The 888,341-nt window shown below is 48.6% G+C and overlaps 28 protein-coding genes and 1 long non-coding RNA gene across 74 annotated transcripts; 15 read left to right on the forward strand and 14 right to left on the reverse strand.

Annotated features, from left to right (window-relative positions):
- Positions 1-95,318: 95,318 nt before the first annotated feature.
- On the forward strand, positions 95,319-96,464 carry LBX1 (ladybird homeobox 1). Its single transcript, XM_030488405.1, has 2 exons — positions 95,319-95,643; positions 95,962-96,464. The coding sequence occupies exons 1-2, from the start codon at positions 95,319-95,321 to the stop codon at positions 96,462-96,464; spliced, it is 828 nt and encodes a 275-aa protein (XP_030344265.1).
- A 32,481-nt stretch (positions 96,465-128,945) lies between these two features.
- On the reverse strand, positions 128,946-135,104 carry TLX1 (T cell leukemia homeobox 1). The gene is made up of 3 exons (XM_030487820.1): positions 134,636-135,104; positions 132,814-133,015; positions 128,946-129,168 (listed from the first exon to the last, which is right to left on the reverse strand). The coding sequence occupies exons 1-3, from the start codon at positions 135,102-135,104 to the stop codon at positions 128,946-128,948; spliced, it is 894 nt and encodes a 297-aa protein (XP_030343680.1).
- A 36,042-nt stretch (positions 135,105-171,146) lies between these two features.
- KAZALD1 (Kazal type serine peptidase inhibitor domain 1) lies at positions 171,147-177,793 on the reverse strand. Its single transcript, XM_030486812.2, has 5 exons — positions 177,690-177,793; positions 175,644-176,244; positions 174,267-174,427; positions 172,978-173,125; positions 171,147-172,775 (listed from the first exon to the last, which is right to left on the reverse strand). The coding sequence occupies exons 2-5, from the start codon at positions 176,143-176,145 to the stop codon at positions 172,690-172,692; spliced, it is 897 nt and encodes a 298-aa protein (XP_030342672.1). The 5' UTR covers positions 176,146-176,244; positions 177,690-177,793; the 3' UTR covers positions 171,147-172,689.
- A 5,737-nt stretch (positions 177,794-183,530) lies between these two features.
- SFXN3 (sideroflexin 3) lies at positions 183,531-188,633 on the reverse strand. Of its 3 annotated transcripts, none has more exons than XM_030486019.1 (11): positions 188,615-188,633; positions 187,604-187,770; positions 187,182-187,352; positions 186,909-187,007; positions 186,576-186,651; positions 186,031-186,116; positions 185,502-185,629; positions 185,328-185,377; positions 185,149-185,198; positions 184,767-184,814; positions 183,531-184,489 (listed from the first exon to the last, which is right to left on the reverse strand). In XM_030486019.1, exons 2-11 carry the CDS (start codon positions 187,765-187,767, stop codon positions 184,393-184,395), a joined length of 969 nt encoding a protein of 322 aa, XP_030341879.1. In that variant the 5' UTR covers positions 187,768-187,770; positions 188,615-188,633; the 3' UTR covers positions 183,531-184,392. The 3 variants fall into 3 exon arrangements, with proteins under 3 accessions (XP_030341879.1, XP_030341878.1, XP_030341880.1); XM_030486018.1 differs by lacking the exon at positions 188,615-188,633 and adding an exon at positions 188,290-188,345; XM_030486020.1 differs by lacking the exon at positions 188,615-188,633 and adding an exon at positions 188,227-188,244.
- Positions 188,214-196,870, forward strand: PDZD7 (PDZ domain containing 7). Of its 2 annotated transcripts, XM_030486016.1 has the most exons (17): positions 188,214-189,134; positions 189,600-190,006; positions 190,190-190,330; positions 190,723-190,897; positions 191,228-191,404; positions 191,630-191,777; positions 192,011-192,071; positions 192,550-192,975; positions 193,408-193,605; positions 193,802-193,843; positions 194,022-194,179; positions 194,355-194,446; positions 194,588-194,679; positions 194,772-194,843; positions 195,367-195,855; positions 196,135-196,235; positions 196,354-196,870. In XM_030486016.1, exons 2-17 carry the CDS (start codon positions 189,814-189,816, stop codon positions 196,501-196,503), a joined length of 2,715 nt encoding a protein of 904 aa, XP_030341876.1. In that variant the 5' UTR covers positions 188,214-189,134; positions 189,600-189,813; the 3' UTR covers positions 196,504-196,870. The 2 variants fall into 2 exon arrangements, with proteins under 2 accessions (XP_030341876.1, XP_030341877.1); XM_030486017.2 differs by lacking the exon at positions 193,802-193,843 and having other exon boundaries at positions 196,354-196,867.
- LZTS2 (leucine zipper tumor suppressor 2) lies at positions 196,736-204,146 on the reverse strand. The gene is made up of 7 exons (XM_030488105.1): positions 204,134-204,146; positions 203,314-203,384; positions 201,538-201,606; positions 200,044-200,511; positions 199,191-199,706; positions 198,444-198,713; positions 196,736-198,352 (listed from the first exon to the last, which is right to left on the reverse strand). Exons 1-7 carry the CDS (start codon positions 204,144-204,146, stop codon positions 197,672-197,674), a joined length of 2,088 nt encoding a protein of 695 aa, XP_030343965.1. The 3' UTR covers positions 196,736-197,671.
- Positions 204,147-204,429: 283 nt separating this feature from the next.
- TWNK (twinkle mtDNA helicase) lies at positions 204,430-209,521 on the reverse strand. Its single transcript, XM_030486031.1, has 5 exons — positions 208,109-209,521; positions 207,405-207,645; positions 206,687-206,794; positions 206,200-206,341; positions 204,430-205,567 (listed from the first exon to the last, which is right to left on the reverse strand). The coding sequence occupies exons 1-5, from the start codon at positions 209,358-209,360 to the stop codon at positions 205,298-205,300; spliced, it is 2,013 nt and encodes a 670-aa protein (XP_030341891.1). The 5' UTR covers positions 209,361-209,521; the 3' UTR covers positions 204,430-205,297.
- A 3-nt stretch (positions 209,522-209,524) lies between these two features.
- MRPL43 (mitochondrial ribosomal protein L43) lies at positions 209,525-211,387 on the forward strand. Of its 2 annotated transcripts, XM_030486033.1 has the most exons (4): positions 209,546-209,711; positions 210,164-210,287; positions 210,414-210,520; positions 211,157-211,387. In XM_030486033.1, the coding sequence occupies exons 2-4, from the start codon at positions 210,223-210,225 to the stop codon at positions 211,369-211,371; spliced, it is 387 nt and encodes a 128-aa protein (XP_030341893.1). In that variant the 5' UTR covers positions 209,546-209,711; positions 210,164-210,222; the 3' UTR covers positions 211,372-211,387. The 2 variants fall into 2 exon arrangements, with proteins under 2 accessions (XP_030341892.1, XP_030341893.1); XM_030486032.1 differs by lacking the exon at positions 210,164-210,287 and having other exon boundaries at positions 209,525-209,711.
- Positions 211,388-211,434: 47 nt separating this feature from the next.
- Positions 211,435-223,343, reverse strand: SEMA4G (semaphorin 4G). 4 transcript variants are annotated; one of them, XM_030486029.1, is made up of 17 exons: positions 222,756-223,343; positions 219,656-219,896; positions 218,387-218,535; positions 217,859-217,921; positions 217,683-217,781; positions 216,430-216,523; positions 216,083-216,196; positions 215,734-215,900; positions 215,438-215,607; positions 215,146-215,290; positions 214,846-215,068; positions 214,645-214,760; positions 214,180-214,331; positions 213,914-213,975; positions 212,578-213,816; positions 212,306-212,409; positions 211,435-212,223 (listed from the first exon to the last, which is right to left on the reverse strand). In XM_030486029.1, exons 2-15 carry the CDS (start codon positions 219,780-219,782, stop codon positions 212,969-212,971), a joined length of 2,529 nt encoding a protein of 842 aa, XP_030341889.1. In that variant the 5' UTR covers positions 219,783-219,896; positions 222,756-223,343; the 3' UTR covers positions 211,435-212,223; positions 212,306-212,409; positions 212,578-212,968. The 4 variants fall into 4 exon arrangements, with proteins under 4 accessions (XP_030341889.1, XP_030341888.1, XP_030341887.1 ...); XM_030486028.1 differs by having other exon boundaries at positions 212,578-213,831; XM_030486027.1 differs by having other exon boundaries at positions 212,306-213,831.
- Positions 223,344-243,035: 19,692 nt separating this feature from the next.
- On the reverse strand, positions 243,036-274,228 carry SLF2 (SMC5-SMC6 complex localization factor 2). Of its 6 annotated transcripts, none has more exons than XM_030486022.1 (20): positions 273,941-274,228; positions 269,392-269,435; positions 268,286-268,938; positions 267,135-267,192; positions 264,800-265,935; positions 261,695-261,777; positions 260,591-260,707; positions 260,157-260,324; positions 258,499-258,601; positions 256,785-256,860; positions 255,190-255,331; positions 254,627-254,735; positions 253,303-253,479; positions 252,640-252,737; positions 251,868-251,952; positions 251,259-251,381; positions 250,319-250,396; positions 248,492-248,578; positions 247,042-247,110; positions 243,036-245,914 (listed from the first exon to the last, which is right to left on the reverse strand). In XM_030486022.1, exons 1-20 carry the CDS (start codon positions 274,033-274,035, stop codon positions 245,879-245,881), a joined length of 3,537 nt encoding a protein of 1,178 aa, XP_030341882.1. In that variant the 5' UTR covers positions 274,036-274,228; the 3' UTR covers positions 243,036-245,878. The 6 variants fall into 6 exon arrangements, with proteins under 6 accessions (XP_030341882.1, XP_030341881.1, XP_030341886.1 ...); XM_030486021.1 differs by having other exon boundaries at positions 267,093-267,192; XM_030486026.1 differs by lacking the exon at positions 273,941-274,228 and adding an exon at positions 272,316-272,378.
- A 31,090-nt stretch (positions 274,229-305,318) lies between these two features.
- On the reverse strand, positions 305,319-316,922 carry C5H10orf95 (chromosome 5 C10orf95 homolog). Its single transcript, XM_030487149.1, has 2 exons — positions 316,842-316,922; positions 305,319-306,927 (listed from the first exon to the last, which is right to left on the reverse strand). The coding sequence occupies exon 2, from the start codon at positions 306,862-306,864 to the stop codon at positions 306,190-306,192; it is 675 nt and encodes a 224-aa protein (XP_030343009.1). The 5' UTR covers positions 306,865-306,927; positions 316,842-316,922; the 3' UTR covers positions 305,319-306,189.
- A 1,866-nt stretch (positions 316,923-318,788) lies between these two features.
- MFSD13A (major facilitator superfamily domain containing 13A) lies at positions 318,789-332,146 on the forward strand. The gene is made up of 9 exons (XM_030488570.1): positions 318,789-318,856; positions 324,938-325,206; positions 325,658-325,737; positions 326,523-326,972; positions 327,879-327,996; positions 328,916-329,012; positions 329,734-329,905; positions 330,046-330,239; positions 330,427-332,146. Exons 2-9 carry the CDS (start codon positions 325,042-325,044, stop codon positions 330,678-330,680), a joined length of 1,530 nt encoding a protein of 509 aa, XP_030344430.1. The 5' UTR covers positions 318,789-318,856; positions 324,938-325,041; the 3' UTR covers positions 330,681-332,146.
- A 330-nt stretch (positions 332,147-332,476) lies between these two features.
- On the reverse strand, positions 332,477-346,889 carry ACTR1A (actin related protein 1A). Of its 2 annotated transcripts, XR_003991704.1 has the most exons (12): positions 346,753-346,889; positions 341,225-341,289; positions 340,277-340,352; positions 339,396-339,521; positions 338,497-338,621; positions 337,960-338,176; positions 337,242-337,334; positions 336,340-336,514; positions 335,429-335,490; positions 335,060-335,100; positions 332,970-334,681; positions 332,479-332,831 (listed from the first exon to the last, which is right to left on the reverse strand). XR_003991704.1 is itself a non-coding variant. In XM_030488571.1 (11 exons), the coding sequence occupies exons 1-11, from the start codon at positions 346,798-346,800 to the stop codon at positions 334,579-334,581; spliced, it is 1,131 nt and encodes a 376-aa protein (XP_030344431.1). In that variant the 5' UTR covers positions 346,801-346,889; the 3' UTR covers positions 332,477-334,578. The 2 variants fall into 2 exon arrangements, 1 of the variants encoding a protein (XP_030344431.1); XM_030488571.1 differs by having other exon boundaries at positions 332,477-334,681.
- Positions 346,890-349,028: 2,139 nt separating this feature from the next.
- SUFU (SUFU negative regulator of hedgehog signaling) lies at positions 349,029-440,654 on the forward strand. Of its 2 annotated transcripts, none has more exons than XM_030488574.1 (12): positions 349,029-349,374; positions 354,760-354,894; positions 376,445-376,581; positions 398,659-398,801; positions 401,317-401,402; positions 403,497-403,569; positions 407,863-408,016; positions 409,570-409,681; positions 420,290-420,424; positions 421,910-422,048; positions 435,044-435,112; positions 438,249-440,654. In XM_030488574.1, the coding sequence occupies exons 1-12, from the start codon at positions 349,187-349,189 to the stop codon at positions 438,336-438,338; spliced, it is 1,461 nt and encodes a 486-aa protein (XP_030344434.1). In that variant the 5' UTR covers positions 349,029-349,186; the 3' UTR covers positions 438,339-440,654. The 2 variants fall into 2 exon arrangements, with proteins under 2 accessions (XP_030344434.1, XP_030344433.1); XM_030488573.1 differs by having other exon boundaries at positions 349,053-349,374; positions 407,860-408,016.
- LOC115608985 lies at positions 379,059-384,917 on the forward strand. The gene is made up of 3 exons (XR_003991705.1): positions 379,059-379,136; positions 379,461-379,467; positions 384,906-384,917. It is a non-coding gene; the product is annotated as an uncharacterized LOC115608985 (long non-coding RNA).
- Positions 440,655-455,892: 15,238 nt separating the features above from the next.
- TRIM8 (tripartite motif containing 8) lies at positions 455,893-485,418 on the forward strand. Of its 2 annotated transcripts, XM_030487446.1 has the most exons (8): positions 455,893-456,535; positions 456,774-457,032; positions 457,325-457,990; positions 480,791-480,886; positions 481,740-481,973; positions 482,349-482,380; positions 482,970-483,085; positions 483,805-485,418. In XM_030487446.1, exons 3-8 carry the CDS (start codon positions 457,421-457,423, stop codon positions 484,410-484,412), a joined length of 1,656 nt encoding a protein of 551 aa, XP_030343306.1. In that variant the 5' UTR covers positions 455,893-456,535; positions 456,774-457,032; positions 457,325-457,420; the 3' UTR covers positions 484,413-485,418. The 2 variants fall into 2 exon arrangements, with proteins under 2 accessions (XP_030343306.1, XP_030343307.1); XM_030487447.1 differs by lacking the exons at positions 455,893-456,535; positions 456,774-457,032 and having other exon boundaries at positions 457,047-457,990.
- A 6,594-nt stretch (positions 485,419-492,012) lies between these two features.
- ARL3 (ADP ribosylation factor like GTPase 3) lies at positions 492,013-522,139 on the reverse strand. Its single transcript, XM_030487007.1, has 6 exons — positions 521,916-522,139; positions 512,643-512,786; positions 511,403-511,519; positions 506,789-506,839; positions 504,640-504,825; positions 492,013-496,069 (listed from the first exon to the last, which is right to left on the reverse strand). Exons 1-6 carry the CDS (start codon positions 521,916-521,918, stop codon positions 496,022-496,024), a joined length of 549 nt encoding a protein of 182 aa, XP_030342867.1. The 5' UTR covers positions 521,919-522,139; the 3' UTR covers positions 492,013-496,021.
- Position 522,140: 1 nt separating this feature from the next.
- SFXN2 (sideroflexin 2) lies at positions 522,141-530,556 on the forward strand. 4 transcript variants are annotated; one of them, XM_030487004.1, is made up of 12 exons: positions 522,141-522,236; positions 523,162-523,334; positions 523,628-523,798; positions 524,896-524,994; positions 525,151-525,226; positions 525,304-525,389; positions 525,998-526,058; positions 526,130-526,196; positions 526,515-526,564; positions 526,855-526,904; positions 527,138-527,185; positions 527,578-527,710. In XM_030487004.1, exons 2-12 carry the CDS (start codon positions 523,174-523,176, stop codon positions 527,675-527,677), a joined length of 969 nt encoding a protein of 322 aa, XP_030342864.1. In that variant the 5' UTR covers positions 522,141-522,236; positions 523,162-523,173; the 3' UTR covers positions 527,678-527,710. The 4 variants fall into 4 exon arrangements, with proteins under 4 accessions (XP_030342864.1, XP_030342865.1, XP_030342863.1 ...); XM_030487005.1 differs by lacking the exon at positions 522,141-522,236 and adding an exon at positions 522,364-522,431; XM_030487003.1 differs by lacking the exon at positions 522,141-522,236 and having other exon boundaries at positions 523,074-523,334; positions 527,578-530,556.
- Positions 530,557-531,601: 1,045 nt separating this feature from the next.
- WBP1L (WW domain binding protein 1 like) lies at positions 531,602-591,239 on the forward strand. 8 transcript variants are annotated; one of them, XM_030488526.1, is made up of 7 exons: positions 531,616-531,686; positions 566,393-566,689; positions 567,942-568,054; positions 576,348-576,450; positions 586,060-586,123; positions 587,325-587,486; positions 588,929-591,239. In XM_030488526.1, exons 2-7 carry the CDS (start codon positions 566,663-566,665, stop codon positions 589,663-589,665), a joined length of 1,206 nt encoding a protein of 401 aa, XP_030344386.1. In that variant the 5' UTR covers positions 531,616-531,686; positions 566,393-566,662; the 3' UTR covers positions 589,666-591,239. The 8 variants fall into 8 exon arrangements, with proteins under 8 accessions (XP_030344388.1, XP_030344390.1, XP_030344386.1 ...); XM_030488529.1 differs by lacking the exons at positions 567,942-568,054; positions 586,060-586,123; XM_030488528.1 differs by lacking the exons at positions 566,393-566,689; positions 567,942-568,054; positions 586,060-586,123 and having other exon boundaries at positions 531,602-531,686.
- Positions 591,240-596,650: 5,411 nt separating this feature from the next.
- On the reverse strand, positions 596,651-600,199 carry LOC115608953 (steroid 17-alpha-hydroxylase/17,20 lyase). Its single transcript, XM_030488525.1, has 8 exons — positions 599,886-600,199; positions 599,257-599,395; positions 598,487-598,716; positions 598,170-598,256; positions 597,857-598,066; positions 597,447-597,616; positions 597,260-597,363; positions 596,651-597,035 (listed from the first exon to the last, which is right to left on the reverse strand). The coding sequence occupies exons 1-8, from the start codon at positions 600,195-600,197 to the stop codon at positions 596,767-596,769; spliced, it is 1,521 nt and encodes a 506-aa protein (XP_030344385.1). The 5' UTR covers positions 600,198-600,199; the 3' UTR covers positions 596,651-596,766.
- A 705-nt stretch (positions 600,200-600,904) lies between these two features.
- On the forward strand, positions 600,905-603,503 carry BORCS7 (BLOC-1 related complex subunit 7). The gene is made up of 5 exons (XM_030488536.1): positions 600,905-601,073; positions 601,465-601,527; positions 602,153-602,196; positions 602,609-602,629; positions 603,063-603,503. The coding sequence occupies exons 1-5, from the start codon at positions 600,933-600,935 to the stop codon at positions 603,112-603,114; spliced, it is 321 nt and encodes a 106-aa protein (XP_030344396.1). The 5' UTR covers positions 600,905-600,932; the 3' UTR covers positions 603,115-603,503.
- A 1,295-nt stretch (positions 603,504-604,798) lies between these two features.
- On the forward strand, positions 604,799-608,980 carry AS3MT (arsenite methyltransferase). Its single transcript, XM_030488535.1, has 11 exons — positions 604,799-604,847; positions 605,194-605,234; positions 605,715-605,842; positions 605,945-606,095; positions 606,168-606,304; positions 606,578-606,647; positions 606,885-606,966; positions 607,052-607,183; positions 607,281-607,423; positions 607,812-607,934; positions 608,784-608,980. Coding segments are annotated over exons 1-11 (1,101 nt in total). The 5' UTR covers positions 604,799-604,846; the 3' UTR covers positions 608,877-608,980.
- Positions 608,981-613,139: 4,159 nt separating this feature from the next.
- Positions 613,140-733,919, forward strand: CNNM2 (cyclin and CBS domain divalent metal cation transport mediator 2). Its single transcript, XM_030488537.1, has 8 exons — positions 613,140-614,759; positions 703,861-704,004; positions 710,382-710,519; positions 712,638-712,807; positions 716,159-716,252; positions 718,664-718,729; positions 722,557-722,741; positions 724,907-733,919. The coding sequence occupies exons 1-8, from the start codon at positions 613,175-613,177 to the stop codon at positions 725,114-725,116; spliced, it is 2,592 nt and encodes an 863-aa protein (XP_030344397.1). The 5' UTR covers positions 613,140-613,174; the 3' UTR covers positions 725,117-733,919.
- A 2,947-nt stretch (positions 733,920-736,866) lies between these two features.
- NT5C2 (5'-nucleotidase, cytosolic II) lies at positions 736,867-804,695 on the reverse strand. Of its 4 annotated transcripts, none has more exons than XM_030487942.1 (18): positions 804,319-804,695; positions 778,454-778,574; positions 767,241-767,314; positions 750,723-750,840; positions 749,297-749,392; positions 747,893-747,984; positions 747,693-747,750; positions 746,304-746,397; positions 745,264-745,317; positions 744,015-744,098; positions 743,044-743,085; positions 741,841-741,948; positions 741,427-741,493; positions 740,605-740,775; positions 739,842-739,893; positions 739,532-739,592; positions 738,801-738,977; positions 736,867-738,565 (listed from the first exon to the last, which is right to left on the reverse strand). In XM_030487942.1, exons 1-18 carry the CDS (start codon positions 804,356-804,358, stop codon positions 738,308-738,310), a joined length of 1,767 nt encoding a protein of 588 aa, XP_030343802.1. In that variant the 5' UTR covers positions 804,359-804,695; the 3' UTR covers positions 736,867-738,307. The 4 variants fall into 4 exon arrangements, with proteins under 4 accessions (XP_030343802.1, XP_030343803.1, XP_030343804.1 ...); XM_030487943.1 differs by lacking the exon at positions 804,319-804,695 and adding an exon at positions 798,701-798,781; XM_030487944.1 differs by lacking the exons at positions 750,723-750,840; positions 778,454-778,574; positions 804,319-804,695.
- INA (internexin neuronal intermediate filament protein alpha) lies at positions 804,336-810,967 on the forward strand. Its single transcript, XM_030487946.1, has 3 exons — positions 804,336-805,298; positions 808,817-808,941; positions 809,534-810,967. Exons 1-3 carry the CDS (start codon positions 804,357-804,359, stop codon positions 809,805-809,807), a joined length of 1,341 nt encoding a protein of 446 aa, XP_030343806.1. The 5' UTR covers positions 804,336-804,356; the 3' UTR covers positions 809,808-810,967.
- Positions 810,968-814,773: 3,806 nt separating this feature from the next.
- Positions 814,774-845,520, reverse strand: PCGF6 (polycomb group ring finger 6). Of its 13 annotated transcripts, XR_003991641.1 has the most exons (12): positions 845,041-845,520; positions 843,423-843,522; positions 842,155-842,251; positions 841,504-841,559; positions 840,640-840,699; positions 839,913-840,021; positions 836,082-836,109; positions 833,933-834,031; positions 827,680-827,766; positions 820,585-820,815; positions 815,980-816,077; positions 814,774-814,929 (listed from the first exon to the last, which is right to left on the reverse strand). XR_003991641.1 is itself a non-coding variant. In XM_030487948.1 (10 exons), exons 1-10 carry the CDS (start codon positions 845,515-845,517, stop codon positions 820,759-820,761), a joined length of 1,170 nt encoding a protein of 389 aa, XP_030343808.1. In that variant the 5' UTR covers positions 845,518-845,520; the 3' UTR covers positions 818,027-820,758. The 13 variants fall into 13 exon arrangements, 8 of the variants coding, with proteins under 8 accessions (XP_030343808.1, XP_030343810.1, XP_030343811.1 ...); XR_003991640.1 differs by lacking the exon at positions 814,774-814,929 and having other exon boundaries at positions 815,551-816,077; XR_003991639.1 differs by lacking the exons at positions 814,774-814,929; positions 815,980-816,077 and adding an exon at positions 816,894-817,647.
- Positions 845,521-846,149: 629 nt separating this feature from the next.
- Positions 846,150-858,656, forward strand: TAF5 (TATA-box binding protein associated factor 5). Its single transcript, XM_030487941.1, has 11 exons — positions 846,150-846,682; positions 847,956-848,196; positions 849,209-849,524; positions 850,185-850,348; positions 850,796-850,931; positions 851,445-851,565; positions 852,505-852,634; positions 853,713-853,877; positions 854,774-854,951; positions 855,103-855,280; positions 855,839-858,656. The coding sequence occupies exons 1-11, from the start codon at positions 846,169-846,171 to the stop codon at positions 856,054-856,056; spliced, it is 2,361 nt and encodes a 786-aa protein (XP_030343801.1). The 5' UTR covers positions 846,150-846,168; the 3' UTR covers positions 856,057-858,656.
- On the reverse strand, positions 857,939-862,144 carry ATP5MD (ATP synthase membrane subunit DAPIT). 4 transcript variants are annotated; one of them, XM_030487957.1, is made up of 5 exons: positions 862,022-862,093; positions 860,252-860,355; positions 860,082-860,179; positions 859,894-859,989; positions 857,939-859,039 (listed from the first exon to the last, which is right to left on the reverse strand). In XM_030487957.1, the coding sequence occupies exons 3-4, from the start codon at positions 860,166-860,168 to the stop codon at positions 859,897-859,899; spliced, it is 180 nt and encodes a 59-aa protein (XP_030343817.1). In that variant the 5' UTR covers positions 860,169-860,179; positions 860,252-860,355; positions 862,022-862,093; the 3' UTR covers positions 857,939-859,039; positions 859,894-859,896. The 4 variants fall into 4 exon arrangements, with proteins under 4 accessions (XP_030343817.1, XP_030343816.1, XP_030343818.1 ...); XM_030487956.2 differs by lacking the exon at positions 860,252-860,355 and having other exon boundaries at positions 862,022-862,144; XM_030487958.1 differs by lacking the exon at positions 860,252-860,355 and having other exon boundaries at positions 861,832-862,022.
- A 53-nt stretch (positions 862,145-862,197) lies between these two features.
- PDCD11 (programmed cell death 11) lies at positions 862,198-887,567 on the forward strand. 3 transcript variants are annotated; one of them, XM_030487960.1, is made up of 36 exons: positions 862,198-862,347; positions 863,366-863,477; positions 864,055-864,186; positions 864,322-864,489; positions 865,287-865,448; positions 866,074-866,197; positions 866,552-866,733; positions 867,270-867,377; positions 867,856-868,062; positions 868,383-868,507; positions 869,023-869,083; positions 869,763-869,909; positions 870,033-870,284; positions 871,161-871,304; positions 872,016-872,216; positions 872,778-872,948; positions 873,348-873,567; positions 874,568-874,720; positions 875,756-875,871; positions 876,035-876,552; positions 877,036-877,098; positions 877,551-877,659; positions 878,162-878,251; positions 878,578-878,680; positions 879,205-879,382; positions 880,023-880,079; positions 880,873-880,995; positions 881,292-881,414; positions 881,595-881,796; positions 882,202-882,324; positions 882,657-882,800; positions 883,816-884,066; positions 884,723-884,891; positions 885,157-885,310; positions 885,895-886,060; positions 886,719-887,567. In XM_030487960.1, the coding sequence occupies exons 2-36, from the start codon at positions 863,376-863,378 to the stop codon at positions 886,888-886,890; spliced, it is 5,520 nt and encodes a 1,839-aa protein (XP_030343820.1). In that variant the 5' UTR covers positions 862,198-862,347; positions 863,366-863,375; the 3' UTR covers positions 886,891-887,567. The 3 variants fall into 3 exon arrangements, with proteins under 3 accessions (XP_030343820.1, XP_030343821.1, XP_030343822.1); XM_030487961.1 differs by having other exon boundaries at positions 862,217-862,461; XM_030487962.1 differs by having other exon boundaries at positions 862,228-862,352.
- Positions 887,568-888,341: the final 774 nt, after the last annotated feature.

Consider the following 888,341-nt stretch of genomic DNA (forward strand, 5'->3'; position numbering starts at 1 on the left):
GTCAATAATATCTGATGCTGGCCTAATTGTAGGAAAATTGAAAAGTGTAATGCTTCTGCACTAGACACCACTGCCCCAAAGCCCTCCAGGCTGATTGATCTGTCTGGACTGTAACTTATAGGGGATTAATGTCTCTGGGTCAGAAAAAGCATGAATGAAGTGGAGCCAAAAGTAATGAGTGTTTAGGTGCTGGACTTAACCTTGGCGGGAGAATAGAGTGGCTCAGTTATTCTGCTGTACTGCCACCAGGATCCCACGATGCAGGACAACTGCAGAGGGACAGGGCAAGATCCTCCAGCACAGCAAAGAGAGACTAAGGAAGGACTCGGAGAGACAGGGCTTGGCCCAGCAGTGCTAAGCATGGAGATAATGTCTTGCCATGTGAACCTCACCTGGATTCCTGCATCTGCAGCACCTCGGGATGCTCTCTGTACCCACCAACTTGCTGTGTCCACTGCGGCCCAGAGAAGGAGAATGGACAGCACTCTGAGCTGTGACACCCACCAGATCCCTGCTACGGCCCTGTGCCATCAGAGTGTCACATCGCACAGCAGGAGGAGAGGCACTGGAGACGTCTGTGGTGTATAAGGTAGAGGGAAGGCACACTTCAAGTTCAGCAGATTTACAACCAATTAAATAATGATTTGTTTGGATTGCAGGAACCAGGAGCCAGACATGTGGCCAGCGCTGTCTCTGCCACAGTAAAGCTGCCCTGACTAGTTCCTCTTTACTTTCCCCATGAAACAGCACTCAAACCCCCCTTCCTTCCCTCCACACCCTCACTGCAGAGCATGTTGCATGAAGCAAGCTGTATAGCGCACAGGGAGCTCACCACCCTTCCAGATGAAGGATGTTACCTAACGGTAAAGATATTACTGTGATTATTTTTGCACTAGCATATTGCTCTGTGCATTCTGGACTCTGCGGACCACATCCACGCCTGGTGTAACGCCATGTTAATTTGCTGTGGCAATCATTAATTGGATAAGGAACAGCTGGTGCTTTGCTTTAAGTGAAGCTGATTGGGTCAGTAAGTAACTGTTTGGTTTAAGCGATCTGCAGCAGGTACAGCCCTACCTCTCCCTGCACTCCAGAAGGGTTTCACTTCTTATCTCAGTGACCCTTGGTGGAAGCAGCAAGATTTGGCCATGAAACATTAGGGAGCTTTAATCAGTGCGGTTCCTTTGGGCATTATTGCCTGAATTTTAATATTTTGAATAATAAAGGATGATTTCAAATTAAATTTGTGGGCTTGCCATCTGTGTGCGCTTGGCCTTGTTTTCCTCTGCATTGGCAGTGCCTTGACTTCATTCTTTCCAAGTTGCAGCAAAAAGGAAGGGGAAAGAGAAGAGACCACTGGTGGAGCAAAATTTTCTTACTCCCTTTGTCCTACAAGATCTTGGCAGCAGCAGCCTTTATTGCGGGTGTGTTTCACAGTGCTGAGCACACAGATTACGTTCGAGAGCGTAAGAGCTCATGAAAAGGAAGACAGGGACCCCTGCACCCAGAAATGTCCCAGTGGCTTAGCTCAGCCTCTCCGTCTGGCTCATCTGTGATGGCAGTGTGCTTCACACAGGGTACAGGCACCTCAGTTAAAGGGGCTTGGTGTGCAGTGGCCTGGGGAATCTGGGAGCAGGAGGGCTCCCTACAGCATCCGGGCAAAGGGGCTTTTTTAGGACAAAGACATTGCCACTCAGTCATGCAAAAGGGAAAAAAAGAAGAGTTTAAGACCACATAGTATGAATTAATTTCCCTGTACGGCTGGAGCAGGACATTATATGGTACTAAGGAGATGTGCAAAGCTGCACACGTGGAGAGGACAACCAGAGAGAGAGGCTTGTCTGCAGAGAAACCAGAACAGTCAGGGTATGGATTGACATTACAGGTTGAGCTGAATTTATCCCTTGTGCTGCTGACGAGGGAAGCTGCATCCCCCCTCCTGTCTCTGCCAGCCACATGCTTCCTCCTCTCACCTTGTGCCAGCTCCGATATTTGTTTGCTAGCACAGTGAACTGTTTTAATTCGTTGTAGTAGCAGAAAAATGATAATCAGGAAATACAAACTAAACACTTTGTTGGGGAGTCAAACTGGCTTTTCTTGTGATGACACAAATGGCAGAGCTACTGTGAGAGTGGGTGGGAACTGCCCTCCAGGGCAGGGGAGGGAAGGATGAGTCTGGTTCCTCTCAGTGATGGAGAGCTGCTAATTCAGAAGATACCAGATGAAAAACCTCTTGTCTTCACACTGTCAGGTTGTCTTGAACCTCCTGGGTGTTGAGTGCCTTCCCTGCTCTCACAGCATCATTGCTGCCACTGGAGGCTCTGGATAGCCAAGGCAGAGAGTGGGGGAATGTCTCATGAAGGCCAGATCCTAGGAGTTTGAGATTCTCACAGGGGTCCTGAGCAGGTAATCCTGAGCTCACTTCCCTGTTTCCCATCTTATCACTGGGGCTGCATGGCACTGGTCTCCCCCGGATTCTCTCGGCCACTGGAGAGCTGATGACTGCCTTGGTCTCAGCACTCCCCATAGACTCTGTAGGTACTTTGTTTAAAATATAGATTAAAAGAAATCAGGGTGACAGCAATGTTCTCGAACAGGAGCTATAGCCATTGACAGCAGCTTTCCCATAATCTTGCTGGAGGCCTCAGTGTCGAGCACTGGGCTGCCCTGCAAGGCTGTGCACATAGAGAAACACACACCCCAACTCACAGCCAGCCGGGTGCCCCCAGCACAGATCTGGAAGCCCTTCTTTACCTCCAAAAGCATCTCCTTTGCTCTCTGAGGCCTGGCCACCGCTCCACATCCCCCACGCTTCCAGGATGTGTGCGCCTGGTGTTTGCAGCACCTTCCATCAGCCCGTCCTTGAGACTGCAGCGATGACAAATCCGTCGGTCCTTCAGCAAACACAAGAGCCCAGAGGATCATCGCCGGGAGCTCAGCATTGCTGCCTGGAGGGTGGCAAAGGGGGAAGAAAGATTTCTTCTGATGAGGATGAAAAACAAACCCAAACCACCAAACCTGACCCGACAGAACAAAAACAACCCCAACAAGTACCTCGTAGTCAGAACAGCCTTTTAAAGCCTCATGAATATTTAGCTTGTCCTCATGTAAAATATATGACTTTGCGTAAGGATCAGGCAAAGGGGGTGCATGATTTTTTTCTGATTTATGGGCCCAGCAACGGATTATTCATAGCAGAGCAGCTGTGTGGAAAGATTCATCCACTGCAAAATGTGATTGTACATCAGGCAGTGTGAGGGAACAGAGGTATGACTAATGGCTACTTTACATATAAATGAGAAGGTTTGCGCTAGGAACTGTAAAAAAAATACAATCGTTCAGCTGACGGCCCAGCCTCTTTATCGCAAGCACTGCACAGGGGCCAGGGAAAGATGGGAACAAGCCTGCCTGAAGGCGCTGCTTTCCCTCACATCCTCCAACATGCAATAAATAAGGCAACAGCAGTCAAGGCTTCCAAGGGCCATATTTGTTGCTGGTGTCAATCTGCAGGCTGCAGTGGGGGAAGGCAGATCTGGCTCCTCCTGGCTCAGATACCCCTGGAAGTCCCTCCCAGCCGGATTGGGGTGGGCCCTGCTTTGAGCATCACGCTCAAAAGCAGAGGGGCAGCACGAGCCAGGGTGCTGGGCACAGCCCCAGCATAAGCCCATCACTTCCCCTCCCCACTGCGATCACAGCTTCCCCCCCATTCGCTCTCCTAGCCGAGACGGGTTGTCTAGACATTGCAGATGTGGGCAGATGTTGGGTCTGTAATTTATAACAATGGCCTCCAGAAGGCAATTCCAATTTGTTTCGCTAAAGCTTTAAGTTACAGGCAGCAAGATCTCCTGTAAATACTCTTGACTTACATAGTAAGTACATAAGAGAGTTTGCCTGGTGAAAGCCCGCTTGCTGCAGCAATTATAGCTTTCCCCATGTCTCAGAAGGACATTATGATTCATAGGTCTAAAAGCAATTGCCCTCTGCCATGGACCTAATGAGTCCAGGAGTGACCTGAGTTCCAGGTGCTGACACAAACGCAGCTCAGAGGTTACTTCTCCAGCATCACTCACCTGCTCAGGGGAGGAGGCTGGGATCCTGCCTGCAGAGCCAAGCTCCACACCCTGTGTGCTGTCTTCCTCATGGTGCCATGTCCCTGCCATTCAAGGACAACTCAGAAAGGAAATTTTTCCAGCCCTTTAAAAGGTTCCCTGAGGAAAACCTCTCCTGAAAGCAAAGAGACACTCACAGGAGAGGTTTCCCTCTAGAGAAACCTTTTAAACACAAAGGGAAATGGAGCACACAGAGCCTTGCCTCTGCCAAGGCTCCCACCAGCCTGTTTCAGAGCAGCCCACAATAGGCATCACAAGGCCTTCTCCCTCCATCGGACACCACCCAATGTCCCCAAACCTCCTCCTGCTGCTCTAACCCTCCTGTGAAAGACAACTGTGGTGCCAGCTTTGCAAACTTGGTTATACTAAGAGTGGTGAGCCTGCAGCCACAGGAGGAGAGGGCACCAGGAAGGGTGCAGTCATGAGCAACTAATGTGTGCACTTCTGCCATTCAGTGCCTGCAGCCAGGGGTGCTTCCAACAAAGGAGAGAGTATTTCTCCAGCGCTGTTTTATACAACCTACAGTTCTTCTGCTTGTCCTCAACCAAGAGCTTGGGTTTTCTTGCAGAGTCCAGGAGGAAAGAATCAGACCCCTCAGCAATTATTTGCTCCTGCAGATGTGCCTGTGCAGGTTGTTCCTAAACTGAGCAGCACAGACTCTTTCACTGCTTCTAAGGGATACAGGTCGCTAAGGTGCTCTGCAGTGACTATATTGGTGCATGAGTACCTAGGGAAGCGACTCCAGCCGTCCCCAGTACATTATGAAAGCTCGTATTAACATGCAGCAGCCAGACAGGCCCCAGAGATCCCACCCTGTAGCAGATTCAATCATGCTAGGTGCCACGCTGCCCACAGAACTAGCAAGCTCGTTCATTTCAGTCTACACAGATTTCCACCTGTGTAACACTGGCTGTTCCATTCACCCCTGTGGCTTGGCCATCATACTAGTAAGAGCCTGTAGAAAAGCTCCACATAGATACGACCACAAGAAAAGAGACATGAGGTTACATCTCATGTTCATCAGAGGTGAATGTCACTTCTGGAAACTAGGATATAGCATATGGCTGAAATCCCACCTTAGAGCCCTAGCATAGGGCATCCACCAAGAGGAAGTTAAATATATATAAAAACCAAAGAGCATACAGTGCTATACACAAGATAGGACAAAGCTGGGAAGAGTTGTGCCTTGGAAATTCCCAATTTTCATCTCTGAGGTGAAAATCACTATGGCAATTTCACCCATCAAGTGAGGTTGTGGAGAAACAGGACTTTGCAAAGCCTAACCACAAAGTGCTTTGATTAAAGCACATTCCTGTGAGGTTTGACTGGGGTTAGAGATGTGCTCCCTTTGGATTTGCAGCTGAGGTCTGCAGCCGTGTGCCACCATGGGAGAGTCAGAAAGAGAAACCCACTGGTCTGCCAGAGGAGTGCGAGCAGAGGCCAAACCAGCACAACTGAGCTTTCTAAGATTTCTGTCACTTTTGTTCCAGAGTTTGTAATTAAAGCAATGGGAAATGACAGTTTTCAGGGTTTCAGCCAAATTAAAAAGTCTTCTTTTCCCCAGCCCCCAAAAGTTTAATCTCAGATTTAATGAAACATTTAATTTGAAGCAATGTATCTTAATTTGTGGGGAAGCAGTTCTTTGAATTAAAGTAAATAAAGTAATAAATTATTTATTGTTCTTTAATTTTGAATTCTTCAGCAGAGCAATCAGCTGAATTCAAGGTGAAACAAGTATCTGAGCCCCATTTACCTTCATCAGCAAAGAGAGTATTTGATGCCTCTTTCAACTCAACGTGGTACAGGAGAAGCTTTGCTAGGAGAGGATCAGGCTTTTGGCACTCAGCTCATTTTGCAGCCACAAAGGCACATTTCCATATTGCTTTGCATGCCTGGGAGTGTCAGTGCTATAGAGGCATGAAGGTGCTGCAGCTTATTCTGCAGGCAGCATCCAAGCCCAAGGCCAAGTGCCCAGCCCAAGGCAGGCAGATGGCTTCATCCATGACTTGGAGACTTTTCCTTGCCTGAAAGGACAGTGTGGAAATTGGGATCCAAAAGTGGATATACTCATATTTGCTTTAAAATGGGAAAGCAGAGCAGGCCTCTCAAGTTAAGATTACTCTCCCAAAACATATCCCAGTTGCAAATTACATAGGTGATACCTACACCCCATCCAGCCCGTGTTGTGCACCAGCCCGGAGCTGTGCTGTCCCTGCCCAGGGAGAAAACCCAGATTTTCATGGGAAGGGACTGAGTCAGCACAGGAGGGGCAGGACCCATGTCTTACTTGCACACTTGGGTGCCCTGAACCAGCTTCCAAAGTAAAATGCAGACCAAAATACTGCCTTTTCCCAGCCACTTCAGAGCTGCATCCCTCCTGACCCAGCATTTCCAGAGCCCACGTGAGATCCTACTTACTGATGGAGCAGGAAGCCAAGGCTGAAGTGCAGGGATGACCCCAAGGAAGCAAACATGCCAGACTCTGAAGCTTCCCCAGCAGACAAGAGGATGAGGCAGCCTTGGGACCAACCAGCCCCATGGGCATGGAGCCTGGGAACAGCGCTGCTGTTTCCAGGGGGCTGGACCGGACAGCTCCCTCCCCTGTTTGCTCAAGCACTTCCAATTAAACCCAGTGGAATTCAATCTCTTACACTTAATAAACTTTCCTGTTTCCTTGCCAACTCCCCTCCGGACACCATGACACTATTACTTCAAACACAACAGGAAAGGGCTATTTTTTTCTGCAAACTTTCTGACTGAAGAGGCAAGCACAAGCCCCCCTAGCAAGATCCAAGCCATTTAGGATCCATGAAAATTAACAGCAAATAAACATTTGGGGAGGGGAGAGGGGGAGGAATGGAGCTGCAGAAGGGTTATGCACCCATGCATGTGCTTCCCAAGACAGGCAAATACCCGCAGTTGCTGACCAGTGCATAACTGCACATGAGACCAAACATGGAAATTCGGAACTTGTGTTCCCAATTTGGGGATGGTGAGCACATGGATCTCCAGGGATGCTGCCCCTTATTTTCACACCACCGTCCCTTCTCATGTATCCCAAACATACAATTCTGGGAGTGAGGAAGATCTAACAGCCCCTTCCCTGTGGCTGGCACCACTCAGTACAGCATGCACACACAAGGAAGCTGTACAGCCCCCCCTTCTCCAGCCTGGAGTCCTCATCCCCATGCACCGCATCTCCATTGCGCAGACCCAGAAGACTAATGCAGCTATCTCCCCTTTCCCAAAGCCCTGGTCGCAGCTTTGCAAGGCAGGAGCCTCCTTCTCCACTCTCCTCTCCCTGACAGATGCCTCAGAGCCCGGGGCCGCAGTTAAGGTGACAAGATTCAGCAATTCTTTATGAACATTTCATTCCCGCTCGCTACACGACGTAAATTAGATGGTGTGTTACATTCGGGCAAGAAGCACGATATGTCACTGTGGCGCCGGCCCATTGGATGGAGAGGCTAATCCTGCCGTGAATTTCATTACTGCTTTTATGCCATCGGAATTAGCTCGGTGACAGCGAGCCTGATTGTCTTTCGCTAGGGGTTTGCCGGGGTGCGGGAAGGCTTCCTCCCTGATGGGAGCACTATGGAGTGACCCTGCTCCATGGCCACACATCGTGCCTTCACCGAGGCAGGGAGGGAGCAGTGTCCAGCTCATGGGGAGCTCTGATATTCCTCCTCCCCAGTGATGGGATAAATAAGATTGAAGCAGCCCCTTACATGGGTGGGTGGCCAGGATGGTGGTAACCCCTTTCCCTGTAACAGAAGGGTGTTGTATCCCCCCATCTTGACTTTACATGCACATAGGCAGTTATCTGGGGGATGCTCCTCTTGCTGTGGTGGATTCTGCCCTTCTCCCAGCACACACCGCAGGGGGTACCAGCACTCAAAAGCCTGGGAGCCTGAGAGCCTGGGACACAGGCTTCGATCCATTCTGCAGCTGGGCCAAATTCAGTCCTTGTATCAGTGTCTGCGCTTGGGGGTTTCATGCTCTTGGCCAGTTTAAGGAGGTGAATGAGATGCCCAGAGCCATGTTTCCATTACTGCCCATGGGCTCCTCAGACACTGATGATGTTCAGGCTCGGTTTTGCTGAGCTGCCTCCTGAAGAATCCTCATGGAGATACCAGGAGTTTGGGTGACTCAGAGCAGGGGTTTACTTTAAGGAGTGAGGCTGGACAAGTTGAACCCATCCTGTGTCTATCCTTACATCTCTCCTGTTATAGAGCTACTGCTAATCAGGGAGCAAAGCCAGGAACACACAAAATAAACTTCCCAAACAACCAGCACTTACCTAAGATGAGATTGCTGAGAGGTGGCTGCAAGCAAGGAGCAGAGAGAAATCTGGGAAGACCTGGAGAGCTCAAATAAAACACAAATGTGGGGCTGGCTGCACACACTTAGCAAGTTGCTCTTTCCCTGGCAAAATAAGGAGTCTCAGAAACATGCCATTAGCTGTCCTCTGATGCCACCTCCAGACCCAGCCATCAGGAGTCCCCTGAACCTGGCCACCAGGTTTCATAGACACCGTGACTTTGCTTCTCCAAACATAGCTTTTGGAAAGCCTTTCTCCCTCGGGCTGCACACTGTGGCCATGACAGACCTAGTTCACTCCTCTCCATGTTTATGTCCTCTCCCATCCCCTGTGCCCACCCCTGGTTTGTAGCCCCACAGAGCTCCCTTTGCTACCGCTCTCTAAGTTTAGGTGTCCCCATCCACTTAACCAGCAAACACTCACGTGCAAACCCACATCTGCCCATGTCTTACTGAAGCACTTGACTTTTCTCCTGGCGTCTCCAAGCACTGCTGCCATTTACAGGGTTTAAAATGTCAGAGTGGTGCCCTGCAGGGGTCCAGAGGACTGAGCAGCAAAACACTTGAAGGTTGCAGATGACGTGGGTGATGGCTGCCAGGCTGATCCAATCAGTTCTGCACCCTAGCACAGGTTCAGGAACAGAACTGCAGATAGAACTCTAGCGGGGATAGAAACACGAATTGATCATCACTGCTTACCATCCTAGTGCATTCCCAAAGCTCAGGCTGTGTGGTTCTGCATGGATCCAGCCTCCAACCCTCCAGTGCTGAGTGCAGACCCTGGAAAATGCACAGGAAGCTTTAAAGCCGAAGCACCAGCAGGAAAAAACTCCTGGAGGAAGGTGTAGGTATACTGTAGCTCCTGAAGTACTCTGCACCAACACAGACCCTCCGCTCTCCTTCAGGCTGTTCCAGTGTCTTATCCCAGAGCAGCATTGGGTGATCCAATACCCAAAGCACCAGTGCAGAATATCCCCCAGGGGACTAAAGGAGCCCTCCTGCACTAGGTGCCATACAAACACAGCATGGGAGGGAAAGCCCTCCTTCCCCCAAGCAGGAAAGCTCTCATATCTAGTCGCACATACTGTGAATCAAATCCATCTGGATGGGGTGTTACCACAGGGCAAGTTAGATCTGAAACCCATCCCTAAGGGTGCATCTGAGAGCAGTAATGGTTCAACTACACAGCACAGTGTGGAAATCAGGAGAGAGACAGTGACACCAATAGCTGGAGCTCTGCTCCAGGCTCTTGGCCACCTCCTCCTGCTCTCAGGACAAGGATACACAGCCTTAATGTACATCTATTAGTCAGTGCTCTCCCCTTAGGTAAGCACTTTGGGAAGCTTGCCTAGTCCCTTGCAGTAATACTCCATTAGTCCTTCACTCTAAGTCTAATTAGGGGGAGGAGGAGAAGGAGGGAATGGGGAAGAGGGGGAGGAAGTTAACAAACCCATTTGGGATGATGAACTACGTAAGAGGTTTGCCAAAGACAGGAAAAAGAATAAAAGCAGTCAAATCTCGGATGTTTGCAGGGCAAGTGCCTGAAAGGTACATGGGAACAACATGTAGGAGAAAAGGGCTCCTGAGCTCTACCCCAAGATGAGGACAAGATGCAGCCTTTCCCCTGGCCTTTGGGGTGGGGATGGCAGCCCACTGCCAGCAGTTCTGGGGGTCTGCATTGCTGGTTTAAACTGGGATGAAAAGAAAGCAAAATAAATTAAAATGAGGATTAAAACTGATAATTGTGTCCATGGCCTTCTTGCCAGATATTTTGTCTTCACCACCACTGAGTCAGATACAAACATGCCCATAAAGAATGGATCATGAGAGGTGACACTTGAACCCCTGAGGGCAGAGAGGGCCCTTTTTCTGGGGCTCAGTGGGGTCCAGGTATCACTGCCAGAGAGATGTCAGTCTGCATTTTTCCCAGCTTGGGAGTCCTCCCCATACCTGGAGGTACCCAAACCTATAAGGGACTCACGTGTGATAGGGGACAGGCTCTACGTGGGTCCAGCAGGAATGAGTCATTGGAGAAAGCAACTGTTTGGGCACCCACAGCACGTGAGCCTCCCTCAGCTCAGCTCTGTCACCCCCCTCCCAAAGTGCTCCAGTAGCAGCAGCAAGGCCAGGAGAGCCAGGTCAAGACCTGGGCCAGCCCCACCAGCGCTCCAAGCATCACTTCCCTGCCCTCCAAACCTCTCCTCTTTCACCATGCCAGTCACCCGGGCTGTTTCACAGAGGCAGGTCTCCTGCAACCAAGAACAGCCTCGGCTGGCTTTGCTCCCAGACGCAAGGAAGCCCTGGACAGCCCATCCATCGTGCAGCCCAACACCGCCGAGACACGGCCAGGAGCTGTGCAGAGCAAAAATAAAAGAGTCACCGGGACTCCCCATATCATATATATATCAGCCAGCAACGGCTCCATCGGGAACAAAGGTATTCAAGCATTGGAAAGAGAGTGCTTAGCAGTAAAATAGGTCCTGGAAGCCCTCAGGCACTATTTACTGGGGAATGAATCTACCTTGGTGACTGATTGCAGCCTTTTAACCTGGATAAATCAGATGACAGATAAGAGCGTCTCCCGGGTAGCCCTGCCGGCAGGTACCTCCATTACAGCCCCATCCATTTCAGCCAGCTCTGTCACCCACCAGGGGACATGTCCCCTGCTCTGTGGGGTGAGCCTTTTGAGGGGAGGCATCAGTGGGCAGAGGTGCCTGCCAGTTTTTGGTGCACCTCTGCTCTTCTCTTTACAGCAGGGAACCATTTCCAGCTGGAGAAGCAACCAAAGCAGCTGCAATGTTAAGGACCCATCCCTGCCTGGCTATGAAGCCCCAAAGCATTCCACATCCCAGACCAGACTGCTGAGGATGAGGTAAAGGACAAGTGATGGACCCCAGCATGGGTTTATGGGGTGCACCACCCCAGCACACTTCTTTCATCAGCAGAGAGCACTTTCCAGGTTTCTTGCAGCAGGACACATTGCAGTTTTGGGATCAGCCCTTCTCACACCAGAGAGACAGTGGAGCCAGAGCCATCCCTAATGCCACCCAGACTGCAGGGACAGCCACCAGCTGGGAAAGAAGGTTGATTTATATAGGGACACTTGCAAGCTGTGAGTGCTCTCAGGCAGAAGTGAACAGGCAGCCTGTCCCAGCCCTTCATTTTGAGAGATGCCCTGCCTGCCACCCTGCAGTACATCCTAAACAGGAGAGCTCAGCACCACCTTTTGCTGTAAGTGTTTGTAATATGCAGCTTCCCTGCTCATCCTGTCCCAGAGACAGGCTGCAGTGACCATCTTCCAACTCCCTGTGCAGCACTCCAGCAAAGCAATGGGGAGCAGTAGCAGTAATGCACAGCAGCTCTGTGCATGTCGCAACCCCCTGGCTTTCAGGCTGAGGATGCTCAGGGCTGGCTTTGCATGCACCCACCCTGCCAGGTCAGCCATGGCCCAGCCCACAGCAGGAAAGCATTGGCACAGGTTAGGAGCAGCAAAGTCTGCCCTATGCAGCCTGTCACCCCTCGTGCACAGCAAGAGACCTGGAGCACAAACTAGGATGTCACCACTTTGTTTTCCTGACTGTTTTTCCCCTTTCAGCACACAAAACTTGCGCACTCACAAGACAACCCACTTGATATCCGTAGTTTCAGCCACAATATCCACACCTGCTCTAGGAACCATCCTGCCTCATTTCTTGTCCTAATTCTATTTATTGTTGCTTCAGACACCCTTTGGAGGGCCCTAGTAACTCAACACTCACCCTGCAGCTCTCTTGACGCAGCAAGGAGCACTGGTCAGGAACACAGGCATTTCACCAGCTACTTGAAAAATCAGTGCTTAATGCATACCTTTATCTTGCAGAAAGGAGAGCCAGCACCTTCCATGCTGCAGCTTGCCCACAGACACTTTCCGGAGCAGAGCAAACAGGGAACTTACCCCCCTCCCTCTCCCACTTTATAGATTTTAGGGAGAACACAAGAAGCACAAACAGGTGTCCTTGCATCTTATAACCCAATCCTGTGCTCTGATGCTCTCCCCAGCACAGCTCCCACCCAGGGCCAGCTGCTGATATTAAAGAGAATTAATTACTCACCTTGAGATAACAACCCTGATCAAGGCACTGGGTGGAGAGGTGTTAAAGGAGTAGTGCTTGCTTCTGATGTGGAGGCTGTGGTTCAAGAACCTCATAGTACTCCAACCCACCACTGTCCCAGACAAGAGACTTCTACTGAAAACTTTGGTAGCAGAGAACAAATTGGGAGTGAATTGAGCTTTGGCTTTGCACATTGGATCTCCAATGCCTGGAAAGGGCAAAACAGCTCCTGGTTTTCCATGCCTTGGCATGGCAGTTTCTGGAGGGAGAATGGGAAACAAAATCAAACTGACACATTTAAGTTCCTCTGCATGGGAGTACTCCCCTCCATGCCATCCCCATACCAGCTGGGTGCCAGCTAAGCCAGAGGCATGCAAAGCAGGCACGGGACATCTGCTGGGGCTGGATGCAGAGCAGGGCTTGCAGTACTGGGTACAGCGGTGCCCCAGTTGCACCAGAACATGCCAAGTGATGCTCAGTCTGCTGGAAATCACCAAAATTAGTCACAAACCTTTTCTGGCTGGTTTAAACTCATCAGACTGCAGCTCTGAGGGTATCAAAATGAGCAGGAACCCTCTGGTCAGGGTAATTCCTAAAGCCTGCAAAAGGGGTTTCTTCTCTGCAGTAACTCTTAACGACGTTGGCAGCGCTGGGACCCAGAAGAGGACATTTCTGATCCAGCAAGTTGCTTTTCAGAGGGAAAATCCACGCAATTCCCTGGGACAGCCCTTCTCCATGTAGTGGGTTGGATCAAGGACCTGATCCCCATGGGAGCTACTCTTCTTTTTGTGGTAGGGTTGTTTCCAGCCGGATTGCTTCCCTGCACTGGCCTCCATCCTCAGGGACACCAGACCTGAACAGGGTTAGACAAACAGCTTGGCTGAGCAGCAGGGGTGAGCTGCCGAAGGTGCCCTGGGGCAGGATCAATCCCAGCTTGACACATTTCCCATACACCAGAGCCTCCAAGCAGAAATGGGGATGCTCCAGGAAGCCAGGCAGGTGCTGGGGGGCTTTGGGGACAAAGACCCCCCTTAACCTGGCCACACAAGGTGCATCATGTCCTGCCTGTCCTGTCCTGTCTGTCCAGCCAGGTCTGTCTGTCCAGTTGGGTTCCATGCATCCAGGAGGGTAAAAGAGAGATGAGGGCATGCGTGTGAGGACTGGATAGCACTGGGGATCCACCCAGAGCCTGACCTCCCCCTTCCATCAGAGATCGCACCCTGGAAGCCATATTCAGCCATCATTAGTATGCAAAGACTGTGATCCGAGAGAGGGGGAGAGAGAAAGAGGGAGGGAGGGAGGGGGGAGAGAGGGAAAGGAGAGAGAAAGAGAGAAAAAGCCAGTTGTTTTATTCATGGCTGGTGATATTATAGACTGAGTGAAAATCACATTATCGTAATGGGAAAGTTAGAGTTGCCGTGATGATGCCCTGAAGCTTGTGTGCTGATTGGGGTGTGATTGCTATCTGTATTTATATGTAGAAAGCAAAGTTCACTGCCAGTTCAAGATGGTGGAGCCTGCTTCTTCATGCTACATAATTCTTCAGTAGGGAGAAACTAAGAGCAGCCGGGCTGGCTGAGCCAGCGTGGGGGCTCCTGGAGCGCGGGGCCGCGGGCACGGATGGTGTGTGCCAGGCGCGGGGCACAGCCTGGGCTGCTGCCCTGCTGCGAGCGGGGTGGGGGGCACTGGTGCAAGCACCCGGGTGTGTTGGTGTGTGAGAGGGTCTCACAGCCCTGGTAGTTGGTGATGCCTGGGGGAAACTAAGCCACGGTGCCAGTTTTGGGGGTACAGTGCGGAGCAGCGAGAAGAGGGGAGCAGTGTGAATGTTGTGGTGCTGTTTGCAGGCTGTGGTGGGCTGCACATGGCTCTGGCGACATGAGTTAATGATGCCTGCTGGTATTTTCCGTGAGATGGAGAGTCAGTGTGACAACCTGCGGACCCAGCATGTCCCATCCGTCATCCAACTTTCTCCTTTGGCCCCAAAGACTTCTTGGGAGGAAGAACTGCCTTGGACCTTCCTGCTCCACACTCCATCCTCTGCTGCTGCACCTGGGATGGTGCTGGGTTTCTGTGCAGCAGAAGGTAGTGGGGATGCAGGTAAATCCTATGGCATAAATCCACCCACAGAAAAGGATGATCATTAAGGAGCTCTTAAACAGTCAAGAACAATCCTTCTCTGACAGCCCTGGCATTCATGTCTGGCTGCTGCAAGTCTTGTCCCAGGCACCCCGGAGAGCCTACAGGCACAAAAGCCCAAGAGCACATTCCAGGAGCTGCTATCCCTCACACAGCAGCACTTGGGAAACATACTCCTGTAGGACAAGGACATGGAATGGCCTCCTGCTCCCCCAGACACTCACACGGGAGATCAAGGGTGGAAAGTCGCTGCTTTGCTTGGGACTCAAGCAAGTGCCCTGATGCTGCAGCACAAGGGGACTTCCACTCACCAGTTTGGGTTTTAGATCACAAAGTGACACACATTAAAAAGGCAGACCATTAACCGTGCATCTGTCAGCAGTAATGCTGAGGTTATACCAGCATCCAGGCATCCCTGACGCTTCCTCCCAAGGACGCACCTTCCAGCAGGCTCCTGCATCTGCAGAGGTGTGATAGTGTCCAAGGGGTGCATTTATCTTCTGTTTCTGGGGTCCGTTTGAGAGAATAACAAAAATCCAGGTTTGAGGGAAACAGAGGGCTAGTTGTTAAACCACAGAAGAGGGAAATAAAAATACCCAGTGTTGCAGAGGGAAAGTGAGGCAGATACGGGAGACGTGGGAAGAGCAGATTCTTCTTTCTTTGCTGAGTTTCAGTAGGGTTTACAGTAAGCCACTAAATGTGCTCCCACTGGAGAGCCTTCTCCTTAGTCAGCTAGGCCACATGCCTCCCATGTTGCTGTTGCATTTCCCTTTCACCCCATCATGATGGCCTGCAGCACTGTAGTGGGCATTTCTTGTGCATCTCCAGACTCCTCACCCTCCGGTGTGAAGTGCAGTTATTTGCAAACACACCTTGCATGTATGAAATGCTCTCCCAAGGTGATGCTGTCACATGCATATTTTGCACTGATGCAAGTAATGATACACGGTGCACGGCCTAGAGCAGCGTCCACCAGATCTACTCTCACAGTCGCAGGCAAGACACAGCCTGGGAAGAGACAGGCAGAGGGTGAGCTGTGTGTGGAGAGCTGCCGCAGAGCAGAGGGACTGGGGGATGTGGTGTGCTCCACGGGGATGGCTCAGCCCCAAGGTCAGAGGGAAGGACAAGCTTCTCTTTCCAGGCAGAGCTCAGCCATGGCCCTTCCAAGGACACATGGTGGCAGAGCCAGCTCCTAGGTGCCAAACCCCCCGTGCCCTCAGCGCACCAGATGGATGCTCATGTTCCCAAAAGAGCAGCCATTACCTCGCCCGCCTCCCTCCCGCTGAGGAAGTCAAATGTGGCTCCAAACTGTGCCATGCTGCAGAACAGAGACTGCCTCCGACCCCACCTGTCCCCTCCACCAGCCGGCACAGCGCGGCTGCCAGCCAGGACGCCCTGTGTAGCAGGCACTGGGTAGGCTGGGACTGAAGGACAACGAGCTGGGATGGGCAGAAGGCAGCAAGGGGCCCCCTGGATACACTCAGAAATGGGAGAGTGTGGAAGCTGCTGGCTGGGCTTGAAGGTGGGAGAAGAGGTGGCAGCAGGACACCGTGGAGCTGGGGACAGGGACAGCAGATGCAGAGTGAAGGTCAGGCCACGGGCACAGGCAGCTGGGGAGCATTCGCATGGGAAAACACAACCTGGGGGACCTCGTGACTGCCCATCTGATCGCTAAATAGCTGTCATGAGCTGCTCATGAACTGCATCTTCAGGCCTTCGTGCCCTGGCTCTCCATCCTTAGGCATGACAATCCTGCTGGCCGTGAGAGCAGCTGTGCCAGCGGCTGGCTCTGGGCTGACCCCTCTTCCTCTCCCCAGCTGCAGGGGAGGCTGTGCCAGGGGCACAAGGGGAGAAGGGCTGCGCTGAGCTGCCTTAGTGCCACACAGGCTCTGCCATGGCCAACAGCCGGAGACTACAGACCATGCACCTCCTTCCTCAGGAGCCTGAGTGCAGGCATTTGGCTGACTAAGTGTATGGATGTGGGACATACATATGCTCCCTGCACACATGTGCCTCTCAGCAGCGTGAACAAGCAGGCACACGTGCATGAAAGAGGAAGGCTCCCAAGCTCCAAAAACCTCGTTTCCTGGCCCTGACTTACCCTGGTGCGTAAGACATGGCATCCTTGCACATCTCTGTTGCTGGTGCATGCAAACAAGTAAAGAAAAGAACATCTCGCAGACACAGACCTCAGCATACACCTACACAAAATTCAAGGTTTCCTGCTGCCAAACACCCGCACAGAACTCTGCCTCACACAGGAACACACTGTTGTCCCAACACACCCACATGAGATCATTGCAGCCTGCACCAACTGCTACACAAACATCTCAGCCCAAACCTACGCAGGGTTTGCTCGGTGTACTCTGTCACCCACATGCCCAGGTGCTGCCAACTCATGTGTGAATCAGGTAGTGGGAGCATGGAATACCCAACCTGCACATCTTACGGTGATCAAGGAGGTCTAAACCTCTGGATATTCCCATATGCACATAGGGGTATGCACATACACACACAGATGTTGTGTTACCGCAGACGCCCGGATGAGGATGCCCATGGCTCCGCTCCTCCCATGACACTGCCTTTCTCTTCTTCCTAACTTATCCGTTTTTCACAGTTTAACCAGAATCAGCAACTTCTGTCACCTGCTGCTACCTGGTGTGTCCCTTCCCGCGCTGGCTAAATCTGTTTGAACCCACAGATGTGTGATTAAACACGGCAAGTGTTAGTGGCGAAGCACCGCTGCGCGCTCCCCGTATGGCTGATGAGTGTGCAGCTGGAGCAGAGCTCCCTGGGGTACCCTGCTGCTTGCTCAACACGCGCCAGGTTGGGGGGAGGAAGGTGTCGACATGGTAGGGAGGGTATTTAAGCATTAAGCCATTTCTTTTCCCTACAAGAATCCTGAAACTGCAGCTTTTCCTGCCTGGATGTGTCTGGCTGAGCCTTTAATGGGGAGACTGGAAAAACTATCCATTGTAGGAGAGCAGGAGAGGATAGGGAAGGAGAGAATGTGAAAAGAGAAAACTGTGTGTAAAATAGCAGAGGGAGCTGCCATGTCTTCTCCCGGCCTTGCAACACAATATACAAGGGGCTTCCAGGGCAACTGAACAGCAGAGCACATGGGGGTCACACAAGGAGTTTCACTTTGTACCTCACGACCACATGATGATGCTTATACCAGACAAGAACACACCAGCCTATACGTTTCCAAAGAGGGTGAAAGCTTTGCAGGCTCCAGCATGTAGACCACCCTTTAGCTCCTCTCAGCATCCGTTGCCTGGATCCTGGAGGGTTTCGGATCCAGAGGACTCCCTTGGCTTATGTAGCCTATTGCCCAGGAGCCGCCAGGCTGGCTCCAATGTGACCTGTGCTGCAGGGGAAAAAGGGAGGTGAAGGGGAGGGTGCCTCGAGCCAAAGCACTAGGAAAAATCTGTTGGTGACTTGCCCAAATAGAGCAAATCATGAGCTCAAAGCAGGACATGTCGGTCCCTTTCCAGGCTCATCAGCGTGAAACATTTTGGGTCAGGTTTAAGAAGCACCAAGAGGCATCTGAGGACAGATCCCAGCAAAGGGGCAGAGATATTTCAGATTTGCCTTGAATAAATAACAACTCTCAGGTTTCTCGCGGGGTGCTGCGAAGTATAGAAACACAGGGACACACTGGGGTAATGCAATAAAAACCTCTCGCAGCATAGGACTGGTCTGCTGTCTTCTTTCTAGCCCCAGCCACGGTTTCTACTACCAGACCCTACTCAGCTTCTCCACTGCCCTCCCAAACTGAACATGGCATTGAGGCAGCCTCCCAGTGCTGCAGGGACAGGATAACTACCTGTCTGCCTCATTCCTGGTGGGAGTGACATATGGCTCACCTTCAGCATGTCGCCTGCAGCAGCTCCAGGGGTGTGTTGGGGAATTACTATGGACACACCACTTTGGAGAGTGCTCTCCTGCTGTTTTCCTTGTGAAACCCCAGGATTTGCCCTGGAGAGGGGAGACAGCTGGAAGAACACTGACGGGGCTGAGAGGCAGTGTGGGACAGAGCAGGCTGCCAGGCTGGGGAGCCAGCAGTGCCGCTCACCTCCAAGGGACACAGAGGCTGCTGCCTCTTGTTACCTCTCCCAGCTCCTTCTTTCCCTTTCAAGACACCCATGCACAGCATGAGCCCATCTGCTCCCAGCACTGCAGCTGCCAACTCTTTGCTCTTCTCCCTCTTGCCCATTTCCCTGCAAAAATCCCTTATTTTTCATGTCCTCACCTCTCCACACCAGGTATCTCCTGTCAGCCTGCATCCAGCTCCTGCCTCTCTGCTTCCCTCTCTGCTCTGTTTGCTCCAGGTCTTCTTCAATTCACCACCAGCCCCTTTGCTTTCCTGAGTCCTGATTTAATGGGGAGCAGATCGGGTGCAATGCTCCTCTTCAGGCAGGTCCCACACCGTGGAAATACTGAGGTGGTTGTTCTCCTACATCCAAACGGTGGACAGGGCAACTAGGAAGCCTGTAAGACCACGAAGCATCACTCACGGGGAATTAGTACTGACACAAATTGACACTGCGCTTTGCAGCTGGTTTCCTCTGTGCAGTGCCTTGTGCCAACAATTACTGCAGGCAGGAAGAGGAAGATAAGCGGATGAATGGGTGGTTCACGGAAGATCCATCGATGTAGGATGGATGAAGGGCAGCCCAGATGGATGGTGGGTCCAGTCAAGGTTCCGCTGTAAATTCCCAAATTCCTCATATTAATTTACTTTCCCATCTGCTGCAGTGAAACCAAACACCCCAAATTTTCCTTATTCCACAGTTTTCCCACTTTCTGACAACAATTTGATGCCATTCTGTTGGTGCCTTAATTGCTGATCCCTTGTTGCATGGCATGAAATGCTGTAGAGTGGCAGCCAGGTTTAACAGCCTTCCCACAAGTGTATTGTCCCCTTAGGATACAGGATACTCTACAGGATAGTTTGTATTTTCCCCTGTCCCATCTGCGACACCCTGTAGTCTGATCAGCTACCAAAAATTTTGCACTGATCTTGTGCACCCTGAATCGGGCATGAACATATAAGGACTTGGGGAAACAGAGAAGGCTGCTCGTCCCTGTCTCCCCCAAACACTGTGTGATTCTCACACCATCAATAAAGTCTGTACACCTCTGGGCTGTGAAGATAATTCTTCTTGGCTGATTTGCAGCGTAGCTGGAGTTACCCAGGGACACAGATCACAGGCACAAGGCAGCAGCAATCCCACGCTTCACTTTACTAGATTTCAACCCCTTGCTTCTCCATGTCTCACATCTGCTGCCCGCTGCAGGAGCCAAGCTGGTCAGAGGGCACGCAGAGATCCTGGAAGGGCAGTGCTTTGCATACCACGAATGGTTTTGGAGCAAGCAACAAGGTGTTATTTGGATGGAGTCCGTGGAGTCATAGCCTTATTTTCTTCAGGATATGAGAGGTAACAGAGCTGGTGACGCTAATGACTTAGCAGTGAAGGGCAAAGGATAACCCTGCTCATGAGCTCTGCACGTCTGCAGCAAATGCTGATGGAGCTGGGTGACATTTTGGACAAAACATTTCTTAAAGCAAACCAAGCCCTTTGCAGAACTTTCCACTTCAATAGAAACCCCCTTGTTATTTATCTATAATTCTGCAAAGCCCTCCTGTTCAACTTGGGTCTCAGCAGGGCAAAATGAACAAAAAAAATGACAAGCAGGGGTTCGTTCTGATTTTTGGAGCTCAGCACATTTAAGAAAATCAGGCTCTGAAAGCTGATTTTGGGAGGGAGGGAGGACGGGTTGCTTCTAGCCACTCATCTGTAGGAAAAAAGGGAGAAAAAGTGAAGCCATTGGCAGTTGCACACAAACTCAGAAAGGCAGAAGGAAAATGTCAATGCCATGTCACAGCTCTAGCTGGTACAAGACAGCTCTTAGACAGAGATGTGAAAGGGCTGTTCAGGATCATGTACCCTCTGTTCCATAAATTACAAGTGAGTTGAGGGGGGTAGAGCAAATCTGGGCTGGTCGGCGGGTTTGGGAGAAGGTCCCAGCCGGTTCCTATTTCATCCAAAGTGGGTCACCTGCCCCAGCTCCTGTTCCCTCTCACTTTCAAACTTGGCTTCCTCTAGCACAATGCTTTGGGTGGTGGTGGGTGCCTCGCCACAGTGCTTTGGTTCTGCTCAAAACCAATTGTGATCTTGCCTCCGTGCCTTTCTGAGCCCTTCCTTCCCAGGAGCCATCACTGGGGCAGGCAGAGTCGGGGGGTGGAACAGACACCCCCCTTGCCTCACACTGCTCAGGGTCCCATGGGTGCTGAGTCCTCATGAGTCAAACAGGGACTGGCACAGTGCAGCTGGGCAGGCCGCCCTGCGGGCTGTAAATCATGCTGCACATTCCTCCTGTGGCATCTCTCTCAGGACACATTTCTCCCCAAAAAAAGTACAGCAAACCTACACCCCTCCACTGCCTCCCCACTCCTGCCCAGCCAAGCTCCAGCAGCCCCCACCCCAGGGACCAACACTCACCCCCTTCTTGTAATGTTTGAGCATGAAGAAGTATTAAATTGTAATCCACCTCCTTGGCACTCTTTCTCCTTCCCTCCTTCTTCTCCTCCATCCCCAGTCTCCTCATCCTTCTGGGCCCATAAATCTTAATTGTGTCTGTGACTTGGGGTTTCGTTTCCTCTCTCTCTCTCTCTCTGTCTTGCTCTTTCTTTTTTTACAATGTTAATTAATCATGTTTAGGCCTGGTCCCAGCTGTTACCACAAGGAGAGTCCCTTGCCAGCCCCTTCTCCCCACCCCCAGCTCAGATGCACGTCACTTTTGGATAAATCTAACCAGTTGGAGGAATTCTTTGATTGTCCAGCAGCTGAGACACAGAGTGATTCACCACACTCCCCCTGCCACCTCTGACATGCCGCTTGCAGCGCTGCTCCCCTGTGCTGTGCCCACCCCATCCCCACCTCCGAGACTGTCATTGCCCTGTTACAGGACTGGAAGGATCTCTCTGTTTGGAAAGATGCTGAGGGGCCTTTTGCAAGGAGGACCTGATAGCCCAGCCATACGTGGATGTGACTGAGGGGCTCCTGACTCTTGTCTCCCTCCCTGCCTGGGAGAGATACAGAAGGGAGAGTCAGCCTCCCTACTTGGGAAATCATATGGTCGGCAACCTTGGCACAACTTCTGGGAGGTCCAGATGTAAGATCAGGCCCTGCAATCAGCCTTTCCCTGTTCTCCCATCCCGTCTCTTCTCTGTGCCTGGCACTGCTCCCTGGGACCAGCAACAGTGTTTGCATCAGCTGACAGGGCTGGCACATCTCTGTGCCACGTGGCACCCCATCACCAGAGGTGACCTTCTGTCTGGCACTGCTGGGATGCATGGGAACATGCGGGGAGGCAGCCAGAGGGTGCTCACTCTCCCCAGAGCCTGCTGCCAGTGGATATTCAGTATCACAAAAAATGGAAAGATCCCTCTGTGTGCTACTAAGGATGGTTGGGAATCCTTGTCTTGGAAAGACAAGATGACTGGAATAGCCGAGGTGGGAAAGGTCAGGCCTGCCATGGGTGTGCAGAGCTCGCCTAGCAGGGGCTGGGAAGAAAGTGTACAGAGAGAGCCCAGTGGTATGGTGAGAGTAAAGGGTGCCTGAGCCTTAGCAGTGATGGCAGAGCTGGCACTGAGGAGCTCTGGGAGAGATGCAGAAGACATGGAGAGCAAATTGTTGGACGTCAAAGGCCTGGACTGTGCGCTCCAACTGATATGAGATTGGGGCTAAGGCACGGATTTACTCAGCCATGCCCAACTGGTGCAGGCTCCCAGCACTCCCACAAATGCTCACCTTTGTACCCAGTGTTCTATTGCTCCCCAGCAATGTGCCAGCCCGTCACACTAGGGATTGCATGGGCCAGCAATGTGCAAAGCCCATGAGCTAACCCAGCTCTCGCCCCTTACACCATGTGTGCTCCTCACCACACATCCCAGCTCCTTGGTCAGGCTCTTCATGGGTTCCAGGCTGCATCCCTGGATGAATACATCCCATTTCCTAATGCTTCTGGTTCTCTAGAAGCTTTCTTGTAGCTCCTCTATTTTGCCTCCCTTCGCTGCCGCCTGTCCCTCTAAATTATACCCTTTCATCCCCCCAGGACTGGCTCCTAGTGCTAATACCCCTCAGATATTTGCAAGCTATCAACGTGTCCTCAGTGAGTCATCATTAGGCTAAGCTCTTGCACTTAGCTCCTTTAATCTTTCCTTGTAAATCTTTCCCTTTGCGCCTCTGCTTGTTTTCATAGCTTTTCCTGAACGTCTTCCAATCATGCCAGTGGCTTTCAGGTCATAGGCCTGGAAATGACGCTTGTAACTCTACTTGGACCATAGGCAGAGTTGCTCAGGGTGTACCCAGGCTGATTTCTCCCTCTGTACATCTATGTTCAGTCCCAAATCATACTGGCATCTTTCCTATGGCAATCTCCTTTCTACTGGCTACTCATGGCTGTGCCCAAGCATGATGTTCCCCCACTCCAACACCATCTGAATCAATGTGCAGTGGAAAAAAACCACGATAAAATTTCATTCTGTTTATTCCCTTTGAAAAAAGCCAGCCTGTTTTCCTTTAAGCTCACAAGGGAAGAGGTGGCGACTCACATGAAAAGTGAAGCAGGTGAAAACAGATCAGGATTCTTTCTCCCCATGACAAGCCAAGCTGCGCTGGGTATTTTGGGTTGGGAGCTGGAATGAAGCTGATGGGGCCCATCTGTTACTTTCCCCTTTGCAGATCAGCTGTGTTTTCCCAAGCTGACCTTCGTCTGCTATTTCAAACCCTAGGTCAGCTTTCTCATGGGCTCTGTCCAGCTCCCACTGGGAATGAAACTGGGTGCTAAATATTTTGGTGTCATTTCACTATCTGTTCCTGCCTTTACTACCACCTACAGGATTCAGGAATGAAACAGCCTCTTCCCATATCATTAACAGGGAGCTTAATTAAAAGCTGTCATAACACCAGGCATCATTGCTGGAAAATGGTAGTCCACTTTGCAGCTGGGTGGCAGGGTCATGCTGTTCTCATTTCCCTGTGAGAACACGCTTGCTTTATCGCTGACTCCAGGACTCAGAGCAGCTCCAAGTCTTTTTTTAACAGCTTGTCCCTCCTGCATCATTTTCTGCCCTTCTTAAAATTCTAGCCAATTCTTAAATGGAAATGAAATGAAGAGTGCAAGACTGGCAAAACAAATTGTTTCAGGTTGTTTCTGTCCCATCCCTATCTCCTCTAGACAATTTACCATGGTGAGATATTTTGGGGTTTTAAAGCAATAGTCCCATTAGAGGGTATGGGGAAGGGATGGTTTCGCAATATCCACAAAAAAACTTCCTCGGAATTAGATGGCAAGCAGCCAGCAATGCCAGGTGCAGCCAGGTCAGAAAGCTGTGTATGTTTTGTAAAAAAACAAAGGCTCAAAGCATGCTTTTCTATGTTATTTGGGTACCAAAACCCCCATCTCACAGCAACCCCACATCCAGAAAACTGCCCACCTAGAAGGGAGGTGAGAATAATAAATGGGCACTCTTGGGTTGGCTTCACTTTCACTCATTAGGAATAAAACCTGTTGACAGGACCCTGTGCGAGATGCGTTGGGTTTTACCTGGTTTCTGTACCTTCCCTGCACTGTGCTAGCCTCCCTTCTATGGGTTTTCATATCCCATTTCTCTGCAGTTTTGTTGTTTCTGAATGCAGCCATGACCCTGCTCCACGCTAGTACAAAGAGATGAACCCCTTTCCGAGTGTACCCTAATCCTGCCCAACTCTCTGCACCCTGCGAGTGGGTAGAAGCCTTCGCCGAGATCAGGTTCTGTCCTGCCTCTTGCTGGTTTCAAAACTGAGCCCCACTGGGCCCCCTGTTCATGCAAACATTGAAGCACACAATTGAACCGTGAGCGCATGAGCTCTGCCACTGCTCCAGAGGACTTCAAAGGGCCAGGCCCACGTGCTTAGGACTGAACAGGTGTTAAATAAGCTGCGGGATCAGGGCATCAGTCATCCGCAAGGCAGGGGGCACTGGATATATCTTGCGATAATAGACCACTTTGCTACATTCGCACAGGCCTTTGCAACAGCCAATAAATCAGGCAAAACAGCTGCTGCTGAACTATGCAGAGACTTTGCCCTTTCTGAAGAGATCAGCCGTGATCTGGGCTGGAGGAATCGAAGCTGGGCTCCTGCACACCCCGCTGTCAGGCTGGGGGTGGTCAGGGGATGGCGGTGCCCACCACACTGATGTAGAAGCACAGGCTAAAGAGCAGCTGGTGAGCAGGACCTGTGGACCCATGCTGAACTGAGCACTGTGCCACTCGCAGCGGGGGATGCCCAGTCCAACCATTGCCCTCAGAGCATCAAGCCATCCAGCAGCTGAAGTGCTTGTGTAACTGGGGAGGTTATACCCCCAACTGCTATCAGGGATCCTCTGATTTGCCTGGCTTTGTTAAACCAGGCCTCACCACCAGCATTGGCTCTAAAGCATTTTGAGATCTGCTGAGCAAGGGGAAACAGCAAGAACTTGGGGCATGGGTCCTCATTCTGGCTCCATCAGCTGCTCCTCAACAGCACTGTGATTTGAGCCACTCACTTCCCTGCTTTGTTAAATTATCCTCTCCAGTTCAACCAGCAATTTACTGGGCATGGTGCCCCAGGATATGTTCTGTCTTGGCTTTATCAGCTGCTGCTATGAAGCAAAAGAGAAAGAAATCCCCATCAGCCAGTAAGACCCCAGGGACATGCTGTTGGAGAGACAGCAAGAGGGAGCTGCTGGTGCAGGTAGCAACAGGTGAAGAAGGCAGAGAGAGGAATGCCTGAGTACAACTTGAACACAAAGAGAGGAGAAAGACCCTACTTGAGGTGAAGCCCCAAATGTTGCAAATCTACAAGCTCCTTGGAGCCCACCACGGGGAGAAGAGCTAATGTTGCTCTCCATCAGCATTTTGCTCCTGATCCCAGAGGCTCATTTCTGCTAATGGAAAGCAATTTGCATTGGCTTGGATCCCTAAGGTGACGCCAGCTCCCATCTTGCTCCTACACACACCAGACATTTCAAGCCATTGCAAGCCTGCAATCCATACGCTGGGGCTCAGCTGTCACCAAGGCGCTGGTGGGGATGACAGAGCACAGCTGCTGGACCAAGAATGTCCCATGGTGGTTGGTGCTAGCATGCTATGTTTCACAGAAAATCTCTGCTGGCTTTTCCAGAGCTGGCTACTGCTTCAAAGCTGCCAAAAAACTTGTTTGCAAGAGGAACAGGAAAAGGGAATTTCTCTGCAGGACGGGAAGTATCACTTCCCTGCATAGCTCCTGGGGGACACTCAACCAAGGGCCCTCAGGTTTGAAGTACAATGCTTACTCTGTAAAAGACCCAGCAGCCGATGTGTGAGATAAAGCCACCAGCAGTGAGAGATCATGCTGCATTATATCAACCTGTCAGGCAACAAGTTTACACTGTGCTGGACTCGCAGCTTTCAACCTGGGCAAGTACATCCAAGCAGAATTACTCCTGGAAAGCGCCTTCTGATCTTTGTCTTCTTCCCTGCTGCTTTTCTGCCTCCATCCTCCCCCCGAAAAAAAAGAAAACCAACAATCTCCAAATCACTCCTCCAGCAGCCGCAATAGCAGTACAGCAGGGGATTTTGCTCCTCTGCTCACCCATTTTTTCACAACCATGGGTTAGTGCAAGGCATTGCTCATGGAGGTGAAAGTTTTGGTGCTATGGTTGGATCTGGATGAGAATAGAGTGCTGTAGGTTTGGTGCTGTTTGCTGAAGGGCATAACTGGGCAAGCTACAAGTTGTTATCATCTCACTGTGCATGACTCTACAGGACATGGACAAACATCAGCACTTGTCAATAGTCCAGGTAAAGTTGTAGGAGCACCACTATACCTGAGGCCAATGTTTCCCATTTGTCTGCACTGAACTCAAAGTTTACACAGCACGAAGCCCAACCTGGGCCAAAGAGACTAGATGATGGGCTGCCAAGAGGAGGGAAGGTGGCTGATTTGCCACACTGTATATTAAAGGGCTTGTTTGTCTAACATGTACAGCTGATCACATCCAACATACTCATTTCAGTGTGAGATCCTAGAAGACTATTCAGGAACTCAGCATCTACCTGTATTTTGGGTAAACTCTGACCCTTATTTTTCTCACATAGTCTGATACATCTGTCCTCCATTTTTAGACGTGTTCCTGCCAAAACACCTAGTCCCATTTCTTCTTCTTTCTAGTCATCCATGTGTGAGTAACCAAGTGTCACCCCTTTACCTATTCATTCCCACACAGTATCTCTCTCTCACAGGTGCATCCTTATCTACCTGTTTGTCTGCCAAGGGAACAAAGCACAATGTGTTTTGCTAGGACGGCATCAGCTGGCAAAATCCAATGGCACCCTGTCCAGCTGCCCATCCTTATTGAAGGAGTAACATAGGATTAGCAGGAGGCAGGAAGCCCCATGAGACAGTTTGGAAAGAAAACCAAGCAGGATCAAAATTTGGGGAAGATAAAAGGTGATAAATGGCTGTCTCTTCACCAAACTTTTCCTCTTAGCCTCTTGCTGAACCCAATTACCCTAACTAAAATGAATGTGCTGTAATATGACAGACTTTTCTCTTTGATTAAGGACTTCCAGGCCTCTTGCAGGTGATGCGCTCTATAACTCATTGTAAAGATGGCTGCACTTTATAACCAATGAGTTGTGTGGAGTTTAGGGCTTTTTTTTTCCCTTTCTCCCCCCTCTTCCCTGTTTCCTTGCTCTCCAGTTCAGACCGAACTGGGTTTAACTAGGCCTGAATAATTTAATAGAGTCATTATGCTCCTGTGTTTTTCCCTTACTGTCAACTGTAAAATCCATACAGTAGCTTCGGGAAATGGGGCTAATTTGAATTGATAATAGGAGACTCTGGAAAAAGTCATCTATTGCCGTGCAATGGTGGAGCAGATGCATGCTAAATCTTGTATAATGAAAGAATATGCTGGTGTCAATTATGTAAGAAAACGACTTTACAGTGGTTTGAGGCAATGGGTTAGCATTCTGCTTGATATTATCACATAAAGAAACACCCATCAAAACTTCTCATAAATATGGAACGGCAAGTAAGATTACATTATAAATTTGAATGTTATGAATGTGTATGAGAGAGACAGATCGAAGCAGGATATCCACCTCATAACTGGAAGTAAAAAAGAGCCATATTTCAATATTTACACAACACCATCATCAGGAGAGCGGACTAGGAGAGGGGCCAGGGCTGTGTCCCTCCCCTGCCTGCCCCAGAGCCACCGTCATGGTGTTTGCTGGGGAAAGCACCACCTCCAGGCACCGGTCTCTTAGTTGTGAGCCTGAATGAAACAGCAATTTGTCATCGGGCAAGGTGGCTGGGAAAATGATGATGCTGCTGCAGGTGTAGGGGTTGGCTTTCACTTCAAGTGATGCTTGCACAAGGATCTAAACCTCATGGCAGGCACCGAGCTCAGGGGAAGCGCCACTCTCAGCTTGCATGGTTTGCAGCTGCCTGGGAACTTGGTTTTTGGAGAGGGTTGTTATGGATGCCAATTACGGTTCCAGTTGCCATCAGCCAAAACCAGTACCAGTGGCTGGTTAGCAGAGGACAGCACATTGCTGAGCCTGTGTTTGACTGCAGAAGGCTGCAGCAGCTCCTGTTGTGCAGGTCGCTGGGGAAAGGTCTGTTCCCCTGAGGGGAGAGCAGTATCAGCTCAGGGCACAGTGGGGTGGAGTGAGACAGAAAGGATTAGCAGATATCAGAGGGGATTTGCTTCAGAGTAGATTCCCAGCACGTGCTGGAGGGAGGAGGTGCTTGGGGTGAGGGAATTCCAGGGCACAGAGTCAATGAACCACGTAACTAAATTCAGTTCCTCATAAAACATGAGCTGCATCAGGCATAGAGGAGAAAAGGGACGACTGGCCCAAGCTGATAGAGGGGACCGGGTGAGCTACATGGCCAGCCACACAGCTCATACCTAGCCTGGGGCAAAACAGGTAACCCAGAGCAAACCTGCTGAGCTTGCACTGACCACAGCAAATCCCCATGAGACCCAGACATCACTTGAGCAGCTCACATCACAGGCCTCCAGCATAGCTGTTGGTTAGCCCAGCTCCAGGGCTGGACAGAAACTGGACCAGATCCAGGCTTCTTGTGCCCAGCTGATGGCTGAAACCTGATGGCTCTCCCTGGGCTCCAGCTGGCTGGCTGCAGCCTGAACCCATCAGGCTCTGTCAGCATGGTGCACTTGAGCTCCTGACACAAATGGGAGGCATGTGTGATACATTGGTTCGCAGCCATTCCCTCATGCTCTCCCAGATGTTGCTGCCCTCTGCATCCAGGATGGCTGAACACATCACACATTCAGCCCAGAGCTACCCTGACTTGCCACAGCCTTTTAGCCACCAGTGCATCAGCACAGAGTGAAATCAGCAGACAGTGTTGATGCTGGGTTTTAAGCTGTGACACTTTGGGAGCAAATATACAGCCATCCAGCTGCTGTGGTGCAAAGGGCTTTGGGTCTGGGGCCAGTCAGATGGTCAGGGGTACGGCATGTCTGCCATCCGACCTTGGCCTGCAGCATATTTGGGTTGTCCCTTGCTCTCCCTTGCTGGCTGTGCTGCCTTCCACTGCACATTGCTACTCTTATAGCAGAAAGGTCAGAAGTGAATGTGGCCTCCACCGCTGCCACCCCAATCATCAGTCTGCAAGTTCATCTTCAGCGCTGGGTTATGCTGTTAGTGCCTTCTGCTGACTGCTGCAGGGCTGGTCCCTCCAGCAGAGGCAGGGTGGGTGGCAAGGATAACATTGCTGCAGCTCAATTCACCCAAGCTTGACTGTACCAAATGATACCTCAGCATGCTCCTGCTAGCGTGGAGAATGGGCACTGCTTAAGTCATGTCTTGGATGGGTTGGATCTGGTGTGGAAAGCTGAACATCCAGCTGCCCTTTGGGGCCTGGGAGCTGGAGCACATCCTGGCAGAGAAGTTAGGCCTCCTGCTTGAGAAAGGGGAGTTCCCAGTGCCATCACCTCCACTGAGGGAAAGACAGAAGTCAAGGAAAGGTGCCTTTCACCAGCAGTGCCTGACTGGCGTAGAAAACATTGCTGGAGCTGGAGAGTATTGCTTTGAACACATCCAGCACAGCAGCACATTCATGGGCTGAGCAGCCCCTGTCTTACACAAGCATTGATTTTGGCCCACTCTGACCCTGTGGGGTGCCTGTTCCAGTCTCTCTTTGCTCTGATGGTCACAAATCTGCCACTAATTTCCAGCCTAACATTTCTTTCCTTCTGCTTTAGCCCTGTTTGCTCCAGTGCCAGTGTCCTCTTTTAGCTTCAGCGGCTCTTCCCTGCTGTTAGCCCTATTGACGTATTTATGGACAGCAATCAGATCCCCTCTCAGCGGGTGTCGTGCTGGGCTAAACAAGCCGAGCTCGTTCAGCCTCCTCTCTCCAGAAGTGATAAGGACATCCCACACTGAGGCAGTTCAGCTGCTTTGCTTCTGCAGCCAGGTGGGAGCACATCTGGGCCAGATTCATACCACCACAGCCCCTGTGCCTCACTTGCTGCCATGACCTTGCTAGGAGTGGGGGTAGATGCTGTGCCTCACCCATCCCCTCCAGGACAAAGATGTATGTTCAGGAGTCACTCTAAGGAAGACAGGCACTTCCAGGATCTTCTCTAGGAACAGCCTAAAGCATTGCTTGCTCCTGGAGAAGCTTAGTAGGGAAAAAGGGAACATTCGGACAAGTTAGTGTCTGTCTACCTGATAGGTGTGACAGCTTTGAGAGATACCAATAAAACACCGATATAGGTGTTTCTCTAGCTTTGTGGAGGGTCTTTTTGTGGTGCTTCCCTTTCATACCTTCCCTGCTCCTCACCTTGGCTTTTCAAAGAAACCCAGGCAACATCCTGGGCTAGGACAAGGGCAGAGTGGTGGGGCTTCTATCTCCCTGCAGCAGCAGGCAAGGAAAGCACCATCTGAAGATGAGGCTGGAGGAGGATGTATTCCCAAACCAATCTGCGGGAAGACTGGAGCAGCTGGTCATGCCACCTGATGGAGTGCAACAATGTCAGCAGGTAAGGAGGAATGTTCCCTCTCCAGTTGCTTCACCCCGCTGTTCCCCTCTGATCTAACAAAGATTCTGGCTTTTAAATGTAGCTAACTTAAGAGAATGACAGCGTATCTGTCATGCTAACATAGAGCCCTCTGTGCTGGCTCTTACCAGCAGTACAATATCAGATAATTTAATATTCTAATAGGATTCGAGCGGCCCTTTAAACTAATAGGGTAACAACTCTATTAACTGGTACACAGGAAGGGCAAATGAGGTGCTGGAAAAACAGAGGATGCATCAAACTTAGACTTTGATGGAGGGGTTCGAATCACCCCAACAATCACTTTGCTCCCCAGCACCTGCAGTTTATTGCCTGAGAGAGAAAGCATGTTTGTAGGATTAGCCACGAGCTGCATGTGAAGGCGGGGTGAGGAAAGTGGTACATTAATCCAGCCACCAAGGTCTAATCTCTAGTAAGGATCTATCCTTTGTGATCTGCAAAGATGCCCAACTCGAGCTGGTTGGACCCACAGCTAGCGTAACCTGCCCAAAAGCCTACTGGCTGCTCTACTGACCTGGGCTGTTGTCCTCAGGGGAGTAACCTTGAGTTTAGCTGCAGTGGGGCCAGGGTCTGGCCAACCAAAGCCAAGCTTGGTACAGATAATAAAGACACTGTGAATGGAGGTTAGGTCCAGCTCTGTAGAGCCAACTAGTAACCCACATCTGGATCCCAAAACAGCTGCTTAATCTGTGTCAAAAGTAATCCACTGGCTGATGGTGGTTCTCTTCTCTAGCACTCATCTTTTGGATTCATAACAGAAAGACCTCATTCCCTGCCAGTCCTTTGGCCACACTCCACAGACTCCCAGTCACAGCATTGTTCCCTGTGGGTTCTCTTGGGCCTGGGTATTGGCTCTCTTGGGCAGAGATACTGGCCTGGTCAAAGTCCTCTCCTGTTCATTATATCCATTTCTGGACTCCTGTCTTCAGACAACAATAGTCTGTCAGTTTTAGAAGTCATGAAGTCTGTTCTACCATCATTCCCATCGGGACATTCATCGTATTTTCTTTTTCACATGGACACTTCTATATGGACACATACTCTGACCAATACTGCTTTTCTCTCACTGGCTTTTGTGCAGTATTTTGCATCTCATTTCCCCTTTGGACTTCTGACGTCCTCTTATCCTGCCCATCTCCTCTTTTTCCACCCAGTAGAGACCACAGTGTTTATTATCTATTTTGAATTCTATCAAAACCATTTACACTCTTCCCTACTTCCAGGACCTCATTTTCACCCATATTCACCTGGCTTGTGGTGGCCACGGCCTCTGGGAGCAATCCAGCTTCTCTCAACTTCAGTGGCAATGCAGCAACCTGATGCTTTTGCTTATGAGTCATCAGTGTGCCAGGGTGTCTCCGGTCATATTTGTTCATACGAAACACACCGTCAGCTTCCATCTTCCCCTGTGACATAGCTCAGAAGGGCCTAAAAAATCAGCCCTAGAGCAAGATGGCTAAAAATATTTCTGCTGGACAACATTGGATAGGAATGGACCATTCTTCCATTGTTGAAAAGATTTGCCTCATTTTACCAGGATCTCAGTTTAGAAGAAAATCCTGATGAAACATTTGGTGCCTCATTTTGCCAGGATTTCAGTTTGGAAGAAAATCTTGATGAAACATTTGGTCAATGTTTAATGACTTCACTTCAGTATTTTCAAAAATTACTATGCTTGGTGTTCAGACATGACTTTTTTGTTTTAACATTTTAAAAGTATGATGCTTGTAAACCTTGACATTAAAGGGAAATTAATTAATCTGATCTGAAATGAATGTTCCTTGAGGACTTTCCTTTGCAGGTAGTTTTGAAATCAGTGAACGGAGAAAGGGAACAAGATGGACATTTCTAATTAAGTGCTGCACATCTGGAACTCTCAGCCTTCCTTCTCCCCTCTGGATTTTGCAGACTTCTGCACTTTGCAGAGCTCTGGCCGGCTCTTTATTGTGCTTGACGCTATATAAGCATTTAAAAACAGGAGTCTCAATGCCAGTCCAAATCCCAGAGCTTCAGTTCTTATATAGCCAAACGTTTTTCATTTATAAGCGTGGGTTTTCTTCTAGAAAGCTGTTTCTTGCTACATCTTTGTGCAGCATCCATTGCACTTTAGCTTGCCACGTCCCAGTTTCCTCTAAACATCCTCTTGCTCTGCCACAGACCTCTTGCATAACCCACCAATTCCTTGACTGTAAAAGAGACACCTTGCCTAAGCACAATAGTGGTTTTATATTTTTATCTCTTGATTCGCTGAAGTTAAAACATTCAATGGGCTGGTTTAGTCATATTTCCTATTTCCTGAAAGAGTATTCACATTTTGAAACAATTTACGTGCTCTACAATGAAAAAGTAGTTGTTTTCTGCTTAAAATGAGCTTTTTCTTTCAAATTGTAAAATAGTTTGATGAAAGGTTGAAAACTGAAACCCAGCGGTTCAAAGCAGCACATATACAAAAATATTCATCCAAGTTTCTGACCACAGAGTTCTGGGGATGGGCTGGGGACTGATGTGACTTTTGGTGGATTTTGTGTTGATTTGGGATGGGAGAATTATGCAATTCTCAAAAAAAAAAAAAAGAAAAAAAAGCAAGACTTCCTATTCTTAATTCCAACCACGTTTCAAGGCCTCAAAAACTCACTAAGATATAGATCTTTACCCCAACTTTGTCCCTGCTGCAGCTGGACAGGCCAAAGCTAAAACCCTGGAGTGAGAACACCCGGCCAGCTGGTTTCCTTGTAGTCTTTTGCCTCTTTTCACTTGGCTTTTAAGCTATGAATGCTGAAACAACCTCCCCAGCCGGCTGGAAAGCTCTCCAAGGGGTTTGACGGCAGGGCCCAGTGTGAGCACACGATGGACCCTGCGCTGCCTGCCGTCCCTGGGAGCATTGCCCACATGCTGTTCTCATCTACAGGGGGTTATTTATAGCCACCGATGCCAGGAATTCGGCAGGGATGCTGCCGGGGAGGATAACAAGTTTCTCTTTAGGAGGAATGTTCCACCCTGACCGGAGGAGCAAAGAACAATAAAAGATGATTGATTTCCTTGCTGTACCCATGCCAAGCGTCCCAGTGTGCCGGGCTCCCTTCCCCTAGCTGATGTGTGCCGTGTCCGGATGCACGATAACACCAGCAGCCAGGCAGGGACCGCAGCCTGGTATCCACGTTCTCTCCCCTGGCCAGGCACCTTGCACCGCCTTTGCCTGAGATGAGTGAGAAGAGGAGGAAGGGGAGGGAGGGCTTATAAGACCTCCCTCTCTCTGGGCCTTCAGGCACTTTCTATTTACATTCTTTGGAGTAAATTACCAAGCTTTAGAAATTTACAGGGAAATCGCTTTGATTCTTAAACTATATGAATGAAGCTGCAGATGGAGAAAGTAATGGCTTAAATTTATTAGTGTGCATAAAATTGTTGATGCTAATTTTCAGCTGTACACTAAGCAAACAGTGGATGGGATTAAACTGGATCCCTTATTTAAACAAACTCACAAAATGTAATTTACATCTCGTTATTGTTTCCCACTCTTTCCAGACCCCTTCCCAAAGCTCCCTCTAATGTTGCCATGTCTGTATTGCACCCTCCCTCTCCTGCTCCTCCATCACCTCTGCCAGGACAGCGATGCGACCGCTGTGGGACCTTCATGGAGATATATATATATTTAGACAGAGCAGCACTCTCTGAGCTTTCTTCTCCAGACGAACTGGCCTGCATTTTTTCCACTAGAGATGCCACTTAAAGATGCTTTTTTTCCCACTACTGATGCCAGTCATGAGTCTTTTCACCCTCTTTGGTTTAAGACTTCACCAGTGGGCTCTCATAATGAAAGGAAACCTCTGTCACAGGGCAGTGCCAAGCTGCCAATCCTCAAGGATTAAGTATACAGCCTCGTCTCCTGCCCTGCAGTCAGTCAGGATATCACTTGTTCACAGCACCAAGCATCTTCCCTGCTACTTGACCCCTGTCAATGCAGCCATGACTGGCACACAGCATCCTGGATCAGGAAGGAGACTAGAGGGATATAGCAGCAAACAAAGCTCATGGGGACTATGGGAGATGGTCTCCATGCAGCAGCAGCCTCGTGGCTTGCTCCTTGCTCCACCATCTGACCTGACATCACCTGCATCTTGATGTTTGCTGTCTTCTGCCCTAGGAAGGGAAAAGCTCAGCTCCTGAGCCAGCAGAGAAGACTGGACAATCAAAAGTGTTTCGAATGCCTGTAAAATTCTGCAGGTCGAGTGAAGATTCGCTCATTATATGCAGAGTTCCTGACCTCAGTGGGGTCCAAAGTGCTGCAGGGATGTGAACTAATTAGACGGAAAAAATCTGGCCAGCCTCAGCCCTGACCAGTCACATGAACTAACCTCATAAATTTATTCCCTGCCCTCTGGTGCCTCCCTATGAGAGGAATCTGTGTTATGGAAAGTCTGGGTGTCACTGGAGAGTGGGAAGGCTGCAGGGGAATAACAGGGCTGGCAGAGCATGTGAAAATACAAGGATATCAAGGAGCTGCTAATCCTGCTCCCTATGGTTATTAGGATCTTGCTGGCAAGGTCCATGTGCTGCCATCCTATGTCTGCCAGCAGCAGTGGGGGGTATAAGCGCTGGTCCAGTGCAGAGCACAAGAGTCATCCAGAAATGCCTGCCGAGGGGGCTTTGTAGGAGCAGGAGGAAGGACAGGGCAGTGCGGCCGCAGGAGGGATTGCAGGGAGATGCTGGAGTCACTTGTGCTCACAGAAAAAGCTCTCCATGTGGCACAGCTCTTTCCTTGGTGTCCCTAGAAGGTGATGGAGTCCCACCATGTTTCTGTGTGCCATGTGGGGGAAAAATGACCATGGTAGAAGTGACCTGAGGTAAGAAAGAGGTGATCAAAATCAGTGATGCTCACACCTTCAGCACAGGGATTCAGAGATTCCCCTCCCTAACAGCCAGGCAACAGCTATCCCCAAGGCCCTGGGAAGCTCTGTCCCCTGTGCTGTGCTGTGCAATGGTTAATCTGCTTGTGTGAGCTGAACTGATCGGGATAAGTCTGGCTCCTGTGTCCCTGCAGTGAGGCAGACACAGGGGGATGATAGCAGGAGCAGTTTTGTGCTGCAGATAATTCCTCTTCTGAGCAATGCTGAAGCCTTGCCACAGGGCTCTGAGGACAGGAAAGAGATGGGGGTGTGCAGAGGGACTTCAGTCCTCCCTCATCAAATGGATACATCTGTGCTTGAATGGCATCTATTGCCTTCATACATCCTCTGCACCTTCAGCTCGTGGAGGCACTCCACTAGGAGTTTTGCTGCTTCGGACACAGAAGAGGCAGAGAGACAAATCCTGCCCTCCTTGAGGGAAAAGGACATAGAAGTAAGGCCTGAAAGGTGAGTAGCAGGTATAGGAGCTGCTGTTCCTCCAGCTCCAGTGAGCACAGACTTCTGAGCTTGGGTAACGACTGGACTAGACTAAGGGCAGAGATGGAAAGCCTCTTCAGCATCTCCCCTCCCACAACACCACTGAGAGCTGATCAACCCCGTGTCACCTTACAAGCCACTTAATCCCTTCCGTCATGCTTCTCAAGGAAGGAGGTGTGTGGGCCAAGGTTTAGCTGCCACCAGCTGCCCCAAAGTCATATGCCGAGCGTCTGCAGGAGCATGTGCAGGGGGGTATGTCTGACTCCTCACCGGTCCCCCGCACCTAGGAATCGCCCAGCACTGCAACCCCACACCCAGCTGGCCCTTTGATCTCTGCAGGGGCTGAAGCCGGTTCCCCTCTGCTCCAGCTTTGGAGAGGATCATTCTGATTTTGTCTGGACATCTCATATCCTGGCAGGTGTCAGTCTTGGCTTCCAAAGCGCCTTGGAGAGGGAGGTGGGAAAAAGGAGGATCGTAAAAATAAATAGTGTTGGAAACCCACATCTGCACCCACACTTCCTCTCAGTCCATGTGTTGGGGCCTTGTTCAATCTAAGGAATGTCCCTCTCCTCTCTACCAATGCCTTTAGCCTCTGTAAGAGCAGCTACACACTTTCTCCCACAGAAAACGTCACCCTCAATGTTTTTGAGCACCCTAGAAGTGGAGATGTAGGTAAGTGATTGACCTGGAGACAGCCTGTGCCCTGGCTCAGCACTAGGCAAAGTTGTCCATAATCTCTACTGTGGAAGGAACCAGAGATACCACTGGGCACACACAGGGCTGGACGGCAGTGCAAATAACTCAATGTTCTTCTCAGCTGCCCTGCTCTGACTCCCCCCAGCTGCTGCTCACGCCAGCTAAGAGGTGTGATGGGTCAGTCTGTGCTGTTCCCTGGAAGGAGCTGCTGTAAAAGTAAACCATTTACAAAACAGGGCCCTCTAAAACTTTGAGTGTCCTCCACTGACATCTTCCAATCAATGCCAGGAGAACTATAATACCAGGAGTCGTCTCCTGTTCTTGAGTACTCCAGCCCCAGACTTGGTAGCAGTGAGAAAGGATGGGAATTTTCTCACAAAGTTAGGCTCTTTCTGTCTGTTCAGGCTTAAATTGCAGACACAAAAGCCATGGTTGCCAACAGCTTCAGCCCCATTCAGATGGGCCAAGACACCACTTTGCTTTGGACCTCACCCTTCCAGGATGATTGCCCTTTGCTCCAGACAGTAAGTTGATCTCACGCCTGGCTGAGATGGGATGTGTAAAATCTTACTGTAAATTGCCTTAAGGCCAGGGGCAGAGTCATAAAGAAAGCTGTGGACACACAAGGCTGCAAGGCAGGTCACTCCAGTGTCCAACATGAGCCCAGCATGTGCTTTTAGCTGAGCAATGATTTTAAGATCATAGTTTATTATGCTGGAGAACAACACCCTAAATAGGACCAAGTGTGGCCTGTCCTCATGTGAGTTTCTACAAGCTGCAGTGATGCCTTCTTTCACTCTCTTTCTTCATGTTTTTCAGGTGGCCTTTTTAGCTATTGAGACCTTAGATAACTGAGTCAGCCTAAGTACCTTTCTGATAGCAAGTACTGAACCCATTTTTTAGCAGGCCTGCTGTTCACTAAAGCAAATGGCATTCTGGGATGCTCAACAGAAGTGCAGTGTGAGCTAGAACAGGAGAAGGCCCAATGAAATCAGGTCTAAGGTCCACGCAGTGCTGGACTGTGTCTGAGAGGATGCCTAATGTGTAAGAAGAGAGCCAACGTGCTGTGATGTTTCTCCAGAACAGTTTCCTGGTCTGCAGCAATCTTTGATGGGGGACTTCCTCAGCTTTGTATTTAGCAGCAGCTCTTGTGGATTTTTGCTCATGTGTTTTTTTGAATTCCTTTTTGAACCCCCTTAAACAGCTAGCTTCCATGTATCCCAAAGCAAGGAGTCTCTCAGGTTAGCTGTACACAGCACAAAGAATTTATCTTTACAGTTTTCTCCTGCTGCTTTCACTTGGCAGCCCTCGTTCTTGTACTGAAAGAAACAGTGTACAGTCATTCCTTCAACAACATTCACCTCCACCACTTATAGCCTGCCTCTAGTCTATCACCAACTGAAGGTTCTCAGCTCATGCTTGGCAGTGTCAACCCTCTGACCATCCTTGTAGCCCTTCTCCATGTCTTGTGAAGTCCTGATAGATGCACTTTGAGGGGGGAGACCTCAAGTCTCCCCCTCCAGAAAAGTGCACTCTGGAGCTGACTATTCCTCTTTGCTCACAGCACATGGGACATCCAGAGGGCTGCAGGCTGTTCTTGGCATCACACTGTAACAAAGATAAACACTTTGGAAAATCTGACCTTGGAAGGAAAATTGAAGGATCTGGATTTATTTTGTCCAAAAAGGAAAGGACCAGAAGGCAGCAAGTAAAAAATATTTCTGTATATAAGGTTTTTATGCAAGGACAAGGATGGATTGCTTTCCATATTCAGTGTGGGGACAAGACAAGGAGAGCAAGGCTCCATTTGTAACAGATTATTTAGATCAGATATTAAGAAACTCTTTCAGCTCTGAGCACACAGAAACCCTGGAACGAGCTGTGAGGAAGGGATGAAACCTCTTTCACTGGCAGTGTTTACAAGCAGGTTGGACACCCATCTGTTGGGAGGGTTTGGGGAGAGCTGTCTTGCAAGGCTGTCAGGGCCCCTCCAGCCTCACATTTCTCCCTTCATGTTCCCTTTGTCGAACCATTGGGCTAGGACAGACCCTGCCATCCGGGGGCTGGAGACACTCTGCCAAAGGCCCTGAAGAGATGAACAGCACTAAGAAGAAATCTGTGCAAATCTATTATCTGTACTGTCTGTCGAAGACAGGGAGGGTCTCAGTATCAGGCACACCCCCAGTGGGAACTGCCTTCTCACCTCCCTCTGCTGCCCCAGAATGTCACTGCTCTAATTACAGAGGAAGTCACAAAGGAAAACCTGACAGGGCATTGTGGATTTTTGGTCATTTGCAGCCCCACTGACTTTTCTTTCTTACTTTTTAGGGACATTTTGGGAACCCTTGGACCACAGGCTGAAAGTCACTGGTGATAATTGCATGTCATGGGCTCATGTCCGGGGTCACAGGGTCACAGCATCTGTGGCCAACCTGAGAGACCCTATCCTTCTCAGCTGCATGGAGGTAGAGGTACCTGCTCTCCAGCTCTGAGCCACATGAAGATACCTCCAGCTTTGCCGCTTCCAGAGCAGTGCTGCTAAGGCACCAGTTCCTCAGGTGCCCAGAGAAGATGGGGTGGACAAGCAGTGAACCTCCAGCTGCCCAATGGCTCTCACCAAGGACATTATTTGAAATGAGGCACATATTTTTAAGAGTTTACACCAAAGGAGACTGCTGATGGTTGCTTCTTTCTCTGAGAGCAGAGTGAGTTCCCTACCCATGTGTGCTGTGGTGCAGGTGAAAAGGTGGATTAGCTAGGCCAGATGTGCATGGGCCAACCAAGATTATGGTATCCCAGGCAGTCACTTTTACTCTGTGTCCCTGAGGAGAGTCACATTCTGGCTGAAGGCACCACTGAGCTGCTCTGTCAGCATTGCATTCATTATGGGAACTTTCGTAAGTGAATGGACTTAATGTGTCCCCCATGTGCTGTCAGGTCATGTGTTGACAGTGGAGGATCATTCAGGTTGTAGTAGTGATCCAGAGATGATGCTCAGCTCCATCAGCTGCTGATGCCCAGCTTCCTCTCCATACTTGTCTGTGTGGCCAGTGCTGCACGATCACTATTGTGTGCTCTCCCTTCCCTCTCTTCTAGCTCATGCAAGGCATGGCCACAAAGCAACCCATCTTTTTGTACTTGTAAACGCATTTTACAGAGTTGTAAATGCTCTTATTGATTCCTCAGCCATATTATCCTTGCTGCTCAGTCAAGAATTAACTTCCATTTGAGGATAAATTATTAATCAGCCTTCTCCAGGTCTATTTCATAATCATTTCCACCATCCTGGCTGTCACATAAGAAGGATTTGCATATTTATTCTGCCACTTTTCCCCAGAACAGTACGTGACGGCCCACGTTTACCTGCAGTCTCTTAAATCACTTTCCCTACCTTATAAAAAGCATTGCTTTTAGACAGAGCAGGCCCTGCACAGCGCAGTCCATGTCCTTCTGACTCATTTACTTTGTGGCATATTTTTGCCAGCAAATACTTTTCCTTTTCACTTCTCTGCTTTTTCATTGCTTCTTTATGACACCCTGTAGGGTAAAACTGTGTGGTTTGTTCAACAGCCCATAACAAAAATACACAAGCTTCCAGCCTAGTACCGACTGTCTTTGGTCCCCGGCCCAGCTTGCACAGGAGAGCGTGTTGAGCTGGTATTTTGGCTTTTGGCACTGTTTTTTTCCCCTCAGACGGTCAGAGATGAGCAGCCTGCATGTCCTACCCAAGGCATGGCTGTGTTTCCGTGGCAGGGGAGCACTGCTGGATGGGGAGTGTTTTGGGAACAGTGGGGAGGAGCAGGAATGGGAGCATGGTGAAGCACCAGTCTAGGAAGGGGCAATATTTACAGTCACATGGAGGGGACTGAGCAACACTAAGGGATGGTGTTTTAAGTAGCAGCAGAGAAACTGAGGTACAAACCAAACTAATGCCTTATGCAGGCTGTGAAGCAGGGCTGTGTCAGAGACAAGAAAGGCCTCAGGAATTCCAGCCTTTAAACAACATGCAGGAAGCAACACACTAGGAAAGAGACCTGAGATTCCCAGTCCCCCGAGCAGTGAGCCGTCAGGTTCACCCCAGTGCTGCCCTAGTCCTTGTGCTGCTCCCGTTATGGCTCCCAACAGGGTTTCCGTGTGGCGGGCGAGCGCACAGGCTGATTCCTTCCAGCAGATGGTAGCAGGAGTATACGAGGGGACGGGCATCCAGGCGGGACCCCCGGCTGGACACCGCGATGCTGCTCCTCATGGCAATGGCTGCTGAGCAAGCAGCGCCCGGAGCCAAGGCACCCTGGGGTGCTACTGCCCTTCTTTGGCACCCAGACCATGTGCAGCATGAGTTTAATGAAGGACTCGCCATGCTACAGTGAATTCGGACATGAAATGTCAGGGGGATGTGCTTATAGACTCAGTGGCCAGTTGAGGATGGTCAGCCAAGATGGCTGCCATGGCGCAGGCCAAGATGGCGGCCATAGCACAGGTCAAGGTGGTTGCCATGGCATCGGGCAAGATGGCAACCATGGCACAGGCCAAGACAGCTGCCACAGGACTAGGCAGGAACTGATTTACAGCCCCATTGTTCCCAGGTTGCATTTGGAGTGGTTCTTCCACCTCAGACCTCACACTCCTGTTCCTTCAGGAGGTGACACATTAGCAGGACTCGTCCCTCCCTGCAGCTCCTCAGATTTACTCCGGTTCCTCTCCGCGTTCCTTCCTTCGTTCTTCTTCCTCCCCCATGTATATCCCCAGCTCTACTGGTTTATCACCAGCATTGGTGACTTCATGTCTTCAAGTCCTGAATTCTTAGCAGGGAAATTTCCATATATATATATATATTTTTTTTTTTTTCGGTAGAGAATGCTTGAAAATACGGTGTCAGTGCAACAGGAAGAACAGAGACCAATCAATATAAATCGAAAGGAGACATTAAACAAGCAGCTCAACAGAAGGACCTGGATGGTTGAGGTGTACGTGGTATATGGATCTGTTTCTCAAGGGGGGATAAAAAAGATCCTTTAAACGACCTAAGCTGAGAGCAAAGTGGGGAGACCCACTGGGAAGGTGGGCAGGAAGACATGCAGGGAGCTACCAATGCTAAAGGACATGGTTGGCAGCTGAGCAGAGTGAAGACCAGCAATACCCAGCTGCATGTGTTAGTCAGGAGGGTTGGATTGGGTGTGATTGCCCAGCAAGCCTCTTAGCACCCGGGTTAGCATGCCATGGCACCCACAACTCCATCACGTCATGGTGGGGCAAGCAGGAGCGAGGTGTGGCAAGGAGCATAGATCAACAGCAACAGCATCCACTGCATCTGATTTTCGGAGGGAAGCTTTTCTTTTGCTGCATGGTAAGAGGGCTATGTTACCATTTTGGCAAGCATATTGAGGCAGTTCCTTCAAGAAGCCTTGCAGGGAAGAGCTGGGTATATGGGCATATATACAGTACATATAAAGAGGTGTAGCTGTCTGCCAGAGGGTTAGATAGCAGGTCTGTCCCACTGGCTAGCAATACATCTTATTCCTCCAAGCCCAATGCCTTTATCCCCAGCTCTGGTGTCTGTGATTTATGGTTGCTGCCCAAAAGGCTGCAGTTTTGGGATTTAGCTTGGGGTTTCCTATGGAAGCAAGCTTTAGTCCCCATGTTTGCGTCTATGGCTGACTGTCTACTCCTCAACACCTTTTGAAACTGTCCAACAGTTTCAAGTAATTTTGACAGAAGGGATGAGGCCTCAAAATGTGAAGTTATGGTACCCTTTAGGAATGTAGCTGCTTAGGAATAGAGACCCAAATTAACACGATCACTGAGAGAAAGAGCTCAAGCCATGAAAGAAGACCATTATCCCCTTGCTGTCTTTCTTTGCACTGTTCAGTGTAGCTAGTCATCCCTGGAGCAGACAGTTTGGCACCTCTGCTGCAGTGTTAAGCCCTGGTTTATCTGGAGGAGGACGCGGTGCAATGAAGACATGGCACATCTAGCAGTGAAGCCAAGAGATGTTTTCTCCAACAACCAGTGTCCCTCAGCTCCTGGAGAGCTTGTGTGCTTGTTCACAAAGCCATGTTGCTGCCTCCTGGCTGCTGCAGCTTCTCACCTCCAGAAGGTCCGGCTCCCGTTACTCTGCCCGCTTTCCCAAGACCCCAGCATGGGGGTGCTCCTCTCATGAATATGTGGGGATCACACGTGTTGAATGCTGGAGGATGGGGAGTTCAGGGCACTGTGCTGAGAAGGGGAGAGCCCGTCCTGCTGTGGAGGGAGCCATGGAGCAAGTGTCACTACGTGTGACATTTGACAGGTCTGCAACATATGCTGCGTCCCAGTGCAGGCTGGGGCTGCCCTCCAAATCGGCTTCCAGCCTGTCTCAATGTGAGGTTAAATCCTCACTCAGGAGTAGGAAAGCAGAGAAGCAGCAGATGGAACCAATCAATTTGCAATCCAAAAACCAATCAATTTGTGGGGACCCCTCGCTACCAAAAGGCAGGGTGGGAACAGGGTCTGACCACTGCATGCATGCAGGAAAGATCAGTGGGCAGCCCATAATAAACCCTAAATGTATTTCCAGCCATAAAATGCTTGACATGCCTTCAGAGAGGCTGTTGAAATCCCTGATTTGCAGCTGGCACTCATTTTCCATCGCAGGTAATAAAAAGACTCGGCCAGAGTGCTCAGATATTTTACCGTCGGGGTCCATTGCCAACCCCCAGCCCCACAACCAGATCGCAGGGACTCACACACCTCCTCCTCTTCCTTCTCAGGGCTCTCCTTTCCCTTCAAAAGCAGATCCGGACTGGTGCAGGTGATGGGAGGGCGAGATAATGAGCAGCAGTGGTGATTTCAGGAAGTGGTTGGGACTTGTAATTCCTCACAGGGGCTTCCTCTGTCAGAGGAGCCATCCGGGGAGCAGGGCATGTGCGGGCTGAAGTCATGCCTGTTAGCGAGCTATTTGTTCTTCTGGCCTCCGTGGCCCAGGCGGGTTGTCGTAACATCCCTCGAGCCGGGATCTGGTTGCAGCAATAAAGTTGGGCGGGTTGGGTTCCTGGCTGGGCAGCAAAGAGTTATTGATCAATGCCATGAATCCTTCCCACCTTCCTCCCGCCCCCAGGGTGCATACCAAGAAAGGTGGGAAGGAAAGGAAAGCAAAGCTTGAAAGATGCTCTGGTCAGGAGCCAGGGTAAGGACATGGGAAGGGGTTAAACACAAACTGAATGAAGTACAGGTTCCTTTAAATGGCTCCAAATCAGGGCTGCAGGTGGATGTGGTTCACTCTGTGGCTGAGCAAATGCATCTGCAACCATAGGAAGGAGTGGGGGGGTTAGTGTTTCTCCATCCATTCGCTCAGAGGACATGCCGAGGCCCTGGTCTCTCCTTCACACCCCATGGGTACACAGGCTGCAGCAGCTCCATGCCTCATACAGGCCCCAGTGGTCAGTGCTGTAGACAGTTGCTCATGGGAGTGCTCAGCCTTTCCCTGCCTGCTGAACATGTGCACACAAACTCACCAGCACTGTGTCTCTAAGCGTGGTTAGCTGAGAGCAATTTGGAGGCAGTTCTTTTATGCTCTGGGGCTGGAGAGACAGCAGGGACCCTGATCCAGGGTGGAGGTTTCACCACAGTAAGATAATACCAAAGGAAACTAATGCTAAAGGAACAACATGCTTGTGTCTTGCATTGTACAGGGTCTCCAGAGCTTATTTCCTCTCTTACAGAGGGGCTGGTGCTGTTGCTGGACTATTGCTATGTGCCCGACAGGGAAACCTTTGGCATGTGTCCCAAGACTCAGCATTTTGGGCAGCTACGTAAGCTTCATAATTTTTGATCCTGACCAGATATTATCACTATAATAAGATTGATATTAGTAATACCACTAACAATTGTGGTAATGCTAATAAAATAATATTGTAGGTCTTCATCCAAGGAGCTCCAAGCTTTTAAAGGAGATTAAGTCTCATGGCATCCATCCCACTTCAGGAAAGCTTATTTAGACAGCACAAAGCCTCCTCACCACCTTTGTGGAGTGCAGTCTCCTCCAAGGTGGAACACAGCAGCTATTTATGAGTATGCAATAACAGCCTTCAGCAATCTAGGCCAAGCAATGAAAGCAAATACTATATTCAGGGCAATTACAGAGGTTATATAGAAGACAATGTACAAGGACACTCGGCTCAACTGTTAGGCTTTTAGATGTATTAGGGGACTTCTTGTGGTGTTCAGAACCTACTCCAGTCCATCGCAAAGACCTTTGGCTGTGGCAGCAGCGTGGCCTCTCACCCCAGCCTGGGCACCCATCCACCCCTGATTTGGAAAGCAGGGAAGGCAGGAGGAGCCTTGCTGTATCCTCTCTGTTACTCAGCATACCCTAACTCTTGCCCTGGCACTCTGCAGGAGGCATTTCTTCATGTGCCAACTTGGGGTTGTCCACTGAGACCAGCAGCTTGGAGATGGAAAGCTTGCTGTCTTTTGAAAATTGTGTTCTTCTTCCAGAGCTGTGTCGGTACAAGCCTGTCAGGAGCATGCAATCCCCACATGTAAATCGCATCCACAAGAGGCAGGTCTTGATGACTAAAGCTTCCTCAAGCCACAGCTTTTTCTTCTGTGGCCTTGAAGTCACAGGCACCACTAGCCCAGCCTGAACATCCCCAGGGGAAGCTGTTCTGGGACTTAGACCTACAAGGTGCTGGCAGAGAAAGAGCCAACGCATCTCTGCTCATCAGCACCCGGTGCGCTGCCCCTCCGCTCTTGCAGGCTTTGATGAACGCAGAACTAGTTAGCAGCACTGGTGTGAGTGGGTCCGAGAGGTCATGCTGAAAAATGGCACTTTGTCAAAAATGTCATTTCAGCAGCATTTCATTGCCTTTTTTGTTAAATGAAAAATTTCAGAAGGAAATCAGGCCAATGTGTTGTTTCACTGTGATTTGAAATATTCTGCTGTTTGGGGTGTTTTATAAAAACATCTTCCTCCTGGCTGGACTCTTCATCCTCTTTCAGTCTATCATTTGCAGCTCAAAAAGCAGATTTTTGTCATTCTTCAGAGAATGCAGGTTTTGGTCACAGCACAGAAACTCAGTATTTCCTTTACTTGAAAAAGACGTGTGAAAGCAAGGTGAAAATTTTACCTGCACAGGCCTGGTCCAGTGCATGCTCTCTTTTCTCGCTCTCAGAGAGCTTGGCCACCTTTTTCTACTGAACCTTGATGACTGTGTTTTGGGGTCCCAGTGCAGGACGCCAGGCCTTTTCTCATGGCCACCAGTGAAAGCCGAGGGCAAGCACAAAGCCTTACTTGTGCTGGACCCCTCTCCCCCTCCCAGCCTCATGCTGCCTATTGCTGGGAGATTTCAGCTAAAGCTCAGCCACATCAACTGTGTTTGGCTTCCCAGAAAACATCCCACCCAGATTCAGGGATCTCCAGGAATGTAATATCCTCAAACCTTGTCTTAGGTTTGAGCTCCAGCAGCTCACCTCCTGTTTTGCTTGAAAATGTGGGCTTTGTTGCTCATTTGAAGCTGCCTGGCTTCCTCTCCAGCCCTGCATTCACTGCCAGAATAGGCAATAGGGTGGGGAGGTTGGGGGGGTGGTTCTGGCTTTCAGTATCACAGGAACAAGAGGTGTGAGGGGTGGGGGGCCCCATCCTGTCCCTCCTCACCACCCTCCCCCATCTCTGCTTGCTCACTGCCTGGGGAAGAGAGAGCAGGACCTCACCTAGGACCCTGGAGACAGACTATCAGCAAGGAAGAGGCTGCTGCTGTGCACGTCAGGAGTGATTTGATCAGCAAGAGAGATGAGCACCTCTAGCACTGACATCAGGGGACAGGCAGAGGAGAGTGCGAAAAAGCTAGTGATGGACAGCAGGACTGCAGTGCATGGCAGGGTGCAGACGCCCAGGGCTGGGGAGGAGCACCCATGGGCTGGGCATGGTCTCTGCTGGGGACAGTGAAGGGGCTGATGAGACTGAGTGATGCTGTGCTGAATTTCTTCTGCAAAACCAGCCCCACTGCTTCCGTCTAGGATAGCAGTTTAAGAGCTGTTAGTGCAAAGCTGTGTCCCTGTGCATCCTACATTGGCTGGGAGTAAAACCAATTGGATGGTGCAAGGCACTTTTCTCTTACCCACACGCATGAGTATTTACCCACATGTGCAAACACACCACTTGTTATATATGACCTATGAAAAGATGGGTGAGTTCACCAACTGGGAAATGGGCTTTGCCCAAACTCTTCCTGGCAGACCCTACTTTAGCCTGCATTTCTCTGGAAGCTGGTCTGTAATCAGGCACGTTTGCTGAGCCTGATTACGTGGCTCACCCCACAGCCTTCCTCTGTGCTCACTGAGCAGCAGTAGGAAGAGGCTACATGACCCAGACTTCTCCAGACAAAACCGTTTCAGCCACCAGGCTTGCCAAGCCACTGAGAGAACCCCCTTCCAATTTTGTCTCTGTAAGATTTAATTTAAAAGTGAATTCAGTGCCGATGAAAGGTGCTGTACTTTCAGCCCTGGTCAGCAACATACAAAACAGATTTTTAAGGGTCCTTGCAGCAGTAACAATAATGTCCTTGTTGTTTGCAAGACCATATTTCCAGCAAGAGAATTCCTATGAGGGTTTCCAAAGAAACGCCAGGAGGGATGCACACCACGCTTACGTGCATTTACACACGTGCTCCAAACCACGTGGTGCTTGTCGCCTCCACACCAGGCTGTCAAGGCTGCCAAGATCCTCAAGGTCCTTCTCTGGCCTCCCTGGTTCAGCAGTTTCTGAGGCTGAGGATACCAGCTGCAAATTGCTTTCAAGGGCTGGATTCCCACCAAGCACAGCCCAAAGCCTGGCATTACAGCGTGTCCTAAAGGACCGTGGGTATATTTTTGCCTCTCATTTAGCCAGACACTTCAAGATCTAACCTCCTCAAGGATGCTCATGGGGACTAAGCCTTTGGGTAATATCCACTCCCCAGAAGCAATTCTCCTCCTTTAAGAGTCGGACACTTTCCAGAGCTCTTTTAATACATCTTGGTCTCTTCTGCCCTCTTTTCTTCAGAGCATTTTGCCATTTGTTTGCCTTTATTTCCTCTGGGAACAACTCCCTTTTATTTTTAGATTCCAGGGGCAAAATTAGCCAGGTGGCCATGGGTGGGGGTAGCCTCTTTTAACCTCCACCTTAAAAAAACCCAAAACAACAACAACAAAAAACCCTCAACACACGTTAAAAAACACAACAGCAACATCAAAAGAAATTGAGATCAGAAATTCTGCAGAGGCCCACAGCATGGTATTACGGCCATGTCTACAGCCAAGCCTCCCCGTCAAAACCCCACTGTACCCCTCTGTGATTCTCAGCCATACAGTCTGCTGGTGTCTCCTTGCCTCTATTTATACTAAAGCCCTTGCAGAATAAAACATCCATGTAAAATCCAATTTCCTTTGAATCTCTCTCGGAGAAGAGGCCTCGAGATTGAGTAGATAACCTCTGCAGTAATTGCCTGAACCACTCCTGTTTGCTGGAAAGGTGAGATCCATTTTTCAATTATCTATCTGCAGTGACAGCAGCGAGCAACGGAGCTAAGAGGAAGGAGAGAGAGAGAGGGAGAGAGAGAGAGAGGAAATCCAGCCAACAAGAGCCGTCTGTGTCAATCCTGGCAAACGGGAGGTACGATAGATGTGGTCACAGTTCCTGCCATCAATATCCTCTAATATAAATGTCAGCAATGCCATTTTACCCACAGTCATTTCCCACAATGCTGATTACATTATCGTATAATAGAGGGGCGCCAGCCGCACCGCTTTCTCTCCTAACCCTCCTTGCGGTAATGTGTCAATAGCCTGCCTCCATGAAACAAGTCAATTTTCTGCAGGCTTGGCAGCGGAATAAATCTGCCGACTATCTAGAGAGCTGGAGATATTTATACACACCGCGTCCTCTCTCTCGCGCTCTCTTTCTTTCGCCCTCCCCCCTCCCACCTTCCCTCCCTGTGTGTGCAAGCATAGATGTGTGTCCTCAGCAGAATTGAGTGATTTTCAGCCCAGACTCAATAAGAAGAGAATTTAGGGCAGTCCTACAGCTTGGCTTCCAGTAACAGCCCTACACGTTTATTTTCTTTAGCTTAACAGGAAAGAGAGAATTATGTTTAGATTTATATGACAAGGGCAGTTCTACCAAAACGCTTGCGATAAGCACTGTGGAAAGGGGAGGAAGGTGTGTGCATGTGTGGCAAAAAAACAGGCAGGCCGGTGGCAGAGAGGGATTGCAACACCTTGCAGGTCACATCATGGGGGTCCTCTGGGAGCTGGAAAAGCAGCTCTTATTTTAACCGACAGCTCCTTCCTTAGTGTATGTCTGCATCGAATGCCGGTGGAAGAAGAAGGAGGGAGGCCCTGGGCTCCCCCATCCCTGCTGACGGATGAGGTTGGAGGTGTTTGGCTCTGCTTTCTTGACTGTTGCAGGCAAAGAGCTTGCCAAGGACAGGATAGTCTGGCCACCTCAGGGATGCTTGTTCTCCTGGGATGTCCCAGGATACCCTGTGGTTCACCACCCCACACACCCCTGCTGTGATTTCTGCCTTTCCTCAGCTTCAGAGGGGACTCAGCCTCCCCAAAAGCCCCAGTGGCTCCCTCTGCCAGCCAGCATGGGCTTCTCAGGCCATCCTGAGCTCCCAGAGCACAGGCTAAAATGGCAGATGCTGCTCATGCTCACAAAAGCAAGGCTTTGCCATCTTCCTGAGACACAGTGGCAACTCAGAGTGTTCTGGAGGGCCACTGCTCCCTCTGGGTGCTGGCCAAAGAGAGACTGGGTCTTAGCAAGTAATCTCCCACCCCTCTTGGTCTGAGCCAAGGGAATGGGAAGGGTTTCTCCTTCCTTTTAGCTCTGCCCAACACAGAAGACTACATATTTAACCCTCGGTGGGGTAATTTTTTGGTGGTGGAACATATCATCTACTGGTTTTTTGCCAAGAGGGGAAAAAAAGCCTGAAAAGAGCAATAGCAAATACAAAATTGCCTTCAAATTTCTGGGCTTTGGGATTTTTTAATAAAAACTTGTAAATGTTCCATCTGTTTTCATCAAAATTTTGTGCAAGAGGCAAATAATTCTTGGATCATTGCTTTTGGCTTGATTGCTCCAACCTACTGCTCCAGAACATGTTTCTGGGCAGGGAGCGAGCAGCCCTGGGGGGAACGAGTCCACCACCTCCCACAATGATGGGGAAGCTCCACCCTACCAGACACCAAAGATGATGCACAGTTTGCAGTAAAAGGTTGTCCTGCCAGCTCCATACAAACACTTCTGACAACTTTCAGAAGGAACATCTGGTAGAGGATGGTGACCTGCTACCATGCTACGAAGACCGTAGAGACCTCGTTCAATCCCTTGCCCTGAAAAAAGCTCTACCCACGTACCCCCAGCCTAGGTGAACATCATGCTCCTCCTTGCCCAGGTCCACTGTGGCTTTGCAAATGGTCATTTGTAACCCACACTGACACCGCAAAGTCCATTTCAAACACAAATCCCCTCTGGGCACAAACAGGCCCAGAGGACCCAAAGCATCCTCAGCACAGTGGGGTGGCTTGGCATGGAGGGAATGCCAGGCAGCAACAGGCTTGGGCTCTGGTTCCTCTCTGCAGAGGGAAGACATCCAACTCCCCACCTACTGCCCTGCTTCTGTACACACCTTCACAATGATGCTGGCAGGGTTTTTTGCCCTGGCAGCTGTGTCAGAGATTGACAAGAGCGTTACAAAATTGGGAGGGAAGTGAGGCTCTGTGTCTTTTCTTTATTTAGAAATCAATGAAACCCACAGCTCCATCACACAAAATCCAGCCCTCCTATCCTTTTTAACCCTGTCTGCCTGGGCTGCAAGTCATCAGCACCTGTCAGAGAGGCCCACACTGGAGGTACCTAAGAAAAAACAGGCACCATGCAATCTCATACCTGGAGGAACTTTAAATTCCTTCCATGCTATCTAGAGAAGACACTTTGGGAGAAGGTTTGTATTGGGTCCTTGCTGGGAAAGGATCTCCGCACATCTGGAAGGGATGAATCTGACCTCAATGGAAAAGAATCAAAGTTGGGAGATAGTTGGGGCTGCCTGGTCCAAGAGCTGTCAGAGCCAGCAGGAGCTTTCCTGTTGTCACCATCAGCCTTCAGAGGAGTCCAAAATTTGGAGGCATGCCCTGGATCACAGCCTTTGGGGATAGCGGGGCTGGTTCATTGCCAAGCCCCAAGAGAAAGTGCAAAGGAAAGGTACTGCATTAAGATATGTTTCTCCAAAGTGAGGAAGTGGGGACTGACTCCAGAGCTCTGATTCAGATACTTGTCTGCATATGTGGTATGTCATTAAGGGATAAAAGCTGGCAGCAAGCTCCAGTCGCTTACTACTGCACTGGCAGGAAAGACAAATGCAGAGCATAAGATAAATGAGGCACTTCCAAGTGCGAGAAAGTCAATACTATAGAGACCTTCAAACTGGAGTCTGGGGAATAGCTTGCAATTCAGCTCGCTGGTACAGACAGGAAGACATCTCTGTGTGCTGAGAGTTTATCACTGCTTTGGACTGGTACATCCCTATAGGGTGACAAGACAGGTGGCCACATGGGACTGGACTTGGGCACAAGTCCTTGCAGAGGCCCACCGGGGGGGATTGCTCATGCACCATCTGTGTTATGGGAGCTCTTGAAGGAAATCAGAGCCTTGCTGTGCATCATAATGTTCCACTAAAAAAAGACCAAGTCCTGGTGCAAGACAATCTCCAGTGTGACCAGGCAAAGAGCAAGAGGGAACAGAAAAATGACTTCCCAAAATCTCATTAAAAAGCCAGACTGATCTCCCTGAATCTGCTCTTCAAGATGCCTGAAGTCATCCAGAAACACTGGGCATCCCAAAGGCTCTGCTACATGTCAGAACCCATCCTGTATCATTCTCCCTTCCCTGCTGTGATGCATAGAGAGGATGCACCTTCTCCATGGCCCTGCAAGAGCCACCAGCCATGCTGGGAGCCAGCTTGCTCTGCTGCGCAGCATCACGGCACGGCTGTGTGCGAGACTGGATTAAATATGGCCGTGAGTGCATGCGCACGTGCTGCGCCCGACAGCTAGAGGAAATGCAAACTGATCCACCAGAGGAAAGAAAGGAAGACGCTGTCCTCCTTTTTTCAATTATATCCAGGTCCAAGGTCAGCGACCTCATCCCTCCTGCACTGCAGTATCTTGTCACACAAAACCCAGAGAGAAAGGGAATGTGATAAAGATGAAAGTGATGTGGCAGGCTCGTATGTGAAAACAATCACCCTTCAATTAAGTGTGATTGATTTCCCAAATCAGAGATGCATTCAGCTTCCAACAGATAGATATGAGCGAAGGCCAGATGCTAGGGAATTCAGCGCACGTGCTTGGGCTAGGACATCGCAAGGAAACAAAATGGAGACGCCATAAAGTACCAGGTGCTTTGAGATGAGTCTGAGATGGGCATGAAGTCGAGACAGGAAAATTTTCCACCCTCAAAGCAAAGCTCAGGGCTGAGAAGCAAGATGCAGAGAAAGGTGGTGTTTTTCCATGCAGTGAAACTACAGCTTTGTAGAAGATTTGTCCTATGAAAGCAGCAGCCAGAGACAGCCCAAAAGAGAGTGGGGACTTAGCAGACATACAGAAGACACCCACTGACATAAAGCTTTTTCTGTACAGGACAGACAAGGGGCACATCCCGTCTCACGGGGGAGCCGGAGGCGGTGGGCAAGGCACCTTAGTGACATCTCACAGCCTTGCTCTAAAGCCTTTGACAAACGACTATGAGGTCCAGAAACTCCATTTGGTTCTTGCAACATCAGCTGTGTCCCCTTTCACATTCAGATGCACAGGGGGCCCTTCCAGCTGTTTTACAGACCCCTGATGTTTTGTGAACCAAACCTGCCCAGCCACCTGCCCACCCACTGCCAGGGCAAAGCACCTCGGGGTGTTTCACAGAAGGCAGCCACTGGACTAGAGGAGGACATTGGAGAAGCCACCTCACCCAAAGAGGAGGGAGCTCTGCTGTAAATGCTTGCAGCAAGCCCTGCTCTTCCCTGAAGCACTGCAGTGTGGCAGAGGAGCAGCATCCACATAACCAGCCTTCATTGACTTTAAGTGACTTGAGCCCTGAGCAGCTCAGCGCACAGAGTTCATGCACATCAGGGCTGGCCAAAATACAATGCTGTACTTTTGGGGAAGATTGGTTACTTCCATGCTGGTGGCCAAAACTGCTCTAACTAGCACCTTTGCTCAGAACTGCTTTAACAATGAAAGGGGAGCTTGCCACCCTCTCAGAAATTTGCCCCCTCCAGCCCTTATATGTGGCATCTGATCACACCATTCTTCTGAGTCCCACATGCTCCTCCTGCATTTTACAGCAATAGGCAAGGGCAAAACTGGCAGCACCAGGGAGGTGTTTGGACTGGGAGAAGGGAAAGCAGCACTGCAGATTTAGCACAGTTCATGGCAGGAGAGCAGCTCCTATAGGTTAGTCTCGGCTGTTGTCCCGTTTTCCCTATCACGATCAGCCTCATCCATCTCCCCCTCTCTCCCCCTTGTCCCTTCCAGGGATTTCAAATAAAAGGACTGCACTTGACCCCCCTCCTCCCTGCAGGGAGAGGGGAAGGCAGTGAATAGAGAGACGCTCATGTTTGCAGAAGTGATTTTCACATTAATGGCAGCATATGTCCGCATTGACTCCAACTGGCGGGGCTCCGTGCGGGCGCGTGTGTGTGCTGTGTGCCTGCGTGCACTGCAGGCGGGGGGCTCCGTGTGTGGGGGCACCAGGTGCTCGCTGTCAGCCCGAACAAAAAGAAGTGTCAGCACTCTGTGCCGGGAGGCTGCGCTGGCAGCTCCCCCCTGCCTCCAGCCCTGTGCTCAGAGCATCCTGCCTCTGACTCACAGCACCGTCCTCTTGCGTCACCTCCCAGAGCTCTGCTCCCGTTCTCCTCTCCCAAAATCGCATGGCACAGCACGCCTTGATCCCCGGCTGCCTGCTATCACCCATCCCCGCTCCCCACATTTCAGATGGTGCCTTTGGATGGATGGTGGTTGTGCAGCTTCCTACTGCTAGAATGTCCTCTGGAGAGGGCTCTGATCTTCTGCCAGACTGATGCATCTCACAGCCCATGTAAAGTCTTGCTGCACCCAAAAACAGACCACCAAGGCCACTTGCTGAATTCACATCTCCAGCTCATGGCTGGCTGCAGCCTGCTGCTTCCTTTCAAGCCTTTTCTCAGTGCTGAGACATCATGGGGCTGGCACCCCAAGGACTCCAGGCTGTCCTGGCTGGCATCCACAGGAGGAGAGCTGCCCTGTCCTCAGTGTGAGTGGCACCCACGCTGCCTGCACAGGGCTGGACACCCTCCACCCAGCATCAGCAAACCCCCAGCTCTGCCCACCCCAAGGCAGCAGGGAAGCCAAAATTGCAGATTAAGAACAGCAGGGACCAAAAGCAGTTAGCACATCTCAGTGCCCTCCCAGGATGTACTGAACCCAGATATTTCCCCATGATGATGAAGCCAGACGTTGCAGAGAGGAAGGTCTGACCCTGCTGCCTGGTTCTCTCACACCCAGGGAATTTGCCAGTTCATGGATACGCTCAAACTTTCATCAGCAAAACTTTCTAGAGGAGACCAGGCCTTAATCTTTTTTTCTGCTCCATTTCTCCTGCCTCTGAAATGGGAGTCACTGTGTTTCTTTTTGTTGCACTGTACATCCATCTTGTCTGCTTAGATCCTGACCTGTCTGGTGCCCTGGAGATATGCAACAGCTCCAGCAGTAGGACTAGCGTCTCCCTGGGGGTCTCCAGGCAGTGCTGCAATCACAGTAAACTTATGAAGAATAAGAATTAGGTGTGATCCTGTGTGGGCTACGAGGACCCTCAGAGGCACAGCTGGAGTGAGTGGAAAGAGCAAGCATATAGGCGGTGCTGCTGCTCAGGGCACAGTGGTAAGAAGTCCCTTCTCTTCCCAGGTGACCTCAGGCCTATGTCCTGTGGGAGAGCTAACCTGTGCCCCTAGGTGAGCTCAGCTGCTGAAGGATACCATATTTTACCCCTTGATGAACAGGACATTTTTTCCTCCCATGGTTTTATCTCCATCACACGTGAGGATTGGTATGAATGGTGACAACTGCAATCTGGAAATTGTTTATCTCCTACAGGACAGCATTGCACCATTGCAATGAGCCGTTCTGCAGGCAGAGCTCCCAGGGAGAGCTTCCATGCACTCGCAGAGCTTGCTTGGGATGGGCTCAGGGCTCCCCAGACACCTAGAATTCAACAGTCCCCAAACCAGGACATCTGGCCTGGCGCTTGGAGCTCCTTCTCTTTACCCTCTGGCTCTTCCTGGCTGGGCAAGAAAAGGAATGGAAACTTTGACTTGCCAGAAATCTTGGTATTTCCAAGTCATTCTGTGGGGAACCAGAAATCTGAGAAAGCAAAAGAAAACACTCTCCAAACTGCAGATTGCAGCTAAACCATGAATCTGGAAAGTGAAAACACCAGCAAAAATAATCTCTGCTTTGCCACTGGAAGTGCAACTTGGGAAGGAGAATGTTCTTGCCATATTTTAAAATGAAGACTGCTGCTCAGCCTGGGAACGTCAAGCTGAAATGATTTGTATTGTTGCTTTGATTCTCCTGATCAGAAAATAAAAGAACTGTACCAAAGTATTTTCCTTAGAAGAATCTTGATATTGGAATAACCATATTTTTCTCCATGATTCTTTTTTTTAGCAAAATAAATCAACTCCTATTTAGATAGACCCAGACTCTAATCTTAATTTTTTGTTTTCACCATCTGAGCTATTAACAGATTTGTTTTTCTCAGAAAAAAAAAATCAGAGCTGCTCATGTAATCACAGAATCCAGGAGCCAGGGCTTTAATGAAAACACCAGATACTGCACAGGAACCAACTCTATACATAGCCCAGACACTACACAGCTATAGACCGGAACACAGGGAAGAATTTGGTGGGTGCAAGAGCTTGATGCCTTATTTATAGCATGGAGCAGTGGTGGGCTGAGCTCCGGTTGCCATTTCCCTTCCTGTGCTTGCACCCAGCAAAACAAAAACATGTGCAACAGGCTAAGCTGGTGTCACCCGCTCTCAGAAGGACACCTCCAAAGCAGGCTATTTTAATCCACCTGGACATACTCTATCACTGCTGTAACCACCCTCCTCTTTTTATCCCGTGCTTTACACAGAGACATGGTGCAGATTTATGATCTGTTGTATGTGCAGGCCCATATGAGGTTTATTCTTTATTTTCTCTCTTACTCTGATGTGAAGGGTTGCAATACTTTTCTTGTTGTAAAAGAGATCTGCCCAAAAGAGCTCCATAGAACTGCAATGGAAGTGCCCAGGCCAGGTCTTGTTAATGAACGAAGGCTGATGCACTCTTCCAGACACTGGATCCGTTGACTCTGAGAGGAGTGTGGGATGCAGACAGTTTAAGCATAAGGAGCACTGAGCACAGAAGTGTTTCAAGTCTTGAAGACTTTACTAGTACCCAGCAAGCAGATGATCCACCAGATCTACCAGTGGTACATTTGGTGGATAGACATCTACCAAGCCAGGATGTGGGAATCGGGCAGGTGGCCTCATGACATGGAGAGGTTCTCTTAGGTGGTTTTGAGGGTTGGGAATGATGGGAGAAAAAGCTAAAAACATTATGCTTTTTTTTTACCCATGCAGCAAGATTTGCCATTCATGGAAATGAAGGGTCCCACCTAATTTTGAACATTAAAAAATCAGATGGGGCTAGAGGTCCATGCAAAATGCCCCCACAGCTACTCTTCTCTGAGATCATGCTGTAACACCCACCTCTCCCTTCCTGCAGGATAAGCAGGAGGTGAGAATCACGGGCTGCTGAGCAGAGCAGGGCTGCTGTCAAGTTCACAACAGGGCACAGCAAAGGGAAGCCCCATGCCCACAGGGGATAGAAATCCCTTTGGCTTTTGAAAACCATGTTTTACTTTAAGATCTCAAATGTCTTTACTTTAAGATCTCATCAAAGCAGCCAGCAGCCCCAATGTGCAGCCACTCCAAGCAGAACAGAGGTGCAAGGGTGTCTCAAACAAGGTCTGCAGGGCACAGCCGACTTTAACTGCACAACCCCAAATGTGTATGTAGAATTCCCTTGCTGAGCACCTTCCCTCCAGCATTCCCGCATCGGCTGACAGGATCACACATTCCCAGTACAGCCCTCCTGCAATAGCAGGGCTGCAGGGATGGAGGCTGATGTGAGGGCTTAATTAATCAGTTAATTAATCCCAAACATTTTAACCCTCCAAATCCCTGCTGCGCTCTGCTTTGGCAATTTGTTCATTAGCTGAAGTTTTTTGTTTGTGTTTGAACCTGGATCATTTGATTTTTCCCCCAAGACAGAAGCAAAATATAATCATGTCATTAGGAGAGTGTGTCTGTGTGTGTGTACCACTGTTTCCTGTGTTAGGAGCAAGCTCTACTCAGGACTTTTCTGTGCTCTCTATAACCTCTCCTTTGATCCTCCTTTGCACTGGGCATTGCAAGGCTAAAGTCAGGCTGTGCAGGGTTGGTAAAGCTCCCTTACGCCCTCTGCACTGGTCAAGCCACCCCAAATTCTCAGGCTGTGTTGATGCAGGCACCTTTGGTCTTTCTTGGGAAATGGTCTCGGTGGGGCTCATGCCAACATCCAGCAGGAGCAGAGCACTGACTTTCCTCCTTGGTAGCGTCAGGGCTGCCCCACACAGCAGAGGTGTGAAACACAACCCTCAGCTTTCTGGAGGAGCAGCAGTTAAATGTGTGGTGTCTGGCTATCACATGAGATTGAAACCTGCCCTGCTGGGATCTTACACGGCTTATTTTGAAGTAATGTTATGTCTAAAGTGCCAAGACACCCTGTCCTGTCTCCTGGCAGGTTGAGACACCTGGATTTATTTTACAGAGCTCCAAACTCTTCTTCTGTCCTTTGCCCTGCTTCCATCCCTGTCCCTGGCTGAGCTGCAGAACTGCCCACCTTACCCAGGCTGTTACCCACACCTTTTACAGCTGCTGTTTTCAGACCTTCATTTCTTTCCCGTCCTCTGCCCCCCAGGGTAGACACACTCGCTACCCCTTGCTGAATCTGCAGCCTCCCACATTGAGGCAGATACTAAACACTGCATCAGTGCTGCTACGCTGCCGGTGCACATCCCTATTCCCTGGGTTTTTACAGCACATCTTTGTGCCACTTGGCTACAGTAATGAGACCCCACCTAATTGCCACTCAATAAACTCCAGTTAAATTAACAGCTCCATCCAATGATCACCAACATCTGCTGTTCATCAGGCAGCTTTCTCTCCCCTCCTGCTCCCTGTATCTCCTAAAATCCCAATGCCCCAAAAATTCAGCCTGTTGGGTCCCTCCTGAAGGGGTTGCAAAAGCTGGCCTGAAAGCCTTGCTATGGCCGGGGGATTTTTGTGGAGTGTGTGGAGGGGTTTGTCTGAGTGAGAGCAAGGGGGAAGGTTATGGGTGTGCAAGTAGAGAGAGGATATGAGAACAAAAGCGTATGTTCAAGAGGGGAAAGACCTTTGTGGTGCCCCAGGGCACCCAAGAAGGGTGTCAATATGTGCATGTGTGTGAGATGATAGACAACAGACAGTAGGCGAAGGAGGGCAGTGTGATGAAGAGTAGTTGGAGAGCCCAAGTGCCCAGTTGAGCCTCAGGAAAGAGGGTATGTCAGGCAGGGCAGGTGGAGGGGATGGATGGATGGATGGATGGATGGATGGATGGATGGATGGATGGATGGATGGATGGATGGATGCACACACACGCATGCTTGCAGCACATGGGAAGAGGTATCCCTTTGTGTCCATGGGGTGCATTCACACAACTGTGGCTGTGCGTGTAGGTGTCTGACTGATTGTGGTGCTGTCACCTTATCTTTGTGTTCACATACAGCATGTTTGTGACGGGTATGAGCTAGTGGTAGCTCAAACACTCTGTGTCTGCTCTTAGCTGTGTTTGGCTAGTGTACAAACCCACTCACATGTGTGGGAGCACATGCTTAGCTGCAATGATGGGAGTAGAAGAGCTGAACCAAGATGTAACCACAAAAGTGCATGAGCATCCCTTTGCCTCACAAACACCCACTATCCTGATCTCTGGGCCCTTTGTCACATTGGCAATTCATTTTCCCCACATTACATATGGAAGAACTGGTGAATAGGGGACGCAACTTGCTCAGCTGACGCTAGCAGGGACACTGACTTCGCAGGAGCTTCACACTCCTTTGGCTCACCATTTCTGCCTGAGGATTTAGTTCTGCATCAGCTCAGCTCTAACTGCAAATCGGATCCTGAATCTGACTTGTGTAGGTAGGTTCAATCTGTTTGTATACAGATGTGTAAAGCCTGTGTGCGCACTGCCATCTCCAACAGCTCCACAGTATAGCTGGGGAGAGGGAAGGTCACCTCTGATTCAGAGGTTAACAGGGTCATGCTTCACTTGTGGAAAAAACTCTTGCCTAAAATTAAGCCTCAGTCTTGCAGAAAGGCAGGCCAGACAAGCCATTAAAAAAGGTCAAAGATATTATCAGCTCCTAATCCAATTAGATACTGATTATCTGTGAATTCAGCACAGCCTCACTGTTAGAGCTATGCTTAGGAAAATGAGCATCTCCAAAAAAACAGCTGGAGACTGAGGGGGCTTTGAGAGCCGAGGCAGCCTTGTGAGAGATTATGCCACTGCCTGGGGAGCGCTGGCTGTAGCAAAAGCCACGTCAGGTTTTCATTGCTATCTTTCTTTGCACATGTCACCTGGTGGGTGACATTACATTGTTGGTGAAGGAGGCACACAGATCTGTAACCATCCCTCCTCCCGAATATAAGTTTAAGAACAAAGGGAAACAAGAATTTCTGTATTCAATTAAAATCAGTGATGCAGCAGTCTGACTTGTTGGGAATTCTCCAGCAAAACATTTTTAATGGAAAGTATCATTCTGGCAAAACCAAGAGTTTCCATGGGGAAGTAACAGTTTTACCGTTTACATGTTGTGGGCTTTTTCTTTATATTTTTGGTCAGTCCAGCAAAAAGCAGCACATTTTAAGGAGGCTTTCTACTAGTGATTTTCTGGAAAAAAACCCCTTTCAGCGGGGTAGAAATCTAACTGTTTTTAATCTGGAACTTGATTGCTTTATTAAGGGGATTATGTGATACAGTCCTGAGATACCAAGGGAATGGATTTGCTCCCCTGGCAGGCGGTCTGACTTTGAGAAAAGAGTTTGTGTGTCGAGTGCTGGCTGAAAGAGTTATGGAAATTACCCCCCGTGGTTTCATCCCCCTTGTCTGTGGACAAGAAGGTCTTTGATTATTTTTTCCCTTTTTCTTTTCTCCTTGCTGAGAGGACTGAACCATGGCTGGTTTCTCTCTCTAAATGGAGAACCTTGCGCATCTTGCAGTGGCAAACTTCCACGTAGGTGTGAATGACTTTGGGTGGTTTCTTCTGTGAAAACAGGGAGAGGTGCTGTGGCCAGGGAAAATCCCTCTGTGCCAAGGCCTGGATTTCTTTTTAAGTGCTGGCTGATGGAAAGGATGGGTTTGGAGAATGCCTCCCTTTGCCTTTTGCAGCCCTCTCTTCTTGAAGGCAGCATCAGTTTGATTTCTTATTTGTAAAATGCAACTGATTTAAATCCTTCCCCTGTTTTACAATCTCCCCTGCCCGGCTGGGCAGAGCCAGACAGCTTTGCAATAGCTAGCTGAGCAGCAGTATGGATTTCCAGTGTTGCTGTTTGGTTGCAATGACACCTTTGGTTGTAGCTTTTGCCTTAGGAAAGCGACACTTTCTTAAAAGCAAACGTGTCCATCAGCAGAGCCACCCAGGGGTGGGGGTTTGCAGATGTTGCCAGGTGGGGATCAGACCTGGAGGGCAGCCCTCCTGATGGAGCCAGGACTCAGGTACCGCTTCCTAACCTACAGGAAGAAAAACCTTCTGACCACACAAAAACCTGCCGAGGGTGTTCAGTGCTGCAGGAGTTGAACCAGTCTGGAGCTGAGTGCCAACAGCAGTTCTAGCTTCTGACACAGATTTGCTGCTCAGCCTTGGGAAGATGGAGTTTCCCCTTCATATTTTGGCTGTGAGAGCAGCTCTTTGGCCAGGCAATAGCACTTGGAGTCTGTGCTTTGGGTTTACATCTGCTGAACATCTGGGCTTGAGGATTTAGCCATGCAGGAATGGTCACCAGCATGCACTTGTAAAGGGCATCTATTACGCTGCATTAACCCCACGTGGACACGTGCGGGTAGGATTAAGAGGCCGTAATCACATTCAGCTTGGTGGGCTTTTGAAAGAGAAATCAAATGAAGGCTGTGAACAAGGACATCCCTGCAGGGGCTTAACACAATTTGGCTAATCGACTTGGCGTGTAAATGGTTTGTTCAACCTCATCCTTCCTGCCAGTGTGTGTATAGACAAGGTGGGAGTGAGTTCGTGTGTACTTGAGACCCTCAGGTAAGTTGAATCAGGTTTGTTGGGGGGGGGGGGTCTGGCTCTGGGATTCTCCTCCTGTTCCTCTCAGAGCAGAGCCCTTCCTTGGGAGTCGGAAACAAATGTGGGGGGAAGCAGAATGGGCAGAGTTCAGGGTAGGAAGCAGTTTCCTTGGCTAAGTGAAAGACAGAGGAGGAGATGTCGGTAAATAGGCGATTAACACCCAGTGTCAGTCCATTAATTCCATGGAATAAATCTGTCCTCTTTTCTTCCTCCCATCTCCCATGGCCTGAGCTGGAAGCTGTTTGCTGGGCTGGAAGGGAGGACATGGCATGAAACCAGGGCTGTTCTTGTCTCAGTCCCACTCCTGGAAGCTCAGCCAGCTCCAGCAACCAGCACTGTCCCTTTGATTTGACAAAGGTGATAAGCAAGGGCAAATGCTCCTTCCATGCCAAGAAAGTGGGAATTTGATGGTATTATCTTCTTCCCTCCCCTAGAAAAGCAAGGAGATACCCTTCAGACAGCACCTTTACAGCTGTGCCCACCTTGCCAAGACGGTACCTCTCCCTCCACATCTTCATCTCCTCAGCAAGGACAAAACCCACAGAGGATGAGAAGAGCTGCTGGTCCTGTCTCTGGGCCAGGGTCTTTGCTGATAGAGAGCCAAGGCTCAAGGCAGAAGAGTACAAAGGGTCACTGGGCTGAGCTGCAAGGCCGTGGCCAGAGGAAGACCTGCAGCCAGTCTCCAAGTGGAACAGCTTGCCTTGGACCCAGTGCCTGCATCACTGAAGCCCAAGGTGCTGCCACCTGGTTGAAGAAGCAGGTCCACTAGGACATCAAATCAACATCAACATCAACTAGGGGATTTTGTCCTCTCTGTGTCGCTCTCGGAGCCACAGTGTGAGCTATACTGCAAGACTGTTATCCATGCAGGAGACGCTGGTGAGGTACCCACAGCTCATGGATATTCACATCTCATCCACCCACTGCCACTGCAATAGTTCCTGCTATCAGTAGCTAGAAATGCTATCAGAACCTGGGCTGTTACTGCCAGGCATTTCTCCAGCAATCAGTACAACCAAGGCAAAGGGAGTGAGCACAAGGGGGAGGAGGGAGGAGAGGCAAGAGGTTAAGCTGGTGCTGGGAGCACAGCTGCCCTGCAGGAATGGTCAAGCTTAAGGACATCGAGCATTTCCCTTTTGCAAAAGTGGCAATGGATATGTCCTGTCTCTAGCTTATTAGTTTGCCTGAGTTGTGGCTGTAATTAATTCATACCTGCAAAGCACTGCTTAAAAATCCTCACAAGCTGGCATCACAGACATGGAACAGAGTGTGACTGACCTACATAACTTCACAGCAATCCCAGACCCTGTCTCAGGCCTTCCCAGACCATGTGCAATCGCATCCAGCCCTTACTGCCATGGATCAGTGGAGGTTTTGGTTGCCAGGTAGAGATTTCATTGATTTTTCTTTATTTTTGAATTGATGTTACTGTGGCACAAAAGAGTTTTGTCCTATCAGAGACCACACGGCTGCAAGGTACAGACTGCTACTGTTTGTGGGAGGCTTAATTAGAGAAGATAATTTGAGCGACCTGCCTCAGCAGGAAATAAGTCCTTTTAGGACCAGCCTCGCCATGGGAAGATGGGGCAGTTTGGCAAGTGCTATCAGGAGTGCACTCCCCATCTCTAATCAGCCCTGCTAACACCTTCCCCTCCAGTGTAAGAAGGCTCACGACTCAGTTTTTAAAAGCCTGCTGTGATAAATTGCTTTCCCCATCCCTTTGCCAATGCAGCCAGCACAGTCCCATGTGCTTGGTGGCACTGCTGCCCTTGCATACCACAGGCACCCCATGGGCCCTACTGAGGGGGAAATGGGATGGATGGAGACGACTGAGATGGAGGAGAGAGGCAACAGGAGGTGCTTTGGTTTCAGTTGTGCCTGGTCCCGTGGGAAGTCAGGGAGAAGGTGAGAAGAGACCCTGCTCTGGCATGCATCCCTCATATCCCCCTTCCCGCCGACTCTTGGGCAGCTGCAAAATTCACCACTTTCCCAGCGCTCACCCAGGAGGGAATAATGATAATAAAACCAAAATTAGAATGACTCCCTTCCCCAGACTGGGGGGGTGGGAAGAGAACGAGCTCTTGGGAACGGCTTGGATTTCACGGCCTCTCCTGGCAAACGTGACTTTTCAGAGAGAAAGTCGCCGCCACCGGCTTGTCCTTTGTGTCTGCAGAAATAGGGTCCTCTCTCAGCCTTTCCCTTGTCATTGGATCTGGTCGGAGGGGCTGTGGTCCTGCCACTTCCCCTGTGCAAAAGCAGCAGATTTGTCATCCCTGCTGTGGGCTCTGCGTTCCCAGCCTCTCTTGCCTCATTTAAAGAAAACCCCCAATCCACCAACAATGTAGAGCTTGAAATCTTTTCTTCCTACTTGATACTTCATTATTGTGATTGCTTTTTATTGATTGACAAAGCTGGCTTTGCAAACACCCAGGACCCTCAGAGAATTGCAAGCAGCCGATACAGTCCAGCTCTCACACACGTGCACACACCATCTCCCACTGAGCACAGTGGAGCTGCATCATCCCCTGCTTCCAAAATGCAGCTATCTTGGAGGGGTGGTGGGAAGACTGAGAGCTGGTTGAGTTCTGGAAACTCAAGGATGGATGCATGGATGGATGGATGACCCTAACTGCAGGGAAGATGCTGTCCTTGCTTCTGCTCTGGGACCCTTGCATAGGTGCACTTTCAGGATCTAGACTGAGAGAGGGGACATAGATTCTGGCTGCAAAATGTGTGAGCTCCCAGCCTGTCTGTGGGGCTGGAAGAACTTGCCTTTGTATGACCCAGCTTGCTGAGGCACCCCACAGTGGCCCAGACACCTCAGCTCTGCTTGTGCTTACGGGACTTGAACCTCAGGGATATGGTTGGAGGGGTCAGAGCAGTCTAAGGACTTTCCAAAAGTAAAGCCTTTTTCCCACTCTGAACTTCCTGCTAAACATGCAAACTCCATTAAGCACAGTGCAATGGTCAGGGCTTGTTAATATTAGGGCTTGGCTGGTTTCATTCCTGGCTGACAGCAGGCAGGAACCAGGGTGGAAGACCGGGAGAGGCAGCGAAACCACACAGCATAGCAAAGCTCTGGCAGCGTTCCTGCTATCTCTTGATAGGATTTAGGAGGACAACAACTCCCAGCAGCCGGATCTCCCGAGGTGGTCTGGAGGATGCATCTGCCTGCCCTGGGTCTTCAATCAAACCCGAGGATACTTTCGTCTCCTGACTTTCTGAGGGCACATTGCTTGGAAAGTAGGAAACAAAATGCAACTGTCAGAATACAGAACTCAGCCGTGATGTATGGGGCAGCGAGATGGGCTGCTGCTTGTTATCCCCTGCCCTGTCGCAGCGACAGACAAGGGGACGAGGCAGAGAGTCGCTGGCAGCCGGCAGGCAGATCACAGGGAGCCCAGCCATAAGGAAAAATGGCCTGAAAGGATCACTTGTAAAGGTGAGGAGAGCAGTAGCTATTAACCTGCTGCAGACACTGATTAAAGAGACACTATCCTATAGATTACATTCAGGGTTTTTTAGCCACGCTAGGAATAGCAATAACTCCTTACCTGGGGGCTTCTAGTGCTGTTTCCAAGTGGTTTAAATTTAAAAGCAGACCTTTTTTTCTCCTTCCTGCAGGTGGGAAGCTGTTGGGCTGCCCAACAGTGCTAACCCAGCCCTCAATTCCATTAGTCCAGCTCTTCAGCACCACTCACCAAAATGACTTTGCACAAGTACAGGCTGAAGTTGTCTTGCCCTGCCTAAGCAAAGCACTTAACCGAACCAGCAGCATAAAAGCCAGGGATGCAAGCTGAGCTGGCTCACAAGGCAGCCTGTCCTCACCCACCCCAGCATTTTAGGGATGCTTTTTCTTCCTGCCAGCTCCATGGCACTGAGCAGCGGGTGGGATCTCTTCCCAATAGCAAACACTAGCATCAGGATGGCTCCCTACATGGGATGCTGCGTTTCCCAGTGCTCACATCACCACTGCTCTGGCAGCTGTATGCCTCCTTTCCCACCCCATCCTCTCTGCAGCAGTTTCCAGTTCAGGGCCATAGAGCCACCTCAGAAACCCCTGAGAAGGACTTTAAAGCAGCTGCCAGGTGACTTTCCTGGGGCCATACACCATGGCTGGACATTTGGGGGCATCTCTAGCAGAAAAATGTGATGCTCTGTGGCAATGTGTAAGGAGGAGGCCTGGTACTCATCTGCTTCCTGTATAGTGGCACTTTAGGGTCTTCACACCTCCCTGGGGCCCAGGAGGACAAAGATCAGAAGCAGGGCATCCCCAAGATGCCTTTGCTTGCCTGAGTGGGTGGCAGCACCCACAGGCAAGGGGGCTACATCCATTTTTCCCTGTGTCCTTGGCAGTGACCTGGTGACAGCCCAGACAGAAAAGTCTCCAGCTCTCTCCTCGCAGGCCCAGGGTGTCTGCTGGCAGGGAAGGCCCAGGGCAGCTCTGCAAGCCACTTCTCCCTGCCTCCCCTGGTCCCTTGCCCGGATCACCAGCTTAGACCTTCCCAGACAACTAATCCGGGGTATTTGCATCTCAAAACAGACTATCCCAAGAGCTGACCCACCTGCCTCCATGGGATCATGGTGCCTCCAAGGGTCAGCCCTGAGCCCAGCAGCTGTGAGGAAGAAAAGGAGCAAACAGAGCCCCATCCTCTTGTGATCACAGTTTTACAACTGCTCTGAGCCTGCAAAGACATTGAAAAAGCAGGCTGGATAGTGCAGCCTGCTCCACCCTTTATGATGTTTCTGCAGCAAGTTATCTGTTTTCTTAGGATCATTTTTGGACACAACCAGCAAGTTTTTCCAAAGGCAAAACAGCTGCAGTGTGGGTGCTTGGTGCCAGCATACACCCCTCCATCCGCAGGTCTGCTCTGCCATGGGACCCCTCTGAACCTGGTATCTCCCAGAAGAGGGAAGCACCGGCGCAAGGATACGACCAGGTTACAGCAATACTTTCTGTGATGCTACCGAGGGACATTAGCACCCCGCTTCCCTCCTGGGAGCCAGGGCACTCCTTGGCCCTGAGTGCACAGGGGAGCCTCAGGCACAGAGTGCCCATGCAAGAGGATGGAGCAGGTGTCGGGCTTTCATGTGTGGGATGCCCATCAGCTTTGCATCCAGGAAGCTCTTCCCTATGGTGAAGGCAGCTTTAAGCAGTGCCCCAAAGCCCTGGCATCTTGGAAGGGTTATTCCCTTTGTCTCATTTTCTTTTCTTCCAGATCTGACTTAAAAAAAGAGCTCAGGAAGAGTCTCAGTGAGCAAAGATCCCATGACTGTTTCCCCAAGAGCCAGGATATTAGTCCTTGTATCCTGGCCATATTCCAGCTCGGGAAATTACCTTCTGCCTCCCTAAATCCCCCCTGCGGTTTCAATTGGATACAGGCTTCTTCGCTCTCTTGCTGAAACTGCTGCGCAGGGTTGCTGTGCGCGGTTAAGCAGCTGCTGTGGGAGGTGGGTGACAGGATTAATCTCGAGGGTGCTGGGGTCGGAGCTGAGCGAGGGCAGGGAGCGCCGCCTGCTGAAACGCCGCCGCAGCCGCCTCTCCCCGGGGTCACACCCAGCCCCAAACAGGGCTTCTCTCCTAGAGCTGCTCCTACGGGCTCTTTTCCCAAGCTTAGCCCCCTCTTTTACCCTCGTCACGCTGCAGAACCACAACCAGCACACACCGAGATGGATTTTGCTTCGTTTTCCAGCACGTCAGCTGCCTGGCTGGACACCAGCTGCTGGAGCATCGATTTGCTGACGCACTTGGAGAACATGTGCTCTTCTCACAAGCATGCGTAGGCCCAGGATCCATCTCCCCTTGGATAGCCCTCATGTCTTTGCAGAATAACTATGGGCTTTTGGCCATTCATGTACTTGTCCCTCCAGGAGCAGCTCTGGAGGCCCCAAGTGGGTTGCTACACCTGAGTAGAAAGGGGCCATGGCACAGTGCAGGAACCTCCCCGGAGGAAGGGTCCTTCTCTGCTCTAAGCCCCAGGCACATCCTCCAGTAGGGCCCCTTTTGCAAGCCCTCGTGTTGGGGAAGGCACCAGCACAGTCCCATCTACGGTCGCCCAACACTGGAGCAAATCCCAGAAGCCAATAACCCTGGAACAGGAATCCCAGAGGTCTCAAGACTGTAGTCGTTCAACCTCAAGTTCAAAATGCAACACTGTCAAGCAGCCAGATTTTGCATTGTTCTTGTTGCCAGAATCTATACAAGCAAATTACTTTGCTGTCAGGAATACAACAGGAGACAGAGAAAGAGAAATCCCCTGCATGGGCACTCTGGAGACATACCCGCAATATTCTGAGTAGTGCAGCCATCGCGCTGACATCCCCTGACATCTGGGGAATACAAAAAAAAAATCAGAAAACCTTTAAAGTCATTTAGTAGATGTGATTTGTGGGTGAAATATAATATACAGTGAAAGGTGGGGACAACAATGGCCTTTAATGAAGTGTCTTGAAGGAAATCTATGTTTGTGCATGTGTGTAAAGGGGAGGTGTTTATATATAAATGTATACACACATTTACACGTGTAAACATTCTTTCTATGTGTTCTATGTGTGCATATATAAATATATGCATCTGTGCATGTGCCCGTGCTGTGGGTAAGAGAGCTGCCAAGACCAGTAAAATTTCAATCCAACGTGCAGAAAGCAGTGGGGCCCATGGATGGGAGCTCAGCCCTCCCTTCTCCCCATGAATCACAGCCCATGGATGAGGATCAATGCAGATGTCAACTCTGGTGCCAGCTCTTCTTCCCTGGCTCCTCTGGGCCAGATTCCCTCCCTGTCCCCCCATCCCTCTTATTCCCTACCCCGCCTTCCCTTCCCAGCAGGATGACATTCATCTATCATCAGCATTTTAAGTGCTGGCATGTCATTGAGGCTGTCAGCTGTCCTCTTTGCTCAGCGCAAGGTGCTCCGCTTGGCGGCTTGGGGCGACCGTTTCCATTTGGAGCCCGTAATCCTCCTATTCGGGTTAGTTCCACTCGGTTTCACGGAGTGCAGAGCGAGGGGAACCCTACGGGATAGCAGTAAATTATATCAAATAATAAAGAGAGTGCTTGCTCTAATAACTGCGACCACAAGATACACGGGCACAGATGTGCTGCCAGGGATCGAGCGCTGCAACCTGGATAAATCCCCTATAGCCTCCTTTTACCCCCTTCACCCCCAAAGCCAGAGAGATGCTGGGTCCCACCTCAATGCCACCAGGTGTAAATCTGGAATTAACTCTCCTGACTTCAGTGGAACTACTCCAGATTTATGGCTGTGTAACTGAGCTTGGGATCTGGCCCCAGCTCAGATCCAGTGGGTGTAAACTGAGCTCCAGCAACCTGGCCCCATGGCTGAAAAATGGTTCGACATAACGGGGCTGGAAATAGGGTTACTTAGGGAAGCCAGCACAAGGTGCCAGGGACAAGTCACTTTGCTATCACTCGCCCAGAGGGCTGGCATTCCTCGGAGGTCTGCCTGTATTTCATCTCATCAAATGAACATGTCCTGATGTCAAACATGCTCTCCAAGAAGACAGGCTGTCCAGCTTTGGGTACCAGTGGAGGGACACCCACCCCATGCCCCACCACCCCACTTCTCTCCCAGCAGATCCCTGGTCCCCTTTGAAGCCTATGCAGCCCTAACCCATGTGTGCCTTTGCTCTGGCTGCTCCAGGTGCCATTGCGGCAAAAGGTGGCCAGAGAGATGGCACAGCTGCCACCCCAACCCTGCTATGTCATGCTCAGCTACTCAGGTTTAAACTGGGAGTTAGAGGAGATGCTTATTTTAGAAGCAAGTTGTTTTTGCAGCATGCTTGGTCAAAGCAAAAGTAGGAGGGGAGGCAGGGGGATTATTTAAAGGGAAACCCCCTGAGCATGGACCCAAGCACTGGGCTAATTTTAGAAGCCAAAATATCCTGGAGTTGTGAGAAGGGACTCAACAGGACTTTAAGAAGTGGGCAGCACACCAGAAGAAAGCAGGGTCCAGGGCTGGCAGTGTATGGACTGGTGCTGAGAGCCCAGGTGGATGCACTGAATCAGCTGCTTTAGCTGCAGCAAGCAGCTTATTGCTCTGTGCCTCGGCTTCCCCTCCTTAAGTGTGGACGCTTCTTTCACATGAGGTCACTAAAAGGGTCACAAGCCAGGGTCTTCAGATGGTAACTTGAAAAAAGCAGTTTATTTCAACCTCTGAAAAAAGGTAAAAGGGAACCTGTGAGGACTGATCTGTGTTTGGGGTTTTTTACACACTTTTTGGCAAAGCTGTTTGGATAAAGGTCCACAGCAGCTCCCTGGCAGAGGTATGAACATTCGCAAGAAGGATGAAAGCCACAGGGCTGTATGGAGCCAGCTGACAGGTTTTCATTCCCCATCTGCAGACTCATGATTGGGGTGTAGCATCATCTCTGCTACTCGCGAAACCTTGCCCTACTACTCCGTGTACTGCAAAACCCAGGAGTAAGCGTTCACCTGCCCATGATGCCTGCACATGGCAGCGCTCTGCAGGGCAGCAGCCCCAGGTTGCAGAGCCCCAGCTCTCCCTCCTTTTCTTGCTGGGCATCAGCAGAGCAGCGCGCCGGGGGATGTGTGTGCGTGCATGTCTGCCTGCGCTCCTTCCCTGCAACCTGCCAGCCTGCTGATCTATAAGCTAATCCTACCCCAAGCTGATCTATAACTAATTCACTTACAACACAATTGCAATATCGATTCCCAAACTGCTTTGCAGACAGTGCTAAAATGTGTGTGTACAGCAGGGACAAGGGAGCCGGCTTGACAAAAAGCCAGAGCGCGGGGAGGGCTCCTCTCTTGGCGGGGAGATGGGAGCGTGCTGCAGAGGCAGCTTTGTGTGCACCCTTCGAGTCCTTCCCTTTGTCTCCGCTGCCACCAAGGGCTGTGGCTGGCTGCGGAGAGATCTGAGCATGCCTTTCTGTCCAAGCATCCTGTGGATCCTGTGCATCCACCATTCTTGTGCCTGCTGAGCAAGACCTGTGTGTCACCATGGGAAGGATGGGATGCTTTTTGTCCATTCTCACCATCTCAGGAGAGCAAGACCAGACCCACACTCTCCCTTCGCTATGGCAGTCCTAGCTGAACGGGCAGATGTGAGCAATGGACATTGATATCTGAAGGAGAAGCACATGAGCAAAGAACAGCTCCTCCAGGGTCACACCTAATGGGGGAGGTGAGAAAGGGGACGTCTTTCCAGCCTGCTCCAGCCCCCTCTGGGATGGGTTGGAAGAAGAATTGTGCTTATCTGGGGAGATAGCCACCTCCACAGCTCCTGGTCCATCTGCAGAGGACAGGGTAACTCATCCTAGCTCAGCAATTGCCCTTTCCCCACCATGCCAGATGCCCCTGCCCTGTATGCACAGACAGCACTTGAAGCTGGCATGAGCCCAATGTCTTTGCACCTGACCAAGCTGGTTTGGGATCAGCCTAAGGCTACAAAACCCAGCACACCCCAGGACCAGTGGTCTTGGTACCTTCCCAACCCCTGGGACAATCGTAAGCTATTCCAGCATGTTACCTCCATGGAGTAGTGCAATGTGAATGTTAAACCTCTCCTAACATCTGCAAGAAGCACCTAATTTCCCCAAATTTACACCATTTATGCCAGCAGAGCATGAGAACACTTTAAGCTACCAAAAACATCCCTTGTTTTGGTCAATGGCCTCTGAGAGTGACTCTTTATTCCGGGAGCCACATTTGAAAGGTTGATTTATGCAGCGCAAAGTAAAGAAGACATATTTAATGATGAATGGAAATGTCATATTGATCCTATGGACAGGCTATGAAATACTGTTGTACACAGGCTGTCACTGAATCCACTGGGCGGGTAGAGGCATTCAACAGCAGGGCAGTCAATTTGGGGAGCACACTGCCCCCTGCGCATCTGCCTACCCTATGAGCATCACTAAACCAGGCTGGAAACTAGGAGAAAGCTCCTAAGCTGCAATGAAGAGAGGGTGTTGAAGGACTTTCCCATCCACCCTACAGTACCATTAGTATTTCGAGGGCGTTTGCAGCACGTGCAGGGTGGCAGGGCTGCCATTGCACTGCACACAGCACAGCAGAGCACTGACCGAGGCCATGGCAGTTCCCAGCATTAAGTTTCATTAAATTAATGCAGGATTGTTTATGCCAGCAGAGCATGGCATAAGAGGCATGGATAAGAGGCAGGATTGTGCGTGGTGGAAGGACAAAGGTATGTGTCACCAAATACAGCTTGGTGATGGGCCTCCCATGCAGTCTGCAGCAGGAGCAGCTCTACCCATGTACATCCTATGCCTGCAATTCTCTTCCCCATGGAAACGGCAGTGTACCCAGGTTTGTCAGTGCTCGGGCAAAATGCCTCAGATTGGAAAATTGAGGGGCAAAGGTGATGCTGAGTCTAAGGAAGGTCTGTGGCATCTTTGGAATAGGGATCCCACAACCACAATGTCGTGTGGGGTGACCCCAAAGGGACTTTGGTGGCTACCTTCATACCCTTGCCCTGCTCACGCTGAAGCCATGAGGATCTGTCGCATCGCTGTAACAAAGACTCAGCTCAGCTGGAGGGAAGTTCCACTTGGACAGAGCACAGCAGAGGGCAAAAGTGATCTTAAACTGGCAAAAATAGAGCATCGGCCTCATATAATTTCTCTGAAAACAAGATTTATTGAAGTTCTGTCTGTGGAAATCACTGTAGTGTGGAACACTCAACGTATAGGTTCGATCACTGACTCATACCCTACTACATTTTTCATTAGGAAAAATATTGGCTGGGAAAGTTTGACCTCATAATCTCTGCATTTTAAACAATAACCAAGGAAAACAAAAGTGACGGGCTAAGGAAATCTCTTCCACTTCAGCACTCCCCTAGGCAGAAGCCAGGAGCTGAAAATCACTACTCTGGACCAGAGCTTTCTGCTATAACCCATTGCATCCAGACCCCTCTAGACCTGATGGTCTTTGGCCACATCTACCCAAGAGGGGCACAATGCACATCAGTACCTGCTGGAGGACCAAGCCATGCTGGCAGTGTGCTTGGAGGACAACATTTCAGAAAACTGGGCTCTGTTCTCATCACAATTCAGGGGGCTGATGTGCCCAAGAAGGGACAGTCTCCACTGCAGGGCGAATCAAAGAGATCATCTGAGACTCAACTTCTCACCTTTCTGTAGTGAGATCTCTGCAGCCTGCAGTCAGCGCAAGGCTGAGAGGGGACAGTCAGACAGAGAGATCCCCAGTCAGTAGAGCCATGGTCTCCATCTTCAGTTTGTCCAACATGTCCCTGTTGCCCAGCCAGCACCACGCAAGGGATGGTTGGAGTCTCAGCTGCTGCTTCACCATAGCCCCTTTCAAATTAATTCCTGTTTTACGGTCTAAATAAATTAACCTCCATCGATTAGAGGCTCCTGGTGCTTTTAATGTCAGTGTCATAATCAGATACCAGAATGGATTTGCCTTTCTAAATCATAGCTCCAAAAGGCTTTCAATGTGAAGCTCTATTTTATGAGTCACCCAATTAGAGACCACAAGGCTTTGGGCCCCAGTCGCTCACCAGTAGCCTGATTTACACATGCTGCTTGTTGGTGGCCTTCATGACTGAAAGGATACCTCACCCTGGATCCCATTCCTCCATGCTTCCCACAACCTACGCTCCTCAGTTCTCACTTTCTAACAGCCAGATACCCCCCCCAACCTGCAGCAGAAACCAAACCCAAGAAAGCCAGAGACAGTCAGTGTTGCTCTCCTTGATTCATGCACCAGATCTGCATGGGAACAGGGATACCAAGCCATTTGTGAAAATGAAGTCATCTTGGGAGACAGCACCAGAAGGTTCATCAAAACCCTCCCGTTCCTGCTGGGAGGGTCTCAGAAGTCCAAGGCCAAAACTCAGAGGATCTGGTTATCTATGAGTGTTGGTCTCTTCTCCCAAGCAGCAGGTGATAGTTCAAGAGGAAACGGCCTCAAACCGCGCCAGGGAGGTTTAGATTGGATATTAGGAAAAAAATCTTCACTGAAAGGGTTATCAAGCACTGGAACAGGCTGCCCAGGGAAGTGGTTGAGCCACCATCCCTGGAGGTAACATGTAGATGTGGCAATTAAGTACATGGTTTACTGGTGGACTTGGCAGTGTTAGGTTTACAGTTGGACTTGATCTTAAGGGTCTTTTCCAACCTAAGTGATTCTGTGATCTTAAGCAACGCATGGGCCAAAGAGCTGAAGTGGAGATCTGGGAGGAATTTGGTCCCAAGCATGACTGAACAAAACCTTTTGCCGGTGAGGAGACGAAGTAGTACATCACAGGCAGCCTAATCGGCTTGGAGCAGCAAGAATAGCCAAAGGGAGGTTTTCTGTCTTTCCCTTTACCACTACACATCTCTGGGCCCTTTCTGAGCATCCATCTGATACCAGGAAGGGAATTCCTCTCCACCCCCTATCCTCTGCTCAGCATCTCCCTTGCAACTTCTTCCAAGACCTTTCAGTTTGATTTCCACGTTCTGACATAGCCATTAGTTACAAAGAACGATTAGTTTGGTTGTTGTCATTAAGTCATTTTTTAAATGGCTCCAGGCTCCATCAGAGAACAAAGAAACAAAATACCCGTGAAAAGAGTTAATCACAAATTAGTAATTATTCCCCCCCCTCCCTTTGCACTCTTTCCTCCCCAAATCATGAAATATTATCCCCATGAAGAAAGGAAAAGGTCTGTCCGTTCGTGAGCCCTTCACGGATTTTATACACCTAATTCATCAAACGAGAAACACTTCCTGATCATCCGGGATTATTTTGAGAAGTGAGCTCATGACCCTCGACCCTGCTGCCGAGAGCCGCGGCGAAGGGCAAAGGCTCTGATTTACGTGTCCCCGAGCTATGAGGTGGGGAACGGTGGAGCCTTGCTGGCTCAAGGAGCGAGCCCTGATACCCTGGTGAGGGGCAGCCGCTGAGCTGGGCCCTTCATATGGAGAGATCCCATGACTCCAAGGGTTTCTGAACCCATCCGGATTTTATGGGGCTGCTGATTTCAAACAGGCCGAACACTTTGAACAAGGCGCTGTGCATGCCATTTGGGGGTTTGTATTTATTTACGGTGAGGTCTTTTATTCCTCTTTTCAGCTGGAACGTACGTGCCACTGGACAGGTCTTTAGCTCAAAAGAACGCAACCAGAGGGACAATCTGGAAGGCATGGGAGCCTGGGCTCCCACAGATTTTATTCAAAAATGAAAATTTAGGGGCAATGAGAGCTGAGCAGCCCAAGCCACAGAGACACCCACTGCTCACAGGTCTAGATCCACTGAGACCTGCTTGTTAAATGTCCCCACTTTGCTCAGAGTAGCGGTGGCCAGTCTGAGGAAAGTACTGTTGAAAATAATGACTTGCAAATACCCAATTCCCTGCTTGCCCTGTGCTTGCCCTGTTCTCCCAGTCTCATAGTACTGGGCATCTGCAGTTCCACCAGAGACAGGTCTTTGGCTGTGCCAGAGGAAAAACTAATGTTGGGGAATGTGAATGCACAAAACCTCCATTTCAGATGCCCATGCCCCTCTGCCACCCTTCCTCTTTGACCATTAGTAAAACAAAAGTGTTCATATGCCCAAACCCATCCCAGAGCATCTCTCTGAGGCTTGGAGATGCTCACCATTCAGCTGCGGATCCATCTAAATACCAAAGATGTCCTTATAAGCAGGCAAAAGTAAAATCCAAGAGTTTTGACTTCCAAATCTGTACGAGCAGCCAACACAAAACAGAAGGCATCAGTAACGCTGGGATCCCTCTGCAGTGGAAGGCTTGAACATACCTGCTGGCTGGCAGGTACGTAAATCTCCACCTCCCAGTATTTTTGCAGCCTTTAGAGATGGCTCCAATAGCAGAGACATCCTGAACTGCACCAACATCACTTCAACAGGCTCAGATTTTGCCCTTTGAATGGTTAAAACCCTTTGACCTTTTTTGTATGCATGCAGAAGCACATCCTATTTTGCGTGAAAATGAAGCTATTTGTCTAACTAAGATAAATAAATAAACCCCAGCCTCCTAGACCTGGGAGGAGAGTTTGGGAGAGGCATGCTCCTGGGCTAGCCATTGTTTTTCCTAGGACAGAGCGAGTCTGTCCTGTTTGCCTAAAAGCTGAAAGCAATGCAAAAGGGGACCATAAGGGAGTATGAAAATGCATTTGAATCAATAGGATAAAGTTAACAGGATCAGGAATAAATAGAATGAAAGAAATAGGATAAAAATGCCAGAGGAGATGATAGACTGAACATCGCCTCAGGGATCACTGGAGAAGGAGCAGCAGGGCCAAGTTCATCTTGGGCCAAGTTCATCTTGGGTGTAATTCCCTTGGCTGTTTCCTCACGGCATTATAAAGCTTGGTGGATTTAGGAGCTTTGGGTGGGATTTTTTTTGTTCCTGTCAATGATGTCTCAATTCAAATAATGTGTGAGATACTTGGGTTTGCTCCACGCCTGCCTGGCATGGCTTAGGATCTGGCTTCTATAAATGGCAACTTCCCATGACCCAGCAGTGCTGCTCTGGCTATCGGGATATCCGGTAAGGTGCCTACATGTGAATTTGAGTGATGAATTTAAAGCAGCCATGTTTGCAAAACAGTTTTTATGTTTATGTAACAGACTCCATCCCTGTTCAATAAACATGCTGACAACCAGGCTTCACTCCAAACATGTGTTTAAATCTCTTTGGCTTTCAAGGAGTTTGTGCTTATGCTCTGAGTAAAGCAGATGTTGTGTGGATTGAGTCCTGCATCCTTTCTAGCACATGCACCATCTTCCCATGGTCCCTTGAAGAAAACAGCGAGAGATTCTAGAAGAGATACTCCAGTATTTGCTGGTGTTTTTCCCACCAGCTCCCTCCTGTGCAGCACAGCAGGGCACTCCAGCAGCTCCCGAAGTGCCTGGCTCCCACACAGCCCTTGCTGCACCACGAAAAATATACAAAGAAAGAAAACTAAAATGTGATGTAAAGCACCTTTTCTCCGTACTAGTTCCCAAGGCATCGCATGAGCAGGTGTGAGTTTCGCAACTCAGCCAAACCACAGACCTGATTCATTTTCTGTTTTCTGGAAGGAGAAAGGTGCCTCTTCAGAAACCAGCAGCCCCACATAAGCCTCATGGAGGGTCCCCGCACACCCTAGCTCCTGGAGCATCCCCATGTGTGCCTGCTGGGATCCCGACACTGCAGCTCACGTTCCTGTCCTTGAAAAACCGGAGAAGTCTCCAGCAACAAAGCTGCACCAAACACCTTGTTTGAAAGGTGACCCACTCGGAGGGGCAGTGTCCCATAGCCCCACATCTGGGCACCCTGCTAGCCCACGGTGCTGCTCAGGAACCAGCACTTCATCCCACCACCTTGGCTTTCTGACCCAACTCCCAATCCAAGGCCAAATTTTGCTCAGTTTAGGAGACTTGACGAGTGCACTGCCCCAGTCAAGATGGCTGCAGGCCATCAGCTAAAATAGCTGCTTGTCATCATCTCCTTTGTCCGGGCTTTGGGCTGGCATGACCTGCCTCCAGTCCTTTTGAGATTCTTTTACACATGGCCTTTGAAGGGCTGACTGATAGCAGGACCTTGATCTTTCCTTTCGTCCTCTTCCCCCTGCTTCCCTCCCTTTCCATTGCCATCTGCTCTGGTTATTTCACTCCCTTCCTTATTGTCCCCTTTCCTCCTCCACGGATCCTCTCCCTACCATCCTAGATGACCTGTAGATTCCCAGAGCAGCCCTGCTGTGAGTTAGGTTGCTCATCCACACCACCACTGTGTTCACCCACTCTGGCACGGTGGGGCGTGCTGGTCAGTGTGGGTCTCAGCATAGGGGACCAAGCTAGGACCACATCATATTTTGGAAGAAGCCAGCCCTGGGTGAGGTGCTCTGATCCAACATCCTCCCCCAGAAGTGCCCATCTTCTCATGCCATGGGGGAGGGGAAACATGTGGACCTCACAAGTGTTGTGTGGCCTCGCCAGAGACAGATGGTCAAAGGAGCCCCTCCAGCCTGGCACCGGGCTGTGCCATGGGCTCCCTCTGCAGCAGGTTGCCCCAGAGCTGGCTGTCTGGTGCAGCTCAGAGTGCTCTGCCAGCACAGGCAATTCCTCCCAGGTCAAGGACCTGGCACAGTGGGAGGTGTCACTTACACCCAGACATGGATGGCACAAGCTGGTGGGGTTTAACTCATCTCAGCAGGCTGGACCTCTTCCCATGGAGCACAGAGCTCCTAAACTCAACCAGCTGCTGGGAGCAGGGCCAGGGGAGCACAACAGGATAATAACCAGCCCCAGTGTTGGCTGTGCCCTGATTCCTGATGCCCCAGGCTGTGGCAGAGGCAAAGCCAGAGTGCCAGCACTGTCCTCTACCACAGCATTTAGAGGACTGTCTTCCTGCCAGGGAGGTGTTAAGCTTGTAGGAGTGTTTCTCCTGAGACAGTTACTTTGATGCTGCTACATCTGTCAGATCAAGACTCCATCCCTGCAGTGGTGCCTGTTGGAAGTCCTCTGGCCTTAAGGAGTTTCTTTCCCCAAAGAAGCAGAGCTCAGACATCCATGCTTTTACACATGAAAGACCTGGGGCTGGAGGCCAGGCTGGGATCCAGCCATCACCGTGGCAGGGTCCTGCCTCAGCCCTTTCCATCTGGGCTCTGACCCCAGACACAGGGCCTGAGCCCATCCAGTGTCATAGTTTGAAACAGAAAGATGCCACTTCCTAGAGCTCTTAAAGAGGTGGATGCCAAAAACATGCCCACCCATCTGCATTGCATTGCTGAGCCCTAGATGTTCAGTGTGTCCTCCTGTGCAGGTCAGGGTGTGATGCGTCTGGCACACCGGGGGCTCTGGAAGGGAATCCAAGCACAGTGATGGGTCATCACATGTCAAGCACAAACAAAACCCAAGGCTTGTGCTGTTGTCGTCTCCCACAATAGGGAGATGGACATCAGCAGGCACTATCAGTGTCATCAGGTCACTCTCTTTCCAGTTAGAACTGAGTTGTTACACTGAAAATAATTGACTCTTAATGCCAGCTGCAGGGACCAGAGCATGCATTGCCATGAGGTTATGCTCCTTCCAATCCATCTGCTGTCCCTGTGCCGAGCTCAGATGACTCTCCTTCTTCCCCAGCCCCCAGCTCTCCTCTCAGCTTTCAGAGCCACCCTGGCTCCCAGGATGTGCATTTAGCCTTTCTCTTCTCCCACCACTTCCACTGCTCCACAAAGATGAACGAGGTCAGGGATGTGTGATACATCACCGCCACCCCCTCTGTAATCCAGGAGGAACCTGGGACAAGGCTTAGTTACCCAACATCCATCAGGTCCTGGGATATCACTCACGCTAACATTGCAAAGGTGACGTTCTTCTTGCTTCATCTGAGCTATGACTCCAGTGAAAGCACCAAGAGACCAGTGTTTCCAGAGACAGTTACTGACAGTGATGAGGAGGTGCTGCTGCACTTTGAGGGTCCTTATCACATGCCCCTGACTTTTGAGCTTCAGCAGGCTGGGAAATTTGGGTTCTCTCTGTCCTAAGTCTTTCCAAAAGAAGCTGCCCCATTCAAACAATTCAGCCATGTGGTTTGATGAGGGTAAACAAACAAGCAAATGGTGCATTTATACAGCGGTATAAATGGGCTGGAGGAAAGTAATTCCTTTCCTTGTCTCTGATCTGCTTGCTGGCTCTGGTGGGGACGCTTCCCACCCCTGTGCCCCTGTTTCTCCTCTGCCCCTCTGCCCTGTGCATGCAGCCTGCAGCCTTCTTAGAGAGAAGGAAGAATAACAAGGGCTGTTTGGGGCTGGGATATCTGGTGCCTTGGGAAGAGCAATAAACGTGGCTGTTGCTGCACACTCCGGCTTGCCCCCAGCCTGCAGTCATTGAACTCCTCCCTGTCCACCCATGTCCATCCAAAGGTTCCCATTCAGAGCCTCTGTAGGCCTCAACAGGAGGCTGCTGGAGGTTTTGTGAGCATGGACCTAGTTGTGGGCATGGAAAGTCACAGCAAAGAGGTGGAGACAGGATGGGCAGATGAAAAGCAGATGCTGGTGGGGTGCAGCTTGGCAAACCACCGTTTCCCCTAGCAGTATCTGTCTGAAGCTATCAAAGAAGAGAAGCCACAAAGCTGGGAAAGGGAGGGAACTGAGAAACAATACTGGAGAAGCCAGAAATTGCCCACGGAAAGTTCCTTATATCCATGGCGGGGTCTTGCTACGCATAGTGCTTTCAGGGATGGAGCACTGGCTCAGCCGAATTCCCACCCTGCTCCCCTGCCTTTCTCTCACAGCACTATCACACAAGGACATTTAGACAGGGAACGTGGAGCGTGAGGCCAGGCTGGCATCACAGGGCGGTGAGTGGGACAGGTATGCCATCCAAGTCTTTGCAGGTGCAGGGCTATGGAAGTGATACATTTGCCATGCTCACCTCCACACTCACAGCCTCCAGTCTATGCTGGACTCATTCTCCTACATCTCTGCTGCCTTTTTATCCTCAGTGCCTTTACTCAGTGGGAACATCCAACCGAGACGCAGTGATGTGCTGCCATTTCTACCTGCACCAGTGGGCACAAGGCAACCCTGGGAGGGCTTCAGCCCAGGGAGGAGAGGACAGCAGGACCAGCCCTGGCCAGGGGTAAGGCTGGGCAATAGCACAATGCAGAATTGACAGTGGCCGGCTGCAGTGAAGAAGGCAATGCTGATTTATGCCCCCAGCATCTCCACACTGCTTGGTTCCAGCAGAGCTAAAGTGCCGGTTTTGCCTGTACTGGGCCCATCGCGGTGCAAGATCCTGCCAAAGCATGAGAGGGATGTGCGGTGGAAAGCGTATCAGGGGTGGAATTGTCTACACGCAAATGCTCAACTTTATGTACTTTTAACTAGAGGTGTAACAGATGGTTGCATTTCGGTCCAAGCAGCGGAGAGCCATGCCCATTCCGGCTGGAGCCAATCAATCCCGCCACTCTGGGGAAAACGGCAAGCTGGGTTTGGAAGCGTGGCTGCCAGCAATCCAGAGGAAGGCTTTGCACAGGCAAACGTGGGCTGCTGCCATGTGAAACCAGGGAAACGGGATTAAAAAGCCATCGAGGCAGACAGCAGAGCACAGCACCGTGGGCCATTCCCAGAGCAAATGGTGGGAGAGATGGCGAGCAGCCGGAATTCAGTGAACGGCATCAGCCTGACCGGCTGCTCCCACATGTTGGCACAGGGAGGGGAAGGGGTTTGTTGGGGAGGGGAGAGAAGTTTTGCAGGGATGGGGAGGAGGCCGTTCCCATGCGCTGGTTCTGCAGGAAGGGGCTGCCTGCAATGCTCTGCCTGCTCATGATGCTATACCTCATCCCCTTACCTGTCTCCGCACCCCACAGTGTTGTTTATGCATGGGATGGGGATTGTCCTCTATTGCTATGACTCTTGCTCTTCATGTCTCCACAGCCAGGACAACATCCCTCCTCTGAGCTCCAGTACTAGTGGGGATTGGGCATGTGGGTCTGCAACCCACCCCCAGCTCTGCTCCATGGAGTGGGGGCCAGGACACCACAGCTGGAGGTCCAGGGGAAGGAAGAGCCCTGAAGTGGGGAGTGGCCTCCCCCAGTATAACCCACACCAAGAGACCAGTATGGTCAAGGCTGAGGCAGGTCCCACCCCAGACTTCACAAAGGAGATTTGACACTGTTTTCTGGGCAGCTTTTGTGCTGATGGAAGGGAATACGGTAGTGTAGAGGTGTCTGAGTTGGGCTAATTCAGGGATGAAGTTTAAGGTCTGGGGTATAAGGAGGTGGGTGATGGAGAAAGATTATCCAGTGCTGGTTAAGGGAAACTAAGCTGGGAGATTACACTCAGGAGTTCTTAACATAACATCCTTCAAGATAACTGAGAGCAGGGGAAAGAGCATGAGAGGGAAACAACCACCATCGCCTCTCTGTCTCTCAGGGTCCTCACCACCTGAACCAGTGGCATATCATTGCTCACTTGCTGGGTAAGACGCAAATCCAAATAGGACTTATTTATCCTTACGGGCAGAAGGGCTGGACACGCACAAGGGTTCTGCTAGCTCTTCCAGGCCCATTGTGGGGTGAAACATCTGCACCACACATTCTCCAAGCATCTCCCCAAACCACATGGTCATTTCTACCTCCAGAGCACCTACATTTGCTCCCTGCATAGCTCACTATTCAGCGACAAGGAGCACTTGAAATACAGCTTTGTCCTTTTGTCTCAAATATAGGTGTCTATTGCAAGAGAAGGACAAACAGACCAACAGAGGTGAAATTTCCCTGTGCCCCTCTCCTCCTGCCAGTGAACCTGCAAGGCTGAAGCACCATGGGAGCAGATAGAGCTGGAGGCAGGCGGCAGCAGAGCCCACGGTTCGTTTGCGAGGTGCTCAGCAGACACCCGGGGTTTGGGAGGCACCCCTTGGGATGCAGCCTCTGGAGCTGCGCATTACAGCAGTGCAGATCATCAGATCAGGAACTGCAATGGGAGGTCGCAGGGAAGAAAGTGATTTTGTTTAATGGCTTCTGGAGGGATTTTGGAAAATCACTAGAACTGTGGATCCTGGCAGGAAACCTGTGCTCCGTTTCAGTGCTGTCAACACCAAGCAGCCAAAAAAACTGGGAAGCAGGTTCAAAATCATGAGGATGCTTAAACCAAGGAAAAAAAGTGTGGTTTATCCTTGTCCCTTCCCCTGGGTGGTTTGTCCATAACATCTGCTCAGCTTCCAGGGTACCTCTGTCATCATAAAACTCAGGTGAGAAAACCCACATATGCAAGCTGAATTGCCCCCAAGGTTTTGAGCAAAACATTAAAAACTGGCAAAAATCCAGTAAAGCAGTGAGGCTGGGTGACCCGCGAGTCTGCCTTGCAGGGCAACGGGCAGCCCTAGGGCTTAAGGATGCATCAAGGGCATTTTGGTCCCTGCCTGTCAGTGGTACCATTCACCAGTCCAAAAGTTGCATGCTTTTGACTGAGACAGAAAAGCATCACAGCAAGGCGTCGGGGAGACGGCAGGCAGCCTTCTGCAATTAAAATGAAGTATTTCAAGCAAATCTGGCTCTTTCCTCACTCCTCTCGCATTGCAAAAGCCTCAGGAAGTCTCTCTAGGGGCTTCCTCCCCAGCCTGGCAGGGTTGGTGCTCCCCACGGTGCCAGCAAGCCTTTCACATCACCCCCACAGGGCTGGGGGGTTTAACCTGTTTCCAAGACCTGTCCTCCCTCCCCCCTGCACCTCCTCATTCTCTCTCATAGTCACGTTCCCAGGTACCTCTCAGCAGATGTTTATGGTGCTTTTGTGAAACATTTCCACTTTCTGGAGCTTACCAAGCACTCTCTGTCTCGCAGGTGCTCTTGTCTGGAGAATACAATGTCAAGAAATGACTGGTCTGACAGCAGGCATGTCCTCCCCCAGCTCCTCTCCCTAACTGACAGACAGGGTGCCATGTCTAGAGAGACCAAGAAGAACCATGTGGAGGCCGAAGACACTTGTCCTTACACTTCTGCTATAACTGTTATAATTCCCAAGGCATCATCATTTCATAGCAGGGCAATAAAGTCCCTCGAATGTTTCATTTTACATCTGCAAAGCCCTCCCAGCCCCGGGAATGTGGGGAACACAAAGACACCAAAACATGGGTGGGCAAAGTAACAAACCAAGAGCAGCACACGATGGGCTGAGGACAACCTCTCATCATGGCAGCGCTGCCTTGGGTGCCGGTAGATGCTCTCCACTTTTATTCAATGCACTGATACCCAGCTTAGGTCCATCCTAAGAGAGTATGTGTGAGCCTCAAGCCCTTGGTCTGCTTTGCCATGACTCTTCAGAAGACTCTGGAGATTTTGAGTGACTGGCATGAGCTCCTGGCCCCACTGTTTCTGTTTCACTGATGCAGCCCTGGTAGTCAACCCTTCGTGTTCACAGCTGTCTTCAGTCATACATCAGGCAACTGCAAACATCAGCCAGGCACCTTCCTCCAATTCATCCTGGTGACCCCACATCTCCCCCGTTGGGTGTTTGCCCAACCAGGAACACCACAGACCTCCCCGCTGCCCCCACACCATCAATATCATTCTCTCTCTGAGGTGCAGCTTGGTTCTTCTCCATTGGCTGCTCAGTCCTGAACAATAGAAGGTTCACCTCTCCCACAGTCAGCTCTGTGTTCCCAGGCCGACAGTCCTTTACCAAGGACTATGGATGGATGTCTATGCTGTCAGACAGGCTGAGGAGTGGGTGAGCAGGGATTAACTGTGCATCGCCTCTTCCTGAACAAGTGTGAGCAGATGAGCGGACATGAAGTTATCACATGGCAGATTCATAACAAATGGAAGGAAGATCTTATCTGCATAGCTTGTAGATCAGCCGTGAAACTCATGGCCCCGGGATATCATGGATGCCAAAAGATTATATGGCTTGAACAAGTGGTTAGACACGTTCATGGAAGAACAGTTTATCTGGAGCTGTAAAACACAAAGGTATCACTTCTGGCTCAAGACTCTCTGAACTACAAACTGCCAGGGGCTGGGAAAGTATCCCAGGGAAGCATGCCATATACTTGCTAATGATTGTATTACAATAATATAACATAATACTATAGTGATAATAATATACTTCATAGTTGAGTCTTTGCTTTCTTGGGACATCCATCACCAGCCAGTGGTGGGTCCAGGATATGGGGGTAGGCAGACCTTCATTGGACCCTATGTGGCCTTCCTCAGCCTCTGGTATATGGTGACAGCATAGATCAGTGCCCATATGACTGCCATTAGCACTCTTACAGACACGTAGTTTCCACATCACGGAATTGCCTCCTTGCTCTTCAAAGGAGACAGGAAGGGATAAAGCCTCTGATTCTGAGAGGGTTCATGAGCCTAGATCTGCATGTCAATCCCCTGCCTGTGCCAGGGAGAAGTGTGGTGGTAAGCTGTGTGTTTGGCTGAGCTCTGGCTGTAAAACCGAATGTGTTGATCTCTGAGCCAGTGTTGTCCTGGCTGTGGATGTCTGCAGCTTTCCTGGAAAGTTATCAGTTAGGGAAAGACCTTCATCTGAAAACAGCTTTTCATTTCTCAGGAGTGAGTTCTTCTCCATCACTCATGTCCTCTGACCCAATTCAGTATCATGGAATTTTCACTGGTGTTTTGCATGATCCTCTCAGCACCCCAGAAGCAGCACCATCTCCTGTGCTCCAGGTCCATGGAGAGCCATCGCCATCCCTGGCACAGTCAGGTGCTGTGACACCTGGGTCTCAGGCGCTGCCCTGCTCCATTTCTGTGGGTAAATACAGACCCTCTGCCCCCACCCATCAGCTTGTAAAGCAGAATGAGCCCAGCTTACCTCATGCAGGCATTCTGAGGACTGCATTAGCAGCTTTGGGGCAGGCGAGTATCATGGGCTTGGCGCAAGCTTGTCCTTGTTCGGACAGCAACTGATGCTGAATGATGATGGATTCCCATCAGTGACCTGTCGCCATCGTTCACCTACCTCTGCCAAAACTCCTGCCTGGGAAAGAGACCTGGGGCCAGATTTGACCCCTCCAATAACAGGGTGAAGTTTAGGGTAGGAAAAAAACCCCAAAACTTATTTTCCATGCAAATAAAACTAATGAAACGAGAGAAGAACAATGCTGGAAATATGCTAAGTAAGCAGAAATCTGGCTAAACAGAAGTTTTCCACAAGGCATCGGGAAATCTCTGAATTGCCATGAGTGCCTTATTTACTGGCGTGTGTGCTTTTTGTCCACACAAGTTCCAGTCACTGCAGCCATCAAACATTTTTTAATAGGAGCATTAACTTAAGAATAGCTAACAGTAATATTCCTAGCTGTGTGGAAACAGCATTTTATTAAATGCTTCACACAGATTTTGTATAATAAAGATGAATATATTATATCCTCTGCCTCCCCCAGAGTGAAACAATAATAGGAAAATAAAAAAAAAAAAAAAAGCCAATAAAGTGAAACATAAATAGAACATAATGGGACTAGTAGCGAACTGAACTGACTATATAACATCTGCTATTGTTTGCCTGGCAAACGCAAACAAGGGGAGAAACCGAGAAATATTGGAACAGCCTTAACCTCTTTCCCCTCTGCTGCAAGAAAGCAACACTGAGATCCCAAGCAGAGCTGATGAAACAGGCAAGGCACGACTTGCAAATTTGCCCTAAAACGAATGTGTCAGATTCCCTTTGCTCCTATGCATTGAACAATTTTCACGAGTCTTCTGATTCCATCCAGTTTATGGGTGAAAATATTCCCGAGTGTGGCAAGTTCTCGATGCAAACATTCATTCAATTCACAGCTCAGATTTTGGCATGTGTTTGCCCCTCGCTATGCTCTGGTTTCTGAAGTCCAGTCACCCCATTAGCTAAGCCGAAACAAAGCCAACAAGTCCTGCCAACCAAAGAGGTACAAAAAGAGCCCACATCTACAGGCAAGGCCTCAGCTGGCTCCTGTAGATCATAACTGGGGAGCGCTTGCCTTATCCAGGACCTTTGGAGAAACCAGGATAACTAAGGGATCACATTGTGAGCTGAGAGGAGTAAAAAAGAAGGAGGGATTTTTGCCAGACAGCTCCTTTGCTGGTAGGGATCTGGCCAGAACGCAGGTGCTGTGAACCCAGGGCTCCATATCTGCAAAATCCAGTCTGGGTTTGTAACCAAACATAAATCACAGCCATCCTGACTGATAACAGAACTGGGTGGAAGCTAGGGGAAGGAAGGAAGAGCTAAATGCCTATAAAAGTCATTTTCTCTTTTATTTGTTATCCTGCTTGTAATGATCACACCATGTTTCCTATCTATTTTTACAGTAAGTTGTACGCTGGTCTCAAGAGGCCCCTGGATGACTTATTATTAACGATGTCTTCTTATTATGGATGGTGATTTATTATCAGAATTATTCTATTTGTACTGGGTATGTTGTTCAGCTGCCAGCACAAAGCTCTTGCCATCTTCAGAGCAAAAGGTCATGTTCTTGCAGCACTACGTGCCCAGCTCCGTAATGCTGAGCCAGTGCGTCCGCAGATTACACACATGCACAGGGCAAAAGGGCAAAGACCAAAGAGAAGAGCAGTCCCAGTGTACCCACAGCATTGCAACTGCTCATAGCCATAGGGTGAATGGGTGCTCCTTCTCCCACTGCTGGACTTCACTCCTTCTTTCCCTCTGCCTACATACATACCCTGGGCATAATGAGATCAGCATTTAAGGATCTGTATACATCTCCAAAATACCATATGTTCTGTAACTTTTACCTTTTATTACCAGTCAACAAGTGTTTAACCTTGAAATTGCTTTTCTACCCTGCCCTAGAGTCCATGTACTCCAAGGCTCACGGACACTCACTAGCTATCATGAGACCATCTGGAGTTTGGCAATAGGTTTGCAGGGCACAGGAGACTTTTTAACACCCGTTTCTCTGAGGAGTCTAAAAGAAGCAGCAGGAGCAGGCACACAGCTTTCCAAGCGGAAAATGACGGGATTTAACGGAGAGGGGCTGCTCCCGGGAAGCTATCCCGTGGTCTGGGATGGACCGAACTAGCTATTCCACGGCTGTTTTCCACCTTCGAAGCAGCAGCGAGCCCCGGGGTCCCCTCCGCACCCTCCGCGTTCGGCGTCCCCCCTCTAGCGGCAGCTGCCCCGGAGAGGGCCCGGCCAGCTCCAGACTTGGTCTCCCGCCGCTGGCGTCGCTACACTTATAGCCCAACCCGCCACAGGCCCTTCAAACCAGCCGCAGCCTTGCTCCGGAGTGGGGGATGCCCTCTCCAGCCGGCCCCTTCGCACACCCCCGGCTGTGACTTCTGCTATTTATTGGTTTAATACCTCCCTTTCTGGGTCTCACTCACACCCCCCTTAGCTCTTACTGAGGAACACTGGTAGATCCTTATTAAGTTGTAGCACTTACAATGGCAGAAGCAGAGAACCTGACTGGTTTTGCCGTGTGCAAGCAGAATCCAGACCCTCATGTTGCTGCACATTTGGCGTTAGGGAAGACCCACTTCCCACACCCGTAAATAGCAGCACAACTAAACAGACCTCGAGGAGATTTCAAGCAAAAAAAAATGGGAGAAATGTTGAGGCTGTTCACTACACATGCTTTACTCAGCACCCAGAAAAAAGCCCAGGCAGTAAAGTTCCACTGTCGCAAGCAGTCATACATCAGCTGGAAAAGAACCCTGGGTGCCAGGCAGGAGGACATGGGAATTTGGTGCCACAAGATATGACAAACTGAACAAGACTAAGAAGAGAGATGGACTGGACCCTAGGATACTCAGAGGTGGAATTGCTCATGATGAGGCCTTTTTATAGTCATATTAAACCTCAGAGTTCAGAGTATGAGTCATTTCCCAAAGAGTTAGAGAATTAGAGAAATGCCTAACAGGAGAGGTGTTTTCACCCCAGCCTGCTGCAGAAAGCTCTTCTCTCTCCCTCCATTGTACCTCCACGCAGCACTGGAGACAGAGAGACAGACTGATCCAACAGCGATCAGCACAGAAATGCTGTAAGCTAACAGCAACTGTTATGCAGGATGGGAAATACCAGCCACCATTACAGGATGCTAACAGTACCCACAGCAAGAGCCATGCCTGATTCAAGACCATCTGAGGAATGCGTCTAAGGTTCTTGGGGCAGAAAGCAGAATAAAATAAACAGCAGTGTAAAGCGTCCCATCAGAGGAGTCTGCTGGCTGTGGCCAAGCTGTTGGGGAAAGGTCATTCTTCAAGGCAGAGACTGGCCCCGAACAGGATGCTGAGATCAGCTTGGCACTGGAGAGTGGTGCAGTGGAGCCCTGTGTCCAGCAGCAGGGGCTAGGAGAGGCTTGAGAATCACCTTGTGAACCCCTGCCATGGATGAAGACCGCAAGAATGCAGGAGTATAAGCCTGGCCTTTGATGAAATAGGGGAATAGAGAAGAGGAAAGCTGCAAACCCCTAGCTGTGCCTGGGGTGGTTGTCTCTGCTGCTAAATCTGAGGCTTTGCAAACCCACCTCACGTTTGAGTTGAAAGACAAGTGAAATGCTGTTTGACCCTACCTCTAGCTGCTACCCCTTCATAACAGGACCAGAGAGGGACAAGGGAAACAAAACCAGCAAGCCTAATATCAAGGGATGGATTTGAGGGACATTTTCCTTTCCAGCAGCACTTGCCTGAGCTTGGAGAGGTCCTGCAAGGTCAGACTGGATGGGATGGTAAAAAGAAGGGATGGAAAAACAGAAGCACTGAAAGAAATAAGTGAAATAGGGAGGAGCAGCCTCACAGCACTCAAAGTTGGAAGAGATCACAGCCAAACTCTGGCTTCTCATCTTGGTGCTGCTTTTGCGAAGGGTGGAAATATTAGTTTTTAATTAATTTTCTTACTGCAGTTGTTGGAAGGGGGTATCACCTTCAAAAAATAAATACAAATAACTGCTTTAACAGGAAACTTTTGCTGCTGTAATTTATTGGAAGGCAAAATGAGCTCCGATTACATTATCCACCCGCATTGTGCCGGCAATGCGTACTTCGGATATTGCGCTATAATCCAATGACTGCTCCTGAATTATTAACACCAAGTTGTTATTAGAAGAAGTTGCCTGGCTTATTTCCGCCATTCTCCCCCCCACTCCCTTTATTAAGTTTCAATTGATTCCCCACACCTCCTCCTGCCCCCCAAAAATGAGCCCTCGCCTCCCCGGCTCCTTCATAGCTGCCACAAACGTTACTTGTATTTGGCAGCCTGGTGAATTATTCACGCGTGCCGGGAGCGGCAGAGATATTACAGGTCTCGGAGGAGCCAGCGCGGCTCTGCTGTCACAGCCCTGGGTGGCAGTGTCGTCGTGTCCCCGTCCTCCCCCTTCCCGCCCCGTCCAACAAAGTTTTGTCGAGCCCCGAGTGCGGAGGGAGGTTGCGGGGCAGGGGGACATCCTGCTGGCGGCCTCTCCGCTCTCCTCCTGGGCGAAGCGGGGGAGGCCCTGGGCCCAGGCATCACCCCGGGGCTCGACACCCTCAGCCCAGACCCACGGGGCCCAAAGGTGACTGTGAAACCCAGCGCTGCGCTCTATTTCTAGCCACCTCAGGGCGCAGCTGCCTGCCTCCGTCTCCCCTGCGCCCATCCCCGCAGTCTCAGGGAGAGCTTCTTGACACGGCGCACCAGTTCCACACACACACCACCCTCCCCCGCTGGAGCTTGGGGGGGGGGGAGAGAACGCTTTGGTTGAGCCCCGTCCCAAAACGTGAGTGACCCGAGAGACGGCCAGGGTCTGAACAGAGGGTTGGGACTGCGCTGATCCCCTCCACCGGATCTTCCCCGCTTGCCCCACGGCCCGGCCTTGCCTCTGCCGGGGCTGGGACTAGGCAGGGAGGGCCCGAGAGCTGCTAAATCTCTGCCCCCCATAGACTCTAGCAAGGCCGGGAGGCCTGATCTGCCCCCGGCCGGCTCCGTCCCACCTCTCTGCCTTCCAGGGGGGTCCTGAAGACCGTATTTATCGAAATCTTGTTTTGTTTTTAATTAAAAAAAAAAAAAAAGAATACCCAAATTCTCGCCTTGCCTGGAGCTCGGACGGGCACGTCCCGGCTGTTCTTCCCGGGAATCCTGAGTCCAACTGGGTTTCTTGGGCTAGAAATTAAAACACTGGAGTTTAAAAGAATCAAAGTACGATCGAATGCTCTCATTGGCCTTTCCCTCGCGGATTCCCTGCGGCGATTCAGGAGGACCCTGTCCACGGGGGAAACCGGGGGCTGGCTGAGGAGCAAGCAACGCAGACCGGCTCTCCAGCCCCCCAGATCCCGGGGGAACCCCAAAAACCCGCCAGGAGTGGTGGCTCGGGAGGATTCCCGGACATGCTAAGAGGAGAGGGGATGTGCCAGCGGCCATGTGGGATGGGGGTACCCACGCCATTCTCCCCCGCTGTGGGAAACGGTCCTGCGGTCCCACGCAAGGTGATGAGGCCCTGGGAAGAGTCGATCCATCCCGACAGTTAATTTCTGCTTTAAGACAGCTTGTGGGGGACGTGGGCTCCCCTATTTTCCTTGTACCCCGCCCGGGACCATCCCTGCTTAACCCCGGCCCGGGGGCTCGCTCAGTTTTAGGCTCATGCCCCTCTCCTGGCCCTGAGGCAGGGCTGCGGGAGGGTTTGAGGGAGAAATAAATAGCCCCTGGGGATGGGCAGGGGGTGCCCGGACCCTGCAGCTCCGCCGGGCCCCGGGAGTTCGTTTGCAAAAGCCCCTGGGAAAGGCAGGGAGCCGCGCACGGCGCTACCTGCCCGGCGGGGAGGGCTGCTCCCCGCTCCCCCGCTCCTGGCACGCTGTCTGGGGCAGCGGATTTCGTCCCTGTCCGGCCCCCAGCAAATCCCATCACCGCTGCTGGATCCCCCCGAGGGAACGGCCGCTTCTTCGCGTTCCTCTGCCGGGAAAAGGCTGGGGCCGGTGCTTTCCATCCGAGACGAGACGGGCCGGGCCGGGCCGGGCCGGGCGCGCTGCCCCTGGCCCCGGCTTCCCCGCCGGGTGTGGGCGCTTGGGTCAGATTTATTTTTGGTGCAGGGAAGTTTTTTCCCCCCCAGGGAGCTGATTGCGAAGGGAAGAAGGAACGGGCGATGGCTGTAAAACGACCTCCAGAGATGGGCTCGGAGGGGGAGTTCCTCTCCAGCTCCCCAGAGCCCCCCGGCCCCCGCCACCCGCTCCCCAACAGAGCTGGGAGCCCAGCTCCAGGCCGTTGCTTTCTAAGGGGAGCGACGGCGAGCAGCGCCTGGCGCTTGGGACAGAGGACACCTGTGGGTAGTTACCAGTAGTTTTGCAAGGGAGGGCTGGGACACGGACCTCGGACCCGCGGCTCACCCTCCTCCGGACTCCGCAGCGAGTCCCACCGGGCTCTCTCCGCCTCTCTCCGCAGCCCCAAACTTGGGGGGTGCTTAAAGACAAAAATAACAGTTATTTCCCAGGTTCCCGGCTCGCCACCCCGGCCCCGTGCGGGATGCGGTGCCAGGGCCCGGCGCTTTCTGTCAGCTGGAGGGCACAGAGTTCTGCTCCTCTCCGTGCTGCTAACAGGGAGCGGTAACGTGTTTAGACCACTTAAACTAGGCAGACATAACTGGGAGCCATGCACGGCTCAGCTATGCCGGGAAAGGAGGTGTCATTTGTACGCAGTTACTTTGGTGATCAACACTTGAGTGATTTATGCCGCCTGCTTTAATTATTTTCCTGTGACATTTTCCTGGACAAAAGCGGGCCGCGCACAGCCAAAGCTGGGCAGCCCCGGCCGCTGCCCGCCATGTCCTGGGCGGCTCCTGGAGTGGGGGGGACCCCGCCGATACCCCGAAACACTGCTCGGGGGGCGGCAAGGGGAGGCCCCTCCAAAGATGCTACTCGTATCCGAAGGGGTTTTTTGGTTCCCCAACTCTGAGTAGTTTCAGCTGCAGCGGTAGTTTTCTGCTCCGCGGAGGAGGAAAGGCCGCGTCTTTACTCGCTTTTCTTCCCCGGTGAAGGGCAGGGACCCGGAGCGATACTTCCCCGACGGCTCCGGGGGACCCCCCCCAACCATCCCCGAGTACAGCGAGGGGCCACCATTCTCTCCAGCCCTGCTCCCACCCCTGCCTCTCAGACGGGAATCAGACCCAAACTTTCCTGCCTGCACCGGGAGGGGCTCAGTGCCATGTCCCCCCTCATTTGGGCTGGAGCTGGCAGAAATGGGGGGTAGGGGTGTTGGAGCGTTTCGGGTGTGGGTGGTTTTCCCAAACGACCCCAAATCTGGGATATACGACCCCCAGCTTCCTCTCGGCAGGACGGGAAAGGAGAAGAGCCCATGAGATGCGAAGTTACGTGGTGGGGACCAGAGCAGGCCTCCAGTGCCCCCAGTGCCCCCGATGCCCTTTGAGGACGGGGAGGTGCGATGGGACCTGCCGCTGGGCACCGAGGGTCCCTAATTCGGGGCTGGGAGCAAGTGGGCTGACAAAAAAGGAATTAAAATAATTAAATTTCGAAGGATGCAGAGACGGATGCTGAGCTCTTCTCTCAAACCCGGGAGGGGGTAACCCAGCCTGCCCCTCCTCTGATTTTTGGCCATGCCCGGAGCGCAGAGAAGGAGTCGTTTGCGGGGAGTGAGTTGCAGCAAAGGCAAAGTGAGCACAGGGAAAACAAAACCAAACCCACCAAAGGCGCTACCGAGCGGCCGAGAGCACAGCGGAGAGGGGTCGGTGGGACCCCGCCGGGGCACCCATAGAGCCCCAGGGGGTGGGGGAAAACGAGGGGTGCCGGGACCTACCCTCTTCCCTCTCAACTACCCCTCTCCTCAATGAGGTGCTGCATGGGCGACACGTTGGGCACAAGGGCAGGCGGCAGGCCTGGAGCTACCGGGCTGAGCTACTCAGGCAAGGCATGAGCCCGGCTGTCCCCTGCCAGCCAGCGGCCGAGGCAAACGAAGAAGGGTCCCCCAGTGCCGGGGAGCCTGTCCTGGGGCTCTTGCCAGCCCCGCCGGGCTCTGTCCCTGCCAGGGAGCCAAAATAAAGCGGGTGCGTTTAAAGCCCCGTCCCCCCATTCAGGCAGAGAAGATGACATGCTGGCTGGGGTGACAAAAGGGGATCGGAACGGTTTGCGGGGCTTTGCTGTGCCCAGCGCGGGTTTGTCCCTGCCCCGAGCGGAGCGGGGACGGCGGCCGGGCTGGAGCCCGGGACGGCGGAGCCTCGGCGCGTCCCAAACGCCCCCCCGAACTCTCGCCCAGGAATGAGACTATTTTTTTCCCCCCTCTCCCTTCTTTTTTTCCCCCTCCTTTTTCTTTTCTTCTTTTTTTTTTCCCCTTCTTTTTTTTTCTTCTTTTTTTTTTTCCCGCTTTTTTTTTTTTTAAATCTTATTTCTGTAATTATAACACCAGCATCCCCGGCTGAGTTCTCAATAAAACCTGGATCCTGACATAAAACGCCACGCTGGAAAATAATCCGAGGGGACACCCGGGAGAGGAGGAAAGTCTCTAATTGGTTAAAATATGTTTAAATCACTTCATAAAACCCAAGCAAAGCGAAGCAAATAATCCACCTAGCAAAGCAAAGAAGCCGGGCGATTTAGAATCAGTGTAATTCGCTCCCCCCCGACCGGCTCCCCCCCAGCTCCTCGCAGTATTTGATATGATGAATAACCCAATATAGGCCTTTAAAAATAGGTCACTGCATAAAGAGACTCCCAGAGAGCTATAAAAAATGGGAAGAGGGCGCTTTAAGGAGAGGAGCCATTTGCTTCTTTTGTGCTTGTTTGGTACCTAGCGGCCTGGGAGCTGCCAGCCGCCCTCCTCCTGGCTGTCAAGGTGAGGAGGGAAAGTTAGGGCCGAAGCCGGCCCCGGCCGTTCCTCCAGCCCCACCGCCCCGTCGTGCGCCCGCTGCCGCCGCCCGCCCCGTCCAGCCCCGGCCCGGGCCGCGGGGAGCGAGGGGTACCCCCGCGCAGGTGGGGGCCAGGCCCATCAGCCCCCTGCTCTGGGCTTTGTCCCCGGCCCGGCGGAGCGGCGACACAGAAGCGGGCTGGTGGCCCGGGTAAAAAAAATAAGGAGCCGTTCTGGCCCCACGGACAGCCGCGCTGGGCCGGACTCGCTTCCCCCGAGGGTGGGGGGCTCAGCAAGCCCCACCGCCGCGGACCTCTTCCCGCAGGCTCGCAGCAAAAGGCCTCGGGCTGGAAACCAGCCCGACACCGCGGCGGAGCCCGGCCGCTGCCTGCCCCTTCTGCCGCGCTACCCCGGTTGGGACCGCCCGCCAGCCCCGGCGTTAACGAAGCCGAAGAAGCCGCCGATACCCCGTGAGCGACCCCGCGAGCAACCCCGCGCCCCGCCGCGCAGCCCCTCCGCTGGCACCCGCGGCTCCGGAACCCTCCGGTGGGGGCCCTGCCCCGCCGCCGAGCTGCCCCCTGCCCGGCCCTGCAGCCCGCCCCGGCACAGGGCGCTGGGAAAGAGGAGCACGACAAATTCGGCGTAAACCTTCGGATTTTATTGGAAAGGAAAGGTCTGCCTTACCTGGAACCAGGCTCTCCCCTTCTTCCCCTCATTAAAAGAAAATCAAACGGCTCTGGGTCAAGCCGAACAGAGAAATTTTAAATAACGGAGTAGCCGAAATTAACAGGAGGGAGAAATAGAAGAAAAAAAAAAATCTTGGGGGCAAGGAAAAACAAAAAAAGAAACCGCCGGATATTTTTCGTTTTGTTTTGTTTTCTCTTATTCTTATTTTTCACTATACTGTATTATCCTGATGCAATAAAGGCTGCTTTGTAATGTAATTTAAAAATATATATGTCCAAACAAATAGCAGGGCCAGAATATGACAAGTGCATTCAGCATTATAATTCAAGTGGGCTCCACCTCCATACCGCCTCCTAATTAATGGGTCTCCGAACTTGCAAAAGCCTGCATTGGACAGAGAGGGAGAGAGAGAGGGAGAGAGAGAGAGAGGGCGAAAAGTGTCATTGAAGATAATTGATTACCTCCCAATCAACAATAACTTGTTAGCAATAGTCAATTACCCCGTCTCTTCTCGCCTCTTTCCCCCTGGTCCGAGGGCTCGGTGCGAGGGCTGCTCTCCCCCTCTCCGAAGTCTGCTTTTGAATTTTTTCTTTTTTTCCTTCTTTTTTTCTTTTTTTAATTATTTTGGGGGGGTATTCGCCTGGGGGGGGTGGCAGGGAAAGTGCTGTGATTTGGGGTGTTTCTTAAAATAGCAGCTGGGAAGAGGAAGAGAGACGAGAGAGCGAGCGAGAGGAGAGAGGGAGGGAAAAAAAGATCCCCGACCCAAAACCCTGGGACAGGAGGTGCGGCAGGACCACCTCCCGGCGAGGGACCGACGGCAGCTCCACTCCCGGCCGCAGCCCGCCGCCCTGCCCGCCCTGTCCACCGCCCGACGTGGCTCTCCCCGGGAGGACCCGGGGCTCTTCCGCCGGAGTTGGAGGTGGGCTTCAACTTTTGCTCGCTGTCTCCGCCGCCGTCACCCCGCGGTCCCGCCGGGGGCTTCTCCCCGCGGCAGCGCATCCCCGTCGCAGGTGGGGAAGGCAGCCCCGTGCGGCCCGGCCCCACCATGACTTCCAAAGAAGAACCCAAGCCCTCCTCGGGGGAAGAACGGCGGCGGAGCCCCTTGGATCACCTCCCGCCGCCGGCCAATTCCAACAAGCCCCTCACCCCCTTCAGCATCGAGGACATCCTCAACAAGCCCTCGGTGCGGAGGAGTTACACGCTCTGCGGAACGGCCCACCTCCTCTCCGCCGCCGAGAAGCACGCCCCGGCAGGGCTGCCGCTCTCCGGCCGGGCGCTGCTCTCCCAAACCTCGCCCCTCTGCGCTCTGGAAGAGCTGGCCAGCAAGACCTTCAAGGGGCTGGAAGTCAGCGTGCTGCAGGCGGCCGAAGGTAAGACCCTCTCGGGGCGGGGGGGGTGTCCTCCCGCGGGTGGGTACCCCGCTCATCAACACGGCCTGGTGTTCCTTGCCCCTTTCCCAATCTCACGGGGTGTTGCACGGGGTGGGACGGGGGGTACCCCCGGGCGGCCGGTACCCGGCAGCATCCTTCCCCCGCGGGCCTCGGGCTGCGAGAGCGGTGGCTCTGCCCCGCTCCTCCGCGCCCCCCCCCCCCCACCCCGGTACAGACGGAGCAGGGGCTTGGGGTCTGGGGGGCTCGGGGTTGGAGAGACGTGGGGAAAGCGGCGACAATCTGGCGGCTCGTCGGCAGGCAGGGACGGGATGACGATCTTCGGGCAGAGACAAACGCCGAAGAAGCGTCGAAAGTCGCGGACGGCCTTCACCAACCACCAGATCTACGAGCTGGAGAAGCGGTTCCTCTACCAAAAATACCTGTCGCCGGCGGACCGGGACCAGATCGCCCAGCAGCTGGGGCTCACCAACGCCCAGGTCATCACCTGGTTCCAAAACCGCCGCGCCAAGCTCAAGCGAGACCTGGAGGAGATGAAGGCCGACGTGGAATCGGCCAAAAAGCTGGGCCCCAACCCCGCCGTGGACATCGTGGCCTTGGCCGAGCTGGAGCCCAGCGCCGAGGGAAGGGGCAAGGCGCGGGCCGGTTCCCCGCCGCCGCCCCCCGCCGCCGCTCGGGAGCCCGGCGCCCCGCCACCGCCCCGCCCCGCCTCGCCCCCCACGGAGCGGCCCCGCAGCCGCCGGGACAGCGAGGAGGAGGAGGACGAGGAGGAGGAGGACGTGGAGATCGACGTGGATGACTGAGGGGCGGCCGGCGGGGTTCCCCCCTACCCCACTACCAACCCCCCCTCCCGCCCCGTCTTGTCCACCCCCCCCGCCAGCCCCAAATTGGCACCCCCGGCCCCCCAGCCCGGCCCCGGCAGCGCGGTGAGGCGGCTGCTCCCCTCGGTCGGAGCAATAAGCAATAGAAACCCACCATACACACACACACACACACAACCACGAATTAATTTAGGGTAGAGTCGATATCCCTCCGCCTGTCACATCTTCGGAATGGTGCAATTACGGACGGCTTCTGTATAAATATTTAAACGTATATATTGGAATTTTTTTTTCCTTCCCCCCCCCTTCTTTTTGAGGTTTTGATTATTTTTTTTTTTTAATAGCTACCAATGACGATTATTTTGTCTATAAGGGAGATACGTAACCTTGGAATAAACTCGGCTTCCAACAGATGTTTGGGTAGGCAGTTGCTTTCAAAGACTTCCGAAACGAACCACTTTAGAGAAGATTTAAGTTAGACTCAAAACGGCAACAGCAAAAATTAGCCACTTGCCTTTCCTTGCATGTTTCAGATGTGCACGAAGTAATTATTGTTATTTTTTCCTTTTAAAAATATTTCTTTTCTTTCGCAATCTTGGGAACTTGGGGATGGGTTATAATGCAAGTTGAAAAAATATATACTTTCTTTTTTTCCTAGAGCATAGAGATTTGTCTCCAATGCAATTTCTGCCTCATTTTACCAATTAAAAGCTATTTTTACCATTTTCTGCTATTGTTGTGCTTTTATTAAAAAGCTGCCTTTCGTATTTTTGATATGAAGGTGGTAACAAAAAAAAAAATTAGAAAGAAAATGAAAAAAAAAATCCTAGAATTATTTTTTACTCTTTTTAGAATTTTTGCATGCTACGGAAATAAAAAGGACAAATGCCAAGATCAATACATTTAAATATTACACTATAAATTAAAGATATGTACAGATTTAAGACCTGTTTTTGTTTGAATTGTACAAATTTTAAAAGGCCTGCTATTTAAGTTCCGATAGGGGCAATGTCGCTTTATTTACTGTCTCTTAGAATTGTACAGATAGGTCTTTTTTCCGATACAATAAAATCTTTACCATTTTAATAGACTTTTAACGTCCTTCTTTGTGAACGGCCAACCGCTCCGCCGGCCCGAGGTTCCGCCGGACTCTGTTCCCCCCCAGGAATCTCCCATCCCGTTTGCCTTTAAAGTTACTTTAACGGCGGGACCTGGGAGAAAATGACGGGGGAGGAGCACGGGAGCGAGAACTTTAGGAGGTTTTTTGTGGTTGTTGGTCAGGTTGGTGCCAGGGAGCGGTTTGGCAGAGGCGGAACCCGGCGGAGCGGGAGGGCAGGAGGTGCGGGAAGCGCTTCCCGGGGAGGGAAATGCGCGGCGACGGCTGCGGTACCTCGGCGGGGCCACCGGGGCTACCGGGGCCACCGGCCCTCCCCGCCGCTCCCGCCTCTAGCGGGGTATTTCCAGCCCGGAATTAGAGAGGAAAAAATGGTGTGGGGATAAATAAAGAAAACCCAAATCCGAGCGAGGGGAAGGAGTTACCACCGCTTTGAACAAAAGGAGCGGTGAGGGGCACGGGGGGCCGGACCTCCCGTTCTGGCCAAAGCCCCTGCTCCGGGGACAGAAGGATGGAAAATGCTTCATTTCCTCCCGTTCCTTTTATATTTTTCCCCCGTTTTCCCCCCTATCTCCATTTTTTTTTTCTTTTTTTTTTCCTTTTCTCCATAATCACGGCTCTGGTGAATGTGTTTTCCCCCGGCAGCGTGACCTGCCTTTGGAGCCGAGCAACGTGTGTTTCTCCCCATTCTTTGCAAAAAATTTATGTGAGAAAGACAAATCTGGTGTACAGTGGCGGAGCTCGGTGGAGAAGTGTCCAGATAAGACAGGCTTGGTTTGTGGGTTGGATTTTTTTTTTTTTTTTTTTTTTGGTCCAGTTTCTCCGAGGCTAAATAAATCTTTCTCCTCTTTGAGAATGGATGGGGTTGTAATTTTTAGCGTAAAGCATGAAAACTGGGGACAAATGAGCCCTCTTCTCTGAAGTGACAAGCGACAATGGAGCATATACAGCCTCCTGCGGTTCGCCATGCTGAAACAAGCGTGCCCCTCCGCAGCAGAGAGAAGGCGAGCGCTTGGAGACCATATGGTTTTTGAATTTTCTTCACAATTTCCAGACAATTTGATGGATTAGGTTAACCCTCCCTTCCACTGTTTAACTCCACAACAATGGGAGCAGAGCTGTTCTCCCTTCGTCGGGGCATCTGTGCGCTTCTATTCTTCTCTCTTTCTCTCTTGGTATTTGGAACAAGCCTATGAATTACAATGAAATTCACTTTTCTTTAGTATTATTTGGAAGAGCACTTGTTTTCCGCCACCTCCCGCCCCCACCCCTCCATCCCCTCTTTGTTTTGTTTGTTTTTTTAGGGGTTGGGTTTTTTCTTACCTCCGAGTGATAGCTTTGACTTCTGTCCAGATCTCTCGGAAAGCCTTCAATCTTGCACTTAAGTGTTTTTATGCTAAACAGGCAAATCGTAAATGCTGAGAAACTGTGACATTTATGTGAAGATCTAGTTAAAGGGCTTTATTTGTTTTCTTTATCTGTTCTTTTTTTCTTTCCCCCCCATTCCCTCTCCTCTTCCCCCTCCTCTCCTGTCCCCTCCCTCCCCCCAGTCTTTTCTTCTTTTGTCTTGGAATGGATTTAATGAGGCTGCAAACACTACAATTCAATATAACCACGAAATAAAAAAAAAAGGAGAAAAGGGGTGGCTGGGTGTATGGAAAACAGGCTGGGAGTTAATTTGGATTTCTGATCTATTGACTTCTGCGTGCACAGCGAAGAGATGCCGGGCCGCCGTGCACCCGCAGAACTTTATCACACGTGGCTGGGGCGGGTTAGTAAATAAAGCCTCCTCTCGAAGATTTGCAGCGTGTTCATTTTGGCTCCCCCCCATTTCCAAATAGCTGGGGTTTGGGTTATTTAATTTGCATATTGAAAAACAAAAAACGCTTTTTCCCTTTTTTTTTCCCCTTCCCCCCCCTCCCCCCCCCCCAGCTTAAAAAGGAAGCGCCGGCTTGCGCTCCTCATTTGTCATGAGTTTTGAAATGCGCCGTTTCCTGGATTACCTGGCTGGGTAGATCTATCGCTTTCCCTCGATTTTAGGTACAATCCGGAATTGGCTTTTTTTCACCTTGCTTTTTAATTTATTTCCTCTCTCTCTGTGTTCCGCCCCTCCCCGCCCCGCAGCAGCGGGGACCGCGCTGCATCGTGCCCTTTGGGGCTGACCCAACCGCAGCCCTTCCAGCCGGCTCCGAGCGCTGCTGCAGCGGCCGCACCCCGGGCGCCGGGCAGAGACCGCACGGACAGCCCCCCCAGCCCGTCCCAGACCTCCAAATTATCCTGTTCGCCTAAACCAGCCGGCCCTGAGGCCGCGGGACCCGACTAGTCTGCCGCCTGCCGCTCCGCTCTGGGGCCAGCGCTGCCCCGGAGAAGGGGAAGGCTGGGCCGAGACCCCCGAGACTTGCTGGCTGGGGGCACCTGGAGCAGCGGCCCCCTTGCCCGGCCTTCTCCCTGCCTCCCTGTCCCCCGTGTGTGGATTCACAGCGGGGGACAGAGCTGGTCCCGTTTTCCGACCCTCGGGCACCAACAGGAGAATTTCGGAGCTCCTCACCCCCGGCCCGCTGCTCCATACCCCAGGGACCGGCTCTTCTCCATACCCACCGTGGGGAGGTGGGCATGGGGCAGGGGGAGACAACGGCCTTTCCCAAACAGATCAGACAGAAAAGGATTCAGATTCAAGCGGCGAACGCGGGATTCCGGACGGGAAAAATAAAGGCACAAACCCGGGCAAGGAGGGCTGCGAAATCCCCCCGGCTCTTGGCCTGGGGAGGTGAAAACCCGCAGTTTGGCAGAAGGGCGTGCGGGAGAGGGGGGGAAGGGGTAGCTGGTTGGAAGGCCGGTGGACCCCCTCTACCCGCTCCGTCGGGGGCTGCGATGCCCCGGGACCCTCCGTCGAGGCGGGCCTGGGCGTTGGGCGCAGTGGCTGCTCTCCAACCTCGGGCATGGCGACCCCGGGGAGGCTCGGCCCGGCCCGCACCCCGGCCCAGGCTGCTCCATCTGGACAGAAACCCCATTTCTCAAACGCAGGGGCCGGTGCCCCCCACTCCCAATCCCCATCCTTCATCCCCAAACCTGACACTGCCTTGGATTTCGTTTAGAGATGTGAGGGAAGCGGGGGGGGGGGGGGGGGGGGGGCAGTGGGGGGTGTTGTCTGCTTGGAAATGCTGCCCTTTGGGGATTAGGCGGGTATTTTTTAATGCTTCCATATTTTATTTCTTTTTCTGAGGGGGGTGAAAGAGATCCATATTTGATCTTGTTCACTTCACACAGGGCTCCCAGACGGAGAATAAAGCCCCCTCCTGAATTATCCAACAGGGCTAAAGCAGGTTGAGTCAGTGAAATTCAGTTCCTTATTTTATGAGGTGTCAGGGCTGATGTCGAATATGGCAACGATAACTAATACTACAGTCTGAGGGACCAGAACGTGGTAATTAATCCCAAAGACTTAAGTGTATTTTAGTTCAGGAGAAAAAAAATCACTAATTCAATCGTCCGGAAAATTGAAGTTTGATGCATGAGTCTCTGCTGAAAGGAAAAGCTTTTTCTTCCCGATTCTGGGGTAGGGGCAGGAATCTCAGCCTCTCTCCTCCGCTCCCCCGAAAGGCCCCGGTCTAGGGCCGCTGCCCGCCCGCCCCCTGCCCCGGCACACTAGGGACAGGCACACCAGGGACAGGCACACCAAGGACCAGCACGCCGAGGGACCGGGGGGACACACAGGGTGCTCCCCCTGTCCTTCTGTACCCCCCACTGCCTTTCCCGCCCTCCCCCCGCAGCAAGCATGACACATTCGCAGCCTTATAGCGACCGTCCCCTCAGATCGCGACATGCGGAAAGGCTGTCGAGCCCCGGACACGCTGGAGGTCGCCCTTCCAGCCTCGCTGGGCCGCGAGGGCTACGCTCCCGGCCCCAGGTCTCCTGCGGTGGGGCCGAAGGGGGGGTCAGGATTTTGCCTGCCGCTCCCCCGGCCCCGAGGCAGAGCCCGTGTTTGCTCTCACGACCCTGCGGCACCAGGGAGAGCACCGGTAGGACCGGACCCCCAGCCCGTGCACCGGGCAAGAGGTCGGGCAGCCCGGGCAGGAGCCGGGGGGGCCGGGGAAAGGAAGGCTCCCGGCGCCGCTTTATTGATGGGGCCGCGCTAGCTACAGTCAGCCGCATCGGCGTTAGCATCCGTCTCCGCGCCGCTCGGCCCAGACATCCTTCAGCCTTTTTAAGCTCCGGCTTCATGTCTGAGACGAAGCGAGGACGCCCCGTCGGGCCGCTCCTGCCCCCAGCTCCTGCTGGTATCCCCGCTATACCCCCCGAGAGGCCTGGCAGGTCCATCCGTCCCCATGGGACGTGCTTGCACTCCCGGGGTGTCTGTGGGGTCTGGATGTCCCTTCTGCAACGAGGGGCAGCACTTTCTCCAGGGTGGGTGGCGAGCAGGGGGCTAGCAGAGGTCATCACCCGACCTGCCTGGCAGGGCTAAGCCTCCCCCAATGGGGCTTGTCCCCTTACCTGTCCCCACCCCAGGCCCGCTCCCCCCACCTCCAAGGACGTCCCATTGCCAAGGGATGGGGGCCCAGGCACCCAGGGGAATCGCCCGTAGTCCTGTTGTATATGTCATACACAGAAGCAGCAGCAGAATGCATCACGTCATCAGCGCTCACGGTGACATCATCACCCATCCCAGTAAAGGCAAGTGACCGTCTGCGCAGAGCCCCCGAGGGGGCTGCCAAGCGGGTCGGAGGGGTGTAGCGGGGTGGTCCCGTGCCTCCCGCCCTTCGGTAGCTCAAGGTGAAGCCGTAACACCGGGGGGCGACGGACGTGGGGAAGCGGCAGGGCTGCCCGGGGCTGCCTGCTGCCGAGTGTCAGAGCTCTGTCAGCAACGATCCAGCCCTGCCCGGTCCCTGCCCGTCCCTCTTTCCCCGCTGCTTTCGCGGCCCCTCCGCGGGTCTGCTCGCTACGCGCATCGCTACGCGGAGCCGGACCAGGGCCAGGGGGCTGCTGCGAGGGGGTGTAAACACGTGTACAGGCCGTACCAGTAACACGTGTAAGGCTGTACCCACACCACCACCCGCACAGCTACAAACTGCATACATTCACTGCACTTGTATTTTTTCCCCTTGCTAGTCAGCGTATTTCTGCAGGGACAGAGCTCGGCAGAGCTGCCCGCTCCGTGCGGGGAGGGCGGCAGCACCGGCTCAGCCCTTAGCGCCCCGGGGATACCGGCTCAGCCGCCCGCTCCATACCGCCCGGGGGAGGGACCCCGCGGGGCCGCGCAGCGGCGGGCTCGGCCGGCGCTAAATCCGGCTGAAGGAGGAGAGAGGAGAGAAAATAATTGCATCTTTAATGAGGTGCTGGTCGATCGGCGCTTTGCCCGGGATGGCACCGGCGGCGGGCTGGGTGACGGGGCCGCCGTTGTGCCTCACACCCACCCGCAGCCGCCGGCTCACACGCAGGAACCGCCGTATGCCGGAGTCGTTATCATTTTTGTTAACTTTTTATCGACTGTTTGCTAGATGGCATGTCACTAAAGTGTATGATTTGAGATGAAAAATTAGACAGATTAACCCGAGGGGAGAGCCTGATTGATTACTAAATAGGATCAATTTGAAAGTTTTAGTCATAACGTTTCTGTAGAGCCCCTTAATACTTCAAACTTCAATTTTACGGGCTATTGAACTAAGCATGTTCCTGACAAAATTGATATATGTATTAATTTGCTTTAACTGTTGATTAATTACTCTCCACTGAAAGAATTATATGGAGCTGTTTGCCTCAGATTTGCATATTAATCAAATTCTAGTTGATAATTCAGTTGGTGCGATGGATTTGAAGATGGGAGGGGGCCGTGCCGGGGCAGGGCTTGCAGGAGAGAGAGAGAGAGATATATATATATATCTCGCTAACCTCTGCTTCCTCCCCAGGTTTTCCATCTCGAGTCCCCTCTCTCCCCACCCCTGTGCTCCCCTCACTGCTTAGCTGCCAGTTAGTGCATTAAAATCAAAGATGCAGAACGCGTTACCCTGGCTATTTGGTGAAAACAGAAATTGCCTGTCCGGTTTTTATGATGTTCTCAGCCTGAGAAGGCTGCACTTTAATGTGTCCTGTCAACATGTCTGGGATTTAAAGGGAAAACGGCACAATTTAGCGCTGGGTAATTAATGACAAAGTGCCCCAGCCGGTAGGATGGCACCGACGCCCTCAGTCCCCCCCTGGGAAATGCCCGGCCGGGGGGAGCAGCTCAGGCTGCCGGTGCCCAGCCTCGGCGGGGGGAAGAGACGCTGTGTTTCTTGCTCGGTGGAAGGGAGAGGTCTACAGAGCCTCTGTTCCGAAATGGCGAGCAAATTAACAGGAAAATAAAACTAATTGGAGATGCTCCGGCTAGCCATGCGCTGAGGAAGGATAACGGTGTGGGAATTAGGGAGGTGTCGGGAGAGTTACCACGCACGGCGGGGGATGCGCCCTGAGCCGGCCCGACTCCGCGCCCCGGTTCCCCCCCGCCGCATTCCCCCCTCCGGTACTGGTTCGGGCAGCGACCGGCTGCCGAGAGGTGGCTGCAGACGGACACTGGGAAATAAGTATTTCCTGGTGTGAGTGCTTATGTCCGCCCGGAGACCCCGCTTCCTTCCACCGCCCGTTTCCTCCCCACCCCTGTGTCCATTTGTCCATCCATCCGTCCATCCTTCCAGCCGGAGCACCCCAGCACCCCCATTCTGCGTCCCTGTCTCTTCCTCAGACTTAAAGCCCGACACACCCTAGCTGTAGATTGTGAGGGTCTAACTACATAAACTTTTCCGCCCCCCCAAATATATGGATTCAAAGGGTAACAGTGTAATTAAAACCAGATAATTAATGAGACAATATTCCTACAGCTTACATCTTTAATGAACAAAACCCTTCAGGGCCAACGTGCTTTTCCAGGCTCATTAAAGAGAATAAAGTTGTGGGGCTTATGTACTTCCCAGTGTGTTAATAATAAACCAGCAGTGTATGCTTTAAAAAAGCAGAATAGCTGATGCTTTCCACACCGTCAAAGAGCCTCACAGAGCCTTCTGCGGCGCCTTAAATATTTTAAATGCAAAGTAAGGTGCAAGGGATGCTACGAATCCCCCCGCCCGTTATATTTGAGGGGCTGCACAGCAAAGCGTTCTGCTGATTCCGCGCCTTTTAAACGGACCTAAAATGTGGAGAAGGAAGGAAAGAAAAGAAAAAACCCAAATCCAAAACCAAACCCTGCGACTGTTCCCTGCAACAGCATTTCGCAAACTTTCCGGAACTCTTCTTCGTTTGCTCTCTCTTTCTCTCCCTCTCTCCCTGTTCTCCTCGGTGCTGTTTGGCTTCGGGAACGCGCAGCCACCTCGGCACGTACGAAATCCCTTTGTTTATTTCCAAATATATTTAAGAAAATAACAGCCCTGGGTTTAATGCTGAGAATATACAGCCTGTATCTGCCGCGCGCTTCTATACATTTAAGCTTCTTGTTTTCTCCCCGATCCTTCCTGTGGAAGCTCCCGAGGTAATATTTCCTTTTTAGTACTTTGCAAGCTTCTAACTCAAATTGTTATTGCTTCACATTTTTAAAGTTTACTTAGCAAAAGGCCCGGCTAACGTGAGCTGCTTGCAAGCTCGGAGAGAGACGGAAGGGCCTTGCCTTCAGCTACACTCCGCAAATGCGAAGGGATAGGGGCTTTTAGGGATGAGTTATACTGCAATCAGCTTAGTAAATCTGCATGCAGAAAGGATGCTAATTAGTCTTAATAGTCTACCAATATGCCCCAAGACTAGAGACACAACAACGTAAATCTGCTACCGATAAATATTTTTAATTGTTAAATTTACTGGAAAGAAAAGTGTATTTTCCATGGCAAAGGCGGAGGATGCGGAGAGGCCGGGCTCCGCTCCTCGGAGGGGCCGGGGGGGAGGCAGAGCCCCCCGCTCCCCCCGCCGGGGACACTCCGACCCCCGGTGCCCCCCCAGCCTCGCCCGTCGGGAGTAGGGGAAGGAAGGAGAGTGGGAGGGGGAGCGCCTGCTTACATTGGGCTTGGTGAAATTAGTGATGTATCACGTTAATTACCAGTGTGATCTTAAGATGGTTGCAGGCCCAAGGAAAATTAATGGAAATCCAAATTCTAATTATGTGGCTGGTGTTAAAGAGTTGAACTAAATACCCAGGAAGGGAAATTGGATGATAATGTGGAAATATGCTACATTTTCTGGCTGCTTCTGGTTATTGCATCATGAAGCCTAATAAATGCATTAGCAGAGATACCGCTGGAGGAGGATCTTTGGGGAGACAAAGGGGGGTGGGGGTGCCTCGCATAACTGCGAAAACCAGGGAAGAAATCCCGGGATCTGCTAATTTTGCTCCATCCTTGCCCCCGTCCCCCTCCGAAGGTTTGCCCTTGCCCGACGGATGTGGGCCCAGCCCTGTGTGCTGGGATTGTGCAGGAAGAGAACCAGAAGGGGCACAGGGGAATATCCCGCCTGCCCCGACACGGCGGGCTGCTGCCCCGCTTGCGGGTGGGGAAACTGAGGCACGGGCACATTTCCCTCCAGGATCCCCCTCCCCCCGCCCTCCAGCCACCCAGCAACCCGACGTGGAGGACTAATTAATTATCACAATTAAGCTTTCGGGACCTGGGGCTGAAACCCGGGGGGGGGTGGGGGGTGGGTGTGCAGAGAAAAGCGCGGGGGACACGACACCGAGTGCGGTAATGTGTGTCGCGTCCGACCCACGCGTGTCCCGGGGGACGGGAGGCAAAACCACCTTCCCACAGGCTTAACCCTTCCCTCGCCGGCGGTCTCGGGGTTCCGGGCTTCAGCTCTTAAGATCTCAGCCTCATCCATCACCGAGTTAAAAAAAAAAAAAATCAAGAAGGAAACCAATCCAGACAAACACATCAAGACTCAAGAGTGGCGACCCTTGGAAAAGGCAGGGTCCAACCAGATATGAATCATTTTTCTTTGCATACTTTAAAGGAATTACTAGTGATATGCACGGCTGTCACTGCAAACTACATTTATGGATTTGCAAGTCATTTCCATAAATCAGCTGCATTGGATCCATCAGAAGAGCAGAGCCCGGCGTCGGTGCGAAGATGATGGAGCTCTCTTTGAACGTATAATGAAGTGTTCCAAGGGCTGCAGTTATTTTTCTGCTTGTTAAGGATTTTTTTTGGAAGGGGGAGGGGGGCCTTTTCGAATTTGATTTTAAATTAAAACGTCGCCAAGAGATGTTTTATTGGTGATCACCCTTATGATAAATTTATGCTTCAATAATTACTTTTCACGGGATATCGATTTCCTCTGGCAAAAGCCTTTCTCCCTCCTTCCCAACCCCTGTCTCCCATTTCCCGAACAAGACAGCTCCCCCCCCCCGCCCCGGGGACGGCTCCGCGGGCAGAAAGACGCGGTAGGGGGGCTGCGGGAACCGAGCGGTCTCGGCGGGGAAGGGAGCGAGGGGCCGGCCCAAGTTCACGCGTGAACCCCACGGCCGGGGCAGCCCCTGCTGGGCTCGTCTCTGCCTCTCAGCGCCCCCAGACCTTCCCCGGGGTCAGCGGGGCTGTAGACGGGGGGAGGAGTAGTTTTCCCCGACTTGGTGGGGGTCCCTCAGAGGGATGCAGGCAACCTCCGATGCTGCAGCGAACACATATACCCCCCCTTTCTTTGAGGTGTCCTGACTGCTAGGAAGATGGGCTGCACCTCCATAGCCCCCCCCCGTCCTCCACCCCCCCCTAAATCCAGAACTAACCTCTGTGACAGGGTGCAGGCGGTCCCAGCAGCCTGCAAAACAGAGGAGTCGCTGTGCCCCCCTGCCCTGGGAGGCAGTCGGTGAGTGACTGCCTGTCCCACTGTGCCCCGTGGGAGCCCCCCTGTACCCCTCCCGGTGCCTTGCCTGGACAAGGGAGCAGGCAGGGCAGCACAGGGCAAAGGGAAGGTGTCACTGCACCAGGGCTGTAACCCCCAGGATTATAGATGCTCTGAACAGTGTCCCAATCTGCAAATGCACCAGCTCTCAGGGACCCAGAGGTCGTCCCCCCCCACCCGCAGCAAGCCCACCCTCCCCAACACCAGTCCCACTTCTCTTTTCTTACAGACCCACTAACCCGCTGTTGGAAACACATCCAGGGCACTCAAGCAGCTGCAGAGGGTCCATGATGGGTTCATAGCCCAAAGCAACGCCAAGGCCACGCAGAACCAGGACCAGTTGTTGCACAAATGTTCCTTATCCTCAAAAACATTATTATTACAACCAGACTGGAGTTTTCCAAGATGTCGAATTCATCCAGATCAATTCTGATCTGTCCTTTCCTGACAAAGTCAATATTCCTCTTGGCTCCCATCCCTCCTACTCCCTACCCCCCATTTATTGTGGAAATAACTTTCCCTTTAGAAGGGACTCACAACGTGCTCAGAGGACAGAGCAGTGAGAACAGGACAGCTCAGGGCAAGTCACAGCAGAAACTTTGAGTCTGTGATGATTCCCCCAGAGGACCCCATCACAGAGTTTTCCTCTCCTTACACTATTAGCTGGCTGCTATTCTCCTTTCCCTCAAAAAAAAACCCCCAACCCAAAACCCAACTTGGTCGTTTCTTTGGGAGCAGGATCATGATATTTGGTGGAAAAGTGATGCGACTGAACAGGAGGCTTGCTGGCTGCAGAGAGGGCACTTGTTCCTAAACACCAGCCCATGCTCAGGAGGAGTTTGCTGGTGCTGGCAGCTCATGTCTTAGCTCCCATGGGAAAAATCCCAGATACTGACATGTGGATGGATGGATGGATCATTTTGTCCCCTATTTGGTTTTTATTTTAAAGCAGGGATTTAAAAGAGGGCACAGCATTGTCCTCATGCCCAAAACCTGAACAGCAAACCCAAGTGCTCTGGCTGCCGGTGAGGGCAGGGTGACCATCGCCCATGCACTGAGAGCAAGGTGAGGCCTGTGAGCACAAACAGGCAAGCTATGGTGGGGACCCAGGGCATGAGTGAAGCCCACGGCACACTGCACATCCTGCACAGCCCTGCCTTTCCCGGACTGGCCTTGCAGCGAAGCTGGAAGAAGCAGCGTGCACCCTGCAGGGGTACAGCATTTGACGGGCATGGGGGGAACCTTCCAGCTGCTTGTGGTACCGCTGCTTTAAGCTGCCTGGGGGCACAGGAAGGATTACAACTTTTTTCTTCTTTGGAGGGTCCCCGGTAGGTACTACCTTTTAATGCAACTGGGGACAGTCGTTGCTTCCCCAATTCCCGTACCCTGCCAAAGATGGAGCCGCCACAGTACTGACATGGGCTCCAAATCCACCACAGAGATCGGAGCAAAGACTGGGCCTGTGAGCAGTCGTGAAAGAGGAGTGGCCTGTCCTGTCCTGTTCCCTGTCCCCTCAGCTTCTGTCAAGCCTTGCCTTCCGCTCTTGGCATGATCCAAAGCGACACTGTCGCCCACCAGCCCTTGGCCACCTCCTGCTCCAGGAGGCTCCTCGGCAGGGCAGGCCGAGCCGCCATGACCTGCCCCCCTCCTTACAGTGCTGATTAGCCCAGTTGCTAATTTTCCTGCCTTCCCGCTACCCCACTTCAAGGCCACCGGTTCCCCAGCCTCACCTCTCTGCATCCCTCCAACCCATGGGCATCCCAGCGCCGCTTTGCTACGGGTAGTGGAGGCGGGACGGGAGATACAAGTGGGGCCCCTGCCCCACCGGTGCTTCCCCTCGCCAGTGCCGCCCCTCTGTCGGTGCTTCCCCGCCCGCTGCCCGCCCGGCGGTGCCGGCTCGGCGCTGACGCCCTGCGCGGCTTTCAAAGCTTAGGCGAGGGGGACCTCTGCAGGCTGCGCCGACGCTGCTTCCCAGGTCCCCCTAAACACGGCTGCTCACCCCACCTTGTGGGACAGAGCAGGGCGTGCTGCCTAACGACAGGCGTTTGTAATAAGGGACAACCCCCTTCTGAAGGTAAAAAGCTAAATAGCGGAAGGGTTTTGTGAGCGGAATCTCCCGTAGCATCCCTTCTGCTAGATAAGGAGCCGCTTCGTGTCCCACAGAAAACAAAAGTATTTTAACAGAGCTAGTGATGCTACTAATGGCATACACTGTGTGAAGAAACATATTGCCCCCCCGATCCATACCAGCAGCTGAGGAAGCAGGATGCTACCCCAGAAACGCAGGCTGAAGGGTGAAACCCATCCCCTGGCTCACGGTGATTTCAGAGAGGCTGCTAAAACCAGTGACATCAGTGCCACATATCTCGGCGACAGGAGGGAAGGTCAAAGCCAGGAACAGGGTTAAGCGCCACCTGACCACTCTGAGAAACAGTGGGTCAGCAGGGAAGCAACAGGCAGCTCCTCCCAGGTGGTCCTGTGTACACACAATGCATATCCCTCAGTCCCTGTCCCCCCACATTTAAATGTCTTTTTGAATTTCAAATAAAATGTGACTAGAGACATGACAACTACAGGAAATTCAGTCCCTGTTTCAAATCCTGCTGGCTTGGGAAACTGAACTTTGGAGCACTTGGTGCACTCTTTTGCATCCAGAGTCACCTCCAGCCTTCCTTTGGTATTGCTAGTCTGCATTTCCACGTGCAGCAAGGCCTTCTTAGGGCACGTGGAGCAGCTTTGAACATCACTGCATGAAGGCACTGATCTGTGCGCTCCTTGCTCTCCCAGCAGTAGTAGGGCGTGTTGGTTGGGTAGCAGCACTGCTCTCAGTTATTGACGCCAGTGATGCCATTGCATGACTGTCAGAGCCAAGGCACAAGCACATCCCAGACTTTAACCTGCTTCTCTGTAATCCAGTTCTAAAATGCAGCAAAGCTCCCAAACCGTCAGTGTTTGGCATCAAACAAATCGTCAGTGTCCTCCCTTCACTGGTCAGGGGATCATGTGCACCCTGCTCTGAGGGTGGCAAAGCTGCCAGCATGAAGTGCTGCAGATGTGCTGACCATACAGCTGATGGACAGACACTGTCCCCAGGTTATTTTCTGCTCTTGGTTACATAGGCACCAGCTACACCCCCAGGTATTGGCCCTGCTACTGAATCATACAAATGATGATTACAGCCACTTTACTTCCAGTGAGGGAGTTCCAGAAAAATATCAATTTGCAGGAAAATATCATTATCTGCAGCATTTTGGGGTTTTTTTTTCCTGTGGAAGTATTTAAGCCTTGAGCATAGGGGGTATCACAAATCACATTTCTTTATGCTCACACTGGCAGCTCCTCCAGGCATCACAGTGTGCTCGCACATCTCTTGCACAGGCATCTACACCCATGCCAGGGATGCTTGGTGGGGTGTTAGAGGCGATGGAGACAGACTCTTCTTGGAGTACAAGGAAAGTCTAAGGGACAGTGGACACCAGGAGCAATGGACACAGTTGCATCAAGGAAAACTCTGATTAGACATTAAGGAAAGAGACTTTCCACATGAAGGGTAGTCAAATACTGGACTCAGACTTTGGACTCACCAACCTTGGAGACATTTGGAACCGAGCATCCTGACCCAGCAGCAGTGAGTCCTCCTCAGATTGAGGTCTGTATCACAGACTTCCTGAGGTCACTTCCAGCCTGAATTATGCTGTGATTCAATGATGATCCAAACAAACCCCTAGCTGCTGCTCCTGTATCCCCCTCATCCATCAGCATTTTCCAGCATAGCAAAATAAACCGGAGCAGCCAAGCAACTTCCAAGCCCATCAGCACAAGCCACAATATAAAGCTGGTGTTGCACAGCCTGTCATCAGCTGCTATATCTCATTTCTTAAAATCACATTATTTCATGATCCACTAATGCTTTTCCCAAATAGTCCCATTTGTTCTTCACCTAATTCAACCATAGCCCTTAATTATTTGATACTAATAGCTTTCATTTCTCCTACTTCCTTCTCTCCTCCTTTGCCCTGCAGGGGGAATCAGCCGTGACATCCATGAGCAAGGTTGCAAATCAGCTTGTGCCTTCATTCCTTGTGCCCTACCCATCTCAGGGTTCAGAAACCATGGCGAAGGGGGGAGGGAATTTGCCGTATTTGATTCATGAAAATATCAGGGGAAAGTAAAAGGATAGTTAGCGCTGCCAGATGTAAATCACCCCAAAGTGAGAAGAAATAACAATTAACTGGTAACTTAGAGCTGCCACCAGGACCACCCGCTCCAGTAACCAATAGTTGAAGTGAGATGGCCAGGGCTTGGCTCTGAAGCACCTCGCTTTGGAGTGGTGACAAGTCTCTCCACTAAAACCCTTTTGCAATGGCTCTGATGATAAAAAAGTCGAAGGAGTGGTGAAGAAGGACTTCCCGAGGAAAGCTTCCCAGACTCCCCTGCCCTCCATTCTGCTTGTCACAGCCCTTGATTTCAGTGCCTTTCTAGCTTCGCCTTTACAGCAGGGAGGATGAGGATTATTTTCCAGACAAGAAAAGGGTTGGACAGGAAAACTTCAGGTGAGGAAAATGGGGCAGATACTCTGCTACTTGCAAACATGTCAGGAGCCTTTGTGCACAGCATAGGCTATGGCTTGCTCCTGTCTCATCTGGCATCTCCAAAGCAAGGCATGAGAGCTCAGCAATGCTCCCTGAAAGGTGCTTGATGTTCTGGCAGAGGCTATTTGCAAGGTCATCTCAATGGCCTTGGCTTGTCTTGAGAGCCCCCAGGACTCAGTCAAGAGGGAGCCTTGCTGCTGCACAACACTTAAGGTAAGCTTAGTGCTGCCTCACAGCACCTCAGGTGCTCATCTCCCAAGCACGGGGCAGGGGGGAGGTCCAGTTTCCTACTTGGGTGTGGGTCTGGCACCTGCTGAGTGAGGAAGTCCATCCATAGGCTCTGGCAAATGACTACCTAGGGCTCTCACCCAAGGCAGGAATCTCCCTTCAAAGCAATAATGCCTAAGAAAATGCATTTCTTAGAAGGTGAATAGCTCATGGCAGCTCAGAGGTGGTGGAGTTCACTACCTACAGCTCATATTATTCTCCATCTGCAATGAATTTAAAACAAAAAACAACAAACCCTCTGATGGACTGATTTTGATGGAGTACTCCACAGGTCTGCTAATTGTTTTCCCATTAATCCTTGCTTTTGAAAGTAGAGTTGGGTTTTACTTGGAATAGTTCTGAAAGTCTATCAGAGTCAAGACATGTGGCTTGCCAGCAGCAGAAAAGTGCAAAGGAATAGACAGATGTGCTAATTCTTCACATTATGGGAAAGTGTCCCAGTCATTTCTCACCTGCCTCTTGTTCCTGCTGCAGACACAGGCTCTAAATATCACTTCTCCTTGCCTGGCAGCAAGAAAGAGAGGCAGCAGCACTGCTTGGTAGCAGAGGGGCTGCAACTAGGAAGGATGGATGCTTGCTGTCTCAGGGACCTTCTCATTTGGTTTTGACAGAATAACCCTATAATTAAACAGTTCTAATTGATGGGAAGAGCAGAGAGTTTTGGAAAGCTGTGTTTTAGTAAGAGTGTTTCTTCTCCTTTCGCTTAAAGCTAAGAAGCTGCTGCCCTAACCAGGGCAGGTGGAGAAAGGTTTCTATGAGCAAGAGAGACAGAACGGTCTGTCAGGAGAGGATTAGCTAGAGCAGAGCCTGCCTCCAAGCAAGACAGAGGGCGAGGCGACCTTGCAAAGCCTGTCTGGGCTATTTTCTAGAGCTCTGGGAGGAAGACTGCAGAGCCAGCAGCGGCTGAGGAGAGCTGCATTAAAAGAGGAAATTAATTTTGCTCTAATGCCTGCTGTTGCTGTTGCTTATGCAGCAATGAACAGCGGCTGCCTCTAGCCCTCAAATCCTGAAATCCCCCAGCTGTCCCCATCCCCATCAAGCATGAGCAAGCCAAATGGAGGCTTTTTAATACCAGGAGGGCCCTTGCTCTGTGGCCTACTGGGAAGTGTAGTTTAGTGCCTGCATGGCCATTTCGGAGCAGCCTTTGCTCCTTCTGGTTTGTAAAGCCTGAGGCTCAGAGCAGGAAATTTTGGGGGACAGGGTTGGGATGGCTCCTTGGGTCCATCTGCTGCTTGCACTGGTTGACCATTCCCCTGTGGAGTGTGGGACCATGAGGTATTCCCCCTTCGCTGGGGAGTCTGAGAGGAAGAGCTGCGGGATGCCCTTTCTGACACACTGATCTGCAGCCCCAACAGACGAAGAAAATCTTGGTAGTCAGGGGCTTGCCGAATTCCATCCCCAGCAGAAATGAGCGTGGGTGCAAGCATACAGGAGACATGAACGAAAATAAGGCATGTGGTTGGAGGCTGGTGCAGGTGGGGATGAGTGTCCAGGGCTGCCATGGTGCAGGGCCACCCTGAACTTGTGCTTGCATGTCCCACTGAGTCAGGGCTGGCAGTGGGGGGTTAGCTCAGCTTTCCAGAGGGAAGGGCTCACAGTGACGAATCATCCATGGAAACAATAGGGAGCACAGTGCTTCAAACTCTGCACACTGGGCTGGTGATGGGGAAAGCAAATATCTGGGGTTCAAGTGCCTCAGAGATGCACAAAAAGCTGCAGGAGAAGAGGAGGGTAGGAAGAGTTTGGCCTGACATCCAGAGATGCTGGATGTGACCAAGTGTCTAACCCTGAGAAACCCAGCAAGTCCACAGCACTTAGCAAAAAAGAGATGGTTTTGCACCACTCTGGAGTCTGGGGGACATCTTGAAGAACATGAAACTGTCTGGGTTTGAGGGTGTTTCATCCCACATGGAAAATCTGAACTGTCTACATTTCTTCCCATGGCTTTTTTTATTTCCACCAAAGTTTCTTTCAGTAAGGAGATGTGAGTTGCATCCAGACTGCACCTCCCCATTTTCCTCCTCAAAATAATAATAGATTCATTTGCTAAAGGCACTATTAGGGTATTAAGTGAAAATGAATTAAGTTTAATTCAATTGTTATTTTAGGGGCTTTGCCTCGTCAGGGTTTTGCAAAGCTTCATTCTTCCACTCGCTGGAGACCAGCTTTAACACGCCCCTGCTGAGATGTTGCTGCAAGCCACAAACCCATCACGCTGGGAGTTTTACTTAATGCTAAGGGTTGGATTTTATTTTGCTTAATGTCAGAGTCTGCCTGCCACGCTGCTGGGGGAGAAGGGAGAGCCAAAGACTGGTTAGCTCAAGTCCATCATACTCAGCTCAGAAATACAAGTGGCTGGCTGGTGATTTCTTAGGCAGAAAAGAACCATGTCACTGCTCCCCTTCTTCAGAGCGGCTTCACCTGCTTATTACATCAGGTCTCATCTCCTGGATCTTCTTCATCTGCTGCAGACCACCAGCACATGAGGGTGGGGGCTGCCAGGGGTGGGAAGAGCATCAGGGTTTGCTCTCGTCAGGAACTGTCCCCCATCCCCACAGAATCATCAGCTCCACCTAAGCCAAGGAGAAACTTTGGAAAGGGGGAAATGATAAGTAGGAGAGAAAGCAGTGACAGAGGGACCTGTCTTGGGGCTGATGCCCATGTCTTTTTTATGTGCCTTTAGGCAGGCTACTGGGTGCCCTTAATCATATGGGGTTTGACACAGGATTTGGAGAAAATTCACATCCTGGCACGGGGGGGACACACAGGAGAATGTCACCCAGAGGGGTGAGAAGAAGTGGGGCTCAGACTCCCCCAAAGCCCAGTGGAAGGACATTTCAGATGACCTGTCAGCTCCCATAGCTTGTACAGTTGTGCTGTGAGATCCATCACATCCCTCCTCCCTTTCCCCTCTGGTTTCTATAGAAGAGAGAGGGACAAGGGAGAAAAGACCCCTGGCATTGAGGTGCCAGGACACCTCAGTGTCAGCGGCAGCAAGCAAGAGGAAGGAGCATTCAGAGCAGGGCTCTCTCATCCCTAACCTTGCTGAGAGCCAGTGCCCAGGATTTATGGAAGAAAAGCTTGGCAGTGACCTCTGATCCACTCCAGCACCGAGCACAGACTCGGATGGCATTACAGCGTGATGTACGGCCAGCGGGTCTGCCGGGCAGTCTCTTGTGAGCAATGGCTTGTGATATTTCTGGAGTTTATACCTAGCTCTCCAGCTCGACGGGCTTTCGGGATATGATTTGTGCCATATGTAGTTCCATAAATATTGAGCTCAGAGCATTATATATGGTGACAGTCCTACAGCACTCCCGGTGATATATCCCTGCATTTGTGGTTGTAGGCAAATAATTTTAGTTTGAGTGGTGTGGCAATGAGAACAAGGAGGAAGTAAAATAAAAGGGTAATTCAAGCCCAAGTGACTGGCAGGGAGCATGCGTGAGGCTTGGCTGATCATTCAAACCTCTCCCACCAAATCACTCAGGGAATTGATGGCTGGAGTTGTTTCTGGAATTAGTTACCTTATCCCTGTGTGCTGCTGTCTGCGGAATAAAGAGATGTCACCAGGCCCCTCCTGCTCGGGTTCTGCTGAGAGGAGGTGCTGCAGCAGGACAGGGAAGGAGCAGGAGGTGAGGCTGGCACTCTGAGGACAGGGTTAGACCCTCACTGCCAGGAGGGCATTCCTCAGGCTGGAGCATGGGGAGAACGCAGGCTGTTATCACCAGCCTCTCACTAATTCCATGGAAGCTGCATTGCCCTGGGAAACCACCATGACAAGCAGCTTGCAGGCCACCATGTAGGTGTAGGGACAAGGGCTTTTTTCTGCTATAAATGGGGAGATGGCTTAACCCACTCGGGAGTGCTGCAGCCCAGGTATGGCTTCCACACCTGTAAATCGCACAGTATTCCCTTCCTCCAGCCAGGAGATGGGAAAAGGGGGCTCAGAACCATGCAGACACATTTCCTGTTCAGGCAGATGTCATGAGGCCCTTGGGACAAACTCCTGAGAGGGATGCTGGAATGGCCGAATGTCCATCTCCAGGGGAAAACTGAGGCCAGATTTCATGCCATTTCCCATCCTCTGCGATGCTTCAGGATGTCCAGGTGCCTGTGTCCACACAGGGCTGGCCTGTGTGGACATCATTTCCATCCTGGCATCAGACCTCAGCACTCCCACTGGAGAGACCCATCCTTTAGCCCTGCATCCTGCTGCTGCGGGTGACAGGGGAATGCCTGTGTGGCTCAGCACTGTGTCCCTTGGTGAGAAGTCTGAGGCAGAGCCTGTAATTAATTTTTAATTGTGAAATAGGTGACCGACCAACCACCTGAGGAATGGGATTACAAGGGAGGGAAAAGGACTGGATGGACCCAGGTTGTGGGTGCTAACACACTTTCCAACAGCAACCAGTCTGCACCGATGTGTTTCAGGGGTACCTCACTCCAGTATAAATGCCATAATGGGCCCATTACACTTACATTTCCATCACTGCACTACAGACCTAAACCCATGATTCCCAAAAATCCTCCACACTGTCCCCAGTTTCAGCACTGGTGTAGTGGAAGGAATTCAGCTCAGTTTGTTAGACTGCTGTCAGTAAACAACCCCAGCAGTAGACTACAGTGAAGGAGCTGAGGCGCTTTCTCCCTGGGAAACCCACACTTTCCAGCTTCCTCACAACCACCTAGGGGCACTGGGCAAGAACATGGTCCTGCTAGAGACTGGGTGAGCAGGAGAGACCATCTATAAGGAGCTGGAGTGGTTTGCTCTGATTTTGTAAAGAGATAGAAGGTCAACAGAGAGCAATAGCACTTCTCGATGGCTTTATGTCAGAACAGGAACTGCAGCTGTTGGCAATCACAGCTTTTGCAAATACAAAGGATGTGAGAATTGATCTGATTTCTTTTACATGAAAAGATTTAAGCTACATGGGAACAAAACCTACTTCCACTGGAATCTGCTGCTTTAATCTTGAAGAGACACAAAAGGCTTAATGAGTTCAGGATGTGACACAAAGCATTTTGGGGTTAAAGTTGCAACTTTTAAAGTGCTAGAAGCTTTGTAGAGCTGGGATAGATAGGTAAGTTCTCCATCACAGGGCGCCTCTAGTCAAACACTGACATCCGTCTAGGAGATTTGCTACAAGTCAAGAGGAAGGAGCAGTGTGAAGCACAAAGTAATGGGCAAAGATATTGTGCCTGGGAGATCCTGTAGGTCAGATCAATTGTAAGAAGGATCTCTTGTGGTCACGAAATACAACAATCTTTCACCCAAGTCACTGAAATATTTCATGTTCCTACCTCCATTTCTGGATTACTCTACCCTCCTGAAAGACCCAGCAATGCCAGGCTCCAAGCCATGTAGCTGTGGGAGAGGAGACCTGCAAACGAAAGCCAGTGCCCTGGCGCAGCTAAATAGCCCAGACTTTCTTCACTGCAGCCCTGGATGTTTCTTTACAATGTTGGTGCCTACTTTGGTGAAGTGACTTCATCCTGCTGCTGGGGTAGTGTTCCCTGGGTTCCTTTTGCAGCCACATGAGGAGTCTCCCATAGGCTGCAGCAGTGACCGGAGCACCAGAGAGCCAGTGGCCTTTGCACCAGCATCCCATGGAAGAGGTTGTCCTGCCACTGCTGCTGGAGCCAGCTCAGCTCCATGACTCCATGGCCAGATGAGGGCTGTGTCTAGACAAAGGCACTCTGCAGACAGCACCATGTCAGTCATCCTTCTGGTTCCCCATTTGGTGGTACCCATCTCTTTCCTTGTACCAGCGGCTGAGATTGGAGACATCCTGCTGAGACCATCTCTTTAACCTGTTAACACAAGATTTATGCCATGAACAGCCTGATTCTTTAACTGTGAGCCCTCTCTCGTGCACCTTTTGTTGTCAGTGCTGGTGATATTTTTGTCCAAGAAATACAGATCAGTTGTGACTGAGCTGTCACTGCCTGCCTTGGTCCCAAGACTGCTCTGATTACTTGCATGTGAGACTTCTCTTTACCCTTCCCTCAATCAGCCAAATACCTGTGAGGAGAAATTAGCTGCTTCAGTGACAGAGCTCAGTTGCTTGGGAGGTTCCCAGTGCCTCTAGCACAACCGGTAAATGAAGCAGCTCACCCAGTGAGTGTTTTCCCAGAGGACCACAGCTCAGGGCAGATATGCCCATAGCTCAGTGTTTGGCCTCCCCAGCCATCCCACCACAGCTAAGGACTGTCCCAAGCAGGACTCACCTGGACTTTATCCTACAGTGCTAATGCTTTCTCCTCACTGCAGGAAACAATGCATCCCAGCAGGTCTGTGGTACATTCCCTGGCCCTCTTGCCCACTAAACACAAACAGTTTGACTCTTCCCAGATTTCTTCCCCTTTTGTACATTAGCAAGCAGTCTCAGCATCACCATGACTGTCTGGGGAAACCACTCCTCGACTGGCCCAGCTATGGCTGGGGAGGGTGGAAATGCAGCCTGGATCCTGCATGCTCACCCAGCCCCCAAAACATCCCTTTTCTCCCCAACACTGGCAGGTCTTTGTAGGACAAGGACAGCAGGACCACCTGTGAGGTGATGCCACCGAGGGCATCTGCCACTCGTGTGGTGGCAGGAGGCAAATCCGCCTTCTGGTCCCCATCGCAGGCTGGCAGGGGCTGCTGCCAGCTCTCCTCTGCTCCAGGGAAGTCACGTTTTGGGCAGGGCAATGAGGAGGACCCAGGCAGGGAGGGCAGAGTTAGCGTGAGCTTGAGAAGGGCCAAGGGAGCAGACAAAATTTGTCCAAAATTGGGCTAAAGAAGACAAAAATTATTAATCAAAGATTAGACAATCCATCTGAATGCACTCACATATGCAAACACACTCAAAAGTCTTGCTCTTTTTTTTGGAAACAAGGCTAAAAAGAGGAAAAAAAGAAGAGAAAGTTCACAGCTGGTAGACCACCCAGAGGAGCTTTATCCCGAATTTCAGCATATCATTTAGACCACATCGCAGCCTCTGCCCTCTGGGCACCGCTTCACTACTAAATGCACCATGGAATAAATGCCAAGTGATGGTGGAACACAAATAATCCCTTCTCAGAGAGAATTACTTTTCTGGTGAATACTGGGGAATAAATGCAGCTTTAAAAAGCAATAGCTTGTTAAACAGACGCACACAGACACACACACACATAGACCCCATTAAAGTCATTTGATGTGAGCCAGGGAAAAGTGTCTCTAAATCACATAATTATTTTAAGAGACGAAGACACATTTGCTTAAACTGGTTCAAATCACCTTTGGGGAAGGAGGAGAGAGGGTTTGTGCCTGCACCATTAAGTGCTTTGATTGCCTGCAGCTCACCCCAGACTCTTGTTTTAATAGCATTAAACATATGAATATGTGATAATAAAATACAGGTGGTTTCCTTGAGCTTTATTGACTTCCTATGCCACAAAGAGAAAATCATTGTTTCCTTGTTTATCTGGTTTAGCATTTCTTGTGTTTACTTTTTTTCTCTTTGGATTAATGCAAGGAGCTTTTTGGCTGTCCTAAGGAGATGCTGCAGCCACCTGCTTTGACCAAAAATCATCCCTCTGTGCCTAAAAAATCCCAGCTGCTTGACCAATACTTATTGCACCCCATGAGCCAGGAGGAGAGGGATGGAGCCAGTCCCCTTTCTCCGTGCCTTGCTGGAGCTCAGGGAGTCAGGGGCTCACAGGGGTCTCTGCTTTGTGTCCTCGGGGTGACTGCAATTCCTGAGCAATGGTTCTGCACACATTCACACACACCATCCTGACACTGCCCAGCCCACCCAAACATAGAATCACAGAATCAGCTAGGTTGGAAAAGATCTTTGAGATCATCAAGTCCAATTGTTACCCCAGGACTGCTGAGACCACCACTAAACCATGTCACTGAGGGCCTCATCTACATGGTTTTTGAACACTTCCAAGAATGGTGATTCCACCACTTTCCCGGGCAGCCTGTTCCAATGCCTGAGCACCCTTTCGGTGAAGAAATTGTTCCTAATCTCCAGTCTAAACCTTCCCTGGTGCTGCTTGAGTCTGTTACCTCTTGTCCTATCACTTGTTACTTGGGAGATCAGCCACCTCTTCTCTCCGGCCTCCTTTCAGGTAGTTGTAGGGAGCAATAAGGTCCCCCCTGAGCCTTCTCTTCTCCAGACTAAGACCCCCCAGGTCCCTCAGCCATTCCTCACATCACACTTGTGCTCCAGGCCCTTCACCGCGGCTTTGTTGCCCTTCTCTGGACCCGCTCCAGCACCTCAATGTCTCTCTTGTAGTGAGGGGCCCAGAACTGAACACAGCATTCAAGCTGCAGCCTCAGCAGTGCTGAGTACAAGGGGATGATCACTGCCCTGGCCCTGCTGGCCACACTATTTCTGATAGAGACCAGCATGCTGTTGGCTTTCTTGACTGCTAGGCACAAGCTGGCTCTTGTTCAACGGGCTGTCAATCAGCACCCCCAGTTCCTTTCCTGGCAGGCAACTTTTCAGCCACTCTTCCCTGCAGCCCTACCCATCACATGAAGAGAGGACATCCGTGGAAAGTAGCACTTCTAAATCCTGCTGGGGAGTTCTGAATTCGAGGGAATCCATCCCCCGAATTTCTCAGTTCTGGCTTTACCTGAAGCCTGGGTTTGCTTCTTGCCCGCTGGGTAGCCTGGGACTGGGATGCCTGGGAGCATCACACACCTCGCAAAGACGAGGCGGGCGCGGCGCGGTGCCGGGAGGGTCTGGGGGGCAGCGGCAGGCGCGCTCCGGCCCCTAGATGGAGCTCGGTACCCGCCGTTCGCTCCTGCGCAGCCCCAGAGCCGGCAGCGGCCGGGGCGGGCGGAATGCTCGACGGCAGCTTCCCCCCGCCACCAGCACAGGAGCTAGTAGAGGGGTAGCCTGTGCCCCACCCCAATCCTGCTTGTCTAACTCACCCATGGGTGCCCACATCTGGCCGGAGAGGTGGCCACCATCCTGCAGCTCTGGCCAGGGTCACTGTGCAGCAGGTTAATCTGTTGAAGGGGTGGTGCCATGGGAGGAACACCAAAAGCTTTGACTCCTGTTTATCTCAAGGCACTTGTGTAAGGGGTTATCTTACCCTGGACCTCACCTTTTGGGGGATGGCCAGCCAAGCACCCCTTTCTCCATCCGCTGCAGAGAGGCCTGAAGTCCCATGGCTCCTATATAGAAAATATCCATTGTTCCATAAAATAAAGGTAAATAGCAGGGAAGGGTGGGGTGGGAGGGGTGGGAGGAGGAAGGGGAAGAAGTATTCTGAGAGTGAAAGAAGTGAGGGCACACACAAAGAAGGAAATAAAGACTTTGGGGCGAGAGTCACACGAGGCAGCATCTGTAGCACTGCCAAGCAATACTCACGCAGTCCCACCACCCCATCTCTTGTATGAGGGTTCTCCGCTCCCTCCATCCCACTGGGGCCAGTTTGGGCTGAGCTATCAGCCACAGCTGGGGTTTCCTCCAGGAAGGGGAGCAGGGATGGAATCAGGACCTACCTCCTCCAATCCCTCTTGTCGCAGGCAAGAGAAAGAAACTGGCTCCTGAGGCACAGGAGATGTTCAGCAGCAGGACACGGTCCTCACTCCCCACCTCTTTGGCAGTGTCTGCAGCCACAAGGTCTCTCAGGAAACCCTTTCCACTGGATAATGTTACAGGTATGTCTCTGCCTGTCCCTGGGCTTTCTCTGCCGCTGCTGTGGTGTGTTTCCCCAGGGCTGGCACACACAATGCGCCCAGGGTCCCAGCATGGGCTATGTGCTCCCTTCCTTAACTGCTACGAGTCTTGCTTCTGCCTGTTGTTGTGTGTCACAGCTCACTGAAGTGTACATGTACCACCAGATCCTCAAAGGACCATGTCTGGAGGGAGACTGCATGGGAACTGTTGTGGGTCCACCAACAGATCCCTCAAGCCTTCTCTCTGGGGAGCACACTCTGCTCTGCATCCCACCTCTGCCCCTGGATGCAGTGGTATTAGCCACGGCTAAAACAGGTTTCAGACCTGTCATAACAACCGATAAGGTTTCAACATTTGTTTTCACTCCATCCCAAAATGAAAGGCAGATCTCTTCAAGCATTTCCACGAGGATGGGGGGTGGCGGGTAATGCCTCCTCGGCAGATCCCTCACTTGCCTCTGCATGTGGCCATGTCAGTGGGCAGGACACGTTCCTCTGCAGTCACAAGGGTCTCTCCAGCGGTGGGAGAGCACAGCCTGGCAGTGGCAGAAACCCAACAGTCTTGTAGATATGTATAAAACTTCCCGCAGCTTAATCCTGGAAGGAAGGCAAAGCCCTGGATATGGCCCAGCAGCTGCTGCTGTGCTCCATGCCTGTGTCACCAGGGGATGCCATAGCCAGGACATGAATTTCAGCAGCAGCTTCATGATGTGACATCTCTACACCCTGAGAGCCCCTCCAGCACATCACCTGTGGCAGGAAGAGATAGGTGGGTATATTCCCTATGGGAATCAGGACCCCAGGTCCCAGGCGCCTCCCACCACCTCCCCCTGTATCCCATGAGCCTGCAGAGACTTGGTGGTTTTTTTCTGTAGCTTTCAAACAAGCATCTTTCTGGTACATCATGGCTGGTGTTTGTCCTCTTTTCTCCCAGCCTGGCTGCAGTGGACCCCCTCTTCTCCCCCAGGCTCTCGGGGCTCTCCTATGAAAACAGCCAGATCAGCTGGGGAAGCTCTTACCCCTGTAGAGGGAGGGCTGTGTAGAGGCCTGGCCACAACTCAGTGCACTTGTGCTCTCTTCCCTGCCTATACCTCTTTTTTTCCCCTCTGCCACTTTACATGGGGAGATCTTGGGGTCAAGCCCTGCCCCTCAGCACATTTATGTCCAACATACTTGATAGCCCAGGCTCTGTCTTGCTCCTGCCAAGCATCAGCATCGCAAACCAAATACCAGCTCTGACACTTGCCCAAAAGCCAAGCATTGGCAACAGCAGGTACAATCGTGAAACAACATGACTTCCCAAAAAATTCCTCTTGCTGAGACAGGAGAGTCCCTGGGAAATGGAGCTTTTCTCCATGTTTTCATCTATCCCTTTCTTTGTACCACTCCCCAACCATAGTTTAAAAAAGTATGTATTGATTGATATTTTTTAATCACTGCTTTGTTATTTTTAGGCGGCTGGAGTCTAGGAGAGACAGACAGTTAACCGCAGCGCTCAGACCAGCGGGTTTACATTCTTTGCAGGCAATGAGCAAACAAGTTTTCTCAAGCCTTGCTCCTTCCTGCTCAAAAATCGGAGCAGGGAATCCCCATCTATTTCTGCTCATTTTATTTTTGCTCCAGAAGCAGAAAGGCAAACAGCGGCTGAGCTGAGGGTAAGTACTGAATTTCCAGCCCCAAGGAAGTGCAGGGCAGGGGGTTGCAGCTCTCTTTAGCAGGGGATTCGCACACCTTCAGTGCACGAAGTTTCGGCTGGAGGTTGGGGCGTGATTAGGAGTTCCACAGCTAAGAGCTGCCGGAGCCAGCCCCATGCTTCCCACAGCTTGCTGCAAAAACAAGAAAAAAGAAGGAAGCCAAAAATTAATTTATAGACTTGGAAAATCAAGATTTTTTTTTTTTGGTGCCTTTGGGGGGAAAAATAAAATCTCTTTGCATGCAATTTTGACTTGGGTAAATGTATAGAATCTGTTTCAAACTACCAAAATAAGAAGGAGTTTCTGGTCAATGGAAAGCAATAGGGGGAAAGAACCTCTGTCCTAATCTTGGGCAAGCACTGACACATCAAACAGAAATTTCTTACCCTAACAAAGGTAAAAAAAATTATAACAATAATAAAAAAAAAATGAAAAAAAATATCAAAGTCCCAGCTAGGTTGACAAAAGATCTGCAAAAACAAACAATTTGGTTTGACTTCAGCAGAAGCTTGTTGTGATAATCTGTAAGCTTTGTGTGCTTTTCTTCTTAATATTTGGAACTAGATGATCTTTAAGGTCCCTTCCAACCTAAACCATTTTGTGATTCTGTGAGGTCTAATTTTTCTTCACAAATTAAGACTTTTTCAGTTAGAAAAATTTCCACCCAGGATATTTTGATAATTCAATGTTTTATTTCACAAACGCTTTTCAAACAAGTGGCTGCCAAAACTCAGTGTTGCACAAAGAAATCAGTGTCACTCAGCCAGTCTGTTTCTGGCAGGGGGAAAAAAAAAGATTAATTCAAAAAGTTCCAGCTGTCCCAGGACCCCAGACAGGGCTGGCTTTTTACTGTAACCCAAACAGTTTTCAGCAAAGCCATTTTCAGTTTGGTCAGTAAATCCATTTGTGTTTTCTACCCCATCTAGCCCAGGACTGCGTGTAAGCTGTCCTCAGCAGCAAAGAGGGGGCTGGGTGGTTTTAGGGTGGGTTGGTTAATTAGGAGCACACCTAAAAATACTGATCTACAGTAATGGTTAGGTAATGAAAGTGGTCCTATATATGGAGTCAGAGCCTCCTTTTGTTATCAGTTGTACAAACTGTATAGAGGACAGGTACACTTGCCTGAGTCTTTCTCCAGCAAATGCCACATACAGGTGACTCTCACAGATGCTGCTGCATGAAAAGTAGCACTAAATATACAACAAATGTCCCACAGATGGGATAATGCAGCCCAAGAAAAGATGCATGTGGTCTTTACAAGTTACTCGCACAGAAATTGGGGCATGCGCGTACTGCAAGGGGCCACACGTGCTGGCCCATGCCCAGGAAAAAGCACAACTGCAGGCTCCATTCAAGGCAGGAGGATCCAGCAAAGACCCTTCAGCCTTTCCCTGGGCCCATCACTCCACAGAGATAGACCAACTGATCCTGGATGACTCATGTGCTTAACTAATTTGCTAAATGGGGGCCAGACCTCTGGTCCCTCTTGCCCACATAGTTTGCTGAGCTGGGACCAAACCCAGACAACCGCAGCCCATCCAGCTGGGCTTTGTCTCTTCCAACTCCACACAGATGTTTAATGCTCTGCTTGCTTTTTCTCCCCCCACCCCACAGATTTTGCCTATAAAAGCTCAGCACATCCACAGCCAACCCAACATGATTGATAGCTTTTGATCCCTGGCAGTGCTATGAATGACAGAGGTGTGGGCGACCACTCTCCTGCGATGCCCATGTACCCTCAGCTGCACGTATCACACAGGCTTTCCCCCTCCAGCCCAAATTCATTCTGCTTTAATCTGTATTTCCTAGATGCAGGCAAACAGTGGAAAAAACATTTCCTCCTTACTCCCATTTCACATTTGGAATTCGCTATATTTCGAGAGAGAGGGAAGGGGGAAATGACTTTCAAGGCATCTTAATGCAATTTTATTCCTTTTCCCAAATAGGTATAATATGAAAAATTAAATCAGCCTTCAACATGGTATGGATGGCCTCAGGATATGGCTGAGGTGATGTCAGTCTACGAAACATATCATTATGTGTCATTGTTTCGTGTCATTGCTTATTGATTTAATTCCATCATATTTCAGGCAACTTTTATTGTCTAGGTACAGATCATCATATTAATAACTGGAAGCACATATGCAGATATCAAAAACACCTCCTGCCACTAAACCAATTTTTAAAATGAATCCAGAGATATATTTTTAAGAGAAACCCCTTCCAGAAGCAATTGTTCCAGGGACAAGAAAGACCAGATGATGACTATTTTTCTAGTTCTGATGTTACATATATTGTCATCTCCATATCAAGACTTCTTTTTGTTTCTTTGTGTCTTTTTTTTTTTAACAGGAAAGATTGATAAGAAAAGGAGGAAGTCAACAATTTTGAGAACAAGATGTAGCTAAATATTGTATCTAAACACATGCCCTTGAATGTGCATTATCATACATTCAACTTTGCTGGGGAACATTTTGGAATATGAACTGAATAATGTGGATATTATAAAATGGCTGTCTTGGAATTAAATTTTATGATATTGATGTGTCATAATAATAAAATAGAAAACACTTTTAATATCAACAGTGAGCTCTATCATCCTTTTTTTTTATTATTATTATTTTGTGGTTGGTGCTTTTTCCTACACAGAAACCTTGAAAACAAAAATATACACTGCAACAAACTGTAAACCATTGAAGAAGATGTGCACACAGTGATGCCTCCTGAAGGAGTAAGCCCTAACTCCAGCATTACCTTTGCAGCAGAAGGTGGGCACATATTAAATAATTTCCATAATCAGCACCTAAAAATTTGTCTGTAGTACAAAACAGAATTCAAACAAAAGACTTCTGTGAAATTTATCTGGGGAAAAAATACAAGGTATTTTATTTTAGTAGTTTTTGATAAAGGATCTTTTAAAGATACCTCAAAAATGTGTGTTGTCTATATTTATTTATTTTCCTGTGTTTTTTCTTTCCTCTTTCTTTCTTTTTTCTCTTTTTTGGCTTCTTGTCCCTCCATCACTGGAGATGTTTCTCTGTGTTCACTCATGCACTGGATGAGCGAATGAGCCATAAATTTCCAGCCCAATCCGGCAATAACAGATTTTGGGTAAAGCAGGCTATTCATACATGCCCATAACAAGCTCCCCAGCAATGCTGCACCCAGAGGACCCAGCTATCAACCGCCGGATATCAAAGACTCTGGGTATCTTGTCATGCACATCCCACAGGCAGCCTGGACCCAGGGCCAGGTCAGGGGGTCCCTGCCAGTGGCTTGCAGCTTGCTGCCCTTTTCAGCCCTCTCCTCCAACATGCTTTACCCACTCATTCCCAGTGCTGGAAGGAAATGCAAGGCTGAAGTCAACGCAGCTTCCCCGGCCGTGAGGCTGGGAGACTCCCCAAGGAAGCCGACAGGAGTTTTCCCACCAGTTTGATTTTCACTGAGAAAGGCTTGCCTAGCTGGGAATGATGTCCTTGAGTAAGGCTGAGTGTGAACAGAAAACAGGGTCCCTATAATAATTTCCTGCAAGTTTGTCTGTAAAATATACTCTTGCACATTTCTTTATATTCAAATTCCACTTTCCATATAAAGTTTCAGACACAAATATCTCAGCCCAGGCAAGACCTCACTCCAAGGTCTTCCTCAAGAAATTATTCAGCATGAGTTTAAGGCCAATTCCTGCACAATTCCTGCCACCCCAGCAAGCCCCTCAGAAGGGCTTTGATTGATTAAAGCACTGCTGGGTTGAAGCCTGAAAATGTTTAGAGAATTAGGGGTTAAAATACAGCAAATTACCTCTGGAGCTTCCAAAGCCAAGTGGACCTGAGCAAAGTCAAATGGAAAAGCTAACTCTATTTTCATTTAAAAAAAATAGCAGGGGCTTCAGCAGTAGTTGTGATACGCTGTCTCCTCGCAGGGAACTAATAGACAGGGAAGAGCAAGGCTTTAAATGATTTATTCAGTACCCTGGAGATTTTTCTTTTTATTTTCTTTTTTGTTTCCACATAAATTACACAAGCACTTTATAAAATGAATACACATAAAACACCTTATAAGTGCATAACTTAAAAAAACCCCAAACAAACGAATGCCTTTAAAAATCTCACTGAAAATAGGTTTTCTGATTGCTTGTTTGTACTAGCTGCTTAAATTGGCAGTGCTGTTTTAGATTATAAGTAACTGAAAAATATATACTGTATATATATATCTATATATATTCCTGGTATTTGCTATAAGAAGTGCTTTGCTTAATTGTGTCTCATTCCCTCGGTACAATTAAAGAAACAACTAAGTTAAACAGTTGAGAGTGAAATCGATTTTTGCCATCAGGAACTGCCTTCTAAAGGGAAACAGGTAAAATAAAACATTGGACAACATTTTGCAAATGATATGGAAATAATCCATAGAAAGAAACTGCATTACCCCCATAAAACTGCCACCCAGGTCTTCTCGTTATTAAAATAATACACGCTGATGGGCACAGAGTCCGTGGCTGCCGGGGACAGTTTGGGCTCTTCATACAATTGAGATATCATATTTACCGTCCTCAGGAGTCTATCATCAGATCCTTCTCTTATTCCCCCCTCGCAAGAAAAAATTAATGAAAAAGGGGAGGAGAGACAGCGAGGTGAGATCCAAAGGGTTCCCATCTGGAGCAAGCAGAAATTGCTGCTGTTTCCTCCATTTGTTGCATCCCCGAACGTCTCCGGTGCGGACAACCCAAGGAGGCTCATGAAAGAGATGCACTTTCTAGGGACCCTCCTCCTTTTGTTTCAAGCCATCAGTCCAAAGTATACATATATATATATACACTTTATATATATATACGGATATATAAGGGTAACCCCAGGCTGTGCACTGCCGCCAACAGAATCCAAAGGAAGTTTTCTCTCCCAGCTGGGTGAACGCCGGCGGCTGTGTGTCAGGGCTGGGCTTTTGTCTGGCAGCAGTCAGCAAGTTCACGGTCGGCACTGAAGACTCTCAGGAAAACAAAAGGGTTGGGAGGAGGCAAGACACCACCACTGCTCCAGCAACCCCATGGGCAAGGAGAGGTTTTGGGGTGGTTTCCCTTCCTTTCGGTCCCTGTGGAGGGTTTCCCCAGCTGGACACACGGGATGCACATGTGGCCGGACAACCACGGGGTGCCAGGCTTCCCCAGGGAGAAACAGGGATGCCACATGTCCCACCAGTGATGCCATGTGTCCCCCCGGGGACAGCCCCACCAGCAGAAGGTGCACATGCCACTGGCAGGTGCCAGCCTTATTCGCAAGCAGAGGCGACAGTGGTGACACTGGTGATCTTGGTGGAGTCGTCAGACCAAGGCTGAAGGTTCTGGAGGGCGAAGAGAGAGGAGTTGTGGACACAGATGGGGTCAGCTTGGATGGGCTGGTTGATGGTTTTTTGGAAGGCCTCCTGCTGCAGCTGCATGAGGATGCGGTTTGCTTGCTGCCGCTCAGCCTCCCGCTCCTCCGCTGTCTGCCTCCTAGGAGAGAGTGAGCAGTTAGAGTGACTGGGGGAGCAAAGGAGGGTTATCTCCAGAGAGAATGGATTTTGCTGGGTGCTTAGGACTGGGGGGTAGCAAAAGAGGTTGCCTAGCCACAGTGTGGGCCCACAACCCCTGCCCAATCTGCCAATAAATCCCTTAAACTGGGGATTGGGGCTGTATCTTACTAGCCCCAGCAATTTTTGTTCCAATCACAGAAGGCCAGGAGCAGCCCACAGCTTTGGTTTATTTTCCACCCATGGGAAAAACCCAAGCAGAGCCAAAACACCCACAGGAACACACAACGGGGTTGCAAAGGGTGGGATTCCCTGCAAACGTGCCCTGGCCCAGCAGTGAGAGCCAAGCGCACAACGTCCCAGCGAGGTGAGACATCACTGACTGGCAGTGCCACACAACTGGGAGACAGGCAACATCACTCTGGATATCCCCATCCCATCTCCTCCGCTGGGCTGTGGAGACCAGCTGCCAGGAGTCTGGATGAAGGCAACAACACACCCAAGGCAGGCAGGACAAAAATCAGCAAAATGTTGGCTAAACACTAGAAACATATTTTTAGCAGTAAGAAGAATCAAAGCCCAGAATAAACTGCCTGGGCAGGGTGAAGGAGGTATTTTTAAGAGCAGGTTGGACATGCATCTGCCTAGGATGACACCAGCAGAGCTGATGCTGCTGAGGGGGGAATTAAGGGGCCTGCTTGGGTCCTTTCCAGTGCTAGTAAGGTTCCAGCTCTGGGCAATCTTGGAGGAGGGGATGGGATAGGTAGAAAAGGCCTGAACACACTTAAATCCACAATGAAAATCCCCACCCCTCCCTTGCTTGGGTGGCAGTAAGAGCAGTATGGAGGCTGCACCCTGTGGTCACCTCTGCTTCTAGTGGTGAACATCTCCCGACACCTCCAGTGGTGCCATTGGGAAAAGCTGGGGGCAGCTCACAGTGCTGGTCCCATGATGACCCCCAAAGCACCCCCGCTCTCTCTCTCACACCCCCAGACTCAGCTGATGCTCTCCCGACAGCTTCCATGGATCAGTGACAGGGGAAACTGCAGCTTTTTAATTTAGCAACTCAGGAGGATGTGAGATGTCTCATCTTTTTTGGCTGTGGGGATTTAAAGTGGCAGCCCTGAGCTGCACGGTGCCATCTCAGAGAGCAGGTCAGCAGGCCCCTGGCTCCCCAGCAGGCAAATGGGTGAAGGCTGGATGAGGGTGGTGGGACACAAGCCTCTAGGCATGCAGCCAGGGCTCCCACCCTGGAGCATGTAGCTCAAGGCTCACTCCCTGCTCTAATCACTGTGTCAACATCTCACATCAGACATCCCAGGGAGAGGGGGCTCAGAGCAGCACCAGCCCTCCCTCCACAGCATCTCTGCCTTGATGAATATTTAATGACTCCCTGCACAATGAAGAGATGCTCCAGGAGGAGGGCGGGAGCCCCACAACCAGAGCAGTCAGGAACAGGGTGGCTGTGAGCACCCGGCTCCCAAATATCTCCCTGCCCTAAGCAACTGGTAAATCTGTGCGTTATGTCAGGCTATGATCTACAAGTTCAGATCTGCCTGGAAGGATCTAAATCTCAATGCCCATGTCTCAGTCAAGAGCCCAAATCTAAGGAGGGGATCACACAGCCCACTCACTCCAGCAGAGACACCCGGGCAAGGGGCAGAGGCGAGACTCTTCCTCTCAGCCTGCATTTATTTAAGCAGTTAAATCCCTCAGAGGCCTTAGAGCAACTCTCTTTTCTTAGATATTCTCTCCTGCATAGCTCAGACTGTGCCTGCAAGTGGCTCCTGCCAGCACCCATCACTCCAGGCTCTGCTCAGAGCCCACCGCCTTGCACAGGGGCCTGGGACAGTGAGCCAGGCGTCCTGTCAGGCAGGAGCACCTACATCTCCATCGCAACACCCAACGAACATGGATGCAAACAAGCAGAGCTTACAAGCGTGCACCCCTCAGGCTCAGGCCAGTGAGGATTATGCCATGTCTAGTACAGCTGAGGTCAGGCTGCAGCCTTTCCCTTAGGCAGAACCAGGACTTTGTTTCTCTTTACCCAGCTATTTTTTGTGAAACAGATGAATAGGTTTGTATCCTCTGCTCCTCTGCCAAAGGGGGCTGAACTTAACCAACAAATGCAACGAGTATTGACAGATGGATTTGCCTCACTTCCTTAGGAAACCAGGTTAGAAGACATAGCTGACCCTGCTTCAGAGGCCATGGCAGTTCCTCCTCCAGGACTCTGCTCCTGGCCGACAGAGATCGCTCCAGCTAGAGACTTCCTGGCACCTGGGGAGCTGCTCTTCCATGCTCTTTAGGGGAAGAAACCCCTGTGGGGGAAATTTACTCACACTCTTGCCTTCAGGTTCTTCAAACCCCATTTCTTATCCAACCTCAGCATTCTCGGGTATTCCCTGCCCCATTCACCCTCGGGGAGGCCCTTGGGAAGTCCTTTTCCCTGCGTTGAAGAAGCTACTGCCTGTCTGCACCCAGCACCCATCAGCATCCCCCTTCCCTGAACTGCCAGGGAGCTGCCCCTTGCCCAGCCCCCTGGCAGGGTGTCTGTCCTCAGCCCGGGGCAGGGGATGTTCCCAGGACAAGGGGTGATTCCCCTTGGGGACACCCCGGGAAGCTGCAGCCTGGGAGGGTCAGGGTCACGGCGACAGAGCCCGGCGTCCTTTTCCTCTCCTGCCCGGCTTTACCGGCACGCCCGGCACGGGAACAAAAAGAAAACGTTTTGGCAAGAAGGTGCCCTAAAGCCTGCGGGGGTGAAAAACCTTCGCGTGATGCACAGCCCGGTATCCCGGCAGCCCCGGCTGCAGGATCCGGCCCACGCCGGGTGCGGCCCTGTCCCGGCGCCGGGGGTCCCGCTGCCGCCACTCCAGCGGCTCCCGGTCCCGCCCGTCCCCTGGACGGCGCTGCTCGGCCGCCGCTTCCCGCCCCTGCCCCCGCCGGGCCGGGGCCGAGGCTCCCGCATGCTGCGGCCGAGGAAAGAGGCGCCGGGTGCCCCCCGGTGCCACTGACTGCACCCCCCGCGCAGCACCCTGCGCACATAAACCCTGCACACTTGTGTATGCACACATGCATTCAGCCATGTCACATGCATGCACATCTGCTTGCACACAGACCCCGTGTGCTCACACGGCGTACACACGGAATGTACACAGCCTGCACGTGCATCGCACATGCATCCCCATGCATTGCACATGCATCCGCACGCAGGTGTCCAGTTTGCACGCACACCTCCAGGCACGCTCACACACATGCATCCACATGTGGTATGTGGGCACATGGCCTTCACACAAAAGCATCCACACACACACTGTGCAGTGACACATGCATACCCTGCTTGGATACAACCCCGCAGGAGTGCACACGCTCACACATGCTACATGCACGCACGTGCACAGGCATGTGCACACATGGCCTACACACTCATACACATTCATACCCACAGGCACACACGTGGCTGTGCATGTACACATGCATTCGCATGCATGTGTATGCTCAAATTCACATTCACACACGTGTGACACCCCCCCACACCCATGCACTCACAGGACTCGTACCCCCATGTGCTACCAAAGCCACTGGCAGCAGGGCCTGCTCCACCAGGGCTGCCCCCCCAGCCCCTCACCTCCACTTGGTGCGTCGGTTCTGAAACCACGTCTTCACCTGGGCATCAGTCATCTTGAGGGCCTTGGCCAGGGCAGCGCGCTCGGCTGACGCCAGGTACTTCTGCCGGTGGAAGCGCTTCTCCAGCTCGCAGATCTGCAGGCGGGTGAAGGAGGTGCGCGGCTTCTTCTTCTTGGGGGGCGTGCGGTTCTGGTAGGGGTGACCTATACGGCGTGTTACAGTGAAGGGTGAGAGGGCCACTGGGGGGGACACGGGAGGAGGGGGGATGAGAGGCAAAGAAGCAAGCAGCGACATATCAGCAGAGGGGCTCCGGCTCCCGGGCGCTGGGCTGGGCACCCCCCCACTGCGAAGCCGCCGCTTCCCCGCCAACACCGCGCACGGGCTGTAAAACGGCGGCGGCACCGGCGACTTCCCCGGGTGCTGCGGGCACCCGCCGGGCACCGCTCGGGTTTGGCGGCGGGGAAGGCGGCCGCTTGCCCGGTGAAGTGCCCTGCGGGGTGGGCGGGGGGGGGCGGTTAGAGGCGGTAGCCGGTCCTGGCGCCGGGCCGGGGCTCTGCGCTTCGTGCGAACGGGACTTGGTTTAATTTCGTTTGGGCAACCTCACCGTGCTCGGCCCCAGCGTTTCGTGCGCGGGAAATAACTTCCCGGGCTAGAAACGGGAGTTGCGAATCGTTGTTTTGTTTAGGGTTTAAATATAATTTTTCTTTTTTCTTCCTTTTTTTTCCCCTCTTTTTTTTTTTTTTTTTCTTTTTCCCTACGAGAAAAATAATTGGCGGAAAAACTCTCGTCCAGGCCAGGTCGGGAAGAGACTCCGTGAAATCCAGCCCAGTGCCTGCCAAGGGAACGGCCCGTCGGTTCGCCCGTGGCCGTGCCTGAGCCAAGCACCATCGGTTCGAAATTAAACGTGAACTTCCAAAAATCGGGCCTCGCTTTCAGCCCCGGGAAGAGGGGCCGGTGCGGGCGCCGCAGGAGCGCAGGGCGATTCTTTTCCCTGTTGCAATTAAGTTGCTTTTTTTGTTTGTTTTCTTATTTTCGTTGTTTTGAGTTTTTGCTTTGTTAGCGCCGAAGGACGAACCCAGGTACCCCTGGAAACGGCGGCGGGTCCGGAAAGCGGCTTCGGCCCGAGCCCTGCTCTGCTCGGGGCTGAAAAAAGTCCTTTTGGCGGAGGAAAAGCTGACCCGAAAACCGCAGCCGGGATTAACCAGCTAGGTTACAGTATGCAGGGGAATAACAGCCGTAGGGCTGCCGACAACGGGCCGGTCTTCCCAGGCAGGCAAGGGCCGGGGCCGTCGGGTTTCCCTTCCCGCCGGGCCGGGCTCTGTCTCCGAAATAACTCGCTGTTTGAAAAAAAACTTTCCCTGGCGTTGGGTCGGGCGCCGGGGAGCGGGCAGCCGTGCCCGGGGCTGTGGAGGCGTGCGGAGTTTGCCATCCCATTTCCTCCCTGCTCACCCTCACCAAGCAGCATCCAGGGGAAAAAAAGAAAAAAAAAAAACCAAAACAAAACGAAAACAAAACAAAACCCGCCACTAAACCGCGAACAACAAAAATAAAATAAAAACAAAAATTAGAAAAATTTAAAATAATTTTAAAATTATAATAAAAAGCACTTAGGAGGGACTGGATGTGCCTGATTGTCCACCCCTTCTCAGTCCTGGCCTCCTCCGGGATAGACTTCCCAGGGCGATCCAGGCCGCTCTTTCCACCCGGGGCCGGATCCTGCCTCTCCGGTGGGCACCGGCTGCTGCGCCGAGGCCGGGCGGCGCAGAAGGGAGCGGGGCGGCGGGAGCAGGAAAGAAAGGGGGGGTCCCGGTGTCCCGACTCACCTGTGAACCTGTCTTTTGTGTACCGCCTGTTGCTCTCCATCCAAGGAAAGGTGAGCCCCGTGATACTGTTCATGCCGTTCACTGCTGGCACGGCGGCGGAGAGGGGCTGGTGCACGCCGCCGGCCACCGGGCGATGGGCCGGGACGCGGATCACCCCCCCGGCCGAGCTCAAAGTGTTGCCGTTCATGCTCACCGCCATGTTCACGTTGTAGGAGCCGGGCAGGCCGCCCATGCTGCAGGAGGTGCCGGTGTAGGCGCCGGCAGCACCGCCGCTCGCCCCGTAGCCACCCGTGACCGTGTTGTAAGCGCTGCCCACGATGCAGCCCAACCCGTAGTCCGCCGAGTCCTGCAGCCGCGGGTGCGATACCATGCAGCTGCCCGGCTCCGACGTGTTGAGGATCTGGTCGATGCCGAAGCTGATGGGCTCGGCTTGGCCTTGGTGCAGGTGGTGAGCCCCGAGGTGCTCCATGCCGCCGGCCGGGAGCCGCTGCCGCCGGCCGGCCCCTGCAGCGGAGCCGCGTACAACGCCCCGGGGCACCGGGGCCGGACCTCCGCCCCGGGCCGGGCAGCACAGCCCCGCACCGACCCGAAACACGGCAGCGGAGCCGCGCACAGCCCGGACACGCCGGCTACGCGCTCAGTCCCATAGCACAGCGTTCGCGCACCCCGAGACCCAGCAGCAAAACCACACACGGCCGGGACACGGCAGCCACACGCTCAGCCCACAAAGCCAACAGCAGAGCCATGCGCAACTGGGGCACGGGAGCTGCACAACCCCGCAGCCCAGGACACGACAGCCGTGCCCCGCCGGGGCGCGGGAGCTGCACACTCGAGACACAACCGCCACGTTCCCCACGTCCCACGGGACCAACAGCCTCCGGGAGCAGGAACGCGACACCCCACCCGCTCCAATGAGTACCAGCACCCCAACGCCACCAAGATACCGCCACCCCAAGCCACGATCCGCTCACCCAAGCCACACACACACAAACCCACACCCCCACGAAGGTGCCCCGGGGACCCCTCGCCGCCGCGGGCGGTGGGGAACCGGGACCCCCGCGGAGATGCGCAGAGCGGAGCGCTGCAGCGGCGGAGTGCGAGTGCGAGCGCCCCGCTTGCCCATCAATCACGCTACCCAAGGCCTACTGCTCCCGGGCCCTCACTCTCCATTGGCTGGATGCTGAAAGGAGCCGAGTGAATGACAGCAGAGGAGAGCACACGAGAAAAGGAGTTTCTTCTTCCCCAGCTCCCCCCCCTCCCCGAAAAAGAAAAAGATCACCACCGGCTCGGCCTTATAAAGTCAGCGCAGGGCACTGGGGTGGGTACGAGAGCAGCAGGTACTCGGCCGTGGAGGAGGGGGACATTTTGTCCCGGAGTTTGTGGTTGTGGGCAAGGGGATCCTGGCTGTCAGCCCCCCTGGGGGGGTGGGGGATCGGGCCCGGGCCGTGATCACCGTGAGCTGCCAACTGATCCCATGCGAGGGGCTGAAGCCAGGGGATCCCTTCCTGGAGGTGTCCAAGACCCGACGGGCCCGTATTCTCCGGAGGGTTGTTCTCAATCTGAAATCAGCACCGCTCAAAAAGCCGCGGAGGAAGGGGGTGGGGGTCTCCCCCATCTCCAATCGCCCGAACGGGGACTTGGGAGCAGCCAGGAAAGCCCACACGAGTTCCAGGCCCGTGGAGGGGGTACCATGGAAAGAGGTGATGGGCGCCTGGGGCACACCTCCCACCGCAGGACTGAGGGACTCATTTCCCTGGGCCGGACGCCGGCCCCAGCTGCTCCCCCCGTGGCAGCGGCGGACGAGGGCTGAGCGGGGCACCCGCTGCTGCCGGGACCGCGGCCGGGACCGCAGCCGAGCCTGCTCGCGGGGCGATGAGTGTTTTCGTTACAAATAGAAAAGTCTGAACAAATAAATAAATACATACATACATTAAAAAATCGAAAGCCACTGCTGTAATTTGCTGTAAAATTTATTTTGGCCCTGCCCGGCAGTGCTCCCGCTCCGCGCAGCCCGGGATGGGGGGTCGAGGGCAGAGCCGCCGGTGGGGCGGGGGCATGGCCGGTTCCTGCCCCCTGGTGCTGTCTCCCGGCTCTGCCCAGCGCGGACCGACGGTCCCGGCCGCCGAGTCGAGAGTTTCCCCGCTGCTTTGTGCTCTGCCCGCAATGGGCGGCCCGCTCCGTCCTCCCCGCTCCTCCGAGGCCCCCTCCTCCCCTGCGGGACAACCGCTGCCCTCTGTGCCTTCAACGTGCCGGTGGGTCAGTGCCGACGGGGTCCGTGGAGGTCCCCATGCAATATAAATGCACTGGCATAGAAAGCCGTGCCGTGCACTCCCGTACACCTCCTCATTCACCGCCATACACATACCATCCCATGTGCATCCTCATGCACGTACCCACTCACACAGCCTTGCAAACGCCTTCCCTAAGATGCACACAAACACCCTTATGAGCTCACAGGCTGCCACGCAGTCCCACACATTCACTTGCACACACACCTACACTTGTGCACATTTATTTCCATGCCCCTCTCCTTCTCACAGACACTTAGAATCCTCCCTGCACCCAGACAAGTTCACACACACATGCGTTCTATCTCACACCTTCACGACTGTGCATTCGCACACGCACATTTGCTCCCACAACATGTAATGACACACACATTGACACACCAGTGCTTGTAGGTTCCTGCCTCTCTCACCGCACCACTATCACCACACCCACGACCACGGCCCCACACCGAGGAGGCTGCAGAGGTGCAGTGGGCAGCAGCAGCTCATGGCCGCCCCTCAACCCCATGCCCAGCTGGTGCCCGGTGCCCAGCCAGCCTGCTCCCCGCCACCGCCCAGCCCTGCCTGCCCGCCGGGGTCGGGTTTCCCCCCCTCCCCATACCTGCCTCAGTTCTTGACTTCTGAACTCTTCAGGGAACTCGCTGGCGCCAGCTCCATCAACCAAAGTCCTTGTGGTTAGGAGGAGCTGGGAGTAGAGGGAGGGAGCGAGGGCTGGGGCCAGCGGGGCCAGGAGGCTGCCCTCGGGCAGGGGCCTTCTCAGGCCCCAGAGCTGCAGCTGCCTTTGCACTCCTCCAGGACCAGCCTGGGGTTCTCCAACCCCTTCCCTATGGGGGACGTGGGGCAGAGCCTGCTCACCATCCCTGAGCATATCAGCTTGTCTTCACAGGGAAGTGGCAAAGCACACCATGCCATCCCTGTGCAGTGCCAGAGCCCCCTGCCAGCGAGCTCTGAGATCCAGAGGGACCCAGCTCTGCTGCAGAGACCTGGGAGTTGCCCTCTCTCCAGTAAGTAGCACAGCTGTCTGATGCTGCTTGCACATCCCAAAGGCCCAGGTCGATGCTGGGCAAAGACTTCGGCCTTCCCTGTGCTAGAGATACCCCAAGCTGAGCAGATGCTGAGGGCCCCAGAGGGACTGGCCCCAAGAAATCACAAGGTCACCACCAGTGAGCCAGACTGCCTAATGAGGGTCACAGCCCCCAGCTGCTGAGCCCAAAGAGGGGATTTTGGACATTAAAACCTGCCAGGAGACAGACTACAGGTAAGTTGGATCTTTCTCTGCCCAGCGCCCAGCAAGGACAAAAGAAAAGGGCAGGCAGGGCACAACTGGGATTCAAGACTTCTGGAAGTCAATGGGAATTATGGATGGTTTTTTTTGGATAATGCACAGCCCCAGGATTTAATCTCTGCACGAGCCACAGACCTCACATGCAGCCTTGGGAAAGCCACACAGCTCCTGGCATTGGAAGTTTGGACACTGCACATCTAAGCTCCAGGACAACACCTAGTCTGGATGCTCCAGTTCAAATTGCTCCTGGTTTCAGTTTCCTTTCGGGATCTCCAGGGCTGGAGCTTGAGCAGTGCTCTCTTGTGAGAGCTGGTAATTAATTTATATCCTATACATCCAGATCCCAAATTCTGGGGCTAAAGAGGACTTTAGTCCTCTAAGAGGATGTGCAGTGCTGCACCAGGACACGTCAGAGCCAGTGTTGGTGCTTTCAGGTTCCCATCCCAATGGGAAAGCTTACAAGGGTCAGCACCCCCTTCGAAGTGCATCCAATGATCCTACGAATGGATCCCTGGGCCGGGGGGCAGAGGCACCCCAGTCTAGCCCACTGTGCCTGGCTGCTGCTTGGAGGCAGATCCCAGCCAGCATCCTCCCACCTGCCGAGGGCTGGATTTGTACATCTTTGCTAGGGCTCCAAATGTCAGGCCCTGCAGAAAAATAATTCAGGGATCATATTCTACACAGGGCCCAGGGAGACAGGCATTCTCAGATGTTTGCTATTTAGGGTAGTGGGGTTTCTTTTCTGGCCAGACAGAAAGAAATCCCTTTCTAAGGAAACATCAGCAAGCTGGATCAGCCCCCTTTGGAGGTGGAAGGAAGCCTCCAATGCAGGAGCTGACGCATGCACAAAGTTGCTGCAAAATCAGTACATTGAGGAGCCCAATGCCCTTGGTCTCTACTTCCCCAGGGCATCTGACCCCCTTCAAGCACCTACGGCCATTGACATATTCCTGCCAGTTTTGAAACTTTTGTCCCGTCCCCCCTGCCCTGCTGGGACAGGCTCATTTCCAAAGTGATGGCTCAATCCTGCCCCAGTTGAGGGCTGAGGGCTTGGTATTCCATGCTAGGAGATGGAAATAGAGACGAGGGTCCTCCCCCTGCTGCAGAAGGCTCTCCTATCCTTCCTGATGAGGGCCTGGGGATCCTTTCTCAGGTTCTCTCATTGATCGGGTGCATCTGCCTCCTGCCAGCAGAGAGGGGCAGCTCAGCCAGGGCCTGACCTCCACCCTCCACTCTCCTTTTCTCCTGCCTTTCTGTCTTCCCAGGGCTTCCCTTAGCCACTGAGCTGAGCTCCTCTGCAGTTGGGGGGCTCCTGGGAGCTCGGCATAGCAAGCTGCCTCTCTGCCTCGCAGCTGCCGGCCGGGAGCTGCTGCGAAATACAAGCCTTCCTGCAGGGACCGGGGACAAAAGTGGCGTGTCTGGGACCTTGGCAAGGTCTCGCTGGGCTCGCACTGGGAACGCACTGGGCTCGCTCCGAAACCTGCGATTCGAGCAGTGCTTTCTGGAACCTGCAAAATCCACCCGTTTTCCTAAAATGAGAGTGAGCGGCAGGCAGGTGCATGGTGACAAATCCACCCTCACCGCACCAGCAGAAGGGTGCACCGCGGCTCCTTCCCTTCCTTGCTTTTTAATTCGTTGGGCTGGGGATACCCTTTCGGACGTCCATCACCTCCTGCAGCTCTTTCTCTCCCGTTCCGACCAGCGTGGAATCAATCACGGTGAAGGAGCTGGTGCCCGTGCGGGGCCCGTCCCCGCCGCCGTCGTGGCTCTGCCTCTCAGCGCTGCCGCCCTCACCGAGTTATGTCGCAAATGTCGCGACAGCCAAGCAGGGCGACCCCCGCATCAAGCCGCCACTCTCACGCAGCAGTGAGGGCTTCCCAACGTGAAATCTCGTTTCCCACCGGTTCCATCGAGAGCCACCCGTTAGGGATGGTCCCCAAAAGCCCCCGCCCCGCCAGCGGCAGCTTTTCCCCTGCTCCGTGTCCGCGGGAAGGGCGGGCCGCGCTTCCTGCGCATTAAAAGCGATTAACACCATTTGGGGAATTTTTAATTGCTCTATAAAGCACGCCGTAAATAATTACTCCCAGCTCTGTTGATCCCTCGAATACGCACTGACAGTTGTAATTTATGGCTTTGGAAACGTGGCCCCTTGTATTCAGCATAACTCCTTATTACAGTAATGACTTAGCGCCGCTGCACTTAATGAGTATAAAGTGCCGGCGCAGCGGGAGCCGCAGCATCGCACGAACTTCGCCCGCAACAATATTTCTCCCCTTTATGGTTACAAACGACCGAGGGGCTACGAATTAATACCGCGAGGAAGGAGCGGCGGTGCCCGGGGAGCGGAGCAGGGCCCGGGCGGGGACCGCGGCCCGCTCCGCGCTCGGTCAACGACATCTCCGCGGGGGTAGTTGTTATCCACCGAAAATAAGTATTTAGAGCGGTCTGAAAACTCCCTCTTCACCTCCTTGTAGCCGCTGGTGGCCTGGAGAAAATGGGTTCAGGTAATGGAATAGAACGGTCAGAACTCATCTCACCTACGGGCACTCGCACGCGGGTGTCGGTCGACCGGCGCCCCCCAATCTCCCGGTTTTCTCCCTATCTCCCGCTGCCCAGTGACTGACCGGCTCCGTGCAACAGGCCGGGGGCTCTCTCTCCTCCCGGGCCCCCAGCCAGGGCTACAGGAGGGAGCGGGGTGGTGGCCGATGGGGGCTGAAGTGCCCGGCGGCACTCCATGAATATTCAGTGCTGTCGGTTGCCGGAGGAGCATCTGCCGATAAATTATTGGTCTTGCGGCACCGGCCCCTCTCTCCACCGTACAGAAATGCGTGTAATCCCATTAGCCCCGTCCCCTTGGCCACCCGCCCCGCACCAGCCCCGCTAATGAACGGCGTCTGGCCGCCACCCCGGGGACACCGGCGGCAGCGGGGGACACCTCGGGCTCTGCCCCGTTATTAACTCGCAGCTTAATTACGCTCCCTGTGCCAGGTAATACTGCCGTGTGGTGCGGGACCAAACGCAGGAGGGACACCCGCCCCCCTCCTCCGCTTCCCCCCGGGTCTCCCCCACTCCGAGAAGCGCTGATTCCTGCGACAGCCAGTCCTGTCGCGATACAGAGGATGGCAATAGTGACATCGGGTCCCCCGCGCCCATGGAGGCTGCCCCCCGGCTGCCGGCAGCTGCCTTGTTTGTTCGCTCGCCGCGGAGCGGCGGCCGCTTTTGTCTCCTGTCCGCCCCGAGCCCCAAGCCTTTTCCCCCGCAGACAAAGTCCTGTTTTGCTAACAGATCTGTGTCTCCCTCCGCCCCGTCCCGTCCCCCACCTTAAAAGTAGCCCTCGGGGCCAGGGGCGCAGTCAGCTCCGCCGAGGCCGAGCAGGCAGGGAGCCGACTCGCCCCGCTGTCTCACTAACAAAGTGGCTTTCACTAATGAACAAGAAGATCCAATAATAACGGTCTTAATTATTACAAACATTGTTACGGGCTTAGCTATGAAAACCTCAAACCCCTCCTCGGTAAATCCTCGCGTTGATTTATTTATTTTATTTCCCCCTTCCCCTCCCCGAGGTTAATTAGCAAGCAAAAAGCAAATACAAACTGTGGCAGAACCAATGGGTAAACTTAAATCTAATTTGCTGCTGTTTGCATTAGCCTTTGGAGAGGAGGGGGGCAGCCCCCCTCCCCGTACCGCAGGCAGCTGCAGTACAGGTGGGCAGGTGCGGGGACAAGTCCCTGTCCTGCCCGGGGGTCCTTTGGGGACCCCCCGAAACGAGGGGACTCCACCGGGTTCAGACGCTTTTCCTTCACAGCTAAAAATACATCCGAGTTCTGCCAGGGCGCTTATGAAACTCGCCGCACGTCGTTTGCGGCGCAGAAGGTGCGGAGGAGCGGAGCGTGTTTGGGATGAACCGCGACAAAAAAAAGAAGAAATAAAAATAGGGAAATGATCTAGAAATAGAAATTCATCGCCGTTTCCAAACCCCAATACTCCCCGGCCGCCCCACCGCACCCCGCTCCGTACAACACTGAGCCTCGGGACTGATACCCCGGGGATGGGGAGCGCAAGGAATTATCTGGGTTTAAACAGGCTCGGCCATTATACAAATAGAATTCTCCACACTTTAAGTTGAATTAATTAGTTGCATTTTCCACCTGTAATTAGTTGCCGTTTCCAGTGCTGCAGCACTGGGGGAAAGCAGAGCCGCCTCCAACCCAGAGGTTTTGCCGATGTTGTTCCTAACCGCCCAGGGGGGATCCCAAAAACCAGCTTAGAGAGAGCACGACAGAAAACAAACAAATCAAACAGGGTGTGTAAACAAAAGTCGGGGACAAGAGTAGGTAACACCGTCCCCTGCACATCAGGGGTGGGTTTGAATTCGCAGCCCCGGTACCGAGAGGGTCGGGGGTTTATGGAAAGCCGCTGTCTCATGTCACTGCTCCCTACACGACCTTCCGGAGCTGGACTTTGTGGGATCCCAGCAGAGCCCCCAGAGGCCGGTCAAGATCACCCGTGGGCACTGCGGGCACAAAGGGACCTGGGTGGTGGCAATAAGGAAACGAGTTTTAGTTTCTGGGGACAAATACTTGAATACTCCAAAGAATAGAACTGTTCGAGGCACTAAATAATCTGCCAAGATGGCTCGCTCTGTATCACTGCTATAGCTGAGCTCAGAACAGCGTGCCTGAGAAACAGGGACAACTTCCAGCAGCTCATACCCTGTTGCGAGATTCCCCCACAACTGGAATTGGCAGCAGCCGGAGCTTCAGAGTTTGGGGGAAAGGTACAGATCCAGATCTGAGCTGCCAGGGTCGGGGATGCTGTATCCAGGATAAAACTCTGCTCTTCAGACCCCGGTACCTGTCTGTGAGATGCTACCCAGCAGTGAGGGGCTGGTTGTGCAGATTTCAGTCCTAGGAGAAATCCTCATCAATCACTATCCTTAGTGGGCAGCATCCTCGGAGCTGAGCCCCGAGTGCAGCCTCACTGGAGAGCCTCGCAGGTGCTGTTAGGAGTAAGAGTTAACACAAGGCAGCGAGTGAGCTTGCAGCAATACCTGCAGAGAGATGCCAGGAGAGCGCTGGAGTCCGACACAGCCTAGGGCAGGAAGAAGAGCAAAACCCATGCCCCAGCCTCACTCAGTTCCAGGAGCAGCCAGTGGCAAAGATCAAGCTTAGACAGAGTCCCATCAAACACTGCACTCACTGCAAGGAAAGCAGCAGGTCTGACATTCCCTGCTCAGACTCACACAATTCCCCCTGCATTTTTTTTTTTCCCAGGACTTTTACTGCTCAGAGGAGATGAGTCGAGACATTTCCTTCTCCCCTTTCATAAATATTGCATCTCCCAAATGCAATTACCAAGGGCGAAGCGACACAAGTGTTTGCTAAATAAGATTATGTGATAATGTATTTTATGCCTGTGCTGTGACACCAGACAATCCCCCCTATTAATAACAGCTCAATGAGATGTAGAAGTTCTTAACAGGGTGCTTTGGGGGATTGGGGATTTTTTTGCACCAAGGGGAAGGCAAGCACAGTATCGTGGCTTGGGTTGCAGGGGTGGAAGAGCCATTCCCGGAGATCAACTGAAATGGTAAGTGGAGCCATGAGTAGCCCAGAGGGTCCGGTTGTGCTGTAAGTAACACACAGCTCTGTACAGGGTGTAAATCACTCACAGCACTTTATAATGCAACAGGCCTAGGGAGGTTTGTGCATGTTATCATGATCCTGTGACTGAATGGCTATCATTCTATATGTCTATCTGTAACGCCTTGCTATGCGCCATGAATTACCCAGCCTTTGGGAGCCCTGTGGGCTCATCAGGGAGCCCAGTGCATGCATCCCCAGCTATTAAAAACAGGCAGAGCCCCACCTCTCTCCCTAGCCAACGCAAGACCAAGAAAAGCAACAAAAGCCATCCCTCAGCCCAACTTCCCTCTATTAGAACAAAATACTCCCATCAAATCTTAGCTCTTCTCTGCTGATCTCTAGCTCTCACCTTTATCTGTTTGTCTTTCCCTCTCTCCAGTGGCCGTGTCCATCTGCCTCCTCCTATTGACCCATCCATCCCCTGTGGTCTTCTGCCTCTATCGTATGACTGACAGCCATGTGCCCATTTGCGCAGTGTCAGAAGTAACTGGGGATGTTGGCTGTCCAGCCTGAGGCCTTTAGATGTGGCCCCTTTTTATAAAGTCCTTTGAAAACTCTGTATTGCAAGCCCAAGCTGTTCCAGTGGTCCCTGTTCTCAGCACCCATAGATAAACATAAAAGCACCAGCTCCCAGGTCTGTCCCTTCACAGGGCACACAGCAGCCCCGCGATGACTTTGCAAGACACTGTGGGAGACACAGCAACCTGCTTGTGCTGAGCTGCCCACAAGGCCCCACGCTGAAAGCACGAGTGAGCAGCCCCAGCCTCCAAGTCAAGGATTTCCCTGCAGCTCTTGAGCCAACACAGTGTCCCTTGCAGAGCCGCTGGCCAGAGCTTGGTCCTCTGGGTGGCAGGGCCATCATCCCCGTGTTGATGCAAACAGGGTGATACACGAGTCCTTTGCCTTCTTTGATGCTTCCAGGGCAAATTCCTCCAGAGCTTGCAAAGTTTGGCTCTCTATTTCACATTAGCACTAGTTTGTAGCTGCCCTCTGGCCCCTGGGGTGGAAGGTCAATCCTTTATTTACTTAGTCGCTCGCTTAGTTCATCTGCAGCCCTTTCAGTGCTTTGGATAACAGACACAAAGTGGGCTGCTAACCTGCTCCTTGGCTCGGAGCCTGTGGTCCCCCACTCCTGTACCAGGGAGAAGAGCACTGTTCTCTCTGGGAGATACCAGTACAGCACAGCAAAGAAGGTTGGGTGGGCAGTAGCTCTTTCCTACCCAGGGGCAAGCTCTGATTCAACATTGAATGAAATGATGCTTCCAAGAACTGACATGCTCAGGTTAAAATCCTGAATGGCAAAGATTTTATCCCTGACATCACCTCTGGCCTGGCAGGTCCTGCTTGCTAGTACCTCTGGAGATGGTTGTGCCAAGTCCTTCACTGCTCAGCAGCACCCCTGGGCATTGCAGCATCCTTGTGCCACTGCCCTTCTGGAGTGACCCAGGGCCTGTCCTGGGCCCATCGGATGCTGCTGCACCTGTGACAGCCTCAGCAGGCAAAGCCAGAGCCCTGTGCTGAGCTGGGGAATGTGCCAGCTCCAGGCTCTGTACCCAGCACAAGCAGCCAGCTCCCCCCTGTCCAGTGCCCTCTCTGCTGTTAGAGCATCCCCAGGATGTGAGAGCCTGGTGGGTCCCAGCTGAGCCTGGAACCCCCTGGAGTGGCTGATGAGTGTGCTCAGAGACAGAAAGTCTTCCAAAAGCAGAGAGGTGCAGCTCCACAGGGCAGCCATAGCCCCCCAGCTGGGGCTGACCACAAAACCAGCAGGTTTCAAACCTTGCCCAGGGAGTAGCATTTTCCCAGTCCTATTCTACTTGGGGACCATCATTGCTGAGCACCTCTCCCCAGTTTGGGATGCTGCAGCTTGCTGTGGGGTGGCTGAGCCTGCCCTAAGCTCCCCCTTGTCTGCAAGTAACATCAAATCAAAGCAATCAGTAGTAGAAAACAAGCAGTATTAATAACTAAATAGTTATCAAATCATTTCTATTGAATATTAATTTTAAAAGGGTAATTGAATATTAATTTTAAAAGGGTAATTGAAGTATTTCTCAAGCACACCCACACTTGCACAGGGTTTAGGTTCTGAGAAAACAGATGAGGGATATTGACTGTCTCAGAGAAGGCCATTTACCAGATGTCTGTGCAGGAGCTGGAGGACAGTCCCATCCCATCCGCTGGCTGCAAGGAACAGAGGAGGTTTCTGAGTGCCAGCTGAAGGCAGACACAAAAGGGGTTTCTTTGAAGGCTCTGGGCACTGGGAGGGAAACGTGCTCTTTGCCTGGGTGCCCTGAGATGGGTGTTTATTCAGGCCCTGCAGAACAACATTGCTACCGGAAAAACTGTCCCCTGCCCTCCACAGGCCTGGCCAGAGGGGCTGTGTGTGTCCCTGAGATTGTCCCCAGGGTGGGTGAGCAGTGCCTTGGCTCACAGGCATGCTGCTCGTGTTTGTCACCACAGGGGCTTTTGTTTTGTTTCTTTTTCCTTTTAAAACATTTTTGTTTCCGTGCTCTCCCGTTCCTTCAGAGGACAGGAAGCAGCAGCTTCTTCTTCTTGGAGAGGAGGTTGGGGATTTGGGGAGTTTCAGGCCAGGAGAGAGCTTGAGCTCATCCATCCTGACCCCCACAGCAGCCCTGTCCCACAGCATCCTCCAGCTACAACAGTGCTGGCTGTAGCCCAGCACATGCTCCTGGGAACCCAGCATACATCTGGATCAGGAGGATCACCTCTGCTGAACAACCAAGCCCCCACTCTAGCGATCCTGCCAAGCCCCAGAGCTGGCTGCAGCTAAAACCAGGGGAGGGAAAGGTGACCATAGCATGTGCTGGGTTCTGTGGTCCAGCCCATCCAGATCTACAGAGGATGGAGTATGTTAGTGGTGGGGACATTCTATCAGCTGGAGGATGTTGTAAGGCAGTGCTCTCCTTCCTGATTGAACACTCCTTGTGTTCCCCGTTTGATTGCATTATAGGGTGTGACAAGTGGATCCCTGCCAGGAAATTAATGAGCCCCAAACACCTTGCGTATCCTTCACCACCCTCATCAGCTACCTAACGCACTACCCACCCTGGCCACACACCCAACACTGCTGGCGTTGGAGGTCACCGAGATCCTGGAAATTTCACTTTCCAAGGACTTAATGCCAGATCAGCAAGGGACCCAGATCACCACTAGGCCAGCACATCCCAGCCCTGCCCCCACCATAGCAATGACTATTTCTCCTGCTGATGCCTCCCTCCAAACTGCTGTGTCTGACCAGTGCCTGTTTTCCCTGCCTGTTGCTCCTGAAGCCATAATGGTCTCAAGTGCTGCGGCCATAGGGAAATACCATATGACTACCAGCAAACTCAAACCTTATGTTCAGCAATGACTGGGACAGGTTAACAGAGCTGAAAATGAAAGCAGAAAACCTGGGAAGCTGTAGAAGTGTCTTCTCACTGAAACAGACCAGGAATTTGTGGAAGAAAAGAAAAAGAAAGAAAAAGAATGAAAGTGCTTCAAGGATACATCAGTGGGGAGAGCATCATCCCTGGGCTGCATTTCCCAGGCCAAAGGAAAAAGGGGTACTTGCAGAACACCAGCAAGTGGTAGCAGTTTTCAGATATCATGTTAAAAGGAGCTGGAAAGTCAAATGGGCAAAGGGACTTCCAGCTCCTAAGGGCTGGCTGTGCTCCCCAGCACCTGGTCCCCGCATGCTGCTGGACCAGAACTGGTACTTAGTGTGCTCACAGCCTTGCAGAAGTTTTTATAAGACAGTGGTGCACCATGACACAGCTTCTCATGCTTGCAGCTTGCAAGGTGGACCCCCTGAAGCTCCTGATGGGTCTTGGGGCACTGATGCTGAACGCCTCGTGCTTAGCAGCACAGCAGCAGCAAGACGACAGCTCCCTGGGCTTGTGCCAGGTGAGCAGTCATCCTGCCTGGCACCGCAGCATCCTGCTCATGTGCCCCACTGTGTGCACATCTGGAGCTGGCAAGGGACAGGGGCATGCTGGAAGGTGGGGAGATGGGGGTCCCCACTTCCCCAGGAGGAGATGCCCTGAAGGGGAGGGCCCTGCTGGGAGTCCCGGTGCCTGGATGTGGCCCTGGGGAAGAGGATCGGGTAGCCACTTCTCTCCTTCAGCAATGGGTATGGGCAGCTGGGGGGTTTCAGTACTGGTGACAACAAACACAGGAAGTGAAGCAGTTTGCACAGCAGGTGAGGCCAAGCAAAGCCCTCCATGGGTCTTCATGGGGTGAGAGCATTCACAGTATCATTTTGTACCTCCTCAGCCCATGCAGAGCCCAGGTGAGAGGCAGAGGGTCAGCTCCCAAGGATGGAGTCAGGTCCCAGGGATGCGGATGTCTGCAAATGCTTTCTGACGAGCTGCTTCTTTCCCTGAAAAATGGAATTTCATTAAATCAGCTTTGAAGTAGCAGGGGAAATTCCCATGTTGTGCTTGCACTTCGCTTTATCTCCATTGGATAATTATGAAAAATACAGCTTTCCAAGCGTGTTACTTGTTCTTTTTTTCAACTTAAAAATTTCTCTTCCACCTCCTTCTCCAGGCAGTTCATCTCAACTGTGGGGGGGGGGGGGGGGGGGGGAAGTATTAAAATCTTCTATTTCTGGTACCAAAGAAAACAGAAGCAAAAACTTCCCAGTTTAAAACTTTCTCAACAACAAAATAAGGACCAAGTGAAACTTCTTTTTTCCCCAACCATCTTTGTTCCTTTTGAAAAATTTTAAAAGGAAAAAAGCCACCAAAACACAAAAATTCAATAGTTTCCTCCCCGAGCTGATGGAGATCTCTCTAGAGGAAATGTGTCTGATAAGCTAAAGTAAAGCCGCCTCCCCTGCTTTATCTCAAGCAGTGTCAGATGGGTATGTCTAGCAGGATCTCTTCTGGACACTCAGAGCATCGAATTACTTTCCCATCCCCTACTCCTCCTCTGAACTGTTTCTGAGTTTCCAGATGAGCGCTCACCGGAGATGCCGGGCTGTGCAGTGGGATGTGGTCCGTGGTCGGGAAGGGCACTTGCTGGTGGTAGGCAAATGTGCATCTCTGTCCTCCTACCTGGCTGCTTCCTTGGAGAGGGCTGGGGATGCCCCAGGAGCTGCCCCCCATGCCACACAGTGTGGCTGGGAAGGCCCCATTTCATCAGGGGGTTTTCAGTCTTAGGAAAACTGCTCCAGTGCAGTTTCCCCACTAAGTGTTGCAAGCAGCTGCCTCACTGCTGCCTTTGCTAAAGCAAGTGTGGACCAGAAATATTTGCATTTCGCAGCATTAGAGGCATCTCAGTTCACCCCCAAGTCCAAAGCCAGCAGCTCTTGCTTCTGCCCCACCATGGGGCCACACAGGGAACCGAACCACTGAAAGCATCCAAGTCCCAAATCTCCCCATGGCTTGAAATATGTGCTGCCAGCCTGGCAGTGGTGAGCACAGGGCTGGTCACGTCCTCACCCCAACTGCTTCAATTTTTCCCATCTCAGGGTTTGCTGCTGATATTCCCATTCGCTCAGAGAAATAACCCCCTGTGCTGCCACCACTGGGGAATCAACCCTCACCTCCATCCACCATCTTCTTCAGGGCTTTGTGTTGGGGATGCCCATCCTTGCAGCAGAGAGAGGGCCAAAAGGAGCCCAGCCCGGAAACCCTGACCTAAACCAAGGCCAATTACCCATTAATTGATGCCGCTTGCTCCCCAGTGATTAATTGTCAAGAGAAACCATGTCACATTTTGCAAGCCCAGACTCCAGCACAGCGACACTGCGAGTCCTTTATCAGCCCCGGGGCCAGCCATGGCACCAGCCTGTCTGAGCCAGGCAGGTACCTCCAGGTCCCAGGGCTTGTTTGTTTTGGTGTAAGCCTGAGCGTAATTGGGACTAAAGAAAAATACTCACAGCAAAACAAATGCGGCGCCAATGATGGACACAGCCCTGCAGCCAGCATGAAGACAGATGGGAGGAGAGCCTGTCCTAAGAAGCCCAGGTGGAGATGCCCAGAGAGTTCAACACGTGGCTGTTGACCGTGCAATTAACTTCCAGCAGCCCTTGTGAGAGGGAAGACCCCAGCCCAGCACCTCCTGCAGCCTGGATGTGCCCAGGGCTAGAGAGAGAACCCTGCTGTGTCCCACTCTGCCCTCCCAGCTGTGGGACTGGGGCTGCCTGAACCAGCCACAGGACTTTCTCATGGCTTTCCTTGCCCCATGTTCCCCCAGCACCACCCTGAATAATTCATGTACGAGACAGAGAAGAGGATAAATCACAAGCAGTGATTAACATGAGTTATTTTACATGCTGGGAAGATCTATTGGCCTGGCTCTGCCAGGTTGCAGTGATTAACGCAGTGCCACTCCCATGGACAGGAGCCCTTACATTCAATTACAGATGCTGGGGGGCTCCCAGGCAGCAAGAAATCAAACAGAGAGGAGACTGACTGGGGAGACCCCAGGCCACTGCAAAGGATTTTGAGTGGATCCGCCCCATATTAGCCTTAATCAGGTTTAATGAGGTTCAGGCAGGTTAAGAAACCACACACACACACAAATCAGGTACACTCTGACAACCCCGTGCATTTGTGATTTAGTGCAAAGCCATCAAAGCCGGTTCTTAGGCCATGTCCATCACACGAGTCTGCAGGTCTATCAGGCCAGCCCTCTGATGCCCTGCGAGCAGACTAGCCTGGGGTGCAGAGGCTATTTGAAAAAACAAAGTTAAAAAATGCAACATCTGGCTTGATTAACATTAATTAATTAACAAGCTGAATGTTATTTTAATTCCTTGCTAAGGGCTGACTCCGAATGCTCTTTTTCACCCTGTCCAGGGCTGCCTCTTGTGATGCATTGGTTTCCAGGCTAACATTCATGGGACCTTTGGTCTTTTGGGGCACAATCCCTCCTCTGCCCTGTGGGTAGATCTGTTTCTGATGGCCAGCAGCCTTACAGAGATGCTTCTGCATCTGCTGGAGGACCCAAAGAGGAAGCTCTGGGGATTTGTAGCAAAGCCCTTACCAAGCTCACAGGTGTCAGATGTGATGTGATGCAGTTTGGATCCACCTCCTGGGCTGGCTCTGCACAGTGGCTATGTTTTGCTGTATGATCTCTCTGCTGTAGTTATACCGACTCCTTCCTCTCGCACCATTGGCCTCAATAACAAAATGCCTGTTTATTCAGATCTAGATTTTGCTAATCAATGCAACACCAAATTTAGGACCAGGAAAGCCACTGCCGAGACATCTTTGTGCAGTTAGACTATAACTATGTATTTTAGAGCCTTGCTTGCATAACACACACAGCACCCATTGAAAAGAAGGGGAAAGGCTGTTGTCACAGACCTCTCAGTGGGAAAGCCCCTTGCCTTGCTCACTGGTGTGCACAGCTCCAGTTCCCTCTGCAGCCTGGCCAGGCTCTCGTTCCTCACCACATGGCACAACGATCTGCCAGAGAGGAGTTATATTAGCCCAAGCTATTAACATAGAAAGTTATTAGCAGGCTCTTGGGCAGAGTCTATTTTCATATTCATTTGGCTGATTAAATGTAAATCATTGCTTGGGATTACTACGAAGCATCCCAAGCCCCATTAGTTAGCCTGTATTCACAGGGGAGAAAGGGTATCACCCTTATGCAGAGGTGATCCACAGTCACAGAGGACGTGGCCAGTCTGCTGTGGTTTTGTCACCCATGGGCAACGATAGACACAGAGCGTGATCTGAGTTATTTGGGCTCCAAGGAGCAGGCACCACTTCTTTCTACCCGCAGGGTGTTTAAAGTGGTGACATCTGGCTGCAGATCTCCATGATGGCAGGGCTTGGAAGATGTTCCATGAACATCCTGGCCATGATCAATACTTGGAGCCTGCTGGCCATGGCTGCCCTCCCCAGGGCCTGGCAGAGCATATGGGTGTTTCCAAGCCACTGGATAGTGTTGCAGGAGCTTTTAAGATGTCACTGATCTCCTCACAGGGGCCTTCTGCCAGTCATGTAAGCTGAAGCAGTGAGAGAGTTCAGAGATCTCTGCATGGTCACACCACCAGCCTGGTCCCCATGCTTGCGCTGGTACCCGGCACATCGCATGGCAATGCTGTGAAATCACCAGCAAATGGGATTTTCTGCTCCAGACAGGATACTGAAAAGCTGCAGGTGGGATTAGGAGGGACAGAGGTGAATACCCTGAGAAGCATCGTGGAGACACTTCTCTGTGGCCAAGGCATTCACAGGAGGGACATGGTCTCTGTGGTGAGTGCTGGCCTCCCACCTCTGTTTACCGTGTCCCCTGTGTTTGGGTTGGGGCCTCGCCACAAACAGCAGCATGGCTGGATCTGGTTTCACTTGTTTTCTCAAAGCAAAGAAACAAGCACTGCCCACTGCGTCAGCCAGGGGGGCACCAGGGCAGGTGGGCAGAATTCATCCTCCCATGGGATGCTGCATGCAGTCAGCCCCGGGCTGCGTTGGGTGCTCCAGGCTGCACACATTATGTCCTCCCTCTCAGCCGAGTTACCAACTTCTCTTTGCATCCTGCTGCTGGGAGAAGCCAGCCCATCTCTCCCCATGGCAGGGGGTCTTAGGACTGCTGTGCCACTCACACAAGGATGAAGCCACCCTTTGTGCGGTACAAGCAGGACAGAAGACAATGCCACGTGTGGCAAGCCTGCTTGGAGACTCACAGGCACAGCACTGCATCTGCAGGGTACTCAAGGGATGGGCAGAGAGGGCCAGAGCGGAGATACACAGCCAAGTGCAGGGGGATGTGGAGGAGTCCAGGCTGGGGGATAGTGCTTGCAGAGTTGATGTGCAGCGGTGACGGGCAAGCCGGTCTGGTGTCTGCATTTTGGTGCCCACGGTAAAATCCACCTGCCACTCAAAGCAACCCTGCATCCGCCTGCCCTGCAGCCGTGCTCTGGTGGCATGTCTGGGCTGGTTGCAGACGGAAGGCTGGGAACAGGCCAGGAGCAGGCAGAGGAGCTGGGAGCCGGGGGGAGCTTCATCCCTCTTTGAGGCTGCTCACAGGCAGAGTGAGCCCAGACTGCCTGCATGCCATTGCAGGGGCAGAGCTGCAGGAGAAGGCAGGTCCCTACTTTCTGCCTCCAGCCTCATCTCAAGACTGGGCTGCAGGTGGGGCCAGCACTGCTGAGGATTCCTAGGTGCTCTCAGCATCCAGTGGCTGGGCAACGGCTGTTTGCTGCATCATGCTCATCCTCTGAATTCGTTGTTTATTTGGCATATGCCACCCATCTTCCTGGAATCCAGCTCAGTGCTGGTAGTTGGCAGCATTGACCAAGCTGGGCACACATCTACAATGAGCCTTGTGAGGAGGAGAAAGTAGAGGGTAGTGTCTCCAGGAGTTTGGGGAGGACATGCCATGGGCAGCCTGTGCCCCGTTACCTGGAGTCCCATGGGCAGGGAAGGAACAGGGGACTTACTCTCCATTGTCCCCAGGTACCAGCAGCCCTTTTCCCCACAGTCAGGCGGGTCCTGCCTCTGCTGGCTCACAGCCCCACCACATGCCTGTCCTGGCTGCCTCCTGTTATCAGCCACCAAAATCCCACCTGTTTTCCCTGACATTTGTAGTAGTAGCCCTGTCCATATTAACCCCTGACCCCACTGAGCTTCTCTTTTCTTCTTTTGACAATTGTGTTTACCAAGTGCTTGGAGGTTGGCTTTTTCCTCCAAGCCAGAGCTCAGCCATCCTGTCTCCAGCTCGGGCTACTTCCTGGCCCTTCCCAGCTTGGAGGCTCCAGAGCAGCCACAGCCCAGTGCAGGGATGCTGCTCCTGCCAAGGCAGCCGGTGAGCCAGAGCAGTCCTGGCATCCCTGAAAAACCTGGCAAAAGCTACTGCTCTTTTGCTGCAAGATCTTTGGAAGAAGTCCCCATCCTCTCTGGTCACTGTCCCCAGCAATTTCCCCCAGGACCCCGGCCATGCCTGGGTGCAGATAGGAAGGGTCCCGGCCTCACCCCTCCCAAGTCTGGGTGATCTGTGCTCATGGCTGCCTGAGTCCCAGCAGGAGAAGCTGGACCGGCCTGGGACCTCGGGAGCAGGGACAGGAGAGGATTTGAAGGTCAAGGGCAGAGGGTGTGGGGTGGAAGATCCTCTGCAAACCCTCACCAAGCAAACCCGCCTCAGCCTCTGCGGGCTTCCCTTCACCCTCCTCCCCTCACTCACCCTTCCTTAATTATTCTTAATGGGCAAGCTCATAAGAGCTTCTATTAACTATATTACCAGATCAATTAGTGCTTTCTTTCCCCTCCTCCCCCTGTGCTAATAATCCCATCAAATATGAAGACAGCGTCCGCACCAGTACCCAGCAACCTGGAGAAGGTGCTGGGCAATGCAGCTTAGCCTGAGCTCCAGATGCTTTGTTGGGCACTTCCGAGATCGATGGATCCTCCCAAAGATGTGGCCCAGAGAGGAGGGGAGGGAGCCAGAGAGGGGGAAGATTAATTGGAGCAGAGTTTGGCAGTGAACAACTCCAAAACCTGCCGGCGTTAGCTGAGCAGGAGCGGCTTGGCAGCAGGATGCAACCCTCTTGCCTGCAGCCCTGCGAGTTGGCGGGGTCGGCATAGCCAGCAGAGGATACAGGTGTTTGTCAGCAGGTCCGGGGGAAGGAGCTGTGGCATCAATCAGAGCTCCGCAGGATGGCCTGGGGACAGGAGATGGGGAAATGGCTGTGGCCATGTGCTCTGAGCAGAGAGGAGAGGACGCCTGCCCTCCATGAGGGCAAGAGCACTCCCAGCACCTGTGCTGCGCTTTATGGGGAACATGAGAGAAGATGGGGACACCCCTGGGGCACACATCAGCCATCACAAGAAGGCTGTGGAGAGCGCCATTTCTCCTTCAGAAAGGGAGGCACATAGAGGATGAGTGCTGGTGTTGAGCACATCATCCAGAAATCCTTCCCCCCCAACCTCTGCCCCCTTTGGGGCCCACCCCAAGCACCCCAAAGGTGAGTGCCCCCCTCAGTCCTTGGCACAGCTCTCACACACAGGCATGTTCTCTCTACAATTACTTGAAAGGAGGATTAAGAAAGGAGGTGGCTGGTCTCTATTCCCAAGTGACAAGCAATAGGACAAGAGGTAATGGCCTCGAGCTGTGCCAGGGGAGGTTTAGACTGGATATTAGGAAAAATTTCTTCACCAAAAGGGCAGTCAGGCATTGCAACAGGCTGCCCAGGGAAGTGGTAGAATCTTTGTCCCTGGAAGTGTTCAAAAAACATGTAGACAAGGCTCTTAGTGACATGGTTTAGTGGTGGATTTGGCACCAATAAATGAGCTAATGGTTGGACTTGATGATTTTAAAGGTCTTTTCCAACCTAGTTGATTCTATGATTCTATGTGCTGGATGCAGAGATATGGGAGCTGGCTGCGAGCTGCAGCCATGCTGGATGTCCTGGCTCACCGTGGGGCCATTTCAGCCTGAATGACAGCCCCTGAAAGGAATGCGCAGGGAAACTGTGGGAGCAAAAGGATTTTGAAATGTTTGACCAGGGGACTTGGAAAGCATCTCCTCTGGCGGGGATGCTGGCTCCCACCCCAGAGCATTTCTCAGAGACCCCTTGGCTGCCCCCGCAGTTTGTCCCAGCCTCAGAGGACCACTTGAGCATCCCAGAAAGGCCACAACATTCCCAGCAGCCCCAGCCACGTGTCCTGCTTGTGTCATGCTGATGGCTTGCGGCTTTGGCACTTGGAAAGGACTTCAGGGCCACTGCAAAACTCCAGCCTGCCTGGGCATGGGGCAGCACAGCTCTGAGACCAAGGACCACAAGCCCAGGCTCTAGCCCCCTTGGCCAGCCGGGACAACCAGAAGGGCTACAGTACAGGAATGACTTGTGCCAGAGCCTTTTCGTTAAACAAGCACTCACGCTCAGATGGGGTCCACATGACCACCAGCCATCAGAAGCAGGACCCAGGGGAGCCAGCTCCCAGCCCCCATGCATTTGAACTTGGTTTCAACCTAGGACCAGTACGAACTGATTCACCTAGCCAGGTCCCCTCCCAGCTCCTAAAGGATGCCAGATGGGTCACTCTCTGTTTGGGTTGGATAAAAATCCAAACAAACCCAACAAAACAACAGCTTTGGTGGCAGTCACTTCTGCATGGAGACATTGCTCCTTGAAAATCCTTGCATCCCCCAAAAAGATGTTCTCAGCCAGAGAAGAGTTAGCAGGGGATGGTATTCTCCTTTCCTCATGTAAGGAGGTCCCACTGCCTCCTGATTGTCACGAGTGGTTTGCTATGAACACCCAGCCACTGGGTCCACATTTATAACCAATGATCCCGTGGGACACTGGGCATCTCCCAGACACACTACAGTGCTGGCTGAGCACCCAAAACTCCAGCCTTTTCTGTTTTCTTTCCAACTGGCCCAAGATTAGCTCCCTTCTGAAACAGCCCGTTTGTGGGTTCCTAGCTGGATTTGCCCCTACTCTTGCCTGCAAGCCTCCTTCTCTCTGTAGAGCAGATGCAAGACTCTTTAGACTTCCAACCTTTGAGCTTATATGACGTGTCTCCTCTTCCTCCGAGGCTGGACCAGATAAGGTCTCCACAGCACCTGGCCAGCACACAGTTCCCCAGCCCATACAAGGGGCTGCCTGCCAGGTTGTCACTTGCAAGGCTCAGAGTAAAAAGGTAGCTGCCCAGCTCACATCACTTCTAATCTGCTTTGTTTGCACTTTGTTCCTGACCAAAGAGAGCTCCTGGCCTTCATCCATTACAGGTTCTGCAGATTGAGCTCCAAGAAGCTCCACATTGCAGCTGACCTGGAGCATCTTAGTAATTCTGTGACACGTGGGGACTGTGCCTGCCTGGCAGTGTCTAGAGCATCACAAGCCTGGGGACAGCCGCAGCCTGGGGGCTGGCAGGGAAGAGTAACACCACTGCCACAGGGCTGGGAAGAGCAGGAAACCCAGCCTGAGTCTTCTCAGTATCAGGCAGAAAATCCAGTGTTGTCTCTTGGAAAACTGACCCTAGAGGCTTCTAACTTCATCGCCAAGGGCTTCTTCTTTGCACGTGGAGGTGGCGGGCACACGAAGGGGAGAATGATGCTCTGCTTGGATGGGGCTATCGCTGCCGGGGATGGAGGAGGAGAGAGCAAAGCGCTGCTACTCCTCACCTCCCCCCAGCCTTTCCAAAATAAACAGGCCTGGGAAATAATAGTCAATGTGAAAGGAATTAAAAAGGCTTCTGTGTTTGTGTGTGTGTATGTGTGTGCGAGTCCTGCCAGGTTAATACTGCTGCCTATTCGCCTGACAGCTCCAAGATTGATTACCCGCCTCAGCGCTCTTTATAACTTGATCAGTCGAATTAATCTCTGGCTGCGGGCCCATCTGATGCCAGGCATCACAAATTTAATTTGGAGGTGTACGGGATCTTTTATTCCTCCCCCTGCCCCCCCCCTTCTCATCCCTGTCCCTTTCTTCTGGGCTCACCAGCATTCATGATGCTCCTACCGTTGTAGGGATGACCTGAGTTGTCAGGCCTTGGAGCTACAGGGAATAACATCATCAGGTAAACCCTTGCTGCCCACAGCAAAAACAGGAAAAGAAGAAAAAACCCAAACAAAAAACCCCACCAAACCAAAGAGAGGCCAAAGCAGACACTAAGTAAGACATATTAATGTACTAAAGACTTAATGAAGTTTGGGGGGGGGTGATGGGGACGGAGGGGAAAGTGCTTACTTTATTAGTTTATGGCCGATTAATGGGAACGGTCATTACAATGATGGAGATGGATTGCTCCCATCAAACACAACCACCAGCCCCTTTTGGAAGGTAGAGGGGTGCTGGTGTTAGTGCCTTGCTGATCGGCTGGGGTTTGGGAAGTGTGGTGCTGAGGAGGGAGGGGAGAGGGGCTGAGGGTGGGCAGGGGGCTGCGAGGATGCTGGAGTGGGGGGGGTTGGAAGATGCTATGAGCTGGAGGCTGGTTGAATGAGGGGTCAGTCTTTTGGACGAGGAATCCTGAAGACGAGAGGAAAGAAAAGGGGGAAGGTGAGGAGGCAAAGGAGACCCCATGCCAGCAGGCAGCCTGGAGGCTATTTCAGGGTCCAGAAAGTGTGTTCAGCTTCCAGGTCCAGATGGACAGCACCTCAGATGCGCTAGTACCCACCTCCCAGCCAAAAAGGGCACAGGACAGGCAGATGGACTGGCCAGGAACTGGGGACCTCAGCTCCATGGGTGGTAGTAAGCAGCTCTCACCCCCTGCCCCTCCTGGGCTCTGTGCTGGGACCCCAATTGGGGTCTGCCAGGCCCAGGCCCTGGACAGGGTGTGAAAGTCACACTGGTTCACTCCAGAACATGGTTAAATACCTGCTCACAGCCCAGGCGCCCTGTGGTGACGACCTGGAGCTCCCCAGACACCTCATGATAATGAGAATTATCCAATAATTCTCCAGCCACTAATTGGTAGTTACCCTTTAGCTCCCTGGGGCAGGGCAGTAATTCCCATCCCCATGAGATACACCACAAGAGCCTTTTACTGGGGCCAGGGGAATAAATGCAGCAGGGAAAGTCTCATACTTGCATCCGCTCAACAGTCTTTGATTCTTCCTGCACAGAGTTTGCAGCCCCTTTTAGTCACCACACACAAAAATTTACACCAACCATAGAGGGTAATTTATGGTTTTTACCTTTAATGGCCAGAATATTTGCACTGAAGACAGGAACTGAGAGATGGGAGGGAAAATCTTAGATGTTTGTGCAAACTTTGTTGTTTCCCCATAGCTCTGCTCTCACAGACCGTGGTCTATCTCTGCAGGGTTGGGACCAGCTTGTTGAACACAGTGGTTTTTTGGCTCACAGAACAGTGGAAGATTGGCTTTGGCCTGCAAAGTTACCATACAATTAACCCCAGGAGCAATGTAAGGGTCTGATGGAGCAGAGTGGGGCCACAGATTTCCATCCCTTCAGGTCCCCTCCTAACCCAGCACCTCTCTGTATGCATTGCCTGGTGCTTTGGCTAGTTTCCCACCTGATTGCTGGATGAGCCCAAGATGACTAGATCTCCAGAGCTTGGTGGAGCAAGCCTAGCTTGCAATTTGGTGTTGTGAAGGGATTGGGATCATCCAGCAGCTCCCTTGTCATCCCAACCGGCCGTCAGGTTCAGCAGCAAGGGAAGGGCTCACGGCTGCACACCAGCGTTGAGCAGTGCTGCTGCTCTCCAGCATCCACACGGACTCGCAGCCTTTCATCATTCCTGAGTGATGAATAACCACCCTAATGAATGGAGGGAAATTGGATTAGTGCTGAACACCCATGTGCTTAAACTGTGCCTGATTAAACCCCCATCTGTGCAGGGAAAGGCCGAGCCTTGCCGCTGCTCAGAAGCCGGGGAGCTGGCAGCACTTGTGCACGGCCTCATCTGCAGCCTCTTCAGACATTTCAGGTGTTCAGGAGCATTTCCCCCCCTACTCTAAACTACCCCTTAAAGGCTGAGCTGGAAAGTCTGGGGCTGGTTTTCTTCATTCTGCTGACCTGTTCCCAGTGGATGCTTTTGCAGCTAGAAGAGGAAAAGCTGTAAGAGACTTTGAATCATCTCTGGGCTTGCTATGAGGTCCCTGGGAAAAAGATCAGCATTTTCCTCTTGTCTCAGTTTGCCCATTTCCAGCTGATGTAAGCAACAAGTTCTTACATGCATGGATCATCTCCCACTAGGAATTTCCCCCAAATTCTGGCCTGTGCAGAAGCCATGTCTGCATTTCTTGCTGGCTTTTCATAGACCCCTTAGAAACCACCTGGGTACACCAATGGGTCTGACAGTTTATAAGACATGGGTGCCAGGACATGGAATAAGAAACCTGTCAGGACCGAGGCTGCAACTAGAGAATTCTAGGCTAGGAGAGATGCCAGGGTCCTCTGCAGTTGCCTTGGAAATTACCCAGACCAGGTCATATCAGCCTGCCTCCAAAGACCAACAGCTGTAACTTGGGTTTGCTTAAAGCATCTCTATGTCAAAAGAACACTGAAACGGATCCCAGCTTGCCCTGCAGACAAGAGCAGGCTAAGCCAAGTCCTCTGATCTTCGTGGATGGGCTTATTTGACAGCCCTTCTCACTGCTGAAACAACTGGAAAACAAAGAGGATCTTGGTTTTAAGTGTTTTTGTCTTGATTTGAATTCAGGTCCAAATTAATGTTTCCTTTACTCAGTCTATGAGCCAGTCTTTCAGCACTTGGTAATTCCTCCTCACTGAGCAACCGTGCTCATTCTAGTAAGCTCAGTCCATCAGACACTACAAGGCATTTCCTCTGGAACTGACATCCCACTGTGGTTCTTCCCTCTGCCAGCTCCATTGGCACTTCCATTCTCCCATGCAGGAGATGGCACTTAGCCACCGACCCTCCACCCTGGAAGCTCACAGCCGTTGGATGGCCACCCCTTGCTGCAGACCCTGGGAACAGCAATGGGATGTGATGCCAGGCTCTTGCCCACTCACAGTCTTGGTTGCTTGGGACCATTTCTGAGGAGGAACAGCCGCTGCAATCCATCCCATGGCCAAATACATCATGCCAGTGCTATCCTAAAGATACATCCCAAGAAGTCCTTTCTGCTCCCCTCCCCAGACGCAGGACCTTCCATGTCCAAAGCACTGCAAGACACTGCACAATAGCACATCTTACACCAGGATCTGGCCCTACGCCCAGTCCCCAGCTCTAGGCAGTGCTGTCTCATCCTTCTCCAGCCTCCACACACCCACATGGAGGACCAGGAGTTTGATACATCACCAGCCTCACCACGAGACACTTTGGATTGGCATGACCCAGGGTTTAGCTGCCAAGTGCTTTTGGCACTGGTTTCTCTCACACTTGTATGAGATGAGGCTGCAACATCTGCTGAATGGGCAGCAGCATGTAATGAAACACAGTCGTTGCTCCAACTGACAGCCCAGCAATCCTGCTGAAGAACCAAGGAGTAGACAACCAAGCCACATGCTAATCCTGGATGACATTTCCCAATTTCCAGGCAGGGTGAGGCTGTGTTTGTCCCTGTCCTCCACTGGGTTCACAAGAACAACTGTTGTCCTTGCATCTTGTGATTCTTGACCACTAGTGCTGCTTTAATTGCTGATTTCCCTTGTTACCAGGTCCTGAGCAGGAAGGTGTGTAGCTGGCTTTGTTAGCTGTCCAGTGACACTGCTGTCCCCACCTTGCTGGTAGGTGGCTGTAGGGTCACATCATCCCAAGGGTGCCAGTACAGGGACCCACAGGCACCCAGGGAAGGAGCTGCATCCTGAAGGATGTTGAGCACTGTCCCTTGCCAAGATGGCATTACAGTCCAGCACAGCATCACAAGTGGTACCAAAAAGCCCCAGTCTCTCTCCCTGCTTCATGTACCCATTAAGGAAACTTCCCAGTCCAGGACAAGGTTGTCACTAAGGATCTGTTACAGGTAATGGGAGCTCAGGCTCCATAACACCCAGACTCCTGCCCTAGACCTCAGGCACATCCTGGCAGCTTACTCTGGGTCTGGGACTCTCCATCCCAGATGACCCCACCGGCTCTACTCCTGCATGCCTGTATTCCACCCACACTAGAGACAACTTCAACCCCTAAATATAACCCTTCCCCTTAAGGACTATGCCATGAAAACCCCAACCCAGCCTGCCTGCTAACACCCTGAACAAGCTTTTTTCCCCAGCTCCACAAGCAAGGGTGCGGGAGCCCTCGCTAATGCACCCAGCAGGGAAGGACTGCAGATGCCAGTGGCTCTTCAACCATAATGAAAGTCTAAGGTATCCCAGCCAAATCACCTCCTACATTCGCAGCACAGCGCTGGAGTAGCAATAAAAGTGTCAGGGATGTCTCTTCGTGCATCACCAGACTGCAGCATTTCGGGAGCGGCCTGCACAGAGGTTAATTATTGCTTCCTTCTCTTCCCCTCTCGCTCCCAGTTTAAGATGGATCTGACTGTCAGGAGGGGTGACAGATGAAGACAAAGCACAGGTACGGCTCCCATGAACTCTGCGCCTGCCTGTATCATCCTAGAGCAGCTGGGAGCGTGTGGAGAGGAGCTGGGGGGAGGCAGAGGAAGGGGGAGAGTTGAGAAAGTAGCAGCCCTACCAGTGCTGGAATGGATCTGCTGGGGGGGGCATAGGGTTGCTGGACTGGGACAAGAGAAATTATAGCTCCTTACACCCCACTCTTATGGGAGGAGGATTTTTTTCCACTCCATGCCTTTTCATGCAGCTTCAGGACTTCACATAATATCCGCAGGAACTTTTCCCCAAATATTAAGGAGAGCATGAGAAGGAGCACATGGTCAAATGTCTTCTGCTCCATGGAGCTCCCATCACTGCAAGCACAAACATGTATTCGAGCATCTCTCCCTTGAGATTTTATGTAAGAAAATCTGGGATCAGGGTCCAAGCTCTGATACCGTCACAGGTCTGTGAAGCCCCATTCCATAAAGCAGCCTCTGGCTGGAAAAATACTGAATTCTTTTGGGTGGAAGAAGGTTTGGAGGTGCTGTTATGAGCAGTACCCAGCAGACAGACAGCTCTGAGCATCTCTTCTCCATGTGCAGTGACAGGTGACTTGCCCTTTACTTTCTTTTCTGGACAGCATAATCATTGCCATTAAAACCTTGCTTCCACCACTGGAGGTGGAAGAGATGACCACAACCTTTCATTCCAGTTCCCAGGTCACATCCCTCTCTCCAGAGAAGCTTTCAGATTTGCTGCCTGTTTTGACCACCTTTGTCCTCCAAGTGACCAGACCTACCGCCCAGGAGGCACCCGGCCCCCTGTGCCCAGCAGGGACAGGACACAGCTGCCTTCAGAGTAGCTTCTCTCCATATTCCAGCCAGATGGGGAAAATCAGTTCCTATGAGCAGAGAGGAGCGCATTGGGCTCTCCCAGGAAAAGCCAGCTGCTTTGCCTCCCAGGCAGTTTTTTAGTAGCTAAGAGATGCTGTGACAGGGGAGCACGTGCCCTGCTGTTGCTGGTTTTCCCCGCTGCCCCCAAGCAGGAATTCCCCAGGCGCCGGGAGGAGAGGCTGGCCTCTTCCGCTCCAGGACAGTTTGGAGGGGTTCATCAGGAAGATGGATTCATGCCCCTTCCCCTGGTGCTCCCTGCAATCTGGTTTAGCTCTCACCCGTGCGGAGGGGCTGCCCAAGCAGAGCTCAGCATCTGGCTTCGGTGGGGGCTGAAGGCTGGGAACCACAAGCCTGGGAGATGTGCTGGTTCCTTGGGGCAGAGCAGAACCCAGGTCTCCATCTCCTGCCTTCTCTCTGCTCATGAGCACAGACACTGCAGCCAGTTCAGAGGAGTAGAGCTGCGCCCAGGCACCCAGGGTGGGGAAATTACCCACATTCCCATTCCTAAAAGGGTATGGATTTTTATCCCATGCCATGAGCTGAGGGATGAGAAATGCCAGCATTGGCAGTTTTCATCCCCATGGAATGGCTTTCATGATGACCCCAATGGGAAGTTCTGCCTTGAGCCGTTCCCAAATGGTGCTTTTCCAGGCTTTCCGGCTGCTTCAGCCTCGTTTGATGCCATTTAGCTGCAGTTGCTGAAGGAAACATCACTTTAAATTAAACCAAAGGGGAGCACTTCAGCTGGACAACTTTGAAGTAGGAGGTTTTGATAAAAGCCTGTATTTCCTCCCCCTCTTGATCTTTTTTTTCTTGCCCCTCTCCAAATGGTGAGCTTCAGCATGGCTGCTCCTGCACAGCCAAGGGAAAGGCTGGGACTCCCCCAAGGGGCATCTCCCTTCACTCAGGCAAACAGCCTCTCCCCCAGGATAATGGGCTTGGTACCAGCATCTGAACCCAAGCTCAGTCTCTCCATATCATCCAGCAGATTTAAAGCAAAGTCACCCAGAGGTCCTTTCTCTCTCCATGTGCACCCTGAACAGGCTGGGTCTCTGCTGCTGGAATGGTGCAGAGCTCACAAGATATTTCCAAGGCCTTAAGTTCCTAGAGAAGAGCAGCATAATTATCCTAACCCACTGTCAGTCTACCCCATGGCTTATACACTGAGGTTGCCCCATTGCAACCAGGGTAGGATAGCCTCTTCAGAGCCAGAAGTGTTCTGCTTCATTTATACCATGGGAATAAATGAGAAGATACTTTAAAGCTGCCATTTAGTTACCCCCTGCCTTCCAGACGGCTCCCATGACCCCCGGAGACTCCTACCTCCCCAGCTGCTTTTCCAAGCCCTTTCAAACCCTAGTGCTCAGCCCCAGGCAGGCTGGGTCATCAGTGCACTGAGCTACCCAGGGCTCTGCTGACTCCCTGGCAAGCTCCCAGTGCTGTTCTTGGATGGAGGCTTATCTTCCACTGCCTCCTCCCCAGCCTTTCTGGGGGGCAGTGAGAGCACCCGGGATGCAGGCAGCACATATGCCTGCCTGGGAGGATGCATAGGGAAGGCTGAAGAGCTCAGAGCGTGTCCCTCCCTGTGCGACAGCTAAACGAGCCGAGACAATTAAATGTGCCATTTGATGGCTGCCTGGCAGAGCTGGAGCCTCTCTCTCTTTTAATAAAGGCCTCTTTCCCAAAGTCGCTCAGGCTGTGGTGAGGGCCGCAGCTTGTGAAGTGCAAGAGCCCTTCACATTTAATTAAACAGCCCATCCAAGCCTGCCTCATGTCGGCAGAGCTCACCATGCTGCCAGAGATGCCCTGGCACCTTGCTCGCACCGCAGCCCTCACTGGGTGAAACACCCTTATCTGGGCTGCTTGGACACCCCCTTCCATCCACACCCCCAGCACGGTCAGAGCCAAGCCCCTGGACTGCACAATGTCACCCCAAACCAGGCTGCTATGCCTTCAGATATCAGTGCCCAGAGGACACTTAGACGTTGCAGAGCCTCCATCCCCCGTGATGTGAGCCCTGCTCCCCAGAGGAGCTGAGACCCAGCAGCTCATTACATGCATACTACACAAATGAGGTTCCTCTGGAGGTCACCAAGGTATGAAACAGCCAGGGACAGGGGACCCCTTCAGTGGGTCCAGCCCCATAGTGGACAATACCACCCCTTCACATGTCTCAGCTGCAGCTACAGGGGGCACCCCGCAGCCAGGACGCCACGGCCATGGCCTCCCCCGAGCCCTGTGCACAGCCAGTGCCGGCTTCCGCCTGTCCCAGCTCTGGTCCTTGTCAGCCTGAGGAGGGGAAATGCCCCGCTCTTGCCCAGGGCAGATAAGAGAGATGGATAAGGGCGGGGGCAGAGGGGAGGCCAGCATTTGGGTAGCTTGCTTGGCTTTTTTGGAGAGCACTTGCTTTGCTGAGACCTGCAGCTTAACCCTTCCTTTCCCAAGGCCAAGGCAAGCTGGCAAGGGGAGGGAGCTGGAGTTCGGGGTGACGCCTGAGGATACCATCCTCATGTGCTTGGTGCTTTTGGTTCTCTCCCCATTGTTTAAAGTGAGCTCTGTTAAGCTGGAATCAACAGCACTTTCTGGCCCCTCCATCCTTGGGTTGGACAGGCAGCATCCTCCCCCCAAAAGGGGGAACTGCCACTTCCATCCTGCAGCAGAAGCAGCCCAGTGGCTGATGGTTTGTTACCTACAGACAGGGGGACTTCAATCCACTGGCTGCAGTTGTACCTCCAGGACACACCAGACCAGGGATTCCAAGGCCTTCTTGATCCCACCAAACCTTGCCAAGATGCAATAATAGAGTAGGGTTTTTTCGTTTTTCCCTGTTTTTCCTCCTTACCTGAGATCTCCTGGCAGGGAAGGACTGGCTCTAGCAGATGTCCTGGAGAGATGCTGAACCACTGCCCCAGCCCTGCACCACATGCAGCAACATGCAGCTGCAAAGTGGGAAGAGTGGATGGGAATGGAAGATGCGAGTCCCCCACTACTTCTGCCTCTCCCCCCAGCCACAGCTGGGAAAGGGAGGTTATTAAAGGGGAAGGCTCAGGCTGTGCTTTGAATGTGGACATCCAGCCAGGAGAATTTTTGGGGTTCTCACTATTAGTCCAAAACTACTGTTCCCAAACCACTGAACCCAAGCATCTGGGGAGGCTGCTGATGGGTCTGAGCACTTCCCAACCCACCGGGGCTCAGGGGCTGCTCCACAGAGACCCCATCACTCACACTTTTAGGCCTGCCAAGCCAAAGACACAGTAATTGCAAGCCAGATACGCCGCCACTTCCGAAACAGTGTGCTCCGGCAGGGTCCAGGCACAGGGGCTCCCATTTCCGCCTGCCTCCGGCTGTTACAGAGCAGAGAAGTGACAGAGAGCAGCCCTAGGGCAGAAAGGGCTGCGAGGAGAGACAGCAACCAGTGCTCCGATAAGGCAGGTCCCTGCTGAGCACCTCCTTGCTTCCGAGATAACGCACCCCAGGTGCTCTCCAAAGGGTACCTGTGCTCTCTGCAGGTTGTGCCCTGACACAGGTTTTTTGTCTGCTCCAGCTCATCCACCTCTCCCCATGGGGTCAAATCCTAGTCCCACACTCCAGCCCTATGCAGAGGGGAAAGCCCAGCCCAAGGGGAGCAGTGCTGGGCATGGGGAGCAGACCCAGGACATCAGATGCACACAAGAGTTGAGAAGTCACCAGGACCGTACCCACACCATCTCTGTATGCCACCAAGGGCAGGTCTTTTCCTCCAGCTGTCCATGGGTGAAGGCCAAAAAGCCACCTGCACTGCAAGGAGACTCCATTCCATGTGGAGAGCTGTGGGGGCCCTCCAGCCCTCCTTGGGCTGGTGCCTGACACATCCTGACGGCCCTGCCCAGGGATCATCACCTCAAGGGTATAGGCAAGATATCATGTCCCTTCACTGGGCCCAGCTTCAACATCCCACTTGCAGCCTCAGTAGTGGGCACACAGAAAGTCACATCAGCAGCCTTGGGCTTTTAAAGGCAGAGGTAGTGGAGCTTTCAGCAAACACAGCTGAGAAAAAGAGCAATATCAGGTTAGAGCGTTTTACTGACCACCAAGCACCAGCGATGGCAGAAGCCAGAGTGTGTTATCCCAGCATCAATCCCAGCAGGAACTCTCTGCTGTCAACACCAGCTAAAGAGCCCACAAAAGCTGCCCCCACACAGCCCTGCTAGCACTTCAGCCAGGCTGGAGGATGGAGGCTGCCTGTTGTGGCTTTATCTGGCTAGAAAGCCCTCCTTAAGATAGGAGGTTGCTCTCTCTGCTGGAAAGAGCTGCAGGTGCCTTGGAGCCCCTGGCTCAGCCCCAAGCTGTCATTTGGCTGGACTGGGATGAACCCCCCATCTCCCATAGCCTTGGTGCAGAAGGGACTCTCTGTTGTCTGATATAGCATGAGCAAAGCTTGCATGCAGGGAACTGCCTCTCCTTGAGGCCATTTCTCCAAGCCAAAGCACAGAGCAGTCATACAAACCCAGTTTCCACTGGGAACCCATATGGGCAGTCCCTACACTGCTTCTCACCTCCCTTACAGCTGCTGTGCTGGTCTCTGCACGAGTGGGTACTGGGGTTTTCCAGGACCCATTCCAAACAGAAAAGATGCTGCTAGGATGCAAGACCAAGGAAAGGAGGCCTAGCGAAAATGTCAGCATTCAAGTGCCCAGGGAAGCCCACAGCAGGGACAGTTAGAAAGCAGTGCCCAGCTCCTGCTAGGTGATGAATGTGGGATGCTGCCACCTCCTTCTTCCAGCATCTGTGCACAGAAGTGCCTCCAGAGGTAGCTGGACCAGGTACCTCACACCCAGCTCCATCCCTCAGCTGAGCCACTTACCCACATCCTGCTTTACACCAGGCACTAAGCAGATCCATATCTTGAAGGACAGCCATGCAGCCCAGTGGGCAGCATGCACACTTGCTCAGCAACAGCCACCAGCTCCTTACACCTTACAGCACCTCACATTACGCAGCCACAGCATCGCCAGAAGGCTCAGCTGCCCCCTCTGCCTGCTTTCAAAGGCAGGCCCAGGGGCAGCAAGGGTGGAGCAGGGCAGGGCTGCCCAGATGGAGCCGAGTTAGGGTGTGGGTGAGAATGTCTTGAGGAAGAGGGACTAAAATAAAGGCTTTAATCTATGCTTGAATGCATGCTGTGATGCTAGGGCTGAGCTCTGCCAAAGCTGCCCTGGGTGGCTGGGCAGCTGTAGGATGTGTAGCAGGCAGGGAGCAGGCAGCATTTCATGCCTTACCCCTGTCCATCTGATAATCCCCATATCCCCCTGGTCTAGATCACATCTCCATGCCCTGCCTGAGGTCCCTGTGGTCCCAGCTTCGGGGGCACATGGCAAAGCAAACCCAGCTCTGTGTGCCTCTTCAGCCAGCTTGGCCAGCCTCCTCCAGTAGCTAGCACCCTGCCACTTGCTGTGACTGATATGGGGAACCTGGTGCTTTTATTAAACTGTTTGCTTCCTGTTTTAAGCTTAATAATAAATTGCATGTCACATTATGGCTGTGTTTATTAAAACCCATTGGCGCGGGCTCTGCTCTGCAACGGCATTTGAATTATTGAAAGCAACCCCCCACGGAGACCTATTTGCTGCAAATGCAGGAGGATTTATTTCCATTTTGTTTATCAGATGGCATAAGTGCTGGGTGGAGGAAGGGAAGCAGTCTTGCTCTTTTTATTTTCTCCCTGAGCCAGCACAGCAGGGTGAAGATGTGCTGTGCAAAGGGTACAAGGAAAATATCCCCCCTGCCTCGGGATGGGGTCAGGTTGGGGGCAAAGTCCTGGGTGTAGCTGGCAGCTCTGTCCTGCTTGTCTCTCTGGCTCTGCTTGAGTTCTCCATGCTGGGTTGTTCTGTGCCTCAGTTTACCCATTAGCAGAGTGAGGTTGCAAAGCTGCAAGTTTCCACCCGGGCATGATCAGCATTCAGCTCAGGTTGGCCCAGACCCCTGCCAAAAGCCATCAAACTTCCATGGGAGATAACCACAGCACCAGCAGGGTGGCCACGAGGGGTTCTGGCCCTTTTGCAGCCCCGGTTTAAAGCACACCCCCAAGGACAGTGCCTGAACATCTCCAAGCTCTGCACCAGCCCAGTTGTTCCTGCCGCAGCCGCCCAAAGCTGGTGTCGAGAGGATACTCTGGCTGCTGCGACCATCCGGAGGGACAGTTTAGCACCCACGTCCTTTGCGATGGCATCGTCCTTCCCGCAAGGCAGAATACTATGCCACGAGAGGGCATAGAGCAGGCAGGGCTGGATGCGGGGGGGTCGGGATGCTCCAGGGGTGCCCTAGGCCGCATGTACGCAGCACGGTGGGAGGGCTCGGCGTGGCCGGCGGCTTTGCCAGGAGATGGCACTGTTTAGCGGCTAATCACGCCGGTGTCCCAAATCTGGACGCGGGGATGGACGCGCAGATGCGGCCCGAGGGCAGGGAAGGACAGGGGACATCGTGGTTTTATTGCTGGGTCGTATTTACCTGCCAGACCTGGTGGGGTTTCCCTGCAGACCATAAAACCCTATGGCTTGGCGGCTGCTCGGGGTGCCGGCTGCTCTGGGCAGCTCTGGGGGGTGCAAGCATGAGAGAGGGAGGCACCGGGGGTGTCAGATCGGCTGTTCGGGGAGCAGGGCACCCTCGTGTCATCTCTGGGTCATCCACTGACCATCTTGGTTGCCTCCTGGCTCACGGTGGTCCCTGGAGTGGTCTGGAGACCTGAATGGTGTACCCGCGCTGAAGGGCAGTGGGAAGCGCCGAGATCCCTCCAGCAGGTTTGGGGCAGAAAGCAGCTGGTTTGGGCAGGGGGGCTGTGTTACTTGAATTCCTCCTTTAGCACCCAGAGCTGTGAGTACACAATAGGGGTGGCCAAAGCGCTTGATGGCAGCAGGGCAGTGCCAGCCCTGTGCGTGTGCCCCTGGGGACTGGGGTCTGGTGGGTTTTTAAACTGCGTTTTGGCTCCATTAGCATGTCTTCTGGGTTTTTCGGGTGCTGGCAGGACAATCCGCACTTTCTTTCTCCCCAGCGCCATGGTGACATTCAGTGCCTGGGGAGTTACCTGCATCCTGCTCACCCCAGGCAGCCAGGAGGTGCTAAGGCTGGTGTGTGCCCATGGCTGGTGGTCAAGTTCGTGCTCCACAGTCCAGCTGACCCCATCCCTGATGTCAGCCCAACATCTGGGCTAAGGGGCAACCACCCCAAAAACTGGCTGGCAAAGGGATTTGGTGCTGCATGCCATCAGGGCACACTCTGTCCCCACACTGGCACCAGGCTTGGCTGGGACTTGGGACCCTCCATTTGGCTGGAGCTGAGAAGAGCATCCACAGAGCCTGGGGGGATGCCTTCCTCAGGGCAGGGGCTGTGGGAAGGATCAGAGCAGCCGGCAGCAGAGCTGACCAATCGTTTTTAGAGCCAACAAATAACCTCAATTAAGCTCTGTGGCAGTGACCGATTCCAGCTGTGCAGCAATATTGGCCCCTTTAATTTTTAAGTGGCTGGAAATGGCAAGACTGGGAACTGGGGTAGGGGGACACCAGCCCCCACCATGCCCCTGGGGCCATTATGCTGCTCCTTGTTTTGGGAGGAATAAAGCCCCAATACTGGCTGAGCTGCAAGCCTGCAACTCAGACAGCCCTCTCATGCACCAGGATCTGAGGAAACTGGGTGACATAACCTCCAGTTTGATTAATTTTGGCCAAAGGCTCTTGCTCAAGCTCCCCATTCTCTCAACCACCATGTCCCCACTGCCCTCCCTACAGGGCAGGAGCGGGAGCCAACAGCATCCCTTGCCAGGTACCTGTGGGGTACCACAGGGACCATGTGTGGAGCTTAAGGAGGGGCAAGGACTGAGACCAAAATGCAGATGCCCACACATACCCAGGTAGGGCATCGCCCTGCAGAGCACATGGAGAGCCAGGGTTGGGGGTCCAACACCCCCCAGCCAGCCCAGCACTGCACCCACATCCGTCATGACCTGGCTTTGTGCCGATGCAGGCAGGGCGAGCCTGGCGCTGGGGAGGGTTGGCATGGCAGCCCTGGCCGGGGGCCAGCCCTGGGCACCGGAGGGGAGCCCAGTGAGTAGCTCTTGCCTCATGAAGCTCCCGGACGCTCTCAGGTTTCCCCACCGCAGCCTCAGCATGGCCCAGTTCCACGAGCCCATTTGTGTAAGAAACAGGGAGGGGAATCAGGATGGGTGAAAACGCCCTGCCTCCTTTGAAAGCAGGTTTTGCACCCAAAGAAAGCACATTAAAAGCCAACCGCACGTTTCTGTCCCTGGTCCCTCCTGGACACCCTCTGATGTAGCATCCCCAGGAGGACGCTATTAGGCTGTTAGATGGAAAGAGAAACTGAGGCACTGGTGGCTTTTGTATTTCCGCAGCCAAGAAGGGGTTTGCTCCCAGAGGGGGCAGGCAGGCAGGCGGGCAGTAGTGCTGCTGGCTGTGCCCCATCAGGCTGCAACACAGGAGCTCAGGCTGGCCCAGCCTCACTGGCTGCAGGAATTCCACTCTGCTGCCAACTCCAGACAAATCCCTTTTATTTGCTTGTTCAGGTTTTGATGCTGTAATTGCATCGTCCGAGCCAGCTCTTGAGAGAAAGAGGAAGAAAAGAACAGAAAAAACAAGGGAAGGAGGACAGCCCAGCACCCAAGACGCCAGCCTCGTTGCATCCTGCCTGCTTCTGTCTGGGGGCTGGCCAGCTCCTTCCTCCCAGGGTCTGGCTCCCCGCTGCTGCTCTGGACCTCCCTGGAGCTGGGACTGAGTAACCAGGAGCAGTCTGGTCCTCAGGGAAATTTTGAGTCCCAAAAGTCCTCTAAGTACTGCTGGTTTGGGGGGGCAAAACACCTCTTGACTGTGAGCTCGGCCCTGGGATGCCCATGGGAAGGGGTCCTGCCAGCCCCCTCCAGCATGGAGCATCTCTGGGCTTCATTCCCACGCTCCCCCCAAAATGACAGAGCAGCTCTGTGCCCCAAGCCAGGCACAGAGCTGCTCTGTCCCCTCCATGCTGTGGTCACGTGGGTGGAGGCCTGGTGTCATAGGACACAGGACTCCAAGATGGAGATGGGCAGAGGTGAGATGGGATCCAAACTGATGGGGATGCAATGAGCCAGCTTGATGCATCCCCATGGCACAGGGGATGGACTGCTGGGGACCCCCATCCCTGTGTGAGGTGAGAGGGGCAGGACATATACTTGGACCAGTTGTGAGCACCAGGATGGGCAGGAGGGCTCCTCAATCCGTGCACCCCCACAATGGACAAGGTAGCATCCACAGTATTTGCACCATGCCTCATCTCCAGAATAATCCTTATGGATGCAGGGGGCTGTTGACTGTCCTGTGTTGGCTTTGACTTACATGTATATTTAACTAACATTAACTGAAATGGCAAAATAGAGAGCTATATGGAAGGGAAAGCACAAACTGAGTTGAAAAAGGCCAGCGTGTTTCTGACCACACAGGCAGCTGGGCTGGAAAAAAGACAGCACTGAAAACCACAAGTGTCTGGTTTCCTCAAATCACTATTTTTCTGGCTAAAAACAAAATGAAAGAGCAGGATGTTTTGACAGCAGGTTCCCTGGGTCCAGGGGAGAAGCCTGGCTGTCCCTGTGCTTAGGGGACATGGAACAGCCCTGGGGGTGATGTACTGGGTGTTCCAGCCAGGTCCCATCCCTCCACTCTTACTTTACCAAAATGCTTCACACAGCGCAAAGATGTCCTTGCCCTGGCTTCCCTCTCCCATGGGTGCTGCCTCCAGCCCCAGCACCAAGTCCTCATCACACACAGCATGGCTGTCCCCACAGCATCCCACCTGCCACCCTGTCCCCACTTAGTGCTGGAGGACAGACCCACCCCTGGTCCCAGCCCTGCGCCACCAACCAGCCAGTGTCCCCTCCCTGAGCACCCCAGCAAAGGGATGTGTCACCCCCAAAAAAGAGGCTGCTGTGCCAGGACTGTTCAGAGAAGGGGTTTTAGGCTGAGGGGTGCTTGCTCTAGAGATGTCTCTGCCCCTGGGAATGGCCACTGTGGGTAAGGTGATCTCTGCAGCCGGACATCCACCTCTGGGCTAGTAATAGTCCTCCTCACTCTCCCCGTAGTCCTCGGGTGTTGCATGGGACTTTGGCAGGGAAAAGCCTGTCAGGTTGAGCTGGTCTGAAACGGCAACATAGGGACAATGTGACATTGACCCATGCCGTGCCTGTCCCCATCCCCACCAGAACCAAACCCAAACCATGCACAGCAGCCTGCATGCAAAGCCCTGTGCTCCAGCAGCTCCCACCACACCAGTGCACCCTGCCCAAACATCTCCTCCCTCATCCCCGTGAGAGTATGGGGACAGGGACGTCATGCTCACCTGGTGTGAGGACGGTCAGGCTGGCTAATGCCATCGCCTCCCCGATCCTGTTCCTGGCAAAGCAGCGGTAGGTGCCTTCATCTGTCTCCCGCACTCCCTGGATCTGGAGCCAGCCTGTCACTTCGTATTTTTGGGGGCCACCTCTGAACTGCAAAAGTGGGTATTTTGTTTTAGTGCTGGGGCCAGGAAAACCCCGCATGAGGCTGCGATGGATGGGAAGGGGAACACAAACCCAGGGAGACTCCTTGCACGACCCTTAAAGTACCACTCTAGTGGCAGGCACAGATTCCCTGGATACAGGTCCTCCCTTTTCTCACTACCAAGGGGAGGTGGGGGGAACAGGCACCTTCTTGCTCTCAGAAAGGCCTAGGGGCCCTGCATTGGGCATGACTCTGCAGATGTGACTGGACTCCAGTGCCACCGTGGTCCCAACAGAGCAGGAGGATGATGGTATTGGTGCTCTGCAGGGTGGCAGAAGTGAGGGGGTATCTGCGCCAAAGGCAAAGCTGGCTGGAGATGGCTCAGAGGAGCCCCAGGTCCCCTGTTCTGGCAGGCAGTGTGGTCCCAGGATTGCTCTGGCACCAACCATGCTATTTTTTATGTCTCCAGCAAGAAATAACCTTCTCCTGACCCAGCTGCTGCGCTTGCAGGCTGCTATTATGGTGCGGTGGCCAGGGGTGGAGGAGAGCTGAGTCTCCTCCAGCCATGCAGGGTAGTCCTGCTTGGGGTGAAGGTCTTTGGCCAGACCCTGTAACAGCATGAAGGGCAGAAAGGTGGAAGGGGACCAGCACATCACCAGCCACAGTGCCAGGTCCCACCTGCTCCCCTGGCTGGCCACATCCATCCCACCACAGTTTCCTCCCTAGTGATGCCTGGCTTCCATGCACAGCCCCTGTGCCTTCTGCCTACACCCTCTAATAGCTGGGTACACTGGCTGGGCACTATATTTGGATGCTGACCTCTGGTGAGTGAAGCCAGCAGGCAGAGCAAACTGAAGGCAGGGAGGTGGGAAACTCCCTGCTGCAGGACTTACAGGTTCTAAAAGCTATTCATAAGTTCAAAAACTACTACAGAAAATTGCAGACAAGATCTATGCTGATGGCTCCTACCACCAAGACACCTGCAGCCAGTCCTCATGCTGTGTAGGCTTCAATCAGCCCTTCTCATGCCCAGGCAGCCAGGCTTGGCCACCCCAGAGGATGATCACCCTCAGGTCCGGTTGCCCACAAGCTCTGGGAAAGGCTGGGTCACCCGGGGACCATGTCTGGCACTCTAGGCACACTACTCACCTGGACAGAGATGTGGGGGTCATCTCCAGGTAGCAGCATCTCCGTGCCATCCTTCCTCCACTCAATGGATGCCATGGGGTAGGCAAAGACCTCACAGCCAAAGATGATGTCCTGCCCAGTGATGTTCCATGTGTCATAGGGAGGAGAAGTGATCTGGGGTTCTGGGAAGCAGGGACAGGAGAGCAGGGCAGGCTCAGAAGAGGTCCCACCGTCAGCAAGTCCCACGGGCTCTCCCGTGCGGGTCCCCTCGGAGATGGTAGCATTTGGTTCATGCAGAGATGCTGGGACCTTTCCCATGCCCCTCTCCTCTCCCACCCTTGGCAGACCCTCACCTTGGGTCTGGGACACCGTCCCTCCTTGCAGCCAGGACTAGGGGCTCCGTCCCCAGCCCCCTCAGTCCATAGGGGCTTGCCATCCCTCCTGGCCTCACTTTCCCTGCCTGTGCACTGATGCTCAGAGCTACATAGCAATGCTACAAAGCAAAGCTCTCCTGCACATTCAGAGCATGCTCGTCCTGGGGAGAAAAGGCAGAAGAACATTTATGCAGCCAAAGGCTGGTGGGGATGGATGAGGTGGATGACCTTCCAGCCAAATGAGGTCTCTGTTCTGGCAAAGGACTCGTGCCAGTCATTAAGGGAGCCAAAAGATCCCTGGTTATTGTTTGGAGCCAATACTTCCAGGTCCCACATTCCTTCCCTGGAGGCATGGAATGAGGACTACCCTTCCTACCCACACCTCTCCAGGATCTCGCCCATAGCATGAGCTGGAGGTCAAGAGAAGGCCTCCACCTCCAAATACACCTGGGGCAAAAACTCAAGGATGTGATGATCTACAGAAAATAAAGTCAAACTTGATATCCCTTGGGCTGTGGTGACAGCCTTGGGTGACCTGTGCTGGACTGGGCAGGCTGGGACATGGCCTCTCCACCAGTGCCTGCCCGCCCAGCTGGGTTTCAAACAGGAGATGTAAATCATGTAGAGAAGTCAAACCGACCCAGGTTTCCATTTGCAGGAGGCAGACGCATTTCTTGGGAGCACTGGGCCAGCATGAACCCAGCACTGCCGCCAAGAATTTGCTAACAGTTCCCTGGAACCTCCCCATATGCTCCACCAGGATCTGCTGCTTCCCATAAACCCCACTCCCACTTGGCAAGGCTGCTCCCAGACTTCTCCAGGAGCTGAATCTGCAGGGGCTGCCCCAGAGTAGCAGTGTGGGGGATCAGGGGGCAACCTGCCACTGTAAGGAACAGCCCCCAGTGCTGCTGTGTCCCTGTGGACACCATGGGGTTGCTGCCAGGTGAAATAGTTAAACCAGACCCCCTTGCTTGCCCCTTCCTGAGAGGCACTGCTGCTCACACAGCTGCTCCTGGAGCACTACCTGACTCGCAGGGACCCTCATGGGCCACGGTGAGGTTGGCATCAGGGTGGGCTCGGGCGACCTCCAGGAACCTGCAGATCTGGGCATAGGTTTTGCCATCGGAACCACAGAGGGCCATGTGGGAGAGGCAGGCGCACTGGGGCTCGGGCACCTCTCCATGCTGCAGGTCCCCAGTATCCAGCCGGCACTCCAGGTGCTCTCCACACTTGCCGTAGAAGTGGTTGGTGTTGTCCAGGTCGCAGATCTGCCCCTCCAGGTTGGCGCACTCCCAGCAGCAGTCACAGGCATCCCGCACCGTGCCAGCCAGGCACCCGCGTGGTGCCGGGCACTCCTCTGGCTGGCACTCGGCGCAGCCCTCCCCTTCCTCCAGCAGCCGCTGCCAGCCCCGCTGGAGGTAGTCGGAGGTGCTGGGAAAAGCCTGGCCCAGCTGGAGCAAAGCCCAGTGCAAGGAGAGCAAGGAAAGCACGAGGCAAGAGGAGCTCAGGGTCTTGGCTTCAGACATCCTCGCAGCAGCTCCTCTATCCCAGTCCCACTGTCACTTGGACAGGGATCTCCGGCACCGCTCTGGCCTCCCTGGCTAGATCCGAGGAGCCATCTTGGCCTGTGAGGAGGCAAGGCGTGTTACCAGTGCAGGACGCATATCCCACCTCTCAGGCTGCCATTTGGCTTGCCCTGAGCAGCAGCACTGCATGATGTGCAGGGGAGGGTTGATCCCAGCCCCTCTCACCCCCAGCCCTGCAGCCACATCCCTCCCACTCTGGGGAAGGATGCCCCGAGACACTGAGTATCCTCTGCTGGGACAGGGCTGCTGACCCCAGACCCGCCAGGTTTCATCTTTCTTCCCTGGCAGCCTGATGGTTAGAGCCCAGCCTGATCTGACCCCACCATGACCTGGGGGGCCACAGGGCTGGCAGGGGGGTAGAGAGGCTGCTCTACATCGTCATGGCTCAACCGGTTTGTACCCTGCTTGTTGCCTCTTCTCAGGAAGCTGCTCTCAAGCCAGGCGCTCCCATTCCTCTCCCCATCACTTTGCAAGAGTCACGAGCCCTTTTTTCCTCCCTCTTCATCCAAACAAGCGCAGTGGAGTGGCTCATCCTGCAGACAAGAGGCTCTTTCCATGCTGAGGGCAGCCAGCCGAGAGGAGTTGAGCCAGGAAGATGCTCCTGCTCTCGCCTGGCTTTTGTCCTCCTCTCCTCCCTGCGCCATAACCCCTCTTTTAAGGCACCACCTGCATAACCAGGTTAAAAAACACCCCCATGAGAAAGCTCTGGGACCCCCTCAGTTGTCACACAGGCAACAGAGGCTGAGCACAGTGGAACCCAGCACACAAGTGGGCAATCAGTGGACTGGCAGCAGGCCCACCGTTGTCAGCATGTCCCAGCACAGCATGGTCCCGGTACCCAAAGCCTGTCCCCAAATACCCAACCCTGGGTAAGCAGGAAGGCTGATCCACATCAGGCTTTCTCTGCTGGGGGGACACATGGGGTCCCGGAGCCTGTCCCTAGAGGGGGTGACAATGAACCAAGCCCCTTTTGTGAACCCCCTGGCCTCTGGTTACACCCTGGCTGCCTTCCCTGAGACGAAGTGAAATTATGGTCCCCTGCCCCAAGGCCACCCAGCACGAGTGAGCGGGGCTGGGAAGGGTGCCCAGGCTGCCCCCTCCCCTCCTGCTGGGAACAGCACCGAAGGGCACCCCACAGCCCCCCACTCTGCGGGGCCAACGCAGCTCAGAGCTGGGGCGGGCGCTGGGGACGGCCGGGTCAGCGGGTTACACACACATCCACCCCCCGACAGCAAACTGCGAAGCTTTGACCCGTTTACCGGAGGCCACCGAGCCCCCAGGGCTGGAAAGGGGCATTGGGTGCCGGAGCCCCCACCCCGGGATGTGCGGAGCAAGGCTCCAGCCCGCGATGGATATGGGGGGACGCAGGGTAAGTGCAAAGTTGTTCTGTGGCTCTCCAAGTCCCGGGTGCAGGCTCAGGGAGTCCTGGCTGAGCCCTGGGGAGGGGTCCCCCGGGAGCCACCCCGCCGTAAGGCGCCACTTACCGGAGATGCCGGTGCCGAGGAGCGGCGGTTTCGGGGTGCGCAGCGGAGGTGGCAGCGGGGCTGCTGGTCCCCGGCGGCTCCGGCACCCGCCGTGATGTCAGCGAAACGTGAATCCCCCCGCCCCTCCCCTCCCCGGGCCCGCGGCCCAGCCCTGGACCGGGACCCGAGCTGGCCGGCACCCCTTCCCTGCCGGGGCTCTGCCACTCCGGCCTCCCAACACGGGGGTCACCCCAAGCCGTGTGTCGGGACCTGGGCTGATGCTCAGCTCCATCCATGGGCAGGAGGGGCCCGGGCTGAGGGGCAGAGACCAGCTTTGCGAGGGTCCGCGGGGACAAGTGAATGGGAGGGAAAAAACCAGGGATGGGCATGGCTGGGGAAGTGGTCAAAAAAGTCTCTCAGCCTGTAATTTGGGTGGGAAACACAAGCTGAAGCGGTGCGCATCCCACCCCAGGAGCCAGCTACAAAGAGGGTATTGGGTGCAAGAAATGGCATTACCTTGGCTGGAGCAGAGTTGTCAGGAGCAGCGGTGGGGCTGCTCCAGGCCACAGCAGTGGAAAACCTGCGTGCACAGGGCTGGGGCTCCAGAGCTGCCTCGCTGATCCCTGCCTCAGTTTCCCTGGCTCCAAGGAGCAGGGACCCGGTATGCATGTGCATCTTGCTCCTGCTGCTGTGCTAGGGGGATCCCACAGCCCACTCCCTTCCTCCAGGCAAGGAATTTTTGAGATTTGCTTCCCCGGTGAAGCCCAGGCAAAGCCAAACCATTGCAGGACCCCTCGGAGGATCTGGTTTCCTTCAGTGCACTGCAAAAGTCTGCTTTTGCTTTCCAACACCCTCCTGCAAATTCGTTCCGGGCTCTGGGGCATTTGCATGGTCACATTGTGAATCTAGCCGTGGTTCAGAAAACGCTCCAGGCTTCGGCCTCCCTAAACCCGCCTTTGCTGGCTAAACGCCCCCCTCAAGCCCCTCACTGCAGAGGGGGGTTTCCTGCTGGCTCTGTCTTCAGCCTCGCATCCAGCTCCCCCTCCGTGGCCCCCGGCCCCTTGGCTCAGGGCTGCCTCCCTCCCCAGTTCCCCTCGCCCAGCCTATTGAGTGCGGTCCCAGTGTGCCACAGGTTTTTGGGCCTCACACTCGTGAGCAGCTGGGGCTGCAGCTGCTTTGGGAGCAGGGAAAAAGTCAGGAGGGGCTGAGGTTTTCCTGCATGCACCCCCAGAGCTGGTTCAGAGCCTGAGCAGAGAGGAGACAAGCTGTAGGTGACCCAGCCAGGGATGCTGAGCCTCCCGGGCTGCCCACACCATGCCCCACTTCCCCACCTCGGGACAAAGCATTGCCTGCATGTTCAGGCATCCCTGCACCAAGCATACCGTCGCCTGCCCCTGCTCCACACGGGGGCCAAGGCAGTGTGGCAAACCTAGCCCTACATGCCACCTTCAGTCCACACAACTCCTGGCCGTCACAGAAATAGAGCCAGCACTTAAATCCCAGGCACTGCTGAAAAGTGGAGCCAGTGATTGTCCCTGGTTATTCGCTTCTCTTGTCCTTGACAGGGGGACAAAGGGAGACAGGTCCAGATGCTGCTGTCTTCCCCACACAGGAGGACCCAGACCTGGCTCCTTCTCCCAAGCACCATGGCCCAGGCACCTGGTGTGTCCCCATGGAATTAACATGGGCTCTGGGTGGCTGGATCCATCCAAGCATCACTGCAGTGCCTGCCACTTGCAAGGTGGGGAGAGACTACATCTCCACATGGAGATCCCTAGCCAGAGCTGAAATCCAACCACAGATCTGATCAGGGAAAGATCCAGCCATGGCACAACACAACTCAGCACCTGGAACCCATGGGCAGCTCAGCCCAAGAAGACTGAGCTCAAACCTGGTAGGTAATTAAACCTCCCACTTAATGAGACTGTTAAATGTGCTAATAAATAGTAGCAGCTATGACTGAGGGGTGGAAGACCTAATCTGTGCTTAATAAGGAGCTGTGCTCAATCACACCTTCAGTCAATCAGTGTGGCCCACCAGCTGCACCCAGGGCTTGCACCTCCAGTTGCTGGGAGCAGATTTAGGGGGAAAAGAGTGATCACAGCCCTGCATGGCCTGGCACTGGGGTAAATCACATTCTCTGCCTGTGCTGGCCAGTTATTCCTCTTTTCTCTTACTTAATTCACCTTGAGCCCAGTGAAGCTCTTGAAATTGGGCTTTGAAGGTGCAGCAAGCCCTAAGCACCAAAGCCCTCTCTTCCCTCCCTGGTGGGCTGCTCTCCACCACCATTTCCTCCCTTCCTTGATGGTCCCATTGAAGCCAGAAGTCTGTGGATGCTCTGGGCAAACCCACAGCCATGGCATCCCTCCAGGGCTCTGTCATCACAATGTGTTCCTGATGGCAGAGCCATGACAGCTGGTTTGGGGTGCCCCCCTGCTCCTGGCCCCACTGACCCAACCCTGGGCCCCGGGCTGATCTCATGGATCACCCCAGGGAGATGTGGGGCTTATGGCAGAGGAGGCCAAGGGAAAAACCCACCCTGGAAAAAAAGCTCTGGGCCAAGTGACTTAATGCACTTCATATCAGGGAGGGCTGGTGCAGACAGGAATGCAGGTTATGTCATAGCAGAAGCAAATATCACTGAGAGACGCTGGGATAGGGGTGCTTCCAGCACACTACCTGGGGCCATGGGGGTCTCATTCTGATAATAAACTAAGTCACCCTCATTTCACCTCAAACATACTGCTACTCCTTTGCCTTGCTGTTCAGAGCAGCCTGACACAGCTAAGATCCACCAGCCCACTCCAAGCCTGTGCAGCTCTTGGGGGGTCCCAGCCACATCCCAGGGGTCTGCTGAGGGGACAAGGTCCCTCCCATCTTCGTGCCAGGCAGGACCCGCGCTGGGAAACAGCCAGGCTCAGGTTTCTCCAGGCTTTTACAGAGCAAATTCCTCCCAAGAACAAACCCGTCAGCAAATTCTTAGGGAAACGGTTGCAGCTGCGTGCAGGAGGGATGGGGAGCTCTCAGCCGTCCCCGAGGAGCAGTGGTTGGGTGGCAAGGGATGCTCCAGTCCCTAGGCTGCCATGATGTCCCTGACCACAGCCTGCCGGGCCCCTTCTCCTTCAGGAGCCAGGGTCTGGCAGGACTGGATGCTTCCCGGCTCCTTCCCCGCTGGGGTTTTTCCAGCAGCCTCATCCAAGAGCAGCTCGTACAACCTGGGACCAGGAACCAAACAGGCAGCAGGGTCTGCACTCCCAGGGATGACCCCGCTCCGCCCGTCCCCCTGCTCACATGGCTGTGCTAACTTTGACACCTCTGTCCCCACCGCGCTGCGACATGCCGGGCTCCCCCTCACCCCTGACCCGCAGCAAACGGGAACACCCCCTAAACGTCCCTGCCTGTCCCCCGCACTGCCAGCGGGGCTGACCCAGCAGAGAGATGCGGGCAGGCGGTGAAGGCAGCAGGCTGCGGGGTCTCTGCTGCCACCTCCAGGGCACTGCTGGCCTCGTCGCTGTCCCCTTGCCGTGACACTGACCCTAGAGGCCTGCGGACCCTGAGCAATGCACGGCCACCTCAGCCCCCTCTTCCTTCTATCTCCCTGCACCCCAAAACAAGCCTCCTCCGTCATGAACCCACCCTGGGGGCCCTCACCGCAGTGTAGTGTCCTGAAGGGCTTGGGGACCCTCTGCTCAGCCTGCCCTGGGTGCATAGCCCCCCAGCTGGGGTATATGCTTCAGACAGTGCTGCCAGCTCAGTGGCACCATGCTTCGTGCCCACTGTCCCCTTCGACACATCCCTTTTCCTATCCTCTTCCAGCGCCAGTGGGGCTGGAACACAGCCAGGGAAGGTGACCCACCACCAGCGTCCTGGCACCCGCTGCCACCGGGGATGGGAGCTGGGGAGGGGGAGCCTGTCTGCCCCCCCTGCAAGAGGCTGCCCATTTCCAGGCGTCATTAAAGAGCAATTAGCTGGAAATTAAGCTGAGAACAAGTATTGATTAGCTCATTAAGGCTGGGGGAGCCGGCTGTGGTGGTAGGAATTGCTGCCGCTCACCCTCATTATGGGCAAGGTTAAAGCTTGCGGTCAGGCAGCTCATTAAAAATGCCAGGGACCAATCGATGTCCCCGGCCCAGCACTGCCCAGCACCTCCGGGGACACCCAACTGCTGCCTTCTGGGGACTGGCCCGTGACCTCAGGGATGAGCCAGTTTGGGAAGGGCCTGAGCATCCTTGCTCCCTGCCTCCAATGCTGCATCCTGGGCTCCCCCACAGAGGCAGCCGTGTTGTCTTTGGGCTTGTCAGCCCCCCGAAAGTCGCTGGTCAAGGGGTCAGGGGGTCATCTTTCTCTCCCCACCAGAGCTGAGCTTGCCAGGTCTCAGCTCAGCTCAGTTTAGCCAGCTTGTGTGGGTTGGGGGCAGACCAAAGGAGATCTCAGGGATGGGATGAAGCAGCTGGGGACATGGAGACAGGCAAAAGACAGTGGCTCTGTGTGGCTGAGTGCTGCCATGCCACCCTGCTGTGCACCCCAGTCCCACAGCTCTGGTGGTTATTGGGGTGAGCCCAGGCCCTGCCACCCTGAGCCACTGTGTCTCCAGTCCCCCATCCCCTCCAGTGTCCTTCCCATCCCATTGCCTCTTGCAGCACCAGGAGCCAGGGCCAGAAGGTGCATGTGTGGAGGGTGAGCCTGCAGAGGCTGGTGGCGCGGGGGGAGGCAGGTGTCATCATTATTTTTATTTTCTTTGCACTGCCCTGAAAATATATTGTATTCTCAGCTAATCCCGTTCAATTACACCACAATAAAACACATAATAAAAACGTAATTCATTTTTCCCAAGCGCTCCATCTCCCTGTGTCTTGGCAAGCTATTAAAAATTTGTCTTCATTTTTCTGGCAAGAGCCTTGTACCTTTTCATCTTTAATTTATGAGAGCAGAATAGCTACTGACAAGCCCTTATTGCGCGGCGAGGGGCTGCATTATTTATAAGCCGCCAATGGCTGGCTCAGGGGAGATATTTGCAATATGCCGGGGCTGGCAGAAGGAAGGGGGACAGATCCCTGATGTGCTTGTCCCAGTCTGCTCCACACCTGGGTGGGTGCTGGGTGCAGATGTCCTCCTGGGGGGAGCACCCCAAGCCCCTGCCCACTGGGGAAGCTGTGGCACAGGGTGGCTACGGGCTGCTGGTCCCTTATGTCACCAGCTGCTGCATCTGCCCATCTTGGGCTTTGCAGTGACTTTTGCTCCTCCATCCTTCGGCACAGGGGTCATCGGAGCATGGTTCCCTCCGTCCCTCCTCTTCCTGCATGGATAGCCATTGCTCCTGACTACCCTGGCCAGGATAGCCAGGACCCTGGCAAGCCAGGGTGGACCCTGGCAAGCCTGACCCAGGTTTGCCAGGGTGCCGCAACAGCAGCGATGTGCTCTCTGACAGCCATGCATAGAAAGCTGGATAAAAATAGCCCCGCTGGAGAGACAGGCACAGGCCCGAGGCCAGGGTTGAAGCTGGGTGTCCTGTGATCAGGCTGAGAGAAGGGGCGGGAGCACGGGCAGAGCCAGGGGGATGCTCTGGCCTCTCCAAATCAGCAGCATCCAGGGCAGCAGCTTAGCAAAGCCCTCTGCGCGGCAGTGAGGTACAAAGCTGACTGTGCTAAAAAAAGCCCTCCTGACAGCTGGGTAAGCTTAAGCACGCACCAAGCCTGCCCGAGCCACTGCAAAGGCAGCAGGGTGGAAAACAGGGAGCAGAGCCCAGCCTCGGGGAGCACATGGGCACCCTGGAAGCCTTCCTCCCCCTTCCTCCCACTCCCATGCTCATCCCGATGGCAGCCCCTTCCCACTGTATACAAACTGGCAAGCAACATGCTTCTCTTTGCTTTTGGTTTTGTATGAACAACCTGCTTTTATTATATAGGTATATGATATGTATATAAAAAATAACTAGAGGAAACCACGGTGCACTTAAAGCTATTTGAGAAGGTCCACCTGAAAGCAAAGCACTCCAGAAGGGGGTAGAGTTACCCCTCACGGGCAGCCCAGCCCTGGACAGAGATGACATTAAAATGAGAATAAAAAGGGGGACTTTCTGCTGGGATTAAAATGTGCTGTTTGCTCTGGGGATGGAAGGAGCAGAAATCCAGATTAAATCCCTGGAGCAGCCCAGAGGTGAGCAGAGGGTGAGCCAAGAGCACAAACCAGGGCAGGGAGAGCCCCCCCGCCCTGGGTTTGAGCCACTGCGTGCACTTGAAATCACTCACTCATGGCTATTTTGGGAATGGGGAGCTTTCCTCTCCAAACACTGCTCTGCCATCCCCAGGCACCAGCTGCTGAACCGCTGGGGAACGTGGGGTGCCTGCAGAAGGGTGAACCCTCGACGGCTGTGATTGTCTGCTGCCTCCTAAAGCTGAGGAGCACCTTTTTCTTCCCCACTCCACATCCCTGCTTTCAAGGTCCCTAGTGCAGCTGCCCATGTTCCTCCATGCACCACACACAGCTATGGCCACACACAGGGTGAGCATGGGAGAAACACACCAGGGTGACAACCAAGAGGTCGCCAAAGCAGCGCTAAGCCCAGGCATAGGAACGGGGTTCGGTCCGGGAAGCAGGGACCTATAGACACGCGATGGCCAAGGGAAAGCAGCATTGGCCTCAAAGGGGTCTGAAGGGTGAAGCTCAGCAGTGCGCTGGCCCGGCAGCTCCATGGCACGCATCTCGGACAGCCTGGGACCCCGCTTCAGAGCCCTTTGTTGAAGTAGACAGTCTCCATCTGTGGGTCTTTCTCCCGGATCCGAGCTTGGACTTCAGGCTCCAGGCGGCTCACAGGCATTGAGCTGCCGAGGTGAGAAGGATACAGAGGATTGAGGATTCAAGCTGGGAAACTGCTGCACCCCATGGGGACATCCCCATGGCTCAGCATGGACCTTTGGGTCTGCACCACTGTGTGTGCACAGGGACATGTGTTTGCACATATGTTCAGGCCTCTGACTGCTCAAAGGAGCAAAAGCATCTCTTGGGAGTCAGAGAGCACAAGGAGACCATGCACCCCCTGCTTGCACCCTATGCCCTGCCCCATGGGAGCCACACATGCAGGCAAGGTGCTGTCCTTACCTTTTCTGAGGGAAGAGTGCGCAGCACAGTGGGGTAGCGAACACCAAACTGCAAGGGAAACACATCAAGAGGAGAAGTTGTGCTGTGCAAATCACCTGCAAAGCCTGCCCCCATCAGCGTGGAGGAACAGCATTGCTGAGCAGAAGCCCATGGCAGGCTTGACAGACATTGAGATGGAGCAAAACAGCTCTCAGCCCCAGGACCTCATATCCCATCCCATCTGCCTCAGGGGGCACCAGCTTGGCTGAGCTCTGGCATCTCCCTGAGGAGCTCCAGGGTGGCTCTCACCTCCCTGCCAAGCAGACCCCCAGCAGCACTGCCCCCAAAACCAGGCTCAGTCTACGCCCAGGGCAATAATGCCCATCGGCAGAGGATGACTTACCAGAATCCCACCAGGCCGACCTGCAGCGGAGCGTTCAGGTATGGGTACCGCTGTCAGGGACAGGGAGAGGCTGTGTGTCAGTGGGGTGGACAGGGTGCCAGTCCCGAGGGTGCCAGCTCTGTGACAAGCTAGGGGGGGTGTCCCCCTGCCCAGCCTCCCATGCCAGGACCACTAGGTACCTTCAGGAAAGCTCTCTTCTCCAGCGCATTCATGATCACTGGGGGGATGGCTGGGGCAGAGAGGAAGAGGATGAGCTCCCAGTGCTCACAGCCCCCTGCCAGCCGTGGGACCACATCCCACGCTGCCAGGGACTGGCTACAGCCCCCAGACACAGGTAGAGAGAGGACACTCACCCATGGCCGGTGCTGCCATGCCGATGCGGGACACCACCACCTGGAAAATGGCCTTCTGGGCTGCGGCCGTGGACTCGCCCAGGCGATTCCCATTCTCATCCGTGACAGGGATCCCCAGCTTGAGCTCTCTGCAGGGAAAGCGGGCGTGAGGGCACCCCAGGGTCCACGGGTGGGGGGATCAAAGGACAGGGCAGGGACACAGCACAGAGGCACATCTCCAAGGGAGGTTGACATCCTCCTGTATTCTCCATTCACTGCCTGCATAGTAAGTTGGGGAGGCCTCAGGTGGGCCCACATTCACACTTGAGGGGTCCTCAACAGGTCTGGATGGGGAGTTCACAGCCAGCTCAGCCAATAACCCCTTGGCATGCAACTTGCACCCTCAAACCAATGCCCCAAGGTAAGGGATGCCAGCAGGGCCAGGAAGAAAGTCCCCTGCAACCCCAGGGCACTGCTTCCCACATCCCCCACCAGTGCCTGGTGAACCCCAACATGAACCCAAGCACCCCATCCCAGCCCAGGGGCTCACCTCTGCCTCATCAGCGGGATGTTGATGCAGTTGGCAGCAGCCACAGCTGCAAAAGGCACGTACCGGCCGATGATGGCTGGCAAGTGCTGGGGGGGCAAGCAGGGAGCACGTCACGCAGAGGGTCTGGGGGCAGAACTGGCTGTCCCCAGGTCTGCCACCATCCCCCTGCAAGGCCCTGGGGTGTCCCAGCTCCACTAAAGAAAACCTTTCCCTCCTCCCCTGCAAGTCCCAGATGGCAAAAGCTGCATAGCTCAGTGGGTCCAGGGTGTCCCATGTCCCCTCCCAGCCCTGGAGGGAAGACAAGGGGTGAAAGTAGCCTGGAGAGACCCAGCTGGGGATGGAGCGGGTATGGAGGGACAGGCCACCTCTGGAGCCATTGCTGGGGAGAGGGGCTGCCTTGTGTGGATGCCCGCAGGAAACCCCTTTCCTCCATATTATCCCCTGCCCCAGATGCTGAGGTGAATCCCTGCTCAGCTCAGAGCTCAGGGAGACCCCACGGGGAGGGTCCCAGTGCCCCGGTCAGGGATGGCCAAGGGCCACCTTACCTTGGTGAGAGATTTGAGCCCCAGTGCTGTCACAACTGCCCCCGTGGTTGCACTCACATAGGCTGTCCCCAGCTGGCTGCAAAAGCAGAAGGTGACACCAATAAGTGAGGGTCCCCCCATCCCACCTACAAGCCCCAACAGAGGAGGGGACAGCATGCCTTTCAACAGCATCAGGACACCACTAACCCTGGCAGCCCCACTGGTGTCCATCTCTGGCTGTGCCAGGTCCCCATTGTCCCATCTCACAACCTTCCTATATTCAAAAAGCTATTCAAGGCACACCCCCCCGGGCATTTTGGGGTGCCCTGAGCCTCTTCTCAGAGGGATGCTTACCTGGGGGTGATGGGTGCATCCCCGCTGCGGTTGGTGTAGTTGACAACAGCGTTGAAGGACTGGTTGACCCACTGCCAGAACAGCACGGCCGGCGTGGTCCTACCAGAGAGAGGAAGGTGCTGGTGGCACTGGGGGATGCCACCCTTGTGCCTACAGCATGGATGTGCTGTGGGATATGGGACATGTGTCCCTGCCTCACCCCAGAGCCAGGAGGTTGCCCCCAGAGGGGTTTTCCCCACCCCACATCTTCTGGGGTGAGGAATGGACAGGTACCTGTAAAAGGTCAACATGCAGCCAGTAATGGTCATGTTCATGGGGACCTGAGCAGACATGCGTCCCACGAGGAGCATCTTCTCGCCTGTGTCTGGGTGGAAAGCTGAGTCGTAGATGTACTTTGCCTTCCAAAGCTGGTCCTCTGTCAGCCCTGGGGGTATCCTGCCCGCCCTGCCAAGTAAGGGTAGTGCCTGTTGTGACACCTTCTGCCACCACCCATGTCCTGCCTGCTCCCCCACCCCATTTGGGGCAGCTGGAAGATGCCTTAGGGACCAGCCAGGCAATCTGGGGGGCTGGCTTTGGGCAGGGTGTGCCGGCACCACTCCCATTCCCACCCCGACAATGGCCCCAAGGCTGTATTCCGCCAGGAAGCCTGGGAGCGGTGTGGGGGGTACGTGTGGGTCATACCCCCCCACCGGTACCTGTAGTCCTCCACCACCCGGCGGGCCTCCTCCAGCGTGGCCCCGGAGAGCAGCAGGTTTCGGGGGTCGGTCACCATGAAGAAGTGCTTGGCCCGGCCCTGGAAGGTGCTCTGGTCCCAGCGGGGCTCACGGATGTTGATGGTGGCAGGCAGGGACGGTGGCATCTTCTGGGGTGGGAGGGGCAGCGCTTATGTGGGACACGGTGCCCACGTGTTCCCCCCACTGCATTCCTGCCGGGGCAGCTCTGGAGCTCCCCCAGCCCGGGGGGACACGGGGCAGGGAATGGGGGACCCCCTTTGCAGCGGAGCTGAGTGGGAACCGCCCCCAGCACTCGGAGCAGTTCGTTGGCGCGGTGACCCCACCATGCACCGCCCTCACCCTGCACCCGTCAGTGGAGACCCCCCCAGCTCCGCTCACACTGGGACCCCCCCACCCCACCAGGGTACCCGGGCCACGGGTGGGGGACGGGGACCCGCTGCTGCCAATTGCAGGGGGGCTCGGAAGGGTTCGGGAACGAGAAGCACCCCCCGGAAGACACCGGAACACCGCTCGGCCCCATTTCCACGCCCTTCCCCGTGGGAAGCGCGGCTCTGCTCCCGCCCCCCCGGCCAAGCATCCCTCACCCCATGCGTGACCCCAACCCCCAGCAGAGCGACCCGGGCCAGGGACACCCCCCAACCACTCACGGCTTCCCGGGAGGTGCCCGCCGTGCCCGCGCCGCCGCCCCGCTCCCGCCCGGCGCGCTGACGTCCGCACCCGTCACGGGATGGGGGGGGCGGCCCCGCGGCGGGGATCGGCGGGGGCTACGCGGGACCGGGACTGCCGCGGGAGGGGGGGGGGAACCGATACGTGCCCAGGCGCACGCGGCATCTGCTCCCCCGCACCCCCCGGTGCCGGTGTACCCCGTAGGGGGGGGCTGCCGTGGGGCGGGACCTGCCCCGGTAGGTGGGAAGGGGAGGGCTCCCCCTGCCCCGGTCCCCGCCGCTGTCTCCTCCCGCCGCCGCGCATCACCTGAAACCGCCGCGGTGTCGGGTTCGCGCTGACGGCGCCGGGCCCGGGCGGGGGTTCAGGGGCAGCCCAGGGTGGGGGCGATGCCCCCCGGGGAGGGGAACACAGGGCGACACCGGCTCGCGTCGCCGGGGTGAGCAGGAGGGGCGACCCGTCGTGTATGATTGTCCCTCCCCGGCCGTGCCTCAGTTTCTCCCGTGCGCCCCCGGGATGCTCTGCCCTAAGAGGGGTCTCGAGGGAGCACCGCGTCCCGCGCCCCACAGCAGCATAGCGGGGGGACGCACCCCCGATCCCCCACCTTGTCCCCGCTGGGGGGGACACGCACGGGGCTCCCCCGCCCCGCTGCGAGGCAAGCCCCGGCCGCTTTTGATTGACAGCTCCCGCGCCCGATGGCCGCACCGGTCCCGCAGGGACAGCCAATCCCCGCGGGCGGGGGGCGGGAAGTGGCGCTGTCGTCCCCCCCCGGCCTCTCCGTCCCCCCCGCTGGCAGGTGTCTCTTTCGCTGGTGGCACCATGGGGACAGGTGAGGAGGGCACGGGGCGGGGGGACGGGCGGCCGTGGCGGGGTCTCCAGCGCCCCTCCGGGGACGGTCAGCGCCGGATGGTGCGGGGGAAGGGGGACAGCGGGGGGGTCGCCGTCGGGGGCTGGCAGGCGGCGGGGACACCGGCCTGTCCCCCTGGCCGGGCCATCACTTTTTTATTGAGGTCAGGCTAAGGCGAGCCGGGGACGGAGCGGGGAGGAGGGTGGAGGGGCCGTCGTGGCGTTTCATCCACCTCGCGCGTGGAAAATCCCCGCGGGAACTGCATCCCCTTCCCCACGGCAGCTCCGGGCTGCGTTTGCCCCTCTCCAGCTTCTGCTGCAACCCCTCCGCAGGGAGGGCCGGGGACCTTGCCCCATCGGTGGTGGTACCCAGGAGCCCTGCAGCAGCGCCCTAGGGCGGGGGGGGACAGGGCTGGAGAGGGGATCACAAAGCTCTTTGTCCCCACAGGCTGTGCCGCTGCTCCCGGGACCGGTCCTGCCAGCGCCGAGCACCCACGCCAGCTGTCCCTGCCATCGCGCTGCTAGGAGAGAGCAGTCCCGAGCCCGGGCATGTGCTGCTGGACTATGCCATGTCCCCCCCCGGCCGGCGGGCAGCCCCAGCCCCGTGAGGACACAGCCAGCCCCGAGCCGGACACCGGGACACCGGGGTGCCCAGCGCCGCCATGGCCCAGGGCTGGGATGCGGAGCTATCGGGGATGACGGCGGGCAGCCGGTCATGGAGCTCCAGCAGCGAGGCCAGCCTAGCGCCCCGCTGCCTCCTCAGCAAGCAGAGCCGCCTGCTCAACGGGGCCACCCGGAGCAGCCGTGCCTCCTCCCCCATGGGCCGAGTCATCCTCATCAACACCCCCATCGAAGGTGCGGGGGGGCGTCCGGGTGTTCCAGCTCTCTGCCCACCATATGGCCAGGGGGCCTGGACGCGTGGGGCTCCTGGGTCTGTGGGCAGAGAGAGGTGCCCTGGGACTGGGGACATCCCCAGAAAGAGAGACCTCCCCTGCTGTTGCTTACACCCACCCTGGGTGACACATCCTGTCTCCACAGCCAGCAGCAATGAGAGCGACATCATCAACGCTATCACGGTGGAGAAGAGTGTGGATGGCAAGCTGGGCTTCAGCGTCCGTGGTGGCTCCGAGCATGGGCTGGGCATCTTTGTCAGCAAAGTGGAGGAGGGCAGCGCTGCTGGTAAGCGGGACAGGGAGAGGGACACCAGTGGGGACAGGCATGTGCCAGCAAGACCCTCTTGGGGAGCTCCCAGGGACATGGTGTCACTGTGGCAATGCTACCCTTCATGGAACAAGCCACTGTTTGCCCCCTGTCGCCCCTGGCCATGGGGTTTTCAGGCTTCCCCTGGGGAAGGGCAGGGGACAGGAGTGAGCTGCTCATGCTGATGGCTTTGAGCTCCATCCCCAAGCCACAGCGAGGTGATAGTCCCCCGTTGCCTGCCATGGCCTCAGTGCAATTCCCAGGCCCCACCTGGGGTCTTGATCAGGTTGGGGGCACATTTAGGGAGGGAACACCAAATGAGGGCATTAGTGTGGGGTCAGGTGCCCAGCCGAGCTGTGTGCCCCTCACAGAGCAGGCTGGGCTGTGCGTTGGTGACAAGATCACGGAGGTGAACAGTGTGAGCCTAGAGAACATCACCATGAGCAGTGCCGTCAAGGTCCTCACCGGCAACAACCGTCTCCGTATGGTGGTCCGGCGGATGGGCCGCGTGCCGGGCATCAAGTTCTCCAAGGAGAAGACGGCATGGTGAGCCCCATTGCCAGCAATCCAAAGCCCAACCCCATGGAGGGCATCGTGGGGAGGCTTGGTGAGGGATGCTGGGGGACACGGAGGATCTCAGAGCTGGGGGACCCTCAGGGTGGGGAGGCATTGAAGGTCTCACAAAGGTGGGGAGTGCCTAGGGTGAGGAACAGGACAGGATAGGAAGGTCTGGAGCTGGCAGGGTGGGTGCAAGCCGCATCCTCAACATCCCCCATCCCCATCACTTTCCTCCACTGGCTGATACCAATGATCCCATCCTGCTGGAGGATAAGCGCCTGACCCCTTAGCCCCCACAACGCTGTGCCCATGCTCCAGGGTGGACGTGGTGAACAGGCGCCTGGTGGTGGAGAAAAGTGGTTCAACGCCATCAGAGAGCGGCTCCGAGGATGGGCTGCGGCGCATCGTCCACCTCTACACCACCTCTGACGACTACTGCCTGGGCTTCAACATCCGTGGCGGCAGGGAGTTCGGCCTCGGCATCTACGTCTCCAAGTACGGCCACCCCAGGGGGCACAAGGGAGATATGGTGCTCTGTTCCCCCCTGTACCCATGCTGGGGGTCTGCCCCCCTCCCTGACTGACATACCCACCCTCGTAAGACTGTGGGTATCACCACCGTGGGTGCTGGGGCATAGAGCCACCCGGGTAGAGGTGTGGGGCAGGAGCAGGGCTCCAAGTGAGGGCTCGGCCCCATCCTGGCCCCCCTTCACTGCCCTAGGGTGGACCCCGGGGGGCTGGCAGAGCAGAACGGCATTCGGGTGGGAGACCAAGTCCTTGCAGCCAACGGAGTCAAGTTTGAAGACATAAGCCATAGCAAGGCAGTGGAGGTGCTCAAGGGGCAGACCCACATCATGCTAACCATCAAGGTACCTGTTTCTGGCCCCATGGGACTCCCGGGTGAGGCAGGGGGTTGGTGTGTCCCCACGCTGGCACTGCCCCAGCTCAGCCAGGCGCCTGCGGGGCTGGTGTGGCTGCCAGCTGGTTGGGTTTCAGGCAGGTGGGAAGCCAGGGGGATGCATTATTCATGGCTGGCACCGGATCGGGTTTGCCCGGGATGGCTGGTGTGTGCTGACCCCTCATCCTTTCCCCTTGTGCCTAGGAGACAGGCCGGTTCCCTGCCTACAAGGAGCTGGTGGCCGAGTACTGCTGGCTCAGTCGCTGTAAGGGCAATGCTGTGCGGGTACTGGCAGGGATACTGGGCTGGAGTCCCCGTACAAGTGGCAACTGGCCACCATGGGGAGGGAGAAGGTGCACATGCCATGGGGACCCACAGCATTGGGAGGGGGCATGAAGCTCCCTGTGGTACAGTTAGCATTCCACAGTCCCCATGGGCTTGTAGGGTCCCACCTGTCCCCTGTCCACGTGAAGAACTCCATGACATGGACAGCAACCCTGTGGTCCCTGTGATCCTTCAGGGTCCTACATGTCCTCTGTGCAATAGCCAGGAGCCTGCTGGTCCCCATAACTGTGGGATTCCACATGTCCTTTGTAGGGGCCACAGAACTCTCTCTGTGACCACCAGCAGCCCTGCAATCCCTGTGGCCCTACAGCTTCCCATGTCCCCTGTCCTCACTTGGGATGCATAGCTCCTTGTGACCCCACAGCGTGTCACCCCATGTCCCCACTGTGCCTTTGCAGTGACCAACGGGCAGCTACAGCAGCTCTCTCAGACTTCGGAAACCAGCTCCTCCATCTCCTCCTACTCCTCGGGACCGGTGCCAGGGGTGGTGAACGGGCTGGGGACGGCCGCCCCAGGGCCTCCTGCCCGCACTGTGGACGTGGCCATCTCCACGGAGGACGGCCCGCGGCGCAGCTGGGTGCGGGGGCGTGCCGAGCGGGCCATGCAGACCGAGCCGGCCGCCGAGGCACTGCCAGAGATGCGGCGCACAGTGCGGCCCCCCGAGCTGCTGCGGGACACGGCCATCCGGGGCCAGGGTGCCCGTGAGCCCCCCGGCACCCATCCACGACGGACCTTTGCCCACTCGCCCAAGACAGCCCTGCTGCTGGCGCTGAGCCGGCCCCGGCAGCCCATCACACGCTCACAGAGTGATCTCACCGTCGCTGGTAGGCACCAGGGCATGTCCCCATGTGTGGGACTCGCCTCTAGCTGGGGTCCCCCTCCAACCCTGCACCCCCAATCCTGGGAGTCCCACAGCTCAGCCTGTACCCCTGCTTGAGCATCCTGTAGCCCCTGATGCACAGGCACCTGGCTACCACTCCTGGGCATGCACCCCATAGCCCCCCAGCCCATATTGATCCCTGGCCACCAGCCCTGGGCATCCTATAGCCTTGAGTATCCGCAGCCCTGTCCCTGGGGCTTGGCAGGCACCTCAAAGTTCAGCCCCAATTCCCCTAAAGCCCCCCCTGAAGCACCCCACAGCAGGACTCTTCCAGCCAGTGGCTGCCAGTAGCCCCTCCAAACCTCTCCTCCATGTTACCATTAGGGGTGGCATCCCCTGGCCTCTCCACTCCAACCCTTTCCTTCTCTGTCCCCAGAGGAGAAGCGGAAAAAGGAGAAGCCGGAGGGACAAGGGGCACAGGCCCCAGGGCTGCACCGCTCCAAAACCCTTGTCAACCTCTTCTTCAAGGGGGGCCGTGCCACCAGCCAGAGCTGGGCCCCCCCCAGCCAGGAGCCCCCCGCCTCCGAACGCAGGGCACGCATCAAGTCCCTGGGGCGCTCTGACGGAGACAGAGGTACCAGACTGGGGGACAGGGCGGAAAGGGACCCAACCTGGGACTGGTCCCCCGTTCTGTGGTCACCGTGGCATTGTTGTGGCATCCCCAGCATGAAGGGGGGCACAGGGAGGGTGTCCCCAGAGATGCAGCTTTGGCGATGGGCAGCGATATGCTGCTCCCCCCAGGCACTCACCCTTCTCCATCTCCCTTGCAGTAGGCGCTGTGCAAAAGTTTGTCATCCGGAGCCTGAAGCGGGGTAACGGGGGTGCCCGTGTGCCCAGGGGGGCTGTGGGGCAGGCTCTGCATGCGCCTGGCCCCGTGCTGCATGTGCTTGTCTGGCTGGTGTGGAGCAAGCCATTGGGGTGGGGGACTCTGGGGGGTGACCAGGGTGCTCCCTGCCCCGCTGGCCACCCCTCTTTGCTGTGCCCCCCTAGAGAAAAGCCGGCGTGCCACCATCCTGGGCCCCACGGGCATCGCCGCCCTGCAGCCCAATGGCAGCGACCCTGAGGCACGACTCACACACATCCAGGACACTGCCACACGCCTCCTGAGCCCCGACGAGGTGACAGCCGTGCTCCGCCACTGCTCCCGGGTATGGCACCACAGGCAGAGTGCAGGCAGGGCAGTGCCAGCACCATGGGATCATCCACAGGCAGCTCCTGCATCCCAGGGGCACTGCCATCAGCGCTCTGTGCCCATGTTAAGCTGTGGGAGGTAAACTGAGGCATGGGGGGAACTGTCTGCTGACACCCCTCCTGCACCCACAGTACTTGCATGAGGGCAGCGTGGAGGATTTGGTGCGGCCACTGCTGGCCATCCTGGACCGGCCTGAGAAGGTCCTGCTGCTGCGGGATGTGAGGTGGGTGTGCTGCAGGGGTACCCGGCATACCCCAATTCACCCAGCTGGGTGGATTGACCCAGAGCTTCACGTATACTCCAGCCTTGATCACACTCCATCCCAGAGGCTGCCACAACCTATCTCTTCTCTTTACCCCCACAGGAGTGTGGTGGCTCCCACAGATCTGGGCCGGTTTGACAGCATGGTGATGCCCCTGGAGCTGGAAGCCTTCGATGCCTTGAAGAGCCGCTCAGGTACAGCCCGGCCCCTGAGGGACCTTGGCTGGGGGTAGCAGGCAGAGGTGGGTGCCACTCGGAGGGTGACTGGTGGCTCTCCCTGAGTGCAGTGCGCTCGCCTGCCCTGCGCCCGGCCCATCATGATGTCCCCCCCAAAAGACACCTCATTACACCAGTGCCTGGTGAGTGCTACCCTGTGGGGTCTGCCTGGCCACAGGGCTGTCCTGTGGTGGGCTTTGTGGGGTGGAGGGGGTACAGGGGCAGTCTGGGACAGGAGAAAGGGATCTGGGATGCCTGGGTGCAGGGAGTTGCAGGGGAGAGGGCATGTGGTGTCCCTGGATGCTGGGAGGTCCTGGAGTAGCAGGTTCGCTGGATCCTGGGTACCAGGGGGAGGGGGACATGGAGGAGTCCCTAGAGTCCCAGGTGTCAGAGGTCCTAGGGAGGGGAGCTGGAGTGTCTGAATGTCCCTGGAGAAGGAAGATCTGGGGCTCTTGGCACTGAGGGGGTCCCTAGGTGTCAGAGATCCGAGGGCTTTGGGGAAGGCAGGGGCAGAAGCAGAGCTGTGGGGTTCTGGATGGGATCCTGGAGCGGTAGGGGTCCCAAGGAGCAGGGCTGTGGGGCCCCCAGGGGATCCCTGGGTGTCAGGGGTCACAGGGAGCAGTTCTATGGGGTCTGGGGGGGATGCCTGAGCCCCTCTCGTTGCAGACTATCGGGGCGGGTTCCTGCTGAAGCCAGTGGGGGCCCCAGATCTGGAGGAAGCTGGGGGGCTACAGGCGAGCCTGGGCCGGCCACGGGCCTCTGCCAGCCCCCGCCGGCTTCACCCGCGCACCTACACCCCGCTCCCCGACGTGCCAGTGGATGCCTACGCCTGCACCAGCCGTCCCCCAGCCCCTGCTGCCCCCCGGCCCCCCAACTGGCTGCTGGCCGAGGCCCCCCCGGGCGAGGGACACGGGCACTCACGCAGTCCCCGGCACAAGGAGCCCCCCGGGATAGTGCCCGATGGGGGGCCCGAGGTGCTGGGGAAGCCCCGGAGGGCACGGCCCCCCCTCGCACCTCTCTTTGGGGGGCCAGGGGGTGAGGTGGGAGCTGGGGCAGCGACCAATGGCCCTGGGGATGCCGGCAGAGAGGAAGAGGAGGAAGAGGAGGAGTATCATCTGCTCACTGTCACCCTCTCCAAGCTGAAGCACTCGCTGGGTAGGTGGCACATGAGTGGGGACACTCCTTCTGGCACCAGCATCACTGGGTTGTAGGGCACCCCATTGGCATCGGGCACCCCATTTAGGGGGCAAATCCCCAAGCACCCCTCCAAAATAGAAGGCGAGAAGAGGGGCTGCCCCTGCCCCAGCCCCTCATCCATGTAGGACCTGCCAATACAGGGCAGGATGGAGGCACAGCTGCCCAGGGTGGGGGGGTCCCGTGCCCAGGAGCTGGTCTCAGCCTACCTGGCGTAAGGGTCTCTTGGCTCCTTCACAGGGATCAGCATCTCTGGAGGCATCGAGTCAAGGGCGCAGCCAGTAGTGAAGATCGAGAAGATCTTCCCTGGGGGAGCTGCCTTCCTCAGCGGCATCCTTAAGGTACAGGTGGGACCTTGGGAGCACCCAAACTCCCCATCCCATGGCACTGCTGGGTGCTGGCAGTGCTCTGGCACCCCAAAAGCGGCTGCACTTCACTGCCTTCCCTTATGGCGTCCAGGCTGGGCAGGAGCTGGTGTCAGTGGACGGAGAGAGCCTGCAGAACGTCACCCACCAGCGGGCTGTGGACATCATCCGCCAGGCCTACCGCAACAAAGCCAAGGAGCCCATGGAGCTCGTGGTGCGGGTGCCCGGAGGTGCCCCGGAGTGATACTGCACCCCCCAATCCTTTAAGGAACCATCCTGCACTCTAAAGGAGCTGGATGGATCATTCCTGCACTGAGCTGTGGCCGGTCTCAGTGCAGCCAGAGGGTGCAAAAGCCAGACCTGCCCCATGGGCATGGGGGAGCTGCTTGCAGCAGGACCCAAGGTGGGGCACAACTGGCGACATGGGAGGAGGACAGACAGCCCCTGACCCTGCTCTGGACACACAGACACAGCCCTGAAAAAAACACAGCCAGGGGCTTGTTTTTAATCAGCGTTTCCGGGTGGTACACGGGTGAGCCGGGCTCTGGGAACAGCACACCACTGAAATAAAGTACAAAATCCCCCCCCTTGGAGCTAGGGGCGACCAAGCCAGAGCTGGGCACAGCCAGGCTTTTCCTTTGGTTTGACCCCCGCTGGGTGCCCAGCTGGGACCCCCACCTCTGCCCACCCTGGCACTGTGCCCCTCTCCCTGGCAGGCTGGGCATCACAGGGGCATGGGCCCAGCTTATTCTGAGGGGGGAAGAACAGGGGGATGCTGGGGGTGAGGGCATGGGAAAGGCACTGAGGGCAAGGTGCCCCGTGACAGGGGTGAGGGGGGCACAGACAGGCGGGATGTGAGCTAGGAGAGGGTGATATGTTTTGGTAGGGCCTATAAAAATAGAGTTATTTAAAATGGCACAGAAATGAATTCCCTGACACACACACACACACACACACGGAAGGTGGGGGGGAGGCTGGCATGGGCAGGGATGGGGCACACACCATCTCTTCTGAAAAGTGGCTGGGTGTCAGTGCCAGGAGGGATGAGAGGGAGGGGACAAGCCAGCCCTCCCTCTGCCCAAGGTGACCCTGGCTGAAGCCAGCGCTGCTAATCCCTGCGCACTAAGAGGATCAGCAGAAACCAGCTCCGGGTGGCCCCGAGGCCAGGACTTGGCACCCACCTGGTCCTACATCTCATGGGCACCCCCTCACTGCAGTGGGTGCCAACCCACCCTCACCCCAACACCTCCATGCTGGGAAGGGGGCAGCTCCTTCGGTCCCCTCTGCTCCCTCCCAGTACCAGCAGTCTCTGCAGAGCCAGAGGGAGAGCAGGGATCCCCCACAGCTCCCAAAATCCCAGGGGCTGGAGCCCCCTCACCCGCTCCAAGCAAGGGGTGAGGGCAGGCAGTGTCTCAGATCTCGGTGGCCGTGATCTCCTCAAAGGGCGGGTCAAGGCCAGGGGGGTCGCAGTGCTCAGGTGGGGGTTCCTCGCCCTGGAGCCGGAGATGCTGGAGCCGCTGCTCGAGCCGTCGGTTGCGGCGGTACATCTGGATGTAGCTGTACTGCAGCTGCTTCTGGTAGCGGATGACCCGCTCCTTCTCACTCTGCCACGTGCCGCGCTCCTGCTCGAAGGCATCTCGCTGCTCCTGCCCGCGCCGCCGCTCCAGGGCCACCTCTGCACGCAGCCGCTCCAGCTGCCGCCGCAGCCCCGCATTGCCCCGGGGCTCCTCGCCAGGTTGGGTACACCCTTCACCAGGTTGTGGGCACCCCTCGCTGGGTGGGGGGCACCTCGCGCGGGCAGCTTCCCGCAGCCCCACCAGCTCCTGCTCGAGCCGCCCGGCTTTGGCGCGGAGGAGGTCGGCCTCGCTCTTGCGGCGCTGCAGTTCGTTGGCGCAGACCTCCAGCTCCAGCGCCTTGAGGCAGGCGGCCTCCTGCAGCCCCTGCGCCCGCCGCTCGCCCGCCTGCAGCTGAGCCCGCGCCTCCCGCAGCTGCGCCCGCAGCCCCAGCAGCTCCGTGCCGCGCTGCGCCAGCTCCCCCTGTGCCTCCTTCAGCTGCTGCTTCAGCAGAGAGATCTCACCCGACTTCTGGCACACCTGCGGGCACACAACAGGGTTCAGGTGCCAGCCGGGACCCCCAAGCCAGACCCTGCACCCCCAACTCGCCCTGTGCTGTCGGGCAGCTCACCTCCCACTTGGTCTCCTCCAGCCGGGGTGCCAGCTCAGTGCGCTCGCGCTGGAAGGAGGCGCAGCGGCGCTCCAGCAGCTCCCGCTCCTGCAGCAGCTGGGCAAAGTCCTCCTGCAGCTGCTTCTTCTCCTGCTGCAGCTGCAGCACCTGGAGCTGCAGGACCTGCTGTCCCCGCTGCGCTGCCTGGGCTGCCTGCCGCGCCTGGGCTGCACAGCGCTGCCGCAGACCCTCCAGCTCCTGCTCACAGCGCCGCTGCTTCTCCTCATACACCTAGGGGGGGGACACGGGACACACACACACAGACACATTCAACCACTGCCCGCTGCAGGATGGGCACCCCCTGCCCACAGCACATCCCCCCAAATGGAGGAAGGGTGCAATGTGATGTCCCCTTTCTGTGCCTTCCCACATCCCTCTGCATGCTGGCTCCCACATGTCAGCACCCCCAGAGCCTGTAAGGCTCCCCCAGCCCCACCACCAGCAGGGAGAAGTCACAGGTGCCAGGCACATTCGAAAAGGGCACCCCAAGATAAGGCATCCCAGTCTGGGATACAACCATACAAGGTTGACCTAGGGACTATATAGGACCACCCACCGGTGGGGAAAACCCACAGACACACTGAAAAAAGCATCCTCATACAAGGGTCTGGAGAAGGTTCCCAAAGGGTGTCCCTGCCCTCCAACCATGGGGGATGTCGACCCAATGGAGGGGAACAGGGAGACAAGAGCGGGACACCAGAGGCATACCTGGCAGATGGCCACCTCATTCTCGTCCAGGCTGTCACGCAGGAGCCGCAGCTCAGCCTCCCTCTCCCGCAGTTTGTCCTCCAGCTCCCGCACCAGCATGGCCTCCTCGCCGGGCAGGGGCGAGCGCCCGCAGGAGCCACTCTCCGAGGAGGGCCGGCCCCGGCCACTCAGCGAGCCCGTGCTCTTGCTGGAGGACGAGCGCCCGCTGTCTGAGTTGGAGGGGCGGCAGCCCCCCGGCGGGTCGGAGGGACCATGGGGGGTGGCCAGCAGGGCACCCACCTCGGGGTGCTGGCTGCAGCCCGTGCTGTAGGTGGGCAGGCTGGAGAGGGAGTTGCGCCCCGAGTCTGAGAGGGTGCTGGCGCGGCAGCTCAGGGAGCCGGGCTTCTCGGCACCCAGCAAGTGGGTGAGGCTCACTTGGCTCTCTGACAGCCCAGGGCGCACCGCTGTCTGGGTGCTCCGGAGCTTGGGCATCACAGGCTTGAAGGCCATGGGCCGGATCAGGGTCTTCTCCACGTTCTGCCAAGGAAGAGCGGAAGAGTGGAGGGGCTGGGGAGGACCCACCACCCTCCCAAGAGGCTGCCTGGGGCAGTGCCCCCAGCCCCGATACCTTCGCACCCCAGACGAGGGACAGATGCTGTCTGCTCCATCCCCCCTTCATGGGGTACCCAGGTGGGCTCCCACACACACAATCTTTACATGAATGAGGGGACATCATGGGCATGGGGACCACCACCTCCCCAGGGACACCAAATATGTAGCAACATGGCCCCAGTTAGCTGTCAGCCCCAGCATGGCACATGGAGCAAAGCCAAGACCCCAGCACCCACCCACCCCACTGCTCCCCCCTCCCTACCTCCTCCAGCTTGCCAGAGACAGGGACAAGCTTGGGGGGCGGCCCCCGCAGGTGATCACTTGGGGCTTGGTCATCGCGGGGCTCATCTGAGTCACTGCAGGGGCTGGTGGGAGATGGGACTTCAAGCCAGTCGCCGCAGAAGCCCCCATTGGCGTAGGCATGGGCAACACCAGGCATGGCCGTGTGGGGCTCCTCGGGAGATGGGGGGTCCCGGGGGGTGGCCCGGAGCAGTCCCTCCTGCTTGCGGAAGGAGGCGGTGGGAGGCTCCCCGTCACAGGGCTGGCTGGCGCGGTCGTGGCGGGGCCGGCCGGGCAGGAGGCTGCCGACGCTGCCCATGGTGGTGGGGGGCGAGCGGGCAGCAGTGCGGAGCTGTGCAGCCCCCTCAGCGACGGCCTCGAGCGGCACCGGCAGCGTCTGCACGATGGCCATGACGGGGGGTGCCCCGGCGGGCAGGAGCACACGGGCAGCCTGTGGGCAAGGGAGAGAGAGGGCATCAGAGCTGTGGGCACCACTGGATATGCCCCACCAGCTGCTACCATCCCCAGTGCCATGGCTGCAGGCTGACCCAAGGGGAGGCTGGCAGAAGGAGATGCCAAAGGAACCAGAAAAAAAACAGGATTAGCCTGGGGGGTAGCAGCAGCACCCCCCAAGCTGGGCTCAGCACCCTGGTGGAGCATCCTCCACTCAGCACCCTGGTGGAGCACCCTGGGGCTGTGGGGTGCTGGTGGTACCGTGGGGCAGTGGCATGTGGTCCTGCCCCCGCTATGACCTGGCATGACCCTGCCGCAGGAAGCGTGCCAGGGCTGGAGGCGAATCCCAAGAGGCCCACGGAGAGCCGGCTCCTGGGCAGGCTGCCCGCTTGCCCCACGGCACTGCCTGCCCCACAGCACCCGCCAACACAGCCTCCACAGAGAGTGGGGGCCAGCCTCATACACTGTGGACAGCCGCTTCCCTGCCCCACAGCCCCCACCTCTCCGCAGTGACCCCACCGAGGGTGTCCCCCCCCACCCAACCATCCACGGCGGGGTGCAAGGTCCCCCACAGAGGGCCACCAAGAGGGCAGCTGCCAGGCAGGTGGATGCTCCAGGATGCAGACACAAGGCTCTTTCCCAGCCCTAACACATGGGTGTCCCCTGTTCCCACCCCACACAGCCCCTCCGGCTGGGGGGGCTCTGCCAGTGCCCCTCTGCCCCAACCCAGGCCATACGCCTGCGTGACAGGAGCCAGCCGACAGGCCGGATCCGTCCCCCGCTGCCTCATCGCATCTCGCACATGGCTGCGGCTGGCACGGGGTGCAGGCGGGGGGGCACTGCCCGCAGAGCTGTCACCTGAAATCAATCCGCCTGCCAGCGCCCAGGGTGGGGGCAAGCACGGGACAGATGCTGGTGAGCCAGAGCCCCCCTTGCCACCCCTACCAGAGCACCGCAGCCTCACACCGTGCCCGTGACACCCCAGTGTGGGAAGGTGGGTGACCCCCAGCCCGGCTCTGCTCACCTCGCCAGTCGCTGCCCATCCGTCCGGTCCACTCAGGCCCCCACACCACGAACACAGCTCTACCGACCACTGAAGCGGCAAGGAGAAAGAGGAGGGGGTCAGGGTGCCGAACAACAGCGGGGGTCCCCGAGCCCCACGCAGCCCCCCAACCGGCAGGAACAGGGGGAGCAGTGCCAGCGTGGCACGGAGGGTGGCAGGGGAGCCCGGCAGTGGGTGCGCTGCTCCCAGCACCCAGGGATTGCTGTGGCCACCCCGGGAGGGGCTGTGGGGACAACATCCCCCCGTACGGACCTGCCACTGCCGGAAGGACAGGAGCAGGGATCAGGGACCAGGCAGAGACACAGAACCCCCAAAGGGACATCTCGGGGCGCCGGGGCCGCAGCCAGCGATAGGCGCAACACCCCATCCCAGCGAAACTCCCCCGGGACGTGCAGGTCAGGAGGACACCCCTGGGGACAGCCGGGTTCCCGTATGTCCATACGGGGCGGGGGGGGGGACACCGACACCGCCGGGGCCCCGCGTCGGGCGGCGGGGGGAAGGGATGCCGCTTTCTCCCTCCCGCAAGCCCCCCGGCCCGCCGAGAGATCGCACCGCGGCCCGAGGGGGGGACAAGCGGCCGGGAGGGGGGTGTCCAGCTCGGCCGGCAGCGCCCTGCGAAACATCCCTCCAGCCACCCAGTAAAACCAGTCAGCAACTGGGGCGGCGTCACAGCCAGCTGCTCCGGCCGGAGCGCAGCGGAGCCGCATCCCACCGTTCCGACCCCCGAAGGGCAAAGCAAGGCTCGGTCCCTGCTCGGCCAGACCCCAACCCTGAGCTGATGGGTGTTCCGGGGGCTCCCGTGCCTTGGTGGCACCTCGGCCCCAACGCCCTCCTCCGGGTAATGGGAATCGGCCCCTCATCCCTCCCCACACGCACCCGGCATATGTGGGGTGGACTCCCCGCTATGCCTAGCTGTGCCCCCCACCGTCCCGACGTACCCTGGGTGGTGCTGCCCCCCCTTGCCCGCCCCATGCCCCCACCTTGCCCTCCCACCCAGCCCACATTGCCCCTCATAGCCCCACAGCACCCAGCCTGCCCCATGGTGCTTCCACCCTGTCCGACCCAACAGCACCTCTAAGTGCCCCCTGGCATCCCAAGGCCCCCACTGCCCCATAGCTCCCCACAAGTGTCCTACAGCACGCCTAAAGTTCCCTAATGACACCCCAAAGTGGCCCACGGAGCCCGGGGGCCTGTACAGCCCCACAACACCCCGAAGTGCCCCACAACACCCCCAAAGTGCCTCACAGAGAGCCTGGGCTTCTGCTGCCCCATAGCTCCCCCAAAGTCACCCTAAAACATCCTCAAAGTGTCCCGCAGAGCCCCTGGGCCTCTGCTGCCTCACAGTTCCCCTAAAGTGCCCCTAAAGCACCCCAAAGTGCTCCAAAACAACTCCAAAGTGCCCTACGGCACCCCTGGGCCTGCACTGCCCCACAGCTCCCCCAGAGTGCCCCTGAAGCACCCCAAAAGTGCCCCGCGATCCCCTAAACTGCCCCACAGAGCCCTTGAGCCTCTGTATCTCCAGGGCACTCCCAAAATGCCCCTAAAACACCCCCAAAGCGCCCCACAGCCGCCGCTGCGCCGCTGCCCCCCGGACCCCCCTCAAAGCGGCCCCCCCAAACCTCCAAGCGCCGGCAGCACCCCCAAAGCGCCCCCCAACCCTCTCCCCCGAGGTGCCCCCCGGGGTCCCCGCGCCCCGGCCGCCCCCCGGCCCGGCCCGGCCCCGGTCCCCGCTCTCACCGCGGCACCGCTGCCGCCCTCCCGCGCCGCGCCGCGCCCCGCCGCCCCGCCCCCGGCACAAGCCCCGCCCCCTAGACGTGGCCCCGCCCCTCGTTAGGCCCCGCCCCCTCCCGCGATGCCACGCCCCCCGAGCGGGAAGAGGGTGTCCGTGGGGGGGCATGTGTGGGTCACCCCCATCCAGCCCCATCCATTCTGGGTGATTCCCGAGCTGCGGGGACACACACACGCGGCTTGCTCCCTTCTTTGCACCAGCCAAGCCCCCCACCTGGGGGCTCTCCACCCCCCCAAAGTGGCCCCAAACCCACAAGGTGAAGGTTGCCCCCGATACGGCCTCCCCAAATGACTTGGGGAGCCCAGCAGCCTGCCAAGGGGCAGGGGGGTTCTGCCTCTTTTGACCTCACCCCACAATCCCTCCCTCGGTGAGATGTGGCACTTATTGTCACCCCCCCGCATTCACAGAGCCCCAGACTGGTGGAAAAGGGAGCAAAAAATAACCCCACCTCAGCCCACCTGCAGCCCGGGGAGTGGTGGGTACCCCCTGCCCCCTCCCCAGGGTCTGGGAGCACACAGGGTGCCCCCCGAGGCTCGGCTCCATCACCCCCTCTCAGCCCCAGGGAGGGAGTGATAGGTGGCAGATTGGGGTCCCAGGTTTTCCCACTGCCCCACTTCCACTCCACAGCCCCATGACAGCAAGACTGGGGGGAAATAGGGGCCAGGGAGCCAGAGGGAGCTGAGGGGGCTACAGGACACCCAGCCCCAGCTGTGCTGGGGGCCTCTCTCCCACTGCCACCCCCCCACCTTACCTCTGCTTCCCTGGTACCTTCCTCTGCCATCACCCTCAGCCTGCCCTGGGGGAAGAATGGGGCTCACACCTGCAACCACAGCACCCATGTGTACTCTCGGGAGAGCTGGTGCACCCCAGAAACCCGGGGCTGGGTGTGTACTGCCTGCACGCCCCGGCCCCTCATTATGGCTCAGGTTAAAACTATGCCCAGCGCGGAGGCTGGTAATAACTGTGCCAGGTCCAGGAAGGGATGCTCTGCACAGCAGGGACAACCTCTAGGGTGGCCCCACCCAGCCCCAGGGTCCCCTGGTCACAGGGACAGCAGCACGGGAACATCAATCACCTTTATGCTTTATTAAAACTAGAAAGGGCAAAAAGCCCAAAGGGATTAGACCAAGATCCGGCCGTGGACTTGTTCTACCACAGCGAGGACTGGCCAGGTCACAGTATTTGCTGCACAGAGCCCCGAAGGCACAGGGATGTTCACCCCCCAGCTCAGCAGAGCGGGGCAGGGCTGCTCGCCCTGAGGTTTTACTGCTGGTGATACCCCTGGAGAGAAGGGCTGGCAGAGACCCTGAGCAAAGGGAGCTGGGCTGTGGGCAGAGCCCTCAGCGATGCCTGCCAGCCACCACGAGTGATACCCCGGGGGCCCAGCTCCCACCACATCCCATGGAGAGCACAACCATCCACAACCTCCCACACTTCCATCCATCATCTTCCCCTCACTGGCTCCATCCCAGCCAGGATCCATCCCACAGACCCCAACCTGTGACAGGGGATCCAGCCATGTGTCCCCCTGCACATTCCTCCCCAGTCAGTGGCAGTCCATGATTTCAGCTCCATTATAGCCACAATTTAACGACCTGTTCCACATCTGGAGGTCCCCCCTCCACCCAGCCCGTGCTGCCTCCACTCCCCACCATGCTCCCAACACTCAGCACCAGTACAGCACAGCCAGTGTTTGCCAAAGCACCTTTGTCTGGCTGCTCTTCTCTGGGATGAGCCCAATCTTCCTTTCACGGTGGCCCCATGTCTCACAGACACCACGGTGGTGGCCAAGAGGCTTGTTCTTGCAGCAGAAAGGGCCACAGCAGTACATGGCTGCTGCGCCCTGGGGAGAGGGGCTGGTGTACCCCAACCCTCTGCTCCTAGCACCAGTCCTCATTCTTTCTGACAGGCTGAGGAAGAGACCTGATGGGCTCATGGCTTCTTAGAGGCTCCTGAGCTTCCCTCTGGAGCTTTCTTGGCTAAAGGCGCCTTTGCAGCTACTGGCGCCTTCTCCTCCTTCACCTTCTTCAGCTTGGCCTTGCTTTTGCTAGAGAAGGTGAGCGAGGCCTTGCTGAACTCCAGGGGGAAGACACCCACGTCCCCATCAAAGCGGTTCTTGGACACCTGCAGGTAGCGCTTCCCTGGCCCCGTCACCAGCTTACGGTCCTGCAGGATGAGGATGTTGTCGGCCTCCTGGCTGGCCTGTGGGAAGGAAAACATCTCCAGGAGGGTGCTGGGGATGCAGCCACAGTCACGGGGCTCCTTCAAGCCCTGCTATGGGGCATCCCCAGCCACAGCAACTCCAGCACGTCCCCAACACCAACCCCTTGTCTTCCCCAGGGACACCTCAGTGACCTGCTGGGCAGACAGGCTTGAGCAGCACACCCTGGGAAACAAGGGAGCACGGGAAGACTGTGCACACTCACAGAGCACCTCCTGCCCACAGCTGCAGCGTCATCCAGCATCCCAGCAGAGACGGGAACACTCAGAAAGCCAATCCCTGCACCCTCCCTGGCTCCTTCTTTAATTGTGTCCTACCACATCCCACTCACAGTCAATGAGCATTAATTAACTGCATCTAAAGCCCCAACAGAGCTTTAGCTGCCAAAGGATTTGCCCTCTGCCTGCATTTCCCTGGCCAAATTAGGACTCCACACATCTGCAGCAGGTGACAGGAATCCTGGGGACATCCTGCCCCTCACAGCACCTTTTGGTTCCCTAGCGATGACCCATGGTGCTGGTGGAGCAGGGGACAGCTGCCCAATGTACCCCAGCCCCTTCCTAGGAATGCACTGTGCCTGAGGGACAGGAAGGGCCACCCCAGCCCAGCTCACCTTGGCAGAGCCAAAGATGGAAGCTGTCTGCAGCTCCTTCTCATCATCCTCCTTGCGGGGATGGATGACCAGCGTGATGTGACAGTTATTGTCCGTGGCAAACTTGCGGAAGGCACCAACGATATAGTCCTGTGCAGCGAGCCTGCCACAGCAGCGAGAACAGGGTCAGGGGCTGGCACTGCTCGGTGCCAGGGGACAGTGAGGTGTTGTCAGGTTCAGTTCCCAGCAGGAAGCATCCAGAGGTCTGGGCTCACTCTCTGTGAGGCACCTGGGCCCATGTGGGAAAAGGGATGGGGCACAGCAGGGATTGCAGGTAACTGGCTCCCCCTTTCCCATCTTCTCCTCCCCAGGGCAGTGATTGCCCTTCAAGAAAAGGACTACAGGGGACACCCCCTGTGGGTCCCCAGCCCTGTCCTGGCATACAGCAGGGCCAGCTCCAGCAACGACAGTGGCAGAGGAAGGAGGGGGCAGCTTGGAGAAGGGCTACCTGTCCACAGAGATGTGCTCATGTCCCATCATGAACTGGAGGTTGTCAACGACCACGTGGGTGATATCGTACATGTAGACAGCATGTTGCATGGTGTCAATCACAGCCCTGGCAGAGGGAGACTGGGATCAGCCCTGGGGATCAGGGAAAGCAGGGATGGGGATGCTGAGCCAGGCATGGGAATGGAGAGAGGCAGAGCTGACTCCTGGCGCATCCCACCTCCACATGTCCTCCCACCTCAGGACAGGCATAGCCCCATCCCTCACCCCCCACAGGTGAGGGCAGCAGGATCAGGAGGACAAAGCTGCTGCCCACCCAGCCCCTACCCACCACCTTGTGATCCCCCCAACCTGCAGGGACCCTCAGGGTGCAGGGGATGTGTGCAGGTGCCACAGCACCTGGTGAATAAAAGCAGTCGGAGGTGCCTGTCCTCCCTCCTCAGCAAACAGAAGCAGTGCCAGTGAGCAGAGTGTGTGGGGCACACATCCTGCCAGGGACAGAGGCTGATTTAGAGCAGCCACCTAGCAAACGACAGGTCCTCTCCCTTCACCCCCACCCCAGAGGAAGGCTGTGAGAGTCCCCACATGCCAGCCCTGGAGCTTGAACAGCTGCAACATGCCTCCTGCCAGCCCCAAACCTGCAGAGGAAGAGCCCCAACTCCCCACAGCATGTGCTGTGAGGGGTAAATGCTACTGGGAATGAAGGTGTGGGACCATACTTGATGTTCTGCTGGCCACGGAAAGTCATGAAGTAGAGCGGGAGGTCCTCAAAGCGATCGGCCCACTCATCATACAGCTCCAGCTTGTCATCCAGGCGCTGGGTGGCAAACTGCGTCAGCATGATCTTGGCCAGGCGGACGTTGCTGATCTCAAAGCTGCCCCACAGCGTGCACACCCCCTGCATGCACAGGTCCAGCGCGTACTCACTGATAAAGGTCGTCTTCCCACTGCCTGTAGGGCCTGGTGCAAGGACAACAGGAGGAATTAGCTGGGGGAGATGATGTGACCCATCCTGAATGCATTGGGGGGTTGTTCAGAGGTGGAAGTGCCAGGGAGCAGGATAAGAGCAGCCCATCCGCAGCACTCCCACCATATACAAGCAGCATCTCGTTCTTGGCTGCATCTCTGGACACACACACGTTGTCTCCAGCAGCCAGCGGGTCCCTGTGAGGTGTGGGTAAGGGCTGGCACAGAGGAGGTAGCAGGTGGGAGCAGGGGTGAGGGACACTCCAGGATTTCCAGCGCTGCCTCAGGCAGGGAGCCCATCACCACACTGGTACATCCAGCCCCACTGCACCCAGGACGGACTCAGCCAAAGCCACGAGCAGAAAGGGACCTGGAAGACTAGCAAGGCATCACCCCCAAGAGGTGAAGCACCGAAGAGCCCTCTGCTCTCCCCATCCACCAGCAGTTTGCCCATCACCTGTGAAGACAGTGAGCTCCCCTCTGCGGTGCCCTTTGAGGAGCTTATTGAGCTCGGGGAAGCGCGCCCACTTGACACCAGCCACCTGCTCGCTGTTGACCAGCTCCCCAAACACCTCCTCACGCAGCTGCCGGAAGGACACGATGGATTTGTGGCTGGCTGGCAGGGCGGCACGCAGGATCTTGGTGAGGTTCAGGCCCTGGTTCAGAACCTCCAAGGGCCGGGGCTGCAGGTTGCTGGGGTGCACCAGGGAGCAGCGCTTGAGGCTCAGCTTGCGGGCAAAGAGCTTGGCGGCTTCCCAGGAGCGCAGGTCCTCACCCAGCCACAGAGTGATGCGCTTGAACTGCTCCAGGTAGGGGAGGAGGGCAGGGGGCAGGGAGGTGGACCCCCGTGGCAGGGCCAGGCTGGCCACCCCTGTGGCTTGGTGCAGGGCCAGGGCATCCAGCTCCCACCCAGTTAAGACCAGCTCTGTGTCTCGGCGGCCGATCAGGGGCAGACCAAAGAGATTGCGATAGGAATCGAAGCGGGGTAAAGTCTCTTCCACGTAAGCTATCGTATCCCCCTTCTTCTCCACCCTCAAGAGCTTCAGGCCCTTCAGGGTGGCATCACGGGGGCTGAACCAGGGGAAGACAAGGGACTTGGCAGCCCTCAGATAACGCACCCCAAAGCGTTTCAGGGTGGCATTCGTCACCCGCTTGATACCGAACATGGCCTTGGTTTCGTTGCTCTCCTCCTCATCCAGCAGATCCCAGATTGGCAGCGCCCGCTCCCAGATGCAGCGGGCATCCTCGCGAGCCCTCCGCATGTCCTCCTCCACCTCCTCCGAGCTGTCGGGGGGAACGCCGCGGTGCTGCAGCTCCACGTGGGCCTGGAAGTCCTGCCAGGTGCCCTCGGCCAGGGTGGCCGTGCACAGGAAGCTGCCCGTGGTCTTGTCAATGAAAAGCGTGTACGGGGCGCTGGCGGCCGGCGGCTGGTCCTCCCGGCCGGCGGTGAAGAGGCTGGGGGTGTGCAGGCAGCTGTACCCGTCATGGAATGGGATGCCCTGGGCGCGCAGGTACTGCCGGATCTCGGTGATGGTGACGGAGGGCACGGGCCCCTCGGGGGAAGGCAGCACATCCTTCTTGTAGCGCCGCTGGGTGAGGCGGCCCGGCACGCCGGGGCTCAGGGAGGCTCCTTTGCTCCTCGTCCCGCCGCACAGCAGCGGCAGGAGGCGGCCGGCGGCTCTGCAGGGTCGCAGGGGCACCACCGCCATCCTGCCCGCCGCGGGCTGCTGCCGACCCGCATCGGCCGCTGCCCCACGGTGTCCCCCCGCTTCCCCCGTTCCCGACGCCGCTCAGGTCGTCCGCCCCACGTGGGGCTCCCCGGCCGCAGCCATTGCCCGCGCCCGCCGCGCTCAGCGCGTCACTTCCAGCGGGACTGCGGATGCGGATGTCCTCCGCTCCCGGCGCGGTTCCGCTTCCCGGTGAAGCGCCATGACGAGCCGCGGGTCGACCAGCCGGTTCCTCACGTCCGTCCTGCACAACGGCGTGGGCCGCTACGTGCGGCAGCTCCAGCGCCTCCAGCTCCTCTTCAGCCCCACCGCGGCCGATGCCCGCGGCGCCAGGTACCGCCCCGGGGGCTCCGCACCGCTGCCCCTCACCGCCGGGGATGGAGGGGTGAGAGGAAGAGGGAGGCTTGGTGACCCCTGACTTCTGACATGGTGGGGAGCGGCTGGTGAGGCGAGGTGGTGACAGCTGCATGGGTGTGTATAGAACAGAACTGATAAAGATAATGATAAGAGGAATAACAAGGGGAGAGGATGCAATTGCTCACCACCCGCCGACCGATACCCAGCCCGACCCGAGCAGCGATCTCAGCCTTCCGGGTAACTCCCCCAGTTTATATACTGGGCATCATGTGCTGTGGTATGGAATACCCCTTTGGCCAGTTTGGGTCAGGGGTCCTGTCTCTGCTTCCTGCCGGCTTCCCCTCCTCCCCGGCAGAGCATGAGACTGAGAAAGTCCTTGATCGGGGTAAACATTACTTAGCAACAACTAAAACCATCGGTGTTATCAGCCTTGTTCTCAGGCTAAAGCCAAACCACAGCGCTGCACCAGCTACTAAGAAGGAGAAAAATGACTGCTACAGCTGAACCCAGGACGAAGGGGAAGAGGAGGGTGCTGCTGAGCTCTGACCCACGGTGGGGGGGCACTGCACTGACTCTCAGCACATGGGCAGGCTGGGTGGTGATCTCTGCCCCTCACTGTTGGGGGGGGGGGCTGCAGTGACCTCTGACCCCATTGGCCCCCGTCTCCCCCCCTTGCAGGCAGTTCGTGGAGGAGGTGGCGCTGGACTTCGCGCGGCAGCACCCTGATGTCGTCCTCTACGTCAGGCCCTGCTCCAACCCGGCCCCGGTGCTGGTGGCTGAGTACTGTGAGTGTGGGGGGAAACTGGGGGATGTGGGGCAGGATGGGGATGGGGTCCCCCCAGTGCTAGTGCTCCCCCACCTCTGCCCTGCAGCGGACAGCACTGGGGATGGCTGCTCTGTGGGGCAGGGGAACAGCAGCTGCCCCCCAGGGGGAGTGTTGGGGGAGAAGGAAGGGGATGGGCCTTGGCCTGATCCAGTGGAGGGCCACAAGGATGGTCAGGGGTCCGGAGCATCTCTCTTACGAGACTGCAGGAGCTGGGCCTGTTTAGCCTTAGAGAGGGCTGAGAAGGGATCTCATTAATGCATATAAATATCTCAAAGGCGGGTGCCAGGAGGATGGTGCCAGACTCTTTCCAGTGGTGCCCAGCAACAGGATGAGGAGCAATGGCCATAAACTAAAACACAAGAAGTTTCACCTTAACATGAAGAAGACCTTCTTTCTGTTGAGGGTGGCAGAGCACTGAACAGGCTGTCCAGGGGGGTTGTGGAGTCTCCCTTTCTGGAGACATTCAAAACCCGCCTGGGTGTTCCTGTGTAACCTGCTCTAGGTGGCCCTGCCTTGACAGGGGGGTTGGACTGGATGATCTCCAGAGGTCCCTTCCAGCCCTAACGATTCTTGCTCCCTCCCTGCTCTGCCGCAGTGAACGGGACAGTGCGGGAGGAGCTCATCACCAGCAAGACAAGCGAGGAGATCCTGCAGCTGGCCACCAGGCTGGCCGGCCAGTCCGGCCTGGACGTCATCCGCATTCGCAAGCCCTTCCACAGTGACAACCCCAGCATCCAGGGCCAGTGGCACCCCCTCACCAACAAACCCTCCATCCTCACTGTGCAGGGTCCACGGCTCCAGCCCCAATAAAGCTTCAGCCCCCCACCCCGTGCCTCCTCATCCACCTCTCCTGCCCACAGAGACACCACCACGTCCAGACAGAGCCGCGTTTATTGCCGGGGGGCACTGGGTGTATGAGGGGTACCAGACATGGAGGGTGCAGGGGGTGGGTGCTTGAGGGTGGCTTGGTCCCACCTTGCAGCAAAACCAAGGGTCGGGGCAGGATGGGAGAGTGCAGGCATCCGGCTCTTGCCTTTTCCCACTGCGCCTCACTCTGCTGGGGCAGGGGGGCCTGGGCTCCAGCCTGCTGGGAATCCCAAGGGCTGCCACCCCCTTCCTGCCCCCCTGCAGGGCTGAGCTCCAGGTGATGTCCTGATCCTGGAAGTGCCAGCAAGGAGCACAGAAGGGAGGTCATGCACCTCAACAAGTCTGTCCCTCCCTGGCTTCTCCAATGTCACCAACCTGTCCCCACAGCAGGACATGCTTTCGTTACTCCAGTTCCTCAGGTTTCCCCCAGGAGGCGGAAGGAGAGAGGTAGCTGCGGGGGGATTTAGGGACAGTGGCTGCCCCTTGAAAGTGCCATGAAGGGCAGGAGGCCCCAGTGGGAGACGGGCCTTGTCCAGGACTCCTCCTCTCCTCGCTCTGTGAGGATGTTTCCCTTCCCACATGTCTCACGGTGGACAGGGCTGTGCCTGAACCCCAGTTCTCCAGCAGCACCGTGCAGGATGGCAGAAACATGGGGCAGAAACAGGGGCACTGCAGACACTGTGGCAGATGTTGGTGCTGCGCTAGTCCCATGCCACACCGCAGGGCTCAGCCATGGCTGCCAGTCCTGCTGCCAGTGTGTCCTGCTGCTGCATCCTGCTCTGCCTCTGCAGTGCCCTGGGGAGAGAAGGCAAAGGCCTGTCAGGGTCAGAGGCCCCAGAGGTGCCACCTCCTCCGGTCACCCCGCCCTGTGTTTTACCTGTATGCTCCTCAGAGCAGGCACACACCGCTCCACCAGCTGCTCCGGGACATCCTGGACATCAGTTCCAACACTCACTGAACTGTCCTCTCCTGCAGCCATCCCTGGGGGCAGATGTGGGACAGTGGGCAGGAGCTGGCAGCCACCCCCCCAACGTGACGTGTCCAAAGCCCCTCTCCTGCGAGCAGAAAGCTGAGGAACCCATCCCTGTCCTGCAAGAGGTGCAGGCATCGTGTGGCAGCCCCCAGCCCCGCTCCCTGCTCCTCACCCACCTCTCAGCAGCCAAGGGACACCCAGCAGGGCAGGCCAAGTCCACGCGTCCACAACAGCATGTCCCTCTCACACCTGGACGGACAGACAGGCAGAAACTCTCCCTCCCCCCAGGGTCCATCTTCAGCCAAGTGCCAGCTCCTGCCTCCAGCTCGTGGCCACCGTCAGTGGGTTTTTATACATAAATAGAGCTCCAAATTTAAATAGATGCTTTTTTTTCTGTATAGCAAGTCTCAAAAGTCAGAGAAAAGCCAAAGGAATGGCCGAGCCCAGGCCTGGCCCGGCTGTGCCATCCAGGAGGTAGTTTTGCCTGAGTCTTGTAATACTGCTGGCAGGGGGTGGGAGAAGGGGCCGGAGGGGAGGAGGGTCCCGCTGGCAGGACCCCCCCGGCCCCTACACGGAGCTCTCGTCCAGCTTCTCCACCAGCTGCGTGTGTTTCCGCTTCTCCAGGATCTTGCTGAGCTCCTCGGTGAAGGACGCGCTGTAGAGCGGCGATGCCAGCGGCTCCTCCTGCTGCTGCAGCAGCATGTAGCTGTTGCCGTTCATCTTGCGGAGCACGTTGGGCAGAGTCCCCACGCCGTTGGTGAGCTCGGCCGGCAGCGGCGGCGGCAGCGGGGGCACGGCAGCCGGCAGCTCCTTCACCGGGGACGTGGCAGCCGTGGGTGCCTCGCCAGGGATGATCCGCAGGCAGCCATCGGGGTAGGCGAGCTCTTCCTCCTCCTCCTCCTGTTCCCGGTGGCTCTTGCGCAGGCAGTTCGCCGAGACGGTCTGCAGCTCCACACTGGCTGGCCGCGGCTCCCCCAGCACGTACTTGCCCTTGCGCTTCTCCAGGCAGGACACGTAGAGGAGGACGGTGCTGAGCACAGCGCACAGCACCACCAAGGCGACGATGGCAGAGACATAAGCCACCTTCACGTCGCTGGCTGCCTGGCTGGCAGCGTGGGGCTGTGAGGTGGTTGTGGGGCTGCGGGGCAGCTCGGGCAGCACGGTGAGGCTGTAGGCAGCCAGCAGCGTCCGGAGACCCCGCTCCTCGCCGTAGCAGCGGTACTCGCCGCTGTGCTGGGGCAGCGTGTCTGTCACCAGCAGCCCGTCCACTCCAACACGCAGCCGGTCCTGCCCCGTGCCCAGCGCCTCGCTGCCGTTCAGCAGCCAGATGGCTCGTGCCAGGTTGGAGCGCTGGTCGCAGGGCAGCAGCACGTCGTCCCCCTGCAGCACTGTCCGGTTCTTCCACGGCAGAGAGCCTGTGGGGACACGCACTGCCTTGCACCCTTCCCAGTCACCCCAAGGGACGCTGGACACCAGCATCCCCTGTGGTCCCAAGGGGCAGCACAGACTCACCCCGCCCAGAGCTGCTCCGGCATCCCTCGTTGCCACTCTGAACGTCCTGCACCAGCCCTGCGCTGCAAGACACCGGGGCTTCAGCCATACAGCCCTGGTTGAGCCCACCCTTATGGGGTCACAGCCACTGGGAGACCCACTGAGGGATGCCAGACCCTTGAGGCGGCACTGGGGCAACTGTGCCATGGGGTGATGTGCAACAGCATGGGATGGGGTAGGTGGAAGGCTCACAGAGACCTTGCTGGGGATGGGCAGCCTCTCCCTACCTGTCTGTAGTGGCGGTGGCGCAGCAGGACCTGCCATCCCAGGCGCAGTAGGGGTCCCGGGCGAGGATGCAGTCATAGCAGGAGGTGTACCTGGCGCAGGAGGCCAGGGGCACCTGCAGGATCCCGCTGGCTCCCCCCACGTACAGGCTCCTCTGGGGGAAAAGGGCTGGCTCAGCATTGACCTGGCATAGTGCGACTGGGCTGTGGGGTGCCCCATGGTGCCCAGAGATCCAGCCCCACAGCACAGCTGTCCCTTGGTGGGGTTCATGAGGAAGGGCCCACAGCTCCAGCCAGTGCTGACGGCTGCAGCTGGAGGCCAGGCTGCTCCCTTTCCTTAGGCTCTGGCATGTATCCTGAGCTGGGGTGACCCAGGAGTCATGTTCCCCCCATTCCACAAACAGCCCAAAGGCCGCACCACAAACGTGCCCTATGTGTGGTGTCCCCCCCACTTCTTCCACCCCTCACCTGGGCATGGGAGATCACCAGGCTCTCCACGGGCTGCGGGTCCCTAAACACCTGCACCTCCTCCACAATGTGGATGCCGGAGCCCACCACCACAGCCTTGTGGATCCAGCCGTCCCCTGGAGAGCAGAGCAGGGCGTCAGGAAGGAGTGTGGGGTTTGCTCCCTGCCCTGCAGAGACCTGGCAAACTCATCCTGCGCTCACCCGTCCCCATGAACAGCACATCGTAGGAGCGGCCGTCGAGGGCCCGCACCCTGTCCACGGCCAGCTGGCTGTACACCACGCTCTTCTTCACCAGCAGTGGCTCCCCGCCAGCCGGCTTCACCTCCTCGAACATCAGTGGGTGCAGCTTCACAAAGTCAAGGACGCTGTTGGGCAGGTCCTGTGAGGAGTTGTAGCCCTTCCTGCGGGAGTGGTCCGTGATGCACTGCCCAGGGGAGACCGGGGTCAGGGGGGGATGCAGCTGCCCCATGTCCCCCCAGCTCCACGCCCCCAGGCACTCACGGAGCCAGGCCGGGGCTCAGGCACTGCACCGTCATAGCGGGACCACTTGCGAGCTGAGTCCTGGTACTCCATGTAGGGGCCCTCGAAGACACGCTGCACCGCCGAGATGCTGTAGCGGCACACGGCTGAGGCCTCCATGGTCCTCCTGGGGGGCAAAACCCCACCTGAGCCCGGGCAGACAGATGGGTGCTCCCCACTGCTGCACCCCCAGGTGCTCAGTGCCTGCCCTCGACCATCTCCGGCCTCCCCCATGACTTTTACCCCCAGCCGTTTTGGCCGCTGCCCTGCTCACCACTGTGCTGAGAGCGTGAAGGCGGCATAGAAGACAGTGCTGACCCAGCTGCCTCCATCCAGGCTGCAGACGCTGCGCAGCACCTCGTAGTAGGGGATGTAGCAGACCAGGCGTGCCTTCATGAAGGATGTCCACTTGCGCTGCAGGATCTTCTTCCCCCCCACGTCGCTCTGGGAGGGTGCAGGGAGCATTTCTGCATAAGCTGGTGGGGGGGTGCGTGTCCCTCTGCCTATGCCTCACTTCCCCTGAAGCCTCTGTCCCAGTGCTTGGCTCCCCGTGGCTGGGGACATGCCTACCTTACAGACACGGGCCACCCGGGCCACTCGGGCCACCTGGCTCTTGTCGAAGAAGGATGTGGTCTCCTCGCCTGCCCACTCCGTGAAGAAGTAGTAGATTTTGTCATCATCACCCACAGGGCTGTCCTTGCTCTCCCGGACCAGCACTGAGGCCACGAACTCAGCATCTGGGGATCACAGAGTGAGGTAGACATTGGGGACCCACCAGAGGATGGAGGATCACTCTCTGCCTCAGTTTCTTCATGGCAAACCACACAGGACCCCAGGGGCACCCCCTACCCCTGCTCCACGCTCCCCAAGGCAATGCACAGTGTCCCACAGGCCGTGACACTGTCCCCAGGGGTCTCACCATTCAGCCAGTGCAGTGGGGACTCCTCTGTCTTCAGTGGCCGCTGGTGCAGGTTCCTCCGGATGTCAGGGAGGCTCCGAAACTCGTAGCGTGTGGCCGTGTACAACCCACCATCTGGGCAGGGCAGGCACCATCAGCATTGCCCTGCACTCCAGGACAGCCCCAGAAGCCAACAGCATCCCCATTCCCCAAGTGGAAAAGGAGGAGCAGGACCAAGCCCTGCCTTGCTAAGGTCCCTGCAGGCAGAGCCCACCCAGCTGGGGACACCCCGTGGGGGCACTGGGGATGGGGCCAGGATTGGTGGCATCCCACATGTCTCCACCAGCCCTGGGAAAGGTGCTCCTTACCTACAATGAGACCGGTGTAGCCACGGGCAGGGTCGTATGGGCACTTCTCCTTGCCCTCCTCAAAGTGTGATGGCAACGTAAATCTGTTGGCATCCTTGAGGGGGACAGGGCACCGGGTTATACAGGAGGGGACAGACCTGCCTCCCCTGCCAGCCCCAAGCTCTCTGCAGAGGCTGCTAGTGGGGACAAAGCCATGCCCACGGCCGTGTCCTTGTCCAGGCAAGACAAACCCCCCATGGCACCCTCTAGCTGGTCAGAAACGACATGGACGGCCAGAACCCCCATCCAAGAGCAGGACAGAGGGCTCAGAAGGGAAGGGGAACCCCAGCACCCGACTTTGGCATCGTGTGGGCACCAGGCAGGATAATGTTCCCAGGCTGTGCCTGGCCAGCAGACGCTGTCCAGCCGGGCTGCGTCCCCCCGGGGGATGTCCCCGTCACGGCAGGAGTTATGTTCTTTGGGGTTTGTAGTTCAAAGCACGTCAAATAATGACCGGGCCCTTCCAGCTCAGCGGCTGCTCCGCCTGACTCCCAGGGCGTGCGACAGCCAAACCGGACCGGCGACACGGTTGTGGGAATAGGCACGGCTCCCCCGGGATTCCCTGGCCATGCTGGGGACATGGTCCCAGGAGACCTCTTTGCCCCCCAGCTCAGGAAGGGAGGTGGGCAAAGGGCAGCCAAGTCACCAAGGAGCCACCACACAGGGGTGAAAGTCCTGCTGCTGGGGGATGTGGCTGCCCCCGGCCTCTGCTGTGAGTCATGGCCACACAAGGACCCCTGTCCTGGCCTGGGAAATCCCTAGGGATGGGCTGCTGAGTCAGCCCTGCCACCGTCACCCATCCTGCCACTGTCACACTCCCTGAGCATGCTTGCCACTGGCCACCAGCCAGACTGCAGCCCCTGATTTGGGAAGGGACCTGCAACAGGGGCTGGGGACCAGCTCCAGTGCTGGTACATCCCACCCCATCAGTCTCACTGAGCCCACACGGCACCAATCCACCCCCAGCCATGCTGCTATGGGGTTTGAGTCCAACCCCAGCGCTGGGGGGTGCAATTTGGGTGCCTGCATCACAGAGCTGCATCCCCAAATCTACCCACCCCAGCCTGGGGGTCACTTGCCTCCCCCATGAGCTGGTAGGACAGGGGCAGAAAGGGAGTTGGGCTGCAGGTGGAGATGGTGGGAGAGGACAGGGGCTGCACCACGCTGGGGTGACATGGTGGCAGAGGACAGCCATGGGGCTGAGCGGTACTCACGATGGCAGCGCAGAGCGGGTGGAAGGCGTAGGTCCCGCAGGCATAGAGGTGGGTGCTGTTCAGCCTCTGCAGAAACCGCACGTGGTTGAAGCACTCGGTCTGCAGAGGGGGAGGGCAGGCGTTACAGGCTGGGGGAGGCAGCAGCAGCCCCCCCAGCACCCACCCACCGGCTCTACCTTGTTGTTTTTGCCCTTCTGCAGGCAGTCCATCTGCTTCTCCGGGGAGGCTTCCCACTGGATCTGCAAGGGGAAGAGCAACTTCCCCCATCACCACATGGTCCCCCATCACTGCAGGCTCCAGCCCCTGCCAAAGCCTTCAGAGATGCTAAAATCCTCTGCACAAGATGGCATCCCCACCCACATCCCCAGCCCAGAGTGAGAGTGGTTCCAGACCCCAACCCACAGGCACCTGGAGGAATTTTGGGGTATCCTTCCCAGTGGGAGCAAAGGTGTAACACTTCCCCCCCGTCCCTCGTCCTGACGGGGTATCCCTGAAGCAGGCAGCTCTGAGCTTGGGGGCATCTCCCACCACTGTCCCCACACTGCCTGGCTGGGGAGAAGGACCAGATGTCCCCTGGGGACAGCGCCTCCAAGCAAGACCTGAGACGGTGAGCAGGAGGATGAGCAGGGATAGGATGGCCACAATTCGGGCAGGGACTGGGTGCAGTGGGACAGGACAACCAGCTAGCAGCGGGCAGGGCTCACCGTGCGGTGGGAGCCGTCGGCCACGTCGCTGGAGTTGAGGGCGAAGATGGCTCCCCTGGCACCCACGTAGAGGATGCCCCGGTCGTCCTCCAGCAGCAGGGTGCTGTAGTTGAGGGTGCGCGCTCTGAAGCGCCGGACGCCCAACAGCTCTGCAAAGGGAACAGGGGGCTAAGGGGGACCCCGGGGCAGGTACGGCGCGAGGCACCAGAAGAACACAGAGGATGGAGCTGGCAGCGGGTGGGAAAGCACCAACCAAGGTTATTGGGCTGATGGTGCTGGGTGCCAGCGGTTACAGCAGGAGGAAAGGAAGAGGGGAGGTTTGGTGGGAGGCACTAGTTGGGCTCAGGCTCACAGAGGACATTTCTCCCCATGAATTAAAATGGCAGTTCAGGGGTGGGAGCTGCAATATCCATTTCCAGCATGGACCTGCCACGCTGTTTGGGGAGCAATCAGAGGAAGGGAAAACACACCGGCAGTGACCCCAGCTCTGAACCGAACCCAGCCAGCCCAAAAGGATGCAAAAAACCTGAACCAAAACTACTGTGCAAGGGGAGGGCTTCTGCAGCGAGGCTGGGTGCTCCCTGCCCACTGAGCCGGAGAAACCATTCCACTTGGGGTGCTGAGAAGTGCCCTGGTCAGAGGGACCCCAAGCCAGGCTCAGACCCTCCTGCTGCAGGAGGGGAAAGTCCCATGGGACTTGGGACCCTGGAGGCAGGTGGGGACGGAATGACCCCAAAAGGAGGCACTGCCTAAAGGACGAAAGGGCACCCCAGCTGCAAATGAACCACTGTCAACTGCTGAGCTGGGCTTCGCTAAAGAGGTCAGTGAAGTCATGTGGATGCCCAGGGCACACTGACACTATGGGGCTGGCTGACACCACAGAGGCTGGAGACCAAGAGCCTAATGGCAATTAGAGAAAACCATGGAAGAAAGCTCCCTGCTGACTATTTGGGTGTGATGCCCAGCTCAGGACACTCTTCAAGAGCAGCTGGGCAGGGCCAGGGCCTGGACAAGGCTAGCTCCCTGTACACCCTTGTCCTCCCTGCACTGGCTACTGCTCCATCCCTCAGAACACATCAACTCCAGGCACCCAACACCAAACAGCCATGCGAGCTCTGATTGCTGGAGCCGAGGGGACCCCCTGTAGCCACCCACCATGCTGAGACCCCCTCTCCAGGGGCCTGGGAAGTCTGGACGCAGTCACGATGCACCAAATCCAGTGCCGCAAGACCCTCACCGCCACCACCACCAAGACCCACACCCCCTTACCCTCAAAGGTGACTGTTGTCCTGGGGGTGGCATCCAGGTCGGTGGCAGAGCGCCGTGACGGGTAGCCGATCACCGCCGTCACCGCCATGAAGAGAGCCATCAGGAGATGGGCCGTGCCTCTGCTCATCTTCCCACTGCCCCACTGAGAGCAGCTGCCCAGCCCGCGGCTGCTGGGCCAGCACAGCCGATCCTTGGGACACGCTCCCCAGCTCCCTGGGATGGGGACGGCTGCCAAACCCTCCTGAAACACAGAGCACCGGGTCAGACGTTCCTGCTGCCCCCAGCACCCCACCAGCAAGTGGGCTCGGGAAGGAGCTGGCTGCACACACGCATGGGTGCTTGACTGGGCATGGCCTCAGCCCAGGGACAGCTTCAGGGAAAAGCAAACCCTTGTTTGCCAAAGGGGAAACTGAAGCATGGTGCAAGGCATTGAGCCTGCAGCCAGCACAGGGCAGGGAGGGGAGTTTGAGCAGAGCCCCTGGCTCAGTGTCCGCTCCATGGCAGCCACTTGCTGAGTTCTTGACTGGGTTGCTTGGAGGCTCATTTTCCTCCAAGTCTGCTCCAGGCTCTTCCCTCCTTTGCTCCCAGCCATCCTCCCCTTGACCGAAGGATATGCTTCAGCAGAGAGAGCTGATCCCCCACTGCATTTTCACACACAGAAAGCGGGCACATTAACCCCCAAAAGCAGAGAGGAGGGCTTAGGGCCAGGCCCCTCTGAAAGTCTCTTGGCACACTGGGGTACCCCAAGCACTGTTACCCAGCTGTGGCAGGATGGGTGGCAGGGGGGCTCCTGGGGAGCCCAAAGGCTCCTCCCTGGAAGCACAGCTGATGGTGACCAGGAGGATGAGCAGGGATAGGATGGCCACAATTCATGGCTCCTGCCATGAAAGATACTTGTTCCCCCAGTTTTGCCCCTCCTGAAATGAGACTCCTGAGGACAGAGGCAGGGAGAAGGATGCTTCAGGCATGCAGCAACGCAGGGTGAAGGAAAACCCACACAGGAACCACTTGGCATCATCATCAAGGAACATCTCACCTGATGTTCCAGGTGAGAACAGTTTTTTCTGCCCAGTGTTTATCCATGAGATTTCAGTTCCTCTTTCACTCCAAGCTGCCTCAAAGCTCAGCATCTACCACAGCTCTCGCTTGCATGCATCCAATCCCTCCCAAATAACCCTCCGCCTCTCCTGGCTGCATTGAGCAGAGCCAGTGGTTCATTTTACAGGCACTAAGGAGGAAGGAGATGACTGGCTATCTAGAGCAGGAGAGCTCCCCATAAGCAACCAGCACCTGTATAGTTGTTGGGGATTTTTTATCTGTGTAAAGCAAATACCTGGCCCTGTACAGAAGCTGTCCAAACACACTTGCTACAGACGGTTTCCCTGAAGCAAATACCTCACCGGGTCTCAGGCAAAGGGGAGGTAGAACCAAAGTGAAACGGAAGTGAAAAGGGCTTTGGGGCTCAAAAGGAGAAGCGAGCAGCTGGATGTGGGATCCAGCTGCAGTCCTGGATCCTGCATTAAACCGCTGTTTCCTTTGTGGTATTCAGACCCAGACCTCGCACTTGTACTGGCTGCTGCCCTGGAGCATCCCAGGAATGGGGCAGAGGGCAGATGTGCCCTCCGCTGCTCCTTCCTGCCTTGTTGCCCCCAAGACGCTGGCCCAGAACAGAGCACCCATAGAGCACCCAACCCCGGGTACAGGCAGGGTGCTGAGCTCCCTGGCAAACAGAGGATGACGATCCGGAGCATCTTCCCACCAAGTAACTCCTGCTCCCAGGACAAGCCCTGTCTAGACCAAGGGTCTGTTAGCAAATGATGGGTCTGGCAAGGTGACGCAAGGTGGGTGAGTGGCGATGGAGGTCAATGAGAAAGCAGTTACTTTGGTGGCACTATGTCTAACACGACCCAAACCCACCAAGCTTTTTGGGCAAAGCAAATGGTGGGGCCACATCTGGAGCACCAAAGCACCCGAAAGCACTTGAGCCAGCCCTGTGCTGACACCTCTCCATACCATCAGTGGGACTAGGGCCACCCACCTGCAGGGACCTTCCCCAGGCCTCTGCGTGGGGACATGAGCCCAGAACCATGCACAAGCCACAAAAGCTGCCATACACCTTTGCTGGGAAAGCAGAGGGGAGGAGAAACCACCTTACAACAAGGCAAACAACGATCTCTAATAAATGAGTAACAGCCCTGCAAGCTGCCTGCATGCTGCCATGCATCCTCACCTTATCTCCCCTGAACAAGCACTGAACTTTGCCTGCTGCCTGGCTCCAGACGCGACAGGGATTGGAGCTGGGAGTATGGCTGGGCAGGGAGGCAGGGATGGTGCTTATCACAGGGCAAGCACCTCGATGCCAGCCAACCCCGGCTAATGTTTAACCAGAGTCAGCACCGAGCCAGCATGGCAGGGGAAATAAAAATAATGAATTAAGGTGTGGGGCTGTGCAGGGTCCCCAGGCAGGCAGGGGCGGGGGGGGCAGCCTCCCCTGCTGCCAGGGCTGGGATCCTCTCTTTTTCCCAGGAGAGAAGCTACACTCATTTCCAAAGGCTCCTTTGCTTGAGATCAGATGTAACTTTGTCCTACAGGACGTTTAATCAGCTAGCTGTAAGAGCCAGTTAATCTTTTACTCGAAGGGAAGGGCTGCTCTGAGCTTCTCTATTTTTTGTACTTTTTATATCTAGGATGGGGGAGAAAGAGCAAGAAGGAACTGAAACCATCCTTGACCCCGCTCAGATCGTCACGCCAGGCTGCTGCTGCACCAAACACCCCCAAACCCATCATTCCCCCTTGGAAGGGTGCAAGTTCAAAGCTCTGGGTGAAGGTGAGGGCCGGGGAGGGAGGCAGAGGAGGTCTTGGTCCGTGGTTCCCACTGGTAGGGCTGGGGGCAGCTGGATTGCTCAAGCCCAGCACTTCCATGGGAACAGGAAAAAGCCAGGAGGAGAAACACCACAGAGAGTTTTCTCTGTGGGAGGAACATAAAAGGGTGGAGAAAAGAGGCTGAAAAGCAGCAGCAGCTCCAATGGAAAGAGAAAAATTGCCCAGAAAGGCCCTTCCCACCCCCAGGAGTGAGCTCCCGAGCCCCTCGGCACCTCACCTACTTCCCAGCACGGGGGGGGCCGACATAGGACCTGCAATCCAGCCCCAGCTCCCACCCTGGCCGGCAGCGCTGAAGGAGAAGGGTGGAAGAGGCAGGATCCGGCTGCGGGGCTGACGGCCGCCACGAGGAACCAGCCACTCTGATCTCAACGTGCAACATCCACGGGGGCCAAAGCCCCTCTCCTACCACCGGCGATCAGTGCTCCTGCGGGATGCAGCCACGGCTCCCGGCGCTGTCTCCCGCCGGCAGAACGGGTTTGCTGGTCTCCGTGGAACACGAGGAAAGCGGTGGGGCAGCAGAGGCACGCAGGCGTGCGTGAGCGCGCAGGGGAGCGTGCGAGCCCCGGTCAGGTCTGACTGGGTTTACTGGGTCACGACGGAAGCATGTGTGTGAGCATGACTGTGCCGGCCTCAGCCTCCCACCAGCAGCCAGCCGGCACGGCACAGCACAGCACAGCACAGCACACCCAAACGAGCCGGCCCAGGCGGCACCTCCTTAAAATCCCCACGACCAGTGTCTCTGGAGGCGCAAAACGCTTTTGATGAGCGAACTTCCCGGCGGCAGGTCTCGCCAACCTGGATCCGGCCAAAGACACCAGGCAAAGCTGCCGCACCCCTCAGCAGTCGCTGCGCCGGGAGCTTCTGCTGGGCATGGTGGCCCCTTCCCGCTGCCCCATGGTCCTCAAAGCCATGAGGCAGTGAAACCGGGGAGCAAGAGCCGGCTGCATGCTGCAGTGCAGGGAAGCTGCGTTGTCAGTGGGGCTGGCAAACACGGAGAGACCTCAGCCAGGATCTTACGGGCCTCCCATGGCTGTTTCCTTGGCAGCACAGCCAAAAATGATGCTGGCTTTATAATTTAAAGGAACCCAGGAGAAAAAATGGAAATGCTGGGTGGGAGCAGCCCTTCTCTGGCTCACCCCCAGCATCCACTCTGCATGGCAGAACAGAGATTTGCAGAGTGGGATGGGACATTTCCCCATCCTGCTACTCCATGGACAGCTTGTGGTTGCTCCACCAAGCTCTAGTAAAGCCCAAGCAAGCTCCTGGCACAACTGCTGGACCCTTCTCCCCTCCTCAGTGGGCTGCCCTCTTTGGCATCATGCACTCCTACCAGCAAGCACTGCTGGCTTCCCAGCAGGTCTCCTCCAGGTTATGGGGTTGCAAAACAGCCTTAACAGAACTCCTGGCAGGACTGCACCAGGAGACACAGTTTACACCTTGCTTTATCACAGCAGCCCAGGCCAGGCACTCCAAACCCCGTGCAGCCAATTCAGCTTTACTCATCAGGACCAAGCCTGGCAGGTGACCCCCACCAAGCCCCCTCAGCTCCCCCACTGGCCCAGCACCATTTACACCTCCAAGGACCCGTGTGAGTTGCCCTTGGGTTTAGATGAGGCAGCCTGACCCGTTCCTCGTGCAGGGAGAGGGGGAAAGGCGCCTGCCCTGGGGGATGAGGTGGGGAGAGCTCCGGCTCCCAGGCGTGGGAATGAGCCAAGGAATTACAGGAAGCGAGATATCCAGTGAGAGGCAAGCCTGGCCCCTGCACGGCTGCGAGCAAAGTGTGCTTCAGGCTCCCCTTCCCCGCAGCCAACAGACCTTGAGTGGGAAATCCTGCGAGATGTGGGAAGAGGAGCAGGGATGGAGGTTGCCAGGCAACTTTAATTCAGTCCTTGATGAACTTCCAGCACTTTGCTTTTGCCGCAGAACCCAACCAGCAAATGATAAAACTCCGGGTCCCCCTGGAGCCTATGATGTCCACCCATCCATCCATCCATCCATCCATCCATGAATCTGTCTATCCCAAGGGCTTGCTCATGGCCTCAGGCCCAGGTTGCCCTGCAAGGCAATGGGTGCCCCCTCCCTTATCCCCTAGCAGCATCCCCAAAGGCCAGCCCAGGACAAGCTGCCCTTCCCAGCAGAGGTCTGCAGGGGCAGGATCTGACCCGTGGGACTGGGCTGGCGCTGCCGCACGGATATTTCCCAACCAGCCGGGACTTTTGTCAACAACAGCAAGAAAAAAACGCTCACTTGCTGAAAGCCCTCCAGGCAGAGGGGACCCGCGCTGGGTTTGGGGGCCAGGGAGGGAAGGAGCACAGTGACCTCCTGGGAGCCCCTCGCTGAGTTTATTTTAGTTGCTCTCTTTAAACAAAACCATGCTTGACCCTGGGGCGCTTCAGCAGACACGCACAAGAGCTTCAGCGATTCGGGAAGCAGATATATCCCTCTTTTATCCAAATTTGGGATTCAGGCACAAAGGAGGAGAGGGAGAGCAGCAACATCGGATCCTCCCAAGGAGCATCCTGCCCTGTTCCCGCCGCAAAGCCCTTGCACACAGCACAGCCACTGTGGAGCCAGGCGGGCCATGGGAACGGGCTCTTAATCTCCCCGGCACGACATGGCCCCCATCCACCACCAGTGGAGCCCAGCACATCCAGCACAAGAGAGCACCCAGCTGTGATCACACCAAGGTCACAGCAGAGAGAAGATGTATGGATGGAGCAAAGTGATGGATGGGAGAGTAATAGGAGCCAGTTGGGGATGTGGGCCGATTTAAGAGGCACCAGTGCAGCCGGAGCCAGACATCTAAACATCCCAAAAAGACAAGCTGATCCGTTAACAATAAAACTAACAACAGCCCAATTTCCGACAGATTCACCCTGCTGACCCCCAGTACCATGCCTTTATCTCCATCCCCCTGCAGCATCCCTCTGCGGAATGTCGCCTGCCCAGCAAGGGGTAGGGACCAGCCAGGGTGTCCCCCTGCATAGCTGCAGGGATCGGGGTGTTTTAGCCTCTCCCCAGCTTCCTGTTTTCACTGATCTTACAAGAACTCGTTCCTCTCCTCCATCTGGTCAGGTCTGATGTGGAGCAGGAGGTTCAAAGGGGCTGTCAGGCAGCAAAGGAGCTCACTGCCAAATCCTTTTGAGAGCTCTCCTGCCATTCCCATCCAAACCCACCCAAAAACCCAACTGAGAAAATAAGGAAAGCTGCTCTGGCCTGTGCCATGGGCAGCCATCACCTGCCTGCAGCTGCCTGCCAGGCACAGGGATGGCTCTGCTCCAGCAGCTCCCGGCATGTCACAAGCAGACGGCAAGAGCACGGTGCCCAGGATGGCAGGACAGAGCGCTCCTCCACTCCCTGTCTGTATGGAAACCTCACCAATGCCAGCTGACAGCTGAAACAGTTCCTCGCCTGGCTCCATCGCCCCAAAAGCCTTGCACAGAGCTGGCTCAGGAGGGAAGGGTGCAAGGCGGGCAGGCTGAAAGCGTCCCATGGTGGGACCAAGAGCACTAAGGGACGTCCCAGCCAGACCTGGCACCCCCAGGCAACGCATCAGATCTCCCCTTCCAGGAGCAATTCCCTGTGTGCCAGAGGCCGTTTGGCTCTTGCAAGCTGTCAGTGCAGACACGGTCCCTCCGGCTTTTCCCTCCCATACAGCACATCTACCCCTGCAGAAACCCCACCGGAGCAGCCCCGGGCTGACCCTGCAGCCTGGGAGCACCAGAGAGCCCAGCCAGGAGCCACGCAGGAACTGGGAAGTGGAACTGGATGATGCTGAGACTCTGTGACCTGACTCTGACTTCATCTACCACGAGCTCCAGGCCACCAGGGAGGCAGAGTGCAGCCACCAAGCCCCAGGATGTGGGGTGCAGACCCCAGGGCTCCCACCTCCTCCATCACATGGAAGAAGCACGCTCAGTGCTAGCACCATCACCCTCAAACCCCAACATTACCCATCCTTTCCTGCCTCACTTGCAGCATGCCAAGCTTTGCCGCTTGCCAGCAGCCCCTTGGGGGCCTGGATGGACAGACAGAGAGCTGGACAGACAGCCCTCCACATCACAACAAGTTTTCCCAGCAAAGGGGGTGTTCACATCCAAGTAGCTCAGCGCTGGATGGGCTCTGCAATTCAGCCTTCAAAGGCTTTGTGGCTGAAGCACATTGTCTTCTCAGCAGAAGCAGGAAAATACTTGTAGAATTAAATTCTCAGGAACAATTAGAAGGAAAATGAGAGAAAAAGTCCCAACCCTACATGTAAAGGGATACTTCAGAGCCAGCAGATTTCGGGACTTTTTGACGCATTTGAATCCATTTGGTCGTCCTCGTGGTTGCACCGTGTTTCATTTCACTGGGCTCATACAATGCAAGACAAGGAATTAACTCGGGTGTTTGTTTAGAGCCGGTTTGTCTTCCAGTTCTTTTTCCAAAGCCAGGTTTGAGTTTCAAAAGACATTTCCTGGCAATGCCTGGAGTTCCCACCGTCAGCATGGCGCGGGACTTCCCTGAGGGGAAACTGAGCCTCAGAAATCACGCATGACCTGGGGTCCTCTTGGAAGCAGGGGCAAGAGCTGCAGCATAACCCAGCTTGCCTGGTGCGAACATGGGGCTTCCTGCCGCAAGCCTTTCCCTCTCCCTTTTATTTATTCCAAAGATAAACTGTTTTCTTTTCAAAAGTCCAGCAAAACCAGATGATGGGAGCGGCTTTTATGGCTTCCAGCTTTAACAACCTCTTGTTTCCTTCATTTTCCCTCTGACAAAGCTTCAAAGTTGGGGTCAAACCCAATTCGATGTTCAACTTCGCGTTCAAACCTGCACAGCGCCAGAAGCAGCACCTGCCCTTTCCCACAGTCGTTTGCATACCACCAGCTTTGCTGCCCCAAAATCAGCTCCCCGCCTTATTTGCATGGGCTGGGCTTTGCAACAGGCAAACGAGAGCCCTCCATCAGGTAACGGGAGGTGGGGTTGTTCCTCGGGGGAGCTTTTAAGCAACAAGAAAAGCAGAACCCAGAGCACACCCTGAATGGCCAAGCTGCCTCCCGGCACTTGGTCGGTAACACGGTGCCTGGAATCCTCGTCTTCCTTCATCTCTGAACGTCGAAGCTTGGGCCCAAAGAGGAAGGAGGTGTGGGTTTGGTGATGACCTTGATACAGCAAAGCCCTCGTGATTTACTCTTGTAAAACACCAGGAGCTGGGCAAGGAGGGACATGACAGCGTTTCCTCCTGAAGCGCCAGCAGGGCAGGGAGCTCTCACCTTTGATCAGGAACACTCACCAGCCCAGCAGCCAACCACTGCCTTTCACAGGGGAACATCAGAAACTGCGGGGGCATCATTCCCTCACTCGCTGAGAGCCAGTGAATCCCCTGGGACCGGTTTCCCCCCACCAAACCACCCATCACATGAGCCGCTTCCCAACAAGTCCCATCAAGATGCCAAGCGGAGCCGGCAGGAAAGCACAGGGAGGGAAATTCCCCACACACGGCCAGGCGAGGCTGGCACCACGTCTCCGTCGCACCCACTGCTGCCCAATGCACAGAGTGCCCACAGACCCCCCTCACCGGCCCTGCCGAGCACACCTGGATGCTTTATCCCAGCACACAATCTGCCAGATTTGCTGAATAAACCTCCCGGCTCCGGCAAACCCACTGCATTCCTGGCAGGGAAAGTGGTGAAAGGTTCAAATGGATGTTGGAAAAGGCAGGGGGGAGAAACAAGGCTACGACACAAAGCCCTCATCTGCAGGAACCGAAAGGGTTGTTGGGGTTTTGGTTTTTCTTTCCCCTCCGGTTGCAACACAAAAACAAAGTCAAGATAGGGATCTCAGCGTGCTGGGGGGCAGCTCCCTGCCCTTGTCCCTCCAGGCACAGTGAGCCTGGCCAAACCCCAACAAAGCAGAGACGTGTCCTGCGGGACACGCACACAGCATCACCACAGCTGTCCCACATGGGTTTGGGGTTCAGATGGGGGGTCCCAGCCTGTGCCCACCACAGAGGGAGGCAAAGCAGCCAGAGCCCGCGGTGGTAGGCCAGCTAGCACAAAAATGCCATCGCTGTTATTAATAATTTCCCTGCCTCTGGGGGAATCTGCACTCCTCATCCATTTTGGGCAGTCTCTTTGTCTTTGGAGATTGTTTTTCTTGGCACCTTAAGAGCCCTTTCATGGTTCCCCCCCACACGTCATGCTCTTGGTTTTAAAGGCCAGGCACAAGCCACTGGCTCACCTGGATACTGATGGGGAGGGCAAAGAGACCCCCAAATCCCAGTGCCGCCTGGCTGCACGGCAGGTCCCTTCTACCCTTGGATCAGCAGGGAGGTGCAGCTTGACCCCAACGCAGACAAGCCCCCAGCACAAGCCGGTCCCCTCTGCCCAGGGGCATCCACAGCCTCCACAGCAATGCATCCCAAGGAATGAACCCAATGAACCCCAAGGGCTCAGACAAGCCACATCCCGCGTGCCCCTGCCTCCCGAGGGGATGGGGGGAGGCAGGGATTGCTCTGCACCACCTGCATCGGTTTAGTGTCTCGTCCCAGCCAGGTCAAACACCAGCTGCCCCCAGGTAACACTCAGCCTCCCCAAACACCCCCAGCAGTCCTCATCCCCACAGCCCCCAGAACTCCCCGACCCACAGGGGAAGGGAGGGGCTGGATGTAGCCCTCCCCCCAGGAGCTGCTGCCCTGTCTGGCTGCAGTTCCCACCATCATCTTTCCTCATACCCTCTGCATGTCCCCGCATCACTCCTGCCCAGCTCCCCCAGCCCCATCTCACCACACACCCCAAAGAAAGCGACTTGCACTGCTTCCAGATCCTGCATATCCCCACCTCCCCTCCAGCTTGTCACCCCCAAATCCTTGTCTGGATCACACCTCCCCTGGACTCCTTTCCATCCTGTCCCCAAGGCTCTGCCCCCCTGTTTTCCCCAAGGCACCATTCCCTGGACTTCCACCCCAGTTCAGACCCGTGCTCCTCCTCCGGTGGACCCTGCCCGTGCGCCCACCACCCCAGATCCTGCCTGGGGACCCAGCACCCAGATCCAGCACCCCAAACCCTGCCTGCAGACTCAGACCCGGACCCAGACCCAGCACCCCAGGCCTTACCAAGAGACTCAACACCCAGACCCAGCACCTCAGATCCTGCCTGGGGACTCGGCATCCAGACCCAACACCCCCAATCCTGCCTATGGACGCGGACCGAGACCCAGCACCCCAAACCCACCCCCCCCGACCTTGCCTACGAATTCAGCCTTCAGACTCAGCACCCAGCCCCTGCATCCAGCACCCGGACCCCGCAACCAGATCCAGATCCTGCCTGGAGACACGGCGCCAAGACCCAGCCCTCCAGGACCCGCACCCCGGACCCAGCCGGCGGCTGTCCCCACTCGCGTGTCGCCGGCACTTGCCTGGTGCGGTGCGGTGCGGTGCGGTGCGGTGCTGCTCGGCTCGGCGGCGCAGCAGGTGCGGGCGGCGCGGCGCGGCTCGGCGTGGCGCAGCCCCGGCGCTCGCAGCCCGGCCGTGCGTGGCCCCGCTGTACCGAACCGTACCGAGCCGCGCCGCCCGCACCGCGCCGCAACACATCGCACCGCCCCCTGGCGGCCGCCGCCGTGCGCGGAGGCGGAGGCCGCGGTGCCCAGCCCCGGCCTTGGAGCCCGCCGGCCGCCCGCAGTGGGGCCCGCGGAGGGCAGGAGCCGCGGCTGGGCTGCCCCTGCCTGCAGCACGTCGGGGGGGCAGGAGGCAGCACTGCCCTCTGCAGAGCGACCCCCTCGTCTCACCGCATGTTTGGGTTATACAGCCCCAAAAGGGCCTCTGGTAGAGAGGTCTGTGTTCAAGCCCTTTGTAAGGCCAGGGAGGTGAAGTGCTGCTAACTTGGGCTTGTAGTGATAAAAAAGCATTACTGAGCACAACAGGCATCATCCCGCTCTGCCAGCATGGCACACGCGGTGCCACCACACCACAGCTGGTGCCACGGTGCCCACCGAGGCTCCTCAACTCCCCATACCCATCCCGGCTCGCATGTTGCAGGGCATCATGCCCCATCTTCTCCCTCTGTTAGCACATGCCTCCCCACTGAGCCTGCGTTTACCCGTGGCGGAAGGTTGTTTGGAAACACGGCAGGTAGTGGTTTCTCTAGGGCCCTGTGTGTGGAGCCTTTTTGTCCTGGGTGGCTTCTGCGGCTCCTCCCCACGGGCAGCAACTGCCAGGTTCAGGGCTGTGTTTGCTTTCCTTTCACAAGCTTCCAGCACCTGGCCAACCCTCCCTGCTCACCCGTCACAGCGGCAGGCCTCCCAGAGCAAAACCCCGAGTGCTGTGTGTAATCAGCAGGTTGGATCTAGGGCAACTGGAAATCAGCTGGAGCGGGAGGTGGGGTGATGCTGTACTTGCACATGCCGGATTACAGCTCCTGAAGCTGGGTGCTGCCAGCCTGTGGTTATAAAACCATGTGGTGCCCAGCACCCTCAGGCACTGGCTCGTCCCCTCCACTCCACACCGACCCCCATGAGGGGTGAGGTCTCCAGGAAGGGGACAAAGGGCCACCCTGACCCCACACTGTGCAGACCTGGAGCCAGACCCATGGCAGGGCTCAGTGTTGAGCAGGTTGTTGCTGCACATCACCTGGGGATGAAGGTCAGCCCCGGTTGAGCTGTCATCACCGCCTGGACCTTTTAGGGTCAGTAAGAGTAGAAGGGGCAGGGTGCTCCCATGAGGAGCCTGGCTAATATGCCACCCTCTAGGCCTCTGACTGCCGGGGTCCTGCCTCCTAAAAGCACCATGGGTGGGAAGGAGAGCAGCAGAGGCTTGAATCCCCCCAGTCCTCACACACTGATGGGTCTCAGCCAAGGAGGGACCCATCTGGGTGCTCCTGCAGACAGGATGGCTCCTGTCACCCTCACACATGCCAAGCAGCCACCATCCCTTTGCATGAAATGCTGGGACCCATTCCCTATCCCCACTCCCAGGGACCCCAAGAGAGCAGAGCAGAGACGCTACCCACCTCCTCCAGCGCTCCCCGTCCTCCTGCCCTCTCCTACTGTACGCTCCAGCGCCTGATTATCATTTCCTCCTGTCCTTGGGCAAAACCGCAGTGTCTCCTCCACGCCTCACCACGCCTCTCCACCCACCCTGCGGAAGTGGGATGCCCACACACCGGGAGCCAGGCTCACCCCGCAGCAGCAGGCGAAGCAGCAGGCACTGCCTGCGAGGCAGAGATGCTTTTGGCCAGCCTGTCTTATCCAGAGATGGAAGGTTCGGGTGCTGTGAGGTGGATGGTCCCCCTCATCCACTCCAAACCCCATCCCCTACCTCGCTGGAGGGGTTGGTTATGGGGAGAACTGGCCCATGAGCACTGGGGAAGGGGGCGTGAGGCTGAGACAGGGCTGCCCAAGGCTCCCTCCCTCCATCTCCAGGGCACTGTGCACGTCCAGTCCTGCAGCAATGCTCCCTGCCCATGCGGGCAGCGCAGGCAGGCGTCCTGCCGCGTGGCTGCCGGCTGAACCAGCACACATTGGAGCTGTGTTAGCTCCTGGCCTCGCGGTGGGGTAATTAGTGCATGAGCAACGAGTGAGCGGAGCCTGGCACAGCGTATTTACAGGCCCGAGCTTGCGAGGCTTTAATTAATTAACACGAGTCATCGGCAGCTGGAAACAGATCTATTTTCAGAGCCTTCACCTGCTCTGCTGCCCCCGTGAGATTAAACTGAAGGAATTTAGGGCCCCGCGAGGTTGAAGGCCAGGGCCTTGCTCTTATTTGCTCTGCTTTCCCAACAGCCGGAGCAGGATGCAGGCAAGCAGCAGGCAGGAGCCAAAGCAGACCTATCCCACTCCCGCATCTCTCTGCCCCGCAGAGTGGTGCTATGGAATGGGGAGGGCTGGCTTGTGCTCCAGCCTCAGCCCAGAGCCTGCAAGGTGCTGGAAGGAGAATTTCCCACTGGAGCAGCCCTGCAGCCCCCATCCCAGCCCAGGGGGCAGCCTCGGGAAACCACCCTCCCCAAGGCCACCTAAGGAGATTTTACCCCTAATGCTCTTTCCCCATTAGTCCAAATAGCCTTTAGGAAAAGGAGATGCTTTAGTGCCCTGATCACCAGCCCAGAGGCTGGTTACTGTTTAATTTCTTCTTCTTGTCACTTAAACACCATGTCCCATGGAGAGAGGACTGGGCAGAGCAGGTTTGTCCCACGTCACACAGGGCCAGCTGCCCTTTGCCTGTGCTGGCAGCTGCCCATCGCAGCACAGCCCCACCACTCAGCACACGGCAAAGCCAAGCGGATGCCCATGCTCAGCCGGCACATTTGGGTTCACCGGTCTCTGCCAGATACACCTACCCATGGCAGTGGGTAGAAATGCCCACAGCCAGCCCCTTTCACCCCTCCGACACCCAAGAAGCCAGGGCGAAGCTGGCATCTTTCACTTGGCACCGCACCACCATCCCAGCTGGCATACCAGATGATGTGAGGAATTATAACAGGGCCACAGCGCCGTGAAATATTGATGGGATTAGCGCGGATCAGCTCTCCCAGCACACGTGCTGTGCTCGCCCTGAGCCCGTGAGCCCGAGACCTGCGTGCACTCATGTTGCAGCTCCATGCCTGAGGCAGCAGCGCTGCCGGATACTCCCTGACAGAGACATGTCTCCAGCCGCCACCAGCCTGCTGCCTTCTGGAGGACATGTGGGACCCTGTCACAGCACGAGACGTGCATCAAGCTGCTTAATGCACAACATGGCTCTGCTGGGGTGAAGAGTTGTCTCGTTTGTTGTAGCTCAGCACCCACTGCCACCCTGGGCCCCACTGTGTCTGCAGCCCAGACACATGCCAGCCCCCAGGCTCCAGCCCCCTCTCAAGTTCATCCAGGACCATAGGGGATGCCCCATGCACAGGGGTATCCTGGGTGACTGGCAGAAGACCCTCACCCTCCTGGCCATTGCATGTCCCTGCTCCCACTGTGGGAACAAGGATTGGCCAGGAAGAGGGCTTCATTATGGATCACAGCAACATAAATACAAGCAACTTAGCAGGATCAAATAACAGCCAGCATTAAATTGGAAATACACTGGCAGGAGCACACACCAGCATGCCACAAAGTGCCCAGTTTTAAGGTTGTGGTGCTGATGGTGCGTTGGTGCCTATCAAATCCATGGGGCTGACCAGGATCTGCAGCCTTTGGTAGGAAACTGCTTCCTGGGGCAGGCCTGGCTCCTCCCCAGCAGTGCCTGCAGCCTGCCTTTTCCTTGTCCAGAGCAACAGAAGCGAGGTAAAACCCCAGCATGTGGGATTTGGTTTGCCAGCCTCTGCGGTCGAAGGGGCAGCAGGCAGTGACCATTTCAAGCTGCTCTCCAGACTGGCCACCTTGGAGTTACAAAATCCCAGCACTCCAGCAGCTGGGGATTTATGAAACCCACAGAAGAGTTGTGAAACTCATGCTAAAGCCGTGCCAAGGGGCATGTTATAATGTCAGAACCACCCGCCAGAAAAACGGGTACCTTTCCCTTTAGACATGAGAAAGCAACGACGAGAAAACCAGCCTTTCCCTGGGCATCTCCATCCCTCAGTGACGCTGTGAGACTGGCATTGCTGCTTTGCCTGCCTCCGTGGAAGAAAAGCCCAGCAGGGAGCACACCAGCCCCACACCGTGGGGTCAGTCTCTACTCCAGCATCCATGTGGTCCCCTCTGCCCGCTGCAGGACCAGCCCCAGCCCTGGCCCAGCAGCACTGCATGAAGCAGAGAAGCAGAAAGGACCCATGGGTGATGCCTGGAGCCCAGCAATGGCACTCAGGGCTTCCCAGCAGCTAAGTGCATGCTCGCCTGGCTTGGCTTTGTTTCTTGAGAGCATCATGGGCTCATCAAATCAAGCATGATGCTCTGCAGATTAGCCCCAGGAAAAAAAATCTTCCAGTGGGCACAGAGCATGAAAGGCTGGGGAGCCTCTTCCCTTGGAGTCATTGAGCAAACTTTCCAAACCACTGTTTCTTTGGGCTGAGAGCCAGCAGGGAAAATTACAATTGCAGAAGAATTTGTCTGAGAAAGTTTGTAAGGAGCTGGAAAAAGGCAGGGGCAGGCCCGAAGGCAGCTGAACAGCCAACCCATGCTGCAGCCACTCTACCCCAGGGGTTAGTTTTGGGTAGGGACAGGATTTTACCCCCAGCTCAGTACAGCAGCGGAGTTGCTGCCCTGACTTCCCACAAGATCAGATGCTGGTTGCTCCCCTGTAAGTGTTTGGCAGTGGAAATTGGGGTGTTTTGCCCAAGGCCGTTTGTCAGTGAAGGCTGCCAGCCCCAGCCGCAGAGCCAAGCGTGGTGCCAGCGTGGATTTTCTCAGGGGAGAAGCCGCTGAGTCAGAGCAGCCTCCGATGTGTTCCCACAAGCCTGGCTGCAAGATGCGCGGGAGTTCACGGAGGACAGGAGCTTGCACGGGGAGCCGCCGGGGTTTGGGCTTCTTGTCTGCAAACCAATCCGAGCCAGTGGAAAGCACATCCCTGGCCCGGGATCTGTCAGCACTGCACCTGCGGGGAAGGGCTTGCAGACTGCAGGAGGGCAGGCTCCTGACCTGCCTTTCAAGCAGGCAGGGCTGCTTCGGGATGCTGCCGTGGCATGGGGGGCAAACAGCAGCAGCCATTGGGAATCCTGTGGGAGAGGCAAGAGTGGCATTTCTGGGCTTGACACAGGGTCTTGAACTGGCTCCGAGACAGGAGCAGGACCAAGGTGGCTGCAGGCAGAGAAGGGGCAGACTCATAGAATACCAGGTTGGAAGAGACCTCAAGGATCAGCTGGTCCAACGTTTCCAAGCAAAGCATGACCTAGACTAGATGTCCCAACACCCTGTCCAGCCAAATCTTAACAATGTCCAGTGTTGGGGAATCCGCCACTTCCATGGGGAGATTATTCCGATAGCTGATTGCTCTCATGGTGAGAATTTTTCCTCTTGTGTCCACTTGGAATGCCCCAGGAGTAACTTGTGCCCATTACCCTTTGTCTTTTCCCTGTGACTCCTTGTGAAAAGGGAGTCTCCGTCTTCTTTGTAGCCACCCTTTAAATACTGGAACATGATGCTGAGGTCTCCCCTGAGCCTTCTTTTCTCTAGGCTGAACAACCCCAGTTCTCTCAGCCTTTCCTTCTGTGATCAGGTCCCTGCCGCACACTGCAGAGAGCAGAAACACACGTCCCTGTGGTTGCACAGAGGCTGGAGCGACATCAGTGGCTTTTAAGAGCTTCTCTTTTGTGTGACCTAACCCGCACACACCAGAGCTAAAGCCAGGAGGGTGCAACAGCCCCCAGCATCCACCCTCTGAGCCAAGCCTCCAGCCAGGATCCACATCCCATGGCTTCACCTTTTGGCCACCTGAGCCCTGGTGCCCAAGTGACTTCTCCCCGGCCCTGCCTGCTCCAGCCCAAAGCTGAGCTGACCCATGGGCAGCCTGCCTCTGCTTCCCAGGCTCTGAACCCCAACGCTGCCATCGCTGCCACCGAAGAAGAAACAACCGGAGCAGCGCAGTAAATAACCTCCTGCGCACAGGCAGAGCACTGGCAGAGCAGAGCCAGGCGCATCCATCACTCTCACAGTTTTTCTTCAGCTCTGACACTTTGATAGGGACGAGGGGGTGGGGGAAGGAGAGGAGCTTCCAAAATTTATGAGCTTGGATTTAAAAATACATCTCCTGGAAGCGCTGCAAAACCTGGAGATGGCGAAGGCGAATGACTTAAAAGCTGCCTTTGGGAATGAATGTGAAAGCTGTGCCTGCCTCGGGAAGAGGGATCTAGGAGACCTGCGTGGATGATGTCGCAAACCGTGTCCCCACTGGGATCGTTTGGCAAGCCACAGCTCTCCGTGCTGTGCATTACAAGTGAAATGAAAGGTAAAGGTAACAAATGACAGGTTAAAATCCCTCCAGCCCTATGGTAATGTCAACCTTAGCATACATAGGATTTGGACTGTCGCCTTCAATCTCCCAGAGTTTCTCCTCTGCATCCATGACCTCCCACTGCTCCATGCACAGCCAACCTCACATTTAGAAACAGATCTCCTTATGCAAAGAAAAGAGCTTGTATCTGTGAATTTAGCTGAAAACATCTCTACCACAGGGAATCACATATCAAATAATAAAGCCAAATGAGTGTCAGGAAGAATAACCATGATATCAGAGTCCTGGGTCTTTACAGATGGACTGTCCCCCAGCAGGGTACCACAGAATGAACAGCTGAAAAATGTTACCCGGTCATTAAAAACAGCTAAAAGCAATTTAGCCTGAGTGACAATGATGCTCAAAGCAAGTTATTTGTCTGCTGAGATAAGATGAGCTATTTCAAGCTTGCCTTTTGTTGTAGTTTTCTTTTAAAGTCGGAAAGGACTGAAAAACGCTGAGCCAACAGGCTGGCTGGCAGAGCCCTGGTTCTGCTGCAGCAGCATGGTGCAGGGAGCATCCCTGCGAGCTGATCCCTTCTGCCATCATGCTCCAACCTCCCCTAGAAGGATGCTCGGAATGGACCAGGAAGATGGGCCTCAGGGCCACCGCCGCATCTCTGCTGAGTTACAGTGCCATTTAGGATCATGGTTTTGCCATGGAAACATCTCCTTCCTAACAACAGATCTAGCAGCACATGTCCTAAAAGCAGCCTGGTATTCATTACATGGTAATTTTTGCTTCCCTGTGACAGAGGCCAGGCTCTGATCCTTCCCATGCTTTGCTTAATTAAAAAAAACCCAAACCCAAACTTCTGGGTTAACCCGTCGAAAGCATGACACGACCCCAAGGTTCCTCAACAATCGCCTCCGAAGCAGACTTTTGGTGGGCTCTTTAGATACACAGAGCATTTCAAATGCCCAGTGTTAAATATTTCAGGTGAAACATAACTCTTCTAAGTGCAGCCAACCTTGCTTTGAAGCTCTAAGTGCAATTTCTCTGCAGCCTTCAGGAATGGATTTGCTTCTTGCTGGTACCTTCTCCCTGTACAGTTCAACTGAGTAAATATATTCCAAAACTGGATTTTATTTTTTTCTCCCCCTACCTAATGAGATTTTGGGAAGCTGCAGTGAGATGCCTTAGAAGCGGTTTTTGTCCTTAAGTGCTTTCCGAGCAGGCTGCATCCATCACGACCTGGTGCTTTAGCACATCTCTGTACAAGTACATTCGAGAGCCAGCTGAATTCCTCTGATTCATGTTCCTGCATATCCATACAGGTAATTTACCTTTATTAAGAATAAAAAAGAAGAGGGAGCTATTAAGAAGGACAGTGTCAAGGCCAGCAGAGCAAGTGCTGGAGGGCCAGGTTAATGAGCTGCGCTGCTGCCCAAGCACCCAGGCTGGCTGGAGCCAGGAGCTGCTGCCCCAGCAGCGCTGACTCAGTCCTTCATCAGGCAGGAACAACATCCCACACCCCTCTCTTGGGTAGTCCCTACTCCCTGGGGTCTGTAGTTAATCCCACGCACTCCAGCCTCCTCCACCACTGTTTTCCCTGGGGTTTCCTGTGTGCATTGGGCTTGGTCCAACCCCAGTACCCATCCAGCCCCAGCTGCATCCCTGTGCTTCAGGGAGAAGGTGAACAAGGAATACGGACACATCGATCTGCCCTCGCATCTCACACTGGATAAACCCATTGCTTCCTCCTCTTCCTGTACCAGCAATATCACCGAGCTGCTCCCTGGCAAGGACACTTCCAAGGCGAGGGAGCGGGGATTTGTAAGACACCCGTCATGATCGTTTATTCTTGTCATTTCTGACCCTCGGGGTAAGAAGAACATCAGAGCACTGCAGGCACGAAACAACCAGCTTTGTAGGTCATATCAGTGTGTAAAGTACCATTAGGAACCACAGCACGAAGCATGAATAATACCTCCTTTATTCCACTGTATACCTCAACGCCCTTTAAATAAATGCAAATGGTTATTTATGGACAGGGTTTGTATGAGACACCTGCTCAGGAACACGGGGCTAAAACGGAGCTCTCCCTTATGTACAAGTCAGAGCAACCACAGCACTGACTGATAGGCTTAGTGACAGGCCAAGGGATCCCGGGCAAAAGAATCATAGAATGGTTTGGGTTGGAAGAGACCTTAAAGATCATCTCGTTCCAACTCCCTGCCATGGGCAGGGACACCTTCCACTAGACCAGGTTGCTCAAAGCCCCATCCAACCTGGCCCAAGAGCAGGGACATCACTGTAAATCTCCCTCCAACAGGTTTATGCTCTATCTATTAAAACAGAGCTGCAAAGCACATGTCCTTCCATGCCACCCACCTCTCTGTGAAGGACAGCAGGGCAGGAAAAGCCTTGAAGGACCCGGAGCCTGGAGAGGGACCTTCAAGAACCAATCACATCATTTCTGAAAAGCCTTGAACAGTCAACCTCGAGGGCCTTCCTTAAATCCTTTCAGCAAATAATGACCTCGATTGCCAAAAGGGATCTGATAATGCAAAGGCAGGGGGAGATGTGCAGTGAGTCATCCACCCCAAGCATGTTGAACTCTCTTTTAGCAGTGGCAGGAGCCATGCTCCCAGCTGGAGTGGGGTGAGGTTGCCCCCAAGAGGCAAATCTGACAAACTAGAGAGGGACAATGCTGAATTCTGTTCTGAAGGAACCACATAGGAAGGATTTTTATTTTGAAATCTCCTCATATGCTCTTATTTTTAGTTCTCCCTAGTTAAAAACATCTATGGATGGGGTGGGAGAAGAGAGTAAGAGCTTTGGTGTGTGGTTGGTTGGGTGTTCCTGTGTTCTGCTGGTGCTCCTGAACCACATGACTTGTTTTCCTAGTGTTGCTTGCAATGTCATTAGAAAGATTAAAAAGAAGTCACTGGGTTTTCTTCAGCCACATGAGACATTTCATAGAATCACAGAATGGTTTGGGTTGGAAAGGACCTTAAAGATCATCTAGTTCCAACCCCACTGCCATGGGCAGGGACACCTTCCACTAGACCAGGTTGCTGATTTGATGCCATACACTTCACTTGGCTCCTTCAGAGCAAGGCCTGGGCAGCACCTCCAACAGCACCTCCTGTCTCAGAAGCGGAAGGAGGGATGCAGTCATGGACACGACAGACAGTTTGGAAACCGGTTGATGACAGGCCATGAAACCCCTCAGCCATTCACATCAAGCACACAGGCAGCCCACCCCACTGGACCAAAATCCTAGCATCTCGCCAGGGGAACAGGAGCAGGATGGACACTGGGGCTACCTCCCCAGCACACACTCTACAGATCAGCAGATGGAGCTTTCTCAGACAGCGATGGTTTCACAGACCCTGATGCATTTTTCTGCTGCAAAATGCTCTTTGAACCTCTAAGCTTTTAGCATCCACAACATCCTGAGGCAAGCAGGTCCCCAGCTCCTGTCTGCTTTTGTTTGCTTTGAGCCTTCCTGCTAATAAAAGAACTAGAGAGTCTGAAGCAGAATTACAGAGCACCATTGAATAACTTCTCTCTATTTACCCCTTTTTAGGCCGTTTGATTGTCAAGCTCACCATCTTACTTTCCAACACTACAACTATTTCCGAGCTGGAGAGACGCAGCCGGCTCAGGGCCACTGCAATTTATTCCTGTCCTGTACGCACACATGCAGATTCCCTCCCAGAGGGCTAAACCTGTGATGTAACCTAAAGTTTCACATGCCTGGAGCTGCTTTTCAAGAGGACACAGCTTAAACACCCAGCTGAGATGCACCCAGGGTACTCACTGCTCCTGCGCCGGGCTCCTTGTGGGTCCCCCTGCCCCGTTCAGCCGGAGAGCATCCCCGCATCCCCAGCACCGAGCCCCTGCCGCAGCACCCCGGCTCACTGTCAGCTCCAAACTGGAGGCGTCATCTCCAAAATGACTGTTGCGTTGGCTCCTGCCAGACTCTTAATTACGAGGAAGGCTGACACAGATTCTCAGCAAACGGCGTTCGCGTACTGCAGGGAAAAACAGAATGAGGGCAAGAGGAAAAATGGGCTAATAAGAGAAAATCAACCGGAGGGAAAAAAAAAACAAAACCACTGTGCAAACCTTACAGTAACCATGCTGGAGCCCAAAATACTGGGAAAAAAAAATAGGTTAGTGCACAGGGGAAGCAGGCAGCGCTCCACAAACGCGGAGGAGAGATGATACGCAGCACAGCATCTCAGCACCCTCACCTGGAGGCCTCTCTCCCCAGCTTGGGTTGGGGCAAAGGGGACAGGTTCAGATTCAGAACCATTCTATGATTCTAGCACACAGACCAGTGTCTGAGAGCCCGAACGACACTGTCTGAAGAGCCCACAACTACCCTACATGATTTACACTGCCTTTATAAAAGCCTGCAGTGTGAATAAAGCATGAAACTTAATGTCCAGCCATCCTCTCCCCGCTGCCGAGCATGGCAGCTTTAAGCTATTACTTCTATTCCCACTGCAGCCTGGTGGTCAGCCCGGAAAGGAAGGGGACCCCTTGCTCCTGCCTGTGCTGTGACAGCCAGGGCTTTCACCTCCAAACAGGCTTTGGGAGAATAGAGCCTCAGACCCAGAGGTAAAGCCATGGAGCCCACAAGTGCAGCTCACAGCACTCACTGCTCTGGTGAAGGACATGCCTGGTGGCACAAAAGTAGCAAAAAATAATCTATTTACCTTTTCTGCCTTTCTCTGCGAGAGGGAAGGAGCATCACTCGCCTGGCTTCAGGCAGCTGCAGCAGTGAGTGCAAACCCAAAGGGAAGTGCTGGAAGAAGGGCCAGGAGCCCTCCCCTACACACCACACAGGCCAAACCTGCCTTGAAAAGCTCTGGGTCTACCCCCAGGCAGATGGCAAAGACGCCTTGATGACAATAAGGGGAACAATTCCGGAGTTTCCATCCCCTCCCCTGTGACCTCCCTACAGGGAACAAGGGAGGCAACCTGAAGATGAAACAGCAGCAGCAGCAGCTCACCAACGCAGCAACAGGGGAGGCATTCAAAGAAGTTCAACATATCCAAATGCCAGTTGAAAGTCACCTGAAAATACATCTTAACCAGCAGCCTCAAGTGTGGGGACCAGCTTTCAGCATCCACACCAAAATATCAAGACAGGAAGATGAGAATGTTTTTCTTCTCTCACCACTCAGCCCTACTTTGGATACCAGATAAAATATTCCCTTTCAAATTCCTTACAGCGAAGGCAAGGAAGTGCTGGCTGAAAAAAGCCGCAGCCAGGCAAAACTAAAAGCACCTCCGCAAGAAGCCCTCTGAGGAATTTACTTTCTCTCGCATCCTCCCCACCAGCAGCCCACACCACAGTTCCCCAGCACTGAAAGCCCTTTTCAACACTAGATAAGAAGGGGCCCCACCAGTAAAGCTGGCAAAACATCCACAAGGCAAAACATCAAGGTATTTCAGAGCCCGGGGGGAAGATGGGAAAACGGCAATTTGAGTATCGTTAAGAACGTTCTGATAACTCAAACCACAAGGAATGAGCTAAATCCACTAATGATTGTCTGCCCTCTCCGGGCAGCAACTTTGGGGCTCCAAGGGAGGATGCCACAGCAGCTGCCTTGGCTCCTACAAGCTCACTGAGCCTCTTCCCTGCCCCACATCAGCCAGTCCCGGCAGCCTTATCCCTTTTTCAGGATACAGAAACAAGCACTAATATGTCAGTGCCAACAGCTGCCCCCCCGGCACCATGGGGTGTTTCCTATGGGGGAAACTTGGGCAAGAAGTTTCTCAAGAGCTCGTAAGCCCAAGGACTGAGCCCCCAGAAGAATTAGGAGGCTCAACTCCAGCAGCACCCTTTCTCATTTGCTCCTTCCAGTGGAACAGAAAGTCACACAATCAGTAGAAGAAAACCAGAGATACAAACCCAAGCCAGGGATACTGTGCTTGCTGTACATAGGGTTGTCCTGGGAAAGAAGAAAACCAAAAATACAAGACCAGCGTTAATATACTGTGGCTTGAAGTACTCCTGCTAGTGACAAGGTCAGCAGAATCCTCTTTGTAACCCAACCACCCACAAGTACTCGCTTGAATCCCCCCTATACAGCATTCTCCTGCTGTCCTCCAGGCCACCTCCCAGACGATGCTACCCAGGCACAGGCACCTTGGATGCAGACAGACCTGCCTTGTCTGCGCTCCGGACATTAACACTGCAGTATCCATCCCTCATCATTAAAAAAGGCATTTTTCCACACTGAAATGCTACCTCTAAAAATCTCATCACACAGTAATCTCACCAGCTGGTCCACCAGCAATAACGGTGCAGTTCACATGTTTGTTCCAGTCATCTAGTTTTCCCAATGATATCCTCAACTTAACTATCAACTCTGGGGACTTCAGAGAGTTCCTGCAGCCACTGCATCAATGGAGCGTACACGTCCTACTGACCTTCAGCCAGACCTACCTGCAAGTCATTAATCATTTCTGAAATCCCTATCCATTACCGAGTTCCACAACAGAAACAGTGAGAATAGGAGATGTGCAAACAGTTTTGCTGGCAGGTTTCTTCAATTTAAAGCCAGACGCTGTTGTGTGTGTTTGGGGTTTTTTTAAGCCACACAGAGGCTTGTCAGAAAAATAGGAAAAAAGGCAAAAGAGCCACAAATGTACATTTTATAGTCAGCCTTTAATTTTTTGCCTGTGATGACTGCAATAAAGTGCACCTAATTTCACATGAAATGAGATAACATGGCTCTTAATACAGCCAACATAACATCAAAAGATAAACCTCAGTGCAAAATGCTTATCTGAAGACAACCAAAGCAGTTAAGACATTTACTGTGCAAACAGCCTTTTCCAACACATGTAACTTCTGGCTGGGGGCCAGTAAATGAGTCGGCAAAGCACAACGGGTAGCAGGTTTGCCATTTCGCCTCCCGGAGTCCTGAAGCAGGTTTCAGCTCAGCAGTCCCTTGTAAAGGCTCTGCAGCAATGCTTTGGGATCATCTCTGCAAGGCTACCATGAGCTCCAATTTAACCCACGTCTAGACTTAAGCAACTGGGGAATTACTACAGCTACAAAACAGATGGAAGAAAAGTCCCGATAAAGCAGGAGGGAGAGACAGGGAAAATGCCAGAATGTATACACAGGCATTAAGCATGAAAACACAGGACTGGCTGAGCCAAAACCGATTTCAAGACTTTCTCCATTTACAGTAAGCTGATCAGCTGTGAACTTAAGAATTACAACGTGTGCCGTAACACCAAAACAGGCCCTGCAGCCATCTCTTGTGAAACAGAGCTGAGGCGTGCCCACTGTATCCAGGGACACTTAACTAGAAAAGCATGTCTGGTTTTTAATGTTGTTGTATTAAATAAAAGTAAAATATCAAAGTGGTTAATTTATCTGGAAAAAAACCTCAGCAGTTTCAATGTGCTTTGAACTGCAATACAAAAGCTGTTAATCTAAACCCCTCCCCTTTCCTTCTCCAAAATATACAAGACAGCAACTTCAACTTTACAGGGTAAGAAAATATATACACACTACATACAGTAAACTTATTCTGCAATTTATACAACATTAGTGAGAAAAAAAATATAAACATTAAGAAAATTACATACAAGATATTAAACGGAGTAAACAACTGCTATCAGAGGGAAGGCTGACACGTATCAAAGACAGGCGGAGCAAAGGAAAATGTTGCTATTCCTATACAACACCAAGTAATTCTGTTTAGCCTAAAGCAGTTCTATTGCTAAACAAAGATACCCTTTGAGGTAGATTCTTCCAATTCTTAAATAACATGTTGAGATTTTTAAAAAAGGGATTTTCTTTCCCTCCACCCCCCAACAATGCCACGAGCATAACTTCCGTTTGAACAAAGCTAAGCTGATTATCCTGTGAAGGGCACAGAGAAGCTGCAGTCTTAGGCTAACTCTCTAACACTTGAAATGAAAGACAAAACATTTAGTATAAACTTGCAACTAAAATACCTTCCCATGTGTCCATTCTATAGCAGTTCCTTTACAGGTAATATACATAAATTTGAAGGTTGGTGGTGTTTTGGGGAGGTTTTTTTAGCCTTATTATACATTCTCATCTTGGAAATGTTGTAGGGGATTTATGATACAAGACAGAGTAATCTACAAAAATTAAAAGGAAACAGTATTATAAAACGCATATGTTGTTACTATTAAAAAATCTCACTTGAGGGAATTTCAGTTGGTGCTTCTACTCAATACCTTAACTTTCTCTTCACACATACACACATCCTACAGACAAACCACAGGGCAAGATGGAAGCGATGGCATTTGCACCCAGAGCACAGAAGGAGATCACCATCTGACTACTTCACAAACAGCTCTTGGAGCTTTGCGCACACACTGGGTGTGCAGCAGGACTCCAAACAAAGGAATTCAGACCTCCTGCGGCTTGCACAGTTTTCACATAGGTGGACCAAATGCTCATCTCCCCAAATCTCCACTGAGCTGAGATTGTAGGATTAGTATTTTCGCCGTTTAGGGAAGTGCTGAAGCCAGACAACAAATATGTATGTTTGTATGTATAAAAGAGTATGTTTGTTTCTTAAAGAGCAGTACAATACTACTGGTGTAATAAGACTCCATCTATAACTTGGTCTTATAGAAACACTTCCCTTGCAGTCACATTCACTGCATAAATAGATTAACGCTTGCAGATGAGAAAGTTAAGTGTAAATGAATGCATCACTGACGTAACAAACTCCATTTTGTTATGTGATAAAGCACAACCACAGAGCAAAGAAGCATCCACTTGACCTGTTATAGCACAACCACTCTTAAGGTCTGCTTCCACCCTCAAGTGAACATGAGAGCAGTCACTTGCTCATATGTAACTGCTGCATTTTGTAGTTTTTTTTAGAAACACTGGATGCTCACACCAGTTCTGCTTTGCAGATTAACGTACGCAGGCAATGCTGTTTATCCAGCCCAGTTCTGAACCACTTCCTCACCTGCTCACAACAGGCAAGGTCTAACACTGTTTCTGAACTCACATTCCATATCATGGGGCAGTTCTTTCCCAGCCATCCTAAACAGATGTTTGATGGTGCGTGCTGGCAAGAAAACTAATCCATACAACTTGCAAACATGTCTTGTGATTAACAACAGAAATGAGAAAACTTTCCTCAGCTTTAAATAGGATAAAAATCTATCAGCTAATTCAGACAGGGCTATAGAAATAGCTGGTTGGGTTTGTTGTTTGGGGTTGGGTGGGGGTTTTATTTATTAAAAAAACCCCTAATTTTTTCTTTCAGTTTACCCACTTCGCTTTTTTAGAAATAGTGTATTTATAGGAAAAGCAATGTTAATCCAATTAGATCCTTGTGTTTCTAATATTTGCCTGTATCAAGCTCAAGTTCCAACTCAGGTGACGGATTTCTTCTGTTCTGACCAAGGTGAAGCTCCATTCATTCTGTATCTTCCTTGTTTTCAGAGTTTTTCTGTTATTTTTCCCTGAACTAGGCAAGATTTCATGAATCTGGCTCCCAGAAATCATGCAGTTTTCCCTAAAGAGCAAAAGCAAAATAGTAAACAAGTCAAAAAAACAATAGTAGAAGTGTAAAGTAGGCAAGTGTTTAGCTGGAGATCACCACACTGTGTTCCAAGTGCCTAGAATGTTATTCAGAAACACTTGCCAGTTTTCACATATGTGAATCAACCCTACATATCTCTGAAAGAGCTGCATCATTATCAACTTACATCAGTTAGTAAGTAAGCTGCAAGTTGCTTCTGCAGCCATGTGTTACTAATTCTCTTCCCCCTCTAGAAGAAGAAATGTCACACAACTACAGACAATGTATTTTTTGCACATTGCTGGGAGTTATTAGTAGTTTTTACAGACAAATGGTCAATGACACAATTTTTAACTGAAATCAATACTAAGCATATATGTGTAATTTTACTTTTATCTAGGTGCATCACTACATTATTAGAAAGCTAAGTTTTTCCAAGACAGGACTCAATCAGCTGGCCTGAGCACATTAGAAAAGAAATCTTACAACCCTAGAGTGGAAGAAACAGCTCTGAACTCTGGGCATCAGTAGAAATTCCCATCTATTCCACCAATGCCAGCTAGGTATCATGAAGGCAAATATTAATGAGACACTAATCAGGACATTTACTACTGCTACTTTCACAGAGCATCAAAGGCTTTTCCTAATCATTGTATGAAATTCAACACATTTGAAGGGGAAGGAGTTATCAGGGGCTGTTAAAAATACGTTGATAGAGCCCTGGACTTAAGTAGCCTCCAAGTCACACGCTGCCAGACCGCAGCAGGAAGCGCATCACTGCATTCCTGCCCCAACGTCCTTCTCGAAGTGTCTGCTAATAACTATAATCAGACACGGGCCCTGTGACTTGACTCAGTACTAACATTTCAGTGTATTATACAAGCCCTTTACAAAAGCAGCGCTTTTAAGCATAAAGATGAAATCTTGGTTTTATTGAAGCTAACAAAGTAATAATTTTCATTAAACTCTATTCTAATACATTTAATTGCATGCCACAGCCATGCCATTTATGAAGAAAAAGAGAAAAATCTCTTTAAAAGAATACACTCTTTTCAAATGCTAAAAGAGTGAGTTAAGTGCACCCTGCGATATGAAAAGAGAGGAAAGTTTCATTATAGTACCTGAGTAGGCCGAGTGGTTTGTATCACATCTTGCCATTTGCCATATATCCTGGCAACCAAGTCTTTCACCTGCAAGTTCAGATTGATTAGTTTAGCCATTCATATTAAAAAAGCCAAAATCATACCACTTGTCTCACCCCAAACCCCTAAACCCCAGATAACCCAACACCCAAGGTCTGCTGGGAAAGAACAGTTTTACAGTCAGCCCAAAGAATCACCACCTCAACTCCAACCAGATCCCTGTAATTTGGGACTCTGAATTCAAAGTCGTACTCCACACAAACACATTACAGGCACATGACTCCCCACGTTAAGTGTTTGGAATCAGCATGCAAGCCTCTGGCTTCCAAACACCCACCTCATCCTTTGGGTGAGCTCAGTTTGTTACACAAGGCTGACTGCATCTAGAAAAGGTGCCTGCAACTGCAATCACAAAAGCAATTCAAGCACTGCCTGCTTCCAAAATTAACTCCTTATACATAAAACTGTGCTTTTTCATAACCAGCCATAAGCAGGTGTTTAATCCAAGCCATTCAGAACTGAAATTTGCTTCATATGCTGTGTTAAAACCCAGACCAGTGGAGTCCTCCTGAAGTTACTGTATGATTACACAGTGAAGTGATGGGGGAAAAAAAAGAGAGGAAGATTTTCCCTTCTCAGTGCAAGGGCAACAGAAACAAAAGTGAATGTGACCCAAGATACAAAAATCAAGGCAAGAATAATTAACTTGGTAAAAGGATCCATGCTCTACTCATCTGGCTGAATAAACCAGAACAATCTTGAGAGTTAAGATGCACGCAACTGCAAGTGTTTGATTTAAAGCTGAAGAAGCCAAGGCTTCTCAAAAGTTGAGGTTGGTCACTTATTGCTGCTCTGATTTGGCTTGCTACAACAGCATGCAAAGCATGGAAGTCATGAAATTATGGTATCATCAGTAAACTCCACACCACAAAGCAAATGAAAGGCAATTATCCAAGCTTGATGCTACATCACATACACCTTTGGCTTAAATCAACAACAGTTTTACCTAACTCATTAATTTGAAAATAAACCAGAGACATATGCAAGATAGGCTACTTTTCCAGTCTTCTGTATCCTGCCTTGCATGTAGCCTCTGCTCTCAGAAGCCAACTACCAATGACTGCCAGGAAAAGAAACAGAGCAACTCTGTGGGTCTGCAAGTCAAGATGCCTGGTTAAAAGGAAGACCAGCTCATGTTTTACAGTTGTTAAGAGTCCTGTTGTTAGGAAAAAGAGTACTTTCAGTGCATTAAAATGGGCATATATTTATGTTCATGCAAAGACATGATGCAGACAGAGAAAACAGGAAATAAAAAGACACCCGTGAGGAACTCTTGGAATTTCCAGGGCTGGGATAAGGGAACACCATATATCAAGAACACTAAAAAACATCCCAAAGCAAGCAACCCCCCCCAACTTTCTTGTCTTACCTTAGTTCGATAAAACAGCCTTGCGTCTTCCCTAATATCACATTTTATGTGCTTATCTAAGGCACCACAAAGCTTCAGTAAGTGTTGCTAAATAAAGACAAAAGTGTACAGCTGTTTAAATCCTCCATGTCAAAATTAAAAGCTTTCTTCAGATATTACTGCAATTTAAAAACTATATGCTTCAATTTGATTTTTTTTCTCAGAAATATACAGTAAGGAAGGGAGAAAAAGAAAACAAACAAGACCATATGATCCTCTATCAGTTGCTGGCATGCACCTGGTAAAGCAGGTCTAGGAGCTTTAAAAGATAGTTTCAAAGTATAAAATCTGTGATGTGTAGCTCTGCTAAAGTTTCTATTAGCTAATTTGTAAGGCCTGTCTGTCCCCAAAGTAGCAAATGCAGTGCCATTTATCAGCAAAAAAAGTTCAGAAGTTACAATAGCTAAAAATAACCTTTTCAGTAATGACTCAGGTCATTCTCTTTTGTAGGAATTAGCTGAGCAGGTAAAACACAGCCAAGGTTTCTGCACTGATCCTTTATTTCTCTCAAAATTTCTGATTAGTTTAATAAAGTAGTTTTGCAACTTCATAATCTCTTGATAATGGGCTCCCAAAATCCTTCCCATTCTGTGAATTCCTTTATAGAATTCCTGTTTTCAGGGTCTCAGTGAACAGCTGCTAATAGGCTCTGCTCTGCAGAGCAGGTGAGACATCCTGAAATTCTAAATACAAACAGTTGCTGGTGTCTCAAGACATGACAATTTACCTCATCTCACTGGAAGAGGACCAGAAATGAAATAGTTACATTGATTTTATACAAAGCCCAGCATGCACAGCATTCAGCCATACCCCTCTTGCCACTTGATGGTTAACAGGTCAGGGAATAATAGACTCTTCATTAAGAAATAGAGAGACATTAAAAATTACATTAAAAAAAGATCAAGTTCTCCACAAATCTTCAGGAAGGCAATGTAAAAAAACCAAACAAAAACCTCAAACAAAAATAACCAACCCAACCCCAAATCTCAAAACACCATCACAATTCTTTTCTTTACCAAATATGATTTTGTTTCAGATTACACTCTGTGATTATCTTTTTTTTGCTTTGAGTAGGATATTGAGACACTTAAGCCCCAAAAGTTAACCAAAAATTACTGCTTTACCTCTCTCAAACAGTTCATATGACAGATTCCTTAAAAGCCAAGAGTGATTCCATGGGGCAGAAGGTGTATACAGACACCCTGCAGCAAGCAGCTCAGAGCAAATGATCACAGAAGTCTGAATAGGATTACTGAAAGTCTTAACAGAAGGTATAACTTAACAGATGCTTACATCACCTCACATGGCACAGAGGAACTATCACCACAGAGAACAGAAGAGATACAGTCCTAGTTTTCACTTGCTGCATGGCTGCGCTCCAACATGAAAACCATGAGGTGTTTGAACATATTTTACTGGATACTTTCAAAGTGGTTTTCTTCTAGACTGAAACATTTCAACCGTACTGCAAGAGTTCACAGGATCGTTGGACTTCTTAGAATTTCTGTTTGAGTTAATCTTAGAATTTCTGTTTGAGTTCCTTTCCAAGAAAGATTAACAAATTAAACAGCTGCTGATCCGCAGCTTTATGTTTTGAGGTTGTTCCATTCGCAGAAATGCAGAAGAGGTTTCTTTCTCTGCAGAAAGTGCAGAGAAAGCTCTTCTGCGTTTACTTTGCCCCAGAACAAGTTGCCCCCAGTGCTGTTTTCCACTGGTGATCTATCACATGACAGCTATCGATAAACAGTCTTCTAAAAATCTAAAGATCCAGCCACTGAAGTTACTTACCCTTTGATTAGGATTTACACGATCAAAGAAACTAGCTTCACTGACTAGATGAAGGAGGATGTAGATTAGGTAGTATGCCTGGAGAGAAATCAAAAGAGCTTTAGCAGTCAAAGCACAATCATAACTCTTCACATCTAGATACAACACAATCTTTGCTTTTTGGAGTAACTCCTCCAATAGCCAGATCAATGGACAAGTATGTCTACACACTTGCCTAACTAATGAGTTTGGAACAGCACATTCATGTATCAGAAACATTTTAAAACAGTATTACACTGGTTTAAGATACTTAAGGAACCTACAAAACTTTCTGTAGTTTTAATTACCAAAAATTAAATTCAGACATTTGCTGTATTTTCCCCATCATCTACATCTAGATCAAAATACTTGCTAAGAGATTCCATAAGAGACTGAAATAACCAAACCAATATTCAATTTTTGGATGGATGGAAATACTAAATCTTTCTAATACCTGTTTATGAGAAAAGAATCATAAAAGATTCATAAATCTCTTTCTGAAGTCTGCAGATGAAGGTCTGGTTCAGCATCAAACAGTTCCCACCGATTACATCAAAAGGGAGGAAGGATGGTCCTCTGATTACAGAAGACAGGACTCAAGACATCCATGTGACTGAGCCATTCAGAAAAGCTGACCATTTCCCTGTTTGTTAAACAGCCTAATACAGCTTCCTCCGTCACACGCTACGTCTTTCCTTCCTCCATGACTATAATCAAAATAGAATATAAGTTTTAATTATGCAGATGAACACAGCAACAAAATAGCGTTTGTACACAGTTCCATGTACAGAACTGTCCTCAGTTAACAGAAATTAAAAGAAACATTCTCAAAATTGTAGAAGATGCAATTATATATAATAATTATATATATATAAAAAAATATAGAAAAGACAAACGCAAAACCTCACTATCAGCTCTGTACCTCCTGTTCTAGTTCTGCATGAAGGTCCTCTCCATCGACATCCTGCTGCTCCAGTCTTTTCCTCATCTTCTTTACTAGATTAGAAGGTTTCATGTACACCAAAAATTGGTGCAGAAGACACATCTACAGATACAAATGTTAACAAATTGGACTGGTTTACTGGCAATTGGTTTGGAAACGGAATGCTACTACAATATATTTGTCCCCCAAGAACAAGACATAAAAGGGATTTTTAATTGAAATGGAAGTTTTCATGCTTTGGGTAGTTTTTGACTGTTCACAAACTAAAGTGTTCGCATGTTGCCTCAATAAAAGATCAACCCTACAAAAACAAAGAGCAACTCTACATGAACACAAAAGGAAGACTGAAAGTATAGACCTCTTTCCAATGTCCAAGATGAATGTTTAGGCACATAAACAATACTGTACTTAAAACTGCAGAACATGCAGGTTACACATATGTGCAAATATACTTCTAATACTAAACTAAAAGTTAGTAATGGTAACTTTGCAAGGTTCTTGAAAATAGGCTGACAGTATTAAAACATAGAACAATAATATTCACGTTTTCTAAACTTTCAACTTACACACACCACATACATGCAGTACCTGCTTGTCACTGTCATCAGGTATTTCTACATCCTTTTTGAGAAGCTTTGAAATTATCACCAGGCTAAGACGTCTTCTTACTTCCCTGAAACACAATTCAAAACCTTTCTTTCCCAGAGAATTTCTTAAATCCAAACTGTTTCTACAAAGTATATGAGGCTATGCATGGCATCCCTAGACATAAACTTGCCTACAACTATTAAACTGGATTTTCTGAATATAAGTGCTATTAAGACTAGCAGAGAGGCTAGTGAAATATAAGTACCTTTATCTCATGGGAGCTTTTCTTCTGCACAAGGAAACACTGCTAGATGCTTGCCTCCAAGCCTAAAACTGAGGGCCCAATTCATTCTCCTTGCTCGGATACATTATAATGTATTCATTTCAAAGATACAGAACTCATAACAGATTGACACTTCAATGCAGATATGAATCACCCAAAGAAAATTTAATTTTCGGTCATTCAGGTAAGAACTAGAGCAGGTGATGGATGTCAGAACCTGAATTAAGTCTATCTTTGCTGCAGGGTACCAGGAAGTTTGCAGCCCAGAAAACTACACATAAAATGTAAAATAACTTTCACAGCAGAAGTGATCAAAAAGCTACATATACACACCCTACTGACTGCATATACATTTGTAACACATGACAAAACCCAAGTACATTTTTTAAAGCAGCAGGTAATACCTATTGCATTTACCAGACTTTGAGCTTACATAGATAAATCAGCTGTTAACAATACTACACATTTGTGCTGTTACAGTGTCATTACCGTCCACGTGTTACCCAGCTAGGCACCAGCTGAACCAGCCACAGGAGATTATGGTGATGACTGGAGAGTTCACTCAGAGCTAGGCAGAGCTCAGGCATCTTTAAAAGAACAACAAAAATCCCCATACTGAAGAATGGATATGATGGGCATTTGTTTTATTTGTAAAGAAGCACACATCTACTCCCTAGAAACATACACAGCATCAATGTTAACAGGAATTCATCTAACAAGAGATGATGCGCATAAAGATATTTCTGCGTTGCACCTGTAGATACGTCTGTTCAATACTATTTTACAGCACGGTAGTTGAGATCAGCTTTTCATTATGTTTTATTAGCCTAGTGCAATCATTTCTTCATTCTTTCAGGGAGACATTTTAAACATACTGCTATTTTAGCAAATATAAGATTACATTCAATACAAACAGTCCCCTTGCAGAAGAGGACAGGCAAACAATGTCAGGCAACAAAATCCACTCAGTATACCCACCTGCCGCCTAAACCTCACACAAATATAAAGCTCCCAATTTGTTCATCTTAGATTTTCAAGCAGGAGTAAAAAAAAAAAAAAAAAAAAAAAAAAAGAAAACTTCAAAGCAAAGTTTCTTGAAAATTAAATTGCAGTTTCATGAATCTAGTAGAAGAAAATTATTTATGAAGTTACCTTTGCATCCCAGTCTTCTATTCTTATCAGAAGCTTTAGGAAAAGGCACTGAAAATCTACCAAAGGAATTTGCTTTAACTGTTTCTCCAAGCTTATTTTAAATAGCAACAGAAGCAGCAGCATTATTTCTTGATCAGTATATCCACCTTGAATGACTGTTGTACAGAAACCTAGAAACTTTAAAGGAAATAAAAAGCATTAAAATCTGAAATCAGTTTAGTTTATTTTGAAGTATAAGGACAACTGAAGTTTTCCACCCTCACATTAAAACGTACCTCAAATGATGCTGTTCCTGCAACACCTGTGTACTAACATCTCCCCATCTCCCAGTAACTGCACTCTGATACTTTTTCTATACCTGCTGGAGGCCCATCTTTTGAACAATGTCAATATTCCCTGGATATTACAGGAGTAGGAAAGATTTTTCTCCACTGCAGATAATTCTTGTCTAACTGAATGAAAGACTGACATATTAGTATATTGCATATACTAAATATGCAACACTGAAAACAGAAATCAAGAGATTTTTTCCCCCACCAAGTATTATCACATAGGTTACTTACAATCTGGGAAATGTGCATAAATGAGAACATAAATTACTCAAGAGATGTGTATTCTGTCTCTAGTGGAGATGCTTCAAGTGCCTCCTCTTGAACTAAGTGATTTTATAGTTGAAAATCTCTAGAAGAAGTGATTTTAGGATGGTTCAAAGACTTCCACAAGGAACTGAAATCAGTTATAAAGTCAGTATTTTTACCATACAACCTTTATCACAGAGAACTAGCCTGTGAAATGTGACCAGCACTCATTCAGCCTATGGTCCCGCAGGACATAGTGCATGGATCCAGCAGCTCACTTCCACAGAAGAGTAAGTCAGAGCTCCACCTGCCCTACGGGAGCTCCCACTTCATTCACACTGTGCAGCACACAGACTGATCGTGTGCCTCCATGAGCTGCACTAACACAATGAGGTAGCATAAATCATACCACAAACATCAACTCCCCTTCCCATTTGCACTGGAACATAGAAATGGACTTTCTTCTACGTGAGGGAGCAAAGACCTCTGATAAAGGTGCCACAGCTGGAAAAGGGAGGCAGCAGAACTGTGCAGTTGTGAGTGAAGCCAGTGGAAGTCAGGAAGCTCTGAAGTCTGCAAAAAGCCTGCAATAATCTCTGCTGAATGTGAATCTGAAACCCCAGGATAGCATTTACTCACCAAACATGCCCAGAACTAGATTAAGACACCAGGGGTTTTGCTAAAAAACAAAGCAAAGCCATCCTCCAAAAGCCAAACCTCTCCCACATTAACTGGAGTTCTCTCACCTTAATCACATTAATTAAATTGTTCTCTGGTAGACTGGAGAAGGCTGGACTGGCAGAGGTTAGCTCTCCTCCTGGCTGGTGTTTACTCATTGTTTCTTGCATCTGACTTCTAAGAAAAGAGACACTAATTGAGCAGTAAATCAACAATTTAAAAGTCCACAAAGGCTTATTTGCATCAAACTGAAGGGAAAAAAACCAACCCCTACATGTTTCAAAATGCCTTCAAATCAAACCACTCCTCAGTTACAGAGCACACACATCTATCCCAACTTGTAACCAATTAATTATAATTCTGCTCAGCTATTTGGGCAACAATTCTTGTAAACCTCCATTAGGAAGACACAGGACAAAGGACGATGCTGTGGTTTGCTAAACGCTTACCTAGCAGGCATTGTTTGAAGTTCTGGCTTATTTACTCTTAATAAAACCTGAGCTGAGAATTTAAAGAGTATGGCTTGGTGGAAGGGAGGGGAAATAAAGAAGAACCTTCTGATTCTACATTCCAAGCACACGGCTTGCTTTCACAGGATCTAAGCAATAAATATCAAAAGGAAAGCACTTACAAAATATCATGCTCGTTAAAGTTGGGCTGAAGCTGCTGCAATGGAAAGAGAGATCTAAACGCAACACCCATATTGACAAAAACAGCTGACACATCTGCTAGTGAAGGAATCCATGGTTTAGACTGTTCATCACTGATGGAAGCTACAAGTAAAAGACATGGAATGGATTAGTTTTAAACTTAGGTCTTAGCATAAGTTCCTCTCAAGGGAAACAAATAAGCTCAGCAGACTGCACCAATTCTACCAGCTCCCATCTCAGAGGAGTTGGTACACTGAACACTATGCTCATTTTCAGAATGATGAGGGGGAAAAAAACCCTATAGAAACAATGCTCATTGAAAAAAAAGGGCTGATGTGTATGACTTGTATCTGAAAGTCTGCAAACTGTACAGAGGATTCTCTATAGGACACTAAACTAGCAAGTAACAGCAAACTAGATGCAGTGTCTTCCAAACAATTACAGAATTCTGAAGTGGATCAATTTTGTGTCTTAGAGATAAGTTTGTAAGAAAACAACAACTATAATGGAACATAACACTCAAGACACTGCATGTTCACATCTCAATGTTTAATTCAGTAAAAACAACGAAGATGCTTCCTTAGTTAAGCACTGGAACAGAATGTCTCAGAAAGGTTAAAAGACTACACAGCTGGCAATTTTAAAGTGGTTAGACAAATTTCCAGGAGCAACTGTAGCCTATTTGATCCTGCTCCGAGGTCAGAGATCCACTGGGAGCTATCCCAGCCCTAATTCTTTGAATGCACATTCATCAGTTTGAACTGTCCATTCAGAACCAAGCTTAATGCCAGTAAAGCACAAAATAAAGGAGGTTACATTCCCTCCCCTATCAGCTCGTGGGCTGATTTCAAGCAAAATTCAAAATATGGGGTACAATTTGGATAGACCTGAGCAAGTACTTCAAGAGAACCCATTACTTTACCAATGTTAACTGGCAGGCTTAAATGAACTGGTGACTTTTGATGGATCTGAATAAAGTGAAGACATAAGGAACATACAACGGAACTTGTATTGAGAAGTATTTAAGAGTACAGATGAAGGAAGGCAAAACGCACGAGACATGAGCAGCAGTGTGGGCTGAAGCAGATCCTTGAAAGTGGTTTTTGTGCAAGTGTATGATTCTTTTCACTTTTGCCATTTATCTGGGCAGTAAACTATGCAGTGCTTTATACTGGGTTTGACTATGTGAAAAACACCCTGTAGTCCTTAAGCTATGAAATTAACGTCCGGATTTTCCAAAGTCAAAGATGGAAAGGGGAGTAAACTTCTGAGCAGACTGGGCTCCTTTTCAAGTCACCTCTATTTGTGAAAGAACAGAATTGAGTTGAAAAGGCTCTGTACCAGATGCACTGCTTTGCAAATACATGCCAGGACCACATGCTGCGGTACAGCTTGCACACGCTCAGTGAAAACCAACTTCTAGCATTTGTGCATAACATACAGAAGAGCCTAAATTCATGCCAGAATCACAGAACAGAGCCAGAGCCTTTTACTTCCTCCCCAATACCCTTCTATACTTAACAAAAGGGAAATGCCTTCATTCAGGTGGTCAGTTTTCTATTCTTCAAGCACTCACCATTTTTTAGTGTTATCTCCATCAATCTGTCTAAAATCTGGGTGGAAACACAATAGTCAGGATGAATAGACATCACCTGTGGAGAGAAAAAAAAAAAAAGCTATATGTCAAACATCAAGCTGCACAATGGCATCAGTTTTCTTTTAATTAAAACAAAAGAAAACCCCCAAACCAAGCAAACAAAAAGGAAAAAAAAACAACCCACCCACAAACCAAACAACTATTTGGTAAAATAAGAGATAGTAACAGAAGGGAGGGAAAAAACCCCCAACAAAACAACAAACCCCCCAACCCAAAAAAACCCCAACAACCAAAACCAAAAACCCAACCCACAGTGCACAGATGCTCTGAATACATTAAAATTGATTATTTGCAGTATGGGAATGCTGTAACCCCAGGTTGAGCCTGTTGGTTCCTAAGAAGATACTGAGGGTTAAGAGAAGGGAAAGTATCATATATCCCTTTGCAACTCATTTGCATCTATGATCGAACTGAACTCCTCAATCAGACGTGGGGGCAACGGAGCAAACTACAACCTTTTCCAGTCATGAGCAAGTTGAATATACAGAACACTAAACCCAAACAATGAATTCTCAGTTTTTCACAGAACTCTTAACTACAAAAACATAACTATGACACACAGCTCAGGTTTCCTGGAACACTTCACTAGCCCAGCAAAACACTCTTCTTTTTCTCCCCCAGGTGCTGGACCATTTCCTGCTCTGTAAGTGAGCTGAATTGGCTCACACTTCCTCCTCATGAGAGGAACACCAGGGCTCACAGAAGGGGTGGAAGGCAATCTTTCACTGGCTGGAGGGAAGGACACGGAGGAGCAAAACATTTCCTTTTTGGCAAAAGCAGAAAGCCAGCCAGACCCAGGCTGCAGTTTCACAGGTGGTCCAACTTTATTTTTTTGTTTCAGGCACAGTTAGAATGTAGTAAATAATCTTAGAACGGTTTGGGTTGAAAAGGACCTTAAGATCATTTAGTTCCAACCCCCCCTGCCATGGGCAGGGACGCCTCACATTAGACCATGTCACCCAAGACTCTGTCCAACCTGGCCTTGAACACATAATAGTAGAATGGAGATTGGAGAGGGACATTTTTGAGAAAAATAGAACATTTTAAGTTCCTGGGGATTTAGACACCTAGAAAGACATCTAGAAAGCTGACAGACACTTCCTTTGGCAATAGCTCTAGTCTTTCTCCTGCGCTACTTTTTCCAAATGAAAATTACCTGATAATGCAGTTATCTCTGACAATTTAGAAGGTGAGAGGTATCAAAATGGTACATCTGCACTTTTGTATACTGCAGCATGTACCAGGTTTTTTTTTTTTTTGAAAGGTGGAAGGAAGCAAGATTAACATTTGCTTATGATTTGTCCAACACTATTATAGTCTGAAGTCCCTTCTCACCTAGCATGTACTATGCCCTTTTCAAATGCAATAAACCAGATGAAGATGGACTGGGATGTACAGCTTTGCAGTCACTTGGAAGCATGGAGAAAAAGCTATCCCTAGTGTTTTACCTCTATTGACAATCAAAGTATTTCAGAGTGGAGAACAAATCAGAACCTGGAAAGAGAGACTTTTTTTATATAAGAGTTGTTAATATAATGCCACAGATTCACAAATTTGTTCTGATTATTCCTGCTACTACTGCTTCCAGGAAGACTATAAACAGAGTGTAACTGCACAAATAGTACAGTCTTACCTGGAAAAGCCACTTCAGAATTGGTATGGGACACAAGATACAACTGTAAGCAGAACTTAGAAAACCATTAATAGTTAAAGAAAGTTGCTGTGTTACACTGGAACTGTAAGACAAAGATGAGGGTGGGGAAAGAGAAGAAAAATCAGTTAGTGGTTGACTCAGCACTTCCCCACCCCTCAGATCGTCATCAACAGCAAACAAAGATCTGAACATCTAAACCAGATGTTATTCTTATGCTCTTACCTTTATGAAATACTTACAAACATTGATTTACACTATTGTACTATGAACTTTTAAGCCTGTCTACACAGATTGGCTGCTATGCTCCATAAGACCAGTAAGATTTTTAACTCCAATGACCTTTAACAACACTTTTAGAAGAGAAAAAACTCTGTTTGAAGTTTTTAAAATAACCTTTCAAATAAAAAGTCTGAAGGCAAACTAAAGTAAAATGGTCTAAACTCACTGTGCAAGTCTGTGAGGTGAAAAAGTAGCTGTTGGAAGAATAGAAAATATGTCACTTTTGTTACTGAATTATTTTAGCTTTAGCCTTCTTTAGAAAGTCAGATATGCAGCTGAATTAATGATATCCAGTTTCCCATATACCCTTTAGTTTCCCCTGTTCTCAGTATCTACTAAAACAGGTAGCTCTGTTGAGAGATCTGTGTCCTAATTTCCCCCATCTCCTTGACCTGTCTGTCTGAACAAGTGGCTAGGAAGACACCCATGTGCCAACTGGGCAGAATGCACAAGCAATTAAATCATAATTGCCTTCTGCAAGGGATGATTTGTTTAATTCTCATTCCTCCAGTCACAAGATGCTTTTGAAGCTTATACCTTTGTGATCTTCAAGACATGTTACTAGAGAAGCCTGAAGCCAAAGGAGTATATCACAAACATCACTTCCTCAAGAGATCAGAAGCCACCCTTCCTCCTCTTCACAACCACATGTGTACATAAAATCTTTTAAGAGTAAATGAATTCTCTCTGTTCCACTGATGCAAGTTTGGAATAAAATGCCAAGCAAAATAACTGGATTTTTTCAGGATTTGCACTTGTGGTATTAGGCAACAATTTGTCCAGCTATTTGTAGCCTGACAGCCTTGTAAATATAGAATACAAATCCCTGTGAGTTATAGAACAGTTGTTTCTGTAGACACAGACACACTGCTAGCTCAGTGACTACATCTTAACAGATGTCAGAAACCATGACTTCCTGCAACCCCATTAGGTGGAGAAGGAGGTCTTAAGTCCTAAGCCCATTCAGAAGGAAAACACCTGAGTTTTTCAGTAGATATAATGCAACATTAGTAAGTCACAGATCAGTTTACCACCAATTGTCTTGCGACAGTTAAGCTTTTGTTCATTTAATGTTTCACTTCCACAGGTTATCAATGACAGCCCAACAGAGTAGAAATATGAAAGAGAGAACACCAATTTTTTTTTCCTTATGTCTCATTTAAAGATGTTTCTCAAGAATTCCAGAGGAGGAAAGAAGGAAGCTTCAAGTAACAATTCACTGTTCTGTGAAGCTAACCTGGAAAGGAGACTTCCAGGAAAAGGGAGTCAATCTTGCCTACTTAATCAGACAGAGCTTATTTTCATTCAACACTGAAAAAAAGGTGCAAGTAAACACAACAGAGTGAAGATATTCTTACTTAACCAGTAGCTTTTCTATAGGATTTTGAGGGATGAAGTGAAAATTCCTGAAGTCCAGGTCATGTTGACTGAAGATTTTCCCAGAGGTTGATAAATCAAATATATCTTCTCCAGGGTGGTAGTCAGGTATAGCATGAGCTACTACTGAAAACCTCTTTATAAATGCCCTGTAAAATTCAAAATTGCTATTATGAATTTAAACATGCAGAGGCTATTTGCAAGTTGAGACAGTTATTTTCAGGTGATGAACAGGTCAGCCTGATGTGAAAGCTGAATTGTTAGAATACAGCACTGTCCAAGAAAACCCACTCAAACCCAAAAGACAATAAAAATGATTCACATTAAACATATTAACAACTAATGGAGGGGGATTAGAAAAAAAAAAAAAGGCTAGAGAAGAACTAGATTTTATTAGTTTGGGAGTTGGAAGGACCTGTGTTCTTCTGAGAGATCTTCATCTCCACTGGCATTCTCCTCATCTTCTCCATCTGAGGAATCAGTTTCCTTTCCTTGTAGGTCTTCCTGCAACCGCTTTTCTAGTTCATCTATCCTGAAATAACCGTAGCAGCAGAACATATCATCACCATTTAGTATTTGCAACAGAAACCAACAAAATTGAAGCCCTGAACGTGAACCCAGGACTCAGTAGCCCATTAGGCACAGCAAAAGCATGCGAGACATTACATTTGTCTAAAAAACAAGCATCCTGCTATTCCAAGATACAAACTGGATGTTTCCCAAACCCTCACCAATTTGCAACAGCACAATCAATCACTAGTTTGTCAAAGGCAAACACACTCAACTAACATCTGATAGAGTTTGCTGTAATTGCACAAAACTTTCAAACTTCTCTTTGTAGTTTTCTTAAATTTTGGGTGGGTTTTTTTTTTTTTTTTTTTGCTTAAAACATCATACTAGTATTTTATTCGTTAAATAGTATTTGTTGGAGGAGTATTCACTACTTCCTAGACAGGCAGCCCATAGTTATTAGGGTCAGATTCTTTAACGAAAACAGTTAATCACACACTTACATACCCATCACCACCACTTGCCATTAGCACATATACCACATTACACTTTCTACCCAAAAGGTCTCTTGCAAGAACACTCATTAGTTCTGTTCACTGAACTGTGTAACTACTCAAGATACCAAGAGTCTACACAACTTTGGAAAACAAAACTGAGTTACAAATGCCTTTGAAGAAATGAGTACAGTCAGTCTACATAAATCCTTCTATTTCATGCCTGTCCAGCAGCTGTCTCAGTGACCTACAAGGAAGGCATCAGTAAATTTAATCTGGCTCTTGAGGGGTAGGCAGATGTATCACAAATCACTCTTTATTGCTTAGAAGGAGCCTGTCATTCAGTTTTTACAGTTAAGCCACACTTGTAGGTCCCATCAGATGTACATTGGTGGCATCAGCAGGCAAAGCTTAGCTTGCTGCTACACAAACTCCATCAGTTTCAGGAAGGTGAGGCAATTCTGACCTTCTATAACTTCATCCCAGATTTTTCAAAGCAGCTTTAAGAAACAAACCTTTTCGAGTCTTCTTTCTCCTTCAAGAGATGTTCTAAGCTGTTCACATACGACACCTGGCTAATGACAGGAGACTTAGACAACTGTAAATGAAATAGGAAGAAATTTAGAAAGTACCACAAGGTATCAATTCATTTAGTATTAGACAACAAACATGATTGAAATAGAAACCTCCAATTTTAATGGCATTTTACCTGAGGATTAAAACTCAAAAGAGTTTTTCAGGAGACCCTGAAAACAGCACAATTAACAGGGACTGAGGTCCCTTGACAATTATATAAAATTGTCAAGTCTCAGTGATTAAATTGTGCTTCACAACGGAACAGCAAAGCTTCTCTCCCTGCGACTGACCTCTCCCTGCTCTTTGCTTCACAAAGAGCAGCAGCATCAGAAGCCTTCCACCTCACTGCTTTATTATTAGCATCCACCAAGACCCTGAGAATCCCCATTTTCGTGCATGAGACAAGAAACTCCAAAAGTGATTCAGTACCTCTCTGTTACTTTCAGAAGTCCCTAGAGGGTAAAGCACCAGTCTTTGCTAAATCATCTCCAAAATCATCGGACAAAACAAAGCTTCCTAAATCCTAATACAAACCCAAATTAAGCAGTTAATAAATAGAATTAAAAAACAAAACAACACACAAAGAAAGTCTTAACCACTACCAAAATTAGTATGGTTTTCAGTAGCCTGTGCTTTATTCAGTAACAGACAATACAGACTTTAAGTCTTTTATGGCCATGATTTGCTTCTTTGGACAACCCTTCTCACAACACCTTAAATTGCAAGCCTCTTAGTAGGGACAAAGCTTCTTCCTATGAGCTCATTCACTTTAGGAGAACACAATTCAATAACAGCATATCCTCCCAATTGCAGATTTTCTATTACCCAAAGGCAACAACAGTTAGTGTCACCTGCTAATAAAAAAAGCCACTTAATACAGCACGCACTTTGGTATTCAGAAATAGCTTTCATATATAATAAGCAGCATGTCTTTGCTTGGGAAATCTTGTGGGAAAGCTGAAGTCCTCTAATCTTACTTTCTCTCTGGTTAGTATGTCTAAAACAACTGTTGAACAACTGAGAAATCAAGATTTTATGCCAATGTGCATACGTGCCCCTTCTTACAAGGCAAGAAAGGAATGCTAGTATATGCAAACCCCATGGTCATGGAAATTTTGGGACAGTTCATAACTGTGCTATCTTACTTGGCCATTAATTACACAGAAACAGGATATGCCAACTGCTGTGGTCACATATATGTTTCACAAGCATTTGATCTAGTCTACATCTGTTTATCAGTTTTAACCATTAATTATGTGGACATGTTGGTTGAGATTGTGGAACATGCATGTAGCCACAGAAGTCTGATCTATGACATGCTTGCTTAGTGAAACATGAGGACGGTTAGAATAATTATGGCTGTTCAACATCTGCCCACAGAAACAGTAACTAGTAAACAAATAATATAACCAGAGAATGGTTTGGGTTGGAAAGGACCTTTAGATCACCTAGTTCCAACCCCCCTGCCACGGGCAGGGACACCTCCCACTGGACAAGATTGCTCAAGGCTCTGTCCAGCCTGGCCTTGAACACTGCCAGGGATGGAGCATTCACAACTTCCTTGGGCAACCTGAGCCAGGCCCTCACCACCCTCACAGGGAAGAATTTTTTCCTTACACCCAATCTAAATCGCCCCCCATTTAAGTTTTAAATAAACTATTTCAGAGTTTTCAAAACAGGAGGAGAAGACGACAGTATTTCTACAGGTATTCTGCTGTTTGTTTTCTACTCTAGAAAATAGTGGTGAGCTGACCCCAGCCAGGAGCTCAGCACCACACAGCTCATTCCTTTCTCCACCCAGTGGTGCAGGGAAGTGAGTAAGAGCAAAAGCAAGAAAACTCCTGGGTTGAGATAAAGTTTAATAAGTGAAAGAAGAGAGGATAAGTGGGGAAAGAAAAACAATGCAAAGGCAATCACTCAGCACCTCCCACAAGCAGAAGCATGCCCAGCTCTGAGTAATGGCTACGTGCCAGACCAGCTCCTCCTGGTTTGTTTGACTGCTGAGCATGACACTGTGTGGCATGGAATACATACACCCCTTTGCTCGGCTGTCCAGGCTCTGTCCCCTCCCAACTCTTTGACCACTCCAGCCTACTTGCTGCAGAGGCAGAGTGGGAAGAAGAAAAAGCCTTTATGCTATGCAAGTACTGCTCCACAACAGTCAGAACACTGGTTTCTTACCAACACCGTTTTTGTCCAAAACACACAGCGCTATACAGCTGTTCCAAGGAAAATTAACTCCATCCCTGCCACATTCAGTACTAAATCTTTTTATTTAAACACAGCCATTTTCCACCTGTACCAACTTGGACGGGAATGCCACACTAAGCCCTACTGCAGGACCTTCCTAATTAAAACATCATTTTACAATAAAACTTCACAACCACTATTGGACAAGGTATTACTAAACAAATAGGCTAAGTCTTAAAAACACAGAGCAATTCATCAGCATAATATCCTGTAAGCTGCAAATCACTGTCCCTTGTGAGCAGAAGTCGTCACTCAGCTTTTTGAAATGCTAAAGTAATTCCAATTCCCATGACATTCAACCTCAAAGAAAACATCAAACTAGCAGATCAAGAACTTGCACACAGAGCTCTGACAATCACAGATTGTGTCAAGGATATAGGACTGGAGTCTAGCACACAGATCAACATCTAAATCAATTTCCTTTAGTTAACTTCAACTCAAAACCCCACACATCTAAACGTAGCCTCCTGCCTTTTTCTTTAGGGGGGAAAAAGCAAAACCAGAACTCCTGAAAACCGCTGGAAAGCATATAGGTAATGTAATCTGGCTACACAAACCATCTTTCAGCCACTCCAACGACAAGCATAGCAACGAGCTCTCCCTTCCTCTGACTACATTGCACTGTGCAGCATAGGACCCTTCAGCTGAGTAACCAGTTTTACAGGCAAGTAACTCCAAGTTTCCAAGCATTATGAATAAAGGAGAAAAAAACCCAACTATTAAAAAATACAATAGAACAAATCTGATGCAATGCTTTTTTGGGGATTTGTATGGGGTTTTTTTTAGCCACTTACATGAAGCTTCAGCAATGGACTCATATTGACTGGAGGAAAACTGTCAGAAGATTCTTCCGGGATTCCTGCCTGTGGCTTGGAACTTGAAAAGAGGATTTCTTGCAGTGGCACAAGCACTTCATCATCATCGTCGTCATCTAGATTGCATTCCAAACTCTCATCTTCACTATCAAAGCTGCTTTTTGATTTTCCATTCAGCTTGGACTTGGACGTACAGGTGCTTTCAACTTTCAACTCCCCCGAGAGTTGTGAAGACCCACAGCTGCTGTCCATGCGCCCTTCTTTAGAAGGCAGTGAGTGGGAAACACTCTTACCAGTACCTTTGGAGAGTGCCAGTTTCCCAGACTCTTCCACTGAACCAGAAGCACTTTCTAAAGTCTCATCTTTTGTTTGTGAGAAACTGTTGCTGGATTGAATACTGTAAGCACATCTTTCTGTTCTTTTCCCATCTTGCTCTTTCTTAGCATTCAATACCTGAGATAAGCCAGCATTCTGGGGATGAGACTTCACCCCTTTTGTATGTGTTAAGTGGTGGAGAGAAGGCAACACAGTACTTTTTTCCTGAGAAAAAGGAAGGGACTTTTCCAAGAAAAAGCATGAGTTAGCCACCCGTAATTGATTCTCTTTGGTATCCACAACTGAAATGTGGTTATTCTTACCAGGACTGTGTGCAGAATATGAAGATGACAAACCAACAGAGGAGCAATTGTTTTTCTCATTTTCATGGCTTGAGTTGAGGTATTCCTCTGGGAGAGGAGAATCATGTCTAGGTAGAGCAGCAGCCTCCATCAGTTGCAGAACACCACCACAAGTAGACTTTAATAAGATATTTTTTACAAAGGGAGACTTCCTATTTTTGCATTTTGCAGATGATCTACTAAAAGCAGGTTCATTCAAACTGGATACTTCAGACCGGTTTGAACTGTCTGCATCCACACTCATGGCAGCACGTTTTCTTTTCCCAGGAAAGTCCATTTGTTTGGATCGCCCAGAAGACCTCTTAGTTCTAAGGCAGCTTGAAGGAACAGACTGGGTCTTCTGCACACCTGCAGTCATCTCAGATGATGTTCTCAGTGCACTTGGAGAAGACACCTCATGTTTTGAAACCCGCTTTGGCTTTGGTTGAGATGGGTCATCTAGGAAGTGTTTTAAGAAGAAGGTAAACCACTGTTGTCATGTTTAAAAAAGTAATTAAAACCTCCCAAACAACATCTTACCCTTTAAAAAAATAACTGCTGTTTTTAAATCAACTATGACTGCAATTTTTTATCAGAAGCAATACTTCCATTCTACTTGAACACAGTGGACCACCAACTAAGATTTAGTTGATATTGTGCTGTTATCACTGTAACTAACTTGGAAATGAAATTAAATCTTTTTATTTTAAAGCAGATGAGTAGCCACTGTACAACACTTTTCCTGTACACTAGAATCAATCAGTGTTTGGAAACAGACAATAGCACAGTTGAGGTATGGAACTGGAAGAAAATGTCTGTAATTATGTATAATGGTTATAAGGAATGAACAGTATGAAAAGTATTTTGGGATAATTTTAACAGCAGTCATAAAAAAAGCATTCAGAATATGAAGAAATCTGTTTTGAGGCTATTGTTCTATGGCACCGGAGCCCACCACCTTCACCATGCTTTTCTGCTTTCTGTCTTAAGCTGGCATCAGCCCCTGGCCACTTCATGCCAAGCTACTTCATGGAGGTGATGTGGCTGAGAACTTCCCAACTCAGTTTTCAGCCAGATCACCTCCTCACACCGCTGGCCAAGTCCCAGTGGCAGCACAGGTGGAAACTGAAGCAGAGCAGCATTGCTCCCCTCCACCTTTTTAAAATCCTCCTACTGACCAAGCCCAAGTTTCTATTCATGTGAGCTTTTTATATTCAGTTCTAACTACTTTAGAACAAAATTATGTGGTTAAAAACAGACACCAAGCAACAAGAATACCAGCTAAATTTTAGCATTTGGTTCAACAAGAATGTTCTTCCCGGATTAAGCTAAAATTTCTTAATCACCACATGGAATTTCTTAATCACCACACCCATTCCAAAATGTAGAGAAACCATAAAAATAACCAGGTATTAAGGGCTTAAGACAAAGAAATATCATGACTTCTAATTAAGTTAGAATCTGTTTTCACTAAAACCCCAAATTACTTTAACACCTTTTCAGCTTGCCATGTATTAGAAATAACCTTGACTATACAGCAGCATTCTATATTTTTTTTTTAGGAGAGAGCAAACAGAAAAACATAACTCCAAGAAAAAAATAGCGAAGTGATGAACCTGACTGTTTCATTAATTCCACATTATTAACACTGCTTCTACCTGAGGCAGTCCTCCTTGAACCAGAATGGGGTATTTTTCTTAAAGGAAATCCATTTCCCTAGAAATAAAGATGGAGAAAATAAAAAAGTTCATTGCATACTTTTAAAAACCAGGATGTTGACATCTTGAGCCAAGTGTTAAATCACAGCCTTAGTCTCACACACTCCCAGAAACATGGCAACGTACTTCCTTTCAAAACCAACTTAAAACACAGTGCAAAGATCTCAACACAAGGACTCTCCACAACCCAAATTTTCTATCTTTTCCTTCAGATTGGCCTGTGCTTCTATCTCTCTCCACTTTTAGGGCCATTAGCAAGCCTGGGCTACATGGCAACATATCCTAGTTGGCTTTCCTCACACAAGTCATTAGGAACTTAAAAACCAAACTGACAGAAAGCACAGACAAATACAGAGGAAGAGGTACTAAGGAGAAAATGAAATGCAAACTTAATCTTTCTTTCTGTTCCATTCACAGCACATTATAGAATCATAGATCATAGAATGATTGGGGTTGGAAGGATCACCTAGTTCCAACCCCTCTGCCACAGGCAGGGACACCTCACACTAAACCATGTTGCCCAAGGCTCTGTTGATCCTGGCCTTGAACACCGCCAGGGATGGAGCATTCACAACTTCTTTGGGCAACCCATTCCAGTGCTTCGCCACCCTCACAGTAAAGAACTTCTTCCTTATATCTAACCTGAACTTCCTCTGTTTAAGTTTAAACCCATTACCCCTTGTCCTATCGCGACAGTCCCTGATGAAGAGTCCCTCCCCAGCATCCTTGTAGGCCCCCTTCAAACACTGGAAGGCTGCCATGAGGTCTGCAAATGTGTTCTCTACGCTACGTTGTTAGAAAACATAAGGTTGTAAGACATTTGAGATAAAGACATTTTTTCTACAAAATACAATTTAAAGTTACAATTTCCACCGCATTTCCATGCTTGCATCTAATCCAGAATATATCCCCTGCTTTTAAACCAGGATTTTATTGTAGAATTGTTAAGAATCAGCTTACCCAAGCATGACCTAAAATTCACAAAGGAAGAGCAATAAACTTTTTTACAGCTGAGAAAGGCAGCACCAGGAATCTTATCCTGATATGATAAAAATCACTGATTTCCACTTTAACAACCTTTTTAAACACACCTGATGTGATATGCTTGTTCCTGAGAATGACTTCCTTTCTCTGCAGAGAGCTCCCAGTGACAATGTGAATTCAGAGTCAGTTGGTGTGCGGGGCAGTTTCCTGGGAAGCCCTGGGGCTTGGCACAGAGCTGTGTTGTTCACAGCGCCATTATTTCTATCACAGGCTTTTCGAGTATTAGCTTCTGGTGATGAAACCCGTTTGTCAGAGTCTGAACTTGTGTCTTCTAGATCCATACAGTCAGTTTTCTGTTCCCAACTACTTCCGCAAGACAATGGTGCTCTTATTACTCCCAGACACTTCTCATTTCTTCCCTGATCCGACTTGACAGTTTTATCCTTTTTGGCCAAGAAACGGCTGGTTTGAGACCCTGGATTAACAAGTTTTTTAATCACTACTTTTGGGTACAATGAACCCAGTGCCTTGCATGCTCTGCCATTCTCTAAAACGTTTGAACTGTCTTTTTTCTCCTTAATTCTTCTCCGAAAGGCATCTAACACAGGACTTGTGTTTCGTGTTCGGTCTGGCATCTTTTTTCTTCTGACCTTCTTTGGAGAAGACACTTTCTTTTCAAAACGCTCAGCACACAAAGCTGCATCTTTTACATTTCCTCTGTCTGGTGAGCACAACACAGTTCTGTCTTTATGGCCAAGGTCTAAGAGAGACAAGACAAGACAAACTATTCACAGTCGCAATATTGGGGGGGGGGGAGGAATCTTACTGGACTGTATTACTTGCTATTTTCTCTCTCTCTCACACGCAATCCAAAATGAATTTACTTAATTGTTTAGTTTTGCTAGTGCCATGCAATTTATTTCGTATCAACTGCATGATCTATGCCACAGCTTCAGTTGTTAGAAACAGTCTAGCTCAAGCCTGAGACAATAACTTGAATAATTACATCATTAAATAAATTCATTTTATTAGGCAATTAATGGGTTTAACATACATTATTAGAAAAAAATTTCAAAGTGCACGTATTGACATAGCTGGTAAGATACACTCCTTATATTGCTGCTCCAATGTGGAATGAGATTAAACTATACTTCTGCACACTTATATAATCAAACCTCATATAATATCTTCCAGTTTTAAAAAACATATTTACCTTGGTTTAAAACTGGTTTGAAGAACTCTGTAATGGTCTGGTTTCTGAAGAGAAAACATAACTTTATCTTTTTAAAAGAACAAAATCTAAATGCCCATACAGTGAATATTGACAACATTAAAATGCTGCAATTTATTTCTACAGATTTGCTTTTAATGCCAGCAGCTCCTATTCTGATAGATCAGAGAAAGCATCAGCATCCTCATCGCTTTCTAGCCTTCCTCTGCTTGGCTAATGAAGTCAACCTGTCAGTTTCCCATTCAAACCATTTCCTTTATCATCCTAGTAAGTCTTACCCACCCTTCCAGCTTAAATTAAGCTTTCTTAAACGGGACTGACCTCCCTTATATCCAGTATTCTAGATGAGACCTCACCAGTACCTTGTGTGATAATGTTAACAGCCTCCCCATCTCCACTGTCAACACTTTGAGCTGGGAACTCCTACTGGTTGTTTCTCAAGGTGTTACAGTAGTAAGCAGCCTTACCAATACCATCAGTGACCAAACCCTCTTTAATACACTATTAGTAGCCATCAAGTCTAACCACAAAGTTCTATCTGCAAGTTGTAACTTTCTTCTTGTTGTCCAAAAGACTTTGTTTGTTGTTTTTTTTCCACACATCTGGTGCCAGGCAGCAAATTCCTACCTGCGCTATTACCAGACTCCTCAGCAAGAACTTGTACCAGCACTGCCTCTTAACAAAATACATGTTAGTGGCCTCCTTCTCAGCACACGCATTAAGGGCACCTTCTGACTTCCAACAGAAACAACAGTCTACGACCATCTTACTTTTACACATACACAAGTAATAGCTTTAAATCAGAGGTATTTTCTCTGGCAAGAGGTAAGCGGGATGTGAGAACACCAAGGCATTTTTCTGTGAGAGAACAGCACTTCTAAAGATGGGCAGACTGTACATTACTCGGACAATCTGACCATTAAAACGCAGCAAGAACTCTAAATTTGCTAACTTTAGCTTCTCTCACATAGCAAGGAAGTTTATTAACAACTTCAAGGTTACACTTAAGCCTGTTTTGGAAGTGTCTGTTCAAGCTTCAACAAGATAAAGGTGTGATAAACCAAGAATAATACAGATTTAAGACCTTTTTCCATCTTTTGTAATCTTCCTGTGCCTTCCAAAACAAAGCTCAATCGTTACTGTTTGTATAACAATGATTACAAAGGCAAAACTTATTTATGCCAGATTCTAAGCACCCCTACGTGACTGCTTTCACAGAATCAATAACCATTTTTGAAGTTCAGGCCAGAAGAACCCACTGCTCAATTGTTCAAACTAAACTTGGATTTCATTTTCAATCTTTCCCTAAGCTTGTTACTTTCACTTTCACATTTCCTAACATGGCTCCTGCATTTTTAGCACCTGCACAAATACAAAAAGCTGTTCGTGATGCATTGATACTTCTTTAATCAGGCTACTGGCAAGCAGTGATGTTGAGAATACTGTAACTCAAGGGAAAAACAACTGGAACTGGAATATGTGTCTGTCTTACCAAAGAGAGCAGAAAAACTACTTGTCAAAGACTACTTGCCTCCAACCTGTCCCAGCTCAATCTGATGCCTGTTCTTTCCACATGCTGAAGCAACGGAGTCCCCAAATTTCAGTTCAACAGAAGAATCAAAAGGCTGAAGTGCAGGTTTATTCGCTGTCACTGCTGTTGCCGACTGATCAGTTTCCCTGTCACAGGCCACCTCCCACTCTCACACCCTGACCTCACCTTCTCACAACAATGCTCTCTCAGCCTTGCATTCCTCAGGACACTCCTGATGCTGCCTTGTGACTGCTCTCACATCCCATGCCACAGCTTTCTACACTGCACATCTTTCCAAAACTCTTTGGTTTTCCTAATTAAGCAACTGCACTTCTCCCTTCCAGGTTAAAGCCCCATCTGCAATACCAAACACTGTTGGCAGTCCAAATCTCATCTTCAGTTACCTCTCAGATTTCTCTCCGCACTCGAAGACAAACCAAAACCACAGCTTTCTGCTACCTTCTTCCTTCTTTGCACAGCCACTGATTTTGAAGGACTGCTTATCTCCCTCCGACATCCACTACCTCATTGTTGACTCTTTTTGTTGTCCAGCATTCTAAATGCAAGAGCTTTTTAACAAAATTAATGTTTGTTCCATAAATATACAAAGCCTTGTATAACATAACTGAGAGGATGGAGGCACTGGTGCTAAAAGGGCTTTTTTCTGTACCCTCCCTAGGATAAGTTTAACTTAACTGGAGAGTGATTTGTCTTAGACTAGTTGTTTTAAAGTGCTTATCCACTGACGTTTTCTACTTTGCATTTGTAATTCTGCTTCTGGGAAGTGCAAGGGATAGGAACTATCCAGCTAAAGCAAAATAATAATTTCTCGAGTGCTGTATTGAATCTCAGACAAGGAAGTGGACTAGAAAAATCAAACAAAGGCAAAGAAAAAAAGCAAGCAAGCATGTAATACAATACAAGGAAGAACATGAGAATACTGGGCTCTCCAACCTGTTCTTCATATATATGAAAGTACAAATAGAACTGTGATTTTCATGTGAACGGGACCATAACTGTTCACAAACTATGCACGAAAGAATTTCCACTCATGTTTTAATAAAAGGTCAAATGATCAACCCTAAAAGAATGAAGAACTGATGAAGCCACAACAATTACTGAGTTTCACTCTTTTTTTACCTGACGTGAAAGTCACAGTTGTTTCATATCTTTGTCAACAACTATAAAGATCTGGTTAATACTTTTCAGCAAAATAAGTAAATTCAGTAGAAGATATTTATCCCCACTAAAAATTGTCTCACCTTTTATTTGTGAAATCTCATTTTAAGTGAGACACTAGGGAAACACTAAAAAACACAGATAAGAAAAGGCAAAACCCATAAATATGATTTCACTTGACAAAGAAAAAAGCTACCCAGCTGGGAGATGCACCTAACAGACCTTCCAGGTCTGTCAAAATTGAGGGCACAACCTGCATGAAAGAGGGAGGGAGGAAATTTTTCCACTTCTGTAAAAAGACAAACCCCTGAGCACAGAATCACAGAATGGTTTGTGTTGGAAAGGACCTTAAGATCATCTAGTTCCAACCCCTCTGCCGCAGGCAGGGACACCTTGCACTAAACCATGTTGCCCAAGGCTCTGTCGATCCTGGCCTTGAACACTGCCAGGGATGGACGATCCACAACTTCCTTGGGCAACCTGTGCCAGTGCCTCACTGTAAAGAACTTCTTTCTTATACCTAACCTAAACTTCCCCTGTTTAAGTTTGAACCCGTTACCCCTTGTCCTACCACTACCATCCCTAACGAAGAGTCCATCCCCACCATCCTTGTATACTTTAATAATAATTAGTATTTACAGCCATATCAGTGGTTATCTCTGCTTGGATAAAACCTGTACTTTTAAAAATCTGTGCTGGAAACACTAGAAATAATAGCTCAGAGAAAGCAAAGCCATGCAACATAGAAATGAACTACCAAATGTTGCTACGTCTTTGATGAAATGGAGCATCTTGAAAAGCAGAACAGAAATAAATTAAAAAACAACCAAACAAAACAACCCAGAACAGAAAGTCACACATAGAACCACAGTGTTTCAGACCACAAGAGTCTTTTAGACAACCACAGCAAAACCAGAGTAGTTCCATTTCCTTGGGCTAGGAGCAACACAGAAGAGGAGCTGAACTTCCACCTTCTCCCTTTCCTCCAAATGTCAGTGCTATCAAAAAAGAGCAACAGCTGAAATTAAACAAACAAAGTGCTGCTAATGGCATAAGAAAATTATGACATTGCCTCCCACTGCCTTCACTGGAGACCTTTGTCTTCCAGCGCTCTTATCAGTACAGTTCACAGCTGGAACCAGCTTGAATGCTGAATCAATGACAACTTAAGTTCTCTCTTTAAAGTGGAACTGCTGAAGCTTGCCGAGCTCCACAGGTAGACTGCTAACAAACACGGACACGTAAGATACGAGGAGGTATAGTACACATATTTTGAATGATGTGCTGAAAATACCTGTCAGTACTTAGCCAGATGGGGGGGGGGGGTTCAGTTTCTTTGTATGCTGCAGGCTGCCTGGCTATCAGACCCCTTTCACCTTAGCCTGCGAACTACCGGCACCACCCGAAAACAAGGGCCAGCGCCTCAGGTCTGGGGGCGCAAGTGGATGAGGAGGACACCGGCCGCCCCCCGCAGGTGGCACACCGCCGTGCTCCCCGACAGTCTTACACCCCATCTGCCCAGCTTGGCCGGGACTGAAAGGCTGGAGCATGGAACAGCACCACACGGTTCCTTCACCCCCCCCACCGCCGGCAGCGCGGCCCCGGCCATCACCCCCCCGCTCCGCGCTGCACGCCGGGAGCCCCCCAGGAGGGGCGCCCCTGTTGGAGGCGCGGTGGACGCCGGGAGCTCCCCTCGCGCCCCGGTGCACGCCGGGAGCCCGGCAGCACCCCGCTGGGCGGGCACGTTACCTGCCGGCGCCCGCAGTACCTGCCGGCCGCTGCCACCGCCTCCCGCTGCCCCGCCCGCCCCTCAGCCGCTACCTGACGTCTTGAGCCGAGTCTCTGACCGCGGCCTCTGGCGTAAAATGGCGTCGGGACTTGATGACGGGCACGCCCACGCCGAGCGGCCGGGTCATGGCGCGGGTCGGCCGGCTGGCCCCGCGGGGCGCAGAGGAACGCGGGGGCCGGCGGCTCCGAGCACCATAGCACAGCCCAGCGGCCGGAGTGACCCTCACCTCCGGGGGCTGCGGCGGGAGGCGGCCGCGGCGGCCGTTTTTTGTGGTAGCTGGTATTTCCCCCACCCCCGAGTTCCGTCGCTGATTGGCTGAGCGGCTGAAGGAGTCTCGCCTCCCGTTGGTTGTTTCGCCGCCAAGGGCGGGACGGGTAGACGGAGCGCGGCCGTGATTGGCCACGAGGAGCGCGGGAGGTGGGAGCGTCCTTCCGCGACCGGTGGAGCAACGGCTGTTTGGCGCCTTAGTCTTGTGCCGCTCGCCCCCTCCCATCCCAGTCCCGCTCTCTGATTGGTGCGTGCGCGGCGGGCACCGCCCGGCTCCCTCACGGGCGCGGCGGGGCCGCGGCACCGAGGCCAATGGGGGTCTCGCCCACCCTGGTCCTGGGCGGTCTCCGTTCAGGGAGGGGGTCGCTCCACGCACAGAGGTGTCCTGTGAGGAGAGTGACCAGGGGCGGGCTGCAGGCCGTGGGGCTTGTGGTACATGTGTGAGGAGATCCAGAGCGCACATCCATCTCCGTGGCCGCTTGGTAAAGTTGCAGCTTTTCAAAGTTAGGGAAGGAGTAACTTGTCTGAAATCACTCACATCGCCACCAAAACAGCGCATAAACCTGTGCCTTCCCCCTCCACCTGCCGCGCAAGCTTCACTCCATGCCTTATGTTAACCCCCACACAAAATGCATCCTTTGTGTGATTGTCCTATGCGCTCCACTGTTATGCCTCAAACATTGCGTCCCAGGGTCAAAAGCTTGGACTAGACAAGCTGAAGAACCAGATTTGCAAGTTTAGAGCACCCCAGTACTGCTACCTGCAATGTGCTGTGCATGCTTGGGTAATGAGTCTCTCTAAAACTTAGCGGTACCAGAATGTCTCCACATTAGCTGCTTTAACAGTTAAAAGCAGGCATTACACAGATACAAGCCAGATCCTGCCCTTGGTCTGCAGAATTAAGAGATAACACAACAGTGCTCTGAAGGTTATCTGGGACAGTTTATGCTACAATATGTTTTGTTGGGGTTTGGCAAGGTTTTTGTTTGAGGTTTTGTTTAGCTCTTTGCCTAAGACCAAGGCCACTCTTCCGATGTTTTTCTTGGACCCAGAGACACCAGAAGACAATTCACTTAAATGGAAAGTAGTGACGCATCTGGTGGCTCTCTCTGTACCATACCAGTGATAGGCTGGCCTAGAGAAAGTCTGCAAAGCAGAACTGACAGCAATGCAAAACTGAAAGCACAAGTGAAAATAGGAAATTGCTTTTTTAGTGCCTGAAGTGACCAAGTCTGCCATGTACTGTGCACTGCAAACCACCCCCTTTCACCCTGCTCTGTTCCTCAGTCTGTTTTTCAGAAGCTTTCATCTGTGTAATTTCTTAAACCCGACGACAAAAGAGTAAAACACTGCCCGCCATCACATCGTGCACCTTGCTCCTTTCGTGCTTTAACCCATCCTACACACATTCTGTCCACAGCTGCAAGCTCTCTGCCCCAGGGACAATCTATGACCATTAGGTTTGTAAGAAACCTGCCAGGAGGGGATCTCACTGCCTGACAACACACTTCAAGATCCACCATACACCAAGCATAAATATGGATTGCCCTTGTGTAACTTCCTTGAGCAACAAATGAAGAACAGTTGGACTTGCTGTCATATAGATTTACTGGAAAAGACAACAGTGTGCATTTGAATTACTGCCTAATAAAGTGTTAAAGCAAAGTTTCATGCCAGAAATTCCAGGCATTTTTATGTCACATGGAAGGAGCACATGAAATAGAAGTAATAGAAACATGTGCTTTACCTTTCAGTTAAGGCTGCAACACTGCACAGTTGCAATAGACCTAGAGGCATTTGTACAGTTACGTGACCTGGAGATGTAAACAGTTACAAAGGGCAGCGAAAGAGATACAGAATGCATTGGTAAGTTTGCAGGAAATGCAGAGACACCAAGCATCTTCAACAGAAACTCCAATTCCAGCACTGTTGATTGCAAGGTGAAGTAGTTGGAGCAGACAGCAAGGAAACAAAAAGCAGTAATTACCTAAATAATAACTTGGTTATAATAACCTGCTTATGGCAAGCATCTGAAATACATCATGGCAGAAGGTAGGGTATTGTGGCACTGAGGACTGTGGGGGAATTAAGAAAAAGGTGCAACAGCTGTAATGGTATCAGCTTATTTGTGGTTTGATTTCTCCCCCTCCTTCTCCCCCTAGCAGGAGAGTTGTGTGAATGTACTCCTGTTTAAACTAATGCATGCACTATAGCAGGCCCCAATTTCAAATAAATAGGCAACAGCAATCATTAGGCACACAAGTATAGCTATCAGTAAGTAATCATAACACTCAAACTATCTTTTTAAACTTATTTTAATTAGAATTAACTCCTATCACCACAGATACCAATTATGCCCAAGAAAGAGGAAATCTCACTTTCCCTGGCAATTTGGGAGCACTCCACTGCTTACAATCCCCTTCGTCAAAATGAAGCAGAAGACACCTCATGCTTTGCTTCAAAGAGGTTGGAAAATCATTTGCCTCCTACTCAATCCTGTGCTATTGATTTTCATTTCTATCGGTCTTTCCCATTGCACAGTCTGAACACTCACAAATAACCAGAAACTTTGAAAAAATACAAATCTGGGAAACTTGATAAGGCTTTCCAAGTAGAAGTGTACTTGGGATATTATGCAAGTCATTCTTTGCTATTTATTTCATCTGTTCCTTAATTGCCTTCCAGAATGACTCATGCTTTTACTTTCAAGCAAAAGCAGGAAGTATCCCAGAGTGCAGAGGTTTTAAGCAGTATCCACTGGGAAATGGGTTGCCCACAACACAGCTACATCATGATGAAGAACTGTGATTTGGCCACAGCCCATCTGAAACTTATCAATTACCACCATGTGATCTTTATTATAATATTTTCATGTAAGTGTTCTAAATAGAGTTAAAAGCCCCAAATCTGAAAGGGCACATAGGCTTTTGTCAAAGAAAAAAAGGAAGCAAAATCAAATCACCATTTCTAAGAAATTGCCTTTAAGCTTTTGAAAGCACAGCTGGACTTCAGGATTGTCCAATTTTCATTTAAATACACCACTACTTTCAGCTTTTCTTCTAGAAAACCACTATCACTGCAGAATTACTGTATTTTAGAAACAAAGAATCTCTGAAGTCTTGGAATGGCAGCTGAAATCATACTGAAAAAAACAACCAAAAACCAAAAAGCCCAACACAACTGTTTCCTGAACAGTTTTGGTTTGCTTTCAATTTCAGAAGCCACAGAGATAGGCAATACCTCAGATTTGTTTGTAGGAAAGGAAGAAGGTTGTTTCTTCCCCCTGTAGATCCCTCGCCCAAGGGGTTCTGCGGAGATACCTGCTCCTCTGGCAGAAAGGACCTTTTTAGACGCACACTCCAGCTTCCATCCCTCCTGACAACCACAACCACCGCCTGTATTAGGTTCTTCTTCATTGTTGCGAAGGAGCAACCAGAGTGGCCATGCACAGCCGATGCACAAAGCACCAGCAGATAACTCATGGAGAAGTATGTTTAGGTGTATGGGACATCAGACACTCACAGCTATGGGACCAGCCTCAGCTGTCAGAAGAGGCTATAACCTGTGTTCAACCATTAACTCAAACTTCCTCTTCAAACAAGTTATTATAAGAATACAGTTTTCCATGGGGTGATTTGTAGCCCTGGCCTAAACGAAGGACATTGCAAAGTCACACAGCATATGACACACAGTGCATTGCGCATGGATGGTTACCATAAGCCATGAACCTCCATGGTTGGATGATTTATAACACGACAGTTGCAAAGCTCCATATGAAATACTTACCCTAACCACGTGGTTTCCTTTAATTCTAGGGACCTTCTGTCTCATAATGTCTGTTTATTTCCACCTTGTTTTAATATGCCTGACCTTATCAAAGGCACATCAAAGTGTAAGTCAGTCATTCAAAATCATTGACCTTGTGCTACCTCAAGGGAATCAGAGTGAAAATAGGAGATAGTTTCTCGAAGTGGCAGAGGACTGTGAAACTCCCCTAGAACATTAAGTACAAGAACAGAAGCAAACACGCATAAATGAGGTTGCAAAAGGAAGATTTGTCTAAGGAACCGCAGGGAGTGACAGGTAAGGGCAAAACCAGGTATCATAAGTTTTCTCCCCTTGGAGTTTAAGTATTGTAAATTGCCTTTTCCCTGATGAAGGATCAAGTTTGTGGAGAACCAGATCAGCCAATATTTATTTAACGTTCATTTTATTATGCTGTTTTAGTAGACTTATTAATAGCAGATCATTCTCCAGACAGTAAATTTAATTATTCTTTCATGATTCACACACATGCAATCACTCATTGTTACCCAGAAGGCAAGGGGAAGCTGACCAGAGTAGTTTTCTCAGATACAGAGGCTCATACTGATGTGCCACGGTCAATGCTCAGAAAGTCCATCTGTTTCTACAGGTGTAACCCTGTAACCATTGTCAGCATCTAACCACCACCCTCTTCTCGGATGTGGCCTGTTACACAACCCATTGTTGATGGCATGTGTGCTGGTGGCCTTGTAGAGATTCATCTGACTCTGTCCTAGGATCATCAGTTCCTGTGGATTCAGCAGGATCTCCTGGCCCTGGAGCTTACCATCTCTGGGACACTTTTGCACACTACCTCTCAGCATGTATTTTTCCTCTTTCCAGCTTCTTGCTTTCTGTTAACTATTTCTCCATCCATATGCATCTAGGTGTACCTGTAGAGCCTATTTCAATTCATAAGGAGGATTTGCGACATGAGTGCTCCAGGTACACTGTAGGCTGTTCCTCCCATGCACAGCACAGGCAGCTCTTTCCAACCAACCACTATGAATACAGCTGGTTACAATTTGCAGCACAGATTACCGAATCTGTCCCTAAACCTGGATCTTCTAGAACACTGCTCACCTACAAAGCTCAGCACGCCACCACTCTGCTCATGCATGTCTTTTATTTCAGTAGCAGGAATCACTACGTGGTATGCTGGCAATATAATGATGCACTCTGGGGGGAACCTCAACTCCTCAGCACCCAAATGATTCTCATGCAGCATTCTCCTTTTTCGACACCTAAATAATTTCTTCTGCACTGCATGGTGCATTTTCCTGCTTGTGATAATCTTCTACCAAATATTTTTGCACCAATTATTTTCATTACACATATTTTAACCATGCTTTCGAGCTATACCTAATGCTTTACTACTAACAGTTCATGCTGTATATCCCAGACACTATCATATGCTACTACAGTTGTTGTCTGACAGTGTGATGTTTGATGGCTACAGATATGTGCATGTTAGTCTGTTAGGTAGCTGCTTATTAGTCATGCTTTCAAGCTTCCCCTTACTTCAGCTAAACAGCTATAATGAGTTTTTCTATCCTTCACAGCATTGCTTTGGTTTACCCATGCAATAGCCGAGAGAGGGAGGCGCAGGAAGCAAAGACTGGCTTTGTCTCAGAATCCATTTATATATCATTTTATGTGGCAGATAAAAGGAAAGCTAGGAAGTAACAGAAAACAGATGACATTTGAATGTGTATATGGCAAGGAATGGATAGAGACAGGAAACGTTTAGAAGATTTTCCATTGTTTTTCCTGGGAGAACATAGATACTGAAAAAAGTTGTGGAGCTGGTGGAAGGGATAAAACCCACAGATGTGGAAGTGTTCTGATATATGCAGCCATTACTCTCTGCACTGAAATGTAAAGCGGACTACTGGGTGCTATGTGGTTTGTTTGGTTTTTATGTAGAAAACCACTCATTCATGAAAACAGAATAAGAATGTTTTCTTTGGACTTAGGCTGGCTTCCTCTGGCTGAATTGTATACCTGAGCATATAGCTAGAAGCATCATTGCAGCTCACACAAGCATGTCTGAGCTAAGCCTGTGTAAACTCATCAAGTTGATGTACTACGTTTCCAGGCACCTCCACACCCAGCTTCCTGGCTGTGCCTGCCTCAGCTGCTCTTTGTTTCCTTCACTACCAATTTGCTGTGTGGTTTCACTATAGCCACAAACTACAGTACAGTTCAGATACAGAGATTCCCTGGCATTCCCAGTTTCCTTTTCTTCCATCTTTCTGGAGAACCTCCCCCCTTCCCACTAATTCCCAGGTGTTATCAGATCAGATGCTCAGCAAAATCCCTACTGAGCATTCCAGGAACTCATTTACACCTCCTTTACCAAGCAGACACTGATATCTTGTCATGCAGCTCACGGAGGAGTAAACTGCATTTTCATTTAGGTGAACATCTGGAGAGAATATTTATGGTACCTGTTTCAACTGCAATTACAGTTTCATCAGTGGGGAGTTTTCACATCTCAAGATTGGGAAGTACGTGCTCTTCTTTCAGAGCCTGTTTCACCCAGGGAATTGACATCTCTAGCCAGGAACTCAACTAACACACTAGTTCCCTCTTTTGACTGGACACAAAGCTGGCAGCATTGCACTGATGTGTCAAGGGGACATGTGTAGAAAGTATCATCTGTCAGGGCTTTGTGTACCATAATATTACTACTAAATTAATACATATTTATTAATCACTACATAGTTTGCTCACTCCTTTAACACACACTAATCATTTTCCTGACATACATACCCATTCCCACAGTCATTTTCAAAGAAAACTTTGAATCAATGTAGATCAGTTAAGTTTCATCTATTCTACTTCTCCTATACCCTACCTCTAATTATTCAAGCCTTTCACAGCTATGAGTGCCAGCACTCTCAAACTGCATAGTCAAGAGCCATATAACCACATGCACAAAATTCCTCAGTCACCACCACTAGAACTAGCCTGGTTTACATCTTAAGCAAATTAAAAATGGAAATGGCCTTCAGCTGTGGCTTCTTCAGCAGACATTTATCATGTCAACATTCACCAAAGCAAATTCCTGTCCTTGCTGATCCCTTTCTGTGGAGGATGTCTCTTGGAGGAGTGCTATATTCTTGGTAAACATCCTGTTAATCACTGATTGTTTCTGCAAAGATTCATCACACAAGGTCAAACGAAACCAAATAACATTGAGGGGCAGTCCTCAACTGCCAGCAGTCATGGGAAAGATGTTTTCCTCAACAGCTTATCAGTGTTTCTCTGGCTTTTTCTCCACAACATGAACAGAAATTTTAGTTGGTAAGTCCAGTTAGCTAATCAAGTTGCCAGACCCCTCTCCCCTTCCTCCACTCATATGTTATGCTGTGACCAAACTCTTAAAAAAAGCTCTCTTTTCCAAAGACTAAGGGAATCCCTGCATCAGCCTCAAATATTATTTCTTTCTTGATCAGAGATCAAATGAAGCTGGGGGCTGTTCAGCCTTCCAAGTAATTAATTGGGAAATGCCTGCTGGGACAGGAGAACTGAGAGTCACAGCCTCCATCAGAAATAAGCAGACACAGGATATTTGATGTCTGGCCAAAACGAGCAAACACTGTTATATTTCAAAATCAAGGCATGCAATCAGTCAGTAAAACCCCTTAAACTGACTTAGTACTATTTTTATCCAAGTTCCATGTCTGTGAGTGAACAAATGGAAGGCCAATATATCAAAAGTGGCAAGTGCTAGCAAATCCTTTTTAAAGGACTTTTTCTTTAGTAACCAGCAGTGTCTGCAGAAACAGGGGACTGCAGAGTTGTTGCTTCAGTGAGGAAGAAGCCTTGTGGATGGCATCATCACGGCTTGGTGAGAGAGGGACAGGCTTTGGAAAAGCAGGAAAGAGTTAGATGTCAACAGAAAAAGAGGTTAGGCCAGCAAGCTGGGCTGTGAGATCTGTGCAGGTATCAAGTCTTGGTTTGGTTTTTATTTTGCTGCTATCACAAATAGGCCTGGCTTTCAGGAAACAGACATAATTACTCTAGTAGAACAATTAGTTAGGGACACTCAGCAAACTGGAAAAGCCAATACCTGCTTAGCACTTAGAGCTTGCATTTGTGTTAATTCAGAGTCTCTCAGCATTCTCAGCCTCAGCAAGCTTTGTGGGCAGCCTGCGAAATGACTGTTTCCTCCTACACCAGTTCTAAGAGTCGTCTCTCACCTACAAACTGCGACATCACAACCCACCACATCCAGCTACCTGTTCCAGGAAGGCTGGCATTCAGATAGAAATGCAGCAATACTAATGTTGATATGAAGGAAAGCACCAGCAAAAACTATTAATCAAGCAAGGGCTGGGAGACTGGCTTGTACTGACAAAGAACATTATCAACAGCAATCAAACTGAAACACTGATGGATGAGATGTTTACATCATGAAGCCTGTGCTCTGATAAAGCCACAGCAGAAAGAACTTATCAGGAGACCTGTGCTCCAATAACAGGACGATGGTGACAAGGTTGTGTGACCTTGTATGTGTTACTGCTTTCTGCTGTCCTAACAGGAAGGTAAACTGGCCATAAGGATACTCAAAATGAGACAAAGACAATGGGTAGCCACCTTGTCTAAGACTTATGGAGGAAGAAGCAAGATTCTTAAGGGTAAAAAAATTCACTGCAATAACTTTCTGGCTTCTTTAGGGAGTAGAAGACCTTCCCAAAATCGGTTCAAACAAGCTCAAAAAGTAGACCTAGCATGATCAAGAGGAACCTAAAAGATGGAGCAAGGATATGACAGCCAACAGCTCATCCTTTGTGTTACACAAGTGATCCTGGTGAGCTTTGACGTGTATCTTGCAGCCCATTGAGTATGTGGGTGTGAAAATGTGAATGAAATGTGTGTCAATGAGTGAGTGAAATAAGTTTTCTTTAAACTACACTTCCTATTTCATAAAGATTCCCTTTAAATCTCCTGGCATTAATTTCTTCACAGGCATAGGGCAGTGAGCACAGCTTATGTCTCATCTTCTTGAAGTATGTTTTTCTGCACCCCCCTAGTCTAGCACTCCAGCAAGCTCCCCCACACTGGCCTGTATCAGATAGCTGAGATGAGTCATAAGCCTTTTCTTGGAACTGAAGCCAAATCCCTGCTAGAAACGCACAAAACTGGGCAGCACACAGGGTTGGCTAGAGCAATTTCCACCTAAGAAAGATCAGTTATTGCTACAGCGCACCACTAATTGCTCTCCTCTGAATTCCCTCGAGTGATTCACAGCTTTCCTGAAGAACAAAGTGCAAACCTGTGCGCAATACTCCCACATTGGCCCCACATAGAGCAGAAGCATCTATCCCCACACCTGCAGGATAAACTGCCCCTCATACAGGAGGGGGGAATTCCCACCCCACATCCCTCCCTTCCCTCCTTCAGTAGAGATTTGCTATAACCTGCACATCATTTCTGGCAGAGTTGTTGCTGAATAGTAGTTCTCCAACTGACAGTCTGGCAGCTCCTTCCTTTAACTCACTGCAATCCTCTGTACCATTCCTTATTGCATTCCTGACACTTTCTCAAGATAACTTCTAACTCCAGCCCTGTTCTCCATTGTTCACCATCCCTCCCAAATTCACAATGGTTTAACAAACATACTCCACAAAGTACACCTTTTACACCATTATATAGAGTGAATGAAAACACTGAATCCCCTCGGACATTGGACAGGCTCCTGTAAAACTTTAGCCAATGAAGCCTTTTCTCCTTGCAACAAGTCCTTACTAACTCAGCTGAGTACAAGTGAGCACAGTATAGATACAGATGGCCAGGAACTGGTGAAATTTAGGCAAAAACCTCTCATGTCAGTTTTGCAGGCCACACGTCAACGCAGACAAGTACCTAGATGTACATGGTAGAGGCTCAGATAGGCAAATATAACTTGTCAGCTTCTGTTTTGCAGGGCTACGTTGTTAGAGATTTCTGATCTGGGTAGTTTGAAAGTGGTTTCAGGTATACTTGTGCTAGTTGGAGTCACCCTTTGTAGCAATTACGTGTAAATATACTCCTAGTGACCAAGTCACAGGGTAATCAGGCAGCTAAATGCAAACAGCATTCAAAGGAATCAACCTGCTTTTTGCAAATCTTAAATATCTTCAGGCATAGTGGAAACTTCAATTGGTAAGTCAAACAGTGGAAGAATAGATGCGCACTTAAATCTTGGGACACTTAGAGGCAGGACTTGGAAGAAATATGGAAGCAGCTGCCTCCATCCAGACACTTTGCAAACAGAATGTAGAGCCGGAACTGCTTTTAGCACTCCTAGAAATTTAGTATTCTACAGGTGATAAAAAATACCCTAAAGCTCTGATACAAGCCAAGTATGCCCTGAGTAGCTGAAGTAATGAAGCCTCACTTCCTTTATGGTTGTAATTATTGTCTTTAACTCCTTCATAACTCCTTTATGTCTTCTGTTTCACCCTCCCATTGGGCAAAATGCAGCCAAATGCATGCTGATGAGCAAGTACAGACATGCAGTTGCAACTGAATATACACGTAGCCTTAAGGGAATTGGATCACTGTGACAGGAGGGCTTAGACTGATAAGTCATACCAATTGTAAGCTTTAAAACAACTTTATTATATTGGCATTCATTGAGGACAATCTTCATGCCAGTAGTTCTCACACTATTGAACATTATCACTACATATTAGTTCTTAAACACAGAATGGGTTGGAAGGGACATTTGAAGATCATCTTGTCCAAGCCCCCTTGATGATCCACATGAGTATCATGTATGCAAATCAGCCAGTCCTTTATCCTAAATTAGCTGTGAGCATTCAGTACACTGTACAATCAGTACTGGCAAATAGGACTGTGATGGTCTAAGGCACAGATGTTTTCAGGCCCCTGAGCTTTTCAACAAGAACAGTCAAAACTGAAGTAGGCACCTCTTTCATCCCCAGCCCATCCCACTAAGCCTGTTGAAGTTCTCACTAGTGGCCAGCCCTTGGTGTCTGCCTCTGAACAGAGTGCTACAAGGCTCCCAGGGATAGGAGGTTACTTTCCCCAGACTCCGGCACATGCTTTTATCACATCCCTGCCTGGGTTTGTTCCCCCTCCCTTTGCTAAGCAGCTTCTTCCTTCCCTAAGGCAAAAGCAGTCTTTTCCCAGCTCTCAAGGCTACACTTTTTCAATTAGTCATAAGTTGTTTATGATTCTCTCTTCCCTGCTTTCAATCCATGACTACTTTCAAAGCCTTTGCTGCCATCTCGCACTTAAACTGGGAATCATAACAAACAGCACCTGGTCCCAGGTACTCCACACAGTCAGTTCTCATAACAAGCTGATAGCTAGCCTGACAAGCCAGGACCAGGGCCTTGCACTGTCTTCTCTCGGGGTTGAAAACAAACCAATGTTGAAGTTTTAGTATGTTTCTCTTAAGGGTGCAGCAGTTGGGTAGCTGGCTGCAGTTCTGCCTCCTGGCCCTCGATTTAGAATTGTCAATGGCCTCACAAAAAGTCATTTTTCCACAAGGACCTTCCAGTGTATCGTCTCAGGAAATTAAAAAAAAAAATAAAATAAAATAAAATCAATTCTTCTTGGATTATTCCTCACCTGCTTTTCTTTACTGTTCAATGTTTACACTCAGTATCTCCAGCTTGGCTAAAGAGGAGAAAGATACCTGATGGGTGTGTGTGTCACCTCCTCACCATGCTCTACTTCATGCTTTCATCACAGTAGGCTCCCTCCACTACAGCATCCTGCTTCCAATCACACCTGGTTCTGTCTGATTTCAGAGTTACACTGGAGACCCACCCTGGGACACCCATTAGAGGATTTTCATCAGTAGCTTATCTGCCACTTAATGATGAACTGTTGGCTCTGGCATCTACATAAACAGTCTGTGCTGACCCACAGTCAAACCCTGAGCTAAGACAAACTGGCACAGTTTCAAAATAAACCTTGGGAAATACGAGTGACCTTCTAAAACCACCACTGACATTTTAAACCTTAGAAACTCTATTTCTAGCTGCAAGGTTAGTATTTTCAACAGGCTAGCTGAGTTTGATTATCTGAATATCCTCTCTTGTAATTATTAACATTTTAATTATCATCTTGTTTATATAGATATCAGAGGCTTTTTACTCCAAAACCTTTGTTTTCCTACAATAGCCTTGAAAAAAATTGAACATTTTTTTAATATACAAAACATGATTCAGCATGAACTCACCTAGAAAACATTTCCTGTATTGAAACTAGGAGATGGGGAGTCATACAAAGCATGAAACATTTACAGCTTCATTAAATTGCATACAATAGCGTAAGAAATGGTTATAACTTAATAGGTATTCAGCTGGTCCAAAGGAATTCACTTTAATTCCTTCTTAGGGAGGAGTTTAACTTGTAAGGATAAGACTCTAATCAATCCAATCAGTTTCATCCATGTTCCTTATCAGCCACAACTGTGCAAGACAGTTCATTGCTCTCTGCCCTCTGCTAAAGGCTGCCCCTGCCCCAGCTCTCCTGCCAATGCACTTTCACCCATTTCCATCAAAGCAGCTTTTCCTGGCTTATTAAAAAGCCTTTTTGCTAAACCAGATTGTTTTGACTAAAATGAGTGTGTGTGTGTAGAAACAAAGATCTTCCTGTGTTTTCCCACCAATAGCTCAAGCTCATATGTGCTTTAATTTAACCGAGTTCCTGTAAGTTAATTTACCTTTGGCTCAGTCGGGTTGGTCTTGGCAGAAATGTTCCTCTCAGGCAGTTTAGCATATTCCCTTTCCCTATCAACCAAGCTCTTCAAGAGGGACAGGGTGTCCACCTGCACTATGCACTTGCTTTCCGCTATGTTTCTGCCCTCAGAGTGAGCAGCTGTGGCCCTTTAAAGGCAAGGAAGCAAACCCATTTTCTTGTCAGGCAAGGAAGGCATTTTTCACTCTCATACACTCAAGAAAGCTTGATCACTTCATTTTTACTGATAACTTGTTATTGCTTCTTATGTAGCACTGTAGACAAGATTGGTTGTGTTAGACACTCAAACGCTGCAGCCTCTCTTGCTTTTCTTTTGAGGACTCAAAAAGCATCCCTCAGCAGAAGGCTTCGGTGGCAGCTTGATCCCTGATAAGGGACTCTGCTGCAACATCATCTCACCTGGAACACTTCCAGCCTTCTCCTCAACATAGCACCAGACATCCATACAGCCCGGTGGTGAGCAGACTGCAAACTGACAGTAACCCAGAGGCAACAGGAAGAAAGTTTATGTATTTCAACAGAACCAGCTCCCTGCCCTGCTGTGTTACAGGGCTGGGTGTGAGAGGGATAGCATGAACCAGCTGCAAGAGAAGGGATGGGATTTGCTTCCTCCTCCACCAGCAGCAAGAGCGCTAAACCCCAGGCTTCTGCAAAACCCAGACAAATTGAAGAGATTTAATTACCATACCCCACATTCTGAAAAGAAAGCAGGTACTATTCTAGAGGGCATTTTGATTTACTCCTGATATCTATAACAGGAACTAATGTTTAGGATCAGAAACCAGACAGACTGAAATGAGTAATAAGAAACAGGAAAAGAGTGCCAGTGGTTAACTAGTAGAACAAATTATCAGGGGAAATGTTGGTTTTTCTCATTTCCTGATGTCTTCGGATCTGTCTTTTTGGAAAAAAAATATATACTTTGGTTTACCATAAATCAGCAGGCTAATGTCAAGAGAAACATGAAGAAATTGCAGGGCCTGTGAAAGATGGGAGGTCAGTCTATGGGGTCTAGCGGTCTCTGTCTGTTTTGCAGAGTTGAACTCCAGAGGGAGAAATAACGAGTTTCTTTTGCATCCACATGCACATACATCTTGTGCCCGTAGAGCAGAGTATCCTCAGGCAGCTGGTATTTAGTCCCACATAGGATGTTACATTGCTGACCACCTCATCCACACACAGCAGTCTGCTGCGTGTTCAAAGCCACATGCCAGCTCGTTTCGCATCCAATTCCCAGCCCTTCTGCTTTTCTCATTCCAGGATGTGAAGCAAATTCAGGTTCTTCTCCGTCCTGCACCACATGAGCAATCATCCTGCTCAAAACAGATCCTGGGTGTCCTACATACCCCATTATCCCTTTTGCTACAGTAAAAGTTTTCTGTAGTTTGACAGTCAGATTAGACAAGGAACCCACAAACACTTGTCACTTTTTGGGGTCCCACTTAGACCACCACACAAAACCAAGAATGTTTCCTTTGGCAGAAAAGTACTAACTTTACCCTTAGTTCTTACTAATACCAGTAAGAAGCGCCGAGAAAGCAAATCCTCACTAGCAATTTTTCCCCCACTATTCTCTGATCACTTAGCTGGTGGGACAAGGTAACCAGCAGGCAGCAGGTACAGGCAACTTGGGAAAAGTCAAAACAGCCATTTGACAAAAGTCGTTTTTTCTGCATTCCAGCATGCCTAACATACATACTCCTTTACAGCCGCACACAGCAATCTTCCCAGCAGTACCTTTGGGTACCCCTATTCCAGCCATTAAGCCTCAATTATATGCTCCTCATTACTACTTTTCACAGCCTTTTTTGGATCTCCATGATCTTCCAAGATGTCTTACCAAAATACTCTTGTCACAAGTGTTGTCAGAACTCCATCCACCTCAATTATTGTACACAAATTTAGGCAGTGAATCCAAGTTTTTACCTAGCAACATCAAATGCTTTCTGTATGAAAGAATAGTCACATCTCATACTGTTCCCATTACTGTTATATCAGCTAGCCCATCTCCCAGGCAGTTTAGCTTTAGGAGTGTGCAGAGATTCCCTTCCCTTCTGCCCAACACCACCAGTACTGCCAAGTAAATATGGTCACCATGATACAGGAAAACAGAGGTCAAGTACTTCTGTAAAGCCACATCACAATTCACCTACCAAGCAGCAAAGATAGACCAGTCTTAAACATCCGCTCCCACCCAACACAGCTGCACTCCCCCTGGACTCCCAGCACAAGCAACTGATCATACCTGCAGTGACCCACCAACACTTGTTTGTGTGGGGTTCAGAATCTTCTCTCACACTGTCACTTCACTTTCCATGGAGTCTCTGCAACAACCAAAAAGGATGGGTTTATTCTCATCAGAATGTGGGTACAAGTTAAACACTGTTCAGAGAAAGCAATTAAGCTCAGAAGAGCCTCTGCAAACATAGCCACACACAAGATTTATTTTCATGTGAAAGTGATGCTAATTGTAAGGAATCAATGTACAAGTGGTTTCTAAAGTGACTGGCCTGCTTTTCCCAGGTACCATTTACTGAAGCATAGATCAGTGATGACAAGTCCTTAATCTGGACTGAAAGCTCCAAGCTTTCAAAGAGGCAATAAATACGATTATCAAGCCTGATATGATATCATGCAAATCTGATTCAGGATTCCTTGTGCACTCATCAATGAGCCTGTCCTGACCAGTACGATGAAACTGAAAATACTAATTTACTGCAGGAACACAAGCACTCACTAGTGCTGTTAAAACTGTAGGGTTTAACCCACGAAAGTATTGATTAATCTTCCCAAAGACATCATGAGCCTAGCATGGGCAGGTTGGTTTTTACCTAATCTTCCAAGCAACTGTTGGCTTTTTCTTCCCTCACCTTTATGGTCTATCAGCACCCTGAGCAGTATCTGCAGACATTCCCTCATCCCCAGCTATTCCTGCAGTTCTTTCCCCACACTCCATTTGTATTGAGCTTCTGGGGACAAAACCATTGATTTTCCTTTTTTTCCCCCCTTGGCCAACCAGGTTATTACAAGGTAGGACAAGGCAGGACTCAAAGCCCGATGAGCTCATATGGAGACCATCTCTGACAAATGCCTTCCTCCCATGCTGCTGACACCTTTGAGAACAGAGGTTTTACTTCATCCTCCTCCACCAGGGTACAAATACGTGCAGATGCATCAGTTCACACTGTCACTGCTGTATACTTGAAGATAGCTCGTGTCTCTCATGAGGGACCTGAAGATTTATCCATGTGCTATGTGAAGGAAGCCAGCCACACTCTCAAAACAGCATTAGCAGAGGGGGTCTGGTCAGAAAGGCAGTGCTGTTCTCTCTGTGTTTGGTGCCTCCAGCAGGTCACAAGTGCTTTACAGCACAGACCTCAGCTCCAAAATGAGCTGGTTCATGACACAAAGGCAAACGGGAGGAGAGCAGGGTAAGTCTGCTGCTATTCTTACCATATGATACAGTACCCTGGCCAGGAGACTCAATAGGAGGCCCTTGGACAGCCCTGCTTGAAGGAGGAAGGCTGTGAGATGCTTTCAGTACTTGTCACATAGCTGAGGGCAAGAGCAGGCACCAAGGGGAGCATTTTCACCTTCTGCTTTCAGCAGTGCAGGGCAGGAAGATGACCCAGAGACAGTGTTCACCCAGCTGAAAGCAAGTATCTCTCGTACCTTGAGGTGCATTAATGAAAAAAACAGGATTTCCATGGTCTCCTCCTGACCAGGGACAGCACTTGACAGAGGCACAAGGCTCACCTGATGGCATGAGGCTGCACGGTCTCAAGCTTGCCAATGTGGGCTTTCATGGAGGATCTGGAGATGACTTCTCAGAGGCTGCTCAAACTGCAGCCAAGCTTTCATCTTGCATAGAAGACACTCAGGATGCTACGGCAGGTTCACATACAAGAGTGTGGGCACACTGAAAGGTTATTGGGAGCAAAATGCAGGAGAACTGCACCAAGGTGGGAGCTCCTGGAAGGTCTCACTATAACAAAAAACAACATGAGAGCTTGCATGGGGGGTGGAGGGGGGCACAGCTGGCCTCAAAGCAGTGGGGACTTCCTGCAGGGAAACAGAAAGGCCAAAACCAGGTAAAAAAAATAAAGCAGTGCACATAAGTGGCCAACGTTGCTCCAAAATTACTTAAGATGGGTGTCTGAGAGTAAGTGTGCCTTCAAATTCCACCTTTTCAGTGCTGCCAGGATCCCTGGAAATCCATGTTAGGAGGGAACCCAGTGCATCACTCAGACCTGAGGCAGGATCAGCCATCCCCAGCCACTGCTTACCTATGCTAAGGACCCCACTGCTTCTGCCAAGGACACAGCTTTCCTGGGAGCAAGAGCTCTGCTGGAGCTGCTTCTAAGGGAACTGGGCAAGCTCAGCACACACGTCTCAGCATCAAGCCCACACATAACTTGCTTCTTTCCACCTTGTAAGTTTGCCTAGGCAGCAGCAGAGCTTGGGGAAAGCGCAATTAAAATGAAGACAAATTCCTACCTTGGCCACGTAGCGGGTAATTGCTATTTCCAAGTTACTCTATCAGGTGACTGAGGGGAGCAGAAGTTAATCAGCGTTTCCACACCAGGCTCCTGACAGCAATAGTGTGAGTGTGCAGCCCTCTAGTGCCCACTCCCAGCCATGTTTCGGCATGACCACGTTACTAACACCGGTGTCCGCATCCCTGCAGAGCTACCACTGCCTTTTGCCTCTCTGCCATGAGAAGGACCTGTCGCTCCTGAAACCACTCCTGATGGGCAGCAGGTCACTAGCTTGGAACCCTGAGGGACATGGCACTTCTTTCATTCTAGCTTTGTGGCTTTCAGCTGCATCCTTCACATGCAGGGTCGGACCAGGAGCTCTCTTCTGCACCTTGTGCTGTTCCAGCTCCATCCATCCACAAACCTTCCCTCAGCATGCAGGGCTGATGCACCCGCATTTGTACTGCAGGATAACATCCCCATCAACCCACAATTTTTTTATTCTTGTTTGCTCATCTCACCTTTGCTTAGGGCATCAACCCTGGCTTGGGATGCAAAGAAGCCTAGGCTTCCTCAGGGCCTCTGCTCCAGCTTCACTGCTGCTACTGCACTTCAACACCCTGTGCGTGATCCAGCTGCTTCTGTCCTCTCTGGCACTAACCCCAAAGGGGCCCAAAAGCTTGTGTTAGCAGCCAGGGCTGCAGCCCCTTTGCCAGGTCAGCCATTTGCCACCTACCAAGCAGTTGTTACCACTCCTACCTAGGCTCCCAGATAGTTTTTAGGGACCTTCTCCCCTCATATCCCCAATTTACCTACACCCTCTGCTCCTGGCAACTTGCTAAAGACCCCAAGAGCACACCTCTAGGAGAGACCCAGCCTACCCCAGAGCCACACCAGGGATGCAGCAGCAAGCTGCCAGGTTTGCCTGCCATGTCCTTTATTTGCTGACCACAGGTGCCTGCAGTCTGCACTTCCCACCTCCCATTGCTGGAGTCTAACGAGGCCCAGACCCCATCCCAGACGTTCTCCAGGTGCTAAATGAGTCCAGCATCACCTTCCCCTTCTGCTGCAGCCCTGGGGGCACAGCACACAGGTCTCAGCACTGGGCGAGCTTGATTTAAGGCCACATCTGTAGGGAGAGTGGTTGCTCTCGCTGCTGCAGCTCTTTGCAGATGCAAAAGCCTTTCCTCATCTGACATTTACTGCAGATGGAAGTAATCTTTTCTCATGCGAGAGCTCAGTTTAGCTGCCTGAGCATCTGCCTAGCACCCGAGAGCACCTGAGACAGCCCAGAGGGCTGGCAGAGATGTCAGAGGACCCTAGAAGACCCGTGTCCTTCTGGAGGCCAGGTGGAGCACCCCAGGCTGTCTCCAAGGGCTCTGCACCCCTGTGCTGCAGCAGCTGTAGCAGCCGGTCCTTGCTATAGCAAACCCATATCCTACTCCCATGTCTAGAGAACAGTGTTTGTTTCCAAGCGTCACCTCTTCCCTGCCAGCCAGGACATCTGTCTGGCAAAGCACGCTCTGGGAGTCCCTCTGGGCTGGCCTGAGGGGAGCAGAGCGCTGCTGCCGCCAGCTGTGGTGGGTTTAGCCACCCATATTTACTGGGTTGAGGTAGAAATGGGTGCCCTGTCCCAGGACACAGATCCCTCCATGCAGAGCCAGCCCTCGCACCCATCCCCGGGGCATCGGGGCTGCTGGGCCAGGTCTGCTCCCAGTCAGGTGCTCTCTCGGCATCCTTCATTTCCCAGGAAAGCTTAAAAAGGCTCAAGATTGGTGTGTTTTCCTTCCCCACACAGATGATTCACTGCACTTCCCTCTGTAAACAGTGGGTGGATCCCAGCTGGATTTCCGGGAGCAACACAGCACCAATTCCCGGCTTGGGGAGCCGCAGCTCCAGGCCTCCTTCTCCACATCCTCTCAACCTGTCTTGCAGCAAGGCACAAGTGCAGGAGCAACCCTGTGGTCCACACGCACCTGCGGTATGCTTATGGGGTGTGGAGAAAGCCTGAGCATGCCCTGAGCCGGGTCCCTGGGTGTGGGCGAGCTGCCATGTACCCCCCACTGCTGTGCACCCCTCGCTGCCCGCTCAGCCTCTGCAGGCTCCTTTCCCCCCGGCACAAGAGCAGCGCCATGGGGATGAGCCTGGCATCTCAGCAGGCTCCTCATCACATCCACCTCACACTGTGGATAGCTTGATGCCAGCTAAGAGCTGAACTGGCTCTCGCCTCCCACTGTGCCCTAGTTACAAGAGGAGGGCACTGTTTGCAGAGAGAAGTGCTGGCTAAGCCCAACATCTCTATTTCTTTTTTCCAAGGGACTAATTGCAAAGCTAGCTGAAAGGAATTGCTTGGAGTTGAGCTGACATTTCCCGTGGTGTTCCTCATTTGGCGTTTGTGGGCATGGAGCAGTGTGGGAATCAGGATGATGCCTGCCCTCCACCAGGCAAAAGCTTCCTTCCCATCATGTGTAACATGGTCCCTGATCCAAAATCCCTCAGCTAGGCTCCATCTCCTCTCAGATGAGGCCCGGGGCAGGCAGGGACTAGGGTCACCTACCCAATGTTGCAGTGGGGGGGACATTCAGGGGGTGTCCCCTGTACCCCCACGCCCCAGCTCCAGCCCTGGGCGATGCTAGGGGGCAGTGGGAGCCCCGGGCAATGCCAGGATTTTATCCATGAGAGGGAGGATCAGGAGGTCAGGCGCCATGGAGATGGTGCACAGAGCCCTGTGCAACACGTCCCAGATCCGGACATGGGCACTAATCACACCCCGAGATGCCTGAGCCCAACCCTGGGCTGGGACCCATCCCAAGACCCATCCTGCTCCAGCCATGCACAGCACCTGACCCTGGCAAGGCTCTTTTCAAGCAGGAACACGGCTTTGCCCATTGGGGGATTTAATCCATGGGGAAATGTCAGCCCTGGGCACAGAGCATAGGGAGAAGCCCCCCAAAGCATTCCTGAGAGGGAATAAACGCTGAGCCCCTAGATGTCCTTTAGCAGTGCTTTCATTCCTGGAGAAGCTGTTTCCACCCTGATGGCTCCAGCTCCAGCCTTGATGCCTATCCTCCACCCCCTGTGTCACCCCTGCCGAAAACAGGGGCATTTTTGGCGTCTGCAGCTGCTGGGGCAGTGTTCAAGGTTCTCCAAGCCCTGTATCCTCCTCATAAGCTGCTCCTCTGCTAGCCTAAGTCCCTGGAGCAGCATCCACTGGGCTAGAGCCACCACCTGCAGACCATCACCCCACATCTTGCCTGTTTGCTAATGCAAAGCTTTTGGAGGGGGATCACCCCCAGCCTGCCTGCCTCTGGGAGATGCTGCAAGGCAGCACCCCACTTTGCTGTTTCTGGTAAGAGCTCAGCTTCCCCGCAGCCCCGCTTGCCTTCACTCTCGCTTCTGCTTCATCAGCTTTCCCCACTGGGAAGCCTTCCGATGGAAACCAGCTGATGCTGCCCAGCCGCTGGCCAAGGGGAGGCTCCGAAGTGGGGGGAAAGGATGTGGCCATTCCTGTAAGCCGCCGGTGACACCCCGTGCAGAGGTAGCGGGAGGGGGGCTCGCCTGGAACTTGCCCAGATGAGAATGCCTTCGGAGGAGTGACTCAGCCCTGTGGTTTTCCTCCCTTCCTCACCAGCAGATTTGGCTCCCAAATTGCTCCAGGGCTGCTGGCAGCAGGGCGGTGGGGCACCCTGCCTCCCTGTGCCCCCCTTTCCTCAGCCCTCCTCCATCCCACAGGCTCCTTCAGCCCCAACCATCCGTTTTGCTCCCTCTGCAAAGCTATGTGGGGATAAGAGGGGCTGCTGGCATCCATGGACCAGGGCTGGAGGGGAAACAGGAACCTTGAGGGGAAAAACAACCTGAGAAACTCCCTTCCCCCCCCGAGACATGCTTCCTCTGGGGCTGCCAGCACAGAGGAGACTGGTTTATGCTTCTGGAGCACACTTAGTGGGGAGCTGTGTAGGGTACGTGCTGCCTTCAGCATCTCTTTGGTGGCAGGAGTTGCTCCAGAGGGGTAAATGCTGTGTCTGGTGGTTGCGCCAGCCGAACTCCTATGCATGTCCCCCTTTCATTTCCACTTCTCCCTGTCCTGGTAATTTACAAAGTCTCCCCCAATTTCTATCCATGCAGGCAGAGGGCAGAAGGTCTCAAAGGATGTAAAAATATGACATGGGAAAAAAACAGCCAGGCAGGTGGAGGGGATGCCCGAGCTCACAGAGACACAGCCCCAGCGAAACCCTGGCTGTGCTCAGAGAGCTCTGCAGGGGAGACGGGCAGAGCAAGTCCTCGTGGCAAGAAAATACCTGCTGCTGGCCATGCCTTTGCAGGGGGAGGTTTATTGTGGCACTCACTGATGGGTATAACCATGGTTGAGCTCCTCTGCAGCCGAGCTGCCTGTCTTACCACCCGAGCTCTGAGGCTGCTGGTGCAGCCCCTCAGAACTGGTTTCAAAGGATCAAGGCTCTGCAGATGAGCCAAAGCTGCTCAGCTCGGGCAGGGAGGGCATCTCTGGCCCTGTGCTGTCATGGTTTCATAGTGGCAAAAGCACCTGCTGAGCCCAAGCTGCCCCAAACACCACACGCATCTTTCATCCCAAGGGCAAGATGTGGTTTCCTCCACGTATTACATTTCTCGGCAGAGGAACAGGGTCTTAGAGGAGAGAGAAAAGGAAAGACGCACAAGAGCCAGACAGTGAATCACACAAAGCCCGTTGTTTGTAGGGGTAGGTCTGGAGATGGACTGAGCCTCAGCTAAGGCTGAAGCATGGGATTAGGTCTGTATTAGACACCCGCAAGTCTATGCCAGAAAGAACCTTCGCTTGAGGAGGGGCTGTTGGTGCTGGCACAAGCCTGGATGTGGGCTCTCTTTTGTGCTTCTCTAGTGTCTACAGAAGGGCTGAGCAGCCACTGCCACCTCGCAGCACCTCCCTGCTGTGCACATACATCCTGGGACTGCATCCCAGAGCAGCCCCCAGCACCACAGCTCCCAGGAAGGGACCGCATCTTGGTGGAGCTTAGGAAGCCCTCATCCCCCGCCAGCCCCAGAGGCTGTGTCTGGCCACTGGGACAGTCCCACTGGCTGCAGCCATTCCACTGGTCCCTGTTCCAGGGGCAGCTCCATCAGCTTCCATCCAAAACGCTGCAGCATTGCAGGGCTCAAGCACTCAGGAAGCACACGTCAGCCCTTCCCTAAGGCCACTGGCTGCTTTCAGCAGTACCACTGCATGGTGGTTTAATCACTGGCTAGTTTCTGATCCCTAAATGCACCTTGGTCCTGCGGGCCACCTTTGTCTGCCGCTGCAGGAGCCTGAAGGAGTGGCAGGGAAAGTGCGCTGCCATCTCCTTCTGCAGCTGGACGTGGATTGTGTTCCCTGGAGTGAAGCCCCAGTGCTGCAGTGGGCTGTCCCCTCAGCTCCCTCCCACAGGACCCCCCAAGGGACCCGCACTCTAGGGCCAGGGACACTGCAGGAAACTCCCGCTTCCCCCTGATAAAGGCCAAGCTGCCGCACTTCCGCAGGGAGCCAGGCCAGGCCCCGCTGCTCCTCACCCGCTCCTGCTGCCCTCGGGCACGGGGAGGACAGGGGGAAACTGGAGAAATAGGGACCAGGGATGGTGTTGAGTCTCAGCTGTCACAGGGAAGGGATGGGTCCTGCTGCAGGGTGAGCCCCCAAGTCTGCTCCTGCTCACTCACCTCTGCCCAGGAGACCCACAAAACTGGGGTCCGGGTGGTCACCCCAACTCCTCCTCCTCTTCCTCCCCTTTCTCTTCCTCTCTCAACCTGCATTGTGGGAGCTGGCAAAGCTGTGCACTCCTTTCCTCTCACCTGTGTAGGGTTAGGGGTGTCCTGCTGCCTTCATCACAGCCCATCCCCTTGGCGTCAGGCCTGCAGTGGTTTCCCTGTTTGCCCCACTTGTGCCTCTTTCGTGCCTGCTTCTCTCCCTGTTCCCTGGTGGTTTTCCAGCTCTGGAGTGCACCGGATCCTTCCCAGCAGGCAGAGGTATATGGAACCCAGCCAGCCAGGGTGTGTGCATGGATGGGGAACCCACATGCCAAGGGGAATGCTGTGAAGCAGTGGGGGTGCCGGCATGGTACTGAGAAGGGGAATATCCTTCTGGAGGTAAGCCTCATCCTGGGGAAGGCATCAGGAGCAGCAGCTGGAGGGATGTCTGAGGTTGTTAACGTGCATCCAACCCCACCAAGGATGAGTAATGCAGCAGCGCTGGGGGCATCAGGCACTGCCGTGACGTTGCAGTGCTCCTCTGGGAAGGGCTGGAGCAGCAGCTAGCGAGCAAGGAGTGAGGAAGGAGTGTGGAAACACCCACAACTGGGAGTGCTGGGCGATGGCTGTGGGGAAGGCGCTGTGTCATGCCCGGGTGGGACGTGCTGCGGGCGGGAGGGCAGCCCGGCCTTGAGGAGCAGGAGGTGTTTCAGGTCACTGATTCACATGCCAAAGTTCCATCCGGCCCCACCGTGATGGAGATGTGGGGCAGAGTGCAGCAGCCATGCAAAGCTGGGGCACACAGCCAAGCTCATGCCTGGCCACCCAAAAATACACCCTGAGGCGCTGAACTGGGGATGCCAGCTGGTTTGAGGGGCTTGCGTGGATAAATCTGTGGCTCCAGCTCAGCACCTCTGCGGTGCAGCCTTCCAGGTGCTTCCTGCCCCAGAAACACATCAGCCCCCAACAAAACCACTCCATGAACATCACTTAAACCATGGGGGGCAGCTCTTGGGCCCAGGCAGGGGCGGTGCAGGCAGACAGGGGTGCCAAGGCATCTCGCCATCCCCATATCAATTCATTTGCCAATGTATTGATTGATTGGTGCAGGAGGAGCTGCGGTGCTCGCCTGCCATCGGCTCAGTGCCGCAGCCTGTGCCAGGGCCCCAGACTCTGGTTTCCAAACCACCGTGGAGAGGAACCCCGGGGACCTGACGTCATTTCTGAGCAAGAACAATGGTCGGGTGTTCGGTGGCTCCGTGGGGAAAGGACGGGAAGAGGATGCTGGTGAATGGGACCTTGTGGAAAAGGAGTCCCGCTGGGCATATGCGCTCACCCCAACAGAGCCAGTGGGTTACCTGCCCGGCCATGATGTCCCAGGGGACCATCATCTATTGATGTCCCAGGGCAACCAGCCCCCTGGCACGCTGCTGGGGTGAATGCTGGGGCCATTAGCGCCTGCTGCTGGCAGGGCTCTGCAGGCTGAGGACCGACAGCACTCATCACACGTGTCAGTGATGCGGAGGTGACCCCAACCCTGGTGCTGGCACCACATGCAGAGGGACTACGTTAAAGGAGGAGGTGGATGGGCTTTGGCAGGGTGAGGCCAGGATGTGTGTGAGTCCCGAGGGGAGGATATTCACCCCCAAAGCGGGAGGCTGAGCCACCCTTGGGCTTGTGCCAGGGAGGCAGCACTCGGCACCCCCACCGCTCAGCTGGGGAGGGAAATGCCTCCAGCCCAGGAGGGGCACTGGGTGCTGGGCAGCCCAGCACGAGCACGGGGTGCTCCCAGCCATGCCGCAGCTTCCTGGGAAAGCAGCCCCCTCTCCAGCATCCACCCCTTCCCGGGAAGCAGAGGCTGCTGGGGGCCACGGCCCTGGCACGGGGATGCCGGTTGCTCCCTCCCACAGCTTCCCCTTTTCTCAGAAAGCCTGGAAACCAAAGGTGAAAGAAGTGGGTGGAAACTCCGCACGCTGCCGTCCAGGAAGAGAAGTGAGTAAGTCGGCTGCAATATTTAACAGTGCCTCCGGCCCCGCTGCTCGCACTCGCCTCGATGGAGCCGGAGCTGCCGGGTGAGTGCTGGGGTCACGCTGCTGCCGAGGGAGGGTCTGCGCTGGAGCGGGGGTACCGATGTGGTTGGGTGCGGGGGGTGATCGCTTTGCTGCTGGTCTCCCCAGGGAGCCGCAGCCCGGGCGCTGCCGAGCACCGAGCAGCAGGAACACGGCACCGTGTTTTCTCCCGGCTGTGGGAAGCAGGAGAGGATGTGCCAGACCCCACGCGTGGGGCACAAGCATCTTCTCTCTCTGGCTTTTCTGGTTATCTGCAAAGCTGGACCCGTTCTGCTAATGTTTTAAAGGGCAGGGGACAGAAGTCGTGTAATTATTCCTGCAAACTTCCTTCCTGGGAAGGCAAAGTGAAACCCCCTGGATTACCAGCCCAGCCACCATGTCAGTGTGGCGCCAGTGACTGGGCAGCACCCACTCGACTCCACTGCTTGGCCCTGGGCACGTCCTGGCTAATCAGTAACTCCTGGATAGTTAGCTGGCAGCTCCAAAAGGTGGGCGCTGCTGCCTTCTAAAGCAATAAATGGTTAACCACCGAGAAGTGGTGGGACCAGGGGGGTCCTGGCAAAGAAACCACATCCCTTCCCGGAGCAGCCCCTCCTGCTTCATCTCCCCACTGAGCGAGGGAGAGGGGAGCCCTCCTGCCTGCCCCATGTGCCCCATGGGAGGGTGAAAGCCAGAAAGTGCTAAATGCGACCTCGGATGTGCTGCTCTCTGGGCGGTGGGGTTGCCCATGCATGAGCGTCTGCTTCCCCATGTCCTCCCATCACCTCCAACCCGGCTTGCCATGGGGCAGTGTGTTGGTGTGGCCATCTGATGTGCTCCCAGGGCAGGGCCAGGCATCACTGGGGTATTTTGTCTTTGCTCATAGTATTTTCCCTACTTATTACAGAGAAAGGCAATGGGGGGTTTGCAGGGATGCCAACGTACCTCACACAGCCTTGCCCCGAGGTGGGCACTTGGGGATTGGGCAATACCTCCCTGGGTGGCTCCTTCAGCAGTGAAATGTGCCTGTGGGTGCTGTGCGGGTCCCCTCCGGCTCCCAGCTGGCCATTTCCAGAAAACCCCATAGCAACAGTAGCAGCATCCCACTGGTACCCGCTTGCCTGGGGCATCTCTCGACTCACCGGCATTTTTGGGCTTGAGGAGCTCTCAACTTTTCGGCTCCTGTGCCCATCCTTTCCCCGGTACTTTCTCCTGGGCACATGTGTCAGCTCCAACAGGCCATCACCTGCCTGCTGGGTCAACATCAGGATCTTAAATCCAGACCTCTCCCAGCGGCAGGACAAGCCTGGTACAGCCAGCCACAGAAGGGGATGTGTACCAGAACCGGCGTGGGCACCCCGCTTGCTCCAAGCCAGGCAGAGAGGGGGGTTTCAGCAGTGCAGGGTGCTAAGGGGAGGCAGATTACAGCGGGGCTGCGAAACCCCCACCTGCACAGCAGCAGCTGGGCTGATGCAATCCTCCCTGGCGCTGCGCTGGGGCAGCGGGCTCACCCCATGGTCGCCCCATAGATGAGTGCTGCATCCCAGCACATCCTCAATACAATGTGGGATTGAGCCAGGTCCAGGCACCTCCACACCAACAAAACACCCAGCACCCAGATGGGTCCCATCTCCATCCACGCCTGCCCTCCCTGGTGTTACCCAGCACCCCGTTCCAGGGCAGACCAGCGCCAGGGATACTCCCAGAGACACAGGGACAAATCCAGCCCTGGCCCTGCCTGGCTGCAGGAACATGGGGCAAAGCTGGAGATGGGAACGGTGAGGAGCAAAGGCAGAGCCCAGAGGAGGAGGTGCGCCCGGCACATGCACTGCATAGGAACATGCCTGAGCATCCCAAAACCACCACGGAAGTAGCCGTTCTCGAGAGCAAGGGTGGGTCTGGAAGCAGGAGGTTGGGTAGAGCTGTCCCTTTGCCACTGAGCAGCATCAGGACCCCAGCACCACTGGAGGGGGGTCACAGCCTACCGCACCCCACGGCTGCTTGTGGTGCTGTGCCCTAGGGACATCCCACATTGCTCCCCATGCCCAGGGCCCCTCGGTTGCAGGAGTGCTGTGGATGCCATGTAGCAGGGACATTGCTTGCAGGAAGAGCCAGGAGTGAAAGAAATGAGTTGGAGCTTGTCTGAGTTTGCGTTTTGATCCCTTTTCCCAGCTTGGCCCCTGTGGGCTTCCCATTGCATCCAGGTCAAACAGCTCCTGGTGCCTTTTGGCAATGCGGTGCCCCAGCCCCCATTGGTGGGATGCCAAAAGTAGCTGCTGGAGCTGTCCCTGCCCCATCCCAGGGAGGGCAGGGGCACAGGGCACAGTGGGACACATGCAAGGCAGCCACTGAGCTGTTCCACAGGGTCCCAGCACCCACATCACCATGGGGCCATGGAGCGAGGAAAAGGGATGACTTCTGAAGCACCATCAGGGAGGGCTTATCGGTGTTGCTCCCATCCTGCTCACCCACCTATCTGCTTGAAACCCTTCCCTTTCTTTGCAAACCAGCCCATGGAGGAAGACGGGAAAGAAGGCTTTTCCCTCACCTCCACCTTTTGGTTCCTGAAAGCCAAGGGCTGACGGCAGGTGGCCAGCACTTCGAACAGCAGCGATCCTTCAACCCTTTGGGGACAAATGCTTCAAAAAGGAGTTTTACAGCTTAAAAATTGAAGCACAAAGACTTTCCCTGTGTTTAAATACCCAGGGACCGCAGGGTGACCACCGCATGGCCAAGGGGCAGCCCCAAAGCACCCCATTCCCTACCACCCATCGCAGGCTGGCTGATCTGTTCCCAACCGGCTGTAGTGCCTCTGGCAGGCTCCCGCCTTGCTCCCTTGCACCGGTGCCTGCCTGCAGAGCAGGGGAGAAGGGGGGGAATCACCCCACTTCTCCGAGCTTGGGGGGCTCAGAGCTATTGGAACCCCTCTGCCACACCACTGAAAAACAGCACAGAGCACAGCCAGTCCCTGAGCTGCCCCTCTGACCCCAGCCACCGGCTGCAGGGTGGGGGGACCCTGGCATCAGGCTCTGCTTTACCCCATCTCCCTCCGCTGCTGCATGTGGTCCCCGGGGTGTGCTGGGTCCTGCAGCCTGGGACCCCACAGCTTTTGCAATGGGGTTTGGGTCCTCTGGGATACTTGTCAGGACGGTGAGTTCACACTGCCCCGGTTGAACTCGGGTTCCCTGCAGATGGATTAAAATAGAGCCCCGGGCCAGCAGTTGAGCAACCATGGAGTGAGCTCCTCGCACCGACAGTTGCTCAGTGCTTCCCCCATCGCAATTTCTGCCCATGCTCCAGAGCAGAGTGTGTCATTTCCCGTCTCTTCTGCTGATCCATCAGACCCAAGTGCTCCCCTCCTGCACTGCCAGCATAAAGACAAAGGGCTGTAACCCTCTCCCACAGTTACTCCTGCCAAGCCACTGCAGTCACAACTAGTTCAGACTATTGCCGAGCCAAAAAAAGCCTCTCCCTACCTTTCAGCTATCAGCTCTGTCCCTGGGGGAATGGCTTTAAGCTGGCAGAGGGGAGATTCAGATTAGACAGTAGGAAAAAATTCCTCACTATGAGGGTGGTGAGGCACTGGCACAGGGTGCCCACAGAAGCTGTGGCTGCCGCATCCCTGGCAGTGTTCAAGGCCAGGTTGGACGGGGCTTGGAGCAACCTGCTCCAGTGGAAGGTGTCCCTGCCCGTGGCAGGGGGTTGGAACCAGATGAGCTTTAAGGTCCCTTCCAACCTAAACCATGTTGTGATTCTATGAAAATGAACATCTGCCGGGGACCAAGGCCGCCCAAAGCTGCAGCAGCGTCAGCACCTCTGTGGCTTCTCATGGGGGTTCCCACGCGTCCCCTGAGTCCACCCCTCCACGCACCTGAGCTTTGCAGCCCAAACCAGGGTGGGAGCAGCAGGCAGCAAAGGGCACGTGCATAGCTGTGGGATACACCAGCATGTCCCAGACCGAGACTGATCCCTCCCTGGCTCCACTCTCTGAGCTGCCTGGAAAGGGCCTTTCACTGCTTCATTTTGAGCGCAGAATTACCCTCTGTCATTTCCCAGACCCGCACAGAGTGGCTCCACTGCACCTTGTGGACCATCTGTGGTACCACCAGCTGCACAAACCACTTCCATCCATCAGCTGCTGCCTTCCAGTTCAGGGGGCTCCCATGAGCATTAGTTTCAGTATGAATGGACCAGAGGGTCAGTGCCCAGGAGCACTGGGATGCTCCTGCAGGGCTGAGCATCCCCCTGGTGCCCCTTTCTCAGATGCACACGTGGAGGAAGAACAGTTTAGGCTGAGGGATGTTTTACTGCCTGCGCACAGAGCAAATCTGTAGGTGGGATTCCCAATGCATCAATCAACACCAGCCCAAACTGGAAGAAATAGTATTTCTCTTCCAGCTCCAGCAGGTTTACAGGGCTCAGGGCTGACCTGAAGCTTTGCAGCGGCTCCCAATGACAGGATGATACGTGGAAGCAGTGGAAAAACTAGCAGCCAACTCAAGCAAAGTTTCCAAGGAAAGCTGTGGCTGCGTGTGCCGCTCCTGGAGCAAAGTGAGAGGTGCCAGAGTCCTCTCCTTGCAGCAGCTCCTGGCTGTAAAAACCCATGTCAGCACAACGCCTGCACCGTGTCAGTGACGTGATGAGCTCTTTGCTATTTTTCCCCCCCTTGCAGATGGAGACGCAGCCAGCCGGGGCCAGGGGAAGCTGACTCGCACTGGCTGCTTGGCTCTGAGAACTGAATTCCATAGGCGTTAAAGCCTCCAAAAATGCCCTATGGATTCAGTTCTGCAGCTGGGCAGCAAATGAGCCTCAGACCTCCAGGAAGAGAATGCGACTGTGAGTTGTTCCTGCAAGGAACATGCAAATCTTTGCTCCTGTACAGAGACCAGGGTATGGATGGAGGTGAGTTACAGCCACCATGGGAAATCCACTCAAGGCAGTGGCTGTTTGTATCATGCTTTCTCTCAAGCCAACTACAAAATGCTTTCTCCCATCTGGAAGTGAAATGGCACTTGAGAAAATAAATGCATTGCTACCTCCTGCTGTACTGCATGGATTGTAAGCCTCTGCTAAAAATACACATGGTCAGAACAACAGCCTGGGTGTGCCCAGCCATCTCCTGTTCAGAGTCCGGGCAGCGAAACCAAACAAAGCTTTGGAGAAGATAAACAGGACAGGATGGGTAAAGTTAAGGGTTCTGCTTGCTCTTGCCCCACAGGCCCCAGAGATGTCCACTGTAACACAGTGCAAAGCTGCCACAGGAATTTAGTGGCTGGAGGAGTAGCATTTAGGATAGATTATGCAAGTCATGTAGCACCTGATCATCACCATAGGGCAGATCTCATGCTTTCCCTCACCTTGCCTGGAAAAGCTGGTTTGCATCTGCTCCAGGATCTCACCTAAAGCAGCCCCTTCTCATGGTAAACAGCATCCAGCTCCGACAGCCCAGCTGTGCCCTGAACCAAATATAGAGGATGGGGGGGGGAACTAAATCTCCTTCCAGCATCCCCTCAGAGCACAAGGATCCAATGCACAAACTTTGGGTTCACTGCTTAAGTTCACTACTGCTGCCTGTAGGAGCAGTTGCTGCTGCAGGAAGGATAGGGAGTGCAACACCAGCGCTGCAGCAAAACTGCTGCAGACCAGGAGAGAGGACATCTAACTGCACATCTCCACCTAGGCAAGATGCTCTGCTTTGCTAAGGAAGACTAAAAGACAGGAATTGCTGGGTAACCAAAGGTATAGCAGGTCAGCCACCAGTCATTAGTGGAGGCCTTTTCCAGCCTGTTCAGCAAGTCATGCAGCCACTCTTGCAACACAGCTAAGCAGCATCGGTTTGGTCTGAGGTTTCTGCAGCAGTTTGTCTGGTTCAGCCCTCTTGCAGCTTTATCTGGCAGTAGAATTAGCCTATTTCCAAGAAGCCGATGGGGGAAGAGGAAATTCAGACAGTTGATGAGAAATTGTTGCATTAATTTTTTAGAAAATCCACTTGCTTTGACTTTATAGTAACTCCGAGCCTCCAAGTTCAGCCTCACAGGCTCTCTCCTTTGCTTTGTGGATCAGGAGCACACAATATTAGGCCTTTCTTCCACATGGCATGTCAGGAGGAGGCTACAGGGGACAGAGCAGATCCCCTGTTTCTCCTGCACACTCTAGAAAGTCCCTACTGGTCCCCGAAGAGGAAGCTGTCAGGCAGCAAACTGGGGCAAGGCAGGATACTGCCAAGCAAAGCAAGCAAAATAAGCCACCACAGCTGAGCCAGAGCCACATCAGAAGCCATCCCTAACTTTGCAGAAGGGTGTCAGACCAGTTTGCAGGTTGTTCACAGGAGAGCGCTGTCAGGCAGCTAAAAACCGGGAATATAAGCATTTGCATTTGAGATTTTTTTATTCTTTATAATCATTTAAAAGGTACAGAAGGTTACAAGCAAGTCAGACCCAGCCCCTCACAGCCCTCCAGGCTTCCAGCACAACTCCAAAGTCCACCCTTCCAAGAGACCAAGGTGTGGAAGTGCTGGGGTTCACAACTCCAGTAACCTCGCTGGAGAGCCAGCATCTCCAACCAGAGCTGAGTGGGACCCAGAGGAGGGCCCTCAGCAGTGATTTTGACAAGGACATGTGGCCAGGAGAACTGAGCACCAGGTTACCAAACGTAAGAGGATGGGGACACCAGGATCTTCTGCCAGCGTGTACAGAAGTGCTGCATACAGGCATCACACGGTGATTAAGCACAATGGAATGGTCATAAACAGCAGTGACAAGACATGCAAATATTTGCCCTTTACAGTGTTGGAGAACCCCTCTCTCCACTGGGACCTGCACTGCCCCCAGCCTGGAGGAAATCCTGCTCTGATCTCCTTACTGAGTGCCAGGAAGGGGGCCAGCTTCCAGGACCTTCCCTTGGACAGAGTAGGAAGAGGCCAATGTTTTCTATTCAAGGGCTGCTTTCTGCAGACCCCCCACCAGACTGTGACCACACAACCAACAAGTGGAAATCAAACAGTCATTTCAAAGGCAGAACCAAAGAGCTGATCTGACAGCCGAGTGCCACGTGGTTTCTTCACAGGGCAGGCACTGTGCAAACAGGGTAAAGTTGCCATAAGCTTGTGAAGGATGGGGAGCAGTTAAAAGCCAACAGGGGTGGTGGCATTCATTGCTTGTGCTACTTGCCAGCTGCACCAAGAACAGCTGCCAACTGGTTCCCACAAGGGCTCTGGAGCATCTGTCTGGCGGGTGACAGACTACATCAATGTCTCAGTTTCTTTTTCTTCTTACGGTTCCGGTCCTCGCTGCTGTCATCTGCCTCACTGGCACTGGGGGTCACAGCCTGCTGGATAACTTTCTTTTCCACTGCATATTCCTGCTCTCCTATCTTGGGGTCTCCCTTCACTAAGAACTCCCCTTTCCTGTAGGTTATGGAGACGCTGGTACGTGGGTAGGTGCCGTAAACCCTCCGGAGATCATCCTTCACAAATGCTGGGAGATCTTTCCTTGGTCCAAACACCTTTCCGAGCTTCCCCCATTGAAGCTCCCCTCTCATTGTGAAGCCTTCTGGCCATGTGTCTCGATACTGGTCTGACCTCTGGTAGGCAGCATACGGATTGTAGTTTGCATAGGGATGGTAGAGAGGGACGGGGACCATGGGAGGGAAGTGCCAGGTGTAGTATGGACGGAAGTAGGGACTGGAGGCACCATAGAGGTGGTGATACTCCACCTGACCCCCCTCATAGTCAGGGTGGCTGTTCCGGTCCACCACAAAGGTGATGGGTCGGCTGTAGAAGTTGTGCATGTGGATGGGAGGGAACATCACAGGGCTGGTCATGTCTTCTGCTCTCCCAGCCCGCAGCGGTGGGTAGGCATAGGCAGAAGGTGGGATCATGGCTGGGTAGTACTCCCGTGGCACAAAGCCAGACTGGTACATGGTGCAGGAGCTGGGGTTTTACACAAGGGATGTTTCGTCAGAGCAGCTGCTGAGTCTCAAAAGCTGCGAGGGGAAGAGAAACAATTCACATTGGTTATATACATTGCAGAACCAGGCTGAGTAAGGAGGTACACTTAGCAGCGCTGTAAGCATACCAACTAATAAAAGATGCTCCCTACATCTGCAGTTGCAGGGCAGTAACATGCCAAGAACAAGCAGAGCCTCATTGCCAGCGACTGCCTGCTAGCTGCTCAGGACTCCGCATTTAACCCAGCCAGATCTCAGTTAAAAGGATGGGAACTAGCTGGCATAGAAACCACTGCGGGCAGAAGAGATGGCCTCACATCCTTGTGACATATCTACACTGCTGGGAAGCTGCAAGAAGCTGGAGACCCTTGGGCAGGCATTAAAATGGGGAAGGCAAGCACCAGTGAAACATGCTTGCTTTATTTTTCAGCCAAGATGAAAGAGGACACAGCTCAGCCCTGCTGCAATCATTCATGTCCTTGCCCAGCCAGGGAGACCTTAAATTAACAAAAGCAAGCTTCAACAGTCCTTGACTCTCTCCCCATCCTCCCAAAGCCCTTCTGCTCTGATCAGCAAACAAGAGCTGCGCCTCCTCTTTGTTTCTAGAACAAAATCCATGTGCATCTACATTTCCTCTGACACAGTTCTTGTGTAAAAGCATCTCACTTCAGTCTCACCAGTTATCATTCGCATTTACGTGTGGATTATACCTTGAGAAGCTGACCCACAGCTGAATTTGTTCCTAGCCTGCCCTCACCAGACAATCCAAGTATCCTCCAGGGCATTAAGCAATGTACTCCCATGACTCATTCTCTCCCCAAGGGCAGGAAGGGAAGCTGTGTACATAGCATTGGGTTTTTTAAAGAAACTTTGCTACCAGAGGCAGGAAAAGTCCCTGCACAGAATTAAAACCAGCGAGTTGTTGTCCCCATTCCCCCCACCCCTCAGATTCAGGCCCTGTAGGCTCTTTTTGCTTCAACCTTAACTACAGACTTGCCTCTCGAACAAGTGTTGACCAAGATGTAGAAACTCACCCCTCGGTTCTGTGCTTTCCCCCAGCCTCACAGGAAATTTGGCAGCCCCCTAAGAACCCGCCTGCCCCAAGCAATGCTGGGTACTACACAATGGAGGGTTTTCTCTTTCCAACCAGCACAAGTTGTTCCTGCCCCTTGAGGTTTGTGATCTGCACTAGCTCAAGCCTGCTTTTGCCATGGGTGCAGAGCTGGAAGTCCACCCTTGCACAGGGAAACAGCACTAGAGCATTTAGACAAGAGCAGGCAGTACCCTTCAACAAGACTGGCAGCCTAGGAGCTGCAGGAGCCCATCATAACCATCACCTCCTCAAACAGGAGGAAAGGAAGTCTACAACCTGCTTCATTTAGAGGCATTACAAAAATAAAGACTGAAGAGGCTTCAAGGCAAATCAAGCTTGAACAGGTTTGGCTGAGGTTCCCCAGCAGGTGATGGGGAGGAGGAGAGCAGGCACTGTGGTATTTCCTGCACTTAGCCCAGCTCCCACCAGAGCATAGCTCAGGCACCCACCAAGCAGGGACAGGGCTGGGTGCTCCTCGGGGCTTGAGGGCTCCTAAACATCTCTTCCCGAATTTCCCTGGCTGCTCGGAAAAGGAGCTGAGCCTCCTGCAGCTCCACTACACCCTGTTTGAGCACTCCTCATTGTACCTTTATTGAGAGGATACTATTAGCTAGTTCCCCAACATCTTGCCTGCCTAACTTGCTCAGAGCCACCACAGAAATCCAGGGGGATATCGTATGTCAATGGCAGCATGAGGTGGGTAAATGGAATAAAATGATCTCTTCTTAAAAACCAGTCTCAGTGCCTCTCTTAATCCAGTTCAACCCTACTGAGAGCCACAGGATCATTTCCATGGACCCTCTGTGTTTCAGAGCAAGTGGTCTGTACAGAGCACACAGCTATTGCAACCACTGAGGGAAACAATGCAAGCCCAGCTTGCCCCTCCTGCTTCATGCCAGTTTAGGACAGCCCTGGAGAAGCTGTTCTCTCATCTAGCATCTCACCCTGCATTTTGGCTGGCAGCATCAGTGCTCCCAGGTCTTGCCTGCAGCTGCAGGAGAGGTGACAGGCCATCTCAATCACTCAGGTTCCAGCACCAAGGCAGCCCAAGCACTGCTGTTAATTGCTTTGATTTTGCACTGGGAAAAGATAAGGGGAACAAGCTGGTGGCTCAGGCAGGCAGGATGGCCCGCAAGACAAAGCAAAGTGAAGAGGTAAGAGGGAGAATGAGATGAGGATTAAGCAGGGCTGGGAGTGCTCCCGGGCAGCATTGTCACATGCCTGACCACAGAAGCAAAGACATTTCCCTGGAAGCAGATCACCCCAGAGGAGGGTGCTGACAGCAGTCATAGTGCAGACAGCACTTCACAGCTCCAGAGGAAGAATGAAAACCCGCCAGGACAAATCCTGGCTCCGTGCTGGGGCTTTGGCTGCCTGATGCTGCCCGGTCCCTGCTGCTCCCCATCACTGAGCTCTCCCCTGTGCCCAAGCACCAGAGCTCTCCGGACTGCCCCAGCACAGGCTTACCTTCACAAGCACAAGGGGACAAATCCCAGCTCCTGGCTTCCAGGGCACAGCACTCCTCTGAAGCACTAGGTCTGTTGCAACAAGGTTTTGGTATGCTGGAGGCACAAGGCTCCTGCTCTGCCCCTCCAGAGCTGCAGCCTTGTGCTCCCAGAGGCTGACAACATGATTTACCCCACCATTACACCAGTGCCTATCGTTCATATTGACCTTCAGGCTGCTTCAGCTTCCAAGGTGGGTTTTAGGAGACCACATCTGGAGTAAAACCCTGCTAGAGAATGCAGGGCTGAGCTAGAGTGTGACAGACCCACATGTGTAGGAATAGAGGCTTTTAAGAGCACCAGTACCAGCTTGCCTGGTCCTGTCCGATGCTCACCAAGACGTGAGAGCAGGCAGTGCTTCAAGGGAAACAGGGTTTGCCAGGAAGGTGATCTTTTGTAAGGCCATCTGATGGTCAGAAGGCATCAAAAGCCAGATCCTTAAGCAAACCAACCCCCAGACACCAACATTACCTAGTGGTACCCCTTAAGGAAAGGGTCCAACCCCCACTCCTTCCTCTTTACCTGCTCCTACTCCTGTTTCTCCAGTGCCAGCAGCCAGAGGCTGCTCTGCCTTTGGAAGCAAGCATCCAACAGCCTCAATCTCCCCAGCTCTTCAGGAGCAACTGTAGGACCAGAGAGGGGATCCTGGCTGACTTGTCTCCTCAGGCTACCATCCGCTTTCTACCCTTGCTCCAGTTTCAAGCTCTGCTGTGCCTTCTGAAACATCACCATACCCATTGCCTGGCGCCTGAGCAGGAAAGGGCAAAACAGTCCTTAAAGCTTGATTGAGCTCTGCGAAATGCCTCCCTGGTCCCAAAAGCCACAGCCAGCCATCACCACACACCAGCTTCTTGGTGGCACAGGCTGCAAGGGTGGCTGGGCAGGCAGCACGCTGTGCTTAGGAACCAAGCCTCCCCAGCCTGGCCACTGGGGCTGTGGCTGCCAGCAGGCAGTAACAACAGACCAAGCCAGTAAGAAAGAGACGAGGCAGTCTCTCCCTTCAAGCCTTTCCAGCAGTTTTAACCTTGCTGGAAAAGGGTTCAATCCCACTTGGCTGGAGCTGAATGAAAAGCCAGGCACCAAATAAAGAGGCGAGAAAACTCACAAGAGGGTCACAGCCAGCTGAAATGAGATCCTCATCTCTGCTTGGTGAGAACATGATACTTCAGGCTCTTCCCAGGCTTGCCAGAGCAATTCCCTCACCCATGCTCAGCCATCTGGCAGCGCCTCTCCCTCCTCACACGTCTTGGTACAGGTCAAGGAGGCTGACACCACAGCTCCCAAAATACTTGATCTGCCCAGCGGAGCATGCTTCAGCGCCAGCTGACCCAGACAGAGTTGCCATGGAGCAGTCAAGCAATGTTTGCAATACAAAACCAGCCAGTACACTTGATAGCTCAAGTAGAGAGGGGATTTTGTTTCACCACTCTATTACACAGTTACTACAGGTGATGAATCCACCACTAGCTAATGCTGTTAGGGCTTTTCTAGTATCTAAAGCAGCAGAAATTACTTGCTAGCATTAGAAAAGCATGGTTTTACTGGACATGTCTCAGGGCAGTAGAACTTTACTGTCACCCAGGCTAGCTTTGAATCTGGGGAGCTTTCGGTGTTCCTAGTCATGGAGCATAAAACCCACTGGGAGCTGCAGAAAACAAAGGGAAGTGTAAATATTCAAGTACATGTCAGACTGCACATTCTCTAGGAGAGAGATTAAAGTGGTCCTGACTACAGAACAGGCACAGAGCAACACACACTGTGTGCCACGGTATCCAAGTGTGAAACTTCATACAAGTATCTCACATGTCTGCAGAGATCGTTTGCACCAAGACCAACAGTTCGAAAGTGTCACCAACTCTTCTGTCTGCCTGAAGCAGCAACCCACATTAGCTGGGTCCTCAGGTCAGGCTGGCAGCTTGGAATGGCTTGGATGCTTCCTTGGGGAGCACACCAAAAGCCAACACAACTGTAGAGACACTTTGCCTGCAGGAGAGGACATCTATTTTACTCTAAGAATCAACCAAGGCTATTCTTGCCTCACATCATTGCCCTGTGATCAGCTGCTAAACAGGGAGATCCCATTAAGTCACCTTTTCCTCTCCAGTGTTCCAGCACCCAAGCTTTCAGACTCTCCTTTCTAGCTTGCTTTCTGCCCTGCTCTCCCCATCCCACAAAAACCACAGATCTGTTGCCATTGCTCTGTAGCAACTCCCAAGGGCACAGGGATAAGTACCAGAAAAGCAACATTTCCCCTAACCAAGGGGATGAAGAAACGATGAGTTATTTCCAGTCAGTCTCCCCATTTTGAGCAGACTCTGCATAACTGCTGCCATCTGACAAAGCCCTGGCAAAGGCCTCCCTCGGAAAAAACCAAAGCTTCCAGGACTGCTCTGGGAGAGAGAGGTTAAACCTGAACATACTCATCGAGCTAAAGGTTTGTCTTCCACAGCTCCAATGCCAGACACACTCATCCAGCACCTAAGTAGCTGGAGATAGCACATGGGAGCTGATCACAACAAAGAGGTTTCTTATTTTTCCTTATCGCTTCCATTCCCACTGTTGCCAACATAAGATCATGCTCTGTTTGAGGTCTTTTAAGAAAAAGTCACCCAGGAGAAGATTCCCAAGTACTTCTTAGGGAGGTGGGAGAGCGGCATAGAAAGCCGTGCAGTACAACACAATAGCTTCGATCCTCCCCAGCCAGTAAAGGTCCTCAAGGCCAGAGGCACTGGCTGCCTTCCTAAAAGGGATGCTTTCCCTCAGCCAGACGTGCCTGGCAGCAACACAGGAATTCAAGGAAAGTGCAATAGCTGGGTCATTTCAGGACTTGATTTTTATGTATGGGAGCAGCTTCCACACCAGTGCCACTTAATCATGGAAGCACTTCTGAATTTTGCATCCCTCAGAGTAAAACAGCACCACGGGGTTTTGCTGCACTCTCCAAGAGAAAAGCAAACCCACAGTCCCAGGAAAGCACTCCAAGGAGAGTTAAATACTTCCACAAGAGATCACTACATCATGCAGTAGCCAATTACTAGCAGTACCAACCAGGGCTGCAGAGAACAGGTCTTGATTTACTGAAGTATGCCACAACCCGAGGGGAGGGTTGACTTCTAGGAAGAAACAAGGTCTTGTAGCATCAAGGGAGAGAGATGCTGTGTGGTACGCTGAGATGAAGCTTCTGCCCCACTCCTGCTCACACACTGCACTGCTGTGCTCTCTCCAGTGGCCCGGAGCACAGCCTGGACCAGCGCAGCAGGAGATCAGGAGGAACTCTCTGCTTCACACTTGAGCCTCAAGTGCCACCATGGTCACAGGTTTCTGCGTGCAATTCATGCCACAGTGCACGCAGCAATAACCTGCTTCCTGCAGGCAGAGCTGGCACCGCATGCCAGGAGCTGGTTACACACCAGTGTCTTCTTACACTGATCCTCGCTGAGATATTTGTAGATGGAAGGTTTGGTGAGGCGGGAGAACACAGCCTTTGCTTCTCAGAAAAAGGAGTGAGGCTATTTGCCATCCCTCGTACTGTCTAGTGGTAACATGTAAAGAAAGATAACCAATACTGAAAGCGGCTTGAAAACAGCCCACAAGAAAGAAAAGGGCTTTGCAGACAAGAGCAGGAACTTTAAATGAAAGCAATGACTCCACAGAGAGCAGCAAAGCTACAAGGTGGAATGGTTTTGAGAGAGATTAGAAGCAGAGATTAGTAGAAACAAGAGAAACCCAACCAATCCAGACAGGTTTGTGTGGGTTTACTAAAAGGGAAATACAAAAGCTATTCTGGTGGGATCAAAGAAAGCAGCAGACGGAGATGGCTGTGGGCCCCCCCTCATCCCCAGGGTGCAGAGCTGGACAGGAGCAGCAGCTGAGGGGTGACACCTCACCTTGGCAGCAGGACAAGCAGCCCAGGTTTCCAGAGCAGACCAATTCCTTCACCACTCATCTCTGAAGCTAACAGAAGATTAAGCTTTGAGCACAGCTGAGGAGCCAGGAACAGCCCCAAGCTGCAGGGCACCAGTATGTAAGCTTTGTAGAGTGCAAAAAAATGCTGGTCTACAAGGCTGTTCAGCCAGGAAGCAGCATGTTTGCTCCTCTGTCACACTGAGTGGTACAACTGGCATGGAAGAAAGCCTGCAAGCAGCCTCATCCCCTCCACACACCATTCACCCAGTCTGAGGAACTCCCCAGCAATGCTGGGGATCTGACCCTACTTCCCCCCACACCACAGGGGGGACCTTTCCATCAGGAACTACTTCAGTGTCCAGATTCTTACAGCTGCCCAAACCAACTGAAAAGATACCATGAGCATGACTGATACCAGAGCTCCTTTTGGGACAGACAGCCTCAAAGACCTCAGACACACCAGGAGATGGGCTCAGGACTGCTCCCAGCTCTTGCACCATGAATACCCTTCTTCAGCTCAGCCAAGAGGGAGGATTTAAGTTCTTAAGCCAGAAGACTCCAGTCCTCACCCTGCTTTTACTAGAGCACCAAAGAAAAGAGCTCCAGCTGGCACTAGTGACTGCAGAAATAACACTTAATGCATATTACAGTCAGTCACCCCTTATATAGGCACTTTGAAGAGGGAGTGGATCTGTTTCAGCTATTCAAAGCAGCATTCCCAGAAAGCACTGAAATCTGGTTTGGGTCTGGCATCTATTTCTGAGGTCTGTGAAGAGCCCAAACTCTGCATGAGGTCAAAACACGAGGAAAAGCCCTAGTCATTGCAGAGCAAGTCTTTACTTGACTCTGATGATCTAAAAACCACCCTGTGCATAACTCTGCTCACATAGCAGTCAAAACGCAACTCGGTGGTGACAGAGAGGTTTGGAGCAGCCACTCCTACTCTCACTGCAGCTGCCGAATAACACAGCAGGTCTGAAACAGCTGCACTGCCAAGAATAAGCCATGGTGAGTGCTACCACAGGGTGACTGCATCAGCAGGCAGGGCTCTGGAAGCCACCCTGCCTGACACTGTCACCCCTTCAGCCTCTCCCTGGGCACAGATGTCTGCTGCACCAACGTCTAGATTTTGGACACACTCCAAGCCTTCTCCTTTCTTGACTTGCCCTGCTTTCAGCATGGCCTAACTTCTGTGTTATTAGAGCTCCCACCACCAGTCTCATCTTCCTAGTAACCATCCCAGGCACCTTTTATATCAGAGGTCTTCCTCATCTGAGATTTGAATCTCTGTGCCCTGTATCTCAGGATCCAAAAAGCCACCAGCCTTTTCCTCATCTAAACCCTTTTCCAGACACGGCTCTGTATCTAGATATTACTTTCTTTAATTAAGCATATTTTAATCTGCACTTTATAGCATTCACAGTCCAAATGATTCCCTCCATATTCAAACACAGGCTGAACAGACCCACTCTTTCTCTCACTCGAGAGTTTATCTGATACCCATCATCTCTATCCACACAGTCTCTTCTTCAAAGAGATCTCAGTATCAATAAGCCCAAATTAGGAGACCATGGACCCCAGCTAGCACTTCTGCCCAGCTGATCCCCTTCAGATGGCAGTCGGGACTAACTTTTAGCAGTCCCTCACACCAATACATCAGCCAAGTGATCAACAGCTTCATTACCACACCACTCGTACCCCGTGATTATCTATACCCTTTTGCACACAGCTATGAAGCTACTAATCATTTCTTACAAAGCACATACAAGTGCTATTCAGTTACAAGTGTGTCACTGCTCCCACACCACTTAGTACTTGAGTGCAAGCCTACCCCTCTCCGCTCTGCCCTCCCGCAGCAAGTCTTTGCAACATAGACCTGATGAAGAGTCCCAGCAGCTTGCCCAAGGAGCATCACTCCAGCATCCCAGTCTTCAGACTTCATTACCATGCACAGATGTTTGTGCTTCTGCAGTCAGCTGCTCCCACCTTCATTTTCATCTCATTTTATACCTTATTCTTTCATTTCAGGATCCACTTTTTTGCCATGCTCTTGCCATCCTTCCACTAGTCTCCTCCCAAACAGACTATCCACCCCTGATTACTCCTTCCCTATTCGTCTCAGTTTTGCTACATCCATAACAGAGTCTGGCATTTCTGATATTGTCACCTAGGCAATCTCAGCCTTACAGGGTATTACTGATACAGGGCAGGTGGCCTTGCAAGGCTCTACCCTGCAAGAGTTGCTTCAACTCCTGGTTCCTCTTGGTCGCATATTATTTACTTTACACACTCCAAGACAAATCATTCTACTTTAGCCTTGATTCCTCTGCCTGGCTCCAGTTATCTACAGACAGTCTTTCTTGCACGGAGACAGTTTCAATAGCAGAGCAACATGTTTTACACACTGGTTTTGTGCTGTCACAGCATCCCACTCCCTCAGCTGCTTGATTACAGGTCTTTGCCCTTGAAGTGTTCTTGGTGTCCTACAAAGGCCGTAGCTGGCTACACAGCCTGGCTCTCCACAGGACTTCATGCCCACAGCGGGTTTCCTCTGTGGACAGACCAGCATCCAGTGCCACAACAAACCATTCGTTTCTTAACTACTTGTGTTTCAAATACACTTGGATCCATACTCCTGTGCAGCCTGCATTGAGGATGTGTGTTTAGAAGCGAGAAAGGCATAACTTCTTGTGCACTTGTACTACATCTTCCCATGGGATCAACACCCCAAACAGTAGGACAGGGTAGGAAACAGATTATGCCTTCTGTTACAACAGCAACACACACTGTTTCTAGCTCAAGTTCAAGCACCTGAGCTAGAATTACCCATGAGGATACTGCTCTTACTGCATCCCCCAAGGCAAACAGCTGCAGCATCTGCTGATCTACAACTCTGTAACACATTTGTTTTGTTAAGAAAAAAAAAAGACCCAACTACCTTCTGTTATGGTCTTTAGACAACACAGGCCATAGCTCAAAAGTAACTTTTTTTTTTAATGGGAATCAAAAGGCAATCTTCTGTTCCCAAGAAGGCAATCACTCAGAGAAGCCTTTCTGTGTCATCTTTTCCAAACTAAAGTATTTAAAGCCTATCACCACCCAACAACAACAATTTACATTAGTATCTTTCTAGAGAAGTTACGGGCTAGAGCACTGACATGAGTCAATGCCCAACCGAGTTATGATACTCTACTTGCATCTACTAGATAAAACAGATATGCTGGGGTGAAAGGCATCACCTCCAGAGACATTTAAGCATTTGTGTTTTCAAAAGCCCAACCAAAGTGCTGAATACCTCAGTTGCACACTGCTACTACTGCCAACATTTAAGCTAGCACTAGTACTGTTTTGCCATTCTAACTGGTAAAACATTGCAGCACAGGCCAATCTTTAGTCATAAGCACAGAAAACAGAGAGAGGCATTTATTTGGGGTGTGCGTACTCACATCCTGAGAAAAACCAACCAAGATGATGCCTTCACTTAACCGAGGAGCAAGAAACAGTAGAGGACACAACCTGATCTTAAGAAGGTAGCTTGCTTTCTACAGTCTCCTTTCACTGACGTACCTTAACAGCACATACAAAGCCAGGAGATGCACTAAGATACCACATCACACCTTGCAGAAGTTTTCCTGTAGTAACCAGGGCTGCAATACCTGCCTGAACATGCCCTTGTACCTAAAAGCAACAGAAAGCTCATTCCTTCAGCAACTACATTATGTACTCAGACAAGGAGCTTTAACCTTAGCTGCCTGTAGAAAAGACTACTAAAGCTAATACAAGGTACATGTCTCAGCTAGTGAGATGCCTTAGGGAATAAACAAAACAAAACAAAGCCCTTGAACATAAAAGCTCAGGCATAACAAGGGCAAGAGGCCACAGGTAACGGAACAGCTGAAGTCAGCACACAAAGCCAGCATGGAAAAACCTCAAAAGCACTCACCAAAACATCGGGTTCTTTCTCAAAGCAGCAAAACACTATTAGTAACAGAGCTGTAGATTTTAAAGTTACAGTCTGAATAGCATGGAGAAAAGCCCACCACTAAGCACTTTAGTGATGAGCCCTCCTTTTTCTCTGTTTTGCTCCCAGCTCCTTGCTCATGCTCAGCTACAAGCACCTAAGCTGGAGGTATTTGTACTCACTGCTCATTCAATAGGTTGTAATTAAGCAAGAAGCCGTACAAATGGCTCCCATCAGCACTATTATAAGCACCTGCACTGTTGTGTGCCTCCACAGTGCGAATCCCCACACAGGCTTGAAAAGGGGGACTGGGGCTGCAAGGTCAGCTCCTCACCACTCAGCACAACTGCTGCAGCCGAGCGTGTTCCCTGAGGATGCTTAATGCCATGCTGTGCTGCAGGTGATCTCAATAGCTAAAGACCTACAAATCACTCTTTAATTGCAAACCCTGTTGCCTGCAATTAATTGCCTGGCTTCTGTGAATTTATAAAAATGACCTGTTCAGGAAGCCAACGGTGAATCTAATACATAAAATCATTGGGAAGCAGTAGGATGCAATGGTGCTTTTCAGTTGGCTTTTGCCTTTTCTCTGGTGAAATTTGTGGCTAGTTGGGTGGGAGCAGCTGCTGCAGTGAGGGTATGTGGGGATGTGTATGCTGAAAGCAGCAATAAACGTGCAGATGAGGCCCTCAGTGACATGGTTTAGTGGCAGTCTTGGCAGTCCTGAGCTAACAGTTGGACTTGATGACCTTAGAGGTCTTTTTCAATCTAGTTGATTTTGTGATTCTATGGTTCTAACAGGAGTTACTAGGAAAAAAGGTCCAAAGAGAGATCTTTAAGTCACGAAGGACAACTCCAGTCTCTATTTTTTTAAGGATACGGGATGTAATGTAAGTCTTTGGAGATACTTTGGAAGTATCTGGTGGCTAAGGCCAGAGACAAGTATTCGATGGATGCCAGGGAAGGTCCCTAGCTGCTGAGCAGCCACGCTCTGTTTTGTCCCCACTCTTTAGAGGCTCCCTGGGAGCAGTGCGAGGTGTTCCAGGTGAGAAGGCACCACGAGTCCCGCCGCCTCCACCAGCAGGTACCGTGCACTTCCATGCCCATGACACCACGGCAGAGGGACGGAAGACGCCGGGGGACGAGGCCTGGCGCCACATTGCCTTCGCCTCCCCGCCGAGGAGCCGGGTCCCCGGGCCCGGCCCCGTTTCCATGGCGACCGGCGCCCCGCCAGCCGGATGAGCCATAGAGGAGTCCTCCTCCTCCGGCTAGATGGACCCCGGCGCGCGCCGGGGGCGGGACTAATGCAAATGAGGCAGCCTAAACCTCGCCGCGCGGTGCCCTCACACAAGATGGCGGCCGGAGCGAGCGGCTTCACTTGCCAGGACATAAGATGGCGTCGGGCCGGAGCCGGCCCAGCGGCGGGGGTCGGGCGGCGCGCATGCGTGGATGTGCCGCCGGGCGGCGGAACGGCGGGGGCAGCGCCGGTACCGGAGGCAGGTAGGAGGCGCGGGTACCGTATCCCCCCCATGCCGGTGCCGTCGGGGCGGAGCGGCGTAGGGGACACCCCCCTCAATGCAGTGGGGCAGTCCGGCTGGGGTGGGGATTCCCCCCTATAACGGGGCTGCGTGTGTGGGGTGAGGCGTTCCCCCCCATCCCTGCATTGGTAGAGCCCTGGGGCGTGCATCCCCCCGTTACTCTGGACGGTACCATTTGGGCCAGGGGTGTGCGCTCCCTCCCGGCTGTCAGTGCCTGCGGGCAGCGGCCTCAGCGCTTGTTTCCCCGCTGTGGAGCCGGCAGCGATTCGCCTCCCCACGTCCCTCTCCTCGCAGCGTCCCGGCAAGGAGAGGTGTCCCTGGCATTGCCCCGCTGGAGGTGTGGAGCGGGGCTCTCCTGCCGTGTCCCTGTCACACCTGACAGCACAACCCTAAATGGACCGTCCAGTGCCATGGAGCATGAGCGGGATCCCAGCGACAGTGGCTGTGCCCGGCTGGACCTCCCCTCAGCATGGGGACCCTGCGGATGGGGCGCTGCCGTGACACCCCTGCTTGGGCTTGTGTTCTCAGTGGCCAAAGAAATGGCATCCCCTTCTCTGGGTGGCATCGCCTGGCTCCCTGCGCTCCTGTCCTGCTCATGGGATGTCGGATGCTTTAGCCGGGGACCTAGGGGTGTTTTTTAAACCTAAATGCTACAGAGATCTCTGATGGCCACTACAGCCGGGCTTCCCTCAGCCCTTGCTTAGTGGTGCGTGGCCCTGTGGCTGCAGCTGGGGCACCGGGGGGGCTTTGGCTTTCAAGGGTTTGCAGAGGTGATGGGTCTCCCCAGTGAGAAGATGGAGATAGGCAGTAGAAACTCCTGGTTGCTGCACTTGGGCACAGTGGTAACAAGTTTTTCTCACCTGATGCTACCTATTGAGTCTTAACAAGGGCAGGCAGTATCTGTGCAGCAATCCTGTCTTCTAGCTTCTATAATTCCAGTCTTGGGAGGTTGTGTTCAATCAGGGTTTCATAAGTACTTCCAAACTCGTAATTTGTGGGCAGAGTTACCTGGCAATGGTTCCTGTACCAGTCCTGTGAAGTCCACTACAGGGTTAGAGCTTGTAATGACAGTAATATCATGGGGAAACAGTTTTTAATACATCCAACACACTTTCCTTACGCTGTAAAACAATTGTTTAAGAAAGGGATGCCATGTGCTGCCTTACCAAGTTCCAGGGCTAGGAGATCTACACATTTACCTCTATTGATGAACCTCGTAATCTCATTAGGGAATGAGATCTGATTTAATGAGATTGCTCTGCTGGAACACAGCTTTGCACAAACTACCAGCTGGCTTAAGATGTTAAGTGTCATTTGTGTGGCAGTTCATCACTTTACTGATGTTACAGTTTACGTGTATGAGCTCTGCAGGAGCGGTGGAAGAACCTGATGGAAACACATGATTGCCTGGAATAAGAAGAGTGTCACCAAACCTCTCACGATATGGAGGCATCTGTGATTGTTGAATTGGCAAACAGTACCAGGAAACACCCTCATGGCCTCTTCGAAGTGGTCTGTTTCCGTGTCTGATCCGGGTGGTATCAGGTTTTCAAAGGCTTCATTGCTTTACCTTTCAGATACCAGGCTGCTGTTGGGGAGTCTGTTAATGTTTCACGTGGGACATGTTTGGTGTTCCTTCAAGAATCTCTAGTGGATTATCTGAGGAAACATGGCGTTAGGTTTTCAGAAGTAGTACATGGAGAAACTGAGAGTCTTGGAAATGTATTTATCTCTAAGAGGGTGCACAGGGTCGAAGTTTGGTCAGAGGAGCCTAAATTTTGTGGAGTATGTGTCTAGGTAGGAGCTTTCCTGGGACAGGAACAGGATTTTGAGACTTTTTTTTGTCTAAATGGAGGGACCATTTGAAGGGACCAATGGAGGGAATGAAACTTTCAGTTTCATTGTGAAATAGCTCTGTGGAGGGATGTGCCTTCTTGCTGAACAGAGTCCTGCCAGAATCTAAGCAGCTCCATGGGGTGAGGTGTCTGTGCTTTGGAGGTACCATGTGCAGGGTGGGAAGGAGCGTGCTGAGCCTGGGCTGTGCTCACAAAACAGGCTTGTCACTGATGGATAAGCCTGACCAGATGAAGACATCTGTGACTGAACATGTCACTTGTAAAGTCTGTGAGGAATTGGTGTGCCCAGCACCAGGCACTGCGCTGGGACAGGTCACGGCATCAGCTGTTCCATGGGTGCAGCTTCCCTGTTCGTGGCGCTGGGCTGTCAGCAGCCCAGTCCTGTCTGGCCATGACGAATGTCTGGAAATAGTGTCCCCTCTCGGGTTGCTTCTCCAGCCGGTGCATTTATTGTGTTGCAGATGCAGACACACAGAGCTCGTGTATTTTTCTGGCCCTCTGCTTCAGCTGGTAAGCCATACAAAATCCAGAATATGCAGCTGAGGCAGCGTAGTGACGGCTGGAGCAAGCACAGACCTATCATGAAGTATTACTTGGGATATTCCAGCCTGCATTACCCACATGGTGGGGAATGAACGGGAGGGTCATCCTGTTACTGCGGTCAGGTTTGCAGATGACTATAGCAGGTTCCTGAGTGACAACTTCAGCATATAGGAATTGTCTGGCCCTGCTTAAAAGACAGGCTTGGGCCAAGAGTCACATACAAAGCTCTGCTGCTAGCTCAGTACAACTGACTTCAGCTGTGGAAGGCTGGAGCTCAGCCTTGTTGCAAGGCCAAAGGGTTGCCAAATTGCCATGGGACACAATGACTTGTGAATCCAGCTGTGAGCTGGCGAGGAAGTTAGAGCAGATGTTGGAGCCCCAAACTGTGGTGTGTTTCCAGCCGCCGTATGCCAGCACTCAAACAAAACCGGTTCTTTCCTGGTAGCCACTATTCAAACATCCTTCTCAAAAAGATAACATCTGCAAACGTCACTGGCAGGAGCCAGATGTCAGATGCGGAGGTGGAAGGTTCTCAAATAAAGGCTGGTTGCTTTCTAATTTACAAGCTTGCTGCTTTATGGCTGTGCCTTAGAAGTTCAGTGTGAATGAATGACAGCTGTTCCCTCCTGCAGCTCCTTTTCCCATTACTACTTAAAAGCCGAATGTTGAAAAGTTCTGACATACTCCATGAGCAATTCTCCATCCCAAGGAAAAGGTTACGAAAATACCAGTATGGCAAGCTTAAATAACACAGTGCTTTGGATGTGGAAGCAAAATCCACTTTTTACAGACAACTGTGATTTGTTTCTTTTCATCTGCACATTTGCAGATGGGGAGACGGGGGAAATATATATAAAATGACTTAACAGCTATCCCAGCGAAGTGAAATCACTTACAAATGTCAGCTGGCTGGAGGGGTTGCACATCTGTGAGGGAGTGACGAGGGAGAAGGGGAGGAAGTGCAACTTCACATTCTTTAAACATTCAAAATGAGGTGTCTCGGTAAACTTCAGCAGCTGTGGTTTGTGCAACATGTGCTTAGTGAGGCATCGTTTGGGTGGGTACGGTGTGAAGTGCAGCACTAAGGAGCAAGCCTTGAGAGCCTTTGCTTTCAAACAGGATTTGGGTAGGGAAGTCAGGTTAAGAATTGCCTTTGTGCATCAGACCGCTGGTCTGTCTCACCCCATGTCCTGCCCCACGGCTGCAGCAGGAGATGCTGTTTAGGAGGCGAGCACATGAGCCTGGCCACTGCCTGTGGCCTTTCCACTTGTCCACCCCTAGTTTGCACAGCCCTGGGATTCAGGATGCTGGAGAGGATTTCCCTGCCTGTTCCCTGTAGTAGTTGTCTGTGTACAGCTGTTTTCCATTAAATTGTCCAATCCTTAACCTGCTTTGGCAGCAGATGTCAGATGTTTGCTACCTGCCAGGTAAAGAAGTATTTTCGTGTGCTTTAAACTGATTTCCTGCTGGTTGCAGTGCGTGCTCCTAGCTCTTGGGTCCTGGCACGCGGCACTTCCACCTTCACCATATCCACTGCACATGGGACATAAACCTCGGCCGTGTCCCCCTTCAACCTTTCCTCTCCACCTGAAGAGTCCCAGCTGCTTAGTCCTTCCTCAGCGGGCAGCTGCCTCAGTCCCTTGACCCCACTGGTTGCCTTTCTTTGTTCTCCCTCATCTGTATGTCTCAGGAAGTTTGTAGTGAGGTTAGATATGCACGCAGCGGTCAAGGTCTGGATATCCTGCAGTTTCATATTGTGCAGAATGGTGCTGTCTGCTTGTTCTCCATCCCGTTCATGAGTTGCCCAACACTCTGGTGGCTTCATCTGCCGTTGAGCCAGTTGTCTGCAGAAGGCTCTTGGTGAGAGACAGAGGACTCATCGGTGGGTCAGTTGGCTTAGCTCTCCCTTCTGCTTTATCTTTACACGTCACAGATTCTTGATTCCTTTTCAATTCATGACCATACAAAATGCAATTTCCCCTTGAGGCTTGTCTGTCTTTAATTACACCTATAAAAGTTCATTGTCTGGCTGAATTCCCCTCCAAGCAGTGTCTTCCTTTTATCTGCCCATGGGTTTTGGCATGGTGGGGCTGTGGAACGGTGGCTTAGCTCCACGAAGGCTCTGCAGTTGGATCCAGTTGAGGTCTAGTGCTTTGGCTGGGAGTGGAGTCGATGTGCAGTTTCAATCTAGTGATGCAATTGATTGGAACAAATGCTGTTCCTAATCCTTCTGAGCTAGTTATGAGGAATTCCTTGGGCTAGGCAGAGCGGATGGTTATTTTTGCTTTTGTGATCTTGCCTAGAAGTGGTCAGACTCATGGCTTCTGGGAACTGCTGAATGGGACTGGTGTTTCATCAGGTTTCGTACCCAGCTGTTTATCCTTCCCCTTGATCTTCTGCTTGGACTTGATGCAGCTGATGTTGCAAGCCCAAGAAGGCTGGCTTGGTGCACAGGTTCCCGTTTTGATGTGCTCATTCTTATCCTCAGTTGTGAAGTCCCCATAGCGTGTCTGAGTTGGGTGAATGCAGACCCTGGAGGGCTGAAACAGAGTGACTTCCAGCCCTTTATCTTGCTTTTGACAGTGTTAAGATAGTGACCTTGTTGTCACCCATCACACGTACGCTGTGAACAGGGCTTCTTATGGTGGCAGGGGCTGGAGAAGCTGGTTTACACTGATTGAAGAACCCTTGACATCTCACCAGATACACGAGTGCCTCTGAAGAGGTGCCTGTGTTCTGCCTTTGGTCTGCAGCGACTGGAGTGTGAGAGGGGGCCCAGGCTGAAAAGCACCAGAGTACACGGTGGGAGGACGATGGAGCCATCTCCTGGCTGTGAGCTCCAGTCACTGCCAGCCCGAGGAGCCCCCTTGTACCTCAGCCCTATGTGAACATACAGCGACTTGTGCTTTTCCACTTGTTTTATTTCCATATATATATTTCTGTCCAGCCAAAGCATCTTTATTTCAGACACTGACCCTAAAATTCATGCCACTCTAAGATGAGCTGGACAGCTGCTAAACAGCTTCTGGTTGCCTTTATCCCATGCTGGCAGCATGTCTGCTGCATGCTATCGTGTTCTGGTTGTGTCTCTTCATGCCATGAAGCAGCAATACTGCTTGCCATAAATATCTCCCGTCTGAGCCAGCCCAGTTGCAGTCAGCTGTGACTGCCTGGGGAAAGCAGCATGCGTGTGAGGTTACATCAGAGCTGTTGGCATTTTTCTGTGGCTAAAAATGTACACTGGTACCTAAAACTGTCAGTGACGCGTTGTGTGTTTTCTGAAAGCTGCTCTGTTGTTTGCAGCTCTCTAGCTTCATTCCTCCCGGGAAAGAGCTGGAAAGCTGATCGGCTGCTTGTGGGATGAGGAAGAGCATCACAGGGTAAAGAACAGGGCAGCCTGCTCATGAGGAGACAGGTGTAGCTCTGGGAGCCCACAGCCCGGCCTCAGCTTAAGGAAACAGCGTCAGTGCAGCAGACAGCTTTTAGTCTCTTAAATCCTCTCCAATCCACTTTGAACAGCTCCTCAAAGCAATATGTATTCTGATCTCTGCAGGCAAAGATTGAGCAATTAATTTGATTCAACCGTTAATTCATTTAAAGAAATTGAACCTGATTTGATTTAATTTAATTTTATTTTCCTGTAGGAGCAACAATGGATTGGCCCCCAAAAAGATGTCGCAGGTGTTGGGATAAGACATCCCATCTGAAATGGAGGTGATCCAGGGAGCTGAACACTGACTGCACCGACATGGGGTTGCGACTCGTGGCTTGTCTCTTCCATTTGCCCACTGCAGTGATCTACGGGTCCCTGTCGCTCTTTGTTTCCATTTTGCACAACGTGTTCCTCCTGTACTACGTGGACACTTTTGTCTCTGTTTACAAGATTGATAAACTGTCCTTCTGGATCGGAGAGGTTAGTCTTTTCCATAGGCTTCTGCCCTCTTAAGAAAGAAATTGTGAAACCAAACCCGCTTCTTGCTTAGAAGTGTGAAGAGCATTAGCAGCAATAGCAGTGTTCCCCTTTGCAAAGTGAGCCTTCCAAGTGCTGAATTGAACTTTTCAGGCTTTCCCACTCATATAAAGATGGAACAGGCTGGGATAGAAAACCCAGAGACTTTGTTCTTAAGACCGCCTTTCCTTGGGGATATTGGGGTGTTTCACAACAGTGAAAACCACTGCCCTGCTGTGTCAAATCTGGCAGTTGCCCCAGGCAGCAGAATCATCCCGCGGTGTGGGGCAGGAAAGGTGTGCTGGGATGGTTCCTGCTGGTTTTTCACTGTGCCAGCTCAGCACTGCTTGCTTCAGTAACACAGCTGACAGGAGCTGTCCTGTGCTTTGTTTCACTGTCCTGTTTTCTTCCCTAGACGGTGTTTCTGATCTGGAACAGCCTCAATGACCCTCTGTTCGGCTGGCTGAGCGACCGAGTGTTCCTCAGCACGCAGCAGTAAGTTAGCTCCTGCTTCCAGCAGAGGCTGAGGAATTGTTTAGTCTCTGGGGGAGATGACGTGAAATTGGCAGCTTTAAAATGATGGTGTGGGAATAGTTCCTGAGGCATGGAGCTCTTAAATACCTCCTTTTCCTGGCATCTTTGGCATTCAATACTCTGCATGTTATTTCAGGACTTGGCTGTCACACACTTACCTGGTGTATGTGACCCTAACCCTTAACAATCATATGAGTGGTACAGAGCTCAAAATATGGGTGTCTGAAATCTCAAGCCCCTGCTGTGTGAGCAAACCTCTTAGTGGGGTGTTGGAGGGTGTCTGTACATGGTTCAGGAGACACAGGGGGAAAAGACAATTACTTCCGCTGGAATGCCTGAGGCCAGTTATTCCCAAACTCCCTGTAGCATGGATCACTGTTGGCCATTAGCATTTCTCATGTATTTACATCAAGCTTTTAAGGAAAATCATAGTGTAGCTTCCTGCAACTAATAAAAACTTCAAGTGCTCGTTGAAATCACTTACATGGTGCAAAGCACAGACAGTGCAGCACTGTCAGGAAGACTTGCTCTGAAGAAAACTACCCCTTCATGCTTTTTGGCCTTCTTAAACCCATATTTTCAGTGTATTCACATATTAGCTGAGAAGGTGTCTGGTGTCGGTGCTTGTTATGTAAGCAAAGGCTGTATTTGTGTCTATGCCACTTATACCACTTCCTCGGAGAGGGAGAATGCATGGTCATGCAGGGTTTTGTCCAGGTGTCTAAAGTTTTTGTCTTCTGTTGCAGGCCAGGAGCGGAGATTTCCTCCCCTGAAGTAGTTCTGAAGAGACTCAAAGCACTAAGCCACAATGGCCCCCTCTTTGCCATCTCTTTCCTGGCTTTCTGGGTTGCCTGGGCTCATCCTGGTTTGCAGTTCCTTCTTTGCCTTTGCATGTATGACAGCTTCCTCACCATGGTCGACCTCCATCACAACGCCTTGCTCGCAGACCTGGCTGTTTCAGCAAAAGACAGGACCAGCCTCAACTTCTACTGCTCCCTCTTTAGTGCCATAGGCTCCCTCTCTGTCTTCATGTCCTACGCAGTGTGGAACAAAGAGGACTTCTTTTCCTTTCGCATATTTTGCGTCCTGCTGGCCCTCTGCTCCATCGTTGGCTTCACCCTGTGCACACAGCTGCTCCGCCAGCGCTTTGAGGCTGGTGGGAAAGCCAAATGGGACCAGGAATCAACCCTAAAAGAGTAAGTGTCACCGAATCTGCAGCAGGGACCAAGGCCTGGCATAGATCTGTAGAGTTCTGTTACACGCTGCAACAAATGAAATCTGTGGAAAGATCCAGAACGAGGCAAACTTCTGTTAATCCTCTGTGGTTCTTGTCTGTTGATACAGTTTTCAGAATCACCTCTGTCGCACTGGCTCCTAAATAGGACAAAACTATCTTGTGGCACCCCTGGCCCAAACTGGAGGCAGAGCCCTGACCTGCTGCATGGCCATCCACTGTTTGGAGCATGAAATGAGTTAATATCTAGAGCACCCAGTGGGGCCTGTGACTGGCAAAACATCAGAAGCAGCTTATCGTGACAGCATTCCTGCTTGAGCATGAGGCCACCTTGCTGCCCATTCCCTCTGGAGTGGGACAAGTGAATATCTCTTACCCTTTTGCTTGTTTTAGCTACCTGATAGTGGCTGGGCTGTCGGTAGCCACAACGCAGCTGGTTTTCCCCCTTCAGCTCCCTTGCTTTTCTTTGGGCTGCCTCACTTGTCATCTCTTGTTATGAGCTGCCAGCATTATGCTGCAGTAACACGGCAGATCTTGATGAGCTGTGCCAGGTGAGCTAACTGCAGGGGTCTGGAAGAGGAGCATATGTGTAGTGGAATGGCTAATAAGAGGATGATGCTTCCATGGACAGATGCTTGAATTTTGGGTTTGGAAGACAAATGTTCTTTGAGAGACCTGTTACCTGTAGTTCTTGCTAGCAATAAGCAAACACTGGTGTAGACTCTGCTGTTTTGATTTGGTCTGGGGAGAGGGATGGTTGGGATGGGAGCTGAGGAGAGGCAGCTCCGCATCTACAAAGGGAGAGCTTGTGCGCTCTCCCCTGCTTGGTGTGAGGGATTTATGGTTGCTTTTCCTCCTCTCCCTTTAGGCTGTACATCGAGAAACTATCCGTCCCCCCGGAGAAGAGGATCACCCTGGCAGAGTATCTCCAGCAGCTCTCCCGGCACCGCAACTTCCTCTGGTTTGTCGGCATGAACCTCATCCAGGTGGGCGCAGCAGCGGTGTGTGTGATTCAGAGGATGCGTGGTGCCTCTGCCTGTTTGAGGTGGTGATTCAGCTGCGTGTGAGTTCCCCCAGAGGGCTTGCCAGTGCCCGCTTGCTCTTGGAGCCTCCTGCACATGCCGGCTGATTCAGCAGCTGGTAGCCACTCTCCCTGTTGTGACCCAAGGATACTTCCTGAGTAAGCTGTGGGGTGCTCCTTCCTCTCCCTGCAGCATAAACTGGAGCATGGGGGCTGGATAAGCTCACCACAGCCCATCTGGGGTGCAGAAGCACAAGGCCTGGCTCGTGGTGGGGATGAGTTCAGGAGTGCAGTTTGCTGGCGTGGCTGTCAGCAGTCTCCTTCTCCTTTCCTGAGGCTCCCATCACTGTTCTCGCTGTCCAGCTGGATTCACCTCCCAGCTGGCTTTTGCCATTTCTGTTCTTCATCCTCTGCACTGATTACTACCAAATGCCGGCAGGCTGCCCAGCTTCGTGCTGCACTCACAGCTCCCTGTCTCCCTGGGGATCCCTCACTTCCCTTCAGGCAGGCTCTTGATGCTGGTCTGCATCTTTGCATTCAAGCCTCTTCCCGACAGCTGCCTCTTCCCTCCTGCTGTGCCACTGTCTCCCCCAAACCCTTGTGGTCACCACTGTCACCTCCTTGCCCCGCCTGCCCCAGCAGCTGGGAAGCGGTGCTGACCACACAGTGGGCACGGCTGGTGGTGCTGCAGCTTTGCAGTCTCAGCCTGCGGAGTTGTAAACTCCACAGCCAAGCTTTTGCTCTGCTGAAGTACTCCAGGCCCATCCTGCATGGTCCCTTGGCGCAGGGCTCCCAGGATAACAGAGCCCAGAAGGCTGTTGGCTTTTTCTGCTCTCTTAACTGCTGCTCCTGCTGACCAGCTCATCTGCATGCTGCCTTCGCAGGTTTTTCACTGCCACTTTAACAGCAACTTCTTCCCTCTGTTCCTGGAGCACCTGCTGTCAGACCAGATCTCTGTCTCTACAGGATCCTTCCTGCTTGGTGAGTCTCAGGTGGGACTGGAGGGAGCAGCCAGGGTAGGACTTGGCTTCAGTCTGGGTTCACTCTTCCCAAACTCCATCTGGGGAGAGGTGTGCTCACATGCAGGTCTCTGGCCTGTAAGATTCACATGTGCACATGCCCCACATGCTTCCCTGGGGCCTCTGAGTTGTCCTTCATGGGCACAGAAGTAACCTGGAGCCTTTTCTAGTGATGAGGAGCCCAATGTGCTGGACTCTGGCCTAAACCCCACAAAGGAGGTGTTCTGAGCATTAGTGGCTGCAGAGAGTGTCCCCAGCATGCAGCAGGGAACACAGCCCTGAATCTAATCCCTTTCCCCCTGTGGCATATGGACCATTTCCAGGCTGCTGTGGCAATGTGGTATGTGGGCAATGGGAGGGTTCTGTGTGGGTCAGGACTGGTCACAGTGTCCTGTCCCTGAGTTCTGCTCCCAGCCCCTGCGTGACACTGGGCAAGTCTTTTCTCCCTTCCTGCCCTGGAAGTTGCTGGCAGAAGGCTTCTCTCTGTGGGAAGTGTGTGTGCTGGGCCACAGAGCCACCGGGTGCATCTGCTGCAGCATTCTGTATGTGCCCGGGGCTGTTCTGTACCATGTGTCCTACAGCTCTGCTGGGGACGGCAGCCTTGTTCTCTTTCAGTATTGGTCCTGGGGGCACAGTGGATACTGAAACTCCCTCAAGCTATTTGTGCCTCTGTCTCTGCTCAGGTGTTTCCTACATTGCCCCCCACCTCAACAACCTCTACTTCCTGTCCCTCTGCCGCCGCTATGGGGTTTACGCTGTGGTGCGAGGACTCTTCTTCCTGAAGCTGGCTCTCAGCATTGTCATGCTCCTGGCAGGACCGGATCAGGTGTATCTGCTCTGCATCTTCATTGCCAGGTAGGCAGCAGTCCCTTCCTCTGCCGCCTGGGGAGGGAAATGACTTGTCTTGGGGAGAGGAGTGGGAGGCAGGGAACTGTAGCCAGGGTCACACAGAAGCCGTGATGTCCCTATTCAGTGCTTTGCCTGTTGTTCTGCAGCAACCGGGTGTTCACAGAAGGGACCTGTAAGTTGCTCAACCTGGTGGTCACCGACTTGGTGGATGAGGATCTAGTCCTGAACCGCAGGAAGCAGGCAGCCTCTGCACTGCTCTTTGGGATGGTGGCTCTGGTCACCAAGCCTGGCCAGACCTTCGCCCCTCTGATCGGCACCTGGCTGCTCTGTGCATACACAGGTAAGGGTGCTCCCAGGGAAAGCAGCGGGGCAGGAGAGGGCAGACCTGCGAGTTCAGTGTCCTCCACTATGTCCCGTGTGGGTGCAGAGGGCTGTGCCAGGTCTCTGCATCTCCAAGGCCGGTCACTTGAGGTGACAAAGGTCCATCCCCACTGTCCCCAGTCTCATAGACTCTTCTCTGACACCAGGTTACGACATCTTCCAGCGCAACCCCTTGAGCACCTTGGTGAGTGCCCAGCCGAAGCTGCAGTCTCCTGCATTCCTGGAGCCAACGCTTCGCCAGGGCTGTTTTTACCTCCTTGTCTTCGTACCCATTACATGTGCACTGCTGCAGCTCCTCAGCTGGTCTCAGTTCAATTTGCATGGGAAGCGTCTGCAGATGGTGAAGGCTCAGCGCCAGAACCTGACCCAAGGCCAAGCACCAGAGGTCAAAACGATCTAGGGGTGCCCAAGCCCCCTGGGTGCAGGCTGGTGGGCTGAGGCAGCCCAATGTTTACAGCTCAACTGTGCAATGCTGTAATGCCAACGTTTATCCATTCCAAGAGGTGGCCACTGGGGAAGGCAGAGAAGTTCAGCATGGGGGGCCTGGGGTAGATCGCCTGGCCACAGGAGCAAGAGCATTTCATCCTGAGCTGCCCCAGGGAGCAGCGGGGAGGCGCTGGGTTGCAGCGTGTGCTAGAGACAGACACATCCCTGGTGCCATCCTGTACCCTGGGCATGGCCTTGGGGAACCACAGCCTCTGGCTGAGCGAGAGACAACCGCACAGGGAGTCCTTCTTTGCTCTAGAGCCCTGCAGCTGTGGGGAATGGAGCAGGAGGCTCCTGAGGGACCAAGTGACTGACAGGGTGACAGCAGGAGCAGGGATGGGAGGACCCTGAAGGCCTTTCCCAGTAGATGTTACAACCCCTCCCACATACAGTGCTGCGGTTCTTGGACCAAATCCACCAAGGCATTTCTTGTTCCCAGGACAATATCCTGCACAGCCAGGGGCTGCCAGCTGTGCTTGTTTTCTGCTGAGTTCCCTCCTTCGTAGCCTTGCAGAGGGAGTTGTTGCAGGCTGGGAAAGGCTTTGGGATGGAACTGGGCTTGGAGCCTGGAGCTGGAACATGGCATTTGGCATTCTGCTGCCTGCTTATTCCTCCTCTCCCTTCTACAGCCCTGGCTTAGCACAGTGTCACACAGCTGACAGCCCCCTCCCACTCTGGCAGGGGCTGTGGGGCTGAGCAAACCAGCCCCTAACCCAGCCATGGAAGTGCCTCCCTGCCCAGGGCCCTCCCAGGTGACAGGCAGCCTGGCACCTTCCCCTCTTGCAGGGGGAGAGCACAGCCTGGAGGAGACACCAGGTCTTGCTTTTGTGCCTTCAATTCCTCTTTGGAACCTTTCTGAGAACACTGGGCTGGCACAGGGCTGAGATTTTACCCCTGTGGGGAGAGACAAGATATCTCAGCTTCTCTCCACTTGAAATGGGTGTCCCAGAGTGTGACCAGATCCATGGCTCCCAAGCCATGGGCCCAAGGTGGTTTTGGCAGGGAGCAGATAGTCACCAAAGGGAGCCCTGAGGTTAGTGAGTGTCTCCCCAGTCCCTGCATTGCACTTGGGGGTAGGCAGAAGTGATGTGCCAAAGCAGAGCTCTGCCCTGTGCGTGCCTGCAGCAGGAGGGGTGCGCAGGCAGCGTCTGAAAGTGTCTGCGTAGGGATGTGCTGATGTTTAGTGCCAGGTTCCCTCTGGGGTCACCCACAAACCTTCCATCCTGCCTCAGGACATGGCTGCCTTCTGTCTTGGACCAAGACATTCCTGCTGTGAGGCTTCTGTAGCTCATGGTGTTCCAATCCTAAGTTATGTGCAACTTATCACAAGGTTTGAGAATGATCCTTCATTTCATAAATTAAAGATGATCTTTTTCTGTACTGCTTGGTGGTTTTTTTCCCAGAGGGTGGATGTCACCTGGCTGTGGTTGTGTGGGAGAAGAGAGGCAGAACTGCACCAGCCCTTGACCTCTCCATAGCGGCAAACTGAGGTCTCAGGGATAATGGTTGCTGGGGAATAGAGCAGCTTTGGACACCACCAGTGCACACCACAGCTGCAGCCCAGGAACCTCCTCCCCTCAGACCAAAAGCCAGGCCAGGAATGCAATCCCAAACAAGAGATCAGCCAGCAGCAAATCTGCAATTGAGAGAAGAGCACAAGTTACCTCCTTAAAACTGCAACTGTGGGAAGATGAGGCCAGGAGGCTTGAGGGTTGTATATGAATGACTTTATTTAAGTATGCTGGGCACCACCAGGCAACATGGTTTGGACAGTGTGCGAGGGAACAGTCAGGCAGATCAAACGAACGCTGTATCAGAGACGGCACCTTTCTGTCCGGTCACTGCAGGTTACAAAGTGGAGCACTGCTGCTTCTGCAAGGCCAGCAGCGGGGCAGGGAGCAGGAGGTCACTGGCACTGCCTGGGACATGCTGACTGAACCGAGAGGGGTGCTGCTTCTCCTCCACATGCTGCAGCAAACCAGTGAGAGGAACTGATGTTCCAGCAGAAGGCTGAGCATTGATGGTTCTTTTCTACCTGACGGGTTCTTGCTTAAAACAGTCTGCTCTGAGGGGTAAGTGAAGAAGCAGCTTGGCCTCAGCTGGGAGGAGACCACCACTGCTGCCTGCCTACAGCTTCTGGAGCCCAGTGGTGGGCCCCGGGACCGTGGTTCCCCCAGGGGAATGTGCTGCTGCTCGCATTCACCTGGGCTGTGGCAAGGCAGCAGCTCTCCAGCTCCTACCCCAGCTCTGCGCTCGAGAGCGAGTGACCCCAGGGTGATGCATGGCAATGAACAGGATGGAGGGGAACAGGGAGGAACTGCCACCGAGCAACTCCAGCTCCACCGCTACTGCCACGTACTGCAGAAAAGTAACAACAGAAAGAAAAGAGCACCAAATAATGCAGAAGACAAACCTGAAGGGGAAGCAGTGGCGCACCCCAACGCAAGCGGGTCCGTAGCCCTGCCCTCGGCTGTAGACCAGGAGAAGCAAAGCAGCCACCAGCTGAGCAAAGGCACACAGCCAGCACGCCAGCATCCTGCTCACAAACCTGCTGCTCACACCAACGTCCTGGTAGGGTTTATTGTCCTCTCCTTCAGCGCACTCATAGAGAACAGCGGTTACCGGGTGGCATCGCGGGGCTGGCTGCTCCGCTAAGCGCAGGTGCTGTACACAGCGTTAACATCGAGCAAGGGACAGCTGGCATCAGGTGTTCAAAGAAGACCCAAAGCGTAATTCCCAGGTGCTGTGGTCAGTTATTTGAGATAGCCTCAGACATTTCAATAAATAAAACAATTTTTACATTACAATGCACCTTTCCAATCATTGTTTTTGCCCCAGAATGGAGGAAGTACAGAAGAGTTATGCCTGGCTGTGAATACATGCTCCCTTTGCCCTGACGTGGCAGGAAGGAGGGAAACAGCCTTGACTCTTACAAAGAACACGAGAACTCAGCACTGTGAATCTTGGCAGGTTGAGGGGGAACACACAAGTGCCTTCACCCCCATTCTGGGGCACTTGCTTCCAGAGAAGTAAAGGTATTTAAAACAAGGTACGAGAGAATAACCGTCTAGTACAATGACAGCTGATTAGGTTTGCTTTGTTCTACTCCATGCAATACAAACTAAGTCCTATCACCAACTTCTCCAGCTGCAGTGCAGACCCACACATCAGGCTAAGAAGTTACACAGGCATACACGCACTCACACACCCAAAACAGTGGGGGCAAATGGGCTTAATTGTCAAGAATGTGCTTTCTCTTAATAAAAAAAAAGAAATATATATATTAAAACCAACTTCGAAAACCTACTGATGGTGAAGCTGCTGCTGAAGAAGGAAGTAGCTATGGGGCCTTGGCTGTGTTTCCAGACAATCCAGGCATTGCAGTCGGGCTGACTAAAGCAGTGGTTGGCTCCCTTCTGGCTTGCCAGGCAGTTTCTATAAGCTGTTCCCTTTGTTTTCGCTTGCTTCTTGGTTTGTTTTACAGTGACAAATGTGATTGCGATACCGAAATTAAGGGACTGAAGTGAAAAAGGAATGGGCCATTCTGGAGAAATGTGGCTTGGTGTTTTTCCCCTTTCCAATAATAAAAAAAAAAACCCCAAAACCAAAACAACAAAACCCAACAAAAAATAAAAAAATAAGAAGTTAGTAGTACTAATACAACCCTCCTGCTGCTGTTGTCTTTGCTCAGTGACATCGGGGCATGCTGGCGCACACACACACACACAGGCAGCTCTCAGACACTCGGACTCAGAAAAGCGAGTTTAGAACTGAAGTGAGTCTTCGGAGGAGACTGAGGACAGGTCCCAGGGCTAGAAGGTTTTTCGGTGGATGGCACGAGCTCCGTCTTCTTCATATTCCTTTTTTGAAACCCACATTTTCTTAAAGGTGTCCAGTGAGGCCAGGATAGAGCCACTGGGGAGAGACAGCACAGGTTAAAGGACAACGCTGGGGCACCCTCATCGTATCTCTGCAGAGATGAGCTGTTTCTATTGCACGATGCTTCCCCACATCAGAAAGCCGCTGAGGCTTCCGGTTATCTACACCTAAAGCTCTCTGGACAGTCACTTCCTCTCCTGTTAGCCTCAGATGTGCCAGCACTAGAGCCTGGCACCAGCTGCCCCTCCCGAACAACCTGCTGGTTGCTGACCATCGCTCAGCTGAATGACAAACCCTCCCGACACAGAAGGGACAACAGTGTGAGTGAGTCAAAGGGACAACAGTGTGAGTGAGTCATGTTGCGCCTCCCCACACCCCATCCCACACCCCGGCATGTCACCGTGCGGTACGTACCCAATCCACGTGGAATACAATCTCTCCTGAGGAGCTGATATCTGAGAGAAAGAGAGAATCGGTCAGTACCTTCCCAAGCTCCAAGCTGACAAACACGGGTATGATCTCTCCCACCAATGGCACCCAACAGCACTCCCCCAAAACAGCCACCATGATCCAGGATCCCAGACAGGGGTCATGCTGTCAGAGGAGCCACCTTCTCAGTGATGAAACCAAACAGGTTTTCATCACAACAGCAAATCCTGCTGGGCTGTCTCAGGAAAGTCGTTTCTGGTTTGAAGCAAATGGCAGCTGCACTCTCAGCATGGGTCTTTAAAGGTGGCAGAACACTGCACGCAGTAAGTGTACACACAAAGAGATTGCTCCTACCCTTATTTTGACGTCCTTCGGAGCTAGTTTCTTCACTTCACTCAAGAGCCTGTCACCAAAGCCTGTGCAAGACAAAATGTATGACGTGAGCCCCTCGGCCAAATCCCAAGTTCCGTCTGCTAACAATGTGGACACGTCCTATGCAGTCCTACTCGAATATTCCACTCCAGATCTCACAGAGAGACCAAAGGCACAGAACACAGCCAGTGAGATAACAGGATTTTGTCTCACTCAGGCCCATTTCAAACACCACACAGTGGCCTCAGCAGCAACTTGTGACAAGCAAACAGGATTTTTAGCCAGGACCTCCTTGTTTTCTGTGCATTCCTCCTGCGTTCAGCCCACGTGTGCAGGGCAACAGGGCTTCAATGGGAAGACCACGAGCTATCTGGAGATGTCCATCTGCAAGTAACAGGCTGACAGGTTCTGGGAGGGGACATCTTTAAGCCAATGGGGACTACCTAAGTGCCAAGGGGAAGGGTAGAAAGCTTTCTGCACACATGTAGCTGACACCCATGGATGCAGCACCAGGACTGTTGAACTCTAGCACCTAAGGGACCCTCAGGACATTCAAGAGCCTTTTAGACACCTGGTCTCAAATATCCTAAACTATAGCAGCAGGAAAGAACACACCTACTCAGTCCTGACTCACGTAGAGTGATAGGAGGAAAACAGTAAAAACCCTGCAAGGCCAGGAGGTGACATACAAGAGCAGTGGTGTCCTGCATACCCAGAAGGGTATGATTAGGGCTCAGGAAATTAGACAGTAACCCCCCTTAAGAGAGGAGAGTTCTCACAGCTCTCACCCCACAGGGCAAGCTGGGTGATCTAGGTTATCTCTGCGGTTTCACATGAGAAGGAAGCAAGAGATCAGTTACGTCACAGCCCACTGAAAGAGGAGAGACAGGAACCTTTGAAGAGCGTGGAGCCTCCAGACAGCACGATGTTGGAGAACAGCGTTCGCCTCAGGTCCATGTCTGATTTCTGGATGGCAAAAACAAGCACCTCATGGAGTCCTTCACATTCCTCCCCTATCAGGTCTGGCCGGAACAGGAGCTCCGGGGCCCGAAAACGGGCAGCGCCGATCTGCAAGCACAGAAGTTGACACAGAGGGGAAGAGAGAGCAGTGAGCTCTGTGCACCATCTACAATTTGGCCCTGCCTTTCTTAGGTGAAACTTGAGAGCAATGAAGTATCCTGGGCATTAATGCTGCATCACTAGTTCCCAAGCGAACACCAGTTTGGTCTACTTCGAGGAAGGGCACCATTTCCATTTTGCAGATGAAAGAGATGAAGAAACTTGCTCAGCCCCATAGATCAGGTCACTGGCAGAAAAGGGAGCAGATCCACCCGTGGTGCTGGAGGTAGGACCTGTATTTCCTCTCCTTCAACCATTCTATAGTGCACTTAGTCTTTTAAGGAGTATTTCTAACTCACTCTTCAAAGCAATTGTTCTCCTCTAGGCAGCATGAAAGCCACATACAAAACCACTGCTGAATTCAGTGAGCTGGTAACTACTCTCACTCCATACCCAATCTGCATAAAGATTTGCTAGACCAGAGCCTGCCCTCAGACAGCTCAGAGTCCCCATGGCCACACTGCATCCTTACCCAGGACTTCCAATAGAACTTGTGAAGTTTCTAACCATGTTTTCTTCCCCTAGTGGCCAGTCAACAGCCTGGGTTGAATTCCGGTCCTTTAAAATTATCCCCTCCCACCTAACACTGCATTAAGTTTCCCATCACTAGGCAGAAGGCTGTTCTGGAAATCCTGTGCTTCACATTAGGAAGCCTCTGAGGGTAATCCTTACAAACCTCAATAGTGCTTCCATCTGGCAGGTAGTACTGAGCCTTCTCAGTCTCCAGAGTCTCATCCTTCTGGGGGTTTATTGACAGGTAGCAGGCACGCTGGAGAGGAAACAGAGTCACGGGGAAGGAGATGAGAAGGGTAAGCCCAAATGCCTCTGATAAAACACTTTTCTCACTAACAATCAAAATCTGTATATCCCTTTGGGGAGACCAATGTCAATAGTTATTTTGGGCTAGAGAAAGACCTTTTGGGCTCACATCAGGTAAAATACCTTGCAATATCCCACTTGTAATCCCTACCTACCATGTGTTTTACAGACCCTTGCCCTGAAGGGTAAACAAATGCTAATGAAAAGTATCATCAGACCCTGAGAAACTGCAGCACAGAGTAATGCAAAACAGATTCTGAACCACCAGCCTGCCTCAATCTCCATGTCAACAGCCCCTCAACAGTGATTAGATGCGACCTTGGCTATAAGCCTCCCAGGATACAGCATGGCTGAGGGTGCAAGGGACCTCTGGAGGTCATCTTCTCCACCACCCCTTGTTCAAGCAGGGTCTCCCTCTGTGTCGTGGTTTGAGCTGAACCCAGGACACTCTGACAGATAACGGAATGAGGTGTGGAGCTAGGTAGGCCAGCACTTCCAATAGATTTCCCCAAGTCATGACTGCCCTTAGGCACAAGTCCCTTCTTGGATAAAGCCAGAGATAGGCAGTGCATCACCTCCTTGATGGTCTTAACAATCTCAAACTCAGAGGTTGTGTGGAAGTCATAGCCCTCCTTCCGCAGGTAGAGCCGCAGGAAGCGGGAGACATCGCGCCCAGCGATGTCAATCCGCATGATGGAGTGAGGCATGGCAAAGCCTTCATAGATGGGAACCGCATGGGTAACGCCATCCCCCGAGTCCAGCACCACTCCTGTAGTCCTCCCAGTGGCGTAGCTAGCAAAGGGACAAACAAACAAGTTAGAACAAGCAACTCAAAGTGACCCCAAGCATGCAGCACATCCAGGTTCAACTTAGCGAGCAGAGATTTCACATGATCAGGGGCTAACCCCCCCCAAAAAACAGTTCTCATCATAGTTCAGCAAATTCCTGTAAACTCTTTATTACAGAAACTAAAGCTGAGATTCAGCTCTTGCTTGACAAGGGGATAAGTCAGACATCAGTGTGGTCTTCCACAGGTGGGGTTTTTTGGTTTGTGAAAAGTGGATTTCATGGCAACATTTCACAAGCACAGATCAAAGACAAGAGACACTTACAGGCTAAGCACAGCTTGCATGGAGATGAATAGTGCTGGCACATTGAAGGTCTCAAAAAACACCTCAGCAGCACGCTCTCTGTTCTTGCGTGGGTTTAGGGGTGCTTCTGTCAGCAGCACAGGATGCTGGTAAAGAAAAGAAGGAGCTGTGCTGCAGTAACCAGGAGGCAGCTAGACGTGTGTTCCTGAACATTTCTGCTTATTTGTTCACTTGTGCAAGAGGACAGGTAGACAGGAATAATTTCAGCTAGTGAGCTGTATTAGTCTGTGAATAATCTCTATTAAGCTGGAAGACCAGCAGGGTTCTGGTCTAGATATGAAGAAGTGTTAAGAAATCTACTCTGTGAGCAACCCTGCCCCATGAAGGATGAACAAGATGACTCTCAGTGCCAGAAGTCAGCCCAGTTAGCCAAAATACACACACTCTTCTAAGGACGAAGGCATATGGTCTTACCACGAGCAGGCAGGAATATTCCTGCTCCACTTATACAACCTATCACTCTCAGTCATTTAATAATTTTTTGGTCAGCTCTTTCCAGACCACAGGATTGTGGTTTTCTCCTTCCCCACTTCAACTCATGTCACAGCTGAGTGGATATGCCTGATGCGCAGGCAGAACAGGAAAAGTTAGAAGCACTTGGCCTAGAGCAGAGTCATAAGAGAAAGTGTGAATAACAAATGCTGAAAGTCAGATTTTCCATCATGCCAGAACATTAGATCTGGGAAGGAATTCTGCTTGGATGCTTCTTGTGCAGGATCTCCTAAGAGGTGAAAGAGTGCAGCTTAACAGACACATTTAGAAAGAAGAGTAAAGTCCCGTATCTTTCCTGGAGTTCCACAAGTCCTGGTGTCACACACACACTGAATGACACCTGTGCCATTCACACTGAGGTATCTTACCTCCTCTGAGAATGTCTGAAGCTGGTCTTTTGAATACACATACTGCCAAATGCGCTCCATGTCGTTCCAGTCCTTCACTATGCCATGCTCCATAGGGTATCGGATCGAGAGGAGACCTCTGTGCTCCTGAGCAAACACAAGAGTGGGTGTTTGAGTCTCACAGGTATGCACGTTCCTGATCACTGTGACTATGATTTAATGTCAGACTCACTTTTTATTCCACTAAAAGACAACTTATCTCTAGCATATAGAGCAAAACCCAAACATTGATCACAAACATCTCTCCCAAAGAAGTATTCTCAAGATTAAACAAGGCCTTTTTATACCAAGTAGGAAAGTCTGGCATTTGCAGAGCACATTCCATTCTAACACTTTTCAAGCTAACATACAGACACCTATCAAATGGTATTTTTGTTCTACGAGCTCAGTTATGATATAAAACCTAACAGGGTGGTATTGGGGAATGCAGTTTGGAGGGCTCACAAGAAACATGAGACCATGACTAGATGCTGACAAAGCAGGACTACAGAAAGCAAGCTTCTTGCCCACGTCAGGGAAATAAAAAACCAAGTAGGGTCCATTGCTAAAGTTCCCCATCAAAAAGATGGGGATGTAACTATACAGACCTAGAAGTAGCCTAGGAAAAAAGAAGAGATATAGAAGGACTTGGGAGAAAGGTCTGTGGCCAGCAGGTTGGCACAAGAATTTCATGGAGCTTCCCACTCCACCTTGGACACGCTTAAAAGTGACAATCTATTTTGTTCTTCAGATCTATACACGGATACCAAGGAACCACAGCCCTTTCAAGCACAACTGCTACAGCCCCTCCTTACAGCAGCACACTGGGATGTATGGAGAAATGCAGTGTATAAGTTTCTTACCTCTGCTTTTGGACCAATGAAAATGTCCCCTTCTAAAGCACCAGCCATAACACGAACGTGCTTTGGTCTGCCCACACTAGAACAGAGGCAAGAGTATAAATGCTTCTAGAGAGCGAGCTCAGATGCACCCAGGGATTAACTACTTTGTGTTCCTCTGTCCTAACCAGTACTTTTAAAGCAATGGGCGGGTGTGGGGGCACTGCAGGCTGCAGACAGACCCAGGTTTGCTCGGTGCTAATCTCAGAATCATAAGGGAAGGGAACAGACTGTAGACAGTTCTGAATTGGCAGGACACATTGCTGAGTCTGCCCACACCTTCCCCGTGATCCAGGACTTCTTTATTCAGCAGTGCCTGGGGCGAGCATGGCTACACTGAGCAATGGTCTGAACTGACAGATCCACATGGTGCTGCCCGACCCCAGGGAGGCTCCTCAGACCAGACATTCATAGCCCCATACCCCACCTCATTGTACAGAACACAAATATACTCATTAAAAACCCACCCCATTGAAATAAAAGCCAGTGACTATTCAGTGTTCCTGATCCGGCAGTCCTAGTGAAACTCTCGGAATTACTTCCAAGAAAGTGTGGCAGGAATCAAGACATCAGACCACACACCAAAGATATATAGAGGTCTTCACACCTCTCGTCCCAACTTTATCTTTTTGACAGTTCTTTTCCTCACGTCTCAGGTCTAAAAAAGATCCTACAGCTCTGCTCGGGTGTTGAGCCTGACAAAGTGGTAAGTCATCTTTTATGGTGTGTTCCCCCCTGGAAAAATCTCAAAGTGCTTAGTAGCAGAGATGATCTCTCCCTGATGCTTCTGTGTAGTAGGCAGAAATACAATAATTCATTTCTCCAGTGACAAAACTGGACCCTTCTTCCCCTCTACGTATCAAAGAATTGGTACAAGGTACAAGAAATTAACGAGACCAGCAGAATACTTACTAGTTTGGAAAGCAGTATTTCGGTATTTGGTCGCCTGCAAAACCTGCTTTAATCACACCCGAACCCTGTGGGAGCAACAGACAAATACACGAGTTTATCATTCAGTCAGCCATCTTCACAAGTTCTAAAGGAGCAGCAAAGTACATCAGCACCGTCAGATCTTCCCCTTTTCACTAGGAATAAAGCTCCCCATGGACCGATCCTCCAGGCAGGGCTGGGCATGGGAAGGTGGCAGCAGGGCCACAAGAGGGGAGTAAGTGGCACCTTCCCTGGCAGTGACACATCACACACGGGCAAACACAGGGGAGCATCCTGGTCCTGCTCCACATGCACACCGAAACACTGCTCTGTACAAAGTGGTTTTCTACCTAGTGCTATTGCTAGGGAGGCAGGAGGCTAAATCCAAGCTCTGCAGTTTTCTATTGATCTTACATATGCTCCGGGTGGAGGAGAGCACTCCAGAAAGCTAAGCAATAGCAACCGCACCCTGCTAAAAGGGGCAGGATGAAGGTTGTAGGCCTCTCGGAAGAAGCAGATAAGAAAGGATGGAGGGAGGGTGGATAAAGTCAGAGGAGGGGTAGGAAAGGACTGTGTGAAACAGGTTGGAGACAAGGGAGAAGAAGATCAGGTGGTGATAAACTAGCTAACAGCAAGGAGGCAGGTCACAGAAATGTAGTCAGAAAAGACACTAAAAACAAACCCAAACTGGGATCTGGGAAGAACAAAGGTGCCAGTCAGGCTGCAAGAGGAAAGGCTGGAGGCAGGAAGAGCGGCTGACAGGATAGGCTTATTTAGAAGGGACAAGGAAGAAGAGATGGAATATGGCAGTCAGAACGGCACAGATCCAGAAAGCCTTCTGTAACACTGAGAGAGAACGGGTATAACGAGCCACGGGGAGGCCCTGGCAGGGAGTCAGTGTCGGGCATCTGGCCCCACAGCTCCCATCCCATCAGTATCATCCGGAAGCATCCCGGGAAGTCCATCATCAACTTGGATCTGTGCTGACTCCTTCCCCTCCTCCATTTCCTCTCCCTGCAGAAGGAATGACATCTTGAAACAATGAGCAGCTTGCAGGAACACCCAAGTTTGCCAAGGAGCGGATTTTCATAGCATCTCCTTGGATAAACCATACTGGTAATCCCAGACTACTATGGGAGCAAGCTCTGCAGAAAGAGGAGTACTTCCACTTTATCCCATACTGGGAGCAAAGCATGTGAGTATGCACTGAAACCCGTGACCTGTGAAGTGACTGTGCAGTCTCAAGGGCTCTACAGCAGAACCGCTGTGGTTTTGAGGCCAAAATGACATTTTGGCTGCCCCAGAACATTTTAAAACGAGTAACAATGCAATTCTCCACCACTTTCCTCTTCCCACCACCTCTGCATAGGTCAGCATCACAGCTTGCCCTTGGAGGCTGAGGCCAAATGAGTTGCTCAGGCTGCCAGAGGTTACCAGCCAGAGCAGGCTCAGCAGACAGGAATGCAGGGCAGCCCCAGCCTCTACAGTTCAGACCCCAGTGCCTTATTCCCATGCTATTTTATCAGCAATTTCAACCAAGATGCCAGGCTTTGTGTTCTGCCACCAGGGAAGGGGCACTCCTGCCTTAAAACTGCCAGTATCAGATTTGCCAGGATGCATCTGTAAGAGGTGAGATCAGGAACACCCTGCAAACCAAACCTAGGTAGTTATAAAACATATAAAGGTAGATTGCTTGAATCCTTGTCTCCTGACCAATGCCTACAGCCAGGCAGGCCCAAGGAGCACACCCAAGCTGGCATCTGGGCAAGACTATTCCCTCTGGGCAAGAGGGACTCACTCCAGTTTCATTCCAAGGTCTGCACTAACAGGTACCAGTGTGACAAAGCGGCCTGTGAAGTGTTAAAAAGATTTCCCTCTAGACAGACTCTCTTCTGGCTACTCACTTCAAAGCAAAGCAAAGCATAAAACAAACCCACTATTTTTGTTTCCCTTATAAACAACTCTATACCTGGGAAATAATACCATCCTTTGTCGAGTCTTGTAGCAAAAAAGTTGAATCAAAAGCAGTACCATAACCACATCAGAATATTGTGCTTATTGACCGTTTTATTCAAGATAATGCCTGCTCCTGCTGCTAGCACAGTCTGCTGCTGGGAAGCGGTTTCAGGAGAACAGTGATGCTCCTGTTTCAACACAGAGATCGAAACTTCCTTATGCCAGGCTGAAAATCACCCACTGTGTCCTGGTGAGATTCCCAGCAAGTTCTGCATTCTAAGGTTTACATATCGAGGTTCAAAGTTAACCAAATACGTGGGTAGTTCAGAACCCCTAGCTGGAGTCAAGGAAGAACGACTGTTTTGAATGTGCTGTAGGATGGGACTTCAACAGAGCTGTGCCTGGGAACTCACCAAGCACAGCTGTTTGCTATCTCCGCACGACAAAGACCTGACAGCACTTTCTGACCCATTTGATTTTTCTTGAAAACATTTTGCTGCTTTGAAGCTATGTGTGCACTGAGTAAATCTGTTTACTATAGACCACTCCGAGCCTCCTGTACAATGAAAGGAAAAGGTTTAAATTTCTAAGTAACCCTGTCTGATTCAGAAGGTTTAAAGTAAAAACCTGGGGGTTTAATTCTTTGTTTCAGATCAGCAAAAAAACCCCAAGCCCATGCATCCTCCCTTCTGCTACAAGCTCTGATTTATTAAAACCTTTTAAGAAACTTAAAAACTAACATCCTTCCATCAGTAACTATCCTGGCTGGGCTTTCATCCCATTCTGTTTGTTTTGTTTTAATATGAACGAAACAATAAAAGAAGAAAGAAAAACTACATGTCAAATGTAAAGGTCAAGGAAGATAATCTCATGAAAAAGTCTCCTGAGTACCTTGAAGTAACTGCACATGTCTCTTCCGCTAGCTCTGTGGCTCATCACTTATTGACTCATTCATCTTGGTGCGTTTAGGACTCAAATATAAACAGAAACCACCAAGAGTCAATCTGCTTTGTAGCACTTGTTATGGAGAGTGTATGTTTCATATTGTTATAAAACTATTTTATTAGATACACATTTTATAAGATCAAGAACAACCCAAAGACACAACGGCCCTTACTGACAGCTCAGCTGTTTAAAATGCCACCATGCAGACTACAAAGCCATATTTTATCCTCTTTTATGTAAACAGAGACAATTCCATGGAGGTCAAGGAATTTGGATTTGCTCAGGCCACAGCTGAAGCATGCTGCCTCTTTACATGTGCATTATGTTCATCAGGGCTCCCAGACCATTTATTTCAGAGAGTGCTTGATACAGTGCAAGATGAGAACACAACTCTTAAAAATTATTTATTAGACAACGAAGAGTATTAAGGTTGTGCCGAGGTACAGCTCTAGCCTCTCACTGTATACTACAGAACTCTCCCTGCTGAAAACATGCAGCTGAGCATACTGTTTGGTAAGAGGAAAAACCCTTCTTGTTAAGTTTTTAGCTTTCTACTTCAACATCCCTTTGGAACACACTGAGATACTAGAGCAGGGCTCAGACTGTGGGGTTCTGGCTCATCCACCAGCTCAGTACCTCACTTCCCCCTTCCCACCCTCCCATACATGAGATAGGAAAACATTCACCCCTGCAAAGGTGCCTGCAGCTCTCTGAGGAAAAGCAGTAAGGAGGCAGCCGCAGGAACAGCGGTACCTGCTCTGTGCAGCTCTCTGCACTTCCCATCCTGCCTGAACTCAGGAGAGTACCAAAAATGCAGCGTCACCACAAGGCTGCTCGCTGACAGCCTGCCAGCGCTCAAGGCAGATGTCACAACAACTGCTTCATTCTGCTTCTTGTACAGGGAGGAGAAGGGGGAAACTCATGTATCAGACAAGCATGAAGAATTTGCTTTTATGAGACAAACTGATAAAATGAGAGAAGAAACAGAGTCAGTTGCTGGCACAAGAGCCCTTCTTCAGGACCAAAGCAGGGGTGCAATCGCTGTGCTAAATAAAAGAAGGACACGCTGAAATTGGATATAGGCTGCTATTGTATGACTAGAGCACAACAAACTTATCCTCACAGTACCAGGGTGCCTGGAAATAACTTTAATGGTTAGCTAATCACTCAACATCGCAGCAGGGTCAGCGCTACTCCAGTCATCTCTAAGAACAATCAACTTATTCTTTAATGTCTCCAATAAAGATGATAACATGTTTTTCTCCATGTGGTCAATTCTACTGCTTAATCTCCTTTTCCATTACATATTTTCTTTCAATGTCTAACTAAATCTCTCTACTGTGGTTCCAGGGGAAAAAACAAAACCAAAACCGTGTCAGAGAATTCAAAGATGTAGAGAGAAAACTGGGATCAGTAATAAAGAAGGGGTCAGAAAAATAACTGGCTTGATCCGAGAAGCCCTACAATCATTCAGCCTATGGGGAAAACAGGCAGGAGGTTGAGAAGTGCTAGGCTAGCAAGTCCACATCCTATGGCAAAAAGATTCAGCAGAAATTAAGATTACGGAGAAAGAAGGGAGCACAGCACTGACCGTTGCAGACAACAAAATCTGAATCACTGGCAGCAGAATCAGGAGGGAGGAGCATGAATTTGTGACTCACTATATGGAGGGAGGCTTCAGTAAATGCCCTTCCTGGATGGTCCTTTCTCTTGAGAGCCCAGCATGGATGTGGCTACTCAGAGCTGGCCTCAGAAGCACCCCAGCAGGGCACGCAACAACTCTTGTTCCTCTCCAGCCGAGCCATTACCCACACAGGTTGAAGATCTGCTTTGAGCTCATGAGAAGCATTATCAGCTGGAAGCAGCCATCTGCAACGCCACACCCCACTGTCAGCTTACAGCTGATGCAACCCATGCTGGGAGCAGCTCCTCCAGGAGCTCTGCTCCGGCGGGATTCGGCGCGGGATCCACGCCATGGGTGCCAGCGCTCCCCTGCCGTGTCCACCCCTGTGGGGGACGCGGCTAGTACTGGGGTCACTGAGCCGCGACGGGGGCGCTGGCTGCAGGGCATCGCCTCCAGCCCGCTCCCTCAGTGAGGAGCGGGCAGCGCGGCCACGGCCGGGCCCCCCATTGTCCCCCGGCACAAGGCGGGGCGGCACGGCCGGGGCGCAGCCGCGCCTGACGGGCAGCTCGGGCTGCCAATGAGCGCAGGTGCCGGGCAGGTAACGCGGGGCTGCCCCCCCACCGCTGACTGACAGCCGCCGCAGCCAATGGGGTCGCGGCGCCCCGCCACCACACACACCTCGGCGGCGGCGGCGGGGGCCGCTCCGCACCGGCGAGGGGCAGCGGCCCCGCTGCGGGTGACAGGCACGCACCTCAGCCAATCGCGGCGCGCACAGCCGCGGCGCCCCGCCCCGGCGGCGGCCTGCGAGGACGCGGCGCACGGCGCTGTGCGAGGGCCTGAGGCGGCGGCCAGGCCGCCGGGAGGGGGGGGCGGTAGTAGCGGTGGCGGCGGGCGGGGCGCGGCCGTCCCCGATGACAAAGGGATTGCGCCCCGCGGGTCCTTCCCGCCCTCCCCGCTCCCGGCGCCCGCGGCCGCCCGCACTCACGTTGTCTATCACGACGGGCTGGTTCGCTATCACGTCGTAGGATTCCATGGCGAGGACCCGCCGCAGCCACCCGTCAGGGAGCAACAGCCCAGCCCTCGGCGGCGCAGGCGCGGAACGGCGGCGCGGGGCTGCCTGGACGATGTATTCCTGCGGCGGCGGGGCCGCTGGGAAGTGTAGTCCCGGGCCCGAGCGGCGCCCGACGGGAAGGCGCGGGAATGCCGGGAGGTGTAGTGCGGGACGGCGGGGAGACGATGGGAAAGCATCCACGGCCTGGGAATGGGGTTGTGGGCGTGAGGGCCTGTGTGCAGGGGGAGCCGTGCACCTCCACCAAATCCCGCCGCATTCCAGCTGCGTGATTTCCAGCTCGATGGGTTCAGGCTTCCCCTCATTTTTCTAATAGGAATTAAGAGAAACTGATCCCTTCACCTTCTGTAGAGGGAACCTATCGCTAATGGAAGCATTTCGCTGTCCCACCATTTCATGGGGACATCTCTAGAAGCTGCTGGTCATGATACATCTGTTCCCTCTGAGCATCTCCTGGTTTCTCTGAACTTTTTGAGGAATGACAACCAGAAACGGAGCAACGGCACAACACCGCGCACAAGAGGCATTGTGGTATCAAACAATGCGTTCCCTGTTGGTTTCCATTTGCTACATGTAAAGCAGCAATAGGAAGCTGTCTGGGTGACTTGCCCAGAGAAGCTGTGGCTGCCCCATCCCTGGCAGTGTTCAAGGCCAGGCTGGATGGGGCTTCAAGCAACCTGGTTTAGTGGGAGGTGCTCCTGTCCCGTGGCAGGGGGTTGGAACTCCATCAGCTCTAATGTCCCTTCCAACCCAAACCTGTGTTCTAAAAGCAGTTTGAATAATCAATGACTGACAAAGACACTCAAATAACATGTTCACTCAAAACTCTGAGCAAGACACTGGGTCTTGAAACCAGTTAAAGTGAACTTCAGCACTATAAGTGTATGTGGAAGCCGATGCAGAACCCATCTCTCCCTGCATCTTTCCTGTGGACACTGAGGCTTTTCTTCCATGGTTTCTGCCTTTAGCCCAAACAGACGGTCTCATCTCAGGTATTTATCTTTGTGATTCTCACATAGTGAAAAAAGCTTTTTGTAGATAGACAGGATGGAGGAGTTTAAATTATTTCGAGACTAGTATTGTATCACCTCAGTAAATGCCAGGAGAAACTTGTGGTGTACTTATTAAGCCCACACAGCATTTCACACATAATTCTGTTTTATTTACCTTCTAGGCTGACTGTAATTGACTTCTCAGGCAGATGTCACAAAAAGTAGTATCACAGTAACGGGATAAGTGAAATACTGTTCACTGGGGGAAGCAGCAATAGATGGATACCAGCTGCTTACCTCCTTTCTCAGCAGATAGTCATTTATCTGCTTGCCACCTTCTTGACTATATGCGATCCCCTAAAAGGTACGTTGTGAATATTAGAATAAACTCTCAGCTATTTAAATGAGAAATGCAACAAAGCAGGAGCACTCCTCCTACCCTCTCAGCACTCCGTAGCTCATTTTTCTCTATGCTGACTAAAAGCGGGTCGCTGCTCTAGCAAAGATGTGCAGGGCTATTGAGCGCACGTCAGCTCACACATACGAGGCTTTGCAGGACCACAGATGTAGCTGCAACTCAGGAATGCACCAGATCTTCAATGTGCTTAGTACACCGATCGAGATCCTTGATCTTCACCTATTTGGATTGCTTCTGAGGTACCTACAGGTACAGAAGGGTGCATGGGGAAAGTAAAGGCACTGTGAGGACTGGAGAAGGTGTAACGGCAGCACTAACAAAAGCTGTAAGGGCAGTAGTAAATAAGGCTATTAGCCGGCCATGTCTCAGAGCTCAGCCCTGGTCCCACACCCCACAGGGTTTATGCACGGGGAGCAGTGCCAAGCCCCATGCCAGCTCTGTCCCGGGCCATGCTGCGCGGCCAGATGGAGTCCAGCAGAAGCAGCTCCTGAACCGCTGCAGTTTACACCCTCGCTTTGTCAGGTAATGCAGGAGCAGGCTGCACGCCGACGCCGGGGTGGCTGCAGTCAGGAGGTCCCCGTCAGCCGGGACCCTGCGACCCGCTCCCCCCGGCTCCTCACGGCGGCCCCCTGCCCCTCTCCACGCCGTGCATCGCCACCGCCGCCGCTAGAGGGCGCGCTGGCGGCGCGGCGTGGAGGGGGGGGGAAGAGGCGAGGCCGAGCCCCGCGCCGCGTTCCGCCATTGGTGGAGCAGCCTTGTCACTCACCGTCGCCCGGGCAGCGGGTCCAGCCCCCTCCTCCCACAGCGCCGCGCCGCGCAGCGCCGCTTGGGCCGGGCCGGGAGCGGAGCGGGTCTGAGCCGAGCGGAGCCGAGTCCAACCGAGCAGAGCCGAGCAGGCCGCGACCAGCCGCCGCCGCCGCCGCCTCGCCGTCCCTGGGACATGGAGGGCGTGCGGCCTGGCGGGGGTGCCCCCGCGGGCGGGCCGGGTTCAAGCTCGGGGTCCGGGTCCGGGTCCGGCTCCTTCCCGTCGCTCTTCCCGCCGGGGCTGCACGGTATCTACGGCGAGTGCCGCCGCCTCTACCCCGACCAGCCCAACCCGCTCCAGGTCACCGCCATCCTCAAGTACTGGTGAGGCGGCCGGAGCTGCGGCCTGAAGGGGGCCGGGGGCCTTGTGTGGGGCTGTGGTGGGGGGAAGCACTGGGGTTTGGGGCCTTGTGTGGGGCTCTGGGGAGCGGTGGGCCCGGCGGTCTTGTTGGGAGCAGTGGGGCTGGGGTCCTTGTGTGGGGTTAGAGAGGGTTTGGGGGGGAGCGAGGGGGTTGGTGGAGGCATGGGGGGAGCTGTGGGGCTGGGGACGCTGCATGGGGTGGAGGGAGGTGAGGTGGTGGGCCTGAGGAGGGTTGCAGCAAGGGGAGAGGGACTGGGGGTTACATGCTGAGTATGGGGTGCGATGCAGGAGGTTTGGGGCTGTGCAGTGGGTCTGGGGGAGGAGGCACTGGGGATGCAGTTGGGTGCCTGGGAAGTGTATTTGGGGGGGGTCCTGGGGAGGATGCATTTGCAGTAGGAGGAAGGGTCTAGGGAGGGATGCACTGAAGATAGAGAGATGTATTGGAGTTTCTGGGGTGATTTGTAGTTTTGCTGAGTGAGAGATGGCTGATGAGGGCCTTGGCTGGGGCAGGTCATGGGAAAAGGGAGTGTGTGTTACTCCAGTGGAAGCGTTCCCACAGAGAGCAAGGGGCTGGAGTTTGTCCGCCTGGACAGGAGGCATAAGCTCTGTCTTCTGGCCTGGAGCTTGGAGTTCGAGTATGGCCAGTGCTGACCAGAGCGAACCTGCGTTCCAGCTCCAGGCTGGATGCATGCTGTGCATGTACCCATAAAACCCATGGGGCAGAGCCAGCTTGCCTTGCCCTTGCGCAGCCGTGTGTTATTGCAGACTGCGAATCTGCTGCTCACCATCTCTGCTGACACAGTGTCTGACACCAGTAACAGCAGTTGTTTATGTGGGAGAGTGGCATGAAGGAAGTACTTGGATGTTTAGCTATCGAGATAAGCGTCTGGTGTCTAGTCCTGTGCAAAGACGAGTTTCTTTTGCTTTTTACCATTGCTGTGCTGCCCAGCCCCCTCTTCTGGGCCTGAGGAACATGATCAGGTCACCCCCGAATATTTGCTGTACCTGACAGTGGCCAGTCCCTACTCCAGCAGTTGGAAAAAGTTTAGTAAATGCTCAACTTCTTTATTTACAGTTCATTTGCACCTGTATGTCTCTATCGGAGCAACAGCAGAATAACATCAAGCAACAGAATAAGTCAAGCTAGTGCTGTTGTGCTGTTGTCTTCTAAAGAAATGTGTTTTATGTGGTTCTGGCAAGAAATATGTCTGTTGGCCCTTATTGCTTAAGGTTTTTTTGTACTTAAACTGACAGTGGGATGAGATAAGATGTTGTAAATCTGAGACCTCAAAATATAATTTCTTAATCATCTGTGTGGGTCAGTACTGCAGTACTTTGGTGTTGGTGGTCTGATTGTTCTGGTTTTGCACCTATTTCTAATCCTAGATATTCAAGCTTGATGAGTTTCCAGTCACCTTGACTGGGAAGTCAGCACTTCTTTTCTGTCAACTGCTTAAAATAATATTGACTAGAATGATAGAAGGTTTGTGTGGGATGGAGGGAGATTTAGGTCTGTAACAAAGAATGGCAGACCACCCTGGTTTGGGAAGAAACCTTGCTGCTTGTTTGCTTAAGGGGTTGATTAGAGCTTCACTGCATTTGGAGCTCAAACACTACCAAAACTGCAGTTGGCAGTGATGGGCAGCTGCAAGGAAGCAGCAGTGTGGAGGCTGTTTATCCTGGCATTTTCCACTTAGCAGTTCTTCCGACTGGCAGCTCAGCTGGCAGCGAGAGCTGAGAGCTTCACTTGTAGAAATCAGAGGTGAGCTTCTTACTGCTGTCCTGCACAGGAAATTCTGAGAGGTGGAGCCTACATGGACACTACAGGTACTCTCTCCCCCTTCGTTAGGTGAAACTTGGAGCTTGGTTTTGTTAAGTCTGGTAGAAAGGCTTCTGCCACCGCTTGCTCTCTGTGAGCCTGTTTTCCTCTGCCTGGGCTGCCAGCTATTAGTTGGTTTAAGTTAGAAGAGGAAATTGCTGAACAAAATTCCCTGCCTTAGGAGAAATATTGTAACACTAATCAGCTTTTAATTATACGTATCAGTTTCTCGATGGTTAACAGCAATTCTTTTTGTTGGGGGAGCTGAAGTTTTATTCTTCGGCTTGCACGGCAGAGCAGATCCTCACTTCATAGCACTGGAGGATCTGCAGCAGCACATACCTGGTAAATGAAGGGGTTTAGCTGTGTTGGTTATTTCATGGAACTACTCTTTTTTTAAAATGCTATTTGCATATCTTGGGAGAGAGTTTGTGATTGCAATCAGAACTTCTTGGAAGAGTTCCTGGCTGCACTTACAAAGGTCGTGCACTGAGGAGTCTCTCTCTGTTGATATCCAGTACCTACTTTTATTTTTAAAACATGGTTGAGTATCTGGGAGTGAAATATCTTGATGCGTAGAATTGCTGTTGAAAAAAACCCCAAATTTGTGCTTTGCTTTGTGATAGGTTTTCAAACAGGCAGGATTTGGGCTGGACTGGTGGTTTTTCATCAGCCGTCTTGGATTTAGGCCATGTACTCAGAAGCCAGTGTGCTGACCTGTGGTCTGTGGCCGCTTGGTGATCACAGGCTACTTCTGAAGGGTTGTCAAAAGGTAGCTTTGAGAAGCAGTCCTGTTGTCGACTGCTGGGAAGCAGCTACGGGCAGTCCACTGAGGACTTTCCAGGGTGAACGGATTGGGAATTTTCCATTTTTTTTCCCCCGCTGTGGAGCTGTTTCCTCTCTGCCCACTTTGGCTTTCTCCTTCCCCTGTAACTTCGGAGCACTCTTAACATCAGTCAAAAGAAGACTCTTGGTGCAGATGCAAAAACCAGTTTCCCCCGAGGCTGCTTTTCTTGCTCCTGAATGAGCTCCGTGAATAGAGAGTGTAACAAATTTGTACTGTACCTCTGGCTTTGAAGTTGGGCTCTTCCTAATAAAATCCTCCAACGCTTCCAGCTCTTTGTGTGAGCGCATGTACTGATATGTAGATTGTGATACAAGGTCGAACCCTACACCAGCGGCTGTGGGCGGGAGGATGTACCGCAGAGGCATTAGCGGTGCTCAATTAGTGAGCATAGCTTAACTAACCTGCCACTGGGGCTGGGTAAAGATACCACTCCCTGTCCCGAAAAAGGGCAGTATAAGGGTTTGTCTTGTGTGTTGTCAGTGTCCGAGTGCCTGCGTCAGCAGCGTTCCAGCATGAATCGTTTGATATCTAAGATGTTCTTAAACCCAGCTTGGAAGCAGGTTTAATGTGTGTGGGAGATGCTTGTTGCTTAGCAGGTGGAGGTGTTTTGCCTTCATTGCAAATCCTACCCCTCTGCTCTGACCACTTGCTAATCCCTCACATTGGTGTGCTCGTCAGTGTATTGACCTCCCTCGGCCTTGAGTTGTCCCAGCCAGGTAAGAATTGTGTGTGGCTGCTGCTTTTCTCTGCCACTCCTTGGGGGCAAGTGACTATCCTAGCTGGAATTGCTGGGATATTGGCTGGAATTCCACCTGGCTGCTTCCATCATGGATCAGGGAGTTACTGCCATGGGAGCCTGAATGCTGGCCTGAATGTTCTGAATGTAGCCAACTGAATGGGTATCTGTGGCAGAGATCTCAGCCTCCAGTGTGACCTGCTGCCGGTGAGGTGGAGCAGCTGGAGATGGGGTATTGTCAGAGGAGGACTTGCTTTTCTCCTGCGTGTTTCAGGCTGTTGCCAGACTTCGAGAACAGGTTTTCCCAGGCTGCCACTGAGGATCAAACTCTGCTCCATCCCAGGGTCTAAATCCCCATGCTTGCTCACTAAGTTTGCCTTTTACACCATAAAGATACCACTTGTCATATGAGAAGGTTGAGTAGGTGTGACTTGGTCCTCACCAGTGGACCTCTGTGCCACTACTGGGGGTGGGATGCTCACTGCCTCTGGGCTGCATCCTTCACTGACCCGCTGGGAAGCTGGAGCTGGCCTCAAGCCACCCTGGTGGCCTTATGTGACTTCAGAGAAGCTGTCCTGGGGCAAGTCACTCATGTTAGGAAATGCTGCTCTGCTTTTCTTTTTTCCCTGCAGCAGTAGGAGGGAGGCAGCACAGCAGAGTTGTGGAGAAAACCCACAGGCCTTTTAATACAAGCTGATACATTACTTTGTACAGACTTGACAAAGTTAGGCAGCAGAATGTGGGCAGAGGATGTCTAATAGTTTATTGCTGTCACAAGAAATCCATGTAGAGTATATATTCTGGAAGCAACAGGAAGCCTGTTCTGGCCCTTCCTGGCACCATCTTCCCAGCTTACAATAAACTCAGGGTGTCCCCTTGTGCATTAACTCTCCTCAGAGCTTGCCCTGGAAAGCATCTTCTTCCAGGAGCTCTACATGTCAGTTTGACCTGGTGCTAGCTGGCTTCTTGCTGGACCCATGAGCTGCCAGCAAGGGCTTGTGGTAGGTATTTTATGACTGACAGGGCAAACAGTGAGCAAAACAGTCGAGCATGTTCCATCCTTTGGTGGGGAGCTGATCCACCATTGCCTGGGCAGACATGAAGAGGAGCGTGCTGTGCTTTCTGCTGGCACCCAGCCTTGTTTCCATGTCACGGGAAGGGTGGCTGCAGGTGATCGCTGCTTAGCTCTGCCTGGCTGTGCTGTGTTGACTTTTAAGTGCTATTCTTTTAAGGAACCTATTCTGACGTTGAAGCAGAGGGTGCAGTGATGCTTTTTACTTGTTCTTGATTAATGCAGCTAGTGTGGTTTATGAGTTCTGGTACTAATTTTTCTGAATCAGTATTTTTCTCCTCCACTTCTCACTGTCATGTCTGCGTTCAGAAGTATGGATTACTCTCCTCAAAACTTAGCTATTTTAAATTCTGCTTTGAGGAACAGCATCAGTGTTGGTTTTTTCATTTGAGGTATGTGTCTCTGGACTGAATTAAGAGCTTGCAGTACAGATACAGCTATTGCTCTTTTACTAGTATAATTTTCCAATTTTCTTTGTGTTTTGTGGAAGCTTTAATATGATTTTCCAGAGGTTTTTATGCTTTAACATTAAAAACATTGTAGTATGTTGCACACATGCGCTTTGCCTTCCTGTGCTTGAAGCTTTCTGGACTTAACCCAAGTTTTCTCCTCAATTTTTGTTGGTTTAGAGGTAACTTGAACATGCTAATTTCTGTCACTAGCTACGTTTTAAAGCAGGTCTTTGTACAGCCCCTTGTAGCACCTGTGGAGACTTCCCATTTGTCTTGAGTTAACTTAGAGAATCATAGAATCAACTAGGTTGGAAAAGACCTCTAAGACCATCAAGTCCAACCATTACCCCAGGACTGCCAGGACCACCACTAACCCATGTCACTGAGGGCCTCACCTAAGAGTCTTTCTGCTCTTAATGCAGGTTGGGAGGACCTGACCCTCTGGACTACGTTAGCATGTACAGAAACTTGGGAAACCCAGCGCTGAATGTTCCTGAGCACTGGCACTACGTCAGCTTCGGGTTAAGTGACTTGTACGGAGACAACAGAGTACATGAGTAAGTGTCACTTAAGTTCTGTTGCTGTGTGTTGTGTTTTGTGTTGCATTTTGGGGGAGCGTAGGTAAAACCCTGTCCTGCCGTTCACATTATTTGAACAGCTGGGTTTCTGCTTGGAATATCCTAGCCCTGGTCTCGTAAGGGGTGACATATGCCTGTTCTTGGATGTAGAAGAATTCCTGTGTCCCCCTCTGCAGGCTTTGAATGCAATGTATTTCCTTGTCAGTGTTAAGCTGAGTGTGTGTGTGTTTGTTTTTAAATCTTCTTTAATTGGTTGGGAATTACTATTTTAACTGAGTATCTTGTTCTGTTTTTCACTCTCAGTAGTCTGTTATGGTCATATGCCTAAATCCTGACCCCTCCCTGTGCATGTTAAATGCCTTCCTCTGGAAAACTGCTGTAAGGGCATTTTTCCGGTTGCTGGCACAGCACTGGGCTGTCACCCCAGTGTCTGCTGTGTAAAGTGCCAATTTGTGTTCAGAAGCATAAAATTCTAATTGTTTGACTGTCTTTTCTCCAGTAATTAAATTATTTTCTTAGCTTGTTGGTGTGGATGGTCTTTAGCAGGCATTTGCCAGGCAAGCAGCATGATCTAACCTTATTCTTGTTTTTCGTTTACTGACCTTGCTCTTTAACTCCAGTTAAAGTGAGTAGCAATAGCCAAGCTGTCGTGATCTTGGGGCTGTGAACATGGCCTTTTAAACCAGCCAGAAACAGCAGAAGGTTTCTGCTGTTGCTGTTTAGTGAAACTGTCTTTGTGCTGTTTCGTAGCTGCAGAGTAAATGTGCTCAATGAAGGTGCAGCAAAGGTCCCAGTTTGTTCACCCAAACTTCCCTTTTGTTTGTCTTGGTTAAGATTCAACCACCACTGTTTTTCACCCAGGTGCTTCTCTTGCAACAGCAGCAGTCAGGCAGTTTCTTTAACCTTACCCATGTTCTCAAGACAGTTTCTCCTGTTTTTTCTCCTCATGTTTGTGGCTACAGAACTGTTTTTCAGAAGCAAGTCTCTTAAGACTGGACTTTATACAGGACCCTAGTGTCACAGAGCTCTGCCTGGGGCGTGTAACCAACACATCTACTAACAACAAACCCCAGTCACTAGTTGCTGAGGCGGAGGAAAGGTAGGGCAAGTGAAAGAAATGAAGTTAAATCCTCCTTCCCTCGCTTCCACAAGAGACCCTACCATGGACGTGCAGGCCTTTGTTCTCGGATTGTGATATTGCACTGGAAATCTGAGGTTGCCAATACTGGGTGACCTGTGTTTGCCCACTTGTTTTGATGGGACTATGGACAGAGCAAGTTCTGTGCTGTCTTCTTCTCTTTGGTGACTTGGCAGCATGATCTTTTCCTATGGTGAGACTCTTCTCTTTGCTTAGTCTCTTTCCTGATGTTTTCTTGGTGAGGGCAGGGAGTAGGTATGAATGTTTCAGCTGAAGACATGAAGAGTGACGTGTTTTTATGACTGAAGAAGCAAAATATGTAAGGACAGAGCCTCCTCAGCCCGGGTACATGCTTTGACTTTTCACTTCCAAAACCTGTCTGCTAGATAAAAACCTGTTGTTCTTCTGTAGTGAAAGCTTGGGGGTGGAGGAGTGAAAGTATCACACAGGTGGAATGTCACAACTTTAAATAACTTCCTGGCAAGAGAACTCCTAATTCTTTATATTGGCATATGGTTTGGTCTGGAAATTTGGATTGAGATAGTGGAATATCCGCATGCCTCTTGCTGGTTGCAGAGCACAGGAATTAAACCCCCAACTCAGACACAGGCTGCAGGTGATTTCCAAGGCCTGCTGAGTGAAGCAGGAGCAAAGTCTGCACCATGCTCCAGGAGGTCTGCAGTCCCCGAATGACCTGCATGTACATGAGCCTGGGAGGAGGCTTAGAGAGAGAGCTGAGGTGCCTTGGCTGGACATTGTAAGCAGATAGTGAACCCTCACAGCTACGCTGTTCTGGGGGTGTTGGCTGCAGCCTCTTGAGCACAGGCCTGCTTGATCCATCAACGTGATCTCTATGCCCTGAGTACATGTGTGTGTTTCCCTTCTCTCTGTAGCTGGAACTGTGTTTCTGGCTCCACAGTGTCCCTGTGTCACTCACCCTGAGGTGTTCAGCTGTCTTCAGTCTGTCACCTTTATTTTGGCCTCATTCTTGGAGCTACAAAACTTAATATTACATGTGCTGTCAAGAAGGCTGGCTCTGCCTTTATGGTAAGAAGTCTTAATACACAATTATGCGTGTGGTAAAGCTGTCAAAACCTACACATCCCTTAAACACTGAACTTGAAGTTATCACCTGGTAGGTGAGCACTGTAGACAGGCAGAGAGAAGATCTTCAAAGGAGCTGAGGACTCATCAGCAATTCTTGCTTCTAATAGCAGTTGCTGTTTGCTAACTACTCTTGAAACACAACTGCCATGTGAACTGGTGACAGGCCAGCACTGGGTGCACACTGCAGAAATGTAGTGGTATTCCTCTGCATTGAACGAGTCATGTTCTGCAGCAGGGAATTTAATAAAGCCTTTGTTTAAGAAAATGGGTGTCGGTCTCTGTTGCCTGAAGGACTTTGGGATTCTGCTGTCCCAGGTAAAGCATGCTGTGGGATGCGTGGCAGGGGCACAGGGGAGCTGCTTAAATCTTTGGAAGATTTCCTTTGAAGCTGGTATGGCTCTGAACTCTGCTCAGCTGCCCTCGCCTCTGGACACAGAAGTTAGTTTGTGGGGTTTTTGGTTTCCCAGCTCTCTCTGCAAAGAGTAGAGAGCTGGATCTGGTTGTGACAGTCAGCAAGGTTCCTACAACAGGGGATGTGCTTCCATGACCTTGCTCTCTGTCCTTCAGAAAGGTAAGGATAGTACATTGCCAAAGGGCTTTTTAATTTCCCAGCTTTGCTGTGGTTAATTTCTTGTGGACCTTTTCTGGTAGGAGTACAATCTAGACCAATTACAATGCAGTATTAAATGAAAAGCACTTTTTTTATTCTTTTTTGGGCAAACTAACGCTGAATTGGAGGCCCCTGTATTTATATTTATAATGGAATAGCAAACAGATGTAGCAAGTAACATGAAAATGTTGACTTTAATTTATATTTTTTAATAAGAACCTGAAAAGTCTGAAGCGGGGCTCTCCCTGTGCCTCCTTGTTGACAGATTTATTTTCAGTTAAAGCAGCACTATTTCCTGCTCTGCTTAAATATCAGCTATACTCTGCTTACAGAACGGGCCTGGCTTTAAGAGTCCACAGAATAAGATGGAAGAAATCTCAGGAGTTTCAAATGGGGAAACCTTCTTCATTTAAAACCACTCAGTGTTTCATGGTATAATGGCAACCATGACACCAGCTGTGCTGGGCTGATGGCGCTAAGCATCCTGATCCATGATGTCATGACAGTGTTAGGGAACCACAGGCCTTTCATTGGGATTTCATGCCAAGCTGCTTGCATGGAAATAAGTCTCTCCAGTTGAGCATGTTGCACAACTTGAGCGGCAGCAGAAATCCTTCTGGGGCATTTCTGCGAGTTATGCTCCATTTTTAACTTTTTCTGTCTGCTTTAAAATCAAAATCAATATGTAACTCTTGAATCTATTCAGCAGGGTTGGAGTAGAGCAATTTTTTTTTCACTGTTCTTGCTTTCTGAAGAGATTCTGCACTGCAGGGGTGAGTGCATGTGTAGCATGTGAGCACGCTGGCAGGGAGTGTCTGGCTGGTGCAGCTATGGGAGAGGAGGTGGGTCCTGCACCCTTCTCCAGCCCTTGCTGGCAGCTACTGCCCCTCAGCAACTTCAGCAGCGAGGAACGTGTCCCATGTGTTTGCACAGAGCAAGGTGCCTCAGCTGGCAATCGCAAATCCATTCTTCAGTGCCAGACCATTGGGAGGGCCAAGGCACAGGCATCTGATCCTTCCTGCAGTTTCCAGGCATGATGGTGACTTCTGTCTACGTGGAGAACGGGTGCCTGAGGAATGCAGTGTCAGCAAGCACAGCTGAACTCTGATTCCATCAGCGGCAATGCCAGCTTCAGCTATTGCAGTACCACGGTGTGCTCCAGCCCTGGATTGTGCTGGCTCAGGGGTTTGCAGGGCTGACCAGGGAGCAAGGAAGCGGTGTGAGTTTTCACCAGGCTGACTTCTGCCATTTGCTGTAATGCCAGCAATTTCCTATTAACTGTTCCTGTAGTCTGAGTGCTCACCCTTTCTGTTAACAGTTTTAAAAGTGTGTGGAAAAGGAGAACCACGATGTGATAGAATTCGTGAAAACCTTGAATAGTCTTATTTATATTCAAATTGCAAGGTTGTAATTCACAGCCACAATAGAAAGCAAAGCTTAAATTATGGCTAGGTTGAGAGATAAGATTTGTATTTGTGGCCTTCCCACATCCTGAGAAGAAACGTGCCAACTGTGTTTTGATGTTTAGCTTTTTATGCAAATTCCAATAATTGGGTTTCCTCATCTACTACACAAACTTCATATTGACAAGAGGGGTGGGTTTTGTTTTCCCTTTTTTACTCTGGCAGATAGCCAGGAGCCGAAGCAGCAGCATCCCATTTGCATAAACCCGAAGAGATTACAGCTGCCTTCATCTCTAATACAGATGCAGGGTACCACCCGCGGAGACAGCAGGTTCCAACTTGCCGGGCTCCTTTTGATTTGCGCTACTTTCCATTTGGATCAGGAGGGAGTGGTGCATGCCGGGATAACGTGTTGTCTCTGTGGGTGGTGCCTCCCTATTAAAGGTGAGGGTAAGCATGAGCCTTTCAAGCTCTCCAGTCCAGCTTGTGTTCTGCTTGCTTGTATAGATCCTCTGAATGACCTTAACTTGTAAAAGGGCAAGGATGCTTGTTAAAGCTGGGAGGAAGAAAAAGGAGCGCAAAACTGGATCAGGTAACAAATGCAAGGCTTGCAGAGGGGTGGATGTTTTCTGGAAGGCTTTTTCCGAGTATGAAAGGAGTTTGAAAAGAGTATTTAGAAAATAGCCTGAAAGTTGGAACGAGTGCTCTCTTTCTTTTGAGTGTGTGCTGGCTTCTCCTTTGAGTGTGCATGAATGTAGGATGGAGTGGTGCTGACAGCTGTCACTTCAGTGGCCTCTTAGTTCTGTAGCCTTTCATAAATCTAAAAGCTCACTGCCCTGAGCATGCCAGCCTTTAGCCTTAAATTTTGGTATTTAATGGGTCCCTAAGTGCTTTATAAACCACATGACTAAAGCACTGCTGAAATATTACACCAAACTCCAGGTGACAGTGAACGCTTCTGAAATGGTGGAGACTCACTCTTCCCCTGTTTTTGTGAAAATGCCATAAAATAAGGGGCCCTTGGGAAGAACCCTTAAATTAGAGAGGAGTGGTGGTGGTTGCGGATCTATACTTCAGGTAAGATTTTTGTAGTGTTCAGCATATCTGCATTGGAGAGAAGAATGATCAAATCAGTTTAGTTTGGGAGTTGAGCCTGCAAGGGAAGTTATTTAAACCCAAAGGTTTTCTTCCACCTTTCATGGTGCCCAGTTTCTTTCAAGTGTGGTGTTAAAGCATACTTTGCACAGAGGAACCTGAGGACTTTCTTAAATAATGGCACAGATGAGTAAACTCTTCCTTTCCTCATCCTAATCTAGTTTCACTAAACTGCTAGCTCCGAAGTTAAAGGACATCTACTGTGTTGGGGCTGGCTGTGTAGTAGCTACTTCATGGAATAGAGAAGTGAGGTTGAGTTTTGAGGGCATATCAGAAAGTTGAGGGTCAGGAAATAGTGGTTGTCCTCCTGGGTCAGACTTCCATGAGGTGTGACTGTTGGGTTGGTTGTAGGGAACAGCCATGAAATTCTGGCATTTACAGTTACTCTTCTGTAACTGTAAAATATAAGAAGGAGATTCTTCCAGGTCTCCATAACTTCCTGATTTGTGTTACCATTGCTTCACCTGTGGGAATTGAACTTTAGACAGTGCACTGAAGAAAAGCTGCTTCTGTGAGCGGTGGCTGGAGGTGGAGCACGTGCCCCAGCTAAAGGGAATGACATGGAAGAGGACATCGGTAAGTATCAGTTTAGGAAAAAGGTATGAGAGCTGGGACTTGGAGGAGGGAGAGTCCAAGATGAGCACTGTACTCTGGACTTCCTTTTAATTCCTAGGTCTCTTGTTTGTCTGTCAAAGATTGATCCCAAATTTAACGCTTATTTTTCCAGTTGGCAGAGGGGAGAATAAGGTTCATGGGAGAGTGGTAAAGGAGAGGCCACAGAATTAGGGAGTTCTGTGACAAAAAAAGATATTTCCTTTTAATTATAGTTTATTTGAGAATCCATCAGAGTTGAAACGAATAGTTTAGCTGGGGGGGGCAATAAGATCTAGTTTTTAATGGATTTGTCTTGTGGTAGGGTGTTTTGTTTTTTGTGTCTATAAAGACAGGAGCTAGACTGAGCTTTCCCCAAAATCAGGGGAAACACGTCTCATCTGTGTGTATTCTTTGGTGTCTAGAAATACAATTGTGCTTCTACCGAGGCTTACTGGAGTGCCTCTAGATGCTTCTCTTCTCTATGGCTGTTTGTTTCTGCCTATTTCGTAGAAATGTGGTGTTTAGGAGACAACTCTTCCTTTGAAGGACATGATTAAATTTGACTGATGAGTTAAAAAATTAGGGGGGACATTTTAAAGAACCACATGCAGAAGCGTGATCATCTAAGGTTCAATTCCCTCTTTCCCAGGCAAAAAAACCCCCAGTTAAACCAAGCGTCATGCCTATTTACATGCCCCATTGAGATAGTGTTCCTCCAAGGACTGAGGCAATGTACCAAGACTGACGAAGACTTGTTTCTCTGCTGGAGGCAGACCTCCCTTGAAGCATGGTCACCATGGGGAAATCTTTTTTTCCCTCCTCCCAGGCAGACTGCACTTGGCTTCCAAATGTCATTTGTTGGAGGTAGTTAGCACCGTTAATAATATGAAAGATGTAGGCCACCTACAGAGAGAAGTCCGCTTTGTGCTGCGGTCTATCTGTGTCTGTGCGTGGAGGCTGTGGGATGAGAGCACACTCAAACTGTGCTAGATTTGGATCTTTTTTGGAGTATTGAAGGAAATTCATTTAACGTTACGGCACGGTAGTTGAATTTACAAGAAGGACTGTTTTCAATGAAAAAAGGAAAAAGTTTGGAAGTAGGTTCATAGCTGAGCATTACTGAAGGCAAACCTGACTTCCTGCTCAGTAGCACATCTGCACGTGTATCCCGGTCAGATGAGCCTCGTGCTGCCATGCAGGGGAAGGGGCAGAGTGTTCAAACTCTGAACTCATCAAACTCATGATTTCTTTTTTGTCAGCAGAGCTTCGACATTTATGATCTTGGCATATGGGAAGAGAGTTGGCCCGAGACAGGGCTTCCTTACTCTCATCTCCCAGCTGGGTTAGTGCTGTATGACGTGGGAGAGCTCGCAGGCTCTGCTCTCCCAGCGAGTTCAGCCTGCCGGGAAGAGGAGCGACTGGGGATCAAAGTTGGGTCTTCCAGTGAAAGCTTGCTTTACGTGGTAAAGGACTGATTAGGATGTTCTAAAAAGCAAGAATTAAAAGATAGAGGGCTTCTTTTTTTCAGTGGGACATGAAGGTAAAAGCATTTTTTGAGCTCTGTGGCCATTCCAGCTGTGAGATCAAAGAGGAGTTGACTTTTTTTATCCTTTTGCTGCCTGGAATAATGATACTAACAAAATGAATGTTTGAAGAGATGAATGCCATTATTATACCTAATCCTCTTTTTCTCCTCAACACAGATTCAGCATTGGGAACATGCCTTCTTGACTAGTAGTAGAATAAGTCTGTGTTTCTTGATGGAGCAGTGGTTGTAGTCAGTAACCACAAATTACCACTGGAGACAAAATTACCAATTTTATTTGAAAATTTGAGCTATTGGGATTTGTCTCCTAAGCTGGAAACTCCATAGTGATTACCTAACTTGGCTGCCTCTCTACTGTCATCTCAATTTTGAATTGAGGCCCAATAGGCAGTGACACCAGGCTAACAAAAGAGGGCTGCAGATCTTTGGTGGTCTCCCATTCAGATGGTATTCCCTTCCTTGCACAAAGGGGTGGCTAAGGGCTCTTCAGTGCCACTCTGCCTCCAGGGATGGTAAACAAGGAATGGATCGGCTGGTGGGAGGCATTTTTTGATCACTTGACAAAGCTGGGTAGATGTGATACCACCTGACAAAGAGCTGAGGTTTAAAGGAAGATTTTGCAAGGGCTCTTAAGAACAAAAAGCCACAAATTAAGAAAAAAAGGCCAGAAAAATGTGGTGTTTTTCAGGATGTAAGCAGGGTGGAGGTGAAGGGGACTCAGCCATTCTTGGGGAGCTCTGATTTAAGCCCAGAGGATAGAGACAAGGGAAGGAGGGGACGGGTGCACAGATGGCTCATTGTTTTGTGTAGCTCAGCATTCTTGCACAGCCGAAGTGAAGGGCAATTGTTTTAAAATCCCTTTTGCAAAGAATGCTGTTTGCTTTTCAGCTACCCCTGGTCCCTCAGATGCAAACTGTAATAAACCAGAGGGGCTGGTCTTTAACACCCGCTTGTGTTGGAGGGTCAGTGCCCTGTGCAAGGGGCACAGGACAGTTGCTGGGCTGTGAGGCATTGCTCCTGTAAGGGAATGGAGGAAAGAGTGTGTGCCTGGAAAATACACTGCAGCAGCCTGGGAGAAGGTGACAACAAAAGGATGCACATGGAGGGGTGATGCAGAGCAGTGTCTCACCTGGGGGAACTTCACCAAAGCTAAGAAATGTGGCCTAAAACTGGCACGTACCTCGCCTGCAGCAATATCTGATGTACAATATGGTTTTCTTACATCATTATTTTTGGTAGCAAATTATTCATTAGTATAGAGAAATGTTACCATTTCTATACTGTTATTCTTTCTACCGCTCCAGTTGCACTGGCATAGCTGCTTCCCCTCCTCCCCTGTGAATTGTTGTGGCCTTTCTGGAGCAGGGGCCTTTTCTGGCATAGTCGACAAAAATAAACCATAAAGGCAGCTGTTGTTATGAATAAGGCTCAACAGGGGAATTTTACCAGTAGAACTACAGCAATATAATTATACTGGTAGACTAGTTACAGTAAATTTCCTCATGAAGACAAACCTTAAGTTGACATTTCCTAGCTAAGTTGAATCCATATGTATAACTTTATTACGCAAAAATAATACGTCTCTGGGCTTTGAATTCTTTTTTACCCAGAAGAATAACATTAAGCAGAAAAGCAAAGAATTTAGTGTTCAGAGATGGATGGGAGATTTGCTGTAGCAGGGCTGCTGTGATGAGCTGTACGCTGAACTCTGTTTTACTGGGTAGGTTATTCCTCCTAAAGCGATCAGGAACGTGAGGAGCGTGTTTGTACTTGCAGCACATTTCAGTACTGCTTACTTTTTGGTGCAGTAAGTTGACATCTCTCCCAACTTTACTCCGGTTTGTAAGAGAAGCTGAGCCATTTTGCTGTTTCCATGACCGAAATGGTTCGGCTGAGAGGCAAAACTATCTTGCCACTATTAAAATCTTTAGAGGTAAGCCTGTACCCACTGAAAGGAAGTGGGGAAGGATGCTTCCTTTCCTCCTTTGTTTGATTTAGGCCAAGATTTATTTTATCCTCTTGGATCTTGTCTTACAGCGGATGGAGCCTGTGTAACATTCACAAGCCAGGTGTTTATTTCTATAGATCAAAAATATCAGCCTATGATTCCTACTTCTGGAAGTTTCCAGCACTTCAAAGGAACGATATTCTTGCAGGAGAAGCTTAACACTTTAAGGCAGATTGAAAAATACAGAGTATACTTCTCATTGCAGCTGTCTCATCTTTCCCTTTCGGGAGTCATTCACAAGCAGTCTGGTGCTTTCTTTTCCCTGGAATTACAGCTTGAGCTCCAAGGGCCTTTCCACACCTGTTTAACTGATGAAGATCTCTTACGGTGCTCATTGGTATGTTTTTGAGTGTGCCCTTTACAACTAAATGAGACTATGTAACAGCTCTGCAAGTAAGGAAGTATTGTCTTGATTTCTACGGCTAATGAAGTGAAAGATCAGGGATTGAATCCCAGATCCAGCAGGATACTGGGGTGCCTAAACACTGCTTGAAATCTGTTGGATTTGGATCAGGCTCCTAAAAGCTCTGAAATACCTCTTATGCCTCAAGCTCACTTATTGTACAGCTGAGAACTTAACTGTGTGTTTTAAATATGTGCTCGAGGGTGTGCTGAAGTTTTCTTGCATTTTCTTTTAGCCTATGTTCTTTAGCCAGCAGGAAAGCAATGGGAGACACCAGTGTTTATATTCTGTGTAACATGTTGGAGCCCTGATCCTCGCTTGAGACTTGTAGGCAATGCTGTAAAAAAACTAACTGTAGCTGTCAGTGTAGCCTCTGGCTTTGGGTTTTTCTCTTATTCTTTCCACCCTCCCATACTGCTTTTGAAAGCCGCTTTTGTTATGCGAATGGGTTCCTCCCAGCAGCTGCAGAACTTTCCACAGTAGGAGCTAGGAAGGAGCCAGCAGACACTGCAAGGAAACTTGGTGCCCTTTTCCCAGCTGCTCACCAACCCAGCAATACAGCCCTTCCACAGTGGCTCAGACTGGCCCTTTCTTTGCTTTATGTTCTCTTGCCTGGTGAGGTTGCAGCTGAGCCCTTCAGTGAAGTTTGGGGGTGTGTTACCATTCCCTGCTGGCTGCGCAAAAAACAGTGTGTGAGAACTAAGGATTCAGTCCCAGTGTGAAATGGGATCAATGTGCAGATGGAAGGTTGTCTTCTTCCCTAGTGCACTATATAGCACAGTGACTGCGTGCTTTATTTGTAGAATCACCTCCAGCTCGGGCCAAATGAGAGCACTGTTCTGCTGGACCTTGTAGAAATGAAAGATAAGTAGTTCTGAAGTGCGGCATAAATAGACAGCTTAAGTAAAATGTTAAAGTACAGCTCGTGATAAGTTGTGGGGTTTTTTCACTAGTTCCCTGCCCTTTGTTCTGTGAATGCAATAACAAATCCTTATTGTACTCCTAGCTGTTCTTTCCAGACCCTTTCAGTGGGCATTAAGATGATGCAACTCTGCTCCAGCTTCCCCAGGCCATTGCAGTGAGACCGTTTGCACTTACCCTGCGGAGCCAAGAAATGCAGCCTCACCTGCAGTGCTAGCTGTGCGTGCAGCCTGCTGCAGGTGGTGGTCAAGAACCTGCTTTCAGGGTGAGGTGGGAAGCTGGGGTGACTCCATGGAGAAATGTGTGAGCCCTTGAGCTGAAAATCATGGCCAGTCCTCTGTCACTTGATTTCAGGTAGTTTGTTTGGGGTTTTTTTAATAGTGTTTTGGGAATCATGAAGATGAAATGGTTTGGTCTTGTCAATTTAGTTATGACCGTAATGGCAGATCAAACCGTCACCTACTGGTATAACTATATCCATGCACCATAAAGCAGAGAATATAAAAAGTAAACTGCCCTCATGTGGACGTCCTTTGCTGGAATGGAGAGTGACACATCCCAGGTAACCTCCTGTTTCATATTTTGTTGTTTAGTCATTTCCCATGTGCAGTATTTGTCCATGTTGTGCAGAATGTGGAGTTCATTTCCCAGCTTTTGTGACCTTGATGGTTGAAGTATATAAGCATTTCCTTATATGATGAGTGTGTCACATTACTCTTTGAAGCAGGGAAATGTCATTAATTTACATATGGGAATCAAATTCTGAAGTAACTTATTGAGGAGGATGGGATGTTTATAGCAGACAAGAGATTCAAACTTGGGTCACCCTGATGCTGGTTTAGGATTTTAAGTCTCCTGAAGTTTCCTGACTTAATAATGAAGCAGATAGATCCCTTTGGCACCAACATGGCCATTACAGCCTCTTGCCCTTAATCACTGTGCACTATTCTTATATGTACATCTATGTTGGCACTCTCTAGAATGAGACAATAATGCTCCCAAGCCTCTAGAGCTCAAAGCGATTAACCTCCAGCAGCTAAGTGGGATCCTATACTTCTTCCAGATGCTACTGCTTTCATGGCATGGACAGCCTAACCTCAGAAAATCCACCCCTAGATTGCCTTAACTTGCAGCCCAACACATTAAAATGACCTGAAAACTCATGGTGGTTTACTTTAACATGCTAGGCTGGAGGGAGCATAGTTCAGGAGCTCTTTCCCCATGTGACTGGGCAAGAGCTGAGAATAGTAACCGCTTCTGTCAAAATGAGTTTAACTCATGTGTTCATGAATTATCAACTGTGCGTCCTGCCAACTTGGTTTTGGACATAGGGTACTGGTAGTAAAAGTTCATCTCTTCTTGGCTGTGATGCTTCATCAGTTGGGTTTGAAGGAATCTGTGAAAGTTTCCAGTTGATGCCTGCTCAGAGGGCCAACTTCTGCAGCCTCCCCAGATCCTGTTCAGGGTTTGATCATCTGAAAAAGATTTCCAGATATGTGTAACTGGAATCAGCCATTGCCATTTTGCTGTGCATCTCTGAGAAAGGTCTGGCTCCATCTTCCCTGCCTTCCCAATAGGTCATTAAGCCATAAGATCCTCCCCTCCTTTTAGCCTTCTTTTATTAAGGCTCAATAAACCCAGCACCCAGCCTTTCCTCATGGGATGAAGGCAACTGTGGTGTGGTCACCTTTTAATGACACTTGTGTGCCAAGTGCTTCTCACGTGTCTGACTGATTTAGGTTTCTAAAAACTAGTCAGTCTGTCAGGTCTACAAATACATCCAATTCCCATGCAGTTCTCATGTAGGTGACACTATCTCCCATAAGATGGTTGTGCCTGCAGAGTTAGGAGTAGGGTTAATGGCTCTGTAGTCAGAAGGTTTAGAGGAAAAATCAGTTTATCTGTTGTATCAACATTCATTATTTCATAGAATCATAGAACAGCAGGTTTATAGAAACCATTTTTAAAAACCAAAACCTGAACTGTGACTTTCCAGGCTTCAGGGGTAGGATTGTCATCAGCTGAATTTTGAAGAAGCTGAATAGTAAAATGTGTGAAATCAGTGTTGTGTATGTGTGAGTGAAACTTAAACTAAAGTCTCCTCTTGCCCCTCTGCCCCATAACAGCACTTTATTGACTGGATGGTAGCTCAGTGAAGAACGTCTCTGGTTTTATATTGGCCAGCACAAATGGACTCACAAATTTTACTCAGATCTGTCTCAATGTAAGTCTTCTAAGTTGATCCTACATGAGTATTTTGGAAAGCTGACAAACCTGCCTCCAAATAACAGCAGGCTGAGTGCCTCTGCATCTGTTTGGGCTTAGATGTTGGAATAATTCTCTGAAAAACAACTTAAGTTGCTGTTTCTAGAAAGGTTTTCCATTTGGTTGGCAGCTTAGACATTTGATATGACGTACCGCAAGAGCAAGCTCCAAGCAACAGCTTTGGGCATAGTCATAGACTGATGTCTCGAGCATCATGTGTCATGCACTTTCTGGCCTTAATTTTACATGAACAGAAATTTTTGAGCATGTGTTCTTTTTGCATTTGTATTTGCCCTGCTTATGCATGAAGCTTTCCCTTAAATCAAGCTAGGAAGGAGTCCAGTAAGATCCTGTGTGCAGGTTTGGGATGGCTAGAGCTCATGGAATTTCCTGTCGAGCACTCTGAAGAGATAACCATCTGACAAACAGATAACCACCCCCTGCTTCTCTCAGATGTTTTTATGCATTTTTCTTTAAAATTGATGCTTTTTTCAATGCCAGGAGACAATCTGAGAGAATATGTGTAAACAGGTAACAGTAAACAGGTGGGTTTTGGTTGAAATAACTTTTCTGGATACTTTTTAAGCCTTTAATGTAGGGGGGTGCTGTACCTATTATGAAATTGCTTTGCAGGAACATGCCATCGGGGCTCTCAGATGAGACTTTCATATTGTTTGACAGCTGCACTGAAAACAACCATTTCCTGTTAGGCAAGATGCTCGAAGCACCGGGTAGGGTCACTTTTTTCCTTTTTTCTTCCAAAGCTCTGGAATCTGAGAGTAATTTGCTTACAGTGGGAAGACACTGGATAATGCACCTGGAGCTTGAATTCACAAGACTGACTCTCTGCATAGTCTTGTTTGTGGCACATCAGCTCTTGCCTGATGTCTTTCTGGGGAGATGGAGACACTAAGGTGTTCCACTCAGTGGCTGTAACAGCCAGCTGAAGGCTTCTCTTTGGGTTTTAGAAGGCTTCTCTTCGGGTTTTAGACAGGCGACCACCCTTTGTGTTGCTTGTTTGTACGCAGATGCGGGCAGTGAAATACGTGTCTTGATTTGTCTCAGGAAGGACGTGCGAAGTCAGCTTTTTGTTAAACACAAGTCATCTATGTTGCTGGTAGTGATATCTTTGCTAGCTAATAGGAAAATCTTCTGGGATGGTTACTATCTATGCAGTCTTAAAACACTATTGAGAGTTGGGCCTTGAAGTACTTTGGTCTCGTCAAGCAGAGTGGTGGGCACTGCCCATCAGCTTGGTTTAACTGTCTTCTCGAGCTTCTCAAACGTCCTGATATGCTGATCTGGAGTACTGAAAGCTATGGATTGACAGAGTTCTTTGAGGGGTAGGGTGCACCAAGTGGTCCATCCCTCAAATCCATGCCTCTCCAGTTAGAAACAAGGATCTTGTGTGGGACAGCAACACATGCTTTGCACAAGTCCTGGTAGATGACATCAGGTTGTGATAACTGTATTTCTGCAGCCTTCAGAACAGTTTCAGAGTAGCTCACCAGCGGCAGAGCAGGAAGCTTTGTCTTTGTAGAAGATGTGGGGAAATGCAATTAGGGAGTTGAAGCAAAAAGCACCTGAAGTGGCTTCACTAAAGTAGTGGTGATGGAGCTGAAAACTGAAGCTAGGACAAGTGGGTCCAGAGTACTGTAAGCCTGCCCTCGCTCCCCAGGAGAGACCTGGTTTATCTCCCTGGAGCTGCTGGGAGTGGAGCTGTGACTTCTGAAAGTGCAGTCCCAACTATCCCCAAATACCCTGAAAGAGCTTTCTTCTTGTTCCCTGGCTGAAATAATCGTAATGAAGGGCCAGCATTTCCCTACATAAACTCTCATTTTCAGGGCTGGTTCACCTAGTATATTTATACACATACTCTTAAACTCTCAAAAAATAAACACCTAGTACACTCTGCTCCTTGTCTGGAGCTGTGTCGCTTTCAAAAGCAGAATTTCAGAAACAGCCATTCTGCACTGCAGAGGAGCAAACCTCCTCTCATTCCTTGCAAAAGTGAGAATGAAAATGCTTTGGCAAACAGCTTTGATTTAAACTGAAAAGCCTCTGGTTTTCAGAGCTGCTTTTAAAGCAATGGGCTAGTTTGGCTTTTGATCCTCTTAAGCTGGGTTATTTGATGTGAAAAACGCCCTGGGTACTCTGCTGCAGAGAGCAGCTTTTCAGTTCTCTGTGTGTGGCTTCAGGAGAGGGCCTGGCAGAGCGCAGGGTGGTGGGGGGCTCGGGGGGCCCGGCCGCACGGCTCTGTAAATAAAGGGGCCTCTATTTCTTTGGATTCTTTTGCTGGAACTAAATATCATGATCAGTGAAACTCTTACCTCATTAAAGGAACAAGCCAGGCTCCTTCAGCATATGTGCAGTGCAGAGATGCGGTCTCTTCTGCTGAGCTGATTTGCTGAACAGATAAAGGGAGTTTTAACCCAAAGAATGGCATGTGATACATGACCTTGGCTTTCAAAAGGTTTATTTTTGTTCATGCGACAAAATAAGGTTTTAATATTAAATCTAGGGTTGGATTTGACTTGGCAGATACCAGAGCCTTCCATTACTGCTGTGGTCATAATATAAAACTATCTGATGTGTGGGCATGGAGCAAGCCAAGAATTTCTCCATCAGTGTTTGTTTTTTGTGAAAACTTATCCAGCTGCTTTGCAGTTGGCTTGGCTATAAAGGTGATGTGCCCTCGTGTTGGAGGGGGCAAAGCAGCGGCAGGCACAATACGGTCCATGCCGTCTCTTTGTAGTATCTTTAGTTTGGGGGCAAAATATACATTTATTTGTTTTCCTTCTTAGTATTTTAGGGGTGTTTTAAAGAAACTTTCACTCAACACCGTAGGGTTCAGCAGAAGCAAGGCATAAACCAAGCTATGTGAAATACTCAAGTCTGTTAGTAAAGAAACTTAATGCTGTGTTGCAGCTTTTAGTTTATGTACCTGGGGCTATACACAGATACAGAATACTAATTTTGAGGTTTTCTTCCTGCACGTACTCCATCTCAGATCATTGTCTTACTGTAAAGCTGAGGTGCTTTTGGACTGCTGGATTGTAATTGTTTTGCTGAAGAAATGACCTGTAAAGCACTTCAGTGTTGAGATGCTGAACTGACCTCCAAAGCCTTTGTTCTGTATTGGCTATAGTCTGAATTGGTCACCTTCAGATTTAAAAAAACCAAACAAAACACCACCAAAGCAAACAACCAAACCTCAGCCAAAAAACCCCACCACCCAAGTCCCCACCTCCCTTGCTTGCAAAGAAACCTACTCCTAATAATTGTGCCAGAATCTTGCTTCTGTAGAAGAAAAAGTGTGTAATAAAAACGTGTTACTTCTGCAGTTGACACAGGAGTCGGGGTCAGGATAACCTGCTGCAGAGGCTTTGCTGCCCAGTTGGAAGGAACAAGTTAGTTCAGGTAGTGGACCATGAGCGAACCTGGGTTCCATGTGCTTTAGCAGGATTTCTTCCACCTATGGGTTATCTTTACCCCTTCACCCAGTTTTCTGTGGAAATGAGGTTTGTTCCATCTGTCTCTTCTGGAACTTGTAGGGGTTTTTTGATGTGTTGGTTGACTGTGGTTGAATTTTCTGGAAGTTTTCTGGAAGTTCATTGAAAATTGGGAACATTTGGTAAGGAGCCTGCAAGGTGTGATCTTTTTTTGTCCAGTTCCTTGGCAGCCTCTTAAGATAACCCTTAAGCAGTGTGGACATACCCTCCAAGGAGGCAGCCGCCATGGGAATTCAGTGTTTCTACATGGAAGTAGTGGATTGTCTTGGTATAAATTAATTTGTTTAGGGGGAATTTCTTGGTTATGATAGGTGCATCTTCACTCTTGTTGGTAAGGCCTTGAACAAAAATGAACATAGGTAATCTGGGGGAATGAGCAGCTGCTTATATAAGGTAGGAGTCTCTTTATCCTTGTGGGGGATAAAGAGCCATTTTCTTGGGCTTCCATTCATATGGTGTGCATATCTGGAGGTCTCGGGCTTCTTACGGGGCAGATTCATTTCCCAAGTGTTTCTTGGCTAAGGGTGCTACTTACCTCTCCACCAACGGACTGATGCATCCTCATCCTGACAAATTTTGGAGTCCATGGCAGTGTAAGGACTCACGCCCTAGTGAAAAGGGCTTCTGCAAGAGAAGCCAAGCTGCATAACTGGGTACTGGATTGTTCTCTGTGATTTCTGTTAGACCAAGGGTCAGAAGCATGTGGCAGGGTTATAGTTTGTTTAGTTCTGGAAGCTCACATCTGCCTCCATTCTTGTGTATTGTGTACAGTTCTGGTGTCCTCAACATAAAAAGGACATGGAGCTGTTGGAGCGAGTCCAGAGGAGGGCCACAAGGATGATAAGAGGGCTGGAGCACCTCCCGTATGAAGACAAGCTGAAAGAGTTGGGGCTGTTCAGCCTGGAGAAGAAAAGGCTGCGTGGAGACCTCATAGCAGCCTTCCAGTATCTGAAGGGGGCCTACAAGGATGCTGGGGAGGGACTCTTCCTTAGGGACTGTAGTGGTAGGACAAGGGGTAATGGCTTCAAACTTAAACAGGGGAAGTTTAGATTAGATATAAGGAAGAAGTTCTTTACTGTGAGGGTGGTGAAGCACTGGAATGGGTTGCCCAGGGAGGTTGTGGATGCTCCGTCCCTGGCGGTGTTCAAGGCAAGGTTGGACAGAGCCTTGGACCACGTGGTTTAGTGCAAGGTGTCCCTGCCCATGGCAGGGGGGTTGGAACCAGATGATCTTAAGGTCCTTTCCAACCCAAACCATTCTGTGATTCTATGAACTTCAGCCAGGAGCTCTGGTCACGGATTATGGTCTGTTGTTCATTGAAAGAAATTTTAGGGCAGCTATTGAAACTACATTCAACTTACTTTCTAATACAAGACTTCTTCTGTAAGAATAAAAGCAAAAGCTTTAGCAAAAATGCTAAATGAAAATAATATCTAATTACATTCTCAATATTGTATGAAATAAATATAAATGAAATTAGCATTTCTTCCTGTGAAGGACTTGCCTGAATTAAACATAAAGGATTTCTAAAATAGTCACAAGCTTTTAAAGCCACGTGTCACAATTTCTTCAAAAGCAAGTTGCCAACCTAAAATTAAACAGATCAAAGACTTGTACTTTACAGACTGTTACCTTGGAACAGCTGCACAAAACAGGTGAATTGTATGTATTTAAATTTTCACTGTAACAAAGCCATTTGTTTTCAGCAACCTGTGACCATTAACTATTAAAAACCATTTTAAATCTAATCTTTAAATACAAATCTCTTACATGCAGGTTGAACTTTTCTGAAATTTAACTGTTAATTTAAGAATTTGAGAATTTAAGCACTGTATGCTGCTGCATTTTTTTAGTGGTTTTAGAAGATACATGTTTTGATTCTTAAGGGTTTGGGGTTTTTTTAAGTCTTTGAAGGGAATTAACTTCTCATTTTCTTATCTTTAATTCTGTTTATTTTCTAGTAGATCTTCTCTCTATTAGAGTCTCTTTTGCTACCATATAAAAAAAATCATGTAAGAAACATTGCCTGTCAGTTTTACTGCTTTGCAACTACTGGTATGTCGCTGATCAATGTTCTCCTAAACGCTCACCTTGCTTTACATGTTATGGGTAATCACCTGAACACTTCTGTTACCCTGTAACTTGTGCATGGATCAATATAAAGCATGTGTGGTGTTCTCTTAAACAGTTATTTCTGGGAAGCGGAGAGATCTGTGAAGTTCAAAAACCCCCCATTAGACTCTAGTTTGATGCGTATTAGAAGTAAAGCTGTGTTTCAGAATGTGCCTTGAAAGGAGGAAATTCAATAGGGAGCCATCTTACTTTCCAAAAATTTAAACTGTGAAAGATCAGCTCGAAGGCTTTTTGTTAACTTTGATCTTTCTTAAAATTGACCCGTTCATAATGCGTTGCAGTTTCTGGTGTGTGCTTTTTCCTGGAATCAGTCCTTGAAAACTACCCACTTTGAAGCGTTTTTGTTTCTCCCTTTAAGAAATATTTCTGTTTTTCCTTTGCTAACTGATACGTGAAACTAATAAAACGCAACAGGGGTGCTGAATGTACAAAGTACAACTTTGCATTTGTGAGGCTATCACCATCCTGTGTCAGTCTTTTTGGTAGGCCTGCACGCGTGATTGCAGAACACGGGTTTCACTGCATATCCAGATTCCGCTCCCTGGCTGGCTGGTTATTCAGTAAGCTCTTGCTTTGTTTAAGAACCAAATGTAATTATTTGGCTTGTTGCTTAAAGGTACACGTCTTTGCCAAAAGAGGTTTGATGTGTACCATTTGACCATTCTGAAATGTGTTTTCTGCTCTGTTCATAGGGAAATTGATTCGGTAGTATATAATTCTCAAATTCTTTGCTGAGGATAATGTAGAGATAAACAAAAATGGACATTTCATACTAATGAAATAAAGACTTTATTTGCTATATTGCTCATTCCCTTTTATTGCAGATGTCTGTCTTTCAATATGTACTCCCTTGTTTTCAGTCACAGATTTTTATTCTTTTTAGTATTTTAGTGGTGTTTAAAAAAAAACTTTCACTCAAAACTGCAGGGTTCAGCACTGTATTCAGTATTGTAATTGCTATGTTACCTCTGGGCTGTGTCATAGTCTAGCTCTGTCCTTGGGTATATTTCTTAACTACTTTTATTACATCGTTTGAAAGTCTAATACAATCAAACTTTCCTTGAAAAATCCTCAAATGAAGTTACATTGCATGATGATGGTGTGGTATCGATGCTTGAGTCTCCTCAGTTTTAACACGTCATTAGGTAAAGTCACTATGAAGCATTTCTGTTTCGAAGTCTTTTGGAACTATTGGAACAATCCTTCCAACACTTGGAGCTGGTCAGTGCACTGCTGCTGAGCTGTGTTTTTCAAATGGAAAATGCTCTCATTACTATCCTGACTGCTGACTGGTTTAAGGCATAGTACAATGTTAAGGCTTTGTGCATTGTGACTTTCATATGTGCCAGCAAGGTACCAGCATCCAAGACATTCGCAAAGTTTCTCCAGAGAATTTGCCAATGGCTGCAGGTGTTGGAGATTTGAACTTGCAGAATGATACTGGTTTGTGAAAGCTTCTGTAAGGTGTCTTTATGCTCAGTGTAAATCCTTCTTTCTTTCCTCTGCCTTCGTGGAATATCCACAGCAAACAAGCGAGGCATGTGATGACAGTGGTAAAAAGGAGACAGATGTCCCCAACTTGCTTTTAATTTTGCAAGCTATGAGGTTTCTCATTTTCTACAGGCAAATGTGGCAATTTTAGCTGCTGGGGACTTGGAACAGGAAATTTCCCTTGTGTGTGTGTGTATATATGTATGTATACATATTAAAAAGAGGATTCTCAAGGACTAGTTTTGTTGAAGTAATGAGTAGTATGGGGTATCCTCTATTTACTCCATCTTGCTATAGCCTTGATACTTCAATTATGACTTTATTCTCTTGGGTAGACCCTATCTGACCTAGAATCATAGAATAGTAAGGGTTGGAAAGGATCATCTAATTCCAACTCCCCTGCCATGGCCAGGGACACCTTGCACTAAACCATGTGGTCCAAGGCTCTGTCCAACCTGGCCTTGAACACCGCCAGGGATGGAGCATCCACAACCTCCCTGGGCAACCCATTCCAGTGCTTCACCACCCTCACTGTAAACCAAATAAACTGACACCTATTTATGTCAAATGGGGAAATGGCCAAACTACTGCTTCTTGAACTATAGTTGTCCTATTCAATGCTTTTTTTCTCCTTTATATACAAGGAGAATGTGTGCAGGCATATGTTGGAGCAAAATAAGAATTAGTCCATTGTATGAGACACTATTAACTTTCTGCCTGTATCCTCTTGTTTTCCTGTCCCTTGCTGACCATCTGCAACATAGAAATATGTTATAAATGAAAATATACATCAAAATCAGCTGTTTCAACCCAGAAACTTACTACGCAATACTTCAGTTGCATCTCACTTCTCCATGTATAGAGCTCACAAGGGTGGGTAACATTATTTCCTGTTACACACTTTCTTTGCTGTTCCCATTTAGCTATCAGTGCAAAACTTACAATGATGTTTTAAAAACAAATTCAGGTTGCTGAAAATCCCACCAGTCCCAGGAAAGAAATCATGTTTCCAAGGCTCCATTATTTTGACTGAAAACACTACTATGATAGTTATCTTTGAAATTGTATTACGTCAGCTAACCTAACAATGTTAGGCCATTCGGGCCAGAGTAGACTCGAATAAAAGAAATACTAAACTTATCTTTTCTATGAGAACACTCATCATTTTTCCATGGTCCTAATCTTGAAGCCTGCTCTGGTTACAAGAAGTATGTCATGACTTTTTATTTTTCATTCCCTGCAGGTTTACAGGAACAGACGGACCAAGTGGTTTCGGATTTGAGCTGACGTTTCGCCTAAAGAGAGAAACAGGGGAGTCGGCACCACCTACTTGGCCAGCAGAGTTAATGCAAGGCTTAGCCAGATACGTCTTCCAGTCAGGTACTGCAGGGTTAAATATGCTGCCTCGCTTTTTTCCTGCCCTTGTTCTGAAGGACAACATCTGTTACAGGGTGCGACATTTGTCTCATCAGTGCTCAATCAAATCTTGAGCATTATATTTGTCTGAGAACCCAAAAGAGCATGTTCCTTCCATCAGCCCAGCTTGCTGGGGAAAAAACCCAACTGCTGTTCAGGTAACACCAAATCCCTAGTACCGAAAAGCTGAAGATACAGAACAGTTAGTAACCATAGGAAGCCTGCCCAGTGGCTCTTTGTTGATCTTCTGTGGTGTTGGTTTCATGAAATGGCTGAGGAGTGCCCATCTCGATAAGGTGTCACTTCTCAGACTATCACTTCAAAAAAAGTTGCATTTCATTCACAAGCAAATCTCTTCCTATGGTCTCTGCAGTTGAGCAGCAGCCACGTATGTAAACAAGAAGTTGCTAGGATGAGAAAATGTAAAAATCATAAGGGATGCCAAGGCTGGGAGGGCTGAGGAATTAACAATTGGGAATCATCAATGCTGATGGAGACATGCCAGAAAACCGTGAACCAGGGTACCTACAAAACATCCTCTTGCACTACTCTTTCTCGATTTCGTTCATACAAGTAGATTGAATATTAGTTCTAGTCTGAGCATGTGAGGACCCATAGAATGGTTGAGTGCACTGGAAGGCACTCTCCAGCATCACAAGAGCTGAATGAAAATACTTGAAGACCTTTTTTTAACCTAGTTTGAGGTCCTTTACAGGTAAAGTGCCTTCTAAATCAATGATTATTGAATTTGTAACATTTGGCGCTCGTTCTACTAGTTAATAAATTGCTCAGTAACTTCTGATTCTATTGCTGGTTAAAACCAGGACTGCACTGCTAACCTCAGTGACAAATCTCTGAGGCAGAGGCAACTCTTGTAGGTTTGGGGTTTTTTTCCTAAATATTGACTGATAGAGACCAATTCCAGCACAGATTATTGCTTCTCTTCATATTGGGAGTGTCTCTTGTTGCAGTTTAAAATGACACAAGCATGTTTTTTATAACCTTTGTTGTGCAGCTATCTTCCCCAGCTGACATCCAAATTTGGGCTCACCTTTCTATCTTGATTTTTGCTGCTCTTAAGCATCTAAATACGAGTAACTCATCATTTTTGCCATTGTTTGAGGTTCCCATCCTGCCTAAATTGTATTGTGCAGTAGCTTTTTGATACTGACCATGCAGTGATGAATTCATGCTCACATTTTCTGTGTATTGACTGCAAGGTCTAAAGAAAACATCTTAGTTTAAAGTCTCCCTTTTACATGTTAGATACTTACCTTACATATAAGACCTCTTTTTAAATTTTCTGCTCCAATGTAGGTTCTCATAACAGTCTTTAATAGAGTAGTTTCAGTGCCTTCTATTTGCACATTAAGCAGCCTCTCTTGCTTGTTTGTCTCACCCTTTTCATGGGTGAGAGGAAGTCTGCAGAGTGAAATGGGATTCGGTAGGGTACTTTAGGACAAACTTCTCAGTGACTAAGCTGGCACTCAGGGCAGAGACTTTCCTTGTTTGGTTCCTGCACTAATGCAGTCTCGTGTTTCTGAACTTAAAGCCAATGAACTGTTTTTAGACTGGAAAGAGTGGTTGTGTCCATGCATCAGTCTGACATGAACTTTTAAGGGCCCCCAGTATTATCCTTGCTGGTTTTGACTTTTTATCCACCATGACTCTTTAAAGGCACTGCTCAAATATATGTTAATGGATTCTAGCCTCTGGGTGTTTAGCTCTCAGTTTACGTTATTTAAAAACCGAGTGTATGAACCATAAGTTGACTTCTTCCTTTGAATATGAAATAGAGCGTGAGCCAACTCTATGCTCATCATGCAATAGGCAACCCAATGCTGGGTTACCTTAGGAAGAGCATGAGCAGAAGATTGAGGGAAGTTACTCCCTCTTTGGCATTGCACTGGGGATGCTTCACTTAAAATACTATGTCCTGATTTGGGCCTCCTGGTTTAAGAGATCCTTAAAAACTGGAGTGTGTCCAGAGTAGTCAGGGTCCTATAGCAAGTGAGCTATGAAGAGAGCTGAGGGAGCAGAGCAGTGTTAGCCTGTGAAGAGAAGGTGCAGCGTGATCTGACAGGAGCCTACAACTGTTGAGAGGTTAGGTACAAGACTGGGGTCAAGCCCTATCTAATACAACAAAGGGCTACAGCTCTGAATTGTATTATGGGAGGTTCTGGAAGGGCTTCAGGGAAAACTTGCTCACAAGGAGGGTGGCAAAGAACAGGGAACAGTTTAAAAGAGAGGTGGTGGATCTCCATTCCTTAAAAGGTTCAGGACTTAGCCCCACAAAGGTACAACAGCCCTGATCATCATTGGTGATGGCTCCACTTAAATAGGAGGCTGGACAAGAGACCTCCAGAGGCCTCTTAGATGTCACAGAAGAGTTGGACGTTTTGTTTTGGCTTTTTTTCTGTACAGCTTCATGCCCTTCAGCAAGCAGCTGTGTGCTCTCACTGAGTATTACCAACCATTCCTTGCCCTGTATAAGAGGAAACCATATGATGTTGCAGAAAGTGACCAAGCTCTAGTTTTGTTTTAGTACAAATTTGTTTATCACTTGTCTCTTTCGAATAAAAACTTTCTTAGGCTAAGATCTTCTGGCTAATCATAGGCATCAGGATAATCCCGAGAAGATGATGCATTTAAAAGTAAGCCTTTTAATGGGACATACTATCATGTTTCTTGATCTCTCAGGGCAATACCTGTTGACAGCACCTAGATGCAGTCATTTTCTATTTAGTGTAAGCTTACTCACTCCATTGCTCTGCACAGTCCCCTGTCCTTCTACATCTGACGTGTCTTGCTTTGCTTTACTGGTGAGAGCTGCCCCCTCTCAGGCTGGCAGTCCCCACAGCAATACCTGTGTTCTTCCTTGCATCACCCCTGGGTAATCAGGCACCCACTGCTCTGCACTGTTCGTTTTTTTTTTTCTGCCCAACAGGATTTGCCCCAGTCTAACGTGCTCATTCTGCAAAGCCAAGTGATCTTTTGCTGTCATCTTTTTTTCTTGGTCTTTTACAGGACTTTTCTGGTCAGATGTTAAAACTTTAAAACTGTGAAGTACTGGAAGGGGTGGTTCTCCTGAAGCCCATTGGGCAGTAGGCAGGCTGGGCCTGCATTGTTTTACATGATGAAGGGTTTCTTTTTGCTCAAGTTCTTTCTGTCTCTGCCACTTGGAGCATTGATCAAATGCAACAACGATAAGTGCTGTTTGACTCCGCTGTATGGACCTTAAAGTTGTCCTCTGCTGTTTGTTTTTTCTGTTTTTTAAAAACCCCAAATTTGGAATCTCTTTAATACTCCAAAATTGGCTGAAAAACATTTGATGAACCGAAACAACTTAAGTAATGCCTATGAATCCACTCTGAACAAGAGGCAAGAGAAAATAAGACTGGCAGGAGCTTTTTCGATAGGCTCCAAGCACTTTCACATGTCAAAAGATTGTTTACTTTGAAAGTTATGCTAAGAGCTAAATTCTTATCTCTTGAATAACAAGCCAACTTTTTGGTTATCATAGATGTGCTTTGCTGGGTCAGGTTGAAGTTGGGGGAGAGTAAGGTGTAGTTACAGTTCTGCTGAACCTGAGCATTTTGAGATGGTGATGACTGAGTTGAAGACTCATCTAGCAGCTACTCATGTCCTAAGTATTATTACTGTATATTGCAGTTGCAAAGCATGTCTCATTGCAAGTGATGTATTTTTGTAACAAACACTTCTAGGCAAATGAATGTCATGTGCCTTTGTTCCTGTCTCTCCTGCACTGTGGCTGTGCTTTAGAAAAGCAGTCTTCTGCATTGAATTTCAGCCCTCTCTGAGCCTTGGCTTCCCTGTTCACTGTAACAAACACTTGGTGCTTTGTGCTTTTGATTAAATGGCACTACTTCCCCTCCTTCAACCAAATGAAGCTTGAGAATCTCAAAAATTTTATTTGTGGCTTTATCTGTTCTTCATTTTATCACTGTTTGACCACGACCACACATTCCAACTCTGTTATTTTTAGTTTTAAAAACCCCCAAACCTGCAAACTTTGAATTGGTGACTTTAGCTTGTCATGGTTCACGGATATACTGGGAATATCTCATGGTACAACAAATTTATACTTCAAACGAAGAGGAAGAAACGCTTTTCCTGCAGAAAGCTTATCCAGGGCTTATTGCAACTGTTAACTCTTTAGGTACTGCAATATTACAACACTTAATCAGTAGAGAGAGGCTATTATTTGTGTTTTCCTGAAATCAAAATCTGCATTGTTTCGAAGTTAAAGTTAGCTTCACAGGCCTGCCTGATATATATTATAAGGGCCATATATTAATGTAGTATGGAAACAAATGTGTTGTGTGCATGAGTTCTTGCTGCTTCTGTGTTTCTTGGCCTGAAAGAAAACAGCTGCAGCTGCAAGGTACAGGGTTGGAGAAACTCTCAGGAAAAACTCATCATGTTAATGGCGTAGTGTATGTCATGGTTATATTCTCTGCAATGCATGATCGCAGTGGGGAGCTAGTTAGTGGAACTAGCTTCAGAAGTATTAAGATGACATCCATGAATTAGAGGTTTACAGGTTGGCGGAGCTTGGTGACATTTACCCCAGAACATGTCAGCCTGAGCAGTCTGAGCCCTGCCATTGCAGGGGGAACAGGTAGCATTTCAGGAGGCTGGAAAATGACAAATGCTGTTCTTCACCTTCAGCCCCCCCCAAAAAAACCCAAACAAACAACAAAACCAAAACAAACCCCAAAAATGCAAAACCCTGAGGTTTCCAATTGGTCACTCAGACTTCAGGTCTTAGGAAACTGCTAGGAAAAACAAACCATCTAGAAGGCATCCAGGGAATAACGGCTGTTCCAGCATACATTTATCAAGAATGAATCAGAACAAACTAATTGTGATGAAGTTACAGGCACCATGGGAAGCAGTGAATGTTGGTTACTTTGATCCTAGTGAGACTTTTGGCATTGCCTCTTCCAACAAGTATGCAAGCGAGCTGAGGAAATGCGGTCTTGATGAAAACTAAAGAGAGATGCAATACTGGTTGGATATTTGGAGTCTGAGTAATTGTCAATGTGTAGTTGTCAACAACAAAAGATGCATAGAGTTTGGATTCCTCTAAAATCTGTCCTAGAGCTCATGCAATTTTGTATTGATCAGGATGATGAAATGCAAAGTATCCTGATGAAATGTGCAGACACAGCAAAGCACTTTTGGTGCAGAGGGCTCAGATTCAGACAACCTTTGCAAATAGTGGAAATTGTCTCAAGTACCAATGTGCAGTAAGGTGAGGGATGTGCAACAGCCGTGAGGTCCTGTGCTTACACAGAATAATCCAATGCACAGTTCTGAAAGGAGACAACGATTCAAAGTTAATGTCGCCAATGAACTATACCTAAAGCAACATGCTGAGAGAAGTGAAATTAACGTATAAATAGAAGTGTTCTGTGTATTGCATGTGATAGGGTTGTACGCTGCTGGAAACACCTTGAAGGGCAAGGGAGAGCATTGTACCTCATTTTGGGCAAAAAAACTTCAAGTCAGATGCGTCCCAGTTGGAGAGAGTCTGGAGGAGAGCAATAGGAATGACTCAAAGGTCCAGAAAATATGACCTGTGGAGGAATGATCGAAAGATCATTTGTTTAGTGTAGGGAAGAGAAGATGGAAGGAAGATGTGAGAACAGTCTTCAAATATGCAAAAGGTTGCTGTAGGGAATAAAGTAATGGTTTTTTTGTGTGCCTACTGAGGGTATGAGAGGTCTGCCACTATTAAAATTTCTGTAAGGCAGACTTAGGGTTTGTCATTAGGAAAACATCTGAATGATAAGTGGGGTGAAATACTGGAATAGTTGCAGATTCCCCATTGCTGCATACTTTTAAGAACAAGTCAAAGTATTCTATGTGGGTATTTGTCAGAAAGAGTTGATCCCAGGTGAGCACAGAGTAGGAGCCGCCTTAGTCCCCTTTATATTATACCTATGTCTTGACTGACTAGGTGTCCTCTTTGGGTTTTCTAAATGTAATTTTCTATGGTTCCATAAATACATAATTTATCTTTTTTTTTCATAGTCTCCTGATTACTAGTGTAATGAAATATATATTTATGTGAGTTTGAAGTCTCAGCTAATTTAAAAGTTGAATTTTAATATTAAACCTTTGACTAGAGAGTAGTAAGAGGCTGTCTGGGGGACCGCAAAATGGAAATACCAAAATGTACAAGCAAAGGAAGTAAGCATGTGCAAGATGCAATGTGTGGATGGCAGTTTAATGTAGATTTCAGCTGATTACTTCAGGAGAAACTCACTTAGATGAGATATTCCTTAGAAAACCTATTACACTTTTGTAAAGTCTATTGGACAGAACTAATTCCAGCAGGTACATGACAAGTTATATGTTGGTAACAGCATGTTAAAACAATGACTGAACAGCTCTAGCTGATGTGTTGGGTTCTTTTCTGAAGAAACATGAGGGAACTTAGTATCTGTGAGCTTCTGTCCTCTGTCATGATTCAAGTTAGTGGGACAATTTCCCAAAGTTACTGGAAGGGAGAATGGTTCTGACTGGTGCATGCAAATGCCCAAGGCAGCACAGCCACACAAGCCTTTGGCAGCCAGGCTGAAAAGAAAGCCCAAAATGAGGTACGTGTAGCATTCCTTAGTTACTTCTGACATGTCATACTTTCTTCAGGTAGAAATTATCGTCAGATGGCTTGTCTGTAGTTTGAGGAATCACATACACTCTTCCTGCCTACATGCTTGTTGGTTCAGTGCATCAGTTCGGGGCCATTGTGCCATCTCTGTGTGCTGCAGTTTCCCCCTTTTTTAAGCCAGGGTGATTACAGGAGTTGTAAGGACTGCAGATAGAGATACACTCTTCTTATTTGGCAGTTTTCATCTGATCCAAGTTAGTTTAGTCTGAGCCATGGAGGCACTTTGCGTTTGACAGGCAATATAACTTTTACACTGAAAATGGGACTCAGTGGGATTAAGTGATTTGACTGGAGTCACAGCCCTGAAGCCGTTCAGCCAGCAGATACCTTGACACCTGCTGCCCTGCTGTAACTGCTACACCTCATCTTCACATCTTCTCGTGTCCAGAAAGCTTCAGTGCGGTAGCCTCAGTGACTCTTACCTTGCCAACATGTTTTCAAACATTCTTGACACAGGCCAATTTTGTGTGTAAAAAGGAAATAAAAAACCCCAACCAAACCCAAAACAAACTCTTTGCTTCCTTGAATACAAATGAGGCCTGTCTAGCTTGTTTGTAAAACAGTGTGTTTTTTCTTCCCAGTATGATGACTAAAGCCAAATACAATCTCCCAGTAATTCATATATATTTTTCCCTGACTGTGCCTTTATATTTTTTTTTTTTTCATCCCCAGGCTGATTTATTGTTCTCTTCTGGTTGCTATGGCTCTGTAAAATGTATGTATTTTTTCTATCATCTGTTTGTAATATTGACCAGTTTCCAGCGTAGAGCTGGCCCTGGCTCCTCTGTAGTATTCCAGGATTTTAGATTAAAAATGGGGGGGATTAACTATGGTTTTTAGCTCTACAAAGAAGTATAAATCAACTTCAATTTCATTTCAGCAGAACCTGTTATGTAGTGAACTCTGCTGTGCAAACACCGAAAATGTACCACAGTAAATTGCCGTAGGTGAACAGGACTCAACCAAGTGCGCAGGCTGCGTGCATTTATCCTGCAAAGGAGTATGGAAACATTAAGTCACTGGTTCCAATTTAACCCAAGTTTGTCATGGCCAAAAGCTCTCATCATCTGATAGTTATTCAGTGGTCCATGAGAAATTGGTTGGGTTTTAGCCTAATTCCCCTTAGATGTTTCCCATAAAACAAGCTATTCTGTGAGCAGCAGCACAGATCAAGCGTGGTCCTTTATGTCTTTTTGTGCTAGCTCCTCTACATCCCACACTGCAGCAATAAATCCACTTCTCCCCACACTGCTGCCTATGAGCTCACCTCCCAGTATTTCCCATCCCTCCCCCCCATCTCCTAAGCCAGCCTTGTCATATCCCTTAGATTCCAGCTGGGATGTACGTGCTGTGGCTGGTACCAAACGACGTGCTGGCTGATAAAACAAACTGGTTGCTTGTGTTCAGAGCGGTTGGCTGACGTGCCAGGCATGACAGGCAGCTATTGAGTTTGTGCTTCAGTCTCTAACCTGTTGCTAGTTTTCCCCGTAGCTGGCTGGAGGCTCTTAAGTTGCTGGGGAGGGAATTGCCAAATGCAACTCTTGTAAGTTGTCCTGATAGGTGTTGCAGCAAAGTGCAGGTTGCAGAGGGACCTGGCCCTTTTTATTCCCCCTTGTAGATCACAAATAAAGCTTATGCAGCACTGCTAGTAATCCAGAGAGAAGCATCTCTCTGCAAAGCTGTCAGACAGACAACATGGAAAAGACCTCATGGAAAATGTTTTTGTCTGCAGAAAAGATGACTCTACGAGGAGACATTTTTGTAGGCATATAAATGCATGAAATACTTGAAATACTGTCCCATAGTTGCACAGAGAAGGCATTGAAGCTGGAACTGAGTTTAGTTTTAGTGTCTTCTTCTTGTTACTGCTTGGGATGCTCAAGAGTAGAAACTTGCCTAGCGGCATTATCTGATCACCCTGTACTGCCCAATGCCTATTGCATGTCCCACCAGACGAGGCTTGTCCTGCTGTAGCAGCTCTGCTCACTTTGTGTGCGTGCCCATTAGCTGACATGCGAGGCAGTGCCAGTTGCAGGAAACCTTTCCTTTTGCAGCAGCAGAGATGACAGCTTGCCTCTTGCTGGCCTCAGCCTATGCGTGCAGTTGTAACTTACACAAACGTGATTGTGTATCTGAGCTCTCAAAGGAGAGACGTCAGTGTTGCAGCATGGCTTTGTGTCTTTTTCCTTTGAGTGTGCTTGAAGGATGGGGCAGCTAGACACCTTCTGCTTTCCTGATATAGCTACTCTCAGGCAAGTTTTAAGAAGCTTTCTTATTGTTTAGTCTTTGGCATCAAACTTTTTCTCTAATCCTTTTGGGTTTTTTTTGCTATGACTGTTCTGGGTTTGGTCCAGCAGAGCTCATTGAAAGGCATTATTATAGCTCTTCTTTTCCCCCTCAAAGAAACTGTAAACTTTCAGCGCCTGCTTTTAATGTGAAGATGGTCTTGCCAACCCCTAGCAGGGATTTGTAAGGAATATGCGTAGCAATATTGACTATTTATAACAGCCAGGCTCTTCAGTGGAGGGAGCCTTTCACTTGGAAAGGAGATAGAGGACAGGTCTTGGCACTGACGACAAGTTTGGTGACACCAGAGAATCTCTTCTCCAAACAATTCCTTTTGCTGTGGTGACAGAAAACCCCTTGCAACCCTTGGCCAGGTTTAAAAGGTGCTGGATGCTTTCTCAAGCACTTGAGAGGAGGGGACCTGCACCACTGCAGTGTGACACTGACTTCTGCTTTGTCAGCACTGGTGGTGTGAACATGGACTGGGCACAAGGCTTCCTCCTGGTCTGCACTTCATACTGGAAAGCATGACTGGAAACCCAGGAGCTTCCAAGGACACATGTACTCTCTTTCAATTTGGAGGCTGAAAAGTCTGTGGCTTACATCGTCAGTGAGCTAGCTATGTAATACAAATTAAAGCCTTTACTTCTCTACCTATCTAATGTCACGAAGTTTGGGCTTTTTTCTCTTCTGCAGTTTGTCTGGATTCATGGGTCAGGCTGGGTACTTCCTGGCCTTGCCGTGGAAGCCACTACTGTCTCCCGGACTCCTAGCTCTCAGCTGAGAACAGGTCTCGGACCTTCTCTGGCCCCAAAGGGTGTGTTGATACTAAGACATGGAAACACTTTGTGCCAGGAGCAGAGGCACAGAAAGTCTTTGTTCCTTGTAAAAGACTTTGTTGAAATAGAAGGAAAGCTGTCTTCCCCAGACTGCTTAACTGATTGCATAGTATTTCTAGGCAATAAGCGAGGGATCTCAGCACTGCCTGAAAGAGAAGGCTTGTTTTTAGCTGCTACTGCAATTTAGATAAAGTAAGTTTAGGCCCAGTTTGAGTTGGCTGGATTTCAACTGATGTTGTCCCTTTTAATTCTGTCAACTTGTGTCCTGTTCCTGCCTGGGAACTGAACTTGGCTCGTTGCTTTTCAGCTGTTCAGTACAGTTCATTCAGTTCGTTTATTTAAAAAAAGGAAAGAAAAAAGGGGGGAGGATATCTATTTTTTTCTCAGTGCTTTGCATCAGTCCGTGTGCCCTGAGGCTGCTCCCAGATGTCAGGGATGGACAGAGCAGCAACACTTGTAAATCTGATATGTGGTTGCATTTATAAATGCACAAGTTGTTTTAGGCTTCATACAGCCTGTGGGCTGCCACTGAGAGAAGGAGGAAAGAAATGTGCACAGAGACCTGGAGGAAGCTGTGTGATACATCTCTGTGCAAGGCTGCTGTAAGTGATAGGAGGGCAGCCAGCAGGCCCCGCGCCCTAGGACACTTGGATGCTGGCCCCTCACAGTATCTATCTTGAGTGGCAGCAGTTGAAGATCAGAACTGATCTTGCTAATGTTTTCTGCCCAAAGTGGTGTCAAGCTCTCTGCAGGAAGCTTTTTCTCCATCATACCTGTAGCTTCTCTGCTGCAGGAGGGTGAGGAGGAGCCGACACGCTGGGGACCAGCAGTCCTTGTTAAGAAGAGCATCTCTGACTCCTGGGACAAGAAAGTGGGGGAGAAGCTGCACATGGTCAGCCCAGCCTCGGACAAAGGCTCTGTCTCCTGTACTGAAGGAGGAATGCAAGACAAAGGCAACAGCTCGGGGAAGGCATAAAACTCCCCCTCCTGCTGGTGTGAGGTCCTTTGGCGTGTTATATAGGAGGTCTTTGTCCCACACGGCCTTTCCTGGGAAACGGAAGCAGCCGCTTTAATAGTTAAAAGCTTCTGCACAGAGCAGTGTTGCCTCCTCCTATCGAGGAGCTGAAAGCCACAACACAGAGGGATTGTTCTGTAGTCGCAGGAGCATCCTCTCTTGTTGCCTGTGTGCAGTTGTTTGGGATGCAGAGAGGAGAGTTTGAAGGTTACACGTACTGAGTAGCCTTGTGAAAAGGACTGGTTTTTCCCTTGGCAGCTGCCAAGCCCATGTTAGATGAAACTGCAGAGAAGAGTGGACTGAGCTGGAAGTTGGGTTCACTGTTACATATCCACCTTCTTACGCTTTCTGTTGAAGATCTGTGCAGCAAGTGGTGCTCAAACTGTGCTGACTAACCCACTCTTCCTATGAGAGTGGCCGTACGTAGAGCTCATTACAGACCATCTTCTGACAGCCTCAGACGCAAAGATCCTTAGCAGCAGCCTGCTCAGCCAGGAGGTAGCAAATGGGCACAGCAGGGGAAGCGTTTTGTTCTTGGTGGGGAAGAGAAACTGGGGGAGTATACTCGGAGGCTGCAGGCAGCCTACAGCCTGTGGAAAATGGACTCCCCTGCTTTCTGGTTTAAAATCATGAGCTTAAAGGAATTATCTTGGAACACTTGGGATGGCGTTTCAAAAGGTGCTCCATAAACAGGCTGGCCATTTTGGATCTGAATCATAAATATAGCTCTTGGACTAGGTTTGTGTGTTTCTCTTGCCCTACTGTAACGGGTTGGTAGAGCTCAATGCGTAACTAATATTTTACACAAATATGTGTGAATACAAAGTTCCTCTGTTTCCTGCCCTTTGGCCTCCTGCTTTGCCAAAGTAAAACAAAAGTTTGGCCTGTGCAAGCTTTAAATTCCTGAAAATTTAAGAGAAAATAATCAACCACTGACAAAAAGGCTACAGTGCTCTCTCACAGACCCCTACCCTTCCTGTCTGTTATAAGCCTCAGAACTAATGCCCAGGTAACTAGGACTCTTTTCTGAAGAGATTACAACACGATAACTCCGTAAGTCTTTTCTCACAGACAATTTTGCATTTATTGCCCTTTCTTGAGGACTTTTTGCTAAAAGGGATAGCCTAATGCAGTCTAGCAGTCTTCCCATTAGACATCTGTGCTGTGAAGGCTATTAAAAGAAGCTGCTAGCATCTTCTTCAGGTCTTTCAGAGGAGAATATTGCCTTCCTTTCTCTTTCAAGCTTCTTGGAAGCTCTTCAACATAAACTTATCATATATAGGCATCTAGGGGAAGATCACAAGTGACTGTACGGTCTTACGGTGCTCCCACGTCCATCTAAGCATCCATCATTCTCAGTGGCTTGCACATGCGCAATTATGCAGGAGGTCCAACAAAAAGAAGTGTTTTTGGTTTTCCCTCCTGCTGCAGTTCTCTCACTGAAGACACATAAAGGTTGCTAAATGCTGTGAGTACAAGTCTTTGTTCTAGCTGCATCTGGCTGGGAGGCGTTCAGGTAACCATAAAACATTGTGGCTTTCATGTGCCAGCACACAGCATAGGGTTTTTAAATGAAAGTATCTCTTCAAATTAGCCACGTGGGACCACATAATCTGTAAATAAACTGTCATTAAATATCTATTTTGAGCTGAGCCCTTATCTGACAGGGATCCTGCTGTACAACATCCTTTCTTGCTTGTGGGCCTCCACCCCATCCTGAGGCTATTCAGTTTCTGAAACTGGTGAAGACATAAATACCATCCTTTGAAGGGGAGCTGTAAAACATGTCTTGTTCAGGTGAAGGATGCAGAAAGCTGGTGGCAGCACAGCTGGACAGAGGTGGAAGGGTCTCTTGCTTGGCCTGGAGCTCAGGATTTGGCAAGTGTGTCATTCCTGCTCCCTTGCTGTTGTGGGGCTGGGTGATGGAGAGGCTGAAGAAGGAGGTTGTTCCACTTGCCTGTTGGAGGAGGTGAAAGCAGCCCAGGCCTGCAGCATCCAAGGGCAGTGGGTCTGAATGATGGGGTGTAGAGAAGTAAGAGCTTTGAGCAGAAGAGTTTTGTGGGGCTTTGAAGGAGCAACTTGCATCTGTATTCATTTTCTTTCTCTCCCATACTCGACAACACCAGGTAAGTCCTTTGATGCTGCTTTGCTTTCCTCCAGCCTTCCCTCCCTGTGGGAGGGAACCATGCAGATAAATCTGTAGATAGGTGAGAACTGTGTTGTTGCAAAAGCAAGGCAGGAGATGCATCCCGCCCCAGGCAGCGCTTATGCTGAGGGGATGCCAAGCATGACGGATGTGCCAGCTCCTGCCTTTGCTGACTGCGACGGCTGCAGAAGGCTGTAAGGAGCAGACGTGGAGGAACTGGATGAAGCTGTGGGAAGGAGAGGAAATGGAGGAGGAGGTGGCTGGCGGAGCAGGCGGTATGGAGTCAGGGAGAGGACACGGGGCCCACTGCTTGCAGAGGGTGGGAGCGTGCCCTGGGCACCGGAGTCACTTGCTGGGAGCCTGCGTGAGAAATTCTCGGAGGCTGCAGTCATGGAAATTGTATACGTGCTTAGAGATGGGCAGGGAGAAGGAGCCAGCCAGACTCACAGATCTGTAAGGGATGGAAAGAAGCATCCTGGAAAACAGAAGAGGTAGAGGAGGCCCAGCACCAAATTGGTTATTGTGCGATAGCATTTTAGCATTTGTTTTCCAGCTAAAATACTACTCTCGGTAACATCACAGGAGGTATCTGCGTGCCTGGGATCTACTCTGTGATAAGAAAAGCAGAGTTTGCAACTCTATCAGCAGACGCTGCAGTGCAGTGAGACACATTTTCCACCATCCCTCTGCCAGTAGGGGTGAGTGCTGGCTCTGAGCAGGGCACGGAGTGAGGAATTAGTGTTGTCCTGCTGGTGACGTACCCTGGGAAGGCATGGGAGGCCCTTCACCAGGCTTTCAGTCCAGGAGACTTGAATGATCACATAAGTTTATATATGCTTGCATGAGTTGATGGGACTTTTGAGAGGTTCATTAATTTTCCGGGCTTCCACCCTGGAGCTGTGTATTTTCAGCCAGCTCATCAAGTTTTAAAAGTCTGCATGACACTTCTATCTGAAACTGTCCTCAAACCTCAGAGGTCAAGCAGCCCTTACAGTACTGATAATTTTGGGTTTTCCACACTTTAAAAGAACCTCTTGCCTAGGCCTCTTGTTTCTAACAGTCCCATCTGAATCCCTGCAGTGGAGCTAATGTTTAATTGTACTCCAGCACTTTAATTCTTCCTAAGGCATCTTGTCTATGCTGCATGTGTGCAGCAGGCAGCAGCACCGTGTGTATTTGCACCTCTTTGGAGTGCCTGGGCTGGGGCAGTTCCTGTTTCCCAGACAGGAGATAAGGGGCAGCAAAACAACTGAAAAAGAAAAACAGGGAGGAAAGGCATTTTTTTTAACATCGAGCAAATATGGCTGGATTCTGCTAATTCCTTGTATAGTCTTAAAACACATCCAGCTTGACTTGAAAATAAAATTATAAATTGTTAGCAGGTCCCACAGAAGATATCACAATCATTTCTCCCCCTTAACAATCCATGTGTGCAGTGCTTTGTAGGTTAGGAAACTAAGCAGATGGACTGAATTTAGCATTCATTTGATTATCCTTAGATTATCTTAATGTGGCTGGCAAATGAATCTGAATAAAGCCTTTTTTATACTGGGTTGTTGTTTTTAATTTGCATCTATATAATGAGCTGCAATAACAGTATTACTTTGGGGGTTTTAGACACGATTTTCAGCTTTAGCTTTTATATCTGTTTATTATAGCTACGTCTTTGCATGCTTATATCCGTTATTGAGCTAGTTAGAAATACATTAAGTAGCTCTAGTGAAAAACATAGCTGATACTTGTCAGTGTTGGACCCTGCGTCTGCCCTTAGTTTCAATTAATTCTGGCTGTTCAGTCTGCAAAATGGTACTGAAAAACAGCATCACATCTTACTGGTGACAGATTGCCAGATTACCTTTTATTTTTAACAAAGCCAGGCTGAATATTAAAAGTGTGTTGGAGAAAATACATTTATATAATAAATTATACAGACCGTGCATGGGGCGATCGCGGTGCAATAAATTACGTTGGTTCTGTAAGTATTGGACAAGCTGAATTCAATTTAAACGTCTGGCTGCATCACTGTCATGCTGGTCAGGAACTCACTGGGGGCTTTTTTAACATTCCTGCACCCATAAGTCATGGAGCTGAAACCCTGCTTTGCTTTGCCCTCAAATACAGAATTGCTCTGAGTTATGCGGGCTGACGTCTGTGTCTCGCTGCCTGCAGTTTAGCTGAGATCTCACAGTAGAATACAAAAATGCAGGTTTGTACCCCTGAGAGCAGCAAATTTTCAAGCCAACGAATGATGCAGATAACATAGTTCTGGCTCCTGTGAGGGATGTGGTCATCTTGTTGGTGTGCCAGCATCCCCGGTGCCACACGCTGTTGCAGATTTATTTGGTATATTATCTTAGAGCAAGCTAGCAGAGAAGTGCTAAGTGTTGTGCTAGCATAGCTAAGCAACATCACTGGCTCAAGAGGGTGATCCGGATAGCTGCTGCTTTCTCAGGGAAACAACCAGGATTGTCTTTCATCATCATCTTGTGCATATCCCAGAATAAAGTGACCATGTAATGAAGGCCTGGCTTTCTGCAGAAACAAGAGGGGAACACAGAAACTTGCTTTTGAAGGATAGGAGTGCAGTAGGGCAGTTGTTTTCCCCAAACCAAGCATACTTAGTAGATAATCTATTTAGGGCTTCTTCTACTCTCTGCAGTATCAGCTCATAACCTGTAACACACTGTCCAGATGGATTTATCCAGCTGATAAGTCAGAACAGTTTCACCCCTCTGTTGCAGACTTTAGCTGGCATGTTGAAGGAAGAGGTGTCTTAGAAGACATACAGAAGAATGGTCAGGCTACAGATCTATTCCCCTAATTTGAAAATCTACCTAAAGCATTGCACGGCATGACCATGTCAGAAGGTGGAAGTTTCTGGCCTTTGGATGATGGTGCAGTCTGAGCTGGAGCCAGATTCCGGCTGGGGACTGTGTGCCAGGCCATGCACGGGCAAGAGGTATGCTTGAAGTTCCCTTGCTGTGTCCTTGCTGGTGGAACAGCATCAGCTCCTTGTTTTCCTACATACAGTCCCCTATGCACATGCCAGAGAAGATGTTTGACTCCCAGATGCCCAAATAGCTATTTTCCATCTGCTCTGCAAGCCGGTAGCAAGCTCACTGGAGATGTTCCCTAACCCAGATTCAACATGGGGCCACCTTTTGGATAGAGCTGTCTTAGTTCTTAGTAGTTTTCTCTGTTTGCATTCCTTTTCAATTTACACCCTGTGGCTATTCAAGGGAGTAAGGACTCCTTGCAGGATCCCATGTGAAACTGGCAGGTTAAAAAAGAAAATAGAAGGGGAATTAATCTGTGTCTCTCTCTAGAGCTAGGTGACACCTCTTGATCATAGACTGCATACATTACACAGTTTATAAAACATCTCGAGGCCAAGAATACGGCTTGGTTTTATTTCTTTAGGCATCAGCTATATTTAGTCAAATTAAAGGGGATGGGAATGCACTCCAAGGAAATACATGAGCAGTGTTACACAAAGAAAATTTACTAGTCTACAGTGGAATGGTTCCCTCTGAGTTATTTCCCCAGTTCTCATTATAGAGCAGTTGGATAGTAAAGTTAGGAGAGATTGCACAGCTGAATTATGACCATTGCTGCATGAAGGAACCTCACCTGCTTTAAGTGGGCTGTAAAAGAAAATGGATAATGACATTTTAAAGACTTCAAAATATGGGAAGCTTAACAGAGTGGCCTGGTATAACTGTCTTAGAGATGCTTCTCTCACGTAATAAAATGGTACAAGGGCTGGTTTATGGAAAATTTAGAGACTTCTCATTTTTGTAGAGCTAGAGAGGGGCTTGAGATTTGCTGTTATAAATTATGAAACAAGATAGTAAGTTTGAAATGAAATGTTTTAATGATTTCCTTGCAGAGTTTTGGTGGAATCAATACCTCCCTATGAAGCAGTTTGATTTCATAGAATCAGCATTCCCTAACAGAAAGAAAAAGAAAAATCATTAGTTTTTGTTAAAACACAAACTTGCGGAAAAAGAACCAGTGTCAGACTGTGAGGATGGGTCCTGTTAGTGCCCCTTCCAAGCAGGAAGGTTGCAAGTGTCCAAGAGGTTGCTGTAAGCAGCCTGTGTATTTACAACACATCCAGCACTCCCATGGTAACTGCTGAAGGATACTTATTTATCCTGAGGCACATCAGGAGCTTAGCTCTTCCTTCCATGAAGGAACATGTCACCACCTCAGGTTTACTGTGGGGCAGAAGTACTCAACAGTAGTCCCTTGTGAATCAGCTTGTATGCAGTAAATCAGAGCCTTTGTGTACTCCTGAGGTTTTGCTGATTTATCCATACACTAAAATCATTTGGATTTAATTTTTTTTAATGTATTTCTTTCAGTTCCTTTGTTATTTAATTCCTCCTGTTGATGGTTAGATCATTTCTTGCCATCTGTCCTACGGATTTGACAATTCCCCAGTGAGGTGCTGGTAACTTTTTCTGGTGACTGTTGTTTTTGCTGTGTTCATCTAAGCAAACAAGGCCGTTTCATTCATAGCGTAGCTGACTGTGCTACCCAAATGATGTTTGAACCTGTTGGCCAGTGTCAAACAGAACAGAGTAGTAGGGCTCTTGGAGAAACTTGTTTTTTAAAGGATTGTAAAAACAAGTAGATGAGTAAAAATACTAACTGTGCCCTCTGCGGTGGAGAAGGGTGCAGATGTGTCACACTCAACCTTAGACAGAGGTGAACCTAGATAGGGTCTTCCTGTGTGTGCCATAGCTGCAGTAAAAAAGCTTTAGTCAAGAGCTCCTTCCTCCTCAGGCAATGAGGAGTCCATCCACAGTGTGCACACCCGCAAAGAAGAGAGCGCCGTAGTTCCCCTGTTCATAGAAGTCTTCTCCAAGCTTATTCCAGAGCATGGGAACATACCAACTGGTTTGAGGCTTGCTATTTATACAAGAATACATCAAAGTTCTCCCATTATATAAAATTATTTCCCTGGACATGTCACATCTCTTGTTGGCTTTGCTGTGGAGTCACGTAGCACAGAAGTTCAGAGGCAGAAGTCTTTGCAGTAGCAAAAGACACCCAAGTCCTGGCATTTGATGCTCCTAGGCTGATTGTTGCCGTCTTGTAGTAGCAGAGAAGGTGCTTGTCCAGTCGAAGCCCATGATTTTTCACAGCTACTGCTGAAAGCCATCTCACCTTTTCCTGGATTCTGGATACAAATGCATTTTGTCTCATTTAGAAATACAGTGCAAAAGGACTTTGGTAACATCTGATGTGTTCAATCCCTGCTCAAAGCCATTAAGAAGCTTTCCCACAGGTGCTTATCTGCTTATCCCACAGGCAGGCCAAAAGGGTTGTCATACCAGAGCTTTTTAAGAGTAAAAAGTGTTGGATTGGGAGTTGCTGTTAATTGCCTTGGATAAAGCAGAGGCAGTTCCCAAATCTGCAGCGGCTGGGACAGCATCAGTGTTGTGATATGATCCTTGCAGAACCAGCTTTGTCATTGAGGCTCTAAACTTTCAGCTTTACTAAACTGAGGTGATTTGTAAAGGAGTGTTCTGTGCTTATCTGAAAGGGGGGTTATGTTTTGGCTTAAAACTACAAATTATTCTGAGGTGCTTGTAGCGACGAGTCCTGTCAGACTAAGTCAGTGCTCCGCAGACATAAACTTCTTCCTGTAATCTTTTGGTTTTCCATACAATATTTCTTTTACGTGTTTATTAATACCTATTTTCATGTCTCTTTTCATTTTGTATATAAGTAGCTTCCAGCTGTGAGTGTAGGCGTCTCATTTGATATCTGCAGTAGGCATCAAAATGTGTACTGAGAGGTATGGCTATCAAACTGAGTGCTGTTGAGAGACCCATATTGGCATCATTATCTCTGAAGGTCCTAGGCCCATCCTTGGTTCATAGCAGTGCAAAACATAGCTGTCAGAAATCAGTTTGGGGATGGCAGGCTGCTGCTTCACCTAGTCCTCATCGTGCAGGAGATACGGGGTTTGAGGAAGAAAAGGAGCTGACTTCAGGCATGTCTGACTGAAGTGTGTTGCTTCTTTTAAGGTGTTTGTGCTCCTTGTGTACCTGAGTGTGTCCTGTGCCTACTCATCTCTTGGGTTTATGGAAATACATATGTACGTGTAGGAAATACTAGAGCATTTTACCTGTTTGTGGATGAAAGGCAGGTTGTAAAAGGTGCGTTATCAACAACACTGCAAATGATAGGTGCAAAAGCCACAGGAGACTTTTCACATCTGTCCATACTGTGATGACTTTGGGGATTTATCTGGATGGTTTATGTTCTACTTCAACATAAATTAAATTCGAATCCACAAATTTGGTTATAAATTTACTTTGGAGGAATCATTATGAAAGCTTTAGGATTTTCTGGCTAAAACATTGTTGAAAACGTAAATGCTGAGAAAGGCTTTGATTGTCTTGTTTTGAAAACATGAGTGTGAAAGGTGGGAAAAGAGGATGCTCACCCCCGTTTCCAACATGGGGCAAGATAAAGTGATTATCAAGTCCTTTCTTTCTGTAATTTCTTCGTTTCTGTGGCTTCAAGTCCTGCAATTAAAACTGTCCTCAGTGCTGCAGTGGTCTCTGGAGAAGAGCTTATATCTTACATTCCACATTGGTTACAATGCACGAAGCGAAAAGCTGAGTTTCAGGCTGCAATTCTGAACTTCTTGCACTCCTACAGGTTTTAATTCAGCTTCATGTTATGTGCAGTATTTCTGTGTGTGATTTAATTGAGTAGTCAGTGTGAATTTTGTGGTGTTCGTGTGCATGCAAGGCAGAGGGAGATTTTCTAAGTGTTCAGTGTTCACATGGACATAAACAGGTGGGTTTCCAGCAGAGACATTTGCATTTGAAAACCTGCTCTAAACGGGCTGTGCTTTCCCAGGAGAAGCAGCACCAGCAGTGAAACGCAGCGATCGATCAGCATAGAATTGTGTGAGCATTTGATGGGCAAAATGTTGTGGTATAAAGACAGGGCCCAAGAATAAGCTCTTTGTGGCTTTGTTTCATTCTTGAAAACTGTGACTGAAAGGCTTTTATCATTTTAAAAAAAATCTAATCAGCCACATTTTGGCTAACCTGGAAAATACCACAAGATCCTTCGCAACATTCTAAGTGGTTTCTTTCATCCAATCTTGATACTAAAAAAAGAAACCCCATAAATTATGTTTTTCATTTCTGTCTGCTTATATTTTCCTAACTTTAAAAGTAAAGTAATATCTGAGCCACTCCTTTCAGTCACAGAGCTGAAAGTGTGTATTTGGTGTACATCAGGATAAACTCTTTCAAACAGCTTGCATTCGCTATGTTTTCTTTCTTTCCTAATTTTAACTAAGGAAAACATTCCCTTACTTATCACAACACTTCTGTTACATGCCTCGATTTTCGGGCCAAGTTCCTTATGGTATTTGGAGTTTATTTTAATTCTCAATCAAAAAAGCTGTCCAAGACATTCATGTGAAACCCCCACATATAATAAACATTCAAAAACACACCAATGGGGACACCTGGTGGAGAAACTACGAGTTGCCCGGGCCGCCCTGCATGAAACCCGTGAGCGGGTGAGCATGAGTTAGCTCCTCACTGAGGCTGTAAGTATTTTTAACCACAGCAACTGCGAGATAACTCTCACTGGTTTAACCTGCCAGCTGCTGATGGCTGTCTTGAAGCATCCCGCACTTGCTGCTGGCCAAGAGTACATGCACACAGTCATGGTGGTGTGGATGCACAGTGAGTGGTGTGCAAGGACCCAATTCCTCAGTGTCAGTTTTTTAATGTGACTGGGGACAAAGCTGCAATTACTGGTAAATGCTGTTTCTCTCTTGTCACTGCAGAAGCTGTCATGTTCAAGGATTTTCAGCATGCCTTATAGATAGTTAAGAGAAGTCCTATTGATATGTATTTGGAAGGCGATGTGGGAAAGTTAGGTGAAGATCCAGGATCACGTCTGCTTGTAGTAGCACTCCACTGAATTGGGTGGCAGGCAGTACTTGGTTCATCCCTGGGGCACTACACCTCTGTCAGAGAGCAGAATGTGTATTCCAGGCTGTTTACTTGTGCGTGCTCTACCTGGAGTGAGACAAGCACAAGACCTTGAGGACAAGGCAGTTGGCTAAGGCAGCATTATCTCACGCATGCTCTAGGAACTGTGTGCAAGAGGACCATGCTATAATCGTTGTGAAAATGGTCATGGTTGGTTGTTTTACTTCTAGCTCACTCAGAAAGCAAGTATTAGCCTTTCCTATGATGGGGCAGCAACATACAGATGGGTTCTGGTGGGCTTTCTGGCATGCACCAGCTGTGGAACATGGGATTATCTGGGGCTTTGTCTTTCTAAGTAGGAGAGGAAGAAAAGAAAGGAATGCTTACAGTCGTGAAGAAGGAAGGATAATTTCTGTCTCTTTGTTTTGATGCACTTTATTCTGACAGAGAGGGAAATTTAGAGCCTACTGGTTTTCTCATTGTTTGGGAAAGAAGGAACATACTAATTATAATTCTGCACCAGAGCCACCAGACAATTGGGAAAGAAAGTGGCTTTGACTTAGACCATCACAAGTTGGGCAGCAGACTGTGGACTTTTATTAGATATAGCAGAATGTTATTCGTGTTTAAGTCACATCTCAGCATCTTTGTGGCAAATCAGAGCTGCAAATTAAGTATGACTTGATGTCCCATAGGCATCTAGCATGGCTTGCTGACTCTGCACCCTCTCAAAAAGGAGACTAAGTGAGAGGAAAGCTAATTTTATTTGTTGGTTTTGAGATTAATATCAAAGCAGGACACCATTTTTTGCCACAGGACTCAAGAGTGGGCAATTTTAAAGTTAGTGCTTGAATTCAGATGGCTCAGTAAGATTATTTTGCTGCTTCAGGTACTTCAGCTGACACAGAAACTCAGCAGAGCTGGCTGGAGGCAGTCATGGTGAATAACCACCAGTGACTGTTCTGGTCCAGACCAGAGGTCCCGGCCTGACAGCGGTCAGGAGCAGATGCTAAGAGAAGGAATATTCTAGCAGACTTTACAGACTAAATATTTCCTGCTTCTCTTTCTTGCAGAAAACACCTTCTGCAGCGGTGACCATGTATCGTGGCACAGCCCTTTGGACAACAGTGAATCCAGAATCCAGCATATGTTGCTGACAGAAGACCCTCAGATGCAGCCGGTGCAGACTCCTTTTGGGGTTGTTACTTTCCTACAGGTATGACCTAGCAATAGTGGCTCTGACTGTCACCTCCCTGGTGTAGAATGCAGCTAACATTACATTTAATTTAGCTTTGATAAGTCAGATGATTATTATCCTGTCTTCCACCTTTCTTCCTTATATGATTACCATGGATTTGATCTTTGAGTTGTTACTCTGGAGGTATTCAGTAAGCATTTTACCAGGATTGAGCAATGGCATGCTCAGCTCTCAAGATAGAGGTCTATCTGATGAAGAGAAGTTTTACACCCTGCAACAGACCTGGAGTTGAGTATTACATTACTGCTCTGAAATTCCAAACATAGGGAAAAAAGCTGAGAGAAACACTTATAAAAGGTAGTGTAGAGCTACCTTCAAATTAATTCTATGGTAAGTGATCCTCTGGTTTGAGTTCAGGAAAAGAAGAGTTTGGAGCAGAACACAGAGTTGCGTTAGCATTATTTAATGGCAGAAATGTAGGCTGCAGTGTTGACACAAAGACTCTTTGGAGGCTGAGTGAGCTTTCCTGTATTGATCTACTGTTTAAGAAAGGTTCACGTTTGCTTTGCAAAAGAAGCATTTAAAATATCCCTTGCAATTTAACCTGACTGTTCAGCAAGGGGACCTTCCTTGGCCAAACAGGTTTGCTTGCTTTCCCAGAGTCCTTCTTCTCAGTGGTGTCTCTTAGATATGGGCTGCTTTGGATATTTTTAAATTGCATATTGGAGTTAATAACCTTAGTAGAAGAGCTGGCATAGTTTATGCCAGCTGCTTATTTCTTCCTGCTCTATGGAGAAGCTTCCATCCTGTGGGAAAATGCAAGTGTATTTTACAATTTAAGCTTTAAGTTCCTCTCATTTGTCCTTGGCTGTAGTTGCAACATGTAAGTGGAAGCTCCATTACCACAGACCTGCACAAGACAACTGCTGTGCAAGGGCAAAGGCCTTCCTGAATTTTCTGAGGTGCCCAAAAGTCTATGTTTTATTAAGAAGAAAGAGATGGGTGTGGGTTTAATCAGTGAAAGGTGAGTTGTGGGACCTGGAAGGAGAGACAGTGCCAAGATAAGCAGGGTGATTCCTGGCTGACTCCCCAGTTAGTGCTGCATGAGTCCACATCTCTTCTTTAGTGCCCAGCTGTGCTGGATCAAAGGACAGTCAACTTGTTGCATCCCGAGGCTCTTGGCCTCTCATCTTCCCTGACACATATGGTTGACTTGGTTTTCCCCTTTGTTTGATGCTTGTTGTTATGGATTTATTTTGACCCATGAGGATAAACGATTGCAAAAAGAAAAGAATGAACACAAATTAATTTCCTGTTTAGAGTTTTGCTGTTTGTATGTAATTAGTGAGTGAAGGCCCAGGGAGGGGTGTCCTGAAGCAAGGGTGATTCAGGCTGTTCATGGAGGAAGCCTGGGAGATGGGTGGGGATGAAGTGCATCTCCAAGGGCTGGGTCCTGAGAAAGTGAGGTCTGCAAGGGGCACGGGAAGTAGGGTGTGCAGAGCTGGCTACGTGCTGACTTTGATGGTTTTCCACACAGATCTCTATCAGTGCAGATTCATGCTCATGGCAAAGGCACATCATGCACTTCTGCTTGCTGCTCTGCAGAGCTTAGTTTTCAGTTTTCCTCTTTTCTGATAAAACATCAGTTCAACAGATTTTGGCCAAAAATTCAGTATCATTGGAAAAGACTTAAAGTATTGAGGAAGAGAATAGAAGGCCATGGCTAAAATAACTTTTCATCCCAAAGAGTAAATCATTATGCTCAAAGCCACAAGCCAGCGGATGACGGATCAGGAAGAAACTGCCTTCCTCTATCAGCTGAAGGGTGGTTCACCCCTTCATCTGAAGCGGCTGATCTCAGCTGCTGTGAGAGAGACATCTGGTATTGCTCAGTGTGGCAGCTCCTCTCCTGAAAAGCAAACACATCCTGCCTTACACAGGAAGGCAGAAGTCTGCAATTGCTTGCAGTGACGAGTGGATTATGTGATGTGTAAGCAGCTTTACTTTAGGGTGCCGGGTAAGATGTAACCAGTCAGCATTCTGAGTTGGTCAAGGATTTATGAGCACTGAAGCACTCCCTTGTGGCAGCGAGTCCCTTGCCTAACTGAAATTGCTGGTGCAGTATTGCACTTGCCCCTAGCAGTTGGCTGACAGAGCAGTGTTTTGCACGTGCTCAGAATCTAACCTGTCCTGTCTTGTGTGGACTAGATTGAAAAGTGAGAACAGATTAGTGGATCTTCAGTAAACCCTGATTTATCACCAGGCTGTCCTCATAGTTAAGTTCACACACTCTGTGGAAGATTAAATGTTACATGACCAGGGTACTTCCCATGATAAGTGTAGGAGAGGGCATAAGGAATTGCAGAATCCCTCTGTTGTCTCAGGCTCAATTTGTCCTTGCTCACCTAGTTTAAAGAAATGGTGCTTCTCCTCTGTACCTGCACTGTTTGATCCAGTACCATGTGGTACATTTTCTCTACGGTTCTTGCACAGTTCCCATCCAGTTTAGTATCTCTCTTTTCATTTATTCCAGATTGTTGGGGTTTGCACTGAGGAACTACATGCAGCTCAGCAGTGGAATGGGCAAGGGATCTTGGAACTGCTTCGGACTGTCCCAGTGTAAGTGCTCATATAGCCCATATAGGGGAGCATTCCTGTAGAGAACGACTCAGTTGTTTATTTTTATTAACAATCTTTAACTTGTTGATGGAACTTACTTAATCCTGTGCTGTAGCAAGAGATGGGAATTCATTGCAAATCTGTTCTCACGCACAGACACTTAGATGGCAGATTAATGCATGTGGAAGTCCACATGTTCACGGTGAAACAGAATGAGGTCTTGAAAGCTTAATTTCTTTCCTCTTATGCCTGCAGTATTTTCTCATTGGCTTTTCCTTATAGAGCTGGGATAACTTACTGGTGACCTCTCTGTGTAGTTCAAAAGAAAGGAAGGAGAAGGTCTGACTTACAATGCCTAGCAAAGCTTGGGGACTGAAAGTGGGAAAGTCACTCTCAGATTGGCCCCACTCTTGGTGAGCCAATTTGGAACAGGAGAGCGTTAATGCAAGTGAAGTTCATTGTTATTTCTCCCATGGCAAAACAAAGATGTCACTGGGTTAAGGAGGAGATCACTTTTAAATGCTAAATGATATGTTAATGCTTTATTTGCTGCCCAGTTGCAGCTAAACTTTTTTGGCTTTCAAGTGTTCTGTTTATTTATTTATTAATATTGTTTAATATTATTTAATATTTAGTGGAAGTTGTTGCTATATGATTGTAGCTCAAAAGATTACTTTTTTATTTAAAACAAAATAGTTCCGTATATATGTTCCTGGGCACAATAGTATACTCTCTAGTGTCACAATGGCCTTTGATTATTTAGAAGAGCCTTTGCTGCTGGACTTTTTAAACTTGAACCTTTCCCTTCTAGGCTCTACTATCTACTATCTAGAATAGAGTGAGTTTGTCCAGCTGCAAGCTTTGTTTCTGGGACCCCAAGACAATAAGTCCTGCTTGCAGCTCCTTTGGCTCCTCTAAGTCAATAGAGATATAGCACCCCTCTCCTCACTCTATTCTCATGTTGGTTTGGGGGCTTTTGTAGTGTGGTGCAAGCACCTTTCCAAGGATAAAATGAGACCCAAATGTGCATGATTCAAAGGCTGCAAACTACGAGGCTGCTGATGTGGAGGCAGGGTAAAAGTCCCTTGCATCCCAGTAAGGAACTGAAGCAGGTCACACCTCTGCAATTAATAATTCACAGCTTCTAAAGTGATGTGAAAATAGAGTGGCTACCAATGCATCTGCAACTAGAAAATACTAACTTTTATTGCTCCCACTCCAAGTGCTTTAGGAGACTGTAACACAGACAAGGCCAGAGGAGGGGGCTTTTGACTGCAATAATAAAGTGTCTCATGAAAATAATGAAATTTTTTATGGCAATTCCAAAAGACTTCAGTTTTTATTTCAAATGAAAAGCACCATCTAAGGCTGACTTCTGCAGTCTGCCTGCACTGTGACCCAAAGAAAAGTTTGAGTAGTTCATCTTCACCGTAATCTCTTTTCTATCACCTCTGTTGGGAAACATCTTGACCCTTCTGACTTTTATTGCTAATGAAAACAAAGCTTTCCCTGAACCATCGGAGTACTCGGCCATTGAGTACCAACTAGGTAAAATGTCTATTGTGAGGATATTTATCAGAGCAATAAGCTTTTTATGGTAGTGAACGTGACTGCTGATCTCAGTAAAAAGTGCAGTCCCATTGGGACCCTGCTGCATCTTTAGATATGTAGCAGAGTTATAAATCTTGACCCTATGCTTTGCCCATCTTTCTTAGACCCAGGCTACATTGGACTTCCAGGCCCAATTCAGTTACCTGTAAGATTAAAACCCAGCTCAGTCTTGTATGAGTAAATGGGTCCACGCAGGAGACATGGGATAGCCTGTGTGAATCCTGATGGCTTTGCAAGACTTCGTGATGCCAGACACTAGGCAGGTAATAGCTAGGTCATGGAGGGCTTTTATTATGTATTTGGGAACTGTAAAGGACAAATGCATGCGTGGGATGTAGGCACAACATAGAGGGGCTTCTAGGCTTCTTTTAAACTCTATCTTGTGCTTCCTTCCAGTACAGGTCTACTCTGAGGGCTCTGTTGGGGAGTACAAGCTAAAGTGCTTGTTTGGTTTATTAACTTCCTTTCTTTCTTTCTTTGTAGAGCTGGAGGCCCCTGGTTGATAACAGATATGCGAAGAGGAGAGACAATATTTGAGATTGACCCACATCTACAAGTATGTCTTTAGTTTATAAAATGTCATGTCTTTTGTAGTAGCCAGAGGGAGAATCGGTTTAATGGTATAAACCGTTCTATTATTTTCTGTAAAGGTGCTTTCATCTTCTCAATGTTTGCAATAGTCCTGGAAAAGTATTAGAGACTCCCTTTGCCCTCTCAGGGGTGGTTCAGGACTGCACATATCCAGTCCCAGGTGGATGGCAGCTCTAGCAAGACAGTTAGAGAACGAGGACCAGGAAAACAGAATCTCTTAGATGAAACAAATCGGTAAGATTTGGGCTGCATGTTTTAGAAAGGAGGAAAATAGAAGAAGATAAAAGAACATAGAACAATACAAGATTTAGAGATGATTAGGAAATTCATCCTTTGTTTTATATGCAAGCATAAGGAGATGTAACATGCAGAAAACTCAAAAACAAGTAAGTAATATTTTTTCACAGCAAGCATGAGAGTATAGCTCATTCCTGTAGGATGTCACTTGAGGCCAAGCAGTTAGTGTGGTCTGAGAAATAATAGGAAGCCAAAAGTATCTCATGCAGTTATTAGTAATCCATGGAGGAAGACATATCAAACCTTCTTCTTCAGAGTTCAAGTTAATTTCTAAAATTTAAAGATCAGAATAGGACCTGTATGGAGCGGTTACAGTCCCATGGACTACTGCTGATCTGTGTGTTTAGTCCTGCATCCCGTCAGCAGAGTTATGGTACTGGGGTACATGTCTCCCAGGCAAATCCAGTGTGTTGCTGACCCTGTTTCAGTGAATCACTGTGTATTTGCCTTTAACAGGGAACTTATGGCTTAGCCTGGTGGGGCACGTGCATATACGCACGTTTTGTACAAGCTATTGCATTTGCTTATGGTCTGCGTGTCTGCATCTGATTACCCTCAGTTGCCTCACAGCATCTCTTATTTTGAAAGCTTATGAACAAAACCAAATTCTACTTTTACTGTTTTTAAGGATTTGTTCATCTAAAATAACCCCAGTCTGAGACACACACAAAAAAATGTTCCACAAACGTCCCACAATGTGGATACTAATACCAGTGCAAGTCCTGTAAAGTTTTTAGGCTCTTCAAAATGTTGCCCTCTTCCCTCCTGGAGGTGTTTCTGTTCTCTGCACACTGGTGATTCCTAATGATAACAGGCTTTTCTTCAATTTACTGTAAATGAAAAGTAGCTCAGCTTACTGGAATCTGAGTCAGCCAAGGCAAGTTAAGGCAAATAAAGAGCACCTCTGCCTCACCAGTGTGTCCTGCCTCTGAAAGCTGCTATGTCTGTGGTCTTTCCGGACTTCCTCACATTGAAGGCATTCCTGTTTCTGTTCTCTCTTGCCCTTGCAGTAGTGTGTGTGTGCACAGATGTGTGCGTGACCCTCCTTCCTGCTTTGCTGCTGCAGCCCCTGGGGATTCACAGGGGGAAACCTGCTCCTGCAGTGCCGAGTCCCACAAAGAGCCTTTGCTGAGCGCAGGGAGCTGGACTGGGTTCAGCCATGTCATGCGCCTCCTGCTCTAATTAGTGGGGAAAGGATAAAGTGTCATTCGCTTGGCATTTTCTTGGTGGTGGTACAGGGTGTGTGAGAGCTGAAAGGCAGCACTGGAAGATAGGTGGAGAGGAGGGAGGGAGCCGGCAGAGAAAACGGACAACTTTCCCGGGAGCGGGCAGGCATGGTGCCTGCCTGGGAAGCGGGCAGAGCTTGTTTTGAGGCTGCATTGTCTCTGTGGGAATTGGTTGGGGCCTAGACCCAGCCCTGGCAGCAGCAGCTGTACTTTCTGTTCGGAGTTGCCGAGAATGGATCCCAACTAAGATGTCATCCCAGGATGTCGGCAATTAACGCTGTGGCAACGCTGGCTGTTTTCTGTTCAGCCAGGCTTCCCTGTAGGCCATTCAGATTTCCCTGGCAGCACTGTCAAGCAATCCTTGTTGGTCCCCAGCTCTGCGCTGATTCTCAGTGCTTCGCTTCTGTTTTAGCAGATATCTCAGAAGAGAATAAAGCTGATTTGAATTTCCTGAGTTGTGGTTGCTGCTTTGCGGGTCACACTGCAGTGCTCTGGCTCATGTAGAAAGGGATCAATGACTTATAAGAGCCTCAGAGCATCCCTCCCACATGCTGAGAGGAAAATGGGACAGAAACATCCTTTCTTTGAGGAAAGAAAAAGCTGAACCTCCTTTGCCCTGGGCTACTCCAAGCTCCTGCTCGGACTGCCCTTTCAAGGGAGGAAGAACAGCTTCTCAGTCCAGGCAAATCTTTGCTGGCTAAAGATGGGCTAAAGCTGTGCACTGCCCCAGCTACAGTCTGCACTGGTTAGGTTTCTTGGGGGTTCCCCCCCCACCTTCAACTTCAATACTTATAAATGTTATAAAACAGGCATGCAAATTTGGCCGCCTTAGGCCAGATCGTTTCCATCAGCCCCCCCTTGATCTCCAGGGGATGCCAACAGAGCTGTATTTCTTCCCCTGAGGAAGTGCTCTGCAAACCAGCTGAGATGCAGATGACGAGTCCCTTTCCCCCTCCCCCAGGCTCTGTGCACTGTCCAGGGGCCTCGACTGTGATTGTGAGTGGGGGCCCTGGCTGTGGGGATGGAGGAGCACGTCCCACAACACTGGACTGATGGAGTCCTCAGGGCCCTTTGGGCTCTTCTGTTCTCTGCTAAAGGGCAAGTTTGGTGGTCCTCCCATGCTTCCCTAATCACTGGAACAAAAAATAACCATGCTGACAAGGCTGATGTGGGTCCTCACAGAGCACTGCGGAGGGCTCCCAAAGGAACCACGTGCTAAATCTCACTCAGAACATTGTTTTGCATGTGTAGGATCGGATGTATTTTTTATTTCTTTTTCCACAACTTCTATTTCTGGGTAAAACAACTAATTTTATGTTTAGGATATAACAAAAGAAAATCCCAGCAGATTTGTTATTTCTCAGATTTTCCTATGACGTTTTCATAGAAGCCAGATTCCCTTGACGCCAGAGGAAGATCCCAATGAGGAGTAGTCTTTCAGGGAGAGAGGCAGAAGGAAAGCAGGCTCTTGAATGCTTAAATCTAAGTTAGGACTGCTCTGGTCCTGCCCCCAGCCACAGGTTTGGACCAAAGAGCCAGTTTAGGGAGGTGATCCAGCTGAAAAAAAAAGAGTTGGCTCAAGGGAAGGGGTAGGAGCACATGGAGGAGGGTGGGACTGCAGCCACCAGAATTACATCAGCTTACACTGCTGTGCAACCACACCCTGAGCGCTTGTGCTTATCTTGGAGCTGCTCAAATCCTCTCTTGAATGGTCACAAGAACAGGCAACGCTCTTTCTAGGGCGCAGCTGGGCAAGGAGGAACTGAACGTGTGTGGGTTTGGGAAGAGGTGACAGCGGTAAGAGCAGCCCTTCCTCGGTGTAGCTCAGCCCCGAGTTTGTTCGGCTCAACATTACCCCCTTGTGGGGCAGAGGTGGAAATTCAGACTAATGCCAGGTTCCCCAGCAGGTAGGTGTCCTGTGGAAGTGCTGGCTGTAGCTTAGGGCAGGCTTGCTGGCTGCAGATGCACATGTCCTTGAGAAAATACATGGTGTCTGGGAACATCCAGCTGCTTATGGTTGGTGTATGACACCTTATGAGGCCCAAATGGTGGTTGCATGCATGGAAAGTCCAACTTGCAAGGCAGGAAATTGGTGTGTTTTGCTGATAAAGCTATGCAAGAACTTTGACATTGTGAACAGACCTGTGTCTCCTTGCACGTTTGTCCTTTGCTGAACGCTCTAGCACATTGAAAAGTGTTGGTTGTCTGGTTTGCCAGTGATGAACTCTTGTGAATGATGAGTCTCTCTTTGGGCTCTTTTCATTGTGGGATTCCTTGGTAATCTTGGAAAGAGAACAAGTCTATTCAGGAGTTTGCTATCACTGACATACACTAGGTAGGCTGCCAAGCTGTGCTTCATAGAGGAGTGTATAATGTACTTTGAGTTGGTGTAAATCAGAGCTAACACTGAAAGAAGCAACACTGCATACCCCAAACCATCAGTTTCCACCTCTCTCTTTCCCTGCTTTATGCCTGCTAGGGCCATGTAGTGAAGCAGCGGGGAAGGAGGAGGATTTCAGACCAACCTGCTATGGAAAAGGTTTGTTCCAGTTCAGACCAGCTCCCTGATTTTGCTCAATGTGCAGTCACTGTTAGCTGATACATCAAAGTGTGGAGGACAGAGAGTGGAAACTGACCGCAAATGGGGGACATGCAGAAGCTGCTGCCGGGGTGGGTTCAGCTCGGGTTCAAGCAACACCCAAAAACGTCTTGGGGTTTTGGATCTTTTCAAGCAGGAGAGAGTGGACAAAGGGATTGAGACAGATGGCTCAAACCTGAGTGGGGTGAGTGCCAAATGTGCCTGGGACGATCTCAGCCGGCCCCCGGAGGATGATGAAGACAGCAGGAGCATTTGCATTGGGACCCAGCCACGGCGGCTCTCTGGGAAAGGTGAGAGGTCCTGGGCCGAGCCACTGCTATGGCCTTTCGGCTTGTTTTCTGGTGGGTCTGGGCAGTGGGCTGAGTCATGCAGCATCTTGGGGTTCATAACAAACACTGCAGTTGCTGGAAGGCTCAGTATGTCACAGGGGAGCGAAAGGAATTTTGGTGTGGCCTCTTTGAGAAAGGCAGGAGAGCAGAAAAGAGATCTTTGTGTTGTTTTGTCTAAATGCTTCTTTCAAGTTTTAGGCTATTGCTAATCTAAATCTGCACAGTTAAACTGAGCACTGGGTGAAAGAAACCAGGACTGTAAACACCTGCAAGGTGAAGCAACTCCATTTTCCCAGGATGTGCTCCTTTATTAACATTGTCACTTCTTGGGTGGCAAGTTAGACTGATACTGCGCATTTCTGTAGGTGAACTCAAGTGATCTTGCAAATACGGAACTCTGGAAAGAAGAAATAAAATACAGTGGAGTTCCCCTTTGCAGTGAGATGTTATCTCAGGGTACAGATGTCACAGCCATTACACGTGCTTGAAATTACACGTGTTACCTTTCAAGTGGGTGAAACAATGTAAAATTGGAGGGTTTGATTTTTCCTGGAATTAATTATGGTTTCCGCAGGAATGGTATCTTACTTGGTTTTAAGTCCATGGTAAAATAAAAAGCATTTAAATACATATAGGGTTCCTTCTGGCTTCTGTGCAAATATCTTGAGCTGCATCGGATCTAAAAAGGCTGTTTTCACTCAGCTCTGCAAATGGAGAGCCCAAGACTGGTATACGTGATGATATTTGTATATCCTTCAAAAGATTTTTAAATCATTTTGATTTTTTTTTTGTCTACCCGATTGCCACATTTCTAAAAAAAAAAAAAAAAGACGAGGAAACATCTAAGAAAGGAAAGCAAGCATCCTATTGAAGTATTTGGCCATTGGACATTATAGGAAATGAAAAAGTAAGAAGACTGCATCTGAATGGCATGATTTGCAGTTTATTTTCAAATGTGAGCTTCAGGCTAAAGTTTGCCCTGCATAAAATTCCCTTCTTTTGTGAATCTTCTTGTTAATTAATCAACAGATTTGCAAAGCCAATTGCAAAAGCTTGGGAACTTGGGTCCTTGCACTCATTTGGTAAAGGAACAAATTCCTGTTACACCTAACGGGAAAAGTGACTTCCAGCGCAAAGGCTGGCAGTGTCGGGAGGTTCTGTGGGAGCTGCAGAAACAGCAAACACCTCATTTTATGAAAGGATACAAAACTACTCAGAATTTCCTCATCAGGAGGGCTCAGTACCAAAGGTTCCAGCTCTTCTTGCCTGACATAACATCACAGCCCAAACCAAGAGAATTCAGTCTGACCTTCTAAAGTGAAATGACTCCTAAGGTGCAGAAAGAGCTGATAAGAGTTAACCCTTAGAGATCTTCATTTCTTTCTGAAGGGGAAGAGTTTAGATGAAACACACCATAGAAACAGGCCTTAAAAAAACCCTAACCAACTGATATCTCCTTGTGTCTGTGATGTTTCTGAGGATTCTAAATCATGTTACAAAAATTCTCTTTGCAGATACCGAGCAAATCAGGGAGACACTGAGGAGAGGGCTTGAGATTAACAGCAAACCTGTTCTACCTCCGATAAATTCACAAAGACAGAACGGGTTGAACCACGACCGAGCACCGTAAGTTTCACCCTGCACACTCCACACTCAGATGGTGGGCACAGGGAGGCTAAAGAGTTCAAAAAACAAAGTTAAAGCTGGGTGGGAAGAGACTTGGCAGGGGAAGAGGAAGGCTAGCAGCAAATACTTGCAGGGCATAAGGATGGAGAAGAGTTGTTCAGGTTGGCTTAATGGGCTGATACTCAGGAGGGCAGATTTTGAGGAGGGTTTTGGACAAATCTTGCTAATGCAGAGCAGCTCTGTGTTCTGTAGAACCTGCTGTTCATGGTGTACAGTGATTGGAACCAGACTGGACTGAGCCCTGTAAAATGTACTGATACCTATAAAATGTATGATATCCAAAGAGCTAGGTGGCATAGATGAGTGTTTGCTGATATTTTTGCCTAAGCATTTTGATTTCAAGGCCATAATTACAAATCTTTTGTTTAAAATGTTGATTTTTTCCCCCTTTTATTTTTAAGTGACTTTGATCTTACCTTGCTTAAGCATGCACGTACTGGAAGTAATTACATACCAGTACCACCCTGGTCTCTAATAGTCTGTAGACTAACAGGTGATTTAAGTAGGACTAGGTGGGCCTCATTTGTAACTTGACTTCAGTGAATCTACAGGAAATTACCTGTGGTTTCAAGCCATCTCCAGTATCTGTACTTAGGTCTTGTGGGGTTTCTCTTAGGCTTATTTCAGTTGCTAGTTAAATGTCTTCCCATCAATCTTTATGTTTTCATCTAAATGATACAGAAATGCATGCATCTTTGCTGCTCTCTTTCATCTTAGTATTTCCTTTGGTTTCCTAGTCTCCAATGAACATTTGTGCTTTCTTGTTCCAAGAGTAAAGATCATCATGAAGTCAGCTCTTTCCTGTAGTGCCAGGCAGGGACAGCATCCTGCTCTGTTTCAATTCCTGTTTCTTCCTTGATTTAAGTATTTCATGAGAAAAATGCTCCTCATCCTTGGTTAGGACCCTGATGTCCTTTCTTATTCTGTTTTGTGGGTGACTTCTGATCTGCCTTATATATGAATATTTTCAAGTTGCCTAATCCTTTTGAGGGAAGTATTGTGTCAGTTGCTGATGCTGTGTACTAGTAAGTAATATGAGATACCGGTGCTTATTAAAGAAAAATCTCAAGTGGTTTTATTCCTGCTTTTGAAATAATCTTACTTTTGCTGTATAGTAATTCTATGGAGCCAGATTCTGACCTGACTCAGATTTTGAGTAGAATTTCTGTGCCTAAAGGTTGGTCCTGTTGGCCCCACTGAAAAAGCAAAATGATTTGCACAAGTCACACCCAACCTTGGAAGGCTCAAAAGTATTGAGCAGGATTTCTCACAGATGCTGGGCTCTTGCATGAATTTGCATGCCCAGTAAAAGCTCTGAGTTCACAGTGGCTGGGGACAACCAGAGACATTTGGGGTGCACGTCAGGTCAGGGAGGCAGCTGATGGGTAACCCTTAATGCTGGGAGACAGTTGTTGCTTAGATAAGAAAGCTTTATGTTATTCAGGATAAGATAAACAGAGATACACTCAAGACAGGGTGGTGAAAGGTTAGCAGAGGTCTAAGATGAAGCACACAAATATTTACCTGGGGTTTTAACTGTTCTGAGGCACAGAGAGGAAGGCAGGTCAAATTCAGAGCCTCATATCCATGACAGTGCTCTTTGTTGCAAACTTCTCTTACCTATAGCAGCTGCGCACCCACCCTACCTGAAGCCTGCGTGGTAGGAATGGCTGGTCACCAGTGTTTGCCTCCTAGAGATCAATACATTGCTCTGAGGCCTATGGTTACCACTATGGAAACTGATAGCTAGCCTGTTTCTGCATGACAGCAATTAATTTAAGGCAAGAGACCTATCAGCTATGTGTCTTGCCAACGGATAGACTGGTGATAGTACTGAGGGATAGAAGAGATCTCCTCAACACAACAGTGTGTCATAGTACTTTCTTCCTCCATCTTACCGACTACTTTGAGAGGAATTTGGAAAAGGTCTTTTTCTACTTGTGTAGTGGCTTGTCTTCTCCAATTCATGTACCAGATAAAATGGGACTTGTTGAATGCACTGAGCATACTGAGAGGGGTGGTTTGTGCTGGAAAACAGTGTTTACTCACAAACTCTAACTGGTACTTAAATCAGACCTGATGATTACCCTTACTTTGGCTGAAACTTACCAGTCACCACATTTTCCAGCACAGTATGGTACAGACGAAGCCGAAGAGGAAGATCTTACTAGGCCTCAGCCTTTCTTAATACGCTGTCTCAGCATGTCTTATGTGTTTCAGCAAAGTTGCTCAACATGCTATAAACATAAAGTACATGAGCATGATCTGGAGACTCTTGTCTCCAGCAGCTACAGAGGGATGTAACTTAAAGAGTTTAGGTTTTGCATGTAGTAACATATCTACATCATGTTCCCTACAGGTATCTGCAGTGGCAAAGGATGAGACACAAAAAGCACAAAACCAGTGCAGATGTAGTAATTTCATAAGACTTACAAGCCACCTGAGATGAAGGGCAGATCTGCACATAGATGTAGTCCTTCTGGTGCAATCCTTACTTGGGCCTGGTAGGGCTACAACTCAGTTCTGTCTTTCAGTGTAAATCTTGTGTAATCAAAGGCAAGTCATTTAGCTATTGAGCTTCAGTTCTGAATCTATAAAATGGGACTAATAACAATGTCATCTTCTTGAGGCACCACAAGGATAAATATGTTAACGATTACAAGGTGCTGGCTGATGGGAAGCAGGCTTGTGTGTAATCATATCCTGCACTGTACACACCAGACCATAAAATATCAAACCCGTGGTTCATTGCAAGGGTCCTGTGAATAACTAGTGCGTTACAGGCTCCTTGGGAACTTGACAGCAGCACTGTTGGGGCATGGCAAATTGTTCCAAATCCCAAATCTACTTTCCATAGGGAGCACTGCAGAACCCCAGACCGTCAAATTTGCACCCAAATGACATTAGAATCTTAAAGTCTGACACAGACTCTAATGGCTTTGTGCCGAAGAGGAATGTGCTGTTTATTTATCATAGATTTGCAGCCACCAACTGCTTTCCTAGTAGCTTTCTTCCCTTTCTTTTTTCCTAACCCTACCACCCACACACAATAATCTATCAGAGCTTAAAGCCGACAACCTGTTCTGCATTCAGCGTCACAAAATTGTATCAGAAGCACTCAAACTCTCAAATATTTATTTGTATAAAACGTGGAGGATCCGAATTCCATATACATTTCACTGCCTTTGTGTAGTTACAGTTTTCAGCACTTACGCAAAAGCCTCACATTGTTTGGTTGCAGATAGGACTTGATTCAGTGTTCTGGCTCCAGCAAAGCACATACTTACATGTTAAGCATGCATATTACCAGTTGTTCACTGTCCCAGAGTCCTAAAAAAAAAAGTTCCTTTGAGAAAAAACTGGTTTCTGTCAAAACCCTGTTGGGCAGCTGTGGTACTTTGATTCATTAGTGTTATTACTGTAGACTGTGTAGCCCTTTTTCTCCTAAGGATATGAATAAAAGCACTCTTAATGCTTAAAACTGCATCAGACATCTGTTTCTCAAAATGAGTGTTAGCTCAGTTCATAAGCAGCCATTAAATCAGTTCGTACACATTAAACAAAAGAACATGTAAATTAATCTTTGGAAACACGACTAATCATTTCAACCGTAGGTAACATAATACTCTCGATTACAGCTTGGAAAAATGAGGCGCGTATGAATACAAATGTACTTTACAGTGGCGCAGTATTTATTTCTTAGGACCCCTTAGCACCTCAGTAGGTGCTGCTCAGACAGACAGAAAGGCAAGGCTTCCAGTTGCCTGAACTATGCAGATTCACTCTTGTTGCATATAGCGAGCTCTTACTTGTAGGGAACATTTAGATGTCAGACTAAACTGCTGCAACCAAGACCTCAGTGGGCTGGAAGCTCCAGATGTCAAAGTTCAGTGACACTTGTGGAGTCTTGCTTCATTCGCTGTTTAATTTCTTCATGTAATAAGATGGGGGCTGAGTCTTTAGTTGTCCTTGGTAATTATCTCTGTGCTTTCCTGTGAGGTAAGCGAATAGTATCTTCACTTTGCAGATGAAGACAGAGGAGTTAATTTGCCACAGTTGCAGCGAGAGCCAGGGTTGGGATAGGGGAATTCATGACCTTTTCCACCCCTCAAGGGTCCCCTTGATCACGCAATGTTGCTGAAAGTGATGTTTTTCTGCCCCTTGGCTGACTCAGACCGTTCTACAGCTCCTGTGAGCTGAGGCATGGAGTAGAAACCTAGAGCTAGCATGCTGCATTGCTGCACATGCTGAGGCTAAAATTATCAGTAATTGCTACATTTCATTGCGCCAGGAGTCAAGTAATGGCCATGTGTATCCTAGTGTCTGAAGGTGAGGCTCAAGTGTTGGAAAAAGGTCTCCTAAGGCTGCGGTAATTTGACGAGGCTTTTCCAGCATATCTCTCTTGTTTATCACTCTCCCCCTTCTCAAGATGCATAAAGTGGTGTGGTTCAACATGCCTGATTCCCGTATTTCTGTTTGGGATTATCAGATAACTGTGTGTGCCCTGGTCCCCTCATGCATCGCAGTGCTTTGTCCAGGGACCCGCAGTGGATGCCCCAGAGACCTCATATCTCATCTGCATTCAATTTCCAGTCAGAAAGACAGGTGGAGACTAGGGAAAACTGAACATACAGTAGCTCTGTGCCCGTGTGCTAATTCCATCCAGCCCTGAACAGTTTCCAGCTGTGTGGGGAAATGAAGGCAGGTTCCTGGCAAAGAGAGCAGGGAACAACCCTCTGGCAGGTGGGGCTGGCAGGACTGTCCTGGCCGTGACCTTCTGGTGCCCTGCACCCTGAGCATCTCCGGATGTTGCCATTCCCTTGTGGGAAGGAGTTGTGTCACTCCAGGAGTCCTCCTGAGAAAACCCCGAACTGTCACACTGTGTGCCTGGTTTGGAGAGCAGGAGTAACAGAGGCACCACTTCTGAAGTGGAGTCCACTGCCCATGCAGTTCCTCTGTCTTGGTAAATAGTGCATGCTGACTTCTCCTTTCAGTGAGTAGCACTGCGTTAATGCACAATAACAAGCTCCATCTGAGCAGCATTTCTGAGGAAGCTGTGACAGTAATACCAAGATGTAGGATTTGCTTCAAGGCCAGTCTGCACTTTGCTTCTCTCAGTTGCACTGGGTTTTGATTGCTGCTTTCCTTGGGCGGAGGGGAGCTGTTGTCTGTGTAGCTGGTTTCCTGTCTTCAGTTCTTGGAGGCAAACTTTTACATAAAGGGGAACATTTCAGCATTCTCTGAAACTATCTAGTTCTGGCTAGACTTTCTGATTCCGCAGCCATTAAGCTGTAAGTTTCCAATCCAGTCCTGCTTATTTAGGCATGCTCTCTGATCGAGACGCCATTCAGTGGTGTCTTGCTTGAGTAAGGAATGCTGAATGGGGGGAGGCAATATACTTTAGGGAGTGTCTCTCAGCATGAGGCTGAGTGCAGGGTGACAAGCCTGCAAACTAGTAAAGTAAATGTCTGGAAAACCAGTGTCAGAAGAAGTGCAGAGCTGCCACCATGCAATAATTTGCACTTCTGCATAGCTTTCCGCATCTAAGAATCCAAAAGTGCTTTGCAAGCATTGACTTAATCCTTCCAACATCTCTACGTGGAAAAACATCTCAGTTTTACAGATGGGGAACCTGAATCATAAAAGACTTAACTTTGCTCATGAGTCTGCAGGATGCCAGTGGCACAGCCTCAATCTCTCAATCCCTGCTCAGTTGCAGCTCTGGAACAGTCTTGGCCCCTTGACAGTAGTTACTATGCAGCTTTCCAAAGGGATTTGTGAGTGGCAAGAAGAACGTTGCTACTGGCATTGTCCTCAGAGCCCTTCCATGCCAGGAAATGCACACAGAACATCTTCACTATCTGGTTTAACGAGGGTGACGAGTACCCAGGTCTGAGCAGTCCAGCTAGCCTTGTCTCAGTGTGACCACAGCAGGAGCTGTGTAACCCTGTCCTCCCCATTCCTGCACTTGCCTCTGTGCATCTGTGACGTGTGCCGTAACTTTGTTTGCCAAGATGCTTAGGGCTCTTTCCCACAACTGCTCGTTTGCCCTTCAGGGGAAACTGTGGGAAAGACATTGGAAGATTGCCGGCACTGAAGTGATCTTTGACTGTATCTTCATTAGGGAGTGAAGAGGTTGGGAAAGGGAAAAAGGTGGGGGGGGGGGGAGTGGTTCAACCTTTCTCTCCCAGCTGTGTAAGCTTGCACTGATGGTTTGCATTTGCTGGGGTTTGTACTCAGGAAGCAAGGAGCAATGACTCTAACTCAGGTTAGTGATGCAGTAGGCACGCACTCCTACAAAAAGCCCCTGCCATAGCCAGCTTCCAACAGTGGGATTTTGGTATCTGGGAGGATGACTTGGAAATACAGGGAAACTATGCTCCATGTCAGCTTGGAAGGGAACTGAGACCTCCTTCCATGACAGATCCATGAGATCGAGCACTCTGATGATAAAGCAAAATGAAAATGCAAGAATAAATAAACCTTTCTTAATCCAATCAACCTGGTTATTCTTGAATCCCATAAAATAACTGCCAGTGGTTGCTTGAGAAGAGGTTGCTATAAACATGGCTTAGAAGGAGGGGACATCCAAACTTTGTGCAACCCAGTGATTGCACTGGCGATTTTCCAGGAGCCCCATGGGCTGCTGCTAATTGCCATCAAATTAAGGAGGTTGCAGCCACCCTCATCTTTAGTACAAAGAGAGGGCCTCCGGGAGGCTGCAGGTTCCAGCGTGTGGCTCACATTAAGAAGGAGCACAGCATGCCGGGACGTGTAGTCTCCTCAGGCCCTTTGTCCCTGTTGACAGAGGTCTGGGAAAGCTGCAGGCCACACTGGACACCTTTGCAAAGGTTTGACAACCCCTCTATCAAAAAAAAACAAAAGGGGGAAAGAATTAAATTTGGCTTTGTTTAAGTTCATGGGCTGTTAATCAGCATTCACGAGATTTAAAAATAAATAAAAAAACCCCAACAAACCTCATTTCCTCCCTCTCTCTCCTCTGCCCAGAAGCAGACTACTGGTAGAAACCTAAGCTGGAAAAAATAGTTGAAAGTCAGCTAAAGTCACCTTGGTAACTGCAGCAATACACTTGCCCAGAACAGGAGACATCAAACCCAACTACAAACAGCTTTAAAGAAACAAAAAGAATGTAATCATCTAAAGAATTAATGTGACAACTGCCCACGTTTACACCTCCCACCAGCTCCCAATCAGAGGGAAATGCGCTTTAATCTCCTCCAACTCCCCTCCAGTTTCACAAAACACGAGATGTGCAGCCCTTAAACTGGGGCATTTCCGGCATGCTGCTTCCATTTAAATCTACTGCCTTTCCTAATGCAGCAGCCTGGCTTTTCCAGACTTGTTTTTTCTGGACACTGAGAAACATGAATTTTTTTGTGTGGGTTGGATGAAGTATTAAATCTGGAATAGACAAAGTTTGCAACATTTTACGTGATAGTCAGCTAGATCTTAGTCATAACAAGTAAAACTTCACTAGCTTTTGCTGCTGATTTATTTGGTGATGGGGTGGAGGAAGCAAAGGCTTACGGGTAACTGACAGTTGTAAAACCAGGGATGTTAGTGTTAGAAAGCAAACTTTTTCTACATTTTCTTCTGAGGCTGAAAACTACAAGCTGTGGATGGCAATGTGTGTTATGACATTTTATTAATAACAACCTCGAAGTCCTGCTGACCCTTCATCTGGGCCATCGCCCTTTGGAAGGATTTCCATTCCCCAAAAGAGAATTTTAAGGGGTTATGCCAAGCCCCCGTGTCATGCAACATATTCCAGAGTCTGAAAGTAATTGCACTGTGGCCTTTTGAATGTGTTACACGCAGTCCACAACACAACTCTTGTTTAGAAAAGTTTAGCTTAGATAGGCGGTTATTTGGTGTCTGCTACTGGAGTTTCACCCTTAACTTTAAATAGCTGGAATTGTGTGAGAAACACAGAGACCGTGACTATTTTGGGAAGGTTTTGTGGAAAGGATTAATACTTTCATGTCATTCAAAGTATTAACTACTATTTTGCTTCACTCCTTCACCTTTTTGACAGAAGGGCTGGTTACTTATTAATGTGAAGTCATAATTATTGACAGCCTTAAAGTCATGACAGTTCCGTTTAATAGTTACACATTAGTCAACATCTTCTCTTGAGCATGTAATGACAAACAGCATTTGCTGGTTTTAATAAGACTTAGAAAGCTTTGCCCCTTGTCTCCAGAATATTGTCGTCATTCCTATTATTGCATTAGCAACCAGAGGCTGTTTCCCCTCCAGCCTGTGGCCCCGTTGTGCTAGCAGCTGTACTGGATAGCATGGTAGGAACCTAAAATCCCACTTTCAGCTCAGGGAGGTTTGGAGCCCATGGGCATTGGGAACTGTCCTGCGTCTGTTTGTCCTTCTGAAGCATGAACCTACAGCAGCAGTTGCCTGGGAGGCTGTAAGGGGACATAGAATCACAGAATCATAGAATGGTTTGGGTTGGAAAGGACCTTAAGATCATTTAGTTCCAACCCCCCTGCCATGGGCAGCAGTCCAGGTGACAAGGGCACAGTCTCTTGTCTATAGCAATAATATTGCTGTAAAACTCCTGATCTGCTCCAGGGTGCATAAACTCTGGAGCTGCATTTAACGAGTGCAAGCTTATGGCCTGCTTGAAAATCATGCATTGCTAATGGGTGACCCTTTTGGTAGGGGTTGATAAATGAATGATTGGAAGCCGTAGACCACAGGCTGACTTTCCCACAGCTCACTGTGTATATAAGATCTGATAAGGAAGTTGAAGCAAAGCTTAGCTTAAGGTCAACTGATCATTAATCAACTGTAACTGCACTTCTCAGGTAATCAGCCTGCAAAATGCTGGCCCACTCCACTCTTTGAAGACCCCACCTACAAAGAGCTGTAAAATGTTTGCTGAAGTAGATTAAACACAGCTTTAAGTGCCACCTGTAGACTACAAAGCACGTTGTGTCTTTGCTTCAGGGTTAACCCACCAAACTGACGCTCTGCTGACTGTCAGTCCATCACCCCACCTCGTGTATAAGCTGTGTCCTGACTTACTGTGTCCTTGCTGGGCCCACAGTGCTTTTCTGTGTTGCTAAGGCAGAACTTGGGACACGTTTTAGTTTTGTGTCTTGCAGGCAGCTGAGCTGCTCTGGTTTATTTTTATTCCTCATGTTTCTGACCTGGTCATGCAGAGTGTTTGTAGGAAAGCACTGTGAGGTACCAGGGTTTAGCTTGTATCCTCATTTCAGAGTGGAAAGCTCAGCAGTCTGGGTGAAAGGCTCACCTGGGTCTGGGTGACCTGGCAGAAGCAACAGACTAATCTGCTTTGGAAGCCACACTGAACTATATTACTGTGTGAGTGGTGGATGGGAGTAATTTTGGGACAGCACCCAAATGTAAAATCAAGTAGAGTTGTGATTTAAGTCAGCTCGTGAGGGTCAAGCTGTTTCTTTACGACCTTTTCCAGATGTACATTAAAGTGGCTCCTCCTGGGTGGAGAAAGGACCAGGTTTACCAGTGTTCCCAAATGGAACCACAGCCTGATAGCCTTGTTTGGCTTTTCCTGTCCTTCTCTGGTGATTCTGCGCTACAGAAACTATCTTAACAAAGTCTTACCCCTACTAAGTTCACATGGAATGCCAGGTGGCAAAAATACATTGCATATCAGACACATCACATCAGTCCATGTCATCTGCAAAAATTGTAAACCCCTCTGTCCTTCATTCTTTGTTCTGGACTATCAAGTGAGGGATCACGCTGATGCTCTTTGAACATATAAAGTGTTTATGGTCAAGTATTTTGAGATATACCATTGGATTATCTAGAGGATTCTTTCTGGCAAAGTTCCTAATTATGTAACAGCATAACCTTTAGTCCCAGATTCACAATATGCTGGTCTTGCAGAAATGAACGAATAAGAAAGCAAAGCTGTATTGTCTTAAAGCAGCTCCACTTACAAGGGAAAACAATCTTCAGATGTCCTACTTGTCACATGTAGAGTCCATCTTTTGGCTGTTGCACTTGATGCTGGTGGAAGAGGAGGGTTCTCAAAACCTTTTGGTTGAACTGTGCAAAGAAATTACTTAGAGACAATTGTAGGGATGCCTCAGACCTCAAAGAGATTCAAGCAAGGGCACAAGGGACTGGACAACTCTTTCCTGCAGGCCACTGCCTAAAAAGTCCTGAAGATAGAGCAAAAGCAGGAGGGAGGGTAGACCTGGTAATTCTTCCAAGCCATTTTAAGGGGGTTTGGAGAACGTAGTTTTGCTCCAGTTCTTTCCAGAAATTTTATTTCTTGTATGCTGGGAAGGGATGCACCATGTGTGTGCACCAATTCAGATCCTAGGTTGTCAAATCAAGGTGAAGAGCTGCATGCTGGGACTGAGGGAGGCTGTGTCTCAGTAGGGGAGATGAAAACTCCGAGGTGTCTTTGTACAGTTTGCTCCTGTGTCCTTCAGCATTCGCACAATCGCTCTGAAACACAGCAGAAAGCACACAGCACTGGGATCCTAAATATGTGCATTTTGTCTCTTCTCTTAGAAGCCGTAAGGACAGTTTAGAGAGCGAGAGCTCAGCAGCTATCATTCCTCATGAGCTAATCCGCACGAGGCAGCTGGAGAGTGTACACCTGAAATTTAACCAGGAGTCCGGAGCACTCATTCCCCTCTGTCTAAGGTGAGCGAAGCTGTCCTCCTCCTCAGCTTGTGCTAACATGCTGCTTTTGCCTTGTGGCATTGTTTCACCATACAGACATGCATGCAATGGGTCTTTAAAGGCCAGAGCTGAGATATTTTGCCAAAACACATTAGAAACAGATGATTCTTTGCATGTGCGTTCATCAGGGTAAGATTGTTTCTCATTCTTTTTATGTCCTCCAGTGTATTTTGAGTGCTGAAACAGGACAGGGTTAGTATGGGGGGGTTTAATAATCTAATGCTGGCAACTATGTGATAAAGAAAGGATGTCTTAACATACTCTGTCAAAGAAATCCCTTAAGTTGTTAATTCTGGCTTATGGGCTCAGACACAAGTGGTTGTGCAAAGTCTGTTTGCAGTCAGTTCATGCATGCAAGTGTGTTTTTCAGACAAATTATGTCACTTACATGACTGAAGGAGCAAAACATTGCATGCATGCTCTGCACATTCTTTTGAAGGTTCAGGCTGTGCATACCACTGTAAGTGACTTTTCTAGGTTTCCACAGTTTCAGTGAGCACTGTTTTTAAAAATACCTGTGGCAAATATCGTAGTCCTTAACATAAAGATGAACTGTGGGGTTGAGACAAATGATTGTAGGTGACTGAGTTACTGTAGCTTAATGAGTTACATATCTGTAGTATCAGAGTTAGCAGCAGCTGGTGCACACTTGCCTGTGCCTGTTGAGAAACCAGTGGAATAGTTAACGTGAACGTATTTTATTTTACATCACAACTGTGTGAATGGTCTGTCCTGATCAGTTACCACATCTCAGCTGACCAGCAGTAACTCATCAAGCAACTCTGACTCTGTTAGGCACTATATATCTTACTTGAAGTTTTCCCCCTTGCATGTTGAAAGCCGTGCATGCGTGTCACACATGCTCTGAGTCTAGATACCAGAGCCATGATCTTCCCTCTGGAAAGCACTGAGAGAAAAAAAGGGAAGTGATACTGTAGATGGTCAGGTACGCATGTTTTCTAGGAATTTGCTTAATACAGATTACATTTATCAAGCACGAGGGCAATGGATTACTAGGCATTGTTACAGTAGGTAAGTTTAGCCCCACCAGTAAGCCTGCTTAGAAATTCATCTTCATGCTCCCACATGATACAGAGTCTGGATTCCCTTCTCCAGTTTTCATCATACTGAAAGACTGGCAGTCCCCTGCCCTTACATACATCAGCACCTCGTCATGGGGATAGGCATGCAGTGGGATTTAGATGTGTTCTAGTTCTGTAACAAGGCTCTGAGATTAAGGGGGGAGATAAGGGGGAACTCCCTGCTTCAGAAGGAGGCTTGTGACCTGCTTTGTGGAGCAAATCATACATATGTATTGCAGAAAAATTAATAGTTGCTGCCTTCAAAAAGGTTTCCCATGCTGATGGCAGAAGTTACAGATCTTCATCATTCTGTTGTACGTTGCTCACACCCTCTCAATTCACACACGTATGTTTTATTCCCCAGGGGAAGGCTCTTACATGGACGGCACTTTACATATAAAAGTATTACAGGGGATACAGCAATCACGTTTGTATCAACGGGAGTAGAAGGAGCCTTTGCTACAGAAGAGCACCCCTATGCAGCACATGGACCTTGGTTGCAAGTGAGAGAGCCTCCTTCCTTTTTCTCCCCCTTCCTCCTTTAGTGTGTCCTAAAACTGATCCTGCTAAGGGCTTCTGTGGTTTAAAACTGTAACAAACCTGTGTTTTCTGCTGCACCATCTCTCATAGCTCTTGTGTAATATTTTCAGTAATTATGGACTCAAAAAATAATGGTTACTATTGTTACTATTTATATTAATGGAACTCAAATTGATAAGCAGGGGCTGGAAAGTTAAAAAATCATCTGTGAATGCAGTAGTGTCCATTTTGTGGAGTCAGCGAACACTTTACAGGCTGTATTTACTCTTGATTTCTTCCAGAAAGGAATTTGGGGAGGCAGAGTGGAATGACCTAAACAAGAATGGAGCCAGGGCAGAAGAGCTAGAAAGCTGTGGGACTGTGATCCTGCAGAGCCAAGATCTCAGTTTTACATCATCACTAACAGGGGAGCAGCACACAGAGCACTGCTTCTTTCAGTTTTAGCTCTTTCCAATTGATTCTTTGACAAAAGCTCGTGGTTGTAGAAGCACCCACACATTTTCTGCACCCAGAGTTTTTCAGTATCACAGATTTTTCCTTGGAAGCTCCCCATCTGCTTAATGTTGAGGGTGAGCCCTATGGAGCAGTGATGCACTAATGATACAATGGTGTATCACTATTCTAACCTTGAATTTCTTCATGGTTATGAACATACTGCAAAAATAAAAAAGCTTTGAGGAATGTGTTTATGCAGAAGAGCCCATCTCTGAGGGACTATATGTATGCACTAAGTCTCTGCCTTCATTGTTATTGTGGCATTCCTTCCTCCACTTATGTTTTGAAGGCAGGGGTTTGTTTTAGCATTGCAGTGTTGCAGTTAACCTTCCAGTGACTTGTTCTCAAGGCATTCCACTGCCCGTGTTCATATGTCTGGAGGACATCATACCTTGAAATCTATATGACTTGTAAAGGAGCTGATCTTGGCTAGAATCATGTCGTGTGTAGAGATTTTCAAAGAGCTTTCGTGCTTTGATTGTACTGACTGGAAAGTGCAACAGTCCTCTAATGATTAACAGCATAGGGTCAGGTTTAAGGGTGGGTCATTTGCTGTTGGTCCCTGGGCTTGCCAACACATGATACACAGGATCTTGTGACTGTGTTAACTCCAAACATAAGTGTTTGTTTGCATTTACATCACATCTTGAAATGTATTGATGTGTAGAGTAGTCAGGTAACCTCTAAATTGTGAATAATGGCAATAATCAGGTCACCATTCAGACATGTTAACCCTTATGAAACTGGTTGCTTCCATGTCTATTACTCTGGTGGAAAATTATGGAGGATTTTTGGAGTAGGTGGGTGGGAAAGGTGGAGAATTGCTGGCTTCTGAGCAGCAGCAAGAAGCAAGTTCCCTCACTTGTCTCCTACACAAGGTCAGCGTATTGGATCTTCTCATCTGACGTGACTGGCTCTGCTGCTGGCTCCTGCCCTGTCCTGTGATGAGCATGAAGGAGGACAGACTGGCTGGGGGAGGAAGGGAGGCTAAAAGCAGCATGGGACAACTGGTAGAGCACCCGGTTGTGTGAGATACATGTGGGAGTGTCTGAGGCTCTTGGCTTAATATGCAATGGGAGGCTTGATCCATGCTCAGCAGTCCCTTGTGGTGTTGGGAGCAGAGGAGGGAGGTTCATGTGGCTTTGCTTCAGAAGGAAAAGAAGTTGTGGTGCATAAAATTTCCAAGGAGGCGAGCTGTGTTTGGTGTAGTCCCTTGCAGCCTGGGCTGGCCGAGTTGGCAAGCCCTGCAAAGCTCTCACTGCAAGGCCCAGAGAGGATTTTCCTCTTTCCCTGCTTGAGACCCCAGGCACAGTGATGAGCTCCAAGGAGAGTTGGTGTCTGAAAGCAGATCACTGCAATGCAGGGGCTTGTTGCAAAGAGAAGTAAATGGAGGCACCATAGAGAGAAAGAGAGATGGCAAGCATCTCCTCCTGTGGACTTTTCTCCTATCTTAGGGGAGAAATAAGAGCTTGAAAAATCCTGACCTCAGCTCTGCAGCAGCCAGCAACTGCCTTCTCCTGAGGCTGAGTTTTGGTGCAGTGAAAGCCCAAACCTGCAGACTAAACACAGTACCACCTGTTTACATGCCGTGGGCTGGAGCGGAGCGTGTCCAAGGGGGGACAGGCCATGGAGCTGCTGCAATCAGCCCAGGCTGAGAATGAGCTGAGAGTTGCTGTGCTGCAGTGCAGGGCTAGTGGATGGCAGGAGTTTGGCAGGTCCCAGCGCCATTCCCACCGGACAGGTGTCCATATCCCCACCACAGCTGGCACTCGGCTCATTTAGCTGTCTCAGCAGAAAAGGCCAGGAGTCATTAGACCATGGAGATTGTATGCCCCATTTCTATCAACAGCCTTTCCAGGTCACGTTCGAGGCATGTTCATAGGGGAAGCCTGTCCTGCTGCTGCCCATGCTCTGGGGATGATTAGATTATTTCATTCTCCAGAGCTGTCAAATTGGCACCTTTCCCAAGTACTTGGAATTCCCCCCCCCCCCCTTTTTTTTTTCATTTAAGTAACATTTAATTAGTTCTAAGAAGCCAAATTCTATTAAAGGTCTAAGCATGTCAGGCTGGTTTTTTTCTGAACTTCTTCCACTGTGTCATGTATTGTTGAGTAGGGAAATTGCTTTGACTCAGAAATGTACAAACATATTCAAGAAGTCCTCCTTGTTAACACTAGACTCCTGTTTATATGCTAGTTACCCTGGCAAAGTCTCTGATGTGTAACACTTGCATTAACATTATACATGATCAAAGGCTTCCGTGGTTCTTTCTTCCACTCCCCCTTCCCCCAGTGCTGTGACAGCAGAGCCCCCACACTGCCTCTTAAGCACCTCTGCTCTCCTTTCCAAGGGGTTGATGTTCCAGATGCACAGTGAAAGGCTGTGCAGGAGGTGTCTGGCCCCATGTTGGAGGATTAGGGATGCTGACCATGCAGACAGACTCTGACATTAACCACCCCACGGTAACATTCGTATTCCTAGTGGAGCATCCAAGGTTCTTGGTCCATCATCTGAGTTGTGCCAAGCATGCAGTTAATCTCACAGATCAACCTTGTTTGTCTCTAAAACCTACCCAAAGCAAGGTGAGGTTGTTCGTGTGTTCTCTCTCCCTCCTTTGCTTATGTTCCAGCAGATGATAAAGGTCTGTTGAAATGTGTTTCTGATCAAGCCGGTCCCAATAAAGTTGCCTGAGCCTTTAATACATATTAATATTATCCTGGGGTAGTTTGTGTCAAAGCCTGTCAGCATGCATCATCCTTTGGGAATTACCATCATTAAGTCTCCAGTGATGGGAGTCAGGACATGCTTCTGCAAAGCTCCTCTGCTTTTATGTGGAGCTCTCTGCCCGTCTAGCACAAAGCAGACTGTTCTCCCCTCCTACCTTGCTCACCTGGACTGCTTACTCTCCCCAGAGGGGAGAAGGAGGTTTGTTTAACCCTACCTTTAGATAACTTCTGCTCCTGCTGCTTTAGGCAGTCATTGTTCTAGGGAAGAAGATGACACTCAAGTCTTTGATCATGTGCAACGTACATGTTACGCATCAGATATTGCTGCAGACTCTGCCATACAAGCCAGTACAGTGCAGTAAAAACAAACCTAAAGAGTCCTCATTAACTGCAAAATCTAGCACACAGAATGTAAGAAATATCTCTGCACTTCAGCCTTGCCTCTGTTGCACGTGTATTTCAATGCTATATCTGACTGAAGGATCGATCATACCTGTTTTTCACAAAGCATGCCTGCCTCATTCAGTGCACAGAGATGCAGCATCCATGGGGGATGAATCAGGAGTGTGGAATAAAGTAGACTCTTGCCTATAGGACGTCCCCTTTGTTTGTTTGTCAAAATTAAAAGGTGTGTAGTAAATGAGGCAGGTAATTGCAGAAAAATCACAATAGTTTTATGGCGAAGCCTTTTAGATGTTGCCCTGGAGAACTGGATCCCATTCTTGCCTCTACTACTCTGTTCCTTCTCTATGCTTTTCCAGAGTCTTAAACTAAAATGTACTCGCATGGCAGCTGAGTTTTTATTCCATGTTTTCTGGGTGCTCAGCTCAAGATCTGAGGTCTGAGCTGTGCTGCCAGCAACAGGAGGAAGCCAGGAGGAATTCCTCTGTGGATACCACTGTGCCCCACAGGGATGAGTGGGAAAACAGGGACCTGCAAGTCTCGAGACAGGCACCCACAAGAAGTAGACATTGAGATTCAATTTTCTCTTCACTTATTTTCCCATGTCTGTTCAGGAAAACCTTCTTCCAGTCATCCTGTGAAGATTAATTCAGTGCTTGCCAAGCATTCCAGCTCCACAGATGAACACCAGAAACAATTTCAGGAAGAGATTAAAATTTGTTCTTGCAGGTCAGGAGAAGGGATCTCTCTGGGGCAGGGGGTCAGCCTGGGAGTCGAAGACCCGTGTTTGGCTCGCTGCTCTTGCAGATATTCTCTGTGACTTTGTTACGGCTCTCTGCTTCTCTCAGCCTCCCTCCCCCATCTGCTGCATGGAGAGGAGCGCTTCCCGGCCTCGCTGAAATGTAAGGCTGAGCACGTCAGAGGCTGTGAGAGTGGTAAGGACAGTAAGATTAGGTACTTCCAGTGTAATCCATGCTGGCAGTAGTTGGATGGAGCATACTAAATAAAGGGGAAGAGAGTAGGAGGGAACGGGGAAGCAACTTGAATGATAATGAAAAGAAATGATGACTAATGCTGCATTCAGTGAGCAGAACCATCCTGAGGACTAAGCAGGGCACAGGTCTTGTGGGAGAAAAACTGCAGGCGATCCTGTGATTACAGATTTGTTTTGTGAGGCAGACATACGCTGGAGCCAAATTAGCATGGCACAGACAGTCTCTGTGCAGCCATTTCCAAAGTTTTGTATGCCCAATGTCACTGGTCTCTGAGTCTAGAGGGTTTTTATCCAGGTAACTTACTCGGTTTCAGGATGATTCGGCAGATGGAGGCTATGGTTCATTTGCAGTTGGCACCCTCCAATTCTCAGCACTAGGTCTGTGTCTCCATGTGAGCTAAGCAGCTCACAGCAGTGGTAGGTTATTATCCTCTGGCACCAGCCACTGCTGGAGGATGCTCTTTGCTCGCCTCCCATGCCAATGGGTTCGCAACATCCAGCAGACAGCATGTAGATGCTGAGGCTGTGGAAATGGGGTTCTCCTCGAGTTTCCTTGCCCTTTGTGTCGCCTCCAGCCTTGGCCTCTGATCTGCTCTCCATCCTGTTTTTCTGTGTCTCCGTCTTCCTCTCATCCTGGCCCGTCTCTGCTTTCCTCTCCTCCCCTTCATTCAAGTTGGCAAATTCCTTCTCCTCCTCCTCCACACGGCCTGACTTCCAGCAGAAACGCTGAGAGGGCTGGAGAGTTTCCCTGCCTTTAGTCCTGATGTGTTTGGTGCCATAGCAATCCCTCACCGCTCAGAGGAATGATCAGAGGGAAAACTACTCCTTAGCTACCTCTGCCCTCTGTTTGGGGCAGAGCTGCCTTGGGCTTGAACATGCTCTATGAAGAAGGACTCTTCATTGCATTTTTCTGCCTTTCTCTGAAAGGCTATGGACAAACAGTAACTTTGAGAGGCTTCTGACTTCGCAAAGCATTTCCACGATCAGGAGAAAGACTTTCTCTTGACCTTCTGAGTACTTTTTGGCTAATCTCACAAGGGGTAGTTCTTGTGTTTTGCAACAGAATGATCATACGCATTTGTTAGTTCTGTCAAAAAATACTTTTTCCAAAATACCTCTCTGAGATAACTTGATTCCTTTTCCCCTAAAAGCCTTTTAAAAAAAATAATAATGAAAAGGCATCCAGCATGGAAAAATAAGTTGAGGCTTAGGACAGCAAGGTCAAACTTCTCATAGAAAATGTTAAATGTGCCTGTAGGCAGGATAGGTACATGGAGGCTGTGGGAAGCATCCAGCATTCAGGAGCTATCAACATGCGCTATCTGCTGTCTCGGCAATGGGGAGAGGATTACTGTGAGCAGGGTCATGGGGGATGATCCATTCTTTTGGTTTGGCAACCTAAGTGAAAAATCTGGGGAAGAAGATCAGACTGAGCCCAATCTTTAAATATTTTCAGTTTTTCTTGCTGAAACAAAAGCCTTAAAGAGACCAAAAGCTGAAAAAAAAAATCCTTTTGTGTTGAATGAAACCAGAAATAGAAGGTTTTCTTCAATAAAAAAAGCTAGTTTTGCAGAATGGAGCTGGAGTTGTTAGAAGTTTTGCCTTTTCTAATCAATATTGGAGGGATAAAACACTTGCGTAGGATATGAGAAACTCGTATTTTATTGCCTTCCTTTTATTTGAACCCACATTTCTACTTCTTGGCTTTATGGACACCACAACTATAGGGTATTTTGGTTCTTCCTCAGCTCATCCAATTGGAGTTGTTCCACATCATATAAAACACTGAATTAGTCACAGAGACAGAGAGCACAAGAGAATGACTGTTCCGGTAGAGTTAGGACATTCCCCTGGAAATGAGCACATCTGGTTCTTCTCTCTGCTATACCACATGTTAAATCATTTACGCACATTGGCATAATGGCAGCAGTAGAGGTTCTAAGCAATGTTTGAAAGACCTACTCTGGTGCTTGGAGTGGTCACTTGTATGTTGGAGTTGGGTCAAGTCTTCTCTTGAAGAGACAGGGATTGATTTTTGGTCTCCCCAGACTTCAATAGATGTGTTATGCCTAGCATGGTGAGTTTAAGGACAACTCTCACAAGCTGGTTTAAGTCGTGTACAACTACATCCTGCTCTTCTCCAAAGCAGTTTGATGCATTTACCCAAAGAAAAGCTTTTTTCAGAGTCTTTTGAGTGGCTTCCCCCAGATTCTTGAGCAGGTCTAGGAAATCTAAACTAACACTCTTCCAGTCAGCTTATCATCTTCCCCAAATACTACCCAGAACCTCACTGCATTATGCCTTTGTGTTCTTCATCACTGCTGAATGAGACGCTGGGAGAAACACTAGGGTAGAAATGTCCCGTTAGGTCATCACCATCCTCCCCATATCCACTCTCCTGCATCATGTTCTCTAGTGCTTTGTCCAGGCTAGTTTTGGGTGAGTCAAGTTCTTTCATCCTTCTTAAGCCGACTGACTATCCTGCCACCTAATGCCCCTCCCTTGCTACTCAAACTACATTTTGGCAAGTTTGTGTGGGTTTTCTTCCACCCACTTGGAGCATTCCATGAAATGCCTGTTCTTCCTTTGCTTTTTCACTCTGAAAGAATTAGTATTGCCTGTAGCCTTGGCTCCTTTGTCAGCCTTCTCCCCATCTGAGCCAAACTTTATGTGTTCACTCAAAGCAGCCCTGTCTGCAAGACAGATCTCGGTCAGGCTGGGCTCTGAGGAGCCTAGCTCCTTGCAATCAACCTCATAGTTGGGAATGTCATGGAGAGATCCCAAAGGTCAAAATCTTTCAGTGTCATCATATACTTCCTCTTCAGGGATTGTAACATCACGGTGTGAAGCAACAGGGTCCCCGAGGCATCTGTGAGTGGATGTTTTTCCTTTACGAGGAGGATTGTGAATCTCCTGGAAGAGCAACAGTGGAATTCCCCATCAAAGGTGTTTGTTGCAATGCTGGTACCTTTGAGGCTGTAATGAGAGCTGTGGTGGATTCAGGCAGCAAGGTGGCCTCCTCAGGGTGTGACGTAGCAAGGTGATGTGACAAGACCTCTGCCCTGAACCACTTGCAGTCAAAGCAAAGCAGTGCAAAGAAGGCAAGGGGAGAGCATAGGGATGGGCTGGGGGATGCACAAAGCATGATTCATCAGGGGGGTTTCTTGGTAATGTTTAAGTTCAGTGGAAAATGCTGACACGCTTTAACTTCGCTTTTTGCTGTGCTGTCGAAACATTTTCAGGGCAGAGGGCTCCTAAAAGCTGCTAGATACTTACACATCTAACAGATGACATATGGCTTAGGGTACAACTGCTCCACCCATTCCAGATATAGGACCTGGATGGATGAACAGTTTCTTTGGAAGGGTTGGCATGGTTACATAGGGGTTTATTGCAATGTGTCCCCACCTTCTCTGGCTGAGCCGTCCAAGCCAGCTCTGTACTAAGTCCAGAACTAATAAAATGTGGTTTCTTTTCTTCGACAAACCTGCTAGAAAAGCAAGCAGCAGTGTTTAATACAAACAAAGTGCTAGGGCAAAGTGTGGGATTGTTTGGTTTGTTTCTAGGTAGGCAAGAAAATAGGGTATTACCAGTAAAAGCACCCCTGTTTAATTGTCCCTGGGCCAATCGCTTGTGTCTTGCCCTGGACAAAGCATGTTTCCTGAAGTTGGAAAGAGCTGCAGCTCGATTCCTACCTCAGCTTCCGAAGGTCCTCCTTGATCAAAGCTGTGCCAGGCTTTCAACACGAGTGTGACCTCTGGTCTCAACCAGCTTTTCCTGAGCTGAGAACTTCAAGCCCTCATAGTAGTGTTGAACCCTTATATGAGATGGGGTGTTAACTGTGGGCTGGTACCTGTAAGCAGACTATAAAGTCTCTAATGTTTCACTAAGCACCAGTTGCTTTCAAAGTCAGCCCTGGAGCCCCATGACCTTGTGTACGTTTTCAGATCTCGCCTGTTTTCATACACTTGCAACCGCATACCTGTAACAAGTCACGATACAGGTTTCTCAACTATCTGCGGGTATGAAAAGCTTCAACACAAGCTCCTTCAGTTGACCCGTAGGTAAGCCCTGTAGGTAAGAAGTAGGTTTCAGCAAGCTCAGGTGAGTCTTGCCACGAGAGGGAGACAGCATGCACGTAGCCCATGTGTTCCCTGAGCACATCCACCTGAATATGACAGCCTAGCCTGGTATTTTGTAACGTGTCTGGACACATGCAGTTGCTAGTGAAGAGTGAGAACCCAAACTTTGGACCTCAGTTGTGCAGTAGGTACCTGTGATAGAAAACAGGGACTTATCTGTTGGCTAGTCATCATCTTCCAAGCATCTACAGCGTGAGTAACAGCCGCAGAGCACACAGAAAATGGAATCTTGATCTGCTAGCAATGGGATAGCACGTGTCTGGGCCTCTCTGGGTCAGGTCAGGGACATCCTGGTGCAAGCAGGACCGTGCGGCACCGAAGGAGATGTTTCAGATACTTGCAGCTGGCTGGCGAAGCCGTTCCCTGTTCATATTGCAAACAGCCATTACAAAGGCTGAGCTACACCCTGTAACCAGCTTCAGCAGGCTGGGCCGGCGGGAGTGTTTGCACAGAGCTGTGAAAACACAGCGCTGCGAGCGCCTGGCTCTGCGGCACCCAGGGCGCCCGCTGCCACTCGGGAGAGCGCCTCTGCTTCCTCAGCACCAGCCGGGAGATTTCATGGGAGAGGAGGCTTGTTCAGTGTGCATGGGATGGCTTCGTTTGCCCTCCAGGTTGCACTGCATTTTCCCATGGTTGCAGCACAACAGCGAGGCTGTTTTCCTATGGGAAGGGAATAAGCTGCTTCATCATTGTGATCTCTGTGCGGTGTCCTGTTGATAAGCTCAGTTAACAGCATCGGAGGAAAACTCTAGATTCAGGTCTGAAATATAAAGTGAACGGGGCCTATTTGTTTAATTTGAGCTTCTAAGGTTTAAATCCCAGAGGAAATTAAATTAGGTGCCTAGAGCAATGGCAGTCTGTCATGTTTATTTGCTGGGAATGTCACCTTTAATATCATGCACATATAACGTGTGTGTGTTAATGTAATGGGGTATCATACTGTGCAGGAGCAGGCATGCTACAAGAGCTGGAAACGTGAAATACTGTGAGTGAGGGAAGCTGAGATGGGATTGGATTTATTCTCATCCTTCTCCGTAGGAGCAAAGACTCAGCAGCATGAAGGTGGTTTTGCTGATTGCAGGTGGGGATGGCAGCCTGATCTATGAGCAATGGCCTTAATGCTCCTGGGCCATTTTGATTGGGCTACTTCTAAGAGGAGAAATCTTGTCTAGACGTGAATCCAGGATGACAATACCTCTTGCTTCAAAGCCCTCTTCAGCAGTTGGTGTGCTGCAGACACATGCCTTCCCCCTGCATTCTCAGGAAAGCCAGTTTCCTGAGCTGAGGGACATGGCTGCTTGTACATTGAGTTGCACCCATGCTTCAGAGATCCCTTCTTCTCCAGGCAGGAGAGCAGGTCTCCCCAGCAACATGGGGCTGTAGGGTCTGGGGTAGGTTTTTTCTGACTCCTGTTGTTAAGGACGGGCTCTGAGTGACACACTGTGAATGTCACTGCAGCAGTTTGTCATTGCAGGCTGTGATGCCTGCGCTCCACCAAAGTTAACTGTCTATGCAGGGCTTGCAGAACAGCTCTGCAATCTTCTCCCTATTGCTTTGATCTCATAAACGGTCCACGAGACAGTTGAGCTGTGAACTCCAGTCTCACTGCACTTGTCAGACCCTTCAGGGAGCCAGTTCAGATCACTACATCAGTGGAATTTGGTTGTTCGGGGCTTTTCTTTACAGCTGAATTATCAAAATTCACTGAGAGAGGGGGCAGTGAGCTGCAGATGGGCTCAGCCATCTCAGGGGCTTGCACCCCAAGTCAGTGCTAGCCACAGTGCTCCACCTAGGTTTGTCCTTACTCTGGGAGTCTGTGGTTTAGCCTGGACTGACCTGTCCCCCCCTTCACTCTCTCCACCCTTTGCTGTTTACTGCTGCATACCCTCTCTTGTTTTGCCTCCAGCCTCAGAGCAGCTGGCTGCCTTGCACACGTGGTTCCCATTTCTCTCCTGCCTCTGGCACCTCGGGAGCGCCCAGGGGTCTTCCTGCTGCGCTTGTCTTCTAGTCCCCCTGCCAAAGCCGCGGCTCCTCATTGCTGCTCTCTCACCCATCCCAACCTCTGGCATTTTTGCTCATCCGTGAATGGCTGAATATTCATTTCCTCCTTGCCTGATTGCTGCGAATACCAATTCCTCCTCCTTTTTCCGGCTGTTCTGTAGATTTTGATGTCTGCCAAATTGTTTTCATTCCCTCACCCCATTGCAGGCTGCACCTCCGCAGAAAGCGATCTGCTCCGCGCACAGCCCCGGCTCCCCACCCAGCTCTTCCTCCTGAGCTGAGCGATCAGGTTGCCCTCCTGCCTCCAACACAGACAGACAGCTTCCTCCTCCTGCAAACAGTCAACAAACGGGTGCCTCCAGTTCAACAGGCAGAATAGTTACAGGCTCCTGCAAGGAGACTGCAGCAGTTTGCGGTGGTACTGCGTGTTTCAGTGCAATGTTCCTCAGCTTGCCAGTCTGCAGATTGGTGCCAGGTTGCAGAGTCCTGTCCAAAGCAGCAAGCTCCTGGCTCCTAGCTAAAGCAGGTTTTTTTTCAGGCTTGAGGTGTGATCAGAAAGGCCTGATGGAGGTGCCTGCATCCATGCTGAGCAGCTTGGTCATAAGCCCTGGCCTGGAGCCTGCTTGAAGCTAGGCAAAGAAAGGAATGTGGTGGAGAGGGGAGGTGCAGTTCCCTCATCCCCTGGGAAATCTGTGTGCAGTGGCAGCAGGGTGGCAAGGTTGAAGGGGAGAGAACTGCAGACACCTGGTAGCTCTCAGATCTGGATTTGGCGTTTTCAGATCTCTTCTCTTGCCAACCAAAGGAAGAAAGGGAGACCTGAGTCTTCCCTTTCTCTTTCTGTCCAATAGTGCTGCTAGCGTGTGACCAAAATGGAACCCAGAGGCTTCCACTTGCCAAACACCCCATGGCATCCTGGCAATCACCCGCTCCTTACTGGTGTTACTGGTACCAAGGAGCTGGTGGGCATGGGAGGTGGCTTCCTGCACAGAGGTGGGGCTCTGTGGTGGCTGCCCCTCTTCCAGATGTGAGCTGGAGGGGAAAGCAGAGAGCAGTGGGGCTGGGTGCTCAGCCCCATCAGTGTTTGGTGCTGGAGCGGTTCCTTCTCTGCGAGGGAGCACAGAGCTCATTGCTGGAGAGAACACAGAAAGGGAAGGGTAAGAAAAGGGGTACTGGGGATGGTGGTTGCTTCAGTATGGAAAGCAATGCCAGAGACAGAGGAAAGGGTGGAGTGAGGAAAGGAAAGGAGGAGCAGGGAGGGAGAGACAAACCTGTAGGCTGAAATGGGAATAATCTGCTGGATACTGCTGCAACCTAACTCCCAGGAATGCCACTGCAAGGCCCCCTCACTGCGTGGGGATGTTTGCCTGGTCCTGCACTGCCGTCTCTGCGCCTGTGCCAAGCCAGCTGGCCTGCCTGGAGCTCTGGCCTTTATGGCTGTTGTGAAGAGAGGCAGGACGTGTTTGCTTTTGGCTATCACATGCTTTTGTAAGAGTGGGAGTTCCTCCACTTGAATTCCTGGGGCTGGTTTTCCCCCCGATGTCTCTGGTTTGTGTGACTTGGGGGGCTCCATGGGGCCAGGGTCATGGCCCTCAGCTGCTTTCTTAGGCTGCTTTGTTCATCCCAGCTTGGCCTTGAGATGACCAAAAGCTTTCCCAGCACAGGCACATGTGATACAACGTGGAGGTGCTTAGCATGGGCACCTCCGGGACCAGCTCCCGTACCCAGCATCTGGTTCACCTGAATGACGTGCTGCACTCGGGTCAGAGCCCTCCCCGTGCCCAGAGCAGCAGCTCTGTATGGGTCCCGGTGCTGCTGTTTCTTGATTAAACTGAGCTTAACTTCAGTGGATCAGATGAAAGTGGCTGTCTCCCACTGTCTCTCCAACAGTTGTTATCCTGACCCCTTTTCCTCCTTCCCCACTCTCTCTGTCTAAAGCTGAGCCTCTAATTTTAGACTGAAGAAGATAATTGAGGGTCAAAGAAAGATTGCTGTATAATTTTAACTTTTATTTTTTCAGTGGTTGGGGTGGGAAGCAAAGTTAGGAGCTCCTTGCCCTCCAACCCTTGTATTGCAGGAAAGAAGGACATAGAGGAAGGAGTGAGCGGGTACAATCTGCTCTCTGCAGAAGTCGTTCAGTTTCTTGGCAATAAGCTAAAACTAGGAGTGTAAAGGCGTAAACTACTCTATTTCCTTTGCAGATCCTATTGACCGAAGAGTTCGTAGAGAGAATGCTGGAAGATTTAGAAGATCTGAATTCTCCAGAGGAAGTAAGGCTCCATCATTCCCATATCTTCCATGTACTGTTCCAGAGAGCTTAGCCCACCCTGCAGCTTGCCTTTGATCCTCCCCTCAGCTCGCAGGCTGCAGCCTGTATCGTAGACATGAGGCCTTGCTAAACCTTCATATCTTCTGTGAACTAGGGCACTGAGAGAAGGGGTTGCAAGAAATACAGGACAGAGATGGGTATTAGGGGAGACTCTGCATTTCCTTTCTGCCAGCATCTTTCCCAGCGTGGTATCTGAGCACCCTAAATCAAAGAGCTGCAGCCCCTGGGCCACATGGAGGGGTTTCCTCCATAGTGTCCTCCACAGGAGCTCCAGGCACATCACCTTCCCTGCTCTTAGAAGGGCTGAAGGTAGTGGCAGTATATTCACTGCTGAACAGCCTGTGGTAGGGGCCTCCTTTCTGGGGTTTGGGGAGCGGGGAGGGGGGTTTTCACATCTGCTGCTTGGCCTTCACTTGCCAAGTGAAGGAGAGGACCATCACCAGCCTGGAAGCCTTATAGCAGCAGCCAAGGGAGCTTTACAGAGCTTGGCTGTGCAGTACTAAACTTCCCTCTGACATGTGATCTCTTCCTGGGGAACATTTAACACCCTGTCTCCCATGCATGCCATATAAATACTCTGCTTGACTTCAAAGAGCAGTGGCAGAAATGACATGTAATATTTTTAATCCCATTTTTTACAGCTCCCTGCAGACTCTAAAGAAACTTTGCTTGGTTTGTAGAGCAGCCCTCCCATCCCTCACCCTGCTTCCCTCCCCCCATGAAAATCTCAGGGCTCTAATTGTTTAATCCAAAGTTGATTTAATGCCAGGGTATTCTTCACTGTGTGAGTGAGTGGAGCATGCTGCTGGCTGTGCAGTGACTTTCAGGCCAGCTTTTATCCAGTTAAACCTAATCCAAAGCTCATTTTTGCTGGCGACATAGAAGCCCAGGAGCTCTTTGGTTTGAAGGCCTTTTAGTTGAGGCTTTGGACTGCTCATGTTCCTTCGCTCTCCACTGAGAAGCAGAGGCAATGAGCATGGCAGCTCCTGGCACAGCAACCGGGCATTCGGTTCTGAGTTAGTGTGACTTTGTTGTATAAAAAAGTGAAAAACAAACAAATGCAAAGGATGACTTCTCCAAGAGGATTGCTTTGGAAGCACTCCTGTTTATAAAAAGGAAAATACTTGAGATGAAATGTGATCTTTCACCATCCAGATTCCTCCAAGGATTTGTAACTTGCAGGACCCTCGGTTGCGCCAACTGAAGGCGTTCCTCAGCAGCCCTTGCTGTTGCTGATGATATTCCTGTGGTAGAACCAAGTGCAGCAATGAGAGTCTTCGCTGCATAAAGAGCCACCTGTGTTAAGTGAAATTAAGTTAAATGATCTGACTATCTTTAGCATGTTTTTCACATACCCTAGACACTGAACTGAGAAGAATCCCCTGAGTATGCAGGGCTTGAGTTAAAAAAAACCAGCCCTAAGTGGGACTTGGGCTGTTTGTGTTTCCTAGAAGAGACAGAATGAGAGTTTATGCTAGCCACTATCCTAAAGGATCCTACTGCCATGCCGCCACATCATGGGTTAGACCCTGAACCGCCAGCCTGGCATACTAAGGTCAGTGGATGCCAACTGCAGGTTACCCTTATACACAGTCGCAAATGGAGCAAGGCTGGGAGCAAATTCATGTTAGAGCCACCCTTGCTGTGGAGCAGGCAGCTGGAGGAGATCTCTTTTAGCAGGAACCTGGGTGTGTGTTAATGTCCTTCAGAAACTGGGCGCTTATGGGAAGACAAACAGGTAATTAGGTAAGGAGACATGATTTACAAGTCACTGTCCCCTTGCACCAGCTCTCTGATTCACATAGTCCCTGAGAAGCTTATGGCACTGATGGCCTTGGTCTGAGGACTTTCCTCGGAGAGGAACGCTGTATCTGTAATTGTCATGGATAAGCTGCCTCCAGGTCAGGTTGTTATTGGTGGTGTGGGATGCCAGTAAGATTCCACCCTGAGAGTCCTGTTGGGACTATCGCAGTGTCAGTGGGTGTAGCAGAGTTTTAAAAACAAAATGATCCTGCAGACTGTCTTCCAGAGCTATTCCCCATGTGTTTTGGACCTTCAGTCTGGACACTGGGATTGCATGAAATGCTTGTGCAGAACTGGTTGCCATCCAGCTCTGGATGGGGCAGATTTGTAGCCTAAGAGATTCCACTCTTCACTCCCATGACCCCCACAGAGTTGTTTTTGAGGTCTTTCTGAATGCACGAGCCCTGGTCAGATGCAGCTGTGGGAAGGGTTGGTGGTAAGGCCACTTGGAGCTCTGTCCCTACATGGTTGTGTTTGGGGTCAGAGGTGCTGGGGTGACTTCCCAGCCTAAGGCAGGGTGCCCTGGAGCGATATCAGGATGAGACCAGTGTACTCGCCTTGTTTGGGAAACATTGGCCAGAGACAGTGCTGTGCAAACTAGACGGGGGCAAAAAGATCTCTGTTCCCAGTGGTTCAATGAATGTTTGCAAAACAGCCCGAGGAGCCGGGTGCCTGTGTGAATATGAGGCATTGTGCAGCACCCTGCAAAGCCTTTGTACGAGAGGTGGGTAGGGCTGGAGCAGAAATGCTGTTCAGGCACGCTGGCTCTCCCCAGGCCAGGATTTGCCCACCCAGAGGTGATGGCCATCTGCAAGCCTGTCATTCAGCAGAGCCCTGCTAGCTCACATCCCACCCTGTACCAGCAAGGAAGCTGCCATAAGTCTCCTTTTAAAGCAAACGGAGGGCTCTGGGTGCTGGGGAAGGTAGAAGGAAAGGGACATGGTCAGGTAGGAGGGGAGATAGTTCTGCTATGAATTTTCAGAGAGGTTGGGAGGGGAAATGGTGATGGGGGCAGAAACACTCCAGAATCCATCTGATGAAATAAACAGTGCTTGGGCTGAAAGCTCAGAACTTTACTTTGGCAGCTGAGGCACGGGCTGCATTATCTAATGTCCACTGCTGTCCAAAACACACTGATGGGGAAATGTTTTCTTAGTGGCCTCTTGTTTTAAAAAATAATAATAACATGGGGCTGCCTGCCTTTGCGCTGGTTTTGTTTTTTCTGTGCAGGTTGCAGTGAAATACATTAACTGGTTCTCTTTACTGTCTTGCAGTTTAAACTTCCAAAGGAGTACAGCTGGCCTGAAAAGAAACTGAAAGTTTCCATCTTGCCAGATGCCGTGTTCGACAACCCGCTGCATTAGAGCTGAATTACACCCTTCTAACAACTGGGAGAGCCAAGTTACTGTCCATTGCCCAGTGACTCACAGGATAATTAATGCAGTAAAAACTCTGCCTGCAAATAAAAGAGTTTGCTGCACAACCACTGCAAACAGAAGAGGAGCTACTCAGCACCAGCCCAGACCGAACTGAGCCCTTTCCTTTATCTTTCCCAAGGCTGAGCTCTCTGGGAACAGCCTGCGTATGTGTGAGTGCGAGTGAGAAATATTTAACTATGAAAATTAGTAGTAAGAATCCTTTCTCTTTCCTAGCTACAGAACTCCCCTCTGCCTTAGCTCAGGGTGTAGATGCTCTGCACGCCTGTATTTACACATGCGTTTCTGCCAGGTGCGAGCCTATAATCCATGGATTAAATGTTCTTTACGTGACTCTGGAGTCCTTTTGTTAGCCAAACTTTTACTGACTGCAGAACTGTTCTTCCATGTGCTACTTTTTTTTTTTCTTTTCAGAAACGGAATGGTATTTCCCCTGTTTAAAGGAGGCCAAAAGCTCACATGCTTGAAGCTGAACAGATTTAAAGATGAACTTTCTAGTTCAGTCAAGAAAAACAAACCCAGATCCTCCCTGCCCTCAAATTAGGCATGTTTTAAGTGTTGGTCTTGGTGCTATTAGCTATGGTATCGCTGCAAACAGAGGCAACTTTATTCTCACGCATCCTGTCCTTGTGCCTGAACCCCAGGGAAGGTCACAACCCCTGGTTTTGCACAAGCAGGAGGAAGAAAGCTACCGGGGCGGGGGAGATCTCCTGTTTACAGTGTGTTTATCTTTAAAGAGATACTGTCAAGTATTTTTTCCTTGCTATTGTACAGAATTTGAGAAGCTAGAAAGGACCATTTGTTCACAGGGACAACTTCAGCAGCTCTGCAGGATCCAGAGGGCTGCTTGAAAGCATATGAAATGGAGATCTCCGCTGCCCTGGCGCAGCAGAGTGGAGACTCAGCCTCAATAAAGCCAACTATTCTCCCTGTTCCAGCAGGGTTGTGCCCTAGTGCAGCTCCATTTTCCCCTCTAGCCTCGCTGTGATGGCTCTTCTTGTTGCCGATGTCCTTCCTTTCAGATAGATTTGAACTGTAAAGCATCAAAATCAACTTGAAAAGACCCTCCCTCTAGATCCCCGTGGCTTCCTCCCTGGAGCAAGATGTGGTGTGCAGAGGAGACGGTCTCTGCAAGGGTCAAGTTCTGTCTCTGCATGGAGATGCTGGCCCCTGTGATACGCTGCAGTAAACCACTGCAGGCTTTACCCCCTGCTGCTGTTGCAGGTTGCTTCTGATGCATATTCCCTAGCCTTCCTCTGCCCATTGTCTTTTGGTGACAAGTCTTCACTCCTTGTCAGGGGAGGTGCAGCTTTCCTTCCACCCCTTTCTGCCTACAAGATAACTTGGTGATTTACTCACAGTTGCTGTGTGATTGTAATGCAAGTATAACAAAAGCTTTTAACACTTAACTCCCCTGATCAAACCGCAAAGTCCAGGAGGCCTCATGGTACCCCAGGGTTGGTTTTCTCTTTGTTTTCTGATTTAATTTCTTCCTGGCACATTCAGCTTTGATGATTTTTGCATATATTTGAGGCTGGTTAATGTTGGTCAAGAAGCAGAGCTAGGAGCCACAAAGCTTTTTTTGGACTTGCTACAGAATTCTGCTGTGGCCTCAGGCAAGTCACTCAATGTCTCTCTGTGCAGAGGGTGATTATTGACTAGAGGGCTGTAGGACCTACCGAAGCATGCCAGGGTTTGCAGGGGAGGGCGTGCTTTGTGTACAAAGTAGTATTTGTATTATTATAATTGTTGTTATAATATAATTTAAGGCAGGCCAAATGCAGGGTCCAACACTGCTCGGCAGAACCTTCCTTTCTGCAAAGCTACGGAAGCAATTTACATGTAAATGAGTTTGTCATTTTGTCTGAACTCAGAGGATCATCTTAAAATCCTGCTGCGAAAGAACAAACTTTCAGATATCTGCATGTGCCAGCCAGAGTGGTTTTTCTGTGCTGTGGCAGACTGCATTCATCCGTGGGATCTCTTGGACAGTTTTCATTGTCCTGGTTAGCATGAAGCATCCCTTCTGCACTGTAGATGTATATGCAGGCGACAGCGTGGGTGAGAAAATGGCATGAAGATATAGCAGTCCAGCTTCAGAAATTACATGCCCAAATGTCCCACCACCAGATAATGAACAAACAGATAATTGTGGCAGCCAGGGGAAAAAGGCAAGGGCAGCAACTACGGTTTTGTCCCAAAGCCATCCGCCAACAGTAGCCATGGGCTGCTCTTGTACGATGCTTGCTAGGGGTGCTTGCAGCAGAGCTGGCCCATCGCCACGGTGCTGGCTGCTCTTCCTTGTTTCCAGATGCTAGCTCTCATTAAAAGGAGCTTAAAATCCACATCTTGGTGAAGAAGGGACATTTGGAAGGTCAATTGTTGCTGTTCCTGCAGAGATCAGCACGGGGCAGAGAGAAGTCCATCAGACCCTCTCTGGGCTCTGACACGCATCTGGAAAGCTTAGGACCTTCTGCCCTATGAACTCCTTGAGCCTTCACAGTGGGCATGCGGTGCTGTACGCAGGGAATGCACCTCCTCCAGGCTGCTTGTGCTCCGGTTCTGCCTTTCTTATGTGTATGTTTTCCTCACATATTTACTCTCATCAGATGCGCTGGGTTGGGTTTTCATTGACTTCAGAGGGAGCATGCTGAATGCATTTGAAAATCCACCCAGTATCCTTGTGTGTGTGTGTGTATTTTTGTTTCATGTCATGTATTTATATATAGTTCTGTGTATTTGAGTTATGAACAGGTGGTATGCCAGAAATCTCTATTTCTGAGACACTTTCTCACAGATCTTTGCTGGTAGCCAGATAACAATTGAGGGGAAAGTTTGAAGGCAATTAAATGAAATCTTCCTATTTAGTTAAGGGGAAAAATATTAGACAAGTGCTAAAATAGAAATCTCTGTCTCTTACAGTAGGTCTAACAGTGAGAGAAAGTGGTGAAAGTCAGCCCTTAAGCTCCAAGGTCGTGTCGCTGCCTCTCAACAGTTATCTAAGAATAAGAAAGTTGCATGTTCCTCAGTATCGTGAGTTGCTGCGCACCCACAGGACCTCCCCTCCCCTGACTCACATCAAGTTTGCAACTATGCCAAAGGCTTACTCATTGGCAACTGAATGAGATCTCAAGTTTGGATATTTTCATCTTGAGACAAGAGGACATGCCTGTGTGTGAAGGAAATGGAGAAGAAACTGTTGTATTTTAGTGAGCATTTTCCCTTGAAGAAGCATCAGTGTTAATAACACCATGGTATTTGTCTAGCCCAAACCTGCTGAGATGGTAGGTCCCTGGTGCTGAGTTTTTCTAGATTGTGTAGAAGGTGTGAAGGAGGATTGTCTGAAAACAAAACCTGTGAGGCTTGAGTTGGCTAAAGATAGTGTTCTGGATGGAAATGAACGTGGCTCAGAAGCAGCAAGTACAGGTTTTCTCCCTCCTGGAGGAACCTTGTGATGCAGGTCGATAGGGATATTTCCAAAGATGAAGAGCCTCGTAGCAGACCTGCCTTGAAAATCCAACGTGTGACAGCAATTCTGGAACGAGAGAAGTCCCAAAAGCCAGGACTACTCTCCCTCTCAACTTGTGATTAAAAACAGAAGGAATGTATAGTTTCACTACTGAGGTATGTGGGTTATGATCTGAGCAGAGCTTGTAGCTGGTGTGACCTACAGTGATATTTTCAGTGGCTCAGATACGTGGTGCCTGCTGTGTATCGTGTCTTTGAGGATGGTGATATATTGCTCTTACTGTACATAGATTTGCCAACAGTGATTTGAAATTATATTCTGAAGCTCTTCACTTCAAATACTCAGTTACTCTTGGATGGCTTTTGAATTTACACCAAGTTATCAAATGGTCTTTGAAGAAGTGGGGGTTGTGTTGTTTTTCATCTGTGACCAGTGGAAATATTTAGGGGGTGTAGCTTTTAAAAAGAAAACAGTTGAAAGCGATGCTTGTCTTGGAGGGGGCAGATTGCTGGGGAGAGGTTGCATGGTGGGGGAGCAGCCTCCTCCTGCACCCACAGCTCAGGCTCGTTCAAGGCAGTGCAGTCCTTACACATCTCAGGCGCTGCAAGGGGAGCTAATATGGATGAAAGGAAGCTAGAAACCAAAGTGAGAAGCATCATGGCCTCGGCACAGCATGGGGCCCTGCAGGCAAATCCTCATTTCCATGCCAGGACCCACTGAGGTCCTGCACAGGCGCAGGCAGCCGGCCGTGCACATCCCACTGCGTGTTCACGCTCTGGCCTGTACCCGTCACTGATGGCAGGGACTGCAAATGGCTGCATCTGAGGTTGAGTCAAAGATGGGGAGTGGCAACGTGGCTGCTGCTCCGGTCTCATTTGTTATTCTAATCAGTGTGGGGTGGGGAGTGGAGCTCCTGCTCCGCTGCCCCTCGTGAGAACCTCCAGCCTGGTCACCGAGCGAGCTTTATTGTCACCGTCCCTTCCCTTCGTCACATGTCCCCCCGCTCCCCACAGAATCCTTTCTCTGGCGCTTCACTGGAAGATGCTTGGCTGACTGCGTGCTTCGCAGGACACTGGGTTAGGTGACACGTGGGATCGTGGCTGCTCGGCTGTTTGTCTGTCCTGATGACTGCTTCTTCCTCTGGGTGGGCATCTGGAGGCCATGACCCGCTTTGCCAGCTTGTATGTGGCTGGGGCAAGGCAACGTCGAGGTGGGGAGATCCACAGACCTTCAGGCCAGAGGAAACCCTTAGATCTGTGTCTCCAATTTTCCTCTAGCCCAGGGCCAGCCTTGCACCCTGTGGCTCTGCTGTATCCGGTCTTGGGCTCCAGCCCCTGTGCATAGCACCCAGGTGAGGAGGGTGTCCGGCACCATGAGAGCCCTTCCACTTCCCATGGACTTGGTCCTCTACGTGGCTGCCCTCCATTTAGAGTATATATTGTGCCTTAATTCTCCCCGTGAGTGAAGCTGCAAGGGCAGATAAACTGTTGAGCAACCAGGAATCCCTTTCAGTGCATCTGTCCCTATCGATTAATGCCAGCCTACGCAGCAGCCAAACTGTATCCAAAACAATCTCGAAATGCGTGTTTGCCAGTGGGGTTCACCTCCCAAGATTTTAAAGCTGGATTTAAGTCTCTTGGACCATGGCGGTTTTTAATGAGCTCTGTAGCAATCTACTATTTTTATAACGTTTTTTTTTTCTGTTGTGCAGTTCTCTTTTTAAAAGAAAACCCTTGTGTTTGACATTAGTCCAGAATTTCAAATGGAGAATAAGCCTGAGGTTGCAAATGTGTTTTAAACCCAGCCCTGCATCAACCTGTCTCTCTCAGGCAGTGAACCTGTCGTGTATCGTGCTTCACCACCTCTTCATTTCTACCATGATTCTGTTTCCCCTGAAGTCGCTGACAGACCATAAAATCATCATAAGCAGCACATCAGTTCAGAAACATGGTTTCTAGCCTGCCGTGAAGGTAGTCCCTTCCATTTCCCTCGCTGAAAGACCACGGCATCGTTCACCGTTTGCCTCGCAGGGCCCCGCGAGCAGGAGAGGAACATCAGCCCAGAAAGGGCTGCACGTGGCAGATGTGGCTGGGGCCAGTGCCTGGTTGTTTTTAAGCTGTCCTGACGCTGTGTCTTCCCTTTTAAAAAAGAGGAACAGAGGGGGGAAAAAAACCCCAAACCTCAAAAACCTGGGGGAAAATTTCCTGCCGATTGTTGTGTTTTGCAAACACTGGCCTTTTCTCTCACCCTCTCCCTCCGCTCCCGGCGAGGCTGGAGATGAAAATGGCTCCTTTGTTCCTTTCCCTGGGGCCCAACTGCAGCGAAAGTGCGGCTCCGGAAACCTTCCGCTGCACAAGCGGCGAGGGTGGGAGGGACCGAGCTGTCGCCGTGTGTGGTAGGTCCTACATAAACACGGCATGTGTTGACAATGCCGCGGGCAGGATGGGCGCAGGAGGACTCTGTGGTGCTGGCGACGAAGCTCTTGCATGTGCGGCAGCGAGCAGGCAGCGAGGCCCGCGGGGGGCAGAGGAAGGAGTGTGAGTGGCCGTGTCCTCCCGGCAGTGACTGATCACGGGTTGCGGGCTCCAGGCCCTTTCGTTCCTGGCTTTTGGCTTTTCCCCTTGGGGAAGCAGATGGCATCCTGCTGGGGGCTTGCGCCGATGCCTTGGACCCCGCACAGGGATGCTCCTTGCATCCATCCAGCACTGGAGTCCCGATGCTGTGAGTTTGGCCATGGTCATGCTCCAAACCCAACTATAGTCATTGAAAACCCTTCTCTCATCCAGCCCAGGGTGGACACACCGGCTTTTCCCTATTTTTAAAGGGATGGAGGTTTGGCTGCACACTGGGGACACTGTATTTTGCATAACCTAGAGCAAGGGCGAGCTTCCCAGGGTGAGGGACACATGGATGACCGGGACCACAGCAAACCCTGGCTGCTGGGGCTGCCCTCGCAGTGCAGAGATGAACCTTTCTGTAGTTCAGCGTGTGCTTGTGTGCGTGTGTGTGTGCTTGGTCTGCGTGCGCGGGGCTGGATGGAGCGAGGAGCCCAAGGATGCTACGGATGGGGCCAGAAGGAGCCCGCGTGTCTGCAGCCGGTGTATCAGTACCTTGTAGATGGCCTTTCTTCCCCTTCCCCTCCTTTTTTTTTTTATAAAAGACAAAGAAAAAAAAACGAAAAGCTAAACTAGCAGAGGTTTTTAAATATTTTATATTAGTTTCTAATGTAAATTCCTACATTGTTATTGCAGTGCTGGGTATGTTTTCGCCTGCACGTGACCTTTTGTAATATTTTTGTGAATCACTAAACGTTTTTGTTTTCCTCCCGTGTATTCTAAGTGCATTAAACGTATTTGCAGAACTCTCGGTGTCCTTCTCTGCGGGCGACTCGGAGGGACCCCCCCGTCTACCGCTCAGCACCTTCTCCTCCTCAGCATTGGTGCCTTCTCCCCCCAGCCCCGTGGGAGCAGGGTCTGACACCCAGATCTGGCTGCAGAGGGAGGGATCTTCCTGTTCCCAACAAACCTCAACAAAACAGCGGTTCATGGTCCTGCCGGCTGCAGGATCCTCCATGGCAAAACCCCCTGGAGCCGCAGCAGCCTGAATGCCCCAATAGCCGGGGTTTTCTTTGCCGTTGGGTTGGGGAGCGCTTGCATGTGGGTCCGAGGACGTGGCCGGTCAGCTGAGGGATGACAACCTCATCCGCTGGTGTGGGAAGGAGGGAGCCGGGGTGAGTGCCGGGTCAGGTCCCTGCTCCCATCCCCTGCCAAGCGCCTCTTGGCTCCGGCGGGACCCGCGGGGGTGTGGATGTGTGGATGTGTGCTCTGGGTATGCCAGGGAAGAGACACAGCGAATGCTGATGAAAACATGCGACTGAGCTAATGTTGTGATGATTTCCCAGTAACCCAGAGCGATTCCGCAGTGATCTTTTTACACTCCTCAATAATAAATTCCTTTAAGGTCAGAGAGGAGAGAGAAAGGGTGGGGTAATGGGGAGGGGGAAAGGAGATGGCTGCGCGCAGAGGAAGAGTGACAAGGAAGGAAAGGCACATGGGGAGCTAAAATCCAGCTTGGGCAGGTTTTGCGCTTGCTCTTTGGGGTGTTGTCTCAGCCCTCCCTGCATCGAAAGGGTAGCAGTCAGCAGAAGGTGAGTTTGTTTTCTTTTGAAGTTAGGGGTGAAAACCATCCTTTCCCAAAGAACCTCTCCCACAGCTGCATCCAGACACGAACTGTCCCAGCCCCAAGGCAAAGCAGCGGAATCTCTGAGTGCCGACAGTGCAGAGCAACCCATGCTGGCCATGCGGAAGGGAACATGGCCATAGCTTAGCCAAGTTTCATCATCCGCTCAAGGAAACTGCTGGTCAACTGGGATCTGCAGTGAGGTTATTCTTCCAGGCAAGGATTTGGGGGGGGAGAGGCTGCCCACAGGTGGTCCCCTGGCCTGAGACACCCCCCATACCACTCCCCTTCCCAGGCATCTAAGTGTTTGCAAGCACAGGGCCACCCCAGTAGGACATCCTCCCAGGAATGATGGAGCAGGGGCTGCCTGGGAGCCCTCCCCACTGGCCACTCAATTTAATTACTGAATTCAAATAACCCACTTTCCCCATCGCTGTGGCCGGGCAGCAGTCCCCTTGCAGCAGCACATCCCAGCCAATCCCTCTGTCCAGCCCCAGATCTGGAGGGGACAGGGTATCGCTGCGGCTGCAGCACATCGGGGTGCTCCTTTCCCACCATCACCCTTCACCCCAAGCCCCACCACCAGCCCGGGCAGCCTCAACCGCTCTGCCTCCACCCGGCTGAGAGCACCTTCAGGCAGTGGATTTAATTAAGGTTCCTGAGGAGCGGTGCCTGGGAGCCCCTCCTGGGTCTGCGGCTCTGAACTTCATTAGGAGCGGTTTGTTACTAATAATGCCGGCAGCTTCTTCAATTAATAATGGAAGGGCTGCGAGCAGATGCCAAGCCAGGAGAGGGAAGGGATTTGTTTGTTTATTTCTCTCCTCTTCTTGGTTGGGTTTTTTGCTGTTGTTTGGGTGCGGAGGGAGGGCTGGGGCTTGTTTCCTGTCTGAAAAGTGAACGGCAGCACCCAGGAACCTCAATGGGGGAGAGATTGAACCTATGGGGCAGGAGGGGAAGATGGGGTGGTTTGGGAGATGTCCCACAGGGTGGGACAAGGGCGCAGCCACCACGGCAGGGGGTTCCTGCTGTGCTCCCTGCCCACCCAGGGCATCTGGGTTTTGCTGGACTTGGGCATCCAGGGATGGTCCTGACCCCAGAGACCTGCCCCATAGCATCACCCCCACAGCTTGTCCCTGCCCATAGCATGTCCCCCAGCCCATGTCAGGGTGGTGCAAACATAGGAGGGCGGAGTTTTCCATGCTTTAGCCCAGTTGGACCACAAGGAAATATGGGCTCACGGGGGATCACCACACCAGGTCCCTTTGGATTGTTCCTTTCCCCCTCTTTTTGCCTTGTTTCTCTCCTGCTTGCTGTTTCACCCAGCTGGTAGCACCTCAGTGCAGAGGAAGGGCTCCCGGCACACACGAGTGTGCAAGATCTGGCACATTAACACCCTGTGCTCTTGGAGACCCCATGGCCAAGCTGCATTTGCAGAGGGGCCTGAAGCAGCCAGGCTGGGCTTGGTCCTGCTGCCTCCCTCCCATGCAGGACAAACCCCCTCCAGCCCCACAGCAGAGCCTTGGGGGCAGTGGGGATAAGACAAGCATCCTCGTGCTGCTGCAGGTCATAGCCTCACTGCCCAGCGAAGGAAACCAGGACCTGGCAGGGGTGGGAGAAGCACTGCAGGGAAGCCCCAGCTCTCTGCTAGGAGCCCACAGCATGCCCAAAAGCTCTGGCTTCCCCAAATAGCTTTTGGAGCAACTGCTCCTGCTGTCAGGCAGAGTTTGCATTGGAGAAGAGGAATGGCCTTACCTTGCCCCAGCACCTCATCGCTCACGCTAATTGAATCAGCCCATGAGACAGGCCATGGCAGCACAGCCTCAGTGCAGGCTCCATCCCCTTGGTCCCCCACAGCCTACCTGCTGCAGGGATGCGCTGGCTGCGGGTGCATTTCAGGCAGCAGCTTTCCAAAAGAGCGTACTTCAGGTTTGCTTTTCCCAGGGGGACAGTATTTTTAATGCCCTTTCCCATCATTCACTTTTCCTCAGACTTTCCACACTCCGGCCACAAATAACCTGATGGAGGGCAGCAAGCAAGGCTGGAGATGCTCCTGCGCAGAAGATGGGGTACCCGCCCCAGAGGGGCTGGGGAGCAGGGAGCAAAGGGAAAAGCGTGGTTAGACATGTAAAATCTCCAGGAGTATCCATGGTCAAGGCGACAGGGGGACCCCGCTTGCTGCTGGGGCTGGGATCATCCCCATCTGCTTAATGCTCAAAGCCCTTCTCCAGCTGTTAAAAACACTGGAGCAAATGTGGATCCACAGCACCTCGCACTCCCCGCTTGCTTTTTGAACGGGAAAATTACCTAAAGCATCCGGCAAAGGGGGAAAATAAAGGCAAAAAGGGCTCAGGAGTGGGGGGGTGGCTGGGACACGCAGTGGGGAGCGTCTCCAGGGATGTGGGGCGGGTGGCAGCGTGCCCAGCCCTGGCGCAGGCAGCCCAACAATAACGCGAGGCGTTGGGAGCACACTCGGCAGTGGGAATCCCAGTCCTTGCCTTAAAAGGAGATTTCAGGGATGCTGTTATTGGAAAATTGTTTTCTGATTATTCAGCTTATTGAGAGTTTCGTTTCATTATTTGCAATGTGACATGAGAGGGGCTTCGGCTGCACACGAACAGCAACAACCGAGGGTGTTTCCATGGATTTCCAAGCCAGGAGAGTCCATTAAATCATCCCGTTTGACCTGCCGTGTTCACAGGCCAATTCACCCAATTCCTCTCATGTTGAGCCCAATAACTTGTGTTTCTGATTCAAGCAGGAGGCCCAGGACTACATCCTGTCTTCGCTCGATGACTTCAAGAGAGGAAGAATCTGCCACTGACTTCCCTTGGCTGTTTGTCCTGGTGGCAAAACCCCCACACCCGTGAGAGCAGCATTCTGCTGCCAACCTATTGCTGATGTGGCTGCATCCTGCTTGCTCTGACCCTCTTTTGGGCAAAGGGGGATGCCCACATGGCCCCTCAGCTGGTGCCTCCCATGCAGGTGTGCTGTCTGAGCCACGTGGATTAATACAGACAAATAGTGGAATCCCTCCTGGTCTGCTGTTAGCGGGCGGCTCAAGAGTTAATAAACTTCGAACAGATGTGACCAACATGTCAAGACACGAGAAGTACGTGGTATGGATGTTTATAAGTACATCGACAGAAGGCATTCATAAAAGGTTATAAACCATGGTAATAAGCAACCCATCAACTTGTTTGGACTCTAACACTTGATTAACCATTTATTAAAAGGTGCAGTAATCATTTATAAGCCATAAGTGGGACCGATCGTAAAGTACGACTCTTTTCATGTTAATAGATGCCTCAAGAATTTCCTCTCCCTCCGTGCGGTGGTTTGGGTGGTTAAAGGCTAACCCAGGCTGCCGGGAGCCCCAGCCCCTCCTTCGTGGCATGCACAGGCTGGATCCATGTTGGGAGCCTCCCGCTCTCCCAGCCCCATGGAGCAGGACGGTTGCCCCCACCCCAGGTTTGGCAGTGCCACTGGGTTGTGCTCATGGGGAGCACTGGGTTTATTTGGGGCTCTGGGCGACCTCCACCAGTGCTTGAGCATCCCACCGGAGACCCCGGGAGGGACCAGCCCGAAGGGTCTGGGGCATGGAGGGATGGGCAGAGGGGTTTGCTGCTGTGCAGGGGGCAGCACAAGGTGGTGGGCAGCAAGGGAAGCATGGGGAGAGGCACTTCCCCCAGGCTTTCCTGGCACAGCCCAGCACCAGCCCGGCCACCCGCAGGTCCCATTGGACCCCAAGGCAGGGCTCTGTGAGGACAATGGGCACCAAGTGCTGAGCTGAGCAGGGTGGATCAGGGACCACGGATTTCAACTGCCTGCCTGGAGTCCCTGGTGCCCTGGGGAATGAAGCAGAGCACAGGGAGAGAGCTGGGAACTGTCTTCCTGATCCCCCTGCATGGAGTCAATCCAAGCCCCAGGCAGCCAACGTACCAGGATGGGATGGAAACGCCTCCGACGCAAAGGCAGCTTCATCCTTCTGTCAGCAGGACCCTCCTTTTTATTTGCCATCACTACTCCTACCCCCGGACAGACCATGTTTTCCTTGCTGGTGTCTTAAACCCATAATTGCTCCCATTACACAACCAGGAGTGACAGTTTATTAGCAAAGCTTCCTGACCTAATTTACACTGATACCCTTGTGCTTTTCCCTTCGCTGTGGGCAAACAGACCTTTAGGAGAGGAAGGAGAGCCCCAGCAGCAGTGTGTGCATAGGCTGCAGCTCCAGGATCCCTGCCCTTGCCCTGCCTCAGTTTCACCAAGCTCAGCAGTGGCACTTGGGCTCAGGGACAGGGTTTTAGGCGTTGCAGGGGGGGACAGCAGCAGCGGATGCTCTTCCCTTCAAAGGAAGGCTCAGTAGCTGCCTGGTGGGGGGTGTTTTAGCATGTGTGTGCTGCCGGGTCACTTGGCTGCAGCCGGCTTTAATTGCAGAGAGCGTGCAGAAAAGGAAGAGGAAGGCTGAGAAATTGCTCCAGAGTGAAGATTTCAAAGGTTACACCTTGGCTGGGGCAGGGACTGCAGGGACCTTCTGGTGGGAGAGTGGCTGAACCAAGCTGCAGATGGGAATGGATGCATTGGGATTGTACCCTGCTCTCCCCCCAGCTCCCAGGATGGAATCTGGGACTGGCAGCTTTGTGTCCCCAAGCTTGTTGCTGGGCTGGCAGTGCTGAGAAGCTCCATCTTTCCCCGAGGAGGTGCTATGGTGGGGATGCTGTGTCAGAGCTTGATGCACCAGGGAAAGGGCTGGTGCAGAGGGAGGAGCAGGGCTACTGGTAGCCACAGGCTTGGGGCAAAAGGCTGCTGCTTCCTGCCCTGGCCTTGCGAGGAGCGCATGTGTGGGACCCAGCTCCGGGGGGACAGAGGTGCAGCAGAGCCAGAGTGCTGGGGCAGGAGGGAAGGGCTCGCAGGGCCACCGGGAGGCTGTGAATGCTGCCATCACAGCTACAGCACACACCAGGCGGGAAATGCCTCAGAGAGTGACTTGTCTTCCTGCGGCACAGCCTGGGCTTAGGGCAGCGCAAGCCTGGATGGGGCCGTGGGAGCTGCTGCAGGGATTCGCTCCCAGCATCACCTTCCCCTGCCCCAACCCGCGGTGGGAGACCCACACGCTGGGGGCTGCCAGCATTCACTAGTGTCCCTTCCCGACCCTGTGAAGTTACTGTTTAACCCCATCCAGCACATCTTTCAGGGTGTGGAGGCTGTCCCAGAGCATTCCCAAGGATCAAGAAACACTGGGTGAAGCCCAGTGCTGGCGGCTCCCTTGGATGCTCACACCATCCCTCCCCAGTGAAGGCTGCCCACTGGCAGCCCGGCTCTGGCAGCACCAATCCGGCTGGCAGCAGAGGGTAAAATGAGACTGAGCTGCGCTCATTTATCCCCTTGGCCACCCAGCAAACTTGTACAGCTCTTCTGCTGGGTCCCGTCCCGTCTTGGGGGAAGCAGCAACCCCAGTGGGGGGAAGAGAAGCCCCAGGCTGCCCCCAGTCTCCCTTGTGCTCAAAAACAAAGGAAAACAGAAAATTTTGCTGTGTTTTTTGTTTGGTTGGGGTTTTTTATGTATATATATATATGTGGAGGTTTTGTGGCTTTGACGCAGTTTCCTGAAAATCCTGCCTCATCCTGCCAGGGGCTGAGCGAATGCACATCCCAGCCCTCGGCGGTGGGGGAGAGAAGGAGGAGGAGAAGCCAGGGAGGGAGAGAAGAAAGCCTTTGCCAAACTGGCCTGACCAGAATGTGACACAAGAGCAGGAAATGAGTCACACTGGCAGGGCAGCTGCTCCCAGGCATTTGCATAGAAAGAAACCCCACCAGGCAGGGAACTGCTCTGGCCCCGTCCCGGATCCCCATGCTCCAGCCCCACAGCCGATGGATCCACTACCATGCTCAATGGCACTCCAAGAACAGCCAAGGTGGTGAGCCCCGGAGCATCACCCCTGCCCCATGGCTGGCTGTGAAGCCCTGGATTTGGCCATGCAACCTCAGATTAGGTTGATTCGCCCTGGATTTGCCCTGAACCAAAGTGGAGCGCCCCTCCATCGCCCTCCCCAGTGCAGTTCCCCTTGGATAGCCCTCAGTATCTTCTTTGCCCCATGCTTTCAGGCTCAGGGTGGAAGCCCAGAATTTTTGCCCTGAGAGGAGCCCCAGTTGTGCATTCATTGCACAAGGGCAGAGCTCTCCCAAGGAGCCAATAAGGCCATCACCATCCCTGCACCCAGTGCACCGTCCCAGCCCTGTTCCCAGCTGTCAGTGTTGGATGTGGGTGTCACTGGATCTCAATGCTTGGGTGCTTGGGGCAGGGAACCTGCTTTGTGTGCTGTGGGGACCAGTCTGTACATCTGCCTCCTGGTCCCTTCTTATTAACCATAGAGGATGGAGGTTCCCCTTGCGTATACACCATGCACAAATGTGTGCATCTTCCCCTAGCAGGTACTGGGCTGCGAGGATGCCAGAGCAGGCATTGACAGTGTGGGATGGACAAGCATGACACTGCAGCAGGGATGGGTGCAGGATGGCCAGGCACAAGCAGTGCATGCTGATGGCATGCCCTTGGCTGAGCCAGGGGTAACTGGCCATGGGGACCCCTGTGTTGTGCCTCCTTCATGGGGTTGTTTCCCTCCTCCTCCACGCCAGCCAGGAACCAGGGATGGCCACAAGCAGACAGATTTAGTGCTGCAAACCAGGCTACTGCCACCCTGCAAGTTCCTTAAATCTTTAAATCCAGTCTTAAAACTTCAGCGAAAGCCTTCAACGCCTTAATCACACGGAGCAGGGTGGAGGGAGCTTTCTCCATCGCACTTAGCCACCTCACTGGGCTTACATGGAAGTGGGACAGAAGGGCAGTGATGGCTTCTCTCTGGCTGGTTAATTGAGTTATAAACAACCTAAGGAGCACATAATCTGGTATTACTTTCGGAGGGCTCAAGGCTTCTGGGGAAGGCACAGGGCTGGGTGACAGAGCATCCCCCAGGAGTATCCTGGGGATGGGGTGGTGGCAGGCAGGGAAGCTGTCACTTTAATAGCAAACCACTCAGTCTGTGCTAACACCCTCCCGCTCCCATCAGCTCCTGAGGGTCCACAGCCCTAAATAGCAAACAGAGTCTCTGTACGTCTGTGGGCTGGTTAAACATTGCTTGAGACTGCCTGGGAAAGCAGAGGCAGGTCCTCGACGCCCGCTGCCAGGCACAACCCCGCGTCCTGGCTCCACAGAGCGTGGTGCGATGCTCTGACAGCCCTCCTGCAGCCAGTCAGTGCTCACTGGGGCATCAGCACTGGTGCTGATACTTCCTCAGGGAGGCTGGTGGGGCTGGTGGTCTCTCCAGGGCAGGGCTAAGGGCTGCTGAAGCAAGACCAGCAGTGAAAGGGAACGATGGTGGCTGCGAAAACTGAGGTTTGGGAAGTTGAGGGATGCACACCAGGACTTTCTCAGCTAAAAACCGTCTCTGCAGCCCCTTGGCATGGGCTGGGGCACCCACAAGGGGCTGGATCCTGGTGGAGGGGAGCCAAACTGTGAGCAGGCTTTCTGCAGCTCGCTCCTGGTGGTGGCCGTCATCGATGCAGCACTGGCGGGAGGGTGTCTGGGAGCTGTGTGAGCACTGGGGACCCTGCCTACAGCCCCCTCTGGGCAGCTCCTGCTGGCTGCAGAAGGGCCGTGATGCCCACCCTGGCTTTGGGGCTTCCCTTGTCAAGGATGCTTCTCCAGGCTGGGCAGAGCAATGGCATTGTCCAGATGTGGGTGTGATGACAGCAGGGCCAGTGCCAGTCCCAGAGCAGCAGGATTCCCAGCCAAGAGCAGGATGCATCTTTCAGCTTGGCTCAGCCCCATCCCATCCCATCCACCTCTAAATCCTGCTATATGCCTGCCAGCTTCCCCAGCTCAACACAGTAGAGGGCATGGGGGGGGCCCTGAGCAGCCCCTTCAGAAGATCTGTGCTCTGCCCAGGGTTGGGATGGTGGCTGTCATCATGGGCTGCCCAGTGCTGCCTGTGGTTGTAAAGAAGTGAGAGTCACAAATAGTTTTGCACTGACTTTCCGAGGAGAGGTTTGCCGTTGCATGGGCTCAGCGGCCAACATCGTCTCTGACACATCCCTTTTGCAGTACGTGAGCCCCAGGAGCCCTGGGCTGGATGTGCAGGGATGGAGGGTGATACAGGGTGAGCCCCAGTTCTAGGGGATACCCATCACTTCATCTCCTTATCTCCTTGGCAGGATCTGCCTGTGCGCAGGGGGTTCTTGTAAAGGAAAATCTGGAAGTACCTGGGTCACCCCACTCTGGGTGTGCTGTAGGATGCTCATGCCTCTATCAGGCAGCCGGCTGGCCTGGCTGGCCCATGGCACCAGGGCTATAGGTGCTATAGGAGATGCTACTGGGTGATGCCTCTGGACAGTTTGGTCTGTGGCTTTGAGGCTGCTGTTTGGAATTCCTGCTACATCCCTCCCATAGGCAAATTGGCACCAGCGAGCGTCACTCAGGGGCAAGGTTGGAGCCGGATCCTGAAGCCACCATCTGAGCCTTTGCCTCCTTGTCACTCCACCATAAACCTGATGGTGCACCCTGAGCATCTTTTGGTCTAAATACTCCATTTTGAAGCCATTTGTGACCCGCTTGCCAGTGGAAAATGAAGTTACACCAGCAGTGTGCTCGATATGCAGTGGCCTGACGCATTTGGCAGGGGTTGGATATACAGCATCCCACAAAACATCTGCAGGAGCATTTGGTGGGAGAGCTGTTAACAGAGACACCTCTGTGCCCCGGGCCCTGGCAAGAGGTGCTGGGGCTGCCCGTTTTGGGAAAGACCCCAAGGGACAAACGGCTGTCGCTCTGCATGGGGATGAAACACACCTGAAATGCTCCTATGCAACATAACAGCCCATCCGGGGGGAGCCAAGAGGGCATAGGAGGCTCCAGAGGGCACTTTGGTACCTGGGGCCAGCTGTGGCCCAGGTGTGAGCTGGTTCCAGGGTGATCAACCCCTTTTTATAGACCAGCACCCTGGACAACCATGGCTCCTCGCCACGTAGGGATGCTGGTGGCCAGCCAGGGTGCAGTGGCCACCAGGGCCACCCCAGCTGGGGACGGAACTAGATGGGGATTGGAACTACGTGATCCGGGGATTAGAACTACGGGATCCGGGGGTTGGAACTAGATGATCTTAAGGTCCTCACCAACCCAAACCATTCTGTGATCCTATGGCCCTATGGCAACCCTGGGCTCCCCGGGGCTGCGCTGCCGCAGCAGGGACAGCGCCGAGCACCGCGGTGGGCCCCGTCTCCGGCCGCGTCCCCTTTAAGGCGGTGCGGCCCCGGGGCGGGGCGGTCCCCGGTGACGAGCGGCGGGCGGGGCCTCGCGTGGGGGGGCGGAGCCGGTCTGTCCGCAGCGATCGCGGCGCAGCTCAGCGGCAGCGCCCGGTGGGACCCACCGGCTCCGGCTGCGCTGCGGCTCCGCTCCTACCCCCCCCACCTCCTCCGGGTCCCGAGCGGGGCGGCCCCTCGGCGCGCCGGGGCGGGGCGCACCCGCCTGCCCCCTCCCTCCTTCCCCCGGTCGATATCTCCCCGCGGCCGCCGCCCCCATGGCCGCCCCGCCCGCCCCCCGCCGCCGGCGGGGCTGAGCCCGGCCGCCTCCGAGGCGCCGCCCCCCTTCCCCCCCCCTCCCCCATCCCCGAGGAGATCTGCTGCGGGGATCCGCGTCCCCCCCCCCCCCCTCCCCGCTTCCCCTCGTCCGTCCTCCTCCCGCCCCGGGCCGCGGCCGCCTCCCCGGGGGCGGCGGGAGGAAGGCCGGGGCGTGGGGCTCCGGCGGGCGGGCGGGCGGCGCCCAGGGCGACCCCAAGATGGCTGGAGGCGGCGGCGGCGGGAGAGGGGGGTTCTGCTGAGCGGCCCCGCCGGGACGGGACGGCTCGGGTCGGGCTCGGCTGGCCCCGCAGCCGCTCCGCAGAGCCCCGCCGCAGCGGGAGCGGGTGTATGCCGGTGACTTCGATTTATTTTTTTTAAATATTTTTTTTAATTATTATTTTTATTTTTTTTTATTATTTTATTTTTAACGCGTCTCCGGTCTCCGCTCAAAATGGCTGAGAGCTGACTCGGCTCTCTCGGAACAGCACGCTTCGGCCGGCTCCTCCCGGCTGCCCGCCGCCGCCTCGCCCCTTCCCTTCCCGGCGGGGCCGGACCGGGGAAGGCTCCCGGACACCGTCCCTCTGCTCCGCCGCATTGTTGCCTCCCCCCGGCCGGCCATGAGACCGGGCTAGGTCGGTGTGTGTCGTGTCCTCCTGCCCCCTCCCGCCGGACGCCTGTCCCCCCCCCCCAGCCCCGTGGGAAGCCGGAGCAGGTTGATCGGGGGCCGCGGGGTTTCGCTCCCCTTTGGCAAAGCCCATCCTCTGCCATCCCTGCGGGGCGCTGGACGAGGCTGCGCGGCGCTGGGGTTTGCTCTGAATGACCGAGCTCTCCCATTCAAGACCTCGCAATCTCGAAGCAGGCGAGAGGTTGGCTTTTTTCCTTCCCCCCCTTTTTTTTTCCCCTGTCTTGTCTGGTTCCCCCCCCCCCGCCTTCCTTTTTTTCTCCGCTGCTCCACCGGCTGAGAAGCAAATCTCGGGGGCCGCAGAGAGAATTCGTTATTTTTCGCCATCGTCATCGTCGCTATTATTATTATTATTTTTTTTTTTTAACCTTCCTCCTCTTCCCATTTTGGATCTTAACCCTTTGATCTGTTTCCTTTAAAAGACTCCGATTCCCAACTCCCATCGGGGGAGAGGGAGGAGAAATACTGGGGATAAAAAAAAAAGAGACCCTGAGTGAGCGAGCGAGTCCGCGCTCTCAGCTGTTAGCCAGGTTGGTGGGGGACAAAAGTCCCTTTAAAATATTGAATGTCAGTTGCTAAACCTAAGAAAAGAAAAATCTGATCTGGAGCGCTAAATTTAGGAGCTTTATATGGAACTTGGACTCTGCTGCTGGATTTTTTATGGATTTTTTTCAACCTTTGGTAAGTTTCAATTCACCTTCTTGGGTAAAAAAGAAACAAATGGCTTTTAGGGGTGGGTTAAGACTTGGGGCTGTAAATCCTACATTATCACATTGGGGGTTTTTAACCGTTTGTGTCGCTTGTTTTACCGAAGCGGCGGTGGGGACGTCACGTTTTCTCACTGGAGATTCCTAGAGTGCTGCTCGGTGGGTTTATTTTATCCCTGGTTTTAGAGATCACTGTGGTTTATTATTTACTGTGAGCTGCGGGGCGGGGGGAGCCCGGCTGTTCACCCCCAGGCTTCCCCTTGCAGGGAGGACAGACCCCGGCGTCCGCCCCTAGACCGCACTGAGCGACCGAAGCGGGTTTGGGGGGGGGGTTAGAACGTCGCCAGAGGCTGCCGGCAGAGATGGCCGAGAATTGGAAGAACTGCTTCGAAGAGGAGCTCATCTGCCCCATCTGCCTGCACGTCTTCGTGGAGCCGGTCCAGCTGCCCTGCAAGCACAACTTCTGCCGGGGCTGCATCGGGGAGGCGTGGGCCAAGGAGTCGGGCTTGGTGCGGTGCCCGGAGTGCAACCAGGCTTACAACCAGAAGCCCAACCTGGAGAAGAACCTGAAGCTCACCAACATCGTGGAGAAGTTCAACTCCCTCAACCTGGAGAAGCCCCCCTCAGTCTTACACTGCGTCTTTTGCCGCCGGGGCCCGCCGCTGCCAGCCCAGAAGATCTGTTTGAGGTGCGAGGCTCCGTGTTGCCAGTCCCACGTCCAGACCCACCTGCAGCAGCCCTCCACGGCTCGGGGCCATCTCCTGGTGGAGGCGGACGATGTGCGGGCCTGGAGCTGCCCCCAGCACAACGCCTACCGCCTGTACCACTGCGAGGCCGAGCAGGTGGCCGTCTGCCAGTTCTGCTGCTACTACAGCGGGGCCCACCAGGGACACTCGGTCTGCGACGTGGAGATCCGCCGCAATGAGATCAGGGTGAGTCCGACCTGCGTGGACCACGCGGGTTTGTCCGGTCCAGGGGGGGCACCTCTTGCCCTTGTCGCCCTCTCCCGTGCCGTGCTTGTTCCCCTGTGTTTGGGTAGGACCTACACAAAATCCACCCCGTTGCTGTTCCTCCTCTGCCTGGTCCCCCTGTGGCGGACATGTTAGGTGGCCTCCCCAGCCCAGCAGTGGCGGAGCCCATGGGTGCCAGGGGGCTCCCTAAGGAAGAGCATCTGTGCTGGGAGGTCTTTGGAGCCCTTCAGCCGTAGGACCTGAGGCCGCTTGGGTCTGGGCTGTGTGGGGAAGGGTCGAGGCTGTGGGCCAGGGGGGTTTGGAGGGGTCATCTCCCTAGTTCCTGCTGGGGTATGCAGCCACTGGGGGAAGGCAGAGGAGCTGCCCACATCTGAGGTCGAGTCACCCCCAAATTGGGCTCCCCAGGGGGACAAGCGGCCGCAGACACGGACCACGTCCATTGTAAGGCCTGTGAATGTCAAACTGCCGGCTCTTCACACCGCCATCCCCTTCCCCCCGGCGATGAACAGCTCCGTGTCAGAGACCCACAGCTTCTCGCTGGCTGCGATTCGGGCGTTTTGGCCAAATAAGGGGGTTTTATTAGGGGGCACAGTGCTGACCCCCCCTTCCTAAAGCGGCATGGGGCGTAATGCTGGGTTCGAGGGAAAGCAAATGTATTTCGCTTGTGGCCAGGCCATCTGGCAGGAGCTTTCACCCTTGGTTTCCCACCCTGAAGTTGGTGGTGGTCACTTAACAGCCTTGCCATGACCCCACCACCACCTTCCCCCCTCCCAGGGCTGCCCCTCCGCTCCCCCTCCGACCCTTCGAAAGAGGCCCAGCGCTTGTCCACTGAATAAATATTTAACAATGAATTGAATGGTGATTACTGTAAAATGGGGATGATTTCCTGTGTATTTTAATGTTGCCAAAATGAGTCACCATTTAGCAATAAAAAAAACCCCAAGAAGTCATAAATAAAAATTGCAGTATAATTACTTTCCAATTGGATGGCCAGGCCTGGGCTGGGGGGGGGCAGCTCTGTGCAGAGAGGAGCCAGCCTGAGCTCACAGGAAGGTTATTTTCCTCTCCAGGTTTTTTTGGGGAAAACCAGAGACCTCCGCAGAGGTGCCAGCAGCTCCGCCACACGCGCTCGGAGGGGAAAGACCCAGCCTGGCTTTTGGAGAAGCGCTTTTCTGCTTCTATTTATAGGGAGGCATTTTGGTCTCCCTCTGCCAGGGTGGGGAGCCACCCCGGGAGGGCCGCACGGTGCTGGGACGGGGCTCGCGTGTGCATTTCCCAGGAGCCTTAGCCAGGGACCAAAACTGTTTTTCCAGGTCCTTTTCCAGGACACTTTGATCTCATCTATTCCCGCTCTCGCTGCGTGGGGTTTTTTTTTTGTTGTCGCTGCCGTTGTTATGGCTGGCTGTTCGCTGCTCCTTGCGGATGCACGCTGCTAATGACCTGGCAGAAAACTGCCACCGGCTAAGGCTGGGTTTTGGCCCTGGCTTGAAATGTTAGGGTATGTGGCCAGGCACCTCAAGCGTCGGACGGCTGTATCGTAGTGCCGCAGAATTATTTTGTGACCTTGGCCAAATCCCTCGGTACCTCCATCGCCGCGTTATCTTAATTTCCTTTCTCTGCGATGATAAGCTTGTCTCTTCCCTCTGGGCGCGTGGCTCGCTTGGGTGCTGGGGCAATGGAACACGGCCCAAAGCTGGGGATGGCACAAGGATCCTCCCCTGTAGTTGAAGCAGTTCCTCCATGGAGAGGCTGGAGTAGGGAAGAGCCCACAGGAAAAACGCCTGGCAGGTTGCTGGCCCTCCCTGCGTGGCCTTGGCCAGGTCTCTGGCTGAAAGCTGCCCCTTGCCAGCCGGTGCCCGTGTTGGTTCCCGAATTAGGGTGCGTGCGCTCAGCTGGTGACGGCTTCCCGCCTGCGGGAGCCAGGCCCGGATTCCTGGCTGCTTGCTCACCCCGCAGCAGTGAGCCGCTCTTGGAGCATCCCGGGAAAGGAGAGCCGGGGCTGGGGGGTGGATGAGTAACGCTGGGCTCAGGAGGTCCGGGGGAGGCCCCGTTGTGAGAGGTTTGTTCCATGCATGGGTCGCGTTCAGGAAGCCGTTAATTGAGAAATGAGTCAAAGTTTGGAGGCTCAGGGCCCTGCCCTTGGCGCGGGGGACTTGTGAGTGTGGGGGTGACATGAGCCAGTGTGGTTGGGGTGGCCCCATAGCCCAGAGGAGGGACAGGAGCCTGCAAACACGTTCCCCATAAGCTCACCTTCTTTAGCATTCGTGACTGACTCTAATGCTGGCCCACCTCAAAGGGCATCATTCCCAGGTTACGGTCTGATTTGAAGGGGAAAAGGGGCTCAGAACTCCTTGGGGACAGCCCCAGCGCTTTCTCAGCTGTAAGCTGGCAGCTGGGGCAAGAGAGCTCGTGCTGGGCGAAAGGGGCCCAGAGGTGTGTGTCCGCAGGAGGAAGGAGGGTGTCTGTGGAGGGCTCGCTGGAAGCGGAGGTGTGCGCCGGGTGGGTTTGGGGACTGCTCAGCGTTAGGTGCTGCACAAACCTGCAGAGCCCTGCCTCAGAATTGGTTGAACTCCACAGTGCAACCCTAATGCAAACAGTAAATAAAATGTGGTTAATCTTTCTTTCGTGGGCGTATAAAGCGCTTACCTCGCCTTCCCCCCCCGTGAGATGTTTTCTCCTTTGTTTCCTGTTTTTGTAGTGCTTAAAGAGGAGAGGGGAGGGGAAAAAAAAAAAAAAAGCCAACAACCCACCCTCTTTTTTTCTTCTTTTCTTTTTCTTCTTGTCATTCTGTTTGTGTCAAGGTCTCAAAATGAAACATTTTTTCTTCCATCTTTGCCTTTGCTGCCCCAGCCACGTGCCTCCCACCTGCATGGGGGAACCTGCTGTCTCCCCGGTTTGGGGGGACCTGCTTCCAGGGTTGAAAAAGAAAGTTGCTCCAGTGTGAAGTTGATGTGTTGCTGTTTGTTTTATTTTAATTTTTTTCTTCTCATCCAAAAAGGGGAAAAATAGGTTGCTGGGATTGGAGCTCAGGTCAGAAACCAACAGCCAAAGAAAGGGACTCATTCGCAGGTTATTGCCATGTTTGCCTCATCTTTGTGTGGGACATGGTTGGTTGAGGCCGGGTACAGCAGAGCTTGGTTGGGGATGTCCCAGCTGCCTGTCTTCAGCTGGAGGTGCCACCAATGGAAAAGGGCTTGGGTAGAGGCCCTGCTGCTGCTTCTGTTTTGTTTCAGGGGTTGGAGATAGATTTCCCTCTGACCTAGCTTGCAGTGTGTTTTGGAGAAATTGGGAGAACATCTCTCCACGTTCTGAAGGTCTCTGGTGGTTTTGAACATTCAGAGGGAGAAAACATGTTGTGGTGCTGAGACCTGCAGGAAAACATTGGGGATCCTCCTGCAGGCGTGTAGGAGCAGCACCCAGCACTGGCTATGGAGCAGTGCCCGTTTGGCACATCAGAGGGATAGGGACTATGCTTCTGAGTCCATCTGCTGTTGGTGGGTTTGGGCTTGCTTTCTTGGCAGCACCCTGGATAAGGCCAGCTCAGGTGCTTTCTGAAGTATGGGAAAAAGGACAAGTGAACACTTGGTAGGAGCACAGGAAGAGATGAATCTCAAGTCTGTACCAGAAACTCTGATCTTTTGCCAGCGTTGGCTGCCAGCCCCAGTGCAGAGACGGCCCGTGCGCTTTTCCTACCTGTCCCAGCTGATTGCTTCTGCCATTCAAAAGCTTTAGGTCTCTAGAGGGAAAAGACACCAGCTTTTCTTTGCTAGATGGCCCTGATGCTGGAGATACTTTCCTGTTTGAAACAAGTCCCATCTCGCATCCCTGTGCTGCCATCTGTGCCAGGGGTGTTTTGCTGAGACCTATGGAGCCCCACTGGTGGGGAGGCTGGGGTCGGCTTCACCGCCTCGCTCCTGCCTTGAGCTGCTGTAGGTTGTTTTACTCTGAAACAGGTTTGGTAACTTGTGACGGGCTGGATTTTTACAGGCTTACTTATTTTCCAGATGACTTGTTTATGAGGAGCGTGGCACGCAGCGCACTGGAGGCATTGTGAGCACAAGTGCCCAAGTGCTCGAGCGTTAATTTAGCTCTCATGACTGTAGATGGTGTGTGCTGGTGCCTGGCAGGCATTCCCTATGGCACTCTTTGAACACGCTTGGTCCCCAGATGACATTTGCAGTAGGTCCTGTGAAGCTGGAGATGTGCAGGTTCTCTTTGTGCCCTCCATCTGAGCCTCCACCAGCACCCCAGAGCTGAACTGCCAGCCCAACCTAGGGGTTTTGCTCATGCCCATACCCTGGTTCCTGCCTCAGAAGTCTGGTGCTGGGCTCTGGAATGTGACTGATCATTGTGCCCTGGGATGCTGTCAGTCGGTCAAGCCGCTGTGATGAGTAATGACTTCTTGAGCCTTGGGCAGTGGCAGAAATCCCAGCACCCACCTAGCCTCGTGTTCTAGCTCCGTGCCATTCATCACCACCGATCTGTCAGGCTTCTCTGTGCTGTGTTGTTGGGGGCAGCAGGAGATGTCAGTTCAACTGAAGGCTGCCTGTGCCTTCAGTTTGAGAGGTCTCAAACCCATCTGGGTTTGCTGGCCCGTGGCAGCATGTATCATGGCGGTCCCAGGTCTCTGGCTGAACTGGGACAGTCTCCTGCCTCCCCGGGATTGGATTAAGGGCTTTTCCGCATTGCCTTCTTGCTAATGATGCTTGCTTGAGCATTTTCCTTGCCCTTAGCCCATCGGGTTGCCAGTGGTGCTTGCTCTAGACCGTCAGCTGCAAGTTTTCTGTGTAGAGTCAATCTAAGAAGTGACAGCAGAGATGGAGGATGCTGGGAGGCAGCCTGGTGGGTTTGGGTGGGAAGGAGGAGGCTTGCATGGAGGGGACAGGCTTGGTAAAGAAGAGGAGTAGGACAGGGTCTGCAACAGAGAGTTTGCTCTTCCCATGGGATAAAATGCTATGTGGATGGGTGCTGGTGAAGAGTGAGGTGGAAGGAGGAGGGGGAAAGAGAGGTTCATCTGAAGACCTTGAGCTGGTTTGCAAGGAACAGTGGCAAACTGTAGCCCAGGCTTACCCCTGCAGTATATAGGGGTTGGCTCTACTTTGCAGGCAGGCATCTCCAGCCAGACAGCCCAGAGCTTTCTGCCTTGAAGCCCTCCCTCAGTGGTGGCTTTGAATGAGCCCCTGAGACAGGGGTGTCCTGCTCTGGTCTCTGAACCAGGAGGTATAAGCCCAGCTTTGGCTGGCGATGAGGGCTTTAGAAACTTAGCCCAGACCCTCGTTTGATCTAAATCCAACCCGTGATATTTATGTAAGCATCATGTGGCTGCTGGCATGGCGGTGTGCAGCGTGCTGCTGTCCTCAAGCCTGCAAGCACGGCAGAGAAGAAGTAGCAAAGACGTGGACTGCTCTGTGACACCCTGGGCTTTCCTCCACCCTTCAGAGCCTCGTGCCTCGCACGTGGGAGCCTGGGTGAGCCCCTTGAGGAATGCAGGAGTCCTTCCCTTCTCCTCCCCTCGCTCCAGCAAGGCGCTGTCCTCGAGCTCTTCCGTGTGCATGGCCAAGCCTGGTCCTGCCGGAGGGGGGTCCGCAGCCTCTGTGCTGCTCTGGTCTTTGCCTCTGGAGCTGAGGAGTTGCCTCTGTCCCCATCTGAGCGGGGGGGAAGCAGAAGGGGGGCCTGGCGAAGGGGGTGGGAGGAGAAGGCAGATTTCCATGTCTCACAAAGGGCACAAGCGATCAGATTCATGCAACTGCCCAAGAATAAAGAGGCTCTTACAGTGCTGGCTGCCCTGACCTCTCTCCTCTCTGCTCCAGAGGACAGCGTGTGACCACACAGGGATTTCTTAGCTGTGCTTCAGAGGGAGGCAGCGGGTTTTGTATCCCCAGCTCTGTCTGCAGCTTGCCTTGCAGTATGTTGGCCTATTTTTTGCTCGTTACCTATCTGTTTACTGGAAATCTTGGTACATGATGGTAATTTCTTCTCTTTAATTTCATGTAATTGTTTGGGTTTTGGTTTTTTTTTTCCCCTCAATCTGACACTGAAATGGGGCTGAGAGCAGCAGTGCTTCCAGAGCAGGGACAAAAGTAACCAGGAAACACAGGGCAAGAGAGGAGGGATCGACACTGAAACAATGAAATAGCCAAGCAAGGAAAGACTGAATGCTCAATAGCACAAGCCTTTGCAGAAATGCCTGGCTAGTGCAGCATTTTATAATCAGCTTCTGTGCTGGGCTGGCCTGCAACTGTAGTGTGATGGGGGAGGAATGCTTTGAATTAGCTGGATGCCAGAATTAATTCTGTCAGAATTCAAATGTACATGTATGTACGGATTTATAAATAAACACTTGGAGCCAGATTCTTGTTTGCCACGCAGGCTCCGGGGCACAATCCGGCCTGGCTTGACTTGTTTTCTTTAAAAAACTATAAAATGCTATGGGTCTGGGTTAGGTGCTGGTGACTTGGTCAACTTTCTGTGTTTATCAGCAGCCTGTAGGCTCAGGAGGTGCTGGTTTGGTTGGAGTAAGGGGGATGGCTGGGAGGAATCGGAGCTGCTGAGCTTGCCTGTGGTGGTAGCCAGTTTTCTGCAATGAACTGGTAAGGAAGATGGGGCAGGTGCTGGGGGACCAGTGGGGAGGTGTGGAATGATGTCCTGCCCTTCTTTTTCCTCCATGGAAAAAGGATTGATAGAGGCAGCCACCCTTCCTGTATCCAGAGCTACAGCCAGCACACTTGGGAATGGGAGGAAGAGAAGCCTGATCCCAAATACAGAGGGAGGGGTGGTTATTTACAGGCACGAGACTCTGGATGCACGCAAGAGTTTTTACATATGTCCCCCAGATGAACTCAGGAAAGAGGTTCCCAGTCCTGAATCCTTTCTGATAAGGACAGCTTCGGCACGTTCTCGCCAGAGGATCGTGGTTGTCCCTCTTCTGTCTTGTGATTCGCTTGTGATGGTAACATGAGCAAAGTTTCCGGCTCAGAGCAGCCTCCTGCCACTTCGCAGTGGTGCCATCTATGTAACACGCACTCAAAGTCATCTGCTGGGAGGATGTAGCAGAACTGTAAAAAAACCCCGAAACCAACACGGATGAATTTAATTTCTCTGTTGCTTCTCTTCCCCCTACCTGTCCTTCCTCAGTTCCTTGGGGTGTGGATGCTCTGGGGGAGCTGTCCCCAGAGCAGGCTGGGAAGAGCTGAGCTGCGGATGGCTCCAGATGAGGCAGTTGGCAGGGAGTGATGTTCCGGATGGCTGTGTCTCTCTGAAATATGAGTAAACGTTGTCAGACTGTATGATATGGGGCTCGGGGAGGGCTGATCTGCCCTTTCCTCCTGCTACCCTTCCCTCCCTGTGTGGGATCCCCCATTTGCTCGGCATCACCCAGTTTCCTCTCCCTTCCTGGGTGACCTGGAAGCTTCATCCTAGAGCTTTGGAGAAAGGGAAGGAAAATCCCTCATATCCTAATGGAGGCAGTGTTTTCTCTTGCTGTACAACAGCTTAATCCAAACCCTCATTTGAGCCAGTTATTGTGTGGCTTTAAAGCCCCATCTCCTGGAAACTAGTCTCCCACCCCCTTCCCTCCCAGTCGATCCCAGTCGGTGGAGCCGAGCTCCGGGGTTTGGTGCTTGGCCACACGCAGACACAGATCGATCGCGCTGGGGGGCGGGTTGATATTTCTGTGGCAATGGTTTTTATGGCTGGTTGCGGTTGTTGTTGGAGTCGAGGGGGTTGGCGTGCGCTCTAACGGGCTTGTGCGTGTGGCAGGGGGGGAGAGGGGAACGTGATCACGTCCTTCTGCTCATTATCCTCTTGTTAGCAGCGGGGGCTGCATCCCTCTCCCCATCCGAATCCGTGCGGAGCTGCGGTGGGATCTGGTTTTCCCTGCAGGTGAACTCCTCTGTGCTTAGACAAAGGGCTGGGGGGTGCCGGTGCCTCCCTTTGTTCTCCTCCTGTCCTGGTGCACCCGCCTCTGACGGCAAAAAGCCCCTTGAAGCGCGCCTCTCAAATGGATGGAGCGGAATAAATGCGCCGCGAGGTCTCTGTCCCCCTCACAGACCCTTTGGGGATGGGGAAAGGGGGGCACTCCCCCTTCCCTCGGGTATTGTACTAGTGATGGGGGTGGCCGGATCTGAGAGGGAATTACTGCGCTCTCCTGTCACAGCTGCACCGTTGTGGCTGAGGCCCACGAGCCCTCTTTGGGTCAGAGGTGGTTTGGTTGTAGGGGATGGGGATGGGATCTGCCCCCTACAAGGGAATGGGAGCACATCTTAGTGTTGTTTTCCTGCCTCTGCTTGCTGGCATCCTGCATGACAGGGCATCCAGGCAGGGGACTGGAAATAACGCCTTGTGTGTTGTGTGAAGACCACCCCTTGCCAAGCACATCTCCCAAGGGTGTGAGCCCAAGCAGGAAAAGCCATGGTCTGTCCTCCTGCCAAGGATTTTGTAGCATTTTACTTGTAACAGGCAAAAAAAGTCAGTTTAGTCCATGCAACAACCTAAAATCTGGGTAGGGAAGTCAGGGTACTACCCTAAACTAGAGATAAGTGGAGTCAGAAAGTCTGTGGCAGTGCAGGGAAGCAATCCTGGGGACTCAAGCTTTCTTTGCTGGTGGTGATACCTTGCTGATCACAGACCCTGCTAGCAGCCCCCCCACCCAGGCACTTCCTCTCCTGATCCTTCTTGAGGCTGGCTCCTGGCTACTGCTATCAACTGTGAACAAACATGGTACTAATCTCCATTTATCAAAGTGCTTTTGCAGCAATCTGATAATACCAAGGCGACGAGCAAAGCTAAACCTTCCTCTGCATGTTAAGACTGCTCGCTGGAACCTTCCTCAGGAAATGCTCCTCCTTCCCAAAACTCAGAGACCAGCTTTGCAGGAGAGAGAGGGAGATAGGAGGCATCCAAAAAGACAACCTTCACACACACGCTGCACCCAGGAACTGTAGACACAGACATCTGAGAAAACCTTGTGCTTCCCAAAAGGTGGAGGCTCGTGTGTTAGCTTGGGTGAGGAACGCAGGGAGGAGAGCGGGAACCCATGGGGCAGCAGTCCCAGGCATGTCCCATCTATGGGGTGATCATCCTGAATCCCTGCCAGCTGTTTTGCATCCATGGAACCCATCTCTCGTTCTGCCCAGTGGAAGGAGCAGGCATTAAGGTTTTGAAGGTCAAGCAGAAATCAAGAACTGGCCCCAGAGCACAGCTGTGCTAGCTGGCAGGTGAGGAGAAGCCACGATAACTGAGCTAGCAGCCAGGTTTCTTTGTGGGTGCAAGCTCGCCAGGGGACAAGGAGGCACTGTTGTTGGTCCTTCTGCTTTAGAAAATGGCAGCATGGTCACAGCTAGAAATGGCTTCTCTGGTCATACCCTGCATGCTGGCACTGCCTCCTTGATCCTTGTGCAGCTCTTGGCACATCCCATAATGTTTGTGCCTCCACTGCATCCTCTTTAAAAGAGGATAATGAAACTGGAAGGGGGAAGCAGTGCACGCTGGAGGCACCTTGGTCTGCCAGGCTTGATAAAGCACTACTGGTGTGCTGGAGACCTGGAGATTGTTGAGACAGGAGATGAAATGCCAGGTGGGAGAGGGCATCTGGTGAAAGCCACCTCATTCGGGGATGGAAACTGAGCCTCAAATAGGCTCACACAAACCGGCGGGACCAGAGTTGAGCAGAGCAGCTTCCCTGGCTCCCAGGGAGGATGGAGCTGACCGGGGCCTGAGCTGTCGAGCTCTGATCGCAGAGTCAAACCTGGAAGATAAATGATACTTCAGGGGCCTGAGATCAATAATGTCAAAGGCTGGCCCGTAATCAGGTGAGATTAAAAACCAATGACAGGCCTCCTCCTAGGAGCAGAAGTCAGCACATTGAAGGAGAGAAGCAGGGTTTGCTCCTTTACAGTTATTCCCTGGTGGTGCCTGCATCCAAAGCCCACCTTCCTGAGCTGCCCCTGCAACATCAGCAATTCCCCCCTTAATCAACATCGGCCAGATCCCTCGGGTCTTCTATGGCCAGCCCCTCTTCGCTGATCCCTGTGCAGCTGGTCCAGAGCATTCCTGCCCTTGGGACAGTGGCTGAGGTGAAGACAAAAGCAATGCAGCCTGGCACTGGCCATCAGCCGCTTTCGCTGCCGTGGGATATGCTGGGGCTATGGCAGGCAGAGGAGGGGAGGAGAGGCTGAAGCAGGAAGTCACATCGATGCTGTGGGTACCATGATGTGCTCTGTGTTGTAAAAATGCTCAGCTTTGGGGAGCACATTGGGAAAAGGAGTTTGGGAAGTGAGGGCTGCAGATGGCGCTTGACTTTGTCCTGAATATGTTGGGTTTACCTGTATCTGTCCACTGAGGGGTGCCACGAGTGCTGAGCCTCCCGTGGGCAGGAGACAGGTGGGGTGTGTGGTTGTGCCTGTTTTGAGGGCACTGCTGTTGGAGCTTGTCACAGAGGTGGCTTTTCCCCTGGGTGAGCATTGGGCAGGGAACTGTGGCTCCGTGTTCAGCTCAAGTGTGCTTCCCCTGGTCGCAGCAGCCACAGTCTGGCTGAGGTGGAGAAGATGGAATTGATTTATTCGGAGGAACAAATTAAGATAAACTTGAGTCCCTTTTTTCTGTGCATCCTTAAAGGGTGGCATGCTCTGCTGCAGCTCTGCAGGGCAACACTGGGGCTCCTGTGAAGGGCACTGGGAAATAGGATGTTGCCTCTCTTTCCTGAGCGCAAGGGCGATTAAAGGAGAAGGGGCTGTGCCATCTCTTGCTGCTGCCCCTCTGCGCACATGGGGAGCTGGAGATGTGGCTTGCCTTTGCCCCGGGCTCCTCTTCCCCTTCCTCCCTGCTCCTCCACCCCTTCCCTGCCAGGAAGCCTGGCCTTTGTGTGAAGTGATACCTCCTGACATCAGCCGGGCATTGCAATTTCCTCCGCAGCAGGGAGGGTGAGCGCACAAGGAGAGGAGTGCTGTGCTCCCCAAGGGGTGCCATACGGTCCTGGCCTTGCTGGAGCGTGGGGAGGCTGTGTGCCCTGATGGGATGCTCCAGGGAGGTGGTTGCCCTCAGCCCCACCAGTGTGGTGGTTTGGCAGAGCTTTGCCTGTTTGTGCTGCTCTGCGTGAAAGCACCGCGCCAGTGCATTGCTTCTTGCTGCCTGTGACTGATGGCTTCGGTGGCATCTTTATTGGACGCCTCTAGGGATATATATCTAGGGATGTATTGGACGCCTCTTGGGCTCTATATTGCTGACGCTTGGGCAGTGCTGGCTCCAGGGTCTTGCTCTGGAGTCAGTGACCTAGAAGCAGAGGGGCTTACAGCAAGGCAGGAGCAGGGCTGACATCTCCTACACCTCAGCCCTGGGAGCATCTTGCTGTCCATGTAGACACGTCACTTTGGCAAGGGCAGGGCACAGCTCAGCCGCGAGGGGCTTTGCGGGGTCCAGGCTCTTGGCTGCTGCTTGGAAAGGGGCTAATGCAACACATGGGAATTGGCCAAGCACCTGCCAACAAGAAGCCGTGGCTGGCGCCTTGCCAGGAGCTTGGGGCCTTGCGTCTCTTTAATTCAAGACGTGTTCACGGGCGGATGGCGTTTTGCATCTGGCTGGCTGGAAACTACAGGTCCCAGCATGCTCTCTCCTGTGTCACCTGGCTGCCGAGCTCCAGCAGGAGCGCGGTGCCACAGGGATCATAGTCTTGGTGCTCACTGCTGCGGGGTTGTGCTGCCGTGGAGAAGGGCTCTGGTTCAGCATCGCTGGGCAGAGCCGGGCTGCAAAACACAGGGCTGGTCTCTGCCTCCTGCTTTCATATCCTCCCACCACCCACTTGCTTGATGCAAGACCAGGTTGGCCTTTTCATGTCACCAGGCTGGGGAGCGGATCTGGTCCTATTCTTACTCGTTTGCAATGTAAATATTTTGGTCCCGAGTACGTTGCTGGGAGCTGTGTGTCACATTGAGGAGCATGATTCATTCATGCTGTTGCTGCTCGGAGCACAATGAGGCAGCCTTGGGACCGGTCCCAAAGATTTCCTGTGATCGCGGCTGGTGGGGAATTCGGGACGTCACGTTTGAGTAAGTCAGAGCCCTCTCCGCGCGATTCCTGCAAGCCACACGTACTGTGCCGTGCCCAATGTGCCCAGCGTGGCAAGCCTGCATGTTCAGGACTTGCCACCCCCAAAATGCAGTGGGTGCAGGTGACTCGCATTTCTGGAGAGGGGAAGAACGGAGAAGAAAGCTGAGCTCCGGCTTTTGCCTTCCCCAGCATGTGGAAAGGGTTGCAGGGTGTAAGGCTTTGTGCCTGGTCCCAGCCAGCCTAACGAATAAAGGTACAAAGCAATTCGAGTTCAAACCCTGCTGCACATCAAGTCTTGGGGGAGGCCCCGGCAGAGTTTCCCTGGTGGGGCCAGCACTGCACGAGCATCCCTGTGTGTTTTAGAGGGACATGGGACAACCCAAGGCGGGACGCTGGGCGGATGGGCCAGAGCAGTGGAAGACACCCATCCATCCCTTGCTTCCACTGGTGGTGCTCTGCTGCCACATGGGACTTTTGCTCTCCCATATGGGTCACTGGTGCAGGAGGGGCTGCACTCTCCACCCTGCGTCTGGCTCCCTCCGTCTCTCTGTGTGTCGCTTCGTCCTCCCCACGCCGCTGAGAGCCAGGTGTGGGCTCTGCAGCGCCCGGATTCGTTCTGGTATCCTTCGTTAGACACTGTTTGTTCATGCTGCATTTTTCTTTTTGCTGGCTTGTTTGGACACGCACTGGTACATTCATGGCGCTCAGGCAGTAACGTGAGTCTCTTTCCCATTAGGAAAGGGGCCAGGATTTGGGGGGGCTGGGAGGGCAGCTTAAGTAGTAGTTTCTGAGATATTTCCTTCTGCCGCCACACCCTGCATGAAAGAGCAATATCCGTGGCTTCAGCTGCTATCGCAAGGCTCTGAACGTCTCTCTTTTAATATAGATTGGTATCATTTTGCATTTTAAAGTAAAAACACGCTGCAAGCTGCAGACAGCTGTCGGTTGGCAGCTTTGTTTGAACATCTGGTATTGCTGGGCTGCTGTTCAGCGCAATCTAACTATGGGATTCATAAAGATTATAATCCGGGCTTTCAGATTCTCAACAGCCGCCTCGCAAAGAAAGATGGGGGGAGAGAGAACACCCAGCGGGGAGGTGGCTGAGGGGTCCTCGGCGTTCAGCACGTTGTGGTCGTGGTTGGTCCCCTCTTGGGTGCAGAGGAGTGGATGGGCTCGCTGTGTGTCGCCCTGCCTGCCCGCAGGTGCTGATGGGCTGCTTCCAGCCTGCGAAGCGCCGGGCACTGGGGAGCTGTGGAAGTGCAAAGTTCTCTTTTTATTTTTTCTTTTCCTCCTTTTCCTCCCTTTTCTTTATTTTTTTCCAGCTTGTGTGCTGAATCCCATTGAGTCTCATGCTCCCCTGGGTGGTGTCTGGTGCTGGCGAGCTGGAGCAGCAGATTCTGCTGAGGCTTTTGGTAGATGTTTGTAACACTTGTCTGCAGCAGCAGGACTTGGTTTCTTTTCCTTTAAAGTAAGTGATGGAGGAGCCAAGGCTCAGAGTAAACATCTCAGCACGTCAAAACCTCGTTTCCAAGAGAAATGGAGTCCCTTTTTCCTTGAAGCAGCCAAAAGGTTGAGATAGCCACCTCTGTGAGCCCCATCCATCCCTCTGTGAGTCAGGCACTTTCCTTGGCACCTCTGAGAATTAAGCAGCCTCTAAGCCCCGAACGGGTTTTATAAATCTTGTTAGTCGATCTGCATTTTTGCAGAGCTCTTTGAATCCAGCCTATTGACGCATAAGTCACCTTGACTTTCCACAAGGCTTTGACTCCCAACTCACTTTCAGGCTCCATTTGTCAGTTGGAGGTGCACACAAAAGAAGTCCCCCCTTATCTTTATTAGAAGAAAAAAAAAAAGGCTGCCTGGAGAAATGTAGCTGCACTCTAGTTGGTGCAAGCCAATAACAGAGGTGCATATAAACCTGTTCTGCCCTTGTTTGTGTTGATTTAACTTACCAGTACAAATTAAAATAGCCTTGAGTGGTTGGAAGTTTAACTAGATCAGTTGGAAGGGGGGGGGGGAAAATAAAATCATGGCCTTTAAATGAAAGCAGGGTTTTCTTTGTAGTGCTGCCTGAGTCTGGAGAGGGACTTTGTGCTGCCTGCACAGCCAAATCCCTTGTCTCTGGGTCACCAAATGAGCTGGTGATGGGGCACATGGCTGCACGTCATTGCCTTTGCACTTACCAGCGCGTGTGGGTATCGCTGTGGCTGCTCTGTTCCTTGGTGGTATGAATTCCCCCCAAAACCTGCTTGTGCATCCACATCCTCAAGCCAGGCTCCCTCCAGAATTAAGGGGGTAGGAATCTGAAGGGGCTGTTGTTCAGAGCTCAGGTCTTCTCATGGCAGGGCTGAACCATGGCGGGTGTGCAGTGGAGGTCTTTGGGCAGGGGAGAGACAGCTCAGCCTGCAATGGGAGGAAGGGTGGAAGAGGCTGGCTGTGTTTCACCCTTGCAGGGAGAAGGCTCTGAGATCACTGGATCTTGAATCCAAGATGTGTATTTGGAAGAGGGAGTGAGGGTTTCTCAATCTTGCAGGGGCTGCAGATGGGGTAGGTTTGCTGCCAGGCGATGGGAGTGGGTCTTTGCAGAATGGCTGCTTTTGAAGGCAAAGCATCCCGCCAGCCACAGTCTGGGGACGACTGAACAACTGGCTGGGACCCTGAGATTGCAGCATGTTGGGAAGATCTTGGGATTCAACAGAGCTAGATGAGGCTGGGACAGCAGCAGATTGAGGCAGGATTGGGGATGCTGCCAAAGCCTGTTCATTTTTTTGTGGGGTTATGGAAGGAGCAGCTCACAGATGATATGTCAGAGCAACAGGACTTGTGTGAGGAGCAGGAGTTTGTGATTCAACTGAGTCAGCAATGAACAACGTCCCATTGCTGCCCAGATTGCCACCACTGGAGCTGGCAGAACACTTGTAAGAGCCAGTTCAGGGAGACGGTCCAGCTGAAAAGAGTTTAATCTTTTTACTGGCTTAATTTCTCAGCTGGATCGGTGGTCAGGAAGGGGCAGATGTATGAAAACAGAGACAGGAGAGGAAGGAAAGGAGGTTAGGGCCCCTGCAGCATCCATGTAAATTGATTGAAACCTTCAAGAAACCACAAGCACGGAATGCACTGAAGGTGGAAAGGGCAGGACTTCTTACATGACCTCTTAGGCCCCCAAAAATGTGAAGTCAGGTGAATCCTAGTCAGTGTAGCTTCAGGGCCCACATTTTCTCTTCTGGCATGGCAGGGAGGAAGCACAAGGCGATGTTGGTCAGTGGGGCCAGATGTGTTCCAGGTGTTGGTGTCAGTCTGAGGTGCCGAGTGGCTGGAAATGGTTGCTCAAGACACTTGCATCTGGGTGTCTGAAACTTTGTGGGATGTCGCAAACCCCTGTGCTTTCCCGGCGTGCCCTGGTGCTCGGAGCCAGTTGCTCAAAGGGCATTTGGTGCTGGGTCGTGCTGGGCAGGGTGAGCTTGTGCTGGGGCCTGCAGCCAGAGCCCCGTGCCAGAGGTGGCAGCAGGGTGAAAGCAAGCACTGATTTATAAGCAGCCCCAAACCAGGATATTTTCCCCCCTAAAACCAAAAGAGGTGGAGAAAAGAGCTCCTCCTTCACATCCCTGATGGTGGAGAAGATGCAGACCTTGTCCTTCATAAACACAGATCTGAGCGCTGTGACTGCTGCTGGCTCCCAGGTGAAGGCAGCCTGGACTGTCCTCCCTTCCCACAAGCTGGCCAGGGAGTGCTGCTGGCCGTGTCTGCGGACAGGCCTGGGTGGGATCTCCTCTCCCTCCCTTCCCAGCAGAGAGAAGAGATTCCTTGAGCTCCTTGGTGCCCGAGGGCCTGGTTGCGCCTGCAGCCGCAGCCCAGCCACTCTCAGAGCTGGTCTCTCCATCTTGGTCCTGCACCACCCAAAAGCATCTGCTGTCCCTGTGCTGCCGGGACAGTGTGGGAGCGTGCTTTCCCTATCCGGGTGCAGATCCAGGGCAGGAAGCAGCTGTGCCAGCCAAAGGCATGGGCATTACCAAGGCTCATGTCTGTCCTGTGGATTCTGCAGCATCAGTTGGGACTCGCCTGTCTGCATGCTTGGCATGGAAACCAGCTCCTCCAACCCCGTATTCATCTTCCAGGTGTGTTTCCAGCTCCTTTCTTTCTCTCCTCCCCATGCTGTGAGTGAGTCTTGAGCCCCAGGTCCAGCAGAGGTGGTTCACTCTGTTTCCACCACCGCCTGTTGCGCTTTGCATGGGGGCAGCTTGTCTGACACTGGCCCATGATCAACACAGCCTCCAACACATTCCAAAAGTGGCTTTGGTGTTCGGGGTGCGTCTGTTTTGGGGTCACATCACCCATCCTGGACACCAGGCATCAGGAAGACTCCTGCCTTCAGGACTTGCAGGTTTGCTGGCCCAGAGACGATGCTTCTGTAGCCGCTGGCCTTGTCTCCCTACTTCTAAATCTCCTTTATCCCCCTTTTCCCCTGGAAGTAGATCTTCATTCCTACTCAGAGGATATGGAAAGCAGTGGCAGCTAGGCCATGGCTTGAAGTTCAAGTCGGAAAACCACAGATAGAGCCCTGGCCTCCTTCCCTCATTTGTGCAAGAGGCACAGCCGCAAGTAACCCCCACAGCAATGGGGAGCAGGGTGGAACAGAGAGGGCTGGGGAGGCAAATTAACATCCTCAAGGTCCTTCTGAAGGTCGCTTTCCGACAGAGAATAGGTCCCCATTTCCTGGCCTCCAGAAATCCTGCTGCTGGCCCCTCACAACACAATGCCTTGTATTTTCCTTTTGCTAACGAGTTCTTCCTTTCTGCAGGGTGTAAACAAGGTGCAGAGCTGTCCTAGGCTGCGGGCACCAGCACAGCCCCGCAGTGGTCCAGGGTCTGGTGGTACGAGGCCATGCAGAGAAGCATGATCTGCCATGACCACTGTCCTACGGTGCCGCAGGGACAAGGGCCAACCTGAATGCTGCCAAGCAGGCAAAAAGTCATGGTTCAGGGGGAGCATCCATCTGCTGTAGGGATGCCCTGTGCCCTAACACCAGTATGTCAGAAGTGGGACATGGGGCTTTGCCTCTAGGGTAGCCAATGGAGATGGGACATGGGGCTTAGCCTGGTGGTTTTTCCTCCCCACATGCTGGGAAATGTTTGGAGACCAGGCAGCATCTCTCAGGGAGATGGGGACAGGCAGGAGGAGGCATCTCCACCCAGCCCTGCGTGAGAACAGGGTGGAGAGCTGCTCTTGCGAGAGGCACCCTGCATCCTGTTCCCCCAAGCCAGCACCGAATATTTGGCCTCCAGCCCTTTCTATGAAGTGCCAGCTCTCCTGGTGCTCAGGGGGTCCCCTCGATGCTAGCAAGGGGGTCTCTGATGCTCATGTGGTGCATGGTTGCTGCTCCCATACCTTCCTAGCAAGGGCAGCTATTAATATCCCGGAGGCTGTTCCCCTCCCCTCTTCCTTCCCCTGCTGGGGATAAACCAGCCCAATCTGCACAGGGAGCACCGTGAGAAAAGCCAAACCCTGGAGCAGCGTGTGTGTGCTCTGTGCTGGCTGGAGGAGGCAAGGCCTCCTGCTCCGGCCAGGGACCTCCTCTCCTGCCCTGGTGCTTACTGTAAGTGTGTGCAAGATGAAACCCCAACCAGAAAACATTTCCTTCCTGTCCCTGTAAGCGGATCAGCCTCCTGTGAGTGCCGTGGGGGCTGTGGGGAGTTGAAAGAGGTGATTTTGCCTGGGTCTGGTCAGCAGAACACATTGTGGGGGAGCAGGACGGATGCTCCAGGAGGGTTGAGCTGTGAGGACTGGTCCTTTCAGGCTGTGATGGTGCAGGATCTCATGGTTTGAGGTTCTGGTTTGGGGGGGCACTGGCGTGCCGTGCCCTAGAGCTGCGTGGTGTCGAGGTGCTGGTGTGTTATCAGGTGTGGGATGCTTTCAGGAGATGTGAGAATAGCTCATTGTGTGGGTTTTTATCAGAAAACGGGCTCAGGAGCAGGAAGCCTGTGAGGTGTGGGGAGGCAAAAGGTTGTGCTTGCCTCCTCGGTCCAGGGCTTTTGCTGCATTAACATTCAGTCGCTGTGACTTCAGGCCCGTCTCCAGCGACGTGCCGGGACACGGGTCTCAATGGGGGCCCTTGATCCCAGTCCTTGGGCTGAGCTGCAGGTGTCTGGAGCCATTCCCACAACAGGCATCTGCCCTTTGTGGCTTCCTCGCTCCCGTTCCACCTTCCTTCTCCTCCTCGCCCTTCCTCCCCCTTGTGCTCGGAGCTGCTCCCTCCGTTCTGGCTTTCCGGTGGCTGCAAACAATGTCCTTATTCACTCAGTGACTGGGATTTGGCGGCGAGGGGAAGGCCCGGGCACAGAGGAGAAGGAAGGAGGGAGGCAGAGAAGCTAGCATGCCTGCCCTGGGCCAGCTGTGGTTAAAGGCACTCTGTGGGGCAGTCTGCCTTTCTGCTCCCCCCAGTTTCCTATGGGAACAAGGGCTGTGTGCTCTCGTCATTTGTCCACCTGCCCTCTGTAGTACCCTCCAAACTCCTGGCTTGGTTTCAGCCCAGTTTGTTGGGAATTAGCATCTTGCAGGTGTCCCACAGGTTGATGTGTGAGACATGGTTGCTTTTGCTGGGAGAACGTCCCTGCAGGATGCACAGCGCATGTTAGACATCAGAGGAGCTGCACGGGCTTCCTTTACCTCATGAACACAGAAAGGGTTTTCTCTGCTCCAGCTCTCATTTAAAGCCAGAGCTGCTCGGCAGGGCGAGGGGCTCCTCTCTGGCTCTGGGGCAGCTGCCAGGCTCCTTCCTGAGACCGGTGAGAGTCAGGCAGGGTCTGGCCAGCACCCGAGCCCCTGGGGAAGGGGTTCTGCGGGCTCTCCCCTGCCAGCTTTCCCTGCGAGGCACACAAGGACCATTCTTGGAACAGGCGAAACCTTGGGGCACATCATGGGATTTTGCTGCCCCAGCGCCAGCCCCAGGGCCATGGGCTGCTGTGGAGTTTAAGGGGGGACAAGAGGAGTGCTTTGCTCCAGGCAGGGCAGGGGTGTAGTGCACTGTTATCATGGGCTCAGCAGCAACCACAGACTTAGCCCTGTCCTTTGGGAGAGGACAGTGGTGAGACCAGCCTAAAAAAAGCCATGGAGACATCTTGCCTGCAGATTTCTTCCTGCCTGGGAGGTCTCGGGAGGGTGTGAGCTCCTTCCCACACCCCAGTGCCCCCCTTTGCAGTGGGGGGTTGCAGGGCTGGCTGAGCTGGACCGGTGTGTGTAACACAGCCAACACTTGTGGGGCTGCAGACTGATGATGGCTCTAGGATGAGGAGCCCAGATGCCCTGTACTGCCTGAGCTGCTAAACTCTGGCTGCAAGCATTCAGTCTTGCAGAAGTTCTGCTCTCTTGGGGCAGCCCTGTCCCCCAGCAGACATCCCTCATCCCCTGCCTGCAGGTGGAATGAGACCTTGCAGTGCTCACTTTACTTCCCATAGAAATGATCCTCTGGGTAACATTCCCCTGCCAGCACGTGACCTCTGCACCCCAAACCCTCCCAACTGGCCACAATTACTCCCCAGGATTCACCCCGTTCCGGTGGCAGTGGGGCTCCTGATCAGCGAGCAGGGGACAGTTTCTCCTTCCACCTTCGGTGGCCCTGCTCCTGCACAGGGTTGATGGCCATGGTGTGTTTGCAGAGGGCCCTGCTAACCTCCTCTTAGGGCTTAGCCTTCCCCCACTCATGTTTTTCCATGAGGAGTGGGGGGATTACTTGCAACTCCAGCCGAATAAAGTGGTGTCCAGCAACTAGCCCCTCTCACTGGGGCTGGACCAGCCTCTTACCCTGGCCGCAGATTAACTTATTAATGAATTAGATGAGTTCCCTCTCGGCTGCTGTTGGAATACAGAGCGTTTTTAACAGCCGTTTTGCAAACTGGCGGCGTCTCGGTAAAGACAAACTGGGATCACAGAGTCGCTCGGAGCCCGGGAAGGGCGCCTGTACGGAGGGAGCTGCATTTCTCTCAGCATCAAGGTCATGCATGAAATATGAGAAATTACCCTGAGAAATTCTGATCCTGGAGGAGGAGTTCATGACTTCAGAAATACCAGATTTGGGAGGGGATGGAAGGGGAAGGGATATATTTTCCTTTTCAAAATACCTAAGGAATTTAGCCTGTGCTGCGGAGACAATGAGATTTCGCCCCTCAGTGCCAGAAGGGGTAATTCAGACCCATGTGTCTTGTTAAGGTTTCGGTTGCTGTGGGTGAAAAGCCCTCCCATCCCGCTGCAATCCCAGGCATGTACGGGTTTTAAATCGCCCTAAAATCAAGAGAGTAGCTCAAATGTGAGATTTAAAGGAAACACTTCATGTCCTCTATTCTCTCCGATTTCTATGGCTGTAGATTAGATTTTGGCCACTTTTTTCCAGCTGTGAGGGGCTATTAAATTAACTTACATGTATAGAAAGTTCCTTATAGATATTTTTATGTACATTTTTGTGATTTCACATAATTGTATGATTCCAGGAGCGGAGCGCCCTGGGGTTTGTTACAAAACACAAAGGTTGGCAGCTCTGCCACGGCAGCTGCAGGGCGGTGGGAAGGGGACGATGGTACGTGCATGTCTGGCGCTGTTGGGTCTGTCCCTCGCACTGGTCGGGCTGGCAGGGTGGCCTCTGCCCGCCTGGCTTCTGCCACTGATGGGAAACCCTGCTTTCTCCCACGAGACCATCCCAGCAGCATCGGGGCAAAGAGCAGGGGTGACCTCAGGGCAGCTCCGTGTCGGATGCCTGATGCCGGAGTGGGATGGGGGTCTGGCCTCTGTGCCCAGCGAGCCATCATGCTTGGATCCTGTCCCACATTCTTGCCCAGCCCTGCCCCAGCTGGCATCTGGGGGATGCGGGCTGGGGACCTGGCTGCACCCAGGGCCCCGCCACACTCAGCCATCCTCCCGGTGGGCTGGTGCGGGGTGGGTCTGGCTGCTCCTGGTGGAGACGGGGAGTCTCTGCCGGCAGGGAGGGAGGCGTAGGGAAGGGCTCGGTGCAAAGGTTTGCCGTGTCTTTTGGCTCTCCAGCTTGGGGAGCAGGAAACTGAGCCTGCGCTGCAAGATCTGCCCCGGCTCCCGGGCTCCATCAGCCTCCTGCATGCAGGGATGCGGGAATGCATATCCTTCCCTGGAGCAGGCGGCTTTCCCATCGGTTGACTCTGATTTCGGTGGGGAAATTCCAGCCTGCGGATGCTGGAGCAGGATCCAGAGCGAGGTGTGCTGTGCTCCGCGCCAGGGGGATGTTGCAAACCCTGTTTTGAACCAGCGGTGCTTGGGAGCAGGTTGTGTTGGCATGCACCTGCCTGCATTGCTGCCGGAGCAGGTTGCTGCCCACTGTAGAATGACTCTTTTATGATGAAAATAAGAGATTTTTACTATATGCATCAAACCTTTCTCCATGCAGACACTCCCATCTATTCAGCTGGTCTTAAACACAGCAGCAGCAATGCACTTGGATGCTTGCGGGCCCTCGTCTTTCTGTACGCATGTGCCACCAAACATCCCCTCGTGCCTGGGGGTCTCTTACAGCCCCTCGGACCCTGTTTCAGTGAACGTGCTGTCTGTGTGTCCATGTGCATGGGGGGGTGCACACATGAGGGCACCGGGCAGCACGTGGAGTCCAAGTGGGAAGCTGGAGGTCTTTTAGCTCCTCATTATTATCAGTGGTAGGAGCCCCGTGGCAGCAAGGTGTCCAAGACCTTAAGGAAAACAACAGGAAGGAGGAGGCTTCACATTCCTGCTCCCAAATTGAGTTGGAGGTGACAGCCTTTCCCTGCAACACAATTAATCCCGGCAGCGCCTGTGCCGCCCTCCCCCTCCCGCCTCGTCCAGGAATTAATTACTTGATTATAAATCCCCGAGCGACGGTTTATAATAGCAATAATCCCCTCGAAATTCATCCTTGCTGCCGGTTTCTTCCCATCTCGCCCCCATCGTTGTGTCTCTAATGCCATGTGTCTGTGCCGGGTGAAGCCCTTCTCCTCACCGCGCTGGTGCCGTGGCTTGTCCCCGGGATAACCGCAGGGGGAGGGAATCTGGAGTTGATTTTAGAGGGTGTTTTGGGAAGCTCTGCTCCTGCTCACAGGGATGGAACCGTTCTCTCATGGAAGGCATGCAGGAGCGAGGCGCTCATGCTGATAGCAGGGGAATAAGGTTTTGTCCCAGTTATTAGGCTGATGGCCCAGGCCCAGCCCCGAGGAATGGGGGCCGGGGGCTGGCAGCGTGGTGGGGGGAGGCCCTGTTCCTCCTCTCTCTGTCCCTCCCGATTACACTGATGCTGGCTCTAGGGCTTGTCACGGAGGCAGGGAAGGCAGAAAGGATTTGGCATAGCATACAGGGGTGTGAGGGGGGCGGCCGTGTCTGCAGGAGCCTGCTGGCGATGGGTGATGGGCCTCAAAACGGTGCTGCCATAGTGGCAGATTTGCTCTCTGTGCCCCCCCCAAACCAAACCCCAGTGACTGTGCTGCAGAAAGTTACCCAAGGGGTTGCCCCCATCCAGGGGACCCAGATCAAGGTCCAGCAGCCCAGCACACGCAGCCCCACAGTGTGGCCATTGAAATGGCAATATTCCCACCTCCATCAGCCACGCTTGGGCTTTCAGCTCAGCAATGGCACGTCCCGAACTACATGGGCAGAGGCAGTGCGGGCAGCACCACAGCTTCCTGGTGTGTGTGGCCGCTGGGCTCTAACCACTGCTCCTCTCTCCCATCATCTCTGCAGAAGATGCTGATGAAGCAGCAGGACCGCCTGGAGGAGCGGGAGCAAGACATTGAAGAGCAGCTCTACAAGCTGGAATCGGACAAGCGGCTGGTCGAGGTAACTGGTGCTTCACCCTGCCGCAGCCAGCCCCAGGGACTATCACTCCATGGGGTGATGGGGACAGGCTCCAGGGGTATAGGGGCCAGGCTGGCAGGGAGGAGGGTGGACATGCAGGAGATGAGCGGCTGGACAGACCTGCTGTTCCCATTCCAGACATGGAAGTCATCCTTTTGGGGGGAAAAAATGTGTGGGGGGCTGCCCTACAGCCTCATGGATCCTAGGGTGAGTTGGGAAGCAAGGAACAAGGCTGTCCTTACCTGTCAGATGGCCCACCAAACTCTCAGCTCAGCACAGACTTCTTGGCTTCATCCCAGGCAGCAGGGGAGGGTCTGGAAGTGGGAAATCCCTGAATAAATCACTGAAATACCCAGGAGGTGGAAGAGATGTAAGTGAGTGTTTTGCTGGGACATGGGTAAAACAAGATCAGCTTGCAGTCCTTAAAGCCCCACGGCCTCCCAGAGCATGGAGGGAAGGGCTCTGGGGCATGATGTCCCCAGCCTGGGGCGGGGATGGGAATGGGAATGAGGATAAAGAGGGGGACAGACAGGAGTTTCCAAGGTGGGGTGGCAGGTTGTTGCTTGGCGTTAGCTCTCTGGAGGTGATCTCCACCTAGACCCCAGGAGGCAGGTCCAGGAGATCTACTGGATCAACCGAACCTCCACAGTGTCTGGCACATAGGAGTCCCGTGTGGCCGCTGATGGCGGGGTTTGGTCTCTGTGGGTACTGCAGGAGAGCAGAGCTATGGTGCAGCTTTCAAGTCGTGCTCACCCCTGCTGGGGAAAGGACCCCAGTGTCCCCGGATACCACGGTTGGAGGGCACAGCAGGCCTGACCCTGTTCCTTTCCCCCAGGAGAAGGTGAGCCAGCTGAAGGACGAGGTGCGCCTGCAATACGAGAAGATGCACCAGATCTTGGATGAGGACTTGCGGAAGACCATGGAGATCCTGGACAAGGCCCAGGCCAAGTTCTGCAATGAGAACGCGGCCCAGGTCCTCCATCTCAACGAGCGCATGCAGGAGGCCAAGAAGCTCCTCAGCTCTGTCCAGGTGATGTTCGACAAAACTGAGGACATCAACTTCATGAAGGTAAGACAAGATGCCCAGGATGGGGATGGGATGGGGGCCGTGGGGAGGTCTGGTGGTGCAGGGAGCATCGGGAAGGTGTGGGGCATGGTGGGGAGGGGAATGGGGACACTGACAGGGCTAGCTGATGCCTTCAGATGGCTCAGCAGTGGGAGAAGGCAAGGAGGAGCAGGGCAGGCTCAGCACCAGCCTTGAATGAGGAGGTGCCACAGCTGGAGATGGAGCTGGGGCCCCAGCCTGTGCTGGAGGAGAGGGGGCTTAGCACCTCTGGGCAGCCTGTTCCCTCCTGGGGGGCCACAGAAGGTGACACCAAAAGGGGAGGGGGCTGCTACAGCAGGGACAGGCCTTATTGACCAGATCTTTTCCTTCCCTTCCTAGAACACCAAGTCTGTGAAAATCTTAATGGACAGGTAAGTGTGCTGGGGAGAAAGGGCATATTTGTGTTTGCAGGGTGGCAACAGCTCAATATCCAGAGGAGGACTAGGGCCAGGGATGCTACATGGCCTGGGAGATGCGTGTTTCGTGCCTCGCTTTCCTTCTCTGTCTGGGAGGATGAAAAAATCCCTTCCTGCAGCCATTGAATCAAGTCTTCCCCTTGGACCGGGGAAACACAGTGATGTGCTTATGGAAAAGCAAAGCTGTGACCCAGCACCCCATTCAGAGTGGGAGCAGATGGGTTGGGTCACAAGGCTCAGTCAGCTCTGCTGGGGCAAAGGCAGGGCAGGGGTTAAAGCCAGCGCTAGCGGAGGTGAGGGGAGCTGGGGTGGCCGTGGTGGGACACAGGGGCTGCGGGAGGTGAGTCCTGGCATGGGACCTTCACAGCAAAGCTGCACAGGGAATGTTCTGCCCATCAGAGAGAGCCAGCTCCCTGCTGCCCTCCACACTGCTGCCCTAGGGAAGGGGATTGGCCCGGGGGGGTGTGGGGAAGGATCCATCTGACCCTCCCCTGAGTGTACCTTGTCCCTCACATCTCTTCTCTCTGCCCACGGTCCCCAACAGGACCCAGAACTGTACAGGTGGCAGCCTGCCCCCACCCAAAATCGGCCACCTCAACTCCAAGCTCTTCCTGAACGAGATTGCCAAGAAGGAAAAGCAGCTCAGGAAGTTGCTGGAAGGTGGGTGAAGCCTGAAGGGTGCCAGGGGGAAGCATGGGACCTCACTGCCTCCTGTATCCATAGCTGGGTGTCCTGTGGATCCCCATACAATAGCGTGGGGAGAGCCGTTGGGATGCAGGGACCTGTGGGAACCCCTCTGCGGTCAGCAGGGGCATGGAGATGCCATGAAGCCAGCTCCTGGCTCTCCCAAGGACATTTCCCTTGGCCTATGAAGCAGCTGTGTGTCACAGGGGAGGCAGAGCAGAGGGGCTGGCCATCAGCAGGAAATGTCAGTGGAAAGTTGGAGGTTGGTGCCTGGGCAGGGATGGCCAGGGGCCAGCGTGGTCCTACAGCCCCCAGCCCATGCCTGGGAGCAGACCACGTCCTGTGAAGGTTAGGGGTGCTCAGGAAGGGGATTTGGGTTTGTCACCCAAAAGGTTGTCCCGCTCTGATCCTGTTACAGACCATGGTCACGAGCTGTGCATGGGCCCAGCCTGTGCAGTGTTTGCAGAGCAGTGCTTGGGGCTGCTCCGAGCCTGCTGGCCAGGTCCAGAATGGAACCTGCAACTTCACCTGCGTATGGTGTGCCCAGTGTGCTGCTGCTGAGGCGGGATGGGGAACCCTCTGCTCGTGTGGGGCTGGAACATGGGTCTCGGGGCTTTGCTGCAGGTTGGGATCAGCAGCCAAAGCACCCTGGAGCTTGTGCTGATGCAGTCCCTCTCTCCCATTCTCCTGTGCAGGTCCTCTGAGCACCCCTGTCCCCTTCCTGCAGAGCATCCCCATGTACCCCTGCACTGTCAGCAACTCCGGCGCGGAGAAGCGCAAGCACTCCACCGCCTTTCCCGAGGGCAGCTTCCTCGAGCCATCGTCCGGGACTGTGGCAAGCCAGTACATGAGCCAGGGCGCTTCGGCTGGCGAGGGGCAGTCCGCACAAGCCATGGTGCCTTGTAGCTCCACGCAGCACATAGTTGGACTTCCCAGCGGCCCGCAGCCGGTGCACTCGGGCTCCGTCTTCAACCCATCTCACTACCCCAACACCACGTCATCTCAGCAGTCCGTGCTCTCCCAGTACGGCGGGCGCAAAATCCTCGTCTGCTCCGTGGATAACTGTTACTGTTCCTCCGTGTCCAACCACAGCGGGCACCAGCCCTACCCGCGGTCGGGGCACTTCCCCTGGACGGTCTCATCGCAGGAGTATTCCCACCCGCTGCCGCCTGCCCCTGCCGTCCCACAGTCGCTCCCCGGACTTGCCGTGAGGGAATGGATTGACGCATCCCAGCAGCACGGGCGGCAGGATTTCTATAGGGTGTACGGCCAGCCGTCGGCGAAACACTACGTCACCAGTTAACCATCACACACGGCCCGCTCCGTGGCGCGCTCGGAGGGAGAAGTCTGGTTTGGTTTGGCTTTTCTTCCCCACCACCACCCCCTTTGAAATCAAACCCAATGTTTTCCCCGCCTCCCGCCCCTCCAGGATTTTGGGGAGGGTTGTTCCCTCATCTCCCTCTCTCTTTTTTTTTTTTTTAATTCCTTTTAAAATGAAATAATAATTTTTTTTTTCCTTCTAATTCCTCTTTTTTTTTTTTTTTAATTTAATTTTGGAAAGTCCTTCCCGCCCCTCGCCGGGAAAAGACGAGGGAGAAATTATTGAGAAGAAATTGATGGGGATTTCAGTCAGGCATCTGGGTCTGTGCTCTTCCTTGCTCCTCTCTACCTTTGGAAAACTCCAGAAGGGACAATGGCACCTTCTCTTTTCCCACATCTCCAAGTTCGTTTTTATTCTGGTTTGGTTCCATTTTTCCCTCTTTCCCCACCCCTCTCTTTCCCTTTTTAAAAAGAAAACCTCCCAGCATTGATTCCATATGAAATGTAGATTTTGGGTTTGTTACCTTGGGTTTTTTTGTTTGTTTTTTTTTTATTTTAAAAGGCTGATTATTTTTTGTTGTGTTACGAGGCCACTTCTCATCCATATTGGCATTTTTTTGTTGTTTTCCTTCTTTCAGAGATTTGTAAATACACGATGGCAGGAAATTTAATGCACAAAAGAAAAAAAAACCAACAAAAAACCACAAAAACAAAAAAAAGGGAAAAGAAACTTTAAAAAAAAAAAAAAAAGAAATCACGAATAAATAAATAAACCAAGAACCTGTTCTAGTTTTCGGGAGGGGCCGCGTGGCCCAGCGCCCCCCCTCCTGCCTATCGCTGATGCAACTTCCTGTAACAAGCACTTTGTATAAAAAGAAAGTGGACTTCCTGCTATAAGGCACAGGTATTTATTCTGTAACCGATTTTAGAACACACACACACACACACACACACAAAATACTCAAATAAATGTGATCACTTAGTGCAAACGCCTCGCTCTGCTGCAGCTCTTCCCCCCGGGAACACCGGCTCTGGCGGGAAGCTCCCATCTGCTTCTGGAAGGAACCGCTCCAACGATGGTGCTGATGATGGGCATTTTCCACGCGGCTGTTGGGGAGGGAGCGGCGCTGGGATGGGGTGACAGCGGGTCCCCACCAGCGCCCGTCCTGCATCCCAGCACCGTGGGGAGGGTGCTGGAGCCGTGTCTCCCCGCCGGCTCCCTCCCAGCCGGTGAGGACATGAGTCAGGCGTGGAGCCGGCTGCGCCGCATCCTGCCCGCAGCCTCCAGAACAATCCCCACTGTGGGGTGGGGATGGGGTTGGGGATGGGGAATGTGGCTTTCCTGCCTCCTCCGGCATCCATCGTGCCGGCCACACTGCAGCCCCAGCACCCAGCACTTGAGGCTCCATCGCCAGTGCCCCTGGGCTCTGTGGGTGCTGGCAGCAACCAGGCTGGTTTGCGGACCCTCTGTGCTCAGCCAAGGATGGCAAGGGGCAGGAGGAAACCTTCAGACAGAGCTTACAGTGGAGCCATGGGCTGGCCTGGCTGAGCCTGTGCAGGGGTGAGCTCTTTATTTGGGGATATTGGGGCTGACTTTGTAAAGCAGAGCAGTGTCTTAGGGGCATGAGGGTTTTTCCATCGTGCTCTTTGGGCTTGGCTTCCTTTATTTTTTTCCTGGTTTTGTTCCGGTTTGGATTCCCCCCTTGCTGCTTTGGTGGGAAACAGGAAGGGAAGAGAGTCTCAGTGAGCTGAAACCAGCGGAGCAGTGGGTTGAGGGAGGGGATCCTTGTGCCCAGCTCCCCCCATCCAAGCCCGAGGGAGGCAGCAGCAAATCCCGTGCCAGTGGAGCCCCTTCCCAGGCAGTGCCCCCCACCCCTGTGTCCGTGCCAGCCTGTGCACAGGGTGCTGCACTGTGCTACTGGGCTTATCCCAGCCCCATCCTGCACAGACACTTCAGGAAACACCCAATCCATTGGGATATTTGGGGCTTTGCTTCTTGGTCACAAGCAGAGCACTCTGGTGGGATGCTCCACAGGGACCCTGTGATGCTTTCCCCCATGTCCATGTGTCCAGCTTCTGGGAGAAGGGGGAAGAGCCCCAGGAGGGACAGGGAAAGAGACAGGGGTGAGAGGAGCGATGTCGCTCCCTGTGGAGGGGGATCCAGGAGCAGCCCCTGATGCACAGCCAGGGCCACCCCGCACCGCACAGCCCCTGTGCTTGGTGCCTCCAGCTTTGCCTTCCCAGCTGTCATCACCATCACCATCCTCTTCCTCCTCGGCACAGCTGCCTCCTCCTGTGGGACCGGACAGCTGCCGGCATTAAGGCACCTGTCCCTGTAGGTCAGGGGGATGGGGATAGGGATGGGACACAGGGTGACCCCCGAAGGCTTGGGACATGTCCTTGCTGTGGGCTCTCTGTGACTGTGCAAGAGGGAGCAGCCCCAAAACAGTGGGGACAGAGCCCTGGTGCCATGGCCCCCCTGTACCCTTCCCAGCCAGGAAGAGGACCCTGGAACCACAGCACCATGCCATCAAACCCCATCTGCTGCTGGTGGTGGGGATGGAGGCAACGGTCCCCCCAGGGTCACCCCACTGAGTGGTGGGAGGAACGTGTGCCCTCAGCCCCATTGGGTTAACAGTGTCCCGGGTCGCTGGGAGGGGAAGCAATGATGCTCCATGCTCCGATGCTCCACGCTCCGGTGCTCAGTGGGGTTTTATTGATGGATGGCCCTGTCCGGGGGGTGGGAAAAGCAGGGGGAGCCGAGGCACATCCATAAACAGCTCGAGTTGTGAATGGAAAGAGACGGATTAGGAGCCAGGTGAAAACATGTCACGCGGCGGGAAGAAAAATGAGCAGCTGGGCCAGACCAAATTGGTGTCTGATGAAGGACGTGGGGCCTGGTGGAAAAAGGATCCCGGGGCTGCTCGGGGGAGGCTGATGGGGAACAGCTGGAGCTGGACACGCACATCTGGCGGAGCAGGGTGAGGGGAGAGGCGGAGGCAGCAGCAACCACCACCCCTCCGGCCACCACCGGGCACGGGGCAGGTCATGCCCGGATCAGTGCATCTGGAGGGGCTGATGCTTCATTTCCAGGTTGATCCAGGGGAGCGGGAGGCAGCGCCGTGGCCCATCCCTCAGCAGGGATTTACCCGGTGGGGTTCAGGCTCTGCCATGCCAAGTGGTCCCCAGGTGGAGGAGCCGCTGCCTCTTCCCCCATTTGCATACATGTAAATAAGCAATCAACATAATGAGGGCAAATGCAAACCAGGCTTTCAGTTTGCAACCAAGTCCTATTTTTAACCTTGGAGAAGGGTTTCGGCAGGAAGCTGCAGGGCCTGCACCGGGGGCTGTCGGCACATCCAGCTGTGTGCCCCAAAGCACTGCTGACCACCAGCGGGTCAGTGCTGCTGCGCTCCGCTCCCCTTCCCCAAGGAAACAGACCTCACATCCTTATGGAAAGATGGACAATGCTCCATCACACCCCAGCTCATGGGAACCTTTCCCACCCGCCAAGCCCCCAGGTGCTGCTCCAAGCCGGGGTGTGCACCCAGGGAACCCCCCTGGCACCCTGGGAGCAGAGCCCCATGCTTATACATGAGGGGTATATTTAGACGGCATCAATTTAAGTTTGCACATCAACCCTTATAAATATGAAAGCCCATCTCGGCGAGATGTTTAAGATACCTCATCAGCCCTTGGAAAATATGCAGGAATATTAATTAGCCAGATTTGGGTATTATCTCGTAATGAATAAATGAAGAGACTCGCTGCCTGAGATGAATCATTGGTCGCTCTGTGGGTTTTGGGTTGGGGTTTTTAAAGAAAAGTATTTCTAAATTAAAGTATTTCTAAAGTAATTCCCTCTTTTTAGCCGTGGAGGGGCTCAGGGGACACAGCCGTGATGGGGCCAGGCAGGGTGGGGCACCTCGGGGTGCCCCTTACATGGAGCGACCCTAATGGCTGGTGTTTTGCAGCCCCTGGTTTGGCATCTACTGGCTGCACCGTCTCTGGGATGGAGGGATAGGGACAGGGTTGGAGCTCTGCTCTGGCTGCAGCAGCCCCAGGCCCAGGATGAAGGCAGAAAGTGGAGCCTTAGTGCTTTAAAAACTTCCTTTTGGCTTCTTCCCCTCCATCCCTCCATCCTCCCCTCCTGCCTTCCATCATCCCATCCTGCCTCCTGCTCCGGTCCCTCCAGCTGGACCAGGACAAGAACTTCCGAATTGCTGTTTAAACCCAGATGAAGGACAAGCTTCAAACGAAAATGCCAAACGAGAAATGTCTTTGTGCACACTCGGATGGATGCTTCTCTTCGCTGGGATGCAGCAACTATAGGGGCTTTCTTTAGGGCACCCCACATGGCTGTGGTGGCTTTGGGGGCTGCTCCCTGCCAGCCCCACTGGGCCACAAGCAGATACTTGGGGTCCTTGGGGAAAGGGCTTCAAATTCTCCATCACTGCAGTACATCGCTGCACTCCGGGATGCAGCAGCCACTGGGGTTTTGCTGTTCCTGCCAGCTCTGGAACCATCTCCTCACTTGGCCTTAAAGCTGAGGCACCCCAAGGGGCATCACCACCGGGCTTGAAGGATTCTGGGGTGGTGGAACAGGGGCTCAGGGCTGAGCAGGGGACAGCCCAGATGGAGGTGGCACAGGATGGGGACACCAGCACAAGCCTCAAGGTCCGAGCTGATGGGCCAGGCAGCAGCGCCGTGTCCCGTGGGCACAGGGAAGGGGGACTGGAGGAGGCAGGTCGGGACAGACCAGCCGGCAGGTCCCCGGTCCCCCCCGGCGCGTGGCGGCTGCCGGGGGTGCGGGGCGCTGCCGGCTGCCGGAGCTGCCATTGTTTGCCTTCAATCAAGATGTTTCAGGCAGAATCAAAAGCACCAACTGGGGAAATCATCATCACAAAAAATCTTGCGCCTGCAAAATAGGTCAAGTAAGACTCCAAAGAGAGAGAGCGTCTGATCTGCATTGCAAGGAAGAATAGCAACAGCTGTGATCTCCAGTATATATGGATGGGCTGGGGGGGGGGGGATAAATATATATATCCATGCATATGTATAACCGCTTACAGCTGTTGGGCCGTATGTTCATTAGGGCCAACTGTTTTGGAGGCAGAGGGATCAGCGCTAATCGGGAAAGGGAGTTTATCATCACATTCAGAGGCAAAAGTGTCAGGAGCAACTGCAGCCCCCCCGCTCCGCAGCCCGCACCAGCTGTGCCGCGCTGAATGCACCCGATTCAGCGTGTCTCCCCCGGCCCCCACGGGGCTGCCAGAGCTGAGGATCTTGCCCTGGCTCCAAAAGCAGCCCCAGTCCCAGCCCCCTGCCCAGCTACAGCCCCAAGCATCACCCCAAGGCACATTGAGGTTGCCGTGCCTCGGTTTCCCCATTCCCCCAGCCCAGTTCTCCGTGCTCACGCCGCCATCCCAGCCCCCCGTGGCCTGGCCCCCTCGGTTATCCCTGCCTGGCGCTGGCCTCACAGGTGCTGGCTATAAAAATGAACTCAAAACACATATAAATCCTCCTGTCTGACACCAGGGACAGTGATGGAGCCGCGGCAGGACAGCTGGATCAGCCACCCCAAGACTGCCTGGTCAGTGGGGACCCAGCTGTCACAGGCTGTGGTCCCCACCCCATGGGTGATGCTCTCAGCGTGGGGGGACCTGCTGTCCCCATCAGTAACCCCCTCAGCACCCTGAGCCCCTGCCAGCCAGGGAAGCATCAGTGCTCGCAGGCTTCGCCTCCCATCGGTAGCACAAAATAAAGGTTGCGAAGCCAAGCAGCAAGGACAACTTCTATTTAAAAATACCTCTCATCCAGATGATTTATTTGCAGGGCGTTTCTGCCAGCGCCTAACGCAGCTCAGACCTGGGGCCTACCCTACCTGACAGCTCCCCTTGCTCACAGGGTTGTTTATTCGGGGCTGTGTTTGGCTGCCTGGCCGTGCTGCCAATAAGGCTGCGGCTCGGAGCCGCGCTGTCACGGCACATTGCGAGCAGAGGGGCTCCTTCCAACCCCTCCTCTTCCAACTGGGGTTTTACTTATTGTACTTTTCCCATTAAAAGGATACAGATATTCATCTTGGTCAGCCAGCTAAACAGGAGATGCAGAGGGGGCACCCCACACATCCCATGCTGCTCCCAGTGAGCTTTTGACAGCGTCCCCCAGCACGGACTGCAGCTTTACAGGAGTTTCGCTTCCAATCAGCACTGGGAAGGGAAATAAGTGAACAGATTGCAATAAAAACCCCAACAAGCCCAAATTCAGCCAACTGAGCCCGAAGCTGTGATTCAGCCAGAAGCCAATGGCAGGGCTGCGGTGCGAGCTTGTGTCCACCTTAAACACAACACAATAAATGTACAAAGCTTCAGTGCAGCGCGCAGGGGGTGCCCAGTGGTTGGGCAGCACGGTCAGAGCACTCCATGGCCACTGGTCCAGCAGAACACGGCAGGGCTGGGTGATGCCCATTGTGGCTCCAGCTCCAAGGCCATAGACAATTTGATTTCCCTGCTCTGATAAAGGCGAGTGCAAGGCCATAAACTCAGGGAAACACTGGTCAAATAGGAACAAAACCCTCAGTGTTTATTTCTCCTCCAGGCTGTGGATTATTATTATTACTATTTTTTCCCCTCCCCACAGCCAATCCGCTCGGCTCCCTGTCCTTTCGGGAGCACTAAATTCATTCATCCTGTGCATGCAAAGCGGGGCTTGTGCAGGGAAGCGCGCTGCGGTTCGCCCCAGCAGACGCATGCAAGGTCACAACCAGCCCCGCCATAAATTACAGCGTGTCCCTCCGTAAACAGCACCAGGAGAGGGGAAGCGCGGCAGCTTCAGGGGCAGGGGCCTCCGGGGCCGATACATAAAGTCGTGACAAGTCAAACAACTCTCAGGGTGTTCACTTGCCAGAGGAATATTTTTCGCATCCAATCCATTAGGCAAAACGAGATGAAAAAAAGTATTTCCTACTTTGCTGAAAAAACACCAGGGCTCGGTATAAAGAGTGCCTTAAAAAAGGAGAGAAAAGAAATTAAGTGTGACCATCTATAATGTTTTTTTCCAGCGGCTCTGACAGCATTCCAGGCATCCCAGCCGTGCAGGGAGGGAGCTGATGCTTTAAAGAGCTCTAACGGTTTCTCGCTTCTTGGAACAGTAATGAGTCAAATTAGTTGGAAAGGAACAACCCCAGAATTCACTTCCCTCCCTCTAAACCCCCTCCAAACCCTGAACCAAACCCAGATCGTTTGCTGCTTTTCTTTTTCCCCTTCCCTTTCCCTGCCAGGTCGGTGGGGAACGTGTTCCCTGACACGCTGCTTTTTAACCTATGAAATGATTTTTGAAACGAGAAGATCATCCCAAAGTTTGGCTTTCCCGCTGGCTGGCCTTTCCGAGAGTTCTGGACAAGTGAAAATCCAAAGGGAAAAGGCTTCTTCCAACTGTTTGACCACTTCTAGTACTGGCAACTGTCTCTGATGGGGAGACGGAGGGGAGTGGTGGAAGAGCAGCTCCGCAGACTGAGCGGCGGCTCCTCAGCCGGCCATTGGGAAATGAGCCTGTGGAAGCAAAAGGATCACCCCAAACACGAGTTGTGTTTCTACTAAACTTTATTTCTTTTTTTTATTTGACAAAGACATCTAAATTATACACTGAGTAACAACATGACCAGATATTGCAAATACTCCTTTTTGGTGAAATTCAAAAAGGGAACATAAAAGAAAGAGCTTGTGTGGACCCGGCCAGCTCAGGGAATGCAACAGCCGCCGCCATTTGCTTTTGCAGAGGAGCGAGCCCTGTGGGGCAGAGGCGAGTTGGAGCGGGCTGGTCTCCTCCCAGTACACTTAATAGAAAAAGTCTAGTGATCAGTTACAATTTAGGCAGAGAAAAAGGTCATTAATGTGCAAGAAGCAGTATTGGTATGGGCCAAAGTGGGAGAAGGTTGCATGAGGCAGGCATTCTCCAAGGGCACGGAGAGAAGACATCCTCCACCAGAGCTGCAGCCGGAGGAGGACAGTGCTCGTGGTCAGCGCGGGGGTTTGGACTCCTGCTTCCTGATGTGCCCTTGGAGAATTTCACTTCTCCATCATCTCTGCCCCCCCGAGAACACGGAGGGGCAGGAGAGGCATCGTTCAGGGCAGGAGAGGCATCGTTCATCTACCGCAAAGGTAAGACCACATTTAATGATGTGAAAGTGAAGCAAGGCAAACTCCCCGCGGGAGGGGGATTAACCCCTGCGACAAGCTTCTCGAGGCCTGGGCTGGATCTGTCTGTCACCCTGAGCCTTTAAATCAAGGCTGGGTGTCTTCCTACCCGGCGTGCTCTAGTTCAACCACAAGTCACCGTGCCGGCGGGGTGGCGTTTAATGGGCTGTGTTATGCGGGAGGGAGGTCAGGAGAGAGGAACAGAACGGTCCCTTCCGGCTTTAAACATCTATGAATTGATGCGACGCGTGGAAGAGCTCCTCCCATACCAATGAGACGGTTGGTTTGCTTCCCCTGAATCTCACTTAAAGGAGGGCAAAGCAGGGAGGGTTGGAAGGACAAAGCCTGGCGTATGCAGTTACCATAAGCCAAAGGGAAGCTGAAGGGCTGGGAGAGGGGAATGGGTTTCTCTGCACAGCGGCAGGCGTTTTGGGCTGACCCCAGCCAGTTTTGCAGGTGGTATTTAGCCAGGTGCTACCGAGGGAGGAGAGCCCTGCAGAGGGTACAGCAGATGTAAATACATTCAGATAAGGAGCAGCAAGTGAACAGAACCTCAAATCCTTTCACATTTTCACCAGGTGGATACACAGAGATGTTTACAATACAAAACGCAGTTACAGCCATCACTGCAGGGTTATTTACTTGCATTATGGTCATTTTAACCCTCCAACTCCATCCTGCCAGCACAGCTCGCTCTAGCATGGTCTTCCTCTTACTACCTGCTGCAGATAAGCCCAATTAATTTACTGGATTACAGGTGAAGCTCTGGTTGGTAAAGATAAGCACAACCAGTATGTGTAGCTACACACAAACGTAATGAATGAGCCAGCAAACGCTTCTGGATCCTGAGTTCAGTAAGGCAATTTTTCCTCCCAAACTGGAGCGATAGGAAAATTGATTATATATTTATTTTAAACATGTTTCCAAGTTTAACTTGTGTGAGCCTAAAAAAACCCCAAATTACCTTCCTGGATGCTTTTTGGATCTAGAAAGCGAACTGTGGCACAGGGTAGGTTTGCCACTGGTAAAAACGTAGAGAGCAGGGAAGCACCAACTCAACTCCTTTGTAGGTGAGAAGGATCGAAACCCAAGCCCCCAAAGGGACTTTGCTCCATCCTGCCTGGGCCAGAGGAGGGGTACCCCAGCATTTCACTCTGTATCTGGCATGCAGTACAGGCAAATCCAAAGCTCAGGAGTAGCTCTCACAAAGCTCTGCCACCCAGCCAGCACAAAGCATGCTTATAAGAAAGGGCTGCAATTCTTTACAGTGCTTGCATCAAGCAAATGCATTAATTGCAAGGTAAAGGAGCTGCTGGGATGCATTATCCTCCTTGGGCTGACCCAGGAATACACAGTGCTCAGATTCCTGGGCTTCCCGATAAGCCACTGCAGCTGGGGAGTCACTGAAGGAGCTCTGTTTAAATGAGCATCTCTCCTCATCGTAGGACTCCTTACTCAATCCATGCAGAGCCAGAGCTGTGTCACTCTGTCATTAGCGATTGCTTAACAGCTCACTTGAGCCTGCTCTTCCCCCTCCTCCTCAGTCGTCTGGATTTTAAAGCAAGGCTGTGCTACTCCGGCATGCGTGTCCTGCCTCGGCACTGGAGACAGATGCACTCAGAGGGTGCTGACTCACGGACGCAGGCAGATTAAACTTGGATTGCTAAAGCAGTTGCTGTCCCAGCTGTCCCTCTGCCCCCAGCCACAGCACAGACAGCTGAGCTACACACAGATCAACCTCCAAACACTACTATACACCCTGATGTATGGGGGGACCCAGAATCGGCCCCAGATGACTTGAACCTGCGGGGCTGTAACATACAGGCAGCCAGAGGCTGCTTCGTGTACAGTGCAGATGTTTCTGCCATGAGGTGGAGACGTCCAGGGGAAGGGAGGAGCAAAGAGCTGGGAGCTCCAGGGGTGTCAGCCGTCTGCCTGGGTCCATGAGTCAACTCGCTGACGCGTGGTGAAGCCACATGCTTTAGTACATGCAGCTTTCCCCACAATGCCCGCCGGTCTGTCTCCAAGAGGTGGAAGGGGTAATGCAGTCCCCTAGTCATACTCTGGCCTTTCGCAGGCAGGCAGCAAACAAAGCTGGCAAGCAGGGCAGTGGGATTATTTTACCATCTGTGCATTAGAAACCGGCCCAGGAGTCACCAAGCTTGCTTCATGCAGGACATGGCTGCTTTGGCGTGCTAATGACTCCTGCTCACTGTCAGCTGGGGCTAGATTTGAATTGGGGATGAGGAGGTGGAAAACACATTCCCTTTCCTATTTCAGCAATTGCATCCTTTTAGAGCAAAGCCAGTTTGGAGAAGAATGAATCCTCGCTTTAAAGAGCGCTTCCCATCTGCTGTTCATCAGCATCCTCACCCTCCACCAGGACAATCCTGGAGGGACCGCGGGCCCTGGGCAGCCAGCCTGCTGTGCGGCAGTCCCTGAGTCCCTTGAAGGGCTAGGCAAGGCCTGCTGAGGAAGGGGGGGTAGGAGAATATATTTTGCACATTTCAAAAAGGAAACCTGGGACCTGGTATCTCATTCTATAAAGTAATCATGGACTTAATTGCATTTTGCTGCAGAGTTGCCTTAACATCAAGGGAAAATCAACAGGGATTGTTCAACATCAAGACTAATCTCACACATGGAACTTATTGAACGTAGGAACCACGTTTTTGCTGGCTCAAGGTGAAATGCTAGGCTGAATTCTCCTTCAGCTGCGAGAAAAGCCCTAGGCACGCTCATCCTGCATTATTCCAACTGTAAAGAGCTTCAATTATACACATATAACCCTTCCCTCCCTTCTTCAGCGGTGTCGCAATGCAACAGTGCCTCGTTATGATCAAACTCCTCTTTTATGGCTATAGGAATGTGTGGAAGTCTTCTACCCTCATTACACAAATGACTCCTTAGCAGCTTTATTTTAAGAAACTACCCACAATTGGTAACACAACCGCATTTTATCTGTCACTGAGAGGAAGCTGTGACTGACACCTGAGTGTGTCCTCAGCAACCGCAGACCTGCACGTATAGGGCAGGTCCTATGCATCTAAGCAACTACAGCAACTCACCACTCCCTCTGCACCACACTGAATCACAGTCTTGCTTCTGCTTACAAACTTGCTTGCTAAATAGACATTTAATACTATTTATGCATAGGGAGGAAATATAGAATTCCTTTATTGGGATTAAAAAATGATACTAAAGAGCAGGTCAAGTTCCAAATCCAGCAGTAGGTTTTAACCAGTGTTGTTCCCTTTTTTCTCTTTCTTTTTTTTTCTTTTAACAGCTGTAGCTGTGCACAGATGGAAAAACATTTGGTCAGAAAGCAGCAAATTAGTGTTTTCAGGCTAGAATTCTGCTCCCACCGCTCCTCCATTTCCATGCAGCTCTGAATGCTTTATTTCTTCTTAGCATTGACATTTTTGCACACCCAATTCATGCCGTCCTTCAGACAGAGAAAGGTAACATTAGTCAAAGGAAGGGAAAAGGAATCCCCCCAGTCCCACCCAGCCACCATTCTGCAAGCACCGTGTTCCGTCTCCTCATCCACCTCCTGCCTGCTCCCTGCGCCCAAAACCACTGTGGGTTAAAAAAATAAGTGCTTCCTTGCTCAGCAGATGTTGTCACACAGAGCTTATTAAATCTTTCATCTGACCATAAAAAGCATCATCGTCTCATCATGTCACAATGTGTAGGTCCTTCGAGGAAGGATCACTTTGCAGTCGAGGTGCGTCAGCGGCAGATGAAGGCTCAGCTCCAGGTTCAGCTACAGATGATTTGTGTAACCTTGGGCAAGTCATCTTATCTTTGAGACCGTGGATTTTAGGGGGTTGCTTGCTATACAGTCAGCTCCCTGCTAAGAATACGGCTCTAATTTTCTGCTCAGCCTCAAGCCTTGAAATCCAGATCCATGAAAGTCACTGCAATAACTGGATCTGGACCCTGCTCCCTGTTCCTCAGGGCCCCCACAGAAAATGTGTCCTCAGGGGCTCCACAGGGATTCAGTGAGAAGCAATGTGGTCATGTTTTAAGAGGCTGATATATTCTTTAGGCAGCTTTTCTGACCACAACAAGCAGGTCAGAATACTTGATTTGTGAGTTTACTGCTCAGATCCCAGAATGGGACACGCTATTGAAGGCCAACCAACACTTTATCTGTTCCTGTCACTTATCTATTAGGAGACACACACAACGGAGAGCAAGATGCACAGTCTACTCATATTTGTGCCCCATCAAACCCATTACCTCCACAGTGCCTACATGGTGTCTCTGCTGATAGGGAGGCACAGGGCAAAAGGTAGAGGTTTGGGGATGAGAGGGGAGCAGCACATCTTTGTGCTTGGAAATGGGGCAAACATTACCTTAGAGTTCGGGGCAGGGGGATTTCACTGTATTACGTTCAGTGGTGATTTTTGGATCATTACAAATATAATTAGACCTTAAAAAAAGATCAGAGCCTTTGGGCCAGCATCGTGGCTAGCCCCATGTCAGCAGCGTTGCTGGCTTCCTGCACCCTTGTCCCCAGACTGCCAAAAAGCTACCAAAGACCTCAACCTCTCCGAGGACAAAGGGCCAAAGGCACAGCACAAGAGGACCTTTGGGTGAGCCGAGACCCACTGCCGTGCCTCCGTGCTGCCCCTCAGCCACCAAGGTGGTGGCCATGTCAGAAGGCAGCTAAAGAGTTAAGAGAGAAGAGAGGGAGTCCTCAGGGCTTAATCAGAAGCAGAGAGGTTCTCACTTGAAAATACCAATTCACCTTGATAGCTGCGCTATGTGACACTTCTTATCTGAAGGGGAGCAGCAACTTTTGAAATCAGCCCTTGTTGCTGTGTTAAATAAAGAATAAGTGGGCCCAGCTTCTGCTGGGGTGCACATGAGGCCCTACATTAATAACACTTCTAACTCTAACCTTGGGGAGGGTTGATGTCTCCAGTTTCATTTATTTATCTCCACAGCAGAGATCAGCGTAAAACAAATTGTCTGAAATCCTCGGAGCAAATGGGAAAAGATGAGAGGTAGATTCATTTTAAGGCCCAGTAGCTTTGTGTCTTCCCCTTTCAATAACACTGATAACCTAGGTGTAAAACATGTAATGCCTTAAGCAATCAATAGCATGGTTTAAAGCTTATCACTTTAGAGAGAGAGGGAGCGAGTGATTCCCAGCATGAGGAATGCCAGGGCTTAACAATGGGGCTAGGAGGAGAGGTGTCAAGCCTTTGGCTCGATTATGTGCTTCAGAAATATGCATGATTGCCTGCAAAGAGTAAAAATAAATAAATAACTAAAAATGCTCCCACAATGATTCCAGCTTCCCCTGCCTCGGAAGCAATAATCACATTTGCACACATCATGGCATACAAGGCAAGCAGAGCTCCTCATTCATTTTGAATGTAGGTTTATTTGCTGAACCAGAACAGCTGAGACAGCTTAAAGTAATAAATATCAGCTGACACCCTCTGCTATTCAGCACAGTAATCCCAGAAACAATACATCACTGCAAAACAACAAACACGCATCCTATCTTCTACCTAATCTGACCACAACCTGAATTCACAGTGATTAAAACTCTGCCTGCTGCCATTTGGGAGCTCGGGAAGGGGAAAGACAGACCGTTTCAGCACCAGTGTAGCGAGGGTCATAAAGCAGAGTTTATGATGGGATTTACCATGGCTGGGAGCCTGGCCGCATCAAGCATTTAACGAGGGCAAAAGAATGACATAGCAAAATGCAAGAGGAAAGGTGAAATCCAAACAGGCTTGAAATACGTAAGTAGGTCACCAAACTTTTGTATCAGGAAGAGATTTCAAAAAACTCTCTTCTGGCAGGAGTTATCTGACAGAAAAACTCACATTTAATTGTAAATATCTCCCTGTCTGACAGTGATAAAAAGAAAATGAATATGCTCAGCTCTACATGTGTTGTATCAGAGAGGTATGTGTGAGACACCTTCCTCACCTACAGCCACATCGCAGCTACATCCGTAGCTTCTGGTGCACCTTTGTTGGGGTGTGTGTGTTCTGCAGCATCCCCAAATGCTTTGGAAGAATAGCAAATGCAATGGAGAGCAAAAGAAACTAAAAGGTACGTTTGCAGTTTTTCTACCTAAGGTTTGAAGCAGGATGAAGGGTTGGTAAAATAGAGAAATCCAGGGAAGCTGATACAAACACAAAGAGCTGCTGTGGAGAGGGCACATAGGAACGAGGAAATGGTGCTTGAAAGACTGAAGTCCACAAGGAGTCAACTGTTGTCATCTTTTGCCTCTACACACTATGTCCCTACATCTGCATGCTTAAAAGATGGCTCTGTGCAGAAAGTACAGTCCCTACAGTAACATTTGGATCTTGATAGATGTCCTTGTGCTGCTTTGTTGAGACACAGAGACGTTGGCAGGTACTCTGAGGATGGAGACGGATACAATATTAGTATTCCAGCCTCAAGTCAACCCTGGGAAAACTTAGCCAAGGAAAGATTTCAGATCTTTCGGCTTTGCCTCTCTTAGGTCCTTAACAAGCAGCTAGTAAACTTTACCAAAGTAAAAAGAGAGAACTCTAGGGAAGGGGATAATGCTCCTTGCAGAGAAATGCTGCTCAGCTCAACCCCGCCTTGCTGCAGTCACATCTGCTCTTGTGCCAAGGGAGTTGTACTCTAACGCCCTTTGGGAAAGGACTGGTAGAGCCTTCCCCAAGAGAAATAAAAAGTCCTGCTTGAGATTGGTCCACTGCTTGCTTATTCTTGGCATTATCAGCTTTGTGGTTATGGGAGTGAAGTAATCTGACTTCAAACACAGCGAACAAGTCCTTTCCACCCCATAAAAAGCCTCCCAATTTCTGCTCCCCTGCAAGCCAGGGATCAGGCAAGGCCACAAACTTGTGACCCCTAACATGACCTTAAGGACAGCAAAGCTTAATCCTTTCATGTAATCCTCTGTCTGCCATAACAAATTGGGTCAGGCAAGTGCAAAATTCTCCATCTCTAGCATTTTTGGTGTGTGTTATTTTAACTGTCACTTTCTTCTCCCAGTGCACAGCTAGCACTGTGCCTTCATTATCTGTCATTTCTTTGCACCTCCAGTCATCATATAGGCTGGCTTTCACGGGCTCCTGCAAGTACATTATCTGTTGTCTTTTGCCTGGGTGCAAGCTTTTCTTTTGTCCTCTGAGACCTTGTATCCCTGATGCACCGCTGTAGGCTCCTGCCTTACCCTGCTTAAAAAACACAAGACTTTGCCCTGTAATCTGGAAACACGGTTGTTATTCCTCAACAAGTACTGGCTCTGCCTGTCCCAGGAGAGCTGCAGTCATTGAAATTGGTTTTAAATCACATTTACAAGTACCTCCAGAACCTGTTAAGATGTAGAAGATCCTCCCATCTAGCTTGCCATGGCTATGACATCTTTAAGACAAAACCTAGCTCAGAGGATAGAGCGTTGCTGGGGGTCCTGTTCTGAATCTTGCACTTAGGAAAGTGCTGAATGGCAGCACGGGCGTAGCTTTGGTCTTGGGCTTCAGTCTCAACTGGGTTGAAAGAGCCAGGAAGGAGAAGGCGGCTCAGCCCCTCCCACAGTCCTCTGGGCCAGACCAGCTCTGGCATAAATTAGAGAAGTTTAGTGGCTAGTCTCAGTTCCACTGCTTTTAGTGGTCTCCAGGGGACCATTATGCTCAGGAGACTCCAGATGCAATACGCTGCAGCATCATTCTGGAGGACGATTTCTAGGGGCAGGCTGAGCTCCTGCTGCCTTGATCGGAGACTCTTGCTTCATACAGGAAACAAGCTGCAGAGCATGGACCAGTCCAAAGCCTTGAGTCATGTTTAATACACATCCTGGCCCCTAAATAACACTCCAGCAAGAGAGCAGACTGCAAAACAGAGGAGTCCTGCCTGCTTTCACCGAACCCCAGCCGACGAGAGTGAAATGTGTGTAGCTCTTGCACACCGAGGAACTACAGTTAGAGATCTGGTCACAAAACACAACCTCAAGAGCCTGTGTGGCACCAGAGAGCTGTTGTGAGGCAACGGTTCCCTTACGTTTCTCTGCTGGCATTGATGATCACCTTCCTCGCTTGCTGTACTCTGTGCAAGGGTCTCGGTGTAAGCTGGTGCAGGACTGTGCTCCAGAGGCAAGAGCCCAAAGGCTGTGGTGTGAAGAAAAGGCTTTCCTACTTTCCTAACTAGGGCTGAAGCATAAAATCAGACCCAAGCAGACATTTTGCTTGAAAAAGCCTCTAAGCATGAGGAATGCCACTCTTCCCTCAATGGCGCCATGAAGTCTGACTAACAAGGCGAGTGCTGCCCACAGTTACAGTCAGGAGGTAATGAAGTCTTCAGCTGTGTAAAAGGCTGCCAGCTGGTGTCCAGAGGACACTACATGGCTTCCAGTTAACCCAGTCACCTCTCTTCTGAGCCTGCCCAGGACATTGCTGGGCTCCTTTTCCAGAGCCCCCAACGGTTAATTTTAAAATAGAAGATGACAATATGGATTCCCTCCTTAATTAACAGTTTTATTAGATAACCCATTTTGAATAATAGTTAAATTCTCTAAATTTATATCATTCTATTAACCATAATCTAATCTCATTAACCTTGAAATTCCCAGTCTTAACTACCCAATTCTATACACCATGGTGCTAGCTGCTAAACTAATTAAATGACCTTCAAACTATTTCTCCTTCATGTATTGGCATTATTTATCTTTGCTCATTGCTCTTCCTTCAAGCTATCACAAAAATCTTCCCCTATGAACTCTTCCTGCATGTACTCAGTACTAGATATGCCACCACTCTTTCTTGCAAAATCCATCAGCGATGTCTCCAATTTTCCTCTAGCTAATATATTCCATCAGAGGTGATGGTTAAGCGTGCTCGCCCCTTGGATTTCGTTCTGAGTACCTGATGCTTCCACATCTTCATTTATTTTGCTGTCACTCATTGTCGTTTCTCAAAGAAGTCCTCAAAGCAGTGACCTGAGATTTAACTACATATAGAGAGCTGCCGTTCACAGCCACTGGTAGAGATATTGTGTACCATGATCTTCAAAAACATCTTTCTTAATCTCAGTCTATAAACAAGTTCTTTGATTCCCCTAAATTTTGAGCATGTTGACCTCTTCTCAGAGTCCCAGGACTGAAGATGCCATTTCTTCCTATGCTGATCCAGGTTTAGTTTAAAAGCCATCTCCCAAACCATTTTGTTCAATGAATTTCCAAGGCAAGGGAGAGCTTGGCATTCTTGCGGTCTGATTTGACAGGGCTGGGAGTTATGGCAGAAGAGAAATGTAGAGGCTATGCTTCCACAAGCTGTAAAGAGTTTGTGACTTCTCTGACCTTTCAGCAATAATCATTTAGGGAATAAGCTGCAGTATTTAGGGCAATGAGACTTCTGACAACAAAGTGAAATGTTATCTGGCCTGCATCTAAATTAATTTGTCTAGATAAGCAGGATGAACAAAATATATATGCCTATAAATACTTGTATTTAGCTCATCTTCTTTTTTCTGGAAGTGAATGCAGCAGCAGATTTCATTTCCCCAGTAGAGGGTATTGGGCTGCGTATTTTTCTCTACTGAATGTATAGGGAAGCACTGTACTTCAAGGAGAAGGCACAGTAAGAAGGTGCTATCAATGAAGAAGTGTGCAGCCTGCTCCAGAGAGCCCGCTGATCAGCTTCAGAAGGAAGCATTTTTCCAAGCTCACAAACAGAAAGTGCCACTTCCTATCTTCTAGTTCTACCACATCCAACGCACATCTCTGAATTTCATCTGCCACTTCACTGCCCCTTTGCAGCTGGAGAGCTCAGACCTTCCATAAATGAGAGGAGGGTCTGGAGGAGGGAAGAAGGTGACCTATGCCTGCCTGCAACCCTGTGAACTGCAGCCCCGCTTTCCTGATCACATTCCTTTGGTCTTGAATATACACTGCTACTGTGGAATGCCTTTCACTCTACCACCACCTCTTCGAAATAAAGATGAGAGTTGAAGCTTTTCACAAGATTGGCTGCGACACAGCTGAATTTGCATCTTAGCTAACTAAATGAAGGCACTTTGGAGGACACCATCTACTATGTTTAAACATTTGGTAAGAATTTTAAATCAGAACGGCTGTACTGGGTCAGACCAATGGTCCACCCAGGCCAGCACCCCCTCTCTGGATGCCACGGGAAAGAACATGTAGGAACAGGATCTTCCTTGCTCTATTCTCTCAGGTCATGGTCCAAGCTGTTCCTCATTCAAAAGCTGCCTACAGATCTTAGTGGTCAGGGGTTGCCTGCAGATCTCTTCTGAAATTCACTCAGTGTTCTTCTGAACCGACTGATACCTTTGGTCTGCACAACATCCTGTTCCAATGAGATCCACAATTTAATTACACAACTGGCAAAGAAGCACTTATTTTTATTTCTTTTAAGCTGCTGATTATTCCATTAGGAACGCCCTTCCTCTAGCAATATGAAAAATAGCACATAGTCTATCTGACATTTTTAGACCTTATTTTATAAATCCTGAAGATGTTCCACTCCCTGTCCTCTCTCTTCAAAGCTGCAAGTTCTAATTTATTTATTATCCCTGGGCATAGATGCCACTGTGTGCTACTGATTATTCTCAACAGAGGATTCTCAAACGCCTCCTAATTCTGAGCAGATATAAGGACAATATTTTTTCTGATGAGGGTAGTTAAGCACTAGAAGAGCTTACCCAGAGAAGCCGTAGCATCTCCATGCCTGGAGATATTAATAACTTGATTGGACAAGGCCCTCAGCAACGTCCTCTAGACTCACAGTTCTCCCCGCTTTAAACATGAGCTTGGTCTAACGATCTGAAGACTCTTCAACTGAATTTTTTGTTGGACCTCTGTGATTCCACTACTACTAAAATCTTTTTCAATGAGGCAGATGCAGAAATGAATGTAATGCTCAAGGTATATGCCCACCATGCCTTTATCCTGCTACAAAACATGTTTCTTGTTTGCCTTCTGATAATTGTCTAGCATTTGATTTTCCTCTCTGGCCTTTGACGAGCACTAAGCTCGTCATTCCCAATGATCTGCTTCTGAATAATGGCAGCTCATTTGAGTCCATCACTGTATGTGTATAGTTAAGATTGTTGTTCCTCATGTGCATTACTTTGCACTTGTCAACACTGAATTTCATCTGCCATCTTACTGCCCACTCAGTATTGTGGGCTGCTTCTGCGACTCTTCATACTCAGCTTGAGATCTGACTATCCTGAACAGCTCTGTTGCATCTGCAAATAAGGTTTTACTGAAACTGCAACAAAGATAAATCTCTTCACCATTCTGTTTCTTTAAATAGCAGTGAAGGGAGTACTCCCGACTGCTCGGATTGTGAGCACTGCAAATATTTCATTAATTCAGGAAAGCCTAAGAGTGAAATAAACAAACCTAGGTCCCATTTACATTACAAAGAGCTACTATACTGCAGAACTGGCTACAGCACAGGAGCCCAAGACACAGCTATTACAGTTCAGCACAGGAATACAGCTCAGCCCCCTCAGGGTGGGGTTTGCTGCCCCACATGCTGCCATTACAAGTGGTCCTGGCCCCGTGTACAACTCTTGTGTTTCTCTGGATCAGAAAAATTGAACGTTTTCTCTCTGGCATCTGGGTTGAGCAAAACGCCAAATGACGTTAGTAGCAGAGGTAAATCAGGTTTCTAAAGCACACACTTGTAACAGTCAAAGGGGTTAAGAGTAGAAGACAATTTGTTTTGTGAAAATGATTAACCTGACAGCAGTCTCTTTAAAACAAATCAATGCCTTCATTTGGCCCAGCCAAGGGTCCTGGGTGGGGATGCAATCCCTCTCCCCCTTTCCGGGGATGTGGGCCCACAGCTCCCCCTTCCCTTTGCACAGGCGATGAGACACGTGCCCTGTGTTCTGCACCGCAAGGGTTTGGCTGCGCTGACCCTCCTTCATGAGGCAGCCGGTCCAGCCCCACCCTGCGTATCAACACACAACCATCTCTTACAGCTGGCCTGCTGGCACAGCAAGCCTTCTCCAGAGCCTCACCTGTACTCCCTCTCCTGAAAGAGCTGAACAAGACTGGATCTGCCAGACTCTGTCCCGGATTGTGTGTAGATTCAGTCCCTCAGCAATCTCTGAAGCAGGGGCAGCCGTCAGCAAATCCTGCTTGTTAGCGAATATGAGCACTGGGACTCCACTAAGCTTTTCTTCATCCAAAAGCTCAGCCAGCTCCTGTATCATTTACAAGGGAGTGGGGTGGGGGGAAGATGGAAAGAGGGAAGAAAACCTTCAACTGCCAGTGGTTGTCTCTAATTAGAAATATATTTAGGGCAAATGCTAGAAGAGAATGTTCCAGTGAAACCTAGATCTTATTATAAGAACGCAAAAATGTATACAATCATCTCTGCCCAAGGTTCAAAAGCTATTTCTTCCAATTACAGGTTACAAAAATCTTCATCTTAGTCTGAAATTAGCAGTTGCCTTAAAGGCTACAACTCTGTGTTTTACCAGTCCTGCTCCCAGGAGACCAAAATTGATGAAACATCAAAAAACATGTAAATTGGCAGTATGAGGAATCTGTCTTAAGTTGTTGCCTGACTGGCATTTGTACCTGAGCAGCCGTTGACTCCAGCCCTGATATCTGTGCTCTCAAGCCCCTGAAACAGTGAGTTTTAGGGGTTTGTTCCAAGTTTTATATGCTGCGATTTGAGCGGGAGAGGACTTTTTCATCCCCAGAAATGGAAATCTCCCTCCCACAAGAAAGTGCTTTTGAAGGCATTGGCTGGCTGAAGACAAGCTAGATCAGCTTTACTAGCTGGGTTTTGGCTCCATATGCACAGCACACATTGGGTGGCATCTTGAGAAATGGGTTTGTTCATTCAAAGCTGGGTGACTCAAAGAGATTTTTTTAATAGCTCAAATCTGAATCTGCAGTGGATCAACGATGGCTGAAATGCTTCATGTCAAGGGTTGTGCAATGGCCTCATGCGAAACAAGCACACAGTCTCAAGTCACTTCCTTATGTGAAGAATGACAAACCCAGCAGAACTTGAACCTGTAAGGACTGCTGGCATTGCAGCTAGATGAGTACATGAGGTTTTTGTGGGCTCCTTATTTAGCTGGAAAGGTCTCATGCTTTCAGATACTGTCCTAACAACTTTCATCCACTGGCTAGAAACTTCTGGATTGAATGAGTGCAGTCAGGGAGATGCTAAACTGCAACAGAAATCTGACTCCGTCGCCCCAAAAGCAATGTTTGGTTTGGAAACCAGGATGAGAGAATGAAGTTATAAACAGAGTTGGCTGGGAAGTTTTCAACGAAATAGGTCTTTCATCTGACACGGCTGATTTATTGAAACCAAAAGTTTTTGTGGAAATACAAGGGGTCCAGGCTGACTCCACCTGACTCAGGCAAGTGCTCTAAGCTCCTGCTTCCTCTCCTCTCTTTTGCCCAATGAGTATTTAATTGCTGACATAAAATGAAATAGCTCCAGCAGGGGAAAGATTCCCCCCACCCCTAGAACAACCAACAGTTCTGCTGTTAGGGTCTGCCCATGATACTTGAGTGGTGAAAGATCAAGTGCCTCCTTCGAATCAGACAGAACAGAGGGCTTTAATCTAAATCTCCCATTTCTGGGGGGTAAATCTGTTGCTAGCTATTTTGGGACAATGTCACTTCATGAATTTTACAAAAGAAAGTTCAAAAGTCCTATTTTTGTTCTATCCTAAAACACAAAATGTTGCAAAAGATCAAAACTTTGCAAAATGGAAATCTTATTTTCTGGCCAGTCTTACTTAGAAAGTTCTTAATTTGGGTTTTTTTTTCAGTTACATCCAAAAGACAATCAAGTCAATATGATTTCCATTTCAACTTTGTAAATAAGAAAATGGGATTCCTCAGGGTCTTGGTTTGGCAAGGTTTAAAGGACTTACAGAAGTTTTTTGCTTTCAGTCTTAGGCTCCATTTGCTATTATTGTATAACTTCAATGAAAACCGTTCTATTTAAACGGAATTAGGCTACCTATTTTCCTTGTTTCACATCTACCAAAATAATCTGCATTGATGTTGAAAGGCAAGTCTCTTGAAATGCAAATTTCCCTCACAAACAACAAAATCATCTTCCTAACTTTTGTGAGCAAGGGGCACTCAGAAGCACTGAATTACTTCAAAGGAAGCTGGGCATAAGTAACTTACCTGACCCGTTTCTTCAAACCTCTTCCTATCTGCACTGTCAATGACATAGATCTGAAAAAGAAGTGAGAGAAGTTACTCTTCCCAGAAGGCACTCGTCCACAATATCACGTGCTTAAGTGAGCTGAACCTACTGATTATGCTTTTGGGCACAAAGATCCCCAGTATTATTTATAGCAAAATTTGACAAAACTTCAAGACGTTCTGAAAGGAGAGGAACCACTTCTTTTAAAGCTGGGGGTGTGGACAGCCACGTGGGTAGGATCAGAAGGGAGCTGGGGGCAGTACTGAGGATGCTCTCACCATCTCCATGGCATTTATTATCTGAAGAGAACAGGAGACTTCCTGGTATCTTTTCAAATGACCAGCTTACAAGCTGAAGCTGAGCACAGGAGGACAAAACCTGGGGAGCCAGACACAGTCTAGCAAACAGTGTACAACCGCTGCACTGGTGTGACTATGCCATGCTGCCCTCTAGCAGGACCCATCACCTCCTCAATAAGCCACCAAGGCACACAATGGCACTCGGGGCAGGTGAATATATTTAGGACACTGAGTTCCTCTCCATCAAGTGGTCCTACTGCAACCTCCTGGAGCAGGTGGCTGGGGAGAAGGGCTGGATACAGCCTGTGAGACTCCATCTTCAGTCACCAGCTTGTCCAGTCTAGTGGGAGGTGTCCCTGCCCATGGCAAGGGGGGTTGGAACTAGATGATCTTAAGGTCCTTTCCAACCCAAACCAATCTATGATTCTACGATGGAGAAAACAGGGAGCAGCTGGCTTATGAAGACTGACAACACAGTCCTGCCACCCTCTCAGGGCTGGGCACCCCATTTTATGGTCCAAAAGGAGGTCCCAACCAGACATTTGTCCCCTGGTATGGAGAAGGGTGGATCCCCCAGCCCGCAGGCTCCCTGCCTTGGGAGCGGCTCTCCACCCTCTCCAATAGCATGGCATGTGCCCATTTCTTTCTGTAAATGCAAATGAGACCTCAGTGAAGGCAGCTCTAGGCCTGCACAGGCTAAAAGGCTCCTTAAAGGTCCCCCTAAATATATACTTAGTAAGTCCAGCCACCCTCCTTACCCCTCGCAACGCTACTGCTGTTCAGATCGCACAAGTATCAAGCTACATCTAAAGAAACAGGGAACCTCAGTGTAACACTTGGGCAAGAATAACCTGGTATTCCTTTTTCATTATGTGGTAGGGGAAGGTTTTTGAAGGAGAAGGGTGCTGGGACAGCAGACAGGGACAGGACTGGTGACAAACATTGAGCATTTTGCTTCCAGTCCCTGCCATTCCCCATCAGCAGTGATTGAAGCTGCTAGCATGTCATCTGCATGCTCTTTGGTGGCTTACAGGGAGCAAGTGTCAGCCTGGTTTTCAGGGAATAGATGAGCACAGCACCCCGCCATCAAGATAAATGGCATCCTTGCAGGCAGTATCAGCATAAGACTCCATGCTTCCAGGATAATTCTGACCAAATAGCAGGGGGAGGGAAGATCTCTAGCAGCAGTATCTGTTAAACTGTAGGCACCCCTTAATAAGCAGTGTTACATTTGTTTGAAATGGGACCAAACACGCAGCAGGAGAATCTATGCCAGGGCTGAGGAGGTAACTCAGCACCTCACAGACGTCTCTGTTCATCCCTCGGGGTCTGTGGTCCCCCCAGGCCAGGCTGACGCACACTGACAGAGGCTGGGGGACACGTGGCAGGGCTGGATGCAGTGGCATGGTGGGGATGCGTCAGCAGTGCACGCTCTTGGAGCCATGCGATGGGGAAAGGCACCCTGTGACACACAGCCTCTCCCCGCAATGGGATCCCAAGCACGGGCACAATACTGTGTCAGCTATGCCTGTCCTCTCTGCTCTTCTCAAGCATCCACCCTGTGCATCCTATCTGGGGTATGAAACACCAAAGGAGGAAGGTGCAGTGCAGTTGTGCTCTGGGGTAAAACTGGACTGTCGTCTGTCCTCCTTTGGGACATCTCTGGGGAAGCTTAGCAACACATGAACGCAATAGCCAAGTGCTTTCTCAACTGCAAGTCAGTACCTCCTCTATTACGGTGCTTCTGTAAGTAGCAAGGCAGAGCTCTGAGCCCCAACTAGCCAGGCTTTTTCCTGCACCGCTCCCGTTCCTTGCTAGGGAGCTATTTTGCAAGATGAGAAGTGGAGACAACAGTGCTCCGGGCAAAAGCCACAAAAGCACAGCACAGAGAAGGTAAAGTATGTGCAGAGTGCCTACTTCCAAACCAGAAAGCACTGTGCCAAATGGCTGCAGGTGCCTGTCTGAATATGCAATCAGCCAGATATCCACACCTTATTTGCCTGGGTTAAGCTTCCAAATATCACAGGTGTGTGATGCAAGACCAAGCTCTCATTCAAAGGCACCTGCATGGATTTGAATTTGCAATCACTTCCTGCTCTTTAATACTCCTTAGAGGGTCCTTTCTGCTTTGTGCCATACAGTACAGGAGAAGACAGAAGCAGGGGGTCCTGGGAACTGTAGTGTGTCTCATCTCCACCTTCTTTCTCTGGCCAGGGCCACACAAGGGCCTATTTCTGGCTGTGGTGCTCCATAGCACAGTTGGCTACTTTGAGCAGCCACCAAGTACAGCTTGTTGGAGAAATGGAGCTTGAGAAATTCCTGTAAATTGGGTGCCTCCTTAGAGCAACATGCCAAAACAAAACCTGGAGTAAGTGGGTTGGGCAGAAATTGCAAGTGGTGGGACTGAATGAAGAAATAACACGAGGGATAAATGGGCTTAATTTACAGATGCACAACCTGCACCGGGTTTATCTGAGGATAAAATTATTGGCTAGAACAGGGGTGAGGGCTAGTAGAAGACAGAGAGTCATCAGCACATACTTGATCCCGGTTTTGGTGCGTATGGACATAGCAAAGCGCTGCATTAACATGCTGACAGCTCCCAGTCTGGGGCTGGGTGTCAGCACAGAGTGCAAGCAGGGGAGCTTAGGTCCAGCTGCGCACCAGTTATTCCCTCTGAATTCACACTGCTGCTTGCCCCAAAGTGATTCTGCTTCTACCTACCCATTTTCATACTCACATGAAAATAAGGGTTTTCTCTGTACATTGTTTTAACTGGGGTAGGAGGAGGGCAGAGAAAACAACTGCTTTCATCTCCTCTGGTCTTCAAATTCACCTTTATTTCTGCACCTCCCATGCAGCACATGCTGGGAAAGGTGGAAGCCCACAGGCCAGTGTAGCTCACTGTCTTTGCCAGCAGTCTTCCAGATACTGTTTTGTGGTTGTAATGTCTCTGCAGCACCTGCCATAGCAGGCAAAGAACCCTGGCTGCTGCTCTGCAGTGTTGACTTTGATCTGCACACCTACTGCCTCCCCACCACACACAGCTACAGAGCTCGGACTCAATGGGCACAATCACCTCACAGCCATGCTACGTCCCCTTCTCGATGGCCACAGAGGAATATGCAAAGTGTGTCCTGCTAGTTCCTCAAACCCAGATCTTTCCATTACTCTTTGCAAAAGCAACCAACTGGGTTTGTGCTCTGGTGGCTGTCATCAAACATCAGATTCCAAATTAAGCCTGAAAAGGGGGAATCTGCAATAGAGATTACTGGGGGGTTATTAGTCCCCTTTAAATAACAGCTTAATTTGGACAATGTTTTCTAAACCTGCAGGCGCAGCCAGGTCCTTCAGGACCCTGACACGAGCTTTGGAGTAAACTCCTATTCCTAGTTGCACTGATCCTTCTGTGGAAGTGCATGGAAGCTCCCAGTACATTAGTATGTGTGTGACAGAAGGGAGGAAGGGCGTCTTTCTGAGAGAGCTTCCCGCTTTCCCATGGGAGCCCTGCAGTCCTTGCCTTTTCTCTGTTCCCACAGGCAACATTGCTTGGGGTGGGGAGAGGCCTGGAGCCCCCACCCTGGCACACGTGGCTGCATGCTAGAGGGGGTATTTGAAACTAGTCAGGGCAGCACTTGGAGGGTCCCAGGGTAACGTGCTCTGGCATGGAAACACAAAGGTCCTGCACTGTAAATACAATTGTAGGAATCTGTAGCTAATTCTAAGGTAATTACAGCTAAGTTATCAAAAACATTAAAGGACAGTCTTATGATTAAAGGAGCAAAAGAAAAGAGGTCTCTCTGTGCCCCTCAGCCAGAAGCTTTCCCATCTGACGCCAGCCATAGCATTTAATTCTGCTGTGCCTCAGTTTCCCAACTAGAAAACAAAGGCACTATACTGACCTACCTCTACACATGAGGCTTAAGTCACTAATGCCCATGACATTAGTGACAGACCTTCAGAGTCTCCAGTGAAAGGAGCTATAGATGGGTATACTACAAGTTAGTAATGTTCTTTCATCTGAAGGAGACATAGATGAGAGGAAAGGAACTGGCTATAACCAGCACCATCCTGTGAAAGTAAAAACATGCAACTGAATGATTTCTCCAAACATCACTGTATTTTTCTTACTGCACCCAACCAATCTTGCCATTTCACTTAGAGTAACTGCTGTTACAATGGCAATGGTGTTGCTGAGGGCTCGGACATTACATTACTTGTTCCTGAATTTCTGGCTGAGACCTTGGAAAGCCATTGCATGAACACAGCAATTCAATTGCAGCCAATACTCACAAGGACATCAGTGTTTTCAAAATAGTTCCTCCAGTATGGCCTGATCTTCCTCTGTCCGCCTATGTCCCATACGTTCAGCTTGAAGCCTTGAGACTGTACACTTTTGATGTTAAAGCCCTGGAAAGAGCAGAAACAAAGCCATATAGAGCATAAAGCTGAATGGCTGGAGCACGCTCATAGGCAGACATTAACACCTTATATATCCCATGCCTACAATGTGCAGTGAGATGGGCTGGGCAGCCATAAAGATGGATCGGCTGTGGGAGAGACACTGGTGGAAGTGAACACAGGCGCCAAATCATCAGTTTGCCAGTGTTCTTGGGTCAAGGGTTGATGCTGTCATTATGATGCAGTTAGTGCCCTGGGAGGGCTCAGCAGGGTGGGTGCAGGAAGAGCTGTAGATAAGGAGAAAACAAGGGCGCTGTGAGAAGCAGGACTGAGCTTGTGAAAGCTGAGTAGAGTCCCAGCTAACACGAAGCCAGAGGTCTCTGCTCAATTCGACACGACACAGCTAATGCTGGGCTTAAAAGAGCAACAGCTGCACGTCTGAAGGGTCCATTTCATCAATTAGAACACCAACTGAAAGTGCATTCAAGTAGAAAAACAGGATGTGGCGTGGGCTGGCAACGTGCTGCCACACCACCCAGGGGACTGGGGCTTGGAATTGGGGTATCAGGGCTGGGAGCTTTGGGAGGCAGCTACGGGGTGGGGGGAAGCATCTCCCATAGCTCTCTAGCAACCTCCTCTGGTCAACACAGGAGCAATGCTGCAGTGCTTCTCATGGGAGACATCCTTCTCCCCAACCTCGAGGCTCAAAGAAAGAGCACCAGAGGCATCAGAGAGGGAGTGCTGGAATATGCAGGACCCTCAGAGCTGGCTGGGTGGAAGATGCAAGGAGATAGGGGTTTGCCCAGTGCTGCAGCATCACCTCTACATGTTCCCTGTTTGGCAAAGACAACAGGAACAAAGTCTCATCCATGCAACCCTAGCATGACCCAAAAGCCTTCTGCGGAATTGCACAGCACTCATTCACTTTCACACTACCTGACAGATCTGGCCTGACGTTCTCTGGCTTCTTCAGGGAGCCTCCTCTTATGCAGAAAACACACACACTTAATGGTGCCGCAGGCTCCAGTTGCTCCCCCTTTGACTGAAATACCCTGCTGAATCATTAGTGTTTTGTATAATAAGGCAGGTGGGACCACAAGAACTGCTTTAGGCAGAAAAAGGCCTTCCTCACCTGTGTTGGCGTGATGTGGCTGATGTCCTCGGATGCCAGCTGTTTCAGGAGTGTTGTCTTGCCTGCATTATCCAGTCCCAAGAGGAGGATTCTCACCTCCTGGTCTGGGGCGCTTTTCAGTTTACGCAAGATTGACAGTAAACCCTAAATCCACAAGAGAGACTGTAGGTGTTATTTGCCCCCCACCATGCCATGCCCTCCTCCCTTCAAATGGGTTCTCTATGGCAATGGATCCCAGGACACATTGAATCCCTTCCTGCAGTCCCTATTCCCATTTCCTCTTCTCCTCCTCCCCCTCACCTCTTATTTTCCTTCATTTCAGAGAGTATTGACAAGGTCTCAGACAGCACAAATGTCGCTCAGTGGGATGCACCACTGGCTGCACTGCTCTTGTCACGCAGCTGTTCAGCATTCCCTGTGCCAGGAGGACAGTGCCTACGCATCTCATGTGTAGGATCTGCAAACCAAGTACTTGCGAGCTCTTCATTATCTTTATCAGAGGGAAAACCCCATTAATTTAATCTCCCTCCTAGTTAACTGCAGGTTACTACGTACCTCACATCAGTTCTTTTCATAGTAACTCCCTGATCATCTCAAACCCTGTTTATCTGCCTAAAACATGCTGGACCCATGGGGCACGTGCAGTTCTGGTTCTCGGGATGTAGCACTTAACAACTGTCTCAGATCACCACACATGCTCGCTAAGAAAAGCACAGTGGATTTCAGTCATTAGCCAGGCTCAGCTCTCTGAGCTGACAGTATCACTCAGGATTAGGAAACAGAATATGCAGGTCAGCTCATTTACAACCGCACACATCCCAGCAGCACACCCAAGCTTTTGTCAGCGCTGCCCCTCAGAGACCTGCACCTCTCTAAAATGGCTGGAAAAATACTCTGGATCCTGGCATGTAACCGAGAGCTGCAAATCACCCCACTTCCAGCTGCCTCCGGCTGCCCAGTTGCAGAGGAGAGGGGCAGTTGCAGCCAAGGGCATGAGAGCAGGCTGTGAATCCATGACTGCCTGTGTGTCCTTGGACACGTTGCTGCACTGCTCCTCAGAGCCTGGGCAGCACACACCACAACGAGACCCAGCCTGGGGACACAGATGCTCTTGCAACTGATTTCCCTGAGCAAGTCCAGGAGAGGAATACACCTACAGCCCCTTCCACAGCCCTCCTGCTTGGTCTCTCCCAGACAATTCCCATGTTGAAGCCCACGAAAACCTAGAGCCAGGAATAAAGTTCAAGTATCAGCACAAACCTGGGCCACGGGGGCCCATCATCTCTCAAGCTTTTTTGTTCTCCTGTTTGCAAAATGGAGACAATGCTTCTTGTCGACCTGCAAAGGTGAATCAGTTAAATGTCACAAAGCGCTTTGTTGCTATGAGGAACTACACCGTCTAAATATTCCTGCTGGGAGCCAAGGACTATTTGAGCTGTGAAGGTTGCTCCCAATCCCGTCCAGATCACGGCAATCAGAAACTCGTCCTCAAGATGAAGAGCTGCAGGACGTGGCACGACTGTCACCGCTGCAGCATGGCTGAGGCAATGCCCTTCTCCCAGCTCCTGGAGAGCCCCGTCTCAGCCCTTTGGGAACCACCGCTTCCCACCGCTCATCACACCGCTCCGAACTGGGGAGTGTTTGGAAAAGACACGGCACTACAGGTCACAATGCCAAAGCTTTCAACAGTGCACAGAGATTCAAAAGCACGTGAGACTCCATCCACCCCTCTGAGCATTTTTGATTTAAAAGGAATTTATTGGTTTTCCATTTAATCACCAGAGACAGCTCAAAATACATTCACGATGTGTAATAAAACAGGGAGACGAGACGGAACTTAGTAAAAATGGGTCTGAATGATATCTGCAGGAAGTTGCAGGACTGCCGCTGTTGCTGTGCTTTTAAATAGCACTGTGGAAAGCCGAGGTTTGGAAATTCAGAGCTGGTGCAAGAACAGCAAAACTGCAGTCTCACAGCCCAGTAAGCAGGCTCAGGGGATCATCTATTCCATAAACAGGCTGGCAAAAACCTGGGAATCCAGGCTCCACTCGAGCTGTTAATCAGGAACGGGCTCTGCTTGGTAGAGGGTATCATGCCTCACAGTACATCCCCAAACTGCTTGTAGCCCAAGCACACAGGCCTGTAACACCATATGCTGAGCCCTGAGGGCCAGATGCTCACAGCTGGCTCTCCCCACGGGCCATAGCTAATGGATTTGGAGGGCTGTGCTCAGTGCAGCCAGGGGAAAGCCCTCCCAACCCAGCAGCTCATCTCCCCAGCACAGTGCCCAGCCCATGTTCTACCCCGATGATGGTCTGTACTTCCACACGTCCGAGGGGAAAGGAACAGCAGCAGAAATCCCTCTCATGCTTACTTGTTTACATGTATGTCCTAAGTGCCCTTGACATCCTTAAAAAACACAAGTTTTCACTGCATGACTAGCAACACATTTTCCTTTCATCTGCAGTCACATTTACAGTTGTATTTGTTGGCTTGTAAATCCATGGATTTCAGCTCGGTGTGGACGACCCCACTGGAGCAGGAAGTCTAAAATTCACACATTCTCCCTCCTTTCCAGGGAAATACTGAATTTCCCATTCTTATGGGCCTGACCCAAAGCCAACGCACACCAGCCAAAGCACCACTGGCCACTTCAGAGAGCTCTGAATCAGGCCCTATTATTTCAGTTTATTGCTCACGGTTAAAAAAGGAAGCTGTTGAAATGCTAATCCTATTCACAGCACCACTTGCTAAGTGCAGAGCAGTGTATCCCAGAGCAGATCAGGATTAGGAGCCTTTATGTTTCAGAATTCAACTCCAAAATACCGAGCGCAAAGAAATGTATTACAAAGTATTGCTTATCTTCCACGGAGCAATTCTCAGGGGTCTCAGGGAAGAGGAACAGTTGTAAATGTTAATAGAGCTTCTCCCATTGTAGATGGATGCTATTTCTGGGCCAGTATGACAGCCTATGAGAAAACGATCAGCATCGTTCCATATTCTACTCAAGTGACACTGCTGCATGGCTGATCACAGGATTATCTGGGGTAGCCAATAGAAGCAAGGATATATATAGAAATAAAAGTATTCTCTAAGGTATAAGGTAAGCTGATTTAAAAGGCTGGAAGACAAGCAAGCCAACATAGAGAAGTGGACTTTATTTCAGTAGCTGCCAGCATAGGTTACATGGTCTGCATGTACAACTTAAATCAAGAGCCAAATAATAGTAAGGGTTACTACGATTGTTACTATTTTGTAAATATTATTTAAAGCTTGCAACCCGCATTCTCCCTGTACTTGGTGAAGATTTAAGATGAAGGAAAGCCATGCACAGATGGGTTTCTAACATGTTTTTTAATTGCTCTTATGAGCACACTGGCTACGAAGACAGAAAGCATCTCCTGACAGCTTAGTAGACTGGAAAAAATAACTCAGACGAGCTCCCCGCTGCATGCCACCACTAAGTGGGACAAGCAGCCCTTATTGCACACACACTGATTGACAAGCACTTCTCTGCTCGCAAACACAACGCTGAAACTAACTTGGGCTGATGAGAGTCAGATAGCAACCCTTTCTCACTGATGGGAGATGGCAGGTAGAAAGCCAGGAAATGGGAAAATTTGGTATAGAGAGGATGCTCAGAAGCAACAGGAGAGGAGCAGGCCTTCGAAGTGGGGCAGCAAACAAATGCCTCAATATTGGGACTTAACCTGCAGCAAGGAGGGAGGATGCCCGGGACGCCTGCATGGCAGCCAGGCCAGCAGTACCCGCTCACCGAGGGCTCCAGGGTGAGGGGCAGGACAGGTCTCAAGCAGGACAGAGGAGATGTTGGCTGGCTGGGAGCTGCAGAGACAGCTCACAGGAGTGTAGGGGCAGTGTGTCATCTGCACGAAACCGAGCAGACTGCGGCATCCGTACCAGAGGAGGGAACTGCAGATGCTGTTCGGATAATGAACAGCACAGTGTGGCAGCGCGGGCAGCCTCTGGAGAGGGGCAGCCAGACAGAGCAACTCAAGGCTGGGCACAGTCAGCCAGCAACCACTTCTTGGTCACCTCTGGGTTAAGCAAACTATGTTTTATATCAGATTGGCTTGTTTAAAAACATCTTTGTCCTTGGTGGAGAGGGTTTTCTTTACAAGCACCATGAGGAGACAGACTGATGGGGTCAGCAATGAGGAGACTGTATTTTCCAGACAGTGAATGGGGACATACGAGAAGGAAAAAAAAAAAGACTCCTGACAATTACTATGAAATCAGAGTGGGGCATTAAATTCAGAGATGCAACTAAATGGGCAAGAGCACTCATAAACACACTGAGCATGAAAGTAAAGCTAACCATCTTATTAGCATCCTTCAAAAAACAGGGATGTGTGGTTTTATGAAAGTATATCATTGCTAGGTTTAAAATACTCCTTGAATTATCAAAGGACTTTCAGTTATAGCAGCATGCAGTAATCCTATTCTCTTAAAAAAAATAAAATACAGACATACATAAAAATACAGTGACATTTATAGTCCTAGCTAAGGGTTTTGTGGGTTTATTCAGCTTTAAATCCACGCTGTATATGGGTCTTTTGAACTAGTTGATGCATGTAACTACATCCTGTACCACAGAAGCCGCTGAAAGGAAGATTCACTTTATAAGCCACAGCAAAAATTGGTTTGGGACAAATAGAGCATTGAGATAATCTGTTTAAATATTGTATCAGATTGGCAATATAAAGCTGTAATGGAAAGAACAATTTCCCCTTGTACTGAGGGCTGGATACACAGGGCATGGATAAAGCACAGCCCACGAGCTGCTGCAGAGCACAGTTGATTCCCATTAGGAAAGAGGAGTAAATGTATTCTGCTTAACTTTATTAGCCACAAAGCTCAGATAATTAATTTAAAATAAAACCACCCTCAGTCACCAGCAATTGCTTATCTACTAGACGTGGATATTTAGCTAGAATCAACTCAACTCACCGGGATGCAACACAGCCACAAAACTCAGCACCTCAGCCTGCCGCTGCGACCACATCTCCCCCATCTCCACACCCCTGCACGGACAGCCTCTTCCCCGCTGCTACAACCACAAGTCACTTGTCTTTACCCTCAAGGTCCTCCCCGGCCAAGCGCGTTTGCCGTTGAGGTGATGGCTCCCGTGTCCCCATGCTCTATCCTTAAACCTTTGTGCCTTTCCTACAACCGTGGGAGAAACTTCACAAAATATCCATAAAACCACCCTATGATTCTCCTGCTGATTCCTTCTCTACCACACCTACAAACCTTGATGAGGTTTAGGCAACGAACATGCCAAGTTTGAACCTGTCTTGGAGTCTCCTCACTCATATCACTCGGTTATCTCTCACCTCAGACAAAACGTACTTCCACGGCATGGGGAACAGCTCCGTTCCCTGCCTGCACAGCACCTAGAGCAGCTCTGGACCACAATTTCCTTTTAACTTTTCACCATTTTTAAAGAATAAGTTAAAGATAGAAGGTGCACATGATGGTTTCAGAAAGTCACGCAAGGAGAAGCTGTCATGGGGAAGGACGAGGGGCTCAGTTGAGCCAAATATCCTGCCTTCAGCAGTGGATATTTGAGGCTACATTTGTCATCCAGGGTGAAATCCTGCACAGACAGAGCTGGAGGAGGGGAGTTCTTCCTGACAACTGCACTGATTAGCTGGTGCCCTGAAGAATGACGTTTGATTACCTTTATCTTCGGCTGCAGAACTGCAAATGTCACTAATGGTCATAAAATCACCCAGTCTTTTTCAAAATACAACCAAAGGAAATTAATCTATTGAGCACAGTTTATTCAATACTTCTTACTCTGGCAAAACTCCCAAAAAATCATTTGCGTGCTGCATGTCTCCACCATATGGTGTCATTCAACGCAGACTTTCTCTCCTGCACTGAAATCCAAGATTTAATGGAGCCGAATCACCTACAGAGTTTTTCCAGCTCAAGCCTACTAACACAGTTTTCTGTCAAAGAGGTCGCACAGCACTTGCTGGTTTGATGTATTAACCACTGCCAGCATGAATCCTGCTTTCATAATTAAAATCAAACTCCACTGGTTTTAGCAAGTTTGAAGGAAGCGTTTTGCACAGAGAAGAGCTGATGCCCAGCACTGGACAATGTCAGCAGTCTTTATCTGGTTTCAGAACTTGACAGTCTCTGAATATACTGTCCTATCCGCAGGCAGTTTCTCATATCAATATCTCAGCAACCAGAAAACTAATCCAGAAACATGACATGGGACTGTAGTGGGAAACTAAAGCAGTGAGGCACTATTCAAACTCTCAAAAACATTTTCTTTTTAATGAGGCCATTTTAAATAGAGCTTTACCACCAAATAACGAGGGGCAAAAGAAACAAATTACAGCTACTATGTACACCTACAGTAGGCAACAGATGCTGGTTTTGCTACAAACATGAGCTCAAGACCAGAAGAAAGATGCCCGACTACGCATTTAGCTATGCTGGTATTTCACCCTCTCCACCAGATGTGCCTACTGTCAGCTAGACGCTCCATGCCTCAGTTTCCTCCGCTGTAAGATGGGGCCATGCTTTGACAACCCTGGTTTTGACATCACGATGGCACCTTCAATCAACGGGTTTAGAAGAACACTGGCATCCTGTGGCCCCACCACTGATCAATAACATACCAGAGACTGCTGTTACAGCGATGAGGAAGCCACAAGCTCTGCTTCCCACAGCATTCCCAAGGCTTTGGAAAGCAGCGTATCCTTTCATGTAGCAGCCTCCCCTCGCCCTTGCTGTGCACCCACCACAGATGCTGCTTAACGGCGCCAAAGACTTCAGCGCTGCACATCCCTCATGCTATGCAGCTTTATGGCTCATCTTCCCCCCGCCCGTGCTCCACCTATGACCTTCCACCACCTCTGCCCCACAGCTGTGAAACGCTGGTCTGCTCTGCAGAAGGAGACACTTCCCCTCTGTACTTACTCACTTGGATGAACACTGAAATCATTTAAACATCATCATTAACCCTCTTATCACTGCTGTTGGAGCAAGCAGTCATTGAAGGGGGTTTAAGCACTTTCCAATGCAATCATGACACACCAGAAACATGCTCATGGGCAGCTACCACAGCTCAGATGACAAGCAGTAAATTGTCACATCAAGCTGCCTGGATCATTTCTGACTGCTGACCCACACCCCCAGGCTGCCATAGCTGCTTTGGATATATTTGCTGCTCTTTCAGCGTTTCTACCACTAAGGATTATTCTGGTTAGCAGAAGTTGAGACTCTAGAGACTGCAGAGCACTTGGCAATGCTCTGCCCAGCCCAGCCCGGCCACCAGGCACCCCAAAGTGCCACCCACCCTGCCCGAGGGGCTGCAATTCAAATAACAACTCCCACAAATGGGAAATAGACAAAGAGGCAGTAAAATGGTGTCTCAAATAACACAAGTGCTGGAAAACACCCAGTCCGCCCTCTCCACACACAGAGCACTCAGATAACAGCAGCCAGATCCTGGACTCCACCAGCTTATCGGGACATCACAAAGCAGAAGAGCAGATTTGGCCAGCAGCAGCTGCAGGCCAAACGTGTCCCACAAAGCACTGCACTGCTGGAGGCAGCTGCCCTCATCTTTACAGCAGATGTCCATCCTGTGATGGCTTCGGTGTCTGGTGTGACATGCTCCATCATCAACTGATCTAAAATAGAACAGATCCCACAGATCTTATCTCAACCTCTTTCTCTGTGGCCCAGCAGGTGGGGATGCAGCCAGAATTAACCCAGGGAAGATGAGGAGCTGCCTTTGCTGCTCTTGCTTACGCCTCCTCCTGTGTTGTCCACTTGCATGAATCCAGCTTGTGCCTGGAGGGCTCCTGGACAAAACACAGCTTAGCCCTTGGGAAAGCTCTTTCCCTGTTGCTATTTCTTTCTGCCTGTGCTCTCTGCACACGATGCAGCCTCAGCAGCAGCTCTCCCCACCTACTGCAGCTCTCTCTTACCACCCTTCACCCAGCAGCCCCAACCCTTCCTTCCAGTCCTCACTGGACTCTGCCAGCATCCCACTTGTCCCATCCCAGCTACTCCAGCCTCTAAATCCAGGTTGTTCCAACAACTCAGACCATCATCCAACCTTGATTCAGACTACAGTACACCATCATACCGCTCATCTTCCAGCATTGGCCTCCACCCTAACCAGATCCTTCACTGCACCCAAGATTCCAATTCGTTCCGTAAGTCCGCCCTGCTCCCTCTCAAACAGTTTCTTTCTCCCCTTGAACACTTCCTTCCTCCCTGGGTCCTCTCTTTCTCTCATCAGCATCAAAACTCCACTTCCAGCCATTTGCACAGTGTATTCTTGTTTCTTCTTTTCAGCCCAGACTGTCCCTCATCTCCCCAACCTCTGGCAGAAACCCCCACATCCCACAACATCCTGGCAAACTATCCTAGACTGCCAGCATTGGCTGGGTTTTCCCAGTGACTCAGTTCATCCCCCCAAACCGGCAGGTTTCTTTCAGCCACTGAGCAATGTGTCTCAGTCCCGTCCATCCCTGAACACCCAACCCCTTCATCCAGGCTTTCTCTGTCACGATTTAATTCCCACTCTAAGGCTGTTTATCAACAACCAACCCAACAACCTTCCACCCCAGCAAGCTCTCTTATAGTTCCCTCCACTGCTGTAGCCAGGAACAAACACCCAGGATAGCCCCTTTCCACCTTGGCTGCATTGTCTAATGTCCTATCACAGATGCTACCAGGCTCCCCACAGTCAATCACCGAACACTCCATCCTCGCTGGGTTGCTCCATTGCTCCTTCCCTCGTAAGGCCAAGCGGGCCACTGCCACCCTGCTCCCCAGCCCTCCTTAGCACCCAGCCTCCATGATCCTTTCCAGACATTGGCTGCATCAGCCCCAGGCAGGCTCATCCCATCCCACCGAAGGCCCCCGTCGCATCCTCCAGCCTCATTGCCCCAGCCAGGCCCCTTCTCCAGGTCCCCCATAGCTGCTGCCAAGCCCCCACACCAGCCTGGGCCTCCCGCGGCTGGAGGCTCCAGCGTTACCCCGTCCCCAGCAGCATCCCCCTTCCTGTGTGCCCCCCTTTCCCGACGGGATACCCCCACCCTACCAGCTCCCAGTGGCCAAGTGGTCACCCCCCCCGCGGTGACACCGCCGCTCCCAGTGCCCCCCGGCCTGCCAGAGCCCCGGGTGGGTGCCTCCGGCCCCCGTTACGCCGCGCTGCCCGGCGGTGGGCGCCGCCGGCCCCAGGCCGCCGCGGTGCCCGATCCCCGCCGCACTCACCATCCTCTGCGCGGCCCCGGGGTTACCATGGGCAACTGCGTCACACACACGCCGCCGCTACGCACGGCGTCAGCGCTTCCCGCCGTACGTACGGAACGTGCCCACGGCAGGCGCGCAGGAGGGGGGGGGCAGCAGGGGGGGGCCGCGGCTAAAGCCCCGCCCCCTCCTCCCCAGAACCAGCGTATGCGCACGAGGGGCCACCCCGCCGGAGGGGCGGTGGGGGCGCCCGCTCTGGGCTCTGTGATTGGCTGAGGGCGGCCACGCGGCGGGGTCCGGGGGGCGGGCCGCGTGGGCGGGAGGCGGTGCGCGTGGGGGCTGCAGGTAGGGCCACGTGGGGCGCGCGGGGCGGGGGGTGCAGTGTGCAGTGCCGGGTAATGTACTGTACTGTACTGCAGTGCAGTGCACCGTAACGTACTGTACTGCTATGCAGTGCCAGGTGATGTAATGCAGTGCCGTGTAATGTACTGTACTGCTGTGCTGTGCAGTGTGATGTAGTGTATCGCCGTGCAGTGCCAGGTAATGTAATGCAGTGCAGCATAATGTAATGTAGTGTACTGCCATGCAGTGCCATGTAGTGTAATACAGTGCAGTGTAATGTAATGTAGTGCCATGCAGTGCGTGTAATGTAATGCAGTGCCATGTAATGCAATGTAATGTGATGCAGTGCGGTGTGATGTAATGTAGTGCCATGCAGTGTCGTGTAGTGCAGTGTAATGTAATGCAGTGAAGTGTAATGCTGTGTACTGCCATGCCGCAGGCCAGGCCAGGCGTTGTAGTGCTGCGAGGGCACTGTGAGCACTACAGACCATGTGTAGTGCAGTGTGGTGCAGTGCAGTGATGTGCGGGAGAGCACAACAGTGTTGTAGAGACATGCTGTCTGTGTTATGGAGAACACGCAGTGTAGTGCAGTGCCAATGCCACAGGAGGGTGCAGTGTGGTGCCACGGGGGAGGTTGGTGAGGCTGTGCAGTGCAGCCACAGGAGGGTGCAGTGCCAGGGTGGGTGCAGGTGGTGTTTGGGAGCTCAAGGAGGGGACCCCACGCGGGCAGGCTGGCATGCGAAGGAGCGGCCTCGTTGCGGCAGGGTGCAGGAGGTTCCCGGGATCGAGGCTGCTGAAAGTCCAAGTCTCCCGTTAAATATAAACCTGCCATAGCTCTTGCCCAGTTTTAACCACTCCTGTGGCCGTGGCAGGCCCGCGGTCAATGGGCAGCCAGGATCCTCCCGAGTTGCCTTCTCCCCCTGCCCAGATCCATGCCAAAATGGCCACTGTCCCCCATGGCTTCAACATCGACGCCCCGCGCTGGGACCAGAGCACCTTCATGGGGCGCCTGAAGCATTTCCTCAACATCACCGACCCACGGACCGTGCTGGTGTCGGAGCAGGAGCTGGACCGGGCCAAGGCGCTGGTGCAAGCCTGCAGGTGAGGGGCAGGGGTACAGCGGGGCAGGTACCATCGCCATGCCCGTACCTGGCCACCGTGCAGGAATGGAAGCAGTCGTTCCCAAGTGTGTGTACTGGGACGTAACATCCATTAGAGGTGATTTTGGGGGTGTTTCCCAGGCTTCTCCCAGGAGGCTCAAGCTGGGAGAAACATCCCTCATGGAAGATGTTTCTCTGCCTTTCATGTTTGGTGCCCCGGGGCTCTGTGCCCTGGTGGTACCAGGTGCTGGTGGGTCTTGCTCAGCTCCTCCCCGACGGGCTCTGGGCTTGCAGGACCGGGCTGGTGCCACCAGGAAGCAGCCTGGAGCAGCTGCTGTACGCCAAGAAGCTGTACGACTCGGCCTTCCACCCTGACAGCGGCGAGAAGATGAACCTCTTCGGGAGGATGTCCTTCCAGGTGCCGGGGGGCATGGCCCTCACTGGCTGCATGCTCCAGTTCTACCGGTGAGCTCCTGGGGATGCCGGGCAGGAGATGCAGCCCTGACAGCCCACAGCCCCTCGAGAGGTCCCCAATGGCCCATGCATGGCCTCTCTGCCTGCTCTGGGGCTGGCTGCTGCTCCAGGCATGCCCATGGCTGCTGTGCCTGCCTGTGTCCTGTGGCCGAGACCTGCGTCCCTGTGCCCTGTCCCCATTGCACAGCCTGTGGTGGAAGCATCACGGATCCTCCCGGCCCCCAGCACGGCTGGGAATAGTCTCATTTCACATCAGCTCAGCTTGTCCTGGAGCCTCTGTAATGATTAACATGGCCGAGCACTGCACGGCTGCTGCTCTTGCTCCATGGACCATAACAGCCCCCAAAAATAAGGACCGAATGTGCCCCGAGGTCAGGCTGCTCCAGTGGCCCCAGCCCATGACAACAGCTCCCTGTGTTTCCCTTCTGAAATGGCTGCTGTGAGTGTGAATGATCCTTTACCCAGCACAGAGGCTGTGTGGGACAGCCACTGCCTTCTCCAGTGGATCCCTATCCCATCCTGCCCCTGTTTGCTGGGCTGGTTTGTGTGTCGCTGGTGAGATCCAGCCTGGATGGATCTCACCAGCGTGATCCATCAGTGGTGGATCAGTGGTGATGGGTCACCCCCTTCCCAGCCCACCTCCACTCTCCTGCATCCCAAAGCTTGCTCAGACCCACATCTCCCCGTGTCCCCTCCTCAGTGTACCTGAGACACCAGGAGGAGCAGAGCCATCCTGGTCACTCCCAGAGCTGCCTCTGTCCCCATGTGCTCCCTCCGTGCCGCTCCTGTTGATGAAGGCTTATCTGAGCCCAGCAGGATGGCTGCCGCCCTGCGCAGAGCTGGGTCTGCCACCCCTGGCTGAGCACCCCGCAGGGCTCTCCCCTCCTGTGCTTCCCAAAGCCCTGCAGCAGACAGGACTGCCGGGATCATTTCCTAGCTCTTGCCATGGCTCATGGCTTTGCTGCAGTGCCTCAGTTTCCCTTGGGAGACACCATGACAAGGGTATTGAGGGCATCTTGGCTGCCCTCCCGCCAGGCCAGGTATCCCTGACAGCCCTCAGGTGCTGTCCCGGTCCCTTCCCTCTGCAGGACGGTGCCTGCTGTGGTTTTCTGGCAGTGGGTGAACCAGTCCTTCAACGCCTTCGTCAACTACACCAACCGCAATGCTGCCTGCCCCATCTCACTGAAGTAAGTGTGCCCCCGCTCAGGATGGGGACCTTCTGTGGCGGGACCCCCTTGATGTTCCGTAAAGATCTCCTGTGCCCTGTCTTGGGAACTGAAGGAACAGGATTGAGTCAGAGTTGGTGTTTCTATTCTCTCCCTTCTTTGGAAATCACTGTCCAGGCAAATCGGGGTGGCTTATGTCACGGCCACTGGCACAGCCCTGGCCACCGCAGTGGGACTCAACCTCTGCACCAAGGTATGCAGGGATGGGGATGGGTAGGGGAGCTGGCTGCATCCCGCCCTCCTGCGCTGACACCAGCCTGTCTCCCACAGCGAGCCCCGCCCTTGCTGGCCCGTTGGGTCCCCTTTGTGGCTGTGGCTGCTGCCAACTGTGTCAATATCCCCATGATGCGGCAACAGTAAGTCCACACGTGGCTGGGGTGCTTGGGGGACCCAGCTCCTTCTGAAGGCAAGAGAGTCGAAGCTATGCTGGGGTCTTGCACGTTCATGGTGCCAGGTCTCTGGTGGAAGATGCTGGGTGGGGTGTCTCAGCCTCTGCCCAGAGCAGGAGCAGGATTTCTGGCTGAGGATAACTCTTCTGGGGTCTGGGCTGGAATATCTCTGAGAGGTCTTCTACATGTGGTCATGAGAAAGCCCCAGTCCACAATGTCCATGCACTGGGACCCCCTGGATGGGGCCCATGTGGGGACCTCTGTCTGCTGCTCGGTGTCCCCCCCAGGGGAGCTGGGGTGCTGTGGGGGGACTGTCCCCTGGCGGGGCTGTGGGTCCCAGGCAGGTGTCTGTCCCCCGAATGGCCAGACCCAGTTTGCAGCCATGCCCTGAAGATGGCAGCATCGGCTGGGCTGGGGACTGCGGTGCCCTGGAATGGTGGAGCCCTGCACCCTGGGACGAGGGCTGGTGGCAGTGGGGCTGCTGGGACCCCCTTGGCACCCCCTCACCCCATTGCTGTGTCCTCACGCTTCCCCGACCATCCCAGTCCCCACTCACTGCTGCCTGTCCCCTCCAGGGAGATCATCAACGGGGTCATGGTGACAGACCAGGACAACAACGAGCTCGGCTGCTCCAGGGTGAGTCTGGGGATGAGGGTCCCGGTTGGAGCATGGCGTGGCAGGGGCTCACCTGCTGCTTTTGCTTGCAGAGGGCGGCAGCGAAGGGGATCGCGCAGGTTGTGGTCTCCAGGATCACCATGGCAGCACCGGGCATGAGTGAGTGCAGAGAAGGGGAGCGGGGGGCTGCACTGGGGGCTCCCCCGGGACCAACCACCTCACCCTCCCCTGCTCTCAACAAGATCCTTGCCTTGCCAGAAGCCTGGCAGAAAGGATGGGAGCATGAGGAACATGCTGCCCGGGGGATGGATGGATGAGTAGAGGGATGGAGGTCCTGTGACAGGTCCCTGCAATGAGCAAACATCCAGTGCCTCCCAGCACAACTAGCTGCCGCCATGGCATGCAGGATGGTCCCGCTGGGGCAGCCCTTTGGGGCTGACTTGCAGGGGTGCTCTGACCTTTTCTCTCTGCACCTAGTTATTTTACCCATCATCATGGAGCAACTGGAGAAATACCCCTTCATGCAGGTGAGCCCATGTTTCTCCTGCCATGGTTTTCCAGTGGGTCCTGTGGTGCCACTGAGATGCTGGGGGTGAAATGGAGGGGTTGCAGAGCCTGGCTTGCTTTCCCCTCTGTTCAAGTCACCAGTACACCAGAGGTCTCTTGGGTGACACAAGAGAGGCTGTGGGAGGGTGGCAGGGTTGGTGGCACCCCAGAGGTATTGGGCATTCAGCCCCATTGAGGGGAGAAGTCTCCCCACCCTGTAAGCAGGGCTCATGGCAAAGCCAGGAACTCAATCCCAGCTCTTCTCTTGCAGCGGATCCGGGTTCTCCATGGGCCTCTGCAAGTGCTGCTCAGTGGCGGCTTGTAAGTATCTCACTGCTCGAATGCCTGTGGGTGTCTGGAGCATGGCTCCAAGGGATGCTTGAGAAAAGATCTCTTTCCCAGCAAGGGATTGCAAAGCTGCTTGCCTTTCAGCCTGGGTTTTCCCCGGTTATTGGGAGTCATGGGGGCACGAGCAGCACCTCTTGGGCTGAGATTCCTGTGGCCAGGGGCTTGCAGTCCCCAGCACTAACGCTCATCTCTTCTCTGTCCCACAGCCTCCTGTTCATGGTGCCAGCAGCCTGCGCCCTGTTCCCACAGAGATGGTACCTGCCCCACTGCTTCCTCCTCCTGCACGGGACCTCGGGAGCCTTTCTCCTCCCCTAGGTCTTCTCTGCCCTTCCCAGGAGAAGCATGATGGGCACCCCCTGTGTGCCTGCATGTACACGCTGGTGTCCTGGGCAGCAGGAGAGCATGTGTCACCCCTGCTTTGCAAGCTCTGTGCTTGGAGCAGTGGGACCCCCAGGCCCATGGGCAGCTCTCTGCCCCCCAGCACTGGGAGTGGTGGGTGCCCGGAATGGGTGGTGGGTCTTCATGTGAGCCTGCAAGATCCCAGGGACTGCAGGGGACCTTGAATAGCAATGGGGAGGGAGGGTGACCTGCCTAGTGGCCAGGGAGGAGGATCACAGGTCTCAGTGTCTATCCCCTCTCCTCACAGCTCCCTTGCATTGGCTGACCTTGAGCCGGAGCTGCGTGACAGCATCATGACCAAGCATGGGGACAAAGTGCCGTACATCTACTTTAACAAGGGACTGTGAATGGAGACTACCTCAGGAGCCATCGCACCCCTCTGGCCTCCTGCCACCACCAGCCCCACATCCCCTGAGCAGGGCTCAGAGGCATGGTCCAGCCAGATCTGCCCCCCTGCCCCAGCCCAGCACCCTGGTGCCTCCTCCCCACAGAGGGGCAGGATGTGGCTCTGTGCACCCAGCTTGCAGCGCTCTGGCTTGTCCTGAGCCTCCCCCCATTGCTGCTAGCTGTGTGCTTGCCTCTCCATGGCCCTCTGGGTGATGGCTACACTTCCAGTGCCTTCCTCTAGCCCTGCGCAGGAAGCCTTGTGTCTGTCCGAACCTCATGGCTGAGGCCCGTGAAACATCAGGCTCTCTCCCTTGGGGCTCAGAGCACAGCCCTACCTCCGAAAGCAGGTGCCCTGCCATTGTACCAGGAACCAAACCACATTGTTGCCTTATACCACCACAGTGGCCTTTTACCAAGAAGGACCTCTCCCTGTTGCACAGGGAGCACCCCAAAGTCGAGGGACCAAATGCTTGGACCATGCCTTCCTTGTTCTCAGGTTCAGGTTTTATTAACTTTGCGTTGCCACAATCCAGGAAAGAAAAAGGTAGCTGTTTTTTAAGCTCTTAATTTTTGTAATCTACCCATTCCTCTGAGCACAAGAGCCAGCCATCACCCTTGTCCCACATCTCACTGTCTCTACAGTAGGACCAAGGATCTGCAGCTTTGGAGGACAGCTGACTCTGGGCCCCCTTGGATGGGGGGAAGGAGACTCAAGAGTTACAAAGCTGCCAAGGCATTAACTCAGACTCTGAATAGCAGCACTGAAAATGACAGAGAGGAGGGCTGAAAAATTTAAAAAACAGCTGTGGGCTCTGCTTTTGGCTGGTCTCTGAGTGTCTGGTTCCCTGGGCAGGGCTGGTACATGGGTCTCATGCCTGCCTTGAAAGGGAAGGGTGCAGGTTCTGTGACTGACCAGGCACCAGGATGAGGGTCAGCACAGGGGCCAGAAGAAGGAGGAAGAGCCATGAGGCTCTGCAAGGGCTGGCATGAGCCTTGAAACCTTTGGGCACCCCATGCAGTCTCCCAGAGAGGTTCTTGCTGCTGCAGGCAGTCCTGAGGCAAGTGACAAAGGGAGGTGACAGTTGTGCTCATGGCGACCCTCATCCCATTGAGGGTCACACTGGGTGACCCTACACCCATGGGTGCTGTTTGTCGTCTTGGCCAGGCAGTGTTTGCAGTGATGCTAACTGGGTCTGACAAAAGGCTTCTCCCATCCCAAAAAAGAGCGGCTTAAGTTTGCTGCAGCCTGTTTTTTGGAGGAGGGAGCCCCAGAGTTTGGTCCTAATCCTGGGCTAAAGTCCCTGTCCTCAACCAGCTGCATCCAAGCTCTCTTCTTGCTGATGAACGTCCCTTAGTGGGATAAGTGTGTTTCTAACCAGGTGAATGATATGGCTGCTTGGGGAGCCCCATGCTCATCCCTTCAGCCAGGGACACCTCTCAGATCCCCAAGTGCACAGAGTCTACAGCCAAAGGGCTTTATGGCATTAAGCACTCTGCTCCTACAAACAGAGCAGCCAAACCCAAAATGTACTTCTTGAAGGGCCAAGCTGTATCTACAACAGGTTTGCCTCTGCCCAAGCTGCAACAGGAAGAGGATAATGTCTCCAACCACATGTAGTTACAGCTAGAAAGTTGTACAAGAGCTCTGAAATAATTAATAGGTCAGCAGAAAGTAGGAAAACGTGTTAAAATTTGTGTATCTGTTCCCTGGGCATTATTAGATCTCGTTAATGTGCAATTAAAATAATAGATAAGCACATGAAACGTAACAGATGTCACTCCTGTTGCAAGTGGGAAGAAGCCACAAGACGACATTTCTGCTCTCTTTAAGCTCCTTAACTCAAGCTGCTCTTACCCTACACCCAAAGTGCTTTGAGCACTTTCAGAAACACACCTGTAGCAGTCTGGGCTGTATTTGGGTCCAAGGTGCCTCTCACATGCCAGGGAGCACAGCGATGCTCTAAAACTGCCCTTCCCTGCACATCGCAGCCACGCTCTTGCTGTTGACCCTGCCTGCATTTGCAGCATGTGAGTCCCAACAGGGCTCTGCAGCCAGCGATGCCAGGGCAGCAGCCACCCGGAGACAAGGTTGGGACCACAGTGGGAAAGCCTTAGCATTATTTTTTGCTTCCCCAGCCATACTGGAGGCACAATGGAGCAGAGGGATCCTCTAAAGAGCTAGTGCCATCTCGCACCAGTGCATCCCCTGCCCTGGGGAGCAGGACATGGTGCAAGTCATCACTTCGGACAGAGGAAGCGGCTTGCTCTGGACTTAGAGGATCTGCAAGCCATCCTCAAACCAGACCTCCCCCCCAAGCTTATAGCAGTGGATTCCCTCTTCAGATCGACATGGATTTATGCCAACTGACAACATAGCTCCGCGGGGTTTGTAGGTTTCTAGGTTGTAGCTCCAATCTCCCCTGATGATTCAACTCACCTCAACGGCTCACGTCACCCTGGTATTGGAAGATGGTCGCTGCAGCCAGCGCTTTCCTGCACTCCCCAAAACCACAGCAACTCTCCAGCATGCCTTGATCTCCTTAGGGAGCAGAGGGTAACAGCCAGGCTGCAGACAGCAACTCCCCATGCTTCCAAGGGTGGCTCTGGCCAGCCTGCCTCCATTTCCCACAGCTGCAACAGGAAGGAAACCTCATTGCCAGGACTCAGAGCTGGCCTCATCCCTGTTTGGGAAGAGCTGCAAGTGTTAATTGCTCTCCAGCGATGAGTCACACCTGATCTGGGCTGGTTCTGTGCTCCCATGAATTCATGCCTTCTCCCAACTGTGCCTCTAATTGTGGGGCTGGCTGGGAACAGGAATAAAGCTTCTTTAATAACTGTTCATGGCTGAAATGTCATGTTTGTAACCTCCCTTCAAATGATAAACCAGACCAAAGACACTGGGCTGCTGCAGAGCCTGTGGAGGCACGGCAGGCTGGGGGGCTCCTCTGGGGCATCAGCAGCCCTAGCAGGCAGGCTTGGCTCGCTGCCCCTTGCCCAAAGGCTGGTGGAGGCTGGGGAACTGGCTGCCTATGGAGAGGGGATCGGAAGGGTGCACGTGCAATGGGTTAACACCTGACGGCCCACGCCAGCGCAGGCGGGCGAGCTGAACCAGCGGGGTTAGGTGTGCCCCGAGCACTGCCCTGACTGGAACATGCCAGGGTGGGAGATAAGCTGCTAAGTCGATTCCCTTTATTTTGACTTTTCTTAACCTGTTATCTGAGCATCTTGATAAACCTCATCACGCCCATGCACTGTGGAGGCTGCCTGGTGTGCCGGGAGTGGTGACATAGATACCAACATACGGTTGCCTGCCCAGCACCTCAAGCCCAGCCCCATGCTGCTGCTATCATTTTAGCATCCTCTCCATGTCGAACTCCCAGGTCCAGGTGGGCTGCTTGGGTCTGGGGCTCTGTGGGTGCACTGGAGAGGAGGCTGAGCGGGGATCATGGCGTGGCCGGGTGAATGGAGGATGAGTGCCTGGCTGCCATTGGGGTGTCAGGGAGCTGTGGTGGGCTTGTGAACCCCCTTTTTGCAGTGCCCACATATGCCCCGCGGGGTGCTTGCACTGAGGGTGCAGGGCCAAGGGGCAGCCCCCCCACTGCCCCTCTGCAGCCAGTTCCGCCACTCACAATATGGCGGCGCGCCCCCCACCCCAGGCTGCCTTCCCGGTGAGCCACACTCAAGATGGCAGCTCCCTGTGCACAGGCCCCGCCCCTCCCGGTTCTGTCCTAAGTGACAGCTCGCTTAGCCAATGGCAAGCCAAGCGGCGCACCGCCCACCCAATAGGCGATCGGGTGGGGCGGGCCGGGGCGCGGGGTGCCCCTCGGCTCCCGTCCCGGGCCGCAGTCGGGCTGGGGAGGCGGGGAGCGGGGGGTGGGGGGGATGGCGAGGAGGCTCCGCGCCGCCATGGCCTTGCTGCTGTTCCAGGCCCTGCCCGAGGGGCTGCCCGCTAGCGTGGAGCCTGCCCAGGTAGGGGCTGCCCTAGGGGGGCCGCCTGGGGAGGGTCTGGGGTCGCGCCGTGCTGTGGTCTGCGTCCCTGGGACGGGGAGACACAAGGCTGTGAGGGGCTTGCACGCCTGGAGGGCAGCGCAGGGGTCTGTGCCCTCCGTGGTGAGGGACGTGGCCTTTGGGGTAGGGGGTCAGGCTGGGTTGGCAGGGGCAGGAGCGGGAATAGGGTGCCTGGGCTCTTGGGGCTCGGGGAAGAGGCTTTTGGGGGCCCGCCTAAGGTTTGGGCAGCCCTTTGGGTGAAGGGAAGCTGGAGGAGATGCTGAGACCGGAGTTCGGGGGTGCTCGTGGGGATGGAGAGGGCTTGTAGAGGATCTAGGTGTGGGTGGCAGTGCCTCTTGAGGTGCTTTGTATGGCAGGGTGGCTGCAGGGTGAGGAGGAAAGGTGCTTGGTGGTGGCTGGCTGGATGTGGTGGTGAAGATGGCTATAGGGAGGGCAGAGGCTGGAGCTGGCAGGTGCGTGGCTGCTGTGAATGAGGAGTGTGTGTCTTCCTGGGATGGTGACAGGGAAGAGGTGGTCTGTGAGGGGATGGGGCTGGAGGAGTTTTGGGATGAGCTGAAGGGTGGCTCTGGAGCAGCTGGGCAGAGGGTCAGCAGGGAAATGGGACTCGTGTGGTGCTGCACAGGCCAGGTGAGCTGGTCTGCCCATGGCAAGAGCTGTGATGGGGAGGGTTGGCACAAGCCTCAGCACAGAAAGGGAAGGAAGAGAGAGCGTGTTTCAATTGGGATGAGAGGAGCTAGGCCTTATCTCTGTAGGCTCTGACCATCCGTTTACTACCTTCTTCATGCCGGGAAAGGGTTTTAGTGAAGTTGATTCTCTCTTCATCATCTCTTTACTCTGTTTCCTGTCTATGCTGCAGTGCGTATCGTTCAGATCACCAGTGATGTTCTTGGGTTCCCCAGTGTAGATGCTTGTAGACCTCTCCCACCTTGACATGTATGTTTAGTGTCACTTGGAGAGGACTGTACTAGACCAAGCAACCTGTGCACGACCTGGATCTTACTGTTTGTGGGGTCAAGATGTCTTTTTCACCCTACGTAGAACATAGACCAAACAGGATGACTTCTGATTTGATATGGTGTATTACTTACAAGGTACAAATGATGGATTGCATTTGCTGAAGGTCTGAGCCAGTGAGATGCTGCTCTGTGACTGTAGGTCACAGAAGCTGTGGGTTGCATGGTGCTTAATGTCACAGGGGTGCAGATGGGGAGTGTCCGTTCTGGAAGGCTTCCACTGAAGTATTTCCCAATGCTTCTGCTGAAGTTTGCTGAGGAGTTTGCCTAAGACTGTAGATGTTACCTCCCTTTTGTATTACTGTCATCTTTTCAGGGTGCTAAGAGCACTAGATCTACTTTAAAAGCTGTGTAATTCCCTATTGGTAGTGCCATCCCAAATCTCCTTTGGCTGCACCGAGGCTAAGGTTGGGTGCTGCCGCCCTAGGGAGCCAGGTGCAGGATTGTATTGAACCATCTGTTTTCCACGTTGTCTCAACTGCCTTTACCAGGTGGAAGTCCTGGTGCTTGCTCTGTTTCATCTGTGAGCCGAGGTACATAAACTAAACAGAGAGAAGCACATCTCGGGTCTGTTTTGCTCTCTGGTCGTTGCGGCATTCCAGCTGCAAGCAGTGGTCAGGTGGTAGGATTATCTGGACAGAAGCTGTGAAAGTGTTGAACCCTATACATGCTCATAAAAATACCATACCTGCTTTGAAGACTGTGAAAGACGCTCCCTGCCTTGTACACCATCTGCATTAGTAAAGGAGCTGGTAGAATAAAGGAAAGGAAGTAGAAAGGAGGAAAGGAAAAAAGAGGGTGTGGAAGCAACCGTACAGCTGGGTTGCCTGTGGAATAGTTTCATACGTGACTTGTGGGTATCCTCTCCAGTCAGTGCACCAGAAGTAATCCTAAAATAACACGTCTTGTGTGGTACAATACATGAGAGTGGGGGAGAAGAGCTTTGGCAACCTACGTTTTCTTTAAAGCACTTAGATACAGATGCATCTTTTACTCATTTTCTTTTCATAGTTCATCTATATAAAACTCTTGCAGTTTATTTTAGATCTTAAATGTAGACTCTGTCTGTCAAAAGGCTGGTATTATCTTGCTGCATAGTAGAGATTGACAGCTACCCACTCAAAAATGACACTGGTAATGTAGGATCTGGAAAATGAGCATGTAACAAAACTTTTATCTGTTTCGGCGTTGCCTTAGAGTGTGATTTCCTCAGAGCTGATAGTCTTGTAGAGAAGAGCTGCAGTGGGGCAGTGCTGAACTTGGAAGCCATCTCCTCACCAAAGCTTCCTGTGTTTTTAGCTGAAACCCTGACAACATTTGCCTCTTGTCCTCTCCAGATGGTTGCTGCCCTTGCTGCCTTTAGTGACTGCTGCCTACTTCTGTCTACCTTGCAGACATTTGCTGTGCCCTGCTTGCTGCTGCTGTTGGGAAGAGCTCATTGTTCAGGGTCCACACCTTCTCGCCTGTATAAACTACCCGTCAGACCTGGTGGTCTAAGGCTGGGAGGTGCTGCAGGAAATGTGTCCTCTAAATAATTGAGGAGGTGGAGCTGTACTGCCTAGCTGCACTGAACAAACATTCCTGAGAACATGCTGTACTCTGCAGGAGGGTCTGGTTTTCCAGCTTAGAATAAGTCCAGCCTGCCTAGGGTCTTCAGAGACCTTCCTTTTAACTGACACTTGTTTGGGATGGTGGATGGAGGATGAGGATAATTAGGTCATCACCATCCTAAGTCCAAGTTGTTCAACTGTCTCCATGAGTATTCATTGCGGTTTCACTCATAATCAGAGCACAAAACTCTATCAACGGGAATCGAAACATTTATCAGTAGATTATGGGCAGAAACACTGCAATTATGTAATAAAATCAGGATAAAAGTCACGGGAAGAAGAAATTGGCCATGTTCAGTTGCAGCTGAACCACACACCTTAGCTGTGCACTCCCCTATTGGTTTGAGGGAAAAAGAAGTGAGGAAATAAGAAATGGATGTATTTTAAAATCAGATTGATCAAATTTGAAATGAAAAACTTTGAAGATTAATCATTTGTCTATTGTAGTTTGTATCTACAGGGCAGAGTAAAGGTTATTTGACCGCCTTAACTATCTGTCTCCTTCCCACGCCTGCAGCTTAATTATCACATAGTTTTGTCAACTGTTGTTTTCTTTAAAAACAAGAGATTTAAGTGAATGCTGACTCTGTGACAAGTCTGCAACATCTTTCTGTCTCTAATAAGGTGGTTTTGAGCCAAAATCTGACAGAAGCATGCTCTTATAAAGACCAATTTCATCTCAAATTAAAGAGTTTGCTTGGAGTACTGTGACTTGAGGGATGATTCATCGTATGTGACAAAGAGGATGGATCTTTCCCTTAAGAAAGAACTCGGTGTGACTGTCGCTGTGGCTAACACCTCTGTAACACAGAGTTTCAGTCCAAGGCTGTCCTCTAGCTGTGACCACAGCTCTGACTGCACCAATATGGAGTCACCAGGCTTCATCCAAGAGTTTGGCTGCATTTGGGCCCTTTCAGAGCATCACTTCAGGTAGTTTGTGGATTGAACAGCAAAGTTTCAATTTTCCTTGTGTAAGAGAGGCTCATCAGTAAATTTAAGACAACTTTTTTAACGAAGGTAAAGGTAATTAGTTGCAACTGCACTTGTGTCTCCTGAAATTCACTGGGGTCCTTCAGGAAGAGAGCTGCTCATGTAACTGTAGGATATATTTTGTTTGCCGTGGTATCTTGTCTGTGACTCCTGCTTTTTGGCTTGCTAATTTCCACAGTTTTGGCAGGAGGCAGCAGAGATCAAAGTACGTTCTGTACTTGCTCAGAACAGGGACCTCTAAATAACTGTGCAGATTGGATTAAGCACTGCTCGTACCGTGGTGATTATACCACCGTGAGCTCTGGTGTCTCATCTGTATAGCACGCTTTCCTGCTGATTAAAATGCTTTTGGTTGTGAGTTGCCCTCACAATTACACACAATGCTGTGAGAATCTCTCCTTCCATCTCTGCAGCTGTGCAGCAGATGGAAAGCCTGGTCTAAAAGTGTCCAGTGCATCCTGGGAGCAGTTTCCTTCGGGACAGTCAAAGCAACTCTGTGAGTGGGACCTCTCATTGACTTTCTGAGAATTTCCTTGCCACCCTCCAAATATTAATTAACAGAAATATAACACTACCTTAAGAATAAATTTGGGCAGCTTTTGTTGTGCTATGCTGCAAGGGAACTTGGAAAGTTTCATCTGCCAGAGTTTTTGTGATATAGTCAGGGATTTTTCCATCCTCCAAGCCTCAAGAGCCAGGCAGGGTCAGACCAGGGCAGCCTCGTCCAGCTAGAGGCAGCATCCAATGTCAACTGTCCCCGAGCAGCAGCTCTGCTGGGTGCAGTGCTGCTGGGCACCAGGGATCCTGCCCAAAGTAGTGATACCACCATCAGCCCTCCTTGTGAGACAAAGGGATGGATGTGCTCCGTGTCTGGCAACATTTCAATGGCTAAAACACCCATCAACCCCTCACTTTGATTCCTAGAAGTGCTGCTCCCCTAAGCTGCTTCAGCAGTCGCTTTGCTCCTGGCAAAAGTGGGAACTGTACTCTTCTCTGTAGCTCTGTTAGCTTGTGTTAACACAGTGTTATGTTGAAGTTCACCTTCTTTCTGTGGTATTAGAAAGGCATTAATGTAGGTAGCAGTTTGTGTTTCTTTGTAATGTGAAAACACGTGGACATCCTCTGAGGTAATGGGCAGTATATTTAGTAAATGCAAACCACCCACCTTTTCTTTTAGCCTTTTTTTCACTTCAGGGCATATTGAGAGATATGGCAAGATTGAACAGACATTAACTTGCAGCAAAAAGCTATCAATGGGCTAGCGATCTTCTGGCCTACTTCTCCATCCAGTGTTGTCTGTGCTGTGCCCTTTGGTCGTGGCTGCACCTATACAAACATCTCCTTGTCAGGCATGTCCTGCGCTTTTAGTAACGTCAAGCTGCATGTGGCCTTTTTGTTCTTTCCTGAGAACATGCATATTTGGCAGTGGGTTTGGGGGTGTTTCTCTAATTTCAGCTGCCCTGTTTTACAGGTAAGAATTTGGCCTTTCTGGTTAGCTGCATAGGAATCTTCCCAGCTTATTAGTGTATTTAACTGGTGATTTTATGGCTGTACATTTGTCTTGGATTTGCTTTGAGGGGTTTGTGAATCCAGGATGACCGGGCAAGCTGGTCCTGCCACAGTTGTGCTGCTGTTTTTGCAACATGGGGGAAAGGACTTGGCATGTCAAGAGGCATTTCAAAAGCAGTTTCTCAGGCAGGGCTGCTGGCAGCCTTGGAAGGGCCATTAGTCCTGCCAGGGCAGAGATGCTCATTGCACATTTTGGGACAACCTGATTACGCCAGGTATTGGTCTGTTCTTCCAAGTCAGAAGAACGCAAGCGTGGAGTGTTGGATGATACTCCTGGATGACTTCATGGAGAGATGCTCATGGGGATGGGGAACTCGGGTCCCTCCTTCCCCCTGCTGTCTTGTATGATTAGAAAACCCACAGCTAAGAAGGTAGGTTTTGAGATGCCAACATCCGGGTGCTGTGGCAGCAAAGCTCTGACAGTTGATTGCCTGCGTGGCTGAGCCTGTGAACAGTGCACATAACAAACAGGCCTGAAATAACAGCTGGCTGGAGAGAGGAGGCTGCCAAGCAGGAATTGCATGCCCATACCTCGCCTGTGACAGGAAATGTGTTGGCGTGGCAGTCACAGATGATGCTTTTTCCATGATTTCGCAGGTACTGTTTGACTGCAAAGGAAAGCTCAAGGTGCTGCAGAGACCTGCTGTTTAGCTGCTTGGACGAGGAGGAGTTTCATTCTCCTCTAATGATGTGATTATCAGTGGGATCACTGCCCCCAGTAGTATTTTTTAGATTATCGCTATAGCCTCTGCAATGGCTTGTGAATCTGTAATGGAGCACTTTGCATGAGGGGGCTTCCTGGGTGCAAAGTGAGTTGATCACAGAAGGGACCTTTGGAGATGATCTATCCAACCCCCCTGTCAAGGCAGGGCCACCTAGAGCAGGTTACACAGGAACGTGTCCAGGCGTGATGCTGGCAGACTGATGCAGCAGACCGAACCACTTAACGCCAGCGTGGCCAGTGCTCCCTGGCATGCTGTGCCCTCAGCAGACAGAAAGGAGAGACTTTATTTAGTGTGGAGGCAGTTTGTGGTGCTGCTGGTTTGCAGGCCTCCTCCACTGATCAGTATCCATTCAACTGGTATTGTCTGTGGTTGGTCCAAAGAGAAAGAGTATGTGAGAGCCGGGTTGTGCAGGAAGTTTAGATGCAGTTTCCCGTCTCTTCCTTCTTCACAAGTACTTCTGCATCAGCATATTGTAAAACAAATCCAACCACTGACAGTGCAAGTCACCACTTGAGCATGGAATAAATCTCCAGTACATCAGGGGACAGAGCTTTTGCCATTTAAAATGCTGCTGGCCTCTTGTAGGTGGGTATGGTGAGCAGCTACCAACCAGTACTGACAAGCTGTTGGGTGTTGGGTTTAGGGAAGAATAGAAAACGGACCTTTCATTTTCTCATGGGAGTTCAAGACCTCAGGATCCTGAGTGCAGTCACTACTAGCAGGGAAAAGCATTTGCCTCAAGAAAGGAAAGCTCTCCTAGCAGTAAAGGATTGTCCCTTCTTTCCTCTTTCATCTTCTGCATTACTATGAAGTGTAAGTTTATTACTTTAGTGGTGATGTGTTTTTATTTCATCTCTGGTTCTGGTGTGAGCAAAGCAGTGACAGACCCTTCAGAGGCAACTCAAAAGCAGAGGTCCATGTTTTTTAAGGATTTTTTTGTTCGGTTGTTTTTCAGTTTGTGGTTTTGTGGTTGGGTTTTTTAGTTGTTTTAAAGGTTTTTTTTGAGATCTGGGAGGGATCCTGATCAAAGCAAAATCTAACCCTGTCTTGGCTCTACTTGAGGCTGAGGGAGCTTGTCAAGATACTGATTTGCCGAGTCCTGGAGCTAAATTTGATAGGAAGAGACCTGTAGGATGCAGAAGATTTCAACAGAATTCCTGAAACCAGATAGGCACAGAGAGACCTAACCCCCCCCAAAACAAAACCCCAAAACAAACAGAAACCAACCAACCAAAAAACCCCAACAACAACAAATGAACAGAGAAGCATCACTGAGTGAGAAGCTGCAGTTGTGAGCTTATTAAGCACTGGGAAATTTATGAGTCTGTGATTGACTGACTTGATATATGCCCTCGCTTCTGGAAAAGCTTCAATTGGAGCTCACAGTTTACTAGCCTGCAAAGTCAATCAGCCTTGTGGAACAAATTAATGGGAGGTCAGCTTTACGGAGCTCTGCTGGTTACAGAACTACTCTGATTTTTCTTTTTTGTCTCCTGCTGGCTGAACACCAAATTGAAGGGGAAAAGGCTGATAAGCTGTAGAAACAGTTACGAAGCGTGTGTTTTGCCAGGAATCTCACCAGCCGTCTTGAGCTTCCCTTGTGTAAAAGATGAGTGTTGCATGTTGGAAACAGGGAGGAAACTTAAACATTAATGGCTCTCCAGCAGACGGTGCAGAGGCTTTTTAGTGAGCAGAACTGATTCACTCTCTTCTCTCGTGTCTTAGCACACAGATGTGACCAGCAGGTCAAGGACTGTTGTCCACGAGAGACTTCTTTTTACTTAATATGGAACCGGAGCTCGTAATCAAGACAGTCTGGGATAATGCTGTCAGTCAAACAATGGTGTAATTGTGGCAGTCGCACCAGAAGCCTGATACGGAAAGAGTGTAAAATATGCAGAAGTACTCGCCCTTGCCAAGCTCTGTATTCCTGACTCTTTGTAATAAGCTTTTTATTTGTTAATACTGTATCAATAGTTGCATGGCTTTTTAAAACCTCTATGTAGGATCATGTTTAAATCCCAGGTGGTGGATGGTGGCCAACAGGAAGCCACGGGAGTGGCATGTCTTCTGCCTCCAGCAGAAGATCAGGCCATTCTGTTGCATAAAATATCCCCTGTGACAGCTATCCAACTGGTTGTGGGCAGAAAATTAGTCCCACAGAGCTCGCAGCCTGCTGCAAAAGCACCTTTTGGAGCTTTCTGGCTGAGCTATACAAGAATTAGGAGTGACTGATATGGAATGAAAGGGTAAAACAGTGGCTGGGGTCAGTCTGTGCCAAGAGGGAGGGGAAAGGCTGGAGGAGGTAGTGGTCATTGTACAGGGGTTTTGCAAAGAGTAGACAAAACCTTTTAAGAAGGTAGCATATCTTCAAGGCTGTGATACTGGGCTGACTTCATCTCATCCTGTGTATCAATTGTAATTGTATTGGGAAAATTACCAAAAAGTGTCCCCCCGTTGGTGGGAGGACAGACTTTTCTTCAGATACTATCTGAAAGATGTTTTCTCTGTGCTAGGAAAGCATTTAATGCAGCTACCTGAATGCAAGGTCATGACTCATGTCTCGGTCTCCTGTGTGATAAATTCCTTCTTTCTCCTTTGCAGACTGCTTTTCAAACAGTGAATGCTGAAGAGGAGGAGGAGGGTTGCATGTGTATTGCATTGTCTTCACATTACCTTGTCATTTTGACTTCTGTCTTTTTAGAAGCAGCAAACTTCACAGTTTGCATTTGACTCTCCAGTCTCCTGTGATTTGAAGTTTAGATAAAACAGGCTTGCAGACATCTGTCATTGCTGATTGTCTCCATTTACTGACACTTAGCACTTGGACTCTGACAAAGCCTGTCTTAAATTGCAGTGTCAAAACTAAGAGCTCTTAGTTTATTTTCCTCTCCTTTTCCTAGCTGTATTCTCTTTGTCTCATTGTTTTGCTCCTTTTTCCTACCCATCTTATTAGAAATGTTTGCATCTCACATACTTGATTATTAAATATTGCTCTTCTGTTTGTGGCTCATTGTTTTACCGAGTTTCTTGCTTTTCTACTGTCTTTGTACCTCTGTGTTTCCAGAGTATTAATACTAAACCACCAGAGAGCCGCTGGGCTGTGGAAGCAAGAGTCAGGAGTTTTCTTCTCCTCTGACCCATTTTGTGCCCTTAGGCCCATCCCTTGACTGAAAAGTCTGAGGATCAGCCTGGCATTAAAAGATGAAGGAAGAGGAAGTCCGGAGTGATCGTGCTCTTCATAGTATTGTTTTCAATTGTGAAACAGTCTGCTTTCTCTAGGTGGCCTAGCTGAAGCAGCAGTCCTCCTTTATTTTCAGCATGCTGTGTATTTATTGAGAAGTGTCGTGCCAGGAAAACTTTAGATTAAGGGTCCAGACAAATCTGTTGTTGCCTTGTTTCACCTTTGCTGGCATGTAACATCAGGCTGATAGGAAGTGTAAGGGCTTGCTGAGTTCTTTGCATGGACGAAGCCCAGACAAACCTTTTTTCACAACCTCTCAACAGAACAGACAAACTTTGGGGAACAGGAAGAGTGGCACTGATGGTTTCTTGTCTGTGTCGTATTACTTAGCAGTGTGGAACCAAAACTCCTCCTGCTATGATCCTGCTCTCAAAAGATTTTAGAAATGTGACCAAGAGATTAAATATATTCAGTGTGTCTTAATAAAACAGGACTATATTTTTGTATGGAAACAGTGAACAGTTTGGCTTTGGCTTAAGAACCTAGAGATCTGCAGGGGAGAAAAATGGGACTAGACAAGATGTTCTCAGTGGCCTGGCTAGGTGCTGTGCCACTTGCACCTTGATGTTCTGGAACTAAGCAAACGGAGGGTGAATTTGTGTCCATGAAAGTATGTGGCTTGCATAAGTATAAATGTGAAGGCTAGCTGAGCTGCTGTTGATGTAGCCATTACCACGCTCTTAATACAGAAAAAGTTAATTTACAAACGTGAAAACCTTAAGTTCTAGTGGCATTTTACAGGTAGGGACAGACTCTTAAATGGATGACCTTAGATTGTGTTCATTTCTATCCTTGTTGTGGGAGCTCCTCTCTCGCACAGGCGCTGCCTGCCAACACTTCTTCTGAAGCACTTTGCTTTCCTTCAGGACAGGGTGCAAAGTAAAACTTGTTTATGCTTTTAACCAATCTCTTTAAAGAAAGAGGCTTTAAAAATACCACTCTTATCTGGTTCAACCCATTAACTTGTTCATTTACAGATCTTAAACTGCTTCTGTGTTTGTTGGCTTTTTCCCTGTCCTGATAGTAGGCATCTTGCATATTCTACAGTGGTGAGGGCTCTTGAGGCTGAAGTGTCTTGATAGTTTACTTAACCTGAAGGATTAGTGCAAAGGTAAATGATGGGGAAAAAAGAGTTTGCGAAGGAAATTTCTTGGGTTTAGCAGTTGGTGGGGTTTTTTTGAGGGTGAATTTATAGATATTGTTAAAACTAATGATTTTTAAAAGCCACAGTGTGCGCCTGAGTCTTTTCTCTGACACATCAGTATTTTTTGCAAGAACTCTTCACTTCTGGTCCTGGCTTACCACATGATATTAAGAAAGTAATTTCACATTTGTAATCTAAAATGGGGACATTAAAATGGTGAAGGTACTATGAACTGTGGTTTTTTGTATCACAATGCTGGGACATTGTGTGGTACTAAGCGTATAAATACTGTGTAATTCCCCTCTTCAGCTGGAGGTCTGGATGAGAGTCTTTGAGTCTAAATTATTAATTGTTAACCAAGAAACTCCTGGTTTTCTTCTGCAAGGTTTCGGTCCAAAGGTTTTCAATGCTCTCAAGTACTATGGTCAAATTTTACCTAATTGTTGAGATACAGTTTTATTGTTGTTCTTCTGTCCTTGAGTGAGGACTGTTCTTCTGTATGGATGGAAAGCATTACAGTAAATGATCAACATGTGAAGACACGAGGATCAAGCTTTTGTGCACCTCACAAATCACATGAGCTGTGTCTCCTGCATAGAAAATGACTAGTCCAAATGAAACCTTTTCCTTCATCAGAACTCTCAGTTAATTTGTTCTGTAGTTGAAGTTGAATTTCTTGTCTCATATTCCCCCTTGGAGGCAACAGCAAACAGAGATGTGGATTTAGGACTAACCCAGCAGGTTCAGTGAGCAGAGCTGCGAGATGAGAGCGAGCCTGCTGAAATGCAAACACAGAATCTGAAAAGGGAGTACAGAACCCAAACTGGCAGCACAGACTATTTTGATAGCTGCATTTTGGCTTGAAAAATCCTCAGATGCTTAGAACAGGGTAGTCTCTTTTCTAGACCTTTGAACTGAATACCAAAATCTTAAAATGGCCATGAGCCACAAGACCCTGCCGTGCATGCCCTGGGTAGTGAAGGGGGAGAGGAAGCCCAGAGCAGGTTGGCAGCGGGTTCTGGCTGTGCAGGATGGTGCTGGGCTGGGCAGGCAGAGTGAGTGGCTTCCACTTGCCCCTGAGATGTGGATGTCAGCACACAAGCTTGCCTGCCTTTCTTTGGCAGCAGGGAAGGCTCAGACATCTGTCCTAAGTTTCTTTATAGGATAGGATGCTTTTTGATACCCAACCTTTCCTGCAAAGAATAAGATGATCTTATGCGTGTAAAGGGACATTTTATATTTGCACACTAAAAAGACATTGTCTGTTTCCAGACAAGCATGTCTTGCATCTCTTGCTATTTTACATTGCACCTTTCATTTAGGTGATGAAACGAACCCTCTAGTTTGACTTCCTAGTTCTTTAGTTCTAACGTGCCTCTGTCCTCAAGTGCTTGGGCTTTCTATACAGCAGAAGCCTTTCGAATAATCCTCATGCCCTTCTGCAAAGAAAGAGCAGGGTACTTCTGCATGGGCGGTGGGTGTTTATTTACTGCTTTCATTAAAATGAGAGCTTGTCCAGTTTGTGTCAGTAAGTCCTTTGATCCTCTTATTTAAATGAGATAGTGGGTGTCCTGCAGAAAAGACGCCTTGCAAGGTTATGCTGCTCCATGCTGGTTCATAAAAGCTCATAAAACCATATTGGACTGGAGACTATGAATAGTTTCCCAAGTACAGTTCTCTATATTGTAGTCTGCAGCAAACACAATTTATTCTCAGCTGACTGACCTCATGTGGACTTGTGCCTGTGTAAGTAGCAGCTGAAATCAGTGGTCTGAGCACTAATCTGCAAGTCACAGACAGTAGGTTATTATTTAGTGAGAATGCTCTGCAAGTCTCTTGCTGCAGCATTTTCATTCAAAAGGTCACTTCCGTGAGTTCGTGCGCAGCTGAATTTAATGTTCTTTCTCAGCAAGGCAGGCCACACTGGAGAGTGCATAATTACAATAAATACAACTTTGTTCTCAGCTGAAAAATCCATCTGAAATAAATTTTTCCAGCCCTTCCAAGAAACGCTTTTAGTAAGATAAATAAAAGCAATTCTTGCAGATTTCACATTCATTCAGCAGGAATGTTGGTGGGTGTAGGGTGCCTCCACTTAAGTCACTCATCACAGTGCCTTCTGGGCTCTATCAACTTGTATATTCAATAGCTGGCTAAGGGTAGCGTTTGCAAATTGGGTTTCTCGCAAGCCAATTAAAACCAAGTTCATTATTTCTGACTTGGTTTGAATCCTGGTTATTACTTTGAGTATAATTGTTTTTAACAGCAAGTACAGAGAGTTCAGTTAGGCTCTCAACTTGGGCAGGCTTTAAACAATGCTTTGATAGGTGCGTCTGTTTTTAGGGACACGCATGGTTTTTTACAAGCTTTTGTGGCTTTTTTTTCTGGTTGGCACTTCTGTGTCAAAGTAGATTTGTTTTCTTCTGTCTTCTGTTTCGCAACACTGGAAATACTGAGAAAGCCTCTGCCTAAATACAGAAGGAAAGCTAAGAGGGCTTTTTTTATTTCCCCCCTGAACTTCCAAGCAAGTACTTAAACAAAAAAATCCCCTCTTTGCTTGCATCTTTCAAGAGACTGAGCAGAGTGTGAAATGTCCTAACTTCCCTTCCTTTTAATTTTTGTCCAAGCACAGCAAAGAGGCTCTGCTGGTTGATTAGGAGGCTGCTGGTGGTGGAAGCTAAATCTTTGCCTGGTTTCTCTGGGTCTGTGAGCAGGTCTGGTTACCTTTCAGGTTTCAGAGGGGCTCTACGAGGTGATCCTCAAGTGTCTTTGTGCTTTCCCTGCAGAGACTCTAGATAAGCAGTTTCCAGTCGTCTCCACTTAAAACTGCCACAACCTTTGGTTTGGGAACTACCTGGCAATATTGTGCAGCTGGTTATTGCTGCAAGGTCACTCTTCTAGAGAGCTCTGCTGGAATCTCTGAGGCTGCAAGGGAGAAGACTCGCATGGCAGTGTCAATGGTAAATGAAAGATAATGCAGCCATTCTGTTGTTCCCATGAATTTGGACAGCCCTGTGCTGTACTGCTTGGTATGAAGAACTGCATGTAAGTTATGGCACCTGGTATCTATCTTGTTCTGTTTCCTTCTCATTTTGGTGAGAGGGAGGCATGGAGGCCTTTCTAAAGGAAAGAAGAGCCTCCTGTCTGGGTAGAAAGTAGAGGGAGGTCACTGAAATCTGACCACTCAGACTTCATTAAATAGAAGTGATAGTCCCGGGGAGGAGGGGTGGAAACTCACTTCTGCTTTTATTCACGGCCTGTGTGCTGGGTTAGATACTCATCTCTCAAAGACTTGGTATCTGTTCAAGCCCCAGTGGGTTTCCATTGACACCGGAGAATGATCAAAGGGAGAATATGCTCTCTGTCATTGAACTGTGGGCTTGTACCTTATGGTCACGTTCCATATTGATCGGGAGCAGGTTTCATCAGCGCTTAGGTCATGACTGTCTGCTTTTTTTTTTTCCTCAAGGTATTCTTTTCTTTCTTTGCTTGTCTCCTTTGTTCCTGCCACTGCCTTCCTTTTCCTCATGCAAGTCTTTGTGTTCTCTTTATTTTATCTGTTGAAGTGATCAGGAGTTGAATACTTGGTACTTGCTAATGAAGCTGCTTTGGCAGTGAGAAGGCCAGGGAAGCTCACTTACACTAATTGTTGTTTTAGGATCTCTCTAGGCTTCCTGACCCTACGTGCAGACATGGTTTATTTTTGAAAGATTGTCTTGAGTTAGAAAATCAGCTCTTGTCCTAAAAGGAAAACACACATTCATCAAAACCTGAATTTCACGTGGGTTGTGTAAATATGTAATTTGGGTTAGGTCTGGTCGTTGGAAAAATGCAGTGCTGTTGTCCAGGAAGTCAGTGCAAGAAACGTGGGGAACTTCAGAAAGTCACATTAACTGTCTCCTTGGAGAATTGCCTCAGAAATCCTGACCTCTGCATTTCTGCCGTGTGCTTTGTATGATGCTAAGCAAAGACAGTCACTTGAGCAGTCGCAGCGTTCTTGTGTATGTGTGTTTGTGTGACATTATGAACTGTGGAAAGAATAATGCCATGCTTCCCAGACCGCTTCCCAGAGACTCTCCCTCTGCCCCAGTACATTGCACACAAGCAATCACTCTGATCATCAGAGCACCGTCTGCTTCCATCCAAGCCATGTTCCTATGGTCAAATCACAGAAACCTTTTGCTGGGGGTCTGTGCACTGGAATTTCTAGGGGTGATGGCTGGGGTGCTCCCTGGCACTTCCGCTCTTTGCTAAGCCACCATCCAGGGTCAGTGTGTAAGGTTTTAGGCTAACCAGGATACCCTCCTCCCATCTCCATCTGCTAAAGGTTTCCTGTGCAAGATGTTTGTTTTACTCTCTCCTTTATCAACCCTGACAACAGCTGGTTTTTAAATGTTGCTCAATATTTTCAACAGGATCTCAGGATGACTGCTAATTCCTTCAACCCCTTGTTTTGTTTTAGAATTTCTAATCCCATTTGCTATGACTAAGTTCAGTTGCGTGGTTTCCACAGTGAGGATTAGGGTTTACTGCTATAGGTACGTCATTCTGCCTTTGAAGCTGCTTGCTCATGCTTTCCTTGGCAAGCTCTGGCAGACATGCTTAGCACCAACAGAGATTGTATCTTTTAGAAGCTGGAAAAGGGTTAATCAGAAACATGGTTATGAAACCAGGTTGCTCACCTTTACAAGTTTTTACTGTGATCTTTTTGGATGCTTTCAGAAGATTTATCACCTGCCTTGGTAAATTTATATTACGTTTTTCTTTCCTTTCTTGAAGCTATTTTAATGCTGTGTATGGCACTGTTAAAATGAACAATGATAAGCAACGTTTTTTTGGCAAGCCCTAAATTGCACACCTCTTGGATGCAAACTGGAGAACGTGACTGTCTTCATGTGGATGGCATAAGATTTTTGGCTGGTTTATTCAGGGTGGTTGAATAAGCACAGGGCATCTGAAGTACATCTGTAGCTTCAAAACAAATCCAGCAGAAGGACTCGCAACCCCCAGGCAGGCAGAGAGCTGTTTGTACAGATGCTTTTTCTCAAGAGCCATTTTGTAGGATTGGTCACAGTTGTGGTTGAGTTTACTTACATGTGCAGGGAGAGGGGCTGATGGCTATTCAAGGGAGTATTATTTTTCAGCAGGGCAATTAAAGGTATTGCTATCGATCAGGACATTTCTTTGTGTGGAGACTCTCCAGTGAAATGAAGCACCTGCACGTACGCAGTACTACTTTAAAAATGTTAAACAGGATCTACCCTCTAATGGGAATTGTTAATTGTGCTTTTGGCTCCATCTGCCTCGCTGGCAGATGTACCATTGTGAAATTTTTACAACCTAATAAAATACTAGAGGATGCTTCATTTCAAGAGGAAACTTGATGGCTGCTTTCAGCTGATGCCTCTTTGAAACCAGGTGAGAAAAGGGCTTGCCTCATTAGGACTTGCACATATCTCTGCAGGCATAGAACCAGGCTATTGCAATCCTCTTGCATGGGTTGCAAAGAGCCTTAATAGCTCTGGTAGGGTTGGTGTTACAATGCCAGGCTCTGCATATTTGGTATGATGCAGTTGAACAGATTGTGAAAATCTTATTTATACATTTTTAATACATTTTAATACATTGTGCATTTTGATACAAAATGTATCTTGGTTGTTAGTGCATTTCTAAAGCCATGAGGGAGATTCCTGGGCCTCGCTATGTTTACCTTGGTTTAGTACTGAATGCTGAGCTTTGCCAGGACTGGCTTTGTATTAAAAGTTGTGTGTTATGCACTTGTAAAATAAGGATTTTCCAGAAACTCGTAGGAATGTGGTGACTGTTGTCTGTATTTTCTTGATTGTTAAAATTGTGCAAATCTAGACTCTTTTCTTTCCAAAGATTTCATTTATCTAACATTTTCTCTTCCCAGGAAGTTTTGTCTTCTGGGATTTAAGTATTTGCTGATGCAAATCTCTGTGATCACAGATAGTTGAAGAGCTGTCAAGTGTCACATCATTAGGTTACCAGTTCAAATCTAGCCCAAAGTGGTAATGGGCATGTTTGTACTCCTTAATGCCCTTCATCAGGATTTACATTTAGTTGCTTAAACTAAACTCTGAGCATTTGCTATTCAGAATTATGGATTCAAGTGGATCATAAAGACTAGAAACAGTTTTTTCTATAGCACAAAATTCTGTTTGATTTCTCTTAGTATCTGTATGTGCTTGTCATATATCATATATATACATAGTGCTTTAGAAGGAGTAAAGGTAACACCTTCCCAGAGGAGTTGCTGCATAAGAGGTAATGCAGAAAGGTCACCTTACCTAGCACAGAAGTGTTGGCAGCAAAGTCTGGTGGTTTTGGTGTGCTTTCCTATGACTTTTAAATTGCAAGAGCCTTTGGAGAAAGTTTAAGAGGACAGAGACTTTGAAGGGAAAGAGATTTTGAAATTGGAAATGCAATTGAGAGTGTTTTGAATGGCAACTGAAACACTTTTGGACAAAGTACTTCCCAAATTCTTCCAGGCAGCTGCTCTTCTAAGGAATGATCCTTGCCTGGCTGGTTGGGTTTTTTTCCCTTGTTTCTTCTAGCATTTGTTAGGATCTTTGTATAAAGCTCCACTTCCAAATTTGACCTCTGATCTTGGTTTCTGGTCAAGAAGCATGGACTTCAGTTTAGAGTAAAATCTAATACTTATTGGACTCTACATTCCCCAGTCTGTAGAGAGCTTGAAATGGTTCCATTCAGCTGTGTGGGCTTTTGCAGCTACACAGTTCCTCCTCGTCGGTTTGTTATTGTAAAGTTGGGAAATCCTGACAATCTCTCTGAGATGTGTTGGGATATGGAAAGCCTTGCGAATCCCTGCAGTCAGGGGCTGACCTCCTGTGTGCTGGGCTCTGCCTGCGGCTGCCTCCTTACTTCCAGCCTTTTCTTAACTGTTTCCTGAGTGCTCTCTGGCTTGTTTCAGGGACCAGCTTGGCAGCATAGCAGGAATCCATAGCTGGAGTCCTTCAGGAGAGAAGGTGAAGATGCTGAAGTATGAATTCTGATGTCCTGGTTGTTAGAATCTGATAGCAGAGACGTCAAGATGTGAAGAAGAGAGATGTGAAAGCCGATACAAGTGTTCTCTTTCTTTGTGCTTCTGAGTTGAGGAATTAGGATCTGGGTTGGCTTCCCCACCCCGAAGGCTGTTGCATAGTATCCCATCATCTCATGCAGTAGGAGATGGCTGGAGACTTTTGTCAGTATTTGGAGGTACAAAAAGTGGGTCGTGAGGTGTGGAGACAGGGAACAAAAGATATTTAATGACATGAAAAGAGAAACTTGATCACTTGAGTTATCACTGTGGCACATTGTTACAGGGATTCCAGTCCTGTGGGCCTTAAATACTTTTTCATATCTGTATACTCTTTACAGAGTCTTCAGTCATGTGTAGGTCTGAGTTCTTGGTGCTTTGGGAGAAATCGAAATCATTAGTTTTCATTCCTGATGGTGCTTATGGCTGCCTTTTTGCTGGTTATCTCAGAGACTGTTAGCAATATATTTATGGCTTCCTACTTAGAATATTCTGTTACAATCAAGTATGTCAGAAGCATTGAGTGCATATTTCTGCCTCTCTTTTGATGCTCATTTGCTTTATAAAGGCAGTACTGAAGTTCTGGCTTAGCAAATGAATACCAACTACTAAACAATTTCTGCCTGTATTTTAAGTCTCTGATTGCTTTTTGGCTTGTAACTGATTTCAGCCAGAAGTGGTGCATGGCTAGGAATCTTTCTAAATTCTCATCCATCTTTTTCTGGAGACTAAAAGAGGAAAGTTACTGAAGTGCAAAGGAAACTTTTTTATATTTTTAAGCTGAGTCATAACAAGATTGGCAACTTGCAAGGGAAAACTTAAATCTGGTGTTTACTTACTATAGTTAACAATGAAATACTCCTTTATAGAAAATTACTGGAGTGAATTACGCTTTCAGTCTCCTTGTTATTGTGGAAGTGTAAAGGAAAATATTATCTTGATTTTATATATATATATATGTTGTCAAGGGCAGGGATAAAAAAAAGAAACCGCTTTTTAATAATTATTCTCGGCAGATTTGCCCTAAAATTATGGTCATCATCAACAATTGCTAGTTTTGACAAATGGGATGACTTTGTATTGGTTTTCCCTCATTACAGGCAAATAACTAGATCATGGGATGTTTGTTTCTGAAACTTGTGATCTTTAACTTAGGTGCGAGTTCTGGTTGTTTTCAATACATACACAAACATTAATACATTGAACTGGCATGAAAAACCCCATGTCAAATCTTTTGCATAGTGTAAAGTAATAGAAGTTATCTATAACCATTAAGGACTCTGACTCCATTTCTGATATGGTAAATTCTACTCTTATTTTGCTGATGGAAAATAAAAGAATAGAAAACAGTGACTTTGCCAAACATGAAGTCCAGCACAGTTTGAGAATGGACCACAAGTTCTTTGGAGTGTTACAAAAAGGCCATAATTTCTCTTGCAAAAAATCCTGGCTAATGTGCAAACATGTGTAATCTGTTGTTTTGAAAATAGATGAAATAGATTGCAGAAGAACATACTTGTCAACAGGAAGTAACCATCAACTTCGGAGGCATGCAGGCGTGGAGTGTGGCTGAATAGGACTGCAAAGAATAAAGACACAACCTCTTTCCCCTGGCTTCGCAGGCTGTAAGCAGGACCAGAGAATACCTTTCATGAGGGCCAAGCCAGCTTTTCGGACCCCTTTGGGGTGTGTGCAGTGTCTTGAATTAAGTCATGGTGCTAGGCTTTCATGGCACAGACTGCCGGTTGCATGGAACGAAGGTGCAGGTTGTCACCAGCCCACAGCCACTTCTACTCCTGGTGTCAAAGGAGTATTTAAATATTAGTAAGATTGATGTAGGTCAAATTGAACAGGAGAATTTCAAGGTGTCCCTGTGTGGGTTTTTGTAATGCTGCCAGATATGCATTGAACTGTTGCACGCAATAAAGGACCTTTTGTGATTGCATTGATCGAGATAGTACTGTGGGTGTGTTCCTGATCCAAGAGGAAAAGTGAGGTCAGTAGGAATGAATGTTGTGCTGCAGCTCAGACTGGAAAAGAGATACTTCGGTGTCCTGGGAAGAATATGTTTCTGACTTCCACTTTGGGGCATTCAGTCTAACATGGCAATCTTAATGTTATGTGGCAGGTGACTTTATTGTCTTACGTGTTGGGCTGCTCTGCTTGTTCAGCTGAAGGCCAGTTCTGTACTTTGTCCACTGCTTTTTCCTCGGACAGGCGATCCTTTTCGTTGTCCCAGTACGTGTGCTTCATTCAGCCTTGCTCACTGTCCCCTCTTGGCTCTGAGTTACCTGCTGCACTGCTCACTGTAGATGTGTCCAGGAGTCCCACCCTTCAGAAAGCTGGAGGCCTGGTTTCAGGTCACCTTCACAAGCTTTTTGGATGTGGTGCGTAGCATGGGAGCCATTCACATGTTGGGCTTTCAGATGTTTGGATATTGTGGTGGGAATGAAGGCAACCAGGAAAGCAGCAGACAGGAAAATCCTCACGTCTGCTTCATCTGCCAGGAGCCCTGGAGGAGTAAGATGTTCAGATGTTTTCTCAGCTCCTCTCTTCCACTTTTTGGGTTAGGTCTGCTTGTTTGTTCAGTGAGTGAAGAGTATTTTCTGTCTTGGAACGTGTTGTAGAAGTGAAATGGCTACGTACACTGCTCTCAAAAACTCAGAGAAGCTCATGTTGGCATTCTTGCAATTTCTCACATCTTCTATGCTGACATAATGACATTCCTTGTAAACTGATGGCAAAATATATGATCTTTCTTTTTTTGGTCTTGCTTCCATCCACAGTTTAACTGTTCTTATGAGGTGTATCTCTGATCAAATTATATTAACAAAAATTTTATCTTCTTGGTTTTACAAATTGGATTTAAAAATTCTCTACTTGAAACTTGGCAAACACTGCCTTGGTATGCAAACAGTAGGGATGGGATAGGGGAAATCACTTGGCTGTTGAAAAAGTACATATGGGAAAGTCACATGGAGCTTTCAGTGTTTTATTTATAATTCTGCAAAGGCCTCTTCTAATTTGAAAAATAGAAGAGACCAAATAGTGGCTTCTGGAAAGCAAACAGCTAGATTTTTCCATGAGTATTTTTAACACAAATATTAACTTCACAGATTGTAACACTCTTTCCTCCTTAAATACTTTTTTTAGCCTTCAGGATGTATAACTGGGTAAACTAACATTGCGAAGTAAACCTTAACTTCTGCAGCATCTGGCTTCCTAAATTCAAATTGTGAAGCTGTAAGAGATATTTTGTTTTCATTTAGCAAATACATACTGAGTTTCCAGAAAGGTAACTTGATTTACAATCAGCATACTCAGTGGGAACCATATGCTCTTCACGTTTGTCTTTGAATGAAGGATTAAAGTATTTGTTTCAAAATGTCTTTTCCAGAAGAACACTAGTTTTAACCATTAAGTAATGTTTAAGTGAGAACTGAAGCTGGATTTTCAGATTTAGCTGTACGTGTGGACTGACATTTCCAAACACAAGTCCTTGGAATGATGTTACTAGTTAATAATGCAACCATGAGTTTTATGTCAGCTTGATTCTGAGCAGTGTTTTGCTGATATCAGTGTAAGATAACTGTGTTATCTGAAATTGCCTGCACAAAGCGAAAGGAAGAGCGATAAAAGTGGTCTGCCTGAGAGGCTTTAGCATTCTCCTCCTGCTCAGATTGCTGAACATGGCTAACTCTACAGAATGGCATTTAAGGTTACATTAGGAGTCATTAGGTTATAAACAGCCTGCAAAATATTTTACATACTTCATGTTAATATTCCTCTGAATATCAAGATTCCCTGGGGAGAAATGAGAATATGCACCAAAAACATTCTCAGTTCTCGAGGTTTATCCACAACTTCCTTGATCACTAAAGATCAACTGTCTCTTGAAGAAATTATTACAAAACAAATTTTGATGCAGCTCTCAATGTTTATATGTGGGGAGAATTATACTGGGTAATGCTCTTTCTTGTAGTTGTCAGATTTTCATATTTCTGCTGGCTGAGATGTAGATAGTGATTGGAAAGTCATTCTGACGTGAATTTGGTAAAGTTACATGAACCTTCATGTTCAAGAATGCTTTTGAGTCCCAGGCTGTGTTGTGAAAAGACATGGCAAAAATGTTCAGATATTCTTGACAGAATGTCTGTCTATTGAATAGAGAGAGGAGTCCTTTAATTTCTGTTTCTCAGTAAATCTCACTGGGGAGAAAGTTCTTGACCTTTGTTGAAGATGCCAGAGTGTCTCTGAGAGATCTGACCCACCATGTAATTTTTCGCCAAGAATAAATCTGTGTCTGCTGCGAAAAAGTGGCTGTTTTGTGCTAAGCACAATCCATGTAAAACTGGATCTGTGGGGGGACTCTGCTGTACTTGTGAGAATGGTCTTGTCTTTTGTTCTGGCATTAGCATTTCTGCCTTTACTGAATGCTTGGCATCTACAGTGGTACAACAGCATGTGTGCCTGTGCTCCTTGCTTGTGTGGTCAGCTAACCTAGGGCAACACTCTGAAATAAAACAAAACCTCTAGACCACCAGCTCGTCCTTCAGAAATTAATCTTATTTCAGGTTCTACTGTTAGTTTGTGAGAGATTGGTATTTATAAACCTGGCAGGATGGCTCTGGCAGAGTTACCACGTTGCAGCAAGATCTGGGCTCTCTGTCGAAGCCCTGACTTAAGCGGCATTTCTCATACCTGAGGATGCAACTCACAAGGGACATCCTTGGAATCTGTGTGCATCCAGGTTTCTTCCAGCTGGTCTAGATGAGACACAAAAAGTGGAGGACCTAAATGAGAATGCGGTGAGAGCTGCTGTAAGCAGCAGACACTCACGACCTACTTGCAGTTTATAGACTGTAGGAGCCACTGGTGCACCTTTCTGCTCCAGGGGAGTTCAGGAAGGAGCATTTTCCGTGTGTTTGCTGAGGTTTTGGAGGTCTGGTTATCCTTCAGGGTAGTTTGAAAACTAGCTGCAGACAGTTTGACAGCAGTACTTTACACTAATGAGGAAGCAGCAGGGTTGCTCTTCCTCTAGCTTGCCTAGAAAGGAGAAGTACGAGGCTCAGCTGTTCAGAGCTACATGGCTGTGAGGCATAATAGCAGCTCAAAGACTTTTTTTTAACTACACAGCTCAAACATACACTAACTGTGTATTAGAGAACTAAACCTGGTCCAGTGTGCTTGATCTGACAGCTGAGCTGCTTGATTCACCTCCATTACTGATGTGATTTCCAAATTGAGTCCTTCAGCATCCGTAAGGCTCTTTTGGTGCATGGTGGACACATGGAATACCACTGGTTCTTCTGGCTCGCTTTGGCAGATACAAGTTCCATTTCACTTGTAAGTTTCTACATTTACAAAAGATAGCTTTAGCTTTTTTAATTGAAACTTTGCTTTGAATGTTCAAAGAATTTGGGTACATTTTTCACAGTCACTTATTTTTCCTTGTAGTAACTTCAACTCAGTGTGAGCTCAGACTTCAATTGATAGTCTACTGTGTGCTGACGCTCTAAAAGATAAAGTCATGTTGTCAGTTTATGCTGAATTCTTTCCACAAATGGGTTATATGTTTTAAAAAGACCTAACATTTTTCTTTCTCATGCCAGACGTGGATTTTAAAGGGATCCTGAAATTCATTATCTTCATCTTCTTTTTGCTGATGTTAAAACCATCTACTAAATTCAGTCGTCTAAATCTGAAGGGCCAGTAAAGATTTTACTGTTTGTATAGTTCACCTTTGGTGTAAAAATTGTGTTACAGCTAGCAAGGTCCACACAAAGGCTTAAGAAAAGGTTCTGCAAATAGAGTTATTAGATGTAAAAATATTGATCTGAAATTTAATGAGGGAAGTAAGTAAACAGTGACTCACTAACTGATATGTAGACTGAAAGGGTTTGCTGTTCTTTTGGTTCACTAGAGGGGAAAAAAACCAAAACGCACAAACTCCATGTTCTAATTCTACACACATTAAAATTAATACTAAGTGTAAAGGGGTCAAGTTAAAGGAAAAGAATAAGGAAGAAAAAATTAGAAAATGGTGAAGTGCTTCAGTATTTACTAGTGTCTAGTAAAGTACTAGAATAAATCCCTGAAGGCTTTAGAAGCATCTCTAAGGCAACAGCAAACGAGCAGTGTGGATTTATCAGGAACAAAAATAATTTGGCTGATTCAATGGATGTTTCACAGCCCAACCTGAGTGAGGGAGCACATTGGTTATGGGATGCTGAGTATAGATCTGTGTTCAGGACTACACAGTAATGCAGTGGGTTCGTTAAGTGACAAATACATGCTAAGAAGTAGTCTGTGATGGTGGTTGGGGTCCTAGAGGGGTTTGTTCTGCCCTTGTGCCAACAGATTGGGAGGCAGAGAGAAAGCACTCATGATGCAGATGAAGGGTTGTGTGTGTGGTTTTTAAGACAGGAGAACTACTGAAGCCTTATTTAACTTCTCCCGAAGGAAAAATGCAGAGTACTTACTGGATGGAAAAGTCAAATAGGGGGAATCTAGGATTTTGGGATGTATCAGAAATTGAGTGCAGTTTTTGCAAAAAAACCCACAAATCTGTAATGATTTAGTAATAGAAGTGCCCTATTGCGGGTGTTTTGAGTACTGCATGCTAGTAAGTGATGCGCACCATTTCGGATCCCACGTGTTAAGATGGGTTTGAGTTGCAGAGTGAGAAGAGCTATGAAAAAACTATGATTTAATCCTTGTAGTATATGGAAAAAAAACCCACAACCCAACACCACCTTTTGTCTTCTGAAAGCAACTTATAGATGAATAGAACAATTTTCTAGGTGAGCTAAGTTAAGATGATGACTGATCAGTTGTCTTGGTTTTAGTGGAGAGGAATAAATTACTGCCTTATCTTGCAGTAAGGTCTGAATTAATATTAACAGGAAAGAACATCCTAATTTTTAAAGAGTGTCGGGCACAGAAGCACGTTGCCTGTTGAGGTGGTGGCAATGCTAGTGATTGCAGTCATCTTAAGAATAGGTTAGAGAAATGTTGATGCTTTAGGTTGTCAATGATGCAGTGAATTGTTCCCAGAGCAGTTTGACAGGGTGACTTCTTGAGAAGCCTTTCAGCCTGCTGCCTCTGGGTTTGCATCTTTCATTCTTGAACAGCCCTGACGTTTGAAGCCTGTGTTAAGGAACAAGTGCTGAAAGGAGGACAGTCTTACGGTCAGTCTGTAATTAAATCTGTAATTAAATCCTGCTTGCAAATGTTGCTGTCCATCCCCAAGTTCTTCATGTATTTTTACCTGGAAGATGTCTCTTTCAATGGTCTGATGACTTTACAAGTTGCAGGCTGGGTCTCTGCAGTGAAATTGGAGGGCCGTTTTCTTGCTCGTTTCTAGGAAAGGAGATGTTCAGAATTCCTACTCCCCAAACTACCTGCTTCAGGGGAAAAATACTACTGTAGGAGCCTACGATGTGTCAGAAGTGAGTATTTCTAAAAACTGAATGTATTTCCTTGCCTTAGAGTTTCTTCATTCAACAGACACCCACATGTCTTAAGCTTTCTGAGTGCTGAGGATAACATGTATATTGTTCACCTTTTGAAGAAGAAAATAACTGACTTCTGACAGTTGTTGGTTGGTTGTTTTCCTTAAGATTTACTGTTTTACTGTAGCCATGCTAATTAGCACCAGTTACCTTCCTGTGAAAGGCAGGGTGTCAGGTTTTGATTTGATTTTTTTTTTTTTACACAGTTGCATGTGGACTATTTGGTTTATCCTATGGGAGAATTTAAAAGAAAACAATGGTTGCAGGAGTAAGAGGCCACTGGTATTGTGATCTAAAGCAAATGCGTGTCTGGAAGCCAGGCTTCAGCAAGGAGAGAGCAAGCACTTTGTCTTCTCTCTTTTCTGCAGCCTGCAGCCTTGCTGCAGAGAAGTGTGTGAAAGAGGTAAGACAGGGTCATGCTGTCCTCCTTCAGCCCTGCCACAGCCAGGGGAGTGTTTGTTTAATCTGCCAGTGGAATAACAAGCACTAATGGAAATTATAGCAGTTGGGATAAGATAATACCCATAAAGGCAGATTATGGTGGTCAGCATTTCTTCCCAAAATAACTGAATGAGTTTTTAATTATTGGACGTTGAACTACAGGAAATAAAGCATGCTTATGCGCAGAAGAGGAACACACATTGCCCGTATAGTGAAGGGGCAAGCCCTACAGATACGAACCCGGGGGAGTGAGACAGTGGGATGTTGAAGGTATCTGCCCTTGAAACAACAAAACCACTTGGCCTGCAGGTTGGTTGCTGAAGTTTAAAAACTGGCTGTGATTCCAGGTGCCACCAGTGCTTTTAATGCTTAAGCGAAGTGCAGACTGTAATGCCAGGGCTAATGCTGAAACACCACACTTGGCCATCGCTTCCTCCCTGCCGCCTGTTCCTTACGTAACTGCTGGCTGTCCCAGGGCGGCCTCTAGATGAGCTCAGCCCAACAGGAAATATTTGGGTAACTGGTGGCAGTTCTGCTAGGCATAGAAAGAATAACAATTACTTGTATTTAGAGTCCAACAGTTGTAATATCTCAAACAACTTTCTGGCACTCTCTCCATTTTACAGTCAGGGAAAATAGCTGCAGAGAGGGGAAAATGCAGTAGGATGGAAGAGCTGGTGATGGGAGGCCATGAATGTTTTGTCCTGTATGCTTGGATCGAACCAACTTTATTTGTACCTACCTGGAAACCTACATCTGTGAGCTCTCTGCTTTATGTGGATGATACTTTCTGACAGCTCTCCTGTTTGAAGCAATCCCAAAAGCTCTCCTTTCTAGTTGGCAGAGCAACAAATTGTGTGGCCTTTTGGGAAGCTTTTTTTGTCTTTCTGGTGAAGATGTCCAAGGGAGAACCAGTATTACAACAGGGAGAGATTAGGCTTTAAAGTCTCTATTTCCTGCTTTTTCACAGTCATGGGTAAGCTCAACCTTGAAACTGAACTTAACCGTAAACTGCTCTGGTTTGTTTATTCCTTACTTTTGTTTACTCATCATTTAAAAATAGAGATGAATTCATGCCTTTCTTCCAAGCACTTTGAGAGATCCTAAGCAACATAGTAATTTAAGTTAGAAAAGATGAGCTTGTGTCTAAGATGAGGTTTTTCTGAAGTGGTTGGGGGTTTTTTTTGTGTAAAGTTGCACGTTTAATGAAGTTTTTAACCATGAAGGTTAAGATCTGATAGCTCTCTCAGAGTTTTGTCTAGTGATAAAAAAGTGACATCTTTAATACTGTTTTGCTGTGATCTTTTAAATGCTTGTGGTATTGAACTTTCTTAATAGTTAAACTTGTGGTTTCCTTTAATTCTTTGCTTTAGTTGTATGAAGATATGTGTACATGATCTTTAGTGCTTTTCCTTTTGGAAAGGGAGAAGTCTTCCTGTCTTTTGCTTGTCATGTGCCATGTGGAAGGGCTTCCCTCGTTTTGTGCCAGGCTCTAACCACAAACTCTGAGCCTTAGCCTACTTGTTGCAGTTGAGATGAGTTTAGTTTTCTGCTGGTAACAGAAATTCTGTAAAACTGTAGGTACTCCACAGCCCATTGGTTTCATTGATAGACTTTTAATTTTGGGAGTAGGGTATTGTGATCCACGTGTATTTTCTAAGAGGAAGAAAGCTCTGTTAAACTAGTTGTTTGTGGTTTGTGTACTGCCAACACAGTACAACCCAGAACCCACCTACTGATGTGGATGTAGGTGCCACAGCAGCGCCTGGAGTGTAAAGTCCAGGGATAATAGTAGGAAGGTGCTTGAGGTTGTACATATACAGGGCAGTTTGAGGACGCCTCTTTGTCTCAGTATAACCTATGCAATATTGCTCTGCTGTGTAACATTTTCTAACCATAGTATCCAGCAGGGTGCTCGGAAAGCAGCAGCTGCTGATGTCTCTTTTTTATTTTCCCCTAAAGGATTTCCTGGAAAATCTGTTCCTTTCAAGAAGGGTATGGGCGATACAGAAGTGATGCTTTGCTGGAAACAAAAAATTCTCAGAACTCAATAAGAGAGCCTCTTGTGAAGTGAACTGAGGAAAACAAGACTGCTGGGATTTTGGGGGCTTTTCTAAATTTGTTCAAGATGTAAACTTAAGCTCAGAAAAGACCAATGAACTTCAGAAAGATCTGAGCAGACTGTATTTGTAACAGATCCCCTGGCAAAGGCTTACATGATGAGAAAACCATTTTAACCAATTGTCTACCTCATGTCAGGTTAACTAACTGCACTGTTCCTGAAGAAAGAGCTCAGCATCTTTGGGCAACTGGATGCCTGTTTAACAACATGGTTTCTGAGCAAGGTGTGTGTTTTAGGTTTAGAAGAATAGTAGCAGAGGTTAACATCAAAATCCTTCCTGATTTGCAGGGGTATCATCACTTCAAATTACATGCATTTGTACATGTATGATTACCTATCACATGTGCTATCTGTTCACATCTCTCTGGGTGTTTCTCACAACGAAACATGCCTGTGCCTTCTGTGAGACTGGGTTTAGCTGAACAGTAGCATTTCATGGAGTTGCACTTGTGAGAGTGCAAAAGGGGCAAAAAAGGCCATGACCTTTCTTGGGTTTTGTCATCTGCTCATGGTGATGTGATGCAATTTGGCTGATCCCTGACCCCCTTCTCCTGCCCCAGACTTCTGTCGTGGGTATATCTTGGCGATGAAATGCCACATAACTGTCTTTATCTTCAGTGGGGTCTCTGTTTTTATGGTAGGTTCTTTTAAAACACATTTGCAGGCTGGGAGAGATCAAGCCCTGCCTGATGTGCAGTGGGGTTTGGTCCTGCATAGTTGGGGCCAGCAGTGGCAGTGCTGCATCCCAGATAATTGCTCCATGTATATAAGTATCCTTCTCTTTGAGGAGCTCTGAGTTAAGACTGTCTGCTGCGTAATTGCCTGTTGCTTTAGATTCTGATTGAAAAATCCATCTCCTAGGACCTCAGAAGGTCAATTGAAGCAGCACTATCCCATGAAATCTAGAGGCAATAGAAGAGTAAGGGAGAAGAAAACCTTAAAATCAGTGCTAGTCACCCCAGCACTAGTGCTGTTAGCTTTGGCAAATTCTGTCTCAACAATAAAGCCAGCTGCCATTTTGGCAACACGACAGACAGACTTGGCATCAGCCCCTCTGGCACCAAAAAAATGCTTCGTGGGAGCTGGCACCAGCACTGTGAAACAAGGGTAAGGCCCAAGGGAAATGCCAAGCAGACATGAGATGAGCACTAAAAATAGTGAGTTACTGTCATTTGGAGAGAAAACAAATAGCACTTCTAAGAGTAGGGCATCTAAGATCCCCATCAAGGTTGTGCTGGTAAGCAACTCTGGGACAGTGCCGTCTCCTATAATGATGTGACCAAAGGAAACACACAGGCTGTATTTTTGGTACCCATATGGTACAAGACTCTAAAACTAGAACAGACACTGTCTTCATCCCACATTCGGGGGATCCTGTTACTGTCTGCAGGCTCTGCCTTCTTCCCTGTCTGGAGCAGATCATCTTCTCTTGAGCCGTTACCAAAGGTCCTGTTTGCATACGCAGGCATAAGGAAAACAAGAGCTGTAGTGCCAAAAAGCAAGGAGCCAGGCTAGTGTCCCTGTGCCACCCCGGACACACTAGCCCTCCTGAGAACAGCCTTGTCAGATGTCTAACAGCTGAACTCCCCCCCTCTATCCTCCCTCTCCCCCTCCCAGCAGGCTCACAGAAAGCCAAATAGGCTTTCCACTGCCTTCATTACCCACTCCAGACTAAAACTGAAGCCTGACATCGGTGCCCAAGACCTGGGAATGCTGAAGGGGCAGAACTGACCCCGTCTCCACTGAAGCAGTTAGTGTCACTGCTCAGTAGGGCAATTTCAACTCTTTAGTCTGCCTCTGCCTCAGTGGCAAAGGACTTTAAGGCTTTTTAAGACCTCTGGCCTTGAATGGCAGTGCTCGGGTATTCAAACAGCGGTCATACAAAATAGATGATGCAAATAGCGTTTGGTGTTACAATTACTTTGGCTTGGCCACAGCTCTGCTGCTGTGAAGCAAAGTGTGCTGGACCTGTGGCTATCATTTTCTCCTCCTTGGGGAAAAAGCAATGGGAAACAATGTCACTGAGGGCTGGAAATTTCAAGCTACACTTAGCAAAAACTATTTTGGTCTCAGAGATGGAGCCTGGACTTTTCATTACCACCACTCTCCCATCAGCTAAACAGCAGAGTGGGTAGGAGCGTCTGGAACAGCTTGGACGTGGCGTCTTTTGTCTCCCCTGTCAGATGGGTGTTGGAGAGGGCTCCTCTTGGGTATCTCCTCCACATCCACCCCTTGTCTGCTCCCTGCCCTTTCTTGAGTGCCGTTCTTATGATAGCTTGATACAGAAAGCAGCTTCAGAGGAGGAGCTACTTGCTGTACATAAGTGCAAAGGGAAGTGCTTTACTCTTGGTATTTCTTCACCCGCATATAAAAAGTGAAGAGGAGGACAGGCTGAAATACCCAGTGACAAACTGGGTAGTGGCTTCCTCTGCAATGCCCCCTCTTTTGGTTCAGTGCTCACTCATGGCTTTTAGGTGGAGGATGTGGCACATATTTGCACTTGTCTGCTCGCTGTTCAGGATCCAGTTAGAAATCAAGATTCAATTAGAATCAAACACAAGCTGTTGCCATTGGGGCTTTCTGCAACACTAAGCATGTTTTGCAGTGTGTAGTCTCTTCCTCCCTGGTTAACCCGTTACTCAGAGGCAAAGCCGGGTGACAGCAGTGAGGTTGAAATGCACTGTTTTGGCTTGCTTATCTTGACTTAGTAAGCTGCAGAAGTTTCTTGCACTTCTAAACCACTGAGCTGGCAGAAGTGGTGACAGGCTGCAGGGAAGAGGGGCCTGCCCAAGGACAGATTCTAACCACTGCAAGCCCTTGTGCTTCATTGCACATTAAAAATTATTGATCAGCAGACTGGTTGCAGCATTTGCTCACAAGCCAGTTCCAACACATATAGTGTCTTTTCCTGCAGTTACTCTTTGCACTCTCTTACAATGATTAAGTCGGTTTGGCCTGACAAACAGTAAATGAAAGTGGTTGCAGTGTCCTTGTTTTGTAGTTGAACTGCACACAAATTGGGGGACCCACTTTATCCCACTCCTAAATAGGACAGCAGTACTAGACACAAAGGGTTTGAAAGGTTTGTTTTGGACCATGTGTCTCCTAAGCAATAGAGTAGGTCCTGTAGGTACTGGGAATTTACCAGACTGACCTGTTGCTGTTTGACCTCTGGAATTTGTTGATGATGTTCTCTGTAGGCAGTGCCAATGCTATACATTACATGAACCTGGGACACCTGGTCCTCATATTGGAAAGTCATCGTGTTCTTATAATGGTGTCTCTAGGGTGGGGAAGTGGCTCTTCACTCCTCAGGAATTGACAAGTGGACAGATTTTGCAGGCAGGTAGCCAGCCAGCAATGGTTTCATGGCAGATCTAGCATTGCACTGCTGTTCCAGCACTGATGATCTCCCAGTGTCTCATACTAGTTTTGCTAGCAAACGATCTCCTTTAGAACGTTTGCTATCAAGGCAGATAGAGGTTGGTTGTTGCTGGATGTTTTCTTATTCTAGAGAAACAGATGTTTTTATGCCTTTATGTATATTTCTTTCCCTTTTCCTTTTATTTTTCTTTATTCCCAGAGCCATCTCCAGGATGGGAAAAGATAAAATCACCTGCATTCAGGTTGCTTCTTTCACACTTTGCTTTGAGTGCTTGCCAGACTTGTGTAGTTTCAGTTCTAGCACCCAAGGCTGCGGGCCAACTAGTGAAAACGGGTAACTGATGCTCCTGTTACAATATGAAAACAACATAGTGCACTGGGGCAAATGGAAGAGTCTTAAGATAAAATTGTTCCATCTTTATGGTCAACCTGTATAGATATATAGCTGCAGAACAGTGGTATTCAGGTTTTAATTGAGGGGATATTTCACACCACCTATATTTACTGTTCAAAACCTCTCCCTGCCTGGGACTTTTATAATGGAGCAACTGAGAGTAGCCTTGTGCTTCAAGCCTGACAGATTTGAGCTGTGCGACTTCCACTTTTGTTCCAATCGTGTTGTAATAACTGGATCACCTAAAGGTCAAGCTGCCTCCTCAGGAGTTACCAAAATGGATATTTTTATCTTGCTGGGTTACTAAACCTGCTTGCAAGCATCTCCCATCAAGCATGGAAAGCAACTCTAAAACGGCCCAAACAACTTACATCATCTCATTCAGTTGCGTGCTAAAATCTGAGGTCACGAGGCACAGTGTGTTGGGAAGGTGTCACACAGCATCCTTTGCTTGACGTCATGTTTGGGGCAGATGGGCATGTTCAGCAGAGCAGTCGTACAGCCTGATAAAGCCCAGAGATCTGTATTCCCTATTTTTCAAAAGAATCTTGCTCACCATTATCCTATAGTGGGATCCACGCTGACATGCCAAAAAAGGGTGGGTGATGGCTGCCTAAACAAGCAAATGTTCAAAATCACATAGATCCTATAATCTGTCCTGATGTTAGCCCTGACTTTTCATAGCCCTCAAGAGATTCATCTACAGAGAAACTGTACAACTTGTGTTTGCTCTGTTCTTTATCTCGGATGGACACACTCTTGTGTCACAGGTGGGTGGCCTTTGCAGATGTTAGACTCCAGGTTTGTATAAAGGAAATGAAAGCAGCTGAGCCTGCTGCCTTAGAGCTGCTCGTGCTTTCATTAAAATAATTATGATTTCGGCTCTGGTTTCCCCCAAGCAGAGAGCAATAGAAAATTAGAAAGGTTTTGGAAATGGACAATGAGCAGCTGAAGGCTTTGGGAAAAGATTTTGTGTTAAGAGGATAGGGAAGATTGATATCTTTTATAAGAAGATAGCTAACAGGTACAGAGTAATGAATGGGTGAGAAGATGGATGGGGACTTCTGTTCCCACCTGCTAATAATATGAAAGTCAGATTACAAGGTGGTGAATTCACTTCTGATGAAAGGAACTATTTGTTCACAACCCCTGTCTATGAAACTCTTTGCTGCAAGACAAAGCACTGGGGCAAGAACTTACAAACTTAAAGGAGGGAGTAAAATTATACCAGTTGGAATATCCAAAGCAATTGCAATGATTAGGAGAATGTAGGTGTTTTGAAAAGGCTCTAAGTGTATTGATTAGGGTATTACAAGGGTATGAGCTAACTCCTACAGCTTTTGGGGTTTTTTTTTGACCCTCTTGAGGGCTTTTTCCATAGTCACCTATAGGAGAGTTTGTGGAGTGTGTTACTGGTCACTGTCACTCAGAGACTGCAAGAGAGGGTGGCTGCTACTGCTGCTGCAGTTGAATGTGGTAATGCCTGCTTGCAAGCCACCTATTTTGTGTCAGTCTTTCCAGGATTGCTAAATTCACACGTAAATTAGGATGCTTTTGCTCTTCTGTTAAGTTATTGCGTTTGATAATCCTTCACAACTTGTGTTAGATGTGGAATGACGCTTCACCTTTTGAGTATGTGCTGGGGAGAGGCGGGTGGTTAAAGTTAGATTCCTTCTGAGGATTTAGAAATTGCTGCATTGGCTCAGCCCTGGGTTCTGCCTCGTCCAGGGCTCTGGATAGCAACAGCCAAAGTCAGATATTTCAAAGGACAGCATGAGGCCACAGAACAGATTACTAAAACAGAAAGCTGCCCTTTTAAATCACTGCTGTTTGTCCATAGAATTGGAAAAGCAAAGGTTGAGAGTTTGTTTGATCCAAGAGCACAAAAGCTGGAAAATCCCGTTGCCTGGCTGATGCTAGCTTATGCTGATGTTTTGTATCCTCCAGGAAATTACTAATGTGCCTGTTTTCTCTTAGGAAAAACAGAGATGAGCTTACCTTAAACAGCAAGTTTATAAGTGCCTTTAAGTTAGTGTAAAAATAAGTAATACTTGTGTGTAGTCTCACAGCCTAATTGTGTAGAGGAGACCCACAGTGGGATTCTCATTTGGGAAACAACCCTGGGGTTGGGCAGGGCTGGGCAGGGAGGAGGCAGCAGCAGTGGTCACTGAGGGGTTTTGGCATGTGGAAAATGGGTGTCTTTTTCTGACACTGCTGCAAGCTATCCAGCTGTCAGGGGGGTCTGTTCTGATGGGGTTTTTTTTCCCCTTTCTTTCTTTTTTTTTTTTAATCTCTTTTTTTTTTCCCTGCTGTTGTAAATGAGCATTTGTAAGAATTATATGTGGTTTCTTTCTCTCTCTGCTGAAGTCCTGAAATGATTGTTAAAACTGCTACTAAAAAAGGGATTCAGTGAACTCTCTATGGAACCCCCCCCCCCGTATATTCCTTCCCTCATCAAATATTGTAATGTGTCAAGGTCCAAAAGCCAAAGAGGCCAAACACAGGGGAGTTGCCCCTCTGTCAACTATGCCTGGAGCACACGGAGCGGCAGTGGTGTCCCAGTCCCCCCAACAGACGAGGACAGCTGCTGACTAAAGAGAAGCACAAAAAAAAAGAGGTTGCTGAACTTTCAAAGTGGAGGTAGAAAAGGGAGTTAAATTTAGATTATCTTCTGCAGTGTCATCTCTTACACCGCTGCGGAACTTGCTGTACTCCTTGCATGGGAGAGGACAAACAAGACATGCCATCCTGGGCACTAGATGATAAATTTGTTTATAAGGCTTAATTACCCCTTGGCATGAAAATGTGAAATGAGCTCAAGTAGAATGAGAAACCTTACATCGGGGCTAGCTGCGTTTTTCCTTGGGGAAGGGTGGATTAAAATGTCTTTCCATCACCTGTTTGGTGCTGGAGAAGCCCAATGCTGATGCTGCTGAAATCAGGGTAGTTGGGGCTGTTTCTTTCATGAGATGGCTGTTATCCGGAGGGGCTGAGACTTGACAGTGCTGTAAGGGTTGCTCAGAAAAAGCAGAGCTGTCGTGGCAGGCAGAAGGCAGCATGGGAATGCTTTGGGTCTGTGAAGGCTTTACCCTGGTCCCTGTGATCTTGAGGTACTTGGGGAAACCATAGTGCTTGCTCCTAGAGCTCCAGTGCTCTTGAGCGAGCAGCATCAAACTTGGCTTTCTCCTCAAAAAAACTAGATTAAATGTCTATTTTTGCTTAACGAGATTTAATCATCGCTGAGGAGCTGCTGGCTTTTGCCAACGTTTTTAATGGATTCCCCTCCACTCGCAGCATCCCGTTAGCAGGAAGCAGAGCGGTTGTGCTCCGCATGGCTCCAGGCCAGCATCCTGCATCGGCAGCACGCAGCTCCCGTTGGCAGAAGCTCTTTTAAGGGTCAGGGCTTCTTTTTTATTTATTTTTTGGTTCTATTTCTTTTTTTTTTTTTCCTCAGAGCTGCCCGACCTGATGTCATTTCCCTCTTGCAAACACCCCGGCTGGGCTGCGTCTGAGATATGTCACGGGGAGTGGGAGGAGGAGGAGGGGGAGCCAGCGAGTGCGTGCAGTGTCCCAGGACCCTGTTTACTTAGCATTCCCAACCGAGGAAGCCCTGGTTTAAATAGGATCGAGGAGCGGGGCTGCCCGCAGCAGATGAGGAAATGGTCACTGTGGGGCTTTAAATTCCTGCCTTCCCATGCGCTGGTGCGGAGGATGAGCCTGCAGAATGCCTTTCCTCCTGGGTCTCAGACAGGTAACCAGCTGCGGTGCGGTGGGAGCTGCTCGCTCAGGTGGAGGATGCGACCGATTCGCTTTTATTTTGACCCCCCTCCCGCACCTCTAAGGAAGTGATTTCTGACTTTCCCAAAACGCAGCCGTACAAACGGTGCTTCCCCACCCGTGGCGGCTGGTCGGGGAGCGCGGCACTGGGAGAGACGGTTTTTATTAGCGAGGAAGGAGCAGAGCTGTGAGCTGGAGAGAGCAGCTCGCTGCTTGTTGTAGGCTGGGCGGCACGGCGGCTCTTTGTGTCGTGCTCCTGTGCACTTTCTGTTTGCTTGGCATTTAGGGTACTTTCCACAGTCCTTAATATGGAATTGTGTTTACATTGCTTAAAAACATGCCAAACTTTGAACCCTTTTCTTGTGTGGGCAATATGCTGTTAAACTGTGGGGGGGGGGGTGGGGGTAAAAGAAAGAAGACATTTTTATGTATCTCATCTCTGACAAAGGTCACCAAAAGGCAATGGCAACGTGCTGTGACCCCCAGCTTGGTGACTTTTTAATTGAGCTTGAACAAGAAACTTGGGACAATCTAATAGCTGGTAATGGCGAGTGGAATGAGAAGTGGTAGCAACTGCCCAGCTGCTCCCCGCTGGAGGAGGTGCCAACTATGTGTTCCTGGGCTCGGGGAGAGCAAACCCTTTTTTTGGTCTGGGAGGCACGTCCGTAGGGGAATTTAACTGTAAACTCTTCGCAGCACCGCTGGGATCTGTAATCCACGATAAATAGATACTGCATGATATCAGAGTGCTGCTTGCAGTTTCTAATTTAGAATTAAAAAGTCAAGATTGGACCGTAGCATGTTTTAAACCTACTTCCAGTTGTTCAGAAAGGAAGGCAAAAGGACTTGAGCACACTGCTGAGTAAACAGTGCTGCCTCTCTTTCCTTATCAGTTCAGTTTTTGGTGAAATGCAGCTCCCCCCTCTCCTACCCTGCTGAACCGAAAACAGTTTTATATAAGAAACTACCTCTAGCACAATGACCTTCTGTAGCTGAATGCAATAGCTATAATAATAGTTCACTTGTTAGCACTCAGGGCAAAGAGACGTTCCCTAAAAACATCGAAACTGAACCAAGGAGGGAAATTCAGGCACAAAGGCCGAATGGCTTGGGGTGACTTTCAACTTGCAGTGAGACATAGCTGGCTTAAATGTTGAGGTTGCTTGAGTCTCACATGTGTGTTTTTCTCTAAAATTCCTATTTTTGAGTTAATCTTTTTGTTTTAGAGACAAATTTGGGACAGTGGAGGTGCTGCGTATGGTGTAAAACCAGAAGTTCGGCGGTATTCAGCTTCATTTGCTCCAACTGCGAACATCTGGTTATCTCAGTGGGCTGGATGGTACTTTTTTTCTCGGCTTGTAACTTTTTGGCATCTACACAGAGGCATTTACAGGAAGCAGAAAAAAGGTGTTGCCTCAAGAACACAAGAGCAAAGCTCTTGACTATTTTTATCCACTGGTGAAGGATACAGTGGGAAAGAACTGCTTGCAGAGCTGCTCGAACTTTGCCTAGTTTTAATCATTTTGAGTTTTAATTTTTGGTCTTAAAACTATGAATATTTGTGATTGTGTTCTGCATTCAGAAATGTTTCTACTTCTAAAAGAGCAGGGTGAAAAAAGGGTTGTTAGTGAACAGTGCTATTTAATTGAAAGTGTGGGAGGAATTCAGGCACATCTCATCACCTCTATTGTCTCTTGTGTGTGCACTCGGCCTGTAAACACTTGGTTTTCTGGGATGTCCTTTGTTGTTCTTGTTCCCACTCAACACAAGGGGTGCTGCCCCTGGGCTGCAGGGAGGAGGTGCTGAATGGGGTGCTCTCCCAGGAGCTGTGTGAGGAGGGCACAGCGGTTGTGGTGAGAGCCTCTGCTCCCCGGGACAGGCACCCCTTGCTCATTCCTGCGCTGAAGGACTGCTTCCCCTGGATCTGGCATCACTTCTTTATTGGGACCCAGTGGCATTGCAGCCTGGCAGATGAAGTGCAGAACATATGGTAAAAATAGGGTGTTTGGTTTGGGGTTTTTTTTCGGTGGTTGTTGCAGTGGGGATGATGTTTAAATGCCTAAAAAGCTAGGTCAGCTCTATCTGACATCAGTGCAACGTGGGTGTTTAAAGCTCCCATCCCAGGAAACATGATTGTAGAGGATCTCAGCTTTCAGTTTTAAGTGAGCATTTCCTCTGAGGGTTGCAGGTGGAAGCTTGAATATGTTCATGTAATTCACTGCATAAATGTAAAAGGGAGGTTTAATTTTAACTGCTGGAGGTTTTCAGTGATGTCAACTCTTTGGTGGTTTAAAACAACAAAACTCCAGGCAGCCTCCTCAAAGCTGTAATTTCCTAGAAGCGTCTATCTGTAATGTGAAAGGGGTGGGACTACAGCTGGGAAGCTTCTAGCAAGGCGTGAAGGGAAGTAAACACTTTCACATGGGCTTAGAATGCCAGTGTGCAGTTCTTGGAGTCTGAAAGTGAAACTTGCAATAAACAAAAATGAAACCAGCTCTTACTGAAATATATCGAAGTGTCCGTGATCCGTGAAAGGATAGTGTTCCTTTAAAGACTGTTGGAGTATTTCTCCAAGATAAATGGATGCAACAAACCAATTTGTTCCTCAGATAAAGGTTAATAAAACCTTGGAGGTTCTGCATCTGCTGGGGCTGTGAAGATGGTTCTACTGTGGCTGATTAATCATGGTGATTTAAATATAATTCTCCTGATGCTGGCATTAGAGAAGCAATAAGTGTTGTGGGTTAGAATTCCCATTTTGGAGATCTTTATTGTGCCAGGGACAGCTCAGAGGCATTATTCCTCCCAACTTACTATACTGTAAGTATTTGGATGTTTGCACTTAACACATTTTGTTTTTTCCACAATCAGCAAAACCAAATTTGTGGTGGGTGTCTTATGAAGAAATGCCCAGACTTGATTTATTTCCTGGCCTCAGCTGTGTGGTGTAAGGCATTTACAGGAACTTATGCCTTGTTGGGCTGGCACCCGAGGTTCCAGTAACTCCTAGCAATCAAAGCCATTTTCATCTTTACCAATCCTAACGTGCTTTTGTTAAACTGAACCCACCAGAGGCACAGCACTTGCTTCGATGGTGGGTTTTTGCTTTTATGTTCCAAAGGACTAACAAGTGTAGTGTTTATGAGGATGGGAGGTGACTGGTGGCTTCGGTGTATGCTCAACTGGGTTGGCCTCAGTCCTGAGCTGCCCTGGTGACCAAGGGTTCCCCTGCAGTTCTGCCTGTCCTTGCTGCCATCCCGCTCACTGTCCTCCTCTGAAAGGATCTAGTGATTTTTTTAACTTAAGATGAATTTTGATGAGGAACTGGGGAGCAACTGGCAAACCAGGAATTGTAGTAAACTCTATGGCAAGATTTGGCATTCCAGTATTTTCAGTAGCAATTTTAACTTTCTACTACTTGAGTCTTTTATCTGACAGAGATGCTCATCATCTTCATTAGCTTTGTGTTTGCATTCTCATGAGCTATTGCTGATGGGCTTGGCTAACCAGCACTAGTGATAGTCTGATATGTGAGCTTCAGTAAAACCCAAGTGGTAACTCGTAAATATTGGATATCAAATATAGTTTTTCCTGTTGGTTGTTTCAAACATATTTAAGATACTGATAATCACTTCCATTCTGTTCTTCTGGGTGCTTAAAGAATACACGTGGTTCAAATACTGATTGCGAGTTACTCAAGATACGTATTTTTAATTCATCTTTCTGAAGATTGTGTGCTGTGTTGTTCGGGGGCAGCTGGGTACTGAAAACGAAGGTCTGCTGCCTGTGAGTAATGAGATCAGTGCAATAACTAGGTCAGGATTTTTTTTAGTGTTGGATAGATGCTTATTACCCAAGTCCCGTGTGAGAGCCACAAAGCCAGGTCTGGGGAGGTCACAGGTTGAGCCCGAGTCCTGTTAAAACCAGTAGCATCTTGCCCTCCAGTGGATGCCAGTTTGGCAGCCTCCCTACAGCCTCCTGCTGGGCTTCTCATGGTGTCCCACTGTTTGTAATGTGTTACTCAGTTCCGTTATTAATCCCCATCTCTTCCAGTTCAAACAGTAATTTGCTACATAGTGCCTTGACAAATGGTGTACCTGAGGTTCGGAGAGAAACGGGAGTAGGTCTAAAGAACTGGCTACCCTAGAAGACAGGAATGGCATATAACCTGCTGTCAGTAAATGCAAATCACATTTGCACACAAATGTTTTCTGGGGCGTCTAGGTATTACCAAGGTTAGGATGAACAGATACTCTGTCAGGTTGAATGACACACAGAGGCCATATAAATGCAAGGTGCTCATATTTAGGGTAATGGAGGCCGGATTTCTGTGGAAAGAGGAGACAGAGCAAAGAGCTAAAATGGTTATTAGATCTCTGTGATATCAGCTACTGCTGGTTTTGGTTACCTGGTTAATGCCAGCTGAGGAGTCATCTTTTGTAAGTGGTTCACTGCCAACTATGCACTTTTGAGCGTGGGCTGCGGTGTTTGTTGCTGCAGTTGCACATATTAATTTTCAGCTTGGAAAATATCCACACCGGTCTGGAATTTGCTCATCTTCATCTTTCTCCTTTTCGACATAGCAACAACGTTCCCGGGTTAACTGCTGACTTTTGAGAGTGGAAAAGTATGAAGTGCCTTGATCCTTTTGTTGTAATGGTACTCCACTGCCCACCAGTTCTCTTTCCCTCCATTTCCTATATTGGCTTCAGACACAATAAATCTGAACAGATTTATGGGTATTAAACCCAACCGTTTAGTACTGCAAACCTTCAGAAAAGTAGGATAAGGAGGTCTGATTTCATCCTTTCTTGCAGCAAGGTGCAGTTCAGGCAACCTACAGACCTCCCTGAATGCCTCCTATCTTGATCATGCCCTAGATTTTGACCTTTTAATTTGTCACGTAGACCTCCAGCAAAGGTCCAATACTAAACTGGAAAGTGGAGAAAATAATTGGCTTTTATCCCTGGCACTGACGTTAATGTTTGCTGTAGCTTCAGATGTGACAACATGCGACACTGCCTTGAGTCCTCTTATACCTACCACTGCTGGGTATTTTAAGGATTATTTGTAAAAGCACTTGACAGCACGAGTGTGCTGCTGGCAGAGTTGCCGGCATGGTTGTGGACTTATAACAGATGCCAAATATTGACAAGAAAATAAGTAAATTTTATTTTTATTCCAAGTTGCTTTATAAAGTTTATGACAAGTGAAAACTAATCCAAAACGCCACATCTAAAATAGAAAGAGGCTCTCCAAAGGCACCAAGGTGAGGTCTTCCAAACTCAACCAGTTTAATGAGAAAGAGCCTGCACTGGATTTAACAGATGGCCTCTATTGGACTGTGTGGGGAGAGAACACAGACTCCAGGTCTGCAGAGCTTTCTCCTGAAAGCTGCTGGCTTTGGAGTGTGGGTCAGGGATCCAGTGTTTCCAGTTTCTTAGATCCGCATTAGCTCTTAGGATGACGCCAAGGAGACCATGATGCACATGAGTACGTGTTGCTTTGCGGGACAAAGCCAAACTTTTGAAATGAGCTGGAAGTCTCCCAGGCTTTGCAGGTGGGAGATAACGGATGGCATGTTCAGGCTTCTTAGTTGCGAAACAAGAATATTCTGCTCTGATGGAGTTGAGCAGTTTTGGGAGTAGACCCATGTAAATACTGCTTAGTAAGCCCGTCTGGAGGTGTCTACAGTGAGCTGAACAAACGGTGGTGGGCAGCGATGTGCTTGCCTGGACAACAAGAAAACAAGACTGTCCTTCAGCAGGGAGGCCTGCGCTGGAATGTGGTAGCCACTGGCTGTTGGGGGAGAAAGTGCTTTTGGAAAGAAATTCTCCCCCTCTTTTGTATAAGACTACCTAACCCCCCCCAGAACCCCTCTGTAATAGTTCAATAAAAACTCCATGTTGCTAAGAATGATTAAGAATTAAAATTATGAGTACTACTTGCAATGGAAATAAGAAACAAAGGCAGGTCACTAGATGTGAGTACTCAGCTTTCTTCTCTAACATTTTCTTCCCCATATACACTTTTCTTACCTATAAAACTAGTCTTTCAGTCCTGTGCCTTGTCCCTACCTGTTGGTGTGAAAGAGGAAGTAGTTGCTTTCATAGCACAAGTACTTGTGATATTGTTTCCAGGAGACATTTAGACTATGGATTACTATATTGCTGATATGTCTTAGGTAGTTACAGTTTGGCAGCATATGACACGAATGAATGGGAGAAGGAAGTAGGAATAATGCAGCATTGGTGGTATGAAAAGTGCAGGCTGGGATTTAACCAGGAATTGAAGCCTGATGGAAGTGCTTGGTGGTGGGCAGAAGTTTCCTGACAAAAAATATGATCCCTGTAGAGATGGCATTGTGTAACCTCTTCCTTGGCTTGCAAAACAGTGCGAGAAACTGTACAGCTTCTTACAGAAGTGAGTCTTGACTCATGTGGGGAGAGGAAAAGAGACTGAAACACTCGATCCAAAGGAGACACCTGTAACATGTCCCAAAACAATGCTCTCCTTGTGCTGGAAGCTTTGCCTGGTAGTCTTTTTCCAATGATTTGTTGCCTTTACATGTTATCTCTTTCCCTGTGCCGGGTTGAGTAACCTAAGCGTTGGAGGTAGCTGTGCTCCGAGCAGGGGTCGGGCCATGTGACCTGCTGGGATCCTTTCCAAACTAAATTATTCCTTGATTCTGTGCAACTGTTTGGAAACAAGGGTGACAGTTCTGGGTCTGACACGTGGCACTGGGTCTGACGGCTCCCTGTTCCCAGAAACCCATTGGTGGCTGGGCTGGCAGAGGGCTGCAGAAAAGCTCCAAGAGCAGCTGCTTGGACTTTGGGGAGTATGGCTGGCACTGCAAGGACTTGAAAACTCTGGACTTTCTGAGCTGTGGGAGCTGAAAGCCAACTGCAAAGGACTATTCAAAGGTACAAGTGCTTATATATTAGCAAGGAAGCTTATTTCTCTTGGTCAGTGTGTAAAGAAGCTCCAGACAGTAGGATCTGAACTCTGCTTTAGATAGTAAAGCAGGATGTTGCTTGAGACTTGATCTCCAAAAGCGGGCAGGAATAACCTGCTGAATACCAACCTAGATACTGAAGATCTTTTCAACATGTACACCTATCCCCTCATAGACCTGTTCGCTGTCTGGGCTAAGCAGCAGCAACCCTGCGTATAAGCATATGGCATTGTGGAAAGGTCATTTCAGATATAGTAAGGTTGGCAAGAGCGAGTCAGGAAGTTCAAGTAAAAGGGTAATATGATGAAAGTTGTAGAAAATAAGACTTTTTGAAGTTCTTAAGTGGGGAAAATACAGTGATGTTGAAGCTGTTACAGGTTACTGCTGCCAGAAGACACTGATGTGTTCCTTATTGCTACTCTTTGCCTTAGACACCACTGAATGGAACAAGTTTTGGGGTAGTAAACACAGGTGGTCAAGAACGGATCAGTGCTCTGATGCAGAGTTGTTCCTTAGGTGGGATGCTGTTCTTTCACCACCTGTACGTGATTCATTTGCTGGTTCAACAGGTCACATCGATCTTCGTGTGTCACAACCGCAGGCCTCAGCCGGTCGCTTTCTGCCTTGTGCATTATCAACAAGATTGCCATTTTGCAATGGCATCCTAATTTGTCAGTTCTGTTGATAGGAGAGCCAGAATCTATGCTACTCATCAGTTACGTTAACTTTGCAAGGCCAACAAAAATGAGAAGTGTAAATAAACTAATAAGGAGAGATCAGAGAATAGATGTGTCCTCATTCTTTTGCTGACTAAAATTACAATTTTTGGAATGAATAGCATGCCTGAAGCAGAAAATGCTGTGCTAGCTCAACTGTGTCTTGTAAAAGTTGCAGTTAGAGATGGAAACACCTCCTTACCCTATAGGCAAATGTTGTGTCTGCTGTTGGCATGCAGCCTCTCAGGGCAAGAACATAAAATGTTTGCTTTAGCTACCTGTAGTAAAGCAGTTCAACTGGTCTGTCCAGCAAAATGTTCTTCTCTTCCTCGAAAAAGGAGGCAGATACCCCTCCAGCTTGTTGCCTCTGCGGGTGAGTTTTAAAGAGATGGTGCGTTGATGCTTTTTAGAGCCTTTTGTGGAAGACCAGGTACCTGTGGAAGGAGGGGAAGCCATACATAGTGTGCTGAGTGGTGTCTGCTGAACTGTGCTCGCACCCAATCAGAAACCCTTTCAAAAGGGTTTTCAAAAGTCGGTGTGACTTCTTAGGAGAAAAATGCAGCATGGGATCTTTTCTGTGCTATGGGTGTTCAGGTGAGGGACCCACAGGCCCAGTGTTGCGGAGATGCAGCTCTGAACGGGGTGCTGCATGGTGGTGGGGATGCTGGTGCTCCCCCAGATCCCCAAATGGACTTGAGTCTCCTTAAGAACTTAGTGCAGGACTCTTCTGCATTGAAACTGCTGCCTTACCTCTCTTGTTCAGTGAGGTGGTCCATCGTTTCAAATAGTCTTTGTATTTTGTGCATAGGTGGCTCCATAGAGCTGAGAATTGTGGCTGTGGTGCCCTCACAGTGTGTATATATATCTCTCTATCTAATAGAGGACATTGGAGCTCAGCAAGTGTTGGGATACACTGATGTGTGTTCCCTTAACCTGCTGGTTGGGTTTTGTTGGGCTTTTTGTTTGTTTTGAAAGGTGTTACTTGTAAAACTAATTCTTTCAACACATCTTTCAGTATAAACCTCCCCACATTTTCTTTACCTTATAATAAATTTTAAGTGAAAGAAGGTGAAAATTGTAGACACTGTTACAGTTTTGTTTGCAACATCAATGTTTTTTATGAAGATCTCTTTGTTTCTTAAGAAACTGTGTAGTGCCTTATAACTTCCAGGTTGCCCCAAAGTCTAAATCATAGAGGGTGTCAAACCACAACCTGTAAAATGCTTTCGTTTTCCTGTGTTTTGTACTTTTTCCCACCCAGATTTTTAGACTAGCAGGAAAACACAGACTTTCATGAAGCAGCGCACCATGTGGGGAGCGAGACCTTGCACCGTGGTCCTTTTCCATCTTAAGTGTCCCGAGGACCTGCTGGGTGATAAAGTACAGCTGATTTGGCTGAGCTCCTGGACTACTTTGCTATTCCAGGAAGAAGTTTTACAGGAATGCTGATCTTATATAAAGCACATGGCTAATTATGAAGGAATCATTTTAGATTGGAATCTTGCAGGAACATACTGCAATTATCAGTTAGATCTAAATGAATCCAAGCAGTCTTTTCTCAAATTGTAATGTTCTGTTTATGAATGCATTTCCTCCACTTGGCATTCAGCCCCACTAATGCAGCGATATTGTGTAAAATGTGGAACAAATGACATCTCTTCCTTAAGAGAATGTCTGGCTCTCAAAACGTAGTAACTTTTAATGGGAAAGGGATGATGAGAAAGCAGGGCTGATTTACATGCTAAAGCAATGTAACTCGTGAGTTTGGAGATATGGGGTTTTCTTCTGAACAGTCCTGTTGTGTTTTTTGGTGGTCCTTAGCTGTATTTTAACTTCTTTATGTATTCTAGAGTTTCCCAAGACCGTAACTTGTGACTTTTCAAATGCTTGCAGATCATTAAGGAAAAAAATTACAGAAGGTACTGACAAAGCATCTTAAAAGTGTGTCTGTTTAATTTTAGGACAAGGAAACCTGCATGGGTGTCAACAATCAAAGTTACATATGTGAAACGGGCCACTGTTGTGGACAATCCCAGTGTTGCAACTACTACTATGAACTCTGGTGTAAGTCCTTCCATTTTGTATGGCTTCCCATCCTAATCTGCATGGCTCTCATACAGGTCTGGCTTGTGTCCCATGGGGTTTTGTATTCAGCCCTTCTTACACATCGCGATTGCATTTCACTGTAACACAAACCAGAGTTGACCTGACATGGCAAAGGAAATAGGGTTCTCTACAATGGGCATTGCATGCTTTTTGAGGAGTAATGGGTCGTCTTGCCGGGTTCATGACTGGAGATTTGTTTGGTTTTCTTACTGATTTGGGCAATACTGAGGGTACGCAAGTAAGGAAACCATGCTTGAGGGAGAAATGTAGTGCCAATATGCACTACTCTGAAGTTTGAAGCACAGGGAATTAATTCAGTATCTTTCAGCTTTTAGTTCTTAGTTCAGTTTTAGTTCTTTGCAAGAGTAACAGTTTAAATCTCATTTATCTTTTTAAACCTGTTGTTTCAAGGAAGGGTGGGGGCAGGACATTTGTTCTCTTCAGGATGCATTGTGTTATAAGCACAACTCCTTGGGTAGAGAGGGTCTGGGGCAAATCTTGCAGGCTCACAGTGGCTGAATACTGTGGGCTGTGAGGAGCATACATTGCCCATGCCAGCCCCTCTTACCTACTCTTCCCCAAAATCTGGGATTTAAAACTGCCCATGTTGCCAGTGAGTGGTTGAGTGACTATACCTGCTAAGTCCGTTTAGATGGCAGCAGGTCAAAGCAGGTCAGCAAAACTCTGATAAAATTATATGGAAAAATGGGAAGTTGAGAGGATAGGAAAGTAAGAAATGCTAACTTTTAAAGGGAAACTTTCATGTTTGTGCTGCTCTGATGGAGTCCTCCTTTCTTGAGGAGGAGCACAAAGGGTTTGAACACTGGTGTCGACATGCTGTTGTACTGCCAGGAGCTTAGGCTGAGAAGGCGTCTCTACTCCAAGAGTTTGGAAATGTGGAACTCTGAACACTTCACCCCCATCTTAGAGAGGCTGGAGAGACTTTCTTACCATATCCAGTAGTATCTTGTAGCTTTTATGCACCTGTGCTGTCTACTTAATCCGTCTGCTGTGCCCACAGTTTCACTTTCTCAAAGTAGTATGTGTGTGGAAATGTATTATACATACAAAGACTGTCACTTAACCTGTATTCAAGGACAGGAATAGTTGAATCCTTTAGTCCAGAGACACATTTTTGCTCTTCAAATTAACCAGTGAAACATGGACTCTGTGGTTGTAAACTAAACAGGAATCTAATAGACTCCTTGAAGTCACACTGTGCATCAGACTGCAGTGGCTGGCTGTGTTGATGCTAATGGCAGGATCTGAACATACTGCAGACCTTCTACGGCAGCTTGATTTTTCAGAAGTCTCTGAGCACTTCAAGAAACAATTCATGACAAGACGAACGGGTGGGGAGAATGGGAGCTAGGGGGCCAGCTCCAGGGACCCTAGCAGGCTGGGAAGCGGGCGTGAATATGTGGCTGCCTTGGGCTGCCTGGTTCACATCCTAGCAGGACAGGACAGATGGCTGGAATTTGTTCGTTCTATATGGGGCTGCATGGACAAAGCAGAGAAGGGAAGGTCAGACACAGTTTTGGATTTATGTGGGTGGGAATGTAGAGGAAGATGCACGTATGCAAGGGTTTACAGACTCTGTGGCAAGCAGGGTCTAAATTGAGCAACAGCATGAAGTACAGCTGCACGCTGGAGCTTGTTGTGCAGTCGCCATATTTCTCCCATGGACATCTTGAAAAAGAGGCTTAATTGAATTGGATACGAACAATACAGCCCAAACAATAGCCCCCTGCCATTTTAGTGGAATGATTTTACTTTAGCTATCTTTGTGCTCTCAATACAGCACAGACTTTGATACTTGGCAGTGCCTGGCTACATCATAAAAGTTCTTGGAAGATAAAACCAGATTTTGTTAGAAGGAAGCAGAATTTTTCAGGCGTCTTTTTAGGGCAAGTACAGAGGTCATGCTGCGATCATGGAATCAACATATTAGTGGTACACACTGCTGGATGGTTCCTCAGGAGGAATGGGTTTCTGCATTGAGATTCGTACTCCTTCTGCATTGCAGAGAGCATCATATACCACACTGAGATGAGAGGAGTAGTGCAAACATGAGACCTATTCTTCTAAGCTTTCTGCAAACTCAGGCAAATGTCCAACATCGATTTAAAATTGGTTAATGTTTTCTAAGCTTGCTTTGCCATTGTGTTAGAAAAAAAGCTTCTGGGGTGGGAGGGAGAAGGCACAGGGGGAGCATGTCCTTTAAATGAAAACTCATATTCTAGAGCTCGCGAGCACAGCTGCAGAACTTGCCGGCTGCTCCAGGAACTGTTGAGTATCTTTGGTAGGTACATGTGGTGAGGCACTCTCTAAGACCTTCAAGGTGAATAGCAGTGATAGTATATGTAAATGGTCTTAATAAGAGCCATAAATTGATGGTGTGGAGAGCAACAGCTTTACATGCTTGGGAATAGATTAGCTTTTAAAAAGTTAATAATAACTTTTGGGTTAATGAACAGTTAACTTAGCACCTTTAAAGTATGGCTTCATGGTTGCTCTGTGTTTTGATTTTAACCAGTGTATGCATGTAGCTTTTGAGACGTGTCTTCTCCTCTTGACCTCCTCGGACCACCAGTGCTTTTGTGTGCCTGAAAACAGACCTTCTTGCTAGTTTTGTTGAATTAAATCCTGGATTTATTTACCACCACAGCTTTGTGGGGAGAAGCAGCAGAGGAGGGTGGCATTTGAAATGGAAAAGAAAACTAGTTTGTCTTTGCTGGACATGCCTTCTGAAATGTGATCCTGTGGCCACTGTCTGTGGCCACTTGGAATTTTTTCCCGTAAAAAGGATCTTTTTCCCAGTTTAAGAATTTGAGGGAAGTTTGTCTTTGAAAACGGCTGATCTCAACATTTCTAGACAGCAAGTAAGTTTGCAGTAATTATAAACCAGTCCTTGTGGGCAGTGGAATGGGATGCAAAATCAAGGTATTATTTTGTTAAGGGGTGGGGTGGAGGAATGGAGAACATGATATGCCAAGCAGGTGGACGGCCTGTGTTTAAAATTAGATAACAGCCCAGTTCAGATTCCCCACCCAACTCTTACTTAAAAAAATAATAAATAGTGCCATGCTGCCAAATAATAAAACCATGTCCAGATTTATATATATAGGCCTAATAGCTATATAAAGGTGTAATTACTTCTTAGCTCAAGTTTGGTAGCTGGTAACACAAGGGAAAATGTGCAGGATGCTTTTTAATTTTCTTGGAATAGAATCATAAAAAGTGAAAGGGAAGAAGAGGCTTTACTGTTGCTTTTCCTTACATAGGGAAAGGTGTTTGGATGGTGGTTGAGCTGGTCCAACATTTTAGCCTAACAGTTTCTTTGAGCTCCCCAGAGAGCTCACAAGGTGAGTATTGTGGTCTTGGGAGAATGGCAGCAGCCACTGGATATTTCTTGCTTACAGTTTTCATTCAGGTGTTTTATGATGTGATTGTGATTTACTGGGGTTACCCAATATTGGCCTTTGTCCAGGCCTGACAAGTGCCTACTGCTTAAATGTTCCAAAATACTATTTTTCAAAGTACAGGAGAGAACGTAGTTGAGGAAGAATGCAGTTCCTGCATTTTGCAGGTTAAGAATTAAGGCTTAGACATTTGGGATTTTCCCAAGTTTAAGTGTATAATTAGGGCTGAAAACCAAATCCAGATCTCCTCACATCCATCCCTGTGTGTTTTCCTTGCCTGTTGGGGACCAGCATGAAATTAGATGGTTCCAGAGGCTCTGAACACAGCAAGCAAAGCTGTAGGAAGTATTTTGCATGGTGTGGTTGGAAGAAGAGTACACCATGCTTCAGGAATCATGGAGCATGGAAACAGGCTGCTGGCCACTGAGTGCAGAAGATTGTAGTTGAGGATTTCAAAGTTAGAGGGCTTAGTTGGTCTTGGGTCATTTAGGTATTGTACAGCAAACCAGCACTGGCGATGGGTGAGTATTCAGAAGTTGCATGTGCCTATTTTGCTTCATTTTGGCTTCTTCAGCAAAGAAAAAAAAAGATCTTGATTGTTTGGGCCCTAGTGGAAGGGTTGTACAGGAAAAAAATGTTCTGTTTGCAGATAGCATAGTTGATGTTTTTGCTGATTTTGAACATTTTGCTCATCTCTGCACGCTTCCCCTTGGAATCTCTAGACAGCTCTTTTCCCCAAAAAGCATGCTGCCAGAAAATTTTGGCAGGGATCTGGTTAGTTGCTAAAACTAAAGCAACTGCTGTACCTTCTACATGTTCCAGGTCATCTTTATAATAGGAATTCATTTCCAAAACTTGCTCCAGTCTCCAAAACCCTCAGTCAAACAACATATTAGTCCCAAGTTTTCGTCCTTTCCATGTGTTACCTTATCCTTCAGTATAACCATGTCCTTTTCCAGAGAGGGATTTACCCTGTTCCTTGCCTTTCACTCAGCCTCCTACATGGTTGCACTCGCTTTCTCTTTAGGGGTATCAGACTTCACCTTTGGCTGCTGTTACTCCTCAGCTGGTGCTTCAGCGATAGCGCTCCCATGACAAAGCCTAGCTGACAGTGTAGGGCAAACAAAACAAATGTCACAACCATGCAGAAACTCATGATAAATAGGGTCACTGAGAGAGTTATTTCCTGATTTCCTTGCATACTTTTTTAGCCTAATCCAGACAGCAACATCATCTTAAGCTTGTTTTGATATGGCTCGGTAAAATTCACAAACCCAAAGGAGAAGGCAAGCTGTCTTGCATAGCCTGACTGCGAAAACTGACTTTTGCCTTGTGTGGCCTGCTTCTACGTGCTCTGTGTTGAACAGCAAGGAAAGGCAAGAGAACTTGCTGGTGCTGTTTCCACCCCCTGCCTTCTGTACCTCCAGCCCAGCTTCTCGCCAAATACCCAGATCTGTTGGTGCAGTGTTCTCCAGATCTTGCTTCCAGGTGTTCTGAACATGGTGTCAGCTGGATTTCCTCTCTGATCTCTGTTAGACCGTTGTTCAGTGTGCATTTTACCAACATAAATGTGTTGGGAGGTGTAAGTCAGCTGGAACTGACTGGACTTGCATCTTCTGGAGAACAGGAGCAATTGCTCTTCAAAGGCTCCTTCCTCAGGAGAGAGGCATAAAAACAGTGCCTGCAGATTAACTGCCTCAAGTTGATTCTCGTTGCAAGATAAGCAAAGGATTTTTCTGAAATCTGTCTTTTTCCATCTTATCTCATGGCAGTGTGTGCACCATGTATACTGGACACTATTCTGAACACTAGAAACCAGCTGCAGATAACATCCATCTCCTTTTGTCTGAGTTACCCAGTCTGGGAGCAAGCAAACAAGCAGAAGTTGGAGACGTTGGCTTCAGCTTTTTTCTTTTGCCATTGTACTCTACAAATAGTAACTTTTTCCTGCAGTGTGGTCAGGCTGGGGCTACAGCCCCACTGATTTAAACTGACATAAAACTGTCATTGAAAGTCACAGTCTTTCTCTTGCTGCTGTTGTGTTTGGCAGATGAGTCCCAACCTGCTCTGGTTCCCTCAAACCAGTTCAGACCAAGTCACGCACAGCTTTGCGTCGGCACAAGAAGAGGTGGAAGAGGCAGCAGGAGGTATGGAAGAGACAGGCAGAAGAGGATCATGCCATTCAGCACCTTCTTTCTTTCCCTCTTAAAATGTTCATAGGCCTATGGCTTGGATCCTTCACCTGGCATTCTTGAGCAGCAGCGCTGACTTGTATGGGCTCGGGTCTGAGGTGGCAGGAGATAATGTGGTCTCTGTGCCGGGTGACACTTCTAAACCCAGTGCATCCAGGTTCTGTTACCAAGAAAATCTCTCTCCCATTTTTGGTGGTAGCATTGACCGTGTGAAAGACAACTTTTTTCCAGCCATGGCCAACTGTGAGGCCACCATTTGGGACACCACTTTTTAGTCAATGAAATTGTCCCACTTCTTCTGTTCAGAACCAGCTCTCATGGAGCCAAAGGTATTACCCAGATGCTTCTCAGGCAGACACAAAACCACTTTGCAATATGTCTTGGCTTGCTTTTAGGGGACTTTCTGCCAACAACAGAGTGATGGCATTTGCCCAAGTTTACCATGAACTTGAGGGCAGATTTCTCTGTTCCTTGGAACACTTCAGAAGACATTTTCCATTTTGCGCAGGATAAAAGGAGCTTCCCTCAACGGGAATGCTGATGGCAACATCCCATGCAGGAAATACAGTGCATCATCAGTCTGAACATCCCTCCCACCTTTTTCATGAGGAGGGAATGCTCTGGGTTGTTTATTTTTTCTGAAATTATTTTATTCTTAGTCATTCTTACGTTTGAGCAAAACTCTGGTCAGTGTCCCAGAAAGGTTTTTCTTGAAGCTTTAAGCGTGGCATGTTATTTCCCAGCTGGTAGAAAACATCTCTAGTGCATGAGCATGTGACGAGGCTCCCTTTCCCAAGGACTCTGTAAGTGTAGCAGCCTTCTCTTTCTTCGGTATTTCCTCTGCTTGTGGGAGATGGCTTTCATGGGAGCTAATTTTGTCCCTGGGTATTTCTGCAGCTTCTGTTCGGACTCTGAGCTTGGTGCTTGTGTAAAGCTTACAGTTCTGAACCTGTCTGATGCTGGGTAAGAGGTTGATACTTCTTTTTTTTTTTTATGAAAGGTTTTGATGCCCTGGCAGGGAAATCTCTTGGCAAAACTCAGCCTCTTGGCTGGGTATGATTCACCCTTTGGTTGCATCATTATCCACCCATTAACATCACCAGTGAATTTGATGGAAAATATAGCAGTGTTTCTCAGGACTCAGCCTTTTTTGGACTGGAGAGTTGTTTCAGCTTCTGATTCTTCCATAAACCAAGAACAAGCCTGAAATTGCCTTCAAGTCCAGCAGTCCCCTGGGGCATGTTTAGCTCCAAACTGGTGCATGACTTCTGTTAATGCTGACCATCAGTGGTGGTTTTTCCGAAGACCCTGATTGCTCTCTGCCTCTCACATTGCCCTCAGGTTGCCACGAGCCTTTGTTCCTGGTGGTCACTGCCAGGTTGGCAGTGGGAAATAGTTTCACCCAAATCAAACATTTAATGGCAAACTTTGCTCAAGATGCCCAGTTGTCTCACAACCTTTTCTCCCTTTCCAGTGACTGCAGTGATAGCTCAGCACAACGCAGCTGAAAAGCAGCTTGTGTCCACTTGGAAAGGAGGCGCACATTGAAGAGCACAGGGAAGGTTTTTGGGGACAGTGAAGGCAACTAGAAGCCCAGCTTTACTTGGCTTTTAGAAGCCTTTTAATGCCAAACTTCTGGTGCCTCTGCACATCTCATTCGTTTTCAGCACAAGGCAGAGCCAGTACCTCCTTTTGCCATGAACAAGGTGTTAGCATGTACCACTACTGTGCTCAGCCTCCACGCTTCCTGCTTCTGTAGCGTTGTCTTTGGGTGAATTTGAAATTCCCCTCCTTGCCAAATGAGCCGCTGGGTGCACGGGCCAGTGTTCTGCTTGGCTTACCTCCCTGCTGCTGGTTTTGAAGCCAAGCATCACCAGGTGTACAGACACACAGCTCAGCTCCGGACATCTTCACTCTATATTCTTAGACATAATATTTACAGTTTCACTTGGCCTGTATGCATAGTGTTATTCCAGATAAATGACCCTACTATATATCTGTTAGGCTTTTACAGTTTTTCTGTTCTGCAGCCAAAATCACAGCTGTACCCGAACTTCTGGCTAGGGCATGTTATAGAGCCTTCTATGGAGGCGCTGGGCTCCCAGCACCATGCTGGGCTCACAACCAGAGCTACACCCAATCCTCCTCTCAGTGCTGGCACCCTTCTTCAAGTGACAACCAAGGAGCCCCTCGTGTGCCTCAGCACCTATGGGTGTCCCATCCTGTTGCCTCCTATGCGCTGGGGGCACTTTGAGCCCTGCAGTACAGATGTGCTGTTGCATGACAAGCATGTTGCATGAGGAGCAAAGCCATTAAGGAGGACACCAGAAGCCAGGCCAGTAAATGGCCATTGTGGGCACATGCTGCTGACCTCCTGTGAACATCCAGGCAAATCCTTGGGCTAATGCTGAGTCAGGGGTTGAGTAATTCCTAGAAGCTCTAGGAAGTGTCAGCGGTTGATGAAACCAGGCAATAACGTGGTATTAGCGGGTTCTTTTTCTGGCAATTCCCATGAAAAACAACACATCTCATCCACTTGTGGTTGCGAGCGTGCATAGACCCTTTGCACAAGAATGAAGGTGTTGTTCCTGGCACCGTGGCCAGATTGCAATCCAGTAAATTATGGTCTGCTTACTTAAAATGCCACCTGTGGTTTCAGTAGGATCCAACATTAATTTATTATCCTAAGCTGTTGTATGTTGTTACTGCCTGTTGTTTACAGAGTTGCTGCACGTCTTCCCAGGAATGGCTGAGCTTACTTTGACCCCTACTCTGAGCTTGTGCATCGGTTTGTCTGCAAAGCACTTTGGGATTTCTTTGGAATGGGTAGAGAAGTTTTCGAAAAAAGTACTTTATTAATCTTCTGGATGCAGGCTTGGGTGGGAGCAGTTATTCCCTGCAGAAAAATTCGGCTGCTACAGCTGAGATTGCTTAACAGTGGCAGTTCTCCAGGACATCTTAACTAACTAAGTGCTGCTCGCTACCATTGCATCTAGAGTCCTTGGGAAAGGACATGATCAAATGTGTTAAAAAGCATCTGTTTTCATAACTGTGGCTAAAATCCCTGGATAGCTGGGTGTAATTTTCCATTGTTTTTTGAACGCATGATCACGGACTGCCTGTTGAAAATAAGGAGTACTTAAAAGATGAACTGCAGGCCTGCCTCGGTGCATGGTGGCGTGCTGTGCCAGTGACCTGGTTTGGATGAGTGTGTTCTTGCTGCTTCAGCAAGCGAGAGCTAAGGGACCTTCTCTTAGCAGGAAATAAAGTGCATTGGTGGGAGTCTTCAAACGGCGAGGCAGTGTGTATGGGGTTTGCATGGCAAGGTTGTGGTACTGGGGGTGGCTACAGGGGTGGTTGCAGCTGCCTGGCTTTGGAGGGAAGGGTGGACTAGGCCAATCCTTGTAGTTTATATAAAAAGGTGTTTTTTAGGAGTGGGAGGGTGTTTGGAAGGCAGAAGACACTTTCTCAGCTCAGATGCAGAGGACATCTCAAGTACTTCATCCTTTGCTTCTCTGGCATGAAGAATCACCATTTTCTCTCTGCCCTTTGTGGTACAGCTGAATAGGCTGGCTAGAAAAACTACCTAGGAACCTTAATTTCCAGCCAAGCAGAAAAAAACAGAGCATGTAACACCTTCATTTGATAGCAGAGTTTGATAAGTTTGGGTATAAGGCAGAATCCAGTCCATTAGGGAGGTTGGTTGTGCAAGGCAAGAGAGAGATTTTGGTTTGCTGTGCCAAAATACATAAAGAATTTGGGTTGCAACACAGGGAGGTGAAAGTCCCTGCTCAAATGCTTTCAGGCACGATATGGCATATCCAGTTCACCTACATACAGCCCAGTGTGGGACTCTTAGATGGGTGCTATGGGTCGATTGCACTTTGTTCTGAGCCAGAGCAATACTCCTCTCATTCTTCTAATTCCTAAACTGTTCACCTTTCCCCACCCAGCTCTTAGCAGAGAAAACATCGCTAACTCAGCAGGGGATGCTGAAAACGTCAAGGTACAGTAAAGGTGGGACTAGAGTTTTTTACTAGCGAGGAGAAAAAAGCAGTTTTGATTTTCCAGGGCAAAACCTTGTTGAAAATGGGATGTAGCATGAGGAGTCTTCATGTTGTCTGTTTGGGAATAATGAAGAGTGGCAAAGGTGCTACCGAAAGAAAAGCAGTGTTGTGATCCATGCTGAGGAGTGGTTGCAGGGCCTACACCTTTCTAAAGGCGGAGCTCTCCTGGTATCCTTAGCCACAAAACCTGAGCTTAAAAAAGAGTTTCAGACAGGTAGAGCTGGGGGCTGTACTTGCAGGAGGCAAAAGCCTAATCTGGAGTGGATGTTGTAGCTCTTTTGAAGTGTTTCTCAGAAACATTTTTCTAGTGCATGCAAGCGTGAAGGGAGATCTGTGGAAAGGGGGAATTATTCCACATGTTGGAGGGAGTGGAGAAAATGCAGGAAGTGTTCTTTTTAAATTCCCTTTTAAGGAGCAGTGTATGTACAGTACAGCAGGGCACAGAGACGAGCCGTGACCACAGAGAGAGCAGAAGTTAGATTTCTTGAGGATTCAGAGTGGGGGGCTGGTTTAAATCTAATTTTGGATAATTTAAGACATTGAATACAAAAATAAGTTTTAAAAATATTTTGAGACATTTATGTAAAAAGAGTATGGTTTTGTTAAACATAACAATGAAGGATTTGGGCTGGAAATTAAAGAGCAGTGCAAACAAAAGCAAAACATAGTGCTTGGGGTTTTTCCTCTTCTTCTGTGGTCAGTCTGCAGAGTGTCTTTTGTGTCTTGATTGTTATTTTCAAACCGAAGTGGCTGTGGGAGACAAGTTCAATGTTATTCACAGCTCTTCTCATATTTTTGGCTAGAAGAAATGATATCCAAGGGGTGGGAGCGATGATGGGGAGAGCTTAGCCCTGTCTCCATATTTCATTCTTCTCCAGAGTCGTACTTACTGAACATGCTCCACGTTGTACCCAAGTGTGTACAGAGTTACCCAATTCTGTCAGGGCTACCCAAGGCTGCCAGAACAGCAGTCAGCCACGCAGGCAGGTCTGTGTTGAAGCCTCCTGGCACAACATGTATTTCTGCCTTTAAGAGCAGTGCAGGGTTCAGAGCTGGGCTTTTTGATGATCTTCTCCATTGCCTTCGTGGGGTTTGCTGGGTTTGGATGTGGTTCTTGTGTTGTGGCTAACACTTGCTCTCCCCCACTGCAGGGTTTTGGCTGGTGTGGACCATCATCATCATCCTCAGCTGCTGTTGTGTTTGCCATCACCGACGCACCAAGCATCGTCTCCAGGCCCAGCAGCGGCAACACGAGATCAACCTGATCGCATACCGGGAAGCCCATAACTATTCAGCCCTGCCGTTTTATTTCCGTATGTATCTCACACGGGTTTTCCTGGAGGCAGCAGCGAGTTTCCTGTGTTGGATGGAAGTGGGGAGCAGTGGTTGGGCTCAGCAAGAGGCGGTGGGCAGCTTTGCTGCCTAACCTTGGCTTGTAAAGATGAGGTGGCATATTCCAGCTGCTGGATGGATTTGACCTCCTTCCTTGAGTCTGGAGTTGAACCACACCAGCTACAGCACCTTCACACCCACCGTTGATTTGGCTTTGTGAGTGCAGTGATTCCCTGAGTGTTCTTCTGGGAGGGTTCTTAAAATACCTTCTTCAGGACTTCGTGGATGCTCCTCCTTTCCAGCCTGCACTTGCTGCTGGTGGGACTGAGGTGTGGGAAGCGGCTTCAGGAAATTCGGTCACACAGGTTGAGTGGAAGTGGTGCCTCAGCAGGGACCGTGGTGGCTCTCGCCTTGTGCTGCGGTTCTCAGACCACGTTGCTGGTGAGCAGCCCTAGGACTTGGCACGAAGGAGGAGTTGCCCAAGTGGCTCAAGGGAAGTACAATTGCTTTGTGCTCTCCTTCGTGCCCTGTTGTGCTGCACTAGAACAGCTGGCCTTAGCCTTTTGACTGGTGGTACCACAACTGCGTTTCCTGTAGTGGACTGTTGAGTTGCATGTATGAACTTGCTTTTCTTGTTCAACTCCTGCAGCCACCTCAGAAATAATCTCCAGCAGCCTTTTCCTCCCCAGCCCCAGGGATACGCAATTGCACATGGAAAACTGCAGTGCTGGCTTTAAGTGTTTCCAGTATTTAAGTCCATTCTGTCTATATAGACTATTTTGTTGCCTCTTAAGAAATAAACAAAATCTTTCATAGATTTGTGGGGCTCTAAGTTCAATGAACCAAACTCTCTTGCCAGTACTGCCAGTTTATTCTGCCTGCAACAGAAAAAAATGAATCCAGTGCTAAAACAACAACCGAAAGCCAGGATCCTTGTAACTGCTCATGTCTTTTCATATGTGCACAAAGCTTTGTGAGATGAAATTTTTGCTCTTGAAAGTGGAATCTTGGCTGAAAAGTCAGTGTTGGAGAGGGCTGGCAAGGTACCTGCCAGGATGTTCCCTCCAGCTGATGCAGGCCATCGCTTGGTGTGGTTTATGGGGCTGTATTGGGGTACAGGGTGGTGGTGCTAAGTTCACCTGGTAGCCCTGGACGTAGACTTGAGAGCCAAGAGATGAGGCTGCTGTTTCCAACTGTGTCCATCTCCTCCTGTATCGGTGCCCTCCTGTGCCACGATTGCTGCTTCTCTAAAACATGACACATCTCATTTGGGCCAAGTTTTGGCACCCCATGTAAAGCCCTGTGAGCTGTTCAGAGGGAAGGTGCTGGAGATGACAGACAACTTACTGACCTGTATTAATGACTTGTTTCCTGAGATAAGCTGTTCATGAAATAATTTCTCCTCCTTGCTTCCCACTTCTAGGGTTTTTGCCAAATTATTTACTACCTCCCTATGAGGAAGTGGTGAACCGACCGCCGACCCCACCACCACCATACAGTGCCTTACATCAGCAGTGCGTCCCAGCAGGCAGCAGTAGCACAATCCCAGACACGCCAAGAAACCTACAGCCAGCACAGAGCAGCTCAGCAGCACCCAGTGGCAATAACAGCAGTACTGACCACCCCGGGTCCCCTGGCCTCGGGGACCCCGAGCCCTCCACCACCACACTTGAGCGAGCAGTTGCCAAAATGCAAAGCATTGAGCCTGGTGGCACCAGCACAGGAGCTGAGCTGGTGGAGAGGCCCAGTCCTGGTAAGGATACGGAGTGCAAGGAGGAACTGCTCAAAGCTTACAGCTCTGAGAGCTTAGAGCAGAGCAGCGCCATTCCCGACGCGAAGGACAAGACGCCGGGCAGGCAGCGCCGCTTCACCGGCGACTCGGGCATCGAAGTCTGCGTATGCAATCGGGGCCATCACGACGATGACCTCAAGGAGTTTGATGGGCTCATCGATGATGCTCTGGATGGGCCCCTGGACTTCTGTGACAGCTGCAGCGGCCGTCCCCACGGGGATGAGGAGGAAGGGCTTTTTAATGCTGCGGAGGAGCAGCACCGTGAACACAGCCACCACCACCTGCCCCGGCAGCAGGTGTGTGTACTCTTGAACACAATAAATGAGCAGGACTCTCCAAACTCTTGTACCAATAACTCCCCCAGCTAAGGTGACAGAGTGGAAGGGAGAAAAAAAAACAAAGAAATGAAAGTGGAATAAGAGGATGACAACTCTAATAGGAGGAAAAAAGGTGATACAACCTTTTGTTAGTTTATTTCTCTTTCTCCCCCTCCAGTATAATTCGAGGACTAGTCCTCGAAGGCCCGGCGTGTGGGGGACGGGTCGATCTGGGTTTTGTTAATCGTGTCTGTCCTGCTCTGCAGGGCAGGGACTGGTGTTTCTCAATGAGACTTTCTAACAAATGGAATTTTTCCAATGGTGATTTTGGTGATGGTTATTACGAGTTTGTTGGTTTTAGTTTTACGAAAACACTGCTTTATCTCGCAATCAGTAAAGCTCAGCAGATCTCACCCTGGCAGGATACAAAATCACCATAAGGCTTCAACCTCCAGGTGTCTTCCCAGAAGCAAGCAGCTTCTGACAGTGCTGGCAGTCAGTAGCCCAAGAGTTCTGGTTTGATATAGTGCTCTTGAGGTATTGGGGATTTCTTTTCGTTTTAGCTTTTTTTTTTTTTTGTGTGTGTGTGTGCGTGTGTGTGTGCGTAAAGTTTTCCTGAAGCTGATGAATGCCTGAACACATCAGCCCTATAACCTCTGGTGCTTCAGTGTTTAAGACAGCAGGTAGGAAATTTCCCACTTGAAGCTGGTGACTGAAGGACCAGTTTCCTCCGGAAGGAGTGTTAGGCTACAGTAAGCAGTTTGAAAAGAAAGGGTTTGCAAAAATTTGCCTTTATATGTCATTCTTAAAGACAAGCGTATTCCTTCAATGCCTCCAAGAGCACAGTTAGAAGTAGAATCCAGGCAGCTGGGCTGCCTTCCAAGTACTGTGGTCTCCGAATGACCTTTTCCCGGTGTGCTGCAAAAGGGCTTGGCTTTATTTTCTTCCTTTCTTTGCACCCCGAGCGCAGCACACTGGAGTTAAGATGACAAAAAAGAACAGGGCTCTCCTTGGCCAGCGTGCCTTCAAGCTTCAGCGATGCATGTTGAACAAATGGAGACGAGAGCTCCGTCCATTGTGAAGGGATGACTTACTATGTAGATGTGGAAGACCTGTGCAGTATTTTTGTTTTAAATCCAAAAGTTTGGTGCGATTCTAATGTTGACCACTTCAAAGAAATGAATGTCTGTTTTTCTTTTTCTTTTTTTTTATGGTGCCAACTGGCTACTGTACAATGTCTGTGAGCGTGTGTGTGTGACTGCAATCCATGCATGCAAGTCCTACTGGTAATATGAAAACCTGCTGTAAGACTGCAAGAAAATTTACTGTAGCTTTGCTTTAATAAATGGTAGAGATTTTGTTAGTAACAACCTGAAGGAAAAACAAAGAGCTGAAACTAACATTCCCTGGAGTGCTCGTGTGGAAGAGAGCACAGTTCACACTATGTATCTTGTTCTCGGGTTTTCTCCCCGGCCCTTTTATAATTATGGTCATCCAGATCATTACTGTTATGGGGGGAAAAGAAAATTGAAAACTGAACTCAGACGTACTCAGATTTGATTGATTGAAAACCAAAATCAGTTTTAAATAAGGTGGAAACCAAAATATAATGCCTTTTCTGATAACTTGCCCCTGTGTATGTGCATCATTTTGTGAGTTAAGAGCAAGATTTGTCTTCTGTTTGTGGTAGTGTTTGCACTGGAGGTGTGTAGCACTGTGCTGGATGCAGACGACAGCAAGAGGAGTGGTGCTCGTCTCAGTATTTACCCGCACGTTTGAGGAGAGCACTTTTACCTTATGAGGTGTAGGAGAATCTCACTCCTTTGCCTGTCACAGCCTTTCTCTTCCATCAGAACAGCTAATAAAAGCAGCTCTTCAGATTCTGTCTTGGGATGCGCTTAGGAATGAAGGACTTCAATGTGGATTCAGGAGACCTTGTTCCTGGATGCCTGGAGCGTGAGAGGTAACAGAGCCGTGCTGGCTCCCCGTGCACTGTGACCACCCAGGGACTGGTCGCTTCCAGCTGTGTTCACCGGCCACGTGTATCTTTTGAGAAGAGAATTAAAGATCCCCAGTGCCACCCTTAGGAATTCTGTACATATTGGCACCGGGCTTTCCTCCTCACAACACAGAGAAAGCTAAAACAAAGCACATCAGTCCTTAGGGAGGGCGGTTTAACTGCTGTAAGTCCTGGAGATGGCCCCACGCCAGTGGGAGACCCTCTGCCAACATTTCTGTTGGCATAAGACAGAAATCTCCGTGTTTGCTTTCCTGCCACCCCACTGAGGGTGGGGGAACCCCCCACTTCTTCTCTGGAGGTGCTGTTGCTTACCTCTAAGCCAAGCCGATATTTCTAATCTTAAAAAGTCAGGAAGAAGCAGGGGTGAGCTTATTTTATTATTCCTGGAGGTTTTTCAGGCTTTTAAAGACCATAAAGAAACAAACAAGGCACAAACAATGTCTTTTAAGCTCACATGTGCCTGAGGAGGAGCAGGACTGTCAGCGTGGCTCTCGGTGCTTCAGGCTTTAAGTCCTGGACCAGGGGCAGCCGGCGTGGGGAGCAGGAGTGGTCCAGCAGGACACTGGACAGGACAGCTCCTCAGAAACTGGTGTCTCTTCAGGGCTAAAACCAGGCAGGCACAGGACCCCCGAAGCTCCGGCTTTGGAGCTTTAGAAAGGTGCTTGGTCCTCATGTGTGTCCCTTGGTAGAAAGCCAACATGACCCAAACAGAGCTCTTCTCTGAATGCACACTCTGGGTGCAAAGTGCTGGAGCTGTGAGGACACAGGCAGGTGTGCATCTCTCAACACAGGAGCCCCAAAACCCACCCATTTCCAGCTCTAAGGGGCGAGTGTTTTATGGCAGTCATAAATATGCCATTTCAAAACCGAGTTGCAAACAGTGCAGCACAATTGAGGGCAAATTAGTGTCAATCCACGGCTTCATGTTTTTCTTTACAACATGCTTCAAGTGTTGGTGCCAATAATACTTGAAGTCTATTTTTGCTAGAGCCTTTGGCAGTGCCGTGCTGCTTACACGGCATGTTTTTGGCCACTGAAATCAGCTCTGAGGGCAAGGACCCAGCGGGTGTCCCTGCAGGCATGGGGTGATGTCGCCTGGGGACAGGAGCTACAGAGCTCCATGTGGTGGCACAGCGAGAGGGTCCCCCAGGCGCAACTGGGCTTCCTGGGACTGGTGGATGCTGCAGCATCACCTCGGTGTTCCCCAGGGATGCTTCAGCTCCAACAATGCAAACTGATCCCTCTGGGAACACCCCTGCAGTTTTCCTGCAGTGTATTGTCGCATGTTTGTACAACCCAGTGGTTGGGTGTTGGCTGAAGATGGAGGAGGAAGGAATGGTGTGACTTGGTGCTTGCTGGCAGCCTGCTCTCGGCTCTCCTACCTGCCTAACTCGAGGCGAAGGAAAGCTGAGGCGTAGTTAAGCTTCTGTGTTACACGTAGTCATTGAAAACTTCCTGGGGCAGGAAACCTGAGCAAGGCCCTGGGACAGCAGCACAATCGGGAGGCTCTGCTCAAAGCATGAGGCAACGGGAGCTTTGGGGCGCCTGTTGCGCTCGGGGACATGCGTCAGCGGCGGCAGCCAGGACTGTCTCGCTTCCTGCCCCTGCAGCCCGGGCTCCCACAGACACATATCCTCTTCTCCGCATGCCCTGGCCGGGCTCGACCCGCAGTGACCTGCTCCCGGCAGAGCTTGGCAGGGAGCCGCAGCACGGTCCTGTTCCAGTGAATACACTCCTCACAGCCGGCTGCCTCCCGACCCTCGCTCACCTGCCCACAGCGGTGTCACCCCCTTGGTTTTGGATCTCTTGTTTATATCGGAAAAGCCTGGACCAGGCCAGGAGCAGGGTCAGAGCAGCAGCCCCTGTGGGAAGCAAGCCCTGCAGCATACCACAGCGAGCCGCCTGGGAAGGCTGGCATGAGTTGCTGTTCTTTGCCTGTCTTCGTCAGAGCTGGTTCCCCCTCCCTTGCAGCACAGCTCTGCTGTTATCAGATGGGCCCGGTGCCCGCCCCGGGGCGTCTCGCTGGTGGTGCAAGCACTGCAGTCTCTGTGCCGGGGGGTCACAGGCTGCTGGGGTGGTTCTGGATGTGTTTTCGGCTGGTGAACAGCTGTGTCCTGAGCTTTGCGCTTACTCAGCTCGCCTGGCGCCCTGCCCCATGCCAGCCCGCAGGTACTGCTGCCAGCATCGCCTGCACCTCTGGTGCTGGCTGCAGCTCTCCAGCACACAGCCTGGGGGGTAAAGTGGAGCCCCTCAAACTTGGAGGGCTCCTGAGCTGTGTGAGCAGAGGGCTGTGCCCCCTCCCCCCCCAAAATGAGTTTGTGTGATGGAAAAGCTCGGGCTTGCTCTGACCCATCCCGTCGGGTCCTGCCTTGGTGAGCTGCACCTCTGCTCCGTGGGGTACAGTGTGGGAACAGCCATGATGAAAAGGCTTCATCCTTTCCACTGATTCCACTCTTTGAAGCCCCCCTCTGCTGCAGGGAGATGTTGGTTCCTGCCCTCCCAGCCCTTCGGCTCTGCTCTCTCCTGCTCTGATTCCCCATGTGCAAAGACCCCAAGTGACCCCAGAGGAAGGGCAGGGACCCAACATGGCTCAAGCTGTTACAGCAGCAGGATTATTTCTATGGCAAAAGCCTTGGTGTTCTCAGCGGCTGCCTGTGCTCAGCCAGCCAAAACCTGGTGGCAGCTGCTGAGGTTCCCTGCCAGCTCTCCCATGGGCATGGCTGCCTCATCCCCCTGTGTTTGAGTCGCTGAGCTGCCCAGTGCCAGGTCTGAATGAAGCCGAAGGACTTGTCCAGGGTGGTCCCAGGGACTCCGACTTCCACAGGGGTTCAGGGGGAAGGAGGGTAGAGAGGGCCAATGTGGGCTGGATCTGACGCAGCCCGGGTGAAGCTGTGTGGTGAGGTCAGGGGGTTTTGGGTGCAGCAGCACAGCCCCGGAGCAGCTGTCAGGGCATAAATCCTCTGTGTATGATTCAGCAGCGTCCCTGCCCATTCCCAGCACGGGAGCAGCCGTGCCCGCGGCTGTTTACGCGCTCGCAAGGGGCCGGCAGCTGGTGCTGGGCGCTGGAGCCCTGCGGCGGTGGCTGCTCCCGCCTGGGAGGAGATGGGCTGCGGCTGAGGTTAGACACCCCGCGGTAGGGCCGGGCTCGGGGTGATGGGGTTGGCAGCACGTGGCTGGTGTCCAGGGCAGCACGTGCCAGCCCAACCCAGGGAACCCCAGCTGGAGCGTGAGCATCTGTGGCTGGAGGCTTTGTTCTCCCACCTAGAAACATTCCGCATCCCAAAGTCCCTGTTTCTGCCTCATGGCCTTGAGCGCTTGAAGTGAGCGCACGCACCTTGCAGCAAGCGCTGTGGCAATGGTAACACGTGCAAGAGGCCAGCCCTGAAATGGCTCTGGCAAGGAGAGAATCCCTTCCCATACCATGAGCAAACAGCACCCTGGCAAGTGGGCACAGAGGTGCTGGAGGTCCTGGGCTAATTCTCCTGAAGGCATCAGAATGCTGGTGATTGCAGGAGCCTGGAGCAGAGCCTCGCTGCCGGCACATGCTCCCGAGGACTGGATGTGGGGCAGGGGAAGGACCAAGCTGGCACAGAGTTGCCAGTCCCCAGGGAAGCCCAGAGCATCGTGTTGAGACAAGTTTTCCCCAAACCCTCTCTGAGCTCAGCCCCCCTTCACCCACCCAGCGTCAGCCTGGGCCGGGCAGAGGTGGAAGGATCGGAAACCCAATGGCATCCCTGGTGTGATGGAAAGGGGCACGAGAGCAGGAAGGACTGTAGGGCTCAGCCCTACCTCTGCCATCTGTGGGCTGACAGGACCCATTTGGCATCAGATGCCAGAGGTGAAGGGGCTGGTGAAAGCCAAGTGCTGATGGTTCAAAAGAAAATGTACAGTTTTGACACACAGATTAGAAAGTTTAATGGTGGGGAGGGTTTATGTCATATTTCCTGCCTGCTAGCAAGAGAAGGGAAATAGAAAAGGGGAGAAAAGTGGGGCTGTGTGGGTCTTTCCTGACCACTTTCCCTCCAGATGCCTTGAGCCATAGCTGTGTTGCCATTGAGTTAAATATTAAGAGGTCAAGTAGTAGAGAACCAGAAACCTAATTGTGTGCTGCCCTCCACAGCACGGTGGTGTTCTGTGAGAGCAAACACGGCCCCTCGCGTTACGGGAAGGTTGTGCTGCTCCAAGCGACGGCCATAGCCCAGTCACAGTGAACATCACAACCCTGCAGGTGGGAGATGCCACATTGCTGCACGATGAACGTCAGCAGCCCCTGGCGCTGTGGTGCCCGTGTACTGTGCCTGGGAGGCCACAACTGAGCTCAGCACATGGCGTTTGGGTGCTTCTGGGTGCTCCTCGTGTCCCTGAGCAATGAAAGCCACTTATATGCATCCAAGCACACATGTGCATCCAAGTGTCCACAGGCATAAATGCATCCCTGTGCTTTTGTGTGCATACACATGCTTGTAGGTACATATGTGTGCAGGAACCCCTGTGCTTACATGTGCTGGCAGTAGTGTGTGCACTTGCGTACAAAGGGAGAGGAAGCCAGGTGGTCCCAGTGGCAGGGCACGCTGTCCTGGGATGGGACTGGGGAGTTCTTCCTGCCCCATAGCAGGCTCAGCTCCCAGCCCACGTTGTGTTCATTCTCCCTGCTCCCAGTGGAGAAACTGAGGCAGGGGCCAGCCAGGGTCACAGCCACAGGGCACAGCCTGGGCATTCCTAACCCCCAACAGCCCACTGCTCACATCACCCCTTACCTGACTGGGATGGGCCCTTCTCTCCCCGAGCTGTGCTGGGGGACTGGTCCCCATGGCTCATCATTGTCTCTGGACAATGTGGCCCCCACCTCACATCCCTGGGAGGGTGAAAGGTTGGTGTTCGCAGCCCCACAGAGGGGTCACGGACTCCCAGCTCACTCTATGCTCACACCAAGCTGTGGGGCCACCATACATCTCACGCACCCTCCTGCCTCCCCCTGTCCTCCATGGCCTGCCCAAAAACCAGCCGGAGCCATGCTGCCTTGGGAACAGCTTTATTTGCGCAACCCTGCACCCGTGGGGCAGGCAGGGCATGTCCTATCCTGTCCCATCCAATCGCACCCCACCACTGTCGGGATCCAGGGCTGGTTCCCATCACGAGGCCACTCGCCATGCGTCCCGCAGCCTGGCCTTCACCCGAAACTTCTGCACCTGCAGCACGACACCGAACTTGCCCTCCAGCGAGGGCAGGGGCTGGTCCTGGGGACACTCGAGCGTAAAGCGCTGCAGCACCCAGGCCAGGAAGAGGAACAGCTCCATCTTGGCCAGGACTTTGCCCAGGCAGACGCGGATCCCGGCCCCGAAGGGCAGGTAGCTGGGTGAGGGCGAGTGGATGTGCTGGCCCTGCTCATCCAGGAAGCGGCCTGTGAGGGGAAGGGGCACCATTGGCATTAGCAGGGATCGGTCCCTGAGACCTGCCCCAGTTCATCACGTGTCCCTCCCCTATGCTGCAACAGCAGAGACACTGCGAGTGCCCCAGCCAGGGGGGATCAGCATCCAATATCCCACCACCAAGCCACCCCCAGGCTCAGCCTCTCCTGCTGTGCCCACCCTGCCATCCCCTGCACCCCGAGAACACTGAACCCACCAGGGTTAAACTCCTCAGGCTTGTCCCACTCCTTCTCGTCATGGTGCACGGACCAGAGGTTGATGACGACCCTGGCACCCTTGGGGATGGAGTATTCCCCGATGCTGCAAGGCAAACGCAGAGGGAGATGGTTGCTCCCTGCAAAAGTCTCTGCCCGCATCCTGGCTGTGCCCCATGGGGGTCTCACCTGGTGTCGGCAAGGGACACGTGCGGGATGAGCAGGGGGGACACGGGCCGGATGCGCAGCACTTCGCTGATGGTGGCCTCCAGGTAGGGCAGCAGCGGGCGGTCGCTGAGGAGGGGGTGACGCACCAGCCCAATCTTCTGGTCCATCTCCTCCTGGATCTTCCTCTGGACCTGGGATGGGAGGAAGGGCTGGGATGGGACCCCAAGGATGGGGGTGCCCTGTGTGTGGGGGCTCCCCAAGGCAGTGGGGTACACTCAGCCTCACCAGCATGCTCTGGCAGGTTGTGCAGGGCAGAAGTAAAATGCCCACAGCCTGATTCTGCTTATTGGCAAAGCCTTGACATTTCTCTTGGCACCTGCCTTCCCCAAAGCCCCACCACAATATGGCCCTGACATAGGATGCAGACCCACCTCAGGGTAGTGGAGCAGGTAGAGCACAGCCCATTTGAGCACCGTCGTGGTGGTCTCCACGCCAGCCCCAAAGATGTCCCCCACTGTCATGAGGAGGTGGTCATCAGTCAGCTCCAGCCCTGGTGCCAGGGTGCTGCTGCTCTCAGCACTGAGCCTCACTTGCAGGAGCGCATCCATGAGGTCCTTCACGGCGTCCCCGCAGAAGGCTTCCTGCCAGGGCACACGTGTGAGCTGGGCTGTCCTGGGCACAGGCCCCTCCAGCTCCAGCACCCCCCAGCTCCTGAGCATCGCCCTGTCCTGGCCCCGTTGGCACCTTGTGTTCGGTGAACTTCTGCTGGAGCAGCTGGTCCCGCACCTTGAGGCATCTCTTCAGCAGGGCCAGGTCCTTGTTGGGGAAGATCTGGGGGGAGAAAAGCCCCATTATAATGAGGGGTTCCGGTTCAACCCAGCCTCTGCAGGCCCCCAGGCAGTCACTCTGTGCCCACCAGGGCACTGGCTTTTGTGGGACACCAGGGCAGGGACCCTCCTAAACCCCAGGGGGCTCAGGTAGCCCCCTCCTGCACAACACCTCCCAACTCCTCCCTCTGATCCAAGGTGAGATGAACTGGCAGTCCTTGTGTCCTTGCTTACCTGGAGCCAGGGGAAGATGTCCACCAAACTCTCCTTGGCCACAGTGTCCACGATACCCTGGCTGTACTCCAGCATGGCCTCGAACTCGGGGTCCCCGCGCCGGTATGAGGAGTTGAAGCAGAGGGAGCAGACCACGTTGGTGACAGCCCGTGTGAGCTCAGGGCCCATGTCCAGGGCCATATCCTGTGCAGCGCTGAGCGTCTCACACAGGGATGCAGCCTCCCGACAGACTGGGTGGAGGGGAGAGGCAGGTAAAGGGGTGATGGTGAAGATGAGGGCATGCAGGGGGCAGCTGGGGATGAAAGGAGGGGTCCCCCACTCATTCAGGGTGTGCAGCCTGCAGGGCTGAGCTTCCAGGGGCTGGGATGGCCAGAAGGGGTGATACTGGGTGCTGGGGAGGAGCAGAGGGGATGGAAACACACGGAGAAGTCTCTGTGTGCAGCTTAATGCACCTCCCGGGTGGAGTGGAGAGCCTGGTGGGCTGGGGGCTGGCTCCATGCCTCACTTTCCCCAGCTGTGAGTGAGAGGAGGCAAAGCTCAGGGGGGAAACGTATGGGGAGAGGTGTTGGTGAAGTACTGGGGATGGAAGGAGAGGGACCGAGCTCCTGCCACGCAGAGTAAGTGCGTGCTGGGGGGTTTGGGCTGAGCCAGTGAGTCTCCCCTTGGTTCCCAGGGGATCAGGGCACAGGGAAAGGAAAAGCCCAGCTCAGATCAAGTGCGGGAGGAGGCAGAGCTGGGAGAGGGTCTGGGGGTTGTTGCGGGGCACTTACTGATCCTCTCGAGGGTGAGCGAGCCCTCCCCGAACATGGAGAGAGCAGCGTGCACCAGCTTGCGCTGGAACTTCCACAGGGGCCCATAGCTGGCAAAGGCGATGTCCTTGCCCCCCCGGGACAGCAGGTCCGTGGTCACCTGTGGGGGACACAGCCCCAGGGTCACCCTGCTGTAAGGCAGCCCCGAAAGGGGTGATGCTGGGGGTGTTGGATGATCATTTCATCTCATCTAGGAATGTTCCAGCAGGTGGCTAGTGCTAGTGGGCAAAGCCAGGGCCATGAGCTTTACTCCCTTCCCTACCCGCCCCTCCCAAAGATTGATGGAGAGGTTTGGGGACAGATACCAGGGTTGGGGTGCCCAGGAAACTTGGAGGGTGCAGGTACCTGAATCCATGACCCCATGCCCCAAAATGCAGCCAGCCCCGGGGAAGAACGGGCCCCCTTGGGATGGAGGATGCGCAGGATTCGCGCTGGGGAGCAGGGCAGAGAGGGGCTGCCCCTGCCATTGCTGCAGGCAGGATGGGGGAGAGAAGGACCCTGCCGGGTGCCAGCCCCTTTCATGGGAGCATCCCCCACCTCCCTCCACGCCGCAATAGGAGGGGATCCCCCAAACCCTGCTGCCGACTCACGGTGCGGGGCCGTCCAGCGAAAGCCTTCCCCTTCTTCAGCAGCACCTCCCTGGCGTGCCGGTAGCTGTTCACCACCACCACGTAGTGGGAGCCCATCCAGAGGGCGTAGAGGCTGCCGTAGCGGCCCTGCAGGCGCCAGAGCCGCAGGTGGAGCTGGGGGTGCCCGGCCAGCTGGAGCAGGCTGCCCACCAGCGGCAGCGCCGGCAGGCTCCGCGGCCGCCCCGGCCCCGAGGTGTCCCTCCGGTGTGCCAGCCCCCAGGAGCAGAGCAGGGCCAGAGCCAGGGCCAGCAGCAGGGCGCCCAGCAGCGGCATGGTGGGGCCGGCTGTGGGGCTGCAGCGGCGCTGGGGAGCCTTTATACGGGCTGCGGGGTCGTCGCCTTGACCCCAAGGCGGGCTCGGCTCCTTATCAGGGGGACGGGAAGGGGGGAACGGGCGCTGGGCCTGGAGCCAGCTCTGCAGCTGGGCACCTGACGGGGGGCGAGGGCAGCGGGGCCATGGTCGCACCGGGTGGCCATGGGGAGCTGCATCCAGCGGGCTGTGGGCCAGGGTACAGCCAGGGATGGGTCTGTTCTCAGTGCCATGAGCACGGCTGGGGACTGGTGGGGTACTGGGGGCTGTCCCAGCCTGGGAGCCCCTCGACGTGCCTGGGAGGGGGTGAGCAGCACAGAGCGGGGGACACTGGGGAGTGTGGTCAGCAGTGGGCAGCAACGGGCAGTGCTGAGAAGCCCTGGGCAGCAATGGGCAGCACTGGTCAGCACTGGGCAAACCCTGGTCAGTGCTAAGAAGCCCTGATCAGCACCGGTCAGCCCTGGTCAGTGCTAAGAAGCACTGGTCAGTGCTGGGCAGCCTCGGGGTGCCCGTGCCCGAGGTGATGTCCGGGTCTGAGGTGTCCTGGGGAGGGCCATGGGGTCACAAGAGCCCCGAGGGGCCCGGCTCCGGGCAGAGGCGGTCCCTCCGCCCCACCTGCCGCGGGCCCTGCGCCTTCCCGACTCTTCAGTCCCCCGGCACTCGCCGTAGCGGTGCGGGGCGGTGCGCGGGCAGGCTGAGATGGCGGCGGCGGGCGCGGCGGACGCCCAGGCGCGGTTCGGGCACTCGGTGAAGGGGCTGCTGACCGAGAAGGTGACCAGCTGCGGCACCGACGTGATCGCCCTCACCAAGCAGGTGCTGAAGGGCTCCCGCAGCGCCGAGGTGAGCGGGGGGCGCCGCCGGGCGGGCGACTACAGGGCCCGGCATGCAGCGCGGCCGGGGAGTGCGGCCCGGAGAGCCCGCGCGGGGCACGCTGGGAGCTGTAGTCCCGGAGGGGGCATCCCGGTGACAGGGGGACCCCGGCAGCGGGTATGGCCGCTTGGGTGCCCCTGACAGCGCTGGGGGGAGGCGGGAGGCTGCCTTCGCCCCATGGCATCTCCGCAGTGACGGGCTGGAGCGGTGCCTCGGGCTCTCCTTAAGGCCGTGTACTCTGAAGGGGGGGCACCCCCAAGCCCACACCGTGTTGCTCGGCCCCCCGGGCTGTCAGCCTGGCACACGGGTCTCGGGGTGCAGAGCTGCTGCTGCCTCTCAGTCTGGTGTGTTTGTGTCTTAGCTCCTGGGTCAAGCTGCTAAAAACATGGTGACGCAAGAAGATGCCATCCTGCACTCGGAAGATGTAAGCTGTGTTTTACTGCTAGAACAAGTGTTTCTAATGGACAGGAGGAGAGGAGGGTTATAAGAACAGATATGCAGACATGTTATGTCCAGTAACAGGGTCTTTTTCTGCCCTGAAATCATAGAATGGGTTGGATTGAAAGGAACTTTTAAAAGTCTTCTAGTCCAACCCCCTGCTATGGGCAGGGACATATTCAACTAGATTGGGTTGCTCAGAGCCCCATCCAACCTGGTCTTGAATGGTTCCAGGGATGGGGCATCTACTACCTCTCGTGAGTTCAGGCAGCAGGGCTGGTGGCCAGAATAATTTAGTGCTGCTTCAAACCCACATGTGCTGCTGGTCTTCCAGCGTCCTGCAGCCCAAGCCAGCCCTTAAGCTGTGCTATCTCTACTGGAAAGCTTGAGGGACCATACGTTGAAACAAAGCACTTAGTGTCTGTGCCTGTCTCATTGGGAAAGAATGAGTGTGCCACTGCTGACAGATACTGGTGAGGGTGTTTCAGAGGCAGTGCAGTGGCACAGTGGTGGCCGTGCTGGAGGAGCTCCCCAGGGCATAGGGACAGCTTGCCCTGTGATTCTGCTGAACTGCTCCCATCCAATGTTTATTCTTTGTCTTGTCTCCACAGAGTTTAAGGAAAATGGCCATAATAACGACTCATCTACAATACCAGTAAGTAGAGGACACCACATTCTCTCTGGGGAGCTTTCCATTTTACTTAAAGACTTTGCATGAAGCCTGCTCAGACCAACCCCTCTTGCCTGGCCCCTCAAAGCTGAGCAGACTCTGGAGCTGGGATCTTCCAGCACTCTCCAGCTCCACTGGTACAGCTCAGGCTGTTTTAGGGTGGGAGCTGGGATTTTTGCCTCCTGTTTGCAATGCACAGGCATGAGATCATGTGACACATTTCAGGCTAAGGAGGAGCAGCCAGGGCCACTGCTGTCCTCTCAGGACTTAGTCAGGAACACACCGGGGTGTTGGCCTCCTAAACCCATGATCAAGTACCTTTTCTTCAACATATCATGAACCTGCTGCTGAGATTTTGTTTTTCTAATTCTTTATTTTGTCTCCTTTTCTCACCTAGGCAAGAAGCAATTCAGAAGAAGTGAGTGCTCAGCCAGCAGGACCTGGGGGATGCATGTGGGGGTTGATGGAAAGGGAAAAAGGGATGGACTAGGGTGGGGGAAAACAGCAAAAAGGTTTTGCAGCTGCCTTTGAAGCAGATCCTGGCCCAGTGGGGTAGTGTTTCAGTATTGTGAAGATGGGAATTTGAGTGAAGGGATGATTTATACCAAAACTTCCATTTGTTTCTTTAACATGGTAGAGCCTATGAGGTTGGTTGTGATAGGAGAGGAGGGTGGTGTAGAGCAGAGCTATCTGCTTATGGGTGCACAAAATGAGGTTTGCCTTGTGGGGACACAGAGGTGGGTTGGGGAACCCCAGGGTTCTCTTTGCTGTAGTGTCAGCACTAGAGCTGTTCTGGTCAGTGCAGCCTGGGAGCAGATCTCACTGTGAACCTCTTCTTGCTTTGTCCCCAGCGTTGAGCAGTCGTCAAACCTACAGGACCAGCTGAGCCACTTGCTGAAATGAAGTGTAGCCGGAGGCACGAGGACATCTCGACTGGCACTGAGGGCAGCAAAGCGTCCTTTCTCTTCCAGACCTGGGGATTTGGATCTGTGTCTGGATGGCGCTGGATGTCAGCTGGGAGATGTGCAGAATCTGTGTTTCTGGGCACGTGGGGCCCTCTCATGTGCCTCCATCAATGTCTCTGCTCCAGGACACTCTCCTGCTCACCACTGCTAACTGAAACAAACTTGTGTGAAACTTTGCTCCCCCCAGCAATTCTGTGTCCGCTTACTTCCCATGTAGCATGAGGTGCTCAGTCCACACCAGCACCCCTGGCAAGAAATGCATAAAATTGAGCTGTGGATTTTAAATACAGGTGCCAGCAGTTTGGCACTGATCTGGATTTAGACACAGAGGTGGCACAGAGTGCGTTTTATTTAGGGCATGTTAATCAGTGGGAGCTGTAAGTGGGTGGGAGAGGTGCTTCAGTGCTGACTGGGGTGCCAGCCCCAGTCCAGCATTTCTGAAGGTGGGAATGTGGGCACACACCTCTGTCACTGGTCAGCTGGATATGGTTTGGCCAGCATCCTGCTCGGAGGTTATCTTACTTTCCACCCTGTCAGAGTTCAGAACATCATCCCTTTGCCAACCCATCTGCACTGCTTTCGGCCTTCAGCTGCATTCCTTTTCCTGGGCTGTGGCTCCAGCTCTTGATGAAGCAGCCTTGGCTGTGGTGTATGTATGTGCTTGGGAAGGTATCCAAAGGCCTGGCCGGGAAGCAGGCAAGAGAGCATCAGGGGCTGGTGTGCTCAGTTCTGCACTGCTTTGTGTTGGAGGAGTAGCTACCAGGCTCCCGTTAACATCCCGGGGAGCAACATCAGGCCCAGGCTATAAATACTGTGTCTTGTTTTTGGTAAGTCAGTTATCTGGAGCACTTGGAGCGCACGGGAAGCACTTGTTTGCCCGAGTGTGCTTTTCATCAGCTGATAGTGGAAGGCAGGCTGAGAGCAGGCATTGGCATGACACGTTCATGTTGGAGCTGGGGTTTGGCTCCTGAGAGCCACCTTCTGGGCTGGATTTCACCGACCCCTCCAGTGCCGCTGGTGGCACCGCTGCTCCTGCATCCCCATGAAGGTGCCACTGTTACCCAGCGGCCATGGTGGGGGGTATGTTTTTGCCTTGGGAGGGATCCCCAGCTTTGCAGATGCACTTTGGGAACGAGGGTTTTCCCTGAGCTGCAACTCGTTTGCTGGGAATAAAAGCTGCCCTGAACACCACCAAACCTCACCAGCCTGTGCTGGATGCCATTGCAGGTGGTCCCTATGCAGGGGGGAGACTAGGACAGTGGGTCTCTGCCCCCCAGTGTCCCCCGTTGTGCTTCAGCTCTGGGGGCTTCCTTGCAGTGTGTCCGTGCTGCAGGTGGCTCATCTCCTCCAAGGTCCCATCCTCTGCGGAGGCTGGAGCAGCCCTGCAGCATTAAACCCGTGTCTCCCTGCATGTGGAGTGAGCAGGGACAGAGCTGCACCCATGGGGTGCAGAGCTGTTGGGGGGGAGGCAGCAGGGAGGGGTTTTGGGGGTGCGGGTGCAGGAATGGCCCGTGAGTGATGGGAGCGGACCTCGCTTCCCCCGCGGGGCCGTCGTGCCGGGGTTTGGCCGGGCGGGAGCGGTGCCGGGCGGAAGCCGGGCGCCGGAGCCGGGGCGGTGCAGGGTGTCGGGGCGGAGCGTGGCCGGGGCTGAGCAGAATCCGGCCAAGCGCAGTAAGGCAATAAGGCGGCCCGGGGCTCTGCTGGGGGTGCTGGGGCACCCCTGCGGCTGGGGGCTCTCGGTAAAGCAAGGGGGGTGGTGGTGTTTGGGGAGGTTTTTAGGGGCTCATCTGTCCAGGGCAGCTGGGACTGGGGTTTGGGGGGGACAGCGGGATGTTGTCAGGAGGCCCAGGAGCATCCCACCAGGCTGCAGGTTTGGGGGGTCTCCTTGAATGCTGCTGGCGGGGGGCAAAAAGCGCTCCTGTATGTGGGGGAAGAGGGAGGTTTGGGACCTCTGGGAGGGCCTGGTGTGGTGACCATCGCAGTGGCGTCAGGCACAAGCCCTGTGTTCCCATTGCAGTGGCAGCAACCTGTGGAGAGCAGATCCACCGGGAGGTGCAGGTGAGGGGTAGGGGGGGACGGGGTGGCTGGGCAGGGGCAGCTGAGCCCGGGCTGTGCTGTCATGCCTGCTGCAGTCAAAGGGCAAAGGTGGTTTTGGGCTCCAGATAACAGTATTAGCTGTGGCTGGCTCCTTTGCTCCAATTTCCATAGGGATGGGGCGCTGAGCAACCCCGTGTTTCCCTGCCCTCATTCCCCGTGCTCCTCTTGGCTGGGGAAATGGGGGCTGCAGCCATCAAAGTTATTGTAAATGGGAATTAAATCCCCTACTGCATAAACACATGAGTGCATACAAGCAAGGGGAGCCAGGGAGGATGGGGGCAAAGGGGTGCTTGATGTTAGCCTAATTTTTAGGTGGGTGCAAATGAGGGTGCCAGTGTCAGAGGATACTGGGTGCAGGCATGGCCCCCGTGTTCTGGTGCATGGGGAGCTCCCGGGGCACAGCTTGCTGTAGGTCGGTGACCTCTGTCCCTCCCACCTCAGGATTACTATGGCAAAGAGCTGCAGAAGACGGAGGACCTGAAAACCAAGGCGTGCATCACCTCAAGCAAGCCCGTTCCCAAGGCGGTGAGAGATGCCTTGGAGCGTGTCCATGAGGAGGTGGTGGCGAGGTAAATCCCGGGGTTTCCCCTCTGTGTCCCCATGGGCTGCAGCCCCTCAACCACCATGCCCAGGGGGGCACCTCTGCCCGGCTCAGCTCAGCATCCCCTCAGGTACTATGGCTGCGGCCTGGTGGTCCCCGAGTGCCTGGAATCGTGCTGGATCCTGGACTTGGGCAGTGGCAGTGGCAGAGACTGCTACCTGCTGAGCCAGCTGGTTGGGGAGCAGGGCCATGTCACCGGCATAGACATGACCGAGGGCCAGGTATGTCACAGAGCCAGGGCTTCCCCTCGTCCCCCCAGCATTCCCCCGCCATCATCCCCTTCCTTCTCCCAGGTTGAGGTGGCGAAGAAGCACATTGCCTACCACATGGAGAAGTTTGGCTACCAAAAGCCGAATGTGGAGTTCCTCCAGGGCTACATGGAGAAGCTGGGTGACGCCGGGCTGGCCGACAGCAGCTATGATGTTGTCATGTAGGTACTGCACAGGGCACTGCCACCCCTGATGCTGCTGCTGCTGGGGTCCAGGCCTGCATCCCACTGGGTCACCTGCTTCAGGAGCACATGTTAGGAAAGGGAAAATCCCAACTGAGTCTGGGGTAGAGTCTGGGAATATACAAACTGCCCATTTCATGGTCAAATCGGCATCTCCAAATCCTGCACGAAGCACTGGGACATGCAGCAGGCAGTGGATGCGCAGCAGCTGATGGTGCTGATGGTGCAAATGAACTCTGGTTTCCTCCCAAGCTCCAACTGTGTGATCAACCTTGCCCCTGACAAGAGGGCCGTGCTGCAGGAGGCCTACCGTGTGCTGAAGGTAGTGCTGGGGCCGGTGCCCGTGGTGGGAGCGGAGCGGGGTTGGGGTGGCCCTGCTGTTGGGGTGCCACTGGGATGCAGCAAATGGGACCCAGCACGGTGATGTGGGATGGGGCCAGGGGAGGGCACCTTTGCATAGGGTTTTGAGCAAGGTAGCATTGAGGGGTGCCCAATTCTCCCCTGCCCCTTTTGTCCTGTTGCTTCCTGGGGTCTCCCTTCACTCCTTGCTGCCTTCCAGCCTGGAGGAGAGATGTACTTCAGTGATGTCTATGCCAGCCAGCGCCTGAGCGAGACCGTCCGGAAGCACAGGGTGCTGTGGGGTGCGTAGGGCTCTGGGATGGGGGTGCATGGGATAGGGAGACTGGATCTTTGCCTGCATCACCTTTGTCCATGGTTTCATGCTAGGAGAGTGCCTGGCGGGAGCCCTGTACTGGAAAGACTTGTACAGCATCGCTGAGGAGGTGGGGTTCAGCCCCCCGTGCCTGGTCACTGCCAGCCCCATTACCATCGGTGACAAGGAGCTGGAGAGCATTGTTGGTGAGGGTCTGAGCACAAAGCATGAGGTCTGGGCAGCCATGGGGGGCTGTGCTGGGATCCGCAGCTGGTTCCCAAAGCACCAACCTCTCCTTTGCAGGTGACTGCCGCTTTGTCTCCGCGACTTTCCGCCTGTTCAAGGTGCCAAGTAGCAACCAGGCCGGGCCGGGCCAGGTCACCTACAATGGTGGGATTGTGGGGCATGAGCGAGACCTGGTGTTTGATGCCAACTTCACCTTCAAGGTGCGTGTGTGGCACACTGGGGCTCCCCAGGATGCCACGAGTCCTGTTCTGTAGGGATGGGGTAAAGCAGTGCTACTCAGCAGTGTCCTGTGTGATTTCGGGGGTAGAGGGGTGGTAGGTGGGAACAGAGGGGCTGTACAAACCATGGAAGGTACAGACAGGGAGCCGGACCCATGCATTGCATTGCAGTGAGGGTGGGAGCGGGACATCCATGGTGGCTTCACAGGAGGGTTTGAAGCCAGCTGCTTGGTGGTGTGGGTGTTTCTCAAGGTTTTGGGGTCAGGCTGCGCTCCTGCTTTTGCTCCCCACTGTCATCTGCCTGGGTGGCTGGGGTCCTCTGGGCCACATAACCCGGACCCCAGCGCTGTGACCATCCCTCTGCCCGCAGGAAGGAGAGGTGGTGGATGTGGATGCTGAGATGGCTGCGATCTTGAGGAGCTCCAGGTTTGCAGAGAAGTTCCTGATCCAAGCTGGTGCTGCACCGCAGGGCTGCAGTTGCAAAGGGATCAAGGTTGGTAGCAGGCAGCCCCACAGCTGGGTTTGGTGATGGGGATATGGGTGTCCTATGCCATCAGAGTTGCCCTGGGGTATCAGAGAGGTTATGGTATGACACCAAGAGACATGAGTCTATCTGTGCCTGCAGGAGCCTGTGGGGCACCGAGGGGGTGCCTTAGTTTGGGCAACTGCACGCAGCACAGGTTGGAGCCCTCCAAAAGGGGGATCTGCTTTAACCACCAGACATGAGAGCTCCTTTGCCTGCCAACATGTCCATGGGGGCTGCCAGCTCTGACAGCTGGAGCTGCCTGAGATCTCCCAAGGGGAGACATCCTTCCGCATGGGAGATGGCTGGAGACAGCCCATCCCAGGGAGGTGATGGCCGATCCCTGTGGCTTGTTCCTGCCCATTGCTCTCCCAGCTGCTGGTGTGAGCTTGGCCCTGGCTGCCAGCCCTGACCCTGGAGCACAAAGCACCTCTATCAGCTGGAAGCCTCTCTTCTCTCTTTGATGGTCTCTCCAGCCCATAGATGGGCCAGGAGAGGCAAGGGAGATAACACCCTGCAGCTGCATGTCCCTGAAACACAACCTTGTACTTGAGGAGGGGGAGATGTTCTTGGGTCCCTGTCCAAGCAGGAGGCACTTCTGAGATAAAAGCAGAGCCGAAGTCCCAGAGAAGCTCTTGGCTTCCTCCTCGTGGCAGGGAAAAGCAGCTGAGTGACCCGGGGGCTGCCCCATGTTAGCTATGGAGGGTCTGCTTGGGCTGCACTGCTGGCAGGGTGTGAGCTGGGGGGAATGCAGCCTTCCTGGGGTGCCTCTTGCTTCTCTCTGGCCTGATCCTGCCCCCGGTGTTCTCTGCCCTCCAGGAGAAGATCCGTGATCCCTTCCAGCTGCTGGAGCGGCTGTCGGCCCCGTCTCCTGCCTGCTGTCCTGGTGGCTCCTGTGGTCCTTCCTGCTGAGCGCCGAGCGATGCCCTGCACTGGAGGATGCCAATAGGGCAGGAGGATGCGGCCCCAGCAGCGTTAGGCTTCCACCTCACAACAAATAAATGGCCAAGCTCGAAGGCTGTGTGCTTGTGGCCGGGACCACAGGGCCTGTGGGGTGCTGTGCTTCCCCACTGGGGCTGCTGGGGCAGGTTGTGCCTGGTTCTAGTGAGGATGGGCAGCTGTCCTATGTGAACCCTCACTATGGGGCTGGCAGTGGCTGCATGGCCTGGACATGCAGGCAGGGATGGTCTCTGCTGGAAAGGGGTTGTGGGTCCCTGCATGTGGGATGGCAGGTCTGGCGTGGGTTTGGCAGCAGCTGTGTGCTGATGTTGCACCCATGGAGAAGAGTGGAGGTGATTGCAGAAGGCAGCTTGGCAGAGCAGGGTGCCAAAGGAGGCCCTGGAGCCAAGCAGGTCCTGGCCCTGCAGCATGCATCCCTCTGCATGAGCCTGGCTCCAATCTGAGGTATTGGAGAGCCCGCAGCTGAGACACAAATGCTTCTGAGAAGCAAAAGGCACAGCAAGAAGCAGCCCAGTTGCTTTTTTCCTTCTTTTGAACTCCCTGTGCTAACCTGCCACACAGAGGGATCTGCAGGCATCCATCTGCCAGGCAGAGCCCATGCCAGCTCCCGGCAGCGGGGCCAGCAGCTCAGTAGTGTGGTTGCAAAGAAGCATCTCCCCAGGGCGGTGGGTGAGAAGGGTTGGTCACCTCCTGAGGGCTCAGCTTCTTTCAGCCCTGCTTCTCCATGAAGAACTCACTGTGGCACATTGGGTGCAGAGAGATGCCCCTGTTGTTTGCATTCAGAACAGGGGTTGCCCCCAGCGCAGCTCCCTGTGCCATGTCTCACTTGCAGCCCCATAGCCCATTCCACGAGATGGACATTTCTCTCCCTTTCCCTGTGCAGCACTGCTGAGGTTTCTATTTTCCCCTGGACTCCATCTAGCGGGAAAGCCCCAAGTCCTCTGCAACCATCACACCCGCAGAGATTTGCAGGGAAATGCAGGGATTCTGGAAAAGCAGAAACCTGGGTGACTGCATCCTGCAGTGGGCAAGGAGCGAGGGCTATGAGGTGGTGGGGGGAGATGAATTCCACATACCCCGTCCAACAGAGGCTGTTTGGGAAAGGAGAGGGGCTGCTGAACAACAGCCCTTGGGTGAGCAGCTGAGCTTAGAAATGAGGAACTGCTCCCACCCCTCCTCACGCACTGGTTTTCCAGGAGGGACCGAATTCCCCCTCTCTGCATTTAAGCAGCATCTTGCTGTGGCATGGGGGAAGATAAAAAGCAAACAAAAAATATTTGGGTTTAAAAAGAAGCCTGGACAAGTGCCAGTGATGCTCTGCAGCAGCAGTAGTGGTGGCTGAGGAGGGTCTCTGTGGCAAGGAGGGATTTCCAAAACATCTGGCATGAAAAGTGTGAGTAAAACCTGACTGTTGCCCAGTGATGGGAAATCCAGAAACAGGCATGGCAGCCTTACCTGCCCTCTGCCATCAGCAAGATGAGGGAGCAATTTACTTACAGTGTAGAGATTAAACATTTAAACAGTGCCTGTAAGTACAGCTTCTTGGAAAGTTGCCTTGCCAGCCCGTCCTTTTGGCTGTGGACAAGACTACGAGTCTGACCTATTGGGTGCACAAAAATTCCTAAGTTGTTGTGTTTAGAGCTATACCATGAATAAAGAAAATAATCCTTGGTGTTACCTGGAGTCAACAGAGTATGTATTAGCTGGCTTCGGGTAGGAGACCCTGGCAGACCAGCCTCTGGGGTGGCTGTGACCTGGCAGGTAGAAGAGCTCTGGAATTGCATGGAAGGACCTCACTGATGGGACCTTGGAAAGGACCTGCTGAAAACACAACCAAGATGCTGTTTAATCTCCCCCTGCATAGCCCTCTTCTGCGATTGCTTACAAAGACTTTCTCAAAGTCCCCACAGAGCCCATCCTGCGAGGTTGGCAGCAATTAGCTCCTGCTATCAAAGAGCTTCCCCAGTGTGAACGGAAGAGCAGACGGGGCAGGGGTCCTTCCTGCAAACCCCTTCATTAAAAGGGCATGCGTCCCTGCTACGGCCTTTCAGCTTCCCTGGGGGCAGAGGCACCCACAGAGAGGTCTCCCTCTTGTGTGCATACAAAAAAAGGTCACAGCTAAACACCACTGCTTTTGCATAGCACTGTTTTTTTCCAAATCCTCAGCATTTCTGTGAGGATGCAGCTGAAAGGACTTGACTCTGAGCATTAGAGTAGGGGTCCTCACCAGGCTGTGGATGTGGGGGTGTCTCACCTGCCTGGCTTTGCTTGTGCATGCACAGCCTTGGGGGTTTTAGCCCCCCTCAACCCATGAAAAGAGGAGGTCCTGCAGCCCCATCCCCTGGGAACTCCAAAACAATGTGTCCAACACCCTGCTCTAGGTGTTTTGGTGGTTGTAGAGCTGGGCCAAATCCCCTTCTCCCAGTGTGAAGCTCCACAGTGTTCTGCAGGCAGGGAGGGTGCAGTGAGGACAGGAGCCATAAGTTGTGGTGCTCTGATTCACCCCGAGGTGAAAGGGAAGTGACTCTGGAGTCCCTGCTCACTGTGGTTAGTGGGGAGTTTCTGTGGCTCAGCAGCATCCGTCACTTCCCTGGGGGAGCAGATCTGCAGAACTCCCTTGGGATGAGCTGAATGAGGTCTGGGACCAGGAAAGATCTGTGGCTATGGCCCCATGAGCACTATGGTCTGCTCCCCATGTTGGATTGGCCTGTGCAATCCTCTTCTTCTCCGTTTTCCAAGAGCTTAAATGGAGGGGAGGGAGGCTAGTTTACGTCATGTAAAGGGTCTCCCTGAACCCAAAATGTGGTCTCAAACACCATGAGCCATACCGGATGCTCCCAGGGCTGCTCATCTTGGGCTAAACTGCATCCTGCACTGTATGTTGCTCATCACTAGTTGAAGATGGAGTGATGAGGCTGTGCCTGTGGGGATTGGGGCACAGCAGCTGAGGCCTCGGAAGCAGCCTGGCTCTCGGGGGGGTGGGACATAAGCACACACTAAATTACAGGTCTCTTCCCAAATCAGCTCCGTGCATCCAGGTGGATGGGGCGCAGCACCCGGGGAGGTGTTGAACGGCCCCAGTGGGAGCTGCAAAACGCCGGCCGCACTCGTGCCCGGTCTGGACGAGGGGTTTGTCGAATCCGGGGAGGCTGGAGGTGCCCCGGGCGGCTGAGCAGAAGGCGGAGATGGGAGCGGGGAGCGCCGCCCGGCCCGGTTTGACAGTTAATGTTTAATTTCGCTCTCAGGAACGACACAGCCGAGGAAATGTCCCGGCACCGGTCGAAGGGTGCCGGGGGAACGGCGAACGACGGCTGAATCGTTGGGCCTTACCACACCGACGGCAGTTGAGGGCAGAGCGGGAGCGGGCACCGGACGGTGCAGGGAGAGCCGCTGCCCCCGGCCGGCAGCACACCCGGTACCGAGGACGGGTCCCCGAGCACGGGGCAGCCCCGAGGAGCATCTCCGGCCCGCAGGAGGCGGCAGGGCACAGGGATGCTCCCGCCGGGACGGGCCGCGCCGTGCGGGACCGCCAGAGGGCGCTGCGCGACCACCGACCGGTGCGGCGGGGGGGGGACGCAGGGCGGCGCAACGGGGCTGTGGTTGGGGGCGAGCGGCGCAGGTCCGTGGCAGCGGCAGCTGGAGCGGGGCCGGGCAGGGGCGGCGGGGTCAGCGGTTCCGTCCCGTCCCGTCCCGTCCCGTCCGTCCGGTCTCGACCGCCGGCTCCCGCGGCGCGGGAGCTCGCGAGCCGCCCCGCCGAGCGCCGCACGCGCCGTCCCGGGGCCCGCCGGCCGCACCGCGCCCCCATTGGTCGCGCCCCTCCGAGGCTCCGCCCAGCCGGCCCCAGAGCCCCGTAGCTATTGGCGGAGGCCGCTCGGCCGGCCCCGCCCCCTCCCGCCTGGCGTACACACCGGAGTCACGCGCCCCCCGGGCTGGGCAGGCGGTGGCGAGTGGCGGGGCGGGGCCGGGCCGCCATTGGCGGGGGGGGCGGGCGCTGATTGGCGGAGCGCGCCGGCTGGCCCGGCCCCGCTGAGGCGGGCGGGGAGGGGCGGGGAGCGCAGCGGGTGGAGGCGGCGCTCGGCTCGGCCCGGCCCGGCAGTCGCCGCCTGTCAGGTCCCGCGGGCAGCCGTGCCCGCCGCCTCGCCCGCCGCCGCGCCTCGCCCGCCGCCACCGCCGCCGCCGGGGGAGCCGGGGCACGCCGCAGGCGCCGCGCGGCGATGCGGGGCCGCGGTGGCGCCGAGCCCTGACCAAAGATGGCCGCGCTGCCCGGTGGGAACATGGCGGGGGGCGGCTGGGGGGCGCGGGTGCCGCCGCCGCTGCTGCTGCTGCTGCTGCTCGGCGGCTGCCTGGACCGGCGGCCCCCGGCTGCCGCCGCCGCCGCGCCGCCCGCTGCCGTCGTCCCGCCGTCGGCGGCGGAGGAGACGGTGATCATCGGCCTGCGGCTGGAGGACACGGACGACGTCTCCTTCATGGAGGGGGGCGCGCTGCGGGTGAGCGAGCGGACGCGGGTGAAGCTGCGGGTCTACGGGCAGAACATCAACAACGAGACCTGGTCGCGCATCGCCTTCACGGAGCACGAGCGGCGGCGGGGCGGGCGGGCGGCGGCGGGGCCGGCGGGGCGCGGCGGCGGAGGGGGCGGCGGCGGGGTGGGGGGCGGTGGCGGCGGCGCCCCGCAGCGCTGCGGCATCCGCACCTCGGACATCATCATCCTGCCGCACATCGTGCTCAACCGCCGCACCTCGGGCATCATCGAGATCGAGATCAAGCCCCTCCGCAAGACGGAGAAGAGCAAGTCCTACTACCTGTGCACCTCCGTCTCGGCCCCCGCCGCCGCCGCCCTGGGGCCCGGGTCCGCCGGGGGGCTGGCGGGTGCTGAGGGGCCGGCCGGGCCCCCGCCATGGGGCGAGACTACCTGGATCTACCACGATGGTGAGGACACCAAGATGATCGTGGGTGAGGAGAAGAAGTTCCTGCTGCCCTTCTGGCTGCAGGTCATCTTCATCTCGCTCCTCCTCTGCCTCTCGGGCATGTTCAGCGGCCTCAACCTGGGTCTCATGGCTCTGGACCCCATGGAGCTGCGCATCGTGCAGAACTGTGGCACGGACAAAGAGAAGAACTATGCCAAGCGCATCGAGCCTGTGCGGCGCCAGGGCAACTACTTGCTCTGCTCCCTCCTGCTGGGCAATGTCCTGGTCAACACCACGCTTACCATCCTCCTGGATGACATTGCTGGCTCTGGGCTGGTGGCCGTGGTGGTCTCCACTATCGGTATCGTCATCTTCGGCGAGATCGTGCCGCAGGCCATTTGCTCTCGGCACGGCCTGGCCGTGGGCGCCAACACCATCTTCCTCACTAAGTTTTTCATGATGATGACCTTCCCGGCCTCCTACCCTGTCAGCAAGCTGCTGGACTGTGTCCTGGGCCAGGAGATCGGCACGGTCTATAACCGTGAGAAGTTGTTGGAGATGCTGCGGGTCACCGACCCTTATAATGATCTAGTCAAGGAGGAGCTCAACATTATACAAGGAGCCCTGGAGCTGCGCACTAAGACTGTGGAGGATGTGATGACTCCCCTCCGAGACTGCTTCATGATCGCTGCCGAGGCTGTGCTTGACTTCAACACCATGTCTGAGATCATGGAGAGCGGCTATACCCGCATCCCTGTTTTCGAGGGTGACCGCTCCAACATCGTGGACCTGCTCTTCGTTAAGGACCTGGCTTTTGTGGACCCTGATGACTGCACTCCGCTCAAGACCATCACCCGCTTCTACAACCATCCGCTGCACTTTGTCTTCAATGACACCAAGCTCGATGCCATGCTGGAGGAGTTCAAAAAAGGTGGGCTCGTGCCTGTGGCGGGGATGTAGGGAGGGGAAGGTGCTGCTCGGTGGCAGTCGGCATTTATCTTCCTGAGGTGAGGGAATGATGCAGAGAGGCCTCTTGGGTTCCTCCTGCTCATGGAGGGGTTTGGGAAGGTGCATTCAGGACAGAGAGTGACCAATATTTAGGCATCTGCCTGTCCCGTGGGCCAGAAAGCTGATACGCGGCTGGTATGTGCCCCCGGCCAATTTTCCTCCCTGCACTGGGATGTGTGTGTGGGCACAGTGCCAAGCAAAGGTTGTTTTGTTTCTTGCTTTTTCCACTCATCTGTCCATTATAGCGAGAGCTGCTGACGGGAATCCGCGCCCGTTCCTTGGCTGTGTCTTCTCGGTGCTTTTTCAGCTGGGCTGACAGCGAGGAGCGGGTGGGCTGCCCGGGTGTCTTTCAGGCTCCGTGCGCGCACACGTGCTGAGATAAACACGGCACTTCAGCTCCATTCATAGGCTCAGCCGCCCGACCTCAGCTCTGTGCTCATGTTCCAGTCATTTAGGTTGATGCTTTGATCTCGTAACTCATAAATAGTTTCAGGGTCTTAAAATACATTTGAAAGCACCTGTTGGTGCTGCACTCAAGGTCTTTTTCCCTACGCTTCCCTCTGCCCCCAGGAGCACAGGCTCAGCAAAGACGTGACCCTTTCTACCTCGCCGGTGTACAGTATGTATTAGTTGCATCAGAACGGGACCGAGATTTTCTGGCCCCCTCTTAATTGTAGGAGGTGTTGACCTGACAAGTGCATCTTAATTCCTGTTAGAAGCTTTTGCTTATGAGAAAGGAAAAACCTTTTTTGTTTTCCTTTTTAAATCTGTTCCTCTCTGCATGTCAGAAACTCTATATGGCCTGTGCAGGAAAGTGCTTTCAAATAAATAGTTAAGTAAAATTTCCAACATTTTCCTGTGCTGGAAAACTGAAGGCCATTAGAGTGCTGTGGAGCTGTTTGTACCTGGGGAGATCTGATCAGTGTACCCCTGAGCAGCTCAATCCCTGGGACATGAGATCTTCATAGCCGCACTGGCTCCACAGTTAGGCTCCTGGGGAATATCTGAGTTCACCTTTTGTCAACTGCAAAAGTTACCTTGAAAAGAACTTTGTAAATTGGTGAATGGTCTTTCTAGGTAATAAATTTAAATTGCCACTTAAATTTCAGGTGCTGTTTTTCCACATGCCGAGCTTTGACAGCATGGCATTTGGTCTCTTTTTTTTCCTAATTAATTCAGTTTTGGGGATTTGGAGGGTTAACCCACTGGTTTTCTCATCTTTATTTCATCTTCACAGATAGAAGGTGAACATACTCCTGCGTTTATTGAGTGGTTTTCTCCATCTCTTTCTGCCTCTATGTAGTGATGGGGAGATATTGGGTTCAGAGCTGTTGAAGGAGAAATGAAGGAGAGCCTCCCGTAGCTGTGATTTCTGCACTGTGAGATCTGCAGCTTGGATCTGGGAAAATCGATGATGTCACTTAACTGTTGGCTGGTTAAGATGGGATTTTGCCGCATGTGTGGGCATAGGGTGGTTCTTCTCACCCCCCTGCCCTGTTGTTTGGGCTCAAGGAAGCATGGTGGGGTTCTTAATCTGTAGCAAGACTTACATTTTTTTTTCTAGTTTTGTTTGTAGCAATGTGTCTAAAGAAATGAATATTATGCTGGTCACTTTATTTCCCCTGCGAGAAAGAGATTCAATGTACTCCTTTGCGTTAGTCCTTTTAGTTAATAGCTGGCAGAATTACATGCACATTTTAATCCTGCAAGTGTGGCTAAGCCAAATATGCCTCCTTACAGTTCCTGAAACTTGTGCTTAAAATAGGCTTCTTAAAACTTCTCCTGGGTGGCTTGGAAGGTGCAGACCCAGAGACTGCTTTCCCTGGTAGCTAGAGGACTTCCCAGTAGCTCCTAACATGTGTATTCCCTCCTGAGATCATTGCATCCCAGAGTAGTCTCTGTAGTTGTGAATAAATTCAGTCTGGTTTGATCATACTTAGATGTTTACTCCAGAATAGCTATGCTGGTTGGTGTGTATGGGCAAGCCCTGTGTTAGGACCAGCTCTGTTTGAACTGGTTTCTCTTTTAAAAGGTGCAGATATGGTGGAAATAAATGGCTTCCTTTGTCCTTTGAAATGAATGTAAATAACTGATAGCTTGCTTGATCTGGCATAGCGCAGTGTCTTTTGCAAGAGTGCTTCAAACTTTCTTCTTCAGAGCAACCTTGCCAAATTCCCGTGAGAATGTACAAATTAAGGGTGAGAATCGAATTGCATGTTACTCTCTGGTAGAGTGTTGAAAATAAATAAGCCTACAGTTTTTAATCATTCCCTTCCCATCACATTGACCTTTCCCAAAGTAGGCTTGCTTCAAAACTCACGTGTATGTCTGTTTTCTTCCCACCCAGGTCCCTGCTACCGGTTTGGTGCAAGAGGCAGCTCGTGTGGTCGTGCTGTCAGTTGAATGCTTTAATTGGTTTTAAGGAGAGAAGCCTGTATTTTTAAGCAGTTTTGTAGTTAGCTGGGTAGGTGGGGGTTTGAAGCTCACTTTTTGGGCAGGAGCAAAACATTCTTAACCTAAACACAGAATGGAGGCTTATAAGGAAGAGATTAAAAGCGAAACACAGCAGGATATATGTCCTTACGCGGTTGCAGAAGATGAAATCAGTAGTTCTGTACTTGTTCTGGTGCTCAGGCTGAGCAGCTGAAGGATTTGGTGGTGGGTCTATTATTAATGTTCACCCACAATTGCAAAATAAGTATCTTTTTCACTTCTATGCTGCCAGGCAAGAAACTTAATTTTAAGAGAGAGCTGCAACACATTCCCAGTCCCTATTGCTCTAATCTCTTGAAGTGTGAATAAACATGATTTCTGAAGCAGTCTGCAGAAAAGCTTTCCCTCTAAAAAACATTGTTTACTTACAAATAAGTAGCTTTTGAAAGAGGGACAATTTTCTATTCTCGTTGACAGACCTTAAGCCTCTACCTGCACTGTCAAATCCATTTGCCTACAAGTTGAGCAGGCTGAGTGTTTAACTTGAATTCAATCATTCAGATTTAATGCAAGGAAGTGTAAGGTACCCTTTATACTGGCCTAAGGAATGGCCTGCCGGACTTTGCTTAGTGCAAAGAGATAATCTCATTCGAAATAAGTCCACTCCCAGCTGATCTGATGTTGGCCACTGCTGTAAAGGGGAGCAAGGCGTTACCTGTTTCAGGAGTGATTTGTGTCCTGGCTCCTAAACTGCAGCAGGGAGTGAATGAGAGACAAAGTAAGTTTTGGAAAGAAGCTAGTGAACTGTCTCCACTGATCTCCTTTTTCTTGTTGACAAGTGTGTGGGCTTGCCTTCCCCCCACCTCCCTTTTTGACAGTTTTCCTAGGTCTCTTCTCAAATGCTCTCTGGAACTTGCTCTCAGTGTTTTTCACAGGCAGATCTCTGCATGTGTGATCCTAAATCCAGAGCATTCTATTTCTAGCTCCCTGCCTGCCAGAGCAACAAGAATTCAGCTTGAAGAGCCTCATGTTGTAATACTGATATTTCAAGACTGGCCCACTTTCTACCAGCCATTGTACTGCTGCTTTCCTGGTGGCCTGAACAGCTCTGGAGGGCAGTGGTTTCTCAGAGTTCTCCTTACCTGGAGACTTTGAGTCATACCTTTGATCTTACTTGTATCTGTATCCACTATTATGTAATACAGAAGATCAGAGTTAATAACCTGTTACAAAGAAGTCACAGTAACTGTGCAGCAGTTCTGAGCTCTTGTTCTCTGAATCACATGCCAGCCTTGAGAAAACTCCTAGATTCCTTATTAAAATCATCACCAACTGGACGCTAAAAGATTTTTCTTTCCTAAAAACAATGTCACATTTAATTTGGTGATCTTCTCTTCGGGCTCTGTTGGGCTCATATTGTCTGTTTTTAACAGTGTGTATGTTTGGTGGTTACATTCAGTGTGGACATAGGACCTGGGGAAAAACTTTGTCCGTTTCTTTTTTAGTTCTTCTTCCCCCTGCAAAGAAAACCAAGCCCCAGCAACCTAAAACATAAACCCCTTACTTTTGAGGGAGCAGAGAAGAATACCTAGACCTACTTACTCCTTGTCTGAGAACATAGATCCTCTTTTTGGAAACAGGGAGGACAGCAAGTGATTGGTAGCCCAGGGATCCAAAGTTCTGCATGGTTGTTGTCGGTCTGAGGTTTTTTCTGGTATGGAGTCATCTACCTTTCTGGTACAGCTCTAACCCAGGCATGTAGGTGGCTTCTTTCCTGGTCTCTTTCAGCTTTTATGGGATACCATCCAGAGTCCAGACTTCCCATAAGTAACTTTTATTTAATGGATCTGCATGCTCACTTTCTAATTTATCCAACAGGTTGCCCTTCTCCTGAGCCATTTTTCTGTGTACGTCTGTGACTGCAGCATTACAAGAAACTGGAAGAAACTTCATAAATCCCTCTGGGATTATGAAAGGCATGTAAAACTCCTTGGAAAACAATATAATTTTCAAGGCTGCTTGGCCAATAAAAGGCACCTCCTCTGATCCTTTTGGGGAAATTCATATAAAAGGAAAGGTGTTGAGAAGGTCCAGCGTGGAGTCTTTTTGTGTGAAAGAGAGTAGGGGAGTGGTAGGTGGGAGGGAATTTGCCACCAAGATACAGAAAACTTCTCATGATATGCCTGCAGATTTGTTCCCTGAACAAAAATTGCGTGTGGGGGTTGCCTCGTGACACGGTTTCTTGGCTGTCTGACAGCGTAGCACCCGCAGGTACTGCGCTGCCAAGAGCTTTGCTGGCCTTGCAGAGCTCCTGAGGGATGAGCGCTTGTTCCACTGGAGAGGAGCGGATGTGGGTTACTGCAGGCAGCCCTCCTGCTGGTATGCTGAGGGGGAGGCGTCAAGGGGAATGCATTGGAGAACAGCTCCAGTTCTTCCTAGGCTCCCTACTGCGAAACTTTTTTAAGGACCAGGAGAAGAAGAGATGCTGCTGGAGGGCTGCAATGCTTCTTCACCCTGGTGTAGGTGAGGGGCCCAACTGGAGGCTCTGATCTGCTGCTGAGAGTAGAAAGAAACATGTGGTTCAGGTGGCTGACAGGGAGAGGAGTAAGTGGATTAAATGGCTTGAGCAGTAGAGGTTTGAACCTGATGCTTATGTTGGGTATGATTCTCTGATTGCTTTTTGAGCAATTGCTAGTAATTCTTGTCGTTCAACAAGCACAAGAAGTTGCCTTTTTCTCCCCTCAGCTGTTTGCTAAGTTAGCAAATGCTTTCCACAACTGAAGCTGATAGGAGTGAATTCCACCACAGGTGAACCATGTTCCTATCTGCTTTCTCTGTGACTGTAAAGGTTATCTGTAACAGGCACAGATGTAAACTTCAGGTCAGTCTGTGCAACCAGAAGCATTTCATGGCCAATTTTGGAGTAGAATAGAGAGAAGAGGCCGAATGTTGCCATCTAAGCAAATTTAGTAGTGCAGGAAAATGACTTGGTAGTTTAAACATTGCAGTATTCTTCAGGATTTCTCTGCCAACATGAGGTTCGGAGGGGCAGAATGCTTCCCTGGTGAACTTCAGTTGACTCTAAGGGGTAAGAACAATGACAGTGAATCCCGTGCAGTAGTATGTCTGTTAGTGGCTATGGCTGCTTAGAGAAAGTATTGGAGCAAATTTATTTGTTTCCCCACCCAGAAGCTTGGTGATCTCATCAGGCTGCAATTGAAACATTTCTGAAACTAAAGATACTGTCTTTGTTAAATAGCCCTAGATGTTTATTTCTGTCGGTGAGCGTGTCTAATCAACACTGAACCTGTGTTGGTTCTTGCACAGCAAAAATGGGGTGTCTCCTGTCAGTAGCTTTGCAGTGCTAGTGGCAGAAAGAAGTGGATCTAAAGGTTGCATTTCTGATTGTGACTTCTGTATGAAGCTGTCCAAAAGTAGGTTTTGTCAGGCTGTGATTATCACTCTAGCTGGTAACTGGGGACATGAGAGAGTTAGCCACCTCACACTTCATATGTGTTATAAGCCCCGGTCCCCTCGCTTCTTTCTTGAAGGAATCATTATAGAGGGTGGGAGTATTAGAGGGGGTTTACTAGGTCACTTAGCTTGGAGCATCAGTGCCATTAAACTATAGACAAGATCTGCTCATCTTCCTAGTGTTGTCAAGTGTCTAATTTTGTCTTGCTCTCTTGGAGAGCAGACATTCTAGTGCACAGGAATTAAGACCTGAAGAATTTGAAGTCTCACTGCTTCACCTCTTCTAAACACTTTGAATGTATGCTTAATATTAAGAGTCATAAATCAGTTTTACAGATGCTTGGTCACCATCAAGTAGGTCTAGAATGAAAGGAGTGGCCAAGCAGTATGCTGAATGAGTCTGTGTACCATCCTGCTCTGCTTTTTTTCCCGTTAATACTTAATAAGAGCTAACTTTAGCTTATGTGCCTCTACAGGGCTGTGTTGCAATTGCTGGTCTAGGTAGGCCAGTTACACTTCTAGTGTTGAGTCCCTCCCAATTTCACTAATGGAACTTGTAAAACAAGCCCTCAACACAGAGTACTCTAGGGCTCTGAACCATACCCTGGTGAGCATGATCTGGCACTCTTGTTAGTTTGACAAGGTCCTGAAATACAGCCTACCAGCTACAAATAGGAGTGTAAATACTTGGTGCTAATGAGCTACAGCCAATGGCACATGGTTAACTGTCCCAGATCAGGTGGTTGATCCAGCCTGGCTCCTGCAAGGTCACAGAGTCATTTCAGGACTATCTAGTGAAGGGGGTTTGTTTCACTTTTCAGCAACACATAATAATAGAAAAAGACATGATAAATTTGTCATCTCTTCTTCTGGTGAAATCCACTTTTTCCCTTGGCCTAGAAGTCAGCTGGTGGCAGAAGCAGCTATGCTGGGCATAAACTAGGGCTAAGTGTGGTGGTGTGCAAAGCATCTGTGAGAAGAGCATGAAAAGCAAAGCTGGTTAAGGAACTATAAGGGGAAGAGATGACCTGGTCACCTCAGTGCAGGTCTTCTTACAGAGAGGTAGGTGTAGGGAACAGAAAGGTATGGCCTGGAACAGGTAAGTGGAGAAGTGCCTTGGTGTTCTAAATGGCTTTTTATACAACATGGAATAACAAAGTTCTTATTCTTCAAAATACATTGTTGTGAGCTGAGGCAGGGAAACTAATGTCTTTTAAAAGGTATAAACGGTATCCCATGGCTTATTTAAAAAAACCCCTAAAACAAAAACCACGGAAACCCCCCCATGAATGTTATGACTCCAGGTCATGGAACTGTTCTGTGTCTTTCGCAAAGCGCACTTGGAGGAACCGGGTTCCCATTTGACACTCCAACTTGAAACATGAAGTTGCAGTATCAGAAAGACAGATGGCAGAAAGATCCGTCATGCTTGGAGAGAAACCGAGTGTTCTTTTGACTTGCCACTGGACTTGCATGGGCTGGATGGATGTGCTTAACACAGTGGCTGGCTCAGCTTAATTTACCATTCCTGGTCTCCACTAACAAAGAGGCTTTGCTTCTTTTCAAACTTGTCTGCACTCTTTACTTTTTTGTCCTTCTTTACTCAAAAGTGCTCTCTCTCTAGTAGCTTTCCACTCTGGAGAGTCATCATTAGGGGCCCGTGGAGACCTTTGAGCCATTTTTCTCATGTTTTGTGTTAAAATTGCCTGGGAGCTTCCCAGAATTTTGGTAGGTAGCCAGTTTTCACTGATGAGAAGAATGACTTTCAGGATTTGCCACACTTATGTGTTGTCTATGGGACATCATATGGGCTGTCTGTCCTTGACTGTGGTGTTCTAGTACACAACTTGTAAATGCAGGAGATGTTTCTTTGTCTGGGGTGGCTGGCATGTTGGAAATTAAGATTCCTACATGGGTGTTTGTGGTTGTGACATAAGTCAGTCTTGCTCTTTTCTGGGGATGAGACCTGCTTGAAAGGACTAGTGAAAGAATTATAGAAAAGCAACTTGTCTTGTAACCAACTTGCCCTACATTGAACAGAAACACGAAAGCTATGACAGCTTGTGTGAATGGGATTTGTTGTCTTTTGTATTGAAGCATTTTGCTTGTAAATTGTTGGGTATAATCATTTCAGTGTTTAAATGTGAAGCAACAGCCCTTCTCATCAAAGAGTTGCATTTGGAAGGGCAGAGTAAGTGTGATGCCGGTCAGTCTGGGAACTGAAACCTTGTGATTATTGAGGCCTCAACAGTTACAAGTTAACATGATTCTGCTGCAGTTACTAATTAACCATGCAACAGCTTTGCTCTAGCCAAAGGAGCTGGGGCCAGAAGATGAGCACATACATTTGGTACAAAAGATCTATATAGGTTTGTTTTCTGTAATGCTTTCCGTTGGGATTACACCATTCTTTTGCTGGCAGCCCTAAAAGGATCCGCTCTTCAAATGAGAGTGGTGTTGTAACGTTGCTCTCTCCAGGGTGTACTGTGCCATCAAGACTGAGCTCCTCCTTGCTTGAGGTTCTCTCCTGCAGTAAGCGTGAATGAAAGCTGGTGGTGCAATCCCTTGGAGTTATACGAAGGAGCCATCCGTGACTGTTGATCTTTGTGGAGGTGAACAAGGCTTTATTTTCCCTACTTGTGCATGGGTAATGAGGGTAACAAAATGCCGACTCTGCCTTAGTTGGATACTCTGCTGCCAGCAAACAGTTTTAGGAAGGATCTTGCCATTTCTGGTTTCTTTCCAGTACTCCACCTCCGGCTTTCAGAAGATTGTCCTACCTGCCCTTTACACTGCGGGGTTCAAAGTGCAGCCTTGGCCAAAAGTGAGCCTGCAGGACCCCTTTCCATGCAACGGTTATGTGAGGACAAGGATGAACAGTTGTTCATTTTTATTGCCTGTGAATTGCTTGTCAGCAATTTCTAGACTCCTACAAAAAAGGAAGAAAATCTGCTGGTGCGAACTTGATAAAAATTTACAATCTGGCATCAAAAATAGGTGTGGCAGTGGGTTTTTAGACAAGCTGCAGGCTTAGTTCTTCCTATCTAGCCTGGGACATCTTTCCACTGGAAGCCAGTACAGCTCTTACTGTTAGAATTCCCATACACAGCAAGTGCAGACAGGGGGTTTCAGTTGATGTTACAGGGCATCTAGTAAGAGGTTTCAGTTAAATTTTATACTAGTTAATGTAGGCCTAAATTGTGACTTAGAGTTACTCAGCAGCTCTAACTTGAGTTCCAAGAGACATCACTAAGTTTTTGCTTAGGTGGATAAATTAGTGTGATATGTTTTGCTATGTGAATTTGGGTGGGGTTTTTTTTCCCTGCTGTGTAACTGAGGTATGTGTACAGATAAAGCTTTTTGACCTTCAGCTTTTATTTTAGTGTCTTGATGTAGTATATGGGGAGGTAGGGGGGAAGCATCTCTCATGATACCAGTTATATGATGAAGACTTGCTACCTAGATCTTGCTTTTCCTCCAGCACAGGAGTAAAGGATGCCTCACTGGAGGCTGGGGCAGTGGTCCTGTGAGTAGCTCACTATATGGACTATATGGTTGTAGCGGTATGGGATTTATGCTGCTCTTCAGTGAGCTGGTCTTTGTTGCATGCTGGTTCCCTGCCCTCATGGGGAATAACTTTTTTCTTCCTGTTGATATTCTAGTTTATGTGGTTAAGCTTGAAAACACTGATAAGTCTGCAGCTAAATTCAAGAACTTCACACTGCTCACAGGGAATATTTTTTTTTTTATCTTAGTGTTGAAAAATTGCTTGCACTGTGTGAATGGGATTTCTCCCAGAGAAATCAGAATCCCTCTCAAAATAATTGTCTATTTCTCTCTTAGTGAAAATCCTGTACAGTATACTTTAGATTCAACATCAACTACTAAAAGTTTGAGTGCTCACTTGCAAGAGAAATGAGAGACTTTCCCTGTATCACATGCAGAGGAAAGCCTGCTTCTGTTCCTTCCGTACCAGCATATTTGTGTCTTCCTGTGACCCTTACAGAGATCACAACACATTTAAAGCTTTATTTCCATTCCATATGATGGAGCCTGCCTCTGTCATAATCAGGACTGACAGTTTTGTAGGTCTTTCTGATCAGTTGACAAGGCCCAGGGGGGATTACGATCACTAATGTGGAATTGCTTTGCCAGTAGTTTACTGGTTTAATCCAGCTTGTGTTGTATTGTCTGAAGGCTCCCAACCTGGAAACGGAGAAGTTGCACAGTTCACCCTGTAGGCAGTCTCAGTGGGGGGTGAAGCTTCCCAACGTGGGAATCCCCTGAGGTTAGAGCTTGAGGAAGGCAGCTGGGGCAGTGAAAAAACTTAATTACCTTCATAATGGATGCAGTCTCCAAGAACTACAGCAGTCTGTTGCTTGATGCCAATTGTAGGGTTGAACCTGTGAGTGCAGTTGTATGTGCACAGCCAATGTGCAAGCAAATGCAGGAGCTTTGTTTTTTCCTGCTTTTTCCAATGCCCTTAGGGTTAAGGGTGGGGATGAAGGTTTCCCTGTACTGTGTGATGCACCACAGATGGGAATCCCAATCTCTCCTCCTCCTCTCTGCAGGGCACACCTGCTGTGCATTGGATGACTGGTTTACCAGGAGAGCTCTGATGTCAATGGCTCTATTCTGTTAATGTTTTTCTTTTTTCTTTTTTTTTTTTTTGCTTTCCAGAACAGCTGTTTTGAATTTTTCAGTTTTTGCTGTAATCTTTGAACAAACTTTCTTTTTTTTTTTATGAGAGACAGACTGGCGAAGGGTGTGGGGTGAAGACAGCGTTGAGGACATGTTAATTTCTGATTCCTGGTCGGAAAACTGGGTTTAAACTTGTTGCTTGCCTGGTGTTTGAGCATGATCCAATGGTAAGAGGATTTAATACATTTCTTCTTTGCAAATCATCAACCTCACATCTTCCAGTAAAGGAAAGAATTTGGGTGTATAGCTTCCAAGAGTAATAGCCCTCTCAGCCCCATGCAATGCACAGGCTCCAACCAAAAAGTTCCAAGGAAAATAATCAGAAAGGGGGAGGTTGTCTAGCTGTATTCCTGATGGTTTTGCGTTTAAACTATTGGGCTTTGTGGAGGGATCAGTATGCTCTTTTTTGAGATAGACATGCAGCCCTCCTGGATCTATTAACTAAGCTGTAATGTCTTAATCCAGACATAGAGTAGAGAAATTAACAAAATGTATCTAATTTCCCAAGTTTAATGTTGATAATGCTCTGTAGTTTGCTATTTCTCCCTGCTATCTAATTCCTCTCTAGCTGAAAAGACACTTGGAAGGTATTGGAGGCTGCATCTTGGTACCCTGCGTTCTGCTTACATCTACCTCCTGCTCAGCAGAAAGACCTGAATGCCTTGAGAAGTGCTTGAAAGGCTTAAAGGAGGATGCCGACCAAAGAGCTCCCATGAGGAAGCTGGTAGGCTTGGGGACTTGGGTGACATTTATGCTGAGCCTGGGTCTACATCTATTTCCTCTGAAAAGCACTAAAATAGCAGTGTCTTGCCAGTTTTTAGAGGAAACTTCACAGTGGACATTCGTTTAGGAGGGAGTGAAGTGCTTTAAACTCAAGAGGCTCTTTAAACAAATGAGGTTACCTTAACCATCCTCTCCAGTTTCCAGACAGTTTAAAAGTAATGCCCAGTTTAAGATTGATTATGACTTAAATGCCTTTCTCTTTTGCTGGGTTGAAAACCTAGTAGGCAGGCCTTTAAGTACATGCCTGTTACTGCTTAAATTCCCTGTCTTGAAGGGGAGTATGCGAGTAGTTCTCCTTTTTTCTTGTTAGTGGCAAGGTGGTAACCAAAGTATGATTAAAACCCTGGCCTCCCTCCTGAGCCAAGAAGTCTCAAGCTCTATTACTGGTGCAGCTGGAAAGTTGTTTTTGCACCATGGACAGGTTGGATACACCAGAGGCTAACGTAAGAGTGTTCCTCATTGCCATCCATTCCAAGGAGTCTTGAGCAAGTTGGGTAAGAGGAATGCAGTGGCATAGATCCAAGTCTGGTTTTGCTGCTGGTGAAATTTGGGATTGAAAAGGTAGCTTAGTTGGGCTTTACGCCCTTATTCCATGTGTGATGCTGTGATAAGGGGAGATAGCAGCCCACCAACCTGCTATTTGTCACCAACCCTGCTCTTGGTGGTGCAGGATGCCTCCTTGCTATGTCACTCACTCTGTCCTACTTGTTCTGAGTATATTAACAGAGATTGGATTCTGCCGCTGCTCTGATGGTTGTGTTGGGCCCATGTGGGACTAGGCTGGACTTGCCTCCATGACATGGAATTGAAAGAACCTGTGTCCTGTTGATAACGATTACCACTGCCTCTTCATGCTTCCGTTTATGACTGATGTCTGGTTAAAGCATCTGTTACTGCAGAAGCTCAGTGTTGGACTCTTGATAAAGGGCACCGTTGTGTCGTGATAGCTGAAGAGTTTTGCTACAATTATAATCATATTGATCTGTCCAGCTCTATCCTTGTTCTTTATTGTTTTCTTTGCTGTAGGAGGTAGGAACAGGATGGAGGAGCTGAGTATTTTGCTGCTGATCCGTGCAGAAAATGGATGTGACAGGAACAGTGCAGGCATGGGCAATTTTCTCATCGCTCTCCTGGGGTTAGGCTTGTGCAGGGAAGCAGTGGACAGAGACTGGTTCGTCCTTCTTCCCTTAGCTGACTAAAAGAAGAGGTGAGTGAATATTGTCCTCCAGTAAAGTGTGAATTCAGAAATCCCACTGGAAAAGTTACTACCAGAAGTGACAGAAATAGAGTTCTAGTTTCAGAGAAAATTAATTTTCTTTAATTTTTAATCATTTTGTGTTGGAACAGGGAGGTGAGGGAATGATGGTAGGGCTAGGTAAGGCACAAGGAGGAGATAGGAGTGTCGCAACCTTTGAGTTGTTAACCTTTTGAAGTGGCATGGGGTAGATGTCTCATTACCCTTAGCCCAACTCATGCACATTTTTATCTGTGACATACCAAACAAATTGCCTTCTGCCTCAGAGATGGTGAAGGGCTGTTAAACCTGTTTGGCTTCGAGGCAGTCATTCTGCAGATTCTCTTTATATGCACGCGTGGGGGTCAGGAGGCCTGCAGAAGCCACCCTCCTCTTCCCATGTCTGATGTCTGCTCTGCAGGACCAGTGTTTAAGGCAAAAGCTCTTGTGTTGGCTAAGGGGGTTTAGTAAGTGCTTACAAAAACAGTCATAGATCATCCCTCCAGGGTCAGGTAAGGAGTTGAAATGCTTGTGGAGAAGTCTGCAGCCACAGTTGAACAAGCCAGTGGCTTCTTATAGTAGGGTCAGTGCTTGAGTACAGTGTTTGATCTTACTAGAGAAATTGAATGTCAAACTAGGTTTGCAGTTTGATTTAAAAATTTGATACTAATATTTTGAAGCCATTGATCATATGCTTCTTATTTCCCTTATCAGAATAAGCTGGTTTTAATGTAAGTGGCTGACTGTATTAGTGCCCATCAAAGTGCTGACTTCAGCATGAAGAAATAGCTTATCTGCATCATGTACACTTAGATGCATCTTGGCAGTGATCATGGTTCTTGGTATATAGCAGGTCTGTGGTAGGTGACAATGAAAGTGAGGAAAGCTATGAGCATTTCTGATTGCTTCTGGTTTTTTTTTCTCTTTCCTCCTTTCTTCCAGCTATTGCAAACTCCTACGACACAAGCCTGGGTATGGGGGTGGCCTTGGAGAATCCAGCAGCTCTGGAAAGATAGGGAAAGTGAGGGAACTGCAGTTGTTCGGTGCATGGGAGAAGGTCAAAGAATAAAATACAAAATGAAAACTATCCTAGAAAAATGGGGAAAAAAAAAAAGACAGTAAAACCTACTGATGAGAATAATCCCTGAAGTATCTGACCTCCCTCTGCTGCTCCTGTCACAGTTAACATGCTCCTGACTTGCTGTTTGTGCTTGCCTGTGGTTTTGGAGTGTCTCAGTGATCCATTTAGCGGTAGTAAAACAGGTGCCACATAGACACAGGCAAATGAGCTTTCTTCTTACTGTTCCACCAAAGGATATGAGTCATTGCTGAAGTGATGGTTCATTTAGCAGGGCAGTTAAACTAAAAGTATGGATATCGTCAGCGTTTCCAGTGATAACTCTTTCCTTTAGATATTTTTTGTGTATGGGCACAGCAAGGAAGCTTTTGGCTGTGGACATTGGTCTATTAGGAGTTGACCTGTAGTCATAAGTTTAATTTATGTGAGCCTCCTAATGGAGGTAACTGCTTGGTAGTGGAAGTTAAGCTAGATTTGAATCTATAGAAGATTATGGACTTGATCCTTTAATCTGTCAGCTCATTCTTCATTCCTGTTTTCTGTTTGGTTGTTCTAGTTTTGAGATGTTTTTGGAAAAGGTACTGGGAAAACTTGCAAACATTTTTCAAACAAAAGATGGTTTGTCTTCATGGCTGGGAGGGTTCATTTGGACACTTGCTCTGATTTTTTTGTTGTTGTTGTTTGGAAAACTGAAGTTCTTAGAAGTTAGATGGCCTTGGCTTTCTTTGTTCTTTCTTCTGTCTCAGACATCTGTATCAGCTCTCTCACGGAGCTCTTTATCTTACTTGGCTTTTCTGTGGATGCCTGGAGGCCTTGGCTCACATTCTCAGAGTGTCCACTGGTTCAAGAAGCCATCGCTGCTATCAAATTACCTTGACAGCTGTTGTCCCATTTCATATTTGCCATCCCCTCCCCCTGGCTCCCTTGTGATTTTTGGCAGAAGTTGTGGCTATTGAGCAACAAAACTTGGATCCGAGAATCCTGTTGCTGGTGGGAAAATGAGATGAGAGCATACTAGTTAATGCCTTGCAACTTGGCTGATGTATAATCAGTAGCATCTTTATCTAAAACAAAACCTACCACTAGCTACTCTGTGGATTGAGCGGGTCGTTCATTTATTGTTCCTGAAATAGCACACTCTATACCAAGATGTATATGACCAGAGAAGTTCTTGATTTGGAGTTCTTGACAAATGCCTCTACATAAGGACTGCAAAACAGCCAGGATGCTTGTGTTAATGAAACTAATCCATAAGGGCACAATTGACTTTGTCTTCATGTTAGTTTTATTGATGATCTTGTCCCTGTGTAACCTGGAATAGAGCTCCTGTACTACTATTTACTAGACATTAAAAAGGACCCTATAAGAAGCAATTGGTCCTGCTTGGATTTGAATTAACAAAAAGTAGAGATAGCATTTCTGCGCTCTTCTTTTGTGTGTGTGTTTGGGGATTTCATTGTCATTCTTTTATATGCAACCATAAAACACTTATGATAACTGACAGAAATGTTGATGATCTTGGGACCAACAATCATACGAGAGCTGCCATCTCTGTAAACCTGTCCTTTTAGGATGTTTTGTGTTTCCTTTGTCAATTGTTTGAGAAGGTGGCTGGTGCATGGCATGCTTTAATCTCTGCTGCTTGTTCCTCTTGTCCCTGTTTGAACATGTCAGCAACTAAATTTTGTGTGACATACTGAAAAAATTAGGAAGGAAGGAAGGAGCAGATCTTAATTGGAAAGATGATTGACAGAAAACAATTAATGTATCCAGAACAGTCAGTTCAGAGGAATGCATATAGGAAAAGCATATAAAAAATTCTTTTGCTTGCATTGTGTATGATTTACTAGCTGATAACATCAGTGTGAAATGCAAAGCTTGTAAAAGTCTGGATCAGACCAGACTTAATGCATGTCTTACAGCTCCTAAATGACTGTGCCAAAGTGGGAAGACCAGGCTCCTACTGAAACTTGTGCTGCGACTGTTATGTATGTGTCTGCGGAGAAGGGTATTTTAAGCAGTTGGTGGATGGTTCTGGTGTGTGTGGAGTGAAAGCATGACTTCAGTGGCTGTAAAATTGAGGGCTGGTGCCTTGGGGCTCCATCCTGGCAGGAGCCAGTGGATTGTGGGACATTATTTGATCTCAGCATTGCAGGTGCTGCGAAGTCCTCATGTGTTGTGCTGAAGAACCGGGGATGTAGTGCAATGAGCTGTGAAGTCAAAGGGCAGTAAACTCAGAAAGCATAGGGTCAAAGATGATGTCCTCTGACTCTGGAAAATCCCAACTGCATCAACATTACCCCCTGAAAAGAAAATAGAAGTAAAATAGAGAATGAATTACATCTATGTGAAAAATGCATGAAGTATCCCTCCCCTAGCTGTAATGTTTGAGTTGCAGGCTGGGATGTGTGGGGTTTCTTTTGACATGTGGGGAAATAACTTTTTACTGACTTTTATTTCCCCCCCACCCTGAAGGAGAACAAAAACCACTCATAAAGCCTCAATTTCGTATACAACTTGATTAAAGTTTTGGGGTTTGTGTAAAGAAAAAAGCGGTGATTTATCCTCCTTGCCCTACATCCCTTGCTCTCCTGGTATTTAACACGGGTTTAAACAAGGTGCTCCTTGGTCTGGTCTCTCCATGGAGATCGCAGAAAGCGCTGGAAGGCTTGAGCTTCCTGCGATCCCTGGCACGTCTTCCGTTACGCAGCTACGGTTTTTGTAGCAGTAGGGGACTTGTTAGTTTTCCAACTGCAGTTCCCAGCGAACGTGTCCGCTCTGCGGTGTAGACTCCTGCATGTTCGGTGTTAAAATAGTTCTATAGCTTTCAGGCATCTTGCATTTCAAATATGGGTGGAGAAACAAGTGTTGGCCTTTAAGGCAGAGGTTTCAAAGCTTTGTGATATCAAAGGCCATGTTGACAACCTGGCAAGCGCTTGTGGGCTCAAGTGTGCTAGATCTTTAGGATAGGAGCTGACTTGCTGCGGGCGTTGGAAAGGATGTTTTGCATTGTTTAAGTGTATTGTCAGGTGTGTTACGTCCTTTCTCTGCAATGGGGCTGCTGAAATATCTCCTCTTTCTGTGCTAGGCTTGGCTCACTCTCCCATCAGCCAGAGAGGGGTTAATTTGCAGCTACAGTCTGCTCCGGTTTGTGTCTTGCTGTCCAGTCTCGTCTGCTTAAACCTGCTCCCATGGGGCATCCCGTCTCCTCACGCTGTGGAGGGTGGAAGGGAGCTTTTGGGGAACGTGTTAAGCTCTGCAGCAGGTTACAGGGTGGGAGGAAGGATTTCAGCTGGGAGTCCTTTGTAGCCTTCTCCCGGGTGTGGGAAGCGCGTAGGGTTCTGCAAACTCAGGAAAGCAGCCGGTTCTGGCAGGGCAGAGCTTGTCTATCCTGGTCAAGGTCTCAGAGGTCTTACCAGGTTACTTGCTTGTTGACTGTTTGAAATACCAGCATGTGTTGCTTCCGCTCTGCTCTTGCACTTTCCAGCCCTGCTGAACTGCTGCTCTGCTTTCTTGCAATTGGCTGCACTAACTTCATTGGTTTGCTGTGGTGTCTGAGCATCTTTGGATGATAGACAAACATCTTGCCAGTTTTTAATGAACTATGCTCACATCTATAAGAAGGTTTATTTTCGTTCCCTGTGTGAGGCAAGCGAAGTGCAGCGGGCAGTGCTACAACACAGAGCAGAAGGATAAATGCAACACACAGAGATATACCAAAACTCTTCTTAACCTCAGCCCTGTTGCAACCCGTGCAGCTATGGCAGTGTGGAGGGCAACCAGGCTAATTGCTTGGATCCTTGTCTGGCTCATAGGTAGAGCTTGTGGCTCGCATTGAGCTCGGGCAGCACGGCTGGCTTGCTTGTGGAAAGGAGTAAAGCTGGCACGGATGTTTCAGCTTTTAAATGCAGTCACAGGTTTTGGTCTGAGATGGAAGGATACTTTAAGAGCTACATTGTTTTGCATGAAAGACTAAACAACAAATCTGTAGCAGTGTGGAGGAGAAGCCAGTTTTCCTAACTCCTGGTCATGTGCTTTCACCACAAAGACCCTGTTTCTTCTTTTACTTAACTGAAGAATTCCATTAGATCAAAAGCTAGTTAAGGAAAATAGAGCCCCATGTGGTCTTGTGTGGTTACTTAGGCAAGTGCTATTTTTAGGCATCCCAATTGAGTAAGCCCTGGCTCTTGCTGCTGTTAAAATCCATGGAAGCAAAATTAAAACTTCTACCTTCATCTCAATTGCATGTAGGCCACTTGGCTCCAGCCGTCTGGGGTTTTTTTTTTTCCTCATTTGTGCCTCCCCCAGCTCATTCCCTGCCCTGTGGGGATTTTGCCTTTCCAAGTCAGTTAATCAGTTCCTTGGGCGTGGGAGATTTGGAATAAGACAGGTAGGAAGTAAGGAGTTGTTCCTGTTCTGCTCCTCTGAGGATCATTATCAGAGTGGTTAATGAGCTCTTGCCCTCCAGTCCTAGGGTTCTGCCCAACTGCTAAACTGTGTCTGTGGCCCAGTTCCATTGATCTGTAGAAGATGCTCCTGCCTGCTTCTTCCCCTACCTAGAGCAGGGAGCCCAGGTTTGCAAAATGTGGCTTGTTTGCAGCTCTTTCTCCTTGGTGCTGCTGAAGAAAACTTATTGATCACAAAGTTTTGTATACAGACCTGCTTGACCTGCCTTGTTATGAGCATTTGGAGGGGTAAAGGGGGGAGAAATGATGGAAGTAGGACAGTTTGGTCTTAAAATATAAGAATCTGGTTCCTTTTCTGGGAACAGTTGCCTGACGGTGACCAGATTCCTCTCCACAACTTCATGCCCCAGCTTGCAGTATGTAGAGATTTTGTTGGTTATTTTTGTGAACAGAAGAGCAGCAGCGGGGTAAGGTGGAGGGGGCACAGCAGGAAAAAAGGCTAATGCCTGAGAAAGCTTTGGGAGGGTGGCTTCAGGGAAGGCTTGCTGAACCTTTCTGGGCTGGCTGGAAAGGCTGAGAGCTGCAGGCAGTACTTTGATTCATACCATTTGTACAAATTCCTCTTCCATAATTTTTTATTAAAAAAACAAAAGTATTATGAGGAAATCACTGTGTCACAATCCTAAGTAGAAGAATAGACTTGTAAGGGCATGGGGACTTAGCCAAAGGACTTGATTCAGAAATGAAGGAGAACAGTTGGCTCGTTTTCTTCAGGTTGCATGATCTCTGCTTGAAGAACCCTTGTCTAAAAACAATAGCAGCAACAACAAAAAACCCCTCCTGCTTCTGAAATCTTGGGTCAGGTCTAACATTCGCTGCATTACTGGGCTGTGTGGAGAAGGCATAGCAATATGCTGTGAAATATTTGAGGTCCTTTTTAGTGCAGAGCAAGTAACTAGTGACCTTTTGAGTTTGGTTGAAATTAGCGTCTTACTAGTGCTTCATGTCAGGCCGAGGTGATGGGAAATTAGTCAGGGATGATATTTATCTGTGCTGGTGTAAATGCAGTTAGATGAGCAAAGTTTTCATCATGCTTCAGTTTTCTTCATTTAGAGATCTGGCTTGAGTTTGGCCAGCAAAATGATACCAATTGCACGTCCCCTCAGACTTTGTGAGCCTGAGCTAGGAGTGATGTGTAGAGAAGCCACAGGTGACGTGAACTGAATCAATGCCCTAAAACAACATTAGGAAAGTATTAGACTCAGGATAGTTGTGGATCAAAACATCCTTGATTGTGCTTGGAGCATGCACAGTGTTTACACCACTGCATCCTTGATGGTGTGGATGGGATTGTGTCAATAGACAAGGCTCAGGGATATTTAACAGATAGTAAGTGTCTGTTGGCTACATGATTCCTCTTCCACATGTGTGTAGTCACCTCATCTCTCCCTACCCACAGCTGCTTATAGCTGTGACAATCAATCACTTCTGTAGAGCAAGAAGATCTGCAGATCAGAATGTGAAACCCTCACCTGTAGAAGAGTTGTTCCTGTAGCTACTGGGGATTGCACTTGGACCCTGCTCTGTGCTGGGACCCTGCAGGCTGTCGCAGGATGTTGGCTTCCCACTGTTTCACTTTGTGTCCTGTAATGCTTATTGCACAGTTGGGATTTTGTTGGAAGCACTCACATCTATAAACTGTTCTACCTGAACTCAGCTTTCTGCTGAGTATTTGTTCACAGATCCCCAAAAGGAGGAACACTAAGTTCCTCATGGCTTGGATAATTTTCTGTCTGAATAATGTGGAGGTTTTTGGCTTCCCATCACAGAATACAAGCCCAAGTAAATAATCCCAAGTTCTTTGAAAAATGTGGAATAGGTAACACTTAGCTGCCCTTACGTGGACTGGGGGTCAGAGACAGCATCAGTACGTGAACTGCTGCAAAGATCAACTGTACAAAGCTGACTGGGAGCCAGGAATTTTCACCATAAAGTATTGATCACTTCCCTTGCTGAGAAGGAAACTGAGGTAATGTCTTGTTACTGCAACCTCCTTGCTGCAGCTTAACTAAAGAACAGGCCACTGCCAAGCCACAGAATGGAATTGGAGGGAGGTAATGTCCAATCGTGACAACCACTGAGGTGACTGCTGAGATGTGACATCAAGTAAACTGAACAACTATAACACTTCTTGCGTGTGTCCTTGTAACTGGAGAAGAAAACGTGCATTGTGATGTTTGCAGTCTGTCAAACTAGTTCTGTAAATGTGCCCCCCCTCCACTTTCTGAGTATCACTGCAATGAGTGACTTTGCTAGCTAGCCTGCAAGTCAGCTTTGCCTGTTATTTGGGGGTTTGTTTGTGTGTTTCCCACCCACCCAAAAAATGTTGTTTCTCTAATGGTATTTTCCAGTGATTGTTTTTTAAAAAATTATTCTTTGAATATCCCCAAACTGTATTTTGTGTGTCAGCCTTGGATGTGGTTTTCACCTGAAAGTCCTGTTGGGGTATAGGATGGTCTAGGTATCACCTGTAGGTTGTCTTAACTTTTAAGAAAGATCCTATTTTTAAGGTAGATGTTTTGCAAGAGACAAGTGAAAAATTGCGTTTTCAGAGCAGTTAAATCTCAGTGTCTTAAATTGTTTTCTTCTGGCAGAAGGTTTTTTGAAGAAGGAGTTGTCCAGTATTGCCATGTTGTGTTTTGGAGTGTTCAAAGCAGAATGCAGATGTGAATACAGATGCCCAAGAGCAGTGGTGTTCATTCAGCATCACATTTGATTTCAACCAAAGTAAGTGGTGAGGGTTAGTCCCTAAAGAGTTGCCTTTAAATAGGTAATAGCATGGCTGTTCTTACTTTGCTGTGGTCCCATATTTTCCCTCTGTGGGAAGGGGGTGACTGTGATGCTTTTGAGAGCTGCAGGGACTGTGAGGAGGCGTGCAGAAGAAGGGCACTCCAAGCAGCTGGCAAAGAGCAGTTCAGTAGCAGGGGTTTGACTCTTGCATAGCCACATATTGAGTAAAGCACCTGCAGTTCTTATTCCCCACTAAAGGAAATAGTGCATATTAAGCAGGGAAGACTGTGTTGGGAATTCTAACATTAAAAAGAGATCACCTTGCTTTACTTCCTCTATTAGCTGAGCTGTGCAGAGGGAGAAGCTGACTCACGCCAACCTGTGTTACAGGCTGCTTTGGGTAGAGCAGCTGGAAAACTGTGTCACTTCAGCCCAAGAGAGCTGTAGGAACACAAGTGTGGTAATATATTAAAATTACATCAAAGGCTGTGGGAGATTTTAATGAGATCAGCCCCATATTTATTTTCATGGTTAAGAGCAGAAATAACTGAATAATGTCATGGAAATATTCTGGAATGAGGAGATGTAGCAGCCAAGACCATCTCTAAGCTGGTCAAAGGCTCTGTTAACTCCAGGTGGGCTGCTTCAGTTTAGGGTCTTGAGAGATTGCCAGTAGAGGGTTTAGGCAGAGCAGAGACCTGGTGAATGTTCCAAAATGTGAAAATCCTGTCAGCATGGCAGAGTGCTCCTTGACTTAGCTCTCTGCATCAGCTGCAGGGCCAAGTCAGCATTAGTTTGGGCCGTACTCTCTTAATTAAAATGGTCTGGAGCTGCTTCTGAGGGTGATTGGGCCCAGCTCACAGCAACAGGACCCCACTGCTCCCCAGGGCAGATACCTGCTCAGGTTTTGCTTTGCTGATAGCCAAGTCCTGCAGTGGGGTAGGACTACCAGTCGTTTCAAGGCTTAACGTTTTGAAGTGTGCCCCATATTTCAGGGGAGTTGGTGCTTTCTTCACAGCCCTCAGAGGGTGTCAAGGACCAGCACCAGTTCGCCATCCTCTCTTGTCTTGCTTCTTCCCCCTGAAGTCTTTCCAGCTGCCAGCAAAGCCCGGGGCCTCATCATACATGTCTGTGGTATGTTCAGAGTGCTACAGGAGGTCTGTCACTGAGCTGATGGTGTATGTGCCAGTGTCAGCAAACAGTTCCTAACAGTTGGGTTAGAGAGGGCTTCTGCAAATCCCCTTGCATTTCTTGCTCTCATGGGGCCGTGTGATTCTATGTATGCCATTGCTAGCACTGCATGCACTGTGAGCAAGCAGGAGCCTGAGTATTTCCCCAGGCTTTGCTGAAGGAAAGAGATATTTTTAAGTGGCATGCATTTGTTTTATTTGCTTTGCCTAAAATGAAGGGAAATGTTACTCTGCTGGTCAGATGTTTGTTGGAAGCAGGGGTGCTGCATGTGTGTGGCCGTGATAGATGAATGTATCTGATCTGGCAATCGGCATACTGCAACTGTTGGGTTTCTTTGTGGCTTGTGCAGTTTATCTTTGTACAGTATTTCAGCAGCAGCAAAGGCTTTAGGCACTGGAGCTTGGGTTTTGCTCCTGTAGCTTGGTGAAATCCCATTGGACTGGATGGTAGATATATCCAGAAGGAGCAGGGAAGCCATGCACTGAATAAGCAGTGAATGCATTTGGCAATACGTTTGCATCTCCCAAATTAGCACTGAGACAGTGGTGGCTTGCAAAGATGTAGATGTTAGGCTGGAGCAGCATAGTCTGTTCCTATTTGGAAGCAAATGAGGGATATGAGAAATAGAGACCGTGTTCCAAGTGGGAACCAGTTCTCCTTTCCAGGTGACCAAGCCAGGAAGTCTTCAGTAAGATTATTTCTTTAGAAAAATTTTTAAGGTCCTGTTTGGAGAGGGGAAAAAAAGGTTCAGTGCTTTCTCTAGCATCTTATTACTGCCAGTAGAACTGTCAATAACAAAGTCAGTAGAACTGATTTTTAGACTTGAACCTCCATGGTACTTGAAAACCTAAATCTCTTTTCATGTACTTATCAGTTACTAACAACATTCTTGGAAAATTTACTTAGTTTTCCTGCCTTAGTTTCAATGCTTTCCCTCTTGCCTTCAGCCACATGGCATCTGCCATACTAACATTGTGTTTTCTTCAGAGTGAATTGTATTTGGAAACTCAGGAGAGGTACGGGAGAGTTGTGTATGGTGAGAAGTCAGTTTATAAATATAAAGTTTATAAGATGTTGCACTTAAGCAGTCCTTAAGTATTTTGGGTTTTTTAGATGCCAGTGATATTATTATGCATATATATTAACGTAAAAGGGCAGAGGTCAGCTCAGCCTTTCAATAAGTTAAACATCCAAAGAGAATGCAAAAGCTTGTCTGTAGTCTTGCTTAAGTCAAAGGAGAATGTCTAAGTATTATTCTTTTTTTTTTTTTTTTTTTTTTTTCCCTTCCTCCCTCCCTATTGGACAAGTTTCACTTTGATTAGGTGAATACTAAAAATACTAGAAGTCAGAAAAGAGATCCTGTCTCTCTTAAACTAGGTACTAATGGAAGAATGCTACTCCTCTTTCAACAGGCAAATAGCTTGGAAAATTAAGTTAACCAGATATTAAAAATCAGTATTATTTCACAGTTGAAACTGGCAAACAGTCAGGAATCCTTTCAGCTCATGAAGGTGGCATCTACAACTCTTGACTTTAAGAATTATTCTTCCCACAATTAACTTCTGATCAACTGCCTAGACTTACATAAAGCCTGGGATCATTACAAAAGCTTTTTGACTTGTGAACATCTTGCAGTGTGTGTCTTTGTGCAGGATAAGACAGCTCAGTGCCTCTAGAGTTTGCATTTAGGTTCTGCATCTCTAAACTGCTCTATGGTCCTGGCCTCCCAGTTATCCTGCCACCAGATTTTATTGCAGGGTTTGACTTCCCTAGGAGGAATCCTGATTCTGTGAAAGATGAGGGCACAGCCCAGGGTCTGGTCAGTGTGTTCTGAGAGTTGGGCTCTGTGAAGGGTGGGATGGGGATGTCCTTACCTCACAGTGGAACCTCAATTATTTGCATCCTCTATAAGTCGTTTGAGAGAAAACTTGTAACTTAAGGTTTCTTCAACCTTAAAGTCTCAGTGGACTTAATCTTGTGTGTCTGATACTGGTACTTTGTGCATATTGCATGGTAGGAAGGCATGAGACAATTCCCTGATCTCTTCCTCATGCAAGAAGTGATACCTGATGTTGCCCCTGCTATGCTTTACAACAATGCTTTTCAATACTCTGAATCATACTCTGCTGGGTCTTACTGAGCCGCATCACTGTATTGCCTAGTGGAGGGCCTGTGATACCTGTCTGCTGCCTATGGTGAAGCACTGAGGTTGATGTAAAAAGAATAAACAACAGACTATCTGCTAGAGAATGAGTAAAAATGGAGAGGGATGAAGCTCTCTAAATGCTACTTGGATCCAGATGTGCAGAATCTTTGGGTACTTGATTCCCATGGACTTTGAAGGGAGCAGTGCATCCTAAAGTGGGTTTGCAACTGAGATATTTTTGTGGTGTGGTGTTAGCCCGGATCCCAGTCTCAATCATAGCCATCAAAGAAAATTTCCTCTGAGGACTGAATTATCCTTACTTTGCCCTCCTCAAATGCAAACACTGTTAGACATCATCGTGTGAACCTGAAATGTTATTTTAATCTGCCTTACATCAGAGAGGAGATGCTTTTTGATTTCCAAAATGCCTTAATTGCCTTCCATATTGTCCTTTCATGGCTTAAATGGAACACTTAAGCATGTGACTACCAAAGACCAAGTCTATGGACTCTTTAAAGTAGAGTATGAAGGTTTTCTTCATGCTGAAAATGTAGTGTTCCGCTTTGATAAAGGATAATAAAATGTGACTGCCTGAGATGAGCAGTTGCTTCATTGTGCATGACAGAGCAAATCAATTTTCCTCCCATTGCTTTTCCTCTTCGGAGAGAACATGCCAAAATAGTCAGTACCCTGTACTATGAAGGTTCAGGGTTAGAAAAATTGTGCACTGAGGTTAGTGGGGTTTTTTCTTTCCTTTTCTCTCTTCTCTTTTCTTCCCTCCTCTAATAGCTTAAATGATTTTGCTTTTGGAAGTCCTAGCATAGATTTCAGATGTCTTAAAAATGTTGTGAGTTTGCTGCTTCACTTAAAGAGTTCTAGTAGGTTTTCTGCTGTCATCCTGGATACTTTCTTGAATTTGGCAGGTAAATAAGAAATGTGGCTGTCTTAAAAGGTTGAAGGTGTTTGTGGAGATGGTTTGGCTCAGCTGTGTATGTTCAGTTCATAGAGAATCTCTTCTGGAAAACGTAAGCCTTTCTTTTGTTTGCTAACATTAACAGTACAGGATTATACTGTTAGATGAATTATTAAAACAGTTCTGCTGAACTGGCAAACATACCGTCCGTCAAGGAGAGGGAAGTGAGATACAAATCATTTTAATCTGTCAATTTCTGTGTTATAATAATAGTGTGTTATATAGAAAGAGTAATGCAATTTAACAAGAGTCACTGTGAATTGTAAACAGAGGTAATATGAGTACAGAAGCAATCAGTGCGCATGTAAGAGACCAGGAAACATGCTGAGTTTTGTGAGTGTGTTGGATTATGGAGACCAAGGTTTTGACAAATGGTGCTTTTTGGATGTCTCTGGTAGTCCAACACACCAGTAAAGGTACCAGGTTTTCAGGAAGTGCTAAGTGCTTAGTACTTGGAAGACTAAGGGGTAATGGCTTTAAACTGAAGATTTAGATTAGGTATCAGGAAGGGTTCTTTACTGTGAGGGTGTCCTCTTCACAAACAAACTTTCGCTTTACCTGTGGGGGTCAATGGTTTGACTGCAGCAAAAAGTAACAGAAATGTCCTGAAGTTCTCAGGAAAAAGCAGCATGATCAAGAATATTATTGCATAAACCTTTGGGTTATGAGAAGGTAGGAGCTAAAAACACGTGAGTAACTGTCACATAGCTACTCATAAAAGCTCCTAATGAGCACTAACTTCTGTAGATGGCCAGAATGCCACTGTTTATGCCTGCAGATGTCTGATTTGTAACAAAGAAATTACAACAAAATGTGTCACAGGTGTTGGTACCTTAAAGTAACACATTTAAGGCATTGTCTTGGATTCGTCTAGAAGATGTTTTGCACAACTCGAAGGATGATTTATGAAACTGAAAGTGGTGTATAGGGCAGGATGGACAAAGGCTTCTGTTTTGATGTGTCAATCACTCCTGGTTTTGATGTACATTTGTAACCAGCTCTCCAGGTGAAGGCAGACACACTAGTGAGCAGCAAGCACAAAACAGACTTGTGGTTAAGCTATGTTTAAACCATGCTGGCTCTGTGAACCTGGTAGGCTGCAGGATACTGTTGATTCTCAGATGAAGCTGAATTTCAAAGAAGGCTGGGATGTTCTGTGAAGGCTTCAGCCTGAATGGTGTGTGCTTATCAAAGAACTTAAACCCAAATGGACTTCAGGACTAGAATCTGGTGTGTTATAATGATGCTGTATATTGTAATATAATCAGAAATTCTGGAATGGGACAAAATGAATCATGCAGGAGTCAGAATTAGTGTTATCTTAGAAAGAATCCATGTCTTGAAGCCTGCATTGTTGGTCTTTAGATGGTAGACTTGCTAAATATGTTAGGTGACAGGATTTCAGCTGATAGTCACACAGCTTTCTTCCTAGACTGAGGGAAGGGGACAGGCATTACCTGTGTTTTTGGTGCATCAGGTTTCATACAGACTTTTCAGATGAAAACGAAAACATGCCTAAACATGAGATAGAAAGGTGTTAAAGAATGTGACAGCTATTTGGTCATCTCTTTGTGGTCTAAAGAGCAACAGCTAGCAGTGTAGCAAAGGACATGCTCTACGACTGCCAGTGACTCAGCAAGTGACTTGGTTCAACATAAAGCCTGTTTAAAAGAGCTTCCACTTTCCCAGATTATTGCTGTATGTCTGTTTTGAAACATCCAAAGCCAGTATAACTGCTGAAATGGGCTGTGGACTCATTAGTCCATGAGCAGAAGACAGTATGTATGGTGTGTATTGTCTGTTAGGCTGATGGTGTTCTGGCCCACTTAGGTGGTGCTTGGACCTACTAATCTAGTTGGAAGACTGCTGGTGGAAGGAGATCTAGTGTGACTCCCTGTACCCTGGCTGTTCAGTTAGCTTATCAAAGTAATTTTTTAATATTGTCTTCACCAGAAGGGGACCAACACAGCATGAAGATAAAAGCTGCTCTCCATCTGTTTTATCTCTAGTTATTAATTAGAAACTGATGAAAGAAACAGACTTTGGTTCAACACTGATTGAGTCTTCTTCATAATTCAGGCATCATGAATACAGAAACACTGCTGCTGTTTAGCCACACAGCTGAAACTAAGATAGCTGGGTTTGTTCACACAGCGATGGAGGATTTATACAGATTATTTAGATCCTGTGAGCCTTTCTGGTGCATGAAGAAGGAATTCAGTGTGTGTCTTTCTCTATTGGTATGCTTTCTCGAAGTAGAGTAGCTAGTCTTTGTGCTGAAGTTCTACTTTGTGTGTCTCCACAGACCAGTCATGGTGGAGATAATTCCATCACATGCTCTCTAATTACAGTGACGCATTCAATATTTTCCATCCCTTCATAGCCATGTAGGAGGGGAAGGTAGACAGTCTGTCTGGAGGATAAAGGAAACTCAGGCTTGCTAGGCAGACATGGCATGGTGTTCCTCTGTGGCACATCTCCTTTCAGCCCTGACTTCTCTCTCACTGTGTCTTCTGTCCTTGCACTCTGGATTTAGTTGATGTAAAGAATTTATAGTGAAATGAGTCAGAAGCATGGAATTAGATTCTGTGTCCCCACTGATGCCACTGAATTTGTGACTTATATTCCCTTCCTGCAGGCTCTCTGATCTGCAGAGGCATTTTTCTGTTTCTTTGGGTATTTACCAAAATGAGGCCTCTGGACTCCTGAGTTCAACCAGTCAGGAAACATGCGTTTTACTATTGGGTGTCAGAATTCTTCTGGAGAAGGTAGATTGGGAGAGATCTGGGGATATCCTGTGAGGATGCAGACACAATCTAGTTCGATAAACCATTATCTAAAATAGACAGAACTTGTTATTCTGGGGAACCTGTCTGTTTTTACAGCCTAGAGAATGGGTGCGGCTACTGAAAATGTGGGTTTTGAAGATAAATAACTAGACTTGATTCTTGCATGGGTTATGTATTGTTTCTATTTCAGTTCCTGCACAGAGATACTCTCAACCTAGCACTTCCAGTTCTGGTACCTCGGGTACTTCATAGCAATTCTTCATGTCTGTAAAGAATATAAAAGCAAAGCCAGGAATTACCTGGTTTCCTTAAACTGAGGATAGTTCCCCAAGAACAAAACCATTACTGTGAGCAATCATGATCTTTCTGCTGCTTCTTGACCATAGTAGAAGCAAATATTCATCTGCGTTGCTGTAGCATGCCATGTGGACAACACTCAGCAGCTCTCAATACACCTTTGCACAACGCCTGCTTTGGCAGGACTGTGTGACCTCCACCTCCATGTGATGCATGGATTGTCAGATGGAGTAAGTGATTTAATGTGTTCAGATCTCTTTTGGGAGAGCTGGGTGTTCAGTTGAGCAAAAGCTCCAATGCATCTCCTAGGATTGCCAAAGGAGCATTTGTGTCTGTAGCTTGCTGTGAAGTCACAGACCACAAATGTCACAGTTTTGAGAAAGTCAATGAAAATACATACGAAAAGTTTATGCATGCTGGACTGTTCTTTTCTACATAGTTTAAATGTCTCGGAATGCTGTTGTGGATTGTAATGCCAAATTGAACACAGCGTTTAACCTAGGAAATCTAATCCACTGCTTCTCACAATTCTACCAAACCCTGTCAAAAGTTCAGTGTGATCCATCCAGTTGGGTAATTCATACTAGAAGAGTTTGGGTCAGATGGGGGTTCCTCAACACGTCTGGAAGTATCTCTGCTTATGTTTCCTCTAATATTTTAAAGCAGCATTAAGAGGCTCTTGAAATAAGACTCTCAATTAATTCGCTTCCCTGCCTCTTTCTAAGACTAGATAAGAACAGAACACAGAAACTGGCACAATATCTCTACCTTTGTTGTTTAGCTGCGCTGATACTTTTAAAAGCATGCATTGTACTTTTGTTTACTTTTAATAGCCATTCAAGCTGTCCTTTCTAAGGGCTGCCAGTGTCCAGTGGGGTACCTGGTACTCAGACATCCGTGCCTGCTCCTCAGTGCAGAGACACAGTCTGCAGGGACCACGGCCTGCAGGCGCACTTGCTGGTTCAGGCAGAAACCAGATTAATTTGTTGTCCTTCAGGATACTTTCATACAGGTGCTTTGCTGGGTAAGCAAAACATTTTTCTGAATAGGCACATATCCACAAATTATGGTGCTTACTGGATACGTAAGCACTAGTGCAAAGCACACTGTGCTGTGGCAAACAATCTCAGAGGTCAAGGATGTCCTTCAGGTGGACACATTCACAGCTCTGAGCCTGCACAGTTGCTGACTACAGTGAGGTCAGGTGATTACCAGAATGTGGCAAGAAAATTAGCCGACCTTCCAGGGTAGATGGGAGATGTCATCTCATGTATCCTTTTGTGTCTTTTGGGTTGAGAACTCCATGGGAACTGGGGCTTGTTACAGTGGAGAAAGAATAGTGGCAAGCTTTCTTTGATGCTGTTGGTGTCACTTAGAGGGCAGGGTCCGTTGCTTGGCAGGAAGCATGTGTTTAACCTTTCACAAAGCTATGGTCTTCATCCCGGTGGCCATTAATTCCATTCCTTTTAAGGCGGTGGTGATATTATCTTGATGTCTGAACCTTCCTTGACTCCTGCCGGATAGCACTGATCTGGGTGTAGTCTGGAGCCTGTTCATCTGAATGTAACTATCATCTTCTGGCAGCCTGTGGAGTTCCGGTGTCTGTTCTTATATTGTTTGTTCTTGTCAGTTGTCTCTGTAGTTGTCAGGTTGTGTTGGCACACCTTCCCTCTTTGCTATGGATAGATCTAAGCAGCTCTGGCTTTGCATGGCTTCATTCTTCTCCTTGGTGATCCACACAGGCTAGTGTTGAGTAACTCTTCTGCCCTGAGACTGCCTGATGCCTTTGTCATGGTACTGTTGTGCCTGAAAGTGAAAGAGGTGCATAAACCAGACCTCCCATTGAACTGCTCCCTCTCCTCTATTTTGAACAGGTATGCTCTGAAATTCATTCCTCTTAAGCTCTGTTGAAAGCTTCTTCTGTGTTAGATATGTTGTATTCCTTGGTTTACTTGACTAGCTGGCTATCTAGGGATGCTTAGCTGAAATTACCCCTTGGAGTGTGCTTCTCCTGTACTGTATTGGAACGAGTCTTATTTGGAAACAGATCAAGCGAGATGTGCATGTAGAGAAGATGGAAGTTGGTTTAAAGCATGTTGTCAGGGATAAGCATTTTATCTTTTCTTCCAAGCCATTGGCATTCAACTGTCCCTTTCCCAGCAGCAGTCCCTGCACACCTCTGACATGGTCCCTTGTCGTCCCAGCTTGTGGATCTGGTCAGAATGGTAGGAGATCAAGCCTCAGGCTTTTGGTTGGTGGAGGCAGCAAAAACTGGCACCGAGACAAGCCTATTGTGTTTAAATTCACGCAGCAGTCCATTGAAGTGGTTGTGGTACTGCAGTGCCTGTCGCTGTGAGGGGGCATTTCCTCTTGGTTTTTTCCTATTTGCAAGATTGTCTCTTGGTATTTGGAATTTTTCCAGAGCTTCAGATTATTGTGTTCTGTGTAATTATGTGATAATGGTACCGGTTAACACTGCTTCCTTAGAAACTGACCTCTGCAGGGTCTAAGTGAGGGTGAAAGTACATTTTACGTGTTTGCATCCTGTACCAGTGCAAGTAGTTTCTGATATGATTTAAACAACAGAGTGGTGAAGTGAAGGCTTAGAGTACAGCTTGCTTCTTTCACAGCAATTGGTGCATATGGGAAATATTTAGAAATTACTTTGAACTTGAGTGAAAAGCTGCTGATGTGGAAAAAGGCGCTTGCCCCTCAGTAATAGCAAATACTTGGAATCTTGTTCCTTTGGGGCAACCATTCTCTGACTGGTGATTGCTAGAAATTGGTGGTTATAAAATGGCCTAATGTTGTAGGTGCCTTGGATAAAGTTAGGAAGAAGCACACCTATTAAATTGCTACCGTGCTAGGAAGCAAGTATCTTGGCAATCTGCTTTGCAGGTACTAACCCTACTGACTCAGCTGTCCTTATTTTGCAAGTTCAAAGCTGATAACATAGATGCTGACTCATTGAGTTCCACAGAGGTGACTCAGATATGATTTCTATAAATCATCAAATAAAATTGATATAGCTCCTGTAAACAGACCTGAGTATATTGCACTTAAAAAGAGAAATTCAGAGTTTGAATCTAGTTGCTTATGTTGGAGCTTTGCCACTGTCCTAGGTAAGCATAATTAGAAATGTTAATAAATATTGCAGGTTTAAATTCACCTGTAATACTGGGTACAGGATGGAATATTGGGGGATGGGAGAGGAAAGCAAGCTGCAGGAGCTTGGGATTACTTGGAGGACATCTACTTTTTAGGGAGGTGGAAAATTACTGAGAATCACAGAATGATTGAGGCTGGAAGGGACCACTGGAGGTCACTAGGTTGGGCTGGATGCCCAAGCTCCCTGCTCAAGCAGGGCTGCCTAAAGCACATTACTCAGCATTGCGTCCAGATGGCCATTGAATGTCTGAAGGGAAGGAGACCCCACAACCTCTCTGGGCAACCTATTCTAATTCTCAATCACCCTTACAGTAAAGATGTTCTTCCTCGTGTTCAGGTGGAACTTCCTGTATTTTAGTTTATGCCCATTACCGCTCATCCTGTCGCCTGGCACCACTGGGAAGAGTCTCCTTTCAGATACTTACACCCATTGGTCAGATCCCCCCTGAGCCTTCTTTGCTCTAGGCTGAACAGGCCCAGCTTCCTCAGCTTTTCCTCATATGAGAGATGCTCCAGATCCTTAATCATTCTAGTAGCCCTTTGCTGGACTTGCTCCAGGAACACTATAACTCTCTGGTACTGGGGAGCCCAGAGCTGGACACAGTACTTCAGGTGAGGCTTCACCAGGGCTGAGGAGAAAGGGATGATTACCTCTCTTGACCTGCTGGCAATGCTCTTCCCAACACAGCCCATTGGCCTTCTTGGTCACAAGGGCACATTGCTGGCTCATGGATAACTTGTTGTCCACCAGGACCCCCAGGTCCTTCTCCACAGAACTGCTTTCCAGCAGGTCAGCCCCCAGCCTGTACTGGTACATGGGGTTATTCCTCCCCAGGTGCAGGACCCTGCACTTGCCGTTGTTGAATTTCACAAGGTTCCTCTCTGCCTGTCTCTCCAGCCTGTCTAGATCCTTCTGAATGACAGCACAGCACTCTGGGGTATCAGCCACTCCTCCCACTTTAGCACTGTCAGCAAAAATACAGCTTCTGTGCTGTAAACTCCATGCATTGATTCCAGTGGTGAAGGCAGGCACTGAATTCAAGACAGGGTAGGAGGACACCATCATATGCTCAAGGGTTTTTCATGGAATTGCATGTGCAAGTAGTCCATCCATGGAAATATGGGGCTTAATCCATCCCCCAGACTTGCACAGCCAGTCAGACCTCCCACAGGAACAAAGAAGGTGCTCTTGCTTTGCAGACTTCTTCATTGTCTTCAATTAAAGGTATCTGAAGTATCTTTCTCCTCTAGGTTTCATAGCCAGTCAACTCCCTTTTCATCCTAAAAAGGATGCAAAGAAGTAACTCGCTTTTTCTCTTTTGTCTGGGAATAAAGTAGAAATAAATAAAGCATGCAACTTCAGTCTTGTTTTTTTTGGTGGTGGTGCTCAAAATCAGGCCTCTGCCAAGCAGTCTCCAAACTTTTTTCTTGCCAAATGCACTGAACTCCATAGGCAGCCTTTAAGTAGCTCATCAACCACTAACTGTTCCTTATTATAAAAAATGCTGACTGGTGAAGCTAAGCTGAGGGTTAAAAATAAACTCAAACTGGAATTGAATGTACGTAAGAATAATGAGGGTGTTTTGTTGATTTGCTTTATCTGCTTTGTGTTATACAAGAATAGTATCAAATCCATAGCAATGTCACCAATTTGTCAGACTATTGATCATCTAATTCATGTGATTTCCTGCAAGCAGAGCAAGAAGTGACTGCAAAGTCTCTAAAAGGCAAAGCAATCTTAAATGATGACTTCTGCATAGTATCTATGATGTTCAGGGCTAGGTTCATGCAATAATTACATTAGAGTTCAGAATGGAAAAGGTGTAACAGTCAACTCTGCAGGTTAAGGATGCATCTCCTTAACTTACAGCTTGACTATTGATAAGGGATAAGCAGGGAAAACTGACCCTCTTTAACTATTTATTCCTTCTCTTTATCCTATAAGATTTCTTTGTGGCTTCACTCTGGCCTCGTTGTACAGTGAAACACTCCCTGCAAATTGTAGGGTAGGAAGGTGGGGGAGGGTGAAAGCTTGTGTGCTTCAGTCGGTAGGATGGTCTTCAAATGATTTAATAGCTTGTCTCCAGTAGCTCTTCCAAATTGCTCTGATGCTTCAATGGGAAGGTCAGTTCTGAGGAGGGGGAAAGTTCTGAAGAACATATTAAGGCTTGCATCTATTCACAGCACTTTGGAATAAGGGAAGCTTCTCTCTGCTTTCAGTTTTCTGTTCTTTCAAACCACTGGTGGGAGTTGTGTCAGCCATGCGCATGTGCTCCCGTTTAGGACTGGGCTGGGGTCATGATCATGGTCATGTTCTGTTGGGGCAAGTTGCAAATTAACCCTGCTTTGACATCCCACATCAGATATGTAAGCATATTTTGTGCTTTTCTGGGCACAAGTACAGCAAATCTCACCTTTTCCAACAGTGCTGAAAATCTGCTGTGACAGAAGCCTGTTTTATAGCAAAGTGGTTGTATTTCTAGCAGCTAGGAGACTGGCTCTTTTGGCCTCTCTTGCTTAGAAGGCTGACATGGTCTGAAGTTTTGTCTGATGTGAAGGCAAAATCAATACCCATCTTATTTTAAGATTGTGCACAAGAGAAAGGAGGTGATAAATCTCCCTGGTCCGGTTTCACTTCTGACATAGGTTCTAAATGCAATTGGTGTGGGAGTTGTACCAAAATGCTCCGTTGTTGCCTTTGGCTGTGGACATCCTCATCGGCTGAAAAGAGATTGTTAATTTTACGCTTGTGAAATTCCTGTGCTCTTGAGAAATAAAACCAGCACTTTTTTTTTTTTCACTGGATAATGAGCAACAGACTTTGTGGATACTTGTGTTAAGCCTTACTCAGAAGGGAACATAGCAATGCCATGTCTTAAGCAAGAGGTTCCACCTGCTCTTTTCCCTCTATTCCCACAAATTCCTCCTCTGGTAGAGAATTAAATCTGCTCACAGTCATAGCCTGTTGTACTAGGGGGCCGTTTGGTCACGACTGACATTGCTGCAGTTACAGTTTCTGTCATGATTGTCCATATTTATGCCATTTTGACAACCTAGCTCACAAAACACACTTACATGTGCATGTTCTGAAATGCTAAGAGCAGCTCATTATTGATTAAAAGAAAATAAGCCCTAAGGTTTCGGTGGACAAGATTAACTTCCTAAATGTCATAAATACTTATTCTTCCAAAGGGAGGGATTTATCAAAGTGACTCAATCTACGCTGAGCCTAAGGGCCTGTTTTTAAACAGAAATGTCTTCATGAATGTTCACTACTTGCATCTGGTCTGTTGTCTCTTTTTGAAGAAGAACACAGCAGCTTGTTCTTGTGAATAGTTTAAATTTTGCAAAGAGTTATGGTTAATATTACTTCCTGATTCCTTTTCTTCATCCACCAAACACGCAGGAGTGGTACTGAAGTACAAATCTGACCCCTCAGGAGCACTGTTGCTTTCCAGCTTGGTGATGGTCATACACGAGGCAACAGGGAAGTAAAGATGTCATTGGAGATTTGATGCTAGTAGAGCATTGTCCTAACCTTTTAATTCCACATTTCAGAACAAATATCTCTAGTCATCCTCATTGCTGATTGACACAGTTGCTGTTGGTATGATCTAGCAGTAATAATCTGCTCATGGGTTGGAACATCAAGTGCTAATTGGTAACTTGGTTAAGCAGATCACTACTGCAGGGATGTGTGCTCGGTGTGGTCTGTCCTGGCACTGTCAGCTGTTTGTGGTTGATAAGAATACTTTGGTATCCCTGTATGTGAATGCGTGCTCCCATTCACTTCCTTCGGTACCAATATTGCTTAAAAGGGGAGTCCAAGTGGGAGATGATCTTGATGCTGTTGTATTTTTTCTTTGTAGATTGACTGCCCAGTAACATAAAAGCAGCAGACATTAATCTGTGCAAACATAGCATTGAAACTCTTACTCATGGTCTTTTTAAACTGAATTATATTCCAGTTATGTGTGCTGAGCTTCCAACAAGGCATGCCACAGAGCTGGTTGGCTTAGTAGTCCCAATCACACAGCCTGAGAGGAGTAGACTTCCTTAGTGCACAGGCAGCACCTAAACTAGTGTCACATAACTGGGAAATAGAATTTCTAACTTCGTCACATTTCTTAAGGAGAAGTCTTAAGTAATTAAACAAAGTTCTAGCTGATTACTGATGTAAGAGCCATGATGGTAATTCTTTTTTAAACCTAAAAGGCCATTTGGGCAAGGTTTTATTGCAGGAAACTTAACTGTACTATCTGCTTGCGCTGTGAGCAACTTGAAGTGTGTGAGAGAAACTGAGTTAAAACGTGTCTGGAAGTCTTTGTTACACTTCTGGTGCTACCAGGAAGGCCTTTCTGACCCTGGAAAATGGACTTTAACAGTCATTTAAAAATAAATACATAAATCTGTAGCTCTCAAACCAGTGTGTCAGTTCTTCCTGGAAAAAGCAACATTTAGATGAAGTGTATATTCTGCACAGTAAATCTTGATGTGTCCCGCCTGATGCATCATGGAGAGAGAAGCACATCTGACATGCCTTCTGCGCAGTGGCAGTGCTTGCTCAGCTCGATGCTGCTGTGGGCGAGTGCAGGTGATGCTCACAGCTGGTGATGCTACACTGAAGCTCCGCAATGTCCTGGTGAAGAACCGGGGTGTGGAGTTTGTTCTGTGTTTTGTTTTTGTTTTGGGTTTTCTTCCTGCTTGGGCTGTCTCTTTGTTTTCCTTCTCATCTGTTGTGTTGGGGGGGCAAAATATTTTTGTGGGGAAAGGAAAGGGGAAGAGGCAGAGCTGTAGCTCTTTATCGAAAGGTACCCGAAGTTTTAAGCTTTGCTCACCATTGCACTATTTGCTGTGCCTGGTTACATTCCCACAGCTTAAATGAGACTGTAGAGCTTTTATTAGTAATTAGCTCGTTGTGGCTTTAGGGCTTTCAGACACGACCAGTTGTTTTCAGTGGGGGTATTAATTATGAATCACAAACCTGTAAACAGCTATAGCCAAGAATGTGCACGTTTGCAGATATTACTGTTTTGCTGTTCAGCCCTGGGTTAGCTCTGCACTGCCCTCATTGTTGTTGCAGAGAAGTGTATGGAAAACATGTTTTTAACCTCCTAGATGCTTTTGAGTTCCTGCATAGCAGTCTGTAAAACTGCGGGAAAAACGGCCCTTTCGTTTGCTTTCTAAGCAATCTGGTTTAAATATGTTGGTTTGAATAGGTTGAAGCAAGGACTTTGAGAACCCACTTTTCAAAAGGCCCTGCTTCTAAGATTGTCTTATAAATACACTTAAAAATTACTTGACTTGAATGTTCTCGGGGAGGAAAGAAGGTGTTTATACAGGACAATCCTACCAACTCAGCGTCACTGGGGCTGGCTTTACTTCTAGTGTTGTTTTCCTGATTTTCTGCACGCAGCAGCACCTGGCTAAGAAATCAAATTAAATTCTTTTCCTATCAAAGCTGATAGCAAATCTTCCGTTTAGTTCAGTGGAGCTTAGTTTTTCCTCTTTAATGTGAGACAAGCTTGCTTACTGTTCAAATAAACAGGATACTTATAGAGCAGGGGTCTTGGAAGGCTCCTAACAGGCTCTTGTGGCATTTGGGGTTGAGCAAGATAGAGTGGATAGTGGAGGCTCAGGTTATAGAGCTAGTAGAGATGATGCGATGTCTGGATTTCTGCTCTGGTCTCTGACCATGTGGCATGAATAGCTCTTGACCACTGGGTTCATCAACGAAAAGGAGAGAAGTAAAAAAAACCCAAAGAACCCAAATCAGGATAACTGCTTTTATAATTCTCTGGGCATGAATTGTGAGAAAGCAAGAGCAATTTTAATGCATCTGTTAAGTTTTTGGTGTCTGACAAAAAGAGCCGCTCTTTGGGGAAGAACAGTTACTACCCTTTGCCAGCTGTCCTTTCATCATGCAAAAAGTTGTATCTTCCTCTCTTAGACCCTGCAGTCCATGAGAAATTCTGTTTGTGCTAGACTTGGGTTTCGAGGGACGCAAGAAGACTAATCAGAGGTGCTAGGCTTGCTTTTTCTCCCAACAGCTTCCCTCTTCCCCTCCACTTTTGACTTTTACAAAGAACTCTTCTAGTACATGTCCACTTGCAAAAAAACCCCCACACAAAACAAAACCTCCCCAACAAATCAACCCTGACAGGCTAATTTTGTAGAGGTAATAAAAACTGAATCACAAGTTGGCTTTTGAGAAGTAATTTTCTTAGGAAAATTCTTGAGGCACTTACATTATTGCTAATTTCCTTTCTTCAAAGGTGTTTCGTAGTGGGATGTAGGAGGAAACACAGAAGGTATGTGCTAGATAATTCTGTTTTTATTGCAAGGTCTTTCATCTGCTTTAGATTTATGTAAAAGGATAGAGGATAGTGTTTTTATCCAGTCTTTTCTCCTCCCCTTCCAAGTTAAGAAACAGATGGTCTGACCCGTGTAAGGCTTTAAGTGTTGGAATTGGCATCGGTGTCTTCTTGAGGATTATTTTTAAAAAAACAAAACCCAGGAAGCATGGTGTCTTTGCTCAGTGTGAAAGCTGGTCTGTACAAAAATAGCAGGCTCACAATATGTGACTGAGACGCTTCCCCTGACCTAAATAAGGAAAGCGATTACCTGATATTTGGAATGTGGCTTTACTTCTAGCGTTTCTTCCTGCCTCCAGGCACTACTCATACCTACTTTCCCTTCCCCCTATCAGCATGCACTTCACAGGAGTGATGTAGCTTCATGTATCTCATAATCTAAGCACATGTCAGTCCTGACTATTACTTGAATAGCAGCTTGCAAGGTGATTGCTTGAAATGTGGCTGGTTTGATAGTTAAACATGTACCAGGAAGGAAATTGATGAAGAGCTGTTGATGGTGAAAGGTGTCTGCCACATCTAATCTAGGTATAGATGTCCAACCATGATTTTAAATTAAGCCTAGATTTGTTTCCTTTTAAGTTAATGTTTCCTGAAAATAAAGGTAAGCTTATTGCTATTCTTGATCACAGACAGTTAAATTAATAGTTCTTCACAACATGATGGAGCCCAGGCCCAGCAGAGAATAAGGTTTTTATTGTTTTCTCTAATGCATGTATTGATTTCAGAGAGTGGTATTGTTGCTGAGAAAGAAATAATCAAATCTGAAATGTGTTTAACACCTATTAGGTTTTACTGGTGTTTTCTTTTCAGTTAATGAGATTCTGGTTTGGATCCTAGAATCAAGCCTTCTCAGTACAACATAGCTAAGGAGTATTTCTGTTGTAAAACCTGTGCATAACTACTGTGGTTAAGAGAAAGGACTCCCATGAAAATAGATGATGAAACAGTGTACTTAAATAAAAAAATGAAGATGTCAGCCCTGCTGAGCAAATCTTGATGGAATATCTTTGGAGTGGTCCTTGTTTGCGTTTGTCATTGTGCTTCTTGGTGCTTATTTATGGATGTGGTCATTATTTTTACTGAATGAAATTATTGCAATTCTTGCTTCTAATTTTTGCCAATCCTGCCCTGGTTTTACCATTGCAGTCTGTATGGAGATATTTGACCTGTGTTGGCCAGTGGCTAGCCTGCAACATACATTTTGAACCTGCATGTGTTCTTACTACTTGCAGTACACTACAAAAAGGAAGAGGAGAAATTTTGTGGGCTGGATTGTTCTCTTAGTAGGTAGCCATAACCTTGGCCTATGGACTGAGCTGCTGGAGGAGCATCCTTAGGAAGGCTGCCGAGTGCTCACTATGTCCTCATGTTCCCTGGTCTTCTGCTGTTGGCCTTGAGGAGAGAAGAGGTTCTTGGTTGGGAGATCTTTGATCTCATCTCTTCCGGCAGTTTCTACTCAACCCTACTTAAGCTGAAGCTGTAGGCATAACTCTGCCCTGTTATTATGGTTTAGAAGTGGTGTTATGTGCTTGTTAAATAAAGCTGTGATGGCAGAGCAGGTGGACAAGAGGGTTGGTTTGCTCCTTATTGCTGTCTTTCTGGAGGAGAACACACGGGAATTAAATAAGAATCCACAACTTAGAGCAGTAATAGTTGCTTCCCGTCCTTTCCGATGCATCTTTAACCTACCTTAATTGCCATGCTCAGTTCTGACTGAAGTTTGTCATGTCATTTCTCATGTCCTTCTCTGTGCATGCCACTTGCCTGCAACTGCTTCATCTGTTGGTATTTCCTTAACCAAGAAAGTCTATGGAAAAGTATTCATTTTGTTGCTGCCTCCTTTAAAAAAGGAGTATCTGGCACATCTCTAACTGAAGCCAAACAGTTGTTGAACAGGATGAAAATTGTTTGATCTTGCTTATGTTATAATATTTGCTACCCTGAGCTGTTAACGCTAAGAGCAACATTGGCTTTTGTTTCTACATGGCAGGCCTACACAGGCAGCCAGTGTAGTGGATAAATAACACGCTAATTGCAACAGAGCTTGACCGTTCAGCAGAAGTGGAGCTGGCTGCAGTGGGTGTGCTGCGAGGTAAGAGTTTCCATATAGGCAGTTACCACAGAGGAGTTAATGAGCTGTGAACGCGCACCTACCTTGCTTATAGTTCATTGTTTGTGTCACCACAGCTCTGTTTGTGCAGCATGCATCTTAACTTTCTCAACTCTTTGATCTTTGGGGTCACGTCTGTGCCAGTATTCCACTTACGTGACTATCTGTATGATTGTACTTGTCTGCAAGAAACACAAATGTTTGGTGTGATTTAAAGCCAGCCCTAATAATTTTTGGTTTATATGTGAGAAGTCCCTCTTAGCCCCTCTTTGTCAAGCAAACCCTGAACGTCACTTGTAGGTTTAGTTTTGTTTTGTTCACTTTCACCTTAGGATAATGTCTTACTGAAACCAAAAATAACTTTCCTAAAGACTTTTAATGCAGATGTTTATCTGCTACTTCAGTTCAGTCCTGGTGGCAAAAAGTAAAATTCCTGCTCCTACCAGTTCATCTGCTTCTGGTTCCCAGCTGTAGAGAGACACCCACAACCATAATATATTAACTTTGAAAGGAAGAGTACAGTTTAATGCAATGTGTTTTCATCTAGAAACACCTGGGATTGCTGGGGTGTATGTGGTGTTCATCCACAATGATGTCTGGTTGCATGTGTGGAGGCTTTTGAGTTATTGTCAGATCTGTGTGGTATTTTGAAAGCTGACTTGTCCAGCTTTATAAGGGTGCTCCTGTGTGTTTTGCTGGGGGATTTGTTTCTGCAGGGACATGGGACTTTTGCATAGTTTTTTGGGTTTTTTGCAAGCAGGTTAGTAATGAGAAGATGCTTATGGGACTAGGGAATTGCTTTCCCAGAGGTGCTAGTATGTTCTAATGAATATTCTTCATGGGGTATCCTTTAATCTCATCAGGCATAGCTAACAGGTCTGGCTTGGCAAAATGAATTATTCCAACAAGGTTTTGAAGTCAGTAATGGCTTATTTTTTTTTTTTTTATCTCTCGTTTTAACTAACCCCATTACACTTTCTGTAGTCTGATTGTTCATTTGACCAGGCAGCTTTACAAATCTGAACAGGCAAATAGTTGAGCCATTGAAGAAGAGCGGGATCCAGAGTCATCTAGAATCAGGAAAGGTACAGAGTGTTGAAACCAAGAATGCTTAGGAAGAATTGAAGGGTTTAGAAGCAGGTCCTCTATGAAAGGCTCACAAGGAGATATAGCTTTTTTGTGTCTTGTGTCTTAAATTAAGCATATGACCTGCACTTTTAAGGGATGATGAAAATGAGATGAAATTGAGAGGTTTTTAATTTTACAGTTGATGTGAGCTGTTCATTGAGTCTTTTGGAGGTGGGTCAAAGAGGAACTGTGAAGTTCTTCATCGGGGAAGGCTCAGCTATTTCTTCTGTGTTGATGGAGAAACGGTTCCTTTGCTAAGTTTCTGCTGTGGTAGTTCACAGAGCTTCCCTGATAGAGAAGAGCTAAGAGTGTCATTGTCTAATTAGCTGAAACACTTTAACCCTCCTGCTAGACTATCTGCAGAAACACCTTCAAGCAAGGTAAGTGTTGAACTTAAGCTAGGAGTAGGTGATTGGGAAAATTAAGAAGATAAAGCAAGTAGGATAGATTGTCCTAATATCATAGAATTACAGGATGCTTTGGGTTGGAAGGCACCTTGAAGATCATCTTGCTCCAACCCCCCTGCCATCGGCAGGGACATCTTCCACTAAACAAGGTTGCTCCAAGCCCCATTCAACCTGGCCTTGGACACTTCCAGGAATGGGGTATCCTCAATTTCTCTGGGCAACCTGTGCCAGTGCCTCATCACCCTCACAGTTAAAGAACTTTTTCCTAATATCTAATCTAAGTCTTCCCTCTGTCAGTTTAAAACCATTCCCCCTTATCGTATTGCTACATGTCCTTGTAAAAAGTCCTCACCAGCTTTCTTGTCACCCTCTTTAGGCACTGGAAGCTGCTCTAAGGTCTCCCCTGAGCCTTCTCTGCTCCAGGCTGAGCAAGCCCAACTCAGCTTGTCTTCATATGAGAGGTGCTCCAGCTATCTTTGGGGCCCTCCTCTAATATACAGAATCCCTTCCTGCCCTTCCCCTCCAGACCTTCAGTTTGACTCTCACTTACTGTTTAAATCATGGAATGCTCTTACAGAATTACTAATTAATTTCTCCTGCTGAATTTACAGCACTGTGACTGAAAGTACTTTAGTGGGAGCTGCTGCTGACTCACCTCTGCAACAGAGGAAAGATCCCCCCCTGTAAATATTCAATTTCTTTTTGGAGGGCATCACAACAACTGCTCAGATTTCAGTGGAAAGCTACAGTGCTACAATATCTTCTACTTAATTTCCATAGGAGCTACTTTCTAATGCTAATTTCACGCTTGATAACTACAGTCCCTTGTTGCCTAGGCAACAAGTTACGGCATGAATGTTCATTACTGCACTACTGGTTAATGAGTTTCTAGTGTTCTGAAAATATTACAGCCAGAATTAAGTGGGTTTATTCACTTCAGTCTTAAGTTAGTTACCCCCAACCTAAGAGACCAATTTGCAGAATGTTTCCAGTTAGAAGTGGTATCCAAGTGCAATAGTGACAGAGTAACCAGAACTGGCAGAAGCATTTAGTGTAGCACTGCCATGGTAAATGCACGCATCTGTCTTGATTGTTCTTTTAAACATCTGCTGTTTTATGAGGATTGTTTTGTTATCAACAGCAAAACATTTAAAGGTTTACAATGGAAATACCTAGAAATACACTTGTCAATATTCATAATCTTTCTTAGCATTGTCTAGCTTGGCCAAGCGACCCTGACAGTCTCTAAACAATTTCAGAGGCAAATATTTGTGTGCTTTGCATCCTGTCATCCCCAAATTTATTGTAAAACAAATGAGGGCATGTTTGATTTGATGTCTTGAGGCAACAGTAATATTTTCCAATATGAACCTGTCAAGGGACCTCTCGCCAGCAGCGGTTTTGCACAAAGGTCTCAGTTTCCTTTTTTTTTTTTTTTTTGGTAGAAGGTCTCATTTGTAAAGATTTGTTCAATTTGATTCCGTTCACATGTAATTAAGGCAAGAATTCCTTGGTGCTCAGTTGGTTGAGAAGGGGCTCTGCTTGTTGACCTTTTCTTTGGTGACTCAGCATGGAGAACTCAACACTTCCCTGCCGGGCAGAGACCATTGTTAACTTCTATTCCATTATTATTTTTCATTTAAAGGGCAATTTACTCTTTTTTGCCTTCAATCCCTTTCATTCGCATTATTCCAGCTGTTAAGTAATATGAAAGTTTGTCTTTGGCAGGCTGCACATGTCATCTTGCCTTGGGAAATCAAAAGGGACTATTACATAACAGCCGACAGTAAATTTGGCTCCAGAATGTCATTAAACTAATGAACGTTGAGTTTTCTTTCCTGATCACAATATTCTTGAGTTCAAACTAAAAACTCTTTTTATGTGAAACCTAGAGTGCACGTAGGTAAATAGCAGAACTTCAGGAGCTTTCTGATCCTACGTTATTAAACAGAACATACTCCTTGGTTTAAAAACTGGAATGCAATCCAGACATCCAGAAGTCAGTTGTCCTTAAATGAATTTAGAATAATTTAATTCTTTAATTTTGTCTGTCTCTAAAGTTACTATTACGGTTCCCTAAATTTGATGTGGGTTGGTATTCGCCCTCTGAAGGAATCCCAGGCTGCCTGTTTGGATGCAATATAGCATTGTCTCTGTTCATTTGTAAGAAGTTTTTTTTTAAACACCGAAAAGGAACTTTTTTAAATTTGATTTTTTAAAACTAATTAAATTTTGATATTGTTGAAGTCTAAAGAATTCTAGGACATAGAATACCTAAGAAGAAAAAAGACCAAATGCCTGTATAACCGCTTACTTATTACGTACTTCTAAAAGCTCAAAAAGGCCTTAGAATGAGATTCAGTTCTGGTGTATGTGTTTTAACATGTGTTTGAAACACAAAAATTGGCCTAGAATTGCTAAATTCACCTTTTTATCATTGCAGCTGCAAGGTGATGGAAGGGGAAATGATCCCTTTCATTTAGTTTAAAACCACAGTTTTGTATGAAGAAGCAGTTTACCACATTTCAGAACTCCCTCTTCCTTTGATATTTACTTTAAGAATAGATCTGGTTGCACAGGGTGCTGGCTTTGTGCTATGGCTACAATAGCATAGCTGTGTTAGGTGTTTGCTGTGTTAGAAGCTATAACTGCTGTTAATATCTATACAAGTCAGAATACATGCTTGTACAAAAACAATAACCTTACAGTGCTATACAGATTCTTCACGTGTTTGACAATCTGCAATGAGCAGGGGTTTGGGCTTTCGTTGTGTGGGGTTTCTTAACTTTGTTTTGTTGTTTTGTAAAAAATCTCTAGAGAGGCTTTTATTGGACTAATGAGAAAACAAGTTTCCAAATCAGAGGAGGATATAGTAGTTTGCATGGGTGTGGACTGCTCTTCAGGATGCTGTTTATTATAATGCACTTATAATTACTCCTTCTTAATAGAAGAAACTTATTCAATTCATAAGCCATGTTGTAATTTTTGTTGCATTCTGTTATGAGAAACAGAATACTAAATGCATTTAGGGACATTTTCCCTTTTTGGTATATATTGGATCAAAATGGTGATTCTGGTGCTTAAAATGAGCAAGCCACATGCATGATGTGAATAACGATGATGCTATGCAGGTAGTCCATTAAATTACCAATGTGAGTAGTCTCTAGTGTAGGTGATTTGGATCTTCATGTCTATGCATTCTAACAACCTGCATATGAACAGAGTAACTTTGTTTGAAGTGGGGCCCTTATTACTTAGCTTAGACTTTAGACTTTGTTGCACAGCAGGGAAGTCTCTTTTGCAAAACTGATCAGGATCCCAGGGCAGGTGAGATGCTTAAAACTCTATTATGTACTTACATGTGTACTGGCTAATACAGCCCAGATGATGTAAAATGTAGATATAAAAGCACAGAGTAAAAAAGTGAAATCAAGGATGGGCGGATTTGTTAATAATAAATGGCCATTTTAATGGATTGGTTAGCGTAATAAGGCTGATGCAAAAGTGGAGCCTATATGAGTCACAGCCATTCTAAGCAGCAGTGTATTGCTTTTATAATTATAGGGTAATTTTCTTAAGAGCATACTATTTTTTCTCTGAAAGCTGTGGCAAGCTCTTCAGGGTTCCTGTGGCAGTACCTCCTTGTTGATCTAATGGTACCTTCACATTTGAATTGAGTCTCTTTCAGCTGAGCTTGTCCCCGTTCCTGTTTTTCCATCAAGAAACTGTTGCTTTGTGCAGGATCAAGGCAAGTGACTAATGTGCTCTCAAAATGTATTCAGAATCTGCTTAAAATTAAGAGCAAAATAAGCAGCACATGCTCCTTTTGGATAACTTGATGCTTGCAATCTTATGCTAGTGCTGCAAGTGGTACAGGCAGAGAGACTCAACCTGGGAACTGGAATTATGAGTGAAAAATACATGGTTCTGTTTACTCAATATTTAAACCTGTGGGCAGATTTGATTTACTAATTCTGCTTGCTTTGTATGCATAGCCTGCCCTGCTCATTATTCAGAGGCAAAAAGTGTATTAACACTCATAAAATACTTCAATCTGGACATAGTGTTCAGTGTGCAGGCCAGGTGTACAAAACGTTTTGTTAAATGTTGAGGCCCACTGCCTCGGGGAGAACTATTTCAAGTGTACTAGAGCAAGATGGTACACTGTGATGAGGGTACACTAGCTAAGTGCTTCCACAAAGAAGCCTGGGGCAAGACCTTCGGTTGCAGAGCCTTCTGAAGGAGCAGATAAGTACCCACTTCACAACAATGTCACCTTTTCCCTGGAAAGTCCCTAAACCGCAGATATGATCTGAGGAATATCAGTAAGACGTAAAACAAACCAATCCCTCAGTCTTACCTCTTGACCATTGCTTGGGAGTGTGTGCTGGGCTGGGTGAACTTCTTGGTTTGACCTTGTGTAGCTTTTCACTTGCGGAGCTCTTAGTTGAATGTCAGGACTTGGGCCATGGTTTTGTGATCAAAATTGTAAGGCAAGGTGAGATAGTCCTTCCAGGGCTCCACCGTGTCCCTGTAGGATCCCACGTTGTCCATTCTGACAACACAGAGTAGCTATGCACTTCTTTCTGGGTTAGCTTTCTACAAATCAGGTGTCCTGAGTCAGGAGGGGGGCTAGAAAATAATCAGAAGGGGCAACTTAAGGACAGAGATGTCAATGACTTAGTGTCAACAGTGTCTGATAAGCATGGGAAGGGCCAAAGCTGTGCTGCTGCTTTGTGCAATAGCCTACAGCCCTTCTCCCAATGTGTACATTAGCCTTTTGGATAGACTTACTACAAAGATGTTGTAAGTAGTTTGTATCAAGTCTGAAGCAATACCTGTGTCCCTGCAAGTTCCCAGCACAGTGTTATGTTAGCCTTTTTTTAAAACCTGCTCAAGCCAGATGTCTTGCACATCTGCTGCCACCTATACACTTGTTGATGTGCCTTACTGGTGGGGGTTTCAGCATGCAGAGTTAGCATGTGTGCTGTCACACCTGCTTCACAAGAGGAAGCTGCCACAGCTTCTAACCCTGAAGTTGAGCTGCATACTGTCTCTCAGGGAACTTGTATTGCTCTTTACATTGGGTTTTGGATAACGTGGGAGCACCCTGACATGACATGTCTCATGCTGGGTATAGCTATTGATGCCAGTTTCTTAACTGTATTCTTCAATCATTGATATCTCCTCCTTCTCCTCTCTCCTTCCTTTATCCACTATCAAAAATAAAAGCTGCCTTAAGCCATTTTCAACTTGGTAATTAAGTTTCAGCTGGCAGAAAACCTGGTTGGTTGGGCAGAGGTGGCTTTGCAGTACTTGCTGCAGTCGGAATGGCCATACCCTGCATCAGGATCTCTTGGTTTGCAGCTGAACAGGCTCAGAGCACAAAGAGTTCAATCTTGCTGATAAGTGAGATAAACCCCTCTGCTGGCGTTAAACTGTTCCTGTCGCTTGTTTGTAGTGAACTTCCAACGGCTCTGATTGTGTCACCTCTCCAGGAGAGCCGTGTTCTGTTGTAGTTGGGGCATTGGGCTGGGGGTAACTGTCTGGGTGTGTTCCACTGCTAGCACCATGTTAATAAATCTGGGTGACTGGATGAAGCTGGATCAAGTCAAAGATGTCTGCCCTGCTGTGATGTTCTCAGGTCCTGGCATGTGGTACAGGCATCCTGAGTCAAACCAGGAGCCCAGCTCAGGTCCTGTATCTAGTAGTGGCGGAGAACAGAAGTCTTGGAGAATAAAAGAGCAGGGTGTGTGTATAATAGTATATCCCACTACACCTTCACTGCTTCCAGGCACCTGTGGCTGCAGACTTTCCTGAAGCAGAAGCAGCATTCTTATATTTAGTAGTCTTCAGTTGACTTATTTTGCTTGAATCCGTCCAGCGTATTCTTTTAACTCATATATTTTTATCACCCACATTTTCCTCTGCCAAGACATTCTCATCCATAGCTTCAGTTACAGCTACTTACCTCCTTTATTGTTTTGATCTTGCTATCATACTTTATTTTAAAAACACCAAAGAAATAGGACTGCTTTTAGAGAAGTATTCAGGAAGGCAGGATTTGGAGGTAATCTAAAGTGACAGAGGTATCTTGGCTCAAATAGTTTCAGCCTGCATCTTGTATAGTGCCTGCTTCTTTACACTTACCAGTGCCTGCTGGATAGCTAGATACCCTTGTTAATCTATGAATGTGGGGGGAAAATGTTATTTTAGATCTAATTTTAAGCTGTGCTTTAAACAAATACTTAAAAGTAAGTAGTTTCAGTATCTTAGATAATAGTGCCCATTGTTGTACTGCATCAGTCCACCTATAGTTAGACCACCAGCCTGGCTTTGTCTGGCTGAATTCCTCATTTTCCTTACTTAATAAATTAACATTACTTTTCTGAAAAGAAGGTAAGTTTTCCTTTTTACTAATTTCCTTCCCCCTTCTTTTCCCATGCCTTTTAATATCAGTGTTAGTTAATGGTGTGAATTAATTAAAAACTACTTCTCCCTGCTTAGTCATGTCTTTTCATTGTTTTCCTGGAGCGCTTCATTACTTGTGTTAAAACATGTAGACCATGGACATAAGACCACAGTTGAAGGGAGTATGACACAACCTATAACAAGGTTTAGCTACGTATCGTTTGACAGAAGATGGGTTATTTTTATACCAGCGGTTACAGAGAGAGCTGAGCTGACTTTCCTTGGGCTAATCTTCAAAACCCAAAATACTGGAGAGCCCAGTGGAGAGATTTTAGTGACTGCCCCGGGCCTGAAGCTAGCACATCCAATCTACTTTTGTTAATCTGCTGCTGTGCTTAGGCTAATAAGATGCAGGGCCTTGCAGATCTGTCCTGGGTTATCTCTGCACTGTAGCCCATTTTCTGCTCCTTGCACGTGCCTGATGGATACTTTCAGTCTGCACATGGGATCTGTGACTGGGAGTGTGGTGGTGTCTTTGTGTCTCTATGTGGTTTTCTGATGAACTTCAAAGTGAGGGTTAAGTTCTGACAAGTTTAAAAATATATGGATGTTTTCAGTCTCCAAAGGACCCTCCCCTACTTCCTATCTTGAAGAACTGGGAATAAACTTTCTGTGGGTGTTATCAGGTGTATTTGTCTCTTGGTGCCAGGCAAAGCATCCTACATTTTTCAGGGTGGTGGTTGGTAGCTTTGAAACCAAAGCAAGCTCTTGCTGACTGTTTCTGCTGTGTATTTTACCTAAGGTACATTATAGTCAGGGCAACCCAAATGATGTCTCCTCTTACTATCTGGAAATATAGTTCTGGTGAAAGTTGACACTGGCTGTTTTATCTAGCTGTGGTGAAGAAACACTACCCCATTCCTGTCCCTTCTGGATGTCTGCATACGTTTTTTACATCATACTAGGCTCTTTGTGCTTTTATTGCTCACCTTCTCTAGCACCTCTGAATGACATGGATGATCCTGGGGTACTTTAACCTCTGTTGAGCAACCTTTGCCTTCTCTGTGGATTTTGAATGTGTTCTTTGTAGTAATTCCACTGTTGGGATGTTATTTCATCCTCTGGCAGCTACTGCAACATTAACTATGTGATTTCTTTGTGTCAGAGGAACATGGGCACTGGAAGCAGAATGAAGAGGTCTCAAATGCGTGCAAGGGAAAGGTGATGCTTGGCCTCTGCACAAGCTAGGTTATGTTTCAGTGGGAAAACTTGTCTTACACCAGATAAGTTCTGTTATCTGTGAGCCATTCCTGAGGCAGCATCAGACCATAATTTGAAGTTGCATGTTGTTCTTGGGCAATTGAGAGCTCCCCTGAACCAATGTGTGTATTTGTGCTGCTGCTGGGTTCACTACCTGGCATCTGAGAGCCATTCTGGAGGGACTGATGAAGTCAAGAGCCCAAGCCACCTCTGAGGGCACCTTTGCGTATTCATTACAGCAGCATGGGCTGGTTACCCTAGAATAAGGTCTCATGCTGTAAAGGTACAGCACGCAGGGTAATGACCTAACCTGGCTCCCCAGGGTACAATCTCAGTGTTCAAGGGAAAGGACAGTTGTAGTTGACACTGTAGCTGTGAGGAAGCTTTTTGGAGTAATGGTTTTCAAAATTAGAGATGGTGGAGGGCCAGGGAGATTGATGACTTGAGAAGAGAGAGCAGACAAGCAAAGATGAGGACACAGTGAGGACACTGCATTCAATGAAAGTAGAAGCAAGACTGTGAAGCTGACTTACTGCTGCCTTCTGCTTTGCTCTGCTCAGCTGCCCTCTGGCACTGCTTACCTCCTCAAGCTCCCCACTGCAGTCTCTTGTGGCTGGGAGGAGGAAAGGCATCAGGGCAGCCTGGTATCTTTTATGGAACCAATAGGTGGTTTCACTTGTCCCAGTTAGAGTCTGGTAATAGCTGGAGTGAGATGCATAACAAGCCTCCTTCCCTCTCCTACACATCAGTGCAGGGCGCCTGTGCATATGGCCTGAGTGGGCTAAATGTGCAGTGCAAATGACACCTTTCGGTGTCAGCAAGTATCTCTGCTCCCCTCGTTTGAATGCAGGGTCATGTATATATAACCAGGCTACCCTCTGAACTTGAGGTGGCATGTAGACTGGCCTCACTGCATGCATCATATCTTGCATGCATGGTGTTTTGATGAGAATACCAAACTTCAAAGATGCTTGGAGCACACTGGCTTTAGTGACTAGCTTTGCAAAAAAATATAGATTGGACTATGACCAAACTCCTCATTCTGGTCATTCCATTTCCAGGAGAAGTAGGTTAGAAGTAGGCTGGGATGAATGCGTGCCTTGTCTGGTTCCTCCCCTCCTCTGCAGAGAGGAACTCTGAGGGGGAGGACATGGGACTGCTGGAGCTTGTTAACTTTATGGGGGGAGGATCTGACCTCAATGCTAGCTCATCATGGGGGAAAAAAAAAATACCTATAGCAAATTTAGTGGCCCTCTGGAAGGAACTTGGATTTGCTTTGCTCTCTAGAACTGTGCTGGTGGTGTACATCTGCATCACTTCTGCCAAATAAGCTCAAGTCAAGTGATGAATTCTTGAGCAGAAATCTGCCTGCAAGAGCTGCAGCAGCACTTCTTGAATTTTACTGTTAGTATCACATTGCTTTTTGTAGCCTTTCCCTTCCGGAGGGTCTTGTTTCCCTTTCTATCCTGCCTATCTCCTCCTACACGTTCCATTTTTCCTTGTATTTTCTATTCTCTAACCCTTCCTTTAATATACTCCTGGTTGGTGGTTTCCTGTTGGCCATCACCTTGCTTCCATCTTGTTAACTTGTTCCTTTCTGCATCTTGCCTGTAGCTCTGTGCCTTTTTGCTATGTAGTTGTGATAACACTGTGACAGGCAGAAAAACACATGCTCTGGAGCTGTAACTGTGGTGGTAAAAAGCTGAGACCTCATATACATTAGCGATCAATGAATTTGAAATGTCCACAACTGACTCTGGCAGCAAATCTGTTGCCTGTTGTGTTTCTCCCAAAACTTCTACTGTTTCTTCCTTCTCCCACCACCTTTTCTTTTCCCATATTATATAGGAATTGAAAAGTTTTGGGGATGAGGACTTTATCTTCTCTGTTCTGGCCAGTAATCAGCACGATGGGCAGGTCTGGCAAGACTCTTGTGTTGAGCACAGTGCTCTAATTGGCTCTGCCTCATGTTCACCTAACTTCATGTAGAAGTCCTGGTGCTCTGTATTAGGGGAAGAAGCATCTCCTGCTGTGAGCTCACTTCTGGTTTGGATCGTCTAAACCACCCAGGATTTCAGTGTGCAAAATCTCTAGTAGTTTGTGCTATCTGCGAGTGGTCTTGTGCTGGAGGAGCACAGGACACCTCAGGAAGTGGGGGAAGCCTGGCAAGAGCAGCCAAGCTGCTTGCTCCTCTTCCCCGCTGCCCTGGTGACACTGCAGTTAGCCATCAGGCATGTGCTGACACACAACTAGTGGCCAAAACCTTCTTTCTCTTGCTCCTGTACTAATCAGCTGTATGTTGTGGCTGCAAACCACAGCCCCTGCTCCAGTTTGGTCAGTGTGCAGCTTCCAGGGAGGGAAAAGCTGAAAGAGAAATAAAAACAGTGTTAAAGGGGGGAGAAGGGCAGAAAGAAATTCCTGTGCTTCCTGTTTCCTTAAGGTTTGTGGTTGTCTGGCCTGGACCCAGAAGCCACTGAATGTAAATGTTCTCAATCTGCCGAAACCCTTCTGGAGGGGAGCAAAAGAGGAAGTGGTTTCTTTCCATGGTGAATGTGTTTCTTTCCATGGCTTGGGAGTGCTTGCTGCCATGTCCCAGAAGGTGCAAACCTGAGTCCGGCTTGCCTGCCTGCTGCCTGTTTAGAGGAAGGCTGGTTTATGAGTGGCATTAGATTCACTTTATTGAAAGAAGGGTTTGGGTTTTTTTTGTTTAAATGCTGTTTGTTAGTTTCCAGTTGTTTTCTATAGTATTGTGTCTGTTAGCTGAGAAAGGTTGGAACGGACTCCTGACTCTCTCCTCTAAGAATACTGGCCTAGAATTAGTTATGTGGTTTTGGTGCTGCAGTTCCCAAGTTGCAAAATAAGATTTATCCTCACTGTCAAGGGACCTCTGTTTTATTGAGTGACACTTGTTTTTGTCATGTGAAAAAGAAATCACTGTTCAGTCTGAATGAGATACAGGAGATAAACAGCACAGACAGCAGCAAAAGTCAGGTCTTGGACTAGCTGAAAAGGAAAGAAATTTTAGATGTTGCAAAGATGCAATTTGAAAAGTCTTCTAATTCAATAAAGCAATAAAATTCCACTCACCATTGACAGAGTTTCTGACCAAACTCTGCTAATCAGAGTGTGAAAACACTGGGGATTTGAAGGACCTATTGAAATCATAGAATAGTTTGAGTTGGAAGGGACCTTCAAAGGTCATCTAGTCCAACGCCTCTGCCATGAGCAGGAACATCTTGAAGATGTTTATTACATTTTAGATACAGCTTAAGAAGAATGACAGGGAAATAATTTCACAAAGATAGTACCTGGATGTAGTGATCCAGGCTGGCTGCTCTGTGATCCTCTTATGCTCAGGCATGTTGGGTGCCCAATCTGGAACCCTTGTCCTGTAGGGGATATGTTACACTCTCTCAAGTGACAAATTCCTGGTGCTGAGATTTTGCTTGCAGGGGAAGATGAGTTGGAAGGATAGGGCAGGGCTCGTGTGTCTGACTGACGTTTTACCTTCACAATATGCATTTGAATGTGAGTTTAAAAGTGTCTTGAAAAGGCATGGAGAGCTGTCAATGGCAACTGCGTGGGATGTGGAGAGCATTGTGCTCAGGGCTTGATCTGGTGAATATCCAAAGGAAACTGCCATCATGAACTTCAGTGGAATAAATAATTGATGTGAACAGCACCTTATACTTTAAGGTTAGCACTTTCCATCTCTCTGTGGTGTCGAGTAGCTGTTCTGTGACAGTTTCTGTAACCATACAGCATGGTAACGTGTCATATTTTGAATTTCTACCTCGTTAGGCTTGCTGTGTGCAAGAATGTCTTTTTGAGTGGTCCATGCCCTTCCCTGGATGCAAAGGGCTCTGTGCTTGTGCCCAGGTCTGGATTTGGCTGGCCTCTGGAGCAGCAGCACATCCATGTGCTTACTCTCCTGTAATGGGAATAGGAGCATGTGCTGCAGCAGGATGTGCTGATGCAGATACTTCAACTTTAGTCCTGCAGTTCTCGTGCTCTATTAACCTTGTGCCTAATTATACGCTGAAAACCATAATGTGAAAAGGCTGTGTAATCCAGCCATTTTGGCAACGTACAGACTGAAGTTAAGGCACTGGTACATGGGAAACATCCAGAAAATGGGAGGCAGTCTCTGCAGCTGGGTTCTGATCCTGTCTTACATGTAACCCTGTCTTATATGGCTTTGGGGAAGATGCTTATACTTAATGTCTGGTTCTTGTTCTGAACTTTCAGTAAGTGCAATATTGGCAGCGCCTTTAACACTTCAGATAAACACTTGACTTGAGGGAAGAAGCCTGCATGCTAACTGCATTTTCTGATAATGTCTCAGCAATAACTTCATTAGAGGCTCTGCTCTCCCAGTCTTCAGAGCACAGAGCAGCCCCAAAGTGCCTCCTTCAGCCTCGGTGACTCATGCAGAGGCAAGAGCTCTGCCAGTTCCTGAAACTTCAAACTCTGTTGATGTCCTTAGAAAGGCCCTTAGGTCAGTGGTCACCTACTCAAGCCACCAGCCAAATGAAAGTTATTGCATTAAAAAGGATTTTTGTTGTTGAAAGATCAACAGCAGGCCAAGCGGGTTTCTCAGAAATGTGTTTCATACCTGTTCTGTTAGTACCCTGTCTTCTTAGCCTTCCCAGGACTCTGCAATGCAGGCCAAACAAAAGGAGCGCAATGTTCCAAGAAAATGAAGGAAATTGGGCAGTGCAGAATGCTGGTATATGCAGCTGTCCCTCTGGAGATCTTTTTGATCATGTTAGAAAGGTAGGATATATTTTTAATCAGCTTTATTTCTCTGTAAATCTTCAGACTTAACTTCTTGTTTCCTGCCAGTCTAGTTGCAAAAATAATAACAACTATTTTGAGGGCTTCTGCATGACCCTTCTGCTCCAGGTAGTCCGAGAAGCTCTGATATTTTGAAAATACAATCAGTATTTATAATTGGTGAATTGAAGAAAATCCAGTACATGAAATGACCATGGAAATGAACCTATTCTGATAACTAGTGGCTTATTAGAGAGGGGATAGAGAGCAGGCGATTGTCTACAGGAAATATGTGCTTGGATGGCATCCCAAAAGATGCTAAACCTTTCCTGTTCAGGAAGGCGGTGATCGCAGAGAGGTGATATATGTTGGCATAAATAGTTTAGTGAAGTAACAAAGGGATTTTGATAAGGGCTAGAGGAACAGCCTGAGGGTGTTCTTGGTAGCTATTTTAGCTCATCACTTTTTGCTGGTTCAATGATCATGTAACCATTCACTCTTCTTCCCTATCTCACAAACAAGTTCTTACGTTGTAAGATATTTTTACATCCCTACACAGATGCCTTCCTACTGGCTCTTCACGTTTTGGTATCTGTCTTATCCACCTACTACCATGCTGTAACATAGAATTATTTTGAATAGCTTGTTACACTAAACGGTACATTTTCACCTCTTTCTTCAGCAACTGCAGCAAATTTTTCTGAATGCTTCCCTGCTTTTCTGTTTTTTACCTTCATCCTGCAAGGAATCTTTAAATGTGTAGGCCAAAAAAATCACCCAAGAACAAATAGCCATGACCTGTTCCTGACAGCTTTTATAATTGTCTTGTTTGGACAGCATCCCTTCTCACTATCAGCCTGTTCTGGTTAGTTTTGACAGGTCAGAGGCAAAAACTCCCTGTTCTTCTGGGCAGTCACCTGGTAGGATGGGGCTGCTCACTCTTGATCAGCCCACTTGGGCCACTGAGCTGTGACTATGCTCTGCAGGCAGGAATCAATGGTGTTCATTAATTGGTGATAAAGATTGCTTTCCTTTACCAAATATCTCGTACTGCTTATGACTGTTGCATCTTCCAGGAGGAGGAGGAAGCCCCTTCTGATCTGAAGGGCTAATGCATTTGAGCTGTGAATAGTAAATTCTGGGGATTAATGGATGGGTTTAATCCCACTACTCAACCCAATCACCTCTAATCTTATTACAGTGCTCAGCTGATTAAAATCAATGGTGATTCCAGTGGGGATACAGCATTCCCTAACCCATTTGCAGGTCTTGTAACCTGCCCTTTGATCCTGTGAGGTGCTGAGTGATTCACTCCATTTCTTTGTACCTTACACAGTTGAATTTTTCAAGAACTTAGTGTGTGAGCATTGCTAATAATAGTATTTAATTGACTGAAGCAGTGCTTGGATTTAAACTTCCTACTTTCCTACAATAAAATCCTTGTTAACTTGATTATGTTCCCGCGGCCTGTCTTGTATGTTTAAAATCTTTAAAAAAGGGAAGAGGAAGCAAGTGTATTTATCACGGGGTGGAAGCTCACTGGCCTGCCTGAAATCAATACGTCTACAAGATTAATATATTTAAATAGCAAAAGAAACACTGCCCATGCTTACTCTTCTCTTACTAATCACTCTGAGATAGAACTGTTCTGATGTGTGCCACATCCACCAGGAAAGAGTCTCAGTGGTAAATACTGCAGTGGAGAGTGACAGCTTGTTAGTGCTAATTGTGACAATGTTCATTAGCCAAGTAGAAATGTTCCTTGCACAGGCTATAAGCTTGCACGCACCTGTGTAGACTTAAGACGTTCCTATTTTCTGGTGCTTCTCCCAGAGGCTTGCAAATGCTGTTCAGTAAAGGTCTGTGCTGACATAAGTTGGTATTGGTACATTGAATAGACAGAAAAACATGGGTCTGGAGAAAAGGAGACTTGCCCAGTTTGATGATGTGAAGTGGGAACTGAGCTAGGGTCTGCTGACTCCTGCCCTTCATTCCAATTGCTGGACCATCTCTTCATTTTTCATGATTGCACATATGAACCCAGCTTTGAGTCACTTTAATCCTGTAGAGCTCATCTGTTTGGGAATTTTAACTATGACTGATATCCAGCCCCCACTTTATTTCCAAAAAAGTTAATGGAATTACACATTCCAGTCTTTGTAGCCAGAGCTGTGTTTCCTGCAAGCTGCCTGGCTTCTGGGAATATGGGTCCTTGTGCTGCCCAGCCTTCCAGGAGAGGGGAAGGACTCTTCCCTGAGTCAGAGCTTCTCTGGGGTTGTGGAAAAGTTCAGTTCTCTGGTTTGCAGTGACCATCCCTGTTGATGCAGGGAAAAATAAGTTACATTTTTCAACAAAAAGACCCTGGAAATCTCCCCGGACAGCACCATGTCTCAGTATTGGGTATTGCCCCATTGCTATTGTATTTGTGAAATGCTCTGCCACCTTTTGGCCTCACCAAGACTCTTCATTTCAGTGTTAAGAGCAGAGGCTAACAGAACAGATATTAAACACACTTTCAAGATATGCAAGGCTAAAATTGAACCTTTTCCATCCTTCCCTCTCACCCAAAGGAACCCAGCCTTCTCTGGGTGGTCAGACAAGTAAACATCTGCCCCATTCCCAGAAACCTCTGCTAATGGGAGACTGAGGGTGTTGAATTCCATCCTCTCACTCATAAGTCAGATGTTTTCAGAGTGTTGTAAATCACTACCACCTTCTTCACGTCACCTTTGCCCATTACCTCTGTTCTCTTTTGGAAGTGGGCTGTACGTCAGGCTGTGGGCAGCCATGCTGAATGTCCCCTCTGCAGCAGAACTGAATGAGACACGTTTGGGGGGTTGTTTTATTTTGTTGTTTTGTTGGGGTTTTTTAACCTTCTCTTAATCCAGATGAGTGCTGAATCGTATCAGTCCCTGTGTGTGCCCAGCAGCACATGTATCCACATGTATGTATGTTGCACATGCACTGTACGTGATCTTGTATGTACACAAAATACATGAAGGATTAAAGGTTTCTTTATTAAGTTAAAAATTAATTCAGTGGAAGAGTTGTTGTCTTCCACCTTGTATAGCCTAAATCACTCAGGCCTTGAGGAGCAAGTAATTTTCTTCTAGCTGATAAAGAAGAATCAAACTTCCAGTGAGATAACAAACTCATGCGTTGCTCTGTGCAGTGAGAGCAATGTAGAGAAGCTTCTGGTGAAGTATGCTTTAGGGCACTGCAGTCAAAATCATAATAGGCAAGTGTAAAAGTGACTTCTCCAATACCCCTAACACATGTTTGAACTTAAATTTCTCAATTCCAAGGAGATACCTGCTGCAAGCCTTAGAAGAGGATTCTGGACAACTTTACTATTTCCCTTGTACCTTAGAAGATTATATTAATAAAAGGATTTGGTGCCAGGACTGAACTTTTTGTCAGCTGCTAATTGCTGGGCGCTTTGGAGCAGTGAGCTGTGCCCCACTGGTGTTTCACCATTGTTTCTTCCAGAGGCTGACGTAAAATTAACCAGAGGAGTAAGAATGAGGGCAACGTACTTGGGAGTGAAGGGGGAATTATGCAAAAACCTGGCAGATTTTCTAGAGGAGAGGGATCAAACTAAGGAGCTTTACCAACATGCAGCAGTGTCAGGGTTACTGACCTCTGCCAAGATATATGCCAAGTCTGTGGCTGGCTGCCTGCCTGCTGTATTGTTCTGATGGATTTTTCTATATAAAGCACTTCTTCATTAACGAATTTTTGTATTGTGTTCAGAGCAGGCTGCGTAAATATCTAGTATTAAAAAAACACGAAACTCAAATCTTTCATGTTGTACTTCAGTAGGATTTTTGATTGTGATCCGACATATTCAGATAGTGGTAGCTGTCTTAATGAGACCTACACTCATTAAATAGTCCACATATCCTGCTGAAGTTTTAAAGTCATCGACTGAATTTGTAGAGGTCACTGGCTGAGTGCTCAGAAACAGAGTTTGTTTGAAGTAGTAAAGCAACTTTTGATGACCATAACATCATAGGTGGGTACGTAAAAGAATACAGAGAGGCCATTTCAGTTCTGGGTTTTAATGATCAAATGAAATCAAGCTGGGAATTGAAAAAGCAGGGTAAAAAAGTAAAATAAGTCCATCCATGGATAAAAGAGCAGGAGGGAGATGATGGCATCTGCTAGTTCCAAGGGCTGATTATCATATACTTCAGACAAGTTCACTTCCTTCCCTGCAGACAAAACCTCCTCTTTGATGAAACAGTTTTAAAATGCAAATCATGTCCAGGTGAACTTAAATATTCAAAACCTATTTATCTGATGTAGATAAAACATGAGTTATTAAAATAATCTAAACGACTGTCATCTTTTGCATGTAAATTCAGGTCAACTTTCCTTCTAGTTTGATACAAATTGTATGTATGTTTTTAAAAGACCTGGTGCTGTTTCATAACACAAGAAGAAACCTGGAGGAGTAAAGTGTTGTTACCTTGTTCCTCAAAGAGATACGGTTTGTGTTACCACTGAACCGTCATGCTCAGGTGGCAGTGTCGGGACAGGAACCGGCCCAGGAGGCAGGGACAGGGTGGGCCTGGCTGTCCCTGCTGCTGCACGTGAGACCATAGAAAGAGAGTCTGCCGGGACTTTTAAAGATCAAGGAGGGAGTGTTTATGCCGCCCAAGCTGGATGCAAATACTATGCATCTATGGCTGAGAACCCAGCTTTTTTTACTGAAAAAGTTTTATCTGTGTTTCTTTAGCTCGAGGAAAATGGAGTTTCAATTCTTGGGGTTCTTATATTTTATTTCCCTCTCTGAAGTCTAATCTGGTTATAGTTTGTAGGCTGATGCCCTGTGGACTGCTGAAGCCAGAAACCCCTGCTTTATAGTCTCTGAATGCAGCTCTGAAATCCCAGCTCTCAAGTAGTACAAAGCATTAGTCTCAAATTGTAGCAATTCACAAGGTGTTTACTAAAATCCTGATCTGCTTGAACTGTGGAGCAGAAGGAGAACAAGATGCTTTGAATGGCGTGTCCTCATTTTAAGGTCTAATGTTTTTTTGTCATGACCTGAAGCACTTCAAAGATCCTGAAGAGTACTAGTACTTTTCTAAGTGTTTGTCCTACATCTCCGAGTAGACCTCTCTCGACAACCTCTTCTGTTACTTCCTCCTCTTTGCTGGAAGTTGGAAGAACTCCTGAGGGAGGGTATGCATGGAAACTGCTGTTTCAAATTGTGTTGCACCTGCTTGCTGTGTGTTTTGGGTTTCAGCGAACCAGAGGAATGTTGGATAGTGATTGTAGAGCCTGTGATTATTACATGTGGGACTTGGAGGAATATTTTTGTTCTATTGATGCACATTTACGTCTTGCAGGGAGAGGTTCTAGCTTTTCTGCCTGTAGACATCCAGGTTTGACACTGAGGATATGATACCTAGAAGATCTCAAACCAAAAAGCCATGCTAATGCTCTCAGGGATCCCTTTTACCTATTCAATATAAAAGGGAAATATTGCTTGCAAATTTGGGCTGTTTGGGGTTAGAATAATGTGTTGTAACTGAAGCCCATGCTACCATGATTATTCCACAGGAGTTGATGTATAAGTAGAACCTTGTTTCTCCTCACTAGACATTAAACAAATGATGCTGCTCAGTAGGAGGCCGGTGAGAACTGCAGCTTTGCTCTCATAGGTTCCTGACTTGCCTGTAAGAAGCCTATAAGCTCTTTTCTCTTTATCTGCTGCTCTCCATTGAAAACCATTTTGTCTGCAAAAATAAATGAATTGCCTAGAGGCAAAAGCACAAGTGCTCTTTTTTTCTTTTCTTTCATGGTGAGACCCAAAGCAACATGTTTTCAGGCTCAAGTCCTTTTTTTATTCCTTTTTTCTGCTGTCAGACCCATAGTGTTCTGCTGTGTAATGGAGTAGGAATGTGTAGGGGTCACTCACTTCATCCCAGCTGAGGAGCAGGGGACTTCCAAGTTCTGGGAACATAGCCTCCTTAGCCGCTGTAACATGGTCTTTTTAATCATCCCATTAAACTCAGTGAGAACAAGTATGTGATGGGATTTTGACACGTAAGACCTATTTAACAGAATTGACAAATAAGTACCCATTCCTGTGGTCAGTAATATATATTTAAGTGGGCAAAGAATATTCTGTTAGCAGGAAAAAATCAGGTTTTGGAATTGTAATATTGTTTCAAAGCTCTTTTGCAATGTCAGTTTTTCCTCCCCATTCTGACTTAGATGAAATTGTTTTACTGATCCTACACTAGGATGTTTTTTTTACTGAAATGGCTACATCAAAAATATTATCTGGGTTTATGGGGAGTGCTTATGTCGTTTCAAACACATGCCTGTACAGTGAATCGATATAGCTTTTGTGCAGAAATGGTCCCATGCTTATATCTTATTTTCAGTGAAACAAAGGCTGGTAAATGAAAGACCTGAGAACACCTTCCATGACCGAAGACAGCGCATAAAACCATGCTGATAAAGAGTGCTTACTGCTGAAAGTCTGCCCTGCAGCACCAGATTAATTTCTCACCAATATCCCTGTTAAGGTGTTTTGCAAATGCTGCAGAACTAATAAGTCTGATATAATTCAGCGATGAAAATGCTTTTTCCATTTCACAGAAAAATCTGCATCTCTAAACCTCAGCCTTTTGGTATAGATCTTCTATTTATCTGGATTAAATAGGGAGGGAAGTAGAAGGCAACTGCTTGTATAGGTTCCCAAAAAATCTTAAATATTCACCAGATGTATGAGAGTGACAGATTCCATCAATGAAATGAAAACGCTAGCAGATAAAATCAGATTAAAGTTAGTTTAAAACAGGATCCTGTAATTAGGAAATTCCTGCAAAGTTGCATGAACTTGCCATTGTAACATCTTCATGCTACAAGCATGGTTTGACAGCCCTGCTGGGACAGAACTTGGATGTTGTTAAGCTTCACTAAAACATTTCTGACAGCTCAACAAATTACATCCATAAAAGGCAGCATGTAAAGATAAATGTTCTGGACCATCCGTGCCTGTTCTTGTTCTGCTTGGCACTGTTTTGTTGATGACCTGTGTATGGGTCCTGTTTGAAACTCCTTCCCCTCTAGGGATGGAAGGAGGTGGAGGGCAGTGCTTTTGTATCCAATGTGCTCTTTTGGATCCAAGGACACAAACTATTCAGTGAGGAAAGCCACCTGTCAGTTGGGAAAGACTGTCAGACTGTTGTCCAGTTTCTTCCTCTAGGTGGAGGTGAAAGGATATCAAAGGAAAAGAGGAAAGTCAGGACACGCAAACATCCTTCAGTAAATCTATTTTCATAAACCCACTGCAGCTGGAATTAGAATGTACTCACCCATAAACCCTTTTAGCACACATAGTGCCACTAATTTATTCCTCCTCCCAATATTATTAAGAGTTCTTGCAAAGAAATAAAAAGCCCAAGGCTAATAATGATAAATTCTTCACATAAGAAAGGAAACGAAACCTCAGTGATGTAAAATTATCTTTCAGAGCTCATGTAGAGCCCCCACTGTTAAAATGAAAGTCTTAATGCAGCCTTAGCAGAGCAGAAAGCATTCTGTAAGAGTGCTTTTGAGTAAGAAGATCAATGCCAAATGCATTATTGGACTTCATGAGCTGCTTGAATCTTCAAGGCATTCTGGAAGGAAAGGTTACTTAAAAATATTTCAGAAAGTGCTGCCTTCTTGAAATGTATTCATTGTGTTCCTCAGCCTCCCTTTAAAACACTTTGTGCTTGACAGTCTAAGGTATGCAATGGCTTGCGTGGGTTTCTTTTAATGGGATGCAGGGAAGGTGTGCTGAGAGTTACAACATGATTTATAATAGGTTCGAGAAAGTACATTTTAAATGTCCAAACAAGGATACATCCTGTAATGGCGCCATCAACTTTTGGCACAGGAGATCAAGGCTTGAAGCTGATGTGTGCAGTCAACATGCAAATAACTGCAGCGAGAAAGGGCTGGAGAGAAAGCAATTACAACCCCACCAAGCTCCTTCTGTCTAGGCTCTTTTGGGAAATAAAGGTGCTGTTTTCAGTCTGCTTCCCCTACTGTTGGGGTAATCAGCTGTGACCCAGTCTCATGCTTGGATTCTAGAGATCATCAAACCAGCATCTGTTATTGGGACATCTCTCTCAATGGCAAGAGTGACACAAGAAGCCTGCCCCAGTAATCTGTATTTTTGTCTGCTTGGTAGTGCCAATGTCACTGTCTGTGGGGCTGCACCATGAACTGAATCAGGGAAAGGAATTCAATTAAAAATATCTCCCCTTTAATGGTTATTTTTGGGTATGATTGTTCGTAGTAAGCAGAAGCAGGATAAAAGGGATTCCTTATATGTCTATGTAACTAGTTAAAGAATCAGAGGCAAAGACGGAATGATCGGTGTTCTCAGTGAAGAGGAGTTATTAGTGGAGTTTCCTGTTTGCCTGAGCTGAGAGTATTGCTCTAATCAAGAGCCATAAAAACCGGGATCTGACAGAAGTGCAGAAGGACTTTGTGATAGTGAGTGATAAAACTGTCAGGTTAAGTTAATTGAGGAAAGATCTAGATTAACCTGGACATGGGCTCTGAGCTAGCTTTCTCCATGCAGCAATGTGGTGAGGGGATAATAGCACACCCCAGTGTGTGCCATTCCGATTTCATCTGGCCACAGTAGAGCAGCCAGAAAACAAATAAATATGGGATATAAGCGCAGCAATGCATCAGAGCTGAGAGAATTGAACTCTGAAGTTACTAGAAAGGTAGGTACAGTCTCTGGTGAGAGGGAATTAAGGTTGCAACACAGTACGTACTTAGAGAAATCTTGGAAGCAGCCCAGCTTCAAAGGAGAGTTTAGGCTTAGACCTCGGGTGGTGCTGCTGTTCAGCAAATCCCAGTGACAAGTGCAACTGGGTGTAGAAGGACACATGCTCAGATTGCAGTCTGTGTATAGTCACTGACAAGCGCTAGAGTTTATTCAAGAAACAAGCTTTCTGCGGTTTCGCACTCAGTTAATTGCATGGAGGTCATCCTTTACTCAGTGCCACGAGAACATGCTTTCCATTAAAGAAACACCATTTCTCTGACATAAACTGAAATAATTTAGGTGTAGGATTTGGCAGTTCCTAAGAAGCAACTTTCAGGATCTGGTGCGGAATCTAGAGTGCTACGCTGCTCCATCACTCTAAGGATGTGTTATTCATCTCACTCTCAGACAGTTGTAGCTGGTGATCCTGCCTCCTCCATTGCATTACCAGTGTGACTGTGGGGATGGAGAGATGATCTCATCTGAAGCAATTTAAAAACTTGCCTTGTTCAGTCCAGCTAAACAAAGGGTGAGAATTGATATATTTGTTTTCTGCAATGACTAAGAAGGTTAAAGATCAGAAGAGTCACATAAGGTAAAGGACAATGCTAGAGCAGGAACAAGCTGATATGAAGTCACTTTGGATGTATTTCTGCTGGGAGTAGGTGTGTGTGTGGGGGGTTCCTTCACCATTACAGCAGTCAGGTCTGAAGTGGCATGCCAGTCAGTCAGAGGAACAAGATCATAAGACGGTGCTTATGAAGGGCATTATAAAACAATTTGTCTGTAGTAAATGCCACACAATAACCTTTCCAGTCCTGCTGCTGTGTGAGAAGGTAAGATGTAAGTTATAAGTAAATCAATCTTTAGAGCAATATTATGACCTTAGAAAATGGGGAGTAGGAAATGAATTCTTTTTACTTAAGGGGTGAGCTGTATACACGTTAAACCTCCCAGACAAACACAACCTCATTAAGGCTGTGCTTGGCTGCTTACTCTTTTATGGCATTTGTGATTAAATGCTTAGGAAGACAAGGCTCATTTACTATTCCCTGGTGGGCATTTGTTTCAGGCATTATGATTTTGATTGAAAAGCAGCTGTTGACCAACATTGAATATATCGGTATTGGAAAAGGAAGAGCTGATCACAGTAGATAAGGGTAGACTGAAGGAAGAGGGTAAGGTCTTATTGCTTCTAGCAAGGTGGAGCTGGGAAACAATCTCACTCGTCCTTTGTTACCTGCTCATAAGTTATGGGATGCTATGATGAAATGCTCATCACATAAATCTGTGCAGCTGAGAGGCAATGAAACCAAGAAGCAGCTGCTGAAACACACCATAGATTGAATTAGCTGCTAATAATTATGAGACTACTTGAGCCATGTGCTTTTCCCCTTCATGCATGCCTTGGGAAGTGCTGAGCCAATGAATTATTCTTCTTACCAAGACCAAAGAGTAACTTCTACTACTGTATTTTCTATTCAGTGTGTTTTTATTGGATGTAAAACAGTCACAGAGAAAGTAATAGAAATACCACACATGACTGAGGAAAAAGAATCTGCAGATTTTATTGCATTCATCCAATTACTGACATTGCAGCCCTGACTGTAAATCTTTGGACACATGCCTCTCATAGGAATTGCCAGACAAGGTCATACCAGAGGTCTGTCCAACCCAGTGTCCTGTCTTCAGCAGTGTTAGGGACCAAATGCCTCAGGGAAACATGGAGCGAGGATCTGTACGTATTAGGACCCATCTTTCCACTAGATCCCATCCTGGTCTACAGTAGAGAAGGTTGGATGTACAAAGCCTTGTGCTCTCTCACTGTTTGATGCTGCTGTCCTTACCCAGAAAGCCTTCTGGATGAGAAAGCAGGAACCTTGCTGGTCACTTAGCTCCTCTTTGGTGGCTCAGCATGAATCCAAGTTGTTTTAAGCTTGTTTTTTTCCTGAAGGGGTATTTTGGATAGTGGTACAGTGCCATCTGTAGGGAAGTAGTTAAAGGAGCACAGAAAGGCGTAAGCTGAAGTGACTGTGTGGGTATATGGATGGTTAAGAGAACGTCCCGCTGCTTCCCACTCAGCTACTGTGTTACACTTGGATTTTAGTGGGAATATACCACACTCGTATCCTCAAGCAGCACTTGTTAGGCTCAGTGCTGCTTATTGGCCCCATGATATCCTGTACGTGAAAGTCCAACAGCCAACCTGAACTAAACCAGAAAGTGCTCAGGAGCTTAACAGTTGATAAATGAGGCTGAAAGTCCTAAGTACTTGTAGTTTCACTAACATTAGTTGTGTAGATGATTTAAGTGAAATGCTGGTGTAGCAAAGAAACTTCTCTGCCTCGATTCTGGTGTGAACTTAACAAAAACATGTAAGTCCTCTGGGAAACCCCATATATGTTTGCTAGCCACAGACTGGCAAACAGGGTTATGTACTTAATGTCCTACAAGGGGCCATGCAGCACTGGCTGTGGCATCACTCCTGTAGCTGAGCCTGAACCAGCCTACGTGTTTCTTTGATTCACCTTGCAGGTTCATGCAGAGTGGGCATCCAATGGCTGTTTGTAAATATTTGAGGTACATAATAACCCAGGAAAGCAAGTTTCCACTTGGTGCTGCTGGGACAAATATAGAAAATGCTAAATAAAGAGAAATGTAAGCTGAGATCATCTGCAGCACAGGAAACAAAAATTGCTCTGCAACCATGTGTGACATATAGAGTTTCTCTTTCAAGAATATCATCCATCTAAAGAACTTCTTTTTCCTTTACCCCTCAAATATATAGTTATGTAGAAAGATTAACACAGTACTTCCAAGAACAACATGCCTGATGTTTTCACTTGTGCAGATGCCCCCTTTCTGTCTTTTCCACCTTTATTGTCTTTGCATATGAGGTTCTGAAAACACATGCCAAATATTACCCATATCTCAGAGATTTGTTGCTAGCAAGAAGTATACAGCTTTTCAGGCAAGGCCTCCAGACTCCTGGTCGGGGCACATGAAGTGCTGATATAGAGACATGCTAGCTTGAAGTCTAATGCCATTTAAAGAGTTCTGTTGGTCCCAGCGTGCTAAGAGTGCGTTAAATGCCCTCGTTACTTTGAGAGGTAGGGCTCTTAACAAGGCCTGGGAAATGACTGTTTTGTTTGTAGTCTTTGTCTTCCAGGGAATTTGTCATCTTAATTTGTGTTCAGTGTGTAACTGTAAAAAAGACTGCGAAGTAGCCTCTGTGGCCTACAGTTAGAACCAAGGCATCAGGCTGTGTGGCTGCTGATTAAATGCAATTGCTCTGAGTAGTGAAATGGCCTTTCTCAATGCTGAGAATAGAGTTAAGTATCTGGGCAGGCGCTGTCTGGACCCTAGGTTTCCTGGCTTTCTAATGTTTGATGTGTTGAAGAAGTCAATCCTTCCTCCTTCCTTGACTCCTGCCCTCTGGCCCTTGGACCTGCACTGAGCTGGCATGTTTTGTCTTCATTAAATGATGTGTTCTTGTGCCTTACATCCTGGAGAATTGGGGGTGGCTTCAGACAAGTTCCTTTCAGAACTCTTAAGAACTTTCTCTTGGACCTTCTGAGGTAATTGAGCATTTGTTTTTCCAGACCTCTGCAGGACCAGCTGAAGTATCACCTTCAGCTTTAAGACCCCTTGCTTTTCCCTTTCAGCTCTCCTAAGGTCTCTGACAGCGGATGCTTCCAGCAGGGCAGTTTTGCACATTGTGTAGCAGTGTCGGCCCTTGAGCAGAGTCATGTTCTAAAGGACTGAATTTATGTGGATGCTGGAAAACTCTGTGGAAGGAGAAGCAGAAGCAGTTAGGGGAAATCCTCTGCTCCCTAAGTAAGGTGATTAAACATTATGTGGGAGCTCTTTGGGTGGGAATGCAGAGCTTTCCGTTGGCAGGAGTCTGCTTATGCTTTGATTCAGTTTCTTTAGGAGAAAGAGGAAGACTTTCAGCTTGCAGGAAAATAAAATAAAAAGAATTTTCCTAGCTGTTCTTTTGACACTTGAGAGTACCCAAAAATTACGGCTTTGGCCAAGGGTGCCTGTAATACTTTTAACTCAAAACTGTGCCTTAGCGAGGTCTTGGTATTGAGCACTCAGTGGTAAGTAAACCTTGCCATGGTGTTTTGTTTTCCATCTTAGTTAAAAAGGGGTTAGAAATACTAGCTTAAAACATCAGTGATTCTATGTTTTAATGATACATCTCACAAAGTTGGGTCCAAACCCACAATTGGATATTTGAGCATACAGACTCTGTTTTTGAAAGCCAGCTTTTAAGTTAACTTGGGATCTGCATGGGAAAGGGCTTTTTAATCTCCATTACCAAGTCAGACCTAGCAATTTGCCTGTTGATGGGATGTTTTAAAAATTAGTGCTTTTTGAAAGACCAGGTCAGAAGGAAAGGGTCAGCCTAAGTTTACGATGGAAACTCAGTGACATCTTGGCTCTGGAGTGATTGCCATTCCTCCATAGCGAGGCTCAAAGAATATAGACTTCCCGGTGGGTCAGGGAGTTCAGTCTCCTGTGCCTTGTGGCGTAGCATCCCTCACCTGGGTATTGGCACAGGGCAGGCTACAAAGGGAAGGTGCACGTGCAGATGCCATGTGTGGGGTGCAGTCCTTTGGCTGAAAGGTCACTGACTTCTTCTCGGAGCCTGTGTGACCGCTGGGAGCAGAACGGCCCCGACGTCTGAAGCCTCACTGCCTAAGGAGATGGGGAAAACAGGTAGCACACCTTGACGCAAGCGGTGCAAGACTAAATGGCTGTGAATGGAACAACTTACGGGCAACATTTTCCATTTGCGGCTCCATGTTGAGGTAATTAGCCCAAATGAGCTCAAACTGCTGGAAAACTGCAAGAGCAATGGAAAATAAAAAGGTCACTGTGCATTGCAGGGGTTAAACAGCTGTGCTTAAAAACCTGCAGCATTCTCTGAATTAAAGGGAAAACTGCGGTCATTCAATAGGTCTAATACCTCTAAAAAGGACTTCCAAGACGTTTACAACTTTTGCTTGTCTCTCTTTATTCATTGCTTCAATCAGGGTTGTTTATACTTCTCTTTAAGTTTGCCTTTAGCTTCGTGGTTGATGAAAACTCATCAGGGAAGAGTTCATTCTACCCCATAATTATGCATGTTTGGGCCTGGTTTCAACATCCATACCAAAACTAACAAACAGCACAGTGCCCCCTGTTCAGCACCCCCTTTCCCACCAGCCTTGTGGCAAATAGGTTCATTTTTAAAATAGTTTAAAATATGAAAAAAAGCCCCAAAGACAAAGCAGTATGTGTCCTCATGGCAAGTTGAGATCTCCCATCCCGTTTCCTGCTGGGAGCTTGCTTCTTTAAAATACAAAAATTGTGAGGTTTGGCCTTGAAAAGTTGGTTTGGCTCAGTTAGATCTGGTATTTAGCACTGAACAGGGGAGCTGGCGTAGGTGGGTATGTCCTGAGGGTGTTTTTCTTTGCTGTGAACTCTGTAGAGTTTTCCCATGGAGGAGGCTAAGCTCACAGGTATCAGTTGATGCTGTTACTTTCTGAGGCTAAGAAGAGGATTAGAGTAAAGAGGCTTTCAGTAACTGAGCATAATTGCGCTAGAGCCCTTCATAGTAGAAATGGAAAACTGCTGATGAGAAGTTATGAGGGGATCGGAAGGGATATTGGATTTGGGAAGCAAACTTACATGCACACCTACTCTTGCTTAAAATCTCACTTATTCTCTAATTCTCCTAAAGGGAATGTGTGAGCATTTGTGTTGGTTGATCTACTGTGCTGCTGTTCTCACACAGACTAGAGGCTCTCTTTTGCTATCTCAGTGTACCTGGGGATATGTTATTTCTGGAGAAGAGGAGCTAGCTGAAATTGCTCCTGGTTTTGTTCATTTGGTTTTCCTCTCCGTTGTTTGATTTCTGTTTCTTCTCACTTTCCCTTAATCCTATGTGACTGGTTTTATCACTTTATATGTGTTCTTTACCATGAGCAGCTCTACAGTTTTTAGCCTTGCTACTGGTGGCAGTAAAAGTGAAGAAGTGACCTGCAAGCCCTCTTTTGTCTCCTTTCCTTTGTCTCCTCTCACCCCTCTTCAGTGAGCACTGTTGTTGCTAGGAGGTGGTGTTTGCACCTCCTCTGTGCCTTGTTTTTTTCCCTATTGAATAGGCTTGTGGCAAGCAGTTCTGATCATTTCCAGTGAGGAATTATAAGGTAAGGAAATTCATATGCAACTCATATTCCCCAGCACAGGGAAGAAAAAAGTTAGGAGCTGTATGTACAATACTGTTAGAGACAAGTGAGCCAGGATAGATTTCTCATCAGCTCTGGAATGTTCTTTCTTATCATCTCTGGAATGCAGATGCTCCCTGAAAATTTAGCAGAAAACCCAAGCCCAAACCAATGGTAGTGGATTGAATTGGATCTCCAGAGAGCTCTGTCTCAATAGCTTGGGTTTTCCCTCCAAAGGTCTTGCTCTGAATCACTGGTTCTGGCAGCTGCGGGTACCCAGAAACTAGAGAGTCTTAAACATGCTCTAATTGTTCTTGCAGCTTTTTACACAACAAGGACTAGCATCTTACTGCATACCACAGAGCAAATGGTAACCACCTCTAGTACTTGTCTGGTGCTCCCAGATCCTACAAGGGTACAGGAAATTATTGGTAATGGTTAATTGTAAGCTTACCATATGTCCTTCTTTGGAGGAATAGTGATACAAAAATAGTGTCCAATTCTGGTATGTGTAAAGAGAACTCATCAGTTTGAAATATGGTTGTAAGTATTTGTATGTGTGCTTCTACCTTGGGGGTCCTCATATTTTTATTATTTAACTATCAAATTCCATTTTTCATTCATTCCTCCCCTCCCCATGTAGCATTTTTCCATACCTACTTTAGTGGTGGGTCAAAACAGTGATCTTTTTTCCCAGATGATGCAGAATTTAAAACTTCTTTTGGTTTGGGTCTTTTTTCAACACTTGAGAAATGTCATTTGTTCAGGTGGGGAAAACCATGTTGCCATCTACTAAGAAATAAGATGAGGAATCAAGTGAGTGAAGATTCTTTTAGGGAAGCAGTTGAATCTTATACTGACTTAGGTCTGATAAGAAAGCTCATCTCTGCACACTTGAGAAGCTGCAGCAGGTCCAATGACTACTCTTACCACACATTTGCATTGGTAAGGGGCTGTTCCATCACTCCATGTAAACAAAGCCACCATGGCTGACCAACACATCTTGTGAGACAGATCTGTGCTCTCCTGCCTTTGAGTTGGTGCCCATGCTGGTACATGTTGGGCTGATGAATGGATCATCACCCTGGGCACATGCCACACCAGACTGCAGTCTCTTTACTGCTGTGAATCTGTATCTGGGAAGGGAATAAGACATCTCTGTTCAAGGACAGCAGTGTGGCTATAGTGCAGTGTATGATATCCCTGCATTCAAAACCTTTTCCAGTTAGAAAGCTGCAAAGACAAATGTTGGAAAACTGAAAAAACAAAAGGTATCTTTCTGCATCATGTGAGGTAAACTGTCTGATGAAACTGTCCTGCCCAGGTGGGATTTTCTATCATTTGTTTTGCCTGGTTTCAGTACATGTGCCAAACTTTGGCTACTCTAATGTGGATAAGAGAGGATCTATTCCTCTTCTTCAGTAATCTCAGTTAGTGACATTTGAGTTGTTTGGTTTGCTAACTTGGTGGCATTAGACAGGACTTGCATTTCATAGAGCAAAAGCTGAACAGAGGGATTGATAAGCTTGGAGGATCCCAGAGCTGGCCAGCTCACAATAACACAGGTATAATGCTCACTTTCTATTTACCTGAAGACCCTAGCACAGGCTTTTGCTTCAGGTATGAGCAGTGTCTAGGAGTGTGTTGAAGAAGGATCCCAAGCAGAAGTCTCAGACTTGCATTTCATTTTAGGCCATCAAGTTCTCTTCTGTATTGTCCTCATCAGATTTGGCAGATTCGTCCTCATCCTCTTATGCTTAGGATGATGTTTGCCAAAGCCACCAAACAGAATTCCTGCTTCCTGCAGATCCAGCTGTCTGGAGAGATAGCCCCTTATCATAGAATCTTGAAATGGTTTGGGTTGGAAGGGACCTTTATAGGTCATGTAGTCCATGTGTCTAAAGAGCATAGCAAGCACCAAATCTCAGCGGCCAGTGTCCTGCCTGCTGAGCAATGATCTCATATGTGGAGTCAGGACAGTTCCCTGTAGAGCCCCACGTGCTGTGGCTTGGGCAGCTTTCAGCCTGGTACTCCATGTGCTGGAGCCTTCTCCCATCAGGAGCCACAGGTCACATTCCTCCCCAGCTCTTACTCTAAAGCAGGGGGCTTTGGTTGCCAAATAAGTCTTTTCAGGCAGGAAGGAATGTTTTGTGGAGGGGATTTACCTGTTAGTGGATTAGGCTATCCCAGAGTCAGCGGCCCTGCCAGCTCCACAAGAACCTGCCCAGTGCTGCCTATTCTGAAAGCAGTTCTCTCTTGCAGTTCTTGGACGAGGCTGTGCCTGACCTTGCTGTTAGTTGGCAACTTGCTTATTTCCCCCAGGTCTTGAGCAGGCAAGCCCAGGAAGGGTGCTGGTCAGAGCTGCTGTTTCCAGGGGTATCATTACGTCTTTTGGATGAGAGATACGAGCGTAGCTTCAACAAGATTTTACAGCACGCTGTTGATTCTTAAGTTGTCCCAGGACCTCTGAATGACCAACCGCCAATTAGCTGTGACCTCTTGTGGTTTCAGAATTGGGATCCAAATGCGGAGGTTTGCCTCTCTCTGTCTCAAACCCCTGACCGCAGTTCCTATTTTTAAGCAGGGATGGAAGACTGTGATCTTCTGGAATTCATTAGCTTCCCTCGCTGCCTTTCTCCCCAGCTCCTTCCCCATCTATCAGAGACATTGCTGTGTTAATGCGGCTGACCTGTCCTGTTCATCACTGCAGTGCTCCATGAGGGCCTCCATGAGTGCTCCATGAGGGCATCCATAGCTTGAGATACCTGTGCTGCCTTCGTGTTGTGCCGAAGCATCTCAGTACAGAAGTGGACTTCATTGACTTTGAAACAACTTCCAAGCCCAAACTGCCTGGTCTTGGTGTTTTCTCCCTTTGCCATGGCTCACCTTCCTCTTCTGTGCATGTTTTTGTTTTTCTTGGGACCATGCAGTGGTGTGGTTGACCTCCCATGGGTCAGGGTACAGTTACAGCCATTCCTGCAGCTCCTTGCTCAGCTGTCCGGCTGCCCACACCATGCTTGTTTTCCCATGGCAGCAGGACCACCTGCTGATGTCCAACTCGGCCTCTCCACCGGCCTCTCGGCAGAAACCCCGGGGGCTTTAGCTCTCCTTGCAAAGCGCTAACTTGATTATTGGGCTTGGGATTAAAGTAAAGGCTCTGGGAGCAGAGCACAGAGCACGGCGTTAGTCCACTGAGACGTCTGCTTAGCAGCAGGGGTGTGTTTCCTTTGGGTTTCATATTTAGGTTAGAAATGCTTTCTTTTGGGGGCCAAATTGTCATTCTCAGACACTGTAGTCAGTCTTACTATCAGCCCCACGAAGACTGCATGTCTAAAGGAAGTGACAGAAATAGATACGTTTGTTTCCAAAGCAAAACCCTTTGGTCCAGAGAAAAGATACCTGCCTCTTGGGAAAGAGGAGAAGGCTCCCATCCCTCCTATTTGTCTGAGCTCAAGGTCTCTTGTCCTTTGTCTTTGACTTGTTTCCCATCGCTTATCGTTTACTAGATAAACATTCCAGCATGTGTGCAATGCTAGACCACCAAAAAAGATGAAGAAGAGATGGATGCACTGCTGCTTCTCTATTTATAGGAAGAGAGAGATGAACCAAAAATGATATGGGAAAATTCAAATCTTTAAATACTGTGGGAGAGATGGATGGAAAAAGGGCTGTTTTCATTGTTCACAGGGTTCAGGAGACTTTCTCACGAACAGCTTGGTATAACCCCCTGGACACTTGCTCATATGACAGGGGGATTTCTGTGCGCAGACTCCCTGCTTGTTTCTGGAGTATCTTATTTGCTTCAGCAAATAACTGCTACAGCAGTCATACCTTCCTGTCTTAGCCTTCCTTCTTAGGACTTTCTGAACTCACACACTGATACTAGCACTTCTGATCCTTTCACTTATATTCATGATATTCTTTCTACCATTTTGCACATTTTCATTCCAGTCACCACTTCGTAATCCCTTAAACGTGAAAATATTCCCTATCTCCTTTGAGAACAGTAGGCTGTTCTAAGATGCCTTTTTTTCCTGTCAAGTCAGTGAAATCTCTTTCTCAAGCTACTCTCTTGCTGTCTGTGTTTTTCCATGCCATTTTTTTGTCCTATTTCCAGAAGCAACACCATCTTCTCTCAGACCTCCTTCACTAATCATATTCCACTAGGCCTGGTGCCTGGAAAACACATCTTCCCCCGTCTTTGACAAAGAAATTGCTGTTATATTTGCTTGCAGATCAATGGTTGTTCTTGATTAAAAATTTTGACTTTGAGTTCTCTGCTCTTACTTCAGAGGTTGGCTCAGACCCATCACAAAGGGGCAAGGAACTGTTCATTTTTGATTTTTGAAAGGACTTTTCATAGCAAGGTGTAAAAGTGAGAAGCATGAGGGTAGAGTGTGATGCTGCTTCAAGTGCAGTAGTGAATTTAAGGCACACGACTGAGGGTGGGAACTGTGGTCTCACCATAGCAGGTGAGATGCAGGGTGGGCAAGAGCTTCCTATTTGTTCTTGTACCCTTCTAAATGTCTTGCCTCTGCACATCTAAAGCAGTGTTGACCTCAGCTGCTCTTTCTGCCACGAACTCTTTCACACTGCTTCTGTTGCCCATAAAATGTTTCCTAGCATTATCTGCAAAGCATTCCCCTCAGATCACCTCTATTGTGACACCTGCAGGAAACAGCCATTTCGCAATGGCCAGACTGCCAGGCCAACTTGCTGATATTTGTATTTACTGAAACAGTACATCTGATGAAACACATCAGTGCTTGAGACAGTCAGACTGTCCCTGCCTTCATCTCCCTGGTCCTTCCACCTCCTCCTCCCTTGCCCCCAGTGACCCTGGGGTACTCTGGCCTCTCTCATCCCCGCATTGCCATGGCTCCCACTGTGGATTACCATATGGGAACAGGCAAATTACTAGGTAGTTTAATAAGCTGGGGCAGAGATGGTGGTTTGAGCACCAATTGAAGTGCTACCACAGTGGAAATAACATGAATCTCATTTGCAGTTCCCAGAGTTATTCCCTTTCCTTCTCTTCTCCCTTCTCTATATTTTATTTCTGTTGATAAGTCTCTAAGTGCTGCCTTTAAAAAAACCACTGTTGCCAACCACTAATTTCAGCTTTCCTTAGAAATATACCCATGTGGGATCCAGTGCTCAGAGTCCCTCCCAGGGTTGCATCTGCTCTCGCTTTCTGCCCAGAGGAGCCCTGAGTACTCTGTTTGGTGATATACCCTCTGTGCTCTCCCTGGCCTGAGGCTCCTCTGCTTTTGAGCTCTGTCTTTTGACCACTTTATGTGGTGGTTAGTCTCCATACTTGTCATGTAAACTCTTGCTAATGCCACTAGGAAGAATACCTTTATTTTGCAGGGAACTGTAACAATTTGATTTCAGGCTTTTAAGTCTTGGTTATTGTATAGGATAAGGAAGATTGCTTAGCATTTGGATGAAAAACTTCCAGAAAATAATGTGGTCTGGTTATTTTTTTTCTTTTTTAGCTTGCTTCCAAGGACTACTTCTGATGTCTCAAGAAAAGGTATCTTAAAAACAGTAAGCCTTTTGTCATAGAGAGCTCAGCTGTACAGAGTTCTGCATTCCCACTGAGCATTTTTAGCAGCCCACAAATTCAAAAAGGTTGAAGACTATTGTTGCAGTCAATTTGGCAAATCATTTCCTTTGAGTTGTTACACTGCATAAATATTTCACTGTCCTGCCAAGAGCTGTTGTTCTGCCAGACATGTCATCATCTCAATGAATAATAGATCTGAGCTGCTGATCACTCGTGGTCATAAAAGAACTTGGTGTTCCTGTGAAGCTGGGTAGATTTGGAGTTCTTGGTCTCAGGATCTAGAGTTAGTCTTGTTCTATTGTCACACTGCGGTCATCACACCATGATCTAGTCTTGTTCTAGATCAGAGGGTGGTACCCTCCTTTGTACCACGTGGCTGAACCCACTGTATGATTGCTGATTTTCAGCCAGCAAGAAGATGATGATGTGAAGTGGGTCAGAGATCTGAGAGATCTGTAAAGTTTTTGTAAGAAAACTTTGAAATCTTCCTTACAAAACTTCAGTTGCACAGTGGGATTTATTTGTCCTCAGTCCCATCTGCTTTTCTGAGTATTAGATGCAGCGGGAGGGAAGACATTGCTTAGCCTCCCTTAGCTTTTTGGTAAGGAGGGAGTCCAGTTGCCATGGAAGTAAGCAGGTGAGATGGCACCAGCCTTTAAAGATTGAGACAAACCCTGTTCGGGAATTTGGAATTTTGGAAATTTCTGGAAAGCTATCTGCCAATCCTCCTATACACAGCTATCATGTGAGGCTCTCCACTAAGCTGTACGGATGGTGCCTACTCCAGCCTTTCCCCATTCAGATCCCTCTCTTGGTTGCTGTGTCTGATTCCACCTTACGCAAAGTTGTAACCCTGAGATGCAAGGCTGGGTGTGCCATCACTTCAGTAGTTTTATTGTATGTTAGAAAAAAACTAGAGTTATTTATTGTCCAGGTCATCCAGGGTTCTTGGATGTGAAACTCCTACAAAAGAACCTGGCCTTTATTGCTGAAAACTCTCATTTTCATAAAACCCAGGGTTCTGTACCCATCAAAGAAGGCATTCAAGCAGGGTGTTAGGCTGGATGTTATAACATGCTCCTGTGGAAGCTTTAAGTACTATACTTAAGTATACTGTAAGTGCTGTGAATGGAGACTCATGGTATAGAATAATGCCTGAACAGATGTGATCAGAGTTAGAGTTGTTCACTTAAAAAAAAAAGAGAGAGATATTCTTCATCCATTTTACCAATTCCCCTGGGGGCATGGAAAAAGTCCTTAAAATTTATCCATTAAAAAAAGAGATGCATTTTCTGCTTGTTTTGTTTTCCTCAGCTTAAACATTGAAACAGGTTAGTCAATTTTACATTTATCTTTCAGTTAGATGTAAGAAATGTGGTGTTTGGGACACCAAACCGTGGAGGAGTAAGTAGAGAGTAAAATTCAAATCCCTCAGACTTGTGCAAAGAAGTCTTACAAAGAAGTTTTATCACTTTCCTGTAACTATCAAAGTATATTTCTTTTATATAGAAGGGAAACTATAGTGTGGAGCACTCTCACAAGGGTAGCAGTTGTGGGTAGTAATTTGAAATGTTTCGTCTAAAAGAGCTTTAAATGCCCAGGACCTTAGTGAAGCCGATGGTGGACTAGCTGTCTCTCCAGTGAGCGTCTTGGACTCGTCTCCTAGTTTGTTTATTTTGTTGTGTATTTCTTATGTCTGAGAAATTGTCAAGGGAATTTACCATTCAGCATTTCATACAGAGATTATCATAAATCCAAGAGCTTTTTTTTTCTGCTTTGTCTACTTTATGGCAAAGCTCACTGGAACTTCAGTTCATTTTTTTTTGTCGTGTGTGACTTCAGTTCCACGAACTAATATTAGTAATACAGTGAGGAGACAGCTATATATAAACACAGAGTTTTGTATGTTTCCATATATACTCATGTTTCTATATATAAGCAAAATGCTTTCATAGGAATATTTAAAAACATTTGTCACATTTTGTCGTGTATTTTATGGTGGGAAAGTGTAATCGGAAAAAATGCATTTAGATCTTGTGGGACAGTAAGGTAAAATAGCTACTTGTGTGAACTGGATCTTTTTTTAGATGCAGGCGCTACAGAAATAGCCAAGTGATAGCCCCACTGTGAACTCAAAACTCATTTCCTTTTCACCAGGGTTTGCTGGGCTGTTTGTCTAACCCTTGTAAGGACAGTGATGCAGCGTGTGCAGCCGGGCTCCCGGCTTCTGTGAGGACTGGAAGGATAGGGACCTTCACTTATATCAGCCTGCTGTGTGCAAAGGTGCAGAGCAGTAGATCATACATAGTCCATCTTCTTTAGACCAAGTGTGTACTTGAGCACTACTTGGAAATACATGGCGTTTTGTGTAAATAGTGTGCAGTATAAGTAGGGCTTTATATAATCATCATATTTATTCATGGCTTTCTAGCAAATTTGGGGTTTTTTTCTTTACTTTGTTGTGAAGGAGTGAAAACCTCTTTCCTGCAAGTGGAAATTATAGCAATATTTTGAAGTTTGTTATCTCCTGTCATTTGGGGGGCTGGCATAGGGTCTGCATTGTCACTGCTGTGGGGGAGGTTGCTTGGGAGTGGGTTGTTTGGGGTTTTTTGTCTGGTTGGGTTTTTCTGTTGTTTTGGGTTTTGTCAGTTTATTTTTTTCCTTACCTGTCCTAGTCCTCCATAGCTTTGAAAGTCATTGAGTTAGAAAAGTCAGAATACCATGTTTATACAAGTGTCATGAAAATGGGGTGTGTAGGTAAGGAAATCATTCCTATTGCTCCCTTTGTGGTAGAGATGAGAGCTCAGCCCTGAGCTGTTCCATGAAGGCAGCATCACCTGGCCAGTAGCTGCATTTGTGGAGGGTCCTTTTCTGAACAGGCAGAAGATGTAAAAATGAGTCCAAGAGCATTGCAGGCCCCAAGACAGGGTCTGGGAGGAAAGGTGCACATGTGTTGCTATTGCAGTAGGAGATGAAGAGGGGAAAGTAATGATATTGCAGTGGAGAAAGATAGGAAATGTTAGACCCATCTGCTTAAAAAAACCCGAAAACCAAACCCAACAAAACACCCACACACATATATATCTCTATATATGGATATATATAGACATATATAGATATCTGGCTATGAATCTTTAGCTTTTCCAAACTTTCTCGTGGCCCAGTCTTTGTATGTTCTCCTGTGAACCACATACAGCAACACACATCCGTTCTGCTATTGTTAATATGCCAGATAAATACTGTTGTTTATACTGTAGATTTAAGGGCAAGTCCTCAGAGCTCAGTAGACTGGTTTTCTGGTTGAGGTTCGTGCTGATGTTTTGTATGGGCATACCCAGAATGTTTGTCACAGAAAATAACACTGAAGCGTGCGTATATATGTCGCATGACCTAGTTGCCCGTGTATTTTCTAGCAGAGGTTAGAGCCGGTTTACTTTAGTGTTTATTAGGATGTAGAAGAATTCAGCCTAATCCCAGCCAGAAATAAACAAATGCAAGGCAGAAGTCACGGCAATAGGACACCATTGCTTTGAGGCCGTTTCCATGGTCAGAGGGTTTTAGGGATGCAAGGATGCTGGTATGGTGCACTATATGAGTGCTCTTAGTGTTGGTGCAGATTTGTGGGCAAAGCTGTATGGGTTGCTTTAGTTTTAATTCACCCCCCGCCCTCACAAGGGAAGCTAATTTGACCTGTGCCGGTGGGTTCCACCCTGGTAATTGAGGTTGTTTCCCTAGCTAGCGGAGTTGTGCTTTACCATAACTCTCATCAGAGTATTGCAGAAAGAGTTGGGTACGTCAGGTCAGTCGATTGTAGCCGCATATAGCAGATGGGCCCTTGTGAGCTCATGCTGTCCTGAAATACCTTGATGCAATGCTATTATATAGTGTTAGTAGAAAAGTACGGGAGCCTAGGCTTAGATAGAATCATAAAGATGCTCTGACACACACATTTACAAACAAGGTGGACAGTCTTAAAGAGGCAAGGGGCAGATCTTAGAGATCTGTCCCTTGCCAGAGGAGATTGGATGATTCTGCTTAAATCAAAAGCCCAGTTGCTTATGAGAAGTTTTGCCACAAAGCTTGTTCTGGAGTAAAATTGTCAAAATATTAAATAAATAAATAGTCCCAGAAGCCAGTGATATTAAAGCTAAGTACTTCGGTCATTTGGGAGCAAAGATTCACTTTGGATGGGGCTAAGATAATGATAGACTTCGGCAGAATACCAAAGAAAACAGAGTTGACTCCACTATATCTATCCTGAGCTAAATGGATGGATCATGAAAGGAATAGCATCCTGGCAGAATTCCTGTTACATCACTAAAATACCACATCACTTTATGGTAAATATTTGAGAAGGATAATTGGAGTAATATTGTAATGTAGGTGTGAGTTGCATGTCATCCCCTGTCACCCCCACCCAGCAGCTGGAAAGCTGTTGAGCCACCCTGATTTGTGTGCCATCTTCGAAATAATTTTGGCCTGAATTTTAGATTAAAACAATGAGCAGCCATTCCACTAATTCTTTTTATTGTCGACTTGCTTCCTCAAATGCCATGCGTAATGTCTCTGTCATTGGGTTAGGAAAACTGATAAATAGTGTAGCAAAATATTTTAGTAAAATTTGGGGACAGGTTCACCTGAAATAAATCAAGGAATTGCTTAAAAGAATGTAAAGTAGACCTATGAAAGGCAGCTGCTGTTGGTTGCTCATTATAGACTGTGGTCTCAGTTCCAAATTGATTTTCTTCAAAATCTGAGCACATCCTGTTGAGCCTTAATCTTCTGGAGTAAAGAAACTCTTCATCACAGCAAAAATAGTAGTGGCAAGTTCACAAATTCAGTCTCCTTCTTTAGATGCCTTTTCTCTTCTTTGTTTTTATCTCCAGTGTCTTGTTGCTCAAGGGGCAAGGCTACCTCTTCGCCTTATCTCCAGTGGCTGTGGCTGAAGGAGCAAGGCTTTGCTGTCTTATCTGAGAGGTTTCCTTCCACCATCAAGAGCTCTGGGCAAACTCAGCCTACCAGAGGGCTTTGCAGGGTGGCCCAAAAAACCACTAATTGGATAGTTGTTCACAAATGAAAACTTAAAAAAGTTGCTTTCTAAAGTCATTAATTAAAAATATTCATGGTGTAATTGACACAGAGATTGATCTTTGAAATCTCCATTTCTAAAATCTGACCCAATAATACCATTTCTGAGAAAATGAATCTTGCCTTCTGTGGGTGGAAGGATGATGTTGGATTACTAGTTCACTTGATAATCTTACATGTATGAGTAATTGAAAACTCCGAGGAACAAAGCCAGTCATTCTACATTTGTTCTTCAATAATAGTAATAATGAATTCAAATGTACCATCAGTATTGTCACTCTTTCAAACAAGGCAGTTTACAGTAATCTTTCGCTTTCCGGGAAATGCTGAGTCAGCATTTTAACTAGTTCTTTTGGCCTCTTTGCATTATAGGCTTTTACAGTAACACGTCATCAAGAAAAAATCTACTTAAATCCTTATTAAAATGCAAAATCATGTTTTTTTTCCCCCACTGTATACATTATTGTACTAGTATTCTGCAAAAAAACTGTGGTTTGCAGGCAGTCAGATATCTGTTATGCCCAGTTCTGAAATCATGGGTGCTCTTCTATCTATTTGCTGCTGTGTCAGACAGTTTCAGTGTATCTTTGGGTGGTTTAAATGATCTCCCCCCCATATCCATAACTGTTGATCTGTACATGTTCTCATTGAAGAGGCTTGGGACCAGGATTCAGCTCTGCTCTGTGCTGTTTGCCAAAATTGCCCCAAAGCAAAATGAAGATGCTGCTGGTGGCTTCAGAAAGTTGGAAGTGGTCTTTCCAGTTTAGGTTCTCTGATCCATGTCTTTGAGTCTGTTGTGACATTTTGCTACGTTTAGATGTGCCATACCTTTAGTCTTTAAGAGTCCCTTTCCAGCCAGAGGATATTCCCCCCTTCCCATTGAATTTGGTAACTGTCTAACAGTTCTGGGACAGCCTTTTGTGCATCATTCCATCTCATGGGACCTGACCCAAACAAAAAGACAGTGGGAGAAGAAGGTTGTGTTTCTTGTGCCTTCAAATTCCTGTGGTGTACTTCATTTTCTGCTGAAGCAATTGGAAGTTGGTCTCTAATGATGGCTGCTCCAGCACGGTGCGTGAATTGGTCCCCATCAGGTTACAAATGTACACCATCAGAGCATGAGTGCTCACACAGCCCCGATCCCGTGCTTGTGGGAAGTCAAGGTCATTGGTGCTGGTTGTGTTTACTGGCATGTTTATCCCATGGCTTTGCTCCCTGTGAAAACATATGCACGTTAGTGGTTCTGGGGTTGTATAAATCCTGCTCGGTGAAGGATGCTGTCACCAATTTAGAAAGTTAACAGGGTAGCTTTTTGTTAAACTTCCCCCAGCTTCTGCTGCAACGTAAATTAGAAAGCCTTGTGCTGAGCTTGAAAAATCTGACAGTGCCATCGACCAGCCAGGGGTTTGAGCTGCTGGACTTGCAAACTGCATGTGATATAAATGGCCTGAAGTAAAAACAGGTCATTAAAATAGAGTATTAATGATCTTAGATGTTGGCAACACAAGAACCTTTTTAAATTTATGTCCTAAATAGTGAGCTAGAAGTAAACTACAGGACCTGCTGATGGTAGTAAAAAAACCCATATATGCAGCCTCCAGTTCCTTTCATGACCCACAGCTCCAAGATGCTGCTCTTCCTTTTCAGCTCATACGCTTTGCTCGCAGCATGGTTTAGGTCCTTATGTAAGCACACTGGCCTCAGCTAACCTCCTCCTAATGTCCAAACACATTTCTGTTGTGCCTTCTAGTACTTTACCTTTGTCGGATTTAAAGTCTCGTGGTGTAGATGCCAAAATCTAGAAGCTCCCCAAATTAAACTCAGTTTGTTCTAGGAATAGAGGGAGGCAGGATTAGAGGAAGGATTAGATCAGTAGGATTTTTGGCTGCAATGATACAGAAACAAGGCTTTTGTTTCTGTTGGTGTCATGTTTTGGTTACCTGAACATCAAAGTCATTTGAGTTCATCGCTGCTGACTTCTATTTTTGTTGCTCATAAACAACTCTTGATGTTCCTGTTTTTGTTTAGTGGATTAACTGTGGGTAAGTGGAAGCAGCCTGTTGGATGGGTGGAGTGATGGAAACGGTCATAGTTTCTCTCCTACATCCTTAAGAAGGTCTCAAGAAATTGTCCCCCCTAGGATAGGGGAGAGAGAGGAAGGTGGGTTGGGCACAAATCATAGCAGCAATGCAAAGCTACGGAAAGAGACACTGAACAGGCCAGGGCAGATGTTTGTTGTTGCTATGGAGTCCCCAGGCTGGAGTGTACATCTCTCTAAGGAGATGAGCCCAGATTCAGTAGCAGGCCAGCACCCAGACCCCACCGGTGCCAGAACCCAGGACCTTTCCTTTCTATCTACTCACTGCTGGACTGAGGTTTGGAGAGGACCTGCAGCTTTGAGCTTAGCAAACCCAAGGTTTGGCGCTCCCTCTGCTGGCTGCATTTTTGCTGGCTGGTTTCCTCTTTTCATCCCTGAAGGAATGCTGAAATCAGTGGGGACAATCTTGAACAAACAGGGAAGTAATAAAATTAGCATGGCTCCTTTTTAGGGTCCTTGGACACTAAGTAAAAATCCTCGTTGACCATGCTGTGGAGGTACAAGTCAATAAGGAGATGCATTTCTTACGCTTCTTTTCAAAAGGTCATTCGTTACTTGCCTTGGGAAGTGGAGGCACAGGGGAAATCACATGAGCTTAAGTCACACTTCACTATCTTTTTGAATCTGGTGTGGAAGACTTGAACCAGGACCAAGAATGACTTCAGTATTCCGTTTGCTTGCCTCAAATTTTATCTGAAATTTTTGTTCTGCAGTAGCCCAAATAGTGATAGGTCTCTCTGCAGACTCAATACTTTCTCCTCTCGTTGCCACCTCTTCTCTCAATGTTAATTTGCTGCACTCCCTGAAGTCCTTCCTTGATTTGTTTCTTAAACTACCAGCCTGTTTCTCATCTCAAGGCACCAGCGTTCTGATACCACAACCTTGTACTCGGGTTAGAGCCTCAGATGGATGTCAAAACCCACTTTGCCTTTGAGTGTTTTCTCTCTCTATTGTTAGTTTTCCATCTCTTCCTCTCCCACTTCGGATCCAGCAGATACTTCTCTAGTGTGTTAGCTTCCAGTTTTGGGAAGTAGCTTGTGTTTGTCCATTTACCAGGCTGAAATCAAATGCCCAACACTGAGAGCAGCCCAGCTTGTGTATGCATTTTACACTCCTGTGCACCCTGGTTATTGTCAACCCCAGCATATCCAGCCCAAATTCTCTACTGCCTAAGGACTTCATGGCTAGAAATCATTGGCACACTCTTCGTGGCAAGGAAATCATTGCTAATGTTCAAGGAGTTTCTGAAACTTTACCTCTCCGCTCCTTAGTTTCGCTCTTTCTGCCTATACCTGGTAATAATTTTCTCTAAATGTTCTCACTTCTTCTAATTCTTCCCTAAGATTTCCACTTCAATAGCAGAGGTCTGAGTTGAAATGACCTTTCTCTCAAGTTATTCCTGGTTCCCAGCTAATTTCTTTTGCTTATGGACCTAAGGTGAGTTCAGTTCAGTTGCATGTAAAGCTGCATAAGGTAGCAGCTTTCTAGAGCTATGCTCTCACTCTTAGAAGCAGCAGCGAAGTAAATTAAGTTTGACAGCATGCTTCTCACCAAGGTCTGACCAGAACAGATTGAAGTGCCTACACCAAATGATAGGCTGATGGAGATGGAAAATGTTAGCTCATTGCTTCTCTTCCATGCCATGGGGCAGCGGAGAATTATTGAGTCCTTTCTAGGAGCTTCATCTAGTCAAGTTTTCAAAGTCACAAGTAACTGAGCTTCTGCCGTTTCCCTTGGGAAAGTATTCCTTACAAATACAATTCACTGTCAGGAAGTCATTCTGAAACTCTCCCTAATTTTTACTACTTTTTTTGGTGTCCTCCCACTAAAATGGGCTTTAACACAAAGAATCTATTTAAAGCACTACTTCTTTATTTTCCTGTGAAGGCTGATGTGGTTTGTAGTTAAATGTTTGTACGAGACTGTAAGCTCTCCGGTTTAAAGGCAAAGAATCACCATATTCCATGTGGTTGTGCTGATCCTTTCACTTGTTTCCTTGAGGGTCTGGATGAGTTTCATGTGGCTGTATTAAATGGTTGTTAGTTATTGGGTTCTCTTCCCAAATATGTATTAAAAAACGGTGAGTTTTGCTGCTAAAAAGAGCAGGATTTAAAAAGCCTAGTCTAAATCTAGATTATGTTTATGCCGAAGGTTTGGGTTTCTTTTCATCCTGTGAATGGTGTTGTGCTGTGAACCCAAAGACAGTCTACAGCAGTTAGTGGTGGTGAGTGAGAAAGTAGCAGTCTGATTTCCCTGTTGAAAATAATCAAAGTGCAAAAGCAAACAGCATGAATGCAAATTTCTGCTAATAGAAGAGAGATTTAATGTCCTTGAACTGTGCTGCAGAAAAGAAATTTAGGGAAACACTTGTTACTTAGGTATAATTGCTTGCAAGCCAGTGCTATTCTAGGGGGAATTGTTTTTCACGGTTAAATTATAGAAGACATTGAAAAATAGATTGTTCTGCGTAATACACTGTTGAATCTGTGAATCTCACTGACAGACCAAATAGTTTACCTTTGTAAAAATCAGTCAAAACCAAAACAACCACACAAGAATAAACTGGGAGATTTCTCAAAAGCACACATCGTTAGTTAGCAAATTCAAGGGCAGCTAAAACACCTCCTGGGATTTTTCTCCATGTCATTGTAGACATATTAAACAGGTTATAGCTTAACGTTCCAGGGCACTCACCAACAGCAAACGGGCTGAGATTACTGGTTTTAACAAAAACGGGCTAGCCTGATTCTAGTTTTACCACAAAATGACTTAACAGGCATCTTCTGTTTTATAGAACAGTGCTTTGATTTAGCACGGATTTTTTGTTAATAAAAGGAAACTGAGGGCCTTTTGTGATATCTGATTCTTGCTTCAGAGAAATAACATATACAAATCTTCCCAGATACTAAGCTCGTAACCTTCTTCCTGCAGAAATAGAGGAATCTCTAGTTGCTTACTCATGATATAAGCTTATATACGTTATGTGCAGGTTGTTACTTACTGCTCAGAGCCCCTGAGTTTACCCCCCTGCTGCTGGACCACTTATTTCCTGAGCTTTGGCTTTAAAGCTATGCCAGCAGTATTATAATTTCTGCAGTGCGGTCTGGCTAGTAATATCATTTTGCCCACTTTTGGTCTTTGTTCTAAACGCATAAATGCAGAAATGCCTCAGGGTCAAAGGGTGATATTTACTTTTTCCATATCTTTTTCAAGGAATGGTCAAAGTACCCAAAGAGAATCAGTATTTTGAGCATTTCTTCCAGTGCTGTTCTGCATGGTCAATCACATGGACTCCCGGGAGCTCATTTTAGGTTCAGTGACTCATGCGGATTTCACTAAGCATCTTCATATTTCTTAATTAGCTTAATAAATTAATCAGGAGTTGCGGTACTGAACAAAATCCAGGCTGAGTGACAAGATTTTGGGCAATGAGATGAGATTGGGTTTGCTTTTAACAAAACTCCATGGTCCTTCAGTTGCCCATGAATGTCACTGGAAGATTAGCATTTGTTACAACTTCTGTCTCAAGCCATGTGCACGTATAAGCTCTGTGGGCTCTTGCTGGCTGTTGCTGTAGATGGGAGAAGCTGAGGCAGAAAGCAAATGCTGCCTGCCTAAGTCCAGAGAGGAGTTGTGGGTCAGAGCACTGCCCACAGTTCTCTCCTGGTGCTGCTTATTACTCATCACTTGGGTCATTTCTGCCTTTATTATCAGATCTGGCAGTGTTGCAAAACTGCCTGCTTGCTAAATATCGTTGTATCAAAACTTAAAGCAAGTGATTAAAGAAAGATAAATGTCATAGATGTAGTGTGGTTAGAGACTGTAGCCAGAAAATCAGTGAGGTATAGAAATTATTTATATAATTTCCATGCATGCTTGTTCTCCCTGTTTAATTTGTGTTCTGCTCTCAAAGCCCTAGGAATACCATAGACAATCCAGGTTTCCTTACCTGGATGTTTACTTTATTCAGCTTCAGGATGGATATGTATTGTATGTCCTTAGCAATGGAAAATACAGCTGAAACCTCTCTCAGTTGAATATTTGTATTGACAAATACCAGTGGCCTGACAAAGTCTTTGAATAAAGCTGTAGCCAATTTCTATTTAAAACACTCAGAGGAGTCATTATTTTATTCACAGGCCACTTCTAAAGTCAAGCACATGCTGCGTTGTGCTCTTTTACGATGTATTAAGAAGTCTTCGCACTCCTCTGGCTTTTCCTTTAGCCTTTTCTGCCTTGATTATTTCCATACGTGGAGGGTATTTTGCAGTCGTCTGTGCAGCAGTCTGAGAGGGCAGCCAGTCTGGGAATGCATCTTTGTGACACCTCCATCACCAACACTGATGTTTATTCCGCTGTCTGATGATTTCTGGCAAATTATTGCATCTGGATCAAAATTAACTTGCAAAGATTCAAGAAATGTAATTTTCGGATCTGATATGTTTCATCAAGTGACTGCATGAGCATTGGTGCCATTGCAAAGGAAGGAGAAGAGTTAGGGAGCAAAAGACAGCCTTTTAGAGGCAGCCCTATTAGACTGGCTTAAATTCATCTGACCCCAGCAAAGTGATGGTTTCATGAAAGTCAGGAACAGGGAAAGTTGACAGTCAAGAGGGAAGAAAGGTTAGTGTCAGCCTGTGTTTGGATAATTTATCTATTTTAAACAGATAAACTCTCTGAAACATATACTTTTAAGAGCTGAACATCGATTCTACCCACCAAGAAGTCCAGTGACATTTGAAACTATGACAAGTTTCAATGGTCTCCATACTTCAGGTGATACACAAAAAACCTCTAAAAAATCAGAGTTAGAAAAAGTATTTCTAGCCTTCTTTTTCATTGTACAAAGTGCAAAATGTCCAATACCCATCCATAACTAATTCCTTGCCAGCTCACGTTGCATAAGAGAGCAGTAGCTGGTACAGGTTTTGGTCATTTGTCTCACATTAGGTACTGTTGGTCAGATGAGAGTGCTGCGGCTGCTAAAACTGGGAGAGAGCATAATATTTAGTGATCCTAAAACCATGGTGGGGACTAGCCTGACGGAAGGGGCATGTATCTGGTTTTGTGCCTGAAAGTCATGCACAATTTCCCATGGTTTTATAGTCCCTCAGGTCCTTCCCCAGTCCCATTTCCACCCATCTTTCCCATTGCTTGTAGATGTGTCCAGGATGCCACTGTTAGAAAGACTGTCCTTTTCAGAACATAAAATTTCATCATTTAGTTCAGCTCTGTCATAGGCAATACAGAAGTGGAAGAGAAGGTGGCAATGTAGTGATTCTGATCAAAGCTGAAGCAGGTGGTGATGGCATTGTTTGTTGCTTTTTACTTTAGCCACTTGTACAGATCTGAGTACTCTTACCGTTTACTAATGTGTGAGAATGGTAATCCTCAGGAATTAGCATCTGAATGAGCAGGTGCGAATGAGCTGTTCTGGTTCCTGATAGAAAAGGTTCTTGAAGGAGTCATGTCTTCTGACTTGAACTATCTGAGCAGCCACTGGGAAATAAACTACGTTATTTGATTTCTCCATGTGACCTTTTTTTGTGCCACAGTTCTTGAGCATTGTTAGATTGAAAAGATATTATTGTTGTAATATATTACAGGGGAACAGCACTGATAATAGTAGTTAAATCTTTCCTGTTTTTATGAAGTCACCTTTTTTGTTTTCATACTGTTCATTGAGCAGTAAAAAGAACTGGAAGTCTTGCAAGGAATGCAGAGAAATAAAACCTGGCACAGTGTAAGACTTTCAGTACAGTATGAATGTTGATGCTTTAAAATCACAAATCATCTTTCTATTAATTCACTGTAGAATAAGGTCTCCTCAAGATAAGACTCAGCAGTGCTGTGGAGTTGGTATTTAAAGTATGTCCATCTGCATCTAAACGAGTAGCTCCAAGACAATCAGATTATGCAGTAGTTACTTTGGTGAGAATATCGCCTAAGTGGAATGGAAACTTCATTTTGAGTCTAATATTAGACCCTGCTTTGGAAAATTCCTTTTAAATGATCACAAGCTGGGAATAGCAAAAGAATTTAACTTTCGACAGACAGCATTCACCAAGAATTTGTTTTTAACTGCTTATGTTGGGTCCCTGGGAAAGCAGATGTGAAAAACTTACCAAAGCGAATTGACTTGACCTGATGCAATGTTTATATCGGTAGTTGATAAGTTTTCCTCCCTCGTCTAATTTGTTTGGGATATTTTCATTCTTTAAGCATGAGTAAGTCTGGGTTGGAATAGTTTGAATGCTTGTTAGTCTAATAATCTGAATCTTAAAACATGCAGACATTATTGCCTATAAAGGGGTCTAAGCAAAGTTGAACTGTTTTGGTTATCTTCCACGGGTGGAGAGAAGTACCGTTTTTCAGACCAGGGAAGAAGAATGTGAGACAATTTTGCTTACCTTCCAATAGTTCAGGAAGCATATTAGTATCTGCTGTATTTATACTTCAAAATGCCACTTGTATTTGGTGAACCCTTAGAATGCATGTTACTTCTTATGCAGCTTTACAAAGGAGTGGCACTTTTAATGGCACTTAGGGAAATCGGCAACCAAGGATATCAAAGCGGATTCATGATATAATAATAATAATTATTATTATTTATTTATTATTATTCCTGTGGCAGAAAAGACTTTAAGAATTATAGAATACACTGTGAATGATGCACAGCTCAGGGATCTTCAGAGCCAGTAGTATATCTCATCTTAGTTCTTCTCTTTGTTGATCAGACACTGTCACTTTGAATATTTTAATTGATTCCTAAATAAGCCCCCACACTCCTACAGAGCATGGTTATATAAATTATTTTTGAGGCAGGGAGGAGAAAATGAGAAGCTTGTAAGTTGAGCTGACCTCTTCTTCCCAGCTCTACCCTGTCCTTGTGCTTCTGCGGTTTGGCCATTGTTGCTGTTGTTTCCAAACTTGAGGAGAACATCCACAGGAACTAACTGCAAAGGAGGGCTCCAGCCTGGCCTTCCTCTGCCAGTACATGAGACAAGAAGTGGAAAAACTGTCAACAAGATAATATAATGAATTCAATGCCAGGGCGACAGTTTCGCTGGGAAAGACATTAGAAAGAGAACACTGATCTCTTTAGCTGTTCTCCTTTCGTGCGCTAGGTGGATTTATGTGACCCAGGAATGCATTTCTCAGACAGAAATCAGATTATGATTTTAAGCATCTATTAAACTTTGCCTGTTCTTTCATGAAGCCTGAGACCAACCTTTTTGTCTTTTTATTTATACCTGTGTGTCTATAATTCTGCTATAATTTCTGATCTTTCAGGAATTTCTAAATGTCTAAATTGCTGATCTGTCTCCTTGCAGGCAAGTCTCACCTGGCTATAGTACAAAGAGTAAACAATGAAGGAGAAGGGGATCCTTTTTATGAAGTCCTGGGAATTGTCACTTTAGAAGATGTGATTGAAGAGATCATCAAGTCTGAAATTCTGGATGAAACAGATCTATACAGTGAGTAGAAATATTTGCACTTTGTTTGTAGATGAGGGGGAGGACTCCATCCAGCAGCAGTTGTGTCTAATAGCTGCGTTTTGAGAGATGTTAAGTTGCTGATTTAAAATCTCCATGGTCAAAATGACCTGCAGATCCCTCAGATGGCCGAAGTAATTTTTGTTTTTGCAGCATTGGCACCTCATCCCTTTATGCTGTATTAATTCAGAAACATTCCAAGGGGAATGGAGTCTTTTTAGAGAGTCTCTCTGTCACTCATTCAGAAAACCTGAGAATGGAAGGTTGTCTTCAGGGCTGAAAACCAGCATGTCCTAAATTACTCCTCTTCTTATCCCTCAATACAGCTCCTTGCTTCCTTTGTGTTAACATCTGTTGAGGGAGATGATGCTGCAGGTCAACCATTACCTGAGACTTGAGAGATCTGGTCTCTCTTTTTTCCCAGTTTAGAATTTGTCTGGTCTTTGGCCAGTTACCTAAAGCATCTTTGCTTCTCTTTCCATCTGCACAATCTGGCCTGTTCATATGGGGCTTCCTTTCTGTCATTCTTTATCTGTCTTATCTGTGCTTTGATCACATGCTGGCAGATGCTATTTTTTACTGTGTGTTTGCGTGTGGCACAAGGATGTCTCTAGTTCTATTGTAACAGAAATAATTTAAAATATCTTTAAGACTGCTCAGCTGTCCTTTGCTTTCTTTTTCTTTCCTTTTGAAAGGGATCTGAATGTTTCTACAGCATCTTTTTCAGGCCAATGCAAGCATCTTCTATCTTCCAAGTCAGATGCCAAATGAGCACTTTTTACTGTGGGATAGACATAACTTCTGCTTTTCCTAATATATTCTTATTGCCTGAATTACTTTTTGTAGCTGGTCAGCATTTTACCAGTATTTATGTGCCCAAAGGTTCATGTAAATCACTGTTGTGTTTTACAATGTGCTAAGCAGTCTAATTACTATGCGAATCACAGAAGTCTACTTACTATCAATTTCTTTTAATACCTTCATAAATGAATTGTTGTGCTAATCAGTTACAGCATAATGCTTTTACAGGGTAAATTCAGACTTTCTTTTATACTCCATAAAGATCCCATCTTTGTATCATCACCTTTGAGATATTTCCCTGTTTCTATGAGTGAAAAAATATTGCATATGCTTTTCAGTGTTTTCGCCCCCTTGTTTGTTAAGAGAAATCATGTAGATCATGTGGTGGTGTTCTTCAGGACAAAAAAAAAAAGCTTTGGCCATTAATAACATGAATAACATGTTAGAGGGCAAGGAAATGAGAATTTAATTTTACTATCTAAAGACTTCCTACATTAACAAAATAGAGCTGGTGAACATGAGTTCATTTGAAAATCTCCTTACTGAGAAGGTTTTAGTATTGAAAATTCCTGGTTCAGAACAGGCGGGACTCTTCCCTTCCTAGGCTTCCTGGAGGATGCAGGAAGTTCTGGGGGGTGACTCCTGTTATGTACCATGAAGATGAACTTCAAGTGTCTTTATGAAGCACTGCAGTTCATTCCACTGTTTAGATTGAAGGAAACTGTAGCAGTAAGAGAGAGAGCAGAAATTCAGAGAAGCCATGACGATCATAGAAAATGTGATAGATCTTGGATTTGGGCAGATTGATATGCTGTAACCACTTACAATTGGTGTAGTGATGGGAACATGCTTTGGATTTACTGAAGGTGCCTAATTGTCCACAATATGTTAAGGCAGCTCATTTTTTATGTTGTTATCAGTGTGCCAGTGCTAGTAACCCCATGTAGTACTAGAGTTCTCTGATGCTCTTCATTGTGAGACCAAGCTGGTTTACTCAGCTCATACCAAGCCAACTTGAAACATTTGGACTGATTTGCTCTATACTAGGTCTTTACTTAAAAGTAGACCTTGTGAAATATTTTGGCAGTGTTGTTATGCCTTTGTTCTGCAGTTTAAAAAATGTCTTGGTTTGCTTTGATGGAAACTTGAAATTTGATGAAATGGCTGACCTTGGTGTTGGAGCTGTGCCTTTCTGCTGTTTCCATGAAAATCCATGTTAACTGTGTTAGGGTGGAAGCAACTGTATATTTACATACATTTGAGTTTTTGCTGAAAGCTGTTCTCAGTGCTGAAACTCTGCATCTGAATTTCTTGAGGGTTGCATGCCCAATAGATGTATTTCTTCAGAAAATTGCTCTAGTCTGCTATATCTTATGGCTTGCAGAGATATTGGGAGCAAGGAGAAGATGAAAGCAAGAAAAATTATTAAATATGTCTGACCTACCAACACCTGGATAGACTGAGTACTGAGCAGGAGGCTTTGTACTGGGGATGCTGATGGGGTGGAGAGAAGAGGGTTTCAGTCATGACAGAGGTAGGCTCTGACTATGTCTCAGCCAGTGTCGTGGTAAAGAGCTATTAGTGCATTTGGCTCTTAGGATTGGAAACTTGGAGGATATTTTCATGGTTGATGCACTACAAGAATCTGTCCTGCACTCCCATGGTCCTAGCCCGGTGGGAGACCATTTCTCAACCTTCTTAGAGGCCCAAGAGAGAAAGCTGTATGTCCACTTGAGGAACATAGAGTTCACCATTCTGATGCGGGTTTCGCTGGTGACCTGTCTTATTTAGCTCTTTTTAATTGAAGACTAGTTTAGTCATCCCTTTAGTACCACTGGAATGCTGCTGTTTTTCACACGTACAGATTCAGAGATGGTTTGCCCCACTGGGATTTTTCTACAAATGAAATACCTTAAACACACCCTCGTGCACATGTTCTGCATGTTGTGGATAGTCTGGTTGTAAGCATCAGCTTGTGCTGCATTTTTACACAGTCACTCCTGTGCTGTTCAGCAGTCTGCCAGCGAATACGACCCCTGGCAAGCCCATGCTGCAGGGACATTCAGTGCCAGGCCATGGGGCACATTTGTCACAGAGCTGCACTGCTGCAGCTCCACTAGCTTTCACCTAATGATTTATCCTTGGCAGGTCACTTCCCTTAGGGGAACACCACATTTTACCCAAACATTCCTATTTCCAAATAGCTGTCAAAGCAGGTATGTTAAATATATGTGCTAGTAAACTCCGTATCACTTCTCCCATTTAAACTACGGAGCTAAGGGAATAAAAACTGTTTTCGCTAATGTTTTTCCACTGTCATCCAGCAAAAGTGTGGCAACATAGAAGAGGTTGTGCAACCCTGATTTGTCTGGCAAGACCTACAGATATTGGCATGGTGTACATCAGTATCCTGTGCCAGGAGAGCAGAGCTTTGTGTAGCTGGCGTCTGATCTTTAGATACACCAAAGTGGTTACCACCCAATAGAAATTAATGTTTTTACCTTGTTGACTATTAGAACTGGACTTGCTAACCTTCTGGTGTCTAGCATCAGTAGGCTGCGAAAGCTGTGTCTTTACAAGAAGCTACTTTAGGCTGTTTAAGAGCTTCAGGTTAGTCCCACTGACTTTCTGTCAGTTGCCAAAACATGTATGATACACCAGGCAACCTGGTTTTCCCAGCTAGGGACAAAAAGAACTGGCAAAACTAACTTAGTTAATTCCTAAACCTTTCTTTTAAAATGAAACAATCTCACAGGCTTACAAAGGCCTGTGAAGTGTGTGGGATATAGGCTGTGTGCATCACTGGGAGGATGAGGGAGAGGGGAGCAAGGAGTGTGTGATCACTGAGACCTTGGCATCCACCTCTGCCTTGTGTTGGGCATCCTGGTACTGAGTATGGGCACAGGGTCAGTGAGTCTAGTCCTCTGGGAACTGTACTTTCTTTTCTGAGGTTTGAACTCCCTGTTCTGTAGCTGCCTCCAGTCCAAGCTGGCTCCTTCAGGGAGATCCATGCAGTCATTTGTGGTATTCTGCATCAGGAATGGAAATTCAGGGGTATTACAGGAGAGATCACAACCTTTCTTGTGTTTGGACCTCTCCTCTTCCATAGTTCTCTCCCTCAGCCCAGGAGCTCACAGCCAGCCTTGCTGCCTTTGATTTGAATGATAAGTCTAAATATTCCCAGAAACTACTTAAAATAGCTGAAATATTTGTTGATATCTCACCAAAAGTTATACTGAGGATATCCCTCATGCATCACGTTGTTGATGTTGTAGAACCAAACAGCATCACAGCACTGTAAGCAAAGATCCCTTCAGCAGGCCAAGATAATTTCAGTGCCCAGGTCTCCATCTCACCTACTGTAGAAAGGACAGACAGGAAATACCTGGTCCACATTAAATTACTTCTATCACCAGCCAGTCCTTGCTTCCTGTGTCTTACAAGAAGCTCGAAAGTTGTTTGGGTAGTGAAGAATAATTAAGACCATCCCTTACAAAAATAAGCCAAGATAGTGGCTTTAAGCCATATGGCTCTGCTCTCACTGTGTAACATTTTTCTTAGGGGAAGGTTTCTGAAGAAGCAGCCAAGGCAACAGTGGAAAGAGTTGAATCCACCCATCATTTGAGAGCCTGGGCCTCTCACCTTCATGACTGGTGCAGACAGATTTAAGGCATCCTCCCATGGTGTGATGCTGGCCCTGTTTTGAGTTAGCACAAGCGCAGTGTGAAGCCTCCGGTGGTACAGCTCATCCACAAGAGAAATAAAAGAGATGCTTTACTGCCCCTCTGAAAAGACGTTTCCCTGTCCCAGGGCTAAAACTTGTACCTGTGGTGACTTTTGCCTCCCTGAAGAGATCAGTGATGGTGCTCCTTGTGAGAAAGTGTCTCAGCCACAGCATTATAAAAAACAGCATTCTCTGAGCTTTTCAGAAGAAAAAATACCAGTTTCTATCTTCTTAGCTCTTATGAGAGGTAAGACCTAGTGAGAGCTTCTGGGGAGCTTTTCTCCTATTCACTTTCTATTGCTTTGGTATCCATCTTTCCTTTTACTGCAAGTACAGATAAGGTCTGTCTCACACTATATTCCTAAGGCAGAGATTGTTTTTAGTCTGTAACCACTCCCTTGGGTGGTTTCTATTCCTGCTTTTGGAAGAAAAACTGTAGTCCCTGATGTAGTCCAGGTCCTGGGTAAAGTACTACTAGGGTAAGAGGCTTCTGGTTTCAAAGAAGAAAAAGGGCATGGGTCATCATCGTTTTCCATGTGCTTGGGAATAAGTATCTCAAATTTTCTGGTTTGCTCTGCTCACAGAATGAGCTTTAGATATCTAGAGTGGATACGTTACTATTAGTACAGTATTGCTGTTGACTCTGTGATAGTCCTGTAGTCGGGGCTTGCCTGTGGGAAGTTGAGGATCTAAATGTATTCATGTGTGAAAGGCTAGGTGACTTGGGAAAATCTGTTAATTACCAGTATTGTGGTTGGGTTTCCTGCAATATACAGGAAGCTCTCTGACAGCATTCTGCTGCTTATACCAATGCCACTTTATGCACTGTGTCAGCAGAGAAGAGCAAGACCCTGCCATCTGAGCAGAGACCTTTTCTGCCTGGAATTGATGTATACTATACCCCACCATGCCTGTAGCTTGCTGCTTATCTTGTTTCCTAGACATTTTGGCAGATGAGCTCAGTGGGTATATGATAATAGCTGGGTTGTTTGTACCTCTGCAACATCATCTTTCATTTTGTCTTTCACAAATGGGAATTCCCCACCACAGCCCCTGGTTTAGGACACAAACACACCAAGTGGCAAGTATTTAGCTGAATAACGAACACAAGTCCAGGACCACTAGCAGGCAGATTCCCATATCTGAACTCCTGAAGCTACTCTGTACTTGAGTCTGGCTTCAGTGCCTGTAAAGCAGCCAGAGATTCCCACCTCTGGGCTGTACACCTTGCCAGCCTTGGCTGAGTGAAAGAAACTTCATACCCTAGATGTTGGGAGTTACTTGGACCAAAGGCATGTGGATTTTGCCAAAGCTGTGAAGAGCCAGTGAAGCCATGATACAGCATAAAAATAAGTCATTGTATATTTACTCTGTGTACTTGCTGGGAATTTTCTAATGAACGTATATATGAAAAAAATGGCTATCACAAATATTCTTGTAGAACAACACGTTTTGATCATTAGTAACAGAGTAGGACTCCTCCTCCCCACATAGAAATGTTCATGCACCTTATGTGTGATATGCAGAGCCACTCTGCAATTAGATGTTTGCAAGCAGAGACTTTCCTCCCATTGAAATGATGGAGGCCGTGGGTGACTGGCTGTGCAGGACAGGGGTTTACATCCAGATGAGCCCACAGCACAGCTGGCTGGTTGTTTCTGGCTTCTGCTGTGTGCCAATGAGCAGGGCTTGCATGTGCTGCAGGGGTGTCTGTGTGCACGCTGTGCTTTGGGTGGCCATCCTGGCTGACTCCACCATCCAGCGCGGTTCGTGTTGGACCCCGTTCTAACCGAAATCGCTTCCTTCCTTTCTTTTCCCACCCTCCCTTCCCCAGCTGATAACAAGACGAAAAAGAAAGTAGCTCATCGGGACAGGAAGCAGGACTTCTCTGCCTTCAAGCAGACAGACAGCGAGATGAAGGTTAAAATATCACCGCAGCTCCTCCTGGCAATGCACCGGTTCCTGGCAACAGGCAAGTGTGGGTTATCTCTTCTTGCGATCGTGCCAGAGCCTCGGAGGCAGTTTGTCAGCAAAGGCCGGTGAGGTGGGTGGGACAGTGCAGGCGGGAAGGGAGGCTGGATTGTGGGGTGACAAATAATGCCACTGTTGTGTTTTTCTTTTTAAATTCTCTCCTCTCCTGTGTTCAGTGTCGGCATGAACCCTCTGAGACATTTACCAGGGGTGGACCAGTAACTTTAAATTGGTCTGAAAGGTAAGGATGAATGCCAAGTGCCGCACTGCATGTCTAGAGTCCATCAGATTAACGACTAGCAAGTACACCCCATTAGGAAGAGCTCAGGGAACAAACCAAAGAGGACTCGATACCACTGCCCAGCTGACTGTAATTGCACTCTGGCGCCTTCTCCAGAAAGAGATGCTGGACTTTTTTCAGGAAGGTCTAAACCTGTTCCATGAGGCTTTTTGACTCCAAGTGAAAAACTCTCCCAACACATTTAATGCAGACTGCGCAGGTGGTTGAACTGTACTTTTAAAAATGGATTTCTGGCTGGCTTGTGTGACCTCCGTTGATGACTTCAGGTTTCAGAGGACAGTTGTCTACATCCCAGAACACCTTGATGTTTTAGCCCTTGGGTGAGCAGTCTGGCAGAGAGGCCAGGGCCTTGAATGCTTTCTTGCAGCTGATACTGCCTTTCGTCGTAAAGTTGGTCCCTTCACCTCAGAGATGAGACCTGTTAACAGGAGAGCTTGTGGAAAACATACCTTCCTATTGCTCATGCTGTCTCTCTTTGATATATAAAGACTTCTCACATGCAGGCCTTTCAGATGGGCGTCTTTCACTGCTGTGTTCAACATATGTTCATGGGTTGAAAATGATAAAGTTGTTCCGTCTCAAGTTTGCCAGCTCCAGTTGGAAATTAGTACTTCCCCTCCTCTAAGATGCAGTAACTGCCTGCCTAGATGCTCCTAGTCTGCCTTCATGCTTTTTTTTTTTGCCTCTGTGACTTGAAGGAAACATGTATGTGATCGGTTATCACATCTCAGCTGAGGGGCAGTAATTCCTTAAAAGGCTTGGACTCCTACGGCTCATGTGCACATGAGCATGTCCTTGGTGAAAGGAAGCAGTTCAACAGGAAGATGTGGATTTTACAGCAAGCAAGGCATTGTTCATGTAGTGGTACAAGACATGATGGATTTCCCTAAACACCTGCTCAACAGACATAGTCTTACAGTGCTGCTTCTCTACTTGTTTTGTGGATGAAAGTGTTGCGTAGCTTAAATCCAGATCTGTCTGTGAAGCCACTGCTAAATAAGATGAAAGCTACAGTTTTGTTTTCTCTGTTCTAAATTGAGAATAGTATGTTTAGCAGAAGAAAGGTACTGGGTCACTAATGGGCCTGTTCTGAAACAAGTTGTTAGGAAAGCTTATCAATTTGCATGTGTAAATCTCGACGTCCCTGGCTTAACTCTCCCACACAAGGATGAGCTTTTCTGCTTCAAACAGCTCTTCTTGGGAACACTGAAGAACAAGTGGATAGGGAATGTGTTCTGTGTGTCAGGCATGAATCCCACATGGTTTGAACTGACCTGCACTGTCTCTCACTTTGAGTAACTCTTTCCATATGAACTGTGGCAGCCCTAGCTGTGTCTTTATGTAGAGCATCTATCTAGAGTAACTTTCTAAGCCTCAAATGGTGATTTGGTTGTTTTGTTTTTTTCAAAGTGCAATACATGTAGTAACTAATACCTTCTGAGGAAGGAAAAACAAATTCAAAGGTTCTCTCTGCCCCAACTGTAAAGCTTTTCCATTTATACAACTCTCCAATAAACCTATACAACTGTGACTCTGAACTCTCAAGAGGGCAAGACTTGCCTTTTTCTTTTCCCTTTCAGATGAAGACATGGTTTTTGGTTGTTTTGAAAAATACTTCAGTAATGAAAGTTGGGGTATTTCTGGGGTTTTTTTTCCCCTCTTACAAATCTAACAGTCTCAAAAGACAGGAAGCCTGCAATTCCATAATGGATCTCTCTGCATCTGTGTGTCTTTTTTAGGCAAATGCTTATTAACGAGTATTGCTAACTTCTTGCCATGCATATGAAGTGTAATGCCAAGTTGTATCTTGTGTTATAGAAGTAGAAGCATTTGGTCCATCCCAGATGTCAGAGAAGATCCTTCTCAGGCTGCTAAAACATCCCAACGTCATCCAGGAGCTGAAATATGATGAGAAGAACAAGAAAGCCCCAGAACACTACCTCTACCAGCGAAACAAGCCCGTTGACTACTTTATTCTCATTTTACAGGTCAGACATGTGGTTATGTAGTTATGTGCAAAATCCTTAAGCTCCTGACATATCCCTCTCTATACCTCTTCCACTTGTTGAAGTTTGTCTTCTTTCAAACATGGAAATAGAGCTATGGCTCCTGGGAAGTGCTCCTGCCTCCTTTATGACCTTCCTAACCTTGAACTTCTCACTCAGCTGCTTCCAGCCTCAGTTAAACCAGTTGTGAACGGTAGACAGCACTTCCCATTTACAGTCATCTGTTGAAAATTACTTTAGGTAACTCTAGGATAGGCAATGCAAGGGAATCCCTTCATCCAGCTGTCATTGCTTGGAAAACAAGGGTGCAAATAAATGCCATGCCATAGGAGTTTGGCGAGGATGATTTCTCTAATGCGTTTTATCCTTTTGCAAAAGGAGGCATGGGGAGTTTGATGGTTTAGAGAAATGACATTTTTCTGTGCAATTTTGAAGACTGTACCTTTGGTGCTTTGAGAAGTGCAGATTTTGGTGGGGGCACTGCACCATCTACTGAACTGATGCCACCTCCTGCCACAGCCCCTGTGGTTCCTGGGCACTCGCCCTACCCCGAGACCGCTGCATTTCGGTGGGATTTAGATTGGAGCTCTACGTGGTTTGGAAGGACTGTTTTCTGCTTGTTCTGTACAGGATTGCTTTCAGTGCTGTTACCTCTCGGGTTTTATTTCTTCACAGGAACGCTTGAACAGCTAGGTAAAGCTTTACACAAAGACTTAGCTTCCATCTGGCACTGTCTGAGCAGGAACAAGAAACAGTCCTTTAAGAGCGATTTTGCTGGAAAGGTGCTTATGTTTCTATCCTGCATAACTGAAATCAGTTTTGGTTATAAAAACACAAGCATTGTAGCTAAAGTTGTAACACACGCCTTGAAATCTTCCTTAATGTGGCCTTAAGAAAATAAAAGGAGGGGGGTATAAACATTATCAGTGATAAGTAATTAAGAAAGAACTGGAATATGGAATTTCGGATTCAATGTAATTCTTTTTTTAAAAAGGTTCGGGTTTTTTCAAGGGTTTGAGGAGCCTCTGGTAGCTCTTTAACTGCTCTTTCTTATGAGCTGCATTGTTGCCATCTGAAATATTCCAGAGGCAAGATAATGCTCACGAATGAGGTAATGCCGCAAAGATGCAAATGGAGGACATCGGCAATACAGAGGAACAATCAGTTCTTTCTGAGCTTTCCTGAAATCAATAAATATTTAGCAAACACAATGTGCTAGCTCTATAATGCATTTGAAAAATTGAGTCTTGCAGTGGGTACATACTATAAAAATGGTAACAAGCTTGGTTCTGCAAGGATCAAGTGGGAATAAATACTCTGGTTTTGTTTCTTAAATGGACTTATTCTCTTGTGTCAAGAGACCAAGAATACCTTCAAAGTAAACACATGCCAGAACATAACTAAATGTATATTTTGTGCATTAAAGTGCATAAACTAGTGCATTAAAGGTACCGGTTTAATCTCTGTAAAGTTACTATTTTAGCTGGAATGTCACCTGTTTGCAACAGCTTTTCTCTTAGCTAATGGGAAGTTCTTCTGTAGCAGTTTGAGATTTGGTTTTGGCATTGTGTTTTTTCAAAATTCCTGTTAGAACATTAAACAGTGGAAAACCAGAAACTGCATGTGCATGCATTTAAACAGGGCAGAACAGATCTAACAGCATGCATGGGGAATTCTTAACGGCTTTGCAGCCACTGTGACTATGCCAAGCGTGCCTGGTCTTCATATGGGCACTGCTGGGAAGCTCGAAGGTGCTGAGTGTGCTGATGGAGCAATGGTCTTGGAACTGAAACTGAGCTTGTGATAGTTTTTCTTTAGCTACTAACTCCAGACTGACTGTATGTGAAGATCAAAGCCTGGTTGTGTATGTATTTTAGAGACCTAGTCTTGACTGGTGAATAACTACCAGGTTAGTAGTTATTTACCAGCAGTTTACCAGAGCTCTCAACCTACTTATTTTAAGTAGGTTGAGAGCTCTGTTTATAACCAGTCTGAGTTATGCCTGAGTGATGAAATCGTACCTTTTGGAAGGCTTATAATGAACAAATAAGCTACTTATTTGTGTTGTGAAGTGAAATTGGTTTTAAAAGGGATTATATGAAGTTGTTGCTTGTGATAGCAGGAAAGTGGATTTGTGAACTAGGCACTCTTTTCCTGCTGGGTAGATTTTGTGTTTTTTCTCATCTGGGACAGTTAGACAGACTGACTTGGTATCAGGGCTGATGTAGGTTGAGTTCATTTTCACATTTTTCTGTACTTTAAAGTTAAAGGCATGATTATTTATGTTAAATGGTGTTTAATGAAATAAACACACAGAAATCAAATCTACCTTTTGGACTCATTTTGACCCAGTTGTGTCCAGTTGATGTTCAGTCTACTTAGTCCACATGGGACAGGCAGTATCTGCCCTTTCCAGCCTAGCAGAGGGAAAGCATTGCAGGTAATTATGTTGTTTGACTAAAACCCCAACTTTTGTGTAGCTCAACCTGAAAACTGCATGAGATTTCTTCTGTCTGCAGTGGTGTGCTATAACTCTCAGTGCGGTACCAATAAGGATGGCCAACAGGCCCCACTGAGAAGCCAGTTGTTTTTAGCTACTTGTATAGCACAGTAACTGGGATTTTTACAGCTGTGTTTGATATGGTGGGTTCTGTTCTAGAGTCCTTTGTAGGACTTGATGTTAAACATTTGGTTCAGCCCACATCAGACCTGGGTGTGGTAGTGTGGTTTTGTGCAACTTGGTAGCACTGAGGGTCATTCTAGGTAAGACCTTAAAGAAGAGCAGGATCTTAAATTAAGGGTGCTGGAATATGTAAAACTGCTAGAAACCAAGAAAACCAAAGTAGCCCCAAGGCTACTCCTTCAGGAATAAGGGCTTTGTTTCTGTGGGAATCTCCTCCTCGTGTTTTGTCTCCCATCTTCCTTTCCTATGCTTGTGTTAGTGGGGACTTTTTGTATGAACGTGTGAAATGTCTCAGTGTCTTCAGACACCAGATGACTGGGCTACTTATAAGCTCCTTGTGATACTGGAGGAGTATTTTTTCACTCTGCATTGAGGGAGAGCAGCCTGGCAGCACTTGGAGCAGGGCAGTAGTACCACCCTGAAGTGATTCCACTCCTCAGCAGGGACTTCTGCTGGCCACAGGGCACCAAAGACCAGGATAGCTCAGGGCACAAGAGTCTGTCCCTGTTCAGGCACCCTTACAAACTGTAGGGACCATGACACTGCTTAGGCATGTCAGGCAAAACTAGCTTTCAGGGCACAAGTTTGGTCTTGTGCCTGGAGACCTACAGTCCCTTTTAATTGCAGCTCTCTCTCCTTTTCCTTAACAGGGGAAAGTGGAAGTGGAGGCTGGGAAAGAGGGGATGAAGTTTGAAGCTGGTGCTTTTTCCTACTATGGGGTGATGGCCCTCACAGCATCGCCAGGTATGTCCTCTTACCTTCTGCTTCTGGAATGCTCTCCTTGCACAGGCCTGCCAGTCCTGTGAGTGTGGCAGGAGGAGGCTGCACAGGGCATCCCCCACCGTGTCCCTGGGCTCATGTAAACGGTACCTCCTTGCCTGCCTGGCACAGCATCCCTGGGAAGGGCCCTGGCCAGTCGCGATGCTGCCGCTGACTGTGAAACCCAGTGTCTGGCAGTGGTTTGCCAGCTCCCGGAGGATGCCAGTGTTGACCTTAGCGAGTGATGTGTTTGGTACTGAAGAACAGCTTTGTAGGTTTGCTCACTGTAGGATAACAGGGAATTGACGGGAATAAATGATCAGTGGCAGAGGGACATCTAGTGGTGCGAAGTACAAACGCCCGGTTAGTGTGGGGATGGTTTGCTTTACCGGTCTTGTTTTTAAAGCCGTCTTGAGGAAAAGGAGGGCAGCGGTGCAAGAAAAGCGATTGTTCCTGTCAGCTTGTGTGGAAATGTAACCGAGAAACCGGCAAGGGGGGATAAGCTGGTGTCTGAGGGCGAGGTGTGAGCCAGTTCCCACCGAAGTGTGAGACAATTCCCAGCAAACAAGTGGTAGCTGCACAAGCCACCACTTCACAGGTGCAGGTTGAGGGATTGTCTTATAATCCACCAAAAGTAGGCTGTAGTGCTGTGTTTCAGCGTTTGGTGATGCATTTTGGTCAATTCTAAGATCTCAACCTCAACTGGGAATCCCCACAGCCCTGTTGGGGAGAGCTGGGGCACCGGTACTGGCACTGGCTATCTGCTGACCCAAAGCTGCTTGCCTAGCTCCAGGAAGAGACATTTTTCATGCTGAAATCTGGTCCTCCTGTCACACCAGGGTATATGTTCCACTTGAGAGGCTGCTTGTATTAGCTGTACACTAATGATCACTCCCTTTATATATGTGTACCTATGTGTATGTACATTAGCAAATGGCACTGGAATGAAAACAATTTTGTAAGTGATGAGTCTGGCCTAATTAAACATCAGTTCTCTTGGATGTGTGAGTTCACTTTTGCAGGCAAGACTAATTCTTCCTTCATTATGTCATTTTAATTTGATCAGTCGAGCTCATACCTTTTGAGGCTTCCAAATTAGAAAGTGTGCAGAGCACTGAGCGACAGCAGCAGTGTTCACAAGGAATCAGGGCACACGGGTACAACTGCACTCTACCCTCAGATTTGCAGCTCAGCTTTTTCAAGAGCACATGGGCCAAGCACAGAGCTGGGTTAGATGTGGTCACTTCTCCTACCAGAACTATGCTCGGAAATCACTTGTGGCATCTGTTTTGCCAGCATTGTTCAGCTTGAATGTTTTCATATGTGGGTTGTTGGGGTTTTTTTTGTCTGTTGCTATCCATCCCCACAACCATGCCAGTTGCCCCAAGTCCTGTGAGGTCAAATGATCTCCTCTTCGTGTGCCCTGAAATCTGTCTTAGATTTTGTCATGTCAAACTTGAGGATATGCAGTATTTTGAAGTAGTCTTGGCCAACATTAGATTTGTTTACCTTCAGCTGGTTGGTTTTTACTAGTAGCAAACCCCTTATTTTGCTGGCTTTTCCTCCAGGTGTTAGAGAATTTGTTTTATGATGTATTGTAGCACCCTGAGATTCCTGTTGCTCAGTGTAGATAGGAAAGCTCAGTGGAACTATAAGTAATTTCTGAACAAGAGAAAACTTCTGCTCTTCTGTGTGTCCTAATTAGACTTGATATGCCTGCTCTCCCTGCTTGGAATGTAGAGTCAGTAACAGGAGAGTAAAGCATTAAAAAGCCCTGAAAGCAAACACTTCCTATCCCCCTAAACAAAACAACACACACCCACCCCGTCAAAAAAGAAGCTTTTTTCTTTAACAGTAGATGGGGAGGGATTTGCAGTAGTGATGAGCAGTACAATTCCCATCCTGAAAAAGATGAGGTTAGAGAATCACAACCTCACTTGACATTTTACTGAAAACTTGAAGAACTGTGATGTGTCTTTTGGGGTTTTTTTTGTGTTTTTGTCTGAATCCTGTAAGGAACAGCATCCATGAAAGCTTTCTGGCTTGTTTTAACTCTTTGCCTTTCAGGCTGGAGTGGGCACCACTGCTTCTTTTTAATTGTTTCAGAACTGAGTGTACCTTGATGGACTGTCCTGTGCTGGATAATCATTCAAATTAGCAAATGAAAATTGTTCACTTCACTGTAATTCCTTAGGCTTGTTTTTTGATTTATTCCTAAAATTGTTTAATTGTCTTTTTGTTGATTTTGCTTTTGTTTTAACCCTTTACTTTTTCACAGTTGATTTGCACTTTTGGTTTTAGTTCCTCAGTGTGTGAACTGGCTCCTTCCCCTGTCGAGTGTGGATAGCTGCCGCCTTTCTGGTCGTGATCTCATCCTTTTTCTCTCCCTCTTCTAGTTCCCTTGTCCCTGTCTCGTACCTTTGTTGTCAGCAGAACAGAGTTGTTAGCAGCAGGTTCTCCAGGTAAATCCGCATGCTTCTATTTTCACCATTCTTGTGACTGCCCTGATGCCATAAAAAGTCAGCTGCAGTCTGTATTTTTCTGACCCCTTTGCCTGTTAGGGAGAAGTCCAGCACAGAGTTATGCCTCACAGGTAGGTATCCTGGACTTTCATTTGTGGTAACTGGTAGCAATGTGATAGAACCATCAAAATGGGAAGAACTAGAAACACGTTGAAGAAAATGTATTTGATAATGTGTGTTTTTTCTTGTTTCTCTTATGTTCACTGGTGGAAAATTAGAAGGGGAGATTTTTTTTTAAAAGAAGGTATTCTCCCCCAAGCTGAGGCTTAAAGATTTCTGAAGAAAATGGATTTGGCAGAGGAGAATGTCTGCTGCTAAACTGCCATAAAAGGAAAACCTCTTTAATGAAAGAATCCTTATATCCTCATACGGGTAAATTCTATGGTTTGTATAGTCTGGCCATTTCAATTCCTCAAAAGCTTTGAGCGTTCTCTCAGTGAGGTTAATGCCATGGCCCGGCACAGTCACGGACGGATTTGCTATGGAATGTGCAAGAAGGTTGTGGGACCTCCTGTGGGGTTTTCTGGTTCCCATTTTACTTAAGACCTTTCCCTGCTGAATAACCAAGTTGACTGACACAGAAATCCCTTTGGACAGCAGAGACCAAGGAGGGAACAAATTAGGCCAAAAAGAGCTCTGAGATGTGGTTGAGCAGTTGGAGATCGGGAAGGGTCAAAAACTGAGCTTTGCAGACACTGCATGCGCAGAATAGTTGAGAGGAATGGAAACCTATGAAGAAAGTCTGTTGGAAGAACACAATCCTAAAATAGTTTGGGCCACAGTGAACATATTTCTTCCTTTTGAAGTTTTCTTTTTCAGATGAAATGTCTTCCTCTAGACCTAAAAGCAAACAAGATAATGATACGCATATTTAAGTGAAACATCTCTTAAACATTAATACATATCATGCGTTTCATAAACTTTCACCATCTGCTTCCTGTATGTTCCTCCTCTTCTTTTTTCACTTTTGAAAATGTATTTCAATGTCAGTCCTTAAATCAGTCTCATGCACATTCCAAACAAACTACAGGTTGTTGCCCTGCAGGGTTTTTTTTTCCTGCCATGTTAACGTTTCCTGCTGCTAAACTTCAAAGAAAGGGGAGAAATTTAATCTTTCTTTAATTAAAGTACCTGATGGCTTTCTTTTAAGCTCAGAGACTTTGATTATCTTTTTTAGCTTGGTTCTTTTGTTTTACCAGATCTTCCTTTTTTTTTTTTTTCTTTTCCTTGCTACAAATAAGTATATACTTTGCACATGCAAGTTGTTTTCAATATAAATGTCAAGCATATTTTCATAGCTCCTTTTCCAAATAAAAAACCTCAATGAAAAATGAATAATAAAAAACAATGGGAAGAGTCTCCTTTGAAAGGAACTGATATGGTAAGCCTGGTCACTGTGGCAATGTGGTATCAGTTTTGAAGAAACTTGGACTTTCTGCTGGGTTCTTCTAAAAAGGATCCTGTTGTTTAACTCCAAATTCATAATACAGTTGTACTGATTGATTGTCTTGTGGTTTGTGGTCTTTATCCCCTGTATAGGAAGGTGAGGTATGGGAAAATATGGGTAGAAAAGATCTGTTTAGATCAGGACTGGCCTGCTAGGGGGCTGGCAGGGTGCTGTTGTGCAAACATGGACCTGCCTGGTATTCCTCTGTCATCTGCCCTGTCCGTATCTTCCCTTCATCATTAACTTCCCTTCTCCCCTCTTGACTTGTACGTGGTCCAGAAGGGATGTCGTTTCCCTCAGATATTTAGTAATGACACTTTTTTGTTCTGGCCTTTTGTTTCACCTGTCCCATTTTTTTGTTTTTGTTTTAATATATGCTTTGTCAAGGTCCTTTCCAGCCCTAACTATTCTATGATTCTATGTTGCTCTCTGTCCTCCTTTGGTTTTAATTAGTAATGTACTATAACCTGGTGAAAAGAAAGAGCAGATATAGTCACACTAGTATAAAGCTGTTCCAGATGGAAACCTTTATGCTGAGCAGTAAAGATGCTGTTCTTGTCACACATAGATGAATTTTGTGTATGCAGGTGGGAAAGACAGGGCAAATTCACTCAGCCTTCACAGTTCCTTGCTTTCTAGTGGGAATTACAGCATCAAGCTCTGTGTGAAGATAGAGCTTTGTCTCCTGGCAGCACTTATTGCAGCCTTCTGTGGCTTTCAAGATGGCAAGTCGGTGTGGAGGAAAACCTTGCAGGGGCGTGCTTCCCCCTTAGCCTGTACTTGGTGTTGCCATAGGGACCTGCACTAATTCCATAGTGCAGAAATGGCAGAAAAATTGCCACATTGTCAGAACCTGTATTTTTCTGTTCCTTTTTCTAAAATTAAACAAAAGACAACGTCAGAGGGATTTTAAGTGGGAAATAAAAACCAGGGCAATTTTGCCATGCATCTAGAAGCATCTAATGTGTTGGGTTTAGGAAAGGCTAGATGCAGGGATGTAGAACAGGTTGTGTCATTTGGGCAAGGAAGAATTTTATTTATAGTGATTAAGTGGCAATGGTAGGGTTGAATTTTAGGGAGCTTTTTTTTTTTTTTTTAGAAATAACTTTCTACATCTAGAAGTCTTCAAAAAAATGAAAGAATTTGTAAAGCTCGCAAGGGTACCATTGCCAATTTGTTTGAAGATGCTTTGTGTGTTAAGATTGTATGAAAATGATCTTTCAACTGAGAATGGGTGTCATGTGAAGGTTGAGTAGCATAGTTTACATCAAGTTTGGGCTGGTTGAGTGAAATTTAACCACACTAACACCCAAAAACTCACAGTCCCAAAGACAGGTGTTTGATCAGCATGTACTGTGTGTGCACCCAGGAAGAAGCCCATCGGCAGGAGGGCTTGGGATCTCTCTTAGGATGTAAGAGAGATCCTAAGATCTCTCTTCTGGGTCACTGTGTGGGTGAAAGTTAGGGATGCAGAATGTCTGTGGCTTCCTGAAAGCACATTTACTTGAGTTGAACTGTGGCCAATCACACTCGCAGGGGATGGCTGCGAGGGTTTCCAGTGAAACCCTGCAGTGGTTAAAGGCCAGTGATAGAAAATGTTGTCTTCAGTTTACTCCTTTGCTGGACACAGATTTTTCTCTGTAGCATGGACTGTTTTCCCTGTTTTGCTGGCTGGCATGTACCACATGGAGCTTGTTCTCCTTCACTGAGAAGTTTTTGCCCTTTTAAGCACTGAGAGGTACTTGAGGAAACAGTGAAGTAATCATCATGTGGACTGCTCTCTGGTCCACTGAGGACTCTATCACTTATGATTTGAAACTAACTGCTCTAATTCAGAGAACAAGGCATATGTTGGTACCAGATGGAATAAAAGGGAGGAAGGGCTAGCTGGAACTGACTGTGGATGAAAGGTCTGGTATGGAGTTACGATTATAAATTATTAAGAAAAAAAAAAGGAATGTATTAAGCATGGTCTGACTGTCAAGAACTTCTGTAAGGGAGCCTTGAGAAGTTACCTTCCTCTGGTGGTTACCGCTCATCAGCTGAAGCACTGTCACCAGATGTGCACAGGGCACACTGAGCATAAGCACAACCAGGTTTATTTAAGGCATGTTCAGTGGTGTCAGCTACCAGCTCTGGCCTCAAAATGTACTCTTTTTCAGAGTAACTGGGTAATTTAACTGCATGTCTAGTTATCAGTGGATTAAGTATTTGCAGTTCTTTTGTGCTACATCAGGAAGTATTATGTCCCTTTGAAACTGGTGGTTTTAAATGTTTCTTACTTGATTTAAGAAATCTCTCACTCTTGCCTGTTTCTCAGCCGAAAACAAGTCTCCACCTCGGCCCTGCGGCTTGAATCACTCAGACTCTTTAAACCGAAGTGATCGCATCGACGCAGTGACACCAACGTTAGGGAGCAGCAACAACCAGCTGAATGCATCTTTCCTCCAAGTGTATGTTCCGGACTACTCAGTGAAAGCAATCTCAGACATTCAGTTTGTCAAGGTAGGAAAAAAGCTAGAAAGGCCCTGCTGGAAAGCTGGGCTTGGCTGGTAGGATGGAGAGCCTGGGAAAGGGAGGTCTCTTTAGATCACTTTGTGAGTAAACAGGATTATGAAAGCAGCCATTTGAAAATCACTTTAAATTGCTTTCTCCCAATATCTGGTGTCCATTGATTTGTCTTCACTGTTCTTCTCCTTTAGGCTTGTAAGTAGATTGGTCACATAAATTTCTGGATTTCAGGTCCCTCGAGGAAAGATAATAGAAAATAACCTCTCTTTGCTTTTAGTCATGAACGACGTATCTTTGCGAAGCCTTTGGAGCCATCAGAAATGGAGACCCTTCATTACCAGTGTCCTTTTCTAAAGGATAAGACATTATCTGTTGGCTGCAGCTTTTTTTCACTTCTGATTTTGGTTTCAGTTTGGGGTTCTTGATCTTACTTTCCAACTTGTCACCCTTCCTCTGCTTGGAGAAGTCTTGGACATTTCTCTTTATCTTAACTTCACATGTTAGGCTCATGTCTCATCCTACCAGTGAGTTGCTGCATGAATACATCTCTGTCCCCCAGCATGGTGCATCCCACGCTGAAATGTGTGTGAGTCCTGTGGGATAGGAAATCTAGCTGAGCTGAGGAACAGCTAATGCTGGCAGCAATTCCAGCCCAGCTGAGAGTCCAGGGAAGCTGACGTCCCATGACCAGAAGTTGACCGTGATGCTTTTCTTAAATGAAGTGCATCTTCACAGTTTCTTTGTATGCAGTTCAAATGATTTGTGAACTCAGCTTCTGTCAAAGTCAATTCAATATGAAGAATGTGGAATAGGGTAGAAATACTAGAATGTTAAATCAGTTATTCTGTAGCCAAATTTTAGCAGTAGAGTACAGCCTCGCATTGAGAACTCGACAGATGCAAGCGTACTGGTCAATGGTTCAAACCTTCAAGGCTTAGATCAGTAAATATTTATCACTGGATGAGTGTTTCTCACTACAGCTCTCAATGGCTAATCTCTGTACAGAGCAGCTGCTCATCTTATGCTGGTTTATGAGATCCAACTCTCACTGTGTTCATACTGAGGCTAATGAATGCTAAACTGTCTCGTGCTTCTGCACTCAGACTTGCACTCCTCTTTTTGCATCACTCTGCTTTGCACACAGGACAGAGTACTCAACATCAGTGTTTTCACGGTGCCACATGGGCATTTATTCAGTTAATACCTTGTAAACGAGGGTTGTGACCTGCTCGTGCATGTTTTGGATTTTGCTTTTGGAGTTGTGACCTGGTCCATCTGACTCTCTCCATTTCCAGTCTCTCTCTTGTGTTGCTACTGAAACATACGGTTTTCCAAAAGTCTTGTTTCACCTTTTCCACTTTCCTGCCTGCTGACATGATCCACTGCTGTTGTAGCACACAGGGCTGCCAGTGCACGTGCATCCTGCTGCCTGTCCTGGCTGAGAAGGCTGACCTGGAGGAGTTTATGGGGCAGGTTGCTCGTGGCTCCAGGAGGAATTCTGTCCTCTACCACCATATGCAGATATATGGGGCTATAGGCTTCCTTGCCTTGGGGCATCGTGGACAGTAACACTCTGTGCTCTAGGCCAGCTCTAGTCATGACTGTTCTCCTGAGTGCAACTGGCTCTTGCAGAGACTAATTTGGACTCATGTCTATGGAGATCCCAGTCTTTTCTAGAATCGAATGTCCTTCTGTATCAGAATAAGGCTGTAGCTCCTGCTGCATTTGCTGGCCTAGACAAGAGCGGTAATGCTTGTACTCTCTGGCTGGAACTCTTAGAGCTACACCAGGAGCTCGCTGAAGTTGGGAGAAAGACTTCACTGAATTCTGGTTCTGGCCCTAAAAATGTGCAGGGTTAGAAGGAAATGGAGATCTGGTTTTAAAATCTCTGCATAGAAATAAATCCCTCCCTTTGAACAGCATGGTGGTTGCACAGCTCTGTGCTTCTGCCCTGTCTGGAGATGTCACCATGCTGTGGTGTGGAGTTGGGTTGCTCTAGGCTTGCAAAGCGCAGGGATGTTTTATAGAACTAGGTAAACAAGGGGGTTTGAAGTATGATTGTCTGGAAAGGGAGGGCACTTTATTTTCTCAGTGTATCCCTCAGGAGACACAAAAGTGTGACTGACTGTTTTTATTCCTTCCTTCTGTTCTTGGAGCAGATCTCAAGACAGCAGTACCAAAACGCCCTGATGGCATCCCGGATGGACAAAACACCTCAGTCCTCGGACAGTGAAAACACTAAAATCGAACTGACTCTTACGGAGCTGCATGATGGTTTGCCAGATGAGACAGCAAACCTGCTGAATGAACAGAACTGTGTGACTCACAACAAGCCCAACCACAGTATGCACAGTGAAGGAGCCATCTAGGAGCTGACTCCCCACAACCCACCCATCCCATCTCCTCAGCAGGACCAGCCCTCGCTCCTTCCTGCCTCCTCCCTGAGTGTGAACACCGTTAGTATGTGCTTGCGACACTGTGCTGCATCCAGTGTCCTGAGACCAAAGACATTTGTGTCCGTTCCGGGAGCAGAAGAGGAAGAAACAGGAAGAAAGGAGCAAAGAGCAAGAGAGAATAAAGCCCCAACTGTACTTTGGGAATGGTGAGCCACCCTTCAGAATGACGAAAATAATTCTTGCAAAATAGAATTGTGTTTATTTTTTATCTGTATTTTTGATCCTTGTTGGGTTTTTCCTCCTCAAACACATATGGAGAAGTTTAAAAGCTCCTCCAGTTATTTTTTCAAGAGAGATCTTGTTTTTAAAAAGTATTTTACAGAGTTTTAAATTGTTTCTGTCCCTCCCGAACCTCATATGGGCTCTGTTGTGGTTTTGTGAATTGGCTCCAATGTCCTTAGGCCTCTTTTCACCCCTTTCTGGTCCTTTCTGTGGCCCTGTTGAAGAAGTTAGCTACTGGTACTTGTGTGTTATTTGTGTCTTAAGAATGAGCGAGCTTCGAGGAACCTCTGGTTTCAGCCACCTGGAGGGCCAAGGGATGAGTGCTATTACACTCTTCCAGTGAAGTTTCAGGGAAGGAGTGGTTACTTTGGTATTTAATGATGTCTCAAATTTCAGAAGGTTTCTGTGTAAAACAGGCAAAAGCATTGTTACACTTACAGTTTTGTAACCTCCATTATGTTATGTTGAAGATGATACTGGGGGGGAAGGAGTTAATTAGCAAAACTACAGTCTCATGGAATGAAAGCCGGGCATAGTTTTCCACAATGAAGTAACTGGGTGATTTTTTTCATTGATGTTCCTGACAGTTGCATGGTGAAGTAATGTGTGCACCCCAAAATGATAAGGTTTTAAGCACTCGTGTGCTGTAGCGGTCTGCACCTTGGCCAGATGTGCAGATGTGCAGTCTTTGCTAAAGTACACAGAACAGCAGTCCCCACCTCCCTTCAATCTCAAGTATTAACACAAAAGATGCTGCTACAATTATGCCCAAAGTACATCCTCCAGGTGACAGTAAACCTCTGCCAGTGCAAGGATGGGCTCTGCTGAGGAGTCGGGACCATCCTCTTCTCTCCAAGAACTGACAAAACTTTCCGGACGCGAGTGTATTGCACTTCAGGGATTCGGAGAGGTTTGTTTCCAGGCTGTTCCCAGCCATGTTCCTTCCTTTGAGTGGATTTAGTGCATTTCCTTCTCTCTTGTCCCTTTTAACAGCCGTTTTAAGGATAATCGTGGTAGCAGAGCGCCTCCCACCCAGCTGCCACTACTGCAGGGCACCCTGCGTTGGGCAGCAGAAACTAATTCCTCCACCCCAAAAACCTGAATGCAGACTGGGTGCAAGCAGGAGGCACCCTGTGGCAGTTGTGCATCACACATTCCCGACTCCTACAGATGGAGTCTAAGTCCTCAAATGAAGAAAAAAAGAGTCATCTCCCCCTGATCCTCTCCCTTTCCAGTACTCTCAAACAAAATGTGAACTTTGCCCTTGGTATCTGGAGTGATTCATAAATCAGGCATTGCAGTTTCTCTGTTTGGAGACCCTTCTGTGGCCCCTGGCTATGTAGCATTTCCCTTCCTTTCTTTATACCTAGATAATCTCATCTGACCCTCAAAGAAGCCCCCAGCCCCAAATGCAACGGCCAGAGTGCTCTGTGCCTGCCCCGTCTCTCCTGCTTGTGGGCTGGGGAAGTTCCCATGGTCTGTCTTTGTGAATGGTGGCAGGAAAGGTGCAATATTGTGCTGCAGGATCTCCTCGCAGGAAACTGGAGTGTGTGGTGTCAGAGCCGATTTGGTCTCTGTGTGTGTCTTCTCCTCTCTTGTTTGGCTTTAGAAAGCAGCCCTAATTTTTGCTGTCCTCCCCAATGGGAAAGGTGCACATATTCCTTGGAGCCACCCATGAGGGTGAAGTCCCCACAAGGGGGCATAGAAATCGCACAGGATCTAACGTGTGCACCTAGCAGGAGGAAACAGGGCCCCCAAACCTTACTATCACATTTAGCTTTGTCATGGTTTGACCTCCCAATGTATAGAGGTGATGGCCATGCTGGAAGCACAAACCAGACCAGTTTCATGATCAATGAGTCTATTGTATTACAAGTCATTACCATGAAGTACAGTGAAACAAGAACCTTAGCCCAGGCCCCCCAGCCGATAAACGCTAAAACAGCAAATAGTGGCTGTAAGTAAGGTACAACATGCTGAAACTCTGAGATCAAGCGCAACAAGTCTGAGAGCCAAATAATCACCATTGTGACGAGTAGTAACAATGAATGCTTATCACAAATATGATTAAACACACTCTGGTCAGATCTGTCATTATCTCAACCTTTCGAGCCCCACGTTGGGCGCCAAAAAGAACTGTCGTGGTTTGATCCCAGCCGGTAACTCAGAACCACACAGCCGCTCGCTCACTCCCCCCTTTCCTCCCCCCACTCCCGGGGGGATGGGGAGGAGAATCGGAAGAATGTAACTCCCACAGGTTGTGATAAGAGCAGTCCCGCAACTAAGGTATAATGCAAACCACTACTGCTACCACCAATGATAATAATGATTAGTGAAATAACAAGGGGAGAGGATACAATTGCTCACCACCCGCCGACCGATACCCAGCCCGACCCGAGCAGTGATCTGGCCTTCCGGGTAACTCCCCCCCGGTTTATATACTGGGCATGATGTGCTGTGGTATGGAATAGCCCTTTGGCTAGTTTGGGTCAGGTGTCCTGTCTCTGCTTCCTCCTGGCTTCCCCTCCTCCCTGGCAAAGCATGAGACTGAGAAAGTCCTTGGTTGGAATAAACATTACTTAGCAACAACAAAAAACATCAGTGTTATCAGCGTTGTTCCCAGGCTGAAAGTTAAAAAACACAGCACTGCACCAGCTACTAAGAAGGAGAAAAATGACTGCTATAGCTGAACCCAGGACAAGCTTATTAAAGTTTTTTGACTCCCATCTAAAAGCATTTCCGTAGTCTCCATCTTTGCTCTGACACACGCTAGCCCACCACCGCTGGGAGCACACAGCTCAGCATCGGCAAGGGCTGACCCGAGCCCTGCTCATTCCCAGAGAGCTGCCAATATTGCACCTTTCCTGAAAAGCAAACTGTTGAGATGTTCCAGCGTTTGTCCTTGGTGAGGGACTCGCCAGTTGTTGCCTAGCGTTGCTGAATGTAAAAGTTTGTCAGAAGTGTTTGACATGGTGGTGAACTTGAGATGCAGTATCCGTTTTGTCAAACCTGCCGAGGGAGGGAAGGCTCAAGTCAAGGCAGCTCTCTCTCTGGGATGAGGTTGCTCGCTGGATCTGACTTCTGCTTCTTGTGGCAGGTTATGGATTTGTTTCAGTGTCTGTTTTCCTTTTTAAGAAAAAGAAAAAAACAAAAAAAAAAAATAAAGGCAAAAAAAGAAAGCGCCAAATTTTCCAACCAAAGCCATGTGATCCCAAAGCAAATACCTCCTGCTTCTGCCCATGCTGCACTGTTCAGAATTTGCAGGCGATTTTTTGCATGACTGTTTTTCATCATTTGTACAGATCCAATGATGGAAAGTGAAATAATTTCCATAAAAATAGTTGATTATAGATGTGTTTCATATGGAAAATATGTACCTGACCCAGAGGGGTTAGGAGCTGCTACTACTAATTAGCTTGAAGAACAAAGCATGGTCCTCTCCCCGGAGGGGAAAGAATCCAGTCTCCCTGTTCTCAGGGTATTTACAGTTTTACTGTTTAACAAATGCAAGGGGTTCCCAGCCCTCGTGGTGGGAACCATCACAAGCAGAGGAGTCCAGCTCAGGATCGCTTCCGAGCCTCCAGACGGCGTTTGCTGGCGCCCGGGCTTGGCTTTCTCGACTGCAATGGAGATGCCGTGGCATCTGAGTCTGTGCCCTTGCAGGGGGTGTCCTGCCAGAGCAGGTTCTGCTTTCTCTGCCTTGCTGGCTGCCTGCCTGCATTCAGGTGGGCTCAGATGCCGTGCTGCAGTGCCATAAGGACGCGTGGCAGGGCTGCTCGTCATCGCCGCAGCACAGGGCACCAGCTGGTGGCTTTGGGAATCGTTGGACTTGTCCTCAGACCTCGGCCAGGCTTTGACTCGTAGAAAGGATACTGCATCTTCCTATGTCAACTCCTACTGCCGCCTTTGTTCCCCTCGTCCGTCTGCCTCTGGGCGCAGGCAGAGGGGCGGACGGTGGCCTGCTGGCCGGGGAGGCTGGGAGGGCATCTAGCCATGGTTTCTACTGTCAATACAATTTTGCACAAGAGTTCTTTGAAGTGAGGTTTTCAACACTAATATCTTAAATGCACAACTGTGAATTATAACTTTTACACTCCTGTTGGTTGAAATTCCTTTAAATGAAATGAACCTGAATCTGTTGTAACTATGATTTATTATTTTTTTTAATTCTGTATATTGCCAAATCTTTGTAAAGAGTGAAGGAATGTTCTTGCTTTCCAGTGAGAATCTTTCTCCGAACGAGACTGACTCTGGTGATGTGGAGATCATACGAAGCACACTAGTTCTGAGTGGAGAGGGACTCTGGGTGGGCTTAGCAAACCAACCTGGGCCTCTCTATAGAGCCCAAGCTCGGACCTTCCAGAGTTTACAAAGCGCTTGTTGTTCTATTCTCAGCTTGTCCAGTCCCTGAGATCCCTGTGCAGGTGAAGGCTGCTGCCCCGGCAGAGCTCAGGACGGGTGAGGGATGAGGGGTGCTGGCAGGGAGCAGGGGCCCCTGGGCCAGCATGGCAGGATAAGGTGCTTCCCCCATCCAGTAGCACCAGCAGAGCGAGCTCCACAGGCAGGTCCTTCCACCGCTCTCCAGTTCTGCTCCAAGCCTGTAGTCATGTGTAGTTCCCTCTCATGCTCCTGTTGCCCCCACGCACGTTCCTGCTCTGGACTGAGCAGGGGTGGGATGATGCTGAGATGCGTGTGGGGCAGCTGGAGCTGGCTACTCAAGGTTTGTAGTTCTTGGGCCCTGCTAGAATAGGGGTCAGCCACTCATTCACATTGTACTCACTGCTCTGTTCCTCCTCTCTCCTCCTGGACCTACTCCCCTTATCCTCACTGCAGTTTGGTTTGGTTTGGTTTGGTTTATTTGTTCTTTTCTTTAAGTGCCTTTTTGTGCAGCAGAGCTGGCAAGAGCAGGAGTCTCAGGATATGGCCCTTTGCACTCACCTCAGGTGTGGAGAAATCTCAGGGGGAGCAGGGTGAGTTGCCCATGATGGCACATAGGCATCACCTGTCACTGCTTCTCAGCCTTCAGCACCCAGCTCAGATGAGGATGAGATTTTGGCACTGGTGGTGTCGAGCTCTGGCTCAAATCAGCTCAAAGAAAACCAAAGAGGTAGCTTTGTGTGAGGGGCTGCTCGGGCAGCAGTGGTGCTTCCTGTGATCTCTGCAGAGCTCAGCCGAGGGGTGTGGATGGCAAAGAGCAGCGCTGTCGTCTCATGAGCATCCCATGTAAGTATCCTACATGATGGAGAACACAGCCATGTTCTCCAGGACCCCTTGGAACATGCATCCTCCTTGTGCTGAAATACACTATCTATAGAAATCATTCTCACATGAAAGATGTACCATATTTTATATGATGCCTAATACAAATGCCTGTGGTTTTAAAACTAGTACCTGTGTACCAGTTGTCAAGTTATCCAGTGTCTGGATTACCAGTAGAAAACTGGGGCTGGGGGGGCGGGAAAGAAAGCTACAGAAAGTACCTCTTGTTGTGCAGTTAACTGGAGGCTTCATCCCAAAGGTGTCTGACCAGCATTGAGGGGTCATACTGTGTGCTGCCATGTGTGAAGCTGGCACAAAGCAGAAAACCAGCAAGTGCTGAAAGGCTCGATGTGATACAGCCCTGGGCTCGCTGCCTGCCCCACTGCCTAGCTCTGCACTGTGGCTCAAAATAGACCTGCAGTACCACGTGGTCCATGAATGCTGAGGGTTGGTTTGGCGCAATAATGAAATTACAAGCTTAACTAATGTGATTGAAAGCTGGGCATCTTTTCATGGCACGGAGGAGAGAGCAGCCTTCATCTGACTTGACCAGCAGAGAGAATAAGCTTTACACTGCAAGCTGGGCTGGGAAGCCACCCTCATCCCTGCTCTGTTGTTATACTTCATCCATCAGTTGCAGGTCTCTTGTTGGTGCGTTGTGTGTTGATCTCTGTGGTGGTACTGGCCTCACTCCCATGTGTTGATATCCATGGCTTCCTGCAGAGCTGCCTGGACAATCCCACTCGGTGTCTTGCTCTTGTCCTGCAGCCTGGCTTCACGCTGGGTTGTGTTCCGCCACGGGTAGTTTCATAGTCATGTCCTTGAGGCTGTGTCCAGGCAAAAGGAGGCTGTTGCTGCAGGTCCAAGGTGGTACAGTTGAGCTTTTTGGTCTGGTTGTGCATACTTGATTTTCCATTAGAAGCAGGTTGCTGAACCTGGGGAGGCCAGAGCATTCCCTAGGAGGAAGCCTGGAATGCCAGGTTATCCCAGCGCCCTTCCCTGAGCTCCAGGGATGGGAAGGGGTTGCTGAAAAGCTGCCTCCGGCCCACGGCACGGTACAGGTGATGGATGGAGGTGGTTCACAGATGTAGCATTTAACTCAAAGTGACATCTTGTTCTCATTATCCTGAGGACAGGCTCCAGAGCAGTTCTGCACCTCAGAAATACGGTACTTCAAGCTGCGAGTCTTCTGTCTCCAGCTGAAAAGCATCTTTCTGCTCTCTCCTGAGGTTTCTCCTTTGGGCCCTGTTTTCCTCTGAGCAGGGCTGATCACTAGGGTCCTGCAGAGGACAGTGTCCTGGCTGCTCGCACCCCTCCGGCAGAGATTTCTGGCTAATGAAGTGTTTGATGTTTAATTCTCCCCCCAGCAGGAGAGGTTGTGGACAGAAGCTGCTGCCTGTCATGCAGCCAGGCTTGAGGTTTGTCAGCTGTTGTGAGCCAAACAGTGCCTGCAGGTGGCTCTGATGCTCCAGGGGTGGATCTGATGTCTCTGTTATCTCCTCCTGGAAGCAGTGCATCAGTGGTCAGTAGCAGGGTTTGCTGAGGAGGAAGAGCTGGTCCCAGCATTTGGTGCTTGGCGGAGCAGCACAGCATCCCATTTCAGCTGTTTGGTGCCTGCAGAGCTGTATAAAAGGAGGTATTTTTTTAATCCTCTGGGCATCACTGTTGTACCGAATCTTTCCAAATTCAAGTTAGAAACTTGCAGGTGTAAGATAAGTAGCCTGGATCATGGGCCTGTAGTTGGAAGTGGCAATAGTGAACGCACGCCTTCTGGATTCACCCAAAGATCAGTGTGGAGGGTGGAGGGGGCTCTTGGTGAGCTACTCTGTTCACAGAAGTGAGAGAGTGGCTGGGCCTAGATCAGCTCTAGCATCCTCTCTGTTTTAAAGTCTCAGGTCTCAGCAGGCCGGGCTGGGCTGGTTTGGCCGGTGGGGTTTTACCCAGGGTACATGCTCTGTCCTTCTGCATCATGCTGGCTTGGATTCAGCAATGTGGCTGCTGCTGTGGCATCAGCCGTGGCCGTTCCTCTGCTCTTCTCACTGTGGTTCAGTTGAAAGTGTTCAGGAAGGTGAGAGGAGGAGGTGCAGCAGTCAGCTGTGGCCGTCCTGTCTTTATTCCTCACAGTAATGGTGGGAGATCCTGCTCAAGGGACTCTGCCTTCCTCACTGTCTGAAATTGAGAGTGCAAACCCTGCGGGATCCCAGCACCAGTGCTCCAGTCCCATTTGATCCATGCTTTCCTGAGCACAAGGGTGGCTTATGAGCAGCGCAGGGCCAGGTCCTGCTGAGGGACTCAGAGCCCTTGACATGTGCTTTGTGCAGCTGCAGAGCCAGGCTCGACACCTGGATCACGGGGCAGGCACCCAGATGCCAAACACTGAATCAGAGAACCCAAATACTTGAGAAGTGTTCCCAAAAGCCATGAGCGGCTGGAGCCCTCACACCAAACCATGCTCCTGCGGCCGGGTCCTTCCCCACGGCTGCTGTGGTCCTCCTGCTCTCCATTCACGCCAGTGGCTCTTCCCTGTGTCCTGTTCGCCATCGTACGTGGTCTTTGCGAGTTGTATCATATTGTACATGACTTGGGGTTGCCAGAGTTGTAGTGTTCTGACTACAGTATTTCCATGTGTGTACATAAACCTGAATAAGCACAACTGAACTCCTGAATGAAGTGTATACGTTTCATATACTGATTGTCATACAATGAATTTTATAATTATTCCAATTTTGTTGTAGATTTCCAATCTTTCCTATTTATTTTGTACCAGATTTATTTGTATATTTTGTGATTTTGTTTAAAAGCATTTTGTTTATTTCTATTCTTTTTAGATAAATGATGATTTTTTTTTTCTGTTGAACATTCCAGTTTATGCATTTTTCCCTCCTCCATGCTCCCCTCCTCATTTCCAAGGGATGGATTTTGGCACACGGGTGGTGGGGCTGATGTTGATGATCTCTGACCCAGACCTCTGCTATTGGCACATCATTGCTCTTTAATCTCTAATTCAGCTGTCAAGAGCCACAGAGAGGCTGGATACTGTTCCCCTTAGCGCCGGGTCTTGCTCTTTGCTTTGGTGGGTCTGGGCCCGAAAGTCCTCGAGCCGGGGAGGGCTGTGCTGGTGGTTTTGCTGACCAGGAGCTGGGAAGCTGGTGGCAATGGCAAGCAGCTGACTTTCTGAAGTCCCCTCAAGGGTGAGGGCTTTTTTCTTCCACTAATAAAACCCCCTTATTTACAACTTGCTCTCCACAGATCATGTTTGTTCATCCGGAAGCGTAGATGCCGTCTGTCTGTCCCTCCGTAGCGCGTGTTCCTGCCAGGCGGTGTGTGACTGGGAGGCTCCAGCGAGGGACGTGGCTGGTGGTGAAGCTGCTGGTGGAGCAAGTCTGTCTGTGCCCCTGTGTCAGTGCCACTGCCTGCTCCCCACTGCTGGGCCTTGGGCAGCAGAGCTGTGCAGAGCCTGCAGCGGCAGAGCTGTATTTCTGAGCAGGAGGGTGAGCCTGTGCTCAGACCCCTGCCCAGCATCACTTCAGTTCCATGCTGGCGGCGGAGCAGCCAACCCTTTCCTGCAGGGCAGCCACAGCCTGGCCATGCGCCCAGTTTGTGTTTCTGCTGCCCCTCTGTCCCTGTCCTTCCCACAGCCGGTTCACCCGGCTGCTCTCCCTGCGCTGGGCTTTCTGCCTTGCCCAGTTGCTAAACCCTGGGTTAGCAAGAGTTGGGCAGCATCTGCTCAAACCTTCGGGGGGTTTGCTGCACCCAGTGCCTCTGTCCCTTTTCCTGTGCTGCAAGGTGGCCTCATCTCCCTGCACCTCTCTCCCCAGCCTCATATCAGCAGGACAGGGAGAGCAGCAGGTCCTTTGAGGACTTCTGCTGCCTGGTGGATGCTTGTCCCTGCAGCGGGTGAAGGATGGGATGCTGCAAGCAGGATGTAAGTAGAAGTAATGTGCAGGCAAGCTTGGGGCTGGCTCCAGCGGTGAGGAGCAGGGCAGGCCTCCTGGCAGGGAGGGTGCGAGTCGCCGGTCCCTGCAGGGAGGTGGGATGGCTCCAGGCTGCAGTGTGACAGCAGGGTGGGAGCAATGAACCCGGGGCTCTGTGTCCTCCATGCTCCAGCAGCACTCAGGCTGTGCTGTGCCCTTCCTGCATGGCCAGGCCAGCAGCGGGGGGACCCCCAGTGCGAAAGGCCAGTTCTCATGTGCTGTGTGAGTCCTGCTCAGGGGCACCTTTTGTACCCACAGGTTGTTAAGCCCTAGTGGACCATCCCTCCCTTCCCCTGCTCTGCCTGCACACCCACTGACCCTGCCTTCCTGCTTACACTGCACAGCCCAGCAGCCCCAGGGCCTGTCTGCTGGAGGTGAGCACCCTTGTGCAGGGCAGGGTGAGCTGGTGGCTCTGCACCTACAGAACTGCCTTGTCAGGGTACCCCGCAGGTGGTTGGGGCTGCAGTAGGTGCTGCTCAGGGACCGGCACAGGGCGTTGCATCCTCCATGCTGGGTTTGTGCTGCAGCTGCAGCGGGTGCTCTCTGCTGGGAGAAGAGCCGGTGTAAAGCATGAGGAGCTGGGAGCATCTCTAGTTACTTTGACCTATTCAGAAGGACCTGCTGGCAGTGCCCAAAACAAAACATCTCCAGGGCAGTGTCTAAGGGCAGCGTGACCCTTGGGCTCCTGTTCCTGGTAGAGCTTGCTCTGTGAAGCCACTGTGAGCCCCCTCCATCCCTGTGGAGCGGTGAGGGTGAGCACGTGGTGGGGGAGAAACCAGAACCCAGGTCAGGGAGAGCTCAGGGCATGGTGTGAAGTCAGTCCCTGAGGCTGTGCTCCCACTGGGCTTTTGCTGCAGCAGAGACCAGCAGCAGTGGGCAACAGTGTGCCCATCCCCTGGGGTGGTGGCGGAGGCTGCAGCGAGAGCAGCTCACACTGGCTATTCCTGGGGCTCTGCAGGGCTGGTTGGAGGCACAAGGTACTGCCAGGGCACCGGCTCCCTGCGAGCAGCACTGGTGTGGGCTAGGAAATGGCTGTGGCCATGTCCCCTGCGCAGCAGGGGCAAAAGGCTTTTCTTACTGCAACACCATGGCAGAGGCAGCATGGATGGGCAGAGCAGCACAAGGCCGGGCAGTGAGCAGCGCCTGTGTGTCCATCAGGCTCCCTCTGCCTGCTGCTTTCCCACCATCAAATGAGGGTCAAATACTTTCCATTGCTCCAGCCTTGAAGAGTCTTCTCCCCATCATGGTCAGAAATAGCCCTGGGCTGGGAGCGAGCTATTTGTGGCGACCGGTTAGGAAGGAGGAATGGAAGGAGGAATGCTCGGAGCTCCCAGACCTCCCTTCCCCAGCCGCGCGCCCTCCCCAGCTGCTGAGCTAAAGCTCAAAAAATCCAAGTGGCTATACTTGGAGAAATGAGGTTTAAACATAGCAAAGCCCAGCATGGCCTTTAGTGAAAGGGCTCGGGAACAGCTCCTCAAACCTTTCTTGCAGCTGACCTCACTGTGGGTACATGTTAGCTGTTTTCCAGACCCCAAAATCAAGGGGTCAGGGCCCAGTGTTGGGTTTGGGTCTCTCAGCAATTCCTGATGCGTTGGCTGTTGATGCCCACCACCTGCATCCATTTAGTGTTGCTTTTCTGTTTGGCCACAGGTACTGACAATCCTGCTGTGGTAGCCCTGATGGCAGGGCCTTACCTGGTCTGGTTTGGTTGATATGAGAGGTTTGGTCATGGGCAAGGCCTGAGCACACAGGCTGGGTCAGCTGGTGCCATTGCTGTGGCTGCACTGGCCTTCCATGGGTATTTTGCCCTGTTTAACCAGGTTGCAGCCCCTGATGAGCATGGGCCATGGGGGAAACAGCCCCGGAAAGAGGCAATGCTGGAGGCAGTGTCAGGGTGGGAGTGTTGCCCTTCCCATGGAAAAGTCCCTCTTCACTCTCTGAATCCAGGCCAAAATGCTGCTCTGTCTCCCTGTGCCTCCCAGGTGAAGGTGATGGGGATAACAAAAGCCTCCTGAGCCCTCCTTGCTTCCTGCCCACCTGGGGATCAGACAAGCCCTTAAAGCCAGACCCACGGCTACTGCACAACCAGGTCCTGCAGAGGTTTCCCTCTTCCTCAGCCACCCTTCCCACGGGGACCCCCACAGACCAGTCCTGGCTCTCCCTGCCACCTCCAGCACTGCCCTCATCACCGCGCCGCAAAGCACCAGGCATTTCTAAAAACATCATTTATTGACTTGAACAACTGCCCCTACAGCAGCAGCGTTTCCTGCTCAGATGGTGGTGATGTGGTTTTTCTTTTTTTTATTGTCTCCTAAGGTACTTTAAAATGGAAAAAAAATATTAAATGAGTTTATGGTACTGAAACAACAGTCGAATTAACTACAAGAGGGCCCTCATTGTAATCCCTTCACAGCGAACGGCACAGGGGGGAGTAAGGGAGGCTGCACCATGACACGGAGGAAAACCACAGGGTGCTGCTGTCTGGCTGTGTGCGGCCCCGCACCTTCCCCAGGGTGACTTCCAGCACAAGGACCACTTGCCATCCCCTGCAGCCATCACCCTCCTTGGCCACTGCAGCCTGCGGTGAGGCTCTGCTTGCTCCAGGCCAAAGACAAGGGCATCTGCCAGCCAAGGTTGGAGCTTCCCGGTTCCCGCTGCAGGGTTCCCTGTAGCATGTGCTGTTCCCTAGTTTACGGCAGACACCCTGGAATAACAAGGCCTTTCGCTCCAGGTGGTGGCTGGGTTTGCCTTTGGGATGCTTCACTTTGTTAAAGCTGAGCAGACAGAAAGGTCAGTAATAAGCAGCAATAGGAAAACAAACTGAGTAATGTAATGCTACAGCAGTAGCTTCAAGCTCCTGGGTTAATAATTACTGCTGAAACTACAGGAGTTGAGAACACAGTGTGCGGCTCAGCTGTTGGAGAAATGTGTTGGAAAACATGCATCACATGCCGATGATGAAAGAGAGTCTGGAACACTGGGAGAGGATAACAAGCACCTACAAGCCGAAACATGTACAGCTGCAGATACGCAAGAGCTGGAATCCCACCGCCATCCGTGACAGCCGGAGGAATCGAACCACTGACACATGGAAACTCACGCCAAGCAGAAGGTAAACTGAGTGCTGGAAACCACAGCAACACCCCGGCTAACATGGGGAGGGGGCAGTGTGTAACCCAGAAGCAGAGGGTTAAGGGCAGCAACCCAACGGGCAGGAGCATTTGGATCATTTTGTCTCCTGCAGGGCCCAGCACATCCCTTCCTTCTCCACAGAGAACGTAACAAATGGCAAAAACCGTTCACAGGACACCGTTCAAATGAGGATCAGATGAAACACACCATGGGAAAGGGAGAAACATGCAGCATCCCTAATGTAATGGGAGCAGCATGACGCCCAAGTGGGCAGTCCCATCTGAATGCACCACCCAGGCAGAACCCAACAGCTTTTTAAACCGTCTGCGAAACTGAAAACAAGGGTCTCCTCCTAATTAGTGTTAATTTGTTAAAAGTATCTGGACACTTCCAAAATGTGCCTTTGCAAGAATCACACCCCCCCAACCCATCACCCCAAGGGCCCCAACAAAGGAATCCGCTCCTGATCACTGCTAGAGTCATGGTCTGTCTTCAGAGATGCTTTGCTTTTTCCTTCTTATTCCTCTTCCTCTTCTTCCTCTTCTTCCTCCTCTTCCTCTTCCTCATCGTCATCCTCATCGTGGCAATGTGTGATTTCCTGAGGTGCCTGGGGGAAGAGGTTGGGCGGTTTGATCTCGCTGATGGAGCGGGTCAGTTGATGCCTCTTGTAGTCAGAATCTTTAAAATCCACTGAGGTGCGGTTGCGTGTGGCCATCGGCGACTCCTTCTCATTGATGTCGACGTGCGTGTGCTCTACTGTGGACTCGTGTGGCATCTACACATGCAAGAGACAGAGAGGAGATGGAAAAGGGTGTCCCAGTCCCAGGGTATCTCCCTGAGACAGATGGAGAGCAAACCCCAGAAGGTGACCCTTTGGCCTGAGGTGCCTCAAACACCACCCAAGCCTCCAAGGTGCCATTCCCAGTGCTTGAAGCTTGTGGAAGTGTTAACGAACACAAGCACAGGCACCTTTGGGAGCCATACCCATCTCCCCAGGATCTGCAACTCACCAGGACATGGGCGGCTCTGAAGAGGTAGCTGAAGGGGTAGTAGAGGAGGTTGATGAAGGAGGCTGCATAGAGATCAGCGTAGCGCATCACCTGGCTGGCAAACAGGGTCTGCCGAGAGCCGCTGCGGAAGAGGCTCCCCATCATCCCGTAGCACATGTCCATGTCATGGGTCACTTTCTACAAGCAAAGGGCAGGTCAGATGCTGGGCCGGGCAGGCAGCAGCGCGGAGCCATGACAACACAAGTGGAGTGCACCGAGGGCTGGGGGCTACGTGAGATCTGCAAGGATCTGCAGCAAAGCTTTCTGTGCTCATATCCTGCGGGATCAGAGCACAGCTGAGTCCCAGCTAACAGAGGGGAAGGCAGCAGCGGGCTCAGGGCCAGCATCTGCCCCAGGCTGGCACCCCAGGGCCAGCCGAACCAGAGGCTACAGCCCCTCCAAGCATGTGTGTGCCAGCACCCTGTTCTGCAGCAGTGAGCACTGTCAGTCAGTGCTGCTGTGTGCATGAGGGAGGAGACCCTATTCCAGACCAGGCTGCCTTTCAGGAGTGCCAGTGACACCAGTGAGCTGAGGAGCTCCTCTGTTTGCGTCCACAAAGACAAATCAGCTTTGCCAAGCCTGCTGTGCCCACCCAAAGGCAGAGCAAAGCATTTCAGGGCTGAAGCAGTGGGGTTGGGTTGTCAAGCCCTTTGGGATCCAAAAGGATGAAAAGGGATTTTGATGATTGGTACCTTAATGCGTCTCTGGATGGAGCTGATGTCGGGGCGTTCATTGCTGCTACTGTCCAGATGCCTAGTTACAGGCGAGAAGGTAAATACATGGTGTGAAAAGCCTTTCAGAACCAGATGTTGTGAGATGGGGGCTCAGGGGAGGGAGGCTGGTCTGGAGGGGAAGGTTGGTCTCATGGGCAGAGCCCAGGCCTGAGTCAAAGCTCCAGCAGCAGTGCCGCTAACCCAACCCCAAGGTTTTGTCAGAGCTGCTCAATAGCTGTCACTAGGCTGGGAGAGGCAGCAGAAAGGTTGTCACTGTTTGAACACTCACTTGTACAGCTCGGCCAAGAAAATGTCCAGACTCTGCAGTTCTTCAAAAAGGGCTGGAAAATCCAGAAAAGAAGGGGAAAAGGCAAGTTAAACAGTTGAAATGAACAGGGTTGAAAGCAAATGCACCATCCTGCCTGCTCTCCTTGCAGAGCAGTGGAGGGGTACTGCATCAAGGAGCACAGCATCTCACAGCCACTGTGCAGGGAGAGGGTTCAACCACACTGTGCCACTGCCAGAGCTTTGGGCTTAGTTTCTGGGTGCTCCTTTTGTTTTTGAGGTTGAACCTTTGCAGCTCTCACCAAAACCTTCCAACAAGCAACTGTCACTAAATATGCAACTTGCGTAAGCCCCAGACCTATTTACACACCAAATGGCAAACCTGAGAGAAAAGCAGTAGGGCTTTTCTAGCAGTAGGATGGGAAACTCACAGCACTTTGGCAGCAGAGGAGCCACGGCTCCAGGGTTATGGATGAGGAACGACTCAACCCCACCGAGCTCCAGCTTCTCCCTGGCCAAGTCAGCACTTGGCTGATCACATACAAGTAGCCTGGGAAAGAGCACAGGAAAGGCCTTGGGACCCCGAGACTAGTCCATGGAGAGCTGCTCCAGCTCCTGCCACTGACACCCTGACCCAGGGAAAAAGAGCCAAAAGGAGAAGCTACAAGCCAGTGTGATCTCTCCCCTTGCACTCCTATGCCTTGGTGATCTCAGGGGCACAGCACCAGGCAAGCAAGAGCAAAGCCTGGCCTGGGGTTTCCACTTACCACTTTTGTCTGTCCAGACGTGCAGCTCCTGTGCCAGCTCGGGGATCACCAGGAAGGTCCTCCAGCCCTGGCGCTTCTTGGATTTGAGGATGTCTCCAAAGATATGGTCTCCAATGTACAAGATATCCTTCCCTTTGGCCCCCAGCAGGTCACAGACTGTGTCTGAAGAGCCTGAGAGAAGAATGGCATGGCTCAGAATAGGGAGCCAAAAGGAAACACGTGGCTCATTTCAGAGGGCCAGGGTTAGGAACAGAGCATGTGCACTTCCTCCCACAAACCTCCACTGCTAAACGTAGCACCCCTGCTTGGCTGTGGCAGCACAAGGCATTGCCCACTCACCGCAAAGTTCACCCAGGAGCAGCTTTGCCAACACACACCCCCCATGAATGGCAGCAGCAGAGGAGCCATACTGCCTCCCACCCCAATAATGGAACCCTGGGCATCACAGACATCCCTTTTCTGGCTCAGGGGACCCTCCAAGCTTGGTCACACTGGTGGCAGCATCATAAGTACAGCTGGAAACATTGCACTGGGCCAGCTGCAGCTCCCCCTCCACCACAAGCCCTGCAGTGGCATTTCCTGACCCTCCCTGGCGAGGAAGAAAAGGGCGTTTGGGGAGGAATGGGTCCATTCTTCCCCGCCACTGGGGAGCAGTGATGTTGGAGAGCTTCTGGGGCAGTGTGCAGAGGGCACAGTACAATGTGCTTTGCAAAAAACAACCTTGCCTAATGCCTGGCACAAATCCTCTCACAGCCAGAGTGGCTGAAGGCCACGAGGGCACATCAGAGCCACTCCACAGAACAAGAAGGGTTCTTGCCTCACCTCCTGAGTACACAATGCCGTGCTGCAGTGGGCCAGTGTAGGTACCAATCTTCAGCTTCCCAGTCACCTGAGGAAGGAGACATTGTGTTAATACAGAACAGCTGATGGTCTGGATCTTTTTTGCCCTATTCATACTCTACTCTTTGTCTCTCTCACTCCCAGGCAGCCTAGAGATGGCTTTCCACATTCTTTTCCTATAGCCATCTGTGGTACGTTAAGGAAGCCAGCAAAGCCTTGAGCTCTGCTGTGCCCCAGGTGATGGGGTTGCTCAGGAAACGCTAAGAGGAGAAGCCAGCCCACCATCTGTGGGGCAGGTCCTGTCTAACACTGTGCCGCCTGTTTTCACTAATTGGTGCCACACAGGAGGTGCATGAGCCTTTCCAGCTGTAGAGGTGTTCTTCATCTGCCACTCACCGTGTCCACCTGCCTCAACACAGTGCCTTCCCCAAAGAAGAGGGGTTTTCGTGCATCCACCAGGATCAGGTCGAAGTAGGACTGCCACGGCCGATGGGCACTCCCAGGCTGCAAAGGCAAAAAACAAACCCCCCAGTCAGGCACAACAATCAACCACAGGGACTTTAAGTGGAGTGCCATTGTCCGCAGCCATAACCTGGTGACATTGCTGGTCCACCAAAATCCCCTAGCTCGTGCCTCTTGCGGTATGATGCCAGCACCATCTCTTAAAGCACTCCCCTTTCGCAGCAAGCCCATCCCAACCCAGCCTGGCTGTGAGGACTGAGGATGTGGTGTGAGATTGGAGAACTGCACTGGACATCCATGTTCCAGCACAGCTGTTGTGTAAAGAGATGCTGTAAGTGACACTGCTGCCACTGTTTCTCAAGGTGAGATCCTGCGTAGATCCAGACACATGCGGCTTCACATTTCAGCCTTACAAGGCCATGCTGGTACATTTGCCAAGGGTGGGAAAATGCCTGGACTCTATTCTACAGGGCAAGGCTTTGAATCACAGCCCTCCCCAAAGGACACTGCATTCATAAGCCCCTTCTGCTCCACATTTCCCCTCTTTCGGAGACCAGGACCACAGCAAGGAGCGTTCTGATCTATCAGTTGTGGTGATTTTTCATGTTCTGAAAATTTCTCCCTTGGCCACCTTCTACCTTTAGAGCATAGAGTGAAAACACATCTTTTGCATGTGAGAGAGCCTCCCACTGGGATATTGAAGAAGCAGTATAAATTCTGCTCATAAACTGCTCTCCAAAAGTTGCAGGGCTGAGTTTTAACCTCAGAAAACTAGAAAAAACAAGACTAAAGTTTCTGGAGTTACCATAATCAAGGCACATAAATGTTTCTGCTGCATTGTGCAAGATTCCTAAGAAACCTGGCTGCAAAATGCCACAGTTAAAATGTGTTATCACTAAAATAATGTTATCATTAACACAGATTATCGTTTGAGACCAGATGATGCCTCTTTTCTCTTCATTATATTGTATTTGCTTTGATCCCATTCAAATAGGACACAAAACACCAAGTGTATTTTAACCAGATTAAAGCAACAAATCCCACACGGCCGATGAAGCAGGATTAAAATGCCTTCCAACTACACAGATAATTAGGCACATCAGCTTCCACTGGAACTGCAGTCCAGAAATCACATACCTTTGGTCCATGTGGAAAGTCAAATAAGTAAGTCATAATTTTCTGAAAGACAGAAAGAAAGTATTCAAAGACATGTTTTTAAACTTACATTTATGTAGTTTATAAAAGCTAAAATGAATGGATGGACTTTCAAGTGACAGGAATTAACCCAGTAATTTTTACAATCAAAGAACACATTTGCCTCAGAAATCTGCACACTGCTTCAGGTATACTTGCAATGCTTTAAAATGGCACACTTATCTTTGCACTAGCAGTGTTGCAACATCCTGACATCTACCTGGAGTTGAAGTAACCACACTTATTGCTACAGCACAGCAGACAGCCCTCTCTGGCTCTTAGACCTCTCCAGGACTCAAACTGCACCAGGGGAGGTTTAGAATGGATATTATGAAAAGTTTCTTCACAGAGAGGGTGATCAGGCTGCCCAGGACAGTGATGGAATCACCGTCCCTGGAAGTGTTCAAAAACCGTGTAGACAAGGCCCTCAGTGACATGGTTTAGTGGTGGTCTTGGCAGTCCAGGGGTAATGATTGGACTTGATGACCTTAAAGGTCTTTTCCAACCTAGTTTATTCTATGATTCTATTCTATGATTCTAGGACCATAGCTTTGGTGACCTGAGGTCACCTAGTCTAGTGACCTCATACTATCTCACTTGAAAAGGAAATTCTGCATTTTAAAGGATGCTGAAATCTAAAATGAGTATCACTTTCTCTTCCAGCCTTTTAATTGCTGAGGAACTGAGTGAGGCATGGGGGACTTAAGCCAGGCCCATATTAGGTCAGTAGCAGAACCAGGACTACAAAAAGATCACTCAAGACCTAATATGCATTCACCACTAAACCATCCTACACCTAGCTTAGAAAACACTAATTCTCCACCAGAAGGTGTCCTACCAAAACCCATACAAATGAATGGCTGACTTTTGCTTATTCCATTATATACCAACACAACAATTCAAGCAGCACTTACATCTGTGTATTTATAGTCACTGTTTGTGACAAGAAACACCTTCCCAACTTCATTCATGCGGCTGAGCAGCAATGGCAGCTTCCCCTGAAAGCCAAGGGGGACACAAGTCAGACACAAAAGTTAGAGAGATTCATCATGGGCAAAATACTCTCAACTAGGATCCCACCAGACAAAACAAAGATAATCAAACAATCAAGCAAACATGTTTTGTATTGGCCAGAGCCAGGAAAGCTGCTAGTCCATCCCCTTCACACCCCTCCGGAGCACAGCCCAGGGAAGGAAGGTGAGAGGGAAGGGCTCAGCACCACCTGGCAGTGGTGCCTTTGCCAACCACTGTGCCAGGCACCCTGTGCTGCTCCCACTGATCTGCTCTGTGCCAGGCACGCTGGAGCAGCTCCTCCAGCTCCAAGTCTGTTCCCAAAACGGGCCCAGAGGCAGGTGAAATCTGAGCGCACACGAGCCACAAGTTGGAGCACATTATAATTCCAACCTCAAATTAGGGAGAATTTATTCCTGGGGCTATTTTTATTGAATCATAAATCTCAGTCCATTGCCAGAGTAGCTGATGACCTCACAGAATGGTTTCCTAAGAGTTCTACAGGCATGTAACTAGAAACAAGGTTAACTGCTTTAAAGTGATACTCCACCACACAGCTCATCTAAACTAGAGAATAATTATACTGTAAGTGGTCCAAAGGGGCCTTGAGAGGGCAAAAGTAAGGGAACCACTGCAGCTTGCTCAATTAGATGTGCTTTACACACATTTTGGGGCTATCAAGAGACTGGACATTGGCGACTCAGGAGCTTTCCCTCAGCCTCTTATGGTTAAAGACATGTATCATTTTTGTTGGATGGCTAAGGAATACTTCTGTCTAAAAAGATGCTCATCATTCCTGTTTTAAAAAGAGGTCTGCTTGGGCAGAGAAAACATGGGCAGGGAACACAGTTGCTTTCACCACCAAAAGAAACCACACACCCCTGCCAGTGTATTCACCTGTGTCCTGTGATAACATTTCCTCTGGCTTTTATATTTTACATAAAACATGTGCACATGAATACGAAATCATGTGGATCACTGGTTCAGAATAAAGGCTGCGTCCGAACTTTCCACTTTGTCTTTGGTTCTTACAATAGAAATCACAGTGTTATCTGTTTTGTGATGTAGTAAAGCAAATCAGCATGTTTATGTCTTGCCTGCCTACTCACTACAGAATATCATATAGCATAAGTAAAGTAACTTCACACTTACATCTTTCACCACATACTTTTCCAGATTCTCAAGGGTCTTTTCCTTAAGTGATCCCTAAAATAGAAACAACAGAACCCAGTGAGGTAATGGAAACTTATGATGTAAGAGACATCAAAGTAATGCCAACTTTCACACTTTAAAATGCTGTGAAAGTACAAACCAGGGCGAATCTGAACCAGTGACTCTAGAGATGAGAGGCTTTGAGTAGCAGGGACCATCACAAACTCTGTGATCCATCGATTCCCTCACCATGGTAAATAATCCACTTCAACAGCATTTTAACCCTTTCAGAAGGGAATACAATAGAAACAAACAAAAAATAGATTTGCCATACCAAACAAGACAGTCAACGACCTGTCTCCAACACTGACCATAATGCTTTACTGAAAGGCCAACTCCAACATGTATCACACAACACTGCATAAGGAAAGAAAAATAGATTCCTGACTTCTGCATGGATAAAAGGACCACCACAAGTACAACTGTGAGCAGTTCTCCTGTGATGGTTCTCCATCCCACCCCAACAGACCTCATGAATGAGGAAAAACAAGAAAATCAGGTCTTTAACCAGATGTTAATGCTCACAAAATTAGACTCTGAATTTGCACGTAAGTGTGTGAAAAGATGAACTGCCCCTCCTTTCTAAATAGAGAAGAGTTGATGTATTTCTGTTTTATGCAGGTACTTTTCAGATAATGTAAGACAGTACCAATGTAAACCACTTACAGTAAAATGCTGTTTTAATCATTAGGACAATGTACAAGTTGTGGACTTTCAGTTCTAAAACCCATTAATTACAGTGCAGAAATGGAACCTGGGCACAATAAAAAGGAATAGGAAGCCAAGACAGAAATGTTCCAGTAGAAGGAGGGCAGTCAAGATCTTGACTTATATACAACTGCAATTTATTATTTGCTCACTAGGCGGCAAAGCGGGGCTCTTGCCCAAAAGTGGAATAACAGACCTTAACTCATGAGTCGCAAACCAGTCCCTCTAACTCAGTTACAACTACAGACATCCCAATGAATTCCCACAATCACCTTGTAATGAACCCAGTCAACAGCATCTCTGACATCCTGGAACATACTCCTGAAGGACATGAAGAGGTCTCCATCTTTAAACCCCGTTTCACAGCTGTGAGGAGAAAGAAGAGAGATTGTAGTGGTAAATCAATCACAGCAGGTAAGAAACATGTCAAGGAGAGAGTTCAAAATGTTGTTTGGAGCTTGTGTTTTCATCTTACCATAATGGATTCTTATTTACTAATTTACTGTGGCTCAGACTTGAAAAAAGGCTACAAGAGTTTAACAGGATCTGCATGTTACCCAAGAACACTTGTTTGAAATGGACAGGATGCGAGTTCCTAACTACAGGCCTGTGCCTCCATAGCAGTATTACAGCCTTTTGTGACCTGCAACTGTTATTTCTCCACCACAGCACTACAAGAAGGAAAAGACTGAGACTGTGCAGTTTGCAGCATTTTACAAAAGATGAATGGTACTGAGAAAGTAAGCGGTCCCTCTTTCCAACATTAAAGAAGGGGGTGCCAGGGAAATCAACTGAATTTAATACTCGCTGCTGAGAGGAAGGAACTACTTCTGTGGTGTATAGAGTTAACATAAGAAATTTTCTCTACAAGATACTGTGGACGCATCTTTGAGACATCCAAGAGAGTCTGCATCAGAAGAAATCAAGAAGGATTAAACAGAACTGTATCTATTATAACAGCAATCATGATGCCTGTCATGAGAAAGGATACTTCACCTGATGGATTGTTGGCATAAACAGTTCTCTGCTCCCAGGTAAAATCTCATTAAACCTTTGCCTTCCACTCACATAATATGCAAAGATGACCCATCACATGAGTCAGCAGCACACCAACATTCACATTTTCCAGTTCAAACCACAGCCTGTTTTTATGCTTACACCTATTTGAAAACAAGGTAAATACTCCTGTTGCACAAACAGCCTTTTACAGCACAATGTGCCTGAGCATTTCACCTTTAAGTCCTCAATTATGACATGAGAGATTTGTGGTAACAGACTGAGGAAACTGAGCCTTTCGGTTACCAGTTCAAACATGGCTCCACTGGTCAGAGGTTCAAAATGAGCTGTCTGGTGCCTGTAACCACCCTGTAACACGTGTGTGGTCTTAGGAGCTGGCCCGAATACCAGTGTCAGTCAGTACTGTGATACTGATATATGCTGTGAAGGAAACCCTCATAACCAGTTTCTGCTGTACACACAGATCATCTTGTCACCACTAAATTCTCTTTGCGTCAAAAGAATAAGAGGCTTGAACTTTTCCCCACTGAAACCACTTGAGGGGCCTCTACTGAAATTAAGAACAGCTCCATCTGTGCTGAATTGCTCTTTATAATAACAATCTTACTGTACCATCAGCACCTTGAACCAGAGGGAATACGTACCTAGTGTACCGGTCACAGTTAGTAAAGAAATCCACTAGGCAAGCCAATAGGTAGGTCTCTGCAAAGAAACAAAGCAAGATTTTAAAACAAGGATAACATCATACAGTCAGCTAAACAGACAAGTAGGGTATGACATTAGCAAAGCTTTTCTGGCTTCACAAGCACAGAAGCAGCCCTGTGCTGGCTCACATTAGACTCACCTGGTAGATTGAATAATGTGTTCAGAATGTAAAACCTATCTGTGTCATCCCTCTGGATAAATTTATTTGGATATTGATCCCGTGTTTCAGGCCTGAGAATAGATAAGGTGGAGAAAAATGAAACCACAAAAAATAATGAGCATAAAATGCGCTGACCTGCAAAATAGCAGGGTCCCTTAACTACAGGCTGCTGTGCTTTAATTGACACCCAGCTTTCCCACATGCATTAGTGGTGCAAGAGCAAAACTACATCCACTGTGCTGGCTCAGGCAGAGCAAGGCACAAAGCCCTCGTTGCTGAGTCAGCAAACTGAGCAGAGCCCACACAGGGAAACAGAGTGGTCAAGAGTCCACAACTCGACCTTAAGCCCCATGCTGCTGGCTATGAGGATGCCTTAAATCATCTGCACTTTCATTGTTTGCTTATCTTAAACTTTCCCCCACTTTCCATGTGTTGCTTTACACTCCCTGGAGCAGCTTTCAGCAGGGGAGTGCAGGGCTGTGCTGCGGGAGGCTTGCCTGGGGCCCTCTGCAATTTATCAGCAGGGTGGCAATGACTAAAGTAATTTAATTATTCTGGTTTCCTTCATTTCTGGGGCCTCTGAAGCTCACTGACTCAAAGAGGAACTTGAGTGCACAGAAGACAAGGACTTTTTCTAAATTTTGGCTTCATGATGCAAGGACTTACAGGCCTTCAATGACAAGGTTTGTCACCTTGGGGGCCCTGAGCTGGCCTGTGCTTGCCTTCCATCCATCCACCCTCACAACAGGGATACGAAGGGATCTGCTGGGACACATCAGGCATGTAGCACTGAGGTCCCCTCTGCGCCCTAAAGCACCTTTTCCAGGGCAAGAGAAACGCAAGCAGCCAGGGAAGGCTGCAGGAAATGGCAGGCAATGCCTCACTTCTGACACCCTCAAAGGTCAGAAACACAAAGGAGTAGAGCAACCTTGTTCCTTCACCAAGCCAGCTCAGGCCCTTGAACCTTCTTAGCAATGGCTGTGGAGTTGACAGTCTCATGGGGCACAGGTCACTTCTGCTCCCAGCAGCCCACATACAATGGCTTTGTCTTAACTGACCAGCTGATGATGTTAAACTGTGCCAGGATAGGTGAATGGCCCTGGATTATCCCGTTAACCCCTCCCCACAGCACACTTTCTTCTATTCCCAGTACACTACAGATGTGCCTGTGCTGGCACGGACATTTCCTCTACAAACACCTTGGGCTGTTGCTGTGTCTGGGAACCTTGATTCATCCCCAGTCAATCCTGGAGCTGTAGGAACACCCATACAGCATCTGCTGTTAGTGGAGTCCCCACGACTCCTTATACAATGGGCGCCCTGAGGATCAATGACACAAAAGAGCATATTAAGTCAAAAGAACAGCCGAGAGTCAGCACTCACCCTCTGAGGAAATTAAAGCCATGTGCACACACTAGGAGGTTCCCATAGGCATCAACTTTCAACAGGTTTCCATAGTGGGTATCAAACACCAGGCCTCTGTTAAGAAAGCGATTTAAGGTATGAAGAAGCAAATGTATTAAGCGCTGACCATTTCAATAGCAGTCTGAGCAGAACAGAGTTGTTGTTACTATGCAGATGGGGTCCCTACTGTGCCTTTTACCTGGCTGCAGGTGAGCAACAAGAGCCCTGCGCTGCCAGGTGAAAGGTGCAATCGATCTTGAAAACAGAACCGTTTAACCCGGCAGAGGCTTAGCTATGCACATACCAGAGAGGACACGGGCCTCTTAGACAGGGTCATGAATCTGACTCCTGTGTTTGCGGTTCCCTGACAGTCCTGCTGGGCTGCAAGGGAGAGCAAGGTGTGATAAAGGAATTTCTCTCCTCTTTTTCAGACATGGACATGTAACTATTGCACAAAATGCTTTGGACATTCCTGGTTCCAACTCCAGCAAAACGCTGTCTCACTTATCTAGTATTTTGCATCTGGAGAATGGAGCCTTCCCACAGAGACATCCCTTCTGTCCCCACCCTGGGATGAAGGCAGTGAATTTAATGGAGTCTTCATCACAGGTTTGTGAAGGGCTACTGTCTTGTCACAGGCATCGGCGCACCCAGCAAGAGTGTTGGTATAAAACATGCTGAGAGGAGGGAAGGAAGGAGGTTTCCAGACTGAAAACTGGAGCAGCAAACCAACAGACTCTCTGGTCCATCTCTTCTAAAGAACCCCCAAAGGAGTCCAAAAGAGAAAAATCCAGCAAAGGCACAAGAGGAAACAAAGGCACAGAGTAAGATCAAAAGGCTTGTTTAAAACAAGCAATGTCCTTTTTACCACTGCTACCAAAAGACAAAATATAAGAATTTAGTAACTTGGCACCATTAATTTTGCTTTCAGTGTTTGATTGATCTACATGAGTCAACTCGATTGATGCCACTTTTATTATTGCTTACTGTCAGCTTAATTTTCAGGATGTCTTATGCACTGGGACACTATTAATTAAAATCATTAAAGAAAAATGTTCTGAGGCATTCCGTCAGCCTTATGATGGACAGTAACGGTTCCTTCACCCTGGATTTTTATTTAACTCCCAGTCCAATTGTGTCTCTGCTGTCTTTGCTTTGAAAAGTTATTTCTGGACCATGTTTTCAGCAGGCCTCTTTTCTTGCACACTCCTTTGCTGGCATGAATTCATGTGTTCAAAGCCCTTCCACAAACCAGAGCAGTCTGATCCCTTTCCCATGATCTGTGGTCAACCACAGGCTTCACAGGCACAACTCTGAAAACCTGGCCTCACGTGTTGCCTATGAACTTTACAGAACAAATATTTAGGCCTCGAGCAGGCTGGGTCAGTATCTGTTAGTCATTTACCTGGTAGGGAATGCAGGATCATACACAAAATTGAGCAGCTCATGAGGGTATCCAATGGAAACTAATCTTTCTACGGTCAGGTCAAATCCAAGAGATTCGTATTCAGGGGATTTATACACTGTACCAAGATGAGATTTCAGTTAGAAAATTTGAAAACAGCTAGGGGGTTAAACAAGAAGGCAGTTAAAAGTAATGTACCCATCTCCCCTCCTCCCTCCTCCACATCACACGTTCCCTGTTCCCTTCTTCGCTCCTGCTCTTCGCTGCCTCGGGTCCCCCAGCCTGGAGCCACGATGAAATTAGCTCAACCTCCAGGACTGCAGCCGAGCAGAGCCACAGTTCAGGTTTCAGCAGCAGAGTGCATCAGATGAAATATCCATCAGTCGATCACAGCTCTCTGCATCAGGAAGAATGTATTTCAAACTGCAGCTCCTCTCCCTGCAGTCCTGTTAGGCAGATGCATGAATGCTCCCTGTTCCACCTGCTTGGTTTTGGTTTGATGTGTTTTTGCAAAGCTGATGAAGAAACCAATAAATCTGGGGAAAACATGTATTCATGGCTAGAAAGCCTGAAATTCATCACTGCTGTGATACTGTTACTGCTCTGGATACAATCCCAAAGCTTACTATTGTCTTCAGATTTCGTCTCAGAGGAATTTATGTTTGCTGCAGACTAAATCAGCTTGAAGGTAGAGCTGTCAAGTTAACTTACGATTTGTTTGTTAATAATACCATATGGTACTGTAAAAATCTGTTTCCTGTTACCCTTATGCATCAAAATGCTACTCTTCTAAGCAAGCTTACTGTTCTTACATTTCAGAGAAGCTGCTCATCAGTGACACACACCTCAGCTCAATGCAAAAGAAATTGACTTGTTCAACTAAGTCATTCCTACCATCAGGCCTGTCTTCTTCCTGCAAATGACATTCCCATGTACTGGAAATGTTACTGCTTAATCAGATCATTAAATTAACATTTGAAAGGAAATTACTGTGTTTCTACAACAAACAGAAATCACTGTGTTTCTCTGATGGCATCTTTACATTTGCTGCATCTCTCTGCCTTCAATTGATCCTAAGATGTAACAAGGCCAAATACAATCTTTGTCTGCCATGAGGGTTACCAAGGGTTCAATGGGCCCAACTGTCTCAAACACTTGAATACTTCATATTTAGCTAAGTGAAAACCAAAAATGTGCAAGTTACACAGTAAAGCTAGTTAGAAGGCAGGCTGCTTTTCCTGAGACAGATCTAGCACATCTCTGGGCCTCACAATATATATTAATACACACTGTCTGTACTGTCCAGGTAATCACCACCATATTTATACTGTTGAATACAGAAGCTCAATCTGAGAGGAGAAAACAAATACATAAAATACTACAAAACTACTAAAAAGGACTATAGAAGAAATGAGACTGCCAAGACTCAGATCACAGTAACCGTTTCAGGGGCCTCATGTACCTCTTAATCTAAAAAGCACCAGAACACTAAGAGTTAATTTTCCCCATTAAAAACGTAATAAGTAAACCTGCAATGTTCTTAAACAGATAACTGAAATCAATAAAAGTTATCAATTTCAATTCAAGCATTATTATACCAACGGCAAACATCAACAACACGGTATAACATTCAATGCACGTAGTCTTTTCTATCCTTTATGAAAGGAAGGGTTGATTGAGCTATAGACAGGAATAAGTAATCAGAAACTACAGCTAATGAAGAAAGCAGTGACTGACAAGGCAATTCTGGGGAGTGAGCTAGAGCTGGAGGGAGCAAAAGGCAGTTAGGTGATGAACAACACTGTGAGAGTGACACCAGAGCATCATCTGGAAAAAGGAATTCCTCTGATACAGGATAGTAAAGGCACTTCCCAAGGAAAACAGTAATAAATACTCACATACTACACATACTCAGAAAGTGAAAGTGCTGCAAAGCTCCCCATTATGCCTCCAGTCCCCCTCTCTGTCCATGAAGCTGCTGCACTCTCCTCGTTAGCTTCCTGAGAATTTGGCCATGTTACCAACTTATCCATAAAACCCTACTCCCAAACAAATCATTTGTCCAAGGAAATCCTGCTCTTTCTGAACTCACCAACCATGATGCTGCCCAGACACAAGGAATCTCAAGGAGCACACTGGCCTCTCCTCCAGACAAGCAGAAGTGGTTCATCAACAGCTCCAGCAGAACCTCTCCAGGGAAACAGTAGGGCTTTCTGTTAACCTATGTAACTTGTTAACACTCCATCAGAGAATGGCTCTGGAGGGACACGTGGCCAGCTGCTCACAAAATGCCCTCACTCAATTCCTTCCTTTATTTCCCTCTCTGCCTTAGATTTATCACTAAAGACTTCCTTTTAACCCTCTGAGTCTAAGGAAACAAGCTGAATCACCAGTAGGAAAGGCTGAAGAACGTATCCACCTCAGCCTTCATCATCGCAACTCTCTGTTAAGGCAGCACTGCAACAGGATTAATCTGAATGCTTCTTGAGGGGGAGCAGCTATTCTCCTTACTTCTCAACCTCTAGATTTTTCTTCCTTGATGTCTCTTTCAATAAAATTAAACCTCTAGCTCATTCATGCCTCAGGTCCCTTCCCTATTTTTCTACCACTCCACAGTATCTGGAAAATGAGAGCCTTCTCCTTGATTCACAAACTAAACAGAGACACAGGAAACTGGACTCCAGGAAACAGGAAAGGGACAATAACTGTTCTCAGTTACCATCATACTTACTGTTCAAGATAAACTTTTCCTTTAGACACACAGCTCGGAACAGACTGAGAGCTCACCGAGCCCACTTTGACAGCACCCTACACCACAGCTCATGCTGCATCCATCGGTATGAGCCACGACACACTGACATTTCTCATAAGCTGTACGAATGCCTGTTTCAGTAACATGAGCTTCAGGGCAAACAAACAATCCACCTCCTTCAGATCAAGTATGAACAGGCTAACACTGCTGCAACTATAGCAGCACATTCAGGGAGGATGTCCCAGTTACGTGTATTACTAGATGAAGAAATGTATTTCAATATTGTACTCAGAGCTGGTTGCTCTCTCTCATATCTTGTTTACTTCAGGCATTCATGAGGAAAGAGAGTAGAAAGGACAGACCTGTATTTTTTTCTGCAGCTGCATGATGAAACAGTAGTTTTAAACCTTCCTGGAACAGCTCCCTCCCTCAGAGCTGGTTGCTGAGACCACAACTGGAGAGAATCTGTTTGCCATGGCGATGCCATGAATTCAGGTATTTGCCATGCAACATCTCATGCTCAGCTCTTTCACCCAGCTGAGAAGAACCCAGTCTTCAAGCATTCCCAACTCTGTGACAGGTGTAGAGGCAGAGCCATGAACCCATTTTCAAAGCATCCTTACCCAGACAGTAAAACCAAAGCACATGCTACAACTTACTCTGATTTCTTTCTCCCTTTCTTACTATTTGATGGCCATGTCTCTGCCAGCATGGCAAGTTCCCAGCTCCGGAGGACTACCTTATTTTAATAGTTTGTGTCCCAACACAGGCAAATGCTTCAGTGGTGTGGGGCAATCAGCACCCAGCGCTCATGGATAATGCAACCAGGGTGGAAAGAAAACAACCAAGGGTTTAAAAAAACACAGAAGCCAGTTGACAGCATTTCAGCCTCCCCTTAATACCATCACTTCGCTTAGCATTATACTATTGAAAGGTAAAAAGCAATACCCCAGGAGTGAATGTTGCAAGCCTTCAGGTCTGTGACGAGTGCAGGCGTCCCTTACACAGTACGTTCTAGGAGGGAAGCCGATCTGGAATGAGCAGGGGTTGTGCAGTAAGGTATGCAATTCTCATGCATTTGTGTGGTTGTTTTTACCTTTGCTGCCAAGACACAGTAACAATTTTATAGCTTTCCTGAAAATGGGAAAAAAAAAAAAAAAAAAAAGAAAAAAAAAGGAAAAAAAAAATCTCTACAGAGGCTCCAGTTTATGTAAAATGCTGCTGCCAGGATTTTAACTCACATGAGGCAGATGCAGATTCAGAGTGTCACTCCAGTCTTGACGGAGTTACACTGGGCTCCCCTGTTAAAGAAAAAAATCAGACTGATTTTAAAACTGCAACAGCTCTGTGCCATGTGGGACTGTATCTGCTGGAGCTCTGTCCTCTGGTAAGCTCAGAAGCTGGCCTGGCAGCTATTCCAAATACACTTACAACTGATTTATAGAGAAAGCACAGTTGGTAATCGTGTATCCTGCAGGCAAAATTCTGTCCTCATATCCACAAAGCAGTCTTAGATCATCAGCTCAGTGATAATCAGGAGGAAGAGGCTATAAGCATGTTGCTCAAGTGACACAAACTCTTTGAGTTTCTCTCAGACGCAGAGCAAGTGGTTCAAGAAAGGGTCTCGTGCTCTTTTTGGGGCTTTGCCATTATTGTCCATTCCTCAGTTGGTGACAGATTACCCCTTTCAGGGCACCCACTTTCTTTCACACCACAAAATGCCTGCACATGTCAGCGCAGGAGACTGGGGAGACTGAGTCAGGAGCTACTCTGGGAACCTGAGAAAAGAATTTTGCCCTACATCTGAAGGCACTGCCAGTGAGAGGCTCACACACTGGGTCAGTCTGACGTAGCACATCTAAATTCAATTGTGTACTTTAACACGCTTATGCTCTGATGTGCAAAGCATTGCAGGATAAACTGGTACCAAACCTACACAGAGTGCTGCACTGTACTGCAGTGCACTGGTTTGCAAGCACATGCAGTAAGACCAGACCTATGCTGCAACTTAGAGGTATGCACAGCGTAATCAGGAATAACTCTGAGATCCAATTTGCTCTAAATACAAAGCTGAATGAGTTGGAATGATGCTGCAAAAAGGATCCACAGAAGTATGCAGACCTCCTGGAAGGCTTCACTGAAAATAAATGTTTAAAGCCTGTTTTGTTTCAAAATAAATAGCTGGGGAAGGCTGTAGTGCATGTGATGGCTCTGTTTAAGCCGGAGAAAAGCCCCTCAAGTGCTGCCCGTTCTTTCCTTGTTCCTCCTTCACACACACAAAGATTTCAGATTCAGGCAGGGCAGCTTCTCGTTGAAGATGTAACCTGTTTTTTTCCAGGGCTTGTTGACGCTTCTTACAAGCCAGTCATGGATCGCAGGAGAGAAGCAGGAGCTAATGTTAAATAAACACCCCTTCTTGTGCTGCTTCAGCCATGCCACTTTTGTGAGATGTATCTGCTGTCTCAAACTGCACACCTGCAAGCAAGTTCATTTCTAGCCACTATGGGCTTGGTACTGGTAAAAGCCCTGAACTGAGAACAGTGACAACATGCTGATTTCCCATACTGCTGAGACAGCTTTGAGGAAACAGCTCCCCATCACCAGCACCTTGGTTTAGGAAGGGAAAGATGAGCTCAGGAGTTTGCTGCAATAACAACAGAAGCCCACAGATTGAGCAGCTCCTATGGGGAGAGAGGCAGGGAGAGGACTACCAAATGATAACCTGAAGTGTCATTCATCCCTGACTCTGTTTTTATCCCGTAAGTCACTCACTCTCTTTTGCTAATGTGTTCTCCTATGACATCCAAGCCTCTCCTGAAGGATATTCATACCTTCCATCAGCCAACTCCTCGCCTGCTTTCCCTCCCAGCTAGAAGCCAAAAGCAGCCCAGGGAAAAATGCTCACAGTGCCCTCGTAAACATCCCTGCATTAGCAGGGGACTTCACAGGAGCAGCTGCTTTCTGCAGTTGGTGCATTGCCTGCTCTGATCCTTTGGGTACATACCAGCTCGGCTCCTTCCCCCATGCCCTTAGTCCTGGCCACTCAGAGTTTCTTGGGAATTGAACACCTTGGTCTAACCACAGTGTTTTGGTTGGTAGATGAAACTAACTGGCTTTTGACTTTCAGGTGTTCAGATAAGATCAGCATTTCTCAAACGAGAGGTGATGACCTCCTCCAAAGGGTTGCAAAAGCTTTAACAAACATGCAATCTTCAGAAATTTTACACGCTATCTGGGTTCTCTGGAGGTCGCTCAAAGGCAGATAAGCCAAAAGGTGAACAGATAATGCAAGGAGTTTAGCCTTGTCTCTGAAGCACAGGAAATGCAGTCCGGTTACTTTGTGTTAAATCTTGAAGAAATGAAAGTAAAATAACTAGAAACAAATTATTTCAGTTTCTACTTATTCACCAGTGAGTAAGGTGTGCAAATCAGGCAGTTAGGGACATACATGGTCAGGTGAGTATAGTATCCAGATGATTATACATCTCGGGCACAACATGCATAATTAAGCTTGTGCAAATACATTTCTGAAATTACACAAACCTGACTTAAAGAGCAGGATCAAAGTGCTGCTCTGACTTGCACCACACATAAATAATGCAGGTATGTATTAGAAATACATTTATATCAATGTTGTGCTGATGAAAAGTACTTAGTTAAAGCCTTGAGGACTGAGATCCCCTTTTAAAACCATCCCCTATACAAGTATCTACGTATCTTGCCTCAACAATGTCTATCAAATAAGATCCTAGACTAGTGTCCCAAAATAGGATAAATCTATCCCCAGAGTTCTTCACTCTGTCAACATCTCCTCTGCACATAGCTGGGTATTTAGTGCCAGCTACCGCCAGGATGTCTCTGACGGTCATCCCTCCACAACCAACCAGACTGCTGACTATTTCACACAAGCACCAAATACTCATTCCCTGGCACTTCTGATCACTCAACCTCCTACTCCAGCTGAGAATCCAGAGAGAAACAGTGAGTGACCAGTCCTTGATGTGTTTTGGACACTGGACTTAATTAAAAAATAAACCCCATTGAAGCAATAATATCAATTAAACATACTAGTAGGTGTTGGGCAAGCATTTCACATACTGCCATAGTTTGAGGAAAGTTTGTCTCAGGGCCAGAGGTCTGAGGATTCCCAGAAGTAACCAGGTAGTAAAGAATGCTAACCGACCTCTATATACTGACCCCCTTTTCCAGGTACCCGCTATCTTCATAACCCATTACAGAGCAATGCCAGTTTTCATATATAATTAGAAAAGAAGAGGATTTATGTTCTAGAATACTAATGCTTCAGCTTCAGTGTTACAGGGTCAGGGGAAGTGCTGTCAGGCGCTGTCACTGAAACATAACGAAAGGGAAACAGTAACATTTCAAGCTGTGCTGCTCTCTATGTTAAAATAATTCATTACTTACACAGGAAGGAATCTGAAATGTCATGTTTAAGTTTCACACCTGGGTGTTAGCTTCCCTTCGGTTTTGACAGCAGAGTCACACTGCTCAGCTCTGACAGGAGCCCAGACTCACTCCCTGGCTTACACAGCCTGGCAGGGTGCTGCCATTTTGCACTGGAAACACAGCAGAGGATTTTCTTTTCCATGAGAACTGGAAACCCTGCGGAGGTACCTGTACTGTGGGAGCCTCTGTACTAACATGCTCAGCTGGCTTGGCAATCCCAGGAGCGCACACCTCCACTCCCCTTGCCTTGCATTTGTCTTTCCAAAGACCCATCAAGCGTTGCCTCAACTTCTGCCACAGCCGCTGCAGACATTTCACTTCACAGCATCCTCACTGGACACTCCTGTTTAAAGCCCTGAACCTGTTTGAAGCCCTGATTGCGTACAGCGCTGGTTTCAGTTTATCTCTGCCCACGTAAACACGTGCCTGCTATGTGCCTGCCTGCATGCAGGGCAATGGAGTTGTGCACGTTTGTGCTGTGCTCATCTGGGAGATCAGTGCTGTAAACAAACTGACGAAGTGGTAAACGTGCCTAATTGTAACCGCAAGAAATCCCAAATGAAACCCACGGGACAACTCATATGTTTTCAATTAGGAACGTGGTGAATCACTGACTTGCCATTTGTTTATGGACTCAGCTGAACTGTGACCATAACGTATTTGTCTACGGTCAAAACAAGTTGAAAAACAGCCAGGAACAGACCCCTGTCCTCTTGACTCTTGGGTTTTGATTTTAACCACTAGACCATAAATAAAAATGCTCTGTATTATGCAAAGCAGAGTTGCAGTATTTCAGTCTATATTTAAATTGAGTTATGATAGTACCAAACAAACAAAATGGGTAAGAGCGGTATGTTAGTATGTTTTGTTTCTTTGAATTCACTTATTTTTTAATCTGAAATGAGAAGAAACTGCTGCCATATTGATCATAATTTTTATTTACCCAAAGAAACACAGAAGTGTTCTGTGCAGGAAGACAAAGCTGAGCTGTAAACACACCTCAATATTTAATGTACCCTTTCTATTTCACTAGAAATTATGTATATGTAGCGATCTGCAAACAAGACCTTGACAAAACCTCCAGGTGCATCCCAGGATACTTTCGTATGCTTAATACACACACTGCTCTGCTGTGCTTGAACAGCCAGACCTTGCACTAAGCCTCTTGCAGCCACAGATGTTTTTGACACTAAGTCTGATAACAGGAAGCAAGGCAAGAGTCACTGATCATCAGAGGGTTGAATCTTTTGGTTCTGAGCTTCAGTGGCTCCCCAGCACCCTTTTCTGACAATGCCCAGTACAGGGTTCTGGGTGGAAACCAAGCACACACCTATAGAGAAGCACAAAGGTTCTGCAGTCCCCATCTGCAGCAGTGCCCATAAAGCATAAAGCTATGCACCCATTCTGCAGCCTAAGAGTGATGGAAAATTCCTTACCTCTAATGCTCCTGCAAACATCCCCAAGTGCACAGCACAGCTTTCAGCTCTAAAACCTCTAACCTGGAACTGTATCAGCTCCCATTCTCCCACTCTGCATGCTAAAAGGATCTGTAAAGACAGGATTTGTTGTTGCTTCAAGGACTGACACAGTATTGTATGGCCAGCTTGGCTCTGAATCGCTGGGTTGTTTTTAGTGCTGTGTTTCTACTTGTTTTAAAAACAAGTGTTGTCAAGTATCATCAGTTTTAACTCTTCCCAAAGTGGGCTTATTAGTGCTCTCATTGGTAAATTCCAGCTATTTTTAGCTTTCTGCTGCTGCACTTTGTTTGCCTTTGATGTAACAAAGATTTGGTCTGTTTGGATATGCCTCACAGGCTGGCAAAACAGAGCTTAATGTTAGAAAAATTTCTTCTGCTGAATAAAAATGCATGGCTTGAGGTAACAACAGCAGCACTGAGGTCGCATTTTGTATGTTGAGAGAAGCAATTCAGACGGGCTCTGCATTTCAAGGAAACTTCAGTTTGTCTATTTAAATAGTTGGCATAATATTCCTCTGCACTGGAATAATATTTTAAAGATGACTACACAGCCACCTGTTCTTTCATGAGAATTTTTTACTGTTTCCCTGACACAAGAAAATCTTTTTTTGTACTTAAAAAGTGGCCTTCCCAATTTACCTTTCTCAGATACAGCCCACTAGGAGTCACAATCCCATACTGGAAATATCCCTGCATTTCCATGGAAACAAACTACTGTGCCAAAATATGGGCTTAGTTCTTCAACGAAGACTTCCGAACAGGGAAGAATTAGTTGCATGGGCTTCGTGTTCAAACATAATTTGCTAACATCCTGAAATAAAAAGAAAATTACTTAAAGGTATAGTAGCCATTTATACACTGTATCTCAGGCAATATTCAGGTGTATCAGTGTCCAAACAGATTCAGCTTCTTATTTCTCTCCATATTTACTTAAGAGAGTGAGCCACAAAAGCTACATATTTGTTTAACAGTGTGTACCTGGGCTTATATGTAGCACAGGTGTCCGTGCTGTCAATAAGCCACGTACGTAAGTTCTAAACATAAGCTTTAACCATAAGTTTTTCTGTAGCGTGCTAAAATAAGGCATTCACAAAGCAATAGCACACATGTGATCTCAGAGTTAAAGCCTTCTGTAATCTCAGCTTTGGTTCCTCCTACAGAGTAAGCTTTTTGTGTCATCGCAAGGGTATTTGCAACTTAATAGTACTTCTGTTGTGGTATTAAGATTACTAGATAAGGGGATCTATTACAGTGAAAAATACCTCCACATTTCTGTCCATCTGGCAAGGACAAGAACTGGCCGTTGGTATACAAACAGCCTCCTGACCCAGCTTGGTGTTATCCTCATGTTTTCAAGAGCAAGAAAACAGAATATAGCAGCTTTTGGAACTTTCCTTACACTGTGAAGACTTGTTCTTTCAGCAGCTTCTATCTGACACTGATTCTTGAAGAATCCACAGACAGCAGATTAGCAGTTTGTCAGTCAGTGATTTACTGGGACAGAGCAAGCAACACATGCTTTCTCCACTCCTCATTCCCAATGCCAACAGTTGAGCTCTCACTGCTCCAGACCTCGGAAGAGCAGCAACACAAAGAAGGCATGGGCAGTAGCCACTCAACACTGCACTGGTATTTGAAAAAACATCCAGCTCAAAGCATACTAGGAACAATTTAGCTTCTCCATCTGCCTTTAGCTTCGAAACACTAATGGCTAAACCAGCCTCTGAAATCTGCAAAATCTGCACCTGTTAAACTGGAAACGTGCAAATGTGAAAAAGCAGACAGCAGATGTGCAATAGTCGAGGCATCTCTTGGTTTTTGTTAGAACAGTCTGAAGGCTACTGTTGTCACATCATCTACCAAATCCTTTCTCTAGGCACCATACTATTTCTGTATGACACAAAGAATTATATCATCCAGAGAACTGGGAAAGAAGCAAAACTGCTTAGTATCTCCCCAGAAGAGCCTCAAAGCCTGTAGTCCTTAAATCATGATCCAACTAAGACAAACCCTTAACCTAAGCAGGAGAGCCTCATTAGAACATTTGAATTGGAGTCCAGTACCAATAAACTGACAAGAACAGTATCTGAACAGAAGAACAAGTAATTCTTTGTAGTACATTACAAGCTCAGCAGCTTTTAAAAGCATTCAGTTCAATCTTTCATGTATAAAACTCCCACGCTTATACTTCGTTTTTCATCTATGCAATCCGGAATTTTACTATACAAGGTACAAATTCATTAGTCTCATTTCTCAGTTGCGGAAAGCAAAACACAGAAAACTGATACATCTTAGTTGCAGTAAAAATACTAGATCAATTGAAGAACCAGTTCTTAATTCAGCTGCCACCTTTTCTCCCAGATCACACGCAGCAACAATCCAACCTTACCTTCTGCTTGAGTGTATCTTTTCCAGACTCAACAGGTAAAGAAAAACATATCAAAAAATATGATGTGGTTGTGAAAAATTTCCCTCTCCTCCAAATTGCAAGGAATGCTTAGACACAAACACCTACTTGAGGAAGGGGCAAAACCTGTTTACTCATGTTGTGTAAGTAACTTTGGAGTAAGTTTGGAAAAGAGTAAAGCTGTCTTTCTCATGTTTTTTCCCATATGATGAGGAGGGAAATGCCACAGCAGAAAGCATAAGCAATTTTGCAAGAAAATCTTTGCAGTGCACCAAATCTTGGCATTAAGTTGGCAATATTTCCAGGACACAAATTATATTCCAATCATATTATGTTGTATTAATCATATTTGCACTCAATAAACCGAGTATTTTTCAAGCCTCATTTCCTCTTCTTTCTTACTGAAACAGTTTTCAGCAGCCAGTAATAATTTTATTATTGATTTCTGGAGAATGTGGAAGCAGCAGTGATTTAAGTACAGGAAATGCATTCCAAATGAAAGCATCCTGCCTACTAGTATTACATCTTATCTACCTCAGAGACAGAAGAGAAAAATTTTGGAGAAGGAAGGTAGCCACAGAGCAATCTTTTCAAGCACAATTGAGTTTGTAATTCTTACTAATTCCCTCGCCATCTGCCAATGGCCTGGTGGGAAACTACAGCCAGTTTGAGAACCCCACTGCTTTAGCCCTGCTCCTGTCAAGGGACATCTATCCATCACCTCATTGTGCAACCTGTCCCATTTAAGACCTGGTAATGCCAAGGTCTCCTGCATTACTTGGATCCAGACCTGCTAATTGCTAGTATAGCTCACACTGAGAAGGAAGCAGCCAAATAAAATGCTGTGCAAAACCATTCTTTCTTTGCTGCACTTCCAAGGGGCCTCACGAACTCTTCAGTCTCAGGTGAGCGTTGCAGTGAAGACTCTCTACCGACATACCTTTATCTTGCTTCCTGAGGTTTGCAGTAAACACAAACAGATTAAGCTGTGAATCTTTTGGATTACGTGCAACATGTTCTTTTACCACACCATGGGCAGTTTTGACACAACAAGTGAAACAGCAAGGCAGCCCAGAATTTTGACTAACTACTGATCGTTTAGCCAGTTGGGATGAATAAGACGAAATGAATCATTTGGATATAATAAAAGAAACTACTATTTAGCAAACAAAAATGCACTACAAAGAGACCCTCAAGTCTCTCTAAGTTAAGGATTTAAGCAAGAATTTAAAAAAAATCTCAGTTCTGCCCTGACAGCAAACACAGCCCATCAGTGGCATCTGCAGACCCTGGTGTAACACCTTCTCTTTCCAAAGAGCAAGAGAACCTTGGGGAATCAGCATGGGCCTTGCTCCCTGGCTGGCAGGCAGCAAGGACAGCAGCAGAGAACAAAGGGCTGCTGGGGTGACGGCTGCATAACATCACAGAAACTCGTCTTAACCCCCGCTAACAGCAAGGGCTGAAATAGCTGAAGACTTGCTTGCGTCAAGCCCTACGAGATTTTAAGCAGAACTATTTAACTATGTACACAAACCACAGCCAAACCCCGCTATTCCTTCTGCCCCTTTGACTCTCCTCCCAATAGCACCTAACTTAGAAGAAATATTCTTTTATGTACTAAGTGTAATTCACTAACACAAGCAAATCAGTAGATTTAATAGGAAGGGGACAGTCAGCTTCATACACAACACTGATTTCTGAGCCTCTAGTATTAGCGTATCCAGCATATAAACCCAGAGGGACATGGGAGTTTCCGTACATGTAGGAGATCTTACTCACCCCATAAGGATGCAACAGCAATGCTTGATGGGAAAACAAGGAATCTAAAACCTGTGAGAGTTACTTCAATTTCCTTTAATTTTATTTTGAGCTCCCAGCAGTCAAATTAATTCTAGCTGTAATCACAGTGGCTACAAATTCAACAATTTAATGTCCATAATTTCTCAGAAGAAAAGGCTAAAACCTCCAGGTTCTTTTCTTTGCTCGCTCAACCCACCCATTAACAGTATTTCTCAACCCTATGCAAGGAAAGAGATAAACACAATGAGAGAACATGGAAGTTATTAACAAAAATTCAAAGTTCAACCTAATTTTGACTTGAAAGCAAGCAAAATTGCTGTGGCAATGCTGTATCAGACAGCCTTGAATTTTTCCAATTCTGAGTTAAATGGTCCTTTAATTTAATAAGGTTAAGAAATGCTACTCTATAAAACAATGCATGAAATCATATTTTATGTGCAATGTAACATGATGATACTAAAACTGCTGTCAGTTGGCAAGCTGGCATTCTCAGGCATGCTAGTAGTAGAACACATAATAACTGCAGCATGCATGTAGTAGTTGTTACAATATACTTCAAAATGGAAATGCTACACCCCTAACAAAATTAGATTATTCTAGACAGAAAACAGTGTTATTATTGTAAGTAGATTTGTGTCCTTAAACTCAAATTACCAGAACAAAACTGTCTCAGGCTTCTGAAGTTCAAAACAAGTCAAGTGATTCTGACTTCTCAGGTACTGAACCACCTTTTAAGCAAGATTTTTGGTGCTACCAGTGGTCATTGACTTGGGAATAAGAAAGGGAGAAGTAACAATATGTTTTACTGACAACACAGCCTTCTCTTCACAAGATAGGTAATTCAAAATAATCACTCTTCTTCTGAGATGCTGAAGCGTGTATGACTGTCAGCTATAGGATGAATAGTCAGTTCATTTCTGACAGTTCATTTCATCAGTTTATTTCTGATATGAAAGTTCACGACAGAGAGTGGGAAAAGGAGGTGGCATATAGTTTTTGGCAGGGTCAATGGCTCTGACTGCCTTCAATCATTGGATATGAAGACTGTGCTTGGGATATTTTTAAACAACTTATAGAAAAGTGACTTAGCAATATATAAAAGTACAAGTGCAGAAAACTAGATGAGGAGCTGATGACACTGGAGATGCTTCTGTTCCTCCTCTTTGGTCTATTTACATGTCTTGAACAGTCTCCAAAAGGCTTCTGCTCAGCATGTACCATCTGGTATGCAGATACCATTTCCAGATGTTAAATTACAGATAAACTAGCTTTTTATATTGTTTTTTTCTTTTTTTAACCTAGACAGTATCATCTCCATGTGAAACAGTGTGTAAGGGATAAAATGCCCAGACAGAAAACATGATAGGGTCTAATGAATGCACTAAAACATACTGACGTAATACTTCATTTGCCCCACTCTTCATTGTCATTTGCAATTAATTAATATTACCATAATCACATTCTAACACTCCACTCTTTAAAGCCCCTGCAATGTATAGGTATTTTTTCTTGTATGCAACAGTTATATGTAGCAAATAATGGTCAGATAACAAAAGCCCACATTGAGAAGAAAGGATGACTCTGAGACATAAGGCAACAGACAGGGAATTTTGTGTGTTAATTTCCCAGTCAAGTGAAAAAAAAAAAAAGGAAATAGTACTTACCAGGCATAACGCTTTTCATCTGCAAAAGGCTTTCAAACCTAATTACACTCTCACACCTCCTCATAAAATGATCTGCAACTATTATCTCTGTTGTACCACGGGAAAAGTCATAGGACAGCAGCTTACCCCAGAGTGGTCCAGATTTCCAGTTTTCTGCTTGGATCACAATCCACTTCTTTTTCTGCACCATACCCTGTCACTCAACTCCCCTGAATGCATTGACTTTGCCTGCTTCACTGCAGCACTGTCATCTTCCAGCCTTGGAAGCCCCTGGTTCCCATGTCCCTGGGTACTGTTGCTTGAAACATTCACATTTTTTCCTCTCAACAAACCAAGCATCGTTTTGTGGGTAACAACACATTTGCTCTCTGTTTACAGGAACAACCAACTCTTGAGTAAAATGAACAGTCAGAGAAGTGAGGATAGTGCTGAAGCTCTCCTTCTGTCAGGATAAAAGTTAGCAACACACTTCATGCTCCATGCCAGCCCCACTGGGATCACCTGAGTCACTGGGAAATGCTGCCAGTTTGCAAAACGCACAGAAGTTGTTTTTCCTTTATGGATGTGAAACCCACAACTTTTTTTTTTTCTTTTAAGCATTTGTTCTTGAACAACTCTTTGCACTCTTTAAAGGCACTGTCACTAGTGCACCTAACAAGCACCGAAAGCACACACCTGAAGTCAGGTCCAGCACAGATTAACAACTTCAGGACTTAAAACCTGGCAGGAACTTGAAACAAATGTATAAATAAGATGTTGAACAACCAAACCTTTTATATATAACTAATGCCTCATAGATAACTGCTTAAAAGAACAAAAGCAAGTGATCTAAACTGCAATTACCTGCCACAGCCTCCAAAACTGCTCCTTGCAGCACTGTGTTGAACCATGAGCACACGGAAAACTTCTTGCCCTTTGCTTAGCCATTGATCCTGAGTCCTGTGACCCTCACACTGTTCCTAGCCACATCATTCATCTCTCATTCCTTCTCAATACAAACAGCAACTAGATGACCACAGCTGACATACCTGTTATTAGGTGTCCCTGACACTCTACCTCCCATTTGCTCAGCTTATATTCACAACAATTCTAAATTGAAATATCAAAGGTGGTATGAACTTTTTATTCACAACCTTGGAAGTGGTAATGAGAAAGAAGGCAGGGTTGTACGTGACACCCTCAGTTACAGCCTGTGTTATACTACAACTTAAGAAAGTGTAAGTGGGCTTTTTATCTCTTCCTTCCTTAAAACATATAACATCTTGCAAGTCTGATTATGCAGAAAAGAGTAACTTTACCCCCTTCTTCCTCAAAAGCTGCAGAGAACTTCCCTGTCAAGTATTTGAAAGATGGAGAAGTCATGCAAAAGAATTTTATGAAACTAAAAGGTCTTATGCAACCTCCCAAAGCCTATCTGCCATAAAGAATGGGCAAAGCTTTCTGACATAGCTTGTTCAGCTGACAGAAGACACTCCCCCTGCCTTGCCTCTTTTGAAAATGAGTCACTAATGTGCCCAACCGAGGAGTGGGAAAGAGGAAAACCTACTCAAATATGACCTTCCCAGGACACAGGAGGGCTAAAGATGTAGCCCACCATATGCACCAAGGATAAAAGAAATCACCTTGTTATTCAATGCCAAGCTTGCACTGCGGGCAGTATCAAAATATACTGGAATTTAAGGAAGCAATTAGACTTATTAAGCTTTGGTTTCCTTGACACTCATAATCACTTGAAACTGTAGTACAGCAACATGGCTTGTGATCAAATACAGCTTGCAGATATTTAAGAGAAACACCTAAAATGAAAGTGCAACGAATAGTGAACAATATATATGCTAATAGAAGAAGCACCTGCTAACTGGACTAGCCCAACCAGTAACTGGTTTTTGCTTAACAAGAGGCAATATTCGAAACTAACTCAATGACAAAAAAAAATTAAGGAGATACTCACCAGCAAGTGTATAATCCATATCAAAACCAAAGCACTTTATCTTTTCCATGGCTAAACTTCTGTTTACAAAGACCCTGTAAAGAGAAAAGAAATAAAGCCATAGAGATGAGCATTAATCATGTTTTAAGACAAACACATTCTGCCAGCTGTCAGGATCTCTGCCTCTCTTATGTAAAAATCAGAAAATATACCTGAAAATGGAGGCATGTTTCATTTTTTGCCATGAGTTCTCCTGAAGCAAAGTCATGACTTTGCAGGGTTATTCTAATTATTGCTATGCTGTCTAAAGATGTACACGCATGCATGCACACACACGGCTTTGCATGTGACCTGCAAAAATCCCTAAGAATAGAAGTGCAAGATCTCCTGAAGCAAAATTCAGAGATCGAGTGAGATGAAACTGGAAGCAGAGGACAGGAGTACAATTTGCTTGATTAAAAGAAAATATTACAAAGAAGTATCAAGAAAAAGAAAATAAAATAACATTTCTGTGAATAAACTCACAGTATTTGAGCCCTCTTTGGAACTGTATCTGGAAATTCAAAGCAAACCTGAACAGTTCAGTTTCCACATTTACACCAACAGCATTAAAAACATCTTTAAAAGCTCTAAAAAACAGCAACTGAGATAAATTTTCATCCACAAGAATGTTATTTCCATTGTGAAAATTTTTCTTTTCATTTATAACTTCCCTGCAACTCCTCAAAAACCTGCTAGTTTTAAAATTCCACTTTTACTATTAATACTTATCGCAGTAAGAATCTAAGCTGAATACACCCAGGTCCTTTTTGATGACAACATTTTAATACACCATATTAAATTTAGTTCAAGTAAATAACATGGTAAAGAAATAGGTCAAAGAATATTTTCTTGCTTCCTATTCCGACTACTACAGTAACTAAACTGCTTATGATTCCCCAGAACGTTAAACCCTATAGCAGATCTGTAATTCAACAAGACTTCTCTCCACTGTCTGTTTTATCTGAACTTCAAGAACGAGACCCAGCTGTGGGATGGAAGCCGAGCTTCCTAACACCGACCTCTGACAGAAATCCCACATACTGCTCCAGCTGTGATGCCGAGACAAAATTCTCCTGTGAGAAAAGCTGCAGAGCCTTCACCTGTATTTCAGTATGTGAAAACTCTCCAAGTATTTACTAAGTACATTGCCCTCAGCAGAGTAATTACCCTCTTAAAAACTGACATCGGCAGCACTGCTGCGTAGGAGTGGCAGTGCAGGGACATACAGCAATGGAGACGGCAAGTGCAAAGCCAAGCACTTGTACGTTCCAAAAAGCTAGAAGAAAGCACAGGGAGATCCTCCTTGGCACACACATTCTGGGCAGGTGGCCGGTACAACGTGCCCATTTAACTGCCCGTGTCAATCCGCCGCAGTTCGAATTTTAACAGCAAACTGCTAACATCAAACTATTGCACTTCTATGCAAGTCGTCTTACCTCATCTCTCACCGATGTGCTCCTTGTTTAGTTCGCAGCAGTCTGATTCATCTACTTGTCTGAATCATATTACAGAATTCCTTTAAAGCTTCTCTAGTACCAATGTAATTTTGCTTGGATCTGATTTGACTTCAGAAGATCATTATGTCTGAACCAAGCCTTAAAGTACTGTATATCTTCTTGGACAGTGTTCTAGAAAACACATCTGTGGCTAATTTAACCAGTCACTGGATATCGTTGTTGTTCCACACAAATCCACTTGGAATACAGTTTCTCTGGCAATAGTATACGTTCCCCCTAACCTTGCACACTCTCTCTGGGAGTCACAGTTTCCTGGCAAAGTGCCTGCCTTTGACAATGGGGCTTGTCACTAAGGGGCCTCAGAGGTTATAGATGACGCTCTTTTCTGATAGATTTATGTATTACCTAAACAAGACAAAGTGATGGGGAAAAAAATGGAAACTGGTAAAGAAACGCCTTTTGGAAATACGAGATGGGATCGTAAATCACTAAAATTCACTCCTGAAATGTCTGGCTTTTGAGTAGGTGGAGCAAATTATCCAAATCTGCAGTTTGAATCCGTGTTTGTCTTAACATCAAGATAACTGTGATTTACAAGAGGCCAATGCAAAATGCTATTTCGAAGTAAACACAGTCTCGCAGTTTGTATAATGAAGATGATTACATTCTGTTGCTGCTGATGCCAGGAAGCATTATTTATCAGCTAATTCAAGCACACAATTTCTGGTCTCATGTTTGTGCAATTTGTTTCTGAAAGCAGAGAGCTTTAAGAAGGAATAACGTATCTCCAGGAGACACTGGTGACACTTTTTGTCCAACCTGCAGAGTCCAGTTTTGTTCTTGCTTAACCCCCGGAGCACAGTTCTCCATCCTTCTGAAGAGGACAGAAATAGGGAGGGAAATTTAAAGAAGCTCAGAAAAGCCTTTCAAAATTGCAACATTTGGGAACAGTTTCCCAAGTGAGGACAAAAAACAAGCACTAAGACAGAGCTGGATGAGCTTATAAAAAGGGTAATACGACAGTGCCTGTGAAAGGCAAAAACAAGGGAGCTGTGACCCAGGAGATTTCTTCCAGTCCAGCCAGCCTATGTTTAGATGATGACAACACCAAAATGACCAAAAACTGTGGAAAGATCTCTAAGCCTCTGACATTTTTTTCATTGCTTGCTTTTGGAGTATTTACAAACTGAACCCTGGGACTAAAAAAAACCCAAACAGCACACGTTGATACTGAAGATCTGGAAAAGTTTACTAAAGGCAATGAAATGAACAACATCTATTAGCATATTTTTGTTCCAAAATAAGTCTTATGACTAAAACATGAAAATTACTATACCAGCCCCCTCTTGGTAACAGCTGGTGAAGATCTCTCTTTCTCCACCAAGCTGTAAATATTGCCTATGACCTAGAAACCATATGTGGCAGGGTCTAATCATGCCCCACAGTGCACAGGACCTGGCAGACTTCAAGGCTTCCTACTGACTGCTCTGACGTGGTAATTAATTCACCAACCAGTGCTGGAATGAAGCAGAGCAAATATTTCAAAAAGCTAAAGAAGGCTATTACACAACATGTACAGGACAGGAAATGAGAACACTTTAATCAATTTAAACTTGGATATGCCTTGACAGATTAAATGGCAGACTAAACAGTGGCAAAAAAAAAGGAATCAATTTCACTTCTCTTGTGAAGGCCCAGACATTGGGTTATTTTGCAGGCACTCAAAACCTCAACTTTAAATCCTGATAAAAGAAGATGCCTCCAATGGACAGTGCCCCCCGTAGACACAAGAGGCTAAGTAGATACTTAGAAATATTTACTCCCAGAAGCTGATCAGCTTAATACAGGAGGTTTACTTAAAGTAGTAAATATCTGCAGTATCCTAGAAACTGAAGATAAAAGTTGAGATTAAATCACCACGACAGTTTCTGGGAAGATCCAGGTGCTTCTCAGAAGCTGCAGACTTAGCCCATTTCAAAGCTGTTCTTAGATCCTAATCAATTGTACTCTCAGCCTGACTTGTAGGAGGTCAAATGTTGGCTGCAAAAGTGTAATGTCTTCACAGAAGACATGGTATAAAGAAATAACAAGAGTTGTTTTTAATGACTATAAAGCAAAACCAACACTAAGACCCTAAGGACCCTAACCACCTGACAGAAACAATCCTCTGGTCTCTAAAGGAAAGGATGAGATGACAAGTATTTAACAGCTCATCTAGATAAACAGAAATCAAAGAAGCTTCCAGATTACAAGCAGTTGAGATAAAGTCAGAATAAGAGGAAAACTAAAATCACCCAACGCTTTTAGTGAGTAAGTTTTGATCTAGAATAATTTTTCCACTTGCCAGAGTCAGAAAGAATCACACTTTTCCATTCCCCCGATTTTGGTGGGGCTTTTTTTTCAGAACGTATTTGTTTTAACTAGGAGCACTGGAGTTAAAAATTAAGCTGATCTAAAAATCTAACAGTTCTGGGCAGTAAGACAAATTAAACAGCAGGCATAGTATGAGAACACCCTCTCCATTCCTTGTGCTGAGAGGCAGAGGTAGGTGCCTAAATCCAACTCCCCAGCTCCACACCTGTCTGCAACCAGAGCATCTCCTTAAATAGGACATTGCCCTTCTGTCGCCTTCATAGAATCTCTTTCCTTCTGGATGAAAAAGTTTCATATTTCTGCTTTGAGGAATAGCCCTGTGAATCTCCACAGTTTCGCACTCCCTGTGCAGTGTGGGTAAAGCAGTTGGTGCTTGTGGGGAACTTGGCTGAGGGACCATATCCAGCCCCATCGGCTCCCTGAGCTAGCACAGGGCACAGCCGGGTGTGGGGAGACAGCAGCCTGGACTTGGGGTGCCTTAGCCTGGCACAGACCCACACCTTTAGAAAAATGGACTTGAGGAGCTGTTTAAGGAAAACTATGAAGCACATTTCCTCTCTAATGAGTTCTTCCTCAAAGATCAAACCCTGCAGCTTGGCCCAGCAGAAGGCTCTCGATGACAGTATTTATTTTCTTTTTGAGCTCTATGAATTGTGCTGGATAAGAGAAAAATGTGTTGTATTGCAAGGAAGAAGGAACTGCTGAACATGCATAAAGGGAGTCACAGAGCCCTGATATCCTCAACACTGCAATTCACAGTCCTTTATATTTTTACAAGAGAACTGATCTCAGTTTTGTTACTGTTCTTGTCAATCAACTCCAAGGCAGGAACCTAAATCCCAACTCTTCTCAAGTAACACAGGAGAGGAGCGAATGCATAGAGAGAGAAATGTTTTTATTTTATTTGTGCAAAATATCAGAAGTATTCTGTGCCCTGAATGAAATTTGCATTTATAATATTCTTTTAATATGACCAATAAAAGAAAATGCACAGAATGATACAACCAAGGAGGAAGTTGGCACATGGCTCACAATTCGTCATAGTGAGAAAAAGAACAATGTGAGGTGAGGTTTCTGGAACAGAGCACTTTTATAATGATTTTCCAAATGTGTCTGGAAATACCTTCAGCAAGAAGCATTCTTTGTCAGGAGAGTATGTTTCACTGGAAATTAAATAAATACAAATAAACTTGCAACAGTGCTTAAGAGCAAATACAGTGGGAACTGCTAAGCATGACCTACGTGTGTGTTTAAAGAAGACTGTGGTGGACAGTTGGGCTTGAGCCAGCCACGAAACAGGAACTAACTAGCCAGAAGGCTCAGATTCCTGCTTCCTCAAAGTTTAGGCGCTTTGATTAATCTGCACTTTGTAGACAACTTCCATGTTTAATAAGCTAGAAGAGTTAAAAAGAATTAAGAGGTACTAAGGGGAGCCTCTCATGTCCAAGTTCCCCACAGCCTCTTAAAAAAGGCTAATAATGAAATAAAAATCCCACTACTTTTATGACAACTGGATGTTCTCAGTATTAGTAGGTAGTCCCCAGAAGTTGTGTTGTTGGGGGAGATGTTTCACTCCACAACACTATTGTTCTGGTTACAGGTGACTTCTACCACCAGCAGCAAACTCAGAGGAATCCCTCACTGATCTTACTTATCTGGCGCAAATTATGTGAGCAACCTTAAAAGATACAAACATATGTCAGAATGTCTTGTCTTTGGGTGCTGGATACTCTGGTACCTGTCTTAGAGCGGATAAGAAATAAAACTACTTTAAACTACTAAACCAAATGTAATCATTCTTTTGATAAGCTTTGCCTCTTTAGGTAGGTAATGACCATTCCATATATTATTATTTATCATAACATTTTGGTGTCTTTTTTTTTTTTTTAATGTTAGGATTTCCAGAGTTCCAGTTTATTCCTTCTTCAACCAGAGGAATATTCTGACAGGTCGGTATGTTTGTAATTGTATTTAGAGATACTGTTTGGGCTCAGGATGATTTTAAGACGATGAAACAGTATCAGATAGGGGAGACAGAAGAAGGGCATCAAAATATCCTGGCCACTTCTAATAATATTTTCAAATAGTGCCCTGCAATTTCACAAGACTTAACCATCCTTGCAAAACTGTAGTGACATAAAACTGGAAAATCAGGTTAGAACTGGAACTTTAAAGTCTGATGAGGCTGTATCCAGAAACATGACTATGAGCACTTCCCTCTGAAATTCAGCAGGAATCAGATGGAAGGAGATAGCCTTGGCCATTTCTGTTTCCATTGTTTGGGTTTTCTTCCCAGGCAACAGCAAAGTGCCAAGAAGCTCACTATGGATTCCATCCCAAAATAACACCCGTCTGCTCTGCGAAACTATTAAAGCTAGGGATCATGGGACATTTTCCATGTAATTTCTTTATTATTAATTTGGCAAGTGTTCTGCTTTCTCATAAGCTCGCCCATTCTGCCGCCTTAGCACTCCCCGTCCCTCCTCTCTCCAATGTCCGAAGCACTAAAGCAAAATAAATAGAGAGCCACACGCTGCCCTCCACTACACGCATACCACCGCACGAGCCCAAGGAGGCTGCACCAAGACATATGAGGACAGATGATAGCCAGTAGTGCCTACAGAGCTACCTCATTTACACTCACATGAAAATACCACACATCTCTGATGAAAAGAGCATTTTCAGACTGGTAAAGATTTTTTTCTCATTTGCCACCTCAGTGAACTGAATTTTAAAGAGACTTTATATACAGCTACCCAAATAGATAAACAGTTTCAAACCTCATAGCCTAGTATATAACATTTCCACCTGCTAGCAATTGCTGATTATCCAGTACCAAAACTAAAACTAAATTATCAGTGAATAGCCCAGAGTTTCAAAATTTGAACAAACTAAAAAACATCTTTAATCCTCGAAATCAAGACAACCAATTGGTAATCCTTTTGCTTTGTCATTATTAAAGTATATACCTTTTTTTTTCACCCAGGATCTCATTAAATCGCTTAACTCAGATTACCACCATAAGATGCTCTGAAAGGAAACTGAAGCACAAAACTATGAACCAACTTATTCAATACTCTATGACCGGTCAGCAGGAGAATTAGGATTAGGAATCATGATGCCACATCCCCTGCACTAGCCAGTAAACAACAGAGCAAGAAAACAAAACTAAAACAACAACAGAAACCCCACGTTCAGGATGAGAAGTCTCAAATTACTCTGATACAAAATGGTAAAACCATCCCAAAGTCTGTATGTTTAACAAAAACGCCATTTCAGCCTTACTGCCCTGTTTAACCAAAACCAGAAAAAATAAATAAAAATGCAAATACCTGTTTCCTGGATCTTGGTAACTGTCAGTAACAAGAGTGGATGGAACACCAACTTTTTCCATTATTTGCTTTAACTAGATGTGGTTGCTATTTAAACCCTAAAGAGCTATGTGAGATAATCCAGAGAGTGCCTAGAAGTGCTCACTCCAAGTTAAAAAATAGACACTAGGGCAATTTGGTGGCTCAGAGTCAACCTAGTTCTTGCCTAATTACAATCACGTTAAATGACAGTACTCCTCCAGAACAAATGATCTAGTGATTGTCCTCTACCCGGAAAAGTCAACAAGCAGTGCATGAGGGAGGTGGCCTCACAACCACACACACTAAGGAAAAGCCACCTAACAACTACACATCCATTTTATTTCCGAATTCAAATGTATGCTGCCAATAGCATAGTATTGCAGTATCCTCTTACCAGTGACCTCTGCTAGAGAATGAATAACATCTAGCTTGTATATTAATTCATCTCTAGACCTCACCTCCAACAGGCGCCAACAATGTTGTATAACGAGGTTCATGGCCGACAGTAACACTACCTAACCGAAAGTCTTAGTTAAAGTCATCAGAAATACCCTGAAGATAAATCCCCGCCACTTCTCCTCCCCTACAGATTTTTCTGATTCTTGATGCTGCTTTTACAGCCTCTCTGCAGCACAGTATACATGTTCACATTCACAAGGTTTGCTTACTTCATCAGTAACCTCCATACTCTTAATTTCTTAGGCAGGTATACAAGCTGATCCAAGCACCAAGCAAAACTTTCTGGAGGAAAATAGCTATGAGAGAAAAACAGCTATAAATATTTGATTTTAAACATTCTTGCCTATGGCATTTAGACACAATTATGATATAGTCATCATACTCTGAGTCAGTATGCATTACACCAGTTAAACCAGTCTCAGCTGGGATTACTGCCAACAATGTTATATGTTGAACATCCATCCATCAAGTATGATACAATAAGAAGTGCTACACCTGAAAAAACACATTCCTAGTACGAACAACCACAGTAAAATATGACTATTAGAGTCGCATCTTCAGAGGTAATTTTTTTAATACAGTTTTTTGGAAGTTTCATGCCCACGAGAACATTATTTTTGTTTTTTAAGGTAAATAATTTTGCTTATATTGGAAACTTCTCCCCTTATTTTATGCTGCTTTAAAATTTACAATTCAAGCATATCAAATCTGGCATAGTTCGTGAGAACCAGAAAGTTAAAACAATTGGTGTAGGTACCTCCACAGATACTTAGGTAAGCATGAAGTAAGCAAACAATGAAACAAGTTTTTACAATTCCACACTTCAGAAAACCATGCATTACTAGCAGCATTTAGAAAATCCTAATGAATAACTTTGAGCTCAACATTGCTATCAAAAGACAGCCCCAATTATGCTCATCTGTAAATGCTGCCAAGCTCCTCCAGCCTTCCAGGACTGGGTCCATAAAATCATCGGGACCAGCTTTAAGGTAAAACCAAAAAATAATGGTTTTAAATTCAGTGTTCTTTTTCATTGTTTTTGTTTCTAAGTCACTTTAGATTCATGTTTTCAAGGGTTTTTCCTTTAGCTGCTAGAGTAGGAATAAAAAGAGACAGAAGAAATGAGAGAGACTGGAAGAGAAAGAAAAAGGAAGAGAAAGAAAAAGGAAGAGAAAGAAAAGAATCTTCACAGTGAATGCCTTGTTTTTCACATTTCTCTTTTCATAAAATTTATAGTGCTTTAGCAATATCCAAGAGTCAGAGCATACTTGGACCTCACTGAAACAAATTTACAACCTAGAACTGATGGCTGTGACCAGCACACATTTTCCACATCTGAACAATTGTTATAATACAAAAAGTATAATATTAAACAATAAGGGTGAAAAACCTCAGTCCTTCTCTATCCTTAAATCTTAAAGTCCTTCCTTGAGTCTGCACTTACCTTTTAAGTAACATCACATCTGTTAACATTGAGATCACAAAAAACACCAGAAATAGAAATCTGACAACACTGCCTCTGGAATGAGGTTGTTTCAGATTCTTACAATACTAGATTATCAAAATAACTCCCATGAAACTGGTACACCAAAGCCATTAATAGCACAGATTTATACTACAGTCTTGCCATTGGGTTCTCTCATTCTCTCCCATTCCCTCCTCTCTCTCATTCCCTCCCTCTCTCTCTTTTTAAAACAGGATAGTAGTTTCAAAAAAAAAAAATGTGTCTCCCTCTAATGTATTTCCAGTGTCATGCTTTCCACGAAAATCTGAAGTGCTAGCAACATTTCTGCTCAGTATGTTTTGAATAAGACATTTCTAGATTCTAAAAAAGGGCACTTAAACTGTAACACAGACTAATTTTGGACTACCAATCCCAGCTCCTACGGGGAAACCCTCCTTTGTATGAGTAAACTCTCATCTTCCATAGGGAAATTCTTCTAAATTCTAAATTTAAAATTCTAAAGACTTCTTACATGAGCAAGGTAAATATGATGAGGACTTGAATGTGTGTGCTCTTAAGGATAAGTACTGCGTCCTTTGGATCTTGTACAACACTTAGCAGACTGTCAGCACCTAACCATAACAAATGTTGAGGAAATACTTAAGGAAAAAAAAAAGGCCTTACTCTGACTTTATTTCCATCAGTCTACATCAGGAGTAACAAAACTAAAATAATATGTAAAATTATGACACAAAGGTAAACCTGTCATCGACTTCAACATGGTGAAGATTTTGCCAGGGAATGGTATAAAATCCCTCTTTTTTTACATGATATACATAGTGACATTCATTAGACGTTTCTATGTCTGACAAACCACCTGACACAGAGAGACTCAAATATTGCCATCACATAAGACATGTGTCCAAACATATTCACTGGAAATTGGAAAGCTTCAGAAATTCATCACAGGATCCATTACTTACCCTCAGACATTGCACCTTGCACACCTGGCCTATCATATGATGGTAAGGTGGTTTTCTCAAATTATATTCCATTTGGAGAATCAAAAGATATCTAACACTTCCAAGCACTTCCTCAGAAATACCACCGTATATGAATCACAAATGCAATGTGGCATTTAAGCATGAGGTTGGGAAGCTTGACTTCTTTTTCTGTTTCTATATCAGACATATGTCTCCCCAACTCCTGCTGAACATACTCTGATAATCATACTGCATGACTTCCCAAATTAAACAAGCTAAACTTTGAAGATACACCTCCCACAAACAGAATACTGACAATTACTCGATGCTGTTGTTTTTAACTCCGTAACAGTCCAGACATCTGATAAGGATACAGACTGCATCCATCTTTTATGCTCTATACCTGGAATGTTGGGAGCTGTGGGCTAAATTCTTGGCTCAACCAAACCTCCAATGGGATCTTGCGAAAACAATTTAGTGTCTGTACTTTGACTCCCAAACCATAAGGGTGATAACATTTCCTTTATTCTGTACTCTATCTTGTTTATTTACACTGTAGTTGTTTTACAGCAAAGATGGGTTTAAGCACACCTACCGCAGAAAGGAGGCTGAGATCCTGCCTAGTGATTCTACATGCTCCTGTGGTGCACACAATTTAGCATACTAGACATAATTCTCAAACACTTTATTTCTGATTCCATTTGATTTCTTCCTTATTTGTACTTGTGCATTCCAGTGTCTAAGGCTATGCCCTCCCAGTATGCAATCCAACAATCACTGTAACAGTTCTGCTGCTGAGTATTTCTTGACTTGAAAGCTTCTAACTTTCAAGTCAAGAAATAATCAACAAAATCTAACTTGGATTAATCTTTCATTAAGAAAGCTTTAGGAAAGCACATCCTCACTCGCCCTAGTACATGTACCTCAAGTCCACTGTTTGTAAATTCCTGCAGGCCAATATTGTGCTATCTTCTAAGTTCCCTTCTACTAACACTTCTGCAAGGAAAGTAAGAATGACCTTTCTGGTTTATCAACAAGCAAAACCCAAGAAATGTGGTTTTTATGCTTAGGTTGTTTCCCTCTGTCTCAGCACTTTAGTGTTGGGGTTACATGAACGACTTACCGGTGATAGGCTTCCCGCCGGTACTTTTTCAGGGCATGCCCATCCATGTTTGCAGGGAGATCGGCTGCATTCTGGAGTCGGTCGCTCCATGAGGTTGTCATCTTCAAATGCTTATTTATTTCTGAAAGAGACAGAAAAGAAAAGCTTGCTTAAGCTCAAGGTTTGTTTCACCAGAAAGTTGTCTGTTTCCTGGTACGAAAAGACGCAATGCCACTCAGGAAGTCTTGCAAGGCACCCGGTGGAATGATCTGAGTTTGCACGTCAAGTAAGATACTTTTCTCCAAGACATTTGATGAGATAGGGTGTTAAAACAAAGAGCTGGGAAGGCTTTTCCACATGGCTGGAACTGCAAAGACACTCCTATCCATTGTGGTGAAAATGCACTTAGAAATAGAGACCTTGTTTTCATTGCTGAAAAGGGGTAATTTTTGATCCTAGATTTACTAACATGCACTAGCTCAAGGTGAAACCCTACCCTTTATACACGAGAAAAATTAGCCAGGGCAAACCCCAAAAACCCCAGTGGGACTGACCTTGCCACTTTTACCACACAGTAAAAATAGAGCCTTGTCCCTGGCCAGCTGATGTCTAAGAAAGACAAAACTCCTAACTGATGCTAAATTAGCAGAAGCAATTGGAAAGAAAGTAGAAAGATGATCCTTTGTCCTCTGCAGGTCAGCCACATTAAAACAGAGCAAGAACACACTGCAAACCTGTAACACCAGCAGTGCAATCACTAGCAGATTCATTTAATCAGCAGATCTTCACAAACATCTGCACCCCTTCACAAGTACTGCTTGTCAAAACCAAACCACCAGACAGTCCTTCTCATCAGGAAGGCCTGGCAGTGCAGAAACAGGGGTACCTTTCCCAATTGTATTAACACACTGGGGCAATCCTGCTTGCCCCCCACTTCCAGCCAGATACGTATCCTGCTGTGTCGCTGGCACCAGGTGGGATGCTGAAGTAGCCACACGGTGAGTCAGTTCAGCTCACAAGTCCAAGTCCGCCCCCACCAAAATTAACAGATGAAAAGCAAACAAAACCTGTGTAATTCTCCACTGGTCAGCGAGCTGAACCCAACTCAGCCTGCCACAATGGTATCATTAGAGTCAGTGTGAAGAACGGGGTGGGAGACGCATCCCACAGTTATACCAAATTAGGTATAACATGAAACCACATTCTTGTGTAACCCACACAACTGCTGGACCACAGGGCCTGGCTTGTTTACTCTTCCTTAAAAGAAACAAAACCACCCACAAGCTACAAGGGTAATGATACAGAAACCATTTCTAGACACCTTTAAAATATGACTGCCCTCTTCACGAAAGGGAAACTAGATGATTTCATCAAAGTAGAGAGTAGAGCGAGGGTCCAGACCAGCATCAGAAGTCACAGCACTTTCAGCGGCCACGCATATGCTGGCTCTCCTAGAGGAAATTGGTATACTTTTTTAGTTCTAAATTTGATTAAAGAGCAACAGTTGCAATTATCACAGCATGTTAGTCTATTTACCTACTAGTTGCTGGTCATAAAAATCAAACAGACGGCAAACAGCTTGCCTGTAAATCCTCCCTCCTCCAGCATTCTCTGCTTGTCTCCCAGTTACTATAACCAACGTTTACAAACGCATCTTCTGCCACATCCTAAAGGTCACCAAATTTAGGCCCTGGCAGGCAGCCCAAGGGACTGCATGCCAGAGCTGAGAGCTCTCCCCCTCCAAATTCCCTGCAACACACCCAGGAGAGGAGGTCACCACAACGCGAGGGCGACAGGCCATTCCAGCCAGCCACAACTTCCACAACAGGGCATGCAGAGAGAAGCAGCTTCTAAAATAGCCCAGGCCACTGCCACCAAGGGCTTATAAGTAATTATCAACTATTTAAGCCATAGCCAAAGGCGGATGGAAGCCAGAACACTGCACAGAACTAAACAGCCCACAGGCATCAACCTGTTTCACTTCAAAGGCAGGGCACTGCCTGCAGCAATGCTCCTTATGCTGCAGCAGTCCTTGGGAGAGGAGCAGTGCCTGTGCAGGAGTGACAAATTCCAGGTCAGCAGCCAAGAGACATGTAGCACAGTGAGGAGGGATCTGGTATGACCCCAAGACTAAAAACTACAGTAAGGGCTTGTGTCCCCAGAGGCTGGAAAAGCATCTACCCCTTAGATACCTCAAAACGGTCCAGATCATCACCACCTTGGTCTTACCTGGAGCCGTTTCAAAGCTACTGACCTAGAGCTACAGATTCAGATCCAAAAGACGTATCCATTTAAGGCCTCTAAAAGGCATGTTAAATAGTTCTGAAAAAACTGTTGCATGGCTGGTTTTATGACTCTTAAGACAGCTCTGGGTCTTCTAGGTCTTCCAGCTGAAACAAGTCCAAATCCAAGCTTCCTGTCATTTAGGAGGGCTACGTTATTCTGCTTACCCAGCCAGCCACATAGCAAGACTGAAAGATTTACACCCGCAGCCAAAGCCAGACTCAGTTCTGCCAGCCTCTTCTTCCCACTTCATCTGCTTCCCATCACCATCACACCACATCAGAGATGCTGACACAGGTACTAGGAGAGAACTGCTCCCAGCAGTCATTCATGCCAGACATCTGATAGTTCACCAGTAGTATCCTACAAAATACCCTAAGATCCAGATGGTAGAAGAATTTTAGCAGGCTACCTTTTATAACATCCTTTCTGAAATGAGGAATTGGTGTAGCTGCTGGAGCTCCTATACGATGAAACCCTCCCCTAAAGTGGGAGAAACCAGACAGCATCATTTTGCGTGCGCTGGGATTCAAAAAGCTGAGATGTGAGGAAAGCAGAAAAATCTGAGTTTCCATAACAAGCAAGAAAGGCCTGCATTATCTTAATGTTCCAGCAGTACTTTGCTGTAGCTGTGATGAACAAAGTTCAGAGGCAGGACAAGGTTTGTAGACAGAGGCAATATCTTTTATTAGACCAACTGGTATGGCTGGAAAAAAATAGACGAGACCTTGGACACACAAGCATGTCTAAGTTTTCAAACTCTGTCAGTTGCTCTAATAAAAGATATTACTTCTGCCCTGATTTATTTATTAAAATCTTTCTTTTAATGTTCACACAGCATAAACCAAAAAAATCTTATGCTGAAGTTTCCTATTACGTGAACTCAAAGGCTTAGCCTTACAGCTTAGCAGGCACCACTGGCACTGTGACAATAGCTTACTGCTCTGAAATAAAACAGCAACAACTGACAAAAGATATTGTGATGGATGTTCTCCACCCAAAAGTCTTACTCACACAAAACATCCCACTGACTTCAATGAAATTGTTCTGATGCTTCAAAAGTGTGAAGATGAGCCTACCTGCATGGGTAAGAGACTTAGGACCTGATCCCTGAATATAAATTCCTTCTTCTAAGTAGAGAGAGCAAAATAAGAAGGGCTGAATAACTCCATACACTTGTAAGCCACTGGGATAAACATCTAAGAGAGCAGGCAGCCAGCCAGGCAAGATTCTCAACTCTGAGCAAGTGAAATCCGATGCATCTTTCTTTAGTTACAAATCTATTTTTGAAATTGATAATTTGTAAATAGCCTCACATAAAAATAGAAATCTTTACATAGATAAAACATGCCAGAACACCTCCCCATAATTTACTGCAAACATGCTCCTTGATAGTGCAGTCTTAATTAAGCATCTGATAGCATTTATGGTACAGGGTTCATTTTGACAAAGTATTTAAAATCTCAGCTTCAAAGCTTTGATACAGAGCTACTATTAAGCACATATGCTTTGGTCCAAAAAAACATGAGATTTTTAGCACATATTTTGAAATATGGCCATTTGCTTCTTTTGTCAGATTTTGGCTGATTTCAAGTATTATCCACAGTGCATTTTTTTCCAGGTACTCATACATACAAAATGACATGTCCAGAAGCACTCCCCTTCAAGTTTTACTATCATTTTTCTTATCTTTCTTGGCCAACAGTTAGTTAGAAAATTCTGCACTTGATGTGTTCAGCTTAAATGCACTGCCTCTATTTTTTCTGAGTTTAACACTTTGATGATGCAATGCCAAATCAGAGGCACACACACTAAAATGTAGAGATGAACAAAATAGCAGTGACAATCCCACTTTTTTCCAGGATATTCTCTGAGAGCTTATACAGCAGAAAACAAAAGCATCACTAACCAATCCCAATGTTGTAGCGTACTCACGCTGATTTGCCATGCACTACATCTGCCTCTTCTCACACGTTCTGCTTCAAGAATCATTAATAACTTGTCAGTACGACCCACACATGTACGTGCACAGTGGAAAGTGAATAGAGAGAAAAACCATCACACCTAACATTAGCTACTTAAAAGCTTTGCGTCTAGTCAGAGGCTGTGGGTGTACAGACAAGTCTTGTGGTGCTTTTGCCAAGCCTACAGCAGTTCCTGGCTCCCCACTGCAATGCTGCTCCATCTCAAGGGGCTACGTGGCTTCTCATCAAGGGAAGAGTGAACCATGTTCCTGATAACTCAGAACTACAGCTCCCAGACGTACAGAGAAGTCAGTATGATCACAGAATTCAGGAGTACCATCAAATCACACTGGAAAACAGGACAAACGGCTCCTTGAGCTCCTACCAGTACAATGTGAAAAAAGTCTTGTGATAAATGAGCTTGCTGAATTTGGTGGAGGTCCCACTTTTGGAGAGCTAAGGACAATAAAAAGGAGATTTTCTAAAATCCACTCAAGAGAGCTGAAGCACCACTGAACAGAGATGACGAATAATGCAGAAGGGGTAGAATTCTCCAAGAAATGGCTCTAATTTGCATTTTTTAAAAAAAGGATGACAGTCTGTTAATCCCTTGATGATAACAAAGCATATCCCATTCAATTTGCTACCAACGAGAATGTTAAATGATACAGAGATGAACATGTTTAACTAGCCAGTCTGATAAAGTCTCCCCAGGAATCCTAACATAATTAGCTGCATATATTTTAGGCTACATTAGCTTTACCTGATAGCAAACCTAGGAAATGCACTGCAGATGACAACACTGGATTCAGTTAATGAAGAACTAGAAGACAAAAATATAACAAGTCTTGGTCAAGGCATCAGTTACAATGGGTATCTAGATCATGCCTACAGATTCTTTAAGACTGAGAACTACCTGTACTTAAGCGTGACAAAAGCCCTGAAGCAGTGAGCTTCTGACCCACTCCAAGCCACAGCGATTGCACGGATGTTGAATGACATTCTGATTTTATTCTGGATTGCAGCTTCACACAGCAGCTCTGTCAGTTCGCAGTGTTCCTTCCCAATTCACATAGCTCCTTCCCTCTCCCCCAAAAGCCCTGAATCAGTGAGCTTCTGACCCACTCCAAGCCACAGCGATTGCACGGATGTTGAATGACATTCTGATTTTATTCTGGATTGCAGCTTCACACAGCAGCTCTGTCAGTTCGCAGTGTTCCTTCCCAATTCACATAGCTCCTTCCCTCTCCCCCACAAGCCCTGGATGACAATTCAAACCACTCTGTCTTTTATTGCCAACGCTTCTGCTTAATAGCCAATGGCAAACTGATTCCAAAAGGTGTTTTTAATTACTGATGCTTTTGGAAAATTAATATGTCCATGACTTGAGATCTCTGGCAACACTGGAAAGCCAGTTTCCAAATATAAGTAGTGAAGCTTGTAAATTACCTAAACCAGGAAACTGACTTCTTTTTTTTCTCCTTGTGCCTAAAGTGAAGTTCTTCATTTGAAGAACTTCCAATTCTGGGTGGCTGCCTCTCTGACAGCAAGGCTTCAGGCTCATGATGGGAGGAAGGACAAAATACACTTGTCCTATTAGAATATTTAATTACTTTCAAGAGGCACTTCAAAGCTCATGATAATTAATGCCTGAGGTTGGTTTTAAGCAGCATAATTCTGTATGCCCATTACAGGGTATTAAAGAGGTAGAGATCTGCTGTTAAGAACCGGTTAAGGTTAACCACAAGCACAAGTATTGAGCTTACAGGAGTAAGCCTGTATCATAGAATCATAGAATAGTTAGGGTTGGAAAGGACCTTAAGATCATCTAGTTCCAACCCCCCTGCCATGGGCAGGGACACCTCGCACTAAACCCTGTGGCCCAAGGCTCTGTCCAACCTTGCCTTGAACTCCGCCAGGGATGGAGCATCCACAACCTCCCTGGGCAACCCATTCCAGTGCTTCACCACCCTCACTGTAAAGAACTTCTTCCTTATATCTAATCTAAACTTCCTCTGTTTAAGTTTGAACCCATTACCCCTTGTCCTACCACTACAGTCCCTAAGGAAGAGTCCCTCCCCAGCATCCTTATAGATCCCCTTCAGATATACTTGCAGTATACAAAGAACCACTGATTACAATGGATTGATAACACACTCCTTGACCCGTGGATTGTACTAACTCTCCCACTTCCAAGCTTGCAACATTGGCTTTGAGTCCTCCTGCAGGAAGGGGGTAGCTGTTTCTCCTGGGCACCACCACAGCACTGACATCAATGAAGCTGCTTTTTCCAAGAGCATGCTTTTAGTGAAATTGGCATTCCCAGCCATACATTTATTGAGTATGGTCTGACTGATAGATGATGGTAACTCACAGGTTATTTCTTGACTGGTAAGGTATAACAAGGGAGAATGCTACTCATGTGGCTTATTACAGGACTTTATTTAATTTCAGGCTTAATTTTATCTCTGTCATAAAGCCAGATGCAAAAGTAATGGCTATATATCAAATATATATTTTACATGGATTTTTTTATCAGACTATTCAGAGCAGCCCTGCAGAAAAGGACTTGGGGGTGTTGGTTGATGAGAAGCTTAACATGAGCCGGCAGTGTGCACTTGCAGCCCAGAAAGCCAACCGCATCCTGGGCTGCATCAAAAGAAGCGTGACCAGCAGGTCGAAGGAGGTGATCCTGCCCCTCTACTCTGCTCTTGTGAGACCCCACTTGGAGTACTGCGTACAGTTCTGGTGTCCTCAACATAAAAAGGACATGGAGCTGTTGGAGCAAGTCCAGAGGAGGGCCACGAGGATGATAAGAGGGCTGGAGCACCTCCCATATGAAGACAGGCTGAGAAAGTTGGGGCTGTTCAGCCTGGAGAAGAGAAGGCTGCGTGGTGACCTCATAGCAGCCTTCCAGTATCTGAAGGGGGTCTACAAGGATGCTGGGGAGGGACTCTTCCTTAGGGACTGTAGTGGTAGGACAAGGGGTAATGGGTTCAAACTTAAACAGAGGAAGTTTAGATTAGATATAAGGAAGAAGTTCTTTACAGTGAGGGTGGTGAAGCACTGGAATGGGTTGCCCAGGGAGGTTGTGGATGCTCCGTCCCTGGCGGTGTTCAAGGCCAGGTTGGACAGAGCCTTGAGCCACGTGGTTTAGGGCAAGGTGTCCCTGCCCATGGCAGGGGGGTTGGAACTAGATGATCTTAAGGTCCTTTCCAACCCTTACGATTCTATGATTCTATGATTTCTACTGACAACCATATCCACAGAGTGGCTGCACAGTGCCTATAGCTCCAGTAATAATCCAGAACCCAAATGCATTAGACACACTAAAAACCACAGATAAATGTGGAGTTTCTTCAGATGATCATCCGTTTCTGTCCAAGGAGTTCTATTCATTCAGGAACTCCAAGGAGCACTGGTTATTTAAAATATTTTAAGCATTATTTAATTATCATCAATTTCATGGGCGGTTAGAAAGGAATCTGGAGAACTATGAAATCTGCAGTGCAACTCTGTAAGGAGCAAACCTCAAATTTGACCCTCTCTGAGTATCATGAGACCATCCATTCTCCTCATTTATCTGTAACTGAGCTTACTGCCTTGAAATGGGAACCACAAATTCTCCAGTGAGCTAATTAGCATTTTTTCCAGCTTCCATATAGATCATGCTTCTCTATTTCCTGCAGAATTAACATTTCAGTTGTTTCCAACATACTGCTTCTTACACAAACAGCTTGTTAGAGGTGTTCTCCACTTCTCCAAGTCTAATGTGCCCTGTATCATCCCACTGCTAGGAAAAAGGAGGAGGACCATACTTAAGGAATGTGAGACTTGATCCAGAAGAGCAAGGCCACCGGGAAGAATCAGTGAGCACAAGCTCCCAAGGAGATGCTGTGACTGCAGGTCAAATATAATCCTTGGATGTACAAGACTACCAAGCAGGACTCTATGTGCTTATCTGCCACTGCTACAAACACTGCTGGAAAACTGTCTTCAGATAGCTGTCCCCATTCAAGAACAATACTGATTCTACTGGGGAAATAATAAAGCTGTGAGAGAAAGGCTGGAGTGGAAGATTGCCAATTTACAGAGAAGGGCTCTGCAGGTGATTTGAAAATAGTCTAAAAGCATTTATGCACATGAGAACAGTGTGACTGCGGAGCGCCCTCAGCATAGCAACAACAGAACAAGAGCCCATGCCTGGAAATTAAATAAATCCACATAAAAGAAATACTAACAGAGGACAGATAATTATGAAACAACAAATTTCTGAAATAGTGTTTCCAGCACCAGAAGGCTCTAAATGCAGGGGGCAGGGGATGATGTTTAAATCAGTCTTTTTTCAGAGTCAAGAATTAATGCAGAAAAGTCAGTCTGAGCTACACACCAGGTCAGTGAAACCGAGTATCATGCTTCAGGTGACTCTTCCTCGCGTTATAAATCAATGTATCAGTGAGTAAGAGGCTGAGGCACAAGCAATAATTGGAAAGAAAACTCCAGAGAGAAGTTTCACCTTTAGAGAAGGTGAATGGACAAACACCAGCATGAACTGTGCACCCTAAAAGCCCTGGGAAACTCGCTTCCTTGGGAAAAGGTCTTCGGCAGCCTGCAGCAATCTCTGCTGCTGAGGAGGTTCTCAAACTGCTGTCCAACTGAGCGCCTGCCAATAGCAAGCATGGACCTGGCTAAGATGTTCTCACTGCTTTTTGGTTCCAGCTGTTAAATTCCAGTAAAAAACACGTAAGATAATTCAAATGTTTCACTGTTTTTCCTGCAAGCAATTGCTCTAGTTGCACAGCGTCTTGAAAGATTAAAAACTAGAGATGAATTTGATCCTTCTGCTGTAATACAGTCCTCCCTAAAGAAAATATTCAAGACTTCCCTTGTTCTTTAGCTGAAAACTGGTAGGCATTTGATGTAAATGCCCATCACAGTGGGAACTCAATGTTAGACTGGTATCTGCAAATACTAATATTATTGCTACAAAGATGAAGCATGACAGCATGCTAGCCAAGCTGCAGGTTAATATAAATGACATGAAAGACAAAAATGTCAGCACGGAAGTGAACACACTGAATTCTGCAAATCAAAAAGGAAATTCAAGATAAACTTTTCTATTCCAACTCTATTCCTTTACATCAGAACAACCTGAAGCATCTTTAGTGACAAATGAACTTGCCAGCAAGATTAGACAAATATAACCCCTGGTACTCAGCATTTCCTTCTTGAAGGAAACTGCCAGTTTCTTCCATCCCCTTCAGCTTGTCACCCATAAGTAACACTTGGTGTTCAAACCTGTGCAAGCATCTAATATCAATGCATAACTGAACACTTCTGTCTGAGCTACAGTTCCCAAAGAGAGAACAAGATGAGACGTGCCATCCCTGGAGAAAGAACTGTAAAGCCATCCTTCCACATACCAATTTCAAACCACGGAATGACTGCCACTCTAACCTGCTATTAAGGATTATACAACAGTAGCTCTTTTGGCAGCAGATCACGGTGTTTCAAAACAATGACCCTTTTCATTAGATTCCACTGTGTTTCAGGAAGCAAATACAGACTTAACGGGCCTTTCCAGAAGCGCGGAAGCAACCGACAAAGTATTTGAGATGCACAACTCCAATCAGTAGCACAGTCATTCTGAAAGCATGCAACTGGGTCAGCTTGGATAACGCAAACAGCCAGAACTCCTCTTTATCTTCTGAACACTGAAGGTGAGGAAGGACATATTTATTGGCTTTCCTTACTGACTGTGCTTACTGGTAAAAAAAACCCTTGCCTCTGAAGATCACACCCCTACTTCATTAATATTTTATAGAAAAAGCAAAGATACTGGAAGCTTATTCTGGGTTTTTTTGTAATCTTTGAAAGTAAAAGGAAGAATAAGGATAACTTTTTAGAGACACTTCAACCCTCTTCCATTCTGGGTGGGCCCTCTCTATATTCTTATGGACTACATAAACAGATGTGACAGTAGAAGCAGCACCTGAACCATCTCCACAGGCTGGAAACATGAGTTAACATGTCCCTCCAGCCTTCGCTGAGAATGGACCCTGCTCAGCCACGTGGCTAGTCAGCGTGAGCCCCAGGGATACAGTACTCGCCAAGGGACATGTTGCTGAGGGAAGAAGCTGGCATACTTGAAATGGAGAACACTGGCTCCTCCTTCATAAAAAATGTTACTGAAAATAAACACTGAGATCAACAGCTGAAGACGATCCAGTAATTCTGAGAGCTGCTCTGTCAAAACCAGTGAGAACTTTTCTTTGCTAAGAGTTTCCTTCTCCAGTGCCATTCCCTTCTCCTCCCACCTTCAAGGAGAAAGCTTACCAAATGCTCATATACTAGCATGGTCTCTTTTCCTTTTGAGATATTACCTACCAATAAGAGGCAGATCACTGACAAATAAACCCATCTTTCTAAAAGAAGATGGATGAGCTGAGGACTGTGGAACTAAGCCAGACACAGGAGAGACAGCCTTAATAGCCAGCAAGGGCACAGACTTAATAAGCAAAACTCAGCCAGTTTTCAACTTGCTTTTTGTCCACAAAACACAAACAACATAAAAGAACGATATCCTCAGCTATAAAGGGCACCGTGAAGATAAATACACAAATCATTTAAAGAGGATCTTGATTCTCAGTTATCCCAACATAAAGGGCTCCAGATGTATACCAGCCCACTACAGATTTCTCCACCTTCCTACTTCTGTCCTTAATAACAGTTACCCATCTCTCTTCCAAGAAGCATTCCCTGAGACTGATCTAGCCTTTCAAATGAGGAAGGCAAGAGCCTTCTGCACCCAGGCTCAGCTCATCAAAATCACCCTGGGCTGGCTCTAACACTCCCGAAATGCCCACAAAGGCCAGAAGTACAACTCCCTGCTTCTCTATGTTCCTCCTAGTTCAGTAACCACAGGCACTCCTCACTCAAGCCACACTGAAATCCTCCTTCTCCCCAAACCAGAGCTTGGACATGTACTTATCACTCATCATGGAGATAGGAAGGCATATACCCCAAACCTTTCCTGTGCTCTGTTCTTAGCCAGCAGTCCCACACAGCAGCTCCTTGCCAATGAGAAGCAAACTACACAAACCTACAAACAGAGCGAACACAAAGATGAAAAAACAGGGAATGTGAAGTCTGTAGGTGTTTTGAAGTGCTCTTACAGTGTGAAGTTCCCCTCCACATAAAGAGCAAAATTCATTCCCTTTCTGACCTGTTTTTTTAATCAGAGGCAAACATAGTAATTATAGTCTGCCTGATTACAAATGAAATTACAATTCTGTCCTTAGGGCACAATAGTGTTCCCACCTAGATGTTATCAGCCCTCAAACCTCATTTAATCTTGACAGATGTGTAGTACTGAGGCACCACTACAGGAAACTGTACAAGTAAATTAATTTTACAAATACTTTCTCTACAGTATTCCCACGCTCCTCCAAAACACTGCTAATTCATACAGCATTTCTTAGGCAACCTACGTAACTTAAATCATCAGTAAAACAACTTAATCTATGATGACTTTGAGCTTTTGCTAAGTCTCTGGCTTCTCTTTGATAACCTAACCGTCTCAGCTTTATCAAGTGATACCAAAGGCCTACATTCTATGGTTTTCCAACTGTATCAACTTCTTTTCTTCGGAAACTTCTTACTACCCTACCCAAGCAAAACACAAACCGCTAGGTTCATCTGAGGAAAACAATGTCATCTTTCCATGGTCCCTTCAGTTCACTGTTTTTTAATATGTTAAATCAATCCTGCTGACATAGGAGACTCTTCCCTCACAGGAGCTGAGGACGACACACACAGTGCTCTCTCTGTACTTGTAGCAGCACAGGCGGCACTCAGAAGGAACATGGATGAAGTGGCAGACCTACTTCGTCTGCTGTGACCTGGAAGAAACCTGTCAGCCTGAAAGGTGAGAGAACATTAACGAAAACTAAGAAGGCATCATCAGCAGGTCCCTGTTATCCCAAAACCAGAGGCAAGAATTCCCAACACTTGAACCTTCCCTCTGGCCAGGACTGCTCTCTTCAGGGAACCTCAAGTATCTTGTTGGGTGTAAACTTGAAGACATACTCAATAGTGCAGTCGAGCTCCTGCTGCAGATTGAGTGAACAGCTTGAACCCCCTGGATTCTAAAAAGCCTTTGAAATTGTTTGTCCCAAGCAGAGTAGTACGACAGCCCTGACTGCCTGAGAAGGACTTCTTTTCAGCATGCTACCTGACCTACTGTAGCCACTAAAAGAAAAAGCCTGATGAAGGCATATACCCCAAACCTTTCCTGTGCTCTGTTCTTAGCCACCACAAAGCCTCCTGTGCAACCACAGAAATGCCTCCTTCTAATTGCTTTCAAAACAGCAATTGAAAAAAATCCCAGCCTGGCTCTGAGCGTCACAGCATGGGAAGACAGTTCTCTACATGTCCTAACCTTTCAAATATTTGTTCTTGACCCCACCAGCACACATCGATTTATGAGGGCTGAAAGTGCTTTTTATTGGTGTCTTTGTTAACATCTACTCTGTGAAGAAAAATGAGTGGTGGATGAGTAAAACATTGTTAGCTTTTCATCATTCGTTCCCTCCTGATTGCTCAAGTTTAGCAAGCAGAGTTTTTTGTCCTTGGCTCATAAAACTGCTAGTGGAATATTGCAAGAGAAGTTAAAATACATGCAAACTAGGAGGTTAACAACCTACCTAATCTATTATCACATGAACAAAAAAAAAAAAATAGGAAAGGTTAGATTACAAAAGCATTTTTAACAAAATCTTAGAAAGGCTACAGCATTATTTCTCTGGATCAGAAGTGAAAATGTCCCCAAATTACTGAAGGCTACAGATGGCTATTTCACCTCATGTCCCCGCCTGTGGCAGGGTGGTTGGAACTAGATGATTTTTAAGGTCCCTTCCAACCCAAAACATTCTATGATTCTACGATCTCAGATCACAGCTAGTAAAGCTCTTTCCAATTAGTATAAAGTTTGCTCATAAAATATCACATCTGCTGCTGATTCCAGCAGTGACAATTTTTAATATACTCTCTATAAAATCATCCCATTTCAACACCACTATAAGGAGGATACTAATAAAAACACCAGAGCATGTGCAAGACACATTCTGCTCAGGATGTCTGCAGTCACAAATTGGTTAATGGTACAGGAAAGTTAATGTCTTCTAGAGGCTGAATTTGTATTATTAACTAAAAAGGACTTAACAGAAGATCATCTGGAATGCCAGTCACTGCTTAGCAGCCACACTTTCAGGTAGAGCAAGTATTTTGAAAAATACAGAAGAAGGGGCTTGTGTCTATTTACTTGAACCACTTACATCCTCAGGTAGCAAATGCTCATTTTTAATCATTTTTCTCAGCCCCGTCAGCTGCAGCCCTGCTTTTGATTACAGGTGGAAAAGGTCTGCTGACCACTTCTCCCTCCAGAGAGACCCTGTTCATGCGTTTGTACTTCCCTTTATGCAATGTTTCATTTTCCTTTTTTTTTCTAACAAAGGAAAGCCATGTGGAAATGCAGCATCCTCAAGTATTGGAAGACTCAAAACAGGCACTGTCTTGCTGACCTGCTTTAAACATCACTGGTCCAACCGATGCTTGGGACATGAAGCGGAAAATGAAATCTGACTCCTGCCTCAGTTTCCAGACAGCAGAACTAACAGATGATTTACCAGTCTGGCTTGCTTATGTTAAATTCCTCTTTCCAGCTTCACTCAGCTACTTGTATTCAATGACGGGAAAGCTACAGGAACAACTGGAAGAGCTGTTTCCAGGGTCAGCCTCAAGCTAACTGGTGCTCAGAGAACCTGCAATTTATATTCAATTGATCAGTGTTTTCTTTTGGGAATGAACTCATCCCGACCTATAGGCACACACAGAGAATAACATAAAAAAGTGGAACTGAACAAGCAATGAAAAAGAAACAACTATGCAGCTCCTATGGGTATCTGTTCTTAAAAGGTCTCAGTGAATACTGCATAGGGTGTCAGAAAGGACATGATTTAACCAGGACACTCGGGACCAGATCTTGCAGCGCTTTACTGTGACTTCAAAGGCCACATATGTCTTTGCATAGTCTTGAAATGGAATTGCTCTGTAATATCCAAAAAGGTGCCTTGAAAAGATCAGAAAGAAACATTTGAAAGACTTTTGCCAACATGCTCAGCTCTTCCGTTGGGGGAAAAAACCCAAGGTATCTCAGATGGACATGGAGAAAGCAAAAGAAATCAACATGTAAAAAAAATTGTTTATTTTTAATTGCAACTGGTTTTATTTCTTAACTTCCAAAATTACCTAAGCAGTTTGCCATTTACTAGTCCTTACTCTCAGATGTTATTATTGGTAATTGCTGTGTTATGATTACAAAGCACTAGCATAAATCTCACTCAGCACCTCTTTGGGTTTCTGAGGGCAGAACATTCACATGCTCTTCTCTGACCCCATGTTCCTAATTATTAGCCATGCATGCCTATGTGCAACTCAACACCAACTGAATCAACCCAAACACCAGCTGAACTCAGCTGGCCTAGAGATTTTAGTATGCTGTATGCTAAACCATCAGTTTGCAATCTTTCGATTTTACCTTCCTTTCTAGGTTACTTTAGAAGCCGACTAGAAAGTTTCTCTTGTATATACACCGTGGCCAGATGCAATATACATTAGATGCAAATGCCAAGAGGAGCACAGTCCAAGTAGTAAAGTATGAGTTGATTCCCATCCACAGCTACTATCCTCCAAAGGAGATAAGGAATACTGATTCCAGCAACAAAACACTGCCTGAACAGCTAAACGCTTCCTCCTGAACCCAGTGTACGCAGCTGGAATGCAGCTGTTGCTACCACAGCAGTGCAGGCAGCAGCTGCAGCCAGGTGAAAGGCAGCACCTCGCAAAAGAAAGGGGCAACCCACCCAGAAGGTCCCACAACCCAGACCTTGCCAGCATAACTGCCAAAGCTGGACCACCCTGGCTGGAAAATATTTTGGGGAAGTGTACCTTCCTGAGGGTTCAGTGAGAAGTTGCTTCCTGAAAATCCAGCAAGAATGTATCTTAAGTGTTTTATGTATTATGCCAATGTTCACAGGGAGAACTACAAGGCCTGGGTCAAAGCCAGCTAATCCAAAGGCCTGTTCTTAAGTAAACAGTGGAAAACCACTCTACTGCAGAGCCTCCCACAGAAACCTGTAGAGGAAATCTGTTTTACCCCTTCCTCTGAACCAATTGTGCTAAGCAAAGTTAAATGATAATCTTGTAATAAGTGTATATTCAAAATACTAAGTCATTGTTTGAAAATATCTGGAATGCAGCTGGGAGCTGTGAATACTCTATAACTAAATTAAGTCTGGACCACGTAATGACTTCAAGAAGCCTTTGTTTTTAAATAAATCACTTGTGGTGAAGAGAGCCGGAATGGTAGTTTTGGAGACCGCAACTGTCTTCTTATTTACAGGATGGGTACAGCACAAGCAGTACTAGGGTACATTGTTCCCACACATCTGTTTCTACTAACTTACTTCATTTTGGAGCCTTCGAATCTCAAAAGAATTATATCCTTGGGTCTTCCTTTCTTCTTCCATCCACCTACAGAAACTCTGCCCGCTTTAATTTCGAAAGAGAAACCAATAGGTTGCTCTTGTCCCAGCAGCATTTCTATAGGTATCTCATTGCTGTGACTCCTGCCCTCCACATTTAATGAGCTCACATCTTTGCAGAATTTGAAGCAGTTTCAGCTCATATGATGCACAGGGTAAAAAACCACTTGTTTGCTTGCTTACATGTTCAGAGAAGGCTGCATGCAGATAATCACAGTGGGGTTTCCAACCTCCCCAGTTTAGTCAGAACTTTAGCTCTAATGAAACTACCATAAAAGGGTTGGCTGTGCTGGCAAATCCTACAGCAGGTATTCATGCCCAGAGGATGATAAGCTAAGGTCACCAGCAAGCAACAAGTTTAGCCTCTACCATCCTGTACCAGAATTGACAAAGTGATAGGACTAAGAGGGCTGGCACAAAGCCACTCACTACCCCTAGGTTTCGGGACCCAACTGTCCAGGAAGTAAAAGCAAATCTGCTTTTGACCTTATAGTAAGGTGCACACATGGTCACACATTCAGGTAGTAGTTAAAATTCAACACAGACTGCTACGGGATTCTTAAGATGAATTACCAAGGCTCCCTTCTTGATCTCATGTTGGCATATAATACAATGTATTTTTCCTAGTACAGCTTCATACAGGCAGGTCTCCCCAGCTCCTTTTTAGCCCTGCAAACACATGCATGAGACTTCATGACTATACTTCTGCAGGCAGGTCTGGATTATCAGTTGCTTACAGTGGCTACCTTAAATACCTACACAGTTTTGTCCAGATGTTTTTTAAGGTCTATTTACCAGACATTAATTTCTATTTATTGTACATGGTGGATTCGCTCTGTGGTTGTGTTAAGAAAGCAGACTCATGTTATACATGCTCTCTATGTGGAGTATGCAGCCCAAGATTTTAGGAATCATTCCAATTAAGGAGTCATAATGATTAAAAAGCAAATTACAGCTCATTGCCATGAGCATCATAACCATGACGCATAATAATAATTTCTTTAGTAGCACAAAACAGACATTTTACAATAGGAAATATTTATATGAATGTGCACTTTGAAGGTACTCAAAGAAAAATATACGCTTCAGCATAGAATAGACAACTTTTGAAGAATGACAGAATTGTTAGGGTTAAAAGGGACCTCTGGAGACCATCTAGTCCAACCCAGATCATGGTCATTTCAAATGTAATTTCAAATTATATTTGTGCTGCTGACACTAATAAATCAAATTTACACAGTAGATGCAGTACAGACAGTAAGTGAAGAATTCCCATGCGCTGACTTGGTAACATACCTCATCCCAAACACACCCCGAAGAGCAAGACCAGGCTTCTACTCCTGGGCACATTCTGTTCAGTTTTCTGTCCTATTATTCACCCTGCTAAAAAGCCACAGCTGTTTTATATCAGGATACCAGCATTTGCGAGCCACCCCGAGGCAAGGACATGGCCTACAGCAGGCACAGTGAACTCATCCCCAGGCTGTCCTCTGCTGACATACAGCGCTGTCCTCAGTTTCCCTTGGGGTACAGCTGTAGTGCCTTACTCTCTCCATGTGTTTGACCTGGATGGCATATGAGTACTTCTTATCCTGAGGCAATTAGTTACTGAGGTGTTCTTTCAAAGGAGTGAAGACAAAGTATGGCCCTGCCAGACAGCAAGCCAGTTCCTATGACAACTTTCCACTGCAGTCTCTGGCTGGAGACCATTAATCCACCTTCCTCAGGCCAAGCAGCTGGTGGTAACATTACTTCGGGCCGTCACAGACCTCTGCAGGGTTTTCACTAGCGGCCAAGCACCAGCAGGTTGTGTGGTACTGAACCACTCAGATCCTACAGCACCCCCTAATTCCAAATTCCTACAGAAGAACGGGTTCACTGAGTGCAACTGCATGACGCCACTTCTGTCTCTTGCCCAGGGTTTTCAGAGCAGAGCTGCAGACAGCCCTTCTTCCTGCACCTCCTTGCAAGTCGCTGCCCACAATTTCTGTAGGATTCAAAGGTTGCAGATCACCTCAGCTCATCCGGGAGCATTGCAAACCTGCTCTGCAGCCATCCCCAGATAACACCTTATGCTGTGAGCTAACCACCCATCTATCAGTTTTTAACCAGAGCATTATTTTATTAAGATGAACTGCAAAAAACAGGTACGATTTGAGCAAATAAACCTATCATCTGCCTTTTCAGTAAGCATCAGTTACACATCTTATTTTCATAGCTTGCTTCCCTTTTACTTCCGATACAAAAATAATACACTACTATATTTTTAAAGGAAATAAAACACTCCTTTCAATGTTTCCCAAGAGCACAACGCCGCAGTGTTTGCCAGTAAACACCACACTAAGGTTTCTGTTTTTCTCAAAAACAAACATTCCCCTGGAAGTTATAATAAAAAAGTCTAGGGTAAATATTTCTAGTGGTTTTAGGAAGCGTCTGTTAACTTTCAATTCAAGCTATATTAGGAATCGAACATGTCAAGGAGTAACAATTCAAGGGGGATATTATCATTATCATTATTATTGTTATTATTCTTATTATCCTACCAGCTGGAAATTTGCCTGGGAAAATTTCAGCCTGCATCTGATTTTTGCTAGCGTAGACCCTAAACCCAGCGCCTAACATTAATGCTACCAATGCACACATACTAACAGGCTGTTAATTTCAGACCTCAGCTGAAAACATTTCTCCCATTCTTACAATTTTTCTCCCCATTTATCTCTGCAATTGTGCTTCATTCAATGGAGCACTTTAAACGTAACTCAGCAGTGCATTTCGCCATACAATCTGTTTGAATGACGCTGTACAGAGTAAAGGTTGTATTGTGCTATATAATGAAAGTACGTCTATGCTTGAACAAACTCCAACCGCTGTTAATCAAACCAGCGAGTTCGTGAATGATCTTTGGGACTCCGGACTAACAGCAATAGGTTATTTTAAACAGCAGCTCTACTCTAAAATATGTTTAGGTTGACAGGGGCTGACAAGGACTGTGACAGACTGCCAGAGCTGACCGGTTCACAAGTGAAACACCACGGTTTTTCCTCCCTGCTAGAACTACACGATCAGCACGTGAACCAAAGATCAATATGTTGCTCTGAGTTTTGTTTGATTTTCAGTAAAACCACACAGCACCTGAAAGCAGCTGAAAATCTTCATATTTTCAATTTATTCACCAGTGACAAACAGGTATATGGATCAATACATCTATCTCAGTCAGTGGCAAGATGTAATGCTAAACAGACACAGAAGACAATTTGGATAGGTGAGAGGGAGACGATTGTAAGTGACTACTCAGAAAGCATTTCGCAATCTTTGAGGTTCAAACAGTAAATCTTCCAGCGCTAAAAGAAAAATTAAACATTTTAAAACATAAGCGATTATGCCTTGGGAGGAACGTTCTCTAGAACACGTCAAAGAGGATCCTCAGTATCCAGCTTGGCAGCCTTTAGAAACACAAGCGAGGGAACAAACTTGAGGGTTTCATAATCGCAGTGGTTCCAGGAATTTTTAAAACTGCCTGTGCTACAAGAAACTGTGCTGCCCTATTAAATCATCGCGTCTATCAGGCACCAGTGTAGGTTCGTTTCCGCTATACGTTTTGCAACATTATTTTTGGCACAAAAAGGAGGGGATTAAAAAGAAGCATAAGCAAAGTGTGAGCAAAGCAGTTTCGCGTTGGGTTTTTTTATTTGATTTATTTACTCGGTGCCTCGCTCCTGGCTTCAGGTTATCAGCTCAAGCCTGATACAGCCGGATTGCCAAGAGCAACTCGAACCAAACAGAGCAGTGACAATGAACCCTCGCCCCGATGCAAGGCTGCCCGGGAAGCGTTGCGGCTCTCTGTTCTCAGACAAGAGGATCGCCCATACCCACCAGCCCGGCTGGGGCGGCGGCTGCCCCGGGGCACGCTGCGAGCTGGAAGGCGCCGCCGGGACCCCTCCGCTCCACGTGGGGCGGAAGGCGGAAACGGACACCCCGCTTAGAAACAGCGTCCCGGGGGCTCCTTCTCCTCACGGCGGCAGAGCGGCGGCGGGCGAACCGCCACCCTGCCCCGCGGCGGGAGGGCAGCTCCGGGGCGCAGCCCGGCGCACACAGAGCGGGCGCTGCCTCTGAGGAGATTCCCTCAGCGGCAGAAGGGGAAATGCCGCCGGCGGGAGCACTCGGGCTCCGCTCGCCGCCCCTCCCTCCCCTCCTCAACCCCGGCCAAGGCAGCGGACGGACCCCGCTCCGCCTGAGGGGAGCGAGGCGGGGAACGGGACACACAGACAGACACAGACACACACAGACAGGCGCTCCCCCCCCCCGCCCCACCTCACCCACCACCGCAACGGTCCCCGCCACGCGCCCAGCGCGCCGTCGCGCACGCGCACCCGCGCCCGCGCGCGCGCACTGCCCCCGCGCGCCCGGGCCGCTCTCACCTCCTGCCGCGCTCGGAAGAACTACCCCGCACGATCTGCCGCAGCGCCCGGCCCGCACCACTGCGCAGGCGCCGCCGCGGCCCGCCCCGCCCGCCGGTAGGGACCGGGGAGAGTGTGCGAGCCCGGCGCTCAGCCGCAGAGACACAGAGAGAGAGAGAGCGCGCGCGCGAGCGAGCGGCGGCGGGGAGCGGCGGCAATGTGCCAACCCGGCCCATGGCCGCACGCACCCGCCCTACAGCACCACTGCAGGGCATGGCTCCCGGCGGCATCTGTGCGGCTGAACCCCCACAGCCCTGCACCTCCCGCTCCGGCACCCTCATAGCCCTGCACCCCCACAGCCCTGCACCCCCACAGCCCTGGACCTCCAGGTCCGGCACCCCCATAGCCCTGCACCCCACAGCCCTGCACCTCCCGGTCCAGCACCCCCATAGCCCTGCACCCCACAGCGCTGCACCTCCCGATCCTGCACCCCCATAGCCCTGCACCCCACAGCCCTGCACTCCCAGCCTGCCTGAGCCCCCACAGCGTGCCACAAAGGCTGAAGGAGCCAGAGCTTTGGTTAAAATACCACAATAAATTAATGACTCTTGGGGGGTGTCTGCAGTGCAGGCTGGGGTGAGGGAGACCCATCCGCTGTGAGGAGGGCAGTGATGGCAAGGGATGCAAGGGACACTTGGGGTCCTGCCAGCCCATCCCAAGCAAAGGTGCACTGCCACCAGTGAGCACAGGCCTGCGTCCGTCATAGGTGTGGGCATGGCAGTCCAAGCTGGAAAGGCTCTGGGGACGGCTGTGCAGAGCAAAAGCTATCCATGGGTTCAGTCCCAGTTCCACCAAACTGGGCCAGCATCGGCCAAAAAAGTCCCATGCAGAAAAACCTCCCTGGCAAAACAAGCCTCCCTTTTTCTGCCTGTTCTTCCTCACTGTGGAGGCCTGGGAAAGGCCATAGCCCCAGCGGGGTCCTGGCCACCTCGGGGTGGTCCCCACCAGTGACAAGGGTGATGGCAGCCATTTGCTGGCCCAGCTTGTTCTGGGCCCACATTGCTCTGCTAAACCCCTGGCACCCGGGTCCAGTCTCCCTTCCCATGCCTCAGTGGTGGCCTCCCCTCCTCCAGCAGCAGCTTTTCCAGCCCCACTGTCATGATGCTTCCTTTATCTCTCCAAGGACGCTTCCCTCGCCTTTCCCTGTCTCACTCTGCTCTACTCCAGGAGATAAGGCACTGCCGCTGCCCTCCACGCACTGGGACATGCCGCAGGGCAAGGTTTTGCTGACTTAGGGATAGTTGGCCCATCATGGCTCTACAGGCTCTGTGAGCCTTGCTCCATTGCCTCGCGGAGGGGAAGTACCCAACAGCACCAGCCTTTAATACATGTTGTTAGTTCTGGGTAAAACAAACCCCATTTTGGGCACCAAGCCCACATCAGGGCAGCGTTACCCATCCGGGAAGCTCAGCCTGCAGCTCCCAATGCCATTGAGACATCTCATGGCACCTGCACCAGGCAAGCAAGCAAGGGTTTTCACTTGGAGATGTGTCCACCTGTATTTGGGAGCTCATTTCCGTGCATCCTTGTGGAGGGACACACACATTCTGGGGTGTGTCTCTGTGTATGTCTGTGTATCTTTCCAACACTAACCCCAGAAGATGCACTGAAGCCATCAAGATGACTAAAAGTGTTAAACAGGCAAAAATCCTTCAGCCTAGGAACGAGACTGAGGCAGGTAAGGCAAAGTCTGCAAAACCCTGCATGGGGAGGTGGGTGGGAAGGAACCATGTCCCAGCTCTTGCAATGTGTCCCCAGTGCCAGGGCCATGGCATGAATTCAGCTGGCAGTCACTCTGAAGTGCAAAGAAAGATGATGTTTTTTCATACGGCACGTTATCAAACAGTGGATTACAGAGCACGGTGGCATCCGGGATGTGAACTTGCACTGATTAGATAAGGCCCAGCAAACACAGGGATGTGACTGCTGCCGGGGGAGCTCTGGAGCTGCAGACAGCCAGAAATAGGGGACTTATACCAGGGAAGCATAAATCTGCCACTGTTAGAAACAAACACCTGAGTTAGAGGGACCCAGTGCAGACAATTTCCTATTTTTTATAGTGTTTTTGTGTGTGTGCAATTCAGCAAACATGTCCTTCTTTCTTCTAGATGTGTTTACCACATATACATATTTTCTCCCTGATTTTGCTGCCCTTACCCACAGAGCTCTCCCTCCCACAGGGGATCAGACCTGCCTGTGCCACAGGAGATCTGGCAGCAGCCTCCCAGGTGACACTTGGATCTGCCTTTGTCCCACCGCCAGGAAGCATTTTACTCTCCCACGGCTGCTGCAGTGAAGCTGAGTGGTGAAACACCTTCCCAGAGTGTTAGTTCAGTGGACTGTGCTGGAAACCAGCCAGAAGGTGTGTGTCCCATTGCTGTGTGTGCACAGCTCAGAGGACAGCTTTTTCCTCTGAAGCACAAGCCCAGGCAGGTTGTAGCTTCGGAGATAAATTGTTCGATGAGCCCCCTCAGCAGGCGGCTGCTTTAAGGACTCCTCATGCTGTCTCACATGCAAGACCTGATCTTTGAAGCAACTGGGAGGTATGGAATGGTCCTGGGCAATCTAATTCCGGGTTTCAGTAGTGTACAATTCTTAGCTATGGGACTTTTTCTCTTTGTTTTTCTGTCTGTTTTCTAGCCTTATCAAGTTCCTCCTGATGCCATGTGTGTGTGTCCCAACAGAGATCCATACATTACTCAGGCATCAAAGTTTCCTGAGGCTGAACACAGCCCAGGCACTGCCTGGTTTTAATTTGTGCCCGATTCCAGCTTGTCATCCCATTTCAGGTCTGACATGTCGGTGTTTAGCTTGTCTCCAGCCTCGGGCAAGAGGAGAGGAGAGGACACGGCCATGCTGCAACTCTCCCTCTCACTGTGAGGGCTTTACCTCTCCCAGGTTTGTTGGCCAAGTCAGCCCCTGAGAGTGGGGTCAGGGGCTCAAGGGGCTCACAAAGGAATTGCATTTGGGTGCCAGCCACCTGGCATGGGGGTCCTGCTGCAGCTGCCTGGAACATGGGAGCACCCCCAGAACCGGCAGCTCATGCTGAGTGGATCCTAAGGTCTCAGCCACCCTTTGCTTCTCTGAAAGAAGCAACCTTACAGCAAGCTGGAGTTGCACCCTTGTTCTGCAGGACAGCAGCGCTTATCATCGTCTATTAACTCCAACTCCTTCTACTCACTCAATTACAAGTTCCCAGCAGTCACACCAGCAACTGTCTCAGGTCCTACCTGTTTAATTCAGCCTCCTGTCTGTGTAGAAAGATGCCAGAACACCTCAACCCACTGGGAGGCAAAGGGATTCAATCCAAGGGTCTTTACCCATGGATGTCAGCAGTCCCCACAGAGACCCTGGCATTTCTTCTGCTGGAGGAGACTGTGACACTCCTAACTTTGCTGTTAGACTAAATAGGTATGGCAGCACTAAAACAGCACAAGTGAGGAGGCCAGGATAAGCTGCACTTCACTTTTCCAAGACAAAGGAAAACTACAGAAGCCTCTATCATCAATAAGAAGCATCAGAGCAAAGTCATCAGAACAATGCTACACACATACCTAAGCAGACCTGAAAACTTCTCAGTTATCTGATCAGTTATCCCCAGTAGCAGAAACCTGACTTAGGATATTGTAATGCAAAGCGGCAGATGTCGAGGAAGTGGTAAAACACACTTGTGGGTGAGGAGTATGTGAAAAACCTAAAAAAACTCCACCCAGATGAAGTAAGGGATTTCTGCAGCAGCAGCATGAGTCAGGCAGCCCGGGCGAGGCATTACGCTCCAGGACCAGGGCACTGGCAGCCCCTAGCCCTGCCCTGCCATCAAAACATAAGCTACTCAGACAATCCAAGTCTTGTAGCCTCACCATCACTGACCTAAAATGGGCTTCAGGAAAACTGAGTCCTTCCAGGAAAACTACCTGTGATCAGATCTGAGTCCTGGAAAAATGAGGCAGTTCTGATGCCCAAGTGTGTGTGGAGCGCCCGTCTCTTTCCTTTGTCTCCACTGACTGATGCTCACTCCTCCTACGCCCTATGGGATGGATATATGGGACTAAGACGGGGTATATACATGTGTGTGTTGATCCTGTTGCCAGTCCCTGACTGCAGGCTTAGGACCAGCCTGCTCCCACAGCGGGGCAGTGCTCCACCTTGGGCTGGGCTCACCTCCCTCCCAAGTGAAAGGCATGTTTTCCCCATGGGGTTTCTGCCCCATGCAATGCCCTCGTTGGCATGGCTGCAGGGACGTGGGCTCTGTGCACTCCAGTCAGGGTTGCTTCCATGCTTATAGGGCCTCCTCTGTAGCCACTGTTATGAATCAACTTCTGATCCCAAGGAGATGGGAATCCCAGAACCATCCGTCCCCATTTGGCTGGTCCCTTTGAAACAATGACAGCTCTTTTGGAAGTCATGGCTCTCTGCAGTGCCAGCCCTGGCTTGCTTGTTCTCCACTCTCCTCTCCCTAATGCTGTCCCTGGATCACCTGTGAGGAGAAACTAGGACAAGTAGAGGAACTGGGCATCAGCACAGAGCTCAGTGGCACAGACACATACAGTGGGAGACAGGATCCAGTTGTACATCTCACCACATTCCTCACACCTGGCTCACAGTTATTTTAAGCTGCTTTTTCCATCTCACAGGTACATTTTGTGTTGCTGCTCCCAGACACTTCCCACTGGTCTCTTGGCAGGTCCTGCCCTGGGATGCTGTGTTTCCCGGCAGGGCGCTTGGCCTGGAGGTGGTGGTGGGGGGCGATGTACCCTTCCCATCAGCTCTGCAGCCCAGCAAACCCCTGCCAGTGGGAAGGCCCAGGCTCTTTCAGTTCCGGGCGAATGACCTGAAGGCAAAATCCTCCCTTGTTCGCCCCCTGCAGCATGGCTGGACAGAGAATGAGCCCTTGTCCCCACCTCTGTGCTCCCCCTGCACCCCAACTGCCCACAGCCCCATCCTACAGAGACTCCACCGGGGGAGAGGGGCTAGGACCAGTCCCCCAGGACACCTTCACCCCAGGCACGGGCGCGCAGAACGGGCTTCCTTGAGGGAAGAGCTGGGGATACCCCAGCAGGAGCGATCTGTGTGTGTGTGCCTGTGTGCCTGCCTGAGTCTGCCTTTCCACCTGCCCATTCCTGCCTGCTTCCGTCTGTGTTTCTGCTTCTCCTTGCCTGTGCATCTGCATGCACATCTGTGTGTGTCTCTCTGCACGTCTGCTTGTCTCTTTGTCCGTCTGGCTCTGAGCATGTCTGTATATGTGTCTCACTGTGAATGTGCTTGCCCCTTTCCGCGTGCCTGCGCGTCCATCTGTCCCTTTGTTTGTGTATGACCTTGTCCATCTGCCCGTGGTCTTTCTGTGTCCGTGTGTCCGTCTGTCCCCACACACGTACATCCACCCGTCCCTCCCGCCGCCACAGCCCTTCAGCACCTCAGCGCACGGACAGCTACCGCAGCCTCCTACCGCGGCGGCCCCGGGGGCGCCCCGCGCCCCGCGCCCCGCACCGCGCACCGCGCATCGTACCGCAACACCCCCCCGCCGGCACGCCCCGCCCCGCGCCCCGCTCCGCACCGCATCCCGCCCCGCCCCGCCGTACTTAAGCACCGCCGCCGCCGCCGGTCCTGCTCTGCCGCCATGAGCTACAGCGCGGAGCCGGCGGCGCTGGCCGCCTCCTACCGCCACCTCTTCGCTGAGGCCCCGCGGCGCTCCGAAGGGGCGGCGGGCCGACGGGCGCGCCCGGGCGCGGAGCCGGGGCCGGGGCGGGAGCGCAGCGCCGAGCCGCGTCTGGTGCGGGATAGCGAGAAGGCGCAGCTGCAGGGCCTGAACGAGCGCTTCGCCGGTTACATCGAGCGGGTGCGGGCGCTGGAAGAGCGGAACCGGGCGCTGGCGGCGGAGCTGGCGGCGCTGCGGCAGCGGTCTGCCGAGCCGCGCCGGCTGGGCCAGCTGCTGGGCGGGGAGCTGCGCGCCTTGCGCGCCCGGCTGGAGGAGGCGCACGGGGAGCGGGCGCAGGCGGCGCTGGAGCGGGCGCGCCTGGCCGAGGAGACGCAGCGGCTGCGGGCGCGCTGCGAGGAGGAGGCGCGGGGCCGCGCCGAGGCGGAGCAGGCGCTGCGCTCCCGGCAGCAGGCGGCCGAGGGGGCTGCCCGCGCCCGCAACGACCTGGAACGGCGTGCGGCGGCGCTGCGGGAGGAGCTGGCGGCGCTGCGCAGCGCACACGCCGAGCAGCTGGCGCAGCTGGGGGCCGCGCTGCGCGCCGCCTCGCAACCGGCACCGGCCCCCTCGGTGCGGCCCGACCTGGCGGCGGCGCTGCGGGAGCTGCGCTCCCAGTACGAGGCGCTGGCGGCCCGCAACCTGCAAGCGGCCGAGGACTGGTACCGCGCCCGCTGCGCCCGCCTCCACGAGCGGGCGGCCCGCAGCCAGGAGGCCGTGCGTGCCAGCCGCCGGGAGGCCGGCGAGTGCCGCCGCCAGCTCCAGGCTCGCCTGGCGGAGATGGAGAGCCTGCGCGGCGCCCACCAGTCCCTGGAGAGGCAGCTGCAGGAGCTGGAGGAGCGGCACAGCGCCGAGGCCGCCGGCCTGCAGGTGAGCCGGGCGCCGCCGGGAACCGACACCGTCCCCTCCCCGCGCAGGGTCCCTGGTCAAACTTCGCCCCGGCACTCGGTACTGTGCGGCACCGGGCATCTTCCTCCCGTGCAACCTGCCCCAGCGCTCGGCACCTCCATCCCAGCAACCTCCCCCATCGCTGCGCAGCACCGAGCACCTCCGACCCAGCACTGCCCCTACTCTGGTCCTGTGCAGCGCTGAGCATCTCCACTGCATGTACACTTCTGCAGCTCAGCCCCATCCTCTGCAGCATCCCCTCCTGCAGCGCTGTACAGCGCTGGGCACCTCGGCCCGATGCGGTGTCCCCCCCGCACCATGCAGCGACCAGCGCCTCCGCTACCCCGTGTTGTGCTGTGCTGTATGCATACAACACCCCTTTCCCCCCATACACCAGCGCTATGCAGCACCAACCTCCCCATGCAGGAGCAGTGCCCCTGCAGCACTGCAGCTTGCCTCCCACCCTGGCATAGGGCCTCTCTGTCCTGCACGACCGATCCAGCCTCACCAGGGCACTGCCTTCACCCATAGGCATTGCTACCCATAGGCAGAACCTCAGAGGGCAGTTTTTGGGGGGACATGCAGGGTCAGGACACTCCCTCCACCACCCCTTCCCGCAGGGGACATCCCTGCACAGGGCAGAGCTGTCTGGGGCATCACCCCATCCCTGCCCTGTCCCTTAATGGTCATCTCCAAAATTGCCCACACATTCCCTGTCGTTGTGAGTAGTTCCTCGAAGCTGTCTGCCCAGGCTTGGCCCCTTGCCCTGTGCCTGGCTCTTGGCACCTGCACTGCAGAAACTGAAACTGCAAACGTTAAGGCTGGATTTGCAGCCAGATCCCAGCATCTCTTATGTCTGTCTGCCACTCACGAGGTGCAGACATTGAGCACTCCACATCTCTTACTCCATTACTGCAGTAGTACATTTTCTTGCTACGGGGACATGTTCATGATTTATAATAAAATAAATTACATGGCTGTTATTCTATTACATGGCTATTAAATGATCCATGGTTTCTAAATCAAGCCATTTCCTTCTAAATACTGAAACAGCCACCTTACATCATACCTGAAAGACATTATTTCACACCCAAGTAATGCCTTGTCATTTTCAAGGCCAAATTTTGTTGGCCTCTCGAGAACTCATGACTGTAGCTCCAAGCTGCTTGAAACATCCTGAACAGTTGAGGTCTTCTTCAGCAAATATTGTGGAAATAGGGAATATACAAAATTTCCTGTCGTGGGTGAAAGGATTATGCACAGTAATCTTCTTAAATAGTCTTGATGCCATGTGAAAAGGGATTTCAGGAACAACCTATGAACTGGGGGCAGGGGGAATAAAAAATGCAAATGGATTAAATAGCATCATAATTGAAATTGCTTTAGTGATAGCACAGCAGCGTTTTCCTACATGACCCTTGGGAACTGCTTTAAGTGTGGTAATACATAAGAGCCTTTTGAGCAATGTGCACGTGTAGCAGCACATAATGGCTGCAACCAATGGAAAGGAATGGAAGACTCTTAAAAGAGAACATCCCTATTGTTTGAGCTTTTAAAATGTTCCTATAGACTGCTAAAGCAGGGGCATGTCTGGATATTTGTAGGCTATCCAGTCAAATCTGAAGCAATATATGAGTTTTCTATTAGGGGACAGGTTCGCAGTGGTGTGGGGAGGGGGGTTTATTCTACCAGCTGGTAGGTCTGGGGTGTGGAAGGGAGGTACATGCAGGGTACCAAGGATAACCCATTTTTAAAGAGCATTTTGTTCATGCGCACTGCAGCATTGGGAAGGGGACTGAGGGCACGGAGCGTCAGAGCAGCAAGAGTGGGGCTCTCCCATGATAGGGTCACCCCGAGTCCCTCCCTCCTGTCATGGCTCGGTGCAGCCGCAGTCTGGCTGCATTGGAGCAGAGATTTTAAGCTGCACTGCAGTGTCAGCCATGCATGTCCTGGGGCTTTTCAAGTGATGCCTCTGTGATCTCCTTGAACCCCTTCCCACTGCTCAGTCCTGCCCCAGAGGCACAGCTTCATGCAGCTCCATGGTCAGGAGCACAGGTCAAGGCAGAGACCCCAACAATGGCTGGTAAATGTCTGACAGGGCAGGATGTATCTGGCTAACATGACTAAGATGCCCCATGCCACATTCAGGATGAGCTGGCACTGCTTCTCTGGGGGTCAGACTGCCCTTGCTCCATCAGGCTCAGTGCAGCTCCCTGCTCCTTGGGCAGCTCCACGTCTTATGGCTGTCTCTGCATTGGGCACAAGGAAGGTTATGCAGGACACAAAGGAGGAGACAGGATGGAAATGAGGACAGGGACAAGATGGGGATGAGGACAGCAACAGGATGAGGACATAGAAAGGATGGGAATGAGGACAGCGACAGGATGGGTGTAATGTGACAGGACAAAGCATGTTCGCTGGGACAGAGGAGCGGGAAGCAACCGCCGAGGCCTGGCTATGGGAGAGGGTGTGGGAGAGCAGATGTTGGCAGTGGCCATCGCAGAGCTTTGCAGGCAGGGCTGCAAACTGCTTACTCATTCCTGCTCCAAATCACACTCCTCCAGTGGCACAGCAGGGCAGCTGGCAGCGGGAAACCATCTGATTGAGAAGATCCCTGTAGGAGCGCGTTTCACTGCTTTCAGGATGCTGCTTAGATACCTGTGGGAGAGAACCAGGCTGCTTGTTTTCTGACCAAAAATAGAAAAAAAAGATTAGTCTCCTTCGTTAGCAGGAGATTGGGCTTGGAGTCCTCCACGTCACAGGTAGAACAGGATGTAGCAGCCAATGCAGGGCAAAGCTGATGGGAAGGACGCTGGAAGGACATTGTCCAGCTGAGGTCTTGCAGGGCAGGCCTCTGACTCTGTAACCCCCCCAAATCCCTGCATCCAGAGACCCCTACCCTGAGGCTCTGAGGCATCTTCCTGGGAAAGTGTCAGACTTCCCTTCTCGAAGCCAGCTCTTCCCTCCTGCCCTGGCAGCACCATCTCTCCTTCCACCACCTGAACATATCCCAGCCTTTCTTAAACACCCCCAAAGCAGGCTGTAGCCCTTCTCCAGGCACTCTCTCCAGCTGTGGGCTGCTGCAGTGCTGGGTGCTCCCATTTGTCCCACTTTGATGATGCTTAAGCCCAAAACTTCTCATCCCTCCACAGCAGCTCTTCCCTCAGCCTGCCTCGTCCCCTGCAAGACTGGGGGCTCCACCACCATGTGCTCTTTGCTGCCTCCATCTCAAAGCCCCTGCTGCGGATGGGAAACGACATAAATCCATCAATGTTTAAATCCTTCCCCCGCAGCACACACTCACAAGCCATGCACAGCGCACTGCCTGCTTCTCCATCTCTGTTAGCATGAAATTCCATGGTCCGAAGGTCCTGGTGGGATGTGCCATCATGGACCAACTGCGCATTGCAGCTTCCCTGTCTCCACAATGGGCAGAGCAGAAAACCTGTGGGAGAGGTCCCTGCTCCAAGACACATCCCTGAGTGCCATTGCTTTTGCAGGACACCATCGGGCAGCTGGAGGATGACCTGCGAAACACCAAAAACGAGATGGCTCGGCACTTGAGGGAGTACCAAGACCTGCTTAATGTCAAGATGGCTCTTGATATCGAGATAGCTGCCTACAGGTAAGGCTGCTCTACTCCTGCTCTGCCTGGACACTTCCCAAGCCCAATCCCTTGACCCCACCAGGCTGGGATATTTTCAAAGGACCAGAAAATATCTGGGAACACACTCAAGGAGCAACACCATTGAGTTGCTCATCTTCCCTGCCTGGACCTGCTGTGCTCCTGCCTGGGGAGCAGCCATGGCTCCATGTAGTGCCTCTACCTAGCAGACATGAACCATGTCCCTCAGCCATCCCATAAGCAGTGGCTTTTAATGGGGTTGGAAATTTCTCTCTCTTGCAAAGCCAAAGTAGATTGAAAAGGCACAATCCCTATGGTTTGGAGTTTTATTTTCCTGGCACTTCTGGATGGAGAGGAGGGAACTGGTCTCATGTACCCCATATTGCAAGTGCTCCAAAAATGATTGACCAAAGCATGTTATTTTGAACCAGTTCCATGGCACAGCATGATCTGAGCCAGTGTCCACTGCAGGCTGGGGTGATGGCCTGGAGCACTTGGACTTGCTCACAAGTCACAGCACACCCTCAAACTCTGCAGATGTTTCATGTAAGATACCCCAAGACTAACCTCTTCCCTTATGATGTGCTTGCAGGAAGCTGCTGGAGGGAGAGGAGAACCTCTTCAGCATGGGAAGCGTCGGCCTTTCAGAGCTCAATCCTCTCCCCAATCGCACTTACTCCTTCCAGCCAAGAGGCTTTAGTTCCTCTACTCTGTCCTTCAAGGAGGACAAACAAGGAGAGGTTATTAAAGTGACCTCTAAAATATCATCCAGCAGGGCTGAGATGATTGAGGGGACCATAACCTCTGCCAAGAAAAGAGGGAGATTAAACCTGCATGAAGGAATCATCGCAAATGCAAAGATGTAACTGTCAGGATCGCATCCGTTTTGCATTTGAGGGGGAACAGTCTCCACTCGGCCTTTAAACTGCCTCTCTGGGCACAAAGCTGTGCTGGACTTGCAGGAAGCCTCCCGTAGAATCACCTAACCCCTGGGGACACCGACCCAGGGCTGGCTTCCTCGTGAGTCCTGCCATGCAGAGGCCGAGCTTGGCACATTGCTCCCTTTTAAATGGCGCGGAGGCATGGGCAGGTAGCTAGATGCATGTTGGTCATTGTTGTGGTGGCACAGTGGACTAGTAGCGGCACAGTGGACTTGTAGCACCCACCATCTCTCCCTCCTTCTCTCCCTCTACTCTCTCCCTCCTCCCATGGCATGCGAGAGGGAGCCAGCTCTTCGGGAAGGGGGAGGCAAGGGAAACAACTCAACATGTTTACTATAACTAGTTTCAAGGCTACAGATCTACTATCCAAACCCATATATACCTGAATCCTTCCCCACTCCTCAAGGCGTAGCCGTCCACCTTTGATCCCAGAAGCACAGAGATAGCTGTACTGGACTGTAACCTCACCTGACACATGGTCTATGAGCCACTTACGTTTTAAACTATAAGGAAAGTTCATTTTATTTCATCCTGACAACTCCATCTGGTTTTGGGCAGTGTTAGTCCAGCCAGGCATGTGGGGTTTGCTAGCAGCAGGCATAGGGCAGGGATGAGATGAAGGTACCACCACGCTGTGGAGTGCAGCACCTCATGTGGTGTTGCTGGCTCCAAAATGTCAGTGTCTGCAGAGCCTCTTGCTTGGCTGCACATTTGTCAGATGAAAACCCTGCACTCCCATGAGCGCTGTGCCCCTGTCGGTGCTGGGAAGCTGCAGGACTCCTAAACACCAGCTCGCAAAGCATCCTTGTCTCCACTCTAACTGTTCCAATGTGCCAAATTTGATGTAGGATTTACAACCATAGGTTTCCTTCAATGCCTTAAAATTTGCCAATGATCGCTTTTGCAAGAGTCGGAGACTCTGTTTATGTGTGTTGCGTGTCAGTGCCCTGGCAAGGTCATCGTCACGAGATGGTGGTGCCAGAGTTGTTTCTGGAACCAGCAAATCGTTTGCTCGCACTCTTTCCTCTTCTGTTGTAAGGCACAAGTTAATAATTAAAAAGAAAGAAATAGTTATGTGGATCAAACCGAGCTGTTTTGTCTTCTTTGCTGCTGCCTTGCCTCAGGAACATACTTTATTGTCTGGCCCACAGCTGGTTCGGTCTCCAGCAGTCCCTCTGGGCCACCGCAAAGAGCTTGGTGTTGAGATGCAGTGGCCAAACTCTGCTGCTGGGGCTGCAGGGCAAGGCTGGTCCCACCGATAGCAGTGGGGTCTGTCAGGCACCCAGAGGTGCCTGTTGCAGTGGGCCTTCATTGCGCACAGTTCATGGCTGGTTGGCCAAGGGAACAAGGTGTCCCATGGCTGAGTGCACCCTCATTTCCCCAGAAAATGGGTGTTGAGGTTTTGATTTGCATCACACCTCTGACAGCTCTGCCCCAAGGTACCTGTCATTTCTCCTCTGCTCTGCCTCCAGGGGTTAAAACCAGCTCCTTTGTTTGCCTTCACAAGTGAAGATAAAGTGATTTACACAACAGCAGATGAAAGAAGTGAGGGTGCACCCACCCTCCAAGTAAATCCAGCAGCCGAAGGTGCCCGCAGAGTTGGTGCGACCAGCGCTGGCTCGTATTTGGAAGACGCCCATACTCTGCCTGAGCTGTATCTGTAAAGGAGCACATGGAAGGGCAACAGAAAGAGCACGGGTACGCTTCCTGCCGGGTGGCCTTGCTGGCAGCATGCTGTCCTGTTGCCTTCCCATTCCTGCCTTCTCACACCATGTCACAGCAATCTGCCCCAGGATCATGGCCTGATGGTCACTGGCTTCTCCACTAACACTGCAGGCCAGGAGCCACTTCCCTTGACCCTGCCACACAGATAACCTCAGGGATGATGCTCTGGTGAGGCAACTTACCATGGGGTGACACAGCCCTGGGGGGGACAGCCCTGTAAAGCAAGGGGCACCATTCAGAGGCGGGGAAGGGGGCTCAGAGCATGGCTGGGGCAGTGCATCCTACCAGCAGCCTCCAGCAAAACAGGAGCAACTCAGGGCACCCAGGCAGAGCCTGGAGGGGGCAGTACCTGCAGAGTTACATCCAGGGCACTAGCACATAAAGCAAGGACCAACCAACCTCCAAATATCTCCTGGCTCAGCTGTCGGTTAGGAAATGCAAACACACAGCATTTCTCTCAGAAATACACAAGGGGGATAAAAGGCAGATGTGACTGTGCAGCTAATGTAATATATTCTGAACCTCAAATACCCTCCAGTGCTGCTTTGTTTCTGTCCCTTGAGTATAAGCAGCCTGACCTGTCCTGTATTCCCAGCACAAGCCTCCATCAGCGTTCCTGCTTGCTCAGCTGGCTGGATGCTAGCAATAAAGCTGGGAATTTTACTTTGGTGATACCAACGCAGAGGGGCTGCAGCCATGGAGGAGAGCAAAGGAGCCGGGGGAAGGACAAAGCGCTGTTTTGGAAAACAGCTGCTTTGCAAGGGCTAGCTTGAGATTTCCTGCATTTCTGGAGCTCTGCAGTGTTTTGGTGCTGTCTCATGGTGCTAAGCTCCAGAGGTGGTAGAGGAGTAGCACGCAGGGAGAGGACCTGGGCATTTAAGACACACCAGAAAGGACCAGGCTGGATTTTAGATTACCTTACAGCTTTGACAGCCCCTCTGCTTGGCTCTGTTCCTGTGATCTTACAGGATGTGAGGTGCCAAGATTTAATTAACCTGATAGCAGCAAGTAACCGACCAACCCCACAAATGCCCTCCCAGGGCTGAGGGTGAGCAAGAGCCCTTGCAGGATGGGGACACATTGCCTTCCTGAAGGACACAGCCCAACCAGAGATGCTGTGCAGCAAGGGAAAAGCTTCCAATGGGGCAGTGCTGCCCCCAGCTCTGTAGCAGCCTCTCAGCTACCTGTGTCCAGCCTCTGGCTGCAATGCCTGTGCTGTGGAATCCTGGCATCCCAGTGCAGATGCAGCCCTTGCTCGCTCCAGGCATTTCCTGAGCCTCAGACCATTTTGGTTGCAGGATAGGAGAAAGGGCTGCATAATGCTCAACTGAGGCTCACGAGCCCCAGCTGTCCAACTCCTGGCCGCTGCTGTTGGGTGGGAAGGTTGAGCTCCTCATTGAAGACATGGTGATGTGTGGCCCCTTCTTATCCTAAGGGAGGCCCATGCCCACACTCTCCTCATCTTTAGGAGAGCAATGAGAGTACAGGGGGAGAAGCCCAGCTCAGTGTGTTACCAACACTGACCTCCAGCTATCTCCATCCAGACTTCCTTTTCTATTGTTTTCTACTCCACTTGACTCCTTTCACCTGCCTGCTTATACACACCAGAAGGCTCCTACAGTGAAGCACTAAGTGGAAATGGCAATAAGCCCTCCTTTGTGGTCCCATCTTTCTTATGGGTTAAACACCAAGGCTGCCAGGGGAAAGCAGTGAGTCAGACTGCAGCTGCTTAAAGATTTAGATCTCTGCAGAACCTTGACCTCTTGAATAAAAGGCAGCTGTGGACAGAGACTACACTATCAGCTCAGGAAGAAGCAGAGAGTGGCCATTTCTCCATGATGCGCTGCCTTCATCTTATGCTGGGGAGAATTCCAGCCTCTACACAGGGTGCGAACTCCCACCCCAGGGCTGGCTGGTTGTTTTTTGCTCTGGATGGAGATGCTGGCCTGTGCACATGCTGCTGTGCTCGTTTTGTTGTGACACTGGTGATATGGGACAGTCTGTGCAGCCTGGCATGTCGCCTGGGGCAGGCATGTGTCCTGCTGCTCCAGTGATGGAAACGTCTTATTCCCATTGTGATCCTGGAACCAAGGGTCCTTCAGCTCTGCTGGAGGTTCCTGCAACAACTGTGCTGAGATACACAGCTCCTTAAAATACAGAGAGAATCGCTGCACACAGAGAAGTTTTGCTAATGACCCTTGTCCAGATGCTGGAAGTCATTACAGAGTAAGCCAAAGGAAAAACAGCCAAAGGTAAAAAAAAAACCCAAACATTTTTCCATTGGCAGGAATGCAAACATTCCCTTTTCCAGACTGGGGAAGAACCCTGTCATCAGCAAGAAGGAATCAATAGGCAATTCAGAGCAAAGTCTCTTCCAGTACCTTTGGCTGGATTCATCCAGCTCCTTTGCCAGCTCTTAGCACAGAGACCTCCTCAGGGAGAAAAGCTGCTTCCCCCAGTGAGTGACCACACAGAGCCCTAATGGCAGCAGCTGAACAGATACACCTGAATGAATGTCCACATCAGTGGGGTCTGACACTTTAAAGCAAACTTATATCAAACCAGCATGAGCAATCCCAGCTCATTCATGCAAGTCTTCACAGGCATATGGCAGTAAGGGTCACCTGGCAAATGCCGTGTAACATGCAAAGAGGGCACCACTTGGTGTAAAGTGAGAGAACACTCATCGACCCTGTTCTGTCCCAGCAGATTCCAGCTGAACCAGAATGGTTGCAGAGCTGGAGTCTGCAATTATGGGGACACAGGGATGCACTCCTAAGGCTTGTGCAGGGGCCTTCATTAAAACGCAGCTAAACCAGAGGGGAACCCTCAACTCTGGGACAAACTATCATATTGTTGGTAAAACAGGATGTACTGCAAATACATTCTGCTGCACAAAACTGACCTCTCTGGTGGTGCTCAAATGTGTCCACTGTAACATGAAGATGGAGCAGTGTTCATACTGAACACAGACACACCTACTTAGAAGGGAAACACCCAGAAAATTCCAGACTGCAATTCCAGAGCCCCAGGCACACATCCACTTGCTGCTCGCAGATGGGAGCAAAGTTCTTGGGGTACCGTGAGCATCAGTTCTGAAACAAGAGAGGCACCAGAGTCTGTTCCTATTGCAGCAAGGCCAGCTCAGCTCCTTTGCCTTTGAATAGAGACAGCTGCTGGCTGCCTGCACCCCAGAGAGCATAGGAGACTCCAGCTCCTGGCTCCCTATGCCCAGAGCAGCCTTGCAAACACTCTGATACACACGTAGTCATTCTTGGAGATGGTGTACTTGCACCGACCAAGCGTGGTCTGTAAGAACAAGCTGTTTGGAGATGTCATTTGGTAAAGCTGAGGTCAGACTGAAAAACACAGTTTTATGCACTGAGGCTTAGAAAATCATTAAGTTTAAGCAAATTTTCAATAGAAATGCAAAAAACCCCTCCGAGCCCCAGACACAAGGCACCTCATTAGCAAATTCCTAGTCTAGCAAAGAGGGCCAAGAGCGGTATGAATAAGAATGCGTGGCAATGCTTGAAGCAATCAAAAATGTTTCAGCAAGCCAAAATATTCAGGCTAGATTATTAAGGAAGCAAGGATTATAGGATCACACTGTAACTGAATGTCCTCTTTACCCCCTAAATCCTTCCCCAGTCATACTCATCAGCTTAACTTCAGCCACATTTGAGAGAGCTGAAGGTCTCAAAGATACCAAACTCCTCCAAGTTTTGTGGAAGCAGGTGCATAAGTGAAATACACTCATTGATTGAAAAGTTGCCACATTCAGAGGGCAGAGATTATGAATGGCTCAGCACCAAGGCAAGCTTCATTGTGAGCTCATTTGCAACCAAAAGATAAAGGTGTAAAAGGAAGAAAACCTCAAACAATACCAAACAAACCCAAAACACCTCAGACTAATACAAGCTTTATTTTTAAAACTTATTTAAACTGTTTGCCAATTGCTTGTTTCTTAAAACCAGCTGAATCCTTTTGGTTGAACTCCATAGATAACTAAACCAATCCACTTGCAGATGGAACAATCTGCAACATAACAAATTCTGCCTGGATGTCTATCACTTGGAAAAGTAAAGAAATCAAGTCTTCAAAAGAGACATATTTGGTCACTTTGGTAACAGGTACTGGTACCAGCCCTGTTGTGCCTGAGATCGTGATGGGGATCTCAGTAGCAGTTTGTTAATTGCCTGCCCTCACACATCCAGCTCTAGTGTGGAGTTTACACACACTGCACTTGTGTATGTAACAGAAATAACAGAGAAATTTTGCTAAATAGAAGAATTTGGCTCAAGGTCATACAGCAAGCCAAGCACAGAGGGAAATGGAAACAGGAATGCAGGTGCCCCTGTGTTCAGCTTACCTGCTCACACAGGAAGACCATCACCACTCCTGTCCTGTATGTTGTGACACACAATCTGCTATTTTACTGTCACCAGTAGGTGAAATGTTTTCCCATGTCTTTGAGGAAGAAAAAGGAGATTGCAGGTTCTTGTGAAGGGTGCTGGGCTTCTCACTTCTTCTTACCTTTCAGTCCCAGGTATACGCAAGGTCACGCTGGTCCATCATTTAACAGTACCACTTGTCACCACAAGCTACACAAAAGCATGCTGCCAGCAGTGTGTGCTGAGCACGTGCTGAGCACACCTTTGGAACAACTGGTTGCCTCCCAGCACCACGTGAAAAGCAGCTCTCCTAGGAACATGCTATTTTTCTCTACTTTTGCCAAGTCCCTACCAACCATTTTTCTAATGTTAAAATGTCTTTTTCTTTCAAGGGAAACATTAAGATTTCATTTCCAAATAGACTATTTTACAATTAGAAAATACAAGCTCTCTTTTCCAATTTGGGAAATTGGAAAATTGCAAACCGCTGCTGCTGCTTTGACACAAATATATTGTTGTTACACTAAATCAAAACCAAGTGAAGATGGTGATGCAGCTCCAGCAAGAATTTTGCAGCTGCAGGGCGGGCAATCAATATTGCATTTCGTCTCAAATGGGACTACCATTCATCTCAAAGAACAATAAAATTTGACCGGTTTATTGATTGAACCTGTATCTATGGCAACTTGCTGAAACCTCAGCAAATGTAAATATCCAGCGGCTCATTCAACAAGGGTCTCTTAAAGATGACATGAGTAAAATTCAATTTCTGATTACCTTGCCTCCTCTCTTTGTGCTGAACTAGGAAGGGCTACAGAAAAAAAAAACCAAAACCCAAATAAAAAGCAAAGCGATGAGAATGTGCCATTTGCAACATTCCCTGTATCTCCCAGCAAGTATCTGTCGTAGCAGAACAAGTCTATTTTAAAGTACCTGAACATTCAGGCTGGCACTCTATTGAGCATGCAGTGTATTAGAAGATTCATGTGGACAATTCAACCATCTCCCGTTAAAAGAAAGATGTAATACATAAAATCTCCTATATCTCTGTTCATAGGCTCTCCCTCAACTGCTGGAATAAACACCCCCTCTCCCCCTCCCCATTTGTATGGAGCACAGATTTTGTAATAATGATACTCCACACTGAAGAAAGTGAACAGAGACATGCTGAAGGTGTAATTTTGCTAGTGACTGTTAAAGTGCATTAACATAAATCATTGCACATAAATGCCTGATGATTCTCTGAAAGAAATACAACACAGACTAGTATAACACAAGGTCAAATGATTTATCAGTAAGACTCATTGGTTGCTTCACATCAATGGAAATAAGCATTAAGGTTTCTCCTGGCTCATGTGTGCCACAGTCTGGTGGCAATGCAGATTAAGGCTGGGTGTAGTGTTGGTGTTCAGAACATAATTGATAGTTGCACACTGCCCTCCCATTTAGAGGGCTCAGCTGCACATTTCACTAGTCTCTTGAACCTTGTCTTCCTATTACACTAAATCTATATGGAACACAAAGGAAACAGGCAGAACATAACCAACATGACTCCATGCTCGTGACTTGATTGTAGCTTGATTCTGCATTTGTAAGAACTCCTGACACTAGGGCTCACCATCTCCTCTTGCTGGGAATTAGAAGATCTGTAAAGCAATTCAGAACCATGCTGCAGTACAAGTAATATTTAATTAGGATCTCTGTTAGCCATGAAATTGCTAAGTAGGTAATCAGAAAATAAACCCAGAATTATTTCATCAAGTGAAGAAACAATAGTGTCTATAAAGTAATGAATGAGTCCAAGCACACCTTCCCTAACTTCCAGAGCATGAAGCTGGCTCGTCTCCCATGAGGGCAGAGATGCCATCCCATAGACGGCCTGTTGTTACAGAAGCTCCTCTATCATCAGGACCAAAAGTGACTGGAGGAAAGCCAAGGTTAAAAGGACACCAACAGAAATAAAACAGCAGCAGGAGAGCTGAAAGAAGATTGGCACATTTTAAAGCAAGCAGACTGATTATGCAAGAAACCACACAGCCCACAGATCAGCCTTGGCAATAGCTAAAGGTCACCCCCATTGCACGCTGATGTGCCCCAGGGGGTACTGCAGGGATGGAGAGCAGATAAAACATCAGTGCCTTCAGGATATGTGCTAAGGTGACAGAAAGCAGGATGTTCAGCCAGGAAGAGTAAGCTAAGAATATGCTTTCTGAAGGCAGGTGAGGAAGAAATAAAGATGGAAGCAGACAAATGGGAAGTAAGAGGTCACTAAGCATTCATATTAAAATATCACAGGCAACAGATCTTCAATCCTCCTCATTAAGCCACTGAAAGAATGAAGTAGGAAGACTTGGCCTTCTGCATTTTAGCTGGCAAGTCATTTACCCTATAGAAAACCTCTCTTTAAACATATGCAGAAGCCTTTTTTTCCCTTTTAAACAGAAACTGACACTGACATCAGAGCCAGTGGCTGCACAATCATCTTGAGGCTATGCGAGTCAGCAGCATCCTAGAATGACATTGATTTGAATTAACTATCAGATTCTATATTTGCCAAGTTAAACTTGGCAAATCAGTCCTTCTGTAGACATGAAGTTCAAGCCTGGATTAGGGAAGAGTTTGCAATGTAAAATGTGACTATACTGCTAACTTTTTTAAGCACAGAGCTATACATAGAAAACAAACCCACGAGTGACAGTGAAACAGGAAGTGGCAATATGAAGTATACAAGCCCTGTGCCTTGCATAAAGCCTGCACCAGAGCAGCAGAGAAAGATCCGGTTCACAGAGGACTCAATAGCAACAGCCACAAACATGAATGAAAATAGTCTAGAGGTGGCTCTGACACAAACATGTAGGTATTGATGAAAATAGGGGCACTGTAACTACACAGGATTATTTCTCTTGTATCTGTGTCGAAAAATCATCTTGACATCTTTACTGAGTTATTTCTCACTGAAATCCTCATTAAAAGGAAAGTTGCAGAAATTCCATGTTACTCCAGCTGAGGATATCGCAGTTAGCTCCAGTGAAGATTTGGGTATGAAACTACCCTTCACCATTGAACCTCCTAACTTAAATTTATCATTCTATATAAACCCAGAGCACATCCAGCAGCTTCAATATCAACTGCTCTAATTCTGAGGCTGACATAGGGAGCATGCCATGGAAACACAGAAGCTCGATTTTAAGTTGGCTAAAATAAAGTTTATTTTACTGTTACAATATATAATCTTTTATGAACACAACTCACAAAGTGTTTACAAAATAACCTCGTTTTTTGCTGCATTTTAAACACTACTTTTATACAAACTTCAAAGGTAAAATAGGAATTTGTAGCTACAAATGTTTTTGTTATTTTAGAAGCATTACAATAATTACTGCAAATAAGACTTTTTTTTCTGATGGTGTCACCTTCACAGACGAAACAGAACAGTTATTATAAAGACCTGAGGAAGGATTCATGAAAGCCTTCTTTAGACAAAGGATGCCAGCCCTCTTAGGCTGGCAGCAAGCAAGTGCATTTGAGCTAACCTGGGTACTCCAAAACACCTGACAAAGGAATCTCCCCCCTTTCCCAACACTGACTACAGGGAGGGGGCCTGGTGCATAATGGCGGCTTTCATGAATCCCCACACTGATGACCTAGTATGCAGCAAGACTGTTAAGACACAAAGCTCCGGTCCTTAATGCTGTGCAAGAAACCATGGAAACAGAAAAAAATTGAAGTATTACAGTTGCCACAAAACCTAGTATTTTAATATGTTAAAATTAAAGTTCCCTAATGCCCTCTGTGACTCTGGTAGTAACAGGCTAGTATTACATTACCCAACCCTGGTCTCCACTACAACACACTAACACACATTTAGAAGAGTGTAAAATGCTACCATTGCCATGGCTGCTAGAAAGCTATGTGCTAAAGGATTTATGCTCCTGCTAGCCAAGTCAGTTGATGGATCTTACATGACAGCAGAATGAGGCTGACAGTGATTATTTTACATACAGCAAGCAGGTAGAAAGAGGTGCTACCTTTTCTCTTTTTCATGCATAGTTTAACCAGCTCACAGCTGGCTCATCTCCATTAATACTAGAGATGCATGATCCACCATTTGGTATAAGCCAAAACTACCAGCAAATATATTTCCAGTGCAAACAAAATTGTCTTTCTTCAAGAAAAACAACTAAATTTAATGCTACTTCTCAAAAACCAATGCTTACGATGCATCATTTTCTACCTATTTTGGTCTGCATTTCTAAAGTTACCTTCCTCTCCCCAAATCGTATCTGAAGACAGATGATCACAGTACACTTTATTTTTTAGGCAAACGACTGTCTCCTCCCCAAAACAACTTATACTGCCCACTGAAGATCATCCCTGAGAGTGCTGTTCCAGCTAGACACTTAGAAAACAAGCAATATCTAATAGTTTAGAGGAAAAAAAAGGCTGTTCACCCCATGAGATTTTGTGGTTTTAGGAAGTAAAAAAATGCAGCTACTCTGAGCATTTCAATTCCCTGAGCCGAGTGAAATTTGAAGACAGTAATTTGTAACACAAAGCATAGCAACATCTATAGCTGTACTTACAGAAGCTGGTTTTTGACAATGGTAAAGTCAGATGTTATATTACGAGCATACAGCAGTTCGTGGTAGTTCCTTGCTTCCTGTCACAGGAAATACAATGGCCTTCTTTGGTGAGAAACAGCTGTGAAGAAGCTTGATGACTTCAGATTCTTCTGCCTTCTGATATTCTACCAATCTTTAAGTTACAATCATTGGAGATACCACCAGGCCATAGTGCAGAACAAGTAAACCATCCTAGAGAGAAGAGAAAGAAACTATCACCACAACACTTCACCTTCTTCATGAAGCATTTCTGTCACTGCCTGGTATGACAGTCACTGCATGGTAGAACCTCAGTTTCCATCTCCCTCACCATTTTATACCGTGCTCCTCCATATAGTGAATGAAAGTTTTGAAATATCAAGACAAATAATTATATTCCCCCCTGCTCTTTGGGCTGGAGAAGGGTGCCAAAAAAGTAGTAAAATCTGGTACTTTGTGTTTATTTTAAAGTTATAATGAAATTATCTCATCTTCATCCAATAGGCTTTTGTTTACAACTCATGTTGCTTTCCAACATGATACTGTGGGGCAAAAAAAAAAAAGTAAGCGATTAAGTAGTTTTAGAAGATGCTGCCAAAAGCTGTGCTGGAAGAGCCCAGACTGCTACTACACATTAAGTCATGTTTCTCCTCTTCTGAGACTGCTCCACATATTGCTCCACAATAAAAAAACCTTTCACCTGTGAAACAGGACACTTCCTGACTCATTAGTCTTACTTATGTCACTTAACTCCCACACAGCTGGTGAAACGTCTAGCACTCACAGTCTGCTTCCACCACTGATCCACTGGGAATCTGACTTGTTTAAATGACCTCTTTATATGGACAGGCTTTAACAGAAGTTTTCTTTTGAAGAGAGAAATACATTAATCACAATGTTAGAACTTTCTGCCATAGATGTTTCTATCTATTAACATACAGCATGTAAGATAACGTATGTTCCAGAGAAGTTACATACTTCTGGGGAGGATATACCAGCACATTAATAGAAATTAAATCTTAAAAAGTTAATTATAAAAGCAATAGTAAGATTCTTGCCATTTTACAGGTTCTGTATTGTAATATAGTAACAGTAGAAAGTAACATATTGGTCTAAACACAGTGTTTTGGAAGAACATATATATTTTTAAACAATAATTTGTTATCTATGAAAAAATGCTTCTGTCGGGTTGGTGTAGCCTCAACTACTCATTAAAAAAAAAAAAAAGAAATCTCTAAGCCATTTTGCATTGAAGGAAATTTAAGATCAAGAAATTGATCTCAAAAAGAATGTGCTTTTCCACGTCTCCATGAGATGCTCTTTTTCTTCCCTTGGGAATTCTTTTCAGACAGTGCCTATCAACACCTCTAGGTTCTGTCTGGAAAACGACCTCTGCTTTGAAAAAAAGCCTTGTTTTGCCTCCAGTACCACAAAGCTCTTTCAGCAGAAAACCACCCTAATTGCTGTTGTGTATAATTATTTTACTCTCTCTTCGACCATTAGTTCCTTTTGCTTTGTCTGGCAGCTGAATGGTGGAAACACTGGAAACAAAGCTACTGCTCTGGGGGAAGAAGTGCAATATGTTATTTTCAAGGGAAAAAGAAAGTGAAAGAGCTACTGGAGTTTTCAAATGTGATGGTGAAAGAAAAGAGATTCATAGCAAAGGAGAACAGATCTGCAACAGCAACACTTTGATCAATTTAGCCAACATGTTCACTGAGTAAAACCTGAAACTCTGCTTCTGGCTACTGATTTTTTTTGTTTATTTAAAGAAGAGATTAATATTCCAAGTCAGAAAAAGAGGGCACCAAAAAATGAACCAATTGAAAAACCTCAGATTTAAAAAATATAAGGTATTGCAAGTATGCTACCTCCCTATAAAATTTTCCATTTTCAGAAGTCTTTCTCAGGATGTTCCTGAGCCCTAAGTCAATGTTGCTTTGTATCAAAGTGTCTTCTGATGACTTCTCTTCTATGAACTTGGTCTGTTGCTTTTGAATCTACAAACTTCTGAAAATCTAAAACTTCTGAAAATCTAAAAACCCAGAAGTCAAATATAAGGGCAATCAAATCCAAATCACTGGACATGGTGATGTCAGTCATAAGATCAAGACTGAAGATCTGAAAAAGGGATTAAAATGGAGGCACTGAGAAAACTGGATCAAAGCATTATTTTATAAGAACCATTAATACCAATCCCAAGGGTCACGTTGGAAAGGACAGCACATTAGAACACATATAGAAGAGACTATATTCAAGCTACAGCAAATACACTTGTTCCCTAACTCTACAACTACAGGTGATACAAACAGCTTCAGAGCAACAGCAAATGTGCTCCGTGAGTCTCATGCAGCTTCACTTTCATTTGAAAGATGCTTATGATGACAAATGAGGGCCTAGTGTAGGATAGGTGCCAACCAACCTTAACTTCAATGGGCAGGCATGAAAAAACCCCTATTTTATTCCTGTGTTATTATATTAGTGCCAGCTCGCTAACTCTCTTTCATCTCCTCATCCTGTTAATAACCAGAAATCCACTGCTAACTCCTAAAAAGATACAAGAGGAGACAGGAGCTTTAACTCACTTAGTGTGTAGCATAAAGTGGGAAGACTGAGTTGCAATATGAGGAAGTGTCCTCACTTCTTGTTAGGTAGAACAGTGAAGTTACTTATGGACCTCTTGACGCACAGTATACTGTTACACCTTCACAAAGGTATACTTACTCCTTGTGCTTGTGAGCTACTTGAACTGAAAAAATAACACACATTCAAGCTTCTCTTTTTGGAGAATTGTAATCAAAACAAGTTTTCCCTCTACAGCAGAGTTTCTTTAAGGAAAGAAATATTAATATAAGAAGAAAATGTGACAATGTATTATTTGATGAATGAATTTTCAAATGTCCTATTTGGCAGTAGGACATTTAAAGAAATTATCTATCTACACAGGAAAAACCCCTGTTAAACCAAAGACCAAACCCACTGCAATGCCTCTGTACAAAGATAAGTTGAGAGTTAAGCCAGTACTGGCACTGCTTACTCTGAAATTATTCACTTTTTAAGCACTATACATTTCTATGTATCTTCAGCTGCTTTCTCTAGATACTGTTCTTAAAAGGAAATCCAAACAGAGAATGAGCTTTCACTGCTTATTACAAATCTCAAATCAGGCCAACTCAGACATGCCCCCCTCCAAAGCGAAACTCTCCAATGTTCTTTGCTACACATTTGCGAACCTGACCTGAAAAAAATTGTTCTGTTACACACAACCATGAACTTTAGAGTGGAACTGACAGACCAAATCATACACCAAAATATAACACCTTTTGATGTTACAAAGCAGCAGCAACCAGAAGTGCCCTGCTTTCCAAATTCAGTATCTCCACAGCAAAGAGTAAACCACTTCCACAGCAGATGTGTGCTAGAGGGTCACAGTAATTAACTTAGATCACAGCTCTTACTGCCTAGCTCAGGAGAACAAAAAAAATACAGTAGCACTGGGCTACAAAAAGGTGAGAGTTACAAAGAGACCATTATAATTTGCAAGATCTCTGTGCCAAGGGCCAAGGACATAAAGGAAGCTACTACACTTTTTAGCTTTTCCCATGTGTGAACTTGTCGCATCCATCGTGACACACTGCTCTGAGAAGGCCAGTTTCAGACAAGTGAAAATAACTAGCAGCTTGGATCACACCGTGTTTGTGCAGCAGAGGGGAGGAAGGTAATACAGAAGGGAAGAAATTATATTCCCATGTAGTTAACAACAAGCTTCCTTCCTCAGCTACTTGATTAAACTCTTAATTACAGGCAGATCTCAATGTTTGGTTACAAAATTGAGCCTTTAAAAAAATTTCTATCAATCAGTGTCTTTCATCTCTCTTTGCAGTGAATTCCACAAGTTTTACACTGTTTTAGAAACTATATATAAAAAAAGCCACTTTGCTTCAATTCTGTGCAGCAAACTTTTTATGTTTTAGCTCTGAACAGAGCTAGAAATCCTATTTCCAGCTAATTAGAAAGATTCAACCAACCACCCAATTTCAGAAGTGTTAAAATATCTTCAGATCTACAGGATTAAACAAGATTTATTGCTGATTTTTTTTAGTCTTTCATCTACTACTTGGAAACTACCATGTTAATTGTTTCCATTCAAGCAGTAAAATTTCTTGCCTATTTATTCTAATTAAAACAAGCTGAACAGGTTATGATGGGGCCAATATCAGGAATATTTATTCTAACATCAGATCACACTTGCTCTTCCCACACTTGTTGGAAAGGCACATAGTAACTCAGAACAGCTAAAACACTGCTAGCTTGTTCCTACACAAGACTTAAATTTACTGATGTTCTAAGGCATCGCTACACATTGTTACTCAGTAGGAAGAAAAAAAAAATCCCCAAACCCACCCAAAATCTTCATAAGACAATCTTGAGCATTGAAGAACCATTCAGGAGGAATAAAAGCCCCTAAAAAAATCACAATGATTATGGTCCTGAAAAATAAATCTCACACCATATATGTTATGCTGCATTGCATTGGAAGAAACTTCCAATGTAAATGCTGCCAAAGAATGCATGTTAAAGTTAATGTCTTTGACAAAGAGAAACTTATCTGCACTTTTACATCACTTTTCTCAGCAAAAAGAATAACTGCTGTCATCAATGAACTTGCAAGTAAAAAATGTGACTCAGAAGAGCAGTTATTTTCCTCCTCTAGCAGTGACTGCACTTATCTAAATAAACCCCCCCAGTGTTTATTCCTTTAAATGACTTTGTATTGCGTAAGTAGCTACTGAAGCTATTTTCTTAGCATGAAGCATCTACAATGACTCTCAGAAACTGGTAAATGACAACGGCAGTTTTGGAGAGTGTTTCAGCATCGTGGTGAGAGCTGCTAGGGGCAGCCAAGCTCCAACACTGGTTTGGAAAGGCTGGAAGGTGCCCTTGAAGCTCAATTTAAAATCCATCAAGTGCTCTTCTGTAGTTGTAGTTACACTGGGCAAGGACAATCATGCCCCTCACTGAATTTCAGGTCTTGGTGAAAAAGAAATAATCCTTACCATTTGTAGATTTGACCTATCTTTATTCTCCTGGACAATTGTCTAAAAACATATTCCAAGGTTTTTTAATCCTGGAAATGCATCCTTTTGATTTCTGATAAACAATATAATGCAAGACTATAAAACATGAAAATTTCACAGTTATTTCAGTATCAAGAAGCAACTGTGCTTTATTTCTAACATTTCTACTGCAACTATTTGGCATCCTAAGAGGTTTTGTAACAAAATGAAGAAAATTTAAGGGTGAAACTGATCTTTCAAATTTCCTTGCTAAAATGACTATGAAAGCACAAGACTTCACAAAAAAGCAAAAATCTTTTCTTTGCCCAATAGAGCAGGCTTGCAAGAATTCATCACTAGCATACTGATTTTGTAATAATGAGATTTGAAACATTACTGGAGAACATATTCCAAGACAACTGTTCTCTTTGTGGAGCTGCTGACTGGTACTTAGCCACTTAACATCAGTCAGGCAGACCCAAATCTGACAAGAAATGAAAGACACTTAACTTCAGCTAGGCAGATCATGTCAGAAATGAAACTGATGCCGTTTTCCTTAAAGTGCTTTCCTAACATCATTTCTCATACAGGAAAAGCTTTTGTGCTCAGATGAAGTCTAAAAGCATGTACATTCGACTATACCCCCAGACTGAGAAATAAATCACCCCCTGCTATTTACTGAAGCTTTCAGTAAAGGACACTTCCACCACTGTGTGTTGATGCTGTATTTACTTACAATGAACTCATTACGTTAGGAGCAAGTTTGTTACCAGTGCTGGCTTCCTCTCAGTTTCTATCGCCTGTTCCCCAAAGTGGGTTAGGTTACACCTTCTTTTATTTCTTCATATCATTATATAAACAGCTAAACCATCAGGTATGGCATTTATTCCCTTTGACTGCAGAAACTGAGGTACACACCATAAGCCTCAAAGATTTTTAATGTGTGCCAGCACTAGCGTGAGCCACATTTCTCTGCCCTGACTGAGGGACCTCTCCTTGTTACTCAAATCAAGTACAGGTGTAGCAGTGTCCAAGATACCTCAAAATCAACTTTCCACTTCACACAGAAATCCTCTTGTGGGGGCTTGAAAGGGCTCAGCAGCAAATTTACATGTAAAATATTGCATATATGTGTGCACAAGTAAGTCAAGAGAACTGAATTTGCTATTTTAGCCCTTCTGCCATCTGCTTAGATTACTTTCCAAATAAAATACCTATCTAAATCCTATTTCTTCCTACTGTATTGGATTAAACATTAACTTTCCAGATATCCAAGTTTAAATTAACATACAGCTTACCATTCCAAGTTTAAATTAACATACAGCTTACCATCCCTCATGATTTTACATCTGTATCTTACTATGCACTGAGCAGACCACTTCATTGCTTTTGCTGCACTTCTAAAATGGTATGACCCTTCCCATTATAAAGATGCTTGAAAAGATTCCCAAGGAAATAAGAAAATGCTTTCTTATTTGCAGAGTCAGCAGCACTTAAGACAGTAAGTTATCAACAAGAAATAGCTGTCTATACACTCATGCTGTGAGCAGGACTGGTATAATATGCACCAAGCGTATTAATTGCATTCATCACTCTGTATACTTGGTTTGTGTTTTTATAAGCAAGTATTCCCCTGACCCAATCACAAGGCTGGCCTTATTTGGGATGCTTCAGTCCCTCCATTTGTTGCAGAGATGCAATCGCCAGGGAGGAAGACAAGTAATGTTAATTGAAAGAAAGGCTGGTATGACTTATCACTGATAAGATAACTTTTTTCAGAATAGAAGAAAACCCACCACAAAACCCTCATATCCAGATCATCATCAAACCATCAAGAGCACTCTTAGCACATGGTGTACTTCTCAACTCCACTTGCAATATAAAAAACATTTTGCATAAGCTGGAAAGATTTTTCTAAGCAACTTCTTCAGACAAGTTGCTGATAACTGATAGCTTAAGGAAGAAAGCCTTTTATTTTAAAATAGAAAACCTGGAACAAAGCCCCAGCTGCCACATGTACCTGAACTGCACTCTCTCCTATGGCTTGACGAATTTCCCTCAGAGTCTGGTAGTGTTCTAGCAGGTGATCACCACATATTATGTCCACCTGTGAAAGAACATAAACACCATCAAGTTCAACCTACCTTTGGACAAGTGAAACAGTATCTAAGCCCTTTAAAATACATCATAAGAATTCAATTCTAGCATGTTAGACAATACAGCCATCTTTACCTTTGTTGGACAAATGTATTTAGCATGCACAGCACTGTTGCACTGCCCTAATGCTTCCCACCCCATGACCCTGGCCTGGGGCTCACTTCTGGAACAGTTTTATTGTTTCATTTCCAGTTTGGTGCCTCTGCTGAAAAAAGTTCTCTAGTAAGAGCTGTGACAAATGTAATGTGAATTTAGACCATGTATTAAAATGATCCCAGAAACATCCGGAGTCATTCATTAGCTGCAAAAGAGGGCAAGTTGTGCTGCTGACAATGAGCCATTGATACCCTCATTCTTACCTTGAGTGAGAAAACATGTGAATAGGCCTGCTTCATATGACTGTTTGAAGAAGTGTTTTAATAGAAAAGAACAGCTCACTGTATGCCACTGTCAGCAACCACGTCCCACACTCCTCCTTCGAAGTGCAATCAATACCTCTGTGATGCAAGTGAAGGGCATACTCAGCAATTCTAAGCAATGTCCTCTAATGCAGCTAAACTATGCAATGAGGTCTGCAATTCCACAGGAGGCACTTTTGTTAAGCAACTGCCCACAAAACCAGTAATATATACATATATATATTTTTTTTAAGAACTAAAAATCCTAGTGAGGTATTTTGAATTCCTTACCTTGACTATTATGAAAAATAAGCCTTTTAATGAAATTACTATCAATTTACTTTGCGTAATGTAAATCCAGTCTCTAACATTCCAAATTAGAGCAGCTAACACAGCACTGTTTCTCTCTCAACTGCAGCTTGGTTACGTTTTGCTTATGAGCAATTTCTAGATACGGAAATGAGAGCTGTCATCTGTGACTTACAATGACAAAACCTCAAAGTTAAAGTTAAGAGCACTGACAATGAGCTGTCCCGCAGCTTTCTGCAAGGAAAACATCTAAGCTCTGCCACTGCTGCAGTGGGGGAGCATGCTGCAATGTCATTACGTATTCTCTTCCACAGCCACTTTCACTATAGGATGCGCTTTGTGCTTAAGCTGTTCAATTCTCCTGGATTTATGCTCTTTCGCATGCTGACCGACTCTCTCTCAGTCTACACGAAAAGATTTGGGAAGATTTATGTCTCATGCTGGCAGGCTGCGTTGTTCCGAGAATCAGGAACACAGGAATTCTACTCCATAGAGACTCAGAAAGGGCTAATTTACCTCACCATCTGTATAGTTTGAGAACGATGTAGAATACTCTGTTCATGTTAGGTTGAATCTTAGTGTGCAGAAGATATAAACTGCTCAGCATTACTTCTGCTTTCAGCTTCTAGGACGAAACCAGCAAATAAAAACTTATCTGGATGTAACATTAAATATTGATTAGCTATTGATCTGTATATACACACACGTGTATACATTTAACAACATTTGATGTATTTAACACAGAACCTGAAAGAAATATATTTATTTTTCCTTTTCGAAAGCTGGTTACAGTTATTTCTGCTGTTTCCCATGTATTCTAGCCTCTACAGTTATTACTGCAGGAAGACAGACATGTTTGCTTTGCTTTTCAGAGGTATATGAGTTTAATTACTTTTGCTTTATAGGCTTACTTTTATAATTTTTGTACCATTAAGGCACTGAAAACTCAACCCTGCTCCCACTGAAAATACATACGTAGATATTTTATATATTCTACAGAAACAGAAAATCTAATCTATTTGCCCAATATAGGATGCAAATGACACAGTGAGAACTGCTGACAATGTTTCAAAACAGAATCAGAATGCTTGTTTGAAAACATCCCACTCTGACCCTGCTGCTCCAGTTTCAAATGCTCATCATTAAAGATTCAGTGTCTTCTTATATATTGAGAAGAGTTTTTCACATTTAATGTGTTAGAGTGCTCTGAATACCAAATGTCCAATCAACTTGTTCCAGCACCAAAGCCTGAACTTCTGCCTGCTAATTTGATGCTAGGAGTCATTCTATAAAGAGAATAAAACATACAATAAAAAAAAAATCCCAGCTCAGCATGAAAATCAGTTGCAAAACGTGTCTCAGAGGAATCCTTGTGCCATATGGAATAATATATTCCACTGCAAAAGAAGCACCAGCAACACAAGTGCTATGAATTTACTGTAATTTCAACTGACTGGTAAAGATTGAAGCCAGCTAGTACTGATAGGCAGTGAGGCAGCAGTAAATATAGTTTGACCTTTTGCTGACAGGAAACATGAAGGTGTAGCTGATGAACAGACAGTATCTTAACAGCTCTGTTAAAATTCTTGTTAAAGCAGCCTTTCCATTATGCCATTTATGTTCTTTAGGTGGCATGTTTGCTATTAGAGCTATTTCTCTAAAAGCCATGATAACAGATAATTATAAATTAATACCCAGTAGGATGGAGATAAAAATGGAAAACATTCATGCAAGGGACATCCCACATAAGATTAATCCCAAGGAACAATTTGGCCCAGAAAGCAGTAGACCTCAATCAGTAGTTTCTATGCCAACCCATACTATCCAGGGAAGGATAAGGAAAAAACAAAGTTTTAGAGATTGACAGGAGTATTTGGGCTAGTTATACAAAAAGCTGACAAAGCTTTCCATTTCCTCTAGCTGCTATTTACTTTTCAAAGGTATCAGATACTTCTATTCCAGGGTCTAAGACTGGCATAAAGAAACTGCATCAGCAGCTACACTATGTGAGCACAGACTTTCTTTCAATCTTTCCCCAGGCTGCAGTTTACACACATCTGATTATGGAACATTTCTATTCCATAGGCTACATTAATATATTCAGACCAGCCGAACTGCAAGTCTTGCAGCAGTCTTTAACAGAGTGAATGGCAAGAAATACTGCTGCAGGATGACCTCAAAGGAAATAACACTTTAGAGAAAGCTTCTGATTGTCTCCCCACTCTTCAGCAGAATGCAAACTATACAGACGTGCATCGACATCAGATGTTGATGCCAAGTACCTAATGGATTCCAAGCAACATAGCCTGTATTTAACTCAAATTAAATGTTACCTACTTAGTTATTACTAGAAATTCCAGTTGCTCAAAAATTATTTTCACACATCCCCCATCAAATTCCAGCAATAATATTCAAGAGAGACCTTGTCATTAGAAATATAAACACATACAGAAAATCGATGCCCAAAGCATAGAGATCAAAACAAAGCACCAGAAACAGTAAACTACAGTCTGTCAGCTCAAATGGTAGATAAAAATAAACAAAGCCTTAACCTTTCAGATAAACTATGAAATTTGAATTGTAATCCATTTGCAAACTCAAATATGTAAGTCCAGAAATAATTTGAGGCCTCAGACTAGGAAAAAACATAGGCAGTGGCTCCAAAAGTGCTTTTTAGACTTATTTATACTGTCACATGAGTCAGATGGCTTATTTCACATTTTCATTAACCTCAATCCAACCCACTTATGCAGGTTAACGAAGAAGGACAAGTATTATCCAATATTCCACACAAATTAACTCAAAGAGGTCCAAGCAGAGTCAGTAGCCCAAAAGGACGAGTAACATACTTTCTACCACTTGGTGACTGAATCCGCTTTAGTAGGGACCCAGCAAAATGTTCTCAAATAATACTTTCACAGACTGTCAAACTAAGGTGATGCTCAGTAGGAACTGATCCCAGTCACAAAATAACCACACCTAGCATCCTTATTAGAAGTTTCAACAACGAAGCCAAGAATGCAACTGAAATACTGAGGACAGAATGGAGGAAAGACTCTGCGCCCTCCTACAGTCAAACATTTTCAAGCCCCAGGTAAGGCACAATTAAACATTGCAGCAGGAAGTTTTCTGGAGACGAATGCAGTGGATTTTAGCACAATAATGCCCAAAATGTGCATTTCTGAATTTCCTAGCTTCCCAAGGGAATCTAGTTCTTGGACTCTAATCCCAAGCTGAGCACACCAAACTCCTGACATTTTATATAAAAATTGATTCTTTTAGGTAACAAAGAACTGGAGAGAGATAGCAATCAGGATTCAAGAAGTAATATTAAGACCAAAAACTTGCTGTGCTTAGTATCTATTTCTTCTGTAACTTTGAGGAAGCCTACAGGAAATGAATCACTGCAGTCCTCACTCTTCCAAATTTCTACAGCAAACTAGAAAACCAACCATGCACCATCTACATTTATATTCTTTGCACATATGGTTTCCAACCTATTTCCCTAAATTCTTCTGCCTGTGCTAAATTATATTCAGGTTCTCCGTAGTTTTGTTTTACAGTTTCCATTTTACTAGTCATCCAAGGAATCTGAAGACAGACATGATTCATTAGGCTTATTAAATCTTCAGTGACATATCTGACATCTCTTTCACTTTCTGCATGTTTATCAACAAACCATCAACTTCAGTTCTGCATACTACAATGAGAAAGTGACAGCTCAGTACACACATACCTTTAATCTGAAATCCCCGTATGACAGAGAAATGGTCAATCAGGACAGGAAAAATACTTCCTGCTTCATTTCCCCAATTCCCTAATCTTTTAAAAATAAGCCTGAATATCTTCAAGAAATCAGTCATCATTTGTGGCATGAAAATCAACTTCAGGTTTCCAGTGACCAAAAAAAAATACTTGCTGATAAATAATGGGAGCAGATCACTTAAGGGAAGGGGGGGGGGAACCAGCAGCCAACAAATCTGACTGTAGAAGAAAGAAGATTTAACATTTCCCCCAGACAGGCAGGGCTTGCACAGAAGAGACCAAGAGAACAGAATTAGCCAATGATTGTGCCTTACTCCAGGATGGCAAACTGAATACTAGTCAGCTTTTGAGACACAGTAACATTTACCCATTAAGAGTGGATCATATCCTGTCTGGTGGCATCCAAGCAGAAAGTAACAAACAGGGGACAAAATTCTCAAGTTATCTTAGATGATCTCAAGATTGCAAAATCTGAAAGACATCCAACACAGAGGCCTAGTTTGATTTGTAAAGATGGGTAACTGCAGTTTCCATTACAGATGCTCAGTTTTCCTTAAAATTGAAATTCTGTTGTACTACTAAAGAAAACCCAAACAAAACAATTTCTTCCCCTCACATAAATGACTCAACGCAAGAAATTTCTCTAGCTTCATTTTTACACTACTTTTATTTGTTCAGAATATCAAGTCACCACCACCTGAAAGCTACAGAGACTCCCACTGAGAGGAAACCAGCAACTGAAAATACATTACTTCCTCAGAATGATGAATAATTTATATCTAATTTGCTTTGTTGCCACTGAAAAGGTAAGTGGCATAAATAAATCCTCATTATTAAGGCACACAGTCATGCTGCATTGTTTCAGACAGCTACTGCTGTATGAAAACACAGCCTTAACTCCATAGCCAGCACTTAACTTCCACCATTTGCCTATCCACACCAGTATCAGCTTGATTTACCAGTAGTTGACAGCTTCAAGAATCATTTACACATCATGGAACTCCTGCATTTGCTCAATTGAATGGTTGCTGAAATACACTGAAGAATTGAAAACTGGTTTTGACACACAATTCCCATCAAAATGGTTGATAAATATGAAATTAGATTCTTTTGTACCATATTCTGTTCCTTTGAATTCTTCTTTGGAGGCATGTACCTGCATTTGCATTCATACCTTTCATTTACATCCACCTTTCATTACATCCAGCCACAGAATCATTCTTTCTTAGCTATTGTTTGCTTCTTCAACATTCAGCTAAATTTTACTGTTATTCAGCTCCTACCTGTCTCTGCCTTTCATATCCTCCCACGCTCAACACTCTTCTGTCTATATACTCAGTTTTATCTTTGAAACAGCAGTATCTTCTGGTTTTGCATTTAACCTGCTGAAATCTTACATGGCACTTTAGAAACTCTAGGCAAATAATAAAGTATTACAATGAAAATTTAAATGTTGCGAATGAGTTGAGTTGTTCCTCGTGGATCACAACATTTCAAATGTTTCATGTTTTTTAATCTTTATTGTAGTACAAGAGCCTAACATTACTTTTAGACTCTAATGAACAAAGGAAATGTTCTTCTGTCTGAATGCAGGCATCTACACGGATCACAGTGAACTTGTAAACGCCACTACAAGTCACATACCTGACAAGTAGGGTCCAGATCCATTTTTCTTCTGAGGAATTTCTCCACATGTCCAATTGTTGCCTCTCCGGAAACACGCACAAACTTCTTTTCCAAAGGCTGCAAAGAATAAACATAAGATTTTAGGGTAACATACATTTTCAGCCATCATCCCTTGAAAATCCCAAACCCAAGTGAAAGCCCAATAACAGAGGGAGACAGCTTAAATTTTTGGATCTTTCTCTGACCTACTTCCAGATTACCTCATATGGAAAGAACTAAATATGTATTAAGACTCCAGGGTCAAACTTCCTGCTGTTTAAAACAACATTTAAAAATAACCACCTACTGACTTCAGTCCTATTTCACTATTGACGTACCAGACAATGATACTTCCTATTAATTCTGCATAGAAATCAGTATTACACAGCATTTTAAGAACTTCTCCCCCACAAGTATTTACTCATCAGAAGCACATGAACTGCTTCCTAAAGTTTCCTTTTTTCCCCACATTAGGCTTGTGCGCCAAACACAATTCAGATAATTAAACCAAGTTATCTTATAACACAAGGAGCTTAAGTCCTTCAGCATTCTAGAAGTATCACGGCTTGGGCTGGAATTAATTTAATAATCCATGAAATTCCAGAATCAACTAAAATGTACTACTACGCAGAACACAAGGGCAAGAGTCTGAAATCTTTTTGTATCATTTCTAAATACTTTCACAGCAAGAACTGCAACGACAAGACATTGTTATGCCAGCCTCAAAAATGTTAATGTATCTCTCTTCTATGGATAAAAATTTAAGCAGCTGACTGGCGACATGAGCAGCTGAGCAAAGAGGCACAGAGGCAGCACAGATGACTGCATTTGGTGTGATAAATGGATTACTTCTTGTGTCAACTAACTGGAGTTTTATGTTGACTTCTGAACAGCTGTGATTTACCATCATGGTTCATCATATCCTTTCAGTTTGAAAGAAGGGTCATAAGGTCATGGACTACCCTTGAATCCAATCATGAATTTAAATACGTACCCATGATAACTGTGGTTTCGGAACAATAGTTTGATTTATTCATGTACAAGAGCTAGAAATGAGTCAGTCCTGATCTAGGGAACCAATCTGCTGCAAGCTCAATGATGCTGAATTTATACTTGCTGCATATATAAATCACAGTTTATGGCCACAGACCTCATAATCTGTTTTCTCCTCACCATCCCCACTTAAAAACACCCAACCAATCAAAAATATTCCTGCTAACTCTACCAGTTAGGTATCTCTTAGATTCTATTTTTCTGTGCCTTTCTGTCTTTTGAATCCTACAATTCCAATACAATAAAAGATGAAATGCAACATATACTGAATAATTTTAAATTGCATCTCCTCCTTGCCCTTGAATAGTCTTGTTTTCTAAATGTTTAGTCAAAATAGTGGCATGACACACCCTGAGCATCTCTAACTACAGCATATGAAATCGTGAAGGCAGTAAACAATGTGCAGTTCCTCTATGAACTTGTACGGAAACAGCTTAGCAAGAAGAGCTGTATTGGAAGAAGAGCCATATTCTTTAGCAAGGATCAGGAATGCTATTTCTTGTTTAGCACAACAGCCACTGTTCAGACAACAAACTTTGCTAGTGAAGGGATGAAGAATAAGCTTTCTGCTGGCTAAGGCAGAGTGCAGTCAAGACAATCTGTATATTTTTTGTTATACGTTTAAGTGCATAACAATTTATTATACTTCAGGCTATGCTTCCTCTGAATAACCTGTGAAAGCTTTCCACTATGATTAGAGAGTCTTCTTCAAAACCCAGTATTTTAGACAGTGGCTACACCTTTTTTCAGGATTCCAATAAAAGGCACCGTAGCACACCTTTTGGAGAGATATGCAATAATAACAAGCTAAAATCATCTCAGTGAAATTTCATTGTCACTTTCATTTTCCCACCAAAACTTCAATTATGTAACCTCAGAAGCATTTTCTTCCTATTCTGTGATGCTATATAATACTAGGTTTGAAAGTACACTGTAATCCAAAGTTGATTATTACGATGATGATGAAAGTTCAGACTGCACTCAGTGCAAAAAAGCCCACACTAAATTAAACACATACAGGTTATACATATTTCTGAAGTGAATCATAAGAGAAAAATTCAAATAGCGTCTGTACCTTAAAATTTCCTGTGCCTTCATTAGCTCTGAAAAACAAGAGAAGAGTAAACCCAGTCAATATTGCTAAGGTTCACAGTTTTTAATACCCCAGTGCTCTTATTATAATAGTGACTTCCTAATTTAGTAGCCTGGCCTATCAAGCTTACTTCCTGAATCAGGCTCTTCCTCTCATTAATCTCTAATTCATGAAATAATATATGAATTTATATATGTATCTTTTTCTTCTACCCTTGACTCGGTACTCCATTTTTCTTGTAAATTCAGCTATTTATGACTTTCAGGTTCGTCTACAGGAAATGGAAAAAAACCCCAAACACACAGCCTAAAGCCATTTTCAAACACAACATAACATTTTTCTTCACCTGACTAGGTTGTAATATTAATGCTGCTTAAACATCCATACTTCATCATCCTTGATATTGGGAACTTCAACAGACAGTACCTAAGAAGTTGCTGCCAGAACATGCCCAACCACCAAAGAAGCTTCCTGGGCCAGCTGTTGGCTTTCTAGACTATTTATATCACAGGATTAACACTAACACTATCTAGGAACTCAGGAAAACAGCAGCTGTTTCTCTGGAAGGTGAAATACACACAAAGGTGGCAAATGACCAAATTCCCAGCTGGCTTTAACAGAGGTTGATTTGCACAGTCTGAGCATGTGATCTAGTATTGATCATCTATACTCCACACCTCCCACCTTGTAGCGCAACATGTACATGTCTCAATCAATTAAAACCAATTCATGATATTTCACTATCCTTGCATTGCATTAGCAAGAATGTATATACGAGAGAGGGAAAAAAATGCAGGATTTCATTGTGCTGGAGAGGGCAAAAATCAAACATCACTATAAATCACCTATACTTCTACTGACCATTTGATACAGCAAACAAATGTATTTGCAATGTTTGTGCAGATCACACATTAGCATGGCACTTCAAGTTACTGTAATCGAGTATCTCTACCTCTGAATATGTATCAGAGTTAAGTAAAACTATCATCAAATTCTGCCACTGAAATGAAAATTAAAGTTACTAAGAAACAAACACAGAAAAGCTTTTCCACTACAGCAGTGGAAATTTTCTTTGATACAGTTCCACAGCCACAGGTGACTAGATTATATACTCTAGTCACAATGTAGTCTCAGAATTTCAAAGTAGCAATATCTGCTGGCTGATCACACCCATTCCAAGTTTTCTTTATTTAAAATGCTTTCTTAATCTCTCATCACCAAAATAAACCCTTTGATTTTGACCACTGAAAAGGAGAAGATTAACCTTTAAACATGCAAAGTATAAAAGATGATCAAAGGTTAAAAAAGTCACTAAAATAAAATACAAAGTAGATGCTGTTAAAGCATCATCTTTCTCTTTTTTTTTGTTAGATACATTCTGTGCTTCCCTCATACAAGTAACAAAACCACAGTGGACAGTTTCAGGTAGTATAGGTGGTATTTGCACAATAGTACCTGCTTTATCGCCAACACTGGAATGGAAGCTTGAAATGAAACTACCAGGAAAACAAATACAAGAACGCAGATTCAAAAATCATCTTGTTGATTTGACAGACAGGCAGATAAATGTTTACTAGTTTTGAGGTCTATTTCTTTGGATAATTAAAAACAAACCACATACTTGCCAAAAATCACAGGAGAGGGAAGTAACCAGAAGCATTCACAGTGGAGACCTAAACCAAAGTACTTTCACTACAGTGAGTTCAAACTGTATCTAATCCTGCAGTCAAGACAACCTAAGTGTTCCAGCCTGAAAGGGACATCCCTGGAACTAGTATCTGATTCCTGTTTTCTTAAAGTCATTTTGCAGTGACATGATCATTGAGAAAGAGGCAGGGCTGCTGGTACAAAGTGTGCTCCCTCTGCCACCTGCTGGGCCAGCACAGCAGTGGCTGGCACCCACCACGGGTCTCAGCATGGGCATCCTTCAAACTCTGTCTAGATGGCAACGCCATGAGATACAGTCACAGCCAAGGCAATAAAACAACAGCATATAAGTTCCTAACCCAACATACATGTAGGGTAGATGGCATTCGATTTATCTTTCCTGCCGAGATTTTAGACAAAGCATTTAACCTTATGTCTGTATATAACAATTTCATCACATTTTACCCAATGGGGTAAAAAGCATGCCCGAGCACTGGGACCCCATACTAATTATATCATGTGTTACATACCACATTCATTAAAGGGAAAAAAAGCCTTTATAAGTACAACTAAAAGCTATATTTAAGTGTACAATACACAACTGAACATGCTGAACAGCTACATAATGTCTTTGCTTTCCTCTCCAAGAGCCATATTCAACACATGGTTCTTGGCTTTACTTGTGACACTCCTGCTCTTAATGCAAAAGCATTCATTTCCTCAGTCTCATCTCTTCAACACATGAATGTATTTCCATATCATCCTACTCAGCAGAATGGCAGTATAATACCTTGTTTAAAAAGAGGAACCTGAGACACTGTTGAAAGGTAACCAAGAACCGCAAGTGCCAAATTTGGGACATCCAAGATTGGATTTGTCTGCAGAACACTTGATACTATGGTTTTAGTCATAACTCCTACTGCTTTCAGCTGTGCTTGTGAGGATTCAGCACTTCTGCAAGTCAGGCATAAAGAAAACGAACACTGAAATTAAGTCAGATATGTGAATTCACAAGGATATTATTCTGTAACACAGTCAGGCATCGTCCCCTAGAGGTTTAGCTCTAAGACCTTCTCTTTTCTTCCTGCAGTCCCACTCCTCATCTATTTAAAGACACAGAGAAGCCATGTGATGGACAACAGAAAAATAAAGCCAATAGAACAACAAAACCACACACCACCACCTACCAGACCAAAATTTAGCCACGAAGGAAATATGTTCTGCACTCTGAATAAAATGAGACACAGGGGAGACACTGGACGTAACATAAAAAGACTAGGACATTATGTCTACAAAGAATGAGGTTGAATTTCTGAGGGCTTAATTTTACATCATTTATATAAGTTTCCTATGATCGAACTCTGAACAGTTCAAAGTCAGACCAGAAGTAGGCACAATCTGGGTAGAGGGGGTAAGAGCTGCATGGCAGTCAAGCTGCTTCCCCCCTGCAACTGAGGTTCTACATTGTATGATGCTAGCAGAGTAGTTACAGCTTTCAATCCTTTCTCAATTACCCTCTCTCATGTAACATAACCTCTAACATATAAATCTGCAAATGGACAAAGCAATACAATTTCTCCTTCTTGTGTTCCTGAAAACAACTCAAGTGTTTGGGCTAAATTTCCCCCTGACATCCTATGGCTAAAGGTAACTCACCATACAAAAGCTTCAGCAAAATTCATTGAAGTTTGAGAAACTGCCAGGCAAACTTAACAGTAGACCACGTTATTAGCCCCACCTATAACGTATAGAGGAACGCTACTTTTGCTGCCCAGGTTGCAGATGTAGTCCCAGAGTTACATGAGCAAATCCCAGCATAGCCAGCATTAATGGTACTTACCCCTACAGGAATTAAGGCAATAAAGAGACACTATTTCATCAGCTTACTGAATGGTTTAAAATGAAATAAACACATGTAAATTTTAAAACTACACTTTTTAGGAAACTATTTTCACAGGAACACATACCTTACAAATTTAAATATGTTCGACATCTAGCTATGCATACTTGGCTGTCACTACTATAAGTTGAAAACAGCTTCCCATTGCTACTTGAGATGGAAAAGAAACACACATTCAATGAAAACTAAGAGCTAGTTAATGGTCCAACACACACCACCAGCACCCTCACTTCAGCTGCTTACTCTTACATTTGCCCACAACTCACCCAATGAACTCCAGCAGTATGGAGATGTCAAGCTCTGGTGGGATCCGGAACACAGAGCCCAGGACTTTTCGAGGTCTTCCTCTGCTCACTGGAACTGGCTGTGGGACAGCTAAAATATTCAAACAGCCAAAATGCAAACACAGCTTGAAATAAAAGCAGCTTAAGATGCTCACATGTGCCAAGCAAAACAGATGAACTCATAAGGAAAAAGAGCCCATGTAATTAATCCTTTTTTTTTAAATTACTAAATCAGCTCTTTATACACTTCGTGCTGTGTATCTGAACCAGCATTTTATTAGCTTTCAGTGTGGCACTCCTCCAAAGAGCTGTTTATTTGATAGTAAGACAAAAAAATAATTAGAATAATCCCTCATCTGTCCACAGACTTTGAAGTTCTTATTTTTATTCCTTTATAACATCTATAGTTTATTAAGGGCCATAAAATAAAATTAACACACGTGATCTATATTTCCTGGTTATAGGCAAAATACAATGTTTAAAAAAACCACCACAAGCCAACCACAATCTGGGTTCAAGTACTGCCAGTTCCATCTATTTTGTAATCTGAGAACTGTGACAAGGTACAGTAATCAGACTACCAAGAAACCCCTATTTCCAATACTACGTATCTTCTTTAGTTGCGAGCTAGTATTTCAAGGAAAGCCCAAGAATAAATGGCATATTTAATATTTCCTTAACAGTGTCCTCTAAAGTGATTACAGCTCACCTGGTTTGGGCACTTCTAATCCTCTTTCTTTGTAGAAGTCATGCATTTGTTTTTTCTCCCCTGAAAAAAAATAAATATAACATAATACGGAACAGATTGAAATGTTATTTCAGATGCTGAGAATATCCAAATAGTTTCCAGTGGTCAGAGCAGAAAAAACTTTCAAGTTCCTACAGACCTTTACAATCACTAGTATTCCATATGAGGCTGGGACACTTAAGATACCCAGACTAAGAGTTTGTTAGTAAAAACTGGGAAGAAATCAGAGAAACTGGTGATAAATCATACTGAAATAGCTGCAAAAACTAGTATCCTTCTGGCTGTCATGACACTATTTTTATATCATCTTTAGTCTATATATATCCACTAGATGTGTATATTTCATTCAGTCCACCCAAGTGGACTGTGCAGATTCATTTGCTCCCAAAGTTCAAGGTAAATGACATGAGACCATGAGCACATCTAAAAATTAGAAAAATAAATGTGGCAGTGAGGAACAAATAAAAGCATTTGAGGGAGTCAGTCTTAGCAACTTTTTTTCAACTGAGTCAAGTGAACTTATTAGATGGAATGATATTTTCTGTACTTATACAAAAACACGACACATGACAAATATTATCTGGATGTTTATCTGGATATGGTGTTTGATATGAAACCTGTGTTTCATAGGATACATACCACTATCCAGAATAGCACGCAGAAACCAGAAAGATGCCAGTTGTCACAGCTAATTGATAAAGATTTATAACCAAGCATTACAAAGCTATTTTAAAGAGTCCAGAGTAGAAATAGGGCTTTGAATTAATCTGTTTTCTGTTCAGTCTTCTAAATCTCTAGATGGCAATAAAAAAGGAAGATACTTACTTTCCTCCAAATTGACGACTAATTTATAAACTATGTCTTGCAGTTGCCGGTCCAGCCTATTAAAGGGAAAAAAATGAAAGTGTCTTTGGTGCAATACAGAATGGCTTTCATTAAATGGTAACAGAGATGCCAAACACACCGTTGAAATGTAACACCCAAAGAGAAGGGCAACAGAGCAACAACTCTATATCTGTCTATATTCATGTCCTGGCAGCAGAGCTCCAACAGAAGCCATGTAAAGTTAAAAGCATCAGCCTTCCAAGAATTCATGTACAGTTTGAGAAACTAAAACCTCTACTTTCAGAGTTAGTAAGTATACTATGCCAACAAAACTTTGTTTAAAAGTAAATCAAAGCACACAGTTAAGATCCCCTATCACCTGGAGCACTGAGCAAATGCATAAAAATACCTGGGGAGTGGGAACAAATCCTAGAAAGGGATACAAACTAGATAAAACAAATTGAGCATTTTATCCTCACTGTTGAGGTTAAACTTATACAAACAAAAACCACAATGTGTTTCTTGTAACTCTTCCTTCATTTGAAATAGGAAAGCACTACAAGTCTGTAAAACAAAACAATTAAAAGCAAGCACCCCAACTTGAAAAACACAAACTACCCCAAAACTATAAAAATGGCATGAACTTATTACCTGATATTATAAAGAGGTTGCGTCTGATGTACAACGATATTGCATTTTGGACATCTGTTGCTATAGTAGAAGTGTCTCACTATGCAGCTTTTACAAACTGTAAAGAAAAGAAACCCCACAGAAGTTACACATCATTCACAGTACCATCTGTTTAAGCAAGAGGAGCAATTACACCCAGACCTCTCAAAGTTTGTCAGAGACAAAACTAAGCAATTTGTTCAACTCAGGCAAACAGGAGCTCTCTGCTGTTTTCATTGTACATGTACTTGAAAATTTTGGAAGGAAAGCTACTAAGTGGAAATACCTAGAATAAATAACCTACTATCAATTCAGCTCCATATCAGCCTGAACACATCAAACCTTTCTGTAACATTTACCGGGAAACTTCTGAGAGACCACCACAGTTGTACTTGCAACATTATGCTGTCCTTACCGACACTTGTGCATTTTCCAAAATTACAAACTGTGCTGAATGTTACATGGTATATATCAAACTCGTAAACAGTGGCCCATGAAAGGGGAGGTTGGGGGCAGAAAGGCGAGTTCTTCCTCTATTAGTGGCTGGAAGGACTAGGAAGCTGTGATTCTTGGATTCAGGTAGGAGCATGGGAGTGGCTGAAAGTGCCAACTTCACAGAAAGTTTTATTAGCTATGAGAAAAAATAGTGGTGTTAGCAATGGGAAAACTGTTAACACAAGGATTGAGGGAAAAATGACACAAGCTGACTGAAACCTGTTTTTCATTATCCAAATATTTCTATTCATCAGATTATAGACTAATTGTTCCATGGGTGCATATAACCTTTCTGTGTCTGAACTGGTACTTCCACACAGCTGCTTACTGAGTTTTGTGAATTTACACACTCATATCAACAACAGTTTAGAAACTCTCTAGTACATTGTGAGCAGAGCCACTCAACATTTTCTCAGTTATATACTCAAATTCCTGGAGCCTACTTAAAACCAAATAGTTAAGAAAAAAAAAACAAAAAAAACCCAGTAGCTCTATTTTTGTTTTATTTGGGCTGTATCTTTCCCTACATCATCTTCCCTCTTAACCTGGGAAACTAAGCTGACTCCATGATTGACCAATTGCATGATTTTCTGATGCTTAAAACATCCACAAATATATTTTCCTTAAGAAACTGAACAAACACAACACACATCACTACAAACAGAGAATTATCTTTGTGAAGCCAGAACATCTCAACAGCTGCTTTTTGTTTGAATTTGTAACTAAACTCTCAGAATGAAAACACTCATACTTACAGGTGTGCAGACATTCTGTAATGGTTGTAGCATCAATAAAGTAACCTTTGCAGATGGAACACAGGATGTAAGGGGTCAACTCTGCGAGGTTTATCATACGCTACAAAGACATTTTGTAAGAGTTTCAATACACATGCTAAGCCATGAAATTTCCACAGCCTTAAACCAGGCAAAAAATCCACATCAACACGCTACAGAAATGGGTTTTCCTAAGACGTCAATCAATCCTCATACAAAGCTCTTTTCTGAAGACTTTCGTCTAGTTTTCTGAATTGACATTTCCTGTGAATGGCAATCCAATGTGCTTCATGAATCATATTTGAAAAGCAAACCATAAATAATCCCTTTGGGAAAAGTTCTTTTGGATAAACTGTTTAACAGAATATCAAATAATCTGCAAGCTTGACGTGGATACTGGTAGCACATAGTATCATATTTTCATGTTGGAAGTCCACTTTCTCAAAAAAGAACAGATTTATTCTATAGTAATGATCTGAGATCTGTCTGAACAAGGTAACGTGTTAGATTTTTATATTGTTTCCTCTTCTCAAAGCCAGACTCAAGGGCTTTCTTTCCCTCAGTGACACCATTCACTTTGTCCACATGCCACTGCTTCATAGAATCATAAATCAACTAGGTTGGAAAAGACCTTTAAGATCAAGTCCAACCTTCACCCCACGACTGCCAAGTCCACCACTAAACCATGTTACTAAGGGCCTCATCTACTCTTTTAGAAGTGTTTTTTAATACTTCCAGAGACAGTGATTCCACCACTTCCCTGGGCAGCCTGTTCCAATGCCTGATCACCCTTTTGGTGAAGAAATTTTTCCTAATATCCAATATAAACCTCCCCTGGTGCAGCTTGAGGCCATTACCTCTTGTCTTATCTCTTGTTACTCCCACCTCACTACAACCTCCTTTCAGGCAGTTGTAAAGCAATAAAGTCCACCCTGACCCTTCTCCAGACTAAACACTCCCAGTTCCTTCAGCCGCTCCTAAGACTTATTCTCCAGACCTTCACCAGCCTTGTTGCCCTTCTCTGAACATTCCCTCTACCACCCTCTCAGCTGCACCAAGAGTTTGTAAGTGCTTCATTTAAATAAGACAGATAAAATTAACTCCGGTAATAATAAATAATAAAAAGCCTACTACCACACGGATTGCGTTGCCTAGGCAGGGGTCCAGATTCGCAGCTACAACTTTCTAAAACACCAAAGTTGACGTCCAAAGTAGAGGACCCGGCTGACAACCGCGGGCTGCTGCACACGCGGGGCATCGCTGCAGACACAGCGCTTCGCACCCAGCAGCATCCCCACCGCGGGGCGGGCTGCCCGCCCGGCCGCCTCGTGCCCTCCTCACACTCACACTCCCGCCCTCACCGCCCTGCCCTGCCCTGCCCTGCTCCGCTCCGGTCGGGGCCGCTCCGGTCGGGGCCGCTCCGGTACCCCCCCCAAGTCCCCGCCGTGCCGCCATTGTGGCGGTAAGGGAGGCAGCGCACGAAACGCCCCCCCCACGCCACACGCGCCCACCGACGGCGCGGGGCACGCCGGGAGCGAGGCCTGGCGAGCCACAGAGCCGTTCCGCGGGTGGCGGCCGGTGCGTTCACCCCGTTTTTTACCTCACGGTCGTCGTCCGAGTCGAGGTCCCCGTCGTCCGTCCCGAACCGAGCCCCGGGGTCCCCCTCGAGCTCTTCTTCCTCCATCTCCTCTTCCTCGTCGTCTTCGTCGTCGTCCTCATCGCCGCTGGACTCCGAGCGGCTCCGCTCGAACTCGAAGGGGACGGGGCGCGCCCCCGAACAGCTGGGAGCCCCTTCCATCTCCTGATCCTCATCGGCCTGGCCCGCGCCTGCTCCATCCCCGCCCGACAGCCCCGAGACCACGGAGCCGACGTCCACCTCCATGTCCACGGCTCGGGGTGGGGGGCGGGGACCGGGGCAGACGCGGGACCGTCTGCCGGCCGCCGGCGGGGGACAGCAGAGCGCCCGCTCCTCCACCACGGACCCCCTGCGGCGCGTGCGCGGCGCCGGCGCGGAGCACGCCGGGAACTGTAGTTGGAGCGGGCACAGGCCAGCGCCACTGCGCATGCGCCGAGGCATGTAGTTTTTACAGCCTCGAGCTTCCTTTTCTTGTTTTTTTGGTTTTTTTACACTCTTTGGCTAAGAATTAAGCGAATCGCTAATGAAGCACAGCCAAGTGCTTAATTTGTCACAAAAGCGCGTCAATCCCGAGATACCAGCTCCAGTAAAAACGAGGTTTTTATTCTGTAACATCAACGAATCCGTATTTCCCAAAAGCGAATAAAAGCAGCAATATTAGAAACACCTGGAAAACCAACCGACCCAGCCGTAATTAGTTTAATTCTGAGCAAGTCCCGTAAGCGCACAGTCCTCCTTGGTCCTTCCCAAGGAGGGCACAGGTAGCGGCTTACGCCAAATCAGCCAATTTCTGAACGAGGTTTCCCGCATACGCACACCGCGAGCAGCGCTGAGCTCAACGATTCACATCTGCACCGTCATTACCCAAAACAACGCTTATTTAGTGCTAAAACACCTACAGAGCAACATCTACACCCACTCCGCCATCGCGCTACCTCCACTGCCATAAAGCGCTCCTGGCACGTCGCAAAATGAAGCCGCCAGCGCCTAGGTAGGCAGTGGCAACAATACTCATCCTTTGCCCTGACTGTCGCAAAAGCATCCGTGCCTGGCGGCGGCAGCCCGTTGCCGGCGAATGGAGGGCGATGCAAGATGGCGGCCCTGCATGAGGAGCCGGCGGAGGTGACGGCGGTAAAGCCGGATCCTGAGGCGGGGACGCCGCCACAGCCCCCCAGTGCTCCTCCAGCCGCCGCCGCCGCCGCTCCCGTCGCTCCCCCGGCTGCGGCGGCGGAGGGAGAGGCGGCGGGGAGCGGTGGGGAGGCGGCGCCCCCTAAGCCCGCGGCACCGGGCCCGGCCGCCTCCCCGGCGGCGCTGGACCGGCAGACGCTCGTAGCTGTGCTGCAGTTCCTGCGGCGTAGCAACCTCCGCGAGTCCGAGGAGATCCTGCGCCGCGAAGCACGCCTGCTCGGCGATGACCTCGGTTCCGCAGCCCTCAGCCCCACTGGCGCCGGGCTTCAGGGAATCCCGGGTGGCGATGCGGATTCCATCGGCGGCGAGGCGCTGCTTAGCCGGGTTACCGCCGCTGCCGCGATAGGAGGCAATGTCGCCACTGTCGCGTCTTCCAGCCCCGGGGTGGCAGCGGTCGCAGCCGTGCCGCCGGGGAAAGGTGGGGCCCGTGGCGGGACTATGGGGTCCCTGACCGGAGCGGGAGGCCGCCCCCTCTGCCGGTACCCCCGGGGACTCGGGGACCCTTGTGCCTCTCGCAGCCTTGAGGGCTCTCCGTGATGCTGGGGCATGAGGGTCAGTGTCAGGTCGTGCTTCCCTTCGGGTGGGCTTCACTAGGGTCGGAGGCGAGAGTCTGCCCCAGCTTTCAGGGGGGACCCCGAGTGTGTCATTTCCCCATGCAACTCGGGAAGAGATTGGGAGCTGCTGTGGATGCCCCACTGAAGCAAGGGACCAAGGATTGGGTTATCTGTCGTATTTGCAGGGAGCACTGCCAAAGTGAGAGGTGCTTCTGCTTGTCTTTGTGTCCGATCTCAAGGAGGGATCCCATCTTCAGCAGGTGGCTGAAGGCTTCCTCTGTAGGTAGATGTGATGGTCCAAGATGTGGCTGCAGGGGTGAGAACAGAACCTGGTGTACAGGCTATATTTTGAAGCAAGTGCCATAGGGTACTTGTAGAGGAGGCTTTAGACATTTCTGGATCGAGTTGGTGGGTACTTGAGATGTCCTTTGGATAATTGGAGTCTTACCTATTTTTAATCAAGGTATGCTGTGTGGCACATTTATGGAATAGTATCATGAAATTTCAGAAACTGGTATGTCCAAGTTCCAGTGAATGCATAGTATAAAGTCAGCTTGTTCCTACGATCACGTGATAAGGTTGTTTTTATATAGAAGACAAAACAGTGAAAATATTTAAGGACTGCTATGGAGAACAGAGCTCTTGGAGCATTAGCAGATGATAGGAAGTCACTGCCCTGTAATGGTCCTATAGTAATCTTGGTGAATTATTCACTCAATGAACTTAATTTGCTTGTTTACTGGAAGCAAAATAGTTATAGTGGGTATATCTTACAGCCTTAGAAAGATCCCACTCCTCATTTGAGAGTTTATAGCCTTTTTTGTGATGTTAGTGGCTTCTTCCTTTACACTTGTGATCTGGCTGAATTAGGCACTATGTTAAATACTTTACAGGCAACATTTGTCAGGGAAAGCAGAAAAAATGGCTAAAGGTGCCAGGAGATTTGGCTGCTGGACTGTAATGTGTTAGCATCCTCTCACTTGTATCGTTTAAACTTAGTGCTGAACAAGCACAAGACTTAGTGTCGTGTTTTGCACTGAGCGCCTCACCTTACCAGTGGAGTTGTTAGCCACTGTATACAAGCTAGCTTTTTCAGGCTGTTTTACAAGCTCTTGTTATATGCTAATGCTTTTGCAGTTGGAGGAAGCGTTGTTGTGGAAGATCAGCCAGATGTGAGTGCAGTACTGTCTGCCTACAATCAACAGGGAGACCCGACTCTGTATGAGGAATACTACAGTGGATTAAAACACTTCATTGAGTGTTCTCTGGACTGTCATCGAGCGGAATTGTCTCAGCTATTTTATCCTCTCTTTGTGCACATGTACTTGGAATTGGTCTACAATCAACATGAGAGTGAAGCTAAGTCTTTTTTTGAAAGGTAATCTGAAGTAACGGTGCCATGGATTACAGTAACTGTTCTTAAATCCTTTTCCAATTTTCTATCTTATAAAGATGTGCAAACTTCATGCTTTTGAACTGTCCATGGGCAGACTTTGAACCATCTTTATGGTGAGCTGATGGGCTCCTTGCTGCAAAAGTATCAATGAAAAGATGCTTCTTTAGGGAAAGAGTGGGGGGTCATTTTTTAGCAGTGGAAAATTTTACTGAGGTGCCAAAATAATGTACGCTATACATATTGCTAATGTCATAACATGTGTATTGAAATTCTTCAAATGAGATTAAAGGAATTAATTTTTTTGCTAATCTATAATTTTCTGTGCTTTTGCTATGGTTCACTACTTTATCATTTGAGAAGAAAATGAAATTTAGGTTGTTTTCTGGATTCAGACCAATTCTGAAATGTTTTAGTCCGAATGGATAACTTTGTCTCCCTCCAATATGGTCAGCAAAAATGGTGCTGTAAATAGCTTAAATATTCCTTGCCACAGCTATTTTTTATAACACGGTTTGAGTGAAAATGGAAAACTCTAGACGTATGCTAGCTATTAGGTAATGCAAGTGGAGAGTGAGAAAAACATACACTTTAAAATGTGCATATTCATATAATGAATCAGATACAAATACATTCAAGTAGTCTTGCATAATAAAAAATGCCCTGTACTTTATGATGCCACAAATTAAGGTTTCATTTCTCTAAATAAACATGTCAGTGTAACTGTTTACTTCAGGCGAGAACCCTTTGGACATATGAAATTGTGAGGTTCCATTTGTGTGTTTTCTTCATCTTGTTTTTTAACTGTTGAATGCTCTTACTGTATACAGTAAGTCACTTGTGTATCTTCCCCAGGATGCAATTTATTGTGGCAGAAAATAATCTCATGTAGTCAGTAGCTTCCAGTAGGTCATTACATACATGTTTCATGTTAATCTAAGTAAGTGTGCACTTGAGAGATAATATTTTTGTAATAAATCTTAAATTGTTTCAATAGATTTCATGGGGATCAGGAGTGCTATTACCAGGATGACCTGCGTGTGTTATCCAGTTTAACCAAAAAAGAACATATGAAAGGTAACGAGACCATGCTGGATTTCCGAACAAGCAAGTTTGTGCTGCGCATTTCCCGTGACTCTTACCAGCTCTTGAAGAGGCATCTTCAGGAAAAGCAGAACAATCAGATCTGGAACATTGTTCAGGAGCATCTTTACATTGACATCTTTGATGGAATGCCTCGCAGTAAACAACAGATAGATGCTATGGTTGGAAGCTTGGCTGGGGAGGCAAAACGAGAGGCTAATAAAGCAAAGGTAGGAGGCAAAGATTGTTGCACTTTTGTAATTGAGCAATTCTCCCTAGTTTTTACCTTAGTGCAGACTGACAGCTGTCATTTGAGATCTTAAAAACAGCATGAACAGAAGGAAGGAAGAGAACTGTACAGGTACTTGTTGGCAGTATCAACAAGATGTGTCACTTTAGAAGAAACTGTTAAACCCTTTTGAGAGACAACCTTGTATTCAGCCCACTGAACTAAACTTGAACTAACTCATAAATTACTCTGTGGTTTTAAAGTGGATACCTGACTATTTGGCTTCCTCTTTTGTATGACAAATGTAATTCTTACTGCCAGTTGTTACTGCAAGGTCTGTTTGTGTAGATCTTGAGAGCGTACTACTACAGTACTATACACATAGATTATGTAAGCTGTAGGGGTTCTGCTTTAAGGAAGTGTGAAGAGATGGTGGGAGAACTTAGAGTTATCCAGATCAGTTGCTGAGTAAAACAGCAGAATGTGTCCTACATTTGTTATGGACTAACCTGTAATGTATGCACTAATATTAAACATAGCAGTTTTAAAGTGGCAGCTCTCTTGCTTGGACTATTACATTGAAAAGTTTCCATTAAAAAAAAATAGTTTTCAGTAAGAAAAGCAATTACTGTTTTGTCTCGTGTGTTTTATTGGCTTCCAGGTTTTCTTTGGGTTATTGAAAGAACCGGAGTTTGATGTGCCTTTGGATGATGAAGATGAAGAAGGAGAAAATGAGGAGGGAAAGCCAAAGAAGAAAAAACCTAAAAAAGATAGTGTAGGGTCAAAAAGTAAAAAACAGGACCCTAATGCTCCTCCCCAAAACAGGTACCAAGGGAACGATGTGTAGAAAAGTCTTGTTGAATCCAATCATGTCATGCCAAACCTCCATTGTTGCTCACATGACATTTTTAGCATTTTGGCCGTTTCAGCCGTACACAGCTTTAGCCATAAGACTTCTAAGGGAGGTAATGGAAAGCTTAGCATATAACCCTCTGTCTTTGCCCTTCAAGTCAATCTGAATTTCCCTTGATAATATTTTACTCTGTTATCCACTAATCTTTTCAGGTCATACTTAATTGTTTATCTTGTTCCACTGTCTCTTTGAAAGTCTTAAAGCTACCGGCTCTTTCTCTCATCAGTTAATCTACACGGTCTTTAATTTATTCTAGTTCTTGTTTTGTATTTATAGGGTTGCATGCAAGGGTTTAGCTTTCTGTGTTTCGATTAACAATATGGAAGGTGCTTTTAGTTTGTAAAAATGTGTGTTTGTAGAATTCCTCTGCCTGAACTGAAAGACTCTGACAAGCTGGATAAAGTCATGAATATGAAGGAAGCTGCACGGCGTGTGCGCCTTGGCCCAGAGTGCCTGCCCTCCATCTGTTTCTACACATTTCTTAATGCTTACCAGGTTGGTAAAAGAAGAGTTCGGGCAATTGGGAAATGGGAATAAAAATTACAGATACCGCTCTTAATAAAAAAAGAAGACTTGGCAGCGTTGGCAAGGGTTATTGGAGGATTTGGAATAAGTGTTGTAAAGTTGGTGTTCCAAAATGTTAACAATTCTCTTTAGAGACTCCTTAAACTATATAATTTCCATGTTCCTTGGTTTTGCTCTGATTTTACCATAATTCCTGCTTTCATTTTTCCTGTGGGGTCCTGAGTGTATTCTACAGCATGCAGAAGATGCTTTGCACCAGAATGCTGGATAATAGCACTGTTTTGTCACTATTAGCTCTACTTCATTCATATAGTTTTAATTTTAATGGCACAAGAATTTACACGTTTATGTCTATCCTAAAATAGTCCCCTCTTATTTTTGTAAATAAGTAAAATTAATTTTCTTATTAGTACTTAGGATTTTGTAATAGTTGAAATGCATTATGAAAGATATAAACAATATAAAAAGATATTTTGTGTTTAGGGTCTGACTGCAGTGGATATTACAGATGACTCTAGCATGATTGTGGGAGGCTTTGCTGACTCTACTGTCAGAGTGTGGTCCGTGACTCCAAAAAAGCTGCGTAGTGTGAAAACAGCAGCAGGTAATTAAGACACTAACACTTAGTATGAGCATGCATTACTTGTGACAGCTGTGTTTTGCATGAACAGAGAAAGAAGTCTATGGCAGGATTGTTGTCTTCAGGAGTTCGATATTTTGACTTTGAAGAAACTGTATGTGCACAGGTATATGTGATCACATCTTATATACTACCATTAGAAACATTTGTAAAGGAATGTGAAGTCTGGTTGTGTACACCTTCTGTGAGGTGGTCAGTGCACACAGTTTGGAACCAGCCATCTTCTGAACTGGATGGCAACTACAGGGTGTAGCAGACAGTAGGGTTTAGGTGATCTAGGGGAGAGACTAGAGGTTCTTTGGGGGAAATTATAAGAGAGAACTCTGAGAAGGGTGGAGGAGAATGTCCTGTAGCTCAAAACCTACACAAATTCAGGCTGCTTTAATTCTGCTGTTTATGTAACAATATGTTGCGGTTGAAGCTAGATACCACACAGACATTTCTTAACCTTGATGTTTACCTGAGACGTGGTCATGATGTTCAGCAAATAGTAGCCTCACAGACTAAAAGTTATTTTGTGTGTAGCGTGCAGCTGTCAAAACATGTCTGTAAAGCACGTTTGTGGCATATTAACTTCCTGGGAAAAGGCATGAAAAGTTGGCATCTCTATAAAGAAGGTGTTATTGTGTTTGGAGGCTGAACAATATATGTATGAAAAATAACACACGTCAGGATTAATTTATGTTAGCTTAGTGAAGATTTAGAGTGATTATTATCTATATTATTGTATGGAGTAGTATTTTCACCTTTTACAATAGTAAAAATATTTCAAATACCATTGTATATTTCAAACTTACCAATTCCCAGGTACTTTTAGAGAGAATATTATTTGTTTTCTGTTCATGGCATTTATTTTTGAACTTCTGAAAGTTACTATGACACATGAACTTTGATATATTGCAGACCTAAGTCTCATTGACAAAGAATCAGACGATGTCTTGGAGAGGATCATGGATGAGAAAACAGCAAGTGAGTTGAAGATTTTATATGGTCACAGTGGACCCGTCTATGGCACCAGCTTCAGTCCTGATAGGTAAAAGAAGTTTACAAGCTAACTAGTTTGCTTGCCTTGAGTTTTAATTGTATGCTACTGAATGCAAACATGTTCTTAATGTGGCTTTCTCTAGATAGTTAAAGCAATTCTTGTTTGTGCAGCTTATAAGAAACTCCGTGTGAGTGTAAGTGTTCATTATGCTCAGGGTATTGGGCACTGTCAGCTATTGCTGAAATCAATCAGAGCTGAGGATGCCAACACCTTTTTTGAGGTTTAGGACTTAGATGGAAAAATGGACCATCTTTTTTGCAAACTGTTTTAAGTTGGGCTTTAACTAACTGAATTGTAGAGAAGAACTGCAGCAGTGATTTCACTTACAGTATTGCAAAACATAAAACCAGACTGAGTAGCATATCATTGCACTTCTTTAAGTTTCTCATATTCTACTGAGACTTAATTTTCAAAATTTATGGAATAGTATCTTTAAAATAAGAGATTTAAAACCATTATGTAATTATGAGTGTCTGGACAGTAGAAAGGAAGTTTCAATGTCTGAAGTTTTGCTTTTGCATGTGTCTAGTCAGGAAACACTCATCACAGAAACACAGCTAAGTAAACTTTGTGTAGAACATGAATATAGAGTCTGGAATTGGGAATGTGAACATTACATGAATTCTCTTTCAGGGAATCCTGAAATTTTGTTTGGAGTGGCATTAAAAGATTTTAATTTTATTTAAGTAAGATAGCATAGCAGTTTACTTGTTGTTTTTTTCATATACCTGGAATTCCTGAGTAAAGAACAGCTCTGTGTGTTGGGGTTTTATTGGTTTGTCTATTCGTGTGGGGTTTTTGGTTTGATTTGTTTTCCCATAAGCATTGCTGTGTCATCAAAATTAGTCATCAACATCCAATTGTCTCTCTTTTTTGCATAAAGACCTAGGACAGGATTCTGCTTGAACCAGTTATTGTTTCTTACCTCATTGAAATGCTGATTTATATGTGATGTGCTAAACAGATGCTGCTCAGGGGACATAGGCATCTCACAGTGTTCTTGCAAAGGTTATATAGTCCGTGTGCAAGTCTGATATGTAATATGCTCTACTTTCTCCTGCGACAGGAACTATCTCTTGTCCTGTTCTGAGGATGGCACTGTCAGATTGTGGAGTCTCCAAACATTCACGTGTTTGGTGGGATATAAAGGACACAACTACCCAGTATGGGATACACAGTTCTCTCCTTACGGTTATTACTTTGTGTCAGGGGGACATGACAGAGTGGCTCGGTAAGAAACTGGATTGTTTTTTTACTTGTCTGGGATGGTTTGTGGTGGATTAACCCTGGAAGTGATTAGCTGATATACTCTAGCCTGCCCTAATACTGGGAATACTTTTTTTTCATGTTAATTAAAATACTGAACAAATGTTTTAATGTAGGTTTTTTCAACACACCTCAGATTATCTGACAACTAAAAAGATGGTGTTCCTCTTATGTGACTATCTGATTAGAAGTATTCTCTTCCAGTTTGTTTAACAACTTGACAGAATATTCTTTATTTCTCCCTTTGGAAAAGTATACTTTTCCAAAACAGATCATGCTACTTCAATAAACTGGCCAGTAAGAAACCACTGCATAATTACTTCCTTTTATTCCTCATTGTGCAACAGGTCATCAAATCATAGAGAAGTTTGGGTTGGAAGGGACCTATAAAAGTCATCTAGTCCAACCTCCCTGCAGTAGGGAGGGCCATCTTCAACTAGACCAGGCTGCTCAGAGCCCTGTCCAATCTGACCTTGAATGCTTCGAGGGATGGCGCATCTACCACTTCTCTGGACAATCTGTTCCAGTGTTTCACCACCCTCATTGTAAAACTTTCCTCCTTATATCTATTCTAAGTCTCTTTTAGTTTAAAACCATTACCCCTTGTCTTACTGCAACAGGCCCTGATAAAAGTTTGTCCCCATATTTTTTATAAGCCCCCTTTAAGTACTGAAAGGCTGCAGTAAGGTCTCCCCAGAGCCTTCTCTTCTCCAGGCTGAACAACCCCAACTCTCTCAGCCTTTCTTCACAGGAGAGGTGTTCCCTCCCTCTGATCATTTTTGTGGCTCTCTAGACCAGCTCTAAGAGGTGCAGATGCTGAACTTCAACAGGGTTCTTACTAATAAAAGCTTTTCTTTTCAGTTTGTGGGCAACAGATCACTACCAGCCTTTACGGATATTTGCTGGTCATCTTGCTGACGTGACGTGTACCCGATTCCATCCAAACTCCAACTATATTGCCACAGGCTCAGCAGACAGGACAATACGGCTCTGGGATGTTTTGAATGGGAATTGTGTCAGAATATTCACGGGACATAAGGTAAAGGCATTATCACTCGCACCGTGAAAGTGGTTTTATTTCTGTGATGAGATTCTGAAGAGTAGTGTTCAGAATGCCTATGGCTTGACTGACTGAATGTGAGTAGATTTAATTAGCTTTCTTGTTGTTCCCCCTCAAATGTCTGTATTAGGGACCAATTCATTCACTAGCATTTTCTCCTAATGGACGATTCCTGGCCACTGGAGCAACAGATGGAAGAGTTCTGTTGTGGGACATTGGACATGGCTTGATGGTTGGAGAATTGAAAGGGCACACCGACACCGTCTACGCGCTGAGATTCAGTAGAGATGGAGAGATTTTAGCATCAGGTAAAATTCACTGGAAACGGTGAAGTTTCTGCTGTGATCCCTATGTCTGAAGAGGAATGTCTCCTTAAATTGAGAAAGACAAAGTAGAATCACTTGGTTAGCAAAACTAGCAACTTAAAACTGCTGGTACAAGGCAAGTTCTTCACTGCATTGTGAAATATGGCCCCTGCAAAATTCTGCTGTCTTGCTATATCAAACAAACTGTTATTATGTGACTTTGAATCAAAGATCTGCTGAAATTGGCATCTAGCCCACAGGAGAGTCCTGCTAGGTTACCTAATCCAAACCCAAGTGTTTTGAGAGAGTAGTTCTTTGTGCTTTAACCCCAGGGCACTCAGGTGAGATTACAGAAAAGCTGAAATCCTGGTAACTTTTATGTGTGCATTCAGAACGTTAGAGGCTTGTGAAAGTCTGTTTCCTTGCAGGATGAGGGCATAAGTCTACAGTTATGAGAGAACCTACTTTTTGAGCTTTAATTTTTGTTAACTTGCTCCCCAATTTTGATACACCTTTTTTATTAATAAAAGACTTCAAACTGTTGCTCATTTTTGGTTTTAGGCTCAATGGATAACACAGTTCGCCTGTGGGATGCTGTGAAAGCATTTGAAGATTTAGAAACCGATGACTTTACTACAGCCACTGGACATATAAACTTGCCTGAAAACTCACAGGACTTGTTACTAGGTACATACATGACCAAATCAACTCCGGTTGTACACCTGCATTTTACACGCAGAAACTTGCTGCTGGCTGCAGGAGCCTACAGTTCACAGTGAATTGGGAAGCTGCAAGACTGACTGTGCCAAGTCACTGCATTCGTGACCTCAGGATGTGAGACGAGGAGGAATGTCTTGTACAGGTGGATCCCACTCGAAACAAAACTATGTAAACTAATGCAAGCAGCGTTTCTCAGTTCTGCTGTTTCATATTTATCCACAGTTTGAAAATGCTGGAGATTGACAAGACATCATGGCTGTAAAAGAAGGAATTGTTCATGGTGCTTTTGATAAATATATACGTATACATGTATATGAAAATGGCTGTCTCATCTCAGAGATGGTATTGAGCTCTGCTGAAACTTGGAGAAAGTTAACAGCCTTTGTATGTGTTCTCAACTGATTTTTTTAAAGCACTTAATTTATGGTTAGCAGATGTTTAATCTATCTCAAACACAAGTGAAAACTGTTCAGTTTCAGGAACGAAGAATGTAGTTTAATTCACTATAGGCTGGGCTGGGCAACAGTATGGTGAGAGTATCCCAGCAACAAACAGGGCATTGGAAGAGCAGGTCCTGCAGGCAGAGGCCTGTGGGGAACTGCATCAGTGACGCATATGGGGTTTGTGCAGCCGAGTACTAAGTCCTGAGAAGATTTCAAACTCCTGTACTCTTTTGAGGTATCAGAAACACAGATTTTGTTATTCTGTTTTCACAGGTAGCCAGTGCTGTGTGACAAGCAACCAGAAGTGCAATGTGAACTTAGTTTACTTTCATATTTTATGGTCTGAAAAAGGGGGTGGATGGGGGGGAACTGAGGCGTAACTGAAATACCCATTATTAAAAAAGTGGACTTACACCCTTTTACATTGTATTGGATCTAAAACAACTTCAACAACCTTTGTCATTTCTGCATAAGGTTTAATATATCAAAATGCAAAACTAGGCAAGAAATCAAAACATTGCAGAGTAAAAGGACTAATCAGTCCTAAGTGTATTATCAGTTTATCTCGTCTGCTGAAGTGACAACTTCCACCCACAAAAACTGTAACCCAGGAGGACCTCCTGGACAACCAGTAAAGCTCAGTGATTTATTGCTAGGAAAGATTAAAACATGCAAGACATTGGGAAATATACTTCTTGTCTTTGACAAAAAATCACCACCACCAAAGGACAAGCCCAGTTTGGTACGGTTATAGGGTTGTTTTGGGTTTTGGTTTTTTTTGTATCTCTTACAAGCTACAGAGAGGGAAATCTGCTTTGTGTTCCTCCTTACTTTCCAGTAACAATCTGCTGGCTCTCTAGTGAAAATAAAAACAAGACTTGACATTTCTGAGGTAAAGTAAGTGGAGAACTACCTCCCCTTTTCATCCTTACTCTTGGAGTAAAGGTGTGTTACAGGCATTACACATCAAAATAAAGGGTGGAAAATTCATTAGGAAGCTCACCTGGAAATATTTTTTAAAGGAAAAGAGGTTAAACCTAAATTATTATGCTCTTTTTTTGTGTGTGTAATGGTACCTCCACAAAATTTCCTAGCTCACAATAGGACCAGTTGGATTTAAGTACAATTGTGGTGAATCAAGTTACCTAAAACAAAGCATGTAGTTTTGACAGCTTAAAAACAACACTGCCACATTCTGCCTTTGTATTTTGTACAGTTTTATACTTTTGATACTATAATAAATACTAAAACCACACAGTTTGTGTCTATATGTTACAAGAAGGCGTTTTCCTCTTGGCTGCAATGGAAGCAAGAGCAGCACTTGTATCTGTGAGCACTCTGCTAAGAAAAACAAAGTAATTCAGAAACAAAGTAATTTAGAAACAGTTAAGTTGATGACAAGGTGTTTCATGTAAGTTACCTAAGGGCAGGTGATGGGTTGTAGCTAATTGGATCTATTACATTGTTACAACAACCAGTATTCATCTGGAAGGTTGCATACAGCAAAGGCCATTTATTAAAACAAAACTCACGGGAGAGGAAGATAACTACATTTAATCAGAAGGCCCAGAATCTACAAATGGCTTCAAAAATACATAAACTAGAGTGAGAGAGCACAAAGACCTGTTATTTATCTCTCCTTTTCTTCCAGCAACCCTGTCTACCTCTTCTTGCCCTCAGTTTGGGAGTATAGTTGCATTCTTATCGCCGGCAGTCCCAGCTTCAGCCCTGCTGCTGGCTCCCCTCTGAAAAGCATGGTGCCCTATAATCGCATTTACACATCAGCACTAAGGGGACATCTAAGGAAGGGTCTATGTTTTGAGCTACAGAAAGACACTGTGGAGAATGCAATAGACAGTTGTTAGTGTTGGGCAGGGAGGGGGCTGCATATATCTAACTGTGGTAGGAACACCCCATTTATTAAGAGTTTATGTCCAAGAAAATCTGAACTATTTCAGTCACTGTTCATGAACATGCAGGATTACAAGAGCCTAACATCAGCAAAGGAAGCCATTTTCTTTCTGGCAGTTATCTCTGAAAGGCAAGTAAATCAAATACCATCCTTTATCAGTCTAATTTGGGAGGTTTTCCACGAAAACCAAACAGGATCTATGCAAAATATGGGCAACTGAGGCAGAAGTTGTAATCTGCATTGCATTAATAACTGTGAAGAAGTCATGATTTCCATATAAGCTACTAGCTTGGAATACAAAAAATGGGAGCAACCAGGTAACTGCAAACCACATGAGCTCACCGTTACCCACTGAGACATGGAAGTGTGGAGATACCTTCACCAGCTGTAAGCTCTATGCCAATATTATGGTCTTTCCCAGGTTACTACCAGGTGCTCAGAACACTTTAGGATGTCTTGTAACAGCGTAAGAGTTTAGTTAAGACTGTAATGACAACGATCAGTTACTCCATCTCTGCTACAAATAGCCATTATTGACAGAGAACAAACAAGAAGTGCACATTTGTGCTTTTTTGCACCATTTCATATTTCCAATAAAACAAGTAATCATTTATATTTTATTAGCCACAACAGGTCATCAGCTTGCATTACACTGATACGGATTGGAGGTTCAGACATGCCAGCAACCTGCCAAGAGAAGAGAGATCAAACATAGCAAGTCTTGCACAGTGGTACTAGTAACTGGGCACCTCCCCTCCCCAAGCCTAAATAATTTTAGTTTTAAGCAGGCAAATTCCAGCACCCCAAGGAAGAAACAACTGATGTCCCTTTAACACAGTGATGCTCAAGCTGACTGTTTCCTACCCCTTTTTGCAGACCATGAGCACAGCCCATAGGTTTTTTCAAAATGTCATTTCAGTGGAAATTTTGTATTTGAAAGTGACTTACAATTTTGTAACACTTGGTTGTTGCTATACAAGAGCAATCACTTCTATGCAGGCCTTGCACAGTCAGGTGTGCAATATATATAGTTCCATTACATGGCGCTCCTCTACTGTGTTCAAAAGAAGGTTTTAACAGACTGCATTAACCTCTGCTTGGAATTCTCTAATACAACCAAGTCCTCAACTCCTATTTTATTATTTCAATAACCTGCAAAGCAACAGTTATTCCTATTTTACAGCAAAAGGTCAGACCAGAGGCACCCAATAGTTGCAGGCAAAGCCTGATATGCCTAGCTGCAACACCCTTCCATTCCTTGCTTACCCTTCATCCCTGCATGCTGTCCGTAGTCCCATTCACCATGTCAGAACAAAAAGAATATTGGTATCCTATATTTACTGCATCCCCCTTCAACAACCTACTTAATTCAGAATGCCCCAAATAAGCTGATGCTACGGTTTAGTTGAGGTTTAAAATGATAAATACAAAGTTCATATGCCTGTCTTTCTCTAACCACATTGTATTGTTAGCAACATGTCTCTTGTCACTGTTTCTTCATGGCCTGGTGCCGAAGCATTTTGGTCCTGGAACACACTTACCATTTACTTATCTGCCACAGCAGGAGTTTTGCTTTTGGGTCTAAGCTTGAAATACAAGACGATCAGTGCAATGCCTGTGTATGTTGCTATTACATACTGGAAAAGATAAAAGTTTAGTTCAGTTCCAGTCTAATACCTAGAAAACACCATCATCCTAGACCACAAGAGTTAATATACATAATACATACATTCCTCCTGCCTGTGATGGTGTAGGAGTTGAAGTACTTCGCAAATCCAGTGAACTGGTGTTGAGATCCCGAGTCATGGCCAGCCATGGCTGCTTGTCCTAACAAGCAATGAGGGACAGTTAATGAACTGAAAGTCAGTTGGACAGGATCAACAGTAAAATCAAACTAACCTCGACACTGAACTTAATGCCACTGGCAGCTATTAAATCTGCTTTCAGGACATTCAACAGACAGTGGATACACACAAGGAGCAGGCACCTTCAGAGCATTGTATCTTAAGGTACAAAACACAAGAGTTGATTAGCAAATGTGGGGTTCTGAAGGGAAAAACATTTACGATTTTCAGAGTTCTTTCAAATGGGTTTAAACATAAAAAACAATAAATATCAGGATGATGACTCTAAAAGGGAAAAATCCTCAGAACATTTATGAAGAGGAGACCTGCCAGTCCTGCCCATATAACCATTCAACACAGGCAAATTTCTACCAATTATTCATGAATCTGCAATACCTAGTTTAGATGAATCTTCACTGGTTCAGCTAAGAAACAGCTCAATGGCATACTTAAAAACCTGGTGACAACATTCAGAACAGACCACTACTCTGTTTTGTGATTCAAAATGATGCTTTACAACGTCCATGCCATATTAGAGTGCAAGTGCTGTTAATAAGAACTGCCCTGCTCTCAGTTGTACATCTCTGTGCATCTTTCCCACCCTGGTATTAACAGATCTAGATAAAAACATACTCTTTTTCCCCCTCCAGTTATTTTTCAGCTAGATCAACAAGCTATTTGAGCCAGTCTCAGAAGTGCTTTCACAGGAACAACAAAAACACTAAGTACATGAGGGCGCACTTGTATTTTGTCTGTGCCTGGACTGAAGTTTCGCATCTATGTAACACATTCAGTAACACAAAAGCCTGGTGTGGCTACAGTAGTGTACTTCCAGATTCACTGAATGGTTCAGGTTGGCACCCTGGAGATTGCATAGTCCAACCCCAACCTGCCCAAAGCAGGGGCAGCTACAGCGGGTCACTCAGGAACACATCCAGACAGGTTTTTAATACCTTCAGAGATGGAGACTCCACAATTTTCCAGGGAAACTGTTCTGGCATTTGATCACTTTTCGAATAAAAGGAATTTTCTTTTTAATGTTTAGAGATATATTTTTCTTATGTTTAAGAGGAGTTTCTATTTAGGACAGACACGTTGTTTATTTTATAGCTCACCCCAAAAGAAGCACACATATCATATGGTTACCAACCAAACCAGGCAGATGCTGTAGCCATTGGTACCCCACAAGAAGAGGGACACAAGACACTGCTACAGCAAGTACTATGCCAATTAACGTAGCTCTTAAGCAAACCCAACCCAGTAATATATCTCTGGTGCATAATCAAGTAAGCACGCCTGTAACTGAACTATGTAATAGCTAAAAATCTCAATGAAACAAACTCCCTAAGCATTTGCCATACACGACTTAGAAAGTCAAGGTCATCTTTCCTTATGCCTGACCGATAGAAAACCCCAGAGAAGAGTCACTGCGTGTTTCCGAGGCCGGCTCAGAGCCCAGACACCCCACACAGCTTTTCTTTATCGGAAGAGCCCGGTGCCCTTGCCATGCCCGGCCCGCCTCCCCCCTCGCTGCCCTGACACCGGCCCCGCCGGCTGCCGCGCTCGCCCCAGCCCCGCACATCAGCCAGGCCCGCCTCGATGGCGCAGACAACCGCGACCCCGGCGCTCCCTCGCCTTAGCTCCCGCCGCGCAGGAGGAAAGGACGCCGCGGCTGAAGGTCGCGGGCGCCCCGGGGCACAGCCTTAGCTGGGCGCCGCAGAGCCACCCTCCCGCTCGGCGGCACAGCCCTACAGGAGGGGTGCACGGGCCGAGGTCCGCGGCGGTACGGGAAACGAGCTCCTTCCCCACGGGCTCCCCACAGTACCTCTGCCGCCGCTGCCGCGTCCTGCCCTTCGCCAGCGCCCTCCCACAAAATGGCGGCCGCCGAACGCCGCGCGCAGCCACCGCGGGCCACGCTGATTGGCTGCCCTCTCTCCAGCGAGCGGGTTGTCTCCGCCCCCTCATCCTGGTTGGCTGAGGAGTGGTCCGCTCCTTCCGCCTGACCTTTCCCGCCCTGCCTTGGGTACCGCTTCCGGCGGCTGGCCGTGCTGCCGCGTGTGGCTCCCAGTCCGGGTCCCGGTCCCGATCGCGGTCCCGATCGCGGTCGCCCGGCGGCGGCGAGTGAGGGGCAGAGCGGCGGCGGCCGGGGAGGTGAGGCTCCTGCGGGCACAGCCCCAGCCCTGCCCGCTCCCGCGGCGCGGCTCGGTTACCGGCGGTGGAAGGGGTCTGTGTGGCTTAGTGAGCCCTCTGGTGAAGCGTGCCTCCGTGAGCTTCAGTTTTATATGTGCTTTCACGTGTAAAGGAGTTCTGTGTGTCTGACATTCTGCTTTAGATTTGACAACGTTCTGTTTCAGTGCTGATTTGTGTAGAGGTGCTGTTGACTAAAGTAATAGCATGTGGATCATGACCTCGTGAATTAGGTGTTGCTTATTGATTGAAATATAGTAAGGTTAAACGTATCTATTTTAGTGACGTGGTTTAGCGGTGGACTTGGCAGTCCTGGGGTAATGATTGGACTTGATCTTAAATGTGTTTTCCAACCTAGTCGATTCTGTGATTCTGTTTTATATATATAAAGAACTACTTTATAGTTTTCTCTCTATGTAATATTTATATTCTATAAAATAGATTGTATTTTTTATATATACAGCTATATATGTATGTATCTTATAGCTTACACAAAGATGCATCAAATTATATTAGCCTTTACAGGTGATATCCAAAAAGTAAAACTGCACACCATGCTTAGTTAAAGTTTCATTCATAACTTTCTCCTTGATGACTGGAGCTGGTAGTTTCAGCTTGTCCACTGAACATAATAAAGATCTGTTCAGGAAAACTGTAGTTCAAGCAGCTCGATGAATATCTATGTGGTACATCTATATGCCTTAAAAAAATAATACTTTAGTCTTTATTACCTTTTAGAACTGGGTAATGGTAAAAAGTGTTAGGGATGTATATATTTAGATGGACCGTTACAATAATTAGTGTAATCAAATGTTAGATACATTTGTGGATTCTGTTTTGTCAATGACTAACTGCAAAGTGGCCATCTGAATTCTCTCTTAATTTGGGGGTAGTTGACTCTTATATCTCTTCAGGGTTTATGAGGAACAAGCCTAACAACTGCATGTCTAATTTCTGTTTTGTTTTGTTATTTTTCTTATAGAAGTGCAAGCATGGCATCCATGGAAGAAAACTTTCCTCGAGGGGGCATCCAGAAAAAACCCACAGAGGGAAAAGCACCCAACACAAAGTTAGAGCGGGACAATTTGTTTGATGTATGTTGTTTGTGTGTTCTTGATTAACTCTTCTCAGAGCTCCTCCACTCTCAGAAGATGACCTGCAATCCTTCCTATATCTTACTTCTATAACAAACTGTAGAAAGGACTTACAAGAAGAGATAATGTCTGACATCTGCCTTTCTCCTGATCTCTTAAAGGTCCCTGATGTCTGATGCATATTGAATGTGATAACAGGAAAAGTTAAATGAAAATTACTGATCAGGCTTTAACTTTTAAATTATCCACAAGCACTTTATCCCCAGGTGCTTGTGTAGTGAGGCTGGTGTTAGTGGGTATAGACTAAGTTTGGTCTTTCTTTTTCTGTTAGTAGTGTGGTGCAGATCTTGTGTCACTCTCTTCCATTCCCAAGATTCACAGTTTCATAAATGATCAGCCTCAGCCAAAGGAGATATTTTGGAAGACTTACATGTGGGTGTATAGCAGTTACCAGGGTGGTTCACTTTTTCTCTGCAATCCTAGTATTTTCTTCTACTTTTATTCCTGGCAGTGGAGTTCTGCCTTAGTGCACAGTTCATCTCTTTATCCACTTTTATCTTTTACCCTCTCTGCTTAGGTTCACCATGAAGAAAAATCCCAGAAAAGAAAAAGGAGCCAAAAGGATCAAGGAAAGCAAAAAAAGTTCAAGGCAGACAACACAGCCGCTGCTAAAGAAAGTTTTGTGAATATTGAACCACTGATGATTGAGGTTTGTAAAATGGCATGTTCTTCCTCCCTAAACATGTAAAATGTATCAGTGATTCGGGACAGAAGTGTCTTTACCACCCTGTTATCACTGATTTGCCAAGATACCCACAGTATGCTATTCTTCCTGCTTTCCCAGGCGCTCTGTGAGGGGATGCTGCTCCTTGGCTGTATAAAAGAGGTCAGCGACTACGAGCTAGTCATCAGCTTACCCAATGGACTTTCAGGATTTGTGCCAGTCACACAGATCAGTGATGCCTACAGCAAATTGCTGAGCAAGCAAGTGGCCCAAGGAGAACTTCTGGAGGTGAGACCTAGGACTGTGGCTGTGATTTGTGCCTGGAAGCTAGGGAGTGTTAATAGTACCTCAGAACCAACCCTGAAGTCTTGCTTAGGATCCTGGTTTATGGTGTCTTGCTGCTGAGTTGAATTTGATTGCCTGCAGTGCCTTAGCTGTGGCTAAATAATCCTTGAACTTCATAAACAGCCTGTTAAACATGAGATTTGTGTTGCCTGTCTGCTGCTGAAGCTAAATACTGATCCCTGGCTGTAGGCAATGATGGAAAGAAGTTAGGAAAATGATTGGAAAATGATGTGAGGGTGCAAGTGTTTCTAAGGGGCATGGCGAGTAGCACAGTGCTTGCACTTTAACTGTGTGTTGATGCATGCAACGTGCTGCTGTGTAGTGCTGATGTAGATGGACCTTGGTTTGGAACTGGTTTTTCCAAGCAAACTTTGCAATTACCTGATAGTGCTGTTTGCTGGAAAGAAAGAGAGTGGAGTAATTGGTCAGTGGGCGGCAGAGCAATTGTAATGTGCATCATTTGTGTTTCCTGGGTTTTATGTCTCTCTTTTTCCTTTTCATGATAACAAGTATTATTAATTATTTTACTTTATTTCAACTATTAAAGTGTCCTTATCTCAACCTATGGGTTTTATCTGTTTCTGATTTTCTTCCCTGTCCCATCGGGTGGGTGGTGGGGTGGGGAAGTGAGCGGTGGACTGCGTGGTACTTAGTTGCTGGCTGGGGTTAAAGCACAACACCTTTTTATATTATTTAAAATAGTAAAATTTTTATGTTTTTCTCTTGATCTTTTTGGGCAGGACTTGAATTCACTCGTGGACATGTATTCTCCAGGGACACTGGTCAGGTGTATTGTGACCACTATTGAGAAGAGTGCTGATGGACGTCGAAGTATCAAATTATCGATCGACCCCAAGAAGGTCAATAATGGTCTGAATGCTTCAGCACTAGCATCGGGCATGGTACGTGTTCTGGGTCTGTCACAGCCTCTCTAGGTTTTGGAGGTGCCTCTTGCATAGCACACGGGGGAACATTTCAGCTTGTCCTTGCATGGAATCAGAGCAGAATGTGGAGCTGCTCCCACCATAGAAGAGACCTGGGAGGAGAAGGCAGTATTGGGTCTTGGCTCCAGGTTGTCACTCATGAAACCCATTCACCTGATTCTGTTTTGGTATGGACAAATTACTTAATGGATTTTTTCTGGGTAGGTTTCTTTATTATTTATGCACAGAATAATACTTAACACGCCTTGCAGAGGTGCTTAGTTGTTCAGTTTTTGTGTTTCCAGTGGTATGATTGTAGGCATGGGCCTGCAATTAGAGCAACTGCTGGTTTTGAGCATCCAAATTTTTTCCTTACTGGTTTGTGAAATCCATACATGCATAGTCAGTTAAGGGTAGAGTTGACACCTTACTGCCAGATGAGCTGTATAATAAGAAATAATACAGTGTTCTTTCTGCGGCTCTGGGTTCTCTGTCCTATGAAACAAGTGAGTACTTGGGTGGGAAATACCTTAACAGATGTGCATTCTCTGAAGACCCAGGTGTTTTATCACATTACTGAATTGCAGTGCTTCTCTCCCATCAGTTGCTCTCTGGCTTCGTGTCTAGTGTGGAAGACCATGGTTACCTCATTGATATTGGAGTCAGTGGGACTAATGCTTTCCTGCCTCGTCAGAAAGCCCAAAATTACATCAAAACAGTCAAGAGAGGTAAGAAGTAGTGCAGGAGGTGAACGAAGTGAGGTGGAGAATGACTGATTAAAGCTTGTTGTATCTGTGATGTTAGTGCACCTCAGTATGACTGGGTCAAAGTGGAACCTTTGCAAGTTGCTGATAACAGTTTTGTGGGTGGCCTGCAACAAACTATTGGGTTTCAGCCTGTTTTCTGACAGACTATGTTACTGTTTCAAGCCTATCCAACCCTGATGGCAATAGACTTCACTTAAATTGAGAGGACTTCTAACTTTTTAAAATAGAGGGAACTCTGAAAAAGATTTGGAAAGAGTGCAAGGGAAACCCTGAGTGTTCCTGGTGGAGGTTTTAAGCTGTGACTTGTCTTTATAGGATCTGATTTGAAAATAGGCCAGAACCTGGACTGTGTTGTTGTGGAAGTAAAGAACGAGGGAAGAGTGGTCCTTTTGTCCATTGATCGATCAGAGGTTGCTTCGTCCCTTGCAACAGAGCGACAGAACTGGTCACTCTCTAATTTACTGCCAGGGCTGGTGGTGAAAGCTCGAGTGCAGAAGGTAAGCTCTGGTTTGGGTTTGTTTTGGGGTGTGATGTGTGTTTTAGCCTTGCTGAGGCAGAGACGTAGGTAAAAATGAGATGGAAGTTTATGTTCTGGAGAATTTTGTACTTGGGCTCAATTACTTTACAATAGCAAACAGTATTTACTATTAGACACTTGCTCCACGTCATTCACCTATGGTCTGATCTCAGTCCTGGTTGTGATGCCATGAGTATGAAGGCTTCAGCCTGAAGTTGGTGATGTAGCTTGAAGCAAAACAGGATCCATTTTGTGCTTCTCTGGCATTTACCTAGGTAAAGTATTCAACAGGCTAGCAGTAGTCCTCAGAGTATACACAACATTATCAGAAATCTCAAGGGTTGTTTTTGCAGAACAATGTAGAAAGCAGAATCGTTAGCAATTTTCTTGTCTCTTGTGTTGTGCTTGTTGATTGGCACTGGCAGTGCCTTTCTGTGAAACTTGTGAATTGCTCTCCGAGCTGCATGAAAACAGAGTGAAAATCTTATTTTGGCATTTTTTTCTCCTCCTTCCTAGGTAGCCCCACTTGGGGTCAAACTGAGCTTTCTGTCTTACTTCACTGGCATTGTGGATTTCATGCACATGGACTCAGAGAAATCCACGAGCTATTCTCCAGGTCAAGTGGTAAGGAGGGTGAAGGATGGCTGGAGTTGGTATTTTGCTTACAACATCTCTTACCTTCTCCAAAATTTCCATGGAATAACCTCTGAAATCTTGCTGGTGATAGCTGCCTTTCTCATTCTTTATTTGAATTATTATCATGGCCACTTTAGAGCTGTAAAGAGCAAAGCCATTCCTGGGCTGATGGAAGACTGACTTGGGAAGCATGAGAGACTTGCAAGTGATAGAAACAGTACTTGTGGTCATGTTTCTCTCACTTCATTGGTACCAGACTAGTCTGTAAACAGACAAAAGCAAAACTGCCTCATCTGTGAAACTGTTAAAACTGAAGTGATGTTGTAGTAGTAAATCCTGGAAAGTACTTGTACATGGACAGAGAGTTCAGGTGCCAAGCATAATGTCTAAAAACATGAGCAGTGAGCCTTTCTCCTCTTTTGTTTACAAGCTTGTGTTTATTGAACATAGTATTTTCTTCGCCCAGGTGAAAGCTTGCATCCTCTCTATCAACCCCACCTCCAAGGTGGTGCGGCTCACTCTGCGGCAGGCCTTCCTCCACCCTGGGGGATCCCCAAACCAGGTCTCCAATGATCGCATAGGGGCAGTGGTGGAGGAGTCGACAGTGAAAGCTTTCTACAAGCAGTTTGGTGCCATCTTTGAGCTTGATGATGGCACTCTTGCATTTGCCCGGGTAAGTGTCATGGTAGTGAGGCAAGTCCTCCATAGCTATCTTAGCCTATTGGGGAGGGAGGCTAGGAGGAGGCAAATATAACAAAATTAAGACAACGTGGAAGGTGTTTGCCAAATCATACCTCCCCTTGTTCGGGTTGAAATGTAGGAGGGTTGTTGTGGAAGAAATGTGAAACCTGCTGCATGGAGAGAGTATAGAGGTGAGAAATGGTGAAACCTGCTGCACAGAGGAACAGTTTTGTGAGATGCTACCACTTCAACTTAAGGGTTCTACCAGTGCTTCTGTTTTCTAAACACTAAATTGTAATTTGTTTTTTCTAGTTGAAACATCTTTCAAAAACCAGAAAATCCTTTAAACCTGGGGCATTTAAGGCAGGATGCAAACATAAATGTCGGATCATTGACTACAGCCTGATGGATGAGATGTGTATTGTATCTCTGAAGTAGTAAGTTTCATACACTCTTCCAGAAAATTGGTTGAAGTATTAGAAGTGGGGGCTTGAGAGTGGAAAATACTACATTGCTTTGCTGCGATGGTCTATATAGTTGGTGAGCTGAGGCACAGGGAGGCTAAATTACTTCTGCCGAGATTACATCAGAAGACTGTAGCTGACAGGAAATAGAACCTTGATCTTCCAAGTCCCAGCCTATTTTTCTCCTCTCTCTTAGTATTTCCATCTCTGTGGCTTTAAGCAGTGTGGGTGGTGGGCTTCCCTTTCATGGAGCCATAGCTGGTGGCTGCAACTGTGTGGCTGTCACCTGGAATGGAGCCTGGTGAACCTCCCTGAATTTTATATCCAGAGAGATGTTTTGGGAGGTGGGTCAGTTGGAGTGAAACATAGAACTCTGGAGCTGTGGAGCATGAGTGGGTGTGTGGGGGGACAAGGCCAATTTGGGAGTGTCCCCTGTCCTGGGCTTCCTTCAAGTTGACTGGTCATGTCTTGCTGTGTCTCTTTCCTAGTCAGATTATTGAAGCCCGGTTTCTACAATACCAAGATATCCACACAGGGGATGTGGTGCAGGTGAGCTTCTGAAGGACTTAAACAGTACTGTGTGGTCATTATTCTTAGAACAATGATCTAACTAGTGTGCATTTCCTCTGCCTAATATGTATGTTCAACTTTTGATCCAGACTAGTGAGATGAAAATGAGGAGAAAAACCTCTTATTGCAGGACTCAATTAATGGAATGCAATTTCCCCATTTTGTCCAGCTTTTTATGATGCTGCCAAGGCAATCAAATTTCAGTCATGGTCAGTCATTTATGTCCATGAATACATTTTTAAAAAGACTTGAGTGAAAGAAACTAAAACTCACCTTGCACTCTAGGTAAAAAATTAATGTGTGGACCATTACACTCAGCTGTTGGGCAGAAAGTAACTCAGTTATCATTCTTATGTCTGAGTCATGACTGTATTGCGTATGTCTCTGGAAACAATTCTAGTTTGCCAGAATCAATAGGGATTTTGCAGAAGTAGCCTATGCTTGATGAAAAGAGGCTGTAAAACAACCTTATGAAATGTATGAAAGTTAATGGGTCAGACTGATTGAGTGGAGTGTGGGTTGGACTAAGGTTTTGTTTTTCAGAAGGTGATTAGATTTGGTGATAATAGGTGATGCAGTGTCTTAGCTGTTTGCTACCCGTGCATTGTCAGCTTTTCATGATAAATTTACTGATTCTTTTTCCTATTTCCTGTCCTAGGGTAAAGTGTTTGCTCTGAAATCCATTGGGATGCAGGTGAAAGTGACTGATGGGATTAAAGGGCTCGTGCCATCCATGCATCTTGCTGATGTGATCCTGAAGCAGCCTGAGAAGAAGTACAACATAGGAGATCAAGTCAGGTGTCGGGTGAGAGCTGCCAGACAGGGTCTTCAGCTGCTCTGTACTCTTTTGTTCTGAGTATTTAGCTGCTGAATTGGTCAGGCAATGGCAGACAAGCTTTTTGAACTTTCTTGTACTCCGTTCTTGCAGGTGCTGGAGTGCAATCCTGCAGGAAAGAAGCTGATCCTTACTTTAAAGAAAAGTCTTGTCCAGTCAAAGCTTCCAGTCCTCTCCAATTATGAAGATGCAAAACCAGGTCTGATCACACATGGCTTTGTGGTGTGTGCAAGGGAATTTGGCTGCATTGTGAAGTTCTACAATGATGTCAAAGGTCTGGTACCCAAGAATGAGCTGAGCTCAGAACCCATATCTTCTCCAGATAAAGTCTTCCATGAAGGACAGGTAATTAATATACCAATGCCATGCCTTGTGTTTGAATGCAAAAGAGAATTCTGAAGTTGAGTTGGCTCCAACGTGGGTTTTTCCCTGGAGGAACCAGCTATACCAACTACATCAAGAAATGTTTATGCTCTTTCACTCTAAGTAATAATTGTACCCTATTTAAGCACATTAGGCTGTGAAAGGGGCAGCTCTGAGTATTTCACAGACCTGTCTTTGTTTCTAGGCTCTCTGTTATGGTGTGTGGGAAGCACCATGGTATGTGATACAGGGTCTAGGCTGCACTAGTGTGCACTTCTGCACACTTCAGAAGAAACTACAGTTTCTTCTGAGGAATTTGAAACTCTTACCCATAGAATCAGAAGGATGAGGTTTTCTGCCTCTGCATTATTCTAATTTTCCTGTTTATTTCAAATCCTGCACATCTTAAGCCAGACACTCTGGGAACCATGCTGGTCACCAAGTTCTGGTCTTTGTTGTGGGCAAGCTTATACAGATCTCAGCCCTCTGTTATTTTTTTCTGTTTTTGTTTGTCTTCAATGCTGCTGTTTGGCTGGCTAAAGAGAAGGGTCATTTTCTAGTAAAGATTTAGGACTGTAAATCTGGCAATCTGAATTTTATTCTCAGCTCTGCTGCAGACCTGCAACATACTTTTAGCAAGTCATTTTATAATTATGTACTTCCGTTTTCCATCTGTATGATCAGAAAGACACGTGTCTCTGCTTAAACCTGTTAAGTTACAGTCACTGGCCTGCTACCCTTAGGAGTAAGAGAAAAGTATACTCTGTATGCATTTTCCAGTCTCATTTTGCAAGTGACAGCACACTGAGGAGGAGTGTCAAGTGAATTAAACTTTTGTTTTATCTCTTTTTGCTACAGGTTGTTAAAGTAATGGTCTTAAAATGTGAGCCGCAGCAGGAAAGACTCTTGTTGTCCTTCAGGTTATCAAGTAAACCTGCCCTGGAGGACAAAAAGGAATGTACTCCGAAGAAGAAACAGGAAGTGAAATATCAAATAGGAGAGGTATTGAACTCAATGACAGCTCCCTTTTTTGCCTTTTCCTACTTGTTTTCCAAGCAATTTGATATGATTTTGAACAACTTTTCTTCAAATAAAAGCTGTTGGTTGTCAGGAACTACCATTAAATGTGCATTTCTTATTGTGTGGTTGGCCTCCTGGATCAAAACCTCTATTGTCAGAGGTCAGAATAAAGGAGTACCAGGGCCGTCCTTCTGGAGGTACCAATTAGTGCTCCTCCTCCTAGATGGAGTCCTCTTTCTTCTGGATGCTGCTGATGCTCTCACTCCAAAAGCAGTTGTTTTTGCTCTCTGGAAAAAGACGACTTCAGAAAAATGTTTTTAAATGCTTCCCTGTTGTCTTTGGAATGAACAGTTTCCCACACCCTGCAGATATTGCTAATGCAGGAACAGGACAGTACTAATCTTGTTTAAATTACTCCCTTCAACCTTCACATAAAAGCCAAGAGAATGTTTGTAGCTCTAGATTTCTCTGGGAGCTGAGAGTTACTTCTTTATTTTACTATATTTACTATTTATTTACTATCAGTGTTGACGTGCTTTTTAGGCACAGCCCTGTTGATGTGAGATTTTCTCTTACATAGCTGGGGGGCAGTGTCAGAGCCCCTGCAGCACAGCGTTTGGTACCCAGTGCATTGAAAGGGATGACTTCAAACACACTCAGAATTTTATATCACTGTATTTGTTCTCTTTTCAGATGGTTGATGTGAAAGTCTTGAAGAAGAAAGATAACGGGCTAGAGGTTTCTGTCTTGGAAGATGAAGGCAATGTGATAGCGTCAATTCCCACAGTGCACCTCTCTGACTTTGTTGCTACCTGCAAGCTCCTGTGGCATTGTCTTCAAGAGGGAGATGTCCTACCCAGAGTTATGTGCCTAAGTGACAATGGAGAGCGTATTGTATCCTTTACCACCTCAATCAGTCAAAGAAGTGGGGAGGAGATACATGTCAGGAATCCAGAGTATCTGCAACAAACAGAAGATACACTAGTTCGTGTGTTGGAGTGCATGTGCCTGTCAAGCTAGCAATGCTTTGAAGAGTCATTATAACTTGCATGTGTTAAAAGTGAGGCTCAGCTGCTGCTAGAATCACATCAGAACCAGGACTTGGTTGTGAATTGACTGATCTTCCCAACCAGCTTCTGGGCTGTTAATCTTATCACAGCCTGAGCAAAAATTTTGCTGGTTTTATACCAAAAATGAGAACTGAAATATTAGGAAATTGAGATTTCTGCTAGTGTGAAACATGCATCTTTAATGCTGAGCAGCTTAAGAGACATCAGGTGCTAAATTTTAGTGTAGAGAGATCAAGACAGAAATTGGAATTGCAGGATTTTGAGCTCCTGAATTGTTTAACCTGCAAAAAGTGCTCTAGCCCAGTGGTTAGCAGCACCAAGAGAATTGCTTGGCACCAGGCTCCTTTCATTCATCTTTTCCCATTTTTCCTAACTGGTTGTTCAGATCTTGAGCAGAAAGTCTGCAGTGATTTCTGCAGTACAGGAGGAGCAAGTTGTGAGAAGTTTCTCTGAAATCCAGCCTGGCATGCTGTTGACTGGTTACGTAAGGAATGTGATGCCTTTTGGAGTGTTTGTGGAGTTCCCTTTTGGTGTGACAGGACTGGCACCCAAAGTGGTAAGCAATAGATTCACTCCAGTGAACAGCGTGTGTTCAATCAGTCATGCCTGAAACATGGCTTTTAGCAAAGGTACCATAATGAGGGAGCAACAGGACTGTGGATACTGCATTTGCACAGCTTCCTCCAGTAGGGTAAAAACTGCTTTTAGGTTTGTGTTTTAATTCACTTCCAAAATAAAACTAAGGACTTCTATTCAAGTGAGCTTATGTTTCAGCAAGGATTTCGTGTGACTTCAGTAATTAATTTTAATTGATGGCTTTTCAATAGTCTTTGTTAATTCCCTTATGCATTTTCATGAAGTCTTAACATAAACCCTTGTTGTGAACAGCACTGCAGGTGGTTGATAGCTGGCAGCTGTGCTCAGTAACCCATGCCCATTTGTTTTCTTTGCATAGAGCATGAGTGACAAGTTTGTGACAGACACCAAGGACCACTTTGTGGTGGGACAGACTGTGATTGCAAAGGTGATGAGCATTGATGAGGAGAAGCAGCGTGTGCTCCTCAATCTGAAGGTGTCAGAGTGCAGCTCAGGAGATTCTGCTGCAGAGAGCTTTGCCCTGCTGAGTCAGTATTTCAAGGAGATGAAAGAAATCAGGAATTTGCTGAGAAGAAGAGGTAAAAGATTGCACATATTCTGCTAAAGGGGATCATACCACAAAAAAGGGGCTCCAGGGGAACAAAAAGGGAAAACCATTTTCTAAAAGAAAGAGTCAGTTCAAGCAAAGACATGGCTTCCAAGAGGAGTTTATTGGAAGAGGGTTGTGTGTGCAGTGTCTGCCATTGGCAAGAAGGCTTTTTGGGATTACAGCTAGAACAAGCCAAAGAAGCTGCTCTTTTCATTGAAGATTGCTAGGCCTCTTAGAGAATTAAAAATAAGGGGAAAACCAGACAAACTATGAGGTCCATATACCAAAAGAGGAAGGAGAGATAACAATGGTACAAAAGAATGGGTTCCTTGAAGTGCCTGTGAAGGTGAAAATAAGAAAGGCCAGGGTGAGATTGGATGTTCTGTGGACCAAAGCCTTTCTCCAGCCTTGGAGATGCTTTTTTGGTGTGAATGTTTGTAATTGCTTTATGAACCAATCTAAAATTTAATGAACTGAGACGTGGCAGTAGATTCACCATTTAATTATGTGTCACAGGAGGCATTGTCTCTATTTATCTGATTGTTTGAATCTGACAGTGATTAATTTTTAGTACTCTATGGGTTTCACCTATAGTGACATCTTGTTACAAATGTTACAAAACATTTTTGTCTTTAATGTTTTGTTTCCTATAATTGTGAAGTAACATGTCTGTTTTGTGGTTTTAATACTAATCTCCTTTATTTTCACCTTTTACTGTATGCAATGCTATGTGCTAGTGTTTCTGTAAGATTGGAAAACATTCTTTCCAAAGTTATCAGATCTTTCATGTCACAAAAGTGTTTCTGCTTTGATTAACTCTTAGTGTTTACTTTGTATTTCTACAGATTCATGAGTCTAAAGTTTGTTTTCTGTTGTGAAGGTGTATATAAATGTTCGTGCACTCTTGAGCAAATGTGAAGGTTGTCTTTATTTTGCAAAGAAACAACGCAGGTAAAACTGACTTTCCACTTTTTCTTCCCTTTATTTAGGGGAGTCCAGCATGGCCCAAGCCCTTTGTGAGTTGGTGCCTGGGAAGGAGCTGCAGTTGGTTGTGCAGGATGTGAAAGAGGATGGCTCAGCACTGTTCGGTGGCAGCTGTGTCACAGGCTTGACTGTAACAGCCACTCGCTACCATTTGGGAGGTCAGGGTTTTGTCTTTGCTTGCTTTGGGTTTCACTCTTGTATTTTGAAACCTCTGTCCTGAAATTAATTCTGCTGAAGAGGAGCTAACACAGGAGTCTGATCAGAGTAGGGATGGACTTGAAAGAGTAGTTTAGTTCCCTAATGTGTTGTTGATCCATTTGCATGATTTGGAACATATCCTTTAAACTTACCTGTGTCTCTGCCACCCCATCTCTAAACCAGACCTCAACCTGCCTGCTATCTTGGGTATCTTGTAAGGTCTAGTTTGTGCTCTGAGATCCTTAGTCGAAGTGTACTGTATATAGACAAAAGTACTAATACAAGCTCCAGCTTTCTCAGTGTGCTTGTTTATTTATTTTAGAAATATGTTCCTTAGGGTATACTCTATCTGAAATTGCTGTTAATTTTTCTTTTAGATCAGTGGGACTTTAAAACAGGTCTGCAATTTTGGTACTTTGCAATTCAAAAATTAAAGCAGAAAAGTGCCATATTCTGCAGAACCAAGCACGTACATGCCGAGATGATGAATAAACCAATATAAACTGCTAACTTCAGCAGGACTAACATCCCAGCACTTGTGTGTTCAGAAGAGTTTCTTGGTTTCCTCAGCAGCATTTAAACTGATGATGGTTTTGTGCATATGTTAGCATAATTTTTCAAAACCCATATTACCTTGAATTTGTATTTAGTCAGCCTTGTCTGCATTATTGAAGAGTTGCATCTTCATAAAATCAATTTAGTTCTTCCATGAAAGCATCAGGCTCTTTTTTTCCAAATAAAAAGGACCCCATTTTATTAACTCCTTGCCATTAATGTTGGGGGAATCTGTTGTTTTCTGAAAGAGACTTATTATACATTCGATACCAAGTTGACTTTGTTACAGTTACTTAGTTCCAGTTAGTAATTAAGCAGTCTTTCTATCGCTCTGTTGTTCAGAAACTAAACTGAACCACAATCCTGTCACGTGCTACTAGCTCAGTTGTTCACAATTCTTCACTGTCATCAGGAGATAATCTCTTTTTTCTCATTTGTAGACAAAAAAATTATTCCTGGTGGGAAAACCAAGGCATTGGTTCTTCATGTAGATGCCCTCACATCCAAGGTGTATGTTTCTCTTCGGGAAGAACTGTTAAAACGAAGAGCCAAGCAAGTATGTGTTCAGTTTTTGGATTTGTGTGTTTCTGTTCATTTAGCAAACTTTAAGCGATTAATGAATTTTGAGGGGGGCTGTTTCCTCTTTGAGAACTGTGGGAGGTAGAGTGGAGGGAGTCAGAGTCTCAGCAGGAGAAGTCACTGTCTCCATTTCTGTCTAGCGGCTCACAGAGAACTCCCAGCACTATGCTGTTGTGCAGCACATAGCAGAAGAGTTTGCCATCGTGTCTTTGGAAGCAGGTCATCTGGCAGCTATCCCCATAGCGTCTCACTTCAATGACACCTTCCGCTTTGACTCGGAAAAACTGAAGGTGGGACAAACAATCTCTGCAACCTTAAAAGTAGTGAAGGAGAATGACCACGGAGTCTTGTTAGCAGTACAAGGCTCAGCAAAGAAGAATGTTTTTGTAAGAGTCCGGAATGAATCTGAGACAGCATTAGAAGAGGTGGTTGCTGCTGTGAAACACTCGCTTTCCCTGGGGGATGTTGTTACTGGTACTGTTAAATCTGTGAAACCAACCCATGTCACAGTTGCTATTGATGACAAGCTGACAGGTTCAATCCATGCATCCCGAATTCTGGATGAAGTGCCCATAGGCTCTTTTCCAACATTTACTCTGAAAGCTGGACAGAAGGTGACTGCTCGAGTCGTTGGAGGCAGAGATGTGAATACTCACAGGTGGGAAAACATGCACATAATGTTACTTCTTGGGGAATGCAAAGGGTAAACCAGATACTCAGATGTTCTAGGCTGTTCCCTCTGTCAGTAGATGCTGTTAACAGCTACTTTTGCTGGAGCAGTTGAGCCCTAAGGAAATCTATTATATTCTATCCCAAGTCCAGGTTTTGGTGGACTAGCTCTTTACCTGTGTCAGTGTATTTACCTTGAGTATAGACTGCAAGAAAAAAAGGTGTCTAAAGTCTGAAGGTCCAGTGGAAGCCTTAAATACAAGCAGGATTTGGCTACAAGGACTAAATTTGCTGGAGTATTTTGGGTACCTAAATTGCCAGTGAAATAGTACTGGGAAAAACTGGAACTGGGAGGCTTTGGTAACTTTAGGGGGCTTACACCTGGTTTCTTTTGCCAGTGTGGAGGGATTACAGGTGGGTGACTGGGGCGTGGGGAGATCATGAGAAACTTTATCTTTTTCCTGTTCCTTAGATACCTGCCTATCACCCATCCACACTTCACACAGTCCATTCCAGAGCTCAGCATTCGACCAAGGTAAGTATTAGTCTCTGTGCTGTCTGCAGATGCTTCACAGACCTTATATCCTTGTAGGTTTCCTCCCTTGCTCCTCCCATCTGTGAAGGAGCTGGCCATGAGCAAGGACCTTCATGTGAATGGAGTGTGGCAAGGCTTTCTACTCTCACGCTAACTTGGGCCTGTGAGCTGTGTTAAATCTCAGAGTGCTCTCCTAGCACATGATTTTCTTTGAATGTCCTTTTGGCTTCAGGTTCTGCCAGTCTGGACTCTGGCATATCTGTTCATGTCACAATGATTCCCTCAAGTCCAGGGAAGAACTTAATTCCCTGCAGAAGGATGCAGCTGGGGAGCAGATGGAGATGAATGTCACAAAGGCATTGTCACCATAATCTCCTGGGTTTCCAACTCCTATCTTTATCATTAGGTCCAAAGCTGTCTTACTGATATTCTCTTTCTTTGTTTGCAAACAGTGAAATAGAAGGGGAAGTCACAGCAGTGCTGAACCGTAAAGAAGACAGTACCACCAAGAAACTTGGACTCTACAGTGTTGGACAGACAGTCACCTGTTTTGTGAAAAAGGTGAGGTCAGTCTTCTTAAGAAGTGTGATGGGATGGCAGCAAGTGGGGTTACCTCAAGGGGCCTTAGTTCGAACCTAAACACTGACACTGCTGTGGTCTTCATTAGCTTTGAATGTAGCCTATGCAAAGTGCAGCATCTTACCGAGAGGAGGAAGTCACATTTTCTATGCTTAACATAGTCAAGCTAACACATCCTCTTTGACATTCCTGTATGTTGCCAGCAGATGCTTTCCACCCTGCACTCTAGCAAAGGGGCCTTTGAGAAATTGCATATGCCACCAGCACAAAATACTCTCACTGCTGATCCCCTGTGAGCACTTGCCTGTGAACCACAGCAGTGTTATGCTTATAAGAGTAGAAGCCAAGTCACTATTTTTGCTTAGTGCAAGAGCCAAGGCTGGAGTAGTTCTTTCTAGCCTTAAAAATTAACAAATCCACCAGGGAAGGGTTTTTTCCCCCAAGGTCTCATGTTGTCTTCTCTGGTTATGTGCTGTCTTCTCAGTATAACATCCTCAAGGATTGGCTGGAGGTAGAAGTTGCCCCTGACATTCGAGGAAGAGTTCCTCATTTGCTGCTGTCTCTGAACACCAAGGTAAGAGGCCATTACAGATAAGTTACATGTAATTTTTTCCTTGCACGTGGCTGCAAGTAATGACTGCAGACACTTCTGACATCCATGTGAACTCATAACCCAGTACTCTGCTCTGCTCTAGACATCACTACCCCTCACAGACAAGCAACTACTATGCCTGTAGCTAGTTTGGCTCAGGTTAGCAGAGCCATTGAAGCAATCCTGAGCTATCAGTCAAATGTACACACCAAAGATGTGCCTAGAAATTGTAAAGCTTCATAGGAGAAACATCAGAGTTGTGCAAGCTCTTTTTCTAGCAGTAAGTGGAAATCTGTCTTTTCTTTCAGGTCTTGAAACATCCAGAAAAGAGCTTCAAAAATGGCCAGGCAATATCAGCTACAGTGACTGGAACAGATGTCACCGAAACAAACCTCTGCTTGTCACTCACAGGTATAGTGTAGCCTCCACAGCAGGACCCCACTGCCTATGATGTTTTACTCAGAGGTGGACCTGCAGTGACCCCTCAAGTGAAAATGTTACACTCCAGGGCCAAGCTGTACCTCCCTGTAGGACAGAACTAACCCCGGTGACCCTGGCCCAGATGTAGCAGCATGCAAGGCAAGAGAGGTCAGACCTTTAGACTAAAGAATCACTTTGCTGCTGTCTCAGCCTGAAGCCCCTCTCTGAGCCCTTATGGACATATTGCCTTCTGATCTCAGACATGAGATGGTACATTTGTTAACATTTGTCAGTTATTCTGGATCCTGGAACTCTGCAACTAAGGGACCTTGTCTGAGCTGCCAAGGCAAATGTTGCCGTGAACTGAGAATGCATAGACTGCACTTTACCAAAAGTTGGTGGGTTTGATATGTGACTAGGCAACTAAAATCAGCTTCACTGACTCATTCTCCCTGTTGCTTTGGCTGCATACTTTTGAAGTCTATGAAGCTCTATTCCTCATTCACTTTTTCCAGGAATTCAGTCACTGGAGCAGGACACCGTCACTGTAGGCATGGTAAAAAAGGTGACTCAACGCATTGGTTTGACCATTGCGCTGCCAGGTGGGAAGACTGGCAAAGTCAGCATCTTTCATCTGAGTGATACTTACACAGAGGATCCTCTGGGTGACTTCAAAGTTGGCAAGATTGTCAGGTCAGTAATTCTCTTGTTCCCCCAAGCTGCAGGGCTTAGAAATATCCCCCTTTGGTGACAGGCTTTTTGCTGTCATAAGATGATACCAGACCTGTAAGTTCAGCTTGTAGCTAACAAGTGATGCTGACTTAAGACCTTATATGTGTTGTGAAAGTCTTACATTTTCCATATATGAACAAGCCTCTTCTCAGCTCCCTTGTTGGACTGTGTTTTGAGGGTAACTAAGTTGCTGATGGGAGTGAGGGAAGCCAGTCATCCCAGCTCTGCTGTGGTTTTGTGAGCTGTTTGGCAAGTCAGTTATCTTTGCATTTGTAATGTACAAGTAATTTAATTTCCCTACTTCACAGGCTTGTTGGGAATGCTGGAGAGTGCAAAAAGCAAGTGATTCAGCTATAACAATCTTCAAGTCTTTTGTACTAGCAATAGAGACTGAGTAAAGCAAGTAGATATGTTTCAAAAAGCCCTTAAGCTGGTTTCATGAACTGTTGTGTCATGCTGGCTTGTGTTAAACATCAGGTGCTCCAATGGACAGAGTGGTTTGTTTCCTCTGGAGCATCATTCTGTTAGTGAAAATACCTATTTTCTACCTGTGGCTTTTTTAAACAGGTTTTCTGTTTTCTCCCCTTCCTCTGCCATGCAGGTGTTACATCCTCTCCAATGAGAATGGCAAAATCCAGTTATCTCTTCGTCAATCCCGGTATGTGTCATCCTTCCAGTCTGTTGCTCTCCTACTAGTGAAGAAAAGGATAATGAAATACAGTAACTGTTGGTTTGGGTAGACCAGTGTGAAGTAAAAGGACGAGGACTAGAAGGTTTTATTTTTTCTTTTTTAAGGATGAGACTTGTTCCTACTTCAGAAAGATTTTCCTTTGTGTTGGCAAATATGGAGGTGTCTGACACTTAATGTAGAGCTGATCTTCCTGTTTATGGTAGTTTCTAGACCTGACTTAACTTTTTTTGTTTGTTTATTTGGAAAGAAAGGGAAAGTTCCACCATTTAATTTGCAATACAAACATGTTACATTTCAGTGTTGAGCTGCCTTTTAACCATTTTGATTAAACAGCAGATGTCCTAAATGTCTCTTAGAACTGAGCCTCTTGCTTTGTCTTCTCTAAGGAACAAAAATGCATAAAGCATGTGGAATGACCTACCTTAGAAATAAATGGGGAAGAAAACCCAAGCCAGTGCTGTGCAGAATTTCAGATAGGATTTTACTCTTCTCATTTTGTTAGTGTCAGAGGAAGCCAGGCTGATCTGTTTTGTTTGGCTTTGTTTACAGCAGCATGTCTGTTTCCTAATGTTATGTATAGCTTGGCAGAGATGCAGACAGTCCGTTAGTATATTTGAATAAATTGAAGGGTGTCTCTAATCTGGTACGTTTTCCAGAAAGCACTAGCTGTTGGTAATACTGATTTCTTTTTTTGATATTCAGAGCAGGATGTGGATTATTCAGATGAGTGCTTTAATTTATAAACTCTCTTTTCTTTTAGGCTAAACCCAAAGAGCAAAAGCAAAGTGGAGGATGTTGAAATAACATGTATTAAGGATGTTAAAAAAGGCCAGCTGGTGAGAGGCTATGTCAAATCAGTCACTTCATCAGGTGTATTCTTTGGGTGAGTAGCATAAGAAAATTATTCTGAGAAATGAGGGGTTTTGGAGAACTCACTTCGAATGTACGATTCTGGAATCTTGTTTGGGGGTGGTCTCTGGCCTAATATGATGTTGCAAAATGAATTTTGTCCTGGAAATCAGGATGTCATTGGTGCTTTCTTGAGCTTATGCAATTAAAGTAGGGAAAGTTCATGTGATGCTACATAGAACTTGTGGTGCCACAAATATTATCACTGCACTTTATTTTTCTTTTCTCCCACTGTGGAATACTTATTTTTGGTTTTTCTCCTCTTCTCAGCTTGTCCCCTTCTCTTCTGGGCCGAATACTATTCCAGAATGTCTCCCCTTACTTTGTACAGAAACACTCCTTATATGAAAAGTACCTGCCTGAAGGAAAGCTGCTCACCGCCAAGGTGCTTAGGTAGGTGCAACATTCTTTAAAAAGGGCCATGAATTAGAAAGGAGATGGTGGAGGAGAAGAGAATGGAAAGAGGAAGGATAAAAGCTTGGAAGATTTGAAAGAAGTTCATAGCAGTCATTGTAAATGCTCTGATATTTATTTATTTTTTCCCCTTGTCTCATGCTACTCCTGGCACCACAGTGTAAATGGAAAAGAAAAACATATTGAGCTTTCTCTCCTGCCTGAGGACACTGGGATGTCAAGCATCTTGCCTGAATCCTTAGGCCTACCACGATATGATGCAGAAGAAGAGAAGAGAGAGACAGATGATAGAGAGAAGAAAGAACAGGTGAAGACAAAGGTGAAGGCAAAACGGAGAATAAGAAACTCTGAAAGTGAGCAGGTATGGATGTGATTGCACAGGACATACTAAAGGACTTGGTTGGCTCACATACTGGAGGGGCTAAGAAGATCCACTGGGATCAGGCTGAGGTATTATACAGAGTAGGAAAAAAAGATTAAATTGCATTGGAGATCAGAAAAAAACATTCAATTTGGGTGGGAGATAACTGAATTAGCAGCCCGATTGTGTTGCCTATGTGACCTGTCCTGTTGGTCTTGGCACCACATGTAGGTGAGCATGGGTTTATTCTCTGTTGTCTCTGTTATGTGAGAGGATAGTCGGAGGTGCTGTGCCAGGGCACCACTCTCTTTCTGCTGTCAGGCTCTTTACTTTGTGATCAGAATTGCCTTTGTGATTCATCCCAGTTGTTGAGCTCCATTATCCACTCATTTCCCCTTGTTGCAGGAGGCAAAGCCAAAAAAAAGAAAGATCTGCCCCACAGATGAAAATGACAGTGGAATTGAGGTATATTACCGGGAGGAGGAGGATGATGACCAGGAGGAAGAGGCAGATAAAAAGAAATCTAAGGTGAGAAGTTTGGAGGAGAACCTAAGCCTGAAATGACTTTCCAGGCCTATTGAGATGTGTCAGTTTTGATTTGAATGACAATAAGTATCATTGCTGTGGATAGGAGTCACAGAGACTGGTATTTGTGTCATCTGAAAACAGCTTGAGATAGATTGAGTTTAAATTATACCAAAGGTGACCAGAGTTGAATGTTTTTGCTGGTGGCCTGTTTGCAAGTGTGAGAAGTCAATAGTACTGGCCAGAGAGAAGCCACAAGCAAACAGCAGTTTTCCTGTTGCAGTGTAAAAACTTCAGATTAAAACCCAGGGCATTCCATGTATTCCTCCAAACAGATAAGGAAACCTGGTGAAGCTCCCAGGCTGCAGGTTTCTGTGGGCTTCACCTGGGATGAGGACATGAATGCCATGGATGTACCTGTGCTGAATCAGATGGGAGAGAGCTCAGAGAGCGACGAGGAGGAGGATCCGCACTCGAAGGTACTGTGTACTAGTGTTGTCTGCGCAGGAGACACCACATGGTGGCTGTAATGTGATGTCTTGGTATTTACATGTCTCTGTCCCATAGCAAAGCCTTTTAAGCCACGGGAATATCTCTGACAGCTAATACAGAGTTTCCTTAACTATTCCAAGCACTGGGCTTAGCAACAGTAATCTCTGAAGCAGAGTACAAAAGCCCCTATTTTAGCAGGGCTTCATGAAAATAGGGTTCCTCATGTTGACGTGTAAAGAAAATTATTTAGGGTCGAACAAACGTTTTCATGAAAGTGAAATTTTTGTATTTGATGTCAGCTTTGAGGTTTTTTCCTTTCTGAGTGTTGTAAATTTACAGGAAAACCTGAAAATGAAAAATCTTTTCAAATTATAGTCCTCTTATTTAGAAAACCATCAAAAAATTCTTTTATGCTCTTATTCTACTTTTTTAGAAAAGTTTTCCAATGTGAGCAATTCAGCAAAAACAGAACAAGCTCATGAATTGCTTTCATGCTTGCTCTTCAGGATTTCCCCTGTCCCTCAAAACTCACCTCTGCAAAGACCATGCATTGCTGATGCTTTGTTGCCCAGGGTATAGCTGCCTTGTGCAGAGAGCTATGGCACTGTCAGTTCCAAATTTAGACCTGAGTCATTCTAGTTATCCAGCAACATACCCCAGCCTAGCACAATTTCTCCCCATGTATTGTGGATTTTTACAGAGTGGATGGTGGTGGGGTGAGCACTGGCCGGGAGGGTAGAGATGGAAGAATGAGGGGTGAAGTGTGAATCCTGCAGTTGGGGTGCAAGACTAGCAAAGTAATTGGTCCCTCAATGTATTTCATTAAAATAAATGAGATTTCATGTACTGTTGCTCCTCTTGAAGGTGTGAAGGGATAGACTGCATATACCATTTTCCTCCTCTTAAACAATTGGCCTCATCTCTTCCTGTGGAAACTGCAGGCATGCCTATTCCCGCATACAGTGCCTGCTTTTCCCCAGTCCTCCTTTTTCGCTCTTTCAGCTGAAGAAACAAACAAAGAAGGAGAAGGAGCTAGAGAAGCAGCAGAAGGAGAAGGAACTCTGTAAATTAGAGGCAGCTCTGATGGACCCCAGTCGACAGCCCCAGTCAGCAGATGACTTTGACCGCCTGGTGCTGAGCAGTCCCAACAGCTCCATTCTCTGGCTACAGTACATGGCTTTCCACCTCCAGGCTACTGAGATTGAGAAGGCCAGAGCTGTGGCAGAGAGAGCGCTTAAAACAATCAGCTTCAGGTAATAACTGGCCTCTGCCTTTCTTTGTCCCAACGAATAAATCATGGTGAGGTAGTTGTGGTGGGAGAAGAGCATTGGTAGTGTCATCAGTGTGCGTGCATGTAGGTGTGGAGTGGCAGAGTCTGTTTCAGTGAGCTCAAAAGGAGTAAATGGTAGCAATTGTCAGCTGTCCCTTTGAAGGTCTGTCGTGAATCACCACAGTTGGCCTGCAGCTGTGTTGCTGCAGCTCATGGGTGCAGTAATTCCCCCAGGGTATCGCTGAGTGCACAGGCATACTTCTGAGCAGTCAGAAGGCTTTGGAAGAACATAATGCTGTCCAGTGATATTGTCTTTAAATCAAAACATGAAACAAACTGTGAAACTCCTGTTGCTTTTTCATAGGGCTGCACCCTTGTGTGTTAAATCATCTCTACACCATGATTAAGTATATTGTGCTTTCTTGAGTCATCCTTGTGTTTTTTAATTACAAACACAGTGATCAAAGGTTGTAGTGTGAACTGCTGTGCTCTGTTCCAAAAGTGGTGTTGCAGTGAGCAGTATGCCCCCTTCCTTTGTCCTGGAGGCAGGCTACAAGTCAGTGAGTCTTTGTAGGGTGGTTTGCAAAAAGCTGATGAAGATAGGTAAAATAATAAATTCTTGTTTACATCTGCTTTAAGGGAAGAACAGGAGAAGCTGAATGTCTGGGTAGCTTTGCTGAACTTGGAGAACATGTATGGTACTGAGGAGGCACTGATGAAGGTCTTTGAGAGAGCTGTTCAATACAATGAACCTCTGAAAGTCTTCCAGCATCTGTGTGACATATATGCCAATTCTGAAAAGTACAAGGTAAGATAGTGCCAGCAGGTCCCAGTTATGTGTCCCATCCAGTCATGCCAGTAAGCTACCAATGCTGGCTGTATAAACTTACAGATGTTAGGCCTATCCTGTTCCTAACTGAAATTAATAGTTATGATTGACAGCAGACAAGGCATTATTGATAGTTGCTTTTCTGTCCTAAGTGTTCGGAGATATCTGGGCCAAGAGTAAAAGTCTTAAAACTACATGGCTTCATTATGAATCTGTGTGATCTAACCCACCTCTGCCCTTCCAGCAAGCAGAAGAATTGTACCACACGATGCTGAGGCGTTTCCGTCAGGAGAAGTCTGTGTGGCTGAAATATGCCTCTTTCCTCCTGAAGCAAGGCCAGACTGAGGCTACACACAGGCTTTTGGAGCGTGCTCTCAAGGCTTTGCCCACCAAAGAACGTAAGCACTCTTCCCCATCCTTAATGTGGACCATGTTTTGACAGGTCTCCCGTAGATGGTCTGCTCTCTGATATCTCTGCCTGTGACAATGTTTGTAATAGATGAAAAGTGCAACTGTAGTTGGTGCTGAACATGCTGCCCTTGTCTCTCAGGGGAGGGGAAACTTCAATGCTAGGGGGATAGGAGGGGATATCAATGCTAAATCCTCCTGAATTTGCTGAGATGGGCAAAAGCAAAGCACCCAAGGCAAAGACTGTTTTGAGTCTTTCAGCCCTCTAGAAAAGTATGGTTGGTCTAGTCCCAGGTTTGTGGAGCTGCACATGGATGCTGCAAGATGCATTTTGAATTTAAGAATAAACTTCTGTCTCCTTCAAAGAGCTGAAATGGGAAGTGAACTGTGACCCTTCTCTCTCCCATTCTGATTCCACCTTAGTCCAGAACCACTTTACAATAGAGCCTTTTGTCTCTGGGTAGAGATGGTGCTGTCTCTGTGCCTGCCTCTGTTCTATGTAATTATCACTCACGGGTTTGTTCATAGGGAAGAGAACTGTTGTGATACCCTAACATGTCATTACTTGTTCCAGATGTGGATGTCATTTCAAGGTTTGCACAGCTGGAGTTCCGTTTTGGGGACCCAGAACATGCCAAGGCTCTCTTTGAGAGCACCCTCAGCAGCTATCCCAAGCGGACAGACATCTGGTCCATCTACATAGACATCATGATCAAACATGGCAGCCAGAAGGAAGTAAGGTGAGTTGTGCTACAGCAGGCTGGGAAGGGACAGAGCACAGTGCTTGGAGCAACACCTGAAGAGAGCAGAGGTACCTGCAGTCTTCCTAGAGCAAAGCAAAAGAGGATTTTTATCACCTAGAGAAAGAAAACTGGAGTGTATGGAAGTGCTTATCCTTGCCAGGGCTGAGGAGGCTCCAAGTTGATCCATGGGGCAGAGAGGGACTGACTTGTAAGTAGTGGCCTACATGAGAGAAACTAGAGGACTTGCATTGAAGTTCATCTGTCCCTCTGGAGGGATTGCCTTCTTGTATTTGAAGGGTGAGATCAATCCCTTGTGTATCTCGTAACCAAAAAAATGGAATTTTTTTCCTTTTTCTTTTCTGAGACTTCACAAAAAGAAGTCCAGCTTCCCACACTATGGATCCAACCACATCCGCTTAATGAATGCAAGGTCAAATACAGTGGCTGGATCTTAGCTTAAGTTGACCAGCAGTCTTATATTCTGCAAGCAAATAGAAGCTTTCTACTTCGAGGGTTTGGCCAGCTGTCAGGAATCTTCTTCAAGCAGGTTGAATATCTTCCCTGACTTCCTGCTCTTTGTTCAGCGGCAAGATAGGGGGCTTGTATTGAGAGCTGTCACCACCACAGTGATCTGAATCATTTTGGTTTCTTGCAGGGACATCTTTGAGAGGGTTGTACACCTGAGCTTGGCACCAAAGAAGATGAAATTCCTCTTTAAACGTTACCTGGATTATGAGAAGAAGTTTGGTACAACAGAAAGTGTCCTGGCTGTTAAAAGAGCAGCACTTGAGTATGTGGAGACCAAGACTTCCCTTGCTGACATCTAAGTATGGTGCAAGTAAAAGCAGAGACTTAGCTCTCCATGCAATGTGGAAACTGAGACGTGGAGTTCTGCCATGAGTGTCCATGGACAGTGAGTTTCTGGAGAGTATTGGTCTATGACCAAGCCAAACTGGAAAGAACAAACTAAGGAAAAGATCTGATAAATGTTTGTCCAGATGTTACAAATAATCCTAGTCTGTTGATGACTTTGAAGATATGTTTTTTTAAATCTAGACTGTTTTGTAACCAATACAAACATCAGCCATACCTGTTCTGCTTTCCTGAGGAAATGGTGCACTTATGACCCACTGTTTTTAAGTACAGTGATGTCTTATTAATTGATTTCTGTCTCTGACAAGATGGCAGAGAACATTCTTGCCTTTCAGCTGAATTAACACTTCAAAAGATTTATCTCAAGGGCCTTTGTGCTCCTAGAAATTGGCAGAGCAACACAGAATTGTGGCATAGTTGAGGTTGGAAGAGACCATCTGGTTCAAACGCCTGCTCAGAGCAGGGGTCTGCTAGACTAGGTTGCTCAGGACCACATACAGTTTGATTTTGATTTCTTCAAGGATGGAGACTGCACAACCTCTTGGGTAACCTGTTCCAGTGTTTGACCATGTTCACTGTAAAAAAAGGTGTTTCCTTACATGTAAATGGAATTTCTTGTATTTCAGTTTGAGCCCATTTCTTCTTGTCCTGTCATTGAGCATCACTAAGAAGTCCTTTTCCACTTTTTTTACATCCTCATGTCAGGTATACACATGGATAAGAGCCACCTTGAGCTTTTTCCTGAGGCTGAGCAGCCACAGCTCTCTCAGCCTCTCTGTGTATGATGGATTCTATAATCATTTTCCTGTCTCTCTGCTACACTCGCTTCAGTAAGCCTGTATCTGTCCTGTACTTGGGAGCCCAGTACTTGACACATCATCTCAGGTGTCTCAGAGGGGAAGGATGACCTCCCTCAATCTGCTGGTAATGCTTTTCCTAGTGCAGCCCAGGATGCTCGTCATCTTCATCTGAAAGGGCATATGCCTTTAAAGCCCACAGCATCCAGTTGTGATGAATCCCATGACTGCAACCATCTGTTGTAACAAGGTGCCAGGGATTGATGACAGAAAAAATTGTAATTGCTGTCTCTCAAGAGAAATCAGTCAAAGAAAGTCAAAGAAAAATGTTTTTTTTTTCTGTGCTGAAAAAAAGTCATCCCGATCTAACCTTCTGCTTGGAAAAAGCCAGGAATCTTGGATACTTACATAGTCTCCATCACTGGTATTGGTGCCTCCTTGTAACTCCAGTAAGATATGGATGTCATCATCTACATGTTTTACATGAACTAGATGATCCTAACCATTCTATAATTATCCAATGTAGACACTAGCGAGTGGGTGCCCAGCTTTGAGATACCGAACTGGGAAGAGTCTCATTCATTGTAGGTACTCTGAACTCAAAACCA

The sequence above is a fragment of the Strigops habroptila genome, chromosome 5, assembly GCF_004027225.2.
Source record: "Strigops habroptila isolate Jane chromosome 5, bStrHab1.2.pri, whole genome shotgun sequence".
Lineage (NCBI taxonomy): Eukaryota > Metazoa > Chordata > Aves > Psittaciformes > Psittacidae > Strigops > Strigops habroptila.

Excerpts from the sequence above, each read along its gene's own strand:
- LBX1 (XM_030488405.1), top strand. The coding sequence starts at position 95,319 with ATGACTTCCAAAGAAGAACCCAAGCCCTCCTCGGGGGAAGAACGGCGG. Across the intron at positions 95,644-95,961 it reads CGTGCTGCAGGCGGCCGAAG|GCAGGGACGGGATGACGATC; the intron begins GTAAGACCCTCT and ends GCTCGTCGGCAG.
- TLX1 (XM_030487820.1), bottom strand. The coding sequence starts at position 135,104 with ATGGAGCACCTCGGGGCTCACCACCTGCACCAAGGCCAAGCCGAGCCC. Across the intron at positions 133,016-134,635 it reads CACAAAAGACAGGTTCACAG|GTCACCCCTACCAGAACCGC; the intron begins GTGAGTCGGGAC and ends CACGCCGTATAG. Across the intron at positions 129,169-132,813 it reads AACCGACGCACCAAGTGGAG|GAGGCAGACAGCGGAGGAGC; the intron begins GTGAGGGGCTGG and ends ACTCTCTCCTAG.
- KAZALD1 (XM_030486812.2), bottom strand. The coding sequence starts at position 176,145 with ATGTCTGAAGCCAAGACCCTGAGCTCCTCTTGCCTCGTGCTTTCCTTG. Across the intron at positions 173,126-174,266 it reads ACCCCCACATCTCTGTCCAG|TTCAGAGGTGGCCCCCAAAA; the intron begins GTGAGTAGTGTG and ends CCACTTTTGCAG. Across the intron at positions 172,776-172,977 it reads CCTGACCGTCCTCACACCAG|ACCAGCTCAACCTGACAGGC; the intron begins GTGAGCATGACG and ends TTGCCGTTTCAG.
- SFXN3 (XM_030486019.1), bottom strand. The coding sequence starts at position 187,767 with ATGCCACCGTCCCTGCCTGCCACCATCAACATCCGTGAGCCCCGCTGG. Across the intron at positions 186,652-186,908 it reads GATGCACCCATCACCCCCAG|CCAGCTGGGGACAGCCTATG; the intron begins GTAAGCATCCCT and ends CTGCTTTTGCAG. Across the intron at positions 186,117-186,575 it reads GGCTCAAATCTCTCACCAAG|CACTTGCCAGCCATCATCGG; the intron begins GTAAGGTGGCCC and ends TTGCCCCCCCAG.
- PDZD7 (XM_030486016.1), top strand. The coding sequence starts at position 189,814 with ATGGCCCAGGGCTGGGATGCGGAGCTATCGGGGATGACGGCGGGCAGC. Across the intron at positions 193,844-194,021 it reads CATCCGGAGCCTGAAGCGGG|AGAAAAGCCGGCGTGCCACC; the intron begins GTAACGGGGGTG and ends GTGCCCCCCTAG. Across the intron at positions 194,447-194,587 it reads CTGCTGCTGCGGGATGTGAG|GAGTGTGGTGGCTCCCACAG; the intron begins GTGGGTGTGCTG and ends TTACCCCCACAG.
- LZTS2 (XM_030488105.1), bottom strand. Across the intron at positions 200,512-201,537 it reads GATGGGCAGCGACTGGCGAG|GCTGCCCGTGTGCTCCTGCC; the intron begins GTGAGCAGAGCC and ends CCTTGCCCACAG. Across the intron at positions 198,714-199,190 it reads ATGAGGTGGCCATCTGCCAG|GTGTATGAGGAGAAGCAGCG; the intron begins GTATGCCTCTGG and ends TCCCCCCCCTAG.
- TWNK (XM_030486031.1), bottom strand. The coding sequence starts at position 209,360 with ATGGCGGTGGTGCCCCTGCGACCCTGCAGAGCCGCCGGCCGCCTCCTG. Across the intron at positions 207,646-208,108 it reads GGAGCTCACTGTCTTCACAG|GCCCTACAGGCAGTGGGAAG; the intron begins GTGATGGGCAAA and ends TCCTTGCACCAG. Across the intron at positions 205,568-206,199 it reads CCATCTTTGGCTCTGCCAAG|GCCAGCCAGGAGGCCGACAA; the intron begins GTGAGCTGGGCT and ends TCCTTCCCACAG.
- MRPL43 (XM_030486032.1), top strand. The coding sequence starts at position 209,581 with ATGACGAGCCGCGGGTCGACCAGCCGGTTCCTCACGTCCGTCCTGCAC. Across the intron at positions 209,712-210,413 it reads GCCGATGCCCGCGGCGCCAG|GCAGTTCGTGGAGGAGGTGG; the intron begins GTACCGCCCCGG and ends CCCCCCTTGCAG. Across the intron at positions 210,521-211,156 it reads GGTGCTGGTGGCTGAGTACT|TGAACGGGACAGTGCGGGAG; the intron begins GTGAGTGTGGGG and ends GCTCTGCCGCAG.
- SEMA4G (XM_030486028.1), bottom strand. The coding sequence starts at position 219,782 with ATGAGCAGAGGCACGGCCCATCTCCTGATGGCTCTCTTCATGGCGGTG. Across the intron at positions 215,291-215,437 it reads TTCACGCTCTCAGCACAGTG|GAGGACCATGGAGGCCTCAG; the intron begins GTGAGCAGGGCA and ends TTTGCCCCCCAG. Across the intron at positions 213,976-214,179 it reads GCCACCGCCACTACAGACAG|CGCAGGGCTGGTGCAGGACG; the intron begins GTAGGGAGAGGC and ends GGTGTCTTGCAG.
- SLF2 (XM_030486021.1), bottom strand. The coding sequence starts at position 274,035 with ATGACCCGGCCGCTCGGCGTGGGCGTGCCCGTCATCAAGTCCCGACGC. Across the intron at positions 255,332-256,784 it reads GGAGATAACACTAAAAAATG|CTTCCATCAGTGATGAACAG; the intron begins GTGAGTGCTTGA and ends TTTTACTTGTAG. Across the intron at positions 250,397-251,258 it reads ATGCAGAACTAGAACAGGAG|GCATACTACCTAATCTACAT; the intron begins GTACAGAGCTGA and ends ATTTCTCTCCAG.
- C5H10orf95 (XM_030487149.1), bottom strand. The coding sequence starts at position 306,864 with ATGTACCAGTCTGGCTTTGTGCCACGGGAGTACTACCCAGCCATGATC.
- MFSD13A (XM_030488570.1), top strand. The coding sequence starts at position 325,042 with ATGGGGTTGCGACTCGTGGCTTGTCTCTTCCATTTGCCCACTGCAGTG. Across the intron at positions 326,973-327,878 it reads CAGGAATCAACCCTAAAAGA|GCTGTACATCGAGAAACTAT; the intron begins GTAAGTGTCACC and ends CTCTCCCTTTAG. Across the intron at positions 329,906-330,045 it reads CTCTGCATCTTCATTGCCAG|CAACCGGGTGTTCACAGAAG; the intron begins GTAGGCAGCAGT and ends GTTGTTCTGCAG.
- ACTR1A (XM_030488571.1), bottom strand. The coding sequence starts at position 346,800 with ATGGAATCCTACGACGTGATAGCGAACCAGCCCGTCGTGATAGACAAC. Across the intron at positions 341,290-346,752 it reads AGCCCGTCGTGATAGACAAC|GGTTCGGGTGTGATTAAAGC; the intron begins GTGAGTGCGGGC and ends TTGCTCCCACAG. Across the intron at positions 337,335-337,959 it reads TTGTTAAGACCATCAAGGAG|CGTGCCTGCTACCTGTCAAT; the intron begins GTGATGCACTGC and ends TTTCCTCTCCAG.
- SUFU (XM_030488573.1), top strand. The coding sequence starts at position 349,187 with ATGGAGGGCGTGCGGCCTGGCGGGGGTGCCCCCGCGGGCGGGCCGGGT. Across the intron at positions 409,682-420,289 it reads TTGAACCACGACCGAGCACC|AAGCCGTAAGGACAGTTTAG; the intron begins GTAAGTTTCACC and ends CTCTTCTCTTAG. Across the intron at positions 422,049-435,043 it reads CACATGGACCTTGGTTGCAA|ATCCTATTGACCGAAGAGTT; the intron begins GTGAGAGAGCCT and ends TTTCCTTTGCAG.
- TRIM8 (XM_030487446.1), top strand. The coding sequence starts at position 457,421 with ATGGCCGAGAATTGGAAGAACTGCTTCGAAGAGGAGCTCATCTGCCCC. Across the intron at positions 480,887-481,739 it reads CGGACAAGCGGCTGGTCGAG|GAGAAGGTGAGCCAGCTGAA; the intron begins GTAACTGGTGCT and ends CCTTTCCCCCAG. Across the intron at positions 483,086-483,804 it reads GCTCAGGAAGTTGCTGGAAG|GTCCTCTGAGCACCCCTGTC; the intron begins GTGGGTGAAGCC and ends TCTCCTGTGCAG.
- ARL3 (XM_030487007.1), bottom strand. Across the intron at positions 506,840-511,402 it reads TTGAAAACACTGATGTCCTT|ATCTATGTCATTGACAGTGC; the intron begins GTGAGTATTGGC and ends CTTCTTTTTCAG. Across the intron at positions 496,070-504,639 it reads TTTCAGGAGAGGGAGTACAG|GACGGCATGAATTGGGTGTG; the intron begins GTGAGGCTCTGG and ends CTCTGTCTGAAG.
- SFXN2 (XM_030487003.1), top strand. The coding sequence starts at position 523,117 with ATGGGCAGCCAGGATCCTCCCGAGTTGCCTTCTCCCCCTGCCCAGATC. Across the intron at positions 526,905-527,137 it reads GTGCTGCTCAGTGGCGGCTT|CCTCCTGTTCATGGTGCCAG; the intron begins GTAAGTATCTCA and ends TCTGTCCCACAG. Across the intron at positions 527,186-527,577 it reads GCCCTGTTCCCACAGAGATG|CTCCCTTGCATTGGCTGACC; the intron begins GTACCTGCCCCA and ends CTCTCCTCACAG.
- WBP1L (XM_030488526.1), top strand. The coding sequence starts at position 566,663 with ATGCCTTTCCTCCTGGGTCTCAGACAG. Across the intron at positions 586,124-587,324 it reads AACGTCAAGGTACAGTAAAG|GGTTTTGGCTGGTGTGGACC; the intron begins GTGGGACTAGAG and ends CCCCCACTGCAG. Across the intron at positions 587,487-588,928 it reads AGCCCTGCCGTTTTATTTCC|GGTTTTTGCCAAATTATTTA; the intron begins GTATGTATCTCA and ends TCCCACTTCTAG.
- LOC115608953 (XM_030488525.1), bottom strand. The coding sequence starts at position 600,197 with ATGCCGCTGCTGGGCGCCCTGCTGCTGGCCCTGGCTCTGGCCCTGCTC. Across the intron at positions 599,396-599,885 it reads TCGCTGGACGGCCCCGCACC|GTGACCACGGACCTGCTGTC; the intron begins GTGAGTCGGCAG and ends TGTCCCCCACAG. Across the intron at positions 598,067-598,169 it reads AGAAGTTCACCGAACACAAG|GAAGCCTTCTGCGGGGACGC; the intron begins GTGCCAACGGGG and ends GTGCCCTGGCAG.
- BORCS7 (XM_030488536.1), top strand. The coding sequence starts at position 600,933 with ATGGCGGCGGCGGGCGCGGCGGACGCCCAGGCGCGGTTCGGGCACTCG. Across the intron at positions 601,074-601,464 it reads AGGGCTCCCGCAGCGCCGAG|CTCCTGGGTCAAGCTGCTAA; the intron begins GTGAGCGGGGGG and ends TTTGTGTCTTAG. Across the intron at positions 601,528-602,152 it reads CCATCCTGCACTCGGAAGAT|AGTTTAAGGAAAATGGCCAT; the intron begins GTAAGCTGTGTT and ends TTGTCTCCACAG.
- AS3MT (XM_030488535.1), top strand. Across the intron at positions 605,843-605,944 it reads CATGAGGAGGTGGTGGCGAG|GTACTATGGCTGCGGCCTGG; the intron begins GTAAATCCCGGG and ends GCATCCCCTCAG. Across the intron at positions 606,967-607,051 it reads GAAGCACAGGGTGCTGTGGG|GAGAGTGCCTGGCGGGAGCC; the intron begins GTGCGTAGGGCT and ends GTTTCATGCTAG.
- CNNM2 (XM_030488537.1), top strand. The coding sequence starts at position 613,175 with ATGGCCGCGCTGCCCGGTGGGAACATGGCGGGGGGCGGCTGGGGGGCG. Across the intron at positions 710,520-712,637 it reads GCACCGGTTCCTGGCAACAG|AAGTAGAAGCATTTGGTCCA; the intron begins GCAAGTGTGGGT and ends CTTGTGTTATAG. Across the intron at positions 722,742-724,906 it reads CAGACATTCAGTTTGTCAAG|ATCTCAAGACAGCAGTACCA; the intron begins GTAGGAAAAAAG and ends TTCTTGGAGCAG.
- INA (XM_030487946.1), top strand. The coding sequence starts at position 804,357 with ATGAGCTACAGCGCGGAGCCGGCGGCGCTGGCCGCCTCCTACCGCCAC. Across the intron at positions 805,299-808,816 it reads CCGAGGCCGCCGGCCTGCAG|GACACCATCGGGCAGCTGGA; the intron begins GTGAGCCGGGCG and ends TTGCTTTTGCAG. Across the intron at positions 808,942-809,533 it reads ATCGAGATAGCTGCCTACAG|GAAGCTGCTGGAGGGAGAGG; the intron begins GTAAGGCTGCTC and ends ATGTGCTTGCAG.
- NT5C2 (XM_030487942.1), bottom strand. The coding sequence starts at position 804,358 with ATGGCGGCAGAGCAGGACCGGCGGCGGCGGCGGTGCTTAA. Across the intron at positions 749,393-750,722 it reads GATCCTGCATTCCCTACCAG|AGGCCTGGTGTTTGATACCC; the intron begins GTAAATGACTAA and ends CTTTCTTAACAG. Across the intron at positions 739,593-739,841 it reads TTCTTGGCCGAGCTGTACAA|GCATCTGGACAGTAGCAGCA; the intron begins GTGAGTGTTCAA and ends GCCTGTAACTAG.
- PCGF6 (XM_030487947.1), bottom strand. The coding sequence starts at position 845,517 with ATGCCTCGGCGCATGCGCAGTGGCGCTGGCCTGTGCCCGCTCCAACTA. Across the intron at positions 834,032-836,081 it reads AAGGCACAGGAAATTTTAAG|CCTTTGGAAAAGAAGTTTGT; the intron begins GTACAGACGCTA and ends TATTCTTTGCAG. Across the intron at positions 827,767-833,932 it reads ATCTGGACCCTACTTGTCAG|GTGGACATAATATGTGGTGA; the intron begins GTATGTGACTTG and ends GTTCTTTCACAG.
- TAF5 (XM_030487941.1), top strand. The coding sequence starts at position 846,169 with ATGGCGGCCCTGCATGAGGAGCCGGCGGAGGTGACGGCGGTAAAGCCG. Across the intron at positions 853,878-854,773 it reads GGACATGACAGAGTGGCTCG|TTTGTGGGCAACAGATCACT; the intron begins GTAAGAAACTGG and ends TTTTCTTTTCAG. Across the intron at positions 854,952-855,102 it reads GAATATTCACGGGACATAAG|GGACCAATTCATTCACTAGC; the intron begins GTAAAGGCATTA and ends TGTCTGTATTAG.
- ATP5MD (XM_030487956.2), bottom strand. The coding sequence starts at position 860,168 with ATGGCTGGCCATGACTCGGGATCTCAACACCAGTTCACTGGATTTGCG. Across the intron at positions 859,990-860,081 it reads CCATCACAGGCAGGAGGAAT|TATGTAATAGCAACATACAC; the intron begins GTATGTATTATG and ends TATCTTTTCCAG.
- PDCD11 (XM_030487960.1), top strand. The coding sequence starts at position 863,376 with ATGGCATCCATGGAAGAAAACTTTCCTCGAGGGGGCATCCAGAAAAAA. Across the intron at positions 864,490-865,286 it reads CCCAAGGAGAACTTCTGGAG|GACTTGAATTCACTCGTGGA; the intron begins GTGAGACCTAGG and ends CTTTTTGGGCAG. Across the intron at positions 874,721-875,755 it reads CACTCGCTACCATTTGGGAG|ACAAAAAAATTATTCCTGGT; the intron begins GTCAGGGTTTTG and ends TCTCATTTGTAG.